Raw genomic sequence first — 899,301 nt, 5'->3', positions numbered from 1 at the left:
CCTTTTCTACATCTCCATGGCTGTGGCTCTGCTACACTGGTCCCTTTGATTCAGGCACAGCTTCTGCAGTAGCAGGAATCGAGATAAACTGACATTTGTTACATTGAAGAAATAAGTCTTTTAGCTGTTTGGAGCAATCCCTACTCTCTTTATAAACAGCTAAAAGACTTCCTTTAAAAATCTAACAAATAGTAGTTAATCTTCATTGGTATCTCTCTAGCGGCATCTGTATTAAAGGTCCTGGCCCAGCACTGGCAATAGCACTGATTTATTACTGTTGGCATCTCTAGTGAGGACTGATTAAGGACTTTGGGAAGTGAACTGACTGCCCATGTAGTACAGGTTGAACAGGGCAGGGAGATTTAAGGGAATATGAGAGAAAAGATGGCAATGTTGCTGAGTAGCTGAGGCATTCTTAAGGAAGTATAAGCTACAGCTTTCTGCCCAAGCCCCACAGCAACATTGCCAACAATTTGTTATCATGTTTTTACCTCATAAAGAAATAAAGTTATAATCACTACCATAATTTCAGGAAGGGGAAAACCCAAACCATGGAAGGGTGAGGGGACTTTCCCAAGAAGAATCAGTAATGATAAGGAAGACAAAGAGATAGTATGGCGTCCACTCTCAACATTCAAAGCATCACATAAAAGATCTGGTCCTTGGTACAGGTCAAATTCAGAAGGAACACTGTGGAGCTGACTGCAAGACTGTAGACTTTCTTTAGGGTCCATTTTGTGTTGAGTTTATACACAGCAACCTTTACCTCGAAAATATTGACCCTTACTGAAAACAAAACTAAGCAAGAAGCACAATATTCCCTACATGTAGAATAGCAAGCTCCCAGATACTGTTACACAAAACAAGAAGCTTTGTTAAGAGCTTTCTTGAAGATAGCCTTCAAGGCCAGTGTATACTTTCAGATGTAAACGGTCTGGTATGTGAGGAGAAATGTGCAAAGCCAGTATTCTTAACTCTTCTCTATTTGTGCCTCTTCATTATACTGCTATGATGCCTCTGTTGCCAATTTTACAAACAATCCATCATTAAACAGTCTTTTTTTAAATCTGTGAGAGAAAAATGAAGAATTTATGAAGGGAGACATAAATGTGGCAGTTTTAGAACTCATCTGCAAAGGGAGGAGGTAGACTGGCAGGTATAATGGCAGACCAGAGCCAGAAAGTGGAGACACATCATTAAAAGCATTAACTAGGTGTTTTGAGGAATTACTTTGGCAGAGCGCCAACACATTAGTATTATTTCATGACAGACTCCGTGCGTTACCAAAACTTTATATCAGTTAGACCCCTAAAAGCAAATTAATGTTTTTTTAACATAATGAAACACTTCTACCATTTAAGTTTTTGGGTGTTCTGAAACTTTTAATCCATAAGAATTTGAAGTTTATTCATCCTCTGTTCACAGAACAGTTCAGATTCTCACAAAGTTGTTCTGTCTTGGACATTTATCATGAACTCCACCTCTTACCCTACCCTCAAGTACAAAAGGAATGGACAAAGATAGAAATAATTTCAACTCAGGCTATCTCCTTTTGCAAGAGCTCAGGTATACCTCATTTACATACCTACTACATATACTCATTTGCCTCATTATGCATCTCCTCCTAGTTCTGAAGGGCTGTTCTTTTCCTTACCATGTCTCTCCATCAGCTCCTGGTAGATCATCACTTTATTCTTTTTCTTCTCTAGGTTAGGCTGGTCCTGATTGCCCTTTTGCATCTCAGAAAGGAGACTGGCTTAGTCCGTAACTATTTCCTTGAGAAAATACTTTGGTGAGACTCTGCTGCCCTGTTCTAGGAACACATTATTCAGGAGCTTCTCTTCCTACACTTGAAATTCACTGTGGCTGACACACTCCTGTATGAAAAGTAATGAATCCAACTACATTTTTAAGCACTTTGTGCTTACAAGTATGAGCCACTTCAATTAAACAGTGCCAGATACTTAAGTCAAGATATATTTCCATTCACTGGTGGCTGATCATATGCAAATTATGGGGAAAACAGTCATATGCAAAAGAGTGACAGATGGAGATGTATCAGCTTTTACCTAATAGTGAAGAGGGGAGGGAGAACTCAGTGTCAGCACTTTTGTCAAAATGTGTTTTTAACAAAAGCCAGTTAAATCACTAACACACTCCCAAAGTATTTTTAAATATTTATACTATGAACTAAATGTCCTCTCAATTAGTGAGGAGAGTCTTCTTTGTGAGTAAGGAAATACATAAAAAAGCAAGGAGGACTTGGGGAAAGGTATGATTAAGACCAAACTCCATTCATCAGTGGTCCTTACATTGAACTTCCTCATCTCCCACTCCTCTCAGATCACCACATGCCCCACTGTCAGAAACCTCTCTTGGAGCATTGCTTGCCTGTTTGCCTGCAACACCACAGCCACAAAAGCCATCTGCTTATAACTTGAATTTTTTAAAAAAAAATTTTAATCTATTTTTTCCTTCCAATAGGATTTAAAAAAAAAAAATCTACTGGCAGATGAGCTTCTTTCTAAATGGGAACACTGGTACAGATAGATAGACAGAATGCTCCTTCATGCTTATGAAGCTTCCTTTGCATTGTGTAAATGCACACTTGCAGTGCAATCATGAGTTTTCCATCATCATAAGCAGCGTGATCCTCGTAGTTAAATCAAAGAAGCTTAGTAAATGACACAATACTGGAAGGTTCTCACAAAGAGCCTACTTAGAAAATTAAGGAATCTTTATGGTACGAACTTCATGTCACAACAAATCTTAACACAGCAGATAACAGTACCAAAGAAGTCCTGAAAGCTTGCAAACCCACAAACTAGAACTTGCAGTAAAGATTGGGAGCAGAGCGGTGAAAACAAGGGGAAGAAAAGAAGAGTTCACACTGAGGTAATAAACCATCATTTCTTTGGAAACCTTAAAGCTTTGTCAAGCTTTTTAAAATCAATATAAATGGGATATACTTGGGTTGCAGATATAATTAAAACTGAAGAATGTCTCCCACATACATGCTATTGATAGAATAAGAGAAAATTTGAAAATAGGGTTCAAATCATCTTTCTCAGAAGCTTTAAAGCTCACCTACTAGAAACTACATTGAGCTTCTGGCAAGGGGCAGTTTCATGTATGAAATGTGTCTCCTGGAACTGAAAAGTAGAATAAAAGAATGTCAACAAATTATGTCCTAGAGATTGAAAGCAATCTAGCTAGCTTGCACTAGCTTATCCCATTGTATACACAAAAGTACTAGGTGTCAAGATATCACAGAAGATAGTTTAGATCTTACTAGCCTAATGGAATAAAGATACACCGATTCACATTTTGGATAAGGAAAACAAACAAAAAAAAACCCAAAGCAAAACAAAAAACAAACAAACAAAACAACAAACCCCCCCCCCAAAACAAAACAAAACCACAAAACTTCTCATCTCAGTCATTTACCCCGTAGCTCCCCGGCTCTTGGGGCTAAGTGACCGATGGCAAACCATTGTCGACTCCCAGCACTCCTTATGGGCCTCCACACATCTTCATCAAACCTTCCACTGAAAAGCCTCCTTCATATGGTTTTGTGACCACTGGCCCTGGCCGTTTATGCAGCTACTTGTTCACTCAGCACAACTCGTGAAGTACCGGTATAGCCTAAGAAAGTGGTAAATCTTAGCTTAAGTTTATGTTTTAAGGAGAGAACCTGCCAAAAATGGAAAATTATTCCACATTTTACATATCACTGACTTAAAAATGGAGTGATAAGGCAGTGACTGAGATTCCAGCCATCAGTTAGGACACTAGAAAAAAAGAACAGGCATGTTATTGCCAAGTCGCCTTTTCAAGTATATAGAAAATTTTTAAGCCAACTTGTTTCAAATTATCGAGTTCCAGAATTCCTGTTGCTTGTCAGGGAACACTATGAGATGAACTCCATGCTAATTACTTAAAACATCCATCCCAAACTCTAAGTACTGAAGTACACTACAGCCTTGACTAAAAAATTTTGCTACATTAAATGTCTCTCAAAGTTCTCTGCCAAGAAAGATAGAACAGAGACCTTTCCACATTGCAAAAAAAAAAAAAAAAAAAAAAAAAAAAGGGGCATATATGATACTTGTCCATTTGGTGTCAAGAATAAATTGTTGCATGACAATTTCAGTGGATTTTTATAAGCCCTTTTTACAGTAGAAATGTTTATCAAAGCAGTAAAGCAAGTAAGTTTCTTACCAAAATTTGTTAGTCTACTGTAAAAAAAAATAAAATGTCACAGGGCTATTATTCTTTGATTCTACTAGTTCTTCCCGGTCCTGGAACATTCACAAGACAGCGCAGTCACTGTACGAGCAGCTTCCAAGAAATAAGTGTTTTGATTACATCATCCTTGCTCATTCCAAGTTTTCATTTCAGACATTGGGACACAGTGGCAGGTAAACCCATGGCTCTCCCCAGTGGATTCCTGAAGGTGAAGATGGCTCAGACACAAATCCTTGCACTACACTGTCCCAAGACCTTAGCTAAATTGCCATTTGTTTCACGCACACTCTTGCTTCTCCACATCGTGATTTGTATTTGGCATGATGTCTTTATGCCTATGCTTTTAACTTTTTCTAAGAAACTCTGGTTTAAAACTTAAGATTCATCTATTTGGTACCTGCATTTTCAGTAACATCATATTGTATTTTTGCATAATTTAGATATGGCACAGCAAGTATCCCCTTGTTTTAGTGTAAAAATCTGCTTCTTGCTACAGCTGTGCAGCCGCATTAATTATATCAGTAAACAGAATTCAGCTGTAGGTAATCCAGAAAACTCAAAAAAGCACACAGTAGGAAAATACTTTTTCTAATTTTTTTATTAACTATTTAGGTAAATGCCCACCATCTGCAAGATATTTTTAATAATTAAAGACACTGAAAGTTCAGCTGCATGAATGAAGGTCAGCATCTAGTCCTGGTTAACTCCAAGAATCAAGGATGATAAACAGATAAAGTTAATTGTCTTTTTACCACTTATATCATTTCTCATAGTGGAGTTCAGGAACGCAGTAGAATAGATGGATACTACAGTAGCTCCCCCTGCTGATGAAGAGTCTTCTCGTATCTTTTATAATTCATATATTAGCAAGTAAAACTCACCTGTAGCTGTGAAAATGGATTTTAAAAAAAATTGGTATTTTACTACTTAAAGTAATGGTCCAGCACGAGACCAAATTATAGCTTTTTGGCACCCTAGCTGACTTCACGTAAAATGAGACATCCTGAGACTCACTTTTAAGGGTGGAAGAGGGGAATTAGGTGGGTCAATTCAGGGCCTTTTTACCACTGTGCTATTGTCACAAGGCAGCCCACCCATAGCGACCACTCATTTTTTCTTAACTGATGGTATAAGATATATTAAGTATTAACCCCAACCAAATACTAATTCCTGTTAAGAAAATAAGATTTATAATCTTTATTGTTTACTTACATATAATAAATATGATACAGAACACACATATCACACCCATTGATTGCATTACACAGGCTGTTTATCAGAATACATTACATTTTCTTTTCATTAGCCCTTTTATAGGGTTTTGGTATTAGATCTTAAGAATTTCAATTTATAAGCCTATCAACAGAAGAACAACCCTCCAATTTTCACCTTTATGTATGCTTCAAATTTTTCATATACATACTGATTTTCTTAAAAATATATATGCACTGTTCAATATTTTCAATATAAGCCTTTATTTTCCATTCATTAGATCTCTAGTAATATAGAGAATTTCAAAATAATTAATAGCTTAAATCTGAGTTTAATTAAAAATACTTATTCTGTATTTCTCACTTTACCGAGCGCCCTCCTAGAAAATGAAGTAACAGGACAAAAACTCCAGGCAAAAGCCAATATTCACTTTTAAAAACCAAAGGGTAAAAGTTCTGGTCCTTGCTTTACCTGTATATTTCTGGAATAATGGAGACATCAATTTGGTATAAAGAGGGAAGGAAGAAACCAGAAGCCAGAGTTTCCGAAGAGACATGCATCTTCATTTCAGATTTACTACCGCCATCCTGCTGTTTTCCTGGCTTAAAAATCACTGCATCGAGCCATAATTATATGTTTTTCTCTGCATGAATATACTTACCATTAAATGGAAACTAGATAAAAATGCTACATTTCTTTTTTTATCAAAAATAGATCAAGGTTTAACACACTCTGAAATCAGGTATTTAAGTGCAAATGCAATACACATCAGCAATTGAGGTCCTGGTCTCACTAAAGAAAATGGTTAAAAGATTATGCATAAAGGTATTCATAGAGGATATATACGTGGAACTAGCTGTGCTCTCAGAACACCTGAATTACCAGCAAACCGAACAGACTTCATGGAAACGAAAGTTTTCTTTAGTTGAAAGTTCTTCAGTGAAGAAGTCCAGAAGTCACTGAAACTTACTACAAAATGTAATGCTAAAGATCATTAAAATACTATTAGTTTTGTGCATCTTTTTAATGCACAAATGCATTAGAAGTTCCACAAATTAATCTGCATAAACAACTAAGAAAAAGTTTCATAAACAATTTTGTTTTACTAATACCCACTCCAAAGGGAACTCACAGAAATTTTAAATCGTTACAAGGACGCCTTCAGCTGTACAATGCCAAAGTTGTATCGTGTACTCATTACACTTCTCCAATTCCATTCAGAGAACGTTAACTTGAACAACTGCCTAAGCTTTCAGTACAGCTTTGTATAAACAGCCTCTCATAATTTTCAGTTAATACAGCATTCATTTGTAACTGGACCGTATGTGGGACTTTTTAAACACTTTACGGAAAACCCCAAAATACAGAGTAGAAACTCCTTCGCATTTACACGCTCCCTCCAAATATCTTTTTTCCAGATTTTTTCCCAGATTTTTTTTATTTTTTTTAAACAATCACAGGGCTTAATTCAAGCATTCAGCTTTAATATGAAGTGATTATTTAAAAAAACCCTACATTCTATATTAAATCAAGTCAACCAGAGAGATCAATCCAATACACTACTGCCAAAGCACTTCCTATATGTAATTGTGCTATGTAAGAAATTACCCCGATGGTTTTACAGCTGACCCCACATGCTGCCCAGTAAGATTCTTTTCTTTTCAATTAAGATTCCTGTTTCTATTTTATTTTTTAATTTTTTTTTTCTTCTCCAATAGGAAAGGGATACTGTTTGGCTGGACAGCCCCTGCTGCTTCCCTAGCTAGAGGAAAAAGAAGGAGATTCTAAAAATATTTTAGCAATTACTCATTCTGGTAGAGGAACTAGTTTAATTGGCATGCAAAAGGTCAGATTTAGGTAGAAGAGAAGGGTCACCTGTAACACAGACAAGGAAGAAAAGTAATATATTGAAAGATATCTCTAATAAAAACACAGTTGATTTGCATGTTATAAAATTAGTTCTACGCTAAATGGCTAATTCTCCTCAGCTTGGTAAGTGTGGTTTTCTGTTTTTTTTTTTTTGTTTGGTTGGGTTTTTTTAATAAAAATGTGGAAAAAAATCAGGAATATATGTGAAGAACTACAGAAACATCCCCGAATTATTATTTCTGAGGCCATTCCAGTATCTAGCCATATTTCTTCTGTGGCACATATACCACATTTGTGCACCTTCCCTGATAAAACAGTCAAAAGTTCATTCAAAAATAAAACGAACATGGGATGCAACTTTATCAACTGAGATGCAGTTAAAGAACTCTGCACTTGGAGAGCTGCTTTCTACAAAAATCCTCAGGAAAAAAAACCCCAACTTTTATCTTTATAAAAAGTAGGAAGCAAAAATTAGATGACATTGTGGATGCGTTCCACATCACAGCATAGGAATTCCAGGAACAGTCTGGTTACCTACTAATACCAGATGTAATGATGCAATACTTTGCCTCGGAAGAGAGTGAGAGCACAGATAACTAAGCAGAGTCACATTTATATGTTAGGTTTATGTTTTATGTTAAATTTCTAACAATACAGAGAACTAGGGCAGTCAAAATACAATTTCTGTAGCCTTACCTAGAGAGGAAATGCCCTGTTACATTCTTTGCAAAGTGAATGTAAATGGAAATGTCAAATCAGAAATCAAGAGGAAGCTGATCCTCAAGGCTATGATGACTACAATCACATATTCTCACTATCAACAAAAAATTCTTCTACAAGTATACAACTAGGTGAAGCGGTTAACATTTCTTGTACTCCTGATTTTAAAGGAAAGTCACAGAGCAAGACAAGTTCGCCTTCTAAATAATTAAGCTGCATGCTGGCTATAGGGAAATATTTTTTGTGACCAGTTACAACAGTATGTTTACCAGTTTACATTTTTACCAGCACTAAAATCCCTCAGATTTATATTACTGAAGTCTTAAAGCAAACCACTCCAAATGTATGCTGCAGACAGAAATACTGCAAAGGCATAAAGGTCAACCTGACTGCAGAGTTTCTTTTCAATAAAATTCTACTTTATTAATGCTGTCTATGACTCTCATGGGCTTTGGATCAAATCCCAGTCTAGCCAAAGTAACTTTACCGGAAAAACAAACAAAAATCCCCAAAGTGAGCAGACTTTTTAAAAATTTAATGATATAAATGAATATGTTAGAAGATTTATACTGGTAGTCTAACCCAGACTCAGATCATGTATTACTATAGCCTTCCTAACCCTGAAAGTCACTGTCATGCCGTAAGTGCAGCTTTGAAATCAGCAGGGCAACTATTAATTTATATGGCGCATAGTACAATAAAGCAGAAAAGCCACACACAAATTGCAGCATCAGTTTAGAATGGATGTTTGTCCAAATAGTAACGAAGTGTTAGGTAGAGTGTATTTTATTCACACCTTTAAACACTCTTAACATTCTCATCATGATTTACTTAATAAGCCTAAGGAATTTCAACACAAAAGTCAGGTGATGTGAAATGTTTGAGTGAAACCTGAAAATATTTGTAACAGTTTTAAAAGCAGGAATTAGTTACCAGCTCTCACAACGCATGGTATCATCCATATTTCCCTGAGAAATCATGCCCTGCAATAACCATGTAAAACAAAATACACCATTAATGCAATCCTGGATTAGATAGGAAAAAAAATAAAAAGCATGCATAACAACTTCTTATGAACCAACACTTAAATGCTACTGCACTTATAACTATGGAATTGCAGACATTTCATCTGACTGTCATAACAGAAACAGTAACCAACTAAAAACTTATCCCAAATAAAGAAACCTGATTAAAAGTACCATACTATAGTTAGCCACATAACTCAACAGTGTGATATTAACATTATTTTTTATTTCTTGATTTTTGAGTATGCCACTTCTTAACTTCATTTATAAACATACAAACGCTCTGCCTTACTGATGCCTATTTTCATATGAAATTTGAAAGTGTGTCCATAAACTCACCCTGTGTCTAATATTTAACTGGGTTCCCCCCCTCCTCTGATAGCTTAGTTTAGCTCAGTAACTTAAATTCCCTAAGATAGAAGGATCTTTTAGTAAGGAACAGGAATGATAACATACAACACAGAGAGAGATAGAACCAAGAATTACAAAGAAATCGTTTTACCACCTTATTTAAAGCAATCACAGATGTGAATAGCAGTACCTGGGCACAATGGGGATCACGAGAGAGAATGACAGTTACAACAGCACATACCAAGATAAGTAATTTGCAGACTCTCCCATTTTTGCCAGTACATTACAAGGAGGTACGCAATGCATATACCAGCATATTGAGTCAAGTATCGCACGCAGCACCATCGTTTGTCATTTGAAGAATACCACTGCTTAACACTGCGTTTCTGCAAAATACTTCAGCATTTGCAAAACCGCAGTGAGATACCCAGGCAGTGCCAGTGCCGTAGCCTCCCTGCTTCTGATTGTCAGTGTGCGGTCCACTCCAGCCCCACTTCGTGACAAACCAAATCAGTCACATCGTAACAGCCTCCACTCCCCTACATGGATCTCCACAGGCAAAAAACCAACGAGCAAGATGCAGTGCACACTGGGCAACAGAAACATGGGGCTCGCAGCGTCTTCAGTGGCATTCATGTGTCCCATACTAAGTAGTTGTTGAGTACCGACATCGCATGTACTTTAGTCCTTTGCTGAACTAATTTTGCACCTACAGCAACCCCTCGAAGCAAACACATTTTCAGCATGTCTGAAACCTAACAGAAAGTAGCCAGAAAAACTCAAATCCTTTTTCCCCCCCTTTGTTCTGTAGTGCAGTACATAGTACATCAAACTACGCAAGACTCACCAAAACCCTACGAGCACACCAAAACCTTAAAAGCAAAGGCAAGCTACATAGCATCTGGCAAATTATCATAATTTCCTCCATATATAAAACCTAAAAAGCTTCAAAACCTCATCACACACAGAAGAAATTGTTGGTTGTCTCACAGGATTACAGGAATTAGTTCAACTGTTTGACAGAGCGACACATGTAGTATTCATTTTCCATTTTGTAGGCATGGGAAATCACTGTTCCTTAAGCATCTAATGACATTCAAAGAAATGCTTAAGATAAAAATTCCTTTTTTTTTTTAAAGTGTACGTGCTTCCTACAAGAAATAAGTCAGAATAAAGACATTTCCAAATTGAAACAGTAACAGCAATGACAGTTTATGCTAGCACACAGAGCTAAAGCATTTACGAGAGAGCTCCTTCACATTCCAGTTGTGTCATGAGGAAGAAAAACCCAGCATATCTCCATTACATCAGAGGTACCTGAGAATCAAAGCTAAATCTCTTGTGCATTTATCAAGCACCCATTAGAGAGCTAAGCAATTTACATTTCAAATTAGACATTATATTTATAAAATATTATTGTACTAAAAATCACAGGATTCTATAGAAAAAAGCCTCATCACATTCTATTAAATGCAGGAACAATGTTACACATCATAGCTTCCGTAATTAAAACTGTTCACACATTTCTTTTAACTACAGGGGCACCACTGTTTAAAAATCCTTTCAGGAAGGACAGTTTGCTTTTTTCTTATTCGTTCATAACTGTAATTTCATGCAAAAAGACCACTCGAGCTACCTAGTGCCATGAGATTAAAGTATTTAATATCTTTTAAAAAACAAAAAAAAAGATTAACACATTTTTGTTAAAAAGAAAACTAGTGGGAAGGCCTTAACTTTGAGTTTACTGAACAGAAACATTATTCAGCATTCCTGGGGTCAGAGACAGAAGAATATTCTCCTGGTACTTAGGAGACTATGATAATCTTTCACTTCAAGCCACGAACGTAAGGACAAATATGAATAGCAATTGCCCATTATACATTACAGCTCCAATTCTATCAGTATGACCAATTTCAAAAGACAGTATTAGAATATTTTGCTAAAAATACTGTAATTGCCCATCTGAAAGCAAATTCAGTTTTCCCAGGCTTAGTTTGCTGATACCAAGTCCCAGCTGATTTAAATTTGTAGTTTATGTCTGGTATTATATATTCAGTATGATCTCATTGAATTATTAATTGAAAGCAGGCATTAGCTTTTTATTGCCAGAAGATCTTAACATTACTTCTTGGAAAAAAGCTGAAGCTAATATTCTCTAATTTGTACTAATTTAGAAGAAAAAAAAAATCCTTAAAAAAAAAGCCAAGGAAATTCCACTTACCAAAAAAATCTCTGAAAATTCTACCAAAGTCAAATGTAAAATTAGTTCTACATACTGCATTTTATCCCCTCTACTTATGGTGTTTGGGAATTGAAATGGGAAGTTTCTCAAAATGCCTACATAAATTTAATAAACTTCTTTGGGGTTTGTGGTTTTGTTCTTTGGATCTTTTTCATTCCTATTTCAGGCGTCCAAAGAAGCACTTGCTACCTCATCTTGAGGAGATGTCTCAGATCACTGAAACTTGCAATCCAATACTAAAAATTGGAAGGAGAAATTTGATAAAGGTACAATATTTGACCAGAATAGCCCCCAGGTTTTTTTGGGTTTTTTTTTTTTCCCCCCTCTCCCTTTTCTACTCTACAGGTTTTTACATTAAATTGTAGCTGCTGGCTAATCAATCCTTCTAAATGTATAGCTGCCCATGTTGCTTTCCTGCATTCCCTCTCGCCTAGTAGTTGAATCACCAAAACACCAAAATTTCTTTTGGAAGTATCATTACTGAGCGTCAAAACATGAAAATGCATTTGTGTTATGTCCTCCTTCTGTATTTGTGTGGAAGGATGGTGGAAGTATGCTACTAATAATCTCATTATGTGGAAGAGAATACTGTTGGCTGAAAATCCATCCTTCATTCATTATAAAAAATAAAATCCATCAAAAGCCAAAGTTAACTTTAATTGAAGTGTCATACAGGCCAGAAGTTGGAAAATGGCACTGACTAATTTCAAATATTCCTGAATATAATTAATTATAACTTTTCAGAATCAAATAGGACAGAAGCACTGCAGTGGAAGGAAGATACAAGTTAAGGAAAATGATCACTTTTATAATAAATTTATTAATGCCACTGAAAAAAAAAATCAATGCAAACACCTTTATCTTTTTCAGATTGTTTAGCAGATTACTGTAGTGCCAACCCATTGACTGAAAAGTTCCACAATTAATTTGATCTCTTTCATAACTTGGCAGCTATACATGTCAAAATCTTCAAATTTAGTTTTTATGTAAGATAAATGGGAATAAGAATGGGTTACAGAATCAGTCTGTTTAAAACAAACACTGATCTTGAGACAGGACACCCAAATGTACTGTAATTAGAAACATTTTACCATTCACTAAAACTTTAAACACTCCAGACTGTTAGGTAACAAAAGATTTTTAAACATCGGCACCCATTGCCATTACAAGGCTTCTCAAAATGGCATCAGACAATATATATGTAGTGTTCCAGGACCCTACAAAGATCCTGCCTCAATAATTACAAGAATGCACTTAATAAATTATTTTTCTATTTTCTTCTATTAATATGCAAATAGTTTATACAACATAAAAAAGTTAATTTGTACCTACTACAGGTAACATATCTATTTAGCTTTTCATCTGAAAGCCTGTAAGACTTCATGACCTGCGAACTTATTTACATAACTCATTTGAAAGTATTTTTTAAAAATAATATTGTCCAGCATTTAACAAAATTGTGAGTTAAAAAGAGAAAGGAATCATTTAACAGCATTTGTTTTCTTGATTTTGTCAAGTAACTTCACCAGCTCAGTGTTATAAGGCAGGTTGGTTGCTCAGATGGACTAAGACTCCCTATGGTGATAGGCATGTAGTAAATTTGTTCATTTATAAAACCAGATGAAAGCAAGATAGAGGAAGAGTTTAGAGTTTCAAAAGAACTGAAACTTCTTATTTTTACTACAAATTCGGAATAGGCACTGAAACATGATTCCTTAGGACTTTTCCAGAAGATTGTCTCTTCGCTGGGCATCATTCCATTTTTAAACTAAGAAGAAGAAAACAAAGAAGTTATCAGGGCTACGTAATTAAAGATCATAAAAAAGCAATCACCACATGTATTTAAAGCAAATAAGTTATCCCAATTACTGTTTTGGTTAGAACATTTTAAATTTCATTATTAGATTTAAGCAACATTGGAAAATAAAAATATACTTATGTAATTTGCATGTGCTACTTGAAACTAAAACCCTGTTCCTTTAGAGGTTTGCATAACCTCCTCTTAGAGATGGGTAGTATGAAAACTCCCTAGCTAGTATGAAAACTCCCTAGCTAGTCTACTATAGTTTCCCTATCCTTATCATGAGAAATATTTTCCCAATGCAATTTAACAACTTAATTCTTGTCAACACAAAGAATCCTTTCCTTTTTCTAGATCCATAACGATAAAGTCTGGTTGTGGCCCCTAAACCTCCTCAAACAGTCAATATTTTTCATCAACTACAGTAGCCCAAACTGAGACCTCAATGGCATTAAAAAGAATGAAATAACTACTTCAGATCTCTTCCACACACATCATCCATACCAAGAAGTTGTATGCCTCTTCTGGTTTACTGATTCACATCCAATTTTTTTTATGAATGTTGTAATATTCTTAAGCAAAAAAAAAAAAAACTTCACATTTCAAAACCATCGACCAAGAACTGTGCCAAGGTGAGAATAATGCTTGGTAACAAATAATAAGAGTTTTGAAGGCTGTCTTCAAAGTTATTATCCATCAATACAGAACAAGATGAACTGTATGCTCTGTAAAAACGTGTGCTTGTATAACACAAATGCCATCATGCAAATCAATCCTCACGTCTCTCTGTATTGGCTGAAGTTTATTAAGCATACCTTTTGTCTATGAACAGCAACTGTCTCCATCTTGTGAAACACTATGCATAGGAATGAGACTTTCACACTGCTCATTTTCTTCTGGCATTCTTAAAAGAAGTAAAATTTATTTAAAGTTACACAGTAATATTAAATTGGTTGTTATGAAGCCAACATAAGTACTAAGTATGCTAGTTGTTTGAACTGCAGCCATTAAAACATACAAAGACCCCATAACTTCATAAAATATACTCAAGTTTGCACAATTTTCACTGCATGTTCTGGGAACATCAACTATCACTGAGGTATTAAGGGAAAAAGAAAATTGTGACAGCCACTAGGAAACTTCTTTACAAAGGTAAATGGACTTCATATGTTTCCATTTTTTGAGCATTACATAGGTTAATAAGTAGATTGGCAACTACTACTATTAATAAATTAGTACACCTGAATACATCTGAATATAAAATTAGATAAAAATAAGTACAGTATGAGTAGAATCATAGAATATTCACGGTTGGAAAAGACCTTTGAGATCATTGAGGCCAACCATACACACACCAAAAAAAACCCCAAACCTACAATCTCTGACACTAGAGTACGCCCTGAAGTGCCAAATCTACACGTTTCTTAAACACCTCTAGGGATGGTGACTCAATCACCTCCCTGGGCAGGCTGTTCCAGGGCCTGACCACTCTTGCAGTAAAGTAATTCTTCCCAATATCTAATCTAAACCTCCCCTGCCACAACTTCAGACCATTTCCTCTGGTCCTGTCATTATTCCCTTGGGAGAAGAGGCCAACACCCACCTCTCTACACCCTCCTTTCAGGTAGTTGTAGAGGGCAATGAGGTCTCCCCTCAGCCTCCTCTTCTCCAAGCTAAACATGCCCAGCTCCCTCAGCCTCTCCTCATATGACCTGGTCTCCAGACCCCTCACCAGCCTGGTAGCTCTCCTCTGGACACGCTCCAGCACTTCCATGTGCCACTTGTACAGAGGGGTCCAGAACTGAACACAGCACTCGAGGTGGGGCCTCACCAGTGCCAAGTACAGAGGCACGGTCACTTCCCTACTCCTGCTGGCCACCCTATTCCTGTTGCAAGCCAGGATGCTGTTGGCCTTCTTGCCCACCTGGGCACACTGCTGGCTCGTGTTAAGCTGGCTGTCCACCAGCACCCCCAGGTCCTTTTCTGCCGGGCAGCTTTCCAGCCACTCTTCCCCAAGCCTGTAGCGTTGCTTGGGGTTGTTGTGACCGAAATGCAGGACCCGGCACTTGGCCTTATCAAACCTCATACAATTGGCCTTGGCCCATCGATCCAGCCTGTCCAGGTCCCTCTGTAGAGCCTTCCCACCCTCAAGCAGATCAACACTCCCGCCTAGCTTGGTGTCATCTGCAAACTTACTGAGGGTGCACTCAATCCCCTCATCCAGATCATCGATAAAGATACTAAACAAAACTGGCCCCAAAACTGAGCCCTGAGGGACACCACTGGTGACCGGCCACCAAGAGGGTTTCACCCCATTAATCACAACTCTCTGGGCACGGCCATCCACACAGTTTTTTACCCAGTGAAGAGTATACATGTCTATGCCATGATTTGCCAGCTTCTCCAGGAGAATGCTGTGGAGGACGGTGTCAAAGGCCTGGCCCAAGTCCAGATAGACAATGTCCACAGCCTTCCCCGCATCCAGAAGGTGGGTCACATGGTCACAGAAAGAGATCAGGTTGGTTAAAGCAGGACCTCCCTTTCCTAAACCCATGCTGGCTGGCCCTGATCCCTTGGCTGCCCTGCATTTGCTGTGACAGCTTACTCAAGATGATCCTCTCCATGATCTTTCCTGGTACCATGGTCAGGCTGACAGGCCTGTAGTTCCCCAGATCCTCCTTCCGACCCTTCTTGTAGATGGGCATCACATTAACCACCCTCCAGTCATCTGGTGCCTCCCCTGTTGACCAGGATTGTTGATAAATGATGGAGAGAGGCCTGGTGAGCTCTCCCGCCAGCTCCCTGAGTACTCTTGGGTGAATCCTATCCAGCCCCATAGACTTATGTGCATCTAGGTGCAGAAGCAGATCATCGACTACTTCCTCCTGGATTATGGGTGGGTTGTTCTGCTCTCCATCCTTATCTTCCAGCTCAGGAGACTGAACACTCTGGGGATAGCTGGTCTGACTATTGAAGACAGAGGCAAAGAAGGCATTAAGTATCTCAGCCTTCTCCTCATCCTTGGTTGCAACACCCCCCCCGCCCCATCCAGTAAGGGATAGAGATTCTCCCTGACTCTCTTTTTGTTGATGTATTTATAAAAACTTTTTTTGTTGTCCTTTATGTTAGTGGCCAAGTTGAGCTCCAGCTGGGCTTATACTGTGTGAGTACCGTGGCTTAAGAAGAGTATAGGACACTGGAAAGGCTAAGAAAGACATAGGATTATACTTTGCGATTGCCCTACCTCTGAATTCGATGTTTTCTACAAATAAAGGCAAAAATTCTTCTGATCCCCACCATCACTGGATCCCAGTTGTTATAGTGACATAAGAGAGTTGCAATGAAAAAAGAGAAAAATACAGGTATTGCCCCTGCAAAAAATAACCAGGAAAACTGCACCTGGAATTAAAACACAAACATCATTCACTTAATAGTAAAAAACAAATTGGCATAGTGTATATTTGGAATTATTATTGTAAGTTTGAGTTCAGTTTCAGTTCTTTTAAACTGTGTGAAATATTACCAATATTTTTTTAAGTTATTTGGTACAATTTCTATAGACACTGCTGCTTCTAATAAATGAATAACCTTTCTTCACTGATTTGTTCTTTACAATGGAATATACTGTTTGCACTGTGGTGTGAATGAAGACTGCTATTTCCAAATATTCTCATTTTTAAGTTTTAGCTGTCTGATTGGTACCAATGAGAGTCCCCTAGATACTTCAGAAGTTTCGAATTAGAGAACTCACCTGAAAGATTTGGGCACCTTTTTATTCACTATGAATATACTGTCACTGAATGGTAACTGGTGAAATCAATGCGCAAAGAAGGACTAGCTATGGGAAATTTACAATAATTATCTTTTTCATTTAAAAAAACGGCAGGGCACATTATTTGCCCAATTTACATTAAATTCTACTCGTATCTATCTACTGCTACACTCCGCAGTGATGATCTGAGACTGTTTAAAATTTAAAATTATAGAACGTTAGAGAAATCAAAAGGTGCAAGAACAAGAACTAGCCTCTGCAATGCCTTTAAGGCTAACAGAGCCATGAACCATGAGCACGGCTCCCTCTTGTGGACAAAGTCTCCAAAGTTGAAGACTTCAGAGAAAAAAGGTACAGTTTTGATACCTAGCACTAATGTTCACTCTCAAAAATCTAATAAACTGCAGTTGTTAGAGCCTTATGCTATCTTTGTTGATTTCTAACAGAAATTCATACACACATAATTTACCAAAAGGAATATTTAAATAGTTGTTAATAATTTGGTTGTAATTTCTTAAAATTCAGATTTATGTCAAATTATTACAGAATATTAAATACCCAGAAAGTTAGTAATATGCATATTGGATAATTACCATAATATTTGACAGTCATATGAAGACTGCATATATTCATAGTTTAAACTTTTACATTATTAGCCGTGCCAGTGGCATTCCTACCTCGGTTCCTTCTAAGGAAACTGAAATGTGGTGTAACAACAGGGCTGCCCAGAAGGAGCACTAAGTAGAAAGCTTGAAGTTGGAAGCTTAAATTCTATCAGCCTAACTTGAACACCTGAGACTTCAGTGAGCATAGAGCTTGGCTTAGGATATTTTAATGTTTGTAGAACAGAGACATACTTGTGCAAACAACCTCAAGGTCTACAGGAGTTTGCATTAAATTAGGGTCACTCATTTGTGCTTCTAATAGTAGCAATTCTTTTTTTCTAAAAAAATAAGAGACAGAGGATTTGCCTCCAATAGCAGGAGAAGATACAGTAGGAAATTCACTTTGTTGTCAAGGACAAGTCCCAATGGCCCCATGGCCTCATGCTGAAAAGTTCAGTACCAGAAGGTGGTGTTTACACACTCTCAAACACACAAGAAGCAGCCACAAGCCAAAAGCACCAAACAGACAGGAAAGTAGAAACTTGGACGGCAACTACATAACAGCCAGGGGAAGAAGGAAGAACAGTAGTGTGTAATGCATATATGAAATGGAAAAGGAATAAAAAGAGAATGAACCCCCAACCCCTCCCTGATTACTCTCCCACATATGGCAAGACACAAGAGGCATAACCTGATGGCCAGCTGCCTAAAACCAGTCAGGTTCTGTATTTGTCCAGAGGAAGACAAAGCAGCCTTTTCAAATAGAGAAAGAAAAACTAAATGAATAGAAGGAAGGAAGCAAATACATGGACCACAAACTTCAGAAAGAAGCAAGTGGTAGCAAATGAAAATGGTGGATGAAATGGAAGAGGCATGAAGATTCAGACCATGAAAGATGTTGCCACCACATAAACTGAGACAACACAGGAAGGTGAAGATTTGAGACGAGAAACAGGAAAAGAGCAAATACAAGGCGTACAGAAAGTTAGACTGATAGTTACCTACATTTGTGGGGCTTTTTTGTTTATTTGTTTATAAATACCAGATACATAAACATTGGAGCAACTCTAACAGTGATAAACTATACATGAGTTAGAAGTGTAACTTGGCCTTATGTTACCAACATCAACTGAAAGTCATCCAACAGAGCCTTAAAGATGTTTCTGCTATTTCAAATGCCTCAATATCACATAAAGACATGATGAATAAATTAATTTTAAGAGATCTGGACTCTGTGTTTACTCTGATAAAGTAGCCTAGACATGAAGCTGTTTACTGAGAATTAGAAAAGCATATTCCATTTTTCCAGGTATTCCAGAAGAAACATTAGATGAATCACTTCAGAAGACAACTTAAGCTTTTAATATATTGATATATGTAACTATATATAGATATATGTACACACACCTCTCTACAGACGTATTTGCACATATTGATGTATATATAAAATATGTCTTAATGCACACACATATACATAAAAAATTTTGGGCTTTGCTACCAGCGTTAGCTCACATATAAACCTAATTCCACCTCACTAAAGTGAATTCTTTGGAGAGAAGTCTACAGACTTTTTTCCTTGTTTCCTTAATAGCTATCATTAGTTATTTACTTTCCTGTTACAATTTATGTCCCAAGTGTATACTGCAGATACTTTAACAGCAACACAAATGCAGTTATCTTACCAACAAATGCTCTATTATTGTTGGAATCACTGCAACGTTTTGCTGTACTTCCACATTTGAATATGCAGCTAATGCTAATATGAAACATACTTCTCTCACATCTTCATTACACAAGTATTTATTCAGGGTCCAACTCTCCTTTTATTTTCCAATTTGACTTTCCTTTTTCTATATTTATCCTTTTATTTTTCCACTTCATTTTCCAAAATCCGCACTGACATGAAGAGTGAAATACAAGTTGTGTGGGGTGTTTTTCCCCCCCCATTCTTACATGCCCGACAGAATTCAGAAGTCAAAAGGTTCTCATTAGAATTTACATTTTGCTTGTCAAAACATTGACTAGTAAAGCTTTGTTTTGACAGGAAACATTCTAAATGCAAGACTTGACTGATTTCTTGTACATAAGTCAGTCTTGTACAAACAAGTAAAGCCTCAAAAGAAAGACTTAAGTGTAATGATTGAAGAGTCATAAATTGAACCACCATGGATAATGCATGAACCCCGCTTGCTTCAGGGAAGCCACTACTCAGAGAACACTCAATTTAAGCTGTGTTCCAGACATAGTCAGATTTTTTTTCTCTTCTCATACTTACACACTTCTATTTGCACAGAGCTTAGAAACTAAGTATAATGGCATTTGCTCCAAGACTCAAATGAACATCAAAGCAGTGTAAGCAAGCAGCAGCTGGCAGAGCAAGACCACCAGTCTATTCAAAATTTCAACAGTTAGTTTTAAGTTGGGTCAGTTTTGCCCATTTTTATTGATATTTTATTGATACCATTTTCAGCTCAACTATTACATGACTAAACTGCTTCCTAATTCACATAAAGATTTATCATCTCAGTAAAGACCTTCTTGTATTTCAGTAACAAACTGTACTTAGGCCAAGGTGTTCAAATGCTGACTAATTCACTATTTTTAGCCCAGAAAGCAAATTAACCTGGCACATAATTTTACTCCCTGCTTTCTAAAAATCTCCCACAGCCTCTCCATACCACATGAATATATGCACATTTAACATCAATGAAATACAGTTGTCGCCAATGGTCAAAATGCACACAAGCATGTGATGGGAAATGCTTACACTTTAACCAAGTGACAAATACACCTGCGTCTACACTGAGAGGTGTCAAAAAGCACAGCCATAATGGACTATGTGGGGATGCCCAGACAAAAAAGGCCATTATCAGTGTAAGAAAAATTAAGCTTGCTTTAACAACAGATGCATTATAAAATTAGGTTGAAAGCTATTTCAGAGTTAAATGGGTAGTTTAACTTTCAAATTAAGATTTTTGGCAGTAGGGATTATTTAAATGCAAAATAGCAGGAACAAGTCATCCTGCCTTCAGGAAATAGAAACAGTTATGTGACCACAATTTAAAGAAAAAAACCAAAACAAAACCCCAATAATTGCCTGCTTGCAATATATGCTAAATAATCGTTATTCACATGAAATTAAGAATTTCATATTCCTTGCCACTGATTAAATTCAAACATTCAAAGTTAAAGTTCAGACACAATTAAATAATTAAATCTGAAAATTCTACACCACCAGCATGAAAAGTATCTACACAGCTTGAAGAGTAATATAAACTAACTTCACATAGTTTCTATTCTAAACTCATATTACCAGATTCTTTTCTTTTCATGCAGGGGTTTTTCCACAGCTATTACCTCAACACCAGTGAAACTAGACTAACTTAAAGTAGGACAGTTAAATGGAAGCCTAACATCCACATGAGTCTAATAATGTCCAATTAAGCCTTGTACGTTCCTTGCTACATTCCTTTGTGGGAAACCTGCAGATTTTTGGTTTTGTTGCTAATTGAATATTTTCAAGATAGACAGTCTATAACAATGCTATAATTGTAAAGGTATTAAATTAAGGTGCGCTCTACTTGCAGTTGTTCTTTAATTCTGAGAAGTGCCTGTTCAAGGTAAAGCATTTGACCAGGCATTGCTGATGACTCTGGGTACTTTTCAGACAAGCTGCATCTTAATCAAATATATTCAAGTGTGAAAGTGCATGCTTGCAAGTGCAAAGTTACTGTAACTGTCAATATCAAGAGAGTAGTAATAATGATGTAGTTCAACAATTATTGACAAGTGACAAAGGTAAAAAACTGTTGATTATATACATTGTTAAAAGTAACACTGACAGTTAATTCAAAGAAATTCTGTTAATAATGCTCAAAACTTCATAGTACATTACCTTTTGCATGCACATATCAGCTATTATGGACAGAGGTATTGTAAGGCTTAGCGCAAGTGTGCCTATCAGTGATGAGGTAAGAAAGCATCCCCTAAAAGATAATAAAAAATTATAATAATTAAAAATAAAAATAATGAGGTCTTATTTAAAAGTTAAGAGACAACTGAAGTAACACATCAAACTGCAGAAGACATTTAATCAAGCTAACTGTTAGCCATTGTTTGTTTTAATAATAAAAAATTGAGATACCCACACTGTCATAAATCTGCAAAACTGCATAAAATTCTTAAATAGACTACTGACGTCTTCTGGAGTGAGGTTTAATTCCAATACAAACCTGTTGAGATGATGGAAAATTCACTACTTCCTGTGTAGTGACTTCACCCTGAAAAATCTGCATTTTGTTTCCATTTTAATACCAGCTTATAGCAATTAAGTCTGGTTTGCCCCAGTCTGGTTAATTAAAAAAAGGTTATTGATGTCTACAAATCCTACCCAAATAGACAAATTCTTAAATTAACAGACTCTGCTTTTTAAATCTCGTTCTAAAATACGCCCTTGAAATCATTCTTTGGCGTCTCAGCAACACTCCTCTGCATTCTACAAGTGGTCTCATCATACTTGCTAAGCAGGACTAAAGCTGTTAGACTTCTCTAGATCACTGCATCACACAAAGCCATTACAATGTATTTAAGTGACAGAACAACTAAACTACATGCAGACGTCAGAGTAGTACTCATTAACAGCCACAGAAAACTAACCCTTTTTCCAAAATTCTTTGCAAGTCATATTTAGTTTGCAAACGACTGATTTCCTAAGTGAAGCTTTTTTTAAAAAAATGAAAAAACCCCAAAGAACAACAAAACAACCCAGAGAACCTCAAAGTGTATGTAGAACAGACCTAAGAGAACACATGAGCTCCCGTAATCCTCAGCATTTCTATATAAACCTAAGGCTCTATAAATAAAACTTGAGTAGCCTGAGCCATTTTGATACCAAGTGAAGAGCGTAACATCCAATATAAGAACGGCAATTCCCATTTTGTGATTGGCCAAGTCAAAAGTTACCAAGGATAGTGAGGCTTGTTAGCGAATACTCATCAAAGGAATAGCCCATTCTACCATAAGAAGAAAATAAATACGAGAGGGTCTCTACCTAATTCAAATCAGTGATGTCCAACTACTGAGTCAGCCTCTTATTTCAAAGCCATCCAGAATTTATTCATTTATTAAGATAAAGGCAATTCTTCTCATCCTTGGCACGTAGTGAAAACAATACCAGCTATGCCTTTTTGTGGAACTGCAATTAGTTCAGCACACAACTAATTTTAAAGAAGGAAAATCCTGTAGCTACAGTATTTATTAGAATTCTGAAATTTGTTTTTTACCTACGCAGTCTTTATTCTGGTTACTGTAAAAATTAAACAGATGCAGCATGACTGAAACGATATTCATGAAATGTGTTTCACTGAAGAAAATGTTGTTTTAATTGACCTCACAGAAATTTGTTAACACTTTTTAAACAAAAAGATTTGAACACACATTTGGAAAACATTTTCTAGAGCATGACTTCATGCATGTATTTCTCTAACTAAACTAGAAGAATACTTCCAAACCAAACCATTAGGTCCTCCCATACGACTGACTTTCAGCCAAGCAAAACCAACTAGTTTGGATATTTATCATCACTTTGCATTGTTCTGTGTCTTTAAAACAAAGAAAAACATATGCAGATGAAAAAGGAACAGAATGGAGAAAGTATTTTAGATACTCTGCATTTTTGCAAATGTTCTCCCAGTATTCTAAATTCCCTTCTATACCGTAAGAGAATACTTTTCTGCACCGACTGCTTCTGAATTAGAACCAACCTGTCCACCAGACCACTGTAAATGAATAAACGATACAGAATCCAATGAAAACTTATCAGTAGGTTAAAAAAAAAAAAAGAGTCACATCTACCACTACATTATTTCATTGCCAGTATGTGGTTGGGTGGAGTAAACAAGTAGGTTAAACAATACTATTTACTTCCAAAGAAAGAGTAGACGACCATACCAGCGGCACACTGGATAGGTAAAAGGATGATGTCAGCACAAACTCTGAAATTAGTCCTAGTCCAAAATTCCAGGGAAAAGGAACCAGAAATAAAAATGGCTCTTTAACTAACTGGATTATCATTCTGAGTAATTACACAAGAAATACATCTATAAAAAAAAAGCCTGTGCACATCCATGTACTTAAACCTACACTAGTACCTGATTTTGGGACAAGAGTCAAGTTTGTGGTGTTTCGGGTTTTTTTGTGGTTTTGTTTTTATTTTATTTTGCCTATGTTGAATTTGCACTCAGCCTTTTTACCAACTGATACTGCAGTCTAATTTTACAGGATGGCATTAACACCACAAAAATATTCCATCAGTAAAATCAAATTACAAAAGGAACATATGCTGCAATGCATTTGAAACTTGGCCTGGTGTAAGAGTTTGCCAATAAACAAGGAATGTCATGATTAAATTTCCTAAATAGCTTTAAACTTGATCTGAATCACCCCACCCCCCAAAAAGAAGAAAAAGGTTCTCGTGGAACTCCACCTACATGAACTTAGGATCCTCTCTACCACAGAGTTGAGATGCTTGATGAATGCCAAGGGTTCTCAGGCAAAAGATCACAAACTGCTACACCTATTCAAAATACAGCACTGAAACTAACATCGTTCACTGAATAACTGTATGCCATTGGAAGCATGTGTCTGTTTGGAAACTCTTCCTCAGTGTTTCCAGAATAAAATAGGACTTTTCAACTTGTAGAATTTTCCGTTACACCCCTATTTTAGCCTAATGCTGGCCCAGAAGAAACTCCGTTCTCTCAAGCTGGGAACTGTGACTTACCAAACAGTTCACTAACACCACTGTCCTTCTAACAGCTATACAACAGTTCAAGTAAGTTACAGCTTTTGAGTCGTTCATCTAAAAGCCTCATGTTCAAGCCTCTGTTGCTGACCTGTCCAGACAATCATATAGTTAAATTAAACCAAATCTAGGCCAATTTATGAATTGCCATATCTTCATGATTAATGCATGCTAATGAGATGTAACTCATTAAGTCTTTGAGGATTTAAACAAACACATCAACTACAGAATACTAGACTCTGACTCATGTACATCCAACACACACAAGGCCTTTGAAATTGAAGAACTGTTGCAACAGAAATTCATGCTTTCCTATTACTACTGTAACCCTATGTCACAAAGCCTTTCCATCTCAAAATGTTAGTTCTAGAATGAGCTAAACACACAATATCTTAATAAATACTACAAGACCACATCAACTGCTTTTTAAAGTTAGCTATTGCTTTTAAATGGGACATTGTGACATGATAGATGACATCCTCTAACTCAAACTGCATATATGGACAGGAAAATAGCAAAAAAAAAGAGGCAAAAAAGCTACCCAGGCAATTTGACATCTCAACATTTGAGAACACAGGTACGACTATTTACGTGAAACATATACAAAGCGTGTAGTACATACCACAGCCAGAGGAACTCTGACAGAACTGTTCCGATAAGGCCATTAATGACAATGCACATCCATATCAGCTTATTGGGAAACTCAAACGCTTCAAACCCAGTATAGTGAAGCAGGAAAAACCCTGGCCACAGCAGCAACAGGTTAAACAGCCCTACAAAACCTGAGTATAAAAACAGTATTAAGTAAATCACAATAAATACCCTTCAAAATAACGAAAATGTCAGCTAAACTCTGCTATTTTGACAACATGCACCCATAAAAGCTGCAACAAAGCAATATTTTATATCTTTCAAATGAAAGGAATGTAAGAAACTTCACTTGACATTCACAAACAATGATTACATCAGATATTTACAAGTTTTAAAATAAAATAATTAAATTTCCATTAAGTCCAAAGGGGCTGTCTGCATTCCTACGGGCAGTGTTATCTTTCCTTGTTAAGAGTGTAAACAAGAAACAATTCCCATAACCCATCTCTAAAGTACTCATAACCACAGGAACAACAGGCTTTCTCCACTTCTTGTCTCTTCTGAACCTGTTTACCACTCATACACAGTTCAGTGCCTGAAAGCAAACAATTTAATCACACACGGAATTAAAACTTTCAGTAGAGTTATTTTCAGTCTTACCAAAGAACATTGGTATGTCAAGTTTATCTTCTCTATCTACTTTCCTTTTGATCATTACTATGTACACAGCATACAGCATTGCTCCTACAAGAGACCAAAGGGAACCTGTAAAGATGAAAAAAAAAAAAAAACACACAACACTCAAGACATGCCAAACATGTTATGCACATTAGGATCAACTCTCCTAAATATACACCTATTATAAAACTGTCAAGAGAAACAATCTGTTAGAGAATTCATTACTATATGAAAAGCACAGAATACTGCAGAAAGCTTGAAAATATAAATACTTTCCCAATTAAGCTATATACATGGAGGTGAAAAAATCCCCATAAATGCCCAGTTTCAGAAGTTGAAACTAAAAAGCCAGTGTGAAGTGTTACAAGAGTAAGAAATATATAGCTTGCTATACGACCTGCTGAGTATTGTCAAAAGATGGTACCCATTACTGTGTATCTTATGATTAAAAAATAATAATAAAAAAATAATTAAATACCTAGTGTATCTTTTCCAGCAGATTTCTCAGATCCAGAAAGGTTAACAAGTACCACACCACCAATGCTATCAAAAAAAGAAGAAATGCAAAATGCTACGTAAAACCAAGAACTTGTTTTACAAAGACAGACAAAAAGAGGGAGAAGAGTATCAAAACAGAGTTCTATCTTTAGGTATTTTTAGTTAACCAAATCCCACTTTTAGCAAAGCCAAATGGAGTTCTCTCTTGCTAAGGTCTGATCCTAAGCTAAAACCAAACCAACCTACCCCACTTTTAACTTCCCTGAACAACGCACCAGCCAGTTAATGAAAACAGGCTGACAGCACTGAATGTCAAGCCTCTTCTTTTTTCCCATTTATACAAAAATAGAGAAATCATAATTAAACAAGAAGAAAATAAGTTCACATACTTCCAACAGAAACTCAATTAATTTTATTTCCTACAGGAGCATGGGATTTGCTAACTGTTCATGATACAAAGTATTTAAAAAGAAACCATGGTTCTGAAGCGAAGCATATCATATATTGTCACAGATATCACAGGTATAGTAGGCACGGCTATGCTATCACCATATCAGGGAGTTTTGATCAAATGTTCCATCCCATTGTCTTACCTTAAAATAACAGCTAATAATTTGGACAGGGTAAACCTATCTCCACTGTTACTGGGAAAGACTGCAGCTAAGATTAAAGTAAAAAGCCCTGCAAGAGAAATTAAGAAGAGTTTATACAATCAAGTTTTGCTACTAGTTTGTTCAGAATCACAGACATTTTCTTTTTTATATTTCACATACTTGTTTTAATTACTTGATCTTAGCATCCGTAATTTTAATTGGAATTATTATGAAACTAACGCCTCGTGATGTGAATCCTCAGATGAGCAAATACATACTCCACTTTGAGAAAGGCTAGGCGTACTAAAAAAATAAACTGCAATAAGCTTGAAAAGTCAGTGAAAGAGATCACATAATTGTGCTTTTAAAACTGATTTTGTAAAAGAACAAAAGTTACTCCTCAAAACGTGGACTGTCACATGATTTACATATTTTAAAGCTCATATTAAAGCCTTTCATAAAACTTGTAAAGCAATTGATATGCATGATATTTAAGTGTTTTAAGTTCTTTACCCTTAAAACCATTTTTATAAAAACCCGCAGTTAGCAATAAGACTTTACTCTGAATTGTATCTATTTTGACAAAAAGCTATACCACCTTTCCTTCAAACCTATTACACTCCCAATATATCTCTTTAATACACAGACATAACCACAGAAGCGTGTGCACACACACACACAAACTTGAAAAGCAGAAAGCAGGGGAATTGTGAAAACAGCTTAGACCCCTGCAATTACATAGTGAAATTATTAAATGCACATATTCAATGGCTTTAAGACTTACTATTCCCCCCAAACCACAGGTAAATCATTACACAAGTCCATTGTAAAGATTTTTATGTTATAAACAGCCTTATAATGCACATCTGGTGGTGTAAATAAAACTTACCAGAAGTTGAAGACAAGATATTAACTATAGCAACTTGAGTATCTGACAGAGCTTCTTGATAAGAGAAATTTGCCAAGAACCACTGGGGGGGTAAGAAAAATAATCTTGTGTTTATACAGATAGCAACAGCAGAGCTTAAGTTAATCAGTGCAATAAAATCCTGCTTAAAGAAAAAAACAAACAACTATTTGTGCAAAAAGAAAATCAAAACAAGACTTCTACCTCAAATAGACTTCCAACTTCTATTAGAGTGGCAGGTACATTAAAAAACAGAGGCAAAATTAGAACTGGCCCAAACCAACAATGTTCAACTATATGTTTAATAATGAAATAACATACTATATAGCTATTCTGTAGTAACTGAAGGCACTTTTAACTTGTTTTGCAAGTGCTTCGAGATGATTACTGCACAAGGGCTGCAAAGAATTTCAGAGATTCATGGGACATAAATACACTAAAAAAAAATTTGATTAGGCTGACTAAAAACAGGCACACATCTCCACCCTTAAAAACAAGCATCACTTACATTCAATAACTCAAAAATATATTAGAAGAATTAATCTCTGAATTCCTTCATAAGTATAAAAAACAAGTGTTTTATCTTTTCTTGATTGAGAAGTCATTAATAAGATCTCAAATATATCCTCAGGGAGGTTACCATCCGCTAAAGTCTTAGGTGGAAATACTTAGACCATCCAAGAAGAAATACACATACATGCCAGTCATAGCAGCATCCACAAATAGCATAAGCAGAATTTGTTTTGAACATAAGGTCTCTATCCCAGAAAATCTGCATGCGTATATGTATGGAAATACACTCAGACACACAGAATTTTAACTATTTTTTAAAAAAGCTATTTCATCCACCCAAAAATCATTAATAAGTGGCTTATTATTCTCGTGCTGCTGTGTGCACGTTCTTTATGTATACACACAGAAAATTATATCACCATTTTCTGGTCTATGCATCAATAGTACTTATAATTTTTTTAATTATTATCATGATTTTACATAAAGAGCACAGCTTCCTAAGGAAAAGCTGTAGTGGGTCCACACTACATACAACCTATTCATCAGCATCAGTGAAGCTACTTCTAGAAAAGCGATCACAGATCTGCTCTCTACATTTTTACTCCCTCTCAAAAATCCAGCCACCATTTTCTCTCTCCCCCTAAACCTAAGGCATGGTGCAAAACCACGAGCAACTAACAGATTCATAAGTAAATCTTGCAGCCCTCAATGGAGCTGAAGGACAATTAACTTATCTTCTGGTGATACTACTGGAGGGCACAATGCTACAAAGTGTCATATGATGGTACTTTCTGTGATGGCCCAGGGAGAAGCCATAATGACATTCACCCATTTCATGCAGTGTCACTGCAGCTGTTAACAGCCTGGATACGCATAATCCCAGACTTTGCTGTACCAACTGTACCCAACATTGGACAACATGGCATAAAAGCATGGCATATCTTCCAACTGACCTTAGAGTTAACTACACCCCAAGGATCTCTTTTTATTACTCTCCCTTTAAGAAGTTGCACCTTCAAGTCCAACACATGAGGAAGGTTTTACTTCTTCTAGCATATTTATAAAATGAGGCACAAATACAAGTCATCTTAATACAGTTTCACTATTATACAAGTCTTAATTGCATCTATACTTAAGTTTTCTGAAAAAATGGAGCACATACCACGAAGCAAAAGAAAAAGCTAATTTTTGCTACTTGAGTTGCAGTGAGTTTTCCTACAGTTTTTAATATTGATTCCTGCTCCTTAACTGTTGGATATGACATACGAGACAACTTTGCTTCCAATGCATGGCTCGATGGAAGTTGTCGAATCTCCATAATATTACTGAACCTTACACGAGGCTTTTTGGGAGCTTAAGAAAAAAGGAAAAAAAAAAAAGAAAAAAGAGAGAAAAAAGGCTGCATATTATCATTAAACTTCACAAGCCAACACAATATGCAAATAAAACTATGATGTTCTAGTATGGCATTGATTACAATATTTCATAAATAACATGTTTTTATCCAAACAGAAGACATGCCATTATTTTTATTTATTAAACTAGCATTCTGCTATTTGATACGTCACTAATAAGACAAAGCACAATTATTGTTTTCAATCAGTACAGTTGCCCGTCCACAAAAACCTCACTGAAAAGCACCACCCCTCCTCCCTGTCAAATAAAATCCCAAGATGACAACAAATTTTTAGGTAAGAATTACTCTGTATTGATACATATTACATATAAGGTTTTCTTTAACTGTTTAATAGTCAAACAGAAGAAACTGCACACAACTATACCTAACTGCAAGGACAGTGTTTTTTTCAGAGGATGAGAGTGTCTAAGAGACCTCAGAGCTCAGCAGAGATCATAAGGGCACTTGCTCATTTGAAACCTTCCTCTAACTAATCTTGCAAACCAGGATCAGATTTATTTATAAGGGTATTTTAGGTATCATCACCATGTAAAGAAAACACTATATGCTACATACAAATATTAGCCTAATTCAACATGAAATCATATCTAATTTTCTAAAAAAAAGGAAAGAGAAAAGCCACAGCTCAAACAACCCTGAAGTGACTGGTGCATGTTATCCTAGGACAGCAGACCTACCCAAAGTGGTTCTGCACATGTGTCATCTAGAAATTAACAAAGAAACTTTCCCTTTTATAAGCAGGGACTCTTTTGCTGAGGATCAGATAATCGGGTTCTTTTACGGCCCACCTTCCTATAATTGTCTGGGACAATTAGTTCTATTTCAGCTACTATCACAAGATAGTGAGGCTTAAATAAAATCAGAATGCACATAGACTGTTAAAATTCTTACTTTGACTGCTTTGCTCCTGCTCTAAAAAGGACAATAGCTTGTTTTTCCAGAGGCTGACTCACTGCTGCTGGTCATACAAGCCCAGAAGGAAAGAATCACAAGTACTGAACCCAGTTGGTCCCTTGAGATAAACATAGGCTGGATCTGTAGTGACCAAGAAAGGTAAACTGAACGATAGGCCTATGTTTTCTCTACCTGAAAGTAAATATATGAGACTGCAATTCATGCAATAAGAGATTTAAAGAAAAAAAAAGAAAAAAAAATGAAAAAAGTACAAAAAAAAAAAAGAGAGGCAAGTCCTGCAACATGACAGCAGTTATACCAACAAAGAGGAAAGTAATTCATTCACCAAAGAACTAGCGTTTCAGCATTCCAAAAGTCTTTACTCACTTTTCTCTGCATCACTATTATTACTGCCATTTTTTTCAGTTGGCAAATCATGAAACTTTACAGGAACATATAAAGGTTCACTCTGAAATGAATCAGTATAAGTAAAAATACAGTTAAGCAGCATATTTAAATTATAAGCAATAGAATTAATGTAGTGAAATAGAAAACTAAATAAAGAAAAGCTTGGTAAATATTAAGAGAAGTGAATTTAACAAAGTGGTTTTGCACACAGTGGATAAGCTTGTCAAAAGTGTTCATACATATTATGTATTTTATGTTAAACATATTGGTAAAATGAATACTCAAAAATAACCGTGCAATTTTGCATGTATCCTCATGAACGCAAAACTCATCCCCAGAAAATTCAAACCTACTCATTTAAAATTAAAAAAAATAACTCATCAAAACCACAGACTTTTCATTAGATCTAACACTTCTGTCCAAATGATAAACTAGAAACATAAATACAGAATACATATACAGAAATTAATACATACTCATCTTCCTCCCATGACTGTAAAAGCTCATGAACTAGAAGTCAAAATAACTTTGGGAAAGGTACTCAAATATATAAGGCACTTAACAGAAGTTTTAATTGCTTAAAGTACTTCTAACAAGACAAGTTTTAACCTTCTTGTTTAAATTAAATTAATAACCTGTAAAAGTGAAGTAATGAAAGATATCTGGTAGCTGCATTTTTATTAGGCTCCTTGTTTAGGAACAGAATTTTTGTGGACGTTTAAATTAATGCCAAATTGTCCAAGGTTAACAATGAATCCTGCTTCTAGAGCAGGATGATCTGGCAGGGGGGTTGGACTAGATGATCTCCAGAGGTCCCTTCCAACCCTATGATTCTATGATTCTATGATTCTAATGAATTAAGCAGACTAAGAAGATTTTATTTTTAAATGCAGACAACTAAAGTTGGAAAAGAACAAAGAATGAAGTGAAGAATACTTCTGAAAAATCTCTCTTCAGCTCCCTATTCAGCATAAAATAACCATGTGGTAGTTTGTCAACACTCAATTGCCTCCCCCTACTTTATCACAGAGATGGTGCAAACTTTAGAAGTTCTATGTTTTGGGTACGTTTCTGCATGCAGCTTCCGATGTAAATATGCAGATTAAGCAGCAATCTGCAATCAACAGGAGCATAACAAACCATCACTTATGGATGATGAAAATCACCACAAAAATGCCATCTGGCAATGCAGCTTATCCGCAGAATACAAGTACTGATATTTGATTCAGTAGACAGTAGTCACTCTGTCCACTGGAAGGAAGCAAGCAGTCCATTTCTCTTTCGAAGTGCAATGGAGGATCACAGTACACAAGCTAGTCGACTAACTGAATGACTCCCTTGTGGATTTTAGTCTTGAAAACTGTGTGGTTTTATCACTAGCTCTCCATGTTTTGCTTTGGCAGCTACCGAGCTAAATACGTAAAGGTTTCCTTTGTAAGTCATAAATATTTCTTTCACAAACTACTACAGAAACATTCAAGTAAGCGTTATATTAAGCTGAGAACTTGTATTTCTCATAATAAGCACTGTCATTATTTGCAGCATATATTAGTAACACATAAGTCACCAATCCCCTTTGCCAAACACTATTACACTTAAGACCACCATATTTTAAAAACAGTAAGTCATGACAATGGTGTCGTGTTACCGTAAAGCATTAACCTTCACAAATGAAAGCACTTACCAGAGAACTGTTTACAGTGTTATCTGTTGTACAAGCAGCAAAATAACCTTCAGCATCTGCAAACTAATTACAGAACCGTAAATGTAATAATGTATCAAGGCAGAGTTATTAATAACTGAAATTTTTTGATAATTAGTTCTTTAATATTTTTTTTTTTCCATAATTCGATCACAATTCCCTCTCCTCCTCCAGCCCTCCTCCCCAGTAACAAGAGGGCTTACAAATTCGGTAAATAATTTCAATAATTCCTTGTACCTCTTGGAGAGCCTCTTTGAATTCAACTACCCAGGTTTCAATGCAGGATCAGGTTGTTAGAATGCCAAACCCTGTAACGTTCAGTCTTAGCGAGACATGCTTCACTGAATTATTGTGCATGGATTAGCAACAAGGCTCTTGTTTCTTCATTTTATTGAGACAAAGTTCCTTCGCACAAAAACCTGGAACTTTGCCTTAGTTTTAACAAGACTTAAATTAGGATGTGGTCAAGTATCATTTTTTCCTCTTCCTTTCTGCATCTTAACAAGCACTACTACCCCTGTTCCCTGACCGGCAGCTTGCTGTTCCACCACGCTGGTAAGAAATCTGCTAAGCAAAGCTTCTAATGTGGAAGAGGGCTTAAAAGTAAGGTATGAGTGTTTACCTAAAGAATCATTATTGAAATAAAAATCTATGAACGTATTAATTTTTGTTCCAGATTAATAAACACAAGACATTTTAAAACCACATGTAGTAATTACACAGTTGAATATTTAAATTCCTTGGATGGGGTGGAATCTTCTAACTGTGCACTACAGTCCTGCCTCTGCACTGTTCTTTTGAAATATACTAACATCAAAAGTAATGGCTATTTCCTACAAATTATTCTAAAAATTACTTTTTATAGGATTAGAAAGAAAAAATACTGAGATTCTAATAGCTGTGCCATGACTGACATACAAATGTGACAGATTCAGCACTCTTACTCATTGCTGTCCAGTTCAAATCACCTCTTTCACACTAGGCAATAGACCCTTATTTTACACATCTGCTCAGATTAATAGATTTGATCACTATAATTGCTCTGTACAACTGATCATCCTTTAGCGCTTTCATCATTCTTATTTGTCATTACTGCCAGTAAAGAATCTGTAAATTCTGTTTATTTCCTGATTATCTTATGAAGATACTGAACAGCAAGTCAGTTTCTTTCATATAAGCTGTTTTCTATAAAGACATGTTGATTAACAGCATGTTCTTGGATCAGACTTTCTGTTATTTTAATGCAAGATTAATATCAGGCCAAATGCCTTACTGCTTCCTGAGTCCTGCTGTTCAGCATTCTGAAACACTGGCACAGAACAAGCGCTCTTCCAGGCATCTCTAATTGCCTTGGAAAAAAGTGTATGTTTCTGTAATATGCCAACAATTTTAGGCTCTAGCATAAACTATACCTAGTCCTAGAATGGGCAACAGAATGTCACTCCTGCATAAAGGCTATAAAAATACAATATTAACAACAAAAACATAATTCTACCACCTTTCCTAAATATGACTTAAAAAACATCAAAACCTCGTAGCAAATAGTTCATAGTTCTGCCTGAAACAAGAAGAGTCAGTAACAAAAATCAACTACAAAGTTCAAATACTGATTCCATTGGTTACAGGTGCTGGGAAAGTAGAAGAGAACCAACAGCCAACAGTGGTGATTCTCATAAGCTCTTCTTAAAAAGAATTATCCTCTGCAACTGTCCAAGATAAAATACCAGGCCAGATGGGCCAATAGTCTGGCCCAGTAGAGCATTTCTGATGATTCCTGACATATTTCATACTGGTTTTTCCTTTCTTTTCTTCCTCTCAAGAGTACTATTATGATTGCCATGTCTTCCTCTACCACAATTCAGTTCATAACTGTTTTTCTGAAAGCACTATTTCACAAATACGTAAACTTCACCTTTCTCTAGTCCCTATTTTAAGGTTTTTGTGTACAAGCTTCAACATATATCAAAATATTTATAAAGTTAAAATACTTACAAAAGCTGCATGCCTTCCACGAAACCCACGAGTACACTGTTGCCTCCATGGTTTCCAAACAATAAATCCCAAGAGGTATAGAACAAACATGGATGTTTTTGCAAACGTACTGAAAAAAGGTTTGTTGTACTTTGTAAAAACATACTGTGGAAAGAAAATAATTGCAGTATCCAAAGTTACCAATTAGGTGAGAACCCACAAAATGAATAAACAGTTTCAAGTACATAGTCCAAAACTGCCTGGTTCCCAAAGTGACGGTGCTGCGAGTATTGGCACGTATGACCAAAAGACTCCAAGTGGCCTTACTTATTCTGGGTACCCCCAGAACATCTTAAATGCCAACAAGAAGGTACTGAGCCATTTTGTAAGACGCTATACCACTGCAGAAAAGCTACTTATTCATTGTATCTAACCAAGCAACATACTGATATGCCACTGAACTCAGAGGACTGAGAATACGTTTACATACAAATATTTTCTAAATGAAAGACCACTTTTATAAGGAATAGCACAGTAATCATAAATTAGAGATTACTTTGATTAAGTAATATTTCAGTATCAATAGTGATTCCACGAGCTCACTGGAAAAGTTTTATTAATATAATAGCATCTTAAGCATATTTTTATATGCTTAGTTTGAAAAACTGGTATAGAACATAACAACTTAATGACAATTCAGAAACCTGAATTTGACAAGAATTTATCAAAAACTCAATTTCCATTGCTAAAGCTCTGTTTTAAGTCCTAAAACTTAACAAGAAGTAAATACCAGATCATTTTCAAGATGGTAAATATATGAACGAGATTATGACAAACTTGTCTGCAAATACAGGGCTTAACTCCATGACCCTAAGTCCTTTGGTAGACTTGCAGATGTTCCGAATTATAATCTACCATACCACCTAGCCTGCCATATTACAGCTAATTTACTACTTCTTGGGAAAAACACAGGCATTATTTTAATACAGCAACAAACAAAATAAGCTCATAACTATGTACTGTAATTAGGCAGTTCATGTTTAATTTTAAAGCCATCAATATCACCTTCTGTCTTGAAAGCAACAGTCACTGAACTGAGCTTTTTCATAACTTTCAGTGGATACAGGTTAGTTCACTAACCCAAAGGATATTGTCTTCCCTATACTGAAAAGGTGGTCAAACGTTACACAAGAACACTCATTGAGTGTTTGAGTGACCATGTTTCTGCTGTATCTTTCTCTTAAATAGGCATTTATTTTCTTTTTAAGATTCATGGAACAATACTTACAGAAGTGAGTTCTGAAGAGGCAACCCATATCACGTCAACAAGGAGAAGAATGACAATTCCTAGAGCCATTCGCCTACGCTGAGTGTATGAACTGCTCTGGGAGCTCATTCGATTCATGATAAAAACCCACACCATTTGTAACCTATTCAAGATCAATAAAGGAATAAAACACAAAAGATTACAAATGGTGACCAAAAGAAAAAGAAAAAAGAAAAACAGTCGGGGCAAATGTTTCATATATATGAAATGGACCCAATACGCCAGGAAACACATGCTTGTGTTTATTAAAAAGCAGATCTTTCACAGATCTGTCATGAGATTTTCAGAGATAGTAGGTGCAATTAGAAAGTAAACCTAGACGTCTCAAGAATTTATCAACTGTTCTACCACTGAAGTAAGCAAAAGTAGGTGAAACATACAATGCCTTTTTGGAATTTCCACTCTACCAGTTCTGCAAAATTTGAAACCACTATGTTTTAGTAAATTCCATATACTCCAAGCTGACAGGAGAAATTATTTTGATGCATTGTGTCAAATACAATTCTACTAAAGGTAATCAGAAACATATTTAAACTTTAGCATTCAACAAACATTCCTGAAGACATAGCAACACATTTAGGTAAATCATGATGCCCCAAACTGTAAAGTAATTCAAGAAAAAAAAACCCAAAGAATACTTAATTTTAAACTTATAAAGTTAGATTACACATGCACTGGAACTTAAGAGATTTATGTACCTATTTGGCAATTCATGAAATACAGGCATGCACCAATTCTAGTGAAACCCTATCAAACTAAGAGTAAGCATGTAATATATGCAACAGAAAGCTTGGCCTGTTAAAAAGACCCAAAACACTGGTAATGATTTTGACTGCACCCCAGTATGTTACACCTAGGAATCATCAATTAAGAATACTTCGTATTCTGAGAAATCAAAACTACAGCAGTAAACTAGGTTTATGCTTGTCATCTGGTACAAAAGCGCCTTAAAAAGTCATGCAGACTTGCCAGAAATTACAGTATAAACAAGTTTGGATTTTGACGCGCATAAACCTATCATCCTTTTCACATACACACCTCACAGCTCCTACAAGCCTTTGTTCAAGGTAGTAATAGAAAAGTCTCAATTTAAGCAATTCTGCTGAATTATCAGAGAAGAACAGTTGTATTTAAATGCTTACAGCCAACTGCTTTTACGTACTGGAAGAGCATACAGCTCAACAGAGAATTCTGAAGATATGGCTTGGGCTGCAAAAATTCCTACTAGGAAGACAACTATTTGGAGTTAAAACATTAAAATGTATGCAGATGAGCACTACAACAATCTGTAAATAGATCACGACCAACCTTCTTTCCTTTTCCTTCAGCAGGCAGAGTACTTCTGCTTTATTCAATGCACAGAGTAAACACAAGAGAACAGAACTTATATTGTTTGGGTTGGCCAAAATAGTGATACATTGTGATTTTAGAGGGTGTGGCTTTAGAAGGCTTGACTCTGCACAACTTGCACTAAAAGTAAGTATTAACATTACTGAAAACACTAAAGTTATGTTAAGAGATCAATAAAGTATTTTCCAAAAAAATAGGAAAGATAAGGCAAACAAGCTTTTTAAAATGCTGCTTGTGTTTCAACTCAAAAAAATTCCAAGATTCACTGGACCTACTCCAAACAAATGCTAATCATGAGCACACCAGACCTAGATGCATTCTTATATCCACTATGCTACTAGAAGCTGATTCAGACTTGTGATACAACTTTACGACTGCCCATTAGAAGAACTAAATTTAGGAAACCCTTCAATTTTATAATTAAAAAGCTTCAAAAACAAGTGAGAGAGACTGATGTCTCATTCACTGGTGTACTCATACTAGAATTTTTTACATAGTTCCTAATGAACCTCAGTAAGATATGCATACAGCAGTTCCATGATTAACATTATTTATGTATATATTTTAAGAACCAGTTTATTAAAAGTTAATTTGCTACAGATTACATAACATACCTTGCTATTTTTCATCATAAAGATAGTGAGTGTTTGAGAGAACTTGTCAAGGAACTGAAATCTAATTCACCTTTATGGAGCAAATCCTGACTTTTGCAGTAAATAGAGGTGACCTGCTTTGCTAATACAGTTCAGTGAGTTTAAATTACAATTATTTTTTTTTCTGCATGTGTCAATACACACTTACTGTCTTTTCATTAGTTACAAATTACTTATGAATGAGACTGTGCCACAAGGTCTTCAGTGAGCAAGCTACATGATTTTTTCCCACACACTAGTCTATTCCTCAGATTAATGACTTAAATGCCCAGATGTGCCCACGTGCATTTGAGATCACTACACTGTTTCCCACCTTTGACCCATGCCTCTCCTTTGCAATACAGTCTTTGACACGTTCAAATCTTGCCACTTTTTCCTCCATTTCTTAAAGGGCTTCTTTACCAAGAAAAATCAACAGGCAGAGTTCCTGAATCATAATTATACCACTAAATCTATGCTGATATATTCCATGTGTGGGCATCAGTTTTGGATAATTATTCTGCTTTTCTGATAAAATGGTGGGATTGACAAAAGAAAGCAGAAGTCTGTAAGCAGGGAGGGGCAACATTATGAAAGACTCGGCAAGGAATGGCAGTTTTTATTTGATATGGAACAAAGGAGAAAACATTTGTTCTCGAAGAAAGAACAAATAGGGATATTATCTTAAACATGAGTAAGCTAAAAGAAAGGGTTTCATGCTTGAAAGCTTACAAGGGTATTTTCAGTTTTTATGAGTTGGTCTAATAGACGCTACATATTATAGTCTACAAACTTTGGCTTCATTTTATTACAACTAATAGCCTACAAGCCATTATATTAAGTTATATTATATGTAGCCTACAAATTGCTCATGTGTTGCGTAATATACAGCAAAAAGGGAAGCCAGGCATAAAAAAGTTCCAAAGGAGCTAGGAAGAGGATATCTCATTCCTAGTGAGGCTACAGCACGACACGTGAACAGTGGTAAGGCATACCAGAAATGTTAACCACTCCACCTGGCCACCAGTTATGTGCTGCAGGTAGGACAGAGGGGGAGAGGTAGCTGGCGACAGGAAGGAACTGTAGTAGCCTGATCAATCTGACATCTCTACATCACATGCTCGCATCCCTAGATCTTCTGTTCTCACCACAAACTGCTTCAAAGCACATATACACTGTGCACAGAGATCACACACAGATATTGTGCACAATCTGTAGTTGCTTAATATTGTACTCAGTTTGTCTACATTAGGCTTGTACAAATCCCTTGCTTTAAGATCCCTCAGCAGGAGAAAAGTAAAGGATGCTAGAATATCTAGTACTTCTTAGTTAAGAGGCTATGTATGAAGTCATTCAGAGTTAATGTACACATTGTACCATTTCTTTTCTACCTATAAGCGGATTTTAAAATTCCAATTAAAGACCCCATACTTATGTCTTGAAGTTTTTTCTACGTTTCAGTAATAGCTGCTATTACTTTCTCATCTGACTACAAAGTGTCTAACATTCCTGTGCGCCTAATACAGCCTTTTGCTTGGTTCCTCCATAACAAGGCAAAAAGCTTACCAAGGAAGGGTGACTACAAAGTCTTCATCATGCAGCAAAATGCAACTTCAAGGTAGTTGACTAAAAAAATTACCAAGCAGCAATACTAAAATGCCTATAATGTTCAGCAGAAAAACAGAACCCTATTGAAACTTACACACTGAGTTTTAAGGCATAATTAAAACCTGTAAAACCTCACAAAAAATGCAAAGACAGATAGGAACTACTATTTTGAGAAGTTTTAGACAAACACATTATCCCACTTATTGATAAAGCACTAGTATGCCTGAACTTGTACTGAAATACAATTCCTTGCGTTTCTTTATATTTGGCTTCTGTACGTTGACAACAACATGCTCTAACAATAAATGAACATAGAAAGAACAAGATTTACTTTTCTCATGCATACCTTCCACAATAACTGTAAAAAAAGAAACAAAAAATGCTAACAAACTTCACACATCATGTCAAAGTGAAGACAGTCTCCTAAAAAGAAAAAAAAAAGAAAAATTAGTGTGTATGTGTTTATTAAGCACTTATCATTGCAAAACATTTTCTAAAATTTGAAGTTCAACAAGTGTCTGTGGCAGCTTAGGTCTTAAATGTTAGGGATATACAGATACAGAACCTCAAGAATCAGTCCACATCAAAAATGCTACCAGGATAGCACTGAATTGCAAGAAAACAGGAACATTTACGGTTTTTGATATTTCAAAAAAACATGATCCCTTCCTTATTAATTGAATATAAAACGCTCACATGAGAAAGAAGAGGCTGACAATCTTCAATTCTAAATGCTATGCAGAGTAAGGCCATATTTCTTAAGCCTACGCTCCTAAGTAAAGAATTTAAACGTCAGAATTAGGAAAGTAGTGAAAGAGCACATAGGTTTGTTGACTGTGAAATAATCCAGAAAGATAAGACACCTCCACATTATTTCTTACGAAATTCTTTCATTAATTTGTTATGGCGTTATGACTGTATCCAAAAATAAAAAACACTTAGATTTTTTTTTTGTTATTTTTAACTCAGATCCTATAAAGACATTCAACAAAACCCACTTTAAAATTGTTATACAGGGAAAGAAACATTATACATAAGGGACTTCAGAAAATTACGTTATACTAGACCAACCGGAAGCCCATCTAATCTGCAACTATTTGCACATACTTGCAATTAGCAAGTATATGGTGCCTTCAAAAGAAGGCACAACAAAACTGGAACTGACAACCAAGAATAATCAAGCTGCAAATTTTATTGCCCAGAAGTGCTGGAATTTTCTTCTTTCCTTATTCATGTGAAACCTTTCTAAGTTCTGTTTTAGGGATATCCTGTATCAACAGGATTCACACCCGAAATTAATGCCACAAATTAACGTCACAAAATAGAACAGAGGTAGCAGCAAGGGCAAAATGAAATGTTTACCCTAAATTTTGCCTTTGATTACCTGTCATGCACAGCTAACAGTTTATAAACTGCGAATAGGAGGGAAGAGTTAAACCAATGCTTTTCATCTATTGCAAATTAGACTGACAGGTAGACTATAAACATGGACCACAAAAGCCTATGATTCAGCCTCCACCGAACTCATCAAGATTTACACACTGCTTAGCATCCAGCAAATTCAAGTCGTTTACCACACAGTTTACCAAATGACTCTAGTCTAGCTGGTTAAAAAAAAGTAAACTGAAGATGTAGTTTTAAGACACAGGCATGTGGTTATCCACCCTCTATACCGCAAAGCCTATGCTCACAGTAAGTTCTGAACACCTATTTAGTTCAGTGCCCTCTCAAACGGTAGCTGCTGGTCATACTTTTCTTACACTACCGATCTCATTAGAGATTCAGATCAGTATCTCAGATAATCAAGACTTACACCAGAAGACTTTTATCCATACAAAGCTCGACCAGTTTGTGCATGCCTAATTTATGCACCCCTAAGAACTGAATATAAACAATAACAAAAATAAATAGAAAGCAAAAAAGATGCTTAAAAATTCCTATTCTTCCCTCCATGCACACTAAACCAAATACCACTAAGAGAAAGGTACTATTCAGTTGCTTACTTTCAGCCCCTACTTAATCCATATTAGCTGTACTTAAGCAACCAGGTACAGAACTTGCACCTAAATTCAGTTATTATGCAGGACATATACCTTACCCTCCATCAGCATGCAAGATCTGCTGTGGGCTGTAGTCCTGACTGGAGCCGATCACACAGAACCCTGATCAATGCTTATTACCAACAATTAACCCATTTCAGAATAAGGATAAAAGTTTAGTACATTAACATCTGACACCTAAACCGAGAACTGTATAAGACACTTCTCCCTAAGAACATGGCTTACAAAACATTTAATTCGTCAAGTGCTCAGAGTTACAAATTTAAGCCACCAGGACATGCATAGGCTGAAGTAGAAATTATGGTCAACGTAAACACAATATACAGTAGAAACTTCAGCATATGTTTGCCTTTTGTTTCCATTATTAGGAAATAAATACCCTTTCCACATGGTGTAACTTTAAACATACCAGTTGAAATTTGATATTTGAAGGAATATTCATCTAAAAGGCATTTCTTAATATCATTACAGTTCTCAGCAAATAGCAGGGAGATTTTTTTTTTTTTTATTTACCATTTTAACAGTGTTAGAGTTGGTGCTGTCATCTTGCGGAACCATTTTTCAGCCAGTTACATGAAGATCTTCTGAAAAAAAACACAAAAAATATACTCAACTTTCCTGGTTATGACACTGTATTTTGTTTTTAAAATGTTATAGTATCCTAGATCACTTAAACTGAGTCCCCACTTTGATTTATGATACACAAAAAACATAAAAAATGGTCTCGCTATGTAGTCTACAACATATATTCACATAGCTGATTACACCAAAGCCAACTTGTCCAACTCTACTGCTCTGAACATGCAGTAAGTGACTTCTGAGAACAGGATGTATAACTCCACCACTGATACCTAATGGGCAGTCTTATTTCTATGGCACTAAATGTTTCTTTGTACAGATTATCACTTTTTTCATATTAAAAGTTCCATCCTAAAAGAGAAATTCATATGAAGTTTACAAAATATAAAATAGCTTTTATTGTACTGACAATTAGGAAAGAGAACATTATAAATAAAAGAACGGCCAAATCACTGCAAAACAGGAGTACTCCTTCTAGCTGTTCTATGAAAAACAACAGACACCTCAAAAAAGTACATAATAACAACAAACCCAGAATAGCAGCTCAGTCACAAGCCATGGTGCAAGGAAGTCAACTTGAAATTCTTCCTTGTATTTACTCAAGATTGTTTCATACACAATTTGCAAAACAACATACCAAGATAAGGTTTGCACACAGAAGAAATGGTTTTAGTTTTTCCAGTTATACCGGCTGCTCCAATAATACGAGTTCTGGGATACAACTCCCCCTTTAACATGTACTGTCATCAGGTGATTCTCATTTCATATTTGATTACTTTTGAGATAAGATAAACAGAAATACTGCTTTAACTCTAACCAGAAAAAAAGCTGAAAGTAAACTGTCAGACATTTTACACCCACCCTTCTAAATCTGGAAATATACATTAAAGCAGCATTAATTTAACGCAACTCTGACCTCCACTTAACTTTCAAGGGGTATCACAGGATTAGAGCAAAGGCAAGAATCTCCAGAAGGGACGGAAAGGTGAGCCTTATGCAACATAACAATTATATTCACTACAGCCCTGTAATCTTTACTTAAGGTAAGTTCTGTGGAATACAGTGAAACAAAAGATACAGAAAAAGAAATTGAAGCCAAGTTTTTCATGCCAGGACTGCGTACTGCAAGTAGAGATCACTATTCCTAGCTAAATAAAAAGTTACACAAGACCAAAATTTGCACAGAACACACACTAATTTTAGTATCAAAATAAGAGATTTTAGTTTCATATAAAGAGATATTTCATGAATCTGGCAGTGCACAATGTAACAGTCATACAATCCAATTGTCACTGCACAGCTGGATTCTCATATCTAAGGAATAAAAGAAACACTTGAAGTTTCCTATTCAGCACTTACTCAAAATTCACAAAACAAAGTTTCAAGCAAGTTTTCTTACACAGAAGTAGGAAGGCAGAATATTACTCTACTGCATACTTAAGAGTCTTTACCAGCTACCGGAGTATCTAACCACATACTTCTCAGGTTCATGCATATAGCATCCCAGCATGACTACAACAACCCTTTGGACATGAACATCTCTGACCATATAGAGTTGGACACATACTAGTCCCAGGTGAGCAGAGTGAAAGTTGACAAGCGAAACTAACATTGCCCTCCTTCTTATGCTCTTACAATAACACTAGAAGGAAAAACTTCATGGCAAGCTGCCAAGGCCTCTTTAAGTGTTACCATGTACAAAGCAATCTCTTAGCTACCAGTAGCTATATATTTAATGTTAGCTAAGAATTACAAGTGACATCTATTTCACATGCTACTCATCTAATCTTGTCTTGTGCAAGATCTAAACATATCACGCTTTGTCACAGGACAGTCGGCCACAGATAAGATCAAGCACAGCAGCCTACACGTCACTCTTCCATCTGAAAGCCGAGCCTTCCAGGCATGCTGGAAATCGGCAAAATCCCCGCATTCAGAAACGTGCTTTCAGAGTGAAGGGGATCTTCTCCTTCCTTCCTGCCGACGCATATCTTTGGGGAAAAGCAGCAGGAACAAAGAAGATAAGGAAACGAGTAAAGCTCTTTAACACACTCAAGAAAAAAAGTGTACGCCTGAGGAGAAAGAAACATGGCTCAAGCCCTGGGGATGACAGAGGAGGAAGAACGAGTACCCGTCCTCCCCTCGCACGTACAACACACACTGGAGACTGCGGGGGGGGGGGAGACGCGGCCCACACAGGGGGAAGCAGGAACCTCCTCGCACCTCAGGCGAGGCCGGACCGAGCGCTCGCCACCTGCCCACCCGCTCCCGGGAACGCCGAGCCCCTCCCCACGCCTCCCCTCCTTCCCCGGGCAGGACGCGCACAGCCCGCCAGCCGACCGAGGCAGGGAGAGGAGAGCGCTTTCTCCAACACAAGCGTGGGTGAGACGGGGCAAAGTTCCCTTCCCGGAGCCAGGCGGGGCCCGGTCTCGCCCCCCTCAGCCCCGCGGGACGGGGCGGGCGAGGCCTCTTCCCCTCGACACCCCCGGCGGCGGCTGACAGGCGCGGCAGGACCGAGGAGGGGGCGGCGGCGGCAGCAGCCGCAGAACCCGCGGCCTGTCTCCCACAGCCCCATCCCCGCGACGGCGGAGGTACCTGAGGCCGCGAAGAGGCCCGGAGCTCCGTCCGGCGGCAGCACCGCCCGCTCCCCTCCCCTCGCCTCCTTCCCGCCCGCCCTCTAAGATGGTGGCAGGCGGCGGCAGCTGCGCCCAAAATCCATCCCCGAGACGGCGAGCGAGCGCCGGCCCCGCCCCCGCCCGCAGCCCGGCCCCATCGAGCCGCTCGGCCAGCCGCTGGCCACCCCTGCCGGCGGCGGGCGCTGAGGCGGAAGCAAACGGGGAAGTGGGATGGGGAAGTGGGATGGGGCTGGGAACCGTCCGTGGGAGAAGGGGGAGGAGGAGCGGCCGTGGGGAGCCGGGCCCCTGGGGCACGTCCCGCGGCGCGCTGAGGGCGTGGAACCTTTGGCTTCATAGTTACAGTCATCTTTACAGCCTGCCAGGCAAAGTCCGGCGGGACCGGGAAGCAGTGGCAACTAACTGAAGTCTCAAAACAAATGTCTGCTTCGCTATCAACACGCTTTTAATATCATAAAAAAGTGAAATTCATAGAATCACAGAATGGTTTGGGTTGGTAAGGACCTTAAAGATCATCTAGTTCCAACTGTAAGAAAGGCAGGTATTGCTTTTGCAGAGGAGAACAGCCGTTTCCACCAGAGGTGACATGATAAGGGAATGACTAAGACAAGGAGGCTCCAGCAAAGGCTTGTAGAACATCTCTTATCACACAGACAAAAGGACAAACTGATTCATACTGGATTACTGCCTAGAAGGGTAGTCAAACATTTAACCAGGGCTAATGACATTGAGCAATTTTTTGTACCAAAAAGGAAAGAAGGAAACTAGTCAGATAATCCCTTTAGATGTTGCATAAAGAGAAGTAAACAGGCAGGACATCCGGGAAGAATTTTAGGCACCTCGGACAGACTGTGGACCCTGGAGTACCCAACCAATGGGAAACGGGAGGGAAAAATTTGGCCGGGATTAGGAAATAAAAAGGTGTGTTTCAAGAACGGAAAGTGTGCCTACTTGCTAGGTCACCCGCTCTTGAAAGAATGTGAATAAAAATGTGCTTCACAGAGGATTCTGCCTGAGCCTATTTTATTCAGACCAGAACTTATTTCTCACACAACCCCCTGCCCTGGGCAGGGACACCTCCCACTAGACCAGGCTGCTCAAAGCCCCATCCAGCCTGGCCTTGAACACCTCCAGGGATGGGGCAGCCACAGCTTCTCTGGGCAATCTGGGCCAGTGTCTCACCACCCTCACAGTAAACAATTTCTTCCAAATATCTAATTAAATCTCCCCTCTTCCAGTTTGAAGCCATTACTCCTCATCCTATCATTACACTCCCTGATCAAGAGTCCCTCCCCATCTTTCCTGTAGACCCCCTTTAGGTACTGGAAGGCTGCTATAAGGTCTCCCCAGAGCCTTCTCTTCTCCAGGCTGAACAGCACCAACTCCCTCAGCCTATCTTCATAGGAGCGGTGCTCCAGCCCTCTGAACATCTTCCTGCCCCTCCTCTAGACCCACTCCAACAGGTCCATGTCCTCCTTATGTTCAGGGCTCCAGAGCTGGACACAGCACTCCAGGTGGGGTCTCAACAGAGCAGCATAGAGGGGCAGAATCACCTCCCTCGACCTGATGGCCACGTTTCTTTTGATGCAGCCCAGGATGCGGTTGGCTTTCTGGTTTGTGAGTGCACATTGCCAGTTCATGTTGAGCTTCTCATCCGCCAACACCCCCAAATCCTTCTCCTCAGGGCTGCTTTCAATCCATTCTTTACCCAGCCTGTATCTGTGCCTGGGATTTCCATGACCCAGGTGCAGGACCTTGCACTTGGCCTTGTTGAACTTCATGCGCTTTTCACAGGCCCACCTCTCAAGCCTGTACAGGTCCCTCTGGATGGCATCCCTTCCCTCCAGCACGTTGACCGCACCACACACCTTGGTGTTGTCGGCGAACTTGCTGGGGGTGCACTCAATTGTAGAGACACATAAGCTACATTAAAGCACAGTTACCTTAAGTTTATTTTTGAGATGCATAAGTTATTGAATGACCAAGCTGTAAAAGGAAATATTAGTCAAACTTAAAATCTACCAAAAAATAGAGATTAAAATAAACTGGCATAGGCTTAGATGAAATTCCAAAATCAGGCTCTGGTCTTATTTGTGTTGGTTTTGTAGTCCACACTACCTCCTTGTAGTCAGTGTTGATTAAGAATTGAGTTCGTAATACCAACCTGAAGATGGATACCACCTAAAAATGGTGCGTGTAATGTGCTGCAAATTATTCAGTAGTCACCTGCTAACATAAATGCATCTTTTTGCAAAATTCAGCTGTTAGATATTTTGGGAATTTTAGAGTAAAAACTGCTTGGAAATAACAGTAAGTGATGTTATACAGATGAGTGGAAAGGTAAATGATATTTACTTGTAATTAGGTGATACATATGATATACCTGTGAAATTAATTTAAGTGCTATTCACACTTACAAACTGTTGAGATAAAACAAGGTATTTTGCCCTTCCTACAAGTTAGTGATTGAAGAGATCTGTTATCTCTCATATAATAATGTTACATCTTATCATCATGCGTCTGGGTGAGTGTTCCTGTTGGATTTGAATTATTCCCTGTATATAAATAAAAGTTAATTCTTAAGAAGAAAAGAAAAACCTTTTCAAGAACTTTCAGTCTGAAACAGGTTTGGGGTTTTTTGTGAGCCTTCATTTCTTAATATAGCTGTGTTTTATTTGCATACAGTAGAACTAAGAGACATCCAACAATCTTGATGCCTTATAAAACTGCTTGTTAGAAGTAGTAAGATACAGTCCGTACCCTGAAGCATTTATAGTCTAAACGACACAAGGAAATGCAGTGAATTATGCTCTTGGTTCAAACTGTCTTTTTTGGATGTATTCTGAATATATACTAAAAATGATACTGTATTGATTTGTTGTGCGTCTGTCCTCACTATCTTCTGCCTTGAAGCCAAAATTGACAAAATATGCAATATGAAATCCTGACTTTACAACTTTGAAAGAGTAAAATTAATTTCTTAGACAAAACTGCAGGAAAACAGCAGTCCTCTTAAAATGGTGCTTTCTATGGAATTTGGAGGAGCTGAAAATGATACAAAATGCAATTACAAAACTGTGTATGCATCTCACAGCATCTAATTTTCTTAGGTCTTGCACATAATTCCTCCAAGGATTTATACTGAGACTTGGTAAACTTACATGGCTTATCCAAGGTCAGTTAGTTAATGAGCACTGAAACCTGAGAAGTCAACCAAAGAGTTATGACTACAGTACTCTGACAGAGTAACTACACATAATACTTTTTTATAGCTAATGGTGCTTTTACTAAATAATATCTTGAAATTTATTATGCATAATTTATATTAAAACAAGGTGAACATTTTATATTAAAAAAAGGCACGTGTTCTTGGTAGCAGGGAGAATAAATAAGGCAACAGGGAAGGTGCAGATTCTCAGCCTCTTCTGTCTTACCTGATCTTGCAGTGACAGAAAAGCTCTGGAAAAGGAGAATTCCCTTTTGAGAGCCAGCATAATAAATCTCAACTTGCTTTGCTGCCCCTGGCAAGTGCTGTCCCACAGCGAGTGGCAGTAGCTGGTGCTAGGGATGGCAAAATATCTGGAGATGCACAGATTTTATATCTTTTCCTTTAGTCTCCTTAGATAGTGGAAAGCATATGAAATCCCAACTGTGAGTTAAAACCATCTTTCTGAGTGTAGGTCCACATGTCCTCTCTTGTATGTGAGTTTTCTTCTTTATTTTTTTATGAAGCTACGCAATGGCAACACAGCTAAATCCAGCCTGTTAATGTTTTGGTTTTAAACATTTTGAATGATGCAGGCAAACAGGAGAAAACTGCAGTTCTTCAGGTGGAGTGCCAAGCTTCTCTTCGTCACAGGATGAGGCACTTATGCTGTGGTTCCTGAGGACCTTGAAGAAAAATGGGTGAACATTGTCAGGAGCCCAGAAGTTTGTACATTTTACACTTAGAAATGTCACAGGACTTCTGTATTTTTAGGTCTTGACTAAGTAATTTGCTTCCTATTGTAAAATTTCACATGATGATCTTGTGTCTTCTCTGAAAGAAACTATTATAAGAACGATTTCCCCTTTTTTATTACTGTTCCTTTTTTTAGGAATTAGAGTTTCAGTAATCACATGTAATAAAACTGTATGTATATTGCAAATACACACATATTGCATATTTATTTTTCTTGCTGGGAATATTTTAGTTAGATAAATAGCACTTTTACAGACAAAACAAAATTATATGTACTTCCCAGCAGCACTGTAATATTTTCATAAGAGAAAACATCCTCAATTTTATTTTACAGACCTGCTAAATTGCACTTATAAAGAAAATTTGAATTTAGTTTCTGCTCATGTATATTCTACTTACAAGAATGTAATAGCTGATTTGGATCAAATAGACCATTTCCAAGAAAGAAATGTAATACTCTGTAGGGCTTATAATAGATCTCTACAAAGGAATTGAATCTACCTATTTTAGAGAAATGCTTCCTTCAGAAGGATTTGGATCAGATCTTTGATAAACAAGATGTTCGTGTTAATGAACAAGACAAAGCAGCAGAAGAAACTGTATTAAAATTTAAACTGACAAAGTCAGTTTTGATCAACTTCTGTCCTCCGTAGGGGAAGGATGTAGTCTAAGTGTTCAGGACTAGATTTGGCGTAGGACGCATGACAGCAGAGCTTTCCCCTGTTCTGTTGGGTTTGGCCAAAAGTCCATCTAGCTCAGAATCATGACTCCACAATGACTGGTAATGAATGCCTGGGAAAAGGATATTGTAAACAAGGCACTTAGAGAGTAATTGTTTCCATGGCACAATCTCGTAGTTTTTAAAAATAAATGTTTTAGAGCATCCTTATCTGGAAGTCTGTAATTCAGACAATATATTTAATAGCTCTTGATTGATCTATGAACTTGGCTAATCCCTTCTGTGAACCCAGTTATATCGTAAAACATTAGCTGTTAAGGATTTATTTAGGTAGAGTCTTGTGGCACAAAAGAAAATGCTTTGTTTTGCTTGGGTTTAGCCCACTGGTTAATAGTCTTATCACATAACTTGTAGTAGTTGTTCCACTTCACCTTCTTTGCAACATCTGAGTTTTTAATGTGTCTTATAGTTGTCCTCAACTGCCCTTAGAGTGTTCTCGAATCCTAAGCCCCACGGTGCCTGAAGCCACTTGTGACTGAGGGGATGGTTCTATTTCTCAACTATCTTCATTGCCTTCCCCTGTTCCCGATCCAATTCTTGAGATGCTGAATTGAAAACAACAAAATTTGGGTATTACGAGTTACACTGTGGTAGTTACAATTTGCATTTTGTTCTCAGTCCTCTTTTGTGTATTTACAAAGATTTTGTATTTTTGACCCTTGATGAGCTGTTACATGGCTGTTTTCATAACCGTTTTACCTTATGACAAGGCTCTAAGAAACTCGAGTGCTTAAAACTGTATTATTTTGAATAAAATTTATGCTGATTGCTATGAAAACTTCCAGTGCTTACAGGAAAAATGTTATGCTGCAGATGTATTAGAAGCAAAGCCCACAAATATTTTTGCAATGTAGCTTTTCATCAACCATTACTTTTAATAGCTGTAGAAAATGAACTAGAATTGAGAGTTTCTTCTGCTTCCTACTGAACATTACTTGCAAATATTAGCTAGTAATACGATTACAGACTAGTAAAACAACCCGTTTGGGGAACTTGTCATCACTTCTTTCAGTTTCTTTACTCTGCTGATTTATAATAGTAAAGAAAACAGGAATCTTAATTGGCAATGGGATTTCCCAGACTGAAAATTACTAAATTGCTATCACTCAATTATTTTCAGTAGATTAATTGTGATCATAATTTGTTAACAAAAGACAATTTAAAAAACCATTTGGAAGCCTATCCAAGCAAAACAAAAAGTAAATGGAAAGTAAACCTTTCGGAAGCGTTCTGACTTACAGAATTACTATGCCATCGAGAAAAATCATATGCAGGAGGCGACTGCACGCGTAACCTTCATGCGTGTTGACAAGTAGAGAGTCATTTGAATGCCATAGCTAGCAGAAATGCATGTGTGAGCATGAGTACCTGCTGTCTCTGGAGATGCAATCCAAAAAAACAAACAGGCCTTCACATAGAGTCAAATGTAATTTTTACTTACGCTGAATATTCCCATAAAAGCAACTTTCTAGTGGTCAAGTCAGGCAGTTTTCCCAGCACAAGGCTAAACAGTTGGAATTGCATGTCGTCTGCCCCTGTGTGTTCGGGAGAACACAGAACAGATTTTGATATTTGTGCTTTTGCGCATTCCTGTGTGAATAATCACAATGATTCACTGAGGCTCATTGCAACATAAGGTACCATTCAAAGCGAATTGCAGTATTGCCCAATATGGTAATAGTTAACTGATCCCTTGCTGGGCATGCATAATATTCAAGGTAAGTCAGGTATTCTCATAAGAAGGGCCTAAAGCAAAGGAACAAATGTCCCATATTGATTCTTACAGTATTAGCATGGGAGATGTACTGTGTATATATAGGTTCTATATATAGAGCATGCAAATGGATTAAACTGGAAGTTATTCTTCAGGGAAATACAGGAGGGAAAGTTTCTGTTTTTTCACATTTTGTAATGTTAACAAGTACCTATGGTCTTTTCAATGCAGATGCTCTTAAACTGCACCAAAAATGAAAGTTTATCAGATGAGAAATTGCACTGACAGAGCTACTGATTTGGGGCTTTGCTGGTGCATTGTTTTCAGGTAGTAAGGTTTCAAAATATGTTGTCCTTAAAAGTCAGGTCAATTGGTTTGTCAGCATGGCACACCGATTTGAAAAGGCGTGTAGGGCTCTAAGTAGGTATTTTAATGCCCCTATTCTTACAATAGGGCTAACATAATTCATGGAATCTGTTTGTTTATAACATTTTGCCCAACTTACATATTCATTAGCATCATTTGTCACAGTGTTTGTTTTTAGTACATTTTTTTGAAGCAGCAGAGTGAGTGAAATGCTTGGATACAGTCTTTCTGTTAGTTTTGATATATTTCTGATACTAGATATGCGAAGAACATATTCTTACAAACTGCCTGTGGTCTTCTTCAGAGATATCCATATAATCCCTACAGTGGCTGAAATAGCACTGCAGAGTTGCAAATCAGCTTTTATACTTTTTGATGATCCATTAAGGTATTATTTCAGGAGAATTTCCTACTGTCTTTCAGCAGGACAAGCAAGAAACCCCAACTTTACAGAAATGAGTTAACAGTTTCTTTCTTTATATATTACGAAAAGGACTGAATAAACCCAGCATTCAGAAACAGTGCTTTGAAATTGTTTCCATTTTTATGCATGCAGCATTATCACTAGAAGTAGATCAATTTATTTATTTATGTATTAAGGAACACAGTATTTTTAAAGTGTTTCCACTGTTGACTACTTTGACTATTATTGTTCATTGTTCCTAAATAAATCATGCATCTTAACAAGAAACTTGAGCTCCAGATAGCTGTGATAATTGAAAAAGGCACTGCACGAGCTGTTCATTGCTATCCCCCAGCGCTGCTGGAGAGAGTGTTCCTTATTCTGCTACAGAGAACATTCCTTATCCTGCTAGAAAGAAGGCAGCCAAATTATTTAACCCATCAGAGAGGATATTTTTAGTTATGTCTCATTTTGTCTGGAGACAATTAGGGAGTGCTTATGCATGCTTCTGCCAAGAGAACTGTGGATGCTATAATATCCAGCTGACTGGAAAGGCTGGTACCATTTTCAAGCAGCACACTGCTGCATCCAGAGAAGGACAGCTGTCTATGTGAGTTCCAAATTTTCCTCCTAGTTCTCCTCTCCTCCCTGCATTATCTTGAAGTAAGTACAAAAAGAGTAACATGGCACAATGACCATAGTTGTGATATAGTAGCCTTTAACATCTGTTGTCTCCTAAAAGCTTATCTGAGGAGTCAACAGTTTGGATCAACTGAAGAGAATATATTTTTTCAAAAGTCACGAGGAAAAAACCTCAAAAAGGTATAATACAAGCGTTTCTAAACAATCCTCTTATGAAAAGCAAAATTAAATGGTTCATGACATGCTGAACGTGAAAGTTGATGCCTAAAGTACAACTGCTAAGGCAAGTCAGGTAATTACATCTGTGATTGATTTAGGTTCTCGGTTCTGTTGAAGTATATAATAAGTTATATGAAAAAGGTAGCAATACGTGTTTCTTGCAGCGAAGAAAGTAAATAGGTACAATTGAGAACACATAATGATGTTTCCATTACCTGAGACAGCATAGATTTTCTGATCATGGCCAAGCTATGTATTACTATTACTTGGCTCCCATGTGTGGCTGTGTGGAGCCTGTGCAGTATGGATGCAACCCAGAGGCAGAGAATCGTACCCTATTTTGCTGTTGTAGGAACCCTGCTGCCATCGTTCTGCTAACTCACCTACAGAAGCTTTATAAAGGAACGAGATGTATTCATTATGAGGAAGCACAGAAAAGCAGCATAAAGATAAAAAATTTTGAACAGAAAAGCAAGGTCTAAATAAGAATGCAGTGTTTCTCTGAGCAGCATGACTTTTGCAGATTTTGCCTCTGTCCGGAACATCAACTTCCTATTTAACTCATCACATTTTCAGCCAAATTCTTCCTTTGTATTTTCTGGGCTGATCTTTTGACATACATTTTGCTGTTATTCCTAGCAAATATAATAGGCAATAGTGGTGTTATCATCATAATAGTCCAAGGATATAAACAAGCCCCGGTTTGTAAGTTTCTCTCTCTCCTTACATACCTTGTTTCAGTACGTGAAGAATCATATTTTTTTTTCTATTTGTTATTTAAAAAAAAAAAGGTTGGACTAATTATATTTTGAAAGTTAATGGTTTTAGTTGATCTAAGTCAGAACTCTTGGAGAGTAGCCACATCAAATGAGATGCTGGTAATTTGCCATGACTTCACCATGTGCAGCTCCATGAAATTACATGCTCCCATATGGCTGTTGCTATAGCTATGCCAAAATCAACTAATAACACTATAATTTTGCTCGTGGCCCTTCCTGGAAGAAATCTACATACACCATATATCAGGCTAGATAAAATGTTTTCTTGTTTAGCTCTCTGTAGTATTCCACCAACTATTGTAAAACTTATTTTTATTAAAATACTTACAATGTGATGGATAAATTATTAAGCAATGTACTTTATAATACTTACAATAAAGTGAATATTGTCTAATGGATAATTTAGACCTGATTTTCCTTGGCTTGTTTCTGTAGGTTTATTGTCAGCTTTACCTGGGCTTAAAGGATGTTCAGTGTGATGTACTAGATATTATCCTGCCTTTTAAATTCAGTTTATACCAATCTAAATGACAACATGCTAATGCAGGCAAGATCAGATTCTCAGCCCTCTTGGACACTTACAAAATCCTTTTGCCCCTGCAACTTTTACTTCCTTTTGTTTTCTTCTTGTTCCTTGCACTTTACTGTGCTTCCCAGGCCTTGATCTATATATGGATTCACGGAGTTGTTCTTTCTGCATTCTCAAGGGCAGGCCATTAGCTGTGTGAAAACCATCCAGAACAAGCAGGATGCTGAAATGCTTCCCATATAGCTTAGCAAGTGATTTCACAGAATCACAGAATGGTAGGGGTTGGAAGGGACCAAATTTGGAAGGGATTTGTAATGCTTTTGTCTAGGTATGCACTTCTTCAGGCTGAAGGCCTTGAGAAATTTTAATATGTAGCATTACTGGAGCTAGTAAAACGTACCCGCATCATGGAAAAGTCTGGAGCCCCAAGACATGTTTACATGAAAATTACGGAAAGTTGTCTGAAAATTCCCTCCGTTCAAATCAAACTGTTAGACTGCTCCTGTGTTTACTTGTTGACTAATAGAAATACTTTCCTTCTGAGCTTTTATCTTCTCATTCCTTATGCATTTGTATTCATCTGCATTCTCTTTTTTTACAGTTACATTGTAAACTGCCTGGAGGCAGACAGCAACAGAAGGAGGATGCTCTGCAATGGTAATTACTTCTGTTATCATGGATATTCAGGAAAAGATCACCTGCAACCCAACTGTGCTTATAAAAGCTGGACTGTGATGCATCATAGAATGATGATATTGCTGGATTATGTGTGCTGTATAGGATGGTACCAGATAAGGCAATTTAGGGTTTTATTCCACCCATTCCATGGTGAGATTAAGAACATACTAAGACATTGCCTCTATACATTAAAAATTTGATTTCTAGTACACCCTGGAACAGTGAAAAGCTTTGCCTAAGTTTGGAACTCGCTTCTGGCCAAATGAGGATGTAAAGATTCAGAAAATTACACCACGAAAACAGACAGTAGGCTTTTCCAACTGCTGCTGTACTGAAGAAATAAGTGAGGATTGGAAACTATTTCAATGCAAGAAAGTTTTGAAATGTATCAGTCAGCACTGCAATCCTGCTGGATATAGCTGAATTTTAACTTTATAAGCTCAATTTGGTAATTTAAGCACAAGACTTCTACGCTAAAAATATCCACCAAGATAATCTAGATGCCAATGCACGAAAGTACAAAGGGTACTTTGTACGGAGTATTACAGGAAGCAGTACTGAAATTAGATTGATCTATTTGAATTTTGATGAGTAATATGCCAAATGTGTTTAGTGTAGAACAACGTGAAATAATATTGCTTTAAGAGAAATCTTGCACCTTTATTTTATTGGAACGGGGCCTGGCTCCACGGCCACCTGAAGAACTGCATCTGGCCAGACTAATAAAATGAAACATGAGATCTCATGGCAAGGGAGTTTAGTCTTTCAACTCCTTCCCTTGCAAAACTGTGATTGACTTGGCACCTTGATATTGAGAGAAATTCTATGCTTTTTGGTGCTCACACATAAATTCCACTGTAATTCAGTAACACAAAATGCACCGGCACTGCTCTTTTTCAACGTCCTTCTTAACGCAGACTCAGGAAGAACACAAACTGATAGCACGAGATTGCAATGGAGTTACTCAACAGATTTGTTTCACTTTCCATATGAAATGCAGTACTTTTTTTTTCCTGCTCAGTGTCCTACCATTTCGCAGAAAACACTTGCACTCACAAGGAGGCAAAAAATAACTCCAGCTCTGGGAGATTTTCTGTACAGTGCATTACTGTAAGCGCTTGTGGGTGTGATTTAATGTTTTATAGTGAAATGATGCTTCTGTTAGCAAAAAGTCATTAGCATGCTTTTATAGCAGTTCTACTATTTGTCCTTTGATTTGCTATTAAAGTTTAGCTAGACTGATCAGCAGCATTATTTGGAAATATTAGGTAATAAAGAACAGCAGCTATGGTACACTAATGATTGCACTGTTCGAAACTCACTACAGCTGGGCAGACTAACTCGATGGTGCTGACCCCCTCCGTGCCGGCTCTACAACAAGGACAAGACCTGCCAGCTCCACGCTGTCTGCATGCCACAGGTTTTTGGCCCTTGTCTCACGCATCTCTGAGGGGCTACCTGAACTCCTGCAACAGGAGCACTCAGCCCCTCTCTTGTTCCAGGACTCCATCTGCCCAACACAGCTGTTGAACCTGCTGCGTGTGTAACCCTGAACACCAGGTAATAAAACCAAGAGGAAAGTGAAAAGTCCACATGGTACTTTACATACTAACTGTATTTATTTTAGATAAATATGTACCTATGCACACACAGGCATGTGCATTTAAAAAAAAAAGGGCTGTTTGCACTTCCTCTGTAAAGCTTTCAGAGATACTAATCTTTCATATTCTAGCACAGCATAGCTCACAGGCTACACAATATCCTGCAAAAATCCCTTTCATTATCTGTAAACCGCCTCATTATGTTCTATTCATAATTTGCTTTGACATTAAAATAAAAATGTTAAGATTCTCACTATCTCCTTTCCTTGCTTATGTTCCTCAGGAAGGTCTGGCAGCCCACAGAAGCCAGATGGTGGCTTGAACTTCACAACTGAACTGTCTAGCTGCTGGTACAAAAAGGGATGGGTTTGTTCGCTCTTATCTCAACCTGAAGGGCATCTACTTTGCACTCACACCGACTCCTGTCTAACCCTACAGTGAGCTCAGGGAGTGACCCTATTAATTAGAGATAGCTTAAACTAAGTGAGGAGGACCAACGCTTGATGAAGGAAGCAAGACCACTGTGGGGATACCTCGAGGGCTGGTGGCTCCCTAAGGGACATGGAGCCACCTGCAGTAACGCAGCCAGCGGGGCTGGGGACTCACCAGCCTGGCCAGGTCCCATAGTTCATGGTTGAGGTGAGATGAGCAGACCCAAAGGTAGTGGTCAGGCTCAGCCAAGAGCCCAGATCATCAGACCAAGTTCATGGTGGTAAAACAGGCCCGAGGTGAAGGCGGGATGTCAGTCTGCAGCCTAGGACTAGGGCCCGTGATGGTAACCAGGGAGGCCCATAGGGACAAGGAAAGTCTAGTATCAAGCCCAAAAGCAAGGTTGGGACAGCACACACCTATGGACAAGAACTGGGGATGGGTCTCCTGTGCCCTCGGGCAGGAAGCTTGGGGTGGAGGCCCCAGGTGAGGCTCATTAGGGCCATTAAGGCCCATTGGAGCACTCTGAGCCCTGACAATTACTCTTTTTCATGGGCTACCTAATCTGTCCTCAGTTTGAGATGGGATTACACCACGAACCTCACATCTTTGCCAGGGCAGTCGCAACAAGCAAAGGACTGAAAATACCCAAAAGCTGCAATACCAGAACTGTAAAACATCAAAATACTTTGAAAGCAAATACGAAATAGTGTGTGGCTAGAGGACATCATGGGGCCAGGCCTGGTGGACACAGCAGCCTGTCCTTCCAACCCTGAAGGGCTGTTAGAGGCGGGAAGAGAGAAAAAGAACAGAAAGAACCCTTGAACAGATTTCTTTTTTTACTTTCTCCACCCGAACTCTCAGGTTTTCAGTACTAAAATACTACTTCACCCGCCCTCCTCTGTTCGCCGCCCCTGAGGAGGGTAAGAACCCTCCCGCCCGCTCCACTTCGCGCCGCCTCGCAGGGGCGCGGCCGCGAGATCAGACGTCAGCCGAGGGCCGGGGTTGTCGCGCCCGCCCTCGCCGCCGCGCGCAGGGAGGGGCGGGTCAGCCATCTTGGGCTCGCCGGGCCGTGCCTGCGAGCGGAGCGGAGCGGGCGGGGGAGGCAGCGCCCGCCCTGCGGAAGTGCCCTCGCTCCCTCCCTCCCCGCCGCCGAGCCCAGCCCCGCCGGAGCGCGCCCAGGGCTGCCCGCCGTCCCTAGCACCGCCGCTACCGAGGAGCATGGCAGGGCGGCTTCCCGCCTGTGTGGTGGACTGCGGCACGGGGTGAGCGACGGCCGGGCCGGCCGCTGACAGCTCGGTGCCGCCCGGGGCGGGGCCGGGCGGGTTCCGCTTGCCGCAGATGGCGGCGGGGGTCGCGCTGCCCGCCGCGGGGCCGGGCGGCCGCGCCCGAGGCGTCGCGGTGCCGGTAGCGGGAGGGCTGGGCTGGGCTGGGCCGGGGGGAGCAGCCGGTTTCCATCCCATCCCTTCCATTCCCCTCGCCGCCGCCGAGCCCTGGGGCCGCCCCGCCGGGCCGGGGCCGCTTGGAGCAGCCGCCTCCGGCTCCTCGGCCGGTGCCTGCCGGGGTGTGGGGGAGCCGGTGCGGCTGCCGGAGCCGGGGGTGGCCGGCGGGGACAACGACCCTGCCAGCTCCCGAGATGCTCTCGCTGAGAGGAGTCGCCGGGCGCCGTCCGGGGGGTCTCTTATGTGCTTATTTATTTTTAATGTGTGGATAATGTCATTTATTCTGTGCTGCTTCTCTCTGTGGAAGGGGAAAAAACCCCTCCCCCTCCAGCGAGCAAGCGCAGAGGAACTTCCTTAGTTTTGTCAAAGCCTCTTCCTGCTTTCGGGCTTTTCTACCTTATAAGGCAGTTTTCAGTGTCAAACCTGAACCAAATCCGTTTTAGAAACTCTTCTTTTTATTTAGCAGCTGCCAGATGATGAAGAGGACGCGGTGCCCGGGATATATAGCATAAGCGGTGGTTGGGGAGGAGGCGGCCCTCGGCATTCAGGCTGCCTTCCCCGCCGTGGCCTGGCGGCTGGGGCTGGGGAGCCGGCCCTCCGAGGAGCCGGTCGGAGGCCGACCTGGACGGGGTTACACCTGGACGGGGTTACACCTGGACGGGGTTACACCTGGACGGGGTTACACCTGGACGGGGTTACACCTGGACGGGGTTACACGGTGCTGCTTGCAGGCTTCCACGGGTTACACGGAAACCGCTCTGTGACCTGCCCTCTGTGGTGTGATTTTTTTAAAGATGAAATATTTCATTTTAGGCACTATGCATCAGGCTTCTACTGGGAAGTAAAGTAAAGAGCTTTTAAGGCTCTTCCTCTTTAGCTGGTGCTGATGGCATGCTGAGTCTTTAACTTGTCTCTTTCACTTCTCATCCATCTTGCTAAACGTAGTCAAAGAAATTTCTCAGTGGCTGCGATGTAGGCACAAATACTTAAAATGCTCTGAAAAGGCAAGTTCTTTTGAAATCTGGGCGCTTGTTTTTTGAAATTACATGCTCGTCTTCCCTTCAAGAGAATCTCTTTGGTGTAGGTCATTAATAAATTTGTCTTTAAGAAGAGCAAGAACTAAAACCGTGAGTTCTGAGGGATGAAGGAAGGTTAGCACAGTGGGAATGAGGGTGTGTAGCTGAATGTAATGGAAGTGCATGTGAGTTGAACATGATGTGTATATGCACTGTTTATCTTTCAAAACAAAAGATCTGTAATGTACTCTGCTGTATGCCACTAGGGGCTTTTTCCCATCCTACGTGTTTGTGCATTGCAGGTAGGCCCATTAAAGTCAGTAATTATGTCTTTATAGGTTTGCAAAATATAGCTCGTGAATAGCTCGTGACCACTGAAGTAGAGAGATTCACTTAGAGCTTTCAGTGATGCCAAGCAGGAACAACATATTAGCATATAGCTGTGTAAGTAACGACTTTGCCTTTTTAATGCGAGAGGTATACTGAGGGGCTTGAGTGTTAAAACAAATGTTCCCAGGGAGGATCTGTGTGTAAGTACTCCATTAATCCACTTCAGTGCACACGGTGTACTCTGTAATGTTCTTGTATATGATGTTCGCAGAGTCTTGCTCCTGTTTTGTTTATTTATTTCCCCCTAGTCTTCAAAGATCTCTCTAAGATGCTCTTTCATTGTGCACCTCTAGGTTTTTGGGTTTTTTTCTGTAAACACAGACCAACCTATTCTGCTCTCCAGGCTTTTCCCTTCTGGTATGCTTCGTAGTTTGAAATTGTGCTTCCTTGAAGATCTGCTTCGGGAAACTGTGGGCAAAGATTTTTAGCATTGGAAACATTACAGAGCATTGGGGTTGTTGGAATTAATTGACTTCAGTAGTCAAAGGTATAAAGTGGTGAATCTACAAAGGAAAAATCTAATACTTGAGGCAAATAGGGAACAGGTGGGTAGTAGTGCAGTGGGATGTGATAGCATAATCATATCATGCTCATAGCTTTTTTTTTTTTTAATTGCTGCAGCCCTCCTTAACTCCATCTCAGTTTTTGTGCACAAGCAAGAACATGACACAGTAGTTATGTCAGCCTTGTACTCTGTGTGGATCAGTTGAGGTCTCACCTAGGGTTCTGCCTTGTGTACCAAAATGGAAGAAAGCAGACAATTTAAAGATAGCCCCTGAAAACAGGAAAATAAAGAGGTTTCGAAAATACAACCAAAGCAGAAAGTTTGAAAGGAACTGCCTTTAGAACAGGCAAGGCTTTAAACATGCACAAATTTTTCAGTAAGTAGGGTTTTTCTGGAGGGAGGGGATGATAATTAAATTACAGTCCAAGGAGAATTTACCTTAATCAGCAAAAGGGCAGACGTAGGAGAGGTATTAAGGGTGTCTTCCTACGTGTCTTGTGCGTGTAGCCACAGGTTCAGTTTGTTGATCTGAGTGGTTTTTTTGTTGTTTTTTGGTGTGTGTGTTTTCATTTTTGCCAGGTAAGATTGAGGGGAAAGGGGTGGATGAGAAAGGTGGCATAGTTGTGCTTTTCAGCATCAGCCTGCATGGATTAGACAAATTTTAAGGACCCCTTTCAAAGCACAGAAGAGGGTGGGGAGATCATGTGATCCCTGTTGTTTGAGGTTTTAACAGGTTAGTCAAACTTTTTAGGGAACATCCAAGTACGTGTCATACAGCTGGAGCTGGCAAATGAGTAAAGTCAGTGACACAGCAGTCAGGTTATGGGCGCAGCAAAAATTCTTCCAGTGTTACATTTGTTATCTTGAAATTTGCATTCTTTGCTTAAGCAAACCTGATACCTAGAAAATAGGTAATGGATACCTGGTAAGAGCAGGTAAATAGTGTGAATGGGACTTGCTTCAGATTGGCGTATCTAAGGATTACATGCCTTTTAAAATAAAAATACAAAAAAAGAAAAATTACATGGAATTATTTCTATAAACTGTATGAACAGCACACCAAAGAAAGAAAAAGGCTCTTACTGATATTTTAATCTCAGTAGGCTGCAGTCTTTTGCTCTGTGCCTTTTGGGTATTTGAATAGTTCTTGCTGCCTGTTCTACAGGCAAACACAGCGCAGCCTGCAAGTCATGATTAAAAGCTCTTCCTACGCCACTTCAGAATTTAGCTTGATTAGGTTGACAAGTAGATTTTAACTGTGTCTTTCTGTGTGAATGCATTTTTTTCTAAGTATAACCTTGTATAACACTGAACTAGCTCATTTGGGATGGCAGATAATTAATTCCAAGTGTTCAAATTAATGGCTCTTCAGCTGAACTGAAGTAAGTGGCTGTGTAACCTACTGCAGTTCCAAAATGAGAACTTAATTTTAGCAATGAAAGTGATTTAAAGAAAAGTATTTGTCTTTTCTGTACCTAAACTTTCCCTTTTCTAGAGGCTTGTGTACGGTTTTTCTGTGGCTGTCAGGTGGATCCTTTACCACTCAGAGTGTCGTAGGTGACCAGCTTCTCTGGTGTACCCCAGAGCCTTCTGTCTGTAGGGTCAGTATGTTCGTTCTCTTGAGTAAATTGGTTACGTGATTGTGTGGAAAAAAAAAAAAAAAATCTGTTGTCTCACATCCTACTTTCTTATATCTCCTTTTATATGCCAGGCTAGGCCCCTTTTTCACTTCCCTTACACAGTTTATAAAAATGGGTGTGTTTGGGTTTTTCTCTTCCTTCTTTCCTGAGTACTAGGGGAGAATGAAAGGTTTCAGAGTTGATGGGAGAAAGCCCCGCTGTTTGTGGTGGGCAGTCTGGGTTCCCTCTAAGCCGAGAGCATGGAAAACTGAGGATTTCCAAGCTTTCTTGACGTGAAGTTGCAAACTCTTCTTTGTAATGAGTCACATCTCTGAGAGTTTCTTGGCTGTTCCATTTCTATAGCCAGTTTTGCTGTAAATGAAGGAAGGATGAACTTGGGCATGTGAAACCTCGGAGAAGCTGAGATCCTGGCTGACGCTTGGGTGGTGTGCACAGTGCAGCGAGCTTTGCACTGGGGGACTTCTCCCATCAGTCTTCATGAAACACCTCTATAGTTTCATGCTCTTTAGCAGAGTGAAGTATTTATGGGTTGAGTGTCCTCTGATGTGAGAAGTTATAACAGGATTACATCGTTCTGTTTCTCTTCTGGGTTTTGACCTGGTAGCATAAATGAATACAAGATCCATGAAAACTAATAATCTTCAATAAACGGCGAAGATATGTGAGGTGAGAAATCCAATGCTATAAAAACAAGGTAAGGGGAAGTAACAGCCTATATTTTGTTTGCTCTGCAACTTTTTTAGTCTTATACTGGACTTCAAAATTATTTTTCTTTCCTAACATTCCAGATACGGGTTATTTCAAATCATAACTTCTATTTAGTATAAATATATCAGCACTGTGGTGTTCTTGCAGTTAATATTTCAATTGGATATCTTGTTGTAACCTTTCATGGGTTCCAGTCTTCGTGAAAATGTTCTCTTTTGGGATGAATTTTCTCTATGTTGTGTCATCCCAGAAGTAATTTTTCAGTATGGAAAGCCTGAACAAAATAATTCCTTAATGGAATATGGAAAAAATACTCTTCCAGGATTTTAAGAATATCTTTTGCTTGCCAGTAGCTGAAATGGTTGGAGAGGGAGGGCGAAATGCTTCATCCTTAACATGGAAAAAGGAGTTGTGCTAGATTGAGAGTTGTGGTTTAAAATATATATATATTTTTGATAATTGCAAATAGGTTCTGGAGACCCATGATGACCTGTAGCGTCTCTTAAATGATTCTGGCACATCACAGTCCATGTTTTAACACTAAATGCACAGAGCTTACAATGTAGTTAGGAATAATGGGAATTCAGTTAGGAATATATAATATTCCTAACCACACACGTATATATTTTGGAATTCCATTACAGGAATCAGTTTATATCTTATTGCAAAAGATGCATTGCACCTTCTAGTCCTTCTGTTTCTGCTTTTCTTTTCTGGTGTCCCACTTAACGCTTGATATATTGATATACTAATAAGGGCGGGGAGAGGAGGAGGCGACATCTCTGAGTTGAGGACAAACCCACTTGCATTCACGGGCTGAATCTGTAAAGTTAATGATAAATGAGCCACCTTCTAGGTGCAGCAGAGCTCCTATTCCTGTGCGCGGGGGAAGCTTGCGCAGTTGCTGAGAGCAGAGTATGGCCCTGGTTATGAGGAAGGGTTTGAGGGAGGGTGGGGCTGTGGGTGGGACAGAGCAGGTTCCCTTCTTGGTTTTTGGTTCTTATTTATTACCTGGCTTGAATGTTCTGCCCAGAAACTACATTGATTGCATGAGTGTGATGCACATTTGCTCATCTGAACTCTTAGAGCTGTATTTTCACATAATTCAGAACTACTGTACTAGTTCCTGAGTAGTAATCTAGCCTCTATATTATTTTAAAGGCACGTATAAGAAACTTTGCAGTTGCTCTTTCAGTTCATGCAATTTAAAAGTTTCAACATAATGTTTCAACATTCAGTTTCATCATTGCAGGCTTCCTTGGGGAAATGCAAAAAGGCTTTGACAATTTCAAACAAACTTTTTTTAAAAAAAATTAATTTTAGACAAACATTCTTCATTTATAGACTTTAAGGAGAAAAGTTAGATTTGAAGGTAAAATAACTAAAACAATATTTTAGTTTGTCCCCAGTAAAATTATTGAGTTCTCTTCTGCTCTGTTTAGGAAAAGAAATTTTTATTACCTTAATTTTTAATTTTTGATTTGTTTTAGTCACTGAACTAAAATATATTTAGGTGTACTAATCTAACAAAAATCTTCCTTGCGTAGGTGCTTAAAAATACCAATTTGATTGCAAACTTGTTAGTGTCCATAGCAGGATTATTTTTAACGATCAGTATGAAGCATCTGTCCTTCCTTCCAAGTCCTAGTGCTGTTATATTGCTTTCTTTTTCTTTTTTTAAAAATCAGTTGTCAAGGAGGTTTATATCCCAAATTGAAAAAGTCATCATTTCATCCACTGACTTAAAAATTATGTTATACCCTACATTAGAATTTTTGTTCTGATCATGAGTTTGCATTTTTAAGACCAGACGTGGAAAATCTCTAGATAAATTTAGCTATTTTTTTTTTCTGGGGTTTCCTTTTTCTCTTTATTATTCTCTTGTGGTCATTGTGAGTGTTTGCAGCTGTGCACAGGATGTGTTTTGGCATACTCAGTCTGTAGAGAGCAAGATGCAGACAGGAGGTTGTCTGTTGATACTTTATTTTGATTGTACCCTGCTATCAATGAATGAATCAAAATTTTAATTCTGTAGTTGATGCAGTATCTCTTACTTATCTATTTTTTGAGTATTAGCATTTTATTTGTTGTGTCTTGCCTTAGATTTATCATGCTGTTTATCATCTGTAAGAGCCTTGCATATTTGTAGTCAGACTTCAGAATCTTATTAAATGAGACCTGCTTTTTATATTAAACAAAACTGTGTGGTATGTTTTTGTCCACAGCTTAGTGGGGCATTTTTTTCTACAAGACAACTGTTTGTAATTGGAAGCTGTCTTTTTATTAGAAGCACGGTGTAACATGATGAGTACGTAAACTGGTGTTTTAATGCAAGCCTATTGTTGATGGAAAACATTCAGTTATTTGCTCGAAGTGGTGACCATAGTACTGGGCAGGTGGGAGGTGTGCGGAGACTGTCCTGCGGTGCTTGCTGTGTGCTCCTTCTCTCCTGTCTGTGCTCTGCCGGTCCATTTGGTTCATCTAACCCTCTGCTCAGGGTGGTGTGATTGGGGCGATAGTGTAGTAGCTGTGGGTTCAACACTGGAGCTCTAAACTGCTGAAATCATGCAAATAGCAAGCACAAATGCTCAACATTGTGAAGTAATTCCACATTAAAAAGGTTTTAGCCACTGTATTGCATCTGTTTGGAAAGACTTCTGAGTTAAGTCAGATTTATATTGAATATGGCTCTTTCTGCATCATATGACTCGGATTTTGCCTATTTCATTTCTTCAAGTACAAGATTTTGTTTCCTTGGCAATTATGTATTGATTGGCTCAATTGATCTCTCCCTGTTTTGTCTGTTGAAAAGTATATATAGTTAATCTATTGTCTTGTGGGTTGTTTTTTGTTTGGTTTTTTTTTTTTACTTCTGATAAATGTCTGTGCAATGTTCAGCTTATTTGGGGCAAATGATGTAGAAAGTTGCCAAATGAATCTCCCCCTCGTAGTAAGTTAATAAGTAATTTAGACTGTTAAGTAATTAGCCATGCAGACTTCCAAACTTTGGGGCATTATTTCCTTGTTATTTGCAAATACCATATGGAGCAGTCAGGCTGTGGAAAATGCTCAGAAATCTTCAGTGAAAATGAAATAGAAATTATTAAAAAACCTAGCAGTGCAGGTTAGTATTGTGTGGGTGTGGTGTAACACAGAGGCACTGTTAAAGACACTTGTTAAAATGAATTAGTCTAGAAGTCTCAAAGGAAGCAGTAAGTTAAGAGAGCGTTCTGCTTTTGCCAACACAAACTATTTTCATTATGCAAAGATAATACCCAAAGCCATTTGCTCTTCTTACTTTGAGGAAAATGTGTTCAAAAGAAAGCTGACTTTATTTTCTGTGTTAAAGTACGTCTGCATTAAATATTTTTAATGGGTTTTACAAATGTAAATAAAATTGACTAGGATTACAGATTTAGGTGGTAACATCATCAAAATGCCTGAATTGGATTTTCTTAGTCTTTAATGCTTAAATATGGGCTGGTTTTCAAGCATGCTTTTCATGACTCAATCATAACCTAGAGTCATTCAATAACAAATGCATCTTATCTTCCTGTTTACTTTTAGGAGAAGAGAACTTTTCCGGAGCCAAGTTATCAATGCTTGTTGTTTATTTATTTATTTTTAAAGTTTTGATGCAAGTAAACATAGAGCAAATTTGAAAGTAGATTCTCTTCTACTCCATCCAAATGTTTGTAAAATTAGAAACTGCACGATGTGGTAGCTTTCTCCATCCTCCAGACTGGTGTAGAAACTGTCACCTGGGGACTCTTATTACAATGCCTGTGAATTTGTGCAGGCTGCTATTGCCTCTGTGTCACTCTTAGTCACGCACCTGGATGGTTCTACTCTGGGTGTTTGTGGCCATGACTTTGTGGTTTTTAGCTACACCTTTTAGCTAGGTTTTACTAGTAAGCATTAGTCATGTCTGTGCTTTGAATTGTGTAGCTGCTGATAAAAAGCAGCATCGGATAAATAATCTAGACAAAAATATAGATGCTTTTAAAGATAAGTCTACCTTTTATAAAGGTGTATTTTTTCCTATTTAGGAAATAAATTTTTGTTAGAAGCATTTTTCTCTCAAGCTGCTTTTGAGCTCACTCTTTAAATTGCACACCACTTCAATCTGCTTATGGTTTGTTTTACTGTGACAGTTACAGTATGTGGTGAAGAAGTATTTGTTGTCAAGATGAAGGCTTTTGTTCAAGTGGACTGATACTTTTCAGGGGAAATATTGTAAGAAAATAGTTTCAGATACACAGTAATGCAGTTAATTCCAAGGCCAAGGTTGCAGACTGCTGGATTTGTAACATCTGTGGTGTCTAGGGGTCCCATATGTCTTTGAAATATCCGCGTTTACCATCCCTTCATGTGTCTCATCCAGAGTTCAACAAGATTCTTCACCTGAGAGCACTTCCAATCTTGGGGTTTTTTTCCATTTATAGAGCTAATTCTTTGGCTTTCACTATTGATTACTTACAACACTTTTGATCAACAAGTGTTTTAAAACTTGACAGAAGCAGTTGCTATTTAAAAATATAAACTAGGGATGTGTAAAAGTAATATATATATTATAGCTCAAGGTGTAAAAATGTGAAAGGTGTGACAGATTTCAAAGTCTTTTGCTATCTTTTGTTTTATCAAGGACATTTGAAAAGAGATAGTAAACTAATTTATTAATACAAGTCCCATTTTCCTAATATAATCAGTTCCTTCAGGGACTTCTGATCTGCTGCTGCCTAACCGATTTGCATCAGATCCTAGAGCTGGGACCTTTTTTAAAGGGACAGGATGGCTTTCCTCTTTTGCCATCATTTTCTCGTTATTTCTCTTTACAGGGATTTGAAAAGTAAATACTCTGTAGGCTTTTCAGTCCCATCTGGTCTGCAAGAAGGATTGTAGAAGAAAAGCAACAAATAAAAACAAAGGCTTGTTCAGACCTTTCAGTCACATGGGGCTCTGTGTATGAAGACTTCAGGCCTCATCCATGTTTCATAAGTTTTCCACTTCTTTTTGAAGCGGTTTTGTTATCTAAGACTTCAGACAGTAAAAACACTGTATGTCTTGTAAGTTCTGCCTATGTAGAATTTGTCCAGTTAAAACAGGAAATGATATTAAGCCCTTTTTGATGAAGTCTTTGGACAGACCATCTGTAAGGAGCTGGGGATTGAAGAGCAGAATCTGTTTCCACCTTTCCATTCTGTTTAAAAACTTGGAGTTTTTGCCATTTGATTTATTTCACGCTCTTTTGAATATATGACTGTGTGTGTGGCCTTAGAACCTCCCAGCTTTCTGAGAGTTTTTGTAGTGCCTTCTACAAGCTGCTCACTTAAAATTTTCCTAGAGTTAAGGTAACTTAGCCAGCGATGAATGTTGCTGTTGTAGGCACACCTGCAACAAAGAATTTGCATGCTTCAGTGAATTTAAGTTGCATCTGCACTGTCTTGCATGCCTTCACACAGTGGCCTGCTGTGAAACTGTGAAATTGTGAAATCATAAAATAACCTTTCTTGGTTTTGCGTCTTTTATTGTGAGCCATTCATAATAATGTTATTTACTTAATAGTTATTTAAAGATGTAAGTAATGATTGAAATTTCATAAATAAATAAGCACAGTTGAACTTTGTGTGAAGCCTAATCCCATTGCTGAATGTCAGACTTGCTTGGAGTATGACCCCTTGCACGGGTTCGGCATAGGACTCTGCAGAGGTGTGTTTGGTTAGAGAAACCTTGCTGGGCTTGGTGTGCAGGCTGTGGTATACACCAAAGCAGAATTTTAGGATGTACACACACCAAGCTAACACAGGTGCTGTACAGGTTACTGGACTTGGGAAGCCCATTGCATCTGCAAGGTAAGATACAGGCAATGATTGTGGTGCATTTTAAGTGAGAGCTTGAACAAAGGATTGCTGCGGCTCAGATGGTGGACAGTAGTACAGAAGCATCGTGAAGAGACAGCAATTTGATGAACAAAACCAACAAAAAAAACCCTCTGAAAAAAATATCCTTCTATGTATATTTGTTTTTCTAACTTTATACACCTCGAAGGTAAGCCAGAAAGAGACCATTTTGATTTCAGCCTAGTCCTGACTTTCTTTGCAGAGTTTCAGGTCTGTTACTCCTTCTTCCCTACAGAAAAGTAGTTCTTTTTGTTTGTTTTTAAAGTTACATTGCATTTTTCTATTGAGGCCAGCCTTGGAGGTATACATCTTATTCCTGTTTGTGTGCGCAGCTAAAAAAAGTGTCCTATGCATGAAACTGCTTTTAGTCCGGGTCATTAGGAGTAGCTGAGGGGTAGGCTGTAACCTGGATTTGCTCTACAGAAGTTGAAAATCGGGTAGCTTTTATCCTCTAGTGTTTATCTCTGCCTGTGCCTGGCTAACTCCTGTCTCTGCATGCAGCTGTCAGCAAAATGACAAGGATACAACCCGCATTGGGCCACCCCATTTCTGTTGTACTTCTCAGAGCAGCTGAACAAATGCATTGTCTGTGAAGCAGTTGTCCCCTTATTCCTTACACCATAGTTAAAATTGCAGTTGTGCTAGAACTAGGGTGTATAACTTAAGAGAATATTTACAGAATGACATCTGTTGTGGATAGGAAAGAAGTGGAGCAAAGGCGCGTGGTCATGGCTTGTGGTTTGCAGACGGAGGTTCTGTTAATGACATTCTCATTAGAAGTTCTTACCCTAAATGCTGTTTCCTTCTGGCTTTAAAATTGTCTGCATGAGTAATACGTAAGTAACCTTCAAGTGACATTGCTTCCATGTCATAGCCTCAGAAACATGTATTCTAGGTGAGAGAGCACATATAAGAAATCCCATTAGTGCAGCTGAGAGCATTGCAGGGAGCCTTTTGGCTGTCCTTCCAGAGACATCTCCAGCAGATCAGTCCAGAGCTACCTTGCAATTTCAGGGTGTGAGCTTGAGGTGGATGTGACTCTAGAGGTATTTTTCCACTGATAGTTGATGTAGATTAGTAGAGTTAGAAGGAATCTTCATTAGTTGCTACCCCCAATCTATTTGTGTTAGGAATTTCCCCTACAAAAAAAAAATAATCATATCTTGTTTGTCGCATTGTTACATCTGCATAGGCCAGAGGATTCTGTATGAGACCCCGTGGCCTTTTGGAGAAGACATTGCAGGGAAGTCACTGGGGAATATCAGCATCTTATATATGTATATTGATAGATAGTATAGAGGGGTGTGTGTGTATGTATATGATTCTCTATATACCTACATGCACATGGACTTTGTGGACTGCTTTTGGATATTTTGTAGCTTATCTTCTAAAGTAAATCTGAAGGTCATGATTCTCCAACAAAATTTTTTGCCATTTCTTGTTGTTGTTGTTTGGTGGTTGTTTTTTTCTCCTACTTAAATGAGCTGGTGCACCTACAGAAACACTTATGGTAGCTGAATGTGGAGAAATAAATGAAAACATCTGAATGATCAAAGTTGAATTGAGGTTTTCACCTTTGGGATTTTGTAAATCAGTTCTGTGTTACAGATTTTAATAGAAGTCTGCTTACACTTTTATACTCATCTGCACAGGCCTTGCTCTCTTACTGCTGAGTGCCCCAAATTCAGTGTGGGAAAGCTGAGTTCATGTCTCGTTAAATGACATGTGCCTGCCCATCTCCATGGAAGTCCCTCCTGCCACTCTTCAGTGCTGTGTAGAAAGCAAGACAAGCTGTGATTTACTGGAAAACTATGATCAAGTATTGATACTGCCTTATGATATCTTTAATATCAGGGGTGTTTTTCTGTAGTGGCAGTGATTGCTGCTGTGAAGAAGACAGGGTGTGCCTCATTCCCCTGTGAATCATACATTAGTCAGACACTTTGCTCTGTATGAACTGCTTGTGGAAACTGTACACTTGTGAAATTTAGCTTGCCCATGGTATCCTTTTCTCATGTGATTTAAATGTTTACTTTGAGTGACAGTGGCAGAATAGATCTGATCAGCCTGAATAAAGCCTCATCTTAGCAAAAGTTAATTTTTAAAAAGTTACTTTTTTAAAATGCCCACTGTTACTAGATTGTGCGTTTGAAGAACCGAAGATTTTTATCATTTTTTATTCACTTTTTAACTTGCCTTTTTTGTCTCACCTATTGCGTTTTTAAACTCTGTTTTCACTCAAGAGTGTGTAGATTTTTAATTATGAAAATGAAACTTACTGTTTGTTATGTATATTCCCATAGTCCCTGGCAGCCCGAGCTCCTGTCCAGAGCCCCATAGTACCAGTCGCCATACGAATACTGCAAAGGCTGGCCGTGCCTGCCAGCGTGGAGCTGGGGAGGCAGGGGGTCCCTTCCCTCACCCGTGGGCAAGCAGCGGTGGCATTCCTGATGCAGAAAGGAGAGTGTGGCAAGGAAGCCTGGGAACACTAGACATGTGAAGCCTTGCGTTGGAGACTTGCCACTGTAATATTATAATATTCAGAGACCAGAAGCCATGTGGGGTTTTTCCTTTTTTTTTTCTTTTTCCTTTTTTTGGAAGTCTAAAAATGTGACCTTTTATTTTTCCATGAGTCAGGAGACTTCTTGCTGAGTAGGCCATAGTATTTTTAGATATGCTGATTTTATGTCTGAATACGGTCTTTTTATGTAAAATGCATCTTTCATCTGACTCTTCCTTTCAGTCTGCTGGCTGTGTGTGCGCTGGGCAGTCTCCCACACCACAAATGGCTAAACAGCCCCTTACCTCCAACAGCTTAGCTTTTGTTTTCTTTGAAATACCGAGTTTAGTAATCAAATGGTTTTAACTTTTTTGCTTAAGGCACTTCTGATCTAGTTGTAGGTTTATGTAGCCTTCAGGCTCCAAAGTTCCTCTGTAGATTTAGCTTTAACGTCTATGTGCCACAGTTCCATATTTGCAGGGGAAGGTAGAGGGAGCGAGTCAATATTTGCTGGTTTTATTACTAATTCGCTTGTGGAACTAAAAGCCTGTTAATATAGACACAGCGAACAGTTTTATTCTGCATGACAGGTTATAGAAGCATCAGATTGTGGAAGTCTTGATTATTTTGTTTTAGGAACTAGATATTTAAGAAGAAATTAAAAACTTGTAACTTGAGTCTGCAAAGTCTGAGTTGCGCGTCCTAAGCTCAGGCACATACAGTGCATGATGCTGATCTCTTAATCAGAGGTGATTTTTTTTCTGGTATTTAGTTTCTTACTTTTAATTATTTATCTTATTTTGCCTGTGAAGTGTTTTTTTCAGTAAACATTCCGGTTGATCAATATGAAATCAAGTTTTTTTTTTTGCACAATTACTCCCAACTGTTGCAGTGTGTTACACAGAAGATCAGGTTTACAGCTTTAAAGATACTTCTCTTGCAAAGTGTTTATGGTGTTAGGTGAGATCCTGTGCTAACCACTTTGTTATTTAGAGAGAAATAGACCTTCCTTTTGAGGGTACCGTTTTTCCTGGCCCAGCACTATTGTGTGCAATTAATGTCAGCGATAGAAATTGCGTAGGCGTTAGCGGACACGTGAGCAAAGTGTCAACCACTGTATGGGTAGCATCACAGGAAAACCTACTGCAGCACCGCTCCTCTTCTGGCCTCTAAAAACCAGCCTCTTGCTGTACTCGTTGCTAGGCGTTTTGCTGTGTTGTTGACGTAGATTTATGGCTTGTTCAAGTTAGTACCGCTTCATACAGCCTGAGATCTGCCAGGTTTATATCCAAGTGCTGAAAATTGTAGAGGTGCTACTACAGTGTTTTGTGCTTTTGCTGATGCTGCTTGTTTAGTCAATACAGCTGTCCGGCTGCATAAGGAAAATGAGAACTTTATCATGACTGTCTTTATTAAAAACTTGTGCATAGGCTGTAACTCTTGAATGTAGTGTGCGTTTTGGTCTGCACGTTTTAGAATTTGCCTATGCTGCTGTTAACTCTTTTGTAACGACATTTCTAGCAGCTGGATAGTTTCGTTACTGTGAGTTTTGTAGTTATTTTTCATGAATACAATGGTAACTTCTTCAGTTATCTTACATCATGAAAATTATGCATCTTTCCGTAGCACATTCTGAAAATTGGGTGGGTGAAGGTATGTAGTGCTTTTCCTCTTGCTTTCCTTAGTCATCTGAAACACACTTTCAAGACTGTTTTCCACTTGTTAAGTGGAGTTTCTTTTGCTACCACGTCGTTATCAGCTGTCAGTACTTGCCACCTACGGTAGTACATCTTGGGAAATGCTTGTGAAGTAATGACGGCCAGCCCTGCCACATGCCCAGCTGGCAGTCTGGTGTTCTAAAGGAAATTCAGCGGGTCTTTTTGATATATGGGAAGAGAGTTATGTTAATTAAAAAAGGGAGATATCTTTGGTATTTGTGGTATTGAATTATAATTCTATATACATATATATATATAAAATAATAATCATAATCCTACCTTTTTTTTGCCTCGATAGGTACACAAAGCTCGGATATGCTGGTAATACTGAACCCCAGTTCATTATTCCTTCATGTAAGTATTTATTACTTGTGTATGAATGCTGAAGTTACATTTTGAGCTTGTATAACTTGCTATATAAACAAAAACAGTTAAAAATGAGCAACTTGAAGACCTTTAAGTAATGACACAGAGTGGTAGCATGGTGCTGTTTTGTTTTGCTCAATTTAGAAAGATACGTTTATTAAAATGGTATACTAATATTTGAAGTTAATGTCTTAGAAACCGAAACCATATTGAAATACAGTAGTGTGGCTATATTTATGTTTCAGAAGGTTTTTCCCTTATTAGGAACTTCTGAGGTTAAAGTTTAGTTGATTGTAATTAGAAAAAAAAAAATTGGATGTTTTAATATTTTTAGGGTTTAAAATGTTACACTTCCTAGGTATTTTTCAGTATTACAGCTATGTTACTTAATTTACTATGTTTTGTAAATAGAAAAGGAAAACATTTATTTATTCTACAAGTAAAATTGCTTATTTGTTCCCTGTCTTCTGAACTGTTTCTTGCCTTGAAGTGAAACGGCTCTACTTGAGAGTGTGGAATTCAATCAGCTTCCTTTCAAAATGCTTCACCTTTTGACCTCCTACACCATTTGGCATTTTGTCATTGTTCATCTGCGCCAAAGTAATCACGTATTACATCCTGGTAAAAAGGAATAATTAGTACACCCAGTTTTCCTTGTAAATGTAACAGGAAAAGAGCTAGAACTAATAATACTTCAGCACAGTTGCTGTAAAATAGAACTTGGTAGTTCAGGCTCTCTGGTAATTTTTCTAGAAAGCATGCTTCAAAAAGCAATTTTCATGGAAAGCTAAGGCTAATGCACTTAATGCATTCTTCTGTTTTCATACAAGTGAGAGAAGCGTTTCAATCTCTTTTAAATATACTCTACAGTGTTCTTTTTTTTTTCCCCTCACAAAAACTAGTTTTAACATTAGAGTTAAAAAAAGTTAACGAACCACTGAAAAAAACCTCATATTGCTCTTTAAACTTCATAGCAATCTTTAAATTAAAAATGGGCAAATAGTTATTTTATTTAATTTCAGATAAATAGGGTTTATATACTTTTTCTGTATCTTCAGATTTGGTTTATTTAATTTTAAAATCACTCCCTTGTTCCAAAAAAGGAGAAGAAAGATCATGACACTTTAAACAAATTCTGAGAATGAAATGACCTGTCAGATCATCATGCAGAGAAATTTATACATCAGGGATGGTATTAAAGTAGAAGAGAAAGGCGAGAAATGAGATTTTTTTTTTTGATAGCTTTTTGATAGTGTGCTGTATTTAAAAAAAAAAATAAAAAAGGGTGCTCTAGTCTAGATGCTCCTACAGCTGCAATGGTCCTTGACTACAGTTCTCTTAATGAAAAAGACGTTTTTCTCATTTGTACTGTACTCACACTAACTGCACGAGTTTGCATTAATCGTCTGCCTCATGAAATCAAATAGCAATGGTGTAATCCACATTAAAAGTAGAGTATAGCAGTACTTAGTTTCAAAGTAAAATGTTACGGAAAACTGTGGATCTTTTCAAAGCACTTTGTCTTTAATTTCCTTAATATTATCCACAGAGGAAAAATGGTTTAGTTTCTCCTTTGACTTCCAGCAATGATGGTTGCGTGTTATCAGTCTGATTCTCTAAAAAGTGTTTGCTGTTAAACAGGTTCGAGCAGCATTCCTTCTGCCTTGTTCAATTCCTGCTTATCTTACTGGCTTCTGCTCTTCACAAATTTTTGTCTCCCACTCCTCTCCTGTTGTGTTCTTGATTTAATTCTGAATATGCTTTTGTAGAGATGACGAATGCTTGTTTGAAAAGTGAAGTAAATGGGAATATATTGGGCTGATTTTTTTAAGAGACTTGGGTTCACTGGCTGCTTTTTACATCCTAGCAGATCGTTAATTTTGCTTGATTTTTATTCACTTAATCCCTTTTTCCTGCTGTATGTTAAAATAGGAGTCAGCTTCTTCCCATGACCCCAGTAGTTCTCTTGATTTGTCATCTATTTCAGTTTATCTATAATAGTTCACGTTAGATGGCCTTTCCTTTACCTTTAAAAGGAAAAAAATGTCTTGAGTAGTGGTTCAGCACAAAAATTGATTTGATGCAAGTACGTCCTTTTTCCTTTTTTTTTTTTTTTTTTTTTTTTTTTTTTTTTTTTTGGTAAAAGCTCTTGATTCCTGTGCCAAGCAAACCAAAGGCAAATGCTGTGAGATACCACTGGAGCGCTGCCCATCTTCAGACACCGCGGTAGCCTAGCTCTGGTTTCAGCAAGATTTATTTTCCTGTTTGTATTTTCAGGATATGATTCTTGATTCAGGTTGTTCCCTTCTCATTTCTGACTTTCAAACCCAGGACCGAAGAGGCTAGCCTCAACGTCAGCAAAATACGGAGAGCTCCCGTCTTGTTTTAGGCTTGTAACAGGGTGAAACCACTTTGACTTGAAAGTTTCTATAATCCTGTGGCAAGCGCTGGTATTTTACTTGAAAATTCTTGAAGATAACACACATCTGGACAGAAAAAAATGTGTGAGCTCTGGAATGATGACCTGAAAAATATTTGGCAAGATTCTTCTTTTCACTTGCATCAGGCACTGGCCTTGCGACATCTCTTTCCTCACGATTTTAGTTTCTATTTCTTATCTTTGCCCCCCCCCCCCCCCCCCGCCCCATGCTTTCAGCTTCCTCCAGCCTTTTACTTCCTCTCTGCTCTCCTGCAAGCTGCTACAGAAGTTACGGGATGATTCACTTTTCTTCCTGAAGAGCTCGAAGTAATGTTTTCTGTTTTATCCTGTTCAGAGTTCACAACGTTTTGGCTGTGCGACTCTGCTTTTGTTTCTCTTTATGGGATGAGAAAGGAGAAGGATGGGGGGCATCAATGAACTAACTGCGCTTTACCTTAGCGTGCTATTGATTTCCAAATCCTGTAGCTGTGCCGCCCAGTGGGCTTGAGGCTGCAACAGCTGTTTTCATAATTTGTTTATTTTTTTAATTTTAGTTGTGAGCAAACAGAACTTCTTACTGAAGGTGAGAATTAGAAAAATAATTCTGCCTCTGAGCTTTTGGAGCATGGCCTCTGAATAATTGAGGCTGTTATTAATGCTTCTTATATATATGAATTTCCTCATTTGTGTAAAGGATTGTGTTTAAAGGCAATTAGGAAGACTTGAAAACATACAGCAGGTATTGCTGGCATGGCAGCCCTGTTAGCCAGGGGGCTGATGCAGAAGATGGGGAAAGGGAACATCTGTGTTCCTGTGATATCTAATCACTGATCCATCTTTCCAGGATCCTGTGTTTAGTCTTAGCCACTATTTTTGTGATTAAAAACTTTTTTTTTTTTATTTATGATGAGTAATTAGCATGGAAGGAATAAATTGCCAAGATACGAGCTCTTAACTTTTGCCAGTTATTCCTTGAAGTGAAGGAGAGATTTATAGTCTGTCTTAAATGAAACTTTCCATCCTGTTGTTAATGATAAGATAGGAGTAGGATTTAAAGGAAGAAATTAAACATGGACTTTGTGAAAATCTGTTTTAAAGCATCTAAAGGTGCATCATGGGTCCATCTGTCCTTTTAAAAATACTCCTATTTCTGTCCAGTTTTCTCTTTCTGCATGCCTTACATTTTCTCCTGCTTCTTCATTCCTGCCTTCTTTTGTACATGTTTTTGCTTATTTAGTTGCTATTCGGCCCCTTTTGTGTGACATATCTCACTTTCATAATATGTCCAGAAATCAAATTGGTGCAAGTGAAGTAGAACGTCTGTTTATGTAATGGCAACATGTTTTCTTTCTTGCTTTTTATAAAACTTTAAAAAAAAAAATATTATTATTAGCGGAGTGTGCAGAAAATTATCACATTTGTTTAATAAAATGAGATCTGTAGGGATACCCTATCTTAGAAATTCTCTTTATATTTTATCTACCTGATTGCATTTTGAGTGTCTAATAATTAAATGTGTTTTAGGTCTGTATTGTGTTACTTTATAAATCCTAATTATGTTTACCTATGATTGGAATTAAAATTATCTGTTTTATTTAGCTTTTCTGTGCTTATGCCTGAAACAATGGACGAATGCAATTACAGTGTGTTCCTATTTTTGAATGTTGGATTGTTTTTTTCTTTTTTTTTTTATTGTGAGGGATATATAATCTACATTATTGTTTGTGTCCTCTGTTAAAGGTATTGCTATCAAAGAATCGGCGAAAGTGGTCGATCAAGCACAAAGGAGGGTTTTGAAAGGTGTTGATGATTTAGACTTCTTTATCGGGGATGAAGCAATAGAAAAACCAACTTATGCAACCAAGGTATTAAGAGAAATGCTTAAAAATAATTTTCCAGTACTCTTTAGAAAGTGTCAGCTATATAGTAAACAGCTGTTTAAGAGTGCTTTTCCGTTAACTATAACCTTATTTTCTTATTAACTCTATTTTAATTGAAAATAAGGTTTGATATTAGTTTTGTTGACCTTCAGGAGCCTGTGGGAACTTGCAAAAAAAATGTGTGAATATATATTTCTTTTGAAGTGAAGGGAGGCTGGGAGAGCGTTAAGAGGAAATGTCCTGTTCTTTCATGTTCCTTGGCATCTCTTATCAGCAGCATCAGAGTCAGGATATTGGGTTAAGGGGATTTATCCTAGTGCCACCGTTCAGTTGTACTGAGAAAAGCGCAATGTATTGTCTCTGCCATTCAGGGTTGGAATCTGAATTTCAAATAGGTGTCAGACGCAGCTAGGGAAAACCTAATGCAAGGTTTCTTGCATATGTACATCATATGCTTTTACTGCAGTTGAAAACACTGATTGTTTTATCTTTTTTCTTTTGTTTCCAATTATATATTGATATTCTTGTGCAACAGTGGCCCATCCGCCATGGTATAGTTGAAGACTGGGACTTGATGGAGAGGTTTATGGAGCAAGTTATCTTTAAGTATCTAAGGGCAGAACCCGAGGATCATTATTTTCTTTTGGTAGGTAAAATTATGTCCTGCTTATGAAATCGCATATGACTAGTAAGAATGTTTGTGTTGATTTATGTAATAATTCTTAAATAAGGATATGCTTATCTTTAAAACTAAAGTAAATATAAATTACCTGAAACTTTCCTGACCTGGCTTATCCTATCCAGATTCTTTAATCTTCTAAAGATGTCAGTGTCTGAACTGCAAACTCTTTTCTTTTCTCACTTCGTTCCAAATCACGTCTGCTTTGTCCCTCTTTTCTATTCCTTACCCACTGAATTCGATAGTCACGTTTACATTTTTTGAGACAAAAAAGTACCTGTGTGTTTTGACTTGACATAATTACAATTATTTTGGTTTTACAATGCTGCCACCTGAATAGTGTGTCAAGACAGTGTTTTTGGATTATTTTTTTTTTTTGTGAAATCAGAAGAATTTATTTTCATTTGGGTTAGACTTGAGTTAAGGTTAAATGTTATTGAGAAGCATCTGCTGTTCCTTAGTATTGTATTTAAGGCCATTAAAATAGGCAATTTGTTTTAGTGTGATGTTTACAGAGCAAGTTTGGAATTAGAGGTGTTGGCCAGACTTGTTAAAGAACATCTAATGCAATATTTTCTTGAAGCAGTTCTAATTAGGTCCAGTGGCTCAAGGCTGTGACCAGCCAAGTTTTGAATATGTCCAAGGATCAAGATGCCGTAGCAACTCTGGGCCACTTTTCCAACATTTGACCACCCTCACATTTCCTTTTTTTTTCTTCTTAATACCTACTTAGGGTGTCCCATGTTGCAGTTTGTCTCTGTGGCCCCTTGTCCTATCACCTTTTTGAAGAGTCTGGCTCCCTCCTATTACGTAGTTGTTGCAAAGGAAGAGTGATTATTTTTTTTTTTTTAATTCTTTTTTTCCCCCCTCAAATATTCTGTAGCACTGTCCAAAATAATCTTTCAGAGGAGAGACTTAATATTAATTATGTTTGGTATTTTAATGAAAACTACAGCATACTATTATAGCATATTGTACGTTGTTGCTCGCTGTTCTCAGTTGAGTACATTTCTACAGCTGGTCGTATCAACTTGTTTTATAGTGATTGCCTTATGAAGAAAAACACCTTTTTTCTTTAATGAGTCACTGAGAATTTTTTAAAATAATTGTCATTCTTTAAACGTGCTAAACTGCATCCTTTGACATTTTTAGGTTGATAATCCTTGATTCTTTCAAGCGAAATCAAAAGTTGTAATGAGCTAAACCAACCCACAAAGGGGCCTTCAATGTAAATTCTTAAGCAGTAATTACTATAACATTTTTATTGTACTTCTTGTTTTTGCAATGCAGATTGCATAAATTCTTTTACTGTTCGAGGAGTTTCTAGATTTTCTTAATTGTACCATTTGCCTTTAAAAGCACCCTTTGCATATTATTATTTTTACATGCTATTGTTTTCGAATGGCTCATCTTTCAAAACTTAGGGTTGGCTGATTATTTTTTTTTCAAGTCAAGTGTTTGATATGAATGTAAGTTAACACTTGGATTTATTTATTTATTTAATTTTTTCTGTCTCACAGACTGAGCCTCCATTAAATACTCCAGAAAACAGAGAATATACTGCTGAAATCATGTTCGAGTCTTTCAATGTTCCAGGGCTATATATTGCTGTTCAGGTAAGGGCAGAGCTGTTGAAAGTTAGAGCTACAGTATTTCTCTTTGAGCTAAAACTAATTTAACTATGAAAACTGTATGAGTGGTGTTTGGAATATTGTACGTACTTTTGGTTAGCAGTTTCACCACTAGATGTTTGATATGCATTGATTCTGTGGTCTGTTGGCTAGGTACTGTTCCTCTGTTACCTGTATAGAAGGTGGCCTCTAAGCAGTAGAGTATCTGTTGTATCATAAGTAAAAAACCAACACACCACAGCATAATAATGGTGTTAGGCCAAGAATTGAATCCCTCTCTGTATGAAGCAGCAAAGAAGTTGTTTCTTTGAACATGGCTAAAAATGTATTAGGAGTCAAAAACTACATTTATGCAGTTTCTTTTCTGTAAGTTGTTGTGCACGCATATATAATATTACTAAATGAATTTCCAGGCTGTGACACCATGAGGGTGTCAGGCTGGGTACTGTTGGGAGGAGTAGTGGAAGGTGGGATCTGCAATGCAGTGCTTTTATTAAGATTTGGTTTTTGCCTGTGTTCTTCCACAAGGCTGTCCTTGCCTTAGCTGCATCTTGGACGTCAAGACAAGTAGGAGAACGAACGCTGACTGGCACAGTTATAGACAGTGGTGATGGCGTCACTCATGTTATTCCTGTTGTAAGTATACATCAAAACCACAGAAACAATTTAACAGAACAGTTTGTCCTCTAACTTCTCTGAAGCTTACACTTGCGCAGACTGAAGTATAGCTAGGAATCTTCAAAAATGTCAGATAATTTCTGAGGTTGTGGGTTTGGGTTTATTTTGTAGTGCAGAACCTCCTGAAGAACTCTTCTGCACCTTGAGTTTGTCAGGGCATATTGTCTTTTGGTGACTTATCTTAAAAGGTCATTTGCCAAGACCGTGCGAAGTGATCAGTGCAATAGTATTGCTTTATCATATTGCCGGTTTGTTTTGCAGGTATGAGGGAATATGCTCTTTACAATAGTCGGTCCAAAAAGTTTTGGAAACTTGTTTAATCCAGTTAATTCATATATAAAATGGAAATAATAAAAAATATTTGAGGGCAGATGTGGCATTGTTTACAATTTTTCTCCATCTGTTGACCAATGTTTTATACTATGTCATCATGGATCAGTGATACAAGCAAAAATGAAAAACTTCTACCTGACTGGGGAAAAAAAAGGGCAAACCCTATGGTTAATGACTGTTGTGCATATCCGTTCCAATATGCCAAGTTGCTAAAAGCAAAAATTAGTATGATTGTATGATGTTTTATTAAATAATTAACACTTAGAACTGCAGTTTCTTAACTGTCAGACTATTGTTTTTGCTGTAGGTATGTATTTCCTTTTACGAAGTTACATATTTGAAACTTTATAATTGGAATATTTAATAGCATAGAAATAATACTTTATTTCAAGTGGCTGGTAATATGTCTCTCTGCCCATCTTTCCTTGGGAAGTTAAATGCGTGCCTAGGCACCAGATGCATTTTTCTTATCAAAATGAAGTTAGATTGCAGTTTTTAAGATTAAAACCTATACAAAGCTTTATCATGCCACAGCAACCTCAATTTTTAAAAATGATTTGTTACACCAAATAGTATTGGTGGTGATCAGCCATATGCTGTGATGTAGCAGATCATTCTAAGTCTTGGTGGAATCTAATGGCTAAATCTTTGTTCAGATTGTTCATCCAAAATGGCCTATTTTTAATAAGACGTAGGAAAAAATTGACATTTCAGACCTTTTATACGTAAACTTTTCTAAATTTGTACTTAGTAGTTCAAATTGCTATTTAAAACGGTTGAACTTTTCCTGATTTGTGGGTTTGTCGGTTTTGTTTGTGGTTTTTTTTTTTTAATTGAAACAAGAGTAGATATTCTGTGTCACTTGAAACATTTGCCTCCTTTGTAGAGTGGCATTTGCTTGATTTCTGGAATTTTTAAACATGTTGAACAAATTGACAGCAATTTTAAAATAGATAAAGAGAAATTAAACGCTTATCTCTGTAGTGAAGTTAACCATTGTGGTACATTTTTTATGACTTTATTATTTTGTATGTTAGAAAGGACATTTTATATGAATGTAAGGTGTATATAGGAAACTTTAAGCGTTTAACATTAGTGTGGTATTTGGATGCATGTGTTTGAATGCAGTAGGTCTGGTGAGGTTGAAGGCCAGTCTTGAACACTTGGTTTCTGCGTTTAGATGAGATACTTCTAATGCCCTGACACTGGCCCCTAGCACGAGTGTGACCTGCAAGGGTAGGCTGATGGATGAGTATGGGCCAGTCTGATGTTCTAAGCCGTCTCAATTAATGTGCTGAAATGATGCATTTTCTCCCTGCTTTCAGAAAATTAATTTTGGTTCATGTGGATTGTAACGTCTTACGTCAGTGGCTGTGACTGCAGAGCCACATCATTTATTCTAAAATAATATTTCACGATACAAGGTTCCTTGACCTTTTTGGTAAGAGTAACCTCATTTTGAAGAGAAAATAAAGGCCAAGGAATAGTGAGTATAGCTATTTGTCTGCCTTATGTACTAGTGACCTTTCTGTTCCTCCTAACCTTGTAAGAATTATGAACCGAAGCAAAGCGAAACACTTAACAAGTGAAATAAGGCTATTGACGAATAGGATTTCTGGTAATTAAATGAGCCAGTTTTAAAGGGCTTCAGTCTCACAATCACAGGCAGTGAATAGGAATTTAGACTCCATGTCTTTCTCTGTCCCTCCTAAGCTTTGTTTAAAGGAGTTCTTGTCAATGTCTTTCTCCCAATTAATGTTATGTACAGGCTGAAGGATACGTGATTGGCAGCTGTATCAAACACATTCCAATTGCCGGGCGAGATATAACATACTTCATTCAGCAGCTGCTGAGGGAGCGAGAAGTAGGAATTCCTCCTGAACAATCCTTGGAAACAGCTAAAGCAGTGAAGGTAATGTGAACATTGTAGATATTAAGGTTATCTTTAGATCAGAGCTTGATATCTATTTTAAAAATACAATAATCTCTTAATCATTATCGTTCCAAGTAATGGTGCTCTGTTTCTAAATAATACAAAAATGTCTAAATAATGTAATAACATGAAATACCTTAAACTTAGGGTATACAGTTGGGTTATACTCAATTTGGTCTAGAATTTCACTCTTCACTTGTAGTCTCCCTTTTCTCCTTCCTTCCCTTATTATCATTGTAATACTCAGTAGGAAGTGTTCTTGGTGGGATGCATAATGTAAAAAGCTGTAATTACTCTTTTATTCTTTCTGAATGTTGATACATTCTTTTTTTTTTTTTGTAGTACAAAGCTAATCTGAAAGACATTTGGCTTAAAGTACACTTAAACCTTGTTTCTATGGCAATTCTTCAATATACTTTAGAACTCGTTTCTCACCATTGTAGAAGTTTAGAGGAAAAATAGAAGAAAAGTAATTTAGCTCAGCAAGATGTGCTGCTTTCAGTGCCGCATGGAAATGATTTGTCGTAGCTGAGCCATTATCTAACAGTATACAGTAAATGTCGCTTCACCTGTTTTTGACACCTATTCTGTATCTGCCAATTTAAAACTCTTATTGTTAAAAGCTTAAATTACTACACTTTTTTAAAGCTCATACCATCTTCTCTGCTATACTTAAAAAGATACTTCTAACCGTACATATTCAATTTTCAGGAACGCTTTAGTTATGTTTGCCCTGACTTAGTAAAAGAATTTAACAAGTATGACACAGATGGTACAAAATGGATTAAACAGTATACTGGAATTAATGCTATCTCAAAGAAAGAATTCACCATTGATGTTGGCTATGAGAGGTTCCTGGGGCCAGAGATTTTCTTCCATCCTGAGGTAAGTTAACTTGAATTCTCTACATTTTTTTGTTTTAGGTGCATTTTAGATGATAGCATATAAATAGTATTTAGAAACTTTTAAATATGTGGTTATCTTGGCCTATATTTCTTCTTATTTGTAAATAGATACCAGCTATTGTTGTAAGTCAATGTGTTTTTGAGTCTTGATTGCTAGTAATCTTTATACGAAGTCAGGTGGATGTCTAAACTAAGCACTATATTTGGAATTTTTACAGTAAATGGATTACTAAACCCATATTTTCTTCTTGCAATTTTTAATAGAATTTCCTGGTCTCACCACATGGTACCCTGTTTTCTTAGCTGTTTGTTGAAAAGTCGAGTTTCTAAATATTCTGTCTTCTTGCCTTTATACCCTCAGTCTTTCTTCCAGTGTTGGGAAAAATTAAATAGGAATAAAGCCTTTTTTTTTTCCCCTCCACATATCACCACCCCCCACATCCCTCTCTACATTCTCCTCTTGCAGCTTTTTTCATGTTGCACTGTTTTGCTCTGGTGCTCAGCATCTGAGAAGGGGATGTGTTCTTCAACCTGTTACAGTTAACAAAAACTCTCGTAGAGAATAGCTGGCAAAATAGATACTTTAGGTTTTATTCTTTCAAACCTTTTATAAATGTCAGCAAAAATAGCTAAAATAACTTTCCATTGTTAGTTTTAATGACATCTCTAGTATAATAGGGTAGTTCTTTCTCTTCCCTTTTTCTCTTTCTCCCCTTTCCTTTGCGATGTGTGGTCCTCCATGTTGACTCATCTGGTTTTATTCTTGGTTGTAGTTTGCTAACCCTGACTTCACGCAACCAATCTCAGAAGTAGTAGATGAAGTTATTCAGAACTGTCCCATTGATGTTAGACGTCCTCTGTATAAGGTCAGTAGCTATAATGAATTTCTTAAATATTTGTTTTAGGACTGTGCGTTATATTGAAATATGTATTTGAAACTCTATTTAAAAAAAAAAAAATAAACCCACAACACAACAAAAAACCCAACAAATCACCAACAAAACTAACCGTTTTTCCAGAAACAAGTCTAATATGCAGAAGGCTTTGTTGTTGACTTACACTTTTTCAGAATATGATGTCTCATTACTCAAACTCTTCTTTAAAAGAAATGAGAAACATAAATCTCAGTGAAAGAAGCGAGACGTACTAAGATGTAAATGGATTTTAAAGCGCAGCCAATTTTGATGTGACAACCCCTCTGTGAATTCATATTCTGTCATGATTAAGTGTTAGGTAATTTAAAAGCATACCTGTTAACTGTAAGTTTAAAAGCCGTATTTAGAATTTAAGAACTGGGTAAAGTTGGAGACTTAAATTTTCACAAGCAGTTAATAATTTTTGTTACTCAAAACAGAATATTGTCCTCTCTGGAGGCTCAACCATGTTCAGGGACTTTGGTCGCCGTTTACAGCGAGACTTGAAAAGGACTGTCGATGCCAGACTGAAACTTAGTGAAGAACTTAGTGGCGGCAGACTGAAGGTTAGTTCTTGCAGCTAATGCATTTAACGAGCATCTTTCTCTCCCATGTTACCTGGAAAATGCAAAACCAGCATATTGCAATGACGTCCTTGTTTGTTGAAATGTCTTTTCTTTTAAAGTTCTTGTAGAAGTTTTTTTGGAGACTTGTGTATTGCAGAGAATTGTAGACTGGTATTGGAGAATGTTTATGTAATCCTTTAATTGTAGGAAGCTGTAGTACTGTTTCCCCGGGCATACACTTGTGCTGCCTGTGCCTTTATCACTGAACTGAATCAATCTCACCTAATGAAAGGATGGGACTTACGCCTGCTACGTAAAAGAATTGGTCACTCCCCAGTTGGTTTTTTGGTTTGTTTTTTCTTTTTTTTTTTTTTCCATTAGTGCTTATTGATTAGTTGCAAGTCATCATCTCCAGTCTTTTGAACTTAAAGATAATAAGAGAGATGGAGCAAGCTCGTTGTTGAGCCACCAGGGTAGTCAGAGGACCGGAGCGCTTTTCCTGTGAAGAAAGGCTGAGGGAACTGGCTTGTTTTGGAGAAGAGAAGGCTTTGGGAGTCTTAATAGTAGCCCCATGGTATATGTGGGAAGGTGACTGAGAAAGTGGGACTGGGCCCTTGACAGTGGTGAGCGGTGGGTGCGTGAGAGACAACAGATACAAATTGAAACAAAAGAGATTCATCTTGGATAAAGGGAAAAAATTTTTATTCTGGGGATGATCAAGCGTGAGAACAGGCTGCCCAGAGGAGCTGGGCAGTTTCTGCCTAATTTGCCCAGTTGGGCAAAAATCTTGGAGGTTTTTGGGACTTAGCTGGAAAAAACTCTGAATAACTTCCTCTGACCTCGTAACTGACTCCACTTTGAGCAAGAGGCTGAACTAGAGGCACTGAGGCTGCTTCCCACCCAAACTAGCCTGTGAAATGACTTCGTGTCTTCACTAAACTGCATGATCCTTCATTTATGTTATTTCCGCTTTTAACCTTTGATATAACCTTCGCATTTTTTCTGTTGATGTTGACTCCGCATACATAAAAGATAGCAGAGAAAGAAATGATTTTATGTTTTTTCCTTTTAAGCCTGAAGTGATTTTCCTCACTTATTTTGTAGTAGTAATCTAGGTAGAGGAGCTCAAACAATCCTTCAAATGCCCAGTATAGCTTCATAATATGTCATGTAGACAACTCTGAAATTTCAGTTTTATACAGTTCTCTGGTTCATGTAACCTATTTTATTCTTAGTTCTCCTTACTAGACTTTTACCACTTAGTAAGGAAGCAGGATACAAATAAGGAAATCTGATGCAATTCTTCCTTCTTCAGAGTACTGGGCATTGCACATCATCACTGGCTTGAATTTTCTTAATCTATTGCAAATGATTTTCAGATACTGTTTCAAATTGTTCAGATTTCAGCAGGTTGTACTGGAAAAAACCAAATCTTTCTGAAGCTGTTATGTATGCTGTCATTTTTGATTAGAACAAGTAAGGAATGAAGGTTTGTGCGGGTATGGAGGGAAAGGGGATAATTGTAATGAGTGTTGTAGTTTTGAAAAGCGTGACTGTGTTGGGCCTAGACAAACTTTCAATCAATCTGCAACTGATGCTTCGTTAAAATAATGACATGAAACTTAAGAATTAACGTTCTGAAGTGTTTTTTGAAAGAAGTAAGTAGTATGGATCTGTTCTTACAATTGCATAAATAAACAGTCCCGCAAGAAATTCAGCAGAAAATAGAACGTGGATAACTGGAGAGGAACACTGTATGGGAGCTCTTGGGAGAAAATTGGTGTGAATGCAAGTATCTCTTAATACCTGATAAAGTAGGTAACTGGCGATTTATAAGCAAGAGCTATTTCTTAGTCTGGGTTGTACAAGAGAATCTGATGCTATAACAGTAAATTTAAATAACCCAGGATTTAAGAAAATAGTAATTTGCGAAAAGTAAGCTTGCAATATACACTCTCTCAAAGAAAGACTGAATTTTTATCAGCAAAAGTGACTCTTAATGTATTCCTTTTTTTTTCCTTCCCTTTTATAGCCTAAGCCCATTGATGTACAAGTCATTACACACCATATGCAGAGATACGCCGTGTGGTTCGGAGGATCAATGCTGGCTTCCACAGTAAGTTAGCTACAAAGCTGAGCGTGTTTTAGTCACCCTGGGTACGCTTTTGGAGTTCTCATCTCTCCTTCACTTCATACTAAATGCTGTTGGGGGATTTCTGCTAGGCCTCGGGTAGCAAATATACCCTCCCTGCCCCCTTTGAAGTTTTTGCGTTAAAGATTTGAAAGAGCAAGTGAGAGCTCTATTACAACTTTGTGTGAGTTGTTAAATAGTGCATTTTAGTTTTTTGTGGCAAAATGCATTGCTTGCATTGGTGTTTAGCCTTCCAAGTTATCTGTATTTGTGTTTTTCCATTTGCTACCTAAATGTTACTGCTGTTCAGCTAAGGTATACATACCATTGACTTTTTTCTTTTTTTTTTTTTTTCTCTTTCCCTTTACAGCCTGAATTCTACCAAGTATGCCATACCAAAAAAGATTATGAAGAGATTGGTCCTAGCATCTGTCGTCACAACCCTGTGTTTGGAGTCATGTCTTAAAGCTGACCTCGGAGGGGTCAGGGATAGGGAGGTGGGGAGGAGGAGTCTTTCTGATTACTTGTTTGTCTGATGGCTGGTATTAAGATAACGAACATGACTTGACAATAAGAAAAAGACCAAACACAATTAAGCAGGATTATTTTAATAAGTGTCTCAACATGCGGATGTAGTGGAAAGCCAAAATGATCACATTTTTTCTTTAGATTGATTATTTGAACCTGTGCGTAACAAAAAGAAAAAAGTGGATTTTAGTTCTTTCTGTGCCCTGATATTTTGTATATTAATGGATTATCCAAGATTTGATGGGATTTGACGGTGTGTAGATAGTCAGCTCTCTAATGCTTCCGTTGTACCCTGTCATGGGTGCAATGCAGGAGCTTGTTTATATTTCATACTTTTTTATACTTTGAGGAAAAATATGAATAAAAGAAACTGTAATATTTGAGGAAAAAAAAATCTACCAGTGACCAACTTGAAAGTAAATTAAAAAAACAAAGTCATGACTCATGCAACTAGTTCTTGCAAATCATGACCAGTCTAAATCCTGGGTTCCATACAATGCGAGTGCTTTTGGAACTAAGAAGCTACTATCTTGGATTAACCGACGCCTGCTAGTGCTTTCTGATTACTTGGTGCATTTTCATACTATCTCTTGCTTTAAAAAAAAAAAAAGTAAAGACAAGACTGTTGGACCAGTATTGCAGTTCTGTAGTGTCATTTCTAATTAAAACCAAATAATCAGGTTATCAAAATTGGTGTATTTAAAGCCTAACACCATTCCAATAAAGGCACAAAATTTCTTTTTATGTTTGTGTCAGACTTGTTAATCTCCTTACATGGGAAGTTGTGAGCATGGGTTCCTACATATCCGCTGTGGTTTTTGAAGAGTAAGATTGGTCTGTAAGGTAGAGATCATTATGTGCATTGTGTAAACTGAAGTGTGAGCATTTTAGAATTGCAGTTTATATGTTCATCTAGATAGCACTTATCCATATAAACCTAACATCTCCTCCATTGTTAGGTTTGTTCATCTACTTTGTTCTGTAACTTCTTCCCCCCCCCGCCACTTTCAAGTGGTGGCATACAGGAGGCAGCACTGCGTTTTACATCTCTGTGGTTTTTCTGCAAGAAAATACCATGTAGATAAAAATAAAGTGAAAACAATCTCTTTCTCATTCTTTCTAGGAAGAACGCTTCATATATTGAATGGAATTACTTAAAATTTCTGTTCACATTTGATGAAAGATACTTCTGAACTCACAAATGTAGTTACGGTTGTTTACATAGAAGACCACAAGAGGGAGATCTCTTGGTTTCTTGAGTTGTAAAGATTCTTCAGATTCTTTTTTGAGAAGCCTATAAATTGCCAGAGCTTCTAGTTGCTTCAGAGCGTGATAAATGAGACTCCAAAATGAGGATAATATGGGAAAGTATTTTTACAGCAACGATTATAGTAATTCACCTGCTGGACTGGAGTAGAATCTTGGTGCAAACAAGGCAATGTTAAATAGTTGTAATACAAAACTGTGTTATTAACATCTCCCTGTCAGTGCTACAACTTTTGAGATTTTTTTTTTTTTTTTCAAATAGTGAGTTTTCAAGTCATAACTGCTGACTGATTCATGTGGTAAGAAAGACCGATAGGCAAATATGTGAAAAATAAAGAAGTTAATTTAAGCTGTGCCTTTTCCAGCAGTCCTCTGGTTCTGCAACTGTATCATGCTCCGAGTGGATTTCCTGATACACTGTAATGCCCTGAAGATCAGGCAAGGTTGGGATTTTTTTTTTTCCCCCCTCTCTAGAGTCTTAAAAATTCACTTGAAGAACTCAAAAATTCCTGATACATAGTGTAGTGAGGAAACGTAAAGAAAAGGAGTGAATGCCAGTTCCTGTCTCACACGGCTATATGTATATATTTATGTGCAGAGATGCACAGGCTGTGTAGGTATGGAGATGCCCTCTGAGCTGAAGGACAGGCTTGGTGTTTATTACCCACAAGTTGTACTGCGGCTAGGCCTAAATTTTACTACAGCTCTGGCTTGTGGGTCTTTTGGGACTCAGATCAGACGTGTTTTCCCCCCATTTTCTTTCACTGCCATGTCGAGGCCTCTGTCGCTGGGGCAGTTGGTGTAAAGGCACCGGCAGAAGAGCCCAAGGGGTGGGAGTTGGGGCGCAGGAGCTGATGAGTGAGTGGTCACAGGTGATTTGGGGAGGCTCCGAGAGGCAGCGCGAGTGAGACTTCGGCAAATCTGGTTTTGTACAGATCCTTTACAGCCTGTAAGTTATTGAGGTGCCCTGGGCTCAGGTGCTGGGTGGATCTGCTGTGCAAAGAGCTGGCTGGATTAGAGAGTGGTGGCATCTACATCTTCAGAACTTGGCCGTTCTTGGCTATGGTGGGTAACAAGGAGAGACAAGTGGTTCTCGTGTACTGTGTTTCAGCAGCTGGGCTCTTGCAGGAGAGGGGTGTGGGAAGAGGAAAACCAGGCTGCAGCAGGAGGGGACGGTGTGGGACGGAGTCACTGCTTCAGGCAGGTCTGTCAGGTTGGTATTTTACAGAAATGGGCGCTGCCTGGCGGTGGGGAGCCCTCTCGAGTTGGACCGTGCGTCTGGCACAGTCATAACTGGATTAGCAAATAGCTCATACGTCAAGGAAACGAGCCAGCTCTTCAGTGAGCACGTTGATGGGAGGAAGAGTTGACATTTGAGTGTGAAAGCTGTCAGGCTGAGAGTAGGAGTTGCTGCCAAGTGTAAAATAAGACGGGTTTTGCATTCCAGCTGTATTCAATGGGGAAAGCGCAGGCACTACTGGGGTTTTCATTAATTCGGTGTGTTCAGGAGCAAGGCCAGGAGTTTTTTTTCCTAGGTTGAGGGATCCCTGCTGCCAAAACTGAATAAAAATAGCTGAAGCAGCCCAGGACGGTGTGGTTTTATGCACCTCCCACACCAAACTCTCGATCCTGCGTACAGAACTAGAAATCTCTTGCTCCGAAGAGAAGCTCTGTTGTCCCAATGTTGTCTCCCTGATGGACGCTGGCTCTCAGAAGAGGAGGCGGGACACGTGCCCTGAGTTCTGCTGAGCAGCCCATGCCGCGCCTGGCCTGCTCAGGTGAGACGTGTACAACTTTAGCTATCGGCATGTTCATTACAAAATCAGGGATGTAGGAGCTTAGTCTTTCCTTATACTTGTTCATGGCTCCAAGAAAGTCTCTTTAAACTTCTATTATTAATTTGTGTGGAAGAGAAAGGAGGGGGAAGGTACCCATGGTCTTACACAACACTCAGTTTCTTGTAGCTGTAACTTAAAATGATGTTAAGCTTCTCATAAAATGAAATAAGGGAGTTTTTTTGCAATGTCTTTTTCTATATATTTTTTTTTTCATACTGTGGACATGGTTTTGGAGGCGGTATACAGCCATGGCTGATTTCTGGTGCGTTAGGGAACTAAAAATCTGTGAGCAGGTCCCATCAATGACTTGGACTGAGCAGAGTCATCAATACGTAAACCCACAAGTCAATTACAGTCTTGTACGCTGGGCATAACTCTGGGAACGGCTCACATCGGTCTTCTGCACCTGTAACACCAGTCTGGGATCTGAGCTGCCGCTGCTGGTGAGGTGGTGGAGGGGCCGAGCAGCTGCGGGCGAGTCACCCCAGGGCTCCCGTGGAGCAGAGACCGTACACTAGAAATAAAAGGCAATTTCGCCCTCTGCTCTCCTTAAACTCGTACCTCCTACTGCTGTTCTGTGCTGGGTTGGGTTTAAAGCATCCAAAAGGTTAATTGCAAAGGCAAGCGTTTCTAAAAAAAAAAAAAAAAAAAAAAAAAAGGAGTTAGAATTAAATGGTATTTTCCTTTTCTTAAGACTCATTATGGGGGAGATTACATAAAGAAGACAATTACAGTTTGCACCAATGTAGAAACTTAGCTGCTTTTTTTTTTTGTCCTCTATTGGTTTCAAAATCCTGTTGTGTTGGTAATTAACATCCCAAGAATACACAAAATCCTTTCCTAATCTCCACGTTTCTATGATAAAGTGCAAACGGATAACCTGGCTGGGGCTGTAACGCCCCTCCCCTCCCAGGGCCGAGCTGGCTGCAGCGGGGGCAGAGCTCCGGCCCTGGGACACGCTGGGCGACCTGACCTGGCTGGAAGCGTCCGAAGCGCATGTATAGAAACATGAGGCGGGGAAAAACCCGCATTGGTGTTTCTTCTCAATCACCAAGCATACCGCAAAGACACTATCCTTGTGTAATGAAGGATCGAATGGGACCGATGTTATGGAGCAGCATAAAAGAGATTCATACTTCTATTGTCTGGGGCACCCGTAACAGTGCTGTTTCTGCCCAGAAAATTGCAGACGGGGCTGCCCAAACTCAGCTTTTCTGCTTTTCAGGAGTTTGATTCATTCCGTTAGACGAAGCGGGACGCCAGGATTACTTGGCTCTGTGCGGTTAAAAGCTTGTGCTTCCACGCAGCTGAGCTGAGACTAAATCAAAGGTCACCGCCAAGTCAGCTTAGGCTTGTCTCTTTGCTTTGTGAAAACACTTGTGAGCAAACATTAAGGTGTTGTTGGGATGCAGAGTTAGTACTTGCAAAGCCGACTGCAGGCGGCTGCTGGATGCGCCGAGCTAAGCGGGCTCCTGCCGGCAGGACGCTGCTGTTTGGCCTTACTGCCCGACAGCCCTGGCCTTACTTGCGTAGGGTGAAAATATTTCTGCAAAATTTCTGTGGCAGTAAACCAAAGGGAAATACGTTAGTTGTTATCAGCAGTTAATTGTTTTGAGTTTGGGTTTGGTTTTGTTTTTCTTTCCCTGAAGTAGCAAATGATGTGGGGTTGCGATTTTGCAGTCCAGATCTCGTTTCTGATTTAATTATTGAACAAAGCTCAAATAATCAGCTCCGAAGGCTGGTCCCCCTCCCCCTTTTAGTATAAGCCTTCACGTGTTAAACAGGAGCTGGGCAGCTCTGTGCTATGTGGATATTGCAGATGTCTCTTTCGTATCTTTAAAATTTTTATCAAGAACTTGATCGCCAAAGGGAAGGCGCAGCCTGACCTGTGCTGGCTGTAGGTGTGCTTCGCTCGTGCCCCCAGCAATGCCCCGTGGTTTTGGATGTGCTGCTCGGTTCTGGATCCCTGTACCAGCAGACAGATGGCAATTTCTGGTATTTCGCTCTCACCACCCCAACTGCTTTTTCCCATATTATATAAATTGTATAAATTTTCTAGTAATTGTGGAGAGAGACGCAGAGAATAGGACAGCACTGAGTTTATAGGAACTGGAGATGTGCTGCTGCTGGTACCTCAGCCTGCGCTCCCATCCCTGAGCTGCAGAGCCTCGGGTAGACCTCCTGCTGCTTGCTCTGCTGGACCCTGCTCCTCCTGTGCCCTCCCAGCTACCCTCCAACCCCTTTGGGTCGCATACGCTGGATGCTGCCACTCTCCTGTAAAGCCTTGCTGGAAATTTGGTGTTTTAACAAGTCCTGCCAGCCTCTGCTGGAGACTCTGCTGAACACTCGGCGTGTCTGTGCTCTTCCTTGGTGGGATAGTTTAGTGTGTTTTATCATAGAATCATGGAATGGTTTGGGTTGGAAAGGACCTTAAAGATCATTTAGTTCTACCCCCCTGCCCTGGGCAGGGACACCTCCCACCAGACCAGGTTGCTCAAAGCCCCATCCGGCCTGGCCTTGAACACCTCCAGGGATGGGGCAGCCACAGCTTCTCTGGGCAACCCGTGCCAGTGCCTCACCACCCTCACAGTGAAAAAGTTCTTCCTGATATGTAATCTAAATCTCCCCTCTTCCAGTTTGAAGCCATTACCCCTCATCCTATCACTACATGCCCTTGTAAAAAGTCCCTCTCCAGCTTTCCTGTAGGCCTCCTTCACATACTGGAGAGCTGCTATAAGGTCTCCTCGGAGCCTTCTCTGCTCCAGGCTGAACTCGTTGAAGTGTTCCAAGCATAGGTAGGTTCAAGGTATTAATAAACACGGAGATCAGATTAAAATAAAACGTCCTCTTGATCTCCTTTCAGATGGAAATCCCACAGATATGGGCTCAATACTGTGCAGCAGCATAGAGGTATCAAGTCTTATAAGAGGTATATTTGACATACCGATGGCTAAAATTTAGTGATTTAAGGTGATGTATTTCCTGTGGTGTGCTTGGGGGAGGAGGAATTTCTAAACTGGCTTGAGATGGGAAGGCAAAAATGTGTCCGGGTGTCCAGCTTTGCGTACGGGAGAGGCTACCAGAAGTCTCCCCATCCGTCCCTTGTGGACGCTGCTGGCAAGGGGTCTGTCAGCAGCAGCTCTGGTCTGAGATGAAAACCCCTGAAGCCCTCCACCCAGCAGGGCCGTGATTAGGTTTGGTTTGTTTTCCTTCTTTTCTTCAACTTCCAAGCCCTGGGATTTAGTCAGATGTTGTTAATGGTAAAAGATAACAAAAGTAGTGCCCCAAAGAATAATATCTGTCGGAGAACAAATATTAAGTGCCCATGTAAAACTCCAAGGAAGCCAGGAAATAAGGAAGATGCTAGAGTGTACTATAATGCAGATTTGCTGCTGAAACCCTGCAGGGACGGGAGGTGGGCAGTCGGCCTTACTGCAGCAAGACTGTGCTTATGTATGTATTTACTGATTATATTATAGTTGTCTGAGGTGGCTTTTGAGTTTGCAGGCGTGACGCAGTCAGGGTTTCACACTTAGCCACGGGATGGCACTTTCCCACAAGAAATCTGGCTTCACCGCAGCCTGGAAAACCTTTTGGCGCAACCTGCCACGAAAAAAGCATCTAATAGAGGGAGCCCCAATGGCAAACCTTGACAGAAAGGCTCATGATGCCTTTTAGTCACACAGAACGGGATTTGAGCGTTGTCTTCTTATTTGGAGCAAATAAATCAGTGTCTCCCTGCAGATGTGGGTGCTCAGACACCTCCAGCCCCCAGAAGTGGTGTGAGATGACCTATGGACACTGGGCTGGACCCAGTCCTTCAGCGCAGGGGCTGTCAGAGGTGTGTTGGAGGGGAATCAACGTATGGGGGGGGATGTCGCACGCAGTACGTGAAGCCACTTCAGGAGATAACTGCGAGGAAGCTTTTGTACTCTCATTACAACTCGCTCCTGAATTAATTCAACCTTTCCTTGCACCTGGGCATGGGGAGCGCACAGGAGACAACCTGGGGGTGCTGTGGGCAGTGCTGATGTCTTGTCAGACCTGACGCACTCGCAAGCAGAGATAAAGCCAGGGAGAGCTCTGCTCTATCAGAGTCTTGATAGAGTTTTGTTATAACTAGGTGCCATTAGTGTGTTGTGCTTGTCATCCACAAAGTGGAGATAATGATAATATTACCCTAATGTGATGATACTTGCCGCACGGATGTCACAGCACTGTTGTCACTATAGCTCATCAGGCGTTTCTGAGCAAAAGGTGCTTTTATCTGGTTTATAAAAGTAGAATGTTTTTGTGGGAGCTTACCGTCATTATGATTTTTTCATCAGGAAGGTTTCTCTGGTCCTTGATCGAATTTCCTGCCAGCATCCACCCCCAGTGCAGCCCCCGGCCTGGGGTTAGGATGCTCCGGGGCCCAGATCCTGACCCCATGCTCCCTAATTCAGGCTGATGAGCAATGGTGGGCAACCTGTCATTTCTACTCTTGTTCTGTTTCTGACTAAATATCTTCTTTGAATGCCTGAGAAGTTTCGTGGGGCGGCTGTGAGGCTTCCCAGGTTTGCACAGGCTGCTGAGAGCCTTTGGGGGGCTGGGAAGCACGAGCCCGCCTGCCTGCACCTCATCCCGCATCCCCCAAATGCAAATGGCACGGTGTGGCGTAAATGCGTCCAAACTGTGCCTGTGCCTAAGCCAGATCAGTTATTTTTGCTGGAAAGGACGTTGTGAACATGGGTAGGTAACTCCCTGCTCAGCGCTTTCAAACCTGTTCTCTTCTCTTGCTGCCACAGCCATTGCAAAGCCACAGCTAAGCCTCGTGTCCCTGGTGGGTGCAGGGAGGAGACGCAGCCAGAGGGAGCTGGAGCTGGTGGCCTCTGTGCAGCTGTGCTTGCCCAGCTGTGGTCACATGAGCCTGGGAGCCCACCCAGAGCCAAGGCACTGGAGGGCAGGAGGGTCAGAAGTCTACAAAAATACATTAAGGCTTACTCAACAAGAAATGCGGCATTGAGGAGCCACATGCCAAGATAGTCCTCACCCTGCAGCCCTCTTCTGGGGAGCTGAGCCACAATCAGGCTCTTTTGGTGTAGTTGTGACTCTTGGCCTGGGCAGACACCATGGAGATGGTCCTGGGCTGGGGCCGTCTGCACTTCTTGCCTTTAATGGACCTCTGAGTATTTAGAACTCCTCCTCTAATTATTGCCTAATGCATTTTGATTTTATCAAAGTCGTGACCTGACAACCTTCAACTCCTCTCCCAACTCAGTTAGCTCATCTGACTGTCAAACACGGTTTATTGCCAAACCGTGCAAGCTGACAGCAAGGTCTGAAACTGCAGAACACATCATCCCTCAGCTATGAAGCCCCTTGAGGTGGGGGATGATTTTGCTACGTCTGTGCCATCACATTTAACTGATGGCTCTTCCTCTCTCTTTTGCCCTGCTCGTCCTGCACTCCCCCCGGCAGGGGACAGCTCGCTGCGGCACCCCGAACACTGCTGAAATCCCTCAGTGTCAGGTGGACGGGGGCCTGTCTCTAAGGTTAAGGGAAGAGATTGCCTGATGCCTCAGGAGCCGAGAGCCGGAGGGGCTGAAGGTGGGTTAGGGAGCAGGTGAGGGGCAGCTGCAGGGACGTGTTGCTGACAAAGCTGCATCCCACAGCATAGCCCCTGCGCTCCCCGGGTAATGCCGGGTGTGCTGCACCGGGAAAGGCAACTGCGCGTGTGCTTTGGGAAACTGGGGTAACAGCAGCTCTCTGCTGGCACAGATACTGCCCGTTAAATACCTACAGTCCCTCGCTCCCGCGCCTTATCCTGTTGTACCTAGGGAAAGGGTTTCTGTCTAGGGAAAGGTTTATTGTCTTCGCCCTACGGGGCTAAATAGGCCAAAACTAACGATCGAAGGGACAACAGGAGGCGATGCTTCACAACCTGTGGGGTTGATGTCTCACTTCGTAGCACTCTACAAATGCTTTCCTCTTTGTTCTTCTTTTTTTTCTTTTTCCCACTTGCCCATCAGTCCCTTAAGTGAGCGGGGTGGGTTTGCTGTGGCAACGGCACCAGGCTGAGAAACTGGAGCCAGCGCTGGGGACACGGGGGCTCTGTGCCCTATGTGGTGAGGTCCAGGCCATGGTCAGCGGCCGGGCACGCTGGCTGTATGCAGCGTTCCCCTTCACCCCTGCTCCCTGCCTCCTGTCCCTGCTGAAAACCCCGCTGGATAGCAGGGCTATTGAAATACTTTCTCCAGGTAATGGCTGTAAGAGACCGCACGCTGTGACCCAGTCCAACCCCAATGAGAAATGCAGCAGAGGCTTTTCCAGCCTCTAAAAGACAGAGAAACCAAATGACATGCTATTTTCCAGTGTCCTGAAAGTTTAAACACATTGTAAATGGATGTGTTAGAAGGACAGATAAAATGTACCCAGAGCTCGTGTAGTTAGAGAGGCTGGTATGCAGCAAAGTGGGATTTGAATCGGCAGCCCCGCTCCCTGTTTTGCTGTGCCAGCCGGGGTTTCCACAGTTTTCCCAGCTGCAGCCCCTGCCTGCAGCCGGGACCCCTGGCTTTCACCTGAAAGGTTAATTATCCTTTAAATGCGAAACCGGTTTGCTCCGGTGGTCAGAGCGAGGTTAAGGAGATGCACAGGGTCGAATCCTGTGGATCGATGGAGGCAGGCGCCCAGGGCAGTCGGGAAGAAGGAGGCAGCTTCACTCGCTCCTCAGCCCATCTGAGCATCTCGCCTGCCGGCTTTTGTGACCCTACATGTGCTTTCTGCTATGTGTGCAGGCTGTTGGTCCTTAGGAGTGGAATTTAATTTAGGTAAATAAATAAAGAGTAACAATCTATAAGGTTTCATGCAATTCTCATTCCTTAGGACAGGTTGATGTTAGGAGCTCACTTAAGTGAGTTGGAGTATCTTAAATAAAAAAACTGAGGGAATACTTACTGGAAAAAAAATTGCTGTTAAAAGTTTCATTCAAAGCATACTGCAAATCTGAAATTTTGTTGGGAGAAAACGTTTGCATCAATCTGATTATAACATCTGCAGGGTTTTTCTCTCTCTGGTGGGCAGTGCTGGCTGCTTCCCGCAGACGAGGTGCTGATGCTGTAGCAGGACCATGGGCCATGCGTCTGCCACGAGACCCCTCAGCCTCCATGTAAGCAAAACCCCTGCCCACCTCCTCGTGCAGCTAAAGCAAGAAAGTCATGAAAGTCATTTTGCTGCTTTGTTTGCTTTATTCCCCTCGTTGAAAAATTGCTTTCCTGTCTTTATAGTTGTAAAACTTCAGGGGAATTAATGAAAATGCAGGATGTTTTTTCCTCCATTGTGAAAACTTTTTTTTTCAGGGGAGAATAATGCTTGGAATCAGAGAATTTCCTTCTCCGGGAGCAAGGATTGTACATGTGGGTATATTTGCCATATGGCTTTCAAAAGGTGGTAACTAGGTAAACTGTGAGCCATGGAAGGAGCACTTAAAGGATTTTAAAGCTGCCAGCTGAGCAATCCGTTTGGATTTGGTTGGAGGGGCAGCAGCCCACACCAGGAGCTGGAGACTCTCTGTAGGTGACCTCCCCCCCGCTGCGGGACAGAGACACCCCCTCTCTCTTTTGGCAGAGTTGATGGGACCCCCTGTCTCTCTTCAGCCTTTAAGCCCTGATTCACATTGAGTATTGGCTCATTAGTTCGTTTTTTTTGTATTTTTTTTCCTTGCTCAGTTCAGGGATAACTTCACATACCCTGTTTTGGGTGTGTTTGAGCAGTGGAGGAGAGACGATGGGGACTGGGAATTCCCAGAGACTGTCCTGAGCAGGGGGAACAAATGCCCAGACATAAAGAGTGAGGTAGTAACGGCGCAGGGGCTCCTGCTCGCCCTGTCTGGGATGGTAGATCAAGAAAGGCACTTTACTACCTGAGAAATGATCGATACCTGCTGAGGAAGCAGAAGGCAGGGGCTGCACAGCCAGGAGACTCCTCGCTCCGAACCGCAAGTGCCCAGCTTTCGGACAGCACGTTAGCATGGCACCACGGGCCCCTCCGTCCTGGTGACTTCCATCACCCTCCACCCTCTTGGCCACCACTTCACTAGCAAGGTCCGCAGACCACGAGGTCCGCTTTTCTGCTGCAGTGAGGTTGTAACTAGAGGTGTCAGTATTTCAGCAGGGGAATGGTGCTCCACACTTCACATGGGGAATAAAAAAGGAGCAGGAGAGTATAAAAAAGAGACAACTGCGAAGACATAAAAACTGAATTAAGTTTTTCTACCGTACTTGTATTCATCTTAATAACAGCTTCGGCTTGCCTGTGAAATAGTGTGCTGGCTTAAGTGAGCATATAAAATGTGTGTGTTAACTAGGTAAACAAAACTGACTTTTCAATATCGTCTTTATATTGATATGAAAACAAAACTGCCTACTGAAGTGAAAGGGCATTTTACTCATTCATGGCTGTATCACACACCACAAAGCTCATCGGGTATATTAGACTTTAGGTAGCAGTGACTCTAATAACTCTCTACCTGTCCTTTTAAATTAAAAAATTAAGATGTGATGGAAAAGACCATTAAACAGCCAGGTCTTTACATGATGAGCATGATTCTTCTGTGACTTGCTGCATAATGTTTATTTATATGGTGCCTCTCTACCACGATTTTTTAGGTATTGCATAGAAATAAGGTGATAATTAAAATCCAGTATGTTTTTTTGAGTAAGATAGAGGACTGGGTCACTTATGGGCTCTTGGCCTTAGGGGTTACAGCCTGTGTGGATGGCTGCTGTGTGCCTTCATCCTCCTCCCATCACCCAGCCCCCGGCGCCAGCAGGGTCTGCCCAAGGACACGCTGCTTCCCTGCCTCTGCACAGGGACCGGTGAGGGGAAATGCCCAGAGGGTCTACAGGAGCTTTGTCATGCATGGGTGACAGCGGAGACCTGCTCTCCGCTTCGGCCTCTGCCCCGGCCCTGGTCTTCAAGGTATCTATCACCTTGAGGTCTTTTGGGAAGAAATGCTGGGAAAAACCCTTCTAAGGTTTCTCCAATAGGAATATTTGGTTAACTTTTTTTTAGTTTTATTTTACTTTTTGGTAGTTCAGTGCAGAGGTTGGATAGAGGTGCTGCATATTTTCAGGGGGTTTGGATTTTTACAAAGCAGATCCGTCCAAGGAGAACGCGTCGCTGACACCAACACTTCATCTGTTTTCGTATTATTGCTTCCAATGAAATTTTTAACTAAAAAGCTAGGGAACATTGCCAGTGACAGGTGCTAGTGGTAAAGGGGAGCTCCCCTGGCACTCCCGCGCTTGCCGCTCCGCTCTCCCACCTGTGGAGAAGGTGCAGCTTCCCAAGAGTAACTCACCTGAGGAACCAAACCAGCCCAAGGGCTCCCAGGTCAGCCAAATTCGAAATGGAGTTTCAGATAAGCAGCTCCACAGTAAAATCATGCGGGCAATCAGGAGCAAAGGAGGGGAGGGAATTGGCTGTTGTTGTTCTTAGTGGCTGTAAAATAGTAAATAGAAATTTAAATTAAATTCCTCCCCAAGATTACCACGCAATAATTGGTCAAGGAGCCACATAACTTACAGAAATCTGATTTTTACCTTTTATGTCTATAAAATGTCTATTGATGCATCTTTTCCCTACTCTTACCTTGCAGGAGCACAGACTATTTCATCTGTTAAGTCAGGCCAGATACAGACGCTAGTACTGCTTCACTGGGCTCATTCATTGGGCAGCACTATTTTGGGAAAACCACAAAGCCTTCAGGATGTGCTGTGCTGCGCTGCGCTGCGCTGCGCTGTGCTGTGCTGCAACAGCAAAACCTCCTCATCCCTTCCTTGGCTCACCTGAGCTTAAAGTACAATCGTCTCTTAAAACAACCCTGTAGACAGCTGGGTGTAACTCAGCCCACAGCTTGTACTGCCGTAATTCACAAAGATCAATTGACAGAGCGGAAGCCTACAGCTAACCTATTTCAGGTGGTGGCTTCCTGAGGCGGGGGGGTGACAAATACAAGTGGCCTGAAACAAAGCAGAGGATAATGCTGTGCCGCAGCACAATGTCGGATGCCTTCTGTCTGCGGGTGTCTAATCCGGCTAACAAGCAACTAACATAACTGCCTGATTTGGCAGGAATTATTACCTGCTGAATAACTTAATAGATTTCTAGTCCCTATGTGTATAGTTTTCGCTACTCCCCAAAGGAAAGCTATATAATGCTTGCCATAGTTGTTTGTAGAATTGTGATGCACCGCAGGTGTACTTCGAACTTCATAAACTGCACTAGATTACGTCCCATTACGCCTCTTGTGGGGCTGTAATTACTGTGAGCTCTTCTGGGGCAGCGGCTGCTGCTTGAGACGTGATTTCCCAAAGCAGGACCTTAACCTGCCTGGCCTCTCTTTGTCACTGTGCTGTTCACGTTGATTAGCTGTAATGCGCGGATGTTGTTAAATCCGCCCAAATAACTCTTGGACAGCTTTGAAATATGTTTAGTGTTTTTATAAGGGCTATGCTTTTAAATAAAGCAGGACCTTGAAAAATGGTCTTGAAGAGATGTGGACCTTTTTCAATAGCTTTTAAAAATAATATATTTAAATAAACAACACGGTCACAGGCTTACTCATTTAGGTAGCCTACCTTATAGGAAAATAATTCACTATTTCAGATTCTAGTTCAAGAGGAAGAAATAAATTCTAGCAGTTCTTAGAAATAATAAATTAGATTTTGACAAGACGCTGTATGCAGCTGTCCCTATATTAAAGGGGGAATAGTGTTATGTGGACGTGAAATGAAAAGAAGGACCCAGTCATTGAACAAGGAGGGGTTCCGCTCACATTCATTAATCAAGATGAGCACAGCAGCCAAATATTTGATTAAAAGGATGTATAAAAATAGCCATTGATGAAAATAAGCCTGCACGGGTCTTTGGCTGCGGTGTCTGGGAATGGCATAATCCTGGAACTGCAGCGTGCGAGCAAGTGAAGACTCTTTTAAGTGCCCACCTAAGGGACCGCTGAAAATTAACGGCACAGCAGACAGGCTCTTTAAAGGTCATCCAGAATTACACATGGAGGCCTGCATTTGGAAGTAGTCATTTAGTGCAGGACTGCCTATTGCAGTTGTTTTTCAGCAGAGGGGTTTTAATTACAGTAGCACTTCGCACACCTGATAGTGCTTTTTGTCTGAGGAGCTCGAGGAACCTTCTACCTAAGGAATCATCTACGCTCACCACCCGCTTGAGATCGGCTCATTGCTGCTATTTACCAGTGGTTAAACGAAGTCGCATTGGGACTGATTGATCCATGTAGCCTCACATACCATGAAGGAGGATGCAAGGGGGGGGGATTTTTCTGCTCCTGTGTCACCTTCTGCAGTGGGGCTGGCACGTCAGGGTGCTCCGTGCCAATTCCCTTTGCACCCAAGAGAAAGAAACAGGATATAACTCATCTGATCCTAAAGGAGCCACCTTACCACTGCACCTGCAAAACAACTGTAAGGGAGGACAAGGGGCTTGGATTGTGAGGGTACCTTGGCTGCTGAGGGCTGATGATGGCACTCATAAATCCCACATCTCACGTTCGACCCTCTGACGAGGCTGTGATCCCTCTGACCCCAGGCTGCCCCAGGGTATTACCAGGTACAGCCAAAACTATGCATGTGCAAAATGGATACTGCCCGTGACCTGGGAGATGTTGCTTGTGAAACATCTCCTTGAAAATAAACCAGAAATAGTTCTGGAAAAGGCTGCCTTGAAAAAATAAACAAAAGAAAACTTTGATGCTCTAAGGCAGAAATGAGGAAAATCAAAAAGCTGTAAAAGGTCTTTCAAAGCTCCATTTTCATTACTACTGCTATTATCATTGCTAGAGGTAGCTTAAAAAAAATGTCCATGTCCAATGGTTTTTGCAACTAAGAAACAGAATGAAAATCCAAATAGCCATTTAACGGCAAGGACAATCACTATTTCTTGTGAAGAAAAGCATGTTTTCTTGCTGTGGACAAAAACCAGAAATTGCCTAAAAAGATGTCATTTCTGTAAGGATTTTTGATGCTGAAGCTTCACCAAAACTGTGGAAAAGGGCAAACAGGAACATTTTTAGTGGGAAAGTGCTGGAGCTGCATTGCCTTAGGTGGGCAGGAGGTTCTCTCTGCAGCAGCCCAGAGAAGGTGGCTGAGCCGGGGCTGTGGCCATGCCCGGCTGCCAGCACCCGTGGGGAGAATGGCTCATGCTGGTCCAAAATGGGTGCATGATGCTCCCATCCTGCCTCTTGGAACCTGCAGAACTTCATAGACAAATCGATCTTGCTATCAGGGAGGTTTCCATGGTCTTCCAGCTGGCTATTTTACATTCCTTCCACATGCAGCCATATTGAAACCTGCTGGCATTTCTTTGGATATTCCTGTCCTGCAAAACCTTCAAGCATGTAGCTGTCATGTCTCCTGCACAGCCCCACCAAGACCCTTCTTGCTGCTCCTCAACAGACCTTGCCATCTTCCTCCCCGATCCTGCCAGTGCACCCATCCAGTGTCGGTACCACCTGCCTGTATTCCCAGTGGGGCAGCAGAGCCTGTGGCTATTCCAGAGAACAGCCCTGAGGCATGGTCACGTTTTGGTGACATCTACCACTTACTTTAATTATTGTCCATTCTTGTTCTTGGACTACTTCTGTGTTACTGTTTTCCAAGCTTCACTTTCTGAATAAAAATTCCACATTTTGGATTATATTTTCTATATATACAAGGTGGCCTTTTTCCTCTCTCATTTAGCTGATATCTGTCTAACTTCATTATCCTCTCTGGACTTCTCAGCCTCTGGATTAGTCTCTTCTACAAATGTCATGAATCTGCCACTAACTCCCCTAGCTACATGGCGAGGGAATGTATTAAGCAATGCTGGTCCTAAGCGGTCCCTCTGGTTCCCCGCTAACCCTTTAGCCAGTAATATTGCATTAAATAAGAGGCAATGAAACAAACCGGGGACGTCTTGCCTTCCATGGGAACTCAGTAGATGCTGGAGATGCGATGACAGCAGCAAGTCTTTCTTTTCAGGGAGAGGAGGCAGCATATTGACGTAGTTCGTCCTGCCAGTACTTTTCCTTTTCTTAAACAGGTAACCGAGGTCTAAAAGTCACACTCTGCTCAGAGACCTGGAGCAGGGCGCCAGGAGGCTGCTGCCCTGGACCACTTATACAGCATTGCTTCATGAAGCCCGGTGTGCTGTGTGCTGCCTCGTGGCTCTGTCCCCACCGCCGGGTGATGCTCCTTCTAAGCATCGCTGCCAGAAGGGAACGCCAGTTTTTGTTTGCATCTTTGACCTCTAGGTCATTGTTTCTTGCTTTTCTCTGACCATTTCTAAAGATGCTTTCATTTAGCCCAGGTGAAAACAATGGGAGCTTCTGAAAGCCTCATTAATTCCCTTGGAGGAAAATGCCAAATCTGTCCTGCCAAAGAGAGAGGACGTGAAGGGGAGATTATAGCATTAGGATGAGGTTAAGAGATGGGATATCTGAGGCTCATGAGGGGTGGATTGCTCTTCTCTGCATCTATTAATTGACTGCATTTCACACGCAGTTGAGCTAGAGGAGAAACCTTGAGTCTAAACAATAATAATAATAAAAAAATAATAACTCAACAAGGAATACAAATCATGGGAGCGTGAGTAAACTGTAAAGACTTTTTGTTAGATGGACTGCAGAGCCTCAGTGTGTCCTGGAGAATTTCATAAATCTAATGAAGCTTTCACACCTTCGGGGACGGGGCTTAAGCTGCCAGGCTTCCTATCCATCTTGGGATCAATAGCGCAGTTAAGTAAAGATCACCTGCAAATAAAGAACACAGAGCTGAGAGTGCAGCTCATCTCTCACAGAGGAAACAGAATAATAATCAAAAAGCCCAAGCCAGTGGTTTTCAAACTCACAGCTTCATCTGCGATGGTGATTTTTCTGGGATGACCCAACAGTAAATCAGGAAAATGATCGTGGGGGTGCAGGTAATTTCACATATGGTAGGAACCCTCTACTGACACTTGAAAAAAAAGAGTGTGAAGACATGTATGAAACACAAGGCAGTTTGCAAACTCCCTCCTTCTCCCCTCTCCCCTGCCCGTCGCTGCACTGTGCCAATCCTGCAGTCCTTTCCACGTAACTGCTTGTGGGGCTGTCTTGGAAACCAGCTCCTGAAATTGCTTAAATGAAGAGCAACCCTTGCTTTCTTATTCTGGGATAACGGGGAGTTGCAGCCGCCTACCCCTGCGGCTTTGCTCCTCTGGTGGCCACATGCTCTGGGAAGCCCAGGGCTTAGCTCAGGTTTAAGGACAGGATTTGGCTCATATGTCATGTTTACCCGCTCCCAGGTGTGCTTGCAAAAAGGTGCTTAGCTTGCTAAGGTGTTTGCATGGTGGACCTCCCTAACCCCTGGCTTTCAGGCTCAGCTGCTGTTCCTTGGGGCAGTGAGCCCCGTCCACCCACGTGGCCGGGCAGCGCTGGTGGCTGCAGCCCCGTCCTTGAGGGATGGCAGAGGGAGAGGCTGTGAAAGAGTCCGACCATGGAAACCCTCTGAGATGGGACATGTCAGTGGAGGGTTTGCTGTTGGGTTCTTAGGGACAAGTTTCCCTCCACTCGCTCGTCTCCCTGTTGGCACCTCAACTTTGGGGGCTCAGGCTTCAAGGTAAAGAGCAAGATCTCAACTGAGTAACCAAGCTTGGCAGAGTCGGTGGGGAGGCTGAGAGGCACAGGCTTGTTACCTGTGTGAGGTGTTAGGTGTGACCCTTAGGTGTAACACCTAGCACCCCTAGGTGTGCTAGATGTGACCCTTAATGGTGTCACGTCTGCAGGCACAGGCAGCGAATCTGGGGCATACAAATATTCAGTTCTTATTGAGGTAGGACTCATCATCCCAGCGCAAACACAAAAATAACTCAGATGAATTACCTAATGACCGAAGTACTTTACAGCACAAATTATTTTATTTCCTGCGACTATGGAATTGCTTTTCTTTCTTTCTCACTGTGCAATGTGGCCCTGACAGTGGGGAAGTGCTAACATAATGGAGTGGGAAGAGTCCTGCTTTAGGAAAGCAAATTAAAGTTTAGCTTTTGCCTTTGCAGGGGTGTGAGGGCTATAAATTTACTTATCTCTAAGAGGTCATTGCACAGCAATGCTCTGCCTTCTGCTGAAATGAAAAAATAAAATAAAAGTTATGTTCTAGAGGGTAAAAAGTAAGGGAGCTGACTGTAGTGGTTAAATACATCCCGCATCCCTGGGTTATCTAGTTGACAAGAACTTGTGTGATGCCCAGAGTGAAATCAGAAGACCCTAGTAAGGGACAAATCAGCAGAAAAAGGGACAGCAAAGTAGAGGACAAGTCCTGGGGGTGGCCAGGTTCAGGGGACGGGTAACCATGTGGAGGACATCAGCTGGGATGCAGGGACCTACCAGCTCTGGGTAGGTTTTATGCTCCGGGCTGGCAGCCCCCATGAAAGGGGATGTCAAGCTTCAACTTTGCTGGTGTTGGGGAAGAGGGAGGGAGAGCTGGTTGTCAGCCCACTCATGTGGGCTTTTGGGGAAGCAGACATGCTGCAGGAATGATGGTCCTGTGCCTCTCAGAGGTAAGAGCTAGCCAGGCTGGGGAGGGCACAGACAGCTCAAAAATGAGGTGGAGGTGTGAAAGAGGGCCCTGCTCAGAGACCTTGGAGGTCTCACTCTTTCCTCTGCATGCTTTACTCATTAGAGCGAATGAATAACCTCCTGCTTTCTGCCTGAGGAATAATCTTGTGTTGTTTTAATCATCTTCCAGGTCCTGAATCTCCATAGAAAGAGTGGATGGCTAAAAAATTGCCTTTTTTGATGTTAACACGGGCTTTGTTTCTGTTTGCTAGCTGCAAAACCTGTCCTTTATGAATTATGTCTACCTGGAACTGGAGTGAAGGATGGGAAATTAAATGTATCATTGATACAGGCTCAAATTTCATGGACCATCAGTGTCCCTTGGTGTGTAGGGCTGCGTGTCTAAGGTTGTCAGTGAAGTGGCTGTTCACAGAAGGAAATGGGGCTTAGCCATCGCTCCTTCTGCCAGGCTGGATCTCTCTCTCCAGGCAGGATTTTATCTTAAGACACACAGATTTAAAGATTACTTTTTCCCCCTCCTTTTTTTTTTTTTCCCCTTTTCCTTTGGTTTTTAGTCTGGCACCAAAGCTAGAACATCTACAGCTTGTCACAACACACAGGGAGAGCTTGTGGCAGACTAATGACCGAAAAGCACAAGATCTGCCGGTAACTGCTTAATAACAGAGTGTTTTAAAATACTTCTCTGACACTACCATTTTTTATTTATAGAATGGTGAGTACATGCAAATAGAGTGTCTTTGGGATTGCATGCTGAGCCCTGGGGCATTCGCAGGTCCTAGCTATAAATTTGGAATAAGGCAACGCATATCGACTGTGGTATCGTTACTGTTGTAATAAACATGATACGTTTGCTCTTTTCATTCTTTTCCTCATTCAAGATACTGCAGATTTCTACTGCAGTACGGGCATCTTTTGAAGACACCAGGGCTCCCAAACTGGCAGGTCAGCCCTGAGCTGCTTGTTTCCCCTTAAAACCAGCAGAAATTAGGGCTCAAGTTCTCAACAGTATGTAGTCATCTAAACCATGTTAATAGCAGGTGGTGGCATTTATCCATGCTAAGCAAATGGATATCAAGCAAGTTAACAGTGAAATTAATTTGGAGTTTAAATAACTAGGAACACCCCCCCCCCCAATTCAACATGCAGATTTTCTTAAGTAGTGAAAATTATTCCAGCTAATAAAAAACTTCAAGAGAGAGAATGTGTTCAGGAATCTATATAAATAAAATGTCCAAAAATTAATAGCAATAAAATATATATCACATGGTAGTTCTTGTTGTTTTCCTTTAGAAATGAATAAACTGCCAACAACATTTCAGAGAAAAGGAGGGTTGTGTCTTTGAATGGCTTACTGCTCCTGCCTTCACAGGGTGGCCTGGATCATCAGAGAATGCCTTGGCTTAGACAAAAGTGCTCAGAAATGTCACTTGGTAGCCAGGTCCATTGCTGAAATCCTAAAAGAAATAACTTCCAGGAAGTTACCAGACTGGGCCTTAATTGGTGCAGCTGAAAGGTCCTGCCTGGGAATAGTGACAGGTGAAGTCATCTCTTGGATCTGTGATTTGTATCCCAACATGACTCTTGAATGATGTTAAGGTACAAAATATGCATTTTTGGGAACTGCGCTCCCATGTTACACTCCAGTGGGGCAGACGTCTGCAAGGCAGCAGCTCAAGGCATCTGCTTCAACACAGGTAACTCCTGCCATTTCAGTTGTTCATGGAGGACCCTGCTACACCTTCAGCCAGGTGGGTATCCCTGGGTCCCGTGCCACATCTGCCTTGAGGATGTCTCAGGTGCCCTCAAATCACTCCTCAGGTGGCACTAGCCCTTCAGGCAGCTGAAGGGAGCCCTTGATATCTTTGCTGCATGGGGCAGCCTCCTAAGATGAGAAAACACCAGGGCATCATATGCCGAATTTGTTCACACTGAAATGAGAACAGTTACTGGCAGAACTGAAGAAAGCAGGTTCAAGCCTCTCTGTGCCACCTCCCATGGATGCTCCCTGTTTGACATCGCTCCAGCTGTCCCCAGCACTGGGTGTTGAGTCTTCGTGGCCAGCCCCCTCTCCATCGCCAAACCGTCTTGCTATCAGCCCGGGAAGTGTTAAACCTGCCTCTGCCCCTCACCTTGAGGAAGGAAAAAAAGAAGCACCATTTGAAATGGAAACAGCACACAAGGTTGCTCTCTTGCCTGCTGTAAGCTGTACATTATTAAAGGCACAAGTAGTGTTTTTCCCAGGGCTCTTCGTTGGAGCTGCAACATGAATAGAGACAGGAACGACGGCACAAGAAACCCTTCCCCAGGGCAGCCCCAGGGCTGTGCATCATCTCCTCGGTCAGCCTGTGCCCCAGAACTGACAGGATGTTGAATTTCTCTAGTGCTTTCCATGCAAGTTTTTCAAAATCTTTATTTGAACTTCACAAACATGCCTGTGGGGGTGAGGAAACCCCCTTCATTTTCCAACACTATGAGAGAGACATGTCTGAGGAGCAGGGAAGGTAGCAGGGGGGAAACACAGGGGCAAAGCATCATTGCTGCTGCCTGCTCACTGGCCCATCTTCAGCAGTTTTCAATGGCCAAAAACACTTCTTCATGTGATTTCTGAATACTTAGAGAAAACCTCTTAAGTCGGAAGAATCTGATGTCTGTGTAACTGCTATGCTGGGGCTTCTCCTTTGCTGTGTTTTGGCCCTTGAGAATGGGTCTGGAAAACGCAACTGAGGAGAGGATGGGAAGATATTTACCCTTTTCAAGTGTAGATACCTGCCCATGGCTCTAAGTTAGGCTGAGTGTCCTGGGGCTCTGGGGCTTGTTGTTGGAGGCATGTTTTGGAGCTGGGACCTTCGAGTGGTCGTTTAGAGGCCCTCATTTGGTTTCAGTTTGGAAGTGTTCACCTGCCTAGAAACCTACAGGAAGCTCAAGCACTAACGTGTATTTAATGATAAAAGACAATTAAGATAACACACCCTATAGCCCATCCAAAATGTTCCATTTGAGTCAACGACAATGTGGGGCTCAAGGGCAGCAAAATGGGACCATAAATGAAGAAGCTGCCATGCCCAAGCTGAGCTGTGCCTACGGTTTGTGCACATGATCTGAGCCCACTGGAAATACCAGATAGTTGGACTTTGCTCATCCTTCCCTCTTCAGACAAAACTAAATCAATATGGATGCGCACAAGTCTATGGGACCGGATGGGTTGCATCCAAGAGTGCTGAAAGAGTTGGCAGATGTGCTTGCCAAGCCACTTTCCATTATCTACCTGAAGTCATGGCTAACTGGGGAGGTCCCAATGGACTGGAGGGTAGCAAATGTAGCACCCATCTACAAAACAGGCAGAAAGGAGGATCCAGGAAACTATAGGCCTGTCAGTCTGACCTCAGTAGCAGGGAAAGTCATGGAGCAGATCATCTTGAGTGCCATTACAAGTCATATAATGGACAAGCAGGGGATCAGGCCTAGTCAGCATGGGTTTATGAAAGGCAGGTCCTGCCTGACGAGCCTGATCTCCTTCTCCGACAAGATGACCCGGTTATTGGATGAGGGAAAGCCTGTGGACATTGTCTACCTAGACTTCTGAAAAGCATTTGACACTGTCCCCCATAGAATTCTCATGGAAAAACTGGCGGCTCATGGCCTGGATATGCATACGATCTGCTGGATCAAGCACTGGCTGGATGGTTGGTTCCAAAGAGTGGTGGTCAATGGAGTTAAATCCAGCTGGCAGCCGGTCACAAGTGGTGTCCCTCAGGGCTCAGTGTTGGGACCACTTCTGTTTAACATCTTTATTGATGACCTTGATAAGGACATATACTGTATCATCAGCAAGTTTGCAGATGGCATGAAGCTAAGCAGGAGTGTTGATCTACATGAGGATAGGGAGGCTCTATAGAGAGACTTGGATAGGTCGGACCAATGGGTTAATGCTAATGGAATGTGCTTCAACAAGGCCAAGTGCCGGGTCCTGCACTTGAGCCACAACAACCCCATGCATCGCTACAGGCTTGGGGAAGTGTGGCTGGAGAGCTGCCTGGCAGAAAAGGACCTGGGGGTTCTAATTGACAAGTGGCTGAACATGAGCCAGCAGTGTGCCCAGGTGGCCAAGAAAGCCAACGCCATCCTGGCTTGTATTAGAAATAGTGTGACCAGCAGAAGGAGGGAGGTGATTGTCCCCCTGTACTCAGCACTGGTGAGGCCACACCTTGAGTATTGTGTCCAGTTCCGGGCACCTCAATACGAGAGAGATATCGAGGTGCTGGAGTGAGTGCAGAGGAGGGCAACGAAGCTGGTGAAAGGCCTGGAGAATAAATCTTACAAGGAGCGATTGAAGGAGCTGGGACTGTTTAGTTTGAGAAAGAGGAGGCTGAGGGGAGACTTCATCACTCTCTACAGCTATTTGAAGTGTTGTAGAGAGGTTGGTGCTGGTCTCTTCTCACAGGTAATTAGTGATAGAACAAGAAGGAATGGGTTCAAGCTGCAGCAGGGTAGGTTTAGGCTGGACATTAGGAAAAAATTCTTCCCAGAAAGAGTGGTCAGACACTGGAATAGGCTGCCCAGGGAGGTGGTGGAGTCACCATCCCTGGATGTGTTTAAGACATGTTTAGATGTGGTGTTAAGGGACATGGTATAAGGGAGAACTTTGTAGAGTGGAGTTGATGGTTGGACTCGATGATCTCAAGGGTCTTTTCCAACCTAAATGATTCTATGATTCTACAATATTTTCCTGTTTGACTCATGCTAAAAGCATGGACATAGACAGTTCCCGCATTCCAGCTGCTCCTTGTAAACTTTTCAAGCCAGGGTAACTTGTTTTTGTGTCTGAATCCCTATTTAAAGTCCAACATTTTGTGTTTACTTGCATTTCTCTAAATCTCAGCATGCTGTGTGAAAGGAATCAGTCTACTTATCTATAACTGAGGTCTACAGAGTGAATTAAATGTGCTGTGTGCTGGTTGGTAATCTTGCTGAAAGAAAAAGCACAAAAACATAGAGAGGATAAAGGATGATCAGATCTGGTATTTTAAGCAATTAGCATTTTGAGGCCCTTTAAAATGGAAGTGAACATCTGTTAATAAAAGAAGAAAATGAGAAAACCAACCCCCCTAAAAACAATTATGTGAATCAGCAGTAAAGGCTCAGATTTGTCATATGTTACTTTGAATTTTCTAGTAACTTTTAAAATCCTGAGTGCGGAGCCACAAGTGGATTTATTAGCATCTAAAGCAATTTCCAAAATGTGAAAGGTGACCAGCATGCACAGAAGCAGAAGAATAAATGGGAGCTCAACAGCAGAAAGCAAGCAGCGTTTGGAGAAGAGTTCTGGCCACATTCAAAAAACAAAAAAGGGAGAAACTCCTTGTTCATCAGTTCAGCAGAACTGATGGAAAATAGAAATTTCTGTTCCAAATGGAAATCATATTTTCATGGAAAATCTGAACTGGACTGGATTAAAATAATAAAAATAAAAGTGAAGTAGAACTACCTGCCTGAACACATCAAAGTGTTGATCTGATCATTGCATCCAAAGGGAAATCACGGCAAATCTCTGCAACGTGGTTGCAACTTTACAGACCTGTTTTCCACTCATTACAGCCATCTTTCCCCATCCCAAGGAGGTGCCCAAGATTTGGCCCAGAGTTAGCTACAAACAAATGAACCTTCCCAAAACACAGCAGTGGGGCACCGGTGCACTCCCCAGGCTTTCTGCCAGGGCTTCGCTTAATGCCACTTTTTGCTTTTCTGCTGCTCAAGATGTGCATTTCTTGTAACCGCTGCTCTTCTGGGAGCAAAGAGAGTGAATTTCTATAGCTGCAAAATGAAAAATATGTTTCAAACTTGGGAAGGCAGAAATGTAATGGCTGCACCTCTCATGCTGACAGGATGACCTAGAGGTGGAGTAATTTGAATTAAAAAGCAATTCCAGTAAGTACCAGACAGAAGAAGAGTCCTTGTCCGGGAAAGAGAATAAAACCAGAAAGAAGTTTCAAAACTGTTAAAAAATTATGTTTCATTGGTATTTGAAAGACTAAAACTGTCCAGGCTTTTAGTGCAAAGTGATGGGGAAAAGGAAAATATATTATCTGTCAACCCACACGTTTCTAGCCGAGGACGTCAAGTTTGCTGCGCAGGTACTTTTCAGAAAGACCAATCTGACTTTCAGTGCTTCCCCATGCTGTTTCACACACACGGTGCTCCAGGGGAGGTGTGTTTCATCGACCATTAAAGCTGCTGCTCTCAGTTGCTCTGATTCCATTAGCAAATAAAACGGCAAAATTATTACAGATGTGTGCTTGGAAGGGGAGGGAAGGAAAGAAAGAGAGTTAAAATGCATTAATACCGAACAATACTTCAGACCATCTGCTTTAAAATTGCTTGCCGCACTGGGGGCTGAGTTGGCTGTATTGTGTATCCTCCGGTGCTGTATCAGTGCTTTCCCCACACGGTGGGAGCAATGGACCCTGCGCCCACTGCACTGTGCTGCACAGAAATCACACCAGCCAGCAAAGCGGCAATGAAGAAAACTTGGCATTTGCTGATGGTTTCCCTGATATTAAGCTTGCCTTCAAAAACATAACTCTTAAGGTATTAACTCCCTCATCCCAGAAGTTAAGGTGTGGTTCTTCTATAATATTTAGTTACAAAAAACTAAATATTAACTTGGGCTTTGCGTAGTGTTGACCCTTGTGCAACACAGAGGAGGGTGTGGGTGGCCAGAAAGCAGCCACCGCTGCCCATTTGCACACTTGCTGTTATCTGCTTCTCCACCAGCCACTCGGCTCTGCGCACACCCGATCCTTTCTTTGCCAAATTATAAGCTATGGCAGGTCCCTGAGTAATGTCTGCCCTAACTTAAGACAACACAAGAAACAAGGAGCTGTAGAGAGCCGTTTCCCAGATGATTTCAGTGATGGAAAGATGCTGTCCTGTTATTTCCCAAAGGAAGCCCAGCAGGCTCTTCCTGGCACTCCCATTTACAGGAGTTGCCTTCTGCTCAGAATGGCAATAGTGTCTTTGTGGCACTTGTTTTATTTTTATTATTTATTTTGGCTCTGGTTTCTAATTCTGCAGCTGCAGATCCCATAAAATGTAGAAGCTAAAACATGTTCCTGACTCCTGACTCAAGGAATGCATAAAGGTGAATCCTGGGGAGGCATTTCTCAAGGCACACAGAAAATACAAACAGATCTTTCATTGTAACCCCATTTTCTTCAGTTCCCCCAGAGACGATCAAAACTCCATTAAATTATAAATAAAAACTACATCAGGATTGTGTCTGCAGCCCTGGAGACATCAGGGCATGGAATCCACATTTCCTCTTTTACATAGTTGAAGTCCAGAAACTCCAGCTTGTAGCCACAACCATCACTGGGTCTGCAAAAGCTGTGGCCCCTGGTGCAGCAAGTGGGATTGCACGAGGTGCTGGGGCTGAAGGAGAGCTGGCAGCAGCACAGAGCAGCACTTTTGCTGCCATCCCTCTGCCATCCCCCAGCCTTCCTTTTCTTGGTAACACTCCTGTGTTGTAAATAGCAATTTTAGCTAAGCTATTAAAATTAATCAAGCAGCTATTTCATAGAATCATAGAATTGTTTAGGTTGGAAGGGACCTTAAAGAGCGGCAAGTTCCAACCCCCTGCCATGGGCAGGGACATCCCACGCTAGACCAGGTGAGCTGGAGGCAACAACACTACTGGAAAGAAAAAATATAAGGCACCTGCGGAAGTACTGTGATAAAAAAAATATGATACCTATGTGTCGTGGTTTAGCCTCAGATGGCAACAAAGAACCACGTGCCGCTCGCACGTGCCTTCCTAATACAGGAAGGATCGTAAGAAAAGGCAAGACTCTTGGGTTGGGACAAAGGCAGTTTAACAGAACAGCAAAGGGAACAGGCAAACAACAACAACAACAACAACAACAACAACAACAACAACAACAACAACAACAACAACAACAACAACAACACGGATGGGGGAATATACAAACGCGATTACGGAACCGCCGCTCCCCGCCGCTCGCCGACCGGCCGGACCCGGGACGCCCCAGCCCGCTTTTAAGCAGCAACTTCCTGCCCCCTCCCCCGGCAGCTCAGGGTGCGCGTGGCTCACATGGCATGGAATACCAGGAAAAGTTAACCCTATCCCCACCGGAACCAGGACACTATGGTATTCATAAAAGGAGAACTGTAAATTGTTGAACAGCTGAATTTGGTCTCAGCTTTACAATTGCTCCTTTCACATCTCCTCATGGATGAAGTGGTATTGGTATACAGCAATGGGAACTCTGACTGCACCAGATACATCAGCAAAAACCCTTTGCTGCATGCCTTGCTTGTTTTATTTACTATGCTGCCCGCATAGAAAATACCTCAACACATGTAGAGGAGTGTAAATACCATTGTACTATGTAGACCTAACGGCTCTTGTGAGGCAGGAAGGATGACTGGAGCTGATCCAGAGGGGTGCAGGGGCTGCAGCTCGCCCGGCCCGGCTGTCTTCATTCTGCAGGATCAGGTACTACACCAGGCAGTCCCTCAGCTCGCTGTCACGGGAGGGATAGGTCACAGCTTCACAGCATCAGGCTGGGAAAAAGGCAGATATCATGTGGGATCTTATTAAGCGTGCAAGGCTACAGCGCTGCATGCAGAGCTGCCACCTGCCCCGGGTGGCTCTGGGCTTGGTGGAGAGGAGCACCCCCCCCCAGCACCACTGCACTCTATCAAAGCAAATATAACAACATGGATTACAAACCTGTGGCTGATGCAAACCGAGAACTAACACGAGGAAAGGGAAATCTATTAAAGTCATGCAGATCACTTGGGAGGCAGGGCTTATTTGGGCAAAATGCATTTTAATCTGATTTTAATGAGACTGATATTTTAAAAAGGATGTTGAAGAACACTATTGGGGATTTAGAAAAAAGAGCTGTACACAGAATTTCAGGCTGCAGAATTGTTTAGGCTCTGTCTGAAAGAGGCAGCCTTGAAGAGTTTATATTGTTTAGATTATCAAAAAGGAGACGGAGAGGTAACTTGATTACGGTGAAAATCCACAGGGAAAAAGTAATAGTTACTATAGAGTTAAGTGGCTCAGGGAAAAAAAGGTATAAAAAGAATGAATAGCTGAAAGCTGAAGTCAAATAAATTCAAATGAGAAATCCAGCACAGTTTTTAGCAGTGAGGATGATTAATCACTGGAACAAATTACCAAGTGAAGCAGCTGATTCACAGTCTCTCAAATGCTTTCAAATCACAAACGGTTGTCTTAAGCCCAGAGAGGACATCTTTGGTCAAACAAAAAGTATTGGGCTTAATAGAGAGGTGACAGACCGGTATTTAATTACTCACATTGTGAGTGGCCAGGCTGGACCTGCAGACTTTTGTAATCAGCTGTGAGGCCACTCTTGCCTCCCTCCTTCCTCCCAGTACTGAAATTTCCCTGTGCCAAACCACTGCGCTGACTGGGGACGGTGGGACCGGGCTGCCCTCCCCATTCCTGCCAGGGGTCCAGGGATGGGGGCTGGCGCTGAGACCAACAGTGATGGAAGCAGGCGCAAAGGCTTCCAAATCTCCCCTTAAACCTTACCTCTTGCAGTCCCCATGCACCTCCTGCAGCCACCCTGCAGCTCCCCATGACACCCCATCCTTGCTGGATGTGTCCTCAGGCACAGCTCCTGAGAGCTGCCTGGCTCAGTCAGCCCAGGGCTTGTTTGGAAACAAGTCTGGGCTTTACCTCACTGTTGCATTGCTTGCCACTTTTTACTGGGTTTGTTAAACACAATTATGTTTTAAACATTACACTGAAATTTGGACTGGAGCTCTCTCTGGCATGAAACACACCCAAATGCACTGAAAACGAGAGATTCCCACATGCAAGGCAATAACTGACAACTTCCATCTTTCCTCAGCTGCAGTGCTACATTTATAACATTAGGTGAAGCTATGCGAGGAGCTAAATGCCAGAGCCATCCTCCCACAGCCCGGCACAGAGTCCATTAAGAAATCCCGTTGGCTCTCTGGAGAACACTCAAAGCACAGGCACTAAGATGCTGCTTTGGGGAAGATAATGGATAAAGATGAAATCAGTTTTTCAAATCAGTCTTCCCTTTCCAGAGGGGCCATCTTTATGGTTTCAATGGTGTAGAATAAAAAGAAAGAGTATTCGCTTCCTAATGAAATGAAAAATTTCATTAATTTTGGGATATTCATTCCTTTAAGAGCTTCACTCCTTGACTTCATTAACTCTGCGGATGTGGCTCACGCTGATGCTGCCCTGCAGTCCTTGCCAGGAGTTGCTTTCTGTTCTCTGGTCTGGGCCAAGACGTAGACAGTTTGCCAAGCCCCGACGTAATGCCTGCTGTTATCGAGCAGACACGCAGAGATATTTCCTATTGAAAGATGACAGAAAAATCCCCTGATATTCTCAGCTGCTGTCAATCTCAACAGTTCGATGTGGCTGATGTCTGCAGCAATTACAGAGCTCATCCTGGTTCTGCAAATGTCCAAAGGAAAGTTTTGCAAGCTTGTTTTCTGTGACCCATGCAAGATGTGGCAGCAGTCTCAGCCCAGCGGCTGGGGAAGCCTCTGTTCAAGTGCTCCTGCAGAGCCAGGGAGCAGCTCTGTGGGGCTTCTGGAGAGTCTCAGTCATGTAGAGTCCCATTAGCAAAACTGAGCATTGCGTTTTGGGTTATTTGATGTAAGTAGCCTTTAGTGTGTGTAAGGTTTCAGCAGCAGCATGAGATTTGGTGAGTTTTTCTGTTTACAGCATCAGGGGTGGGCCATAGGATGAGCATAAATACTTCAATTACAAAAAAGGATTTGTGAAACTCTTTTCTGTGTAGTTGAAAGGATGAATAAAAAAAATGGGGAAGAAGAAGGTGTTACAGAGACTTAAAGGTCAACTTCTGATCATCACCTTCCTCTCTCTTTTCTGGCCCATTTCTCTTAAAATACTCAGCATTCTTGGGGCTGCATGGTCCTTTCTTAGCATTACTTAAACAATTTTTTTCTTATTCACCTTCAAGGGATAACAGATTCTTTGTGATAAAGATGTGTCCACTTGTAAGTAGATTAACAAACAGGCTTGTATAGCTTTGCACTGTGGAAGTCATCTTCACTGCAAAATTCTGCACAAAACAATCTCTAAAAATTAAAACCAATAAAATCCTGGACCGAAACCTGCTATTCTTCCCTAAGCAAAAATGTAATTTCATTGAGTGGGCGTCCTATTGCCACAAGATCAGCAGCATTTGGTCTTTTGTATTCAAAGCAAGTGTCATGTGATATGCATGTGAAATTTTGCAGTATTTTTGGATTTTGTTTTCTAAAACTAATAAATTATGAAAATGTGCTTCCAGGAAGCTTGTCTTTGATCTAAAGAAAGGTCATCTATAATGAAGCCAAAGGAAAATGCACTAAAGGGAATAGATTCTGATGATGAACTAGTTTTTTTATTTATAAATTTATAACACTCTTTTTCTCTATCTATACAAATACACAAATCTCTATACATATAGATGTTTTCTTTTCTTGTTCCATCAATGTTCAAAACCCAGGAATTACTAAAGTATGTTCTTCTGGTTCTAAAACACTGTGATTATTTGATTCTTGCTAAAAAACACTTTTATGAGAACCTGCCCTCTTACCTCAAATATCTAGAGTAGAGTGATTCAGCCTATGGAAAAAAAGGATGGTCTAAAATATAAATGTTGGAAAGTATATCTTTGGTTGTAAGGTTGTGAACTAGTAAATGAGATTTGGAACTGACAAGCTGATCCTTGGACAAGGACACGAGAGGAAGAGCGATGGTAATGTGAATTTGCATAGTGAAGTTACAGCTTTGGGAAGGATAAGGAGAAAAGCTGAGTTTAATTTTCACAAGCACCTTAGGTATGTGCATACTGCCCTGGGGGATGAGGGATGAGGAAGAACCAAGAAAGAAGCTGTATAACCACTTCGAGGTCCAGAAGGTAGTAAGTGATGAAGCCATTTGAAGTCCCTACTTAAATGTAAAAAGAATGAAAGACAAGTGTGGCAGTGGTAGGGACCGAGGTAAGCACATTGGGTGGATGTGACCTCATGTAATAACAAATAGCATCATCTGCAGGGAGGACTGGGATTGATGGGGAGGGAACAGACTGCCCAGGGACATAGGCCAAGGTTCCTGAAGTAAACTGGCGACAACTTTGGACAGAGAAGGAGAGAAAGCAGAGAGGAGGACTTGTCTAGCTTTGTTCTGATCAGCACAGGGGACTCATTGAGAATAAGATGGTGAAAGGCACTTTCTTCACCATGAAATGATAGTGATAGTGTTCTTGGGAAGGCAAAGAGGGAGAAGACAATAAAAAGATGAATTCAAGACAGCACATGTTGGTCCCCTCCAATAATTGGTAAGATTTACTCATGGGAAACAAATCTACATTGAAAAGGTACACAGGATGCTTGACTGTTCCTTAAGGAATTTGAGAGTAAAGTATCCTGCTGTGGAGATGGCGTAGGAAGTTAAACTGTAAGTTTTTTAGTGCCCTGAAATTTTAAAAGGAATTGGTATAGAAAGTGGAAACCGAGTGACAAATGATGCTTATAAAGAGGGTCTTTGAGCCACCTTGAGTTATCCTCCAGTTGTTCTGCTATGTCAGGGAAATCATGAACATCATACTCTTGCACCCCTCCTTCTCCCCCCAAAATAGCAAATACTGCAATATTTAAGGAGCAGTGTGGCATTTAAAATGTTTGAAGTAGTGTGTACACAGCACTCTGGGAATGTCTCACTCACTTATGTCGCTGTACTCAGTGTCGTCCTTAGTAATACGAAGTGGACACATGCAAGGAAGTTCAGAGCTACTAAAAGTGAGATGTATGAGCAAAGACTGAAGTGCTGTATCTGCATCCTGTAGAGGAGAGAGGTTTGATGGAAGATCTCATCCCTGAAATACAGCTGAGAAAAACGTTGCAAAGAGAAAGAAACTGTTTCCATAGGTATGACAGGTAAAGGAAGAAGTGCTGGACTTAAATTGCAGCAACGGGGACCTAGGCATTAGGAAGATATTTGTACTTCTGGGCTAGCTAAGCACGAGGGCACTCCTATTCTTTGAGGATGCTCAAAATACATCATGATGTGCTAAAATATAGCCCAAATCAACACTTCTCAGACTGGCAGCTGGCTGGTCTGTCACTACCCCTTGGTGAAAGGATCATGGGCAAGGATTTTCTTCTTCCTCTTCCTTTTCATTTGAGCTGCAGTGAAAAAGGCTGTAGGATTTCTACTGCTGAGGTTTAAAGGACAGATTAGGCAGAGGATTGCCAGGATTTTTTCTGCCTGTGTGGGTTTGATATGTAGTTTCAATCCCAAGTGAAGGCAACCCTCAAAACTTTCAAAATTTCCTACCAACCAGAAAAACCCAAACACCCAAATAAAGGAGGCTCCTTTCCAAGCCTCAGTCTCACCTTTGCGGTAAGAATTCGGAAGCTGTCGGAGCCCAACTCCATTCAGCACTCGTGGGGCTTTCTAACTTGCAGAGCTGGAAGGCCTCATTCCTGAGGCAGAAATTAAAAATCTTGGAAAGGCTGACAGGACTTGGAGATAACATCCCTTTTCAGAGGAAATCTGCCTTGTGGCAGATCTGCCTTAGATCTAAGGATTCTGGCCAGATTTGCCTGGAAATCAGCCCTGCTCCGGGAGCCAGGCTGAAGTTTCGGCAAAAGTCTGCAGAGCTCAAGATGTTTAGAGAGAAATATTTCAGCCTCCATGGCCGTAGTTATCTTCTGATGAATGTTTGTGATTAAATTTCACCAGTTTATGGCATGAGCTGTTTCTTGCCTCTGATCTCAGAAACGCTTTCTTTGACAGCATTGAGTTCCCTAGAAATCCAACAGGGTTTTTGATACGAGGAAAGACTCCTACCCCCCGAAGCACTACAACGCACATGCTGCTCGGAGGTTTGCCATACAAGCACGCTCTGAGCTGGCTCCTGTCCATTTTGAATTATGCCAGAACCGCAGCCTACGGTGCAGCGAATAAAGGCCTGCTGTAAAGACAGAAGGGCCCAGAATCCTAAACAGTGTGTCTCTAGCAGCGGGGAGAGGGGGGGTATGAAAGAAATCGTGCTGGAAATCATTCAGTCAATGAATTGAAGTAAGGTGTCCACCATTTTGGCACGTTGAAGATGTACTTTGCACATGTGGGGGCTTGCAGACAGTCTGTGACAGCTCCTCTCTGCCGCTCCTTCCTCCCGATATGCTCCAGCGTGGGCTCTCTGCAGCCATAGCTCCTTCAGGGGAACGTTCACCTGCTCCGGCGTGGGGTCCTCCGTGGGCCGCCGTGTGGGGGCCTGCTCCAGCGGGGTCCCTTCATGGGCTGCAGGGAAATACCTGTACCCTCCTCCTCCTCCTCCCCAATCCTGTTTCTCACGCTTTTTTCCTCACACCTCACTGCCTCTGCGGTGTTTTGCCCTTTCTTCAGGGCCACCGGCATTGCTGACAGGCCTGGCTGTGCCCTGTGGTGGGGCAGCGGCAGAGCTGGCTGGAACCGGCTGGAACCAGCTGGAACGGGCTGCATGTGGCAGGGGGCGGCCCTGTTTTCTCCTCACAGAGGAGCCACCACAGCCAGCACCTGGGCACGCACACCGGGAACAATGCTTGGCTAAAAACACTCCAACTTTTACTCACAAGTGCAAAAAGAGAGGGTGACAGGCGAGTGTGCGAGTGCTGGCAGCCCAGGTGTCACCAGGAGCCATCCCCCAGCAGGTCACCACCTCACCATCCTCTGCTGTAAGTTGATTTTTTTCTTTTTTACTTTTCCTTCCTATTTTTTTCAGTTTTTTGATGATTCTCAGGCATCCCCTTTCTTTGGGAGCTAAGTTTAGGAAAGCAACGCTTCTTTCTCAGCCGTGCCTGCGGCTGTGACTAGCTTGGGGCTGTTCTTCCCTGGTTATCCCTAGCGGGTTTCTGACATCCAACACTCTGGTGGGGTTATGGCCGACCCTCAGGGCTGACTCTGGCTGGATCATTGCCCATCTCCAGCAGCACCGGGACTTGCCAAGGTGACACTGGTGAGGGGAGCGTGGGGAGGACCGGGGGGTTTATGAGCCCCTTTCAGGCAGCTTTGTGCAGCCAGGCCTTGGGAGATGGGCAGCAGGGGCTGAGCCAAGCCTGGAATGGCAGCGCTGCCTCAAAATGGAGAGGTGAAGGTAGGTGTGTGTGCTTTGGGTGCCTCTCACCCCCCTCAAAGCCTCTGAATAAATGTTGAACCATTCTGTTCCCGAGTTTTCTATTGATAGTGGTCAGTGGCCTTCTGGTATCACTAAGGTTCTGGGAGAAAGAGATGTATCTGCAGCCACCTGCGTGGTGGACGGTCACCAAATTCCTGCTCGCAGAGGCCAGTGTGGGCACTGGAGAGAGCAGTGCACCAGTGGGACCACAAGGCACGGTGGCCAGAGAGGTGTGGGGCAACTGGGGGCAGCTGGCCTTGGCAGGGCCAGGATGCCCAGTTGCCAATAGCGATCTCTTTTGGTCCTGCCCCTTCCTTCAAGAGCTTGCAAGTCATTGAAGAGGCGACTATTTCAAGCTTGTTCAACTTGTTTCAAACTTGTGTGCACTGCAGTGTTTCTCACTGATGTCAATGACATATTCCCCCCCAAAAGACCACAAAAATCATTAGAGAATATCTTTGTAAATCAAATATGCTTGTCCATAATTACAAAAGATACACAGTTAAAATGACTGTGGAGAAAATACGGCTGAAAGGTAGCAATTAAGACTTTTAAACTTTAAATTTGTATTAAGAAATTCTCTGTGGAAAAGTTTGAAAATTTATTTAATTAGCATATGGAATCAAAACTTTCAGGTATTTCCTGTTTTATCTTGGGGAAGATGGTACTGTTGAGTGCAAGGAGCTGGGTGATGTCACAGCTAGTCTAATTAAACTCGTCATTTCTTCTAATGTTGGATGTGGTCTAGCATCCAGACAGGGTAGTGTAACAATTTATCATCAGTGTGGGCATTTCCAGTAAAATAGCAAATCTAATAAACCATAATTACTTCTTGGCATTGGAACTGCTGTACTGAAACTCATTATAGTCATTGATTTCTGCCTTTAAGAAACTTGTATTTTTTGTTTAAAAAATAAACACATTGGCAAAAGAATTTACCTGGAAAATGTTAGGGATTTTTCTATGATAGGGTCGCAATTGTGGTACAAGAAGTTGTGGGTCTGAGTGTCTGCAGCGTGGCCCCAGTTCTGCATAGGCCAGGGCAGCAATTCATTTCATAAAGGTGAAAAAACCAGGATGCCATTCAAATAGAAAATACTATTACCGATAACAACTTTCTAGCTTATAGTTTTTGTTTTCTTTAATTGGGTAACTTTATTCTTTCTTAGATGATTTAATTCTCTAAATGTTCTTGTCATTGTCTACAAACCAACTTCAGCTTTGATCAGGCATTTGCTTTAGCTTCAGTTGTGATCTTATGCAGTGGGGCGGTAAATAAGCAGTTTTAAACAAAAGCCAGTGTGATGATGCACAATAATAAAATCAAGTTTCAGAATGCATGAATCTAAATATGCGAGCTATAAATTACAAATTCATGGGTTGAAGGGAAGCAGAGATTTTATGTTTAAGGCATCAGAATTTTTTTTATATGTTATCCTAAAATTAATAGATGTGTTTAAGGTCTGCTACCATTTGAAAAGCTATTATACTGAGGACCTCAATTCAGCAAACACTTACCTCTGTCTGCCACGGAGTATTGCAGGATTTAGGCATATACTGATAGCTAGCAGGTCTCTGTCACCTGCTCTGAGCCTTAACAGCCCGGGATTGCCTTTCTATCAGTAACACGGCGATTAAGTTACCCATACCAAAATTCCCTCTTGAGCATATCTTAACAGATAAATGTGTATTACGTACTAGCCAGGTGTGATAGCAAAAGTACTTTTCCCTGTAAGATTCTTCTTCCTTCAACGAAAATGGTCTATTCATCCAAAAGCAGTTCTGGAAAGAAAAGCTTCTGATATTTCCTCTTTGTGCTTTCAGAGACTGCTGATAAATGTAGCTGTAGGTGCTTTTATCTTGTGATTTCTAATGAAAGAGATGGGTTAGGTATCTATACTCTCTGACAAGCTCTGTAGCTCCTTCTGGCTCATGAAGCAGTTAGCGTTTCCCTGGCGGTACAGGAGTCCTGGGAAGGCAGGACGCTAATGGGATTGCAATGGGAAAAGGGGTTTACCAGATTGCTGCAGAAAAACACTTTTCCTTCTGAAATTATTCACCAAATGCCACACAAAGATTGAGAGGACCCTACTTATCCAGCGGGGACATGGGCAGCAGCTGCTCTATTTTCCAGTTGTATGTGGATGTGTGTGCATATATGGGTCGGCTGCTCAGTTTGGCTGGATGCAACAATGAGGAGCGCTGAGTCATCTGAAGAGATTTTCCCTGAGTTTCTTTAAAAATAGAAAGGGAGGGGGAGAAAAATATTGTTCCTAAGTGGTTCCTTGGAATTACTTCTGGTAGGGGCCAGATTGCAATTACAGATGTGCTGAACGCAGTGTCAGCTCTCTTGACAAACTCAGTATTTGTGCTGCTGTCCACAGTATCTATTTCAGACAGCTTGAGCCATAAAGTGTTCTGCCTGTAAGATTGAGAGCATGAGTAGAGCTTGCAGATGCTGACAGAGCCTCAGGTTTGTGTTCCTCGCATACGTGCACACTGTTTGCTGTAATGAGGAAACCAAGTGATTTTAAAATCAGGGTACCATCAATTTGCACTTTTTTTCTGCAGGGTCTGTGCCTTTCTGTAGCCTGAGTAAAAATTGAAGCTAAAACCTTTACCTTTCTTTGCAGATAGGCTGTTCAGTCTTTATATTCTGAAAGAGTCTTTCTTTATGTTCTGAGAGAGATTGATCTGAGGGCATTATTCTAATTTCAGTATTTTCTATCACATTTTCTATCACATTTTCTAGGCATCCAATTGTTTGATTAGATTTTTTTGACCATTGCTGTGCGTGGAGCAGAGATTTTTATTGAGCTACTCTGGAAGATGCTTTGTGAATTTAGAGTTGTGCAAGAAGTACGGGTAGCTCTTGCAGAATGTATGGCTTAAATTTGTCAGCACCGATACTTATCATCTGCCCTGTGTGAATAAACAGGGCAGCTAAAAACTTGAAACCTACCTTCCTAACAGTGAGGGTAAAAAAAATCTTAAGTGTAAGATTTTCAGGTATTTTAAAGATAAGGAAAGCTGATGCTTCAAAAAAGCCACTTAGAGAATTTTACCTAATCTTAACCCTCCCGACACCTCTTTTTTGATGTCTCCACTGCTTATTGCTTTATGAGAACCTTGTCTTGCAGTTATGGCTGATCCATCCATGGCAGAAAAAAATGGACGACTTCATGCAATTGTGTGTGATATTTTTTCCCTGAAAGCACATTTTAAATCTTAATATACTTAGAGCAGGAATTCTTTCTGAGACATTCCTCAACACTGAGCGGGCTTTTCAGGCCTCCAGAAAACAATCCTCTAAGACCAATTCTCCTAGCTTGGAACTGGTTTCTGAGGAGGAGCTATGCATTCAGACTTGGCTTGATCATTGTTTCATTTCCAAACATGAAATAAATGAGAGTCAGGTTGCTCTGCCATGCAATAACACCCTTTCTGCACTCCTTTCTGTCTTACTCTTGAAATGCTTTATGCAGGGTGCGTGACTAACAGAAGAGGATGAGACTGCATTTGGTGTCAGTCAATAGTAAATAACTCACCTGTTATCAAGTGAGTTGTTGTAGAGCAATAAATAACTACTTAGACCAAATGCAGCCTCAGCTGAATTGCAATTGGAAAAAGGGAATGATTGAAAAGGAAATATCCATCAGAGGTCAAACAGGCCTTTCATTAAAACATTTATTTTTGAATGCACTCAGAACCTCTAGGTGGACTGGCGCTGCTTCAGATGTGAAGGGAAAGATGTGGCATACAGAGAAGTGGTTTATGTTCTGGGACATGGAGAAGGGTGAAAAACTTATCTTTCACTGCTTTGGGTTTCATGGGTGCAAAACGGATCTCAGGCTAGCTCAGTGCTGACTTGAAATACAGCGTGCCTTGGGTGGGTGAGGGCCAGCTGCCTGAGGATACAGATTCAAGAGATGAGGAGGTGCAATGACTCCACACCATCAGGAAGGGGGAATTTGCCTTCTGGTTGTGTGCTCTTGTACGCGCCTTGTCCCCAGATATCAAGGAGGTCAGTTTCTATCTCTTTTGGAGGAGTTGGACTTGGTCTTGTTACCTAGTGGCAGCAGTTTGGAGCGAGGCAGAGGACTTCTTGCTTCTGGGATGGTTCCTGACAGTCTCAGGCCACTGAAAAGAGACTCTTTCCCTCGTGATAATTTTCAATATTTACATAACAATGCTATGGTAACAGAGAGAAAATTTTCTGCTAAGTTTGCATTCGGGTTTTTTCTAATTATAAGAAATAATGGGCATCCATCCCATCAGACATGAGCTCTCTGTGAAAAGCAACTTTTGGAGTTGCATGCGTTAGTTCTTTTTATAACTGTATTGATGTTCTTCTCAGCCACCCGTACTTGACAAAGAAGCAAAAAGCAGTTATGATTTAAAAATGAGAGTCTGTGAAGCTTAAAACTACTGAAACACTGCTTTCCCCCACCTTTTTAGCTACAGACCATTTGCAAGTTTCATTGCACTGTTATCCTCAGGTTTGTCATGTTGTACAGCCTGGATTGAGTTGAAATTCGTGATATGCTGGAGCTGAAATTTCTAAGTCCTTCCTAAAGTGTCTAACTTAATCAGATATACCTTTAAAGTATCATATATACTAACATGTAGAGAAGAAACACTTTAACTGAAAGTCAGACCATTGTTATTTGAGATATTTAGATATTTAGGATGCAATCAGAAATATGTGCTAAAGTTTAGCTATGTCAGTGATTAGTTATAATCATCTGTTTGGTATATGGGTAAGGATGTGAAATATAACATGCAGACCTAAAATTTTGGTCAAAAACTGCCTTAGAAGCAGCAGTTAGTTACGAGCATTTTGTTAATTCATCATTGTCCCATAAAGTTATTTCACTTTGATCTTGTCCTCTTCTGCGTTTCTATTGGTACAATGAAATGGTTTCGGTCAAGTTGCCCATAGCTTATACCAGTCAATATAGAAACGAACCGCATTACTGAATTGTGTCTACATGGATACCTTATGCTTCTTTAGCCCTTGTGTGATGTGTGTGTGAAGTTAGCCTTAAGGAAATGCTTACAGTCGACTAAGCAGGCTTGTCCAAAGAAAGATGTGTTGACTGTAGGCATGTATACTGAGGACCTGCCTTTAGGAATCACAGTATATATTGGTCAGAAAGATACAATCCTGTTTTGTCATCAGAAAGATTACAATGAAGAAAGTGGATTTTGGGAGTGACAGGGAAATCATAACAGTTGTCTGTGTTGGAGTCTGAGGTGAGCCAAACAGGGGACGAGTGTGAGAAGTATCCTATTGTTACCAGCTCAGAGGCCCTGTGCATCCCTGCAGTGGACTGCTTAAGGAGGGTTTACTTCAAGGACCCAAAATGGTACCACTGGGCTTCTGGTGTAGTTTAATTTGCTCTCTATCCACCGTAGGTGCCAGTTGCTACCATGATGGTGCACTGGCAGCAATATGGCACCACCTCAGACTCCCTGGTTCTATTCATGGCCTGGGTCTGGACTGGCCAGAAGCCCCATGGTCAGCTGTGAGGGGGTAGGTGTGAGTACAGTTATTGGGGTCCAGGACTGGTCCCAAAAGTAATTGGGTTCAGGGACTGGTCTCTCAGCCATATGGTACTGATGAGGGCAGCCACACAATTGTTGGGGTTGGGGTTGCGTCATGAGATTATATTGGGGTTGGGGTTGCATTAGGACATTTCGTTGGGGTCAAGGGGGTGGAATGCAGTTCGTTTGTAACAGGACATTGTCCCAGACTTTTTCAGGTTGGGGCCAGCTCTAAAGGTATTGGGAGTCAAGGGGATGTCCCCACAGTCATTTAGGGATGGAGGGGGATGGCTCCTTAATTATCTGGGGCCAGAGGGAGTGGCCCCACAAACTTTGGGGTCAGGGTTATATTGGGGTCAGTGGGATAGGATCCAACTTGCTGGACTTGGGGGGAGAGATGGCCCCGCAGTTGTTGGGTTTGGGAGAGAGCCCCAAACGTAGGTGCAGCATGTGTTTGGCAAATGGGCATAAACGGCCTCTCCACAAAGCTGGGAGTCACCAGGGGACTCCTGGGTCAGGTGGGCAGGAGGGCTTTGTTGTCCTGCAGCAGTGATGATGCTGTCTTACTGGTTCTTGCCTGCTCTTGCCTCCTCATGCAACTGATCAATAGATAACAGGTTTTCCCCAGCTTTGTTACACATGCATTTACACATTCTCTTGTCTCTAAGTATTAATCTGAATTATGATACTTTTTAAAGGTAAAATGCAGTTCTTGATACAGCACTGTCCTGGTTTGAGGGCCTTCTAAATGATGGCACCTTTGTTAAGAAAGCATTGAAATAGGATCGTAGGGCTGCAGAGATGCACAATGAACATACCAAAGCTTGGTGCAAAGTGGCTGCTTGCGAGAGATAAGTCACACCATTGGAAGTACAACATTTTAAAAAATCTTATTTTTTCCTTGAAGAAACCTGGTATGAATTGTCTTCTCATTGATACTCCAATGGACTTATATGGTACAAATAGTCTGATTAAATCAGAACAAGCACAATGACTTCATTATCAGATACATTTTTGTTCTATTTAAATTCATCCATCTATCAGAAATGCTCAGTGAAATACTAGAAGGGCTCTCACTAGCTGCAAAATAGATTAGTTTCAAATTCTAATGGACAGGAATTGATCTAATCATCGCTCCGGGATCCTTGGAGAATTAAAAAAGCAACCAAAGACCCCTCAGGAGTCAAATGTTTTACTTTTTGGACACTGATAGAGGTCAATAGCTACAAAATATGGAGAAAAATCTTTTCCCTTGCTCTGACTTTAAGATATTTGTCTACATATGAATTGTCTACATGGGAATTGTCTATGTGAAAAAAACCTAACTTCTTCCGTGTAATAAAGCTGTGCTCTCCCTACTCCAACCTTTAAAATATTTAAACAAGCGTCATAGACACTATGTAATTCCAGCTGAAGTTAGACCAAATGTAAGACTGTGGCTTGTCTTGGGTGAATGCAGAATTTCAGAGCATGAAAGCTGGTTTGTGCTCTGAACCAGGGGTTCACTGGGGAAACCCTAGGACTTGGGTTTCAGTCCCTGGACCTGTGACTGTTGCTGAAGTGCCTGGGAGTTTTCTGTGAAAGTGAGTCCAGAAGTGTCTGGCTGTGGAGAAGCTCCTCAGAATGTGCAGTGAACCTTGTGAAAGGCTGGGATTGTGGTCATGGCTCCTCTGCTGGTGGCAAGCTGGAGGGGCAACGTACCTCTTAGGTTTCTTCTGTGTGGTACACCTGGGAACTCCTCTCCAGTAGGTTTGGCTTTGATCATGTGATCTTAATCCATATTGCTAAATTTGAATGGTCTTCAATGGTCTTCACCCTGTTTTCAATGGGGTGGCCTAATACTATACACAGTAGGTGGGATTTTTGGAAACCTCCTCTCCTTCCTTCCCTGCTGTCTGGCCTGTCTCAGCCTCAAGGCACCTCATCCTGTTTCCCCACCTCAAAAATATTTTGCATTCCAGTGAAGTTGGTCTTGGCTCCCTCAAACCGTTTCCTCCTGCCAACCTATTTATCCCAGGGAACATCTTGAAGCTTTTCAAATCCTTACTTTTTGCCTACACCCCACTTGAGGCCTCAGGTGGTACCAGTAGGTCCTTCCCACTGCTGGCAAAGTGCTCCTAACCTGCCCAGGTAGAGAGCTGTTGGTGGACCTGCCTCGTCCTGCAGACAGGCTGCAAAGTGACCTCCTGGTGAGCCAGCTTCTCTCCTGGGAGACATCCAGGCTTGCCATCAATAAGACAAGCTGGGGTGGAGGGGGCGATCTCCAGTATATGTGTGCATGAAAGACGGTGGAAAGGAAAATGGGCAGTCAGCAGTTGAATCAAATTTTTCTGAGGCTCCTTGCAGTTCACTTCTCACATCTAAGAATGTCTCAAAATATCAGTGACCTTTATTCCATTATGGGAATATTACACAGCAGTTAACAAAATCTGCATTTTTCAAGCTGCTCTTTTAAATGCTGTGGAGAACACAAAACTGCTATATGGTTGGCGTCATCCATTCTGCTGCATTCTGGTAACTCTGCTTAGCCATGGCATGGTTACATGTCCAGTAAGAACTAATAAAACATCCCATTTCTACCTCATAAATAAATGCATGGTGTTCACTTGTGTAGTTTCAGGCTTTTACTCTTGTTACTCTTATCTGCCACCCCTACTTCAATGCCTCTTACACTCATTTGCAATTACATTGCGTAGAACTAATGTAATTACTTTGCACCACTGATTAGTATCTAACACCTGGTGTACTTCTAATTTAAATAACCACCTTAAAATTATTCATGAGGACAGTATTTTGCTGATGCTTCTCTTAGGACTAGTCTGTCCTTTGGCAGTATGGTTTACAGTGCCTGGTTGTATGTGTGTTTCTTTCCTTAGGACCGTTGCTTATATTCAGTTGCTTATAACTTTGTCCAACCACCAGTCCTTTAGTGTGTCACAAGACATATTTTTCTTAGGAATGCTTCAACTGAAATTGTTGAATGAGAACAAAGTTAAAGGAAAAAATTCTTATTTTTTCATGCTAAAAATGTTCTTATAACAATTTTTAGCAGTGTTAGTAGGCTTCATGGTCATCTGCAGGCAATAGAGCACTGAAAGAGTCAACCTTTTATTTGAAGAGATGTAACCTCAGTCAGTAGCAGGAGAGATGTTGAAGCAAACCCCAGTGCAATCATAAACCTTCCCAGAATTTCAGTGAATTTATTAGTACAATGTAGCTAAGTAAGTCTTCTCTTGTCTGAGTGTTTCGAGTTGACACGGTCCCAGTTCACAGTACTGATCTCCTCCCGATTCTGCTCCTGCCATCTCTCTTCCCCAGCTGTCAGGAAGGCCAATGTGGGGTGCCCAGCCCCACTCCTGCTCTCCCAGATGAAGGATTTATCTGTTAAGTTCTAAGCATGTATAAACTCACATAACAAAAGATCCTGAAGGTTTGAATGAATAGGCTTATGTTTTCACTAAAATAACAAGAAACATGTCTGTAATACTATTCTGTTGCCCTAGCCAGTGTTCCTCTGCACACCTCAAAATATGGGGATAGCAGAAGTTCTCAACTAAGCACAGAAAAATATTGAGTACCACTAAGGAAGAAATACTGTGTTTTTCCAGTCTTGCTTTCAGATAAGCAAGTTTAGCAGAGACTTAAATCTGTTCAAAGTAAATGCTTGTCACAAAAACTGTCAATCCAAGTGTCTAATCTTGCGAAAATTATAAATGAACAGGGTGGTTCTATCACTTCTTGCTAAAAGTACACACACCACGCCGCCCCCAAGAGGTGAACCCTCAGATGAGGGAGAAGGGCAGGAGCTCTGTGAAGTACCACCATGGGAAGTATTACAGTAAAGATATGTCAGAAAAAACAGGTGAATTGTGTACCCTTTAAACGCTTCAATACATAAAAAGATTTTCTAGAGGAAAATATAACATGGGCAAAGATGTTAGGGAGACCTCTCAGAAATCTTCTACAAATCCTACACAAGTATCAAAATATTCTACACATTTGCTTCTTATTTTAATGGAGAATCCCTAGGTGTTGATCTTTGTATGATTGCTTCCCAGTAAGTCAGCTCAAATGTATCCATAATGTGTAAGGCTTCGTTTTTTCCTTTGTATCCCCAACCTTCCATTTCTTCCAAAGATTAAACGTTTTGATGTATTAAAATGTCTAAATTCTCTAACTAATTAAATATACTTTGCAAATAACAAAGTTTTATTGATGTATTTCACAAGGTACCAATGCACTAATCTCCTTCTATAAAATAAGTGTTATTTTGGTGAATTTTGTACAGTAAGTGAATAGTGAGATTAAAATAACTGGATAAACCCATTGGACATAATACCATCTATAGGAAAGATGATTTCTTTTGGGAGACCAAGCTACTACTTGAAAATCTTCCTATCTCTGTAATAATTGTATTGCTAATTGGAAAAAGTGATGCCACTTAGTCTATCTGAAAGGATGTCTAAATTTTGAGAACAGCACAGTGCATTTTGCCCCGTGTAAATCCCCTTTTTTTTATTGTAAGCAGGTGTTCCAGCCACAAAGGTGAATATCAGAAGCCCTTTGTCCTGTCCCTTCTGAGTGAACATGGTCTTTGTGCTGCTGAAGGCCACGTCTTAAACCACTTCCTTTTCCTCTTAAACCACTTCCTTTCTCAAAGTCTGCTTGGCTTTGGTTCTGAAATATTAAATGTTCATGCTTTGCAGGTCTAGCATTACTGAAAAAGGAGAGTTAAGGCAAGAACAAACCGCATTAGAGCCCCTCTTCAAGTAGACTGATTCCAGCACTGATGCACTTGAAGAATATACATTTATGCTAATTAAACCTCAGGAAAATTGTCATAGTAAGAGTTTTCATCTTTCTTCCCACCAGATATGATTTTGCAACATGCATCAATCGTTTCTGGGTGTGTTTTTGGGTATAGTTGTATAAGATGTAATTTTTCTTCTACATGTAGCAATTTGGAGTAAAATGAAGTGCTGCCACTTAAAATTTTCTGTGCCCTTTTACTGAGCTTAGGCCATTTCAAATGACATTTCAGAGGCAGCACAGGGACAAATCATCAGCAGGGCAGTCATGTTTAGCTGCTCATTAATGAAATCAGTGTTATGAAGCATGGATTGGCAGAATGAACAAAGCTAAAGCAATTACTAAACTCTCTGCAGAAATGTGTAGAAAATTGAGGGTCTCATTTAAATTGTTAACATCTTACCAGTATTAGGTTTGAACCCAGAAACAATTAATTTGATCATCTGCCATACATATTAATTATAATGATGCTGAAACACTTGAGAAGAGATTTATCTTCTCATTCGGTGGGGAAAGGAGGTAGGAAAATAATGTAATACGTAGTTTGTATTAAACTGCTCTTAAACTGGGAGAAGTGTATCGAATCACTTTCTCTCTTGAGCATCACTTTCCCCACTTGGTGAGAGGGAGGGCACGTGGTGGAGGAGCAAAGGGAGGACACACAGAAAATGCCACTATGCTGCACTTTGCTACCTGTGCCTCGATTACTGTTGTGTTAGTACCACTGAGCAGTGATCTCCGAGCAGCAGGGCTTGCTCATCAGAGCCAGCTAATCACCAGCAAAGAGCCTTTCTCAGGTGTGGGAGTTGCATCCTCACCAGTTACTAATCTGAAGTCCCCTGCAGGAGACCAGGGTAGGCATTACTAATGTCTCACACCACACCAGCCAAGTCATTAATTTTCTGATTAACAGCAGTTCTTACAAAAAGAGACTAAACTGTGCATTACTCTACACATAAATCTATTGCAGTGGCACTAAATTGGGTAGGAGCGAGTGAAACAGCCCAAATGAAGCTCATACCTTGCTAACAGGCCAGTTAGATAGACAGGCCATAACTTTTGAACAGCCTGGAACAAATCTGTGGCGTATATAGTTTCCAAAATGCCTACATTATCTATTGCTTAATCAGTAGTTGTGTAAGAAATCACTGTGGTTATTGGAGCATAGGAAACAGCTTTACTGCTTCCATTAAGAAATACCATTATGCTATAGCAACGCATTATCTTCATAAATCATTTGTACTGGGAATATATTTGTCAGGTTTCAAACAGATTGTGTAATTATCACATAATTTTATTTCAAGGGTTCATAACAGGGAATTAGATATGACATTTGGTAATATAAACAGTGCACTTGACTCGCATAGCAGTTAGCCATAAATGTTTAAAGAACTTGGCTCTAAAGGATTTTTATAATGCTGTTTGACAGCAGGTTCTCAGAATTCATATTGTACATATAATATATATAAGAGCAGCTTGTGAGCCGTTGGATCAATGATGATATGTGCTGAGTGTTGTAAGGTGAGCACAAGTGCTTTGCAGTGTGTCAGGGCTGTGGTGTCCACAGTGCTTCTGGTGTAAAAAGTTAAAGGAAAAATAGAAACCTGGGAAAGGTTAGAACTCTAAAACTTCCTACATTTGTTACAGAGAACCTCTTAAATGTGGAAGATTCAGAAATATGACTGGGAATGGACCAGTAGTACAGTGGCAGTGTTAAAGATATCTGTCAATGTGTTAATACTACTTTGTACGTTAGATCTGTTTTGCAGAAATATATAGACTGATATAGCAAAAGAACCAGTGATTTGTCATGTCTATCTGTATGTCATGTGCTGCTGAAACTGAAGAGTGTCCAGAATCTTTTTTCCTGTGACTATTATGGTTTTTCAGTTACCGTACACTCAATATCTTAAGGAGCTCTAATATATGGTGTATAATTTCACTATTTGCTGAAGGGTCGCGAAGTGTCCTTTAGCAAGTTGCTTGATTTCATGACTACTCAGTTTGTTCTTCTGTAAAATGAATGTGAAATCTTTTGCCTCCTGCGGGTGCCCAGAGAAGCTAAACTAAGTGAAGTCTTCAGATAACTACAGTAGGAATGCAGTCTTGTTTTCACAATGCAACAAAGCTATATGGCAAGTTAACAAAGGGAAAAGTTATGTCTGGAAACAGTAAGCACTTTCCCCAGCTCCCAGCCCAACTATAGGGCTGGATATCCACACTCATTACCAAGCACATCCTGCTTTCTGATTATTGTATTACATTGCTAAGTCTGAACGTATCATCTTTCCAAAGGAACAGTTTCCCCATCTTATTCTCCTGGCAGCCCTTTAAATCTGTGATCCACAACCAGGGAGCTGGTAGCTCTGAAACTGATATGTTTTTCTGAAATGTTATGATGAATTGGTTATTTTTTTAATAGTCCTAAAGTAGGAATTTATGTCAAAATGGACATCTGTTGTTGGGCTGCACCCACTGGAGTGACAGCAGGGTACAAATAAAAACAACCATTATTAAGCTTCTTTCTATATAAGTTTTGATTGTAAATCCTGGCCTTTTCTGCTTTTGAACTGTTTGTTTCTGCATTATGTGGTAAGGGCTAGATGTTTCATACTTCTCAGCATTTACAAATTAAATAGCACTGACTTCAATTATTGCTGTAGCTTTGAGTAATACAACTGTAACAGAAAAAGCTTTTCCTCCCTTATGTTTAGGTAGATGTTTTAATACCTTAAGTTATGATAAAAGGGTAGTGCATTGTGCAGCTGAATATTCCAAATACAGGCTGAGGAGAGGACAGTCTGGTAGTGGTGTTCTGGATAACTTGCTCTTCACCCTGGTCCTACCTGATCTTACCTGGTCTTAACTTATAGGACAGGAGTGATCTCCTGCATCTGGCACAATGCGCCTCGTGACACTGAAGCATAACAATACTGTTGTGATACAAATAAACAATAAAACATCTTACTTTGTTTAAAAGCAGGTGCACAGGTTTCCAGGTAATGTTCTTTACTGCTCATGTTGTAAGACTATAAGGGTAGCTCTTAAAGGGGTAGTTGTGGATGGTTTCTCCAGGCTAGCCATGTGTGCAGATACAGCCAATGCTGTATATCCAGATACACACCAGAATCATGCAGCAGCACTTAGGGTCAAGTGCAATTTGATATTTTAGGCCTTACCCACACAAACATGGCTGTGTTGCTCTGGGTTCAGCAGGCTGCAGGCAGTACATGTAAGTTTAGCTTGGCCCCAGTTACGTTCAGGTTGCACCTTTCTGATGTTTTCAGCTGTGCTTTCCTCCTGGTTGCCCTGAGGAGAGCTGCCCCCGTCCCTCTGTGGTATGGATTAACTTTAGGTTAACTGGGTCCTTGCAGCCACAAGCTGGCAGTGGTGTGGCTGCAGAGAGGGTGTTTGCTGTGATCACCCTGTGCCTGGCTCTGTTTTGAAGGTGGTGAATTCTTCGTTGTGGAGGACCAGGTGCAGAGTTTTGGCCAACTCTGAGCTGATTTGGGTGAGTTTACTCTGTTTCTTGATTATAGATATTCTGAGGCTTTCAGTTTCCTGAGATATCTCAGTCCTCTGTTGCTCTGGATAAAATTACCAATGGAACTTGATGGTTTAAGAAATACTGGGAAGCACATCTCACTGCCACTTACTTTCAGCATTATTTGTGCAGCTTTTGTTATTTCAGAAATGCAGATCATAACTGGCTGCTGCTGAGGCTTTTGCTAGTTCATTGTTTACCCAAGGCAATTTGTTTTTAGTTCTGTCAGTGTCAATTACAGCAAAATCCATTTTATTCATGATTAACAAGTAAGCTTTATTTCCATCTCAGGAAGACTAAAAGCTGTGGCAAGGAACGTGGGAGCTTAGCAAATTAGGTTGATTACAGGAGTGACACATGGGTGATGTCCTTGACACCAACATACAGATGGTGATACTGCCAAACTCTTTATGTCTGATTAATTGAGCAAAGGTCTTTTGAGAAACCGTGTATCCTGAAGGCACTATGACATGCATCTTTAATATATTGTTCCAATCACCTCTCTGGAAAGATGGTTAGTATTTTATTTTTAAAAAGCAAGTAGTAGACAACTCGATGGCAGAGGTTTTAAGTGAAATTGCTGCAGGCTAATGAGAAACAAGCTATGGCTGCATATCTGGTCTTTCTATTTTTTCAAACTTATATTGCACTTAATTTTAAATAAAATCACATAATAGTTGGTAACCCTCTTTCTTCCAGCAATAACCAGTGGGCCAAAAGCAGCTCAGGAAATCAAGTATTTAAAAGGAGTGAATTCAGAAAAACCTGAAAGTTCTAATTAAGGAATGTATAAAACTGCTGTAATAAAAATATGTAGTATCATACTTAAAAACAAGATCACAAGCAGTATCTGTCCTGAGAATCTAAAACATGAAGAAACTCTAGTGGTTGGCCAGCCCAATAGAGATAAACCTTACCTAATTTCATTGAAAATCTTTATTCATTGCATTCTAGGCAAACAGGAATTTGGGATCAGGGAAGAGGGTTGCAACGCTTAACCCTTCCTTCTTTATGTAACCAGTGAGGTAGCACTTGGTTACTCAACTAGTTGTGTTGAAGGGAGATCCACCTAATCCCATCCCTGTTTCCAGATGTATTAGGTCTTGTTTGAGGCTGACCTTGCTACTCCTCATATGCCTGAACTGTGCTGACCCCATTCTTCATATGAAACCAGGTTGGTCAGGCATGAGACACTCACTGTGTTTGAAGCTTCTTAGCTGTGAAAGGGGCTTTTGCCTGTCATCTTCCTGTTCTGCTAAAGGCTTTAATCTACACTGACTTATGTTCTTATAAACTATGGTAAGGCCATTTAAATGGCATACAGAAGTCCATTTGCATTACAGCATCCACACTGGTCTTTCCAGATACTTTCTGTTTGTTTGGGATGGTAGCATGGTTTTGCTCTCTATTTGCACAGCACCCAGAACAAAGGGCTCAGGGTCAGACACTGCTGAAAAGTTCACGGGTTCTCTGTGCAGTGTTAGCATGAGCAGCACTTTGCTTGTGAGGGGGAATGAAGATAACCAGTTTTCATAGAATCATAGAATTGTCTAGGTTGGAAGGGACCTTTCAGATCGTCAAGTCCAACGATCAACCTAATACTGACAAAAAATATCACTAAACCATATCACTAAGCACTACATCTACCCATCTTTTAAATACCTTCAGGGATGATGATTCCACCACTTCCCTGGGCAGTGTAAAAATTTTTCCTAATATGTAATCTAAACCTCCTCTGGTACAACTTGAGGCAATTTCCTCTTGTCCTATTGCTTGTTACTTGGAAGAAGAGACCGACCCCCGCCTCTCTAGAACCTTCTTTCAGGTAGCTGATATCAGCCTCAGCTACATTAGGTCACTAATAGGGATCATATCTCTTCTGTCTGAGATATGTGTGGAGTTATAACACCCCACATTCTGCAGCACTTCCTCTCTTGCATTACTTCCAGGTATTTATAAAACCACGGGTAGGATTTTGTGGTGTGCAGGAGGCAAAGTACAAAAGGTGCAGCCCAAGGAGAGAGGGATTAAAGTGGCTTTGACTGCTCTGCCATCCTCTGATTATTCACTGCCCTGGGACTGTACATCTTGGGCCACTGTTGGCCACTGACAGCAGAGTTGTATGAAGCTGCTCACTCCCAACGTGGCCTTTCCGGCAGTTGCATTCCCGGCACATCCCTGGGTTACAGTTTGCAAGAGAGTGGCCTGTGAAGAGCCTCTGCAGGGCTTGTGTTAGGACTCCTCTGTGCAAGCCAACACTTTTATGTGTTGTTCAGAGACTTGAGCATGGCAAAGATCTTGCCTTTTGTAAGTATGCACAGTGCATAAATAATGCATGTCCCTGTGCAACAGCAGCTGGCAAAAATGTTTGCAGGACATTAGAAGCTAAAAGATATTGGTGTGAAAGACATACAAACAAACATTTAATTGTAGTGTTTTGCTTTAGTTATTGCTTATTTTGATGTGCATTGAGGGTAGAGAATCTTAACTTCTGCATTATTTTGGCCTTGTTAGACAAGATCAATGTTTTATACATTTATTTGGATTATTTTCTTAGAGATCCAACACATGCATATTTTCGAAAATCTCTGAAATCCAATATATAGCAGATCTTTATAAATTCTTCCTCACCCCGACTCCAAATCAAATAACCCACTACAAACATATGCACCAAAATAATTCCCAGAATTGCTGTTTGGTTTCCCACCACTGTAGTCTTTTTCAGGACAGTGGTGTAAAGCTGTGTGTGGCAAAAGTGCCTTGAAGGTTTCTTGGTCTCTGGTTCATAAGGGAGTAGGTAGATACAAATTCCAAACCCAAGAACTCTAAAGGAGAATATTTGGCTTTTTTCATGTTGACAATGCTCAGCTCATGAGCTTGACTACAGCCCCAGCAGTTGTGTTGCTAGGAAATAGAGAGATGTGAGGGTAATTTAGGGCTTTGTCTGATAAACCCAACATCTTTGAGTCGTTCGGGAAGCACGCGGGAAGCAGGCTTATACTGCTTGCCATGGGGACTACCAAGTTCTTCAGGATCACTCCTAAAGCATTTAATATAGGCTGGTTTTAAGACGCTGAAGGCCTAGGTCTTTACTACTTGGTCTTCCTTTGTGAAAACAGGTGCCAAACTCACTGTCAAGTGCCAAGGTGCCAAGGCCACTATTCAAGTGAACTTAGCTGGGAATAGGTTTCCTTGGCTATGGTAGCTTCTTGGTCTTTCGGCAGCACCTGAGACCATATCAGAAGTCCCGAAGGCGTGTCTTTAATCAGGCCTTTAGAAATAGGCAGTGTCTGATTTTCCCTTATTACCAATATAAGGTCATCTGGCAGCCTGTCTGTGCCATCGAAAAGCTATTAACTGGGTAAGCAAGGGTGAGGGAAGCACTGGACCTCACTATAGCCTTTACAATATTCTAATCAAAACCAGAGTATACTCAGACTAATCTTAATTCATATTTACTTTGGTGCTTTCATTTAGAGGGATAATGAAAGAGATGTGCAGGAATATTTAGTTTGCAAAGAGGAGTGATTTGTGTTATAACAGCAATGACAGCACAGGAGAATGGCAAGGGAATAAGAACACATACTGTCTGCGTGGCAGAGGATGCTCTAGAGGAACAGGTTTGCTGATCTCTTGAGTGGGGGTGAATGCTTGAGCCCAGATTTACTGAGCATCCAAACTATTTTCAGCATGTGCTGGAAGAAAGAAAACATGAGGTTGCACTTGCAAATTTGCAGCATTCAGAAGGCTGCATAGCTGTGCACGTTCAGCCTGAGGCGGCCGCTGTGCACTCCCAGTGTGTTGCTGGGTGTAATGTGTAGCTAATGCTGGGCAGACAAGTTGGACCGGACCATTCCTCCTCTCTCGATGTGTGCAGCAGGCAGCAAACCATCGTGGGATGTATAAGTTCCTGCGTTACCCATGTGTAAGGCAATGGAGAGGGGTAGAGAGCAAGCTTTGGTGTCCCTGCTCCCTGGCCTCCACCCTTCCAGAAGCAGAGATGTAAAATCACATCTTCTCTCGTAGCCTGCCTCTTAAAATAAGTGAAGTTATTGCAGATAAGCCCCCATGAAGGCTCTGTCAACAAACATACAGGATGTTAAAACAAAATCCCCTTCCTCCGAGGAAAATTCAGTACAAAACGAATGGTACTAAATAATATCTGACAGAGACGATTTCTCCCTGGTAAGTCATAAAGCTAATATTGAAGAACAGGTTTTTGTCAGATTGTACAGGATATACTCTGTCACTGTTTTTCAACAAGATGTTTTGTACATAACTACAAACAAATCATCTACCCCATTACTCTCATTTGTGTTTAAAGATACAAATTGGACCTGGGGCTTACTCCTGTCTTTGGGACAGAAGCTTTCCTTTAAACAAATTTTTTTTCACAAAATTTACTCTAATTTCATTGCGGTTCTGGTGATGGCGGAGGTTCTTCGGAGTGAGAAATTGGAGGACTAAGTTCCCCCGTTTCTTGCTGTACCTTCACCCAAGCACACGAAACTCTGTCAGAGACTGAGAAGGGTTTTACACAAGCACCTTGTAACTCAATTAAAGCTTCTGCAATGCTTTGGTCTGGATACCTCCCACAGGACTTTAGGCATTGAATGTAAAAATCTGTTGAAAATGTGTTGAAAATCTGAAATTTCTACGGGCAATGACTCTGCCACTGCAGACCAGAGGGAGGAGGGTTGGGGTGACTACACTGGCATCACTGGGGTCTTAATTGGCTGCCTAGCATTATATGAGCCCCTTCCACAATGACAAGCAATCTTCTCAGGTGCAAAGTTGTAAAGGGAGTAAGTGATACCAAAGACATCTGCATTATTTTTGTTACTTTGGAAGGCAATGCTGCTTTGGCACTACCTCTGGGAAACCTAAATGAGTTCGTTGTAATTGCTAATTCTGAACACTAATGCATTTTTTTCAACAATTTAGAGAGAAAACTGTTTCACAAACTTCCAGACTCTTTCTTTGAACTAGGGATTAATTTTTGTATGTGGATTTAAATTAAGAAAATGAACAATGTATGACTAGGTCACTCTAATTTTTGTTCTAAGGTATCTTTCAAGTTAGCTGGAGGCATTTTAGCTTAAAACCAGACTGTGAGATTTACTGTCACTGTAAAGGCATTACTTCATAGATTTACATATGCAACAAGTGGAGACAGAAGCATATGCCTCATTATATACTATATATAAAGCATATTTCAGGTTTTGTATTACATTTTAAAGCAGGAAAAAAACCATTAATGTGTCCTGATTTGCTGTTGGAGTGGTCAGTGCTTGGCAGGTTAGAAAGCTGTTCTCCATTTTAAAATTAGGCCGTAAATTGCCCTATTTTGCATGCCCAATATCACGTCTCAGTCACATTTTAATATACTGTCCTGCTGTGTATGCAACAGCTGTTTCCAAATCCTAAATAAAAGAAAGAGCTCCGTGCAGTGTCTCAGTGCCATTCTTTCCCTGAATTTGAAAAACAGGCTAAATACAGGCTAAAATCTGGATGGGGTGAGAGGAGGAACAGACACTAATGAGACATGTGAAGCTGCCTGCCCCCCCCTTTTTCAGCGCTCACTCCCCCTGGCCTTGCTGAGGCTCTGCCCTGATGCCATGGGCATGAACGTCAGGCTTGTACCCAGCCTCCCGGGAGAAAGTGGGTGCTCCTGGGAAGCGGGGGGAGCTGCTGGTTGGTGGTGATGCTGAGGGACCCTAGTGCAACAGGGAGGAACATCTTTGCTCCATGGGGCCTGGCATTGCTTTTAAAGGACAGTTTTTGCGGGGACAATCTTACGCCATATATCCAAGCAATTCAATGTGAGCTGTTGGTTTGTAGGGTTTTCTTTCTTTTCGATAGTAATATGTATTTAGAAACAATTGTTTAAGTGAAGGTAGGAGAATATTTTTCAAATCTGTTTATGGAAATAAACCATATATATAAAAGTACCTTGAGTGTTGCATATAACTACATTTACTCAAAAAAATGCTTTTAAATGTATTTGTTTCTAAGTAGATAGCATTAAACAGGCTAAAAGTCTTTATTTAGCTCAGTCTATACAACGAGTTGCTACCCCCAAAAACTGACTGAACAGATTACTCAGGGTCACACAATACAATAGAATAATGTGTAAAATACGTCTTGAAGAAAACCAGAAGCAAAGAAATATGTGTGAAAATGAAACTTTAAATGACGGCAACCTTTTACAAGAAGGAGCTTATGCTGAATTTCCATTCTTGTAATGGAGTCCTGGTGGATGGCAATAAACAGTCAACATCTATTTGTGTAGCAAAATCACACCAAGTGAAGCTCTTCAGAAATTTTTTGAAGGTACCTTTCTCTGTCAGAATGCACCTGTTTGTCATAAGCAAAACATTTCATGGAAATGTGTTGAATTGGATTCATCTTTCAATGCAGCGCGGGCTTTGTGGGAAACCCCGCCGGTGCTCTGCAAGTGGACGCACCAGGCTGCTGCTCTGAGCCAGGACCTGGCGAGTGCCCAGAGGTGGCCCAGGCGTTCTTGGGAATGTATTGTAGTTGGGAAGATGCTTTCTTTCTTTGAGAAATGTAGTTTTCTTTCTGGAAATGCTAAAATATCACAGAACTGAGTTTTTTGGGTTTTATCTCAATTTCATTTTTCTAGACAGTTCTAATACAGAGCTCCTTGGAGAAAACAGATTTGGGGATTAATCCGACTTGTTTGTCCTGACCCACCCAGCAGATGACCAGAGAGGCAGTCTCTGGATGTGGGTATTCTCAGATTGGATTATCTGTTTTGCACTGCCATGTGCTGTGGAGCTGTGTTTACTATTGCTGGAAATCAAGCCTTTCCGCAGCATTGGGAGGGGAAGAAACACAATCATGAGATTCAGATTAATTATGCCAAAGAACTTATGGAAATACTCATTTGATTTGGCAATGAATCAGGTTTGTCAATGGTTGCATAACTTTAGAATTTATTTTCTAAAATCATCTATAACTTTCAGTTTATTGGCTAGATGGTGTTGGAAAGTGGTTCCAGGTTTCAAATTTGTATGTTTGACTCTGGCAAAGTGGCAGCAGCAGTGCAAGTTTGCAATTGAAGAGGAAACATTAGTGTATTTATCCAGTCAAATGCTTCATCTGATTAGTGCTAATCAAGCCAGCAAGGATGAATTAGTAAGATGTGGTTAAAAGGTTATAAAGTTTCATTTAGAATAAAATGTAACCAGCAAATACATTAAAAGAAATACTGAGATTTAATTTGGCAAATAGCTTGCAGCAAATAATTAATCTCTTATGGTTACATTCATTTTCTCTTTCTAGAATAGCATCTCTCAAAATGTCATTGTACAATCCTTGTCTCTGTCAGCTTACTGAATTAAGCTGTATTTTGGCAAATAAGCACCATGTTATTACTGCTTTCTGCTTGGTAGCTGCTCACAGACATGACGGGGGGGAGGCTTGGCTCTCACCAGCTTGCGGCTGTCAACTGTTAGTCACTGTATATGTTGGTGACACTGCGTATCTGATGCCACCTCACGCCAGTCAGCTCAGTAACACAAGAATATCAAACAATACAAAAAGCCACTCAGAGAGTGACAGTTTGGCCCAACAACGTCATTAGCTTGGCTTATTTGTTTAGCCATGTTTTCCCATTTTTCTATGCTATAGAGAACAAGGGGGAGGTAGCTCTATAGGGGCACCCATGTGGCACCCACCAGTGCTGCTGGAGGAGGCTGTCACCTGCCCAATCCCCATAGCACATCTCAGCCTCAAACGTGCTGTGAAACAGCAAAATTCAGTCTTGTCTCCTCTTCCCTTTGAAACTGCTGAAACTGGAAGGTTAGCAAAAATTAGAGAGAAATGAGGGATTCAATCTAGGCTTTTTAAATGCATGGAGACATCGGGAAGCCACTCGCTACCTCCCAAGAGTTTATGATTAGATGCTTTTAGGAATGTGGCCGTGTGAAACTGTCAGAAACCTGCAGTGAGTGGAGCTTTGCCTTCAGGAGCCTTAGAAGCCCCTTCTCTCTGCGTTTCGAGTTATGCCCCTCAACTGCCAGGGTGCAATGTGTGAACTATAGAAAGGTGCCAACCCTGTGTGCACCTGGGGCATTTCAATGTGATGTGTGATCGGTGTGTGCACAGCTGCCATGGCATTCCTTGGTGAGTGAAACTCAGCAGGGGGAAAATAGTCTCTAAACTGATTTGTGTTCGTCTGTGGCTGACAGTCATGTCCTGCAGAAAACGTGAGTCGTGGTCCTGTGCCTCAAGGTAATTGTCCAAAAGTTTTCTAGGAGCATTCAGCTGAGGGTTGTACATGAAAGCAAAGGCTTTCAGGGAACAGCTGTATCACTGGGGCTTTTCTTCTGGCAAAGGAATTCATTTGCCTTTGGATTGTTCCTTTCTGTGTCCAGGAATATGGCAGCTTTGTAAAAGTTGGAGGAGCCCCTCCTGCACCCCCATGCAGATTGCCTCCCCTGGAAGCAGCTGTGTTGCTGAATGCCTCGATCTCTGAAAATGGTGGATTTTTTGGTAAACATTTCTTAAATTACCTGGCAAAACACGTAGACTAATAAGAGGTGAGTGAGGCACGTACTCTTTACTCCTGCAGTGAAACCAGCTGGTTATAGATTTAAGAAAATGAGTTGTTGTGTTCTGTGTCTTAATCCTTGTTATTACTGTGTAAATGACTCCATCCAATTAAACTATAATGTGTTGACTTTGTTATATGACGGCAGATTGTGCTTATGCTCTAACAACCACTGTAGCTCACTAGAAAATAGGTGTGCTCAAAGCATGATGATGCTTTGTTCAAACCAACGGTGCAAGTAAAATTGCTTTCTCACTGTGCATATTATGGGGAAGATCTTAAAAGCCTCTTCCCGTTGCCTTGCCTGTGCTCGTGCTGCCGTCAGTAGGAGCTTTGTCATTGACTTTAAAGGGAGCAGGCAGAGGTCAACAGTAAACACTTCTCGAAAGCGGCACTCTGTGTGACACCGAGGGGCAGTTTGAGTAAGGATAGTTTTACTGCCAAGGCCTTGTGTGGGGCTTGACAAGGATCTGGCTCAGTTCCCTGCTCTGGGGGAAACTTCCCTTGTGGACCTTGCTCGGAGATTAAATTCTCTGTCAAGTGGGGTTAAGGCTCTTCCTGCGTTTGTTTGTCTCTATTTAGGCCATGCTCTGAAGTGGTCTTCCTGTGTCTATGTGAGCTGCTTGATCTTTTTCCCAGGTGTGGCAGAGGCTTGGTTGTAACATACAATGCTCTTAAGCCCAACTAATCAAAGCATCTTCAGGAATTTCTAGAGCTAAAGTTATCCAGATATTAGCCTATGTCCCTATGGTATATGTTAAAATCTGAAAAGTCATGAAAGCTCATAAATATATGTTCAGTTAATCTATTAATGTGTCACTTCCTGAATTTGACAACATGCACTGTACTTAATCAGATAACGAAGCTGCAACTGCAATTTATAAAAGTGAGTACTTGAAAGAAAGTACTTTCTACAGTTGTTTAAATACAAATTATTTTTGATCTGCTAATTTGCTTAAAAAAGCAGCTCTTGGAGATAGCATTTGAGTGCAAGTGGATACTCACTCATCCAAACCTCTGCAACACTAAGTAGAATCAAATCAGGAACTTCTATATGTATTAAGAATGTATCCAGCTACTTGAATGACATTGCCAATATTTCCCAAATTCATTGGATATTTACATGAAGCTGGAAGAAAATACCTTCAAAAGAACAGTTTCAAAGCTGGATTTTTCCCATTTCTCACTAATCAATACACAAGCTTGTTCTCAAATCAGAACTAAAACCCCAGCAGAAGTTCAAAAGGAATAGTTGTGATTTGTAGAAGGGTTCATCCCTGTGTGAGGCTGAGAGGCTTTGATGGGGACTGTGGGACCACTCTGCTGCAAAATACTACCTTTTCTCATGTTTGTTTTAAACTGCTTATGCTTCTTTGCCAAGCAGGCCATCCCCCTGTTAGGGGTTTTTAACTCTATGAGCAAGTAGCGCAGTGGAATCTGAATATTAGGCAAAACTGGGTGAATTGAAGCCTTTCTGTTAAGATGCAGGTTGGGAGTTTTGGCTGTCACTTATGCTTGCCCGAGTGTCATCTCCAGTGCTTGTGGCTCTCTGCTACAGGGAAGTCTTGTCTGGGTGAATTATTTTTATGGACTGTGTGGGCCAATAAAGACTGTCTAAATATGCCGGCAGCCGGTTGAGATGCTGGTTTAGGTCAGGGGCTGAACTCCTGTTTGCTGCAGGGATGTGCCAGGTGTGAGTGAGCCTGGAATGTGAGGGGGCTGCAGGTGACAGTGAGGCCAGTGTCATCACCTGGAACCACGCACGGTTGATCTCTCTGTACCTATACGTGACTGTTTTTCACAAAGCTTTTTAGAAATCTAGGCCACTAACTTCAAATGGGGCTGACAAAGGCAAGTGGTTAGCTTTCATTTGATTTTTAGACTTACTGCAGACTGATTTACGTGTGTTTCCTTATGTAGGGAAGTAAGCTTTTTTGAAACATCTTCTTTAGAAAATCTTCTCAGCATCATTGTAATTGTTATTCACTAAGCTGGAAAAATCTGGAAATCTAGTTTTTAATGTAAGTTCACGCCACTATTTTCTGTAAAGGTTGGGTTTTTTTTAAAAAAAAATCAAGTGTTGTATTTGAAAAAGAGCTGTAAGATGTAAATGATCATAATTCCAGTTCAAAAGCAAAGTCTGTAGTTCATTTATTATATGTTCTGGTCCTAGGTGGTTTAGTTACGTAAACTTTCGTTATTTTACATATTGTAATATTTGAATAGAAGTTGTAAGGCATTACTTATGCATGAATTTGTTTTAAATATATGACCAGCAACTTATTAATATTTCTGAGTTCAAATGTACTTAATCACTTGTGTTGCATTATGAATCACCCTGTTCTTTCCTGTAAGTTTCCATGGCAGAGAGGGATGCTCAGGGACTACTAATGGTACTAAGAGATGCAGAAAACCAGAGTATGGAGCAGTTATTCAAATTTTACACAGATTCAAATGAAATATTCCCTATTCCTTCCAGGTCATTAGTTTAAAAGGTCCTTAAGTTAGGATAACTGTGTTAGTCACGAGAAGGCCGTATTAAGCAACTTGAAAATTGAATTTATTATCAGTTTTATGAAGATTGCTTCAAGGGTGTGGAATTTTTAATAACTTTCTTTTATGTTGAACTGCTTGCTGCAGCCTTCTTGGGGGGAAAAAGAAGGAGCTGAAGATGAAATGAATGCTAACATGTCTGCTTCCTGGTTTTACCTTTGCAATTTTATAACTGGCAAGAAACACAAAATCCCTTTTCCGCTGTAAATCAGCGTCTTTGAAAAAAGCCCTGGGAAGGTACAATGGGTTACAATTATTCTGTACTGTACTAATGGAAAACAGAACACTAAGTTAATTGAAAGAGCAACCACGCTGTATTTCTGAAAAGTCAAGATAAAATCATTTTTCATAATGAAAGAGGAAATAAGGAACATTTCTGGCATTCGACACAGTCAAGCTTTTATCTAGGTTTCTGCTGACATTAATCTTTGCGCACAGGCTACTAAGGTTGAAATGTCTAGCACAACTTACCTGCAGCCCTGCGTTTCCCACAGAGGGGGGGTTCCAAGCTCAAAAGGGGCTTTGCTGGGAAGGAGTATGGGGGAGGCAGCTAAGGAAAGCTGCGGTTTTGCTCATCAGCCTGGGCTGGTGCAGGCGCAATCGCAGGAATCACTGAAGCTGTGGTGCAGCCCGCAGTGCCGGGCACAGGAAAAGTGTCTGCTGCCCCAGAGGTGCCCTGCAGCCAGATCCGAAACATACAGGCCACAAACTTGGAGGCTGATAAATACCTGTGAAAGAAGCATTTCACCCAGTATTATTTCTTACATTACTGAAAAAAAATATTGTTTCTTGTTTCTTCCAAACTACATTGTTGGGTTTCAGCTATTGTGAGTTTTCTGTTTAATTATTCTTCCTGCTTGTCCTTTTTGTGCATGTTGGTTTCCTTCCATGTGACCTTAGCTTATACAAAGTCTTAGAAATCAGTGCTCAAGGAGCTACTGTTCCCCTCTGTGCTGGCTTCGTAGCATTAGTTTGAGGACTGGCATTACAGAATTTGCAGGGGTAATATAGCACAATATTTAATGACTGTAGATCTATTGCTGGTATATTTTGAAGTATTCCTGCTTTCAACCCATCATATTAAGGACTTTGAATAATGAAGTGGGGGCAGGATTCATATACAATTTGGGAAGTAGTGATGCTGAATGTTTTCTTGGACTCAGAACAAAGCAAGCTCTCTTCCTTTCATAGTTGGCTCTCGCTGATTCTTCACTCTTGACACAACATCAGATTCACTCTGAGAATGCTAAATACAGCTCAGACAAATGCTGTTTCTCAGTTCTGACAGCTTTCTATATGAAGCACTTCTGTTTTATATACAGGCTTATGATGCCTGGCATATCTGAACTGTGTTCAGAATTTTCAGTTTGCTTAATTAAATGTGGTGGTATGAATGTTGAAAGAGAACCCAGGCAGAAATAAAAATAATGGTGCCTTTAAAAAAGAAAAAAAAAATTAATATGAGAGTAACCAAAGAATTGAAAATATTTGCTTAGTAGCTATAACTGTAAAAAAATTCAAGGCCCTTTGTGTGATTTGAACATTTTAACCATTGTGCAAGTAGTTGCAACTGCAAATCTAAATCCTTTGTCTGGCTTTGAGAATCTCAGCCCTTTGGTTGTCTCTAAGGTATGGCTCACGGAAGAGAGGTGAGTAAAAATATTTTTTTTTCTCTTTCTGATATTTAAATAATGAAATGGTTGGGTTTGCTACTGACATCTGATAAGTATCTCCTAGTAGGTTTCTTAAGGCAAATACGGTTTGGGGAAAATCTTCATGTGTTTATGGGAGAATAGCTCTCAATGCCAGGCGATAATGTACTCTGACTCCTTTCTCTATGTGCAGAAGGGGCTTCTTTGCTCTGTTTGTGACACTGCAGTTGTCTGTCAGCATGGGGACTTGTGCCTGGCAGCTGTACATGCTGCCATTTTGCTTTCCTCTTCCAAGGCTAGTGGGGAAGCATCAAGAGCTAATTCATGTTAACTTTTGAGGAAAGCCACTACGAAGCCCTTGATGGCATGTATAGCTTAAATTTTAAAGGTTGACTGTACTGGAATGTCTGTAACGGGTAGAACAACCATCCAACAAATTCCAAACATCACTTGGAAAATGGTTGTTAGGGTAGTGTTATGTTTCCTGATAGGTTCTGGGTGAGCTTTCATGTGAGCTCATAAAAACTACTGCTTTCTTCGTATTGCTACTTGGGGATTTAACCTCTGATTTCAAAGACTTTCCTACTTGACCCTGAGGAATTTTCTTTCCTCCCTGAACAGGAGTTGCAAGGGCAAGAACACTAGGTGTTTTCTTCAGACAAAACAGATTCAAGCAAGAAAATAAAGTACAAAACCTGCATGTATTAGAAAGAGGTTCCTTGCCGTGGTCTTACAGATGAGTCTGAATGCCATATTTTTGCATTTAGAATGTATATATTTATATAGTTGTATACCACTGTAGGTGTACAACACTGAATTTGTGCTTTGGAAGCACAAATCTTTGAAAGTATAGTTACAGAAAAATAGCCTTGATACACAGCTTTTCTATTTGTTTCTGACAAGGGAATCTCTGAAGTGCCATGTCCTGGTTCCAGCTGGGAGTGAGTTAATTTTCTTTGTAGTGATCACTGTGAAAGGAATATCAATAATACCTATTGTTTTTAGTTGTTGCCAAGTGATGTTTACACTATTCAAGGACTTTTTTCAGCTTCCCATAGAAGAAGCATAGACAGAAGGATGGAATGGCCTATGAAATATTCAATACCATATACCTCATGCTCAGTAAAACGGGGTTAGCTGTGGGCTGGGAATCTGCGATCACTGCTTGGAACGGTGACAGTTCACTGGGTGGTGAGAGTGACCTGTATAATAATATTATTATTATTATTGCTGTTGTTGTTGTTATATTTCCTTTTCTGTTATTGTTTCTATTAAACTGTCTTTATCTCAACCCATGAGGTTTTTTTCTCCTTTTTTTTTTCTCCTCTTCCCCCCACCCATCTTGAGGAGAGATTAAGAGGTAAGCGAGCGGCTGCCTGGTTCCAGTTGCAGTTAAACCACGACATACCAGAGTAGCATGCAGGTTTATAATGGCCCATTTTTACTGCTATGTATAATATATATGCATGCAAATGTATGTATGTAGTTATGTCAGTACATATGCAGTGCGTACTCATACCTGCACGTTAGTAGATGACAGTCCTTGCTTGGGCTGGATTTCCACATCCGCCTCTGGGGTGCAGTTTTTGCTTGGAAAAGTACGATAAGTAAAACTGGTGACTGAAGATGAAAAAACATTTCATAGCTTCAGAATTTTCTCAGCTTTTGTACCTTGCTAGCGTGATCTTCAGTGGTTTGTGACAGAAATGCTTGCTGTCTGTTTATTTCACAGACCACAATACTTAGTAAACGCTCTTAACTTTAAGATTCAGGCTGAAAAAAATACCCCATCACAGAAATCTGATAAGAGGCTGCTGATCCATGAAGTCCACAATGCCAAAGGGCAGCATTTGATCACAAGTTTCTCCTTTTTGGTGGTCATTGGCTCACATTGAGTAAATACTCTGCATGTGCAGTTTGCAGCTCAATGGTAGATTAATGTGCAGAGCAATGAAAATTTAACTAGGAAAGAGAATTTGATCTCTTATCCTACAAGAGAGATCCTGCTGGTAGAGCTAAATGCAGCCTGAATCACTGTGGTTTTGGATTTGAAAACCATTACTCCTTTCCAGGAATCTCATTTAGTTTTACCCCCCTCTCCATGCCAATTTAACCAGCCTTTTCTACTCTGAGATTGGCAAGTAGAAAAAGAGAAGTTAGAAGTCAGCTGTCTAGTTACTACCAGCAGAGAAAAAAGATGGAATTACTGAAGTTCTTGTGAGAAACCTGATCTTGGAAGGCTTTCACTTACTGGGTGAGTCTCAAAGGTTTTGGATAACAACAAGAGAAACATAATTCTTAGCAAATCAAGACTCGAAACTTTAATGTGTTTCACACTGTTGAGTGAGGAACCCAAATGACATTTGAGTGTTTCTTGCTCGGTACACATGATACTAGCAGGGAAGAAAAGAGGTGGAAAATTTTGGATTAACTGAAGAAAGATGCAATATTAACAAATCATTTCAAGCTATTATACAGCTTGTCTATCCTCTCCTTGGAGAGGTCCCGCTGCTTTTCTAGTTTGAAAAGCATTGAAGACACGGATTTATAGTTCCTTCCTATCCCAAGCTAGCTTATATTTTAAGCCATATGACATCAAATCAAAGATTTTTGGGACTATTGAAAATAACTTTGTTGCATACTTTGTAGTTTAGACTTTGATACCTTTCGGTAAGGCTGCTGGATTTTTCTTTTTCTTCTTGGACTTCTCAGTCAAAGAAACAGAAAGCACTGAGAATGTGAAACAGCCTGGAAATGCTTTCTCTTCCATCAAGAAACACAACATGTCCTTTCAAAGCTTAATTGAGCAGCACAAAGCTAATTAGCTGTCCGAAGACATGCCATTTAATTCACAATCCAGCATTAATTTGTTCTACAGACTGAGCTTATCTCATATATAAATGCCTTTGCCCTGTGGCTTTCCAAACAGCTGCAATACACAAAAAAGACTGATAACTCTGTCATTTAAATGTTGCTTGCTTCCTTCACTTTGCATAAAATACTGAACTGCATGTGAATTGTAACTGGAAAGTTTTGACTGTCACAATGAAAAAATAATTTGTATTTTTATTCCCTTCCAGCTGGGAATAATGTTATCAATCTGGGATGCAAAAGGCATCATTTGAGGTTTGAGCTAGATTATCATTTACAACCTGCTAATCTAATGTGTAATTTTGATGGTATGTTGAAGAAATAGTTTCAAAGCTTTTTGTGGGTAGTAACTAATTGCCTTATCACTTTATCTTTATTGTAAAAATCCTAAGTTTATTTGTTAAGCTATTATAGCACAGAAGAATTGCTACAGTTAATATGAAAGAAGTTTTATGTTGCTAATCTTTGAAGCATATAGCACCGTTTTCAGAGACTATTTAACAAATTCTCTCCCTTCTCCATCTTCAGTAAGAAAATCATTATTTTCTTAGGATATGTAATGAGTGAGTTCATGAAGTATGACTTCTTATGCCCAAATACTAAAGCCTATAAAGTTACACTGGCTGTCTTGCTGAACTCATTGTTCTAGCAAATGTTTGCAATTAATTTTCCCTCCTCTTAGTATGAGTTGGTGCCTTTTTGCATCATACTATTTGTATAAAGTCCCATTAAGAAAGAAGTTTGGAGCCTTTTTCTCTTTGCAGAGGCCAAATGATACACTTGGTCCTTCAAACATGTTTGCAGTAAGGATTTTTTTTTCCCTTAGAAATTTTTCTTTGAAGATCCACATCAAAGAATTTGGAGGTGCTCATCTGGGACCCTAGGCTTTCCCCAGGCTCTCACACATCCTCAGGAACCAGCCTCCAGCAAAACTTCCCTTTTAGGATGAGCCCTAAAGGCCAAAGGGACAGAGCTGCTGCTTACTTGGGCTGACAGACGCTGGGAATAAGGAAGAACATGAAAGAGGGGAAGAAGGAGAGAAAAAAAATTTTACAGAAGGGACTGAAAGAGACAACTGTGTTAGTAGGAGTCCTTTTGTCAGTGAAGAGAGTTGTAACTTCCCCAAATTTAACCTTAATCCATATCAAGTGACTAGGGATAGGAAATAAAGATTTATCTCTTCTATTAACATTTTTTCATGCAACTCTTTCTCTCAGCTGGCAGGAAAGTCAAATATCATTCCCTGTCAACAGTCAAGTGGGTGGCTGCATGGTCTTTATGGGCTTTGGGGTTTGAATTTCAGACTAACATGTTCAAGCCTTAATTGGATATGGCAACCCAGGCCAGAGGGACTTGATATTTCCCTTTTGTGGGGTGGAGGTTTTGGCAGCCTTGCAAAGCTGGAATTTGGCACCCGCTTTTTCACTCCAAGCCACAACCTTCCCAGGGTCCCATCCCAGCTAAGCCAGCTTCCCTCTGGCAAGTCTGACAGTTACCTGTGTGACAGCTGCTGCTTGCTTGTCATCTGAAATGTCACTATTCACTCAAACTGGTGCAGGTCTGCGATCTGTCCTCTTCCTTCTGAGATGATTCTGGTGGGGTCCTGTCTGAACTATCTCTTACTAGAGATAGATCAGCACTGTCATGAAATGCTTAGAACATCTGGTGACCTAGGAGCCACTTGTCTACACATGTCTGCTGAAGGGTTATCCTTATCTGCTGAACTCAGACTTTGGTCCAGGTGTGTGAGACTGCTACACAAGGTGGGGAGCTGGTCTGCAATGGGGAAGAGGTCAAAAGGCAAGAAGCAAAACCTGAAAGTAGTCTCACATGAAAGCATTAGCAAAGGCAGACCTCCAGTTGCATGCAAGCTGCATATTGTGCTCTATCCAATATACAAACCTGACGATGTTTTTGTTGCATATGCAGTCTGAGCTTTTTATTCATACCTATCCCTTGATATTTTTTTTTCAAATAAAGATGATCTGACAAGTTATTGAGCTTATTATTGGTGTAGATGAATGAAAGGTAGAGATGTGATACCTAAGGAGGTCAGTTCTAATACTCCATTCTGGTTGGTGACTGGGAAGGAGTAGATATTAATCTGGTGCATGTGAGCATACTACACTGCATTTGACTGTCTTGTGGCCTCCTCTTTGGTCCACATGGCTTATCCTCTACTCTATGGAGCCTCTCATCTGCATCTTCCTTGGCCTCGAGTTGGTCAGCTCTGTGAGGAAATAAAAAGTAATGACATTGCATTATTATTTGCTCATATAAATTGGTTTCCCCAGTGTAGACTAATGTAGTGCCAGTGATTTAGAAAGCTTATATATCAATAAAATGTATAATGGAAAGATATTTTCAATTTTTAAACCTTAAGCAAAAGAATAAAAAGGCATCCCTATGAATTTTATTGCTGGGTCGTAATGCATCTTTCCTGTAGTTAACGTATTTCTATATTTAGAGAAGCCAGTATTGAATTTCAGGATTTATAGGAAGTTATGGGCACTATCCTGCCAACCTCAGCTTGCAGCTGCACACCTGGATGAGGTCTCTGGGGCAGGCAGCATTCATCCAGCAACTGCTCCTCGGCATTGTCTGGTCCTGCGCTCTGCTTCCTCCATCCCCTTACCAACCTAAGGTGAAGGGACTTCCCACGGGGTTGTGCTCTCTGCCCTTCTGCAAGTGGAGAAGTGGCTTCCCCCTTTCCTGAAGGACAGAAGTGATAATCCCATTGCCAGCTGGCCAAAGTATTTTTACCTATCTGAAAGATATAGGACGAATTATCACCTTCCCAGGATAACAGGTGGGAAGGCAATCAGTCCAGCCACAGATCAGTTTTCCTGGGAACATTATCTCCTGCTCATACATCCTTGATATTGTTGGTTTATTGAGCTGCTAATCTCTGTGGCCTGCTGTGGGGACTGCGGCAGTTCTGAGTGTGAGGCACAGGGTGAGTAGCTGGGAAAGGGCTTTTCTGCTGCTGGTGCAGCTGTTGTAGACAGCTTTTCTGCTGCTGTGCTTTGGGGCAGTTTACACACTGTGCACTTTGTCTTGTTTCACAAAAAAGAAATATGATGAGGCAATGTGAAATATTTACAGAATCCTGACATATTGCAAACAAATACGGCACTTGTCACTTTGAGATGTTAAAGTTTGCAAGTGGTTAAATAATGCACAAAGGTTCTTTTGCTGTGGAGAAATTCAGGAATAGTCTATGCCAGGGCTTGAAAGGGATAACCTGACTGGAGTGAGAGGAGAAACAGTGATTTTGGGTAAGATATTTCATTTTGGTCATCCTGGTTATTCCTAGAGACTGTTTTTCTGAGGAAGCACTTGATCACTCCATCTAAATACAAACTGTCTTGCAGAGAGGTTCATACCCAGTAGTTCTTGCTGACTGTGTTTGAAAGCCTGCCTTTTCAGACTTTTCTCGTTGAATTTTTTCAGCTACTTAAGACAGTAAATTTTTGTCTGGTATGTGATTTTAAAAATGTGGTGCATATCTATTGCTGGCTGTGGTTGCAAGATCTGCAGACTTTGTGAAGTGGCATCAGCCTGATGTTCTGAGCTAAGTGGGACAGGACTGAAAGAGGAACACTTATTTGAAGATCCTCAGGGTTTCCTGCATGGACAGCTTATAGCTACTTTGCCGGCATTAAGTATTAAGAACATTCAGCCTTGATTTTGTTGCATTTTTAAAAAAATTTAGTTCATGTTTCTGACCAATTTTTTGTCTTTGAAATAGTCAGAGAATGAGTTAGGATTATTACTATTTATAACTATTTAACCTTTAGAAAAGTTGTGATTGTCTACTTTATTGCAACTGAATTAGTTCCTTTTTGTCGCCAAACTGTGTTATCTACATAAATAACTTCACTGCACATCCTCAGTTGCAGCAATCCTTCATTTTGGCAACAATTTTAATATAATTGTTTATTCTTATCTATTATGTTCGATGTGAGATTAAGGAAAGGTTTATTTTTTTATTAAATGGCAACAGTTATTGCTGATGGATGATAATTTACAACTCTGGAACCAGTAAGAAAGAAATAAACCTTTTGTTTTTATTATGCTCTTGGAAGTGATTAGTGGCATAAAAGAAATAAAACAACTCATATATCCAGGAAAGCTTATTGCATTATCAGGCAATACACCTGTCTAACTGATGAATAGGACTCAGTCTTGCAGTTAATAAAAATCTGGAGTTATTTCAGGCTGAAATATAGTAGAATAAAACAACGCAAATATTGTTCATGACAATTTCACCATCATAAGAGAATCGGAGGTTTTAGCTGTGAGTTGAAGGAAATCAGTGTTCTGCTCTAAGTCTAGGCTTATGGCTTTTCAGATTATCTTTTGTATTGTTTTTTAAATGTCAAAATGGCCACTTTATCTTTAAAATATGTTCAATTTGAAGCTGAAAATGACTTTGTACTAATGTAAGGATTGCAAATATATAAAATCCTATGAATTTTCATTTAGCTTTTACTAAAAATAACAAAAATTGTCTGGATAATAGAGTCCAGTCATCCTGACAATAGCTAATTAAAAATTAAAAAATTTTGCTCAGCAATATTTTACAGTCCACCATTAGACTACCATCTCATGAAAATAAATATCCCAGCAGAAGCAAATCAAACCATTCTCCTTCCAGGCCTGCACCTTTGCCCACAGCAGAAGCACTGTGAAATAGGCTACACAAATTTCTCAGATGAGAAGAAAGGACAGGGAAGAGAACGAAGAGAGTTCATAAAGAAGAAAACAACCCAAAGCAACCACCTCTGCCTCCCCAATCCCCCAAGCTACAAACCCCCTTTTCTCTAAGACAGAAATACTCCAACTCCTTGTGATACCTACTGATATTACTAATCTTTCGGCAGGACATCTTTGTCTTTTCCTTGTCTTCGTCCTTGCTGACTTCTTTGCCTTGCTATTCAGTGACTGAAGATAGGACTGGGCTCATGAGATGCAATTTGAAATGATCCTAGTGTCTGGTATCGTTTAGATTTTGAGGGAAGAGCAGGCATGTGGCAGTGCATGTCATTCTATTAATGGGAAATACAAAGCCTTTTGTTATGCTAGTCTACACGTATTTAATAAATGACAACTTTCAGCTCATGGTTTCCATAATTGTTTGAATTAAATTTGAGGGAGAGGATGACATTACAATTTTTAGGTAGCAGAAATTTACAAAGGCTTTTTGTCCTTGTGTGCCTAGGGCTAGCTTTCTTGGATGATGTTGCAAAGGAGAGTTGGACCTGGCAGCTTACAAGTTCAATGAAAGCGTCTCTTACTTTTTTGCATCAGATACATACACCTTCAAAATAAATTTTAGGTAATCTTATGGGCTTTCCACGCCAATTATTCTTGTCTCCACCTGCATACAGAAATCCTTAAAAGTATAAATTAACTGTTCCTTCTTTACCTCCATCCTGTTTTGTGAGATTTTATGCTAACTTTTCATCGTTCCAATTGGACACTACATTCTGATTCCTGTCCCCTCTGAATGGGTGAAAACACATTTGCTTTGTAAATAGATGCTTTTCTCAGTTTAATATAATTCAGGTCTTTAAGGTCAGAGCAAGTCAGCTCAGTGAAAGAACTGCTAGGTGACTTCTGAACCTTTTAAAAGCAAACTAAAGAAATTATTGGGAAGTAGCTGTCAGATTCAAAAGTATTTGCCTCCACATGGTGTCTTAGCAGCCTTCTCAGAAGCTAAAACAAATTGCTGGTTATCAGAAAAAGCAAACTAGGTCTCAACTCCCCTTTTCTTTACGTCATTCTGAAACATTAACACATAAATAACTGTGGAAAACAACCAGAGACTATTCAATGAAACAGGAGAAGAATTATCCGCCTGAGAGGGCAAGAGCATAAAAATTACAAATCTTTTAATCGTTTTTTCCAAGAGCCAGTCCTGTTACTCTAGCTGACACATCCTGGCTTCTGTTTCAGTCTCCCTTAACAAAGAAAACACCCGAGAATGGCCAATACTAATGTGTACAGAGTGTTTTTGATATATTTGGGGAGCATGGTGCCCTCACAAATCAAACACTACCTGAATTAGTATTGCGGTGGGTTGGCTGGCTGCCAGGCTCCTACTCAGCTGCTCTCTCAGTCCCCTTCCTCAGCTGGCTCCCAGGGGAGGAAAATAGGATAAAAAAGCTCATGGGCTGAGATAAAGATGGGGCGATCACTCACCAGTTACTGACATGGGCAAACAGACTCAACTTGTGGAAGATGAATTTAATTTGGAGCTGGGCTGCAGTTCATGTCAGGAGCACCTGCTCCAGCATGGGCTCTCCACAGCCGCAGTTTCTTCAGGCGATATCCACCTGCTCTGGCCTGAGGTCCTCCATGGGCTACAGTGTAGATGGCTGTTCCAGCGTGGTCCTCGACACAGGCTTCAGGGAAATACCAGCTCCAGTGTCTGGAGCTCCTGCTCCCTCTCCTACTTCTCTGACTTTGGTGTTTGAAGCATTGACCTTGGTGCTCCTCACCCCTCACTGCTATGCAGGATGTCCAGCACAGGGAGCCCCTCTGTGAGAAAAGGCTACCCCTGCAGCCTTCCTGCTGCCAAAACCTTGCTACCTATACCCAGTGCAACTACAAAAATAACTCTGTATATATAAGGCAGTTCTCTGTTCACAGGATTTTGCTCTATGAAGACTACTATAGTGTTTCAGGGCTTGTAGGGATCTGTAGAGAGCCTTCATGGGTCAGTTTGTTAAAACTTGAGAACTGGACATGTTCACAACTGAAACACAGGCAAGTTTTAATGCTTTTGACACTAAAACATGTTTATCGAAGGTAGCATTGACTGTCTTACAAGGCTTTGTAGAAAACTGCCCATTGAAAAAGCTGTTAGTTTGCACCGTGTCTTCTGGATGGCATCTAAATTGTCCTAGTGTTCAACTCCCATTGCCATCAATGAGGCACATCAAAGATGAGCATAAAGAGAAGCTAAGTTTGTTTTATACATTTGATGCTGTAAAGTTCAGACACAAGGCTGTATATAATTTCAACATGCAATTCCTCTCAATTTACATTAAATAGGGTTCGCTGGAGAGTATTCTGTCTCTTGTCATTCTTGTAATGGACACTGAGTTTTCTAAAAGAAGTCTGACCTAATTTTCTTCGCACTTTTGATGGTATTTCTAAGGCAGTCAAAAGAGTATAAATGAATATATCCCCTCTGATCATAAAAATCAATGCAAGCACCATTCATTAACAGCAGACTGTGACTCCAAAGTTTCAGTAATCTAAGAACAGTGTGCATCAGTCAGGTTTTTCATGTTCAAAGCCTTCATCCAAGCTATAAGGTCTTGAGTAGGGTCTTATGTTCTTTGTGAAGAGCTGACATTTAGATTTGACAGTGTAGGACACCGAGAATTAGAAAAGTCCAGCTTTTTCTGGTTCAATACCACAATGAGCAGCATCAACAAAATACTTGTCAAACCTTCAGCTGTTTTTGTATAAGGCCTTCTCCTGTTTCCTTTCAGCTCCTCGTGGTACTGCATGTTGACATATTTATTTTTGAGAGACTGTGATGAAGTTTCCTCCATAGAGAGAGATTTTCAGCATCTTGAAATGGTTTCAAAGAAAGTAAAACCGTTTCTGCTAAGGCTCGGGCTGTCAAACAGAATAGAGGGGAATGCACTTTCTCATAACACATTCCTCCCGAGAAGATCAAAGCAGATGAATTTTTTTTAATCACTAAACTCATGAGGAGGTTTCTCTTTCCTTGTTTTGGAATTACAAATTTTCTTTGATCAGAGGGAAAGAGATTTTCTGAAAGACACCTGTTTTGTACAATGATTAACATGTAATAACCTCATTTGTTCGTGGTATGACATTTCTTAAAATAATAGTAGCAGCTTTAATACTCACCAATTTGACCTTTCCTTATTGTTTTATGGAATATATTTCAAAAGAACGTGCTAGAAATGGTCGTGTTTAAAACACTGCTTACATAAGTGCAAGCACAAGCTTTAAAATCAGCAGTATATTGAAAGTTCTGGAACTGCAATCAAGTTGCTATTTCATAAACTTAGGTAGAATCCTAAGCGTCAGCTTATACTTAAGGGCAATCCTACGGTAATAAATCATTCACATGCATATAATAAAACACAAGAAATACTATAGTATTTTTTTAGGCTAGGGAAGCAACTAACTTCCAGAGGGTTTTAGAACTAAGACTGGGAAAAAAAAATGTTTTTAAAAATGAGGAAATACACAACACCTTGACAGTATCATTTAAAACCTACCAGAAGAAAAGAAGCTGACTGCATGTGCTGTCTGTCAGTAATCCCCAAACAATTTAGTGAATTTACTGTTTTCTCATTTCAGTAGGTAGTCTTTAGCAAGGTAAAGTGCTACAGCTTTTTCATACGTGATAGCATTTGGGTCCTAATGCTAAGTCATGAGGTCATTTTACTGTATGTAACAGTGAGTGTTCTGAGAATCAGAAATTCAAGTCATTAAATCAGAAATCAATTTCAACTGCTTAATCGACTCAACGTTCTTTGCCAAGTACAGAACATGGCATGTGGTAACTTTTCTTGAGATCTATTTATTTACATGATTCTTCTATGGAACTACGTTTACCCATTCTTACGGTCTTGTATCTGCAACGAGCTCTTTCTGAACTGCTAATATACTACATGTCTCTCCAGAGAAAATTACATGATTCGTTACAGATTTCTTTCCCTTATTACTTATTATTTCTCGTCATATAATGTTTTAGATTTCCTTAAAATTTTGCAGCTGCTAAATGAGAAAATTCCTTCCAAGTAATTTGTATTACCTGCATAATGAGTTAATGTTTACCAGCCCTCTGGACTTTCCTAGTTTGTCTTTGCCCACTAAGATTTCACTGTGAGCCAAAATATTGCCTGCAAAAGATCTGCCTTTTTTTTTTCTCTTGGTACATTTCTGTGGTGTTGTAATTCAGTAATGTACTTCTCGGCACAGGAGCACTCCTACTGGAGCCTCAAGGGGCCTATACGCATGCATATATGTTTTGTTGAACGAAATGACAAGTCAATTTGTATTATATATGTGCTTTTCTGTTCTAAAAATTGCTGTAAGTATTAACACCTACTCACATTCAGGACCTATTCAACTAGAGTAAGCTTTACCCAGAGGCACTAAACCCACCAGCTGTGGAGGGGTTACATTTTGTTGCAGTGGCTCTTGCAATGCAGCAATGCACAGCTCGGTGGTAAACTCAGCTTTTTGCTTAACACCCCTACTAAAAGGCAAAAAATCCTCCATACGTGGTAGAAGCATGTTTGGTTTAACCATTTTTGACTGCTTACTTGGATTCTTCCTTCCTTTTGTACAATAGCACTGTTATTAGCTCCTCAAGTTTTATATGGTACATTTAAAAATGTGTTAGAAATTATGATTGTGCAAAGCATCTTCATTTAATGTTTTTAAAGAGGGCCTGGCCTGGAATTCAGATTTTGTTGACTTTCCATGGGATCCTAGCTATGTAATCATTTTTAGCCCATTGCAAACATAAGGTAAAACACATCAATGTAAAATCATGCGTGAGGACACCCAATCTGTGAAGGGCAAAACTCAGACTGCAGCTTGCATAGTGAGACCAAGGACAGCATTAAGCGTCCGGCAGCAGTATAACTACGGCAGCCCAGGCAGGGGTCGGAAACCCACCCAGGATTTAGTGCAAGTTTTCCCCACTAGCAACTGTGCCGCAGCAGGAGTAGCAGTATCAGTACCTAGCCCCGTTATCTAGCACAGAGATGCCTATCTGAATTACAATCATATCTTTGACTGAACTGAAGACAAGTTCTGAGCACTGAAGTCACTTTTGAAAATTGAAATTTAGCCGAGTTCGAAAATTGGATTTCCCTAGTCTATTGACAGGCTTCTAAAGGACAAGCCAAGTGGGACAGAAAACAGGTTTATAAATGAAATATGTTATTTACTGGCAGAACATTAGGGAGGCCTCTGGTGAAGTGTTTTGAATAAGTTTTCCACTGAAATTATCAGTCAGCTGAATTCAGAAAAAAAGTAATGGCTTCATTAGTTGTTATGATACAAAATAAAGCAAAAATTCTCACACTGTTATTACTGCTGGTGTTGTAAAATAAAATGCTTCGCATCTTATGGATACTGCATGTTTAACCCATATTTGCAAAGCTTCCTAGAATATATAAACAAATATTCTGTTTTTCCACATCAGGCGCTTGAAAGGCTTATTACAGCCTGTTTCTGGGGCTTAGCAGCTTCTCTATAGTATAGTCACTGGTGTTTGATACGTGAATAAATCAGACAAGACACACTACAGAATATAAAAGGATCAAAACGGGAATGCTCCTCATTACCCCTGGTATGTGCTCTCAGAGCTGTAACAAATACCTGACGAGCACTGAAAATATATGCAAAATTTCACGCATCAATACGTTTCTGTGACTTTCACCAGTGAAGTGTTTAAACTAAAGTAATTCTTTTGTACAAGCGTAAGATCCATGAAAGTGTTTGTATCTTAATCTGAAATAAGAAAGTGTCACATGATTGGAGAAAGGCCCAGTGTGCTAGAAAATGACACATCTTCATGAGGAAAAGTAATTTGTTATTTGCATGGCAAAGCACTCAAGGCCTCACCTGAGATCAGAGTCACCATTCTCCTAAGCTGTTTATAGGCAAAACTGTAGACATTTTCTTCTATGACTTACTTCTTTGTGTTTTACTCTAAAAGATGTTTCCTACCTCAGCCAGAATTTCTAGAAAAGATGCAAAAGCCATTGGGTGAAATCCTGCTTTGGGTGTTAGACCCACCTTACCTTGAGCCAGGTGAATATGACCTGGAGGAGGAAAACAGTAAAAGTAGTTGTTAGTGGGGAAACCTTAGAAAAATACTTTGTTCCTCCTTCAGAGGAAAAAAGAATTATTTAGTGCATTCATATTTTAATTTGTCATTGCTATCTCCCCTATTGCATTTGTCTAAGATCGAGACATTCTTATATAAAAGAAAATGGCACAATAAAACGTGTGTTAGTCTGTGGAAGACCTTAGTGGAATGCCCTATATTTTAGCTGTGTTTAGGAAACTAAAGACAACTTTTCAATGGATCTGCTGAGGGGGGCTTCAGGGAACTGCATAGGAAAGAAAAGAATATCTTTAGGCGTATATTACACTATGAATCATTCTGGGTTTTTTACACTATGAATCAGACTGAATTTCAGAGTGCTAACCTTTGTTGGACTGCTTCTGAGAAGACTGAAAACAAGTATTTAGCTAACCTGAAAAGTAGAGGGGAGGCTAAACTTTCTTTAACAGAGAGAGGTCAGACTTTGATCTCTCCTACCCTGGTATAACTGCACAGCTTCACCACTGATATATGAAGTAGAGGGATACTGTGATACCAGGTATTGTAACCTGGGTCAACATATAAAATTTGGTACAACAACATCAACCCATACTTGAAAGCGAGTAAATCCATTTTAGTGTGTTCAGGACTTGAAAAACATCATATCCAAGGTGAGTTTCTCCCAAACACTTGAAATTCTTGAAGACGTGGATGGTGGTGAGAAAACAGTGGGTGAGGCCCAGATCAGACTTGCTTTACACTTCAGAAAATGTAATAGCAGAGTGCGACTGTGGTACATGAAAAATTTTCTTTGCTCCTCCCCCTACACCATATTTTTCAGATAGTGAATCTATATGAAAATTGGTCAAAAAGTCATCAGTTTCCAGATGAATTAATATTTTCCCAGTTTACAGGTTATTCACCTATAGGTTTTGATGTGTACTGGAGACGAAATACTTTCAAATGGTCTTATGCTTTATATAGCTTTATACGGATCGTTCTGGGTGTCCTCTCAAGGCATGTGGAGGAAAAGAAAGCTATCAGAAGTACTCAACGTGGATTCACCAAGGGGAAGTCATGTCTGACTAATCTGATAGACTTCTATGATGGCATGACTGGATGGATAGATGAGGGGAGGGTGGTAGATGTGGTCTACCTTGACTTAAGCAAGGTGTTCGACATCGTCTCCCACAGCATCCTCATAGGGAAGCTTAGGAAGAGTGGGCTTGATGAATGGACAGTAAGGTGGATAGATAACTGGTTGAAAGACAGAGCTCAGAGGGTAGAGATTAGGGGCACAGAGTCTAGTTGGAGGTCAGTGACGAGTGGTGTTCCCCAGGGGTCAGTACTGGGTCCAGTCCTCTTCAATATATTCATCAATGACCTGGACGAGGGGATAGAGTGCACCCTCAGCAAGTTTGCTGATGACACAAAGCTGGGGCGCGTGGCTGACACACCGGAAGGCTGTGCCACCATACAGAGAGACCTAGACAGGCTGGAGATTTGGGCAAAGAGGAACCTTATGAAATTCAATAAGGGCAAGTGTAGGGTGCTGCACCTGGGGAGGAATAACCCCATGCACCAGGACAGGTTGGGGGCTGACCTGCTGGAGAGCAGCTCGGTGGAAAGAGACCTGGGATTCCTGGTGGACAACAGGATGACCATGAGCCAGCAATGTGCCCTCGTGGCCAAAAAGGCCAATGGCATCCTGGGGTGCATCAAGAAGAGTGTGGCCAGCAGGTCGAGGGAGGTCATCCTCCCCCTCTACTCTGCCTTGGTGAGGCCGCACCTGGAGTCCTGTGTCCAGTTCTGGGCTCCCCGGTTCAAGAGGGACAGGGAACTGCTGGAGAGCTACCAAGATGATGAGGGGACTGGAGCACCTCTCTTATGAAGAAAGGCTGAGGGATTTGGGTCTCTTCAGTCTGGTAAAAAAGACGGCTGAGGGGGGATCTTATCAACACTTATAAATACTTGAAGGGTGGGTGTCAGGAGGATGGGGCCAGGCTCTTTTCAGTGGTGCCCGGGGACAGGGCAAGAGGTAATGGGCACAAACTTGAACATAGGAAGTTCCACCTAAACATGAGGAACTTCTTTACTTTGAGGGTGGCAGAGCACTGGAACAGGCTGCCCAGAGAGGTGGTGGAGTCTCCATCTCTGGAGACATTCAAAACCCGCCTGGACGCGTTCCTGTGCAACCTGCTTTAAGGTGACCCTGCTGTGGCAGGGGGGTTGGACTAGATGATCTCCAGAGGTCCCTTCCAACCCTATGGTTCTATGATTCTATGATTCTATGGACTCCTTGATGTGCTGTGCCTGGGTGCTCACTTCTGATGCTAGGTTATTGAGGTGATTATTTGCTGTATTTTGTTTGTTTCTCTTTTAATCGATCGCTTCAAAAATGCTGAACAGAAACATATGGAGTGCTTAGATGGATTGCTCCCCTCTCAGCATGGGTGTCCCACACCACTGAAGCTGAAGATTTCTAGCCTGTTGGTCCATAAGTGATTCAGTCTTCATTTTCCTGGGATTCTCTGCAGCCAGAAAGTAATTTCTGAAAACTAGCGGCATCTTGTACCAGAGGCTGCCTCATCACTTCCTCCCCAGGTTGGCTCCCATAGCATCGGGGAGTCGGATGACACACACAGGGTAGGACAGGCTTTCTGGAAAATCTGCGGCTGGTAGCAGCAAATCCTGCTGTTCCCTGGTGGGTTCTTCCAAGGGCTTCAGGCATGGAAAACAGTGCAAAAGTGATACAGATCTTTTCTATAAAAGGAGAGAAAACGTCCACTTTGTGTGGGTGTTGATGATGATCTGCACATTATTTTACTGAGATGTCTCTTTGTATCTTGAAACGTAGATGCATCTTTCTCTTATGAGTTCTCTCAGAAATTACTCTTCAAAAAAGTGTCAAGCCATGTAATAGATTTGTGTGGCTATGACAAATTACAGGAAGGAACAAAACCATTTTTTTCTTCTTACTAAAAAATAGGGCAATTTGAGACACTTTTCAACAGGAGTAGTTCTAATTTAATGGCACCTCAGTAGTCAGATCTTTTCAAAGTGTATTCCATGACAAAACACACAACCATTTGCAGTGGCCTTTGTGTCATTAAAGAAATTGAACATATTTAGTCTTCCTGATGAATGCTCCTAAAATCATTTTTCACTGTTCCTAAGACTGCAACAATTTGCAAAGCAGTTACCTAGGATTTCATTTCAGAGAACACTGAAATTCTTCACTGTTACTGTCGCCCAAAGATTTCAGCATTTTACAGCGTTCTTCACAAATCTGTGTTCACTGAGAGATGTCCATAGAAGTGAAAACATAATGGTCAGGATGCAAAGATTTTTTTCAAGCACTTTGGATGGTACCACCTGGTAGAAAATTACCCTAAGCCCAACGGGCTGATAACCCAGAGGAGACCTGGGGAGCTGCCTGCTTGGCTGCTGGACTGAAGCAATCTTATCAAGTTTTGTGCTGCTCTTTGTGGGTGGCGTCAAGAGAGCATCCATGACTTCTCCAGACTTCTGAACATCTTTGGACTGGAGGTGCCTCTGATGGTGAGAGATGCCACAGTTGTTCCAGCTGCTTCTGGGGTGATCTTGCTTATGCACTCAGCAGAAACTGAGGAAATAGCATTTTGTAGGGGGCATTAGCAGTACTGTTTTCATCTGTTACGTGAACCAGCACCTAGGATTACTTCTGTCTCTGCATAACCCATCTTCTGATTAGGATGGACAAGGGGAACCTCTTTTTGTCTTGCTGATGGCTGCCCATTTACATGTCTCCTTTGTGTGGCAGAGTGCTGGGCCGGGGACATGGGGACGCTGACATTTCTCCCGGGGCATGACAGGAGCAGAGGACCCAGACAGTGTGAACAGAGTCTACTTGTCTGTGCTGGGTTAGCAATGAGGCAGACAACCAGGAGGCAGGAGGCCTGAAACATGTAACAGATGCCTGCAGGGATGCTCACGGGGTATGGTAAGGATGCCATGGATGTCCCATGGAAAAGGACAGCAAGGAGCAAAGCCAAAACTGCTTTCATCCTGCTCTTTGCCTGCAGCCCTGGGGAGAAGCAGGCTCTGGGCATATGCATCGTCCCTATGGGTCAGTCCCTGCCTGTGGGCCGTGTGGGGCAGCTCCCTCCTCTGACATATGCACAAGCAGACAATTAGATTTAAAAGGACTTTTCAAAATTGATTTTCCTTTCCTTGCCACCCTGTTGACCTCAGCTCCTGCAAACAGAGGGAATTGTTACCCAGCTATTGGCCAGCACAACGCTGATATGCTGCAGGGAATATTAATTGGGTGAGGAAACACAAATTTTTCCTGGGGATGAATAAATTTCCTTCTACTGACAGTAGTTGTAGGAGAGTGCTGACCAAAAGCGAAGTATTTCTGGTGGAAATACTGATACTTAGGTGGGCTGATCATGCCCCTCCAGTGCAGGTGTGAGCACATCTCAAGTTATGGGACCTTCCTCTGGTCCAAGGTCTGATTGAACAGAGAATGATCTGACTCCAGTGAGTCCATTTGCTTTTTTTTCCGAGGAGAAGAAAGCATGTGACAAACCTTTGTGGTTCTTTTGAAGGAAATGGAGAGACCACAATTCAATTAAGTTCATTTAAAAATGAACAGACTTGCTGGAAAGGAAATCGCTGGTCTCAGAAGAGCAGCTTATGGAAAATCCTGAGGGCATAACCATACTAGTTTTGAGAATATGTATATTTGCAGGCTAAGTTCTTGCCAGACGAAGACTTCATCTTAGAAATACCTCCCTCCTACCTGCCATAGCGGAGAATTGCTCACGTAATGGTAAAAAATTATGTCTTAGCCCCCCAAAACACCTGTACGTATTTGTTCAAAAGTCAATATGGCCGCTATCACTCCAATTTTAAAAACTTTTTATGAAGGCTACAACTAAAACATCCTAAATTTAAACAATGAAATATGAGATGGTACCCTCCAGTCCTTTGTTTCTGAGACAACTGAAATTCTTTGATATTGTTTTCCGATTTGGGAAAGATGAAAATAAAAGATCGGTGTGTTCTGCTCTCTGTACTGTTTGTGACCTAAACATGTCAGTGTCAAAGGATTTTGAAGACTTTTACTCTTGATTTTCAGTATATTCTTGAAAAAAACAAAGCTAAAAGTAAAAGAAAGATCACCGAGGCAAGTTTGACATATGTATATTCTTACCAAAATTTCTGTGTCTTGAATACTGATTTGCTAGTACAGGTTTGCTTATAATCCTGTACTTGTCACTGAGATGTTTTGCTTATCAGAAACATGACAGAGAAAATGAGTCTTCTTTAAAAGAAAACCCAAAAAGTAAATCGGGAAATGTTTGCATCATGAATTCTGAAAGCTTTCTTCTGATACTTTATTATTTTTTTTTTAACCGCTAGACTCAATAAGAACTTTTAATTTCACATCATTAGCTGCGGAAATGTGTTTGGTAAGCCTGACTAGTTATTGGTCCTGCCACGTATCCACCCTGATTTAAAAAGGCTGTCAATGCTTTCAGCTCCCTGTGACTTAAATGGGACTTGCAGACACTCAGCAGTTTTAAATATCAAGCTAATAATTTTTTCAGCAATTTATTTTACCCTTTGATTTTTCTAGTCTTTTGTGAAATAGTATTTTGGCTGAAGATCATTGTTGGATCCCCGTTCCTTCCCACAGGAAAGAAACAGCTTTGTAGCCAACTTCAGTTATCTCATCCAAAAGGTATATTTTAGTGCTAAGAATAAATTAACTTAATCATCATAATAAGTAAGAAATCTATCAGCAGCGCTCAGTTTGTTATTCCATGAGTGTCATTCTTTTCTTATCTTTGTTCCACTTTTTTTTTTTTTTTTTTAAAATCACAGTTCTTTTAGTTATTTTTTTCTTTTGGACTGTTTTTGCTCCAGTCACACAAAAGTGACTAGAGGATGTCCAGAAACTACACAATGTCGTACTTAATGCTGTATTTAGTATGTGACACTAGTTTATTTAAAACCGGGGTTGTAAATTTTGATATGCCTAAAAAGACAGATGAGCCTCTAGCGAATTTTTAAACTGTAGTTATCTGCATCCCTACACCCCTAAATAGTTACAAAATTATGACCCTTGAGTTGTAACCTGTTACAGAAAATGACCGAAGTCACTGGAGTCCTGTTCACATTACACCAGGCCAGGAGCTGCCTTGAAGTGCAGAGGGGCACAGTTCGTTAACAGCTCTCTCAGATTTTCTTTCTTGATAGAAACTTTTCTGTCTCAGCCGGAGCAGCAGTAGGAGCAGACTGGCTGCTTGCTGGGATTTCTTCTAGACAAGTACTGGGTCCCCCAAACTGTCTTTTGCTCCCATTGCTTACACTGTTTTGTCCTTTCCCATGAGTGGTGCAGATGTTCGCATCACTGGAGGAGTAAAAGCAACGCTGCTTTTTAGTTGCTTCTTGAAATACCCCAGTTGTAAAGCAAGCTTTGGGTTTTCACGACTTACTCTCTACATACCTTTCTACAGACCAGCGTGTCCATGGCAGATGTGTTTCTGTGTCATGACAGACATGTTTCTTCTGTCAGCAGGTGAGCTCAGATCTGCAGGCATCCACCATTATCAACTCTCCCACAGTCACTTCACTGTTCTTTGGATTTTATCTTGACTTAGTTTTTTTACTTTGTACGCAGATTCTTAAATTCCTTCTTCGTACCCCAGATTATTCAGCCTCACAAGTGTATTATTGAGTTTTTGCAAAATGCTTGGGGGTGCAGTTTAATGAAAGGTATATTAAAAAGCTCTGTGGGATTGTTCAAGTAATGATCTCCCTGAAGTGATATTCATTTCACTCTGTGTCTACTTTGCTAATGATGGTCTGGGATACTGGTAATTAGATCTGTGTCTGTTTAGTTTTTCAGTGGAAGAGGAAACCAGGAGAAGCTGACCTGAGAAAAACAAAAGGCTGCATCATGGCCCTAGATTTGAGGTTTTTCAAAGTGTATATAGACAAAGGTCCCAGTCTTGCTGGTGTGTAATGCAGACACAGGAGTAATAGGAAATCCTTAGAAAAACATTTAGTGGGATGTAAAAAAGCATGAATCAGAGCTCAGCAACTGCAAGCTACTAATAAACACCCAATTTTCATTGCATATGCATTCATGTCAATAACACATACTTTCATGTAGCAGAAGGAGAATGTGTGAAATGGATGCTGAAAGGCCTCAATTCAGAGATGACGGTGAAATGAAAAGCTGGAGATGAGAGAAGCAGCAAGGGAAAGTGAGGAGAAGTCATGAAAGAAAGATCGACCCAGATATGAGCGTAAATAGACAGAACCGTGAATAGGAAGCTTAAAGTACAAGAAAGGTAGACAAGGAAAATAACACTAGAGGAAATGAAAGAAAGAAAAATTGCAAAGAAAGTGGATAGAAAATAATGGGAAAAAAGAAAGATAGGAGAAAATAGGGCATATTTGTGTTGCTGCCAAAAAGCTGTGCACTGGTACACTACAAAGATTTAAAAAAAAAACAACACTAAACCTTTTTTTCTTCTGTGGGGAACAGCTTTGTGAGGCTGAGGCTGGAAAGCGCTGTTCCGAGCAGTGATTTTGGGCACAGTGAAAATGACTATTTGGCCCTAAAAATTTAGATGTGAGCAAGAGTGACGCTGTGGAAGAAGCTGGTGGGAAAGCACCGTCCTAGTAATGCAGTTGTTGCTCTAAGTAGCCACGTTGCCTGTAAATTAATTTCATTTAGGAACACATAAAATTATTATTTAGTGTTGCACATAGGATTGAATGATCAAAGCTGCCAATGCTTTAATTTATCTATTCAGGATTTTTTTGTGTGTGTGTGTGAGGCATCAGTTCCCAAAGCCTCTCGAGCACTTTCGGCAGTCCCAGCTGTGCTATGTGGTGGCACAGGCTTTTGGCAGGAGGCTTTTGAATAAAGCAGGTTCCAGCTCCAGAGCCAAAGTCCAGAAGATGCTGCTGGAGCCCGTCTCTGTGTGAGAGCAACAGGAACTAGATACATTAGACTGCAAGTGGAATTTCCTATTTTGGGCTTCCAGGAACTGCGTTTTTGGACACATCAGGAAGCTGCACTGTTTATATGGCAATTGTTCAAGAGCAACTAGGGCATGGATGTGCGCCTATCTTTGGTGGCCGCTTTGATATTGGCATCTTGTATACTATTACTTGGTTTTCCAGCTGTAGGTTTAAGCATGATCAATCTTCCTGATGTTCAGATAGCACCATACACTCAAATGGAAGGCCACCTCTGTGAAGGTGTCAGGGATTTTCCAATTTTTATCAAAACTGTATTTGTCTTATGTTTGTTTTGAGACTCACTTATTCATGGTATAATTTAATTTTTACTTCCTAACATGTGCTAGAATTGGAAAGAAATGGTTTTTTAGCTTTATTAAGATATGGAAATCTACCTGTGATGGTTGGCATGTAAACAGTGTGCCTGGAAAAGCATGTAGGAAGGGAGCACATGAGGAGTTAACACACTTAACAATCTCCGTGGTTGTCAGAATAATTAATGCTTCCAATAAACATGCTAATTAGTTGACACGGAGAAAAATCTTCCAGCGTACATGTTAGACTTTTTCATATTATCCTGAATGCAAACACCACCTTATCATATCCTTACCTTTGAACACTACCTCTACATCATTTCCTGGGTTTAGACACTTGTTATTGACTATACAAAGAGCACCAAAAAGACTTAATAAAATCTGACAGCAGGCAGCTTTTCCTGCCTGGAAAGATTAAGTGCTTAGCACTTTGCATTTCAATTACCTAAAACTAATGGAAAAAATATTTTATATTTTAGCCCCTTATTTGGCAAATTGCTTGGAGGAAAAAATATTTCTGATCTAGAATTACGTTATTCTTTTAAAAGTGGTTGAGAAGTGGATTAATCTATTGGCTGCAATATATAACACTGCTTTTTTAATTAAGCAGATATTATGCAAATTTTAATCAATACTATTGTGTGTCTTCTCTTTGCTAATGCGGCCACTGCCAGAATTTTAGCTCTTTGCTGATCTAAAAGTATATTTTAGAACTGCTTATATAAATTGTTTCCTATAAGTCATGACTATTCTAATCTTCATAAATTAGCTAAAATAGTTTCTTATCCTTACCAAGGCCCATAAATGAATGTAATCAGTAGAGATTTTTCTATTTGAATGGTCATTGTATGGAATAAAACACCAACTTGAATTCCAGTTCTTCATTTGTTCTGTTTGAACTCAGAGTTTTTCATGCAGAAGAATGGTTATTTAAAGCAGCACATGCTAATGACTTGAATCAAACTGTTTACTGAATACACTCTCCATAAATTATAATTACATCCTTCTTTTTTAGTATTGTATATTTCAGTTTTAACAAGTGAAATAAATCTCTTGGCTTATGGATAAAGGACTTGCCAATTTCAATATTTGAAGTTTCCTCTTGCAGAGAAATCATGTATTTCCCTGCAGGTACATCATAGTTTAAATATTGTTACTAAGAGTAAAAATATCAGTTTTGATCATGAAATGAATGATGCAGAATGTGGCTTGAAATTATGTATGAAGTATAGTGTAATTTTAAAGGCAGAGGACTTGATGCTTCTGAGTGACTTAGTGAAAAGTTCCCACTGTAGCAGATGATGGTATCTCTTGAGTGATATTGCCCCTTTAGCCTGGGCAGTTCCCAGTGTTACTCTCATTTATTCTCAGCCTTTGGGAGAAGAACTGATAATACAGCTCAATTATTCCTTTGGAGCAGCCGTGTTTGTTAACACAGATTACACAAAATTCTGTGTGTCTGAATGCAGTGGAAATGGATTGGTTTTAGGGATGCCTCTGCATCGGGTCCTACAGGAGAAGCGACAAAATTCACTCTGCCCCACACTCGCTGCTGCCTCTTTCTTTCTTCGCTTTTCGCATGTTATTCCTGCAGAGGTCAGTTTATGTCACAAGAGCTGAGCAAAGGCTATGATTTTGGGAACCCACCAGGCCATTTACTTAAACAAAGGCCAGACAGACATGTTGAGGTTCAAACTGATTTTCTCAGTAAGAGAAAACTGTTTTTTAGGAAAGAGAAATTTGAGAGAATTTGATTATTTTAGAAACATTTTTGCATGGAGATGAAACCCTGCATGAAAAATGATTGAGACAAACATCCAGTCCGATGTATCTGTTATCTGTGTGGTTATGGAGCTTGCTGCGGATGTGAGAAAAGGCTCCAAATTCCCTTGGTTCCCAAGAGTAGAGCCTTCAGCTCACCCTCGTACAGCTCTTCTGAGTCTGCGACTCTGGGGATGTCTTGAAGGTCTCCCCACATCTTTGCTCATAGCTGTTCCACTTGGTGTAAGTGTGTTGTTTACCAGGAAGGACTTCAGGCAAGTTTTCTTTTTCGAAGGTGAGCTGGTCTTCCTGTGGCCAAATGAATGGTTGTGTGCAGAGTCCTCCTTTCCAAGAGGAGTGAACAGCTCTGGTGCAACAGTGAAGACCCCAGTCACAGGGGAGACCCGGGAGTAACTCCTTGCCCCTAACTCAAGCAGTGCAGAAACACAAACTGGTGTCTTTTGCCTCCTGGTTTCCAAGTGCAAGGCATCTTCAGCTGACAGCAATTCATGCATTAAAACAAAAGAAGAGGTTTCCTTTAAAAATTCCTGGCTAGCTTTGGGGGTTTTTTGGGGTTTTTTGGGGTTTTTTGGGTTTTTTTTTTGTTTTTTTTTTTTAGAAAAACTGCATATGTATTTTTGTAGCTAAGAATAATAAAATGATGACACAGAAGGTAAAATAAGGTAGTTTTGGTATGTTCTGGTTCTCTACAAATGGGAGTCAAGAACTCCTCTCCATGGAGCCAGCTTTTTAAACCTTCTTGAATCGAAGTTTTCAAGATAATCATACGCAGTTTATATAATGTCTGATACCTCCCTGTTATTTCATGAAATAGAAAAGTGACTTCAAACATAAACTGTAATAAATGAAGATTTTATAAATTGCCACACATGGATCCAAACAGTAGTCTGCCAGGTGACAAGGCACAGCAGCTCCTGAATAGCTCTGCGTCTGGGGAACGGGTGATGGACCATCCAGCCTCCCTGAGCTATTGGTTATCTGCTTCTATATATATTGAGTAATTTTCAGTTAGGAAGCATGTAATCTGACGATCGTGATTGTTCTGGGAAAAAAAAAAAAGCATAGCACAAAGTGAGAGATCCGTCCCAGAGAGGCGTTTCCTTGTGGTGCGCTTGAATACTGGTTTTGAACAATTAACAACCAAGTGGACTTCCACTGGAGCGAGGAGTCAGTTAACATGATGAAGAGAACGGTGAGAAAATTATAAAGAGGGATTTTGTGAGTGGGAAGCTTCTCATTTCTGAGGTTTTTTTTTTTCTGTTTAAACTGAAAATGGACACTTCTAACTCACTGGACTGTACTTCATGCAAACATTTTATACCAGCCGAAACGTTCTCTACCTCTTCTCTCTTACTGCACAATCTAACACAAAATATTCATTTTCATCCCTAAGATTTTAATCAGAAAGGTAAAGGCATTTAATTAATACTTCAGTCGATATGTTATTCTTCAATGGAAAGGGCTGCATGCAAATTTGTTAGTGTTTGCTGTACATTTCCCACTTGCTCAGATGTATTTACTTCAGAGCCTGCGTAATAATCGACAGTTAGCAATCTGCAGCATGGAAAAGATAACGACGTGATTTGGGATTGCTGTTTTTGACAGGATTCAATTCTCTTGCCATTTTTACCTATCTCTACTGAGATAGGGATAGTAATAAGGAAAAAGGGGTGTTCCTCAGGCAGAAGAGCTGTGGACAGAAGCCGACCAATAATCTCCAGTATCTCATAAAATGCTCTCATTACTGACAAACAAATTGGGCAAAGAGTATTGTGGAAGTGAGTTACGGCTGCTGTCACCTACTTGTCATGGCAACACGCAAGTGTCACCTCCAAGACCACAGTCTTGAAGCAAATAGATAGTTTCAATTATCTAATTTTCACAATGAATGAGACCTGTTTATTGGAAATCCATAGGTGGTTGGCAATGGCAAATAGGAACTGTGAATATATCCAGTTCAGTGCTGGTTAATTTACAACCTCTTCTGAACTGTAGAGTAGCAATGTTATTTCTTGAAATGAACAGAGGCAGTATAAGTACCTAGGGCAGAACAGGCAAACTTTGTCTCTCTCCTTAATAGCTTTAAGTGGTTTGAGTTTGTGTTTATTTATAAGTGGGCAGTGGCTGGAGATCCTCATCTGGGGGTCAGGACCTTTTGTGCCACAATGAATAACTGAAGATAAAAACTGTTTTTCTGGAAGTTCAGTGAAAGTTTATAACAAGATGCCACATGTGAAAAACAAGCAAATAAGGGTGACGTTTGCCGCAGTAGCAGCCTAATAGAATCAAACAAATAAACTGGCAGCAGCTCCTGACAGCTTTGCTATGAATTGTTCTCAAAATGCAGTGACATTTCACTATTAAATAGCTCATTGTTTCCTTAGGCTTCACATGTGATTTTGTGCTATAATTCCTAAGTACCTCCCAGTTTGTTTTAGAATTACGTGCATGAAAGGGATGGCCAAAACCTTATCCTTGGCTTCTATTTGGCACAGAGGCTTTTATGCAGCAAAATACCTATCTTGCTCAAGTCAGGGAGGAAGTCCTGCCTGGGCAGCCCTTGTGACAAGAAGTGTCTTCTCACCCGTGAAACAGACTTTGACCATGGCCTTAATCCTGAAGCTATGGGAAGTCTCTGAGATACACAAAGACATTGATAACTTGAGGTTTAGGACAGGGACACTTTCTGGGAAGCCACTGGAGAATGGAGGACATACAGAATGGCTCATAACAGCCAATGTGGTTGTGCCCTGTACTCCCCTCCTGGATATCCATGGCTTCATAAATTGCCACACTGTTGTACAGACCAGAACACATTGAATAGAGGGATGCAGATTGATGCTAAGACACTGTCTTATAAACTGAAATCTTCTAGTCTACAGGGGTTTATAGAGACTATTAGTCACTGTTGCTGCTGTCTGACAGGAATGGGCGAGCATTTGTTGCCTGTACTGGTCTGGGTGACCATGATGTGCATCAGCCATGGGAGGGACCAATGTCTGCAAACATTTCGCAATCCTTTTTCCTGCCCAGTGGTGTAACTCCTTGCTGGTGTGGATTCAGCTTTAACTGTTTGACCCTCACTGGTGGATTGATCTTCTGTGGCTCCTTGCAGGTCATCTACATCTCATTGGCAGGGGAATTCAGGTATTGTCAAATTTGCTTTTGGTGGAGATATTGAATAGGACTCCATAAACAAAGAAAGTGTGGCATAAGCATGGTTTCCCTTCACTACTCTTAGGAAGGCAACTTTAAGATTAGGAATCGGTCAAAGAAATTAGCCTATTCCCTTGACATTGAGCTCAGGGAGACCTACAGCATCTCCTGACCAGCAGCACAGACAGGTAAAGGATAAGCCTTAATGTACTGTGGTCTGACAAATGCCATGAGTCTGGCTTGCTGCCTGCAGAAACTTAAACTGTTAGCTAGCAAGAGAGCAAAGTGTTTGGGACTGTGGATGGTTGTGAGATTTGACATGGCTTTGTATCTTGTGTGTCCCCGTAGACTTCAGGACTTAAAAAATCTTAGGCAAAAGGCATTTTCTTATTTTCAAAGTAGTTTTTTCCTTTCATGTGAGATCTTGCCAATATAAGTGCTGAAATCTCCCAGGATGAGTCTCGGGTATTTCACCAGCATGGCTGACAGTACATGCCTGAATGCCTTTTGTGGATCTGTTTACTCTTTGGTCTATAAATGAACATCAAATGAGCGTGTATGCTCCTGTACAAGACTCTCAACTTCACATCCCATGAGTAGCTATTATTAAAGCCTGTCAAGGAACCTATTTGAGCTTTGGTAAAAAACACAAAGGCGGTCAAATTCTTTGAGAAAAATATTAGAAAGGCAGATGAATAAAATTCTGTCTGAGGAAGGTAGAAAACCTAGTGTAGGGGCTACAAGAGTCACGAAAAGCATTTCAGAGTCTACTTGGGTACCTGCGTCTTTGGGAGCAAGCACAAACCAGCTACACACAAATTGTCTCCTGCAGACAGCACATGACCACCAGCATTTCTGGTTGCCTTTGCAGAGTGTCTAGAAGACTTATGCCTTTTGTGGGGGCCTTTTCTTCATGTCACCTGTGCAACTTAGATATGATGAATGCATAGCTAAAGCAAGTAAGCTGCTTTATCTTTTTCTAATTATTTTTAACCTTAATGTGGACAACTCTCAGGACGTTAAAAGGAACTTCATAGGTAAATCAAAACCAAAGACAGATTAGCCATGGGCGCTTCTGGTTCACTGATGGGAGAGGGCAGTTAGAAGAACCAGGGTTTTTCTGAACAATTAAAAAGAAGACCATAGAAGCTGCATTTAATCTCCAGTTTCAGTTATGACACTCCATTTATTTGACTTCAGATGTATTGATCTAAAACTAGTCATGTTTTTTTTTAATGACTCTTAAATAGTGAGGAAAGTGATGTCTCTGCTAATGACCACCATACTACCCCTAAAATAGGAGCTGCCTGCATTTGTGCTAAGTATAGGAAGTTTCTTATTGATATCTTCTGCCAGTTTAGATACAAAGATAATCGGTCTTTCTTTCAATAAAATGGCAATCTAACATCCAGATCAATAACTGTGTCCCTCTCCGTTTGGAAGACAGAACAGACCTTTTGCTGATATTTTGTTTACAGAAATAGAAAATGCCATCCAAAAGGATTGCATCTGCCCGACTTTTACTGAATACTGATCAAAGAAGATCTAGTGTTTGTTAACCGGGGAAATGGGCTTGAAAAGAAAGAGAAGTGTAAATGTTGTGTTCAAGGCAGCAGAAGGCTCAGAAGTGAATTAGTCATCAGGAAGTGAATATCTCTGCTTTACTGGGGACACTGGTGGCACAGGTCAGCCCTGCTGCATTTCCGTGGGAGGTGTGATGGGTCACGGATCCTTTTCGCATGAAGAGCAGAAAACATCCCCTGTATAGCATCTCCTGTGGGCATTTAGATCATAAAAACCTGGGTTCTCCCCTTGTGCATGCAGTACAGAAGAGAGGCTGGGAATAATTTTTTCAAATGTAAAATATGGGGGAATCCTTCTGTTCCGCAGCAGCTTGTCCATGATAGTGACCTCAGAGGATTATAGTGACTGATGTATTTTTCCTAAGGATTAGCCCAAGCTTTAATGTAGCGGTTAAGCTGCAAACTTTGCAGTTTATGCAAAGTTATCAGAGATCTGATATTTCTAGCTTTGCCTTTTTTCTGCCTTATATAGGCACAAATTTTATTAAAATTTGATGTAATTACATCTTTGACCCATGTAAATCTGCATGGATGATTTTAAAGTCAAGGATGGTGCAGCCCTGAGATAAAATCTTTAAAGCTGGCTCTGAATTATATCCTCATTTGTAAATTTTCATGGGATTGATACATGATGGAAGAGTGTAGTCTGCTGTAGCACATTGTGAGATTTGCCACTCTTACTCAAATTTAGTAAGTACCATTGCATTCCGAGTCTGTTCACTGAAATCAGAGACAGATGACGAAACATGGTCTTTTCCAAAGAGTATCCCAGAAAGGTGCATAAATAAGTACTGGAATTCATTGGAAAATAGATGGGTGTAGGTAATGCTTAAAGGTTTATGTTGTGTCCTGCCAAAACACTGGATACTTTAAGATAACATGAGGGGAGAGTGGTCTGTGCTACTATGCATTTAATTTCATTTTTATGGCACAGTTTTTCTTACTGTACATGATAACTGAATGCAGCAGCTGGATTAAAAACATTTATGTCTTGTTTCCTATGGAGGGAAATCAATCCTTTCCTTTCCTTGATGTATTTCCTATGGAAGAAAATCAATTTAATGTATTTGCTTTTATGTGAGTTGGTTAGTGATTGTAGGAGGGGGAAAATGCTATGCTTTACGTGAGTGTAATGAAAGCAAATTCTTATGGCTGGCAATTAAAATAATTAAATTTAGAAAGAAAACAAATATATTTTCAAGAAGGATCCCGGAATACAGTTTCTATGAAACTTCGTAGTCAGCCAGGACAGTCATGTGTCAGCCACCAGAATTAATTCAAGGAGACTGCAAGGAAATGAGTTTTAGTGAAAGCCAAATTTGACAGGTGCCCAAATGCCAGTTCAGCCTCTTGAGGATGTTTCTCTAGTTCTAACTAAGGAATGAGAATAAAACCCAGCCTTGCTGACAAACATCCAGAAGATCTTTATAAAAAAAGATACTGCTGTCCCTGCGGTGTGATTGCCTTATTTTCTTTTTCCCCAAAGAATGGATGACTGAAAACAGGGAGATAACTCATCGTGGTCCAGTTGAAGGCAAGAAGGGGGGATCATGCAGCAATAAAAAATGCAATACAAAATAAAAATAGCCTGATCTATCTTGGTCTCCAATGAAAACAGAATGTCTGCATCGTGCTGAAGGAAATGAAGTATGGAAATGCAAACACCTCGTTTGCAACCGCAGCCTCTCTCTCTTACCCCACGCTGGCGAGTGTCCAGTTCTGGGTGTGCACATAAAAGCCAGGAAGCTGCAGCAAAGTGCCTTCCTATGGGGGACACTTAGCACGGTTCTGTAACTGTTTCACTCTGCAGCAAACTGCTTAGAAGTAATACTGTTAATGGATAGTAAACTGCAAAGAGAAATTTGTGTCTATGATGATTTAGTATGGCAGAGGCTAAAGATAGACTGGACTTCTGTGAACAACCATTTCTTTCACTGGGAACTGTTTTGAAAAGGAAACTTCCTGATTAGGAACTGCAGAACTTTCCCTGGACAAGTTTCAGCATTCTGAGACAACCAAACAAAAAAATAGGCTTTACCAGTGTGTTCTTCTAGGACAAAAATAGATACACTCTATCTGTGAAGTGAACGTTGGTGATTTCTCAGGCACTCACAGTCAAATTACTGCTTTTTTCACTGGTAATTATTCAGTTTTAAATGGCAAAGTATTATTTACGTAGTGAGGTAATATTATTTAAAGTAGTTCCCATAAAACGGCATTAAACTCTTCCAGGCTTTAATATCTTTTAATTTCTTTGTAGCAAATCTGCTGAGTTTATGAGTAAATGTCGTTTTAAACATTTAAATTTTTCTTTGTGAATCCGCAAATCAAGATGCATTCTGCCTGACAGCACTTCATTTGTAAAGATGTTGTCAGTCAGATCTTGTCTTCAGCAACATCTCTCTTATAAAGCTGTCATTTTGGGGAGTTTTCAGTCAAGAGGAGAGGAGATACTAGAAATTAGAGCTTGGGATCTGCATGTAGTATATAGATGGGGATATAACGATAGTCAGGGGTGCTCAGCACCCATGACTCGGGCATGTTAACACCTCCTATTAAGATAAGGCACAGTCACAGGTTTCCCTTTGCTTTCTTAGAGCTGCTTTTCTTCGTCCCGCTCCCCATCAGGGCTGGGGTGATGGGGCTGGCCTTGGGTGGGCAGGGAGAGGGGAGGAGGATGCCTGGAGGGGTCTCGCTTCTGGACAGGATGCCTTCTTTCAGTGTATCTTCAGAAGAAAGTCTCTCCCAGGCTTATGCCCTGTAATGGTTGCTCACTGCTTCTCCGGGCAAAGCTTCAAGTATCTCCACTGCTGTGTTTCCCAAGGAGCCAGGGGCTGTGCTGGCCTTTGCGTGCCCCCCGTGTGCTGCTTGCTGCGGGTGCGTTGATGATACACTGCCCTTGTCAACTTAAATCTAAAATACCAGCGTGACAGAGGTCAGGAAGACTTGATAGGCTTTGGCTCAAAGTTCACAGGAGAAAATAGCACTTACGGTGCTTTATATGCCTCAGGATAGTGTTTAGCCAGGAAACCTCTGTCTTCTGAGTCCATCCATTCTCTCAGCTGGGAAAAAAATGCTGATGTTCATGTCTTGAAGTGCTGTAAAAGCCACTCAGCGTTTAGACAACAAGCTCTGAACAATCTTCAGAACTGAGGTCAGGCACCTCACAGAGGGGGAGTTAGCAGGAGTGATGCCCTGGGCTGCCTTTTCGGCCTGCTTTGGGCAGCATCTGTGGTGTCCCCACCACTGTGAGACCCAGGTATGTCCCTGGGGAGAAGAAGTCCTCTTCTCACTGTCAGTAGCTGGAGTTAAACCTGGTGTTTGCAGTGATCTCTTCCCTCCCTGCCAAGTGAGTATATGGATAATAGGTAAAGCCGATCTGTGACTTGATTGATGAGAAAAAAGTTATTAAAAAAGAAAGCATAGAAAAGAGGAGATTGTGTGATTTCCTTTTTATTGTTTTCCCTGTGACTTGATGCTTGTGCCTTCAAGAACAGCCTACAGCGTGCGAAGTCCCCCAAATTTTTATGGAGAGGAGGAGGAAATAAAGAAAATACTGCAGTCTCTATGAGTTTAGTGGCAGAATTTTATTATTCTCCTCCCTCAGACCACAGGGTTTTTGTTAAGTACTCAGACACTTTAAGTAATTACACTAGAGAAGATTTGGTTCTGTGTTTCCACTGGAAAGTTTTCATTTTTCTGGGACTAATGTCTTGCATGGTGTGTAGAAAATAATGTTGAACTTTTTCTAGCTAAAACAAAAAAGGAGCCAGTATTAAATAACTGTGTTGGGTCATATGGAAATTTTGCGTTGTGTCAAGGTTATTTTTTCTCTACAGTGATAATACAAATAACATAACTTGCAGGATTCATATTTTGCGAAAAAATTCCTTCACACTTAACTTATTATTAATGACACAGTTCAGATCATTGATTTTACATCCCATATGGTTAGCTAATGATTACAGAAAGGCCTTCAAAGAATGTATATTAATGACATCAATTATCGCAAATGATAGACTTTATGGATTGTCATGAATACCAAGTGACACTTAGGATACGAACAATAGTAGCATGTGATGTGTGAAGTTATGTGAAGCAATTAAGGTCATGAAAACTTAGCTTTGTACCTTTTTTTTTAAAAAAAAAGGTTACGCAATTATAATAATGGTCAATTCTCAGCAGACAAAAAAAAATCTGTCATCTGGTTTCCTCCTGGGGATTTAGTAATGGAGCTCCCACCTGCTGTTTAACATTTTATCACGTCATTACCGGTGAAAACAATTTGCACTGGCAGCAGTAATTGAGTAGAAGCTTTCACACATTATTTTTATAGGAATAGGTACCTTGAGTTTCGCATTCAAACATGTTCTTTGCTGCCAAAGTCCTCAGCTGTAATTAGATTTTTTAAAAGTCTAATTTTATTCATTTTTTAAAAGAAAAGACCAAACAGCAGAGAAGAGCTGCTAAGGGAGTATGTGATGCTGCACTATGGCCCATTGTGCCAGGTTATATGTTTTGCTTGTGTTTGGCCCCGACACGCTGTGGCTGTGGTGGCCTGGCTTTGCTTGGAGGAGCTGAACTTCCACAGCTTTTGTGTGATGTAGTTGTACAGGGACCATCACGTTGCATTTTGTGGCGGAGGTGGAATGACAATTAGTGGTCGTGGTTAATTTTCCAATAATAAGCATTTATGGTGAACCCACAATCAGTCAAATTTCCCATCTCCCTGTCATCTGCCCAGGGGGCTGACTCGTGGCGTCTCCACAATGGTGGCAGAACATGATGTGGCTGCCTCAAGGCTAAGGGCTGAGGACTTTGCTGCCTCCTTGTTGGGCAGCGGTGAGGTTTGAGTTGCAGGAGGGCAGATGTGGGGGGCACTGAGTTGGGTGAGGGGCTGCAGAGAGCCACCACCCGTGGTGGCTGCTGCTCCTTTGGGGGGCTGCTGCAGGCTTCCTTGTAGCAGGACAGGCTGCTTCCTACTGGCAGCAGAACTGTGTGGGCACAATCTGCCTGCTCCGGGGTGAGCAAATGGTTTCTATGTGCCCCCAAAATGTGGCATAAGAGAAATAAGGTGATGTGGTGTGTGAATTGGTTCAGTTGTCCTCAGTGGTGAACTCTGTGCATGGAAGTGACCAGGATACCTGAGTTGTGGGATTTGGATAGCTCACTGATATTATGTTAATTCAGTGTAAAAAAAAAAAAAAAAAGAAGTTAAAACCAAGTCTTTTTTTAGCTGAGAAGATGAACCATAAGAGTTCTGCTGTTAGGAGGCTTATAAATGCTTATGAGCCCCATGGATCCGTTTGATGCTCTGTTCCACTGCGGTTTCCCTTTGAAGTGAGAGACTTTTGATAAAAGTGATGTACTTTATGCTTGGAGCAGGATTTATATTGTGGTAAGATGTGAAATGCCTTGGCCAAGGATATGGAGCTCATTGCAAAGGTTCCTGTGGACAGACAGATACAGGCTCTGTCCTGACGAACACTCAGGCTACGCCAATTGTTATAAACTTTCTGCTCAACTGAAAAAAACCCAAAATGCGGTTAAGGCCTATTACAGTTCCAAAGAGCTCTTGAAAAGTGGAGTTCATCTATTCTGCTGCCTTTTCTCCATGGCCTAATAAGAATCCCAGCAAATATATCAAACTGGAGTAAAGGGAACTGCTGTGGTGAAAGCAAGGTTTGCTCCAGTTGGGAGGGACAGACTGAAATCAGACCGGTTTGGGGAGCAAGGGATTCATGCCCCCTGACATGTGTGATGTTAAAATCATGTGCAGAGGTGAAGAACCGCACTGCCTTTCTTGGCATTATATTATTATATACTCCCTATCTGGAGTACTGCATCCAGCTCTGGAGTCCTCAACACAAGAAGGACATGGACCTGTTGGAACGGGTCAGCAGAGGGCCACAAAGATGATCAGAAGGCTGGAGGGCCTATGCTATGAGGACAGGCTGAGAGAGTTGGGGCTGTTCAGCCCAGAGAAGAGAAGGCTCTGGGGAGACCTTATAGCCCCTTCCAGTACCTAAAGGGGGTCTGCAGGAAAGATGGGGAGGGACTCTTTTTCAAGGACTGTAGTGATAGGGCTAGGGGTAATGGTTTTAAACTGAAAGAGGGCAGATTAGATATTTGGAAGAAATTCTTTACTCTGAGGGTGGTGGGGTGCTGGAACAGGTTGCCCAGAGAAGCTGTGGCTGCCCCATCCCTGGAGGTGTTCAAGGCCAGGCTGGACGGGGCTTTGAGCAGCCTGGTCTAGTGGGAGGTGTCCCTACCCAGGGCAGGGATGTTGGAACTGGATGACCTTTAACGTCCCTTCCAACCCAACCCCTTCTGTGATTCTGTGATTCTATTACTAATATTTGCCTACAGTTTCTGCCTTGGATGGATCCATTCGCCCTGCGTATGCCTCTAGGATGCTAGAGGACATTTTGCCTGAGCTAAGTATCTACAGAATTGCACCAGGCATGATGGCTCTGCCATGAGGATGTTTGTTCACTTCTACAGACTTTCAAAAGAGTGATTTAAAGTGTTTGCTGACTTAGGGCCCAGTGACACTCATTGCAAGGGCACTGTCGCTGTCATTTCTCAGTTTATAAAAGCACAGAAGTTAAATCACATTTCAGGCTCTGGGATGGTTTCCCTGTGGTTTCAGGAAAGCTGCTTTGCTGCTGTCTCCTTACTTGAGGAATGGAGGGCAGCGATGTTTGCCAGCTTCACATAGAGTTTGTGATAATTAACGTTTGAAGATGAAAAGCTGCTTGATTTTGTAACAGGATTTTGGCTGATGGGAGACAAGAAGAGCAATAGATGAAATTGCGCAAAGACAAAATCCAAATAACTTCAAACTCCACTGAGGTTTAAATAAAGCCGCTGTAGCACATTCATTTTTCTTAGGGATATGTTATAACTTAGAAAAAGTATTATAATGGACAAATATAGATTTTAAGTCTCACTCAGCACTGCGCTGCCTCCTTTCCTGTGCAATGATGCTATGAATTTTCACTTCAGGCTGCCAACCACTGATTCATCTTCACATCATCTCTCGCCATTAAACTCTGGGTGAGTTCAGTTTTAAAGCAGAACTCTGAAGTGCGGATTATAAAGGAGATGGACCTCTTGAATTTTTTGTTTGAACTCTGGTTGTCACACGTATCTTTTTAATATTTATTTCAATTGCAAACTCTTTTTTGTACCCTGTGGTCCAATACATCATCTGGGATCCAAATTAACAAAAGTACTCAAGCTATCTCTAGCTCCCTGGCTTTGACGTTTTGGCACTGCCTCGTTCCTCATCTGAACTTAGTCCGTAGCTAAAAATTGTAGTGTCATCCACAACGGTGAAAAATAGTTTGGTTCAAATGGATTTCAGTCCCTTCAAGGATCAAAAGCATAATAGATGAAAACACAGTAAGTCAGAGGGTTTGAGTGTTGATTTGAGACGTGTCAGACTCAAATTACCCGCTTCTTTCTTAGAGTTAAAATGAAACACGAAAGATAAGCCAGGCAGAATCAGGAGTAAAATAAAAGGTCTTCCAACCATGCTGGTAGAAATCTTGGGTCCTCTGATCCCTTCCCCCTGAACTTGTGCTGGTAGTTATTTAACGCTTTTTAGAAATGCTTTCTTTTGTGTGCCTGCAGCTGATGTGAACTAGCCTGTAAGAGAAATCTGAGCATTCGAAGGTGTATGCCTTGACACAGCATGACGGTGCTCGTGCAGAAGCAATTTAATGTTATTAATTGATAGCTGGCTGATTAGATTTACAAGAAATTCTCAAACCTTAAACCCCCAAATAATTATTTCTTAAAAAAAAAGGAATTTATTATGCCATTAACTTTGTTCCTAGCAGGTTTTCCAAAGTGAAATCAGTAACTGCTATAAAACTTTTATTGCATGTTTTAATTTATTTCTCCCTCCAGTTAGGAAATGTCTCAAAGACTTATTTTGGTCTTCTCTACCATCATTATTTTTCATACATAAAGAAAAATATTGGTAGCTACTTATTCCATTTCCATTGAAACTTGTGTCACTCTCCTTTCTGCTCCTGGAAGGTCAGAGACGAGAGATATCAATAAAGAGTTTAGCTTTTTGGGGACTGAATGGGAAGAACCAGATACCTTCTGCACATCCCTGGTAATAGAAAGGAAGAGGATGAACATGAGAGCAAGACAGTAGCAATTCAGGGCATTTTAGTGCTAAGACTACATTAAAGGATATAGGTTTACCTCACCTGAGGCATCCAGGTTAGGAAAGCAATTGCACTGGGATCTCTGCATAGCCAGTGGAGAGACAGAGGTGCTTCCAGGAGAGATGATCTTTTTCTGTGGATTACATGGGGTCTGCAAGTACATTTCTACCAAAGTACTCCAAGTGCCCAAAGCTAGGTAAATTCTTGGTGCTCAATGGTAGTACTATGAGTGGTATACGCTCTGTTCAGCTGAAGCAGCTGAGGGCTTAGGTGTCGGTGCCTGAGCCCCCACTTTCAGGAATTCCACAATATAAATTTTCACTGGGGTAAAAATTTTCCTACAAGCCATTCTGTGAGAAACACATGGTGTGAAAATAAACTACTGGGATTGCTTCTTTACTGTTTTGTGGATGACTATGCAAGGAACCTAGGGAAAGGGATTAAATGCTTTAGAGTGAGACCAACTCTTTTTTGACCTCAGCATAGGTTTAATACTCGGTAAGAGATGCAGCAGTGGTGAATCAACTCCAGTACTGGGGGGGCTGCAAACTGTTGGAAGCCTAAATTTTCAGTAAGGATGTGAAATTTCAGCATCAAAAAAGCAGGCTCTGATACTTACAAGAGTAGTGTAAAAGCTTTTGATGGAGAAATACATAAACAGAGACCTAAGAGTGGGTTTTGATTGGATAAATAACGAATATTTCCCAAGTGCTTAGTGAAGGGTTCTTATTTCCACCAGTATAAGGAGCATCTCTGTGGATAAAATATCTCAGGTTTTGTCAAACCACTTATCGTTGCAATATTCCTGGAAGATTTCCATCCAGTTTCAAGTAGTAGTTGATGTAAGAGAATACAAAAAGGATCAATATTAAAACCATTTTCATAGCTCAGAATATCTAGGCTTGGAGTCAGATTAATCTAAGCTTCAGAAATATTGAAACAGTGAAATGCTAGTTGCCTCTCAGTGGATTTGGCAAATGGACGTTTCCACTCTACATTATCCAGGCTGCCAAACCCTTGAAGATTTTCCCCCGTGAATCTGAGTTTGCCAGCCCCCAGGCAAGCATCCCAGGTCACTCTGGTCCCAGGCACCCAGGTATTTTGGCGTGTGTGGCTGTGGGCAGTCAGGTGGCCACTCATGGAGCTGTTGTAGTCAGAGCAGTGGGGGGACCCAGTGACACAGCGCTTTCTATTTCTGCCTGAAAGTTTCTGGTTTTCACTTCAGGCTCACTCATAATCCTAAAACACAGGGATGTATGGCGCCAGTCACGTGCTTGTCACAGCTGTTACACGCTCCTGTGTTCTTCTGATAAAGGTATGATTTAGTGGGCGATGGGAACTGCTGCCAGGGCTAGGGACTTTTGCAAAGGGGTGAGCACCTCTGACAGCTGGTATTGTTAGACTCCAGCCTTGCTGAGGAGAGTTTATGGAATTGCCTTTGAAACTTACTGCGTGGGTCAAATTCAGCCTGCTTTCTCTTTCATTCCTCTCAAGTACTCACTGACTGTGTTTTTCCCTGCAGCTGATTGTCAGTACGAGATACCAAAATAGGAAGAGTACACTTTCATTATTTACGTGTCAGACAGAGGGATGCGTAGCAAAAGGAGATGGTGGGAAGTATTAAATCCTTTGAGCAAGGTGCTTCGGGAAGCATTAAGGCACTGCTAAAAGCAGCTGAGTGCTATGCCTTAGTGCACCAGCTCTGTTAACACCCCCTGCACCCACACTGCAGGCAGAAGGTGTTTGTAAGAGAGGATAACGCATATGTGGGCATGGTGTTAAAAAGTGGCACATCTTCTAAACTGCCACGTCCTTCATCCCATAATGGATTATATAGAAAACATTGCTTTACAAAGTGTAGCATTGCACTGCATTACTGGTGTGCCCAGTCTGGGCCCATAACGCTCTGCTGCTCCTCTGTTTTTGCTGCATCGGGTCACGTCCAGCAATGCCACTGCCCAGGGTTACTCCCGCTGTTGGGCTGGCAGTACTGAGTAGAACATGGGGGGAGTAGGAGAAAAGGTAGAAATTGTGGCTTTTACAGATAATGATCCTCTAATGCTGCATAATTTTCCCTTTATGTATGCTAGTGTGAAGCAAAATTCAAGCAAAGCGATGGTTTAGGAGCTGTATAATAGCCCTTGTGAGGAAATAATTGACCAAAGCTGTCTTCTGCAAAGGTACATCTGTAAGTGCTGCACCTCTGCCTTGCATTTTAATGTCTCTCAGAAGTGACAAACCCAAGCGACGCACAAACTGCACAGCAGGAGACAACTGCAAATAGGTTAAAGCTATCAAACTGCTCTGCTTGCAGGTTTGACTTCTGTCTTGGTAAACTTTCATTCTCCTAACCAGCAGAAATGGGTTGTGTGGATGGACGGGTAGATGATGGCATATAGTCCCCGCACATTGCGTATGTAGCACATAAGTGCATCCAGGGTCTTCTGAATGGTCCCTTGGGAAAAGAATCCAAATCTGTCTGGACTATAGATTGCAAGGTGAGAGTAGTTCTGGAGCCCAAACCCAGAAGACCTCACTTTTGTACCCATGGCTGGTGTTACTGTACGCTGGGGAAGAACTGAGATCTGGCATCTGTTCACTCCTTTGCTATAACCATTTTTAACAATTGCTTTGTTGCTATCCAGAGCTGTGGGTTTTTGAGGGCACAGCCTCAGAGCATGCCGTGTTGCCTGTGCACTGCAGTGTGACAGGTACAGCTGTGTCCCCTCCTCCGATGAGTTCTTCAGGTTGCTTTTATAGATGAATTCTGAATGGGTTTCAGTTGTCAAAAAAAAAAAAAAACCCAAGAAAAACATGACATTGAACATCAGGCCACTTACAGCACCCAGAAGTTATTTGAAAATTAATGGAAGATTATTTCCCACTCATCCCACACAGACATCCGAATCTGGGTACTGTCAGTTACTGCAATGTTTTACATGAGAGCATGTGCAGAATGTTTTTAAAAGAAGAAAAATCTTTATGTCTTTTTTTTTAAAAAAATCTTTATGCAGTTTCAGCACTAAATCTGCAGTTCATGAGCGCAAATGTTTAATGTGCAAACGTGCAAATACTATGAATTCACTGAAATCTAATATAATAACATGGTAGGAGAAATACATATATTCTTTAGCAAGAATGAACACACGTTTAATTTTATCTCATCATGAGAGCTGTTTTTAACGTTGTTAATCCTTTTTTAAAGATGAAATGTTGACAACACCGTTATACTACTTGCTACAAGAATAAATGAATATTGATTAATGTAGGTGACAATTTAAACTGAATTGTCACGTCACGCCATTTAGATTCCTTCTGAATGATTTTAAAAACAAGAGAAACTTCAGTGTTACACAAACACATGGCTATTCATTTATTTGAAATTCTTTTTTGTAGCTGTCTTCTTCAAGGCTTTCTTCATCTGTATGCATGAACCTTTGAGCCTTGGTAAAACTCTCCTGTAGTAGCTTTTATCCAACGAAACTAGTTCTTAGTGTAACACAGTAGAAAATGTCATTCTAAGTATTATTCCTCTCTTTCTATATGTGTCCATATTGTAATCATTGCATTAACCTTGGCCAGACACTACAGGGCTTTCTGGGGGTAGGGTGGTAAATGTTAGTTAATTTTTAAAACCTTTATGTCTTTGATGTGTCCAAAGAATTTAAACATTTGCATTTGCAATGCCGGCATTAAAGTTATTATGTGATTCTCTCAATTGCTTCTTCGTGTGTGTTTATGTAAATGGAAAAGTTCTTTATTTATGTCATTTCTTAATATTTTCCTGTCTCTTCACACACATATGAAAGAAAATAGTATGTAATGTCATTTCAAAAAAAAGTCTTCTAAGGTATAGAGAGGGTGAACAGGGTGGGAACCATCGGTTTGTTCCGGTTGTTTTGAATTAGTCCTTTGTGGTGTCACATAATACTTGGAGGGGAGCACAAAAATGAGACAGTGTTTATCAGGATTTTTAGAAAACTGTTACAAATATAACCATGGGGGAGAAGGTTCTGAATATCTCCAAAGTTTGATAGCAGAAAGATTAGAAGGGATGCTGCAGGAAGTGTTGCATAATTTCTCCATTTCCAGGGCAAAACTGTCAAGAATGAGAGTATTAGCTGAATAAGAAACCTTAGTGTTGCTGTGCGATATGCACAGACGGTATTGTGATGCTCTGTAAATCTGCCGTGACAATGACTTTCTATCTTTTGGGTTACATTTTCCAGATCTCAAATCAGCTAAGGAGTGCAATCACATGCCAAGTCTATCTTTATTCAAGATGCTCTTGAGGATGCTTATCTTTCAGAGACTTCAGTGGGACCAAGCATATATTCAAAGACAAGCACATATTTAAGTGCTTTTCCAAAATGTGATGCTTTCCTGAATCAGAGTGATGCAGTGAAACTGTTTTGGAGAAGGATACAACTCCCTGCTATCTGCTTCTGCTTGATCACATCCTTTTTGATCTGCAGCTGGCTGTAGTTTTTAATGGACTGCTTTCCAAATACGCCTGTGAAATGTCACTTGTCACTGCTGAGAAGCACTTTGGCGTTGTGGGGAGAGAAATAGTTTGGGAAACAGGAGGTCTGGGTGCCCCTGCGTAACTGCCCGGGAGGCATCGTGCGGCTTGGTGTAACCCAGTTCCCTACACCTTTGATTCTTTTCCAAGCACTGTAACGCTAATAACTAATAATAACAGAGCTGTTGCTGGGGAAAAGAATCATCCTTGTATGGGTAAGTTCACATCAGATTGAGTGGGATGCCTACAAACTTGAAAATTAGAATGGGGAGAACAAAGCAAAAACCGTAAGCTTATTAGATTCGCAGAGGCAGTTTTGTATGTTTTTCCAGCTTCCTGTGAGAAGAACTATTTTCAAAATGGTTTTGATTGCTAATCTGATTATGGCAGCTCGGAAGTTAAATTGAAACATAAAATAAATGAAGGTTTTTGGAGTTATGAATTAATTAGAAAACTAATTAGAACAGATAAAAGAAATGCAAGTCGGTGAATTGTTTTTCTTATCTTGGAATAAGAACATTTAAATTGAAAAGATGATATTAAACAAAGCCTACAAGCAACTGGAAATCATGCTAGCGGAAAGATAAGTACTAATAGGGGATTTTTTTTTTTTTATATCATGATATGGCTTTTCAAAAATTATTTCCGAAGAGGGAACAGCAGTTTAGAAGAGTGTCTGTCTCTAGTCTCTGGGACAGCTGGAAGAGAAATGCTGAATGAAGACTGAGTAGATGGGGAGAGATATCGGGCTGGTGAATCTCAGCAAGTGCTCCACTGAGGTCTGTAAAACGAGTGCCTGCGTGCCTTGTACTCTCACACACCAGGATTTCAGGGCAGGAGCATCTCAGTGTGCATCGTGTCATCCTGACCCCCAGCTGGGTGGTGGGGTAAGCCCTGGCCCTGGGCCATCCGTGCCTGCACCGGCATCTGCCAGAGCCTTGGGGACCATCCCTGCGCCATGGGGGCTTGCAGGCACTTGGGCTGCCGCCTGCACTGACACAAAAAGGGGATGTTTTCTAAGTCACTAGGTTGGAAAAGTTGCCTTAAAACTTTTTGGCTTGGAGCAAGTCATACAGGAATATACCATAATTGCCTGAACCGTCGGTCTATAACACCTTTTGTATGAAAATGTTACTGGGCTGTTTCATACATGGTAACACTGAATATAAACTACCACGAGGGATGAAATATCAGTGCACTGACTGGAGGAATCAGACGTAACTTTCAGAAATCAGATGAGAAGAAACTGGTTGCTCTCAAGCACTGGAAAGCGGCCAGAGGAGAACAGCCAGGGTGTAAGACACTGAAACCTCGGTGAGGCCCACAGTCACCGAATCTCCCATGCTGCTGTTGGCACTGTTAGCACTGGGACTAAATTACCAGGGAGGGCTGCTGGTGGTACAGGCAGCCTCACACGATGAGCACCACAGTATGGGGTGGCAGTGCTAAGGCCCTGATGGGCGCAGTCGGGCTCTGGAGAGCATCCCCGGCATGGTGCTGGGGGCAGAGAGGCAGTCATGCTGTGCCACCCCTCCCTGCAGGGTCCTCTGAGTGCCCACCAGCTTGAAAAGTCTGTGAGTGCCTCACAGACCCTGGACACCCCAAATTTATGCTGCTTTAAAGAGGGTGCTAAATCCAGTACTACTGTTCCCTTAAAATACAAGCACTGTCACTGTAATACATTTTAAAACCAGAATAAGCTTTAAGCCCTAACTTAAGTCTAACCAGTAAGAAAGAGTCTCTGCTCTGGAAGCAGGATAAGTATTAAGGAAGTTTAAAGTGATCATTAACATTAATATATTTCTCTCATCGCCTACATGAACATGAGAAAGAGAACGATAGAGGTGATGTATAATATTCATATTGCTTAATGTGTTACAGGAAAGTGTTCAGACACTGCAGAGAAAAGACAGATAAAAGGACCTGTGCAGGACAGTAAATGAATATGCCCCTGAAATGTGTTGCAGTATTGGGTGATCACTCAGCCTGGAAGACAGAGACTGCATGGCAGCTACCTGGCTCTTATTTATTGAACTACCTGGCTAGTAGTTGTTGAATTATATGTTAGCAAGCAACTAAAATAATTTCCTGAAGTAGTTTCTCTCTAAGATCACAGTGAACAGCTTACAAACAACATATTCAAGGAATTATGAATAGCCCGTAGGTTAAAGCTTCGAACAGGTGAAAGTGTTGCAACGGTTTCTGCAAACAGATTACCTGTTTGTATGATCGATCAAGCGTTTAACAGTGATTTAAGCCCAGGCCAGAAACTGTGATTAGGGTGGGGGTTAGATGCCTAAATGTCTTTGAGGACCAGCACTTCAGCCTTTCAGCCAAGCCCATGCGTTCAGCTAACCGAGGTGATGTGAGCCCTTGTGGGTTTTGTCTGTGTGTTCTCCGGCTTGGTGAGCTGGGTTTGTACTTACCGCAATTCAAACACATTTCTGTTGCAGGTTCCCTGTGCAGAAAGGCAAATGCCATTTTCATGATGTGGCTATTGCCCGAGAAGTGACAGAAACAGTCCATGATCATTCTTGTAAGCAAGTTTATATTTGTTAATTATTTTTCTCAGTGTTTGCCTGTACCTGCTGCCCCTTTACCCTCATGTATAGAGGAAGATGCTTGTTCTCTTATCTTCTCTCGGCAGCATCTGCTCTCCTGATTTCCACTGGTCACTGCTCCCCCACACACCTGAGCTGGGGACCACAGCTTCTTGTCAAGGCAAGAGTCACCCTCCTCTCTACGTAGTGCCGACAAATAGCTCATTTTAATCAAAGAGAAAATTTTGCTTTTCAGATAGCACTTAATCACTTTGTGGAACTTCCTGCCTCAGGATGGCAACATTTTATTCAACATATTTAAGGAGTATAGGTCCACTCTGGCCATTAAACACAGTGGGTTTTATGCAGACATGGACTCAGGAAGGTTTTCTCCTGAGGCTGTAAAATGGAGAAATAGTCTGTGTATGCACCGATCACTTGCTGCCAGCATTTGTTGGATGGCATGATCACTGGTCACTAGTGGTCACTGGTCTCACCGACATCTTATGAAAACAGTGTTCAGCGATAGTTGATGGTATGCACATGTAAATGCATGTATGTCTACATCCGTCTACTGCCTCTGCTCCTCTCACCCCAGCTCTTCTACCTCCATCCCCATGGCTGTTACCTGCCTGCCTTCCCTGAAATGTTTTGTGGTGCCTCAGAATCACGGTGCAACACAAGCAGGAGTGTATCGCAGGGTGTTAAAGGCCATTGGTAGAGCAAATCAAGGGTAAAAATCAGGTAGGTTTTTTGGATTACTGCTCAAATTTAGATAGGATCATGGGAGAAGTTGGAAAGCAGAACTGTGCAAATGGTAAATATTGCAAAGATAAGTGCTGTTATACAGAGATTGAGCTTCCTGAGTCCTCCAAGGAACTTCAAAATGGACATGTCCTTATGACACTTGGTTTTTTGTGAAAATGCTACCTGTGTATAAAGGGAATACTTATATAACAGTACTTTGTCTTCATTATTGTTAACTCATTATTAATTTTTCATAGGTTCATATGTCTTGAGTTATTCCAAATGTTCTGTGGATCAGTGAACTCTGGCAAATTTGAATTTAAAACTCTTCTGGGTTTCGGAAACAAAAAACCATCTTAAAGTTATAGAATTTTCTGTTCTCAGGGGTTGAAGGTGCATGAGCTGGTAGCAGGGGTATGACTCCTGATCTCTGGGTAAATCACATAATCTATTTTCTGTTTCATTTTCCTATGTGTGAATGAGGGACAGAGCTTAGAAACTACCAGTAGCTATTCAGACAGAGAAGCCAAGCTGCCAGCAACTGGCTGCTGAACCTTTTGCTTTGCATTTGCTGGATAAGCAGTTGTACAACCAGGAGCTGCATCTGCTTCAGTTTCATCATACGCTGAAGTGCCTCTCTCCAGCATTTCAAGTGCTATAAATGAATTAAAGATAATAGTAAGAGGATCCTAATAATTCTCTCTGAGTTAACAGTCGAGAGCGTGCTCAAAATCTTATGTTATTGTAGGGGAGTAACTTCTGACATCCAGCCCAAAGGGAGAGGGGAGTCCCATTCCCCAGAGCCTTGTGCCTGCCCATGACTTCAAACTGTGCTTCCTAGTGGAGTGCTTTGGGAGGCTAACCCTGGTACAAATGGCCCAGGAAGGAGACAGCCACACTATCCTGGAACAGGCTTTGCCTTGCTGCAAGTGAAAATGTGGCAGCTTGCTGGAGCAGAGCTGCAACATCCCTCTGGGGACTTGCTTTTGGAGAGGGCGAGGGCTGTGCTGTGCTCCCTGTGTGGTTTCCTCATGACTTGTGATTGTAGGTTCTTTGGCAGCAACTGCTTCAATCGAAAATCTCAGCAGCCCAAATGAATGTCTGTAAGGGAGGAATGTACCAGGGAGTCACCAGGGAAATCAAAAAGTGCTCTGTAATAATAAATGTATAAGTGTTTTTCTTCCTTAGATTTTGCGTGCAATGGGGAAAGTTATCCTCCCTCTGAAGGATCATTAATAAATACAGTGGAAAACATGCCCACAAAAAATGTCTTGCCTAGCAGCTTGAAGTTAATCCTCTTCTTTTGTTGCTCTTTTTCCACCAAAACAGTGAGTTGGTAGCTAGCACCCACCATCGTTTACCCAGCACCAACTTGATGCTGAGTCAGTGGCATTTTGCAGGATGGTTTGAATTTAGTTTCATTGAAAACAGAGGCAAGTGCTGTAGCCAACTCTTTAAAGGCAGGTGCGGTCAGCCCTGTCACATGAAGGCATCTGAGGTAGCTTCAGAAGGGCTAGGCTGGGTGCTGGAGCATGGCTATAAAGTTCAGAGCTAATTTAACCCACTGTCTTGCAGGGCAGCTGATTTTAACCATAGCCTGGATGTCTCTCAGATATGCTGTAGCTGTGTGGTGGGCACATGAAATGAAACAAGGTAGAGGCTTTGAGATAATGTTTTTTCCATCCCAAAATACACAAAACACCCTCAAATTAAGAGTTCACCTGAGGGAACTGGCAGTGCTGCGTCAGTATTGAAAAGAGGATTTAACATGGAGATCATGGCAACACTGCAGTTTAAAAAATAACCCTGAAAGAAGTTCTGAAGAAGAAGTTTCTGACTGGTTGGAGAGGAGAACGATGTAAGGACTGGGTACCATGAGAATATCCATCCCTTTTACTTTGTCACTGGTACTGCTCCCAGGCACTAGCTAGTGTCTGGGTCAGGAGGTGGAATGGAGAAATTAGGAAAATAAGCCCCCTCATCAGCCCCAGATCTGTTACACATGGTCCTGATTTTGGAGGATCATGTGTCCTGGTCCTTGCAGCCACCCAGGCTGCCCCACCGCTGCTACCCACCACGGAGGAGCTGGAGTGACTCCAGTTCTGCCATACGCCTCACATATAATAATATGTAATTAATAATACAGCTATAACGCCCTTGCTTGCCTTCGACAGATGCTGAGGAGCGACCTGGACACTGCTGAGCTGGTGTTGCTGGTGCAGAGGGACGTGGCACTAAATAGCACTGACCAGCAGGAAGGGACTCCTGCAATGAGAGTAGGGAGTTAATACTGTTTTCTTGGTGAGCTGTGGGAAAAAGCAGGAATGGACTTCTTTGGGGAAGGGAAAGGGAAAAAGGTCTGTCTGAGGAAAATCTCATACATCCATGAAGTAGAAGATCATGGAGAAAACTCCTTCTTGCAGAGTTTTTATAAAATGCTGTTATTGCACTACAGCGCCATGTGAAGCAGTCTACCTCTGGGATCTAAGAGTTTTTTTAAAAAAAAAACAAACAGAAAAACTTGAAGGAAAAATGCAAAAAGAATTGCCGTAATAAAATATACTGTAGGAAGCCTGAGAAACTGAAACTTGGCTTAATTGACAAAAAGTGTCAGTGAGTGAAGAATGTGGTTCAATAATTGATCTTCTCACATTTTAATATTTTACTCCTAGTCAGATACTGCGGAAACTGGAGATAGTGAAATACTTTTTTTAAACTCTCTGTTTCTTTGAAGTTTATGCTAGGTTGATATTTGCTGGTCAAAACATAAATTTTTATCATTATAACCCACAGAAAGTAACACAGCTTCCTTTGGTTTTAGGAGTTTAATGAACACAGGAAGAATTCAGATAACTATCAGAGCGATAAGGTATGCATTATGTCTAAATGAAGTAAATCCTACAAATCTACAAAGATATTGCAAGAAAATGTGATTAGAAACTATCGAGATCAGTAGGAACAGTAACGACAGTCAATGTCAACTTTTCAGCAATAAAAGTTCCATTCAAGTTAAGCTCACTTATGCTTTGTGGAAGAATTCAAACACTGTGCGTATTGATTGGATCAAACAAAATGGGAAAAAGGTGGACTTCACTTCTGAATTTATATTTTTAGCCCATGCAAACCAGTCTTTTCTGATCATAATCTGCACAATAAGTTCACCACTACTGGAACTTCAAGTAGAAGTGCAGTATGGGGATTAGTCAGGTTTTTAAAAATCCCTACGGCTCTCCAAACTTTCTCAAATGCTAATCTCCAAAAGGACTTTCTAAGTTGTGTTCACTTAGCCTTGGTTTTTAAAGTTAAAATACTGAAATAGCAAAAGAAAGAGCATTTTTGTTAAATTTAGAGCTCAAATAGATTTGGGGGTTGCATTGGCTATGGGCTAGCCTGTTTTATATCAGTTTTAGAGTGTTTATACCCCCTGGGTGACATGTGACTGGAGCAGTTACATGTGGTACTTTTAACAAGTATTGTCAAAACCATCTAGAAGGCATTTTTCTTTTTGGCCAAATTTACGTCCAGCAAGGTTGGGTTCATTGTCTGATAAGGGGTAAAATGAGAAAGGCTCTGCTCAGAACCTTCCTGTCCTACACTGTAATATTTATTTCAAAGATACTTAGAAAACTATTAAAGAAGCCTTAGAATACAGTGTAGAGTTGGGCAACAACACTACAGCCACAAATACAGTTTGGAAATACTCTCAAGTGCAACTGGAGATAATATAAATTACCTCTGTATCCTGAGAGTGTTTATGAGTGTAGCTGGAAGAGCAATATTGCTGTATTAGGGGAGCAGGGGCATTGCACAACACTGACAAAGCTGCTGTGCAGCTTGAGTGTGCCCTTGGACTCAAAAAAGTGCTTTTGGTTGCCTTGTCTAAGCCTGTGAAAAGAAACCAGGACGTGGACATGCTACGTGAGCTCCTGCCCTGCAGAAGCACGGAGTCAGAGTCACAGCCGAGCATCCAGGGTCTTGTTCTAGGGCTACCTGAATGCTCAATAAATAATTAGCCAGAGCACAAGCTCCAAGGCTTGCTGAGTTTGTGCCGAGCAAGAGAGCGAATCCTTGCTGCACACAGCTTCCCGCAGGCAGGGCTTAGGCTGTGCTGCAGTGGTGCCTCTGCCACGCCGGGACTAGCGCCGGGGAAGGTGCCTGCAGAACAGCACACCTGCCCGCGGCGCGGTTTGTGCAGCATAACGATGCTGCAAGCTCTATTTTGTTTAAAAGGCCATCGTTTAAATTTTTTATTAATTTTTCATTTTTTATATATGACTATTTTCTGCTTTTTTAAGATCGACAGGGAGACTTGTCACCATTTTTCCGTGGAGATAGAAAAGGAGGAGGGACCTGGCTTTTGAACCACTAGCCGGTCAGCTGCCATTTGCACAGGTTTGCCACATGGTAAGATGGAAATTTTGGATACAATCTCGTGAAGGGTGTGCTGCATGGATGGCAGGCATGCAATTTCAAATTGATTTTTTGAGTCCGTAGAATTATAATATAGGAGATGATAGCTTTATTCCACCCTCACTTCACAAATCATTATGTCTTATGTGGGTATATATGTGTACATATAAGTATGTATAAACACAAACTGTGTTTGAATAAACTAACTTATGCTAGAAATCAATGCTAAATCTGCTTAGTGTCAAAATAGCCAAGGCGATATGAAACCATCAGCAATTTTCATTCATTAACCTGATTTAATGCAGTACCAAAGGACGGAAACAAGCACTAATTGGATAGCAAACGCATTTAAAATATCTGTGCTAAATTGCCACAAGCAGAAAACAAGGATGAGGTGTTACGTTCATTTGTAAGTGTTCCTGCTTCCCACCCCGGCCTTTTCACTTTGAATCACCCCTGGCTCCTTGGAAGTTTTTCAGAAAGAGGTTTCTGATTATTATGCAAGGATAAAATACAACAGATACGCACTGTTCTGGAATGATTTGTTTGATAAACCAGATAATCTACCTCTCATAAAACTTTGAGAATTCAAAGTGATCTTTTTCTGAAGTGTAATTTAGCTAATCAGCACGTGCCATCCTGGTAAGCAATGAGTTGAATCACTTGTATTACAGATGATACCAACAAAACCTGTACTGGTTAATAAAACAGAATGGTTTGCTTACTCAGCTTTAAAAGGCAGAATGACTGGTAGTTACCAACTGCTTTACTGAAAGTGCTGTATAATGCTTATGAATAAAATAGGACTCAATTTAGGAGACTGTTGCCAAGTGGTGATAGTAGAGAAACAAATTAGCTTCCATGTGTTTTGTGTCTCCAAAGTGAAGAGCATTTTGTACAGTCACATTTACTTTCCTTTCTAATAGTTCTACACAGTGGATTAATGTGATCGCTAATGATAGGGGTCTTTTCTATATTTATGTGTTATGTCCATTAAGTAATTTTGAGAAAAGATACCATACAATTAAGATTTAAAAAACCCACCTAGCATTATTTAGCCTGATCTGTGGTTCGTACCCTTTGCAGTTTACATTGAGTGAGTGAGTACAGGATCAGGTCTATTTCTAGGATCAGCTCCAAAGTAATAACAGATCTATGAGTCAAAGCGTGCTGTGCAGGGCCCTAACTTCAGAACCACGTTCATGAAAATCCTTGCTCAACTGTTGCCTTGAAGTGGTGACATCTAAACTGCATGCAGCCTTTCTCCTAGTGAGCTACAATGAATTAATCAAGAAATCTCATAAACAATATACCATATTTAAATACTTAGAAAGCGCATTAAAGACAAATGACCTCATAAAGTCTATGTTCGTTTCCCAAGGTGCTTTAAAAGCTACCCAGAGGTGTGAGAAGACCCGGGGTTTGAAATGAGCCGGGGGAGAGCGCTGCATGAGCACACTCACCCATGGGGGCTCTGGGGTAAAATGTGCTGTGTGCTTTTCACCAGAAATCCCACTGGAAAGCGAAAAATCGCCACTAGTAAATCAAAACTGACATGTTACGAGACAAGAATTAATTTCTACCGCCTGGCATATTTTTATGGATAGCTGTTTTGTTGGAAACTTTATGATCAGCTGCACCAGCAATCCTTTAGCCTGTTTGGCTGAGGTGCAAGAGCACTAACGCCGCACGGGCACTTGGGGGGAAATACATCATTGAGAGCACATGCCATAACTGTAACTGGGGGTGAGTATTGTACGGACGGATATGACAGCATCTTTCTAAGAGGAGGTAATCCACGCTGCTGAGATGTTTGAAAAACTTTCTAATTACAGATGCTTCTGACAACAACAGCACTTGTAGCTGGATTCTTCACCAGAAATAAAACTGCAGTATTAAGCAGCTGATCACTTTGCAAATCACCATCTTTTTGTCATCTAGTTTGGATATGTTACTAGATAATGTGGTAACTGACTCACGCCTTACTTTTTGCTTTCAGAACAGGTACTGAAGTTTGAGTCAGAATGTCCCCAGCGGGACTGTGATAAAGTACCTCATTTCTGAACATTTCACAGGCTCAGCCGAGTCCCAGGGCTTGTGAGTCCTTCTTAAGGATGCAGCCACCTAAGGGAAAATGCAATGATAAAGGACTTGTTTCTGCTGGCTCATTTTATAACCATCCTTTTGTTGGCCTTTTCAAATGTAGTATTATGCCAGAACTTAATTGCAGTGCTGTTAATTGCATGCAGAGCCATAAACACTGAGTTAATATATTGTATATGATTTTGTCTGTGTAAATGCCAATCACAGATTACTTAGCTACCTTTTTAGACATTAAATTTGTTCTGAGGAAAGAAACCTTTGACAATATGAAGTCTTTCAAGCTGCAGTAAGATTTAAGCCATGCGGAGAGCTTACTTCCCCCACTGCAAACAAATTAACATTGTCATGGAAAAGTTTAACACTTCAGTCAATGATAGCTCACCTCTGGGTAAGATTCAAATATATATACCTGTCAAAATTAATGAGGAATATTTCTTGTGGGTTAGCAGTAATATTTTAAGAATGCTGACAGCAATAATTTCACAGAAATGTTGTGCTGAGCTACTCCAAATCATGGCCAGAACTAAATATAGCATTCGTAGATGTTTGCTTCTGCTGCAGCTTTTACTTCTGTCGTGTTTGTAATGTGTTAGTGTCATTCATTCAACGTGCTCATCTGATCATTGTATTTTCAAATGTAACAGCGGTGTTGTACATCGCACTGCCTAAACCTGCTGGAGTTTCTAGAGAGCTGGTGCTCACATCCCAGGTACCAAACTGAATGTGCTGTGCATGGGGCAAAGGGAAAATTGCTTCACCCTGCAGGTCTTGTAGATTTTTTAAAATCCATTTTCATTATGCATGAAGAAGGGTGGGGTGGGTCAACTTTTTCTGTCAGAATTGTCTTTTACTGGGAAATTAGTTTGCTAATTAAATGAAACTTTTTCGTTTTGGTGAGAAGTGTTTGCTTTCTGCCAAAACCAAGGTGTTTCATTTGGGTTTTTTTTTGTGTGATTCGTTCTAAATCTAGAATTGAAATATAAAATATTGAAAATGAAAACTTTTAATCCAAAACTGAGATTATTATTATTTAGCAATGCTTCCTTTAAGAACAGCAGCACCACCAGTTTAGGACTGTCGGTTACTATCTCCTGTTATTTTAGCACAGGTTTGTATTCAGCGGCTGCTGCTGCTCTTGTCAGCAATGGCCTGCCTCCCTGCTGGCCTCTACCCACCTGCCAGGCTGCCTTCCTCGGTTCCCCCCAAACCAACTGCCTTCCTACAGCAGCGGTTTGCTAGAGTTTCCCCTCCTTTTTGTACCAGAAAGGGGCTAGGTATGTACTGTGCTTTCTGCTCAGTTGTCATTTTCCAGCAATGCCTTATTTAGGGATGCCTTCTCAATTCTACACTATACATGGCTTTAAGCACTTGTGTGCATAGAGCTCACAAGCGTTTATGCATCTGGCTTCTCTCAAAACAAAATGTTGTCTCTTGGGATGAAACTGAATACATTCCACTTCAAGTAATTTGTCAGGAAATTTCTATTTTTCATGCAAAGGAGGGATGCATTTTAATAGTCGTCTTAATGAGTTCAGATCATTCCCATGGAAAGATGGAGCCAAACCAACACAGCAAACCCCTACTCTTAACTCAAACATTCTCAAATATTTGTTCACAATTCACTTTTTGATCATTTTCCTGGCTCATTTAAGAACATTCAGATTTTGTCTGGGAAATGAATTTTAAAGTTAAAACTAAGAAACAAGATTTGATATTTGTGCATGCACATATTCTTACTATAAATCCTTATGCTTGTCTATTATGGGGACAGAAATACAGATAGGAGGCTAAAATACACCCAATTATAAATTTCTAATTATTCAGGGGAATTCATACTAGGGAAGCTGGTCTAGAACATGTAGTGACTTTGGTAAAATACATGAGTAAAATGGACATAAATAGGAGACAGTTGTTTCTCTTAGGTTCATCTTAACAAACTTTATTTATTTACCTGCCTATATAATTTGCCAGTCAAAATCAGAGCTAATAAGTCACCTTTAAGGCATCTGCTGGCTAGGTACGGGCATCTTCTGTATGGTCAGATATAGCCTGGACTTCAGAGAAAAGAGAAATCAGTCTTGGCAATCATAGGAAACTCACAAGATGTCCATAGGTAAAGATCAATTGAAATATTTGAAAAATTAATTAACCCATGTTCCAAGGTGTATATTTGTGGTGCAGGTTAGGAGAGCATCAGAGGCACGGGCAGCTGATGGGAGCCTGTCCCAGTGCTCTGTCTGCAGCCAGAGCAGCAGCCTCCTGAAGCTGTAAAACCACACAGTAAAGGATGGTACAAAATGCACCCACCGGGTGGTGCCCAGAAGACACGATAAAGCTTCGAACATGCCAGCCCTCGCGTCCCTGTGCGGTGCCTTGCAGAATGTCCCAAAGCAAAAACCAGCTGTGCTGGGGCAGTGCCAGAGAGACAGCACAGCAGTGGTGCAGATCTAAATGTGGGAATAATTTAGCATATAGATTAGATAATTTTGTTGAAACAGAATGGTGGTGCCAAGAAAGCTGCCGCTTCTTGGAGAGAGCTGAGAGCTTTCTTCTCTTCTGACAAAAGTCCCGCGGTATTTAGGTGCAGTAAGTTATTATGGTGCTTGGAGAAAGGGGATTTGACAATCGTGTCAATTATGCTGTGTTTTGTGAGCAATTTCAGGAACATAATAGGAGTCAGAGAAGAGGACAAGTCTTGTTCCATGGTATGTTTAGTACAGTGCTGCAGAAATACTTTCCTCTTTCCCTGCCCTCCCCTCAGCTAAAACAAAAATGCCTCATTAAAACCTGCTAAAAGACACTGAATTTTTTATGCACCCATAGATTTACCATTGCTTTCTGTCTTCCTTGTAAGAGCTCAGACACATGGCAATGATTCAAATCTGTCCTTTATGTAACTCTATTTTCTTCAGTTAAATTAGAACAGGGGGGAATTAGCCCCTTTGATACTTCTCTTCCAAAGCTGGTTGGAAGTGCTGTACATGTGGAAAATGAGGTTTTAAATGGAAGGGGAATGACTCATATTAATTTAAAACCCAAACGAAAGACATAATTGCATATACTATAACTTCTGTTGTAATGAGGAATTAGTCATAAGTGATTACATAAATTTTAGAGTTCACATAATTTTTTAAAAACATGTTTAGGGTTAAATCCTGTCCTGGCAGGAACAGAAAGTGCAGAGGCATCTGCCTCTTCGACACAGAAGCTGCTGCTGGCCAGGCTAAAATTTATTGGGGTGGGATCAGGGATTTGCTGAGGAAATATTTTGTTGTTTATCCCAGTTTGGTCACTTACCCAGCCAGTCTCGCCACTTTTTGTCCAATATGATAATTATTCCTTCCTCATTAGAGTTTCTTGGGCTTTGGGTTCAGATTTGCCCTCTGAAAGCCAAAATGGTTTCCCTATTATTTCCCCCTCTGCTCTTCTTTTTGACCAAAGGTTATCTCTTAGTCTTTAAAAAAGCAATTCTTAGTGAGAACTAGCAATATTCCCTGTAAATACCTTTTCTATACAAACTGCAGAAGAGAGGCTCAGTTCTGTGGAGATCCAGTTCCCTATTCAATTAGACTTACTGGATTGATTTGAATTACAGCAGTAGGCTTAACTAGCAATAGTTGAGGAAAAAAAAAGTTATACTTTGTATCAGCAAGCCTATATTCCAAATGCCTTGGCAAAACCAGATAGGTGGCTAAACCATCATATGGGGATGAATCATGCACATGGCTGGGAAAATCATAGCAATGCGACGTGCTACTATTTATTTTGAAATGTTACATACATTGGAGTCTCATTTCATCTTAACAGAAATCATTCAGTCTTGCCTGTGCTGATGAACAAAGACTTTTTTCAAATGTAACGTTTTGGGTTTTTTTTGAACGCTTATACTTAGATCTTACCAAATTCCAAGTTCTGAAAATAAAAGAACAAAGCAACATCTCTCCCCAATCCAAAGCCTGATTTTTTGTATGTACCAGAGTAGTTTTGTTTTAAAGGCAGAGTTAGATTTGAAATGTCTCAGTAGAGGGGCAGTTTCTTTTATGGTCTTTACAAAGCTTAGTGTAACAGCAGCTCTGATATTTTCTTGGGTCTTACTCATATTATTAGAAGTATTTCAGTGCTCTTTACTAAGTCATCCTGTCTTTGGTCTTGGCTCTTCTTGTTTGTGGCAGGTACCTCAGGGAACGAAAGAGCTAAAAATGTTTCAGTAGCTTAGAAAGGCATGTTCCCATCATTTGGCATTCAGACCTTCCACTGACATAAAAAGAAATTTTGCTTTTAGAGAGATGTCAGCGTGACAGCTCTTACAAAATAAAACTGATAGTCTGCTGCTGCTGCATGATTTTTTTTCCGTAATAGAAAGATTTAGTTCAAATAAGTGTATCCTGCATGAAATCACATTGCTCAGCTGGGTGTTAGGATGAGGACTCACTGGTTTTTTCAGTCTGGGACATTATGTCGCCATATGTGTCCTGTCTCCTTCTGAACAGGGTCTCCTTCCTCCTGTGATGCCACGACGGATGCCCTCAGCCTCCTGGCCCAGCGCGATGCTGGGCTGAATGCCACCCCCTGGGACCTGCGTGTGGGAGGGCGTCAGGGACCCCGGGAGGTCATTGCTCTCTTTTTCAGCCTTTGCTTGGATCTGGGGCAAATGACGAGGCTCCTCTATTCTTGTGTTTCTGGATTTTGTTTTTGGGAGGTGGGATGGAAATAGTAGCAAACTGGGGCGTGGTGGAAATACCAGTTTGTTTGACTGGGTGTTGTGGTTTGGTCTGGGCTGGCCACTAAACAAATGACAGATGCTCTCTTTTAATCTCTCTCTCCCTTCACAGCAGAGAAGGACACTGGGCAGCGAAGTTCATTTGAACTGATGAGTTGTGTCACCATTACCAAAAATGCGCAACACCTCAAGCTTAGATAGGGATGGTCTTATACAGTCAAACAGTAAATAGATAAATGTATTCATCTCAGACATTTCTGTTTTCTGTTGCAATTTGTTATACATTAAATCGATTTCTCTTGCTGCTTTTTCTTGCAAATTCTCTCATTAAATTAAATAGTCTGAGAGGAATAGCCATTAAATGTTCATTCCTTATTAATTAAGTGGTTTAAAATCTAGGTCTTTGAATGCTTCCCTAACCAATTGTGTAAAGCCGGGTACAAAGTTAACGGGGAATGAAAGAGTATTACGTTAGGGAGGTGCTTTACAATAAACTAGGAAGCTATCTCCCAAGTAGTGCAGAAGCTGTAAGACATTTGTGTTCTTACAGGCTGGAGGTGAAGAAGTGTCTTTCCAACAGCAGCTGTGACAGGAGTGAAACCTCCCACAGTTACGTCCTGATCATAACCCGATGTAATACCAGGTAAGCTCTGAGTTATTCAATGCCGATAGTATTTCCGTGTCCATCGCACAACTCGTATGTCATGTTCTGCCTTCAGCCTCCTCTTCCTCCCCTCTCCTTCTCCAACATTTTCAACAGCTCCTTTAATAACTGTGAAAAAAAATCCCTCTTGGGCATTTTGGGTTCTCCTTCTCATGCAGCCAAATATTTGGTCTCTTCTCTCTCGCGCACCTTCTCAGTTGTGGACATTGCCTTTCATCGGGGATTTTCTGTGACAAGTCCCTTTTGTTGCCAGTGTGTCCAGCTATTCTATTTCCCACATTTTAAGTAACTTTAATACTTGACATTTTGCAGTTTTAAAATCTATCTTACTCTGGCGATTGATTTACATAATCGAGCAGTTCCCAATATTATTGACTACGTCACTAGTTTTTAATGTTACTATGAATTTTATTAATGATCACTTATATCTGCTTTTAAATGCAATGTACAGCAGCACTGAACTAAGACAGATACTTACATTTAAATTCATGCTTTAAGATCTCTCAGTTCTGTAATTTTAAACCATTTAGCATGAACTTTGTTGTGTAGTATCATAGCACTCTTTTCAGTTAGAGCGTCTTCTGGCAGCAAATCGAATGAGACACAGAATCTCATTCCATGAGCACAGATACTTTTACAGCCAAGTTTGTGCTTTAATGGTAAGACAACTTGAATTTTGTTTGAGAAGACCCACTTTCCATACAGCCATGTACACTGGAAATAAGTATAGTCCTAAGTCTTAATTCTTTATTGATTGTGTCTCATTGGATATTTTTTGATAGGTGTTTGCTCTTTCCCACAGCTGCGGAGCTCGATGTGTTTCATTGGCTGCTAGGGTTCCGCATGGGAAGTGCGCAAACTCTGTCTCTCAAAGCTCCCAGTGCACTGGAGTACATGCACAACCACCCGGCCTGAGCACAGCACCCTGTCGTGCACAGATGTGTTTCGCCAGGTGAGTCTGCACCCATGCCACTCCTCAGGCACCACCCAGTGTCAGGCATCAAACACACACAGCCACTGAAGCAAAGCAGACTGCGATTATATCAATGAAAGGCTCAGAGCTGTGTTAGATGTGTATGAAGGATTAAATATTTCCCCCTTGCTTGGCTGAGGTGAGAACTTGCATAGATTTGTTGTTCTGAATTAGGGCAAGGAGAAAGTGGTGCTTCTGAATTTTGAAGAATTCAGCTCCTTTTAAACAACCTTTTAAGGGAAACTAATGCAGTAAAGTTGTGCCTGAGTTTAAGGATCCTCTTTGGGCTTCTCTCTTTTCTCCTTCCTCCCTCCCTCCCTCCCTTCCTCCCTTCCTCCCTCCCTCCCTCCCTCCCTTCCTCCCTCCCTCCCTTCCTTCCTTCCTTCCTTCCTTCCTTCCTTCCTTCCTTCCTTCCTTCCTTCCTTCCTTCCTTCCTTCCTTCCTTCCTTCCTTCCTTCCTTCCTTCCTTCCTTCCTTCCTTCCTTCCTTCCTCCCTTCCTCCCTCCCTCCCTCCCTCCCTCCCTTCCTTCCTCCCTTCCTCCCTCCCTTCTGCTTTAATATCCTGAGACTACAAAAGACACTTCCATCAAGACTATGCCTGGCACTGACTGAAAGTTTCTGTAACTAGAAATGAAACTACAGAACATGAAATGTCTTATGACAGAACAAAGCAATCCATCAGTTTATAAAATGGATTTTATTATTCGGTCACCTGCAATAGCAAGGGACTGGACTGAATACCCCAGAATGTCTTTCCAGTCAAGTGTACTATGATTAGAAACATAGGAACAGCAAATTTGTACTCCCTGTTATCAGGTTTCTGCAACAATTTTTTATTGAACTCCAAAATCAGTGCAAGACCTATTGTGCTGATAATCAAAATCCTTGCTATTTCCAGACCAACATCTCACGATGGCTGCGCTCCATGAGAGCAGTGAAACCACAGATGAAGATTCGTGGGACCACTAGGGTCATCTAATACACTCCCTCGCAGTTACAAGCGCCATGGTATAAATCATTTTCATAAATATATGAACACAGAAGATAAAACTGAACTATGGAATTAACTCCTGTTTGCAGTAAAGGCAAAGACAGAGCCTGTTTTATCCAGAATTTACTACAAAAATCTTGCTCCTTCGGTCCCGTTTTTTTTTTTGCCCTTGCTCCTACTCACTTTCACAAATGCAGTTTTGAAGTCTGTTCTGGCTTAGATGCTCTGGAGAGGATGGGAGAGAAAGAGACAGCGTTACTGGTGACACTTGGGTAATACATTTCCAGATCCAGGCGAGTCCCTTGGCAGTTAAATGTCAAGAAATGGGGATGAACGAAACAGATTAGCACAGGGTGAGATTCCCAGGTGGTATAAATTGGCATGGCTTCTTTGGGCAGCTTTTCTACTAAATGAAATTGTTTTTCACCTCTTGAAGATGTGAACCACAAATTGAAGCAGTATGGAGATTGAAAAATAAATAAACCCCATATATTTGCTGTTTTAGTTTCAGAGTTTAGCCCAAACCAGTCTCATTATGAGGTCTGTTCACTTTTTTTCCTTTGGCATCTGTCTCTTAACAGACAACACTGAATACTTGCAATTTCTAAGGACTTTCTAATTAAAGAAGGATGTCATTTTGTTGCCTCTTTGCTCCCTAAAAAAGTAATAAGGAAAAGAAATCCAGTGTGAGGCAATGCAATCAACCATCTCCAGCATCCCATTATGAAAACTGCTTGAATAATTCACTTGTCTCCAGTGTCGTTAGTGGATCAGCTGTCAGCAGCCCAGAGATCATGAGGAAGGGCAAAGAAATTCCCACCCAATCACTTCTTTCTCTGTACTGTCGTAGCAAACTCCTGTCTGCCTGCTGAGAGATGCTGCAGCTGCCACCCAGGAGTGAAACAGAAATGTGATGCTATGCGGGTAGCGAAAATGGTAAGATTTCCCCCTGATGCTATTTTATTAAAAAAGAACAACCCAAACAAAAAACAACCCACCTCCTGAAAAGCACAGTTAGCTTTTCCTCCTTCTTAAGACAGTGACGTTCCTGATGGCGAGCAGTGAGGCCAATCCTTTTCGCTGATCAGATTGACTGCAGACACATTAGCCATGCAGATCAGATGCTGCAGTCCTGTTGTATGTGCTGTTCTCATTCAATCCGTTAAAAATCCTGTATTTCCTTGACAGGCCTATGTATATGTTTTGGTAGAGAAATACATTACAGAGGGCTGAGCAAGGGAAAAGAGTAAGCTTCTTACCCTTGAGACTGAAGCGTCCTGTGGCGTGAAGGTGTTTTGAATCAATTTCCCAATTTTGAAATGTAATAATATACAGCTGCCCCTTAAAATGCTGGGGTTTGCAGTGATCTCTCTGATTCTGAAGACTGCCAGGGAGCTTTGCTGTTGTGTCTATAACTCACATTGCAAAAGAGATTTTGTTTTTCCCAAATTTGCCTTTTGGGGATCCTGCAAAGTGAACAGCTAATGCTTTCAAAGTTTGTGTGCCCACACTTTGTCGGTTGAGGAGAGCCAATACAAAAATCCATGTTTTATAATATAGAAAGAGCCAGTAGCCCCTTTCCATGTAAAAATTGCCTTGAGAATGTAAATGGATTACCAGTTAATTTTTAGAAATACCCCCAAGCTTCCTTTCACCCAGCGCCCCAGGAGCGCGGTTTGAGGATTAGAGAACCAGCAGCTATTTCACAGCTATGTTTAGAGACCAATTTGTACCTCCATGGCCTGGTGCTATTGACAGTGTTGGGACTCCAGCAAGCACCCGTAGACTGTCTGCTTTAGTTTGCTGTGCAGCCGGTGGGTAAATGATATTTCAGAGCTAGCACAGAAGAAGCAAGGCTTTGCCTGTAGGCCAGTATTTACCCACAGTCCAAATGGATCAGAAATAAATTTGATAAGGGAAAAGAAAAGATACCGAGACCTTTATTCTCTCCAGAAGAATGTGTTAATCCTGGTAGTACTTGAGATGAGCACCTCCTGAAGCTGGATATGACATCTGGTGGGCAGTGTTATATCAAGTCCTTTCCTTTCTTGATTTCTCAAAATCAGCGACAAATTAAAGAAAGATTCAGAACACACCTGTCAATATGAACCTAGACTGTTCCTAAATTTGGGGGACAGAAGATTGTAATAGATTTTGTTCAAATTGCTACAAGGATAATGGGCATATGTAAAGTTTTGGACTACAGAGATCCACATAGTTTAGAGAATCCCTCACTTCCCAAGTAGCTCCTTGGCATTACTGTTTTCCTATCAGCCACATCTATATTGTGTATAAATTGCTTTGGGATCCTTGGGGTGAAAGGCTTTAGATAAGTGTAAATTACTGTGTTGCCTGTAATTATTGTGAAGTCGTGATTGCTGGGCCATGCTTTTTATTTGTATTGTGGGGGGTTATGATTCTAGTATAGAGATATGGCAGCTTCGGAATTGGAGAAGAAATATGTTCTGAGACTTTGATTTATGTTTTTCTATTCTACTCTTTGAACGTAAGTAGGAGGGCAAGAAGGAGAGCATGAACGTTTAGTGAATGTGCTCCTGCAGTGTAATTCATCTTTGCGACTGAAACAGCAGGTTTATAAACTTGGTTAAGCAAGCTCCAATTTCTCTGCTCTTTTTCTTACACTGGCTGGAAGTGCTTTTGACAAATCATTCACTTTAATAAAAACATATTTTCAAAATGATTTGGAAAATATACTGCAATGAAAATAATAGCTGGATTATGCATTGGGAGATAGTGTCCTTTTATTGTGTGTGCAGGATGGCTATGTTACGTTTGTCTCAGAAGTTACAAGTAAATGTGATGAACAGCTCTTGCCTACAGCTGTAGCTGTCAGTGAAGCCTGTATTTGAGGCCTTCAGCATCCCAATAAGCATAAATTGTAGTATTTTACCTAAGACGAGTGCAGGATAATATAATTTCTGGATTTAGTTATTAGAAGATCACACAATTGCTGGAGAACATATAACTGTGCGTGAGGCTCAGTTATTCTTGACAAATTCCTCCCAACACTGTGAGTCCCCTAAGTCTTCAAGAGCTCTCTGGGGTTTACTAAAAGGCTCACAGCCCAACAGAAAGAAGAAACCGTTCTAATCTCATATCTTCTTCCTTGGTTGGTTGAAGCATTGCAATATTTAATGTAATTTCCATTGAAACAGTCCTTGGTTCGTTGCAAAGTACAGGAGTGGGTGATCCACACTGTTTTTCCCCCCATGGTGTTCTACTTTTTTATAATCAGAATATAAAAAGGATGCTGAAGTATAAGGAAATGATTTCTATGCATGTTTAAGTGAAATTGGAATGAGCAGCTGGCAGTAACGTTGCGTCTCATTAACAAGGTAGTATTTCATAACTGGTTGGATGCAATACTCGATGTCACTAAAACTCACTGATGCATATGTGTGAAGGTACATTGGTACACGGCAATGAGATGCAAACATCTCATAATTCTAACAAAAGGAAATAAAAATGTTCACAATGATTTGGGGCAGCCAAAACTTTCACAGCTTGTCAGCTGAAGCACGGCAGTAATCATGGTGGCGTGGGCTTGTGACTGACGCTTGTGATTGAGAAGAAAAAGAGATAAGGGGGATTTCAGATGTTTTCTTATTGAAAAGGCATCACAAATCTAAAGAGCCTGAGAAATGATACATATAGAAAAAGACGACTGTCTTCCAGGAACAGATTGAAGAGCAGCATTTATGGCGGTAAGCAATAGCGGTCAAGGGCATAGCATAGCCAAGTCTGGTCCTGGACTGCAACCCCACCATCATCTTAGCCCTACAGTAGGGATTATATCTAAAATGTGAGATATATTGCCTCTTTCATTACTGGTCCTTTGGCCAAGTTCTTCCTTCAAATTCCTGTGGTCCGAATTCTCCCACCTTCATTGAAGTAGCTGTTTAAGCTTTTTCCCCCCAGCACTTTCCTGTACCATCTTGCATTTTCATTTACTGAAGCGACCATTAGAGATTGTGCAGAATCCTTAGTTTACCAGGTAGGTTCACTCTCAGATATCAACAGCCAAAACAGCTGCTAGTAGCCTGCATGAGGCTGCTGCTATTCTCAGGTTGCTCTTCCTTGCCTCAGAGATGGGGAGACGAAGCCACCTTGGAAATCCGAGCTGCAGTCCTTCTAACGGGGTTGTTTGCTATCCCATCTTTCATCCTGTTTAATTAAAATGATGGCTTTTGCCATGACAGAGAAACATGTATACAAACTGTGCCCAACCAATAAATTAATACTGTGAGGAAAGAATAAACCAGAAGATTAATCACTAATCTGCTGTTTTATACATGTGGCAATGAGTTAGAGCCTTCTTCAGCATCCTGGGAAACTTGTAAAAACGTCTTTAAAGTGGGGAGACAGGAATATATATCTTGTAGGGAAAAGACACTTTGGGTTGGCTTGAGGGGTAGAAAAAGCAACTTCTAATTTCCAATGGCAACTGCTCCCTGTTGCTTCTTGAGCAAACCACTCTGCAGTATTTTAGGGAAAGTACTCATTCGATTGTAGATTATCTTTCATCTGTAAAAAAACAATCATGTTATGTGCTATTAGACTTACACCGTGTGAAGGAAGGGAAAGTTTTGGTCTGTTACTCAGTAACATTCAAGCATAATGTTGGGAATAATTATGGTTTCAGTATTATTCTTCTAAAGTTTGTTTGGTTTTTTTTTCTTACGCCCACGGGTGATAGCATGCTTCTAAAATTTTGCTTAGGTTTGTATTAACCCAGATAGATGGAAAAGGGCGTACAGTAGCCAACTTGCTTTCTCTTTTTTTGCTGTTGTCATTGAACATTTCTGTTTTGTTTAGTTTGGAAGTTTTTAGTTTGTTTTAGTTTGTTTATTTTAAGTTGGCATCTTTCTTTCCTGCAGCCTCTGAGATCTAACATAAAACACCCCACTACCCCACTTCAGTCTCCATAGCTACAAACTATTAATTAAAACTTCAAACCCTTTAAATATGTGAACTTTCCTTTTTTGGTTTTTTTTGTTGTTCATTCTGGCTTTACTGCCAGCTGATTTAGGGATGCTACCTCTACGTACAAGCAGCTCAGGGTAAAATTTCTTAGCAGAACACAATGGCTCAGACTGAATTTTGCTTGCATGTGGCATCTAGTGCAGCCCTCTCAGATGCAGAAGGAATCGCAGGGTAACTTCTTCATGTTGAGGGGACAAAGAATTTGACCAGGTCAAGTTCTGTCATAGTAAGCTTGACGAAGCCTTGACAAGTTTGCAGGTACATAAATACTTGGAAAGCTGGACTGTCTCTCAGAAGTTTAGCTACTAGCTGGGGCCTGATCTTTAAAAAAGGGGGCTGCTTCTGAGTGGCTTTTTATATATACTGAAAACAAGGGAGAGGATCCCGCTTAGACAAAAAAAACATTGGTCTTGCATGACATTTCATTCAAGCTTGTGTCCTAATCCTGAACCTTCAATAAAACCCCTCTGGACTGTGGATTTTGGATACAATCTCAATCCAGAAATATGATGCTCAGGCCTGCCTTCAGCGAGCAAGAACATCGCTGGAGGCTCAGCCCAGGACAGGGCTGTAACGTTCTTGCAGACCAAGCGTTCTGCACAGGGTTCAGTGTTTTCCATGGCAAGCAAGATTTTAAGGCTATAAAGAAGCATAAACTCACACAGAAAGACACTACTTTTGGCATGTCTGCAGTATTTTGTGGCAGTTCCTGAGTGCTGTGCAGTGAGACTGAGAACATGGCTACGCTCATAGGCAGGGAGATGGTTCGCTCTGTTCCTGTAAGTCTCCACGTGTGCAAAAACATTACTCATGCCGTAGCTCTCGCATGTTAGAAACATTGAATCCTGTTAGCAGCGTGAGTAATAGTTATGCATGAAATGAAATCTACTCTCAAATCAGTCAGGTTTGCCTTTTTCTTTTTATAATGCAACAGCTCCTGCAGATAGAAGGCTAAATGAATGCAGTAAGATGGAGCATAGTGTTCCTGGGGTCTGCCCTGGACCTCGTGTGAGATGGAAGAAAAATGATTTGCTCTTCTTTCCTGAAGTTCCTCGTGTGTAAAGTATGTGCATCTGTTTTGTTTTGTTTTGTTTTATTTTATTATTTTATTTTATTTATTCCTACACTTCTGCACATTTTCTGGCCAATTTGTAAATGCTATGTGACGGGTACATTCACACTGAGCAGAGTATAACTTTGTTCTCTGGCGCTTAAGGAATGACCGCAACGTAAATAGGCGATCAAAATGAAAACACTTGTGGGTTATGGGCACTAGTGTGCTAAAGTAAATTTATATAGTTTGGTGGCCATAAATGTTTTTTGCTTCATTTTGTTTTGTTTTCTTAAATAGTATTGGCTATTACTCTCAAGCCTCATTTGAAAATGAAAAGGACCAAAGTTTGCTCTTTTCTCATTCCCTTTCCTCATTCCCCCTCTCACTGGGGAGAATTCTCTCCCCAATACCAGAGAATTCTCATTCTCTGGTAGCAAGCATACAAAAAAACGACTGAAGGGATCCTAAAGGATGCTCTTTGCTTCTGCCACTGCTTGCGATTCATCAGAATTCATTCAGCAGCCCTGAGAAACCTGCTAAGAGGTGCACTGCGAAGTACCGCTCATAATGTCACCTACTGTCTCTGTAAGTTTTTGCAGGCAACACGTTCAGTTCATTCAGGCACAGACCGTTTTCTCTTGCCTCTGCTTACAGTTTTCTATCACAAAAACTACTTCTCTTCCCTGGTAACAAGGCAGTTGTACGCAGTCTTTTTTTCACTTCCATCACTTCTCACAACATACTTCCCATACTGAGTCAGTGATATGTAGATATTACCGATCCTATTTTCATGACATCCCATGTTTGCAGGCAAAATCTACTGAGAATAATTCATTATTATTGTAACAGGGAGGACTTACTTCATCTTCTGGCTGTAATGGCATGCTATTTACCTTCACTTTTATAGAAAATTAACTGAAGGAATCACTGTGCATGTACCAGAGTATTTTAGTATACCTTTTGTTTCTAAAACGAGGTACAAATATTTCATCTAAATATTTTCTATTAAAATAAATGTAGAGAATAAGAGCAGAAGGTAGTCATAACAAATATACCTGTATATTTCTGTGCATGTTGGCTTGTACAAAGGAAGAATATATATATTTGATTCTTCATCAGTTCCATATATTGGACTGGATATTACAAATTTTAAGCATGACTTTCAGCAACGGTGTGAACTCTCCTTGGTTTTGTTCAAAATGCAATTACTGAACCACACTGTGCTGTTTAGAAGACACCCCTCAAAACCTGAAGATGGTAAGCTGTGAGGGAATTTTAGGGTGGTAAAAGGAGTGGAAATACATACAGTGGGTAAGACAACACCTTGCAGGGATAACATGGTACTTTCCCAACCGGAGAACTGTCCATTCTGAGGAATCCTTCATTCCAGTAACCAAACATTGACATTGTGGGTTAACAGAGCAGCAGCCGTTCCTGGCACTGCAGCCGGACCGAAGGCTGGCGTCTCACTGATTTATTGAGTCTGTCTGAAGTTACGCTTTACTTGAGGGAATTCTCCTTCACATTCCCTCCATCAGCTGCGGTCAGGCTGCTGGCTGCAGGGGATGTGGGGGTGTCCATGTATGTACACACTTGTGTGCGTACCGCTGCATCACCAGCCTCCAGAACGGCTTTTCCTGGGGTACCTTCAGCTGTGTGTAAACTTGCTCGCTGTGGTGGCGGTGTATGATAGCTGCTGGCCTTTCCATTGACAGCTGTTTGGGATAAGAGATAAAAATAGAGGGTTTTTGCACAGCTGACTGGAGGGAGGCTATGCCTTGTCTTGTTTCACGCAAGCCCAGCATTGACACGCAGCGCAGCTCCTTGTGGTTAATAATTCTGAGGAAGCCGGCAGCCTAGCAGCGATCCCCAGTCAGTCTCCCTTGCGGTATTAAAACTTCTTCCTCCATAAACAGAGAAGTCTGTAATCTGATTATGAACTGGTGTGAATTAGAAATTGATTTCGCTCATGTCAATAGTTGCCAATGTATGCCAGCACAGAATTAGGTGTCGCACAGCAGTAAGAGTAAATTTTATGTACTTGCATAAAACAGAAAAGAAAGCAAACAGCTATAGGAAAACATATTGTCATGAAATACATATAATTACCAATATACACTTTAAATTTTGATTTCTCAGAACAGTGATTATACAAGGTAATTCATGAAACATGACTTAAAAAGTGAAGAAAGGGTTTTGATTTTTTTTCATTTAAAGAACATAAGGTTTAGAAAGCAAGTGAGCAAGCAAGAGGCAGCAAAATGTGTGGCCAGGGAACTATATCGGGAGTGACTAACAGCAGGTTACTGCAGGACTTGAATAGTGATCAGGAACCTTTGGGAAATGCCACCTCCAGCAGCAGATCCGGCTGCCCACGGCCACTCGCTGCATTTGGGCAGCGGGGCAGGCAGGGTTTTCTATCAGAAACAGTGATTTTCTTTTTATTTAAACTTTCTGGATAGTTTAATCAATTTTCCTGGCTGATCTTGTTGTTCTCTTACTAATTTTAAATATTTCAGGAAGGAGATTCGTTCAGTGCGCTGAGAGGCTGCTCCGACACCAGCAGGTACCACCTGCTCTATTGGAATATGTAACAGAGGCATCTGCTCGCAGCTTTAATATTCTCCAGCATATTTTGGTAATCACTCAGTTATTTAATTGCACCCTAAAGGCACTGAAATTTTTTAAAACCTCCTTGCAGAGCTAACACGGATACTGGCATTAGCAGTCAGCATCCAGGGTGAACTGCATTTTGCTAAGCAGCCAGTTCCCAAAGAAGATTATGCACTATGGATTAACGGCTGCGTCGAGGAACCGGAGGGATGGCAGTGAATGACATTACCGGAGAAGTAAGCAGCAGAGTGGTGCTCTGGAGGATCTCAGTCGGCATGTTGTGGAATCCCACTCTATTGATCTAACTTGTTTCTGAGATATTTTATAATGACAAACGGTGCACTGATAGAGTCATTACAACTCCTGATCTCCCTCGTTAGGTTCATACTCCAATTAGGTTCCACCTTGTGAGAGCGGGAGGTTAATCAGCAAAATTTATACTTTCTAGGAATAGATACATTAAAATTTGTAGAAGTTCATTTAAAAACAATGCCAGCAAATTATTGATCTTATCTCTGTCTTTGGCAGCTTTTTTTACCCAAGCTGCTTTTTCTTTGTTATTATAAGGAAGAGATTTCTGTCTTAGCTTAAAGCTGGTTTTGGTGGCTCGCGTAGAAGGCCAGACACTGTGAAGCATAAGATCAAGCATAAACACTTTACGCAAAGTTCTCATAGGAGCTTACAAAAATCCACACATACTTAGTCCAACTAAAAATACCGTGAGTTCATTCTTTTAGCTTAAAGTAGTTCCCATCTGAGGTTGTTAAACACCAATATATTTCAAGATGAAGAAGAAGAATGAATCCTCCAGGTTACCTCTGCTTGCTCGAGCTCCTGGTGCCAATAACTCGAAGCCATCATTTTCTTCTCAGAACGAAAGTTTAGGCACAAGACAGAGCATGGTGAAAGTCAGACTGTTAGTCCTTCTCCCAAACAGCCATTTGCTTTTTCCCTCTGCCTCAATACCAACCGAAGAACCTTCAACTCGAATCGTAAGTCTCATTTTTCTTTGAGGCTCTTTCCCATCTGTATCCATTAAGTTTCATTCCTGCCCCTGATATGCTTGCTAAATGTGGTTTTTATTGCTCAAAACCCAATAAATCCAATAAGGTGAAGGAGGCTAATGTGAGCAAGTCCTGCAGGCTAGAGGCCAGCCCGGATGCTGCACTCGCAGTGCCCAGAGGTGACCGTGTCTGGGCTGGGAGAGACCCTCTTCCTGGGTCTTTACTCTGCATTTGGCTTCCAAAGGAAATGACATTTTTCTGGATGTCACTGGAGTAAATGCTGTCTGACTGCTTTCCCGTCTCTGGAGGGAACATTTGTGCCCAGGGCCAGTTCCCGCACAGGGCTTCTTCGGCAGCTTTCTGCAGACTGAGCAGAGGATCAGTCTTTTCCTCACCAGCTCAATCTCTTTTGCCATCTGTTTGGAGCAGTACCTGCCTTGGAATCTGAGTTAAAATGTGCAAAATTAATTTTGACTTTGGAGATACTGGATATGAGGTCATTTAAAACATATTTCCTTTCAGGAAATTTAAATTTTCTGAAAATGAACCCTACTTAAAAGAGCACTGGCAGACATCTGAAGTCCCCATGAGATTTACAAGCACTGCTCAAGGTCCATGTAGTCCTGGAGTACGAGTGGAGCTGCGAGTACAGCAAGTGCTCAGCCTTCTCCCTTTGTCCCTCCCTTGTGGAGTGAGAGGGACCCTTGACTCGCACCTCCAGGCCTGAACACAGGTGCCTCTGGGCAGGTGCTTGAAGATGAGTGCCCACCTCGCATTTCTTCGTGCTACTCAATGCACGGCTTGAAGTCTTTGACAAAACTTTTTGTTTTCTCGCATCCCTACTTTTTGGACACACACTTTGTACATTTTCCTCAAATTACTTTAAGAAAAGGGGGGAAAACCCAAGAGACAGAACCAGAGAACAAGCTCAACCTGGGGCCTGAATTTTTAAAAGCCATTTTATTTTTGAGCAATAGCTTCCTGTGCTGGGAGTGTAGCTTTTGATACGGTATCAAATAGTACTCAACAACCTCCCTCTTGAAATAACAGATGCTTCAGAAATGCCTGAAGCTGGAGTCTCATGCAGTGAGATACTCCAAGTCAGCAGTTTCTTTGGGAGATTTGTGCCATGGCTTCTGGCACATGGTCTGTGCTTTTCCCTCTTTGCTTCCTCCTGAACCGACTTTACCTGCCCCGGCTGCAGTTTCACGCACCCCTCAAAGACGCCGCAGGAACGTCTTGGTGTGTGGCACACCATGTCTTGTTTTACTGGGAGGTTTCTCTAAAGTAAGAGATCATTTAAGAACATTATGTATATATAAGATATTGCTTGCTCATTATTAGCCTGGGCTCTGACAATCTGCTCACAGAGCTTACCAGTGCCCATCCCCAAATCCTCTGGCTTTGATACCAGCTCTGGGCTGGGCCCATTTAAAGAGCATTTTGTGTGTTTCTGGCAAGTCCTGCTGCCGGGGGGGGACAGTTTTTTAGACTGTACCACAAACCAACCCACAAAAAAAAGTTATTTGGGTAGAAGTTTAATCGGAGCTGCGTTTCTTCTGCTCTCTGGGGAAGCGTGGAGCTGTTGCAGTACTGAACAAAGCCCAGAGGTTTTGGAAATCCCGTGTGCACGGACAGTGGATGTGCGGCTGATGCTTGTGCCTCGTACCTCTGTGCCTGTATCCCGATACCGCAGCGGGATGGAGCCGTGTTAAAGCCGACGGGAGAGGCGGCAGAAGGGAATGGCGAAAGGAGAAAGGAAAACGATGCCGGGGAACAAGGAGGAAAAAGCAGCCGGCACAAACTTTCTGTTGCAATTTTATTAATTTCAGCTCAGAGCAAGGCGGGGTTTGGCTTTCGCAGGGGGAGGCTGATCTCGTTCAGCCTCTGCTGCCCGGCCCCGGGGACGAGGGAGGCGAGCATCGGCTGACCCCGGCGAGCCCCGGCCCCGGTCCCCGTGATCCCCGGTCCCGGCGGGCGGCGCGGGGCGGTGCCGGGCGGGGCGGGGCGGGCGGGCGGCCCCCGCCGGGCGGAGCTGTCGCGGCGCCCCGGGGTGCGGAGCCGCCGCCGCCGCCGGAGCCGCAGCCGGATCGACCCCCCCCGCCCCATCATCCCCGGCCTCTCGGAGGCGCCGGGAGCCGCGGGCCCCCCGGTGCCCGTCCGGCGCCGCATCCCGCAGCGCCGCCGGCAACATGAACCAGACGGCGACGGTGTCCCACCACGTCCAGTGCCAGTCCGCCCGCGCCGTGAAGGTAGGGCCGGCGCCCGGGCACCGCCGGGCTCGGGCGGGGCGAGCGGCTGCGGGGCTCAGCCGGCCCGTCGGCGGGCTGGGAGCGGAGCGGGGCGCCTTGCGGGCAACTTTGCCCGGTGCTTTCGGCGTGCGGGAGCGGCTCTGCGGGAGCGGCGCTCCGCTGCTGGCGGCGGCGGCGGCACCTCCAGGTCCCTTCGCGGGTCTTTTCCAAAAGTTTGCCCTGGAGGAGGTGGCTACCGGGCGCGGAGCTTGGTGTTGCCTCCCCAAGCATTTCTCTGAAGTAACGGCATGGTTAAAGGCTGGGATGAAGAATACAGTGTGAAATCGGCTTGTTAATCATGATGTTGCCGTTGGCCGGTGGGAACGACCCAGGAAGGTGCGAGGCTGTGTGTTTGCTGGTTTTGTTGTCCTCATGTGTGAGAGATGCGTGTGGGTGCTGCGGCTGGGCAGTGGGGAGGGTGGTGGGGGAAGACCCCGGGCTAATAGTGGGTGCTCGCCTTGACTGCCTTGTTCCCCCAGCCTCTGACATGATCCTGCCTTTGCATTGATCGAAAACTACTTTCTAGCGGAGGTACTGCGCTCTACAGTGATAAAATGAAATCCCTAAACGGATTTGTATTCACTAGGAAGTATCTCTGCAGGAACAAGTGGGTTTTCCTGAAATAAAATAATAATGCAATCAGTGACCGTATTTGATTATTGATTCTTAGTTCTGCAAATACATCAGAAAATCTTACACCGGCTATTTTGTTTCATAAAATGGTGTGAAAGCCTGGAAAGTTCACTTCGGTGCTTTGCTGACAGTGACTGAGGGCTGCCCGGTGCGAGCTACGTGCAGGTTTGTGCGGGGCGAGGGAACCTGCTCGGGCTTTGCTCCGTTCATGGGCAAAGTTGGAGGGTTTGTGGTTTGTTTGTCTTCTCAGAAGGAGTGGCTGATCTGCACATCGTGTTAGCAAATTGTCAGTTGGGCTTTATCCAGGTAGCGCTGGGAATAAAAATCATGACTTAGAGCTGAGACAGGAGGGGATTAAAGGTATAAATCTAATATTAGCACTGTCATTTTTCTATAGGCTGCATTACACTTCGCAGTGTATAATCAGTAGTGCAGAATGTCTGTAGGGTCAGGGATGAGGTCGTGATTGACCTCTGGCTCTAATGACTGGGTGTGTAACGGGTAACTGTATCCATCACACCATAAACGGCCAGTTAGTTCATGCTCAAATGGGCAAGGTCATGGGAAGTGATGAATTACAATTGCCCTGGCCCACTTCAAAGAGTCAGCATATATAATATTAAATTGCTTAAAACCATTTCATCCTCTCTAGGTCTATCTCTAAAAGTAGTGGAGAACAGAGAGTACAAATGTGGTACTTGCCCTCGAGGTATTCCCCTCTTACATTTGGGACAGCCGATGCTAATTTTTCACTGACAGCAACATTTATTAAATTAATTTGACGCGACTTCTAAGCCAAAACAACAACAACCAATATCAATATGCCATAAAAAGAAAAGACCCAGACGAGTCAATAGTCTTCAAAAAAAGAGAACATGAATCAGAGCCTTCTAGACATGAGTCCATTTTACAACCAATGCAGTAATACTGATGCCATTAGAAAACTGCCTCATTTTTCTGCTCTTAATTCAATTTGTCAGGTGTAAAATGTGCTTTATAAATTGTTTCAAGTGCTTCCATGCTAGGCAAATGGATACTCCATGAGAAAGTATTTATGACCATAGATAAGCAGTAACTGCCCTACGGTAATGAGAACCTTGTATTGGAAATAACTTCAAAAATATGTCATTAATGACCAGACAAATATAAATTCCGTATTAATCATAACTTGCCAAGAAACAGTGTTAGTTCCAGCAATTATGAAACTTCAAGAAAAAAGGTTGCGGGAAAACTTCACACCTACCAGAAGGAGATCTATGAAAACACTTCTCTCTCCTCTTTTTGTTATACTTTGTTTCTCTCCAGCACACCGACCCCTGACGTCTCAGCCCCTATGCCTTACGATCGATGTAATGTTACTTCTCACTGTTTTTTGGATCAGGTCCTCGCTGCTCTGTAATGCAGCATAAACTTTTGAATCCACATAAGGAAAAGCAGAATGATCCACTTGTCCAGTAAACTGGATGGTGCAAACTTTACCCGTGATGGTTCCTGCTTTGAACCACCCTGGGACTGCAGGAGGCTGGTGCCCGCGCGTAGGGACACCCCGTCCCTTTCTCACAGCCGTCTTTGGAGGGAAAGGCACAACTTTTTGCATCCACCCACACTGAGAACGGAGTGTGCTGCATCCAAAGTAGTTTTGGTGACAGAGAAACACGTTGACAGAGGAAATCTAATATAAAGCAAGAAAAAAGCCCAACGATATCAAGCCCCTTGGATAAAATGCAAAGTGTCCTAATAAAGCCTTCTTTTACCTCTAAGCCTTTTTACAGCTTTTCTGAAATGATTGCAAATCTTACCACCTTGCTGACACTACTGCAAATAATGATCTTTCACTCTGAGATCTGTAACAAAAACTTTTAGGGTCTAGCTGGGAATGCTAAATACCTGCCTTATTTCTCTATCATTACAGCCTTGACTTCAGGAGCCCCCCCAGGGCAATGAACCTGGTTTTATTCTTCACGCTCTTGGCTCATCTTGTCAACACGGCAAGTAAATTTGCACATCCAGGGTAATCATTCTGCTGTCATGCACTGTCATGTTGTGCTGATGGCCAAATTATTTTTTTAATCCCTGCCCCGCCCCCCCCATAGAGAAGAAGTCCGTTAAAAAATTGTTTGTCTTGTTTGGAGGAAAAAAAAGAAAAAAAACCCCACAACTCAGAAATAGAAAAGAAATACTATCTTGGCTGGCTAAGGTCTGCTATTGTAAATTATTTCAAACCAAACATTTGTACTGAAATTACAGGGATGGCAGTACAACAGAAATACTTATGTCTTGCTCTTAACACAGCTGGGACTACAATTTGCACTAAAAAAACAAATGAAGAGGAGTTAAGCTAATATTTCTGTGGCTTCCTACATTCTTTAATAATAAAACATTCTCGACCAGATCATGACTTTCTGCTGTTATCAACCTAATGTTGACCTGACCGCGAGCTGGATCATGGAAGAAGTTACTAATTGGCATTTCAGAAGCACATAATTACTGTGTAATATAATATGTATGTTATACCCTTTTACTCTACTCTTCCTTCTTCCCTGCCTGCATTTCACTTTTATTTATTCATTAGCTTTTAGATTGTAAACTATAAAAGGCAAGTGTGGATAGGTCCTTAGCAAAAATTCTGCAGCAAGTTTCATCGGTATCCAGGGAGAGGAGCGGGAATTTTTACATTTCAGGTTTATTGCAGTAGTGTTTTAGCACTCACTAATTGATGAATAGTTTTCTTATTTACAATTAGGTTGAGGAGCACGCATTTAAAGGGGGTTTGTTGTGTTCCCTGTGGACTTACTTGTGTGTTTACAGCAACCAAGATTTTTACACCAAACCTGCACCTTAGCAGGAAACACCCGTCTGCTCCTGCAAACTGCTAAACACGCACCTCCTCCTAAAGAGAGAGATACTACTGTGGTCACAAAGATCCCCTGTTCATAACGGCCGCTCGGTAACCCTCTCCGGGTTGAAACTTCAGGTAGCCAGAGCTTTAAATGCCCACAGGATGTGCACGAAACAGGTATGGGAATCATTCAAATCTGCCAGCTGTTTGGGAAATAAATCGCTTAAAATGAGAACAGCGTTACTGAAATCCGTTACATCGAAAGCAAGTCACTAACAGATAATCTCAGTGAGTGTTCAATTATGAATTATCCAGGGTAATACGTAACAAAGGGCACAAGTAATGCAGGGCTGTGTCACTGTTAGGAAGGCAGTTTATGGCAGCATAATAATGCGAAGAAAAAGTGATACATTTAAAACTAATAGGTTTCCCTGTTATTTTGTTTAAGGCATTAGATGATTAGAGCACTTCTGTGCCACGTGGAAACACGTTTGTGTTGCCACGTGAGGAACCCCAGCTCCCGGGAAGCGCAGGACGGCGGTAGGGGCTGGAGACAGGCTGGCGATGGGGACGGCAGGTTGCTGTCACGCCCCTGGATGTGGCCATCTCAAAATGCACGTTTAGAACAAAGTAAATATTTTAATTTTCGTAAATGCTGAGCAGATGTACAATGCCCTTGTGTTTATCCTGTTCTTGAGACTCTGTCTGAAGGCGTGTAGTGACCATTTAGGGGACACTGAAAGTGATTGTAGCGCTAATTAAAGAGACTTGCTTGGAGGAAGATAGAAATGCCTTGAGTCTTGTTCCCTGAAAGCATTTTTGGGCTCTTTTGCGTCCTCTTCATCTGCAGTTGCTTTTCTTCCATTTTGCTCTCCTTGCCAACATCTGTACTACCAGGGAATATCCACTGCCTTTTCCTTTTAAAAACAACCCTTCCTTCATCATAAGAAGATGCACGGCTACAACTAAAAAACTGCAGGAATGAGGAAAAAAACATTTGAAATACTTGTATTTTCCCCTTCCAGTCTATGAAGAAATAATAGCTCTATGTCAAAGGTAACACCAAGATTAGTTTTATTGAGGTGACTTTCAATTGGTACCAATTGGAACAAAACCAGTACTAGTAAAAAAAAAAAAAACCCTACAGTACTATTAAAAAAAATAGAAAGGGAAAAAGATGCTATCAGATCCCAAGATCATGCTGTAAGAGCGGCGCAGTGTCAGCGTAGGTCTGAGGCTCGGGCACACCGTATCCCAGCAGGAATTGCCCAGCACTCCTTCTCCGCAGAGATGGGAGCCATCGGGCTGGTTCCTGGCAGGGGAGCGCGGTTCCCTTGCCTGTAAAAATTGTTAACGTGCTTTCAAAACTTTCCATTCTTAATTCCCTGCTCTTTTCATAAAACTTAAAAGCAATTAGCAAAGAAGTGTAAATGTTGGAGACTTCTATATGTTTAAGTATATACATTGATTCTCTCCATATAGATTTTATCTATATAATATATATATCCACACACACCAGTGTATTCTAATACACACACAATTCATAGCTTTCAATTTAACGATAATGCTAGGAGTTTAGAAGGCGGTCACTTTAAAATTAATATGCACAAATATTCATGAACATTATGATAAAATATATTTAATAATAGGTTAGTACTTTCCTGGGTTGTAATCATATAAAGATGTTGCTACCGCAAAATGTTACTTTAAGAAATACAGCATTAAGTTTGATTCTCCTTGAAGCCACTTAAGATGTGGGTCTGTGAGTGTTAGATAACACTTTCCTAAAGGATACCACATCATGAGGAGTTTAATCTTTCTCATTCTTTAATCCAAAACTGTTTTAAATTTTGTGCTTATTTTGTTCAGTATTTTATTCTTAAACTTAGCCTGGTAAGACTTGCATGCTGTCCACCAACTGAACATTGTTCTGGAATTTATTTAGGACCTTTCTTGTTTGAAGATTTTTATCTGGGGTCCTAAAATTGAATTAGAAATGTTAAATTATGCAACGTCTAGGTTAGTGGTTGTGCTGTTTTAATCATTTGACAGTTTTTTGGATCAGTGACTTTGACTTCTCACATATTGACAATACGCAATGTTACTGGCAGTATGTGCCAGAAGCAAACAATCATCTTGGGCACCTACAAATTAACCTCTATGATTCTTAAAAATGGGGCACCTGATAGTGGCAGAATGCCTCAGGGGCTTTTTGTTTCAAAGAAAGAGAATTAGACACGCAGGTTCATTATGCTGTGAATGGAGTCGAGAGAGATTCACAGCAATGTACGCCGACCAAGGTACCTAAGGGAAGGCAACACCTAGAATCAGAGTCATCAGCTTAATTAAAGACTTTCCACAGTCCTGAGCCGTGAAGTTAATGCAACTGCTGCAGATGAAGGCATGATTTATTTCATACTAAAGTTAACCAGTAGAATGGTTTGAGTGAATTGTGCTTTAAAATGCTGATTTCTCAGTGTTGACGGCAAAGGGAGCACCAGCTGACACGCTGAGTGGTGCGTGGGTGCTGTGGGCATCTAAGGGGTCTCATCCCCACATCAGGAGGGACAGAAAGAAGGAGGATGCTGATGCTATCCAGAGGTCTCAAGGGAAGTGGGATAGAGCCCAAGGATGTTTAAAGCTTAATGTTAATAATGCTGGTCTTGAGCTGCTGACCTCGTCCCTGGGGATACGTCAGAAAAATAACCTGAAATTTGAGCTTGGAAACAGGCAGAGAGACTGGAGCTGAAGCGGTTTCTGACTCCACAACTGGAGGAGGCTGTTCAGTTTGAGTTTGTGTGACCTTACCGAGGGAAAAGGATGTGGAGGGCGAGCCCTGTGGAAATTTTACAGTAAGTTGAGAAGGAAACAGAGATGATATCTGAAGGACACCTCGAGGCGGTGGCGGCAGCTTGGCAGGAGAAGGCAGAGACACAGGAGTCGCAGGAAGACGGGATCTCAGAGTGCGACTGGCTGTTAAAAGGCAGCTGGCAAGTCAAGAAAGATTAGGACAGAGTATTGTATTTTAGCTTCAGCTAAAAAGACGTTACTAGGGCTATTGGCTGTTAGATTAGATTACATTGCTAGATCTGGCCAGTCGCACTAAAATTGTTACAGAAGGTCACAGCCGTAAAGGGAAACCAAAAGACAGAGATAATGTGCATTTATTGAGAAGTGTCGGAGGCGAGGTTTGCAATGTTATCTCAGCGTGGGCCCCTAGAAACAAGGTAGTACAGTGTACACAGACTTCATGCTGGTGAAAAATCCAATGCTTTGCCTACATTACATAGGCTTTCTATACCTAGTTGTATTTACTTTATATATGTATATGTATATTTGGAAGACTAAGGCAATAGGGGGAAGAAAACATAGAAACAGTAACAAAAAAAAAACCCAAACCATGAGTTTGTTGGAAAAGTTATGACAATAATTATGCACTTTTTTCCCTTTAAAAAAAAATGTTTTGGAAGCATAAAAAGATAATATTTTGGTAATCTGTGTCCAAATTTAGCTACCTGTGCGATAACGGTTTAGCACTGTGAGAGGCAATGACAGTACGTAGGTGTTAAATTCCTAGTCTTTTCAAAAATATAAGTTGTTTTAAACTTATTCCGTAATGTTTTAATTGATGTAGCTTATAAAAATGAATATTCCAATAATAACAATAAGCCTATTATTTCTTGTAAAATCTGAACTGCCTTTATAAGTAAGAGATGTCAGGTGTAGTAATCTGGTGACATTTCTGCTCACAGATTTCTAAGAATTTTTACGTTAACACAATTGTGGAGAAATCAAAATGAAAGCTATTTGCGTAACAGAAGTGTGCAAGCTCCTGCGATTTACAGTCGTGAATGTCAGAGGTGCTTCGTGGGTTGCTAAGCAGGGAAAAATCGATGCTATTATGTTAAAGGATGACACGTGGTTTTATTTTCCTATAGCTTGAGAAAATTACCACATGCTCGCACTTAACATCAAATTTGCTTTAAAGTTCATATCATTAAAAAGATGAACTTTGTCTTCAAAGGCGAGCCTTTCTTTAAGGTGGTTACCCTGTTCCTCCTCCTGCCACTGACTCCTGGGCAAGTGCTGTGTCTCACCCCTTGAGCGATCCTAATTCTCCCAATTGTGCTTTGCCCGAGGGGAAGCCCCTGGCCGGCGATGTGTCCTGCGGGAGAGCCCTGGTTTTCATCTGTAGGTGCACTAGGTAGAGAGTTTTCTCACCCTGTGGATAAGTGAGATGCAAACATTTTCGGTGCTGATGAAACCGAGACCTGCTGAGGGTTTTTTATGGGGGAAGGAGAAAGCAGGAGCAGACGCCTGTGCCCGGCGGTCGCACCGGCGGCAGTGAATGCTCCGTTCATGCTCCTGCATAAGGTGGGGGAATTTTCTGGGCAGGGGAGAGTACCAGAGTTTTGCTCTGGGTTCTCCAGCACTGTGCAATTCAATACACCAAAGTCCATTAAGCTTAAGGGAAGCAGGTCGCCAAAACTGTTAGATGTCAGCGGTGAGGGCTGAGTGCCCCTCCGGGGAGCCCATTTCCTCGTCCCCTGCTGATGGGGGAATTGATCAGTCAGTGATCTGACAACTTGGTGCATCCGGTGCTGGATTTACTCTTCAGTACAACAGTCAAGGCATGAAGAAACTTTATTTAAATAATATTGGTATATTAGCCTCATTTATGTTTTTAAAGTTGTAGTTTCAGCAATGTAAAGGCGAGCGTCTATCCCTTTGCTTAGTTTTCCCTGGATATTATAGATGAATAGCAGGTTTAGATTTTGAGATAAACATTTTTTCTTTTGTAAAATCAATTGCTTCGGCAGGAGAATTCCTGACTTCCCAATTAAGCAATTTATCTGAAAGAAATCTTTTTTTCCCCTTCCCTTTAGAGCATTAACCACTTACCCAGCTTGAAAGCTGCATCAGTCTGCCAGCACTGGGTTTAATGCCATGAACATTTCTCTACATATTTGCTGCAGAGATGACCTGCGGACATGAGCATCATGTTAAAAAATAGCGTTTATAATTCCTTGTGCGTGATAACTGAGAGCCAAAACCTGAGTCAGTCTGTCTTTATTTCATCTTACCGGCTAGAGGTGTCCCCTCCCCGATGGCCCGTCCATCCCCTGCTGCCTCCTCGGGCTCGGGTAGTTGCTGGCTTCGCTTTCTGCCTGCGGTGGCTTTGCTGCGTCTCCATCTTCACGTGCGCCGCGGGAGCGTTGGCACACGCGGTTCCCTCTGCGTTCAACACTACGGGCTGTTCGTGAGGACACACAACCTGGCGTCCTAAAACCTGACCGAGGCTGGTCCCACTGAACAGCAGGGGAGACTTTGGGCTTACTTTAGCTTTGTGGATAAATCTAGGGAAGGGAGGAGACTTTTTATTTTTTTCTTTAACCTGTTTGCCTGTTGTCAGTATAAATGAGTTCGGACGCATTCTGAGGTTACCATCGTAGCTCCTGAACGCCGAAAGGAATCAAACCCCCAAAGCTTTTGAGCCTTCCCTCACTTTTTACCTGCACAAGCAAATCCCGTGTGCGTGGCGCTGGGCAGCACGATAGTCTGTTTATTCAGTCTCTGTCCTAACCTTGCTCCTCTGTGAGGTTGGACGGAAATTGCTGTGCTTCTGCGTTGGCCCCTTGTGGGACATATTAGTTTGTGAGCATCTTTTCCCCTTCCTTTCTGCTAATCCAAACCCATAAAAGCATTTTAGCAGTGCTGGAATGATTGACTAAAGGTTTTCCTCGTGTAATTTATACACATACCAATAATTACTTAGTTGACCTTTTTTTTTTTTTTTTGTACAGGACACAACATCTAATGGCTGGCGCTGAAAACTGGAGTCTGGGGTAGACTCACAAGCTCTGTTATCTCTGGCGGTAACAGTTTTCATCCAGGGAGAGATCCTGCTCCTGTTTATTTACATTGAGTTTTTCTGTGGAATTAAGGCAAACTCTTTTGGTTAACTGTTTCTCTTTCGGAGGTGGGAGGAAACTTTCTGCTGGTTTACCGTGCTGACCCAGCTCACTCAAAGGTCAGAGTAGCCTTCGCACTGTGGTGAGGGAGCTGAGGCCGTTCGCTTTCTTCCCGTTTGGGCTACGGGGTTTGTGGCTTTGCGTTTCCTCCTGGGTGCGAGTATTTGTCGGTTGCTGGCATGGGAGAGTCATGAGCAAGTGAACGACCTTGGCATAAAATGAGATTATGTCCAGCCACCAGAGGGAATTGACTCTGGCTTAGTCCCTGTGTCGCTGTGTTCAGCCAAGCCTGGGGCAGCGGTGTTTTTGGGGGGAAAGGGAGGAGAAAGAGAAAGGATGACAAGTGGCAGGAAAAGATGGAGTAACAAGAAGAGGAAGAAAAATGGATCATTCAGAGCTACTCTGGTGACCACAGGAGGCATGGCCGTTGATGGCACATCATACATACCCTGCTCGTGTGAGCACCTGTTAGACTAGGTTTGATTTTTGCTTTCAACCCTGAGGTGATAGGACTGTGCTCATACAAGAAATATTTTCTACTAATTTTTCACACAAAAGTATCTGACTTCTGGAAGTCAATAAAACCAAGCATTTGTCTGTTCAAAGACAGAGTATATGCTACCCATGACTCTCTTTCCCTGTGATAATTTTTGAGCTGTGAATTCCCTACAGTTGCCTTCAGTAAAATTTCAATTTATATCCATGAGTACATTTATCTTTTGTATAGATTTAGTCCGGAGTTTGAAAAATCTCAGTTTTATAATTCAACAGCCGTAATGTGTTTTCTGGGAACATTAATGTCTCTGAAACTTGATTATGCAAATATTTGCAGAGGGCAAACAAAAGCTCAGCGAAAACAAATCCATAAAATAATTAAGGAAATATTGGTATTTTTCTATTTTTACAGTATTTGCTCCTCTCTAAATGTTTCCCAAACTCTCTGGATGCTTCTTTCCTCTCAGTGATTTATAGAAGTCTCTGGCAACACTAGTTGCATCCCAAGTGAGGTCATGTTTAGTGGAGAAACCCATCAAGCAGCCAATGCCGTTTTAAGATATGAGCTCTTTGGCAATATTTTATAGTTGCAAGTAACCTTACAAGCATCATCAGAATTATGTTACTAAGCACTGTTCAGATCTGCGACCTCTTAAGGAATGAGGAAATATAATTTTGGATGGCCATTGAATTTAGGTCCCTTGGTTATTGGTGAGCAGCTGCGGCTTTCAACATCTAGTAGTAAATACCAAGTCATTGACCTGGTGGTTATGCTGTGAAAGATATGTATCGCACGAATTATAACTAAACTGTTTTTTTTTCTCTCTCCTGCTGTAAGAATTTTGGATTTTTCAGTTGTTTCTTGTCATACGTGTTGACTTGAAATTCTGTAACGTCACTATAGCAATCCTGAGAGAGACAAGTTAAATTTGGACTGAGCTTCAGAGACATTGACTCAAGCTGTTTGTGTACCCAAAGCGCCAGCTGAAGCCCCAGGTAGGGCTGAAGTTGCGGTGGTCTGAGGCAAGGATGCCCCCGAGCCCTGCCGACTTGCCAAGCTCAGGTGGTGGGGAACCATGTCAGGTTTTAAGATATAGCATTGAATCCCTTCTCTATTTTATGTGATAGCTTTGGAAGTGAGAGACTTGTGCTTCACCTGGCCTTGTGTTCCCAGCACGGCTCTGTAATTTTTGACCTGGATTGGTGCTGCACAAAATAAATGTGTTTATAGTCTTGGGCAGCGTTCAGAATGAGTGTTATGCATAAAATTGCTTGCTGAAGTAACTCTCCTGATGCTGCAAGAGAGCTGGGCCAATAGAGAATTTGGGTCACCATACCTAAGAAGATTTCTGTAATTAAACCAGCTTTTATAGAGCATATTTGCATTTTTACACGGAATAGTTGAAAAAGCTTTTAAGTTTCAAGCAATCTATCCCCCTTTCCTCCTGAAACGTATTTTTATATCTCCAGATCTAAAGCTGAAAATTATTTACCACAAAATTCTGATGAAGAAAAAAAATCATCACTGCAGGATTTTCAAAAACTTATTTCTCTGGTTGAGAAAGATTTATAAACATGTTTTTTTCTGCATGTGTCACCCTCAGAGTACTCTATGTACAAAGCCATACAAAATAAAGCTGGCATGGCTTACATGTCGTAGAAATAAAAAAGAATGAGTTTGAATGAAAAAAAAGCATTCGAGACGCAAGATTTTTATGTTTCGTTTTTAAATTGTAATCAAAAAAGTACTGTATACTCTCATTTGATGAATGCTGCACACACTGCAGAAAAAATGCATTGCAAGACTTTGGAAAAGTGCCTGATACAGTGGTTTTTGGACAGAATTTTATTTTTTATGGTACAGTATTTTTAAAAACACTAACAATTCTTAAGCCGTCTTCTTGATCAGCACAGTTATTTTTTGAAGAGCAACGCAATGTGCTCATTATTTTCCAGTATTTCTTCTGTGTTGTTATTGTGGCGAAAGCAGACAGTATGTATCCGAAACCTCACAGATTGGTCTTTAATGATTTTTAGATTTAGAACAAAGGAATGAAATTAGTAACATTACAGTTTAGCACAATTTTTGGCTTCTATTTAATAACTACGTCTAATGATGACCTGTGTGATCATGCATGCTTATGCAATTAGCATTCATATTTTAACCTTTTAAATTAAAATATTGAATACCTACTGGTATAGAATATATAGAGTAGTATGTGATAATATAGGAGTTCTCCAGAATAGTACTGTGAATGTTTGACAAAGTCTTACAATGTCAAAGTTTAAATTATTGAATAGCTACAATTCTTCTGTGGAAAGTGCAAAGTAGATTAATAGACATAAAAGAAAACATGTTCCAGAAGAAGTAGCTGAGTAAATATATAATCTAAGTGGTTGATAAAGTATCTAAATTACTGTAAACAAACAATGAAACATCTTAGAGGAAATAACTCAGGAAAGTTGCGTATTGGAAGAGTAAAAAGATAAACGCAAATTGTAAATATATAAAGGCAAAAGGCTGGAGAGCAGTTTTTCAATGTAGGTGCTCTTGTCTGTCTGGCTGGTAAAGTTGGTGTTCTTGAGCAGTAATGCCTGCCCCCTCGGACACGGAGTAATGCAGAGCAGATGACAGGCAGCAGAAGATGGACACAATCCGTTTCTGCCATTAAGACTTATAATGGAAATATTTCTGGGCATTGCATATGAAAATGTTCCGTAAAAGTAAAATGGTGAGACTGTGTACATCATTAATCAATTATAAGCCCCCTTAATGCATAACGGAGTGAGAAATCCGAGTCCTTAGATATTTATTAGTGATCCCGGTCCTGCAGAGTATCGATTCACTGTATACCACACAAAGGGCTTTTTGTTTTATCATTATAGTTTTAGTTTCCAAGAAGATATGCGGGCTGTAACTGATCACCCTATACCTCGAAGGTTGACGATGTCAAATATGTGGTTTTATGCCAAAGGTATTTGTGGAAGCACCAAAGTTCTTGTCTGCCAACCAGTGGCTAAATGCCGTTATCAGCAGAGATGGCTGGGCGTTTTCAAGATGTAGCTGTGTTGTAAAAACAGCTGTGTTGTAAAATAGTCTTACTTCACAGAGTAGGAAAAGGTGAAAATGAAAAGCACTAGCAACGGCAGCAGAGTTGTCAGTAATATCCCCTCCCAGCTAATATCCCCCCCTCCCCTAGAGGCAGCCTGAAAAGGATGGAAGAATTTGTGTCTTGTGGGACTGTACCTTACTTTGTGCTAACTTTTTCTCTTTTTACTGTATTTTTCATCCTGCTTCCAGCAGAGAACTCTCAAGTAGATCAAAAGGTAGTGGTAATAAGCTGAGCTGATGAAGCTTTCAGAAGAAAAGGGGAGAAAAAAAGATAAAATACTGTAACTTTTCAGTAAGGGGGCTTGCTTGAAAATATTAAATTTCTGATTCTCAGTCTTTTCTCAAAATGATGCTTAAAAAAATGATAAAAAGTTTCCAAGAAAATGAAGATAGTAAGAAGTAATACTAAAATTACACTTGTAACTCTTCTACTTTCAGTATTCCTTTAAGTAACTAATTTATTCATTATGATTTATGGAGAACATTGATGGCTACAAAAGCTAGATAATAGACCGGTTTTATCTTTTTAATAACAGACCAAATCCCACAATCATTATTTAATCAAAAGTTTTTCTTTTCAGAGGTTTTCTTGCATGAGTCTTCCTGAGTCAGGTTTGTGATATTTAAAATTCTCTGTAGGTGACAATTTACATCTACAAAAAACACATTAAGAAATGGTCAAATTCTTGCCACATGCCAACGTGATGAACAGTTAAGCACTGTGAACTTCCTTTTACGATGGGCATTGAGGCAGAGGAAACTTAAACGTCTTGTGCAAGGCTCATGAGGAATTCAAGATTGTGAGACCTTGAAGATCCCTATCTCTCTTCACCACCCAGCTGCAATACAACAATGGTCAAGAGGAAAATTACTGACGTAACAGTTTGTAAAAACCCTAAGAAAAAAGAGAATGAGAAGATGGAAGCTCAGCAAAATGAAGGAGCACCCTATTTTGACACATCCTTTCCACCAAATGACAACTGTCTGGTCAGCAGTGACTCATCAGGTGTCTTATCCGGGTGGAGAGCGATTTAATCCTTAGCATAATTGCTCATTTGTCCTAGTTACTTGTGTGCAGCAGCCAATGATGACTTTCTCCTCTTCCACTGTGTATATCTGACTTATGGTCTCTTTGCTGACAGTAAATGTGACCCAGAGAAGGAGCGTTGCACATCTTTATACGATCAGTCTCCAAAACCCCAGTCTTGTTCCTTTTTAAGACAAAGTGGCAAAATTCCTATTGATTTTTAAGAGGACAGAGTCAGTGAATAGGTGAGTTCTGAATTCTCATATTAAAATACAATTATGTTATTTAAGTAAGGCACCCGCCTCTAAGATAAGTCATACCTGAACATGGAAGGACCATCAATGGGCGAAGTGTATAAAAAAACCTCCAAAGTCTGAACTTGAAAGGCCTCTAAAGCTTCATCTAGATTTAATATTTGCTGCCAAATTTTCAGGCATGCTATGAGCTATAGGTCAGCCGTAGGCTCTCGGAGAAGGTGTAGAATGATGCTGTTAACGTATTTCTCCCTGTTTCTGTTACCATGTCACCAGCTACGTCCCTTTGCCAGTGGCACAGCAGTCGGGAGGGAAGAGTTGCTCCTGTCCCAGTTTCCTCCTGTTTGCATTCCGTAGCAAGAGCAGGAAGTGCAGTATTCGTGCGTGGGAGAAGCTGGAACGAATTCCCTTTGGGATCCCATACTTTTCATTTACTACTGTGTTGAAAATTGCTCATAAACGTTCCGCTTTTGAATTACCACTTCCTTCTAATTTCCCATGTTAATTTATTCTTGGTCTTCGTCAATAATGGTTTTGGCAATCCAGATTATTTCACTTTATTTCCCTAGATGCTTTTTATGGCTTGCACTTTTAAAAAACAATATCCCATTGAATAATGTTTAGCATTTATGCCTCGTTTTCTTGAAGATGAACAAAAAAAATTTACTGCGGTAGTTCTGTGTTCGAAGTACTGCTTGTTTTTTTGTCTTTCGTCCAGGATTTATATTACTTGTATTCACCTTTCCTAAAGAGATAGAATGATCTAAAATTTGGAGGAAATATATTCTGTAAATAAGGAATACCAGTATGAATAATTTTTAATTATCTTTGCATTGCCAAGTTAATGAACTGATGTAATTATGATCTTCACTGCTGTGTGAAGAGCAGAGTCGGGACTCAAAAACTAAGCAAGATGTCTAATGAAAATCTTCCCTGTCCAGCCACGTTTGATTGATTTGCTTGTCTTTCAGTGAGAAATGCCACGGAGCTGGAAAATCTGTCTGGCTCTGTCTCTGCTGAAGGAGTTTGAGTTATGTTTCTTAATAACGTAGCTTTATATTTAGTGGCGACTTACAAAGATTTTGCCCTTCTTTCCCTCAAGGCAAGATATGAGCCAAGTTGCCTGATCAAATGAAACCTGGTGTTGTTGAGTCTAATCAACATGTATCAAATGATCTTATTAGGCAACTTGATAATAGAACTTTCTGGAGGCTGACTCTAGGGCTTATTGGATACATCATTTCTCTGTAGAATACCAAACTTGCTGGAGGAATATACAGCATGTATAATGCATGTGGTAGTAGCGTGCTGATGAAATGCGGATGGAACCAAGTAGTAAAACTGGAGTAATTGTTGAAATCTGCTGCAGATGCTGGGCGTAATTGATAAATAACTACTAATAACCAGAGTAATAACAGTTTTGCTATGCATACGCTCGGAAGAAGTTTGTGTTTTAAAGGAAAGTTCAAGCATGTCTGGTTTTTTCTCAGGTTTCAATAGCAAGGCTGCACTCGTTTTGTGGTGCCTTCTGCTGCACAGCAGCCGCCGGAGCCATGCTGGGAAGGGGATGGTGCTGCACACCGACTTTTTTGCGCTCTGGTGAACTCAGTTATGGAGGGCCGGGTAGGAACCCATGGAAGGTTACAGCGGCTCCACTGGTGTGTGGTGAGTCTGTCAGGTGCTGGAATGGGCTCACACCTGACCGTGGGTTTGTGCCCTTTGTCAGTTGATTTCAAAACTGTTTTGGAAAACATGTGATTGCACTGATAATGACTACACTGAGAGCAAGCTTAGATGGTCTCTCCAGTATGGCAGAAAGACTTCCTGAATGTTTAAGCACATTAAATTAACACAAAATAATGGGTGACTTTATGATTTAGTGTGATGGTAGGCAGCTCCCACTGATCTTCTCCTCCTTCATCCCATTTGAGTAGGTGGCACTTGGACAATTAAGAATAGTAGCCTGCCAATGATTCTGTCAGTTTTAATGCCAGCTTCTAAATTCTCTTTAATTACTGTGAGATTCACTTCAGGTTTCCGATCCAATAACATTTTAGTAATTAGTGACCTAACAGACATACAATACTGCAACAGTCATTTTGATGAAGATTTTGTTGGTTAAAAGAAGATCAGGCACTTTTGCTGTGATTAAGTGTGACTATGAAAATGGAGGACCAGTACAGGCGCTGGAGGAGAGAAGATCTTGTATCTGTAGATGTGTGCTGGCGGGGCAGCCAGGTCTGTCAGCCAGAAGGACAGGCAGACAGCGAGGTCTTGAAGGAGAAGGGGTAGTTCCCACAAGCGATCAAGACCTTCAGCCCCTTAAAGAGCAGCTGATGAGATTTACCTGCCCTCAGGCTGAGGTCTCCTCTGGAGGTCTTCTAGGGCTGGAAGGAACCCAATATGGGTCTCTTGCGAGAGCTGAAAAGGGCATTTATACCTGCAGCTAAAATTGTAATGCCAAAAGCGGCGTTGGTGTGGGCAGGGAGCGATAAAGCTGGACCCCGCCATGGACTCCTGGCCTCTGAGGATGTTTCTTTCACAGCTGGAAAAGGCTGCCTTGAACTCTGGAATTGCCATGGGGCAGAGCTGATGGTGTAGCCACGAGCTCTGGCAAGGAACCACTGGACTCAAATGTCATGTCACGTGTTGCTAAACTGGAAATTTGCAGAAGTCTTTCTAAAGCAGATGTTTCTATTAAATCCCCTCATATCTGTGAGAATTAAGAAGTTGCTCATTTCGGTGAGTAGTTTTATTCTAAAGAAATTCCTTAGGGAATAAAACGAAGGAGATTTTCTCATTTTTTGTAGTAATACTTGAGTTAAATATTTATAAATAGAAACTTCTGTGTTGTACTTTGAAGCCAGACTGTTTCTTAGATACGTGTGAGTGTCCAAATCTGTCATTATAACATCCTAAATCCTTTAATTAGGTTTGCCAGTTTATAAGCAAAATAAAGTTTCTACATCAGATGTTTCTTTGAGACACAGAAGATTTTTCCTTGATGTTTTGGGTTATTTAAATTTTCTGCAATGCAAATGCTAGACATAGCCTTACAGAAGGCTGAATTAGCTTGAAAAACAGAGGTCATATGAAAGCTGGTGTAGAGCTCTGCCTTGCTGGTTTTGGCTTTTTTGTTGTTTCTAAATAAGAAAATCTTCAGAAATGAAAACTCCTCCTTCAGCTCAAGAGTTCATACAGTAGAAATTGCTATGAGACTTCTCTCTTACGTGGCAATAGAATTCCTTTCTTTCTTTCTCCTTCAATTTAACATTTTTACCCAGATGTTACAATATAAAATTCTCTATAAATTAACAATATAAAAATATACTGAGTTGATACACCTCTATATTTTCTGGAAGGAGCTGTAACATTTCATAGCAAGACGATCATCTCTGTGGATGGAAAAGCTTTTCAGAAAACAGCATAGCTAACGCGATGAAACAGTCAGAGAGTCAGCATGAGGCATGACTTCCCTCTCCTGACAGGGTATATGCCAAAAAAAAAAAAAAAATTAAAAATGATGCAAGCTTTTACACTGTGTGTGAGCAAGTACTGTTCCACTGGGTTCTACCATGCATGTTGTTCCAAGGAACAACACTTGAAGTTAAAAATGCTGGTTTGGCTCATCTGAGGGTCCCGAAGGTCCAAAAAATAATCAGTATTTCTCAACTTGTCTAGATTTAAAGATATATAAGGGAGGGAAGTTTAAGCTAGATTTTAATGAAAAGTATTTTCAGAGCACTTGTATATTTTGCCTTTAGTCTTACCTTTAGAGCTGTGAGTTTTCTGTTATTTCTCTATCAATAAGAGAAGAAGAGAAGAGCAATGGAACTTTAAGTAGAAGTACTCATGCTTTGCACAGCCCTATACGGTCAGATTTGGCAGGCTCTCTGTGTTGAACTGAGGTGAAATTTCACACGCTAAAAATGATACAACGATTCAGATTGTGGAGTAAAGTTGCTGAGCAGTAGCAGCTGATTTTGGTAACCAAGTGAAGACTTTAGAAAATATTATTATTTCAGAATAGTTCCAGCTTACAATTAAGAATAATTTAACCAATTCTTGGGAAAAAAAACCCAACCCAACAAATAAAGAATAATTTGTCAAAGAATTTCTTGTTAATATACAGTCTTATACATAGGAATTTAATGCAACAGAATTTGTCTTGAGTCTAAAATGCTTTACATGAGTCAGCTGAAAGGTTCGATATTGCCTTCACTTCTAGTCTTTAAGCTGAGGGAAGTCAGGGAAGACTGACGAGCATTTACTTCATTAGAGATGCCCCATGTGCTTCTCACTGCTAAGTTTCAGAATAATGCGACTCCAAAAACTTATGCTTATCTGTTGACCTGGAAGAAGGATAAAATACGATGTAAATATAGGTATGCAGAGAAAATCACAGGGGAGAAACCCAGCATTTGTTTAGAGCAGGGATTATTCTAATAAGACTTCAAGGTGAGAGTAGTCTGTAAACTTTACATTTTTGAAGACTTAGAGATTAAAATGCTGTAAAAATTAAAATTTTTGCTCTATAAGGAATAAGAAATCTCAAAGCTGGTTTTATAAGTCAGACTTGACAGCATGCGCCCCCAACTTAAAGCAGTGGAGGATGTTGAGACGTTTTAAGAATAAACACATAAATATTCATTCTCTTTCCACCCCCCTAATTTGTTACAGTTTGTAGGATTAAAGAGGTGAGCAGCAGAAGGCTTTACAGGCCTTTCCAGAAAAGGAGCAGAAGGGCTGTAGGCAAAAACCCCTTTGGAGCTTTGAAAATGCCGAGCACCTTTTAAAGAAAAGACAGTCTTATTAAAGTTTATTTTACTGATGATGGTGATAAAACCCCTAATGTGCAGTGTGTGAAGCAGCTCGGTTTGACATTAAAGATTCAAAACAAGTTCAAAATACCATAAAATTGTAGTACTTCACAAAGTGTTAAAAGACTGACATTTTCCTCCCTCTGTCTGGGACTGTCAGAAGTTTCTGAATCTGACTTCTAAAACTCTTGTTACTGCTTTATGGCAGTGTTCACAAAGACAGTCACCTCCCGGGACCCTCTCTGAGGATTTTTCTTGGAGGTAAAAATTATGTTTTCTTTAGATTTAATTCTGCGGCAGCCCTGAAGATATTTTTGGTTAGTTTCTCATTGGAAAGTGGAGACTTAAAAAGCTAGAAACAACACTTAAAATTCCTCTTCTAAAAATGACTTAATTTCCAGCTTCCGGTGAGGAATTAACATCAGCAGTGGATGCATTTGGTGTAATTTTTTCCCTCAGCCGGCTACTCAAGATGGCCCCAGTAGGTTTATGACAGGAGCGGTTGCTGATGCTCCTTCCAGATGTATCAACTTCAGCCAACCCACGACACCCCACTGCAACCCCGTGCAGCCACGTGTTGTCTCTGTCTCTTGGGTGTCAGTTGAAGAGCCTTGGTCTAATTCTTGGCATACAGTAAACTCATTAGTTAATTTGAGAAGGGGATAAAGTCTAAGAGAAATTGAAAAAAATGAGCACCTGTGCATTGATCTGGACTTTGCTCTTCTGTGATAAGAAAATTCATGTAGGTTAGTTTTGGAAAAGGAGGAAGCCCCTACACTGCCAAGTGCTGTGTCAGTATATGCAGTGAAATGCAGATAGTCGAAATATCCCATCAGAAGTAGCAAAAATTTTCAATAGCAACAGAATTTGTGTAGAAACAGCTAATACAGCCATGGCTGTAATGAACATGTTTTTGGGCAGTCCCGTGTTACCACTGAGTACCCGTCTGTGAAGGCAAACTTGAAGGCATATTTCTTAAGCTGATTAATAATGACGTATGCATAATCTTTAATAAGCTATTATTTAGAAAGGTGCTGGCATTTAAAGCCTCAACAGATACTGCAAAACTGTGTTCTGGAATATCTGCTTATGCCTGAGTAGCACAGACGGGCTGAGCCGGAGGCAGACAGGAACTGCCGGCACACAAATCCCCCTGCGTTTGAATATATGCAAATAATGCATTAGCTTTCCACGAGGAATTTGTAGTGGAATTAGCATCCAGGTCACCAAACTGCATTTTTTTTGTCCCAGACTGATCTGCTCGTGAAGAGAGGTGGCTTGCACCACTGCCACCCCATGCCACTCTGTGCAAGGCTGTCATTAGTGATTACAACTCTCATGTCTTTAATTACTGAGATACTTTAATTCAATCTGATACAAAATGAACTTAAGGCTCTGTGGATTCTTGTGCTTTTTTAAAAATATGGTTTCATAATGGAGCTTCAAATTTAGTTCACTCTGAACTTTCTAGAAGTTGACAGCTGTCAGTGATTTTGGCCCCAGTTTTGACCAAGACAGTGTGTGACTTTCTGGGAAACCCCATGAAAATTTGAGGGGTTGGAGCAGTTTCCTCATACTCATTATTTCATGTCAGAAGGGAAAACCCAGGATATTAATTTTTTCCAGGTTACTGTTATTTTTTTAGCCCAAGCCAATAATTGCTTCTGTCCACAAGGGCCCTCCAAAACAGACAGTCTGTATCTTCATGCTAAACTGAAAAAAGCGGCAAAAAAACCCCCAACAACTTATGAAGAGGAAAGTGATTTATGAAGAGTGTAAGTGGATTGATGGTGAGGCCAAAAAATACTACTGAGCTACATACACTACCTTTTCTCCACCTCTGTCTCCTCCAAACCAAAGCTTTCACTGAGTCTGGCTGTCTCTTGAATCAGATGGGTTTAAGCAGTGCTGATGTTTATTATATATAAACACATACTCAGTATAACAGCATTATATTGACAGCTGTCCAATGTAAATAGGGCTCACTGGTGTGAGCCTTATTGCAATTAGTGTGCCTTATTGCAGAAACACAGGTACACACCATTCAAGTTAGGCCTAGGACTCCACAGTAACAGGCACCGCACATGAGAAAAGAAAGAGATGGTCACTGCTCTTGAGGAACTCGCCTTCAAAGACAGGAGACGTAGGATTGAGCTGCCTAGACATGGGTATTCAGTGTCATTTAGGATAGCCTTGGGTATGTGAAATATCCCTTTGGTTGGCCCATATGACTTGGTTCCTGCAGGACACCCGTGTCCTTCTGGGGCATCAGCTGGAGGCCAACTGTGAAACCCTGAAGCATATAAAATGACCTTAAAGATACATTGAAGCACTGGGTTTACTCCAGGGATGTCCTATGCATACACTCAGGGAGAGGTGTTTGCAAGAAAACAGACATCATCTAAGTATAGAAGTAGCTTAACTATTGTGAAGGTTCTAGTAGGTGTTATTACAGGGTAAAGTTTTAAAGAACAATGTGTCCTTCAAACATAGCTTTGTAGATGTTTTTAGGGAGCTGTCTGGCAAGGGAGGTGGTACTAATTTATGTGCAGTGTCGTAATGCATATAAGCAAAAAGTTTTTCCTAAATGCAGTTGAATGGCATTATCATGTAGGCCAACTAATGCAAAATAACAATCTGATTATCCTCCTTTTGTCTTGCGGCATTCAGTATTGATCTAATACAAAAGTAGGAGCCAGATAAAGAACAGCGCTGAGTTAAGTGACTAGTATAACTCATCCCCTTGGTTAAGCATTTCAAGAGAGAAAGAAGTGCTTATCTGGAGTCAAAGCTGCAACTGTCTGTAAATTGCTTAAAGAAATGCCCTTGGTGCAACCCTTAGAAGCATGTACTTAATTTTACTTAAAATATGGATGGTTAGCTTTGAAATGCAAAGAACATATCATAGCATAAAAGTAATTTTAGAACAACATAATTAAAGGTACCCAGATATTCTTGATTTTGCTGTGGTCAGCAATGATATTATACTCTGCACCTCTATTGCACCTGCCAGGCAAAATGGAGAAACAGTGATGGATGGGCTTGCTGGAAAATGTCACAAAATGGATATATAAATTACCCAGGGTATTTTCAGTGCTTTCCTTTGAAGGTCTTGCTTCAGGAGAGAAATCTGGGCTTCCTAAGGTACTTGAGAACAGTGAGAAATCAAAATTATGCATGGAGTGAGGGATTACCTATAGGTATCTAATGGAGGGTATTAGGAAAAAAGGGTGTTCCTTGAACTTTTGCCATCCCTTTAGAGCTTGTGGGAAGAAGCATTCAGTTGCCACCCGGAGACTTGGATCTTCTGAGGACCAGCCAGACCAACTCTTTTTCTCAGCAAATGAGTTTTGCAGAGGAAAAACCTAAACCTTCGTTTCGCCAGGGCTGAAATCCTATTTTGTGAATGATGCGCCATGCTGGGTGTGTTTCGTGACAAGGACGATTCCCTGTGGCGTGCGGCAGCAGGGCTACGTCCTTGCCGAGCCCCATGTTGCTCCTCAAACTGCTCTGTCTCTTTGGGCTCTCAGTTTGTCCCAGTTAAGCCGTTTTCTTACCTTCTGCGTGCTGCTGGAGTGGCCAAAGTTGAAGCCCAAAGACAATACAGACATGTAATACATATGGAGAATCCTTTAATTATTGTGTATCACCAGAGACTACTGTTTCATGATAACTACACAGGATTACCAATGCACAAGATTTTTATACTCTGCACTTCCTTGTCAGTACCATATAGGAATTAGTACAACATTTTCTGAAACCAGAACCTAAGAAAACTGGCCGGTGCTGCACCTTTTTTGTTCCTGTCAGCAGCAACAGCAGAAAAAGCAGGAGAGCATTAAAAATGTGGTCTGGGAGCCTTTTGAGGAGAGATGAAGTGGGAGAAGAGGTGCCAAACCTCAGGTGTAGATAAGGCATTTCTGCGAGGGTCAGCTGACAGTCTGGCAGTACAACATATTATAAATCATTCCTGCCTAGAAGTTAAATACTGTTTCAGCTGCTTCTGGTGAAAGCAGAAAGTGCAGGTTACCTTACCATTTGCAAATAGGTAACAATTTTTTTCTGCAGAAATTGATGTTTTCATTGCTCTCATCCTGCAATGGAGGAACAATATGGTACAATATAGTTTTCTATTTTTAATCTTTTACTTTGCTCTGATACTATGCCAGGATCTGCCGGGAAAGGAAATATAAATCTCTATACGCTAACATATATAGCCAAGTAGGATTTTTGAATATGTAAATTGTAAATCTCAGTAGAACTGGAAATTCATTAGCTTGGTTAAAGGTTGTTTTCAAGAAAACTTTAATAGACTCTAACCACTAATCTTATCACTGGGTTGCAGTTGCTACATATACGAGTGATATTTAGGCAGGCTGAATAGGAGGAATGTGTCTTACGTTGACAAGAACAGCTCTGCACTGAGAAAGAGAAGATGCGCTTTATAAACAACCGCTGCTTACAAGGCAGAGGAGAAGATAACCTCAGTACAGTCAACTAAAATCACCTGAAACCTTTAGAGGAAAGATGTCAGGTTTCCCCAGCAGGTCGGCCGGTCTCTCTGTGTTACAAGGCCTTTTCCATACAGCCATTTCTGTTCCTTGCTGGGACTGATCGGCACTAATGGTTCTGGGAGGCAGATTTGCTGCCTCTCTGATCTGTTGCACCTATTTTTATATTCTAAGAAGGGATGAGTAAAACTACCCAACTTAAATTTTCTGCAGTCTTCATTATTTTATCTGTCTTCACCTTTTCAAAACCAAATGCTCATATTATTCTGATTTTTCCTCATGTAATGTCATAAAATTTATGCTTGGAGGCTCATCCCGTCTCATCTCCTGCAAATAGCAGGCTTTGAAATGTGTTTAATTACTTTTGTGTAATGTCTGGTAAGTTAGGTCAGGCTGCGGCACAGAGGTTCTTGGGAATGTAAATACTGCACCAACAGCAACGCAGAGAGTCCCCCGTGTCCTTGCCTCTCTGACCTCACATCCGTCAACTGAAATTATGGTCCGCTTTAGCCCACGTGCTTCACCCATCCAACGTCTGTCCCCTCCTGGTGTGTTAGGAGTGGACGTGTGTAGTGAAAAACAAAGGCAAAGGCGTGTAGCAGAGCAGGCTGTTAACTGAGAGATAAAAATAGTATCTGTACTTCAGGTCATCAAAAATGAAGCTGTTGAACATCCCTGGACCAAGAGGTTTAATTTTATCTCAGCTGTACAGTAATCTGTGCCCTCCAAGACAAGTTAATGCACCATGAAAGCTTTAATTTTGATGCCACCAGCCAGAGTTCTCTCCTAAGGGCTGGGTTCCCAGACTGCTATAAAGAAAAAGAAGGAGAAAGAAAGAGAGTTTTAAAACACTTTTTAAAAGGCTGCTATCCTGTGAAACTTTAAGGGATTATAAACCATATCAGTAGCTACTGAAATCTTTAGTCACGAGTATTTTTTACAGAAAATGTCAGAAAAACATCACAGAATGTGCTAACTGTGGCTTTCTCTTACCGCATGATCCTGAGTGTACGTGCAAGTGTTGAAAAATGAGTATTTTAAAAGAAAAATTGGCAGCAGAACATCTAGCATTTTCAGGAGAAAATGTATATTTCTTTTGATGTGGATCTTGTGTTAGCAAGGAGGGATAATCAGAAAGCATCATATTCACTCAATATCACATCATATATAATTCTTTTATAAATAACTTTCATCAGATATGATGCATTTAGTGCACTTTGTTGGCATTACCTGCTGTTGCTATGGGATATGCTTGCAGCTGTAATTTCAGGTCCTTAACATTCATTCTGTTACCCTCTGTTTAGGTATTGTTAAATCTTCCCTGATTGTGTCAAGAATTCCCCAAAATTTTTTATTCCCATATTCAATCCCCTATTCCTGGTTTTGCACAGTTTATTAAAAGCCCATATATAATTAATTACAAGTTAAACCATAAAGTGTGGGTGGTTTTGCTAAAAATCATGCTATAATCATGTCCGGTACTTCCAACACAGATGCCTTGTCTAGCAGGAATGTGACCATACTAGGGATATAAAAGCCTCCTATGTGTTAGGAGACAGCATTCAAAAGTCAGCCGGGCAAAACACTTAGCGGAGAGCACAACCCATTGTACAGGTGAGCGCTCCCTAAAAGCACTCTCTATATGTAAGCTGAGGCACTAAAGAAACACTCAAGAAAAATCTGAATTATTTATTTCCACATGTTATCCTTTAAAAGCACTTTAAGATCACTCCAAAACAATCCTGTCAGCCCATAGTAATCTCAGAAACAGGAGGAGATGAAAGACATACTACTTGGGAGAGACTTTGGAGAATGGAAGTGCAGATAACTATCACTTAAATGGGCCAGCACTGTCGTTCTCTAGTTTTTTAGACACTGTGATAGGACTGAGACATTTGTTTTAATTTTGCAAAGGGTTTTGCCTTCAGAATCCCCAGGCCTTAGTGATCACCGCATGGCACTGCCCAACTTTGATCCACACAGAGACTTGTCTGTCCTCAAAATGGGGCTCAGCTGTGCAGGTAGCCACAAACCTTTCTTACTGGTGGGATGAGCTAAGTGAGAGTGGGTGTCCGTGCCCCAAACAGGTGTCAAAGTGCATGGATCATCCCCCATTTTCTTCCTAGAGAGACAGGACAGGCAGCGTCACAGACCCCGGAATGACAGTTTTTCGATCCCTAGCACAGAGCCATGGCGCAGGCGGTCCCTCGTTCCCTTGCACCATTTTCAGTTTGGCTTCCTTGCTGAGTAACTTAAAACAATTCTCTGAAAAATGTGAAAACAAACCTGCAGTTTTACTCCCCTGCAGGTGTCTGCTGGGGCCGTGCAATGTCCCCTCCGGATCTGGCAGTCAGGCTTGAAAGGTAATGAAACGCTATGTCAGAGGTGAGCCCGAAGGGTCATTCTTGCAGTTTGTTGTGTTGGTGGTCAAGACTTGTGGCAGAATTTATTGGCAGAAGTACAGAGTCCCTTACCTTGCTTTGGTGCTATCAACGTGTGAGGGTGTGTTCAGGTGTCTGTCACTGAGCTCTCCTCATGGCTTCTTCATTCCTTTTCATCTGCTTTGTACTAACATTTATTTTCTTCCTTAAAAAGATAAAAGGAATAGATCAGACAATTTATTCCTACCATATTTTTCAGGTTTCTCCTGTCTGTCATTTTGAATAAAAAGGAAACGAAGAGGATGAAATTCTGGGAGAGTAAGTTGGGTGTAAATGTTTATTGCTAACAAGTGTGGAATTCTACAGTTCTAGTTTACAGTGATGCATTAACCCTAAGATTATGTTTTTATAAATTGGCTTTCTCATTGTGCAGAGAGACTGCTGTCAAAACAATTATTTGTATGGAGTTTCAAATATCATAGATGTGATTTACACCCCATTGAAAATCAGTGGGATATGTTTAAAGTACTGTTGTGCTTTTTAAAATTCCACCAAGGATGCGGGCTTCCAAGGATGCCAAAGTACTAATTCAGCTACTTTGAACTATAATGTGGTCTTGAGGTGAATATCTTGTTTGTTCTGTGGGAGAAGAAACACATCGATCTGTTTTTGACGATCCCCGCCGCAGATCTGAAGGCAGGACTGAGACTGCTGGTGACACTTATGTCTGCCTGGTGTTCACATGGCCTCTGCAGCCCTTTTGCCTTTTCTGCCAGAGCATAGTTTTATGTTAGGTGATACGGCCAAGGTCGCAGGAGAAAATACCATAAAACTTGGATAGTGTTGCATGGCAAATGAAGCCATCTTTTTTCTTAAGTGGAAAAGCCATTCCAGGAATATAATGGAACAGCTGATAACCTAATTTGACCTGCTTTTTACTGCCCGAATTTCCCATTAAATCTATGGTATTTGGTGCTATTGAAAATCCGAGACAATATTTGTAACAAGACTTTGTCATTGGAAAATATTGATTTGTCAAAATAGGAAAAATTTCTTTTCGCTGTGTTGCCTTGCTCATATGACAAAAAAGCTTTGAAATTGTGGGATTATTTTATTTGAACAATTTTGTGAAAAAATCAAAATTAGTATCCTCTTATAATTCAGGTTGGTGATTAATATATTTCTAAAAATAAACTGAAGGCAAATAAAACACAAAATATTGAAAAGAAATACTTGCCTATTTTCCATTTTTTTTTGTATTTTAAAAACTTTTCACACTTATTCAAGATGAGAAAAAAATTGTTTCCCTTAGCTATCCCAGACTCTTAAAATGAGAGTGATTCAGTACATAGATAATATCTGAAAGCACTTCAGTTTGTCATCTTACAATATGCAGAAACATAAAGCCCTACCATGAAACAAGAACGGAATATGGATTTCCCAGAAACGCTGTTGAGCTAAAAAAAGCAATTCTCCTCCTCTCACCAAAGACCCCCCTGAAGTCTCTTACATCGCTGAATCGACAGTGCACTGTGCTTTTTTAGAGATGACCTTAGAAGGATTTCATTTCCCCAGGTTTTCTCGTAACCTCTGCTCATAGGTTAAGTGAGCTTTTCTATTCTGTAATGGAAATATCTGGAAGACAAACCTGCGATATTTATTGCACTTTACTGAACAAAATCTGTATTTCCCTTCTGAAAAGAAGCAGCTGAAATTATTGCAGGCGGGATGGTTTACAGACTACAAAAGATAACTTGTGGAGAAGGCTCTGTCCCCTTTTAGCTAAACATATTTTCATTTGAAGGGAAAGCTATACGAGTAGGTAATAAACTAAAATAAAATGCCATTTGCTCTAGTTAGATCTTTGTTTTCCAGATGTACCACACATCATGTTTACAAAATTTAACATTAAACTTGGTGCAAGAATTTTAAATATGCATAACACTTAAAAGTTACAGTAAGTAGCCTGACAGTTGTGCATTTGCTTAACAAGTTAATGAACCACCATTGTCCTTACCTGCTCTGATGGAACTTAATCATTTAAAACCTGGATAAACAAAACCTTCAGATGTTTTGGGAACTACTCCTTGGTTGCACCTTTTTTTTTTTTTTGGTACATAGAATTTAGTCATGTGTTTTGATACCTAGATATCTAGATTGATACCTAGAATTTTGGTACCTAGATTGGTATCAAAAATCACAAAAGTCTTTGTGTATCAGTATCATCTTCCCTACATGCGTGCGATTAACTTTTAACTCCTCCTGAAATAAAAATAGCGTTCAGCAGGCAGTAGGAAAAAAGCTAAAGAAATGGTACTGCGTCAACTTTTTTTGGTAGAAATCGGGGGGCCTGAGCTCAGTGAATACTGCCCTGTTTTAACCAGATGAAAAGTAGACTCACTGAATTTCATGTTTTGCCTTGAATTCTACCTGTCACATTCACCATTTTTTTTTACGGTTTTCCTAAGAAACAAAGCTTTCTATTTCCCCTAGCTTGGGAGATGGTCATTCTGTCAGGGTGTTTAAATCCAGTGGACAGAAAATGCCCCCAAAGAAAGAAAAATGTCAGAGTGAGCTCGGGCCTCATTAAACACTGAGTGCCCGAGGAAGACATTTTGTTGGCTCTCATGGCATGGAGGAGAGCATGAAATTGGGCCTCCGTTCCACTGGATCCAGCAACACGATCATGGTCAAAGAAACTCTGAAAACCCCTTTCATCAGTTTTGCTGCTCAGGGAGCTACTTAATTACCTACAAAATGGGCTGATTAAAGCATATTATGAACATCTATAAATATAGTCACTTCATTTTGTGGCCAAAGAGGTACCTCAGTTCTTCTGATAGTCTTCAAAATTACTCTCTGACAGGTTGCTGTGCATTTATCCCTAATCAAAGTGTTATGGTGCCATAAGGGTGCCAACACAACATCCCATGATGGCGTTGCTGCCATCATCCGATGTTACTGTGAAGCTACAGGATTAACCTCTGTTCAAGACATTCGTAGTTTGTACTACGTGTCCTTTTCTCTCTAGGAAGTTAAAATGAAATTCATTTGAGTAATTTGTGTGCATTCCATATACAATTGATCAAAAAAGCACTGGATACTACCATATGTCTCACCAGCGACAAATGATAGTCTTGTCTTATGTGTGTGTCTTGTCAGGGCGGGTAGATGCCTCTTTTTTATCTGGCTAGCTTCAACTTTATGGTTGTGTATTTGGAAGCTGAATAAACTAAAATTAAGTGATATCATAAAAAACCACCAACGTGCCCTCAAAACTTGCTGGCAAAACAGGAGTGAGGGTGTCATTAAATAGATCTCCATAAATCCAGTTTGTACCTGCTCATGAAAGTCATTTTGTCAAGGCAAAGGAGAGCAAAATAACAATGGCCGTCATTATTTACAGAACCACCAGTCTTGTTTTCCAATATTTTAAAACACTTTTAGTGATATTAGATACTATCTAATTTGGTACCAAATCTTCCATCGCATTTTGCAGTGCACATCAGGAAATGCAATTTGAATTTACTTTAAAAAGTGCAGTTATCAGTACAGAATGAAATGGTAAGTCATCCAGTGAAAGAGATGAGGGTAGATGTATTCTTGGGATTTCTGTCTGAATTTTGTTTGAGGAATAGGGTTAATGAGTCAAGTAAAAATCAGGGAATTATCTCTAGGCTGAAAGGATTACAATCTCCAAGATAAAATTCTCATGAATTCCCCTGTTCTAGCAAAATTACTTTAGAAGAGGCTTTTCCAGGTTTTGATTTGATTTAAAGCCAACATAATGCAAAAAGGCAGAGCTGTGGATTCACTTTCTCCCTCTTGTAATATATAACATTTCATCCTCCTTGCAGAGATTCCAAATGCTAATTTTGGCCAGTTTTTCATGGTGGCTCTTTTAAGTTAGTTACAGCCATGGGGACTCATGGCTAATGTGTGATACCGAAAGTCTGGCATGCCAGCGTGTTGTCTTGCCGTTCTCAGATTGAGACAGACTCAGATCAGGCTAAAATTAATTTCAAAGTGATACAAGGATATTCTACTATAAATTATCTGATTTATTAATCCTTAGAACATCCACTCAAGTTGGTAAATAAGCGTTTCCAGCTTGCAAGCGCTGTGGAGATTTTGATTAACAAAATCAGCAAAAAACCCACGGGATTTCATTTTTTTATTAAAAATTCCAACATTTTTCTACAAAAAGGAAAGTTTGTTTGCCATGTGTCAGGCATGTAGAGTCAGGTCTCCTTATTGGCAGCTGTGGAGCACTGTGGGAAACACATGGCATCTCACTGGCCCCACGGGAGCTTCTCTCTGGCCGACAGCTTCAGGGGAGGCACCAACAATGAAATTAACACACTCAGTGTTCTTTGAGAAGAGCAACAGGCTCTGCTTGAGTCTCAGCAGGCCAGAGATTGCTTAAGTGGGCTTCCCCGCAGGCAATTTTTGCCCTTGTAGGAAAGCCTGTAAATCTTTAATGGCAGCTGCGCACCTTTGCTTTTGCTGCCCAATTATTTTTCATGTATCTGGGTGCGCCTCTTGATTCTGTGAAATGATTTGCATTTGTTAGTTTAGGAAATAACACTTGGAAAGATAAGCTTTTGCTCCGTTAGCTGGAGCATTTCTTTCTTCCCAGACAGGACAGCATTTGCTGTCTTATAGATGTGTCTGTAGTTCAATCCCTGGGGAAAAAAAAAAAAAAGGAGCAGGGAAGGCCGTTTAATAGTCTTACCACTCGCTCACCCACCTTTGAACACACATCAAAGAAGCAGTTCAAGCGGGAAAGAATAACTATTTTATTTTTGTAGAATAAGTTTGTAAGGGCAACTTAGTAGTCTGGTAACTGTGGCAACAAGGGAGTATGTTTGCTATTTGCTTTCATGTAGATTGAAAAAAGGAAGTAATTTCTTGTAATAAAAATGTGTTTTTTCTCTGTTGACAAAATTATGGAAATTGTGCAAACAGATTTAGAGCTGCTAAAAATGTTTTAGTGCACTGTACCATAACGTAACTATTACCTTCATGCGACTTTTTCTTACGAAGTAATAGTTTTGGAATTTTATTGAAAAACTTAGCGTAAATATAAATTTAAAATCTTTTCCTTTGTACTGTGTAATTGAGTATTTATTTTCAATTAATTACTCTTTAAGCTCCTAAGTAATTTCTACGTGGAAATTTAGAAGGATGCCCTGATTAACTTGCACTAGAATGCTCTAAAAAGTGAAATAACAACATTGCCCTTTTATGCTATAGTGTGAATAAATATGACAGATTAAGGTCAAAACAATTAGCCTAAGACTGCCAAAACAAGCTTGGTCAGTTTTGGCAGGTTAATTTTCAGTGCAGAGCACAGGCTTTGATTTAAGCAGTTAAAAAGAATCTGGTGGCCACAAATTATAGTTCAAATGCATGCATGGCCAAATGATAAAAATAATACCAGTGGCTGAAAATTCAGCGGTGTGGCCATAAGAGTTGTCTCATTGTTAAGTTTTTAGTTAAACCTTTCATCCATGATTATTGTCAGAAAAAGTGTGACTTAAGGTCACTTAAGGACTTGACTATGTTTTGAAAAATACATTAATTTGTCAAATGGCAGAGGCTAAGAAATGACTGAAAGAATACTTTTGATTCTCAGAGAATACCTATGTACTCCCTTCTTGCCAACAAGTCTTTGCCTTCCACCCTGTTTGAATATCAATAAAAATAATAGTTAACTTCTGACTATGTATCATTTGCAGTATTCAGGTGTTAGCACTCTGCTTTACTAGTCAGTATCTCCTTCTGTACCTAATCAGGGAGTGCCCATCAGTAAATTGCTCACTGCCTGGTTTCACATTATCAGTTTAATTAGCTAAGGAGGAACACCTTGTAAACCATGCAATATAAGGTTCTTCTAATGTTATGTTGCCTTTCACCACTTCTCTCCAGACCTGTTTGCTGAGGGCAGGCTTTCTTCTGGTAGGTGGATTTGCTAATACAGTCTTTACTGCTTACATCCATCTGGGTGGTAATAAGTAGGCAATTTGGTGCAAAAAACCTAGGTTCTATCATCACTGTCCCTGGACCAGAAACTTCCTTGGAAATCTGTTGATACTTACTGCCGCCTGGGTTTGACCTGCTTGCAAATGGGCACTCGTGATCTTCTAAGGTACAGAATAAAAGTACGTAGGATGCAATTTGGTTTTCATACTATATTATTCTCTGCTGTAGCTTAACTGAAACCAATGCAAATACTTGATTCATGGCACTGCATGTAGGACTAGTTTCAGATTGTTTTGATTTGTGGGCTCTACTCTCCCAGAGTTATTCTACATTTACTTTCCATTTGTGTTCAAGCAAAATAATCTACAAAATGCAGCCTAGGCAATCCAGTGTTTCTTGTAAGATCTTCTTCTCTAGCTGGCGTGAATTTTTTTTAGGATGGACCTGCTTGAGGGAAGTGCTACCATAATACAAAGCAGGCAGGAGATTGTAATTATACTTGGGGCTTGTTTGGTTGATGTTCCTCATCTTTTGATATTGTCCTAGAAAAGAGATAAAAGTAACTGATTTAAATGCAACTATGCAAATAACTTTTAGTCTGTATGTGTGAATGCAGCTTGTGGAGGCTGGGTGTTGTTTAAAAATGCTGTCATGGGGAATATAGTTTCTGGTAGCTAAGCCAAATTTCTGCCTCTGATATTGATGTATTTAAGATTCAATGGGAAAAATCCAGTTATCGATGATATCTTAGAGAGGCCTATGATAAGGAAGATAATAAGGGCAACTCTGAACTTGATGCTTTCAGCTCAGAAAAAGAATGCTTGTAAAATGAAGTGAGATTACCTTGCTGCTGAAGAGATAGAGTGCCTGTTTTTTGGTTGTGGGCCATATAAAAAGATAACAGTCTTGAACGTTAGAGCTACTGAAAACTCTAACTTTTGCTTTAGGTTTGAAAGTGAAACCTTCCATTTCAGTATTCTTTCTCAACAGAATGCATGCTTTAACCTATAATATAATGGTAATTTTACTCTAAACTATGGGATAATTCATCATGAAATGTAACAAATCTTGAAATAGGAAGATATTATTTAAATCTATATGGTGTCTGAGCGATGTAGCTGCCTGTGAGTTTATGTCCACTTTGAAAATGAGATGTAGTCTTAGGACTTTTTTTTAATATTCTTTTTCTGGTCTGGAACATCTTCTAAAAATAAAATACTTCTCTTTAGTCCAGAATTCTAAAGCCAAATCAAGCCTCTCTGTCAAAGGCTTGGACTTTTATTTTGCTAGTTTGGTTAAATATGCTCTGTCTACAAGTTTTAATGTGTGTATGCAAGCCTTCAGAATATTATTTTCACCTTTAACCTAAAGGACAGGAAAACATCCCCACTACTGAGGAAAGCAGGGAGGGAGGCTCCCATTTGGCAGCCACAGGTGTTTGCTGTTTGGGTTCCTGGTACAGCTTGTGACTTGACTCTTTGCAAATCCACATACCAGTAAATTTATCTGCTGCTCTTTCCGTCTGAAGCTAAAAATAATAACTTTTTTATGAGTGATCCCTGCCAGGAGCCAAGAAAGGACAAAGCTTGCCTATAGCACTGTAGTAGTAGCTATGGTCTGCAACAATTTCAGTGTAGTTCTGTAGGAAGGTCTATGCTGATATACCATATGTGTGTTTTATCTTATTCAGAATTGAGATGATTTTCAAGAATGAGCACAGTGAAAGTATGTTAAAACTGGTTAAATAGATTTAAAAAAAATAAATTCCTAAAGTATTTCTTCTCTTACAGGTGTCAGAGTAAAGTTGGAGAAAAGGTTTAATAAAGATTAGGAAAGTTTAAAGAATGGAATTCAGTATTTTCAGAGAAGGCTGGTTTCTGGTTTGATTTGCTCATGGAAAATAAGTTTAATTCCTATATGGGTTGAGTTCACAATTGCTGGAAGACCTAACCAAAGTCACAGAGTAAATAAAGCCATGGAAACTGATGTGGCTGAAAAATGCAAATGCTGGTGCAGTGCAGGAGACCTGAGGAACCATTAGCTCGTGGTGGAGCTAGGGTGGCTGGTTATGGGGACACAGCAACTGGCAATAGCAGTTTTTTTGATGGTGCTTACCATAGATAGGTTTTGGGATCAATCACATTTAATACATTTATTAAAGACCTTGGCACAGATATGAGTATGCTTATATGATTTACTGAAGACACAAAGCTAAGAGGGATTGTCAGTAGGCTCGAGATGCTCTACAGGAAGAATTGTATGACCTTGATAATAGAAATGAAATTCAGTAGTACAAAGTGAAAGGTCTTTCCCCTGGGGTTTAATAGTAAGAATGCTAGGTATCTGCTGGGAGTGAATTTTGCTGTGGGATACAGGCTTTTAATGTACAGTAGGCACTGTCAAGCCTTTTCACTCTTACAGTTGTTGTCTTTTAAGCTTATACTGCAGGTTTTGTGATTATGAAGAGTTAATGAATGTTGTGGTTTTAATAGTTTTTCTTATGACAACTGTTAGTTGTGTGGCTTACCTGACTCATGAGCTGTTCCATGTCTAGGTATATAAGCCAGATGGGGTGAACGACACAAAGAACCTATCTCCTTGTACTGACCTGTGAGATAGGGAGGGAAAAGAAAGGGGAAAGAATCAAGGAGAGAAAATCCAGCATTCGTATACTTAATCTTGATCAGCAGCTTATATACATATTAGCTGAATATATGTTCTCCCCTGCAAGATCAGAGGGTTCCCATAAAAGCACAAGGAAAGCTTTGAAGCTTCACTTTAATGCTCTTGTCCCAAAACCCTTTGCATGTATAGCCACAGGGGCAGCGCTGAAAAGCCCACGTAGCCTGTGGGTGGATGGTTTAACTCGCAGCCGTGGGCTCTCCACGGGCCACAGCGCTTCAGGAAACCTCCACCAGCTCCCCTGTGGTCCTGCCGCCCACCCCGGTGCCTGGAGTGGCACCCAACGCCTGACCTCGGTGGCGAAGGGGTTTTTTCACACTTTTTTCCCTCACTGCGGGGCAGTGTTTGGCCCTTTCTTAAATACCTTTTTACTGAGGTGCCACCGGAGGGGGCCAGAGCTGGGCCCTGTCGGGGGGCTGTGGCAGCCCCCCCCTGCTCCTCACAGAGGCCCCGCAGCCTTCTCTCCTCACTGCCAGCACGGGCACACTGGGGAAAATAGTACCAAATGCTGCGAATTTGGGGAAAAACTTGGTCCTGACTGACGTGTGTACCTTGTACCATTTTTTGGCAAACCACAAGAGGAGCTAGAAGATGGCCCGTGACTAGGAAAACATCATCCTCCCCTCAGCTTCAAGGCGGGAAATGGCTGAGGAGAGTGTGGGTCTGCAGCCTGTCATGATCCCGTCATGACACTGCTGGAGGAGAAAAGCAAAAACTAACAAAATAGGTATGTAACTAAAGTTGCAGTGATACGCGTTGTGTTACTGGTATGGCACATGTTGAGAAGTCCGCTACCAGTAATGCTGCTCCAGCTGCAGTGGCCAGCTGGCTTGGTGGACCAATCCAGCTAATAAGGTAGCGACTTTTTATCAGGACAGGACGAGAGCTAATGGTTTTAAACTGAAAGAATGTAGATTTAAGTTGGGTACAAGGAAGAACTTTTTTACTCTGAGGGTGGTGAGACACCAGAACAGGTTGCCCAGAGAAGTTGTGGCTCCCCCATCCCTGGAAGTGTTCAAGGTCAGGTTGGACAGGGCTTTGAGCAACCTGGTCCTAGTGAAAGATGTCCCTGCCCACAGTGGGGGGGTTGGACTAGGTGATCTTCCCAAACCATTCTATGATAATGAGTGTGTCAGGAAAAAATTGGGGTGACTATGCCTCAGACTTGTTTAATATAGTCATTAATGGCCTTGACATAAATATTATGAGTGTACTTACAAAATTTGCTGAAAATGCAAAACCAAGAAGCTCTAGAGGCATAAACCTGCTGGCCCAGGAGGCCTTGTTCAGTTTGGGATGACCTGAAATTAATTTTTTATTTTTTTGGTCATTGAACTGAAACTCTATTTTTCACACTGTTCTAGTAATAATAGCATTTATTTGCAATGTGCTTTCCTGCCTTTGATATGGCACTGCTAGTAGGAGCAGAGAGGAAAGATGAACACAAATGTTTGTCTGTTTCTGGAAGAAAGCATAAGACCAAAAGAAACCAAATGGGGAGAAAGCATGTTCAAACTAGTAAAGAGTAAACACCATGGGGGAAAAAATGCTATGTATTTTGCTAAAGCACGTTGATTTATTACAGTGGAGAATTCTCTTCAGGAGCAAAAGTCAAGTTTCTTAAGTTTCTATCAAGGTCTTTAAATACATATATGGCTGTTACTGTAATAAGTTCAGATATCCATTGGAAATTTTGCAATTACTCAAGTGTAAAATTGTGTGGTGTGGGTGCACTTCCTCACCAGCACTGACATGTGACTATCCTGCTGCTTCTCTTCTGACTGGCAAGGTGCGTTCAAAGCCAAAAGTTGTCACTATTTGCCTAAAGGAAGTCAATGAACACATAAATACAGTATTTTGTACCAAAAAAGATACAGGGATGAATAGTCACTAGATGATGTGGGCTCTTGTTTATTCTTGAGTTTGACTCCTTGTTGTGGTTTAGTCCCAGGTGGGAAATAGGACCGTGCAACTGCTTGCTCACTTCCTCCAGTGGAGATGGGGAAGAGAATTGGAAGAGTAAAAGTAAGAAAAGTCATGCATTGTGATAAAGACAGTTTAATAGGTAGAACAAAAGATGCACATGTAAGCAAAGCAAACCAAGGAGTGCATTCACCACTTCCCAGCAGCAGGCAGGTGCTCAGCCATCTCCAGGGAAGCAGGGCTCCATCATGTCTAACAGTTACTTGGGAAGACAAAATGCCAGAAGTCTGAACGTCTCCCCGTTCTTCCCCCAGATTTATATACTGGTGTCATATGGTATGGAATATCCCTTTGGTCAGTTGGGGTCAGCTGTCCTGGCTGTGTCCCCTCCCAACTTCTTGTGCACTCCCAATCTACTCACTGGCAGGGTGATGCGAGAAGCAGAAAAGGTCTTGACTGCTCAGCAACAACTAAAAACATCAGTGTGTTATCAAAACCATTTCTCATCCCAAATCCAAAGCATAGCACTATACCAGCTGCTGGTAAGAAAGTGAGCTCTATCCCAGCTGACACATTGACACTCTTTTCCAGTCCAGGATCCACAGGACCACTTAGACATGGTAAATGGACAATAAAGTGCTGATTTGCCTTAAATCTTGGCACGAATGGCAGTGGAGAAAGGAAGAGTTTGCTTCTGGCGGGTATTTGGATGCCTGTGAGGTGTTTTGACCACTACAGGTGTGGCCACAGGTAGGAACCAGCTGAGCAGATGTAAACCCCAAAGGGGTGGAGAGAGAAGTGGGAGAGCAATGAGGGAAAGGGCAGGGAGGAAGCTCTGTAGCAGGTTCATATTCATGCTGAGGTGTTGACCTGTTCTTTTGTACCAGTGTGATCCTGGGCATGGTGTGAAAGGTCTGGTTGGGGCTGTAGCATGTCCTTGATGGCTCTGGGTTTGGGTTTCAGCATACTTCTGGCTCTGCAGTCACCTGAACTAGCAAGCAGGATATATTTTGCTGGACTGCTCTAGGATCAGCAGAGGTGACCCATGTTGGCTGCCATGATAAGCACTACTTAGGGAGTACCCTAAGATAGTATTATAGCCTTTATGGAACTTCCACTTTGAAAAATAATAATAAAAAAAAAATCTTAGCAAGGGAAGGTTTCAGTGCTGTGCAACAGATGTGCTTTGGTAAGTGTGGGAGTGTATCCTGATGGCTTTCAAGGTCATTTTTCTTTATTGTACATTTAGAGCAGCTGTGTAACAATTATTGAATAATGGATATCTGCTTTCTCTAGAGTATGCAGAATTGATTTTTTTGGCGAATTACTGATTGAATTGATTTTATGCTTAAGACAGTATTGGACAATTAAGTGTGTAAGTTACTTTGATCTCTCAGATACTTTGTTTGATCTACTGTGGCAAGCTAAAGCTTTAGGTGTATTTATCATGACAATTACAGAATCTAGAAATGGAAGGGGCCTCTTAACTCCTGTGTCCTTCTCCTGAGTAGACAGGAATTTTGCTACTATGTTTATTACTAGTTTCCTCCTTTTCCCTCCGGTGCTAGACTTAACTTGTCAATGGGTGTGATTTTTTTTTTCTACAAGATACCAGTAAGACTATATTAAGCATTTAGGTGAAAATTTCATTGGAGTTGTGTCTGCTTCCCTTTGGACTAAACTTCATCTTTAGTCAGGATGATTTTCCTGATACTCAGATTCAAGTCTGTTACAGTTTGGTTTTTTTTGTTGCCTTTTAGGTACTGGGAGAGGAAGGTGGCGGTGCAGTGTGTGTGTGTAGTGGGGTGCGAGTTAGGAAAAGAATTATACAGGTGCTAAAGCAAAGGACAAGAAGCTCGAATCCATAGAAGAGATGAGGAGGGATTCACAATAGATTTGTCACAGTGTGGAGGTTACTAAGTATCTGTATTTTCTTTGTGTTTTCATGAAAAGGGATGGGAGGTGACCTCCTAGGTGCGGTATCCTGCATTTTCATGGTGGATTTTTCACTTGCTGATTTCATATGAATAAGTAGACAGCCTTCTGTTCTGAATAAGTTGCTAAATACTTCTGCATTTACCTCCTGGACTTTTCTTTCTCTCTCGCTGGTGCTTGCACAATCATGGTGTGGTGTTGTGTTGTATTATTGATAGCACCCTAACATCCGGTTGCTTTTTTGCCCTCAACCTATCCTTCCTCTGTGGTATTTGTATACCATTACTGCAATATCCAAACACCTCATACTCTTTATTGCTTTTTCCAATTCCCATATGAATTAGGCAGATGCAGTTATTGTCATTTGAGAAGTACAGGACCGAGGCACTTGAAAACTAAAGGCCATAAACTGAAAGATATTTAGACACCTAAACGTGTAAAGTGCCTAATGTGATCTTCTAAAGCATCCAAATAAATTAAGCATCTAACTCCTGCTGACTGCGATGGAAGTTAAGTACCTAACTCATCCGGATGTTGTCAAAAAAACGCGGATGGTTGCCAATCTGTCTCTCTTCATTTTTAGTTAGATAAATATTTGAAAATACAAGTCTAGATGACTTGCTCTGTGCTACACAGGGAGACCCCCAACTGATACCCTATTACATTAACATTTTTTTCTTCAGCTTTTCAGTTTTATATCAATTGGTTATTCTACTTATAAGATCATTTGTAATATTTTATCCTGAAATATTATAAATTTAATACTTTAGCGATCAAGTTTCTTAGCAATTCAGCAACAGTACCACACTTAGATTGAATCATGTTTAGATTATATCACTCCTAAACCAGCTATTTTCTTAATGGCATTTATCAAAGCATTTTTGAAGCTGTTATGTCTAAATGCAGAGTGTACTTACTTAGTAGCTGAGTAGGTAGGAAGAGGATTGTGTATTGACACTTAGGTTTCTGGATAAAAGCTATGTTTCATATTTCTGTTTTTAAAATCTTAATGGTATTTGATAAAGTGATAAAATAAAACAGCTGCATTTTACCCTCCTGAATTAAATCACTTAAGTCTGGGACGCTGTATTATTGCATCTTTATTGCAAGGTTTCTGGAAGCCTCCAGAGTGCCACAGGTGTGAGATGTATCTGAAGGCTGTGTGAAGCTCCTGGCAGGGCCCCCTGTGCACTCCAGCAGCTGCTCCATGTGCATTTCAAACATCCTCCATAAAGGGCCTTTCCTTACTTTTGTCGTCATTCTCATGCTTCAAGGCAGAGCAGGAACAAGAAGCAGACACAGACCCTGTCTCTGATCTGTGCCTGCATTTTGGTGCATCCCAAAGCATGCATTCAACCCCCAAAACCCACGGCTGCAAAAAATCAATGCCTGGTACTGGCCTCCTGCTGTCATCTCCATGGTGCATGGCCTGTTTTAGATGAAGATTGGTCTTGGGTGTTAAAAGCTTCATCCCCATGTGTGCCCCCAAAGCAATTAAAAAGCAGCAGGCAAAGATGAGCCTGACTTCTGGCTGTGGCTTGGGATATCCTGAAATGAGGCATTTAGCTGTGCCTGAGTCATGGCTGGACTATCTGGGCCTGGGGTGAGGGCTCTGGGCAGAAAAGGGACAGGGTCAGGAAATGGCACTGGCACTTGCTTTCTGCAAATTACCCCCAAGAAACTGATAGATTGGATTTCTGAGGTATTATTTATAAAACATTAAGTGTATCAAGTATCAGATATATTCAGCTGTAAGGGTCTCACCTTCAGGTGGTTAAGGGGGCTAAAAAACTGTTAGAGGTGTTAAATCAGTACCACTTAGTGATAATTTTACTTTAGACTGAACTCCAGCATCTGGTGGCTTGGAAGCCAACTGTCCTCTTTGCTGCAGATACTGGCCTCTGTGCACCCAGTGGGGCTTCTTTGGTCCTGGCTTTCTGATCTACCACAAAGATAATGCAATTAAAAATTACCTGCATATGTTGAATACTGAAGCTCAAAATGATTCCCGAGTGTGCTCTGATTTGTGTGATTCATATATTCAAACATTTAAAAAATATTTTTTTCCTCCTCTGTATCTTACTGTGGAAAGGACTTGCATTGAAAGATTAATAGTAAAGGGGCTGCTGCAACTTGCTAAAAGAAGCACCGAGTCACTTTATCAAGCAATAATTTTGGTTTCCAAGTGGCTAAAACATGATTGAAGTCAAAATAATTTATAGCAGCAAGCAACACTTCTGCAATTGAATGCAGACCTATTTATAGCCTACAGCATTAAAATTGCAATTAAAAACACCACCCTTTATTTTAATGAAATAATTATCCATATTCCACTTTCCAATTAATAGAATATAGTTCTATTTTTTTACTAAGAAAATGTCTTTTTACACTACTGGAAGTAGTTAATACTGTATTTGATTTTAGCCACCTATTGGACATGATAAAAAAATCCATCTTACACCTATAGGACATGATAAAAAAATCCCTCTTAAAAGAATTTTGTGGGTAGCCCCTTCATATTGAACTGAAGTCACACTTCAACTTGAAATAGCTAAAATCTGCTCTGGCAGTGGATTACTTTTATGTGGATAGAATTTAGGATTTTTTTTTAAATGATTGAGTAACTTTCTTCATCTCTTCTTCTGCTGGAACAAAACTGAATATATCTTTTAGACAAGTTCTTAAAACAGGCTATTTCTGAAAAAAGAAATGAAGAAAATCCAAACTGTAAAAACTGACTGTGCCTCCCGGTGGCAGTACAGTGCAGTTCAGCTTTCCTCTCTACTGGAAGGCATGTGACTGTAACTCAAGTGAGTAATAGATTATGGAGGGTACATTTTGCTGCATGAAACTTAAATTTTTCTCAACTCTGTAAGCAATCGGCGCCACTTCCAATAGATAAAGAAACTCAACATCTTTTCTATTTTGCATGTGGCTTTCATATTTAATGATATTTTCATGAGTATAAAGATGATAACTTCATTCTTTTGTCTTTTAGAATTCAAGTCTGTGTTTATTATAAAATATGTCATATGCATGAGGTATCATAATATAATATGTTAAATGTGTCTCGGCTCTTTATATGCTGGAAATCAATTCCTATGATGCTGAAAGGAAATGGTTACAAATATTTAGCTGCAGTTTTTACTCTGACATAGTGCAGAACAACCCCATACCCCTCTCAGAGGAGGGGGGGGTCTGCGTGGGCATCCAGTAAGACCGGAGCATGGTTTGGCAGAAGACTGACCTGTCAAAAAAGCCCAGATTTCTGCTGGGGTGGGAGAAGGAGGGGGGAGAGATGTCTCTTGACAGCAGTGGTGGAGTTCTCTACAGTGAAAGGCTGATGCCACTGGCCATGCCATGGACCTGGTGAGCCTCGTGGTGTGGGACATGGCCGCTTCCCTCAGGAGATAAGACATGCCCCTCTGACAGGCAGTTTTTTGGAATGAAATGAGCCTCCTACTTCGAAGTGCCAGTGGAGCCCATCTTTTCCCCCTGTAGATTAAGCCTTTTACAGACTTGATCCAGGTTTTCAAATATCCTCCTGTAAGTTCATGGAGACTTAAAGATAATCAGGCAGATATCAGAAGGCTGGAGCAGAGGGAGTTTGATGTGCACATCATTTTCATAATATTTTACAGGAGGAAACCTGCCTTCAGCATGCACTATGCTGCTTTCTTCCCCAAGCATCTTTCACAGCACATTGTTCCCATGTCATGTTCACACAATACTGCACAAAGTACCAAAAGACAGTGCATCTTTCTGTAGGTTGTTTTCTGCCAGAAAATAATCTATGCTTAAAATAGGGTCCAAGAGAGATTACTGAGATAGGTGCAGCCTCTCTGCTTCTACCTCCTCTTAGGATGAAGTCTGGTTTGAGTTACATTTCAGTGTCTTCTGTTTTGCCTGAAGCGTTTCTAAAGCAAGTAGAAAGACGTATGTTATAGCAGCTGTTCTTTAGCGTTTACCATAAAGAATGTTATACTGTAATATTGGTAAATGGTAATGGAAAAAAAAATATGGTAATGGAAGTGTTTCTTATTATGTAGTGAAGCTTGGTATAGTGCAAGGTCTCTTAGCTGCTCCTGAAGCCTTCAATGCAAAGAGCTGTTTTGCTGTACTGATCCTACTGTTTCCTGCCTCTCATTTCTTTTTTTAGTTGAATAGTCTGTAGCTCATGAAGAGATGAGGTTTATACTTAATTATAGAATGAAAAGACTGTGCTGGGCAACAGCTGGGATGCTTGCAGCAAATGTGGAAAACTATTCACCAAGAGCTTGCTTTGGAAAGTACTTCAAATTTAGAATTTCACTTTTGCAGTAGGGACATGTTAATAACTAAAATTTTTTTCATTTGTTCTTCTTTCTGTGACTACAAAACTGTCATTCCATCCCCAGTGGCTAAAACTTACTGTTCTGGAGATCACAAAGTTGTTTGAAGTAACTGTTACGTGTCATCTACAAACCTAAAACACTTTCTGCTTTTTATTCCCCATTTTCCAAAATAGATAATGTTTCGAAGGTCAAACTGCATAAAGTATACATAATTGAGAGGAATACCAAATTATACTTACCCTGTTAAATATTAAGGTTTTTCCACTAATTCAGTATATCTTTAATTTTATTCATAGGGAACTTAACATGAAAAGACAGGCAAGATGTTTTTTTCTTGAATTGTGTGGCCAACTTTCTGTCTGTATCTTTTTCAGATATACTGCAAGTAAAGCAACAAGAAAACTTTGTTCTATGCAAATAAGTTGCACACATGGATGTGTAATCATGCTGCAATGGCAGATAAACACTAAAAATTGACTTTCTCAACTATCCAGTACTACTTAGAAATAAATCAAGACTGTTCCCCGTGGAAGAACGTACATGTAGGGGAGACTCTTTTTTTTTTTTTTTTTTTTTTAGTGCCATCATTAACTGAGGCTTTCAGCTGAAAGGTGTGCTTTGAAACAGCAGTTATTTATGAGGCATAGCTGATGTGGTAGAAGTTTGACTTCTCTAGTCATGACTTCAGTTGCTGGAGGTGGCTTTGTTTGTATAGGTGGGGGATTGTGATCACCCCACCTATAATGACATTTTTTTTCCAGAGCAGGTTTTCAATAATGTTTAAATACTCCCTGTTTGAAAAAGTAATGCCTTCCATATCTAGCTTATATCATACTCTGGTGATGGGAAGTACTTGCTACTCTTCAAATGATTGAAGTTTGTTATATTATATATTCGTAGAATTACTGTGGCTGTTGAGCTGTGTCTCTTATCTACTTGCCTTGAAAAGGGAAAAAAGAGCTGTTTGGTTTTTTTTCTTTTAAGTGCGTCACGGAGTTTCTCAGTGTGGCAGCTAATACAGATAGTGAGATGTTTGTCTTGTGGAGAAATGGTTCGATGCATTCTGGTAAGAGGTGCTAGGCCAGGTTTGGTAATTAACTGCTGTTAAGGAGCATTTTTGCCTAGCTCTGAAACTTAGTGCTGGGGCTCCTGTGGGATCAGCAAATGAAGAGGTGCAAAGATCCACTTTGTTAGCGGTCCTCACCCTGTCTCTTACTTTGTCTCATGTATTTGTCAGATTCCAGATGGATTTTTTCTCAACTTGATTTATATCAGTCAAATTATGAGTGCCAACGTAGGCAAAAAAGCATCCAGGTTAATATTTTAAGTTAAAAACTATAAAAAAAAATATAAAACACATTTCTTATTCTGTCACAGCAGTTTTGTCATAAGCTGACTGAAGTACTCAGAGGGGGACAAGCTGCAAGGTGGTTGCTAATGCACCATCCTTGAAAGGCTGTTGGAATGTCCTGACCTGTGGCAGATCTTGTCTAGTCATGCAGTAGGAAAAAAACAACAAAAAACCCAAACTTGCAAAAGGGAAAAACCAAAAAATTTCATGTAACTGTTTTGGAGAGTCTTTGTGTCCCCCAAAATTGAGAGGACAAGAGGTTTGTCTTGGTATTTCTGAGTAAATAAAAAACACCCATCTCTTTGCATTTCTTTAGCAGATTTGTCCTTTTACATCACAAAATGCTTTTAATCTATGTTCATATGTGGGGTGAAAACTACTGTCACTTGCATCACACTTTTTTCTTTTTTGAAGATTAACTTTTCCAGGGCCTAGCAGAGTAACTTGAAGGTCATAGAAAGATCAGATTGGGACATATTCTTAGTGCCCTTGGAAGGTGAGGTAGTGAGGGCCGTATTCCCAAACATTCACACTTTCCTTTCACAGGTGTGGTTAGTTTGGGAGGCAACCTGGGCACTTGCAGCTCCATCTAATTGTGAGGGCATCAGACAATTAGAGTAGGAGAATTTCCATGTGTGCCAGCAATGGGCTCTGTTGTTGCAAGAATGTGGATGTAGGTTTTGCCTTCGACATTCGATGCAATGGCTGTTGCTGTCATGAGGAGTCTTTTCACTTATATTACTGGATTTTGAGTCAGAGAGCCAGGTCTTCTCTAGTTAAAAATGTACCTTTATTTGTGAATGATCAGAAATAATCTCACTCTTCTGTGTGTATCTAATACTCTGGCGGTAGTCTTACATAGTATATTGCGTCTTTCCCTTTAATGTCTAGTTAGATTTGTGCTTCAGTGGCAACAAATCAGGCTCTATATCCATAACCTATGCCTATGAAACATACATCAAAGTTTCTTTTCTGTTTTGCAAAGTGTTTTTGCTTTTTCAGTGTCTCTTCTCACTATACATTTTCTGTTCCTGCTGGTTATATCTTGCCAACTCTCAATCAGCTGTCCTCATACATGCTTTTCATCATGTCTCATCATCACATCAGTCGTCGCCTTGTCTTCACTTGAAGTATTTTATCTGCTATATTCATCTGCTGCTTAAATTCTTCAGAGGTTTGAAGGACTGTATGGCCCTCACTTAACTTCTAGAATGACATCTCTGGCCAACCCTTCAGATATGTTTTGTCTATCTTAGATGGGGTGGAGGGCTATGCCTTCCCCACAGTAAATGCTGAGGGTTTTTTTCCACCTCCAAAGGCAGTTACTCATCTCCTTCCTGTAGTTTTTCACAGGTCACTTCCAGGCAAAATCTTATGTATAGAAATTATAGCTTTGACTGCAGCTAAAATCTCTTGGTGTTATCAGTACACTGTGTTCATGGGGAGACGCAGTAGAGGAAAATGACAGATTTCTAGTGACCGGAATCATAAAATAGCATTCTGGATGGCAAATACTTGTGTGAGTCATCTTTGGGCTGTGGAATTTTGTAGTTTTCCTGGGAATAGACCAGAATTGTGGAGTATGACTGAAGCTTATTGCTGTGAGAAATACTGATAATGAAAATATCTGAGCATTTTTTTCTTGATTTAAAAATTAGATGTTGAGGGAGCTTAGTCAAAATTATGAAATACTGAGGTTATTGTACTACACTGTGAAGTTGATTCATGTAGATCATCCCAAACCTGAAGGTGCTTTTCCCTAGCTTTGCCCTTCTGATTTCATGCTAATAGGGCCCTGTGTAATTCTTTCAGGAGAGATGATGGTACTGTTGCTGTTGTTTGTTCTTTTGGCGATCTTTGTCCCACGGACATCCCCATTTGTACCCTTCTTTTCTTCCACTTCTGTCTATATTCCATCATTTCATCTTTCTACTCTCTATTTCTCTTTTCCCCTTATTCTCTCACTGACTTCCTAATGCTTCTAGTACCCTCCTGTCACTTCTGACAAGTGGTGTCCCACGAGGTGATGTCCTTGTGTGTGGCTCAGACTTGTGTTTATCCTCATCTGCCCTATGGCACTATGAGAAAGATGCAGGTGGAAACCTACTTCAGACTTTCTAACAATCTTTGAAAAACTCCACATCAACAAGAAAGCAGAAGGCAAAACAAGGGGACGGTCATTTAAATGGAAATGCTGAACAAGTAGCGAGTGGGAGAAATGAGCTTTAAAGTGCTGCCATTAATCTGAATTCCTCTTTACCTTGATATACAAAAATGTATTTAGAAGCAACTGTTTGAAGATGCATGTAATATTTAATGACAGGCATTTAGTCCTTGTGAAAGTTAATTATCGGAGCAGCTATTATAGCCAAGAACAACATATGTTTCCTCTGGAGTGCCTTTCTGAACTTGTCTAAACACTTTTATTCTTAGAAAGTCACGCTGGAAAGTCTGTCTAGTGTGTGATGTCTCTAGAGAACTGTGGGCTAATCTTCCTTTGCTCAGAAGGTACCCACTGCTGTTGGGTGTGCATTATTAGGGTGTATGGGGCCACTTTCTTCTTCCTTTCTCAGTTTGGTAATTGAGTAGGGTGATTTAGTAATTACCCTTGTTAGCATGTGAAGACAATAAAATATTTTTTGGTGTCAGAATGGTTCCTATCTGAGTTTTAGGTATTTTTCGTTTTGCTGATGCTTTACTTTCTTGATGTGCAATGCGCTATTTCAAATAAAAATAAGAGAAACAGTTTGTTTTCAAGGAAAGAGTCTTATGGTTGCACTGGTCCTTGCTGTCACTTATGAATGCCTAAAAAGATGCATCCCAGTCTTCAGCATCATGAAGTGCTTCCTTGGCACAGAGGCACGATATGGAGTTTCTAGCAATAACTTGCTGTATTGCTACAAAAAAAAATAAAATCACCCCAAATCAAGCAGGATTAGCTTGCAGTGAGGCCAGTGAATAGATGCCAAGTATTTAGATCATAGTTATGACTTTTTCAGGCAGAGGAAGTGTGCTATTAAATAGATTACAGTACCTTTGCTGTGGAGATTTGGCAGGTTTACAAGCTTCTGTTGAACTCCTTAGGTAACGTAGCTCTTTCTAATAAACTCTTCATTATTTGTCTAGAGCCTCATTAGTTTCATTGTTACTACAATCTAGAGGGTTTTTCCCACAAAAGTGACCCTCTGGGATAATTATGAAGTGGAAAAGGGCTCACAAGTTTGAGATTACTGAACCATCAAAGTAGCTTTGGAGGAAAGAAATATCCAGTCTTTACCTGCAGTGACTGAACTATAAATTTACTACTTAAGGATACTTTTCTTTAGGAATGAATTTCTGTAGAAACTCTCAGATTCTATCATACAGACTTTTACTGGTGGCTATTTTTACCTTCTGAATGAGGATCTGTTTGTAAATGAAATTTGATTGCCTGTTGCTGGGAGCAGTGTGTTCCTGTTGAAATGTTTGCTGGAAAGTAAGTAACGCTCTTTCAAGTAATCTCTGCAGTTACTTGCCCCAGTCCAGTGCAATGAGATGTTTTGAATTTAATTTGATCAAATATTTGTTTTGAATATAATGTTTAGAATCAGGAAGTAAATGAAGCTTCCATAGACACACACGGTTGAAAGATGTTATTTATTCAGTTTATAAATCAGCCCTGTTTTGTGCTGCTGAATGTAATCCAAACATTGGCAAAGAAAAATAATGATAACATACACCATTGCTGCATAATTTTAAGGCATTTTATAGCCTGGAAAATGTGGTGGATTCTATAAAAGTGACAAATGACACAACAATGTAATAAATAGCCATAGTTTAAGCATTGTTAATTGGAGTTTAGATTCAAATGGAAATTCTTTTTCAGTAGATTCGATATGAATTCAATCTCCCAACCTCTCCACACAAAGTATTTTGATTTCTGTATATTTTTCTGTATTCTGATCAACAGTGGTATGCACGTTCTATTTAGTATAAATACAGTAAAAATTATTCATATTTAAGAGGTATATGAAATCAGTTACTATGAATATAATACATTGAAATGCATCTTACATCTGTATATCTCAAACAATAGGACAAACTGTCTTGACTTAATTCATAATGACTTTGATTCATTGCCTGTTTGGAGTGTTTGTCTCTTGTTGAGTTTGTAAGTGAATGATTCAGGTATATGCTGCATCTTTATCATGGCAATTAAATCCATCTTTGGGGAAAAAAGTCTATTTCCACTTTCACTTAACATATAAATATTTACAAGAATAAAGTTTTTTGACACTCTTAAGCTTAGTAAAATGTAGGATGACTCTTCTGGAAAACAGTGTTGCAGTGGTAGTCTTATTAATATTGGACAGACAGTACAATTAAAGTATTTGTGGTTGATTTTTTTTTTCTTTTTATGAAATGAAAATGCATGGTAAGTATTCTTTTGGCTGCAAAGAATTGTTAGGGGGTAGAAAACTGTGAACCAATGTTAGACTTGATGCCTCATGGCTAATTAAGTAATGTAATAAGTAATCATAAGGCTCAAATAAAATCTGTGGGCTTTGCCAAATTATTCCATGAATAGCTTGACTTACAGAATATCACCTAATTATAGTTTGTATGGAATATTTTCATGACTGCATTGTTCTTCCCAAATGAAAAGTAAACTTTGTCTGCAATTACGTTAATGTTTACCAGACTAGAACAGATTCTACTCAGCCTTGAACACAATTAACTTTTAATGGTGCATTGCATTCAGGATCAAAACTTCACCACTGTGGCTGAATCAGCTTGAGTTGGTGTTAGTGGCACAAAAGTCTTTCAAGTGGGCTCCATTTAAGGGGAATATGTCAAGTCCACATAATGCCGATATGCTCCATGACAGATAAGAAAAATACACAATACTAAAAGAGAAAGGTTTCTAACAACATCAGTTAAACCAGTATGGTTGGGTCATACATCAGTTTGCAAGAGTCTGCGATGTAACATAGCTGAAAATGAAATAAACTCTTTGGAGAATGTTTTGCATAGGAGTTGTCATGTCAGGCTGGGCTGTACCAGATCTAATCGGGTGTTCTGCTGGCACCTGTTGTGAGCAACACTTTGGTCAGCAGAAAGGTACAAATAATACTGTTACAGGAACTGGAAACTTGCCTTTATAAAACTGGTCCCATCTCCCAGAGGTTACCTTAAACTATGGATCATTAGTGTTTGCAAACTTCAAAGTTTTCATTAAATTCTTAGTTGTAATTATACATGTTTCAGTAAGCTTGCTATTGCTCTAAAAAAAATCAACCCCACATTAGCTGCTGAAAATTACATTTATGCATTGAGGAATGAAGTTGAGGAAAAGATCCAGTATCAACAAAATGATTACTTTATGGACTGGAGAAGTAATTATTTTGGATGAAGTAGTAAAGTTAACAGTGAAATGACTGAGAAAATCTATCAGAATGTTTAGTCTGCCTTTTAAATGTTTGTAAATTAAGCACCTATGCAACAGGTGATGTGTATTTTTAAGAGTTTTTGGGTTTATGCTAGCATATATAAATACAGGGAATTTGCTGAAGGATAAAAAAGATGAGTAAATCAGGTTACTGAAGGATATAAGGAATAAACCATCAAAACAGATCTGCAAAAGAATGGTATGAAACTTACTGGAGAGCACAAAATTAATACTAAATTCTCCTATACTAGTGCTCTGTATCTTAGAAAGTTTGAAGTAGCACAGTGCTCTGCCAAGAAGGTTGCCATAGGCTTTCAGTATAGTAGTGTTTAGAAGCCACTAAGTGTCCTATAAAGATGTAAAGCTTCCATGATTTGAATGCATAAATCCCGAAAGACATGCTGTTCCAAGCTTTGTGACCGTTTAAGCTCCAGGTCAGTAAATCACTTGAACTTGTGCTTCATTCAGTTTAAGAGGTCTTATTTGAATATAAGTAGAGCACTTTGACTCAAGGCAGGGTATGTGCTCAAATATTCCTTAAAATCAATGTCATTTGTTTGACTTCAAATTGCTATAATTTAACAATTTTTTTTCACTTAGAGGCAGTGCAGCTCTGTACTTTGAGTGCTCAGAGCATCCATTTCTAAGCAAAAGTATCCAACCCATGTAATAGTAGTGTCCAATGCTGCCCTTAATTGTAGGAAGGTGGAAACAGTACCTATAGCAGAATCCTTTGGACTTGAAACTCCAGGAGCTGTTAAAGTATATTTTTGACTCAAGCATATGTTTGACCTATTGCACTTTATTCTAGAATGCCAAAGCATCAATAACTTTAATTTTTAACTGTCCATGACAACCATAAACAGACATTAAAAACGCAAATAAGTACATTGACTCTAAATGGCCAATTAAAAAGTGCTGTAAAAATGGCACATTTTTTCATGTAAATAACTAACTTGGTAAATCATTGAGCCAATAATCTGCAGTCTTCAGAGCCAGCTGATGTGGTGTAAACCTGTGGCCTTGCATGCTGTGTCCTGGCAGTCCTGAAGCTGGATTTCAGAGCTGATTGAGGACTGTAAAGTCCAGCTGGATCTGCAGGAGGGCTCTGGCTCTGCTGCCAACACTGGTAGCTGGTGCTGCTTCATAGTTTGAAATAAAACTGCAAAACCAACCCGGGTAACAGAGCAACAATGATTTTATTTTTTTTTCAAAGCTTTTATGGGAACAGTGTTGTACACTGCAGTACATCTATATTATATATTTAAATGTTCTTTTTGCATACCACTTTTCTCTCTAGAAGAATAATGTATTTCCAGATAGATGCTAATAATTTTGCTTCCAAGTATCCAAACTTGGAAAGATGACCTCAGTCCAGAGGCAGTCAGGAGATTTGCATTTTTAGAGTACTTGATGCTGCATTTCTACAGCTAAGAGGCAAAAAGGAGCTATGTATCTTGTGTTCCTCCTCATATTACTGGCAGAAAGTAATGTAAAGCAACGTATCCTGAAAGCTTAACTGCTTTATTGTGATATGTGCAGCTGCAATATTGAGGTGCTTATGTTTTTGAAGATTTATCGCAAAATAAATTCATGTAGGTTGAGAGTTAAAGACACATTTTCTTGTAGCTGCGAGTACTCAGTGAAATGAGAGTTCATTCATAGTGAACTTTCTTGAAGACTTTGCTTTTTTTCCTCCTATGAGACTTGCTTAGTGTAAAGTAAGCCATTTTAAACTGTAAGTGTATAGATGTTCATTAAGTATGAAAAAAGAGCATCTTCAAATGTTGACATTACAGGGTTCTTTTGAAGTAAAGGGAAATTCACCCTGCTGCTCTCTTGCTTATACACTCGTAATTTGTCTTGAATAAATGATCAAATGTATTTAAATATGTAATGAATTATTTTGCTGTAAGAAAAGTCCTCTTGGAATTATTAGATGCTTTTATTTTTGCCGCTCTTCTAATTTATTTTTTATTTTATCAACTGGCAAAGATGTCGCTGTGCCCAGATCTTGCAGCTGTGGCTCCCTTGATGGCAATTTTCACTTCAGTTTTTCAAAGCAATCTTGAAAAATAAAAATGTATGCTAGTACTTTACTTTTTCATAAGAAGCTGTTACCTAAAATGTCCATTAATGAAAAGCTTTTCAGTTGCTTAACAAACCCCTTAACTGAGCATCGCCAGGGGTCTGATGGGGAGGGTTAAGGAGGAAGGTGGCATTTAGATTTCAGGGGGCTGAGATCCCCTGTGGGATGAAACACAGTCACAGGGCAAGTAGTGGGGGAGACCCCACCTGATACTTGAGGTTTAACTACTCTCCAGGCTGTATCTAGCCAGGGTTGTGCTAGAGCAATCAATCACCTGTCCCACCTTCACACATGTTGCAAACCAGCCTTTTTTTTTTTTTTTACAAGGACACTAGTTTCATCAGCCTTGACTATACAAATGAAATTTTAACATTGAGTTAAGGTGTTGAAGCAGGAGTTGTTTTTAAAAGAACACTAAGAGTGGGTTGAATTGAGTTGAAATTGCTATTCTCTTTAACTTTGTAAATCTCGATGCTGTTAAGGGCATCACTGCCACAGTGAAGTAGCACATGATGAGACAACGCATGCGCTGCTGAGACTCAAAAACATCCCCGTGACAGTAAATACCCTACCTTGTGTCTGAGGGACTTGTGGGTGGAGGCCAGTGGGAGTGGAAATTATTTAATGCATAGCAAACATGATGGGCAGCCAGAGATTGAAAGAAAGGGCAGAGAGGAGGACTTAGGTTATAAAGAAGAGGCCTGTGGGAAATTGGAGGTGATAGTGTGTTGAACTTCTTTGATTTAGTTGCTGCATTCCTGGCAGTAATAGACTTATCTCCAGTGTATTCCCTGGGGGGATAGGTACAAGGCATGGATCTTGTACTGTTTTCTGAAGTGTTTTTTTGTGACTGGACTGTAAGTTTAACATCAGAGTTTAAGAGAAGGTTAGAAATTGTGAAGTCGAGATGCGATTCAAGATGAGACATGTGAAGGAGTGCGGCAGGTCCTAGTGTGGTTAATGCTGGTGGCTCTGGCAGTGCCCTCTGTGATGGAGAGAAAAAGACTTCACTGAGAGGTTCAAATTAACAATTTATTTGGACTTCACTCACAGGCCTGATATGCCACTATTGCAAGTTCTTACGGATACAATGGAAGAATGCACTATTGCAATTTAAGGGGAAAAGAACAAAACAATTCACAGAATATGCTATTACCACCTAACAAGTGATCCTGAAAAGTAACAACACAAACCACCAGCGCGCTAGATATGAATACCTTAAATGAATGCACAAATCACGATCTTAGAGCATGCTAGACGTCATATGTACGTTATTAAATCACTTACCCTCTCTCTCTCAGGTAAGGCCACTCAGCCCCGGGAAGTTACCTTGCACAGCGTCCTGGACAAGGGGCGGGGGGGCAGAACCTCTTACAGGCCAGCTGAATCTTTGGAAGATTCCCCCGATTTTCTCCGCAAAATTTGGACTTAAATAACCTTTTTCGGGACTGTGCTTGAATGGATTACACTATCAGGGATGGTTATCTCCGACGGTTTGATGGCCCCTTAGATAGCAATGTTCACTTTGTGATGTCTGGTCTCACCTTCACTGAATAGCGGTGGAACTTGGCTCAGGGCGTTTTGTTTGTTAAAGGCACCATTGGGGTTTCAGTTCTTACTGTCATGCAGTGTTGAGACCACCCCGGGCGGAGCCGTTTCCACAGCCCCCCCCAGGTTATCTCCGCATACATGGCGATCAGTAAGCGTCTGCCGAGGTGGAGCTGAGTTGAATGACAGCTCCCTGCATCTCACCTTTTGTGTTCTGAAACCGGTTTAGCCAGGTGCTCCCATTCACCCTCCCAAGGGAGTGATGCAGCTGCATTGTGGTAGGTCTTTACAGTAGAAATAGGGTGGTACTGGCATCCATTTGGGGCACCTGTTGTGGGCCATAGCTGTGGTCTGGCTGTGGCCCTGAGCACCCATCAGCAAGCCTGATGGGTGTCTTTGGGGTGCCCCGGGAGTGTGTCAGCCTGCCTACTTGGTGCTGTAACCCCAACTTGGTGAGCTGGGCGGGGGCAATGGGATTCTCTCAAAAATGCACTCCCAGCCCAAGCTAAAACTTTAGTGTAGACTAACCCAGTAGCTGTAACAAAGAAAGCTTGTCTTTATGACCTCTTGGGTTTTTTTGGTTTGGTTTTTTTTGGCTCTCCCCACCCTTTGCATCCCTGTTGTGACTGGGACTCTGGCCTTAGCAGTGGGTCTAGAAAATCAGGGCAAGGAAATAACATTTTTGTTTCAGCACTTTGTGAATCCCTTTGTGTTTGTGTGGATCAGTGGATCTAAGCAATTGACTAATGGCTTGCTGATGTATACAAACATAGATGTATACAAACATAACTTGTATATATGTGTCTATATGGAATATAGATATATTTGGGAAATTAATTTAAAATACTATTGCGGCAAATATTTACCAAAATATCTCCTTTATTAAAAAGTATTGTTTTAGTTGAATTTAAAATAAATCGAGTCCAAATTAGATTCAATAAATATTTATTGAGGTAGGAAGGCAAAAGCAGCGCTGGGCGGCCGGGGAGTCGCAGCTCCACCAAAGGCTCGCAAATTCAAGCAAGCTGAGCAGCTCTTTTTATCTTCACGGAGGTTGGTTTCGACATCTTCGGCACGCCCCTCTGTAGCTTCTTGCCTGAGGTAGTTTAGATAAAATGTTGGTCACAGAATCAGCTTAAAACAATACATTCTGATAACATTGTGGTTAAGCTTTTTGTCAAACAGGAGATCCCATGTTGATGTAGCAAGATAACATTGTGGACATGTCTCTTCTGGTTAAACAGGGAGTTCTCAAGACTGCCACAATGGGTTCGTTCCTCTTGCTTAACTTGTTCGATCAGCAAATCACCTTTAGTTACTTATTACAGTATTAATATAATGAAATATATTATTTAAATGTATGATCATTGCTTTTACAAGATGAACCACTATAAAAATATATATTCCAATAATTTGTTGAATTCTTAGAAAGTAAATTGACTAAAAAGGCCTTGGGCAATAATAAAGATGATTACTGAATTCTTGTAATTAATTTTTAATTGTACAAAAAATTAATATCTGATCATTTGCTGTATTATGCTGGGGGATTAGTGCTGTACAGCAAAGTAAAGGAATTTGATGTCAGTTTTGGATGATGTCCTGCACAAGCACTTCTAATGCAGTTCTTATAATTGATTCTGCTTTCTTAAACTCATTCCTATACTTCAGTAACAGGAGTTTGGAAAGAAATTCTACAGCAGGTTGTATACTGTACTTCATGTACAAACTTTATTTCAGGTCATAATAGGCCAGAAATGTCTTGCCTGAAGGGGGGGAAGCCATAGGAAGATGCATGTTTTAATTGAAAGAATTAATGTCAGAAAATCAGAAATCTCTATCCCAGTGTCTTTCATATAGGTTCAGGTGCTGGCATCCTCCCTACAGGAAAGCTGCTGCTTTGTATAGAACTACTGATGGGGTACCTGGGGAAAGGAGCTTGCTCTTATGCTTTTTTTTTTTTTAAACCACTTTGTTGGCTTAATAAGCAAGCTACTAAAATGTTAGATAAAGGACTGTCATTAACAGTGAATATATACCTCAAGGGAAATAGGAGGTCAAATGAATGAGGCCTGAATCTAAGACAGTGAGCAAAGTTTAATAAATGTCTGATAGACCCAAAAAGAGATTCCTTGCTTCCACAGTGAGAAGAGGGCAGGGAGGTTTGGCTGCCATGTTTGGGAGTGATTGTAGCCCTACAGTCTGGCTTGCTGTGTGGCACGGTTATGTACCTCTACCTCTGCTATTCAGGTGCACGCATTCTTCCTCAGTGAATTTTCTTGTAGAAGCACATACGCCAAAGTATATGCATGCTAGATTTTTGCTAGGCTTGGTGATTTTTGGGATAAGTCTCTCTTCAGGTGAGAATGGCGTGATCACGGTCAGCTGTGGAGGAACACAGAAAGAATTGTTTCTTATATAGTAATAAGAATAAAATAATAGCTACTGTTTCTCAAAGGTATAAAATATCTTTACTTGGCTATTGAGATTCTGCTTACCCTTTCACTTGTCTGTCTGTTAGATACTTAACACGTATCCTCAGAAGTAAATGGTTATCTAAAAATAATGTGAAAACAATCTGTTAACTGTGATACTTCACTGTTACAACTTCATTGGACTAAACTTGCATTTACGAGTTTGATGTACTTTGGACATACATAAAACTTTACACTGTTTCCTCAGCTTGCTGTAAATCTGGGCAGGATTTGGCATCATGTACCTCTATGTTCCAAACAATTTTAAAATCTCTCTCACACCTCCTTTTTGTCAGTGAGCTTTGGTAGTTTCTGCAGTCTTGTGACAAAACAGAGTGGGAAAAGTGTTGGGCAGAGGCAGCTGTCTCTCTGCACTCCTACCATATTCCCAGTCCCTTTGCAGTCGTGGAAAAGGATGGGATGAAGACGGTACTCACAGGCATGTATGGTCAGAGGAGCGGGAGTAACTTTACCAGTATGAACTCTTCCTGGTAGACAGTCATGCCTGCTCTGACCCTCTTTGCTGTTATCCCTCTACCTGTTTCTCCTGCACTTCCCCAAGTAGAAATCCAGTCCGATCAAGACCAACCTGTTCCATAGACCTTTATTTCAGATACTGCCAGGTGGCTCAATCTTGTCCATATTTATCCAGATAATTTGTTTTCCTTATGTGCAATTTGACTGGTCAGAAAAATGTGTGCTGTTCAGAAAGGGCGTCTTTATGCACACTTTGGCACCTGTTGTACACAATGACAAATGCTCTGTGGACATCATTCCAATAGGCAACAACAGAGAATCAAGACAGTAGGAAATTTGGTTTAACATTTTAGCTGATCTAAGATGTAACTGTATGACTCAAGTAATGTTAGGCCAGAAGTGACTAATCCACTAAGGCATTTATGATGATTTTATGTTGAGGAGATGTTGAAGGGTAGGTACTGATAAAGGAAATGTATGCTTCTGTATTTTCAGCTAATAGGGTCCATTTAGATGGATTTGTTTGTGAAATGCAAGGTTTTCCCTTTTAAATATTACTTTAACTAAATTGCTTGTGGTAACACAGGAATGAAAAATTATATTCGTTACCCACGCTTAAGAGTCAGATAACATTTAATAATTTTAAATTGCCGGTAAGTTTATACTGTCTTGAATTGTAAGGATATGAGATTAAAATAATCTCCTATAATGACAGAAGATAGTTTAACATTTATAGGGTTTCAATCACTCTGCCATATGAGGAAAGTGCATTTTATCTATTTGATTTTTTTTAAAAAATTTGATGTGATGGAGTTTGGTTCTGCTGATTCATTTTGGTTCTCATGTTTCACATGGAGAGAATCACCATGATAAATTGATATATTACGGATTTGATGAATGGCTACTTCCTATTCTGTATAATTATCAGGCAATAGTTTCAATGAAAGATGCTGGGAAATGAAACTTTTCACTTCAGATAACCATCCACCCTGTCTGGCAAGAAAAATGGATCTTTATTTTCGACATATTACTGTGGATCAAGGCCAATAGAGGAGGGCAACTGTTTGTAATCTGTGAAGGAATAGGGTGGATTTGAAAGTGTTTCGTGGTTTAACCCCAGCTGGCAACTAGAACCACACAGATGCTTCCTCACTCCCCCTGGTTGGGATGGGGGTGAGAATCAGAAGAGTAAAAGTAAGAAAACTCATGCATTGAGATAAAGACAATTTACAGAATCACAGAATGGTTCGGCTTGGAAGGGACCTTAAAGATCATCTAGTTCCATCCCCCCTGCCCGGGGCAGGGACACCTCCCAGAAGCCCCATCCAGCCTGGCCTTGAACATTGCCAGGGATGGGGCACTGAGAACTTCCCTGGGCAACCTGTTCAGTGCCTCACCATCCTTACAGTAAAGAATTTCTTCCTGATATCCAATCTAAATCTCCCCTCTTTCAGTTTGAGGCCGTTACCCCGTGTCCTATCATTACACTCCCATTTACACATAGGTAAAGCAAAAGCCACATACTTAAGCAAAACAAGGAATTCATTCACTGCTTCCCATCAGCAGGCAGGTGTGCAGCATCTCCAGGGAAGGAGGGCTTTGTCATGTGTAGCAGTTATTTGGGAAGACAAATGACATAAACTTCGAATGTCATCCCCTCCTTCCTTCTTCCCCCAGCTTTATATACTGAGCATGGAATAGCCTTTTGGCCAGTTGGGGTCAGCTGTCCAGGCTGTGTCTCCTCCCAACTTCTTGTGTACCCCCAGCCTACTCGCTGTCAGGGGTGGTGTGAGGACCAGAAAAGGCCTTGACTGCTCAGCAACAACTGAAACCAGTGTTGTTATCAACAGCATTCTCATCCCAAATCCAAAGCATAGCACTATACTAGCTGCTAGTAAGAAAGTCAGCTCTATCCCAGCCAAAACCATGACAAAATGCCTGTCTAGATGAAGTTGTGAAAGGAATTCTGATGAAAAATAAATGTTCATGCGGTGTTGAGAAACCTGATTATTTAAGAAAGCTGGTTTTAATTCATACCTGGCAGAGAAAGGATTAACCATTTATAAGAGTCACCCAAATGTAGTGGTAGCCGTTACCTCTTATCTATATGGTCAAAAATGTATCTCATCCATCAAGAAGTGGAGTAGGCTCTTAGAGGGATGCGAAAGGGACTCTGCGTGTCTTTCAGAGGGGCTCTTGACAGCCTGTGGTTCTGATGAATAAAGCATCTCCATACAATCTCACAGTGCTCACAGAAGTTGCTCTGATGCTACTTTTAGGGTCGTTTGATCCAAGCATACCATCTGCACATTCTGGAAGAGCACGTACATTGTTTTTCCAGATTTTGAGAGATGGTTGTGGGGAAACATGGTGCAAGTGGAGCAAATAGAAATACCAGGACTCAGTGCGATCTGTAAATGGAACTCAGCCACTACATTTGTGTTTGTATTGGTCAGATTTGTAAGTGCTTAGATAACAATGGATGTACTTTGGAGAACATGACTGTTCTTAGAGACATTTTGGTCTTATTATTGTAGTGGGTTGTATGCAAATAGCAGATCTAATAGTAGCATGTGAACTGAGTTTACTGTGAATGGAAGTAGGATAAGAGATTGTTATATTCAGATGAAGCCGATGATAACATTAAGATGTTTGTTTCTAATGACTCCGAGTCTCAAGGACCATTTCCTCTGTTAGCAAAAAGCAAAATTTGTCATCTTCAATGAGAAAAATTCTGAAGTGTCAACAAATGTTCATGAGGATTAATTCACGAAGAATAAAATTAATATTTTGTCTTAGATTACTTCAGAAAGTCATCTATGATTTTAGTATTTTTAGCTTCCTGTTTCTAATTTTCAGTTTGTTTCTAAAAAGACTTGCGTTGTAATGTCAGTTGGTTATATTGTATTAAAAGCAGGAGAAATAGCAGACCAGGTAACAGCTTTGCCAGTGTTTACTTCACCTCTTGTTATAAATCCTGTTAGAATTATAAGCAGTTTGCCTTTTGCAATGTTTTAGGGAAAAGTTCTTTTCTGTGGAATTGTGCCAAGGCTTACAAGAACTGATGTTCACCTTTCCTACGTTAAGAACCATTACAAAAGATAGATAAAATATTCAATTTGTATGAAAGCGTTTCTTTTCAAATGCTATCTTATGACTTAAGATATGGCAATGTTCTGTATTATAAAAATAATTTTTGGGAAATGTATTCATCTATCAATTTGTGAGGACTGAGGTAAGTTCTGTGAGCTCCACCAATTTTGCTATGGTGAATGGGAACAGGCTCTGTGTCTTCAGCATTATCTAGTCATTTCCCCATAGATCTTCATTTTAAACTACCTCTAGATTTTAATGCAGTTTAAATAATAATAATAATTTTTGTCTTTTTAATTTGTCTCCTTGTTCTTTTAAAGCTTATTTAGAGCAAATCCAGTAGAACAAAACCCACTTTTTTCTTTTCAATTTTTCTTAGCCTTATGAGAGCAACCATGGTGGGGGGGATATTTCTTCTTTTCAACTTGCCTTTTCATTCTTTTAAAGCTTGAATGTACAAAAATCTAGAAAATCATGTATGCTTTATAGTATTCTACTTGCTTAAAGGACCACCCATTCTGTGGGGTGTACATATACATAAGCAGACAGAGAAGAGTGGTGAAAAGTATGTAAGATTGCATGTGAAAGTTATCTAAAATGTGTTTTTCATAGTGACTGATATTTAGAAACATCAAAAAAATCTTTACTCCTAAGTTCTGTTGACTTAGATGAAAGTTTTATGCGTGTGAAGGAAGTACGATGGAAGAGCTTACAGTTTATCAGCAATAGATGTCCAAGAAAAACCCAGAATCAGAGTAACTATTTGTAATCATATTTGTCTAGCAGTCCCCATATCTGGGCTATAGAGATCACTGAGCAAGTATTTCCCTTCGCAGTGACAGCACAGAGGCCTGTTCTCCTCAGATTTCATAGCCTGAGGATGAGATTGTATGTTGATTTCCAAATCTGTAGTAAAGAGTGAACCTAAGATGCAGCCTTTCAGCAGGAGCATTTCCTCTGTTCCTTCCTACAAAAGGTACAAAACTTGTTGCCACATTTGGTTGAGACTACTCATATAGGTCCAAATCATGTTGGGGTAAGGACAAAAAGACTGATGGACATCACAGGCACCACGTCCCTGTGCAGAACTTAAGAGCAGATTGAAAATCAGGTCTATACTTTTATTTTAAGAATAGATGGAACAGGAAACTCCACACTGAAATGTTAAAAAGGAGTTATTACCTTATGGTGTGATGTTTCAGTAAACTGAAATTTGGGGATTATTCTATTACAGAAGAAAAATAAAGAACAATCGACTACAATATCTACTATGGTAGAGATATAGTACTGCATTAAGGATATAATGCAGTACTTAAGGATATAATAACATGGAATTACAAAAAAGTATTTACAGTTATCATGAAACCAATTCTCTTAATACGAGGATTTGGTTACAATTCAGTTTGAGTAAACTAAATGAGGCATATAATATTTTACCATGGTAGTACAAAATACATATTAGGACAAGAGTGAGTTTATTTCTGTTTGTGTAATTGTTACAATTTTTTTGAAAAAAACATAACTACTCTATCCTCTTTATATAGAGTGGTGTATTTGCCATATAAATTGCCATGCAGAACATGTTATTGTGATGTGTGTTTTCATGAAAAAGAATAGAAAAGAGTTTTTTCAACTTGAAGCTATCATTGTATTTCTTTTGTAATGAACAATAAATGTTCTCTAACTCAGTTTGAACAAAAACTGAGTTGTGACTACTTATCTTGAAGTTCTTGTCAGTATTAATTTATATTTTTTAAAGGAATTCAATTATGTGGGACTCTTGTTTTCAGGGAACATATTGGTAGATTATTTTACTCACAGAAGTATACACTTATTTTCACGTTCTGTGGATTTTGAGGAAACGAAGCAACAAACCACAATGATGAAGAAAGAGAAAGGGGTATACTGGCAATATGATCAGAAATATCTCACTTGCTGCATACTGAGGAGCATATTTTCGGCAGTCTTTGTAGAAAGAGGATTTAAAGGGTAACAATTATGCGTGTTTTCAAATGTAAATTAATGTCACTGTCTTCGTAGACTCTGATGCTGCTTTCTCAAGTCACACGCTTTTTTGGAACCCCACAGATTGTGGGCCTCACTTAACATAAATCAGTTCACCACAATTTGGATATTAAAGGTCTGAAATTGCAGCTCTGCCTCAATGGTTCTTTTGCTTCATTCTATGGTTTGTATCATACTCTTAATATTCTGTTTATTAATAGAACAGCTGCTTATTCTGTAGGGTTTCTCTGGAAGAGTGCACTGGCCACCTTTCTCCACTAGGGTGTACAAACAGCCTGTGCAACTCCAGGCGAGGGGATAAACATGATCTTGATTCTGCATAAATTTCAATAGTAACAAGCCAGCCCAAATTAATCATTATTCTCTAAAACAAGCAAGCAGATGGAAAGATGTTGATTTCTGAAGCAGAAATTGCTCAAACAAAATCTAGAAAACATTGCATTTCAGAGTAAATAAAAAACATATATGTCAGTTTCTAAAGCCCCTGGAAACTTGACATATTGTAAATGTTACCATGCATTTCAGATCTCTTGAAAGCTGCCATCTATTATGGTGAAATTAAAGGACCGTTATGGCAAGATTAAAGGACTGAGTATCATTTGAGAAAACTGTATATAAATCTAGTTTGAGTGGATCCCTCAAACATCTTGAGTAGGATACTTAAAAGGTAGATATCTATCTATATGTATAGGAGTACCAATCTTTATTCCTCTACTGGAGTTAACCTGAATATTTTAATGATAAATAAGATAAGAACCATAGCTGGAATGTGTAAAAGCAAAGTCCTCACAAGTGACTACAGATTTGATGATGTGATTCCGCCCCCCCCCGGCGTAAGTTACCTTTCAAAGGCTTATTTTCCAGAGCATCCTTATTCTACAGTGTGATTTGAACCACTATTTGCTTTAGGATCTACTAGTGAAATAGTAACCCACTGCATGCTGAGTTCCTCCTTTCTTCCCAGGGAGGCTGTGTCTTCTAGTTGTCTTCCCCATGTTCTTGCATGTGCTAGCTTTACCGGGGTCTTGTACGCAGTCTGCTTTTGCTGGAAAAACTGATTTGCTGCTCCCATTCAGTGCCCAGATCCTGGCAGGTATGTGCTGTATCTGAAGTGTGACTGCCTTGGGCAGAGAAATTGAGGTGTGTGCTATGAGATATTCAGAAGCAGGAAGTGGAGGGAGGAATCTGGGGCCTGAGCTGATGGGAAAGTGTTGTGCTGGAGTAGAAGGAAAGGGAATGCAAGTGCAACTTAGTGTTGATGAGTTCAGCCTTTTCAGGCCACTCACCTACTTGAATTGAGAAGATGTTTTTGTGCAAAAGACCTGCATTTTCTATGCCCCACACTCAGACCCTACTGTTCGTGTGTTTTGTTGTTGTCCCCTTCTCCCCCCCGCCTCCTGATTTAGCATTTTATGCATCTAGACTGAGAACTTTAATGAATTAAGGATATCTCTCTTTCCTGTTGCATGGCCTAATTTAGCACATTCAAATTCAACACCAGTGTGTGGCCCAAACACTTGAAAGCTATTTAGAAGCAAGAATACTGAAACAAAATACATCTGCTTTTTCTGTCAGAAAATTTGTAATTAGTCACAGGGAGGCACTTGAACGTCTTCAGGATTTGAGGAGGAACGGGAGTTCAGAGTGCAGTGTAAGGGTTGTGCTTGCACATTTTGTGGAATTCATTATCAGCTCAAAATGAGCTGATAACTGATATTTCAGCTGAAAAATGAAGTTAAGGGGATGCAAAAGGCATAAATAAAACTATGGGAAATGCCAGTTTGCACTGTTCTGTTGCTCAGCTGAAAGGAATAGCTTGCGCTTACTTGGAGCAGCTTGGGTGAGCAGGAACTAGTTAAATAATGTGATGGAGAAGTCAGGAAAGAAGTGCAATAGTCATTCTCAAACTTTAAAGCTTTTCTCATTTTGGGAGACATTTTGGAAAGGTGCTTGGAGAGGACAGAAGATGAAGTATCATATTTTATTTGAATCCAGGTATTACATTTTCAGAGCAGATGTACCTTCATTACGTGTACAGCTGGGGCTATTAGGAAACAGCACAGCGGCTAGGCTGTGCTGACGAGGCTGGTAATAATTTGAAATGGAAGGGAGTGCAGGTGAAAGTGAACTATTGGGCTCCATTCCAGCCTCTGGCTGAGCAGCTGAGATGCTGCAGATTTTTATATATTATTGAAACAAATTTATTGTATCTTAATAGTTTTTTTTCAACTTCAGCATGACAAGGATTTTTTCCTCAGCCAAGGAAGAATGTGTGTGTGTCAGGAGGGGTTGTAGCCCAGGATCAGGGTGGACAGTGCTCCTCCAGCAATGATGAGTACGTACCTGGTGGGTGGAATGAAACCTGTTTAAACACGGCACGTCACACGCTCTGCGCAGCCTTCCTCATTGCTTAGCCCTGCTAAGACAGTGGTTCCGCTTCTGCGGCAGCGTGTCTGGTTGCTGTAGTAGAAACGTGCTCTCAGATACCAAGCACAGCTTAACAAACAGCGATGCATATATTGCTTCATGTTATGTTGGATGATTGTGGGTTCAGTTTGCCATCGGAAGGCTGGCCCACAATGTTATGAGTCCTTTCTGACTCTCCCTGTCATAGCTGTGCTGGGGAGAGGTAGCAACGGAGGGCTGGCACTGCCCCGTCTCCCTGGGACAGGGCATGGCTGGCTGCTGAGCCTCTGTCAAAGGCAGGAGTAATAGCTGTTAAGCTGGAAAACATTAAGTGTATTGTAGAGAATGGAGGAAACAAGACTCCTAAGAGGAGAGATGCACAGCACAGGTTTGTGCAGCTAACGGAAACACTACCTTTTTTCTAAGGGAAAAGGAAAGATGTAATAAAAACCCTGTTAATTTAGTTATAGATGCTCAGAGTGTTAATATTTGTAGTTTAACTCTTCATCTAAAAGCTCAGATACAATGTCATAAAAGTAGAGAACATGTTGAAAAAATAAATCTTGAATTCTTTATGCTAAAATGTATAGCTGAATAGTCTGATTTCTGACGTGGGTCACAGCAAATTGTTTTACACAGCTATATGGAAGATACATGGGGTTTGGAGAAACGGGTAACTTGCTTGTGTGTGGATCCATGTTAGGAACAGTAAAGGGAAATAAAACACCTGTGATACCAAGGTGGTTTTCTCACCCCTTTCTGATCCATCTTTATGACTTCAGGTGCTTCTGTGCTTTTGCAGTGCATTATGAGAAATGAAACATGAAAGACAGTCTGGGATAAATTTGGGGTAAGATCAAAGCCTCTATTTTTTCAGTAATACTTTATTTTCCAAAATGCCATTTAGACAAGAATAGACTGAAGCTTCCCTTTAATGAAAATATAAAATAAGATGTAGTCATGATAAAATATTGAAATAAAATCTACGCTGCGCTTCTTCCTCAAGATAATATTTCCAAATGCTACTAACAAATACAGTTTATTAAATTACAACTGAAGATTAAGGCAGCTGTCTGTAGTGCACTCTGCTTGTGAATGCTTGAGTGCACATATAACGATGTGGTTTTCAACAGGACACTAGTTGTTTTGCCACATTCTTCTCTTTTGAAATGTGTTCATATGCCATGTTTAATGTGTCAGGATAATGTGGTTTTAGTCAATACTCTCCATCTATGACTATCATAGTTGACATTGGTAAGAAAATGTCAGCTGCTTAGAAGTAATGCACTTGAAGCCAAAGATGGCTGGGCCTGTTGCTGCAAATCTTGAGGAGTGAGGTTGAGATGGTCCAGATTCAAGTCACAAGTCCTTTGAGTTAGCTGAAAATGAGTATCTGGGTATTCAAACACCACTAAATCTGAGCAAGTGACATCACCCTTTTATGTGCTAGCACCTACAGAAACTGGTGGTCCTGGCTCTGCTGTTCTAACATCCTGTTTGTGTTTTACCATTGCATTTCTTGCAATAGTGGAACATAACATTGGTTTTGCATATATACATGTGATTTATCTGCATAAGACAGGCAGACGACTCATTCTCGGAGGCTGATTTTTCTGGTGCCTGTTGGGTACCCACAGTATCACTTGCAAGAAGCTTCTCAATATCATGCAGTAGTAAGAATTAGAAATGGGAAAAACTTAATGTGAAACCTAGTCCACTTATCTGAAAGCTGAATCCTCGTTCTCTTTCGTACTAGTTTATCTTATATTAATGTCTATGTGAGTGATAAGGCAGGTATGTTTGGATGGTGAGGGGATTTCTTCACTTAGTTTCTGGTCATTATTGTCTCTACTGTTCTGGTGTAATGAGTAGTTCTGTTGTGATCTGGTCAACTCCAGCCTATTGCTGATGTTCTGCTCTTTCCTCAAGAGACTTTACCTATTGCACTCATTGCTGTCAGCATGGCATGGTGGCGGGATGGAAGAGAAATTCTGGTTCTTAAAATTAGTCTGTATTAAAAATTAGGCTTGAGAATTTGCAACTTGCAGGATGCTTTATTTACAGTACAATAGAAATAATTATAAATAATGTGAAATGCTTCCACATAGGATTATATGAGTACTTTTACTCTATATTGTGTAAGTGTCTCTACCTTCTTAGCAGTAGATAATGGATTAGAAAGGTAAGAATATTTCTTGGAGAATTAAAGGTACCAACTTGACCTCAGCAGAAAAACAAAGATTTCTTTTATGCCATCAATTTCTTCTCTTAAAATGTCTTCCATTATTTCTACTTTTGTAATGTCTTTCAGAGGGATGAAGAACTGCTGTCAGTTACTCATTAAGTAGGGACAATTTAGCTTAAATTATAGGTATTTCTTGTTTAAATTTGTTTAATTCTTTTAATTTAATTTGTTAAAATCTTTTTAAATTAAAAAAATCTTTAATTAAAATTTAGGAAAAGTAGAAGGGTGGGTCTCAGCTTCCATTTGTGTCACTGATATGAGTATAGCTCTAATGTGCAATTGGAAGCAAACTAATCCTTTTGCAATGCTGTTCTAACCAAAACTACTTTTTTAATTGTGGCTTGTAGGCACTAAATTTATTTTAAAATGTACAAAGACACATTTAAACATGTAATAAATGTCAAAATAAGTGTTTGTAAAATATTTTTAAATGTTAATGTAATAAATGTCAAAATAAGTGTTTGTAATTTACTTTAAGAAGCACTATTTTAACATTTAAAAATATTTTAATGTAGTGAACTGTAGAAGTATTAATCTCTTGCCATATAAAGATTGTTTTGAAATAGTATCGTCTAAAACACATAGCATTTGCTTTTTCCTGAAGTTATGTTGGTAGGTGATAATTGCATAGCTGTTTTAACAAAAAATTTCTGTCTTATGACTTGGACTATAAACCTGAAGACATATATGGGATGCACTTAGCTTTTGAACCCATTCAGATGTATCCATTGCCCCACTACATGGGGAAAATGATCCACATTATACCTTTTTAAGCAAAATCACTTTTTCCCTGATGTAAATCTTCTATATATATTGAGTAATTTTTAGGGTAGTAAACAGCATGGTGGAAGCTGTTGTCTTCCTTTACGTAATGTTATGGCAGTGTGTGAACAGCTTGGTGTTGAGATGGCTCTGTGCTAACAATGGAAATAAAAGGAAATAGGAACTGAAGAGAAGCATTTCTGACTGATTGCAGGTACAGTTCCTTCTGCATTCATTCTCTCTTGTCCAGTCATGCTTTACCTCGTTCAGAGCTTATAAACTCTTGGGGGAAAAGACCATCTGCCTCTTCTGAATTTGGAAAGTACTTAACGCAACAAGGTCTTCGGGTAAATAATGGATACCTTCTCCCTTCTCAAGCTTTCTTGTCACCCTTGTTTGCATGAGGTGGTTCAGCTGGCTGTGCAGAAGATGGACTTCAGTCACGTGGGAGAGAAGTAACTGAACTCTAGCATTTGGAGGTAGGTTCCAGGTTGCAGCACTGCAAGAGGCTGACTCTGGGACCTGAAGAAAGCATGGCCAATGTCAGACACGCCGCCTGAACTTGCTTATGCGCTCATTTAGCCATGGATACCAATATGAGACCAGAATTTAAGTCTGGTCTTGCACTCTCAGGAGGTATTTTTAGGTGCTTCTGCAGTGATTTTCTTTTTTTCCCCTCTTGTTCATGTTTATAGTAATTCCTTAGATAAATTTATGTGCTTTATTTTAAATGTTAACTGCAACTTATTCAGCACATAAACTGCAAATGAAATCCTGGAGAATTTTAAAAATCCACATCTTCGATATTGCGGGTCACACTGGTGGGTGAATCATGAGAAGGGTCTTTGAAGTGGAGGATGGGTTTAACAAAGAAGTCCTGTTACTTTCTGGGAACTGAAAGTATGTGTCACTTGGGCCACAGGATTTTATAACAGCAAGCACAGCAAGGATGCTGCACAATAAAAGATGCTACACACTCAGAATTAATTCAGTCAGCAGAGAGGAAGGATTTTCTTCTCGTCAGTCACTCTTAGTAACTACAATAGAGAGGAAAAGAAATATGGTCTGAAGGTTAAAATTCTGTCTGGTGATCTGGATTCAGGCCTCTACCTTGAGTGACACTGAAGTAAAGTTTTGTCTTGTTTGTCTCTGCTCTAGGAGACCAGAGAAGTGACTAATATGTGTGAATAGTGAAGGGAAAAGTGTGAATTAGGGGTCTTAAAGATTTAGATTTAATATGCTATCTTGAAAGACCCTTTCTCTGTAGCTCTTCAGTGAGTGCTATAAGCATTGTTCATTAGACTAATATGTGCCTAAACTGTAAGGCAGTTACATTTCTTGGTTTTTAGCATCATGGGAATTCTTGATTATATATTCTAGTCATATTAGGAGCAAGTGAGAATTTTTACATATTTGTACTCTTTAAGATCTTTCAAAGATGTGGAAAATTCAGCACTTGTGGAGTTTGCCTAGAAATTCTTGTAAACAAGGATTATACCTCCACTTCTGGAAAGTGCCGTTAACTACATATTCATAATATTCACAGATTCTCAAATCACCTGTAAACCTTAGTTTAAACGGCCTTTTTCATCAGGAATCTTATCTGTTTGTGGAATGAGCTGTCTCAAAGGCCATATTTATTGCCCTACTTTTCCCTTCTGCCTGCTGCTTTTTCCTGCACAAACAATTTGTATCCAAATTACCACCTAGCCATAAGGATGAGGCAGTGGACCATAAACAGCCTTTGTAGCATGTTTCCCTTCATTGATAAGGTAACGCTAAAATATTTAGCATTACAAGATACCAAAGTGATCAGGTTTCCATTTCTGTTTCTCAAGCACTGGTCTCCACAAAACTAAGGTTTAGGTTTTTTTGCTGGCAGCCTAAAGGTACCTCTGCCTAAGCTGTTATGGATGGCTTTAAGAGGTTTGTACTATTCTGTACCTAGGTTGCTTGACCCTTTTACAATGTCTGGTTGGTCTCCTATTAGGAGACTGTGTTTTTTCTTAATTAAGATGGTTTCCTGATTGTGGTGGGCTGACCCTGGCTTGACACCAGGTGCCCATCAAAGCTGCTTTCATTCCCCTCCTCAGCTGGACAGGGGAGAAGAAAGTATGATGAAAGGCTTGTGGGTTGAGATAAGGACAGGGGGAAGTCATTCACCAATTACTGTTATGGGCAAACCAGACTTGATTTGGGGAAGTTAGTTTAATTTATTACCAATCAAAATCAGAGTAGGGTAATGAGAAAATAAAAATGAAATCTTAAAACACCTTTCCCCCATCCCTCTCTTCTTCCTGGGTTTAACTTTATTCCTGACTTTCTGTACCCCCCTCAGTGGCATAGGGTGACAGGGAGTGGTGTTGTGGTAAGTTCATCCCCTGTTGTCTCTGCAGTTCCTTCCTCCTCAGGGGGAGAACTCCTCACGCTCTTTCTCTGCTCCAGTGTGGGGTCCCTCCCATGGAAGACAGTTCTCCATGAACTTCTCCAACTTGAGTCCTTCCATGGGGTGCAGTTCTTCACAAACTGCTCCAGTGTGGGTCCCTTCCATGAGGTGCAGTCCTTCAGGAACAGATGGCTCTGATCCCCCACAGGGTCACAAGTCCTGCCAGCAAAGCTGCTCCAGCCTGGTCTCTTCTCTCTCCATGGGTTCATGGGTCCCACCAGGAGCCTGCTCCAGTGTGGGCTTCCCATGGGGTCACAACTTCCTTTGGGCATCCACCTGCTGTAGCGTGGGATCCTCCACAGACTGCGGGTGGATATTTGCTCCACCATTAACCTCCATGGGCTGCAATGATGTGAAATTGCAGTATTTTCAAGACAGTAGAAACTGAGGCAGCATGTCTGTTTACTGAACTGAATGTCACACAAAAAAATTGTTTGGGACATCTCTGGTTAGGGCTCTGGTTTTGGTTTTGTTTTGTGGTTTGGTTTTTTTTTGTGTGGTCTAAAAGCTATTCCTGAGTATCAGCACTTGTTAGTACTCGCTAGTCTCAGAAGACGATGGTTCAACCAAATGATTGAAATTTTGGAAGAGGTAGTAGGGGCTCTCTTGTTAAGACAGAAAGTAGATAAAATACTTCCAGAGTTCACAGACTGTATAAGCTGTCACAGATCTACAAAGCATCTGAGAGGAACTTACAGGTTGTGAATGTAGTGCGTGACTGGGAAGAAATTAGAATCTTGGAAAAATAGTGTTTAAAAAAACCAGACAAACCCCCTCATTTGACTAGCCCATATCCACGGGCACAGCACAGTCTGGATTCACCTCCCCAAACCTGGGGTGACTGTGTGAGGATGCTCAGCTTTCCTGCGTGTTTCATACCCAGAGACCCACGGCTGAATTTTTCTCTAAAGCGCATTGTTCTCTCTGTGGGAAGAAACCATAAGCAATTTTCTTCCTAATTCAGTTGCTTTAGAGATGAAATTGTATTTGAGACGCAAATACAGGAGAAGTCTGGGCCTTGCTGTCCCATAGTGGTAAAAGGCCATCAGCAAAATGCCCTCCAAAACCAGCCTTTTCCCCAATGGTGTTGTCAGGAAGTGACTTACAGCTTATTAAGGCTCTGCATCATCCAGTTCCCAAATGGGTGCCTGCACTAATGGCAGTGGTGCCTTTCTGCTTCCTTGTGCTGGCTGAAATGGCTCACGTGCCTGCTCCCCATGCCCAACAGCCACCTGTCCCGACTGGTCTTGGGAACAGCTGTAGCTCCGGTGTACAGATGGGTTATACTTCCAGAAGAAATCTCTCCAAAAGTATTTGCTGCCTAATTGTGCCTATGTTGTATTATTTTGGGCTGGGAATGACCACAGACTATTTTGCTGTAACTGTGGTAGAATTTATTGAAAAATACCTTTTGGCTTCAGTGTTGCCTCTCTCAGTGAGAACTGGACGGTCTTGTGGATTTATTTACACGTGATAAGCCTTTTGTCCTGTTATTTAACTTATTCTCTGACTTGAAAGAACAGATGTTGAAGTATAGGTCTACTTTTATCTCAAAGTATCTCAAAGGAATATGTTCTTTAATTCATCAGTGAAGAGGCTTAATAAACTGCCAGTGATCGGAATCTAATTGAATTTGCTCAATTAGAAAAGAAAATTGAATGGGTTTTAAAAAAAAAAATTGGGAATATAATACTGAAAAATTAAGCTTTCAGAAATAGATTTTAATCTAGACACCAAAGAACATTTTTATCATCTTCCCATTATTACTTAAAATGGATTACACAAATAATCTGAATGCGAAAAGCCTGGTGCTCTGGTCCGTGGCTACAAGAAGGGCGCAGCAGGGACAGACAGCAGGTGGGTCCATTATGTGTGTGGCTCATGTTGAACTGCACAAGTTGCAGTTGTTGCTAAAGTTATTCTTGATCATTGTACCTCTGTGCAAAGTGCCTTTTTATTTTTTTTTATGCTCCCACCTGTCATGAATGGTAGGAATGGACTGGTAGTATTATGCTAGATAGAATCTGTTATGAAGTTCTCCGTTAATATGTATGCACAAAAAGGCAGAATATGCAGGGTTTGATTTTTATTGGTTTAAAATGCTTTTAATAGCATTGCTTAATTAATAATTAATTACATTCATGTTATGCTAATTTAATTGGAGGAAAAAATCTAATAGAACATTTCCGGATTTCTTGTTAACATAAAATAGATGACCTAAATAGATGTTGCGCTAAGAATATTTCATGAATGAAAATTAAGTCTAATTTTATTAATGAAATTATTGATTTTGATACATAGTTAGACATGCTATTTATACACGAATTTTAAGTTATGTTAATATATTATATAATTGGGTATGAGTATGAAGAATCGCATTCTTTAGGTAAAATTAGACAGTAAGTGAATGGCTTATACTGGCTGTAGTAACTTTACAAATTAGTGTGGCATACTTACCAACGTTTGTAAATGGGCACGCCATGTCTGTTGAAGTCTAACACTGCTAGTGCTGTGACTTAGCTCGTGTTGTTTCTAAGCCTCTAATAACCTATTGGTACAACAGAAATACTCTCATTATGCTTTTTAAAATTACTATCTTAAAACTTTGATATCCCAGGATTCAGACTTTTGACTGAGGCACAGAACGGCATCAACAAATGTAGAAATTAATTCTATGTCTTGGTACCTTCTGCTGTCATTCCAACAAACCCTTTATACCCATACATAACTTTAAGAGTAAGAGTGGTTCCCTTGAAGATTTTTTTTTTTAATGCGTTACCAGATTAACAGAGCTACGTGCTGATCCAAATGTGCAATGCTTTCAAATGCTGAACCATTTTTCAGTGTGGATTGGCAATTATTAGTCTCCTGAAAATAACAGAAGGTGAAAATTGTTAGCAGTATGGGGCAAGCCTTTGCAATATGAACCTGTGCGAACTCATGCAACAAGCTACAATATCTGTAGTGGATAAGATTTTGCTGTCGTTATTGGTTGAGAATAGATTTGAGCCTCTGTTTTGGACATTTAAATCATTCAATGCCTGAGCCCTTGTGGATGTTGTGTAATGTAGTATGTAAGTTGGCATGTGCTGGGTAAGACGCATGAAGCATTCCTGCTATGTTCAGCAGTGATACAAGGCTGCGTTCAGTTCTGAGCATCACGTTTCCTGGAAGATACAGGGCAATGGAGAATTCAGATGAGGCCAACAAGTAGAAGTCTTGAAACAATGAAAGAGCTGTAGTTTATAAGGGGGGGGTGGGGAGGGGGAAAGGGAAACAAGACGCATCTCCAGTCCTAAGACATACAACGTGGAAAGGAATTACATGTGCTGTAGATGAGACAGAGGGTAATGGGATTAAACTTAAGTGTGGGAGATGTCGATATGATGCTCTGAAACTTCCCATCAACAGTGAGGACAGTGAAGCATGAATAGGTTACATGGGAAGGCTGTAAACTCTGCTGCTATGGCCTGGCAGAAATCACACAGGTATGACAGCAGCTGTTGGACTAAGTGGCCTCTTTTTTTATTTTTTTAAATTATTTGCAGATACTGAACTGTGAACACTACAATACTGCTTGGGAATGCCTATGAGCTGGAATATGATCTTGGCATACAGCACAGAGTTAGGGCCCGCTGAATTTGGTGAATCCTTTGGGCTGAGGTTATCCCCGCTGTATTTAGTGAGAAGGTGCTGGAAAGAACAGAGAATAGTGCTGCCAGAACGTGATCCTGCTGAAAATGTTTTTATTTTTGTCCGATAGTTGATCAACAGCATAAAGTTGTATAATGATTTGCAGAGATCTGAACTCTTTCACAAAAAAACTTGCATACAAATGAGTGGAGCCTTTTAAAAGTCAGAATTGCCAACCCATTCGAAAGATCCAAATATTCCCCTCACCCCTCCTCAGTTCTGTATCAGTTCTCACAATCTCGTTGACGCTGCTGTTTCAGAGGATGGCTGTAGCTCATGTCAGGACTCTTGTCGTGTATTTGAACCTTCAGGTTTTTGAGTGCTCTTAACTCTTGTGCTAGTGGCACCTCTTTAAAAACCTGCTTTGTCACTAATAGCTCTAACTCTGGATAGATAAGAGGATCCCACTGCTAGTGAGTGCTTTTAATAAAACTATGCATATGCCATAGAAAAATTTAAATTGAGTAGACACATGCAGATCTGAATCTTCTTCAGCGATAATCCTGTTTGACCCATCCTCTGACAACTGTTTATTAACATGTAGTTAGGTTAGTCCCATGTAAATGTGGAGACTTGCTGTGGTTTCACAGAAAAGGAAACACTTAATCTCTTCAACATTAACTCTAAATCTGCCTGAATGCTGCAATTCTGAGGATTTCATTGGCGTTCAGTTTCCTGGTTACTAGAAAGCTGGTGGTTTAGCACTACTCTTGTCAGGTCTGTGGTAAGGTTTGTGTATTTATATAAATGTGAGGTTTTCAAAAACTGTTTAGAGATTTTTAAATTTTTTTGAAGAGAAATTGTGTTTATATCTGTAGTTGTGATATACATGAAAGCACAATTTGTGTTGTAATCTGGCTGGAAACAAGTCCTGGTTCCCATGAAATGCTCGCATTGGGTGGTTCCCAACTGGAAGTTACGTTGTGGCCTGAAGTTTTGGGGTCATGAGGATGGCACTGTTCTGCAGTGCCTTGAATCTGTTCTCACTGAAGGCACTGGAAGCAGAAACAGCCCAGGACTGCTGCATTTCAAAATTTGCCAAACTCTGGGTTTGAGCATGCCGTGCTTTGGAGTGCAATGCATAGATTTCTAGTTCCTAACCCAGCTTTGGAGCTGAAATTGGTCCAAGTGAAGCTGTGACTGAGCTGCTAAATCCCGCTGGGGGTTAGGCTAATTACCTTAAGCATAATACTGAGAAAATACAGCTATATAGCCTTCAGGTCCTGAACTAATAACAAAACAGTACTGCATTGAGCTGCATGGTTGTACTGGAATAAGTTTGCACCTTGCTCCGTTACATCTTGTAAGTTTCCCCTTCATTCTTTTCTGTTTGAAGATGACCTAAAGTTTTAATACTTTCTGTTTCCTAGTACCTGGGGAGTTTGTCCACCAAAAGGAAAAATAGCATTAAGATAAAATACAATTATAGCTCTTTCACTTCTCTCTAGACTAGGAAACACTAAATGCACAACTGAAAACCAAATGGTCCTCTTTAACAATAAAATATATTTTTCTGAGAAATATTGTATGTCTTATTTAACAATAATGTTTGGAATATTTAATTTTAATATGAACTGTAACTGTGATTTAAAATCTTATCTGGTGGTATTTTTCTTTGTTAATAGTTATTCATTACAGCCTGCTAGTTTGTGATGTATATTATGACATAAGCTTTAAAATAAAATATACACGCAGGCATCTCAAGCTGCAGTTATTCTGGAGCCCCTGCATTTGGCTATCAGTTTCACATACTTCTGTAATAGCAAAACCTTATGGGTGTATAAAAAAATTTTTTGAACATTGGAAAACTGACCTCCTCAATGGATAACGCATGAACTGGGGGATAACTAGGAAAAATCAGCTATGGTAAATTTGGAGATGAGCAAGTTGCTCTAGGTCACTTGTAGAGGCATATGTAACCCTTGTGAGAATCAGTCAATTTAGAGGTGGTAGACAATTTACCGAGTAATTAAGATATTAAGATTGTCTTAGTTTCTGGCAGGTTATCATTTCCCTGGTGGTACAGTATGCTAGGGTTGCTGCAGTAGAAACAGAAATGTTGTTTGGAGCCTTGGAGTTGGTTTATGAGAGCAGTGAAGAGGGTGGGTGTGCAAGTTTGTATCCATGTACCCTCAATGCATGCTACTTCCATAGCTGTCTACACAAAGTGAACATATTGACTGAAATGCTATTTAAACTTTTGTTCTCTTACCAAATACCTGTATTGCTAACGGAGGGAAAAGGAAAGAAGTTTGCACGTTCTTTTAAATGTTGCTGGATCTCTTATTTTCTCCCATGTGCTTTCCCCTCCAGAGTCTCACTCTTCTCTCTTGCTCTGCAGTTGAGAACCCCGTGGAGGCTGCTCTGTAATTGCGGAGGAAGGGTTCTTTAAGATGCTTTCACCTTCTGATTATTTTTTCCTTGTTTGTCTTTTTCCTTTCACATCCCCATTTTTGTCTACTGTCTGTAGCATAAACAGTTGTTTGCTGCTTCTGTAGCCTGAAACTCTGTTTACTTCCTTGCACGGGAACACAGAATTGTCTTTCTCTTCCTAATAACACTGTCAATCTTTATTTTCTTCCAAGGTCTTTCACTTGATCTTTTTTCCTCACAGATTCTGCTTTTTCTTTCAGCTGCCCAAAGTTCCTTTCCTTATTGCAATACTCATAGGTTCCTTTAATCTCTGCCCTTCTCCTGCCCTAAAACCTCGGGGAACCTGTCTGTTTCCCACTGCTGCTCTGCTTTGCCTCTGTGTCCTCTGCGCAGCGCTACTGCGACGATCCTGAGATGTCCACTGGCATCCCCTCCTCCTGGTGCCAGTGGGCATCTTGAAAACTCTCTGCAACCACTGTTTCTGGGACTTGGATGAGTATACATGTAATTTGTTGTACTCAGGGCTGCAACTAAGTTTGGCACAACCAGACATAAAAGTAAAGGAGACACATGAAAACATTAAAATTTTGCAGCACGCTTAAAAGTTTTGGATACAGAAGGGTCACAATCTGAGGCTTTTTTAATTCTGTGTTGTAATGAGTATGTAGGTGATGGTAACAATACACTGATTTCTATTTAAAAAAAATTAAAATTTCAATTACTACAAAACAGCAAGGTCTTGCCACACAATCCACAGTAAATGTTGTAGAACGTTTTTGTAAGGTTTCCTGGCTAAAGCAAAAGTCTATTTTAAAGTTATTAAAGTTCTATAATGAGCTACCTTTCTAAACTCACTGATAAAAGTATAATATTCTGTGGCTCAATGTAATAATTCAGTGAAATTAACCAAGTAAGTGGTCAATGAAGCAAATGATTAAAAAGCAGAGGATTGAAAAATGAAGATTAAGAAGGGGTAAAATTGCATTTTCTATTGTACATTTTGTAGGTCATAATTAAAGCCCACTGCATAAAAAATAAACCCACCCTTTTCAAATGTGCAAAAGTACGTAGGGATGCTTACATTTTTGCCCACTGTATCAAACTATGTATGTGTTGCTAACTTTATGCACATTTGTGGGTGTGCTCAGGGCATGTACCTGGATACTTGAAGGGTCCCACAGTTCAGGTGGACATTTTAGGGTACATTTCAGTTACAGACATCTTAAGTCATAGAATTGTAGAATGGGTTGGGTTGGAAGGGACCTTAAAGATCATCTAGTTCCAACCCCCCTGCCCTGGGCAGGGACACCTCCCACTAGACCAGGCTGCTCAAAGCCTCATCCAGCCTGGCCTTGAACACCTCCAGGGATGGGGCAGCCACAGCTTCTCTGGACAGCCTGTGCCAGTGTCTCACCACCCTCAGAGCAAAAGTCTGGATTCTTCTGAACATACTAAGAGGTCCTTTAACATTAGCATACCTTCTCATGCAGAGAACACCGTGCAGGGTGGTTTAATACCAGCTACATTGCCTTTTCCCGATCTTATCACAGCTGCATGCATTCCTAGGCCTCTTGAGCTTTGAGTGTGAAAATAGCATCAGTCTGCTTCTTCATAGAAAATCTACCAATAAGCTTTGCACTAATTTGCAGCTTTGGTGATTGCAGCAGAAATGCTTGGATGTTAGAGGTAACCTGTTCTGATCAGGTTTTGTTTGTTAGGCTTCTAACTCGGAGTGTGATAATTCATTGTCTTGTGAATTAAACAAACTTACAATTAAGTTCACAGACCATAGTAAGACATTTTAAGGTCATGTTCAGGCCTGATGTTTTGCACAGAGACAGGCTATTTGAAGAAGCTACGGGGACACAGGCAAAATATAAAAAAACCTCCAAAACCACCCCAAGCAACCTTCAAACTCTTTGCAGCTTTGGTTTGATACCAGGCAATGGTGGGTGTGAATGGAGCAGCTACTAAAGGGAAGGAAGAGACTCAGGGTTAGAGATCCTGCTAGAGATGCCAGTGGAGATAAGTTTAGAAGTCAGCAGGAGCTGTAACTTGACAGGCTGGGCTATTTCTTCTAAGAGCTGGCTGCTCTTAAGTGTTGTTAATTGTCACTCGGAAGATTCCTTTTGACTTCGCAGTGCTGGTGGTGATAAGCAGCATTTTAGAGACTCTCAGATGTGCATTACTGTCACTTCTTGGCTGTGCTACGTGGTTGACCTCATGCAAAGGCACTGGTATAGGCTCGCTTTACATCAGCTTTGGAAATTGCCACCTTGCATTGATACCTGTATCTAGATCTTTGCTTTCGCCCTATGGATGGAATATTTTTAGCTTTGTGTACTCAGCACCAAGAGTAATTCTTAGCTGTGTGCATAAATTAATGGCCTGGATTTTACCAGTGTCAGACTTCCTCAATTCCTACTGGTGTCAGTGGAAATAATTTGAGCTTAACACTGCTGAATTTCAAGCCATTAACTTTAAATATGTAAACAATTGTCCTCAGGCAATTGGGTGTAAATGTAATGCCTTGAGTTTTGTAACACTAGTTCTATAACCAATTAAGGACTATTACTCAATAATTCCAGCATTATTAATTTCTTTTAACTAATATTTACCAATATTTCAATGCTATAGGTATTACATGGGAGTCTTTGAAAGTCTCAGTGTATTCAGTTTTCATAATTAAGTATGATTTTTGCGGTTACCTTTAATATCCCAACTTGGGGACCTCAATTGAATCTAATTACGTTTCAATTGAAAATAAGATATTCCACAGACTGAAGCTGTAGATCAGGGCTCATTACTAAAGCAGCTCATTATTTTTAATGAGCAACTTCATTATATCTGATTCTGCAGAGAACAAGACATAATTCTGTCGATGCAGAGAAGCTTGTTAAACTTTGGTAGCCAGCAGCATATGACTAACAGCCTGAATTGGGCAACAAAGATTAGTAGGGTTAAAGAAGATACCTCGTAGGACTCTAGCCTGGCCGCACGGGTAAGTTATAACAGTCAGTCTGCAAAACAATTTTCTATTTCTTTTCTGTTGTTGCAGACTTTGTTAGGCTGGAACAGTTGTATATTAACTTTTAAGTGGTCTGTTATAGAAAAGGAATTACAAGGAAAATTCCCAATAAAATGTAATTTTCAGGCAAGTTTTATCCTAAAGAATGTAGCAACAGCATCTTTCTGCTAATGTGAGTGCCTGCCAGGAGTGTTACAATATGCCTACTGTTCCCTAATGCAGCATTTTGTGTTTGGTCTCTGAATTAGCTTACAGATGTGTAGAATCATGTTACCTGACAACTGTCTGGGGAGGGTACAAATTAGCAAGGTATCCCAGGTACACAGACTGTTCATGCAGCACGATGCAGGTATTTGTGTGCCTCCTGGCAGGGAGCTCCATGCCGCTCTGCTGCGCTGAATCTGTTGGCGATCCCCTGTGAGAAGGCACAGGAGCCTTGTCCTCTGTGCTGAGGAGTGCCACGCTCTGCAGGTCTGGTCCTGGATTTTCACTAACGCATTGCTAAAAAGGAACAGGTGTTATTTAGCAGCGAGAATGTAGCCAGAAAATGGGATGATGAACCTGATCGACCTTTTTGTTGTCTTGGACACGCAAGCTATTTGGTGAAAAACACAACATTTGAACTAAATTTATTAGGGTCTTCTAGCTTATTTGTTATTCTCTAGGGTCATAAAACTAATATTGTAGTGTCTCTGGCTTTCATTCTCTAGCCCTGTGGCTGTGGGTAGTTGCCCCAGCGTGCGGAGAGCCCAGCACGTTTGCTCCCAGGCAGAGCGGAGCCAGCACCAGCCCAGACCTGCTGATACTGGGTACGGGCTTGCTTTGTGCTCTCATACCTGTACCTAAAGAAATATTTGAAGACCTGCGTGATAAAAGCAAACTGAAATTATGAGAACTGAATTTTTGTCAAGTTTTTAATTTGGGCCAATTTGAGCACTGGTTATCTGGAGGTCTTTTTGCCCTTATGCTATGCATCTTCCCTGCACAGGGGTGGTAACACAAAGTATTTCTGCAGGAGTTAAGGCGGCAGGTGTGTCCTGACTGCTCAGGCGTGGGGATCAGGATGGGCCAGAATAGGGATATTAAGTTTTAAAAGAAAAATAACAAACAACATGATTCATATGTCTTCGTTTTGATCTGGGAAACCATTGAATTATTTGTGAATGGGACTAAACACCCTGAAGCAGACGTAGTGCATACATTTCAATGCAGTCATTTTGGCAAAGTTATAAGGAATTGAAAGCAGGGCTTTATAATAGGAAGCGCATTAGCAGGAATTCATATCAGCCCTGTCTGTAGTATCTTTTTAATGATTCAGATTTTACAGAAAAGATGGCTAGGCCGTTACACACTCAGATGGGCATCTGATTTAAAACTTTCAGTCCTGTGTTTAAAAAAAAAAAAAAAGGAACTGGGACAGCTGCTATAAGATGATGCAGAAATGGCCTCATAAGACCAAACCAGCTGTCTTTACACAGAAAGAAGTTTCATTATGATCCTTTATAATTTAATTCCAAAAAGGAGAATAAAACATAGATGTGAGCAAGAAAAGTTAAACTCTACTTCTATAAAATAAATTTCAAACTGACAATTCTTGATGAAAAGTTCCACAGAAAAAGGAAGCAAGCGGGAATTTTGGAATCATTAATCCTTATTTTATCTATAGATTATATTTGGGGGGAGAGGAAAGAAAGATAATGGAGGTCTCTAAAGATTCAAGAAAGCAAACAATATCCGTGTGAAGTGGAGAACAAAGGGCTAAGGAAGTTGTGTTTAAAGCAGCCCCTATATTCAATCTCTAGAAAGACTCTGGAGTAATTCTAAAATTATCAATATGTAAGCAGACAGGGAATAACTAGATTGTTAAAAAAAAAAAATCAACAGCGATGGTTCAAGAAAGTGGCACATCAAAAATGTGTAACTGCCTTTGTGATTAAGGTGGAAGCAGTATGTGATATATCTACTTTAATATTTTCCTGTATGGCAATGCCATTAGTTGACTTGGCAGATATAATCTAGATGAAATCATTGCAAGGAGATCTCAGAAGAGTATGAAGAACCACTGTAGTAGTGTTTGCCAATTCAGAGTTTTGGTCCCCCACAGATCTCTGGATACAGCCCTGTTCGGTACTTTAATAAGAAATTGTCTAGTGGAATAGAAAATACACTTAGTAAATTTGTAGGTGGCATTTGAACTGAATTCACTTATTGGAAAAACCTCCTGAGAAACCAGGAAGAATATAAAATAACCTTGATGTAGTGACATGGTCTAAAATCAGCAAGATGAGAAACATAGTAAACGCAATTCTTCACTATATCTGGAATGGTGAAGTTAAATGCACAACTAGAAGATGGGGAGGACTTGCTAGGCAGCAATACAGTGGAAATTTATTTGGGTGTTAGCAGAAAACAAACTACATGTACATCAACAGTTCAATGATGATTCAAAACAACGAGACCTGATGCTGGTCAAGCTCTTACTGATAAATGGCAAAGCCTTTCCATGTTTGGGTAGAAGTTTTGTATACTCTTCAGTCAAATAGACGTAAAGGTCTGGGCCTCCTGCTTCTTGTCTCTTCTTCTTATGTGTCATCTTAAGTTACTGGAATCAGTAACTGAAACAAAAAGAGAAAATAGAGGGCTTTTCTTACTGTTGCGAGTGGACTGTTTCTAAAGCATCTGACTCATCCCCCTGCTTATGTGGGTGATAAAGCAAAATACAAAGCATTTCATGTGCAATACATTTAGTAGTCTATTTTTCCCATTTTAAGGATGTTTTCTATTGCAGGGGTTTTAATGCAGTGTGTATGAGCATACCAAAATCAGAGTTAATTTTGTAGTACAGATAATTACAGCGTTGAAACTACTGTGTTACAATTTACATGAAGGACAGCATAACGCTTGTTTGAGGTCCTGAGTGCTCCTTAGGTATTGAGCATAAGTCCCACCTAATCTGGCAAAATCCTGCTTGGTGTCACTGAAGTTGATATAATTATCATTGGTAATTATTATTATTTCTTCCCATCTGCAACTTCAGACATCAGTTAAGACTGTGGAGTGCTTTGGGATCTCATTGATTTTTAGCAGCAACAGAATCGAGCCCTAATTATATTGGCTGCGCTGTCTGTTTCTAAATTTTGTGATTTGGTTTCTGTGACTGGAATTAATATCACTGACCACTGGCAACACAGTGCTTGTGTTTTGCATACATGAAATTTTTATGCAAATCCCTCAAAGCAGGCAAAGACCAAGAGGAGAACTACAGGAGTATGTTTTTTACATAAAAATGAATTAGATCTATTTCCTAACACAGATATGCTTTCACATTCTTTGAACTTCAAGTGTGTTTGTACTGTCTCTTAACTTTCCTTCCTGTATATCTAGTCTATTTGTTAATTCTTCTCCTTATGGTATAACAGGGGATTTCTACAACATATAATCCTCTATTTAAGTAACAACTTCTTAACCTAAAGCTGAGTGAACACAATTTCCATTGGAAAGATTCATTCAATTTTTTTTTCCAAATCAGAACATGTCAGAACTAGAATTGATCAGAAGTGGTGCTGTCTATTCAAGTCAGAAGCAATTATCAGTAGACTTAAAAGATAACAGTGTCTGCAGAACAAAGGCAGCTGATAACGAGCCTGAAATTACATTTAAAAGGTGTACTTCATGCACTGTTTTGATATGCTGTAAGGTGCAGTGAAGACACACACTAGCTTTGTAACAACACCTGGTAATGTGAAATTTCTGATCTCTAGAATTCTCATTATTTTGGTTTCACTCCTTAAAAATCAACCTATAACCTTGAAAAACCTGGCTCTTGAAATTAGCAGACCAATACAGAAGTCTGCATAATACAGATACTTCTAAAAACCTACAAATGTCATAAAACAGAAGTCAAGTGTAGTAAAACCTAGTCTCTTCTGTCTTTTTTTTTTATATCTATTTAGTTCTGTATGGAAATAGAAGTTACATGAATCTTGAGGAATGCTATAAAAATGTGTAACAAAAATTGGCAAGTTGGGAAAGAAAATGTGGAGGAGAATAGTGCAGTGCTCCAAATCTGGAGCTGCTTCTTCCTCGATCCCGCAACGTGGCAATGAACAAATGAAACGACAACTATTTGATACATAATCAAGTAACAGTTCCGTCTTGAAAACTGAACCTTTAATATATTATTCAGAAAACTGGGATTATTTTTTTCCTTGTCTCACGTAAGACTGCTATTGACTAATGTAACTACACATCATTTGCTGTGTCTGTGTGATTTTTATTGCTTTACCTTGCCTCAGTCTAATAGTCTTTTTGCAGTAGACTGTACTTATGATGTTTTATAAATTCTAAAAACCCCTTTGTTATACAACCAACTTTGGTAGCGCTTGTATAAGAAAAATTTCTGACTTTACTTTCAACATCCTTCCCTTCAGTGATACAAAATTTTTTTTCCTGGATTCTGAACAAGAGATGGAGGAAAGTTTGGTTTATTCAACTTGATTCTATTATTTGAGTACTCAATCACCAGTTTGATAATTAAGCTTCCACTTGAATATATATTCCTATGTTAAAGTATACTATTTTTGAAGTATTTACTGTTTAAAAAACTTGCATGGAAAGCAATACATTTCAGAATTCATTCTCAGATTTTAAGAAACAGAGTAAATAAGCCTGTGTTCTCCAAGGTAACACTGTGCTGTTAATGATGCCTAGATACTACTGGTATTTCCGTGCTAGCCTTCAATCTCAGCATGGATGTTGCTATAGGAAAGAGATCAAATTTGGAGACCAGGGGGGTTGTGTATTTGAGAGGGTCTTTGTATAGTGATTTAGTGGAAAGAATTAGTTTCTCTCCTGGTCTTTGTCTGATTTGTTGTAGGAGCCACAACTATATGTACATGTATGAAACTGAATGTCTCATACAAGACCTGCGTTTAAGAAAAAAATGCAGTTTGAGTAGGAATGACTGTGTCTTAACTCATTTCAAAGCAGGTCAGTTGAGCTACGTTTGGCTCTAATTAATTCTCATAAGCTGTCTGTGCTTTGATTAGAATGGCAGTCGAATACCTGAGGCTTTATTTACTTACTTTCAGAGGCATTTAATGAAAATGGGGGGGGGGGGGAAGAAATCAGCCTCATTCTGACAGCAGTAGTATTTCCAGTCCTCCAGAAATACAGAGGTTGGGTGGCTGTGGGTATCTGGAACGCTGAAGTGAAATGATAATGCTGTTCTGAGTCAGGTATGATATGATCTATGTAGCTTAACTTAATAAAAGCATAGTTAGTTATCAATTCTGTTCTAAATGGGGTGAAAAAATTAAAATAGTATTAATTTTTAATAACTAATCTGCCTGAGAAATATAAAATCATACTGACATTCTACATCTTGTATTTTGAAATATTTGTATAAATAACTCCGAAGAAAAGCAGGGAATGTAGTTGGATTGGTAACAATCTGGGAAGAAAATGTTGTTGTGGGTCCCCTTCCATAGTTCTGTTGTCATTCATTTATTCTGAAGGTGCAGTCCTTTGAAGATCTTCATAGGCAATTTATAAATTTGGAGGGTTGTTTGCTTTCTTAGTTGAAATGGAAGTCATTAATAGCTATCTAACTCCCAAAAAAAACCCAAACAAAAAGACAACCCCGCCCCACCCCCCCAAAGCCCACAGAAAAACCATACAAAACCCCAAAAAACCAATGGCCTTAAATGCAAAAGCTTCAAACAAGCAGATAACACAGTCAAACATTCTTTTAAATGTAATGTCTGGTACATAGCAAGGCGTATAGAAAATGCAGATCCAATTACCACAACAAATCTTAAAGGACAACTCCACGCTTCTTTGCATGTCGTTCGTGTTTTTTATCAGCAAGTTACTTAATGTGAGAGCTGCAAGACCAGGCCACTGAAGTGGGACCTTTAGAAGGAATCCCTGTTATCCTTGCAAGTGGTTTTTCTAATGTGACCTAACTGAATTCTGAGAATTCAGTGGGAAAGTTCTTACAAAAAAAATTCGTGTGAGGTGTGATTTATGTGATTTAATTACACATTGCTAAAACAACATGTCTTTATTTGTCTTTTGCAGTTCTGTGGTAGGATTCATTCTCCTGGAGTCAGAAAGGGCTTATGTAGATTGTGTATTAAATTTGTAAAATACATGCATTTTATTCTAATCTGGAAAGGCGGTGCTTCATATTCAGTATACTCTATAAATATATATTGCATACAGAATTGATTGCAAGAACGTTAACAACATTTGTATTTACCTGATTACTAACTGTTGCATGACAGATGAGTAGCACTTGGAATATTTAACTTGAAATGTTTTACTGTCATTTTTGTGCATGAATAAGTAAATAATTTTTACCATTTGTTTTCAGATATAAGTGGACACTTCATCATGATTGTAATATGAATATATATTGGTTTTTAAATGTGGTGTAAAGGGCTTGATTCCATGCGATCATGAAGTATGTACCTACTGAAATTGTACGACAGACTTATCTATGTGGTCTATGAATGCCATTGCTTTGTTTTGAATGGCCCTGTTCCAAATATTCCAAACATCTATGGTATTTAAATCAAAGGATCATAATAAAATGAAGACTGCTATGCTTAGTTGAATTTTCAGAGTTAAAGTGGGGTGGGAATGTGGATTTCTGTTTGATGTAATAAATTGGTTCCTGTTGAATGATAGCAGAAGGCTCCTCTTCTAATTTGTTGCAAATAACCTATAACACTTTTAAACATGGACTTGATTATAAAATAAATGGATTGGCATTTGAATTTCAAATGCATAGTCCATCAAACTATTAAATGAATATTAAATAAAATTAAGCTTCGTATTTTGAAAATGCTTCTATATGCAAAAATCCGAATTATACGGTCATGACATAAAATGAAATGAGTGATTTCTGTTAAATGTAGGTATGTAAAAGATGTGGTGAACTATCACTAGCGCGCCTGATCTACTTGAAAAATTTCATTTAAGTTTGATAAAGGCAGGAAAAATGTTCCTAAATCTGCTTGTAAAGATGATTTTTTTTAAGGTGTTTGTACCCTGAAATGTATAAAATGGTTATTATAGAATCATATCAGTGACACAATGATATTAACTCATATTAGAGAGGTTTTATTTCATAATTATATTAAAAGAAGACAATGCATTCCAATTTTAAATGCCCAGTTCTGATTTTATGTATGCAACACTTCTGGATAACTCATACTTCTCATATCAGCTTTTTTTGTGTGCTCAGATTCCTCTTCCTGAGAAGTCCCTTCAAATATCTTTAAAGAGAACAGAAGTGAATTAAATCTTGGGGAAATTATTGTAATTGAGGCAACCTTTCAGGCTGATTTTGCCCTTTCTTCATGTGACACTGATTCATACTGTTCAGTGATAGCAAAACCACTAATACGTGTCTAAGTGAGCTGCAAAAGGAGACCATTGACCCAATGTTTCTCCCACCACCCACAAGCATTTAGATATAGCTCTGAATTACTGCAACGCCAGCCCTCCCCAAATTTAGAAGTCCTCAGAAACTTAAGCTTTTCTTTGAAGAAATTATATTGGAAATGTTCTTTTACACCCCGTGTAAGACTGGCTTGCCAGAATTCCTGTTGGCAACCCTGCAGGTTTCTTGTTTGGAACAACAGGTTGTCCTTGGCACTAGCCTAGTTACAGTTTGTCTTGCATATATTGTCAGTTTTAAGATGATGTTTCAGTACAGGATACTACTGTGCTCTTGTTTGAAATGTTTCCTTCAATTTTTCTTTCTTTTTGTAGCAATAATTTGTTGCCACAAAATGTTGGTGTAGGTTGCTGACAAAAAGGAAGATCTGGGTATTCTACATATGTATATTAGAAATTAATGATGAAATGCTGTTTCCAATGACAATGAAGTCAATGAACTAGAAAATTTCTAAGCACCTTATAGAATATTCATGCTCGGGAAATACTAGTTTGTGTACTATTATCCTCTAAATAGAACTCGATGGGTGTTAAGTAAATGCTGAACCTGAGGTGATAGGAGATAAGACTGAAGAAAATACGTGCACAAACAAATGGTGTGCATTTCTGAGGAAGACAGTTGCATCATTGCTAAGGATAAAGTAGACTTTTTGACCAGGATTATTGGAAAAAAGAAGCATACTAGTTTTCCAGGTGTGCTGGTTGGTGTTTCTCAAAAAAAAAAAAAAATTAAAAAAATTATATTAGTTGAGTAGTGTGAAGGGGATTTTCACTTTGCTTAAATTTATATACTTTTACATGTAGTTTATGTTAGCAACCAATCTAGTAAGTAATTTAAAGAAACTTAAGGAAAAGGAGCTAAAGCAAAAATGAATAAAGGCAAAGATTTTTCTCAAAGCAGGTTTTGAAAAGAAGTGCTACTGTACCAGACGTATTATTCTGAACTTCAGCAATGCAGGTCGTCATGCAAAAGCCTGAGTTCTAGCACTAGTTCATGACTGGCAGTGGGACAAACTTTATGAAAAAAAGTCAAAATTTGTGGTTAAGTTAGTAGTGACCTTGTGCTATGCTGTGCCAAGTAGGATGGCGTACTGAAATACGAGCAATGCAGGGGCTTTTGCAGACAGAAACAATGATTAAAATAGGTGCCCAAGTGGCACCTGGCCATGGAGATCCAGAGGAAAAAGGGAGCTAATCATTATCGGATTAGAGTTTCTTAATGTAGTCTATGGATTACTGCAGCTGTAAATATTCTTTGTGAAAGAGCTGTGCTGCCAGGGTCTTGGTGATGAATAGCTGTCCTTGGAGCTCTCCTCCAGGGAGTATTTAGAAACTGTGAAGGTAGAAATAGCATAAATAGAGTGCACTCCCTTTTCAATAACTTATCCTGGCTTCACATACTGAGTTTTTTATTGTTTTGGTTTTTTCAGTAGGGAAAATCTAGAAGTGTCCAAACAACCTTCAGCCTTGCAATATCCTATACTCACAGCTTCTTTTTGACTCGAGTGTCACGGAGGGTTTGAAGAAGGATGCTGCTGGGTCAAGGAATATCATAGTTTTGGTGGCCTCTTCACCAGAGGGACTCTGAGAACAACCTGGCACTTTCTTATTTTTTGCTTTTCTACCCCAAAACCATAACTTTTGAAATGTTGTTCAGACTTAAGTAAGTGCCAGACTTGAGAAGGTTATAGATTGTTTTAACAAACTGCATTGAGTAATCCCATGCATTTAGGAATTGCCTAGATTCCTATGGACTCTTGAATACTCTCTAGGTATATCTCCAGAAGGACAGCAGTAGGCATCACTTGAATTTAAGCAATCTCCATTTGTTCAAAGTGGTAATGTTTGTAATTTTTTAGAGTTAGTGACAGCAGATAGCTGAAGACTTATCTTTCTTTGGAGAAAGTGTGGTACATAAATAAAAATTTGTTTTAAATAACGTATGGAGCTCAATGAAAGAATGTATTTTTACATTCTGCATGTCTATATTTTTATTATCAAGGTAACTACATTTATTTAAAAATTAATGGAACAATAACTCACAGACAAGGGAAATATTAAGTGCTTTTGTACATACCACATGATACAGGTGGTTTATGGAATTAATATCAATTAAGTTCTTGGAGGTCATTGATGGTTTTTAAAAAAGCAAAACTAAGTGCTAAGACTCTAAACTTTTCATATTTAGAGTTTAGAAAATTATTCTGCCTTAGTCTTGATAAAAGCCTTGCTGTAGTTCTACCGGTTTTCTATTTTTGTCTCTCTGTATATAACTTCAGAATTTTGGTGTTCTCAGTTGCAATGGTGTTGCCTTTAACTGTTCTAGTTAAAGCAGTATGACTTTTTTGCAAATATGGACCACATACTGACTGTTATTCCTGTAGCAGTAATATGGTATAGTGGGATTTATAGAGGCATACTATAAGGAATTTTGACAGCCTGGATGAGACCGCAGGCCACTGTCACCAGGTTGTCAGTCAGTGATTTAAACCTCTACCTACATAAGGATTTATTTACCTGCACAGCAGTTGCATGAAGGAACAAAGTACCAACTAATTGCAGCTGGTCAACAAAGAGAAAGTAATTTTTTTAAAAACATGAAACTATTTCAGAAATACCAATTGTTATCCTTTTTTCCTCCTGATGAAATGATCAATTAAATATCAGGAAGGTCCATGATAAATAACTTCATTAAAGTGATCTACATAATGGGAGATCAAGGTTCAGGTCTTCATTCTCAGCAGAGTAGGGACTTTCTTTCTGCGTAAACGTAGTCCAAGATGGATAGTCTGGAAATTGTACTTTCTAGTGTACTTCCTCTGGTCAGTCTTTAATCTCTTTTTTTCGTTTGTTTTCCCCTGGAGTTATGCTAAAACTGTCTATATCTCTTTTCCTAATTCAGAATGAAAACGTGTCAGAAGCTCAACGCTTTTTGTGTGAAATAGAATTCTTGGTTTCTGGCCGACCCTCTGCTGATATATGTGGCAGCATGTTTATTTTCTGTAGTAAATCCTGATCCAGAGAAGCCATTAAGGATGTGGGTACTATTAACTGAGTAGTCCCACTGTGATTTAAATGGAGCGATCTTAAAGTGTGGGCATTTAACTACTGCTTGTACTGGGACTAGTTCAGGGAATCTAAACCCAACCAGCCAGTATTCATGAATCTGCTGTGTGAGCAGTGATTAGTGTTGTCTCAACCGATACGTCATGGAAAAACCCCCAAATCTATTCCCATGTGGATTGCAGTGTTTCTGAAACTTCCTTAGCATCTATAGCAACATCTCTTGTCTTAACACCACCTAGTTCCGTGAAGCACTTTGAAATCCAGTTGCAAGACTGTGTTGCATCAGGAATGCACATAGCGCCAAGAAGTTGCATTGTGTTGCCCATGTTGTGCCTCTGTAATTTAATCGATGTACCGCAGCCTGTCAGCTGACCTTGTAACTCAACTTCATCTTTTTCTTTCCTTGTACAACTAGTTCATGATATGTATGTGATTTAAATGCCTGCTCCCTTTCTGCAGCACCTAATGCCTCTTTAGCCACCCTGTCTATTAAGCTTGGTGCCCGTGGTGGTTTTTCTCTTGTACTTGCTTTGCTAGCTTATCATACTCATATTTTTGTTCTCCAGCAGGAATATAAATAAAAGTCTGGCTGTGTTTTCCATTTCAGATATGTTTTAAAACTTTGTATGTTTAGTACAGAAATTTTGCACACATTGAAATTTGATAATAAGGATTGCCTATGAGAAAGGAAATATTCTAAAAAAAATTCAAATGACGCAAAGCCTCAAACTACTACATCTGTTCTGAATTTTCAAAATAGGGATATCTCAGCATCTGAAAGTCTAAACTTTGAAGTTCCTTCAGATTATGTGTTTTTCAAAGGGGTATGATAAGCATGTTCTGAGAAACAGTACCTGTCTGAGCATCTGAAAGCGCTGAAACTACTACTGGAATAAAGTATCACTGATGGAAACATGAGTGGCAGAATTTGATTAGCTAATCTGCCTTTTAAATTGATTGCTGTAGCACTTTTGTTGCTATTCACTGCAACTTTTTGTCATATAATTTTGTAAATATATATGATCTTTAAAAAGGAACAGCACATTACAGTCCATAGTGCACTTCAAGCTTGGAAAGAGATTATTTAACCAGTCCAGTTTACCTAGTAGAAAGTGACTTTTACATTTGTCATCTGTAAGAAATCAGGTGAGAAGAATGATTAGGCTGGCAAGTAGCTATTGGGACTTGGAATATATATATATACACACAATACATACATACCTATACATTTATGCATAGGTATACACATATACATATTTTAAATGCATGCAACCATCACTAAATGCTAAACTGAATATGATGATTTGTCTTTTCCTTTGGGGAAAATAATTATAGTAGTTATACTGTTAACGAGATATATGCCTTTGTCAGTTTTTATTTATTCTTGCAGAACTCATTAAAATGAGATTTTCAGCCTGACTAGGATGTTCCATTCTAATATAATACTTAAAGAAAAAAAGTAGCTAACCTACTCTAATGATCTGCTGTGTCCTGCTATCCATCTTCCTGTTTGGTTTCCTGGGTTGCAAACATTTTAGGCCAATAGCTATCATCGTCTGCTTTTACAGCACCTGAAACAATACAGCGTGGTTCTCAAAGAATTATAGATAAAAGAATCATCACTTTGAAACTCAAAACTATGACTCTTTTGTGGGTCTGTCATTTTAAACTTGCATCTATTTTTTTTATCTGCATTTATGTTTTGGCATTAGAACTAGTTATCGGTATTTCTGCTGTAAGAGTCAAAATGAGACAAGTCCTGCTGAAATCATTCAAGAGCATCAGATTAAATTAAAAAGGAGGCTTTTCCAGTACACATTAGAATCTTTGCTTTTGTCTTGGAGTAGTTTACCTACCAAGGTACTCCTTGGTACCAAGTGCCAAGTACCAAGGATTCCTACTATTTAGGACCTAATGTTAATTATGCTTCTTGCTGTCTCTGTCTTTTCCAGCCCACCTGCTCTAGCTTTACCCTAAGCCGTGGTCAGTTTGGGCAGTGAAGGTTCCTGCTCCCTCCTTCCCACCAGCACCACCCTGTGTGCAGCGAACAGGTCCCTGCTTGGCAGGGGCTGGGGGGAAGGAAAAGAAGAGAGAGGAGACTTGGGAATGACCAGGGCTGACCGTCAGCCCTGGTTGATTCTTGAGGAGACACAGGAGAACTAAGTTACTGGCATCAACTGACACACTTGATTCCTGGTAAGAGATGTGAGCGGTTATGAACTGCTGCTGCTACCCCTGAGACACTCAGCTAATCTAGCAAGTCCACCATCTTCTTCTCTGCCTCCCAAAGCAGGCTGTGTTTTTGTATGTGGACAGTCCTGCTGACTGAGTGCCCTCAGAAGAGAGAAAAGAAATAGGTATCTCTTTCCCTCTTGGAGGGGAGCCAGCTATCAATGTGGACGTGTGTGAGCAATAACAGGGAAGGTTCACTCCAGTTGCTGTATTTTATTTTTTACTCTCCCTTTGAGGATCTTATGGCACTCTATAACCCTCTCAAATTTAGCATGACATTTCCTGAGTTAATGTCTGTGCCCCCTAATGTAACTTACCTGTTAAGCTGTGGAATTTAGGTACATCTCAGCTGCCTTTAAGGTGGTTAGATCTAATTGTGGCTTCAGGAGATGAAACTTAATTAAAGGTTTCTATACCTCGTTTTCAAGAATTTATGGTGTAGACTTGCCTAGGACCTCCTCTCAGCTACTCAGTGGTGCTGGAGCTGTGGGAGTTTGCTGTTCTGGGGCCGAGAGGTGCGAGCTGAGTTCTTAGGGGAAGAGGAAGAAACTGGCAGTAGGGATGGAGCAGCCCCCTTCAGCCTGATGCTCTGGCACAGAGAGAGTGGGCAGCTGTGCTCATTTTGCTGCCCTCAGCAGTCCATGGTCCAGTGGATTGTCCCACTTTGTGCATAGGGCCAACTTTGAATAAAATTTAAAAACAGAAACAAAACCCCACTCAATAACAAATAAACAAAAAGGATCGCATAAAGCCTAAATTTCAAAATTTAAGTTTTTTAGGAGTCTTGAGTAAATAAAAAGGCATTATCAAGACATTCATTAGTAGAGAAATCTTTATTTCATACTTGTATGTAATAAATTGGAAGCATTGGCACCAAAAAAAACCCCCAAATCCTTTCTCAGACAAGAGTAGCAGTAATTAGTGTTGTTGCACTTGTAGCCTGACAGTAACATACGGGCTGTTTTATTTGCTCTGTAATACGTAATGAGTATTCCATTTGGATTATAAAGCAACATGATGAATGAATCGGGGTGTATCGATTGAACTTCTGTACCAGTCAGTAATCATTTTGTTTCTCAAGCTTTTATGCCCTCAGAGTAGGAATTAAAAAATGGTTTAATTAGAATGTGGGGAAGCATCCTCTTCAGTCAGCATCTGCTAACAATAAAGATAAAGGCCTTAAAGCAGTAAGGCCCAATGACTTATCAAAGGAAGGAGGAAGTCATGAAAGATGGTAGTATTTGTTTCTTAATCAGACTCTAAAAAAATAATAATAATCTGTTTTACTTAGGGTTTTTTTGTTTTAGTTTTTCCTCATTTGGTTATAATATAATCTCTTTAACCAACCTACTATTTTTCAATAATTGGCTATGTTTTATAAGACTTGTAATTGCATTGTCAGTATTTCAATTAAACAAAAATATTTGGAACATGTAGTAATAGAGAATTGAGGAAATCAGTTTAAAACTAAAAATCTTTAGTTTTCATCAGTAACCTCTATCACCAGCCTGTATCTAATGTTCCTGTTTCTTATGCAAGTTAAAAAGCAAACCAAAACACAGCTGAATCCTTTAGAAGTTAATGGGATGTCCATGGTGATATGTCCTTTCTAGTACTTTTTCTTGAGGTTGGCTTTTCTGTAGATCTGTTGACCAACAAAAACATGTTTCCGTTGAGCTAATTTTAACAGAGAGCGTTTGTTCTAGAACTGAAACAATTTGGTGGTGTTAGTTTTGTATGGTCTGGTGATTTTCTTTATCCTAGCAAACAGGAAATGCCTTCTACAGTGTACGCTAATACCATGCACGTGGAGGGACACGATTTGCCCTGTACATGATCCATCTCTCTCTGCAGCACCTGCAATTACAATTCAAGAGAGATTCAAAGCTTTTATTTTGAAATCAACATATTTTAAAATAAATTAACTTGTAGCTGGTGAAAATATCAGTGGTGAAATTTAGTCTGCCATGGGAAACCTTACCTTCTGTAGCATCACGGGTCTTTCGAAGACCTGTTTTTAGAGGTGAAAGTCACCCTAACAGAGGAAGGGCTGTAAAATATAGGAGCTGAATTTTTTGTGTGGAAGGCTTACCTAGTGACAAAAAAGAATGGCAGGTTGTTCACTTTTCTCTGTAATAGAATTCAGAAATATCTATTTAATACCCTCATTCTGCTTTTGTTGAAATGACATTGGCTTTCTGTGCCTTGAATTCATTCTGGTCTGTGATAGCACTGGTGATTTTTCTTTGAAAAAAAAACCAACAAAACAACCCCAACACAAAACCCCCCACAAAAAATTCCACTCTCAAATTGGATTGGAAGTGATTTCACAAAAACCAATAAACTCAGAAGTATACGACTGAAATATGGTTTTCTCTAGGTTATAAGCTAGCTGAGGAGAATAGGTGGGAATTAAGACTCAATGCAGAGCACGAGGCGAACACAGGTTTAGCTGGTGGCGGCCAGAGGTTATTTTGTGTTGTGCATTTTGGGGACACCTCCTGTAGCTCCTGCTCCCAGGAGCTCTCAGCACTGTTGGCATTGCAGCAAGGCTAACGAGGCAGGGCTGCAGCTCTGGGTACAAGGAAAGGAGAAAACCAGCAGGATTTTAAGAAAGATTAGATCAAGAAGTTTAGGTCTGCTTTACTCCAGAATGATACTTGTTCAGCATCTTCTGAATGCTGGGGGGATGGTTGTAAAGAGAAGAGAGGGACATGTGCTCAAGTAATGAAATTTAAGATGAAGCAATAGTGATTTTCGGTAGACTTTGTTGAACACCCTGGGACGAGGATGCGGGGATGGCAGAGTATGTTACCTAGCAACTGCTGGAAGGTGGTTAACTCTTTGGTACACGTCCTTTTTGCTTTTCTGATAAACTGCGTGTAGAAAAGCTGAGTTTCTACAGAGAAAAGATTGGGAAGGTTTCTGCTATTTGCAGTGTAATGTTTTATAGAGGCTGTAACTAAAACGTTAGTGAATAAAATAAAATAGCCCTGAAATGGTGTAGTTTGTATTTAAACTACCATAACTATTTTAGGGTTTATTAGTAGGTTGTTTAGAACCATAATTGATACATCTATCATCACCTATGACACTGCTGCATTTCTGCGGTGTGAATTTCTGTAAGATGTAACAAGCATGTGATGCCAATCACTTACTGACCTGCAAATGTGAATCTCTTGAAGATCAGAGATTTTTTTTTTTTTTGCTACAAATGAAAAGTATAGAATACATCAGCTCTATATTGTAGATCAGACTCCCAGCAGAGTCAAGATTCTCTGGTCAAGAGCAATGGTTGTTGTTCCAGTTGAAGTACCTAAATAGAGGACGTGACTGATAATATGGCATTACTGGGTAACAGAACTGTTGTTAGATGAAAACTCCTTTTAGATGCTATGGTTTTAACAGGTTCCTAAGTAGAATTCTGTGAAACGTGTGGAAAGATGGAGGGTGTTTAGAGGGCAGTAGAGGATAACAGATCAGACTCAATTATTAGCATCGTAAACCAAAATAAAGACAAATTGATCTTACATTATCACTAGCTTAGTTTTTGCTACCTAGTCTGCATAGCAATCAATATCTTTGTCAGGGTACTTGTGTAATATTTTTCAGGTGTTCCAGAGGAAAACTAAATGGGGCTTTTGTGGCAGTTAAATAGAAACATCGATAACAGTGTTACTTAGCGTTTACTCAGTTTTCTCAAACTGGGACATCTTTCAGGTAGCTGTTATTGCTTATTAACGTTATGATGGTAAAATCACTTGGAGAGTTTTTTATTACCTAAATATGTCAGAATACTACTATTGTTATGATTTTTGTCATCTTTTTTTTTAAATAATATACAACATATCTGCAAAAAGGCACCAGACAGGACAAGTCCATCAGTTCCTCTGTCAACAACAGGGGAAGGAATTCCGCTGTCTGGTGGGTCGATTGGTATATATTCTTATATGTTTATGTGTAAAGGTGAAATGCGAGGGTGTTGTACACAAATGAACCTATAAATTTTTCTTCTAGTAGCATTCCCATATTACTCTAACTGTATCGACTCCAAATTTATAGCATATAGTTGCAGGCGGTGTGTCTTAGTAGTCTCTACTAGTAGGCAATCATTAGAGCTGTTGGTTTGTGAGCTTCCATTCTTTTAAATGTTCTCATGAAAACTGAGATGCAGAAAGTTAAATGTTTTTTCTTGGTGTTTTTTTTTAGTTGCTTTTTTTAAACTTATTTGACCTTTTATAGTTTTTTCACATCTACTAGGTGAGTGGGGATTTAATAATAGTAGATTTTATTATGCAAAACCAAAGATTGACTGAAAACAGGGATGAAAACTCCAAAGAATGACAGGAATATGTGTTAATAGCTGCACAGATAACTTTAAATTACATCAACAGACTGTAGTGTTGTTACTGTCTGTATAGCTGAATATTGACTTTGATTTTAATTGTGTGAGCTAGTATTTTGCCACACTTTCTCACATGAGAAGCATAAGTGAAATTCTAACCTCTGGCACGTCAAGCATTATTCATGGTTTAGGTGGCAGTTTAGGAATCTCATACAGTATTATTTTTCCTCTTTTCTTTTCTTTATTATTCATGATTCTGTCTGACCTGGCTGGCTCTGCACTGAAGCAGAGTAAAAGTGTTCACCTGAAACCTCAATTACAGTTTACTGTGTCTATAATGGAGGTAGTCCAGTCCTTCATCTTGGTACAGGTTCTTTCAGGTGAGATGAAAAAGTTTTCAGAGAGAATAAGAGCAAAGTGAACTTTGTGTTCATCTTGTGTTTGTTGCTGTAGCTGATGATGACAAGGAAATTGTGGGGTGGTCATTGGGATAATTGCTCCTGTTTTTCATTTTAATTTTGAACATAAATGTAAAACTTTGCAATATGTAATTTTCTTTGCATTGTAGTACTAACAGGGAGCTATTTTCAAGAAATACATGCCTGTGAAGAGATGGTCATAGTATTTCTCTAGAGGTTACAAAACCTCAAAACTAGAGGACTGTAGGAGCTATTGAAATCTAACCAGTTCACCTTCAGTTACATTATGCAATCCCTACAGAAATATAAGCCTAACAGAGTTGGCAACGTTTTTATCTGAAGCATGGCATAATAAAACATCTTGTCCATATTCATGGCCATCTGTAATTCTAGTACTGGCAAAGGGGCACATTTGAAAGGTGGAGCAGTTGGGGTGCTGGCCATAACATGTCCACTTTCAAACCCTGTGTCTCAAAAAATGTTAATTCCTCTGAGCAATTTGACTGTGGAGAGAATAACCCTTTGAAGAGAACCATGGTGCTATCACAGGGTCCAGCAGAACTCATTTAGGCTGAACCGGGGACTTTTCCTGTGCTTTTGTGTATTCCACTCCCTTTATCACTTCAATTCCAGTGCTGCAGTCCCAGGATGGTATATCCAACCTTTCCTATGATTTTTCCTCTGCAACTGAGATAGGTATTGCAATTCCATTATTAGTAGTTGACATAGGCTTTTCTTGCACTCTACTTATTGTTTCTTTGTGACGTGGAATGCATTTAATAAGTTTAAAATTGGACAGTTATTGCACATAGTTTTAGCAAACTTGAAATTTGTCTTATTTGAAACGTCCCACTTTGCATGGTGAGCTGTAATGAATAACATCGTACTCTCCAAGTGTCTTCTGCCTTTCTCTCCCATGCAGAATGGACTGATGATTCTGGATTTACACCTTCCAATTCCCAATTTCCCCTCAAAACTCAAAGATGTCCAAGATGAAAAGAAAGCATAGTCTCTTGTAAGATGATATGTGTCACTCTGGCTGCTTCATTTCTATGCTTCCAAGTCTTTTGAGGAATATCCTTTCTTTGATGTATTTTTAGATAGTACTTTCAGATAGTGATTTTTTTTTTGAATTATTGAGGTGTCATAGCCTAATAAAGCAAAACATTGTAATAAATTTCCTTTCCATCTTATTGACATGGACCTGGCATCTCCCCTGCACTGTTCTTTTTTTACTCACATGAACACGTTGGGACGCTTCCAACTGATGGTCCCCACTCTGTGAATAACCCAGAGTGACCAGAGACCCACTCCACCAGGCAGACGTGCAAATAGCGCCATTGTTTGTCCTGAATAGCTTTCAGTATAGTGTGACTGCCATCAATAGCAAAATCCTTCTAGAAATAATTTCAACAAGGAAGAAATAGTATAAACTCTGGTAAGAGAAAGCAAATCTCCATCTTCACATCTGTCAGGAAAGCATTTGTGTCACTGGGAATATATTCTTTCCACTTCCTTTCTCTCGTGTTTGAGAACTGTCTCTCTTTTGCCACAAGTGAAAATCTGTACATGAATTGTTAAGACAACTATATATCTATAGATGAATTTTTAAAATGACTCATATTCAGAAACTAACTGTGCGCTTATGCCATCCTTTCTCTTTTCAAGAACCATTCTTAGAAACAACTGTTAAAATGGGAGATAATCATAGAATAGTTTGGGTTTGAAGGGACCTTTAAAGGTCATCTACTCTACCCTCCCCTGCAATGAGCAGGGACATCTTCAACTAGATCAGGTTGCTCAGAGCCCCGTCCAACCTGACGTTGAATGGTTCCAGGGATGGGGCATCTACCACCTCTCTGGGCAACCTGGGCCAGTGTTTCACCACCCTCATTGTAAAAAAAATTTCTGTCTAGTCTAGATCTTCCCTCGTTTAGTTTAAAGCCATTACCCCTTGTCTTATCACAATAGGCCTTGCTAAAATGTTTGTCCCCAACTTTCTTACAAGCTCCCGTTAAGTATTGAAAGGCTGCAGCAAGATCTCTCCGGAACATTCTCTTCCCCAGGCTGAATAACCCTGATTCCCTCAGCCTGTCATCACAGGAGAGGTGCTCCAGCCCTCTGATCACTTTTGTGGCCCTCCTTTGATCTACCTAAAGCTATCAGACATTATAGGAGAGTCTCACAAATGCATTTTACTGAATACTTTCTAATTTTAAGTTTAGAAGTATGGGATTTTGAGATGAATTAGTTCATAAAGATCTACTTATATTTACTGTCATAGTACAGATTTTTAAAAACGGTCAAACAGGACTGAAGTCTTAAAACATTTCTCAAACAGAAGTTTGAACACATCAGTGATTACTGAAGACAGTCATGTAGGCAAATTCCAGATTTTTTTGTGATGTAGACAAACTCACTTCCCTCCAGCTGCATCATGCTTTTTTGTTTAAATAGAGTAAATGTTAGTTTTTGGAGATTTACTGATAAAGCGGAATCAGGTTGTTCATGTTGTTTGTCCTTCTCTTTCTGCTGATTCAGAGAGTAATAAACAAGACATAGAAGAATAGAACAAAGCTGATATTAATTGCTGCTGTTTAGGACCAGTTTAGGATGGCTGCAAACAAATGCAGTTATCCAGGGACATCCTTCATTCCCTAAGTTGGAAATGCTCAATCAGGAAAGATGTATCTACTAACCCAGGAAAGAACTATCTAAGCTGCTTCATTTTACAGTGCAGACAATAGGACTTTAAAGACAAATTTTTGATTGCAAATCCTTGTATGAAGCAGCTAGGTTCCAGGGTAGCAAAACCTGCATTTGTGTGATTTCTGTGAATCAATCATCCTCGTCCTGGTGGAAGACTGGAAGCTAATAGAGATCAAAAACAGAAAGGAAAAAACCCAATGCTTTATTTCTCACTCTATTTGCTCTGCATTGATCTGTATTTAGACCGTATAGGAATTGCCAATGAAAGTGCTCAGTGGTTAGTTTTTGACTTGTGACTTGTTGGCTTTTGGGTTACTGTGATGCTTCCTTATGCTCCTGAAAGGCAAACAGTAGGGATTTCACACTTGCCCTGCACCTGGCATCTGGGAGCAATGAGTGGGCAACACACACTCTTGCTGTTGGCTCTGCTCCGACTTCCTGGGCTTTCACCCTTTTGATCCTGCACTGAGACTGGTGCAACAGGACCTTCCTTCTGAGAACCAGGGCAGCAGTCAGGTAATCAGAAGGTAATCAGTCAGATAAATACTCCTCATATTTTGCCCAAAAAAGGCAGTTCAAATTTGAGGTCTTGCTTCCCAATTCAGTCCTGCTGGGTTCAAACGTTTTATGTCCAGGGCCATACCTACAATGCCAAATCACACACGGGAAACATCCCAAGTGACACTTACTTCACAGAGCAAATCAATGATATACGTAACTGGTATATATATAATGAGCAAAAGGGAAATATATTTTTTTCTGTGTACAATAAGGCTTTGTTGGGTGGTTAATTTGAGGTAATCATAAATGTTCATGAATTTTAGTAGTAATTTCTTAAGCTCAAACTAAAGTGTTTTCTTTACACTTCATTTAATGGCTCAAACTTAGAGACATGCTTTGGATTTGACAAGGAAAAGCATGGACAGAGGTGACAAAGCTATCTTTGTACCTGCCTCTCCGATTGTGCTGTACACTGCTCTTCTACAGAAGCAGTTCTCCCCAGATCATTTGTCTATGGGTGTGTAGAGATGAACTTTTTTTTTTTTTAATGTGGCTTTTCAGTATCTATTCTAGGCTCAGTGTTTTTGTTATTGTGAAATGTTCAAAATTAGACATAATTTTCACAACAGTAACGTAAAGAAAAATTTCTGTTACCCACTGTGTGACATCAGACTAAAGACTAGGTTTTATCTCTGCCTCCTTAAAACGTTTAGTTAAATGAATATTATGATGATTCTGTCAAGGAATCCTACCAAGTAACTATTGCATTTCAAAGGCACATCCCGATGTAAATGTTAAATTGCAATAGGACAACAGCAAATGTTTTTCTATGACTATTTGAAATGCTAAGCTACACAGGTTTCTTTCCTTTCTGATTTTTCACATTGTCCTTTCACAGACGTTAATACAACTCAGGCTTAGAATATAACATGACATGAGGCAACAGCAATATAAAAGAGGTCTTTGAAGCTGTTTCTTTTTATCATGCTTTACCCTTAACAGGGTTTCTCTGGTGTAATTCCTTTGCAGTTCTAAAGAGAATTACATTTCAAGTTCCATAATTGCACCAGGGAATTGAAAAAAAAAAAAATTACTGAAGTATTCTGTCCAAGACTGGTTTTATTATCAGCTAGTGTTGATGGTGATATATCACAAGAAAATGTTTTGAGTATTATAAAAAAATCCTGCTTATTATGAATGTCCGTGAAAGGGACAACAGGCATTAATTTAACTGCTTTTGATACACGCTTTTTGACCTCACTAGAGTGTATTTGAAAAGTTACACGTTAGCACAAACACCGCAAACTTTGTAATCCTAATTTTATTTACTGAAACTGAATTATGACAGTCATTGCTCGTTCTCTAAAACGTGATGTCTGTCATGCTGCTTTGTCTATGTATTTTTATGGTATTTATGCACATATTAATTTATATTTACTGCTAGTTAGCTTTGTAAGTACAGATGGATGGTATATTCACAGTTTTTAAGAACTCCGTGCTGAATTGAATGTGACTTTGCAGTAATTACATACTTTACCACATTTTTTTCCCTAAATGATTGACTGTGAAAATTTGATTGTATCTGTGTATGCTTTTTGGAGTATTTAGGAGGTACTATTGAAATGGGCTTGAAATGGGATTTCCAGAAGAGGGTATATGGGGTACGCGGTTCCTCAGAATCCTTAGGTGATGCAGTCTCCTTCTTTTGGTTGTCCTCACAAGCAGGCTTGGGGAGGCTCAGCTGTATTCAGTCAATTTACATATGTAGCTGTTTTATAGATGTTGTAGGTCATCTTTATCTCTCCTGGAAGTACGCAAATAATGCTGTTTGTTTTTTTTAATCTTAACTGGAAAAGCGTTATGTAGGTCAATCCAAATATAAATTTCTTGGGAAAATGAAAAACCCTCCCTGCAGCTGAATCATATTATATGGAGGAGCTATATTTGAAGCTTTTTTCTTTAAAGGGAGAGCTTTTTTATCTCCTGAGTAACAGTTGTGGAACCAAAATTTATTTATGGTGCTAAAAATGTGTGTATTTCTTCTTTGCTTGTTTCATCATATAAATGATGAACATATGGTCCTGGATCCTGAAATAGTATCAGAAAACTTACTTTTGTTAAGGAGCGAAATAGGGATTATATTACAGCCTGTAGTATCAGTTTTGAAAACTCGGGCTGATCTCTGGCCAAAGACAACCATGACAAATTATTTTGCCTAATTTACAACTATGTAAGAAGTTGGAATATCCAGGTATACTGCAGGTCATTTGACAGCTACTCTGATTTAAAAATGTGTCTAAAAGATCAGTATATTGTCTGTCCTATTTAACAATAAGGTCTGTGTTTGTTTTGAAAGGTGATACTTCAGTATTCTTTGAGAACACATTAATTTATACCTATACTAGAAAGTGTTAAGTTTATTTAACAGTTGGTAAATATAAACAGGTGGTAATTCACTAATTAGAGTTACATTTCAATGAAAAAGGAATAAATACTGGAAAACTACAGATGGTCAAGCTATTCCAGATAGCTTGTTACTTAGTATTGTGACTGAGGTATGGAAAATTTTATTTTGCTTAAATGAAAATTACTTACAGCTGCATGAACTATGAAAGGTTAAATCTTGGTGTCTTTGTTCATAAGAAGTAAACTATGCACCTACCATAGAAATATTTCCATTCATCAGCAGAAAATGCTGTGCGCTTTATTTCAACTTCAAGGGGAAAACTCCTATAGACATAGTCCAAGTGGTAGATATTGTCAGAAATAGATGCTTTATTTTAGGGGTAGTATGATAAAACCCCAAATTTTCTAGGTAACATCTTTAAAAATAATTCCATTTCCACGTGCCATGAGTGAGGAAGAATATTTCAATGCAAATAAAGAAACACACTGCTCTTTATAACCCTCCATGTATCGAAATAGACATCAAGCTGTACAGAAGTAGTAAACTATATTGGAACATCAAATTATTTTAAAAATATTATACTGCAAAAAAAATTTTAAAAACATTGCAATACTTTTAACAGTGTTAATTGTAGAAATGCACAGCTGAATGCCATGTGAGCCAGTATTCTAACACAGGGATACAGCAAATTACTTAGGTAAATATTTTATGTCCCTAAATAGGGCTGTTGAAACCTGTGACAGTCATTATTCGCCAGCTAAAAGCATGCATAACTTAAATTTTTACATGAATAAGAGCTGAATGGATCAGAATTTCTGATTTTACGATGTTCTAGCATTCACTAAAGACACTACTTGTAGAAAAAGTAGTAATAAAGTGTCGGTTATTCTCTATTTTTGTGTATTTAACTGTAGTCTCTTAGCTTACACCAAGGTTGTATATGCTGGTATGTTTTGGCCTGCAGTGCACAGGCACAATTGCATTAGTTGAAAAGTCTGTAATTACAGCTTTTATGTGATCACAACTCATATAATAACTGTGTTCATTTTGGCGAAGGATATTTAGATGCAGTTGCGTACATCATTACCTCCTTAAACCCACCTAGAATGATACATTTGCCAGAATCCCTAAAACAAATTGAAAATTCGATGATTTCATACCAAAAGTGCTACATCTCATTGCATCCTGTCTGTTACCAACGTGCTTGTTCCTTTCTTCCTGTATTATGACTATGTTATTCTAACCTCTTTTCCTCATTTTACTGTAAAATGGCTAATTTCTGATGTCTCGCCTAAGCTCCCGGTTCCCCCTTTGATCGACAAAAATTATTTGTAGAAGGACCATCCAGCAATAGAAGTCCGTATAGATTGTTGGAGAAATGACTGAAAAACAGCACAGCTTTGTCCTGCTGTAGCACCTTTTCTGAGTGTTGGTGCAGGTATTGTGCCCGGCTTCTCTGCTTACATCGGGCAGCGTCACCGCTCTGAGGGAAACATCAGTTCCAGAACTGATAGTGCTGACAGCAATTCCATGCAATGCCACGCTTGCCCCGTTTGTGACTTGGATGTGAAGATATCCTACAGCCCTTTTAAAAACAAATTATGTACAGTATATTTGAATAAAAGACTACAGTCATAGGAGAAAAATCTGAATTGCTCATAAAGTTTTCTGTAGCACTCAAGTTTTTTATATTATCCTCCATACAAACCTCTACAACTACAGTTTGGCTTTTTCCTTTAGAAGTGTTAAGCTCTGGCCTGTACCAGGAACCCAGTGTTTGCGAGCACTGAGACTGTAAAACAGAATGTCTTATTTTATTTAACAGTGGGAAAAATCCATTGAGTAAGATTATCCTGCGGAACAGTGGATGGCACTGTTGGTTTGCAGCTATGAATTTGCAAAAATGAAGCACAACAGGGCAACCTTCAAAAAAAACCCCCAAAACACAAAAAAACCTGAACAGACCCCCCCAGTCTCCCCCAAAAACCACCCCACCTGCCCAAAAAAAACTCCAAACAAACTAAACCTTAAAGCAGTATCTTCTTAAAATGCATGGAGTAATTCTCAGACTCTGTGTCAGCGCTCAGAAATTCTCAGAGCGATGAAGATAACATGTAAGATTCATAAATTCTTTAAACAAAAAGAAGTACTAAATTGAGTCGTTACTGTCTGTTAGCTTGAGATTGTGGTTTTGTCACAGGAGATAAAGAGCCCAACTAGCTGAGGTGGGAGTTAAAGGTGGTAAATTAACTTGGCAAGAGCAATGCCTCCCTCACTCAAGGCAGGGTTGTTGGTATCGGTGGGTTTGGAGGTTTACTACAGCAAGATCACACCTTTGCACAGGAGCAAAGGGAATGTGTTCAGTCATTTGGAAACTACTTACAGATGTTGTCTAGAAAATGTTGTCTTTAGGTTGTAGTTACAAGTCTGATTATTCTCTGTGTGTGTGTAAAGGAGTGACGTGGGCTTGGAGTTTATGAAGAAGTAGGCAGCCTGGGTTTTAAGACCCTGGTCAAAAGCACAGTGAGACCCGTGAGATTCCTCTCGTTGATTGTGATGAGTTTTGCATCAAGAGCAAAATGTTTTGCCGCATTTGAATGTTTGGTTCTTCTTTTTCGAAAAGATCAAATGTGTGTATGTTTTGTCCAATTTAATTTTAAAATGCGTGGTACACATCTGACCAACGTGCCCTGGAGAAGTCAGATATGGACATGGCCAGTCTCCTAGTGAACGTGCAATAATCAGCCCAAATCATGTGCACAAAAAAATCTGATGTTGAGCAAAGAACTTGCTATGTATTGGCTCAATGCCCTTAATGCTTAGTTGTCAAACACTGAAATTTAATTTAATTCCTATCATGTAAATGTCATTTAAAGAGAGAGTGAATGTATTAAGGGGAAATATCACCAAAAGATGATTATGACTGTCATTATCACTAATCTTTTATTTCTGATAATAGTAACATCTCCAAAGGGAGAGAAAATTTATTTGCAAAAGTTTTACTCAATTTTAAAGATATGAATTTAATGTTACAACATTTCCACAATCCACCATATAGCTAAGCTCTTGAGAATCGTATAGATGCTCGGTAGCTGAGAAACATATCTATAACTTCATTGTTTGTCACTGCTGCCCAGCCAACCTTTAATGCTGCTAATTGGGTGAATTTGGCAGCTGAAGGACACAGATGCCCAGCCCTAGATTTTGCTTATCCAGCATTATCCTTACTTGCTTCTTTCCTGCTGTTGCTCTTGTCTGATTGTGCTTTATTTGGAACTTTTCCACTTCTTCACTCAAAGCCATATCTCTTGGTTCAAACTTTGCAGCTGACAGCTCCTTTACCTTTTAGTCCCATTCTTTACTCCTTTCCTCGCAAATGCGTGCAAGATGTGTTTTCATGGAGAGTCCCTTTATTCTCTGGTACTCTATGTTTTCATGCCCTTCATATATCTCATATATGTAACTGGTGTAATTGAAAAACAGGAGTAAAAGATAAAAATTTTTCTCCCACAAAGAGCAACCAACTCTACTTAAATTGCTAACCAAAAATAAAACACATTTGTCTTTAAAAATTAATTCAACTTTTATTAGATGGTATATAATCAAGCCAAAGTAAGAAATGCAGAAAGCAGCAGCAACCATTCGAATCACCTGAAATAAAGGGTCATCCCCACAGTAGGAAAATAGAGGAAAAAAAGATGAGTAGAAAATGATCTTTATGCATCGCTATAAGTTTTTTATCCTTCTTTAGAAAGAAGATACTGTTATAGTTTGTAACAGCGATTATAAGAGCCCATTTAAAATTATGAGAAACTATCGGTTGACTAATTCACCACAAAAATAAACCCAGTGGCTGGAAAGAGAAGTATCACCCTTGTGAATAATACCAAGTAATTGAATTTAGCCGGGTATAAATAACATTACAGCACTTTTTGTAGAGAATGAAAGACAGGACATGAACTATGAAGTTATCGTTCAGAAATGCCTTTTGTAATTTGTGTTATTAAGAGGATTAGCATCAAATCAGGTTCAATGTTACTGAATTCGAAATGCACCCTTTTCCTGATTTTTATCAAAGAGAAAGACCCAGTGGATTTAATGAGGTAAACTGTTTACTTCTTGCCTAAATGAGCCGTTTCAGTGAAGTGTGTGTATGTGTGTGGCAGTTTTGCTCTTCAGTTCATTGTCTGCCTTATTACTGACAGTACATAGAGATGCAATAAATGCAAAGAGAAATGGCTTAACCCACTGTGAGTTCTTAATTTTTCTTTTTTAACCAAAAGCACTGAATAAATCCCACAATGTGACAGATGGTGAGTGTGCACTACTCTCAAGCCGGGGTGTTACTTATGGGTGCAAGAGTTATTCTTCGTCCATTGCTCCATGTTGACTAGAGGTAGGAAACTTAAGATGTGAAGAGTAACGGGCCAGCACTGTATGTTATTTTATTATTTTCTCATGAAAACTTCTGGTCATGATTGTATCAACCCCTTGATGAGAGACTCCTTCCTCCTATATGTACACGTTCCTATGAAACTATACCTCAAAAGTGATAAAAACATTCATATAGGTTGATAAATTTGTATTTTAAAAGGAATTAGGTAATCGTTATTGGACAAAAGTTGATGTTGTTGGTTTTTTGTTTTTAAAAGTAGCGGTGCATCACCTGTGTTTGAGTTCTCTTTTACAATTGTATGTGCTTTAAGAAGGGACTTGTCCTAAATTAACACCTTTTATCACTGAAGTAATACATAATATTGATTCCATAGCTATTTAATCCGCATCCTGTAATCACCATGAAAGACAGTTTTTATTTACCTAAACACATTCATAGTCTAATAATGCATTGCATTTAGGAAATCGTAATGACATTATACTATTAACGGTGTTAATTTTCCATATCTGAATTCCCTACAACATCTCTCTAGCATTTGTGCCAGCTCCAAAAATATCACACACAGCAGTCATCCTAGTTGCTTCTGGAGCACGTTTTTAATGCGCTGCGGGGTGACAACAGATACTTCTGATTCACCTGCCAAGGAGACAGTGCCACTTCTGCACACTCAGGCCATGAAGTGATCAGTTCAGCCTGCTTTTGATCATTTGGATGGTCCTTATTGCTTGTGTAAGACTAAGAATCACTGATCTGTTTTAACTAGTAAAACCTTACCTTTTCCAGACTGGATGCAAAGGGAACAGATTTCTTTGTCTGCACCAACATAATTCAGGAGCATTGTAACAGCCAAACAAATCTTACGCTGATGTTTGTTTTTCTACTCGATTAACTATAAGTAAATATTCACCTCAGGGGAAAAAAAAGACATTTGGACTTTGTGTTTTTGGCTAATATGTTACCTTTGTGTTTCCTTTTTCTTTGTTTTCCCACTACACAAAACCAAGGTGGTTTCTAACTCAAAAACTAAGGACTTTTATTATCAGTGACGTGCCTCTAGATTTAGAGGTGATGAATATGGTTGCCAATTAAAAGACTATGGGAGGAAATGAAGCAATTTAGTCATGGATGAGGATAAGAAAAGTGCAGTGGTGCAATTCAAAGAAAGGAGGCAAAAAAAAAAAGATAATGATAAAATAGCTAGCTGAAACTAGCTTCAAAATTTAAGAAAAATGCCGATCCAGTCCCTTTTTCTGCTCAGATTCCCAGTGAGGAAATTGAATGCAGCCTTCTGAAATGCTAGGGGAAATAGGCTGTGCTAATAGAAAAACCTCAACATGGGTATCAGCCAGCAGTAAAGTAGAAAAATATGGTTTTGTGCCAAAAAATCAGGCTAGAGATATTGAGTAAAAACACAACTTGAGTGTTGCACTTGTCCAGCTTGTAGATCCTGATACATCTTGATTCTGGATATGCTTTTTTTGCCACTAATTTATACATCTTCAGGAATGGCTTTGATGAAAGTAGAAAATCTAAAAAAAAGTCTGGTTAGATTGAGAAGTGGCATTACACAACTTATTGATTCCAGATTGTTAAATGTGCTGCATTATATACTGTATGTGTATGGTTGCATAATGTGGTCTGTCTGGGTAGATGAAGTGTTCCCATTAGTTGACTGAACTCTTACTCCAGAGAGAGCATCTGAGTAAAATCCTTGTTGTTGCACCAAACCAATACTTGGTTAATATTTTGGGTATCACTTTAGTTAAATCCACCAAGTCCTCACTTCAGAGTTGCTGTAGATAAATAGGGCTTTCTGGCAGGTGATATCCACAGCAGGATAAAATGGCCAAGTAGTGCTTCCAGAGTTGATACTGTTGTTTGCTTTCTGCATGGCTATGTTGAAGTGTCTATTTCATCAAAAGATAACAGTAATTTTGAGGAAGAAAGAAAGAAAAAAAAAAAGCTCAGTAATGATACAAATAAACAAACCTTGAAAAGGATGCAACCAGTAAATAGTAAGTGTGCCCTACTGGCAATATATGATGAGCTAAATGTTATAATGGTTTTTCAAGTCTAATTCCTGTTTACGTATTAGCAATTACTCTGCAGATTTCACCAAACTTATGTTGATGTAACATTGTTATAAGCAAAACCCAGGTCTTATGATTCGTCAGAACCATGTTTGGTCTGGGAACTTCTGAAGTGTGTTGTGGTTGGCTAGTACATGGGCCTCCAGAGATATGCGACCCTGAAGAAGACTTAGTATATGGTCTGATCTGGTAAACACGTTATTATAGGCTTAAACCAGATGAGGAGTTGTGCTGAAGGCTACAGGACTAGTTATGTAATTAAATCTTTGGAAAATAATGATGAGATCTGTGCAAGCCAAGAAAGAAAGGTAAATATAGTTGCCTTCCACCGGGGTCAATGCTTCTTACTATTGACGGCCTTTTCCCTTCATCCCTTTTTTCCAAAGTGCTTTAAGAGTCCTGGGGTAGTCTGTCCTTTACTGTGTTTGTTGCCAGACAGGGAGATGTGGTTCAGTGGGGTGGTTTTGTCCTCTGGGCTGTGCTTTCATAGCCCAGTATTCATTTTTACGTTTCCTGGTTCAGACCTATGTGTCTGTTATGACAACTTGTTGAAAATTTTACAATTAGATGCTTCTTGGAATATATCAGTTTGTTAAAATAAATGTTATTTTGGAAGGGCGTGTTGTACTTCTGTCAAGAAAGGTTTTTTTGGGCCTTGGCTGGCCTTCCTGCTTAAACTGTGAAATTCACCTGTATTAGCGAACAAGCTGACAGGTCAGATGGGTAGGGTATAGACCTGTTGCGGGCAGAGTAATTAACTTCACTTGTAAGAGAGAAGCAGTGAAATGTTTATTAACATAAAACAGTGATTTAACCAAGTTAGTAGCGAATGCGACAGTGTTTTATGAGATTCGATGCCAGGGTACGCTTGATTATTTACTGCATAGAGGCCAAGGTCAGACAAGCTGTCAGGGAGACCCTCCCGTTGAGTCACAAGGTTTGGAAAGGACCCTCTTGCTTTCTAAACTCCTTCTCAGAGAGGAGTCTAGGTGCGGCTGGATCCAATCCTAGTCCCAGACTTCGTCGACGGTTTATATCTAAAGGATTATGTACGCGCAATCAATCCTTATATCACTTAGATAAGGTTTCAAAGTTTAGTGTGCTATTAGTCACTTGCCGACAATCTGTTGTGGCAAGGAGTCTCTCAACCTCGAGGAGTAGAACCTTAAGCGAGAGTCCCCACTCAAGGGGAGACCCTGTCGTGCAGCCCGCTGCTGTGCAGGAGAGCTCAAAGGGCTCTTGGGCTGTCCACTATGTATGGAGTAAGATAATTGACCTATAGTCATATTCGCATGGGAACAAGATACCTAGGTTCCCACTCCAGACAGTGCTTTGGTTATGCTGCCAGCCATCTCCCACAGTTCAAGTGCAAGATCTAACAAATGGCTTCTACAGGAGCTGTCCCGCTTAGTGAAAATCTGTTTTTATTGAAGCGATGACCTGAATCCTGGTTATGCACATTTGCCACATATGAGTCTCTTTTATTTCTCTGCGTTCTCTCTGCTTTCCTGTGTATATAATTTACTCGACAAGCCGGAGGAGAAACTGCAAAATAGAAAACTTCAAAGTTTCTAAATAGAAACTTCAAATCTGTGATTGGGGGTTACCATTTAGGGAGGCTGGTGACCTTTAAGATCCCATCTCCAAACAGCATATTGCTTCTTCTGGGTAATCCCCTTTTTCTTCTGAAAAATGGGGAAGTTTTATACTTGTTACAGTGCAAAATGGAATATTTTTCATGCTTTGAAAGCTAAGGAATACTCTTTGTGTGTAGATGAGAAACAGTGATGCTTTTTAGGACCAAATGTGTTATGTTTCAAATTGACCTCAGCCAAAGGAGTGTTTTTTGTGGTAAAATTACTTCATGTGAAGATGAAACCCATTATGTCATTCAGATGACATCAGTGTCAATAATATGAGAAACAGGGGATGGGAAAGAATTACTTCATAAAGAAAGAAAACCTTTTAGAATTACAGAAATAAAGTCAACATCTTAAAAAAAAAAAAATAGATTTCAAAAAACTAATAGCAAATGGCTGAGTCATTGAACATTAAGTTCTAGAGAGATTTAACAACATTTCTACAAAATGTAAAGATGTATTTTGATATATACAGCTGAACATCAGGAGATGGCAGTAGAGCTTTGACTTGCAAAATAAGAATGTTGGGGAGAAACCCTAGAAATTGAAACAAGCCATTTTGTAAGTTTGCCAAAGCAGATAACAGTATTCTATTTTATTAGAACTGTATGCAATCATCCTATTTTATTTGCAAGTTTTATTGACTATTTGATATGCTTAGTATATAATTCATTATTTTTTATTTAAAAGCATTGAAAACTGCCATGTTTATCGATAACATATTAATATTAGGATTTTGAAAGACTTTCTAGAACAAATGTCTGATTTTTGTCCTTCACCATATTTATAGTTTATGTCTCTTGAAAGGTTAAAACTGTCTTATTCAGGATATCAGCTTTTAGCAGGTACTACATAAAATAGTAATCTCTGCTTTGTAGGCACAAAACTACGTTGCTTTATACACAGTAATTTAATTTTACTGAGTATGTGTGCGACTCCGAAATATGTACTTGCACTCATTCTATAAAATAATGAAAAGGGAAGCTCTTCTATTTTTGTGCAGAATTTCCACATGTGATCTTTGCATGGTAAAGTACCTTTTGGCTTCCTTCAGTATGCATCTGATGCTTAAAACTTATTTTGGAGGCTAATCACAGTTTAAATGCTTTGAAATGCCCCTAAGGGGAAAAAAAGTATCTTTTTATGAAGTTAAAGGAAGCAAGTTTCAGAGGAAGTGGAGTTATGTTTTATTAGTGAAATATAATTCAACAGTAAATGTTGAACAGTAGCATGTAATGTGTCGCTAATGAATAAATGAGGCTATGCGGGTTTTTTGCATTTATGGAAGAGAAAATACTGAAATGCAGAAGCTCTCGAAGTATTGTGACTGTGGAGAAAGTGTGTTCACAATTGCTCATTATTATAAGAATATTATCGTTATCCTTAAGATCATGAACAGTCTTGGATTTTTAAAGGAGAACATATCCACGCATTAAAAAGTTAGCGTTATTAAGTAACAGTGCCTACAAAATACCCCTTGGTATTCCTGAGCAGGAGGGTAGGAGACTGAGGAAGCCTTTTTGTAAACTGTGTGCATCAGTCCAGTGCAGAGCCACCAGAAGTTGTTCAAGCTGCCACACGATCAGGTCAGACCTGTCTGTGCTCGATCCTGTGCCTGCATAGCAATCCAGACCAGGGATATATGGACCCTTGAAAACTAAACATCTTCCCCCCCCTCTCCCCCCACCTCCCCCCCCCCCAGGTGGGACATGGAGACAAGGGTGGGACCTTCTCTTTGGGAGGCAGGCTGCACTTGGGTTGGTTTAAGTCCATCAGCAAGGCTCACACAGTTATGGCAGGTCTTAAAACTCGTGGGCTGAGCCCTTTGTGCTGTTGTTTCATCCCCGGACTGGAGCTGGTTGCTCTTCCAGTTGAGTTGTGCTGATTCAGCTGTTTAGAGACCATACTTGAAACTGTACCATGCAAGTGCAAAGGTTAGAAAGGAATATCAGAAAAAATGTAACAGTCAAAACGCAAAACATCACACAACTTTTGTCAGGCTGCAGTGCAGGGGCTTCCTAAACTGGAGGAAGTTGCGTTCAGCCTATTATGTTAATCACCTTTGAATTTGTGTAATCAGTTTTTAAATCCCTCTTCATTGTTGTCTGCATCAATCAATCTAATAATTTATTTACATGTATGTGAAAAAAGATTTTTTTTTTTTTTTGTTCTAAACCTGCTGGCTGAAAAATTCATTTGGTGAATTTTAGTTTTATGAGAAGTAGTAACTAATCATTCCCTATTCATCCTTTATCCGTTAGCACTTGGCATTTTTCCTCAGTTGAGGAGGAAACTCATATTGAAGCCTTTATATATATCTCTGATGATCCTTGTTGCTCTTCCCTTTTATCATGTCCTTCCTAAGATGGATCAGTCAGAACTACATGTGCTGTTCAGGATGCAGGAACAAAATTAATGTATGTAGTGGAATAATTATATTATTTTTGTTCCTTTCTCTGTTCCTTTACTAAGAATTCCTGGCATTCTGGTTGCCATCTTGCTGGCTTCTGAATGATGTGCTGACGTTTCAGGGAACTATACACGAGATGCAGTTCCTGAGTAGCGTGAGCCACATACTCTGTGGGTATAGTATGGTTAATTTTTTTCTCTGTTTACGGTGTTTTGTATTTGTCAAGACTAAATTTCATTAGGTATTTTATCACCTAGTCTCTCAATATTATGAAATCTTCTTGCAATTCTTTGTAGTCTATTTTAGGTTTTACTACCCTGAATAATCTTGTATCATCATTGGGTATTATCACCTCTCTATTTGCACTTAGTGTGTCTCCAATAGCATGGGTTCCTCCACAAAGCTGTGAACGTGACCTCCGTGCTTTGAACCATCTTTTACTCCTGCTGTTCCCCTAGAGCTCTGTTGTTTATCCCTTTCAGCTTTTAGGGGGGGATAATGAAATAGGAAAAAGGCTTTTAAAGTCATAGCTGTTAAAGGAGTTTTACTCTGTTGTATTTAAGTTCATGATATTTTAGTCATTTGGCTACTTGTAGTTTTCTTTTGCTGAGTTTTGACACTGTCGTGCACTTCCTCTTTTTGAAATGAAGCTTTTTTTGTAGGTTTTTTTTTCTTCTTTCTTTTCATTTTAGGGATGTTGAATTTGAATACCATGTAAGAATACAGTATCCGAGTGGTTACATTATCTTGCACAATGTTTATGTCTAACTCCAGAACTCTTGGGATTTTCTGACTAGTTGCTTCAAAAGAATCATTTATGTGTTTAAAAATGTTTTTTCTGTGATCTCACTTCCCATTTCACACTCAGTGTATTAGTCAGTTTTATTTCATTTGCACAATCATTTTTTTCCTTTATGCAGGTAATGAAAATCCATGAGTTCTGCAGTACTTGTTACACTGAATTTATTTTATTTGGCTGTAGGCTTTCTTTCACAATAAGGTATTTCTCTGGCACAACCAATTCCATCATTCCTACCAAGTCAGTTTTGAAATATTAGTGTTCCAGTTGTTTTCGGAGAGAACAATTTTGCAGTATTTTCGTCATTAGATTATAACATAGTTGCTGAAAGCGTTATTAATTTTGTAGCGTGAAGACCTGACATCATGTCAGTATTATGTCTCTTTATAACTGGACATTTGGAAGATATATGTGGTGACTGAAAACTGTTATATCTGTTCATTCTGGGCTTCTCTGTCTGGGGTTTATTGACTTTTCAGGGAAACTGGAAAAAATTTTTGAGCTGACTTTATTACAATGGTATTTTTTTTTTCTTAGGAGAAAATATTACTACTATGTCCAATCCTGCTATTAACCACAAGACTGAAGGATATTTTTTCCTAGGCTTAGTTCTTTTTTAATCCTTCTCTTTATACTAGGTGTAGCTGGAAGAGTTTGGAGAATGGCGGATGTTGTATGTTGGTCTGTGTTGGACAGTGCAGCTAATGAAGGCAGCCAACAGACATGACAATTTGCTGTGCCCACTGAGGGAGGCCAAAATCTTGGCCAAGGACACTCTATGCATGTTCAACAATGGTGGTGACAGGCCACAGAGCATTCATGCCCCCGGCACATCAGGGACGTGTCTGTCCTCCCCGGGATGCAGCTCCTTAAGCTGTGGGGTGCAGGGAGTGCCCACGGCCTGTCACTGAACCTGGGGCGGGGGGGTGGTCTTCTCTTGTGCTTACAAGTTTGGGAAATGGAAGAATCCTGTGACAGTGAAGGCTGGAACTGGTGTTTTCTGGCACCAGGAAGAGGTCTGCCCCTCTGCCAGCAGATTGGCAACTACAGAATAGGTTCAGTGCCACAACAGCAGGTGGGGGCCTAGGATGTCAGTCCATCAAAGTATCTATGCTGGCTTAGCCAGAGCGATGCAGGAGGTCTGTAAGGAAGAGGCGAATTATCATTCTGGGAGACTTTCTGCTGGGCAGGGACAGAGGAACCCCATCTGTTGACCTGACCTGTCTTGTGAGATTTGTGGCTTGCCAGGGGTTTGGGTCTGGGGTGTTGTGGAAAGACTGTGGAGGTTTTTGTAGCCTTTGGACTATTATCCCCTGCCATTCTTCCATGTGGGCACCAGCATTACTGTCAGAGACCTGGAGCATATCACCTGTAACTGCATGGCTCTAGGGATGGTGATTAACAGCGTAGAGGCCCATCTGGTTTTCTCCTCAATTCTGCCCATGAGGAGGAAGGGTTTGAGGAGGAGCAGATGGATTCTGCAGGTCAACAAATGGTTGCACAGCTGATGTTAGCAACAGGGATTAGCCTTTTATGAACATGGGACCAACTTTGAGGATGAAGGGCTGCTAGAAAGAGAGACAGGATCCATCTGACAAAGTGGATCCCCTCCGCTAAGGAGTAGAATAAAATCCTTTCATGCCCCAGGTATCTATAAAGCCGTATCTTGCTGTGAGAAGCAGGATCAGAGTTTTCAGGAAATAAAGGATTTCCTGTCTACTTTGTGGGATAGCCTGCTCAAGTTTGGGAGGCTTTGGCTACTCACTAGAAGCAGACTTTGACAATAGGAAGGAATATTTTCTACCAAGTTCCACTAACGATGAATTTAGTTCTATAAGGGGATTTCTGGTAATGCAAAGTGTTCACCTTGTAGGCTGTAAAAGAACATGACAATGTTATTAATCTGTCAGTGGGTAAGATTTTTTTTTTAATGCCTCTTTGTAGAAATTGAGAATTAGATTCCTTGGAATGAACAGTTGTTGGTTCCTAACTAAAGAAAAAAAAAAAATTGTTAATTGGTGCTGAGAGTAATGTCAAATACTGTCTTGTCTGTGGTTTTCTTTCAGGGAACACTTGAAAAAAAAAATCATGGCAAAATGTTATACAGAGTCTGGTTTCCTGGAATCCTTTCAGTTTTACTCTAATTTTTGATTGTGACAAGGCTTGTGTCTGTTTAAGCACTGCATTGCTCAATAATCTTCTCAGAGCAAAGACAGATAATGTTAGATATTCCTGCTGAGTGGTATCATTGGACATGTTCTCCTACCAGTAAGCATACTGCTCTGCTAAACTAATTATAGTGCTGCCTTAATGTGGAGGGCTTTTAACACAATTTTGATTAATGGGTCTGCAACTAAGTTACAATCCAGTAAACTAAATATTGGAAAACTATTTTCACTAAAGTGTTGGGACACTCTTAGAACCTGAATAAAAATTAAGAGTGTGTCTGTGTAGAGAGTAAATCTTCATCCGGCTTTTGTTTCTTCTTTTCTCATCTCATTTCACAATTGCTTACCACTCTGAGATTAGGTTCCTTTTGTTCTCTCAGTCCACAACATTGTGTATCTGAAGTGAATTTTGGTATAGAAAGTTAAGTGGGTTGGTTTGGTTCTCTCCTCTGTGTCAGGACTTGCAAACTCTCAACAGAAAAGATCAATAGATGAAAATGACTGATTGCAATTTTCCTTTCTTTGCCATATAACCACAACAGATGACAAGCTGAAAGTCTGAGGTAGGAACTGACACAGAAGATAGGTGGAGAACCAGCCCCTCTCCCCTCCTCACCTAACAGGAAAAGAGGGCATCGAAAAAGGAAGATGAGGCTTAAAAGAGAAAACAGAATATATATATTTTTTTTAAATGTGTACCTCTTCCGTAAGACCTCTCAAATCTGCTGCTCTTAACCCTGTGGTCCCCAGCTGCCATGTCCTACCATAGAGGTGTGGGAGTGCATGCTCTCATCCCCACTGTTCAGTTTGTTACCTTCTCTCTTTGCTCTTTAAGCCATAAAGAAGGGTTGTCAAATGGCAGATTGATCTGTAGACTGAGGCTTTTGCAATATGGTAGCAGTACTATGCTGTTGCACCAGGCCTTGCTTGCATCAGCATTAATTCCCTTAAAAAACAATGCAGATAGTCATGGCAACACATTTTCCTTACTAGTTGTCAGGGTGAGTCATGAGGACTTCATGATAGACAATCAGGCTCTGCATAATCTCTGTTTAGTGCCAAGTGCCTTTGGAGTGCTCATTTTGCTGCCTTGACCTGATTAGGAGACTTTTTCTCTTGGTAGAGATGAATCCATTTGTTGTACAGTCCATAAGAAAGCTTACACTGATACATAAAGGAACACTCTCTGGGCAAGAACAGAAATGTTTAATTATACAAGATGACACTATAGTCAGGTGAGAAAAATTACATCACTAGGAATAGTTTAATGAAGATTGCTGAATGCTTTCTCACGTATCCTTTTCCGTACAAGCATTGAATTCATGTTCAGCCTTGATTGAGAGAAATCTTTAAATATCTAACATGTTTCTTGTAGCATTTTCATGAATATGAAAATGAGGAATGCATTTTCATATGATGAATAATAGTGAAACTATTAGGAATAATAGTGTGACTGCATTGTATGTGCAGGGTTGTTGTCAAGGTGAGTAAAATCTGTTTTAGTATATTGACTTGATTGGCAAGTAACCATGGTTTCTGCCTTCTTCCTGCTCTCCATTCACACACTTTCATTTACTGGATAAATACCCTGGACTGCAGGAAAGAGATTGTTTTTAGACTTTGAGGAAAGAAAATTAAAGCAAAGCCTTCCCAGAGACTGAATGGCTATGTGAATCATGAGAGAGTTGTAAAAAATACTGTATAATTATTTTAAGGAATTTTTATCACAGCTGATTGGAGTGACGTTACCAATGGCAAGACTGGCAAGCACATAGTCATCTGTCATTAAAATGGTGCCAGAAAGCTAAAGATTTAAAGCTCAAACTGGAGCTTTAGGCCAACTATCAATGGATATGTGTGTGACCCAGAGGCAGCTATTATTCAAAATTCCTTTCTATTCTATTGTTGAATTGTGGCTAGTGAAAAGAGAAGTTTCACTTTTTATTTCTAAGAAAGACCACAACAAATACAATGATCTGAGTAGTAAATCTCTAATATGTTAAGGGTCTACTCTATGTTAAGTAACAAAGAATTTTTTTAAGCTTTGTGTTACTAGGTGCTGTTTTTCCTTTTTTGTCTGTGAAGTATAGCTAAAGATCTGATTACATTTGATTTTAGATGAGAATAAAAATAAAATCTATACCAAAAAATGCTACCTTTAACTAAAACTCTGAAGTATGCACAATTCTCAGAATTCAACCCCACAGCTTTTGAAGCCTGTGATAAACATCCATTTGGCTTTGACAGGATTTTGTCAGGCACTTAACAGTTACATTTTAACTTTGCATTAGTAAATTTCATGGCATAGTACATATTGGCCAGTTATTTTTCATGTGCTGTCTACTGGTTTTCTCATTTTTTTGACTTTGCTAGACAAAACAATTCTTGATTTCATCTTATTCCTTTGTCATAAAATTATTAATATGGGAAAAGTGCAATAGCAGTCTCAATAGCGAAGCTAGACTTTTCTATCAGTAATTAAAATTGATCTGATTAACATTCTTTTTAAGTTCAGATCTTCACAATAGAAATAATGGGCTGTATTTAATATTTTTTTTTATATATTAGCCTTTGAGATGTCAGTTGAAGTAATCTAAACATTCAGAGCTTTAAAGCTGATTCTTTCAACAAGATAAAGCAAAGATCTGGCATCAAGAAAGAGTCATTTCTTTGGGGTATACTGAGCTTCGTCTGTCTCAAACCTCTTGAAAATGTTAATTAGCACCAAATAAAGAACAATGAAAAATGTCTGCAATCTTCCTTGGAGACTAAGATTTGGGACAAGTAATTTTGCACGTGAGTTGAATATGCAAGTGTAAAGAGATTTAAATATCTGATTTTAATAGGTTTCATCCCAATGGGAGAGACACTTTTGATTATCTATGACCTATACCAATTATTGTGATTCTCCCTGTAGGCTAGCCATAATTTTAATAACTAATCAAACTAAGCCTGAAGGTTCTGTAAAAATGCCAAATATGTACTTGCACTCTTGCTAGTTACAGAGCTCATACTTGCTACCTGACCTTGTTTTAGTTTCCTAAACTACTTATTCTCAATCCACTGAAACATTTACCTTTTAAAGTAGGATTTCTTGGAAAGAAAAGTAAAATTGATAACAAATAGTCACTTTTTTGGTTTCAGATCAAGCATAGTCATAAAAATAGCGTTAGACTCTCCCTCTAAATGAAAGTTGGCTTTGATGGATGCTGAGGCATGAAGTGTGTTAGTACTGCAATGATACAAATTAAGTCAAATTCTAAAGAAGTAGCCTGTTTAAAATCAAAATGGAATTGTCACTACTGACCTCACCTTGCTTTTAGGTCAATAGCACACCTCGTCTATTGGTATATACACTAAGAGGGCTTTCTTCTGCAAAGTAGGCTTCAGGAAGCTCCCTAGAATCAGAACTGAAAATAGTGCTCTACTGAAGTGAGAGTCAGGACTGCTCTTCTAAAAATACATTGACTGAGCTGAAAAAGGAAATTTTGTATTTATTCATTATGGTGCTCAATTCAGGAAGTTGGGCAGTTCAGGAGTTTGGGTCTCCATGGACTGCCAGAGTTTGTGCAACAGCCCCAAGGAAAGGAATTTCCAAACTTTGCAGCTTGCTTGCATGTCCATTTGTCTTTCTCTTTCCCATGCAGGCTGTCTGGTGTTTGGAAGGACACAAAGGAGCTCCATTCTTCTGTGTCATTTCTGGACAGTTGTATATTCAGTTTGATTGGAGACGGTACTAAATTGAGTGCTGGAGAGCTGATGCTGTATCCCTCATCTTTTACACCCAGACCGTCTTGGCGTAGAAGACTACACAATCCATAGTAATCACTATCTTTGCAGGAATCTTTTTCCAATTATAGTTTCTCCATGTTTGCATTTATTCTGGGTCTTTAGTCTTCTTACCTTGACTAGGTTGCAAGATTTTTCTGTATAAATTACATCACTTTTTCTCTATTCTCCTGTTGTCTCTTCTACACGCTCTCACTCAGCCCTTTCTGCAGATGCCGCTCCCATTCGTGTACTCCTCTTTTTGTCAGCTTTCTTTTACTCCTGTCTCAGGAGCCTGCTGTCTCTTCACTGTGTTGCTAGAGAGTGTGCTTATGGCTGTTACCTTTAATGTTTCATGGCTACCTCTTTAACCTTTTGGTCTCTTCTACCTGTCCTTTTCAAGCTACAGGTTTTCATGATCCATTCTGCATGCTGCTATGGATGAAAACAGCAGCACCAGTGTTGTCCTGTTGCAGTACACTTGGCACCAAAAATCGTGGTTACTTCACTCAGAGAATGCAAACCTTGAAAGGAGGTTTAGCTCCATAACAATAAAAATCACGCCCATAAAGTTTTACAGGTTTCAGATTTACTTTCATGCATGCTCCCATCCATAAAAAAGTAACACTTCTATCTCAAACCAATTAGAGGTGTTGTTTAGGAGTGTAGCATTTTTAAGTGTTAGTATTTCAGGCAGTAAAGATATGCTACCTACTTTCTGTAGCTCTGTAGTAGGTTTCAGACATTCTATATTGGCTTTCCAGGCTGAAAGTTGGGGAGGGACCACTGAGATTCTCCCCCCCAGTACACAAGGCTGCTCCACATTTCAAAATGTAATTTCTGTCAGATGCACGTCCTCTGCTTGTTCTGGGGCCCATGCATAAATGCTAGCTTTTATGACTTGCTTTTGAGGAACAGTAAGGACTACCAGTGCTGGAGTGAATAACGTAACTTAATTTTGATTTTAAATTTGCAGGACTCATGGTGGGGGCCTTAGGTTTAGATTGAGTTTTTATCTGCCAACCCCCCCACTCCACAACTAAGTGGCTTAAAGCTTGTTCCTTTTTCTTTTGTTTTCCTGTTGAAAGCGTTGCTGAATTTACAGGAATTTTATGTGTATCTAGATATATTTATCCATGTGAATAGCACCATTGATAAAATACAGCACAACTTGCAGTAAAACCAGTGAAAAACAGATTAATAGTGGCGTATTCCAGAACACAAACCTACAAAGTGCTCCAGTGACACTCCTAATGCATTGCTGGCTTGCTACTGATCAGCTTGGACTGCAGGCAGAGGAGCTCCAATATTTCTGCCTGTCCTTGTATATTTACTACTGTAAATTCTTTATTAATTACTACATTCTATAGTTCAAAATATTTCCCAGGTGATGCCTTATAAAATACTGTCCTGAAATCCATGGAGATTATATCTACTTTATGCTTTTTATGAAGCAAGTCAATTATCTTTCAAAGAACATGTCAACTTTATCTGACAAATCTACATTTGCTAAATTTATCTCATTTTCTGTTTACTTTCTTGTCTTCCGTTGCACATTCCTTTCAAATGTTTTCTAAATTCTATATGTTAACGAAGTCAGAATGATGGGTGTGCAGCTGGATGAGCATCCTGTCCTCGATTGTAAACTGAGGTACTTATTCCCTGTGTAACACTTGCTTTTATCTACAGCTGTTTTGGTCAACTCCTTTTAGGGTCAGACTGCTCCGAGGTCATAAATCAGAGCTTCTAGGCTTTATGCCGCTATGCCTCAAGCTTCATAATTCAGTCTCTGAGACAGAATTGTGTATTGGTAAAACAGAAGTTTGAATTGTTGAGAAATGGGGTTTTTTTTATCCTTTCAAGAGAAGCTTAAACATGTCTATTCCTTAATGCAGAACAGAACATAGTACTTTGAGTTCTCCCTCTCACTCCCCTGCCTCCCTGAAGGTGTTCCTGATTAGCAGAAAAAGCAGAGGAGCTCTGACTGAGGTGGTGTGATTTTTCTTTAACTGTTGCAGGCAACACAACGGCTGTCATGTGTAAAGTTAGTCCAGAATTTGAGTTCCTGTGGCCCAGTGATGCTTGTGCACAAGCGCACTTTGAACAAAGAATGTACATAGCCTGTTAGCTGAGACTCAGAGTCTGACTGAACTTCATGTCTCCCTCTTAATAGGAATAAACATTCCCTTGTTAAAAGCTTTGGCTATACCAGCACGTGCTTTTGCGCTGCTGCTATTTGATTTGCTTTGCGGTATGTCAGCCAAGGCAGTACCTACAAAAATTACTTCAACTCTCCATTGATAATTTATAAATCTAAGTCCGCACAGAGATTTTACTAACAGGATTGTTGGGTTATTAAATCATTTGGCCAAAGCTTGAAGTCTTCATTGCTTCCTGAATTTTGATCTCAGAATTTGGTCCATTGATTGGCATATTTTGTCATTTAACCATCCAAGAACAGGAACTATTTAAAAAATAGTGTACAGTAGAGGTTTAAATTGTCATCATCTTTGCTTACATCAATGTACATCAGTTTTTATTTTAAGAGTAATTTAAAATGCTCTTTCCAATTACGATTGTATTTTAATTAACAATTTTAATTTTGCATAAATTTTGTGTAGCATTTCATGTTAACTTAGTTTTGCTTAAGCTTAGGGCATTCAGTGGGAAGCATGCCTAGTTAAATGATATTTCCCTGAATTACGTATAGATAAGCTATTTTTAAAGAAAAAATAATATACCACTAAAGTGCATTAAGCACGATATAAAAATATATTTAGAACTAAAAAAAAAAGTTTCTTCGTTTTATGTAAGATTGAATATAATAGCCTGGAAATGTTTTGGCAACATAAAACAAAAAAGAAAGTTGCTGTTGAGCTATGTGAAAGAAGATGTATAAGAAGTGATAAAATAGATTTTACTAGACTAAGGTAATTGGAAAGGACTTGGTGACGCTGAGAATCGAGCTGACATTTTGAAAACAATGCACAATGACTTCATTGCTCAGTTAGTCATTGCCATCACGTTATTTGCTTTTTTTTTTTTACAGTTAGTTCTAGTTTTGGCTATCGAAAGTAACTTTTACATTGTTCCAACACTTGGTATATGACTTTTAACTAATTAATCCAAGAGAAGAACATTCTTCCTATCCTGGTTTACCTGGTTGCCTTTCATCAAAAATATAGGACAGACTTGCTCAAAAGATCTGAACAATCCAAGATGTTTACACTTAAATGTAATTTTAAAATAGCAGAGTGAACAAGGGAAGAGAGTAATAGGAACTCTCCAACAGAGAGTTAAATGTCCAGCTGAGCGCTGCACCTCTGAAATGATTTGAGGTAAATTCAAGATCAGTAGTAATATCACTTAATCTAGAAGGAAAGTAATATTTTTAGTGTTTATAGACCAATTTCGTTCAAAAAACCAAGAAGACTTAAGTTGGTTTTTTTTTTTTCAAACTCGTGGTAATTTCTAAGTGTTATTGGCATTACTCCAAATATTTGGTCACAGGGTGAGCATTATGTTGTCTATATCTATATAATTAGTGCTTCAAAGTCAGCATAAAGTAGAATTGTCTGATATCTATAAAATCCATTAAGTAGCTTTTTAAAATATTTGGGTACTTAGTATTTTAATCCTGCTCATCATAAGGAAGAGATTGGAGCTGTAGCTCTAAACCGAAACGAACACAACTCATAACAATGTCATGATTATAGTAAATGGGGCATGCTGATGGTTATAAATTGAGTACTACATAACTGAAATTTTTTAAGAGTTTTGGAGTAATTTGGCTACGCATCAACTATAATAATATTAATGTTTCACCATTCTTTGTAGCAACAATGCAGTAGGATACTGAAGGTGCTATTCCTTAGTGAGATCGTATTGAGCAGGGTATTTCTGAAACTGAGTCACCAAAATTGAACAAGAGCCAGTATCAGCTGCCATCACGACATGAAGCCAACCAATAGCCTCGCTGCTTATCTTCATTTTACCAGACAGTCAGAAACAAAAATGTATCAGTTCAGTTCTTCATTGCTCCTGAACAGCTCAGTTTCAGTAATGTGGAATAAAATGATATGTGGAGCTGTAGCGTGGGAATGGTTTGGTGTCATGTTGTCCAGAATAGACAGTGATGGGACTCAAACTTAATATCGGCAGCTTCTCTATAAAGGTCCACTCCCTTTAATGAGTCCCGTCTACTCTTTTTTGCAACATTTGTATTGCCAAATGGGAGAGGACTGGGGACTGATCACTGAAGCTAAGTGGCATGGCCTGATCATTCCCATACTCCTTAGGGCTACCCCTCTTTGGAGCAGATTTGTACTGGAAAGAGAGAACTGGACCTGTCAAAACTGAATTGGGGAGTAAGTTAAGAATTAAGCAGTATGAATGATCAGAGATCCAGTGTTTGTCGACAGAATCCTTTTTTATTTATCAATGTAGATGTAGTTTATGGCATCACCTGAGTATTGAGTACATAGTAAATATATTTCATCCAGTAATCACAGTCATGTTTTCATAATGTTGATTTGAAGCCTATTTATTAGTGAGCTGGTCATGCTCTGGAGTTGTAGGCCTTTATGGAAAGGGCTTACTTTGTGTCTTAATTGTGTCTGATAATAAACCTTTTTCTTTGTGTGTGTGTATATGTAAATGTAATACAGGAGACAGGGCTGTAGAAGTAGCCTACCATGCCGCTGACACAAACACAGCCCTGCATCCCGTTTAGAGCTCTTCTGTCAATAATGCTATCCTTTCAAGGACACCTGATCAGATGCCTTACGTTTTTCAATACAATGAATCAGAAACCTGCCAGAAATCTATAAAATGTGCTGTGCAGAGCTTATGAAATCCAGTTATTTTCTCAAAAAGCTGCCTCAAGGTGAAGTGTAGGTCAATAATGGAATGACCAGTTTTAAAACTGCCCTGAACATCCCAACTTTTGCCACAGAATGCATCATTGATCTGAGACAGTACTTCAGGAAAAAAGGCAACCAAGGGCAAAGTATCACTGCTTAGGTTACTGTACTTGACATTATCAACTAGGGGTGCTTGGGACCGATGATAGATAAGCATATGGTCTCCTACTCACAAATCTACTTGTATACCAACAGAGATAATCCTACAGTGAATAGAGATTGTGTCTCTCAAGCAACTAGTACCCTCACATAAGAATAGTTGACTCCCTGTGTAATTACCCTCAATAACACCTCAATTGCAATTAACTCGGTGCAATTTAACTCAGTTGGGACTGTGTTAAAGAAATGTGATCTGGCATTGGAAGAGTCAATACTGAGTTAGTGCTACACCTGACAAAAAAGGTAAAATCCGCAGGTTTTGTATGTAGTGACCATTACCATTGGCTGCAAACAGAACATTTTTAAACAAAATTATTTTAAGAAAAAAAGGGGAGGGGAACAGAAATCAGTCAATCTTTCAGTACATATTAGCAAAGAACAGTGAAATTCTCTCATCAAAGTAATTTTTGACTAAAATATGGAAATTACTGATTTTATAAGGGCTATTTGTTGACTATTCCTTGTAAGTGAGGATCTGGGTTTTTCACTAGTGGAATAACAGAAGTTCAAATACTTGTAATGATAATAGTAACACTAACTTGATTGGGGGGAAGCTGTGTATGTATAGATCAGGTATTATCCAGAACAAAATCGTATTTGCAATAATTACTCTAACACCTGCATACTTGAATTTTTTGTTCTAAAATTGACCCTGCAAAACAGGCTTTACTGCATAATTGAAGGAAAGAAGCATTTTTCCTGTTTGCTAAGCCTGTTCTTGATTTGCTGCTTTGTGTCAGGCAAAGGTCTGATGTTTATGCCGGTTGTTTTTTTGAATGCTATTTGAAATTATTTTCTCTGAGTTAGGCTGTCTCATTAAGCCTTTTTAGTGTGGAAAAGTAACTTGTGAATGATACTTCATTTAACTTAAAAAGATTTGTGTTTCCACATAATTGTCACTAAGGTGCTTGAAATATCTGACTGTTTGGTTTTGGTTTTCATTTCCTTCCAAGCTCTTAAATACGTGTGTCACTTGAACAAGTTGTTTTCAAATTTTAAGATGATTGTGAGTGCTGCTCTGGACATTTTCAACCTCGTTGCTGTGAAGCTTTCAATTGACAAATACAGATTTTTATTTTCGCTACTTAAAGCAGGGGAGAGAATCTCCCAAACACAATTACCTTTCAGCCTTACTGTTTGTAACAGTATGAATGTCTCGGTATACCACGTAGTATGCTCATATGTCTATGTGAATGCTGCACAGGAGAATATCATGAGAAGTCCTCAATCCAGTTTTGTAACTGAGAATCCATATAACCATGCTCGTTCTTGGATGTCTGCATATGCACGTCTGGGCTCAAGATTATATATTTATTTAGCTTTAAATTATTTGGGATTGAAATAAATGCCCAAAGAGTTGACTTTTGTTACCCCCAATTCAGTAATTAATCATTTAGGTAATAGTGAATTATACAGCAGTCAATGCTTCTACATTAGAAATAAAAAAGAGTAGATTTGTCCAACGTGTGAGCCCAAGAAGCAATTTAGTTATTCTGCCCCCAAATCAGACAACTTCCATCACTTCATCAGAATTTAGGAATCTCGTAACTCTCAGGACAGTATACTGTGGACAATATACAGGACAGTATACAGCTCATGTCATAAATGTCACCAGAGGGTGACTGAGATGGACTTCTGAACTGTCTTTCTGAGGTCTCTGCCTCTGTATCTCATGTATAAAGAAGCTTCTGACTTGGATGCCCTAATCAAAATCTTAAAGTTAAATGGGCATCTGTTTTAAGCTAAAATCGTTATCCGTATTCTGTTTCATTATGTGTCTATTTAAATTAATACATGTGATAAATAGAAATAATAAACTTATAAATATTCTAGAGCTGTCTGTTTCGAGGATAAGAATGAGAATTTCAAGCAATTTCCTGCATTCTTGTCTTATTATGTGGCCTTGAAGTTGATGAGTTGCATTTGTTCCCAGTGACAAGCTAACTTGGTGGAGGCTGGCAGTCTAGTTCTTGAAGCAGAATGAATGGTAAGTGCGCCCTAAATTGTTTGAAATGATAGATACCTGCCACTGTATGGTAAATTCAATTTGAAATTACATCGTGGACAGCGCATGCACATTTTGATTTTGAACTTAGCAATGCACAAAGGCCCAATGCCTCCAAACACTTCGTGTCACCTGTTGTAATAAATGCATCTAGATTCTGCTCTAGTAGAACGGCATAAATCTAAAATAATTTGGTGGAGTTGCACAACAGTAACTGCATTGTAATTCTGGTGTAAAGTTATTGTTCCCCTCAGCTTCTAAAACTAGAATGGCCGTTCTTTTGTAAGTTACTTTATTCACATAATGTCATCTAGAAAAGTAGGCTCCATGAATAGGACGTTACTAGTGCTGTTGAATGTAATGGAAGATGTTTGTCTTTGTGGTAATGGGCAGTGGTATAGAATTATATGTTCAATTAAAAAAAAAATCCTCTAGTTGAGCTATTCAGGTCTAATTAATTCCTTTTTTTCTTCTCCCCTGACTTACCATGTAATTCATCTCTTATTAAGAAACTTCTTTGTTTTTTGCTAAATTCCAATTAAAAAAGCTGCATTATTGTATTAAATGCAGGCACAAGTTCTAACTTTGATTTCTCAGCAATCCTGCTATGTGAGTCAAGGTCCAGCTACCTGATGGCTGTCCTGGGCAATCAGATAATAAATCACTAATTCACCACGTTTCTGCCAAGACATATAATGAGAAGGAGGGTGAACTACTTAGTATTCCACTGTATGCAGGGCAATTTAGGTTGAATGGGACAAAATCCATTTGTGCATTTTGGAACTTGTTGGAGTGGATAGTCCCAAAGGAGTTGCTGCGTAAGAAATTTGTTTACTTTGTTAGCATTAAAGCTGATGCTATGTTCTTGAATTTGTGGGGTTTTTTATGTGGGCTAACTGCAAAATCCTTTGTTAAGAATGATAGTATTTCACTACCTGTTTTTTAGTACCTAGTATACCTAGTGTACGTGTAGGACCATGTGAAGCTAGATAGAAACTGTGAATTAGCACACGCTCTTTTATTGAATCCATATAAGTAAACTTGTTATGGAGCGAGTAAGCCTGTCATTTAAGTGTACAGATAAGTAATATATCTGAGTAATGTGTAAGTATCACATCAAAATGAAAATTTATTAAAGTTGGCTTTGGTGATTAAACAGTTATGGCTTCAGCCATCTCCTGCAGTTGAGAAAGGGCTACTGTGAATATTTATGAAGGAAGGCACACACTTAGGTGACGTTTCAATGAAAACTATGAGAAGAAAAAGGCAAAGGTATAGGAACTTTCAAAGATTACTATGCTTTGAAGCAAAATGGGGATTTTGGATGCATGGCGGTAATGTACCTGCCTTACTGGAATGCTTTATTATAGTGGAAGTAGTTGTTAAAAATGTACCTTTTTGCAGTAGGACTTCACCCTTCTGTATTCAATGTGAAATGTAGAGAGTGAGGATGGTATCTCATTAATGCCACAAATGGCCCAGAATGTATATACATAGTCAAAGCTCTCAGTAGTACCTACACACGTTTCCATAGTGTAAACTTGTGTTGAAACTGGTTGAAAAATGTGCGTTTTCTACAGTCTACAAATCTGACGTATTTTTACTGTAGAAGACTGTATAAGGTATGCATTTTCAAGAATATTTCCTCAAAAATTTCCTTTAGTTCTTTCTAGGATTGTATAGGGACTCTGTGCAAATTCCCTCCAGTCAAATTTACTTTTCAGCCTCTCTGTTGTACTTAGGTGCATTATCCTCAAAATATTAATCAGCATTTCATTGCATTACTGCACAGTACTGCTGCATGAAAGAATACAAAACTTTCCTTGTTCCTCAGCCCCACGTCATGACTGCTTTCGGCAGTAATCCATAGTTACAATAGAAAATGAAAATACATGATTGCAGAGGAAAGTTTTTATAGTATTTCAGATATACCAAATTGCTCAGATAAGAGAATCATAATGTGCATTTTTGCCCAAATGCTTGCTAAATGTACTATAATTGTGGTAAGGAAATGTCACTTGCCAACTCCTTTTGCTTAGAAAAATTCAGAAGAAGAATTAGCAAGGCAATGAGGATTACCGAATTATTAAATTTCCATAAAAAGATCAACTGTATATGCAATGATATAAACAATTGATCTCTGGAAATTTGGAATACCTTTGTTATGTCCGCTAAGATGATAATAACATGTGAATTAAATATGAACACTTATGATAGGCTGAATTGATTTATGCTGTATTCAGGTGGCGTTTGTCAGTTGCTTCCAGCATGTAGATGGAGGCTTGTCTCTGAGGATTTCCGTGGCAGAGAAAGATGTCTGACTATAGCTCATTGTTCTGCTCATCAGGTCTCTGTCACTGCTTTCCAATTCACTTGCAGGAATCCTCTCAGGATGGCCCAGCCCCATAATAACAATTGACATTATAAAGCTGACTGGCTTTTTGTAGCTTCGTTCTGTATCGGAAGACAAGGTTGAAAATTTAAAAGCTGATTCAGTAAGTGAAATAGCATTATATTACACTGTGTGTGATGTCACCTATACCTCAATGCATAGGTGAGCATATGATATAAATTAAAAAAATCCACACTTGCTTCAGTTTGGTCCCACAAAGGTAACAAAATCTCACTTGTTTTGCTAAAATGTTACAGCAACACTAATACTGAAAGTCCTCCTTGGGTTGCTGTCTTTCCAGTGTTATACGTGGGAGATAAGTACCATGAAAGAGTTAACCCTCTCTCTCTCATTGGTCTCGTGAACTGCTTAAAACTCCTAAAATAAATTATTCAGCAGATTCAAATATTTTTAGATTTAAATACAGATTATTTATTTACTACTTCAGTAGGCATTGGGTATCAAGGCTAGTAGATCCCCAAGGAGGCTTGCTCAAAGTTGCAGCGCTGAGCTCTCAGGTGTCTTTGATCTGAGTTGCCTACATTTTCAGTAAAATTGTCAAGAAGAGTTAGCCTAAGACTAAGACTTCCAAAGGTCTGGATGCTTGGTAGGGAATCAGCAAATAACTAGCTATTGACTAACCAACATAACTAATACCGATAACTAATACCGTCTTCTTTTTTTAATATGGGGTTTATCTTCACTGGGGCTACTTAATTACTTTCTACTCAGGTCCACTTTCCAATTCCTTTGCATGTGCAAGGGGAAAAAGCTGGAGGAAGATTGTCTTGAGTAGGGCCAACTGAAATGTCTGCAGGCATGATCTAATTTTGAATAAAATAGCCCAGTCTGCGCCACCTTAAACATACAGGGGTGGGATCTGTGGTTCTCAGTACCACAGGGTGCTTATGTTATAGTAGTAATGTATCTGCTCATATTGTGAGAAATCAGTGCATTTTTCACCCTTATGATAGCGGTAGAGATCTTTGAACGTTCCTTTTCTGCCAGAGTAATTCAGCACAATTATAATTGCTATCCATGAAATTACTAGTTTAGAATTTTTTTTAAAAAAAAGCAGTTATGAAAAATAGAAATAGCCTGATTTACAACTTAAAATATATTTAATGTTTTTTTAGGTAAAGTTATTTTATGGTGATGAATAAAATTCAGCATTTTAAAACCTAATTTCATTTTGTTAGGCCTTAGCAATAAACAGGAAGACAAGAACAGTAAATAGTTAATTGGCTTATCTATATCAAATGAACATGGAGATTTTGCTGTATAGTATAATATTTCAGAGCTGTTATTGAATTTTATTTTTAGTAAGAAGAGCTTGCGTTGAATTTCTGAGAAATTTCAAGACTGTATTTTTAATATCTACTTTAGTAGGTAAAATGTTCCCTTCAGTGAAATACACACGTAAATCAAGCTTGGTTCAACTGCTTGAGTGTGCTATAGGCACAGTAATCAAAAAAATAAGGAGGTAATATTTTCGGGAGTAACAGTAATATTTCTTTTGAAACAGGCAGGACTACAATACATGGCAGCACTTCTGCTTTTCAGAATTTCAAATACACTGCTGCCTCACTAGTGGGCTTTCTTCTTCCAAGAATGAATTTTCAGAGCTGTTGAATATTATGGGGAACAGAGCATTTCTTGCAGTGTCATTTTTGTTTCTGAATATGGTCGTCTTGGCCAAAATGTCTTCCTATGTCTCTTGCGCTTTGATATACTGTGTAATGTTTGATTTTGATCATAGCATCAGAGGTGCAACCTCCTACACTTTCCTAGGACTGTAAAGTCCTTTTTTTATGTATTGAGACTTTGTCTTCAAGCTGAAACAGTAATGACAGGTTACCCATGTCTGTATTAAACCTACCCGTGTTGTGTTTTATTTCTTAAAAAATGGAATGATAATTCTCCAGCATTTAATATCTATAAAAATAGCTAATCAAAACCCAGTAGAGTTTGTTGTTTGGGAAAGCATGGCTGGTAATGGTTAGAGATACAATTCCAGCAGCTGACTAGTCCAGTACCAATTTCCAGAGGAAGCATGATCACTGAAAGCTTAACAAGGGGCAAATAATATTTGAAGGGATTGATGAAAGAATGCTGTGGGCAGCTCAGATGTCTCACTATATTAAGCAGTCATGGTTGGAATCACCGAACATCCTTTTAATAAGCTCAGATAGCAAGGCAAATAAGTGGGGCTTATTACGAAAAAATTCTGAAAGGATTTAATCTGATTCTGATCTCTAACTCTTAGAAAAAATTCTTATTTCTGTAATCAAAAGTGAATTTGTGTGATGGGGAACTAATGTCTAGTCTTTTGAAGAAAAAAATGTAATGAAACATTATTTCATTGAAGATATGGGGGTAAGATCCTGGGAATCTTCTCTGGGACACATGTTAATTTTTCTACCTCATCCTCTAAGAGGGTGGATATTTTGTGATGTGAGATTCCTTTTGAGACTGTAAGCTAAAATAAAACAGTACTTGATAACTAATGCAAAAAAGGAGACTAACTTTACAATGGAAATAATATAATATATGGAAATATAATAATAAATGGAAATAATATACATCCTCGTTCACCTAGTGAAAATAAAGATCAGCTTTGAATTTACCTTTAGAGTACTTCAGATTCACTTCTGAAACAGAGTGTACATGATAAATTACAAAATTTTAGCCTAAAAGTCTTACTCTCTTGCTCATCCACTAAGAGGCTTGAAGGTTAGTTTAATTGCTTGAATTACACTAACCTCAAATATTCTGAAAGTTAAAATTAATTTTTCCTACATCCTCTGGAGATCTGAAGACAATTCTTAGGTCAGTTTCACTGAAAGAAATGATATTTGATTACCATTAAATGTCATGCTAGCAATAGTGCACTAATACGTGAAATATTCTGCTACATAACACTCCTGAGGAGATAATGCGGTAAGACTCGTTAAGTCGCTTAGTGCTGCACTATGCCTGATGAAGGAACTGAACAATAAAACAAAATAGGGGCAATAGGTGCAACAGTAAAGCAAAAAGTGTGACCCTTAGATGCTGGAGTACAAGAGATAAAGTTGCTACATGCAACAATTCAGATACTAAAAGCCTAAAGATACTAAATATTGCCTGTGTCTTTTGTAACTCTGCTGCACATTAATAGCTAAACGTACCTAGAACTTAGCTTCCTTTTTGCATTGGGCAATGTTCTCTGAATCGGAAGAGACTGAATACTCTGGTTTAGATTTGGGAAGATCATGGTTTATACCTGAACAGTCATCTTGCTCTAGTCTTGGTCACTTTGTTCCAGACTCAGGACTGATCGCTCCTTTTCCAATGTTCTTATGTTTGGTATGTCTTGGCTAAGTTCATGTTGTTACAAAAATGTCCTTATGTTATTTTCTTTAGCTATTGTTACTATTGTGATCTATAAAGCAACACAAAAATGTGGAAAACAAAAATTACAAATAAAACCTCCTTAGCATAGAGTTTATGAGAGTCACAAACAGGAGCCTTCTAGGAATTGATGTTGAATGAATTAGGAACACCAAATAAATCAAAACTAAATTTTCTCTCGTTTGTGAAACACTTAAGATTTGTTTTCATTTCATCTTACTGCAGGCATTTATCTGAGATCTGGAAGTTGAGTCTAGACTCCCAGTAGCTCTTCCATAATCCAAAGGGAGGTAAGCACTTGTTCAGCTTGGATGAGACAGACAAGAGAGGGATGTCTCTATTTATCTGTCGCTCCTCACCGAACAGAAGAGGGACCAAAGGTGACTAAGACAGTGTTTGGACTGTTAGATTACACAGGACTTCCTGCACTGTCGGATTCCCTTGTGTACCTGCAGTCATTATGTTCTGCTCTGTGTATTTAACTCTTTGTTTGTTTGGGGTTTTTTGTTTGGTTTTCCCCTGTGGAAATGTTGTGGCATGTGGTTGGTAAAAGGGAAGCTGCGTTCACGCAGATCTCTTGATTCAGAGATGGCATGCAAGATGCAAACCTGGGAAGCGCTCCCAATTTCCAGAGATTACAATTGCCCAAGTTTTTTTGACTGTTGTAGTGACATGATTCATACAATAATTCTATGCCTGAAGTTTAAAATTATTTGCTTTGGTTTTTAAGATTATTGGGGTAAAATTAGAGATGGGAAAATATTTCCCATGAACAACCTTAGATGTATGTGTAATGTAATAGAAACACTCCTAATTAAAAAATTATCAGTTCCTAAAGATGAAAGAAAATGTGTTGCATTGCTTCAAAATACATAAAAAGGAATTTCATAAAAAGGCTTCTCATTCTGAATTCCTATTTAAAAAAGAAAACCTTGGAAACCGTATTTATTGTATGTGTGAAATGTGCAATGACTAAAATTTGATCATGTAAAAAAGTAGTTCTGCTTTATGGCAAGTAAAAGATTTTGGAATTTTTTTTATGATGCAAATGTATCTTCATTTATGGTACTCCATTTACATGAGTTTACAATGGGTGAGATTGGCACAGAAGACTGTCCCTGGTGAACGCCTCTGTGTACCCTTAGTGCCAGAATCACATGCTGAACTGTACAAATAGACTACTTATATTCTATAAGTCTATTTTTACATAGGCTCTTAAGACCTATTAGTATAGTTATACTGCTCTTATATTTGATTTCAGTGAATTTTCAAAAAATTTAAACACTTTGTTATGTAAAATCCCATTCCTTCCCTCGAATTACCTGAATTCATTGCCTTCTTGCTATGATAGTTTAATTACGTGGAGGGTATAAAGCTAATTTATTTCTCTTTTGCCATCCTAATAGTTCTCACTTTCTTTATTGAAAAAGTAATTACTGCCTTTCAATACAATAACTGAGAAATTACTTTTCCTAATAACTCAGTTCATCGTATCATCATTGTCATCATTGTAAAAATCATTGATGCACCAAAAAGATGATTTTGTGACTTCAAATTAGTTTAAAATAGCTGATATTGCTATAAAAGTTATTTTTGTATGGTCACTATTTAACCATCTGCAACAGACTTCAGTGTTCTATACAGAAGGTCATAACAAGTTTACTTTTCTGATATTTAACCAACAATTTTTATGTGTTAAGGAATGTAACCAGTTCTTTTAGACTTAATTTGCTGTTTTCACAGAATTTATCCCTCTGTCAAACATCTGAATGATATGAGTTAAAGAAACAAAGATTTAGTGATCTAAAAGCAGATCTCTCCTCCAATTGCACAGATATGTGCCATAAAATAAGGTTTAAGTGTTAAAAAAGAGCAATGCAGTGTTGATAATGGCTTAAGGTGATTGAGCTCTATGTTAACTACTTTAAAATATGAGAAAACTGACACTTTTAAAATGTGTATCAGAAGAATTAATGTGTAAGCACTTACACACTGGATATGGGAGCAACTAAAGCTGATGCAAGGAGTTCTTGATTGCTCAGCTTTTGCAAACTGAAGACACAATAAGTGGTACAGAAAACAAAATTGTGACTTACAGTGTATATAGAACATACAACTGAATTTTCCTCTTGTGTTTGCTTAATTAAGTAATTCAGTGGAACGCCTTTTTATTAACATGTTCATCAGGCAAAATAAGCTATAAATGTTGATTGTTTTCCTCCCTTCAGTTCTGTTGTCAATAATTATTTTGCATGTAATAATTAAATGTCTTCCTTTAGAGGTTTGTATGTCTCAGGGTAAGGTAGGAGTGATTATGTGGCCAAATGGGAAAGGGCTGTGTGGGCCAGGTAGAGTGTGACAGTTTCCAAGTGTCAGATCTGAGGAACTTTGTAGCAAGGTGTATTAAATGTAGGAAACTAGGTGAAGATAAAAAAGAGAAAATTCTGTAACCTATTTTTAGGAGTCACTGCCTGATCTAGCACTGAGTCTTTCTAAGACTTCTGTGGGCCACAGTCCAAAAGACTTGAGTTTTTAGTTGTGCATGGAATAATATACGAGTACACATTCCTACACCTGACATCGTGTGAATACTCTTCTCCAGAATGACAGCCATGATTTTTCAAGGGAAAACTGCGCAACACGGTATCATTTCATCTGATAATTATAGACTATTAGCAAGCCTGCTTTATTAATGATTATTACTGTCATTTGGCAGAATGAGGTCACCTGACTGGTATTTAGGCACTATTTTAACAATAGATGTATTAATAATAACTAGAATAGTGGTGCCCCACCAGGGAGCTGTAATATGTTTAGGATCTCATTACTGAAATTAGTCATAATCTAAAATTAACAACAAAAAAGTTAAACCCTGACTCTTCTGGGAGACAAAAGTGTTCATCTTTTTTCTCAAAAAGGTAACTGGTTAGATTTTACTTCATCCTAAATTAGTCTTAGTCCTGAGACTTGTTCCTTCTGGGGATAGTTCCTAATACTGGTTTTGGGTGCGCTGTGCCATTGTTGAGTCTCTGTAAATCTCCAACTTAAAAGTTGTGTCTTGAGGAGCTGCGCTCTCAGTTGCTTTTCCAATTTGTGCATAGTCCAATTGTCCCATTGGACACGTTGAGGAGGAAGGTGACAAACAACATATAGTGTGTGTGTGGTCTGAGTTGTTGCAGTACAGGTAAAGGACATTGTCATTTAGTCTGTTCTGAACCTCAGTTCCCGTGACAGTATTAGCCATGATTTCAATTGTGCTCCCAGCACAGGGAGAAAGCTTTATTCTTCGTGCTTCCTATCATCAAGGATCTCCTCATGGCTTTCCGCAAGTGTTGATTTGATCTTGTATCCTTTCCTGCCACTTATAATGTGATATCCAGCGTGAAATGCATCTGTGTTCAAACCTGGGGTTCAGTACTGAATGCACTCTGTGTCTCTTGTGTATGTTGGCTTCCTGTGCAACCCATTGCTTGGGAAGACTCAGGCCAGATGCAGTGTGAACACAGGCCACATTTCCTGCTAGTCTGAGCTCTGAAACCTGTAGTCTCTGTGACCCTTTATTACCCACAACAAAAAGGATCCTCTACACCAGGAATGGAAGAGTCAGAAAAGAGAGGTCTTGTAACTCGAGGTTGCCCCATTCCGGTTCCCAGGATCCAGCTGTAGCTGCTAATGCTTAGTCAATACCGTGTGCCTGTGTAGTGGGTTTGCCTGCAAGGTTTTGGTAGTGGGGGGCTGCAGGGGGGACTTCTGTGAGAAGCTGCTAGAGGCTTCCTCTATGTCCAAGAGAGCCAATGCCAGCTGCCTCCAAGATGGACCTGCCACTGGCTAAGGCTGAGCCCATCAGCAATGGTAGTAGCGCTTCATAAAATGTTTAAGAGGAGGGAAAAAATCCCCAACAATGGGGCAGTGGTAGCAGCCGAAAAGAGGAGTGAGGATATGTGAGAGCAACAACTCTGCACATGCCACTGTCAGTGAAGAAGGAGGGGGAGGAGGTGTTCCAGATGCTGGAGCAGAGACGCTGTCTTTGTATGTGTCAAGATTAATAGAATTCAACAAAAGATTGTAGAGTAAGTTTATTGTTATATGGCCACATAAAACCTAACTTTTCTCTGTATTGAGGTCTCTTACAAAATACCCAAAGAAAGTAAAATCACAGTATATCCCTTCTTTCTGACAGCCTTTCATCTCTTGGAGACATAAATTTAGTATTATGATCTTTATTTGTAGTATGGCTTCTCAAGACTTAAATTGATCATCATCAATTATTTGCACATTGCTATTTTGTGATACAATTTTAAATAATACAGTGTACATGTAATTGCTTGTCTTCATCTTTTTGTATTGTTACTCTTAAATCCTGGCCTTTCTATTCTTTCTACCCTTCTCTGCAGCAGTGCACACATCAATACTAGTGGTAGAAAAGAAATTACGATGCCACCACACGCTTCCCAGGAGCTTTGGCTTAGTTAACGCTGGTAGTGTATTTCTCTTCTATTGTGCAAGGTCATTCTCTCTTCTTTTAGTGGTAAAAGACACCAAATGCTATGTGCTGCTTTTTGCCTAGCATATTTGGCTAGGAAATATGACACATCTCAGCTTGCAGATTTCCCAGTAATAAACTATATGTTTTCAGTACTTCCTAAGTGAAGAAGATGGCAATATCTTTGAATCAAAGACACTGCAAATAGAGAGGTCTTTCCCTGAAGACACATGTATCAAACATTTAAAATGGAATGGGAAAAGACAGCAGAGTCCCACCTGAAACATTTTGCAACGAACACAGTAACGAACGCAGTTTACTTCTCTGAAGAACCTTGCACTGTGTGTCACAGAGACAGGCTAAAGCTTGTGTTGTAATGGCATCAAATTGTAAAATATCAGCAGGGTAGTTTATCCACAGCATAACTCTTTTGACTTCGATAGCCTTATGTATTTTGCACCAAAGTTCTAATTTGCCAGAAAGAAAGAAGTACATATCATGATAGTTATGTTATTCCAGTATAGTGCTGGCTTCAAAATGTAAATAATAATGGCAGGGATGAAAGAAAGAAGCTTTGCTGCTGTTTATTACTAATAACAGGGAGAGAAAACAGTTGACTGCATGAACAATGTAGCCAGTAAAAAAAAAAACAAACACGAAGACATAAGGGCCAGAGAGAACATAACAGGGATCTTAAGATCATAGCCTAACGTTTGCCTGAAAAGGTGAAGCCCTGAGTACTACCTATGCATATTTCGTTCAGGTCCTCAGCAACTGCATCTGCCTTTGAAGTTAGCCCTGCTGTGAGGAGAAGGTTGGACTAGATGACCTCCAGAGGTCCCCTCCAATCTAAATTTTCCTGTGATTTTATATATAAACAGTTGTTAAATTAGATTATTCTCTAATTCATTTCTTTGGCGCTCTGACCTGAGTTACTGGAGTATGCTGTGCAGCTTAATACCATTAATAACTAGGGATGCAAGAGCATAACAAATTACTTTGATGTTTTTATAATAAAGGTTCCCAGTCTCTCTTGCATGTTCTACATAAGAAGAAGGTTTTATATGTTTAAAATTTGTAAAAACTGAAAAGTTCTATAAAAATTTAGCCTGAAAATATAATTATATGATACTACAGTAGTACATCTTTTTAAAGGGCAAGTTACAGGTCAGTGCTTAGCAGAGTATATTCTTGAAGCTGCCAGCCTAAACACTTGCGCTATAATGCAGGCTTGTTTGGCTCTGAAGTACAAAAGAGGATGACAAGAAATAAAAGCAAATAAATCTCAGTCACGGGCTAAGCAAAAAGTCTGGAACAAGAAATCCTGCCTCTGAGATTTGGCTGCAAAACACACAGATAACGGTTTCACCTGCTGTGGCTCTATAGACAGGAAAGAAATGATAAAGCTGGCATGTTACATCATCAAACACGATATTCTTTATAGTTATATTCGTGACTTTTTCCCCATAGGGAAGTTTTCATGATGTAAGGGCATGAACTCAAATCACTTGGAAACTACTTTCTGTATGTACAAACTGACCTTTAATCACCAAAGATAATGGAATATAAAATCTACATTTGTATTAGGATTGTCACGCTGGCAGAAAAGAGGAGTCCCTTTGTAGCTTCTGTCCTTTCTGACTTAAAATTTTATAACCAGTTATAATGCTACTGCTGTGTCAAAGATGAAGGTACATGGTTTAATGTTAATGAAAAGCTGGACTTTAGGTATTCCCTGGATAACTATTCTGAGAATTTTAAGTGTATTAGAGTCAAAGTGGTTTTAGGTAAATTTACTATTGAAACTTACTGTTTCCTTCTGTTCTAAATTTTAAAGGAATGATCTTATGCAAAATATTTTCCATGTTTGCCTCAGTCAAAGTGGACTTGCAATATGTGCTGCTCTTGCAAATGTCTTTTCCACAGTCTACTGCAGACACTACTTCTTTTTTCTCTATTTGTTTTGCGAAACATTTTTCTGTTGTGACACACAAGAATGGCGATGGCTAGGGCGAGACGCAGTTTGGTGTAGTTGGTATTACTCATTTATTGAGTTACAAACCCAAACCCCTATAAATGATACGAAAATAATTGTGATCAAGTGATCAAAGGCTTGATATGATGCCTATTCAAGCGGTGGAAATCTTCCTGTTGATTTGTGTCAACTTTTGATCAGGGTCCTCACTAGCTGTTGGGACTTTGCATTTATATTGTCTTTACAGTTGTTACTGCCATCTGCTCCAGTTGCTTGTCATGTCACGTTTAACATCAGATCCATAAACTCTTAGGGTGAAGGTGACCGTGTCTTCCTTTGCTTCTACTAGAGCAAATATGATGGTTCCTTAATCTTGACTAACAAATTTACATCCTACAGAGATAAAAATAACAAACATTTAATTAACATAACTTCATACATTCAAGTGTGCTTGTTCACGTCTGCTACATATACTTTAAACTTATATCTGTATCTGTTCAGGCTTGTACAGGGTACATGCAATTGCTTTTTGAAACAGAAGGCTCTAATATCATGAAATTATGTATATCTTTCAAAATATAACTTGTGTTATTCAACTTCATTCCCTTGTCCAGTTCCATTAAATATAAGCAGCACTTGTTGACAGGGACTCCATATGTAGTATCCAAGATTAAGCCATGTAACCACTTTTAGCAAAGACTTAACAAAGACTGCAGTTGTACATTTTCCAGTTTGGGTACAAATGTTGTCATGGGAATGGATTAATGTCCTGCCATTTTCTGTCCTTGTTATAATCGTTTTTTTTTTTCCCAAAGAATGTCATATCAGAATTTTAATGTCTTGTATAATCTGTGAGTTATATCATTGTGCTCTACTGCATTGACCTTTTCTACACACTGTAATGTGATTGAGTAGCCATTCCGCTGCTCTCTTTTTTAACTGCTTTATTATCCCATAGGGAATGTGTAGTCTGCGCAGACATTCAGAATACACTCCACCCTCATTTTGACATCAACTGTCAGCCTCTTCATTGCTTTACAGGGCTGTTACTCAGGCTTCATATTCATTAAATGGTATCTAAAAGGGAAGTAGCCTTATCAAGGAATTTTTATAGAGAGGAGCTTTGAAGGAACAATGCGTACCTGAATACTGAAAAGTCAAAGTAGTTCTGCATAGGTAACACATTTCTTAAAGTAGCTTAACTATATACGTTCCCACATGACACAGAATTAATCTGTGCTAAAACAAAGGTGATACCAAAGTGGAAAAAGAAATAATTTTCACCAGTTCTCATTATGATCTGGAGATAGTACTCTTGTGGTCTTAATGTCCTAATAACAGCAAAAGGTATGATGAATGGGAGATAGCACCAGACATTACATCTTGAAGGAATACGGAAATAATCTTACAGTTTTATCAATGCCACATCTGTGGCTGAATTGAGATTTAAGTATTAGCTCTGTAAGAACAATGATTCAATTTCACAATGTTTTCTTTTGAAGGTTCATCATGAGAGTGAATTATTTCACTTTCTCCGATGCCTTTAGAGAGCGATGTCAGTATGCTGTGCAAATGCTCGTTCTCTGGCATGTGTCAAGTGCTTTAGGTGTATTTTATCCTTCTATTTTGTTCAACTTACTCTAGCTTGTTTACTGTACAAAAGAGTTTTATGAGCTCTTGTACTTACTATACACTTTGAAACTGAAGAAAATCAGAGAATTCGCAATGACTGAAACATGGTTTGAAAAGAAGAATTAATTATGGCTAAGGAAAAGTAGTTTTGAAAAGTAGATGATTATGAGCACAAGTTATCTGCAATGTACGCATAAATGTTGATCAGTGGAGTTGACAGAATCAAAATTCTTAAATCTTACAGTTACTGTGCTTTCATCACTTAAATAGTATGAAACAACTTCTAATTTATAAGAAAAAGAACATATATGCTATTGAAATTAAGCCAAGATATTTCAAAATTTGGGAATGTATTTCTGACTCTTCACCCTACTTTGGAACAGCAAATATTTTTAATTGCCAGCAACAAAAATATTCATAATACAGAGAAATATCTCCCTTTCACATCTATTGCTGAGTGACTTTAGAAAAGTCTCAGCCTCTAATCTTTTTCTTCCCTTAGTGCTTTGTATCGTTCCCTTCCTACCTGGGAAGCTCTTGAGTGCAATGTTTTCTTCTGTGAAAGAGAGGGAATAAAGAAGCTCCTGTTTCGGAGTGCCTTTAGGCTGTACCATAGTACATACAATTAATCTAGTCAAAATTTTCTTAGAATTCTGTATGAAAGCATCTTGGATAGGGAAGCCTTTTTTTGAGAATTGGTGTATCACAATATGTGGGACACAGTAGTGTTCAAATACATTGTGCATATGGTCATATGTCCTGTCATGTGCATCGCATAAACTAGTTGCTTTTCTGTAGCTGACTATAGAGAACTTGGCATTTTTGCTATGTTATACAGTAGTTTATGATTCAACTTATTCTATAACATCACATTCTACTCAAGTTTTACCAGGTGATGCAGTCCCTATTTTACTAATCTACAATTTTTTGTGAAAACACAATTGTTACCTGAAAATTTTGAAAGCTTAATACATGTACAAGTAAAACTAAAAAGCAAACCTGATTAGGTTACTGAGGTTAATTTTTGAGTACGTGGCAAAAAAATGGCAAGAAAGAAACTTTTGGTTCTTATTATTTTAAGGAGAGTTGGAAAGTAATGCTTCTGGTTTCAAATTCAGTCTGGTTTAAGGGATTATGCCCTTCTCTGCTGACCATGCTCTTCTCACACTAATGAAGCTCGCGTGTACTGTCTATGAGCCAGAAGCCAGTTCAATTCAGATTAAATTGGTTAAAACCAATCTCCTGTTAAATTTCAGTGAGGATGCTGTGCTATAAACACCATGACAAAGTTATGCATTTAGTAAATCAGAATATGATTTGTGATGATGCAAAGAGGAATTTGAGAAGAGATGAAGACAAAAGTGAAAGTGAAGTTCCATAAAGGAATGTAAATATAGGAGAATGGTTACCACCTATCTTAAATTTTCCTATCAAAACCAAAAGATGTTCAACTACTTTTCAACAAGTATTTTGGTAGCACTTCTCTTGCAGATAAGAAACAGTAAGAAGGGTTACAGAGCTGGCATTGTCTGTATATATTGGTACTGTAAAAGAATTAATGATTATTGTCTCTTATGCCAGCAGCCATGCCTCTAAGCTGGAGCATCTACAAACCTTTTTCTGCCTTGATGTTTAATAAAATGTAAAGGAAGCTGAAAGGCTGTGTAGGAACCAGGCCTAAGGCTGAGCTCCCTACACGTTGTGTCCAAATGTGTCACACCATAAAGATGCTGTGACCTGGCTTTGTGAGAATTGATCATCCTTCAATTAGTCTTTGGTGCCCCTGCACCCTGAACATGGGTAGTAATTCCCGTTACATGTCTACAGCTGTTTGTTTCCATGAGTTGATTGTTACAGATACAGAAGGTCTGCAAAAAGGCCACCTACTTGATGGGTGCACAAGGACTTTCCCTGCGGCCACCGAGCCTCCCTCCATTGATTTGACTGGGAGTTGTGTTCAGCACTACTGTTTGCAGACACCAAATCAGAGGAGAGGAAAAGACTGTTTTTTTGCTGGTAACTAGAAAACAAAAAGTGTGTTCTGGGCTAAGAAGGATGTCTTACAGTTTCATTCCCTTCTAAGGCTTAATGTTAAACAAAAGAAACTTTAGGAGCTGCTTTGTCTGTCTTCAGTTTATTCTTTTTTAATATATTTCCTCTCTTTATTGCTATTCATTTTCTGTCTTTTCCTCATCTTTTGTACACTTACTAACCAATCAATGTCTCTCAAAACTTCCCTAGAAGATTGTCTTTTACAATAATTTGCTATAATCACCCATCGTAGTGATACACTGCAGAAGGCACAATAGCTCCAAAACCAGACAGACAATTGGTGCTTATTTTCACATAATTCTCATTTATGTGATTTTTCTTTTTTTTTTCTTCTTTCAAATGCCCGTAAGTAACTACTTGACTCTTTCAAGGTCTCTTCGATGTGACTCTGCCTTAGGAAGATGAATTACTGTTCTGACCTTCAGTTCTCTCTCCTCATTTTGATGAGGCAACTTTCCATTTTGTAAAACAGAAAGCTGTTTTCACTTGCAAAATCATTTTATTGTGCCAGTCAAATTGCACAAGTTGTAGCAGGATGAATCTCCCTGATTTACCATGAAGGCTAAAGGAACGTTTAAAGAATCTTGCTTTGTGTGCATGTGTATTGGGCTTTTATTGTTTGTTTTTGAGAGCCAACTCAAATTCACAACACAAATACTTTTTGTTTGGTTGGTTGGTTTTGGTTTTGTATTTTTTCATTAACTAGTTGGGTAATTTTGGTACAGGCAGCTCAGCGAGCATTTTCAAGTCCCGTATATGTGCAATTATTTCCCTTTGGGTAAGAATCATACGTTCTGACAAATAGACATGTAAGATTTTCTTGATTTAAGATTAATGGAAAATACAGTTAATGTCTTTAAAAAAAAAAAAAATCCTTCTCTTGATGTAGCCTGCTAAAAAGCACACGTATTCCACACAGAGGATTCTGTGAAATAGCTAATGTTAATTGTATGTTACTGCGTTGAACTTCTAGCAGTAAAAAGAAGAAAAGTATTTATTAGAATAAACTTCAAATGAATTTGGTGGAAAGAAATGCATCTGTCTTTTTAGTTCAAGTAGTATTTCAAAAACAGTTTCTTAGACTTCTGTGCTACCTAATATTTTCATTTCCTATTCAAAGACCTTAGAAAATTGTATTTAAGAGTCCATTGCCATTTTAAACTTTATAGAAATAAAGAAGCTGGGTTACTTTACTCTGATCCTTATAATCTTTCTGTAATTACAGACTTAGCAGTGTCCCATAAAGAATAACTGAATTATCAATTTTTTCTAGTGATTACCTTTGCCAGTGCCGCTGTGTTTTGCTTGTTACAGTGCAAACAAATTTTGTGCTGTATGGCTTATCAGAGACATATCTTTGCCAGTGCACACAGGTAAATGTACTTGACTTGATTTTTGTCCATCTTTAATTAGGAAACACCCGAATTATACTGAATTGTTTGGGTAGACTTCAGGTATTTTGGTATCTGGGGAAAAGACGAAAAAGAGTACGAGCATCTACCTTGCAGCAACCAATACTCATCTGGCCAGTGATATGACTCCAAGCCAGAGTAACAGTAATTGCAATGCTACTTGAGGATTTTTATAAGACTTATTCCAGTTTTGTGCAGTTTCCATGTAAAGCTGGTATCAGTTGCATTTTTTTTTTGTGACAAGAGCGCAAAGTATTGATCTGGCAATGTTTAGACGACAGAAATCTAGAATGGTTTCATGGTGATTGTAATGAGGAGTTGAGTTTTTCCAGAGTATTACGTTACATGAGACAGTATCACCTATACGTGCACACTCTATTTCCTCTGGGCTGTCTCGGCATGATAGAGCGGGTTTTTGGGGTCCGATAGGGACACCTGTGACGTGGGTTGCTGCAGTACCAGAAAAGCGAAGATATTCTGTATACGTGCCTTAACAGTGATGACACAAAAATGGCGCCAGGAGGCGAAAGATTGCCTTTGGGATGTCTTCTGACAAATAACATTCACGGTGAACATTTTTAGGATATTGTCATGAGTTTTATGATATTTTTTGCTTTTCATGAAGTACTTTTTGATTGTACACACAGACTTCAAAATGTGAATCTTGGGTTTATTTGATTTTTACAGCCAGTGAAAGAATTATAAGTTAGTGTTAAATCTGAAGAATTCCAAGTCATTTTTGTGATCCTTTGAAGCCTGTTTCTTGATACTTTGAATTGTCATTACGGCAAACTGTTACGTAAGTTTTATTTCTTCTGAGCTTCCCGTTCCTCTGCAGGTTATTGAGCTTTCACAAGCAAGAAACTGCTTCTTGCTCCTCGTTTCTCCACTTCTCCTTTTCTCCCCTCTCTCCTCTCCTCATTTGAAGAAGAATGCTGAGTTCTTTAATTACAGTATAATACTGGAGAGGGAGACAAACACAATTAACAAGTTGTATTCTATTAAATCATCGTTACTGGTTTTTTGCTTGCAGCGGGTTCAAGTCATTCACTGTTGAAAACCACTATCCTCATTTATTGCAAAGATCTCCGATACTGATTTGTTTCCTGTATTATTTTCTTTTTTCACTTTCCTCATAGGGAGCTATTTATAGTGCATTTTATTAGCTGTATGATAGGTAATAAACACAAATGCAGATAGCATTCTCTGTCATATATTGTCACAGTATTCCAAATTTATGAAACTGGTTTTAAACCGGCTTTTTTGTTTTCATACATACATTGTCCTAATTTATAGTTCTGGTGAGAGCTACGTAATAGGCACCTATTGTGAAGACACCGTGTTCCTCTCCAGGATGAGGAGAGCAATTCAAGTTTCCAGAGAATATCTCATACACTTAGTTTTAGTTGTTGGCCCCATGTTTCTGATAGAAACAGCACTGCTGTTGTTTGAGTGCATTTTATAATGTTTAAAGTTGTGGGAAAAACTCTGGAAGATTATAAGAAACAGAAAATGTATTAGTTATTCTGTGCATATGCTTTCTCCAGCAATGTGAAGGCACAGGATTTCATCAAAGAACAAAATCAGAATGCTACTTAATGAAGGAGGAAATTAAGTTACAAGAGAAATACAAAGTCACTAAAATAATAAATAACACTTCAAATAATTCATTAGAGAAAACTCTGAAATTGGGCTAATGGTATATCTTGATAAGGTTTTTTAGAATAATGTGTTATTCATATCTTACAGAAAACATCAATAACAAGAAGGGTTCTGTGTCCTTTATGCTTTTTCTTTGTTGATTGCTTAACTTCTCAGTCTGTTGCATTGGATTCTTTAACTTTTTAAAAAGCCACTGTGAGAGAAACTCATTTTAGATGCCTTTCTAGTTTAAAATTGTTGCTGTCTTATGCTTTAATAATTGTTGGTGGTAATTTATTTGCTATTTGCACATAGACCCTCTGGATTTGGTAGCTTATGAATGTTTTAAAAGTTAAATGGATCAATTTTATCTTTTTTCATTATTTTAATTAGATTATATGAACTCCCTTCCTTCTACGGACCATAATCTTCACACACGCTGGGTTTTTTTCTGTTTTCTCTGTTGAGGAGTATAAATCCAGATGCTACCGTATACCACATCATTAAAAACTGACTTAATGATCATTGCCTTTCAGACCCAGATGACAGGACATTAAGAGAAGATGAAGCATCTTCCTGCTTTAAGTCCTTCCTTCCCCTTCAAACCCTTCAGCTAATGGCACTCTGTTTGCATAACTGTCGCTATGTCCCAGAAGGAGATTGTAGCTCCCCTGTTTTATCTGCCAGTAACATGGATGTACCTGGTCCCACTCTAGTCCCAGGGAAAGAATCAGACCTGTCGTACTGTCCGTCCTGATTGCTGCACCACACCTTAGTTGTTTGGGAAGATCTTGGATTCCTACTCAGGTGGGAATCCCAGTACCTTTCAAGCATAGATTAAAGTGAGCATACACACTGCTGATCTCCTAACAATATGTTGTAACACCTAGCAACGTGGTTGTCTGTGCCTGAAGCTAACACTGAGGAGTTGTTAGAGCTCACTGTGAAAGGAACCACTTCACTACACCTGAGAGAGAAACCGCTTTTCCCCACTCACCCATTTATTCAGAGGGGAAAGGTTTTCTTCTGTGTTGGAAAGCATCAGCTGTGCAGTCACTCTCTTTTCTTCTCTAGTACGCCTGCTATGTACATGAATGCTTGCTAAATGGAAAAATAATGATGTGAATTGTTAGATTGCTAAACTGGTTTGACCGGGTACAACACACCACGTTTAGTGCACTGTCTCCTACAAGCTCTGAAAAAGGACATCTTTGTATTCCTGCAGTGGATTTTATTGGTTATCTCTCAAACTCTTCAATTTTGGCAGTTTCCCTAGCGTGGTTTTCGAAGGAGCTAAGACGCATATGGTTGCACTCTGTGTCCTATACTCCCAAAGCTTTTAAACCTGTTGGCTAATTCCATCTGAATTTGACAGAATTTTTGATGACGTTCAATCTCCTTATGTTCTGTGCAAAAAATCGGTGGTTGGTCAGAGGGTAGAGACTGAATGAGTGCTGTGGTGGGAAAGGCAGGCAGAGCTCAGTTTGTGCGGGGGCTGTGACTGTGGGCTGGCAGCCAGCGTGTCCGCAGCCCTGTCTGCGTGCTGTAGGGTGGCCGCTGCCTGCTGTGGCTTCAACTTGTAGCAGTATCTGTGGAAATGTCAATTTATTCGAAGTCTTCACAAATCAGGTCTTAACTTCAAGTTTATAGAAGAATGTGTTTCTTTTTGAGTGTTCAGGCCTGGATTTCAATTGTGGACCTGTTGCGAGTGTGTATAAATGAAATGGTGCTTTTTCAGTGTTACCTAGATCACTGATTTTCTTCCAAATTCACCAGCTAATCGATTAATTTTATTTTTTTTTCCTGTGCTATGTGGAAGTGTAGATGCACGCATAGTTACAAGTTTCTCAACCTGTGTGAACACTGAAATGTTCACGCTGTATCATTATGGGTCAGTAAGAAAGTCAACAGTATTTTTCCCCTTGGAGATTGCGTGATCCTTGCAGTAAGATTAGAATTTTCCTGTTAGAATTTTCCTGTTAGAATTTTCCTGTTAGAATTTTCCTGTTAGAATTTTCCTGTTAGAATTTTCCTGTTAGAATTTTCCTGTTAGAATTTTCCTGTTAGAATTTTCCTGTTAGAATTTTCCTGTTAGAATTTTCCTGTTAGAATTTTCCTGTTAGAATTTTCCTGTTAGAATTTTCCTGTTAGAATTTTCCTGTTAGAATTTTCCTGTTAGAATTTTCCTGTTAGAATTTTCCTGTTAGAATTTTCCTGTTAGAATTTTCCTGTTAGAATTTTCCTGTTAGAATTTTCCTGTTAGAATTTTCCTGTTAGAATTTTCCTGTTAGAATTTTCCTGTTAGAATTTTCCTGTTAGAATTTTCCTGTTAGAATTTTCCTGTTAGAATTTTCCTGTTAGAATTTTCCTGTTAGAATTTTCCTGTTAGAATTTTCCTGTTAGAATTTTCCTGTTAGAATTTTCCTGTTAGAATTTTCCTGTTAGAATTTTCCTGTTAGAATTTTCCTGTTAGAATTTTCCTGTTAGAATTTTCCTGTTAGAATTTCCCTGTTAGAATTTCCCTGTTAGAATTTCCAACTGTACTAATTGTTATCCTGAGCTGAATTCTTACCTCTTGCTAAATATACCCTCCCTTGAAAAATCTTTTCTCCCCCCCTTCCCTCCAAATTATCTCAGGGAAGGGCATTTCCTCAGGATTCGGGTATAGTCAAACCAACAGGCTTGGGAGGACTTCCTCATACCTGGGTATGTCATTAGGTGATCCTTACCTATCACAGGAGATTTGCTTCCAATGTTTCTGTTCTTCTGGGATTGGTCACCATCTTTGATTGTTATTGATTTTGGCAGGAACTAGGTTCCAATCTTAAAAAAAAAGGAATATAAGAAAAGTATGTAAAGCTGCACAAAGATAAAGACACAGACTGTTGGAAAGCGTGGGATGTATTTACATCATTTTCCATGACAGCCTTCATCAAATCTGACATCCAAATTTTTTTTTTTTCCAATAGACAAAAATTTCCAGTCAAAATCTGAAAAATCTGTGCAAAGTGGATGGACCCTCCCCCGGTGTCCTGTCAGAGTGAAGTTTCTGTGCAAAAATTTTCACCCTGAGCCCTAAAAACTCACAGAAAGAGTTAGGTATAGAACTCTTAGAGTAAATTGCTGTCTGTTTACTATCTTATTTTTTTCTGAATCTGTATTTTTCATTCTTCCTGCTGTGAAACTAACCCCACTAAAATCTAGAGGGAAGGAGGGGAACTGTAGCAGATGGTAGATAACATTGAAGAGAATAAAGCCCCTTTCATTTCTCCTGGATTACTTAGCCATCCATCATTAGATGTGTTCTGTTTGGATTTAGGAAATACAGTTTGTGCTTTGTTAAATAATTACTTGATCACAGCCCAGAGACATAACTTCTAATGTTTCATTTGGTGCAGTTCCACTTGAAAAGGAGTTTATTTGGTTTAAGTGGAAGCTGAGAGGTAAAAAGCCGCAATAGTTAGAGATAATAATTACTGAAAACTGCTCTTTTCCTGCAAGAATGTTGGAAGTTACCCTGACTGTGCAAAAAAAGGTTTCAAAATGCAGTGCATCTAATGCATTCTGATGTTTGCGCTCTTAGTACTGACCTGTAACAAATCTGTCAGGTTGCATAGATTTTTATAGGACCTATATTGCTGCCTGACCTGTGATGGATTTTGCATCTAGTAACATTTGTGAAAAAAATCAATGAATACTTTTGTTTTGCACCTGATGGCTCATCATTTCTTGGGTTCCAAGCAGCAATGCTGGTTGCTAATCTTACACCTGTTTTCTCTCAAAAGAAGTGTTAAAATAAAATAATTCCCCAGTTCTCGTTCAAATCACACACATTTGCCAAGGTAAGAAAGAGAACCATTTGCAAAGGCAGAAACTCCAGCTTCCAGGGAAATTTAGTTGTTGAGTTACCTCTAGCCTTTTAGAAAAGGTATTCTAAAAAGAAGCATGACTTATTGGGGAGCATCCTTATCTTCTTAAGGCATTGGAGGTGGAGATCTAGGTGCAGTGTCTAACCTTGGAAAGGTTTGGCGTTGATGTAACATGTTTTAGATCACAGTCTGACCTCATCTATCAAGTTTTTTATCTTCAGGAATGGTCTCCTACATAGCACTATTTGTAGAATGCCTAATGTATTTGAAGAATGCCTTACCTGATGGGCTAATATCTATATCAACATGTGCAGTTTAATACAAGTAGTAATCTAAGTCAAATAGCAAACCATAAGAAGGTATGAGCTATATGGATGAAACAGTTTCCTCCTGTGTAATTGAAATTCAGGCTCTGTAAAGTCAGGAGCAATGCACCCTATTTTCAGAACTGTAATAGAACCTAACTGTAATGCCATACTTACAATTTGAATTAATCATATGCTTCCTTACTTGCAGTATAGTTCTGTTAAAGGGCCTTGACTTTTTCCTCTCTGAGCAAAGACAACTGAAAACAGTTTTGAAGGTAAAACTTGAAATTCTGTTGGAGTGGTACATAATTGAGTATTTTGTATGTTTGCTTCCGGTTCCTTTTGACAATCCTTTTAGGTGAAAAGACTGTTGCATGTCTCTTATGAGTCTGATGTAAGGAAAATGATCCTTTTTATCTGGGATAATTTTTTACTACCTTGTTGAGTTGCATCAAAAAAACCCTGCCTTTTTGTCCCATGGTGCATGTCTAAAAAGGAAGTGGCTGTAAATTGAGGGAGTGGAGATGACCATTTGCTCAGATGCTGTGCTGTTGGGGCCACAGAAGTCTCTCATGGAGATTTGGATAGCTTTGAGTGTTACAATTTATTGGAAAAAAGTATCAGAAGAGATCTCAGAGGCTTTTATTTCATTTGATGTCTGATGGAGGAACTGGGTGTAAATAATTAAATTCTAATGATGACAAACTCCTCCCTCTGTAAAACGGCACCGAGCTCACATCTGGTAACAATGATGTTTATACGGAATGTACTTTGTAGGCTTTGCTGGTACCTTCACTGTTGGCTGTGTGGAAAGAAATTAGTAACTTGAAATGCGTTAGCTTTTTGAATGTTGATATGCAGTATGCTTGATATGGAGAACTACGTTTTCTGTCCACACTCACAGAGCCTGTCAAACTGAGCTGGGTAATGTCATGATTCTGTAGAAGCATGGGACCGTGTTCCCTACTGACTTACGAGGCGAGAAGGGCAATGACATTTATTCATGGCACGCTGACAGAGTCTTTGTCCAAAGTCATGCTCTGGCCCTGTCAGTAGGCACGTTCTTATGTGGACATATACATTTACGAAATCTATAATCCCCTGCTCCTCCTGTCAGTGGTTATGTTTTGAAGTCTTCTTTTGGGAAAGTTTGATTCTAGTTGGGGATTAAAATTTGATAAATGGAAAATATGTGGCCTCCATCCTGAGTTTTAGGCATTAAAATCCCATAAGGTGTTTGTGTAATGAACATTTCAAGTTAAACAGGTTCTTTCCCATTTTTGATGTACTGCAGGGTGTTAGGGATCAGTAATGGAAAAGGTGTGCAATGCCATGCACATAATGTGAATGTGTATTTGCCATGATGATGTGCTGGACCTCCCTCTTGAAGTAATGGGGTATACAAGAATTTGGTGCACAACCGAGCATGAATTTTCAATGTTTCTCTAAGCAGCAGTTTTAATTTTTACTATTTTAAACTGCTGCTTAAATTAGCACCATTTGGTGGGAGTAGTCTAACGATAGTTTGAAGATGATGAAATCAGCCCTCCAGGGTATTCTGCCTAGTTTGGATACTGGCTTACTGTGTGAACTTTTAAACTGCTTAATCTCCCTTATATATTCATTTTTCTGATTCTAAAGCAAGGGGTCCAATAATCACCTCTGTGGAAGAGCTGTACTTCTCTAATGAGGGTTTTCCAACAGTTATTATAGGCTTTTGGTACACACTGAATATTTTTGTGCCTACTTATATACCCAAGCATGGACTGATTTTCCTCATTATTTTCACAAGTTAAAAATCGTAACTCGAAAGCACAACAGGTTCTCACCCCCACCAAAAACAAACAAACAAAATTAGCTGTATATGAAGAAGCAATACAGAACAAAACTGTAAAAGGAGCATAATTTTGCAATATACAGCGACACATCTCTTAATGACATCAGTCTACGGTTTGTGAAGTGTCCTGAATTTCACTGGCTTCTTTTAGAATCATAGAATCATTTAGGTTGGAAAAGACCCTTGAGATCATCGAGTCCAACCATCAACTCCACTCTACAAAGTTCTCCCTTATACCGTGTCCCTTAACACCACATCTAAATGAGTCTTAAACACATCCAGGGATGGTGACTCCACCACCTCCCTAGGCAGCCTATTCCAGTGTCTGACCACTCTTTCTGTGAAGAATTTTTTCCTAATGTCCAGCCTAAACCTACCCCGCTGCAGCTTGAACCCATTCCCCCTTGTTCTATCACTAATTGCCTGTGAGAAGAGACCAACAGCAGATATCTGGGAGGTTAAAGTCCCCCACAAGAACAATGGCAAGTGACTGCAAGATTGCTGCTTATAGACAGCTTCATCCACCTCACTGCTTTGGTTGGGAGGTCTATAGCAGACTCCCACAGCGATATCAGCTTTATTGGCCCTTAACCTAATCCAAACACTCTCCAATACTTGATTTCTGAGCTCCCATAGCATTCTCTAACATACAGGGCCACTCCACCGCCTCTCCTTTCCTGTCTGTCTGTCCTGAAGAGCTTGTAGCCATCGATTGTGGCACTCCAGTCGTGTGAGGCATCCCACCACGTTTCTGTGATAGCCACTATGTCGTAGTTTTCCTGGTGCATCATGGCTTCAAGCTCCCCCTGTTTGTTGTGCTGTTTGTTTGGTTTTGTTGTGGTCTTAGCTTTTCAGGTACTGTGATAACACTTGAAGTATTTGTTGAAGCATGTCAGAGCCTCATCTCCTTTCCATACCTTGCTGAAGTTCCTTGGCTCAAATTAAAACAGAGAATCTGGGAGAACATTAGAGTTCAGGAAGAAGAAATCTTTTGGCTCATTTAAGCCTATTGTCTTCCCCTGCTTTAAAAGCAGGGGTTTTTTTTGTTTGTTTTTGGGTTTTTTTGGTTTTTTTTTAATTTTTTTATTCCTTGGTCTTTTTTTTTTTTTTGATAGTACAAATCCAGAGTAGAGGAACTCGAAAAACCAGAAACCTGTTTGTCACTTGGGACCAGATGTTCATGTGAGTTTCAAAGCGTTTAATACATTGCTTGCAAATGTTAGTGAAGACAGAAGACTGCTTTGATTGAACAGGTTTTCAGACTGCTGCTGTTTGTAGCCCTGCTGGTGATAAATGACGGGAACAGTGTTTGATAAAAATATCAAAGAACTAATTTATGGATTTCTGCTAAATTCCGCTGAGGTAGTGAGATGTGCAGACTTGGTGGGAATAATACAATCTGGCCTTTGTTTGCTCATAAATGGTGGCTTGAAGGTCAGCCCTTGAGGATTTAGTGATACTATTCCTTGAACAACAGCTGTAGTTAAAAATATCTTTATGTATTTGTAGTAATACAATAATTTTTATTGTTTTGGAAACTTTCCTTTGGTTATTAAGATACATAAAAATCTCCACAATATTATCAGGAAAACCAGATCTTGGACGTTATAGGAACTGGTGCCCATTGTCCTACATAGAGAATAGGGAAGAATTCATTTTCTCTTGTTGGTCCAAATAAATTTTCCTGGCACTTTCTCATGCCCCCATCAGATACACTGCATGTCTCCCAAAGGTCTCTTCCACAGTCGTGTGACTGCTCATAAACCTGCACTGGGTAATTAAAGATGTTTAATAAGGATATAAAGATGGGACAATCCTGATCAGGATGTTTAAGGCAGCTGCTCCATAAACGTTTACTTTGTTCCTTTTCTTGCATGGGTATGAAACTACTTGATTTGGTGATAGTTGCCAGGTTTTCTCAGGTAATTTCTCTTTATTTCAAGTGGTTGATACTGGCAATTGTAGAAGAGAATTTACTTGCAATCTTTGACGTCTCGGTGAAATTTCAAGTGGCCGTGGTGTGATAAATGTGAAATCTTGGGTGTCCGTGGCTGTGCATAAAAGTAAATACATATCCCAAAAGCTTCCATTGTACCGAGGATTGGCGGAGTATGCGGAGATTTGCGAAAGTACAGCAATTGCACCTAAGTCGATTAAGGGTAGTTAATTTTAAATAAGTTTTACATGGTTGCATTGATTGGATGCGTTCAGTTAAATCACAGGAAAAAATAAAAGCCAGACACAGTTAGGATTTTATGCTTACCTGCAATAAATAAATAGACATTTTACTTTTATTTAGAATGTCTGATGTTCAGTGTAGAAAAATGGTCTATCAAGAGATCAGTCAAATGAGGACAGGACACCAGCGTGAGAAAATAGAGTGTATTGGACAACATCAGGACAGTACACATTTTCTCCTGGATAACTTTCACTTTTTCTGGCTCTCTAGGTGTAGAGTTAATCTATAAAAGGATAGCACTTTTCATTAATTAGGTTGCCGTCTAGAGCTGTGTCATGAAATTTGCAGAGCAATTGAAGTTAATGAGTTTTCTGCCAAATGCAGCTGTGTCCTCCTTTACACTACCATTGGTACAGTCTAGCCACAGGCAGGCACTGGAATCAGAAGCCAAGGGAATTACGTCCTTTGAAGTAAATAGGTAATGGAGGGTGCTTACATATTTTATATGTGATATGTATGTTTATATATACATGTGCATATATATGTAATGTGTGTGTTTACACACTAAAGTGACTTTTTATGTATATGTATAAACCAATATATATATTTTTAAATATTTGCCAGTCCTAATTTATATATAAATATGTACACCTGCACAGTGAATCAGAGAAAAAGAATGTTTTTATTCATTCAGTAGCTACACTCAAGTAATAAAACAATTTTGTAGGTCAAGAACAGTATTACATAGATACTGATTTTGCCTTCTGGCCTCGTCACTATTGTCATCTTGTTAAAACTACAGAACTTGTGGTTTTAGCAAAAACTGTCTTATCACAATGTTTGAAAAGATTCTATAGTTTAACTCTTCTAGCCACTTTTGATAATAGTGTGTCAAATGAAGCGTGTAAATACTTACTTCAGTACTGAACTCTACTTTTTCAAGGAAAAGAAATTGCATCTTACATAAGATAGTATTAGAAAAACAAGTTATTTCTATAATAAGTGAGGTAAGGGACACGTATCTTGTTCTAAATTGTAAGTGTTCTAATAACCCTGTGAAATAATTGTAATTAGTCCATTCATTGGAAAACAAGTAATATAAAAAAAATGAAATCAAATTTAGTATAAAACAAAACACAGGAAATGTCTTTTCAAAGCTCAGAAGGGGAGATCTGCTTAAACAAAGCAAGTTTTAATTCTAGAATATGCAGTTGAAAGGGAAGAACATAGGTTTTATTATGGGATTACCTGTCTCTGGTAGTATTTAACTTTAGAATATATCAGCATATTACAAAAATATCTTGTAGTACTTGAAAAATGAAAAGAGTGGTAATTCAACTGATTTCAGATTTTAAAAGGAAAAAGGAGGTGTGTGTTAGGGAGGCTACAAAATGTAGTCAGTTTAGGAAAGCTCAGTTAAATTATATGACATTTTAAACGTTGTAGGCAATGTCTTTTCCAGTTAGTGTTTCCAGTCTAATGCAGATAATAGGATAATGAGGCATTTATGGAGATTATATTTTAAAAGTTACAAATGTACTACTTTCTAGCCAACAAGCTAGAAAGCACACACAAATAGCGGGGTCATTCAGGAAATAATCAGAGATGTTCATAGTGTAGAAGAAAAGGAATTGAATTTAGCTGGGCTTAATGGCTTTTACTTGTGTCCTAAAGGCTTCTTACGTCCTTTTGAAAAATAGTTCTCCCTCCTATAGTGTAGTTACACTGCGGTTTTAAAATGTGTCACAGGGACCAAAATTTCACATGTTTTCAAATCCTTTTTAGTCCTGTAGGTCTTTTTGAAAGATGGGGTTATTTAATCTGCCCCATCAGCTGCAAAGAGGCAGGGAGTTTGCCAGGTGATATTTTTGCCATCACCTGGTACCTCGAGTGGTGTAAGCTGGTGTGAAGTCCTTCACGTGTGGAAGCCCCACGGAATCTTCAGAGTTGGAAGGGACCTCTAGAGATCATCTAGTCCAACTCCCCTGCTAGAGCAGGATTACCTAAAGCACATCCCTCAGGACTGCATCCAGGCGGGTCTCGAAAATCTCCAGAGAAGGGGACTCCACAACCTCCCTGGGCAGCCTGTTCCAGTGCTCTGTCACCCTCACTGTAAAGAAGTTTTTCCGTGTATTTGAAAGGAACTTCCTATGTTCTAGCTTGTGCCCATTGCCCCTTGTCCTGTCGCTGGGAACCATTGAAAAGAGCCTGGCTCCGTCCTCCTTAGACCCACCCTTTAGATACTTGTAAACATTAATCAGGTCCCCCCTCAACCTTCTCTTCTCCGGGCTAAAGAGTCCCAGCTCTCTCAGCCTTTCCTCATAAGGGAGGTGCTCCAGTCCCATAATCATCTTGGTTGCCCTACGCTGGACTCTCTCCAGTAGTTCCCTGTCCCTCTTGAACTGGGGAGCCCAAAACTGGACACAATACTCCATTTGTGGCCTCACCAGTGCAGAGTAGAGGGGGAGAATGACCTCCCTCGACCTACTGGCCACAGTCTTTCCTATGCAGCCCGGGATGCCATTGGCCTTCTTGGCGACAAGGGCACACTGCTGGCTCATGGATAATTTGCTGTCTACCAGGACCCCCAGGTCCTTCTCCTCAGAGCTGCTTCCCAGCATGTCCGCCCCTAACATATACTGGTGTTTGGCATTCTTCCTTCCCAGGTGCAGGACCCTACACTTGCTTTTGTTGAACCTCATTAGGTTCTTCTCTGCCCAGCTCTCCAGCCTGTCCAGGTCACGCTGGATGGCAGCACGGCCCTCTGGAGTGTCGGCCACCCCTCCCAGCTTGGTATCATCAGCAAACTTGCTGAGGATACACTCTGTCCCCTCATCTAGGTCATTAATGAATATATTGAACAAAATTGGTCCAAGTATTGACCCCTGAGGGACACCACTGGTTACAGGCCTCCAACTGGACTCTGTGCCACTGATCACAACCCTCTGAGTTCTGTCACTCACACTTTTATGACCCACCTTGTTATACAAACTTATCTGTTCCTCTGACTTGTTTACTTAGTTCGGCAAACACATGGTGCAGTTTTAATTTCCCGTCAGAAAGTTATTGCATGACTTAGAAAAGTGGATTTCTTTCAGAAAAAACAAGATGACGGAGTTAGAAAAGTTTGTTAGCAGTCTTCCTCAATAGACTGAAGAAATAAAGTTGATGCAGAGAGTATAAAGAGTAAAGAGAGACATTGTAATATATCCTGATGTGTAAGTGCTGGACTTGCCATTGACTTGGTATTTGGATCTGGTTATATGTGAATATTATGGAGATAATGGAATGTGATACAGAAGAAAAAATAGAGAAAAGATGAGGAAATTAAGACAGGAAAGCATCAGACAAGGACAGAAAAAGCATGTATTGCAGTGCATTGCAGCAAATAGAGATACGTTTGAAGAGGATGCTAGTAACCATGGGTGCCTCTTGTTCTACGATTGCCAGTGAAGGTCTTAAAGCAGAATTGGGCCAGACCTTAGATCATGACTGATCATGGCACGGGTTGGGTTTTGATGAGGGCAGGGGGGAGAACTTACTGCATGATATCATGGAAGTCATCGGTTTAGTTTTGCTAATTGTGCAGTTACCTCTAAAGTAAAATAGTGACTTCAAAAATGTAACAAGGCATGTGGATAGGGCTTTTTGTGTGTTTTAAAATTTTAATAATATCTTTTTTTTTCATCTTTAGTAGCTACCTATGTCACGGAGGTGAAACGTACATACAAATTCTCCTAGATCACGAAGAGGATATAATGCATACTACCTTCTCAAATGCTGTCCCTTACACTAGGATGGGACTTTTCAACCCTAGCATTTGCCATCAGTTCAACGAGCTTATTTATTTTGAACCCTCCATTTTCTTCCACGCATTTTGGAGACTTCACTTTCTCTAGTTCTTGTCATTTTATTTCCTCTCAGAAATTTATTACCAATTTTCTACTGCTTTCCCAAATAGACCCTCAAAACCCAGTGGTTGTTCTCTTCTGGATCTTTTCTATACTTATGGCACCTTATCCACAGCTGTTCTTAGGAGACTGTTTTTAACTTGGAAAAAAGTGGCTTACTGCTGCCTTACAGGTGATTTCTTAACTCCTCCTGACCTCACTTAGAGGGGAGCACTTACAGATTTCTAGTGACAGAGTCAAAACTGTCCTCTTTGATCATCTCACCTGATCTTCAGTATGTCACAAACTATTACATTCACCCTGTATAACTGAATATGCTTCCCCTCTCATCCACCTAAGCATATCTTCTCAAAAGCGGTTCACTTTAGATTCACAAACATCCCGGACATTTTCTTGGTCTTTTGCTGTTTGTCTTTTAAAAATATCTGTTAATTTTCCAAGATGAATTTATCTGAATTTATCTTGCTGTCGTGGTTTCTCTCTAATGCGCTGTTCCATTTGGTAATAAAGATATAGCCCCCCGCCCCCTTTAGTGGCCAACGGAGTGTGTTGACGCAGCAGTGGAGGCCTCTTGCTACAGATTCAGAGGGGTAAATCTGTCATTTGTCCCAGTTACTTCCTGACCACCCATCGAAATCAGCTATTGGGATATGATGTTAGTTACATTTTTCATGTTCTCACAGTGAAAAACTGATGTCGTCGTGTTGGGATAGCGTCAGTCTTACACTTACTTACATCTCTCAACCCTTTTGAGAAGATTAACAGATATTTGTTTTTACTGTGTGGAGCGAACTGCAGAGTTAGAAAACATAAGATTACATCTGTGGGATTAGTCTTTTCAGCTATGGTGCTTTCTTATCTTTCAAGATATAAGCTTTGTTCTGTAAAATCTGTTTTCTGTGAAAGCCATGTTTGCTTGTCCTTTGTTCATCATCCTGTAATTTTTATAGGATTCAACCAAATGCCATGCTTTTCATAAATTTGAGTGAAACTCCGATAAAATTCACTTGGAATCAGATTTCAGGCCATTTGTTTTAACTTTCTGAGTATTTACTTGAAATGTAGCAGTCAGTAATCTTCTTAACACTGTAGTCCAACTTACCTTAAGAGAAAAAAAGAGTAATTGGCAATAGAGACTTGAGAAGTTTTGGGTTCACATTATCTGGACCAGCTTATTTTAAAATATTTACACTATTTGATATGGTATAACGTTTATGTTATTTGTGCACTGTCCTACTTCTTACCAAAGACAGAATGGAAATAACGATGGAATAAATATACCTTGTATGAATAATTTTTAACAATATATTACTTTGATAGAATAATTTTTCTTCTTATTGTCTGTTTCTATTGTTATTGCTTCTTAAATTAAGTGCTATTTAAATCATCATCTGTGACTGATTTTAATTCCTTATGCTGTATAAATGAAGGCTGAAATTCACCCTCAGATGTGTTTCACAAGACACCGTTTTACCTCCACTTCTGAGAATCTCTTTTGCTTTCTCTGTCCGTTAATCAGACTGTTAATCCCTTAATTCCCATATCTCTGTTTCACCCTGGTTTTGCCCTGGTGACCCTTTTCTCTCCTCTGATGCACCTGCAGTCTGTTTGGAGCTCACCGTGCTGGTGGGTGTAGCTACTCCACACTTAAAGCTCTGGGAATCCAGTACTTGCTCAAGAAAGGAGAACTTGTCCGCCAAGTGCAAGCACTTCTTCGTTTGTGTCCTAGTACTTCAGTGGGATTGGCTTCCATTTTCTTGGGTGAAAGAACTGCAAATGAAGCTTACCAGCAGATGAGCAGGCTGAAAAACTTCTACTTGACCTTTAGAGGTGGAATAACACAGCAATGGGTTTATGATCAGGTACTTAAAACATGCACTTTAAAAAGCAAAATTAAAAAAAAAAATATTTTCTTCTAGCTAATCCATGTTGACACTAGAGACAGTCAGTAATTGTTAGGTAGAGGAATTATTCATTCCTTGCAGTGTACAGCAAGCCATGAGGAATTAAATGCAGAATTTATATTCAGTGTTTTCTCTATGAAGAACAAATATTAAGACATTTAGGGAGGCAGCTGCATCTTTAAAATTGTTTTTTATGACTACTTCATTTCAAGTGTGGGTTTTTACATTCTAACCCTCCAAACTGATGGTGAGCTGACATTAATGTTCAGAGTATCATTAAGGATGTATTGGTACAATAATATATTAAGTGTAATATATTACCAATGTAATGTTCTTCTGATCACATATCAGTGAATTAATCTTTACTCTGAATTGTTTGATGTATCAACGAAACGCATCATTACTTTGAACCACATCTGAATCTTTTGCAGTGTAATACGGTATTGGTATGGCGAAACCCTAATGATAAACTAGCATGCAACCAGTCTTCATTATGTTAAATTATCTAAAACAAGATTCTTTAGCTTCATAAATATATCATGTAAGCCATCTCATCAGCTGGGAGACTGCGAGATAGAAAAGATTGGTGAATTAGCATATGTCTGAGTGTAACAGGAGAGCGAACAGCACAATTTGATGTGTGTTGGAAATAGAATATAAGCCCAACACGTCTGTGGAAATAATTGGATGAATTAGCATTTACTTCAATTGTGAAACTTGTCACTCTGTAATTACCTCTTGAGTTTAGTATTACTATGTTGGTCTGTCAAATAAGAAATGTGGAGTGGTAACTGAAAATGCATATCGGAAAAAGTCAGTATTTCTCTACATAGACATGATCATTAAGAAGGGTGAAGGCTCTGAAGGTACAGACTCCTGTATTTGCGAGAAAACAGATGACATTTTAGTCACAGAGGAAAGAGAAATTCAGTCATTTACATGAAACCAGAATATAATATATTTACTTCCCTCCCAGATAATCTCCAATAGCTGAAAATGGCCAAGTTCCATACACATTTAAACATTATCTGATTGATATGGAAAATAAACCATGTCCATGAGCCTGTAACTTTGCTACATTTTAAAATGATACCATGAATTCTGACACTTCTAGTATCAAAACCATAACTCCATGTGTCACTGAGTTAAGAAAATCTCAGGTGGTACTTTCAAAAGTAGCAAATTGAAATAGTTGCTGACAGAAGACTACTGAGAGGGACAATCAAGTACTTTTAGGCACGTCTTTAAAGAAAAGTGATTGCTTATGTAAATATATAGAGCAAAAATTTTCCCATTAAAACATGTCCTAGTAAAAAATGTCATTTTTCACAGGAAAGGTGAACTTTTATGGGGTTAAGTTTTAACTTTTTGATGAGACAGAAGATAGTTGAGGTCAGAAGAAAATGCAAACGGTCACTTGTTTTTACTTCAAAAATCTATTGTGAAGAATTGAAATTTTGAATTAAAAAAAAAGAGAAAAATGTAACTTTTAATTATTTCGTGCAGTAAGGAAGCATTTTTGAATCCTCCCTAAACAAAAATAACCACGAGATTTTATGTACATAAACCTGTTGGAGTATAATAAGGTCAGGATTAAATTTAGTCAGATTGTTGATGAAATACATTCACCCCTAAAGCTGGAAAACACCCTCTTTTATCCTCTTTAATCTTTTTCATATAAACATTTGTCAGATTATATGAAACAGCAGTGTGAGCTTGGAGAGGTAAACACAGTTTATTTCAGTGGGACTTGCCCACAAGAAAATGGATCTATTTGCAAAGGGAAAATTTCATTCTGAAGATTGAGCACGTGCTTGTTTGTAAACACTGTCCGATACTTCAAAATGCTCATTGACATAGATAAAGTATATGAATAATCATTTGGAAAAATCAGTAGTCCATGTACTACTCAGCACGTGAAAAGGTGAAATCTGGCCTTTTTAGCAAGTAGTATTTCCTGATTTTTAAGTTACAAACTTTGCAAAAAAATTCATGCGGTGGTGTGCTGTATGGAATAACCAACCGTACAGGGATTCCTTTCTCAATTTTTGTTAGGTGGATTGGAAAAGCGTCTCTCACTGCTTATATAAGAATATCTCAAATAGCCTTTTGTGTTTTTTAGAGTTTTTAAAATTGGTATGTATCCTCCAGAAAAAGTTAAACAGCAATGTAGCATCAAACAAAATGCATCGTTTTGAGTCAGTATCTTTATGCACTTCCTGAATTTAAATTTGAATATTAATAGGGTTTGCAGAAAGTGGTTAACTAAAAAAATCAAATCTAATTTAAAAATTCATGGGCTGCATAAGTAAAAGGATTTGTGGAATATAGTTAAAGATTCAAACCTAATTAAAAATACCGTACTACATTAAAAATGAGGGAAATGTTTTCATGATAACTATACTCTTGCAAATAAATTAGCTTTCCCATTAATACTGTTTGTTTAATGTTCCCCATTAAGCTAATGAAATGCTGAGAGATAATTTGGGATACACAGTTTTGTGAATTTTTCTTTTTAGCCTAATCCTATGTGTGTTTTAAGGTCCCATACTGATTGTTTTGCAGTAGGCTGTGAGGCTTATATCTAGTAAAAAGCCCCACAAAAGGTGAGCTGAATCAGCTATGCAAATATATTTGAAATTTAGCTCTGTTGAAAAAAGTGATACAGGTCTCAGCAATGACTGTTGGTATTTATTTCTACAATATTTCTACATGTACAGCCAAACAAAAGAAGTTATCATTAAGAACTGTGTGTGTGCGTGCACTTGTTGTGTGTGTACTTTTTAAAGCAGTACATTTGCCGTGTCCTGATGTTTCTCTTACTCCGCAAGCTACTGCCGGTGGGAACAGAAAGGCAGGAGTTGATGGGAAGGATCACACTTGAAATCTGGTTCCACGGATACCTCGTCAATTTAACACCTTTACAAATCTCTTCCTTTTTTCTTTCTTCTGTTACCATTTGTTTGCAACAGGACTCAGAAACTTCAAGCGAAGATCAGTATTTCTTTTAGACTGGCATTGGCAGGATTTGTTGTAAAGAAGATGATGCCTGATGCCACATTCATCTCTCACCTTCATCGTGCTCTAAAGAAAAAAAAAAAGCAAACAGTTCAGTGGTTCAGACCTGAAGAGCTGGATCCAGGGTATAACTTTGACCAGTCATAACAATATACCTTTATTTCTCATGAGGAAGCACGTCTTAAATGCAAAAAGCCCAGTATAGCCAAAGAGGCCAATAGTGGTTTAGCCATCCCACATTAAATTAGGGTTGTTAGGCAACAGTTTAATTACAAATATGTAAGCTATTATTTGAACTACCAAGCATATAAGCATTAGAACCGTTAGACAAATTCTGTGCAATTATGAGCTATGCAAGCTGTTGGTTAGCTGGTTTACATTAAGCTGAAAAAGGCAGACAGAGAATTGTTTGGATGCTTTTTTTACTCTCTTCCTGTCACTTATGGATACTTTTATAAAGTTTCCACAAAATAAAAGTAGTTGGCGTCCCCCCAGAGGAGCCAGGATGCTGTTTTAAAAAAACCTCCAAGTCCTATAAAAAGCCCAAATTTCTGGTATCACAGGCTACATCGAGCATGTGAAAAGCGTGTTGTTTGTGTGCAATGGATTAGTAGCGTTAAATGACTCTTTCTGAATATCAACAGTCTAAAATTTACATATCAAAAAATCATCAGAGCAGAAAGTTACAGTATTTGGTGTTCTTGTCGCATCCCCCCTCTTTGTTTGCATTGGCAGTGTTTCAAGAATGAAATGTGAGAAGAACGAAATGTGGAGGGTGAGCGAAGAGCCACCAGGGCTTTCTATCTGTATATGATATGTGCGTATGTACGTCTGTATACACACAGGTATACACAGAGAAAAAGGCAGTATGCACTGTGGAGAAGAGCATTTGTGCTTAAATTATTGCATCACTGGATTTTTCTTTTCCATGCCGTTTTGCCCCTTTATTTAATTTCTTTCTTTTCTCTCTGGAATCTCATCAAGAAACCAATCGTCAGAGTAAAAGAGCATTGGCTTAGAGTACTTTTCATACAGCTATTTTAATCAATCTTCAGTAGTGTGTATGGATTCGTATAAGACCTTCAATTAACTTGCACGTTAACACTGGTAAAACAATTTTAGATCCTTAACTTATCAGGAATGCTGTATGCAAGGGATTTGAATAGCTGAGGAGAATTTGTCATCAGACACATTGCATCGCTGTGCTCAGATGATGCTGGTCACCAAACAGAAAAGGAAACAAACGATCAGAGAATGTTGCTTTTCTGAGGTTTTTCCATTCTTTAAGCATAGGTGTTATCCGTATATTACTGTCTCACAAGTTTAAGCAGGTTTTCTGAAGGGAGAAGTACTTGCTCTTCCTGTTGACCTCATAGAGAACTGAGGGTATTCTCTGTGTAAAGAAGCCCACCTCATTTGATTTTGTAGTGGTTTGTAATGTTTGATTTCCTCTTTGTATTGCACACTATTATACCTCTTAATAGTAGTTATTAGGAAACTTCAGTTCTAAAACGGTATTTAACTTTACTCATTTCAACAGCGTTACCGAAGTCAATGGAACAACTCATACAGAAAACCTCTACCTGTGCTGTCGCTTGCTCTCTTGGGAGTCGAAGTTGTTCCCTAGACATGCACATCAAATGGCTAATGCATCTCATCTCAGTTTCTACAACAGCTAACTGGCGAGATTAGATGCTTTGATCACTATTCAGCATTTAGACATTTATTTTAAAATTGTATACAATCTCAGAAAATCTACTAGAAAAAAAAGACCTATTTTTATGCTTTCCTACTTATTTTAATCACCATATGAAAAATATTTAAACGTCTTATACTTGTTTCTAAGGCTTCATAAGAAACAGGAACCTGTTATAGTATAGACAGTAAAAATGCATAGTACCCACTAGTCCTCACCATGAGGGACCTGGATCATTTTACAATCTGGTTTCATCCTTTGATGTCGAAGTCTGCTTTCAGAAACTGCAAGGTAAATCCAAATTCCATGAATGAAAAATATTTTACTGCACTAAATATGAGCTAATGCTTCTAACTATTCAAAGGTGCCTACAGTATTTTAACCTGTAGTGCATTAATTTCTCAAAATTATTTTGTGTCCAGTCTAAAATGAGATAATAGTTCTTTTCCCAGTCAGAAAAATAACAATGAGTGAGTTTCAAATCCAATTATTCGGTTATCTGCTTGAAATTCTAATGACTGGATGACATTATTATTATTATTATGCAGACTTGCAAGGATACCTGTTGGGGTTGCTGTCGTAGCAATGGAAGAGAATGCTCTGTTGTTTTGGAGGTATGGCGAGCACCTTCATTTAATACTCGTTGGTGACCCTGTTGGGTTTCAAACTAATTCACCTCCGAGTGGGCGTGATCAGGTCCACTCAGGTGAAGTGTGTTAGATGTGGATTTGACCCAAGAGGTTGTAGCAAATCTTTTTTCCATTTAACTTATTGGAGTGATTCTGTGATACAATAGCTGTACGCTTATACAATGAAGACCAATGAACTTTAATGGAGTTTATAAATTTACGAGAAAACTGCACAGCATCACAAAGCACCTCTTGGTGGAACTCTATGAGACTTATTTCTTGATGATACTCCTTACAGAACTCAGGAAATATGAGCTCACTAAAATCTGTGCGGTGCTTTACTGATGGTTTTCAATCAGGTATGATGAACTATGTATAAAACTGAATCCCTGTCACACATGTAACTCCAGGAAGCTTGAAAACTGTATGCAATTACCAGATACAAAAGAAAAAGGCAATTAAAGTAGTGCATTCTCAACACAGAAATGCATAATATGCTAGAGACTAATTAAAGACGTGAGCACACAGATCACTAGGAATTGCCCAAGAATAAAAGTTCACTTGAAAATAAGGTAATTAAGTTAATCTTCTGATAGTGGAATTTTGCAGTAAGTACATGTATCAAATATGAAAGTAAGGAACTTAAGAGGTAATTAAAAGTAATTCAGGCATTAAATTAAGCTTCTAGCTATATGAATTGGTAGTAATTACAGACATCAAAATTAGAACCATATTGTAATCAGAGTAACTACAGTGTAATTAATGTACCCACATCACAAACTATCTACACAAGTAAAATGCAAGGTGTTGGTTTCACAGAAAATATTACTGTTTTAAATGGAGAGCCAGTCAAAACTTGGAGCAGGCATCAGTACCCAAAATATGAACAAAGCTGTCTGTGCTGAGGATATTTACCATTTTCCAAGTGCTTAAACAAAACTCTGCCCTTGAGTTTCCAGGAAGCCTATAAAAGATTGGCATCCTCGCCTGATTTTACTGTCTGGAGGAATACCTGTAGGGTGCATAAGCTTTGCAGACTACCTGGCAAACTGGGAGCTACAGCTCTGTCTCGGGCAGGCAGAGCCTCTACAGTTGCTTTCTGCAATTAGGCTTGTCAACATCTCTCTCAGGAAAGTACTACTGGCTCATTAAGGCTAATTGCTGGCAGACATCTGATTCCCTTTAGAGGACAAGGAGAGGAGTCAGGCTTCGGGGAGGGCTGTGATAGGCGAGGTTGGGAGCACCTGCCAGGCAGGTGGATGCACCTTTAATCATTCCTACAATTGACTTACAGCTACAGGAAACTTGACCTTTTCTTTGATTAGAATCTGAGCTGATGAAATTCCCCTTCTTCTCTGCAATCAGTTGCCACATGAATTAGGCCATTAGATATGTGTGTCTACCTGTCTGCCCTAGGCGTGTTGTTAATGCTGCTGTGATTAAAGTAATTTATTACAAGTTATTGTGTGTGAAAAGAGATCTGATACTATGAAGTAATATTTTAAAGTAGACATTCTAAAAGGTAAAGTCAGTGTCATGCTTTGTTTTCAATTATTTTATATGGCAATCTTGATGTTTTTATCTCTGCCACGAACAGTAGATTACCCGCTACTGGTCTTACGTTATAGGGCAACTTGTACATGATCTGTGAAGCAAATGGAACTAAAAAAAATCTGATTATATCAGTCTTGGCAGAAGCCGTACCATTTTCCTATGCTGTAGAAGCAGAGTAAGCACTATGAGTTTAATTTCCACGTATTCCTTTATTCTAGAGTTAAGTATAAGCTATTTTGAGTTTTAGAAAAGGTTTCTTCCATGTTATTACTCTCTCTCTCCCCTTTTCTGTGTCCTAATTTATTTAATATATTTGCCTGGAAAATATTCAGGTTTTATTTTAATATTGAGCATTAATCTACGTCTATTTACATGTGAGGAAGAAGTCCAGCACTTGTCTATTTACATGTGAGGAAGAAGTCCAGCACTTGTCCCACCATATTCATTTCATGGATTCGTACTGTAGAGTTGGCAAATTTTGGCCAAGGCTGTTAGTATGCAGCGAGACACACTGAAAGCACTAGGATGGTGCAGCTGTACACAAGTCTTCATAGCGTCAGTCATACTTCTAGAGGTTGATTTTTCGAGCTCCAAGCTTTTTGAATGGTATGGAGATTTCTATGGATGTGTTCATGCACACCTCTGTCCTGCTCTGTGTAGAGGGTCAAAGACACTGCAACCCACCTGAATGCCTTTGTGTTTTGAAGACTTTACTCCACAGTTTGTTATTGACTCTAGCTGAAAAGATACGAATTGCTTTGTGTAATTACCCAATTGAATTACTGGAATTGCCTGAAGGATAGATTGTATATCACATTCATGCCATTTATTACTTTTTCATCTGAGTGAAAAAAAAAAAAAGCAGCAGATTGCTGTGTAAGTCTGATCAAAATAAGCACAAAACTGTATTTATCAGTAGTCGAGTTAACATATAACATAAGATTCATTGAAAAGTCTGAATTTTACCTTAGAACCGGTTTAATTACTGCATTGTGGCCTGTCAAGGAAAAAATACTGTCTTTTTTGTAATTGTGGATTAAAGTAACAGGATAGTGACCGTAAAGGCCAAGAATCAGGGGGAAAGAAAACATACCTTTGATTTAAAGATGTGGTTAATTCAGTAAAATGTGACCCTTCAATATTTTCCAAAAGAAAGCTATTTTTGTACTTGGACTTTTTGTACTTGTAGCAGTTATGAGTTGGACACCCGTCCAACAAAACTGGAAAGAAGCTATTAACTCTTCTCCTCAGACATTTTTCTCCTAATTCCTGTAAAATTCTTAGACACCTTAGGAAACAATCTATTGTGTTATTTGTTGATGATTTAGCGTGCCATTTTTTTGGTGAATGAAAATCTGAAATAATATAGGCTTATAATTATTGTCGTGTATGCTTTGATTGTAAGGACTGATAATTTTTTCTGTTTCTTATCGGAAAAAATATATATATTCCTCATATAGGGATTCTATCTGAATATTTTAATTCCAACTCTCCAATTTTATTGGTCAGGAGAATGTAGTGGTTTAAGACTTTGAAGAAAGCATAATAATTTTTCATAGTCAAAGGCTATATGTTTTCTCACCATTTTAATCAAAAGTACAAGAAACTGACTCTTTATTGAAAAGCAGTGAGGAAAAATTTGGGTTGCAGGATTGTTGCAATACTGGTTATTGCCAGAATTAGTGGCACTGAAGTTCTTGCCATGGTTGAGAGGCACGTAGCTTCTTGTAGAGTCCTGGAGCTGTAGGAAATACACGTGTCACTAACTTCAAAATATCCTTGCTCTGCGTTACGGTTGGCCAAAATTGTAAACAAACAGTGGAGGCAAAAAACCCAAGGGTTTGAATGTGCAATATGTATGGGTGCAACCCACCTGCTATGAGTTGGAACATGTGTTAGCCTGACTTGCTTGCACAAAACATAAATGAATAAATTTTCTAAAAAGCCTGACTGACCATTACAGTTTTTTACTTCCAAGGGCTCCAACCTGGTTTGTAAGATCGTGGTGTGAATTTTGTGAGTGTAATGAATTGCAGGCACACAAACCAGACATCGGATCTGCAGGCATAAAGGGCAACGGAATTTATACCTGAAACGGTGCGCTTTTGTGATATTGCAGGTACTAAGTGAAAAGTAGGTTGAAGACTGTGGAAAACGTGCTACTAGCTACAGGTGTCACCATGGAAAAGGAATTGAAATTTGTGGGTGGTCATATTGTCCCTATGGAGGATTAGTGCTGTGTGAGGGTTTGGAAATACTGCTAGCATGTTTTATGCTTTAGTATGTGTATCTGGGAAATTGTAAGAGGTTATGGATAATTTGTTGCTTGTGCTATTCTCATCTTTTTCAGGGATTTTGTTCAAAAAAAAATTCTAAGTATAATTCCTCTTGCAGGTATTGTAGAGTTTACTGAGCAGGCAGTTAAGACTGTAGGGAAAAAAATCTCCCGTTGATCCGATTGATTCTGGTGAGTCTAATATGCTGTACAGAAGACTTCAACATGTTAAACAGAAGCAGGTAACATTAACCAGTGGCTTAGTCTTTTGCCTTTATTTTCTTTGTCTTATTACAACAGTAAAGAAAAGCTTAGTGCATCCCTGTGCTGTAATTTGCAGTGATGGATACTGAATTTTGGAGAAAACTGTTATTTTGCATGGGAGGTAACACAATAGGATGCTCCAGGCCACGTTCTTCTAAGGAACAGCTGCTCCCCCTAGGAATTAGATTATTTTCTGTATGCCCTTGGAAGCACTGGTGGGTACCTGGACAAGTTGTGGAGCCAGGAGGCAAATTGTCCAACAAACGGCTTTTAGGAAAGGCGCCTGAGCATGTCTGCTGTTGTACCCTGCACAGCAGACATTTCTGTTAAAGAATTTATAGTGTAATGTTTGGAGTTGATTCCTGAATAACAAGAAAACAAGATTTGTGTTTTCTTATTTTTAGGGACTTTAAGGTCTGCAATTCAACCTTTTCTTCAAAATTATGATAGTGTAAAGTGTCTAATGGATTTTTTTTTTTAACTCTGGGATTTTCAGTCAGCTGATACCATAAATCAGGTTTAAATTTTCAAAATTAGAAACATGGCATAAGGCTTTTCACTTCCATCTTGGAGTTAGCTGATGCAGAAGGAGTGAAGCTGTGGGAGCATGGGCTGTATCTAACCGATGGTGCAGGAATGGCTTTGAAGTCAGACCCAAAGCCATTTTTGCTAATCATCTACTCTGGGTCCTTAACAGTGTCCTCACAGCACCAGAGCAAACAAGCCAGAACTTCCGAGCTTGCCTCAGCGCACTTTTGTCTGCAGTGTGGGCGACCTCTCGTATAACCCACCTCAGCTTTGTGGTGATGGCATGTGAGTGATATTGGGCAGAAGATACTACAAGGCCCATGTGGATCCACAAAAGCCCCCAAATCACCTACCTGCCATGAGGAACGATGAAATTTATGAGCAGTCTGATGCGCTGAGTTTAGACTGTCTGGGTGGACAACGTGGATACATGGAACCAAATTTTAAGACTGCTCTGGGCTAGTGGCCACTGCAGGGCCAGTGCAGTTCAATCTGGATTAGCTCTCTCTTGTGCCTGGCTCGGACACCTCAGCCCTAGCTGGAACACGGTGCAACAGGGCAGCTGGGGACACTCTGCCTGCTACATGAAATTGAGTTGAATACCTTACTTTCATACAATAACGAACAGTAATCTCGTTCCTAAATATCATCACATAAGAAGTGAGCCCCAGTGATACAAACAAGGTAGCAATCACTGATCCACCCACAGTCTCTTTCATTTTAACACTGTACCATGTGAATTAAAGCGTCTCTTGAGTAAGAGCTTTGGATGCCATGTTAGACTGCTGTCAGGTTTCTTTTCTGCTTCCCATTCCAGCCTGAACGGCTAGCTCTTGTACGGCATGACCTGATCACCAGGACAGGTCAGCCAGAATAGAACTTCAAATTGGGTTGGATGTATCTTGAATTTAATTAACTCCTGCTGTTTAGGCCATTTAGACCTCACTTTCTGAGCTGAATGGTTTACTCTTCCACTTTCATCTCTTCAGGATGAGAAGCCAGGCCCAAAGACCAGCGAATTGAAAGGACTTGAGGAAACTTTGTAGCCTGTTACAATAATAATGGTGGGAGGGACGGCAGAAACTACCTTTTGAGCAGCTACGCGCCAGGTGAGAGCAAACTCTCTAAAGCAGAGGGCAAGACTACTGGAGTGCGCCATTCCTTAACTTTTGTTCCTGGAGCTGGAGATGAATAAGGCCAGCTTCTGCTCTCTGCTCCACGTGGTGCCGAGACTTTCCAGTAGGGAGCAGAGGAAAGGTCTGAAATGAATGACAGGCTCCCAGTTTAGTTAAGGTCCTCTTGATTCATCTTTGTTTTGTTCCTTACTAGAGCCATGACTCAACAAACCTGTGTAACCAGTGGTGCTTTTAAAGTCTCAAACCGTAGAAGGCCGCCCTCCTGCCCCCAAATAAAAGGCTGTGTTGGATCTTTGGAAGGGGTATTCGTATGTATTTGGAGGACAAGACTTGCAGCTCACTCTGTCATTGACCTGTCATTTGTAATGCCATCAGCTGTGTGTTGAGGGTGACCAGAACTGCCCTTGCAAGATATTAGTGGCCATGCTGATGCCAAGAGAAAAGAGGGCCACGTGTAGGATATATGCAGCTACTTTGTTCCCCAGACTGGGCTGTTATCTTGAGATAATGTGTTATCTATCTTTGTTAATAAGCAGAGCTAAACACACAGACCTGTCTCCCCAGGTTCTGTAGTTGAGGTGATGATTCAGTGGCTTTACAGCTGAAGCTTCTGATTCCTGTCCCACCGTGCATCTTCATAAAATGGGTCAGACCAGGGACAGCCTATTTCCCTTCATAATCCAAGGCTACTTTGAAGACATCGTTCAAAATTTTCCCCTTTCAAAAGCAATTTTCAGCATCCATATTCCCAACAAAGAGGAGGTTTAGACTTGGATAGAGCCTGAATGCTCTCACCTGCCCAGAGGGTTTGGTCCCATGATTGACTGAGCCCATACAAAGCTCATTGTAAGGGATGGTGTTCCTTCTAGTGAATAGATGTCTACATTGTACCTTCACAGTTAAGCAAGATGTTTTCCCTTTTCATAGATCTTTTTACATATTTTGTGTGGTTTTTTTGTGACGCGTGTTTTGGGCCATATTCCTATTTCTTCTTCAGAATAAAGGTTTCAATAGTACAAAAAATTAGTCTCTGCAGCTGAGCTCTCAAGGGCAATAATCTAATAACGAATGTGTGGATGAAAGGGAAAAAGAGATTTGATTGTGCATTTCTAAACCATTATGACAGACAACAACAGTGAGGAAATGTTTTTAACCTATGAAACTTAATTAAATTTTATCTTCCACTATAAAATACTCTGGCTGTGATCCAAGAAGGGCTTGAGCACGAATGCCTCCTTCCTCCGTCCCTGGCTTCTCAAATGGGTCGCATGACCCTGTGTTAAGCAGTTTGGCTCCCTAAGCACATCATGAGAAGGGCTTGGAAGAATCAGGCTTTAATCTCAACACCGCTTTCAAATGTTGTTCTGGTTTAAGCAGCCCTGTTGATATGCTTTGTGCCTGCCTGTCTCTCTCTCACCTGTCTGCAACAGCTCCTGACAAGGTCTATGATGTGGCTGTATGCAATGTTGTACGCTCACACCTCAGTGAGGCGACGGGGGCACAAACACAGGAAGGACAGAGAGCAAAGGGCCTCTGAAACCTTGAAGGCAAGCCTAACCTGGGCTTTCTCCTTGCCTTTATATGGTGCTAGAGAAAGAAGACAAAGCGTTCTTCCACATCAGGAGGGCCTCCTAGCTATTTTAAAAAATACTTCCTATAAAATTCATAATGTCCTTTGAACCATAATTAAATAAAACACGCAAGTGTTCTTGAAGCAGGACCTGGACTCCCCTTCCCAGCTATCAAGGAGACCTTCTGTGCGTTGTGGCACACGGTATCTTTTCTACTATGTAGAACAGCTTTAGGAGGACACGTAAGGATGTTGAAGCTAAAAAATAAAGGACCAGGGAATCTGGGCAAAGTAGAAGCTAACATTGTAGCTGTGTAATTTCGGTGTTAGGTCCCCTCGTTCTACCTGACTCCCGCTGTAGCTGTGCAACTCCCTTTGTTAAGCAATTGTCTCTTTTTTGTTTGTTGTTAAACTGAGTTTAGAGTTGTATTTTTATCAGCAGTGTTTTTCTATTCAAGTGTGGTCTTCAGGAAGAAATAGTGAATTTTTAGAATTACTTAAAAGCCTGTGATTCAAACTTTGGTCTGAGTGTCCTCATTGCTGTGGACTATTTATATGATTTGGGGGACAAATGTCCTCCTCTTCACACTTGTTGCTTTGAAATTCTCTATTGATAATTAGGAATTTACTAAAATCTTCCATCTATGAGTGTATACATTGAGTAATATATATTTAGGTCTCACACCTTCCACATGTTTTGCATTTGACTGATGGTGTCTATTTATAATGATTTCATAGTAACATAAATACGGGGAATAGCAGGAAAAGATTAATGATAAATTTTTCTAACGGAATTCCCATGCCACAGCAGGTGTGGGTAGGAAACCAAAAGGGTTGAAGAGGGGTATTTCAGACTTAATGGAAGGAGATTTAGGCTCAGCGTCTAAATATGATAATGCTTTGTTAAGTAGTCCTCCTGACAGCCACTGTTACATCGGAACACTGAATAGCGGAAAAAGAAGCCCCTGGGAATGCTTCCTTGCATGAGACAAACATCATTTTACAGAAAAAAAGACAAGAATAGGTACTCTGATATAAATTAGAGCAGATGGGAACTGACTAGGCTTAACAGTGTTCTCCCAACATTATAAACATCTTAAATTATTTTTCTAGTTGTATGATCATTGAAGCTGTTTAATGACAATGTGCTTATGTAGGCATGGTATCTGAAATGATTAGGCATAGTAAATTTTATCTTTTCTTTCAGTTCTATTATTTAGGCAGTGAGCAAAAAATCTGTTAAACACTCTTTTAGGATGCTCTAATAAAGCATCTTTTAGGATGCTTTATTAGAAGACAATAATGTTTGCCTCTTGCTGTGTGTTACATACCTAATACTATAGTAGAGGAACCTGAACAGTGTCCACCATTGAAGAGAGATACGTGGGGGCAAACTATTCACAGCATACTAACGCTGCATTTCCTTGACTTTTGGGATTGGAAGCTTTGTAAGAATGTCTTCCTATGGAAAATTCCGTTTTCCACAGAATATTACTTTACGCTTTTTCCTTCTGTATGAGATATCCAGACAAGACAGTGAAAATGTAAATAAAATAATGATGCAGCAATTGTATCGTAGGACATGTAAAGGGTTACCTCTTTCAGCTGAATTGGAATTAGTCTCACTGCAAAATCCACGCCGAGTACATTGTCAGCCACAATTTTCAATATGTTCTCTGGTCGGTGGGTAAGTACCGTTATCCTCAGTTTATACCCATGCCCTAAAGAGAGGAGCTGAATTTAATCTTGATAGTGAGTCAGTAGCAGAACCAGATCCAGAACACAATTTTTGTGCATTAAGGTTCCTCATTTTGATACAGCTGCTGAAGCTTTTCCAAAGCTCCGAGATGCTTCTACCATTAACGTTGTTGCAAGTGTTACCACTGAGACGATCTCTGCAATACAGAGTATTGTACTTTATCAGTAATTTAACTGCTGAGTGAACAGCAATGGAGGAAAAATTTAAAGAAATGAGTTAAAAATAGGACAGAAATCTGCTAAATGTGGGACTTTCTGGAAATCTTGAGCTGCACTGAAATACTGCCATGTATGTGCAGGGCACGTAGCAGTTAAAGGACGTTAGTCTTTAAATAATTTTGTGTCTGACAAAAGTAGGTTCTGAAGTATGTTCCAAGGCCAGTTCAGGGAAAGGGAGTATAACGTGAAAACTATATTACAAAGATTTGAGGCAAATTCTGCTCTGTGTTAGCAGGAAATATCTAATGATATTTGTAATGTAATTGGAAATCTAAATTACACAAGAATTTTTGACAGATCAAACATGGAGAGGCCCCACAACTTAGGCCATTAAGAGAAACTTTTTTCACAAAAACAGGATTTAAAAAATGAAGTTACAAGAGTTTTTGCTACAGTAACTGGAAATCACAGCATAGAAGGACTGGCAGAGCAAATGAACTCATGGGTGTCTCTCTCCTTTGATTTGTGAGATTAAATACATGTGAAAAAAGCATTATTTCCCATAGAGGGGATGAAATAGAGGAGGCTGTGTCTGATGCATGTTTATTTAATGCTAAAAAACTTGTCTGTACTAGGGGCCTCAACAGAAATGGTCATAGCTCTTAGAAGAAAAATCACCTGTGGTTTGTGCATTTTCATTCCTTTGGGAAAATTCTTCTGTAAAGTATTACTTTGGTTGCGTATATCGTAGGAGGTGGCACCGAGAGGTAAAATGTGATTTTAATGATTCAAAGGTTACTAAGGTTTCTATGTATGACCGTTTTATCTGAGATAGAAAAGGGCAAGTGTTTAATTAAATTCTCCATGCAATTTTAGAAAGAACATGTAGTGGGTAAAGAAAAACAAAACTGCCCAGGTCCAGAATTAGATACAAGTGCTTAGTTATCACAAACAGTAACAATATGCCGGTCTGTGAATTCAAATGGAGGTGGTGACTCAGAGAAATGATCATTGGGCTCAGTGTGAAGTGTGAAATATTTCCCTTTTGTCATTTCTCTTTCTTAAGCTAACTGTTTATTGCTTATCTTGGCTGTGTTGTTCTGGAAATGCTCTCCTACGAATGCTGGGTGCATTTTTCTTTTCAGGTTACAGAGGTGCAGATTGTAAGTCTGGAACAAGCTCAGAAGCAATTTGAAAGCAGTAGGTACATTTTAAAGCATACTTTAACTTCCAACAAGTTTTCTTTAGCATTAGGTAGTCAGCTAAAGATGGAACAAGGACGTATTAGATTTAATTTAATATCCTGGTTGCTGAATTGAAAGATTCAGGAAAGGTTTTAGATGAAGCAGAGCTGTCTGGTTTTTAGGGTTTGCGTCTGATTCTCATCAGACAGTACCAGATTTTATTGTTGCTTACTTTAGAGACAGAGTAGCTAGACATATTTTTCTGTTCAAGCAAAAGCACAAACTGATGGAACTGCATAAAAAATACAAATAATCTACTTTTATAGGTCTGCCATTGATATACTGAAGTTCAGTTTCTGTGAGCTAAGTCGTACTGCATAAGGCATGGCAAGAGCACAGAAAATAAATGCAACAAGCAATGAAAGAACAGCTGTTGCAGAAGATGGATGTTTTGCTGTAATGATGTTGCTAAGATTATTAATTTATTTAATAGAATTCAGAAAGGATTCATCTGTTAGCTGTCATGATTTTATCACTGGGAGTCTGCGGGTTGCCATAGGCTATGGGCATGCTGTTTGCCTGTTAACAACATCCAAGGGGGGTCAACTGACAAATAGCTTTGTTTATTACCATTTGGTTGATAGTTCAGGACTCATTTGGAATGTCCCAGCTAACATTTGGTCCTTCAGTTTCCTAATATTGCTGACACCAGCTGTAACAGCAGCCTTTCTCTCCTGGAAAATCTTTCTTCCTTTGATGAGCTTGTTCCCTTAATTGGTCAGGTTGCTTTTTTCCTCCCTAGATATTATCAGTGTTGGTATTGCAGGGGTACCTGCAGGCCAGTTAGAAAACATGACCTTGCTATTCTAGCCACAGTCTGTACGCGTCACAAAAGTGTATCTTCTTTAAATGTCTTGCAGTCTATTTTTAAGATGATTCAATAGATGGATAAAACCAGCAAGTGCAAGGGGCGGAAGGCAACAGTGAGATAATAGCGGTTAATGTAATAAGCCATTTGCCTCTAGTCACTATCAAGTAGCTTAATAAGAACTTATTATCAAAAATTTTGAGAAAAAACAGTGACCATTTTTCTTAAACATTAGGTGAAGTTTATAAGATGCCATGGTTTTGTTCACTGATCTTTTGCTGTTATTTTTCCTTGGGCTTTCAACGCCATATAGTAAACTGAACTTTTCCCACCATAACAACATCTGACTTAAAGTACGCGGGTATCATTTGGAGGCAGAGAGGTGAAGGTCAGTGATTTATCCTGGTATGTGTACTGATGGCATCCATATAACCTGAGTCGCTAGCAGTTATTGATTGTAACGTGGGGCTGGAATTCAAGTGGTCTGATTGAATACGGGGGGTGATAATGCTTGTTATTATTATTATTATGGAGAAAAAATACCAGCAAGTGACCAGGTAGTCATGATTCTTTCATCATCTGAAAGCTGTGTGAACCAACGCTCTCTGATTTGATTTCTAAGAAGCTAATGGAAAAAATTGTGGTAATTTCTTTTTCTTTATTTCTTGTTCCATATTTTTGTTAAAAAATGCACTGAATATTCATCCTTTACCTATTTATCAGAAATCTGACATAGCTTTAGGAAATATTTTTACTTTAATTTCAAGTGATTTGTTTGTAAATTGTCTAAGGAGGATAGTAATTAACGAAGCAATTCAAGCCATATCATTAGGATCAACTTCTTATTGACCTCAGGCAGATAACCCAGTTGAATTCTCCCTGTGCTTGATAAAATATGTCACAGTGATTCACAAAATTGAAGAAAAGCCACAGGTTATGGGAACTACAATGCGTAAACACTTGGCAAATAAGGAAGAGAATGGAACCTAAGTTCAGCAAGTTGAAAGAAAAATGAAGAAAGCAGGAGTGCTGGGAAAAAAACAAACCCAAGAGTTTCATCTTTGGAAAAGGAAACATCTTAGACAGTTTTTCCTAATTTCCTCTCCATGCCCTTACAAGGTTCAAACACATCATCATCAGTCTGAAGACCAGGCTGAATAATGCAAGCTCTGTAATGAGCTTGCATTATTGGGCTGCTCTGCTAATGTCCTTGTCATTGCTCACTTTGTCTTCCATCTTCCCACGTTCCTCACCAAGCAAATGGCACGAAACTGTGACGTAGGAATTTATTACTTCTCTGACTTACATATTGCAAACAAGTGAGAGGAATGTAGCAGAATTTTAAAAGTACTGTGAAGTGACAAGTACCGTATCAGCCTGAAAAATAGCTGTACTCACAAAAATTAATCATAACTCAAATGATCTCTTGTCACTGTGCCTTGAGCAGTGGAGCAGGATCTGTCAGTCATTCCTTGAAACTCATGTAAGGTGTTTGGCAAGTCACTGGTCCTACCCCAGTGATTAAGGTAGTACTCACCAGCTTCATCTGGATAATTATTAATTGAAAGTGCAAACAGTTTGTTATTGATCGGTGATACTCTTCTAAGAGCCATGAGCTTCAAGTATTTGGTCGTTCTGCACCAGCAACTCTGCTTAACACTGGGAGACTGGGCAAGGATTGTCTTTTGTCATTTCTTTGCTCATTTCAGCAAAGCATAGGCCCAGCTTTCTGGAGACCCCAAGACATGGAAAGGTGGACTTGCAGAGAATGGCAGCCAGTTTGTCAGTAAGGTCAAAGAATTTAATTTAGCCATTCAAAGGTATTATTACAAATGCACGAAGAAGAAATAAATGTATTAAAGTAATGGTTCCATATATTATAATATTTTTACTCTTGTTCGAGTAAGTGGATTTTCCTTATAAATACTGTGCGGATTGCAAAACTCAAATATAACCTGCATATGTTTTCAGACCCATATACTTTTTTCAAGTGCTGCACTGGCCCTTCTAGAGCAGCTCAGTGAGGAAATGTGACTGGCTAGGCTGAAACTTTTTCTTTTTTTACCTTCTTCATCTTTTCTAAGGTATTTTGCATTTGTTGGGTTATGAAGTAACTTAAGAAACATGTATTTTTCTTCAGTCTTCTTAAAAAATTAAAGTAAAATTGAAAAAAAAAAATAATCAGCTGAAATGACTGGGGGGAAAAGCCACGCTGATTAACACAGTAAGGAACATGGCACGTAGTTGGATGTAAATTGTATTTTAAAGGATTTTCCATAAGATACTCCCTTTAAGTGGTAGCCTTATCTTTATATATGTATGCATAAACACACAAAAATGCAGACCCATATTTCACTATGATATCTTTTTCTGTGAAATAGCAGTATTCTGCACAAGCGATATAGAATACCTGACAGTTACGATATTAATATATATTGTATTTGTAAGCATTTTGTAAGGGGTATATGAAACTCATAAGAGCTGATACATAAAGGTTTGGGGGCCAATATGTTCTGCTTTCTATGCCTTTTAAAAAAGGAGATTTAGAAAGCCCTTTGAACCTCTGGAATATTGTGGTATCATTTAAAAGAACAGTGGGAAAGAATTTGGCTGTCATGGTATTGAGAGACACAGGACTATAACTTAAACCAGGCGTGGTGCAGGTGGACGCAATCAGCTCCATACATGGATTGCTGGTGGTGGCCCTCAGGCCGTGTTTGTTAGTGCAAACTGAGTCTCTCTGAATAAGGCAAATGTCTCTTATTTTGTAATGTATCTGTTATAGCAGCTTAAATACATTAGTTAATTAAATCCTACTCTGAATGGTCCAAAACATCATGGATGTTCAGGTCCCATCTTTCACTTTGGGCTTGTTTCTGCGTGTGACGCTACAAGAAGATCTGGCTAATTTTCTGCAGACAGGGTAGGGGAGAAAGCATGAGGGGATGCTTAATGAAAGGTTAGGGATGGAGAGCGGAAAAATATATGTCGCCAAACGACAGGACGTCATTGATATCAGTAGTCTTTCTATTTATTTTGTCTTCAAGATCTCCACCTAGATTAACAAAATATCTGAAGAAGTTTTTTGTGAAGGATGAGAGAAAAAGACATATCTGCATAAATTTCATCTATTATGTAATACAGCAAAGCCTAATTTAAGTGTTAATCGTGTTTTAGTATTCTTTGTAAAATTCTGAGACAAAATAAAGAATATTGTCTCATTAAGAAATCTGGCAGTATTACTGTGACAGTAATCACATTTTCATTCTATTTTCATGACCAAAGCTTCAAAGCAGCCTGAGAAATATTCATTACTGATGCAGGCTTGAACATGCAAGTGAATAGCTGTATCAGCACTGTCATATATAATTTCACCAACACTATCAAGCACAAGAGAAGTTTGGCTAACTGCGGGATAAAAACAATGGGCTGCTGGATAAGATTAATGCAAATGCTTCTTTAGAAGAAAATAAGCATCTTGGAAACAACAAAACAAAGCAAATGGCAATTTTTTATTAAAGTAGTAAATACTGCTGTTTTATTGTTTGCTATTGATTAATTATTTCCTCAGGCAATGTAGTCTCCTGGATTTTAAAAATATATTTTTATATATTTTTGCTCTAAGGGGAAACAATGCAAAGAAAACAAAAACTCAATAATTTGTTTACACCTTATGCATTTAAAATCAAACGTGGATTCTATCTTTATTTCTGTTATTCCTTTAGAATTTTTTGCTATTATTATGTGAAAGCTCTGAACTCCTCTCAAACCTTTGCCCACAGTAGAAGGTCCTCAGTGAGAAGCTTTTTGCGTTTCTTCTACCTCCCCGTGTGCCTTTTTGTACCTAAACTTCACCATCTGCAACGTTTTTGTTTTCCTGGTTCTGTCCTCTCAGCTTGAGGAAGAAGCGATAATCCTCTATGCTAATTTTGGACCTTCTCTGGGTTTATTTAAATTTTTCTTCATATACTTATGTTTCCGATTCTTATTCATTAATTACATAAAAAAATATAAGCTGCAAGTTGCAAAACACTTGCTTTAAAGTTCTCTACCCGAAATTCCTTGATGTAAAAGGAAAACTGAGTGTGCGATAGGCTGACGTTCCGTTTGTAAGGTATAGTTGGTTGCTCACACCCTTTTGTGTCATTTCTGCTAACTACGGTAAACAGAACTTTTCTAATGTGAATAGGGAATAATTTTCTTCAGTTAAAAATGGAAATTTATTAATACTTTGTGGTTATGCAAAAGCTCAGAGTGTTTATATTTACTGGGACTAACTCCATCTCCTTGGTTCTGGGGTGCATTTGAAAGTAATCCTGATTACTTACAAATGCCCATTGCACGTGAGCTCTGAAAACTGAGCTCTTCTATTTCTATTTTCTTCAAGGTGTCAGCTTTGAGACATACATATGTATATGTGTGTATATATATATTGTTGCTTGTTTTTTCTTCTTAGGAACTCCATTTTGAGTGCAACAGAGCGTGATCCTTACAAAGTTTTGTTGATTTTGACAACACAATAAGTGCTTTTAAAGTAATTTATCTTTTTTTCATCCACTTTAATCAATTTAGGTGACCTTGTTTACCTTCCCCTCATCATCCCTGTTGGTCTGATAGGACCAGCAGTTGGTTAAACATGTGACGAAGTTTACCTTTGCCTTGTGTTAATTACAGAAAATGAGGCAGAAACTACAGCCCTGGCTGTAAAAATCCATTTTTATCCATTAGCGAAGGTCAGACTTCAAAGGGGTTAGAGGTTTTGCCTATTCAGGAAAAGAAACATGATCCAGGATATTGCACCTCTGTGGTGCGCTCTGTGGCAAAGATGCAGAGTGACCCAATGCTTCAAATTGAGAAGCATAATGCAGGGATGACCACGGTCACCTGTGGGGAGCTGGGGAAAGACACAGCTGCCCTGGGAGGGGAGCACCCGGCCGCTCTGAGGCATGATAATAGAAGTTGGTGAGGTGTGGTGTTGGTGAACAGCTTGATTTGGCTCAGGCAGTGGAAAAGGTCAAGAGGGAGTTATTTTTTCTTCTATGGTACCACCGTGGGTTTTTTGTTGGTTTTCCATTTCCCTCATTAACCTAGAATGGAAATTAGTCTACTAAAGTTAGAAATACAATTTTAAAATGAGCAGGTGCTGTGGAGTTGCAAAGCAAAAGAATGAGTACTGTTCTTTTCGTTTACATACATAAAGGATTCAAGGGATGCACAAGAAAGAAGGAAGAATTGATCGCTACCGCTGCCCATTCAGGGGTGCACAGTTGTAGTTAGACAAATCTAATACTAAAACTGATGGTGACATAAAACTGTGATTTAAATCACATTTTCCTCTGGGCCTGCTTCCTGGCTTAAGTTTAAACAATTTTAATGGTGCTGTAACCAAAACTTGACTCCAAAGCAACACTTTGTCTGTGGCTCTAGTATTCTCCCTTTTCCTGAATCTATGATGAGGAAGGTGGGAAGCAAAGTGGGAATGGCACCACTATAGCAGCTCATTTGCTCATCATGCATCCTAAAATGTGCTGGCACTTCGGCATCTTGTTCCACCTTTTCAGGGATATTTTTTCTTAAGGTAGAATTTGACCTTAAATGACAGGGATGGAATTCTCCACACTGCTTGAAAGGGGGAAACCCAGTAAATTTTTCCTACTTGTTTTCTGTTTGAATTACCAAATAAAGGAGTTAGAATTGATAGTACTGTATTTTTAAAACCTGAGACTAAATGTACCTTCATAAAAAGTAGTTCAGAAAATTTGCAGTGATTTTTAAACTAAATCCTTTTCCTGGTATTGTTCCAAGTAAAGCTTTGCTGTCTCTTCAGTTGTACGCAGTGATGCAAACCAACGTAGAACACTGGGAACGTGAATGAGAGGAGTAATGTTTTTGAAATCATATTTATTGCTGTCACAGATCATCTTGATTAGCGTAGCTATACCTGTTTCTGTAAATCTGCTATGCAAGCTAAAACTACAGCTCTGATTTATTAACCTTGGGATCAACCATGTTTTACTTTCCTAAAAATGACTGCATTCCAATTTTGGCTTTAAAACACAACACCATGGTATGTCCTGATTGTAACCTTGACTGGCAAAAAGCAATTACAACACGTTCTTGCTTTTTGTCCTGCAGTTGTCGCCAGGTCTGATGTGATGTTATGTCATTAGCAGCTGATTGTGCAGCCTAAAGACCTGGTGCTCTTCCAACAGAGCATGCACAAATTTCCTACAGCACTCCATTTCTCTGTTGTTTTCTCTCTGCCTGGGATTTTAGTCTTCTGTGGGCTGTGGTTTCAAGGTTTTTGTTGTCTTAATATTTAATGATAGTTATAGCAAATGGAAAAAATAACTTGTGACATTCATGCTTGTTACTGAAGAAATGGCTGCAGATTTCCAACTGTGGATATTAAAGGTACCTAGTGAGATGATATTTAGAACTGCTAATAAAGATTTATCTGCGTTTTTCCTTTAAATCAATTTTCCATAGTGACTGCAGTTACCCTCCTATTAAAAATGTTTAAAGAATTCAAATTAAACAGGTGGAGTGGGAAGCAGACATAGTGATGTGGGTTTAACAAAACTCAGCCTTGACATACTGGAGATTTCATAAATTATATCGTATGCTTTCTGCTCAGCTGTTCACAGTAGCAAAATTGTCCTGTGTCCCAGGCTAAAATAGAAATTATAGGACTCTAAAGCAATGAAAGATAAGAGCAGTTTTCTGAAATGGTGACCCTGAACACATTACCCTATATAGGGATTGTGTTTAGAAAGGTAGGGGAAAAAAGGGAGGAGTTCTTGGTATGAAAAGCTTCACTTCTTTGAGTTAAATGGTTTTACTTTAGCACCAGCTTATTTTTCAGATGTTTCTTCCCGAATTGTAGTAAGCACCAGGGTCTGGGAAGCAGCAGTTTTTGGGTGACAATCTCCACGTATCAGAGATTGCTGGTGGTCCCACACAAACTGCCTTCTCACATTTGACGTTACTTCCCAGCTCGTTACTAATAGATACAATAGATGCTTTTCCAATACTTATCTTTTGTGGAAGTTACTGCATACGTTGCAGAGGAAGGCCGTATCTCTGTTATTCAAATGCTGTGCGTGATTACAACTGGGAAGAATGAAAGAAATGAGAGCCTATGTTCAGTTGCAGGTGCACTGCAGCTCTCAAGATGGGTTGCTGTGTAGGAAAAGACTTTCCACTAGTGTAGAAGATAATGGAAAATCCTTTCTTTTGGATTAGGACTTGGAAACTGCACGTGGCGTGACTTCTGCTAAAAAAAAAAGTTATTGAGACCTCATTTATTCTGGAGCAGCTGTGCTGAGTATTGCCGAATGTTTTTCGTTGGATCGTCCGCTATTTTTGTCTCTTTTTAAGTTCTCTCTTCCACAGTTGCCAGGTCTCCCTGAGCGGCTCCGCGGCTCCCCTTGGGTCTCCTGCGGGGTGTGCTCGGCTCGTGCCGCACTGGCGCGCTCGGCTGGGAGAGAAGGACAGGGCTGCGCTTGCCTGTCGATGCTGCTCCGAAGGGCTTAGTGCTCTGCCCTCCCAGAAGCGGGCCCAGCACGAATTGCTCTAATAAATGCCATGTTTTGGGCATTAGCCTGCATAGTTTCCTGAACCCATAATCAGACGTTTCTTTCCTATTGTATTAGTGTTGCCTTCCCTGAACCTAGAAATACAGCTAGCTCTAAGCTTGAATACTCCTTTCTTTCTAAATTTAGTTCGCTCGTCTCAGTTCTCCGAGAGTTTGGGTTGTGCCATTTCTGTACGCTGACTGTAGCAATGCTTCTCCATGTCTGCCAGTTACTGAGATACTTTTGTTTTGAAGACGACCTCTAGCAAGGAACAGATCCGACTTCGCTCCTCAACAGTATTTTAAACGTTTTAGGGAAGAGTGCACATTATTTTGCCTCCTGAGTCTTCTGCCAAGTCTTGCTGCTGCCAGTCAGTCTCAAATTTTCTTCTGAATTCCTTTCCTTAAAGCTGGGCTTTCTGAAACAGCGCAGGATTCATGATGTTTCCCAGATTTATTTTTCTTTTTTTTTAGGAAGCGTATGAGATATGATGGCTGTCTAGGGCTGATTTGAACTTCCAGAGTTTACTGGGAAACATTTGTAGAGAAAAGGTGTTAAGGTGTTCTGGCTGTTAGCTGTTTCCAAAGAAAGCCCTGGTTTGCTTGTATTTAGCCTGTGGATTTTTAAGACTTTATCTACAAAATATTTTCTAATTGTCTCGTTAAAATTTTTCCGATCATAAGAGAAGAAAAAAGGATTAAACAAAATTAAGTAGGGCCTTAGTTAAGGCTTGTAAAGGGAAAGTTAGAACAGCAAAATATTAAAACAGGTGAATTCTAATCTAGCCGACAGTTTTAACTGCGCAGGAAGACAGATGAATGGTTGGTGTGTAGGTGTGCATATACATATATATGACTTTCTAGTACATTTGTCACTAATACTAAAAATCACACATTGCTTGAAAGGAAGCAGACTCATTTAATAAATGAAGAAAGATGAGACTAATGTGGCTTGCAAATAGCTGTATGAATAAATTGCACCACAAATACAGGAAAAGAGGCATTGGTGATTCTGGAGTAATGAGAACCTTGGTAATGCTGAGAAAACTGAGAAACTGAAATGTATTTGCATGTAAGCATAACGGCAGCAGTGATGAGAGCCTATCAGTGCTAGGGCCCAGTAGGAAATTACCTGGCTCTATGCTGTTGATTTCTTTTTAATTTTTTTTTTGGTAATTCTGTTTCTACAATTGGGAGGTATTTAAGTGCCTATGAATTTGATTCAATGGACAAAACCAAAGTGGAACTAGCTAGAAAGGAGTCAATCTGTATTGAAACAGTGAAATGCATGTTAGAAAATAAGGTCTGGAATAATGCAGGAAAAATAAACCCATGAGGAACAAGCAGTTTGAGGGTAGTGATTTGAGCTCCGTGTCCCATTAAGCATAACGTAACACTGGCCATACTCGACAACTGTCTTGGCTAATATAGCTGTTACTAGCTATACTGACATTATTATTTCATGTAAGCCAGTGAAATGAAAACTTGTGTTGGCTTCTTGCGTATCCCCAGCCTCCTCCCATCATTGAAAACTAATCTGGACAAAGCACCGAGACACTTGTCATGTGGCTTATTTCAGTTCCAGAAGTGATGGAGGATGGCCTAGATGACCTAAATATGCCTATTGTATCTCAAACTTTTATAATTCCCTTAAAAGTGTTTTTCTCTCTGTGATTGAGCAATATAGAGATGTCTCTAATCTGTGTTCCTCCATCTTGTCCTGAATCAAGTAGAGATACTATCTGGGAAGTAACTACCCTCGTGGTTTTGCTCCCTCACTGTAGTTATGTTTTTGGGACCTCCAGTTAGTTTTTCCCAATATCATTTGTTCAAACATGACATTTGTCTGCTATCTCCAGAGCCCAGCTTTCACATTTACAGAGAGTTTAGCATTAAGGACTAAGCCAAGGCTCCTATCATTCCGATTTTGTGCTTATCAACGCAGTCCATCCCTTTTTCATGAATGTAAACTGTTACGGATGTCTGGCACACACTGGAACAATCTTGAAATATTGCCAGGTAAAGGCACTTTTATCTTGCTTGCTTTTTATACATTTTCTGATAAACACACAGGATTTGTCACTTTATTATTTTAAGTAATTATAGCGTGTTTATATTAGAAGTACAATCATGCATTGGAGAGTGAGTACTATATTCTATTAGCAAATAATTTATGCTGTTCCTTCAGCATCAGGAATGTTACGTTTCCTCAGATTTACTGGTGAATTTATTCACCTTCTGATTTTATCTGATTATTCTGTTATGACTAACGCTTTTATCAGAACTTTACTATTAGTCAACTTGCTGGCATTCTGTTCTCTGGCTTTTCTTTTTAAATTCAGTAATCCTGCAGCTCTAGTTACAGCAATAAATGCAGCACAAAAATTACATTTGATAAGTGTGTGGGTAGGCAGGGCAGAATTTTGGCCATACTGTCCAGTTTTGGTTTAAATTGTCATTCTTCTTCAGACTTTGTCATAACAAAGTTACAAAATTTTCTCAATTGCTCTTGCCACAGTAACCTTAACATTCATTACTGATGTAATAATTATTGACTCCGCTGAGGTGCAGGTTAAATGCTGTAAACGCTAGAAATATGAGCCAATATTAGCATTGACACATGTTTATAGCATTGATTTTACATCTCCGTAGCCCAGCGTGCAATATCTTTGTTTGCAGAGTAGTTAACCTGGCAAGGCCTAAGTATTTCTTTTCAGCCATAACGTTGAGATAAAATGTTGGTAGGAAACTCACTGAGGAGCTTCTCTTTTTAGCTGACTTCCCTCCATCATTTTCCTTCCTTTCCTTTCCAATCTGCAGTCTGTTTCTTTTCCTGCCTATTTCTTCCCTGCTGACCCTGAGTACAGGAACACTGGAACAGACTAATGGTCCATCAAGTCTCTTATCCATCTCTGGGGGTGACCTGTACTAGGGATCTTGTGGACTTTGTGATCTTTTTGTTTTGGTTTTGGCCTTGATGTTTGCCAGGGAATCATCTTGTTACACAAATGCATTAGGAAATCTTAGCTTTCAATTAGAAAAAAGCGGGTTGGAACTTTCAATTTTGTAGAAATCGTTTTGAATACAAACTGAAGGTGAATCGTAGCAGCTCTGTGTGCATGAATCTGCTGGTATTATAAAGCAACAAAAACATCCTTTCGCTTCAGGGAGGTTTGACTTCAAAATACAATGGTTACGTTATAAATATCACCATGACCGCGGCATCCAACTTCTCCTTTTGACTTTTAATACCTAATTTCTCCTACTCAGGAATCTCACGCCTACTGTAGTGACAGTGGCCAAGAGACAGTAATCCCTTGACACTTTTGTTTCACCCCAGATAAGCTGTATGCAGGTATCTTGCAAGTTCTTGCTGACAAAACCTTTCCGCTTCCCTATTGTACGTGCTTGTTGTGTTGCATCTCACAGATTACAAGGGAGCTAAACTCGGCGAATTTTGTAAGTTTTATTGAGATCATGCTCATGTTATGACCTTCTGTCTGTTGAGGGCAGATGTCTTAGTTACCACAAGGACTTTCTACAAAACATGAGCTACAAGTATGAAATGAAAAAACACAAAAGCGTCTATCTCTACCCCTTAAAATGTAATGATTTTAAAGAAAAATTTCTCTCATTTCCCTGTGAGGAAACCTCATGTAGGTGCTGGGTTCCTCGACGTAATTTGGTTATTGATAAGTTCTTAAATACGGCGCTTTAGCTCTGTATGACGCTGTTGTCTGCTTGAAAGCCTATTCTCCCTAAAAGGCATGTCCCATTAAATAAGATACCATTGCAAGCCACGGTGTGCCAGGAGACTGTCCTAGAGGTTGCATAATTTTACCCAAAGGTGCAGAGAGCGAAGCCTCCTCTCCCCAACAGCTGAGGTGAGCCGTTGGGTGTGTTGGTGGGGGCTGCGAAAGAGTGACTTCAGACTTGGTGCTCTTTTCTAGAGGTACAAAAAAGGAACACTTCCTACTGTTCAGCAAAGAGAATGAGCTGAGTGTGCACGTTCGAAGAAGATGCATATACAAAGGGCAGAAAATAAGGCTTTTTATACTTTTCTACTACGTACTTTTGTGCCCAAGGAAGGCACAGCCAGCTTATAGTGCACAAAGTCACTCACTTTGCTGCCGTTTATTGCAAAGTATTTCTTTCTGCTTTAGGATGATGTATGCTGAGTCCTGAATGGATTGTCCGTTTTCTTGATGAAACAAATGGAGATTGTCAATAAGTGAAGCAGAGATAAGATAGATAGTGGCTTGTTAGTGATTTGGGAGTGAGGTGATATGGCACAATAGATTAATGCTTTGCCTTCATTTGTTGACATTTAATCTCTAGGCTTCAGTTTGTATTCAGTACACAAAGTAACTAAAAATCTCTCCCATTTGATACTTGTGAAGTTGGCTCACAACCGGCTTTCTTGCTCTTTAGCATTTCCTTTTTTTAATAAGTGTTTTCATCTGTGTTTCTGAAAACTGATGTAATTTCACCGTTTTCTCCTTAGGGGATTCGTTAATTATGACTCCATAGTATACCTTTCCTTTTTTGACCTCCTCCCTCCTTTCTCCCACCAGCCTGGTTGGAGGCTTGTAGTTTTGTTTATTACTTGCTGCACTGCCTGCATTTCCCTGGTATCCGTTTGTCCTTCCTTGCACCACTCCTGCATCTAACGAGGGAAGGACCCTCCTGGGGCAGAGGGGGCCATTCCATTTCTGGACATAGGATGGATGAAAGTGACAGTCTTTTGCCTTTCCAGCTTGATGGAGCAAAACTTTGAGGCATTATTTGCTGTCTCAGATAATCCTGAAGTCCTCTTAAAGAGAAATATTATTCATTAATATCCTGCTCTATCTGTTGAGTCTGAGCACTTTCTGGTTTCCAAGTGCCCATGTGAAGGAGTGAAGATAAGTCCTATGAAATGGACAGAGCCTTTCTGCGCAAATATCGCCCCCCAGCTCTGAAAGATATAGGAGCGTGCAGAAGCGCAAAATTATATCTGTGTATGTGAATCTCATGATGATACAGGGTTGTACTGTTTTTCTGAAATGGTATTAATAATAGTGTGATGCTGAGCTGATCGTGAATTCAAGTTGGGAGACGCAGCACCTCTACTTAGAACTGCTGCTGGGAGCATACGTGGCATCCTCTTTGTAAAGATAACCATTACAGGTGCATTTGCAGGAGAAGCTATCTTAAGATCACTGATGATCAAAGTTGTGTTTTACTCAAAGAATCTGTGCAGGAATAATTGCATGATTGCAGCCTCCTCATTCCTGCACCAACAAGCTTCATTAAGCTCTAGAGAGTTTACATCAAATCCTGAACTAGAGAGCAATTAACTCTGCGGGTGTGCTGAAGGGTGCCAACCCTGTTGATGCATTTGATGATGACCTTCCTCTTCTGGGAACTGCCCCTGCTGTTAAGAGAATTCCTACTTGGCAGTGGCTAGATGACCTAGTCCACCACAGGAGAGACTGGATAGCAGAGAGCAAGGCTGAGAAGGGGCTCTGTGACAGCACGCAGAGAGGGAGAGAGAGCCATACAGTGCTTCCTCTTCCCATATCTTCCTCGCACGAATGATGATGACAGTCACAACTGTTTCCTATCCAACACACAATTGTTTTTCCCATTGCCAAGGCTTTACAGGCATAACAGATCCCTAAGAAAAGAAATGGGATGGCAAAATGAGGAAACTGATTTTCTCTCCTGGCTCGGAAGAGCCTTGTGCAGCACGCTGCTGCAATGTATCTTGCGCAGAGCTAATGTTCTTATTCATTCAGAAAATATCAGTTGAGGCAAAAAGCCAGTTCATTCATATATTTGCTAGTGATGGAAACAGACCCCCAGATATTACCTTGTCTTAATACAAAATAAATCAATAAAGAAATTACATGTTCTGGATCAACATAAAAATAACATTTTGCAAGGATGATCCCTTTCCTTTGAAGACACCAAGTATTTCAGTCTTTTTATTTGAACCAAACTTCCTCAACCATGTCTGTACCTTCTATAGCAGATTCTTCTGTAGTTAATATGCATTACCATATTTGGTTATTAATTCATCTAGTCTCCCCTAAATCAACCTTTTGTGTGCAGAAGAACGCTAATAGATTTTGTTTCTAAATCTTCTAATGTACCATGAAAAAGTCAGCTACATGGCTGACTTCTGCCTCTTAAATATTTAAATTAGTGTACTTCTGTCTGTACAACTGATTTGCATGACCATTGTTTGGATTTGTGGCTACATGGCTATTGTAAATACTGCAAAATCACACAATCACCAGAAAGAACCTGCAAAATCTCTTAAGAGACTAGTTAAAATAAAACTTCATCATCTTTCCACTCAGTTCTGCATGACTTGTTTTTAAAAAATGTAGGTCACATTCTTTTTTGTTTATAGAAGTATGTATCTACCCTATCTTCAATGGCTGCAGATTTATCTTGACCTTCCTGAGATCAAAAGGTATTGTAGTTCCCCTAGGCAGCCTTTCCTCTAGTTTCTAGGAAGGTCAGTAAGGATACTTGTTTCCATATATCATCCCTTAGGACTTTGTTAGGTTTTAAGTTCAGCACTGTTTCCTCCATTCCCAGAACCAATTGTAATGATGATTTCCACGGAGTATCTGAAAAATTATGCAGAGAGCAGTTTTGTCCTTCTTAAGCTGCTTGTTGCTATATGTTATATTCTCTCTTCTCCAGCCTCTCCTAGGGTGCCCACCATGCCTTACGTGCTCACCTGCGGAGAGGTTGGGTAAGAGTGGCTCTCGCATCCTTCCACTGCCACCTTGATAGTTTCCTCAGGTTAATGAATGTGTTTGTCATTTTGCTACTGGTAATATTCCCTGGTACCTGCTGTTACCAGGGAAGGGGAGGCCACCACTTGGCTGCTAAGTACTGCTCTTTTCCTCTGAAGATTCCCAATCCAGCATCAAGTTTTAATCTGAGTTGATAGAATCAGTTACCTGTTTTCTAGTCTCAAAACAAACCTTTTTGCCTTTGACGCTACTGATTTACTTAGAGTGGCTGATACGCACTACGTTAAGTAATGACATTACAGGGCTTGTGTCTGGCTACTCAGACTCCCCAGTAACAAAATCACCAGCTCAACCTCCGCTGTAGAGACCTTGAGTTGTGACGTGCTGTGGTGCTACTCCAAAAGTAGGTATGAAACCTTAAGAGATATCATTTAGCAGTATGTGTTTAGCACCCTGAAGAGAATTCTCCGCAAGGACTTCCTTTCTCTGTTAGCCACAGTACAATCTGGAAAGCGGGATAAGCAGAGATGTGGTGCTTTAAATGTATTCTGCATCATCTTTTTAATTTCTATTCTAGCTTTTTTAAACAGTGTTACTGGCAAAACTTCTACATTAAATTACTTATATAAAAGTTCTTTAATTTTCTCTTTTGGGTTTTGGTTTCTGAGTTTTACTGGGGTTTTTCCCAATATTTTTACACTCTGTTCTTTAAATCTCGTTTTATTTATTTTTTGCTGCAATCCTTGCCCCAATCTGATTAGGGGGACTAACTCAGGTTAGATGGCTATATACAGTTTGAAGCAGAGCACATGTCTATTAGAGTCTAGACACCTATAACACTATTGCATTTCCTGTAGAAGAGCCAAAATAGGAAGAAAACAGCATTCTAAAATAGATTTTGCTCCAGTACAGATTCGATAAACAAACTCTGCCAAAATATTTGTGATGCTGATTACAGGAAGGCTTGCAAAAATGAACAAAAAAGGTCACTTGCTGCCTTCTTGTCATGTTCATGACTCATTAATCAGAATGCAGAGTTTGCATTTATAATTTCTCTGATCAGACAGTGAAGTCTTGAAGGAGCAGGAACCGTTGGAGTATATAGCAGATTTAATGCTAAAATGGTTAAACACATGTCAATTCAGTGTAAATCAGAGATTTGTGGAGGTCACACTTTCCTCCAGCAGAGTAGAGAGGCAGTCCTCCCATACACTCCCGAGCAGTTGATTTAAAGTTGAATTACTGCTTTAGCGAAAACTGTTAGTCCTTTGACCTTTGAGGTCAGTGCTGTGATGCAGCAGAATATAGATAAGGAAGAGAGGAAAAACCTAAAGGAATGTGAGTATTCTTTTAAAGTTTCAAATTGTCCTTTCTGCAAAAGAAGGTAAATCCCATGCAGATGACATTTTTTATTTAAAGCCTTATTTCAACTAATTGAGGCTTTGGAAGTTGCTTAGACGATGCCTTAGTAGGTGCTTTGACATGGAGAAGTTGCTGGCTACTGTCTGCTTTTGGACACGCACAGACTAGATACATAAACCTGTTTATATTAGAGTTTGGTTTGTATTTTTTATTTCTCCTGTGGCTATGTTCACTGTATTGGCTTCTCAGCCTAACAAGCCCCTGAGCAACCTTCCGAGGTTCGTGCCGACTAAATTATTCTATGATTCTGTGACAATGTTTTCATTTTGCCTTAAAAATGAGGCAAAAATTTTAGGAAAAGGAGGTCGTTATGAAATGTGAATTGTTTAAGGATTCATGCTTGAGCAAAAGACATTTACAGAGAATTAACACGTTGACCTTTTAACATAAGTGCTCTGTTCCCTGCAGTGAGTTCGGAGTGTACATCTGGTAGGCTCTATGTCTCTACCACCGTTCAGTAATCATATGGCTGCATGGATAAAACAGCACCGATAATGATTTTAGGGGATCTTTGTGAGGACCAACTTAATATGTCTGACTGCTGCCAAATTTAATTTATATCATACGTTCTCTTACATATATTGGCACGAATGTAGATCTACATTTTATTATTCCTGGTGATTTTGAATAGAAAATTCTCCTTGTTTTCATACTGAGGAGAGTCCATGATGAGGACCTGCTGGACTTCTGGTCTGTTACGAGATTATGGGTTGAATGGCTGTTAGTGAAGATGCTATTGCGTGTTGACATTTGTACATGTTTTCTCATCTCAGTTTGTCCTATTCCTTTGATTTTGCTGCTTGCTGTTTATAAGCATTTTCTTGACTGTTTGCGCAGATCTTTTCAAGGAAATATTTAAATCCAGCTAGCTTAAATCCAATAATGGCAGGAGCCTGCTGCTGTTCCAATATATTTGCGTCAACACTGTAGGAGTAAGATAAACAATATAAGAGGTATTTTTACGTTCATGAGGAACAGGAAAAGGATTTTTACATTCATGAACATCTACATACACGGTCTGAATAAAGAAACGTAGATAGCAGGAAAGGTATCGGTGTGTCCCTCTTCTTTTACCTTGCCTACCGCCTTACGTTTCATGAGTACACAGTGAACGTTGGTCGCTGACCGTGGAGGGGGAGGCTGCTGATGCACCAGGGAGATAACGCCCACAGAGCTCTCTGCTTGTTCACTTCCCTGTTGCTTTCTGAACTGCAGGTAACGCGTGAATGTGTGCAGCTGCCACCTTCCTCCCTTTCCGACACTGGGTTGAATGAGGGCAGGTTTTCTGAAGAAACCCACGTGACTGGGAAGTTTGCAGATGTTACGTCTGCTCATGGAGAGAGAGCTCCCAGTTGCAGGCCGGCTTGAAGCCCAGAGCCTGGTGTCGCTGTTTCCCCCACTGAGTGCATGGGGTACAGGCTGCTGACAGGTCCCCTCTTGCAGCAGGCAGTATGGTATGCGTTTTATAAGATTTGATTCAAATGGGAAGAAAAAAAAAATTTCCTTTGAAGCTTCTGACATCTGGGAAGATGGCATGCAAGCTTTCCACAAACGGTTGACAAGCTATTGTTGCTGTTATATGTGTTATTTTAATCAAATATTGTTTATACCTAGTAGATAAAATTCAGGATTTCATTATGATGAATATTTAGAGTATCTGCTGCATGTGTTTTATGAAAGAATTTTTTTTGTCTTTACAATACTGCAGAGGAATGGATAATATTTTCAAGAGTAATTACTGAACTTAGTCTTTCATGCCAAGGAATTTACAGAAATTTATAGAAATCAATTTAATAAGCAAAAATGACATTTGAAACTCACTTAAAAAGTAATTTTTTTGCTCTAGCTTTCACGCTGATTCTGATCTCAGATTTTACCATAGCTGCATCCTCATTTCAAAAATAATTATTCTCAACTTTACGCAGTACATAAAGGTTTGCAATCAGGTCTGAGTTCTGTAAGCTAAAACAAAATGCCAGTCTGAAATCCAGGTCCTTTTCTCAGGATGAAGCATTAATACTTCTCTTCCAGTAGAGGTAAATCTAGCTATTTGGGTAATCTAAGCAGAATAGGAGCGCTATTTTAAGTACTTTTGAAACTGTGTGGTTTTTTCAGTGTTCACCAGGAATGGCCAGCCCAGTGCACTGTAGTGGTGACTATTCTGAGCAATAACTTTCAGAGAGGGATCCCTGGCGTGGGCACAGCAGGGTGCTGAGCTGCACAACCGCAATCTGGGAAGAGGTCTGTGTGGTGAAGAGCCGCTGCTGTGCAGGCTGACTTAATGTCTTTTATCTTTATATAGATATGGAGAGTTACTGCAAAGATTTGGGTTTTTAATTTGTAAGTGTAATATTTTTACATTTCTGTGTATGTTTCAGAATTGATTCTTAGTTAAGGTGGTAGAAATGAGTTAGAAAAGCTAGGATGGTAAAGCTTTGACGTGCATAAAACACAAGAATTTCGTAGACGAAGATGCCTATCTGGACCTCTTGTATACAGTAATTATGCAAGATGCAAGGCATCGGCAACCTCCTCCAGCCCCATCCTTCTGCAGTTTTGAGGTTTTATCAAGTCAAATTCATTTCACAAAGCTGCTTAAAGTTCTCTTTGATGTGCAAACCTTTGGAACCAGTGAATATCTTGTTATATTCTCATTGATGCACTAATCGGCTGAAGGACAGACACGTGTTTTATTATAAGAACAAACAGTGCATCTGCTTGAGGGATCACAAAGATATGAGGTTTGACAGCTGTAGACTTCTAAAACAGGCTGGACTAAAATGAAATTTTGCACAACAAGAGCCGTTACTGTTGTGATAATCAGCTTCATCTAAATAGCAACATTTGCACCACAGACATCTCTGAAACAGTGACATTTTAATAAGATATCTGCATGTTCGCATTTGCGCAGTAATATAGTAGAGCTACAAATGCTCTATCAAGATGTAAAAGTGGATTTTGTTGTATGTCAGGAGAATATAAACGACATAAAAAAAGAAATCAAAATACCAAGGTTAAATAATAAAAAATAGTAAGTGGAAACACAGTGGCGAGAAAGCCATTGTGGCATCATATTTACCTTACATTGAATGGGGTTAAGCTCCACAATGTTAAAATGTTAATCTGGCCCTGATGTTCCAGTAAATGTATTAAATCTCTTTTTCAAGAAACATGAGTTTTACACGAAATATGTTCTTCAGAGGAATTAACATTTTCTTTTTTTTTTTTTTTTGTCACATTCTGATTCTTGAGGTAATGATCTCCACTTTTAATGCAAACTTCTCAGTGGTTCACAGAGCCCCTGAGTTTTAGCCGTGCCACGGAGATACAAAATACGTCTGTAGGGCAGCGTTTGGAGAATAATGCTATAGAGCAACTGACCTTTTGAGAAAATGAACGCGCTCTTTATAGAGTGTGAGACTTGGGATTTCTGATGGAATCTTGCAGAACAGAGGATAAACTGAGGCATTTCTGTGTAATGTACTCATTCAACTTAAGTACGATATGGCTTTTTTTTTTTTCCCCAAAAAAAGAATGAGTTAGAATATATTGTTCTTCAGTATGAAATTTTTTAAAACATCCTATGTGTTTCTGAAATACACTGTCAATCACTTTGTGCACATCCAGAAAAAGAGACGTAAGAAAAAGTGGCAGCTGAAAACTAATATTCCAAACTGTCACCAACTAATTAATTTTCTCATTCGTATTCTAACTACACTCCCAACTCACATGGACTGCTGCCAGGGAACTCTACAATAAAACGTTCATTTAAAATTCCTAACAATAAGAAAATATTGAAAGACTGGGAATAAACAGACTAGCCTTGGATGAAGCAGGTGTATTTATTCTGAAAATTGTGTATTTGCAAGTATAGAAATGACTGGCCATCGCTTTGAAATAACGGTAAAACTATAGCATCTGAGACTGCCTTATATTTTAGGACAAATGGAGTTTCCCTTCTCACCACATTAGTGTCATTATAGACTTTCAGAATTTACTGGGGCTTTTTGCCCATGTCTTTGAGAAAATCAGACAAACTAGTTGTCCATTGTTCTCTTAAAATTTAATATTGCTTACATTAAATGACTTACGTGGAGGCTGATCTGGAAACATGGTAGCCACCTACAAGTAATTGTTTTAATCTGCAGATATTGGATTCAGTAACAAGACTTTTTTTAATGTACTGATGTACCAGAAGGTGCAACGAATGAGATGTATCAGAAGATGTCTGAGGACGTAATTCCCTAAATACTGAAGTACATTAGAAACTCCTTGAGACATTACCTGCATCACTAACTGTCTGTAAAACTCCATCACTACAACCCATATAACTGTAGATTGCCAGAGCCTGGCTGTGTTCTTACTTTCCTCTGTGAAATTTCTTTTATTTAATTATGCAGTATACAAAGTTTATACTTATTTATGTACATGATACCTGGAATTATGCACTGGTGTTCATCAGGAAACCTGTCTGTAGAATTTCTGCATTGGTAACTTTTGCATAGTGGTTTCTTGTGTTGTCTTGCTGTCTGGTTAAACAATGTGTCTGCCAGAGCAGCATTGTGCTGGGATCTCGTGTGACACCATAAAAATACACCAACAAACAATAAATTTCCGACATAGCAAGGAAAAAAATCACCTAACTTTTTCTAAGATGCTGTTTGGTTTGGAAATCAAAAAATTGCTTGAAACTATGCTAAGAATTGAAAGTAAATGAAATGGAAATACAATATATTATAATGAGACAGATGTGAGCTCATTTTCCGTAGTGCAGGTTCATGGACTGTGCATTCACTCGGTCCGCCTGACATTTAAATTTGAGTAAATTCAGTGGTTTATAAGAAAAGCATCTGTTGTTGGAATGACAATAGCAAGATACAATACCAAGGAAAAGGAATCTAATTGTTATTAGATATCACAACGGAATGTCAATGAAGGGGCTTTCATTGTGTTGAGATTCTGGCATCAGCCTGGATATTAAATTGGCCAGTTCATCAGGGAATATAGCACATTAGTGAGTGATTCAGCTGTGACTGAGTGTGTGCATTAAAAAGTGTGGCTTAGAAAGTTTCTAATGCCATAAATCAAGAACAGACTTAATACACAACACATTCATGAAGGGAATATAATATAAATTAGTGTGCTTTACTTCTACTAAGCTTAACCTTTAATCACATTAGGCTCAATTTTTTTTAAATGATCTTAATTTTATTGTCATGTTTCCTGTCCACTCTATAGCACAGGTAAAACCTTGAATTTTGTCTTATATTCAACTCGAGCAAGCTGTAAAGCCTGCGGTTTATAGCTTCTGGTTTAAGATCTCTATTTGGGCATGTTCAGCAACTGAATAGTGGGGGTTGCTGTTAATGACTTTTAATTAAATCAAAAAGCTCTGAGATCATAAACCTGCTGACTTCATTTCCTTTTTCCAGTGCACTTGAAAAAATTAATTACTGTGCTGCACATACAGGCAAATCCTGTAAAATACCCTCAAGATGCAACTCAAAATTAAGACTTCTGGTAACAAAGTCAGTAATGTTTTTCAGTAAAGAAATGAACCAAAAGTTAGTATATTCTTCAAAGCACATTGGAGACGATTTTATTTCTGTTCTATTTTTAAATAAAAATTAACAAGAGCCTGCATTTTCAGGCTTGGAGAAGGCTAAATGTAAATCTAATTTTCTAGTTTTTTGTTTTTCACTATTACTTTCTAATCACTGCAGCAAATGTAGGGTCTGTAGCATTGTACCAGTCTTTATATTTGATATATTTAGTTTTTTCTTCATCATTAAAATTAGACCAAGAGCCTTGACACAAAACATTGAGAAAGTATAGAAGATAAACAGAACTTTGATCACGGGGGTGTCACAAAAGTGAAAGACCGCAAAGATGAAAAACAAAAAAAGAGAACATTTTATTTTACCCCAAATATTTAAAACTGGTTTCAAGTAATTTAACATCATCTCCATCATCTTCAGTGTCTCCTCCTCCCCAATTTTTTTTTCTTTTTGGGCCACAAGGGCATTTTGAAGTAAAAGATCTGAAAATTGAAAATACCAACCAGTTTTTCTTTTCTGAGTAAAATCTTGTCCTGTTTACCCTATGATTACACTGAATTTGGGAAACAGGTGCATCCATTGAAAGCCTGCATTTTTGGGCAGGGAGAGGAAGTATTTATTGAAAAAAAAAAAAAGTCTCAGCTTTGTATTTTCTTGTGGAATAATTCTTAGTACAAATTCCTGTCTGTGCCCTATTCTTTCTGCTCTGCTCCCATTTTTTTCTTGTACTGCAGTGGTGGGTGCAGGACGTATGGCAGTGCCCTGTCAGCCTGGTTCTGCTTACGTACTTTTATCTCCCATGCATAGGATTCATATAATTAATAAATCTTAGTCCTTTTTGCATTACTTTACCTGCTTTTCAGCAGGATTTCTTGTGCCTTTATTCCTCTGATATAAGCAACAAATACATGCTCAGCTGATACCGTCTACCCTCCCACTCTCTTGCCCCAATGTTTTCGCCCAAACTCGTATAGAATGGAGAAACTTGACATTTTCTTTTGAATTTTAAGAACATAAGAAAGTGCTTAATCTGTGAAGTCGAGGTACAAGGAAGTCTGGTAGCTGAATATCCACTCTAATTGCATTTTACTTTCTCCCTCTCCTCCTTGAATATCCAATAGATAAAATTGTTTTAGCAGTTAATCCACATATATACTACTTTCTGGGTTTATATAAAGCTAACACATCTTTAACATTAATTTGAATTGGAGGAACAGCTTTGTGTCGTTGCTTTTGAATTAAGACAACACTGTTTTGGAGACAGAGGTGTGAAATACTTTTTTAGCACAGAGCAATTAAAAAGCAATGTCTCTACAAGGTCAAGAACCAGGACAGTTATTGCAGGAAAGTCTAAATATTTTTTTTTTTAAACTCCTATGTTTTTTTATCATTTATATTTTTACAAGTAGCCCAGAGCAAATGTGTTAAAAACCATAAAACATACGATACTGACTGCTCCTTCCCAGATCTCCCAGCCTCTAACAGTGGTGGCTTCCTGAGGCAAGGGTTGCTTTTATGTCTTTGGAAACCTCAGAGGATTTCTCTTCCCTGGCCTGGCCACCTCCTCTGTGAACCACTATAAAGCATCGGCACCTACAGTACCCTATGGCAAGGACTTCCTCAGCCTAATTACTTCTGTGTGAAGGACAAAACCTCCTTTTATTTGTTTACAGCCTTCCTGTCACCTGTGTATTGGGAGAGGCAGTGAACAGCGGCCATCCGACCTCTCCCTCCTCCTCATGAAGGGCTCCATGCGATATTTCTAGGCTGGATCTACACCTGAGATACATACGGACACTTGAGAGAGAGGGATGTGTCTGGTAGGCGAATATGTGACATGGCAAGATTTGCAGGATGGGCTTTAATGAGCATTGCTCGCTCATCAGAGTCTGGTCAGGAGTCTTAAGACAGGCAGAGACTGTCCTTTGGAAGCATTACCCAAACCTCATCTTCAGTATGTACACCCTCCTGGCTGGTTTTTTGTGGGAATTGGGATAGCGAGGCTTGAAAGAAAACTAGTTCTTTGCAGATTGTCTCAAGGTCAGCATTATGGATCACTTCAAGATGATCGTTTCGTGCGTGGGAAGTAGCACCGAGGAACACACAAAGGCTGTTTTTCACAGCGCAGACAGCTTTTCTAACCCCGAGACTATGCCATCTCCTCACGCCTGTAAGATGTAGGGTCTTTGGCTGTAAGAAATTCTGCACCGCGTAGAAGAAATTCTGTTTGCTTCATTGCAATTCCAAAATACAATTATCTGGAAAGAACAGCCACTGTGTCCCAGTATTATGCCTTCCATTTGCACAGATGAATATAAATGTGAACGTCTTGTACCTTGCAGTACCCTGCTAAGTTTGGCAACCACTTGAGGTTTTATTTTGTTTTGGTTTTTTTCTGTGTTTTTTAAGAGAGCTGAATTCATCTAAAATGCAAGCAAGAAGGCAAAAGATGCAGCTATGCAGTTGATATTCATTTTATAATATCAGCCAGTTTGTGAGGAGATTGATAATTTGCTTGGTATTTGAAAGACACTATAACACCCAGAAGGATGAAGGATATTTAGAAAATAACAATATAGATAGATCGTACTGGAGTTTGTTATTGATGTTCTTGTTTCTTCGGTCCTTACTCTTTAAACCAATGGAGAATGTGTATCCTCATCTGCAGACTAGTGCTGTTGTGTCGCTTCACAGCGTAGCCTACTATGATGGGGGAATTTGGAAATACGTTTTACTTTTAGGAAAGTAAAATGTCTTAATTCAATTTTAACGTAACTGGCAGAGTCGGCGTACCCTTCAGCAATGCAGCCCACGGAGAGCCGGCAGAACCCACGGGATCTCTCTGCTGTGGGACTGCATGCTGCTGGACATCAGGGATGCTGGTCCATGGCTGAGAATTAGGGGAATTAATATAATTTATTGTAATTGCTACCTGACTAATACAGCGAATTTCTAAGACTGCCTCTTGTCTTTTCCTCACTGATGCTGATAACTGTGCTTCATCTAAGTCTTGATTTATTGAAAATATTCAGAGGTTGTTGGACTTCAGTTAGGCAGTAATTACTGGAAGAATACTGATTCCTTTTAAAAGACATTTAAATACAAGATTTTGAGATTTATTTTTTTTTTAATCAGATTACTGATCATTACCTTTTGAACTGAATAGTGAGCAAACCTGAAGACCTTTATTAGACTAGACCAGGTGGGGTTATCTGCAAATTTAAATAATTTAAGTAGTAAAAATATATATTGTGTGTTTTTTTAAAAAAAAGTGATGATGTTTCAATTAATTGCTCAGAGCTAGTCTCTGACCTGTTCATGGTCGATGGAAATATTATTTTTTTCTGGGATTTTCAAAATTTTTATTAAATTAAATTTTTTTGTTTTACTTGAATATATAGTTTTGGCATTGTTTCCATGGAGTACTTTTTTAGTTTTTCTACCTTTCCTTTTTGTCACAACCCCATCTCAAGAAATCATAGAAAGCCAGGAGAGGCTGCAAAAATAACGTTTAGTACCTTGTGGGTTTTTTGTCTAGTGAAAATAGTTCAGCAGAAATACTTCAGGGAAGATGTTTGGATACGTTCATCTTTCTGTGTTGAAAATGTTTTGCTCAGCTGGACTACATTTGAAAAAAATCTGAAACGCAGCGTTCAGACTTGATGATCTCAAGGGTCTTTTCCAACCTAAACGATTCTGTGATTCTATACGTCATTGTTGCATATAAGGACTAATCTCAGCTTTCTAGAAAATGTGCGTACTACTTAGTCGTAACTAAGGAATAAATCCATCATTGTCAATTATTACTACCAATTAAGGTAGTAGTAGTAAAGATTTATAAACATTTTTGAAAGAGCATGAGAGTGCCTGGGAGCAGTGTAAGAAAGTGCATTCTTGGCTTTGCAGTAGTAAGTGCTGTAGACCAAAATTCATTTACGTAAACACCTTAGTAGGCATTTTGGCTGCAATTGTCCTTAGGAACTTCTGCTTTTTAGAAGGTAATATGACTGGCAACATGTTATTGCTATATTTATATTTTATATATATATATAAAATATATATATATTTTTATATAAATACATAAAAAAGGGACTGTATTCTTTAAGAGGAATGCAAATGTTAAAACCGGCTATTTGCTTTTAAATATTTTCAGGGAAATTCAGAAATAATTCTCGCCTTGTAAAATGCAAACTTCTCTACACTGAGTTTGCCCACCCAGGGGATGGTGAGGTGAGTTTCTACATGCTCTGTTTGCAGTGAACCCCATCCATCACTACTATGGACCATCTATTTTTGTTGATAAAGAAACGTACATTTTTCTTACTTCATCCTTGGTCTTTCTGGGGACCTGCCAACCGGCGAGGCATTTTGTATGGAAGAATGCACACCGACCAGCAAGGTGGTGCTTATCTCCAGCTACTGTATAACTAGTTGCTGTTTCATGGGGCTAATACTACGTAGAAGTGAAGCAACGTCTCTTTAAATGGGCATAATGAAAATATCCTTTCAGAGCAGCAGTGTGCATATATGTATATAGCTACAACTTCCTAGTGCTGGCAAAATCTTGATATTTTTTTTTTTAAATGTATTTCAGTTGACTTCTGTAATAATTTACAGCACAGGATTAGTCCGCTCGGTTGTATCATCAGTCTGCAACAAGTGGGATCCACAAATAGTGAAGGAGAATGGGGTTTATACAGGAATAGCCATTTGTGCATTTAGCATATAACCTTTGCATATTAAGGTTTTTTACGCACTTATTCCCAAACATACAGAATTCACTATTTTCAAGTAAATTATGTAGCGCTTAGTCTCATTAACTACTCCCTCCCTGCTTTGCTTCCGTGGAAAACAAGCTCCATTAAACACCTAATGGTGTTCACGGGAAGCAGAGGTAAAAGCAGGCTGATAGTTCTCTTCTTGACTGCACAAACCGTATTAGGTTCAGTGTGTATAATAAAGTTGGTTAAGTTCAGATTAAAAAAAATAAATAATTCTATTGTCTATTTACTCTGTTATAAGCAATGACTTTATGGTGCTATTCAGTAGGAAATGAAAGCCATAACATATCAATTAGTGGTCTGCATGTAGCTGCAAGATAAGAGGTGTAATTACTAGAGAAGTTGGATCGCCTGTCTATAACATCATTTGCTAGTTTTACATGCAATGAGGGAGAAGCAATATTTATACCTGTCCTTTCTTTAAGAAAATAAAACAGTTGCAAGAGAGTAGTCAGGTATAATATTAGCTGGGAAGTTAAGGAAAGGGGAGAAGGTGCCGCATAATATTAGCTTATATTCTTCCAACTATTTTTTAAAGGGATTCATAAATGGATTAAATACTGAAACAATAAGTTTCAAATTACTTTGCTAAAGTAAAAAGGCTGGGTTTAGCAGTGATATAATAGCCAAACTGTATTGCTTCATGTGTTCCCAGAGCAAGTTGGGAGAGAAGATATTTGAGGAAAGCACGCTAGGTTTGAAACAGCGGAGCACCATGGACAATATACTGATTTTAAAAGTAATTAGAAAAGACAATAATAGTTGCAACTAGCATTTCACTGAGTATGGGGGTTGTTTTGGGGAGGATTTTTGAAAAAGTGACACCTTGGATAAATAATTGACCAAATGAGAAATTTGCAGCTTTAAAGTGTAAAATGTGAATGTCAGTTCAACAAAGGGGAAAAAACCCCGTAGCTACCACAACGTCTTTACTGGCATGGTTATTCCACACAGTAGCAAGATACTAAATCTACTGTCTTTAGCCAAGCAGTAGACTGGAGCTAAAAGGAGATCTCATTGTCCTTTTCTGGAAACTTAACTGAGTACAAGTGAAAATCCCCAAATCAGAGAGACTTGAGTTAAAGCTATTAATCGACCTGCCAAAACATGTGGGCATTCATACTCTCTGATACCGAAAATTCCCATGCAATGGGGCATTATTTATAACTAGTGAAAGCTGAGAACAAAATAGTTATTACTATTCCTCTCTTTTCCCAGTAATAGAAATAACTGGTGCCTTCTCCAGGACAGGGCAGGAAATGGTGCCGGCTGTCCCTTGACAAATGTTAATGCAGCCAAATCCCGAGTATTAAATAATATCCACCCGCACCTCAACACTTTTTATCTGGGCAGTGCCTTGGGTACAGAGTGGAGGCAACATGTATAGTCCTAAAGTGAGCTCTTTCTGATAGGGGCAATGAAATGATTTTCTGGTTCCCCAAGATGTCAATGGCCAGAAACAGGAGCAGGGTGCTTTCAGCTGGTGAAAGAGAACAGATGGAGGTGCCTGGTAGGATTCCCACCTTCTCTAGTTGCTGCGTGGCTGAGGATCAGGTGAAAGCAGCTGAATCCTTCTCACCATTGTTTGTTTGGGTAAAACAGATGCCATCACCCTGTGCCTTGGCAGCATGAAGGTGTGCAGCTCTGTGTGCTTAGCAGCAACCAGAGCTAAGGAGAGAAAGCATGTGGGGAAGGAGGAGGGAGAGCAGGATATCAGAAAGAAACCTGAGATTACAAATTTGAACAGCAGAGAAAATGGCGTACTTTCCAGTTGTGATGAAGGAGAGAGAGCAAGGAAGCCTTTTAGAAGAAGACATTGGAAAATGTTGAGGTTTTGACATGCTGATGACATGCTGGAAATGGCTGATGCTGATACTGGAGGATGTGTGGGGTCAGACAGAACGAAAAGTGCTCAGAGAGAATGTTGGACCTGAGAGTGTGCTACATTAAGCTAGTACTAACCTGTGTGTGATTAAAGTTACCAAGTTAACGAGGAGAGGTGGAGTATCAAAAACAGAGCACTGAAGAATATTGGAACAGAGTCTGGGTAAGGTGGGAGACAGCAATTAACACTAAAAGACTGTTGAGGAGGAATAGACAATGAGGTGAAAGCCAGACCAAGGGAACTTTGAATAGTGAGTACTCTCCAGAAAAAGGTCAATTTTAGAGACACACAGAAGAATGAGCCCAGAAGAATGCTTTGTTGCACCAAACTCTAGTTATGGCTGGTGGATTGGGTTCATGTGATACTGCGTGTTCTATTTCTGGTGAATGAGGCATGATTGCACAGCTTGCAGTAAATTATCAGGACTTGCATAATACAAATAAAAAGTTCCTCAATTATTTGATTGAGAGTCTCTGGGTACCTAACACAGTTTTCAAGAAATCATAGAAAAGGAGCAGACATAAGGTTTGTCCCTGCCCCGTGCTTTTTTCGCACAAAACTTGAACAGAGATTAATTCAGTGCTTTATCTTTGTTGTTTGTTCTAGGATCCAACTATTTATTTCGCCAAATTGATGTTTAAATTCCCATCAGTTACTAATGCAGAAAGCATTTCATGGTCATAATTATACAAACACGACAGGAGCTGATTTAATTTGCATGACGATATTTATGATTCATCTGGTAAGAGCTTTCTTACCATTTTGTAAAATCAGACAAATAAAATGAAATGAAAAGACACTGGCCCTCCCTTTAGTTTAGGCAGTATAATCCAAGGTCAATAGGTAAAGACTGATACCGTAGCCTGGTGGCTGAGAGGTCATACGTGTTTTTTAGCCACAATAATTTGACTTGCTTATGCCAAGAAATATGGCTTGTTAATATGTAAATGTTACCTTAGTTATAACAATTATGAACAGCCGTATCTTCTCATGAAATATATGGAGAAAAATCTCTAGAGTTGAGACACTAAGTGAAAGCTTTCTGCTGAAAATCCTGTGAAGTCTTTTGAAAAGAAAGTATTTTAGAAAATAAAATGTTGCATATGATTTCTTGTTAGGAATGTGATTTGTGTGGACCATATGTAGATATTTCAGGCTGCCACTGGCGCACTGAAATACTCCATACATCTCAAAGTGACAAATATATGTGAAACTATGGGGGAAAAAGAAGAAAAAATTTTTTTGTTTGTTTGAATAGTATAAAATTAAACCTACTAAGTGATTCCATTTCCCCCATCTGGAGGCATTTAATTAGACCCATTTGCTGGGATCTCTGATACCATTTTTAATCTGCTTGATAGTTAAGATTGTGTTATAATTAGGTGTCACATCAGGAAAGCTCTTCTGCCATAGACCTTGACTGTTGTTATCAGATTTCAAAATTAATTTACAGAAACTAATGCTAACCAGGCTGTTTAATACTCTTAAAATTCCAAAGAGTAAAAAATCCTCATGATAACACTTCTGTTGTCATAGTAGTCATTAATTTTTAAGCAATATACAACATGTTGTAACATAAGAAGATGATCTTATGTTATAAAGAACATAAATACAGGTTGGAAACACATTGCGGCTAGTGTATATTTTCAGTAACTCGACTTTTTCAAACAGCACGTTTGTGTTATGATGCTTGTCATCGAAAGAAGCTCAGATTTAGCATGTGGGCACAATGCAATTAAAATGAGAAAATAGATTTTAAAGTAAATGCTAGCATTTGCAGGCGATTGGGTAGTTGACACTTAATCTACAAGCCCTGATCCTTATTGTCAGATCAGCTGAAGAGATACTTTATGAAGTGGCTGTCAAATTACATGCTTTAGCAATCTTTGTAATTGAAATGGTTGCACATAATAACTGTATCATGTCTGGGTACTCTGTATCTAATGCAGTGCTGGAATGAATTTTGATTTTTCCTGTATATGTCTTGTTCTTTGCTTGAACACCAGAGTAACTGCAAAGAAGTAGAATATTACACCTCCAGTAAGTGTCAGAAAGTTTTGGGTTTGTTACTGTTATTTGGTTGGCTTTGGGTTTTTTTCTTAGGAATTTATTTCTGTTTCAAGTCTTGAGAAATTTATTCCAGAATACTAAATGAAAGACTATTGAGGTGGGTCTGGGGCAGCTAAAAGAAATAGTTTCTACTGGGTAGTCCTTAATCTCTATTGGGAAACGGAACATTGTAATTGAACACAAAATTTAAAATTACCTAAACAGTACCTGTAATTTCCCAGGGGCCTCCAGTGCTGGGGTGTTTCAGATTTTGTGGACAGAAGGAACCCTCTGACCCGCCACATGGAAACAGATGGGAGACAGAAGAAGCAGAGGTGGAGATGGGCTTCATCCATCTGCGTGACATTGTAGTTTTTGTGTGTGTATTTTAACCTGTTTATCCATCTCTCTTATTGTACCCTTATGTCTTGGTTTTTTACAAATTATAAGGAGCGAGTAAGATGTTAATCACGAGCATGAGCAATGAGGTAAAATCTCCTTTCCTGGCTTCTTTTCCCAGGCTGATGCAGCAGTTTATCAGGCTGCGTGGAGCTCAGGTTTCCATAAACACAGCTTGTACTAACAAGAGAGTCAGCCTGCTGCGTAGACGCTGCAGTCTAAAGAAATGTGACGCATGGATTGTTTTATTTTTAGCTTTGATCCTATTTTTTTGGTAATATTCTCTCTTTCTTCTTATTTCTGTTGATTGTACCTTGCTGTGTTACTCTTCACCTGCTTTTTGTTTCTTTCCCGTGTCTACTTTTTTTCAATTGACATCAGTGATTTTGAAACAGACTCTTCCCATCCTTCTGTATCAACGCAAGTTGGAGCAAAGCAGAGAATATGTGCAGGGCTTTATTTTCACTAAATTTGTGTGCCATAGCACTAAATAGGTGGTACACACTTGTTGGATTACAGTAGTTTCTATAGGCTGATTTCCCTCTGTAGCTGTCAGAGGGTATCGTAGAATACCAGGAAGGGGCCCCAAGGACCATCTGGTCCAACCTTTCTTGGTAACAGCATGGTCTAGACAGGATGTCCCAGCACCCTGTCCAGCTGCATCTTAAAAGTGTCCAATGTTGGGGAATCCACCATTATTCCAATGGCTGATTGTTCTCACTGTGAAAAATTTTCCTCTTGTGTACAATTGGAATCTCCCCAGGAGTAACTTGTCCCCATTGCCCCTCGTCTTTTCCATGTGACTTCCTGTAAAAAAGAAGTCTCCATCTTCTTTGTCGCCACCCTTTAAATACTGGAACATGGTGATAAGGTCTCCCCTAAGACTTCTTTTCTCAAGGCTGAACAAACTGAATGCTCTCAGCCTTTCCTCATATGTCAGGCTTTCCAGTCCTTTCGTCTTCTTTGTGTCTCTTCTCTGGACCCTCTCCAGCCTGTCCACGTCTTTTTTGTATAGCAGAGACGAAAACTGAACGCAGTATCTGAGCTGTGGCCTGACAAGTGCTGAGTAGAGTGGGATAATGACTTCTTTATCTCTGCTGTTGCTGCAGCCCAGCATCCCGTTGGCTTTCTTTGCCACAGCAGCACGCTGTTCACTCATATTGAGCTTGTTGTTTACCAAGACCTCTAGGTGCCTTTCCACAGAGCTGCTCTCCAGCCAGGTCGATCCCAGCCTGTGCTGCACTCCTGGATTATATTTTCCCAGGTGCAAGACCTTACACTCATCCTTGTTGAACTTCATAAGGTTCCTGGTAGCCTTACTCTTTCAGCCTGTCCAGGCTTTCCTGCAGGGTGGCTTTCCCTTCCGAAGTGTCTACCTCCCCGCTCAGTTTGGTATCATCAGCAAACTGGTGCGCTTCATCCCATCATATGGGGATGATACCATGGATTTATTAAACAGCATTGGGCCCAATATCGGTCCGGGGGGAACCCACCTGTGACAGGTTGCCAGTTTGAAAAGGACCGATTTACCACCTCCCTCTGGGGGCGGCCTGCCAGCCAGTTCCCCACCCACTGCACAAATTACTTGTCTAGACCGTGACACATCAGTTTCTCTAGGAGGAGGCTGTGGGGAACAGTATGGAAAGCCTTGGAGAAATCCAGGTAGACAACGTCCACCGCTTGGCCCACATCAGCCAAGCAGGTTACTTTGTCATAGAAAAGTAAAGTAATGGCACGTAATTACCAAAACTTCCCTGTGAAATTGTGTCCCAGGGACTAACGGTGAAACCTCATATGTTTTACTTTACTTGTTGAACTTTCAATTCCAGCATCAGTTATTACCTTTTCATAAACATAACAGAGATCAGCATTGCTATACTAAAACTGCTCGATGGTATAACTAGGCATCAGCCTTTGAAGAGTCTTTCTAGTACTGCATTTCTGTCTTTCAAGTATTTTTGCAATTTTCTAAGAAATAAATTATTATAGCAGGGAAAACATCTAATCTAGTAGTGCCGATGTCCATTGCATGTTAGCACATCTGATTGCAGTGGATTATTTGCTACTGCCAGGGGATAATAAACATTAACAGGAAAGTGACAAAGGAGTAACTGTGTTTAGATACCTGCAAATCCCCCTGTCATACTGGTTCATAGGTTGGGTGGACTCTCAGTTGAGGCAAATTGAAAGATCCAGGATGTGCTTTATTTCCCCTATACTCTGTAGTTGTAATTATTTATCTGATCAAGTAACAATCTTCATTAATGAAGACCTGTAAGATCCCTATCAGATGAGCATAGACAGAATGGGAGATATGAATGAACAATGATAACCCCCTAGACATATCTGTGATATTAACGTGATCTGTGTATGGTTTTTACAAATATCTTACGTATGTTTTCCGACACCTAGGGAAGTCCTGTGAAGACAACAGACAATGTTGTCCTGAAATTTCTTTGGAAGTAAAAAGACACTGTGAAGCTTTCTGGGGTCAAGTAGCTTTAATTTTATGTTCTAATTCCTTTTATTTGTGGTTATTCTGTTTATATGTAAATATAAAAGTAAATTTAATGGAAATGAAATTATTCAAAATGGAAGCTGGAATGGAACCTTTCTGCCTTCTTCAGTTGACAAGATGAAAATTATTCATTTTCTACATTTCCACATTTCCGCTGCAAAATGTTTTTGATTAGGTCAGACTGCATGCTTTTATGGTAAATTATTCCGTTCATTTTTTTCTAACGGTAGTCTCTTTACTACAAAAATATTGAAAAACTCCAGTATACGAAATCTCTTCCGTTTCTAACACTGTTTTAATATGATGGAATATTGGAGCTGGAAAATAGTATGTGTTGAATGGTTGAGCAAGAATATATGAGATATATAAAGTGACAAGTAAAGCTCTTCCGAATCAGAAATTAATACACAATTCTGTTGGAATAGCATGAAGTTAAGGTTAATTTAGATGTATTGTTATGTAATGTAGTTAAGGGTTCTTGTGCTGCGTATGTGGTTCTTTGGTTTGTTCATTTCATGAATACACTTTTCCTCAGGTCATCCATAGAGAATGAATTTAGAAGTTCAGGACAGAGGCATATATTGTATTTCTTGAACAAAAAGAGCAGCTGCATAAGCCAGTAATACTAGTTGGTTAGTATCTTCTGAGTCTAGGGTATATGGTACATATTTTTATCTATTTTTGAATGTTTTATTTTATTAGATCCATTGTGGTTTTTTGTAAACAGTTCTGTGCTCAACTTTGGGGAAATTTGTATATAACACAATCCTTGAATTGATTAATGCTGGTTAGGAACTTTTAGAATAAACTGTTTCCATTGGAAATTAAAGGTTTATTGAGTCATTTCCTAGTTCCAGAGTAGAATTTACGGTCTGAGGGATCAGAGGGGAAAAAACCTCCCAGAATAACAGACAGTCCAATAGTTACTGACAGAGAACCAGTCATCTTCCATTTGCTCAACGGGCTAATCTTTCACTTTTAAAACATACGTCATTTCAATTTGCGTGGCTTAACTTCCAAGCACTGGTTATTACTCTGGCTTCACAACTGGATTAAGCATCCTTTTAGAACCAACAGTTTTTCATCTTGAGCAGTACTGCACTCTGTAGTCAAGTCTCTTTTGAGTCATCTTTCTGATGAGCTTAAAAAGCTCTACCTTCAGCTCTAAGGCATTCTTTCTTGCCTGAGGTATGATCTATACTTCTTAATACTTTTAATGAAAAATTGTAGATACTAAAGCTTATACCCACTTTCAGCACAGTGAAAAATACCTCCCTATTCATATACATTTAGGAATCACCATTTTTAACCACATGGTGGAGGCTCACATTGACTCATTAACACAATGTAACCCATCCCCCTTTCAGGGACGTAGTCTTTCATTTTGTGAAGACGTTCAGTCCATGTGGCAAGATTTTGCATTTGGCTACATTAAGATACGTCTTTCTTGAATATTGCCAAATTATCAAGCAGTCTGTATTTACTCCTATGACTGCTGCATCCTTGATGTTTAACACCTGGTCATTCTTTGCATCACCTGTGTATTTTATCAGCATTGACTTGATGTTTGTTTCTAAATCGTTTAAGAATACCTTGGTTAGGACCATCTACTGCTGTTTGTTACAGCTCTTTTCAGTTCCCCCAAATCTATTTCTGATAGATAACTTCTTTTTTAGTTTTATCAGCTAGCAAGCCAGTTCTTTGTCTTTCGTTATTTCCTACTAAGAACGTTTAGGTCAAATATTTTACAACGCTTCATTACAACTGCACAGTTTTCCTGTCTTCTGGAGTATATGTGAAGCCCCAGGATTCATTAAGCTACAAATCTTGGGTACAAGCTGCTTACAAGTCATCCCAAGTTGATATTGTCTGCTATGGACTTTGATTACTACTGAAGGGAGAGGTGCATTCATCTTATTCCCAAATATAAATGGGAAACAATTACTGAACTCTACTTCCCTGTCTTTGGCACTACTAAAGGTGCTACCATTCTGCCTCATCATAGACCTATATTATTTCAATGTGTTTAGAAAAGAAACAAAAGCAAATCTCAGCCCCTCTATCTCTGCATTGTCCTGCCTTTATTTTATATATATATATATTTTTTTTTTTCCCCTGTGTCTTCAATTTCTCTTCTCTCGTTGGTTTTCTACATTTAGAAATGTCTATTTCCTATTGATCTCTACTTCTTCTTTTTGTCTTAAACAGCTCCTTTGTCTTTCAAAAATGTGCTACTTTCTTTACATCAATCCAGTGGATTAGGAAGATTGCTGAGACAGACAGGGTTTACAGTGTGTGACTTTTAATATTGGCGTACCAATCCTGCTGACACGGGGCAGCGCCCAGAGATAAGGTGTCATATAACCATAAAAACAGCCAAGACTGTAATGAAGGGGTCTTGTTATCATCACACTTCTCTGTGGACCACGTACTCTGTACTATGTAATGGTTGTTCACACAAAGTCCGTGAACTCTCAGCCATTCTAAGTGATTGACAGAGTGGGAAGTAGGCTGTGCTTGGAGATGCGTTCACACAGTAACGTTGACAGGTTGAACTATGTTATAGATGGCACTAAATGCTTTTTTTCCCCTTTCCTTTACTACTTTGAAGAAAATGGTAGCAGAAAGCATAATAGATAATTATGTTTTCCGCCTCTGAGGAAACTGATTCTATGTGGGAGGACCCCAGCATGGGCCAACAGCTGGAGGGGACAGAAAGACCCCATGCGTTTGTGCATATGAAAGGACTGTGGACTTCCATGTCTCACACATGGAAGACCAGGATCTTTTATTCATTTCCGGTTCTTTTGCTCCCACTTAAAGAAGAGAGCGAGCCCTGATGCACTTGCTCCCCTCCTTGTGGATGAGTTATTTCGTATGCTCTCCTTTCCTAAACTTCTCTAATGGTGTCAGATGTCCGCATGACCTCTAACAGATGGCTGTGCACAAACTGCGCTTCTTGGACTCTAATGCATTTTCTTCAATAGCTGAAATGCACTTCTTATTACGCTGTGTCATAATTTTGCAGTTGCTTTTTTCTTTCCTTCTTAAAACCAGAAAACTGCATTTAACCATGAAAGCAGATACAAATGTATTCCTGTTAGTGGATAGTAATGAAAAGTCAGAGAGATTAATGTGCTGTTACTGTTTATTCAGTACTGCACTGCTTGTGACTAACTACAATGGATGAGACCTTCTTTCTGCCTCATTAAATAAGTTAATCATGTAAATCAGGAGAAAAAACATTTTGGATAGTGTGAGTACAGGTTGAACGTCAGATAAGCCCATTTTACCAGCTTGTATTAAAGGAGATTTGACAACATACAGGTGTCCCAGCTACAAAACATTAACATCAGTCTTCTGTTATCTCTAAAGTAAATGAAAATAAAATTAAAAGGTCAAAATGGTGCATGTTTCAATCAGGACTACATGGCCACTGACTGGAATTTCTTTCAGAGAAAGAGGGGAGCTCTAAAGGGAATGGAAGTTCTTGAAGAAGACAAATTATAATGGATGCTCCAATACATTCGGGGGGGGAAAAAAAAAGCTTTTATGGCTTTTAAACTGTAAATCAAAAGTAAAATTCATTTTCTGTAAAGTAGATTTTACTAAAACTTCTAGGTATTGCTTTCTTGGCTTACCAAAAAACATACACAAATTTGTACTATAGGTTTCAAGCCAAAAGAATGAAAATGTAAATTAAGGACATAATCTTGACAACCTGGGAAGGAATAGGAATAAAACTTTTTAGATGAAACTAGCAATACGGTGATAAAGAAATGTAACTCTCAGGATTACAAGACAGAATTAGGAAAAAAAAACACCTTATCTGAACGTTTGTGCAAAACAGTTTTTAAGCCAAAGTTGAGCTGCTGAGGCTCAAGAAACTTCAGGTTCTGATAATGTGATTTTTAATAAGACCGAGTGCTTGCATTTTGTGATTGCAGATGGAATGGAAGAAAAAATTCCAAACATTACTTTTTTCAACTCTAAAATAGAGAAGTGCTAGAATTCTCATTTTTGTCATCACAGGATTTTTAATCCAGAGACTTCTGATAAAGAAATCCTAACGACTGGAGACTTTAACTCCAACACAAGAATAAAGTGGCCATGTAGATAATTGTCAGAAGTTGGATTAAAGGTTATAGACGTATTGGAAAAGTATTGCCTGCCTTCCTTTGTTTTCGATTAAAAAATAAAGTAAAATCCCTTACCTTTTTCTAGATATGGTAGCGATCACAAGGGAAGCAAACCAGGACCCCTGCAAAAGCATATTGAGAAAATGCCAACACTTTATTGGTCAGAAGGAAATGCGTATGGATGTAATGCAAAACTTACTGAAATCGATGGAAGCCACTCATTGGTTTCGGTGATATTTGGGTGAGGCTCAATGTGAGCTTGAGGTAATGTTACACAATTAGGCTCCTGACTGCTATTTAACCCAATAAACTGTACTTACACTTAATTGTGGGAATAAAACAGAGATTTAAAACAAATCATTAAGTTAAAAAATAGGTTATGCCTTTGCAACAGACTTAATCTGTGTTTCAAATCAGAAATAACTATTTTTAGGATCAAAACCTTTTCTTCCATTTCTGGCTGGCACTGTAGGAGCTGGTGTTTGGCTTTTTATTATTATTTTTTTTTAAATCAAATGCATATACAAGTTTGATACTAACACCTTGTACAAAGTTAATTGTAATTGATTTTTAACCCACATTTTCTTGCATTTCAATTTCATAACAATCATAGACCTAAATGAATTATGCCAGCAGGTAATGATGAGAAAATTATAATTGTTTTGAAGTTGCATCCTAGATTCCAGTTGGTAAATCCCTGGAGGCTTTCTTAAACTGTCTCAGTTGGCCTGGATGCGTTGGGTTTGAGGAAGTTTTTATTTTGTAGGATTCAGATGCAATGTGTAAAAAATCAAAAGTAGCAACAGAGTGTGTCAACTGGGGCCAACCAAGCATCAGCTCACCTTCCATTTTGGCTGTGATCAGATTGATACTTTTTTTCTTAATGTAATTTTGCTGGGGTTTGGATTTGTCCTAGGAGAGAACTTATAACTAAAATAAATACAGGGTGAGATTCTGTAAGAGCTGCTGTCCTGATGACATTTCTGTTCAAGGTGATAGAAAACTGGCCAGAATGCCTCAACTTACAACATTTGTACTATTATATGCAGAAATGTTTTCAGAACAGTTACTGACATTTTGACATTCCTGAAACTAATCCTTAGCTTTATTTTATCCCTAGTGACATTCATTTCACTGATAATCGAAATAATATACAACTTTATTTTTTACAGTAAAAGTAGGAACAGATTTGATTATTTTTTTTCCTATTGCCATCCTGTAGCAGCGCAAGCAGTAATATATAATATATAGCTTACAATGACAAAAAAATTATGTTTTCAATTTGGTAAGTCGTTTTCAATTGAAAATATAATGCATTCCTGCGTAAGACATATTGCAGTGTGGCAGACTGTAAGTATTAGGGAAGACCTACTATGTTTGAAACAACATAATTAACACTCTTTGTTCATGATAGGCAAATAAACAACCGAGGCAGGTCTTTTTCAGTGATGGATAGCATCTTTATTAAAGAATTAATCTGGATCTCAAACCAGGATCTATCTAGTACATAAATCAGGGTCTTGTGGTTCCATTTACGGTTCCTTTTACAACCTAAGTGTTAAGTTTATTGCTGCATAGCCCAATAATTCATTGTTGAGGGATGCCAAGCCCTTTCTCCTTTCTCTCTGTTCTCACTGCAAATGGAGACACGTTTGGTTCACAACAGCATCTCTGATTTGCTCTATTCTTAGCAAGTAGCGTAAGTTCTGACTGTCTAATGGTAATTATATACCCTTATTAAGAATGTTGAAGTTCTGCTGATAAAATATATTTATATATGCTAAGTATTTAGTTTCTTCAACTGGTATGCCAAGTCAAGGTTACGCTGCCAGAGAGCTCCTATGCCAGGGACCTCTGAACTTTTCCTGCTGAAATTGTCAAGTTTGGAATAACAGACTGCATAAAAACTGTAGCGAGTTATTAGCTCACGTTTGGACATGTTTGCCTAAATAATCTGTTCCCGTTCTTTGGTAGGTACAATAATCTGTGAAAATTTGTCTGAGCACCTAAGGCTCACAGTATTTTTTTTCCAAGTCAATAGTTCCCTGTATGTATCCAGATGCTTGGAACCCCCAAAGGCTCTTTCCTTACCTGACTCAATTACAAGATGAGCAGTTAGAATACAGGGGATGTATATTGAAAGCTGTACTTCACCTTTCATTGATTAACAGAAGATCAAACTAAAGGACTGTGTCAGATCCTTGTATACACGCACGTATGGTGAAGTATAATCAGTAGATAGCTTGCAAAATCCTTTGAGGCCCTCATAAGAGCTCTTAGATGCCTCACCCCTTTTTAGTTTAAAATACTGTTTGGGATTAGGTTTGTAGGGTTTTTGGACTTTGTTTATTATATTTGGCTGTGAGCAGGCTATTAGATTAATTAGTTAAGAGTTTACTGATGTTTTTATGCTTTGATGCGCAATGGATTAGCTGATAACGATGTTGTCGTTGAAAGAATCATCAGAGATATGGGAGATAGGTGCTACTGAAAGGTCACATCAACTGTCGCTTCAGATTTTCAGCAAATGCACGTAGATACATCTGCAGGGATTACACTTCTCATGTCGGAAAGTTTACAGGACAAACATAGCAGAATTCTACCTTTTAAAAATTATATTAGTAGTAGTATTTTAGTGAAAACTGAGATTTTCGAAAGCACTTGAGAGGCTTGTTTACAAGATTCTTAGACAGATGCTTTTGCTTATTTGGAAATACCAATATAGAAGTTCTGTATCTTACTGGTCTATAAAGATTGCAGATACATCAAGGAGAGGAGATGGATTATGTAGGCATTAACAGCAGTGGAAAATCTGCAGTCTGCATGATCTCTTCCAAATACACACCATCTTCCACTTTTCAGTTTGTTTGAGACGTTGAAAGAGAGGAGGTCTAAAAAAAGATGAAATCCTTTTTATGGAGAATTTTTTTGTTTCTATTTAGTTTCAGGAAGGCAGTGAGCTAGTTCGCAGTGTAACTAATCTGGCAACTGTGAAGCACATAGTAAAATAAGGTGTCTTTCAGCAGAGATAACAGTGTAAGAATTTGATTCTATGTTACTTTCCAAGACTGTGGACCTAACATACTGTAAACATTTTTAATTTGAAAAGGCTTATGGTTCTCAAAAATCAATGGCTTTTCTGATTTTATATCTTGACATAAAACAAAATGAGGCTGAGATTTGTGAGATAAATAGGTGGATTCTGGGATAATCCAAGTTAAAGATCTTTTGTGATCTGAGTAAAGATGTGCAGCGGTAAGTTATTTTTAAACCACACCTTTCTGAGTTTTACACATTTTTCCAAGATAGAGCCTTGCTCAGATTTCCATGGTCCTTTTGTCATCTTCTAAATTATCCTACAACTTCTTCAGGAGTTAGAAAAATACAGTGATCGGGATCCTCTGCTGCAGCTGAGGTAGCAGCAAAGACAGCTCCTGTTGCCCTGATGCTGGGTTTGACTTGGAACAGAGGATGTCACAATCTTGATACAACTCCAGTCTCAAGTAACACCAGTTTCAGTGGGATGATTTTGCAGCTCAGTATTACCATGGCAAAAGAAATTAATATTCATGGATTTTTCCTTATGCACTGCCATTTTTTTTTTTCTCCTAGTTGTGAAGTATGAAGGAGTTTAGGGAATGCCATAGGGCACGTATATGTTCCTCCTAAATATTCCCGCATTGGTTTTGTAGTGATGGGTCTGTTAATGTCATTACGTAGCACTGCATAAAACTGACGGGGTAGATGTGAGGAGAAATCATCTAATGATGAGGATGGTGAGGCACTGGAAGAGATTGCCTGAAGAGGCTCTGGACTATTCCTCGCTGGAGATCTTTAAAGACAGATTAGGCAGGAATTATGTGCATGTAGTTGATCACGCCGCAAGGCTGAGGTGTGTCCTAGATCAGTGTTTTCTACTTGTGATCTGTGATTTCTCTTTTTTTTTTTTGGTCCCATAAATTTTTTCATGGGTTTATAACTGAAGTTATTGCCCTTTAATAATTTCCTCTCATCAATTTAAGCCTTGGAAACTCAGAAATAATAAATCATTGCAGGATGAGTGCTGGCAGAGTTTTAAAGAAGACTGTCACCATGCTCACTGTTAGTGTTCTAAGCCCAAGCAGCTGCTTGCAGATTCAGTCATCAAAGCACCTTTTAGAGAGGAAATACTCTTCTCTGCAAAGGAGGAATGCAACTGGAAAACAATGCATGAAAGTAAAGATAAAAAGAAAAACAACAGTAACCACTAATAAGACTCAAAACTGGGTGTCATTAGGGCAGCACTGCGGGAGAAGAGGAAACATGAAAGTGGTGCAATAACTGCATGTTCTGTAGAGATCAGTTCTGGGAGAGAACAGTTTCGTCCTTTGGCCTTAATCATAGAGTTTATAACTCTCAAGGGGAAGTGAGAGATCGCACACATGGACCTACTGAGCTGGAATGCAGGAGTAGTGGGTAAATAGAACACACGTCTCCAACTGGCAAAAGAAAGAAAACCAAAGAGCTGTGGGGGGCAGCTATGGAAATGATAGACTGCACCCCTACTATGCAAGTCTCGGTTTACACTGTTCCTCTGCAGTGAACAGCTAGTTTCACTGAAGTTCATTACAGAGTAGAGAGATGCTACTTTTATAACTCACCTCCTGATAGAATATGCAAACTTCATCATTTCCAGGAACATGCTGTGAGAGTATACTGAACTCCAAAGTTACCAGATTTTTCTGAAAATACCTAGAAAATCCAGTAGTTTTAAAAAATACGATTCTTTCCTTCTGTGCGTGTTTTTTCTCCCAGCTAGTTGTCACAGGACCTTCCTTTACTTGCAGCATGCTGGTGAAAAGCAGTGGGGAGGAGGTCAAAGGAAAATGAAACCAAGTATAACATAACACAACATTGATATCTGAATGGCTCTGTTTTCCTCTGTTGCTACATCCTGCTTGGCGCAAAGGAAGGAGATGTGGGTATTTGGGGAGCTGCCGTGTTTCCCTGCCTGCCATCAGTGAGCTGAGTGTGCTCATCACGACTAATTGGCATGGTGGTGAGTGTGCTTTGTCATCTGCTCTTCTTTGAATTCATTCTGAAGTGAGTGTCTCTGTGGCAGTGGAACCGGAGAGTCTATCCATCCACTATGCCTTAGAAGAGTTCAAAAAGACAGAAGAAACCCCCATCAAACAAAAACTCTAGAGGAGCTATTAGCTCATCCAGCCCTACGCAGTATCTGAACTCCAGACACAGACTTTTATTGTGCTCTGTAGTCAGGGAGCTGCCAGGTTTGAGAGGCAGCGTCGCATCTCCCACGCTGCTCCTCCGGCACAGCACTGTCTCCGGAATCAGTTGTGGTTTTTGGTGTGGTCTCACTCCTAGGGGCCACGACCTGGAACAATCCAGAGGAAAAAAATTAATGTATAGTGTAAATGATCTTTGGGAATTAAGTAGGATGTTGTAAGCTAGTATGTTTCCTTTGGCTGTTGTCTCCTGAAACCATCAAGTCTTTTCCCACCATGCTTCTATACCACTGGGTGCACAAAAATATCTTGTTTCTTTCCTTCGGAGGCTATTCCTCAGAACGAGGTCCTGTTTATCATAGTCTGACTCTTTAACCTTCCCTTTCTACCCCTTTGTGTCATTTATAAAAGAAATCCTTTTTCTCCATGATAGCACATGTGATGGGTAACTTTCAAATTCATGCCTAGAATATCACAAGTCTTCTGAGTGAGCATCAGGAGGTTTTGTACTTCACCTTGATTTTGCAATAGCATTGACCAAATTCAGTGGGCTTCTGCTTCAAATGCCTTATCTGGATGAGGTAATGCCTTACTCGTTTAGTGAGTATTTGTATGGCATCACCTCTGCTTCCTGGTGATAAATGATTTCAGCATATTGAAATATAGGTAAATTTGAAAAATAAAGAACCTCCTGTTTTCTGAGAACTTGGAATTTTAATGAAAGACTGTATGGTACAAAAGTGATATGCTGTAAAACCTTGCTGTACTGAAACTAGAGAGCACTGAAGCTGGAATAAGATTACCCACGTGGGTATTTTTAATAAGTTCAATAGTGTGTTTCCCTGCCTGTTTGAGAAAATAAATCTCTTGCTTTCAGAGCACCTTGCTATATTACTTGGGATTAGGTATGTCATAGCTCAAGCAACATTATCTTCAATCAAGGAAGCAATAGCCTTTTTTTCTTCTAAATTTAAAAAAATTACTAATGTAAAAGCATTCCTGATGAAAACTGGTGCAGCTAAACTGAAATCAGCAAATCACACCTGTCGAAAGTGGTGTTTAAAATGTTATATGCCCGAATTATGGTTCACCCAGATGATCATTCCGCAGCGGTTTTTTTTCTGAGTCAAGCCAGCGTGCAGGCAATGTCCCTTTTCTATTGCGACAGGCTTTTGCAGAAGCACAGGATCCATCTGCTTGAGAATTACTGTAGCAGCAAGGCCGTACATAATATTAGTGCAAAGTGTAAATAATACATTAGTATGCAACATAACAGGCATTAACGGTGGAACTGGACAAGCCAGGTGGTGTAAGTCCAAAGGAGAAAGAAAACTTTAGCAGTGGTGAAGGCTAGCAAATAATAATTTCTTCCAGATTAATATTTTCTAAAAAAAGCATTACATTCTTTGGATTAAATAAAATTACTACAATTCTTTTGTAGGAAGCTGCTTTAATTGCTATTTTGTTTCCATAAGTCACTGCATAAATTATATCTTCTCTATAAATTCTCTTTGTTTTTGGCTTTGCCTCCTGGGGTTTTAATTTATCAGACTTGTCATTTCTTGAATATTATCACAGATTGAAACGTACAGTAGACACCTGGAGGCTTTTACTTTTTTCCATCCTTGGGCTTTGTAGAAATAGGACCATCTGGCCTGTAGGTCTGGAAGCATCAACATTCACTCATTAAACCTGTCTGAAGCCCTCACTTTCAATCTGCCTCATTTAGCTACCTTAGGACTGTAGTTAGGTGGTCTGTTGTTTTCACCTGTTGTTTACAAGCGGTTTAAATGTGTGCTCCAAACTAGAGGCAAATATCTCCTACACCCATCTCCGTCTTCGTGTTTCCTTACTGCTTGGCTGTTCCTGGAATAAGAATCTGGGGGTAAAGAATGGTGATATTTCCAAAATTTCTGCTACTGCTTCAGAAACGGTTATCAAACGTGAAGCCTAAAGAAGCTGTGTTATCTAGTGGGTTCTTCTTGTAACACAAACAGCAGTGAAGTGTCTACTTCCAGTAACACCCACTGGTAAAAATCCCTGAGGGGTGAGCGGTACAAACCTTTGCCGTGTCAAAGAGGGCTCAGGTTCCCCTGCGTTACCTGCCAGGCTTGGAAAGGGGAGTTCAAAGGAGAGAGCTCAGCTCTCCGCTTGTTTCTGGGAAGGAGCACAATTTTCACGCTGGGAGGGAAAACGTGTTCTAGTTGTGAACTAACTGAAGACTGTCATCCTGCAGAGTATCCCTGGGAGAAGGTAGACCCCAGAAAGGAGCCTTGTTTTGATCGTTAGCAGCGACTTACCTGCCTGTCAGGAGATGGTGACAGGCTGTAAAACCCTCTTCTATTTTGCACGCTGGAAGAGTTGACAGCAGCTTATTGTGAACTCAGCAATGATGTAATTGTGCTGTCTTGCTAATCTAGGTTGGTTTTTTTCTTCTCTGTAGTTAATAGATACCTTTTAAAACTTTTTAATAAAAATGGAGATATAAAGTTCCAAACAGAATACCAAAAAGCTTACCTTTGTCATGTGAATGTATCCCCTCGCGTCGACTCTGTGTTCGCTGAGGCTGGTTACAGGAGCAATAGTCAGAGGCATTTGGGCTGGCCTTGCTTCTACGGAAGACAGTAAAAAAAATCTCCTACATAAAAGAAAAAAAGCCTGAAGATGTGCTCCTGTGATGTAAGCGTGATTAAGGATTTAGCTTAATCTCGAGACCCCCAGGTTCAATGAGAAGTTTCAGTAGGAGCTTCTCTAGAACGTAGATCAGAACACATTTACTGAGGTGAGGTTTATATTTTTAAGGCAGTTTTGGCTGCTGAAAGTGCCAAGTGGTACATCTTGAGTCCAACCTGTATGCAAGATGCTGGGATATGAGGAGACACACTGAACTGCCCGCAGCTGAAGTTACACGTGTGTATATATCTGTGAAGGACTGAGCTGATCGTTGATAATTAGCATTTGCAGACTTTTTTTTCAACCTTCACTTTTACTGCCTGTGATTAAAAGTCACGCTCACCCTGCACAGCAGATTGCTTTCCACGGTGACTCCAGCAGTTCGTTGGCTCCTTTTTGTATTGCTCCACCTTATTGGTGCCTTCAAGGTTTAATTTATCATAGATAAAGCAGATTTATAAATGCAAATTCACACAAATAAGATTTGAATTCTGGGATTCACAGCCACAGGAGTAACTTTAATAAATAGGAATACTTAGAGAGTCAAAATAAATATTGATGTTCTCTTTCTTTCCTCATTTTGCCTGAAATATATGCAGAGCTATCATTTGCTCAGAATAAAAGTGGATCTGCCAAAGCTTTGGAACATACAAACCATTCCTGTCTGTTTGCATACTTCAGGTCTGTTTTGATATCATTTCTCGTTGATTATCCCATTTTCACTGTAGGAAGATAGCTCTCAAAATTAGCATTCCATGAGATGGTTCTAGCAGAAGGTAAAATGCTCCGTGACTGAATATAATAAGCATTATTTATTTTAGTTTTTTAAGTTGTTAGCAAGTGTGGACCTAAATCGTGGACCTTTTGCCATAAAACTCAGAGGAAGTGGGAGAGCAGGTAAAGCTGGGGAGTTTTCCCTCCATCTCCAGATACCCCCTGAGCAACAGCGTGAAGCGCCCTGTGGGACGGCTCTGTAGACTCTGCCCAGGCAGGTCCCACCCGTGTTCCTCAAGAGCATGAACTGCACCAGCCGTTCTCAGCATGGCGTCTGGTGCTCATTCGCCCCAGTGAAAGAAAACATCTGTGCCCTCTGCAGAGAGATCTGACTTCTCTGACCTCTGAAGAAGGCCACAAGCAAAGAGGGTGCTGTGCCCTCCAGCCTCACGCAATCAGGCTGACTGTGGTTCATGCCAATTTTCCCGTGAGCAGAGAAGGTAGGAATTAGGTAGGAATAGCTAGGAATGGGGCAAGTTTATCAGTTTACCTAGAAATATTATTTGGTGGTAAATTGCGTGGCCTGAGTCAACAATCTTTTCCTGATCATTCTGCCTTTCGCTGTGGTTTTACATCTACTTTTTTCTCTGGTGTCACCTGTTTCCATTGCGAGGATGTGTACGACACCTCACATCCAGTGCTCGGCGGAGAGGTCGCTGGGGATGTGTAGGGGAGGGCGGTCGTGAAAAGGTGTCACTGCTCCTGGTGCACCAGATGTCAAAAGCCTCTGTCGGTTACTTCTAGCTTCAGAGAAGTCTTTCTTTAAGCTGCCTCCAACTCCAGCAGGCCTCTTTGCACAAGAAATACTTGCCCTGACTGCTAAATTCTAAAATATTTTTTTTAATCCTCCTTGTCTAGTAAGCCATATGTTACTTGCTCTGGGCAGGGGAGAAACGAGGGAGAAAGGATTCCTTCTGGTGCAGCAGTCACAGCAGCTCACAAAACTTGGCTCTGCTCTAACTCCCGAATTTGGGGTCAGCAATTAGAAAGGCTCAGCTGATGGGGAAGGGGAGTTATTCTCCTCTTCTGCCACGATTAGTATTTGGTTTCTGTCTATCCTTCTAAGTTAAACTTCACCGGGCGGGCTGAAATGTTGGTGCTTTCTTCCAAGCAGTAGGTAAGCCACTTGACGAGACACACGCATCAACCTGCTGCCAGAGCCCCTGGGAAGATCCCCGGCAAATCAAAGCAACAAGTTGAACAAAAGCAGTCATTTAACCCCTGTGCTGTCCTTCAGGGCTTCCTAGCTTCATAAAATGCGTTTGGGTCTCTGTTAAGATGATTTGGTACCTGAATGATCTGTGCACCTCAGGCAGCAATGGTCAGGTAAAATGACTGAAATGGAAACCACGGGCAAAATACCTGCACCAGCTTAAAAGACCAGTACCAGTCTCTCCTTTCCAACTGGTTTGACTGGAGTTTGAAAATGAAGGGATAAAACTAATTTACTGAATTCCTAATTTTTAATAGTTCTAAGAAATAACCATCTATCGAAGTAATGCACAAATGGGTATTTATGTGGTTCAGTCAAGAAGTTTCTTACTTCAGAGGTAAAGCATAAATAAAGCAGCAGCACTAATCTCTAAACGGGAGTTTGCACTAAGGGAAATCTGTTTTATGAATGGTAAAACTGAGGCATAAAATGATGCCCATGCCTCCGTGTGAACTTCCATCAGCCATAACCACTGTGCCTGGGAAGTACGGAGCTTGCTCTGCCGGCACGGTGCAGCTGCGCTGTACAAGTGCTGTGTCTGAAGTGTTCAAGGTGTGACAGACTGGCATAAACTCAGCGTCGAGTCAATTTGCACATGAGCAGTCACATTTCTAAACACCCCAAAGCTGACGGGTCGCTGCTAAAACAGCAAACTTGCCTTGTGGAGCCTGTGATGCTGGAGATTCAGCTGGAAAGCCTAAAAAAATTTAACCTTTTGAATTTTGCGTGTTCTTCTTCTGCATCAGACTTGAATCTGCTGTCTCATAGTTATTCTAGGGAAGACTGTACCAAAATCATTTTAATTAAATCAGTGTGTACTTAGTGTGAGAACAGGAGCGGGATTCTTACAAAGAAAGCATTGTTTTAGCTTTAAATCAATTAAAAGTTAACACTAATACATAGTGATACACAATCCATCTTTTATTGCATCTTGTTACTCGAACCATGCATGAGTTTAATGCATGCTTTTAGCAGCTGCTAAGATTACCGTATATAAATAAGCAAGGTTAAATCACTACAAATGCTATCTGAACTTCTGTACTTGCTATAGGAAATATCTGAAATACAGTAAACAACTGTAGTGGCCTCATTTAGTCTTCCAGGCAATAGTGAAGGCTGGCTGCTGAAACCATTCATTATATTGCAAACTGTTTTGTGTATACTTCATCCAGCTTCAGCTGAGAAAAAAAACCCCAGAACTTGGTACCCGACTTCCAGTACAAAAGGGTAAGTTAGAAGTTACTGTACTAGTGCCAAGTTACACCAGCCTGAACCTGGTGAGGGTGGACAGAATAGAGCCCTCTCTGTTCACTCGTGCTTTATGAATGTGAGCGAGTATCTTGCTCTGTTTTCAAACAGAGAAAAGAAAAATGTACTGTTCGCTGTGAATCTGCAAAACCCTATGAAGTGAAAGCTGCCAGTTCCTGTTCGCAGTAGCAGATGAGATAAAACTCCAATAAACGTAAGCCTGAGAATTCAAGTAATAACGTGACTGCTCATTGCTATATAGGAAAAACTAAGACATAGCATAACGTTAATTAGCATTAATCACAGACAAATTGTTCTATTTGATACAAATGTGAGTAGTACATAGCAAATACCAGAAGCTCTCATTAAAAGTGAAATCTTTTCTTAGTGTTTTTTTAACGATACTTTGCAGTATATAAGTAAAGGTGATGCAGGGTTAGACACGTGCTAGTTCTCCTAGCTATGGGTAGGTACGCAAAAATTGCCCTGTGTGGATTAAGTAGACTTAGTAGCATCTACTCATCCCAGCAGTTACAATTTCAGATCAAACTTTTTCATACAATACAAAGTTGATATCATGAATGTTTTAGAATGGGAGACACCTTATTGGAGTGTGTATAAATGCTGATAGCACTGATTTATATCATATGCAATCTGAAATGTGATTAACATTTTAAGCTAATATCCAAATCAAGTTGTTATTTTTATAACCTATCAAATGAAATTTATGAGGCTCTTAAAAAAACCCTCAACAACCGACTCATAAAGGGGATAATGAGAGAGACATTAGCTGTTTATAAAAGATAATATCTCATGCAAATTTGACATTACATGTCTTACTGCATGTTATTAGATGTTCATTGGCTATGCAAATATTATTCACTTTTTGTAAATGTTGACTGCTCTTCAGTCAGCATAAGGAAACGAGCTTCAGTGCTACTTTAGCATTTTTCAGTGAAAATATTAAAGAGCTAGACTACACTCGTCTTTGATGTATGCTTAGAATAAAAGGAAAATATTAGTCCTTATTTCCAGTGTACTTCTTTAAGGTGGCAATTGGTTGTTTGATGCTTACTAAACTACATAAAATGCTTTAAATTGTAATAAAATTACATGATAGGGTTGCTTCACAATTTCTAAAATTTTTTTTATTCATTTTTATCATATTAATAGCATAAATATTTCTGAGACTTAGAGTACCTGTAGATTGGCATGAAGAAGACCTGACATTGACATCTTTAATTTGGTGAGATTCAATATGACGATGTGTTTCAGGGTAGCTTGCAATAGTAGTTTTCAGCTGTGGTAGATATGCTGTGTCCCATTCTTTCTACGTGAAGATTGCCATGGCTAGATCGTGTGGGCTGGAAGAGAATCAGACAGGAATTTTCTTAAGACTGAATAGACGTTGCTTAAATTTAAGTCCTGATTTCAAATGCAGTTGCCAGTGTACAGGGGAGGAAGGATTCACAGAGCTTCTGGGTCATCAAAAGCAGTCTTCTGCTGTGGCGTGCACATATATCATGTAATCCTTATAATAATCTAAATAAATCCCATCTACAAACTTATGATTTTTTTGCCCCTGCGAAGCTGTTCTAGGACCTGTCTCTTCTGATCGAAATCATCCTCTAATGTCCTACCTAAATATATTCAAGACAATTTATACCCATTTGTTCCTGTGCCAGTACTATCATTTAGCTTAAAAAATGTCTTTTCCCTTCCTGGTGTGTCCCTGAAGTGTTTTCTGAGAGCAACCGTACTTCTTCCCAGCCCTTGTTTAGTTAGGCTAAACCAGCCAGGCTGTTTTAGCCTTTTCTCATAGGATTGAAAACTTTCCCCTGGTTGTGATGCCTCTCTGCTCACTTCAGGTTTTAGTTCTTTATATTTTACCACGGATAAACAGAATTGTTCAGGCTCCTCAAGACAAGGACTAGTGCCTTGTACAATGCTGGTTAGTACTTGCCATATCTTCTCGTCAGTATCTCTCTGCCCACACAAGAAATTACTTCTTTTCCTCACTTCCTCCACAGCTGACAAGTGCATTTTGATCCCTTGCCTCCTGTGCAGCTTCTACCTTTAGGATGCTCAGACTGTAACTGCAATTCTTGCTAGTCACTACATGCGTGGCCTCGTACCCAGTAGTATTAAATTACTGCAAGTACCTATCGCTTCTGTTTTCAGTCATGCTGTTCTTCTTGTGGGATAGCCCAATTTGCTTATGTATTGAGAGCATTGCAAAATTTGTGTCGTCAGCAGACTCCATGAGGACTTTCCTGCCTGTGCTCCTGCTGCCTTCGCTGTACGGAGATGCCCAGGGCTCTGCCGTACGCAGCCGCCCTTCAGCAACTCCGCTGCGCCGTGGAAAGCCAATTTTAACATGTGTGTTGTTTTGTGTTTGTGCCGGAGCATGGAGAAACTCCAGATCAGAGCGCTCCCAGTCTGTTCCTCCCCAAATAAAAGAACACTGCAAACACTGACACATACTCTTGGGGTACGTTAGTGGGCTGGGGTAGTACGGGACAGTGTGACTGGCTTTGGTGAAGTTATGGAGCGCTGGAAATCTGTGTGTGAGTTTGGGCTGGGGCCTGTCCTTCTTGTGCATACTTTGCCAACCTGCTTCCAGGGGGGCTGCTGCTGCTTGAGGCAGGGTTTTGTAAATCCAGTGATCCTGCAGTTCCAGCTACGCTTCACCCAGGCAGTATACTTCAAACATCCCTAATCTGCGCAGTAGCTGTACCGAGCTAGAGCCAAGAAATTGAAAGAAAAGCAAATGTGTTAACTAGCACAGAGCATAGGCTGTGCCCAATCACCGGGTATTTCAGACCGTAATACAGACGGTTCCCTTTCTTTAAGAAACAGCCTTGTATTATATTTTATTCATAGAGACGTTCCCTACGCCATTGCCTTGCATGATTCCTGCTGCGTACAGATGTGAATATAGTGGCTTTAAATTCACCTGACTGCTGCATATGTCCTTGAATCAGCAGTCTGCAGTGCACTTAGCAGCATTACGATAGCTATTATTTTCCCGCTTCCCAGTGGGCTACCATTCATTCCAATCCTGTCAAAGCCTGCAAGTGCCGAATTCAGAAATTTAACGTTCAGTTAACACTCTGTTTTGTTCAGGAAGCATTCTACAACGGCAATATGCTGCTCGTGTATCATTATAAGATAGTAGTCCTTCTTTGCTAACACCTTGCTGTAATCTGTGTCACGAGGGACAGCTAAAATGGAGCTGTAATTACGTATCTTAATAAAGCACAACTCTGTTGGTAGCATTTCATGATTTAAAGCAATCTGTCTCTTAAAACATATTATTTTACCTGTACACTGCTTGTAGATGAGACAATTTCTTCATTGTCTGCTTTTTTTGTTGGTAAGAGTTGCTATTATGTTCTGCTCAGGAGTTTGTGCGATTTGTGTGCCTTGGCCTTTGCACCAACCACTATTTTTTGGGGCAAACTCCCTCTTCCTGTGGGAGGATTTAGGATACCTAATATATGTGTCTAAAATATAAAGGACGTTGGTGTCTGAGCTAAAAAGAGCTTCAGAAAGTCTCAGAGAAAAACTTCAGTGGCTGTCCAAAGTTGAATTATGGCCTATATAGGGTTCGCATTAGTAACAAACATAACAAATTCCAGGCTAGAGGGTGAATTTGGGCTTACTCAGGGTGTGAGTAACTCTGAGCTCAACTTGAACTCTAAATTCAAGACAAATCTCTTTCAACTAGATGGAGTTTAATTGTTTATTTTCCCATACCTAATTTGCATGTCCCCAACCTGATTTGGTCACTTAAAAGTCTTAAAAAATGCCAGATAGGTTATTTGAGGAAGATGCAGTTCTCAGCTGGGGAGAGCAAACCAGGAGAGAAATCAGGTAATTAACAGGCCTAGGAAAGCGTGGGACTACCAAATTATTTTCCTGTCTAGTCTTGCACGAGAGAGTTATGTGTGGATATGCAAAACTGCTGCAGTGCTACAGGGGCTGGGGGGAATTATTATCTGCTCAGCACAGCTGATCGGGCTGTGGGTGTAGGAGAAAAAGGACTCCAGGAAATGATCCCAACTTTTCACCTGAGGTTTCACATTTGCTGGAAGCTTAAATTCAACCCTGTTAAAAACATTACCATTTTTCCACCTCTTCAGTCAGAATCTGTCAGTGCCTGTGTAGGCTTTTACTGTTCTCTGTCTTGCTAGGTAGTCAGCTAAGGAGATGACTGAAGTTTATTAGCTGGCACCAGCAAAATAAATAGGAAGAGCATGCAGTAAAGAATGTTGTAATATTGTGAGCTGTGCAAGAGTGGGTGGTAGGAAAATGCCCTGGAAGTCCATCAATTTTTCTTTCCCCACCACTTCTCACCTCTCTCTGGATCCTACAAGTGGATAAATGGACCCAGAACACCCAAATGCCTTTCTGAAGTCTTTGAAAAGGAGTAGGATTTACTCTACCTCTTATGATAGCAGTGACTCACCAAGGGTGTTCTCATTTGAAAGGTCTCTTTCCTTTTACTCCTACACCTTATCTAATACTGGAAGAAGGATAATATTCCGTACCCATTGAAATACAGCAGCTCAAATGGTGTGTTTGTATGAAGATATTCTCCTCAGTATTCTTGTGACTCTGTCTTTCAAATGCCGCCTCGTATTTCTGGCTGAAATTGAGTAACCGAGCATTTTTATTATCCGATGTTATTTATATCAGATAATGGAAATTACCTGATTGGCTCACTTAGAATGCAAATTATATTGAAAAAAGGAATTTGACATTAGGTTTGATGCATAAATAATTTTTCTGTCATTTTGCAGTACATTTGTGTGCAACTGTTAGACCTCGAAAAGTTGAGACATCTGTGTGCTTTCTGTCAGGGGACAGGAGATTGGGAAAGTGGTATTAGGGGATTTCAGTAAAGGAGAAGAGCAGGAGTTAGCTACTCTGCTTCTCCAGTGGGAGGTGTCCCTGTCCATGGCAGGGGGTTGGAACTAGGTGATCTTTAAGGTCCCTTCCAACCCTAACAATTCTACGATTCTAAATTTGAAAGGAAGCTTTCCCTCCCTCTGTCTTAGATTTCTGCTGATCTATCTTTTCCACTGAGTTTCCTGTTGTGAATAAAAAATGTATGCGTTAAAAACATTAAGAGGATACTAAAAATCTTTCTAAATCTGAATGCTCTAGACTAAGTAACATAACAGTGTATTGAATTCTTTTGTGTCCGAAGTACTTTGTTATCAGCTGATGGCAATTCCCCACTTGCTGCATGCCTACATTTGACTTTGAGTTTTAAATGGGTTACCAATTTTCAGGAGTCGACCCATTAGCCAGTGCAAGCTTGTGGTTGGAACCCATCTCTAGTGAGAAACTAATATTTACTGGTTGCCAGGACCTGAGCAAAAGAGAATTATTTTAATAAAAATGCAAAACAATCCCTACAGAAAAGGAAATTGGAATTGGACTGTGAGTGTACCCATTCTGGGCTTAACAATTCTTCCTGATAGGGTGAATGTCTTTCTACATATAAGACTCTCTGGCTGCACAACTATGCAAACGCTAAAGCTATACGGTCACTGTGAGATCCATCTTTACCTTTTTAAAAAAAAAATTAAAAATTCTCCTCTCTGTAGTATCCTAGAATGTTACAAAACTTCTGTGAGCACCCAGCAGAGTACTATTTTACAAAATCTGCGCATATCTAAGAGATTTCCCAAATGCATGTATGAGTATAAAGTAATAGGGCTGGCAAACATTATACTAAATGAAGGATGTGTCTATATAAATGCGTCTATATAAATATTTGAAAAAACTCCATTACTGCCAAGATCTGCATTGTGTTACTTGTATATTGGACCTGTGAAAACACAAGTCCAGATTATAACCAAATAATGCTGTTAAGGTAATGGAGCTGAGAGAAATTGACTGTAATGGAGATCTTGAATAGTGAAATCACCCACGAAGTATAGATTTTTTTTTTTCTTTTGAGTTTTAATTCCAATAACAAGCCTTATTGTAATTTTCAGTTAACACTGTCCTGTTAGCAAATACAACAAAGCGAGTAGTTCTTGACTGAAGATATAATTCTAGGTATGATCCCATCATTTCATGGCAATGTAACTTCAATATTTAATTGAACTCACTCACGCTGAACTATTTTGGGTGAATTAAAAAAGAGTGATTCCAATTATGATTTAATTTATCCAAATTATGACTAATCTTTTTTTTTTCAGAGGGAAAATCAAGTATTCTGAGCTTTTTACAGCTATAGATTGTTTTAAACAGCATAAGTATATTAAATTATTATATGCGAAAGTTATTGAATTTTAAGATGGAACAAATCAACTAGAAACTAGTCCAGAAGAAACAAATAAAAGATAAAAAACACTAGAACAATGAACAGAAACATCAAGCTCTTTTCACTAGAAACAGGTACAATTCTAATACATGTTTTTACCAAGTTTTTTAAATTGAGAATAAAGGATAGAGAGTTCAAGGTAGGTGGATAAAAGATGGAAGATACTGGAGAAAGGAACAAAAATGGTGAATGTTCCCTAGGGACTCTGTAAATTATTCTTATCCATCAGGGAGGACCAAATGCTACTTTATTCCCACTGAGAAGAGTTGGGATTGCTTAACTGCTGAGTGCCCTTCCCACGAGAAGCAGTCCCAGAGTGTGCTCGCTCACACCAATGCGCATTACGCAGCGGTAGCAGTGAAAGGCACGCCGGTACTGGGGGGTTTAACCCGTTCAGGAGGGTCTTGGTAATGAACATATGCAGGTTTTAGCTCTGTCTGTGCAGGTGGCTGGAGCTTTTGGCTACCAATCTACGCCAACAGTCGTTGGTTCTTGCACCATCTACATCAAAACTGTGTCATGATACAAATGCACCTGCAAGTGCACTTGCTACAAGCGCACCTACGTTTCTATATTAAAGGGGTCGTTGTTTACTCGGCATACACCAGGGTTTCTTGTAGTCATTTGGAGTTAGATGAATCTAGTACTGTGGGTTATTTACAATAAGGGGAATTGATAAGAAGGAGAGGACATGGAAAGGAGTATTAAAGCAGAACATAACTGCAGAAGTGCTGGGTGTGAGCAAAGAATCGTGATCAGACTGTATTTATAAACACAGGAGTCATGCTTTCAAATAACATTACGATTCCTCAACAAACTAAGTCATTGCCATTTTCTATTCTCTTTAAAGTATTATCTCTGTGTGACAAAAGGCTGAACAAGACCACCGTAAAGAATCCAACTCATATTATTCTTCCCTTAAAATCGCATTTTGAAAAGCAGGAGGAATCAAGGGCTTAAGCATTACTTCAGTATTTCTTTTTACTTTCACAAGGCAAAGAGCAAAATGGATTGAACGCAGTGTTTTCCAATGCCTAACGCCTCATTGTAAAACTCAAAGACAAGGAAAGATGGTTTTGAAAAGTCAAGTATTAATTATATTAGGTGTATGATACGTTCCCAAGTAAAAGCAAAAAGATCTGTAGATTCAAAACCTCCATAGACATTGCAGTGTGAGAAAGATCGGGAACCTGTCGGAAGATTTTATCTGTTCATAGACTCCAGACTCTTTACTCAGGTGAGTCTGATTTTTTTTTTTATCTTTAAAGGCAAACAAATAAGCAAACAGGTGCACCATTAGCCTATGTCTTTTACCAGCAATTTATTCTCCCCAAGTACTGAAAGAGAATTGTACCCAGAGGAATGAGATTCAATATTTTATCCACACCCTCATCATTTGTGTACTAGAATGGATTAAATGTTAATCTCTTAATAATCCTTAATGAAGCAAGAAAGATCTTCAGAAATTAGCGCTGTTTAATTGTTAGATGCCACCTTGAAGGAAATGCTATTTGTTAGTCAGGGCAGGTCCCAGTCATTGCTGGGTTGGAAAGCAGATTGTTTATTTCTCCAGGACAAAGCGCTGCTGCACCAGCTGGGAACTATATGGTTTAATGCCTGCAGATAAATGATACGAGTGGTATAAGGCTGTCTATCGGAGACAGGTAAATCAGCAGTTTGGAAGCTGTTGATAAGCGGTCTCCCTCATCCGAAAAGTGAGGTCAAGGAAAAAACAACACACGGGATTCATAAAAGCAGTGAAATTAGAGTACAGGAGGAGGACCGCGTGCATAAATCACAGCTTCCGTGCTGCGGAGTCCTCAGGTGATGAGCTTTGACTCAAAAGCAATAAGATCTTCAAGAGCAACAGGGATTTAGCAATTAAAAACAAATCAGCAAAGATTTTTGTGTTTTTCAGCAAACCATTTGCTGTTTCTTTTAAAATGTAGTAAGCTTGAGCTGTCTGAGCTCTGAACTTACAAAAAATATCTGTAAGTAGCAGACTTGTCAAAATATATGAAATTGCCTAAAAACTTTTTGATAAGTAATAGGAAAAATTCTTAGAGGTACTCCTAGCAGCAGAAAAAAGCTTGTGACTGAGATGTCCATGGTCTCCTTCATTTTCCTTATCAGCCATGGAGCCCTTTGCACAGAGAATAAAGAATAATAAATCTGACACAGAAATAAACTTGAAGGAACGCATCAAAAAGAGTCTGTTACATTTATCTTTTTTTTATCTAACCCTGAACAATTTTTTAAAGTTGTTATCTAAAAAAAGTGTCTGTCTTCAGACTAATTCATGTCAAAACTGAAGCGTTAGCTCTGCGTTTGCCTGACTTGAAGAAGCTGTTTTCCTAAATATGCTTTGGTGAAAATGAACAGAATATTTTTATATTTATAAATGAAAAGGAATTGGAGTCCCTTGGATTTGGCTATGCAGCTTCATTATGAAAATAAAAAAAGAAAAAAGGTTACAGCCAGAGGAATATTTAGTGAAGGATGTTTTTATTATTCCAAAGTCTTCCTGCTGTCTACTCAACCTAACTGTTGTAGGTGGAGTAGGAATACTGAAAATATTGCTAGAACTTGGTAGCAATAAGAATAATAAAAAATCTCCAAAGTGCAAATGTAAATGTAATGTCCGTCTTTAAACATTGCATCATCTTGTGCCACCTAAACAGGCACAGAACGCCAAGCACACACAGCGGGGCCTGCCCAATATTGAGCCCCCCTCGTTATTGTTATGTCGTGGTACGTGATGTTAATGCGTCACCCAGTGCTATCCTTCCTTGGGGATGCACAATGCAAATAGTTAAGTCTTTAACCAAAACGCTTCTGTCGTAACCAGAAGTTTCGAAGACTAGACAGCAGTGGGACATATACAACCGGCTGCCTGTTCATCTCCATCTCTAGGAATGTCACAGGCACCTTGGTCTCCGTTTTCTCTGTCTCCTTCCAGCTGAACAACTTGCATCTGAACTTTTCATACGTACAGCTAAGTTTAATAGACAGAATGGTGTCTGTCATAAATAGCATTTGCTAATTATTGTTTTAAAAAGGTAATAAGTACAGCCATGTGATTTCTAATATTTTCATAGCTGTTACTTATAAACCTGAATTTCCTAAATAAACCACACTAGAAAATAATGCAGTTCTGGAAGTAAAGGAACTAAAAATAATCAAGGGGCAGATAGAACAACTCAAATTACTTATGTTGGAAAAGACAGAGGTAAGGAAGGGAAAGAAAGCGAAGCAGGAAAGTTTCTTACAAGTGATACTGGTAAAAAAAAAGACTATGGTAAATGTTATTTGCAAAGAGAAAAAAAAGTATTTTTTGTTTGTTCCTCATGTTACTGAATTGAAAAGAATACTGTTTGTTATCTCGGAAACATTCCCACATTGTGGTTTAAAAATCCATTGCAGAATGAGTTATATGTTCATAAGGAGAGAGTTCATGAGTTTGTTCTGCCGCTCAGTCAGATCAGTCAGTTTTTCACCCTTCCAAGACCTAATAACGTCAGGATCATTTTTCTTCAGTCGCAGTGTGTCTGTGAAGGCACGGCGGATATAATTTAAGCCAGAAGAGAAGTGTGTTTATTTCCATGTAGGAGACGGCAAACGCCACTGTTTTACCGTTAGATAATGCACTGTATAAATCTTCACGTACTCCGGAGCTGGGACGGAGCACTTGTCTCGCGGAAGCTGAGGTGTGGGAAGGGCTTTGCACCAGGCGCTCCCGACTCAGATCAACTCTTAGATATGTAGAGGTTTGCTTCGGGCTCCTCACTGTTTTCTGCAGTGGACAAGGAGAACAAGTACTTCTCTCATTTCTCTTCGGGAACTTTACTTTTGTAGTAGATAGTTATAAATAAAAAGTCTTCATGTCTAAGCTTGTATTATAAAACGTATAAATAATAGATGTTAAGGACTGTTTCCGTGGAACTCAAGATTTCATCTGCTAAGTTGACTTTTTCATTCTCGTGTTATGACATGGTAGATAAATAGAATTTTATTCTGACAGAGCTGTAGGTTTCTTTTAAAAGCTTCATCAATACATGGGCCTTCTCTTTGCACTAAAATAAAATTTATTGGGCAACGAACTCTATTTCAAACCTAAATGAGAAAATTAAGATTTAAAAAGTTATGTCTATCTGCAGATGTAATTAATGATCAAAGATGCAATTAAACATTAAAGAAGTTTTAAACTTTGTTGAATAGTTTCCATAACGAGTTCCTAATAATAAGAGATATTAAATAACTTTGAGAAATAGTTTTAGGCAGTTGCTTTTGGCAAATATAATGCTTTAACACATGTTATTTTAAGTCAGAGAATAAAAAGTATATACTAATGGAAGATGTCCAAGATTGACCAATGGCATATTTTCAATATCTATTAGCTACTGCTAAGCTGCTAGAATTAGAAATATATGGGTGATATTGGCATGAATACAAACACTTTGTCATTATAATAGGCATGATAAATTAATTACCCATTTGTTGCTTTGGAATATTCCCAGGTAAACTTTGCTTGATAAAATAGTGCTTTAATTCAATAAGTAGACTAAACATTTAGAAGATAGTGAAGTGGAAGGTACTCTTTTTGAACTAGGGATGATTGATTGAAATGTTTCCAAATGACAGTTTTTAATCAGAAAATGAAGTTTTGTTGGAACTGAATCATTTCAATAGGAATGTGTCCATTTCAATGACAATTCTAGAGGAAATGGTAATTTTTCCCCCCAAACTTAATTATTTATTTCAGTTAAGTAAAAAAAATCCTACAGATAATGTTTTTTATTTTGACTTTTTAGCTTGTTCTCTTTTGGTTTTAAGTTTACGGAATCCAGTTATTTTTCTTACTTTAAAAACTCATAGTAAGATAGCATTTTGTTGTTCTTTTAAATTATTTTTAGTGAGAGAACACTATCACTCAATTTAGTACCTTTTCCTATTTGTCTAACAAAAAATTAGCAAGGATCAACATGTTTCTAGGAAGAGACAATAGTGGTAAATTTAGTTCAAAAACTAAAAGAGCCTTTGGCGAATCTTTTCATGAATTTTGAAACCCATTACAGCAAATATAACTGAAAGACTACAAACACGGAAGATGCAGATAGGAGAATGAGCTTTACGGACGTCTCTGTTACCTCATGTCATCCTGTTTCTTAAAATGTTGGATCTTAATTTTCATGTTATAATAGGTATTAAAACTTTGGTTTTGAAAATCCTCCTCCCCCCAAAGCAAAGTGTGTTAGATTGAGGGCGTGTGCTGTATCACGTGAGAGAGAAAAAAGACAAGAGGAACCGGAAAGAAACAAGTACAAATCAGGATTTGGTTTCTAAAAGCTGTCTGCGTGGTTTCAGGGCCGTGACATTTGTTTTGATGCCACAGCTGGTTTTGAAAAACTAGATTTTGGCTAGTTTAAATTTGTTACGCTCACTTTTGCTCTAAATGTTTTCCTTGAAAAGTAAAATTTGCGAGATGGTTGGTCATTTTTATAGCATCACCTTGGATGAACCGTCCTGTTCTGAACTGAGAAACCTTAATCAGCTGATCGAGATTATTACACCTGAAAAGGGAATAAATGCTTTATAGCATTAATGGCTACTTCAAAATGATTTTGTGAATAGAGTGTTTCAGGCTTCTTTTTGAGTCTTTGTCTTCACCATCTGATATCAGAGCTGTATCTGATGTAAATACAATGTGAAAGTAGTTTTATTTCTGATGCTGGGTTTATGGGGATGTTCTGTTTAACCGCTTACTAAATGATCTCTGATGTCGTCTTTATTTTCACATTGGGATAATATAAATTATTGTGGTTTATTTGTAGGCTTACTTAATCTATCTGGAGATAAATACTGAACATTATTTAAGGAAACAAACCTAAAAACATTACGCACACAATTAGCCGCTTCCTGTAACTTTAATAAAAATACATTAAATTATACTGAAGAAAAATTGCAGTGTGCTCATGACCAACCTATATAGTGATGGTTACTTTCCTTTTCTCTTTAATAAATGGACCCTACATGTAATAGTAGCCAGTGCCATGAGTAAAAGAGAAAGCAAAGGTCTATGGAGTTGTCACTTCATGTTCATGCACAAAAGATCACAGTACTTAGCTCAGGCTCTTCCATTGCTTGCATCGTTCACAGATCTGCAGTGTTCAAGGCGTGGGCTTTTTCTGCTTGATTTTGGTATGATTAGCTGGGATTTCTTCTGAGGAGAACAAAGTTTGCCATCTGTGATCAGTCTTACATATGAACGTGCCATTTCACAAATATTTTTGGTTTTGTCTAAAGAAATGCAATGCATTGTGATTTTCTTCACCCCTAGTCTAAAAAATGCTCAGAAATTATTCCTGCTATCAGCAGTTCTATTAGTGGTGATTTTTGCCAATTGCTGTAAAACCTTGGAATGTATCTGTTTGTTTAGCCAGATAAAACAGTATTTTCTTTCATAAAAGGAAAATCTACTTACATGTCTATATGATGGACATCATATATATGCAACGTGATATGCTGTATCTCCAGGGCTTAGCGCAAGGAAACCAAACACAAGTTTTTTTTTTTCCCCCATGATTAGAGCATTCAGTAACCAGTTAAAGAGTCGCTATCAATAAATGCAGAATTCCTTTATTTTGGCCATAGACAAGCTCTGTTAGCTTTTTTTTTGCCAACTGTGGTAGTTATAGGCTGATTTCCTGCAAATAGCTTAATTGATCCAGGAGTCCAGTATTGTCAGTATTTTGAAAAGAAATAATGGCTCATCAGTTGTATTGTTTTATTTAGTGTTCTAGCTTTAATTTCTGTTTTCTCTTTTTTAGCCTAGTCTGTTGAGACTTGGCATGAAAATGTGAGAATATTAACCTTTTTTGCAGAACTGAAAGGAAGGTTAAAACCCACACTGTTTCGGGGCCTGATGCGTAACACATCTTTGTCCATAATGATGTCCACAGAGAGTGCTGTTTCCATTAAAATCAAGGAAAAAACATTGCTCACCATATACATCCCTAAAGGCATTTCTTCGTACAATAATACTAGAACATTGTGGCTGTCTGGCAGGTTTATTTAAAGGTTGCGGTACATAGTACTCATTTCATCTTACTGTCAAATGCCCATTTATTAAATTTTCTCTAGGAATTTAGAATTGCTTTCAAATGAAGTATTTAGGCACTGTCATTCTTCTTTAGGATTTAATGGCGTTGTAATGTTCTGTTGTAATGAGTGACTCATATTGACTCATCGTTTCATTGTTTCTACACAGTACCTCTGCTGATGCTTTGCAAATTTTCAGGGTCTTCAGAGATTTATGCATTCAATTTGGTTGTATCCAGTCCTGGAGGATTCAGTTCCTGTGCTACTATGATTTTAGGGACTAATTATTGGTCAAATTAGCTGGTAAAGCCAAAAGCCAGGAGCAGAAACCTTTGGAAAACACACGCTCTGCTACGAATCATAAAGTGTGAGCAGGGAGCAATGGCAGCACAGGTTACGAAGTGCTGCTTCAGAGCTGTGTGCTGTTTCAGAGTCATAGAATAGTTTGGGTTGGAAGGGACCTTTAAAGGCCATCTAGTGCAACCCCCTGCAATGAGCAGGGACATCTTCAACTACATCAGGTTGCTCAGACCCCCGTCCGACCTGACCTCAAATGTCTCCAGGGATGGGGCATCTACCACCTCTCTGGGCAACCTGGTCCAGTGTTTCACCACCCTCATGGTAAAAAAAATTCTTCCTTCTATCTAGTCTAGATCTTCCCTCTTTTAGTTTAAAGCCATTACCCCTTGTCCTATCTCAACAGGCCCTGCTAAAAAGCCTGTCCCCGTCTTTCCTCTAGGTGCCCTTTTCAAGTACCGAAAGGCCACAATAAGGGCTCCCTGGAGACCTCAGTATTTAAGGCTCAGTGTAAGGAGTCATAACAACCGCTCGGGGCAAACCCTACGTTGCCGGGAGGGAGGAACCAAATGCAATGCCAGGGATCCATCGCAGCACAGCTTTGAGCCCCTAAGGAGGCTCACACCCGCTTTTTGGCAGCTCTCCAGAGCAGCTTTTCTTGTGCTTCAGCATCCCGCGTGGGGCCGCAGGTGGCAGACACCCGCATCTGTCCTGGAGACAGAAAAAAACCCTTGAGTTGTGTTGGCTGTGGGCGCTGGGGTGGGCTATCGTGGCTGGGGAGCAGATGTGTGAGACTCACCCATTAAAGGTGAGACTTGACATTATTAAAATAGTTAAGCAGGCAAACGCAGCAATGCCAGCTTACTCCAGCTCTCCTGTCTTTCCTCGGATAGCATGTCAGCACGGATGCTGCTCCTCACTGCAAACACACCTACTCTGCAAAGCCCCAGGCTGAAGTCAGAGGCGCACAAACTTCCAGCAGGCTTTTGAGCAATGGAAAAAATCTATAAAATAAGTGTAAAAGATGAGAAAAAATGTGGACTAGGTTATTAATGATAAAAAATGAAGCAGATAATTGAATTAATTAAAAGCAGTAAAATGGGATATTGCAGTATAATAAAATTTTTGAAGGCTTGTTTATTGGTACTAACGAGCACCATATTTTCCTTCAGAGGAGGGTTTTCTCTAGTAACACGGCAAGCATTTATTATTGTTAGAATTGTTAGGGAGAGAACTTGCTTTTAGGCCAGTCCTTCAGAACAGCTTCTGCACCTACTGCTGGTTCTAGAATATCCTCAGTTTTTCTAAAAATGAAATGAAATTATTTACTGTTTTGTTGAACAGAGCTTCGTGTACAGGAGTAAATACACATGTGACAGTTTTCTGATTTCTCTTTTGAAAGCAGGTGTGTCTAACATCCAAAGCCGATAGGTGTTTAAAACTATGGTGGTCAATGTTTATACATAAAATTCATGATCTTTTAAGACTCAACAATTTTAGTGTGGATTTTTTTTTTTAACATAAAGACTTGAAGTTTTTATGCCATAGTCTGTTTAGTTTCACCTGGTTTATGTGGTCAGTTACTGGGTGATGGTCATTGCTGTTACAAGATATTATTAGCACTCACTGAAATATACAGGCTCTTTTCTTTTTAGAGGGTGAACTTTGTTTCCAGTATTAGAGTTGCAATTTGAGAGGGACTTTTCTTATTAGAGGATATGTAGGAAAATTAATTTAGAAATTCCCTCAGGGCAGAAATACTCTCAAGGCAAAATACACACTGTATTTGTGTATTTTGGTGCATCAACCCTGAGACTAGGGAGAGGGAACAGTGATTTTTTTTCAGGGAACTCAGATGACTGAAGGAGGTTTGTCATGTTGCTTTTGGTATCATTTGATACCAAATCATGCATATGTCATTGGACAACCCTTCCAAATTTACCTAGACCATATCCTTACAGCTATATGGCCATATACTGGAGCTGCCGTCAATCAGCAGATAAAAGATATTTTTTAAAATGATGTGGAAGGGCTTCATCCACCTGATGCTGCTTTTTTTGTTGCCTTTTGGCTTGACGATTGCTTAGAAAATAAATGTTTCTTTTCGTACACCCTATAATATGACCTGTATTCAAGTTATTAGCTGCACTCAACATTAGGATTTGTTATTCTTCTTGTGGTAGCTACTGGTTTCTCCAAGGCAAGCATGCTTTCATAAAGCTTGATCTATGTTAATCAGTTCTTTATATGGAAATATAAAATAATTGACCTTTTTTTGACGTGCTACCGAAAGAATGGCTTGCTTCTCTTCTGTTCTCCTTTTTCCATTTGGAAATGACATTCTCTACCAGCAACCAATAATTTTCAAGGATAGAAAAAAGCTAGGAGTTAACAGAGCAATTTTGGAAAGAATAATAACCACACAATCTGGGGATGATTATCCACTGGTTTTCACCTTTTGTAATTCGCGGAATGAGTTAGCATAAAGGTATATGTTGCTTGGTTTGCAGAGCTGTAAATGATTTCAAAAAATATAAAAGAACAGCAAAGTAGGCTCAATATTTGGCATTTGTAACACTACAGAATGAATAGAAGTATTCATTCACTGGAATATTTACTAGAAAGATAGCTTGAAGAGTTTAACATAACTTGTTTTCTTTATTTGCTGGAAATGAGAAATAATTGAGTTTTAGCAGAAGTGGGCTACCTTCTGCTGCCACAGAGGCAAACCCAGACAACTTGTCACGTTAGACCAGAACAAAACTGCAACAGTTGTTCCTGAAATGTGCAGCCTCATTTTCTAATTTGGTTATTGCTCTAGTTGACAAGCTCTTAAGAAGGGTTTGAAACGTTAGTGCTCTTTCAGGAGCACTAACAGGAGGAAAGGATGAAAATTCAGGTTTGGGGTTTTTTTCCCGCTCTTTTTTCTCCTCATTATGAAGGATGGATGGGCTTATGTTAAGATTTAGAAGACAAAACAGCTTCACGCTTATTCTGTCCTTAGGTATAAAAGTCAAAGATTTGGTGCAAAGAGATGGCTGGTAAAAGTTACTCATGCAAAAGTTTTATAAGGGTAACAGCATGTTAAGGCTGTGAGATGCTACCCGTGTCCCAGAGATGCCAGTGCTGTGAGAGGGCACGAGGCCAGTTCTGTCTCCAGTGGTTAATGACTGCCGAGTTTCACTTGAGAGCTGAGCCTGAGGTCTTATTTTCTGCTTTAAACAATCCACATATTGCACATTTGCCACGTATTTCATGTCAAATGGTTTCAGATTAAGCACTATAAATTAATGCTTTAGTCACGTACGTTGACATACTGGATTGTTTAACCAAACCTGTGGAGAGCTGGAGGCCCCTTTAATCTGAATAGTTTCAGTCAATTAACATTCATAGCCTTGCAATTTCTGTAGGAATGAGGTTCCCAATTCTGCATTTGGAGGCTAAGAACAGCAAAATACAGCAAAACACCCATTGCTGGGGGGATTTGGAGATTCAATTTGCGTGTCAGTGTCTGAATATTTACCTGTTGCTTCCAGAGTCGTGCTGGCTGAGGCTGGAACTAACCGAGTTACTCTGAAGAAATGCATGAATCTGGAAAAAGCTTTAATTTTGGTGAATATTGTCCAGAGCAGACGTTCCTGAAAGTCCAAATATTCACAGTTTTCTTTCTTATGTGAAGGGGTAAACGTTACAGAACATCGACTGTGGGTAGTGCATGAGATAGCGTACACCCTAATGAAACTGTTTCATTAGCCACCTCCAAAATGTGCATTCAAGCTGTTATTTTTTAATGAAGCAGTGGATAGTTACTTTGGTTTTGTTCCGTTAGAGCTGTGTTTGGTTGGTTTTTTTTTAAATTAAAGGGCAGGGAATGACAAACAAGAACAAGTCCTCTGTGGGAAATAAGTCACATTTTGGATGTGTTGTCAAACACTTATTTTTGGTCACTAAATGTCATTAATGTATTAAAAAAGATGTCAAATTATCACCTGACCCCAGTGGTTAAGGGCCATTTTAGAGCGTTTAATACATGAACATATATAGAATTTCTGTCACTTAAAGCTATCTTGGCATCACTGGGATGGCCTACTGTACTTTTGCAAATTACTTTGTCTTCTTTGTGGCTTTGCAATTCTTCTTCTTGATGACACGTCACTGATAATGCCACTTTCAACAGTGACTGTATGAACACTAAGAATTACTAATAATTTTCTGGCGGTCTGTGTTTTAGATAAAGAGTTTCCTGTCCTCCTTTCTCTTTTCTGTCTTTTTTCCATGAAACCCCAATGGTGACAGATTTTCTGAGAATTTGTGTTTAAATCTTTGTGTTTAAATATGATTTTCTTTACATGGTAGACTGCGCTTCAAGATTAGGAAGATACTAAGACATCTCGTTCTTTGAATAAAGTCAAGTTGAAAGATGGGATACAGAATACCCTTGTAAAGATTTCATTCTGCAGCAAGTAATTAAGTACAGTTTAAGCATACCATAAAATACGCAATTAAAAAAAAAAAAGATTGTGAACTCTGACAGGTAATATAGTAAATTGCAATCCTGCAGTTTCTTTTACTTGCTACCGTATAAGAAAACACAGATATTGACTTTTGTTGAAGGTCTTTGATCAGACAGCTAAATATTGACTAAACCGAAGTAACTGTCAGTGTTCAAACCCAAGGGTCAAAATAAGTATATGTTTGGTAGCAGTGAAAGAGGGAGCCAGGAAAAAAAAAAAAAAAGAAGGAAAAAGAGATGAAAAGCATATGGATTGTCATAGATTTTTTTCTCTCAAAAAAGTCATTATGAGACCAGTCATGTTTGGAGCATTGGCAGCCATCTATTTTTTTTTTTCTTTTTTATATTGAAAACCCTTAAATATTCAGATGTTCCCCACTTCCCTTCTGCTTTAAAATTAGATTTGAGTTTATTGCGTTAAACTGCTTTGATCAGGTGCACATAGCTTGTTCTTAAATTCACGTATGTGGACTGGAGTGCTACGACCTGCAGTCACCTATGTGTGAGGTGAACGTCATTGAACCTCAAATTTGCATGGCAGTTGATTTCAGAAAATGCCTCTCTAAGAACAGGACTATGCAGAAGACTATAATTTTCATCAGTTTTCTTTGAAAAAAACCCGTGAACATACAAAATGAAGATTAGCAGTTGTCTTTTGCATTCTTCTTCCCTTTTCTAGGTCTCTTTCTTATAACAGTCAATTATGTTCCTGTGTAGCGATAATTTAGACCCGTGTCACCGTTGTAATGGCTTTGGAAAGCTATAAAGACACAGTTTGCAGAGTTTTAAAGTATGTGCTTAAAGTATATTGCTGTTGAGCAAAGCACTTAAGCATGTGCTTAATTTCAGGTATGTGGTAAAGTGTCGTTGGGTTTATTTATACAGCAATCTAAGGGTGGATGAAAAGTTAATTCAGGACCGTATTCAGCCGCCATGCAGAGCGGAGTGCGGGAGGGAAGGGAAAGGGGATGCCGGCAATCAGGGAAACTGAGGGTTTGAAGCTACAAATACTTTTGAGTAAGATCGGTTTGTTGGTTTGAATGTTGATTTGTCTAATTATTTATTAACATTATTTATTTATTTTCACGTTCTGGCCTTCATAATTAGTGAGCACATAGTTAACTAAGGATCTGGTCTCAATTTTTTGTGTGTCACAAAAGTATTAGAAACATCAGCCTTATTCCTTTTTTCTTTACTCTTTTGAAGTCTGCCTTTGCTTAAGACTTTTATATTCTTTTACCTTTTTGTCATTTTTCCTGATCATCTTAGCAGAATGGCTTTTCAACTTTAGATTCTTAACCAGTTTTTTACATTCCTTCTATTACCCTGGTGGTTTCTCCATTCTTTTGGAAAATAAAATACCGTCCCCGGTTCAGAAAGTTGTCATATCATCTTTGTCAGCCTGTATTGTTTGTCCATCAGACATTTGTATAATAAAAATCCTCCTTGCAGCCTGATGCTTCCCTGGGATGTTTCTGCATGTTACTCCCTTCCATACAAAGACATGAAGCTCAGGATACTTGTGAAGACTCAGGTTTGTGCTTGATTTTCGAGGTTAAATAAGGAAAGAACGACTTCCTACAGTATAACACCCTTATTCATAGTCCCTTTTATCTTTATGCAGAGTCATTCAAGAAGACAGTAATTCCTTCCGACTTGAGCTGCAGACTTCAGAACCAGGATACATGTTATTGATATAAAGACAGGCCTGCCTTTTTTCTCCCTTCCTTCTCTTCTTGAGCAATTTATTAGCCTTTTACAGCAAAATCCCAATTCCGCAGTGCACCCCATTAGTGCTATAGTGCTGCTTATGTTGGTGGCTGTGTGCTAAAACTTCAGCTTCTTGCAGCTGTTTTTCATTTTCATGGCATTTACGTATCGCTACCTTAGATACTTAATTGGGGGCTCTGTTATTTTCTTTCCTATAATTCTGTTTCAATTTCCCAATCAAATAGCTGGCCTGAGAGTTTTAGACTTTCATAATATCCACTTTTTTTCTCATCTGTGTGATTTTTTTTTTCACTGTATCAGCCCAGCTTAGGGGAGTGATGTGAAGGATAGCTCTTCTCCTTAATAGCATTTTTTCCTCAAACCTACTGGATTCTCCAGGGTTAGAAGCATCAGTAATTCTTTATTTGCCTCTCCTGCCCGATAGCCTGTCGAAATCCTCAAGAGGGTTTCCGAATGTAGCTCCCAGATGAGTAATGATGCTGCGGCCGGGTTTTAGATAGTTATTTAGAATCCAAGTACCGGTGTGCCAATATGTGGCCCTCTGTCAGTCTCCTGAGAGGACACTATCAACACAGCTGGGAAGTCTGAGGTTTGTGTCCAATTCTCAAGGTTAAAAATAGTCCCAAAGTTTCCGTAACACTTCTTAATGCATCCTCCTAAGTCTGCAGCTGTATTAACTTTCCCACTGTCTGTATGTTTCTCGCACAGTTTGCTTCTAATTAGAGATTCTTGATGATTATATTGAAAGGCAAAGAGCTCTTTTCTGCCTCAGATCACACTCTATGACTTCTGCAAGTGCCCTTAAGTATCTCTGCCACCTTCTTTATTGAGCAGAAGTACTGAAATGGCTGCCAAGCTGAAAACGCTGGGAAAAATCAGAGTATTGTCTAAATGAAATGTCTTGTCACCATAATCAGAACTAAGACCAAAAAGAGAGTTCAGCCATATGCAGTGCAAATGGCCGCGTTGAATTGGGGTGATACTTGTTATTTTGCAAACATTTGGCTGCATAAACTTGTGCCTGTAGAAATCGAGTAGACTATTGCTGAGTGAAGTGCTGTGTTAATTTAATTATTCCTTTCTAGCTTTTCTAGATGCTTCTGTTTCTGGGGCAGACTGCATCAACATAACTTTGTTTTTTTCTAAGTATGACAGCAGTATTGTGAAACATGAACAGAGACATACAGTAAGCTAGTCTCAGCACTGAAAAAAGTACATACTAGAAAGTGAAATTATGCTTGGATAAGCCCTCTAGTATGTGTAGCTTCTCCAAGTCCTTAATCAGTATTTGACTTCTTAGTCATCCTGTTGACTTTACTTGCTTTTGATCCCAGAATGTGGTCCGTTTCCTATTCTGTCAGGAGGCACTGGCATGCTTCTTTCAGAGCTAATCCTCTAGTATCAGGCTGCATATATTGCGCTGCTGTGTTTTAATACAATTCTTACTAATTCTTAATATTTACTAGTATATATACTTAAGATTATACCTAACGTTCTTATCGCTATACTTAATATTCTTAAGTGTTTGCTTCTTTTAGTTAATGTTGTAATTGCCAATGTTCAGGAGACATTCTACTGTATTCTAAAAGCAAGGTTCTTCCTAAATCCTGTATGCTTACGGACTGTATACTTAGCATCTTCCTCATGGTCTTGACTGGAGAATACTTCCTTCATTTACTGCATTTTTGTGTGTATTGATATAGTTGTTCTGCTTTGCCTTGGGCTGTAGTTGTGTTTCCTTGATGGATGAATAGCTTTCTCCGTGGATAATTTGTATATCAGTTTGTAAAACATTTTCAGATCCTTTGGGAAAGAAAAGGTATTACCCAAATCTTGGATAATTTATGTGTGTATTATTATACACTTGTTTGATACCTTTCATTATAGAACATCTGCAATGGACGAAGAGGCTCTTATCATATAGTTCTGTGACAGCTCCATTTCATGTTGTAATAACATAATGGAAAAAAGCTCGGTGGTGTAATTTTATACAAAATCTTTTCTCCTTCCCTTTGATGTAGGAATAAGTCTTTGGGGATGCTAAGACCTGCTCTACCCGGTGGCTGCTAATCGGAGTTCAGGGTACTGAACAGAGAACAGGCCCCACTGTTATCTCCTTGTTTCCCCCAACGTTTTAAGGCATCTCAGAATTATGGTGGCCAATAGAGTTACTGTTTTTAAAAACAAACTGTGCGGTCTTAGGTGATTTTTATAATTTTCAGCACAAAGTAAGTACACATAGTCATATCTCTGTTTCAAAGGCAAATATAATTCTCAGCAGAAAATTGGTTTTTAATCACAGCTAGCATCATGAGGCTTGTTGATTTAGTCGGAGAGTGAATTAAAGCCGGATGGAAAATATTTCACAGGGCAACCGTACTGCAAGAATGAAGTCTGATCAAAAGAGTCTGGGGGATTATGCAGATGTTTGCAAAAGTTTGGAAAAGGGTATTGGTATTGAAATTTTTTCTTTAACTTTCTGGCTTAAATTAATTTTGACTTTTGCAATGTAGTAAAATTAACATAATATTATTTCTATGTAACAGAAATAATGACACTGTATTAAATAACATAATAGAGAAAATGAATCATTTTGTTTCAGTAATAAGGAAATATTTTAATGCTGTTAAAATATTTCGCTTGTTTTTTTTTCCCAAATTTTATTTTATTGTAGATAATGGTATTTTATTGTGATTTTATTCTGATTTTTAGCTCCTTCATTCTCTCTTTCTTTCTTTTTTATCCTATTTTTCCTCCTGCCCAGCCCCCAAATTAGCAAATGAAATTCGGGCTTCCTATTCCATCTCTAGAGATTCATGTAATGTATAAGGGCAACATTTTCAAAATTGCTTAATTAAGTCAAGCATACAATCTGGGTAATTTTTAGTAATAAATAAGCACCTACTCTGTTGAGGCTCTTTTTAATATCTCATTTACTTCCTAGTTGCATCCCTCATGGTTAAATATCTATGAATCTGACGTGTCTTCCAAGAGTAGCACGTAGATACTAGATTCCTAAATATGCCAATTTCTTTTTTGTAAACTGTAGTCTAGGTTATAAAATGGGTTTGAATATTAGTCTGAACTCTTTATCAATTATTTACCATTATATAACAGCTGCTAGTAAGAAGGTCAACTCTATCCCAGCCAAAACATGACAAATACGAATCAGGATCGTAATTGCTGTGAGCTACCATTAGGATTTAAAAGCCACTAATACATTTGTATAGAGTTACTTCGCAGGGACTTCTGGAGTAGAGCGTGCCGTCCCTTTGAACTTTGAACAAATGCTGTTGTCAGAATATACCTCTTACTTTGTTTTTCACTTCATAGTTACGTTTTGCAAATTTTCTCCTTGCAACATTAGTAAGAAGAAATATTTTATAATCAAGCTGGTCAGAACCGCAGCCACTCAGAAGCTTTCCTCTGAATGTGTGAAATTCCTCCCTGTAGCCGTACAGATGTCATGTAAAACCATGCCTGGCTTCTGACTACTGCTCACGAAGAGGTGGGGGAGGAATGTCCTGCAGAAGCCTCTGCCAGGTCAATGCAGGTGGTTTGGGTACCTCAGGACATCTACAGTGGCACCTGGCGACTGTAGTAGCCACCTGAGTCCCAGGTTCAGGCTGTGGTATCGGACACAAACATTTGTCTATCTCTGTTTCTCTTGGAAACTGCTGTGATTTATGATGTGATTTATGTTAGGTAATCAGGAGGGGATGCCATAGATCTGAAATCACAGCTCCTGTGTTCTTCTGTTATGAACTATTCCTTCAAACACACTCTTGAATGCTGGCTGTGCGTTTTGTTGGTTAATGAGAGGTATTTTTGGAAATGCAGTCCTGTTCTGTATACTTTCGCTGAAATATTTGCACGTGTATTTTAATAAGTCCTGTAACTTTCCTGCTGGAATATATTTGCATTTATTTGTATTAACTCAGTGTTTGCATTGATTGTTTTTCTAAAACAAGTCAAGGAGAGAAAAACATGAGTACAATTTATTCACAAAGAAAATAGCCTTTCACTGAAGCAGGTATTAGAATATAATGTGTTTCTGAATGCAGAAGGTGACTGGAATTTTCCCTCTATCAAATAATTTCTTAAGAAGCAAAGTTCAAATATTCTGTCATTTAAAGCCATAATTTAAAAAGCACTCTGTACAAAACCACATTCTGTCTTTTTTTCAGATTGATGTAACTCAGAGTGGTTCTCCTCTGGACAACTATTTTTAGTTTCTGCAAGCCCATAGATCCACTTAAAACACCAGTGAAGAACAATCAACTTTTCTTGGGTTTTGGTGATTTTTAAATTCACCTTTATAATTTCAAGGATTTTTTTAGCCCAGCTGCTAGAGCTTTAAAAGGAACCAGAAATCCATCATCAGAGTATATTCATAAGATCTGATTTTAAAAAGCCACCGATAAGCTCTCAAGCCATGACCTTGCGGCTTTCATGCACTCATCAGCGTTGGGCTTCAGAGAGGCTGTAGGTAATAAGCCAGGAGACTTTTTTCCTCAGGTTATAAAAGTCGGAGCGGCAAGGTTGCTATCAAGAGAGGTACAAACCCAAAGGTCTAGGCTAGAGCTGATTGAGAATCTTTTGATCTCAATTGACTTCATGGCAAAACAACAGATGCTGTTTGTAGGAACGCGGCAACTGGACGTAAAAGATTTAATGGGCTTCTTATTTTTATGGCACTGCTTGCAATTAGTGATCAAGTAGTGTTTACATCTTCACTAGGCTGTACAGTTATTAATTACGCAGGGATGAGGGCCATATAAAATATACAGAAAACAAAACTACCTGTTCCACCCGTTCCAGTTTTGCTCCTTGAAACTCCACCCCTGGGGCAGCAGCAGACTTACCAAGCGCAAAACTCACTCCCAAAGGCAGGGGTGAGATCTTCACCGTGCTAGTAACGGCTGTGCCTCCTCGCGGTGATCTGTGCGGCGGCAGTATCTGTCACCTGTTGAACTGACATAAGGCAGTTAAATCGCTTGATAACCAGGACTTTATTTAACAGTGAGTTTTCTATCTTTACTTCAGCTCAGACACGGCACCTCCCAGCCCACCTCCCACAGGCACTGGGGTGATTAACGCGGGGCACATACGCAGCGTTTGGCACGTCGGGGTGCTCTCAGTAACTGCCCCAGCCTCACGTGGGAGCTGCCCAGGAGAGTAGTGAACTGCCAGGGTTTCTTAAGAGAGAAAAGGGAGAAGTCCCCTCACTTGTAGCATCCTCTGCTCTATTCTTTTTGCACGTATGTTCGGCCCTTTTACGCCCCAGCAGGTTGCCGGCTTACTTGCTGGCTGTCCGCAATCGGCACCGCGTGTTAGTCTGCTATATCAACTAAACACAGATGTAAGTCAGCGTGCGGTAAAAACTGTAACTGTTGAATAATACACTGACGGAGTTGATACTCGGTGTATGTGGAAGACAAAATGATCATGTTATGTCTTGGTTTATGCACCCAGATCCTGTGTGTGATGAGGAAGACGGAGGAAATTCCAAGGAGTCTGTAACATAATATTTCAGTTGAAAGATAGATGAATTAATGTAATGACTCTGTAAATAACTGATCAAGAGCATAATTCCATTTCTTTCTGCAGCTATTTCACCCAAGCCTTAAGTGCTTTCCCTGCTGATACTATGAGGTATTTTGGTGAAAATGGTACAAGGAACTACCATAAATACTGTACATCGTAATCGCTTTTACCCATTTGGCATCAGTTTTAGTACCAGGCTCCCATTGCAAAGACGTGTCCTATTAATGGCTATAAAACAGCTGTTACTTAAACAACCCAGTCAAATTACTTTTGAACAGTAATTTGCTAAAAAAGACCCAAATAAAAGTTGGCGTGGGCAGTAGGGAGAAGTGGTGAATTAACTTAGTATCCCCAAAGCAGCCAATACTATGGACCGACAAAGCAGCATTCAAAATGATGATAAAAGGAATGGCCAAGTGCTATTAATGAGAGTTTTGGTCTTGATTTTAAGCAGCTTTAGATAAGACTCAGTGTGTATAGAGCCAGTCCCCAAACTCCTACCCCCAAAATACTCACGTTTCCAATAATTTTAATTGATTTATGAATACCCAGCAACCAGCATGCATGACCTTTATGAAACTTACGCTCCATATCTTAGTCCATTATAGCGATAAAACCTCACAGTGAATATATTGTGAATAACTAAGCTTCAGCTTAATTGACTGCTAATGTCTTTTTCCTTCATGATTAATAGTGGAACTCCATCACAATGTATCTCATCAAAAACAAGCTGAGAGTAATCTCTATTTGAAACATGCCCGTTCAAACCCTAAATCATTAGAATTCTTCAGCTGTGATGGGGGCTCAGTAATTAGTCGAGTTGGAATAGACGTGTGCCATAAACAGCGTGAATCAGAACACGTCTGTTTCTAAGACTTATTATTTGTATTACTGTAGCACCTAGAGGCCACAGGCAAAATCTAAGTCTCCCCATTTTATGCGTTGCTCAGAAAAAAATGAGATCGTGAGTCCTACAGAACGCAGCCAACACCAAGGAAGGACTGTCAGTAAAGGCTGCTTGCAGAAGTGACACAAAGCAATAGGTATTGGGGTACAAAAGATGCCATCTTAGGTGCTCTTTTTGCTTTCTCTTCATATAGTGCAATTGTTATATGAAAAGAAACAGCGTCAGAGGGCAAGAAGGTAAAGGGACAGGGCTGACAGCAGCAAGGGTACAGAAGTTAGGGAAATAATGAATTTTAAGAGAGAAAATAGGGATATGAAATGGAGAGGGAAGGGCAGTGATGGTGCGAAGAGAAGCGCAGAAAGGGCTGATTTGTGAGCTGAGAGAAAACCGCTGTGTGGACTGACAGCGGGGTGAGCAATGCGGGTCCTCACCGCAGGCTCTTGCCGCCGGGTCTCATGCAGGGGGCTGCGGGTGGTGCTCCGTGGCATACTGGAATCATAAAGTCAGCAACAAAAAGAGATTGAGTCAGTTACTTTACACAATTCTTCTACCCTAGGCAGCAACTGTACTCGCATTGCTCCAGACAGCCATTTATCTGGCTTCCATGGCTGCAGGCCCCCAAACCTCCTAAGGCAACCCAGTCCACTGCCCCCTCTCCCCACACTTTTTGGAAATAAATACAGTCTTTCCCTGAATCTTTAACCTGAATCTTTCTTCCTTCTCTAAACCTATTACTGTTTATTTGATCCACCGTGTACGCAAGAGATTAGTTTCCTTCTTTTGTAGCGCCTTTTAATCATTTGAACATTGTTTCCATAACTGCCCCTGGTTTTCTCTCCTTTAGACTAACTGATCCCAACGTTTTTCAGTTTTTCTTTGCAGCGCGTGCTTGCCAGACCTCTCGTTCTCCTTGTTACATGTCTGTGTCGCTGTGCATTCCCTGACCTTGGCCCCTGTATTCAGTGGATGCCCTGCCAGCACTGACAAGGGCAGGATTTCTCCATACGTTGTGACAGCTGTAGCCCTGCTCGTCTGTCACAGTTTGTCTGGTTTGCCATAGCAGGACACTGCCTTAGGTGCAGTTTTGAGACGTAGTGTCCCGTTCCTCACTTGAAAATGTGATCTAACCTGTTGTTCTCCATCCCTCACAGAGTCCCTCTCACATGTTCTTACTGAACTGCTCACAAGTCTTTAAGGTCTCAGTCTGTCAAGTTAACTCTGATGGCATCCTGCAACATTCTTGGCATCCTCCCCAGCTTCACATTGTTTGTGAATCTGGTGAGCGTAGTGTGCTCAACCACCCTGGTGCTGATGGAAACATGGGCTAACCCTACCAAGATGGACCACTGACGGACCACCACACTGTAGCCTTTCGCTGTGGCTGGGAGCCACTGGAAATAATGTGGTGGAAACAGTTTTGTAGATACTTGTTCTAGTTCTATTCAGATGATGTTTCTCTCTTCCTCACGAAACTGTCCTGGACGGTTCCAGACCATGCTGGAAGCCCTTCTGAATCAAGATAGATGACATTTACTGCTCTCCTATCCACAGGCTTGTTACCCTATTAAGGAAAGAAATTAGATTTGTTTGATGTGATCTGCTCTTGATAAATTAATGGTGGCTATTAGTGGTCATTTAGTTTTTGTCTAGGTGCTTGCAAAGCTCATTTGATTACTTTTTCCAGAACTTTTATTGGGACTTCAAGAGAAATTGTGTCTGTTGATTGGTGGAGGAGTCAACACAGCGATGGGTGGTACAGGAAGACAGAAGTACTCAATACTCTGTATTCTGTGGCTGGCTCGTCTGTAATTCCTCAGTCCCTTCTCATCTCCCTGTTCCTTTCTAACCTGTTCCCACCTTAGGCTGAAATCTTTGTCACTGCTATTAATTACGCTCACCATCCCGTCAGATGGACCTTCCTGGTGAGGTTTGATTCAAAAGATACTAAAAAAAGATCAAACACTTCTCTCGCGTGCTGACAGCTTTCTTTCTACCTTGCAGTCTCTTGAGACCCAGGCTGGCTAAGAGAGCGCTGGGGCTGCTCCTGTCAGCCATCCATCCCTGTCCCAGCACACCGCCTCCTCCATGGTGACAGTCCTGTGGTCTGTGATCTTACTGTGAGCCGGATTGTGAAACTGATCTCGATTAACAAACAGCCTGCCCCAAGCCGAAGTGTTTCACTTGCTTGTGTTTGAGGTTTTCCCTCCTTAAAAAGGCTCATGTTCACTGTTTCTAGAGTTGGCATCTCCCCTCGCGTTTTCAGCTGTTTCCTTCTTGCTGGTTAGAAACAAATTTCAGGTGGTCTCCTTTCTTCATCTTATAAAACCCCCTTGTCATCAACTGATGATACGGCTTTAGGACACGTGGTAAAGTGTGTCCCTAAGGTCTTCCCTAAGTTCTCCTTTTTTCTAGCACCATATAAGGGCCGCCTGTGCCGAGCGCAGGGAAAATGGGCACTTGAGGACCCTTTTACAGCCACGGGCTTCCTACAATAAGGACCTGCGTGAGAACAAGCGTTGTGGTGCCCCGTGCTGAGCTCCTCATGCGGGGGGACATTCCCGCACAGCTCGGGAGACCCACCTCGGTCGCTGGCTGCTGAAACGCCGCGGCGGGGCTGGGGAGCAGGGGGCAAACAGCACAGCAGCGCATCCCTCACCCCGTTTATCCCTTCATCCCCCCGCCCCGTGGTTCTCTCTGCCGGCGGCCGGGCAGCAGCGGCCGGGGGTCGGGAGGGGTAGGGGGAAGCCCCCGCCGGTCCGGGGCCGGTCCCCGCGGGGCGGGAGCGGGGCAGCGCCGTCCCCGCCGCAACCGGCAGCGACGCCCCCGTGGCGGGGGCGCGGATGGTCTCTCCCGGGTCGGCGGGAACCGCTGTGACACCTGCTGGCGGCGGCGGGACGAGGCGGGCCGGCTCACGGCGGGCGGAGCGCAGCGGAGGGGAGCGGAGCGGAGAGACCGTGCCCGCCGCGGGGCGCTCCGCGGTGATGCGCGGCCGCCCCCCGGTGCGGGGCACGGCGGGGCCGGGCGTCCCCTGAGCTTCGGCGGGGCACTGCGGTAGCGGCGCTGCCGCGGCGGCGGCTCCGCGCCCCCCGCCCGTCCTCCCCTTTCTCCTCCTCCTCCTCCTCCTCCGCCGCGCCACTTCCAGGGGAGGCTGGTGTCATGCGGCTGGCGCCGAGGGAGGGGTGCCCGGGGCCGCAGCGGCAGTGAGAGGCGCCGAGCCGAGCCCCCTGCGATGACAGCCATGAAGGAGCAGCCGGCGCACCCGGGCGGCAGGGGGAACCCGCCGCCGCCGCAGCCCGACCAGGTGGGACCCGCGGCGGGAGGCGCCGGGGGATGGAGGGGGGATTGGGGGTGGGGGGGAAGGTACGCGCCGGCGTCCCGGGGAAGTTGTGCGGAGCAGGGTACAAGTCCGAAGGGGGGAGAGGGGGGCGGACGCCCGCGGGGCAGCTCGGCCGGGGGAAGCGGGAGCCCCGCTGAGCCACCTCGGGGGATGCGGAGGGAGCGGCGGGGCCGCCCGGAGGGGACCCAGCCTTGTCCGGCCGCTCCTCGGGGCTGGGGTGTCGGTCAGCCCCGAGCCCGGCGGCAGCGGTCCCGCAGGAGTTTACGCTCCGCTTCCCCGCCAGTTGCGCCGGGGTGAGATACGCGGGCGGGGGGATCCTGCCCTGCCGGCCGCGGGGACCGGGAGAGAGAGCGGTGGCACCGGGGGAGCGGGCCGGGGCTGGCGGTGCGGGGCGGCCGGGAGCGGGGCGCGGGGGACGCCCTGTGCCCGCGGCGGGGCTGCCCGGGGGCCGCGGGGCCGCGCTCCGCATCGACGCCTGGTCCGCCGGGGGGGTCGGGGAGGGGTCCCGGGGGGTTTTGGCAGCGGCCGGGCGGCGGTCGCGTCCCTCGGCCCGACGGGTGCCTCCCCGCGGGCTGGCGGGGCTGAGGCCGGCCGGGGTACCCGTGTCTCTCGGTACCGGCTCGCTGTCGAAGCGGGCGAGTCGCGGGCGGCTTCCCCGTGTGAGGGCTGGGTACCGGGGGAGCGGCTGAACTCGGCTGCCACCATCACAAAATCGAAGTTTTCATTACCAGACCGTTATCTATCGCTCCGGGGCGATGGCGATAGCGCATCGGGAGGGATGGGGCTGTGCGCGCCCCCACCCAACCGCCCGGTGGGCACCCCCCGGTGCTGCGGCGGGGCCGAGCCGGAGCCTCTCACCTGCCCTCCCCGACCGAGGGTGAGCCGCCCCCCCCCGCCCCCCGCGCAGCTCGCCCGCAAACACCTAAAAATGTGCTAATTCCAACGGTATTCCGAGATTGAGGGGTTTTTTTTTACACATTGTCAGGACTCGCCGCTTTCTGTTTCGAACTCCGGGGTGCCCAAGGGGGCTTGCAGGAGGTGGGGAGCCGCGTTTCACATTTTCAGTCTCTGTTAGGTGCATTTCCAGAGCTTAATTTTCTCTGGAACGCTGACATCGGGTGGAAGACGCCAACAGTGGAAGCTGCTATCCAGAGTCATGTTTTAGAAAGCCTGTATCCGAGTATCCAGTCCTCCATGCACACCCAGGCTGTGCGTTAAGCTTCTGGGTCATCCTTCCAGTATCACTGAACCCATTCATTTAAATAAATTTAAAGATACGTGCTTTTTGCTGAAAAGTGTCTGCATTATGGTACGTTTTCATGTAATACCGATAAAATAATACATTAGAGTTTGAGGAGCCTTGTTGAATAAATTAATTGCATAAGTTACATTACCTGAAAGAGATGGGTAACTTCCATCTGTAGTTAAATTTCATGTAAATAGCAGAATTTATGGAAAAGTCAAGATCATTTTAAATAGTCTCAGAGGTTCACAGAGCTCGTAAATTTCAGGGACATTGTTTTGCTTTAGAGGGATACTGCTTTTAGATGTAATAAAAAGTACTTGAACTTAACCAATCTTTATTTCTTTATGTTGAATCCAGACATGTTGAATTGCCAGAATGGCTTTTTGGTTTTGGAGGCGGAAATCTTTTTAAAGCAGGCTTAATACTATATGCCAGAAATTACCGGTTTCATTGCTCTTTTAGGTTGTAACGAGGAACAGCACTAAGTTCTCAATTTAAAACACGCTAAATATTAGGAATTTATCCCAAATACAAAAATATTATTACCCGAGTCCTCTGGAGTTCTCAGCCTCTCTCAGGGGTGGATGGGGACACCACTGGTCTACCTGCTGTGCCCGGCTGCATGAAGCGTAAATGTGATATCCTGTATATTTGCATCAGTTTTTTTCCAGACCAAGTTTGGTTTTCTTGGTAAAAATTGATACTTAAACAGCTAAACAGCTTTTACCTGTTGCTTTAGGTGCTAGGGATGTCATGCGGTATATAATGGCATCATATCCAAAAGGTTGCTTTTAATGGATGGCAAGTCTTTCTATGGCTTTAAATGCTCATAGTAAGGATGCAGGCCTGAGTCCTGTAGCGAGCTCTGTACAGTGGGGCTGGGCTTGGTGGATCTCTATGAACACCAAGGCCACGCACGCGCCCTCACAGCAGCTGAGATGTACGCTCAGCCCTGGCCGGCGCTTGGACACAGGCTGTGTCTGACTCTAGGTTTGTGCTGGAAACCATCCTTAGTGCAGCAGTGGGAAGTGGCTGTGACCTTAATAGAGGAATATTATGGGTTAGAAGCTTTTTGTTGGCTTTTTGTGGTTACGGTTAACATGCACGTTACATGCTGCAGCCATGACGTATGCTGTGGTGGGCATGGGGAGAAGAGCAAACAGTGGCTCATATGTTCACCGTGGTTTTCCATATCCCATAGCAGCGTCGCTGCTTGGTCCATGTGGAAAATGCAGCATTCTTAAGGGCCCTCAAGAAATCCATCTCTGTCTGGGTACTCTCGTTTAACGTTGCATTTTGCTTGGTGAGCATGTATAAAGTTGTAGTGTCACTTCAGGTGATGCCTGTAGTTTATTTATTTATTTTTAATGAGGAGCTGCGTCTGCATTGAGAGGGTTTCCTGAGATAGCAGGAACAGCTGGTAAGAAGTGGTTGGACCTGTGGGAAGTCCAAAAAGGAGCAAGGAATTACAACAAGATTTTCTAAGTGTAGATCTCTTCTGATTTCAAAGTCTGGTTTTACAGATACTCCTGAGAATGGTCATACTGAAGTTGATGTTATCTGTGGTAAATTTATAGACTTGGTATCTGAGGTGTAATTTCAAGTTACAGCAGGCTAATGTTGGGACTCTCCACTTAAATAAAAGCTTGGATGGACTGACTGAAGCATCCATAGCCATCAGCTTATAAATAAATTGGATACAACTTCACATCCAACGCTTCCCCTGATGGTATTTTTAAACCAAGCCTCCCCTGGGCCAAGGCATCTAATAACAACTTCCATTAACAGTGCTATTGATGTTTCGGCAATCGGTTTGATAAATTACACAGATTTATTCTCAACTCTTTGCTAAATGATGACTGATATTTATTGCCAAAATTACAGTTTTATGTTCAGATGATATATCTGTAGAAAAGAAAATAGCTGTAAATTACTTGTATTTCTGCTCATTTCTGGAAAGCTCTATCAAAGCACTCAGACTTAGGTCGTTTGAGCGTTTGTGTTGGGAGTGAATGTGGCTCCCTCAGTTCCTCTTAGAGAGTTCAAAAAATAGCGTTTTTCATCTTGTAGCTTTTAAGAACCGTCTCCCGGGGTCTTGGACAATGATGTTTAGTGATCATTTTTAGAAGGCACAACCATTCGGTAGTCAGTGGACACAACTTATTTGAAAAATATAATGTACCTGTATGACTTGCTGGTTGATGAATGTTGCTGTCTTTGCAGATGAAGAACTAAGATAATTCCTCTAGGTATTACCTTTGTGAGCCTTCAGTCTGTTTACAAAAAACCAGATGATCTACACCACCTGGTGCTACTTGCTGTTCTTTGGGTACATGGAAGACAGACCTTTGAAATTTATAATCATTCTCTCCTGAGCCTCTCTCACTCTTCCAACTTAAGGTCTTTTTAAAATTGATTTTAAACCAGAAAAAACCCCACAGATTTTTTTTTTCTTTACAATCTATTCATTTTAGAATCTACTATGTTATTGTGCTTAAAAACAGGTAAGGGAATATGAAATCAGTCTGCATTGTGTTGTGATAAGTAGGGAGATTATTTGGTAAGCATTTAAATTACATGTTTAGTATACATACAAGCACAACTGACTACTGTTTGCTTCACTGCCTTGATTTAAAGAGTTGAATTTTCTCTGTCTCAGGACCAGTTTCTGTGGTCACCAAACAAGGGCTGTATTCTAAAAGCACATCTGAACAAAAGAGAACAATCTGTGGTTTATTTTTCAGTGACTAACGCCAAAATGGTTTATATTCTCATGTCTTCCTTTGTTGCCTTACTTCTTTTTCCCAAAGATAGACTCTGATCTTGCAGTGGGAAAAATGTTGATGGATAGCTGTGTCTGTCCAGAGCAGTGTTCATCGTAATGGGGTTTTATCAAGGTAAAAGGGCTCTCCCCTGCCCCACTCAGGTCATCTTGAGCTTGGTGGGTCAGGGAGAAACTTGAACTCTTAATCGTATACGTACCACAGTTCCAGTAATGTGAAAGATTAGGTTAGGTAGTCAAGTCCCTGTCCCCTGCTCTTGGTTGTGTTCAGAGTTGGATTCGGGCTGAAAAAAGAAATTCTGTTCTAGTACGTGATCCGAAGTGACTTTGCGTTTTTCCTTCTTAGCAACCTAGCGGAACTTTGTACTTGTTTTATTGCAGCAATAGATCCAACGTACTGGTTTGCAAGGTTTGATATAACGCCAGAAACATCAGGTAAAAAAAAAGCCAATAAAAGTGGAGAAATAAGGTTATATTATTATGCCCGGAGCATTTCGTAAAGAGTTAATATCTGAATCTTAGCCTTAACTTTTAAATTCTAATTTGTACACTATATATATGCCACGCTATATCCATGCTGGGTCCAGAAAGAAGTATTAGAGGCTTGCAATATCTGTTGTATCTGTTGAATATACGACCAGCAGCACAAGAAGCTTATGTGAAAGTGTTACTAACTGGTGGTTTGGAATATCATTCAGGGTTCGGGTTCAGGGGAAGACACGGGACGTATCATCTTTCAAATACTACATGCGGCCTTGATTCACTTTCTCTTTGCCGTGTGGCTGTTCCGATGTAATTCAGTCACGTACCTGATGGTGATCAGTACAAAAAACCTGAAGCTCATCTTCCATCTTTGTTGCGTTTCTAATCTTCTGGTCTGAGCTCCGTGGAGCAGGGGCGAGTAGGATCTCACTTTTGGCGAAGTGCTTCTTATGTTAATTAAGAAGCGTCATTTTATAGGACATCTTGTAAACAGTCGGTAGTATAGGATCTCAGGTAGTTGAGAGGGCAGTCATATATTGGTTTTTGGGGTTTTTTTAATGTTTGTATAGCACATAAGCGTGTTTCTCTCTACATCCCAAATTCAGAAGCGATTTCTGAAGAGAAACTCACTTTTTCTAATGCAGAGAACTTTACAAAGAACTTTCCAGTGCTCGATCCACCCCCTGCCCGGGGAATCTGCCAGGAGCACAACTGTGACGACGTCTCCATCGGGGGACACAGGGCAAGGCAATCATGCCGATGCTCTCTCACTCCTTGTACCCTCCCCTCAGGGTTCCCATGCCTTTTGGCAGGTTCTCTGCGTCTTGCTTTCAGAACAGCGGATGGGAATCTCTGCAGCGTAACACAGCACCTGATTTTTCAGTGTTTAGAGCTCTCCACTTTGCAGGTGGATTAGAGGGATTACTTAATGCAGTAAATCAAAAACTGTGAAACAGGGCAATCTTTTGGGCTCTTCTGCGTCAACGTGGATTGCAGGCATGCTGTAGGTTACATAGTAGCCCCAGATATTTGAACATACATGTTGTATTAGCTATTTTAAAACATACTTTCTATATTTCTTTCCAGTATCTTCCAATGGAAGGTATTGCTTCAGGCAAGCTATTTTGATAAGTAACAACAGGGAGGAACTCTTTAAGCAAACAGAGATGATGTTTGATGTTATTCTAGAATTTGAAAGCCATCATTTTAGCGTTTTTTAATAACTGGCTCGCAAATATGGACAGCCTTTCTTCCTGTAGTGGTAATAAAGATGAATGTAATATGTGATCCCTAGAAAAGTATCTTAGGTTTTGTTGTTGTTGTTGGGTTTCTTTTCTTTTCTTTTCTTTTCTTTTCTTTTCTTTTCTTTTCTTTTCTTTTCTTTTCTTTTCTTTTCTTTTCTTTTCTTTTCTTTTCTTTTCTTTTCTTTTCTTTTCTTTTCTTTTCTTTTCTTTTCTTTTCTTTTCTTTTCTTTTCTTTTCTTTAAACTAATAGAGCTTTGAAATATGCCTGACCTATGGAAAAACATTTAGGTTTACGGGACTGTACTTCACATGTTACACTTTCTTTAACTGGAAAACATAGGCAGATTCATCCGCTGCTACAAATGCCTGTGTCCTGCCAGCAGGTAGCTGTAATTTGTTGACACCGTCTTTGTAACTCTTGTAAGACCTGTGTCATATTTCAAGTCCATGCATTAGCCACGAAATCTCGACTGTCTCAAACTTTGTCCCTTTCCACTTTAATCATACGCTTCTTTTATGCTCCACTCAGCTGCATCGAATAACGTTCATGAATATATGATAGTAAAAAGAACAATGCTGATGGTGACTGATGATGATAAATTACTGTATTTATCCATTAGGAAGGACATTGGATGACCTACAGATCTGAGGCTGAAGCTAAAAGACCTTTCCTAATCGTTCTTAACACTGCTGGCAACAGCCACATAACTTATTATGGGTTATTTATTCAGAGAATCTGTAAATAGTTTTGAACGTTTCTAAACGAAGATAAAAGCGCTCTGACGTTTGGAGGATGTTGTCTAAGAAGATCAATTAGGAAGTATTAAACAATGTTATAATTTAAGGAAAATAAAGATTCTTTAAAGGCTTTTGGGGGTTATTTTAGGCTGCCTGCGGCAATGTTTGCGATTTACATTCCTTTGGGGAGGAAAAAAAGAAGCATTTCGTAGCTTTCCAGAAAACAAACTGGGCAAACGTCAGAGTTTTCTTTTTGGAAATAAGGAGAGAATTCCAAATGCTAGTGGGAGAACCATTAAACTTGTTTGAAATGCTGGCCGAGTGCAAGAAACTAAATCAAACACTGCCAGTGCGACTGATCATTCATCCTCTGTGTTTGTTCTTTCTGCTCCTCATGGCGCAGAGGCTGCTGCCTTCCTTTCCCCCTTTCCCACCCCAAGGCTTCAGAGACTGGTTAAATCAAAACATTTTATATGTATTAGATGTAATATATATTAGGGGAGTCTTTCAGAGTAAGAATTCGAGCTTAAGTACACTTAATTAGGAGTAATGATGTGCTGTGATTTTGAATCACATGGAAGAACAGTTTAAATCAGATGGCCTAATGACGGTTCTGAACAAGCACAAAATGGCTATAAAAATTGGGTGGCTTGAGTCAGAAAAAGTGCAGTTCAAGAAGATCTTCTCAGTAGTCCCTGCTGGAAAACTGCTTTTATCAATTCCTACCCGATTTGTGAAGATTTCTGCAATATCTTAGTGTGAACAGCAACACAAGAAAGATCCTACCGAAAAGTTTAGTCAAGGGCCTTCTTGTTCCAGGGTGCAAATGATTGTATCGGGTAATGAGATGTCATCAAGCATAAATATAACTTTAAATCTTCCTGAGGTAGTAAGCCCACAAAGTCAGAAGACTTTGAAATGAGCGGGTAGCTGCAACTCCAGGAAATTAGTTGCAAAAGTTTCTTTTTTATTTTTAATTCAAAGGTTCATTGTATTGAATGCAATGCAATGCAATTGAATATATGTTACATTTTGGTCCCTGAGATGGCTGAAAATAATTCTATATCCTGCCCCATTCCTAAAGTGCTTATTTACATGGATTTCCCCACTGAAGTCAGTGGCACAACTTGTGTGAATAATGTCTGTAGGACTAACTGTATAATTTGCACTGTAATAATTTTCGTTACGTCTCGGGGAAAAAAAAAAGTCCTTGGGCACACAGGAAGTTGGATGGAGCTTCAGTACTCAAGCTGCATGAAAGGTAGTTACCAAAATGTTGTCACTGGCATTCTCCAAGGTTTTTGGTAACAGTGTTCGGTGTTGTGGCATGTTTTCGAATTCAAAAGGACAGAACTACATTTCTAGTATTTTGTGCCAGGCTCTGAAAAGGTTCCTGAGGGCAGCCGTCAGTTTATGCAAGTCGTTTGCTCGCCTGATACGAGAAAGACAGGGTTTATACCTATATATAGTATATAAATTTTCTTGTATGATGTGCAGGTTCTCTACATGCAATTCTGTGCTGAAAAGGGGATTTGCCCCCTTTTGGGTCCTGTTACTGTAGGTAGAAATGAACTGGATGTTAGAGTGCTAAGTAGCAGTGTTAAGACCCTACATTGCTCATTTCATTTTGGCATAACTCGTGACAACTGAAGGAAGGAGGATGAAAGCTCATCTGGATGGGTCTGTGAAGACTCTAGTGAAGTCTTTTTTTTTGGTGGTGACTATTTGGATTATGTCCTTAGCTATTCTCTTTTGTCCCTCTGCGCTCCCTTTTTAGACTCGTTTCTGATTCTGTAAAATGCCGTGTTCTGCACGAGCAGTTCTCAACACTCTCTCACTACTTTCTCCCTTCAGTTTTGTTACATCTCCAGGTGATTCTCTCCTGTATCATACCTTTTTTCCCCCCAGCTTCCCATCTCTAATCTTCTATGCATAGGAGTTTTCCTAACGCTTTTCTTCCAACGGCCCTTCTGCCTGCCTCTGCCAATGTGGTGTTTCTCTTTGTAAGCCAAGCAATGTCTTTGTCGCCTTACTCTTACTCCCCCGTTACTAATCATTTGAAGACCGATACTTCCCTTGTGATCCAGTGGTTTCGTTATGTATTGGGAAACTATTAGTTTTCATGCCATGGAAGGGAATAGACTCTTGGTAAACAAGAGTTTCGTTGTGGTAACCTGTCTCAGCTGCCCAAATGGTGTCTTTAGTGGCAGCAATAGAAGACAGACAGACATTTGATAGAATCTTATTCTATTAGAATAACTCCATGCTCTAGTTTCCTATCCCATAACATTAATGACATTAATATACAGTAAGCTTGTAGTTTAAAGAATGCACTGGTCAGCACATGAAAATGGAGTAATCCTCATGAAAATATATACGGATATGTCAGAGAAAATCTGCATTCGTATTTCTGATCTCTGCTGTATTTACACACATAAACATAACCACATACGAGCAGAATGTTCTGACTTTCGTGGTAGGTGGTATCATCTTCATACAAGAATTTAGGAAAAGGAGGTTCCTTCTCTTCTTCCTCGTACAATTAACTGTAACACAGAAAGCCCCTGCTTATTCAAGACAAAGAAAAACGTGAGGAGGAAAGGCTTTAGCGTACTAATTCTGCGGGCAGCATGGCCTTATGTATCAGGGGATATCTTTTTACTCTTATTTACATCCTGTACACCAAGAATCTGCTATAGCTGTCTCGCTCCATACAACCCATATGGAGAGATGATAGATAATTTCTGGAAGAAGCACGTGCAGGGCCATATATCATGTCAGCAGGGGAATATATTCAGTGTGTAACAAAAAAGTAAGCTTTTTCACTGAAAATGTCCTTTTCCTGAGGTCTGTTTACATCCCTCATTCTGGCCACCTCCTTGCATTATTTTTACTTAGGCCTACAATACCCAGCCCAGCTGGGGATCCAAATTGGGCTTTTTATTCTAAAAACCAACCAACCAAACCGAGAACAATAACAACAAAAAAACCCAACCCAGAACAACTCTCCCCCTCAAAACCAGCTTTGAGACTTTTCCCCTTATCCTTTGCTTCTTTCAGGTTATACTTTATTAAATGTGTTATTTGTATCTAGGAAACTGTCAGTTCTATTCTTCATAAGTCTTGCCTTATTTCTGAGCGGGCAAAGATTCCTTTCTAAAACGTGAGCTAGGCAAGCGCGATGCGATGTGATGCCAGCTTTTGCTTTGGTTCATCTCACAGTTGCCAGCCTAAGAGGACTTAACAGCACTTCTTTCCTGGGATGAAATGGTGCTTCAGCAAAGGACTTTTTCCTCTTCCCTCTAAAAAGGAAGAACAGTTTCTGCCAGAGTAACGCATTGAAAGTGTAAAGAAAATAAATGTCCTTACCTGCTGTTGTTAATATCTTTTAAACTACTATAACTTACAAAGTTGTAATTCTCTTTTCTCTTAATTACCTATTCCTTTTCTTTTTGTAAGGCTTCCTTCTTCCATCTCCCCTGCAGTGGGGTGGGGGAGATGCTGAATGGGTTTGCTTATCTCTAGGCAAGGAATTACTTCCACTGAAGTAATATTCTCTGAGCGTTCACATGTGAGTTTGCCCTTCGGCGTTCCTTTGGTCTGCAGTAAATTTCGGTATTGCAGTGCAATAACTCTTGGGTAAACCCGTGGGAGCATTTTAGTTTGGATCAAAAATGTACCAGTGAAACAAATCCTGATCGTACTTACTGCGCTTCGGCTTGCACCCCAGAGCAGTTTCAGAGCGTGAGCTGGATTCCTTTAGGATGAAATTAAGCAAACTGATGTGCTGCAGGAGCAGGCTTGGGGTGCTCCAGCTGCTAATGGGCGTTTGGTCCCCAGGCTCAGACTGGAGCTGGTCCACGTAACCCCCAGAACACGCAGGTTGTGGACATCAGGTCCTTAACACGAATGATTTCTCTCTGCAGTTCTGCTCCCCTCTCCTTGCTAATACACACATAGCTTTAACACACACAGGTGGGGATGCATAAGTGCATATATTTAAAAGCAATTGTGTGCTTTTGTTTTGTTTTGTTTTTCATTTGGTTGTAGGCCCGATGCAACTGCTTCTAAGGCTTTTTTTTTTTTCTTACAACGCTGGATTTATTTTTTTTTTCTTACATGTTTGGAGGTATTTCATTGCGATTTTCCAAACATACCAGTGTTTGCCTCCTCAGGTAAGATGGAAATACACTGGCAAAAACGAATGGGTTGTAGGTGGTGAGGAGGTCTCAGTTTCACTAGAGAGATGTGAGGAGCACCTAGATTCTGAGCGTAGGAGACAGAATAGACACAAAGAAAGAAAATGAATATGAGTCTTGCTGGAGGTTTATAGATCTTAGGATCTTTTGTAACCGAGACTTTTCCATAGTGCTATGTAGGTGGATGTATCTGAAAGAGTACCGCTAACGTGAAAGAGGATGGAGATTAGGAAATCGGAGATTAAAAGCCCTTGTTCTCTTCTTGGCTGGTTGCAGGATTTCTGTATGACTTGGGTAGGTCCTTGAAGGCTGCAATTTCAGAAGTGTCTGCAGAGTTTGAGGGGTGGTGTTGTTCTGGGAATTTGAAATCTCAGAGTTGCCTGTGATGGACAAGACGACCTCCAGTGCTTTCAAGATTACTTGACATCTTGGAAAACTGGATTGCCTTTTTAAAGTGTTATCAAGCAATAAAATAGAGAGGTATCTTGCAAATGGGGAGTGGTCTGTTGGTAAGACAGTGGTTAGTAGTTCATGTGAGTCTAAACTGGCTGGTATTTCTGTACTTACATGAGAACAACACACCTATTTACACTTAGGAGCGCGCTCACAATCCAGACGAGTTGCAGGAAGGTAGCATTACTGGTAGTTGGCTAAGGCTCTGGATTTCTGCCCTGAAAACAGGAACTTAAGACAATACTGAAAGTAGTGATCACAGCGGTTGCAGTTACTACTACTAAAGTGTCGCACTTCCGTAAGGCTGCCTTTGTGGTGATACTGTGTGATGTCCATGGGCAGCTGTGATAAAGCATGTGTTGCTCCTGCTGAGGAATTACAGCAGAGTTTGTTAATAACCGTCCTTGAAACCATCAATGCAGGCTGATTCGGAAATGCCATGTGCAGGATTTTCCATTCATTTCAGTATGGGTTGCTTCTGTGCATGGAGTTTCTCATGAGAAAATTTGTGAAGTCTTGAAAAAAGACTACATTAAGAACACACTGATGGGAAGGAAAATTAGTTTAATCTGGTTTTCTTGTACTATCCATTCTCCATCTATTATTCTAGGAAAATACTCTTAAATTGTAAATAACGAGACCACTTTTGAACGTTCAAGGCCGGGTTGGACAGGGCTTAGAGCAGCCTGGTCCAGTGGGAGGTGTCGCTGCCCAGGGCAGGGGGTTGGAACTGGATGATCTTTAAGGTCCCTTCCAACACAAACCATTCTGTGATTCTATGTTGGGTATGATCCAGTATATCTTTCAATGATTGGCAATAAAGTGGTTAATAGGGAAAACTTTAAAGGCAGCATTTTATGTGAATAATGCTATGGTTTTGGGTAGAATTAGTATTCTTTGTTTGTCTAACCCCAGCAGATAAGGTCTATAAGTTCCTGGTCTGTCCTGGCTGTCAGCACAATCCCGTGTGCCTCAGCTGGGCAGGATGGAGTCTTAACCACTCGCCTATTTTTCAGTGATCTGTAGCCACCGAGGAGCCAGTATTAAGTGTTGCTTTCCTATCAGTTTGAATCTTTCCATCATTTGTAGGAACTTGCGCTGGTAATAAGGACAAGAGAGCATCGTGCCAAATTGTTCGCAAATTGCAAAATAGCTGAGTAAAGCGGTTCTTTTTCGTGTCTGTCTGTCTGTGTTGCACTTGGACAGTGTGCTCAAGTACAGTATAAAGTAATGAGCCATAGTCACATTTACATGGAAACCGTTTCCCTTAATGAGGAGAATGGCGTCGCCTGCTTCACTGGAGTGGATTTCCACCAAAAGCAGGGAGTCCAGCACATCCACCATCTAAAATATGTGCAGGGCTGAGCTTGGTGGAAACAAGATGCATAAATAGGAGGGATGGATGGGACCGAAATCCTGGCCTTTGACCAGTTAAGGGAGGAAACGGTTACACGGTAAGAAGTGCCTCCAGGTGCTGGCCTGTCTTACGTTAAGGTGCCCCATCTTGCAGAAATCATAACAAGAACCAGTTGGTACATAAAAGAAAAAAAAAAAGAAAGTGAAATAAGGAGCGTATTTTTTTAAGTGAGGCCATTTAACCCTTGGAATAGAAATGCTGAGGTAAGTTTTGAACTCTCCACCTTTTGATGTATTTGAACTAAAAATGGTTTCCAGAAAGATGCCCAAGCAAAAATTCTTGGCCCTCAGACAGAGGTATCAGAGTGAACTGTAGTAGGTTGTAGCCAACACAAGGTGAAATGATGGGGATCCCTTTTGATGCCTCGGTGAATCGCTGTATTATTAGTGTTCTTACCATTGTTGATGATATAAATGAACTCCTACGAGAAAAAAAAACCACCTTTTTTACCAGTCATCTCTCTTCCCCCCCTCCCCCGCCTTCTGCTGCTTGACAATGATGGAAAGTTCCTCCTTCCCTTTTCATATGCAATTGTAAATCTTTGTCGTAATAGCAAAGGAATGATAGGTTATCTTATACGTGAGCTAAAGAGAACTGTTCCTGAAGAGCTGCAGTCTGAAATATGAAATCCTACTGTTAGGAAAGTTTCCATGGAGCACTTGAAAAAAGTTAATATGTATTTACTCTGGGGTCTGAAAGCTGCAGCTGTGACTATAAAAAGGATTTACAAGTCTGCACTTTTACTGTATGTGGTCAGTATTCAACCATGACCTGGTGTTAACTCTGGCACTAGGATCCTGATCTGGCTGTCAGTACTAAGCAAACTTCTTACTTTTTTTCCTTTTTTCTTTTTTCTCCCTGACACCTCAAGAATTTTAATTATCCTCTGTCTTACTTCCTGTATAAATTTAAAGAAAATGCTTCTTTCTTTTCTGCTTTTTGCCGTGTGGACTGTTGCAGTGAAAGAGACTTAACGTGCGTCTTCCTTGTAAATTGCAACCATGTTGAGTCAGTTAAAGAAGGCCCAGAAATACGTTAACACTTGTTTCGTGGCTTTAGCAGGTACATTTTTGGCCGTGCAGATGAGTAATGTCCACCTAGCTCAAGTGGAGTGACTCCATCTGTTTGGTGTATCAGTTGTTCTATACCTCTGGGAGGTATTTTCCTCCCAACAAGAAAAGTCTTGTTTTACATCTGGTATATTGGGACTTTGAGACTGGGTCAAACCTAAAATGTTGTTTTGCCATATCGTATGGTTACGCCATGTTCCTGACATTGCAGATGATATGTAGATGAAGCCTGTATTTAAAAGGATTTGTAGAAGCAGCGTTTAGTCATTGAAAATGAGTTAACTGTTTCTATGAAGGCTCTCAGATTTAGAGCCTGGGAGGATTTTGCCCTTAAGGGCTTTCTTGAGGTTCTCGGTATGGAGAAAACGGCGCTTTGAGATTAAATTATTCAGCAAGTGTTTTTCAAAGTAATTAAAGCTTCTAGCATTTAATGTTTTATGTATGCGGATTAAAAAGCAAGGTTGATTAAATCACGACAAAGGGAAGTTTATTCACAACCAGCAGACGGTAATGTCTCTTTTGTGACTGGTGGAGCACTGTTGAGCCCACTTCATTATATCGGATATTGAACCGTTATTGCTGAAAATCAGTGCAATTTTTTCTGAGTGATGGGACAGTTAAAAAGTGGGCAGTAGAATTTGATGCAGTACAGCCCTGACTTTGCTAAATAGTGCAGAGTACTTTGTTTTCTGTCACATATCTGATTTACAGACAGTTTTTCAGCTTGTGTTTTTGAAGTGGCCAGGTGAGCTATACAAAACTCAACAAGATCAAGAAGCAGGCCAAAGTAATGATTTTCTTGTTGAAAAGTAATAGACGTGCCAGTATAGCATGTAATAACAGCAGGTTTTACAGCGTGGTGCAGAACAGTAGGAATGTGAAACACATGCGTTACATAAATTATCTGTGCATAAGCTTCTGCCGAGTTCTGGGCTACAGTAACTCATTTGTGCTTTCTTTTTTTTTCTTCTTTTTTTTCCCCAGTCACTTAGAGTTTCAATGCACGAACTCCCTTCAGCCCTTTAAAAACCTTACTTGGCTGTCTCCTCTGGGTTGAGTACCTCATCCTTTGGATACGTATATTTGCTGCTCAGGAGTGAGCGAATGGAGTGAGCGAATGGCCGTCTTTGAAATGTAACAGCACATCAAGTCTCACTGGTGCAGGTGCCTGTGTGGATGACGTGCGCGCTTGCATGCACACCGAGAGATGTATTGACTCACTCAGGACTGGCCTATTTTCATAGTGGGTGAAAATTGTTCCCAAAGTTTCTACACAAAACACGTTTCATCCTCCTAAGGAAACAGGGCACGTGTGATCACGTGAAAATGCAAGTAGTCATGAAAACCATCACATCAAATGAAAATATTTGTTGTACAGTAGGTTTGTGACTCTGTGGATTTCCCAGTGATTTCCCTGGTAGGATCTTTCTGCTATCCAGTAGGTGCGCCTTCTGATATAACGTAGGGATGAGGCTTTGTCCTTTATCCAAAAAGCGAGAGATCCCACCTTCCTGTGGGGCTGGGTGGGCTGCCCAGGACTGCTTGGTGCTGTTTCTTCTGGAGATCATAAATGCCTTCGTCCGATCGAGACCATATACCCTTAACTTAGGTCAGCTAAGTCTGTTCCCATCCTCACGGCAGGAATAAGCACCGCCTGAATTACCAGCCTCCTCCAGGGTGTGCTTGGCAGGGGTTGTTTAGAGAAGAGGCTCTTCATGCCCACTATATCCACAGCTATGTCTCGAGTATCATGCAATATTTCTAATACATCTTTAGTGGGATTTATTTCTTTTCTACAGTCTCATTAAGGACATAAGGCTTCTGTTCAGTAACTGGAACTTTCTGTGGATTATAATTAAATTTTTCAATAATACTTGCTTACAGCACCGAGAGTTCATCAAAACAAAAAAATGAAAGTTATTTTTATTTTTCAAAAGAGATAACTTAGTTCTAGGTGGCTGATCAAATTAAATCCAGGATCAAATGACTAGCCTTTAAAAGACAGCCTTGTTCCACACATGCTGCAGTTAAAAATAACCTGAATTCTTAGTTTTAGCACAGAGATTGGTTGGTCTGCAGGCCATACAATACAAAAATTCCTTGGGGACGGTGAAAGTAAGTTCTTAAAATCTCAGCTCCAAATGATACGACCATGTCTATGACCATGTCACCTGCCTTATGACCATGTGACCCGCCTTCTGGATGCGGGGAAGGCTGTGGACATTGTCTATCTGGACTTGGGCCAGGCCTTTGACACCGTCCCCCACAGCATTCTCCTGGAGAAGCTGGCGAATCATGGCATAGACATGTATACTCTTCACTGGGTAAAAAACTGTGTGGATGGCCGTGCCCAGAGAGTTGTGATTAATGGGGTGAAACCCTCTTGGTGGCCGGTCACCAGTGGTGTCCCTCAGGGCTCAGTGTTGGGGCCAGTTTTGTTTAGTATCTTTATTGATGATCTGGATGAGGGGATTGAGTGCACCCTCAATAAGTTTGCAGATGACACCAAGCTAGGTGGGAGTGTTGATCTGCTTGAGGGTAGGAAGGCTCTACAGAGGGACCTGGACAGGCTGGATCGATGGGCCAAGGCCAATTGTATGAGGTTTGATAAGGCCAAGTGCCAGGTCCTGCATTTTGGTCACAACAACCCCAAGCAACACTACAGGCTTGGGGAAGAGTGGCTGGAAAGCTGCCCGGCAGAAAAGGACCTGGGGGTGCTGGTGGACGGACAGCTTAACATGAGCCAGCAGTGTGCCCAGGTGGGCAAGAAGGCCAACAGCATCCTGGCTTGTATCAGGAATAGGGTGGCCAGCAGGAGTAGGGAAGTGACCGTGCCTCTGTACTTGGCACTGGTGAGGCCCCACCTCGAGTGCTGTGTTCAGTTCTGGGCCCCTCTGTACAAGTGGGACATGGAAGTGCTGGAGCGTGTCCAGAGGAGAGCTACCAGGCTGGTGAGGGGTCTGGAGACCAGGTCATGTGAGGAGAGGCTGAGGGAGCTGGGCATGTTTAGCTTGGAGAAGAGGAGGCTGAGGGGAGACCTTATCACCCTCTACAACTACCTGAAAGGAGGGTGTAGAGAGGTGGGTGTTGGCCTCTTCTCCCAAGGGAATAATGACAGGACCAGAGGAAATGGTCTGAAGTTGTGGCAGGGGAGGTTTAGATTAGATACTAGGAAGAATTACTTTACTGCAAGAGTGGTCAGGCACTGGAACAGCCTGCCCAGGGAGGTGGTCGAGTCACCATCCCTAGAGGTATTTAAGGAACGTATAGATTTGGCACTTCAGGGCATGCTCTAGTGGCAGAGATTGTAGGTTTGGGTTATTTTTGGTGTGTGTATGGTTGGCCTCGATGATCTCAAAGGTCCTTTCCAAGCATGAAGATTCTATGATTCTATGATAAAATTGAAATCAAGTTGCGGAGGAGCAAAAGCAGAGGGGGAATGTTCTTCAGCACATTTGGGCACTTCATAGTTATTCTGAAGTCGGATCAGAGAGGACAGGAAAGACTGGCTGGGATGAGGAGTGGGCAGAAAACGAGGTCTGGCCGGGAGAGGCATCACACCAACTGCGTTGTGAACTTCTGCGACAGGACAACAAGCCAAGACGGCTTGGTTTTCCAGCTGGAAGATCACGTGAAGAGACTGTGCTGGACTGAGAAGCCTTTGCAGAGAGGGAGCCAGATGGCTTTGTAGAGCTCTCTATAGCCTTGGGTGCCAGCTTGAGCTTTATCTCCCATTCATTTGGGGTTCCTCCAACACTAATAACTTTTTTTCCCTTCCCTTTCTTCTGTTACGATAGCTGTATTTCTACTGAATGCCTGCAGCGTCTCGAAAGTCTTGTATGTATATCCATGTGCACACATGCAGATCATGGTGGGATTTATCAGTGCTGCTCTGGAAACTTCTCAATTTCCCATTTCCTCTCCTCATGCTCTTTCCAGTCAGGTAAAAGAAAAACAACAGAGAAACACCCAGAACACGAATTTAGAATATCCACCACACGCTGTGTGAGATAACTTACCTGTCCAAATATTTCTTAATTATTCTAAGTCTGCTTTCTTGAGTGCTTTTGTAAGGGCTACTGCCATAGCAATACTGGGGGTTTATACTCTTCTGAGAGTGTTCCTTGGTCATGGTGAAGATCTGTGGAAAGCCTGAAATATATGATGTATCATTTCAAGCAAGAAGTAAGAGCCCTAATTGTTGGCGAGAGACATGTGAAGAGCGTATATCCCTAAAATTTCATGGGCGTTTGAAGGATTTGCAAACCCCATCACATAAACTAGTGAGCTCTCTTAAGTATCTTGAGGGACCCTTCATCAGTTTCCACCAGTCCTGTAGAAAACACAGAATAACTCTTTCTTAACCAGCAAAGGTTTCGCATTTTTGTTCCACTGGGATGGAAGCTTTCAGATGATGTTAACAGTTTTTTCTGCATGGGAAAAGATTTTGCCTTTTGAATGGTTTTACCTTGCAGAAAGTAGGGTTTTTTTGTTTTTTTTTTTTTTTAAATCAGGTTACGTTAGAGAAAGGGAACATCCTGATGGAAATAATCTTTTCATGTTATGAAGGTGTTTTCAGTATTAATTTTCTTGGTTGTTTTTTTTTTTTTTTTCCTTTTTGTCGTGTGCTATATTCCATGGCTATGCCTCTCCCTGTGACTCTTTTTGCTACTAAAAAATTCCTTACCTGTTATCATCTGACCCCTTCATGCATTTACGGATTGAGTTTTTAAGTAATACTTATGAAAAATAAATCTACTTTCTGATCATGTTACAGTCCTCTTCTGAGATTTAGAGGTGCCTGTACCTCACCTTGAAGTGTTTGAAAACAACTCTCTGTTACCAGATTTAACATCACTTGGGAAAAATCAGAAGTTAGTCGGCTTTTAAGATATTGCCCAAAGGCAATGCATTCAGGGTGCAGCATTCTCTGATGTTGGTGAAGCATGAAATTTAAGACTCTCCAGAAGTTCACCTCGAATATAAAACTTCTAAGTAAAAACAGGATTTGGAGGCTGCCAGGAGGTTAATCTGGGTGAGGGTGAGTTGTTTGCACCAAGAAAAGCCCGTTCCTTTATGGATCTCTGAACCAGGGCTTTTGGTACAGCGGCACATAGCTCTGAATCTGTCAAAGTTGCTGAAATATCCCATCTTTTTTAGTGAGCAATGAAAGATTTTGGGGCAAGGTTGTAGGACCTTTCATTATTTCTTTTCAAAGCAACCGCTGTTTTTTTGAGGGCTCTGTTCTTCAGCTACGTGGCACCAAAGACTTTGTTTCTCTGGTTTTGTACTTCAACAGTTCCAGTTTAATTCTGAGAGAGCAGATGGTTGATCAGTGTTTGTGAAAGTTTTATTTATATTGTGACAAGGCTTCAATCAAGATCCAAGATTGGATTGCTATTTGAACATCAAGGGAAACAAAAGCATTTTTCTGAAATCTAAATAGATAGGATAAGTATCAGGCGGATGAAAGATAATGCTGTTATCCACATTTTCCATTTCTCTATTTCAGTTTTTCTAAAACGTTGGTGAATTGCTGTCGTCTGACAAACCTACCAGCAGCTCGCATTGGCTGTCTCTGAAATGGGACAGTGTCTTTCCATATAGGGGGAGAGTGCGGAGGGAAGAGTATTTCATTCTCTTGAAGTGTTTAGATTTTAAAAAAATCACTGCATAAACAGAGCATTGGCAACCAATCCCATCAAACTGGGAAAAGAGGCAGTCAGTTTGTATATTGGGAAAAGAAGTAGATGCAGAGTATCAGCGTGGCTTAGTTGGAGACCTTTAACTAGAACGCTCGGATCATTTTCATGGTGACCTTTCTTGCTCAAGGAATTTTGGTGAATGTTAATAATTTTATGCATGTAAGGAATGAATTTAAATTAATATCTTTAGCATACCATATAGTGATAACTTACATCTACTGCATTCTGTGTTATAATTATTTATATCTACTGACTTGGAGAGTTCACTCTCTACCCACCGTTGGTATCGTGAACTCTGGGATACGTTCCTGCTGTTTGGGCCATGCCGGGTGTTGAGCAGTTGTGGTCCTGCTTTGCTGTAGTGCCCCAAAAGCCTTGGGAGTCAGGTGCCTGAGCATAAACCACTGAAGCTGGAGGCTGCAAAAAGCCTCTGGAAACAGTCATTGGAAGATAAATCGGCTATCACTTCTTAAAAAGGATCGTGAGTGGATTCATCCCATTTCACAGCTCCTTTTTCTCTCCTCCTTTCTGGGCGCATGCCCCTCATCAGTCCTTTCAAAGAGTCTAAATGTCATTTCTGGAAGAAACTGTATGGTTTATTCTGAGTTTTATTGTTTGCCACTGACCAGGACTAGCCTTTTAGCGCCTGGATTTATGATACCTAGCATGTATAAAAGCTATTGTCTGCTCTTCCCCTCCTGATTATTATCCTTTTTCTTTCAAAATACACTCATGTCCCTGGAAGATGTCCTAGCGCTTGTAGTTGAGTTTGGAAGTTTGGAGGCACCAAATAATTTGTGATACTAAACCGAGCTGTAATTGGATGTAATGATACCTGCGTCCCAGCACGGTATACATTTTGGGTAGTTAACATTTGTGAAGCAGTTTGAAATCCTACAATGACAGGTGCTTTGAAAATGCAAAATGTTGTTATTATTCCCCAAAATACAGGGCTTCCCACCAGAAGTGCTCATAAACATGTAGCAATTACTGCTGAGATTTACTTAAGTCTTCATCTTGGGATATGTGCTGTGTAAATTCAGTTGGAGATTTTATTGATATTTTTCTTAGAAATTAATGAAGCCACAAGTAGCCCTGCTGCTCAGAGAATAACTGTATTCTAATTCACTGTGCTATGGCTTTGAAGAAACCGGCCTTACAGAAGTTTCTCCATTCTTACAAGATACAGGAGAAGATCAGGTTCAGGACCATCTAAGGAACATGAAGGTGCACAAATCCATGGAACCTGATAAGATGCATCTGTGGGTCCTGAGGGAACTGGCGGATGAAGTTGCTAAGCAGCTATCCATCATATTTGAGAAGTTGCGGCAGTCTGGTGAAGTTCCCACTGACTGGAAAAGGGGAAATGTAGCATATCCTGCACACGGGTCAGGGCAATCCCAAGCACAAATACAGGTTGGGTGGAGAATGGATTGAGAGCAGCCCTGAGGAGAAGGAGTTGGGGGTGTTGCTTGATGACAAGCTCAATGTGAGCCGGCTATGTGCGCTTGCAGCCCAGAAGGCCACCCACATCCTGGGCTGCATCAAAAGAAGCATGGCCAGCAGGGCGAGGGAGGTGACTCTCCCTCTCTACTCTGCTCTGGTGAGACCCCACCTGGAGTACTGCGTCCAGCTCTGGAGCCCTCAGCACAGGAAAGCCCTGTTGGAGCGAGTCCAGCGGAGGGCCACAAAGATGGTCGGAGGGCCACAAAGATGGTCAGAGGGCTGGAGCACCTCTGCTGTGAGGACAGGCTGAGAGAGTTGGGGTTGTTCAGCCTGGAGAAGAGAAGGCTCCAGGCAGACCGTAGAGCCACCTTTCAGTACTTAATGGGGGCCTACAGGAAAGGTGGGCAGGGACTCTTTATCAGATGGGGAGTGTAGCTATAGGACAAGGGGTAATGGTTTTAAACTGAAAGAGGGTAGATTTAGGTTAGTTATTAGGAAGAAATTCTTTACTCTGAGGGTGGTGAGACACTGGAACAGGTTGCCCAGGAGCGAGGTGTGGCTGCCCCATCCCTGGAGGTGTTCAAGGCCAGGCTGGATGGGGCTTTGAGCAGCCTGGTCTAGTGGGAGGTGTCCCTGCCCAGGGCAGGGGGGTTGGAACTGGATGATCTTTAAGGTCCCTTCCAACCCAAACCGTTCTGTGATTCTGTGATATTGAACTGGTAAAGCTGGATCTGATCCATGTTAACCCTTGACTCTGAGCCATATAGCTTAGAGCAAATAACTCTTTGCTCTAAGGAACACCCCTTCTCCTCCGCAGTATAAACCGATCTTGCAAAGAGTAACAAAACAGTGAGTAAAAAGCTTTAATCCAGTCATCCAATCCCTGAACATTAAGCTAAAGCTCCAAATCCCATTTTCGTGTTCAGAAATCTTACATAATAAAACCACTAGTTATCCGGATGTAATCTGCCTCTTGCTCCCCTGCTGCTGGCCTGTAGCGTACGGGAGCGGGGCATGATACGACTGTGACATCAAAAAAAGATACTGTAACCGTTGGTGGTATTTTTATATTATTACAATCGCAGATTTCAGACAAGCTGTTGATAATTTAAATGCTGGAAGAGGGGTGCGATGTGAGTTGGCCACCCACTGTGCACCGCGGTGCAGACCGGTGCACACAGAAAGTGTCTCAGATCCGGGTTGTACCAGCACCCAGTGGTGCTGCTGTCCTTTGGACCACGTGCGTCTTGAACCATCGTGGTGGAAAATGCTGGGGAAGGAGACGGATGTGTGGCAACAGCACGTGCAACTGGGGGAGTGCAGCACAAGCGTCACGGATGCTGCAGCATCAGCACCTGGCAAGTTCGGCGTCATCTGGTAGAGCGTGCAGTCGGGATGCTGTGGCAGTGTCAACACGGTACCTGCCACCAGCATATTGCTGGCACAGCGATTTCTCACTCTGCCTTTTCCTAGGTACGAATGGGATGATTTGCCACTGTTCAGAGCTGCAGATGCTCGAGCGTGGTTTCACCTCTCCCGGCCATTGGCAGACCTGAGAAGAAAGTCACAGACTGATTTTTGCAAACTCATTTCTCTGGAGTGGAACGTGACTGATCAATATTCAGAAATGCCAAATGCTCACACCATCCAGCCTGGAGCGCCTGGGCTCCTGAAAACCACTCTAAGGCAGAAACAATTATAAACCAGTAGACGGTAACCAATTTTCACGCCACTGTGACAAAGCCTTTTCAAATAATTGCTTGAAAATACAACTTCGCAACATGTATTTTCTGTGTTTCTAGTGCTATTTATCAGCTAAGCATCAAGTTGGTAAAATTAATCTTCATTTACAAATTTCTTTGAAGCAAAGCACTACCACTCTGACTCTACCGTTATTAATCCCTTGAGTTTACCAACATGTGGACATCAGAAGGGATGTTGTTTTGCTTTGATTGGGCTCTTGTGCATAGAAAACAGCCCACACTCTCCCATCTGCTTCATTAAACTGTAAAACCGATTCAATTTTTTAACATATTTTAATGCATTGGTATTAAATATTTTGTGGACCTTGAGTAGCCATCTGGCTTTTGTATTTTTAAAGCAGACTTAATCTCCTAGGTTTCTGGGTTGGTTTTTTGTTCTTTGGGGTTTATTTTAATTTCGTTTTAATTTGAAAGTCGTCTTACCTGACTTTAAGCCTTTAGATGAAGTTCTTAAATCAGCCGGGAGGATGAGACAAATTTTAGGTATTTCAACAGAACAATTCAGGTCATCAGTCTTTTGCTGTTAATTAGAGAGGGAAGCCTGGGTGACTTTGCTCTTAAATTAGATGTCTACAGCGATGGTGAAATGAGTCTGGATCTTAGCATGGTGAAATGATTTCAGATCCCAGTATAGGCAGGTTAAATCTGAAATACAAGAACTCTTTTTTTTTGTTGTTGTTGTTTTGCTTGGTGATATTAAAAATGTATTCTCTGAGTCAATTTTTATAAACATTTCCTATGTATGAAACCTAGCAATGCGTGAGCTGGATTTTCTTGAGATGTTTCCCTGCGTTCCCTTTTGAACAGAGAGCAAGCAGAAGAAACCAGTTCAAGGAGGAACTAGGCAAGACAGTCACAGCTGGCGGAGAAAGGGAGCTCGGTCTGCAGTACCTTTGAACCGCTGCTGTGACGGTGCAAGATTGCTGACTAAAAACCACAGGATCTACTTCAGGGCTCATTTATACCCAAAAAGTGTTGTCGTAATTGTAGGGATTTATTAGAGTTATGTCATGATTTCAGAGTCGGCTCAAGCTGCCGGTTCCCAAGAGAGAAAGTGGCATTGTGACAGTGTGTTCTGGTGTCACAAAATGTAAACCTTACATAAAGGAGATTGACAAAGATTAATGTTTTATAATTGTGACACAAGAAGAGGAAGCTAAAGACCTTTGTACTGTGTTTTTTAAAAAAAACCCCAACACCTAAACCAGGAAGCTGTTCAGAAAAGTGTATGTGTGGATCAGCATAAACATTCACTTTTCTGTGTAACGGGAGCGTTAGTAAAGATGCCGCTTTGCTTTGAGTTGTTTACCGGCCTTGTTCATGAGAGCGTTTTGCCATTGCGCGTGCGGGGAACATACAGCCCCCTGTCATCTTTAAGGCTTACGCCAAATCCCTGAATATGCTTTGAGATCCACAGAAAAATTTTGTAGTACAAATATTACATTTTTCACTACTGAGATGTTTTTTCCCCTGAAATTTAAAGGAATAATTTGTGCCTTATGCAACATTGCCCAAGCTGTTGACAGTCTTGTTTTATGTTCTCGCTGTCACATGAAGAGAGTGGAAATCATCATCGTAGCAACTCTCTGGCTTTAGAAGGGAAAGACAAAAGTGTTACCGTTCTCCTCGAAGCATCAGCTACAGGACAGGTGTTTTTTTCCAAGTGTTTTCATCAACTTGTAGTCGAATGCTCTTCTCCGTTACGTTCGTGTGCTTTCTGTTGGGGTTCAAAGCCAGGTCCACCCTTTAGGTGGCTGAAGTCAGGAACGCTGGTCTGTATAGACCATGGCAAAACTTAACTACAGCAAGGAAGGAGAGAGGATTAAAACAGTGTTTATAAATAAAGATATCTGACCCCGCTGCCCTGAGGTCTTACACTGCGTGGTTTCACTGGTTGGCATCAGGGTGCTCTGTGCTTGGCTGAAGCAGTTCAGGCTGTTGCAGGCTTTGTTTTGCTGAGCTGCCTCTGGATTTGCTTTGCAGCCCAGGAAATGTGCTCCGGCCCTTAAAGGAAGGAGGTGACAGAGGTGAATCATTTCTGACCTGTCATCAAATAGACAGTGTTTTCAATGGAAAAGAAGAGCAAAGAGGCCAGGCTCTATTGCAGAGTCCTCCTGATTTGCCCTTTCCTTCCACACCGTGTCTCCCTGTGTTTTGCTGTGCTGGAAAAGAGCTCGTGCCGTGCTCCCCCGCTGCTCCAGCACAGGCAGGCTGCTGCCCGACAGCCTCGCTGGGGGCTGCCCCACCTCCGTGTACAAGCACATGATCAAAATTTGTTTGAAGAAATACAGGGAATGTAAAGGTATCTGCTACATGAAGGTCCACAGACTGTGCAGGGACATCATGGGATATAACCTGGCAGAGAACGTAGCTCAGATACTGTTGACAGCAGGAAGAAGGTGATAGCCATTTCTTCTTCCCAGAAATGTGGGGTTTTATCATTGTTCAGCTGTGGCGTGACTACATCTTCCAGGCGTAATCTCGCTATATTTTTCCCACAAAAGAAAAAAGGATTTATGTCAGATAATTGCTTGATTACTTTTCAGGATTTATAATCTCATCACCCTTTTCATCATACAAGATTCCCTAATAAATAGCAGTAATAATCATGCACAGTGTTACTTTATAATAATGTTGTTGGGACTTTTTTTGAAAAATGTCACACAGGGAGCTCTAAATGTCAGCTAGTCAAACCAAAAGTCACTTCACCGCAACAGCACTTTTATCGTTATGTGAAATAAAGGAGATTCTGATGGAAGATAGCTGGAAAAGGTATGTTTCTAAAACCTTTCTCAAGAGTGGAGCCTGCAGGATACTCTCAGCTGGTGCAGCGTGTTGTCGAGCTTCAGACCAAAGCTATGTTCAAGTTGATCTTGTTTCACCAACCACGCTTTCTAAGGTCTTAGTTACGTACTGCTCCCACCTGCCTTTCTTCTGGATTAGTGTGTTAAGAAGATGAAAGGCTCCATATACTATGTTTTGGAAATAAAAAGTTCTCAAGCATCTTATGTTTTAGCTATTTTTAGCTTGACTCTAGAAAAAAATTCCATCTTCATGTACGACTTTTGGTTTCCCCATTGTTTATGGGTTTTTTTTCTTCTTTTCTTCTTCTTGAAAGTAGAGAGCAGCAGCTCCTTCACTCATAACCAGCTCTCAGGAGTTACAGGGACCGTCGGGCAGGCTTGGCTAGTGTGCCTTCAGGCTATAGTAGCCATCTTCATAAAAGCAAGAGCCCTAAGATGCAGATAATACCCACTGAAAATCAGGACATTTTCGGAATGATTGGCAGTGCATGGCTGGGTTAGTCTTTGCTCTCACCAGTGAAGAGGACTATTCGCATTCATGGTCCCTGGCTTCTTACCCTCACTTGGGCAGGCTCCTCTTTGCTGATGGAGCCCAGCTCTGTCGGGGCGGGTGCTGGTGCCATGGTCTCTTCCCATGTGCGTTAGGGGGTTGGGAGGTGTCCTGTAAAGCGGACGGGAAGCTCTGGCCTGTTGGATGTGGTTTGGATGTGGTGCAGACCACGTGCCTTTCCATGCTCTGCACATCTGCCTCTTGTCGGGATGCAGTCGTGGCAGCTGTGGCACCTTCTGCATGACCGAGAGCCCCAGGGATCCCACAAACTGCAGCGTGTTCCTGCAATGTCCCAAAATTCAAATGAAGGACTCAAGGCAGACAGGGGTCCTATATGTGCCCATTTGTATGTGTCTATATAATTCTCTGTCAAGAGGTAAATGAGAAGGAGGGTAGAAGGGCACGCTATGGGAAGACGTATTTGTGCAGTGGAACTAAACTGCCTGGGAGTGACTGTGCCTGACTCACCGGTGTGCAGAGGGTGAACAGCCGGACCTGCTGCTCGGGAAAACCCGCTGGCTTTATGCCGCAGCAGTCCCAGAGGTGTGGGCAAGCCATGGGGCGGGAGCCTGGGGCCCCAGGCAAGCCCAGGCACTCGGCTCCGGGGCGTGCTGTGGGCTGTATTTGCAGGTTGAGGATGGAGCTGGGTTTCTGAAGAGGAGCCTGTGATCGTGTGCAAGGACAGACACCCCAGAAATGCAGACCCTCCCCTGGCTAAGCACAGCCCCCCTTGGGAAACAGCATTTTAAGAAACTGTTAAATTAACAGTTGGAGATAATGGCATTGTATCTTATGTATTACTTTTGTCAAAGCCTCCTGGATTTCAGCTGTTCTGTTATTAAAAGAAGAAAAAAGCCCTGAGAGCTCTCCTGCCTGCAGAAGCCTCGGGCAGGGTGTTTCTGCACCCAGGGTGCTGCTGCCTGAAGGTCCCTGTGCCACAACACAGCAATCGGCATTCACATGCTGCGCTGCCATCATGAAACCACAGAGGAAATAGGATCATTACTGTATATTAAAGAATTAATTATGTTGTTTAGTTTATTGGAAAAACTATGTATTGACAGTAGAGAGCATTATCTCACAGGTAGTAGAGGCGCGTGGTCTAAGTCATGAGGTTCATTTCTACAGTCAATCCCGTACCCTGCCAGAACGTCCTTCACCTCTCAGGTCCCAGCAGTGCCCATGTCGGGGGCTATGCAGAGCTGCGACCCCCAGCGAGGAGCCCTGGGCTGCGTATTGTATCCATGGGATTTTCCAAGGGAGGAAGATGTTAATTATCTCCAGTAATAAGGCAGTTGGTCCTGATCTAAGGTGGGAATGGAGGAGCAGGGCTCTGTCCCTGCCTGTCTCTTTGGAGGTGTCTGCTTCAAAGCCGTAGGGTGGATCTGTTCCTCCGCTTCCTTCCTACCCCAGCCCCGGGTCTGTGGAGGGACGAGGGGTTCTCCTTGTGCCGTGCCCTCCTCTTGTTACCATTGCCGAAAGGGGTGTGCTCCTGCGCCCTGTTGCCAGTAGCAGGCTCTTTTCCCCACAGGCTTGTCAAAGTGCCCTCACTTCTCCCTGCAATGCTTCCGGTATCTATTTATATATAAGCACTATTTCAAGGGAACAAATGGCCTGCGTGATCCTTCCTGCGTTCATTTTTTTGTGCATTTAATTCCTGATGCTGACACTTTGTTTTTCAAAGTGGGATTAGAATTGCTGAGGATAAACAGTGCCAACATGACATAGGGCAAGAGTGGGGACCTGTGTGAAGCTCAGCCAGGGTTTCTTTTTGGCAAAGCCTAATTAAAAATGGATAAAGTTAAAGATTTGTTTTTTGGTATTAGTCAAATGTCCTGGCATGAACTACCTCGTGCGGCTATTCTTTTTGTGGTAACACAAGGGAACTTAAACGCCGAGTTGGTAGAAGGCTTTGATGCCGGTGTCTGTGGTCTCTGGGGCCTCAGAAAAACCGTGGGCTGGAACACGCCATTTCCACGAGCAACACCGCTAAGCCCTTCAGCGCAGCTGCCTTCTCTGTATGTATTCTATTTAAAAGTCTTAAATTAATTTCCTGGAGCAGTTCCTCAGTGCAGCCAGATTGAGCATCAAAGGATTGCCCAAAGCCCTGGGATAGACCTATTTATTAAGGCTGATTAACGCGATGAACGCGCTGCATATGAATTAATGGCCCCCTGTAAATATTGGGCCTCCAAGAGTTTGTAGCATGTCTCTGGAGGAGCTGGTTAGGAAGCAGTGCTACAGCCACTGCTTTGCGTTTGTTTTAGGGCTTTTTTTTTTCCCCCAGTTGATCATGATTACTTTGAAGTTCTGTTGAATTTTGCATTTTATTCAGTGGTTAAATGAGTATCATGTATAATAATAAGGAGCGTACAGGATGTGTTTCAAGATTAAAAGCAATTTTTTTGTTGTTGTTTTTGGAGGGGATGAGTGATAACTTACAAACAGCTTTGTGGTATAGTGTGCTTTGCTGTGGGTTTACTGACGAATGGTGTTTTCTTCAACCAGCAAGCTGGCGGGGAATTGCCAACAGTGACCTCATTTATCCTACTAGAGCTCACTCTTCTTGACGGTTTCATCAGCCAGTGGGAAGACGTTTACTGTTCAACTGCTGCCAGCAAAACTTGCGCTTATTTTATCTCGGCAAACTCAGTGAATATTGTGAACGTTGTGTCAGCTTAAATGGTGTTACAGTCATCTTACAGGGTACCAAATGTTGTTGAGACCGGAGCAGAAGCAGGCTCACAGTGACTGGAACAGGTTAGTTCAGTGGTTTATTTTATCAGAGGTTTATACAACATGTGCTGTACGGCTGTATATAAGGCTGTATGTAACTGACCCTCGCTACCTGGGAACCATTTGCAAATATAATGCAGCATACTGGTTTGGTGAAACTGATGCTCTTCCCCTTTAATAAAAGGTGGAGGAATATCTGCACATATGTAATATTATTGCCTTGATTTTTAGGAAAGGAGTTACTGAACCTACTGCAGATTCATCATTTTCATAGCTATTTTTAACTTTTAGCATCGAACTCACAAGAATGTTTTGCAAAATTAAGGGTCAGTAGTGAACCAATAGTGAAATGAAATTTATCAAAGACAAAAAAAATATTCCTGCTTTCCTGGAAACAGTGGAAACTGAGGAGAGTTACCTGAAGATCACCCACTTCAGATCGGTTGTTTGCATTTTGTAGAATCACGCTTCTTAGACTTCTTGTACGATACACGAATTGGGTAAAGCGCAAAGTACAAAGCAGCCTAACTCAGTGTTATGCTGGAGAGCACATATTCAAGTATTTCTTTCCGTGTTGTTACCTGGTAGCAATGCATACATAATCTCCACAGTGTTTGTTGGGGTAGCGAAGGACAAAAGTGTCCTTGCTGCAAGCTGGCAAACGCAGGCTTGTTGATCGCAGATTGGCAGGTTTCTTTTGTACACGTCCGGGCAGTGATTTTGATGCGTATCTCATTTAATGGAACTTCTCAGGACATTTTGAAGAATTAATTGGTGCTGTAGGAGTCCTTATCAATAATATTTACTTAATACTGTTTAGTTTAAACAAACGAATGCCCATAAATAATCATAAATAATGGTTATTATCAATAACTTCATCAAGTTTTCAGACTTTTAAAAGTCATAATTAAAATAGTGCGTTTTCCGCCCCATTTTGAACTAAGTTCCAGCAGGATGTATACAGGCAGATTTGGTGGTTCAGAGCTGACTGGGGCACCTGCAGCTTGTTTTGGGTTATTGACAAACTGAAGATGCTTTTTGGACAACTCCTCCATAAGAAGGGATACTTTTGGGTCTTTTTTGTAGAAAGGTGCTGGGTATAATATTCAGCATGTATCCATTCATATTGGAACATGTTGGATACATCACTCATGAAAACATTTTTCTTTTCTATTGGCTTTTTAAAGATGGAATGGCTTGATTTGTCTTTTCTTCTGTGATTCTCGAGAAAGAAGCTGGTTCCCAGAAGGAGAAGCCAGGCAGTCTGCCTGCGTGCTCAAATGCTTAGAGGGAGCTTTGATCTTGAGAGTGGAGGAAAGAAAAGGAATATTCTTCCAGTTGTATGATGCCAAAGCTGCTTGATGAATAGGCAAGGCATCTTTGGAGGTGTTTCACTGGTGGATCATCTGCGAAAGAGAAAAAGCAAGAGTAAACTGAATGCAAGAGCCAAGAACTGATGGATCACCAGGTGCCAAGCCTTCTGCTAGAGCCTGTGCTGGGGGGCCGAACTGCTGCTCAGGTGCCGTGCTGGGGCGTGCAGCAGGGATGAAAGCAGAAACGTGGTGGTTAAAGTGCTGAATGTGCCCTGTGTCTCCCTGACACAGGTGGGAGAGGAAGCAGAGCACCAGAAGGGACCTTCCCAGGGCTGCTCTCTTGCCGTAACAGCATGTGGGAGGATGACACCCCCCAAAAATTATAACAGCTTTTGTCCAGTGTCTACAGCACGTATCTTACTGTGTCATAGAGATGTCATCTGTTTTCTAGTACCAGGTTTTGTCTTTGAAAACTGTCTAGGCATCTGCCAGGAACGTCTCTAGTTTAGCTGAGAAACAACGCAGTGGATGCACTGCACAAAATAAATAATTGAAAATGTATAGGATAGATGAATTAGTAGGCTCACGTTGCTTCTTTGGCAGATTTGGGTGGATTTTTACAGCCTTTAAGGTTAAAGAAAGGGAGACTATTAGTGGGTTTTTTGAGTAACTGGAATCTCATTGAGTTTACTAGCAAGACTTCTCTTAATCATGTAATTAATTAACAGTAAATACTTTCAGTATTGCTGCTATTCAGATTACTGTTCCTGACTTCAGATTCTTCCGGAATAGGCTGAACTCTGATATTTGCTCTACAGCGTGCAATTGAGAGAAAATACACCCATCCCAAAGGCAAGACTAGCTGGTTTGCTGTGGAAGCATCGTGAATTCATACTGAATACTCATTTATTCAGTATCTGCTGTCCATAGCACTGTACCAGTGTTTAATCCTTAACAAAGCTGCTTGGTACCGTTCTTATGTCCAAGATGGTGACAGCATAAAGTTTCCATACTGTCATTGTGCTGGACTTATAAAATAATTTGCTTTGCTGTCCTCAAATTAAAAAAAACCCAAACAGTACTTTCATATAATTGAAGCTATTTTGATGTGGGTTTTTTTGTCATCTGCCTCAGGAAATGGTACTTGCATCTTTGACATATAAATTATATCCTGTGTTATATTCCTATGAAAAAAACCTGTCATTATTTTGTAATTTTAGCTGCTGTTTGCCCATAGTCAACACAATATAATTTTTATAAACAATGTTCTTAATATCTATGGTTATATATTCTGGATAATTTTTTTTTCAAGATACTTAAATGGAACTGCAAATATAGGTAAATTGTTGGTATTTAAAATGCATGTAAATATTTTTTTATAGATCAACACAGATATTTAACAATGAAATATGAGGCTTGCAATAATATATATGTGGTGAGTATGTGTTATTTCACCATGAGTACTCTGGGCATGGAGTACACTGCAAAAATACTTCACTCCTTGCTTCACCCTCAGGTCCTGGTTCCCAGTCACCCAGACTGCCTTCATTTTTGGTCATTCCTGGCTTCTCTTTGGAGAGACCCAACTCTTTCTTTCAAAAGCAAAGCCCAGGTGTGTTTCTGGGTTTAGTTCTGTTCAGGGGTTGCTCATTGTAGGCGCTACAGTTGAGACTGCATCAAGTTTCCTTCCCTTCCCATCCCTGCCCCAGCCTCCATGTATTTCTCCAATACGGCTCCAGAAAGCCTGGCGCACACCGTGGGAACAGGCTCTCAGGACTTGCCGTGTATCTCCTCGGTGCCGTGTGCTGTTAAAGCAGGCTTTTAATAACGCATCACAAGCCCTGTTTTATTTTGGGCATTTTGAACCAGAGAAGTCCCCCACAAATAACTAACTATGTCTCAAGGCAAGAAAGGTGCCTCAGGGGACCCAAAGGAGACCCAGATGAAGTGCGGCGCAGCACGGATGCTGCTGGTGCGGCTCTGAGCGGCACAGGCAAAGCCTTTCTCTGCAAGGTGTTTATGGACCAGAGAGATAGGTATGGTCAATAATTTAATATGCATTTTAAACACTTACTTAGAATCATTTAGTGTATTACATAAGTGGGAGGGGAAAAACCTGTATCTGTTTTTTCCAGTTCATTGTTCATGATGATAAAAGGAGTTCTATTAACTTCACAGTTGGTGCTGCTCTGTTGCTGCTCTTAACTTTTACTGTGTTTTGTTTTAATCCATTTTAAAAGAACAGGATTATACTGTTGGGTTTTTTTTTGTGGTTTGGAATTTTTTTCTTCCCTCCCCCCTTCCTGTTCTCGTGTTTCTGTGTTTCTTATTAGGAAGCTATAATTCTTCATAAAACTGGCAGGTAAAATTTTGGCTGAGCATTCAAACTTCAACAGAGCCTTCCATAACAAGCGTGCCCAGTACAGACACTGAAGCACGGATGAAGGAAACTCAAAGGGTCTTCATTTGGGGCAAGAAAAACATGTATTCTCTGTTAGTTTGAAGGCTGAGAATGGCATAGAAAACACATTTTCCGGTAGGTAATGAGGAGGGAAAGGATAAATACTCACTACAGAAATCACAGACAAATAATACAGCTGAAGAACAGAGTTCAAGAGCCATCTTCGTCACTTACTTTGGCTATGAAGTGTTGTATGTCTACAGTGGAGTAAGGCAAAGCTTTTGGTTTCCTATAGTCAGTGTGCTGTGGAGGCTGGATTGGAACAGGCGCAGGCTGGTGGCTGGTTGTGCTCATTTTCTTGGACTGTAAAGTGGAGAACATTAACAATTTTTAGTTGCATTTTACTTCTGTGACACGTGTTTTGCTCTGCAGGGTCCTTAGCAGATGAGCAGCAATTCATGAACATCTGGAGAAGTTTGTTACGATTTATAAACACTGGTAGCAGGGTCATTAGAAAATTCTGCAAGTAGGTAGGAAAGGTAAAGCCTGAATAGGAAACTGGAGTACGGTCAAGAGTTTGGGCAAATATGGCATGTTCATAGGAAAAATAACTTGATTAGGCAGTTTTTAAAGACAGGTTTAGGGATATTTGGTGGACAAGAGCAGCAACAATTTGCCACAAAAGTGTATTAAGATACAGGAAAAAGTAGAAAGTTAGTAAAGTAAAGGATATGGAAAGTGCAGGAATAAGAAAACACGTACAGAGTGCAGGCAGACGCTCCTGCTGGAGGACTTTCTCTGCATGATGTCTGCAGACAGTTCTTTTTGGAAAGGAGAGTTCTTTGTGGTCCAAACAATAGCCATAGAAACCATCAGCGGTGATTACCAAGGCAACTTTGTAGGGTGCTGTGTAACAGATAGATTATCATTTAAAATTACTGAAATGCGGTGAGTGTAAACATTGCAAGTAATAGTTTAGCTTTGTGGAACATGCACGGAAAGCAGCATTGAGTGAGCATTTAACAAGAGGCTTTGAAGCGGCATTCATGCCCTAAGCAAAGTTTGGATGCAGAAGGATTCAGATGAAGCACTGAAGCTTAACCAAACTTTATTAGAAAAAAAACCCCCACATTTTGAAAATAGATTATTGGTATGGAATAATGCTCTGTTCATTATTGTGATGGACACCTAGTAGTCCAGATCGACGTTTACCACACAATAACAGCGATTTGCTGAAATAAGGATGCATCAATTCTCAGAAGGATCAAAGAAATTGTAAGGATGGTTCATTTCTCTTGAGAGATCCACAAAATTCAAGTGAGCATTTCAGGATGTGTGGAGAAGTCGATACAGAATTGTCTGCTTCAAAAACTTTCTTTGTTCAAGTACTGTATGAAAAGAGCTTATGGAAGTAAAGGTCTTCAGTCCTAGAAGGTTTCAGGGCTTACTCAACCAAAGCAATAGCAGCTTTGAGGGATCATCAAGGGCACAGCTTCAAACGATGACTTATATAGAGTCCTACCTTCGGATTCAGTCCCCATCTTCTCTGCCTGAGGTAGTTGGCGTGCCTCACCATCCGCAAAGCCCTCGTTGAGGAGGGGAGCCTTTTGTAACGATCTCTTCAGGGCCCATTCTACCTTTTCTTTAAAACGTGCTAGTTTCAGTCTGCAAATCCTTGATATGGTTTATGAGGCGTGCTGCCGAAGGGGAATTTGTCATTATCTTGGAAATTTATATTTGGGTGACTCCCATACCTTAAACTGGTGAGAGACATGGGGCACCACTGTGCTCTGCCTAAGAAACCAATGGGCTCAGTCTGGGTTTCATCTATGCTGGAATCATCTCCTGCGATTTTGGTATTGCTGCTCTGGAGTTGTAGTTGAAATCAGAATCTGATTTAAGATCTGATAAACCCTAATATTCAGCTCTGTCTTTTTGTCTTTATTTTCTGTTAAGAAGTATTTGTTAACCCTGAAATAGGGGGCTGATTTATGGTAACCTGCAAAAAAGAGAATTATTTCCAGGAAATTACAAGAACATTTGCAGATGCTGAAATGTTAAAAAAAAAAAGGCAAAAAAAAAAAAAAAAAGCCTTGCATATCTCATTTTTCTGCAGTCAGGAAATGAAAGAGACTGTTGTGAAAACTCATACCGTTCATAATATTTCTCAAAAGTCGTCTTCTTAATGTTTGGCAATATATCAAATCTTAGGCATGTGTGTGGAATACTAATAGAGACAGTTTTAAAATTAAAATTAATTAATTTTAAAAAGTCAAACATTTTTTGAATCAACTTCCTGTGTCTTTAATTAATCATTACTTCTCTGGCAGTTCAAATTTACATACTTTTTAGGCTGGCTCTGATCCACCTTGCCATCTGAAGTACAGAGATCAGAACTCTTCTGAGTAATAGAGTGAGGCACCAAACAAATACTAAAACTTGAAATGCCGTGTGAATTGTTACCTTCTGCCTAATAATAAAACCCACGGATTTGGCAGGCTGAAGAGAGAGTGTGCAGCCACTGAAAAATATTTCATTCTAAAACGCGCTGTGCTCTCAGGCGCCTGCTCGCGCTGGAAACCATGGTCATGGGGAGCACCCAGAAAGTTTTCTTGAAACTCGCCAGTTCAGATTGTTTGGAAAGCAATATGTGACCATTCTCCTAATGTTATCTTATCTCTGTCACCAACAGTCCAAGAAAAATGTATCTTTTAGAGAAGAACTAATAGAGAAAAACATTAATAAAAATATCTGTTCAGGATAGATATGTCATGATGGACGCGTAGTGGATGAGCAATAGTATCTCTTCTTAAACTGAATTTAAAGAAATATTTATAAAAAGAGCTTTCTTAGTGGGAGAAAGGTTTGAGAGGGATGAGTTTTATTACACTGTCGTCAGTGATGTGCACACGAGTGAGGGATGAGGTAGCTAATTTTACTGACTTAGCTGTAGAAGAGCATTTGTAGTTACGAGTTGTCTCTTCCACTGCTGCCAACGAAAGCAGAATTAAAAAATGAGATTTCCCCCAGTAGGAACTTCTAGGGAAAATGAAGGATCATTCCTCCTGGTAGACTGCTTGGTATGTACAAAGGTTTCAGACTGGAAGTAGCCTCACTGTCTGTGTAGAGATGATGGAAATTGCCCCGTTTCTGGGTGAACATCAAAAGAAAGTGAGCTGCTAGCGTGCTGGTTTTCCACAAACCGATTTAGGAGACACAGTGTGTGCGTACCTCAGCATCTGCTAGAAAAGCAGTTTTCCCCTTCCCATCCAGTTGTCTGTTGAGTTCAATGGCTGTGAGGGAGCAGAGCTCATCTCACACGTCTGTAGTTGCTGCCGTTTTGTTTGTTCCTGTTAGTGCTTTCTATCAGGAGGAGTCCAGAAATAATGAAGTTTCCTGGAGGAAACTTATTTGCAAAGTGTCCAGCATCGGTGAAGAGGCACATGTTCTTGTTTCGTCCAAGACTGCACGGCCTCTGTTTGTGCAGGAGCCAGGCAGCTTCGCGGGTGAGGGACGAGTCTTCAATCTCCTCCCTGCGGTTGCAGCCTCTCTTCAGAGGCTTTCCCCATGAACAAATTTTGATGGTAACCTAGTTGGGTCTTCTCTCAAGCCAGACGTTGACCTGTTATGTATCTTTTTTTTCCCCACTTGTTCTTTCTGTCATTTCAGTGGTTCTCCAAAACTGTCTGCATTCCTGTCACCACCTGTTGCTTATCAACTAACGTTTCTTCCCAGCACCACAAACTCATCTGTCTTTTGAGAAAGGTTGCTGTGACAGTTTTTACTTTGAGTCAACATGCAGAGCCTTAGCAGCCTCCTGGCTGGTCTGCATTAGCTGAACCTCTGTCTACCTTACTCTTCAAGCAGCTTTGATTTCTCACTTAAAATTTTCTGAGCCATGTTTCAGGAATGGGGAATGCTCCGTGGTCCTGTGGTTGGGATGATGCTCCAGTTGTAACGATGACACCACCACCACTCTGTTTTCTGACTGTAGTCCTCCTGCTTCCAAAAGTCATTAATACCCATTTCATGAATGCAACCTGCGTAGGTGTGTGCGTTTGTGCTGATGGAAACTGACGGTTTTGCTGTCTACCAGTTACGCTTCTACCTCTGTGCCCAAGGTCGGCATAAAATGAATCGGTGTAATTGTGATACACCGTGTCCTCCACTCGCTTTGCAAATCATATTAATTTTCTCTTGAGAGTGAAAATGTCTGTAACTTTAGCCCCTATTTCTCCCTCTTATAGAGTTTTAAGAGAATTGTATTTTCAACGTTCTCAACTGTTGAAATAATTTTTTTAATGATCTGTTATATTTTAATTAAAAGGTCACATTTGAAGATCGAAGTCTATTTTTATGTGTAATGGATCTGCTTCTGGAATGCCTTTGTTCATTAAAATTAGAAAATTAAAATAGAAAAAACAGGCAAGGGAAGTGAGGCATATTATACTATTACTTTCATGTTTAGTTTTGAAGGTAAAACTATGTCAAAATGATAATTAGGTTTTGTCCTCAAAATGGCCTTGCTAGAGTACATGCATTGATGGAAGCAACTCTGGTACTTCTTCCTTTCTGGAGTTAGAGAGTTCCTGGCTGAGTAGGCTCAGAGTGCCTCCAACCGCCCTGCTAAAATAAAATCATCATACCCAAACCCAGGATGCCTGTAAGCTGGAAGTTCATGTGCGAGGAGTAAAAGCGTCATTCTGAAGACATAGACTCTAGAATTGATTTTGCCTTGGAAAAATGTTTACTAAGAAAACCTGTTATCTACGTTAAAACTCTGGACTTAAGCCTCCTGGCAAAATGGCACCCTTGCTAAACTCATTTTGTTTCCATGCCTTTACACCCAGTTATAAGGGCTTTTTTTCTGAGAACTTATGAGATGTATTTATATTTGACATACAAAAGGTATTTATGTCTATTAAATCCGATTCATTAAATAACGAAATATACTTCCTCCGTTGGAAGAAATTGCATATTTGGATAACTTTCCACTGTGGGAAGGCACTTTCCACCCCTGAGGTGGGTTGCTGTTCTTCATATGAGCCCATTTTCAGGAAAAATCAGCATTTCTTCATCCCTCAGGCACACAGCTCTTGCTGGCTGCTTTGGGGCCCCATGGGCTTCCCAGTTAAGAGGTTGTCTCCCACTGCTGCGTCCACCCCTGCATCAGTTAAGTTTTCTGGACTGTGATTTAATTACTGATTCCCAGATATGCAGAATGGCTGATCCTCTTTAATGTCTCAGCTAAGCTTTGTAAATAAGGAATGATTCTGGCCAGGTAGACAGATTTCCTCTGATTACACACTGGGATAATAAAAACAGAAATTAGTGTGTTAGCTCAAAATCAATTTTCAGCTGATGCTTACGACTGCTTTTATGCTTATTTTTTGTTTTTGAAGGGAGAGTGTCCAGGTCCTATAGGGTAGGTTTGTACGCTGCTATGTGTAAATACTTCAGTACAGGGAAATTAAAATGCAGTGCTTTTCATAGTAGTTTAACTTGATTAGGACTTTAGTGGAACTGTTTCTACTAAGGTAAAGTAAATAATCTCCACTGAAATAAAAAAACTTAATTTAGGTGCTATTGAAAGCCTCATCCTGAGAGACTGCTGAGGACTTTAGATCAGATCTGAGGTCCATCCATCCTTATGCATGATCTATTCATAACGAATGAGCCCTTACAATGTATGTACAATCCAAATACAGAGTATACACTCAAAATTAGAAATTCACACACAAAAAAAGAGCTGATTGCCTAGAAACATGAATGGTTTTGCCTCCTCCCTTAGGATTATAAAATGAAGCACCTCTGAAGTTACTGTGAAGCTCTTCGTTTTTATGGAGATTTTTTTTGAATTCTTAAACCTCAAATTTTAAATCCTCATTTAGACAAAAGCATAATTTTTCTTACTCTACCTCAGAACTCGCATGATAATATAATTCTTCCTTCCAACTACCTCTCAGAAATAAAACTCAAATTTATAAAATTTTTGGTAACATTAGTGGATTAGAGCAGAGTCCACACCCAAACCTGATATTCAAAATTCACTTCATTTCAAAAACTAATGACTTGTATGATTTATACCTTTGATTTGTACCTATGGCATCTGCTTAAGGTTGATCCACTATCTATTTACATTTTTTGAAGTTCCTAATTTTCATTTCTAACATTGTGCAGTTCTGCTGGTTGCTATGGGAAGGCGTAAGAGTATCATTGTACCTCCAAGTTTTTTGTGCTGTAATTTAGTTACGCAGATGTTCATTGTGTATGTGTAAAGTTTTAGTATAACGTAGTATTTCCTTGCAAATACTGCAAAGACGCGTAATGCGCTACCTTCATTCGAAGATACAACGTTAGCTCAAAAGAAAGAATTGACAGAAAAGGTTTCGGTCTACAACAGCAAAGAATTGTGTGGATTTTATTTGATTGGCAGCGCTACTTATTTTTGACAAATCCTTTTTGATGTGAGCTAATAAATATCGCAGCATTAAATCCTGGAGATTACCGGGTGTTTGGAGAGAATGTAAATTGTCTTCGCATTGTGCACTGTGTGCTCAAAGCAGTGCAGGACTACAGGAGGTACTGGAGGCAGTAAGGACTCTGATTAATTCACGCAGTGAGCATTGCAGACGCATCACTGGTGAGCTAACGGCGGGGCGCCCTTGCCTGTGTGCGAACGCGCACAGGGACTGCAGGGGTAGAAGTCAGCCCTGCCTCTCCGCCGGAGTCGTCGGTACGATCCTACCAGATTCATAGGCATTATAACTGTGAAGATCATTAAAATGATGCCTAGGTATTGCTTTTAAAGATTTTTTGGATAAAAAAACACACTTGGCCATGAATTAACTTCACAACACAACATTGCTCATAAATGTAGTTTTTACTTAAAACCGATTTAATATTGTTATTTTTCAAAGAAAGCCCTATATGTTTATATGTGTTAAAAGATGTTAGAAGTTATTCTTATGACCACGAACTTTTGATAAAGCAGAGTGATTTGCCTTTACCTTTCATGTTCTTAACGGTCACTGTAGATAACAGGACTACTTATCCTTCTTGATAGTAAAACTGTAATGTAGAGAAAATGAGAATTGTGGAAGGGAAAAGACAGAGTTATATGGTATCTGTAAAATGTGGAAAGGTAAAGATGAGAGGGAGAGGAGAGCTTTTAAAGAAATGGAGGTAATTTAAACTCTCTTTTATCAGTGTTAGGGGTAACAAAAACAAGAGGAAGTGTAGAATAACTGGGTAAATTGGAAAGGGAATTAGTTTTTAGTCACCTGCTACAGCAACTGCTTATACTTCCAGTTTTACCAAACAGGATAAGGAAAATGATTTTCCAAATGAATTGAACGTTAATGAGGATTTTAGTAATTTGAAGAGAAGTCTTAAAACAGTAGTGGCAAAGTTCAAAAGGTTTGCGCAGATACACCTGAAGATTGAATTTGGGTAATGTATTGTAGAGCAGCAAGTCAGATGGTGTGAATCCCAGAATTATTAACTACTGGAAGTAACTGCACCTCCGGTGGTCATTTTTATCGTCTCATTTGTGAATGACTGAGTAGACCAGGGTTGTGATTTTCCTCTTTCCTTCAGCGGGATGATTTCTTCTGCAGCACAATGACAAAATGAAAAACCTTCTGAGGACTTAAGAATTGAGACAAAAAAAGACTTAAAATACTGCCTGATTAATTTTATTCTATTGGTTTTATTCTTCTGAAACGGACAAGCGCTCAGTGTTCAAATAAAAATCCCACAGTACTCTGAAATACACTGCAAGGGTGTTGCTGTTCTCAGTCTCCCGAAAACTTCACTGATATTAAGATACTGTATAATTTTATTTCTCTTTCTAAGCTTACTGAGATTTTCTAATTACATTAATATAACTGTGCTAAATACTATGCTTTCATGAAGCTTTAGGCACCTAGATTTGCTAGTGTTACAAAATTTTGAATTTCTGAATTTCTGTGTTTTGTCTTCTAAGTTTTTTTTCCCCACAGAATTTTCCATTGCTTTAGTGTTACAAACCCATGATACCGGCTTGAATATAGGCTTAGATGGAAAGCTGCCTACTGAGATAGAAGACTTGTAAGTAAAGGAAAAAAAAAAAAAGTGTAAAATGCACTACATAGTCACATTTTAGGCACTTCTTCAGGTATAGATAATCATGGTGTTTCTGTAATGGAAAATTTCCATACTCGTTCTGAGTAATGTTTTATTTTCCTTTGACCTTGTATCATCTGTATTACCTGGCGTATTAAACTGCAGTCAGGCTCAGAGCCCCTTCTAAGTGATAAAATACCTCAGTTTTGGCAATTTTTGTGGGGTGATTTTGGTAGAAGGCAAAATAAACTGAGGGGGAAAAGACCATAGCTGATTTTTTGGCTACTGATGATGCCTGTGTTTCTGCTTGAGTTAGCATAAGCAAAACATTTTTTAGTGTCTTTTAGAATATGCCACCATTTACGGTACTTAATGAAGTTTTACCCGTCCTGTGATTATCAGTCTAAACTAGGTACAAAAATTAGTGTTGTAATCTCAGAAAACAGTGACCCATAGAAGATGTATGATTGAAAATCAGATATATAATTGAAAATGTGATCGTTGTTTCTTTAAATACACATTTATGAGTTAGTGCCATCTGGCAATATCTAGATCTGCCCTGAATTTAGCTGTCATTAACTAGCTGATCATGTACAGGTATCAGGGTAGACGTGGGTCATGAAGATACCTTCCTCTGAGATGAGAGTGGCCTTATTATAATTTATTTTTCTCATAAGAAAGAGTCTTTTGGAAATGCTGTCACAGAGCAAGGAGTCGCTGGGGAGGTAGAGCCGTACCCAGTTGCTTGTGCTGTTTGAGCAGAGTGAATTTCCACTTGCTTTTCCTTGTGCCTCTCGGCTCCTATCTGACAGGGATTTTCAGAAGCTGTCTTCTACATTTGAGCCGCAATTAGCTGTACCGATGATTTCTTCCATTCATGTGCCTAATTACCTGATGGAGCCTGCAAATCAACTTGGCTGCAGTCAGAGCGCAAGTAATTGCACCTTCAATTTAGAGCAGAAGTGGAGGAGCAGGGAAGATGTGCAGCCGTAATGCCTGGTCATGAAGGAAACCACCGAGTATTGTTTGTGGGCACTTCCTGATAAAGCAGCTGTAGTTAAGGCATTGATTTGATTCTTCTCCTTTGTCCTATAACAATAGCTTGACCTATAATCTGAATCATATGTTTTTCTTTTCTTTGTAACCTTCGCATTAACGCAGTAATTACTGGGTGGCTGGCATATAACAGAACAAGAACGGGTCTCTTTTTTTTTTTTAGAATTTATGCCCTTTTCTTGCTTGGTATGCTTAAATATTGAAGTTGCAGTCTTAAAATAAATTACCTGACAAAAGCACCGAGGGTTTCTTTCATTGCTTGCTTGCAGGGTTACCTAAATATGCAACTAATAAGCTCAGGGAATGCATAGAAAACGGAAAATAAAACATTCTTACTGCGATGTGTTGCAGTGTGTTGACTACTGACACAGCTAAATTCAGAGAGAGGAGGTCAAGGGGAAGGAGGTACATTTCTTGGTAGAGGCTGAGTGGTATATAGACAGCTTTTGGGCAGACTGCAATTTTTGATTGCCTCTGGAAGAATGAATATATGTATGTATAACGTATATATTTCTAGTAGCTTCATGTTTCAGAAGCTTACATATACAACTACTGTTGATGCAGTCGTACTTTGCAAAACTTGTTCGTTATTCTCTTGAATCTTTTCAGATGTCTAGTTTTTTAATTCCGTTTCTCTATTCTTTCTTAAAAAACAATCTCGCTTTCTGCTTGTAGTAAGATATTAATACTCATCATAACTGCACAGGATAAAAATACTCAGGTGATAAAATTACCAAGTCCAAAGGTCCCAGTTCAATTTTGTTGCACAATCCTGCTTGCCGTATGCATTCAAAATTATTTCAATCATATGAAGTATTAAATAAAATAATGTATATATTCCACTCTCCTAGTGGAAATGTTGGAATAATTACCAACAAGTGCTTTGCTCGGTCAAAAAATGACTGTTATAAAATTGCCCCAGCTTCCTACATTCCAACTGTGTTACATGCAGCCATTTTGATGTATTTTAATTAAGAATAACATCATCAATGTAGATATGTGGTTGTTATTATACTGGATGAGAAACTTCAAATACTTCTCCTGTAAGATGTATTGCCTCAATTTCTTTTGCTGCATCATGTTGAAACATCATGTGATTAAAATATCATGTTGTTTTGCAAATGAATCTCCTGTAGAGAGGTAGTCTTTATGAACCGATGGGATTAATACATTTATTTCCCTTTCAAATGTGTGATAAGCCATGCTTTTTGCCCTGAAGGACTTCTGTAGGAAACGTTGAAGGAAATAGGACTCCAGGTTACTGACTGATTTAATTCTAGAAGCTGATCTTTTTTACTGACACTAGTTTTCATGGAAAAAAAGTCCACTGTGTATTATCCCCATTCACCCCCAAGAAAGTCTAGGGGAAAAGACCATGCACAGAAAAATGCCTTGGGCTGTTCTGTCGCTAAGAGGTATGATGGGGTTATTTGCAAGGCTTGCGGTGACCACTACAGCCAGGGAGGGGGAATTTCAAGTTTCAAACTAGCTGGTCCATCAGACCAACTTGGGTGAGAGTCAGTTTTGTCAGAGCCAGTTTCATTATTTTTTTTTTGTCCTTTCCCTGTTTTTTTTTTTTCTATCTTCCAGCTGCATCGGAGGGGAAGTTAGAAAGGATGATGTTCAGTCTCTGGGCTTTGTTTCCCCACTCAATGTGCTGCACAACAGCCGCTTCAGTAGTTGGTTTGTGTTTTCAATCTGATGTACCCAGCAGAGAGGCACTGGGATTTGGCTGCACATCTCCACAGTCTTTCACTTGAGGAGTTGCTTCCACCAAGGGCCCCTACGGCCAGAAATCATGGGTGCAGGGTGTAGCCCGCTGCTCGCTCTGTCATTTGGTGTGAGCTTCAAGGATCTTTGGGCTAGTTTTAATGTTATTCAAAATTTTGATCCCAGGGGACCAGCTAGAGCTGCCTAAAGTTGTAGCCTCATCAGTTGTAATGTAGCTGCTCCCAGAAAATTTAATAAATTGTTTACGCAAAGGAGACAAGGATATAAAGGATTACTCAGTTATTCAAGAGGGGATAAGGAGCTTGCGGTACTGTGAGCTGTTGAAAACAGGAAGAAAGCCCACAGGTGTAGAATCAACAGAAAATGTGAGGAAGGACGTTTTCCTGCAAAAGTTGGATATTAACTACACCAGTACCTTTGATACCATTCCCTTTTCGTGAAGCAGATAAAAAGTAATTCTTGGCAAGTTTCCACAAATTTGAAAAGACATTTGTTAATCATTGCCACTTATCTGTGAAGAAATCCACACTTAGTTCTGTGGATGGTTGGTTTGTTTTGGTTCATTTTTTTTCCTGTCTCTGCACTGAAAGTTGTTTGTATTTTATGAACATTCAAGATCAGCTATGAACCCATTTTTGCATGGCATGAATCTGGAAAAACTCTCCTTTTGTAGCTTATTAAGTTATTTAGATTAGTTGTCTATATAGGTCTGGATTCTAACTTCTATTACCTTGTTTTTGAGGACAGACTGAATATGTTCATTCAGTCTCATTGAAAAATAAGCAACTCCCAGCAAATATTTAGGAAAAAGGAAAATAAAGGCTGATGCTTCTTTAATTATTAATCTGGAGAATCATGGAGTATTCCAAGAATCCGTTACAGTACATCTACAGTAAACCTACAGTACATCTCTGTAAGTATATATAAGAAAGCCGCGGTATTATAGCCTGTTTTGTAGCCCAACACCTTCATTTGAGTCAAATATTGTCCACTGCCTCCAGACATTTCAGTGGGAGTTGTTGAAATGGATCTGAAGGAATTATTTGGCTCTTATATTAAAGCTCAGAGCCAAGGAGAGATTTTGAACTGAGTATCTGTTGTGAGTACTGTATCTGTAGGCAGCAAATTACCTTCAGTGCATTAATGGAAAAATTCAATGACAAGGCTGTTTTGAACTTTTCATCCAATTTAGTGTAACAGCTCTGCCAACGGCCTGGTACCCACCTTTACGTCGGTCAGATCGCTGTCTACTTTCTCTAGCTTTGTTTAACTGACTTCTAATTATAACTCAAAATGGCAAGAAACCAAAAAGAAATAGATAATATGTATTCTTAAAAAAAAAGTCATTCTTGCCTTATTTGTCATGAGAATCAGCTAGGAAGAAGACATTCAAGGCCAGGCTTGATGAGGCTCTGAGCAATCTGATCTAGTTGAAGAAGTCCCTGCTTACTGCAGGGGGGGTGGACTAGATGACCTTTAAAGGTCCCTTCCAACCTAAGAGATTCTAAGATTCTAAGACGTTACTCTGGAGAAGATGAAAGGTGCCATTCATTTCTTGCTTGAAGCCAAAACTCCTAATTTAGATGGATTTCTGCCAAAATTTCTAAGATATTCAATGATATGCTCTCGCTTTTGTTAGTACAAATATTAAAGCATGCATGGAGTGCATGACAGTATCGTTGCTTTTCAGGGCACTGTTATTCTCACGTTAAGAGTAGAACAGAGCCCCTAAGAATATTCTTTGTTTAGTACTGCCCAGTATCCCTTTTACTCACGGTGCTCTTCTGTTACATTGACTTTCCAAAAATACACTAAACCTGATTTCTCTGATTTCTGTTGTTTGCTGTTTGTCATGCCCATGCGGTAACCACTATGCAGGAACGTGTCTCAGAAATGGTTTTGTTCTGGCAGTGATTGCACCTGCATGGATCAGTAAGAAATGAATGTACTACAATATAGGTAACTTTGCTTAAAAAGCTCTGTACACTTCAGAGAAAGCTGTGATTGCCACAGCAATTACTAATGCCATGTTTGTCTTGCCTGTTCTAATCATCTACATTTTTTCCTCCCCAAAAATGTGGTAAAACACAAGCGGAATATTACTTTCCATATTTCCATATTTCCATACCATATAAAAGGTTCATTTGAGTTGTTTCTCAGATTGTCCAAGCTTTGCTAGAGCAGACCTTAATGTATCTACTCATTTCTTTGGCTTTCAATAAAAACAGCACACGGAAAAGCTTGCCAACAGGAGCATCTTGACTCTTAATCCACTCTGTTTCAGAGAGACTGCAGTTTCCTGCTATACTGAGGGTGGTACAAAGTGATCTCATTGAAAGGAAATAAAAGATAATGTGGCAATCATTAAATGTAGATGGCAGAGAGCGTTGTGAGAAGAGGGCATATGAGCCTGTTGTGGGTTGACCCATCCAACAGCCGGGTACCGCACAGCGGCTTGCTCATTCCCCCCGCAGTCAGACTGGGGAGTGGATAGGAAGAGCAAAAGTGGTCAAGATGAAGACAGTTTGATAAGTGGAGGAAAGAAGTAACAAAACAAGTGATGCAAAGGCCATCATTCACCACCTCCCACAAGCAGACCCAGGCCCAGCCAGTCTCTGAGCAGTGGCCACTTGGAAGACAACCCCTGGTCAACCTCTACCCCCAGCTTGATTGCCGAGCATGGCATTACATGGTATGGAGTATCTCTTTGGCCAGTTTGTTTCACCTGAGCCAACTTCTGTCCTACACGACCCCAGCCTACCTGTTGTGGGGTTAAAAAAAAAACAGAGAGAAAGCCTTGACACCGTGCAAGTGCTGTTCAGCAATATCCAAACTGTTGGTTTGCTATCAACACCGGCTTAGCCGCAGATCCATATGGTAGCCACACGGCACCATATGGGCTTCTGTGGAGAAAGTTAACTCCATCGCAGCCAGACTCGCTACAGTATGCTGGTCTGAAAATCCCCCTCCATGCATTACCAAGCTGGCAGCAGAGGAGAACCTCGCAGGATCACCGTTTAACACTTCGAAATCTTTCAACTGAAGCAGATGAGATCTGAATCAATACTGAGAGAAAAATCACGTGGGTAGTTGGAAAATGTGTTGATGAAACAAATCTCAAAACCTGAAGTGATGGACTATTTTAACTTATTCTAGTTGAGCCAAAAATAATGTTTTAAAGATCTTAATGTTTTTTTCCTACTTCCTTTAATGAAGCTTGCCTTAGGCTAGGTGCTGATGGGCATTCCCACGTGGCAGAACTGTCTTAACATCTAGAGAAGAGAGTGCTCTGTCCTACCAAGAGGCATTCCCATTTTCCTTAAATTAGTTGAGAGCTACTAAATTATTGGGTGGCTCACATTTCCCCATGAAACATAATGGATAATGGGCCTTTGAAGTGTTTTATGTACGTAGGGTTAGCTATTAAGGTAAGAAGAGTTTGCAGAGGAAAAAAAAAAGCTGGATTTTTACATTATCTTGAAGGACACTGTTGAAATCAATGAATCCTGTAAAACAGCCAAGAAATTCCTGATATTTTTTTCTTCTCCTACTGCATTTGCTTTTTAATTGAGTGGAGTATATGTAAGGAGGTGATTTGCTGACCCATAGTCTTTCTAGAAATGCTTTTTTATAAACTCTCTGTGTGTGTAGGTATGCGTGAAAAATGTAATGTCGTTAGTGCTGTGAGGACTTGCATTGTTTTTAAGTGAACTGTGATCTTGATTACACTGGTTTATTGTATGTATTATCTCTATATAACACAGTATATAGTGTCCCATCTACAAATTTCCTGATCATCTGTCTGGTCTTTTTCCCCTAACAAAATGTAGGAGAAAACCATATCTTTATTTCTGATGAATTATAGTATTCCTCTGCTTTAAATAAAATTCCACTTTTCAGACAAGCGGGTAACTTAATTATGAAGAGGACTGTGAAAAACTAAACGATAAATTCCTAATCAGAGCCAGGTGATAACGGCCAAATAATTTTGTTTGTTACAGTTTTGTTCACAAATATTTACATAAACAGATGCTGGTTTACCATTCTCATATGACCTTGGGAAACTCATCTGACTTTCTGCTACCTTAGATCCCCCCAAACGCAGAGAGATTACAGTGTTCCCTTTCCTGGTACTGACACTCTTTGGCTTATTTACATTTTAATTTATTTATAGGAATTTTGCCCTGAATAATATTTAGCTGTATATATATTCGGTGATACATGTATATGTGTACATATATATGTGCACACAAAGGCTTATTAAGGCACGTTTGGATTTAAATTACTTATTTTATTTGCAAGTAACTGTGTAAATCTGTAAATCTGTGTAAATCTGAAAACAAATAGAAAAATATTGCTGTAAATTTGCAAAATAACCTTTACAAATTTGTTCCATATTTTGACAACTCCTGATTTAATAATGCTGATCCAGAAAAAAAAATAAAAATGTGTCAAATCCATTCTCCAGGACTCTTAAATGGCATAAAATGAAGCATGTGTACAAGTACCTGAACAATAAGAAACTCCAAAAGGCGATTTTGGTTCTTCTAATCTAACAGTTGTCTTACTTTAAAGTTATGCTACAGTGCAATGCTTGGTGTTATTCCACTAAATATAGGGGCACTGTATTCAATTTAAATTGTAAAATTATGTGGCATAAACCTGAATTTGCCTTATGTGAGGTTACTGCAGTATGGTAACCTTTCCTGTTTTTCTAACCTTCAGTGATGTGTAATGTTATGTTGTCAAAAAAATCCACTCATTAATGCCAAAATTGACTATGTCAGTTTAAAAGTCATCTGTTACAGGACCTTGTAAATATATTGAGAAATAAAAATACATTTAAAAGCTTTTTTCTTTTAAAGAAAATCAGGCAAAGTATAATTTAGTTTCTGAGTAATGAAAAGGACAAATTCTAGCAAACAACTTTGTTGTATCTGTAGAAAGATCTGTAGGTATGCATCATGTATAGCCTGTGTTCCTCCATTTTTGTATGCCTTTTTTTGAGATAAATTATTTTACTTGATTGGGTGATTTTTCTTCAATGTAATAAGAATGGAAGAAATATGTGACGTTTCATTAAAGTTTGGATCAATAGGAATTTGTAAAAATACCTTTTTGGCCATAAATGACTCTGCCAGTATTCATATAGGCGCCTTCCTTTATATCATAGTAACCTGCGATAAAATCATGTTTGTGCCTGCTGCTTTGCCGTCTTTTTCTGTCCTTGGCATTACTTGTTTTAGTAAAATACATTAAGAATTATCTTCAATTATGGCAAATGAATTGTTGATTTCCGCTAGATACTAATGATGCATGGGCTCACTGGAAATGAGCTGCTTGCTTGATTTCCGCGTAATCTTGCAGGCAGTCTTCAAGATACAGAGATAGATTTTCATATTCAGGCAAAAATCTCATTAGCTTCAAGATGAGACTTGTGTGAGGAAGTGAAGATGTAGCACAGTGTGAATATTGGAGCTTTGGTCTGATGAGGACACCGGGAACGTAATCTGGAGTCACAGCAGGGCTAGGAGCGAGCCTCAGACCCTCAAAAGGGTGACACCTCTTGACAACCGACTTTTGAGAGGTGAGGTTTGCAGGGGAGATTGGGTGAGTGTTGCAGATAGACATCTTTAATAAAGCAGGTGTTCTGTAGCTGTTCTACTTAGGAACTTGCAGAAACCCCTGTAGGTGGCTATCTGTAGCCTCCATGTACATAAGTACTTTTGAGTCTCAAGATACTTACTGACAGCTGGCCAGAACATCGTTATTCTCCTTAATTCTCCAAGTATTTCTGCTGGACTGGAAAAAGAGTACGGTATTTTTACTCCTGCAACTTTGTTAGAAACAAACTCTAAAAGATTGTGAACGCAGGGTGAAAAGGGACAGCAACTTCGAAATACTGAGTCTGAATGAAGTTGCCTCTGATGCTGCAACAACTCTACGTGGCGTTACACCACTTGGTAGAAGTGTGTTACATCCAACTCAGCTCCCAAAAGCCAGAGGAATTCCCTGGCCTGCTGTAGCTTGTCTCTACATCATGCCTGGTTTTTATTTCAAATATGAACCAGTTTTGTCATCCATTGTTATTTTATCTAAATCTCCCTCTGCCCCAGCGACTCAACAGTCCTTATGGCAGTATTTTCCATCACCTGCATTTTACCTATTTTTTTAATATTGTGCACTATGACAGTTTGGTTTTTCCCCCTTGCTTTTCTGTGCTGCAAATGTGAATACTCTTGTGTTCATAAAAAAAAGTGGATGGCCACAAATTTTAACTTGTGCATGTGCCATGCTGTTTTGATCAGTTGTCCTGATCCCATTTTTCTCCCTGCATTTGTATTTATTGCATGCATAAGTAATGACCAAAACTTTAAACTCATCTACTGTGATTAGACCTTGAACAGGGATTTCAGTAGAATGTTTTAGAAGTTAAGTTTTTACTTGTTTGTCTAGTGTAATAGCTATCTCGTTGTGTTTGAGCAAATGTTACAAAGTACACCGCAAAATGAGATGGAAGATGTGAAATGTATTCTTAATGCTGGCCGTAATGCATTAAATAGATTCCATAAATGTTTCTGACCTTTTTTTGAGCAGTCAGAACTGAGGATGTTGATGAAGCTCTTCCAGATACCAAAATTTACCAAAATTCAGTTTGTGAATGGGCATTTGCAGGTCCAGGAGAAAAACATCTCTGCTTAGAACAAAAACGATCAATGCTGAAAAAAAGCAAAAATGTTTTGCAAGGTTAAGAAAATGCATAACCAGTGTGGGTGATTAACACTTTTCAGAATGACTTACGTGTGCATGTTTATTCTTTTCGTTCATTTTTACTGAGACAGGGTGGGTTTTGTTTTGTTTTAGTTGTTTTGGATTGGGCTGGGGTTTTTTTTCAGTTTGGCTCTGCAAAAGGAGGGGTCTCTCTTACCAGTGCAGCCCAGAGAAATAAAAATATGAAGACAGATGGTTCCCATATCCAAATCCCGCACCTGTTCTAAGCAGGGTAATTGCTAACAAGCTGCTCTCTTTTTAAAATGCCCGTTATCCACAAAGCTGACGGAGAGTTGTGCATTCCTGTGAAAGTGGCATTTTACAATGACTCTGAAAAGAAGCGCCAACATTTTGATGAATAAAGATATTGACCAGGGAAAGTAATTGTATGACCATAATCATTCAGATAAGAACTGGTGCAATAGGATCTTATAATGCGGCAAATTGTAAAGGGAGCATGAGGGATGAAAACGATAGGTACTTATGCAAATGGATTATAACTGTCCTGTGCTACTTTGCGGATCTGTCTTTTAGTCTCTCTTGATATCCAGGCCATGGGATTACTCAAAAACAGCTGGGAAGGAATGGATGCAATCATTTCATCACAAATTCTAAATACTTCCTGTGGTAATTTTCCTGCAAATTGTACACTGCAAAATCAAGGCAGGTAATATTAAATATCAGTTGCAGGACGAGCTATATAAAGAACTCTGGAACGACTGCAATCTTTTTATTATAAGTATCCCGGGTCCGTCTTTTAAAACACCTGAGATACAACCTGAAGCTGTTTGTCTTTTTACGTTTATCACCTTTTCTTCATGTTTGGGTAATGCAAATGCATAGTGTTTAATGAAGTAGATTCTGGAGGAGTCAATAAGTGATAGTGTCGTGATTACATCTAAACTACAGAGTAAGATTCATTCTCATTCCTACTGCAAAGCAATTACATTTACTTTTCCTACTCTAATGCGCTTTTCCCCTGAAATTCTTGCCAAAATAAGAGAAGATTGCGATTCTTCTTAGAGCTTTCCTCTGTAGGCTTTGTCCTGGTGACACTACAGGAGTTTAAGTAAAAATAATAATAATAAACAAAGACAAAAGAAAGAAGACGATTCATTCAAGGCTTCAGAAGATGCTCTGCTGGCAGAAACTGCTACATCCTGTGGCTCCTCTAAGAAAGATCCTTTGTCTGCCCTTAGTGCCCCAACACAAAACCAGGCAACCACCAGCCGCTGCTGCAGCGCAGTGCTGCTGGGTTTCCTGTTTCAAATACCCACAGGCTGGGGGTAAACACCAACGTGCATCTGCACGCTTGTACTATTGAGCATGTCGACCTGGTAAAGTTCACTCCAGACTGCAGAAATAACGGCAGAATCTCCGCTTTAGCTTTGAGCAGTATCCAGCCGCACCCAGTGGAAATTGTTAAAACTGGTGGAATTCTTGTTCTTAATTTTGGTAGATAAATGCATATTTTCTATATTTGGGTCATCGCACCATTTCTCAGCAAGGTCGATTGCAGCACGGGCAGGTAGTTCTATGAGAAAAAGCAGTTTAGCGAAACTCCAGCTCTCAGGGTTAACGTGTCTCTTAAGTTTGTTTTTCGTTTCTACTCCCAAAGGGGATGCTGCATTTTAACTAACCTGCCCCTTCTGGAAAAGCCTGGCAGAGGCTTCAGCCAGTGCCCTTCAGTGTGCCTGCTTGTACCTGGCAGTTCCCTACTGCTTCTGTCATTATTTCCATTGTAGAAATTGTACTGTGGTTTACATAAATAGTTTTCCAAGAAATCAGGAAAATGCTATTAAGATAATTCAAAAACCTGACTTATTAATGTAGCATTTTACGGAAATATTTGCTGACCTTTTGTTGTCTCCTTAATTGTACATGCTTGCTAGAAAAATTATGTCATAAAGGCTTTTTATCCTCATTGATTAACAATAAAGCTGTGCAACTCAATAAGCTTTAGGAAGGAAGCTGTGATTTTTTTTCTGGTTATGGTGCTTACAAGAAAGATTGCAAGTTTATTCAGGTAAAAATACAGAAATATTTGAGGTATTTGTTTTTAAGGTACCGTATCTATTAATTTAAGTGATTGTTTTTCCCAAATCGATATTCCCAATACTATTTAAAAAGAAACAGCACTCTTAAATTATAAGCACTTGCATTTCTGTGTCAAGGCATAAAAAATATTTCTATATGAAATAAATCAAATGTAAATTAGTTTCATGTTGTTATTTCTATTGTAATAGGAACTTGGGTTATATCTTCTTGTTACATTCAGGTGTAACACAGCCATTATGGAAGTAATTTTGTAGGTTTTTTTTTCAATATGAAACATCCATGTCAGACTCTGTATTCCGTCCAAAAACAGAGAACAACTCAGAACTGCTGGATGAGGTTACATGCTGTAGATTTTGAAATTCAAAGCTATGTCCTGCTAGTACTTAAAAGATTTTTATGCTTGTAGTGAATCAGTTCATCATCAGTCAGTAAATTGTGTTTGGAGAGGGAGTATATATTTAGAAATCAGCCTAGAAAAGGAGAGAGAAAAATGCTTCAGTGTATTTGATTTATATTTGCTTTGTGTATTTGCTGGATATAGTTTTTCAGCATTTCCCTCTGAAATATCTCATTTTACAGTGGCGAGTGGGATTTAGCATAGAGGGATGCTGAAGGGTTGAAATGACTCATGCTGTCCTTCGACAACCTCAGCCTGTCGTCCCTCTCACATCTCTGCAGATTTTTGTTTTAGCCTTTTTTTTTGGTTACTATTGCAAAATTTTTCTGTGATCACTTAATTACACTATTTGCAAGCTCTGTAATACCTGTTTTTGTAAAACCAGTCTGACAGCAAGTTACAGCTTTTTTTTTAGGGGTCTTTTCAGCAGAGATTAAATGGAGACAATCACAGAGCAGAAAGGTCAGGCTCTTAGTCTAGAACCTCCCTTCAGTTGCGTACGTTGAGTTCACGTATGATGGTAGTGATTAAAAGCTCATGGTAAAATGAGGTCTTTAGCATTTGGCAGGAATAGGCCAAAAGTATCACATTGTGTAACACTGGTGTACAGTTTGTTGGGTATGTATGGGTATGTGGCTTTTTCTCTTTGTTGCTGTGTGTTAGTAAGATATTACTCAATCATAAATTACATTCAGAAATATATATTACTTAAGGATTGTTTTTGGCAACAGTACAATTAAACGGTTTGTGAAAAAGGTACTTTAAATAATGAGAATACTTGCAATTGTATTATGCTTTGAGCAGCCATTTTCTGATTCATTAGAGTTAGATTGTAAAATCTATATTAATATTACAGATAGTATTATATATAAAACACCATCTTCAAAAGTTGATATTTTTTCAAACTGCTTTAACAGAAGAGCCTATTTAGAAGATTAGATCCTTAAATCTCCATTTGCCTGTTCATTGTTGTTATGTGCCAGTTAGCAGTTAGTTATGGGGAAACTATATGATGTCAAAAGCTTTTCATTGTGTGGCTCTCTGATGTTTCCTCTTGAATGCCTCTATGTTCTTGTCATACTCAAAAGTGACAGCTTCTGTCTTGCCAATGATACATGGTCTAAAAATCTGTTTTACTGCCTTTTGCTTATGACCATTTTGAAAAGCAGTGCAAGGCTAAAAATATTTTATTGTTGAAGAACAGCAGCTTACTCTATTTTAAAACTTTGTAGATGATAGTCCAAGAGTTGCATGGGTTAACATCAAGAAAGTTGATTTGAGATGTGCATGATACTAGTTGTACTATGAATTAACCTTATTATAGTATTTTTTCTAATATATCATTAAATCTTTTCTGTTAGTGTACATTAACTTCACAAATTTCTTACCACAATGTTGCCACTCAATATCAAAACATCCTCATGACTTTTTAATGATTTCTAATCTAATGATTTGGAGCAACTCATAAATTTTACCAAATTTTTAAAACCAAGTACTTTGTTCTTAGTCAGAAATAAGTCCTTTTTATGCCAGTCTCCCAAGACTTTCAACTAGCTGGAAGCCCCCTTCTTTCTTACTGTGGGTATCAGTAAGCTTTGTATGTTCAATACTAGATTCATACATTTGATACTCTCCTTGCAAAAACGTGCATAAGTATTTAAAATGGAGCTCTATTTTTAGAAACTGAACAATACTCATGTCTGCAGAGAAAAACCTCCTGAATAATGGGGACTTGGTACATTTTTTTAGAGGCTTTGGTACAGAAAATATTCATCAAGTTGCCCAGCTTCAGTCGTTTTAAGTGAATCCTTTGGAATAGGGTTTCATGATTCTCTGAGGGTAACTACTGTTTTTTCACCGCCGCTTGTCGGTATAAGCTACTAGTTCTTCTGTTGTTACAATTGGAAAATTCTTGTAAAGAATAAGGCTTATACTGTTACGTTTTGAATATATTCATATTTTCTAGGCTGTGCTATTAACATTAAAATAATAGCTTAGATCTGAGTTTACATGCAGGACATAAAAGTTCGGTATTCCTGTGAAAAGGCTGGCTATCTTTGCCACATCAGCATGGCCAGGACCGTCCAGAAAGGAGTGAACAATGCAATCCTCATATCCTAGGAACACCAAAGGGGCTTGTGAAGCCATCATGGAGGCCTGGAAGATCAACCAACTTTAAGGCTAGTCAGGAAGTTGCTGTGGTAATTAGTATTTAATGAGGTGGGAGTGAATCGGAAGGAGCCAAAGAAAGCAAGAGGAGCAGGCAGGTTTACAAGGGTTGGGAAACAGGCAATGGAATGGGGAAAGGAGATGGATGCCAGGAGCTCCTACTTACACTGTTTTTACCCCCTGCCTGTGGAAGACAGGAGTACTGAACTTTAGTTAAAAAAAAAAATGCAGTCATCAAAGATGTGTTGTTGGTTATGGTAATGAGCCTTCTCCTGCATGGCGATCCCCAGGAAAGCCGCACAGTCTGAGGGGTACACCCGCTAACACTGTGCTGCAAATGTCCCCAATAATTTCCTTCAGTGTGCCATAATTGAACAGCATCCATTATCTGCTATTCAAGGCAGATAATGTATCAACACCAAACAGGATATTTGTGTAATAATAAAGGAGTATGATTACTGTTACAGCCACCAGGAGGGAAGAGCTGAGAGCAGCCCAGGCTGTCTGGCAGCCATTTACTACTAGGCCTGAGTTGGCTTCAGCTGTGGGGAGGGGACAGCGAATGCCTGTCAGGTGAGGGAGCTGATCCCGTGAAGACCAGCTGTGGTGTAGTGTTTACGCTGAGGAGACAGAATGGCTGCTTTTTTTCTCTGGTGAGGCTACCAATCTCTTAAGAGGAGCAAGCTCAGCCAGGCCCAGGCCAGTGAGGAGGATGGGGCCCCATGGGTGGCAGCCATGTCGGGGTGGCAGGGGGCTCCTCGCTGGGAGCTGCGATGGGCTGAGGGCTCCCGTGAGACTTCCCCTGTGAGATTGCTTAGAGACTGTGTAGGGGAATTCCTCTCCTGGAAATGAGACCCAGGAGAGAAACTCTCTTTTACAGGTAGAAATGAACAGATGAAAAAAAATAATTAGACCCTGTTAGTGTCATTAGAGGTGCTGTTGTGGGTGGTGTATGGCGGTGAGGTGGGTACAACAACCAAGTAGGCACAAGAACCTTGTCAGTTTCTGTTGTGAAAACATCCTTATTTCTCACTCATTTATAATTCAGAAAATGAAAATGAATTAATATGTATGTGAAAAAGTATTTATATGCCTTTGGAAGCTTATAAAATATAGCAGGAGGTGCCTTCCTGTGCCATAGTCCTCCCCACAGAATGAGATGGCTGAGTTGCCCCCATCCCTCTGCCCTTTTGTCCAGCTGAGAGGTGAAAGATAAAAGAATATCCTTCCTGTGCACCTGCAAGATTAAGAAACCCAGGATCGCAAATCAAATAGGAGAGACTCCAAGTAATCTCTCGTGTTTTGTGGCAGTCACTCCCCGTGCATTCAGCGGAGCGGCAGCCTTGCAGGGCTGTGCTGGCAGCAGGTCCTGAGGAGAGGCTTTTACGTGGTATTGTTTTCCAGGGCAAGTGTGGGCTAAACCCCATATTTTTTACCCCACCTGGCATTTAGTTGGAGCTTAGTGGAAGTTTGTGCAGGCCATGAAACACATGTGTAATGTAACATAACTTTGTAAGCAGCCTGAAGGGAGATCTTCTCAGAAGTTTTTCCCAGGTTTCTTTTCACAGAGTCTTACCACAGTAATTTAATTTGAGATAGTAAAGGCATGGGTAATTGTGGCAAAGAAACATTCAAGCATGCCTGCTAGAGACAGAAAAAATATTGTTTTCTGTGAGAGAGGGTTAGGATTGTATGAAGCAATTGTCATACTATTATTGTCATTCTATTGTTAGATGTTTACATGTTGTTTGGACTCAAACTGTACCGTGAACACAGGTAATGCATTGCTACAACTGACAAACCTGAAGGGCATCTGGCTGGAGTTAATAGGGGTTAAACATGTAACCACAAAGAATGTAGTTTTAAGTGTACTAGTAGTTACAGAAGCATTCATTTAACGTTTGTTGTAAGCTACTGTTGTTTTTTTATGAGTAATAGGGGAGCAGTTTACAATGGAACTACTGTATAGAGAAGAGTTGTGTAGTTTCGGATGGAATACTTGGAGCCTCAGGCAGTTTTGTAAATGTTTTCTATTACAAATAAGTTTAATAGTGTACATTAAAAAGGATGTGTATTTAAACCTTTATGGTCCATACCAGGTTAGGTGGAATTACAGTAAATTGCTACATTTCATTTCCGTAATTATCTTATAAACTGCTAGTTGATATTGTCCTGGAGTTTATGTTCAGCACATTTGAACACCAGTTGTATTTTGGACAGCTTGTATAAGCTCATTTGATTGTCACTTAGGGGTATGAAATTACATATATATATTTAAAAAAAGAAAGATATCTATTAAAAAAGCTTGAGAGTTACACACCTTTGGATGACTGTGTGTACTATTGAGAGGGGAGGGATCATGATCACCTCCCATGCTGTGATTATGAGTATTCACAGAGCAATGTTCCTATTGCTAATAGTTCTAGAAGTATATGATTATGAAACATGGTCTCTTCCTTTTATTTCATTTTTTTCCATTCCTGTAGGAACTTGGAAGTAACAGCCCTCCGCAGAGGAACTGGAAGGGAATTGCTATTGCGCTGCTGGTGATTCTAGTTGTTTGTTCACTCATCACTATGTCTGTCATTCTTTTAACCCCAGGTAACCTACTTCTTTATTTTATCTTTCTGAAGGTGTATGATTCATAATGCAGTCATTAAAATGACATATAAATGTTAAAGTATCGTTTGCCCTTAAGCATTTTTATCTTCTGGCAACAATAAATTTGGTGCCTGTAGGGACTCCAGAGTTAGTGGAGGCCTTGGGGAGCAGAAACGTTTGGCTTTGGCAGTAGGTCCTTAGGATTGTTACAAGAAATTCTCATTAGCCTCAGCAGCTGTGAGCTGACTTTAAGGTTTTGTCAGTCATGTAATTTCAGATTCACAGATGAGCTAAGAGAAAGCTGTATGTCTTGCAAGACTAATACTGAGAATGAAACTTCTCACTGAACAAGAAGCATGCATCTTTCATATGTACATGCACATGCACAAACTTCTTCCCTTTCACTCAAAAACAAAGAGAGGGGAAATTACTTAATGGTTCAGTTACAAAAAAAAAGGGGGGGGGAGGGAAGTAGTAGACAACAAAAGCAGTTGAACATATAAAATAATTATGCTTAATTATTTTTTTTTGTGTTCTAATTTGATCTGAATTATTTTGCTAAAGATTTTCTTTTTACTGCTGGGGCAGCAACCATTTAACTATGTCTAGGAGCCTAAGAGAAGGAAACTGTACAGGTTTTAAAGGAAAAAATATCTTTGAATTCTTTTTGTCAGATTTAAATTTATAGTGTAAAATACCTGATTTGGATGGCACGCCTAGATGATAAATATTGGTTTGCAAATGTTCTGCCATGCAAGTGCCCAGTTCGTGTAAACAAAAAGGTTAATGAAATGCTTTTTAGTTAAATAATGGTTCCAGACAATTTGGCCACGGATGAAATCATCAAGGGAAGCTGCGTGGGTCTGTGCATGAGCAAGTACAGTAGTAGACTGCTGCTGCTTGAAAGAAAGGTGGTGAGACTGGATGGAAGAGGGTCAAAAGCTTTTCTTGTCAGAGGGAACAAGACAGCTGGGGAGAGTAGGTAGGAATACAACGAACTATTCTCCTTCCTCTGATTTGTATAAATGTTTACTACGTATTCATGGTGCTATCCAAGGAATGATAAAAAACTACTGTTTGCTTATTTCACTTAGAACATTTTGAGAAAAATAAAAGCAAAGTTGTGCTGCTGTAGTCTCAGTGTATAGGATTTTCTTCAGGGAATAATAAAAAACAGACATTGAGGGCAAATGGTGGTTTATCTTGGTACGCGGTAAGACAGAAGACTGGTTTTCTTTTCAAGGAGAGAAAGGTTTTGTTTAAGGCTCGTAAAATCTCAAAAGTGTTACCTGGAATTCACTATAATAAACATCAGTTCTGGCTCTTATATCTATATAGAATTATTAATGTAAAAACCTAAATTGAAGTCTTTGAAGGCACTTGTGGAAAAAAGAATAAACAACCTAGGGAAATGTTATTTTTTTAAAAAATATGTTAAAAAAGCTCAGTGAATTACATCTCTGAGGCTGTTTCAAAATCCAGAGAGCTTGCTTGAAAACTTGATGTAAGCTGGGACCTACATTTCAGTTCAAGTCATGCGAGTGAAAACTAGTTCTGTCAGCTCAGATGCTCTAAGATATCCCATAGAGACCATAGAGCTTGATATAAATAAAAACCTTTTTCCCAAAATGATCTAGGTCTGGAAAACTGGGATTTCTTGCAGGTTGGAAATGCTTACCAAAGCAAGCTTTGGAAGTATGTTGTAGGACAGCTAGCTACTTTCCCTATTTTGTTCCTAATCGGTGCTGTTCCTCCTTCACTGTCATGATTAATTAATATGTTTTTTGAAGAAAATATTATGCTGCTCATCTGGTTTGCTGGCAGGTACTAAGCACTGTAGCTAAAGTTATCTGGTCTTGAATATATGTAAGATCCCTTTGGGATATCTAGAATTCGAGGGGAGGAAAAACTTGGAGACACTTTCACAGGTCTGGCTATTGCAAGGTGCTCAGGTTCTAAGGTGCCAGCGATCTGTTACTATAAACACCTGGCTTTGCAAATTCTCCTCATAAAATATAATAGATTTGAATTAAGAAGTTTAGTGCAGTAGTGAGAATTTTGTCCTCTCTCATCAACGTCTCATCATCAAGACGTATCTCATCAACTGTTGATCTGTGTTTCAAAACTGGAAAGAACTCAATTGGAAGTACTGGCAGCTTAAAGCTTTTATATGAAAAATCACCTAAGAACAGCCTAGGAGTTATACAGATGTTACCACCCTTGTACAGGTGTTTTGCCACAACGCTTCAGGCTGATGTTAATTTTGGGAATGACAGTAGTTCTACCTTCATGTTAACTTACAGTTTCTGAAGGTGTGGCAGACTTGAATACTTTATGTGGGACTCTTTTACTGAGATATTGATGATAGCATTTAAACCATACATGCCGTTCTATGGTAATTACTGTTGAGCAAGTGGCAGAGTAGAGTTTATGAACTCTACTCATAAACTCAGAGTTTGCTTTGCTATCTCTTGCTGAAGGAAAAAAAAAAAAAAAAGAGACAGCTTTGCAGAAAAATTCCTGTAGGGAACAATTTAGGGCAGCCAAACTGACAGAAAATGCTTTTTTGAAATTGTTTTGAGTAAAATCAAGCTCTAGGAAGAGGATCAGTTTGGATTATGTCCAATACATAAATACTCTCTTTAGAACAGGGTTGGGACCAACCCCTACACGCCTTCACTCATGCTACTCTTAAATGAATAGAAAGCAAAATAAAAATTATTTTGGCTGAAGTGGAGAGTCATTACCAGAAGATTCAGGTTTCTGTTCAATGCTGTGTAGGACCCCTGTAAATGCTCTAAATAGGCAAACAAGTTTTGATATCGGACTATTTTCTGGCAAGTTGTTTTTCCTTTTTCATGCAAACATAATATTAATTATAGTAATTGCCAATTACAGCTATACCCGTTAGGTTGCACACAGTTTACTAGTGGTGTTTTTCCACTTTTCAGACTGCATTTAACATCAAGCCTTTATCCTAATTTCTAGTGTTAATTTTTTTTCCCGCAGAACATTCAGGAAGGAGTTTGCATTAATAAAATACTATACTACATCATTATTAGTTTTATTTGCTAAGTTAGAAGGTAATTTTTATGAGGTGTTTAGACTACTTTTCACTACTAACCTGCAAAAAGAATATCCTATAAAGTCATGAAAAGTAATGAGGCTATTAATTTCTACTTTTGCAGTCTTCTAGTTTAGTAAACACAAACAGGTTTGTGCTTTTGAATAAATACATACCAGTTATTGAACTGTTGTTAGTTTGATATATCATTAAAAAGTAGCCATACCGTTTTTAACATTTAATTTTGTTTGTATTGTCTGTAATCTGTGTTCATTTCCTGTACCAAATATATGTAATTTCAGACCAAAATGTAGAAATACATGGGAAATAGTGTGAGAACATTTGAAATATGATTCCTTCAAGGAGTAATTCAATAATTTAAAGCGAAAATGAAAAAGAGATAGTTGGCTATTTGGTAATGTGGTAATAAACATAAAGAGGAAAAAGGCAGTTTTTAAAATAAAGCAGGTATTTTGTGAACTACATACTAATTTGTGTTTGTGCTCAAGAAAGATTAACCTAGTATAGTGTTTTGAAAGTTCACGTCTTGTGCAATTTCTCTTGGTATGTATAAACTAAGCATTTTAGAAATTTAAATTACTATTTTTGAGTCTTTGATGTCAAATCAACATTTTTCTTAAAAATTATACAGTATGAGATATTGACAGAGTAGAAAGCTAGTGTCAGAGATTATGAACAAGGCTCTAGTATGGTAATGACTTAGCATTAGAAAAAAAATTACTTTTCAAACATCTAGTAAAGTTGCTTGAAGATGGTGGTTTTTTCAGCTTAGAAATGCTAACATGAATTTAAAAAGTTACTTTAAAATCCAGTTTATATAGAGATTACTTGGCAGGCATGTGAATTAGATAAAAGACAGAAAGAAAAGCCAGTGTACCTTTCTTCTCTAATAGCCTGTCTGTACACAGCTGATGTATTGTTTTAGTGATTTTTATTAAAGCAGTTAATAAAAAAATAATCTGTGAAAACTAAAGTGTCTTGGGTAACACAATTTTTGGCAACATAGCAGCTTGTGAGAGCTTGATTGATAGTTGGCTCAGTGGCAGGATATAAGGGGTCACAATAAATAGAAACAGAGTGAAGAAAAGTTAGAAGGGGAATCCTTTCGGGATCAAAACCAGCATCAGGACAAGGGTGTGTTGAATCAAAATAGGTGATGGAAAACAGCTTGTTGAGGGTAGATAGTCAGCGAGGTTGTGGAGAAAGGGCAAAACAGGCATATGAAGAGCCCAGTATTTGATGCTGTTAAGTTAGAAGTAGTGTTTTGAAGACAGGGAATGTATTTGTGGAGCTGAGTTGAGCATATATAACCACATGTGCTTACTTTGAAGATAAAAACTCAATGTGTGGCAGGAGCGAGAGCTAACAAGGTCCCATGATGTGTAAACAGAGGGATTAGGTGTAAATCAAGAGAGAGAATGTTACTCTGCTGTAAAGCTCTGGTAAGACTGCAAGTTGAATATTGTGTCCTCTTCTGGACTTGGAGACTTAAAAAAAACCCAAAGAGGCTATTTTGGTCCCTGGAAGATAGGAAGAGGGCAAAAAGCTTATTCAAGGATTAGAATGTTTGTTTTACGAGAGAGGATTCGAACAACTCTGCATGCTTAGGCTTACAAGACATTAAGTGCAAGAAGAGTTGATTACGGTCAGTAAATGCTTACCGGGACCCTGCTGACACCTGGGAGGGAGGCGTGTGCAAAATGCAGCATCGCCGTGGAGTGAGCAACTCTGATGGCCTTGTGTCTATTGTAAATTTATGATGTGCATTAAAAAGGAGTTTCTCTCAGCAAGGATTCATTCTCAGCAAGGATTCACCTTATTAATACTAACGGAAGCGACTGCAGCAGTCAGTGCTGACATTTAAAGGCAACAAAAATCATATTATTGTTGATTGCAGTAAGCTTTCAGCTAGGCCTCTAGTTGAGAAATTTGGCTAAATAAAGACCAACAATGAAACTATGATTGACTTTATTCATTGTGAAGGGGCCACATTTTCATCTGAAATGTATTACAGGATACGACCTCTTTAAAGCACATTTCTGTATTAAAAATGTGCTGGTAACGTATTGGGCTGGCATAAAGATAACAAGATTTCACCTTGTCTGCTGTGATTCTAAATATTCTTTTCCAATTGGCTGTCATCAGGGATGCTGTTTAATATCGGCAAACTGTAAGGATAAAATCTGACTAACAAAAAGATCCTCTCGTAGAGAAGGTGGATGCCTGACACATTGGAAAGAAAGAGCAGAGAAATACTGTAGTAATCTATGGCAAATAGATGCCCAATAATGATAAAAGGATTAAAAGACCTGACTGGGCATCTGTCTGGTTCATTGTATAGGAAGTGCGTAGGTGCTTATTTATGCTCATGCACAGGCAATGTATAACACAGCTTTTGGCAGGTGCTGTTCTCCTAAATAGCCTAAAGCAGTTAGGAGAAGTGCATAGCTGCTATCAGTGAATATTCATCGGAAACTATGTGTTCTGACAGCAAAACTTTTGCTTTAACAGTACCTCTGATTTCACGTCTTAGTGTGTTAGTTCAGTATTGTGTCTCTGCTACTTATTATTTATTTAAACTACAGCACAATAAAAGTAGAATTTAGCAGAGCTTTTTTTTTTCTTTTCTGAAGCATGGAGATGATTTTAGGAATTGGCAACTTATTTTTTTGTTTTGAAAATCAATGTTGGCTAATGTTCAGAAGCACAATATTCCTGGGATCTATCATGTTTGGGGAAAAAAAAAAGGCTGTTAGCCAAATGTTATGTTTTGCTTATCAGTGGAGAGCAAGCACAGACTATAAAATATGCATATAATTATTTTTTTTTAAAAGATTTTAATTTGTAGAATAGGTGAAATTTGTTCTAAATTTACTTACAGGAGTATTTGCTTAGATTCTGTCTGTCTGAGGTGATCAATATGGCCTACATCCTTTGTCTGTCAGGAAATTTTTGTATTGGTTTGTAATCAGACTTTTCTTGAGGTGTAGGGCTGTGGGAAGAAGGAGCTTTCCCACTATGGCCCCAGTATAATAAATAGCCAAACACTACATTGTTCTGTTGTCCTGTCCGTAAGATACCAATGTGATGTTTTCCGAAGCTTTACTGAAGAAAAAAGAAATGTCTTCTTGTAGTGAAAAAAAATGAGAGCAAGGTATTGTTGTTGATTTTGACAGGACCTTTGAACTATGTATTCCTGTTCTGTAATTCCAATGGTTTGCAAACTACATTGAAAATATTGTTTTTGATTACTATCTAAAATGATCCTGTTATATTTATTTTAGATGAACTTGCAAATTCATCAGAAACCAGATTGTCCTTGGAAGATCTCTTCAGAAAAGAGTTCATAGTTCATAATCCAGAAGCCAAATGGATTAATGGTAAGTGTATAATTTCTCACGTAATTTGAAACTAGGTAATAATTTTGAATATTGAATGATATCACTATCTAGGCACTGAGGAAGAATCAGTTAAAATTTCAGACCCTCTTGAAATTGGCTAGTGTCCCAGTTTTCCTTGTAGTTCGGCATCATGTCTGTTTCATTAATTTTTGAAGTGGCTTTCTAATTTTAAAGCTCTGTCTAGTACAAACCCACTAAAATTTTCTGTTTATGCTACTGAATCGGTTGGAAGCAGTGATCTAGAATTATTTTGAAGACCTGGGTCTTGTTTATGCAGTCACAAAAAAGATAAATTCAGAAAATTAAATTGTTCTATTAATATCTGAACTTTGGGATTAGAAGTGGTTCTGACTTTTCACATCTGGAATGGATTCTTAAATATTTCAATATACTTGTACAGCTCTTAGTCATTTTCTGATGTCTACAAATCGTATTTAATGTTCTACTTCATTAAATTATTTACAAATGGTATGCAGATTCCCAAAGAATTATGCAGTTTTAATGTGTAAAAGAAAACAAATTTGAACTCTTTTTTTCAACCGATTGAACTCCTTTTCTCTTGATCACTTGAGTTGCTCACATTCTTTCCGTTGGCAAGAAACGTACAAGTAACACAATAGCGACCATCTGTTTTGTGTCATTATAGTCAGATCTTTGTATTACTCCAGGTGTTATAATCAAAGGAATAACAATAGGCTTTGTGCCAAATAGAGTATTGTTAAGGAGTGCTCTGTGGAAAGTAAGAGTTTGAAAGCCTGGCGAGTGTGTATGTGAATTCAGAAGAACTTCGCACAGGAAATAATGATTCAATTATACTGATCAATGTCGGTGTTCAGTAGTAACTAGAACTAGTTTTAATTTGTAGGAAGTTATAAGGTTGAATTGAATTGTTGCTTTATGTTATACTCTGAAGAATGAAATGGGTGTAACAAAGGTAAGTGCATTTTCAAAAAAAGGTGAAGGAGGGAGAAAAGTGTGGTTAAGTCTTTTTTTTCCAGGACCAGCTCTGGTGTTGAGTTATTTGTTGTCCAGTAGTTTAGGGGTAAGAGAGGGGAGGCTCAATTTAGTTTCCTGCCACTCCTTTTCCCCAGCTATTCCAGTGACCGTACAGTTGCTGAAATGCCCTTAGTTTCTTCTTTGGACTGGTTTCTGTCTGCAGTCAGTGCCAAAAACTCTGGTACTGGGTAATGCCAGAACCATACTGTTGACAAGAGGAACAGTTTCTTGTGTTTGGCAGAAAACTTTTTCCCAGTTAAGACTGTTTGGCTAATTAAATCCTGAAGTAGTTTTTGATTCATTTGTTTTTATCTGTTAAGTGCACAAAGCAACTGCCTTTGAAAAATACTGCTCCTTATTATCAAATGAAGTTACTACAGATCCAATATTGTCAATTAAAGTGGTCGCTAAGAGCGGGCCAGTGCATAATGGAAGAAAATCCTTCTGCTAGTTCTGTAGAATGCTCTTGCTACTCAAAAAGTCCATGAGGTTACTCATCTAAGAACATTAGTAGTCATTAATAACGTGCATAATATGACAATATTAGTAATTTCAAAACCCAGGACAATAAAACTAAAGGGTTATGAATTGAGTTATATTAAATATTGTTGATACTATAAAACATGTAGTTTATTGTATTTCTTGACTATGTTCTACAAACACTTGCTTGGGTACATCTTTCTTTTGTGGTGTTCAAGTCCATCTTAAGAAACTCATACAACGGAAGGTAATTTTACTAGTATCATGTGAAAAACAGAAGTTGTAAGCAATCTGGTCTAAAAGCTGTGAGATTGTACAGTTCTGAACTCTTCCATGTATTGAAAATAATACTAGAAATACTATTTAATAAAGACAGACCCTGTGTTTGATTTGCAGTACTGTTGTACTAATATCCAGTCTTTCTGCAGTGGTGTTTTTCTCAGACAATATGAGAACTCCTAAGCTTGCAGTTAGATGTTTTCCTGTGTTTATTTGACAAAGAAGCAACGAAGTCCAGTGGTACAAAAAAAGGGAAAGAATGGGCTTTTTATCTTCTTAGAGTATGTGTGTGTATGGGAATTGAGGAAAAAGCTGGCATAATTAAGGGTTTTACTAATTATTTAGTATTTCTGATAAACATAGAAAAATTATGTTTAGACTTTTTTTTTTTGCATTTTCTTTGAAAATTGCCAGTATGGTCAATGAAATCAATATTTTAGATAATAAACAAAATGAGGAGGAATCTTGCAAAGCAACATTTTGCTTCCTGCTTCTATTTTTATTTTTTAAGACTTAGGGTAAGATTATATTTTCTTTCCTGGCGTGGTAACATTGTAGTGGTGGCATTATATGCATGGAGAGTGAAATATATAACTTAATATTCAGCATTCGTTACTGTGGAGCTGGAGGGGAGCATTTGGCACTTTTCTTTGGATATTGGCAGGGTAAGTGCTTCTGGCCTCTGCACAGGAAGATTTTAGTGGAAAATAAGTACCTACTTACTACCACTTTTTGCTCCTCTTGGGGTGGAATAATTTGTATCCATCTGAAAGTTTTATCATCTTGACCTCCTGTAAGGGATGGGAACAGAGATTGAAAAAGTGAACCCTGCTGTAAGCCGTTTCTGCAGGGTCTAGAGCATATTTTGTAGAAAAATGTCTAATTTAAGGATTTGGAGTGCTAGATGAATCACTGTGTTCTTAGGTATGGTCTAGTATTTAGCTACTGACATTTAATGAAACTTTCCATACTGATGTTTGAATTTCTCTGGTACTATCTTCCGAACACAATGTTATTTCTTCCTTGTTTGCCAATTCCTCCACTACAAAAATCATCCTCGGGTACTTGTTTCTAGTCTATTCTTTAATAAGAATAAGAAAAGCTCTTACATACAGAAGTTTTTACAGTCTGTTTCCTTTTCTGCTTGAAACTGACTCCACAATTTTATGTGCTTGCCACCAAAGTTAATAATTATGCAAATGTTTAAAGCTGCAGAAGGAAATGTTGTTCTTTATGTGAGATAATCAGCTCTTGCCAAAGAAAATAAAAGAAAAATTTAGAGCTGGTTTTAAAAGTGACAAAATATATTCACACTTAATGTAATTTGAAGATGTACCTGTGCAGGTACCTTTCAGATTTCTTTCTCCCTTCCTTTTTTTCTTCTTTTTTTGGTTTTACTTCAAAGGCAAATTTTTTTAAGCCTGACTTGGATTTTTGGGGGTTTTTTTTGTAATAATTTACAAAGGAAAGAGAAAGAAAATATGGATAATGACTAGTATTTTTCTTTAAAATAATAACTCAGTAGTTTACTAAGCTTTTTCAATTACAAGTCTGATCACTTCGACTGTATTTAAAATGACATGGTGGAGAGCATATACGCAACCATCAGTCAGTTCAATCCGTGTTACCTGAAAGAGCATTTGATTTCAGAAAGCCTTCCCGTTGCTTGGCATAGTTTCGAAGATGTTAAATGAGAGTACATCTTCCCTTAGCATTATCGATCTTCAGGTTTTCTAATAGGAAGTGAGAATTTAAAATGCTGCCAGTGAATTATAAAAGTACTTAAATCTGACAGCACATTGCTACTGATAAGGGCTTTGCATTAGATGGCAAAACAGCTTGGTTTACTTAAGTCTAAGTACAAAACTGCAATGTAGTTTAAAATATCCAGAGTAATTAAATTTAAGAAAGCACTACAGTTAAACTTCCCCTATGCTTTCCGTTGCCAAAAAACTTGTTAAGAGACTTAATGTTATCTATCATGTTGCTTCTGTCTTGGATTCTAACCATTTTGCAACAGGGACCAATCTCTGTTTCAGGTTGGGCATAGCATCTCATTTCATGACCACGGTTTGCTTTAGGAACATGTCTGCTGGGTGCTGGCACAATACATTTAAGGGAAGGTCATGATACGTGGTGTATTAGGGCATAGTTCTAAAATAGCTGTATCAGTGACAGCAACAACTGTATCATCGCTCTATTAATTGTCCACAAACCAGTGTATGAATCATTGCTTACCTACCAATATCAGCAATCTGCAGCTGGATCTTTGAACCATGCTGAAGCATTATTTTAGGATATTTTCTTCATTTTCATTAACTTAGAATATGTTTGCTGGCCTGTGAGAAATACTGGGGGCTCAAAAGGTTTGCAGTCTAATCACTAGATCTTGTTGTACTTGAATCTCTTATTATCAGGGACTCTGGCTGTTAATAACAGTAAAATTCAGAATCTTTGCCTTTATTCCTTCTGTGAATATGGGAGTTGCTTGCGTTTTTGCTGTTCAGATAATCTTTGTGAGCCTTTCCTATATGTGATAGAGTGCGTTGACACCTTGCTTGTATTCCGTCAAATGGGTCATGTCAGTCAGCAGAGTCATGATATTTTTCATATATCTGAATGAAAAGTGTTGGAGAAGTACCTGAAGTCTGAATGATGGCCAGCAGCAGGCTGTGCCCTGGAATCCTGTCTTGTGCTAAAGCTCAGAAAACCACCTGAGTATGTGCTTTACAGAACGGGGAGGGATGTAGGCATCTGCTTAAGGTAAAACTTCTGTAAAGTGCTTTGCTGAAATTGTGATGTGATAAAATAAATATTTCTATCTTTCTGCCTTGCTTGCCGCTGGAGCAGCTGTCTGTTTCTGTATTCAGTAACTCTTGCAACAGCATGTCAGAGCGTAGGGTAACATATATGGGCTGGGCAGCATCACCTCTCTGCAGGCAAACACAGTCCTGCTGATGCAAGTGCGTACGGTTTGATGTAGTGAGGGAGAGAACTGGGGAGGTGGCACGTGCCAGTGCAGAGGAAAGAGTTTTCAGTGGCACTTTGAGGAGGGGAGTGATCTTCGAGAGGGCAGGAGATGCTAGCAGAGATTCCTTCCTTCTGTAGGACCCCACAATTTATTCAAAAAAACCTCGTCTCACAAGCAGCAGCACTCTCTATCTCTGTGAGGAAGAGAGAAAATAAGCAAGTCATGGAGAGTCAGAAGCAGTAGGGGAAGGAACACTTTGACCTTCTTATCCAAGGGACGAGGTGGCAACTTGTGTTTCAAGGAGGGTTTCCTGCCTCATGCAGAAGCTGCATTTTCTCCACGTATTGGCCTTCTCCCTGCCTTTACCCTCGTGAACTCCTGTGCCTTATCAGACAGGAGCTGCTAATCCACACGCTGTGCCTCGAGCAGGTGGCTGCTGGGGCAGGCTGCGCCCCTGGCAAACTGGTGGCTGCTGCTGGAGATGGATTGCCCTGTCCAGTCCCCTGCGAAGGAATGGCGCCTCCCTGCTAAAGCACGTGTGCGGAGGGGAGGCAGATCCATGGAGGGAGTTGGTGCTCACATCCTCTGCTGCAGAAGATTCAGAAAACCCTGAAATAGTTGGCAGTGGGTTTGTCCCTTGGTGTTAGCCTGGCAAAAACGGTTCTTATCCTTGGCTATTCAAGGTAAGTATAAATACACCATTTTGATGAGAGATTTCTGGAGAAAACATACATTTGTACATCTTTTGTCGTAAACCCCTGTTTTTGGACTGAGGTTTATCACTTTGTCCAGCATAAAATCCCAGCAGGTTGTGCCAGCAATCTCACCAGGTATAAGATGTTTGGATTTAATTTCCAAAGCAAATAATTTTTCATGCATGTTTGTTTTTAAGGCAGAAACTCTTCAACACTTGTTTTTTTTCCCTTTTACAGTTTTAATGTGTTTCTTTGGAGATGTTAATAATAAACCACTCCATCCCAAGTCACAAATATTTTCACTCTGCCTTGAAAACAGCATCAAGGCAATAGATGTCTGGTTTTGTTTTAACTCAAGCTCTTGTATTTACTTGTTTTATTTTTGTTTTTATATTGTTTCCAGATTTCCTGTATTACCTTCAGCAGGGGCATGGCTTTCATTTTCTGAGTAATACTTACTAGTTCTGAGGTGGGCATTTTTATGAAGCTTCACACATCAATTTTATCATTATGGAGAAAAAAAGAATGGGTGATGCCTACCCTTTCGAAACGTCAGTGAAACCAAGGGACAGGTTTATGGAAGAAATCCCTCTCCCCGCCCTTCACATTTTATTTTGAAAACATTCATTGTGTTTAGTAGAGTCTCTCTAAAAAGGAAAAAAAAAAGGAAATCTTAAACCACTTTTGCTTTACAGTTGAATGATCACTTCACTGCAATATTTTGTAGATACTGTATTAAAGTTAGCATGGAAAGGTATTACCTGTTTGAAGAAGTATTATTGCTTGGCATCACGTATTTGGTCTCCTTAAAGAGCAAATGAGACCATGGCTTCCCATAGATTTTTTTGTGGTTGTCCCTAGCACCTTTCCTCTTGGTGTACACTGCCTTTATCACCTGGGGAGTGAAATATGTAGTCAGTGACCTTTGCTTGAGCTCGTGCTTTTCTTGAGTCTCTTTTGGCTCTTGTCTATCTTGAAAAATTAAATAAAAAGTGAATCTGAGAAACCTGGCATGAAGATGGTTGAAATTGCTTTAAAAATTGTAGATGATAAAAATGGAAGTGGCTTGGAAAGCACAGCACACAGTGATTCCAAAGTACCACCTGTGCCAATTTTGTGCAGGAAACTATGGTTTAAAACATTTGGCACTTTTTAAAGGAAGCTTTTCATGTGCACAGGAGGCAAACATGAACTTTATTTATCAGAGCTGAGCATGTTGTGATGTTTGCCCATGGATGTGGGTCAAGTGCAAGAAATCAGTCCATCACTGACCAACAAAAGAAGACAGATTCTGCTCCAGAATATTGTTGCTGAGTTGGAATCAATAAACAGACAAATATCTCTATTAGAATTACCTATCAATATATCTTGGTATTACTCTTGTAATTTATGATGGATATTATTAAGAGTGAAGTCCTGTATTATTTTTTCCCCTCCCTTAAATGAGATGAGAGTCTGAAGTGGCCGGGTTGGAACGTAGCCGTTGTGTACAAGTGCATTTTCGGTGTAGCAGGAGCTGTGTTTGGCATTCAGATATTTAGGCTGTGACCTGATGCTCTGTCAGGGACTTCAGCAGAAGTGAAGAGAAGTACGTACAGTGGTGCTCTTGCCAGCTCTGCATATAGCTTTCATTATTTATCTGAATCTATCTGTGCAGAGCCTGAAGCTGGAAGCCGGGCCAGGGAGCTGTTTTGTTGCCTGTGGTTCAGTGTGAAGGGTTTATTTCTGAAAGGCAGCAGAGGGTGGTTGCACTTTGATTCCCCATGCAGGGAAAAGCAGCACGTAAAATAAAAAAATTTAAAAAAATCCTAGATAGGGCTCCAATCTTTGGAGGCTTTTAGCTAAAAATCTTCTTTCATAAAACTGTAGTGGTGGTGTGAATTACACACCCAATTTTTGCCAAGTTTGAAGACTTAGTATTGGAAAATCCCCAGAAAATTTGAAAACATATATAGAGTGTCTCCAGGCTAGCTAAAGTTTCTCTCAGAAACTGCTAAAAAGGGGTATAAAAGTTTTGATCGATACCGTTCCACTGATTTATTGAAATACCTTGTTAAACAAAAGAGTTTAAACAATGTTGTGAAATGGATTGAATGATTCAATTCTCTCATTAGGGAATTGAATGGAAGAGTTTAACACTGTATTTGCGCTGATGCTGAAAACTTCCCTACAAGTCATCAGTAGATGGATAATTGGTCATTCAGGCTAGGGCTGTGGAGGTACCACCCCTGGTACCAGGCACAACGTTCCTTGTTGTGTTCCTTGATGCAGGAATTGTGGCTTCTCAAACAATGGCCAATCTTGGTTTAGGAAGAATTTTGATTTTCTCTTTTTTTTTTTTTTTGGGGGGGGGGGTTGTGTGGGTTTTTTTTTTTAAGTTTAGATACAGTAGTTCTTTGGTTTGGTTTTCTCTGAGTTTCTGGTCTTACAAAATGAATTTATTCTTAAATATTGCATGTGAAGAATGCATGTAAAGCAGAAGATAAATAATGTAAGGTGATTAAAGGAACAAAACTGTTAATGTGAACAGGTAATAGAAGCTGAAACAAATTACTTTATGAAGTATTGTAGGTAGGATTGCAAATAAGAAAGCATGAACTGATTTGGGTTGCAACTGTGCATGAGTGTAACACGTGCACTTAACAACGATGCGGAAAATCCTATACTTTTTTCTGCACGAAAGTGGCATCTCCTCTCATTTCTGTAGGGATTTATCAGAAAACAGGTGGTCTTTTTCATTAATAATCATTATCACAAAGCAAATATTCATTTTCTTCCGTGAAGCAGTGATGCTTTTGTGCTTCAGATTGAGACTTGTCCTTGTGAGTGGAACCCACCTGTTTCGATGTTATGGCTCTGCAGCTGTGGGACACTCACCAGGGTGGCAGCAGAGCTTTCCTCTGTGGGCAGGAGGCCAGAGGATTACTGTTCCTTTCATCCTCTGCTTCTCCACCCTGAGGATGAGCCGTTGTGTAGCCTATTGCTCAGAAAGGTGTTTTGTCCTACTCATTAAAATTCTTTATTTCACTGGTCGTAACACAAGAGAGTTTTTTCCTCAGTTATTTTCTCCTCTGGACTGTATGCAGTCTAGTCTTTAAATAATTTTACTTTGTGGCTATTTTAATGGGTCTTCCCTGCCCAACCACACTATTAGGATCTGCTGCATGCACTACTTTCTGCTCTTGTATTATTGATGTCTCTAAGGTGCCACATGACTTGCTTGCTTAGTAGTAGATCTTGGGTAATTTCTGCTCAGATCAACTATGTTAAGCCCCATTGCTACGTCGATACTGGTGCCAGTGTTAATGATCGTTAACAAGCATTAAATAGTGCTATGTATTCAGGGCCATTAACTTGTGTCAACATCGTATTTTGTAAATGGCTTCTTAGCACACCTCTCTAGAAATCTCCCTTCCTTCACCAATATTCTTTGGATGCTAATACAAAATTGTATTAGTCGTGACCTCTACACTGTCTTGTAGCTCTCTTCTTCACTTGAGCATTACCATTATTGATTGCAAAAGTTTTTTCCTGGGCGTTTGTTTTCCGATTGTTAGTTTTTGGTTTTGTTTTTTTCACTAGGCCTGTTATACTTCCTCCACAGAGTACCTGAAATTTATTTTCCTGAAGAGTCTTCACTTCTTGTAACAACTTACTTCTAGTTGTATTCATTAAGATGTAGACTGATTCTGTGCTCGTTGAAATCTATGGGGATGGGATAAAATCCACAGATTGGGACATAAGTTAGGAAAAATGAAATCAAGCATTCCAACTAGTGGAAGATCAAACTACCTTTTGCCACCTTTAGCTAAAAATACAGCTAATCATCACAGTCCTTCTTAAAATTTATGTCTCCATTCATTTTTTACTTATTCCACAACCCAAAGCATTAAGAATTTAACAAAGAGATCAATATACTTAATTACGCTCTACCTATATAAATATTTTGTATCTGTTGTATAACATATTGTATTTTGAAAGAGATTAGCAGAATAGTTCACATTTTCCAAGCAATATTTATAGATAGCAACCTAATGTTGAAGGGTTAAGTACAGTAATTCTGTCTGTGAAGCCCTAGGAAAGTGGACCAGACACTTAATAAATCTTAGTTCTCCCTGTTTGTTGAAGCAAAAGTCTCCTGAGTGTAGTGCACATATTAAGGTTACTATTCCAGTTACCATAGCAATGTCCATGAAAGAGGGAGACCTTTTCTCAGTAATACATTTTTGACTAAGAAAGCAGTCCTTAATATGAACGAGTATAAACTGGATGTGCTACATCGTTACTCTTAGGATGCTACCCTCTAGGACAAATATTTTTACTACATGAGCAAACCTGAACAGTGTTTTGAGACTTTTGGAATGATAACAGACGGTGGGTGCTATACAACAGGTTTGTGAGTTCCCTCCAGAATGCCACACTTTCTTCTGTCATACATAAGGACTTCAGAGATGTATATATGCATCAGCAGGTTTATATACATGTGAAGTGTATTCTTTTCATCCTGTGCCTCCTTGTTGCGTTTTCCCCACTTACCATCACTGCTCCTGTGCAGAAATGTACCTGTTGCCCAGCTGGAGCTGGGCAGTCCTTTCCTTATGGTTTGGATTTGTAGTGACCTGTTAACTTTTCCTTTGGAAACTGCTGTTCCTGCATGCAGCTGGTTTTACGGTCCTTCTTACAAGCTCATTTAAGTCGGTTCTAATTTGCTCATCAGCAATTCAGTTCTCTTCAAAGGAGTGCTGCATGGGAGGGGGATATACCTTCAGTCGTAGCTGCACGCAGCAGCGCTGTTGGCTGATTCTGCCTTATTCCCATTTACTGAAAACATCCTTTTCGTTTTCCTTGGTTTTCTTACTTATTTGTCTTAATAGACAATCCCTTAACAAGTGCTCAGTTGTATTTTGTCACAGATTAGTAAGCTGTACAGTGTTTAAAATAGTTATCTTTAAATCCCAAAGTTTTACATTTCTAATCCTTATGTTTTATTGTCTGTTTGTTTTTTCCTTGAATTAAGAGGCAGTAAAAGCAGTGTTTTGTATACCATTCTGTATTGATCCATAGAAATTGCATTTTTAAAGCATATATATATATATATATATATTACTATGGACATATATATCTGTTTATTACAGCTTTAGTACTTTTTTCTTTGCTGTCTTTAGTCGATTGTGTATTCTCTGATTTATTTATTTTTTCCTGTTGAAAAGGCAGATTTCAGAGACACTGACTCATATTCGCCATTCTTTCATCCATTTCCCTGGTCTATTTTGCTTTCTGTACTGTGTGTTCTTTTTCTTAAATGTATGAACTGATCCTCTACCTCCGGCGTGGCAAGGCAGTTCAGATGCACAAAAATGGGTGCAAGGCCAAGGTTATCCTTCGTATGAAAATGTGGTTGGTACTTGAATAATTTTACTTGTTATCTCTTTCAGTGTGATGCAAAAGGACTTTTGGTTTTAGTGTGTTTGGAAAAGTGAATATATCTATATATTTAGGTCATATATTTAGGATTCTTTCAAGTGTTTATTCAGTGCATTAGTTGTGTTAAATTCTCCCAAGAAGTGTTTGTGTTGCGCAGGAGGAGATGGCAGAAGTGTTACATAGTTTTGATCCAAACTGCATCCCGTTGAACCTGTTCCTTTTAGGTACATCAGGATTAGAGGGGAAAGAGGCTGGAGGGAGAAATCTACAGAGTAAAAGCATAAAACAATTAATAACAAAACCACAGTAGGAAAAAAGGAAAACAGCTTGATAAAGAGAAAGCAGAGGCAGGAACAGACGAGAGAAATGAAGGGACGGTCCAATGGAGAGCACAAAGGCCTGTGTTAGAGCTTCATCAGTGCTGCAGGACACATGAGTTTCACATTAAGGACATCTCTTTACTCTGTAACTGCAGGCAGCTTCTGGGAGGACACACATAGGTGGTGAGAATTTCCACTTAATCATGGTGTTGCTGATATTTGAGAGACAAGAGCTGGCCCTAGTGATGAGCAGGAGATATGAAGCTGGTGCTAAGGGCGCTCATATGATGTGTCACTCGTGACCAGCCACAAAACTAGACCAAAGCCATACTATTGGCCTAACCCTGCTGACACAGTGCCTGAGGAGCATCTGGTGGGGCGACCTGCGTGCCATTTAGTCTGGCCAAAAAATTGTGCTTTACAGTTGTAGCTATGTCTTTATTAGGGGATGTGTGAAGTTCAGGGAGAACAAAAGTACTATAAACTTTAAAATATTCTTTTTTGAAACTCTGATTTAGTTAACTGTTGCAGAAATCAGAGGTGGCCCCCATACTGTCTATATGAGACTGTAGAGTTGAGATGAAGCAGAGGCAACTTAATATTTGGCTGTTTATCCTGTCTGACAAAGTTTCTAGGCAATTTATGTGAGATATTTGCCAACTAGTAATCATCATAGAACCACGTATCGCTTTGCCAAATCCGTAAACATAGATTGATTTTGATCCATTAATAAGGCTATACAAACCCATAGCCTCTCTAGTGAGATAATTAAATTCTGAGCACTTTGTTAAAATAGAATTACTAAACATAGGACTGGGAGAGGCAATCAGGTTTTTGACAGAATTTAGATATTGGCCTCCCATCCTGAGAGCAACTCAACTTGAACACAGTTTTTGTTGAGGTTTTCCATATTTTTCTCCTCAGGGAAAAAGCAAGTCTTTAGTTTTGAGAGGGTTTTTTTATCCGTAGTTGAGAATTTACTTGATGAATGAAGACCATCTTATTTGGCGAGTGCTTCGAAGGGAAATGTAGAGTGTGCTTTCTCTACTTTCAGCCTACTTTAGGCATATGACTGACAAAATTTCTGCATGTGGAATATTGATTTTCAAGTTCAGCCAAAGCTACTTGGAAGCCTAAAGTTTGCTGCAGATCTGTGAATTGCGGTTTGAAAGTTAAAATTGAAAGTACTTGAAACTTCAAAAATGTGGCCATGAAAACCCAGGAGTTTAGAGTCCTCATTGGAGGTAATAGAAAATAATCATCAAGCAGGTTTAGTTAATCTATTTTATTGCAGGACAGGCACTATGTGAGAATTAGTTGTAATAGCTTCAAAAGTAATAGTTATTGACCTCATCTTAGAGTATCATCTCTAGGGTAAGAAGGCAGCTTCTTTTCTTTTTCTTCTTAGGCCTGTCAAAATGGGTCTGTTAATTCTGTAATGATGATTCAGATATTTGTGTATTTGTTCCCGAGATCTTGACTGAGCTCATCCGTAAAGGTCACTAAGCAGCTGTCAGATGATGATAACAACTTTTCAGGTACTACTGACCTCACTTAGATTCAGAGTGACAGTTAGGGTTGGCTGAAGATATTTTTGTCGGAAAACTTTTCTGACCATTTTTTTTGTTTTGTTAGTCTTCACTTGCAAGTCTTGCATGAAGGGGTGCTTCTGTAGAAGCTTCATGAAAAAGGTTCGAATAGTTCACTTTGGCTTTCTCACATTTTGGATAATGTGATTTTTTTTGTTTGTTTAAATGTTGAAATCTTCTCTTTAGTATAATCGTTTCATTTTGACATTTCTATTTTATTTTAATGTATTTTATATCACTTGTACACACTATTAATGCAAAAATGCTGTGGTTTTTTATTATCAGAGTGAACAGTTCAATGTTAAAAAACAAGTATTTCCATATATTCTATTTGAAATTCTGAGGAATCTTTTCTTAAAAAAAAGTAGTAATATAAGATTTTCAATTTATTCTAATTTGGAATAAAAATACTTGTACTCTACAGTAGTTTGTTTCCTGGTCATCTCTATGGGCAATTTAGAAAAGGAGGCTATAAGCCATATTATCAATTACAGCTCCAAACCACATTATAAATTACCCAAACTATGCTGTCATGTTCCATTCATGGAAATCAATTGCAGAGTTAATACTATAACGTGCAGTATTTCCATTGATTTCTGATTGATTCCAGATATACGGAGATATGGAAACAGGCTCTTGTTATGAGATGATTCAAAGGTGTAACTGCACATGTAAAGATATGTATGCAAGTTATGAATTTTTATCTTTTTTCCATTTTCATACCCAGTGTTGTACCTTGTCCTCTTAGAGGCAAGGAGTCACTGTTCTACCAACTTAGGCCTTTCTTTTTTTAGCAATTTAAAACGAGCAATTTAAAGTGTTACGTAAATGTTCCTCTCTGTTTTAATAATCTGTTCTCTTTTCTAGCTATTTCTTGAGCTCCTATTGTGGTAAATTGTTAGTTGAAAACAATTTGGTCTCAAAATTCTATTTTTGAAGACCTTGATTAGCCCATGCATGTTACTGTAATGGAAATTATAACAATAATTCTACTGTATTATTTCAGTAGAAGTTATAAAGTTAAATTATATTTTTACCTACTTAGCTAAAGTATGAGGGCAAAGAGTATATGGAAGAAGAACTGAAAGTGAAGATGCACAAATTTTTTACTTCACGTACTGTCATTGTGCCCCCACCCTCCCCATTTGGTATATAGTATATGGAGGTAGAGGCAGACAATGTGTCTTCCAGGACTAAATGCTTTCTGTCTCATTACCATCTTCAGAGTGATCTGCTAATTTTAAGCAAACATTTTTTTAGTCTGGGGTGTATCTATCCTGACTACCACTCACAGCCACTGGTTGCCTCACCACAAGATTAAAATATACTCTGAATTAACAGTAGCTTTTATTCTGTTCCTTGTTATGAAAACGAACAAGTCTGAGTGCTCAGTAAACTGCATTTGTTTGTGTGACTGCTTGTGGGTTTTTTGGTTTTTTTTGATTAGGTAAGGGTAAACTCTGAGGAAATAAAATTACATTTGAAATATAGTTTGTTTTTATCTGGGAGTAAGATTTCCAGATGACAGCAAGAAAACAGTATTATGAATAGCCTGACTCCTGGCTGGTTTGAGGGAGTTCCTGAACACCATGTTGAAGACAGTAGCTTTGTTGAAAACCATTAAACTTCCTAATTCCCAACATTGTTAACGTGTTGGATGAAAGTTATTTTAGTTCTTAGCTGAGGGTATTTGTGGAGATTGACTTTGTGTCCATCTTATTCTCTGCTTCTTGTTTTTGTTTAATAAACGTAGAAAGCTTCAGAGCAAAACTTCTCAAACAATTTTATTCAATAACTTGAACCGGGTACGTGAATATATCTGTCGATACTCAGTGAATACCTGTACTTTTAGTAGCTAGTACTGAACTTCAGTACACTAGCATAATGAAATATATTTTAAATTTTTTATGGAGATTCAAAAAAGGATATTACAGTTTAAATGAAGTCAGAATATATGGATATTAATTTTTAATTAGAATTTCAAGAAGGCTTGGGATTTTTTGGTATTTCTAGTAAACGTAATGCCTCTGCTGAATAAAAGTTTATAATGTTTTATTTGTGGAATAAAAAAAATTTTTTGCATGTAACATGAATGGATTTTTTGGGAGTGCTGAGCACCCACAACCCACCGTGATGCTCTTTATTTGCAAAATAACATTTGTTCTTTCTTAGGTATAAAAGAGTTTAGGGAGTTCCTTGTTTGGGAGTTGCCGAACTATGCGTTAGTTGATGTTTAGACAAGTGTGAATTGCTCAGGGCTCAGAAGAAGCATTTGGTCGTCTAGCAAGTAGGGAACCTGATACTGAGAAACTATAAAAAGCCACTGATTTTGACAGTGCTACCAAGTGTACAATGCTGAGCATAGGGAAACTCTTGATATGTCAGGCAAAGATGGGTTGTTGCATGCCTTTTCAGGAGGGTTTTTTGTTATGTTTGGTCATGTTCTTTTATTTTAAACAGTGGTAGCTTATGCCAGAGTAAGAACTGGGCTCTGATTTTTTTGGCGCTGGTTAATCTTGATGAACAAATAGCATCATAAAAGAGATAGGTATCTATAAGACTTCTTGTGCTTTCCTTGAGGGTTGATCATGCCCTCCTTCTTCACCACTCCTCAAGAAGGGACAAAGCTTACCACTTTGTCAGAGTATTTACTGAGTAAATGAAAAAAGTAAATATGAACTTGCTTTTTATTTCAGAAGTGCCATGACTTCACCGTCTTTATTAAGACATGAGTAACTGCATGCTCATAGAATCATAGAATGTATTGGGTTGGAAGGGACCTTTAAAGGTCACTTAGTCCAACCCCCTGCTATAAGCAGGAGCATCTTCAATTAAATGAAGTTGCTCAGAGATTCCTCCAACCTGACCTTGAATGTTTCCAGGGATGAGGCATCTACCACCTCTCTGGGCAACCTGTTCCAGTGTTTCACTACCCTCATTGTAAAAAAATTTCTTCCTTCTATCTAGTCTAAATCTTTCCTCTTTTAGTTTAAAGCCATTGCCCCTTGTCCTATCTCAACAGGCCCTACTAAAAAGTCTGTCCCCAAGTAGATAATAGAGATATACCAAAACAGTTTGCTGGTGGACGAGATCGTAACGATTACTTGGGAGAGTATTAAATAAAGGAGCATAGACAGGAATAACCTGATTACATCTTTACCAGAACAGCAGTAAAAAGTTCTTTAAATAATGGGATTTTTATAAGCATTTTACAATGACAACCTTTAATTATAAGGGTAATTATTTTTATTGCATTTTGCGGTGTATTTTTTTGACATAATAGCCAACTGATTTCCTGCATTCAGTCCTTCCAGTGAAGAAAAAATCTTTTATAAGTGCATAATTTGAATTTAAATTAATGCAAACCTTTGTACTCAGCTTGCATAGCATGCGAGTGATAACTTAAGGAAAATACAGCTTTGTGACACACTGATTACTTTCGTAAAGATAGAAGTATATTCTCCCTTTGATGACTGTGTCTGACTTCCATTAGTGCTAATGGGAGTTATGCATTAATGCTTTGAAGAATCTACACTCCAGTTAATTATAACACTTTAAAGAAAATGTGAGATGTTACTGAAGGTAGAGTTTCTTTGGTGTTGAAATGGTTTTTTTTTCTAAATTTCTATCCGGTTTCCTCTCCTTCTGGGAATGCTATTGTGTTGACTGACATATTGTCATGAAATCTTGTAAATACTAGTATCATGTTTAGTTGAAATTACTTTGTGACATATCGATAGTTAAAGTCATCTCACATCTAGTTCTTAGATATCTAGCCTACCTCCTGTCGGTCTTTTTTTCTGTTTACGTTTAGCTGACAGCTGAATAACTGTTCCATTAAGTTATCAATTCCAAGGTTAACCTCAGATCAAGTTTTATCTGACTGAGGTTGAGATAGACAGGTGAGCTGTGTTTCTTGTGCCTTTCCTTAATTTTCCTGTTGTGAGCAGAAACCAATGAGCATCAGAAAACAGCTAAATTGTCCCTGTATTCTGTGCTTCAAATCTGATTGCCAACAGGAAACAGCACTTGAGAAGAGGCTGAATGGCTTTGAGGAAAACAAGGATGAGTTCTTCACAGTAGTCACTCATATTGAAGGTGATGCAGATGCAATAGGTTCATCTGGAAACTAAAAGCAGTTAAGCAATTTACTCTTTAAACAGAAAGGTAAATGTAGAAGATCAGCACAAAGTGAAAGAAGATGAATCAGTTTGACCAAAGAGACGTAATTCTTTTTCCCAAAAGTAGCTTATTAGTATTAGTCTCTGTCGACTCTTAGAGCTGCCCAGGCACCTGACATCCTCTATAAGACTGAAATCTCCCTGTGAGCCACAGAGGTTATTTGGGGGTGGAGGAATAAAAATTGCATTCAAACTCTGATTAATGTATCTCAGACCTGAGCAAGATTGATAAGGATGTAACAGTACTTTTTGTATTTATTATTGTTCATCCACAATGTAAAATTTGCAGCTCAACTTTACCACAAGCTGGAGTTGAGTCATCAGAAGTCTTTTTTGCTCTTGGCCTGAGGGACTGTGTTGGTGTCAAATGCATCACCTACAGTATCTGGTGATAGAGGGAGCAGGTTTATGGCATCTGCAAAGCAGAAGACTAACTGTTGAGTCCAGAATATAGAAACAGACAGAGGATGTACAAAGAAATGCAGACAAGAAAGCAGACTTCTGCTAGGTTTGGAGAAAGAGAGAAAAGGCTTTGGATATAGATAAATCATAGCAACTTCACATCGAGCCCAGTAAACTGGGCAACAGAGTGGAAGGGCAAAAAGAAAAAAAAATTCTCCTTGCGCTTTCATTTGATGGAGAATACACATTACTAATTACCTTTTAGTTTGCATATTTGTTTGGATGCAGCTTCCATTTAGCAAAAGAACAGAATTTATGGATCCAGACTACTCAGAAGTTGTCAGAAATCAGCTCATTTGACAGCTAGAAGAGAAGGCAGTCACTGCCTCCACTGATGTGAAAGGAGCAGAAGGAAAGGCTATTATGCACTCCAGAAGCCTCTGATAGCAGCCTCAGTGAAACAGTGCACAGCTGAGGTTAGATGGGACTGATACGTCATGCTTTCCTGAAGTGAAATATGCAGAGCAGGAAAGTTGCCAGTCACACAGGAGAGAGTGACTCTCCTGCGTGGTTTCCTACCTGCTCGTTGTGACCTTTTTGAATATGGCAACTACAGGCAGGTGAATGAGAAGTTACCAAAGATTTGGGATTGAGGATTATGAAATTGCCAGACTGCAAAGTTAGTTTTTGCTGCAAGGGCAAAATCCTCAATCTGTTGAAATGCAGGGAGACACCAATCTCCATGACTGACCAAACCTCTGGCCAAAACCAGTTCGAAGCACTGAGGTTTTTCTTCATTATGTTATATACCTAGAACCACAATATTTTATATGTCCTACTGTGACTGTTACTTATTCTTACTTTACATTTAATGCTAAATTTTTATATAGTACCAGAGTTTTCTAAAGAGACTATAGGTTAAAATTATGATGCTTCATTACTAAATTAATTCCGCTTCTTTATTCTAACATTAAATGAGAACTACATTTTGATATTAAACGTTTTGTCTTTTCATGACACATTGAACTCCATTTATGGATACTGTTTCTTTTTCTCTCCAGTATCTCATTATCCAGTACACGTATTTTCTACATTTAGAGAGATGTCTTTCTTTTTTTTTATTTGCTTATTGAGTTTTGTGAGAGAATTGTTTGCTCATATTGGCTCAAGTCAGGCTATTACTTGACTACAGAGTTGATGATGAAAATCCTGACATCCTTCACCACAGCAATGTGAATGTGCTGATATGATAGTTTAGTTTGAAAACATGTAATTATGATAATGGCAAAAGAGCAAGTCTCTATGGGGACTTAAATTTCCTTCCATAATGCAAACAAAAGACACTCTCAAAATGTAAGTTCTGTTGTTTCATCTATTATAATGGGCAATTAATCAAGACACAGTGAGAAAACTATGCTGATAACAGTAAAAGCTGGCACGTACTTTTCTAATTTGTGTTGCAACAAATTGAGAGATGTAATCACAACAGAGGAGGATGTTTAAATAAAATTAGAGCTGTGATATGAAATGACAAAGGGAAGAAACTGAGAGTTAAGGATGACATTTTGTCTTATTTTAAAGCAGCTGTGAAATGGAAAAAGACCATCTCAATGGCATGAGTTCTGCTGAAACAGATGAGCTGTCAGCCCTAACTACAAATTTCTGGCTTGGCATTTGATTATGATCTATCAATTGCACTAACAGGGTATATAGTTTCTTGCTTTTATTGTGCTTCAACACAACTGGAAAATGGATTAAAATGCTTTTATTTAAAATGGGAACAAGCTGGCAAAGCTTATTTTCTAACCTTTATCAAGTCTGATTTATTAATATACATATAATATATGAATTATTGTCATATATACCTGTCTTTGCCTACAGATACTGTGTTTGATTTAACTTAAGCCATTTTTGATTTTTGTATCAGAAACCAAGATTGCTACCTATGGTTACGGGTATACTAGGACTGTAACATAAACAGAAATCACTTTTTTCTTCTACAAAATTGACAGTCATGCCTGAGTTTGGAGATAAGCCAGCCTTTTTTCCTGTGCATGTAAACTAAAACTTTCTCTTAAATGAAGAATGAAGCATGAAATAAATCTCTGTTGGGCTCTTCATTGAGTGCCATATGCTACTATAATCCTTAGGCTTTAGAGAGCACTTGGGTGTTAGAGTGCATATTTTCATTAAAAAAAAAAATTATTCTGTGAAACAAAGTTCGTGTGAACTCGTAAGTCATTACCCAGTAGTAGGCTACAGTTCCTCCCTTTGCATCGGTGCAAAAAGAGCTGCTTCCTTTGAGCAGAAGTCTCTTATTTCTGGAACCATGGAAATAATGACCTCAGTGAAGATATGCATCATCTAGGTAGCACGTTTTCCTCCATAGATACTCAGGTGCTTTATCAATGAGAAGCACAATCTATCCCTGGTCTGACGTGAGGAAATGAAGGAATAGCACTGAAGAAATGAAAACAGCAATTGAAGAGAGAAAATTATAAACTCTTTATTTCCAGGGTTGAAATGGTAAGAGGTGATTGATTTAGTCTGTGCCTGTGTTAGCGAGTAGTGAGGACCTGTAGGAGAGGATTTTCAGAGTGAATCAGCTGGTGCTGAGAGCAACTTCCACCCTATATGCTAGCAGGGATGTTTTATGTCAGACCAGCTGCAGACTGGTCCCATAGATGGAAGGATAACTGATGCTGAAATGCATCAGGTGCTCTTCTGGAGAAGTTCCGTTTCACTGTGCAGGGGTCCAGTTTGTGTGCTCCGAGATTGCTCTGTGATGTGAAACAAAGTATGGTTAAAGGGGGAGAAACTGAATGATGAGACAAGTATCTGCCAGGAATGGTTTAGATATAACTGGTTCTAAGCAGGGCAGGGGAAGTTGAAGGAGGAGGAGATCAGGGGAACAAGGAATTTGAGGGAGGGAAAAAAATGCTTTCTTGGCAGCTTTTCTGGTCTATCTTCTCTGAGTTTTAAGTTCAAAGGCTTTTCCTAGCATCACAGGGGAAGGGCATGTTCCCGGGAAGTGAACTCAGCTTTCTTCACTCCCTGTGTTTTCATTATTGCAGGATGTTCCTCCCCATCAGGAATATTGATTAGCCTACGAAATCCGTCATGAAACTTGTTTTGTTGATTTATCTCTGTATCTCTTGCCATATTATGGTGATGACTACCTTCCAATCCCAAACACTGAAACACATTCCAGTGTTGAAAAACTTTTCCACAAAACAATAGAATGAATTTACCCAAAGCTCTTGGGTAGCAATTAAGGGTAAAGTTTAATTAAAAAAAATCTGCTGATGTAATTTACATAATATGTATATTAAATCCTAAAGGATATGCTACACTGCTGGTCTGTTTTAATTGGACTGAATTGATTACCAAGAGTAATCGCCAAATGTTTGTGGTATGTCTAGACTAACATTTACAGTTGTGTGCTTAACTCAGCGTAATGGCCATTTAATTAATTCAAATTAAAAGGAGAACTTGTGCTGAATGGTCTTTTCCCATTTCGTCTCATGGTGGCTCAGAGGTGCCGAGGTGTTTAATCTGAAGCCATGCAGTTAATCACACAGTCACCCAGGGTGGGTGGTTTTCATGAAGTGGAATGAAAAATCTGTGCTGCATAACCTTCTCTGATAAAGCCCAAATATTCTGAATTACAGTATGTTGTGGTTTAACTCCAGCCAGCAGCTAGGACCATGCAGCTGCTTGCTCACCGTGCCTTCCTCCCCCAGGAAGGGTAGGAAGAACAGGAAGAAAAAGAGGAAAGGAAATAAACCCAGACCTCATGGGTTAAGGTAAAGACAGTTTAATAGAACAATATCAGAAAAGGAAAATAACAATAATAGTAACAACAATAAAAATAATGACGATTATAAAAATAATCAACATCTAGATGTGGCACTTCAGGGCATGCTCTGAAGGGCAGAGATTGTAGGTTGTTTGGTTGGACTCAATGATCTTAAGGGTCCTTTCCAACCATGAAGATTCTGTGATTCTGTGACACAAGTCACTCTCACTGTCTGGTGAATTGGTACCTTCCCGAGCAGCAATTGTGAGTCCCCACCCGCAGCTAACCCCCATTTATATACCAAGCATGACGTCGTGGTACAGAATATTCCATTGGCCCTTCCATCATTCTGTTTAGGTTTCTTCTCAGCTTCTATGGGAACCTGAAAAAACATCCTTGAAAGCTATAAACATCATCTGGCAACAACTAAACCAGTATGTATTATTGATATTCCTTTCAAACCAAATCTGAAACACAACAACCACTAGCAAGAAAATTAATTCTGTCTCAGCTGAAGCCAGGACACAGTACAGGCCACAAAGCATATTTTTCTCTAGGCTGTTTTTTTCAGGATTGGATGCAAAGAAGAGGAACAGGCAATGGCCTAATGACGCATTGTATCTTGTTGGGGTTTGTTTTTTAGATGCTGAACCCTGTATGTACTTTTTTCATGCGTGTGCCCAACACTGCATGAAACTGATTTTTATTTAATAAGGTTACTTTAAACTATTTTTTAAGTAGAAAGTTATTTTTTACAGTACATAGTAATTGACAGACATTTTTAACTTGAGTTTCTTGAAAAGTGCTGATTATTATGATGCTTTTACAAAGAATGTAGTCTCACAATCATGTTTCTATTGAATGAAGATTAAATACATGTTGCCAGAAGGGAACCACCTCTTACCCTAGCCTCAATACATTGTAATTTCTTTTTTTGTGTGGCATTTTTAAATAAGCAGTTCCCTAAAAAGCTAAAAGCAAAAAATGTCAAGTCAGTATAAAAAAAATAAAAATCCTGTCATCTTTGAATAATAATAGCTTACAACATCATCTAGACCTGTAATTCTTCTTTGGTATCAAAATATCTTTTCGATGACCAATGACCTTTTTTTCACATACACCTGTCTTTCAGTGTCTGAATGCCAGTATTTAGTACTTAATGCCAAAAAATGTGATTGTGCTCTAACGAATGGCAAAAATATTCAAGGAATTCAAATGAAGCTCTTTGAAGGGAGTTGCTGTAACAAACGAATTTCAGTAGCCTTATTGAGCCTCCATATTTTCCCTTGCCCCAATGTGCTGCCTTAAAAGTGAAATGGTGAAGTTTAGATCCAACATAAAGAAATGTGCCGAAGCTGGAGAAATTAGTAAAAGCCGTAGGGATTCAGAATCTGTGTGTGTTATTCAAGAAAGAGTGTTTCTTCCTGAAAAGCTAGGCCTTTCCATGCAGATCAGCACCAAATGAGGGGATCACAAATTAAGAGTAGTCTGATTTTAGATGACAGTGGGTCCACACAGAAACAAGTGCAAATTTAAAACCCAGGGATAAAATATTTTAAACTGGGGTTTCTTTTAGTTTACAACTCTGTGAATAGATTTGCGGGATATGTAAATTTTGCCTCACAGTGATTTCATAGCAGCACATCTCCAGGGATTTTAAGTGTTACGTTATTGTGTGTGGTAGTAATAAACTTAGACTGAAATATTCTTCATCTACAGGCTCAGTCTTGCCTGTTGTTGGTATGATAGTGATCTTAACCAAGTCTGACTGGTATTTTTTAATTACAAAGCTGTGTGAAGAAGTGAAAAATTCAAGAGTCCTGTATTCCATCATGCAATTGAAACCCTAAGTATGCAGGAATTAGTTTTCTCCAGCAGCTTAAGAGTTAATAATTTAAGTTCTTCAGTTAGAAACTGTGATGTCATCTTATGAATTGGGAAGAAAAGCACAATTTCATTAATGCTGATTTCTTCAAGCAGCATGCGTGAATGGAAATGACCAAAGTCCTATGTTTCTGCAAACAAACTGAGTCCCATTTCTTTCTTTCCTGCAAGCTTTTTTTATCTCTACCTCAAACCTGAGTATAAACTTCCTTCTTTAGGTTTGGCTTTTGTTGGGTTTTCTCTATGGAAAAGTCTCTTTTCCAGTTTGTTCAGGTGTAGGTACCCAAAATGCAGCAGGTGGAAATCCTTGATAGTCGTGTAGAGCTGCAGGGTAAGTGCAGGCAGGTGAAAGAGATGAGAGAGGTCAGCCCTTATAGCTCTTACAACTCATTGCAAGAAGCTTGAATCTGTTCCTCAAAGCATAGTATGACATGCTACATGCTTGCCTATTGAGAACTACTGCGCTGACAGCCTTACTCCATCATATTTAATGTGGCAGGGATAAGTGCGGAAAACCCTTAGGTGAGTATCCTGTTCAGATACAGGATTAGGGATGTGCTTCATGGTTGGTGATTCTCCCAGAGGTTATTTGTTTTATAGGCTTACTCTTTACAATGGGAATCTTTAAGTATTATTTTGCAGGGGAGGTAATAGTATTTTTTGACAGAAGGAAACATGTTGATTAAATGGGTAAAGTAAAACCGTTAGTGCAGCGGTAAATTTTTAATTCAGGAATTCATGTGTGCTGCACGTGGCCATGCACTGTAGGGATTTTGGACTCTGTAGGCTCAGATCAGCCATCTCATTTATCTGTTGGTGTCCTAGGATGTTGGTCGTAGCTGGTGAAGAAATTACTGTAAATCAGATTACAAAAATTTATTTGTATTGATTATCTTTCTTTTCCCCATCACATAAAGTGGGGGGAGGTAAATGTAATCTTTGTTTCCTAACGATCTGAGGGCAAAGAAGGATCACCTCCTTATTCACCTGGAAGCCGTGTGGACTGAACGCACATTAACACCAGTTACATGATTGCATCCAAACCAGTAGGCTCCCGCACAATCAGCGGTTTCCAAAAAAAGACAAACTCTTCCCCCCCCCCCCCCCCCCCAGGATAAATTTAGGGAAAATGTATAACACTAAGAAGCATGGAGAGCAGAAGAAAAATCAGTTATTACCTAACACACTTATTTTTGCAGCACCTGTAATGGGCAGCATCTTGCAGAAACACCTGCAAAACCAGACCTCTCATAAACGCCTTGCAGCCTAAATTTAGTTGAAGGTCAGAAATGATTGATCTGACGAGCACTAATGAGTAAGACACATGGTTACTTAGGCGGCTGTGGTTAGGAGGGAGAATACCAGGCTGTGCAAAAAAAAATACTGGTAAATAATTCTACATTTGTGAATTACATCAGTCTGAGCATATTTGGAAATGTGACAGGTTGTACAGCTTGGTCTTCTGAACATGCTACTCCGTTTTCTGTAGAAGTGCAGCTTCCCTTATTGAGAACAGGTCCTCTGTGACATGAGGTGTAACACATATCTGATAGAGTGTCACTTTCTGTCCTGGGTTTTCATTAGAATTTTTAGCTCTCCATGGACAGATTGTTGAAGGACTTCTGGGCAAGTATTTTTCTATTTCCTCTGAAAGTCTGATGATTATCTCATAAGACATTTGTTAGAAGCCACACATAAATCAGAGTCCTACAAAGGTGTTTGTAGCTTTTGTCGTGATACCTCAGACTTGAAAGTTGTGGTGTTTAGTCCAGACTAAAACCTCTAGTGAAATCTAAAAAGAGCTTAGTTCTAGATTTCTGAAGCACAACACTTGTCTTGCATGGATAGTTAGTACTATAAAAGCCATTGTTAAACAAATGCATTTTATTTGATTTAAAATAGATGTACATCTATTATGTATGGTATTATGAGATATGCATATGTGATATATAATATAAAAGATTATGTAGTATAGCATATATATGAGTTAATGAGGTCACTTAAAATCATGTCACTGGTGTTCCAATACAAATGACTGACAATTATAAGAAGGGAAAACGCTGGGCTCAGTCTTTCTCCCGCTTTCTCCCACAGACTTGCGGTGTTTATTCCCAGTGGGGTGGAGGATGGTGGCAGTGAAGCTAACGGGCGTCCTGTGCACTTCAAAGCACAGATGTGATAGAACTATGAGCTCTTCCAGAGTTGGATATTGTTATCGTTGGAATTATGGACTTTCCACATGATAAATATTTAAAAAGTGTGTACAAAGTGCATGCTGGTGGAAAAAAAAAAAAAAAATTACAGAGAGCATAAAGGTAGGCATGTAGTAGTCTGATCTACTACAATTCCAAAACTAGTTAAGCTCCCCTGTTTCTGGGAAACACTTTTCATTCTGATTTTGAGAATGTTATTATTTATACAGCAGCTGTATTAAAATCAGTAGGACTTCTGCCATTTTACTCAAGGTTATGCTTTTACCATAAATCTAACTTTGCGCTGTGAAAGCTTTGCTCAGTCTAATTACCACTTGCCTCAAGATCTCCTATGACAGCAAGATCAAAAGGTTCATTATATGTTCTGAGAAAATCTTTATTCTATCCATATTATGTCTCCATTTTAATGTAATCAAGGAAACACTTGTCTACAGAGAAGGAAAACAATATAAATGCTGTTCGTTACTGTACTTGAGGCATTATTCCATCATTTTTTTTCTGAATTGAGTATATTGTCTGTAAATTTTTTTATAAGTGGAAATTTGTGTTTCTAACTGTATTCTTCTGCTTTCCATGGATTCTTTTGTGTCATATGTATAGAAAATGAATTGAAGATGTACCTCTGAAATGGCTATGTTTTAACATGCCTTTCTCAACACATCCCTGTCCTTATGCAGTTTGATTGTCACAGTCGTATCCTGTACAGCATTGAAAACACAATATATTTTGGGTTTTTTTCTGATTTCTTTTCCTAAGAAATTACAGTTAATTCAGAAATCACTTTGGTAAACAATTTTTTTAAAATATTCTTCCCAGCATACACACGCTTACGCTTGTCTCTGCGGATAGTATTTTGTTCCTGTTTTTTGGGGTTATTGCACTTTACTCGAAAATAGAAGGGGGAGCATTGAAATGCACTGTGAATGTTGTAACATAATCCGTTGCCTGGACAGAACTGTCAGGTGGTGGGATATAAAGCTGATCTTCACAGCACAAACTTGAACTCAGATCTGTGGTTCTGCCTGAAGACCAGCCACAAGCCCAATGCAGATGTAGGACGGGTTGGCTACCTGACACCTATGTAAAGCTTCTGGAATGGTCCCTATTTAAAAGAGAAAGAGGCTGTGATTTTTCCAAAGCTGCTGTGTGAATTGTGTGCTGCAGCAGTTGTGAACTGAAATTGTCTCTTTCCGTACTGTCCCATATCTACTTTTGGCTTACATTCCCTTCAGTGACAGACGAGTTCCCAGAATCTTTCAGAGACGCCAATATCTCTTCATTTGTCTCTACTTTTCTCGTTTTGTCGTGTGAGCTATTAAACTGTTCCTCTAGTCACCTTGAGAGAAGAGGCTTACTATGGTGTAGTCAATGAAAGGATGAACTGTTTTCATCTTAAATGCTCTTCTGATTTTCATGTTTCCCTGCTGGACCTCTTGCTGCTCTTGTGGGGCTAAGCAAACTAACACTGCCGCTTTAACTCTGCTGTCACTGATGCGTCTGGCGAAGCACATTTCTTATTGATACATGTAGACTTTAGTGGTGGCTTAACAGAGGCTTATCGGCACCAAATCATATGCTTTGGATTGTGTGAGAAGGAATCACACTTATGATGGAGTTTTGGGAGTGGATTCAGGCAACTTACTCTCTTCTGTGTATAGAGTAAAGCAGAAGAAATAGATCAGAAATGGGGGTTGAAATAAGGATGGTAACCAGAAAGGTGAGGCAAGTCTTGATGTGATCACCTGTAGCAATCACCTCCCCTGTGCATAGCACTTATATGGTCTGGCACTAAGAGGGAAAACCTTTTACCACATAAGTCTTTTACTTTTTTCTTAAAAAATCCGAATGAAATCCAGTGTGCCCTGGGGGTGCTGGTGAATGTCTAACTACCAGATGAACAAAACCAAGGGAATTCTGAAAGCCTGCTAGGGTTTTCTCTATGTCAGACTAATTCAGATTGATATTGAACGTTGCAGTGATGAGAAGAGACACAAAACTCATGAACAGGTGAATTAAGTATTTAGAAAAAAGCTTCACAAGTTACATCTCCACGTTAAAAAATGAGATTCAGAAAATCTAGGCTCCGTTCTAGAGCTTAGTGTTGATTTTTTTATTTAATTACTAAAATAATCACTATTACAAAAGACCAAGTGCTGTAATATTGGTAATGATGGACTGTCACCTTGGTTCATCCATCATTAGTCCTTGGAGTTTGACTTTTAAAAATGAAATGTTGTCAGTGGTTAAGTCTGCATAAATATAGTTTGCTAAAGGTGGTAGTCCTAAAAGATCTGAATTAACGAATGTAGGAAGGTCACTTCACTATGATTGTGAAGGTCAGTCTCATCTTTTTAATTACATTAACTTTTATATCTTTCTATCTGCTACTGTATCTGCTTCATTATTTTATTTCGGCAATGTCAGATCTATAACTCCTATTATATACTTTGGATAAATAATTATTATGTTGCAGAATTCAAGATCGGACAGTCCTGACTCTTTGAGCATCCTCTGTCCACAACGATGCAAATAATTTCCATTCATTGTCATTAGCATTAAACTTCTGAATTTATTCCAAGGTTTCTCAGCCCTTACTTCAGCCATTTGTCAGGAGGAAATAGCAGGAGCTTTTGATTAACATTCAGATGACTCCTCTTTTGTTTTATTGATAGTTTCTATGATCACTCACCCTCATCACCTTTGCATAGGCCCAATATCTTGCCCTTCCTTGGAAACTGCAGAATCAATTTGGTTCAAAGTTGCATCTAGTGCTGTGCTGTCCAGAGGTGGAACACTTGCTTGGCATGGAATACACAATGAACGTTTCATTTCATCCTTTACAGTTCTATGCAGAGTTGTTTGGGGTTTTGTTTCCCCCCGGACTCTGATGTGACTGTGATAGCATGAAGGTTGCTGGCATCAGATAGCCAAGGTACCTCTCTTGTTGTTGGGATTTGAAACTGACTTTTGTTTCCCAGTTAAATGACAAAAGTACCACCATCTGGTATGTTCTGGAGCAGGGATTTTTCAGTGCTTTGTGCTGCAGTGGTTTCATTTTGGATAGAATGATTAAATATTCATTGATCCTGAGTGCTGCACAGTTTATAATGGACGAAGTACTTGACTAAGAGTAAGGTATTTAACTCCCAAAATGGATGTCAAAAGTCTGCAATATATTTTATGCAATCTGCTGCTGCATGACACAGAATTATTTAATTATACCATTTCGGCAGGGATTCTAATACCAGTTATTTGATCATCTGAAGTAAGAATTCAGTAAGCATGGATAAGAAGGGATCTTTGAGAGGTTTTTAAAAAGATTGAGAATGATAGTGAAGGTGAGCCTGAGAGCCTGTTTGTTTCCACATTTCAGACAAGTGACATAAAAAAATGCTGTTGAGCTGAAAGAGGAACAAGAGGAAAACAATTCATGAAAAAAAATATTGAAAGAAGAAAAGTCTTCATGATTGCGGCTGTGAAAAAATGCTTTTTTGTCTTTTCTAGTTTCTCTAAATTCTGGTTAGCTAAGTGCCTGCATGCTGTAATGGAAAGTGGTTAGTAAGAAGCTTTTATGTAATTTAATAAAAAAGACAGCAACATAGTGCTGAAGTAGAAAAAGCTTCCTAGGTTTCTTTTTGCTGGAATGTTTGATTACAGCACTATTGTACAGTATTATCACGCTGTAATTACAGGTACGTGAAATACCCTTGTACATGGTAACACAGTCCTTTCATCCAATTTAAAATCTGTTCTAAAATGGTTTTTGTTTTGTAAGGCTCTTAAATACCTGTTCTGTTTTCAGACTAAAAGTTTCTGAGGTGAGCTGTTTGACTTACAGCCTAGTTCCTACTAAATTTAGTTGTTTGCAAGACGAATGGTGACATCTAGTCATAAGGACTTAAAATTTATTTTTAATGTTGCTGATAGATGAATGCTGAGTAGCTGCGCTTGTTAGTTCCTTTCAGTCAGCTATTTCTATAAATTTGTGGGGATGAGTGTTCTGCAAATTGATGGCAAGTGTGTCATCACAAGGTTTCTTCACCTAGGCAAGGTTGTGCCAGATGCCCCCAAAATAGTCTTGTGGGTTTTTTTTTTACTTTCAGTGTTAAAGTTTCACACACAGTATGGTATGTCAGGGAGTTGTAAAAGGAAGAAGAAAAGGATCATTTTAGAGGCTAATGTTGAAAGTGTTGAGATTAATTGCTTTAGCTTTGTGCTTTCTGCTCAAATGAAAGAAAGAGGCTCTTCCAGCCTGTGATCTGGGGTGCTCCGAGCTGGCTGCTGAAGGGGCTCATTTCTCTGGATTTCATTTCAGATGGCATCTCAGGATTTAAACCCCCATATATTAAAAACATCTTTTTTAGATACCGTCCATAACCCGTTGGTGTGTCTGTAGTTCATAATAACAAATTTTAAGCCTTTAGGTTTTCCAGTTTGATGCTAGGAAAAGGACATATGGCAAATCTGAGTTTGCGTGCTTTGGAGGGAGGCTTTGTGCCTGATTTGTATGGAATATGACCAGAGCTGAGGAAGCCTGTGAGAGAGAAGGTAAAGACAAAAATCTACTTTCTGCTGTCCGACAGACCACTTACAACAACATTAATGTACCAGAGTCCCAAGACTGAACTGTGAGAGGAAGCTGCAGCACCAGAGAAAAATGTCTGATAGCCCTTGGCAGATCTCCACAGCTGCACAGTTTCTAATGGCAAAAAATGCTGTGCATCCCGATCATCCTAGTCCCAGACTATTTTTCCTGGGTTATCTACTTATTTGTAAGACCTGAGAGTCTGTACACTTTTTTGTATCTAACGTGATATTTTTATTTTAAACCTTTAAAGCAAGATTTTTTTTTTAGCATTTGCGTGTAAGCCCGTATAAGCAGCAGTAAAATCCATGAAAATATTAGTGGAGGAAATAGTCTACAGGTTGAAACACCTCTAAAACTTGGCTTAGGGAATATGCCTCTCAGTGTCTGCTGTAATTTTTTTGTTTGAGTCGTGAAGAATCTAACATAGTCAAATATTAACTAGCATTTGTAGATTTTGATGTACAGAAATTTTATGACTTAAGTTCATCAGAATTTTTCTTTAAGGCTGCATGGCAGTTTCTTAATTTCTAGAAAATGAAACAACTGTAACATGTGAGATCTATTGGAAAAAAAAAAGTGATGATCCTAAAGCGTGAGTTCAGACTTTACATAGGAGTTTTGGTATTAAAGTATTTATTTGGCTCTAAACTAAAGACTTGATTATATTGTGATATAAGCCTTCAGTTGTGGCTTTTAATTCAACCAACAGAAGCCTCCTTAGATCTTTCTCAGGATTTAAAAGGATTTATTATCTTTGTATTAATCTAAGAATTTAACTAATTTGATTATTTAATTCAAATACAGTATTGAAGTTAGCTTGCTGGTTTGACCTTGGTTTGATTGCTATACTGCTTTATTCCTGATTTAATTTACAGTTATTGATAGTAGTTCTTGGGGTTGTGTTTTTGTTTTGGTTTTTTCCACTTCTCCAACTGATTTTTTAAAACTGATATTTATAATGTTGGGTTATATTTCTTGGAAGAAAAGTGGAGTTTCTGATTACCTGGTTAAAACCCTGAACCAGTTTTGTTTCATCAGACACATGCTTTCTCATACTTAGTACCAAAAGCCTGGAACAAATTCAGTAGCAATTTTGGACATAATTCCACTGAGTAGCAGGTATGTCACAGCTTATAAGTAGTAAAGAATTTACATCTCCTGGTGTTCACTGAGCCTGCAGACATCAAAAATTTTGTCATTGACTTCATTGGAATGGAAGCTTCATCCACTCTAAAGTCAATCCATTTCTATATAGGGACCTCTTTACTAATACCTATTTGGGTTTGCTTTTTTTTTTTCAGTTTCTTTTTTCTTCAATAGAAAATTACTGTCGGGGAAAAAATGGATAATATTCAGATATTTATTATTTTAGGATAAAAGTATACAAAAATTTAATGTCAAAGATGAAGAAAAACTTTAACCATAACAAAGAATTTATATTTACTAGTGAGGACATATCATGCTGTAGCACTGAATAGAAACTAATTTTTAAAGTTAAAAAAAAAGTTCCAATTGCCCTTCTAAAAAAAATGGTGGAGTGCCCTGTTTGTTTCCTTTTAATCTATGGGATTTTCACCAATTGCAATTCAGAGAAATCATACTTCAAAAACATCCCTCCTTTCTGGCTTCTTTCATATGTTTGTTTTAACTTTTCCTTTTCCACAAAGTAGAAGTGACTGAAACAACCCATATCTTGCAATTTTAAGCGTATATTGCACTTTTTACTAACAAGCTTTTGTTTGCCTTGAGTAAAAATAGTACATTTGCATGCGGTTACCAGTGTGGAAATAGTGGCTTTTTTGTTTTTTTCTAAATCTAGGTTATCTATCAGAGCAAAGATATAATGGAAAACTTCTTCCTGTGACATTTTAAATTTTATTCACTGTAATTTTATTAATTTTTAGCTTTAAAAAGCCCAAACTATTTCAGATTTCACACCCTCCAAGTATTTTTCTAGCCTGAATTTGACCTCAATATGTATTATCATGGCTAAAATTATGAAGTAATTTTTTTTCCCCAATTCTGACAATGACTAGAGATTTGTTTGTTTAACAAATACTGGAGAGTTCTATGTCAGGATATCTTTGTATATGTCAATGGGATCCAGACAATTTCCTCATCCCACAGGAAGTCTTAGACAGTAGAACATTGCGTTATTGGCATTTTGACCAAGAAAGAGTGACTGGGAAGGAATTTACCTGTATGCAAGGGATCTGAGCCACAGAGTGGCCTTGGGACTCAGGAATTTCTGCAGAAATTAGGGTAATGCTTGCTTTACACTCTGGCTAATAATCTAGCAGCTTGTTCATGTAAAAAATTTTGCTTTTTCCAGTGGTTTACTCAGTTGCTAAAATGAGTTGCTGAAAGAACTATGAGAAGAATAAAACAAGATAAAGCTATAAAGAAATCATGCGTATGCGCTAGTGTCTACAAAGTAACTCCTAGCTGGCTTTGTTCTTCTCAAGACTAAACCAAGGATATTGAGGAATATATTTCACAGGAAGGTTACATCGGCCTCAGTGGGCAAGAGATTTAGATTAGAGGAGGTGGGGAAATTACTAAAAGTTGAGCACTGCTACAGTGAAAAGCTTTTTGGGGATTTTCTTTTCTTAACTAGGTAGATAAGAACTAGCAGGAGGTGGACAAAGGCAAAAATTACAGTAGAAATGTTCAAGTTCTCAAAACCTCTGAATGGAAATAACTGGGATGGCTGAAGTGTTGCAGCTGATGGTTGAGGGAAACTGGGATGGGAACTGCAGATTTGAGGGAGGGGGAAAATTAACTCCCCAGCTACTGATCGACAGCAGTCTTGAATATGTCTGCTTCTCTGGTTTAGGTGATGTATTCAACGTAAGAGGAAAACATACATTTGTTTTTCTTCCTGTTCCTATTGTACGTGGCTTATCTGAGTTAATAGATAGGAATTTGTTTACAAAAAATATTTCCAAGTGGGTCTACTTACCTTTGGAATCACAGGTCATGCAACTGAAAGAGGCAATACATGTAAACAGTATGGGTCTGGTAACCCAACAGTGCTTGGGACGTGCTTGGATATTTGAATTCGGGGTAGTCTTACAGTTTTTAGTCTTCTTTGAGGTGCTGTTGCTGCACTGTGTCCGTGTTTGTTCCATGAAGGCAGGATTTCACTCAAGAAGTGCAATTGTGATGCAGTCTTGCTCGTAAAGCGGGAAAGGAATCTAATAGCCAGGAGTCCTATTTCTTATATCACACTGTTAGCTTTTCTGAGTCTTTTAGTATTCACTATAACATTGAAAATGGATGAAGAATATTCAGGTTCAGAGGGGAGATTTTACAACCGACTCTGTTCATAAATCCAGAAGAATCTGGCAAAAGAAATCGTTTGCTGAACAGTCTTCTGCATTAAGTATTCAGTAATATAAACTTTCTTCCCTCTGCCCTGCAGAGGAAGGTTTAGAGGAGTGTGATCCTAGCTGAAGTGGCATTATGTCAACGCGACTTCCTTTCTGTTGCTTGTGCAGTGGCTCTTAGAAGTTTTGCACTGCCCTCGCCAGAATAAATAACCACTTCACTGAAGAAAGAACAGTTTATAGTTCAATATTTGAGTGTGTGGTGCTAACACCTCGTTAATGTTTCCTGTTTGAGAGACAGTATTTGGTTGCTACTACTGATGACAGTGAGTTATAAATACTAGACGCCCAATAAATATTGACAGTTCAATCCTAGGCTGGGGGGGACAGATTTTTTTGATGCATAGAGAGCTTCATAACTATTAGTTCGAAGGTCACATGTCCTGACAGCATTGAGAAAGCAGACTGTAAGGGCATATGGATTGAGAGAATTTCAGAAGGCTCTGATGGAATGTTTTGTTCTCAGATTCTTCTCCAGCCTCGTAGTAATTATCTTCTGAGTGAAACAAGCATTTATGATTCAGAAGCATTTTATACTACTGTATTTTATTTTGTGGCTTCATTGCAAGCAAGGCAGCTGAAAATTGAACTTTTGTTGAATTAAAGCAGAAACATCTGAAGGGTAATGAAGATTTTGTTCCCTTAAAGCTTGTCTTTTTTTTGTTTCCAGCTATAACAAAGGTCTAATGAAAGATACTCTTTCTTGGTATAGAAATTTTTTCTTTTATAGTCTTTCACTATTATGTCTACAGCTATAGGACACTTGATTTCAACGTAAGAATTCAAATTCTTGAAGAAAGCATAGTGGACTTTCTTTTGCATGGTTAGAATAAGATACTAGTCAATGAAATGCTAATAAATGTTTAATGCAAAACCTTGAAAAGATGCATCTCAAGTGATAGAAAGAGGTTCTTCAGCTGCAGGTTTTGAATTAGTTCCATTGATGTCAAAGGTAGTACATTGATTTATGTCAGCTAAGGTTCTTTCTTATGTACAGCACTCAATCTCTAAAACATTAACTGTTGTTTTTCAGAAAAAGTAGGGTACTAGTAGCTGAAAGCCAAACCCACACAATGAAACCATGAACAAAGAGAAGTGCTGTTGCTCTATAAGAATTTGGAATTCAGAATCATAGCATTGCTGAGATTGGAAGGCACCTCTGGAGGTGGTCTAGTCTAACCACTGTTTCATCCACATCAGGTTTCTCAGGGCTGTCACCAGTCAGGTTTTAAATATCTCTGAGGATGGAGACTCTACAGCCTGTCAGAGCAACCCGTTCCAGTGTTTGACCATTGTTAACAGTAAAAAGTTGGTGATCTGTATATGTCCCTTCCAACTCAAAATATTCTATGATTCTGTGATACTCATTGTAAATCTTTGTCCGCTGCTCTCAATGATCATCATCTCCTTCATAGTTTTGGAAATGGTTACCAAGATTAGTTGCATCACCTTCTCAGGGATCGAGGTGAGGCTGACCAGCCCATGGTTACCTGTGTCTTCCTTCTTGTCCTTCTTGAAGATGGGAATGACTTTTGTTTTTTCCAATTTTCAGGAACCTTCTGCAATTGCCAAGATCTTTCACAAGACTGTGATGTTTATATATATTTTTTTAAATATATAAGAAAAAAATAGAAACATTCACTTTTTACCTTTTAGAAAATGTTTTCTTAAATCAGTTGTGTCTCTCCAAGGTATAGTAGCATATGCACTATATATGAGGTGGCTACAGTAATTAATATTAAAAATTGAATAATATGACAACTAGTTTAAAATGTGTAGGGCTGCACACAATGTCTGTGATGGTTGAAGAAGAGTTTAGAAAAATAGTTTTATAAAGAAAAATAATTATATTTACCTGTTGTAAAGTTGTACTTCTGTGGGTGGTTGAGTTTTATAATTGGTTTTATTATCTTTTTTAGCAGAAAGGCTATTCTTTGCAATTGCTAACCAGTAGCTAAGTAAAATAATTGGTTCAAATTGTTTTCTAATTAAAGATGATAATCTTTTCTTACCTTTTTACTTACTAAAGTCATACAATATACTTATTCAGAATTTGGTGCTTTAAGCAATTGGGAATGTATTTTTCCCCCAATATTTTTTTCATATCTTTTTTAGGGAAGAAATGGGAAAAAATAGAATCAGGTGTCTGTGAATTCCCTTGGCAGTTTACTTTAGATAGAAAGAACTTTGTTTGGCAGTGGACAATATGGTCTTTTTCAGTATTAGAGTCAGTTGAAGGAGTTGTTCATCTGCATGTTTGCTACCAGAACCTTCTTGATTGCACACCCAGTAAGTTTAGCAAATAGGATTCACTGTGATTGAGTTTATTTAGTACTTTTAGTGGTGCAGGTGATTTAGGCAGACAGAGGGGACTAAAAATTTGGTAAAAGCGATCTGTAAGCAGCAATTGCATTGAATACGCCTTCCAGTACCTGAAGGGGGCCTACAGGAAAGCTGGGGAGGGGCTGTTTGCAAGGGCATATTGCAATAGGATGAGGGACAATGGTTTTAAACTAGAGCAGGGTAGGTTTAGATTAGACATTAGGAAGAAGTTCTTTACAATGAGGGTGGTGAAACACTGGCACAGGTTGCCCAGAGAGGTGGTGGAGGCCCCATCCCTGGAGACATTCAAGGCCAGGCTTGATGAGGCTCTGAGCAACCTGATCTAGTTGAAGATGTTCCTGCTTACTGCAGGGGGGTTGGACTACTTGACCTTTAAAGGTCCCTTCCAACCCAACACGTTCTGTGATTCTATGATTCTATGAATATCATGGATATGGCAGGGGTTTTCATCCAGGGGTGAAGGGCCATGTTTGCTGTTCTGGGCAGAGCTCGGCTTGCACGGGTAGAACTGTAGCCAAAGTTTTGTCAGGAGTCCCGTGTGTTCACCTTGCCTGAAAAGAAGATGGTTCCTCTCTGATGCCCTGTCGAGTTGTGCCTGTCTGGAGTGATGGTGGTGTGGGTTAGTTCAGAGGATGGAAGGGTCACCTTGGGAAGTGTTGCTTTTGGTTTCCTTTCTGTGAGAGGATGCCAGTTGCACAGATTTTCCTTCATTTCTGTTTGCTGATTCAGGGAAGTACGATGCCAAGAATGCAAGAATGGATTATTGTTTTGTTTTGTTTTTTCCTTGCCCTGTTTTATTCCAGACTACAAGAGATTTAAGCTAATTAAACAAACCCCCCAAAATAACTCCAGGATAAATAAAGAAAAAAAAAATAATAAAAACCATGCCCATCATTAACAGTAAGAAATACAAAACCCCCACAAAAGAGCCCCCTAGTTTATATTTCAGGACATTTTCTGTTCCTGTAGTTTAAATGTTAGAATGCAAGACTGACTAGGAGAGAGAACAGCTTTGGAACAAGTGGGTGAATGAGTTCCATATTACATTAGTGAATTTTACATCGTTTAGTGAAATGCTGTGATAAACCCACATTATTAAATATTATGCTACATAAATGCAATGAGAAACTAGTCATGTGATTAGCATTTTCATATTGCATACTGAGAACTACTATATTTTATTGAAAAATCTCTACTATTACAGAACAATTTTCATTTCATAAGAATACATCCATCAGAAAAAAAACGCTATAAAGGTTAGATATGACTAAATGGCTTGAAATTTAGAAGCTCGTTATGTACAGAAGAAAGGATGGTGGGAGATAAAAGACAGGAAAGGGCAAAGTGATTTGTATACACAAAGGCCTAAACAAAGTCCTTCTAGAACGCTCGTCAGATTGTGAAATACCTAAAAGTCATCACACTTGCATTTCTCCTCCTAGCCATTTAAAATTTGATGAATTAAGTAGATTTGTTGAAATGATTCCATGAATAAAATACTTCCTTTATTTTTTCTCAATTAATGGAGCTGTGGTTGTTAAAATACTTTATCTGAGATTGTTTTAATGCTTTTAGGTGCATCATCAGACTGTTAATGCTGTGTTACATCAGCAGTTAATGCTGTATTGAAAGCACGGGCGTTAAAGGTTTCTGGGGGGAAAAAAAGAAAAAGAGTTACCAAGTGCCATTTTTGAAATTGATGAATGAATGTGCCAGTCAGCTCCTGACAATTTCATATCAGGGGAGCCCTGCCTGGTTCAGCAAAAATACATACCTCAGCTTCTTGGGATGTGCTTAGAGAGCTAACAGACTGAATCTTCTAGAAATTTGAGACTCAAACAGAAAGTAAGGAAAATACTGGAAGCAAATGCAAATGTAATTAAAGTTGTGGGGTCTTTTTATGAGTAGGTGAAGAATAAGGATGGATTTTCTGGTTGCACAAATTCTGCATCTGCTAAGACAATGCAGCAAATAGTCAGGGTAGTAAATTCTCATACGCAGAGAGAGAAATTGTAGTATAGGACATTGGGGATATAGGCCACCTGAGCTTTTGTCTTCAGGTATATATGAGGCCTTATGAGGAGCATCTGAGGGAGCTGGGGTTGTTCAGCCTGGAGAAAAGGAGGCTGAGGGGACACCTTCTTGCTCTCTACAACTGCCTGAAAGGAGGTTGTAGAGAGGTGGGGATCAGTCTCTTCTCCCAAATAACAGGTGATAGGACAAGAGGAAATGCCCTCAAGTTGTGCCAGAGGAGGTTTAGACTGGATATTAGGAAAAATGTTTACACTGAAAGGGTTATTAAGTGTTGGAACAGGCTGCCCAGGGAAGTAGTGGAGGCACCATAGAATCATAGAATCATAGGGTTGGAAGGGACCTCTGGAGATCATCTAGTCCAACCCCCCTGCCACAGCAGGGTCACCTTAAAGCAGGTTGCACAGGAACGCGTCCAGGCGGGTTTTGAATGTCTACAGAGATGGAGACTCTACCACCTCTCTGGGCAGCCTGTTCCAGTGCTCTGACACCCTCAAAGTAAAGAAGTTCCTCCTCATGTTTAGGTGGAACTTCTTATGCTCAAGTTTGTGCTCATTACCTCTTGTCCTGTCGCTGGGCACCACTGAAAAGAGCCTGGCCCCATGTTCCTGACACCCACCCTTTAAGTATTTATAAGTGTTGATAAGATCCCCCCTCAGCCGTCTTTTTTCCAGACTGAAGAGACCCAAATCCCTCAGCCTTTCTTCATAAGAGAGGTGTTCCAGTCCCCTCATCATCTTGGTAGCCCTTTGCTGCACCCTTTCCAGCAGTTCCCTGTCCCTCTTGAACCGGGGAGCAGAGAACTGGACACAGTACTCCAGGTGCGGCCTCACCAAGGCAGAGTAGAGGGGGAGGATGACCTCCCTCGACCTGCTGGCCACACTCTTCTTGATGCACCCCAGGATGCCATTGGCCTTTTTGCCACGAGGGCACATTGCTGGCTCATGGTCATCCTGTTGTCCACCAGGACTCCCAGGTCTCTTTCCACAGAGCTGCTCTCCAGCAGGTCAGCCCCCAACCTGTCCTGGTGCATGGGGTTATTCCTCCCCTGGTGCAGCACCCTGCACTTGCCCTTGTTGAATTTCATAAGGTTTCTCTCTGCCCAACTCTCCAGCCTGTCCAGGTCTCTCTGTATGGCGGCACAGCCTTCCGGTGTGTCAGCCACCACCCCCGGCTTTTTGTCATCAGCGAACTTGCTGAGGGTGCACTCTATCCCCTCGTCCAGGTCATTGATGAATATATTGAAGAGGACTGGACCCAGTACTGACCCCTGGGGAACACCTCTCGTCACTGACCTCCAACTAGACTCTATGCCCCTAATCTCTACCCTCTGAGCTCTGTCTTTCAACCAGTTATCTATCCACTTTACCATCCCTGAAGGTATTTAAAAGACAGGTAGACGTAGTGCTTAGAGATACAGGTCAGATTAATGATAGTTTTTGTCAGAGTTAAGTTGATGGTTGGACTAGATGCCAACCTAGAATTGCCAACCTAGGCGATTCTATGATTCCATGATTCTATATGAGTGGTTAGGTATTATCAGAGACTGAATACAGTTCCTCATCTCTTCCTCTCCTACCTCCCATACTATCAGGGCTTGAAAAATACCACAATACTTGGGGGAGGAGTGTATGCATTGCAGAAAAGTTGTTTCACCAGGGGCATGATCAGCTCTGGAAAAGTCCACTAGCTCAAACAACGTCCTACCTTTAATAATTGTAGGTATATGTATTTATCTTTTTCTATCAGTAAAAGTAGACAAGGATGGAGAATCCGTAACTATGCAAAACCAAATTAAACCAAAGTAGATTAAAAGGAATCATAAAATGGGGATACTCTTTATTTTTAATGGGAATTGCTCTTCATCGTAATTCAGTTTTCTGAAAGCAGTGGTGGAACAGCTACCAGGCTGAATGGTGCTCATTTTAATCCTGGCAAATGACAGCTCCAGTACAGTGGTCCTAGCTGTACACTGGGGGGGCCATTCATTATTAGGTTATTGGAGTAATCTCCTGTAGGAAGCAATTTGGAATGACTGCAATCTGTCTGCCTGTCTGTTTTAATTTTTAAATAACATTATTTTGTGTAAGCTGCATGAAATCATTGCATGCATGGTAAGCTGCTTACTGAAAAATCCTTATAAAAAATAGATGCTGTGAATTTGTAGTAGGCATGCGGAAATTTTCACATTTTTCACTCATTTAAACTCATTTAATAAAAATAATTTTCTTACCAATGAAGAGACCTTGGAGGGCAAGTTTCAGTGACTCTTAAGACCCTTAAAACCAGTTTAAATTATAAAAATATTGTTCCTGGCTACTTGGGGTCCTTGTGGCCCAATCCCATCACACAGCAGTTCGTCCTGTCTGTGCAATCAGGGGTCAGGTGGGAGACCAGCTTTACCATGTAATTAGCTTTATGTTTTCATGTAAACTCCATTGTCATATTGCTGGATTGCCTTACAACTGTGAGTATATTTACTATGGAGGAATGCAAATGCTTTCTTTCCCTTTTAATAACTAAGGAAATGAGTCAGAATATAAGCGATATATCTGCCATCAGCCAATACCTCTACTTAAGTATAAGAAGCTAAGCCATGTTTTTTTACATCCCAGACTCGTAACTTTACCCAGGGGTGATGCACCTCTTGAATTGACTTACTCTCCTAAACAAGGAACAGCAAAAATGTCTTAATACACCCTTTTCTCCCTCCCACCCCTGCTAAGGAACAAATACACTAGAAATGCCAGGTAGACTGTATTGCTTTTGTCCCATGTCCCTATGGGGAAAAAAACATCCAACCAGGAAAACGTTCCTGGTTTGCATGCACATACAGCATGGCTTTACTGTTTCTCTTTCCGATCGTGTCTCAGTGACACATTGCAGCAATGATAAGTCTGTAGAGAACTGAGACTGGAGAAATACTACCTCGCTCTTTATGAGGACTGCATTTATTGCAAAGCTGCTTCTGGAAGAGTGTTACGTATGTATAGTACTAGTGGTACAAAAGTTAATACAGAGAACTCTTGTTATAGATTTCAAAGGGCTTTTAAAAAAAAGGGGGAAGGAGGAAGAAGGTAATCAAAATCAGTTCCCAGAACTATTAGTGTTGGCTCTGACCATAGAGGTCACCACACTATCAGTTTCCTTTCATCATCATCTCTCAATCAGGTCTGCATTCACCTTTACAAGAGGAGTGAGTTGTGTAAACCACATTGTAAGGTAAGTTTGAAATCTGGAAGCCTTTTAATTTAATGACAGCCTTTTTTTCCCTTTAGGTGACAAGGTTAAAGGGCAGTCTCAAAACTCCAATGATTTTACTTTCCTTTACTTTCCTGCCTGTTAACTGAAAGGCCATTATTTGGGAATCAAGTGGCTGAACCACGTAACAAACCTTATTAATAACCTCTTTGTGAACAGGACTGTATAATACAATAATAGTTAAAACATTTTAGCTAGGTATCAGAAATTCATTTGATATTAATTGTGATTCCAAGGTCATAGTAAAATCTTTTATTTGTGTATAATTAGTATTTCTGTCTGCCACTAGGGACAAGAAAAAAGATACAGCAAAGCAAGGCTTCCACAGCTTGATTTGTATTCATGACTACCAGCTCCAGCCCTGTCTGTCTTTGATTTTAGTGGAGTTACTCTTGATGAGTAATCGTATATATTATACATTGCAAAGCACCTGGGAACAAATTTGTGGCCATTCTAATCCAGCACTTTGCAAACATCTGGACTAAAGGCTAGGCTTGCAAACTCTTAAGCAGAAGCATAACTTTTCATGTGAATCGCCGTATTGATATTTGTGAGCCAATTTAGATGAAACATTACAGCCCTGTCGCAACACTCAAGATCATAATGCAAGTGCTGTTGGAAAGGACCCTTTTGTAATGGCAGAAGTCTCCAGATATTTCCCCAATGATGATCACCTGTTGAATATTCTTGGGGGAGGTGGGGCACTATGATCTAAGTTAGTCTCACTCTGTGAAGGTACAGGGACAGTCGTGGGCTTCCCAGTTACAGGTGTCTGTGGGAGTTTCCTCAGGATGGTGATATCTTTTGGATGCCTCTACATCCAGCTTTTTGCTTGGATTAAGTTTGCACTTTCAAAGTGAGTTACCCCATTGGTCCCACTTACTGTCCTTTAGTGTGCATTGCGCGTTGGTTGCAAAGCATGTGAAACGGATTCCTTTCAGATGAAGCTTGGCTTGCTTGGTCTGTGGGATCCAGGCGTACCTCACATGTGCTTCAATCCCTGAGGGAAGTTTGGTCCATGGGGCCACTCTAGTGCAGGTCTGAAGTAAAAGCCTGGAGATACAGTCAGATCTTCAGCGCTCTTTCTATCTACAGATCAGCTCCTGCTGGGCTGCAGCACTTCCTAACGTACATACAGCTTTCATTTGTTTTCTTTTCTGCAGAAGAGTAATAAGCTAGTAAGAAAGAGAAATTTGCATTTTTTTTCTTTAGAGAAACATGGTAGGAGACTTGATGACAGGTTGAGGCTTAGCTTGAAAGCCCTTACACCAGTGGAATTGTAATCTTTTTAGACTGAATTTCCTGAGCTAATTTTGTCTTATAACTCAGGACCTTAGCAATGTGCAAAGAGTTACACCTTAATTTTGAGTAACCATTGCATGAACAGCCCTTCACAGAATCACAGAGTGGTTCGGGTTGGAAAGGACCTTAAAGATCACCTAGTTCCACCCCCCTGCCCTGGGCAGGAACACCTCCCACTAGACCAGGCTGCTCAAAGCCCCATCCAGCCTGGCCTTGAACACTTCCAGGGGCAGGGCATCCACAAGTTCCCTGGGCAACCTGTTCCAGTGCCTCACCATCCTTACAGTAAAGAATTTCTTCCTGATATCCAATCTAAATCTACCCTCTTTCAGTTTGAGGCCGTTACCCCGTGTCCTGTCGTTACACTCCCTGATCAAGAGTCCCTCCTCATCCTTCCTGTAGGCCCTTTTTAGGTATCGGAAGGCCACTATAAGGTGATGATGGTCCATTTGATGTTTACTTGCCACATGAACGTGGCTTCTGCAGCTCACCAGTTCTTTTATTAACAGTGCACTTGACTCAGCTTACGTCTTTTCAAGAGATCTGCCCTTACCCAACATTTAAAACTTACATCTAAGTAAAACTTTCAGATAAGCCACTGTACTATATCTGATTATAATATATATTCTAGAGGGGGACACGCATAGCAAAAATTGTCCAGGGAATTAACTGAAATAGCCGACTGGTCTATGTTTATCATTGTCGTCTAATATTTGCAAGTAGTGTTGAATTAAAAACAATACAGCAGACAGACTCCTCTGCTTCATCGCCTCAAAAAGCTGCATAAACCCAAATTACATTTGTTATTTGGTGAAAGACCATTATCAGACAAAATGGATCCATTTATCTTGGAAAAACAGTATTTTGATCCCTGTTTGATGAAAAATGTATTAAAGATTTTGAAAAGCAGTGTCTTTTTTTTTTCTGTGGATATATGTTTGTCAGTGCCGTATCTACAGCACAACAGAACACAGTGAATGATATGCTGTTGCAATTGTAAAAATGCTTATTATATGACATTGGCTCTTAAAAATTTTATTGTAGTATGTTTGTTATGCCAATAAAGCTATTATAGAATGGAGTATATAAACCAGATGCTAATACTGAATTCAATGGCGACTGTTAAATTAAAATATAATCCATAACTCCTAAAATACATAATGGATTTTTTTTTTCTTTGGAAGATTCACTAGTTTGGCACTGAAGACTCTAGACTTGATAGATTTGTAGGAACAAAATGTGCAGAGAGGTGTGCACTTGCTTCATTGAAATTTAAATTAGTTATGAATTCTCAGGAATGAAATCAGCTCTTTCCGTCAGGAGTGTCTTGTGGAATTTCATACAGAAATGCAGTTGCAATTGCCTGTGGTTATGTGAGTGTTTTGTGTTGTGAAAGAACTGAAATCAAATCTTAACGCAGTCAGAAGGTTTGCTATAATGTATATTTAATTGAGATCGTGGAGGCCAATTATCTTTTTATATATTCAGCGGCATATTTTATGGTTAATTTGTTTCTAAGCATACAGAAATTCCAAGAAATTCCATTGCCTTCACAATCCCCATATAAAATTGTTGGTGAGATGGTGCACAGGGAGCTCCCTTGAGGTCAGGAGGAAATTAGTCTGCCTTGTCTGCAGATTGAGTTTTTGAGTGGCCAGTATTTCATGTTCAGGGCTATTGAAGCCTCTAGGAGCACAGTTTCTTCCCAGCCCCTCTGTCAAGGATGTCTGATTCTGGGAGCCATTTGCCCACATGCTGTTATTTTTCATTTCAAAGAGCTTTTCCAACCATCCTGTCTTGCTCTTTTTCACACATTTCTGTAACCTGTACTTGAGATGGAGGATTTTGGCTATAGTTTTTAGACTTTACCTCAGACAGAGTAAGAGACAAACTTTCATTAGCTTTAAAGGTTTGTGGTCTCCTAAGACATATTTTTAAGAACTTGAATTCCACCCAGTTTCTGGATGCTAATCTGTTCTGTAGTTCAAAAGGTAGATTCGAATGGGAGACTTGAGGCTGTTACCACTTTTCAATGGAATATTGTTGTTTAGAATTGTGCAAGTTATTTCACCTACTACGTTACACAGAATGGCAGTAGAGAAGAGCATTAGAGTTCATTTTAAATGGATTAAGAGTTGGCTGATTCACAGATCGTAAAATCTAGTTGTTGGTGAGAAGTTATAATGTCACGAGGGTGGTTCGAATGATGTTCCCCATGGGTGAGTTATGGGTCCCACGCTACCTGGTGTGTTCATTAGTGAACTCAAAGTAAATCACTGCTGCTAAAATTTGCTGTAAATGACTCTGAGATCCTCACATGAGTAAAAATAATCTGTACATCTGTCTATGTTATATATAGCAACAATATGGACCTATGTGCACTCAAGATGATTTTATATCTCTTTTAAGGCAGCAAAATAAATAATAATTAAAAAACCTCAAAACAATACCTGTATTCCTGGGAATGAAATGATTGTAGTACAGTAATACCACTCATGTGACACAATTGTATTTTAGAAAGCGGTAATCCTGACAAAAGCAAGGACGCATGAGTTCCCAGTGTGATGGTCTGGCAAAAAACGTCTGGGGGAAGTGGTACCATCATACAGCTCCTGCAGCTGTTTAAAGCAGGAGTAGAAGCAGAGAGATGACTTCTAGCTCAGGATGTGGAATGGGCAGGATCAGTTCAGGAGTACGGTTTCCAGTTGAAAGGTTCCCAGTTTGGAATGCTTACTGCAAAATTTTAGGTGACAAAGGAGAGGCCACACGTAGATTTGAAAGACTTGAGGGCACCCAACTGCCTTTGGGTAGTAAAGATGTAGAGGATCTTGTGTTTGCACTGGACAGTTGTTGGTTAAAAAACATAAATAAATGTTTACTTCAGTCTCTCCTCCAAGGAATCTCCAAGGGATCTCACATTCCCATATGAAAGTCTGAACTACTAAGCTGCAGAACTGTGCCCCTGTTAGTCCTGCCCACTTACCTAAGTAATTTATTTCATATAATTTCAATAAAGAAGGAGGAATGCTCTTCCTAAACAAAAATAATCTAAACCCTGCTGCATTGGCAGCATTTTCAAGGGGAAATAGGGGATGGAATACAGTATCTTTTAGGAGAACATGGATTAAGAAACTATTTTCCATATCCTGGCTGCGTATTACTCAGTTACTAGATAATAAGTGTTCTGTCAAACTGACTGTGAACAGAAGCTCCTGCTACTCAATTTGGAAGGATCCCACTCCAGTTTCTGTCAGTTTTCAAACGCCTGGATTAAGACCCACAGACTTCAGCTGTGGGACAGCTAATTTACTGATCTATTGATCTAATTTATTGATTTATTTGGAAGACTGAAGGCTCAGTGTTCCATTCTGATGGTCCAAAAGAAGTTGATTATACTCTCCTTGTTATTCTTCCATATCCACTACGAAGTGAAGCCCTATTGTGTCACGTTTTAACAATTAAATAATTCTGAACAGTATTCTCCCAGAAAATTAGGAAAGAAAGTGTCTCAGCATGATTGGCACCTCTCTATCTACTGATTGCAGAGCACATTAAAATGATAGCTGACTTTTCCACAAACTACAGAAAATGGAAGGTTCATTAAGGGAATGTGGACAACAGCTCAATGTGGTGAAAGGCCAGGGTCTTATATGTGCTTTACAGCTAGTCAAGTTTTTCAGGAGCATAGCTTAGCCTATGTGATCTGCCCTGGACTTCGTGAAAAAAATAGAAAAAGCAAGCACATGTACATTATATTGTCTTTATTATTTTTATAATTAACATACTGATTGTTTCTTCAAATTCACTAAAGAAGTCATGGGTTAATGCAGGATGTGTAAGTGCCAAGGTGCATTTTGTGGTTGTCAAAGTACATCCCCTTCATCTTACATGTTTACTGTGCCACACTTACACAAGGCTCACGGAGTAAATGTATGTTCTCTGAAGAGTCCACCTGAATGGAAGGAAAACAAGGAGGAGAAACTTGTAACCTGAATTTATATTCAGGTTCTTTACGTCTGTGAACTTCTTTTTTAAGACAAGGAACAATTGAATTGTTTTTACTTCATCTGAAACTTGGCTACTCTTAGCAGTGCTCATGGAAAATTGCAGCTTTTGTTTTTTATTACTGAGAGATCTGGGTTGTTGAATAGCTGTCAGACTTGCGTTTATCCTTTTACATGTTCTCAAGGAGTTGAAGGTGCAGTTTGACATTTAGGGGGAAAAACCTAAAGCTTCACTCTCCAGTGTGTCTTTCTCTTTCATGTTTCCAGAATTCCTTTTTTTTTTTTTCCTTTTTTACTTAAATCATAACAGCCATGTAGAGTGTATTTATCTTTAGGCCCGATCTCTGTATATTTGCGTGCTAAAGTATTGCAGTGATAGTCAGCAGCCAGTCTAAAGGTGGCTCTGGGTACCAGTTAAATCACAAAAAAAAGTGCGGTCATTTGTCAGTGAACACATTGGAACTCTTACGGCTGCTTGGCTGAAGGATCATGTCATTGCTCCTAATGGTGCTGGGGGAAGGCACCTTTTCATCTTGCATGTTCACAAACGTTATGTTGTTCCTCATGGGTCTCTTGGTTTTGTCAATTAACCTTGAGATCTAGTGCGCTGTCTGAGAGTTGGAAACAGAACATGGATTAGTTATGCTCTATTGAAGACTAGGTTTCTAAAGAAATTAGAAAAAATCCCAAACACTTGCATCTGCAGTAGATTCTGGTGTTGTACTGGCATGTGAAAATCTTTCTTCAGACTAACCTTGGTGCTTGACTTTAAAGATGAGAGTGGGCATATTCGCAGAGATCAGCAATTCCCACAGTTGGTATAAGAAGTTATTTAAAATCGTAATTCCGTTCTAATATCAGTCTGCGATGTATAGAGACCAGGCTGAAATCAAATTATTGGAAACTTCCTGGTTGCAGACTTCTCCTTCCTCTGTGGTGTTGCACGCTGAAGAGACAGAGCTGCATAGGCTTGTCTCTTGGAAGGCAGTGACATAACAATTATACCTATAAGTATGACTAAGCTGAGACATAAATATGGGAATTTAACATTACTGCTTAGAAAACGTTCTTCTCTAAAGAGTGAAATTCACTCTTAGGCAGCAAACACAAACACTGCTTAAACTCTACTTAAAAGATGCATATGAATTCTGTATAGCATTTCTGCCAGCATGTAGCACATAGGTAAACACCACCTGTATTTCAAAGGAAGGTACTGGTGATATTTCACCAGGTTCTTTTTTTAAAGTGCGTCTTGTAGTTTTAATTGATTGATTAAACCCACTTAAACTGCAAGATTTATTCTGGCATGGTTACTGTTTGCATCTTTAAAATAAAAGCCTATAAATAAAAGGCATATCCAGAGCTAATGTAAATTTGCATAGTTTCAATTAAGCTAATGATAGCATTATAGTGAATTATATCACTGATCTAATTCTGTAATTTATTTTTATCTTTGTACCTTTATTTTTAAGTTGGCAGAGGGAGGGATTTTTTTTTTAACTATGATTGGAAAAGTTCTTAAGTGTCAGTGGAACTAATAGCATCAGATCATCATCTTAGACTGTCATAGACATTTAAATTTGACAAGATCTAGAGCTCTGAACATTCCAGTGATGGAAATGTTTGGAGGCAGAGACGTTTACACTTGCTTTTTTAAAAATCCAAAGTCAAATCAATAACTATATTGAGCTTCAGCTTGAATCAGTCTTTGTTGATTAACTGAAATTACCATAGCACTGAAATAAATTCCTAGTGTTGAAAAGTCTGTTTTGTTCTTCTGTTGGTGTCTGTTTTAAGTCTGTCTCAATGGCTTCTGTCAGAATCGAAGAATATCATCACTAGTGATGATAAAGTAGATTTCACTGCCAGTGAGAGACTAAGTGATTAATATTTAGTAGTGAAGCGTGCTCTGGTAATCCATGCCTTTTCCCTTTTTAAGCTTGGAATACATCATTTGGGAGGGAACTGAAATAGAATGAGGTGTAAAATCGTAGGAGATACACATATTGGGAAGAAAGGAACTTGCTGTAGTTTTTTTAAGGTCCAGAGCTTGTACAGTAAATTTTTCATTATTCGTGACAATTCTGCAAACAAAGCTGACAGCAATAAAATATGTGGTTAATAGACTGTTCTTTAAGAACATACATAAAACATACATATTAAATATTATTGAAGATAACTTTTTTTTTAATCTCTGCTTTGGTTGCATTTCAAGTAATAAAAGAGCCCTCAGCTTTAGCTCCCGCCTCAAGTTTTCCTCTATCTGTGTGTGCACTTGATCACTGCAATGCTAATATTATGCTTGATACTGAGCTTTGCGTGATAGATCTCAGCCCACTTACTGCTATTGATCAGAGTGAACAGGGTTTCAATTGTGTTCAGAGTACTTGTATTCCCTCCCAATTTGGGATATCATGCATGTCTGAGTGACATAATAGCTGCATTATGCAAACACACTGTAGTTCTGCAACCGTTATCATGGATGGATCATAGTGGTTTTGCATCTTAGTTTGTGACATAAAACTAGTAGGGAGAAACATAACAAGAGTAGTCATTGTGAACAACTGCTGTGCTCTTCTGGAAACAAACAGCAAGAAACACGATGGTTCCTTACTCTTCCATGTTACAGCGCCAGTATAAATCACTGCAGTGACTGGGATAATCGCTGGTATGCATGATGGCCCAAACCTACTCCCATTATAAGACCCTGAGATTTCAAGTCTCCCACCGTTTTTTGGAAGATAAAAATAATACTGCAGAGAATTCAGAAAAGGTATTCTTCCCTGCTTGTTCTGGTAGCTGAACCCGTGTGTGATAATTATACTTAAGAATCCATGTGTAAAACTATGTTACCTTTTTAATGTTCTAAAATTGTCTGTTTTAATAGCTATAAGCTTGTAACTGATTTTTTACAGCTCTATCACAGCTAGTATGCTGTAGGATACAGCGGTACTGTATTATCTTATGGAGGAAGATCTTTTTCAGGATGAAAGTAAAAACCTGCTAAATAACAATCTTTGTAAAATAATTGCCTTCCTCACAGCGAGTCAGAAAGTGGCATATATAAAGACACTTTTTGAGAAGGAGAGCATCAATACTTGCAAACTTTATCCTTGTAAAGGATAAGAGGTAAGCGTATATATAGGAGGCCGTTCTTAACACAAATGTCATTTCAAACCTTTCTGTGCTCTTCTTCGTTATAGTGGGACTGTCCTTGGAAATACTGAGTGTTCAGTTCTCACTATCTGTCTACTCAAAGAAACATTCCATCATTTGTGGTGACTGTGTATCTAATATACAGATACAAACTTTACTTTTCTGTGTTCATGGCCATTTTCATGTATTATAGCTGAAACTATGTCTGAAAAGCTTGGTCATTATTCATTCTTCTATGTTCATGCTCAAAAAAAAAAGGTGATAATCACTTCTGGTAGTGGAATTAAGTGATGTACTTTCAGACAGCACAGCCTGGAAGTCCAGGGAAAGAGCCCAGCATACTGTGCAGCCAGCGTTTCTGAGAAGGCGTTATTGCTAGAAACAAAAGTAGCATGAATTATTTACCTAGAAATATTAAACTGGCTTGAGAACACTGCTGGAAATAGAGGAAAATCTGGGCCTTGTGAATCATTCATGAAGCTTTATTTAACGCAGACTACTTCTTCTCTTCACAGACCAGTGAATCGTATTTTATAACTTTTAGGATGTTTCTGTGTGTTTCATTCTACTTATAAGTAGGTGGGTTTTTTCAATGCCTTCTAAGGAAGTACTGATCAGTAAAGTTATAATTTATGTTGACTCCTGAGTACCTGTTAGCTTTTTTCACAAGTAAGGAGGTAAAAAGAGGTAAAGAGGCTTGGTGAAGGAAGAGGAGGTGTGTGATAGTTTCTGTTTGATCATATATTTTTCCCATTTTTGTGGATACTGGAAGCTGTGGCGTGCCAGTAACTTAACCCGTGGATAGTATGGTCTTTAGCTACTTCTGAGATTAGCTTAGCAGCTCGCACAAGTAGGCCTCTGCTTCCTTTTCACAATTCTAAAATAATGTTACTATTTATATATCAAGATTTTATTAAGCAGCCCATTAAAATCTATCTCATCTCCTTCAGTGGCAGTGAAAAGCTATTTGTCTCAACAGTTTCCTTTATCAGGCCATTCCAGACATTATCCCAAACAGGGGTGAGGTCTGTTGCACACTTGGGACAGTAAAGGTAACACTAGTGATATTCTCTTTTCTTGTAAATAACATGTCCTGGGTTACATAAATAATTTCTTAAAACATCTTATTTTAGTGGTGAGGCTTGATCCATGTCTCCAAATGAGGACAAAAAGAATCTTTCCATTAATTTAGATACAATCCAGATTAAACTTTTAGAGCCATGTTCACACCACAACTGTTATTTGTATGTAGACATTAGAACAACTGACATGAAAAATGTTTCAGGCCAGTCCTCCATCATTATTATGAAAAAAATGCAAACCAGACAACCCTAAAGTGGTCTAATGTTTACTTATTTGTCAGGAGATTTTATAAAGAATGCTGCTCAATATGACCAGAAATTTGTTTTCATATGTGTGATTATTTATAGTGTTAACATTTGGAGATGCATCAGCTACTGCTGATTTGGTAAAGTTCAAAGGTGAGCTTCTAATAATCTACTTGGGACTTTAAAATGTTTAATAATTTCAAAGTCTGAAAGTTATATTGATGTAAGAATAAAAGGAAAAATAATGAGTTGCTTTGGAACCCCAGTGCAAACATTTGGTACTTGACGTGGTATCGCTGTGGGCAGTGGGACTTTTCCTCATAAATCAGTGCTCCCTTCAGGAATGCTGTTTGTTCAGATACGTGCCAGCAGGTATTAAGACTTCGGCTTTCCTTACTAAGGAGATGCAAGTGAGGGCCCGTGGGACTGAATCAAAGCTCGCTGAGTTCTCTGGAAGTACTTCTGAAGGCTGGGCTTTGGCCCCATGACTCCCAGAGATACCGTCAATGCCTGATTTTACGTATGTGAACCTATGAGGCCTACTAGCTAGGGTGATGTCCTAGCTCATAATGTATGTTTGACTGCCATTATGAATCAAAATAAGACGCTCTTTCATTTACATGAATAGTGGCCCTTTTGTCATACTCTTCTAAAGGAAGTATGGTAATATAAGGAAAAAAAGAAGGAATCATAGCTGGATTTGAGGAAAAGAAGATAAATGCTAGAAGTAGCAAAACCTCTGAATTTTCAGTAAAATTCCTTCTCTTCTCCCTGATCAAAGAGGAGTTATGACTGCTGTTTACTGTGAGAGGCAGAGGTAGTATAGATCACAATGACATCCTAAGTCTTGCTTGTGGACCTATGGTATATATGAAAAAGAAACATGCTGAAAAAGCACTTGAATCTATTTAAAGGCAGTCTAATTTTTAGAAAGAGTTGCTGTTTGTTCTCTGCTGCCACTTACACAGTTGTTCTTCCTTAGGCTTGTCAAGGGAAATGTCACTACAGCACAAGGCTTTTAATCATACAAATTAACAAGGGAATATAGTCACCTATATAACTCTCTTAACAGAAATTTGCAGGTACTACGTGTGTATATACAATAGCGTATGTATTTATGTTGCCTATGGAAATATACTGGTTTTTTATCCTAAAGCTAGTATTAGACTTCATCATAGCTTTTTTTTAGTGCATCTCCAGAGAAGCATATACATTGTATTTTTGCATGCAATGTATGTATGGTGTTGCCATCTCTATGAATTAATTGTTCCTCTTGAATAAAACTGAGAAAATTAGGGTGACAAGTATGATTGCTTCAGCAGCTGTACGGCTGGAGCCTGTCTGGAAGTCCTTTCTGCCTCTCCATTCACAGGACTGATTGATTCAAGGCATGCTAGCAGTTCTCAGTTCTTTTTCGAGAGATGTGTGCAAAGCACACGTTGGTGTTAAAGCAAGGTTTGGCTGTTGTTGGTGCTGAAGTGACTGTGTTTTGTCCTTTCTGGCATTACTACGAGGGTTTGCAGCAGAAAAACTGACTGCAGTGAATGAATGTTTTACTATAGCAGCTGAACTAAGGCAAGACGTATGTAAAATGCTGATTGTGGATCAGTTCAAAGATCAGGATGCTTAAGGATTTTCATCAAATGCCAAACTTTATTTGAGGTAAACGAGGCTTTTAGTTATTTTGAACAAATGTAAAGATCTGATGCATAAAGGGTTTTAGGAACAATTCATGAAGCAGGAAAGGATATCTTGTAGTGTTTGGGACATTTTTTAGAGATGTGGTAAACATCTTGTAAGTCTTTTCAGATCAAGCAGTCTGAAAAGTTAGGACCCACCCACTCAAAGATTAAGAGAGGGACAGATTATCTGTAAGGTCAGTTGTATTCTGCTTCCTACAATAAAGCCACTGCACTTGGCAGTGAGGTTATTTGAACCTGAATTTCATGCTTACCGGGTGACTGTTCTACCTGATATGTTAGAAGGCATAGTACTAAAACATTTCCATCTGAAGCAAACAGCTTGAACCCTTTATTTTCAAAAAGCTAATTTAAGTGGTTTTTTTTTTTCCTCTTTCCTTTCTGCAAAATACTTTCCTAATGATCAGACTCTAAATTTGGTTCACCCAGTTCCAAGGTACATCTAACTTCTGCTATTGAGATAACTTCTCTTTTAGAACTGCAAAGTAATCCTTTGGCAAAATTTATGAAGACTTCTGACTCTGTAAATTTATGCTATGCTACATTCTTTCTTTTTTTTTCTTTCCACCTTGTTGTCAGTTATCATTGTACCATTTGTGCAGCTTTTTCAGACTTCTGTCTTCAACCTCTCAGTCAGTATTGATAGAAATTCAAGGTGCAGGAATCTTCGGTCATCGCTACATGTCTAGGGAAAAGTCAGGTGTCTCCTCTATCTCTATAAAAATATCAGTAAAAATAGGGCACCATTAAAATAAAAACGGGAGTTTAAAGTACATTACAATGGCACTGCTTCTGTTATACTCAGTGCTAAGATTGCTGTTTTTCACACCTGGGGAAGAAGTGCTAACGGTATATCTGCTATACATGTCATAAAAGATATTCCTTCCCATTAAAAGAAATATTAAAGGCTAGCATGTGAATGATATGCAAATCACAGTATACAATCTGCAGCGAGTAAAACTCAATTCTGTGGATCACCGGAAGGTTTCAGATAATGTCCTCAGCATTTCAGAATGCCAAAGCTGAATTGCAAGCTATAAGCACTTATTTGGGCTCTCTTGGACTACCACTGTTACCTGCAGGGGTTATTGACACGGGTACTTAGTTAAGCTGGATGTAGTATTTTGTCTCAAAGCAAGTTTAATCTCAGTGCCCTGGGTCTTTTACTTAAATAATTATAGCCTGTGCTGCTACCTTAAATCAATACTGGGGTAATCTGTGCTAAGAAATACGATGTGCAGTTAAGAACTAAACACCAAGTGATAAATACATGTATTAAAACCCTTGAAATTGCGTTACTGAATGGGAAGTTTGCCTGGTGATATCATACACCATATTAAGTTGATTAGTATGTATCTTTAAAAAACAAAAATACAATGGAGATATTACATGTAGCACTATATAAAGTGCTGCACATAGCAAATAATGAGGTTCAAGTCATTGCAAGATTACAAAAAGCCAGTGAGGAAAGTCACTCAATTGATGTGTTATTGCTTCTGCAGGAAATGCCCATTTTCATTTTCTAGCCGTAGCAGCATGGAAGTCACCAAACTTCCCTTCTTGTCATTTGCCACCATAATTCTATCAAAGCAACTGTTACATGATTCAAGAGAGAACATTGCTTCCCCACCGTTTATTTATACTTCACGTACAAATGCTATCCTTGTGCAGCCACCCACTCTAATGTGTTTATGACTAAGTCCTTGATTTGGCATGCAGACTCCAACACCTTCATCTTTGCCGAAGGTTTGCTGGGATCTGTTCCAGGATCACTCCTGACGATTGTCTAGGGGAGACACTCAGATTATCTTTTCCATTTATTGAAAAATTGCAGTATGAGAAAGGAAAGGTTTGTCAGCTCATTTTGTCTCTTTTAGATTTGAAGAGACTGTGAAATGTTTGCTTGTAAGTATGTATTTCCTTTTGAAGTCAAGTTAACTGACTTTTTACTGTAGCGCCTTCTATTTTCTGTCTGTGAATTTCCCGTAATGCTTAGACATTACCTGCACGGATCGTCCACGACCAGCAATAGCTCTTAATGTTGACTGAATGCAAAATTAAAGAGTTTTTGAATTTGTGTGTTTCTCTGTGTTACAGGAATCACCAGTTGGTGAACTGAAACAGTCTCTTATGTCTTCTGTAATGAAAGGAAAATTCTTTCTTAGTGTTAGTAGTTTCCTTTGAGGGGAAAAGATTTATTTAAGGAAGTGACTGGTGAACTTAACAACCAAATGTATGAAAGAATTTTGCCACGTTGTGTATAGGAGCGAGTAAATACCAAACTTTTATTTTTTGATCTGGATTGTAAATGTCCATTCTGGTTCTGTCACAGGCAATGATAATTATCTTCTGCAGCTTAGTCCCCAAATCTTTTCCAGTCTGCATACAAATAAGAGAGTTCATCTATTGCTCCTGTAGAAGATACTGCCAACCAAGAAGCAGCACATTTGGAAATGCATTTTGTGCACTGAATGTACTTCAGTGTAGGGGCCTCTCCTTTTCTTCTTCTATATGATGGCTGTATAACATGATACAACTACTGACTCTCTGCTTGTGATATGGAATTTCTGACAACTGGGTGTTCTTTTTCTTTTTTGCACGTGATTGTAATTCATTTCCTTCCAGCTATAAGCTTTAGAGATAAAAACTTAGACAAATCCTTCCTTTATTACTGTATTTTGTTTATATCTGATTAAAATTTTTCCTTATCAGTTCCTGTGTCATCTTTAATACGTTCATATGATCTTCTCCAAACAAAATTGAATCTATGAATTCCTCCATAGTATTAATGAGGTATAGAAGCATGCACACCGTTTATTACTGTTAAATATGTTCCTCTAAGGTACCCTCTGCTTTGCATATATATGTCTTCTTACTTGTTAATGCCTTTTTAGAAGAATTTCTGGCTTTTTGATACTATTGTTTTATTAATATCATGATGTGGAAGAGGTCAGACTTTTACAGTCCCTTCAGCATCAGTGTCAGCGTCCCTGCTCTCTGACTGCATGAGTTGCTCTGGAATTGTCTTCAGGTAACAGACTCAATAAAGTGTTTCTTCCCATTTAGCTTCCAGCCTTCAGTTTAGCTGGAAGAAGTTGGATGTAAATGGCATGAAACTTGGTGAAAAAATAACAAAAGAATGACAAAAAGAAGTGATCCAAGAGTTAAACTAACAGTAAACGCTTTAACTTTCTGCTTGGTGAAACCTAGGGCTATGGGAAAGAGCACCTCTTACGGCAAAAATGTCTGCAGAAGAAAAAGCTAGAAACATGTTTTCTTACGTGTTCTTCTAGACTTGATAACAATTTATCGCATCAAATGCAATGCAGACTTCCTCTTCTAGTTCCACTTTCACGGGAAGGAATGACTCTAGTCCTCCTTTGTCTATCTGAGCTCAAGTATTTTGCATATATCAGTTCAATCTTTATTACAGTATATAGACATAAATAAATATATATAATAAATAGGCATAAATAAACCTATCATAATAACTGATAACACCACGAACAATCATAAAATAAAGTACTATGAGAGATCTGTTTCTGTGCCCAAGCTGTTGAGGCAATCTTTTTCTAACTCAAAGGATGGAAAGCTAGGCAGGGTGCTTTTATAGCTGAGGTTGCTCAGAGTGACAGGCAAAGAACTCTGGATGTGAGCACCGTGTAAGTGATGTAGAAAGTACTGCCCTTGTCTGTGTTGGGGTTTACTCTCAGTGTTTTTTGCTTCTGACTTATCAGTCAGAAATTGCCCCAATGTATTAAGTATTTTAACATTTCCTCTAAACCCCCATATTAGTGAAATGATTCATTTAACATTTACAAAAACAGTCATTAAAGTATAATTAGAAAAGAAAAACCTATTTAAAGGAAAAACAATCACTATTTTCCACTTTTTGAAACATGTTGTTAATTATATTGATTAAATACATATTAGTTTGGTCAACCATCTCTAGTGCACGAATAAATCCATCTGAATTCATGATCTGGATTAAGTGACCAGTGCTGTGCTAGGTGGGCGCAGGTTCAGGATCTGGTCTGAGAGATGAGCCCTTCCCGGACAGACGTGCCTGGGCCACTGCGACTGCCGTCCTTCTCCTCCGCTGTGAGCCCGTGCTCCTGCCTCTGTTCCACCAGCCACCTCAGAGGCTGCTTAGTCTCATGATGCTTAATGCTGCTCTGGCTTCTTTTGCATGAGAATCATCATTTTAGTAGGAATTACATTTTAAAATTGCTACCTAGAAGAGAATCATTGACTTCACGTTAATGTTATACGAATTGTATTTTTTTAAATGACCTGTACATGAAGTAGTGGAATTGATACTATTTTCTTGGTATGTGATGTATATTCACATTATTACATGATGTGATTGATGTTAATTGGACATATATATCGAATATTTAAGGGTACCTTATTAGGCAGACAGTAGAAGAACTTCACAACAGGATGAGTATCGTCTTAAAGAGGATGAGTGTTATCTTACCTCTTCTACAAGGATGCAGGAAATCATGATGTGGTCTACACAAGGTACCTAATTACCATTCGGTAGTTATTTGTAGGGCCTTTTTATTGAATTTATAATGCTGTATGTTAATTACTGATCAAATGCAATGTTGTAAAAAAACCCCAGAATGGTATAGTGTTAGATGCCACAAGACTTTAACATGTAACTATGTTAGGATGTGCTAGCATTGTGCTGTTTATCCCACCCTCAGGTAGATGTATAACCAGCTGTCTATTTCACATGTGAAAAATAATTGTAATGGAATCTCAGATACTAATTAAAAGTAGTACCAAGAAACCCAGTACTTGGAAATAACTCCGTTCTGAAGGATTTCAAGGGCTTTTTGTCTTAAAAAGCTAGCATGTTAAAAAAATGAAATGCAGGTTATTTATTACATTAGAATTTTTTTTTCATTGCCTTGTGGTATTTCAGAAGGAGGGTGTTTAATTGGCTGTAAGACTGCAGAAGCATGGATGATAGCTTTTTGCCTGTTTTTTCAGAGCTAGAAATAAAATTATGTCCCATAGGTACTCCTGTAATTATTGCTTATTTACTGAAAATACTGAATATATTTTTCTTTGCATGATTTTGTGTATACTCCCAATATTTTTCCTAGAGGTAGGAAGAACAGGGATTAAGTCCTGCAGTGAGAGCCAGAGCCGAGCCGTGCCAAACTTTGCCAGTGATGAGTTTCAAATATTTTGAAAGTTACCGTTTTCTCCCAGCTGCTTTCCTTGCTGTAGGGAATAAGTAACTTGCTCTTGCCAAGAGCTAGCTACTTTCGTGTTTTTTTTTTTTTTTTTTCTTTTTGAAGTGAGAATTAAAGCACTTCTCTCCTCTCCTGTCATTTCCCCCAAACCAGGTTATGCCGAGGGGAGCCTGGAAGCTTTCTTCCTCTGCCCTTCTGCTGAGTAAGAAACATGAAAATTCTTTCTCAGAGTCGTTGGTATCAGGCCAAGGGTTCTCGGCCCGAGCTTGGAACAAGACATCCATCCTCAAATACAGTAGCTATTTTCTTCCTAGCAAGTAGTTTCTTCCTAGGAAACTCTGTTTGTGGGTTCTTTTCTTGGATGTAAAAAGTGGAATATCTCTGTTGCCAGTGTGCTGTGCAGCTGTGAGACGTAGCCTGTCCCTACAGGTGGTTACAGCCCTCTTGGCTGGATCCTATTTACTGAGACTTTTGAGTCCAAAACCCTCCCATGGCTCTGAGCAGGGCAGCAACAGCTGATCATAGGTATCTCTGCTGTCAGTGCTGGGTAGGGACATTTACAGGAAACCTGCTTCCATAAATTTTTAAACTGTATTTCTCTGAGCCCTTTATCATTTTGGAAAGCACAGATCCTGATGGACTTGCAAGTATAATCATTTGCTTTTTCTTTATATGTGTAATATATAGCACAAATATGTTTCTTCTGTGCAAAGTTATGATAATCAAAGGGGAAGTATTTGAGGCTCTTTCCTATAATGGATTAGGGGAAATGAAGCGGTTGAAGTGATTATGCTAAGGCCTTGAATGGCAAAACGCTGAAGCAACAGTGTTGGGCCAGTTCGCACAGGTATGTTTGCAGTACGCTGGATAAGTTTAGATAGAATTTTGTATTTTTACCCTAATAGTGATTGTTTCAGTGACACAAACTGGATTCAAAGAGCAGTGCGCTCCACGGAACAGAACAGAGCAGAATAGGCTTTAAGTTCTGGCATTTGCTTAGTGTGTTTCACATTACACTGTAAAATTAAGTGGATTTCTTTTATTGATACTTCCCCCGGGTATTATTATAGTGAAAGGTCTGTCTTTAGGTAAGGTGTTAATGGCATCATGGTAGGGTTTGTTTTTCTCTTTTGTCAGGTCATATTATAATATCAAGAGATACAGTGGATTCTGCATTAAAGTGTTTAAGCAAGTCTGCATGCTTTTATAAAAAGAAAACCCAACAGGAAATTATAGGCCTGGTGCTGGAATTGCACGTCAAAATCCTGTAATCTGTGCTCTGCAAGAATTCAAGAGAGCAGGCCATAATGGGCCCTTTTGGCCTTGAAATCTCTGAATCTGCTGTGTATAATGAATGCAGTTTATTCTCTTTACATCAGTTCTGGCTGTCCAGCCTTTATATAGTTGGAATATTTAATTTGGAAGACGAAATCCACTTTATGTATTGGAGGTGAGTACATGGAACTGCTAAGTAGTTTCCCTGCAGTGACTGAAATCTAAACCTGTAAACTAGAATAAAATTTGTGTTTAGAACTACTGAAAGTGATCTGCATTTGGAAAAAGTTGGAATATTTCCATCTATGTCCTGATTTGGTGCATGAGGGGTTTTTTTAATTGCATGGAAAATGAAAATAATAGAGCAAAATCTGTTGGACAAATTCAGCATCAGGAAAATGTTTAATAAAGATGATAAAAATTAATAAATGTAAATAAAGTTAATATCTCTCATTTAGCAAGGTACTTAATATTCTTCCAAAGCAAAATATTTAGGTTTGAAAACAGGGATGTTCTGCCAAAGGCACAGTTACACCAAAACAAATTTCATTGCTGTTAATGTTTGTGGATCAGCCCTTCTTCCATGCCCTGTAATAATACATCCTTGGTAATGGAGTAGAGGAGAAAAAGCAAGGGTTTCTGTTCAGGGATTCCTCATGACATAATGGTGCTGATTATGGATCCATGTATTTTAATAGTTATAGATTACGAGCACTGGGTATATATTTTTCACTTTTCATCATCTATCTTATCCAATCCTTCCAACTATTTTCCTGGGTTTTTTGGGTGTAAAAATTAAAAATATACGAACAGGTGTGTTAAACTTTTACTAGAATAATTTCTACGTGTCTAAAGGTGTTATTGAGCAAGTATAGATTAACTAATGAAGTTAGCATTTCAATTGACACTTCTACTTAGGGAAGACCAGAAACTAATAAAATCAATAACGATGTTAATCTGAAAGGGGAGCATAATACAAATGGAAAATAAAAGATTAATTGCTTGAATTATCTGATCAGAAGCAGGTAAGTAGCGTAATTCCCCAGAATAATTGGTCGGATAAATTTGGAACCGTAATTTAAATATTTATTCTTTGAAATTAACGTATGACTAAAGTATGGAAAAAAGTTCTATTGTTTCACTTGTATGTCACACCTGGAGCAGATCTGTGCTGCTCCTTTTGTGGGCAACATGCAGTGAAATTGCCACCAGATGTTCACGCTGTTAGAGAACAGTTGTTGGCTTGCCACGAGTGCCATTGTTCAACCTTTCCTTGATGTTCTTCTTGTTGTAATATTGCCATTGAGCTACATTTTATTTTAAATTAATTGCATAGGTGAGCTGCACAAAGTGTCCCTAACTAACATGTCACCTTTGTAATTTTGAAGTAAAGTAAAGCACATTAAGATAATGTTAAGACAGAAACTTAATTGCTTGTGTCTTTTTCCCTTTGGAACTAAGACTTCGTCTTTGAGCCAAATAAAATCTGCTGACGAGTGCTCCAAAACACAACCAGAATCCTTTCTAGGCCAGTATGAGGGGCTTTAGTTGATCTGTTTTCATCAGAAGGGTTGTTTGTATGAGTTTGAGCTTTAGGTCTGAGTTTTCTGTTTGCATCCTGAGCGTGTGACTGTTTCCTAGGTCATTTCATCCTCCAGACCCGCTTCCTACTTTTACGGAGCTTGCACTGAGTGTGCCATGTGGGACAGGACCCTCTGGATCAAGATAAGCACTGTCCTGGTGATCCCCCAGTTACTGGCACTGCCTGTCTAATTCCCCACGCTTCAGCAGACCAGTGGAATTACATGTCCAGACTAGACAATGATATCCAAAACAAATGAATGCCAAAGGAGATTCTGCCAGTGTTTTCAAATGTTGGTGCCAAATCTGTGTTTCCATATCTATGTTGATTAGGGACCTACACTCCCACCATTTAATTTTCAAATTAGCTAGCATGGGTATTTCACAAGAACTCCAATAGTATGGGAGGTAATGAAAACGTATGAAAACAAGGCCTCTAAAATGCTTGCATTTCATAAGTTAAATTTAGATACACAGGATTTAATACTTCTAGGCCAAAAATTTAATGGCACATGTGACTTTTGAATGTCTAATTTCTATTCAAAGTCCAGATTACTGATCAGTAGAAATAATTTAATATAGACTGGTATTTTAGGTTCATAAAAAGATGCAAATAAAATCACAAAACAGTGCCTTGATGTGATTTATATGTTACTGGTTGCATGATAATTATCAAGAGCTAATGATCTTCATTTAATCAACCATGTTTTTCTCGTAAATCAGAATGAGACACCTGCTATTTTGGAAAAAAGCAGGTTAAAAAATTAAGTGTGAACAGAAAATTGCCTGCTTTTGTTTATTTTTATAATGACTTAGAATGTTTTGTTTATCCTTTGATAGTATAAAATAAAAAAAAACACAATTCCTGTCAATTGTGTATTTCTGTGACATTTAGCTGCACCTGCTAAATTGTGGGTCCACTGCACTGTGAAGCCAAACTCTCATTAACTCCAGTACAGCCAGGATTTTAACAAAGATGTCGAAATTCTAGCAAAGCTGCTGGATTCAGTGCAATGAAATTGAAGCACATGGTAAATATCTCGCTGAAAAGCGCTGAGAGTAAATGCATTAGTGGCTTACTGAATTTTTTGTACCTACTGCCATAATGATGAATATTTATTAAAATAAGAATAATTTCTGTTGCACACAGATACTTAATTTGCTATTCAGCATCATATTTTTAAATTTAATTTCATTTTCAGTGGCAGCAAATTGATAGTTGTGAAATATGTCTTATTGTTTTCCATATGTCAGAATTTCAGAGTAGATTTAAATTACATATCTAAGATAACAAATTTTTACCTTTTGCTACTCAATAGTTAGCAAATACTCTCACAAAGTAATAAAAAATAGAGGGCATTGAATTTCACAGATAATTAGCAATCCCTTCTACTGCATGTTCGCCCTCTCAAATACTGTACATTATTACCATCCAGTTGATATGATATAACTATTTCTAGAGGTAGAGGCTCAGACTTTGAGCTGTGGAGACGCCTTGTTCACACCTAGCCAAAATAGCAGCATTTAACCCCAGTGGCAGTGGGGGTTAACCTCCAGTTTGCGGCACTGGAGGATGCTTGCATCCCCATCTGCAGGGCCTCAAGAAAGAGACCGTGTGTTCATAAAGAAACCATCTCTATTTCTGTTATTAATATCTTTTCATATTAGTAAATAAATACAAAGCATTTTTGTCTGTTTAATATTTTCCTTGTTTTGATGAGGACTGAAGATCCAGTACCATTTGTGAAAAGGGGATGCCCTCTGTGATGTACTAGTCATGGAAAAGGCAGTGGAGAGCCATCCAATTAGTCTGGATAGAATTAAATATTCTCCTGGTCGTTGAGTATTATGACACACTCCAGCAGATAATCAGCATTATTTTCAGTCTTAGATTATTCTCTCCCCGTATTGACTATGGGCCAAGGTTCAAGACAGTCAACCCATTCATTACAGAGAAGAGTTTGCTTGTCTAATGGCTAATGAGGTAATTTTTTTGTGTGTGTGATGCAGTCTTATAATAGTAATGCCAGGCATGGTAAATTTGGTGATTGTTGTTTCCATTACAGTAGAATGCTTATTCTGAAGAAAGGAATAGTCATTAAAAATTAAGGACAATAGAGCACTGAATGGGAATGTTATTTGCCACCATCATACTCTGCAAATTGGTATTTAATGGGATTAATAGGCATTTTTGCTTTTGGGACATAATGTATTGTCTTCTGGTTTCATTGACTAAAGTTGGACAGTTATGATACATTGGTAGAAGTTCATCCCATCCTGAATGAAACATAAGATCTGGGTAAAACTAATTTGATAGTATACATGTATTTGTTTCACCTTTCAAGTGCCTGTGAATACTTGTTTTCCAAAAAAACATCTACACGTTTCTTCAGTAGAGAATAATCTGACTCTAGACTATCCTTGCTCTCACTTAGGGCTTAGATATTACATTGCATAATCACATGCTCTGTATCCTCTATTTTGATTATAATTTCTTCAAGATGAAGTTTACTTAGCACAATTTCCATGTACTACAGAAATTAGCTGGAGAGTGGTAAACAATAAGCATCAGCATTGTCAGCGTAAACCTGGAAATCCTACACTATAACCTCATTTGCCTGATGTCCTCTGCTGTGGGTGCTAGATTCTTAAGGGCTACATTACGCAGCTTGTGAAGGACAGTCCTGAGGACTCTTCAGTATTATACTTGTGATCTCTTCACTGCAAGCCCCAAGCTTGAGCGTGATGGGAGGCACTGAGCCATTGGCTCTGGCTGAATGAACCCGCTGAGACGCCTTCATGTGGACAAAAGGGGGTGAACAGTCTGCAGCCCCGCAGTTGCTCCAGAGATTGGTCTTTTACTGTGATATGTACACAGCCCTTGAATTTTATTTTTCTCACTTGCGGGGCTTGTCTATGAAATGCCAGTTGCATCTAGAGCACCATGGAAGTAGGAATGATCATGAGCTCTCAGGAGTGCTTGAGAGGCACAGGAAGTTCACATTTCTATTACAGGTTGAAATTAAAACTATATAGGAGTAGAGAAGCATGTAATTGTTTAGTCCTTGAAATCATTGTATCTTCTCTGAAGGTGCAGTCTTGCCAATTCAGTAATCTGTGTGAAATCTGGCCTGGGCCACGCTGCTCATTCCAAAGCAAAGCCGTCTGTGTCCCGTCTGGCTTGTCTTCTTGAGAGTCTCAGCAGAAAGGTCAACTCCTGAGGCTGTCAGAGAAGTGCTGCTGTATTGAGATACCTTGTTATCTCTCTGGGGAAGAGGCTGGTATAGAATGCGTGACTGAGACTGACAATTTGTTCCCTAATTGTCTCAATAGGCCAGGGACATGTACATTAATTGGGGAACAGCTGGGCGAGTCCATAGCCAAGCTGGCTTAGTAATGGTCCTCGGTGCAATGCAAGAGAGCAACCAGAGATTATTTTTTTATCCATGACCAAAAATGTTTCCACGTAGTTTGAAAGCTGAGCAGTTTTATGGGAAATTTAGGAAATGGTGGAATGTTCCGGTCTGGCAAAATTACATCTACACCAGTGTCTGAGGTATCACCATCATTGCACAATGTGGGGTGAGAAAACCAAAGTGCTGGTACAACTTTCCTTACTCTTTAAATTTTTTAGCACCTTAAGTACAGCACATTTTCCAATCTGAAGTCCCTATATTTTTTATTTTTATTTTTTACAGAGAGAACAGCTAAATAAAAGTGTAGGTGCCATAAGGTATCCAGGAGTAGTAACCCAGTGGACCTCACTGGGGTCGCATGGCCCATGAGCAGTGATGTAGCCTCTTAGGAAGGCGCTGTGTCTGCCATGAATACTGCCCCTTCCCCTCCCCTTGGTGATGATTTACTGTTAATTGCATTTCAAACAAATTGGAACAGACTAATAGACTCAAGTCTATTATCCTAGCTTTTAACACCATGAAATCATGTTTAGTGCTTTGCTCTAGGGGAGAAAATGAATATCCCTAACATTTTCCTCCCAGTAATGACAGAAATACAGATGGAGCTTTCTGCATCAAAAAAAGTAGAATGGGGAAAGTGTTGAGGAAGAATGGAAAAATAGTCAAATCTTGTGCCTTAGTCCATCAACTGATTGCCCTTTGGGTTAGATAGCTGCTTCCCATTTATGCTAGTACACACTTAAGTCTTTGCTTTTCCATTTATTTTTATTCATTTGCTTTGTAGTGCTTTGTCCAGTTGTGTTCTAAAGTGAAGGAGACTTTTATTACTTCTGATAGGAGATTAATTATAGGATAACTGCTATTTTCTTTCAACTTTTTGCAATTGTTAGACAGCTCCGTAAATGATGTAAGTTAACATCTTGCTGTCACGTGGTGTATTGACCATTTCAGAAAGCTGGAACTCCGCTATAGCTGTGTTACTCTGAGCGTGCTCTTGAAATCGAGAAAATGAGACAGACCCTGCTGGGGCAGCCTGGATTTGGGACTTCTGAGTGAGCAGATCTATGTGGAGGTGCTGTGCTCACTCCCAAGCAGAGTCCCAGGGGAGTAGAAGAGAACTGGAGGAAAATTTCTCCATCCAGGAAGACTGGAGAAGAAATAGCTTCAGCAAGCTATTTCTGGTATCTGCCATGGCTGGCAGGGCCAAAGTCCTCACAGGGTGGCAATTTACATTACCAGTTAATAAATTGGTAAACTTGTAGGAAAAACTTTGGAATTTCTAAATTAGAACAGCTTTGTGTTATTGTGGCAGTACAGAGAAGAGGAATGTATCTTTCAAAACCCTGGGTGTGATGATTTAGTTTTGCTGTGAAAACTAAACTGACAGCATGCCTGTATTCCACAGCGTGTCTGGGTAGAGCCCCAGTACAGTCACTGGGACCTTATTACCTACATTCTCCATGATTACATGCATTCAATACATCTAGCTATATCTTTGTTGTCCTGTGAAGTAATTGAGCTCCTTCCCTTGTGTTTACATCTTTCTAACATGTACAGAAATGACTTGTTTAGGCAGCAGACAGTCGTGTTCTTCCAGCTGAGCTGGTCACAGACTACCTGTGGCTGGTGGTCGCTGTACACTTTATTGCCACCCACAGCTCTGCAGTGAATTTTTCCTCACCTGCTTCAGTTCAAACTCAAGAATGCAAGTTTAACTCCATGGTATATTTCACTGTTGTATTTTGTTCTTGTAAATCAATCCCTCAGCGGATTTATTAATATTCAAGAGCTGTCTACTTCCTTTGTCCAGTCTGAAGTGCTGGCAGGGGGATATCAGCAGTTGTAATAATGAGGCAGGATCCTGTGCAATTGCATGATAGAGAAGAAATCTGTGATTTTGTAAATTAATAGTGACTGTTGAGAGTGTTGAAGATTTTCATATATTGATATACCAAAGTAATCGGGACCACTGAAAACTGGCATGAGATGAGCAAGACTCGGTACGATATCTGACAATAAGATTAGGAAAAGAGGAGGATACATTGGTTAAGGATGGAGATTTGAATTATCTGGACCAATCCAGAGTCACTTTATTCTGGATTTGAAGAAAGAAGGAGCATAGGTTTTGTGCAAACGCCTGTGCTCCCAGTTTGTGCTAGTTACCCAATTCCGCACAAATATACAACATATCATAAAGCATAATTAAAAAAAAAAACCAGGTTATTTTTGATTAGGCTGATTATTCCATTAATATTAGCATAACAGATCTGCTCTCTCAGGCTCTTGTCTTCATGTTAATTTAGCTCCATGTAATAACTGAAAAGTCCACCTTCTCAGCAGAGCTAATTTGCTTGTCTCTGGTGGGATGCTACTGTGCCTGTGCTGCTTCTGTTTCTGTAGCTACTGTGCTGTAAGATCTCCACCTGGTTTTTGGTTCATTTGTGTTGGGCGTTAGAAGGGAAGTAGAAGGCCTGTAGAAGTCAGAATGTACAGGAATTAACCGTGCCTACAACTTTGCAAGGTATTTTGAACAGGGGATCTTCTATATAATGAAAGATTGCCTAGAAGAGTCACAGTTTACATTATAAAACTAGTATAGAATAAACATTCTTTTGAAAGGACTACTATGGAACGTGTCCAGAGAAAGGCCATGAGGATGATCAGAGGGCTGGAGCACCTCTCCTATGAGGACAGACTGATAGAGTTGGGGTTGTTCAGTCTGGAGAAAAGAAGGCTCCGACGAGACCTTATAGTGACCTACCAGTATCTTAAGGAGGCCTACAAGAAAGCTGGCGAGGGACTTAGGATGTCGGGTAATGGTAGGACTAGAGGGAATGGATTAAAATTAGAGATGGGTCGATTCAGACTGGACGTTAGGAAGGAGTTCTTCACCATGAGGGTGGTGAGACACTGGCACAGGTTGCCCTGAGAGGTGGTGGAAGCCCCATCCCTGGAAGTTTTTAAGGCCAGGCTGGACGGGGCTCTGAGCAACCTGGTCTAGTGGGAGGTGTCCCTGCCCATGGCAGGGGGGTTGGACCTAGATGATCTTTAAGGTCCCTTCTGACCCTAACAATTCTATGATTCTAAGATCAAGACCCTAAACTTTTAGAAAAGCAGTGAAACTCTTGCTCAGCTGACACGTGACTTATTTGGCATATTGAAATTTGGTCTGTATCTGTAATATCTTTGTAAATTATTATTTTATTTAATTAGAAAACACTTAATTAGACAAAGATTTGTCTAGCACCTCCTCTTCATTAAATCAGAAAGCATTCTCTATTTTAATTACCATGACATTTTCTATAATCAATTTAATGAAATGCCATCTGCAGTTCTAATAATACCGTGTACAGCAAAGGCTGATTGACATATGTGTTGACAGCGAGGTATCAACTTTCTCTTATGTTTGTATTTAAAAAAATGTAAAATATAAGGAAAAGGAGAACTCTGATTTGCTAATGCTGCTGTTTGTGCTGCAAAGCAGTATTTTATTTAAACAAACCAAAAACTAGTAAATATTTTCAATGGGAAAACAAGCATTTATGGTCTTCAGGTTAACACTATCGGTAATTTCAGAAGACTGCCCTGAGGCCTCCTTATTCTAGATATTGTGGAGCAGATTTTCAGCATTGCTCGGATGTCTGTCCTCCTCTTTCCTTCACTTTTTAGATGCTACTTACGCTTTTGAGCCTGATGGATTGCCTTAATATCCAATGTTTTCTGTGCAAAAAACTGCCTGAGTACTGATGCTGCTGTATCCCCAGCAAACTCCTTGGGCCCTGCCCTCGAACAGGGTCCCCATCAGTTGCCCTACTTAATATTAATTGTATCCTCGTGAAGTAAGGTGCAATGGCTCTCTTTAAGAAGTCTTGTCTTTCACGTTGGTGAAAGAACATTTAATTTTCATTTGGGGAATACTAGTGAAAGAGAATAAAGAAACAGCTCGGTGGACTCACATCGCACAACTGTTGTTTGAAATACTTAGAAGATTTATTTGGCAAAGCAGTTGCAGTCTAGATACCACTTCTCATAGCATTGCTTACAGATACAGTAATTTTGAGAAAAGATAATAGAGTCTGGCTCTAAACAATGGTAAGTGTCTGGAACATGGAGGTTTAGTCACAGTTCAGGTTTGCTTTAAAGTATGTGGTAACTTGCCCTTTCAACCCAGTCTGTGTAATTTAAATTACAGGACGAGCTGCCTAAGTTCAGTGACATGTGAAATAGGAGTTTATGCTCATCAAGTAAACCACCACGATTCAGTGTCCTGCTTTCAGAAAGCGAAATCATTACAGGCCATATAGATCTTGGTCCAAATTCTTACACTAGCACAATTTAAGGCTTGATTTTCAATGATGGTGATGTAATTCAGGATGGGAGTTAGTCCATTTCTTCCCCCAAATAATACATAATTTTTCATTAGAATGTAAAAGGCCCTGAATGTTTTTAAATAATGTGAATATATATGGAGCAGTGAGTGCTGCGAATGAATTCAGTAGCATTTTGGAAGTGGCAGAGCATTGTCAATTCAATAGATGAAGGTAGAGAAGTTATTGCAGAATTGGTGGGGGTCAAGCTGTTTGTCAAATACAGAAAGGTTTGCCTTGATTTCTTTGCATTTTATGGTATTTTGCCTGTACTCTGGCATTCCCTGGAACAATATATATTAGGCCAAGCACAGTATAGAGCTGCATCTCCTGCAGTTCTGATCCTGAGCAGAACCTTTACCACTGTTGAACCTAAAACATGAACAATAGCCTTAGTAAAACTATTTATATGAAATGCTACTTTCGTCTTAAAAAACACCCGAGATGATGATGATGCAATATTTACATAATAGTTGCATCACTGAGGGCTGTTTTTATGATATTGATATATACATCCAAACTATGATTTAAATTGTATGGATTAATCATTTCAGCAGACCATGTGTTCCACATTCTTTGCCTAGAGATAGAGCACATGATGAAAAGATTTACTTCTAAAAACATGCAATATCATAAGAATTTGGACATTTAGCCTCACAATGGTAAATTACTTTATTGTTGGTTCTATATAATTCTGTAAGAGGGTATAATATTTATGTTACTGACTCAGGTAAAATTATTATGCTGTAATAATCACAGAATAATTTTGGTTTTAAAGTTTGTTTTCATGTAATGTTTTATTTAATGATGCATTCTTTGTGAAAGCCAAATAAGTTGCAAAGAACCTGTTGAGCAGCAGGTTTGGTCTACAGAGCTGCATGTCTGCTAGTCAGGTTTAGAAATAAGCTTGGAATCAAGGTGGAATAAAATCTTCCCAAAGACAGTTATCTATAGTAATAGCTGAGCCTATCCTGCCTTTTTCTGTCTGTTTATATCAGAGTGACTGCTGAATCACCAAGGTTGTTTCCTTATTCTAACAGTCATTAAGTCTGTCTTCTAACAAACCCAATTAGTTTAATTAAACTAGACACTACAGTTCTGATCAAAAACCTTGAATATGTAAACCAGAGAACAAGAATGATATTTATGTCAGTCTTTGTTGAAACCCCTGCAATCGAGTGAATCAATTTGGTAAGCTGTAACCCGAACCATCTGAGCAGGTAAACTAAACCACCTGCTGCAGGGTGAGGCAGGGAGAAAGAGCAGAGCGGTGGTCCATTTTGCCTGCCTGGGAAAATTTCTGTTCTGAGATTTGTGGAATTTGCATACTGTGCCTTTGAGCATCAATCCAGGCATGGACCCACGTGGATTCTCTGAACAAGGATGCTGCACTAACCAACCCCAATATCCCATCTGCAGCTGAGATCAATATTTGATAGTTTGTAGGGAAGTGGAGTAGAAGGCGCAAACAGGAGACAAGTTACGCATCAGAAGGAAAAATAAATATCCCTTGATCCCACAAGCAGTCAACTAAAATACTCCCGGTTTGAGATTTTTATTAAAATTCTCTTAGCACGGAGCTACAAACACAAGTTATATTGTGCAGTCAAACCTGTATTCCCAAAGATTCATTGCAGAAGAGGATGAGAAAGTCAATAGAGGGAGTTAAATCCACAGATTCCAGGCCAGAAGAGATCTCAACAGCCATCCAAACTCAACCTTTTATATTTTTACCTACTTTCAGACTAAACTAATTCTTCACATAAAGATCTAAAGCATGTCTTTAAGAAAAAACATCCCAGGACTGATGATTCTGTCATCTCCTTTGCTGAACTCTTCCACACATCCCAATGTTCATACTTGTCATCAACTCTTCCCTAACTGTATATAGGTCATATATATGACCCAGTTGTCTTTGAACTTTCTTCTCTTGTATTTGATGCTATAAATCTTGTTGGCCAAATGTACGTGACATGTAGAAAAGTAGATAACTGAAAAGCAGTTACATTCTGATATTGTTGTTTGGATTTGGGTAGCGTATTAGTCTCACAAGTGCATTGTTCAGAGCAGCGTTCAAGCAGGGGAACTGAACATGGCTAGTTGTCTCAGGGTTTTAAGTGCCATTTCCCACATTATGGTTTACTCATAACTGGGGACAGCTCTTTGTCCAGACAACTTTCTTTTTTCTATAATACTGCTTAGCACTGTGGTATGATATCATTGGGGATTTTCAGTGCGGGGGTACCTAAAAGAATACATGCAAAAAACCCTAAAAAAGGTTGAAAAAACTTTAATGTTCTCATTAGCCAGAAACCTAAAACCAGAATAACTTTCTACAAAGTGTTACCTCTTTATTTAAAATGAATATTTGAAATCTTTTTCTTTATAAGAAGGTGCTATTAATTCCGCGTTTCACAATCTAATTTATCTTCCTAAACAACAGCTCCGATAATCCAGTCCTAAACTCCATCAATCCCACCCCAATTCCCAGCCATGATCCTAAAATAAGCTCTTAAAATGAGGTTTGATGAATTTTATAGAATGTAACAGAGGACATTCAGTAGTGCTGTATATCTAGAGTTTCTGTGGACTCAATTAAAATACAGCTACATTTTTCTGAATAAGTGAAGCATATTTTTTATGATAGCACAAGCTTGTTCTCCAGTCATGTTTACTTCCCACTTGACAAAATTCAGGGATCTGTAATGAACTTCTCAACATTACTGAGGATTAGTAAAGTTCTTTTCTGTTTCCTTTAGGCATAATTTAGAAATTTCCTTATGCTTTCTACATTTTTATAACAAAATAGTTTCATTTGATTAAATATAAATCTCTTAATTGGGTTTTAAATGACATGAAAGAATCAGCAGTCAATCCATTCAGTCTCGTATTATAAATAGCGGGAAATTTGGAACCAATTTTTTTTTTAAATCAAGGCTTATGTAGTTATTATGTATTTCTTGGTAATTTTGCAGGTATTGGTACAAACAGACACAAAACCTTTTTCATAGGAGCCACAATTAATTCTGTAACTTTATTTTTCTTTAATTCAGGTGTATTTGATTGTTTTTCTTACAGAAACTTATTAATCAAGTAAGTGGTAGAAGGAAAAAAATACGCCAGTTCATCCCACAGTGTTTTAAATGTTCTACAAATGGACCTATTCAGCTTTAACCATCCTTTGCTATCATTCAGTTTATGTGACGATCTCGTATTCTGTGGCCCAGCACTAATCATATAGGACCTTATAGGACCCTAGATCTTAAGATATGGTACATATCTTTGTCAATCCAGTTACCAGAGATACAGAATAATACAGAAGTTTTGTTAGAATCTCTTCTAAGGAGCTATGTGAATATGTTGTCCAGCAAAAGCTTTTTTCTTTGCAAAACTTTACTGTGGTATATGGCTCTTTTCATAGTGAATATGGTTGGACTTTAAGGTGTCAGAGTCACAGTGATATCTAGGAGAGAGCAGTTTTATGTTCATTCACAACAATCCCATTTTTTGCTGCAGAAAATGTTTCCATTTAAGTGAAATCATATTTTTGAGTGAGGTGAACATGCTACATGGCATAAACTCGCATTTTTGAAGCTCACGAGGCAGATCAACAGAACTAGATACTATGAGTGCAATTCTTCTCTCAGTCTTGTTTAGTTATTGTAATGAAGATATTGTAATGACTGTAATATGCTGGTTTTCTTTACAGATGTTGTATTATACAGATGTTGTATTATAAATACATATGTTGTATTATAAATACTCAATGTGTTTCCTAACTGTTAATGCCTTTGTTGTTGCAGATACAGCAGTGGTGTATAAAAATAGGAATGGACATGTTGTTGAACTGAATGTAGAAACAAATACAACTACGTTATTATTGGAAAATACAACTTTTGTAAGTAATATTTACTCATTTCTTAGTGTAAGTCTGCTAGCATTTTTTCCTGCAACAGGAGTGAGAGAGTGTTATCTTGAAAGGTTATGGAAAATGTTTATAACCTGGAGTAGATTATATATAAATGCAAAGTATAATCCATTCCTCTGTCAGTGCACAATTTCTGGCTGAACTTATTTGTTGTTTTATTCAACCTATGTGTAAATAACTGAGATATTGGAGGATGTTGTTGGCTGTAGTCCATGCTTGGTTCAGGCCACTTGAACAGGCATAGTGCTGGTGAATCTACCTGATGTCTATTATAATAAGAAATTTCATAGCATGGAGGAATGCTACTCAAAATGTTGACAGCTTTTCCCTGTTACAAAAGGGGAGGACTGTTCAAAAGTAATATGAAGATTTTCTTTTAAGCAGTTGAATATGCAAAGAAAAATGTATTTCCTAGTCCTGTTAATCTCTGTTTTACTTGTTCCTCTGTGCTTTAATGGCAAACTAGATGGTTGGGGATTATTCCTCTTGACCACTAAATAGTATACACATTAATGGTTTGCATATATTTCTGACTGGCAGTAATTGCTAAGAAATGCTTTAATGCTGTAGTCTACATTTTCTTTTCCTTTGGTTGGTGCTGTTGTTCTCAGTGATACCACTTTATATCCTACCCTGTAATTCTCGTTTATCGGGGTTTTGCAGCATAAATGCGTGACTTGTCAATCTTTCTTCATAAATACTCCATACAGACCACTGGCTGTTATTGTTAATCCCTGTATTTTTAATTTAGTAAAATGTTTTGCACCTGCAGACCCAAAAGGATGACTCATTTTCATCAGCGGTCTTTGACAAAGGCTGATTTTATTCCTGGTCTGTTCCTGGCCTTTGTTGATACAGATTCCTCATTTCAAAGCATAAAGTCCCGGATGACCTTTTCTTCCTCGAACTAGAAAAAGGAGAGCAGAAGTTCAGGAGAAAGAAGCTGATGCTGAGTTCCTAGGTCAATGTAAAGATGAAGGAGAAGGGAGGAGAGAATTATATTTTAATGGAGTGTGCGCGAGGCTCCCTTTCTGTAAGCTGCACCCTTCCATATGCTGGGATGTGCCTCAGGGTACCTCCTAGCCCTAAAAAGACTGGCAGACACAATTAAAAGTGGGTGAAAAGGTGAATTTCTGTAAAGTACAAACCACAAAGTATTGCAGAAGCATTTTCCCTCTTACCTATGTATGTGTGTCTGAGCACTTGTCTGGCTAAGTAGAGGATTAACTGTGTCAGGCCTATGTATTGCCTTTAGCGTATAACTTGAATGCAAGCAGCTGCTTGGACATCCCTGGCTATAAAACTTGACTTTAATGACAAGACTTGAGTTTCCTCACAGATGAATTCATACACTTTTGGCTGCAAGTATTTGGCTCATGCAATGTCAAGTGTAATGCCAGCATGACAGGCTCGTCAGGCCATTATGCTAAACCAGTCTTGCCAAGTAATGATGGATCAGTATGGACAGGCTGCTTCATGCTGCGAGTCTCGCCTCTTTTTGGAAAGTTGCTCTTCTCAGGGATTTTTATGGAACTGATTTATCCTTAAGTCACACAGACTGAGAGAGCTCTAGACAGTAGATATCTACTCTGAATTAGATGTGGGAAACTGATCCAAAATGTATAATAGTCAAGCAACCATTTAACAGTTGTGTATGGAACAGAGACAAATAAACACATAAGTGTGTTTTATCCTGTGAAGCTCCTTTTGACTGTACACAGTCAAAAGCTTAGAATGTTAGAGGTAAATAAAGTGAATTCCAGCAATGATTATTCATATGGAAGTAGAATAAAAAGCTGAAAACAGAGCAGAAGACTCAATAAGTTTGCTGTTATATGTTTGGCAGAGAGCAATGGGAAATATTGCTGTGCCGAGTTCCCTGTTGACAGGGTGGCCAGCGATCCTAACAGGAGATCGTAACGTTACAGGGGCAGACTGTACGGCTGAAATCAAAAGCTGTCCTGTTCTTCTAAGCTCCATTGTCTCCAAATTCACGCTGCTAAATGTACTCTTCCAAAGTTAGACACCTGGATCGTTAATCAAACATTTTCCTTGCTCAGTGTCACATCTGCTTAATCACTGGTCCATAATTAGAGTGGTGCTGGTTTAATGACTCTGCAGAGCTGTCTTGTATTAATAAAAAATACAACACAGATCCAACATAGGCAGTGGCAATGCAAGTCCCCTGTTTCTTCCCTATCAAAGGGTTTTAGTCATGGAAGAGTCACCTTTCGATGGGAGTTATTAGTCTGCTTTCAGTCTGTGTTCCCTCTCCTGTTTGCGCCTCTGCTCAAGCAGCCCGCAGAAATGCCAGGTTTTTCTTAGTAATGTTGATAATTGTCCCTTGAAAATTGAACTGCCATGATAAACTCATTGCACAGAGGCAAGGGGCTAGTAACGACTCTTTGTCACTGCTGATTGGGCTGCATTTGAACCAGCAGCTCAAGAGATTTTCTTTTGTCCTCATTACTGGTCCCCTGAAGCAGTCTTCCATTGTGTGGAAGAGCCATCACTGGCTCTTCTTTTGCATCTTAGAGACTGCCATTTTTGTGCAAAGTACATTTCTTTCATCCTTCTTTGCGTTGCTTATTGTGTAAAAGTCAGATAGCCCTACTGAAGAGCTGCTATGCTCACTATGCGTATCAGCAAAAAAGCAGACTGCATTTTTAAAAAAAGCCCCATATATGTTATAGATATATAAGATTTAAAAAGCAAACCAAACAAAAAACCAAACACAAAACTTTAAAAATAACTTTAAAAATACCTTTTAAAATAGTCATGCACCTGGAAAGAAGAAAGGCTAGTGTTTTGTCATTCTCAGATGCCCATTTCTCTTCCATAGGAAAATAGCTATCCAGAGTTGCTGAATTATTTCTTTCCAGTTTCATGAGGTTTTATTCAGAAGCAGAAGAAATTACTGCACTTCGTTTATCCTTTTGCAATGGAATCCTTTTCTGTAATCAATCTATTAGTAAAACAATCTGGCTTTTATATGATTAAACTATCAGCAAAGCAATACTGTGGATAACAAATACAGTGACAGAAGTGAAAAGAGTATATTGTAAAGCACAAAGAATATCTGTTGGCATCTCTGGAGATAATAATTTAAAGAAATTTTCTAATACATATTTGGCCTCTGAGTGTATTCGTGTAGTGCATCCTATTTAAGCTGTCTAATAAACAGTTAATATTCTGAGCCAGTGGCATATAAATGTTAACAGCTGGAGGCTGGGCAAGTCTTCTATTAAATGGAGCCAAAAAAAGCCCTAGACATTAATCACTGTGTGGCATCCTGATGTTTGTGATGCTGCCTCGATGTGTGATTACAATATGTTCTCTATCATGTATCTGAGGTGCCTATCACCATGATCGTTAAGTGACATGCCTACTAGTTTTCCAGCATTTAACAATACTTTATTGCACATTATAGTTCCAAAATAAGTAACATTATGCCACATTTATCTATGTAATTTCAATGTTTAACAAGCATTTTGTTTACACTTTTTGCCGTCAACTATTACATAAGGTCACTAAGAGCAGGTTAGCAATTCACACACAGGGTCTGGCCAAGCTGGAGAGGAGAGCATGGAGGACCACATGGTTTCTTTTGCTCAGGGGACGTTGTCCATCTGGTCCCTTATCACGCCTCTAGCTCAGCCTCTCTAGTCTGTTTTACAATCCTTAAATCCAAAATAAAATGCAAAAAGCAAACACAGAGATGAGAGAAAAACGTATGTAGGGACTGTGTTATGGTACTTTCCAAATGTGTTAATTCCTCTGAAAGAAGCCTTTAGAAATTTTGCCTTCGTTTTTCCCTCTTCATAAAAGCTGCAGTAGTTATGAAAGTGGTAAGACTGTTGTTTGTTAGCTCTTAGTTCCACTGATTTTGTGGTGGATGTATGCAAAATTATTCAGATGCCATGCACACACCCTAACAAACACTCGGTCTAGGATCCTGGGTCAGAAGTGAATCTAGCGTGACTCCTTAAGCCTGTTGGCTGTAGATGACGGGATATATTTTGAATCATCAAATCAGAGGCTTTTGATTTATTTGTAATGCCTGGTCATACAAGCATAATTGTTTTCAGTTTGGAAGCTCTAGAATAGGGTATTTATTTACAACAGCTTCCCTCCAAAGCTTATATGCTTTGGACTTCTCTTAAATCCAGCAATTCCTGACTTGCTCCTTCCCTTGATTTTGGTGCCTTTCCACAGCTCTTTTCAAGCTCGAGGGGAAACTGCATCCTGGTGCAGTTAAATAATAAGTTGCAAACCTGTTTCCAGAGGCTTGCCAGGAATATGCCCTGAAGTATGTCGTATTGTCGGATTGCTGTGGACGATCTTTTACACAAGGACGAAGAGAGAAGGGTTACTTCTTGCAGCCTGCTAATGAGGGGATGGCATCAGGAGGGTGAGCGGAGCAAGAGTACTATGGGCTCATGAATCATGGTTAGGCTGTGGCAGCCCAGTTGTGAAAACCCTGTGGAGGCCTTGCAGCCAAAAGCAGAGAATGAGAGCGCTGGTCTGAGCAGAGCTTCTGGCAGGGGCGTTTGGCGGAGTTTTACAGAGCGTTGTTCAAAACCAGCCCTTCTTGTTGATAGTTCTCTTCTTTTTGATGTTTTTTTTTGTTTTTGTTTTTGTGTTCCCCACCACCACATCTCCTTCCTCTTTTCATGGGAAACTCAGTGCAGCATCTTAATGCAATTACAGTTCCTTTGTTGATTAATGTAGATTTAATTGCAAGAGTAGTTCACGTGCTTATATTTTAAGAGCCTTGTGTAAAAGATTAATGAAAGGGTGAATAATGGTAAATACATTAAACAACATTATATAACCACATAAATATTAGTAATTTTTGCAACACTGGACATTTTAATGACCCAGACATGTTGTAAATAGGTGGTTATGAACATTGTAACATTATCTCTGCTCTTCCATGCTCCTCTTAAATGTTAAATAACCCCCTCAGCAAAACGTTTTCAGTATAGGGGGTTTTATGAGTCAGGGTTTATTGTTGCAGCACACCACTATGAATAGAGATGGGAAAGTCCGACGGATGGAAGGGTTTGCAGTCACTGTGGTTTGGTGGTGGCCATTGGTTTTTGTCCAAATGAAGGAGGTTTCAACATACAAAATGCAGGGGACAGTACTCCAAAATTTCAGGTTAGGGTAGCTCTGTGTGGGATCTCTCTAAATAATAGTCTTGATGAGATCATTCCTCGATATAGAAAACAGTTAAGGGTTAACTATATCAAAGATGGGGAATGGCAGGGAGAAAATTATGTGATCTACTGGCTAGAGGTTATTTTCTACTAGGGAGGCAATGATGCGAGGCTCCGGTGAGCTGCACAGATCTGTTCATGTCTTTTTTATGTCCTACAGTCACCTCCTCATGTGTGTGAAAGTATTTTGGGACTACATGAGGAGTTTCAGGTGGGTTTGGGGAATTTGGTTTGTTTTTTTGAGAACCACCCATCCAGGATGGCCCCCACCCATAGGGTAGAGTTCAGCTTAGATCATGTTTTAAAGCCACACTCATCTTTTACACTGGATAGGAAACCTGAGGGTTAACAGTTACAGCACATAGCATTGCAGCATGTTTGGATCTAGATTAAATGCCCAGATGACACAAGAAATGTAACCTTGGAAACCCAAGTTTTTCAACATTCTAGTTATCGTGCATTTTCCTAATTACAACCTGACTCCCTTCTCAGAGGTCTCCTGTTTTTACTGCTACGAGGCTTCCTCTTCCGCTAGGCTCCACTCTCAGTTGCTCTCCCATCTATCCTCCCCATGGTCCATCTTCTCCTTTCAGTCGCAGCAGTGGTAATGGAAGGAAAATCCCATCGTTCCCTTGATTGCTGCTACCACCTGAGGAAACGGCTACGTGCCAAATGCCTTCTCATTTTGGAGCTAGTGTAATTCTGTCCCATCTGATTCCTGTTCTGCATTGCCATTTGGTCAATGCCTGTCTGATAATTTGAGCTGAATACCTATGAATGCTAACGAACTCCCATACATCAGTGTTTAGTTATACCATTAGGTTAAAATTCTGATACAGATGTAGATATGTAATACAGAGAGATTTATAATTTCCTAAGTAGTAGTATTGCCACCAGGCTTTAAAGTAACATTCTAGAGGTCTTGAAATATTTTGTCCTGGATGAATAACAAAAAATTTTAAAGTCTAAATGTGTGTAAATTGAGCACTAAACAATAATTGGAGAAGGATAATAATAGGAGTGTGGAAGATGTAAGTTTCTGGGAAAAGTAGAAGTACAGGGAACTGAAACAGAAGGAGGGGTAAAACTAAAGGAAAAAACCCAACAACAACAAAGGAAACTCCACAAAAGTGAAAATTTCCTCTAATCGGTTTTAACTGTGATGTATTATTTCACTTAAAACTAGACAACTTGAAACTATGAAAAAAGAGTACTATGAAGTGTCTGACAGATGTTACGGATACGTTCTTATAGCTCTGGGCTACACTATATTATAGGTAACTTCCATCTGTCAGCTCTATGGTATATTTTTGAAAGACTATGAATAAGGCACTGATTTAAATGTTACAGTAGTTAAAATCCACAAAAATAGTAAACACAACATTTTATAGTAGGTGAAAGAGTAGAGCAAAGATGAAGGGAGTAGCCAGTATGTCAATAATTCAGAACCAGGCTTTAGGAAAAGAGAAGAAATAAAAGGGAGCTGATACTGAGAGGCCCTTGCTGAGGATGCAGAACTTAAACCCAGCTTAAAACTTCTCTTAAACATAATCATAGCAGGCATTTCTGTTAACAGCAAAACACACATAAAATGCAAAATGAAAAAAAAAATTCATGCACAATATTGACAATGGAAATCAAATTTGAGAATATATTGTTCATCAGAATTTTGTTTTCCATTTTAATCATCCATATGGAAAGGTGGAAGAAAAGCCAGTTGTGGGTGGGTGGGTGCTCCTTTATATTTATTTGTTGCAGAATTGGTTTTTCTTTTGCTTTCAGTCTTACTGTCTCAAGCTGTTCTCATCTTCTTTTCCTTCCATGCAAAACTATGATTAGCCAGACATAATTGGAATGTGGGTGAAGGAAGGAAGCTGGAAAGCTGAAGGGCAAAAGGCTGTTTAAATGCACTGTGTCCTTTTGCCTCTGTTTGGCTTTTATCTTTGCGATCTATGGCGACAGTGAGACTAGCAGTCTTTGCTTGTCCATGGGATCGTCACATCAGGCATCACTGTCCAGGAGAAGAATTAAAACTCTTATCACATGAGGTATTTCAAAGAAACCTAGAAATGCAATGTTTAATATGGTTAGATCTAATTATACAGTCAGTGGGGGTTTTGGTTGGGTGAGGAATGCGAGATTAGATATAGGATCATTCTTTTATGTCTGAAGAAGTGAAATGATGTCAAATTCAGCTGTATAGGAAAAAACAGATGACAGATTCATGAATTAAGAAGGGAAGACAGTGTACCGGTCTTTAAAAATATTTTTTTTTTTAGTTTGGAATAATGCAACAGTGTGAAATGTAGCTAATTTAGGGATTCTGGCAATTTATCTAGTCTAAGTGTTTTCTAGTTGCATACAGCTGGTGGTTTTCTTAGGGATTTTAAGTCTTGATGTGTTTAGGTAGAAGTGACGGATATTAGGGACATAAGGAAATTACCTTCACTTTTTCCTTCTCTTTTGCCTTTCCTCTGTCGTGGTTTGGAAGGGGGATAAGCGTATATATGGAGTGCAGAGTGCAGCACTGCGTTGGGTTACCCCCAGTCTCCTAACTAGCTGAGACTGTGCAGTGATGCAGAGGGAAACTAGCCCTCCTTCTGCATCCGGGGACTGTGCCTCATTAGCCATCTATATTTCTCCCTGTTTCAGAGCTTATTTGTCCAGAGCTACCTTTCTTAGAGATCAAGCACAGATAAACCGTAGAGGCATGGTCATAAGGGACAGCATTTAGGTCTGTCTTCCTGAACGAAGGCTCGGCAGCTCCTGATAAAGCAAGAAGCTTGAAAAGAGTCAGATATGCAGATGTGCTAGCGGAACAAGCATCCTCCAGATTTTTGATAACAAGATACCCAAGGTTCTTTAATTCCCAATATGATATTTTTCCAACACTTTCTTTAAAACTCAAAAATACATTATCCTGAGAAGAGAACAAATCCTTGGGGCCAGAATCTTCACAAACTTCTTTTTAATGAATAAATATATCTAATCCCTGTAGCAAATGTCCCAATAGACAATCTCCCAAGGGCTTGAGTGGCATATGTCTCACCTCCTACAGCAGGGACTGAAACTTTCTTTTAAGCCCATCACCAGCTGATCTTATCTCCTCCATCATAGAGTCAGGCATCTGTTGGTTGATGAAATACCTTAGATGTGTTTATGTGGAAAAAACCGAAATCTGTCTTTTTTTAGTGAACTCAATGATTGTGAGCGTACTTGCTGTATTAGGCAGGAGGAGTGAGTCAGGTAATTTTTTTTTTCCTGTTGTTAATCTAGAAGGGCTTCTTCTGTATATACAAGTAGACTGTTTTCTGAATTTATTGCCAAAATTGTGCTTGTCTTTACCAAAAAATACCCCAGCAGAACTCTAAGGAAATTTAAATCACTTTCAGTGACTTTAAGTCACTTAAATCTCTCTGAAATTCTATTAGAGTTAAATTTCCTTAAAGGCTTGATTTTAAATCCAACTTAAAAAAATGGGTTAATTATGTTTTTATGATAATTTAAAGAAATCAGCATTGCTATCAGCTTTGGCAATGAACATGTGATTTCTGCTGGTCTAATTTTTATTTTCTTGTTTCTTAAGTGAAACATTAAAAAGTATGAAACAGCTTTATGCTCCTTTTCACAAGAATAATGCTGTTATACTAACAAAAAGAAAACTATTTTGCCAAAACCATTACCTGCAAACAAGAGATTATAGCTTATTGGCATTGTATGTACACGATGTGTCTGAGGTATTTCTGGAGGCAAACAGAATTTTGCAGATGAGCGCAAACTGAATAAACAAGGTCATCTTCAGCAGGATTCAAATGATTTTAAATGCCAAATCCACAAGACTCAGTACTTGAATATAGACTATCCAAGCTGTATAGCGAGTAGCTCTTGCTGGTGTTGCCTTGAAATGCCAATAGCTTGCAGCTGAGCTACTCAGGTGTTTGCATTAAGTGCATCATTACTTTTGTGGTGGCATAATCAGTGACTGAAGATTCTTACTAAATGCATGAAATGGTGAGCACCACACCCCCTGAGAATGAATTTGGAAAGCTGCCTGGGTTATATATTGCTGAAGATTGAGGTAGTGGGGCAATAATTAATAAACTGCTAGAAAGCAGAGAAATTTCACATCTAAAAATGTTTTCAATGATGTGCTAAGAAAAGGGAATGTTATTCATAGATCAACATTAACATAGTCTCTGCTTAAAGTTGGTGAACTCACAAAAGGTAGTTTGAGCACAGTAGAAATGTGTTCTGAATGCTTTGTAGATACAAAAGGATGCTTTTAGATTTTATTTTCTCTTCTGTCGTCAAGACTGCAGATTTATCTTCTAACTTTTGATACTGTCATGCTCTTGCATCAAGCTATTACACAGTTTATCTTCAAAACTAATTTTTTCCCTTTGATTTCTTTGGATAGCCTGATTCTAATTATATTATCCGGGAACCCGAGTTTAATCTGTATATCAAAATGTAGCATCTTTTCAGTTTATTGGAAGACTAGCTTTTTTTTTTTTTTTTTTTTTTTTAGGGATAACTACTTAGCTGTTCTGAATATTTAGTTTGTGTACCCTAAACTTCTGTCAAATTCATTAGCTCAGCAGTGGGATTAGGCTAAACAAGAAGAAAAATAAGGGAAAGCCTTCCTTTGAATAGTGGATAGATCTTGTTTTGCATAGCTACTTTTTTGTTTTCTTTCATCTTGTACCTTTGCAATTCTGTTATTTTTTCTGTCCTACTTTTTCTGTTCTTATCTGTATTTTTCATTTCTTCACCCTTTTCCTTTCATTCTGCAAATAGATGTTTGGAGATTCATTTAAAATTATTTCCTTCAGTGCCCTTTAAAGCACATTCTTATCTTCCTCATACATTAGATGCATTAAATTATTTCTGACATCAACATTACCCCTCGATTAAATTACAGCCCTGAATTCAATTGGGCGTCATGTAGTCAGGGATAGATATAAAGCAATATTAGTTTTATAATGCTACCTTATGTTTCACTTTACTCTCCACTAAGCATTTTCTTTCTTATAAGAAAGAGTTTTTCTTTAGTGCAGGTTGTCTTGCAAAATGTTTATGTGTGTGGTGTTTAAAGAAAAGCAGCACCCCTATTCTTTTTCTTGTACGTTCTCGTTAGGCCTAACCTAGTGATGCATCTCCCTTATAACCGTTCCTGAAGTACACACCAACCAAAGTGTCTCCCTTCATCCTCTGTAAATGAATTGGTTATAGTTGTTATCCTCGAGCTTAGTGCTTGCAGTCATGATATAAAACTCATCAGCTTCTTAACTGGTATTTAGTGTTGAAGCCAGATTCATCTGTTGCTATTGTACTGATAGCAGCAAATTAGGCGAAGAATTATTTGAGTCCTCCTTTTGTTAAAGTGGTGTAGGTGTTGTAAACCAGATCTGTCATATGAACGGGAAGTTCTTAAATTACCTATAAGAAAACCTGGAAAAAATTATCCTCCTTTTCGCAAGCTCACTTTTATTCTTACTTCCTTTTAGGTAACATTCAAAGCATCAAGATACTCAGTTTCACCAGACTTAAGATTTGTTCTTCTTGCGTATGATGTTAAACAGGTAAGCCAACTATTCGTAATCAAAGAGCCTTTAAATTAAAGCTCTGAAACCCTTGTTGTTTTGTTATTTCATCTGCAATGCCACATAATATAATGTGATTCATGTACTGGATTTCCCAAAACCTTCTGATGAAATGATGGTGAATTGTGTATTTCGGTGCGTACAGAAATACTGCGAGGTTCTCAGTTGAGGTAAATTACCGTGGCTTCTCTGAAATGGCATGCGGGTTTTTGTAGTACAGGTTTCATAACCCTTAAACTGTTCTGTTACGACCTGATTGTTTGAAAGCCTATCTTTTGATATTCCTTCCTGTTTTAAACAGTTGTACGTGTAATTTATGGACTATATTAACAAAAAGATCTAGGCTGATTCAAGTCATGGAAATTTTATTATTGTCTTCAGTAGTCTGAAACCTGATGGTCTGAAGGTCTCTTGGACTATATAATGCAGTGTATTCTTTGTTTCTCGTAGTGGTTATTCAAGCAAGTTTGGGTTGTTTGGTTTTTTATTTTTGAACAGGAAAATATACAAATACCTGTGACCTTAATATCAGAAGTTAATGTTCAGAAATGATAAAAGTTTATATTTTTTTATCACTTTATACAACAGTATAGAAGTTTACTTATTGTTATGTGTTGGTAACTGATAATGCAATAGCTGTGCGTAGTGGATTGAAATTCTTAGAACAAAAAAAATATTAATTTCCAGTCAGTATACAAACCTTTCTGGTCTCCTGGTAACATTGCTCTATTGATCTGTATACCTGCAGCTTTAATAATTATATCTGCAAACCTGAAAATGTGCTGAAAGGTGATCTGAAGTATTCTAAAAGTGTTGATGTAAAATGATTTGTTTACTTGGGACTAGATTCAAGTAGGTGTTCTTCTGCTAATTCTAGTGGATTCTGGATCAGGCTTTTTTTACAGTACGTGTTGACCAATAAACCAAGAAAGCGCTGCTTTTGTTCAGTTCAGTGTTTTTTTTTGTTGTGGAGGGTTCCAGTTTTATTCCTGTCTGGAAAATATTTGCTCCTTGCTGTTTACCTTCTTGATTGCTTCTTTTTGTGTGAAAGACTTTAATAATCCCTTATACTGTCTTAATTTCCTCGTTTGATGTACTGAAGTTTTAATTTTGGATGTGTTTATTTGTTTGGGATTTTCTTACTGTTTGCATTTATAGCTGATATAGAAATACAGACAAACATGAAAATATCCATCACACTTTATTACATTGAAATGTAGTAACATCAGGGATTAATCCCTGCCCCACAGTAACGATGGTCCATTGGCATGCAAATTGCTCTCAATGCATGATGAATATATCACTTTCCATATTTCATTCTTGGTTTTGTTGCAAAAAGAAACTTTTCCTGCCTTTAACAGTCCAGTTGCTGGTAGTTCCTTAGAGGGATGATGTTTGCAGCATTTACATTTTGCGTCTAGCCATTTCCTTTGCTGAAGTATAGCGAGAAGAAGTTATTAAAATGAGAAATGAATGGGGTTTGGCAAACAGTTTGTGGTGGTCGTCCTGGATGGCTTTGGATGAGGCTTGTGATGCTTACTTTTAAGTGCTCCACTTGGGCTCACGGCTTTCAAACCAAAAACATACTGTGATTCTTGCATCCTCTAGAAGTGGTGGTGACGGTGCTAAAAGTGGTTAATAGCTGGATGTTGTCAGCTGGATCCTCAGTTGATATAAGTAATAATAATGCTATTGAAGTCTGTTACCTCCTGAGAAGAAACTGTTCCTTAGGGTGGAAGGGGAAATCACCAAAAAGAGTGTAAAACAATTCTTTCAGACGTTATGGAAAGTATTCTTGTGAATATGTGGTACAAAGCCTCTCTTCCTTGAAATTTTCTGCTTCTTGGGATATTTTTAGGCGGATGAGGCTCTTCTGTTTTCTCAAAATCTGTTGGCGAAAGGTATGCAATTCTTTATTTCTGCATAACTAACGTATGTAACTAGTAACATGAAGGATTAAGTTAGTGTCCATTCTTCTTGGGCCTTCTCTTCTTTTTTTTTTTTTTTTTTTTTTTTTCTCAGTCAGAGCCAGACTTATTTGGTCTGGTTGAGAGGAAATCCAACTGTCTGCCTTCGTCCTTTCCCCAGCTGTTAACTACGAATAATAAAATTTATTGCCTATAAGATTCATATTAAATGACATAACTGAATTGGAGTTTTTGAACTTAGTTTCAGTAGAATCAGGCCAGAGTATCTCTTCATGTCTCATTTGAATGTAACTTTTTACAGAACTGAGGATTTTCTTGTGTCACAACACATGGTTGAGTCTTTAGTAATACCCAGTACAAGGAACTGCAAATAACGTGTTGTAAGCGTTTAGATGATCTCTCCATCTGCTGTAAATTGCCACAGACCCCTTGACTTTACGACTGATGGTTGCCGCCTTCTAACATTTTTTTCCTTCTTTGTTAAGATTTAGGTGTATAATTGCACTGTAATGTATTTGATGGGATTTCTGCTTTTGTGGACTTTCAAAGATTTGGGTTTTTAAAAATATAATGGTTGTTTACATACATTAATCTGTGTTCTTTGTAACATACAGTAATACAGCTGTAACAGATTTATTAATCAACAGTTTTATAAATAAGCTAGTGTGTTTCAGCTGAGCAGATTGGAGAAAAATAGAGACAAATGTTTCTTCAAGACATTTTGTCATGAAATTGTAATTAGAAACAAGGTTATTTTGATGTTTGGATTATAAAACAAGTTGAGTTAAATTAAATAGTTGAATATTTATTTTACTGTTGTCAGCATTTTTCTTTAATCTATTTTATGCTTGGAATGGCAAACTTTAATTAAATTTGCAGTTGTTTCAGCACAATTAAGAATGTCCTCTATGCATAACGGGACATAAATCTGCATGAAAATAAGCCATCTTTGAATACAAAAGTAATAATTGAATGAATCATTTAAATCATGCTTAATAGAAGAAACAAAACCATTTCATGTGGCACAGCAGCTGTTTTGGTGTAGCTCTATAAAATTCATATGGAAGAAAATTCCTTTGCCAAGGAATTCAAAGTGCTGTGTGGCATGGCTGTGGCAATTTTAGAGGTACTTTCTGTTCTTTGCTGCAGTACTCCATAGCTCTCCATGCTTCTGAAATGCTTCCGTTGATTCTCCAAGTTTTTTGACTTTGCTGAAACTTGCACGGATCGACTGTGTTGTAGTTCAGACTTCCTTTCTGTCACTCGCTGTAATTTGCTTGGCATCGCTGAAAAAGTCTCATTTTGCAAGGCAATAGATCAGTAAGTAGGAACTAATTTGAGAAATGAACACATACATTCTTGGTGAATGTCCTGCCATCCTTGTTCGTCTGGGACAGTGTGAACACAGCAGCAGGGAAGCCATTGTGCGTATTGTATGCAGAGAGGAGAGTTTTGCAATGCCATTTCTTTTTGATTTTGATTTTCCTTTGAAGATTGTCAAGGTGTGAGCACAGAATGTGATGCTCTGAGAGGCAGAGCATCTAAGCCAGTTGAGATTTCCAGAGGAAAGGTTATTTCACTATTGCTTTTAATAAGGGTTGTGTTAAAATGACATTTAAATTTTTTCTCACTCTGCTGGTGGTATTATTCACAATTGCCAAAACCTGATCTATGGTTTGGATTAGAAAGTGGAAATAGGACACTGTTCTTGCATTAATGGCAAAAGATGGGTCAGTGAATTTGCAATTTGCAGTGCAGTGAGCACTGAGGTCCTAAGAAGTTCTTTTTGCCATTGAGGAACTTCAGTGTCCCTCAGCAGAAGGTTATACCTTGTGAGTTGTCCCTGGAGTCCATATGAAACGAAAATAAGCTTTACTCTGGATATTAGTGGGCTTTTTGCTCAGACATCATAAGCATGTTCTCCCCATGCTCTTGCTAGAATATAATATGCCACAAAAGAGTAAGTGAAGAAGTAAATGAGATCGGTTCTTTTTCTTTGTAACTCCCCTTTTTTTCCTCATTTGATGTAATAATCCCTTCCTTGTGATTTTGGTTTTGTCCTACGAACTGTCCTTTCCTTCTCCCAGCTTTCAAATCCCTTTTGAATACCAACTTTCAGGACTTTTTCCTACTTTATTCTATTTTCTATTACTAGCGCATCATTTTCTGCTTTCAGTGCAAGATGAATGATGTGCAGGGGTTTTTAGTTCTTGGTTCAGAAATGTGCTTAAAAACCAGATTAAAGTTCCACTCTGGTTTAGAAGCACAAGCATTTACACACTCTCTAAAAACGAAAATATTTTCCTGAATTAAGGCTTCAAACTGTAATCTTTTTTAGCTAGGGAATTTAATAAAACAATGTATTTAGCTTAAAGCACTGTGAAAATAGCCTTTAATAATTCTTACGGTAGGATCAGGATGAAGAATAATCCAATCCCCTTCAGAAAGGTAGAAGAAAAATATTTTTAGATCTAAATGTCACTCATTTGGTAGGAATGAAAAATATTGCAGAAGTGTTTCTGGATATTTGTAGTTTAATGTATTGAAGTAAAGATGAGAGTCCAACACAGTGTCTGAAACAAAGAAACCCTACAAGAAAGGAATTACTTGTCTGCTGTGTGCTGCTGCCCGTCCCCCCTTTGCTGCTGTAATATCTATTTTTAGAGGTTGCTGATAGGGTGTAGTGACCACAGTCTACAGCGACTGGAGGTTGAACAGCGACAAGTGACAGGCTCATCAAGCTTTTAGAGGTTGGCTCTGATACTGGCTTATTCGAGTGCGCTGAAAAGATCTGCAGGAGTTAGTCTGCAGATTATAAGAATCCATGAGAGGAAAAATTCAATGAAGTCTTAAATTATTATTGTCTCTTCTGCATTAGGAGATTATCTTTCTACCAATTAGGTGGAAACTAAGTGTTCAATTGTCAGTAATCTTCTTGGTCAGTGTAATTAATTGTGGGTTTTGGCTTTTGTTTTTTTTTTTTTCTGCAAAAATTAAAGGATAAATAAGTTACCTTACATTATGTCTTATTTTTATCTTACTGTGTCTTATCAAGATGCTGTTTGGTGTTAACATGTACAGGTGTTTTCAAGAAGATAGTTTATACAGTCCTCATGAAAATCTGATTTTGAAGAGCATTATATGGAGTACCAGCTAATGGTTGGAAACATACACAACAAAGATGAAATGAAATCTATCTTCTAACACATGGAAACAATATTTTCCCAACAAGATTATTCTATACAAAAGAATTACAAAATACTTCTTAAAGCAGCAGTGATCTGGACAGCAATATTTTATGTAATGCTGTTTATGAAGTAAAGATCCAATATAAATGTCGTGCTATCAGCTTTTTCCTCCAGAAATGCACGCTGCTTTAGATAAATCTGTTTTTCATGTGTATTTCCTGAGGTTCTCAGGGTGATCTTTCATCTTTCATTTCTTCCTTTTGAGATGAGTCCAGAAGCCGATCATGCATGTGCATACTCCTCAATTTAGGAGATCGTAAATAAAAGTCTGATCCAGACATGACTTTCCCATTCATCTGTATCTGTAATAAAGAACACGAAAGACCAATTTTTATCAGATTTAGGGCAGTGAGAGAAAAATAAGAAGGGAATTTTGAGTGACAGCCGCTCCCCAAAATTTGAAGTTACTTCTTGCAGGTATTTTTGTGATATATTTTATTCCTCTCTTAGGTATGACAAGATTAGATGTTTAAAAGGTCAACTATTGAGGAATTCATGGAAGTGGGCTGCTCAAATTTTCCCCCTTTAAAGGCTTTGAGCTGAAATTTTAATGGATACATTAGAATTTGCTAACATCATAGCTAGGCTGTAGGTGATCTTGGCATGCTACACATACATATATTTGACTTTATTTTATGTAGCTCCACACCCATGCAAGGATTTTAGAGATATAAAAAGACAAGGTCTTTGCCTGAGGAGATGATGTGCTTTGTAGTAAAATCTGGCAAAGGGCATTTGGTGACACTATGTGCTGTCTTGAATTATCCCATAGGAGTGAGTGTTCATACGAGCACACCGTGTCCCACTTCTGTCCACCGTTTCGTCTAAATTATGTGGCAAAACTTAATAACCACCAGTCCCCATAACTAGAATATGGGGAAAATAGGAAGAGTGTATTTTATGCTGAGAATCACAGGCATTGATGTTTGTTTAGTATTAGTCTGATAAACAGCTTTTTCTTATTTCATCCATGTTGAATTGCAGTCCAGTAAGTACTTGCATTCAATTCATTAGGCAGCCTCCCACTTACTAGAAGTAGCAGAGTTATACCTGGAGTATCTGCATGTCTTTTGGTTTGTATGTCTTCATATATGCATTGTTATATTTACATTATTGGTTTATTCGTGATGATATGATGGGCGTTGCTGTTGAGCACCTGCAGAACGGGGGGTGAACTGTCATAACTGCTTGCTTTTAAAACATTCTGAATTAAAAAAGAAGGGAAACTGGGGTGCTATTTTGGTGCTTCAGCTGGGTTTTTTGACTCTAATATGAAAGCTGTCGTGTCACATACAATCTGCCTATCCATCCACTTACCTGCTTTTCAGAAGGGTTTAATTTAATTTCTTCTAGAAAAGTGGTTGATTTAATCAGCTGACATGTTGATTCATATATGCAAATTCAGCCTTGTGTAACTGTTAAAAAAAATAGATCCCCTCCACTTTTCCACATAGCCAACATGCTGCTGCTGTTCACGTAACTTAGTGGGTCTCTGTTCCAGTGCTGCTGTTCAATCTCAAGTTTTATAAGTAAACAAAATAAATAAATAATTCTATTTTAGGTACAAGATGGCTCTTTTTTTCCTCATTCAGAATCACCAGAGTTGAAAAATCGGTATTCGTGTTTTCAACTTCTTGTTCAATGATAGTATTGAAGGAATAACATTGTGCTTTGCTATTGTTCAGTAAAAATGGATTCTAGGGCATTTAGCTTTTCAAACAAAATGTTTATTGACAGAAAAGATATTTATTTTCAATAATATTGTCATTCTTATCAAGTGTGAATACTGTTATTTCAGGAGGACTTAGGTAGTGTCCTGCTGAGTTTCCAAGACCCAGCAGTTTAGAAACATCTCAGGATAATCCACGGGGACTGGAATTCCTGTGTGCTAATGCTATATAAATAGTCAATGTTACTCTATTTAAGTGAGCAGCTCCCTTAATCTATGAACAATTTATTTTATACAGCACAAGTTCTAGCTTCCGCTGTGAAACTGCCAACCCTATCACATCCTCCCTATTTCTCTTCTGTGCGTTGACAATATGCAGAAATGTCCCAGAAATGTTCATTGTAAGTGAAGGGTTTGTCCGTCATAGCCCATAGACAAAAAAGATGCGTATAAAAGGTGGGTTTTTGTGGTTTTTTTAAATTCCACTTACCTCTTGCTACAATCAGTTGTAGGTACTAATGATGTTTCCAGAAATAGTGTACAATTGAAAGCTACTTTTACAATCATGAGGTACTAGTGACATTTTTATCAAATATCTGTGACAATAAGTCTTCCTCAGCATTGCTGAATGGAAAAATAAGTTTAGTTTGTTGTTGTTGTTTGGGTTTGTTTGGGGTTTTTTTGTGTTTTGTTTTTTTTTTTTAAATAAATAAAAACCCAAAGACCTCAAACCAGGACAGCCAGTCCAGGGCAAGGACTGTTAGGAGTCTTCATTGGAGACTGTATTAGTAGCTGCTCAAGGCTGGAAAATCTGACCAGAGCTTTAATTTGGATTAAGATCTGCCAGAGTTCACCACGAGCAACCAGAGTCAACTGATACACCCATCTGTTTTCAAAAATTCTTTGTTCCATGCTCCCAAGAAATAATGGTTCCCCTCCTTGCTACAAAAGAATATGGACTAAAAGAATATTTTACACATCTCTCAGTTTTGACAGGTTTTTACCCTGGGCATGAATCATTGTTAGTTCAACTGCTACACTTATTAATTTCTCAAATACAAGAGCTGCCTCACATCTTCAAATACAGGGAATAAATGACTTCTGAGGAGCAAAATCACTTCATGGATCTGACTGACCCATTATGGTAAAACATTTAACTGAAAATGCCATGTATTTTATTTTATGATGTAGGTGTCAGCATGTTCCGTAATGACTCATTTTGAATCTAACTTAAAGACATATTCTTTCTATACGTAGTGAACATAAACAAGGTTGAACTAAAGAACAGCCCTCTTAACAAATGCCTACGGTCCAGTTCATGTGTTCAATACACTTAGAAAATCCATTTTAGAAAAACTTTTTTTTTCTTTTATTTAATTTTTCATAATATCCTCTATCTGAAATTCAATAATAATGTATCTTACTGAGGAATGTGATATGCATTATGGCTTTCTCATTAAACTTTTAAATAAGATACCATTAGTATTGATGAATGTGATCCCAAATGGTCACTTAATCTTAAAATAGTCATTGATCACACATTCGGAATTTTAGTCTTACAGCCAAACTAGTACATGTTGTTAGTGGTCATGAATTTTATACCAAGAGGAATAACGTCTTTCTTTTGCTGCAGTGTAATGAATTAGATTTACAAACTAGGGATGACTTAGTGAGTTTGTGTTTTTTTCTAAATGCAACAACATTTGCTAAAATCTTTTCAGAGAACTTTGATATATGAAATAGAATGCACAGTCTAGAAGCCCAAGGTTTTCATCTTTTGAAATATTTTGACTATTAAAAATAATTTTTAAAACAGAAACTAAGAGGCAGAATTATTCCACAATATTGATTGATGTGCTAGCATGTCATCGAAGTCACATTAATACCAGAGATACTAGAGTGGTTTTTTAATATCTTTAAAAAAGCTAAATCAAATCTCTGTGTAGAGGAGCCCTGCTGGTTTTCACATTTTTAATGTATATAAAGATGTATTTAAATATACATATATAAGAATATATGCATATATTTAAATAAATATAGATTTAAATATTTATTTTAAAATAACCTAGAATTTAAATAACAACACGGACAAAGTAGAAGCATATACAAAACAAAAAAGTTGAAAATTCGCTAGTTCTGTCACTGTTATCGTCCAGCTTTTGACTGAAATCTGTCAGTGACGCTATCTTGAAATCAACCCCCCCAAACATTACATGCATGTCTTTTTTCATTTGTTAAATGCAATCAAGCATATTTAAGCTTTACCCAGCGAGGCTGTGCAGGTTGAGGACCCAGCTGGACCAAGCCCGGAGCTAACTGGTCTGGATTCAGCGTTGATCCTGCTTTGTGCAGGAAGTTGGACTAATGACTTCCTCGGCTCCTTTCAGCCTGGGAGAGTCTCTGAGTTGGTATTGGCGTGTCAGCAGTATTCCCCCTGAAGATAAAGATTCCGAGAGCGGGGGGGGGAAAAAAAAATATTTTTTAAACAGTTCCCAAAAAGAAAGCAAATATTAAATGTCTACCCAGATGTCCATCTTCATGAAGTGCCAAATAATACATAAATATTCCTTAAACCGTTCTCAATAGTATCATTCATCATTTTCTATTATGTTCGTTTAGATTCTTAATCTCTGGAGGGTTCTATACCTTTGTGTATATGAGAAATCTCATCCTCTGCCTCTCCAGATGCATGAACAGATAAAATTCTCGCTGCGGCAATCAGATTTGGTTGGAAGAAGTTCTGAAATATTTGTGCTATGCAAAATGAGGAAAACCAGATGAAGTAAAAACCTAAACTCTGACTGAAGGTTCACAATTACTTCTTATTATGATGATGAAATAGTCAAACAGGCTGGCCAGATCTGGAAACCAATTATTCTAAAATGTGAGAGGGGAAAAAATAAATCTGCTTTTTCAGTTATTCTGCATAATTCTTTCTCTTATCAGCAGCACACATTGAATAATAATTAAATTTTGCTTAAAATAGAAAAGCTGGGAAAAAAATAGTTACTTGAAAAAAAAAAAAAAGTCACAGCAGTGGGTAAGACTTGCAACAGCTTTTTAATTCCAAATTGCAAGTTCCTGGTCAGAAGAATCTAATGCACAAACTAAAAGTGTAACTGTAACATTCTTAATCAATAAATGTTTTTAGTCTTGAAGGAGAGGCTTTTTGTATTGTGCATTTTTTAGAGTTGCTTGCGAGGTTTTTTTTTGTTATGCATTGGCTTTTTTTATTTGCTTGTTTTCATAAGCAGAAAAAAACCAAGTATGTCGAAATCTTAAAATCCTGGCACCTTTTTGGAAAAAAATTAGTCACTCCAAGGACAAGTTCAAGTGTCAGTACCTGTGCTAAGGACAACCTGTAGCAATGGCAAATGGTCCAGAACGTGAGCAGACATGTTTAAAAGCTGTTCCACAGAGAATATTTGCGCTTCCAAATGCCTGTACAAAAATGATCTTGAAGCTGGGGGGTGTTCTGTGCTGCGGGAGCTCCAAAGCTGCTTGTCACATTGCAGAGAATGAGTGCAAACACATCAGAATTTAATTTTCTTCCACAATCTTTCGCTTTCTCCGTGCAGGCAATATCATTAACTTTATATTTAAGTAGCAACCTTTATCTAGCAGGCACCTAAAGTGCTTATTGCTTCTGAACTTGATGAAAATGCCATTAAAGTCAGTGGAACTTTTTCCATTGACTTTAAAATGGGCTTTTGGATCAGCTCTTGTCCACCTATCACACAAATGTAATAAAGTCATCTCCGTAGTGTGACAGCAGCAGGCAGGTGGACAATGAATAAGGCACAGCGTGTCACTAGGATTTTCAGCAGGATCTTGTAGAGAACAGATTTATCAATGTTTTCAGAGGCTCGTCTCTGCTGTAAGTCAGCCTTTAGGTCCGTCGGTTGTTTGCTCCTTTGTGAACATCACTCGTCTTGATTCCCACGCCATTCCCTCTTTTTAGGAACAGCCATGGCAGAGACTTTTGACAGCTCACTATCATCATTGTTATTTTCTGTAACATTTTGGGTACCGTTCACTTGGCCCTGGTGCACTGTCAGCTTTTAGTGGTTCTGATTGCTGTCTGCACTGTCATTATCATAAAGATATTTTAAAACTCCATTTTCCTCCACTGGGAACGTTTCCTGAATGTGACCTTCAGCTGCTTCTGGTGGATGCTGAGATAAGAATTGATTCAAGTTCTTTTCACTGTCGCCTTTCATCTGTCCATGGTTTCTTTTAAGACCCTTCCTTCGCTGTGTGTGCTGACACATATGTGAAATGCTGTGTTTAACACGGTTAAGACTAAGAGGCTGCGTAGGGGAGTGAGAGCAGGTTTATTCTTCTCCTTTTTCCCTCATGGGGAGTTGGGACTGAGTTGGTACCACTCCTGTTCACGTCAGCTCTTCTCTTTTTGGGATTTGTGATCAAGGAGCAATGAGAAGATGAGCAGGGCCATTGCACCCCTGCCTGGGCTTTGCCAGCTGTGCTGGCCAAACTCACAGAGCAGGGAAAATAAGTAACCAAATCTCTGTGCTAAGCGCAGCTGGATGTCGGCATTTCCTATGGTAATTCCTTGTCTCTGTACTCTCCCCTGGGGATGGCTGAGTCTGGAAATGTGATCTAACAAATTCTGCTCAACAGCTTGAACTCCCGTTCCAGTTCTGATGGAGGATTTATGGCTTCATATAGTTCATTCCTGCGAAAATTCACCTTTTTCTAAACTTAGCTTGGAGGAGGATTAGAAGGAAGAGGCTATACCTAGGATTAGATCAGCTGAGGAAAGGTTGGCATGTGGAAAAACTCTTCTTGTTTTCATGCTGTATCCCTTAGTAACATAAGCACTTATACACCTTGTTTGTTATTTGTTTATATGTTTAGATAATTTTCAGCGGCAACGGACCTACTAGCTCTAGTTCTACTGATGTCACGTAGTCCTCAGGTGTTCTAAAGGTGCATCTGGCTTTTTCAGTTCTCTTTAAGCCTTTGATTTTCTGTCCTGAGTAAGATATAGAAGATCAAACTGGCAGAAGTAACTTTGTGTCTCTTTCTAGCATATGATGCCAGTGCTACGTTAGGGTTTTTTTTGTCTTGGATGTCTTCTTAAGTCAGCAGTGCTACAGTAATGGAAGTTTTGGTGCAGTGGTATAATGAAGATCTCAAAGGACATGGTGTTAAATGTGCTTTTAGCTCATCAAAATGTCTCTGAGGTTGAGGGTAGGTCATTGGTACTAATGTAACCTTTTTTTGGAGCCTTCTTTCAGATAGTGGATTGCGTAAATAGTTTAATTTACTGTATAGGTCTTTACACTTTGTTGTAAGTTTTGTATTTATCATGTAACGATGTCTATAAATGTTGGTCAAAGCTGAAGTCTTCTCTTGAAAAATGTTGTGCTATCTTACTATCTTACCAGGAAGGCTGAGGTTACCACCATGGTTGAAGACCTTACTTGAAAGCCTGTAAATATACTGTAGTTAGACTTAAATTTGCAAGTTGAAGTGGTACATACCATTTCCGTAGGGAACATATGGCTGTTTCTTTGTTAACTTTTCTGTAACTTGAACTCATATCTTTTAAGTTAAGTAAGAGGTTTGTGTGAATTGTTAGAGAACTTAGATCAGTTTTATTTTTGAGACGGAGGTTCTTTTTTCCATGTGCCTCAGTCTTAACCCATGTGTGATCTCATAATGCTGTACTTGAGGCTCTCGAGTCTCAATGATGTGAAAAAAAGATGTTAGGCTGATCATAGAAATACTCACTCTATGGTAACTTTCATCCAGAGATCCCCAAGTGACATGAAAGCGTTCATGAATCATACCTCTCCAGAGTCCTACAAAGATGTTTTTAAAGGTGAATATATTTGGTGTTTATATACTTAAATATTTTATATTTTAAATGATGCAGAAAGTTATTCTCTATTAGCAATATATCCATATTATATTTAAAAAAAATATTAAAAAAAGCTCAGTTGGATGCTTTCATTAAAAACTTCTGGGCCATTCTGTGATGTATTATTTTCGCTAATTATTCAGTTCATTAAAAAATTAGGAGCATTTGGAGTGGATAGTTGGTAAGACTTACACATAGTAAGCTTAAAAACAATTAAGCATATATATATACACACATAAAATAAAAACATAGCCATTAAATTCAAGGTTTGGTTTGCAACACCTTGAGACACATAAAAACCAGCCCTTCCCAAAAGGGTTGAGAAAGGAAACTTTTATATTAATAGTATTTTTCATCAATGGAGTTTCACTGTGACTCTGAGCTGTGGTATTCATTACACCAGCCATCTGCTTTGGCAGTGCCATAATTTCTTTTTTCGGCATCTCAGATGAAATTAAAATAATCATACAGTGAACACTGCTAGGAAACTAAAAAGTCTGAATATGAGCTTCGTATTTAAGTTATTGTAGCTCATTGCAATTTATGCTCCATTTGTATAGTGTTCCAAAAATAGAAGAAAAACATTTACTGTTTTGATTATTCAGGGAAAGGCCATCTATTTTGGTGGGTTTTGCTTATATTAGTGTTCCAATAGTTTTTGCAACCTTACAGTGAAATAGGATTTTAGAACTTGTAAATGCTACAAGCAAATGAATGGGGAGAAACACAGAATCCGCCAGGGTCGCAGTGAGGAGCAGATTGATCTTCTCTCCCACTCCCTTCCCTATTACTGATATCCAATGGTATGTCATTCTTAACTCTTCTTTTTACTATGTAGCTTAATAGGCTTCAGCTTACAGGTTTTTGCATTTATCCTAGTAATTTGTTGTTATGTTCTGCCAGGGAGCATTTCCCAATTGTTGCTGTGTTTTATGTGTATGCTTCCATAATCAGAACCTTTTATACCAAGCTATCTGAGAAATCTCACCCCTCCTCTTTTGCCTTTTCCAGTTCTCTGGCTTTTCTCTTCTTTCTTCTACCTTGTTTAGTATTACTGAGACTTTAACTTTCTATTTCTTAATTCCATCCCCTCACAGATGTAATTATGCCCTCTCTTACTCCCTTCATTTTCCTTTTATTTCTGTCTTTTCTTAAGACAGAAAGTTCCCTTTTCAAATATATTTCTTGATCTCGAAAAATCCTCGCTTAATCCATATTCTGTCTACTTTATTATTTTACATTTTACAATTAGTAATATCTACTCTCCTTATTACTTGTGTTATATTTGGTAGTTTTATAGATGAATCAGTCATAACAATCTTAGGAAGTGTGAGGTAAGTATGTTCCAGCGAAAAATGGGAATTCAGAGCACACAGTCTCGGCAATTTCTTGTGATTTGGCTACGCTGTGAGATGCGTATGCTTAGGAAGTGATTAAACATGGGAAGTTACCTGATTACAGAACTCCTTTGCTCATTTTGCTGGCTGTGTCTCCTGCTTAGAGGTGTTATATGACCGAGATTGGAAAAATCTTCTGATGAACTGGACAGACGGTCTTGTTCACACCAAGTGCAGCTGGATAGTGTGAATTAGAATCACAGAATGGTTCAGGTTGGGAGGGACCTTAAAGATCATCTAGTTCCGCCTCCCCTGCCATGGGCAGGGACACCTCCCACCAGACCAGGCTGCTCAAAGCCCCATCCAGCCTGGCCTTGAACACCTCCAGGGATGGGGCAGCCACAGCTTCTCTGGGCAACATGTTCCAGTGCCTCACCACCCTCACAGTAAAGAATTTCTTCCTGATATCCAATCTAAATCTGCCCTCTTTCAGTTTGAGGACGTTACCCCGTGTCCTATCATTACACTCCCAGGTAGAAGCGTAGCCCATTTCATTCAAATTCCTATAGAATGCTTGCCATTGTGATGATCTATCAAAAAATTCTGAGACTACAAAAAGTTCCCATGTATAGAAGTGAGTTTAAGTAATATGCAGAGTAAAAAATGGATAAAGTAGATGACAAATGCTGGCAGCTAAATTTGGTCCTCATTTCCACTCTTTATATCTGATAAGGTACTCCAAATGGATAATTATTAGCAACAGCGACTAACATGTCTATCAATCCGTACATTTACTTATCTTAAATAATGGAAATGGAAGTCAATTCCTGAACTAGATCTCTTTCAGAAATGTTTGAGACCTTTTTTTTTTTTCTTTTCTTTTTAACCTTGAGATGATATGCATGGTAGTGTATTAAATTAGCATAAAATGTTATGATCATTGAGAGTGATATATGGTTATGTGTTCCCTTACAATACATCAAGAATAATGAGTGGTAATTGGTTCAGGACATTGATTAAAGAGATATTGAGTAAATTGGAGATGTGGTTTACTACACAAATGGCATATCAAATTTAATCTCTGTTGTACTTACTATTTTATCACTCTATACTGAAAATATTTCCTGAAAGTATGGCTGCACACGTATATATAGCACTTTATATAGTTCTTCAGTCAAACTGTGGAAAAAAATTTTTGTTCAGAGGGATTGTTTAAAGGGATTATTCTAGCATCTCCAAGAGAGCTGCCAAAAGAGTTGCCTATGGATGATTTTAGTGAAACTAGATCTTTACGTGTCACGTCTTTAGTTGCATGGACAGCACATACTAGTCACAGAAAGCCTATTCATACCATATGAACAGAAATTATTAAGTTGGCCTATTTGGTATTAGACATTAACATCAAAATGAGGCTAAAATAAAGGAAACCACTTGGAAATGACACATTAATCCTTTGTATGTTTTAAAACAGTTTGGAAATAATGATTTTTTTTTTTTTCCTTGTACTTAGGTGAGGAAAATACATGGAACACACAGTACAGGAATAGATTCTGAGATTTGCGTTCCTGACATGTTTCTCATTTCTTTTCGCAGTATTTTTTTCTGTGTTATCCCTACAAGGTGTAAATTCAAATATGCCAAAGATAAAACATAATTCACTGAGAAGCTTTTATTTTGGAAGTGTCATCGCATGTTAGAAAATTATATCCTCAACTTAATAATTTACATTTTTGGAATAAAATGTTTTGCCAGCTAGCTTTCTGCATACATAAGAACAACACAGTTGTCTTGAATAACTGTTCCCTTTCCTTGTTTTTGAGCAGCGCATTAAATTACAAGACTGTATTAGAGGGGTTTTGCTCTAATAACAATCACGGAAAAAAGACAAATGACTCTTTATCCATACTTACTAAAAAATTATGTGAAAGTATTTTAAGAAAGGAGGAAAAAGAGGGATTGATTACCCTAAACCCTCTGCACACATCTGCACTATATCAATCAATATGGGAAGGAGATCTGCAAGTCAGTTGATGTGGCCTTGCACAGCGGGGAGCAGAAGTAGTAGTCAAGATCCTGAAAGGAAGGGATAGTTGCGTCAATGTGTCTTTCTCCTGACAGTTGGTCTGCATTTGATATTCTATATTTTCCATGACATGTTTTTAAATGCTCTGAGCAATTTTGCTCACCTACGCTCAAGATGTGTAAGGGAAGACCCTGAAAAGATCCAGGGAGATTGATGTGCTAGCTCATAAGAAGAGCTAAAAATGGTTTGATTTGTTTTATTAAATGGAAAAAGTCCTCTATATACTAAAGGACAATGTTGCCATGAGCACAAATAAATGAATGTAAACTACAAAGTGCCAGGATAAGTAAAAAGTGTTAACTTCCAGAGGAAGGGGTCTTAGGCCAATCTTCCAACAGTAGAGCGGGCACAGAAACCTACTCAGTTTGAGGGGAAAGTTTGATCGGTTTTTGCGTGACATTCTGGAAGAGTGTTGCACATGACAGCAGCGTGGGATACATTTGATAGAGGAGAAGTCTTTTTAAATCTTCTTACTTAGTAGTTGTGGTGCAGCTTACAATAAGTGGTTCCAATGATTAAAAAAAAAAAATAATTAACTTGTAGAATTTTAAAAAATAGGAGAAGCTGATCAGTAAATACTTTCAGAACCAAAGAGAACATAATTCAAAGAAAAAAACTATAATGAAAGTGGAACGATTCTACACTATGAAGTAGGTGGACTAGGTGATGTATGAGATGATTTCCATGTCTAATTGCATTTGATCCCTTTGATCTTAAAACTCCAAAATATTTCTCCCTGATGAGTTCCTCCTTTCAACTGACTTGCTTTCATTTATTTCCAGTCCTACACAAAACATTCTCACCCACCTCTGCACTGTTCATCTATAATCTATTACCTTTCCTTTCTTTTTTTCTTAAAACATCTACGGTAAAATATTTATCACCCAGAACTGTGCACCATCAAAGTGAGTTAAGAAAGAAATGTTTACAGGCAGACTTTTCTGATGATGTTACAAATTTTCTGGAGCTGTGGTCTGGTGAATTCCTGCCCTGTGCCACTGTTGTCACTGACAGAGAAGAGAACCTCTTGTTTGCAGGGAATTTTAGACAAAAAAAATATTAAAATCCTCCAATTCTATTATACTTGACCGTGTTAGTTTCAGCAGCTTAAATGAGACAAAAGTAACAAATAGTGATTTGAAGTCTGTACTAAGGATTTTTTCGTCCATCTCAGGTTTTGGCAGTGGATGAAAGAGTCTATATAATGGTGAGCCGAATCCAGTCAATAGGTTCAAAATACTCAAAGGTACCTATGCAGATTAAATAAGTCTGCAATCAAAGCTTACTCAGTAACAGACTTTAATGTAGACAGTGATTTGCCATATCCATAATACACTGAAAACTGATGTCTAGGTGTTATCTTGAGTAAGAAGAGACATTCATCTACTAGAATATGACTAGAATTAGGAGGAGTCTCCTCTCATTCTAAATATTTAATCACTTATAAAAGTTGCATTATTATAGTGTTTTCCAATCGTGAACTTCAAATTATTTTAAGAATATACAGAAGTTTATTTATGTCATGATTTTGGCATACCGTTTTTGTTCTCTCTGAGAACTGTTCTTTATCTCTCTGAGATACTACTATCTCATGCTAGTTTGTAGCCTGTCTCTGCTTTGGAATAAAGTGGAAAAAAAGTCAGTGTCAGGGAAGGGGAAGCTGTGAGTGCAGGATAGTGCATGTCATGGACCTTACATTTTGTGTGGATGTGACCAGTGAAAACTTACTTGTTGGGCAGTGGCTGTGGTTCTGACCCCTTTGCATTACTACTAGTTTTTAGCTCTCTTTGGTCAAGTTAAGGGTGACCTATACAATTTCTGCTTTTCTAGCAGTTACAGGTATTCTGTTGAGGCATGTGATTAGCTGCACTTCTGCAACATGGGCCGTGACTTGCTGTGCAAAGGCGTGCTGGGCAGAGGCCCTTGAGTAAGCACTGGAAGCAGAAGGGAGCTTCAATGTCATGGCCGAACTATTTCACGCCATGAAGAGGCAGGAATTAACCGCCTGGGTCAGGCTGCATCTTGCACAGGTGGGCCGTCTTTGAAGGCTCTCTCCGCAAAGGGCTGCACTGCATCGTGCTCTTGCCTGATTCCCCTGCTCCTCTGTCATATATTATTGGGTGTTATTGCAGGCTCCATTAAGGTACTATTGCAAAGTGCTTTAGGTCTTTGGATGATCAGGGTAAATTTTTTTTGTTTCTCTTTTCATTTCATGCTTATTGCTTAAATGTGGTATCTCTAGTTCTATATATGGCAACTAAAACTTTTAGTGGCACAGTAATTTTACCAATAAAATAACTTATTAATGCACTGATGCACAGTATTTGTTTTGCCTTTTGTTCATGTGCTTTGGAGTAGCAAATATAATATTCTAGAGGACAATATTTTGTATTGATTTTGCTTACAAAATCAATAAATAAAAATAACTTGGCACAAGAGGGAATTCTATTACAATCTTCATGGAAATTGTTGGAAGACATAATAAAACCTTAAAATGAAGTAATATGTATAAGTAATCAAACAGCGTTGACTACATCATTATGAATGACAAGCTTATGATATAAAGTACTTTCTTAGTCCTGAAGGTCTATTTTATTTGTGACTCTCTTCCTATTCTCGTGGGCGTAGCACATAAACATGATCTATATTGTTTAGAGAAGTGTCAGAAAGGCAGAATCTTTCAAGGAAGTCTTAAAATATGCTCTTCATTTCTCTTCTGCTTGTATTCAGCTTGGTCTTCTACTCATTATACTTCCCAGCTCTTACTGATTCAGTGGATGCAGTAAAAACTATTGTACTGAACTAATTGGCAGTGGCTTTTACTGGAGCTGCTCTGTGGTATTTGGCTGGAGTGAAGCCACTATTAAATAAATTAAAACAGCTACTATGCATAGTACTCTGGCAAAAATTAAGGTGACTGAGATCTAGACTCGCCTAAGTGAAAGCAGGATTAGGTAAAGAATATAGCTGGAACAGCTGACTCATTATGAACCATTTTGGAGCTCTTTTGGCCAGTTTCGTAGACTAGAAATCAGGAAGCCACCTGCATAATTGTTGTCCATTTTTACATTATTTTTTTTTTCCATTTCACACCTGAATTATTACTCTTTACATATTTATTATAACTACTTACACGAAGAGGAAAACACGTTTCTCAGTTCCATATTACAGATGAAGCAAAAAGATCTTGTTACTTTTGAATATTCTGTCTCTGAAAGTGTGGAGCCTCAATAAACATATGTAAAGATTGGAAAGATTTAAGGAGAACAGAATACGAAGAGTTAGGATCTCCTTAGCATATCTGCGAAATATGCTCCCTAAACTTTTTCTGTAAGATTAAAATTACCTGTCTCTTAATTATCATTCTTTTAAAAAGTCAGTTAGTACGTCACGGAAATCAGGAATTTGCATTTGATTGAAGATTATGTGGTGTACTGAAGTTTGCAGCTTCAGATCTTAGTGATTTTGCAATCGGGCTTCCTGAGAACTACTTTGTACTGAAAGAGAAATACTATTATGTAGTTACAACTGAAGAAGTTCGTGTAGGTAGCACCAGTTTATCATTGGCCTGATTTCTTTCAGGTTTTCACTTACGGTGCACAGAGATAAAATAAAACCCTTTCAAAACTGGGTTTTGAATGAGGTTTGAGGGTGGAAGACTTTACGTACTTTTGAGCAGCTCTCGCTGCTACTCCAAAGGGTCAGTACAGAGTGAATACATGAGAAACCTATAAGCAGATCTTCTGGGCTCATTGCCATTTTTTTACTACAATGCAGGAGAAGCTACCAAGACCCTTCCTGTAGCTGTCAACTTGACTTACCTTTCTCTTACCCCTAACAAACATAATAGACTCTGATGTTTGAAATGTGGTTATCAGTTATATCAGGAGTGCATTTTTTCCCTTCCCTTCCTTATGTAAGTTATGAGACTGATGCATACTTAAAGAAAATGTTTTATGTGGGCTCTTCTTTTACTCCTGATTGAGGAATAATTTGTCACGTCCCTGAACGTAATAATCTCCCCTTTGGGAATCCAGCGATTTTGACAGGAAGGAAGGAAGGGGGGAAAAGGTATCTGAAGAGTGCGAATATTGCAGCTTCCACCACTGGATCCAGACGTCCAGTTTTACGAAGTGTTTTATTATGTGGATCAAAAGAGCAGGGGCAGGGGTGCGGAAACAGACAAATAGGGGATAAAGATATAAAGAACAATTACATGATTCAGCATTATACTTTTATACTTGTATTAGGCACTGTTTTGCGTACCCTCCATGTCAAATACAATAATTAGATCCACAGGGATCTTAGCCATGACTATTCTGAATGTAGAAAGCTGCTGGAGAGCACAGTTATTCAGGCTTATTCAGACAGAAAATAATGCAAAATGTAAAAAGAAATGCCAAGAGTTGTAAATTAAAAACCAAGATAAAAGAGTATGAAGTTCTCTTATGTTACAATCTTTCACTTAAAGTCTTGTCCTGACAGTTTAAATGTACATTTAGATATGAATATGTACATTCAAATAGGAATATGTGGAAGCATTTGTAATAAATATGTTTGCATAATATTTCTCACTTCTCACAGAGCCTCCCACATATGATGTTACTCTTGCATTCTATTACAGTTTTCCTCTCTCAGTTTTGACTTAAATATTACATTTTTTACGTTCTTAATATCTTACTTTTTAGTCAAAAAGAAAAAAAAGATATTGTCGGAATTGGACCCGTTTCCGATCAACCCCTCCAAGAGTGAAATTCACATAGAAAGGAGTCTTTAAAAACTCATCTCAGTTGTACTGTGTAAACAAATTGGGTCTGCCTGAACAATTAAAATCATCAACTAATCATGCTTACATAACCATGTCAGATAATTGAAGTGAAGCACCCATATTTTTTTATTTTATTGTTCTTTAACTAAGAAATCGATGGGTAAAAACTACCTCTAGTGGATTGATATAAACTACCATCTTACTGACATTTGAAAAAAATTTGTGGTGCTAGTTGGAACCGAAGCAGTTGTGAGGACAGATAAACATTTCAGCAAATTGTTAATTGTTTGGGTTAATTGATTTCCTGAAGGTAAATTAGAGAATCTTTAGAAACATCCAAATTCTGGACAGCAGATGTGATAAAGATATGTATTTTCATACGCATTTGCATAAAGCTTTAATGAAGAAAAACCATGCAAGTGTCTGCATAACTTGTGTTCAAAATCTGGACAGCCTGTTGAAGAAAAAAAATCTTGAAATTCTCAAGTTCTTACCCAATCAAGAAACTATATTTCTAATCCATTACTTTTTTTTTTTTTAGGTTATCTACTATGTCAGAAAGACTTTTGTTTGCTTTAATTACAACTGAAATCACGCTATCTGTGCTGGCTGCAGAGCTTTCAGGAGCTGTCACTCTCATTTTCCAATTTATAAATGTGCCAAGACAGTATCTCCGCTTCCCCCCTCTCTGTAAATTCAGAGCATTATCAGACTCTCAGGCAGAGAGTACTTTGCTTTTGAACGTGGCTGTTCTCCATGGTCGCATGTTCATTTCCAGAGTGCACTTCCACATAGCTATGCAAGAAAATTACGTGAATTAGAAGTAAACCTCAGGAAGATTCAAAGTTTAGTTCCAAATTACATTTGAGCTTTCTTTCATCTGTGGAATAGGTAGGAGCTTTCAGATGACTGAGGTTTTTTGGTTGTGTTTTTTAAGTATTTTTCACTGGTTTTCCCATTTTACCGTTACTTGCAAAGTGATAAGAATGTTCAAGTGTCCCAAAATGCTTTTCCATTTTCAAGAGTGAGGAGGTGGTGCTTTCTTTCTATGTCTTTTTTTTATTCATCCGGATCATATATTTAGAAATAATTCTGTAATCCCCTTGTGCTTGCCACAAAACGAGCTGTAATGCTGACAAGGAGGAGAATTAGAGGTGGTGAAAATTGGAAGAATTAAGCTGTACAAAAGTGGAAAGAGGGGACATTAGAGCTGTGACAGTTTTGCAGTTTTGAGACCTGCAGTTTTCAGTTTCTTTTTCCTTAATTGAAAAAAAATGAAAACATTGATCTCTTGCTAAGACACTCAAAACTCCAAAGCGTCTCCGTTTTAAGGTAGCGCCAGCCAGGTGGTACATCTATAAAGGCACGTAGCTGAGATTTTTTGGTTTTGTTGTTGTAGTAATAGGCATGAGCAGGTATTCAAGGTGTGGAGAGGCCGTACCGAGGGGGGTGATGTGAGAAGCTGGAGCCCTGAGCACAGTCTGCTCTGGGAGAATGCGACTGAAATGAGACACTGCTGCAGCTCTCCAGCCTGGTTGTGTTGTACTGGTGGACAATGAATGAAAACGGGGGTAGAAGGAATATTCAAAATGGGCATTTAGTGGCTTTCATGTTTCCTTTGACTTCTAAACTGAGAGTGGTTGGTTAGGGAGGGCCCTACTCCATCATGTACGCCTATCACGTAAGGATGCTGTCAGTTCGTACGAGCACAGCAAACAGTTGCCTTCAGTCCTTTGCCCACCACCCCACCAACTCCAGAGAAACATGTACTGCAGAGGAGAAAGTTCATAATAAAGAAGTAATGCTAAAAAGTGTTTGATAAACACCAAAATTAGAAGAAAAAGCATACACAATAAAATGTATTCATTTGTTTTTGAAGCAATGTAAACCAGCATAGGCTAATTACACCCTTAATGTCTGTGGTACTTACACAGATATTTGTTCAACAGAATACACGTGTTGCTATGGCAATCATTTTGTTTGTCAAATATTAAGTAAACTTCAAAAAAAAAAAAAAGAAGCCTTGAAATGTTTTTTTCTGTTGTGACTAGTGTCTCCAACCCACACACAGCTGTTCTGAAATAGCTAATAGTCTCCTAGTGCACAGGATTCGTATTCTAAACTGGCAGTAGCATCGCTGCTGTCAGAGGTGATCTCTGCGTTGCCAGGTGTCTGTACGCTTGTCTGCAAGCACCAAGCCGGCAAAACACCTTCCTCCACCCGTCCTGCTTTGCCGGGTGCTAGGCACCACTTGCTCACACTGCATTGCACTTGCCTGCCTGGGTTCTGAGGGCAGAGCCCTCCTTCCCCACATGCCCAAGATCACTTTAGGAGCCCCGCAGGATAATTCACTGTTTTGTGAATTTATGGTTCAGGGATGAAGGCGTAGTTTCTTTGGAGAAGCTCCTATTGCCTGGCTCAGCTGTTTATGTGGTAGGGTGGGTGTTCAGGTTGATGTACTGCCTGCATTCCCCTCCAGGAGTGGAGGAACCCTGACAAGATCTACAAGTGCTATTCACCCATAGCCATTACTGGCATCATCTCTTCTCAGAGAGCTACAGCAGTGGGAAAGGATGAAAACTAATGCTTTGCTCTCTGCCTGTTTTTTTTTTTTTTTTTTTCTCAGAACCTGTGAATACTAGTGGTATGGATTCTTTTTTCCCCTGCTGTCCAGGTCAATGCTTTGCAAGGACATACCTGACAAATGCTGTCCATAGAAAAGACCTTCTTTTTCAAAGAAAATGTTACAACTCCATTTTTATGAGTGCCCTCTTAAATTTTCATCTGTGAGCAACATGCTTTTATAACCTGTGGCAACACATTGAGAGAAAGACACATTTTGTCTATTTATAACAACTTATGATGGACATAGAACAGTGACAGCACAGTTAACTATGTGCGTTTCTCAAATTCATGCATTTCAAGACAATTATCTGTTTCTTCTGCGTCACAGCCATTTCGAGAAGTGTGAGCGTGATGGCATTTTAAGAAGGAAGAAGTAGGAAGCTGCAGCTTAAATCCCTTATATGGATTCTGCCCTTCATGGATCACATCCAGAATCCTCCTTAATTTGATGGCTATCCAGAAAACACTTCAGTACTTTCGCTCCTTTTAAAATAATAGCAACTATGTCAGCACTTCCTCGGTTAGAGTACCATTTTTGACACTTCTATCTCCATGACTGTGCCCATAAATTTACAACTTGATTCTGAACTTTTTGGGAGGTGAAAACTTTGTCTCACACAGAGGAAAGATCCTGCCAAGAAGCGGATCGACTGCAAAAAGAGGTGTTGATATGTCTCACTTAGGCGTAACTTGGACATCTGCCTCCCTCTTCTCCTGAAGATTGCAGTCCTTGCTCCAGGCTGCCAGAACTCTGCAGAGAGCAGCTGTTGCCTGGATCTTGCATCTCTGTGAAATACCACCTTTGTCGGGGTTCCTGCAAGACCTGGGAGCGCAGCCTGAAGCCAAAAGGGATCATGCTCATAGCCAGGAATAGCTGCTATGGAAAATGAGGGTTAAGTGCAAAGACAGATACTGCTATTGAACTGCAGGAAGACTAAAGAGGAGGTAGATTGAAAGGCAGGGAGACAGAAAAAAGCGTAGAAGTAGAAAACTGACTGTGTTTGACTTCTGCAACTCCAATTTATGTTGTAACCTCACTGCATGGAGATGAATAGTGATAGAGGTGGGCACAAACCCAGGACAGGAACAGACCTGCCAGCTCTGACAAAAATGATGTCTGTTTTGTGTATGGGTGCTTTCAGGATTGCTTTAAGCTGTAATTTTAAGAGGAAGATACCTTGGGATAAGAAAATTTACTTCGAAGGAGACTTAATTGATGTGATGGTTCAGAAGAAAAAGTTAAGTGCATTTATATAGTATACATGAGAAGTAAACAAAAACATATTGCCCAAGAAAGACATAAATAGTCTCTCTGTTCCTGCATCCTACCTTAATTGAACTGCTCAGAAAGCTGAATTTGGAAAAGCACATTTTGCATTGTGCTCTAAAAAAAAAAAAAAAAAGTTTGCTTGGGAAAGGAAACCTCGTAGAATTCACCATATGGCGAGAACTAGCACACTTATAATCTCCATTTAATGTCAGTATTGTCTGCAAGTCAAATAGAAAACAGGAAAGGTGAGAGCTGTGCGTTAGCTAGGCTTAGCTAGCCTTTGGCCTATACCTACTGGAATCTTGATCCTACTCAAGCAAAATGCCATAGATTTCAGCAAGATGATTATTTCAGTATTAAACCTTTGAATATGAAGGCAAGTCTAATGCATGCCTAGAATTTGCGGGGAAAAAAACCTGAAGCACCCTGGGTATCAGGCCCTCTCTGGTTCATTTCACCAAGGAGATCGTGCTGGATGCAATTTCAGCTGAGATTGTTACCCAGCTTTCATGGTCACACACAAGTGCAGCCCGTTTCTGTTGTCAGCCTTGACCTGACATGTTTGCATTTGAAAGGGATTTGGTGGTTAGTTGGTTGCTGCTCAGGACAGCAGAAACGCCTTTATGGTGGCTGATTTTTAAGGGTTCTGATTCAGATTTCAATATGACTAACAAAAAGATTCCTTCAGCAGCAAATCAAAGACCATTCAAGGATTTGATGACATTAGGCAGCCATTGAAGAGACCTTTTGTATTTTTACCAGAATGGATTTTTAAAATTTATATGCTAATAATGGTAGCTTTGCCTGTAGTGCTTTTCGGTTTTAGACATTTGAGATGTTTGGACTTTTTTCCCCTCTTACTGGGATTTTGTTGCTGGTCAGACAGTTGCAGTTCTGAGACACTCTAGGTGGTCGTATCACCCTTTCAAATCCAGTGGAAAGCACGAATAGTCAGTAGCAGATCACCCGCAGCTTCTGGGCTTTGCAGAGATGAAATTAGTACGGAGGAGCTTTCCTATCTCTCCTGTCAGCAGAGTTGCCCAGGGGAACTGCAGACATCCCCATCCCCAGCCTGCAGGTCAAACCTCTGTCTGCTGCAGTGTGAAGGCTGTTGCCCTTCATCCAAAGGGAAATGGTGAGGGACCTGCTTCAGCACCTGGATGTGCACAAATCTATGGGGCCGGATGGGATCCACCCAAGGGTATTGAAAGAGCTGGCGGAGGTGCTCGCCAGGCCACTTGGTATCATTTATGAGCAGTCCTGGACAACCGGGGAGGTCCCAGCTGACTGGAGGTTAGCAAATGTGACACCCATCCACAAGAAGGGCCGGAAGGAGGATCCGGGGAACTACAGGCCAGTCAGTCTGACCTCGGTGCCTGGGAAGGTCATGGAACAGATCCTCCTCAGTGCCATTACACGGCACATGCAGGAGAACAGGGTGATCAGGCCCAGTCAGCATGGGTTTGTGAAGGGCAGGTCATGCCTATCAAACCTAATATCCTTCTATGATAAGGTGACCCACTTAGTGGATGAGGGAAAAGCTGTGGATGTTATCTACTTGGATTTTTGCAAAGCTTTTGACACTGTTTCCCACAGCATTCTCCTGGAGAAACTGGCTGCTCATGGCCTGGACAGGTGTACTCTTCGCTGGGTAAAAAACTGGCTGGATGGCCGTGCCCAGAGAGTGGCGGTAAATGGAGTTAAATCCAGTTGGTGTCCAGTCACAAGTGGTGTCCCCCAGGGTTCGGTGCTGGGGCCGGTTCTCTTTAATATCTTTATCAATGATCTGGATGAAGGGATTGAATGCACCCTCAGTAAGTTCGCAGATGACACTAAGCTGGGCGGGCGTGTTGATCTGCTTGAGGGTAGGTTGGCTCTGCAGAGGGATCTGGACAGGCTAGACCAATGGGCTGAGACCAATGGTATGAGGTTCAACAAGGCCAAGTGCCGGGTCCTGCACTTGGGACACAACAACCCCATGCAGTGCTACAGGATTGGGGCAGAATGGCTTGAAAGCAGCTCGACAGAAAAGGACTTGGGAGTGTTGGTTGACAGCCAGCTGAATATGAGCCAGCAGTGTGCCCAGGTGGCCAAGAAGGCCAACAGCATCCTAGCCTGTATCAGGAATAGTGTGGTGAGCCGGACTAGGGAAGTGATCATCCCCCTGTACTCGGCACTGGTGAGGCCCCACCTCGAGTACTGCGTTCAGTTTTGGGCCCCTCGCTACAGGAGGGACATTGAAGTGTTGGAGCGTGTCCAGAGAAGGGCTACAAAGCTGGTGAGGGGTCTGGAGGACAAACCTTATGAAGAACGACTGAGGGAGCTGGGGTTGTTTAGCCTGGAGAAGAGGAGGCTGAGGGGAGACCTTATCACCCTCTACAACTACCTGAAAGGAGGATGTAGAGAGATGGGGGCTGACCTCTTCTCCCTGGTGACAAGTGATAGGACGAGGGGAAACGGGTTCAAGTTATGTCAGGGGAGGTTTAGATTAGATATTAGGAGACATTTTTTCACTGAAAGGGTTATTAAACATTGGAATAGGCTGCCCAGGGAGGTAGTGGATTCACCATCCCTGGAGGTGTTTAAAAAAAGGGTAGATGGGGCACTGAGGGACATGGTTTAGAAGTGGCTCTTGTCAGGGTAGGCTAAAGGTTGGACTCGATGATCTTAAAGGTCCCTTCCAACCTCAACAATTCTATGATTCTATGATTCTATCTTCCCTTCTATCCTCTCCCCCCTCGTTCCAAGAAGTTCTGTTAGGAAAACTGTACAATATTTTGGCAGTAAAATTTTGAATTAAATGTGCTATTTCTCTGACCCATTAGTCATTCAGTCTGCTTCATCATTATAGTTTTAATTCAGGAGCCTGAAACTTTTGTAAACAACACTTGAAATCTTCAGGACAGGGAATAAGAACAAAAAAAAAAGTTTACATAGATTTGATGTTGCTTAATGGTAGCATGATAGTATGTGTTTTACTGATTTTTTTTTTTTTATTTTTTTTAATCAATAGCTCTGGTTTTGGTGCATTTTTAGTGAAACGCATAATTCCTAGGTTTTATTTTTAAAAATTAATTAAAAAAACAGGAGCAGACTGTAATTATAAGAACTTTTCTCCCTTCAAAGCACTCCCTCTCCCTCTAAACTCTGAACACGGTGGCTGAACTTCAAAGAGAAATACTGTCTCCCTCCGTCCAGGCCAACCGCTGCCTTCAGCCACCCTAGAAAATATCGGAATGACTTTCAAGTTTAATTACTTAAAATGCTGAACTGGAATTGCTTCTGATTAACTCGCAATTGTAATGTAACTTTCTTCTTCTTCTTTTTTTTTTTTTTTTCCTCCCTGTTTTGAGCTAAAACTTCAGAGTAATTTCTAAAACACAGTTAATACGCAAGCGAGTCAGATCTGTTGGCGGGAAAAAGACTCATTGGGAAACGTGACTTTACAATGTAATTCTTGCTGAAACCTCAAGTATTTTTGATAAACGTTTTCGGTACTGGGAAATAAATTTTACACATTTTTTTTTAGTTTTTTTTCCTCATCCAGCCCATTTATGTCTGTCTGCACCATGACATATATAAGGCAAACGGTCTGATGACACGTGACCTGCATTTAATCCGAACGTGCAACAGCGACTTGACTGTGACAGCATGTGTTTGCTCTGAATCGTACAGCAGATAGAACACAACAGAGACCGCAGATGGGGTTTTCTTCTCCCCGTTACATTTACACCAACAGCTTTATTGCATTCACTTCGGGGATTGTTATTCTCAGATCTTCTTGTTTTGTTTTTGTTTCACGGTAGCATTGCAGATTTGTTTAGTACTTAACGTAACTGGCAGAATTTCAAATGTCATACAGGAGGCTTTATCAGATAAGCTATTAGCTGTGAAGTTGAAGACTTTGAATGCACATATGTGCACAAATAAATGGAGGCTAAAAGAGGAAAGGTGTCTGTGTAAAAGGATGGGTGCAGTGTGTTTCAGCTGTTTATGCGTGAATGCAGCTTGCACGTGGTAAAGATTTCAAGTTGGCAGAGCTTTTATTTCTTTCACCATTATTCCCAATTACCATCATCAACCTCAATACAGCAGTGCAGGAAAGCTTTTTACATTTATCTCCTGAGCTTGTGGACACTAACAGCCTGTTTATACGTACTTATGCATAATATCTGCAGGTGTGGTTGGGTGCATTATAACATGAAACACTATTCCATATTGCTCAGCTCTTGCTTACAGAGTACCTTTGGAGAAGGTAGACTGAGTGTAGACTATAGGACTGGGGAAAATTTGTGCATGACATGTTATGTATTTTACAACATTATTAGTGTACTAATCTTTTAAAGGTTTTAACTTGTTTCACAACTCCCAGTGTGTACGGGGAAATAAGCTTGAAGGTAAGACAAGGAGAATCCATTCTGCATTTGAGTTAGCTATTGACTATTCCTCTAGTCAGGTTTTCTGGTTTGGCATCAAAAATTGCTATTCGTCTGATACTTTTTTTTTTTTTTTTTTTTTTAAATTAGTGCCTCCATAATCTGCTGTGGATAGTGGACTCTGGCTTTCATGCTAAAATACGATATAAATATTCTTGGCTTGAGCAGAGATTATTCTTCTTAGCACCTTGTGCGGTTCCACACTGTGATGATGTCCTTGAAATCTGGGATTGTTTCAGTGCTTGAATGCTTAGCTTCTGAGCTTTTAAGAAATAACGTCATTAAGAGCTTGCTCCTGATTCCATTGTCTTCATTGACTTGACTCGGTGGTGACGGAACAAGCTTTTCATGTACAACCTACAAGATCGAAATAAAGACTTGAAAACCATTATTTCTACTCAGTTAATGGGAATCATTCTGAGACTAAATTTTCATGAGGAGAAGCTTGATGGACAAGTGAGAATTAGAAGAATGTCAAATAGTAAAAGCTAATAAACCTGCTAATGTAGCAGATTTGAATATGTCTGTAGTACTCCAATCTGCTATGAAAACATTTTGGAGACAGCTTGCAGGTTATAAATTACTGTATGAGGTGAAAGTAATTTATTTTAAATGGCAATGGCACCACTTATAATCCGTCTTCTCCCAGTGTGATAGCAAATTTTGGAGAGGTGTTGGATTCCTAAATTCCAGACAACTGATACTATCCATGCTCTTCTATTGCATGGGATTTTTGATGTGGCTGCATCAAAAGAAATGTGGCCAGCAGGCTGAGGGAGGTGATTCTGCCCCTCTGCTCTGGAGAGACCCCACCTGCAGTGCTGTGTCCAGCTCTGGAGCCCCCAGCATAAGAAGGACATGGACCTGTTGGAGCGATTCCAGAGGAGGGCCATGAAGATGATCAGAGGGCTGGACAGGCTGAGAGAGTTGGGGTTGTTCAGCCTGGAGAAGAGAAGGCTCTGGGGTGACCTTATTGTGGCCTTCCAGTACTTAAAGGGGGCCTACAGGAAAGCTGGGGAGGGACTCTTTATCAGGGAATGTAGCAATAGGACCAAGGGCTAACAGTTTTAAACTGAAAGAGAGTAGATTTAGATTAGATATTAGGAAGAAATTCTTTACTTGGTGGGTGGTGACGCACTGGAACAGGTTGCCGAGGGAAGTTGTGGCTGCCCCATCCCTGGAGGTGTTCAAGGCCAGGCTGGATGGGGCTTTGGGCAGCCTGGTCTAGTGGGAGGTGTCCCTGCCCAGGGCAGAGGGGTTGGAACTAGACAATCTTTAAGGTCCCTTCCAATTCTAGTCATTCTATGATTCTATGGTAAGTCCCGTTGAGAGTGGGAGCTGCAAGTGTTGCCATCTAGAGTATTTGGGAATCCACGTTTCCCATACATTGTAGACTTGTGTCATACAACAACGAATTACTGTAAGAGCTGAACATAGAAGCCCTTGTGTTCTGGAATAACATGGGTTGTTGTAGGGGAAAATTTCTATTAAATGTTTTTCATCAGAAGTTTGTTCACGGGGCGGTTGTTGATTTCATTTCCAGGCTACTGGAATCTTATTACGGAATAAAGAATCTTAAATGAAATCTTAATTTGAAAACCCGCGGCTTATCAACCAGTAATAAGCGCAGGTCGTCAGAGTTAAAATTTTAGATCTTTTACCAGAACTGGAACCTAGAAAACAGTACTACATACAGTTCTTTGAAGTTGACTGTGCAACAGAAACAGCATATAATGCTAAATATATAAGAACTTTAAAACACAATAAGGTTTTATATTGAAAAGTTTGTGTTAGTGTGATTCGTCAGGTTCCTTGAGGGATCTATCCTGACTCCCAAAAGCAGGTGTTGACAAAGTGCAATAAATAAATAAGAATAATCAAGATGTCTAGGTGTTACTCTTCATTTTGATTAACAGTGGTCTTTGGCATAAATAAATTTCCATGATGATTTACTCTAAAATGGTATAGTTTGTAACTGAAAATCAAAATATCTAAGGTGGGTAAAATGTAAATGATTATAAATCTTACAAGACCAAATTTCACCCTTGATTTTGTTAAATATGCATAAGCATTTCAGATAAATTTGCCTTCGTGAAGGTTCACTGCTTCTAAGTGTACTGAATCCTACATTGTAACCTGGACAGATGAGGTGCTTGCCACAAGGCTGCTCTGAAGAAATAGGTGGAGATTCAAATGCCCTGTCTTGCATCTTTCTCCCGCCTGAGAAATCTGACAGCTCAGTCTTCCCTTCTTTTAGTGAAGTTCTGTAGACTGTCAGTTCTATAGGATTTGAGGGCTTTCATGAGGAAAGGTGTTATGTAGATTGTAAGGCTGGACTTCTAAAAACATAAACCAAAAAGCTGTCCCTTTTTGTCTCTAAAAACGTGCAAGGGAACAAATCACACTCATCAGTGGAAATGAGAAGGACAAGAGCAAGACATAAGGCATTTCAGTAGAGATGTGGAAAGGATACTAATCAACAATTTTAGATGTGTAAATTAGGAGATTTGCCTCTCTAGTGTCTCGCTGTTTTCCATAGAGAAGACAACTTCTCCAGAGGTGATTCAGAGCAGAAACTTAACTTAGAATGGTAGATTAGTAAAGTTAGACTTTGTGACACTTCCAGTATCTTTTAAAAAATGATTCTGCTATTATAAATGCTTAAACAGATCATTCCAGTTTTGTCAAACTTGACTGGAGAAAATTAAGAACGTTGATTATTAAATGGTTATTGTGAGATTAGCAGAACGCAAATGTCAGGTTTGTGTTTTTTACTTGGAAGATGCGTGTGTATTTTGAGTTTTTGTTTGTTTTAATGTCATATTAAACAGCATGACGTAACTCCTAAAGGACTGCAGAACATTTTCAGGTTTCATTCAGCTTGAAAACTCAAGCAGATTTCAAATGCTTGAATGTCTTTAAAGAACAGGAAGTGTCTGATTTCTTAAGAATTTTACCTAGATGCATATCTCCTCTTGCATTAGGTAGTTTGCAACATTTTAGCTGTAAATGCCTCTTTGTAGTAATAACAGCTGACTATGAATCTGGTTGCTTGGGCTATTCTGTAAATTCCCCAGGGGAGGTTGGTTATCATTTTCCTGTGATGACTTGGTAGTTCTGTATAACTCCATCAAAACTCAAAACAGTACACATGAGAAATATTTATAGTTCTTATTTCTTGGTAATAGCTTGTAATCATATGGCAGTCTTTCTTCTTCCCTGCTCTCTTTTTTTTTTTGTAATATATTTCCATGATACTGTGCTCTGATTGTTGTTTCTTTCGTTCCTTCCTTCCCTCCTTTTTCTTCTGGTGTAGTGCTACTAAAAACAATTGCAATTTTCAAGATAGGTTTTGTAGTCATTTCACCTATTTTATTTTCCCTGCTGAGTTTCAAAAGTTTATAAGTGGTCAACATTTCAGTTTTTTTAGACTGATTTCTTAAATTAATCATGTTTCTGGGAGTTGACTGTCAGTTATTCCTCCTCCTCCTCCTCTCCCATCTCTCACTTGAAACTTCAGCACTTCTTATCCAGCTTTGGCTAAATAAAATTAGGAGGAGTAGAAATGTCAAGGTTACGAACATTCCTCGAGTTTTCCTCTACTTGTCTTCTCATTTTTAACAAGGGATCCAAATCAACATGTGATGGAAAATAACTGAAGTTATAATATAACTGAAGTTTCGTAACTGAAATTTTGTCTGGATGAGCATGAATTGGTCTGAGAAACCTGCAGGTTTGCCTTGCCTTTGCAGTTCACAACGTAAAGATGACAAAATCTCCCTGATCGGATCACTGTTAAGAAAAGTCATTTGTTTGACCTAACAACCTTAATTAAATCCTGGTAAGCCAGGAAATTTATTTATTTATTTTAACTAGGTTCTCTGGGGTTGTAACTGTCTGTTTGCAGTTAAAAGCCTGTGGGGTTTTTTATGCATAGGCTTTACTGTTCATTGAACTAGCCCTGCAGGTTCATCATCTCTGGTGCTACTGTAGTGTTCTCTGAACGTTCTTGTGTATGTTAAGCAGTCAGTGTTGGCTTTGATGTGGATTAGAAAGTAAGTCCCGTAGTAGGGCCTGTGACCTATTTGTATCATGTGAATAGTTACGTTATTAACGATAAACGCATCCACAAATTAATGATAAAGTTGTATTAATTTGTAAGGTTCTATTAAGCAACACAATACTTTACAAAGTACATATTAAGTCCCAAGAGCAAGGACCTTGGAGTTAAACTTTTAGAGGCATTGAGGACATGTCATAAAAAAACCCTGTTCTCCCACAGTACTGATTATACATTGGTTATAGGTATAATTTGGTATAATAAAACCATGCACCTTGGTTTTCCTGAATGCAGGTTAGACTGCATCTGGATGAATTGACTTCCAGAGATGCTCAAAGTGAATGAAAGATAAAACTTTGTGTGAATTTTAATAGTAATTTTGTACAAGTTCTGTTCTCATTATTCATTATGAGCTGTATGTACTTAGGCATTTCTACCTGACTTTTTTTTCAGTGTTTCTATATGTTTATGTATTTTTAATGTCTTCTGGTTTAAATGTTTCAAATAATCTGTTTCATCATCACCTGTTATGGGAAAAGAATCTGTGCTTGATTGAATTTGAAATAGAGTTCAGCCAAATTTAAATTATTTTAAGAGTCTACAACCTATAACCATCACGTACAAAGACATTTTTCCTTTTCTCTAGCAGTGATTGCAACTGCAGATTCTGCATAAATGGCAGATTACATAAAGTGAAAGTTTAATTATGAGGGGAAACTTAATTGAATATTTCTGTTTTATTAATAATAAAGAAGCAGGAACATCACGTTTGATTTTAGACAAGCCACGTAAAGGATGTTGAAGTACTGCTGTCAGTGAATTAAATGTGGTACAATGCCAAGATGTGCTTTCTTTCACTGCATGTCTCATGACTGAGCGCGGACTGTGACCTTGCTGCTTGGATTTCTGCTGTATGTGGTGCTAAGAGCATCGTCCAAGGCAGACGCGATATAGGTCATAAGGCTTTTACTGCAAATTCTCTCAGCTGGCTGTCGATATATACCACCTTCGGTTTAGTGAATGTAGCACTGCTGCCTAAAGGAGCAATACAACAGCTTTATTTAACTAAGTGAAAACACACTGAAATGGTGAAAAGCCTGAATATAGTCCTTTCCTCAAACTACCTGAGGAATAAAAGAGGCAGGAATTTCAAAATCAGTGGGCCCAATTCACATCTTACATAATATTATGTGAATCCAAAATAACCACAGAGAGCTCAGTAAAATCACCCCATGGGGAAGCACCAAGGAGATGAACAAGCTGATGAACAAAATTGTGATTTCTTTTTTTTTTTATATACCTAATTTTCACCTTTCTCAATGGATTACTGAAAACTGTCCATGTTATTTCAGCCACAGTGACATCTCCAGTGATTCCTTGCTGGGCTTTCTAACCGATAAACTACCAGCTTCAGAGGAAGTTTGACCCACTGCCAGATGGCACGTGCTTTTCTCTGGGCAGACCATTTATGGCATGTATTTCCCAAGTTGTTATTGTATTACTCAGCAAAGAGTTGTTCCTGAACGCACACATTTAATGCATCTACAGGATTTTTTTTTTTTTACCAGCAAAGATACTTTACCTAATATTTTGATGTACAGGAATTAAAACACAAAACGCTACCGAAAATTTAAATGGGCATTAATTGACAAAATATGCCTAGTACTTATGTCACTGAGTAAGGATCTTCAAATATACCTTCTTCTTTCAACAAAACAACTGTACTGAGTTGTAACTGGAAGTAATCAGTGTCAGGCTTTACATGTTGTAGAAGATGCAAATCTCCAAAAAGCGATGTATTTTACAACATTTTTATGGAATATTGTTTCAATAATTAAGATAAAATCCTCCTGAGTAACCGAAACCACTTTTCAGTGCTTTAGTTTTCTATCCAAAAAGTTATCTAACTTTGTACTTGGGGCTAGCATCTCACACAGCTACAGATGTAGATGTGATGTGATCATACCCAGCACAGTCCCATGTGGGTTTTGGGGTTTTTTTTGACTCATTAGGTACAAAAAATGAGCAGGGTCCAATTTCTAACACTAAAAAGATGAAAGAAGAAAATTGGTTTTGATTTTGAAGATATTATTCAGCTTCACAGGCTGGTGCTTGTAAATTGGTACTGGTTTTCCTACAAAGTTTAAGTATTTCTGGAAATGACCATATTTGGTGGAGCATTAGCACTGCTTGATATTTTGATAAACGAAACTGCCCTCGTGATGAAGCTTTTGAATTTGCACCTTAGGAAACTTGTACTTGCTAGTGTATCTGCACTATATCTAATCCATACCTTTTTGCTGTAAAAACTGAAATAGAAGCTTCATATTTCATCTGAAATGTGTGCCAGGAGTTCCGGTGCATAAGAATATCCTGATGGTGCTGTGTGTGAAGGAGGAGAAGCTTCTGAGCATTTCGGTAGGGGATTGAATGTATATTATGGCAGATAGATAATTTTAAATTAGTGTTCTGTACATTTAGGATAGAGTGTAGTTTTACTCATGCATAAATTGCCTCTGAACACAATTCAAAAACCCAATCTTAAGCTTAGCAATGAACATCTCAAAAAAGCAAATTAATATCTTCACGGGGAAGAAATACAGCTTGTTATAGAATCACCTGCTATTGCTGCTATAATTATGGCTTTGTCGGTATTTCTGTGAAAACTTTATTTTTCTGAGGGGGTTTGGAAAAACCTCTTTCATAATAAGATGTAGTGCAGCCTGCAGCTCGGCAGGCAATGTCGACACCCGAGGTCTGTCCCGTGCTTAGTGCTCTCCATAGGCAAGTTTGGCTTTTCTCCTGTGAAAGGTCACACCCGAGTTGTTGAGAGATTCCCAGAGATGCTGGCTTTTCTTTTTAAGTAGCCTTTTTATTATCTTAAGCAGGGACCCGTCATACCTAGGATGCCTTTAACATAGATCTTCTCTTGCTGCTGGTATCGGTCGCTGGAATCTGGGTCGTACCCTTTCCTGCAGGGCTGGCGGTGGCAGAGCAGTGGCTTTCGGAGCCTCTGTAAGTTGTTTGTGTAGGAATGACCCTAAATCAGGGTCTGCTCACTACAGGGGGTGGCTGCTGCCCCTCAGGCTCTATTACATGTTTCTGTTTCCAGCAAGCACCCGGGCTTCTGTTGGGAACATTATATTCTTTACATTTTGCAAGGTAGTGGACCACTGTCTTTTACCTGCTTTCCCGGCACCTTCTAACAGAAAGCACCTTGTAGCCGGCGTTCACATCCTGCATGTTTTAGGGCTCATTCTCAGATGTTTCCATGTCGAAGAACCCTAATTTTGAGAGTGGCATTGGCATCTGTGTGGAACAATACAGAAAAAGGGCCCTAGAAAATACTGGCTGTGTAATTATAAATAATGAATAAGGAAAAAGTAGGAAGAGTTTACCATGAAAACCATTTTATTTCCTTGCTTTCCTTATGATAAACTAAGGAGATGGCATGTTTGCAATTAGCTACTTACTGCTGACTTAGCTTAAAAAACTATAAACTGTTGCTGTATCCACTGGAATAGAAAAGGTATATAATTCGGTCTAATTGTATTTTCCTCAACAATAGTGCGTATTTGTTAAAAGGGTAGTCGTTACTACTGTAAATTATAATTCGCATTTCAAAGCTGGTTATTAGCCCAAGAGAAGTATATAAGTTTGTGAGAAAATTTAAATATATTAAGCAGATGCTGTTTCACCACACCGACTTTCTGCTTTAAAATGGTTGACTTTAATTTTCGTCTCGTCTGTTGGCGATCTTGACTTTGTAGTCTGTAATGGTCTTGTTGTTCCTAAGAAAATCTTCTGAAACTAATACAATGAAAACTGGAGTAAAAAGGAGTTCAAATAAATGAGATGGAAAACCAGACCTCCTCAAAGAAAGATTACTGGAAGTATTGACAAACTCATAGTTAGTCTGAGTGCCCTGATGTCTCACAGTGTTCTTGTAATGTGAGCAAAATTAAAAGCAGGGAAATAATAATTAGAAATTTAAGAAAAACATTGATCCTTACTTCTTTAATCTGCAATCAGGCTAGCAAAATTTAGTGAATGTTTGTCAGGATAAAAATAGGTACAGATTAGAAATTTTATTGATTGTAGGATTTGTAAAATAAGAGAAAAACAATCAGGGAATTCTGAATAATCAACTAGTCCAAAAGCTATTTTGCTTCATTTTATATTTGCTAAACCCGCTCCTGTTGCTGGGATTTGGTCTCACTGAGTGGCCTAAACTAAATGTGAAAATTGTACACAGTTATCCTTCATGTTTAGTTCCGAGTCTTCATTTGTGTGGTCTTACAAACAGGGAGATTCATGGCTGCGTCCTGCCAGGAAATCCCATTCGGAGTGAAGGTCTTGGGAATTCTAATACGGAATGGAAATTTTTCATCCCCGTCCATGATGCTGTCTCCTGGTTAATTTTCTCCCAATTTCTACATTGGCCTAAAATTGTGTGTGGTCATCTTGGTGATAAGGTGCCAAATTAAGGATATCAGGACATTTCCCTTGTTTTCCTGTGAAACTGTGCCCTGGTCACTGGGAGCAAAACGAAGTACCTGCATCTGAAACGTGTTACCCACAGGCTTCTTCAGAAGGGAGGCTGAGTAAGCTCAGAAATTTCTAGAAATTGTTTTTCACTCTCAGCAGGCCTGTGTTTCAGTGCAGAAGGAGCCTACCTTTTCTAGAAACTGCTAAAAAGGGAAGGAAGGGGTTAGCAGGAAGGAAAAAAAGAGAAGGAAAAATAAAAAAGAGAATAGGTGCAACAAGCATCATCTTTCTGCGGGCAAGTGTGGGCAGTAACTGAGAGAAAAGAGGAAGATAAAACTGAAAGAAATAAAAGAAGAAAGGGACCTAAACATGAGAAACTGAGATGGACAAAAAAAATGAAATGATGGAAGGTTAGGGCATAGAAGTAAAAAGGATATGGTGCAGAAAAAACTCAGAGACTCTGAAAAATGTAATCAATGAACTACATTCCAAGTCATGTAATTTAGTAAAACTTGTAATAAGGCAATCAGACTGCAGCACCTTGGAGTTCTCATCATGATGCATTGGGAGGAAAAAAAAAAAAAGGTTTGGTTAGAATTGGTTTGTTTTCTGTTCTAACCGTAATCCTAATGTGAGTGGATAAGGTGATAGAGAAGACTGTCTTCAATGTCTCTTCTCATGGCTTCCTAAACACTTTGTAACAGTGATTTCAAGAAAACAGAGTGACCGTTACTATGTTACTGTTTGATGAGCCTAATGCCCAGTGAGATAGGCATTTCAGGCAAGATGTGTGTCCCACTCGGTCCCTCTATGTCTGGTCCTCTCCAGGAGACTTCATCCGCAAAGCCCGTGTCAAAGCCTGGGGTCAGCAGTTGATGGGGGGATGCAGAACAGCATCACTGCAGTGTCTGGAGGAGTCTTGCAAGAAAAGAAAGCTCAAATAGTATGATTTTTGCTTGTTTATTTTTAGTTATTTTTTTTTAGTAGTAAAATTGTTTTGAATGAATCGAGGAAAGGCTCCGTGTTACATGTTAGCATACAGCAAGGTGGCAGGGAGGCAAAGGAAGGTGCAGAGTTGTTTTGAGAGCGAACATACCCCATCCTGTCCCAGGGGGCAGAAGGGTAGGGCAGGGAGAAGTGCCTCTTCTCCTCCGTTGTGAGCTTTGCTTCTGGGAGTGAAGAAAGAGGAATTAAAATTCTTCCACCCCTCCATCAGAGATCATTACATGTCAGACATCCCAATAAAGCAGTTATTTCTTTCTGGAGAGCTAAATGTGAAGTTATAAAGACATTCACAAGTACAAATTTCCCCCTCAACTGATAATGGCGTTTGAGTGTTACCAAAAAGATAGTTAATGAGTGATTAAAAATGGGCATAATTTAGCTTTTAAAAGTCCTATTTGCTCTTCAAAATTTGCAGCGTGTGTTTAGATGTTAGTAAAGCTTAATTAGATCATGAGGAAAGGATTTTAACTCAGAGGAAAGGAAATTCTAGGGAGGATTTTTCAAAACAGAGATGTGAATGTGTTTGGTTGATTTTAGCAATTCCCTAAACGTGACAGGATTCATTGATGCTGTAACTCTGGCTATAGAAAGAAGATGGGCTGACTCTGGATTAGGATGGTGACTTGATAGTTTCCTTAAAGGGATGTTCAAAATCACACAGAAATTATGGGCGTGATCTGTCAATTGCAGAGTAATGTCTGCCATTAGCGCGAGGTTGGCAGGAGCTCAGAGTATATGATTATAATGGTCACTTTTGGCTGTAAAAATAGAAAAGTGTAATACTATTCTCTGTATTCACACCTGGCATGGAAACTCTAATTTCTGAGCTCTACTTAGTCCTCTAAAATATCAGAAACTGGACTCCTTTTCCAATTCTATTTGTTGCCTGTGAAGAAGTGTGTTTTCTAACCTCTTAGTAGTATGTCTTGAGATCACAAATAACCAGTTTGTACAGTTTATCTTTACTTCTAATCTTTAAATTACACTCACACTCTAAGTAAAATCATTGGAAGTGGCTTTCATGAATACAGGAGAGTAGAGGTCTGTAAAATGGCATTGCAATTTAAAAAGAAAGCACTTGGGAGAGAAAATGTGTACTGTAAACGGTCAATGCTACTTCCCCATTCTGTATACCATGAAGGTTCTGTATACCATACAGGTTCTGGGCAACCTGTTCCAGTGCTCTGTCACGCTCAAAGTAAAGTTTATCCACGTACTCAGATGGAAACTTCTAGTTTGTACGAATTGCCCCTTGTCCTGTTGCTGGGACAATCTGTCTGGCCCCATCCTCTTGACACCTGCCCTTTAGATATTTATAAGCAGTGATGAGATCCCCTCTCAGTCTTCTCTTCTCCAGGTTAAGCAGACCCAGGTGTCGCAGCCTTCCCTCATAAGAGAGGTGCTCCATTCCCCTGTTCATCTTCGTAGCCCTCCACTGGATTCTCTCCAGCAGTTCCCTGTCCTTCTTGAAGTGGGGAGCCCAGAACTGCACTGCACACAGTACACCAGATGTGGCCTCACTAGGGCAGAGCAGAGGGGCAGGATAACCTCCCTTGACCTGCTGGCCACACTTTTTTTAATACACCCCAGGATACCATTGGCCTTGGCCACAAGGGCACATTGCTGGCTCATGGTCAGTTTGTCCGCCAGGACTCCCAGATCCCTCTCTGCAGAGCTGCTTTCCAGCAGGTCAACCCTTACCCTGTACTGGCACATGGGGTTATTCCTCCCCAGGTGCAGGACCCTACACTTGACTTTGTTGAACTTCATTAGGTTCCTCTCCGCCCAGCTCTCTAGCTTGTCCAAGTCTTGCTGTATGGTGGCACAGCCTTCTGGTGTGTCAGCTATTCCTCCCAGTTTCATATCATCAGCAAACTTGCTGAGGGTACATGCTGTCCCTTCATCCAGGTCATTGATGAATATGTTGGACAAGGCTAGACCCAGTATTGACCCCAGGGGAACACCATTCACAGGCCTCCAACTAGACTCTGCGCTACTGATGACAACCCTCTGAGCTCTGCTATTCAGCCAGCTCTGCAGAAACCTCCTGGACTGTGCGTGCCTGGCTGTGTTCCCTTTCCAGCAAATATCAGGGTCGTTGAAGTCCCCCATGACTTCACAGTCACCAGGGCCTGTGATTGTGAGGCTACTTTCAGCTGTCTGTAGAAGGCCTCATCGACTTCCTCTTTCTGATCCCGTGTCCTGTAGTAAAAACCCACAACAGTGTCACCCATATTAACCTGCCCCTTAATTCTTACCCATAAACTCTCGACTCAGTCTTCATCCAGCCCTAGGCAGAGCTGCATACGTTCCAGTTGCTCTCTCACACAAAGAGCAATTCCACCACCTTGCCTTGCTGGCCTGTCTTTCCTAAAGCGTGTGTCGCCATCCATGACAGCATTCCAGTTGTGTGAGCTATCCCACCATGTCTCTGTAATTGCGATGAGATCGTGGCCCTGTGACCAATTGGTATCTATTACGTATGAATAAAGCTGACATAACCTGAATTTGTAACAGAATAAACGGAAGACAGAAAACATTGATTGAAAATGGAACATTAAAACTTCTAGGGCTGATACTTTGATGGTCAACAGCTTGTGCTCCCTTTTGTCATAGATTAAATAAAGACTGATACCACTTCTGAATAGTAGCATTTTATACTTATTTTCTATGAGGAAAAGTTCTTATAGTAATCCAGCCCTAATTTACAATGTAATCAGAATATTTTATGAATATAGCTTTAATTTCTACAATCACCTTCAAATTTATTTTAAAACTCACAACATACTTATTTTTAAAAATGTTTTAAATATTGGGGAAAAAAGTTTATACTAAATGGGTGATTTTAATTTTTTTTTAAGAATTTTTACATGTTCTGGTAGTAGATAAGAATAAAAGTGAATAATCCAGGGCTTCTGTCAAGCATGTGAGGACAATGAGCTTTGTAGTACCATTAAGATAAGAAAAAAGTACTAGTATTTTGAAGTAACATTTCCCAACATTTTCCTAATTTTAACATTACCTCACATCGCTGAAATCATTGCCATGAACTTGATGGCGATTGTATTGGTACTGGCAATTTTGTATAGACTGTTGGTAAACATTTGAACAAAACCCCAGGATGTTTGGGCAGCTGACGGATGACACAGGAGGCAGACTTTTCCCAAAATAACCTTAACCCCGGTTCCATTTCAACCCCAGGTGTGCCATTGAAAAGACTTGCACAGGAGGTTGTGTGCAGCTGGGGGTACGCGTAAAGGAGTATTTCTGGTAAAACACGGGAAGCGTCAGGTATATGCTACTGCTTTTCCCCATTCCTGCTGTAGGGGAGAGTCAGGCCATACCTGAGCCTAGACTCTTAGTAAAATTGTGAAATTCTCTCCTTCCAGGAATTCATTATTGCATTTAAGATGTTTCAGCTCACAAGAAAGGCAAGTGAGCATCTTAGGCGTGGTTACCACAGTAATACTTTAAAACCCAGAATGACATTTGAGTTTTTTGCATATTCCTTTCATCTTCTGCAAAATGGGGTATATCCTGTATTACTGCGAGTAACCTATGGCAATTCCACATCTCTCTCTGATTTCCTAAGATCGTAAGAATATGCAGAGACTGTTTTACATAATGGTTGGTTTAATGAGTATGGTGTCATCAAAGATGGAGCTTCAATTTCTCTGCAACTACTGATGTTTCACTCTTATGGAACATTAAATATATATATCCTCAGTTTTCCCATTTTTCTTTATTTTTTTGTAACTGTTCATATCATATTTTCAGATGTACCCAAAATGAAATGGCAGCTGGTAAAAAGAAATTAAATCATTTCAGTAAAAGTAGTCTGACCAGTTTGTGGCAGATTGCGTCTGGTGAAGGACTGCAGAATATGTGATGATGTGAGCGTATGCATATAGGTATGTAGGGACCCCTCCTCTCCCCACATTGTCCTTTCCTTGAGAAGAGGTTTCTTAAATACAGTTTCTTTTTTCCTCTCTGGAAAAAAGGTGAGTTTCTTAGTCCAACCCAGGCAAATCTGGAATCTCATTTTGTTAGGCTCCCAGCCACAGGCTCGCAGCCGTGTGCGGGCTTTTAACAGGGGTTCAGCTAACCCCGAGGAAACAGTGCTGCTGCTGGTGCTTTGAGAAGTCTCGCTGCTGTGCCGCAGGCTGGGGGCTGTCCTCCTCCGCTTCAGCAAGAGAGTCCTAGAGTTGTTCTCAGAAATGGCAGGACTCTTTTTCTTGAAGCCTTCAATAATAAGGAAAAGCAAATCCAGTACATTTTGGTGAAATGCCCTTACACTGAAAAAAAAAAAAAGGTCAATGGAAATATTAATGTTCAAGCTCTGACAGTCCTAAGCACATAAAGCAATGTTTCAAGAGGTGCCAGCAAACTGTAACTACAGACAAATATTATATAAAGCAACTTCTACACCTTTGTGAAATATTTCAATATGTTTGAAATTAAATTTTTCCTCATAATGAAGAATAAGTAGCCAACATACCTGCTTTACTTTACTTTTTTAAGTTTGAAGGGTCTTTTAATTTGAAATCAGATGCAGATTGTTTCTTGTCTCAGTGTCAAATAAAAGAGCCCACCCAACTATGGGCAGACCCCTAGACCTTATCCTTTTCTTATTTTCTCTACTTCCCTTTCAGCTCTTTGTACAAACTTTCACACTTTGAGTGGATTTAATACTGGAAAGTTATGAACTTTATTACGTAACTATGGGAGATGTTTCTCTAAATGTCAGGTATTATCAGAGAAGAGCACATTTAGAAGAACTCGGACTGTATAACCCCAAGGTTAGATGTATTTAAATCTGACTCCATTACATTTTATATGAGACAGAGTATCTCTATCTAAAAAGGCCTGTGATGGTTTTTTTCTCACATTAGTTGCCATACTTTAAAATCAGTAGAAAAAGCCACAAAAGGAGAGCCATGAGGGCCAGGGCTGCACGAAGCACATAATGAGGTTGTATGTGTTTACTTAACAGTGAGATATAATACTGTATTAATCATTATGCAAAAAAAAAAAAAAACCAAACCAAAAAAACCAAAAACCTCTTCAAGAACAGACTAATTACTAATTTGTTCTCTGGTAAGGACAGACAAAACAAGATTTAGTTATTTATTAATATAAAGTCTTCCCATTTAGTATTATAAGTTGCCTGGCTTGAAAGTAAATTTGCACAGAAAGATGTCCTTATGAGTCCAGTTTGGAATTACTTGGGTCTTTGAAATGTCCCCAGAGTGACTCAGGAAGCTCTCCTGAGGCTGGCTTTGAAAGCAGGGAGAGCTAAACTCAAAACAGGCTGGAGGAGGCATATCTGAACCACATCCCTGGTGCCCAGACTATCATTGCACGAGCTGCCTCCATCTGTGGTCTCCAGCTGAGGACCCTGCTCTACGCTTTGTCTCTTGCTGCAGCTGGTTGTGAACCACAGCAGGAGCCCTTGAAGTCCTTGTCCCGTTGGGGGTGCGAGCAGTGGTCTCTGGGGTGGGCAGGTCTCTGGTGCAGCAAATCTTCAGATCTCAGCGGGCAGGGAGGGAGCATCTGCTGGAGGCAAGGAGAAAACCCCCCTTCCTGGATACCCCGGAGCTTGTGGCAGCCAGTGGGTATGGCACTACGGCTGCCAGCTTTTTGAGCAGCGTTTGAAAGGGCAGCAGTGATTGCTGGGGCATGGCATGGGAAGGCGCAGTGAATACTGGTTTAAGGATGTTCAATAGAGAAGAGCAAAAAGTTCAGCTGTTGGGGATATCAACTGTATTTTATGTGTGATAGCAGAGCAGTTTAGCACCTGTTTCAAAACTGTGTTGTTTTTTTTTTTTCCCTGTGTGTGAAGAATTTTAATGTAAAAAGGACACCTCTAGGAATAGTCAATAACCGAGTTTCTTCCAGTGATTCCTTTTCCCCCAGGGCTGCAATATTGGGTTGCAGCCTGAATTTTGCCTATGATCCACTTTACAAACCTGAGTTCTATTTTACATCTGGCTCTTAAATGATACTGAAAAAAGCATCCTGTATTCACACAGGATTCCAGCTGAAATTAATAAAAAATTTGACCATGTGGTGCAGTTAAATATTTAACTTCCATCTGAATCTTGATGCATGGGTTCTTAGCTGAGAAACAGAACATGAAGCACAGTTGCTATAAGCTGCGTGACTGTCCTATAGTTGCAGAGCAATAGCTGATTCTTTTTCTCCCCTTGTTCTTTTCTGTGCAGTTTATTGGAGCAGTAGCTAGAAATCAGGGTGTTTGCTGTTTTCATGTATCATCGTCTTTGTTCGTGCATGGGCCTTGCTGGAAGTTTGGAGAAAATGTATGACCAAAAGAAAGAAAAAAATGCCTTATGCTTAACTTTGTTACAGACACAGAATAATGGGAGCAAGTAGAGAAAATCAGTCGAATACTATAGCCAGGGATGTGAAACCTGTGTGTGAATTGCACTGCAGATGGTGGTCCTCTAAGCAGGGTAGAGGATGCTTAGGAGAGCACCACACCTCCCTACGTGCCACCTCGACTGTCTCTCCTGCAGTGCATGTGAAGGTACAAGAGAGGGGCAGGAGGAACATGGGAATTGTCGTTCCCTCAGGTTTTGTGTCAGCGTGGTGTTATGGCATGGCCAGCACATAAAGCACCTAGCAACTGGGAAGTTCCCCTGAGGTGACAGAGTGAAGGTGAAGAGTAGTTAGAAAGTACTTCAACAATAATGGAAGGAAAAATGAGGCAAAAGTCGATCTGTATCTCGGAGAGAGAAGGAAGAGCTAATAACAGTGAAGTCTAATGTTGATTGTCTGTTTTGCCCCAGTGTTCAGGAGCAAGGTTAGCTGGGATCTGATGGTTAATGCTTTTAACATCAGCAACAAACGGGTAAGAAATTAGCTTAAGATAATGAAACAAAAGGTTAGAATTGTGCTCCTGTCCCTGATAAAAATTGCTGCAGGGAAGTAGTTGAGGTAATGTAATTGTGATTATTTGTTATCTGTGAAGACATATGGAAGATAGACAAGATTCGTAAAACTGAAAAGAATGAACACTGGTCTTCCCCAAAAGAGACCAAACAGGAGATTATGGGGAATTTTAGTGGAGAAAGGGAGGGAGATGATTGAATTGAGGGGGGGAGGCAAGAAGGAGGGAGAGGGGGAGTTAAAGTTGAACTGCTTGAAAGTGCCTAGAAGATAACAAGGCAGCAGGATGCCAACATCCATCTGTGAAGTTCAAATTGTATCAAATCAGTCTAATTTTTCTCCGTAGCTGTACAAAAAGCCTGGTGAGTAGATAAGGAGTGGCAGGTGTGGTACATCTTTCTTCCAGTAGCGTCTTACCTGCTGTTTTCCATGGCGTTGCCATTAGGGAATTGAGGAAACACGGTCTGACTGGGACCACCATAGGTAAAAGCAGATTGCAATTCTGTGCTTAGAGTGAATGCTGGTAAATAAATGGTCCACTGTCAAAAAAGATGGATTTATGGTTCATAAGGCGCTGGCCAGAGACCAGTGATATTCAACATTTTCATTAATGATTTGGATAATAGGACAGGGAGTAAATTTATTTAAACTTGCGGATTATAGCATACTGGACTACCAGCAGCCTGAGGGACAATGTTAGAATCAAAAGCTATATGAACAAATTGGAGAAGTGATTTGAATATGCGGGTATTCAATAGCTACAAAGGCAAGTTCTTACACTTACTTGGGAATAAATCTAGTAAACAAATACAAAATAGGCATTGTATTCTAAAACAGTAGTATTGTAGAAAAAGATACGGGGATTATAGCAGATCACAAATTGAACACACAAAAATAATGTCCTACTCTTTAGGAAAAAAAAGTATCACACTTCCATGTTTAAGCATGTGTTTTCTGTAGAACATGCGAAGAATGTGAGGTTAAGAAGGAATTGGGTTTCCTTAGCCTCAACAGGAGAAGGCTGGGAAGGTCAGTCTTAGAATAGTAGGGTGATAAACCTTTTTCTTTTATATACTTTTGACATAGGAGAAGTAATAGGATTAATTTGTAGCCAAGGAGATCTAGGTTTGAATGAAGAGAAACCTTTCTAACTGTAAAGATAGTTAAAAACAAAAATAAATTTCTTAGAAACCTTGTAGAGTTTCCACCCTTAGAACCTCTTTGTAACCTGGTTAAATGAGTGTCTTCTGTATGCTTTTGGGGCAGCTAATTCTGTCTTGAGGTGTGACTATGGCTGGTTCTCAGATTTTTCTATCATTTTTGCATCAAGCATTGATATTTTGGATACTTAGTCTCATACTGCTCAGTATTACCGTCCCCCACTCACTCTGTTTCACTGCAGAGGATAATCCAATAACAGAGAAAGTCTATTTATACACATCTTTGAGACTCTAACAAATTCCCTTTTCCTTATTGACTACAAAACCTGTTTAAGTTGCATTAAGTATGATGAGAATGTTGATCAGCTCTTCTACATTAGCAGACAGGGCTGTAAGATTCCAGTTTCTTTAATACACCGAGCTCTCTTCTTTCAATAGCATGTTGGAGAAATGCATATTAAGCCAAATCTGATACAGCATGGAGAAAAAACACATCGTGATTGGGAAAATTAGGTAAATAGGAGGAATAAAAAAATTGCCAAAAGTAGTAATTCAAAAGATCATAAAGTAAGCACTCTTTGCCTTCAGATAAAAATGGAAAACTGAATTTAAAGCTAATGTTCTGTAATGCCAGTTTCTAAATTTCTTGGTATCTCGCATACTGAAAAGTAACATAATTTGCTATACTGATAGAACATTTTTGTTTGTGAATTATGATAAGTTGGTTTTAGTTAGCTCTTATTTTTTATTACTAGCAAATATTTAGTGAGCGTAAAATGAAGTTGCACATGAAAAGTTTGCTGAAGAATATCAAGTTTCAAGCATTTTTTAATTCTTTTTTTCAAAAAGTGGTTTTGTCAGTTTGCACACAACAACTTAGTACACAGAAGTAATTGCACGCTAATTTAATTCGTCAAGGAAATATCTGTCAGTGTCAGAAGGGTACCGATAACACTTTTTTTTCTTAAAACATATCTATGGAATATAATGTTTGCTCTGTGGTAAAAATCTTTGAGAAGATGTTAAAGAAGTAAATGTGTTGTTATTAGTATGGAATAAAAGGGCTAGCCTTGCTAGCCACAGTCTTGCTGTACAAAGCATTACAATGTCTTTATCTCATCTTTGTAGCTCAGTTACAATCACCAGCAGGGTAATTGCTGGAGAAGCTCTGTGGTCAGATTAGCTGCAGTGGCCACAATGGGAAGGCTGGAGAATTTTAGTGTTACATTTTACAGCTAATGGTGGTCTAATAGAGATGCATTCAGGTAGGAGCTATGCCAGAAATGCAAATGGAAATTTAAAAGGGTCTTCTTGGGAATACTGGAAAATGCAGGTTCTCCTAGATAAAAATAGTAATAGGTTCCTGGGTGTGAGTCCTGTTAGATCAGCCCTACCGGAATAATACATATGTAAAGAAAGCAGTCTTCTGTAGGGAGCCTCATCAGTTAATAACTGGAATAGATGATGAGAGTGTTAAAATTTCTTCTATGAAAGCAGGTCATTAGCTGCCTAACTTTACCTGCTTCCTAAGTACCAATAGAGAAGTGTCTGCTAACAGAAAGAACTCAGTAGCATTTAGTTATATATATCTTAGTTGTCAGGTACCACTGACCTAATTTGGAAAGAAAAAAAAAAAAGTTGAGAAAAAAAGAAGACATGTCTAATAAAGAATAAAGTTCTTAATAGACCATTATAAATTCCTAACCCACTAAAAGAATGTGCAATTAATCACATAGCTTGCACCCATGTATAAACCAGCAGTAGGCCACAGAGATCTGTATGTGTCCTGTATTACATCAGTAGCGCTGTGCTTGTAGGGCACGCTGCTCTTGCTGATTGTCATTCTTAATATTGAAACAGAGAAGAAGGAATGATCGTCTTTTTAACCAGTACTAATTCTTAGGGTCACACTTAATCTCCTTCCCAAAGCATTCACGTGTAATCATAATATGTCTGTGCTCATTTAATATTAGTGGGAACGGGAATGGTGTGTAGTAAGGTCACTCTTATGAAACATTTATTTGTTTAATGGCAAGCTGAGGTCTACATGTGAAATAGATGCCTTAAATAGCTCTTTATGTTCCTGAGGATAGCTGTGCTCTGTACCGCTGAGGACCACGGAATTTTGTTACTGAATTCAATCAGAGAAGATCTAGACTTTGAGAGAGTGCTGAACTGGTTACACCACTCACACTCAGACCACAGAACCAGACGGGGAATAAATCTCCACCCTGTGAGAGGGTGGTTTAGCATGAATCCTATCCTTCCTCCTCGCTGTGTATAAACCTTTGCTGCTTGCTTTAATCTGACACATGGTTATTATCTTTGAAAGAAGCCTGGATCATCGTGTATCTTTCTGTATTATATTTTTTTTAAATCTCAGCTTCCATATTGGATGTATAGATCTTGTAAATAAAATATGATTAAAGGGAGTTGAGTAGGAGTCATTCAAACTGCTGCAACATTATTAGTAACAGAGATTCTGTAACAACTTTGCTAAATTGATGATAAGTTTCTGTAAGGGAAGAGAAGCTTCCAGGTAGCTTGATGGTCAAGATACAGACCAAACAGAAATGGCTGTTCTCCCTCTTAAATACGTGGCCTGTTGTGTATCTTTATGAAAAATAAACCACACTTTAAAAAAACAAAAGACAAAATCAAATATTTTAAAAGAGGATATAGGTGTTCAAAATGGACATAGCACAGTTCTGTGGACATAGTCCACAGTTGGAAAACAGTACAGCAAATGAGAAGTGGATTATAATAAAATAGCCACTGCTTACTTGGGAATCTAAGAAGCTTAATTTGATTAAAGTCCCATTATTATTTTTAAAAGGACACAAATGTGCGTTTTATTAGGTAGTTCCTCATATTAAAGGTGCTTAAACATTTTTATAACCCCCACTATTGAAATTAAAAAAAGGATTGATCTGTTTTTACTCATTATGTACATAATCACTTCAGGTTTAATCATTTAATTCTGCCCACTGAATTACGAGGAAGAGGAATTAAATGTCAAGTAAGTGGTTATATCATGGAATTTGCTCCACTTGAGTATATGAGAGTAATATAAGCACTTTATATCAGGTATTTGATGTAAAATCACTTGGTTTTCTTTATTTTTTTATTGTGATGGCTTTAGCACATGTGGAAAGGGGTAAGGGTAACAATTTCCAAGGGCTTACATGTCAGATTTACCGAGGTACTTGAATGCCTAGAGGTGCAGATAAGCACCAAAATGATCTTTAAGAATCATGCTAAAAGTTTGCACCTCATTGACTTATTGACGTCTCATTGACTTCATCTGACACCTGAATGCATCCATCTTTAAAAATTTTGGAATTCTATTCCCACATACGTTTTATGGAGAAGAAGCATTGAAAATGATGTCAGATATGGCCATGAGAAAACGCTGGTACTATTGTTGTCCCTGTAAGAGAGCTCCAGCATAGAATAGGCTGTTGAAGGTATAACCTGTCCCCATGGGTTGCTGACCACTTAGTTCATCTCCATGAACAAATAACTCTTCAGGGTGTCATTGTGCAAATAACTTAAAATCTCTAGTTGTCACTTCTTTTGTATATATATATATATAAAACCATATATATACATATATATATATATATGTGAGTGAACTACTCTGGGCATATATGTCAACTTAATAGTAGTGCATATTTAAATTTACTACTTATTTGTTTCTAGATACAAATCACACATTAATGAACTAACCAAAGTTTGCACAGATCAAAAGATTTTCATCAGAGAGATAAGTTTCCTTAGGCGTCTCTTTGCAGATACATTCGCGTCAGAGGTGGGAATTTTTAACAGGATCAGGCAGGAAACTCTTTTTATCCAGACCTAGATTTGAAAGGCCTACAGTGAGGACAGGCTTCCGTAACAGAGGATTTCTTCTGTCAAGTGTCTTTTCCTTTCAACTTTTCTTTGTCAGGTGATCTGCCAAAATCTGAATCTAGATTATTTGCTTCAAAATATAATCTGAAACATTTATGTTGGGTTTCATGAACGTATTTGAATTCGGTCCTCGCAGAGTGGCTGTTAAGCTTGTTAGTCTTCGCTATTGCAAACCTCACCAGAACCTTTTCTTTTTTCTTGAACTATATTCCTTTTCTAATTATTACGGGGTTGGCAGAGGGTTTATGTATAATTTAACATTTCCATTTATATAGGTCTCATCCAAAAGTCACAGTTCCTACATGAAGTTCATAGGCAGAGCTTTTTAAATAAAATAGTTTTGGTCATTAGTGCAGAGGCTCACAAGAGAAAAAAAGTCCATCTGCAGATCACATTCATAATCACATTCACCTCAGCATATACAATGATAAATACATTTGAAATTAAGCATGCTTACCAGAAAAACATTGCAAAAACAATTTTCTGTGTAATTAATCATAGATAGATCTAGTTTGTTTGTCAAACATTTTTTTTTTATTTAGCTGAAATCACTCACTTTCTCACTAACATTGTGGGATTGGAATAGAAGCGCAGACAATGTGTAAGTGACCTGTCAGAAGGTTTTGAAAATTGACTTGTAGCCTATGCAGCAGTGTTAACAGAGCAACCCCAGCTGAGTCCTAAACTTGGTGTAGTAAAGCTGGATCATGGAAATGTTTCATCTATGTATGAGAAAATACGTAGCGTTATTGATACTTGCTTAGCTGATGACTGGTGTGAAAGATTTTAAGCACACTTACTGCAGCTTTTCCTCAGTGATTACTAGAAAAATCCTTTTAAGGTGTAATCACTGATGCAGTTTTGTACTTGAGATAGCAATCTGAGATCGCATCTCATAGTAAAAGATGTTCTACAACAGCTTAAAACCAGTTCTGTTCACTGTTCACGTGCCTAGCAACGACCATGAAATGCAGTCAGTTCGTAAGCATGATGCACTACCTTGTAAATCTTGTTTGCACAGATTATCAGAACAGGGCTTTAATGAAATACTTGGAACTGATGCCTCTGGGTGGAAATAGGGAAACTAGTGAGTTGACAGATGGGGAAATCTATAAATACGATCAACAAAATTATGAAATGTTGAAAGACAGGGAGGAAAAGTCTACCATCACAACAAAACTAATTCTCAGGGGAGCCATATTAATACAAGCAATACCATCTGTACTACCAGTTCTGCAGAAATGTCTGTGACCCATACTTTCAGTATGCTCTGTACCAACCAACGTAGATGAATAAAATGTAGACGGTTTTTCCTATACTGCTCAATTCATTGTTAAAGTTGCCTTTCTCTGCTTTGACAAGGCAGTATGTGAAGATGATGAATGGCATAATTGCCAGTGCCCTTTTAAATGTTTTAGCAAAAACATAGTGTCAAGCAGAAAGCAAACCGTACTGCGTTTTATCAGATATGTTAACACAAGAGGAATAAAAGCCTGTTACATACAGGTAATGGAAGGAAGATGTGTGGCAGTAATGAAGAAATTTTGCTTCAGAGATTCTGGGAGTAAAAAAGCTTCTCAGTAGCCATTGCTATGTACACCATTAATGATGAGCTTCTGTGAGAGTACTAAAAAAAACAACAAGAAAAGCTGTTTTGCCATGCCTTAACAAGAGCTAGTATCTGATGCAATCTAACTAGTGGTCTGGTATGTCCTGTCACTGAACAATCAGAGCACAAAATAGTTCTCTGGGAAATATTTAACATCAAGAACAAAATAAGTTGTTAATTATTTTGAAAATAGAACAAAAAATTTGGTAAGAACAGTCTACAAAGGAAAAGGATGAAAACAGATTTAAAAAAAAACAAAATAAAATCAACCACGCTCCACCACTCTACCAGTCACTTCCCCAAAGAACAAAAAACCTAGAGAAATAAGGCGTGAAGTATCAAGCTAGCTCCTTTATCACTGGAATCTGGAATTTGCTACTTCTTCATTGAAGCAGGGACAGGTAGCCTTCGTGGAAAGCCTGTGTCTTTCTAGTAATACAGAATTACTTAACCTGAAGGAAAAGGGTCAGCCTGACCCATTTCATAGCTAATAAAATGCGAAGGCAGAGCTTCCTTTCACCAGGAGCACCATTGCAACAGCAAAATTGAATCCACCGTGCAAGTGGATATCAGTGGGGATGGTTGGCACTACTTTGGCTTTTAATAAGTAACACAGAATCCTGTAATGGAAAACTTTTTTTCCAGAGCAAATGCCCAAAGACAAAAAGGTCTGTTTGTTTTTCAAACATTTTAACCGTACTGTCTTACGATTCTCTTCTTGTAGCTCATTGTATGTCAGGGGTAACTCCCATCTACATTATGAGTGAGGAACCCATCCCATCTTTCTCAGAAGAGGCATTGGCTGCATTCCTGGCTCCTTGATCAAAGAAAAATTGGCTGACTATCTCTTCTCTGACTAGGCCAACAGGTCAGTCAGAAAAGCAGACAAATCTGCTGGCGTTTGCATCTCAACAGTGTTGAAAGGAGAAGTGTTGAATAAGTGAATTCCTGCAAAATGAGACTTAGCAGTTAGTTTGGTACAGATTGAAAGAAAGATCTTTTAAAATACATACACAGAGAGAGGTGAAATACCTTGAAGTAGATGGCAAAGACTAGACCTTTATGTAACTGTCCCAGAGAAATCCTTTAAGCATATCTTTGCATAGTTGTCTTTGTTGCACATCATGATTTAAACCAAGCTTCGGTCTCATGCTCTGAGGAGCACCGATAGTGTGACAGACCTAAGAGATCAAATGGTTGGGTCCACTTTTTAGAGGAATATTAAGACGTACCCCTTTATTATCCAATTTTTGCATTCTTTTTAAGTAAAGACAAGTCTTCTTGGGTATTTGAGCATGAAAGGTTGTTAGCCTGGGGTCTTAGCCAATAAATTAATGTTTCAGTGAAGGCAGTCAACCACCTGCACAAATCTAACCTTTTTAATTCTATTTATTGTCTGCAAATATAGCACCAGATTAGATGTTTCCTGGAGAGCCGAGTTTGGTGTGAGGTATTCATCACTTTGTTATAGCTGCTTTGAGATCACCATGAAGGTAGTGCCTTGTACTAAATGAATAGCTCTCTTATCATGACCTTTTAATCGCTTGATCATGAAGAGGTCTTTTATTTGCTACAAGACTCTACTTCATGTTACCCCTGTCAAAGGAACTATAATACCATAAAACGGCCACAACAGAGACTTACACAGAAATATGTTACAATAAGAGAAAATTAGTGAAGGTAGGCCTAGTTGACTACAAGCAGCATCATGGCTTGCTAATGGGAAGTACTGGAGTGGATAACTAGCTGTGAGCTCAATTGTTGGAAAGTGCATATAGAGGTGATATTTTGCTCAGTTTTGTAACAAGGTAGTGGAACAGAAGGGGAACAATACAAGCCAGTTAGCAGGACCAGCAGCACCAAAGAAATCATAGAGATAAGGGAGATGAATAGGGCATGACCAAAAAGGAAGTTTAAAACTAAAGATGAAATTTAGCCGTAGTGATCCTTGTGGAACTTACTTCTATGGACAAGATTTTCTTTTCATGCTGTCTTAACATAGGTATAGTTTATTGAAGATACTGGAGCTCGCAATTAGTACAGAACTGATGTAAGAAGGGGAGAAATCTAAATTGCAGTGTTTAAATCATTTGAAGAGTTTAAACAGGGCTTCTAGAGAATGGTTTGGAGGGATGGAGCCCTGGCCATGTTGGCTGCCTCAGTCATAAAGGTTTGATATCAGTACAAGAGCATTTAACCACATGGATTTCAAAAGCAGTTGGGAAACCTGTTCACAGCTCAACCTACAAGCAGATAAATACTCAAAGTCAAGATAGACAAACAGTCATTTTCTCACAAACACTCTATAAAAGACTAAATAAGGAATTGAATGCTATTGAAAAAAAATCCACTAGCATACAAAAAATTCCCTGGAGAGTCTAGCATCCAGAAATACCATTTCAGGTATCTTGGTATCACTCTGGGAGACTCCCAGAGAAGAGAATGTGACTTATCAGATGTGAAACACCCACTGCATTCCTGATTTTCCATGTGGCATATCCATTCTAAGCAATTAGTGATGTTGCCAAGCAAGGCAGTGAAAGGCAGGAAGTTCATGTATTCAGGTACTGACCTGTCAGATTCCGAAGAAAACCATTTGCCTTTTTCACTCATGACTTCCATCCTCCAGAAGAGGAAGGTTCTACGTGCCAGTCTGCTCTGGATAAATTTCCATCATTAGTCCCAAGAGCCTGTATTTTCCAGCCACCATGCCCACACACTGCAGATCTGCTTGTTGCTTTCCTTCCCTGCTGCCTCTTCTCTTTTGATCCGCTTCTCTTCAGGTTCATCCGTTTAAGGGACTCAGTTCTGTTTTGTTCTGAACTTGTTCTGTCTTTTTATTATTTCTCCTTTTTCCTATCCTGATATTTTTAGCCCTATCTCTTTGTCTTCCTTCTTCCATCTTGCATGCTTGCTGGTTTACCCATCTGCTTCCCCCAGCCCAGTTTTCTTTTCCGTTTTCCCTTTGCATTTCTTCAGACCCACAGGCCATTTATCTCATTGCTTGTGCTTTCTCCAGCTCTGCAGGGTCTTTTCATCTCCTCATGTCATTTGTAAGCAAACAGCAGAGGAGCATCCGGTATCTGCTTTCTTACTGCTGCTGGAGTGAGTCAGATTGTCTGGAGAAGAAAAAGACATATTAAGAGTGTAGTCTTTACTTCAAAATTGTCCCATTGTATGCCTTGATTTTATTTTGTATCCTCATCATGTCAGGGCATTTTCAGTTCAGTTTTGTGCTCAGAGCCTGGACATTTTATTTTATATGGAATGTGATTTTAGAAAATAATTTCTAAACTTTTTTACCCATTTCTTTGCATGTAATTTTGCACTTGAATCAGCCTGTGCACATTTTTGTAAATACCACCACATGTAGAAGCGTGTCTCTTCAAAACAAGGTGGCATTTATTCTGCATTTGCCAGTTTTCTCTTTAGCAATCTGTTTGAATAAATACAATATGTGAGGAACATATTACCTTGGAAAAACTGAGAGAAAAAAACAAGTCTTGGCTCAATTCTTTCTTCCACGGTATCCCAAAGAGCAAACTAAATTAAACTATCACAAAACACTCTTAAGGAGACATGAAGTAGCTCTGCCTTCAAGAATCAGCGCTTTAAAAAATATTTTGGTTTCAATTAAGTTCTCAATGTGTGGAGGTACTATGGAGTTTCCCGTAAAGGATGCCTCTCATGGGATTCTGGTTATACTGGAATCGGGCAGTATCGAAGTATTTAAATATATTTTTTTCTAAGACAGATTTAGTATCCTCAGCTGCAATGAACAGAAGAACCACCCTCACCAGCCTTGTATTTCTATGGAGATAAAGTTCTTGTTGTGTTGTCAGAATTGATAATCTCTCGTTTCCTGTTACTCTAGTCCAGAACAAGATACGCGTGCACATTGTGCAGCTGCCTGCAAATCAAATCAGGAAAAAACGAGTTTCTATAAATCCCGAAATATTCGTTACGTCAAAATTTTAATCATAGTGAATACAAATGTGAGCATACACTCAAGAATGATGTGCATGTACATAAAAAATGTGCACGTTATGCTTGAGGCTTGAGACTTACCAGCTTCGCCATCACGTAACAATGATGTCGGTGAAGTCATACCTGGTTTTTAATGCCGAAGGTGAATAAGCCAGAAAAAATTCATATAAATTTTTGTCGTAAGTCATCTCCTACAAGACTCAAAAAACATATCTTATGTGATAGTGTAACTAATAGAACTTCAAATGACAGTGATATATGAGGCTTTCAGAAGTAGCAATGCAGAACATTCTTTTTTGAATAATTCCCTCATCTGAAGTTATTATATATTCAAAAATGATTGAGTTGCATATGGAAATATAGGGTGGTCTATCTCAGCTCTTGATGTGGGAGATGAAAAAGAAGTTTCTGCAGTTATTCTGAATTGTGGTTTGTGTCATATTACTGTTGGTTAGATGAACTGAGTTTAATTGCTTGTGAATTAATTAACATTCTGCAGTGGATGTCTTTTTCTTGAGATAATTAATCTTAGTGAAGAATTATATGTGGAACAGTTGAAGCTTTAGCGGATTTTGTAGAGGTGCTTTTTTGTTTAGACTTCCTTGATACCCTTTTTTCTTACAGATAAATTACTTGTCTGGAAATGTCTCGCCTTTATATTTATTTGGTTTGGCAGCATATAGTTGTTATGGCTGGCAATATTTCATACCCCAAAATATTAATGCTAACCATAAATTATTACCAACGATATGCAGTGGTTCTTATCAATCATGACAAGTAATTGATGTTGATTGAAACAAATAAATACAATGCTTTGCAAAGTTATAGCCTTGTCATTTAACTTCAGTACTGCAAATGCATAAAGCTATCTTAGATTAACTCTTGGCAATTAGATACAGAGCTTTCGGAAACAAGATATTCCACCTATAAAGGCCAAAAGTTATGCAAAAATATATACAGATTTAGATATCAGCATTGTCAAAAATTACCTTTTTTGTTTGTTTGTTTCCAGAATTGGGTAGAAACAAGAGGATTCAAAGATGTGTGGAAACTCATAATGTCATTATTGTAGACTCTTTGATTTGTTGTTTCTCAAGGTTTACTCTGAAACCCACTGAAGAACACATGGGAAATCTCTGTTTGTGTGTCACGCCATTTAAATTTTGTTTCAGATGTAGGAGGTCAGGCACAATGATGGTAGCAGTCCTTTCTAGCTGTATGAGCTATGTATTAATGTATCATCAACTGCAGTTTAAAATTAAAGTAAACCAAAAAGATTTACTGGATTGTGGTGCAAATCCACAATTCACAAAGGGGTTAAATTACGTGCCTCTCTCTGCACCAGCTGTAACCCATATGAAATTAGTTATTCATTCATGTGATTAAATTCTTGCTGAATCTAGGACCAGAAAAATAACAGCCAAACTCTACACCTCCCAAGAACAAAAGGTACCACTTTACTGAATCATGGTGTGAACCATTTCTGGTGTGTACCCCGAGGTGGGTTGAGCTTTTGTATCAATACACAGTCTGAAGTTTCATGGTATTTTTTGCCATCACATGAAATCAACAGAATTCCAATCTTTAACCAATACTATTTTCATAAATATGCAGAGTCAGTCCCTTATTGAAACAGTGTGTGTTTTATTCAAACTCTTCATTTGTAGTGTGTTATATAGTGGTTTCATCTGTCTGTGCCTCAAAAGTTAATGCTGCAGAGCTCTCTTCACTTTTCACATGCTCAAGCAGCCAATTACATGAAACCCAAACATGACCATCCCATATCTAGTTGTTTAATCCCCTTTAGAAGCAGTTCCTTTGCTGGAGAACACGTGGAGTCAGACTGGACAGACAAATAGAGGACACTTGAAGTGAATGATAACGGAGTTTTAAAGGAAGGTGGATTTCACCTAATAATGTTATTGATAACTTTAGCATTATTAATTTATTTAGCATATAAATTGCAAAATGGATGTAGGATTCATCCAGCAGCTGTGCTTTTCCTTTGGCAGTAGTCATGCTGCTACTAATTTCTTCTTAATTCCGTCACAGGTTTTACTAACAGGGGTATCACACATCTCGTAATACAAAGGGAAGAGAAGAATATATAATTTTTATGGTTTTGTTAAAGTTCTGGCTCAGCATGTTAGATACTGATTCCATTCTCTTTTGCACTGCAGTCCTAGAAAAGTCACATGTCTTACAGCTCATAAAGAGGAAATGAGGAAGATAAGTTTGTTATGTGAATGTTGATCCTTTTTTTTTTTTTTGGAGAGCAAGAAGTTGCTGCTTGGAATCCTGATGGCACAAGGCAAAGACTGACACCCTCCCACGGTAATTCATTTGCGTTCAGCAGACTACCACAAAGGATGATATCTGGCTACAAATAATTTGATGTTCTCCAAATGTGTAGCAAAATAAAGAGTTTGTATATGACCTGCTGAAAGTCTTTTCTCATTTTCAGTGCTGGAAATCTGAGTTACACCAATGTACGCTGCACAAAACTGAGAGTAAAATATCACTAGCTAGAGGAAAAATAATTTAGATAATAATTTGCATAATTTACATAGCTAATATGTATATACTTTGTATAATTCTGTGTAATTTATATAGGCTGTGATTTTCTATGGAGAGTGAATTTGAATATATAGTAACTCGACTTACTGAAAATACGTGATATAGTTATTTGTTTTGGCTGGCTCATTTCATGCTAGCTGAAAATTAAGTAAAAAAAGTCAGATCTCTACCACATACAGAATATGTTATAGAGCCATCCAACCTCCTTTTAGTCTTAATTTGCATGTTGTCACGTTGTATGTAGATACTAATTGTGGTCTGAAAACGCTGTGGCTGGAGTGATGCAACGTCATGCTTGAGAAGCCGTGCCAAAGCCCTGTGTCACGAGCTCATGCACAACTAGCTCAGCCTTGCACTTACTGCACTCCCACTTAACTGGGGGTAGATCACGTGGAGTTAGGTGGGTTGTGTGCATCTGTGGGATGGACTTCCCAGAGTCATCAACACGGTCGCATAGTGTCTGCTATGTCACTTGCTTTTGATGAGGCTGTCGCAGGCACAGTGTATTAATTTCAGGAATCCCTTCACAGGGATTTAGTAACCATCCCGTGCATCTATATTTCATTACATTCTCTTCGTATTCTCTCCACTCTGTGTCTGGTACTTGACTTATTATTTGTAGTTCATGGTGTGTTCTGCGGGCTCCATTTTTCTTCCAAGACACATTTATCCCAAAGGCAAAAGAGGAAGCAATATATGTTTGCATTTACTTGTCTAAATTGAATTTTTGAGTCTTTAGTGAAGGTTTATTGAAGGTTTGATCTTGGAGCTGTGAATGAGGTTCCGCATATTGTCGTGTGGGAGTACTTCCTTGCATGAATGACGGGTGAATGATTGGTTACCTTTTATCTTGGCCTTGTAATCGCTTTACCATGGCAAAGTCTTTTGGTTTGGTTTTGAGCATAAGTAGATTTTTCAGTAATTCTTCAAATGCTTAATTCAATTGTAGAAAAGAGGATGAAGGCAAAATCCTACTCATGTTGCTGTTCTTCAAGCTGTGTACAGCAGCCAGTGGTTCCTGTGTCTGGCACCCACCACGGCAGTTTGAAAACATGCCGAGCCATTTCACTAACGTATTATGAAAGATCTTAAGAAGTGAGGACTATGGATGAATGAAGAAGTGAGCGTCCTTGACAAGATGTATTCCTGTTTATTTCCCTGCTTCATTGTCCTCTCCCTTGATTTCTCGGTTGACATGCATTTTGTGAAATATATTGTAACACAGGTTATTAACTAGGAAGGATCATTTTTAGTTTTAGGTAGTCCTTTTTTTCAGTGGGACTCAGGAATGTTTGTTTCTTAGTAACATTGTATTTATAGATGTGATGGCCTGAAGAAATAAGTGAGATAAGATTTGTGGGAAGAGTTATTATCTTTTATTAGACCAACTGATATAGCTGGAAAAAACAGAAGAGCTTTCAGGCACACAAAACCTTTTCCAGGTCGGGTTCTTAGCTTGGAACTGCCAAATAACTGACTTGTGCCTGTGAAGCAGTGAAAGGAGTTTCTTGATCTTTGTCTTTTTATACTGTTTGGGAGTCAGCAGTTAACACTTCCCACAGCTACAGTTGATCATTCTGGTTTTAATTCTAATTAATTCTTCTAATTCTTAGAACAATAATATGATTTTTCATGCAGGCTAGTAGTCTCTTAAAATACTAAATTTTGTTTTCCATGTGATCAGAAGTGTAAATTAACCCGTAAAAGATCCGATACCTCACTGGTGAATCTGGTGAATCATAAAGATCTGTACAGATTTGAACCTTATCTGAAAAACTGCCTCTCTTTCCAAGTCAATGTATGTGCTTTGAGGTAAGTGGGATGGGGCAAAATGGCATAATCTGCAATTTCAGTTATTTAAAGATACTCTGCTGCATTTTTTTTTTTTATTTAATGGGAAGGGCATGACTTTTAATTAGTCTCTTTATTATTTGCTAGGTACAATACAATTAAATAGATATCTACCATAGGAATATTGTGTGTGAGATATATACCCCATTGGACTGGTAAACTTTGGGATAACTGAAAGTTACTGCAGATGCTAAAATTTTCAGTGTATTTCATTTACTGTCACTTTTTATCGTTCATGCTCAGACTGAGTGCTGTTGTGCCTTGTGAGAAGTCTTATTTGAATCTAAAAGGAGAATTTACAGAGTCTGGCGGCACTGAGAAATGCAGCGACAAGTTCAGAGTATGGGTGTCTGCATAGGTAAAAACGAAAATATAGGACAGTCTGTTCACTACCTTGCAAAAAGCTGTGCTAACAAGGAGGGGATCGTTATTGCTCTAAATAAATAACATGTGAAAGAGTATAACGGGTATATAATATAGGATATGGATAAAGGATGCATCAAGGCGTTTGGCATGCCCGAACATTTTGTGATCATAGTGCTGTAAGGTTCTAATGTCGTCAGCTCTCCTCCATTTCCCTGCAGCTGAGGGCCCTCATCATCCCGTAGAGATACTGCTAGTGAGGTTTTCTTGGCAGCTTTTTAGCACAAACACTATTCTGCCAAGGGATGTTTTCCAAATTACCCAAGGACAGTGCGCTGAATATTTCCTGGAGTGTATTACAGAATTAGTGGAGGGTATTTGGCTAAGTGTGTATTGCACATTGTTTTCCTGCACCTTGCTGGGCTGTACATTGAGTTCCATGACAGGATTTCATTTTTAGAAATCTTAGAAAGACAAAGACATTCCTTGAAAGGTAGAAAATAGAGGTCATATAAAACCCAGAACAATAAGTTCAGATCATGATTGATAAGTGTGTTGTTTTTTTTTATTGTCGGCTGTTAGCTGAATAATAGATTGTTATTTCAATAAGTTTTGACTGGAGCAATTTGTCTTGAAATACTTTTTTCACCTTTTTCTTTTAGCTCCTTTGTAATATACTTCTGTAATTTTATTTGTTTCATACACAAATGCAGCTAACTTTCAGTGTTGAGCAGCATCACATAGAAGCCTTTCTTAAAGGCTGGGTGTCAGGAGGATGGGGCCAGGCTCTTTTCAGTGGTGCCCGGGGACAGGACAAGAGGCAATGGGCACAAACTTGAACATAGGAAGTTCCGCCTAAACATGAGGAGGAACTTCTTTACCCTGAGGATGGCAGAGCACTGGAACAGGCTGCCCAGAGAGGTGGTGGAGTCTCCAACTCTGGAGACATTCAAAACCCGCCTGGACATGTTCCTGTGTAACCTGCTTTAAGGTGACCCTGCTGTGGCAGGGGGGTTGGACTAGATGATCTCCAGAGGTCCCTTCCAACCCTATGATTCTATGATTCTATGATTCTATGATTCTATGATTCAGTTTATAAATTAATTAAAGACTGAATTCAGAAGAAATATATGATATTCAACAGTAGTTACCTATTGCATTATGTGGCAAAAGAAAAATTAAATAAATTATATGGAGGGGGAGGTATGCTGTCTTTCTGCTCTAAAAAAGCCCTGAATTGTGGGGAATATGTTCCAGCTTATTACAACAGGAACAGGCAAGTTATTTACTTGTGAGAAAGGCCTGAGCTCTAGCACAGCACGCATGCCACTGTTGGAGGTAAGGCTCCTCACGGTGTCCCATCTTAACATGTATAGTTATATTATTAAATTATACAAGGCCATTTTCCTTTCTTCATTTTCCTCCTCCGATAGGACAGAGCAGAAATTACCATAAAGCATTTAATATTTTAAAAGGCTTTGCTCTCGTACATTGCTTCACTTCTTAAAAACCTTCTCTGTGTCTATATTAATTGATTCTCCTCCTTGTACCTAGACGATGAGTCTTTTTTCACTACAACCTTTCTCCCTTTTCCTCAGTTTCACACTAAAGTATGTAATTTTTTTTTTGTCAGATGGATTAATTTACAGTCCATGTTAAAATATTAGCCTGAGTTTAATCTTTTGATACCACCCGAGTTTGAAGGCATGGAGTACGAGAAATGTTTGAACACGTTTTGGGATAGAAATGATGTCACTTTGGATTTGAATGGTGAAGAAGATGACCAGCCTCTACTGTAAATACACTATGAGAAGGGCCAGTGCAAACCCAGCTTCACCTGTGTGAGCTCTCAATCTGTATCTTTGCAAACTCCATCATAAATTACCAGATTTTTTCTGATTGGTGCTCATCCCACAAAACAAGTCGCAGGGTGGAATCCCCTAAGCCTACGTATGCCTCTTCCAGAAGGGACACAGCTGGTGGCAGCGTTGAAGGTTTCATTCTGGTATTTTGGGAGTCCCTGGTACTCCCTACACTTAGCATCAGGCTTGGTGCCCTCAGCTGGGCTTCTCTTGTGTGATGCTGGTACATCAGGGATCAGGAGACATGTGGTCTCAGCCGCTGACATGGCTCTGTGCAAGCTAAGAGATACTGGAGGTCCTAAAAAGGATTTCCACAGGTAAGCCCTTATACAAAACTGCAGACTTGAAGAAGAAAGACTTTTCTATCTCTTTTTTTTTTTTATTATTTTTTAATTTCAATAATGATGGTGTTTCAGTATGTGGCTGTTGCAAGCTGTATGAATTAGGAAACTTCCTACTTGTAATTTATTCATGGTGTTCCTATTAAGAAATAAAACTAACATGAGTAATTTGAGGAAAATATCGGCATCCCATCTGAAAGTGATTTCATTGTAATGTTGATCTCCTGTGGTTGTGGAGCTCTTTCAAAGGCATTAATGCTTTTAACACAAAGATACTAATACTTCTACATGAACATTTAGATAGGAATTTTACCACAAGGCAAGAGGAGCATTTCCACGTGAAATATGAAGTGTTCTTTTTGTTGTTATAGCATATTTTCTGTTAAGGTGTCATTACTTTAGCATTTCTTGTTGAAATATATTCTGTCTGATAATTTACTTTTTAAATATTTCTATTCTAAATACTTATCAGCCCTCCACGCGTTATCTGTGATAGACCTTTCCCTTTTCCCGGAAGGGCGAGTGACCCATTCCTCTTCCCTGTATCTGGCTGTATGAGGCTGTCCTCTTTAACAGCTGCTGGCAAGTCCCCCCTGGGTAGCCTCTGGCAATGTACGCCCTGTGCAGAAACCACCATGATTTAACCGTTTATGGCCCTTTGATCTTCTGTCTTTTACCTCTAGCAATATAAGATTTTTAAAAGAAAGCAGGAGCTTTGAAGCCTACGGTTTGTCTCCTTGTCTTACCAGTAGTCCTTGAATAATTCTATCTTGATAGGTCCTCAACCGTGTTATTACAAAGTTAATTTTTCCCAGAAACCCCACTGAAATGTAAACATTATGGTATGTAAGCAAGTAGTCTACTTCTACTATGTATGTAATTTGATGTGTATGTGTATATAGTGTAGAGATGTGGTAGTAGATATGTTTATGATAGCTATTTAGAGAAAATCAATCAAATTATTTAGAATATTCTTCTTGGTGTCTTTGTACCTCCTACAGCAATCATAATATTATTATAATTTCTCTCTATTTCTGTCACACTTAGCACTTCTCAGAAGAGGCTGGTACCTTGCGTGATCAAACACTTTAACATAAGCTGTAATACAAAAAAAATGAACTGTTTGGGGCATACTTATTAATATATGTGTGATTCTTCTCAGTGAAGCAACACTTGCGATGTTAATCCTGATAGGCTTGGAAAATGGAAGTGATTCTTGTCTAAAAGGCAAATTCCATAGAAGGGAAATTCAGCTGTTGCACAAAGTACAGTTACTAATCTGACAGACATTTGCGGGCGTCTTGTAGCGTCAGCCAGCAAAGGTTTAGGACATGCTAAATTCTTGGTGTGTGTTGACAGGGAACTAATAATGGAAACAGGGTCAGTGGAAGGATGTTTCAGATGGTTCTGTTACTGAACGACCTCCAGGCAAAATAACAACCGCTGAAACCCCTCTCATGTGCGATAGCGGCAAATTCCGATGGTTCTGTCCATGCGTGATCCTCCTTTGTCTCTTCGCTTTGGAGGAGATACTGAAAGATTCCTGGTGCAGACAATATAAACCAGAGTTCCCAACACACATATCTATATCAAGGTTTCGGCTTTACAGCTGTGTCTATTTCCATCTAACTAGAACTAGCCTGACACTGTCCAGAAAGAAGTCCTTCATGTGCCATGCAGAGATACTGTAAATCTGTAGCCATGAAGCTACAGTCAGTCTAGTGAACGCCGCCCTGTGTTTTTTTTTGACAGTAGCTTACATTGAAAGGAGTTTCTCTTAATACAGTTATAATTACTCACAAATATATTTTATATTCCAAGACCATGATTTAATTTCAATTTGTAATAAAACTAATAAATACAATGGAATTATTTTATTTTCATAATGCAAGACATAGTGGTAAAGAAAGGAGGTAGGTTAAAACCTAACACCCAAGCCTGGAAGACAGCAAAATGTCTGTTATTCACTACATGCATGTGTACATAGACTAATGTTTGGATTGAGAGAAAGCATGTAATAGTTTGCTTTGATTTTAGCCCTTTGGTGTGGTGGTACCTCACATTACATGCTGTACTAAGCTGTTCTCCACCATGGATCTTCTCTCCCATCAAGAGAATCCTGGGGTTTCTAAGACCAGAAGGTACTGGAAACTTCCCGGTCAATTAGGAAGGTTTACTGACAAACAGCTCTTTGTTTTACCCAAAATGTTGCATATGGAAAATCTCAGATAAAACAAACTTTCCCTTAATTTCAAAGAAAGTCAGTCAAAATCAGACTGAAACACATTTCAGGAAAATCACACCAAACACAGTCCCAGCAAACATTCAGTTTTTCTATTCTATTCTTTGGGCAGTAGCCCAGAAAGTTGTTCAGGCTGTACATAGCAGGTGGTCAGAAAAATATCATACAACCCGGTATCTGTCTGCATTTCAAGTAAAATAACTGTGATGCCTGTGCAATGATTTTGACCATAACTTGATGAAGAAATACAGGAAAAAAATATTTATTTTCTTCATGTATGTTCTTGGGGTTTTTTTTGTGTTTGGTTTGGTTTTTTTAATCCTTTAGTTAAATAGGAATGCAGATTTTTCTGATTGGGACCTTCTTTGCAGTTATTGGAGAGATTAAGTGTCTGGTTAAATTAATATATGATTATGTGTGCTTGTCATACAGCGTTCAAACCCTGGTTCGATCTGTTGTTTAATACAGTAAAATCTTTCTATCAGTAATAAAGATGTCAATGTTTACAGGGATTGAAAGACTGTGACTACCATAATGGTAGTCTGTACTTAATCCAGTATTTGTTTTCGTAATTCTTATGCTTTCTTTTTTTTGTCACAGGTTTTTCATTATTCTTATACAGCTTCATATGTGATTTATAACATACACACAGGGTAAGTCACTTTGTTTTTTCAATATGATATCATTGTCAGCGATTCTATACATAAAGTGATGCCAGTGTGTTCAAGTGAAAATGTTTACATTTTTTCAAGGGAAGTTTGGGAGTTAAACCCTCCAGAAGTAGAGGATTCAGTTTTACAGTATGCAGCCTGGGGCGTCCAAGGACAGCAACTGGTAAGCCCAGTCATTAAAAATGCTATGGTGGGAGTAGTTTAATAATGTATTTACTGCAGACAGGCTGAAGTAAATAAAAGAGATTAAAAACCTTAAGATAAGTTTTCTCAGATATTTCTGCCAGATGCTAGTATGGTTCTGTTATACCTTTTAGAGGATTTATTTATTTATTTTTACTAAAAAAATGTAAACATGGTTTTCCGGTTTAATCCCAATAAGCAAATTGTACAATTGTTGAAAGAATCACATCTTCATCTAAATGTGCGCTCAGAATTTTCAGAATAGCCATGTTTATCGCTACCACTATGAGAAGGAAAGCTGAAGGTGAAGAGAAGTTTTCAAGTGCAAGATCAATGAAAACCCCGGGCGTAACATCCAAAAGTAGATGTGATGAGTTCAATGAAAAGTGGTGTTTTCATTTCGGTATGAAAATTACTGCCAAGGTCAGTTGTGCTGCGTTGAAGTCATACTAGTGAAACCAGAAAAGCTATGTTTTGTATATGGTTTAACCATTTTTTATGAACACAAATCATCCATGATCATCATGACGAATCTCAATTTGAAAAGAAAGAAATTGTGGGTTTAGAACAGCAGTGATTTTAAGCTGACCTGTGTTGGTAGTTGAAGGCAAGAGAAAGATTTATAAAAGCTTCAACTCTCTGAATAAGAAATTCAGATAATCCTTGTTACAACGTTCTAATAAGCTCATTAATGCCCGCAGGCACGATCCCGAAGCCTCTTTGCACATCTGACTTGTTCATGCAGAGAGGCTATAACTTGAATGTCTAGAGAATGTACGCTGTTGCTTATATCATTCATCAAGATGGTGGGAATGTTAAAAATGCTTCTGGTTAGAATGTATTGCATTAAGTAAACAGAGGCAGGAAGGAAAAAGTAATTGGAACATGCTTGGTGTGTTTTAATAACTAAACATATTAATTTATTAATAACAAGAGCATGGTGACAAGACAAATACGTAGGTTATTTACCAGGCAGTATCACGGAACATGGCAATCTATGTAGGTTGTAGCAGAAAGGCGATGCCTTTGCAAAACTGAGCAGTATTTAAAAATATTTTAAATTAAATTGCAGTTCTTGAGATTTGTCTGTGCTATACCTCTGATTAGTAATATAAAGTACAACTAAAATTACATGCAGTGATTACCAAGAAGTGAAATTTTTTGTTTTCCTGAGATGTATATTAAGAACAGGGGCAGACTAACCAGTCGTAAAGTTCAGAAAAATAATAATTCAGAATAAAGCTATCTTTATCTGTTTTCCCAGGTTATCATTCTGGGAATCTGTATGAATACTTTCAGATATGGGCACAGGTGGACTCCTATTGAGTCTCAGATCTGCAAAAAAATAAGTGGTGATTTTAGGTACAACCTTAATTATCCAAATTTGAAAACGGTAGCATAATTTATACTTCAGTGAGGATAACATTACTCATCTTTGTTAATGTCCCTAGTAAAGTTAATGTCATGCTTTAAAAATATCTGCCTTACTGTGGGCTTTATGGTGCCATATGGTCTGCAGAATTAGGAAATAATAACTTTGATTAAAACACAAAATCTTCTGTGCATTCTGAATGATGCCAAGTGTTGTCATATAGATGTAAACCTGCAATGACGGTACACTGAAGGTCACTTCCGTAAGAATTGCCAATAAGAAGGATGTCCTCTTGAAGCTGTTTATGTCTTTGTGGTAAAGGGAGGTTTCTAAAGTGACAGAAGTGCCTTGCTACATTACCCTCCCACTTCAGCAGCAAGCCAAAAATGTAGAAGCAGCATGAATGAATAAAGACTGTTGTGAATAATGGTTGTTGCAACTGTCCAAAGGAACAGCTGCCTCTAGCAGAAACGGGATGGTGGAGATCATTCCAGCAGAATAGGTTAAGCAGAGAAAAGATGTGTGACTGAGGACACATTGCAATAATGGTTCTCAGTTATAAAATTTGTCATTAGAAAAAATGCTTTATTAGTGAGTTTTGAGTAAAGACGGTACAGGAAGCAATTGGCAGTGAATCTGGGTAAAGAAGTCGTAAAGGGAAAGATCTGAAGGATGGTAATCCAGCAGCAGCAGCTATTGATAGCATGTATCTGGATTCAAACAAAGATGCGGTCTTATGCGTCCACGTTGCCAAGGACACGACCATTGGTTTACCAGAGTCCCTTCCTAAACAATACTTACGTGCCTTTGGAAATAGTAATAATTCATAATAAGCAATGGAGTACATACTCTAAACAAAATAATCATAGTGCATTAACCTGAGTAATCTCCAAGAGCCATTCATTACAAGTGAAAAACAAGAGGGGAACAAATTATCTTCATATACAAAAGTTTCATCTAGAAAGACCCATGACACATACCCTGTGTCCATCACATAAACAAAATATATGCAGACCTCTAAAACGAGGAGGAATATCACCCTTCCAGGTGCAGTGCAGAAAGGCATAGCAATACTATGGTCATGACTAGTCAGCAAAATTAGCACGAGATGTGAAACACAAGGCACAGGTATGCCTGATGAGGCAAAGGTCCTAATTTATGCTATAGTTATTTGGAAGGTCCTGGATTAAATCCAAATGATGTGGGAAAACACATGGACTTGGATCAACTATTTTCAATACGTTGGCTGTAGTGTGAAATGAGATGTTTCCAAGCCTTAGTTCTGCACAAGACCTAAGTAACACTGTAGCCTACACAGGAATCTTGAGCTCTTCAATGAGGGGAAATTGTCAAGAGTTTCAAATAGATAATGGAAGAAGATGAAGAGGAAAAAAGAAGTTAAATGTTTGAGCAGGAAAATTTGTAGGAAGCTGGGAAGTGCTTATTGCACAGAAGAGGGAATATGGCTGCAGAGAAACCAAGTACACAGTAATACTGTACATCCTTGTGAAAATCAGGCATCAGCCTGTCATCTACTGATATGAATAAATTCTAGGGCTGTCTAATGGGACAGCAGGCCACATGTGGCTAGTAACAACAGAGTTAGGTTTGTATCAGCTACCAGGTGACTGGGCCATAATACCACTGTTTTGAAGCTACCACGGTGGTTGCAAGTTATTTCAGTTCCTTGCTATTTACCTAGAGTAGAGGATTTTGTAAAGATTAAGAGAAAAGCTCAGAGAAACAGCTGCTGTTTGAGTCATGACATTTTGGTGCTGAAATTGAAAATGTTTGCCGTTGGGGAGAACAAACTTTTATCTAATGAATTAATGTATTTTAAGGTCAGAGAGCTGTTATTTTTGAGAACTGTTTTCAAGGTCACACTCTTTAAATTGCTATCTTTTAACTGTGTTAGAACTATGCCAGATCTAAAATACCTTTTCTGTATGTCTTAGTGTGTTAGGGAGCTGTTTATGTATTTGTTGGATATTTCCCATATTTCCTCGTATTTGATTAAAATTTTGAGAGAGGTCAATTGATCACCTCTTTACTTTGCCGCTATAGAATCCCTTACTGCAACATTAAGTACTTCCAGGGAAAATAAACCAGCACAATGAGATACCTAATTGGTTTCATCAACATTTTTCTGCCTCTTGTTTAATTAGTTAGAGACGTCATTGCATGTGTCTGAGAAAGAGATATCGCGTACCTGGTAGGAAGGCTTTACTGAGGAGGAGAATGCTTTGGGGGATTTTAAAGGGCCTGTGGTCTTGAAAGACCCAATTTTTATTCAATGTTCTCTCTTCTTTGGCATCATCTTCACCAATAGTTTGTAGCAAAGGTTTTCATGTTTCTGTGCTGGACCTGGCTTGTATCTGACACAGGGGGGAGGCAGCCTTTTCTGTCTGGATCTGTCTGTGGAGATGTATATCGCAGTAGAAGCCTGAATATAAAATCTGACCTCTGGTCTCCAGTGAATGCAGAGTGTTCTGTGAAAGATGTGGTGTTTCTCTGCAGTGCTTCTTGTGATACAGATAGTTCTTCCGATTAGTCATCAGATGGATTACCTCAAGTAGCTCCAGTGAAGTGTGGTTAGAAGTTGTTCAGTTTGACATAGGTTTTTCTTAAAAGTTTTACATAAAGTTTCTTCTGCCTGGGTAGTAGTATGTTGTTTTATTTTGTATTAAATACTTTATTTTCACTTTCTTCTATGAGCATATAACCACATAAGTCACTTTGACTTTGTATTTATAATGCATATTTTATGTTATTTATTGCATCGAGATCATTTTTCTTTTGATATATTAAGTGTTTTTGAAGGGAGCTTGAGTTGTATGTTTGGATGGATCAGCAGCAGTAATGATTGATGGATTTATGTATGAATGTCTATGCATAAATAAATGCGTATTTTAACAAAGCAGAAATCAAGAAAATAGTAAAGCTATTCAGAATACTAAAAATATCATTTTGTAGAAGCTTGATGGCTTGCTTTGTCAAAATTTGATGCCATCAACAAAACATAGCATTGTAGAATGGTAGGACTGAAGATGAGCTTTTACTGTGCTTTAATGTAATTTAGGTCATAATTGTGTAGAATTACCTATTATCCTGTATACACAAAGAACAATTTGTTGACTGTAGCTAAATTGTGGATTCAGGATGCTCTCATCAATTTTTAGAAAATATTTTAAATATTAGAAAACAAGAAAATTGCCCTCTTGTTCCAAAAAAAATGGAACAGGGTACTCACAGATAATAGGGCTTAGAAGCTGAAGCTTTTACAAAAAGAATGAAAAAAAAAATCCAGTGAAAAAGGACCTCACCTTATATTAAAACTACCTAAAAACAAGCATACAAACAGAAACCCAGAAACAAAACAGAGAAAAATCTGTTTTAATTGTTATTAATAAATGTACCAGTTCAAGAAGTCTCTGCCCCTCTGCTTTGTGATGAGTCACCTTTTTCCGGGCTTCTTGTTTGAAGGTTCATCTTTCCTTCCCCTCCCTATTGCCCCACAGAAATGCAAATATCTATCAGACTCTTGAATTGCTGTGTTAACATGACATTTCCTTACAATTGCCTTCTCTTCAAAATTTTAACTGTTTTATATGACTTTCAAATGCCATTTTAGATAGTAGAAATACTGCAGGAGAAAAGTTCTTTGATGTTATATTATTTGCCAGGTACCCAGTTAAAGCCGTGGACTAATTTTAGTAAATGAGAAACTATCAGGACTATGCTAGACACATGCCTTGCTCAACAGATGCTTTATCAGCCATTAGTTGCTGAAAGCTTCATTTACTATTTGCTCTATCAAGGTTCAAAGTCCAACTACTATAAAAATTGGTAACTTAACTTTCTGTAAAATATTTCCCATGTGTTTTATTTTTGCGTAATTAATGCCATGGCTACTTGGCACCCCCTCCTGGCAAAAACACTTCCATTTGCAAATGAAGAAGAGAAGATCTCTCAGGGTTCATAAGCCAAGTAGAAGCTTAATTAATGCTAATGAACTAAGTCCTAAATAAATATATTTAATCTGCTGTTATTATTTTCAAAGTCTTCTGCTCTTTTGACTTGCTGTATTTTTATATGTTACTTAAAATCACATATGGAAATGTCAAGGCTTTATTTCACCTTTCCTTTTAATCATGATGCTAATGAGGCAAATGGCAGTAAAACTGAGAGGAAAATGTCTGCTTGAATTATTCTGAAAACGAGAAACAAGCAAGAACGTTTTAATGTGACACTAACCCCAGGTGTGTTTTCTTGTTTAAAATGTATGAGGGGTTCCTTACAGAATTCTGTACTTCAGAGCACCTCGGAGATCCTTTGTCTTGCTGAAGAAAGGGAACCTGAATGGTTGAGCATTGCCCACCTAGTTGAGTCTTCGAGGGATTTGACCATAATTCTAGCAAATGCTGAAGTCATGTCTTTCTGAAGGCAATGAGAAATTAAGAAGGCTACTAAAGCGTTTTTATTTTCTCTTCTGAATGTTTTTATTACTTTTCTAGATTCCAGCTGGGAAACTTACTGTGTCAGAGACTGAGGATTTGAATCAAAAAGTGAAAGTATTTACAGAAAAAAAGGCACAGAAAAAGACTGTTTTAACTTTTTGGCCAGCAGCGAAAGTTTGATTGTGTATTATTTTGCAAAACTGGGCATTCTGGTATTTTATGTCAGATGAAATGTGCTAAATGGTCAGATCCTGTTATTAAATGATATGAAAGCCACTTACTGGCATACTTGCAAAAGCTTTTTCCTGCTTTACTTTTGATACAAGAACTACTTTTTATCAGGGTCATGGTGAGTATGGAAAATATAATATTCTTCTTCACATAAGAATTAGAGTTACGCAGAAGTCTTCGACAAAACCTAAGCTGCTAGTACACATTGAATTTCCTCTTGGATTTCTCGAACTAGCATTGTAAAATGTAAATATTTTTTGCCTTTGCATCTAAATAATTCAATTGGAACTATTCTTCAAAGAAAAAATTAAAGTATTAGTTTCTCTGAAGGTATTCTACTGAACTAATTTCCATTTTTAATTATTAATTTCTAGGTGCCCACTCCACTTAAATATAGATGGAGTTGGAGCAGAAGATAAGCATTAAATGCATGTTCCCTAGTTTCAAAAGTGATAATCAATACAAAAGGAGTTTTCTCCATCTTAGAAAAGGGGAATGGAGGATGCAGCCAGAAAACACAGGCAGTTTTGGAAAACAGAGAAAAATACATTTTTACATATCAAGATTTGATATATTCAGTAAAACTTTTGTGAGCTCTAGAGAGCAGGAACGTTTATAAATGGAAGCAAGGCTAAGCTGAGCATAGACGAAGTTGCTTCATCATTTTGCTTAGTTAAATGCAATGAACATGTCCTGCTATGAAAGGTAACTTAAAAATATTAACTATTAAGGATTAGATATTACCAGCCTTTTGTCAAAATAGCTACTTGGCTGTATCTGAAAAATGTGAAGAAATAATGGGAAAATCATGTGTTTTATAGGAGCATTATTCCTCTACTACTGTTTTTCATGTGGAACAATAAAAGGCCCAGCAGCTTTATAGTGAATAAATTGAGTGGGGAGATAAAAGATGTTTCCTTACCCCTTTCCTTGATTCTTATTCTATTATCACTACTCTAGCATGCAACTAATATATGAATCAGTATGTAAACTGTGCGTGCAGGTAATGCACTTTTCTATCCAATCTCATATCAATAACTCTTTTGTATTGGAAATTTGACATATCTTTGTGCTAGAAAGTGAATTGTTTTTTTCACATATATATATTTTGTGTGTGTGTATATTTACACTCAGTCCCACAAAGACACGTGCAAGGAAGCACAGACACACATGTTTAACAGGAGCAATCATCAGGGGTTTTCTGTGCAGCAGCCTGCTGGCAGCAATGGAAATAGAAACACACCCCTCTCATCTAGACTATCATGTTGTTCAACATGTGTATGTCTAACAAAGCATATCTGAATATTCACGCTTCTGTCTGTTAGCTAATATTAACTGCAAGTCAAGTGACTCATAAAATAGGACTGCTGTGCTTCTTGTGTGAACACTGCGTAGCTTTATGTAGTGCGGAAACAAGAAAATTAAACTTCAGAAGTCTAGAGTTCTGTAGAAATAGCCACCCATAAAAACTAAATACACAGTCAATGAGAAGAGATGTCAGAATCCGATTGAACCTTTTGCTAAATCAGAGTTGGGAAAGGTTAGGTAAGAAGATTTATTATGGACTGTATTTTCATATAACTCAAAAATCCTGTGCAAAAACATTGCAGGTTTACCTGTGGCCATGGATCATATAATCACTTCATCACTTCATATTTGATATTAAAAAAAAAAGATACGAAATACCACAGGATGGAGTGGAAAATTTGCCTGTGTTCATCTTTTAGTAAAGTAACGTAATGTAAATGTCAGTTTTATCTGTGAAATAAGGAAACCAGATGTATTCTATTCTCTATTACCTCCTTAACACCTAGGCAAAAGGAAGGGTGAGATTCACTATGGCAAGGTGACAGAATGTCAAAGCATGTCAGTTTGAAGAACTGACGTTTCTAATGCCTTTGTGGTTCAGGTTCTAAGCCGGAGGTCGTTTTAGCCAATAGTGAACACATTTTTTTTTTTTTTTATCTTTTGTAAAACTTTTTCAGAAGACTTGCAAAAGACTTCTGAGTCTCTGTGATGGTATCAGTGCCTCCAGAGTTCAGCTGCGAACGAGCAAGGGATAAAACAAACTTGGCAGCAAAACCCCCTGAACTCTTGCTGTGTGTCAACATTCCTCTGGCTCTTCTGTTGATTGGTTCGGTTTGCTGTATGATAACATTTAACTTCTCATTTGATACACAATGTCCATCAAAAATATAGACGGGTTTCTGTCGGTGGAAGTCACAGTGACCCCTCTTCAGTGGGGCTGAACCTCCTTTGCCTCTATGATATGTGTCCTTGAAAGTTTAGTTCAGTTGTTCCAGTGGTCAAGATATGACATTCTGGCCCAGTTTAGGTCAATGGACTCTTTACGTCAGTCAGCCAGGATTTTACCCATTGCATATGGGTAAAGATGGAGTAGATGGTCCTTGTTATTATAAAAAAAAAAATTAAAAGCTGTACATACTTCATAGATGATGGTGTCATGACTCCCTGTTGAATCTCCATCAGCAAGACAGCTGTGATGGGGAAAAAAAGAAACCAGCTTATGACCACACAGCTTTGGTGATGTTCAATGCTCTTGTAGGTTCTTTCTCTCTATTTCAGCCAAGTCCTTCTTGAAAAAGAGACAATATATTCCATCATCACCAACCTGTAACTGTCCTTGCATGGGTTGGTTTTTTTCCCCTACAATGGGGTTATGACTTCCCCACTGTGTTTGCACTGACGGATCAGAGCAGATTAAACTCCTGCCGCACCATGTTAAAGTGACTTAGGCTTTCATGCTGACTCAGCCTGAGCCAGAGGGGAAAGCAGGGGACTGCTTGCAGACGTGTAATTGTGGGCAGGGTGTGTTCACTGACAGCTTCAAGGCCAGGACAGCCCTGGAGAATGAGGATTAAAAACTCAGGTGTACTGTTCATTTGTAAAAGAAAATGAAGCATTGGTTGGCAGGGAGGAAAGAAGGCTGAAGGACCCAACAATCACCCAACACTTAAAACTCTTACTTTTGTGGAAACAAACTGATATTAGAAAGGTCTGTTTTAAGCTGGTGAGCGTTGGAAAGAGCGTTAATGAGGAAAACAGAAGCCCATGTAGACCAAAGTATTTATTGCGTCAGCTGGGTGCTATAGTGTGGTGAACTCATGCGCTAATAGTATTCATGTGCTCATATAACCATTTTATGTATATTAGCAGGTTTTGATCAATATGACTAATAGGTATTACTTGCTCATATGGATAGTATTGCAGAACACTGCACATTTTTACTTCATCATTTGTGGCAAATGCCAGTGCATTTACAGAAATACAAGAGAGAAGTTTTGCATGGAAGGAAAGCAAACAGTTCTTTTCAAGTGGTGCTTCACGGACCCCGAACTGTCCTAAACAGAAATGCTATTTTAAGAGTTAGTCAGAATTTTCTCCTTCCTATTTGTCTCATTCCTAATGAGATATTTTAAGACAAACTGACTTTCTTGTATTGAATGCCCTTCCTGTGTGAAATGGTAAATGGCTGTGGAGTCTGTGCAGACAGATATCATCCGCTAAAATGTTGGCCCACCATAAAGACAACCGGCAACTTAAAGAGTGTGTACGGTGGGGAAAACAAGGCTGATGTACCGTACGACAGGACAGGCTGGGTCAGCAATAGCAGTTGAAAGGACAATGCTTTGTGTTAAACCCTGCCTGGTTTCTCATGTAGAAGATGCTCAGAGGCATCCTGGTATTCTTCAGCATTTGAATAATGTGCAAAGTTCTCGGGGATCATCTACCACTGTAGGAATAGTAGAAAATGTAAATATGACTTTATAGCACAGCATTTTCCATTCTGTCTTTTGACTTTTGTCCTTGCTGTTAGGATGCTACTTTCTTACATTTTGTTGAAGGAAACAGAGAAAATTCTTCCTTTGGCACCAAGTCCAGACAGTAATCTTAGATATTATCCCATCTCCCAACATTGCCTGTTTTCTTACAGAGTAACTAGGTTGAAAATTTTTCATGTTACGGATTGATCAGTCTGAGCATAATTGAAGGCTTGATAACAGCATGAGATGAGCCTTTGAAATACCAGAGATCATTTAAAAAGGTTTTATGGTAAGGGCAGATTATGATTTTATTGTAAGTCCGTAGGAGCAACCCAGGCACGTAAGAGTGACATTTCTGTCCACGCTCTTCCACGCTGGTTCATTAGTCAGAATCTATCAGTAAATGTGAGGAACAAGGAGTGTGAGTTCCTGGGCATACGCTGTGTATAGATAAGTCTGTTATACACATCACTTACACAGATGAAGACCAAAGGGCTGAGCAGCCCAATCCCTCAAAGACGTTTTGCACAGTGCTGCAGCCAGCATGGTTCTTCAGGTAGCTCCGTGGGGAGGGCGCAGTAGATCCAGACTATCAGCTCAGGGGCAAGCCAGTCTTACTCTAGCCTTCTGTGCAATCACAAAGATTTATAAAATAGCTTTTTGCGTAGGTCGTAGTTCAGATATTATATGTGATTTTGTTTATACAACATACAGCTCAATGTTTGCACTCAGGAGTAAGTTATCTCGGGATTAGGCAGGGTGTGAATTTAGTGAACGTCGTGATCCAATATCATTGGAAAGGCAACATAATTAATGTGTGTCTAAACAAGAGGGCAATGCTTCCTCACTTTTATTGGAAATCAAGGACAAAAACATCAGAGTTATTATGGAGTTGCTGATACTCTGTGAGTTCATGGCCTGGTTTATTCCATGACATTACTAACTAATCTTGTATCTGCATTATGAGTGCATCCTCGCTATTGTTTACAGTAGATTTATAAACTATCTAAAGAGCAATTAAATATAATAGCCTTGTAGATTGTTTGCAGTTGTTCAGAAACCATTGTGCTAACACATTACTGTGATGCAGTGGCATTAATCTAGACCGCAGAAAAGTGGTGCATCAGTGTTCTGTTCATGCTACGTCTGGCAGCTTGATGACTGCAAAAATAAAATCAACATATTGTAACTGATAAAAAAAGCGGTATGTGACATTGGGATGTATGTGTTTTGAGGTCTCCATGTTTCACACCGATCAACAGCTACTTCCTCGCTGCCTTAATTACAACATAATCAAAAGGTTTGAAAGCTTCCCCTGAGAAAATTCCTGTCTAGGTCAATCAAATCTTTAGAAAATTGGTACCTTTAAGAGTGAATATGGTTATTATTGCTTACAATTATAATCATTTTGTTATTATCTATTATTTTTTTCTGCCTCATTTGCAATTTATCTGATGATTTTGAAACATAGATCATATAAGGGCAGATTTTTGTCTACTGCCATGCTTTGCTTCGGTAGCTGATGATACCTGCTGTACCCAGTATCTGCATAATTTAGTGGTCTGTGCTGCACATGGAACTATGGGGTAAGAGCTGGAGCAAGTCAGAGCTGAACACCTCTGAAAATTCTGTACCAATATAGATTGACTGGCAAAAGAAAAAAATATCTGTAGAGGGGAGATCAGAGGCATTCTGCACTCTTGGAGACTTGCAAAGCAGCTGTATTGCAAACTCTCTCCGGCATTTTAGCCTGCAATCCGTGTCCATGGGAGCTCACAATCTAAACAGACTACAGATATAATGCAGAGGAAAGAGATATAATGTAAAGCTGCTTTGCAATACAATTCTGTAAAACTTTCCTTGAAATTGGTATCCTGTGACATATGTGATCTGGATAGAAAATTTGTAACATGTGGGGAAAAAAAGGGATTTTGGAAAAAGTCTGCGTAATTTTAACTGACAAAGTCACTAATAAATACTCTAACCATCTAGAATTTACACTTGTAAAAGCTTTGTAAGCCACTTCCTTGTGTTTTATATTATCCAAAATACAGTAATTTTCTCTGGTTCTGGAGATCGCTGCAGGACCTGTAAGAAAAACATCAGCAGAATAATCAGTCACACTGGTGAAATGCATAATAACTGTTTTGGGTAATAGTTTGCCACCTTGCATTTTACTTGCCTCTCAACGTGTGAGTGTCCCAGTTCATTACCACGGAGCTTCTTCCAGAGCTTATTACCATGGGCAAGAACAGCAGGTACTGACCCTTCATCTTGCTACTTCTCCAACATGTGCAAAGTATCGCCTAGAAATCCGGTTTGTCCATGTGACTTTGTGCGCAGCAGATCTCCCTTTCACATGTATGGAACAGTAAATCAACACCTAACTTGGAAACACCCATGTATAGAACATTGTCACAGGAGGATTGGTGGTGTGCCCATCATTCTTACCATGCATGCAGCCCATGAGCAGTTTGAGTGACCCCTGTGCTGGCACTTAGAGTTATGTTGAAGATGGGTGTTGAGTCTCAAGCTGTAGGTAGAAACAAGCCAAACGGCATCACAACACCAGTTCATCATAGAACACAGGAAAAGCTACCTCTTTCCTGTAATGAAGTGGAGACCTGAAGGATTTCTGTGGATCACTACAGCATGTGCTTTGTGGCTCTGGGCCATAGAGGAGCTTTGATATGGACCAGGAGTTTTGGATTGCCATCGTGGAACTTCTAACTGGGTTTAATAAACAACTGTTCCTATATAGCACTGTATGTCCAGTTCTTCTGGATGACGTTAGAAAGTGTTTTCTTTCCAAAATGTCCATATGAGAGGAAAAAAGAAAATAGGAGTCATACAGTTGTTGCATTGACACACAAGGCATGTAATCTTAAGTACAGCTTGTTCTTCAGTGGGATGCTGCATCAACTAAATGAGGTTTTGGCAAGGGAGAAGGGCAGAAAAGGGGTACTCATCTTCTGCAGCAGTGGGTATAATAATGGTCTGGCAATCTCAATCGTCCCAGGGGTATAGTAAGGGGAATCATAGATGACGAGAAAACGTTTGTTCAGTTTGGACCTGAAGAAGAGAAAAGGCATTGCACTGACTACGAACAACATAATCAGTGGCTCTATTGGAAAAAATGTGTCTATCAGGGCTTTGGAGAATGTTGAACAGTGGTAGAGAAGATGTCAAGCCAGGTCTTTATTTGCAACGGTAATTCATAGACAGATGCGGTGGCTGATGTGCAATATTTTTGAAATTGGTGAAACTGAATTGTAAGTTGCTGAAGTAGAGCCATTTGTATAATTTTTCAGATCTGTGAGCCAGAAAGTGGTAACAAGTATGTTAAGTACTTAAGTGAAAACCAGACTTGTTATCTTGACAGCAAGCGTTGAAAAACCGCAACCAAATGTTTTCCATGTGGATGCAGGAATTTGATTTTAATTTATTCCTGTAATCTAAAGTTAGTTCCAATATTATTTACAAATCAAAAGAAGTCCATAATTGTGTCAAAAACAGCAGTAGGAAATGAAAATGCTTTTTTTTTTTTTTTCTTTGCTAGGTTAATGGTTGGACTCGATGATCTTATGGGTCTTTTCTAACTGAAGTGATTCTGTGATTCTATTCTACGATTCCCCCTTTGCTGTGTGTTTCGTTCCACTGCATGCTCCAACATGAGTTCAGGACTAGGAGAAATACAGCTGCTGTGGGTGTCATGGGATGATCTTTCTCTTCCCAGTATGAGGTTGAACTGCAAAATAGTGCTGTGCCAGCTTAGTTGTACCTGAAACTGGTTTGATCTCTGAAAAGCAAAGTACAAAATTTGCGGAGGGACTAAGAAAGTATTCTTTATTTGACTTTCTTCTGTCTAATGAATAGCTGATATTATTTGTATTAACAGTTGTTAGCAAGAGAACGTATTTCATCTGGAAATTTTAGTGTCTGACCAGGGCAGTTGGATTTGGCCCTGGTTAATGTACGGTAAGACAGGAGACAGAACAAATGGTAAGAGGCAAGCCCAGATGGAAAAACATCTTGAAGCTTTTGAAGAATTAATTATCCAACTAATTAGCTGGAAGTCTCAGAAGAAGAAGGGATGGAATTTTGCCGTATGCTTAGGAAATGAAGAAGTCTAATAGATCCTATGCTGAGCGGTAGCTATCGGCCGTGGTGATGGTGCAGTCGGCTGGTTAGCCAGACTATCTGTGTGCGTGCACAGGACGCCACTTGTTTCTGCATCAGTAAAAATACTTATCCCTCTGCATAGAGCAAAAAATGCACTTGAGGGGTCTGTTACGTAGAACATTGGTCTCTGAAGACACCTGTGCTAGTCCAAAGAATGGTGAACTGTGTGTCCTTGCCAAGGTCACACATAAATATAGCCAGAGATGGGCTGCCTGAAGATGCTTTAGGTTGATGTCTTTAGCACTGTCATTAGCAACTGCCAGAGTTCTGCAGCAGCATTTCCTGAATGCCTGAAGGTCTCCTTCTGGGCATCATCAGAAATTCCTTATTCTTGTCGTAGCTCGTATTCCCTATGTGAAAGGTAATAAAGACTGTCACGTTCTCTGGGGTGTGAAGTGGGAGTGCTGAAGCTGTTCCAAGTTGGAACAGTTATTTATATATTTGTTGGTCAGAGATTCTGTGGATGAATCTGATGATTTCCTTGTTTCACAGGTATGACATTCACCTGCACAGGAAGACACCAGTGCTTCTTGTACAGATTATTTTTTTTTTAATCAAGCATGCATTGATACGGATGCCTTCTTTGTTTCCTTTCTAGCTGTATCTGCTCAGTAGCTTTAGAGTTTGGTCAGCACTTTCCTTAAACTGATTTGTCCTGATGAATCTGTGTAATGACAAACCATGCCGTTAGTCACACTCCACCATTTCATTCCTTCAAGACAAGGTGCTGGATTCTGGGTATTTTCTTTTTATCTTGAAAAGTTAATTTCAGGAGCTCTTAAAACTTGTGTAAGGGCAAGTCATGGCTGCAAAGCCCACTGACACTTGCAGTTTGCATTACATTACCTATTACTATTATTATTGATGGCAAAATGTATTTGTGCCAATGGTATCAATCAGGAAGTCAAACAAATCTGCCATGCTGAAACTCTGGAGGATTAATTAAGAAGATTCACTCATTAAGTTAGGAAAATAATTCCCTGATATATTAACGAGTATGGGATGGATGTCCAAGTTTTTCCTATGATAAATATCAAGACGATTTTAAAGACCGTGCTAACTAATTTTCTTCTGTTTTATTTGTTAGTTGTTAGTGATTTCTGTCATTTCACATCAGATAATGTGGAAATATTAGACTGGGCATCTGCAAACTTCTGCCTTATAGAACACTGTACCTTCTCATGGCTTTTAAAAGGTGGCCACACTACAGTAAGAACTGAGACACAGGCCAGCAAGTACCTGGTTGTGGTACAGAGTGGGGAGACATACCTTCAGCTTGGGCAAAGCATGACGTGAGTGAGTAATGCTGCTTCTAGACCCGAGATAGTTCCCTCTCGCTTTGGGGAACAGCAGTGGCAACACATTATAGCTATACGGTTAGTGTTTGTATAATCTATTTTAAAGACTTGTTGCGTGGTAAGCTACCTTATCATATGCATATGAAAATAAGTTTATCCATGTGTAAATTAGAGAAAGGACTAATGCTAGATTGTTAAGTCTACCTCCTTAACATCAGGTTTAAGACAAACTTGCCTCTCTGGTAGCTTTTCTCTGCAAGTGAGACTGATAACTGGTTCCAGGGAAGGTTTCCGGGGAAGGTTTTGTCAGCAAGGGCTGCAGCTCTGTTTCTCCTCTACCTGAAGAAAACTGGGCTTTTGGATATACATACAAGTCTGAACTTTGGTGCCTGGATGAATTTCTAGGACACTTGCAAATACCCGGTAGTGACTCTTGTCTCAACTGCCAGGGCTAACCGGCTACTGGCAGCCTCTGGTAGAGAAGCTGCCCCTGCTTTGGTGGAGAGCTCAAAGACCAGCTTCGCACACACTCACTGCTTCTGTGCAGGGTAGGCCACCGCATGGTGACCTCCACGCAGCTCCAGGCAAACTGCTGCCGCTGCCCAACTGGTGAGGAAAAAGCTTGAACTGTTGCCGATAAGCTGCCCTGCAATCACAGGAGTGATTGAGTGTGGGTATGCCCATGCAGAAGGCTTCCGTGGAGCACCTAAAGGGAAAAAGTGGGGTATTTTTCTGTAATTTAGCGGCTTTTCTCTGCCTGTAGTGTTTGAAACGATTAAAGACACACAGGGGGCCTCTCCAACTGTTGGCACTGGGTTTGCCATTCAGCTGTGGGATTAGATGTCTCTGTGTTTTCACAGCTGTCTGCCATCTGGAACTAACTGCTTGGACTGGGTGCTCTGCTTAAGACCTCAGCCTGAAATAAAATCATGTAATTGTGAAACATGTTGCAAACAATAAATAAATGTTTGGGAAGAAATTAATTTAGAAGAAGCTTTATGAGAAGATAGTTTAGAGGCTGACAGATGTGGAAGAAGGAGGATTAGTGCTGTAGGTAGAACATTAGAGCAAGCAGAGCCTGAAATTCTTCACAGTCAGTTGAAATAAATGTGATTATTATCAAGAATTAATCTCTCACTAATCCAAAGCATTCTTGCAGATGTTTTTATTAATTAGAAAAAACTTAATAAAGTAATTAAAGAAACGCTGAGTTTTTTCTTCATTTGACTTAAGTCTTGATGTCATCAGCTCTGCAAAATTTCTAAGAAAACAAAAAGTCAAATAAATTTGAGGGCTGAAGATTTAGATATATATCCCCATTTCCAGCATTATTAGGTAAGGGTCTTAGCTAAAAAATAAATTTAAATACTTTAAAAATACTTGGGAAACAGGTGGTGAAGAGGTTAAAAAAAGCTCAATAATAATTTTCATATAAGATAGCATAGCCTGGTTCCACTTTGTGCCTTTTTCAATTTATTTTCTTATCGTCATGACTGAAAGCTGTGAAAGCATTTTGGGCACAAAGCCACTGATGTATTCATGAGACTACCTGTCTGATACACAGTTAGCAACTCCTCTTTTAGCAGTTTTGGAAGATTCAGTAGTTACAGTCAACGTTTTAGTACTCATGATGTAGTAATTAGACCCAAGTGTATATTAAGAAAAGTCCTTTTACTTTTACTTACTCCCAAATGCCTAAGTGGAGATAGACTCGCAAGGGAAATCTTTGGTTTATGTGACATTGCCCAAAACACGATGTACCAAAGTGATGAAGTATGTGAAGTCCCCACCCTGGAAACCTTTGGGCACATGTTTAGTTTTACTTACTGGAGTCAAGATTTTAGTCACATTAATTTGCAAGATTCTGCTCCAAGAATATTTTTTTATTTTATTATTAATTCTTGTCCCAGTGTTATTGTTTGCTTTCTGCCTTGCAATATTTGAGAGTTTAAGTCTCTGTTGTAGGAAAAGTAGTAGTTTGAGTTCTCTCTCAGCCACTTGCTCTCCCTTTCACTCAATTTTAAAGACCAAATTGTGACTCATAAATTCAGCTTCTTTGTATTGCTGTACTGCAACTAATCAGCAGCAGCAGCCGCCACCTAAAAAATAGAAATTTCCCCTTAGCCTTTGTGTTTTTAAAATAAAAGCTTGGAAATATATTTTAGAGCAGCATAAAGTAGAAGTGTAAGGAGTTTTCTACAGATATTGTTTTCAACAGAAAGCATTGGTGGCAATGTTTAAATTGAACAGGAAGGCAAAAAATGCATGAACCAAAGAAAAAGAACTCGGGTGTTTTACAGGAAGAAGCAGCCCACTTCACTGCTCTCTGGTAAAACCAGGGTTGTTGCGCATACGCTTGGCTCTATTTGCGGCTATTTCAGAGGGACATAAAGACGCTTAGCTGCTGGTCAGTCTTGTATGTGCAAATGCTAGACGAAAGCAAGCAAGATCTATTCACAGTCTTGTGAACAAAATTAATTTCAAGTGGTGATCTATTACAATTTCAGTGGTTTTAGAGTTACATTTGTACCATATGAATGTTCTACTGGGAAGAGGAGTTTGCAATGACTATGTCTCTTAGAAATGTCTTTCTTGGCTGCATTGCGCTGGCAGTATTGTAAGATGGGAGATTGGTTTCTGTGGCTACACAAAGTGCTTGTGCTTAATTGAATTCACAGCCTGGACTTCCAGAGAGCAAAGCAAAGAGCCTCTCGGGCTATGACTAGTAGCCTTCAAGATAATGTTGTCACTCCTGTTACAACTCTGCTGTTTTGCTGCAGAAATCAACATTTTAACTTGCAAGCCCTTATTTCCAAGAGGTGAAGGAGTTAATTACAGATGAGCACTTTGGCACGGTCAGGAATGGAGGGGAATGCATTCCTGACTGCAGGGGTTAGGCAGCATCATTGTAGGAAACGTGCCCAAAGCCCTTCCTGTTGGTACAAACAGCAGTTTGTGGGCTTTATGTGGAAGATGTCACCTCCTGCAATATAACAAATATTCAAAATTACGGGTGAGATTAAATGACAAACCATAGTGGTGAATCTTTCTAAGATGTTTTTACAGCCTCAAGCATGAGGATATTGATCTTTGGAAATGCTGCAGGCAGTGCAGAGCGATACTTGCCAGTACGCCAACCCTAAATCATCGATGTGCATTTACATGCCGTTCAGTCATGTGGAGGAACATGAGCGGTTGTATTTCATAAATGTTTTGCAAAGGAACGTAAATTCATCATTTTTAATGTTAAATTCAAGAAAGCAATGAGCTCGAGGCTTTCTAGGGAAAGAGCTGCTGGATGGCTTTGAAGTTTTTCAAGAACATAACAATTTTCCAATACATATCTTCAAGAAAAACGTGTTCTTGGGGTAGTTTTCAAAGTTGAAAGAACACATTTTATAAGTGATGAGGGAAACTTTGGATGACGGAGCAGATTAAGAGGATTGTGGGGATGTTCAGAGGGTGGCTGAGGACTGGCTGAGGAGGGAAGACAAAGCGGCTTTAGGAAATGAATGGGGGATAAAGCTGAGGAAGCCAGCAGTCAGGCGGCACAACAGTGAGTATTCCTTCTGAGATATTTACTTATCTGAAATGTGTCAAATGGAATTAGCAATGCCTGCTAACTAGTAATAACAGGATTAAAGACCTTTTCATGGTCCGGTCATAAAACAAGTAGTTCTTAATCCTGTACTTTGGCTGGCGATTATGGGTTTAAATGAAAGTTTTTCATTGCAGAGACAGACACTATGGGTATCTTCAGCATTAAAAATACGAATGGCCTGAAAAGGGGGGAGAAAAGCAAAAATGATACTTCTGATCTTCAAAACTGAATTAGATTGAGCTCATTTAATTAAAGAAGCTTAAATAAAATAGAATCATTTGATCAAGTAGGCTTTTTTTGGTAATCTCCTGAAAGCAGTTTTTTATATGAGAAGAGATTGTCAACTGTAAGAAATCGCTCCTTACTAAGCAATAGTCAATAGAGTGGTTCCCCCTACTTACGCTATCTGTAATTTAGTCTGATAGGAATATTTTGAGCTCACTTCAATAGCAAGTACTTGGCTAAAATATTTTGGTTTTCTTGGTTAAGCAGTTAACCATGCCTTGTTATTACTTTATTTGTTTCTTTTACCTTGGAAACAAAAAGTACATTTTTACTTTGGAAACGTGCATTGACAAGGAGTGTTTGTCGATATTATTTCAAAAGCTTGCTATGTCCAGCTTTCTCTAGTCCTTACTTTCTCTTGGTGTTAACGCTGGGTCATAAATCAGCTTCCCATAAATTCTCAAATGTACCAAATATTATTTTTAGAACTATAAATTTAATTACTAGTCAGTACATTTTGGACTATTCAAACTGGAGCAACTATTTTTAATTCAGTTTTGAACTCACTGCTGAGTTTTGAATTTCTGACCATAAAGAACTTTGTTCCAAGTCACCCTTGATTCCCAGTAATGGTTAAAATCATTACATTACTCATGGTGTGAAAAAACCACAGCTTTATTGCTTTATGCAGCAGAAACCATGAAGTGGCTACTGTTAAAAATCAAAAAATGCCATTAGTTTGGGGACTTATAGGGAAATCTATTTCAGATGGTAATTTAGAAGCAAAGAGAACAGCAGTAATAGTGATAATACTTCTTTGCTCTCTGGTTAGAATTTCCCATACGTCATTTATCATAGAAGTATGAGAGAATGATAAATGACCAGGCTTTTAAAATGGTCTTTGGTGGAAATATATTTACTTCATGTTAGCAGTCCCTGAGACTCTGTATATCGGTGTACGTTGATGGAATCATGTAACATAAATTTCTGTTGTGTGTTGCTTCTCCAGTGCTGTTAGCTGAATTTTCTTAGTGTGAGTCAAGTTTGGTGCGTAACAGCGATATTAGTTTGACTCCTTTGCTAAGCTGTGCAAGCACATGTGTGGCCATTGTAATTTAGCGATAAAGTAAAGAAAAAGGCTAGAACTCTGAGGCGATTATAGCTAAAATAAGAGTCTAGTCACAGGCATTGACAAGTCGGGAAAATGAGGTATGCAGGAATACAGACAAAAAGAATTAAGAGCATTATTACCAGAAATGCTAGTAGCTGTGCTGAAGTTTGTTTCTTATTAACCTGGATTGGGAATGATAGGGCCAATGAAGAAGTTTGGGAAAACACGTACCTAAATTGTGTTGCAGTGAAATGTTGGAAGGTGTCCTGGCTGATAGGAGAAAGGCAGGCCTGCGGCCCGTTGGGGCCTGCATCTGAGTACGTAAGGATTTCCATGTCATAAAATTTCCTCATCATCACCTGCCCTTTTTACCATCCCCATGCTCCTCCAAAGTCTTTTATTATTCTTTTTCTTTTGTTTAGGTTTTTTTTTGTTGTTTTTGTTTGGGTTTTGCTTGGTTGGGTTTTGGTTTTGTTTTTTTGGCCTTTATCTTTCTTTCATTGCATTTTGTCATGGAGCCTGGAGCTCAGTCTCACAAAATGAGTGAACTTGAAATCCTTTGCAACAAAGTGAGCGGGGAAAGAAAAGCGGAGAAGACTGAGAAGTGGCAGTGGAGGAGGAAAGGACTGTCTGCCTCGTCTGTTACTCCCAGGAAAACGAGGAGGAGCCTAGACTTGAAAATAAAGGGCATTTATATAGCATACGTGAGGCAAAATGTTTGTGTGTCAGAGTCAGAAATAGTGTCAGCAAGCTGAGAAAAGTTAACGGCAGTCTGCTGTTTATTTTTGCTTTTCCAGTAAGTTCTCACACCATGATATAAAGCTGTAACTTTCATTTATGCTGTGTGTACTGTGTTGTATGTACTTGCAGAAGTGTGTCTAATTTCACAGCTAGAAAAACAGGTGATTTTTTTAGATAGAATGGAATTAATGGAATATTTCTGTATCTATTTAACTGTTACAAAACTTGTCTCCTGTATGATTCTGAGGAATGTAATAATATTTCTTAAAGTGAATAGAAACATTGCAACTGTGAAGAAAATTTCAAAGGAAGAATTTGGCTTGGCATAAGTATTAGAAGTTTGCTTAGTTTGTCCAAATTGATAATAAAAGGAAATATGAAGGCAATGTCAGTGAAAACTCATGCTGAATTATTCTGTAGACTGTTCTGAGCCTGAGGAAATTACGTATTCATTGCTGAACATTCATTTATATCTACCAAAATGTTCTTTTTTCTCTCCATCCCTCTTACCTCATCCAGATTTATATTTTTGAAAATAACATCTACTATCAGCCTGATGTAAAGAGTAGCTCATTGCGCCTGACATCTTCGGGAAAAGAAGGAATTATTTTTAATGGAATTGCAGACTGGTTATATGAAGGTAAGCCGGACAAATATATCTGTTTATTAAAACAGATGAGAGGTTCTTGTACAGACCCAATGGCACAAATCTATTCATTTCAGAAAATGCTATCTACGGTTGGTTTTGCTTCTTTGCCTTCTCATTTTCTTCCAAGATTGGCTTTGTATATCTATTCTTACTTTGTATTGACTGCTGTTTTGCATATAACAATATTTTCTGAGAAAGAGGAATTTATTTTCAACCAGAATGTATCAAATGCATTATGAACACTAGGTAGTATGTGAAAAATGCTATAGTAGTCAAATCTTGATGTGGGATTTTACTGCCAACTTCAGTGGGGCTGGCATTTCAGATAAAACTTAACACCCTGTATGATTTGCTTATCTAGAATAACTCCATTCATACCTTTGGAGCTCTTCTGGGTGTACCACGTAAGTGAGGAGGGAAAGGACTTAGTCTGTTGCTTGTGTGAACAACAGCGTGGATCTGTTTACAGTTAAAACACCCTAATAGAAGGAGGCACGGAAGAATCATAGTGTAGAAGCAGAATTGGCTACATTTTCTTCTTTACTGCTGGATACATAGCAAAAGGTGATCAAAGGTGACACTGCCTGGTGCCTCACTTTTGTTTTTAATCACTCTCTCTCCTTCAGCATCGGTGGTGGTTGGTGTGCTGTGTGTTAGCACGACTCACGAGACACTCCAGCCCCTCAAGCCAGGCAGTTACATTGAGCTTGACTTTAAAGAACATGCTTGAATCCAATTTGAGTGTTTTGATAAGATCGAAAAGTGTCATACTGTTACCTCAACGGTGGCTGCTGCTTTGGGTTAAATCAACCTGGGCTAGCCTCCTGGAAGACTTGCTGTTGCAGGTTTCAATGCCAAAACAGAGCGGAGGACGGCGCAGTCTGTGATATCCTCTGGTTCTGAAGCCGTCTTCTGCGTAGTGCCACAGAATGTTTCTCTCTGCTCACAAAATGCTTTAACATAATAATAAATAAATTAAAAAAAAAGGGGGGGGGAGGAGATTATCCAGCTTGGTACAACAGCTTAAAATCAATACACGTTTCAGTTATTCTTTCTATGGGACTCATGAATTTTATAGATAAACAGCTCAGTGTTAAACACTCGGTTACCTGAAGTATGTAATTTCTCGTGTGTAGAGTTTTGCAGGGCAGAGTGGTTTTTAGGAATGATGTTATGCCATACAGCAAGGAACTTCAGTGTGGTCCTCAGAAACGATCTGTCCACACCTCCTGGCATTTCAGTAGTTGTGAGCAGATAGCTCACATGGGGATTTTTTAAAACCTCTGCCCAAATAAACCCTGACATAAGGATGTTAGTTTGCATCCCTTAGCCATAAAAATGACTGTGTCTGATAATTACCCGCTTCCAAGGTTTCAATTAATGTTTTGAAATACTTCAATGTGGTGGCATATTTCAAAACTTAAGGACAAAGGACGTCTTTGGAATGGAATATAGTTTTATATGCACTTCATGTTCTTCAAACCCAACATGACTGCATGCAGATTGAAGAATTTAAGCATATATAGCTCACTGAAGTTGATATAGTATATCAAGTTTTTGCTAAAACAAAGTGATCTTAGTAAGAGTCACAGTCATAGATACAACAAGGCAATTCTGGCTCCAATTCTGCAAGCGTTTTACTACACTACACTGCACTTGATCTTAGCCAAAAGGCCAAGAAACAATTTTGAGGACACTCGTTCAGAAGCAGGCAGCCTCTGTTTCTCTTCTCTTTGGGCTGCAGCTGGGTGCAGCATGGAGCTGCAGGGAACGGTATACGATGAAGGATCATTATACAGCTCTACTCCACAGAACAAAACGCAATATGAGATTCTTTAAAAAACATTCCTTCCTAGTCTGCGAAGGATCATAAGGATACCGTAGGGTAATTCAGGTACTGGGACCATAAAAGGTTACCTAATGCAACGGTTCGGTATTGGTATTCCAGGCATGAGCTGTCTGGAAGGGATAGAGTAGACCCCATCTAAGATTTATACAGATAGATGTTTAAGACATATTTTAATGGAAGAAACGTCAGGGGGGTTGTATGATTTGGACCTCTGCATTCATGACAACTACATTTAGGAACTAAGGACAATAAAAACTAATCCCTTTTATTTGAAACATGCCAATATGCTAATTTTTTAATATATTTCAGCTTACCTATGCATCTCAGAAACAGTATCTGAGGTTGATGTGGATTTTTTTATAACTTTATTTGTTTTAAAGATCAACAATGCTGTTAATAAAACAAATGACTGTTCCTTTAAGCTTCTAATACTTCATGAACAGAAAAAGAAAATGGGGTACCTTGGAAAGGACAAGAGCAGCCAGCACAATAATGGCAACAATGCTTGTCCGAGGTTATGCTCCTGCTTCTCTGCGTGTGTCCATCATTCCTACAGACACATTTTATTAATTAATGTTTGGGAACTGAAAGGCTTTAAAGCTTCATGGAACTTCTTTAGCTGACAGCAAAACACAGACCTCTTCATATGTGCTGTGGGTGATTTTTGCCTGCGAACACACGGATTCATAGGTCTCATACAGGGCTGATTTTCAAAAGGGCCATGAGCCTGCTTCTCCATTTTTGGAAAGGGAGCCAGGCGTATTCATCTAAATATCTTATACCTCCACATCAGTTATTGCCCCAGTTTGTTCCTCTTACTGCCTGTCTCTACAGCTATACACGTATCTTTGTCATGACAAGGAAAAGCAAAAGGTGTCCAGTCCAGGACTAGAAAGTTTCTGAAATGGTGTGAGGGGTGATACACATCCCAAAGCCTTCCTCCTGATCCATGTCCTAAAGCCTTCCTTAAGTGATTTTACCCGTCCTTTTCCAAGTTTTTTTTATCCCTGGCCCAAATAGCTGTTGCATTTCCTGACTTACAGAGAACTCGTGGGGCTCCCAGGGATGCAGGCATGCAGTGAGCTCTTCTCCACAATATACATAATTAAAGTCAAGATAAAAGAATTCTCTCTATGCATTGGAGGAGAAGAATCAGTGTCTGTTGGCATGGATGAATATACTGCTTCTTTCCCATTAACCATTGTTTACATTAGAGCAGTCCTCCACTTTTAGTAGTGTTTTTAAGCTGAGCAGGCTGAATATTGTCCAGCTGAGGTTAAGAGATTTTCAGTTGAATTGAGAACTGTTCCTCCTTTTGACCTCATTTGTTTTCTGTTATCATTTGCATGAGTTTGTTATCAGCATTTTACCTTACACGAGCATTTGGGAATAGCTTTTCTTTGTGTGAATAACCTTGTTTGAATGCAAACAGTAATATTTTAAAACAAACACAGTTGGGATTTTTGCTATCTGATATTCACCATTCATTCTCTGCTGTTCTCTTGTGTAAAAGGTTTTAGTTTTCCAGCCAGCGAGAGAAGCATGACACGGAATATATGACTTTGAGTATAAGTCCCAGCTTTATTGCACCTAACCTTAGATAATTCAACCCATTAAGCCATTTCAAAACTTTCAGAATCTGATTAGCATCTTGGAGAGTCTTCATTGACTAGTTTTGTAGGTAGGCTCTTAAATTAAGTGTGCAGTCAGGCCTTTGTTCCCATTAGTATACAATTCTCAATTAGTTTTCCATCAAAATTCTTCAAATTTAAATAAAAAATTATCACCAAACAAGCCAACGTATAAAATACATAACGCAAAAAATCTAAGTCTTTTCGCAAGTGGAAGACACAAGACCTGTACAGGGTGAATTTGGAACTGGTCAGGAGCTGCTTTGATGAGATTCGAGGAGTTTGGGTGCTGCTTCTTTCTCTGTTTCTGGTTTATTTCTCTCTAATATGAAACACAATGACAATATACATAAGAAAACATTGTATGGTATTTGGGAGAATTACGTTCATTTGGAAGTCAAATAAAGTTTGGATAAAAATAAAAAGTTTTGTTTGGATTTTCACAAGTTGCATTGCAGAAAAACTGAACTTTCTAAGAATTAAAGCTGACCATTAGACTGAGACAAGAAACCCAAAATTTTGCACTCCAAAAATGATTACAGAAATACTGCTGTGTGAGGATCTGCATGTTACCAGGCCCCACAGCCCAGAGAAATTTGGTATACTAAAATTTTATATTAGAAGAAAAAAAAAAAGTCCTTAAAACCTGTTTATTGAAATGGTTAAAATCATTTAAAAATTAACATGTCTAATGGAAAGTAATGGAAGTAAATATATGGCAGTAACAATCATCTTTCACGTTTAAATGATTTATTGACGTCAATGAAAGTATTGATTTGAGGAAAATGGTTAAAGTTTGGCCTTGTAATCCAAACATTCAACCCGGGGTAATGTGAAATTACTGAAATTACAACAAACGCATTTCAAGTAGGCACAGAAAGAACAAATCAGTGCCAGCTGAATGAACTGGAAACTAGTTATTTTTATGGACCCTAAGGAGATCTGGTTTTGCAGAGGAAATTCTTCATTCTCACATTGCCCACTGGTGGTCTCCAGACGGTGAAAGACTGGCGTTCCTGACCATAAATGACTCTCTGGTACCGAACATGGTTATTCCCCGGTTTACTGGAGGTCTGTATCCAAAAGGAAAGCAGTATCCATATCCTAAGGTAAGATGAGTGTGAGTGCAGCCCCCACCTCCTCTTCCTTGTTCAGTGATAGTATCCACCGTATGGAAGGAGTGTTTCTAGGTGGTAACAGAGGCTGATTTTGTTCATGTTGCTTTTCAGGAAATACTAATTACACTGTTTTTCAGCAGACTGTAACGCCTTTTGTTGGAAAGAAACTATCGGGTGAGGGAACAGCAGACTGTTTCGTAGTAGTTTCATCATTGATATATGGCTTGGTAAAATCAATCCACCACTTCTGAGAGAAGAGTAATACGTTTGAAGGACGGCACAGGAAAAAAGATACTGTCACAACTGCAGTGGAGTCATACACACGGCGTGCAGAGTGCAGGGAATTGTATAGATCTCAGTAAATTACGCTGTTATTAATAAATGTGAAAGGCTGGCCTTGGATAAGATAAGCCCCAGTAAAATCTTTTCCTGGCCATCAAAATGAGGACAAAAAAATAGTAAAAAAATAGAGCTATCACTGACTTTCAGAAGATTTAGAGAAGGGTTTTTAGATTTCTGTTGGAAAGCAACAGAGCAGCCCAGGCAGGGATAATGTCTGAAATCGCTCCTCGTTTTCTGGGGATTTCCTGATTAGGTGCCTCCCTAGCTGTCATTCTTGTGCTGAGCTCCAGCACCGGTATTATCTTCCAAAGTCTCAGTTTATCCATCCCTTGCGCGCGGTTTCAAAAAGCCTGAGTTCCTTTCTGATGGAATATGTAGGTCCATGGACGTGGTACTCTTTTGACATTTCAAAGGACGTTCATTGAGGGCTTTAGAAACTCTTACTGTTACCGTATTCTTGTTACTGTTTTTTGGAGGTGACCCTTTGTTCTTTATCTGGGTGGACAGTTGGATCGTACCAGATACTAAGAAATGATAACATGCATGATATAAATATAATGTATCTGTGCTATGAAATAATGAATTAACAGCATTTTTAGAGGTAGTTTACATACTTGCGTTGGCAAAAGACCTTGAGTGACAGAGCAAAGAAAAAAATTAGGAATATTTTTAAAAGTCAGCTTTGTAAACAAGAAGTGAAAAATTCCATTTCGTTAGCAATTCAGCATAAAAGTGATACATGATACTACTTCAGTAATCTCATTAATGAAAAAACATTATCTTTATTTAATGTCTCCTTTTAATGCCAATTTAGCTACCCGTTAAACATCATTAATTGGTAATGAAGCTTGTGGTATAGCAACAGAGATGAAAAAAAAAAGGCTTGGTCTTTATTATAGAATGAAACCATTGGAGAAAATCATATCTATGATTAAAAAATAAAATTAAACCCACATGTGCTTGTGAATACTGGATAAGGCACATCTGTGTGTGTCTTACACACAGGCTCTATTCTTAAAAAAAAAAGCAAGTTAAAATTCTGTTAAATACGTTGAGAACAAAGTGAGGTTTCGATGTAAAGGTTTCTTGCACTACTGTACAAATGTTTGAGGTATTATACAACATCTATGCTATTCAGCTTGTCTTGAGGACCCTGAGGTGGAAGAGTTGAGGCTGTTCACTGCTGAGGGAGAGGTGTGGATGTGAGAGTTTTCTGCTCGGGTAGAAAACTCACCTCCAGCTGTCTGAGTCCGCTGCAGGCTGCGGGAGCACTCAGTGTTCGCCCCACTGACCACGGCACCTCCCAGACATAGGACAGACCCTGTGTCGCGCTAGAAGCCGCTGCTGGGGAGCTCTAGCTCTGATGTGCCCGCGCAGCAGAGTAGGGCATGCCGTGGGTATCCGTAGGGCACGCTGCGGGTATCCGTAGCAGAGGCAGGAGGTTGGGGCAGTACATCCCTGAAGGGAGAGCAGCTCAGGCTGGCAGCCCGTGATGCTGGCTGGTGAGTCCAGAGCTGGGGTAGTGCCGCGTTTCTGCGCGTCGTGTTCAGGGACTAGCACGGATCTGGCCATGCCCGCTGTGAAGGCATGCTTTAGAGTGTCTCTCGACATCTCCTACTCATGCTGGATAGTCATTACTCATGGCAGCCCTCCCAGGGAGAGAACTTGGATACCACTATGCAGCCAGTGTAGGGTTCAAAGGATAGACAGAGACTGCAGCTGTGTCCTAAGGACTTGATCTTTCAGGGGTTTTCTTCCACAGTTTTGCATTTGTGTAAGCTGTCTTCAGGCAAAGGATGCTTTTGAAAGACCGCATTGCTTTTGAGGCAAATGTAAAAGTTTTTATGAAAAATAAAATAAAATTTCAGGAATCTAATTACATCCGTTTTTAAAACTTTTTTTTAGCACTTGTAAAAATACACAAATGCCACTTTCTCGTCCCCCAGAAATGAGCGACTACAGCATTCAGACTATATTTTGAGATAAGTCAAATTTCTAAAGGGAATTTGTGGGTGTATTTCAGCCAAGCTATTTTGCATTTCTAAATACCCCTGTGAAGAGCCAGATATACAACTTTGTAGTTTATTATGGTTAAATCTGTGGAATCAGTGATTTTATCTTATCCTTCCAACATTAAACAGGAGTCAGCCCCATTGAGAGACATGCTTTTCATCCCCCGTATCCCAAGGATGCTATATAGTGTTGTGTGACTTCTGTGACTTACATGGAAAAGAAGCTTGAATAGGATATGGCCGGGACAGGGCTGTGAGACTAGTAGCCAGCCCTGCAGAGCCTTGCCATCTATCTCCAGTCCTTTCTCTTCATCTCGGGAACCTCCCTTAGTAATGAGCCGTGTTACCGGGAGAAGGACAAATCCCAGTATCAGACTCTTCCCAGTGGATATATATCAAACTGCCATTTTATTCCCCTTTAGCAACAAGAAGCAGTTTGTTTCCCTTAGAGCTGGCCTGCCAAAACAGCTGCGTCCTGAACGGGGCCAAAAATAGAGGTTTCCGTCTCAACAAGCCAGGGATGGAAGACTGGGGGAAAACAGTAAAGAAAGAGGAGGAAGAGGAGGAATGTTATCCCGCATACAGGACAGCTTTTTGAAATAAGGAACAATAGTGTTTGGAAAAAGACTTTGCTGGAGGCCGGGTTTAACTCCTGGTTTAGAAGTGGCTGTGATTTTGCAGCTGACTTTACGGAACTGGGCCAAGCCACTTCTAGTGTTGCGCTCTTGCTCTGCGCAGGAAGGTCTGCCGTCAGTGAAGGGCAGTAAGAGAATTACTCAATGCTTCATTTTTTTAACTATGTAATTCATATGTCTGTGAAAATTCTTTTTTTAAATTTAAGATTTCTAAATTGTAATGATTTCTCATTATTATAAAGATAATGAATTATGTTAGTGAGTGATTCTGTTTAGCTGTCACTGATTCAGTGCCTCTAAAGCTCCTATTTTCTTTTTTTCAAAGGCAGGTCAAACAAACCCAACAATAAAGCTGTTTGTAGTTAATCTGTATGGACCAGCACATACACTGGAACTGATGCCACCTGACAGCTTTAAATCAAGGTATATAATTTCATTGTTGTGAAACTCCTGTTTAATTTAACCTGACTGTCTCTGAGGCTAATGGTTGCCTTTTTACATCAGCAAAACACTTATCTGTGACTGAAATGCACTTGATCTCTCTCCCTGTGGCTGAACATAATAATGATAAAATAAAATACAACTGTATTGGATTGCTGCTCCTCTTAAAAATCGCAGGGATCTGGGATTTGCTCATGTCTGACGTCATGAGAAGGTCCGATTTACTTGAAATATATGAAATTAAGAATCCTAAGCTGTGGTCAAAGGGGCTGAACATTGCCCTGGTTCTGAAGTTGCTACTGCATTCGCTCCCAGCCTGTCTTGGCTGTGTGGCAACTTGCTGCTTTCAGTTTCTGAAATGAGATTGCAGAATACTGAAGTGTAGTACAAATGCACAGAACATGTAATGAGGGTGTTCCCTCATTTAGAGAGAAATATTGTGAAGTTTTCAAATCCAGTAGGCTATGGAAAGTTTAATTCCTCGTCACGGCTGACAGACGCAGTAGGGTGACGGGAGGTGAGATGCGATGCCACCAGATCACGTAGACCAAGAAGGGCTGTGCTGTGTTTTCCAGGAGAAGCTGCTTCAGAACCGCTGAGCCAATTTAACAGTCCCTTTGACTTTGGGGCTGAAGAGCTGAGGTCTGGCTGCAGCTGGTGACCCTCCTGCTAAAGTTACTACCTTAAGCTGAGCTCCCGATTACCTGTCCTCACTTGAGATGCCTTGAAACTTTTGTTGAAGGGCAGGAAAATTTTCATCCCTTCCCATATGTCTATTCCGGTTTGTCGAACTGCAGTTGTATTGATGAAATTCCCATTGTGGTTTCATTGCACATGCTAATGATCTTCTAACCCTAAATTATTATATAATATAGGTAATAATAACAACACAAGAGTTACCACAGTCCAGACCTGGCTGCAGCCTAAGGGCCAGGGACGTGCAACTTCCTCTCTTCCCTGAGGGCGTTTTCAGATGGGGAAGGACGTGGAAAGGATTGGCAACCATAAAGCTACATCTAGCTAAAAAAATCCCTCTGAATATAGTAGTTGGTTTTGCAATTCCTCCAAAACCCAAAAGATTTTTTTGGTAATCGTTCCCAAAACAATGAAGATGTTAACATGGGCACTGTTTCACAACCATTGCAACTGATTTTAAGCTGGCATAGCTCTCCTCTACACAAATTGAGGTACCTCGATTTATTGCAAGAATAATTTAATAGTCAATTATGCCTTGCAATTATTTATGTCGGCTGAAATGCTTACTGATTGTGTTAGTGAAAGGAATGATTTTGAATGATTTGTGCTTTTTGAAGTATTTTCTTTCTGTTGATGACTGAAAAACATGATAAACCACTGAAAAACATAATAAAATCTCCTGCTGCTTACTAACCCTTCTTTAATTTAAGTGATAGTGAAAAATCCGAAATAGACTCCTTGCCTTCAAGATTTGCATCTTAACTCTCTTAAACAGCATTAAATTGGTCCTTTAAATATCAGAAGTTGTAAAGAAGTGAAATGAGAAAGCAATATGTAAATCCCCAAGAAAAAAAAATATCTTGAAAATGTTGTTCAGATGTTATGATTTCACTCTAGATTGTTCGAATTCATTCCTCCTCCCCAGCAGATTGAAAATAAAAGTGAATTGAATGAATATTGGTATCTTAAAAACTTTTTTTACTCTTGAAGCCAAAGGCTAGCAATAGCTGAATTAGTGCAATTTCTTTTGTAAGACTTAAGGCGCATCTTTGCCAACTTTTTGAGTCCTTGATAAAGATACGATTGCTGTTCAATGGAAATAATAGTCATGTTTAAAATTCCATTTGGTGCTGTGTCAGAAGTCTGAGTAAAACTATTTAAATGTGGAAAAAAGTTAGTTTCATCTTAATTTTAGCTATTAAGGCATAGTGTCCGTGCTGTAAAATTTAGGATAGTTGTATGGTTGTGAGCCACATACACTGTAAATCTTGCATTCTGACTCTAGATTTGAGTAGCAGTCAGTCATCACACTGGTCATCAATCCATATATACATCTGTCCATATATCAATATATATACAGGTATGAAAATTACCTTTGAACAGGCCTTTCTAGAGTGGAAATCTTTGGAGTTTGTAATGGTTGGGATTTTATTTTTTTTTTAAGTATTAGCTTTTTTAATAAAAGTAGTAACTACTTTTAGCGGTCAGTTTTTTTCAGTGCCTTTCTAATCGGTTCCTTATTGAGTCATTAGTAAACAGGTCACGGGAGTCTTTCAGAATTAAATGGGATGCGACACCATCATATATAGTTTCATGGATCTTTCAAGGCAGAAAAGTTTTGGAAATACACATTGTACAAGGCATAACTAACTGCTGTTATGGGAGAGATTTACTCCTACACAGAAGAACCACACAAATGGGTAGGGAATGGGGTTTCTGTTATCTATAACCATAAAAAGTAACATTCAGATTCTCAGCTCTCCCCAGATTGCGTGCTGTGCAGGACCTCTGAAGACAGAAAATTGTTTCTGTGATTTTTTTGGGCATCTGGGAACTTGATGTAAGATTTGGTAAATTCAATGTTCTGCCTTCATTTACTTCTTGCGGTGATTCTATGAAGGTGCTTAGTAATATTTCCTAAGTTTTGTTCAGGTTATTTTGATACAAAGACAGCAGTAGCAATTGTAAATTTACTCCTGAAAGTTTTATTCCGTGGAAAAATTTACCATCTACTGTGCACAGTTAATGCCACAAAAAGACTGACAATTTTCCTTTAAACACGTGGTTGTATTCTGTGCAGTTACTGTTTCCCCCTTGGTGTTTCTATTCTACGTGTACAATTACATTATGTTTTCTTCAGCGGCAAACATGATTTTGTACTGCGGGGTTTTTTTCTCATTAGTCCTAGAAAGCCAATGTACACGAAAGATGAAATATGTGGGCATTCATACACCGCTAGCTCCCGAAGTTCCAGTTGGAAAGCTAATAATCGCCTGCTGCCGCAAATCTTGAAAAAGCGATATGGTATGCAAGCAGGCAGTTCGGACCACTCTAACTTAGGCCACCTAAAGAATCCTTGTAACTAGTAACATTTAGATATAAGATGCTAATATGATATTAAGAAATTATGTAGGCTGATTTTTCAAAACCCATGATTGAGTTTAGACCTGTCAGACAGAAAAAATTAATTTCTTTTCCAAAGTGGAAATCGCTAAGACAGAGAAAAAGTGAAATAACACGTGAAAGAAATTGCAGCTCACTTGTTAGAGTAGAGCTGCGCTTCCGTACAGGATGAAAAGAATTTTCTGCTAGAACCGTGTGTTGACTCTTGAAAGTCTCAGAGTGGGGATCGTCCGCTGCTGTCCCCATTCTCAGCCACAGCGAGCAAGCTGCGTTGGCTCTGCACGGTTCCCAGCCACTGCTGACCAGGTAGTTTTAAAATGCACTATAAGAAAATAAGTCAGTTTCTTTCTCTTACTTTTTCCTCTTTCAACTTTTTCCACTGAAAAAATACTATACGTCCACATTCTCATTTCATATACACCTGCTTTTAAAGAGACTGAAATATACAATCAGACCCTTCTGAATTTGTATGATCAACTTAAATATTTTTTATTGATTTTAATTAATCTTTTGTAATGGAACTGAAAACACTTAAGAAATTGAGTTTGCATAAATTCAAATAATGCTCTTACAAACATTATCAATGTTTCTATTATCCACACATTTCCAAATCAGCCAAATCATTTTGATATTTCTGTACTTCTAGTTTTGAAATCACCTTTTGAATCTAGAAAGGCTGGGTTTTATACTTCTGGCAGCCAGTTTATCTGAGCCTTGCTTTGGAATAGAAAGCTTATTTGATTATTTGGTATGACTGGAAATGGGAAGGATGGGGATGTGTGCAATTTGGTATTAAGAAAACTGGGGTTTACTTTCAGCTTTTCTTAGATTTGCTGTGTTTAGTCCCTTCTTTCACGCTTCTGCCCTCCCCCTCTTCTGTAACTTGGCAATGACTATACCTATAGGTTAGTGTAAAGAATTAATTCACTATCATACCTTATGGCAAATGGCTGTAATCTATTCAGTCACAGGCTACAGGATAAAAATATGTTCAGAGACTATTTTATTGAAGCTTTCCCACACAATGCCAAGGTGTTTGTTGGGTATTCCCTTCCTTGATCAGTGGGAAGAAATGCAAGTTCTGCACGTGGGCCAGGACAAGCCCCAGGGTCAGCAGGGGCTGGGACCTGGCTGCTGACGCAGCCGTCCTGCCGAGGGATTTGTCCTTGGGGCTGAATGGGAGACAACAGCGCATGCTTATTGTCACCAAGGCTGGACCACTCTAGGAGGAGCGTGGCGGGCAGACCGAGGGAGGTTGCTCGCTCCATCTCTGGTAAAGGCAGAGCATCACCCACACCAATCTGGGGATTCAAGAGGGATGATGAGAGTCCGTCAGTGGGCTACCAAGATGGTCTTTGCATGGCTGCAAGGAAATGAGGAGCAGAGCTTTTTAGCCCGGCTAGGATAGTGGCTACCAGCACCTGTGGAAAGGGGAGCTAGAAAAGCTCCTTCCAACCAAATACCTGTGGCTTAGTCTCAGAAAAAAACTGCAGTACATCCATTGGTGTGTGCATAGATAAAGTCGTGTATAGTATACCAAAACACTAACAAACTGTTAGCTATCTCGCAGGTCATGCCTCAGTGTGTTGTTTTCCATGTGTGTTTCTGAGAGTGACATTTTCTATTAGTGTCTGTAAATTCTCATATGCTTTTCAATGCACAACAATATAAATAATTTAAGAATATAGTAAATATTCTAGAGCATTGTGCAAGGGGCAAGTTTCTGTTGTTTACCTTCTTCGATAACAACCTGCCAGCAAGCTAGTAGAGCATGATAGGTTGGCTTGTATTTATTATCCAAATCTATTAAAACCATCAACAAAAGTAAGGTTCCTTTTACTATTGCCATAAATGTTAAGTGTCTTCCAGCTATTCTTATGAACAGATTTCTTTCATAATCAGCTCATTGGCTTAAAGTCAGAGAAGATTTCTTCATTATGATGAATGCTACGAGGTTGCAAAATTTGACTCTCTTTCTTGAACAGTTTCTTATTTTTAAGTTTAATACTGTGGGCTATTTTGCCGTGATGTTAGGCTGTCTATTTCAAATCTAAGTATCTAATGTTCAAATTTAATTATGATTGTAACTATGCTTCCAGTGTAATGCAGTGCAAATCCCTTTCCTTTGTTCAGCTTATTGTCTCTGTTGACTTTGCTAAGCCCTTACAATAACAGCCACCAAGATACACACATGTATCTTTCTAGTCACAAGCATCCCAAAATTTACAAGTGAAAAAAGACGTGCAGGACATTCTTGAGTGAAGAGAAATGTATTAGCAAACTGTTAAACTGCCTCCATAGAACTGTGTATCAATTGAGATAATCAAAATAAAGGAAAACATTCTATAGGAAAGAAAGATTTAAAAAAATGTGGGTCTTCAAGCTTGGCAAAGGATGATAAACACCTTTGCTATTTAACATGTGTTTTAGCAGCAGTGAAGAATGAATCCAGATTTGATCAAGTTACAAGTCTTTGGAAAAAAGTTAATTGCCATATGCTCAGGAAAGACATTTGCCTTCTCAACACCTGCAGTTGGAAATTTTTTTCTCACTGAATGTCCTCCATCCCCCTCAGGCCCCAAGTCCTGACCTTTCTTGGTGTGCAGCATCTCCTAGGCACACGTGAGATGTTCCAGCTCCTACTGTTGAGCTGACAGTATACATGTCGCGTTCCTGGTTCAGAGGCCTAAGGGAAAGCTGTACCTTCTTTATGTACTGATTGCCTTACGTAATTGCCATAGGCCAATTTGACGCCAAGCAACAGATTTAAATACCAAACGTGGAATCACAAGTAGCTCTCTGTCTGTCTGAAGCTCTTGGTTTTATGCGTTGCCTGGTTCAATACAACATAGAGTAAAGCAAGTGATGCTCACTCACAGTTCACAATACTGAAGCTCCTTCGATATTGCCTGATCATGGGATGCTGTGGAAGGAGACTGCCTTTTCTGTGTTTTCAGTGTTTTCTGTCTGTTTTTATACAGCGTAAAGAGGAAAGCTATCTCTTTGGAATTCAGAAAGGAAAAAGTCCTAGGGGAGATGAGAGAGGAAAGAGACTTAAAACGAAAAAAAACAAATTTGATTAGACCATGAAATGGAGACTGGCTAAAAAACAAAAAGGCAGGTTTGTGAGGCAGGGATTGAATTAAATTTTCTTGACAATCAGGAATTTCAGTGGGAGCCCTGAGATCTGGTCAGATGTTGGGGATAGAGGAGATGGGTATCAACAAATGGGTTTTATGGTTCCTGTGATCATCTTATAGTGGCCCTGCTGTGAGTAAAGGGATCGATAAGGAAAAACCTAGAACTGGCTACACAAAGTGTAGGAAAAAGAAAGTTAGGAGCGGGGTGAGGAGACACAGCTTGAATAAAACAAGTCACAGCAAGAGAGAAAAGTCTGCTTACTGGGCCAACTGAATGCCGGATTCTGTCTCTGCCACACAGCCCCTCTGTGACACAGTGAGTTTAAATTAACATCGCACAGGCGATCAGTAATTGTGTTTGTTACTCTTTGGACATGCAGTAAATTAATCCAGAGTCTGATTTAAGAAACGTTCCCAAACAGGGATGAAAGTTCTGCTCTGAACATGCAAAGTGCTGTAGAGCACCTAATTAAATGGGTATCAAACTGAGGATCTAAAATGAGTGTAAATTTTTATTTAATATCTTGCTTCAGTCCTTTGTCCAGAAAGCGATCACAGTCTTTCCTCTTTGAAGTGATGTTTTGAGGAAACTTAATGTATGTACAGATGCGGACGGTCTAGTAATCCCAGTACATTTGCGTATTTGGATCTGGAGGGAAAGAGAGAGTGCCTGTTTTCATTACTAGAACAAAAAATTAGTTGCCAAAAAAGCCTGATACATTTGGAGACACAAACTGATAGCAGCTTCCTCAAAACTAAAGCAGGTTTTGCCCTGCAGGCTTCTCTGTTTTTATTCAACTGTATCAGCTAATCTAATAAAACATACGATTTTCTTCAACAAACTTCTACTTGATTATATCTGTTGACCTGCAACAACACTATTCTGTATGTGTGGATGTGCACTGTATCTATGAAACAACAGATTAACTGCAAAACTGTGAATTACAAAGGAAAATTACCTGGAGACAGTATTTAATTTCAGAAGGGTATGTGCTTCTACATATATTTATATACACACTACACTACATTCCTGATAAACAAGTCATAATACAGTGAAATTTGAACACATTTTTATGCACAGTTGATGGAACGGGGGGAAAAAAAGGAATTTTTAAATGATCTTTTGCTTTCACTTCAGCGAACAAGGAGTTTATGTTACTGATGGAAGATGATGTTATGGTTTGATTTGGCCTATTAATTAGTATATCAGCTGGATTCTGAATGATTAAATCTCCTGTTTCCATCCCTCACCGAAGCTTTTTCAAATGGAACAGCTCAGGCTCTATTTTGTAGAATTTGGTTCTGGGATAACTTGGGCTTTGTTGTCAGTGGATGCTGTCTTACTTTGGTGTCCAAGTCCCAGTAGAGGGAGGAAATCCTTATATAGATGTTTTGAACATTTCCCTTTGGCTCTTTTTGTGCTTCTGTATGCACAGTTGCAATGGGTTTGGATGGCCTTATGAAGGCATGACTGCAGAGAGAGAAGTTTTCAACTCTCGTTTCTTGAGTTCTGCTGTGGGGAACCAGTTACCTGAGATTTGGTGTTGCACTCTTTGTTTTTTTTGTTGGATCATTGCTTTGTTGTCTGTGTCATCTGATCTCATGTTAAATCTTGTGTTACTTTTGGCATACCTTTTTGCTCCTCAGTAAGTTAAAAAGCTTTTTAAACCAAAAAAACCTAAGTGTTAGACTCAGAATATACCTGAAGTCACCATTTCTAGTCATCGTTCTGGTATCCACATGTGAAAATACCTGTCTTGCCTAAAGTCAAACATGAAAGCCAAAAGAAAGTTCTGCATATTGGGTAGTTCAGCTATGTTCTTCAAACATAGCGCCAGGGCAAGGCTGGGTGAAGGTGCAGTGAATTGCTGTCTCCTGTGGGCAGCATCAGAGTTGTGCACAACTTTACTGTTGGCGCTGCTTAGGCTCTTTGATCTAGTAAGAAGTCTTTTGAATGTATAATTAAATATGAGTTGTCAAAGAGTAATAAGATCTCCATCAGCATTACATTAAAAGCCTAATTATATGCAAGCTACGACCCTTGTTTTTAAGGGGGGCTGAGTTTCCAGACAAGTTCGCTCCACTGCTGCACATAACTCAGCTGGACTGTGAAAGCTGCCAGCTGCCATCAGTAGAGAAGCGAAGCAAATAGCCTGGCTGGGATGACAAGCTGCAACAGGTCTTCCTCTGCGTCGTCCCCAGTCTGACAGCCTAACGGGATCTGGGGAGGAGGGAGGCAGATAATCCATACCACGAGCCTCTGCCTAGGAAGCTTCCCGTGCTCAGCCGAAGTCGCTGAGGGACAGACAACTTGGCTGATACTACGAGCTATTTGTTAAAACGGAAGCTGACACGCATTGATACTGAGTGTGACTTCCCTTTGTGCAGAAATCCCATTATAAAATACTTGTTATTTTATAACAAGTGACATTTTGAAGTGGTCTTGCCTACCGTCTAATATTAGAGACCTTGGTTTTTTTTGGTTGTTTGGCAGTAGGGCTGGATTCTTCTGCAAAGACATGTCTTCTGAAGGTATTTGGTATGGGAAAATACTGGCTTCTGTTGGAATCTAGTGTTTGTTTTTAAGCTGGCCAAAAAGTACATGGTTCATGTGTATTTGCAAACGTATGTTTCACGAGTATGTGTTTCTCAGATGGTAAAGTTTATATATTACAAATGGGTGAGAAGGAGGTGCTAACAGTACAAATCTCCCAGGGGAACAGCACACTAGGACTGAGCCTTCCCACTTGTAGGAACACAGATGCTGGGTGTTTGGGGTTATTTTCTCCATCCTTCAGTACTGATACTGTCATGCGATAAAATTCCAGCAGTTGATGAACTGTATATATGTTTTTTTAAAAGAGTCTAATCTGAAATAGGAATGATCCGAACGTTGTGTTTTCAAATGTTTACTTAGGGAATATTACATCACCATGGTGAAATGGATAAGCAACACCAAGGCTGTGGTGAGATGGTTAAACAGACCTCAGAATATCTCCATCCTTACCGTTTGTGAAACCACAACTGGGGCTTGCAGCAGGGTAAGTTGGATTTTTTCCTGTGCTCTCTTTTCAAGGTTTCTTCCTGCATTTTGCTTTCATATTCAAAAAAAGATTTTTGGAAATCAGTTTGCAGATGCAGTAGCTGCAAGTTGAATATAATTAGTCAACAGGAAGGAAATGGATGTGAGAAAATTCCAAATCTGGTGAGATGATTTCATGCAATTAGCAACTTTGAGTGACATTTTAGAATTACTAAGCTTTGTTCATTCATTAACTTCAGTGGAAACTGCAGTTGCTGAACATGGTGTACTTTGGATATAGCTAGCGCAGTGACAAGCTTGTCTTCCGTCAGATATTTTCAGCTGCCTGGTTTCTCCTCTCTCCCCCTACAGAGTTTAATTTCAGATCTTTCTGTCTCTCACAGCTTACATATGTTTAAGGAAAAGGTGTAAAATTCTGATAATTCCTGCAAATTCAATAGCAGAATTCAATAGCTTCAGAAAAAAATAAATTTGAAAGGCAACAGGGATATTTCATTTTGAATGTAAGCCAAGCTGAAATACATTTTTCTATGTGGATCCAGCCACATCCCATCCCTTGACTCAGACTTCGACTTCTGACACTCCTGCATTACATCTCTCCATTTTCACAGTCAGTCTTGCATCCTGAATGCAGTTGGCCACTTTCCCATTCTGAGTCACAGTCTCTTCCCAGAACTAGCTAAAAGTATAAATATTTTCTAAACATGCTAATATCATCACCAACAGATGCTCCAAAGTAGAGGGTATAATTTGGCAGTGTAAATGGTTATGAATGATTAATGTAGGTCTAAGTTTGCCCTCTGAGTCAAAAGGCTCCAATCAGTGTCTGCTACTGAAGTCAGTCATGTTGAAGTGTTAGGAATTATTTCCGAGCTTCTCTGTTTTTTTTGCTACTTAGTGCGGGTTGCTTTTCCTGACTCAGAAACTGCAAATAAGTCCCCATACTATGGATTAAGATTGTGAACATGGAGATTTGTTGATTGGGTTGCTTTTCACCTTGTTCCTGCAAGCTTTGTGCCCCTTTATTAAGAAAGTCGATCAGGAGCCCCTGTGAGCAGTCACTTCTGAAAGGAAACCCTTGTGTGCACCAAGGTCAATTGGACTTGCCTGAAGCAGGTATCCAAGGAGCTGTGATCCAGGACATAATAAAAGAGAGGGAGATTGAGAATCCCACTCCAGAAGAAATAAAGTGCAGTGAAGGACCTTGTAGGTGGGTGAGAAGGGATAGCGATGCAGCGTCACCGTGATGAGCACAGCTCAGACCAGGCTGACGCTTGTAACCCCGTAGAGTTCATCTGCTGGGATAAGGTGATGCTCTTGAATTCAGTAATGGATGAGGAAAGGCCGTATTGTGAGAATTTAACATTGTATCCCACCATTTGATTTCAATTGTAAACCTATTTTTTTATTATTTTATTTTAGCATTTTGCACATGTTCTCAATTCCAAAAAGTACTGCAAAAAAGCAGCTGCTATAGTAGCTACAGATTTTTCATTTTCCAGGCCATATATTTACAGATGCTTCTAAAACTAATAAATTTTCATTATTTCAGTGTGACTGTGACAATTTACAACAGTTGACGTATATTCTGTATTTTTTCCAACAATGTATGCATGGTATTTGGGGATTTTTTTTAGATGGCATGATATGAGTATGACCAATAAAAACAATCATTTGCATTTATTTTTTTTCTCTTCACTAATGCCACACTACAACCCATTAAAGCAAGGGATTGTGAATTCAAAAGGTGTCACACTTTGAGCTTGATGCTGGCTGGTTGCCCAGTGTTGATGAAGGACCTAAAATATCCAGTTGTCAGATGATGCCTAGAGGTAAAAAACAAATAGAACTGCCTGTGTAAAGCTTCTTGATAGCTAATCAGAAAAGACTGAAAAAGGCATTCTTAGGTCCCCTGTGGTGTTCTACCAAAAACTCTGAATAAAGCAGCTGACTTTGTAATTAAATTATCGTTTGTTTCAATGTAAGTACCAAGGAAGAGATCTGAAGATTGTAACAAAGTAGAAAAAAACCCATGAAATAGCTAGAGACCTTTTGCTGAATGTGTAAAATATTTTTGATCTCTAGCTACTCCATAAAAGCAATTTTTTCTTTTTTAGAAGTATGAAATGCAGTCAGACCTGTGGCTTCCTAAACAGGTATAGTATAAATGCTGTTTCTGGGCGTATAATGTGTAATTACTTCATTGTCATTTTTATCTAATGTTATTTTATAAGCTATTAAAATCCATTCCTTTTAAAGTTGAATAGTTTTTAGGATCCTAAATTAATTTAACAGCTGAGGATTATAGCAGTGTCTGTGTAAACATTCAGATGGCAGCTTGTTTCTCTGTTAGTGGGAATCCTGTCCCTTAGCATCACACAGAGGACAGTTCACTACCTAGCTGACCGTGTCAGTGATGGAAAGAGGTACACGCTTCCAGCGAGCAATTCAGCCTTTTGAGCTGAGACACCTGTCTGGGTTTCAGAGCTAATATTCCCTTCAGTTTCCAATATCTCTGCATTCAGTTAAGTAAGCACTTAGATGACCAGCCGATTAACTACCTAAATCTTGGATGGTTGAAGATAGATCAGATGAATCCCATTCGAAGCATGTCCTATATACTCTGCTGGTTTTTTTCTGATTAAAAAATAACATCACCAAATTTAACCCAAAGGAGTTCAAAGATTAGAGGTCATATGGGCTATAACTGGAATGCATAAGAATATTTCTGAATTCATACCCTGAACAATATGTTGAACTAATATGTCAGCAAATGATTCCATTTTCATAGCTTCAGAAGAGCTATCCAATAAATGGATGAAACACATTCTATTTAAAATACATTTCAGGCTTCATTTTGCAATGTGCAAATGAGAAATCATTTTAAAAAATCTATGCTTTTATAGCGAGCCATTTTCCTTTAATATTTCTGTGTAAAGTTAGACATGGAGAGATGGTATCACATCAGGCTACAATTTATGGTAAGATCATGATTCCAAATATCACTTCAATGTGCTTATTTTTTTACATATGACTTTATCAAAATCAGTGAGCCTTAAGCGTGTACTCAGTAATGTTTTACTGAGTCCAGACCATGGAAACATTTGTTCTTCTCATCACTAGTAGGACTTATCTCTGTCATTAATTGGATGTCTGAAAAGGAATGTATCCTGGAAAGTCCCACTGCATTAGGGATCAGACTACCAGACCTTTCATTGGGAGGGAGAGTTCTGCAAGGGCTGTAACCCGTGCTTTAGGACAGGATTGCACAATGGTACCTACTAGTATGAACTACAGTTACCGTTAGCCACCATCTTTTTGTTAATCTTAGCAGAGTATGTTTAAGGATTTTTCTCCGGTTGTCTTATGGGCATAGCAACTACCGAAACCGAGGAGACAAAACCACCGAAGCTGATGTTTTGTTGAGAAGTTTAATGGAAAGCGTCACAAGCTAACACAATCTTACATTTGTAGAATGAAGAACCAGTTTTCTCCAAGGACGGCAGTAAGTTCTTCATGACTGTCCCAGTGAAGCAGGGAGGCCGGGGTGAATTTCACCACATAGCCATGTTTATTGTTCAGGTAAGGTTTTGGTTCAGGCTATTTTTAATATGCTAGTGGTCATGTAGGACTTTTGCTGGGGACACAAGACCCAAGGAAAGGCTTGTACTTCCGTAGAGTCTGAACACTTGTGTCGTGGTCATTTGTCCTGTCCAGGTTGTCACTTGGTGCAGAGGGACATATTTATAACTTCTTGCAGAGTAAGCGGGGTGCTCTCTCTTTTCTTAGACCTCTGCTGTGGTGGCACGTAGAGTCTGTAAATGAAAGGTACTTCCCGAGTACTCTCTCTGGAAGATTTCATGTTTTCTTTGTACCTCTATAGACAAGCAGAGATGTTTTCTTGTTAAACCCTTCCGTCAATAAGAATGTTTTATAGGCACAGAAATTCAACAGACCTGCAGAAATTCACATTTTACCCTCTTTATTACACTATATAAGCATAACTATAATTTTAAATGTCGATTCAGAATATTCATAATTCTGGTCTTACACACAACAGTAAAGGGAGGCAATACTCAAAACTTAAAATTTTGCAGAAAATTAGGACTCTCTTTTTACCCTTTTCCAGTGGCTTCCATTTCCCAGGGTCATTGCTTTTTCCAAAGAAGAGTCTGAAAGAAGATAAATTTGCACTATGACTTTGAAGGTCACCAATACGAAGATGTGATGAACAAATAAAGGAAATTATGCCCTGGAACGGAGCACTCCAAGGCATCTATTTAAATCAGCAGAGCATTAATCCAGATACTTTAGCAGAGCCATATGATATAGGAGGGATTATCAAGGTACCCAAAACATCAAAATAGCAGACTTGGCACCAGGCAAATCTATTATCTCCCTTTATGACAGTGTTCTGGTACGAACATTATTAAGGCTGAAATATGTTCACAGTGGCTGCAGACAGAAAAAGAGCAAAAGAACCTTAATGAAAATTTAACCTGAAGAAGCAAGAACAAGATACTCGTTCCCTAGGGTAAATATATCAAGAAAGAATCAGACAAGAAAAAAGGGATCAAAGACATGTAAAATTTTGTCTTCTAAAGGAAACAGTAACTCAGATGATGATCTTGTAAGGTGCGTTAATATAGTAACCACACAAAAATTCACACCAGAACAAAACCATTTAGTCAATCAAGTCTTATTTTGGTTTCTTTCCCAATATGAATAAGTGTCTTTAAAATACATGAAATAACAATGGCGTAGATCTAAAAATTAACTTGGAGCATTCCCAAGGATGTTACAGATACAATCAAATTAGCCTTAAACCTGTAGGCTCTGACATTTTTCACTACTAAAGAACCCGGGAAACTTGATCCTAATTCAGAAAAATATTTAAGCAAAAGATTAAACACGCTCCTATTCAATATGATAATTAAAGATATACCTGCTGTTAAATACATGTTTTAATCCCTCCAGAATAACGTTTAAAGTCAAGCTTATGATTAAGAATTTAGTATTCTGTCCCTTTTAGGCAGAATTAGAGCTCCTGGGTACTGTACAGCTTCAAAAACCAAAAATACCTCTATTTTGACCACCATCACCATGAATATAAACGAGTCTGAATGGTATCACCAATGACAGATTCAGCTTTAAGTATATAGCTGCTCCTGAGAAGAAGAGGAAATGTGATATCCCATGTACCAACCATTATTCATCAATAAGCAACATTCTGTGCGGTAATGGGGCTGATACAGAGCAATAAAGGACGGGAAATGTGTTTATATGATGTGTTTTACACACTGCATTAATCTGATTGTCCATTATTTCTAAAGCAAACATGGAGGCATAAAAATTATATTAACCGTTGCACATAAAGTCTTTTGTCACATCAGATGTTTGTCACACCTTGTGAGAACCACGGTGGCATAACAGGTGCCCTGCAGAATTTAAAGCAGTCAGCTGGTCGCCGGTACTCAGATGATCACAGTTTATTCGTGATGGAGCTCGGATAACTTTGGAATTTGGCATTCAGATTCTTGTTACTTCTCTATACTACTCGGTACAGATAGCAGCTTATTAACAGAAATCACCCTCCAAGAGCAGGAAAGTTAAAACACAGAACCAATGTGAACGTACAGTGACAAAGAAGTAAATTTCAGTGGCTCACTTTAGATTGACTTAATCACTGAGGCTTATTTGTCAGTCTTGCAACGAGTGATGACAAATGGTCTTTCTTGGGCTGCTTTTCTTTGACTGTACCTTAGAAAAGCACGTGTCAATGCTATAATCAAAGCAGGTTAGCAAAAGCATCTAATGAAATCTTTTTGAAAGGGGAGGTTGCTGTTGAAAAGGTTACTGTGTGTCATATATTATTTACTGTCTGAATGTAGAGGGCTGGACGTGTGTTATATTATTTTCAAATGCTTTTAGTAACTTATGAAATATTTAAAGGAAATTGATCTCAAAATGGGATTGAATTGTGTTATGTATCTAGAATTTTCTTACTTGGGGTTTTGCAACTCTAGAAAGTCTCTTTTTACCAACCACAAAATAAGAATTATAAACTAATTTTAATGGATCAAGGCAAGAACTTCCTGCAAGCTTCATAAATTATGTATTATGGCTGTAACCTTGAAAAATAACCATGTTTATTAACACTTGGCTGGGTTTTTTATTGCTGTTTCTTGTTAGATTCTGTGATCTCAATATTTAAATATCTCTTTCAATAGTTACAGCTTCCCTCTCTCCAGAGAAGAAAAAGTCACTTATAATAAATCACTAATTTCTATTTTAATCATTCGCAGAGACAGGACTGAAGTTGAGAACCTTCCTGAACAAAGGAAGTGTTGTCATAAACATATGTACAGCACCTAGCACAACGTCCTGATTTCAGTTGGTACTTGCAAGACTTGTCATAGAGTTACTACATCGTTCTTTTTTTTTTTTTGTGGATCTGTTAGAAAACAGATCAGTTCTATGGGACTTATTTCCAGACATGTCATTTCCAGACATGTCTCATAGGTGTCCTTGAGCATTTCTGCTTTCTAGTTATTGCTGCTGCTGCTGTAGAGCTCAGACAGAGTTTACAAGGTATGGTTCAGGAATACAGGGATTCAAAAAAAACTCTTTGTCTTTATGACTTTTTGTAGGCCACAGAACCCCTGAGGTCACTGTGATTAGGTATGGACTGGTGCTCCGGATTCAAGGCGCATGAGGCCAGAAAGCACCATTAAATCCTCCCTCTGACCTCCTTTGTAACTACAGCTGCTCAGTGTCACCCACTAAAGCTGAAATATAAGCTGAAGTATCACTTCTTTTCTTTACAACATTTATCTTGAATTTGAAAACAAGTAATTTCTATATTGAGACCAAGCATCGTAGCCCTAGTACAGAAAAAACATTCTTCGAGTATGTGCCTATCTGAAGTTTGAATCTACAGAAACCTAAGCAAGAATTTTATCTTTTGCACTAGGAAGCACTCTCAAATGAGCTTCTGACTCTTCAGGTTTCATTATTTTTAACCTGTGTTTGATGACGGATCTGTTGCAGCTTCCAGCCAAAGAGTTTGGTTTTACCTCAAGGTAGATGTGCATTGCATCCCCATGTTTCCTCATTGAGTCCCTGGAGCATTGGCTGAGAGAACCGCCATCACTTTCTTTGAGAGAGATTTTGAATTTCCCCTTGTAGCAGTTATTTTCCCAGGGTCACGCTGGAATAGAAGCCATTTATGCTAGGGAGCAAGGGATGCTCCCCAACTTGTAAGCATTTGGTTCAGTTGCCAAAATTTGGAGGCTACTCTTGGACTCTCCTTATAGACCCTGGATAAGGAGGGGCTGCTTCTGAGTGCATAGTGGAGCAGGGCCTTTAACTAGCTTTAGATCCTGTGAAGTCCTTTGTCTGAGTTTATGCGTTGCATTTCTCATAGAGGTTGAGGTCCCTCTTGCCTCCTCGGATGAGAGTGGTGGTGGTGCCCTGTCTTGGCATAGCGTCTTTGTGGTTATCTTGGCTCAGTACATGGTTTAGTGGTGGTTTTGGCAGGGTTAGGTTAACGGTTGGACTCGATGATCTTAAACGTTCCTTCCAACCTAGACGATTCTATGATACTATGTGGTAAAAGTGAAAGCTTGGTGAGCGCACTCTGGTGCAGAGTTTTGGTTACAGGGGTCTGAGTTAGATTTCCCTGTAGGAGGGGAACCTAACTCAGGGATTAGAGAAACAAATCTTGAAGTATATGGCTTGTATTGTCTCTTGGCACACGGGCAACGGAAAGAAAAATTGTGATGGAAATTGGGATCATTTTAACGACTTTGAAAAGTTTATATATGGGAAGTAAAGGATTCTTGAAGTTCAGGCCTGTCAAAATGTGAGGTTTGTGATTTAAAGGTGTTATGTTGCACGTTAAAGTTTAAAGAGATGTAATCAGTAATGACATGCAGACAATCCTGCCAGGCAAAGAAAAATGTAACAAGTAAGGTTAAAACTAATATTTTCCATCTCTCTCCAGCCTAAAAGCGAACAAATCGGTGTGAGACACCTGACATCAGGAAACTGGGAAGTTATCAAAATCCTGGCATATGATGAAAATACTCAAAACATGTAAGCGCTATTCTCTTTGTCTATTTATGAAAATATCTGAGTTATTAAAGCAGAATCCGTTTAACTGGAAATAGTGTAGCTAAAATTAAGTAACGATATTTCTTTCATTTTTGAGCATTACCATAAATTTTACGCTCCCAAGTACATTAAATGCGTTTGTCAGACAATTTATCTGCCAATGTATTACTGCATGTGTTTTTACGCAGAGGGAAAAGGAGCATACCATGACATCAGTTGACTCACTGTATTTTTTAAATAAAGAAATCAACACACAATGCAGCAGTAATAACATTTTCGTGGCCCTTTCCTGGGTTCCAGAAAAAAAATCATAGTAAATTTTTCCTTGATGAAATCCCTGACTCTTCAGTTTTCATGCTTGCTTGGTTACTGCATGAGATCTCTGGACTTTGTTGGGGGATCTGATTCAACCTCATAAATTCAAATTATATAGAGCGATTATCCAAATCCTCAATTTTCACCGACACCACTCCAAGCGAAACCTTTCCAAAGCCCATCTTAGCACTGTAGTGGGAAGGATGTGCAGCACACACTTGGTGATTTTTTGGGAGCAGTAAAGAACTGACACAAAAGATCCGAAGGCTCCACATAACTTGGGTGGGTCTTGGTTACTCTTCAGGTGTATCTGCACATGGCAAAAAATAAACAGATGTGTCTAATTCTGATTTTCTTTAAAAAAAAAATTATATTTCAGCAAGGACCTTTTTGAGGCTGCTACAATGCCTGTCATCTCCACTGGTACTGGAGAAACTCCCTTTCTGGCCAGTCCTTCCATGGGTTTTGGAAATTTATCTGTCAAGAATTTCTTGTTACTTCTTCAAGGTTCAGATGAAAAAATGAGGTCTGGATGCACTCAGCCTGCAGAGAGCTGGCAGACTGCACGTGGGGTGTCTCAGCCACTTGAGAGGACATCCTTACCCTCCTTCTGCCTCTCAAGCAGAAATTTTATGGGAATCTCATCTGGGACACACCAAGGACTTGTCTTGATATACTTGCAGCAGCTCTACTAAGCCTTTTTCTACCCACACAACATTGTCTGTAGACCATTGCCTGGGGTGCTAGCTTCTGTCTCCAGGTAAAAGAAAAAGTCATTCTACAGCTCAAAAAGGCTTTCAGGTATCATAAGGCCTATTGTAATTTATGATATAGTTTCATTGTGACCTTTTTCTGCTCCTTGGATCCTTCTTGGAGCGAAGGAGAAAGTTCCTCTTCTCTATTTGTAATATGCAGAAAGGGGTCCTGGTTGCTACTGGAGCTCCTGGGCATTATGGAAATTAAACAGAAACCACGAACTGCTGCGTTCATCACTGGTTTAATATGAAATCATATAGTATCTGAAATAACTACTCTGTATACTGGATCTAAATTTAATTGCAGGGCTTAGTTTTAGATATAAGTATTTAATCTTCATGTATAGTTGGGAGATTTTAATTTTAAAAAATGTTATTTATGGTGTCTCTCACTTCTCTAAACATCACCCAAATCAGACAGTTTACCAAACTGAGTTTAACTATGTTCGTCTTTTGGGCACAGTTATTTCTTAAGCACTGAAGAATCCCCAAGAGGAAGACAGCTACATAGGTAAGAAGCACCTGGGGCTGCATTAACAGCTTCTTCATCCCAAGCCATAAGTGCTATGATGACATTCTGTGAGATTAACTGCTGAGTTGGGGCTTGCGTAATCATTTCTATTATGTAAAAATTAGTACACTCAAGCTGTAACAAGGAAAGAATCACAATTTTTCAAAACTAAAAATGACGATGATATTTTAAATTTTTTTAAAAATGGAAAATATTTTAACACAAAATGTTTTTACCACTTAAGTCTTCACTAGTCCTTTATAAGCATCTAAAAAGCTAAACCTAAATGCGAGCATGTAATAAGACTGTATTTTTAAAAGTAGTGAAAATCTTCTAGATAAAAATAATATTTATGGGGTCTAATCTTGCAATTTAAAGTGTGTGGGCAAAGCGCCTCCTCCATATACAAACCTCAGTGCTTAAATCTGAAGTTAATGAGGCTTTCCACATTTTCCTACTAACGTTGTTGCCCCGCAGCACTGCTGGTTATTGGAACTCCAGTCCTGCTTTCGGCAGGTTTTGGACCCTGTCCACATTGCCCAGTTTACAGAACCGTAGTCCACTGAGTCATCTGAAAACAGTTTGCATCAGGCACAAAATAAGACAGTGATATTTTCTCAAGTTTAGGGAGTGAAACAAATTTCGTCACTCTGCTGAGGTAATTATTGGCTTATTGTATTTTACCCCCATGGCAAATGTTGCTGACCAATTTTTTCTCCAGTGTATCAACAGTGGGATCATTGAATCGTCAGTGTCTCTCATGCAACTTCTTGAAAGATCAGTGCACATACTTCAGTGCAAAGTTTAGCCCCATGAATAGGCATTTTTTACTGCACTGTAAAGGTAAGTCAAATGCACGGTATGTCATAGTCCTGTGTTTGCTTCTGAATTAACGTATTCCCTTGAGAAGTGCATTGGGCTGGAGTCTAACATTTAGCTCAGTAGTGGATTACTCAAAGTTCTGTACAGAGCTTATTGCAGGACTGTAAGTAAAGACGTTCTGTGTAAAAGCTAAATAACAAGTGATATCAGAAAGCTGCTCCAATCCCAGCCCTTCAGTCCTAATAAAGGACATCGACTTTTAAATTTACCCTGAATAAAAGTCCTTCACCAAAAAATGTGAAGTTTATAGTGGTGGTACACTGGTTAGTAACAGCTTCATTGTAATATGTATTGGGATTGATCTTGTGCAACTATAGCTAAAAAATGAGTGCCTGCTTTCTGGAACACTGTGTGTCTATGTATGTATAAATGTATGCGTACAGTGTGTCTATACACACTCACCCATATATGTGTATATATGTCTGTATGTGAGTACCTACCAAAACAAAGCTGTGGTTTAGTCCACATAGACAGGTCCTCTTTATCAATAGAATTGCAATAAATAACTTTTTTTATTGTTAGCTGCATTCTGATAGCACCAGACAGCACCAATTTGGTTCAGACCTGGTGTATATAAACAGAAAACTTAGAACCACCCCACACTGAGAAATTTATAACCTGTACCCAGGAAATAAACACTGATAAATAAGTAAGATTATAAAAACAGGTTCAGAAAAGCATGAGACAATCAATAATGAAGTGTATAGCTAGACCTGTTGACCTTGAAAGTTGCAGTATTTTATAGACAACATTTTCCCAGTGTTTTTGCTCAACTACCATCATATTGAAAACAGTAGAACACAATTCATCTGAAATACATGCGAATAGCCCATTCTATTTGCATGCATTTTTTTCTATTTCTTTTGCAACTGTACCTTTTTTTTGAACAAAAATAAAATATATGCCTGCTTGAGAATTGAGCCAATTCAAACAAACAAACTATGAATATATATTGGCTAAAATAAGGTTGTGGTTGCTTTGGTTTTGTTTTTTTTGCGGAAGTGCACCTATAGTACATAGCTGATTGGAAAACACCAAAACTGTATGGTTTATACATGGTTAAAGCTGCGGTAGAAGTTACGGAGTTATGGAGGCCCTTATCTGAGTAAAGACTGCACTAGTAATGAGCTCCTCGTGGTTTAAGCAGAGTTTTCCCTTGTGCTTGACGTAGTCCCTATGGGGAAAGTCTCAGATTCCTGCAAGAAGGAGGCTTGGTAAATTGGGAAGAGTTTTTTGCCCTAACTCAGCAATGTGCTAGGGCCCAAAAACATAACTTCTTGTTATTATTTTAGCAAAGTATATTCAGCCTGTAAGTTTTAACGTGTTCCTTTGGTATAAAAATGTGGATGCCAGCAGGAGGTTGCGCATGAAATTGCTCACAAGCTCATGACTTTCGGTGACTTTGGGGATGGCAGTTCTCTGTTTGAGCTGGTAAGGTTGTAGATCATCCTCCCGGGATGAAACCTACACTCCAGTGAGTTGCAACCAGTAGACTGCCCTAAGCTGCAGGTGTTGGGCAGGGATGATAAAACACCGTCATTAAGTTTTCCTGCCTCTAACATTAATGTATAGGTGTCAACTTGGGGTTATTCAGAGATCTTCTCTTGTGTTTCGTTAGAGCTTGGCAATTACGGCAGCAGTGTGGCCCCCATGTACTGCCGCAGCTCTGCAAAATCCCTGTGGGGGGCAGATATTTGACAGTATCAAAGTTGATTATGACATCACCATAGAGCAGGTATTAAAACTCTTCTGCGGGGAGTTGCTTCTAAGAGTAGGAGGTAAACTGGTTCAAGGAGACAGATGACACCACACCTATGTGCGTACGCACTTGTTTTCCGACACAAAAAAGCCTGACTGAATTGTTACAAAAGCAATTTGCCCAGAAAAAGCCCTTGGGGGACTCTGGCCTGCTTTGATCTATACAAGTTTCAATTCTTCCACCTCCGGTTTACCCGTGAGCACCTTTATTAGGATAGTTTTTCCTTCTTAGTTACCCTCAGCCAGGAGCTCTGTCTTGGTATACAGGCTGTATCAGCCTCCAGAGACTCTCCTGAGTGAGGAGTTCTTTCTAGCCTGGTAGGCGAAGGACCGGCTCTAAGCCTCTCAGTTTTGGCGAGTGCGTCCTTTACACTTACTTTCCACACTGCTTGGGAATTTTTCCTTTAGCACTTCATAAACAGTAACAGATACTAATCTCTCCACTCCAACGAGGTATTTCACAAAGGGAGTAATTGTTTTTCCCATTTTATACAGCAGGAAATAAGTTATGGATTTAGTGTTAGTTACAGAAGGTCAATGGGAAATCCAAGTGCTGTGTTTAATTCTGATGAGCAGTAACACAAGTCTGTCTTTCTTTTTTCTGATCAGCTTTTTAATCTACTGTAATCTCCCTTTTTCAAAATCTGTCATCATCCTTCTGTCTTTTAGTATGGCAAATAGAGCTGTCCTGGAAAATGCCAGTGCTTTCCCTTCTAAAACGGTCATTCTTAAATCAGAATTCAAAGCAAAATGACAAAATCAGAAGTAAAAAGGGCTGGAAAAACAATGAAAGAAGAAGAAAAAGGACAAAGAAAAAGAGACAGCTGAAGAAATTATCTTTTGAAGAGCTAAGGCAGAAAGCTTTGATTTGTCAGGAATCTACCTGTAAGATTTTTGTCAATAGTGTCCCTTGAGGCAGCGAATGAAATTGATAAAAATCTTTAGTGGAGTCTGTCAGAGGCTGTGAGTGGCATCATGCTATTTATTTCAGGTATTTAAGTTTCCCTAGGCTCATGCCATAATTAATCGAGAGAGACAACCTCCTCAGGATGACTCAAAATACATAAATTAAGCTCTGTCTCTGAACTGCTCTCAAAGGGAATCTGTTTTTCTCCAAAAAAGAGGAGTCTTAACTCCTAATTTCAGAGGGTCTATGCCTTCATCTACCATGGGGTCCTCAGGGACTTCAGCTGTTCTGCATCATCCTTCCTAGACCAATAGTGACTGCCTGCATGTAATTCAAAATCTTAAGCTAAAACTAAGTTTCCCGTGCACAAATTCCACGCTGGCGCTGGGGACACAAATGTTCTCTTTTGCAAGTTTGCATGAGGGGCTGTCCTCAGAGCAGGGACAACAGTCTCAGCCCTACTTCTGAGTGTGATGAATGTTTGGTCACCCCAGTTTCACGTGCCATCTTGTGCATTTGCACAGTGCCCATTGACATGGAGAATTATTCCTCGTGCTTTTAGTTTCTTAGTGGTACGGTAAAAATATATCATCGGACATTACCATGAAATAAGATTAGATTACATTACACCTAGATTTAACCGTGATGCTGTTGGTCTTGCAGAGCTGGCATACTAAAGGAGCTTCTTAAACAGATAAATAAGTGAAATATGTAATAATTTTTCAACACCACTGTAGCTTTTCCATAGAAAATAGAAGCGAATATTATCATTAACTCACTTCCCGGTCAACCTGAAGTCACCGTTTCTGAATGTTAGACTGCTGTATTTTAGACAGTGCCACTAAGTGCCTCCATAATTTTTTTATTCTTCACTTATAGCTAAAACACAAGATGATAAAAAAAAATTTAAAAATGCTCCTTTCAGGTGCAGAGGTCTAGAGTGCTTGCTGAACAGGCAGAAGGCAGTCTCCGTTTCCCGCTTTGTTGGTACCGTAGTCTAACCTGTGTCCTTCTGAAGAGACACTAGTGGAGTTACTGCTGCGTTTGAAGGGAAGCATGTCTACAGGGCATCCAGGATCTGGCCTTACGTGATCACTGGCGTTCTCATTCTTTGTTATTGACTGAAATACTGAGTACTAACTACCCCACACTTACTCCGTTTTCCTTCTCTCCTCAAAACAGGGCCAGGCGTTCCAGTTGTTAGCGTGCACAGTACAAGTAATACTGCACGTGAGTATTCCTTATGGAAGAGGTATATTTTATTGTTGTCCTTGATTCTTTTGGCAAGCGCGAGGGAGAAGTTGCAAGGAAATGAAAACTAATAGATGGCTTATTCATATAAAGTTCTATTAATTACCTTTTAGCAACATCCACGTCTGCAAATGATAAGGAAAGAAGTTAATCAAATGACTAAAACTTTCCCTGGCTTTTTGGATATGTTTTATGCTAAGTGCTTATCATTGATCTTCTATTTACACTGGAGTTAATTAGATGGCAGGTTGGTCTTCATCCATTTCACTTTCTATGTAAATCATGCTGCCATTACAATACACCTTCTTCATTTTTAGAGATGTTTTTAAAGTTACAGTCCAATTATGTTTGGAAAATTGATCATCAAATCTGACCTACATGTGATGAACTTAGTCCTTCTCTTACGTTTCTCAAATCAGAGCAACTCCACTGACATTTTCAATGATGGCAAATCCAAGAATAAAGGCTTTTTAGGAGGGTATTCAATACCTCTAATTTTCAAGCTTTACTCATTGCTTTCTGTATATTGACCCCAAATCTGTTGCTGTTTCCTGGCTGCCTGAGGTGCTTTGCAATGGAAGACTATTCTTCAGCAGCAGAATTTTCCTCACTTAAGTATTTCTGTGGTGCAGCAGAGGTAACAACTTTGCTACCTCCATCGCCACTGTGGCTCCACGTAGCACAAAGGTGTGGATTAGAGGAAAGGGGACGTCTTTTCATTTAAAACCGCTAAACCAATCCTTACCTATTCTAATTTCGTTCAGCAGGTTATCCACAGAATTTTACCCAGAATCCAAAAGTCCTGAACTGCAGAACTGAACTTGTCTGCATCCCTGTTGTCGTGGGCCAGCCACTGTTCAGCCGTGACAGTGGACCTAACATTGCATGTTGAAGTAGCAAACTCATCCATACTATCATGCTATCGAATGTTAATTGATACCTGCACTTTGGTTTCCTGTTTGGTGTTTTTTGGTTTCTTTTTAATGTTGCTGTTGATAGTCTTCGCAAAGCTGAGTGCCATAGCACACCAAGAGGGGGGAGTTTTATCCAACTCAATAAGGGGTAGCTATTACTGCTCAAAATAAATGCATTTACTTCTGTAGAGCTACTCAGTTCTCTGAAGGTAGACTTTTGCTCTTTATTACTTGCATCTAAAATACTGTTGGTAGTGAATTATTATAAAAGAGATTTACATACAGTATCTTAGAGCAAAACAAAGCAAGTCAGGATAGAGGGACGTTGTTTGTTGTAACAACAAGAAACCAAATAATAAAAGAGATAATTTACCGTTAACGTTTCAGTGCAAGATTAGATTATCCTCTTCAATTCATAAGCGAATGATTAAGGATTACTCCAATTATTCCATCCTCAGACTGTAATTACACCATTTTGGTTGACTGCCCAGAACAAACATTCTTTTTAGATTACCCGTTTTGGCCCTACGTGGAGGGTTTATTGTTTAATTAAAAAAATTACATTTTGGAAGCAAGATCAGTAATTTGAGTAAAAAAGAAAAGGGAAAAAAAAAAAAGAACTAATTAATTGTTCTTTCATGTGCAAAGGGATTGCTTCAAATGTATCTGCAGCTTTAAACCAAACTGAAGTCTTGCTCTTGGTTGAAGTGTAGAAGACAGAGAAGGATACGCGATGATCAAGTAGAGCTGTGCTGGCTAAATACTGACTTGGAATACGTAGCTTGACGAGGATGCCTGCTTGAGGCTTCGGATATCACCCAGCAGACCAGCCTTTCCCTGTAACAGCTGCTCTTAGCATTTGCCACGGATACTAGTATTCATGTTGTTCATCAGCAGTTTTGTTGTTAGTGCTTAGAGAAAACAAAGCCTACTGAAGCCAGAAAATGGAATAGATGTATATGTTTTGAATTAAGCTGATTGCTCAGTTCCTGAATTGCAAAGCAGTTGCATTATAAAAAAGTATTTGCAGAAGGAATTCATTTACAAGATTTATCGTTGCACGTTTGTCTCTCTTTCTTTAATTTTTTTGAATCTTGATTTCTCTCTGATGTGGTGATTCTCTGTACCCTTCAACTTGCCTTTTCTTCCTGTTTTCTACAGAGTTTTATATTTTGGAAAGTAATGCTGTGTTGAAAGAAGCTGTTTTTAAGAAAAAGAATTCCAGGACTGAAATTAAAATGCTTCACATTGAGGATTACGGTAAATTTGGCAAAACGTTATTTTAACAAACCAAAAATTTTCTTACAATGTTACTGTTTTCCATCTGTGTAACTACCAGCCTTTAATGTTTTGCTCTTTTCTTAAAAGAACTCCCTTTACAGTTGTCACTACCAAAAGATTTCACGGATCGAAACCAGTATGGCCTTCTATTAATAATGTAAGTATCTGTGTAGAATCACTCCAAATAATAAAAAAGTACTTCACAGAAAACATTTAACTCTGTATTAGGAAAATGTTTTTTTACCTTGTGTAGGAAAATTACCTTATGGATTTGAGTTGATAAATCAAAAGGCTTGTTTTCGGGAAAATTTTGTTGTAGGTGCTATGTGGTAGAGATGCCTGGGGTTTTTTGAGCTTGGGAAACCTAGCTCTGCTTTGTAGTACTTTTGTGTACATGAGGCACTGGCCTTCTGGTGGTGTAGCTGTGAGGAGTTCTGCAGTCTTTCCTGGCCCCATACTGATCCCTACCCACAGAGGATCTCATGCAGAGCATGTGCTGCCTTTTTTTTTCACATTTTATTCCTGATAGAAACGGGTAGAGCTTGTAAGAGGGACTCAGCTAAGATGCATAAAGCAAAACTGCTTTTTGGAGTACTGGAAAGAAGAAAAAATTATTTTTGAGCATCAATGGCTGAAGGCATTACAGGCATGATCCAAAGTCTGTTGACGTTTGTAGAAAACCTCTAGCAACCTGTGCTGTTCTTTGGAAAAGAAATAGCGTGTGTATTTCTTTCAGAGACAGCCAGCTTTTAAATTGCATGTCTGCAGAACGTATAGCAGAGGAAGAGAGCAGTCATCAGCGTACCTTCATCCTACCTAGGCAAACCCGTGGCAGCCAGCTCAGGGCATCATCCGTTGCTCTCCACCTGAGCTCAGCATGGGTCTGCCATGGGTGTAGAGGGCTTTCCTGTACCTACAGATCTTCTTCCAGTCCCATTTGGAAGGAATTGATGTAAATTTCACTAACACAGATGTAGGAGTGCACTGTGAAATTCATGAAAATGCCACATTAGTGGGGCTGTATCACCTGGAGTAGCCCTCACCTTAGTGACAGGAGACGTTGTTGCACATGGGGTCAAATTTACAAGCTTGAGCTGCTGAGTGACCCCATATTCCTCTGCTGAGATCAGATCTTAGATAAGAGGACAAAGGGCCATACAACTGCTTATTTTTAAGTCCGGTTGGTGTTTAAAACTCATGTTTTTCAGTTGTATTTATCTGCTCTGCGTAGGCTCTCTGCTTTTTGAGTGGCTCAGGAACACGTTTGTCTTTTCTTGTGGAGAAACAGGACATGTGAATTATTTTATCTTTGCGGTGTTTGCTAGCATGATCTTGATTGTATTTTAAGTAGCTCTTTTAAGTGTGCCAAAGGCAAACGGACTCTGAAATGACGCCAGCAGCGTTCCAGGGAGTTGCAAACGCTTGCACTTATTCTGTTTTCTGAGAGCAGGGAAACACTAAGGTGTGAGCAGTGTAACGCTTTCCGTTTTAAGTGTCCTAGTAAATACATAATCTGCTATATACAGTTATGGTAGAGTATGCGGTTATATGCTCATGTAGAATCTAGAGAAAACAGGAGGGGAGGATCAGAAACATGCAGAAAGAAAGGCAAGGGCAAAAATGACAGGAAAAGGGAAAAAAAGCTAAGGAAGTACTGCTGTGAGAGGTTTTTAGATACCAAGAGCTGAAATAACTGAGAACAGTATTGAGGTGAGGTCTGTATTTAAACTTACCAAAGTTGTCAGTACCCGGTGAGCAAGTAATGTGGCCAAGTCATAATGTACGGATATATTTTATAATAGTTTTATTTTTTTTTTATGATGTACATGTGGGATAAAAAGGAAGTTCATCCGCTTACGAATACAGATTGTGTATCTACATTTATAGTATGGAGACTTTGCTTCTTTTTAGTCCAGTCCTCGTCTTTGCAATACTGAATTCTCGATGTTAGCTTTAACTGGAGTTATTCTTAGAAAACCCTATACACTAATGAAAGCACGAAACTGAAAATACGAAATCTATCCTGGCTTATGTAAAGTTGCATGTCCTCTCCCTTAGACGAGAAAAAAAGAAGTTATATTTCTTCAGCAGCTTTTTACAGACTTTAAACCAAGGTTGCCAGCAATCTTTTTTTGTGCTAAAGATGTCCCCAAATAAGATATAAAACTGAAAACTGTCACTGAAGTTACGGGCGGTTCTCTTGTGGGATGGTTATTTGAGCCTAATAAATGCTGCCTAGCTCTTGAGAGAGAACGATTGGAAATCTGTGTGCGTGCAGAGGGTAATTTTTTGACCTACACAACTACAAATTGACATCTTAAAGTTTATTCCACTGTCAGAAGTACTACTTTCAAAACAAAGTATTCAGGTCCGAGAAGAACATGTAGCTCTTACAGGAAACACTGATTAGTTGTATATATGGTAACGTTTCCCAGATATTTGACTTTCCTGAATGCCGTGGTGATACTGTTGGGACTGATTGAGAAACACTCTGTTCCTACTGCTAGAAGTGTTAGACGGGAATTGTATTAGTGGCTAATAACATGCGCTGCCTTTCATGTTATTCAGCTGCACCTGCTTTCTTGCTTACATTCTCAGCCATGATACAATTATTATCTTCCAGCTACCGAAAGTTTGGAAAAGAATGCGTACCAATGTCCTTGGTCAGAATATTGGTTTAATTGTATATCCATTTTTTGGAAAGGAGATTCTATATAACATCTTGATCCAGGCAACATACACTTAAATGTATGTAAAGAGAAGATATATATCTGGAAAAGTGAAGTATTAGCAGATATGAAGGGGCTTTTGCTTTACATCTCAGTAACACTGCAATTTGACAAGGACTTAAGAAAAAGAGAGGGAGGGAAGGAAGGAACATAGGTAAGGAAAAAATAATGTGAGTTTAAACTTGAAATTCACCTAATATGCAGTCTCTGCAGCGCAAATTAAATGCTAGTTAAGTGCATATAAGCTTCTAAATGCCTATAGGCTTTGTCCCTTAAGCTGGAGGGTAAAGATGGCATTATAAGATCTAACATGTTCTGACTGTTTGGCTGCAGGGGTTGCTTCAGAGTCACAACAAGCCTCCGGTGAAGACTGATCTTCCCAATGTCATACATTTTGCCAGGATTCGGTTTGCCTGTGTGGTCTTGGCTCTGTCTGTAGACCAGACTGCACTGGTGACTAGTTTCACTGGCTCAGAATAAAGTGGGTTTTTCACGGCTGAGGTTCATAATTTTACTGTAAATTTTCAGCAGTAGCTTTTGTGTGGTGTTAATGTGCTCTCTGGATCAATAGGGTTACAACTGCAATAACGGAAGTTGGAAATGGATAAAGGGAAGAAAGTTTGGTAATTTTTTTTTTCAGATCACCGAAAGCTAGTAGCCGTATCAAAGGTTCCATGACTGTAATAAGGCTCCTGTATTCATGCAAGGATGCCTACAGATAAATTTGAACTCCCAGCACATGGCACCCAGGTATCTGAGTGTTAAAGCTGAATCCTGGAAGGGAACCTGTTCCAGTGGATTCTGGTCCTAGTGTGAAACCTGGGTGTGAACTCACCACAGCTCCATGTAGTCACAAGCTCAACTTAAGGACCAGGCCCTGAATATCCTGTAACCTTCATCATAAGGATTTTGTGAAGATTCACCCATTAGCAGTTGCAAAGCTTAAATCATTGTATTACTGGATTAAATTTTATGTCCTTCTGTATGGCCAGACTGTCTCATGTAGAACCCAGTTATGTCAGCTAGCACTATTTTTCTTTCCAGAATTGTGTTGCATAGGCCATAAAATGCTAAATAGATTATAACACTCTCCTTTCTTCCATTTCTTCTCCTAAACCACTGATAGATTTCACACTCAGTTTCCTTCTGATATAATACATACAGTGTAGCTATAGATTAGAGAGGTGTACAGTAATTGCCTGAAAGAGTGATTATCATCTCTTTTCTATATAATTAAGATCAAAGTTTAAATTTCAGATCCTTGATTTTCTCATTATGGTTCACCTTACTCATTAAAAAAGTTGGAAGATACGCTCCTTGGTAACGCACAGGAAATGATTAAGTAAAGACTCTGGCATTTAATCTGGATAATAAAATGAGAGGTGATAATGATTCTTTATTTTTTCTTGAACATAATTAACCTCATTCCTTCAAAATCTGTAGATAATGTATCTTAAATGTCAGCATTTATTATTTAACACCATTTAAAATTGTCCAATATGTAAGTGGATATTGTAAAACTGAATCAGTGGAGAGATTGTTCTGATCTTTGAGGGGGAAGAAACCAACAGGTATTCTCCAAAGTAACAGTGAACTGTCTCCGAGAGGTTGTTTGTTTGTTTGTTTACTTGTTTTCTTCCACTTTGGTAATAAAAAGGAAACATTTCACCTGTTATTGAAATGCTGAAAGTTTTGGGCCTGGCACAGGCAATCAAACCTGTTTATGCCTCCAGTTAATACACTCTCAGGACTGATCGCAAGATAAGACGGTAGGGTTGGAAGTGAAGGCTTCTTTTTACAGCTTCGGGACTAACTCATTAAGAGACTAGAAGAAATGTAGAGAGGCATAATGCAAGTATTGGGAAATACTCAAGATCTGATGTATGGCAACACATCGCGTGTACCTTTCATTTGTTGTAAAGGATTTCACTTGTTCTAACTGGCAGCTGTTGCAAGTGAAGGAGCAACGCTTGGCAACATGGTGAAGTGTAAAAATACGTGGCGCATTCCACTGCTTTGCAGTATGTTTGCAAGGAGAGCATCCCTGAAGGCCTTTTTGTTAGGCCAGTTCTTCCTCTGTAAAATAGCTGCAAAATGTACTTTTCTGGGGATCCCTAAGTCATGTGAAGGATTCACTGATTGCTTTGCACGCCATCCGTGTAACGCCTGTGTTCATCCTGCCTCTGCCGAGTGTGGCAGTATTTTACTGCTCTGTTGTGTTTATGTTACATCCAAGTTTCTGCTGGAGAGGCTTTTCCTTTCACTCTTAGGTTTTCTTCCCCATTCTTTGAACTTTGTAGCACATTTCAAGGCCCAGAGGGGAAATTCATTTAGCTTAGGCTAAAAGGGGGATAGATTGGAGGGTTATTCCAGCTTTTTAATTCGCAGGAGCAGTCCTGATGCTATGGGCGGTGATAAACCTGCTCGCTCCCGTTCTCTTCAGTCTTGTCCCCAAAAAAAGGCTGGGGAAATAGTTGAGCTAAGATCCGTCCTCTTTCAGCCTCCCCTGCCTCCTGTTTCCCCCACAGCAGTACACATCTTCCTGTGTGAATTAAATGCTCGTTTAATCTTCCTTAGAAAAAGACAAAAGGAGATTTGAGATTCCACCTCCTTTTCTGATGACAGGACAGTGTTTCATCTCTTGTTCTCAAAATTGCATTTTCAAAGTCTTCTGCCTCAAGGGTTTCAGAAAGATATTTTAAGAATAACAATTTTAATTTTTGTACTACTGTCTGCTTCATTCCTGTCTGTCACATGATTCTGCCCTAGTAATGGAATCACTTCTGGTGATGTGTTTTAATTTGCTTGGCCATATCTGCAGGGAGGAGTTGTAAACAAAACTATCTGTTCTTAGTTGCAGTCTGCTATATCTAAACAGGCTATATGAACAGAGAGAAAACATTTGGGATTTTTTTCTCCTCAGTGTTTGAGGCTATTCAGATTCTCTAATTTTTGGCCAGTAGTGATGGGTGTGCTTGAAAGCTGGTGCTTGTGAAAGAGATGCTCATGAAATCTGAAAATGAAGTGGATTTTTCTATTACACCAGTTTTGCAAAATGATCTTCTTTCCCCACTCAGTTTCACCGTAAGCAAAAGATGACTTTTATCAGTGATATTTCTTTGCATAGGTTTTATCCTCTGAGTTGTAGTCTTCTCACATATTTGCTGTCAGGATACCTTTTCCATATGCTGGATCAAATCCACTATTTTGCAGAATCGGAAAGAGAGGTACTGGAAATTAAGGAATGATGATAGCAGTTATTTGCCATGTATCTTTTAAAATTGTTTCCCTCCGCTCCTTGATCAGCCCTGTAACTTCTAAAATTCCTATTTAAAATCTTGCCACTTAGTTTTTAAATGGTGCAAAACCTGGAACAAATTTTGCTGCAGTCACAACAGCGGAGTGGCAGAGGAGTATTGCTCAGAGTACAGCAGCAACAGCCTCTCTGGTAGCACTCTGTTATTCCCCGTAGAATGTAACTCAAGTCATGAACAGAGACTTTAGTTTAAGCTTTTGGATATAGAATCTGAAAGAACAGATTCTTCTCTTTTCAGCAATGTATGAACTTACAATGAGCTGCCCCTTTTCCCAGGCAGTCTGAGATGTATGCGACTGCCTTGCAAGAAGCATAGAAATTACTCACTAAGGTCAATGATATCCGTGTATTATTGATGGCTTCTGTCTATTTAAATGGTACCTCAATGGTGAACTTCAGCAGTATGCCTGAGTCGTCAGCAGTTGCGCTGCCACGGTGGAATCATAATCCGAGTGTAGTTGCTGTCGAAGACACACACTGGGCAGCTCTGAAACAAAAATAAAAAAGGGACGGTGCAAGTGCTGTCACTTAAAAGGAAAAAGAAATTATCAGGGAGAATTAGTAACAGTCTTCATTTGAATCATTCTGCTCTTCTTGTTTGACTCTGGAGATGATGCTCCTTAAGGAACCCTTGGGGGATGTGAAGAGCCTGTAGCTTCGCATGGTCCCTTTGGTGCTGGCTTTGATTTTGCTGTAGTGCTTTGGCTAGTCCATGGGTCCCTTACGGCCATCCATAGTCAGGTGGGACGAAGACTTCTGTGTGTGTGTTACACCCAGGCATAAATGGCACGGACTTTCTTCCAGGCTTACTAGTGGGGTTAAGAAATAATTCTATGAAGAGAATACCACTGAAGAGTAGGTAATTATAATTAGGCTGTAAGTAGCGATGAGCGTAAAACAAAACCTGACCTTTGAGATAGCTGTAATCCCAGGACAAACTCCCCAGATCAGGCTGTGCATCTAGTATTGCACTGCAGTAACAAACTTGCTTTGTTACAGAGCCCTCGGGGTGATGTTCAAACTTGCGTAAAGGATTAATACCTTGCAAAAGACCCATTTAAAAGGTTAAAAGTGGGTCCTAAATGGTGCATAGGATATATGCTGTGTCTCTGTGGAGGACAGAAGCACACCTCAGATAATCAGTATCATTTTATAGCAGCAGCTGAAAGAGTAAAGAGACCTTCTCATGCTAATAGGAATTTTGACATGTACCTCAATGGAAATGGCTTTAAATGCCCGTCACAGACTACTTATGTGGACATTCTTGAAATAAATTAGCCACTGGAAAATTGCTTCTGAAAGCAATACGTCAAACAGCCTATCATGCAGGAGTGGAAGATACGTAGTGTTTAAAGTCTGAGCCTAAAAGTATCCCAGCTATGCCCTCCGGAGAAGGAGCTTGGGAAAACATCACTCTCAGTTCTCGACCACTGAGAATCCTCCTGAGGTTCTGTCTGTTGTTCCTTTCTTAATAAAAGAAATTATCTGAAGGTATTATCTTTCATTTAAAACCCTTTTTGGTTTTAAGCACTTTCTGGTATAGAGAAAGGCTTACAAATGTAATGGTTCTTCCTCTATTCCCAAGTGCCTCGATAGGTAACATGTATGTATGTATACACACATGTACATATTACCTAGATGTATAACATGCATAAAACACATGCAAACCCTGTATTTGTTTTGGTTTTATGTTAGGTAGGGAGGAAAGCAGGCTGACTCAGGATATTTTCACTTGTGAGGGGTACATTACCCTGTTGGAAAGGTACCTAGACAGAGAAGGATATTTCTGACATACTGTTGTGGAAAGTTAAAAGAACTTTAAAAAAAAAAATAAAATTGTGGCTGGTCTCAGGCTGCGACTATTGGAAGTAGTGGTCAAAGCTCTGTGAAAACACCTATGTCAATGTAGAGTGGTTCTGAAAACCTTGCTCTGTTCAATAGGCATAAATTGAAAGAATTGTTCTGCTCCTGCTCTTATTGTAAATAATAATGATAATATACTTCTGAATTTTGTGTTTGCTGCAGAGCTCACTTGATAATCAGTGTTTCCAAATTCATTGCTCTGCATTGTTAGCAGTTAGTGTAATCACAACTGAATTGGTTAAGCAAACAAAAAAAAATGCCCTTCCTTTCTTTTTATAAAGCCAAGTATAAACTTGATGCACAAGATAAGAGTGAATGAAGCATAACATGTTGTGACTGGGTCTATAACCGAGTAACCCTGATTTCAGTGCCTGATACAGCAACTACATAGGTAGGTCTGACTGAATTTGAGAACATAGGTATTCATCATATGCTAGCTAATTAATAGGGCAATTACCTTGAAGATGGTCTGTGTTATCCGCAGCTGAAACCAGATATTGAATCGGCACCTTATTGTACGTATAAGGCAGTAGTTACTGTAGGAGATTTTTACCTCTCTTTCCTCCCCCCAGGTTTATATAAGTCTCTTTGGCAAAATAATAATTTCTGCCTTCATCTTTCTTTCACCTTAGACAGGATATTCCCACAGACACTGTCCAATCTAATTTCCATACAGCCAGCACAGACACTTTTACATTTTAATTTGCATTCCACTGGCAGATGCAGCCTGCATAGGAGTATTTTGCATTTAGTACAACTTCATGGTAGCCTGCTCTCTTATTCTGTGTTTATTTTGGGGGAAAAATAATGACAAGCTTCCGTTTTAAAACTGACATTTTATTTTCTTTGGAAGGAAAATAGTATATTTGGCTTCAATAGAAAATGCTTATTATTGTTCCTCTATAAACTGCAGTCTCCCATTCTATTCCACCTTTTCTGCTGTAAAACACCTTTTTATTTTTAGTCAGAAAATAAATTTATCACTCCTGCCTGCATCCATTTCTTGCTATGAATTTGGATGGAGAAAATATGATTTTCTCCAGTGTGTACTTTGTACCTATTCTTCTTTGTACCCTATTTCAAAAAATCCATTCAAGGATACAATAATGCAATTACTTTTGTTTTCTAAGATGACATCTTTCTTAATAGAATTATATCTCCTACAAAATCGTCATCAGGGTACTGAATGAATTTTCCGTTTTGTCTGTTTAGTGTGACTTAACAAATTCTACATGAGCCTTCTCAGAACTGAGCTAACCGTTAGTGATTATGTTATTTTTTTGCTTCACTTTATTAACCTATAAGCAGCACTATGTTTTTTAGTTTTCTCTCTCTTTCTATAAAATATTTTCAGGTATTGGAACCACTGCAACATAGTGGTTATAAAGTTAAAGAGCTTATTTTGCTTACTACTACTGCAGGGATACCAGCACTAGCTAACGTGATGGTATCGGTGGAAGTGATAATAATTCAACAGGATTGCATAACCGACTGAACTCTCCAGCTAGGTTAAATAAAATATCGGAGAACGGCAAAGTGCATCACATTGTCAATAGTCTTCGTTTGTGTCTGGTGTGTTGGTATTTGCAGTGATGAAGCTCCAGGCAGCCAGTTGGTTACAGATAAGTTTCACATTGACTGGGACTCAGTGCTTGTCAACTCTGATAATGTCATCGTAGCTCGATTTGATGGCAGAGGGAGTGGATTTCAAGGCCTTAAGATTCTACAGGAGGTCCACCGATGCTTAGGATCAGTGGAAGTGAAGGACCAAATAGCAGCCGTAGAGTACGTATGTGCAAACTTTTCTTCTCTTTTACCCTGCTTCCACCTTGATGAATAAGCATTTTTAACTGAAACTGCCCCGAATGTTTTCTTTGCCTAGTGAATACCGTTAATGTTTTTTTTTAATGCAGTTGCAGATTTTGAAACAATAATCTTTTCATTTCAAACAGCAAATAGAAGATCAAAGAGGTGTTTGCTTTTTGTGGTGGTGCTTCCCTTTGATAAAGCTGTCCTTCTGTGTGCAATCTAAATACGGCATCTGAGCTAATTCATATTTGTCTGTATTCCTTACGAAAATTCCTTGTAGTGCACGTGTTAATGTTTAACTGCATTTATGTTACAATATTTTGGGCCTATGCTATAGGACACTGTTCTCATTTCCACCACAGTGTTCTGGAGTAATCAGACAAAGCAAATGGAGTTATAATGGTGTAAATGAGAGCAAATTTGGGCAAATGCCTGTTATTTCTCATTTGCATTATCATTCTTAGACTGCACCGGCTGCAGAAAAAAGTAATTTCCATCTGTGGAGTAATCACACGTGTTTGACAGCACGCTTTACTCAGGGTGCACATGCCAAAATGGCTAGTATCAAGGTCTAGATGGACTTTTTCTAGGGATTCTCAAGAAAAGATAGATTTTAAGCCAGATACTTTATAATTTCTTTTCTTGTTTTGAAAAGGGATGATGCTTCAACCATTGCATGAGTAGGCAGCTGTCTCTTGCATGTCATACCCGGGCAATAGGGCTCCTAGAGTTCATGTTGGTCAGGAATGGCCTGCTTTGAGCAGAGCAATTCAAGGCAACCCTTGTGAAAGGGCCCTCAAAAGCAGGCCATACGCTGTGTGGGGAGAACTGAGCTCTCTGCTCAAACACTAAGATGTTTTAGTCTAAATTACATCTGGCATCTTTTTGGATGCACTGCATGGGAAAAAGGGAGTGTGCCCTTGGCCGAGAGGAGGTACTGCAGCTGGTTTTGTCTCCTCAAAAGCAGTTGGATTTTGCCCTCAGGTTATTCTGTCTTTTCTTTATGAAATTCACTGTTGCTGATTAATGGCCTTGATGAGAGAATTAATTGTTGGGATAATTATCTAGATTCAAGAAGTTGCATTCATCTTACCTTCCTTTAGCTGTCAGAAAAAACTAGGCACCTGGTCAAAATCAGTCATTTAAGCTCTGGTCAGTGGAAAATCCTGGCACTTCTGGAGGGTGGTTCTCCCCAGACTAAGAGGAGTTTCCAGTAGGGGAAGAATGGCTCTTTGAGGGTGTCCCTCTTCTCTAACTGAAGAGCAGATGTAAATGGGCAATTTAGACAAGGTGCTCCAATTCAGGTACCTAAAGCTAGGTGAGATGAGTCCAACACTGTTTGCCACATAGAGAAGGAATTAGAAAGCAGATCACATTTCCCAGTACAATAATTCTTTTATTGGCATAATTTATTCTTCTGCTTGATCTGCGTGTATGACATTTCCCTACTGTACAGATAATTTTCTTTACATACTAGATCCAACAAGTAAAATTCACCATTTTACTTTACCAAGGTAAAAAACCCCCACTTTTTTTCTTGCAGATCACTGTTGAAACAGCCCTTCATTGATCCTAAGAGGCTGAGTATATTTGGAAAGGTAATGTGCAAAATAGCAGGATGTGTCATCGTGATTGTTTAAGAACATGCTGTCAGTTCATAAACAAATGTATTTATCTATTTTCCAAAGGCAATTTGAGTTATTAAAAAGGGGGGAAAAACCTGCTGTAACTTACTTTATGTTCTGTATATTCTGAATGGGTATTTGAGATCAGTCAGATCGGTTTTATGGTACTGCAGTATTTGTGTTTCAGAATCTGCAGGAGAAACTATTTATCTGCTTTCATTAGAAACTTTAATACGGGCATAGATTTTGAGAAAGTTTGTTTCTTCAACTTTTACATTTGTGCTGCAGTTAAATTGACAACATCCTTTTAATACAACTTTTGCATCTGAATGTTTTACTGACCCTTGAAGTTAGCTGAGTTACAGCCCTGTGCTACTGTCAACAACGTCCTCTTTGTGCCATCTGCTACAAGTCTCGCCGTTGCTGTTTTGTCAGCTGGCTTCACCGCGTGGCATGTCGTTGCCTCTAGCACGAGATAGAACAAAGCAAAGGCTTAACCTTTAGTAACAAACTGAATAGCATTTTACTGATGTCTATTAAAAACCAGCAATTAGAAATGCCACATAATTGCTGCTGCTTCTATGAACTAGCATGTGCGACCTTTTTTTTTTCTTAAAGTGTTTTCTTAAAAATTGAGATGTTTTGTGCCTTTGACCTCAAAGCAATGACAAACCATGATCGAGTACCCAGACAGCCCCCCCAGTCATAAGTTATAAGAGCAGCATGCGTTCTCCTATGAAATTCCTTAGTTCCCATCCCCGCTCTGCTACTGACTGGCTGCATGGCCTGGCCAAGGCCTTTAACCTGCGCGTCTCTGTCTGAATGCGAGATGAGCGTATGGATATTTACTTCCTGTATGGCAGCGTTTTGAGGACTAATTGATGTTTGTCGAGCGTACTGAAAACAAAGTATTATTATTAGCGTTCCACATGAAAGTGGTCTTCCTCAAAGATCTGAGATCCTGCCACTCTCCTTGAGCTAAAGAAACTGCCGTCGCAAGAATACCAGTAGCATCAAAACTGGTATTTGGCTCATAGGGCAGCAGCCACAGATTTTTTCAGGGAGGATATACAAGTAAGGCTGATTCCATCCACCAGATGATCATCTCCCACATTTCTGTTTAGGTTTTAGTCCCCCTTACCAATGTATATGAAAGTATAGATGCATGTAAGCGTCTACACTTCTCTATATCCTCTTCCCACAAGCGACTGAAAATGTTATTTCTGAATTGAAATCACTAAGCCCCCTGAATTTCTCACTTGTTTCTGACTTCAGAAATTCTTTTCATTGCTACTTGGAAATTTCCACTTGTTCTCTGTTGGAAGTTCAGCAGCATCTTGTTTCTTAACAGTGACATGATGAGACAGTTACCATGGACCATATGTATAAACATGGTTTTACATATCTGCCAAAGGCTACATTTATTTTCTTTCACAAAATATTAATTATGATGGTGTTCCTGCATTTATTTTCTGAAGGAAAGATGGAGGAATGAAAAGTGGCAAGTGAGAAAGCAAAGAGCAAAAACTGGGAAATTCGATAAGCTTCAATGCTGCTTTGAATACAGGGAAATTTACCCTTTCCAAGTTGACCTCTCAGAGTTGTTTTCTACTGCCATACAGAAATTCATAGAGTTTAGAAGTCGGTTTTAGAATTAGAAAAAAAAGTCTATTTAACAGCTTCTTAGGGTTAATTGTATTTCCCTCCACTCTGCTTATTTTAGAGTCAATTAAAAATCTTTAAAACTCATTTTCTTTCTACTATGTACAATGTGACAGAAAAATTATTATTTTTTTTATTTCTATGCATTAAATTGAGCTTACTGATGGAAATAGAATGAATGTACGCTATGCTTGAAAATAAGAAGGCTTTGTAATTGCTTAATGCTGATCCCATAAAGCTGGGCTTGTGCACGCTGTCATGGAGCTCTTTAAGAGATTTTAGAACTACACGGAAATAAAATTCTTGCCGCAATCAGTAATGTAAACTAGGAACAAGAGTAACGAGACTGCCCAGAAGGGCAGAGTGTGGAAAATACCTACTTCTGACTGCCAGGCAATCTGCCAGTGCCACTTTGCTTGTCTCCATGAGGGGTATGAGCCCAAGTGATGCAGGATCCAGGGGCCTTTCTGAACTGTTGCACAGCGAATTCCGTTTCCCTGTAGTTTGAATTTTTCTCATGGAAGTAGAAAGAGAGCTTGAAAATAACTAGCGGCTTCACAGCCAAACAGCTTCTTGAAAATACAGCAATTAGGTTGTAACCACAGAAATCCAACCGATGGGTGAGGCACCGTGTATCCTTGCATCCGAACGTGTGAACTATTTTCTGCATTGTCATTGTGAAGTGCTTCTAAAAATGTGATCTGACTGTGTAATGTTTCTGTCCTGGAAAGCCTGGCTGGAAGCAAGGGCATAAGCACAAAGGAAAGAAATTCCCAGGAGAACTAAAGCAAGCTCTTAATGAATACAAGACATAAATAATAAATAACCTGGCAACAGCTATCCTAGGATTAAAATTGCGCTGTGTAGCTAGTGGGAAAGACACAAACAGAATATTAAACAAAAGCAAAAGTAGAGAACCCAGAGGCAGAGGAAAGTTGCTATTCTCTTAAACTCTTTGAATTATACAAGTTGTCGTGCCCACTCAGAAATTTTTCCTTAGGCGAAATGTACTCCTGCGCGTGGACAATTCTGGGCAGGTCTTGGCCTCCTGGGCTGGAATTTCTATGAGAAAGGGATAACTCAGTTCCTCGCGCTCCCTTGAAAATCCAGCTCTTATTCTGTATTTCCGTTAGTGTGTCCGTTTGCATTTTCTGCAGGCTGATTCCAAAGAACACTCCCCTTTGCTTATTTTTCTTAACTAATTTAAAAGGGTTTTCAAATATTCCTGTTCGTCCACAGAAATCATCTATTCAGTAAATATTTAGACATGAAGAACAGCAGCAGGCAGGATTCAAAAAAGTCCATGAGAAAGCTCTGTGAGCATTTTACGCACAATATTCTTTTTTTTGGGTTGGCTGGTGTTTTACATTTTTCTTTGCCCTGTCATGGGACAATTTCTTCTTCCTGTAGTGTGTTGTGCCAAACACAAAACAACAACAAAATACCTGTAGAAATCAATTTTCCTGCACTGATGAAGGGAAAGCAAAGATGGCAAATAGAGAAATTTGAAGAGCCCATAATAGATGAGAAAATCATTGATCCCAGACTGCACAATTCAGAATTTCATTTTCTGTGGGTCCAGAGTAATTGTAGGTGTACAGATAGGCATTGGCAGTGTCATTCGGAAGAAACCTGTGGTCTCCAGTTAAAGCGTTCATGTTTTCATGCAAAGCAAAGCTCTTTTGTGTCGCAACGTTTGCTGAGAAGATGTATTTTAGACTTTGCAGAGGAGATGATGAAGAGGTGTCCCATAAGGACAGGTAAATGTGGTGAGGCAAGGAGAGCACTTCCCCCCTACTGCCCCATCTCTCCCAGCTTCTTCATGCCGTCTGGGCTCCCCTCTTTTTAACACAGATGCCTGGTGGGTGCTCTTGTGGCCACAAAGTGCATCCAGAGATTAGCATAATATTGAGCAGTGTGGTTTTAGTTCTGCAAAGCAGTGCAGAATCTGTACCCCTCTGTGGCATGTTTGACAACGCTGTAGCAGAAACCTCTTTAATAGCAATTGGATTCAATCTGTGAAGGTTCAAGTGTCAGGGGGAGGACACGCTGCAACGACTTCACGGATTTCCTCCATTCTCGTACTCTCTGTTCTGTCAGCAAAATGCTCGGCGTATCCTGGTAATTAGCAAATATCTACATTAAAGATATTAAAAACTCAGTAGAAGTCTTCCCATCTAGGCTGTGTTCCCTAAAGCTGTACCTTTGTTTTTTTGTTTTGTTGTTGGGTTTTTTTCTTTGTAATTTTCAAGTCTTTTGCTAACTGTAGGCTAGTCTGCCCTGATGGATTTATGGAGCTTAAACTGAAATATACTCATTATTGTTAATTGCGTCGTTTAAAGATCACGACCAGGCCATGTGAGGTCTTTATTCACTCTTGACCATAGGTTTGCATTTCCTTTAAAAGCAATTCTTGCAATACAAAGTGTAAAAAACCATCAGATTAGCACAATGGCCTTTAACTTTATTGTTGCTAAAAAGAAATGAATAAACAAAGATCTCAGTGTCATTTCCATTGTTAGGGATACGGTGGCTACATTGCATCAATGATCCTGAAATCCAGTGAACGGCTCTTCAAGTGCGGAGCGGTGGTGGCACCAATTACAGATATGAAGTTGTATGGTGAGTATTCCCTGCCCTACACCTGGTAGTCCGCTCTATTTAAAACATCTTTTACTCATGGAGCTACTATTCATTTTAACTAAGGGCAGATAATGTAGCCATATCAACTAGGTTTCACCTCACTCTCTCGTTCTCTCCTTTAAATGAAAGGGCAGCTAACACAGGGACGGTTCACCAAAACAAGCAACAGATACATTATTATTAACACCATTGATTTTTGCAAAAGAGTTCAATTTCCCATTTCCCCCCGATATTCAGTCAGCTACCCTATTTCCTAAGAATCCTGTAGGTATATCAGCCTGAATCAAGACTTCTAATAGGAATGATTTTTTTAAGGTTAGTAGGGAATGCCTTGCTGTGTCAACCATGCTGTCATTCAGTCGCAGGATATTTGGTTCTGTAAGTGAAGTGTTGGGCACAGGCTATGGGCTGTGGACTGTGATGCACAGGAAATCAGACCGGGTTATTTTAATGATCTGGGGGGGGTGGGGGGTGGTTGTGGGTGGTTTTTTTCAACCATTTAAAATTATTTTAAATGGTACGGTCTGGTTTTAAAGGAACGTCTCTTTGTTGACTTAACAGGTTGAATAGCTTCTCCTGACTCCAGGTCAGAACTGATGAATTTTAAAATAGAAGTAATTTTGATGAATTCACAAGTTTCTGTTTTCACTTTCACAGCATCAGCTTTTTCAGAAAGATACCTTGGTACTCCATCAAAAGAGGAAAATATGTATCAGGTAAGTTAGCCTAAGCAAGTAGCTTAAAATGACAGTTTTACTCTTAAAATGCAATTCATTTACACCTCTGTGTGTGTTTGTTTGCTAGGCATCCAGCATATTACACAACCTTCATGGTTTAAAAGAAGCGAATTTGCTAATAGTTCATGGGACAGCTGATAGTAAGTATTTACAGATGCAATTACATTTGGAGTCAGAGTTGTTAGTAGGCAGGCGTTCAGAGACAGGTTCGGCACACGCCTGGCATGTACGTGTTTAGTTTCGTTATCCCTCCGACAGGATTTTTTATTTTATGTCAATTGTCACTTCTAACTCTAAACTGATGACGCTTTTCTTTGCTGAATATTTGTACCTTTTAGGTGCTGTATGTTCCAATTTGCTTAAATCTTGTGGACTACTGTCTTGCTAGTGAAAGGTATTATATGAATTATTCAGAGAACAACATACATTTTTAATGGTATTTTAAATTCATAGAGATTCTGCAATTGAAGAAAGAATTACCAGTACAGTTGGTGAAGTACAGCACCAAACGGGAAGCTAAACTTTTCAGCTAATTAATTACAAGGTAGTGCCAAAGCATCTGAAGCTGAAGCTATAGGGAATCTTTTAATAGCACCAGTACTTTTAGCAGTACTTTAAGGCAGAGAACAAGTAAAACGGAGTAAGTTCTAGCACTTTAAATGAAATCATAAGATGTGTCAATCAAGAGGTAATTTGCAATTACAGATTTAAATTTAACTGCGGTATATTTTCTCAACTTTCTTAACCGATGTAGGTCTGAAGAACGAGCTGTGATGCAGGCACAAATTACAGTGCTGCAACAAGCTCCTCTGTACAGATTCACACGCGTACTTTTTTTCCCTGGCATTTTCCTGCTGAAGGTGGGATAATACAAGTTTTCTTACTCCTCGTTCTGAAGGGATAAGTACCTCACCCTGACAAGGGCTGAGGTGAGACTGCCCACAGGCACGGTTGGCACAGTGAGGATGGCACCCACCAGCCTGTCACCCTGGCATAACTTGTCAAACCCGTGTTATGGATCCCAAGTGCAATCAGAGGGGTGCAAACACTGTCCAGCGTTTCTTCCCAGAGCAGGGGGAGAAGGACAGAGGAGATATACTGGGTGACTGAGCAGGGATGAGGGTCTCAGACTTCGCTGATTGCAAAAGGCAGCAGCAATTTCTGCCCCTCTGAACTTGGCACTGGAGGGAATTGGGATTCTGAGAGATGTCTGAGCAATAGAGTGTGTTCAGGACTAGGACTCTGATTGCCTGCTGCCCTTGCTTAGTATCACATCTAGTGACACCGCCCAGCCCACTTTGCAGCGTAAGCTCTGCAGAGTTAGGTTAGGACATGGTAATAAAGTTGCCTAGTTTTACCACACAGAGATTAAGTTACTGATATGTTGCAGAAAGTCCATTAACTAAAGAAGTATGGGCTGTAATAACCCTGTGCAAGCAGTAGAAAAACCAATGTGCTTTCCTTTAACACAATTAGAAACTGTCATGATGTTCAAACAGAATGCTTTTACACACATCTAAACTGTCGCAGTGTGTGTAAATCAAGGGTGGAGAGAGGAGTCCTCACAGAGTGCCTGGAAAGCATAGCTTCCCGTGGGGCTTCCAGCTCCTTCTCCAAAACCTCTGCTGTTACACCCTGCATCGCTTTTATTGGTGGGGCTGTGCGCTTCTGGCCAGAGAGATAGTCATCTTCAGATCCGGTAATTGCAGAGATTTGAAATGTTTTCAGTCCAAGCTGTTCAACAGATAAGCATTTTATATTAGCTTAGCTTTTTCTAATAATATCCAAATGTCGTTGTCTTGCAGCTAAAGTCCACTTCCAGCATTCAGCGGAATTAATTAAACATCTAATTAAAGCTGGAGTTAATTACACTATGCAGGTATGTGCAGCTGTGACATTTCCTATAAACACAGATCAACATTTAACCTCATATTGCTATTTCTTCCCTGAGAAGGGCCCTCCCTACCCCAATGCACCGCAATTACCTCAGTTGGCAGTTGGAACTCCATTTAATACCATTTTCCTTAGTTTTAGTATGGATGTCAAGAACCGCATCTTCTTCTGGGCTCTTTCTCCTCTCTCGCATCTTTCTTCTTTCCACCCGTTTATCCTACAACGCTATGAAGTGTTTTAGAGTCCATATGCACTCTTTGTAACGTGGAGATATCACTATTTTAGTCCCTTTTGACCTAAAAAGGTATTGGGCCACATGAAATTCATTTCCCCTTGTTCCTTGTTTTCAACATTTACATTTATTCAAAGGCCGCTAAAAGGCAAGAGCGCTGTTCCTCTCTCCATAGCCATACGGCGGGTGAGGCTGCTGGGGGGGACAGGCTGGGCGGAGCAGGACAGGGCATGCTGCTGATGTACAAACTTGCCTGCGAGCCACCGCTGAGTGTGTGGATTTTGCTGGCCAAGAGTTCCGATTGCATTAAACCTTCTTGAATGTCTTAGATGATGTGGTTTTGGGTCACTCCTCCAAATATCTCTGATGTTACACGTTGCAAACCTCGACCTTCCTGAACTTTAGGTGAACCTGGAGTTTCCACTGAAATGTGTGAGCTCACGTCAGGGATGAGGTGGTATAAGGGGGTTGGCATCACTTATGAATGGAAAAGGACTTTATGTGTGAAATCTGAGTGGGGCAGGGTGGGTCCCCGTGATTTCAGCTGAGATGACGTGAAGGCCTATGGCGAGAGGAAGAAGCAGAAATGACAGAGGTCTCTCAGAAGAGCCCCGTTGAACCAGTCTCATGCAACCTTGTGATAACCTGGGTTTGAGGAAGCAGCTGAAGCTTTTTGCCTCAGGCCACCGCAAGTCTCTTGTCCTTAATCCTGTGGCCTGGATTCCTTCATTCAGCCTGCAAATTTTCGTTGAGCCTCACGTGGGAGAAATTTCCATTGGAGTATGAATTAAGAGAGAAAATTGCCCACATCCACCCCAGGAGAGAGAGATGGCGGGCTTTAGATAAGAGAGGAAGATAGTGAAAAATATGAATAAAAAGGATTTTCACTGAACACTTAGAAGCTGGGATATTGAGACATCCCTAAAAGCATGCAGTAATTAATCCTCATTGACGTTAATGGGATTTGGATGCCTAGGCACTATTGAAAATGCCAGCTAAGTAAACTGTTGTAAGCACAATGAGTGAGAATATAAATTTTTTTCACTTCTGCAGATCCCTCTGCAGTGGTTGGTTTATGTAAATTCAAATTCCATGAGAATGAGTTTTACTTAGCATTTTATTAGCTTTCCTTGATGCCATAAAACTAATGTTATCATCCTGTCGTCATCTACGACATTTTGAAGATCAGAGAAAGAAAATTAGAGCCCTAAATATGTGAAAAGCCTTTTAAAAACTATTTACTTTTTCCTTTCTCCTCTGCTAGATCTACCCGGATGAAGGTCATAACATTGCTTCTGAGAAAAGCAAATATCACCTTTACAGCACAATCCTTGGGTTTTTTAGTGCTTGTTTAAAGGAGGAGACACCAATTTTACCGCAGGAACCTGAAGAGGATGAATAAGGAAGCCTATTTGTGTAGTACTGAAGGGGACTTACTTTGCGGCTCAATAAAACCTTAAATAAAAGTGACTGTAAGATTGCAGATTCTGCAGAAGCTCAAGGGCAGCTAAAGGATATCACAGTGGAACAGCACATTTACAGACAATGAGCTAATAAACTGGAATTCGACTACAAAGTCCAAACATATTACCAAGGGACAAAACCTTTACCTTTGTGGAAGGTCAGCAGTTGGTTACAGTTTCCTGGAAGAACTTAGTTTTGCATAAGTGTAGGGTTAGTGCATGTTTGTTATGTTAAGCCTCACTGTTGGTTCTGTAAGTGGTTGCTCGTTTTTTAATTTAAATGCACATCTTTATTCATCTTTGCGTAATGCACAACCTATCATACGTATTATGGCCACTAATATTTTAAAAGGTGAGCTGCAACCTAACACTTTACTGTAATGTTACAATAAGTGCAATTCTTTCGCTGTCTATTACACATAAGAAACCACAGAGATAATAAAGGGCACGATATTTTCTCTAGTTTCTGCTCAAAGGGGATATATTGTCTAGTGCATCATATAACATTGATATTGAAAATGATTTATTTCCCAATTTCAGCATTTACTATTACTGTACCTACTAGTAACCAATAAGGGAATTTTTGGTAGCGTACTCTTGGTCTTTATGTATATACCCAGGACTCCCTAAGCAGAAAATCTTTCTGAGCTTGAAGAATATTTTTCAAGACGTAACTAACAGCTGTATTTAAAACGGTATCTGCAATTGAAATCTTTCCCCGGTCCAAAATGTATCTATCTATTGTTTCCTTCAAATATGTTTGGGTTGTGTTTTGGTATTGTTTATAGTAGTTAATAGTTTGCTGGTTATACTCTAATTTTAGAATATGCTACTTTGTCACATGTAAATTAGATACATAAATATTAAATTATAGTTTCAGATAAAGAAAATTTATTAACAATATATAATGCCACTGAGTAATACTTTACTCCTCAAATGAAGACATATTTTGTATAGTGCATCTTCCTTTTCTTCCATCTGATCTCAGATGTAATTCTAACGTTCATCAAGGTGGCCGCGTAGCTGGAACACTCCATTAGTTTTCATTCCAGGGATGCTCATTAAGTGTCTTGCAGCAGGATTTAGATTCAAGAGCATCACAAAGAAATGAAATGTTTTTCATTCAAGGCAAAGGAAGCTCCTGACAAGTTAAATTTTATTATTTATTCAGAGGGCGAGCCCCTCATACGTCCATTTATTTGCCAAGGGGAATTACAGCAATAGAAATTGAAACTATGAAATAAACAAGGCAGCCAGTTTGGGTTTGCAGAATATTAACTCTGATCACTGAAATCAAGTACAATGTTGACTTAATTTAAGGTATCTTCCTGAAGGTATGTGAAAACTCTTGACAGATGCTGTGCCACTTACATGAGAATAGCTGTAGTTTTTTTCTTTCTGGATCTATTCCAAATACTTTCCTACCCAATTAAGGTTTCATTTCTTGCAAGATTAAAAAGAAAGTAATTTTTTGAAGGTAACTTATACTATTTAAGATGCAAAGTTCTGCATATTTTATGAAGAATGGGAATTGTTTTTAATGTAATCAAAAATCACCTGAAGCTTTTTACTCATTACTTTCTTCTGGAATATTTTCTTTCATGGTTAGAGTTTTTTTATGATGCAAATAATTAATTTGTCTGAAAGGTGTGGTTTTATGGAACACTGGAAAGTCTCTGTCTTTTAATGTTTAGTATTTATCTTGTTTTATTAGCAATGTTTAACTATTTTTCAATTAGTTTAATACAACTTTAATGTGCAATGATATCTTGTCTGGGTCCCAGTGTCACCACAAAGTATGGAGTACATATGTATAGTGTAGGTACCGTATATATGTGTGGAGGCTGCTATGTGCACTATGATAAGACCACATGGGGAAAAAAAAGTAAGAAGAATTCAAACAAGGTTTTGCAAATCCTGTTTTCTATAGAGGAGCAACGTTTTAGTCTTCTATTGGCTGGGACTTCTAGATTGTGATTTTATAAATTACACCCGTTACTTAATAAAAGCTCACCTGACAATACCGATGCTTCTCCTAACCAAACACGGTAAACGAGGTTCTAATCTGGCGTAACTCAACGAGATAGTTTTCCTGATTTGAGCCAAAAGCACACGAAGAAACGACAAGCCGTGTGTGCACGTTGAGCGTACCGCACGGACTCGGCGTGCAGAGGCTACGTGAAAGGGTTAATTCTTGGATGCATTGTCTGTTTCTCTGTGAGACAGCCGCTTTGCGTTCATACTGCGTTTCACATCTATAGCCTTTAGGAACCTGCAGAAGAAAACAAACAAGGCTCGTGTCTCAGCAGGAGGACTCTGCATGCGCTCAGGAAATATGTTTTCTCAGACCTGTGGAACCCACACCCTGTCTCCTCCTTTCCCCATAGCTCTCTGTTTCATGCCCCCATTCCCTACTCATTCTGCCCTTCCAATTTTGACCAATTTACCTGAATATGAAGGTGGCATGAGGACAGGGCTTCTGTAAGAATGCTTTTGCCAGGACTGCTATGTTTAAAAAGTGTGTTATCTGAACTGTGGGTTATCTGTGTGGAAACGTGGTATGCTTTTAATGTTTTAATATTTCTCTCACTGTCCTACAAATACAGGTATTTTTCTAAGAACAGGTATATGAGGTTAAGCATCAGTCCCAGATTAATTGGTTTCACTGAGATTTTTATGTGCAGCCTCTGATTCTAGTTAGACTAAAGAATTTGGTGCAAGGGGACATCCAGAGCTACCTCTACTCGTGCTGACCAGTTCAACTATTTCTTCCATTTCCAGCACAACAGAATATTGTTATCTGTTAGAATCTACGTACATAACTAATGGCAATCACTCATTAATTAGTCTGTGTTCTGTAGCATTGATCAAGAATTAGTACACACTGCAGAGAAATAGCATGAAAAGCGTAGATTTTTTTCATAGCTTATCATTGTTAAACACTGTGATGACATTTTAGGTCTGAAAAATTACTGTTTGATTCAGCTGTCCTTAAAATATGACACTTAATAGACTAGAGCTATTAATTTGTGGAAAGGTAGGGAATCAGCATATCCATTTATTGCTTGCTAGAGTTTATCTCTGCCTTCTTGATTTCCTCTCTCCTTATTCTGCTATTAGGACTTGCAAAATCTATGAAACCTGTAGGTCATATTGAAATTTCAGTTGTATTACAAAATCGAGAGTAACTGCGTGTCAATTGGAATATTTTTTTCCAGATTGTTGAGTACAAAGAAAGGCTGATTATTTTTTAATTTTTTTTTTTTTTAATCTTTTTGCAGCAAGGGGAGAATTATTTATCATCTGGTTTGATTGAGCCTGCTGTGATTTGCTATAACCAACTGCTCGTTGTTCCTATGTTTTTGGCATATGTAGATCTACCCATGTCTGAAAATGCGGATGATTGCCTCTGTTGTCTCAGCTCTGGCACTTCTTAGGAGTATGGCGTCAGTTAGGTTCATTTAGTTGAGAAACTGTGCCTTTTAAGACAGAAGAGCTTGTGTTTGATCTGAAGCCAAAGATTCTCTGTGGAAACTTGGGAGTGTTGAGTGTCGGCTCCTTTAATAAAATGCAGAGGATACAAGGCGTGACCTAGTATCCCTCCTTGCAGGCTCGTTAGATGTTATTGCAGAAACTGAAGCAAGAGAAAGACTGGCCCAAAGAGACCGAATACAAGTTTCTTTTGCACAGCCTGAAAACACATAGGCAAGGCGCAGTGGTCCTAGCATTTTGTATTTACTTCAAGTAACTCCTGCTGTCAAGTCGGTTGCCTCTGGGGAAGGAAGAACCTCACCGGTATTGATTAGTGGTGCATCTTCTTCAAAACATCTTTCAGTGCCGTTAAGATCACTCCTCTTTTTCCTTTGAAGGATTTTGAGAGTGCTTCAGAGAATGGGGAGCTCGTGGGATGTGGCTAAGGAGAGTCACAACTACCAAGGTGCCTGGAGCTTTGAAAAGAAACAAAAGGATGTAGTTAAACTTCTATCTGTTGCATTTCATACATGACAGTCGAGAAGGAGCCTGGCTTCAAGGAGGTAGGTGGATGACAAGTGTTGGTGATTCACTCACCAGGGGGTAACACAACATGCTTGCCACAAACCTAATACCAAAATTTTACAGTGGTAAGTAAAATAAATGCCTACTTTTTGATGCCTGAAAATTACCTAAGGCTGTTAGATAAAGCTGATCAGGTATTTTGATAGAATTAAGGAAATTAAACCACCTGAGTGTATGCGGTCCAAAGTTTCCATTAAACTTAGGACTAGACTTCTTGCCTGTATAATTAGTTTAGAAATCAAATATCCTACCTTTATACAAGTCTAACTCAACAACAACAAAATTGATTTAATAACAGCTTTACCCCATGAGGACATAAAGATACGTACAATTCTTTTTAATTAAAATATCTCATAGAGTGCTAACAGCCCATTTTTAGATTTCACGACCAAAGAAAAGCTTTTGATTGATAAAACCAGCAGAGGCAGTTTGATGGGTAGGAAGATACTGAGGAAGTATTTATCTAAGGAAAGTGATTAGAAAAATGTTTTGTGCTAAAATGCATTTTGTGTCCCAAGTAAACTCAGAGTACAGCTGTCAGGGTGCTTTTAAGATAATTTAGATGTTGACATACAGCTGATGTCCAGAGGGCTCAGGTGGGAAGCAGGTCCCTGGAGAGGCAGATGGTCCTGCCCTCCACCCAGGGCAGAGCCTTTGCAGCGCTCTCTGAAGGAGGATCATAGTCTGCGAGTTCAGTCCACCACGGTCCCCTCTGCATACAGCTCTAGTCTTGGGCTTCTCTGATGGTGAAGGAGCACTGGAACAGGAATGCAGTTGATAGGCAAAGACATGAAACCGTTACATCAGGAGTAAGAAAAATACTTATTTTAAAATGACTAAGCAGTTTGGTCATCTTGCTATTCTCCCCTTAGTCAAAGGTGAGGGTGGGGAGCTTGGGCAGGGCACTCTGTGATTGACTCAAACGCACTCCAGCTGAGAGACCACCTGGATGGAATTACAGCTCCAGCAGCATCTAAATACTCCAACAGCGGCATGAAGAAAAGGAAAGGGAATATATGTGAGGACAGAATGTTTTTGTTTCGATATTGCAGAAGAGTTGCTTTAATAAAATGAGCAGATCCTTCCAAGGTCTTGACAAAGAGCAGAACAAGCCTGAAGAAATGCTTTGGAGTGTTCCACAGCAGGACCTGTCAACCTTTTCCCACAAATACAATAGCATGCAGGATCCATTCTTGAGAAGGTTTTCACCACCATTAGGAGAGAGGTAAGAAAGAAGAGTGTTGTGAGGAGACAAGCAAAGAGATATTTTATTCTAATATCTTGCTCTATTCAGAGCTTTTCTCTAAAATAAAGTGGTGTAGCGTGTACCACAAAAAATGGTAACCTTAGAGACAAATGTAGCCAATGTTTGATTCAATAAACTTTCAACTAAAGCAGGAGAGCCAGAGCATCCAGGAGAGCGAGAACATTCAGTTATTTTCACAAAAGAATGATGGTTTCTTATGGATTTTTAGTCCTGTATTGAAGTTTTATATCCTGCATTTCCCATAGTCATTATAAGATAGGAATTGTTAAATACAATTCCACGTTTGAAATAAGCAGTTACAGTGAAATCTTTTGTTTTGCAAAACAGTGCAAATGGTACATTTAAAGCTTATTTACATTGTCAAGTTAACTGTTCTTCCTTTTGGCTTGCAGTAGGCACTACATTTGTTGGGCTGATGGGTTGACTTTCTTTTAATTGGAATGGAAACGGTACTGAACTTGGACAGAAGGACTTCTCTGTTTTTGTAAGAATAGCTTGTGAAATACAGTGAATCTGAATACCAGTGAAATATCTGAAGGAGGTTTTATAGAACATCATATGAAAAATATACGTTACCCTGGGAAGCTGAGGACCACAGATGAAGGAACAAGTATGATCATTTGGCAGTGTAATCAGAACTAAGCAAGGCAAAAGAAAAGGCAGTGTGGAAAATTGATTTAGGCAGAACTTTCAGGTTTAAAAGGAGCGTTGTGAGAGAACGCATCAAATTTTGCAGCTTTGCTTTATCCTATGTTTTTGGGCTCAATATAAGATAAGAGCTTAGCAATAACAAATTGGAAGAGAAGGAGGCGCAGCTAATTGCGGTGAGTGGCACAGTGCTTCTTGAAGAGGCCTCACCGCAGTGGGAAAACAGAGCAAGGTGCTATTTACCCTGAGTGTAGAAATTAAAATGTGGTTCTTAAACAGCATTAGGACGAGACTCTTCTCTTCTTAATATGAGGTAATGAGAATAGGATGAGAAGATTTAATTTCTTTGGTATGCTAATGAGTATTCAATAATTACAGCTGAGACCAAACTTGTGAGGCTGAGCGCCAAACATGTCTGGTGCTACGTACATGCACATCGTAACATCTGACAAAAAGACTGTGTCGGAGTCTTCTCTTAAGAGTTGACTTGCTTTCCTGTGCCGTTAGAGAAGAAGGAGTTAAAGAGCGCCCATGGTGGGAGAGCAGCAGCCCAAAGGCCTCCTTGGGAAAGGGGGGAGAGATGGGGAGCTGCGTAGTTGAAAGGAGCCTCCTCCTCTGCTTGCCCTCCTTGGGGAACAGGGAATCTTTCAAGGGAAGGGTTTGGGGCGATGTTTGAGGTTGGAGGAAGTTGGTTCTCAGATCTCCTCGTGTGCCCCTACGGGGCTGTTCTGGAGAGGGTGGGTGGTGAAGTCCTGATCTTCAAAGGGAGAAAGGAGAGAGTGGAGTTTCCTGAAGTGGGCCTGGGGATGTGCTCGTGACCCTGAAGTGTTTGGGAAGTAAGTGGTGGTGCTTGACTGTGGGAGAGGGCAACCCCTCCAGTCCTTCACTCCCCGTGTGCTCGGCAGGGAAGGAAACCTTGGTGGAAATCACAGAGCACCATCGCTTCTCTGCCCTGCGTTGTGACCCAGCCAGAGGCAGAGCGCTGTGAGGGAGCTAATTCTTACCTAACTGTGGATCAGTTATGTGTTTTTTTTCCTCACTCTTAATACTGTTTTTTGTTTTCAATAATTATGTTTTTTCTTTGAGCCTTAAGACGCATCGCAGCTTTACATATATCAAACTAGTTTTACACTTTAACTGGATCAGTGTGTGTGAAAGCAAGTAGTAGCAATTTAAAATGCAATAGGTGGGGTTGTGAAACTCTGCAAATATACCGCACAGGAATCTGTGTGGAGCAGAAGACTAGGCTGTCTGCTACCCAGTATAGGAACAAATCGGGCTGATTGGAAGGAGGAAGCTTAGAAATTTCCAACAAAGAAAATTTTGAATTTTCCTTTTATTCCAAACGGGGCAAAACTGAAGGGGAGAATAAATAGACAGACTCAGGAAACCTTCAAGTCTGATTTAAATAAGATTTTAAATATCAAAAAATGGAGTTAAAATTAAAATGCTCCTGAAAGAAAAAGGGGCGGTTACGAGTTGTTTCCGCCCCCCCAGCACTTGTTTTAAAACAGGAGGAGCCCAGCAATCTGCTGTCAAGCTGGTCTGTGACAAATCCAACCTGCTATTCTTTGGCAGGGTATCAAAGGAATGCTTCGGCGAGGAGAGGAGCACAGTCCTTAAATGCCAGCTGTCATGGATGGACTAAGCCATAGTGAATTCTCGGTAAGGGACCTTTGTGCGGGGTATCTGAAAAGTTTAAAACCTCAAAAACCCTAGTTGGAGGGTGGTAAAAGAGAACTACAGCTGGACTGAGCCATCCCTGAACAGGCGGCTTCCCCCTCCTCCCTTTTAAAAACAAAACAAAGCTTTGATTGGGGTATTTGACAACTAAACCTCTGTTTGAACATAAGGACTTAAACTGCGAGTCAGGATTGCTCATGGAAGATATTTCCAGTCTGTCACTATTCCACAGTTAACTGTTGATATTATTATGCCCACAAAAAGTGGGTAATGGGCAGAGGTGGCAGATACTTCCACTCTTGCTCTCTAAGGTGGATGCGTTTCAGCCTCAAGTGCCACTGGTTGTTACCCTCCGTGTTACTGGTTGTACCCACAACTGATAACACATGCAGTGCTGAAGATTTGCCAGTTCTTAGATTTTTTTTCCCTCTGTATAACCATTATTTAAAAGCATTCTGGGTCTGATGGTGTGAGAGGGGGTATGGCAGGGAAGGTCTGTGCCGTGGTCTTCTGTTGAGGTGAGCAGATCACTTAAATGCTGGCTGAAGCCCCTCCTTTCTCCTCCAGAAAAGCTGCTACCAGGCTCACAAGGATGTGCTGCAATAGGCAGTTCAATAATTTATATAAGCAGGTTTTGAAATACGGTGATGGCAAGGCAGAGAAATGTGCGGTGCATCTTTTACACGTGATCCTTATGGCAGCAGAACTGTCAGAGCTAAAGGCGTGTTTTGGAAAAACAGCTTCCACGCTTAAATGGCATGCGGTGCTTTGACTAGAAACGTTGCTGTGGATAACTCCCATAAGTATAGTGTATTTCAGGAATGTTTCAGGTTTATAAATGTTAACTCTTCTGTTATGGATTGGTTTCCTATCCCATTGAAAGTCTGTGTACGTACTATTAGAGCCGGACTCTCCATCTTCCCAAAGAAGCCTTACCGCTGCTGTGCTCAAAGTATTGTTTATGTGCGAGGAGGAAACACCTCGTATACAAAGACCAAGAACTGAATTGTTAGTGTGTCAGTAATACGTACCTCCTCCCGATCACACCGCTTATTCAGCACTGGGGACTTGTGGTATCCTCACCCAGGTATGACCAGAACTGGAGCAAATCTTGTCTATAGGGACATTGTCCGGGGAAGAGGGGTGTGATGGTGAAGGGGGCTGGGGCTGGGCTGGCTGGTGGTGCCAGGAGCAGGGAGACGAGGGGAGGTCAGGTTCTCGCTTCGCCTGCCTCTGCCCCTTCCCTTCCTCGGGCTGCTGCCGTGCACCCTCCAGTGTCCCGGGTGCTGCAAATTAAGCGCCTTTCCCCATTCCCCACCCGCTCCAAACACCCTTTTTTTCTCTCCAGAGGCTGGTGTGCAGGGCCTGCCTCTTGTGCGGCGTTGATGGGTTTGCTCCCAGGGCAGAGCCTCTGCCGGGACTTTCAAAGGCTCAGCAAAGCGCCGGGCTGTGTAACACCTGGGATTTATGCCATGTGCGTGAGCTTGTGAGATGCCCGCGCTACACGTGGGATGAATCTGCTGTGCTCTCTACTTCTGTGGGCACAGACACTTGAGCTGTGCCTCTGGATTAGTCACTGTAAGTAATGCCTTCCTGCCTATATACCACTTATCTTCCCTGCCACAGCTCAGTGCGTTTTTCCTTAATTGAATTTATAAACCTTCTGGGGTGGTTTGCACACAAACACCAGGTGTTGCGGCATCTCACTTTGGATTGGGCCGAGTGTGGTGCTTAGGAGCATGTTAATAATGAATGTAAATCTGCAGTAGCCCTGGGGGGTTAACGATGTCCGGCGTGTTTGTGCAAAGGGTGGCAAATACTACTGCCGCATGTTCTAGTTATCCACTGTTGGACATGATACAAATCCCATAGCCTTTACTCATGTTTTTATTTTTAGTGCCTTCAGAGAATGCGAATTGCAAATTTATTAGTGAAGGATTGTAAAATTGCAAATCCCCCATGAGCCAGGCTGTTTGCCCTGCAAACAGCATTGCTGCATGCGTCCTGCATGAGGAGGTCTTTCCAGCTGAAGTGGTACGGAGTAAAGAGTCCTCAGATCCTGCTGGTAAGGACCTGTCTGTCAGCTGCTTGATGCTGGAGAGGATGAGCCTCTCCTCACGTGCTTTGCCTCTACCGAGGTGATGGATTAAGAGTATCTGCCATGTCTAGCCCCTTCAGTCCATGAAAGATGGAAAACAAAAAGCAAACCCAACCTCTTCCGGTAACTCAATTTAGGATTATGCTTTTGATGGGGGGGGGGGGGGGGGAGTAAAAATAATGTAAAAATAAATTGAGTGATAAGCTTTTTGACAAAACGATGTCTTTTATACTTTAATCCATCTGCAAAGCTGACTTTGACTGTCAATTAGCATTTTTCAGCATATCAGCCTTGGTTCCTCTGTAACCCTCGTAGTGTGAGTACAGCACCCTGGGAAGGTAAGGGAGCATATCTCAGAAATACTGATATGCAAATTGTATTTTAAAATATGGCTAGCAATTTGAAAGATTTAAGAGCACTTTTCTAGAGTCCTAGCTGAAGCTTGTAATTTCTACAGATAAACATTGATGTTGTTGCCATAGAAGCCTTCAGTTCTTCATCCGCTCCTGTTTTGGGTTTTGCTCAGTGGCAAACTGAGTTGTGGGGGAAATACATGAGTTTACGTTAACTGAGAGCCAGGGAACACTGTGTAACACGCACTTAAGGTGTGTCACCCCTCCACTACTGGTTCCAGCTTTCATTAGTTAAAAATCTGTCTTGAACCAACTGTTGAACCCAAGCAAGCTATATCACTAACTTGCACTTCATCCAGCTACTGCAGTAGCAGTCTGGAGCAATAAACATTTTCTTTGTAGAGGAAGAAAAACAACTTGATGCCTGCTGGGGTATCTTGGTATATTTCCGTATAAATGTATAAAAACATCCTGGTTACTACTTCAAGGTATCTGCTTATTCTGAATATTAGTTTGAGAGGGGATGTCCAGAAGGAGTGGAAACAGGTTTTCAGTTCTTTTTCCCTTCTTTATATCACTGGTACAGGCTGCTTATTATGGATGCTGCTCTGCATTTGTGTTTTGTCCCAATTAACCTGCCACCTTCTCTAAATGAAGCTTGTACAAACGTTGCCGTGCATGACCACCAAATGTCACTGCAGCTCAGCACACTTGACAGAGAGTGGGCTGGTTTATGTTTTCTTTATTATAGCATTAAATTGATTATTTATACATTGATTATTAGAGCAAGGTCATCAATTTAATGCTGTAATGAACTTAGTATTGAGCATGGTTGAAGACATGTCAAAGTATAAAAATATGCATATGGCTGGACATTTCTGAATTGCAGGAAGGTGAACGAGACAGAGCAAAAACTGAAAGCGATTTGTGACATTTAATGACCATATTAACATCCCTAGTAGTAAATGAGAAGGTAATTATCCTGGAAAAAATGTCCCAACAAAAGTGGTTTAGGCAATTACAATAATGTCATGAAAGTAAAAGAATGCATCCACCTTGAGGGGGATCTTGGCTTGTCCGAGTAAATTGATTATTCAGATTATCAATGTCTCATTTAAGTATCTCTAGCTGTAATGTAACATATGAACTGGCACGTATGACTGTTTTAAGAGATGCTGAGAATTATAAACTCCACTGGGTGGTGCAGAAATGTATCTACAGGTGACACAGGTACCACAGATGCAGAATAGATTAACATGGGTGAGGAAAAAAAAAAGGGGGGGAATGAGGTTTTATATGGTTGCTGCTCTGTGGGAAATCTGTGCTGGACCCAGATTACTGCAGTATCTAAACCCAAACCTAAGGGGTTTATGTGTAGAGAGGAAGGTTATACTTGATGTAATAACGTATTTGTAAGAACTATCAGTTTGCAGTCTAAAAGGTTGGATGATCTTGTAGGAAAGTTGATTGACAAGAAGCCGGAGATATGGAGATCTAGTTCTGCTACGCTGTTGTAATGTCTTTAGATAAAAATACGGAGAAGCTCTGATGTCGCAGTATCTGCTGTATCTTTATTTTCCAGATAGTTATGGGCATAATATGTCCCTGCGATGTAGAGGTACAGGACATAACAAGCTCAGGTACAAGGGGCAGGAGGATAAGACAACGGTAGTGAAACTGGAAAGATACATTACTTAAAAAAGAAAGTGTATCTCCTCTTGTGGAAAAGGGCAAAAATCTGGAAAGTGAAGCTTCTGGAGGGTGACTATGACAACATTTGGAGCATGAGACACATTTGTGTTCAGTTCTTCGTGCCGCTGATCGCTCTTTGCAAAGGAAGGAGGAGTGATAAGACCTGCCCTGTACTTGCTTCCACGGGACCAAGCCCCAGAATACACCATTGTAGAATAGGTTTCTTTTAGGCTTCCAGCCATGATATTTTTCTGCCTGAAAAGGAGAAATTCTATGGTTGTACTGAGTACAGTACTGTGCTGATGCTAAAAATGGATTTGAGGACCAAAGGTAAGTGGTGCAACTTTTTGGGTGTGCGACAATGGCTTGACAATCAGAAAGAAGGATTCAAAATCCTGTGTTCATACGCAGAGGAAAAAAACAGACTTAATATGGAAATAAGCCAGCTGTGCCAGCTGTTTTCAGCTTCTATCGCCCAGCTTTCGAATGACAAGCTGTTGAAAGGCCGCAAGAAAAGCAGCGTTTCAACTGAAGTCAAAGGCAGTATTTAGTGCTGTAGGGATTAAAAAATGCAGCGTGGGTGCCCAAAACATCTCGTTTTCTCGATTTAAAGCTGGGGCCTGAGTCATGGGACCTGAAGGCAGCAAAAACCTCAGCTAAGTAGGTGGGCAGCAAGTCTGCAAGCCAGAGAGCCTTCTCTTAATTTTTTTTATTATTTACCTACCCCCAAAAAAAGGCTCCCCAGGGAACCAGAGAGACTTGGTTCCTGTATCGCTTAAAACTTGCAGCTCAGAGGTTTATTTCTGTAGTAATGTTGATACCACGGGGCTCATTCAGAGCTTACATCCTGCCCTTCGCCCCCTGAAATTCATTGATTGGGCTTGGCCAGGTCCTGTGACGGACTTCTCCATACCAAGATGAAAATGTTACCTCAGCCCGTGGGAAACAGCCTTGTGGTCGGGACCCAAGATCCCACGGTTTCCTGTGCCCTTCACAAATGTCCTGTTTATCCAAACCACCCTGGTTCCGCTGCTCCTTGGATTCCTCCGTGAAAACGTGCGTCATACTCCTGTCTTGTCTTCTCCTTGTTCCTCACACGCGGTTTTGTTTTGCAGCTCTGGAACAAGATTACCTCTTGCTAAATAGCTGGAAAAATACTTACGAGTTGTTTATCCCACTCACCTCCCTGTCATTGCCCTTTCTCAGTTTTCTTTCTGTATTTTAATTATCCCGTTATTTGACATCCGTGTTTTTCCTTAACGTGCATCCTACTCCTTTTCAGACAGACAAAAGCTGAACTGTTGTCTTTATGGGTGAAAGCATTTTCACAAAGTTTTTCAAGAGAACATGGCTAAAACAAACTTCTAACTCTCTCCAGGTGGATGCAATAACACTTTATTGCACATCTCAAAATGCCTACAACGTGAAACTAAAATTCTGCTGGAGATCATAAACAGTAAAACCCCTACTTTTATGACAAAGTACGATGCCAAAGAAAAATATCCAGAGAATTGGTCTGTTTTGTTCCTCCTCCTTCTCTGCACGCACACACGCTCCTTTTGTCCTTCAAAACCAGAGACGGCTCTGACATGAGCTCCTTAGCCTGTTACAATGCAAGAAATACATAGTACAAAGGCTTTTGATGGATAATTCAGGGAAGAGATAATCTGGCAACTTCATTTGTTTCTATAGCAATTAGCAAAAAAAAAAGGCAAAAAACATTAAGGGTAAATTTTTCTCAATATAATTTCACTGAAAACATTCAAGCAAAAGATTATCCTGCCTAACTGCTTGTCTTGACATCTTTGCAGTTGGATTTCTGCACGTTACTAATAGCTGGGTTTCCTTTCCAAGTCTCTCTTTCCTCATGACACTTAAATTTAGAGCAGCTAATGGGGGGAGTGTGGGAATTGTCCTCTCGCTCCAGCTCTGTTAACCCTGCTTAGCGCCATGCTTGTGCTTTCTGCCGCGAAGGTCGGCCCTGCTGCACCCCACCGTCAGCTCGGCAGCGAGAGCTCTGTGGCGGTGTTTTTAGCGAGCGTAAATCCTGCTATGCCTGAGGTATGTGGCTTTAGAAGAAGTCTTGTAATGGTGTCGGTGGTTCTCAAAGGGCTGCATTGGAAGCCCTGTGATGTCATAGAATGTGTTGGGTTGGGAGGGACCTTTAAAGGTCCTCCAGTCCAACCCCCCTGCAGTAAGCAGGGACATCTTCAACTAGATCAGGTTGCTCAGAGCCTCATCAAGCCTGGCCTTGAATGTCTCTAGGGATGGGGCCTCCACCACCTCTCTGGGCAACCTGTGCCAGTGGCTCACCTCCCCCCTTGTAAAGAAAGAATGTTGTAAAGAATGTCAGCAGGTGCCTTTCAGTTGCCTTCAGTGCGTTTGGTTCAGACCTGTCCCACTCCCTTGTCCTCATGTCCCTGCCCTAGTTTGGCACAGATCCTACCTGACAACACAGAAGGAACCACTTTGGTCTTAGTACAAAATACGGAGCAAATACTACAGAGTTCTTTTATTTCCTTTAAGAGGAGAAAATCACCTATTGTATTTACAAAGGTACTTCTCCCGCCATCTGAAAGTGCTGGAGGAGGCCAGAGGTTCAGGATTTTACTGGGCTGCACTCGAGTGAAGCCAGTGTGAGCTCTGACGGGGATTTGGGGCATTGATGGACACAGATTTGTTCTCTCACTCCAGATACTTCATGTGAGACAATAACTTCTTACATAGTTTCTTCTCTCCTGGAGGTGGGGAGATCTCTATTGCTGTATGCTCTGCGTACGCTCTTTCTGCCAGAATGAAAATATAAAGCGTGGGAATCCAAGTCTTGCTTACTCATTTGTGAATAACCTCTCTAAAGAGAAATGATAAGGTTTAGTAGGGTTCGAGCCAATATTTGGGAGGTTTGTCTGACTTGTGTTAACAGTCTCCCTAATCCGTTTCTGGCCATATCGAAGCACGGCTCTTCCAGCCTGAAAGACCAAGGTACTGTATCCAGTGAAACTGCCAGGATAACTCAGCTTGGAAAAACAGAGTATGCATCATAAATTTCCAAATGTATCACAGATCTACTATTGACATTTTATATTACAACGCAGTAAGAAGAGCACCTAACTACCAGGACTTCTCTTTGCCTATATGTGAAGCAGAGGAATAGGCACACAGTGCTGTGAAAAAGCACAAAAAAGGGATGATTTATTTACCTTAAATACTTAACTCTAATGTATTGGCATATTACCTACTTATGCTGTACCAACAGAGTTTTTGGGGGGGCAAGGGCAAAAGGATTAAGCAAAATAAACTGTCTGCATTGTACGTATGATCAAATAATTATTTGTATTGATTCTTAGAGCATTTATGTTCAGAAGTGCAGTGTTGTTACCAATGTTGATTGCGATCTGGTTTATCAGAAGGTGGGAATAAAAAGCAGGAGAAACTCATCGCTACCTTGCAACTCCCAGCTGAGCATCTCCTCTTGGGTGCCTGGTGAGACGGGGCTGTGGGGTGGAAGTTAAACACGCCGACGCGGGTTTCTCCTGATTGATGGCCGTCCTCACCAATGACAAGGTTGAGTGCTGTGTGGAATAGCAAATGTTCAGCAGGAGATGAGAGGTATCATGGTAATTAAGTGGCCCAGAGAAAACTGGAAAAAACTGGGAAAACCAGAAAAAAATATTCTTTTCCTTCAGTGGCTGCAGCATTTCATCCTGTGTCTGTTGTGGTTGTTGCCTGTTTCATTCCTCTTTGTTTTAACATCTTCTTTTGAAATTTTACCGTAGGCTCACTGGAACAGAAAAATAATTGCTTAACTTTCTCCCTCTTGCTGCTGTCCACGTTTCCCCCCCTCCTGTTCACTAGTGAGGAGTCAGGTCCTTTATATTTCTTTGCCATCCTGGTGGGGTTGGTAGGACATAGCTAACTCACAGTGCTAGCTTCTCTTTAACTGCTTTGATTTTTCCATCTCCATCCTCCCTAAAACGCTTTTTTTTTTTTTTTTTTTTTTTTTTTTTTTTTTTTTTTTGTAAGGGACTGTACTTGCCAGCTCTCACGGGTGGGAGGTGACCAGGAAGAATAATCAGGAGTGCAAATGCTTAAACGCTGTGGGAATACCTTCTCCTCTCATTACTCATGGATAGAAAATGACTTCTAGTTGGTATTTCTGATGCTGAGTCACTGCTTAAATGAATCCGTTTTGCAGGCGAACTGTGGCAGCGCCACTGCAGTGTAAATGGAGATTTTGGCTCCCTTTTGCTGTATCTAACCAGTGACTAGTTTTGTAACAGTCTCCATGGAACCAAAATATCCTCCCCCGTGGCAGCGTCACGGGCAGTGGCACCTACCTGGGGTAGAAGCGCGTGCGGGATGCAGAGGTGAAGCATCCCTGGGCAGGATGTCTCCTTCTCTGTCGTGCACTGGAAGCGTGGCTGCCTTTCGCGTCAAGATCCCAACTTTAAAAATCGACATTGAGTCTGCTCTTGAGTTGGTCTAGAAAAAGGAAGATTGTTGCTGATCTGGCAGAGAAATTGTCAGAGAGCTGATCTGTTTGGTCTTGGTTATGTGAAGTATTTTTATGTTCTGTGCAGGTGGAGGCTTTAGCTGGTGTTTCTAAGGATGCTTTTCCAGAACGAGTAGGAAAAAAGTTCTCTGGATTCATTGTGATAAACTGGTGTTTCATCTCCAGACTTGAGAAAACCCCTTTCCTTGGTATTTATATGGACAATTCTGACCATATTAAGAGACTGAAACGCTGTCTCTTCAAAAGACGGATGGTCTCTGACACCAGTAATCAGTGGTATAAAAAATGAAGTATGGTTTTCAAGACCCGTTCATCCTTAGCCTTCTCTCAGTGACATCCCTGCTGTCTCTTTAGGAAACATCTCTTGATGAACACATTTTTTTCGCCTGCTGTTGACAGCTCTGTTTCCTGCCAAAAATTTATTTTCAGGAAACGTATAATATTTTGAGCTCTTTATCCTGATGAAAACTGAGACATGCTAATGCTCCCTCATTTGTATTTGATGGGCATTCGAAACTTGTAGCATCCTGCTGTATTCATTTACAGTCTCCGCCAGCAATCGATACCACGAGCCAAATTCCCTGGGCATTATGGCCACTTTGTACTGTGCTGCTACTATAATCTTGTCCTAAATCCTGCTTAACTTTGGTGGATCAACTGCGTTGATTTGCCAGAGCCACAGGGGCTCAAGGTAAGCCACCTCTCTACTCGTGACAGGGGTCGATCAAGGAAAGCGAAATAACCAGAATACTTGTGGGGCTGCGTCAATTTTCAGCTGCGCTGGGAGCACCTGCGGGGCTCTGCGTCCTGCTGCTTTGCAGAGGTGTCCTCAGGGAGGCGGTGGAGGGAGGGCAGTGACAGGATTTGTTCTTTTAGTAGAGATCCTTGAAGACACTCTAGTTTGCATGTTAATCTAGAGTTGTCCTACTGTTTTAATGGCTTAGGCTTGTACTTGCAGGACCACAGGTACCTATGTGAGTGAGGTCTCTTGTACAACAGGGATGCGTAAACGCAGCTTGGTAAAAGGTGCAGTAAAAAGAATCTAAAACAGCAAGTCAATTGTTTGTTTTTGTTTTTTTTTTTAATAAAAAAGTGGCAGAGGCCCTTGGGGGCAAATTCACCCACTCTTATTTGAATAATCCATTTGTCAGATTTTGATATCTCATTCATTCTACATCTACCACGCATAGTACGAGTTTATATGCAGTGTTTTTCCGTCTCACTGCTGAGGGCTCGACAGAAAGGAGAATAACAGACTCATTCCTATGAAAACTGGTAACAGCCCTACGGATTCCCCTTTTTCAAAGTCTCACTCAGTGTTTTGCATGGATGTGAATTAGCTCCATAACCAGCAAAAGGAGGAAGTCATGTGCACAGTCCAGCTTCTTCTACACATGCTGTCCTCTGCTCTGAAACAGTCCCTCCTGGGCAGGGTGCAATTACTCCACTTCTACCTGCAGGTCTGATTACGGTACGAGTCTCGGGAAGATAGCCTGTTATTACCGGGTAAGTAAAAAGGCTAACCGTGCGTTATGCACAGTTATGCTGATTGATGAAGTGACACAAATCTTGTTACTCGCAGTCAATAGCACGGACGTGATGGCTCTGAGTTGGATTCTCTGCTTTCCACCATCTGCTGTAGGTATTTCAGGATGCAAAATCCTGAAAGCAGAAACTGCTTCGCCCAAAATGTCTACAACGGTTAGTGGTGTTGTGTTATAATTTACGGGAATCTAAATGAGCTTTCAGATGGAATATAAAGGAAATCTGATGTTCCCAAAAAGCAGAATTCTTTCCAATGCCATGTCATAATTGCTGCTCTAGGGTGGATTTGTGAATTTAGGCCACTAAACTCTAATGCGTACGTGTAACATACTGATTCTGTTACCAGTTTGCCTAGTATAATTTTTCCATTGAGTTCCCTTGTTACCCAATTTGCAAATGCAAATCCCCGTTTGGGAAAGCAGTGGAGATAATGGAAAGAGCACGCTTGGAACGTGTGCGCCCGTTTCATTCCAGCGGCCAGGAGCAACACAGTTGATTGTACCCTGAGGTTTTGCTTTGCTGAATCACCTTCAAGAGCACAGCGGCAGGTATGACACTTCAGCAAGCAATTTAGATTCTCAAAGTTTAGTGTAGGACGAACCATTAATCTGGCCTTCTTTTTATTCTCATTCTTTATTTTACATCCACTTACCGAATAAGTGGACTTTAATCCAAATAACTTGGGGTTATTTTAAAGATAGGATAGTCTAGAGAAGGTACTTCTGGAAGGGAACTGGTCTTGATTTGCAGGGATCAGGAGATGCTTTCTGTTCCACTTTTCCCTAAGCAAAGAGGATAAATACCAGATAGGATTTGGTGAAGAGGTGACATTTTCAGAGATGTTAATGCTTCTTTCTTGGATCACGTAATCGGGGAAGCTGAAAGAGGAAAATCAGCTGGTGATTTAGTTGTGAGTAGTTCATTGAACCTTGCATATGATTTGACTGTAGAAAAGTCAAATCAGTATCAGTGAACATACTACTTTTCTATTCAGCGTCCTCAGAGATGAAAATTACATGCACTAAAACCCCGATGTAGTAACTTTTGCCTTTTGTAGGGGGAACAACATAGAATGAAGGAAAAGCAATTAAAGGAGCAGCTTGCAGGGGCATGGAGTTTGTTTAAAGATGCTTTACTAGGTGTCTGGAGTAAATGTAAATACCTTGTTAAAAAAGAAGTTTGTTTAGAAGGGGAAAAAAAAGCTGTGCAGGTAAAACAACAGTGTAAAAGATGTCCAGGTAAAAGATGTCATTAGGAGTAATACAGACACCCTTTAAAACATGAAAATGGGAACGGGAAAAGTAGAAAAAACCCCTAAGCGTACTGGTAGCTGAAATGTATAACCGCAGCAGATGGATCGGAAAAGGTTTCGAGGCATGGCTTCCTGAAGGCCTAAGAGCTGACGACAGGAAGCTTCACAAACCCTGGCGAGGCAGAGATCCCGCAGGACGCCGCCGGGGTGGGGGTGGAGGTGGCGGAAGGGCTGTACGGGAGCATCGTGGGGCAGTGCGATGGATCCCTGCACGAGGCTCCCCGGCAGAGGTGGGACCCGCGCAGGGCTGAGACCTCAGGAGAAATGTTTCCAAAGCAAATCAATAAAATTTACAGTTACAAATCGCCGGGCCCAGATGCTTTTGCCCTAAAGCTCTCTGAGGAACTTAAGTGTAAAACTGATGAACTATTACTAGCGGAATGTAATGTTTAAATAGATCTTAGTAGCAGAGGGGAAAGTGGCAAAACGTGCCAATCTTTAAAAGCCCGTGAGGAGTGGTGGCTGCATTGCAGTGACCCGATTTCTGCATCCGACACAGAAACATGAGCTAATGGGAAGACTCATGGATACGGGTGGTACGGTGGGGAAGAGGTGCCATGAATTTTGCAGAAAACCCTACTGCAGTAAGAGCCAAGGTATGTCCACAGGACCGTTCCATCCAGTCCTAGCATCACGTGCATGGATTTTTAGCAAGGCCCTTCATCAAATTTTCTTACTGACCTGAAGTTTTATGTCACAGAAGAGCAATGAAACTAGTTAAAAGGTGGGAAACAAAGGTGGTGATGAATTATCAGGTTTTCGTTATCCCACAGAAAACTCTGTTGGGATCTGTTATGCTCAAGGTATTCTTAAAGGATCAGAAAAAGAGGCAAAAAACAAAGCCAAGAAAACAACTAGGCTGATGATACAAAGTTGTTTTGTTCTGGCAAATCCAAAGCTGGCTGCCAACACGTACAGAAAGATCCTGCAATCCTGGATGACTAGGCAATAAAATTGCAGATGAAATTCAGTGGCAGTAATGCAAATTAATGCATAGAAGGGGGGAAACTGTTCTATTTTTGTGCGTGGTAGGCTCTAACTGCACTATTACTGTGCAAGGGAGAGATCATGAAGCCGTTCTGGATTGTTTTCTGGATGCTGCATGGAGTTCAACAGCAAGAAGGGGCAAGTAAAGCACTGGGGGTTATAGAGGAGGCAAAAAGCATAAGGAGGAAAACATTCTTATGCAGATGTAGGTTTTTAGAAAGCCATCCAGGAATCTTGAATGCTCTGTGTATTGTTATCCTCCCTCAGAAAAGATGTGATAGAACTAGAAACACTGGTAGTCAGAAATTTTGAATACTTTATAAAGATGATGCACGAAAGAAGTAAATATATATGTTTTCAATAACTACATCTTGAGACCTTAGTCAATAAAGATTTGTTAGAAATATTTCCCAGAAAGTATATGTATCAGAATTGGCCAACACTGTGAGTACATAATAGTCAATTGTTATGACTGTTACTAAAACAAGTGGAAATTTGGTCTAACGAGGTTGATTAGTGTCCCAGACAGAGTTCATGCATTTTTTAGCCAAAATTCATTTATCGCTTTGCGCCAGTTCTTCCAGAATTTTATACCAAGCAGGCATGAAGGGTCTGCTGTGAGAGAGGCGATACGTGATAGATCGATGGAGAGCGCTGGCATAGCTGGCATTACACGAAGAGTTAACAATTTGTTAAGGAAGAAAGGAAGTAGTTGGTTTGAGAGATGTTGTACCCTACAGATTGTGGCATTTTCGCGTTACTTTCTAATGGCCCAGCACCGTTTTCCTTGCTGTTTGTTTCCACAAATGCTGTCTTTGAACTCCTGCTGCGTCAGGCACATGCCAAGTGATTCAACGATACTGCTCCCTGGAGTGTCACTGTTAGAGGGTCTAATCCCCTGTGTAACGGCACAGTAAATGTCAAACTACTTCACTGACATCCGAGGACGCTCCCAGTGCTGTATATTCTCATGGAATTTCCAGACCTTTCGGCACTGTACTGTGCAAAAGTCCAATTTACATCAAAACAAAACAGGAATACAAAGCAAACTGCAGAGTTAGTCATTTTGCTATACAATGGCAGATAAACTAAAATTAATTAAAGTTAACTTTAATTAAAGTTTTTTGGAGGCCAATAAAAACTGAGGTTATGAAACATTGTTTAATACCAGGATTTGTTTGATTTTGTTTTATTGATTTGCATGGTATAATTTATAAGAAGTCCCCAGTTCTGGCATGGAATCAGGTGACAAATCGCAGCTAGATGAGGCAAATTGGAAATTAATATAACATTAAATAATTGGAAATGTTTTCCATTCCATAAAACTAGAATGGAGAAATGCTAAAGTGTGCTCTAAACTGCTTCTTTCACCATGCTGTTACACAGTGTTAATACGTTATTAGAGTAAAGTGGTAATTTTTCAAGTACTTTACTGAATAGCACCTATCTGTTATGGAACAATGAATGAAATAAGGGAAATGAGATACAGAAGCAACGACTTTCCAAATGAACAAAAAAAGGTCATTTTATATTGCAAGTAAAAGTAAAACAGACATGGTATATGGCATTTGGACAAAATATACACACCCAGACATGTGAATTCTCATTAATCTGCCAGGGCTCTGGAACTGAAGCCCTGATGACACAGAAGCAAGAAAGAATTGCTATTCGGCGTCCTCTAAGGGAGCCTGGGCTGCTTAAAACTCCTGATGGAAACATCTCAAAACAGGAGACCTTATAGCCAGGGATCTCGGGTACAGCGCTTAGAACCTCAGCAGCTCAGCAAATCCTCATGACAAAACCGTAATTTCTGTTCTGCAGTTTAGAATCAGAGTTATCTTAAATATCTTAAAAGGACTTATTTACCTCTTAAAGTAACGAGGTACCCAAAGTCTTCTAGACACCACAGGTATTTCCGTGGTTCCAGTTGTTGCTTATCTCTCGTGTGGGAATTTGATTGTCTGTTTGTCTAGCGGTATCTCTCTGAGGCACGACTTGCTGAGAGATGGGGTTGACTTGGAAGTGCAACGTGGGTGAGAATTCAGTTTCTCATTCAGAAAACAGTTGTTTAGGTGAGTGGATGTGTCTGTCCAGTTGAAAGTGTATATAATTTAAAAAGATTTTTGGTAGAAAGCACTATATGATATAATTTATTTCTTATTGCTGCCGAAAAGAGGGAGAGGCGCCCAGTTTGCCCTATGCATGAATCCTAAGAAAGTAAGTTGGAAAATTACCGAAGATGAAAGACAAAAATAAAGCTTACGAGCTTTACTTTTATATAGGCTTAAAAGCAACTACCTGTTGAAAACTTTTGCTCTTGAAACCAGATTTATTTTTTTTTCCTGCACCCTGTTTCTTCAGAGATAAAGCATAACAGCATGTCTTTGGCTTGGGTCATTTCTTGAAGACTAAAGGGATCAGGAAAAAGTTATTTAAAAGGCTTTTTCAAAGGGATCAGCTTTGGCCCAGGTAAAGGCGGTTCCACAAAAGAAACATTCCTAAAGTCACTCCAAATGAAACAATGAAGAAAGAAGTTGCTCAGGAATATATATATATCATTATTCACGGGTGCTTTAGACCCAAGCAGAATTGTGGGTAGTGTACAGCAGAAATGGCTTGTGGCAGCAGAAGACCGTGGGGCTAATTCTGGTTCTGGTGAAGTGCTCTTAGTCTCCTCTGGGAGCACTTTGGTCAACTCTGCAGTGTGTTTACAGCTCCCACTGGGAGACAAACCGTACATACGATGCTCTCTGAAGCAGCAGCAGGCCTAAACTAACATCTCAGCTGTCAAACTGGTTTGTTGGGGCCTTTCAGTACCTAAAGGGGGCCTACAGGAAGGATGGGGAGGGACTCTTGATCAGGGAGTGTAGTAATAGGACGAGGGGTAACGGTTTTAAAACGAAAGGGGAGATTTAGGTTAGATATTAGAAAGAAATTCTTTACTCGGTGCAACCTATTCCAGTGTCTCACTACCCTCCAAGAAGCTGTGGCTGCCCCGTCCCTGGAGGTGTTCAAGGCCAGGCTGGATGGGGCTTTGAGCAGCCTGGTCTAGTGGGAGGTGTCCCTGCCCAGGGCAGGGGGTTGGAACTAGGTGATCTTTAAGGTGCCCTCCAACCCAAACCGTTTTATGATTTTAAGACATAGGAAATGCGCTTACATTTACAGTATACATAGACTGTTGTCCTCTGCCTGAACTTCACAACAAAGAACCAGCCTCCTTAAAACCCCCCCATGGTTGCTTAATTAAAGATGACAAGCCAAGGCCCTAGAGAAAACGCATCTTGGATGTGTGTTCTCCTTCTGGTTTGTACTGAAGGACAAGGCAGGACTGAAACCTGCATTAGAGTACAGAAACAGTCCTTTAGGTGAGTGGGTAACTTAAAGTGCCTGCACAAAAAGGACAAGATGCTGTGAAATTACTGCCTTTAGATACATATTTACAAATGTCAAGAAAGAGAAAAATGCATTTCGTGAGAGGCACTTGAAGGAAAATTAAGTAGCCTGTAAAACAGAACCATGCCAGGTAGTGTTATTGCTACTGGATACATTAGAGTAAATCAAGGATTTTCTTTAATGGATCAGAAATGAAAAATAAACCTTGGACTAAGACATTTTAAAAAAATCATTGCAAAGTCTCATGTAACGATGGGAGAACAAGTCTAGTTTCTTCATCTGTGCCATGAGAGAATTCTAAGGCTTCTTGCAGAAATTCAAGGCATGATTACAAAATTCTTGACTTTTGTCCTCTTCAGGAAAGGGCCTGGCTGTAAAAGCAGTGAAAATCACCATGTTTTGTTGTTGGTTTTCTATTTAATGACAGTTTGGTGGCTGAGATTAGGCTGTCTGAAGATACCACCCCAGCTCAAGATCTGTACAAATCATTAAAAATTGCTTTTTTTTTTTTTTTTTTTTCCAAGAGATAGAATAGAAGTCCTTGACTATTTAAAATTTTAGGATGATTCTTATAGTGCAGGGTGGCAATCTGGAGTGAAATATTTGTGTTTCAAAATCCCCTCCCTCCTTAAAAGGCAGCTAAGGGAGCTCCGTCAGCCTGCTTGCTCTGTGCTCAACTAAGGAACATTCAGCTAAATTAAACATTGCATTTTTTTAAGCGTAACTCAGGAATGCAGGCAAGGGATAAATCCGAAACTGCCTAACAAAACTAGAAAGCGAGAGCATTAGAGGCAGTCAAAACTCAAAAAGACGACGTGGATACAATAAATTGTTCAAACCTCTGGTTTTCTGTATAGGACTATCCTCAGAGATCTGTATCTCGACCTGCATCTAACAGGAGTAAGGAAAACAAACCCCAGTAAATAAGATTTTTATTTTTTAAGGGTTTTAGATACCCTTAAGAATCTTTGTAAGGATAAAGTTTGCGTGAGGAAAACCAAATTTTGTCCTCAGCAGTATGTCTGTGGTCCCCACTGCATCCAGGTCTTGCACTTTTTTTCAGATGCAGGGAGACTTGTAGTGCAGAAACTACAAACACTTGTGAATTAGGAATATTTTCTTTATTCTCATGCTCATTTAAAATATTCTCTCAAGCGGTTAATAATGTTTATTTGGTTTTGGTTTGATTATTAAAGTTTATAATGTTTGAATGCTTTAGAGAATGGGTAAAGCTGTTTTCTCAGTGCAGTGAAGAGTGGAAACGTAATAGCATAAATTAAATGAGATGTGGAAAGTTTATCTTTTGTTTTGTGAATCTGTTCATTTGCAATGGCTGAATTGGTTCATTTTGCATTTTGATAGAACGTCTTATTCAATCTTGGAAACCATGCACAGTACGTTGTTTTTTTTTCTTTATTAAAGATGCCTTGTGCAGTACACACTGTTAGAGTGGAAGATGGGATTGTCAAAGGGAAAGGTCCAGGGACAGATTCTGATTTGACTTTGCTTTGGTTTATATATTTATATACATCTGTCTGTGGAATTGTGGAATTACTCTGTTTTTTTACTGTAATTCATAGAGTCAGACTGCAGTGAATCTATTTGCTTATTCCATCGAGCTTGTGAGCACTTTACCTCGCTGAATGATTCTTACATATGTAAGTCCTGCAGGTCACCAACTGGCCCATCGTGCCTGGCTCTTCTACTTGTATTTTGCATCAGATTGGACACTTGTGACTATATTCCTACGCAGGATCCTCTACAAATATACTTCTTCACATTTCCCTTAAGTTTGATCAGTCAGTCATTACCAAGGTATACGATATTTCTATTTCTGGACATTTAAAGGGTCTTGGAGAACTGTGAAGTGTGAAACATTCCTAGAAAGAAAAAAACAAAATGACTTTAGCAAATAAATGATGCTTGACCTAGTTGTGTTGTTATCCTAGTTTTTTTTTTAATATCTCTATCTATCTATCTGTATATATCTCCTATATATAAATTTAGTATATGTACCTATCTGTCTCCTAGTTATTTGACCTAGTTGGTGGTGTTATACGTGCTCAATGTGGACAGTTGTAGTTGAGGATGTAGCAAAGAAAGTTTTTTATTTTTATAGTTTTTTTTATATATATTTTTATAGTTTAAAAATAGAAAACTATTTTTATAGTTTTCCTGATGTCCTTTGCCTTCATTTTTTTGGTTTATTTGTCCTTTGAAGCTGGGAACTGTGTCATTGCTGCTGACTTGCTGACACAAAATTTATTGACAGCCTACCTAAAGGAAAAGGTGATGGATAACAAGAATAGGAGGAGGAGTAAGTTTGATGGATGGCTTGGATCTCAAAAGTCTGTGATCAGTCCAACGATCCTCTTTCTCCATTATTTGCATTATTCACAAATCACGTCAGCCCTTTCCTTTTATCATAACTAATAAATCAGATGCATTTGGATAAATGCATCCAGGTAGTGTGCCCACAGCCTGCTGGAAGGTGGGATGGGGTCAGCAGGGCTAGGGCTACGTTGGAAAGAAAAAGGTGTCCTTTTCAGGTTTTGGCCACCGGCCTCATTTATCCCATTATATGTTTTATAGTTCTCATAAGCATTTTACACAAGCATTTCTAGGTTGCTGCTGATGGAGGTATGTGCCAGTTCTTACTTGGACAAATTTAATAGTTGGCCTAGATCGGGACTGCTGAATGAAATCTCTTTGTTCCCCCCATGTTCCATGACTTGCTTTGATCGGTTAATCCTAGAAGTACAGGAACACTCATGAAACTTTAATTTAATTTTTTTGTGTGGAATCTAATTCTAATTTGCCAGCTTAAATATCTAAAGCAACCACTCAATAATTTAAGGAAAGCAGCACGAGAAATGGGAACAAACCCTCTGATTTCTGTCTTTCTGAGGGATCTCCCCTCGCCGGGATGTACGGCCTCTTGCTCCTTCTTCGCCTTTCTTTCCCCCGACCCTTAAATGACTTTTTGTCTGTTGGAGTAACTTTACGGCAATATCTGGAATTTGTTCATATGGCTGGCCCCTGCGGCTGGCCACGCGGGGCACCGGGAGGGAGCCAAGGGATGCAGAGGAGCATCTCTGGCTGCCCAGGGGGCTTCTAAATCGGCTGATGAGGCTCAGGGGGCGAGACTGAGGCCTGGGCTGCCGGCTGGGTTGGTTCAGCAGTAGGTTTTACGGGGTAGTTTTTCAGCTTCTCGTAGACCCACAAGTGCTGAAAAATTTCTTATCTCAGTATTCATGCAAATCTGCTGGTTTATTTGCTGTACTGAGGTTCACAGAAACCTCAGGAATTGGCACATTTTAATGCAGCTGGCAGATTTGCAATTTGTCAATACAATGTGGATGTGGTATACGATGCTATCTTGCTTTGCACAACACCAGCACATCCTTTATTTCTTTTTTTTTTTTTTTTTTTTAGATTGGTAACAGATTTCCAAAATCATCTTTCTTTAATTTATCCTAACAGATCTTACAGAGTTATGTTGTTTAAGCTTGGTATGCAGTGGGATAATTATTTTTGAAATATTCCTAAATCATATTAGCTCACAGAGCAGAGAAAAGAGGAAAGGATTCTCCCACGAGCAAGAAAAAAAAAGTCATAGAATCTCTCCTTTCCTCTTGGTGCCTGCTGCAAGTTTTATAGCGATACATATTTTGTAACATCCTCTATAAATTAGCTGTTGGTGACTGCCAGCTGTTAGGACTGTGCGAGTGAATAAGATATAGGAATAAGTGATCCAGAGGAATATGAAGTCCCTGTTTCTTAGGAACATTCCAGTGTAGATCACAGTTTTTTAACAGGTTTTCTCTTCCCTCCCTGGGCGGTTAATGAAATTAAAAGAAAATGCAGGTATAGTGAACAGCTGTCAACGGTGCAATAAGTTCTCGATCATGGACCAGAGGAATGTGCGAAGGTACCAGGTGAAGGGACTTGGCCAAGCACAGAAGTGGAAGATCTTGTTTGTAAGAGGCACACTGGTGGCCTGTGGGGCACCGCAGGCTGTAGCAGAGGTGCTGGAAACACTTCAGGGTAGGTAAATCCGGGCTTAGGATGGTGGTGGTGAAGAGTTGCGAGGATGCTAAGACTGTGTGTGTGAACACCAGGAGCTGGAGGGACAGGGCTGCCCAGCTCTGCTGGTCTTGCTGACAGCCCGCACCCACCCTTCCTCTGCCTACTGCATCTAAAAGGGATGCTTTCACAGATTCATCCATCAGCCCCAGGGGACCAGCACAGCCTAATTACGGGGAGCGGTGTCAGATGTAGTGTTACCATAGGCGGCTGTAGGTGTTCCTGGAGCCTGGGCCATTCCTATTAAGGCAAATCTCCTCCTGTGTAGTGGTCACCATACTGTGCTTCAAGCCAAGGAGAATCAGGTGGAGGATCAGATCAGTGAAGTACACCTGCAGCACCCCGAAAGCAAGCCACCAGTGCTCTCTGGCCAGCATGATTCCGTCACGCACGTAACTGAGGTGTGCTGTGGCCTTTCTGGTGTGTGTGGGGACACGATGGGATGTTCGAGGTGGAAGGAATTCACCTGGTCGTGGCAGTGGTCCCACTTACCGCTCCGTGCTGCTCGCGCTTGGCGTGGTACACAAGGTGCCTTGTGCTGCTGCCTTCCCGAGCTGCGTGGTGAGCCTACAGGGGCTCATTAGTCGTGTTTGTACAGAACACCGGGCTCTTGCCTGAACACCAAATATAGTGTTTGCGCATACATTAAAGAAATAAAACTTCCTGCCTTACCTTTATTGAAATTAATTCATGCTAAAAATATGGGCGCATCCATTGCCTGGGCATAGTTCAAAATCTCAAAAAAAAAAAAAAAAAAAAAAAAAAAGAGAAATTGAACTGTTACTTTGTCAGAAAGCACCCAGCAAAACCAGGCTGGAAGGGGAAAGGTAGAGGCAGGGACAGGGAGTGTGCAAGTTAGAGGTCCTCCTTGACTGAAAAACTCAGGTTCTCACCCCAGAAATTCCCCGTGCATCTCCCTGACCCTCCTGAGAAGTAACAGAGGGTGCTCTCTGCAGACCTATTACTTCCTCCAACACAAGCAACGTGAAGTAAAAGAAATTCTTTCCCCATTTCTTTCACCAGAGCAAGAATTCCCTATCTGGGCACTCTGCCTCTACACCCGAGCCTGTCCTTGCTCTCAGTGACCCGAACGCTCGTGGCTTGTGACCCTGCTACTGATGGGGGTCCAAGCTTGAGGAGTGATCTCCTGATATAACCTACCTCGTCTGAGAGCTGTCGTACTGCCAGGGAAGCGCCAGGGACTTGATTGTGATCTTCAATATTGCTTACAGTAAATGACAATGACAAAAGTAAGTGCCATCCCTGTTACCAACCAGATGCGCTGGTGATAAGATCCCAGTGTATTCCTTGGGGGTCTACTGTAGTCCCCTCTCTGTGACCAAGGCCACTTGCACTTCTCTTCCCAAAATGTCCCTTGACACCCTGTTTGCCTGCACGCAGTCGGCCTCCCTGGGTCTGTACAGCCCATCTGCTCTCCTGTTACAAAAGCAATGCTTGAGGATGGGGCCACACGACACCCCATTTTGTTCTTCCCTTGGGATAATGATGAGCCCTGCTCATTTGTGGGTGAGGTAGCATGAAATATGGAAAAATGGTCCTTTCAATTTTTTCCCTTCCTTCACCTCCCTCCCTTTTCTGCCGTATTCATCCTTGTCTCTGGGAAAAAGGACTAATTCAAAGCTGGTTGTGTGCAAAGGGCAGGCTGGAAGATGTGGTGAGGTCAGCATGGCGGTCTTCAGTCACGACAAAGCCAGTCACACCAGAGGAAAATAGGAGAAACCCAGGCTTGAGAGTCAAAGAGATATTTCGCAATGCTTTTTAAGGCTGCACAATAGAAATGTGATAGGAAAGGCAAGAATGTTCTGGACAGATGCAGCCTTTCTCCTAAGTGTGTGTGAAGTTGTTGCTGAATCTGGGGAGTGATTAGAGAATTCAAAGCACTGCCCATCACACGAGAGCAAGAGCACAGGGCTCTGTGCCGAGCAAAGTGCTCCGGGTGGGAGCTGAGAATAGGCTGAGGTTTCTGTGATGTGAGATGGATATACAGGAATTCAGACTTTACTGGTATACAGCTCTTCCCCCCCTCTTTTCATAATTCCACCTGTGCTTTCTTTGTTCGGACTAAAATTCTCTCTCTCTCTTAAAAATATAATAATGAATCCATTGTCATTTCGATTCCTCCAGAGGCAAATAATTCATGCAATGGTGAAAATATGTCTAAGTTAACAAGCTGGCTTACCCTCTGCCGCCGTCTGGCTTACACCGTGCTTGGGAGCGGAGGAGTGCGAGCACTACTGTTGCTCAGTTTGCTGTGAGCCCTTCTCAAATCGAGAGTCATGTCAGGAGTTGAACTTTGCAATTATTTTTTTTTAGCCTCTTATTTTTGCTGGTTCAAAATGAATCACCTTCTGCCACTGTGTCATTTATGACAATGGCACAGGATCCCAGAAAATCACTTTCTGCTATCTAACTGACCCAAGATATTTATTAGAAAAAGGGAAACAGTATTAGCCCTACAGCTATTTTCTCTCTGCTTTTCCTTTTTCTGAACAAAAAATTTTTTCATAGTGTTTTTCTCTGTTTCATTTCACTTGACTTTCTCATACACGTTTAAAGAAACAGCCACACTCAGAATTTACCTTAACTGGGCTAAATGCAGAAGCCATACCTGTAAGCATAACCAGTCTTTCTGATGAGTCCTTCAAGGATTACACTTCTAAAGAAGCCATTCAATTTTTTTGGTCTTTCCCACTTAACATCATCTTTAAAAATGAAAATTTTAGAGGTCACTGGCTGAAAACTTTCTTAGCCGACCTCCTTAAATCCCCAGTGACTTAGATGACACTCAAACCCTAGGACGTGTTGAAGGCTAATACAGCCTTTGAAATACACTTGCTGACAGTAAGGCAACAGCTAACCTCGGTGTAACTTTTGAAAGCTGTTATTCTGTTTGAGTTGTTTTACTAATGGGAAAAATAATCTAACTGGAAAATGTGGAGGAGGTATTTTCCATCACAAGGCGTATTGGGTTTGTGTGGCAAGGTTTTGGTAGAAGCGGGGCTAGAGGGGTGGCTTCTGTGAGAAGCTGCTAGAGGCTTCCCCCATGTCCGATAGAGCCAATGAGTCCGTACTGCCCTGAGGAGGAAGGAGCGGCAGAGACAATGTGTGGAGAACTCACCGCAACCCCCATTCCCCGTCCCCCTGCGCTGCTTGAGGGGAGGAGGGACAGGAATCGGGAGTGAAGTTGAGACCAGGAAGACGTGAGGGGTGGAGGGAAGGTGTATTATGGTTTAGTTTTTATTTCTCATTACTGTACTCTGATTGGACTGGTAATAAATGAAATTAATTTCCCTGAGTCAAGTCTGGTTTGCCTATGGTGGTAACTGCTGAGTGATCTTCTTGTGCTTATCTTGACCCATGAGCCTTTCATTCTATTTTCTCTCCGCCTGTCCAACTGAGGAAGGGGAGTGATAGGGCAGCTTTGGTGGGCACCTGGTGTCCAGCCAGGGTCAGCCCACCACACAAAGGTGGTTGGACGCAAGAACGGTTTTCCAAAGCTGCTCTGCTGGTCCTGCTTCGGGCAGGACAACTTCCAGTTGTCACTTCCAGCCAAAGTTATTCTGGGCTTCTGTCAGATCTAATAGGTATAAGATGAACAAGCTGTGAAAATTTTGTCTTTTTCAACCCCTTAGACAGGTCTGTGAATTTCTAGAGCCAACAGATGACAAGACCAAGGCAAGACAAATTCTGTGGCAGTTCCGCTGTGATTTAATGAGCTACTTCCAGCCTACTGATGATAAGACAGTATTTCTTATTTCCAGTTTCACTGTGAGGAGGAATGAAGAAAAATATTAACATATTTGTCACTTGGAGAACACTGTTTTAGGAACCAAAGGGCAGCAAAAGCAGTTTTTTATAGTCATCTTGCAAAGCTGTTCTCCAAGGGTAGGCAAAAAGCTGCCGTCTCAAAATGATTTAACTGCTGTACCTGGGCCGTGCATAAAGTTGTTTTAGTGATCGAAATAGACGCCTGCGTGTGCTTGACCACACGTGCCGCCTTCTGTAGCAAAGGGAAAAGGTGCCACACAGCTAGTCAATACAGGTGAAATAATAAAGCATGTGACTACTGTGCCTTCTGGGGTACTGGAAGGATCAGCGCAACCTTGGGTACGCAATGGTTAGTATTTCCTAATCATCTCCGATTTTAGAAGTGAGTTATATCTTTTATAGTGCCCTAATGTCAAATCTAAACCCTCAGTCACTCTCCAGCGTGTTAAAGAGAACATTGCGGTTTTCGCTATTTGCAAGGATTGGTTGAGGGTTGATAACACTGATAGGCACTGTAGGAAAGGTATAACTATTAAAATTTGCTGAGATGGCATAACTTAGCCTTCTGATAAGACCACAAAGTGAAAGCTTTTGCATGCCAGAACCAGTTTCCTGCATTATGTATCATGCGATAGCTTGAAAGAACCATCTTTCTCACACAATACTTGGTGGAAAACTTTTCCGTGGGATGAAGGACTGAGATACTGCAAAGAGGGAGTCAGGGAGCTCTGCCACACGTCCTGGGGAGTGGTGATGTGATGGCGCTCATCTCTCCCAGGCTCTGCCAGCGGTCTTGCTACATGGCTCCATTGGTGACTTGGGTCCCTTCTGCCACCTGGAGCTTAGATTTTCTAGTGTGAAACAGGGTGGGTAATCTCCTATGCCCATCTGTAAAGCATGCTGGCATCTGGAAGACAAACAAAAAAAAGGTAGTCAAATAAAGAAAATATATGTGATCAATACGAGGTCATCAGTTGCTCTGCAGGCAAAACAAACAATCTATGTTCTTTTGCAGAAATACAGAAATTAGTGCAAGCTGCACCGGTTTTGGATTGAGGCTTCTTCAGTGAGTGCTGGTTTTGACTGACAGGTGTAATTTGAAAGAAGAAAGTATGCTATAAATATTTTTAAAGCTAACATAACTCCACCTCTGAGTATTCGGGTCTTTCTGACTCACAAACTGCATATAAAGATGTATGTCCTTAGGAGACAGTAAGTAAAGTAGTAGTGAAGCTTTTATCTCTCCAAACCATAAAATACGATGACAAAAACAAGGGTTATTCACATAATATCTTATAAATGGAAAATGGAGGACCACTTAAAATAATGCTGTGAAATATATGCATCCCGTATGCCAGATCTGTGACACTGAATTTACTGCTTTTTTCATTGCTAATTTAATCAATCAGACGTTATCATTTTAATTATCAGGAATACCTGAAACGTTTTAGTGTTTTTTGTTGATTGATGTGATGAATGATATTTTTCAAAGGTCGGCTCGTTAACATTAAAGATGTTCTTCTTTAGAGCTGGGTTCCGTAATGTCACCTGGCACCTCTGGTTGAACTACTTGTTTTGTGCTTTGTGATGACGGGGCGACTCTCCCCAGACAGCTTTATCGCCCTCGAGTTTCTGACGTAAGCAATAGATGCTCACGTGATGAAAACCAGAGCTTGCCGGGGAAAAGATGTTATGATTTACCGTATGAACAACAGAGTTCGTTCGCTCTCGCAGGGCACCTGCTTGTAATTGATTCTTCTAGAAAATCCTCCCAATGCTTTTTGAACTATTATTGTTTGAAAGGGTCAGCCCAAGGAAGGGGATCATATGAATGTAAGCTTGCCTTTCGTAAACAGAACTGACAGCTGTTGGGCGATATTAGGCTAGTTTCTTACGAACCCCTAAAAGCCCGCTGTGGCTAACCCGTTACTCACCACCAGATGGTCTGTGTATGGTATAGTCCCCCCTGAGAAAAGATTAAAGACGACCAATAGATTTCACCAATTGAAATTTAATGAGGAGTGGAAAGAACTAGGTACAGATTTGAAAGGTGCTTGCCTGATTTTTCCCATTTTCAAAATGACCTTGCATTTTTAATGGGTGTAGATTAACACCGGTTATGAATCCCAAGTGTCTAATGCACATACAGGCTGGGTTCAGAAAACATTAAGGAGTACCTAGGAAGAGTCATAGATTTTACACGGAGCATAGTAATGGTCTTGCAGACAAAAAGTTAATTGTTTAAGAAAAACCAGAAATGTTGTTCTCATTCCCAAGGTTAAGCAAAATAAATCAGAAATGGTTGGTTTCCGTAATTGCTTGTTTTGGGATAAGAAATGTGAGATGGTTTTAATGATAAAACATGAATGGACTTGGGACCATTGTCAACACTCATCAAATTCAGTGACTGGTGGCTCATACCATAATGACTCACAAGCAGAGTGCCTTAGCTACATTTTATAGCCAACTCCGGTTGGAGGGCTTACATCCTTTAGAGAATTAATGGTGAATATTGAATTATTAATTTGGAAACAGAGGTGTGTCTGTTGCAATGAAACACTACTCTTCAAGCTCCACTGAACAAAACATTTTCATTTCAGAGGAGGAAGCGGTAGACAGGGGAGAGAAACCATCCGTTGGTACATGTGAGTACAGCTGTTTGAGGACTTTCCTGCATCTGGGCAGGAGCTGAGACTCCAGCGTCTCAGTTTTAGGCTTTTACTTAAAAAGCTGTGATAACTGCAAATTACATCTTCTCACAACGTATGAGTGGTGTCTCATATACTAGTAAAAGAAATGAGCTGAGGCTTTGGAAGATCATCTGCCTGGGCTTGGGCAAAGCATTTGACACTGTCCCGCATGACAGCCTGGTCTCTAAATTGGAAAGACATGGATTTGATGGATAGACCACATGGCAAATCTTCATCAGGGACATGGACAGTGGGATTGAGTGCACCCTCAGCAAGTTTGCCAATGGCACCAAGCTGTGTGTTGCAGTTGACATGCTGGAGGGACAGGATGCCATCCAGAGGGACCCTGACAGGAGTGAGAGATGGGCCCATGCAAACCTCATGAAGTTCAACAAGGCCAAGTGCAAGGTTCTGCACGTGGGTCACAGCAATCCCAAGCAAACAAATACAGGCTGGGCAGAGAATGGATTGAGAACTGCCCCCAGGAGAATGACTCGGGGGTGTTGGTTGATGAGAAGCTCAACATGAGCTGGCAATGTGCGCTTGCAGACCAGAAAGCCAATCACATCCTGGGCTGCATTAAAAGCAGCACGGCCAGCAGGGCGAGGGAGGTGATTCTGCCCTCTCTGGTGAGCAGTGTTGAAAAGTTTTGTTGTACAACGTCTTGGAGCAGTGACAAAATATTCCTTGAAGTGCCACAAAAACAAGGTGGTGTTACACAAAGTCTGGCGCTTTCGCTGACTCCCATTAGAGCTGCTGGTCAGGCTGGGAGTGCTGTGAGGAACAGTCAAGCTGGGATGAAAGATGATTGAAACAGGACTCTGCTCCTAAAAGGATTTCTCCTGCTTGCCTGAAAACGGTAATGATCTGGATTATATTATTTCTTTTTCCCTGTGATAGCTTTGGCTTATCTGCGCTCTGGGAGAGAAGGGATTTCCTCGGCATGTCTCTCAGTCCTGCGCAGTCTGGGAAACCATGAGGGTACCTCACAAGTGTCCTCCAGGTTGTGCACCCCGGTTTCTGTTGCATGGCGTACCTGGTCTGAGGAGGAGGGTGGCAGGGACAAGGCGCGGGGCCAGGTCCCACAGCATCCCAGGCAGGTCAGCACGTTGCCGCTGCCTTCAAACATCATTTTCATGAGCTGAAGGGAGAGGAGCTGCGCCTCTACCAGGCTGTGAGTTTTTAGTTACAATATGTTCAATGCTCACTTAAGCCCATTCATCTTCCCATCAAATGAGACACCTTTTCCCGCTCTCCAGGAAATGTTGTTGCATTTTATTGTGTTGTGTTCAGAGGTTGTCTGTGATCTAGTTTAAAGCACCACAGAGGCTCCTGCGGGGAACTGCTGTAGTTTCTGTGGGGCTGATAGTGAGAACAGATGTGTCACCTGGGGAAAGCAAAAATGTGATTATTGGTTTGGAATAGCTTGTATACTGCTGGATTCAGTGATTGGGCAGAAAAAAAACCTTAAATTTATTGCCATGTGCCACAGAGATACAGCCAGGATAACAATAATATGCAATACGTCAAATATGCAATTTATTTTCTTAAAATAGGAAGGACAAAGTTCAAATTCAAATTCATTGTGCAAAAATCAGAGATGCTTTTATCTAGAAAACAAGCTGTTTCAGTCTGTACCAAGTCAAAATGAGAAGAAATTTGCTACCCCTTAGAAGTGAGGCGCTGGGACAGCCAATGTGAGCAAGGAGAACTTGAACTAGTTTAAAAAGTTTGTGGCAGGAGGGACACAAAGATGATCAGAGCCTGGAGCACCTCTGCTATGAGGACAGGCTGGGAGAGTTGGGGCTGTTCAGCCTGGACAAGAGAAGGCTCCGGGGAGACCTTATAGCCCCTTGCAGTACCTAAAGGGAACCTACAGGAAAGCTGGGGAGGGACTCTCGATCAGGGAGTGTGATGATAGGATGAGGAGTAACAGCTTCAAACTGAAAGAGGGCAGATTTAGATTGCATATTAGGACAAAATTATTTACTGTGGGGGTGGTGAGACACTGGCCCAGGTTGCCTACGGAAGTTGTGGCTGCCCCGTCCCTGGAGGTGTTCAAGGCCAGGCTGGATGGGGCTTTGAGCAGCCTGGTCTAGTGGGAGGTGTCCCTGCCCAGGGCAGGGGGGTTGGAACTAGATGATCTTTAACGTCCCTTCCAACCCGAACCATTCTGTGATTCTGTGACAATACCTACGTATTCAGAATATGGCAAAAGTCTAACTGACCCCTCAGCACAGTGTGCCTGACTGTGGCTGAGTGTAGGGTTCAGGCTAGAATTTCACTTTGCCTAGATTTAACCAGTTTCTTATATATTGTTTCATATACATTCCTACTGGTTATCATCATTTATCTTTTTTTTTTTTTCTTTTTGGATGGGTAATTCCTTTTTCCGTATGGCTCCAGTCATTAGCAGCACCACGTGTTCAGTCCGTGCTGTACAGCCATTACGCCGTGTTTGTATGTTTCCCAATCTGTGCATCCTCCTCTCTGTGCATACAACCACCTCTGCATCTATAGACCTTCGTTGACATTATGGTGGACTATGATACCTTGTTCTGTAGTGTTTAAACTGTTTTTCTGTCTCTCACTTCCCTCGTTACTGCAGTTCCACGGCCATAATAGTTACGTTTGGCATTTTGCATAACAATACTTAAGCACAAAGTGAATGTCAAGCAGCCTTAGATAGGTGATAATTTTAATTTTTTGTGCATGCTAAAAGGGTAGGTATGAAACGGCTGTTCTCAACAACAGGATACTGAAGTATACGGCTTTCTGCTCTGGCCCAGGAGGACCATTCTTATGTATCACTGACATGAAAAGGGATGCAGATGCCCAATCCCGGACTTGCCTTCATGACAATCCCATTTTAGCTATCTGGTCTCATCAAGATGGCACGAATTTTTTTAATCACCTTTGCACATAATCTGACATCACTCAAGAAAGGCACTAAAACCTGTGTTTGTAGCTGGTGGAATATGTTGGATCAAACCCTTTTAGTGTACTTTTTAGATACTTTTTTTTTTTTTTGTCAGCTTCAGTTTCTACTTGACTCATCAGTGTCACAACTGAGGGAATGTTAATTCAGATTGTATTCCCAGTGCTTGGTACTGTCCTCATTCTTTCTCATGGTCCCTTCCCTAAAGACCTGCCATCATATTTTTTATGTGAGGCATTGAAAGAATAAGATAAAAAAAATTCTCAGACAGGCACAGTTAAAAGATTAAGAAGTGCTAAAATTTTACGTAGGCAAAAATAAGTTATTGATGCTGATGTACAATCTTATTGGAAAGGACTAATTTTCAGCTAATTTAATGTAGTAATAGCAGGTAACAATGCGCCTTTGATAGAGTTCTCAAGTAAAGCAGGAGGTTGGTTGTTTATTCTTTCGTGGCAGCCCGTGTCATGCCCGAGCCCAGGTATATTGCATGAACGTTGTTAGCATCAAATATATCTCAGAGAAGTAGCTAGATGATGAATCATCCAGTTGGAGAGGTCCCAAGCCACCGTTTATCTTTATTTACCTGCATTTTTTTACAGACATTTGGTGCTTTTGCCTCTGCAGAGAAAACTTTATTATGTGTAGTGTCTGTCTTTTTTTTTTTTTTTTCTTCTTTTTTTTTAATATGTTAACGGGAAAAAGACTTGGCAGATATTGAAAAAGGCATAGCAGGCATGGGAAAATAGACATTTCCGTGACAGAAATTCTGTTCTACAGCAAGAGTTGGACAAATTGCCTTTAAAAAAAAAGTAAATTTTATTATTTTGAAGTATGGGAGATAATAATTTAGAACCTTTCTTTCTAGTTTGTCTTATTTCCTTGTTTGTATCCCAAGAGACTTTTGGAGAGTAACTGAATTTGGCTTCTATAGGAAGCCATGTGTACTTATCTAAATTTATATCAGCATTACCTGGACGCTTTGGCATTGGGACACACCCTGTGTGACAAGGCATGTGATAAGTTGCCTAATAGCATGGAGCACCAAATTAAGAAAGGGAAAGACATTTTGTCCATAAAACCACCTGTTTGTGATCCCAAAGAAGTCACCACGGACTTATGAGCTGCACCAGCGGGCGGTAGGTGTTCAGTAAGAGGACGATGCCATTGCATGCGCTTCCCCTGTGAACCAGGAGGAGCCTCGTGGTCCCCAGGGCACGGCTCGTGAAGGGAGGTGCAATTCCTTATGGATAAAAGCACTGCCGTAGCTTCCACATCAGCCTGACTTCCAGAACTCAAAATGAGGTCCCAGGATAAAAGTATTCAAAAGCTGGATCATAAAATTAACACTTTCTGAGGCAAAAGCCTTCACTGGACTGACATAATGGAGAAAAGCAACTGAATTGTTAATCAAGAGAGCAAATGATAATGTAAGCTCTTCTCATGGCACTCCTCAGTGCTTAATTCTAAATTTAAACAGACTGATTCATCTGAACGATGAAAAACTTGAGACATAGCTAAGAGTAGCCTGCATTTAAGAAAGATGCAAGGAGGAAAAAAATCTGCTTTTTCAAGGTTGTCTGTTTTTGTGGTGAAAAAAGGGATTTCTTGAGAAAATAACCAGCTGCTCTCTCCTTACCATTATACCCATCTTAGACTGTGATCTCAGGGTATCTTTTGTGTTACTCCCTGCCACCTTCTTTCTGGGAACAATTGAAGATATGGGAAGTGGGGAAATTTTCACCTGCTCAGGCTGGCAAATACAGAAGCAGATTTAAACCAGAAAAAAGTCAATTGTGTGTCTGAGGACAAAATATCATCAAAGCAGAACCATTGGCTCCCTTGCTCCTTATGGTATTTCCAAAATGCAAATATCTTGTCGTACAGCCCATAGGCTAAGTCCTTCTTTGGGTACTACCACCGTGAATGCAGAGCACCTCTTTGCAGATCAATTCAGTTATTCTGAGAGCAGAATATACTCCTTTAGGAACAATTTTTATTAAACTGAAATCATATTTTTTTTTCCTTTTTAGCTGACGGCGCTTCATTCCCTTAAGGTATAACTGAAGTCAAGAAAGCCTCTTGTTCCTAGCCCTCAAACTCCAGAAGGTTATCATTAAAATGCAGCACATCATCTTCTAAATCTGTAATTGAAAGAACTTTTGATGCACTAAAAATGAAGTTCAGGTAGATGAAGGAATCTGAGGGGAATTGGCAGCACAATCCCTTCGGTATGGAGAAAGGCCGGTCTGTTTTCTGCACGTTGCTTAAACCCAGGGTAGAGAGAGCTGGTATTAGGTGAGTGCACTAATGATGGCTGATGTAGATTGGGTCTTGAGCTGCGTATGAGATTGGCAGGGTGCAGCTACTGATGAGTCTGAACAATGCAATCCTGGGCAAAAACGGTCCTCATGAAATCAAGTCCAGCAACAAAACTACAACCGTTCGTGTCACTTTTGCAGTCAGACATTCAGTGGCAGAGCTAAGTCCACCGTGCAGTGTGGTGTACAGACACTCATCTCTGTCTTTAATATGTGTTTTGAGGCACTGAATGAACACAAGTGCTTCATGGACTGTGTCAGTGACAGTGATAAGCTTACTCTATCTCAGAAATGATGTAGAAAAGAGGCTGTACTTGTCCGGCACACTTTTTAGTTTCGGAAGAAGATATGCTTTCCTCTGCTCTTTTACCATTTGGGGAGCCAATCAATATTCATTGATTAAGATGATTGATTTTACATGCAGAAAAATTTAATACGTATCAGGATTTAAAGTTTGTTTTCTGCTTTTGCAAAATGACAAATGACTTTCTATCATTGCATTCGGGTCTACGTCCCCAACAGATTTACTTGCTGATGCAGTGACAGTTGCAGCACCCATTTTCTACATATCTATCTCTGAGCTGAACACCGAAACCAGTTTGAAGTATCTCTGCACTTTGGACAGTGGATGAGAGGAACTAAACTCTTCAGCACGGGATCCAGAGGCATCGGGGTGAGGTAGCCATAAGGAAACCTGCAGGATGAGAGAAGGTCCTTGCCTCTCTCCTGGCCTTATGTGTCTTATGAATGATGAAACTAAGTCTCCCGTGTCCTGGATGAGTGCTCAAAGCATCGATCTTCTCCCTAAGTAGCGGCTTTTCTGAATGCTGCCATCAGAGCTGTGTTTTATGTCAGGGTCATTCATGCCTGCTAAGCAGGCAGAGGGAAGGTCTGACAGATCAACGATTTAGGGAAAATAGGAAGAGAAATTCCAGACTTCTTGGGTTTTGGGCATCTCAACCATAAGCTAAATTGTACCAATTTAAAAAAAGAAAAAGAAAAAGTAGCATTTCCAGGTTTTGGCTCTTGATTTCCAGAACTGTAGGGAGATATAAGTAATATTTGTTTATGTCTGTGTGATGCCATGCTTTGTAAGAGTGTGTCTCCAAGCTGTCCTCCAGTTCCTGCAGTTCCCTTCTGGCTTTACACGGGGGAAGATGAGTACTCACAGTTTTAAATGCAGCCGGGAGACTGCAATGAATCACAGCATCTGACAGCTGGCCTGGTCGTAGCCTTTCTCTGTCTAAAGCGGTTCAATTTTTAGTATAAACTGCACCCACTTCTGCATACAGCACACATTTTTTAAACGCTGCTGAAAAATGGAGAGGTGGCACAGAAGAGCCACAGAGACATTATTTGCAATGTCTAGCAGCGAGAGACAAAAAGAACCCAATCTGTCGTACTCACTACCCTTAACTTGGTAGCGAAAGGCAGAAGAAGAACCTACATTTATTGGAGAAACATAAATTGGACATTAGGCAAAGGTGAAAACCTTAAATTAGACGTAAAGGTGTTTTTTTGGGGGTGTTTGCAGAGATGGAGGGAGAGAAGAGGCAAATAATTTTATGTTTGTGGAGGGAATTAACCATCAGGACAAACTATTACAGGCAATGGTGGGTACCAGAGCCCTCTGTCTCTTCAGATGACAAATGGATAACTCCAAGAAGATGTACATTAACCAAGAACAGGTTGTACTTTGACCAAAAGCAAGTTACTGTGCTCAATACAAAACTGGTATGTAATGCTTAGTCTCACGGAGAAGGTGATTTTGGTGATTTTATGGTCCTATCAGGCGTTAAATTCTTTAGATATATTTATCTGTGAGAAGCTCTGACCCCCATTACTCCTTTGTCTGCCAGCCCAGCCTCTTCTTGTGGTAGAGTTTCTACCATGAAGGCCCTGTGCCAGGACTTCTTCCAGTGAAAGCAAATGCAAACCAAAGCTGAATCTATCTGAGGCTGTGCAAAGAAATAAACCCAACAAACTAGCCATATATTAAGGACTTATCACTATGTGTCAGTAATCGGAGTATCTGAGCTCAGATCTTGAACTGAAAGAGGAGGTACTACTTCCAAATATCCGTGAGGAACGTAGCCCTTGTTCTGCCTGTAGAAAGATGGCAAGCAAGTAAACCACAGTAACTGCAAGTGGGCTGCACCCAGGTCTAAAGAGAGGAGGCAGACAAGTGGAAGGGAATGCAGAAATTTCCAGCTTCAGCCCTCACTTTCCTCTTTTTTGCTTTTTACCATCCCCGTGAGGCAATCAGTAATTTTCCCTCTGCCCAGTATAGCTGTATGGCAACTAAATATGGAAAAAATTTGTACCAAGCAGTCCAATACCTTAAAACCTTAAACAGAAAGAAAACCTACAGAGTGTCACCTTTTATTGTAGTGTAATAAAGAAAGCTCTGAGCCTGACCTATGGCCAGGGAGGTCAAAAGAAATATTCCTATTGTGTCTCGGGACTAGGAGATAATTCAGTTTTCCAGTAAGGTCAGATTCTCTCCCCCATCAGCAGGCATAACACAAATGAAGTTGGTATCAACGATGTTGCATAAGCCTTAAGCAGAATAAATATTTTTCTTGTATGTAAGAGAGAAGATCAACAAATCTGTCACCTGGTGTTTCTATAGAAAGTACTTTGTACATTGGAATCTCTCAGCCTTTATTATGTCTCTTTGAGTTGGTCTGTGCAAACCCTTAAGCTAAATATTGACTTCTTACATAAAGCATATGGTGATATATGTAGAAGGTGGGCCATCAGGCCAAGAAGGAATGCAGCCTGGGCAGCAAATCAATGGTGAGCTTCAGTTCTTCAGGGCATAGGATGAAGCCAGGTGTTTCACTTGTGTAACTCCTTGCCTTTCAGTTTAGAGATGGATGGAAATTAACTGTTTCTCCAAACACGGTCGCCCCATCTGAATGTTGTTGATTCTTTAATGCCCATTATCCTGGACTGCTGAAATCAATGCATTTTATTATCAAGAAAAGAAAGATTAAACCTTTAGATGAAAACTATTCCCCCATCTTTTTCTTTTTTTTTCTTTTTTTTTTTTTTTCCTCAGCAGTACATCTACTTTTAAGCAGCTAAATTTGAGAAATACATTTCTTCTCACATTCTTGGATCCTTCTTATATTTCCTTCCAGCCTCTGTTTGGAAAATAATGTCATCTTAATTTGCCTTGAAACAGTCTTTATTCAGCTACAGGTATTATGGGCATAAATACATGTGCATATATATTATTTATATTTGTACAAAAACTTCTTAATCCTCTAACATAGTATCTCATACTGAAAATTTACTCTGGCTATTTGCCTAGTGTGCTATAACAATAGAAATAGATAAGGACAATGCACTTATCGACAATACTGCTAAAGGTCAATTACAGACCTTTATCATGAGAATAGCCACCTGAAGAATTTTTCATTGATATGTTCTTGATTTTAACAGATTTTGACACAAAATATATACTGTAAATCTGTGGCAGTCAGAGAGCTTTACTGGAGTCTAGCCCAGATTCTTTAATTTCTCATTACAGATTTCTCTTTTATCAACTCAAAAAGCCATGCCACTTTGTGCTTTCAGGTAGTGAGGAATTTGATCAAATTTTGTCTCCATTGTCCTTTTCCATTTTTGATGCTCAGATGGAAAACCGTGCTTTGACATCATGCATTTTAGTACATCCAACTTAAAAGGATCTAAGGTAATTGCAAAAGTCAATTCAATTTGTTCTCCCAATGCACTAATGGGACAGTAATGGCTTTTTAACAAGACAAAATGTATCTGGAAAATTTTGGATTTCGTAAACTGATTTAGATATGTATCATGCACAGCATTTTCCAAAGCAGAGTTAAACGGTCCTTCTCCCTAGAGCTCCAAACACTGCTTTTTATTCTTTTTTTTTTTTTTTTTCCCCAGGGATCTGTGAGAACTAGAGAGGCTGAAGAAGAAAAGGCCAGACTTGATCCTTTTGTAGGGTTTTCATCCTGCAACAGCCACGGTGCACAGCAATGTCACCTACGCGGATGCTGTGAGTGCAGTGCACAGCCAGAGGTCGGCTTCAGAGAGGAATAATTCCTCCCCTCCTGGGGACAGTGGGAAATACAAAGGTACCTGATGGCTAAGCAGGGTGTCTAAATGTCCAGGTAGTTGCTACAGCTACCTGCACCCTTTTGAATATATCGCTAGATTTCGGTGTTATGGCCATACACACAACATATGGCTGAGCAAGAACCCGATGGATGAGAACCTGCACCTCACCGCCAACCTCCTGTAGCACAACCTCACTTGGAAGAGACTTCCCAGGCCATGGTGGTGCTGCTGATTTAGCAATAAACGGGGCTTTTCCTGACCCCCAGGCTGCTGGAAGCCACCAGGCTGACCTGGGGGTGGGCAGTGGAGGTGCCAGGGTGGTGGGTGAGCGGCTGCCTGGGGTTTTTCGAGCTGAGCAGATCCGGAGGTGCACATCTAACTTCCTGCATCCTGGAGTCGGTGCCGGTCCTGGATGTGCCGGGGCGGGTGAAGGCACGGCTGAGGGAGCGTGTGGTCCTGGCTGCTGGCCCCATAGTGCAGAAGGAGGTCTGAGCCACCGTGGCTAATCTGGAGGCTGAGCTGCCGACTGGTGAGGCTGGGAAGCCAGCCTGAAGCCAGGCGGTGAGTTAGAGGCAGGTATTTCATTACCTTCCAGTCCCCAAAGGTTCTCTATATTCAGACTTTATGAATCTATTACTACTTTCCACTCAGAAATGAGGGAAAGTCATTTTTAGAGATACGCGCAGCCCAGGGAAGTAATTAAGCATCAGCCTCATGTTAATCAACGTGCTTAAGTAGCTTTCTTACTCAAAATCATAATAGCCATCTACATATGCAAACTAAGCATTACTTCCATTTTCATGGAGTAGCTATAAGTTCAGGAATTATTATTACAGCCTTTTTTTCATAATCATGTTTATTTCATTTTTTTGGCATTTCTTTTTGGCATTTTATTTATAGGCATTTGTTGCCTTGTGTCTCACTAATTTTGGATCACCCAACTGTAAATACATGGGAATAATACTGCAATTACAAAGTAAATTCACTGTGATTATCCTTCTTGAGAATTAATTAAACTAAAGAATTCCTTAACACAGCTTCATATTTTATAATTATAATTTTTAGGAGTGGAACTCATTATCTATATTTTATTTAAGCTGTGATAATTTTCAGTCAGTAGTTAACCTTCCAATTACCTGATTTAGTTGAAATTATAACCATCAAAAAGCGTATGTGGTATAATTAGAGCCATTCTAGAGTTACTGCAAAGAGAGGGTAACAAATTACTCTCCGCGTCCACTTAAAATAGTATAAGAAATAACGGGATTAATTTTCAGCAAGTGAGATTTAGGTCCGACTTTAAGAGAAATTTGTAAAGCTGAGCACAGTTAGCAGTAAAAAAACCCCAAACCTCTCTGCTTTCTATCATCAGAGATACCAGGTTAGACCAATACCTGACACCTCTAGAAATTCTTTTCACGCCATGTTTAGTGCTTTTCTGTTCTTTGCCTTGAAATTTCAGTGTCATTTTCATCTTTTGTGAAGTTGTTTTTTAAAGAAGCTTTAGGAAGGTTCATTGTGCTTTTATTTTATTAAGCATTTTTTCAAAACATATTTATGACTAGCAGCAGATTCTTGAGAACAGGGAGGGTGATGTTTTGGTTTCATTTATATGGAAATTTTGAGATTATAAATTTTCAGTGCTGTTCCTGCTTAGTGAAAAACGTTCCCTAGAAATGTTATTTTAATGGAGAGCTTCAGCTGATCTTTTAGTCTCTTTACCTCAGTGATGTGCAAAGAATACGGAGAAATTTTGCCCTTGATTTAGCTTACATTGTTTTACTGAGGAACTTCCTACTGACACCAAGAGCTTCAGAGTGAGAATAAGGCAGCAACTGGAATAAATACACATTATTATTAAAGACACTCGTATGTTCAGAGCATCACTTCCCAGGTTGCTTACTGCTTATTTTCCCCAGGCAATATTTTTCTCGTGTAATAGATTGCCCTATCATTTCCTTTCTGTTCTCTTAAATGGGTATTACAGTGTTAAGGAAGTAATTATAGAACAGAAGCAACAGGGGGGAAAAAAAGGAAGATGAATTTCCACTTAGGTAAATTGTGGTTCTTTGGCAGTTTTCTGAAAGCTTTTCAGGTTTTGCAGTACGTAAGTAATTCAGAGCAGAAACGGGACTCGATAAGCTTTCTTTTGTGCAGCGCTGACAATGCGTCTATTCGCTGCAGTTACCAACAAGTGCCGAAACTGGTTGCAATAAATTGTTGCCTTTTCATAAGACAAAATGTAAGAATAGGATTGTATTAGTATGCAAAGTGCTTTCCATTTATTCATTATACACTTTCTAAGACTTGTGCCTCTAGAGATTCTTTTTTGTTTAGGCTAGAAGAAACACAGATACTTAAAAGATATGCAAATTCTTTCTAAAGTGGACTCAAACCACCAAATGACTTCCAAAATATCTTGTAGTATATTAGAAGCCTGTAAGTATAGGATTATACTGCATCTATTACAGGAAGTAATGCGGACTTCAAAAAACTTGTGTTCTTTAAAATAAAAATCAGGCTTTCAAAATAGCTTCCATATAAATAAGTTATTTCTGATTAAGTCTAGAATCTCCCCGGGCTTATAGTGTACCAGCACATTAATCAAGACCGTTATAAACACACAGAAACATTCAAAGGCTGATAGTGACAGGTTTCCATATTGCTGGCAAAGTACCAGAAAAGGATAATAAAGAGAAATAACATGAACTTTTGTAATTATCGCTAGAGCATGACTGGATATTTTAAAATATTAATAATTTTAATCCAAGGTTAAAAAAAATGAAAAAACTTTACAGAACTATGTTTTTTCTTAGTTAACATTTACCACAGGACACCTTCTTAGTGTAATTAGAACTGTTTCTAATTTGCAAGATGGCCTCTCATTTGATATTAGAGCGGAAAGGATGAGAAGCAGATTTTACTGCTTGATGTGACTGATGGAAAAATAGAACGATCAAAAAAATCCCACCTAAGTTAGTCTGAATAAATTCTTCTCTTCTTCAAGGATCAGCAGGTCCGCGGCACTAACGTTCAGTGATGCTGAGCAGCATCTTGTTGTAAAAATTTTGGGTTCAGTGTAAATAAACACACCCAGATCTGGCCCACGGCATCATTTGCCCTGCGTTTGTTTGCATTTTTGTTGGGCTTTGCCGTGTTTTGGTGCTCCAACTTCTATTTAACCTAATTGTGCTTAAATTCTTTTTGATCCTGAAGGAGCCTCAGCTACAAAGATACCAAAATAATGTTACTGGGGGTGTGTTCGTAAGGAAATGGCTGTAATTGCATTACTTGAACGATATGAAACAAGACTGCTCAAACTAATACAGATTGCATTAAAGGAAACATATCTCCCATGATCAGTCTCCCCATGTATTTTACTGTGCTTTTTTTCCTTTGTGATTACACAGGCGGGAAGAAAGGCCAGGAAAATAGCACCAGTTGTTCGATTTTCCATACAAACAGTGTCAATCTTCTCCCTCGGTCCCACGTGAGCCACCCGGGAAGCCGCCGGGGGATGTGAGCGGCCACGGCCACCTCAGTGCCTGCAGAGGTACACCGGTAGAGCAGTTTGTACTATCCCGGCACTCTCCTGCCAAAACCCTGCTGCTTTCAGATCAAATCACGCTCCTCCACCGCCATGTGAACCCTGCCCCTGTTCCTTGGTCATTCCACGTTGGGGAATGGGGCTCAGAAGAAGAGCGCAGCTACATCCCAGTGTGTCCTGACGCTTACGCTTCCCACAGAGACGTCATCTTGCCCGTTTCTCACAGGCTTTTAGCAATTCTCCCCTCTTTGTCACTCTGCAAAAGACAAATTTATCTTTTTTTTTTAAATTATTTTTTTCCTCTTTGAGGTATCTGATTTTGTCCTTTCATCCGTCTTGTTTATCTTGCACCAGCACAGCTCTGTCTGTGGGTTCTTCCTCGGTGAAGCCCTGCTAGAGCTATTTTTTTCACTAAACGAAACTTCACTGAATGTGGCAAACTGCTGCAGAGTGTTTCTGTTTATGAACTGACATTTGCTGCTCAGAAAACATTTCACTGTAAAACTTCCACCGGGCTATAGATCCAGTAGTCCTTTAGATTTTGTTTTAAAGCTCTCATCCCGCTTCCAGGCCTTTGTCTGAGCAGGCTGGGGGAGAAGAAGAAAAATGACAAAGTTATCTTTGTTATTTATTTTTTTGCTCACAGAGAAGAATCTAACAAAGGCAAAAGAAACCCCACTGAGACCATTTTCACAGCCATGTATTGTTGTAGGGTAATACATCCCTAGCTGGTGTAAATACGGGAGGAAAATGTGAACCGATCTGTACGATGTGGTTCCAATTTACAACGAAGTAACTTCTGCAACATCAATGAAAATTATTTCTAGGTTTGTTTCCGTGTTATGAAATACAAGGTTTGTCTTTCATATGAGTAGGCCATGCTAAACAAACAAGCACAGACTTTTAAAATTAGCATTTACCCTTTTTACTTTAAATACCGCAGAGTATGAAAAAGTAAAACTTTGACATGAGCTAAATATGAACCAAGCAGCAAAGCATATTTCTTGAGATGAGCTGAGTAACCTTAAAATCATGAGGATAATCCAATTGACATGCAAATTATGCAGCCTAAACAGGGAAAGAGCTATTCCTTCATTTATTCTTGGAAAATGCAATTTGGTCTGCTGTAAATGGTGCTTTCCAAAAGATAAATTTCTCAAAATGATTAATATCTCTGGCAGAAAATTATATCAGTAATATGTGTAAGCACAAAGGATGCTTGGAGTAATGTAATTCTGCTCAAAATTATTTTTTTTCATAAAAGAGAAGGGTAGATTATGCCATCTAGTTAAGCCTTTACATATTCTAATATGAAGCAGTATATTCAAATTCTACACTCTGCTTAAAAAGGAATAAATTTGTATCTGCAGGTTTGTAAACCCTCAAGGTAGTGATTTAAATGAAAAAGTGACATTTTGGAATGGGGTGAAATTTTAAAATCCCAGCAAAAGGAAGATTCTGAGTTCTTAAAATTTGCCCTGAAAAACCTGCTGATATTGCCAGGAGCCCAGAGGAAGGACATCGATGGTTCCCTTTGTTTTATTTTTTTCAAAGGACAGACTTTGCTAATCCTAAACTTTTAATACCAGTGTAAAGGATTGGAGGAAATAGCAAAAATGATATTTTATTAAATAACATGACTAGTTCAAAACAAACTCCCCTGAAATGGTGCGTAGACCTATCTCAGCACTTATGCAGAGCGAAGTTTCTCCTGAATCCAGACAGATGACCTGGACCTTAGGATTTTTTTTTTTTTTTTTTTAAATGAGCAAATGGATTATTGCATCAGACATGTGAGGTTGAAGGCCAGGTGTCTGCGGGATACTCTCTGTTTTACCTGAGTTAATTAGCTATAGTACGTATTTGTCAAAGATACCCTTTGCCAAGAATTTAACAACATTAACAAATGAGATAACAGGGGTATATCACTTTCTTCCAGGTTATTGTTTCTGCTTAATGATTAATTATAAAAATGCAAATTCAGAAGGAGGTGCATGTCTCCCATACATAAGAAACATAAAACTAAGCAATCCCGTGTGCTCTGAGGAGACGTTTATGTCTTGATTCATGTGGCAGCTGAAGAGAACCTTTCCCATCGTCCGTGAACCAGGTAACCAGGGATTTTGGCTGGCACAGAAGGAGACTGTCCCTGTGCTCAGCTGATTGAATAAAAGGTGCCACAGAGATGTCTCCTGTTACTGCTACTTCACTGTCGGGTAGGTAGTCCAGATAGTCCACCCACACAGCTGAGTCCGCATTAGTTTCATTTACTCAATGTATTTTTTTTTTGCTACACGTACAACGCAAAAAAAAAAAAAAAAATAAATTTTTTTGGTGCTACGAGGCGTTCACTGCCCCGCTGGAACATGATGGGGGGTGGCTTACCCAAGTCCCCCGCCATGAGGAGGATTTGTGGCGCTGGGTTCCCTCTGGCCTCGCTTGGTTTAGAATGACCACGTGCTCTCCGTCCTTCTGAACATGACTGGAAACAGAGACCACAATCTACAGCTAGTGTTGTATGTGTTGGATTTCTGTTATCTTCCACTTCATGCCAAAATAACTGATTCGGCTGGAAAAAGTACTGAGAAAAGATTCTTTAAGTTGAGGGATAGACAACCGCTGCAGATGAATACTGCTCTTCAAGCGTGTCATTTCAGAAACCACTCCTTTAAATAAAATGATAGCAGCTATCAACACACACACAAAGGTTTTCAGTTGCCTAAGCTAATACTAAATACTTTTTTCTCTAAACAGAGATGCCTGGCACTTAGCAGATATCCCCCAGTCCCTCTCCCGCTTTGGCTTCCCCCCCCGGCAGAGCGGGGTTTCCCTGTGGGTCCGTGTTGCAGCAATAATCATAGAATCATAGAATTGTTAGGGTTGGGAGGGACCTTAAAGATCATCTAGTTCCACCCCCCTGCCATGGGCAGGGACACCTCCCACTAGACCACGTTGCTCAGAGCCCCATCCAGCCTGGCCTCGAACACCTCCAGAGATGGGGCTTCCACCCTCTCTCTGGGTGACCCGTTCCAGTAACGGGTTGAGGTGAGCAGTCGGTGCCTGTGGCCCCATCACTGGTCCAACCTGCACTTCTTGTTGACAGGGATCCCAGCTGCCCCTGATATCCCTGCCAGCAGGTGTATTTCTGAAATCAGAAATCTGTGGGTGATGGAGAGTCGTGGGGAAGGATCAGAGACTCGTCAGCATTTGCCCAAAATCTGAGCAGACTCCTAAGGAACTGCAGGTTTACCCAGTTTAATTCGTGTGAAATTCGGTCAGTGTTTGCTACTAGACGCCTTTTCTGAATACAGTTTTCATGCGTTTTTCACAAGGGCAGCATCTGCTCTGCAAGAGGAAGAGAAAGGATCAGACCAGTTGCCCCTGGAGCTGCTGCTGATCTGGTGTCCCTCCCTGGGAGGGAGACCAGGACCAGCTCTTCGCTTTCCAAGGAGCGACCACTGTTTGTTTGCTCCCCTTCGGCAAAGTTACTCCAGTAAAAACTGCTGAGGTCCTGTCTTCCTGCTGAGTGGAAGACCCAAAGGTTTGCGGCCACTTGCCAAAGGGAAATTGAAATTGAAAACCTGGTCCTCAAAGCAAGTAGATGCCCAAGCGTGAAACCTGGCTGTTTTCTGAAGGGTCATTCTCGGGTGGTGCAGCAAACAGCGTTACCGCAGGGGCCACCAGAAAGGCTGGTGTACTGTGTTTCTAAACTCACTGAAAAAGAGAAAAGAAAAGAAAATTAATCTTTTCATCATCTTTTGCTGTGCACATCTCCTCGTTTCACCAAATCCAGTGGCAGATGTGCAAATTAATATTGGATCAAAACCTTAACAACTGTTTAATTTTTAAGTTTTTTCCCATTCTTTCCTTGAATGTTTTTTCCCGTTAAGTATTCTAGAAGAAGCAGCTATTACTGGGTACTGTAGTAATTATTTGGGATGTAATGTATTTGATACAGGTTTTGGAGACAATCACACGTTTAAGCACTGACCTGCAGAGAAGAATGTTTCGCTGTTTGATGGTGGGGGAAGAGATGGCTCTCGCGTGTTTTTTTGCAGCGCAGAGGGCCGCAGCCTGGCCCTGGTACCAAGCTGAACGGCGGCACCGCTGAGGTGCTTCTGAAGGGTTGGAGATGGGAACCCCTTCATGCCGGGCTACAGCAGAGAGACAGAGCTCCTCTGCAGCTCCTCTGCCACAGCGCTGGAGAACATCAGCCGTGCTCTGGGTGCGACAAACTGCTGAGGGCCTGCGGGGTCTGTCTCCGTTACTCCTTGGAAAGGACAACACCTATGATTTCATTATTCTCTAAACCTATGGCATCCGTCTACTGTTATGTCCTGCCTTTTTAAAAGGCAGCCTTTCCAGGTAAGATGTGTATTTATTAGGAACCACACTTGGCACAGCAGAGTCTAGCCTGACCCACCACTGGCAGCTACCGCAATGTCACGGTGATAAAAATGCTGCTGTTCTGTAAGAAATAACAGCCAGTGTGTCTTTTTAATTCTGCAGCTGCTACTTGCACCACAGCAGAGGGGCACTTGAGTCTGCACATTCCTTTCCCCTTCACAGTCCCCCTAAAACCAATGGGGCGATGCTTCTGCAGGGCTGTGCTGCGCAGAGCAGAATTCGGCACGGGCGAGGTGAGGATCACGTTTATGAAGGGATTCATGATTCTCGATATGCAAAGATTCGCAGTGTGGATAAACAGATACTCTGGTAAATGCTCTCAAAAGAGAATCTTGGAAACTGCCAGGCTAATCCTAAAACGCGTGGGATTAAATAAACAATTGCTTTGTAACAACTTCATGCGTGACCAGAGAAGTGACACGCGCAATGGTCTTTTAGGGGCAGTCTCATCTCTTTCAGGGTTGATGAGGTTTGTGGCTCTTCAAAACTGAAATAAAACTAAGATGGGGGGAATCTCGAAAAAAATGGCATCCTCGTTACCTTGCATGCGCAGTTTTTGCTGCACGCACAGTTCTTGCTGCACGCACAAAATTGGAGTGTAAATCCTTCCCCAGCGTGATTCTGATTGATAGCGGTGGGTGAGGGAGGAGAATCAGGCCTGACACTGGGTTGCTGAGCTCTGTAGCTTTCATTGCTTTCATCCAGAGAGTGTTTCAAAGTGCTTACAATAAAAAGCCGTCTCCCTTTTCACAGATCAGTGCTCTGATTTACTACCTCGAGCATCCTGGAGAAACCCGGGGTGATGATTGTAATGATTGTGGTCCTTCTCTGCCGTAGGCCTGGTCAATCTCCTTTTCCTTCTTATTTCCCCTCAAGGGGCTTGGGGAACTATTCTGCATTTTCCAACTTTTGCATTCTGCTTTTTTAAATGTTAACATTATAGTGGCTTTCAACAATGCTTAATTACTAAAAACTAAGTCCAGGGTAGATGCCAAGCAGGTATGCATCCACCTGAGTGCTTGATGTCCATTTATTCTACTCTAGCAAGTTAAGGAATGGAGAAAGGACAGAAATCACTATATCTTCATTTCTGCCCGTCTGATTGCAACACGGCGATTCCTGCTTGCAGATATCTGCGCAAGTTAGAGTAGTTCCATTTTTAGGCAAGCAGAGCCTAATGAGCTGAGTGTGAGATTGGAAAGCTGGTCGTTAAAGCTTGTAAGTAATTGGCTAGATTTTTCTGCTGGTGCAATTTGTCCCAGTTCTAAGAAATTTATATCATCTTCAGCTCACCAAATGAAGTACCGAACTGTAATACCCCCAAAACTTTAGCATAAAAATCTTTATGAACCATGGAAATTCTGGACACAAAGATTTACCATTGGGAAAAAGGCATGGAGTTAAGAAACTGAGACGTTGCAATAGGGTATTGTGGTTGCACCTTAAACCATAGACAATCAGCTTATAATAGGAATAACCTTGCTCTGCATGGACGAAGGGTACGTTCGTATTTCCACCTGGCTCATGTGACCACTCGTTAGTCAATGCATGTGTTCTTCATCTGCAAATTTTTCTCCCTGCAACTTCTCAGACTGAACTGCAAAGTATGGCAGTACAGTCGTGTTGACTGGAATGACCTCTGCTTTGAAAGGGAAAAGAGGTAATTGGGTTTCCAAATTCAAAGCTGCATCTAACATCAATCAGTTGTCAAATTTCATTAACTCTCACACCCTGGGTTCCAGGAAGATTGACTGTACATGCCTTTATGGTTGGGAAAGCACTGAGACGCTGACAAGCCCTGATAACCAAAGTTGCTCGAGAGAAAGTCTTTAATAAATGCTGGCTCACTTTTCTGCATGGCCCAGATTTCTTCAAGTAAAGGCTATTACCCCATGCTGTAAACACGTATATATAAAAAATAAATATATATATATATGTAGGTATATATGGAGATATATGTATATCACTCTAGATATATTTTTTGTATATACACACACACACACACATATATGCATACATACTTGTGTGTATATATACATTTAAAAAAAATCCCTAGACCTTCAAAGTCCCCCCTGAGAGGAAGCCTCCTGTGACTTGCCAGAGGAATGAACCCACCACACTGATTCTATCGTGGAGCAACAAAGTTCAGGTGCTCCTGCTTTAGTACGCAGAAAGAGCCAGAGGCATGGATGTGTTAAAATTCACGCTAAGAATGCTCCTCCAGCTTAAAAGCATGCATTGCAGGTGGGCAGAGATTTGAAAAACCAGTTACTGTCATTCTAATGAGGAAAATTTTCCACCTTTAACCCTTTAACACATGTAAGGGATCTAATTGGAGCATATGTATAAATTACTCTGAGGTGGTATCATTTCCTACTTGTTATATCGTTTCGTTACTAGCTACCGCTTAAAAAAAAAAAATCCCGTAGGTGTTTTACACTGGGGTGAGCAAACGACCTTGAGTAGATTTGTCGGTAATGGAAAGAGCAGTAATGGTGACTCTAATGTGACATTTGCTACTGTGTCTTTCTAAGCTGTGCTGAAACCTGCCAGGCGTCTATTACAGTGAAGTGGATTGCCAGGTCCTCTCCTATGTACCAGACGTAAGGGTGACCTCTGCTCGCAGTGTTAACATAGCAAGGTCCTTCAGCAATACAAAAGTCTTTATCAGGTTTCTTATTACTAACTGTTCCCGTATAACTCCTATTTCCATAGCAGGAAAGGCTTTTTACGTAGTATATGCGGTGAAATGTATTTCCTAGACACACACCTCGTTTCCCCTGAAATTATGGAATGAGATACCTTGGGCTGGGAATGAAAATAATTCAAGATTTAGGAATGAAAGCACTAATGCCAACTTCAGAATCTGGATTAATTAGCATCTTTCTAGCAGTTTAAGTAGTCTGTTGTCATGAACCTGAAGATTTCTTTATTTTCTGAAGCAGATAATCAGAACAAAAATTCGGTAAAGGGTAAACATTCTCAAAGAAAACAAATAGCAGGATGTTTTCAGTTTCTTACTGCCTCAGTTCTGCTCTCCAAGTAATGATAGCTCTGTTCTTGGACAGTGCTGGGCTCCAGCAAGAGACATTCACTGCTGATGGTCCTCAAAGGACTGCCGAAGTTCTGAGTGTGGAAATCAGGTGATCAGAAAATATGTCTTTTCATTTCCTAAAACAAGAATTACACAATTAGGGAACCTTAGTCCCTGTTCACTATCCTTGCATAATTTGTTAGGAATCTAAAAATGATAGTATCAACTTGTGGACTTAGTAGCCTACAAAAATTTGTACTGTAAGGAAATGTAATGACTCCCAGCTTTGTCTGATGTGATAAATAAGATCACTAGATCTTTGGTAAACATCTGACTTCCTCCTTTCTTTATTAGTATTTTATCTTCATATTCTTACATCAAGAATCAATTTAATTCACTATTACACCAAGTGCAGCGGTTGTTTGTTCATGCTCCTTCACCTCCCTATAGCTCCCACAAGAAGCTAAAGTCAGCCAGCCTATTGCATGTCTACTTTACATAAGTAGCTGGTTGGAACAGTAGATCTATAATTTTTATGTGCTCTATTTATGTCACCAAAAATCTTAGAAACTCAGTTGTATACATTGTATACTCAGTTGTACGCATGTCAGCAGCCCAGAACTCATTTTAGATTATTGTTATTTATGCTCATTTATGGCAACAACAGCCTTTTCTTTTAACTCCTGTCATCCATTCTTTACCAAAAGTTGTGATTTCATTTTTGACATCCTGGTTGTTACTTATAGAAATATTTTGAAGGTTCATGTACCTAGAGTACATTTGAAACAATCAATCCTGTTAAAAACATGGTAAGTAGCAATTTTCTAGTAACTGCTGTACTGCATTACCTTTCTCCTTTAGCCTTTTAAATCCCAAGATCTTCTTACGAAAAAAAAGTCATAACTTGAAATAAAGTACGTTCATGATTAAGATATTCATTATAAATTCCATACACATTGGTTGTTTGCAATGATTTTTTTTTTCCTTGTTCCTCAGGCAGTAACAGTAAATTAATGTGTTTGTGACATTTCTGCAATTCTAACTTTGAATGAGACTCATACCATATATTGCATTATAAATACTGACTTACATTAAGTCCCATGTGTGCCTCTCATGTAGAAATGAAATAGACAGTATAGTCATTATTCAACTTAATTTGCAATATTTATTACCCTTGGTGGATATGAATATATTCGTTACATTTGCAATAAATGACCTCTGGGTTTCAGAGATATGTATTATATTAGGAAAAACTTGCAAGGAGTAAATAATACCCTTCCCTTTCTCTCTGTGAAGCTTCTATTTCTACAGTGCTGCTATTGTGTCCTGTAGTTAAATTTAATTCATGCTAAGCTGAAGGAGATCTTGCTCATGCGATGGTGTGAAACAAGGATAGTTGCGTAAATGCGGTGAAAAAAATACAACCTTGTGACTTGCCCTGGTGACACTCCGAGAAAAATGCCTATAAGGACCAGCTGTAGAGTAAATGTGATGTCATCTTGGGTAGTGTGAAAGCTGACTTGTCCTTCGCATAAGAAAGAAGCAACAGAGTTCGTTATCACTGACAGCCGGGTGGTTAGTCTATGCTCTTGGCTGGTACTCGGAACAGAGCTCTTTGCATAGGCATGACCGTAACATCAGGCTATCAGGTCCTTTATCATCATGGATTGGAGAACACTGGAAAAAGCAGAAGAATTAGGCAACTTTCCTAGTGTTTTCCTGTTATAGAAAGCTGTATACTTGTTGCGGTCAAGACCTAAAATACCTTACCCAAAGTTTTAGACCAAAAATGTCAGATGATTAGTTTATGTGTAAAACTATGTGTAAATTCAACATTCATAATCCATAGACTGCCGGTGATCATTTTGAGAAACTTATAGGTCCAGTTTGAACTTCCTTAATCTAAATGGCTCCATCTGTGCTCCTGCCCCAAAAGCCACTGGTGCCAGCACAAGGATGTTGCAGTGGTTTCGTTGGGCAGTGGAGAAGCTCTTCCCGTCCCCCACAGCAGGTCTGCTAGGACTGCCGTTCTCACAGGTCGGCATGTTTGCTCCTCGGCAGCACTTGGTGTGCAGCCCTGTGCCTCTTCACCGAGGAGACCCAGTTCATTTGTGTTCGTGAATTCCAGCCGGATTTGCAACCTTTACACCTCTTCCGACTGAGGAAGGAGTAGTACTAAGCTTCCCAGTTAATGTCAAGAGAAAGAAAATACAATTATTTTCACTTAAATATAGTGATAAGGTGACTCGCCTGAGGTCCCACAGGAAATCTGTGGCAGACTGAGGAAGCAGACACAAGTCTTTGGTGGGGCATGGCTGGTGCCCCCATTACTGTAATAAGATTTCCTCTTGCAATGAGTATTAGCCTGAGTAAAATAAAATTTACTTGCGTTTCCTGCATTTTTCTGATGAGAAAACTGAGGTGAAGAGCAGAGGAGGTATTACAAGATCGCCAGTGCACTAGTTGCAGATCTGACGCTCACATTCAAATCTGCCAATTCCCTGCCAGTGCACCCAATGCCAGTGAAAAATTTGTCTCCAGTCCAGAGCCGCAGCTTATCCAAAATTGCTTTGGTAAATCTTACAGTTTATCACCACAGGAGCCTATTGATGGCAAAGCAAATTTTCTTGAGAAATCGCCTTCCAGAATTGCTTTAAAACTCTTTGTGCAGTGAATTGGTCTATTTGGGAGTGGGTTGTAATGAACTAAATGCTGAATACTCTGGACCAAGACTAGTATTTCTTTAAAGTGCTGTGAATTTTTCCAACAGTATCATAGAACTTTGAATATGACTCCGAGTCAGCGGCTTTTGTTTTTATCAGCTGCTTCTCTTCTTTTACTAAAAAAAACTCACATAGAAGTGTTCGTGTTCTACAAAGCGGTTGAGCTCTCTTGTGCCGTTGATCTGTACAGCCAGAACTGATGTAAGTGGAAAGACCCTCCTCCTTTCCCCCCTAATTCACCTCCTATGTGATTAGTGTGGGGATTGCTTTAATCTTCTAAATGTCTTCTTTACACCACTTCTCAACACTCCAGTGCTGGTTCTGTAACTACATCTCATGGCAAATTATTGCATTCCTAACTAACCTGGGTACACCATGGGAAACCTTTAATCATGTGTGCTGTAGTTGCAATGCACCTGCCCTAAATTTCTTGTCATTACCGCATACTAAAGTACAATCAGGGTACTTGAAATAGCCTTTCTCCTTTTTTGAAATGCCTGCCCACATTCGTGTTTTCTCTGAACTTTCCATGCTAATTTTCCACACATTTCTCTGGACAAAGTGTAGTTTTTATACTTTTCCTTACCCTTTAAAACTCCTTCCTTTTGAAGCCTCTCCTTCCTCAGTTGTCTTTTGTACACTTCACTGTGGTTTTAGAGTGGATTATACAATGTATGTGGCTAAAAAAAAAAATTTCTAGCATTATTCAGAAAGCTCGTGCTTGTGTCTAGGCTGTCAAACAAAACGTAATGATGTCCCCAGGTGCTTGTTGCTGAAGACTTGGGGAAGCTCCCTTCTTGCTGGGTGCTCTGCATCTGTGCAGGCGTCATCTTCCTCTTGGATCCCTTGCTGTTGTCATTGGCTCATAGGAAAAGTGTTGGATCCTCCTATGAAGTACGCTAGTCCTCCTAGGTAAGAATGCATTGTGCAAGAAAGGCACAAGAAGTCATCTTCATCTCTCATTGTTTTCTGAACCTCAAGCTCAAACTTTTATTTCTGTTAGTTTGTTTTGATACATAGCAATTTTTATTCCTTGTTCTGGAAGTATTTATAGCTTTACATAATTTAGATATTTAAAATGCAGAAATCCATTTTATCTGGTGTTGAAAAAGGAAGCTTCTTTAAGCCAAGACATTTTTGCCTACAAAAAACTAAAGTTGCAATATGTAGTTGGATTTTACTATCTTTAAGGAGTTTAAACTGAAATTATTCGTAACGCTTTTTTCTTGTGCGCAGTAAAGAAAGACAACTGCCTGGGATGCCAAAAAAAGACTCTGCAATGCAAGCTGAATCAATTATTTATTTTGCCCTGCGGATCCAGCCAGTGCACTTGCTGAATGATCAGCCTTTTACCCAAGGTCCATATAATGATCAGCTCAGTTTGTAGTCAGTAATTTCCAATTAAACTACTGCTTTCTCGTAATTTATAAGTCAACGGTGATGTCATTAAAGGTGTGTCTTTCAAATGCTATGGACTGACGGTGAAAAAAATCCCATGTTTCAGAATACTCCTATTGATCAGAAGCTCCCAGTCTTACCAGTGGCTGAAAGCAATTGCTATCAGAGAAACTACGGCATTGGACATGGGCAAAGGGGGTTGGTGTGTTCAGCATCAAATTGTCTAAAAGACCCGATTCCCTTTGAGAGAGGATGCCTGGCAGATTTTTGGAGGAGAAGTTTCAGAGAGGCATTCAGAGAATGCCTGCAGTACCATACCAATCCACAGCTTGCCAGGGAACTAATTTCCACTCCTGTGAGTTCTGCCCATGGGGCATGTTAGTCCTGGTTTATAGCAGCAAGGTGAAAGTTAAGATGTAAGGACTGATTAGGTTTATAAGCGATACTTAAACATGCCATTTTAATACCCTTTTATATCTTTCGTCTAAGCATTTAAAAAAAAAAAAGTGAAACGCCTTTAGGCCTGTTTTAGAAACAGTAATGTTTCAAAAAATTGCCTGAGATAACAAAGGTAATCCGTCTCATAAACCGATGAAGAAATCACAAATCCTAATTCATTTTTTTATTTGTGTTTTCATAGTGATTTGGCACACTAAACATACCCAGAGCCCATTTTATCCTATTTTACAGGCACTGTACAAACAGGGAAGAAACATTTAGACTAAGATATTATTTTGTAGATAAGACAACAGATGCATTTACTTGCAGGTGTGTTCTTGTCTTTTTTTTTCTTTTCCTGTTTTGATCAATGCTAGAAATGAAGCCAAAAGACTTTTCTGTGAAATGTGTTGAAGCTGTAAACATGAATAAGTTTTGTTTGGTAGGGTGTTTGTTTAAAGTTTTTAGATGCAGTGCGTGTTTGACTTGAGCGATATCCCAGCTGTAGCTGTTCTGGCTCTAGCAAGATAATAACCCTGTCCAGAGAATGTAAATTTTGGGATCTAAAGACAGTGAAGGAGAGAAAAGTTTTGTTTGCAGGGACCTAAAATCCAGTCCAGACTATCTACAGTTTTAGATAATAAAATTAAAAAGGGCAGTATAAAATAGAAGCCCCACTGAATTAAAATTAGCTTTTGCTTTCAGTAACACAGATGCCTCTTCTGGTAGTGAAAAGCTTCAGCTCTGGCTTTGCATCTTGTTGGCTCTTTAGGAAAGGAACAGGTAGGCCTGGCCCAAATGCATTTTCCAGAAAGAAAGGCGACAAACGTGAACACGCCATATTTACTTTATATAACAAAGACATTGAGAGTGGCCCCGCAAGTAATGGCACTGATGAGGAAGCTCAGCTTCTCCATGAAGTCTTTCCCAGGGAACTTGTGGTTGTACATCCATCATCGTGTAAAACTCTCAAGTGTCTTGGTGCAGAAGGCATGTCAACAGTGAGCTAGACACACATATATTTTGTTTTCTAATTTTTTAACCCTCTGTTGTGTGTGACCTGCTACAAGGGCAGGCTCTTCTCTCTATTGGGCAAGGAGGGTGAAAAAGGATGCTATAAACCTCCGCGGTGGTAGCTGAACCACAAACATACGTAAGTAAAAACTTCTTATGCCATTGGTACAACTATGACTTTTGATGGAAGATATTGCAGAATACGCTAACATGGCTGTTGCTTGCAGGTCTAAAATTGTAACACAGGCTGTTGTGCTCAAGGCACGTTAGAGAGCAAACAGTCTGACTCAGAAATGCATGGCGCCATATACTATTAAAGGAATAATTCATCCTGTTTTGTCATATTCTGCAATTACAGTAAGTGATATATATTTACATGACACAGAAGATTATGGAAAAGAAGTTAACATGGGGAAAAGCCCAGGGATGCCTTTTACGCATTCTTGATTCCTTAAAGTTACTGATATATACCTTGATTTCCAAGTTAGGACACGATCCACAGATGTCAGTGATGCCAGTAAGAGCTATTACGCCTTAGAAATATTAAGCTGTTAATTCATTGTGATCTGACTAAATAAGAACGCCTCAGAGGAGAGAAACTGAAAAGACAAAAAGAATCCTATAATAAACTCTAGATTTAAATCCCACTTAAATTAATCAGGATTTTGCTGCCCGTTTTAATCTGGCAATGAAAGATTTACAATCCAAGGGTATGAAAGGGCAAGTATCAGTTACAGACATCAGAAGGTGCAGTCCCCTTTGAATATTTTGTGCCTACTAATACAGGGCAAAGATTTTGGTAAACAGGGTTACTAATTAAATGATCTACAAAGGGTGCTTGTTTAAGAACTGACAGAAAACTTGGATTTGCGATTTTAAGATTATTTTAAACTAAACATTAATAAACTGGAAGTCAAGAGAGGATGGGAAGAGAAAGTTTCTGTATTAAATACAAAATAGGAAAAAAGCGTGATTCTCGGAAGAAATATGCTAGGATAGACTTCATAACTCCTGATGTTTTTCAGCAGAAGAGAAAATCCCCATCTCAGAAATTCATGTTGCAGAAGGTAATTTTATTCAATTCATAACTCCTTATACCAAAGATTTTTGCTTTCCCAATTATCCGGTTATATGTTTCACGGAAGATAATGAAGTATGTTGTAAATGTTTCAGCTGATCTTATTTTAACCTTGCACCATCCATATGACAAAATGCCATACATAAAACCTTATATCAGTTTTTCTTTTTATTGGTGTAAAAAAATGATACCTCAAGACATCATGCATGCTCATGGACGAGTCTAAAATCAAAAACCATAAAATGTGTTATCGCAGGTTGTGTTTTTCATAAAAGGCAGCCGTGCTCTCCTCCCATAGTGTCACTGCCAAAGCAAAGCAAGATAAGAAAACTCATTTTTCTTTGGCTTATTTCCTTATAAATTATATAAAACCAAGTCATATATTTATTGCCTTATGGAAATGGTTTCTAACATTTGATACTTACAAAGAACAAAATGTCCTTTCTGTCTAAGACTCACAGCAGCTTACTGAAATGAATCTGTAGGCTTGTCTGCTTGGCTTTGACTCTCAGACTGAACGCTTTGCTTTTAAGTCAAAATATGGATATTGTAATTATCTGAGGCCACTGTAAAGGTGTGTAGTACATTATTGTTTAGTTCCTGCTCTGAAACAGTTATGCAGCATAACTTAAAAAGCAGTGCAAGAAGGCTCTATAATTCTAAATAGTGCAGCCTTACTACACAGTTATATTTAGACATAAAAAGCATTGCTTTATCAAAAAAATCGATGTCTAAAATAAAAAGGAAAAAGAGTGAGCAGTGTCTGTTAAATCAGCTTGAGAACAGTTAAATAAAACCATCTTGTCTGACTCTGAACTGCCAATATTAGTAGATTTAAACTTTGCCAAATGTAGACAAAACCCCCTCAAGCTCTGTCTCACCTGACTTCATTTTGGAGCACATTCAGTGCTATATTTTCTATTTGTGTGCCATCACGTAAAGATAGAAACTTTGCTTAAACCTTCCCAAATCCTATCAGTTTGTTTCCAATGAAATTTTATTTGGTGGGAAATGTCCTACAGAGAAACAACTTCCCCAGCATTCGTAAGTCTTGAAATTTGTGTGTTATCACCCCAGAGAAGTAACCGACTCCTGCTTCAGTGTGGCCAAGAATAAAAACCCTTTGACCTCAACAGATCTCGTTGTAGAGAGGGTCAAGTTCGGAGCAAGGAATCCTACTATGTTTATGTAGTAAGTATAGGAACAGCCATCACCATGGTTTGCAGAGGGTCTTGTTCCTGGCAGCTCTTTCCTTTATTGCTGTTCTCCTTTTCAGCTTTTCTGACCTGGTTTTCCCTCTTTGATGGTCCTGTTCTTCTCATTCCTGGAGGAGAATACGGCTGCAGAAAGATTGAGCGCTGGATGGGAACTGCATTAACAACAGCGACAGAGTTATTGCACGGCTGTCTCTGCAGATGTCTTTTTTGATCTTTACTAACAAACAAACTCACTTAAACTGAGTTCATGTTGGCATTTCTAGAGGGCTGAAGCAGCCGCATATTGAAGAGGCCAGCCTTGTCCTCAGATATCATCTAAGTGATACCTGAGACGTGCACATGCATAAGATCAAAGATTCATTTTTGCTAGTTTAGAAATCCACCCAAAAGCTGTCTAAGGACTGATACAGCTTTAAAGCAGCACCAAAGCAGCTGTAAACTATGGCTACCTGGAGAAACCTGGCAAAACTGCTTCAGCCTCTAGGGATAAACAGAAAGTAGCATCAATCACTCTCACCACTGTATTTTGTTATGAATTAGCTCTTCTTTTTTTCTAATTCTCTGCAGATAGGGTTTTTTTTAACAGTTCAGTTTCATTCCTAGGTTGCAAAGGTGTTGTCTTGTAAAGAAGCTATGAAGTCCCACAAGCTTTTCATACACTTTAAACTGTAAGAGCTAATTTTAGAAGTAATAATTTTCTTGCAATACCTCTATGAAAATACTTGTGACAAACCAGACAGGGCAGGCGGCTGGTCTGAAATAGCCAACTCTTCAGCTCTAGCTCCTGACAGCAGAAAATATTGTGCCATCCCAAGATGCACTCTTAATTTTGCTGAGATCTGACCAAGATCAAACCTTTAAAGAGTTCTCTGAGATATTAGTGAAAGCTACAAACTAAGACTCAGAGATTTATAAGGAACAGTAAATGCAACAGATCGCTCCGTGATCCTTGACTCTTGCTGAGATTTGCCTGTGCATCCCTCACCCCTCCCTGCAGACATACCTTTGCAAGATGTTTCTCTGAGTAAGTCAAGAAACAGGTATGAAAGCAATGTACGCAGAAGGGTTGGACACACTGAACAGGGTTTTGCTTGGAAAGGTTTGAATAGTTTTTTGCAGTTTTGAAGAAGTGCTTGATTTGGAAATTATAGTAAAAAGTCTACAGATGCAGCATTGCTTAATGGTAATTAAATCCTTAAAAATCCTTGGGGGGGGTGGGGTGGTGGAAAGTGAGCTGATAGCTACCATGTAACTTTTCCAGCTATCAAACGAGAATTATTTTATGTTGTCACTTAGGAGAATTCTGTACAACCATGGTCAGTGGATGTGAGTCTTGTCATGACCCTCTGTATTTCCTTTTGTTTTAAGCAACCAGAAAACCAGTCAGAAATATCTCTTTACAGTCCAGCTAGTCTGCACCTCACAAATTGTTAGAAATCAGATTTTACCAGATATGGAACAATCAATATACAATATACAAACTTACTTCTGTGGGGAAATGCCATGCCTTTCTAGATATTGAATTTTGTTGAGTTTTGATTTCATGCCTTCTTTTTTCCCTCAAAATTTTTGGAGGCTGAAAAGAAGAGAGCTTCATTTTGCAAAACCCGTCAACTTCAGGTGCTTCTTATGGTGTCTGAGAAACCAGAATTTGAGGCAATGACTTCATGATGGTAACATTTAATTTGTAATCAATTAAACAGAGAAAGAAACCCAAACCCATTGAACAGTTGTCCTTGAACCGGTCAATTTATTACTTTGTTTTCTCGCAGAAGGCTTTACACAGGTTCTGAGGACTGGATTTTCCATCATAAACTTTTACTAAAATTCCCAAATAAAATATTTCTTAGTTCTAATTGCTGCTTTTGCAGACTTTGTTTCCCCTCGCCTCCCCCTGTAATCAGGTTCCAGTAATAAGATGGTGCCTCAAAAGTGAAATGCACAGGACATGGATGTTGAAGATGTTGTCCTGAGGTAGGGTAAGTAAGTTGTGAGAATAAAATGCCTCTGTGCCCTATAGAGAAGTCTTATGGGCACAGGAGTCAGAGACCACTTGATGGGATCAACTATTATGATACCGAGTATTCCTCTCACAGCCCCGAGGCATGGACTTGCACTGAACAAATGAATAACCTCAATTAACTTTACTTGTATGTTGTGAACATATGGGTGAAAGGGAGCTTATATATCTGACCTCTCTTCTCCAGTAAAACTCAAAACCACTGAGATAAATAAAAAGGTCTTCAGATTTACTATTACATAAAAACGGATTTTAGAGGCCCAATTCCTGAATTTTGAAAGCCTGGTTTTGGTAGTATTTTCACCCTTGTCCACTGAGTTGCCTGACGTGTATAACAGCACCAACAGTGTACCCATTCTTGGGCGTCACAGGAATTAAATTTTACATCAGCCTCCAGGCCTGGGCCCTTAATTAGAGAGCTGAAATGGTGCTTCCCAAGATTCGTCCCGCTCAGCCAAACAGCTGGGCTATTGTCTGGTTTTTAAGAAACTTAATTTCTTTCATTAAACCTTTTGACTGTAAAAGGAACTGGATTTATAAAGCACTCATTACTTGTGATTCTGGGTTGAATACCTTGTGTTACATCGCTCTTTATACGGTATTGAAACAGCCTTGGGCAAGATTGTAAGGCAGCACTCCTAGTGAGCCCCTCATAAAGATGAGATGTTTCTCTCATCTGGCAATTGCTGAGAACAAAAAATGATAGATAAATTATTTTTAATGGTACCTGGAAATGCTCCTCACTAACAATAAAAGCGTAATCCCTCTCTCTTGCCTCCCTTCTGTGCTTCCTCCATAATGTCCTCAGCAATAACCTTGGGGTGGAGCAGATTTTGCAGAGCAATAGTGGCATGAAAACGCTGGCAGAAGCAGTCGTTGCATTTGCTGTTCCTTTCAATAACGAGTACGCTTTGTTTATTTGAGCTGCATATTGGGACTATTCGTAGAATGCCTTAAAATTTTCTAGAGAGGCGTTCCCCACCTATACCAACTATAATAGAGCAACTGTTAAATTTAATTTCTGTTGAAAGAACGAGTTACCTTTACTTTACTACACCAGTAAAATGGATGCTAAACATATGTCAAAAGATCACAGCTGGAGATGAGGAATGGTTTTTTGAATCGCTTGAGCCTCAAAAATTGTAAGTATTCTGCATTGGTGGAGAAAGGCATTCTTTTTTTTTCCTTTGTACAGGGGGTCTTAGGGGTCACATTTCTATAAACTTCAGCACTGTAACTTTACATTATTGGCATAGAAGTCCATAGCTATAAAATAAGTACAGACTGAGAATTTTAATGCAGGCTTCGATACCAGGCACCACTGAAAGAACATAAACCTCAGTGAGCATGAAACCAAAAGTTAATCCAGCTGCCAGTAGGTGACATCTGCTCTCCTACAACGGATGTGTGTCGAAGATTGCACGCTGAAAGCTTTCACCGCTCCTGCACCAAGAGCAGATCCCCACCAAGGCTTTGCAAAATTGTGCCACCAAATGGCTCTGCCTGCCCGGACCTTCTCTGCAGAGATCCTGCTCCCATGGCACTTGTAGATGGCGTGTTTTAAGACCCATTCCATTAAGAAGCAGGGCTGGTATCATATCTTATAACCGGATATTGTTATATTTAGTGTAACTGAACTCCTTGCTGTCAGGTAAGAAGAGAGGGACTGAGGTGAACACCTGTATGAAATGCCCCAACTCTAACAGATGGCTGCCGGAGCCATGCAGATATTTCAGACTGAGCAGTGAAGATGAAAACGAATTTGGAGTTGATTGATCTGAATAGTAGTCGAGAGAGAGCAGAGAAGAGGAGATATGAAGCAGAAAGATTTAAGACTTAATCAGCCCACGGAAGACACCAGGCTTCATACCACTGAAAATGCAATAGTTACTAATTCACTTTCAGATCTCTATGAATTAATAACTAAATTAATCTATAACCTTTTTTTGTGGCTGGCAACAATGGAAAAATCAGCAACAAATACAAGATTTGAATGTAGGAAAACGGAAAAATTTACAAGAGCACCTTGATGTATAATAGTCAAGGCAGTTTTGACTGATGAGGGAAGAGCATTGGCAGATGCTGGCAGGAGAAAAAAAGTTTTAAGCTGAAAGTATGATGGATTTGTTGAGGTACACTACAATAAGAATAGTACACACAAAATTGGTTATGAAAAAGCCTTTCACAAAGTTTTTAATTTTCGACTTTGTAGAAATTCCTATAAGATATAGAAAATACAGAAGGGGAAAAATCAACTTTTCAGGAAGAATTGAGATTACATAGAAGAAAGAGTGTGTCCTTCTAGGATGTTGGTCCATAGCTGAAGAGAGAAGACAGGAAGGTATTTTCCTAAAATACCATTTGTAAAATGTGTGGTTGGATTCAGAAATACGTTGTGTGTGAAGGAGGAGGAAAGGTTAATAAGTTTTCAGCTTCCTCCAGAAAGACTTCATATTCAAAGGTCATTTGACTATATATCTTACAGTAATTAACATGAAATGAGAGCAATTAGTGATCCTTCATTAATGTGTCTGTTACATTAGATTAGTCAGCTTCTATTTTTGTCAGATGCTATTTAGCACGTTTTAAGAAAGACTCTTCTTTTTAAGGCTTCAATCTTCATAAAAATTCCAGCTGGGAAAGGTGTGGAAATAGGAATTACAGCTGATCAAGTTTTCCCAGTCTTTTAAAGTGAAGTATTACTGAGTTTGCTGAACCAGATGTTGATGGAATTGTTTTGATTTCAGTTAATTTCTAAGGTTTAAAGGCAATCGGGTAGCCACATATCAACAAATCAATGGGTGTCCAACTCCTACTTGTGCCTTTCAGATTTTTACTTCCATTGCTAAATATCAAAATTCCCATTATACACTATTCTTTCTTGAGGATATTTTGAAAATATTAATCTAGGACACTTTGTGACTCGTCATTGTATGGAGTCTGTGCTTGCTCGTGGTGAGGAAGGAGAGTGCAAGTGAGGATTCACCGGTCTGCTGGTGAACTTCACCAAGACCAAGTCATTCACAATTCCCTGCTCACTGTTTTCCAGCTGCTTCCTAATCCCAGCTGCTACGGGGGGGTGTTGTGAAACTTAGATACTGTTTGAAAAGCTTTATTATAATGTTTTTAAAGGACTTCGAAATCCTCAGATGGAAAAGGAAATACAGGTGCAAATTATGATTATTAGTATTCCAATTTATTTAGTAGTATAAACACCCAGTTAAAACAAATTACTCAACAACTGACGATTTTCATGTTCTCACTGAATCTTGAAATTCAGTTACTTTTTCCATTATTGGCAGCCGAATTGCAGAAGGATCGCTATTGTGAAATTTGACCCTTTCATCTCAGGTGATGCGAAAGGTGTTTTTCAAAAATCAGAAAAGATGCATTTGCGTGTGCACTAGTGGTAACAATGTACCAAACCAGACGCTGGTCTTCTCCATTAACATCCTGTTCATTTACATAGTCCAGATTTTAAAATTCTGCTGTTATCTGCCTCTGTTCCTGAACATGAAGTGGGTGCAGTCTCTGGTCTTCATTGCATAAAAAAACCTCCAAAACAGCAAACTATAGGAAACTCCTGATTCATTCAAATTTTGCTGACAATAGAGACAGCCTGTACATGGGGATTAGTGAATTTCCCAGTGTTTTTAATCCTGATCACTGGTGGCAAAAACTCATGCATGAAAACTTTATATCAAATAATGCTGCCGTAGGTGGCATTGCTGTGATTGCCCAGAAGGAGAAGCAGTTACACATTCAGTGTAATCTAAGCTGCATGTCAAATGCACATTGACATGTTTAACTGTTCGATAAAAGACACAGGTCACTTTGTTTTCACTCAAGTCAATTAAGTTTAAGTACAGACTTAATTGTTTTGTTAACTCAGGGACCAAATAGACTCAATTCTTCTACCAAACTGAGCAATTGCACCCTGTATTCCCAGCAACACCAGAAGTTGTGTGTTTATGAACAAAGGATCAATGATTAGGAGAAAAGCATCCATTTATTGATCCGAGATTACTGTCAGCTGTTATAATAGAGAAATTAAAAAAACAGTAAAGCATTAAAGCTTTGGAATCACCAAGCTGAAGCAAAACTTCTGCTGTAATTCACTGTTGACAGAGCTACAGCTCCAGCCAAAGATGCACACACCAACAAATCCTCCAAGAAATGCTCTTATGAAGTCCTTGCTCATTCTGCAGTCGGAATCAGTCCATGCTGGCAGGTAACTGGAGGAGGTGGAACTGTAGTATTGTACAACGTGAGCAACAAGTGAGCTCAAGTTCGAAAATACTAAGCCTAGAAGAATTGCTCTTTGATGAAAATATTGCCTCTATAGCAGTGAATAAAAGCAAGTCTGAGATCGGAGTCTTATTTGAAGTCAACAGATGATCAACTTTTTCTAAACTATCGGCTTACACACTTTATCAGTCTAAACGTCAGAAGGCATTGCAAAACTTTCGGAAGTATGACTTTTAAAATTTCCCGATGGTCCAAGATACTTTCATTGAAAATTTAATATTGAAGGCACAAATTCTTTAAGGCCTGTTATATAAGTTTTAATCATAATTTTCTTTGGTTTTCATTCCATCTGTTTCTATAAACTTTAACATATAATATAATATACCAAACCTCCAGATATTAAAGGCAAAGACGTCAAGTGTACTATTACAACCGTCAGATTTAAGAATTCATCTGAGGCGTTTGTTCTGTAGTAATCTACAATGCCGCCACTCACAGATGTTATTCTTTTTATTCATAAACACTACCAGTTCTGACTTTTTATATCTCTCCAAAATTGCTATGAAATTATTTGTTTTAAACTTGTGCATTTATCTTCAACATGCAATATGAACAGGAAGTATGTATTTGATTTTTTTTCTTTTTTATTGATGTAATCATATTGTCTTATTTTCTGATTGGTTTTAGTGACTATTTTATATAGCGTAGTTTGTAGTATGGAAGTGTTTCTAGAAAGTATATTTTGCAATAACAGACTTTAATGATGTGAAGATGAGTTGTTTTATTGGGAAAAAAAATTATTTTAGATCTCTCTGTTTTGCCCCATTCCCCGGGCAACACAACCAGAACCACATACTGTTTAGAGAGTAACTCTGTCAGAGAGAGAGGTTTTGTTGATGCTTAGAGAAAAAAAAGAACAAAAAAAATAGAACATCTGAAATAATCCAGTCCAAATTAACAATACAGTTTATTTTACACCAGTCTTCATTGGGTCAGCTAAACAACAGTAAGTAATGCCACCTTAATTTCCTCAATGGCTACGTGATTATCACCAGTTCTTATATAAAGAGGCAAAATAGTGAAAGATTAAGTCATGTCTTTGAATTCAGGGTACGTAAACATGCAAGAAATGAGAGCAGTTCCACTTTTTGTCGCCTGGTGACATGAGGTAATCACTTGTGCTAGAAAAGCCTGCTCTGTTTGGGCTCCCCGGGTACTGATGCTTGGCCTTGAATCATCCCTAGGAATGACCTAACTCCTCTGTAACGGATATATCTTCTACACTTTTTAAAATCTGTTTTACTTGAAGTTGTTACAATGTTTGATCTGTAAAAATTATTAATTCAGTTTATTTGAACAAAGCTTCTAGAAATTCATCCATGACATTTCCAAAGCACTACCCATCTAATCATGGAAGACTCTCAGCTGGAAATTGCTGTGTGTATAAACAGATGTCCTGGAGATGGCGTTAACCTGCAATTATAGAAATAAAAATGCAAAAATCAAGCCTATGGGCATTCCAGTTGCTGATCATGTCTACCTCTACACAGTGTAGAGCAGGTACTTATGTCTACATGGATCTTCAATTAATATTTAATATTAATTATGCCAATAATTAAAAACACGTGTAATGCAAGTCATGATTATTTTCAGTTACTGAAATAAAAGTTTTGAAATGTTTCACTCTTAATCCACATTTTATTATAGATAATATCTATTGTTTGATTTGTCTTCTAGATCTAGTCATACACAATCAAATAGAAAAACTCCAAAAACACCAAAAAGAAAAACTATGATGCAAATTTTCCTTTTGTTGTAATAACAAAACCCTCGCCAAAAAAAAAATCTACAGGTTTGTGCCAGAAGACAGATGAATAATTTGTAATTCATAGGCAAAATATATTTCTTTCCTTCATTCACTCTTGAATAATTAAATAATTCTTGGTATTTTTCAGAGGCTTTTTGCACTTTCCTGGGATGGTCTACACGTGGAGACTTCCTTACGAAAAAGCACATGGCCATTAAATATTGGGACAAACCCAGCAATAAGTGGGTAGATTGTAGCATGTCCGTCTCTCAATACTTCCTTGAGACACACAGGACTCTCATAGAATTCTTAAATCCCTAAATCCAGACAATCCCATGATACAATCTTTTTTATAAACAGCTCAAGCAGCATCTTAAAAGTAGAGCTTGGTTACTTTTACTCCAATGGGAAGACTGTGACATGCTCTTGCTGCTTTGATCTTTAGGTTTTTAGGGTTTTTTAAAAAATAATTTCTGGATTAAATATAGTAAGAAAAATAATATTAATTTGTTCATTTACCAGAATGAATTTTTTTAGGTTAATAGGGTGGTTGGTGTTTTTTTTTCTTAATGTTTATGTTAGTTTTTCTGTAGACAATAATCCCATCCTCTTTCAGCCTGAATCTTCGTAAACTAAACAAGTAGAAAGAGGCGTTTTTGTCTTCCATTTCCAGATTAATTTTTCATCCCTCAGATCATTCTAATATCTCTTTCTACACAATGTCCTCTGAAAACTCACATTTACTCTCGGCCTGTGTTGCAGAGGACATACCACCAGTGTGTCTCTGTCACTTCACCACCTGATAAGCGACACTTTCACGCATGGTGGTGTTGAGGTTCATAGTCATCCTATAATCCACTAATACTGCATACCTCCAGCTGGTGTTCCCAGATCTTTATCACTTTTGTCATTTCCAACTGATAAGGTCAGTTTTACATCAGAAATGTGTACTGTTGTGTTTGAACTTGCACTTTAATCCCCAAGTCTGTGATCTTATTCCTCAAGACCGGGCAGTCAGTATAGAACAGTGATTATTATCAGGACTGACGATGCCTCCCACCTTTGTCTCATCAGCAAACCTCAGACTCTTATTTCTGTGCTGATGAAGTAAATACAGGTTAATGAAAGGCATAGTATAACCAGATCATGTTGGAACCAGTCCTTGGTAAATTCACTTTCAACCTTTCTCTTGTCTGATACTTTCCCTTTGATACTTCATCTTTTGCTGTTCTTTGTATTCCTTTTATTTTTCAGCTAGCTCCCATTTAAAAAATTATCATGTAGAATCATGTCAAATGCTCCATGAAATTCAGACGCAAATGAGTTACTGTGTTTCCTTCGGACAGTTAACAAAATGAAGAAAGATCTTGGTTCATCTGGCTATATCTTTTTCTGTCCAGTCCTGTTGCTTTTTCTGCTATTGGCCATTTACGTTCATGATTTTAATTATTCTTTCAGAGTAATCGATCAAAGTCAGACTAATAGACCAAGGTCAGAAGTGATTTCCTGAATCGCTTTCCTTGTTCATCCCTCTTCTTAAATGCAGGTACTTCACTTGCTGGTTTTGACTCCTATGGTGCCATTCTCATTGCCGTACATCTGTTATAGAAACATAACAGCAGCCCTGTGGTCCCCTCAGACCTCCATCCTGCAGAAGGCCAGGCACAGGAACGTTTTCCTTGGTCTGCAGATGTCGCGCTGCTCCAGCGTTCCTCTTCCCACGTTTACTGTTCAGCTGCTTTGCTTCTTGCATGATTAAAGTCTCAAAGTAGTGAGGATTTCAGCACAAACTCAGTGCAAACCTTCAGCAGTTCTGTACAAACCTGACGGAAAAGCCACTGATTTCAATACTATTACTCGGGTGTCTACAGGTTAATGAGGCTTAAGTGCTTTTCTGGATGGGAGCCTAAGAAAGTCACAAGTTATCTTTGTGTGTCCCCTCTATTGATACCGCTCTCTCAGCCCTGAACGTGCTCCGTTAAGTGCTGCTGTGATGACGAGCACACCATGAGCTCAGGTATGTCTTTTGCCTCCAGGCCTTCAGCTTCCTTGAGCACCCAATGGTTACAGCAACAGCCCCAGCCCACCCAGTGGCACCAGAGCAGGAAATAAAATTGTGTTCATGGTCAGGTCTTTAGCGCTTATCATTTCTGCATAGATTAGATCATAGGAGAGTGCTTTTATACTACATCATGTGAGTACATGACTGACAGCCGTACTAGCAAGGTAGAAGAGAATCAATAAGTGGTGAAGACCATAAGCTCTGTGGGTTGGCTTAAGAAAGAATTTAAACATAGGCACAATTGCCTGTATTTAAGGTATACAATGTATATCAGCTTGAATACTTCATTACAGACCTGGTTAATATGGTCATGAAACTAGCCATAATTTTTACACGTTAAAATAAGACAAACATTTTTACAGAATTATTCATTCATCTGAAGAGTCACCATTTCCTTTACACATTCTTTGGAAGAAGGTGTTTCACTGTTTCCTTTGTGATTTATTTCTTTGAATCTTGTCTGATTAAACATGGTAAGATTTATTTCTTCAATATTATATTCCTCATAGAATTTTAATTGTAGAACAGTGGGGAAAGAGCTGGAGCAGAATAAAAACATATTGGTTTAATTCAATTTTTATACCCATTTCAAGTTATTTTACCTTTGGGGGTAAGTGTGTTTGGGGATGGTGAGGGGAATACAAGCTATAAATTCAACTTGATTGATCAGTAATAAAAATAAATGATCTCATTTAAAAATTTACAATTAAGCAATGAAATGTTGAATGGCCGTATTAGTTTGACAATAGGTGCCATGGGACATATATAAAAGGGAGTAGTGACAGAGCAGCGAAAAACTAATTTTAGTCAAAGAACATTCTCCATTGTCTCTAGAAAATATGGCTTTTTTGGCATACTTTTGGATTCATCTTCTTGCAAATGGAGCTTTGAAATCAATACCTATTACCAACAGAGGTCTTTTCTAATAATACAGTTGTAGCAAGCTGAAGAAATCGGAGGATTTTCTTGTCAGGATTTGTCCGCCTTGACGTATTTACAGTAATAATTTTTGATACAAAAGTATTTCTTAATGGTTTAATTTGAATCACTGATGAAGCCCTCAGATGTGGTGTTAAGGGATATGGTGTAAGGGAGAACTTTGTAGAGTGGAGCTGATGGTTGGACTCGATGATCCCAAGGGTCTTTTGCAACCTAAATGATTCTATGATTCTATACTGGATTAGTTGCTACTGTAATTGCTAGTAAGTATATCACACAGGATAAATGATTAAAGCAAGACATTTTGGTATGACGTACAGAGATCTGGAAATCTCATGGCTTCTTGCCTTCCTTCCACCTGCCCACTTCAGGTCATTTATTTTTGGCTGGGTGAAGTTTAATATAAATAATTTTGGTATTTTTATTACTGAAGCACTTGGAGCCCTTAGGTCCCCAGGGTGCTTGGTGCTGTACAGAGCAAATTAAAAAATTGAAGCACAATGAAAAAAGAAATGCTGTATTATTGATCAGCTTGCCAGCTCTACCACCCCAGCAGCCCACAGGCTTTTTCCTTGGCTTCCTAGCAAAGGAGAGTTTCAAAGAGGAACCTGTTGGACGTTTACTCCTAATGGGGTGAGCTGTGATGCTGAAGACATCAGGAAGTGCCCTGGTTTGAGGTAAAACAGAACCAACTTTCTGTTCAGTAATTTTACTTCTTAGCTAGGCCTCTTCTAACTCTCTCCAGTTTGGCCAAAACCATGACAGGAAGATGGTCCATGGCAGTTGCAGTGACCCTCTCATCACAGGATGCTGCCAGGGAGAGTGTCCTCCCCCGGGCAGGTATGGTGAGCAAAAGGGAGACGATTTCTGAAGCCTTTGAAAGTGAGAGTTGTATTGGATGTAGTCAGGACTGGGGAGCCAGCAGGGCCACGCCTGGAGAGAGGTGACGTACCAAGATCAACACGATAACTGTCCAGGAGGCTAATGGAGAAGAGAACAAAGAGTATCTGAAGAGGCCAAAGCCAAGTGCCGTTTCGAGAGAGACACAAAATTGCTAGTCCAGAAAAGAATATTAATGTCTATTGAAAACCAAGCAGTATAAAGGGCAGAAGAATTGAAACCTCTGTCTCATGAAAGAAAAAAAACGCTCCTGTTGTTGGAAAGGGAGAGTTTTTGTGTGAGTATCCAGCTAGTGCATAAAGCTGGTACTAGTGAGACAAACTTCCCCAGCTCTGACGTTGTGTCTGAGCCAGGCTACTGCATTCACTCTCTTGTTTTGTCCTGAACGCAGCAAAATATATGACACAATTTTTCACACGGTTATATTTTTTAACAGGAGAGAATAGTTGTATTTAACATTTTTCTTTTACTTTTCACTTAAAATGCTTATTCTCTGGATCTGGTTTCCTTTGTATTTCAACTCTTCCACCTGTTAAATGACAAAGAAAATACTTATTTATGTTAAGAGACAATGGGTGGGTCTGCTAATTAGTTTGAAAATAGGCAGTACTGTGGATTTGATTTTCAGGCACGTCGAATAGCTCTGATTCCAAATGGCATTTATAGAACCAGTAGACATTCAACAGTAAACATGGAGATCTTTCAGTGTTTTTTTTTCCCCTGGGTTAATAGCTGTGGAAAAGAAAGAGATAATTTTAATTTTATAATTTCAAGTTTCTTCTCACATCTTTAAGCCATATTACAATTTTCAGACTCCTCATCTGAGTTACAGACATGTGGCTCAAGAGGTAGCCTGGATCCCAAGGAGTAACACTTGCTCCTGCACTTTAATCTTGGGCTGTTGGAGTTTTACCAGTGTCTTCACAGGCAATGATAAGCAGAGATTTCATACGGTGTTGTCAGTGGATAATATTATTATATGTTACATCATGAGTTTAAATTAAAATAGACAAAGACTAACCCTCACTAGTATGTTAGGAGATTTTGCAGCCATCAAGCAGGCTGGAAGATATCCAAACATTATTTCTAAGGAAAAGATGAAAGTGTTTCACAGCATATTGATCTGTACCTGAACATGAATGATTAATATACTTTTGGTCCAGCTTCAGCTGGACTTCTTTAGATAACAGCCAAGAAGCAGCCTATGATCTCATATCTATCGATAGATTGGTAGATAGCTATATATATTTTCATATATATATTTACCTTTATAATATGTCAGGTCTTGCATTATAAATCAAGCCTTGGCAAAAAAGAAGGTATGGAGATGCCAGATTTCTAATGTACGTGTTTTAGTATTTATTAATTTTAATTTTGACTGTGAATCTCTTTCTATCCTTTCTCATTGTTGACTGAGAACCACTTGATATATACTATCATTTTCTGAGTTTTCCTCTGTATTGAAAAACTGTCAATGCTACCTGAAATGTATTACGGAAAGAATGCCAACTCCCCATTGCTCTGCTTAATATAGGCCCTTATTAATGGGTTGATTTTTTAAAATCTCCTTTTCCTTCTAATATAAGTCAAAACAAATAAAAATAAAAAAATGAAGTTGATTAGGAAGTTGGAATGAGGAAAAAATGGGGGCAAAGGATGATTAATCAAAGCAACAAGGAGTGTTGCAGCGTTAACCGAGCATTGGAGGGTTCACGCTGCTGGGGAGAAGGACGAGTAAAACCAGTGCAGCTCAAACAGCCTCACTTAAAATTGATGTGTTAAGTAAAGTAAGTTGCTACATTAATCATCTTTTCTGTCAGTTTGCATGGGAATTATGTATTTCTTTCTTCATAGTGCATCTTCCAAAGAACCCTTTCCCTATGCTGTAATTTCTGACAAACAAACTTCCCTATGCCAACGGAACAATGCTGCTTTCATTGCCATTCGCACTAGATTGCTTTTAATGCCTAGGTTATGGTTCTGGTCAAATACCTAGGAAAAGAAGAACTGTTTTGAGAAGCTTTCAAAATAAGTTTGAAGTCATGTAACCAGCTCAAACCACAAAGAGCGTGTTGGTGTTTTTTTTTTTTTAAGGAATGACACTTAGCGGCTGAATACTCATAGCTGCCCAGAAGTCTTGCACATAATTATACAACCTGATTCATGTTGGTGCTGGGAAAAGATTAAGTCAAAATGGTTATAAATACGTAAACTGAGTAACTTATTTGATATGTCATTTTGAAACATTACTTAACTGTCATATCCTAGATGAAGCTGCATCTTTTGTGGAGTACTTACATTTCTATCGCAATATTCCACTGCGAACCAATAACAAAAAGCAAGTAAATATGGAAATTATACTACCTGAGGAAAACCTGCCACACTCAGTGCAGTGACAACCAGCTCAGACAAGAGGAATTCAAGTGAAAAAAATAATAATTCTGTTTCCTTGTTTTCAAAAAAGGAGATAGAAAAAGATGCCAACTCTCTTGGTTGTGACACACAGCCCGTATGCGCAAAAATCCTATGCTGCAAAGTGATGGAAGACCCATAGGCTCCCCTGTTACTGGGATCTGTAATACCTTTAGGACGCTGTGGAGTAAATTCAACCTCCATGTAACATCAGTAAGGTTACGGTGAGTTACCAGAGAGCTCTGGGCCTGCTGCAAACTTGTGGCCGGGTTATTTTTCTATTGCCAGCTCTCCCTCTCTGTGCTCCAAGCTGGCCAGCCCCAAATTAGCTGCATTTCAGAAATTTTTAGCCCTGACTGTACTGAAATGAATCTATCCCCGCTCCAGGGGTGGCTCAGCGGGGTGTCACACAGGTGCCCCTCCACACACACAGATGATGGGAATTTGGTTCTGTGTTTAGCTTTCGCCCACGTCCCACCAGCGCGAACACGTCCTGCTGCTGCACTGGCCCTCTTGACCTCAGCCCCTGCTTCAACAACTGACTTTGCTTTGATTTTCTTCCTCTACTTCAGAAACACGCTCGGTTTGGCCTCATGACAGAAGGAATTGTATTGCCTGGATGTAAGAAGGTGAGGGATAATTGCGTGGCTCATATTGTGAAGATGAAAGCGCTGTCTGCTCTTTCTGGTGCATCCTTCCTTTGATCTGCAAAGGGCCGAAAACCAAGCCCCTACCCAGAAAATGCTTCAAGGCTGCTGGCTCGCTGGGGGTCTTTGGGACAGAGAGACAGAAAGTTAAGCTTATTCGTGGTAATATCATTACCATTCATGTTTACTGTACCTACAATCTCAAACGGGAATTAATCACTTCTTTTTTTCCCTAATTACGTGTCATGCATCGGAATAAGCCTGGTGTGAAGGAGGCAGCTGACAGCTTGGTGGTAGTATCCCAAATAAGGCTGCAGATGCATCCAGTTTAAAATGCTGGGATTTTTTTAATCAGAGGTATTTGAATTTAATTCTCAAGAAAATGAAATTAAATTTATTCCCCACTGCCACTGATCAGTTTAAGAACAAGACAAGGCATGAAACGCTCGCATTTTTCTTCCAGGAATTTTTGTCAGATCAAGCAGTTAAACTTGGGCTCTGCATAGCTGTCTGTCTAGCAGTCTGTCTGTCTATCTATCTATCTATTAGTCCTTTGGGCTCTTTCATAAAGCAAAAAGGTTGACATTTCTAGGACAAATGCAGGCAATAATTCCTGAGTGCTAGTTTTTCAAGAAAGAGGTTGCTCCTAGAGACAGTTGTGTGAAGAGAAACTTAGCCACGGGGAGGTGCATGGAGTAAACAGGCATTTTGCAAAGTGCCTGTCCCTTGTCCTCCTTGGGGTCCTTGAGTTGGAAACATACACCCACCGGGATTATATAATTTCATAGCTCAGAAATTAATGTGCCACATTTCATTAGGGCCTGTGGCTGCTTCACTGCGGAATATTTTCTTTTCTTCATTACGGCTGTGACTGTCTCATGGAAATCCAGAACGGATCAATCTGGGCTACTGCTACTGCGCAATACCATCTGACAAACCGGTTAATAAATGCCATGAAGAAGTGACGTACAGCCTGCTCATAAATAGCCTTTCGCCAGACGCCAACAAGACTGTCTGCATCTGCCTGATAATAGGAAACCGTAATGATTTTCTTGTCGTGTGGCTTGTGAATATGAAGTGAAATCCTTGCCTTCACCGCGCTGAACATGGCTGCTTGTATGTTGATGAACGACTCTTACGATATTAGCCAAAGCTCAGGCTAACGGCCCCGAATACCACTAGCTGTAAACGCTTCGTGTTTACAGTGGATTCCAATAATTGCGTGGAAAAAGCCATCGTTCTTCCTGGCTATAGATACACTAATAACCCTCCTTAGTGAGCACAGAAGCGAGGTATAGTTTTCTTTGCTGTTCTGAACGCGCGGTCCCATTGTATTCTCATGTAAATGAACACAGCATATGGATGGGACAAAAACCTGCTGAGCGGGAAGAGGAGTATGTGGTGGGAGAAGAAGAACAAACTCTGTAAATTAATCCCAACCGTAATGCTTCAGTAATTAGCTCAGAAGAGCACTGCAGAGTTCTAGCAGCTTTTTGTAAAGATTTTTGTGTAGGCTTTGCTCCTCAACTGTAAAGAAAAGGTATTGAGAAAGGTTTGCTATTATTTTTAAATATATTGCTAAAGATTCTTCATGATAATTTATTCAGGCTTTCATCATGTTCTCTATCATAAAATATGCATATTAAGGATCCTGTAAGTGCTTTTGTTCAGTATGTCATTTCAGGAAGGGATTTACCGAGGTTGTGCCAGCTGACTTCACTGCAGCCACACTGAAATAATTACTCAAATATCTTCACTAGCAATCAGTGAAACCTTTCTTTTGGCATTTTATCGTTGATTCTATTTTGATGCATCAACATGGTGTATGTCATGGTGATATTTCAGCATGACATTTTAAGCATGAGCCTCTGCCTGCATGTACACAGTTCTTCCCTGAGAAATGAAACCACAGGCAGAAAAGTTATTAAAAAGCTAAGTAAAAATGTCTCATTTTGAGGAGTGATTCCATTTATATATTTTTTTAATCTGTAATGGTCCACATTTCATGGTCTGGCTTTGGAAGAGTTATACAATGCGTGCTTAGATTATGCAGCTGGTGGCATTTACACCATGCTACCTTTGAAGCAAGGGGCTCCACTCCCCAGACAGGTTTTACCTCCCGTCCTTTCCTGCAGGCCAGGTCCATCCTCTGGTGCCGCAGCGCCACTCTCTTCCCAGCCAGAAGGCAGAGGAAGAGGAAGGCTTAAGGCTGCATCTCTCAGGACCAGCTCGCAGGGAGCTGGTGTAGGCCAAAGCACAGGCAGTGAGTGTGACTTAACCTTACCCCACCAAAGGCTGAATGTGCAAGCTGAGGACGTTACTGCAAATTTGCAGACAATGTTTTGGTGTATCTTACTGCAATATTTATAAATAAAGAGAGTGAGACAAACCTGTAGATGACAGGACCTATCTATCACAATGATTTTGAAATTCTTAATTTCCTCAACACAGAAAATAAAAGAGTAAGATCTAGAAAATGTGCAGGGAAGATGTTTATTGCAGCATCACAATCATGCTCACAAGTGAAATCACAAATTCAAAATAGAAAGAGCAGGATATAAATATGAAGGTGGCATTTGTATGCCCAGCCTTGCATTCTGCATGCCATCCTTATAACTCCTAAAAGTTATCTGCTTGCTGCCGAAGCTATTAAACAGTTTGAATAGTTACGGGGACAGAAACACAAACATTGCTTTCCTCTTCATGGAGGTGTTTTAAATTTGTTCTTTGCTGTTTCCCTTTACCGCAGTAAGTCATCCAGACTGAAAGTACAGAAAGTACGGAAACCACAACTGGGAGGCAAATCTTGAGAGGTGCTGGTCAGCTCAGCCAACCATGCGTTAATCAAGTTTTCTATAAAACATCTACAGGTCACTTTGGGTATTGTAATGTAATTTCAACCTGATGAGATTTCCAGCTCATATGGATGGAGGCCGCTTCCGCTGTGTGCGATGGGGATGCTCGGTGTTGGAGGCACGTGAGGATGATGCTCCAGAACACCCAAAATGCCAGATGTGTCCCGAGAGAGCACGTCGGCGCACCCACAGAGGCTCTCCCATCAGTACCGCAGGGCCGACCGCTTGTCAGTTTGAACTTGGTACGTATCAGACAGTTGTTTTGGAAAGTTTTCTTGAGGGACCAAGGCGCTGCACCATTCATGTCTGCATTGCTGGCAAACACGGGGCTTCTACCGTGCTTGTGAAGCTTTAATAACGTTTGCAATACACTTCAGACCCCTCAGAATAGAGCAAAAGCTATTGTTTTTAAATAATTCCCTACCATACAGTCCAACCCTTTGAAAAGTCAGATTGGAAGGTCTCCATCTGGCAACCACCCACTAATTAAAGACGTACATGTATTGTCCAACTTTATTTAAAATCAAAACTCTCTCTTTTGCTGTAATATGGGTAATTATGTTACCTGGATAGTCCATTATATCGAAACAGCTTTTCTTAAAGGAATATCTCCTGCATGAGATTACTTCCCCAGGACTAATACGATACCACCTTCTTTTTTTATTCTTTTTTTCTTTCCTCTTTTCTTGCGTTAGTAAACTGTCACTTGAGTTCAGAAGTTGAAAATGTAACTAAGTCATCCTTACCGCGTGCCCCAGCGCATTTATTTCTATCACAGGCAAAGGGATCTTTTCCGATCAACGTATTTGCAATTTTCTCAGCAATGCTCCTTGTTACCTTGCTGTCAGGCTTGAGTACCTACTCTGAAAGGGACCTGAGAATATAATGATATTTTAGTATTCTGGGGTGAGGGGTGCACGTTCGACTTTCCTGCCCAAGCATGATGTTGCTTGCCCCCTCCACAACAAAGTAAGCAAGAACTGAACCCATGGTCCCGGCATCCTCCTGCTTGCTAAAGGAAGCGGAAGAGGGCATTTCTACCTTCTTCTTTCTTTTTTCCCTGCATTGTTTTCTCTGAAGTACTCCTCCTCGGTGAATAAGTTATTTTTACTTGACGTGCCCTTTATAAATATTCCCTAAGGACTCTCAGCTAAAATTGTCTGGTAGTTTAGACAGCTTTTTCCTGTTGTGATATTTAACCTTCTTACTTGCCTAACTTAGTGGCAAAGCTGTTATTTTCAGCTCATCAGACAAGCTTTTATTTTTGTCTTCTTTTGCCCTTTTTTTTTTTTTGCTTGATTTTTTTCTACAGAACTATGTTGCAGCCTTTGCAATTAATTACAGGCATAAATCCTTTCCAGTTCAGCCAAATTCCGTTATAAACCTTATATTTAGCTCCATATAACTTTGCTTAAAAAAGTTGATCTGCCTTGAAAATGTCTAAGGTTTATTTTTTAAGACAAAGGGATTTTTCAAGAGCATTCTGAGAAAAAATAAATAATGTTGAAATGGTTCCCCATTTTTAGTAAGTGTCTGAATTTAACTGCAATTCTGCTGCTTTTAAAAGGGTTTTAATTTTTCCACGGGTAATGAATGATGAAATTTAAAATGAGAAATTTTGGAATAAGACTAGGTATTTTCTGTGACATTAAGGGCAAGTAAGCCATTTATAAGTTGGAATTGCTGTAAAGAAGGTACCTTGTTTGCGGTGATAACCTACTAAATTTGGCGTCCCTCTTCAAACCCCTCACCCTGAGACTTCACACCTGTAAGTGGTTGCTGGTTTGCAGCACTTTGAACTTTTAGCTGGACTCCCTGCACTGGAATTTGTTATGTGCAGTTGGGATGGCAGAATAGCCCTTTAAGGAAAGAGACATCTTTTTTATTTACTTTTTTAAAATCCAGAATAGTCTGGGGAATATGCCTGAAACGGTGTTTGTAGACTTAAAGTTTTGCTTTATGTTTGATCCAAACAGCCAGGTATAAAATAAATGTGTGTCAGTCCGCAGGCCATAGAACAAGCAAGTAGTGCTGAAGATGCTGAGTGAACATAGTTTGTTTCTAGAGGAGTGAATGTTATGTTTCATCTGCGTGCAGGGACTCACAAGTTTGATGATCTATGAGAATCTTGGCCAAGAAATTTAATAACTATGCCATTTTAGAAATAGATGGTATACTTATTTTTAGCTCTGGTGTTTCACAGTGCAGGTGGCAAGGTCACCTACTAAAGTACAGATACGGCTCTTGTACCCGCTCCCCATTCTTTCCCCAAAACTTGGCCCTTTCCAGTTGGCGGAGGATTTGTTGAAATGTGGGCAAGGTAAGTCAAGGACAGAGATTTGCCCTGGAAGCAGGGAGTCCTGAGCATGGATCAACACGATTCAAACCAGTAGAAAAAAAAAAAAAAAAGGACACGGGTGCAATTCTGCTGAATGCAATAGGCGTGAGAAAAACTATTTCTGTTCAGAAAATGCTTCCTACTGTGAGTGTGTGTTTGCAAAACCTGATTGGCTTTTGGAAAAACAAAGGGAAAAAAACCCATGCTTTTTGTAGTGCTGTCAGGACTTCAAAAAAAAAAATTTAAAATCTATGTAAAATAAGCAATTTCATTGTGTTCTATTTCTTGGGATAATGCAATGTAATAGCTGTAGAAATGCAAGTTTCATTTTGATCTATACATTCTTAAAAATGTGCCCAACCACCTAAGTAGCAATATTTGCGTTAAATGATGCATACTTAAGACTGTAATGTTTAATGGGATATCATGAGATGTTGTACCAGAAGGTAAAATACAGTGAAAAAACATTGGTTCTTTTAACAAATCAATTTAAACCGAATTTCTAGAAATATAAAACTGCCAACATTATTTTTATGTAATATATTTATTTCAGCAACCGATATACAGATCCATATGACATGGAACAATAAAATTCCTGGGAGAAAAACGTATCCTGTTAGCTAAAAGTAAAATGTTACTACTATCATTATTACTGCTCCTATTGTCAATTATTACTGTCTGACAGTGGAGATGGATGGTCAAAGACGTCCAGACAAAAATCTCTGAGGACTGAGACTGGAAAACTCCTGTTAAAAATAAAAAAAAAAAAAAGAGAGAGGAAGAAGGAAAAAGAAATCTTCTTTTGGGAGCGTTTTTTATGGAAAAGTTCTTTTGACAGAAGAGTCTTCACCAACTGAACAAGAGAAAGAATATGAATGTCCACAGTCTGGCCGTATCTCTTAAATTGATTGGGCTTTCAAAGTACTGGGTTGGATGTAAAATCATATGAAATAGAAAACAAAGGAGACTTTTCACAATTTTATCTTCATTTCTCTTTCATATCTGAAGTCCAGTCCCTGTTCCATGCCCAATGAATGGATACCAACTCTTTATTCTCATGGAAAGGAGTGTCTTGATTGTCAAACACTTCCCAAATATTGCCTTCAATGGGAAATGTCGGATGTTGACAGATCTGGTCCCATAGGTACTTACCTGAATGTAGGTGTTCAGCCTGATCTGCCAGCAGATCAAATTCTCTGGTTCTCGAGATTCAACCCCAGTGATCCCCCTTCTCTCAGCTCTCCCACGTATGCAGCCATAGGTAGATTTTGGTCTGTGGCTCTTCATTATCCAGGATTCAATAGATAGGTGGTAGGCAAGTTAGCTATTATTTCTAAGCAGAGAAGATTCAAGGCTTCTTAGAGAGGGGCATTTTGATTTTGAAACCCAAGCTATTTAAAAGATTTGAAAAACTTTGTTGTGTTCCCCCTACCCACCCCCAGTTCTCCACATTATGTTATGAAAGACTAACAAGAAAAATTCATAATATATAGAAATGAGCCCTTGTCGAATCCCACAGTCTTTCACTGGTGATCGACCAGTGAAAGGTCAATCTGTGATGGATGATGTGCAGGGTAATCACACAGAAACTGTCAGCACAGGACTGACTTTAATTTTCCTTGCCAGGTTTCAAAATTACTTATAAAAAGGCAAGGCAGGGATAGTAGATAAAGTGCGAAGTATTTTGTGTATACATATATATATAGACGGTATATACAAATGTAATATATGGTAATTGTAGAGTTTGCAGTTTGCATTGCAACTTCCCTGCATAAGTTGTTCTGTGCATGAGTTGTGGTTTTTCCTTTCCTCCTGAGAGCCAGACCATTAAACGAAGGCTGTCTTGGAGTTACTGAAGCCAGCTGAAACTGGGATTTCTGAAATGGCACGGCGCAGCCCTGGCCATGAAATGCATGCAGGCCCCTTCAAAATTGCAGTAGTAAATGGACTGCTCTAATTGCTATTGGCAAAGTTTGCTAATCCTTACTTATGCCGAGTAGTACCATTTTCAGTGAATAGTCTGAATTTAAATGTGACAGAACAAGGGACGAGAAATTTAATAGAGAATAGAGAATGCCATATAGTAAAGCCTGACGCAGTAGACGTGGAGATATCTGTAGGGTGCCCAAGATATCCAAAAATATACTGAGAGACCATTTACAGCAGTGACTAAAAACTACACCACATACAACTCAAAACAGGGTAAGAAAAGATGTCTTTGTGAGGATTTTACAGTCTGAGTGCATAAAGACCAAAAAAATGGAGAGCGGCTTTAGTTGCTGGGGAATATGACAGATGTCAGGAACCCTGTATGGGGGAGGAGTCCTGAGAGCCCCCGCAGCAAGAGAGGGGATTACTGCTAGCACTTAGATCTGCAATATTTTCCGTGTCTTTTTGCCTCAAGAACAAAAGAGTCAGTGAGACTCTTTTGTGGAAGAATCTTTAACGGAGAAAGAAATGAAACCGACTTTCAAACCCCAGCTTTAAGTTGTAGCTGTGGAAGTCAAAACAAAGACATCAACCTTACCCTATACTTCTGACTTTTAAATGAAGCGGGTTTGACCTGCCACTGCCAGGAAGGAATAAATAAAGCAACCCATGAGATTAGCCTCAGAGCCATTTTTGTGACCTTACCCGATCTTTACCTGAAAAGCAGCAAATCCTCCGCTCCTGAACAGTTTCTTTTCCATAGCAGAACAGACGGAAATATCAGCTCTAGTTGTACCGTCTAAATAAGATTTTTGTCCCCATTTCTATTAGTATGATAATGCTTCAATATCTTTTCTGTTAAAGATATTGAAGCATTCTAAGCATTTCTATTAAAGCCTTATTGTTAAGGAAAAATATTTAACCAGTTTTAGTAATGAACAAGTATATTATTTGAATTTGCCGTGGCAACAGGAAACTTTCCTAAGCTATTTTGTTTCTAAATTTGTGTGTACCTAGGAAGCCAATGCAGAATATTGAAGCTTTTGCAGACCAAATGCCTTTCCTTATTTTTTTTACTTACCACTGAGATAGAACTTCAGGAACTGAAAAAAATGAAAACAGGGGATGATAAATATGGGAAAAGTAGACTGATGAGAAACAGAAAATTTGCCATTAGCTTTGGATTGCATTTCACTGCTATTAACATTCCTCAAGACGGTAAGTTATCGAGCTAGCCCAGAAAATTTGTTGTACAGCACTTCTGTACAACCAAAAAATACCCTGTTCAACAACTCTCCAGTTTGTCTCTTTGTGTAGTCTAGTCAGAGCTTCTGGAAAACTATCAAGAGGACAATGAAGTGAAAGAAAAGACTCCTACCCGCTGTTGAGATTCAGAGCAAGAAGTAAGAGCTTTTATTAACTCATAGGGATTAAAAACATACCTGCATATAGCTCCCTGTAATTGCAAGAGCAGTAACACCGCAGCAAGAAGAAAATATTTATGGCTCCTGAGGGCTGTAACTTTGAAAAGATTAATACCTCCTTGGAAAGATATCTTTGGTGACCAGAACAGTTGCTGTGGCTATCTGAAGGGCTGTGCTTAATGCTAAATAACACTTGAATAACATCCAGAAAGCAAAATCAGTTTGCTTACTACCTTTTGCCACTCTTCTCCTTTCCTTCTTCAGAATCAAATGCCACTGACTTGCAGAGGAACAAGAGGAAGATTTTTAGTTTTTGTTGTCTTTGTGAGCCTGGAGGTTGAGCCTGGAGGTTACTTGGCACAGTGCAGCCAGTATTGCAGAAGAACAGGAAACTGTGGGTTAAACAAAGCCCATTGACCTGAAATTTGGCATCAAAAAGCCTGATTTTAGGAACTTTCCTTGATTTTACAGTGACTGTGAAGTTTTGTAGTTCAATTTTCTTAGTCCTTTTAAATGCTGTCCCCGCCCCCCTACACTCTGTGGATCTGTGCAGAGCCCAGAAACTGGCTCTGGCTTGGTCAATCCCACAGTCCCTGAGGTTTTAGGACGCTTTTACTAAATTTACAACGAAACTGGTGAAAACCATCTCCCCAGAGTGCTGATAAATGAACAAATCAACCAGCATGACATGGAAAAACAGTACTTGGACCTTTGTGAATTTTTTTTATTATTTATTTTAGCAGGCCTGGCTTGCAGGAGCAGTGGGCATGAGCTATTCAGATGAGGAGGTGAGTTTCAAGAAGACAGACTATCTTCAGCTTTCACCAGTTCCCTGACTGCACTGAGGATTTTTCCTTACGCATAGAAAAGGCAATGTCATTTATCCTTGACTGAGAATCACTGATACATTTTAACAATGGAATTAGCTATTCACTGCATTACAATGGCTTGCTTTCTGTAATTTGCCATTAATATGCTTCTACCTGAACAGTACAGAATATGAATTAAATTGCCACTGGGAAAAATGATGAGCCCATTCTTTGATTCCATCTAAAAGCAGACAGTTATATTCTCTTTGCTCTTAATAATGTTCATCCCTCTCTTCCCAACAATTTCACTTTAACTTGCCTAAGTTTTCTTTTTAATTCGTGAAAAAGGACAGCATGCAATGTGACCTTCTTTTTACCACTTTTAAATTTGTAATTTATAAATATTTCAATATCTAATATAAATATCTATTCATGTACTTCTATTCTATATAGTTATACATTAAATTTACAATTGAATAAAATATAATTTCATAGTTATAATTTAAAAGTGGTAATAAAAATTACCACTGGTTTATAATTAAGTCTTCCCCCCACCTGCCCACGTCCCCACAATGAAAGGGTTAAGATAACATTAAGGATTCAGTTGAAGCTCACAAAAAAAACCCCCAAAAAACCACAACAGTAGGGAGATTATACTGAAAAGCCATTTTTAACATATTGCCTAGTCCAAAGCATATCTCTGCCGTATGTCTAATACTGTACCTCTATAGATTGTAGTGCTTCCAAGAATGTACACCCTTTGCCACGGTCTGACACGGCATAGATAAACTTTGCTGCCTCTCATAACTGGTCTCTGTCCTCGTGAAAGACAACTGCTTAAGACATTTAAATGGAAAGACGTTCTTACATCTGTGACGCCACCAGCTGTCTGCCTCTCCTCTGAAACCCAGGAAAGACAATATTTCACGGTAAACTGCAAAGTGCAAATGTTCAAAATACATAAATATGTTCTTTGAATAAGGCAACATATATTGATGATTTTTTTATGCATAATGTTTCTTCGTCTCTCTCTCAGACTGTTATTCGTTAGACATTTGTAAAGAGCTGAGACATTAGGCTCCTTTTTATGCGATATTTTTATGTGCATTGCTAAGTGGTCTGGCTGGAAAACAAGATTATGTGATCTGTATTGCATTTTTGGTACCATCCTTACAGTGGTAAATTTGTCTTATTTGTGATAACAGCAAAGGTTTTGTTAATACATTCCAAGATATAAAACAGCTAACCTTTCCACGTCACCGGGCACCAAATTATTCCTACCTTAAATGTAATAGTTTTCATTAATAAGCATCAATAAAGGAAGGAGCGGAGCAGGAACACAGTCCAAAGGAGAGCTCTGGGCGTACGTGTTGGTTTTCCTGCTATTAGTGGAGAGACGGTGAAAGGGGTGATGGAGTTTCCTACCTCTGGAATAAGTCACCTCCCTACCGCAAATGCTCACAGCCTCTCCTCCCCCAGGCAGCAGTGCAGGACGTGGCTTCTCAGGGCCACCGTGGGGTGGGCAGCAGGACCTGCGGCTGTTGCCCTAGACAGCTGCTTCCTTTGTCACTGCCTACACCTGGTTGTAGGTGTACGTATTTAATTTAAAGAAGAATTTTAAGACATCTCCTACATGTCTTTAATAGGACATAAAAGATGCATAGTTTTCCCAGTTCAGTATGCTAATGCTGAAAAGACCTAATAAATGATTGTCCTTGCTGCAAACACAGGGCAGACCGGGTTACGAGTATGTCCTAACACATTCTGGTTTTCTCAATATCTTCATGGGCATTAGTGCTCTCCCTACAAATAATTTCTTCCGGCTCCAACTTCTGCTTAACAGGACACACAACTTTTCCATCCCTTTCTACAGTTCTGCAGTGTCCTGCAGTGAGGCAAATATATTTCTGGTGATGGACAACATCACATTTGAATAAATCCACCTATATATATTTTTTTCTTATTATTATTTCTTGCTTTTTATCTGCTCCTTTTGGAATACAGCACACAGAGTGGGCATGGTAAATAAGTCGCTTTTATCAGCGAATATTCCCCCATATTAAATCTCTCATTCATTCTGGAATCTACAGGCAGCTTAAAAATATGCCTTATGTCAGTGCTGTCACAGCCTGGAGACACATTGCAAAGCCGGGAAGAGACTGACTTCCTGATAGCTATCTGTTTGAGATAATAGTATAGAAGGAATGTCAGTCATACTCCCCACATCTACTCCAGCTAGGGAAGGAAAACAGCCTAATCATTTTTATGGCTAGCGTGTGTCTATTGGGCAGGACCCCAACTGATAAGCAAGTGTGATGATATCGCTCTCTTTCTCTCAATATATATTCATAATATATTTTTCTAAATATCCTGTTGTCTAAAACCATTGCAGCATATACAGGCAATTTTTTCCCCCCGCGTATCTCAGGATAATCACTGGCCACTCGCGTAACTACTGGAAAGTCGTCCTCTTCAAGTCACGTAATGACTCTTCCTTTGCCCCGTGGAGTATTAAATGTCTGCAGTTTCACAGGTCCCGCACCTTTGCATGGGGAACTGTTAAGTCTTTGAACCTCAGCAGTGGAAAACGTGTCAGGAAGACCATTTTAACTCTCCTCTCGATTCTGTCTGTTAGTATTTACTCAGACAAGCATGGAGAGGACTTACTTACTTTCCATTTCAGCTGAATCCAACCACAACACCACACAGTGTTTAATCTCCCCTGTGGCCGTATTTGTACTTTGGAATGTTTTCTTATCTAGAACTAAATGCCCTTCAAAACACAACTCCTTTGTTGTTACATCCCGGTCCGACTACACTGGGCCTGGGAGAGGTTCGCAATGATTTCCAAGTGTGAGATGGAGACACAAACAAGGTCAGATGCCGCTCGCTGCAGGTTTATTGTTATTCCCCAGCAATAGTCACTGAGGCGAGCGATAGGGTGAAGGCAGAAGTAGAGGAAAGGCAGAAAGGAGAAGCGGTATTATGGAGCACAGGAAGAGTATAGTCACCATCACAAGCCCGACGATGTCTTGGCAGTCCTCCGGAATTTCAGCACTGTTCTGCTCCCTTGCCCCTGAGGGCAATTTCCCAGGGTGTCCTATTGACTAGCTCCTTGAAGAGCTGCAATTTTGCTTTCCTAAAATTCAGAGTCGTGACTTCACTCTTTGCCTGAGCCATATCCCTCAGGACTGCGAACTTCACCAGTACATGACCACTGCAGCCCAGGCTGCCTCCAATCTTGACGTCACTAATTAGCTCACTTGTCGTGGTGACCATCAGGTCCAATATCACGTCTCCTCTGGTTGGGTTGTCTATCCTCGATGCATTCCAGGAGTCTTCCGGATTGGCTGCATTTGCTTACTTTAGTTGTGTCCCTCAGTACCACAGCAAACTCCTGACCACGTATACCCATTTCTCCAGAGCTCACTGACGTCTTGCCCCATGGAGTACAGAGTGCCATGAGCCACGCTCTTTTGGTCATTTGCTGCAAATCACATCCTGTAGCAGCAGGTTGCACAAACTATGCAATTATTTTTCCCTACACCTATTAATCAAAGAAAAAAAATCTGTCGTCAAATGCTTAACTGCAGTAAATCAATGGGATTCCACTAATTTAAATGGAGGCTCGATCGCTTCTCATGTCTGAAGGCTGATTATCTTGGTGGTGGTCCATCACGCAAAACCTTAGCAATTACCTTACATGAGAATTTTTCAACTTCATTTTCGTTGTTAATGGAATATGGTAAGCTTTTACTTCGAGGAAGTCCTAACATAAATCTGGATTCCAAATCTATTTCTCTGGCTTGCAATGTTCAGATTTATTAGAAACCATTTGATGTGTCCCTAAATGGTTCTGAGCCACAACATAATAGCAGTTTCATATTCAAAGTACTGTATTTTACGACATATCTATTATGAAGGCTGTCACTAGCAGATCTCTAACCATGTTGTAATTTCATTCGGGTTTAAATTTGCCTTTGTCATTAACTACAGGCTGCATAAATTCACTAGGATCCATTAGAGACCCTAAGTACAGACAGGCTTTAATTGGAGAATTTCTTGAGCATGTGTCCTGTAAAAGTAATCCTTGAGATGTTGACATTTTTACATAATCTATTTTTGTCTAATATTTCTGATTTCATGATTAGCTTTCCTTTATCTTTATGAAATACCTCTAATTTTTAGTGCTGGACTTTTTACCATTGCCATTATCTCAGAAAAATAAAGAGTTTGCTCTTTTAAAGCCTGGCCATTTTATTTGGTGTGCCAGGTAGGAGGCAGTACGTGAAGATGCTCTCGCAGTACGTTTTATTTGGCAGTGACATAGGTTAACCTCAGACAGCTGTTTGGTACAATTTTGCCCCATACAGAGAGGAACCTTTCCTTCTCCCTCCGCAGAATGTCTTAGGGAGAAATGTAACGAATTCATTCAACAGCTCAAAGTGAGACTCTGCTTATTAGAAAAAAAATTAATACTCTCTCTTCTTGCCAGTAACAGTTTCTGATTTGATTATTAGTAAGTATGTTTCACACACAAGGAAATTATATGGCATTTAATGACACGGGTGAGCAGAATGGCTAAAATTGAATGAATTCCGTAATGATTATCATGCTCTTGAACGCTTTAGACGGAGGAAGACATATGTTAATTGTAAGATGGTCTTTGCATTCCTTGCCCTCTTCTGTGAAACAAACTGGCTGTACGTCTGCCTTCAGTGGATGATGGCTGGAGGGACATCCTGTATTGGCAAAGGCCACCACCGCTTGGCCAGAGAAGTCTTCTCTTACTTGCCATAACGACTAATTCACTGAATCAGAAATGCAGAATCTGATTGATTTTTGAACCTCTAGAAGTTTTCTATGGGAAGTAACCACAGAAAAATCATACCTACTATACTTGTCATGCTTCAACCAGATGCAACCAGTCAGAAGACTCCTAGACATATCTTTAAGGAAATCTATTAGTACTCGGCTAGCTCAAAACTGGTATGGCCTTTGAAAATACTCCTTTTTGTGATGAGAATGGTGAATAAAGGTCTTCCTGAGCAATTAAATAGGAATACATATGTTTTAAAATAATGTTTTCTTCTATAACATGAGGAAAGAAATACAATTGAGACTAAAACAATGATATTGTAATCAGTTAATGGCTGTATTCACTAGTACCTCTGAGCAAACCATATTAGTATTGCTAAGCTGTAACTCTTTATTCCGATATTTCATAACATTATAGAATCATAGAATCATTTCAGTTGGAAAAGACCTTTAAGATCATCAAGTCCAACCATAAATTAAATGGCTTAGCCGAAGTGCTGGGAGAAACGATCCATCAGTCTTACCCTACACCTTCCGAATAGGAGCTTCCATAAGGTCTTAGTAACCCAAGACCTATTAGAGTGCTTCATTTTATTTTAGCTTTTTAAGGGAAAGTGAAAAAGGAAAACAGAAAAGAAGGAAGTGTATGAAACTTCTTTCAAAGAGGTTTTTATAAGGCTTAAAATCTCTTTTTTTTTAGTTTATTCTTAGTTCAGTATTTCTAAAGGTATCAGTACTAAAAAATAGGGAAAAAATATACTAGTGCAGCTGGGGACAATATGCAGTATTAAGATTCCGAGCCAGCAACAAGCACCTCACAGTAACACTTTCATCTGCTTATGTGATGAGCATCTGTGGCTTCTTGGCAGTGGAGGTAGATGCGGTATGGAAGGCGTCCAAGTTCAAAGGTGGTCTTTTGTTTTCCTTTCTTATTCTTCATTTATTCTTCCCTTCTCTTTCTTTCCTCCTCATTCACAATTTTTCTACTGAGTCTTCTCTTCCTGTCATTATACTTGTGGCTTCAAGAGGCAATTAGGAAAACTAAGCAGCTGTTTTGGGAGGAGCTAAAGCATTTGCAGATTTAAAAAGCTGGATAAAAAGAAGAATACAAAAAGTGGGAATAGCAGTGTATTACGGCAAAAGACTGACATTGGAGTATCACACACACTGGATGGGGGTCCAATGTTGTTCGCAGCTATTTAGAAAAATAAACATGTAAAAGCAAGACACAACTGAGAAATTCCTGGGGGACTTCATGAACACCCTTTTTTTTTTTTTCCCCCCTGGTAAATGACGGCACAAGAACTTTTTGTTTGGAAGTACTATTTAGTGCATGAATGCAGTAATGAATTACTAATATAATCATTTAGTCAGTTTGCTAGATTTTTTTAATTGAAAAAAGCAGTCCAAGAAAAGACAGACTCATTGAGCAAAAAGGGTCATAGCATAATTAAGTTTGAAGGGGAACTCCTCCACTAGGGTCAACTGTGAGTAAGAAACAGGTTGTTCGAGGCTTTATCCAGGTGGCACTCGTCTTCCTTGGAGTCGAGGCAAGATGCTCACTGATTTCAACAAGACTGAGATTTCAGCTGAGGCCAGTAATTCTGTAATTTACAGAACCTAATAGGCAGGATAGATTTTGAAAAACACCTGCTTACAAAATGAAATGATACATGTGACCGTAATACAAAAAACCAGTGCTTTAGTTTTTCTTTGATACAAATTATTTGAAAAAAAACTATAATTTTTTTTATTAGACATAATTGATCTCTGTCACATAGGAATGTATGGTAATCCACCTGAAAATTTGTCAGTTGTAACTAAATACAAGGTCTGAAATTTCTTTGTAGCATTTTGCAAGCCTTTTCAGACTATATCCCTAGATTGAAATATAATAAAATAGTTCATATGTCCAAATGTAAAGTGAAAAATAGGCTGTGTTTGTGTAAGACTGAGTGACTGAAATAGAAATGTAAATTGAAGTAAACTGTGGCTCATAAATGATGAGGTGAAAAGAAGTAGACGTGATTGCACAGTAGTTGGCATTGAGTCCAAAAAAAGGCAGTTAGGCACATATCGTTTAATCAGACTTTCCTGCTTTGAGAAGTTACACGGCACAATCAGCTCAGACACACAGACTGAGATAAACAGTGCAAGTGGGTACTCTAATACATTTTAAACAGCTGTCTTATTTCTTCAGATACTTTCAAAGAAAGATCCAAGTTGCAAAATCTCCTCTTTTTCCTTTGCTTTATGATCATGAGCTCCCTCATGTCCTACAGCGTAAGGATTATTTCTTTGTGAAGGAATTCATAGTGGCCTTACTGCTAACAAACTCTCACAGTCTTAAAAAATTATGGACAGACTTCGTCAGTGATGTCCAACCTGCCTGGTCTGCCTTGCCACCAACCTAGCATAGGTGCTGCTGGAAGCAAAAGCCTTCACTCCGTGTTTTATTACGATTTCTGTACTAAAAGAACAATAATTTTATAATATTGTTGACTTGCTGCATATCTGATGAAAGGCTCTGTAAGATTGAATGTCTCGAGTCCATATATTAGATAGTATTACTAAATACTTATACAATTGATAAACGTAATTAATATCTTCAAATATGCTTCAAAATTTTGTCTGGAATTTGACCTTGCTGAGTTTTCTTCACGAGTCAATACACAATTAAGATTGCATGAGGCTGATAGAGGTAACGGGTAAGTGGTAAATATACCCAGAGAGCATTTTACATTTGCCTGATGAAATCAATCTGCTTAGGACAATTTACATTGGCTGAAGAACTGTCCTTGGCTGGTACTTTCTTTGATAAAAGTTTCAATATTCTTCTACTGCGACAAATAAATAAATAAATAAATGTTGATGGTGCAGATGAAGCTACTAGAAACTCAGGCTGTTCATGAAAGTATTGTTCTAAGCAAAGACAGTGAACTTAGAATAAGAAGTATCCACAACAAGTTTTGCTTTGATGTGGTAATGCAATGAAAGGAATAAATGCATGATTAGATTTTCAAAGATCAGAAGGTGAAGAAAGATTTAAATTGAATACTAATTTGGTTTGGAAAGCCTTGAGGAAGCTATGCCCTTCATGTAAAAATTCTTTTTTTGAATTAGCGAGGTGTTTCATCTGCCAGATGAGCATAATTGATGTAAAGAGCTTATACAGACAGAATAGGAGCAAGCCTTGTCTTTATCCTTTGCACAGCCCTTAGCTGTGGTGCCATGTCATTATTCAGCATAAGCAGTCCCAGCCGGAGGCTGGTGAGGAGGTCAGTGTTTGTGAGGAGACATTTGATCTGGCAAGTGGCTAAGTGGAAAGAAAATACCTGGAGCTGAGACTGCTTGTAAAGGTAGGTACTGAAATTCACAGCCTCTATCCTCTGAGCATAGGGAATGGAAAAGGCTGCAGAAATGGAAAAGTCCAATTAGAGACTCATGCAGACACGACACCCAAATACACCTTTTTGTCAGCAAAAAGTCCCTTGGAAAAGAGTTACCTCTAGAATGTACTGAAACCATCGTGTTTCTCATCCAACATTAGAAATCCTTTTAATGCTTATTCATGCATCCATAGTTTCAACAGCGCACAAAATAGTAATAAGTATAAAAATAATAATATCAAAAAGTGACATCACAGAATTTGGCTTCATCATATTTGCCGTTACTTGTCAAACTTCAGATACCTTTAGGATATTTTGGCCCGATGATTTGATGGCTTTATTGTGGAAGATTGCTATCTGATTCTGTGATTCTACCTTCATAGTCAACCTTGTAGAGGATTGTGTAACCTTTGGTTATGTGAGATGACAAACTGACAGTTCAGTTAAGTGGTGAACGAGCAGAGAAACTGAATTTAGAACGAAGCAGCCAAAGTATCGCTTAATAAGTTTCAATCTACGCTTACCTGCAAATCAAAGGATCCTTGTTTTTATTCTCTTTCATTTTAACTGTGATGAACGAGGTGAAGATCAGTTTCCAGGAACTGGCTGTTGAAAAGAGATGGGCAGCCAAGGGAGCCGGTGGGTAGAAACTACTTTTCCCCGCTATCTGGCACGATTGGATTCATTTATCAATGACTGAGTTCAAATGTTGCAGCCAAACCACAACTTTTCCAATTTTTTTTTTTTGCGCAGTTTTCAATAACAAAGCTGATAGTAATGAAATAACTTTTTGTGACTTACTTAAGGACCTTTAGACAGATCTGACCTTTGTTGAGGAACAAGTAACTAAACAGCCTCTATGAGGTGTCATAAGGTAGAGACTCATCAACTGAATCATCTGAAAACATTCTAAGCGTGTCTCTTATTTGGTTGAAGAAAGATTTCTTAGAACTGTGTTTAGGATTATTAATAAAGAATAATCAGGATTTTTTTTATAATCAGGAAAAAACCCAAAATAACAATAAATTCCTGTAATTTGTCTGATACTTATCAGTAAATAGTGAAATTAAAATACTTTAATCTTCAAAAATAATCAGACAAAGCACACACACAAACACACAAAGCACACGAGCTAAACATTTAACTTGTATTTCCCATACAATACAAAACAGTACATTTCTTCATCTAAAGTAGTAGAATTCACCCAGAAAGCCAGTGGCTCTATTGTTTCACAGGAGCATTACTCCCACCAGTTACCAGATCAAAATTAGCCCCGGAGAGAAGAAATAAGAGCCAACATGAAGCACTTTCCACACAAATAAAAAACGTCAAACTTTTGATTTACACCTTTGTCTAAGAGTTAAATGGGTTTACGGTATAATTAATGATCTGTTTCATTTTTCAGTTCCCTTTTGTAATGCGAATGCAATGCCACTAAAGTGGCTAGGTGGAGGTGGATGAGAAATTCATCTGACATTAGAAACACTTCATATTATTCTCCCTAAATAATCCATGGTAAGAAGTACACTCTTAAATTGGGTTCTCTGAATTAATGTTCCAGAGCTATCTTCTCTCCATTACCTGTTTATGGAATGAGGTTCCTAATTTAAAAGCAGTGAATAAGCCAGTTGAGGTCTTCTGTTGCAGCAAGAAAACATCAATGAATCTATACTTCTATACCGTTTTTTTCTGAGATCTCACCTTATCATTTGGAAAATCTCAGTATTTTAACCTGTGTTTCATACAAAATCAAATTTCTACTGTCACTGCGTGAAATTCTCCTTTAGTACAAATAGATCAAACAACAGATGGTAGACAAAACACTAAAATCACCTTCTTAATATAAAGAAAGAAATGTTTTCATGCTTTCATGGCTATCATTTTTCCTTCCAATGATTCATGCCCGTACTGGACAATATTTTTTGCCTACCTTAGATGTTTAAAAGATGTGAAAATGATTCTGCTTATTGATTTCCCTTCATACTTAGCAGATAAATCAATAGGATGTGAAGACGAGGCTCCATTAAAATGATTTCTGGTGACATCACTTTTGCCTGAAAGTTTCCACAATAATGACCCTTGAGTTTCTCTGCAAGAGGTCATTCAAAGGAACGCAGTAAAATCATATGTGTCTTGTGGGTTTAATTTCTTCTTTTAGAATACTTTTATCTCTTAGTTAATATTTCTGCCACGATGTAGGTATAACTTGTTCAGATAAAACAGAAAGCAGAAGAAAGGAAAAAAAACCCACCAGGTACATTATTTCATCGTGCATGTTAAATAACCCCAACTGACCTTACCTCACAATATATATGACTCCTGTAGTCTAATACAAGAAAGCCCATAATATAAATGTCCGACAAAGGGGCTATGTATACACACGGCTATAGAGATGCCAAATACGTATTAATCTTTGTGAAACTGTTGTGGAAGCTGCAATGATTACTGTAGAAGAGTACCTAATGGTAAAACTTTTGCAAGCTTTCTTCCCTGAAAGATTCTTAACCAGAAAGATCCCTGAAAAGGGTCTGCTCACCAGATTACACGATACATGAGATCATATTTTTGTGGTTAACACCATTTTACTATTGTCCCGATTGCCATAAGAAGTACCTCCTCAGGGATGTAGATCCCTCCCTGCAAGACACTGTAGGAAGAGCAAAAGGAAGGTCCATATACAAAACTTTCTGCAACCTGTGTGACACAAGAGGTGACGGAGAGGTACTGGAAGGGTGTAGAAGGATGCTACTCATCCAACTAAAAAATTATATCATGACCTAAGTACTACTGAAAGTATCTTATAAGCTTTACGCTCAAAGAAAATTTGAAAAGTGACATGAAAGGGTTATGGCGTGAAATGGCCTTGCATTGTCTATTGACATTTTTAGTCACCAGTGAACAATACCACTGTTCCTTGCAAGAGAGCTATCAGGGCTTGGTATTGAACAGCTGTGCTTAGTCAAATTTAGGTTGACCTCAGGTGACTATACATCCTTAAGCCACAAGAAAAACTGGTAGAAATTTTCTTTTTTAACAGAAGAGAGACAGATGGAATTGAGATGTAGATCAGGTAATCATATAGTCGAAGATGGTTTTGTTTGTGGGATTAAAAAGAGAATCCTGTGGAGAAAGGAGTGAATAAATAGTTTGGAGGAGAACTAGGAGAAAATTGAACCATCAGGGAAGGGCAATATTTCAAGAAAAAAGAGAATGGTGGCAGTATTGAAGGCAGCTGTCAGGTCATAGAGATGAAGACAGAGTACAGGTTCTGGGACTTGGCTAAGAATAGGCCATTAAAAATTTTGGCATGAGTGCTTTGAATTGATCGAGTGCAAAGGATGCAAGGCAGAGCTAACAGGTCTGAGCATGGAATTGAGGGAATTGAAAACAGCATGGTAATAAGAATAAAGACAAATGAGAACAGGAAGATAAAGCAGTCTCTATAGAAGCAAATGGACTAAAGTGTGAGATTGTTTTCAATAGGAAGAAGTAGGATTATATAATGAAGATGGGAAAAATAAAAAATCGCGGTGTACGAGGAGCTTAGGACAAAAGTAACATGACAGTGAATGGAAGAATGTGATGAGATGCAATAAAGTGCAGAGGGTGGACGGCATTTTTCAATCAATGTCAAGAAGGCAGAAAGGAGAAATGAAAAATAAGCAAAAGAGAGGAATAAGGTTGTGTTACGTGTTTGATAATTTTATCTTCAAAGAAGCTATTAAGAACATGTGAAGACACAACAGGCAGGATGCAGAAGAATGGCAGAGATTTAAGTGTGTCTTGTGATGAAAACATGATAAAAATCAGCTATGAGAAGGATGGTAGCAATCAAGAATTCATTGATGCTTGCAGGCTACAGACAACAGAAAGCCCAAGTAACAGGGTCTCTTAGACTATAGAAAGTGCATCAGGATTGCATAAGGGAAATTCAGAAACCAAATGGTCTGGGAGAGTAGGACATGGTAGAGATCAATTGAGTAAATTCTTTCTGTGAGAAGAGATAAACGGCATCAAAATCTAGAGGCAGTGGAGACACCATACGCTAGAAGGATTGGAGGAAATTGCCCCCAGCTCCTTCCAGGATGACCATGACACAGTGGCCGTGTAAAGCAGAGGGAGTTTTGAGCTTCAGTGGCTTTGGCAAGCTCAAAGATCTCAGCAGGTCCCCAGTGATCATCCTCAGATGCCTAAATGCCTTTTTTGTGCCAACCATCTCCTCACACGTGAATTTTACCCAGACAGAAACAATGCAACTACTCTGGCTACTCTGATCTTTTTTCCTGTTTCTAATGGGAAAAATCATCATGTGACATTTGTACAGCACTGCAAAAATGTAGGAACAAATGTAAACAACCCCCCATCTGGGTCCCCTTACGACTACAACTTCATTTGGCCTCTGGTTTGTTACAAGACACAAAAGTGCAGTTTTTGTCAAATATGATGGACTGTTTTAAATGGCAACTTGTTCTGTTTTTCCAACCACGCTAAGTATTCAAGAAAATTATCATCAAAATCACTGCATGTAGATATGTGATAAGCAGAAGTAAAAATATTAAAAATTTTAAGTGCAGAAGCTACACACAACAAAAAAATATGTGAGATATTTGGGTTTGCTTTTGTTCCGTAGCATGTACCTTACAGAGAAAAATTTAAGAGGCAGCTTCATGAGAAAGTGTTATCCCAAGAAAGTAGGACCATCTCCTTCAGGGAAAAAGATATTACAAAACCAATCAGTGGAAGTCTTTTTAATATAACACTCAGGCTACAGGATTTTCCCTGGAAGAAGGGCAATATTGCTTTGAAAGATAAGGATCACCATCTCTTAGTTGGCAGTTTGACGTGCTGCCAGTGCCCTCCTATGGTAGAGCACTACTTTTGGTTTACAGCAATGCAAACGTCCTGGCCAGGAAGATCTCACCAGCTGTGTACAAGAGCAGCCATTCCTGTATTACTTATCACGATGAGGTATAGTGTGGTGATTCTGGAAACGCTGCCCTATCAATACATAAGAAACACAGATCCGTATGCTAATCAAGAAAACATTTGTAACGTAACCACCGTTCCCTGCAGGGATCTTCCTAGTGTGCAGCACCATGTGATTGACTGGCTGAACTAGTCAAAAGGTTTTCTCTCTTATTCTCTTTTATTTTTCCCCCCTCCCTCTGAAGCAGCTGGTATTGTTGTAATCTAGCCTGGCACATCCCGTGCCCTTTATCTCCTGAGAGAACTGGTCTTACTCTGGGATCACGCGTTATGTGTAAACCTTATCTGAACATCTGACATTACCTCACACTCCTTGGTTGTCCTGCTGCACCAGGGCTGAAACGGTGGCTCAGAGGTTATTCATTATTTTCATCTCTTCTGGATAATATGTAAAAATAGGCATTAGATGAAGCAGACATCCACTGTAGAGATCTATATATATTGAGAGGATCTATATTATTAATTGAAGCAGAAAGGTACATCTTACAACAGAAGCCTTTGTCCTATAAACCAGGTAAAGAACCCTTCCCCTGTGAGAAAAACTCCACGGCAACAATTGGGTTTCCAACGCGTCATCCGATATTTTGCTGACGCCAGCTTTCCTGTGAGATCACTGCTTGCTGGGTTGCATTTCTTCCTATCCAGACCCCTGTGATACCAGCTCTTCCTCTGCCTGGGCGATGGAGCGCAGTCTGTCACATCTAGGCTGCTCTGGACCAGTTATCTGGAGCTTTGTCACAGTCCTGGGAAAAAGGCAACCCGAGAACAGCAAAACAGATGAATGAGCTCCTTAAATCCTCTCCTTACAAACTAAATTCTACAATAGCGGTGCGTGAAGGTGGTGTTGTCCCCCTCCTAAATTCCCAAGCTGCACAGTAGCCAGTGACCCTCACCAGCATTTTCCTGTTGCCACGATGTTTTTGGGGTGCACAATGTTGAACACAGTCTGCAATTCCTTTTGGAATCATGCCTTCAATTGTTAGAGAAGTGCCTGCCCAGTTCTGGATCCTCAAATAACGTTACGTACTCAAGTAGAGCTGAGTTAACAAAGATTTGTGATGGGACGAGGCCGTTAATCTAGCATTTTGGCTTCCTCTGCTGTGACTCAGGCTGCAAATGGTGTTGCCATCTGCTTTCCTCTCTGTTCTCATCCAGGCTATGAGATGTGCCCTTGAGAGACTGGGAAAAAAAAAAAAAAAAAAAGAAAAAAAGGAAAGAATAAAAACGATCAGCTTGATTTCAGGCTGCAGCTTGAAGTTTGTGCCAGTCGTTGGCAGAACGCTTTGTTTATAGGCAGCCATGGGGTGTTAAGACAAATGGCTGTTGTGCTTTGGAATATATTTTCCAAGAAAAATGCTGGGATTTAGCCACGAGACTCTCATAGGCATAATGGGAATCAATCTGGAGGTTTTGAATGGTCTCCTCGCCTCCTTAGAAACACATTTCCTCCATTGACAGAAATATATTTGCTCTCTTCCCATTTGATTGAGGGAGCTCTGAGACTATTTTTGGTACTTCTTTTTTTTGTTAGTGTTGAAACGTCCATTATAAGATCTCATACAACTACATTTTTTTTCCCCCTCTTACAATGTTATAGCTTCTTATGATCTGTTTAATCGCACACTTAGGTTAGACAGAAACAGAAGAGTCTCGGGAAGAGCCTTTCTGGAAACCAAGTTCTCCTTCTCCTATGTCTAAACTGTCACGTGTGAAATGCATCCAGATTAAGGGGGAAAAAAACCCTTACAAAATACAAAACTTTTTGGACAAAGTTGAAATGAAGCATCTGAACCAAATAACCTGGTGTAAATTAATATAAATTTCTGGCTCAACTAATCAGACTGATCTTAGGAGTCTGAGGTGAGTTGATGATTTCAAAAGCAAACACTAGCTGAGGGGGCAGATAGAGACAGATGAGACAAAAAGGAGGAAAGGAGAAAATAATAAAGGAAACGAGAAAATAAAATCTTTGAGGAAATATACTAATTTCTCCTGTACAGACTTTGATTATTATTTATATGTCACTGCACTTCATTTCTGATATGTTATTATGAGCTGTTTTTACAGATATCAGATACTGCTTTCCTTCTCTTTTCTTGTGGGAAAGGCAGGGAATGAAGTGGTATTTATTCTAACATCTAATTACATCATGAGATTTATATAAAGCTTGGAAGGAGGTAATTTTTTTTTCCTCACTCTACATTTTTGAGATTTTATAAGATTTTTTGAGATTTTATGCCCAGAGGTCAAAACGTGATTCTCTGTGTGTGTGTACAGAAATTGATCTTTGTTTAGCCAATTGAGCCCTGTTAAGCAACCAGTATCCTGGCGATCACCAGGTAGTGATTTACCAAATCCTTTTCCTGAGTGCTTTGACTCAGGAACTTGAACATAGGTCTGTTGAACCTAATGTGAGTTACAATGAATGGACATTTCCCAAATCTTAAAGACCTCTAATTTTGTAAGATACTGATTTAAAAAAGTAATTCAAAGTTAATTTACGTTAGGCTTTGGCTGTACAAGATGGGGGCTCCCACGTTACTTAACTCCACGTCTCCTGCTCTTCCCTCTCTTGTATTAACTTTTTAATGTACTGAAACCTTAAGCATGGTATTTTCTGCACAGCATAACAACAACACGGTAACTTTGCCTGGAGGAAGATCTCCAAAAAAATAAATAAAAAAAAAACAACCGTAGTTCTTTTTGACCTTTTTAAATGAAATATTATAAACCAAATATTAACCTGGTGCAAACGTGTCTACACTCTGGACATTGTTGCACATTCCTGAATCAACTTAACTGGTTTAGCACTACCAAGAAATAACATATCGAGGAAGGATATTTAAGTCAATAGGTTGCTGTGGCACCTGCTCTAATCCTCACTTTTTGAAGTAACTGAGCAATGGTCAATGCAAAATCCAACTGAGAAGGAAAAAATTTCTTCTTTTACATGTGCACGTTGAGGTACCACTGACGTAAGTACAGCTTTAAGTGTACAGCTGTTCTAAACTGACCCATCAAACTAAACTATTGCTGATTATCGAATTCCACAAAAAGCACATAATGGATTTGTTTTCTGTAAGAGATATGGATGTGATGATCACAACCACTTTCTAAAAGTTTTAAGTATTTTCATGATCTCGGGCTTAAAGTTCTTCTAAGAGGAAGGAGCTGGGATTAAATCTTCGTAGCCTTCAGGTAGACTGCGTACTGACATTTTAAAGCGTAAGAGAAATGCACATAATTTTTTTACAAAAGACACAAGGGAGGGAAAGAAGAAGAAGGTATGGCTAAATGGCTGGGGAAGGCAGTCACTGAAGTTGAGTAGTAGCTTTCAGAAAATCTGAGGTTCTGTTCAAATGAGAAAAATAGGCAGAATACAGGTTCTGGCAAGCTGAAAGGAAGAAACATAATAAGGTGGACCAAAACTGCTTGTGCTTGAAAAGTATTTACCTGTAGTTTTTTATACACTTAATACATTGTTCCTCAAACACATTAGGAGTAAAAAGCCTTTCAGAGTCTCCAGAGTCAATAGATAGTAAAGGCATAAAAGGAACACTCAGAACAAAAAGGGTCAACCAGAAAACTAAATTAATTTTCTGCCTTTGTATTCATTGTGGAAGAGCTTGGGGAGGTTCCCACACTGGAACCCTTCATTACTGGGTATTCACTGAAGATCTGAATCAAATTGAAGTGTCAATAAAAGTTACAGAGCAAGCAAAAAAATTGAACAGGAACAAATTGCATCAATCAGCATTTACCTAAGAATTCAAAAGGAGTTCAACGACCAGAAAGGTGAACAACTGACAGTGGCATGTAAATAAACACTTAAAACCACTTTTATACCTGAGAACAAGAAAGCAGCAGATACAGTAAAGATCACAATTTTTCAAGAAATATGTTATGGAGGATCCAGGAAACTATAAGCCATTAAATGTACCATAAAACCAGCGAATCAGGAGTCAATCTGCTTTTTTGAAAAGAAAGTCCTTAACGTATGCGACAACTTTTGCTGAAAACACAGTTTAAAGTTTGTGAGAATGAACTTCTGACTGCAAAGGTTGACATAAGGATACTACAAAACTGTATCTGGGCAAAAAAAATGGGCAAACATAATTAAATCTAGGTAAATGTTACCTCACACACATGCGCAAAAAAAAGGTTATTTTGCATATAAAATGAGGGGATCTGTGTTGAACTGTCATAGCTGTGGAGCGACGTCTTGGAGTTAGGATGTGTAGTTCAGTTACTTTCCGTAGCTCAGAAAGAGTGAAAAAAGAAAATGACATGTTAGAAGTTATTAGAGAAGGAATAGAGAGCAAATAGAAAACATTTATGCTCCTGCGTAAGTCCATACCACGCGGTTGTCATCCTCCTCTGCAAAAAGCCTCAAAGAAGGGCAACAAAGATGAAAAGGAATATTGAAAACTTTCCTCACTTTGACTGAGTAGACAAGGACTTATCCTACTGGAGAAACGACAGCTGAAGGAGAATTTGATAGAAGTCTGTAAAATCACGCCTGGCGAGGGCACAGAGAGATTGATTATCCAGTGTCTCTTCCAGTACAAGAACTAGGAGGCATCAAATGCAATTAGCTGTGAGCAGATTAAACAAACCACAGAAAAGCAACTTCCCTTACATCTCACGCGTTGGAGCTGCTGAGGTCCTCGCTGCAGTACAGTGTGAATGCTAAATGTTATAGGAACCAAAGGGAAACGAGTTCATGGGGAAGAAATACATCAAGGTGTGTTAAACAGGTACTATCACCGCTGGTTCAGGAAGTACCTGAAACATAAGTTTTTACAGGATATTTTTATAGGATATTTTAGGGGAATAGCCTAATTAAAGAAAAATCTTTCCAAAGCTGGGGACTTGTCATCTTAGGAAAAAAATAGGTATTTTGACAGATCTTTGGTCTGACATAGTATCACCTTTCTCTTCATCTTACAATTTTCATCCTTACTTTCAAACATTAAAGACAATTAAAAAAAATCAACATTTCCATTTATTTCAGAGGCCAGTTAATGAAAATTTTGACTGCCCGCTCTACAAGGAAAATTGTTCAGATATGCTTATTGTTAAAGCTGGAGGGAGTGAGAGAAGAGTGTAAGCAATATAACAAGAAGTTTGAAAATATTTTAATTTCACAAAGATAGCAAGTCAAACAATTATGTCAGTGTTTGAAATAAAATGTTAATTAAAAGAATATTTTAAAACAAAGATCTAGAGAACAGAATGATCCAAGAAACAACAGAAAAAGAACTGAATAGAAAGAAAATTCTGTAATGCCGAGGGACACATGAAAAAGAAATATTTTGGAAATCTATCTCACGTGCTTAATTTTTGCAATATATTTCTCTACTTAGAACACATCATCTCTGCAAGCACACGTACAGAGTAGTGAACAGCATGTTATTAGGAAGCTGGAATTCAGAGGGTCGAATCTGTACACTCGTACATCCCTGAGAAGTGCTGGTTTCCTCTTGCTCACAGCAGGTGCTGCAGAGCAGCGGGCTCAGGCTGAAGTGCATACGGCAGGGTCCGACCGGTAGGTGAAGGTGGTGGGAGGAAATAGAAGTCACTGGAGTCAACACACATTTTATGACAGCTGTTGGTAAGGACCACGCTGTCAAATTCAGTCTCATACTGTCTCCAGAAAGACGGAAGGATTTCAAAGCAAATTTGAATTTGGGGGTTTTTTTTTTGGAGTGTCCATCCCTTGTCAATTACACAACTGAATAACTAAAAAATCCACACTATACCTTGTATGGTACCAAATTATCATAATGTGTACTCCTGTACACTCCTGTTGTCTACTTGCCCGAGAGCAATTGATCTTTGCCTACTTTATTAAAACTTGTTATATACAAGAAGGCAGTTATCACGTCCTGTCTCCAGATTTCTTTTCCTAAGCTTAATATTACAAGTCCTTCAACCTTTCCTCATAGCTTCTATTTTCCAAATAACTTCTTATTTCTGGTTTTGTCGTAGATAATTTTCTCCAGTTCATCAATCTCTTTCCAAAGGCTGAAGCTTGCATTCTACCTGACATGATTCCAGTGCTTAAAGAGCAGTTTAAGCACCTGGTCTTTAACCAAGACCTTCTTACCCTAGCAGTGCAGAGAAAAAACAAAAAGGGCTAAAAAAAAAAAGAAAAGTCTTCCAAGCCGTATTTGTTGACTTCTCTTTTATAACATAAGGATTATTTTCTGCAAGTTTTCTAGAGGCAGTCTGTTCTAGAGGCAGCTTGTTCTACAGTTTCCATATTTCGGTTTTGCTTTCTGAAGTGTAGGACGTTGGTGGAATTTGAGATGATTGATTTCACCTCCCTGTCTACTGAAAACAGTGTTTTTTAATCTCATTCTCCAAAGTTATTATCCCCTTTCCCTGTTTGATGTCCTGTATAACCAGATCCAAAATACTATGGTGATTTCATCAAATCTGTATTTTTTTTGCTAATCGGACACTGAAAAGTGTTGAAATGCTTTCCTGAATCAATATATGTACGTGTTACGTTTAGTGACTTCTTATTATCCAGTAGGCAAGCTACACTGTCAAAGAACAAAAATCAGCTTGTTTTGACATAACAGTTTTTGACAGATCTAGTTTCATTGACTCCGTTACCTTCTTTTTCTCTCCTCACAAATTTATTGTTTCATATGATTTTTTCATAATTTTTTTTCTGGAATTAAAATGAGGTTGGCCTCTACATATTTTTCGAAGTCTTCTCAGCCTATCTAGACATATAACCTGCCATTTTCTAGTTCCTGTTCTCCAAACTTCTCAAATTTGTGGAGGAATTGCTTTGGTTCACTTCTTAAGTACTCAGGGGTGAATTTTTCCAGGTCCTGGTGCTGTGAATACATTTATCTGGTAAGATAAGAGAATATATTTTTCCTTTATTTTACTACTTGTTACAATTAAATATCTTCATGGATTTATTTACTCTCCTCCCCTGATATATAAAAATATCTCACCTTGTATTCCTCTTGCTTTTAATGCACTTGCAGAACATTTTCTCATTGTCATTTTTATCCATTTCCATTTTAGCACGGTTTTTATTTTCATCTTTTTTTTCTTCTTTTTATAAAGTTATAATGAAAATGAGTTAATATCATTATAAAAATAATTGCTCTTCTTTTTCTGTTAAGGGTATTCTAAGGCAATAGTTTTTTATCTTTTTGAAGCTTGTTTTTGTTTTTGTTTTTTTAAAAAAAAGGTTTCCCATGTTTACTTTTTCATCTCGAGTCCTTCTCTTGTTGATCACTTTCACATAAATACTTTTTCAATGAAAATTGAAAATCCTATACCCCACAATTTGTATTTAACCAATTATTTCTCATCTGTTTGAATCCAGTTCAAAACTAACTCATTCTAATAAGTTTTGTAAGCTTCTGAACAGAAAAACTGTCTTCAAGTATTTCAGGAACACCCAACATATTCCAGAGGCTGCTGTGTTTCTTTCACAATAGCTGAGTAATTAAAGCTATCCTCTATTATTATCAGATTCTCTCCTTTGACTGACTTTCTTAGGCAGCTGCAAAACTTTAATCAATCCGTTGCCATCCAGTAAAAGATGTTTCCTTCCTCTGGCATCATTCAGAAGAAAGCATTAAGGTTCCCAGATACCTTAGGAACATTATCCATACGTATTATTTAGGAAATCCGACCATTTAGCATGAATGATGGTAGGGATTGTTTCCAATTTGCCTTGAGCAATGAAAACCCTAAAGCCAGGACTATCTGTTTCTACGTGGCAAAACCTACAAAGCTATGCAGAACGTGTATGATGCACAATAAGCACAAAGAATGAAAGCCCTTCTGCAATTTTAATGAACAAAGCACTCTAAATAGTCAAGAGTCCAAAGGCACCAATATGCTGTTAGGCTCTGGAACGACTTCAATAACATAAGAGTTAAGTAAATTATTTAATGGCATCCTTTGCCATAAAGGAAACATAATCGCAGCTCCGCTGGGTAACGCGTTGAACAGCCACGATCAAAAGCTTTCTTTCTGCTTTGTCTACTGTACCATCTGCTTATTCCTCCCAGAACCTCACTCTGGCAAGTGACCCACGCGTTGCAATGCAGCTTGGCAGGTAAGTGACATCATAACATACTTTGTTTACGTGTGTGTCTCTGTATGCTTAAATTTATGAATATTCATAAAGTTACTTTCTAATGAAATTAAATATACAGCAACACAGCACTTGTCTGTGTTTGTTGTAGTGAACCTGTAGTGAAACCAATTTCTTGCATTTACTGGTAGGAAAAGACAAAACAAAATACAAAGAACATTTGTAACCTGGAGTTACAGACCAGCTCTTGATAGATTTTCTAAGACTCCAGGACCATGCTTGGGAAATTTTTGGTTCTAGTATAACAAACAGATTTAAATCCACAATTCAGGAAAATTGCAGCTGAGGGAGCTACATATGCTACTACGTTAGAAACCAGACAAATTGTAAGCTGGAGATGAATTCAATATACAAAAAGCTTGCCTTGTAGAGCAAGTACCTGTTTGGAGGGTGGGCTACTGACCATAAAGATCTGATGACCTTCGTCAGCGGGCACCTGGACAGAACACGACATCTTAGTTTCTAAATAATTCTAAATTCTTGATTAGCATTTATTAATATCAACCTTGTCAGACAATAATAAACGGAAAAGCAATACAGTTAGTTAATAAATTGTATTTTCTAAACAAGCTTCCTAAAATGGCAACTTCTTCAAACACTGGGAACTTGTTCACATTTTTTTCTTTATAAAGTACCAAGGAAGGTTTTAATAAATGTATCAACCTGTCATTGACATTTCTCTAAAATACTTTGATAGCCACCCTGAATATCATAGGTCAGTATCCTTACAAGCAAAAGGAGGGCTTCAGGTTTCTTTGATTAAGTGGCAAAACAGATAAGCTGTTTGAATCTGCAAAGCAATGTTTGCAATGTATACTTGACTTTTGAACACCTGTTTGGTTTGACCATGATAGTACTCCTTTTTATTCTCTATATATAGAGAATTTATTCTCTCTTTATATATATAGAACTATTTGGCTTTGGCAGAATGCAATGTTTTTCCTCATTTGAGCATAATTTTCAATGTTCAAATTATCTGATGGGAAGTTAGTAAAATATAAGTGAGCAGTGCCAAGAAGCGCATCAGCTCTCTTATATGGGGTCTTGAGAACCATGATATAATTCCACTAATTCTATATTTTATGGTGTATTAGGTGTTCAAGTTCTGCAGCGTAATCCAAACATAATGTTCCAGGTCTTTTAGGCTGACTGACCAGAATGTGGGTCTCTGTGATTTATTCTTAGCATCAACAGCTGCATAGATATAGAGATAAATTATCATTTTCACATTTTTTAAAATGATACAACATCTGTGCTTTGATATGATAAATCGGCGTAAAACTTTTGACTGCTCATCAAATAAAAATGTGACAGGATTAATAGTGCCGCTTTTATACCATTCTAAGAACCATATTTCACCTGGTTTAAGGAATGTAGTTTTTACACAGTCCATTATCTACCACTCATCACCTACAGAATCCAACTATGTTGCAGGGAACTTCTAGTAGCACTTTTTCAATGGCCATACCAAGAAGTATAAAGTTTCTTGGACTGCTTTCTACTGGAAACCTTTAAGACCTACCATGCACAAAGTATTCTGAATCACAGAAAAAACCCAAAGCAAAACAGAAAGCTTGATATGATGTGCCCTAAACGAGAAGATGAGAAGAGTTCAACGGCTCTGATCTGATCAGATCTCTGATCAGATTGTGAGATGACCAAAGGAACATACCTAGGTACTTGTGTAAGGTGACAAGCCTGTGCGGTATTTTCCCAGAGTACTCCTTCAGGTACCTCTGAGACTTCCTCAGCTGAAAGTCATTCGGATGTATTTAGTGATTAACGTTTCATTCCACCATGAACCTGTGCAGTCTCCTCCTGAAGCCATGTAAACATTCAAGCCTCCGTGACTTCCTACATCTTGGAGATCCAGGGTGTCCCACTGTTAGGCACCTGGAAATGCTTACAGATAGGGACTTAATATAGTAGACGGCAGTACCACACGGAGAAACTTAAACTTGCTCTTAGAGAGTCTTGAACCTAATCTTCTCCTACAGTGGGCAGTTCTTCATCCTCCCACTCCCTGCCTTTACTTCTGTGATCATAATTGCCTCTGTGATGACATACATAGACGCACATTTTGGGATGCCAAACAAAACAATCTCACAAAGACAGTTTCCACCATTTGTTATCTAAAATTTCTGTTGTTGGGCAAAAGATCTATGAACGTTTTCACGATTACTTCAAAGCCACAGAAATCATAGAATACCAGGTTGGACGGGATCTCAAGGATCATTGGGCCCAACCTTTCTTAGCAAAATCAACAGGAAACAAATTGGTGAATAAGAAGGTGAAAAATAACTGGAGTTTGTCAGATGTCTTTGTACCCAGTCACCTGATACTACTAATATTATATTTATGATGTTTCTATTTTAGAAGTGAGAGAGAATTAGCCATAAAACCGTTAAGAACTTTCCCAGACAGTTCTGTGCAAGATTGATTTTGGTCTTGCAATAGACAAAACACTGACATACATTGCTAAGAAAATATGCTCCATTTCAAAGGTGAACTTACGTGCACTTGTTGAGAAATCATAAACCTATCTCCTTCTTTTGCTGGCATATTATGCTATCATGATTGTCTAAAACTAGTCTGCTAATTACGAAGAAATGCATCAGGGCTACCTAAAAGGGGAGACTGCTTCTTTTATTTATTTCCTAATCCAGACAGTGTTCTAAAGCCAATTTCCACTTATATTTTTCATGTATTCAAATACCATTTTTAACATGTCATATGATTTTTTTCCTTTTAATGGCCTGCTTGCTAAAAAAGTCTCAAGTTTTGCTTTTAGAAGTATCTGAACAGCAGATAATGAGGTGAATATTAATTAGTTTTATTGCAAAGAAAATTGCATTGCCAATCATTGCTACTGACTAATGGGTAATGACAGGAAATTGCAGTAAGATAAATGATTATTCTTGCTAACTAGCAAATATTCTGTTCCGCAGTGCATAATTTTCTAAAATAGACAAAGTGTAAATGCAAAAAAAAGCTGCATCATCTGAAGAATTCCATTTCACAAGCTGTCAAGAAAGTTGAAGATGAGAAATAATTAAAAGTGAATGAATAATTTGAGATACTGCTCGGAGAACATGATATTGCTATTCCTTGCTGTTTCTGGGTTTTATTCAATTTCCCCCTCCTTAGTATCTTTTTCTTACTCAGGAGCACAGATGTGGATAACAGAGAACTTCATATCTAACCTGAAGTCCTTTTAAACATAGAAGGGTAGGATAGGAAAAGCGTTTGGGCATGGACTACAGGTGCTTCTCCAAAAAAGTAAAAGGGAGAGGGAGAGAGACAGGAATATCAGCATCAGGCTTAAACAAGGCAATAAAAAGCCTTAGGAATGTCAGCTCTAATTACTGTCATTGGCCATCTTAATAAGAACTTGAGCGTGACCGATAAGCACCACTCCCGTCACATCAAGCAGAACTTTCTGTGTCAAAGGCTCTACAGAATGTCTTTGGTGTTGTGGTACAAACTGAGAAAATGCACAAATATATCACTTAGAGATATGTAGCCCGACTATGTGAAGCTGCAAATGTTTGGGAGTGCTCAGAGCTTTATGAAATAAAGTAACTAGCCAAAGCAAATGTCAGATACACGAAGGGAATGTAGCCACCAATAGATAATTCATTATGTAAGGTATAAAGAAGTCTTTCAAGCTATGTAAAGGAAAACTGATCCTTGCCTTCACTGATTTGAGGTGCAGGACAGTCAGGGCTGGGTTCAGTGGCCCGTGTGCGGGCACTGTACTGGAAAAGCAAACCATCTGCCACGGCAGCAGTGACATGAGGTGTCATAGCAGCTCTATATCCTCCTTGAGTAGTAAGTGAAGGTCAGGCAAGACACCCTGCAAAATCATAAATGGCCTATTTTCAAACACTAAATCTTGCCCTTTGCCTCCGGCGTACAGCGTGCAAACTGCTGAGCTCGATATCAACCTGGTGTTCAGACTGTCCTCAAATATAGAAACCCACCTGACAAATCCTACGTCAAGTCCACCTACATGGCAAGGCAAGGATGAGCAGGTCAGATTAGTGGACAAGGTGGGATTTTCAGACAGGCTCTATCGTGAGAATTATAATCTCAGCCAGTTTAAAGGAATTTAATGTGTAACGTCTAATGTTCATGTTCCACTCGAATTCACAGGATGCGCAGTGCTGGAAGAACAATTCAGAAGAGGTTGTGTAGCAAAATAATTTTTTCAAAAAGGAGGTATCTTTTTGTGTGGGAGCCAGAAAGTCTCACAACGGAAAACTTGAATTTTTATTCTCATGCTAATAGATACAGCATTATATAAAAAGCTTCTAGGGAGCAGTTTATAAAACAGCTACCCAAAATAAATATTTTGAGCCAGTGAATAGATAGTCTATCTGAACCGAGCTTGCATGTGACAACGAAAGCCACCCACATTGTGAAGAGAAGAAGTATTTTTAAACACTTATCTTTCAATCAAAATAGGAGACAGCTGCTTTCTAGAGACAGCAGGACACCTGCTCACAAAGTGGGGCAGCCCTTCAAAGTATGTGACTTTTCTGGCAGAGGGAAGAATCACCTTTACCGGAATACGCCTCTGCTCCCCACCCGCATCCCAAGAGGCAGCACGGTCACGTTTGCCCCATTTGGCACCTGGGTTTTGCTTAGCGCTCGCTGTGGCTGTGGGAAGAGGAGTGTCCCTTCCAACTCTAACCATTCTGCGATTCTAAGGAAGCAGAGTTTTAGAAGGCAGCTGCAAATGAATAAGCATGCACTTAACTCACAGCACGATTTATGGGAAATTTCAGTCTATAGTGCAGCTGTCAAGCGCAGTCAATAGGAGATTTCCCCAGGGCAAAGGAGAAAATAAAGCCTAAACCTACAGCTCTCCTCTGAGGCCTATGAAGGCTATATTGTCTTTTTCTCTAGAAGTCTTCAAAGAGCAAGGGATTTTGCAAGAAGGGCATAATTTAAACACCATATGACATTTTCTTAATGCCATGCCCATAGACCTGAGACTGCAGCAACAGTCTCTGTGTTTCCAGGCCCAGTGCGTCAGCAGAGGCTGATGTAGATAGTGTACACAGCACAACGTTTGCCATTTCAGTCCTTGTCACAGAGCAGCCTTGTCCAGGCTCAGTTTCTCTCAGTCCTTTTCAAGTTCACTCACACAATACATTCTCCTCCAACTTTTTATCCACAGCCCTCCTTTGTCTGGAGGACATTGTCGTGTTTTGTTTTTGAGCTCCCACTGTGTTTCAGGTCTGACCATTACTTTTGGCTGCCAGCAAAGGATAATACAGAAAAAAAAAAATAACCCTCAACCCTTTTCCTAACAACACTGCACAACATCAACAGGAGAGGAGCTGAAAGGAATGTGTCTCTTTTTCCATTGGCAGGCTTTCTCGTCATGCCCTGTATGCCATCCCCTACTGAGACTCTAACTATTGCAGGATGAGGCAGATCATAATTGTGTTCAAATTGAACAATGCTACCTACAGAATTATTTTTTCACGTAAAATCTTGCTTTCCTCTGTGACTGTTGGCTAGGAGCTCCTCTGCTCCTCAAAAGACCAGGAAAAAACACAACAGAAAAACAGTAACAGAGATGAACCAATTCCCTGCAGAAGGGTTGAGAGCCTTGAGCTTCTGGAGATTCTTTTACACAAACCAACACGATGCTGGGGGTGAGGGAGGGTGGACGGTCCAACGTTCCAGGAAATACGGATATGCAACTGCCGGCTACAGATTCTGTATATTTAGAAAAGGAATACAAATCGAACTGCTGTGGTAAAGGATTTACCAGCAGGAGTTTGAGGTGGATCCATTTCAGCACAACAGCCAACAGCGCTTTTGGCAAGGAAGCCATTAGAAGCGCACTGATTGGATGACATCTTTCGTAACGCTGGTCCTTCCCAAAATAAATGCATCCCTTTTTTTTAAGTCTATATGTTAAAACCTACATTTCAGCTCAGTTTCCTAGTGGAAACTTGTTTTCTTTAACACTGTCCCTTAACCAAACTGCCCTGAGCAGTTCACCGTGCCCTGAGCATACAGCACGTTGCACAGGAGCTGGGTACCGCCAGCGTCCTCAAAAGGCAATGGGTCTCAGGACATCAAATTGCAGTACCGGGCTTTAAAACAGCAGAGCTGCTACCACAACAGACACAAGAAAATGTATAAGTGCCATCTGTTTTTCAAGGCGGCCTGCTTTCCCTCTATTCGATTGTCTTCTCACTCTTTGTTTTTTATGTCAAAATCGTAGGTAGCTTTTACAGTGTTTTTGTTTTGACAGACCTTCTCAAACAACTGATCGTGACTGTAAAGGGATAGATAAGCTATCTTCTTCACTACATTACCAAATGCAAAATAGCATCTGTCTACACAAATGACTGAACCTCATTCCTTTTCTGAAATAACTTTCTGAGATATAACAGAGAATCTAATTGTTTGCACTGGATTTTATAACACTGTACTTATGATATTGCAGGCGCATCATTATTAGCTATTATAGAGCAATTACACCACCATAAAAGTATAGTAATTCTCCTTTCTCAGAATAAACCATGGAAGATTTCATTGCATTTACAAATCTGAACTAAAGGGATGAGGAGAGGTATGGTTACACCAACATTTAGAGCAAATGATTGGAAGTTTTCAGTGCAGCCAGCCTGCAGAATTCCCCTACTTAGCTTTAGCTCTGTCGTCCTAAGGAGCTGTTTAATGTATACGAACGCCTCACATTTTTCAACGCTCACGTCATTTTACTTTACTGAGAGTATAGTGTGGCCATCCTATACAAATGTAACAAGATGTGCTCTAACAAGAGACAGTATTAGACCACCAAGAAGTTACTTTACGGTGTAATATCCTTGGTGGGAACAAGGCATTAAATCCTCACCCAGTTGAATTCAGTGGTAGAAGTCTCATTAATTTCATTCGGGCTGTGATTTCACAAGGTGTCTCTTGTCACCTCTTGCATGGCTGTTCCTCAGCTTCACCATCCCCGATAAAACTCGCAAATACTTGCCTATTGTTTATTCTACATACTAAATAATACTACTTACTTATTCTGCATTCAGAACAGTAATGATTCAGAACTTTAATAGCTGTCACCGCCTGGTTTGGTTTATTGGTTGTTTTCTTAGTTTAAGTGACTGTATTGCCTCCACTGAAAAATGGATCTCTGCCTCTGCTCATGTATGCCTATGGGTCCTTTCTCCCCTTCCCATAAATTCTTGTGACTTCAGCATCCCTGGACTAGACTATGATGGATAAACTCTGCAGTCACTTCTGCTAAGGACTAATGCACATTCCAACCTCTTCCTGACAGATTTCTGAACGCAACATAAATTTGTTTGCTTTGGACCCTTTGCAGGGCAATATTCATTCTGATCTAAATTGGCAACGTTAATTCTGTCATTACCAAAGTTTTGATATTTATTAATCTAAGACATGGCACAATCAAGCTTAAGAAGAAGAAATTATATTTCTAGGGAAATCCATTGCTGCTAATATATACTCAAGTCCCACCGTGCCAAAAATCCGGCAATCTGATCCAATAGATAAGCTCTTCCTAAAGAACTGTCCCTCTTCCCCTGTCACCTCTCACACATTCCTCAGATGCAGCATCACTTTTTTGGCTTTTCTGGTTGCAGAGAGCCACTTGCCGCTGAGTGGGCAGCCAGGGAATTCTTGATAGGTTCTTAAATCTGCAAAAAAGATAGTCTTGCGCTTTTGTTAAGCCCGTGCCTCACCCCAGTCAGCTCTAGTCTGTGGCATCAGTGCAACCGGGACAAGGCTTTCTAATGGATCTTCCTTTTATCGGCACTAGGCTCTCAATGCCAACTCAAGCTTGACCAAACTGGCGAGGCAGATCCTGTCTCACATCGGGACTGGAAAGTCCCCAGGATGGCTTGGGACTATAATCTTGAGCTTTTTGCTGCTTTAAGAAGCTGTCTGGGATCCTTACTCGTTTGGAAGTAGAACCGGCCAACTGGGGAACAGCAGGGGATTGGATTGCTCCTGGGGTTTTCTGATGATGTCTAAGTTAGAGTAAATTTCATCCTGATCTGAATCAGGTTTGCCATGCTGAGATACTATCATTTATACTCACAAAGGGAGCAGAACATATTTTTCCTATTTCCTTTGCTTAAATACTTAGTAAAACATTACCCTTAATACAAATTCCGACATAGAGTATGTTTCTATCCACATATGCTCCTGCATTTTGTAAACAGCCATAAAAGACCACTGACTGCCTCTCTTATCCGTTTCTTTCTGTGTTGCCTGGTGCTTGTAACTGATAAGAGCATGCTCTGAACTCTGGGATTAATTTCCCTCCATTACAACTTTCATTGAGATGCTGTGTCTTTATGTTTGCAGTTACAATCCGATAGATTTAAAATTAATGGTATCAGAAAGAAGAGTAGTTTGTCTGTTATTATGAATAATGTTATAATATTATCAGATGTTCTTTTTTAGTGCTCAGCTTTATGAGCTAAGCAATTATAAAAATATTTAAATGAATGTAATTGCTTATTAAAATCATTATCGTGTATAAATATTTATATTCCTAATTAATGTTTCCTCATAGATATAGCCATAAATATAAAGAAAACAACATGTGTACTGTACATGCAAAATCGTGTACCTAGTTCCTCACCTGTATAAATCATCATTGTATAAATTGCTCTCAGAGTGAAACCATTTTGCGCGAGCTAAGGATCTGGCTTTTCCAGTCCACAGTGGTTATTTCAGAGTCTTTTGACGGATGTTAGATATGTTAGATATCAGAGACGACAGCGGTTTTTGGGCAGTGGGAACCCAGTGCTGCCTGGCAATCAGGCACCTCTGTGGGTGGCCTTACGGCCTCCTGCAAGTCAAAGTCAATTTTCCCTCTTCAATAGGTCTGGATTCTCCATAAAGATAGCACTGAGCACTTAATACTTGCAGTTCTTTTCAAAAGGGTTACCATACGTTATTATTTCTTTTGTTTTGGACTGTGACCACTTCGGAGAAATGCAAAGTACAAAAAGGCGTGAAACTATAAGGGGAGACAATTTTATACGCCTGATTTCATAAACAAGCCACAAAATTCACAAAGAGAGCTCTAAAGGAATATTTTTTTTTGTGTCTACCATCTTCCAGTACCTCCAAATCCAGCCTGATTGCACGTTGTTCTCCAAAAAAAAAAAAAAAAAAGTGACATTGGAATTGTGCAAGGAGCATAAAGTTAAAAAGTTAAATGTAGCATACTTCAATTGGAAAATCTGTGATGAGATGGTATCTAATTTCTTTTTAGCTCTGAGATACCGCAAACTGTTTTATTAATTCACTGCTATACACTGTATTACCATATGTAAATAATTGCATTAACCCCTGTGCTCCCCCACCTTGTATCATATCACAGGGAAGAGCAGACTGACAGAAAAGTCGCAGCAGGGCGTAACAGAGCGAGGGGAAGAACAGCAGTATGATTTCTAATTAAGAGTCAGGAGTCTTAGATGACACATTATTACTGGAGCTGAACGAGGATAAAAGACGAATGTCTAATATAATAGCATGATAGCTAACAATAAGGTACAACAGCAATGCCCTGTTAAGGTACCCTTTCCATTCCAAGGATTTCCATTAATTTATGTGGGTCTGGAGGAGAGGGAATATGTGTATACGCAGATAGTTGTGCACACTTGAGGGATGACTGACATATATTTTGAGGTTGCCAAACCTTAGCAGCATTTGAAGACAAGCTGCACAATTGACCATGAACCCCATAGCCTGCTTTCAATCTCAGGACCAGAATTTGGTTGCGGGTCCTGAAGGCTGGCTTGTCATTTATTAGATAAGTTGCCACATCTGAGACCATTTTGGTCTTGTACGTGTTCTTTGTTAGTGGTTCTCATTCTCTCCCTCGTGGATTTATATAGGCATACGTGTGTGTGCGTAGGTTTTTGCTGAATTTAACACGTGGATATTCAAGACATGGATAATAAATAGGTTTCAAGGGAAAGTGTCATCTATTTACCTATGGAGTCATTAAGTTCTTTTCATGCATCTTCTGTATCTTATCCTTTCACCACTACAGTAAACCACTATTTCCCATTCCCATGTAGAGCACTGAGAAAGAAGGCTGTTAGTTGATTTATCAACCTGAAGTTTAGTAGGAAGGAAATAGCTGCAGATCAGAATTGTGAAGTGAATCTTTGCAGATATTATATAATGAACAATATGTATTTTCCAGGTGTGCCCTTCTGAAATCATAACCTGATCACATTGTGCTAACATGTCCTTATTAATTTTTATTCTTCAGGTCATTTCACACTTAAAATTATAGTGTAACCTTTACAGATCAGAATTACAGTCTTTAGTTCAATGAACTGGCTACTACACCTTAACTACTTGTAAAAGAAAGATGAGAAGATGGCCCAATTTCCTTGTGTTAAATCAAATTTTAGGTTCATGCATCCCTTTCTGAATGTCCATATGCCTGATTGGAGGGGAAGGACAATGTTACTGGAGAAGAAGGATTTTCACATTTGCCAGAATGCGTATAAAATTATATTTGGATCCAGAAAAGGTCAAGAAAGAAGAATGCTGTCTTTGGGAGCGGGATCTCTCACAGGAGGCTGTGCCTCAACCTGTGAGCCCTGAAAAACACACATAACCCCTCTGAGGCTGTTTCTCCCTTAAAGTAAACTATCGAGAGGGATCACAGAAAACATCTGATGGTAAGAGCATTATGATCTGTACAGACACCTACATTCCTTGTCTAGAAGACAAAAAATTGTTCTGACACACCTGGGATGGGGGGCGGTCTGCTCGCTTGTAGGGGTGTCCTGATTTAAGTAAGCTACCGACGGGTGGAATTTTACCAGGTCCAATGCAGACCTCAGTCTTACCTGACAAATAAATACTAATATTTTTTTTCAGAAACTTCCAAAGAGATCTAGCATATATTGATAAAGATCCTGAGCTTTTCTTTAGTTTGCAGCGCAATCTCTCCCAGAGCACAGCATTCGGACTCCAGTTATAGCTTGTGCCAAAGCCTATCTCATAGTACTGAAATAATTTTGTCATCAGTTGTTTGGTACAAATGAAAACAGGACTGTTAATAGGAATCTATGCTCCTATATACTGTCTATACTCCTAAAGCTATAGGAGTGTCTATACTCCTAAACCCCCTGAAAATTAAAGGTGCTAAGGAAGAGAAGGCCTGAGGCTTTTTTCCCCCACAGTGAATTCAAGGCAAAAATTCCCATTGATTTGAATGACAAATCCAAACATGAGAGAGAAAAGATAACTTGTGTGTTTAACATCCTGCACTTATTGGCTCTGGTACAGAATTTTATTGTGATATTTTGTAAATCACTTAGGGAACATTTACATTTCATAACACACCTGCTGTTGGAAGTTTAGTTTCAGGCTTTATCTTGCTTAACAAAAGAGAGAGAAAGGCATGGATTAAATGGATTAAAATTCCCTTAGCCAGAGGAATTGACCCCATATCTCCTTTTCTAATGCTCCACAGACTGTGTTTAAAGGCGGGGGGGGGGGGGGGGGGGGGGTGGGGGGGGGGGTGGGTGGAGAAAGGGGTCTTTTGTAGGGGTCCACCTTCTTGCACCTGACTACAATACCTTAAGTATAAGATTTTAAGTTCACGTTGTATCCATTTGTCCCTTGCATTACACCTTGCGGAGCTGAGTTGGACTGTCTGCCTGTTGCAGTGTGTGTTTTGACCCAGCTGCACCCTGCCATCTATTGGGTGCGTGGAATCCTCACATAGAGCCAAAAAAAACCATCTTGAGGGCTCAGGTACTCAAAGCGTTGGTAGGGAGCTTAGTTTACAGCCATTGTTGATGTTTATTGGACAAGATCTCACAGCATTTCTCCACTACTGTACCTTTAGACTGTTGGCAATGTCTCCATATAGGATGCTTCGTGAACGCAGAACAAGTACCAATTTTGACCTTAGGAAATCGTACTTAAGTTGGAAGGATAAAGGCAAGGACAGACATGAAGAAACAATGGGAAAATAACAATTGGGAAGACAGGCTACAGCACTGCATCACTAAATGGTCCTTGGGAAAACTGCATCCTTAGAACACATTTTAGATTTCTTTCTTATAAAATATGATTACGTAAATATTTGTGACAAAATTCTTAGCCCTATTTTAGTGTCAAGTATAAACCTTTCAGAGAACAGGCAAGACAGCATGACAAAAACCCCACAGAATAGACCCATCCAACTGAGCTCTGCAGGAGAGTTAAGATCTGTTCTCACAGACGTGGCAATTTGTTTTGTAGATTACTTTAAATGTGTAATTGAGAAAACCTTTCAGGTCAAAAGGCTTTAGAGATTGTTAGTGCTTTTTAGTTTTTGTTAAGCTGTTTTGGAAACGACTTTAATACTGATCTAAAATGATAAAGAAAAACATACTTAGTATCTATTTTCAGATTTACTTGCCTTATTAGTCATCTAACAACACATAGATTTAATATGGAAGGACAGTGGATAAAATTTATTCTTTTCAAGTGAATAGATTGTTTTTATCAATTTAAAATGGTATCAGCCTCCTGTGTTGCACTTTGAAAACAACAGTAAATATTCTCACAAAAGAAGTTTTATGTACACATCCACTGCTGATATTATTGTGCTATCTAATTTGGATGTGTATGTGGATCCCCAAACTCATTTTTACGTGACATTTGTTTCTATTCCTGGTTAAAGCCACGCTTCTCAGTGCAAGGCGCACTGTTATTGTAACAGATGGCTTATTTCAATCCATAATGACTGGGAAAAATAATAATGAATCATGTAAGCAAGAACAAGCGCTTCACTTTCTCTACAAGTTACTCAGCGCTTGCAATTTGAAAAACAGCTGAGGGCTCTGGCTCCTCCTCAGATATACAAGGATGCTCCCAGGTCAGACTACAGCAGTATATCCAATTTAGGAAGAGCAAAACTAGCAAGACACAAGGCCCAAAGAGCTCCCCATTTGGGCATTCAGGGTTTTCCTTCTTAGCAATGGAAAGAAAGGAAAAACGATATAAATCCCTGGTGCTGGAAGGCAAATGAAGCGAAAACAGTCCCTGGTGCTCTTTCAGGACACAGTCGTACCCCGACACCTCACCGCATCCATCTAACTCAGAGGGAAGAGACTTTCATCTCTCTCCAAAAAGAGGGTCTGAGTTACAGCCCCAATGCCACCATTTGCTTCTGAGCGATTGTGGCTTCTTCCTGAAGTGGCATAGGTGTGCCGAAACCTACATTTCTTTGAAAATAAGATTGCCTAAAGTTTATATTCTGTAAAGCAAACTTATTAAATTATTTTTTTGAATTATTCATTAACAGTAATATAAATAATAAATAATATTTTAATATATTGTTTGAAGAAATATACTTTTGTATTATATTTATTATATTTACCAAATTATTTATTACCAGATACCAAGACACAAGCATACAAAACTTTATTTACCTTGCTACGTGTCCCCACCTTTCAAAGCCTCCATTGCTTCTTTCTCAAGTCTCCACATCCTTCTCTCTTTTCACATGGAGTTCTGCAAGGAAACACATGTTCTGAACTGGAGACACAGCCTTTGACCAGACGACTGCTTCTAAATCAGGGTATTAACATAAGGTGCTCCACACAGAGTCCTCCTCCTTTATTACCAAGTAGCACTAAGTTGACTTTGATATCATACATGCTGAGAAAACAGCTAATGAATGACTAGAAATAGACCTTTAGAAGCAGACCTTTATCAGTTTTCTTTGCGATGCTCAAACTTGGCTGAATCAATGGAATAATATAGGCCCTCTCTTAGGTACACACATTTTTGTTCGCTTACTGCTTTTTCCTTGTTTTCGGTTTATTCCTAAGGCACAAATGTTGCCGAGTGACCCTCTTACCCACATCGTTCACAAAGGCCTCTCGGAGCATAGAAATTAGCACCCAACATTAAAGCAGACATTGCCCCGCCATTGGCTTTTCTCTTCCCAGAACAGATAAACTAGAAGTAACTGAGAACGTAAACAAAGCTGGTCAGGGTAAGGAGGAAGCTTCCCCCCCGCCCCCGCCCAATAGCATTTAAAACAAAAACAATAACTGAACCACCAGCCTCTCAGATGACGCGGAAGTCTCGGTAAAGAACAATCTGGCTCAGACAGGAGAAAAAAGCTGACGAACTATAAGCTTCTAATACAATTTTTTGATATATATGGATACATATGTATTAGCTGGGCCTGCCTGGAAGGCTTGCATACACACACGTGGCTCCAATGGCATTATCACAGCTATTTGGGCACCTGAACTGCTTCCACAGAAACTGAGGAATATAATCCTTAAAAAGAGATAGTCCTTATGATGAGTAATTAGTTTGTTCCCGGATTGGCACTCTGGCTGAGAAAAATGAGGCAGAAGGAATAAGGACACAAAAAAGGATCGAAACACTTGCGATGAATATTTTCCAAGTTAAAGTATGTTTCATTTCCACATTTCTAAATGAAACTGCATTTCAGTTTTGGAAAGGCATTTTTCATTCAAAAGTGACACAAACTGAAAGGGGGGGGGGGGGGGGAAGAAAAGATGAAACCAGGGACTAAGCAGCTGAAAAGAAAGAAAGCAGATTGCTTTGGACAAAAACAGCATTTTGAGGTGACTGAAATGGTTATTAATTCTTTTTGTGTCCAGTTCTCTGCTTTAATAACACCCTAGAAATCCTTCACTTTCAATACAATGTACACAGCGTGTGTTTTTCCTGTGAATTTCTAAACTGAAAAACTTATCTCTTTTCAGCTCTTCTGTCTTCCCCTTGTTGCTGTCTGCTAAACACCGTCCTTTTTTCTGGTCAGTGGCTGCTGCGAGCATGTCCAAATGGGATGTACAGATCTGATGTATGAGTTTAAATCACTTCTGAAGTTGACTCATAATTCATTCTGCTCAGGAAAAATTTGGGCATGATACCAGACCAGATTCTCAGCAACTATTACCCGCACACTTGGAAAATACACATAAGAGTGTGTGGACACAAGTGGTTCGTTCTTCTCAGTCAAAAGTTATCTGTGTTATATATCCCATCACATATTTATGAAGTGTGGGAGTAATGGTGGATGGGAGTCTCTCGTGGCAGCAGTCTTGTTTATCCCATTTTCTATGATCTGTTTTTGTTATCTTGTTTTATTTCTGTTACTGAATACTGCACTTTTTATTGCTTCACCAGACACATTTTAATGTCATTCTTTTCATACAGAAGGCACATACCAGGCAGCAGCTGACTTTAAGAACATAGTTTATACATCCATATATGTTGGTAATTGGAGATGCTTTATAAATCGTGAGCCTTTCAGATCAAAACTTACCATTGGAGCACACATACGGAAGTATACTTATGCGTTATATCATTAAAAATGCCAGCACATATATACCAATATAGTATGAGAGACTGTATTAAAAGTTATGTATTTACTTGCCAAGGTCCTCAACACACTTACCTGGTATTCTTCTCTTTAAAGCACCACCTAGTTCAATGTAAGTTTCTTCCACTCGAGTCTGCAATGTGACAGTTCTTTAAATGTGCCCTGTAAGCCAGAACTTCCAAGAATTCCTGCTGCTTTTCCTAGAAAACCTTCCCAAGATGGCATCAGCTTCACGCTTCTGACCATCTCATCTGAAAAGCAAAAGGTAAGTCAACACCCACCCTACATATGCTTGTGTGGTTCTGCCCTAGACCTGCCTCAGGCTGGAACATATCAGGTACGCGGCTGGAAGGCATTAGGTGCACAGGTGGAAGGCATTAGGTGCACAGGTGGAGGGTATCTTTCAGTTTGGTTTAGTCCACAGAGAGGATCTTGTGCTGAGACTCCTCTGCAGCATGAATCAAAGTGGGGTTCCCAGAGCTCTCAGGAAATTCAATAACCAGGAGGTTTGAGAGTGTACTCCAGATCTGGACTAACATGCTAACGCAGGTGGACCCTGTCGTTATCACGTGGACCTACTGAATGCAACACCTGCTCCTCAGCAAGCAATAGTTACCATTACTTAATATTAAATATGCTGAGATGAGGGTTATGAAATTAAATTTGTGAGGAAAACCAGTTGTACCTGCAAATAGAGTGTTTAGAAGGATCTTATTTTCTTCAGAATATCTGTCCCTAAATTTCTGCTGACCGAAATTTTCAAGTTCATAATTTCTTTAATCCGTACTTAAATCCTCTGATTAGGAGTTGCCTTGCAATTGATAGAAGCAATAAGTGTATAAGCTAACACAAATCATCTATTCAGAAATCTTTGTGACTTCCATGCCTTTGGCATAACACGAGCCAAAGGCAAACAAATTTGTATCTCATTTGCAAATGCACATTGAAATTGCTTCATTTGAACTACATACTGTGCTCAGCTAATATCCCTGTTCTCTCTTTCTAGTCAACGAACATGGGATATCTCTGATGCACTCATCAGTGACTCACGCTACGGCTACACTGTGGGACTGGTGACATTTGTGGCGAGTGCCTCACACCGTGTCCCCAGGAGCTCGCTTAGTTCTTCTGTATGGGCAAACGTGCCAGGGAAACCTGGTGTGCCATGACGAGAGAAAAAGGAAAGGATTTTACATTTCTGCTTCTTGTCCCAACCTAAGGGACGAGAAACCGGGAAGTAGGAAGGGGATGGGGCCGCAGGGTACTTAGGAGTGTCTCCAATTCTTGAGCAGTGCTCTTTCCTCTCTTGATCGGACTGATGACACGGGGAGCCTGAGGAGTCTGACTGACCTTGCCAGCTAAGTGACAAAAAGGGAGAGTTATATCAAGCCTCAATTTGTCTTCAATTTTTTCTACACTGCAGTAGGTAAAAGTATGAGACAGGGGAAATACTCCGTCGACATTATGCAAAATGAAATACCGTCAACTAAATCAGCATGTTCTATTTGCAAATGTGAGGGGGCTTTTATCCAGTTTAATTATTTAAAAAAAAAAAAAGGAAAAAAAATTTAGATTTTGTGCAAAAAAACCATAAACCACACATGAATGACTCCAGCAGAGTAACATATTAAGCGCGCACAGGGGGCCTTGATTGGAGAAGCTAACTTATTTGCGTGATAATAAAGAGGATGTATGTGTATAGGGACACCCAGTACTTTTTGGAACTCTGTTCAGGTTACAAAATGCCCATATTCTCTATTTTATGTTCAAAATCTAATTAAGAATTCTTTGATTTACGTACTAATTCTTGATATACTTCCAATATACTTTCCTCCTTGTTTTGCATTCAGAATTCGTATGTGCTTGGTTAGACAAAGGTATTTTTTGCATTTTTAATGTTGGCTTTAATATGTTGAATCTACAATACGAAAGGTGCCATGACAGCCTCGTAACATTGCATACGTGGAGCTTTGTTTACTAAATGCCACGTGCATCTCAAAAATCTGCCTTCAGTATGTAAATTGTAGCTTGTCCTTATCAGGATTCTGCTCAAAAGTATAGTGATGCATAACGATGAGAGGAAAATGACAAATCTGGCAATTATTTTTTGATCTTTTGAAATCCTGACTTCTTTATCATACACTGCACAACCACTTTGATTTTCTTGGGCAGGGATTTCTCCATGCAAAATGCGATTGATTCTATGGTTTTCACAATATGCAGAGGTTAACTAAAACCTTCAATTGAGAGCTTACATTTGTTTGTAAGGGTTTGTAAGCATCCTGCTATCCTCCTTTCCCAAAGTGAGCACATAATATTTTTGGAAATTGGTCCTAATATGTAGAATTGGAAAAAAAAAGGTAAAATAGTGTCAATGGAAACCTGTGGAAGTGGTATGTTCTGTCACGGAATGCCTCAAACATTTGCCAGCTTGAGAACAGGGTGAAAATTTCAAAGCAGTTACTTCATGTTTAAAACTTTTGCTGAAACCAGAATCTTGCTTTTTGTTTAATCTGAAAAAAAAAAAAATGTGAGCAGTGGATTTTAGTATGCAGAAAAACATGTTGGTGTGACATGTGGAAATATGTCAGAAATGCGCATTTATCAGCATATTATTATCTGTATTTATCGATTTAGAGAATGGATAATATATCTTGCAGCATAAACTACATATCATAACTAAACAATGAGGATTAGAATCTGACTCTTCATGGTCAGTCTGTGGTATAATTCTACAAATAAGCCAAATGTCAAGTACATCAGGAAAAATCACTCAAAAGTACTTTGGGATTACAAAAAAAAAACAAAAAAAAAAAGAAAAGGTGATATTTGTCAATTAAGGTCCCTGCTGTTTGCCAGGTGCTCACCTCCAGTTGTTATCTCTACCTGGCACGAGCTCTTAATTTTGCTGTTTGAGCTGACTTGTTTTACAGGAACAGCGCTGTAATGCAACGAGAACTGCCGAGGTTGCTCTGCTCCTCAGGACAAGGCGGTTTACAGAGCCCAGGGCAGAGATGTGGGAGCCAGAGGTAAAGCAGGATCAGGCAAAGAGATCTAGCAGAGGTACAAACTCTCCAAATAAATCTGACTAATCAGAATTCCTGATCCTCTTCAGCATACATTGCGAGCCCTGACACTGTACCTTGAGGTATAGAGGTAGGACCAGACCTGCCTGTAACTAAACAAGAACTAAGAAAGCTCCACGAGTTCAATAAGGTTCTTCTTTTAAAACATAAAGTTCATCTCTCTCTTCCATAAATTGTTTAATTTACCTTAGGAGGTAGTGAAGGGCTCTTGAGAGGACTTGGGGCAATACTGTTGTACTTGGTTTTTTTCTGTCAGTACCACATAAGGACCTAAATCCTTCTGACAACGGAGATGAAAGGGGAAACACACCACAATACACATATTGCTAAGCACTTTGCCAAGATACGCTAGGTAAAAAGATGGCTGTTTCATCAGCAGAAGTAACACACACCCCAGCAAATCCCAGTTTCTTTGCCAAATGATGCTTTCTATTCAAGAAAATTCCAATGTCACAGTTAAAAATTACTCCACAGAGAAATGCTTCACAGGGCAGGGCTGCGTGGGGACAGATAAAAATCAGAGAGTGCTCAAGGTCTTATTTCCAACCTTTGAACACATTTCACTTTCACATGGAACTTCTATCTCATGTGCTCTAAAAGGAAAAAAAAAAAAAAAAAAGGCAATTAAGAGCTGGCTGCTATACCCATCATCACTGCCCTCACCGAGGGAAGTGACCTGTCAGCCAGACCGCTCCTCCGTCCCAGCTGGCGATACACGCTTACCAAAGGTCTCCTGAGGTATCATTTCAGAGGGGAGGCAAGAAAATATTCCTGTCATTGAAGGCACACAGCTGAGCTATAGCAGGGAAGTTGTTTTTCAGGATTCCCTCTCCAGCACCTTCATCTTTTGGATGCAGAAGTTAATTTTCCTTTCCGTCTTCGCAAAGGCAAAGTCGATGAGGATGTTCACGGGAGCTGGTGTTGCTGCAAGAGCCGTTCTTGGATTGCATGGAGGGCGTAGCTATGGCAGTCAGAGACCCTAGACTCCAGAACCATAAACTCTTACAGAGTTATTCTAGCAGGTAAAAAGTCTGTGAGATGTCTGCAGGTATATATGTATGTGTACATGTCTAAACAGTCACTTCTATTTCCCTTTACTCCCACTGCAGCCTTCTACAGCCTCTGTTCTTTACTAGTTAAACTGTGATATGAAGCTTTGCCCTTTAGGAAAAACCAAAAAATAATCCTATCCATGATAAACTCAGCCTTAACTATCTGCTGTGGAGGATGAAGTTTGATCATAAGGAGATTAAACAGGCTTAACCTGATACACTGAAACAACTACACCGGATCCCAAATCCTGTTATCAGTAGCAGACAAAAGAGTTACATGTAACTAGAAATTCATTTTCAGTCTCTGGGATCTGGCAAATACTATTATACAAGACGGGTCTGAAGGTTACAACATATCGGTTATGTGCATTCCCTGTTTCAAACTGCGCTTTCCAGGACTGTCACACCTTATTCATAGCTTAACGTTGAAGGAGACAAAAATCTACTCATAATGAAATGCTGATGAATTTTAACACGGATTATTCTCTCACCATACAGAAAATAAATATTTCAATTTTTGTTAACGATTGCATAAGAGAGGCTTCTTATACTCTGTGCATTTGCTTCATGGGAAACCACTGACGTTTCATTATGTGCTCAAACAGCTCCTACCATGGAGCATCTAAACAACCTTCTGACACAGTGAAGAAATAAAGAAAACAGCGAGAAAAGAGATCATGGGTAGAAGGATCTACATGTGGATATTTACTTAAAACTAGCATTTTATAATTAAACATACTTAAAACACAGGCATTCTAGCATTTATATTAAACATCTTTTACACATTTAAAGTCCTTTTAAATATCCAGCTCTAAATCTCTTTGTAAGCTTTGAGTTGAGTCATTTTGTTGGCGAGATCACAGTGTTACACCATGACTCCAGCACCTGAAAGATTTAGGGAGATGTTTAACGGAAAAATATCCCCATCAATTATAACCTGGAATAAATATGCAATGGAGATCATCAAATTGTTATTACCCAATAAATAAATATCTGTAGTTAGCCACCCCAAACAGACTGTGAAATGTGTTTGCTTTTTCCAAATTTACTAGTTTATGCAGGCCTGTTTTAACCTATAATGCATTTAACTGTCTTTTTTAGGTATTTGCTATTAATTATGTGTAATGTAATGTGAACTCTTCAGCTAAAGCAGTAACATCATTCTGATAACTGCCACTAAGGAAACCAAAACCTATTAAAGCAGTAACTGTCTTGAGGACCAAGTATTATTTTGCACAAGTTGCATTTACATGTTTACATAAGTGGGAATCTCCAAATGAGTTTTAATACAGGAAGAAAAGCCTGGGTTTTCTACTGCTCTGTGCAAGCAAGAAATTCAGCTATACAAATATTTGTGAACAGAGAAAAATGAGATGCTAAAAAAATATTTGGGTTTCCCAAAAATGTTTAAAGAACAGGATTGCGTGTAGCGTGTAGGAAAGTTATTTTTTTTTTTTTTGTCTGGTTGGCTGGTATCATTTCAAGCTGCTACCACTACAGTAATGACTACTCCACAGCAAAGTCCAGGGTACATGAGATAATACCATTTTAAGATTGTCTGCAGAGAAGTACATTGGTATACAGGAAAAAAAAAAAAAGGCTTCCTCGCACAGTCATATGTGGGAGTCAAAAGGTGTGTATAAGAGGTTTTCTACCGTGGGGAATTCACTCAACTGTAGCAGAGGGAATTTGGAGGCAGACAGATTGACAATCTGACTCCTCTGTTTGGGGGCAGGGGAGTAACTGGTTCTGGATTGGAAGCAGGGGTAAAGCCATGGTAACTCAGAAAAATGTAGGAAAAGAAGGTGCCCAGGTCATCTATTCTTTACTCGGGGCAAATCAAGTCCCTCTTGTCCTTTTCCCAAGGTGAATAAGGAATAAATGCTTCTGAGAACTGTCAGCTCTTTTACTTCAGTTTTACCTTTTTTCGTTTTTCTGTTTTTTGTTTGTTTGTTTGTTTTGTTTTGTTTTATTTTTAAGATGATTTTGAGTTAGAGCCTATAAATTAAAGGTGGTTTCTTGAATTTGTACGGAAGTATTATCACACTGGTGTTTCAAATGTTGTCTATATCACAGCAAGATCTTAAAACCCTGTAAGCAGTAGCGTGAGCACAATAAATAATACCGCAAATTATCCGAGACTATCAAAAGAGTGATGAAGTGCATCTGGCTGTTCAAACACAACTCTGTCCTTAGTGGTTTTATAATAAAATAATTTTATATATGGAGAAAGACATCTACACAGCTGTTTACTTTGCACAATGCCAAACAACCCTAAGAAAAATGATTACCGGGAAAATCACCAAATGTCAGGATTTCCTATCCTGCGAGTTAAATCCTGCACCCTTTAAAGTTAGAGAAAATTGTTTCATTGATATCAATGGGATCAGGTTTTAGGATAAGTGTAGATTTGTGTGATTCACTTCACACTCTTCCATGACAGCACAGGGCTGTTTATTTCTTTATCCTTAAATCCCAGGATGTCAGTGTTCATTTTTAAGGTAAATGTGAATCATCTTTCTCTCTATCCGCCCATGTATACAGATAGTCCCTTTCCTGAGTTCTCTGTAACACTTCATGTGTTTATTCTTGTAACACCGACATGGTGTTGGGGAGGTACTGTTAGCCTCAAAAGCACAGATTAAGAGATTCCCAAGGATGCCAAGAGACCTAACCCCTCTTCCAGATCCCTCTTTGTAGGGATGACCTCTGAGACCGACACCAGGTGAGTAAATGCACATGTGCAGGGATCTGAGTGTGGACCTCCCAGACCCAGGGCTTCATCAGCAGAGCATCCTGCCTTCCCTTTACTCCTTAGCCACAGCCTCCATAATACCAAGAGATCCAAAGAATAGAAGGATTTTCTAGGAATGGAAGAATGTTTCCAGACTGCCAAGTCACCAATAACTCCTCTCAATAGCAAAAGAAATCCATTTCTCCAATTAGTCTTAAAAGTACATAGCTCCATGACAAAAAATTACACAATGACACAATATCTGGTATTCCCTGTCCCATGGTGGTGGCATCCTGGGAACTCCTTATGACAAACAATATCTCAAAACACCTAAGGGAATCCATGCACAGTAAACTTCCTTAAGCTCTTTCATAGGACATTGAGTCAAATTTTTTACAGGTCTAAAATCCATTTCCACACAGAAAAAAACCCAACCCTGTCACATTCTGTAGAATTTTGTAGCCCTATTAAAAACCAATAACATTTATACACTTCTGGAAAAAAATCCCTCTCTAACATTTTTCCAAGCAAGGCAAAGTAATGATTCTGCCAAAAAAAGGAGCTTTCCTCAAAGTGAGAGTAATAAAACAAAAATATTAAGTCCCTTTCATCTTTATTTTCTTAAGTCTACTGAAAAATAGGAACCTTCCAACTCTTTTACACTCAACTTTTTTTTTTCAGTGAAGCTATCCTGTAAAGCAGTGAAATAGTAGAACAGAAAAGAAAAGGAATAAAGTATGGCACAACTGCCACAGGAAAGCTCCCCAACTCTTGCAGTTTTAGGAACTATTTAATAAATTCTTGTGCTGGGTAAATGAGTAGAAAATGTAGAGACTATTTCTGGATTAATCTTCCATTGAGAATAACCTAGACTAATCTCTCATTGAAGTATTTTGCTTCTGCTTTCCCCCTGAGCCTGCAGTAAGATTAATGTGTGAGTATAGCACATTAGGTTATTTTGCTTCACAATGGTCATACTTGGTGGCAAATCATTAATATTTATAAAGAAACTGCAGTAGCAGAGAGCTCTGTGCTGGATTAGCTACCTAGGAACGCATTTCTAATTCTGGGACAATTGGAAACACTTAAAATGAATTTTCAGTTTTTAGAGTCCCAACAGCTAAGGCTGGAAACCAGTGGCAGCAGTTTCATAATTGCTGGCCTGTGTGCATCCACACCTTTGAAAACTCTACCAATTTTGGGACCCCTCATAAAATGTACCGACGTTTAGCTTGTGCATCTTCCCTGAACATCTCCAGAGCATGACCTGACAGCAGTAACACAGGTCTGTTCTTGCCACCTGCATTAACCTCGTCAGGCCGGGTGTTGGTTTTGCTTTGCCTGTGCTTGAGCCAAACCATCTTTCATTTCCAGGCGTGCTTACCCTAACCATTTCATTTGCTTTGTGCCGCGAAGAGTGAACCACCGGGGCATGCAGTTGTTGCCAGGCTGCTCCTCTTTCCACTGAAGCTCAGAGCTGAGAGCAAACCCATGCAAAACGCTGTGATACACAGCAGCTTGAACCTGGGAAGTATCTCACAAGCCCCTCTGGCCATAGGGAATCATCAGTAGAGCATCATCCACCTGCCCAACACACACACTGCGTCACCACTCCTGTATTTCCTCCGTAAAGCTGGCAATACGTGTTCTGGGGTCACGTACTACTTGCGATGAGGCTTTAACCTGGGGCGTGACGGAGTCCTGTCTATCAGACTCTGCCGCAGTTCATAGGGGGCAGACAAATTACTGTCCCGTTCGCACCACGCAGGAAAACAGCACCCAGTGAAAGCACCTCTCTGCTCCTGGGTTTCTCCCCAAGGCCTCTTAGTCACATTAAGTGTATTGACCAATCTTCCATCAGAAAGATGACAAACGCGTCACAGCTCTACACTTTGCTCCCCCTGGCTTCAATGGGACAAATTGGATGAACTGATTCTGGAATATTTCAGTCAGATCCCGTGGAACAGGGAAACGTGTTGCGAGCAAGGACCTAATTCTGCAGTCACTCAGTCTAACTAACTGCATGAAGGGTAACAGCCAGAATAATTTTCCAACCTAAATTCTTTTATTGTTTGAAAGCAATAAATCTAAAGCAGAGCACGGTATCTATTCTCTAGATATAGATTTATTTTCTGCTTTGCAATTCTCGGGAATCGCTCCTGAAAAGGTGAACTTTTCTAAATGTCAGTTAAAAGGTTCACTGATTTCTTTGCTCATTTCCTGAGTCTAATGCGTGCATGTGTGTGTGTGTGTGTGTGTCTTTCTGGACCTGCTGCTTTAGCTAACTCTGCCTAGCCACTCTGTAAGCAACTCTTTTGTCCACAGTTCTGTCCAGTACTATTATCTCCTGCTTCCCTGCTGCCTTTCAAAGGTTGATCCATGACTTCATTGGAAAAATCAATAAATTGTACTAATCATTTAACAGTTGATATAAACTTTTTGTAAATTTTAAAACAAGTCCATGTTTTCTTTCTCTCTTATTTTTTGAGTACTTACGGATTTGAAAATTCCTTACCTTTGAGATTTCCATTTTGGTTTGTCATTTGCTTGCTTTTGTCTCCTTTTACTTGTTCTTAAAAACCTCCTGGTTCCCTTCAGTGCCTTGTGCCTTTTTTCCAACGGCATTTGCATATGCATGTACATTTTCAAGCACAAATGCTTCAGATGTAGCAGAACAAAGACTCCATATGCAGGGTCTGAACAATATAAGAAGACACTATAAATAAACAACATACCTTCCTTCCTTTCTCTTTTCCCTTCATTGATAACGTGGACATTGTAAGAACAGAATTGTTTTCTGAGGATATTAGGAGCTTCGTTCCAGTGGTGAGGAGGAAACAGAGCCTGGAAGTTTTGTGTTTCCAGCAGTTCCTGAAAAAAAGAGGGTGGAAGCCTCCAAAGAGGCTTCAGTGTAAAAAACTGAAAGGAAAACTACATTCTTATCCATTTTAACCTGACATTTCAACAAGACTACTTGTCCATTTATATGAAGGAAACTTTCATACGCATTTCTTTGGCACTGTGTGGGAATTTGGTTCCTTCTTCTCCCTTTCTTGGACAGAAAAGGAAGAATTAAAGTTGAGAAATTAAGTCATGGATGAGTGCCTTAAAGTGGAAACAATGCCGTTCCCCTCAGCTGGGACTTTTAAAGCAAAGCTAGAAAAAAATACAGGCCAAAGCTAAAATGTAAGGAATGAATCACAGAAGATAGTTTAGACAACCTCATAGGCTTTCCCCAGCTGGGACTTGGAGCATCAATAGATCTTAAAAATTGTACGTTTCTGATTGGTATAGGTTTTGTCATGTTTGTGTCTAATCCTGAGGATATCTCAGTAACTTCTCTTATGAAGCTGCCGTTCTCACACATGCTGTTGAATACTCACTTGGGTGAATAATCCTCCATGGCCTCTGCAAGAGCTTACGCTTAAGTTGCTGGTCCCCACTGCACCAGTCTCCAGAGGATATGAGCCTGCTAAATAACCAGGTAGAGAGCATGGATTTAGTTTCTATGTCTACGATCGAGCAGTCTCTCAGAGGTGAATGGCACTTACCCTGGGATGAATTTGAGTGCACGAACAAAAATACGAACAGAAAGCTCTGAGCTTTTTATTTATTTGGTTTTGGTAGCCTGAAATTTAATTGCAGCCTCGCTGTTGATATCTGGAAATTTTAGTCCTTTCTCTGTTCCTTTATGTACTACTGAATTTCAGCCAAGTTTCTCTTTACTCATTTCAAATTCCTTCAAAGTCTGCTTCTCTCCAAGCCCAATATATTGGCATTGCCGCCTTCTCTGCAGGCCTTCATCAGCATGTTAAACTCAATGATAGACAAGAAGAACAAAGAGTCAATGTGCTAAAAGAAGACTTTTGGTGATATATGTTCAAACGGGATCTTTGAAATCTCAATGAGCTAAAATTGCATGCATGAAACAGCCTGCTCTCCTGAGGTCATCAGCAAGGTGAACTATTCTCATCACAACACAATAAAAATGCCATTGTTTTATGTATAGCAATTCTGTAGGACGCTCTACCTTGCGGTGAGCAATTTGTCCAAGAATAAAATGTAAGTGTTCACACTATACTTTTTATATGATCATTCCTGTTTGAGGAATCTTACCAGCCAAACTGAGGTAAAGAAGGTGAATGTGAAGGGAAAAAAACAATGAAAAAAAAAAAGAGAACAGAAAAGAGCACAATATGGATGATCGGGGAAAAAAAAACCCAAACAAAAAAAACCCAACAGAAAACAGAGGACTGTAAAACGTTGAAACGAAAAGGATAAATTTTGCTTAACATCGTTAAGGGGAACTAAAATAGGTAAAACCTGCAATAAGTGAATTCTACATGGCATAAAAAGGTTTTCAGGTGCTTTAATGGTACCACGCTCTACCAGCTGTGTCCAGCCCAGAAGAAAGACACCTTTAGCTCAGTTTCATGTCCCAAACAGCAGCTAGTGGTGGAAGCGGAGGAGAGAGGATCAGAACTATGCCATCACACTACCATGCTTCCCCGTACACTCTCTCAAATCGAGAGGTCTGTTACGCAAACCCAAACCCAAGTAATTTGTGTTTAGCAGTCAGACAGGGAACATTTCCCGCCCCTCCCCCCCGCCCCCCATCTCTTAGCACTTTTTTAACACTGGTTAACTTTTACACGCACAACATTGTGTGGCAATGATTCCCCTGGCTTAGCAGTATAGTTCGTTAAGAGAAATCCCAATGAAATGCAGGAGCTCGATTGCCACTGGGTGTTTTGTTCAGGATTTTGAAATAATCTCTGATGTCAAACTTTGCTGCAAGTATCCACAAAGAGTATTCAGTTCCACAGCTATTTCAAGGATAAAAAAAAAAAGGTCTAATCATGCTTCCTACGCTGCCAGTAAAGCTAAAAACAGACAACTTCTAGATGTATCATTAGGTTTTGGGTTTTTTTTTAATATGTTCACAGTACATTTAAACACACATCAGAAGGAACAAATCTACAGTCCCTGTAACACAGTATGAGCCTGTGCAGACTTTAGGCTTCTAGATTCAAATTACTGTAAATTTTGTCTTTCAACGAAACTTGTTACTTTTCTCATTTTTCAGAGCCAGAGGAACACCGCGATAAGACAATTAGAGGCACTCACACTCAGCAACTTAATTACTCTAGATGCAATTTTATGAACAGATTCAAATCTTTGACCACTTAATGATGATGGAGTATTTCATGCCACTTCCCATTAGTGAAAAGGGACCCTCTGAGCAAATGGAGCTTACCTCGTTGAGCGCTCACCCTCCCAGGGCAGAGCGGTGCACGCTGCTGAAGCTGATCTAATGCGGGCCTTATATCACCGCAGTGTCACGCATTCAGCAGCCATTTCCGAAGATTCATGAATGGCAAAAAGGCAGCTTGTGTCAAGTACTTCTTGAGGAAGTCTGGCCCCTCTGTGCACAAAAAAACCCTCTAAATGAGTTAATTTTTTAACTGAAAGAACCTGATTGCAACCAGAGAACTGCATTTAAAAAAAAAAAATAAAAAAAAAATAAGGACTTTTCTGACTTCTGAATTCAACATCTTCATATCTCTGCTGCAGGGTTTGGCCCTTTGGGACCTGCCCACGCATCTTGGTGCAGGATGAGGAGATGTGTAGAGCAGGCAGACTTTTGGCATGTTCTTACTCAGTGTACAGCAGGGTCAGCCAGAGCCAGCAAGAATCTATTGCCATCTCTTAAGATGCCATCTGTGAGGTATTGCTTACGGCTTGAAACCATGAACTGTCCCTTGCACAGAGTTATTTGTACAAGGAAAAACACAGTTTTCAGGAGCAGGCAAATAAAAGTACCATGGGATACGTTTTCATAGGAATTCTTCAACTTGGTTGGTCTTCTTTTAGAAAAATATTCACAGGTGACACTGTCTTATTTGGATTTTTTGCTGAGACTTTAATTTACACGTCACCTTCCCTCTTTCTTGAATGAGGTTTTGATCCCAGCCGCGCTCCCAAAGGACCAGGGCGGCAGTAATGCGGCACTGCAGGACTGAGGAACGTCAGGCCGAGGTTCACGCGTCCCTGGTGAAAGTCTGCGGATCAGCTCTTGCAGAACGGATATATCTGGCAGATTCTGACCAACAGCCAAGTGCGGTTTGAGTACACAAAACAAACAGCGTTTAAAGCTGTGTTTAAAAAAGATATTTCCTGAATGATGTCATTAGCGACTCACTTATGCGTTTTATGAGCTGTAACTTGTGCACAATGTGGGTAGAATAGGGCAAAGTCAGATTTACAAGAGAGCAACAGGCCTTTGGACAAATAAAATTCTAGGGCAAAGCTACTGAAAATAATACCTTTTCAGACACAAAGGCAACTCGTCAGTGTTTCCTTTGAGCTGCCTCAAAGCAGCTGCTTGCATTACCGCATCTTTTTTAGCTCAAGGCTTGCACATCAGAAAAGCAAGAACAGACGTTTCTCCTTGTTTAGGGTAGATTACTGTCTCTCTTTGCAACCTAACAGCTTTTCTTCTTACAGCCGGAATAATTCTCCTCACACTTTTCATGGTATTCTGTGCTCTAAGATATAAATTAGGATCTGTATTTTTTGCTCATTAAGAAACAGAGCTCACTGCTTGATCAGCAACAAACCAACCGCCAGTGAGTGTGGAACACCTCTGGTTCAAATGAAAGCTCCGCTCTCCAGACGGCTGGGAAGAGCATTCGTCCAAAGAGGGCAATCCCTCTTGCCGGAGCTGCACAAGCTTCCAATGAATCAATAAATTCCAGAAGAAGAAAATGTACTAAGAATAAGGAGGAGCAAATATTTTGCAAAACAATGATCTCTCTATCTACAACTCCCCGTCTCCTGCAAGCCATGTTGCCAAACCAAGCTGTTCATAGAAGTCACATTTTCCAGTTCTGCAGTGCGTCAGTGATGAAAAAAAGGACTGATGGGTGGAAGCAAGCAAGTTCTGCTAGGCTTTTTATGATTATTTTTCCTAATTGTATTCTCATAAAAGAGCAAGTTAAGAGTGAGATGAGCAGCTATCTGTGAGATGCACCCACATAAACTATTTCATGCCATTAATACCTGAAGCCAATCTCAACGTTAAGCAAAGTGCGCAGCCTGTTCCACAGCAGCGACACACACTAACAAAAAAAAGAACCACTTCAGATTTTCCCGTATAGATTTTCTTCTAGCAAAAGCAATAAAAAAAACCTGTTCGTAAACTGATGATTACCTGACATCCAGTCCTACCTCTGTTATTGGCTCGTAAACAACCAGATGCACTGAACACACATAAACACACACACACAGAGTGCCAGGCTGAAGTGGGCTGCGACATTGTTAAAGTATAAGATACAACAGGGATTTACACCATTACAAGGAATTTTGTCTCAAAACAGATGTAACATAAATATATCAGGAAGAACTGGCAGTTCTATCTAAGTAAAGGACATGAAAATTTTAAACTTTTTATTTCTTTCCAAGGATCCAACCTAGAAATGTGATGAATGGACTGGTCTCTGGGGGTTTATAACTATTTAATACTTCTCTTGACCTGTGATACACATAAAAAAGCAAGCTGTAAATGGAAACCCTGCATGAGGTCCTAATATTCAATGAAGGTTGATGACATTTGCTCAGTGACTTTCAGTAAATTGTTATCCAGGTTCACACTATGAAAAGGTCCACTAGAGCTGACCTGCATTATCTGGGTATTTCAAAACTCAGCAGAACTTCAAGGTGAATCAGATTTATGTATTTATTTATTTATTTATTTATTAAGTCAGTCTACCATTTTAGCCAAATTTACTAAGGAAAGTAAAGCTATTGTCGAATTTCATTCAAAAAGTAACAGAAGGAAAAGAGGTCTCCAGTAGGCTCCTACAGGCTTTGCAAAAGCAGGTGAATAGCTAGAGGGAAAAGATCCTATAACTGCCCTGGCAGAGAAAA

The 899,301-nt window shown here is 39.5% G+C and overlaps 3 protein-coding genes and 1 long non-coding RNA gene across 12 annotated transcripts; 2 read left to right on the top strand and 2 right to left on the bottom strand.

The window, feature by feature from the left end:
- Positions 1 to 12,467: 12,467 nt before the first annotated feature.
- On the bottom strand, positions 12,468 to 48,461 carry SLC35F5 (solute carrier family 35 member F5). Of its 5 annotated transcripts, none has more exons than XM_074594132.1 (17): positions 48,443 to 48,461; positions 42,310 to 42,377; positions 40,083 to 40,159; positions 36,108 to 36,249; positions 34,841 to 34,984; positions 32,831 to 32,893; positions 31,126 to 31,207; positions 29,590 to 29,780; positions 27,897 to 27,978; positions 27,008 to 27,095; positions 26,395 to 26,459; positions 25,899 to 26,003; positions 25,270 to 25,429; positions 21,741 to 21,831; positions 16,713 to 16,867; positions 14,284 to 14,372; positions 12,468 to 13,435 (listed from the first exon to the last, which is right to left on the bottom strand). In XM_074594132.1, the coding sequence occupies exons 4-16, from the start codon at positions 36,240 to 36,242 to the stop codon at positions 14,291 to 14,293; spliced, it is 1,443 nt and encodes a 480-aa protein (XP_074450233.1). In that variant the 5' UTR covers positions 36,243 to 36,249; positions 40,083 to 40,159; positions 42,310 to 42,377; positions 48,443 to 48,461; the 3' UTR covers positions 12,468 to 13,435; positions 14,284 to 14,290. The 5 variants fall into 5 exon arrangements, with proteins under 5 accessions (XP_074450233.1, XP_074450232.1, XP_074450234.1 ...); XM_074594131.1 differs by lacking the exon at positions 48,443 to 48,461 and adding an exon at positions 44,971 to 45,056; XM_074594133.1 differs by lacking the exon at positions 48,443 to 48,461 and adding an exon at positions 44,971 to 45,054 and having other exon boundaries at positions 42,310 to 42,380.
- Positions 48,462 to 58,037: 9,576 nt separating this feature from the next.
- Positions 58,038 to 89,465, top strand: ACTR3 (actin related protein 3). 2 transcript variants are annotated; one of them, XM_074593788.1, is made up of 13 exons: positions 58,038 to 58,333; positions 73,186 to 73,241; positions 77,413 to 77,537; positions 78,088 to 78,198; positions 79,752 to 79,847; positions 80,391 to 80,498; positions 82,642 to 82,785; positions 83,518 to 83,691; positions 84,485 to 84,577; positions 85,066 to 85,191; positions 87,224 to 87,307; positions 87,693 to 87,819; positions 88,974 to 89,465. In XM_074593788.1, exons 1-12 carry the CDS (start codon positions 58,290 to 58,292, stop codon positions 87,786 to 87,788), a joined length of 1,257 nt encoding a protein of 418 aa, XP_074449889.1. In that variant the 5' UTR covers positions 58,038 to 58,289; the 3' UTR covers positions 87,789 to 87,819; positions 88,974 to 89,465. The 2 variants fall into 2 exon arrangements, with proteins under 2 accessions (XP_074449889.1, XP_074449888.1); XM_074593787.1 differs by lacking the exon at positions 88,974 to 89,465 and having other exon boundaries at positions 87,693 to 88,594.
- A 129,136-nt stretch (positions 89,466 to 218,601) lies between these two features.
- On the top strand, positions 218,602 to 762,021 carry DPP10 (dipeptidyl peptidase like 10). 3 transcript variants are annotated; one of them, XM_074594714.1, is made up of 26 exons: positions 218,602 to 218,810; positions 529,430 to 529,544; positions 535,914 to 536,009; positions 608,018 to 608,112; positions 618,872 to 618,946; positions 685,185 to 685,237; positions 685,337 to 685,418; positions 706,961 to 707,081; positions 711,525 to 711,679; positions 715,003 to 715,100; positions 724,275 to 724,398; positions 726,518 to 726,556; positions 727,875 to 727,982; positions 732,406 to 732,497; positions 734,049 to 734,096; positions 734,818 to 734,939; positions 738,826 to 738,873; positions 740,970 to 741,068; positions 741,177 to 741,246; positions 750,588 to 750,782; positions 752,350 to 752,404; positions 756,616 to 756,715; positions 757,394 to 757,452; positions 757,541 to 757,613; positions 759,279 to 759,352; positions 760,863 to 762,021. In XM_074594714.1, exons 1-26 carry the CDS (start codon positions 218,751 to 218,753, stop codon positions 760,998 to 761,000), a joined length of 2,394 nt encoding a protein of 797 aa, XP_074450815.1. In that variant the 5' UTR covers positions 218,602 to 218,750; the 3' UTR covers positions 761,001 to 762,021. The 3 variants fall into 3 exon arrangements, with proteins under 3 accessions (XP_074450815.1, XP_074450813.1, XP_074450814.1); XM_074594712.1 differs by lacking the exon at positions 218,602 to 218,810 and adding an exon at positions 471,880 to 472,269; XM_074594713.1 differs by lacking the exon at positions 218,602 to 218,810 and adding an exon at positions 472,575 to 472,598.
- Positions 762,022 to 857,161: 95,140 nt separating this feature from the next.
- On the bottom strand, positions 857,162 to 884,789 carry LOC141746781 (uncharacterized). Of its 2 annotated transcripts, XR_012588485.1 has the most exons (4): positions 884,576 to 884,789; positions 882,564 to 882,645; positions 861,857 to 862,142; positions 857,162 to 861,706 (listed from the first exon to the last, which is right to left on the bottom strand). It is a non-coding gene; the product is annotated as an uncharacterized LOC141746781 (long non-coding RNA). The 2 variants fall into 2 exon arrangements; XR_012588484.1 differs by having other exon boundaries at positions 857,162 to 862,142.
- Positions 884,790 to 899,301: the final 14,512 nt, after the last annotated feature.

The sequence above is a fragment of the Larus michahellis genome, chromosome 7 (genome assembly GCF_964199755.1).
Source record: "Larus michahellis chromosome 7, bLarMic1.1, whole genome shotgun sequence".
Lineage (NCBI taxonomy): Eukaryota > Metazoa > Chordata > Aves > Charadriiformes > Laridae > Larus > Larus michahellis.
Note: the sequence above shows the minus strand (reverse complement) of the source record. Positions and strands in the feature narration are given on the sequence as shown.

Excerpts from the sequence above, each read along its gene's own strand:
- SLC35F5 (XM_074594129.1), bottom strand. The coding sequence starts at position 36,380 with ATGTGTTTCCTGGCGTATTGGGTCCATTTCATATATATGAAACATTTG. Across the intron at positions 26,004-26,394 it reads TGCTGGAAAAGATACACTAG|GTTCCCTTTGGTCTCTTGTA; the intron begins GTATTTAATTAT and ends TCATCTTTACAG. Across the intron at positions 21,832-25,269 it reads TCAGAGTTCCTCTGGCTGTG|GGGATGCTTTCTTACCTCAT; the intron begins GTATGTACTACA and ends ATTATCTTTTAG.
- ACTR3 (XM_074593788.1), top strand. The coding sequence starts at position 58,290 with ATGGCAGGGCGGCTTCCCGCCTGTGTGGTGGACTGCGGCACGGG. Across the intron at positions 79,848-80,390 it reads GGCTATATATTGCTGTTCAG|GCTGTCCTTGCCTTAGCTGC; the intron begins GTAAGGGCAGAG and ends TTCTTCCACAAG. Across the intron at positions 82,786-83,517 it reads AAACAGCTAAAGCAGTGAAG|GAACGCTTTAGTTATGTTTG; the intron begins GTAATGTGAACA and ends TTCAATTTTCAG.
- DPP10 (XM_074594712.1), top strand. The coding sequence starts at position 472,198 with ATGACAGCCATGAAGGAGCAGCCGGCGCACCCGGGCGGCAGGGGGAAC. Across the intron at positions 472,270-529,429 it reads CGCCGCCGCAGCCCGACCAG|GAACTTGGAAGTAACAGCCC; the intron begins GTGGGACCCGCG and ends CCATTCCTGTAG. Across the intron at positions 707,082-711,524 it reads TGCAGACTGGTTATATGAAG|AGGAAATTCTTCATTCTCAC; the intron begins GTAAGCCGGACA and ends CTGGTTTTGCAG.